This window comes from Apiospora kogelbergensis, assembly GCF_038363985.1.
Source record: "Apiospora kogelbergensis strain CBS 113332 chromosome Unknown utg000006l_segment0_segment0, whole genome shotgun sequence".
NCBI lineage: Eukaryota > Fungi > Ascomycota > Sordariomycetes > Amphisphaeriales > Apiosporaceae > Apiospora > Apiospora kogelbergensis.
The window spans coordinates 33,780-1,068,919 of record NW_027117423.1 but is presented as its reverse complement, the minus strand read 5'-3'; the positions used below and the strand labels follow the sequence as shown (position 1 = coordinate 1,068,919).

The 1,035,140-nt window shown below is 53.3% G+C and overlaps 352 protein-coding genes across 352 annotated transcripts; 176 read left to right on the top strand and 176 right to left on the bottom strand.

Annotated features, from left to right (window-relative positions):
- Positions 1-810: 810 nt before the first annotated feature.
- PG998_009169 (uncharacterized protein) lies at positions 811-2,007 on the top strand (the record flags this gene model as incomplete). Its single annotated transcript, XM_066875985.1, has 1 exon — positions 811-2,007. One exon carries the CDS (start codon positions 811-813, stop codon positions 2,005-2,007), a length of 1,197 nt encoding a protein of 398 aa, XP_066728141.1.
- Positions 2,008-2,467: 460 nt separating this feature from the next.
- Positions 2,468-4,110, bottom strand: PG998_009168 (short chain dehydrogenase/ reductase; the record flags this gene model as incomplete). Its single annotated transcript, XM_066875984.1, has 6 exons — positions 2,468-2,657; positions 2,711-2,718; positions 2,880-3,066; positions 3,146-3,481; positions 3,674-3,684; positions 3,763-4,110. 6 exons carry the CDS (start codon positions 4,108-4,110, stop codon positions 2,468-2,470), a joined length of 1,080 nt encoding a protein of 359 aa, XP_066728140.1.
- Positions 4,111-4,910: 800 nt separating this feature from the next.
- PG998_009167 (uncharacterized protein) lies at positions 4,911-6,290 on the top strand (the record flags this gene model as incomplete). Its single annotated transcript, XM_066875983.1, has 3 exons — positions 4,911-5,468; positions 5,560-5,880; positions 5,916-6,290. The coding sequence occupies 3 exons, from the start codon at positions 4,911-4,913 to the stop codon at positions 6,288-6,290; spliced, it is 1,254 nt and encodes a 417-aa protein (XP_066728139.1).
- A 300-nt stretch (positions 6,291-6,590) lies between these two features.
- PG998_009166 (uncharacterized protein) lies at positions 6,591-7,861 on the bottom strand (the record flags this gene model as incomplete). Its single annotated transcript, XM_066875982.1, has 2 exons — positions 6,591-7,037; positions 7,136-7,861. 2 exons carry the CDS (start codon positions 7,859-7,861, stop codon positions 6,591-6,593), a joined length of 1,173 nt encoding a protein of 390 aa, XP_066728138.1.
- Positions 7,862-9,199: 1,338 nt separating this feature from the next.
- On the top strand, positions 9,200-10,013 carry PG998_009165 (uncharacterized protein; the record flags this gene model as incomplete). The annotated part of the gene is made up of 3 exons (XM_066875981.1): positions 9,200-9,215; positions 9,643-9,928; positions 9,989-10,013. The coding sequence occupies 3 exons, from the start codon at positions 9,200-9,202 to the stop codon at positions 10,011-10,013; spliced, it is 327 nt and encodes a 108-aa protein (XP_066728137.1).
- Positions 10,014-10,842: 829 nt separating this feature from the next.
- PG998_009164 (uncharacterized protein) lies at positions 10,843-13,252 on the bottom strand (the record flags this gene model as incomplete). Its single annotated transcript, XM_066875980.1, is given in 3 exon segments — positions 10,843-12,386; positions 12,398-12,712; positions 12,964-13,252. The coding sequence occupies 3 exon segments, from the start codon at positions 13,250-13,252 to the stop codon at positions 10,843-10,845; spliced, it is 2,148 nt and encodes a 715-aa protein (XP_066728136.1).
- An 888-nt stretch (positions 13,253-14,140) lies between these two features.
- Positions 14,141-14,933, top strand: PG998_009163 (uncharacterized protein; the record flags this gene model as incomplete). Its single annotated transcript, XM_066875979.1, has 3 exons — positions 14,141-14,178; positions 14,286-14,649; positions 14,721-14,933. The coding sequence occupies 3 exons, from the start codon at positions 14,141-14,143 to the stop codon at positions 14,931-14,933; spliced, it is 615 nt and encodes a 204-aa protein (XP_066728135.1).
- Positions 14,934-15,577: 644 nt separating this feature from the next.
- On the bottom strand, positions 15,578-18,336 carry PG998_009162 (uncharacterized protein; the record flags this gene model as incomplete). The annotated part of the gene is made up of 5 exons (XM_066875978.1): positions 15,578-15,727; positions 16,058-17,602; positions 17,670-17,933; positions 17,997-18,116; positions 18,166-18,336. Coding segments are annotated over 5 exons (2,250 nt in total), but the record flags the coding sequence as incomplete, so codon positions are not given.
- Positions 18,337-19,322: 986 nt separating this feature from the next.
- PG998_009161 (OSCP-domain-containing protein) lies at positions 19,323-20,231 on the top strand (the record flags this gene model as incomplete). Its single annotated transcript, XM_066875977.1, has 3 exons — positions 19,323-19,478; positions 19,643-19,960; positions 20,025-20,231. 3 exons carry the CDS (start codon positions 19,323-19,325, stop codon positions 20,229-20,231), a joined length of 681 nt encoding a protein of 226 aa, XP_066728133.1.
- Positions 20,232-22,122: 1,891 nt separating this feature from the next.
- On the top strand, positions 22,123-22,939 carry PG998_009160 (maintenance-ploidy protein mob1; the record flags this gene model as incomplete). Its single annotated transcript, XM_066875976.1, has 3 exons — positions 22,123-22,145; positions 22,244-22,501; positions 22,564-22,939. 3 exons carry the CDS (start codon positions 22,123-22,125, stop codon positions 22,937-22,939), a joined length of 657 nt encoding a protein of 218 aa, XP_066728132.1.
- Positions 22,940-23,805: 866 nt separating this feature from the next.
- PG998_009159 (uncharacterized protein) lies at positions 23,806-25,233 on the bottom strand (the record flags this gene model as incomplete). Its single annotated transcript, XM_066875975.1, has 5 exons — positions 23,806-24,035; positions 24,155-24,307; positions 24,368-24,553; positions 24,621-24,839; positions 24,951-25,233. The coding sequence occupies 5 exons, from the start codon at positions 25,231-25,233 to the stop codon at positions 23,806-23,808; spliced, it is 1,071 nt and encodes a 356-aa protein (XP_066728131.1).
- Positions 25,234-27,142: 1,909 nt separating this feature from the next.
- PG998_009158 (uncharacterized protein) lies at positions 27,143-27,602 on the bottom strand (the record flags this gene model as incomplete). Its single annotated transcript, XM_066875974.1, has 2 exons — positions 27,143-27,239; positions 27,295-27,602. 2 exons carry the CDS (start codon positions 27,600-27,602, stop codon positions 27,143-27,145), a joined length of 405 nt encoding a protein of 134 aa, XP_066728130.1.
- Positions 27,603-28,467: 865 nt separating this feature from the next.
- Positions 28,468-30,549, top strand: PG998_009157 (uncharacterized protein; the record flags this gene model as incomplete). The annotated part of the gene is made up of 2 exons (XM_066875973.1): positions 28,468-29,512; positions 29,783-30,549. The coding sequence occupies 2 exons, from the start codon at positions 28,468-28,470 to the stop codon at positions 30,547-30,549; spliced, it is 1,812 nt and encodes a 603-aa protein (XP_066728129.1).
- A 974-nt stretch (positions 30,550-31,523) lies between these two features.
- Positions 31,524-31,965, bottom strand: PG998_009156 (Mitotic-spindle organizing protein 1; the record flags this gene model as incomplete). The annotated part of the gene is made up of 3 exons (XM_066875972.1): positions 31,524-31,607; positions 31,704-31,781; positions 31,876-31,965. 3 exons carry the CDS (start codon positions 31,963-31,965, stop codon positions 31,524-31,526), a joined length of 252 nt encoding a protein of 83 aa, XP_066728128.1.
- A 658-nt stretch (positions 31,966-32,623) lies between these two features.
- PG998_009155 (kinetochore protein spc25) lies at positions 32,624-33,503 on the bottom strand (the record flags this gene model as incomplete). The annotated part of the gene is made up of 2 exons (XM_066875971.1): positions 32,624-33,171; positions 33,272-33,503. The coding sequence occupies 2 exons, from the start codon at positions 33,501-33,503 to the stop codon at positions 32,624-32,626; spliced, it is 780 nt and encodes a 259-aa protein (XP_066728127.1).
- Positions 33,504-34,086: 583 nt separating this feature from the next.
- On the top strand, positions 34,087-37,254 carry PG998_009154 (uncharacterized protein; the record flags this gene model as incomplete). The annotated part of the gene is made up of 4 exons (XM_066875970.1): positions 34,087-34,213; positions 34,275-35,427; positions 35,516-36,256; positions 36,312-37,254. 4 exons carry the CDS (start codon positions 34,087-34,089, stop codon positions 37,252-37,254), a joined length of 2,964 nt encoding a protein of 987 aa, XP_066728126.1.
- A 678-nt stretch (positions 37,255-37,932) lies between these two features.
- PG998_009153 (uncharacterized protein) lies at positions 37,933-38,400 on the top strand (the record flags this gene model as incomplete). Its single annotated transcript, XM_066875969.1, has 1 exon — positions 37,933-38,400. The coding sequence occupies one exon, from the start codon at positions 37,933-37,935 to the stop codon at positions 38,398-38,400; it is 468 nt and encodes a 155-aa protein (XP_066728125.1).
- A 2,295-nt stretch (positions 38,401-40,695) lies between these two features.
- On the top strand, positions 40,696-44,205 carry PG998_009152 (uncharacterized protein; the record flags this gene model as incomplete). Its single annotated transcript, XM_066875968.1, has 7 exons — positions 40,696-40,750; positions 40,834-40,874; positions 41,050-41,172; positions 41,236-41,286; positions 41,351-41,881; positions 41,970-42,153; positions 42,218-44,205. The coding sequence occupies 7 exons, from the start codon at positions 40,696-40,698 to the stop codon at positions 44,203-44,205; spliced, it is 2,973 nt and encodes a 990-aa protein (XP_066728124.1).
- A 306-nt stretch (positions 44,206-44,511) lies between these two features.
- Positions 44,512-45,666, bottom strand: PG998_009151 (uncharacterized protein; the record flags this gene model as incomplete). The annotated part of the gene is made up of 6 exons (XM_066875967.1): positions 44,512-44,658; positions 44,783-44,968; positions 45,096-45,290; positions 45,391-45,400; positions 45,453-45,492; positions 45,594-45,666. The coding sequence occupies 6 exons, from the start codon at positions 45,664-45,666 to the stop codon at positions 44,512-44,514; spliced, it is 651 nt and encodes a 216-aa protein (XP_066728123.1).
- A 428-nt stretch (positions 45,667-46,094) lies between these two features.
- On the top strand, positions 46,095-47,201 carry PG998_009150 (mitochondrial 54S ribosomal protein uL3m; the record flags this gene model as incomplete). Its single annotated transcript, XM_066875966.1, has 1 exon — positions 46,095-47,201. One exon carries the CDS (start codon positions 46,095-46,097, stop codon positions 47,199-47,201), a length of 1,107 nt encoding a protein of 368 aa, XP_066728122.1.
- Positions 47,202-47,498: 297 nt separating this feature from the next.
- PG998_009149 (cytochrome oxidase assembly) lies at positions 47,499-48,284 on the bottom strand (the record flags this gene model as incomplete). The annotated part of the gene is made up of 2 exons (XM_066875965.1): positions 47,499-47,968; positions 48,089-48,284. 2 exons carry the CDS (start codon positions 48,282-48,284, stop codon positions 47,499-47,501), a joined length of 666 nt encoding a protein of 221 aa, XP_066728121.1.
- Positions 48,285-48,684: 400 nt separating this feature from the next.
- PG998_009148 (uncharacterized protein) lies at positions 48,685-49,356 on the top strand (the record flags this gene model as incomplete). The annotated part of the gene is made up of 1 exon (XM_066875964.1): positions 48,685-49,356. The coding sequence occupies one exon, from the start codon at positions 48,685-48,687 to the stop codon at positions 49,354-49,356; it is 672 nt and encodes a 223-aa protein (XP_066728120.1).
- A 557-nt stretch (positions 49,357-49,913) lies between these two features.
- Positions 49,914-50,576, top strand: PG998_009147 (uncharacterized protein; the record flags this gene model as incomplete). The annotated part of the gene is made up of 1 exon (XM_066875963.1): positions 49,914-50,576. One exon carries the CDS (start codon positions 49,914-49,916, stop codon positions 50,574-50,576), a length of 663 nt encoding a protein of 220 aa, XP_066728119.1.
- Positions 50,577-53,038: 2,462 nt separating this feature from the next.
- Positions 53,039-54,584, top strand: PG998_009146 (uncharacterized protein; the record flags this gene model as incomplete). Its single annotated transcript, XM_066875962.1, has 2 exons — positions 53,039-53,712; positions 54,023-54,584. The coding sequence occupies 2 exons, from the start codon at positions 53,039-53,041 to the stop codon at positions 54,582-54,584; spliced, it is 1,236 nt and encodes a 411-aa protein (XP_066728118.1).
- A 984-nt stretch (positions 54,585-55,568) lies between these two features.
- Positions 55,569-56,939, bottom strand: PG998_009145 (uncharacterized protein; the record flags this gene model as incomplete). The annotated part of the gene is made up of 2 exons (XM_066875961.1): positions 55,569-56,812; positions 56,918-56,939. The coding sequence occupies 2 exons, from the start codon at positions 56,937-56,939 to the stop codon at positions 55,569-55,571; spliced, it is 1,266 nt and encodes a 421-aa protein (XP_066728117.1).
- Positions 56,940-63,063: 6,124 nt separating this feature from the next.
- On the bottom strand, positions 63,064-65,282 carry PG998_009144 (uncharacterized protein; the record flags this gene model as incomplete). Its single annotated transcript, XM_066875960.1, has 3 exons — positions 63,064-63,307; positions 63,360-65,102; positions 65,161-65,282. The coding sequence occupies 3 exons, from the start codon at positions 65,280-65,282 to the stop codon at positions 63,064-63,066; spliced, it is 2,109 nt and encodes a 702-aa protein (XP_066728116.1).
- A 2,818-nt stretch (positions 65,283-68,100) lies between these two features.
- Positions 68,101-70,101, bottom strand: PG998_009143 (uncharacterized protein; the record flags this gene model as incomplete). Its single annotated transcript, XM_066875959.1, has 1 exon — positions 68,101-70,101. The coding sequence occupies one exon, from the start codon at positions 70,099-70,101 to the stop codon at positions 68,101-68,103; it is 2,001 nt and encodes a 666-aa protein (XP_066728115.1).
- Positions 70,102-70,770: 669 nt separating this feature from the next.
- On the top strand, positions 70,771-72,367 carry PG998_009142 (uncharacterized protein; the record flags this gene model as incomplete). Its single annotated transcript, XM_066875958.1, has 3 exons — positions 70,771-70,791; positions 70,885-71,809; positions 71,886-72,367. 3 exons carry the CDS (start codon positions 70,771-70,773, stop codon positions 72,365-72,367), a joined length of 1,428 nt encoding a protein of 475 aa, XP_066728114.1.
- A 1,165-nt stretch (positions 72,368-73,532) lies between these two features.
- PG998_009141 (uncharacterized protein) lies at positions 73,533-76,759 on the bottom strand (the record flags this gene model as incomplete). Its single annotated transcript, XM_066875957.1, has 4 exons — positions 73,533-74,125; positions 74,185-74,525; positions 74,583-75,720; positions 75,769-76,759. The coding sequence occupies 4 exons, from the start codon at positions 76,757-76,759 to the stop codon at positions 73,533-73,535; spliced, it is 3,063 nt and encodes a 1,020-aa protein (XP_066728113.1).
- A 3,750-nt stretch (positions 76,760-80,509) lies between these two features.
- Positions 80,510-81,826, bottom strand: PG998_009140 (uncharacterized protein; the record flags this gene model as incomplete). The annotated part of the gene is made up of 3 exons (XM_066875956.1): positions 80,510-81,496; positions 81,563-81,728; positions 81,786-81,826. The coding sequence occupies 3 exons, from the start codon at positions 81,824-81,826 to the stop codon at positions 80,510-80,512; spliced, it is 1,194 nt and encodes a 397-aa protein (XP_066728112.1).
- Positions 81,827-82,347: 521 nt separating this feature from the next.
- PG998_009139 (minichromosome loss protein 1) lies at positions 82,348-84,956 on the top strand (the record flags this gene model as incomplete). The annotated part of the gene is made up of 2 exons (XM_066875955.1): positions 82,348-84,204; positions 84,261-84,956. The coding sequence occupies 2 exons, from the start codon at positions 82,348-82,350 to the stop codon at positions 84,954-84,956; spliced, it is 2,553 nt and encodes an 850-aa protein (XP_066728111.1).
- A 5,979-nt stretch (positions 84,957-90,935) lies between these two features.
- PG998_009138 (uncharacterized protein) lies at positions 90,936-92,925 on the top strand (the record flags this gene model as incomplete). Its single annotated transcript, XM_066875954.1, has 5 exons — positions 90,936-91,294; positions 91,356-91,454; positions 91,514-91,581; positions 91,638-92,057; positions 92,111-92,925. The coding sequence occupies 5 exons, from the start codon at positions 90,936-90,938 to the stop codon at positions 92,923-92,925; spliced, it is 1,761 nt and encodes a 586-aa protein (XP_066728110.1).
- A 919-nt stretch (positions 92,926-93,844) lies between these two features.
- On the bottom strand, positions 93,845-94,669 carry PG998_009137 (uncharacterized protein; the record flags this gene model as incomplete). Its single annotated transcript, XM_066875953.1, has 1 exon — positions 93,845-94,669. One exon carries the CDS (start codon positions 94,667-94,669, stop codon positions 93,845-93,847), a length of 825 nt encoding a protein of 274 aa, XP_066728109.1.
- An 885-nt stretch (positions 94,670-95,554) lies between these two features.
- Positions 95,555-97,631, bottom strand: PG998_009136 (uncharacterized protein; the record flags this gene model as incomplete). Its single annotated transcript, XM_066875952.1, has 5 exons — positions 95,555-96,017; positions 96,075-96,490; positions 96,578-96,772; positions 96,890-97,132; positions 97,278-97,631. The coding sequence occupies 5 exons, from the start codon at positions 97,629-97,631 to the stop codon at positions 95,555-95,557; spliced, it is 1,671 nt and encodes a 556-aa protein (XP_066728108.1).
- A 685-nt stretch (positions 97,632-98,316) lies between these two features.
- Positions 98,317-106,173, bottom strand: PG998_009135 (uncharacterized protein; the record flags this gene model as incomplete). Its single annotated transcript, XM_066875951.1, has 6 exons — positions 98,317-99,471; positions 99,522-103,079; positions 103,147-104,679; positions 104,727-104,819; positions 104,873-105,392; positions 105,449-106,173. The coding sequence occupies 6 exons, from the start codon at positions 106,171-106,173 to the stop codon at positions 98,317-98,319; spliced, it is 7,584 nt and encodes a 2,527-aa protein (XP_066728107.1).
- Positions 106,174-106,562: 389 nt separating this feature from the next.
- PG998_009134 (uncharacterized protein) lies at positions 106,563-107,768 on the top strand (the record flags this gene model as incomplete). The annotated part of the gene is made up of 4 exons (XM_066875950.1): positions 106,563-106,607; positions 106,654-106,738; positions 106,957-107,352; positions 107,440-107,768. 4 exons carry the CDS (start codon positions 106,563-106,565, stop codon positions 107,766-107,768), a joined length of 855 nt encoding a protein of 284 aa, XP_066728106.1.
- An 837-nt stretch (positions 107,769-108,605) lies between these two features.
- Positions 108,606-109,685, top strand: PG998_009133 (uncharacterized protein; the record flags this gene model as incomplete). The annotated part of the gene is made up of 3 exons (XM_066875949.1): positions 108,606-108,672; positions 108,735-109,180; positions 109,242-109,685. The coding sequence occupies 3 exons, from the start codon at positions 108,606-108,608 to the stop codon at positions 109,683-109,685; spliced, it is 957 nt and encodes a 318-aa protein (XP_066728105.1).
- A 129-nt stretch (positions 109,686-109,814) lies between these two features.
- On the bottom strand, positions 109,815-110,528 carry PG998_009132 (cytochrome P450; the record flags this gene model as incomplete). Its single annotated transcript, XM_066875948.1, has 1 exon — positions 109,815-110,528. The coding sequence occupies one exon, from the start codon at positions 110,526-110,528 to the stop codon at positions 109,815-109,817; it is 714 nt and encodes a 237-aa protein (XP_066728104.1).
- An 86-nt stretch (positions 110,529-110,614) lies between these two features.
- Positions 110,615-111,310, bottom strand: PG998_009131 (uncharacterized protein; the record flags this gene model as incomplete). The annotated part of the gene is made up of 1 exon (XM_066875947.1): positions 110,615-111,310. One exon carries the CDS (start codon positions 111,308-111,310, stop codon positions 110,615-110,617), a length of 696 nt encoding a protein of 231 aa, XP_066728103.1.
- Positions 111,311-112,259: 949 nt separating this feature from the next.
- PG998_009130 (Aristolochene synthase from penicillium Roqueforti) lies at positions 112,260-113,339 on the top strand (the record flags this gene model as incomplete). The annotated part of the gene is made up of 3 exons (XM_066875946.1): positions 112,260-112,536; positions 112,598-112,868; positions 112,919-113,339. The coding sequence occupies 3 exons, from the start codon at positions 112,260-112,262 to the stop codon at positions 113,337-113,339; spliced, it is 969 nt and encodes a 322-aa protein (XP_066728102.1).
- Positions 113,340-113,592: 253 nt separating this feature from the next.
- On the top strand, positions 113,593-115,317 carry PG998_009129 (uncharacterized protein; the record flags this gene model as incomplete). Its single annotated transcript, XM_066875945.1, has 3 exons — positions 113,593-113,728; positions 113,763-115,126; positions 115,300-115,317. The coding sequence occupies 3 exons, from the start codon at positions 113,593-113,595 to the stop codon at positions 115,315-115,317; spliced, it is 1,518 nt and encodes a 505-aa protein (XP_066728101.1).
- A 143-nt stretch (positions 115,318-115,460) lies between these two features.
- PG998_009128 (uncharacterized protein) lies at positions 115,461-117,089 on the bottom strand (the record flags this gene model as incomplete). Its single annotated transcript, XM_066875944.1, has 2 exons — positions 115,461-115,735; positions 115,823-117,089. 2 exons carry the CDS (start codon positions 117,087-117,089, stop codon positions 115,461-115,463), a joined length of 1,542 nt encoding a protein of 513 aa, XP_066728100.1.
- Positions 117,090-117,904: 815 nt separating this feature from the next.
- Positions 117,905-119,698, bottom strand: PG998_009127 (uncharacterized protein; the record flags this gene model as incomplete). The annotated part of the gene is made up of 5 exons (XM_066875943.1): positions 117,905-118,058; positions 118,138-118,563; positions 118,633-119,050; positions 119,118-119,451; positions 119,516-119,698. Coding segments are annotated over 5 exons (1,515 nt in total), but the record flags the coding sequence as incomplete, so codon positions are not given.
- Positions 119,699-119,978: 280 nt separating this feature from the next.
- PG998_009126 (uncharacterized protein) lies at positions 119,979-121,855 on the top strand (the record flags this gene model as incomplete). The annotated part of the gene is made up of 3 exons (XM_066875942.1): positions 119,979-120,372; positions 120,469-121,241; positions 121,334-121,855. 3 exons carry the CDS (start codon positions 119,979-119,981, stop codon positions 121,853-121,855), a joined length of 1,689 nt encoding a protein of 562 aa, XP_066728098.1.
- Positions 121,856-122,276: 421 nt separating this feature from the next.
- PG998_009125 (Short-chain dehydrogenase/reductase SDR) lies at positions 122,277-123,267 on the bottom strand (the record flags this gene model as incomplete). The annotated part of the gene is made up of 2 exons (XM_066875941.1): positions 122,277-123,124; positions 123,195-123,267. 2 exons carry the CDS (start codon positions 123,265-123,267, stop codon positions 122,277-122,279), a joined length of 921 nt encoding a protein of 306 aa, XP_066728097.1.
- Positions 123,268-124,306: 1,039 nt separating this feature from the next.
- PG998_009124 (uncharacterized protein) lies at positions 124,307-125,155 on the top strand (the record flags this gene model as incomplete). Its single annotated transcript, XM_066875940.1, has 1 exon — positions 124,307-125,155. The coding sequence occupies one exon, from the start codon at positions 124,307-124,309 to the stop codon at positions 125,153-125,155; it is 849 nt and encodes a 282-aa protein (XP_066728096.1).
- Positions 125,156-126,499: 1,344 nt separating this feature from the next.
- PG998_009123 (uncharacterized protein) lies at positions 126,500-128,731 on the bottom strand (the record flags this gene model as incomplete). Its single annotated transcript, XM_066875939.1, has 1 exon — positions 126,500-128,731. One exon carries the CDS (start codon positions 128,729-128,731, stop codon positions 126,500-126,502), a length of 2,232 nt encoding a protein of 743 aa, XP_066728095.1.
- A 3,383-nt stretch (positions 128,732-132,114) lies between these two features.
- On the bottom strand, positions 132,115-134,037 carry PG998_009122 (carboxylesterase family protein; the record flags this gene model as incomplete). Its single annotated transcript, XM_066875938.1, has 2 exons — positions 132,115-133,526; positions 133,602-134,037. The coding sequence occupies 2 exons, from the start codon at positions 134,035-134,037 to the stop codon at positions 132,115-132,117; spliced, it is 1,848 nt and encodes a 615-aa protein (XP_066728094.1).
- Positions 134,038-135,565: 1,528 nt separating this feature from the next.
- Positions 135,566-136,124, bottom strand: PG998_009121 (uncharacterized protein; the record flags this gene model as incomplete). Its single annotated transcript, XM_066875937.1, has 3 exons — positions 135,566-135,717; positions 135,782-135,841; positions 135,899-136,124. 3 exons carry the CDS (start codon positions 136,122-136,124, stop codon positions 135,566-135,568), a joined length of 438 nt encoding a protein of 145 aa, XP_066728093.1.
- A 948-nt stretch (positions 136,125-137,072) lies between these two features.
- Positions 137,073-139,397, top strand: PG998_009120 (uncharacterized protein; the record flags this gene model as incomplete). The annotated part of the gene is made up of 3 exons (XM_066875936.1): positions 137,073-137,121; positions 137,183-137,624; positions 137,678-139,397. 3 exons carry the CDS (start codon positions 137,073-137,075, stop codon positions 139,395-139,397), a joined length of 2,211 nt encoding a protein of 736 aa, XP_066728092.1.
- A 532-nt stretch (positions 139,398-139,929) lies between these two features.
- PG998_009119 (vacuolar protein sorting-associated protein 30) lies at positions 139,930-140,824 on the bottom strand (the record flags this gene model as incomplete). The annotated part of the gene is made up of 3 exons (XM_066875935.1): positions 139,930-140,055; positions 140,202-140,612; positions 140,756-140,824. The coding sequence occupies 3 exons, from the start codon at positions 140,822-140,824 to the stop codon at positions 139,930-139,932; spliced, it is 606 nt and encodes a 201-aa protein (XP_066728091.1).
- Positions 140,825-141,828: 1,004 nt separating this feature from the next.
- Positions 141,829-143,185, top strand: PG998_009118 (uncharacterized protein; the record flags this gene model as incomplete). The annotated part of the gene is made up of 3 exons (XM_066875934.1): positions 141,829-141,917; positions 142,029-143,016; positions 143,105-143,185. The coding sequence occupies 3 exons, from the start codon at positions 141,829-141,831 to the stop codon at positions 143,183-143,185; spliced, it is 1,158 nt and encodes a 385-aa protein (XP_066728090.1).
- Positions 143,186-143,929: 744 nt separating this feature from the next.
- Positions 143,930-147,584, bottom strand: PG998_009117 (putative nuclear export factor CRM1; the record flags this gene model as incomplete). The annotated part of the gene is made up of 5 exons (XM_066875933.1): positions 147,459-147,584; positions 147,309-147,338; positions 147,148-147,220; positions 144,272-147,086; positions 143,930-144,173 (listed from the first exon to the last, which is right to left on the bottom strand). Exons 1-5 carry the CDS (start codon positions 147,522-147,524, stop codon positions 143,930-143,932), a joined length of 3,228 nt encoding a protein of 1,075 aa, XP_066728089.1. The 5' UTR covers positions 147,525-147,584.
- A 2,246-nt stretch (positions 147,585-149,830) lies between these two features.
- Positions 149,831-151,182, bottom strand: PG998_009116 (uncharacterized protein; the record flags this gene model as incomplete). Its single annotated transcript, XM_066875932.1, has 2 exons — positions 149,831-151,095; positions 151,146-151,182. The coding sequence occupies 2 exons, from the start codon at positions 151,180-151,182 to the stop codon at positions 149,831-149,833; spliced, it is 1,302 nt and encodes a 433-aa protein (XP_066728088.1).
- An 813-nt stretch (positions 151,183-151,995) lies between these two features.
- PG998_009115 (uncharacterized protein) lies at positions 151,996-153,014 on the bottom strand (the record flags this gene model as incomplete). Its single annotated transcript, XM_066875931.1, has 2 exons — positions 151,996-152,633; positions 152,711-153,014. 2 exons carry the CDS (start codon positions 153,012-153,014, stop codon positions 151,996-151,998), a joined length of 942 nt encoding a protein of 313 aa, XP_066728087.1.
- Positions 153,015-155,000: 1,986 nt separating this feature from the next.
- On the top strand, positions 155,001-155,970 carry PG998_009114 (GTP-binding protein of the rab; the record flags this gene model as incomplete). Its single annotated transcript, XM_066875930.1, has 4 exons — positions 155,001-155,306; positions 155,364-155,411; positions 155,486-155,713; positions 155,773-155,970. The coding sequence occupies 4 exons, from the start codon at positions 155,001-155,003 to the stop codon at positions 155,968-155,970; spliced, it is 780 nt and encodes a 259-aa protein (XP_066728086.1).
- A 3,642-nt stretch (positions 155,971-159,612) lies between these two features.
- PG998_009113 (carnitine O-acetyltransferase y.t1.c1) lies at positions 159,613-162,328 on the top strand (the record flags this gene model as incomplete). Its single annotated transcript, XM_066875929.1, has 4 exons — positions 159,613-160,015; positions 160,077-160,966; positions 161,067-162,078; positions 162,183-162,328. Coding segments are annotated over 4 exons (2,451 nt in total), but the record flags the coding sequence as incomplete, so codon positions are not given.
- A 584-nt stretch (positions 162,329-162,912) lies between these two features.
- Positions 162,913-164,454, bottom strand: PG998_009112 (uncharacterized protein; the record flags this gene model as incomplete). The annotated part of the gene is made up of 3 exons (XM_066875928.1): positions 162,913-163,891; positions 163,967-164,150; positions 164,232-164,454. The coding sequence occupies 3 exons, from the start codon at positions 164,452-164,454 to the stop codon at positions 162,913-162,915; spliced, it is 1,386 nt and encodes a 461-aa protein (XP_066728084.1).
- Positions 164,455-165,981: 1,527 nt separating this feature from the next.
- PG998_009111 (uncharacterized protein) lies at positions 165,982-167,417 on the top strand (the record flags this gene model as incomplete). The annotated part of the gene is made up of 2 exons (XM_066875927.1): positions 165,982-167,025; positions 167,103-167,417. The coding sequence occupies 2 exons, from the start codon at positions 165,982-165,984 to the stop codon at positions 167,415-167,417; spliced, it is 1,359 nt and encodes a 452-aa protein (XP_066728083.1).
- A 544-nt stretch (positions 167,418-167,961) lies between these two features.
- On the bottom strand, positions 167,962-171,424 carry PG998_009110 (DNA-directed RNA polymerase III; the record flags this gene model as incomplete). The annotated part of the gene is made up of 3 exons (XM_066875926.1): positions 167,962-168,887; positions 169,007-171,138; positions 171,198-171,424. The coding sequence occupies 3 exons, from the start codon at positions 171,422-171,424 to the stop codon at positions 167,962-167,964; spliced, it is 3,285 nt and encodes a 1,094-aa protein (XP_066728082.1).
- Positions 171,425-177,565: 6,141 nt separating this feature from the next.
- PG998_009109 (uncharacterized protein) lies at positions 177,566-181,016 on the top strand (the record flags this gene model as incomplete). Its single annotated transcript, XM_066875925.1, has 6 exons — positions 177,566-177,832; positions 178,118-178,231; positions 178,285-178,574; positions 179,457-179,640; positions 180,025-180,253; positions 180,322-181,016. The coding sequence occupies 6 exons, from the start codon at positions 177,566-177,568 to the stop codon at positions 181,014-181,016; spliced, it is 1,779 nt and encodes a 592-aa protein (XP_066728081.1).
- Positions 181,017-181,039: 23 nt separating this feature from the next.
- Positions 181,040-182,296, top strand: PG998_009108 (ARM repeat-containing protein; the record flags this gene model as incomplete). The annotated part of the gene is made up of 1 exon (XM_066875924.1): positions 181,040-182,296. The coding sequence occupies one exon, from the start codon at positions 181,040-181,042 to the stop codon at positions 182,294-182,296; it is 1,257 nt and encodes a 418-aa protein (XP_066728080.1).
- A 1,671-nt stretch (positions 182,297-183,967) lies between these two features.
- PG998_009107 (uncharacterized protein) lies at positions 183,968-185,727 on the top strand (the record flags this gene model as incomplete). The annotated part of the gene is made up of 5 exons (XM_066875923.1): positions 183,968-184,325; positions 184,408-184,543; positions 184,607-185,103; positions 185,142-185,394; positions 185,505-185,727. 5 exons carry the CDS (start codon positions 183,968-183,970, stop codon positions 185,725-185,727), a joined length of 1,467 nt encoding a protein of 488 aa, XP_066728079.1.
- Positions 185,728-186,176: 449 nt separating this feature from the next.
- On the top strand, positions 186,177-187,212 carry PG998_009106 (urease accessory protein ureG-like; the record flags this gene model as incomplete). Its single annotated transcript, XM_066875922.1, has 2 exons — positions 186,177-186,358; positions 186,576-187,212. 2 exons carry the CDS (start codon positions 186,177-186,179, stop codon positions 187,210-187,212), a joined length of 819 nt encoding a protein of 272 aa, XP_066728078.1.
- A 3,636-nt stretch (positions 187,213-190,848) lies between these two features.
- PG998_009105 (uncharacterized protein) lies at positions 190,849-192,348 on the top strand (the record flags this gene model as incomplete). The annotated part of the gene is made up of 1 exon (XM_066875921.1): positions 190,849-192,348. The coding sequence occupies one exon, from the start codon at positions 190,849-190,851 to the stop codon at positions 192,346-192,348; it is 1,500 nt and encodes a 499-aa protein (XP_066728077.1).
- Positions 192,349-193,195: 847 nt separating this feature from the next.
- On the bottom strand, positions 193,196-193,860 carry PG998_009104 (uncharacterized protein; the record flags this gene model as incomplete). The annotated part of the gene is made up of 2 exons (XM_066875920.1): positions 193,196-193,712; positions 193,772-193,860. 2 exons carry the CDS (start codon positions 193,858-193,860, stop codon positions 193,196-193,198), a joined length of 606 nt encoding a protein of 201 aa, XP_066728076.1.
- A 1,306-nt stretch (positions 193,861-195,166) lies between these two features.
- On the top strand, positions 195,167-196,242 carry PG998_009103 (uncharacterized protein; the record flags this gene model as incomplete). The annotated part of the gene is made up of 2 exons (XM_066875919.1): positions 195,167-196,012; positions 196,084-196,242. 2 exons carry the CDS (start codon positions 195,167-195,169, stop codon positions 196,240-196,242), a joined length of 1,005 nt encoding a protein of 334 aa, XP_066728075.1.
- Positions 196,243-203,810: 7,568 nt separating this feature from the next.
- On the top strand, positions 203,811-204,989 carry PG998_009102 (uncharacterized protein; the record flags this gene model as incomplete). The annotated part of the gene is made up of 1 exon (XM_066875918.1): positions 203,811-204,989. The coding sequence occupies one exon, from the start codon at positions 203,811-203,813 to the stop codon at positions 204,987-204,989; it is 1,179 nt and encodes a 392-aa protein (XP_066728074.1).
- Positions 204,990-204,997: 8 nt separating this feature from the next.
- On the top strand, positions 204,998-206,702 carry PG998_009101 (uncharacterized protein; the record flags this gene model as incomplete). The annotated part of the gene is made up of 3 exons (XM_066875917.1): positions 204,998-205,292; positions 205,353-206,028; positions 206,084-206,702. The coding sequence occupies 3 exons, from the start codon at positions 204,998-205,000 to the stop codon at positions 206,700-206,702; spliced, it is 1,590 nt and encodes a 529-aa protein (XP_066728073.1).
- Positions 206,703-208,715: 2,013 nt separating this feature from the next.
- PG998_009100 (60S ribosomal eL15 domain-containing protein) lies at positions 208,716-210,400 on the top strand (the record flags this gene model as incomplete). Its single annotated transcript, XM_066875916.1, has 5 exons — positions 208,716-209,022; positions 209,368-209,385; positions 209,466-209,557; positions 209,809-209,965; positions 210,033-210,400. 5 exons carry the CDS (start codon positions 208,716-208,718, stop codon positions 210,398-210,400), a joined length of 942 nt encoding a protein of 313 aa, XP_066728072.1.
- A 1,463-nt stretch (positions 210,401-211,863) lies between these two features.
- On the top strand, positions 211,864-212,718 carry PG998_009099 (uncharacterized protein; the record flags this gene model as incomplete). The annotated part of the gene is made up of 1 exon (XM_066875915.1): positions 211,864-212,718. The coding sequence occupies one exon, from the start codon at positions 211,864-211,866 to the stop codon at positions 212,716-212,718; it is 855 nt and encodes a 284-aa protein (XP_066728071.1).
- Positions 212,719-213,486: 768 nt separating this feature from the next.
- On the bottom strand, positions 213,487-214,505 carry PG998_009098 (uncharacterized protein; the record flags this gene model as incomplete). The annotated part of the gene is made up of 2 exons (XM_066875914.1): positions 213,487-214,319; positions 214,412-214,505. 2 exons carry the CDS (start codon positions 214,503-214,505, stop codon positions 213,487-213,489), a joined length of 927 nt encoding a protein of 308 aa, XP_066728070.1.
- Positions 214,506-214,794: 289 nt separating this feature from the next.
- PG998_009097 (ribosome biogenesis protein tsr1) lies at positions 214,795-217,336 on the bottom strand (the record flags this gene model as incomplete). The annotated part of the gene is made up of 2 exons (XM_066875913.1): positions 214,795-217,157; positions 217,231-217,336. The coding sequence occupies 2 exons, from the start codon at positions 217,334-217,336 to the stop codon at positions 214,795-214,797; spliced, it is 2,469 nt and encodes an 822-aa protein (XP_066728069.1).
- A 1,510-nt stretch (positions 217,337-218,846) lies between these two features.
- PG998_009096 (uncharacterized protein) lies at positions 218,847-221,209 on the top strand (the record flags this gene model as incomplete). Its single annotated transcript, XM_066875912.1, has 10 exons — positions 218,847-219,297; positions 219,408-219,456; positions 219,514-219,550; positions 219,615-219,684; positions 219,793-219,881; positions 219,937-219,962; positions 220,071-220,192; positions 220,253-220,400; positions 220,471-220,651; positions 220,709-221,209. 10 exons carry the CDS (start codon positions 218,847-218,849, stop codon positions 221,207-221,209), a joined length of 1,674 nt encoding a protein of 557 aa, XP_066728068.1.
- Positions 221,210-222,932: 1,723 nt separating this feature from the next.
- PG998_009095 (uncharacterized protein) lies at positions 222,933-224,877 on the top strand (the record flags this gene model as incomplete). Its single annotated transcript, XM_066875911.1, has 3 exons — positions 222,933-223,193; positions 223,271-224,023; positions 224,089-224,877. The coding sequence occupies 3 exons, from the start codon at positions 222,933-222,935 to the stop codon at positions 224,875-224,877; spliced, it is 1,803 nt and encodes a 600-aa protein (XP_066728067.1).
- A 1,808-nt stretch (positions 224,878-226,685) lies between these two features.
- PG998_009094 (uncharacterized protein) lies at positions 226,686-227,359 on the bottom strand (the record flags this gene model as incomplete). The annotated part of the gene is made up of 2 exons (XM_066875910.1): positions 226,686-227,160; positions 227,322-227,359. 2 exons carry the CDS (start codon positions 227,357-227,359, stop codon positions 226,686-226,688), a joined length of 513 nt encoding a protein of 170 aa, XP_066728066.1.
- A 2,438-nt stretch (positions 227,360-229,797) lies between these two features.
- PG998_009093 (uncharacterized protein) lies at positions 229,798-231,327 on the top strand (the record flags this gene model as incomplete). The annotated part of the gene is made up of 6 exons (XM_066875909.1): positions 229,798-230,015; positions 230,070-230,165; positions 230,224-230,284; positions 230,356-230,431; positions 230,511-231,058; positions 231,175-231,327. 6 exons carry the CDS (start codon positions 229,798-229,800, stop codon positions 231,325-231,327), a joined length of 1,152 nt encoding a protein of 383 aa, XP_066728065.1.
- Positions 231,328-231,653: 326 nt separating this feature from the next.
- PG998_009092 (WD domain-containing protein) lies at positions 231,654-235,612 on the bottom strand (the record flags this gene model as incomplete). The annotated part of the gene is made up of 3 exons (XM_066875908.1): positions 231,654-231,698; positions 231,776-235,343; positions 235,404-235,612. The coding sequence occupies 3 exons, from the start codon at positions 235,610-235,612 to the stop codon at positions 231,654-231,656; spliced, it is 3,822 nt and encodes a 1,273-aa protein (XP_066728064.1).
- Positions 235,613-236,329: 717 nt separating this feature from the next.
- On the top strand, positions 236,330-236,851 carry PG998_009091 (RNA recognition domain-containing protein; the record flags this gene model as incomplete). Its single annotated transcript, XM_066875907.1, has 2 exons — positions 236,330-236,650; positions 236,711-236,851. The coding sequence occupies 2 exons, from the start codon at positions 236,330-236,332 to the stop codon at positions 236,849-236,851; spliced, it is 462 nt and encodes a 153-aa protein (XP_066728063.1).
- A 241-nt stretch (positions 236,852-237,092) lies between these two features.
- Positions 237,093-237,633, bottom strand: PG998_009090 (NADH-ubiquinone reductase complex 1 MLRQ subunit; the record flags this gene model as incomplete). Its single annotated transcript, XM_066875906.1, has 4 exons — positions 237,093-237,220; positions 237,298-237,360; positions 237,487-237,502; positions 237,574-237,633. 4 exons carry the CDS (start codon positions 237,631-237,633, stop codon positions 237,093-237,095), a joined length of 267 nt encoding a protein of 88 aa, XP_066728062.1.
- A 502-nt stretch (positions 237,634-238,135) lies between these two features.
- Positions 238,136-238,816, top strand: PG998_009089 (uncharacterized protein; the record flags this gene model as incomplete). The annotated part of the gene is made up of 4 exons (XM_066875905.1): positions 238,136-238,181; positions 238,484-238,596; positions 238,659-238,707; positions 238,767-238,816. 4 exons carry the CDS (start codon positions 238,136-238,138, stop codon positions 238,814-238,816), a joined length of 258 nt encoding a protein of 85 aa, XP_066728061.1.
- Positions 238,817-239,018: 202 nt separating this feature from the next.
- Positions 239,019-239,871, bottom strand: PG998_009088 (uncharacterized protein; the record flags this gene model as incomplete). Its single annotated transcript, XM_066875904.1, has 2 exons — positions 239,019-239,340; positions 239,366-239,871. The coding sequence occupies 2 exons, from the start codon at positions 239,869-239,871 to the stop codon at positions 239,019-239,021; spliced, it is 828 nt and encodes a 275-aa protein (XP_066728060.1).
- A 587-nt stretch (positions 239,872-240,458) lies between these two features.
- PG998_009087 (40S ribosomal protein eS10) lies at positions 240,459-241,181 on the top strand (the record flags this gene model as incomplete). The annotated part of the gene is made up of 3 exons (XM_066875903.1): positions 240,459-240,513; positions 240,650-241,043; positions 241,127-241,181. The coding sequence occupies 3 exons, from the start codon at positions 240,459-240,461 to the stop codon at positions 241,179-241,181; spliced, it is 504 nt and encodes a 167-aa protein (XP_066728059.1).
- A 2,603-nt stretch (positions 241,182-243,784) lies between these two features.
- On the top strand, positions 243,785-245,408 carry PG998_009086 (alcohol dehydrogenase- zinc-containing; the record flags this gene model as incomplete). Its single annotated transcript, XM_066875902.1, has 10 exons — positions 243,785-243,833; positions 243,956-244,037; positions 244,094-244,193; positions 244,247-244,322; positions 244,382-244,469; positions 244,520-244,695; positions 244,747-244,913; positions 244,971-245,108; positions 245,169-245,239; positions 245,295-245,408. The coding sequence occupies exons 1-10, from the start codon at positions 243,796-243,798 to the stop codon at positions 245,406-245,408; spliced, it is 1,050 nt and encodes a 349-aa protein (XP_066728058.1). The 5' UTR covers positions 243,785-243,795.
- A 1,353-nt stretch (positions 245,409-246,761) lies between these two features.
- Positions 246,762-247,259, top strand: PG998_009085 (uncharacterized protein; the record flags this gene model as incomplete). Its single annotated transcript, XM_066875901.1, has 1 exon — positions 246,762-247,259. One exon carries the CDS (start codon positions 246,762-246,764, stop codon positions 247,257-247,259), a length of 498 nt encoding a protein of 165 aa, XP_066728057.1.
- Positions 247,260-248,286: 1,027 nt separating this feature from the next.
- Positions 248,287-250,107, bottom strand: PG998_009084 (GMC oxidoreductase; the record flags this gene model as incomplete). Its single annotated transcript, XM_066875900.1, has 4 exons — positions 248,287-248,739; positions 248,769-249,697; positions 249,773-249,855; positions 249,920-250,107. 4 exons carry the CDS (start codon positions 250,105-250,107, stop codon positions 248,287-248,289), a joined length of 1,653 nt encoding a protein of 550 aa, XP_066728056.1.
- A 1,082-nt stretch (positions 250,108-251,189) lies between these two features.
- On the top strand, positions 251,190-252,522 carry PG998_009083 (uncharacterized protein; the record flags this gene model as incomplete). Its single annotated transcript, XM_066875899.1, has 3 exons — positions 251,190-251,516; positions 251,626-252,002; positions 252,144-252,522. Coding segments are annotated over 3 exons (1,083 nt in total), but the record flags the coding sequence as incomplete, so codon positions are not given.
- A 446-nt stretch (positions 252,523-252,968) lies between these two features.
- PG998_009082 (uncharacterized protein) lies at positions 252,969-254,584 on the bottom strand (the record flags this gene model as incomplete). Its single annotated transcript, XM_066875898.1, has 2 exons — positions 252,969-254,213; positions 254,291-254,584. The coding sequence occupies 2 exons, from the start codon at positions 254,582-254,584 to the stop codon at positions 252,969-252,971; spliced, it is 1,539 nt and encodes a 512-aa protein (XP_066728054.1).
- Positions 254,585-255,028: 444 nt separating this feature from the next.
- Positions 255,029-255,803, bottom strand: PG998_009081 (uncharacterized protein; the record flags this gene model as incomplete). The annotated part of the gene is made up of 2 exons (XM_066875897.1): positions 255,029-255,616; positions 255,678-255,803. The coding sequence occupies 2 exons, from the start codon at positions 255,801-255,803 to the stop codon at positions 255,029-255,031; spliced, it is 714 nt and encodes a 237-aa protein (XP_066728053.1).
- A 600-nt stretch (positions 255,804-256,403) lies between these two features.
- PG998_009080 (fatty acid synthase subunit beta) lies at positions 256,404-262,876 on the bottom strand (the record flags this gene model as incomplete). The annotated part of the gene is made up of 6 exons (XM_066875896.1): positions 256,404-256,829; positions 256,901-257,016; positions 257,088-257,576; positions 257,660-259,481; positions 259,534-260,407; positions 260,472-262,876. 6 exons carry the CDS (start codon positions 262,874-262,876, stop codon positions 256,404-256,406), a joined length of 6,132 nt encoding a protein of 2,043 aa, XP_066728052.1.
- An 860-nt stretch (positions 262,877-263,736) lies between these two features.
- Positions 263,737-265,272, top strand: PG998_009079 (2-methylcitrate dehydratase; the record flags this gene model as incomplete). The annotated part of the gene is given in 3 exon segments (XM_066875895.1): positions 263,737-263,965; positions 263,980-264,090; positions 264,152-265,272. 3 exon segments carry the CDS (start codon positions 263,737-263,739, stop codon positions 265,270-265,272), a joined length of 1,461 nt encoding a protein of 486 aa, XP_066728051.1.
- A 507-nt stretch (positions 265,273-265,779) lies between these two features.
- On the bottom strand, positions 265,780-267,338 carry PG998_009078 (uncharacterized protein; the record flags this gene model as incomplete). The annotated part of the gene is made up of 4 exons (XM_066875894.1): positions 265,780-265,853; positions 265,913-266,751; positions 266,818-267,015; positions 267,067-267,338. The coding sequence occupies 4 exons, from the start codon at positions 267,336-267,338 to the stop codon at positions 265,780-265,782; spliced, it is 1,383 nt and encodes a 460-aa protein (XP_066728050.1).
- Positions 267,339-268,147: 809 nt separating this feature from the next.
- On the top strand, positions 268,148-273,272 carry PG998_009077 (uncharacterized protein; the record flags this gene model as incomplete). The annotated part of the gene is made up of 5 exons (XM_066875893.1): positions 268,148-268,239; positions 268,298-268,324; positions 268,377-268,846; positions 268,908-269,845; positions 269,889-273,272. 5 exons carry the CDS (start codon positions 268,148-268,150, stop codon positions 273,270-273,272), a joined length of 4,911 nt encoding a protein of 1,636 aa, XP_066728049.1.
- Positions 273,273-274,060: 788 nt separating this feature from the next.
- On the bottom strand, positions 274,061-276,572 carry PG998_009076 (uncharacterized protein; the record flags this gene model as incomplete). Its single annotated transcript, XM_066875892.1, has 3 exons — positions 274,061-274,737; positions 274,793-275,369; positions 275,436-276,572. 3 exons carry the CDS (start codon positions 276,570-276,572, stop codon positions 274,061-274,063), a joined length of 2,391 nt encoding a protein of 796 aa, XP_066728048.1.
- Positions 276,573-282,180: 5,608 nt separating this feature from the next.
- On the top strand, positions 282,181-283,455 carry PG998_009075 (uncharacterized protein; the record flags this gene model as incomplete). The annotated part of the gene is made up of 2 exons (XM_066875891.1): positions 282,181-283,295; positions 283,428-283,455. 2 exons carry the CDS (start codon positions 282,181-282,183, stop codon positions 283,453-283,455), a joined length of 1,143 nt encoding a protein of 380 aa, XP_066728047.1.
- Positions 283,456-283,967: 512 nt separating this feature from the next.
- PG998_009074 (tripeptidyl aminopeptidase) lies at positions 283,968-285,269 on the bottom strand (the record flags this gene model as incomplete). The annotated part of the gene is made up of 1 exon (XM_066875890.1): positions 283,968-285,269. The coding sequence occupies one exon, from the start codon at positions 285,267-285,269 to the stop codon at positions 283,968-283,970; it is 1,302 nt and encodes a 433-aa protein (XP_066728046.1).
- A 1,169-nt stretch (positions 285,270-286,438) lies between these two features.
- On the bottom strand, positions 286,439-286,897 carry PG998_009073 (uncharacterized protein; the record flags this gene model as incomplete). Its single annotated transcript, XM_066875889.1, has 1 exon — positions 286,439-286,897. The coding sequence occupies one exon, from the start codon at positions 286,895-286,897 to the stop codon at positions 286,439-286,441; it is 459 nt and encodes a 152-aa protein (XP_066728045.1).
- Positions 286,898-286,997: 100 nt separating this feature from the next.
- Positions 286,998-287,567, bottom strand: PG998_009072 (uncharacterized protein; the record flags this gene model as incomplete). Its single annotated transcript, XM_066875888.1, has 1 exon — positions 286,998-287,567. One exon carries the CDS (start codon positions 287,565-287,567, stop codon positions 286,998-287,000), a length of 570 nt encoding a protein of 189 aa, XP_066728044.1.
- A 1,208-nt stretch (positions 287,568-288,775) lies between these two features.
- PG998_009071 (uncharacterized protein) lies at positions 288,776-290,486 on the bottom strand (the record flags this gene model as incomplete). The annotated part of the gene is made up of 2 exons (XM_066875887.1): positions 288,776-289,731; positions 289,817-290,486. The coding sequence occupies 2 exons, from the start codon at positions 290,484-290,486 to the stop codon at positions 288,776-288,778; spliced, it is 1,626 nt and encodes a 541-aa protein (XP_066728043.1).
- A 375-nt stretch (positions 290,487-290,861) lies between these two features.
- On the bottom strand, positions 290,862-292,093 carry PG998_009070 (uncharacterized protein; the record flags this gene model as incomplete). The annotated part of the gene is made up of 3 exons (XM_066875886.1): positions 290,862-291,374; positions 291,437-291,485; positions 291,549-292,093. The coding sequence occupies 3 exons, from the start codon at positions 292,091-292,093 to the stop codon at positions 290,862-290,864; spliced, it is 1,107 nt and encodes a 368-aa protein (XP_066728042.1).
- Positions 292,094-293,951: 1,858 nt separating this feature from the next.
- On the bottom strand, positions 293,952-295,161 carry PG998_009069 (quinone oxidoreductase; the record flags this gene model as incomplete). Its single annotated transcript, XM_066875885.1, has 2 exons — positions 293,952-294,169; positions 294,240-295,161. The coding sequence occupies 2 exons, from the start codon at positions 295,159-295,161 to the stop codon at positions 293,952-293,954; spliced, it is 1,140 nt and encodes a 379-aa protein (XP_066728041.1).
- A 592-nt stretch (positions 295,162-295,753) lies between these two features.
- On the bottom strand, positions 295,754-296,799 carry PG998_009068 (uncharacterized protein; the record flags this gene model as incomplete). Its single annotated transcript, XM_066875884.1, has 6 exons — positions 295,754-295,814; positions 295,853-295,875; positions 295,923-295,947; positions 295,997-296,250; positions 296,318-296,559; positions 296,622-296,799. The coding sequence occupies 6 exons, from the start codon at positions 296,797-296,799 to the stop codon at positions 295,754-295,756; spliced, it is 783 nt and encodes a 260-aa protein (XP_066728040.1).
- A 534-nt stretch (positions 296,800-297,333) lies between these two features.
- Positions 297,334-298,755, top strand: PG998_009067 (uncharacterized protein; the record flags this gene model as incomplete). The annotated part of the gene is made up of 2 exons (XM_066875883.1): positions 297,334-298,673; positions 298,725-298,755. The coding sequence occupies 2 exons, from the start codon at positions 297,334-297,336 to the stop codon at positions 298,753-298,755; spliced, it is 1,371 nt and encodes a 456-aa protein (XP_066728039.1).
- A 1,198-nt stretch (positions 298,756-299,953) lies between these two features.
- On the bottom strand, positions 299,954-301,812 carry PG998_009066 (major facilitator superfamily domain-containing protein; the record flags this gene model as incomplete). The annotated part of the gene is made up of 4 exons (XM_066875882.1): positions 299,954-300,335; positions 300,393-300,597; positions 300,671-301,076; positions 301,162-301,812. 4 exons carry the CDS (start codon positions 301,810-301,812, stop codon positions 299,954-299,956), a joined length of 1,644 nt encoding a protein of 547 aa, XP_066728038.1.
- Positions 301,813-302,737: 925 nt separating this feature from the next.
- PG998_009065 (Heterokaryon incompatibility protein 6- OR allele) lies at positions 302,738-303,553 on the bottom strand (the record flags this gene model as incomplete). Its single annotated transcript, XM_066875881.1, is given in 2 exon segments — positions 302,738-303,361; positions 303,379-303,553. Coding segments are annotated over 2 exon segments (726 nt in total), but the record flags the coding sequence as incomplete, so codon positions are not given.
- Positions 303,554-305,781: 2,228 nt separating this feature from the next.
- Positions 305,782-306,738, top strand: PG998_009064 (uncharacterized protein; the record flags this gene model as incomplete). The annotated part of the gene is made up of 3 exons (XM_066875880.1): positions 305,782-305,925; positions 305,990-306,477; positions 306,543-306,738. 3 exons carry the CDS (start codon positions 305,782-305,784, stop codon positions 306,736-306,738), a joined length of 828 nt encoding a protein of 275 aa, XP_066728036.1.
- A 743-nt stretch (positions 306,739-307,481) lies between these two features.
- PG998_009063 (Carboxypeptidase S1-like protein A) lies at positions 307,482-309,797 on the top strand (the record flags this gene model as incomplete). The annotated part of the gene is made up of 7 exons (XM_066875879.1): positions 307,482-307,610; positions 307,681-307,793; positions 307,854-307,957; positions 308,020-308,428; positions 308,492-308,639; positions 308,716-308,843; positions 308,948-309,797. 7 exons carry the CDS (start codon positions 307,482-307,484, stop codon positions 309,795-309,797), a joined length of 1,881 nt encoding a protein of 626 aa, XP_066728035.1.
- Positions 309,798-310,667: 870 nt separating this feature from the next.
- Positions 310,668-313,027, top strand: PG998_009062 (Tryptophan synthase; the record flags this gene model as incomplete). The annotated part of the gene is made up of 4 exons (XM_066875878.1): positions 310,668-310,718; positions 310,795-310,882; positions 310,956-312,163; positions 312,224-313,027. The coding sequence occupies 4 exons, from the start codon at positions 310,668-310,670 to the stop codon at positions 313,025-313,027; spliced, it is 2,151 nt and encodes a 716-aa protein (XP_066728034.1).
- Positions 313,028-313,360: 333 nt separating this feature from the next.
- On the bottom strand, positions 313,361-314,101 carry PG998_009061 (mitochondrial 54S ribosomal protein bL28m; the record flags this gene model as incomplete). The annotated part of the gene is made up of 1 exon (XM_066875877.1): positions 313,361-314,101. One exon carries the CDS (start codon positions 314,099-314,101, stop codon positions 313,361-313,363), a length of 741 nt encoding a protein of 246 aa, XP_066728033.1.
- Positions 314,102-314,485: 384 nt separating this feature from the next.
- Positions 314,486-315,734, top strand: PG998_009060 (uncharacterized protein; the record flags this gene model as incomplete). Its single annotated transcript, XM_066875876.1, has 2 exons — positions 314,486-314,629; positions 314,697-315,734. The coding sequence occupies 2 exons, from the start codon at positions 314,486-314,488 to the stop codon at positions 315,732-315,734; spliced, it is 1,182 nt and encodes a 393-aa protein (XP_066728032.1).
- Positions 315,735-316,340: 606 nt separating this feature from the next.
- On the bottom strand, positions 316,341-317,911 carry PG998_009059 (aspartate aminotransferase; the record flags this gene model as incomplete). Its single annotated transcript, XM_066875875.1, has 4 exons — positions 316,341-317,440; positions 317,521-317,571; positions 317,639-317,648; positions 317,792-317,911. The coding sequence occupies 4 exons, from the start codon at positions 317,909-317,911 to the stop codon at positions 316,341-316,343; spliced, it is 1,281 nt and encodes a 426-aa protein (XP_066728031.1).
- A 473-nt stretch (positions 317,912-318,384) lies between these two features.
- On the bottom strand, positions 318,385-319,872 carry PG998_009058 (uncharacterized protein; the record flags this gene model as incomplete). The annotated part of the gene is made up of 3 exons (XM_066875874.1): positions 318,385-318,460; positions 318,517-319,552; positions 319,683-319,872. 3 exons carry the CDS (start codon positions 319,870-319,872, stop codon positions 318,385-318,387), a joined length of 1,302 nt encoding a protein of 433 aa, XP_066728030.1.
- Positions 319,873-320,450: 578 nt separating this feature from the next.
- PG998_009057 (CAMK/RAD53 protein kinase) lies at positions 320,451-321,555 on the top strand (the record flags this gene model as incomplete). The annotated part of the gene is made up of 3 exons (XM_066875873.1): positions 320,451-320,824; positions 320,915-321,111; positions 321,172-321,555. Exons 1-3 carry the CDS (start codon positions 320,527-320,529, stop codon positions 321,553-321,555), a joined length of 879 nt encoding a protein of 292 aa, XP_066728029.1. The 5' UTR covers positions 320,451-320,526.
- Positions 321,556-323,146: 1,591 nt separating this feature from the next.
- PG998_009056 (uncharacterized protein) lies at positions 323,147-323,682 on the top strand (the record flags this gene model as incomplete). Its single annotated transcript, XM_066875872.1, has 2 exons — positions 323,147-323,155; positions 323,260-323,682. 2 exons carry the CDS (start codon positions 323,147-323,149, stop codon positions 323,680-323,682), a joined length of 432 nt encoding a protein of 143 aa, XP_066728028.1.
- A 228-nt stretch (positions 323,683-323,910) lies between these two features.
- On the bottom strand, positions 323,911-325,041 carry PG998_009055 (uncharacterized protein; the record flags this gene model as incomplete). Its single annotated transcript, XM_066875871.1, has 1 exon — positions 323,911-325,041. The coding sequence occupies one exon, from the start codon at positions 325,039-325,041 to the stop codon at positions 323,911-323,913; it is 1,131 nt and encodes a 376-aa protein (XP_066728027.1).
- A 519-nt stretch (positions 325,042-325,560) lies between these two features.
- PG998_009054 (uncharacterized protein) lies at positions 325,561-328,346 on the bottom strand (the record flags this gene model as incomplete). The annotated part of the gene is made up of 7 exons (XM_066875870.1): positions 325,561-325,635; positions 325,714-326,169; positions 326,826-327,023; positions 327,127-327,203; positions 327,276-327,579; positions 327,686-327,827; positions 327,904-328,346. The coding sequence occupies 7 exons, from the start codon at positions 328,344-328,346 to the stop codon at positions 325,561-325,563; spliced, it is 1,695 nt and encodes a 564-aa protein (XP_066728026.1).
- A 362-nt stretch (positions 328,347-328,708) lies between these two features.
- On the bottom strand, positions 328,709-330,431 carry PG998_009053 (uncharacterized protein; the record flags this gene model as incomplete). Its single annotated transcript, XM_066875869.1, has 2 exons — positions 328,709-329,996; positions 330,340-330,431. The coding sequence occupies 2 exons, from the start codon at positions 330,429-330,431 to the stop codon at positions 328,709-328,711; spliced, it is 1,380 nt and encodes a 459-aa protein (XP_066728025.1).
- A 1,436-nt stretch (positions 330,432-331,867) lies between these two features.
- PG998_009052 (uncharacterized protein) lies at positions 331,868-332,612 on the bottom strand (the record flags this gene model as incomplete). Its single annotated transcript, XM_066875868.1, has 2 exons — positions 331,868-332,422; positions 332,478-332,612. Coding segments are annotated over 2 exons (690 nt in total), but the record flags the coding sequence as incomplete, so codon positions are not given.
- Positions 332,613-333,802: 1,190 nt separating this feature from the next.
- PG998_009051 (uncharacterized protein) lies at positions 333,803-334,639 on the top strand (the record flags this gene model as incomplete). Its single annotated transcript, XM_066875867.1, has 1 exon — positions 333,803-334,639. The coding sequence occupies one exon, from the start codon at positions 333,803-333,805 to the stop codon at positions 334,637-334,639; it is 837 nt and encodes a 278-aa protein (XP_066728023.1).
- Positions 334,640-334,705: 66 nt separating this feature from the next.
- Positions 334,706-335,313, bottom strand: PG998_009050 (uncharacterized protein; the record flags this gene model as incomplete). Its single annotated transcript, XM_066875866.1, has 3 exons — positions 334,706-334,909; positions 334,935-335,181; positions 335,234-335,313. The coding sequence occupies 3 exons, from the start codon at positions 335,311-335,313 to the stop codon at positions 334,706-334,708; spliced, it is 531 nt and encodes a 176-aa protein (XP_066728022.1).
- A 918-nt stretch (positions 335,314-336,231) lies between these two features.
- Positions 336,232-336,711, top strand: PG998_009049 (uncharacterized protein; the record flags this gene model as incomplete). The annotated part of the gene is made up of 1 exon (XM_066875865.1): positions 336,232-336,711. One exon carries the CDS (start codon positions 336,232-336,234, stop codon positions 336,709-336,711), a length of 480 nt encoding a protein of 159 aa, XP_066728021.1.
- A 1,563-nt stretch (positions 336,712-338,274) lies between these two features.
- On the top strand, positions 338,275-339,162 carry PG998_009048 (uncharacterized protein; the record flags this gene model as incomplete). Its single annotated transcript, XM_066875864.1, has 1 exon — positions 338,275-339,162. The coding sequence occupies one exon, from the start codon at positions 338,275-338,277 to the stop codon at positions 339,160-339,162; it is 888 nt and encodes a 295-aa protein (XP_066728020.1).
- A 914-nt stretch (positions 339,163-340,076) lies between these two features.
- On the top strand, positions 340,077-341,470 carry PG998_009047 (uncharacterized protein; the record flags this gene model as incomplete). The annotated part of the gene is given in 2 exon segments (XM_066875863.1): positions 340,077-340,484; positions 340,502-341,470. The coding sequence occupies 2 exon segments, from the start codon at positions 340,077-340,079 to the stop codon at positions 341,468-341,470; spliced, it is 1,377 nt and encodes a 458-aa protein (XP_066728019.1).
- Positions 341,471-341,639: 169 nt separating this feature from the next.
- PG998_009046 (uncharacterized protein) lies at positions 341,640-343,811 on the bottom strand (the record flags this gene model as incomplete). The annotated part of the gene is made up of 1 exon (XM_066875862.1): positions 341,640-343,811. The coding sequence occupies one exon, from the start codon at positions 343,809-343,811 to the stop codon at positions 341,640-341,642; it is 2,172 nt and encodes a 723-aa protein (XP_066728018.1).
- A 461-nt stretch (positions 343,812-344,272) lies between these two features.
- On the bottom strand, positions 344,273-344,981 carry PG998_009045 (uncharacterized protein; the record flags this gene model as incomplete). Its single annotated transcript, XM_066875861.1, has 2 exons — positions 344,273-344,713; positions 344,763-344,981. The coding sequence occupies 2 exons, from the start codon at positions 344,979-344,981 to the stop codon at positions 344,273-344,275; spliced, it is 660 nt and encodes a 219-aa protein (XP_066728017.1).
- Positions 344,982-345,989: 1,008 nt separating this feature from the next.
- On the top strand, positions 345,990-347,021 carry PG998_009044 (uncharacterized protein; the record flags this gene model as incomplete). Its single annotated transcript, XM_066875860.1, has 1 exon — positions 345,990-347,021. The coding sequence occupies one exon, from the start codon at positions 345,990-345,992 to the stop codon at positions 347,019-347,021; it is 1,032 nt and encodes a 343-aa protein (XP_066728016.1).
- A 260-nt stretch (positions 347,022-347,281) lies between these two features.
- PG998_009043 (uncharacterized protein) lies at positions 347,282-348,950 on the bottom strand (the record flags this gene model as incomplete). Its single annotated transcript, XM_066875859.1, has 7 exons — positions 347,282-347,477; positions 347,578-347,667; positions 347,760-347,862; positions 347,944-348,283; positions 348,342-348,482; positions 348,565-348,673; positions 348,745-348,950. 7 exons carry the CDS (start codon positions 348,948-348,950, stop codon positions 347,282-347,284), a joined length of 1,185 nt encoding a protein of 394 aa, XP_066728015.1.
- Positions 348,951-351,151: 2,201 nt separating this feature from the next.
- PG998_009042 (uncharacterized protein) lies at positions 351,152-352,055 on the top strand (the record flags this gene model as incomplete). The annotated part of the gene is made up of 2 exons (XM_066875858.1): positions 351,152-351,172; positions 351,684-352,055. The coding sequence occupies 2 exons, from the start codon at positions 351,152-351,154 to the stop codon at positions 352,053-352,055; spliced, it is 393 nt and encodes a 130-aa protein (XP_066728014.1).
- Positions 352,056-352,748: 693 nt separating this feature from the next.
- PG998_009041 (uncharacterized protein) lies at positions 352,749-353,584 on the top strand (the record flags this gene model as incomplete). The annotated part of the gene is made up of 2 exons (XM_066875857.1): positions 352,749-352,864; positions 353,101-353,584. 2 exons carry the CDS (start codon positions 352,749-352,751, stop codon positions 353,582-353,584), a joined length of 600 nt encoding a protein of 199 aa, XP_066728013.1.
- A 723-nt stretch (positions 353,585-354,307) lies between these two features.
- PG998_009040 (uncharacterized protein) lies at positions 354,308-354,817 on the top strand (the record flags this gene model as incomplete). The annotated part of the gene is made up of 1 exon (XM_066875856.1): positions 354,308-354,817. One exon carries the CDS (start codon positions 354,308-354,310, stop codon positions 354,815-354,817), a length of 510 nt encoding a protein of 169 aa, XP_066728012.1.
- Positions 354,818-356,031: 1,214 nt separating this feature from the next.
- PG998_009039 (uncharacterized protein) lies at positions 356,032-358,452 on the top strand (the record flags this gene model as incomplete). Its single annotated transcript, XM_066875855.1, has 4 exons — positions 356,032-357,162; positions 357,205-357,758; positions 357,890-358,136; positions 358,231-358,452. 4 exons carry the CDS (start codon positions 356,032-356,034, stop codon positions 358,450-358,452), a joined length of 2,154 nt encoding a protein of 717 aa, XP_066728011.1.
- A 1,460-nt stretch (positions 358,453-359,912) lies between these two features.
- Positions 359,913-361,710, top strand: PG998_009038 (heterokaryon incompatibility protein-domain-containing protein; the record flags this gene model as incomplete). Its single annotated transcript, XM_066875854.1, has 3 exons — positions 359,913-359,963; positions 360,037-360,490; positions 360,980-361,710. 3 exons carry the CDS (start codon positions 359,913-359,915, stop codon positions 361,708-361,710), a joined length of 1,236 nt encoding a protein of 411 aa, XP_066728010.1.
- A 461-nt stretch (positions 361,711-362,171) lies between these two features.
- On the bottom strand, positions 362,172-362,579 carry PG998_009037 (uncharacterized protein; the record flags this gene model as incomplete). Its single annotated transcript, XM_066875853.1, has 1 exon — positions 362,172-362,579. One exon carries the CDS (start codon positions 362,577-362,579, stop codon positions 362,172-362,174), a length of 408 nt encoding a protein of 135 aa, XP_066728009.1.
- A 2,191-nt stretch (positions 362,580-364,770) lies between these two features.
- On the top strand, positions 364,771-365,651 carry PG998_009036 (uncharacterized protein; the record flags this gene model as incomplete). The annotated part of the gene is made up of 2 exons (XM_066875852.1): positions 364,771-365,184; positions 365,223-365,651. The coding sequence occupies 2 exons, from the start codon at positions 364,771-364,773 to the stop codon at positions 365,649-365,651; spliced, it is 843 nt and encodes a 280-aa protein (XP_066728008.1).
- Positions 365,652-366,140: 489 nt separating this feature from the next.
- Positions 366,141-367,390, bottom strand: PG998_009035 (uncharacterized protein; the record flags this gene model as incomplete). Its single annotated transcript, XM_066875851.1, has 4 exons — positions 366,141-366,312; positions 366,365-366,402; positions 366,455-366,980; positions 367,041-367,390. 4 exons carry the CDS (start codon positions 367,388-367,390, stop codon positions 366,141-366,143), a joined length of 1,086 nt encoding a protein of 361 aa, XP_066728007.1.
- Positions 367,391-369,648: 2,258 nt separating this feature from the next.
- PG998_009034 (uncharacterized protein) lies at positions 369,649-370,319 on the bottom strand (the record flags this gene model as incomplete). Its single annotated transcript, XM_066875850.1, has 2 exons — positions 369,649-370,230; positions 370,257-370,319. The coding sequence occupies 2 exons, from the start codon at positions 370,317-370,319 to the stop codon at positions 369,649-369,651; spliced, it is 645 nt and encodes a 214-aa protein (XP_066728006.1).
- Positions 370,320-371,301: 982 nt separating this feature from the next.
- PG998_009033 (uncharacterized protein) lies at positions 371,302-371,805 on the bottom strand (the record flags this gene model as incomplete). The annotated part of the gene is made up of 1 exon (XM_066875849.1): positions 371,302-371,805. The coding sequence occupies one exon, from the start codon at positions 371,803-371,805 to the stop codon at positions 371,302-371,304; it is 504 nt and encodes a 167-aa protein (XP_066728005.1).
- A 571-nt stretch (positions 371,806-372,376) lies between these two features.
- PG998_009032 (uncharacterized protein) lies at positions 372,377-372,980 on the top strand (the record flags this gene model as incomplete). The annotated part of the gene is made up of 3 exons (XM_066875848.1): positions 372,377-372,385; positions 372,460-372,696; positions 372,867-372,980. The coding sequence occupies 3 exons, from the start codon at positions 372,377-372,379 to the stop codon at positions 372,978-372,980; spliced, it is 360 nt and encodes a 119-aa protein (XP_066728004.1).
- Positions 372,981-373,249: 269 nt separating this feature from the next.
- Positions 373,250-373,650, top strand: PG998_009031 (MFS multidrug transporter; the record flags this gene model as incomplete). The annotated part of the gene is made up of 2 exons (XM_066875847.1): positions 373,250-373,442; positions 373,550-373,650. 2 exons carry the CDS (start codon positions 373,250-373,252, stop codon positions 373,648-373,650), a joined length of 294 nt encoding a protein of 97 aa, XP_066728003.1.
- Positions 373,651-374,847: 1,197 nt separating this feature from the next.
- Positions 374,848-375,417, bottom strand: PG998_009030 (uncharacterized protein; the record flags this gene model as incomplete). Its single annotated transcript, XM_066875846.1, has 1 exon — positions 374,848-375,417. The coding sequence occupies one exon, from the start codon at positions 375,415-375,417 to the stop codon at positions 374,848-374,850; it is 570 nt and encodes a 189-aa protein (XP_066728002.1).
- Positions 375,418-376,450: 1,033 nt separating this feature from the next.
- Positions 376,451-377,192, top strand: PG998_009029 (uncharacterized protein; the record flags this gene model as incomplete). The annotated part of the gene is made up of 2 exons (XM_066875845.1): positions 376,451-376,497; positions 376,658-377,192. 2 exons carry the CDS (start codon positions 376,451-376,453, stop codon positions 377,190-377,192), a joined length of 582 nt encoding a protein of 193 aa, XP_066728001.1.
- Positions 377,193-379,006: 1,814 nt separating this feature from the next.
- Positions 379,007-379,403, top strand: PG998_009028 (uncharacterized protein; the record flags this gene model as incomplete). The annotated part of the gene is made up of 2 exons (XM_066875844.1): positions 379,007-379,016; positions 379,072-379,403. 2 exons carry the CDS (start codon positions 379,007-379,009, stop codon positions 379,401-379,403), a joined length of 342 nt encoding a protein of 113 aa, XP_066728000.1.
- Positions 379,404-380,430: 1,027 nt separating this feature from the next.
- On the bottom strand, positions 380,431-380,940 carry PG998_009027 (uncharacterized protein; the record flags this gene model as incomplete). Its single annotated transcript, XM_066875843.1, has 1 exon — positions 380,431-380,940. The coding sequence occupies one exon, from the start codon at positions 380,938-380,940 to the stop codon at positions 380,431-380,433; it is 510 nt and encodes a 169-aa protein (XP_066727999.1).
- A 1,196-nt stretch (positions 380,941-382,136) lies between these two features.
- PG998_009026 (uncharacterized protein) lies at positions 382,137-382,363 on the bottom strand (the record flags this gene model as incomplete). The annotated part of the gene is made up of 2 exons (XM_066875842.1): positions 382,137-382,299; positions 382,338-382,363. 2 exons carry the CDS (start codon positions 382,361-382,363, stop codon positions 382,137-382,139), a joined length of 189 nt encoding a protein of 62 aa, XP_066727998.1.
- A 545-nt stretch (positions 382,364-382,908) lies between these two features.
- Positions 382,909-383,689, bottom strand: PG998_009025 (uncharacterized protein; the record flags this gene model as incomplete). Its single annotated transcript, XM_066875841.1, has 2 exons — positions 382,909-382,947; positions 383,021-383,689. 2 exons carry the CDS (start codon positions 383,687-383,689, stop codon positions 382,909-382,911), a joined length of 708 nt encoding a protein of 235 aa, XP_066727997.1.
- A 1,505-nt stretch (positions 383,690-385,194) lies between these two features.
- Positions 385,195-385,728, bottom strand: PG998_009024 (uncharacterized protein; the record flags this gene model as incomplete). The annotated part of the gene is made up of 1 exon (XM_066875840.1): positions 385,195-385,728. One exon carries the CDS (start codon positions 385,726-385,728, stop codon positions 385,195-385,197), a length of 534 nt encoding a protein of 177 aa, XP_066727996.1.
- Positions 385,729-386,878: 1,150 nt separating this feature from the next.
- On the bottom strand, positions 386,879-388,567 carry PG998_009023 (cytochrome P450; the record flags this gene model as incomplete). Its single annotated transcript, XM_066875839.1, has 2 exons — positions 386,879-388,131; positions 388,312-388,567. The coding sequence occupies 2 exons, from the start codon at positions 388,565-388,567 to the stop codon at positions 386,879-386,881; spliced, it is 1,509 nt and encodes a 502-aa protein (XP_066727995.1).
- Positions 388,568-389,733: 1,166 nt separating this feature from the next.
- On the top strand, positions 389,734-390,815 carry PG998_009022 (uncharacterized protein; the record flags this gene model as incomplete). Its single annotated transcript, XM_066875838.1, has 3 exons — positions 389,734-390,169; positions 390,213-390,452; positions 390,550-390,815. The coding sequence occupies 3 exons, from the start codon at positions 389,734-389,736 to the stop codon at positions 390,813-390,815; spliced, it is 942 nt and encodes a 313-aa protein (XP_066727994.1).
- A 711-nt stretch (positions 390,816-391,526) lies between these two features.
- PG998_009021 (Pfs- NACHT and Ankyrin domain protein) lies at positions 391,527-393,436 on the top strand (the record flags this gene model as incomplete). The annotated part of the gene is made up of 4 exons (XM_066875837.1): positions 391,527-391,810; positions 391,865-392,641; positions 392,717-392,813; positions 392,864-393,436. 4 exons carry the CDS (start codon positions 391,527-391,529, stop codon positions 393,434-393,436), a joined length of 1,731 nt encoding a protein of 576 aa, XP_066727993.1.
- A 397-nt stretch (positions 393,437-393,833) lies between these two features.
- On the top strand, positions 393,834-394,334 carry PG998_009020 (cytochrome P450 oxidoreductase; the record flags this gene model as incomplete). The annotated part of the gene is made up of 1 exon (XM_066875836.1): positions 393,834-394,334. One exon carries the CDS (start codon positions 393,834-393,836, stop codon positions 394,332-394,334), a length of 501 nt encoding a protein of 166 aa, XP_066727992.1.
- A 5,479-nt stretch (positions 394,335-399,813) lies between these two features.
- On the top strand, positions 399,814-402,628 carry PG998_009019 (uncharacterized protein; the record flags this gene model as incomplete). Its single annotated transcript, XM_066875835.1, has 3 exons — positions 399,814-400,077; positions 400,179-401,900; positions 401,966-402,628. 3 exons carry the CDS (start codon positions 399,814-399,816, stop codon positions 402,626-402,628), a joined length of 2,649 nt encoding a protein of 882 aa, XP_066727991.1.
- Positions 402,629-403,490: 862 nt separating this feature from the next.
- On the top strand, positions 403,491-404,741 carry PG998_009018 (uncharacterized protein; the record flags this gene model as incomplete). The annotated part of the gene is made up of 1 exon (XM_066875834.1): positions 403,491-404,741. One exon carries the CDS (start codon positions 403,491-403,493, stop codon positions 404,739-404,741), a length of 1,251 nt encoding a protein of 416 aa, XP_066727990.1.
- A 357-nt stretch (positions 404,742-405,098) lies between these two features.
- PG998_009017 (uncharacterized protein) lies at positions 405,099-405,756 on the bottom strand (the record flags this gene model as incomplete). Its single annotated transcript, XM_066875833.1, has 2 exons — positions 405,099-405,477; positions 405,635-405,756. 2 exons carry the CDS (start codon positions 405,754-405,756, stop codon positions 405,099-405,101), a joined length of 501 nt encoding a protein of 166 aa, XP_066727989.1.
- Positions 405,757-407,570: 1,814 nt separating this feature from the next.
- PG998_009016 (uncharacterized protein) lies at positions 407,571-407,954 on the top strand (the record flags this gene model as incomplete). Its single annotated transcript, XM_066875832.1, has 2 exons — positions 407,571-407,704; positions 407,759-407,954. The coding sequence occupies 2 exons, from the start codon at positions 407,571-407,573 to the stop codon at positions 407,952-407,954; spliced, it is 330 nt and encodes a 109-aa protein (XP_066727988.1).
- Positions 407,955-410,359: 2,405 nt separating this feature from the next.
- PG998_009015 (uncharacterized protein) lies at positions 410,360-412,583 on the bottom strand (the record flags this gene model as incomplete). The annotated part of the gene is made up of 2 exons (XM_066875831.1): positions 410,360-412,177; positions 412,236-412,583. 2 exons carry the CDS (start codon positions 412,581-412,583, stop codon positions 410,360-410,362), a joined length of 2,166 nt encoding a protein of 721 aa, XP_066727987.1.
- Positions 412,584-418,388: 5,805 nt separating this feature from the next.
- PG998_009014 (uncharacterized protein) lies at positions 418,389-420,140 on the top strand (the record flags this gene model as incomplete). The annotated part of the gene is made up of 2 exons (XM_066875830.1): positions 418,389-418,487; positions 418,596-420,140. The coding sequence occupies 2 exons, from the start codon at positions 418,389-418,391 to the stop codon at positions 420,138-420,140; spliced, it is 1,644 nt and encodes a 547-aa protein (XP_066727986.1).
- Positions 420,141-420,836: 696 nt separating this feature from the next.
- Positions 420,837-421,454, bottom strand: PG998_009013 (uncharacterized protein; the record flags this gene model as incomplete). The annotated part of the gene is made up of 1 exon (XM_066875829.1): positions 420,837-421,454. The coding sequence occupies one exon, from the start codon at positions 421,452-421,454 to the stop codon at positions 420,837-420,839; it is 618 nt and encodes a 205-aa protein (XP_066727985.1).
- A 1,422-nt stretch (positions 421,455-422,876) lies between these two features.
- Positions 422,877-423,491, top strand: PG998_009012 (uncharacterized protein; the record flags this gene model as incomplete). Its single annotated transcript, XM_066875828.1, has 1 exon — positions 422,877-423,491. The coding sequence occupies one exon, from the start codon at positions 422,877-422,879 to the stop codon at positions 423,489-423,491; it is 615 nt and encodes a 204-aa protein (XP_066727984.1).
- Positions 423,492-424,108: 617 nt separating this feature from the next.
- PG998_009011 (uncharacterized protein) lies at positions 424,109-425,452 on the top strand (the record flags this gene model as incomplete). Its single annotated transcript, XM_066875827.1, has 5 exons — positions 424,109-424,493; positions 424,574-424,927; positions 424,991-425,160; positions 425,208-425,279; positions 425,357-425,452. The coding sequence occupies 5 exons, from the start codon at positions 424,109-424,111 to the stop codon at positions 425,450-425,452; spliced, it is 1,077 nt and encodes a 358-aa protein (XP_066727983.1).
- A 2,331-nt stretch (positions 425,453-427,783) lies between these two features.
- On the top strand, positions 427,784-429,139 carry PG998_009010 (fungal specific transcription factor domain-containing protein; the record flags this gene model as incomplete). Its single annotated transcript, XM_066875826.1, has 1 exon — positions 427,784-429,139. The coding sequence occupies one exon, from the start codon at positions 427,784-427,786 to the stop codon at positions 429,137-429,139; it is 1,356 nt and encodes a 451-aa protein (XP_066727982.1).
- A 1,832-nt stretch (positions 429,140-430,971) lies between these two features.
- On the top strand, positions 430,972-431,819 carry PG998_009009 (uncharacterized protein; the record flags this gene model as incomplete). The annotated part of the gene is made up of 2 exons (XM_066875825.1): positions 430,972-431,433; positions 431,541-431,819. 2 exons carry the CDS (start codon positions 430,972-430,974, stop codon positions 431,817-431,819), a joined length of 741 nt encoding a protein of 246 aa, XP_066727981.1.
- Positions 431,820-432,146: 327 nt separating this feature from the next.
- PG998_009008 (sterigmatocystin biosynthesis P450 monooxygenase) lies at positions 432,147-433,785 on the top strand (the record flags this gene model as incomplete). Its single annotated transcript, XM_066875824.1, has 3 exons — positions 432,147-432,209; positions 432,296-433,455; positions 433,527-433,785. The coding sequence occupies 3 exons, from the start codon at positions 432,147-432,149 to the stop codon at positions 433,783-433,785; spliced, it is 1,482 nt and encodes a 493-aa protein (XP_066727980.1).
- Positions 433,786-434,015: 230 nt separating this feature from the next.
- PG998_009007 (uncharacterized protein) lies at positions 434,016-435,311 on the bottom strand (the record flags this gene model as incomplete). Its single annotated transcript, XM_066875823.1, has 1 exon — positions 434,016-435,311. The coding sequence occupies one exon, from the start codon at positions 435,309-435,311 to the stop codon at positions 434,016-434,018; it is 1,296 nt and encodes a 431-aa protein (XP_066727979.1).
- A 675-nt stretch (positions 435,312-435,986) lies between these two features.
- PG998_009006 (uncharacterized protein) lies at positions 435,987-436,597 on the bottom strand (the record flags this gene model as incomplete). Its single annotated transcript, XM_066875822.1, has 2 exons — positions 435,987-436,009; positions 436,228-436,597. The coding sequence occupies 2 exons, from the start codon at positions 436,595-436,597 to the stop codon at positions 435,987-435,989; spliced, it is 393 nt and encodes a 130-aa protein (XP_066727978.1).
- An 822-nt stretch (positions 436,598-437,419) lies between these two features.
- On the bottom strand, positions 437,420-438,577 carry PG998_009005 (uncharacterized protein; the record flags this gene model as incomplete). Its single annotated transcript, XM_066875821.1, has 2 exons — positions 437,420-437,907; positions 437,995-438,577. 2 exons carry the CDS (start codon positions 438,575-438,577, stop codon positions 437,420-437,422), a joined length of 1,071 nt encoding a protein of 356 aa, XP_066727977.1.
- A 550-nt stretch (positions 438,578-439,127) lies between these two features.
- PG998_009004 (uncharacterized protein) lies at positions 439,128-440,628 on the bottom strand (the record flags this gene model as incomplete). The annotated part of the gene is made up of 2 exons (XM_066875820.1): positions 439,128-440,195; positions 440,245-440,628. The coding sequence occupies 2 exons, from the start codon at positions 440,626-440,628 to the stop codon at positions 439,128-439,130; spliced, it is 1,452 nt and encodes a 483-aa protein (XP_066727976.1).
- A 1,752-nt stretch (positions 440,629-442,380) lies between these two features.
- Positions 442,381-442,790, bottom strand: PG998_009003 (uncharacterized protein; the record flags this gene model as incomplete). The annotated part of the gene is made up of 2 exons (XM_066875819.1): positions 442,381-442,667; positions 442,730-442,790. The coding sequence occupies 2 exons, from the start codon at positions 442,788-442,790 to the stop codon at positions 442,381-442,383; spliced, it is 348 nt and encodes a 115-aa protein (XP_066727975.1).
- A 566-nt stretch (positions 442,791-443,356) lies between these two features.
- PG998_009002 (uncharacterized protein) lies at positions 443,357-445,155 on the bottom strand (the record flags this gene model as incomplete). Its single annotated transcript, XM_066875818.1, has 2 exons — positions 443,357-444,794; positions 444,941-445,155. 2 exons carry the CDS (start codon positions 445,153-445,155, stop codon positions 443,357-443,359), a joined length of 1,653 nt encoding a protein of 550 aa, XP_066727974.1.
- A 649-nt stretch (positions 445,156-445,804) lies between these two features.
- On the bottom strand, positions 445,805-448,059 carry PG998_009001 (monooxygenase; the record flags this gene model as incomplete). Its single annotated transcript, XM_066875817.1, has 5 exons — positions 445,805-446,653; positions 446,759-447,072; positions 447,163-447,311; positions 447,392-447,654; positions 447,739-448,059. The coding sequence occupies 5 exons, from the start codon at positions 448,057-448,059 to the stop codon at positions 445,805-445,807; spliced, it is 1,896 nt and encodes a 631-aa protein (XP_066727973.1).
- A 3,975-nt stretch (positions 448,060-452,034) lies between these two features.
- On the bottom strand, positions 452,035-452,892 carry PG998_009000 (uncharacterized protein; the record flags this gene model as incomplete). The annotated part of the gene is made up of 3 exons (XM_066875816.1): positions 452,035-452,140; positions 452,249-452,643; positions 452,776-452,892. The coding sequence occupies 3 exons, from the start codon at positions 452,890-452,892 to the stop codon at positions 452,035-452,037; spliced, it is 618 nt and encodes a 205-aa protein (XP_066727972.1).
- A 1,226-nt stretch (positions 452,893-454,118) lies between these two features.
- On the top strand, positions 454,119-454,679 carry PG998_008999 (uncharacterized protein; the record flags this gene model as incomplete). Its single annotated transcript, XM_066875815.1, has 1 exon — positions 454,119-454,679. The coding sequence occupies one exon, from the start codon at positions 454,119-454,121 to the stop codon at positions 454,677-454,679; it is 561 nt and encodes a 186-aa protein (XP_066727971.1).
- A 513-nt stretch (positions 454,680-455,192) lies between these two features.
- PG998_008998 (uncharacterized protein) lies at positions 455,193-455,681 on the top strand (the record flags this gene model as incomplete). Its single annotated transcript, XM_066875814.1, has 1 exon — positions 455,193-455,681. The coding sequence occupies one exon, from the start codon at positions 455,193-455,195 to the stop codon at positions 455,679-455,681; it is 489 nt and encodes a 162-aa protein (XP_066727970.1).
- Positions 455,682-456,681: 1,000 nt separating this feature from the next.
- Positions 456,682-457,340, bottom strand: PG998_008997 (Autophagy- protein 8; the record flags this gene model as incomplete). The annotated part of the gene is made up of 3 exons (XM_066875813.1): positions 457,238-457,340; positions 456,794-457,011; positions 456,682-456,733 (listed from the first exon to the last, which is right to left on the bottom strand). Exons 1-3 carry the CDS (start codon positions 457,325-457,327, stop codon positions 456,682-456,684), a joined length of 360 nt encoding a protein of 119 aa, XP_066727969.1. The 5' UTR covers positions 457,328-457,340.
- Positions 457,341-459,561: 2,221 nt separating this feature from the next.
- On the top strand, positions 459,562-460,104 carry PG998_008996 (uncharacterized protein; the record flags this gene model as incomplete). The annotated part of the gene is made up of 1 exon (XM_066875812.1): positions 459,562-460,104. One exon carries the CDS (start codon positions 459,562-459,564, stop codon positions 460,102-460,104), a length of 543 nt encoding a protein of 180 aa, XP_066727968.1.
- Positions 460,105-460,583: 479 nt separating this feature from the next.
- On the bottom strand, positions 460,584-462,224 carry PG998_008995 (uncharacterized protein; the record flags this gene model as incomplete). Its single annotated transcript, XM_066875811.1, has 2 exons — positions 460,584-461,955; positions 462,211-462,224. The coding sequence occupies 2 exons, from the start codon at positions 462,222-462,224 to the stop codon at positions 460,584-460,586; spliced, it is 1,386 nt and encodes a 461-aa protein (XP_066727967.1).
- Positions 462,225-463,719: 1,495 nt separating this feature from the next.
- Positions 463,720-464,498, bottom strand: PG998_008994 (uncharacterized protein; the record flags this gene model as incomplete). The annotated part of the gene is made up of 2 exons (XM_066875810.1): positions 463,720-464,365; positions 464,464-464,498. The coding sequence occupies 2 exons, from the start codon at positions 464,496-464,498 to the stop codon at positions 463,720-463,722; spliced, it is 681 nt and encodes a 226-aa protein (XP_066727966.1).
- A 178-nt stretch (positions 464,499-464,676) lies between these two features.
- On the top strand, positions 464,677-465,570 carry PG998_008993 (uncharacterized protein; the record flags this gene model as incomplete). Its single annotated transcript, XM_066875809.1, has 2 exons — positions 464,677-464,907; positions 465,241-465,570. 2 exons carry the CDS (start codon positions 464,677-464,679, stop codon positions 465,568-465,570), a joined length of 561 nt encoding a protein of 186 aa, XP_066727965.1.
- Positions 465,571-465,670: 100 nt separating this feature from the next.
- Positions 465,671-465,985, top strand: PG998_008992 (uncharacterized protein; the record flags this gene model as incomplete). Its single annotated transcript, XM_066875808.1, has 2 exons — positions 465,671-465,775; positions 465,827-465,985. 2 exons carry the CDS (start codon positions 465,671-465,673, stop codon positions 465,983-465,985), a joined length of 264 nt encoding a protein of 87 aa, XP_066727964.1.
- Positions 465,986-470,466: 4,481 nt separating this feature from the next.
- On the top strand, positions 470,467-471,299 carry PG998_008991 (uncharacterized protein; the record flags this gene model as incomplete). Its single annotated transcript, XM_066875807.1, has 2 exons — positions 470,467-470,980; positions 471,178-471,299. The coding sequence occupies 2 exons, from the start codon at positions 470,467-470,469 to the stop codon at positions 471,297-471,299; spliced, it is 636 nt and encodes a 211-aa protein (XP_066727963.1).
- A 1,330-nt stretch (positions 471,300-472,629) lies between these two features.
- PG998_008990 (SET domain-containing protein) lies at positions 472,630-474,096 on the bottom strand (the record flags this gene model as incomplete). The annotated part of the gene is made up of 2 exons (XM_066875806.1): positions 472,630-473,181; positions 473,287-474,096. The coding sequence occupies 2 exons, from the start codon at positions 474,094-474,096 to the stop codon at positions 472,630-472,632; spliced, it is 1,362 nt and encodes a 453-aa protein (XP_066727962.1).
- A 508-nt stretch (positions 474,097-474,604) lies between these two features.
- Positions 474,605-475,776, bottom strand: PG998_008989 (uncharacterized protein; the record flags this gene model as incomplete). Its single annotated transcript, XM_066875805.1, has 3 exons — positions 474,605-474,808; positions 475,081-475,369; positions 475,421-475,776. 3 exons carry the CDS (start codon positions 475,774-475,776, stop codon positions 474,605-474,607), a joined length of 849 nt encoding a protein of 282 aa, XP_066727961.1.
- An 853-nt stretch (positions 475,777-476,629) lies between these two features.
- PG998_008988 (uncharacterized protein) lies at positions 476,630-479,167 on the bottom strand (the record flags this gene model as incomplete). Its single annotated transcript, XM_066875804.1, has 1 exon — positions 476,630-479,167. The coding sequence occupies one exon, from the start codon at positions 479,165-479,167 to the stop codon at positions 476,630-476,632; it is 2,538 nt and encodes an 845-aa protein (XP_066727960.1).
- Positions 479,168-484,990: 5,823 nt separating this feature from the next.
- PG998_008987 (Nudix domain-containing protein) lies at positions 484,991-485,930 on the top strand (the record flags this gene model as incomplete). The annotated part of the gene is made up of 2 exons (XM_066875803.1): positions 484,991-485,142; positions 485,249-485,930. The coding sequence occupies 2 exons, from the start codon at positions 484,991-484,993 to the stop codon at positions 485,928-485,930; spliced, it is 834 nt and encodes a 277-aa protein (XP_066727959.1).
- Positions 485,931-486,733: 803 nt separating this feature from the next.
- Positions 486,734-488,093, top strand: PG998_008986 (uncharacterized protein; the record flags this gene model as incomplete). Its single annotated transcript, XM_066875802.1, has 2 exons — positions 486,734-487,302; positions 487,352-488,093. 2 exons carry the CDS (start codon positions 486,734-486,736, stop codon positions 488,091-488,093), a joined length of 1,311 nt encoding a protein of 436 aa, XP_066727958.1.
- A 1,382-nt stretch (positions 488,094-489,475) lies between these two features.
- PG998_008985 (uncharacterized protein) lies at positions 489,476-490,093 on the bottom strand (the record flags this gene model as incomplete). The annotated part of the gene is made up of 1 exon (XM_066875801.1): positions 489,476-490,093. The coding sequence occupies one exon, from the start codon at positions 490,091-490,093 to the stop codon at positions 489,476-489,478; it is 618 nt and encodes a 205-aa protein (XP_066727957.1).
- Positions 490,094-492,134: 2,041 nt separating this feature from the next.
- PG998_008984 (uncharacterized protein) lies at positions 492,135-492,967 on the bottom strand (the record flags this gene model as incomplete). Its single annotated transcript, XM_066875800.1, has 2 exons — positions 492,135-492,571; positions 492,928-492,967. 2 exons carry the CDS (start codon positions 492,965-492,967, stop codon positions 492,135-492,137), a joined length of 477 nt encoding a protein of 158 aa, XP_066727956.1.
- An 818-nt stretch (positions 492,968-493,785) lies between these two features.
- PG998_008983 (alcohol dehydrogenase) lies at positions 493,786-495,583 on the bottom strand (the record flags this gene model as incomplete). Its single annotated transcript, XM_066875799.1, has 7 exons — positions 493,786-494,266; positions 494,290-494,503; positions 494,603-495,135; positions 495,236-495,348; positions 495,418-495,498; positions 495,537-495,543; positions 495,567-495,583. The coding sequence occupies 7 exons, from the start codon at positions 495,581-495,583 to the stop codon at positions 493,786-493,788; spliced, it is 1,446 nt and encodes a 481-aa protein (XP_066727955.1).
- An 869-nt stretch (positions 495,584-496,452) lies between these two features.
- On the bottom strand, positions 496,453-497,163 carry PG998_008982 (uncharacterized protein; the record flags this gene model as incomplete). The annotated part of the gene is made up of 1 exon (XM_066875798.1): positions 496,453-497,163. One exon carries the CDS (start codon positions 497,161-497,163, stop codon positions 496,453-496,455), a length of 711 nt encoding a protein of 236 aa, XP_066727954.1.
- Positions 497,164-520,866: 23,703 nt separating this feature from the next.
- PG998_008981 (oxidoreductase-like protein) lies at positions 520,867-522,786 on the bottom strand (the record flags this gene model as incomplete). The annotated part of the gene is made up of 1 exon (XM_066875797.1): positions 520,867-522,786. One exon carries the CDS (start codon positions 522,784-522,786, stop codon positions 520,867-520,869), a length of 1,920 nt encoding a protein of 639 aa, XP_066727953.1.
- Positions 522,787-523,484: 698 nt separating this feature from the next.
- PG998_008980 (HET-domain-containing protein) lies at positions 523,485-525,703 on the top strand (the record flags this gene model as incomplete). The annotated part of the gene is made up of 3 exons (XM_066875796.1): positions 523,485-524,111; positions 524,205-525,218; positions 525,296-525,703. 3 exons carry the CDS (start codon positions 523,485-523,487, stop codon positions 525,701-525,703), a joined length of 2,049 nt encoding a protein of 682 aa, XP_066727952.1.
- An 86-nt stretch (positions 525,704-525,789) lies between these two features.
- On the bottom strand, positions 525,790-527,147 carry PG998_008979 (MFS general substrate transporter; the record flags this gene model as incomplete). Its single annotated transcript, XM_066875795.1, has 2 exons — positions 525,790-526,509; positions 526,581-527,147. 2 exons carry the CDS (start codon positions 527,145-527,147, stop codon positions 525,790-525,792), a joined length of 1,287 nt encoding a protein of 428 aa, XP_066727951.1.
- A 1,239-nt stretch (positions 527,148-528,386) lies between these two features.
- Positions 528,387-530,149, top strand: PG998_008978 (uncharacterized protein; the record flags this gene model as incomplete). The annotated part of the gene is made up of 3 exons (XM_066875794.1): positions 528,387-529,476; positions 529,633-529,896; positions 529,989-530,149. The coding sequence occupies 3 exons, from the start codon at positions 528,387-528,389 to the stop codon at positions 530,147-530,149; spliced, it is 1,515 nt and encodes a 504-aa protein (XP_066727950.1).
- Positions 530,150-530,606: 457 nt separating this feature from the next.
- PG998_008977 (uncharacterized protein) lies at positions 530,607-531,605 on the bottom strand (the record flags this gene model as incomplete). The annotated part of the gene is made up of 1 exon (XM_066875793.1): positions 530,607-531,605. The coding sequence occupies one exon, from the start codon at positions 531,603-531,605 to the stop codon at positions 530,607-530,609; it is 999 nt and encodes a 332-aa protein (XP_066727949.1).
- Positions 531,606-533,199: 1,594 nt separating this feature from the next.
- On the top strand, positions 533,200-534,774 carry PG998_008976 (uncharacterized protein; the record flags this gene model as incomplete). The annotated part of the gene is made up of 3 exons (XM_066875792.1): positions 533,200-533,208; positions 533,299-533,403; positions 533,530-534,774. 3 exons carry the CDS (start codon positions 533,200-533,202, stop codon positions 534,772-534,774), a joined length of 1,359 nt encoding a protein of 452 aa, XP_066727948.1.
- Positions 534,775-534,897: 123 nt separating this feature from the next.
- PG998_008975 (phosphoglycerate mutase-like protein) lies at positions 534,898-536,421 on the bottom strand (the record flags this gene model as incomplete). Its single annotated transcript, XM_066875791.1, has 1 exon — positions 534,898-536,421. One exon carries the CDS (start codon positions 536,419-536,421, stop codon positions 534,898-534,900), a length of 1,524 nt encoding a protein of 507 aa, XP_066727947.1.
- A 2,754-nt stretch (positions 536,422-539,175) lies between these two features.
- PG998_008974 (uncharacterized protein) lies at positions 539,176-539,749 on the top strand (the record flags this gene model as incomplete). The annotated part of the gene is made up of 3 exons (XM_066875790.1): positions 539,176-539,277; positions 539,368-539,430; positions 539,654-539,749. The coding sequence occupies 3 exons, from the start codon at positions 539,176-539,178 to the stop codon at positions 539,747-539,749; spliced, it is 261 nt and encodes an 86-aa protein (XP_066727946.1).
- Positions 539,750-541,372: 1,623 nt separating this feature from the next.
- Positions 541,373-544,573, bottom strand: PG998_008973 (uncharacterized protein; the record flags this gene model as incomplete). Its single annotated transcript, XM_066875789.1, has 1 exon — positions 541,373-544,573. The coding sequence occupies one exon, from the start codon at positions 544,571-544,573 to the stop codon at positions 541,373-541,375; it is 3,201 nt and encodes a 1,066-aa protein (XP_066727945.1).
- Positions 544,574-545,016: 443 nt separating this feature from the next.
- PG998_008972 (uncharacterized protein) lies at positions 545,017-545,415 on the top strand (the record flags this gene model as incomplete). The annotated part of the gene is made up of 1 exon (XM_066875788.1): positions 545,017-545,415. The coding sequence occupies one exon, from the start codon at positions 545,017-545,019 to the stop codon at positions 545,413-545,415; it is 399 nt and encodes a 132-aa protein (XP_066727944.1).
- Positions 545,416-545,582: 167 nt separating this feature from the next.
- Positions 545,583-546,444, top strand: PG998_008971 (Short-chain dehydrogenase; the record flags this gene model as incomplete). Its single annotated transcript, XM_066875787.1, has 2 exons — positions 545,583-545,664; positions 546,044-546,444. The coding sequence occupies 2 exons, from the start codon at positions 545,583-545,585 to the stop codon at positions 546,442-546,444; spliced, it is 483 nt and encodes a 160-aa protein (XP_066727943.1).
- A 731-nt stretch (positions 546,445-547,175) lies between these two features.
- Positions 547,176-548,956, top strand: PG998_008970 (uncharacterized protein; the record flags this gene model as incomplete). The annotated part of the gene is made up of 4 exons (XM_066875786.1): positions 547,176-547,706; positions 547,759-548,257; positions 548,313-548,708; positions 548,796-548,956. The coding sequence occupies 4 exons, from the start codon at positions 547,176-547,178 to the stop codon at positions 548,954-548,956; spliced, it is 1,587 nt and encodes a 528-aa protein (XP_066727942.1).
- Positions 548,957-552,468: 3,512 nt separating this feature from the next.
- On the top strand, positions 552,469-554,079 carry PG998_008969 (uncharacterized protein; the record flags this gene model as incomplete). The annotated part of the gene is made up of 3 exons (XM_066875785.1): positions 552,469-552,472; positions 552,532-553,471; positions 553,536-554,079. 3 exons carry the CDS (start codon positions 552,469-552,471, stop codon positions 554,077-554,079), a joined length of 1,488 nt encoding a protein of 495 aa, XP_066727941.1.
- Positions 554,080-555,664: 1,585 nt separating this feature from the next.
- Positions 555,665-556,645, top strand: PG998_008968 (uncharacterized protein; the record flags this gene model as incomplete). Its single annotated transcript, XM_066875784.1, has 1 exon — positions 555,665-556,645. One exon carries the CDS (start codon positions 555,665-555,667, stop codon positions 556,643-556,645), a length of 981 nt encoding a protein of 326 aa, XP_066727940.1.
- Positions 556,646-557,944: 1,299 nt separating this feature from the next.
- PG998_008967 (uncharacterized protein) lies at positions 557,945-562,689 on the top strand (the record flags this gene model as incomplete). Its single annotated transcript, XM_066875783.1, has 6 exons — positions 557,945-558,124; positions 558,201-558,653; positions 558,743-559,426; positions 560,120-560,945; positions 561,002-561,044; positions 561,102-562,689. 6 exons carry the CDS (start codon positions 557,945-557,947, stop codon positions 562,687-562,689), a joined length of 3,774 nt encoding a protein of 1,257 aa, XP_066727939.1.
- Positions 562,690-572,633: 9,944 nt separating this feature from the next.
- On the top strand, positions 572,634-573,122 carry PG998_008966 (uncharacterized protein; the record flags this gene model as incomplete). The annotated part of the gene is made up of 2 exons (XM_066875782.1): positions 572,634-572,960; positions 573,036-573,122. 2 exons carry the CDS (start codon positions 572,634-572,636, stop codon positions 573,120-573,122), a joined length of 414 nt encoding a protein of 137 aa, XP_066727938.1.
- A 1,450-nt stretch (positions 573,123-574,572) lies between these two features.
- Positions 574,573-576,398, bottom strand: PG998_008965 (glycosyl hydrolase family 47; the record flags this gene model as incomplete). The annotated part of the gene is given in 2 exon segments (XM_066875781.1): positions 574,573-575,045; positions 575,057-576,398. 2 exon segments carry the CDS (start codon positions 576,396-576,398, stop codon positions 574,573-574,575), a joined length of 1,815 nt encoding a protein of 604 aa, XP_066727937.1.
- A 494-nt stretch (positions 576,399-576,892) lies between these two features.
- On the top strand, positions 576,893-577,918 carry PG998_008964 (uncharacterized protein; the record flags this gene model as incomplete). Its single annotated transcript, XM_066875780.1, has 3 exons — positions 576,893-577,332; positions 577,413-577,555; positions 577,611-577,918. 3 exons carry the CDS (start codon positions 576,893-576,895, stop codon positions 577,916-577,918), a joined length of 891 nt encoding a protein of 296 aa, XP_066727936.1.
- A 1,795-nt stretch (positions 577,919-579,713) lies between these two features.
- Positions 579,714-580,634, bottom strand: PG998_008963 (uncharacterized protein; the record flags this gene model as incomplete). Its single annotated transcript, XM_066875779.1, has 1 exon — positions 579,714-580,634. The coding sequence occupies one exon, from the start codon at positions 580,632-580,634 to the stop codon at positions 579,714-579,716; it is 921 nt and encodes a 306-aa protein (XP_066727935.1).
- Positions 580,635-580,965: 331 nt separating this feature from the next.
- PG998_008962 (oxidoreductase) lies at positions 580,966-582,032 on the bottom strand (the record flags this gene model as incomplete). The annotated part of the gene is made up of 2 exons (XM_066875778.1): positions 580,966-581,862; positions 581,922-582,032. 2 exons carry the CDS (start codon positions 582,030-582,032, stop codon positions 580,966-580,968), a joined length of 1,008 nt encoding a protein of 335 aa, XP_066727934.1.
- A 1,914-nt stretch (positions 582,033-583,946) lies between these two features.
- On the top strand, positions 583,947-586,106 carry PG998_008961 (glycosyl hydrolase family 31; the record flags this gene model as incomplete). Its single annotated transcript, XM_066875777.1, has 4 exons — positions 583,947-584,832; positions 584,917-585,257; positions 585,293-585,657; positions 585,725-586,106. 4 exons carry the CDS (start codon positions 583,947-583,949, stop codon positions 586,104-586,106), a joined length of 1,974 nt encoding a protein of 657 aa, XP_066727933.1.
- A 639-nt stretch (positions 586,107-586,745) lies between these two features.
- Positions 586,746-588,173, bottom strand: PG998_008960 (maltose permease; the record flags this gene model as incomplete). The annotated part of the gene is made up of 1 exon (XM_066875776.1): positions 586,746-588,173. One exon carries the CDS (start codon positions 588,171-588,173, stop codon positions 586,746-586,748), a length of 1,428 nt encoding a protein of 475 aa, XP_066727932.1.
- Positions 588,174-588,205: 32 nt separating this feature from the next.
- On the bottom strand, positions 588,206-588,370 carry PG998_008959 (uncharacterized protein; the record flags this gene model as incomplete). The annotated part of the gene is made up of 1 exon (XM_066875775.1): positions 588,206-588,370. The coding sequence occupies one exon, from the start codon at positions 588,368-588,370 to the stop codon at positions 588,206-588,208; it is 165 nt and encodes a 54-aa protein (XP_066727931.1).
- Positions 588,371-588,894: 524 nt separating this feature from the next.
- PG998_008958 (alpha/beta-hydrolase) lies at positions 588,895-589,836 on the bottom strand (the record flags this gene model as incomplete). The annotated part of the gene is made up of 1 exon (XM_066875774.1): positions 588,895-589,836. The coding sequence occupies one exon, from the start codon at positions 589,834-589,836 to the stop codon at positions 588,895-588,897; it is 942 nt and encodes a 313-aa protein (XP_066727930.1).
- A 381-nt stretch (positions 589,837-590,217) lies between these two features.
- PG998_008957 (uncharacterized protein) lies at positions 590,218-591,988 on the bottom strand (the record flags this gene model as incomplete). Its single annotated transcript, XM_066875773.1, has 3 exons — positions 590,218-591,344; positions 591,415-591,559; positions 591,611-591,988. The coding sequence occupies 3 exons, from the start codon at positions 591,986-591,988 to the stop codon at positions 590,218-590,220; spliced, it is 1,650 nt and encodes a 549-aa protein (XP_066727929.1).
- A 1,977-nt stretch (positions 591,989-593,965) lies between these two features.
- On the top strand, positions 593,966-595,285 carry PG998_008956 (uncharacterized protein; the record flags this gene model as incomplete). The annotated part of the gene is made up of 4 exons (XM_066875772.1): positions 593,966-594,052; positions 594,119-594,286; positions 594,427-594,536; positions 594,592-595,285. The coding sequence occupies 4 exons, from the start codon at positions 593,966-593,968 to the stop codon at positions 595,283-595,285; spliced, it is 1,059 nt and encodes a 352-aa protein (XP_066727928.1).
- Positions 595,286-598,212: 2,927 nt separating this feature from the next.
- Positions 598,213-599,495, top strand: PG998_008955 (uncharacterized protein; the record flags this gene model as incomplete). The annotated part of the gene is made up of 3 exons (XM_066875771.1): positions 598,213-598,472; positions 598,558-598,945; positions 599,037-599,495. 3 exons carry the CDS (start codon positions 598,213-598,215, stop codon positions 599,493-599,495), a joined length of 1,107 nt encoding a protein of 368 aa, XP_066727927.1.
- Positions 599,496-600,208: 713 nt separating this feature from the next.
- Positions 600,209-600,523, top strand: PG998_008954 (uncharacterized protein; the record flags this gene model as incomplete). Its single annotated transcript, XM_066875770.1, has 1 exon — positions 600,209-600,523. The coding sequence occupies one exon, from the start codon at positions 600,209-600,211 to the stop codon at positions 600,521-600,523; it is 315 nt and encodes a 104-aa protein (XP_066727926.1).
- Positions 600,524-601,223: 700 nt separating this feature from the next.
- Positions 601,224-601,697, top strand: PG998_008953 (uncharacterized protein; the record flags this gene model as incomplete). The annotated part of the gene is made up of 1 exon (XM_066875769.1): positions 601,224-601,697. One exon carries the CDS (start codon positions 601,224-601,226, stop codon positions 601,695-601,697), a length of 474 nt encoding a protein of 157 aa, XP_066727925.1.
- A 3,227-nt stretch (positions 601,698-604,924) lies between these two features.
- On the bottom strand, positions 604,925-608,470 carry PG998_008952 (ubiquitin protein ligase; the record flags this gene model as incomplete). Its single annotated transcript, XM_066875768.1, has 2 exons — positions 604,925-605,862; positions 605,917-608,470. 2 exons carry the CDS (start codon positions 608,468-608,470, stop codon positions 604,925-604,927), a joined length of 3,492 nt encoding a protein of 1,163 aa, XP_066727924.1.
- Positions 608,471-611,531: 3,061 nt separating this feature from the next.
- Positions 611,532-612,571, top strand: PG998_008951 (uncharacterized protein; the record flags this gene model as incomplete). Its single annotated transcript, XM_066875767.1, has 3 exons — positions 611,532-611,668; positions 611,804-612,089; positions 612,128-612,571. The coding sequence occupies 3 exons, from the start codon at positions 611,532-611,534 to the stop codon at positions 612,569-612,571; spliced, it is 867 nt and encodes a 288-aa protein (XP_066727923.1).
- Positions 612,572-614,482: 1,911 nt separating this feature from the next.
- Positions 614,483-614,716, bottom strand: PG998_008950 (major facilitator superfamily transporter; the record flags this gene model as incomplete). The annotated part of the gene is made up of 1 exon (XM_066875766.1): positions 614,483-614,716. The coding sequence occupies one exon, from the start codon at positions 614,714-614,716 to the stop codon at positions 614,483-614,485; it is 234 nt and encodes a 77-aa protein (XP_066727922.1).
- Positions 614,717-616,462: 1,746 nt separating this feature from the next.
- On the bottom strand, positions 616,463-618,090 carry PG998_008949 (ubiquitin-like protein; the record flags this gene model as incomplete). The annotated part of the gene is made up of 3 exons (XM_066875765.1): positions 616,463-617,042; positions 617,119-617,604; positions 617,819-618,090. 3 exons carry the CDS (start codon positions 618,088-618,090, stop codon positions 616,463-616,465), a joined length of 1,338 nt encoding a protein of 445 aa, XP_066727921.1.
- A 1,299-nt stretch (positions 618,091-619,389) lies between these two features.
- Positions 619,390-621,926, bottom strand: PG998_008948 (P-loop containing nucleoside triphosphate hydrolase protein; the record flags this gene model as incomplete). Its single annotated transcript, XM_066875764.1, has 3 exons — positions 619,390-619,724; positions 619,837-620,008; positions 620,076-621,926. The coding sequence occupies 3 exons, from the start codon at positions 621,924-621,926 to the stop codon at positions 619,390-619,392; spliced, it is 2,358 nt and encodes a 785-aa protein (XP_066727920.1).
- A 6,186-nt stretch (positions 621,927-628,112) lies between these two features.
- PG998_008947 (uncharacterized protein) lies at positions 628,113-629,193 on the top strand (the record flags this gene model as incomplete). The annotated part of the gene is made up of 2 exons (XM_066875763.1): positions 628,113-628,923; positions 628,991-629,193. 2 exons carry the CDS (start codon positions 628,113-628,115, stop codon positions 629,191-629,193), a joined length of 1,014 nt encoding a protein of 337 aa, XP_066727919.1.
- Positions 629,194-629,634: 441 nt separating this feature from the next.
- On the bottom strand, positions 629,635-631,236 carry PG998_008946 (RuvB-like helicase 2; the record flags this gene model as incomplete). The annotated part of the gene is made up of 3 exons (XM_066875762.1): positions 629,635-630,844; positions 630,915-631,141; positions 631,228-631,236. The coding sequence occupies 3 exons, from the start codon at positions 631,234-631,236 to the stop codon at positions 629,635-629,637; spliced, it is 1,446 nt and encodes a 481-aa protein (XP_066727918.1).
- Positions 631,237-633,600: 2,364 nt separating this feature from the next.
- On the top strand, positions 633,601-636,114 carry PG998_008945 (uncharacterized protein; the record flags this gene model as incomplete). Its single annotated transcript, XM_066875761.1, has 2 exons — positions 633,601-633,991; positions 634,082-636,114. The coding sequence occupies 2 exons, from the start codon at positions 633,601-633,603 to the stop codon at positions 636,112-636,114; spliced, it is 2,424 nt and encodes an 807-aa protein (XP_066727917.1).
- A 734-nt stretch (positions 636,115-636,848) lies between these two features.
- On the bottom strand, positions 636,849-637,693 carry PG998_008944 (uncharacterized protein; the record flags this gene model as incomplete). Its single annotated transcript, XM_066875760.1, has 2 exons — positions 636,849-637,165; positions 637,261-637,693. The coding sequence occupies 2 exons, from the start codon at positions 637,691-637,693 to the stop codon at positions 636,849-636,851; spliced, it is 750 nt and encodes a 249-aa protein (XP_066727916.1).
- Positions 637,694-640,711: 3,018 nt separating this feature from the next.
- On the top strand, positions 640,712-643,024 carry PG998_008943 (uncharacterized protein; the record flags this gene model as incomplete). Its single annotated transcript, XM_066875759.1, has 1 exon — positions 640,712-643,024. One exon carries the CDS (start codon positions 640,712-640,714, stop codon positions 643,022-643,024), a length of 2,313 nt encoding a protein of 770 aa, XP_066727915.1.
- Positions 643,025-644,145: 1,121 nt separating this feature from the next.
- On the bottom strand, positions 644,146-644,472 carry PG998_008942 (uncharacterized protein; the record flags this gene model as incomplete). Its single annotated transcript, XM_066875758.1, has 1 exon — positions 644,146-644,472. One exon carries the CDS (start codon positions 644,470-644,472, stop codon positions 644,146-644,148), a length of 327 nt encoding a protein of 108 aa, XP_066727914.1.
- A 908-nt stretch (positions 644,473-645,380) lies between these two features.
- Positions 645,381-646,381, bottom strand: PG998_008941 (uncharacterized protein; the record flags this gene model as incomplete). Its single annotated transcript, XM_066875757.1, has 2 exons — positions 645,381-646,044; positions 646,110-646,381. The coding sequence occupies 2 exons, from the start codon at positions 646,379-646,381 to the stop codon at positions 645,381-645,383; spliced, it is 936 nt and encodes a 311-aa protein (XP_066727913.1).
- Positions 646,382-647,085: 704 nt separating this feature from the next.
- PG998_008940 (uncharacterized protein) lies at positions 647,086-647,342 on the bottom strand (the record flags this gene model as incomplete). Its single annotated transcript, XM_066875756.1, has 2 exons — positions 647,086-647,310; positions 647,331-647,342. The coding sequence occupies 2 exons, from the start codon at positions 647,340-647,342 to the stop codon at positions 647,086-647,088; spliced, it is 237 nt and encodes a 78-aa protein (XP_066727912.1).
- Positions 647,343-647,733: 391 nt separating this feature from the next.
- On the top strand, positions 647,734-649,993 carry PG998_008939 (HET-domain-containing protein; the record flags this gene model as incomplete). The annotated part of the gene is made up of 2 exons (XM_066875755.1): positions 647,734-648,761; positions 648,865-649,993. 2 exons carry the CDS (start codon positions 647,734-647,736, stop codon positions 649,991-649,993), a joined length of 2,157 nt encoding a protein of 718 aa, XP_066727911.1.
- A 728-nt stretch (positions 649,994-650,721) lies between these two features.
- On the bottom strand, positions 650,722-652,407 carry PG998_008938 (acetylcholinesterase; the record flags this gene model as incomplete). The annotated part of the gene is made up of 1 exon (XM_066875754.1): positions 650,722-652,407. One exon carries the CDS (start codon positions 652,405-652,407, stop codon positions 650,722-650,724), a length of 1,686 nt encoding a protein of 561 aa, XP_066727910.1.
- Positions 652,408-653,245: 838 nt separating this feature from the next.
- PG998_008937 (uncharacterized protein) lies at positions 653,246-653,551 on the bottom strand (the record flags this gene model as incomplete). The annotated part of the gene is made up of 1 exon (XM_066875753.1): positions 653,246-653,551. One exon carries the CDS (start codon positions 653,549-653,551, stop codon positions 653,246-653,248), a length of 306 nt encoding a protein of 101 aa, XP_066727909.1.
- Positions 653,552-654,331: 780 nt separating this feature from the next.
- On the bottom strand, positions 654,332-655,363 carry PG998_008936 (uncharacterized protein; the record flags this gene model as incomplete). Its single annotated transcript, XM_066875752.1, has 1 exon — positions 654,332-655,363. The coding sequence occupies one exon, from the start codon at positions 655,361-655,363 to the stop codon at positions 654,332-654,334; it is 1,032 nt and encodes a 343-aa protein (XP_066727908.1).
- A 2,584-nt stretch (positions 655,364-657,947) lies between these two features.
- PG998_008935 (uncharacterized protein) lies at positions 657,948-658,730 on the top strand (the record flags this gene model as incomplete). Its single annotated transcript, XM_066875751.1, has 3 exons — positions 657,948-657,969; positions 658,515-658,542; positions 658,583-658,730. 3 exons carry the CDS (start codon positions 657,948-657,950, stop codon positions 658,728-658,730), a joined length of 198 nt encoding a protein of 65 aa, XP_066727907.1.
- Positions 658,731-659,904: 1,174 nt separating this feature from the next.
- Positions 659,905-661,488, bottom strand: PG998_008934 (uncharacterized protein; the record flags this gene model as incomplete). The annotated part of the gene is made up of 1 exon (XM_066875750.1): positions 659,905-661,488. One exon carries the CDS (start codon positions 661,486-661,488, stop codon positions 659,905-659,907), a length of 1,584 nt encoding a protein of 527 aa, XP_066727906.1.
- Positions 661,489-662,516: 1,028 nt separating this feature from the next.
- Positions 662,517-663,708, bottom strand: PG998_008933 (uncharacterized protein; the record flags this gene model as incomplete). Its single annotated transcript, XM_066875749.1, has 2 exons — positions 662,517-662,705; positions 662,770-663,708. The coding sequence occupies 2 exons, from the start codon at positions 663,706-663,708 to the stop codon at positions 662,517-662,519; spliced, it is 1,128 nt and encodes a 375-aa protein (XP_066727905.1).
- Positions 663,709-664,322: 614 nt separating this feature from the next.
- On the top strand, positions 664,323-665,015 carry PG998_008932 (ankyrin repeat-containing domain protein; the record flags this gene model as incomplete). Its single annotated transcript, XM_066875748.1, has 1 exon — positions 664,323-665,015. The coding sequence occupies one exon, from the start codon at positions 664,323-664,325 to the stop codon at positions 665,013-665,015; it is 693 nt and encodes a 230-aa protein (XP_066727904.1).
- A 95-nt stretch (positions 665,016-665,110) lies between these two features.
- PG998_008931 (uncharacterized protein) lies at positions 665,111-665,845 on the top strand (the record flags this gene model as incomplete). Its single annotated transcript, XM_066875747.1, has 2 exons — positions 665,111-665,648; positions 665,721-665,845. 2 exons carry the CDS (start codon positions 665,111-665,113, stop codon positions 665,843-665,845), a joined length of 663 nt encoding a protein of 220 aa, XP_066727903.1.
- Positions 665,846-667,387: 1,542 nt separating this feature from the next.
- On the top strand, positions 667,388-668,746 carry PG998_008930 (aspartic proteinase; the record flags this gene model as incomplete). The annotated part of the gene is made up of 2 exons (XM_066875746.1): positions 667,388-668,144; positions 668,244-668,746. 2 exons carry the CDS (start codon positions 667,388-667,390, stop codon positions 668,744-668,746), a joined length of 1,260 nt encoding a protein of 419 aa, XP_066727902.1.
- A 775-nt stretch (positions 668,747-669,521) lies between these two features.
- Positions 669,522-670,682, top strand: PG998_008929 (kinase-like domain-containing protein; the record flags this gene model as incomplete). Its single annotated transcript, XM_066875745.1, has 1 exon — positions 669,522-670,682. One exon carries the CDS (start codon positions 669,522-669,524, stop codon positions 670,680-670,682), a length of 1,161 nt encoding a protein of 386 aa, XP_066727901.1.
- Positions 670,683-671,504: 822 nt separating this feature from the next.
- On the bottom strand, positions 671,505-673,557 carry PG998_008928 (major facilitator superfamily transporter; the record flags this gene model as incomplete). Its single annotated transcript, XM_066875744.1, has 5 exons — positions 671,505-672,503; positions 672,575-672,613; positions 672,683-672,915; positions 672,974-673,154; positions 673,234-673,557. 5 exons carry the CDS (start codon positions 673,555-673,557, stop codon positions 671,505-671,507), a joined length of 1,776 nt encoding a protein of 591 aa, XP_066727900.1.
- Positions 673,558-674,540: 983 nt separating this feature from the next.
- PG998_008927 (NAD(P)-binding protein) lies at positions 674,541-675,556 on the top strand (the record flags this gene model as incomplete). The annotated part of the gene is made up of 3 exons (XM_066875743.1): positions 674,541-674,641; positions 674,889-674,916; positions 675,050-675,556. 3 exons carry the CDS (start codon positions 674,541-674,543, stop codon positions 675,554-675,556), a joined length of 636 nt encoding a protein of 211 aa, XP_066727899.1.
- Positions 675,557-675,690: 134 nt separating this feature from the next.
- PG998_008926 (uncharacterized protein) lies at positions 675,691-677,493 on the bottom strand (the record flags this gene model as incomplete). The annotated part of the gene is made up of 1 exon (XM_066875742.1): positions 675,691-677,493. One exon carries the CDS (start codon positions 677,491-677,493, stop codon positions 675,691-675,693), a length of 1,803 nt encoding a protein of 600 aa, XP_066727898.1.
- Positions 677,494-677,897: 404 nt separating this feature from the next.
- On the top strand, positions 677,898-679,980 carry PG998_008925 (uncharacterized protein; the record flags this gene model as incomplete). The annotated part of the gene is made up of 2 exons (XM_066875741.1): positions 677,898-677,956; positions 678,012-679,980. 2 exons carry the CDS (start codon positions 677,898-677,900, stop codon positions 679,978-679,980), a joined length of 2,028 nt encoding a protein of 675 aa, XP_066727897.1.
- Positions 679,981-680,756: 776 nt separating this feature from the next.
- Positions 680,757-683,496, bottom strand: PG998_008924 (uncharacterized protein; the record flags this gene model as incomplete). Its single annotated transcript, XM_066875740.1, has 2 exons — positions 680,757-683,354; positions 683,422-683,496. 2 exons carry the CDS (start codon positions 683,494-683,496, stop codon positions 680,757-680,759), a joined length of 2,673 nt encoding a protein of 890 aa, XP_066727896.1.
- Positions 683,497-685,421: 1,925 nt separating this feature from the next.
- Positions 685,422-686,379, top strand: PG998_008923 (3-oxo-5-alpha-steroid 4-dehydrogenase-domain-containing protein; the record flags this gene model as incomplete). The annotated part of the gene is made up of 2 exons (XM_066875739.1): positions 685,422-685,502; positions 685,570-686,379. The coding sequence occupies 2 exons, from the start codon at positions 685,422-685,424 to the stop codon at positions 686,377-686,379; spliced, it is 891 nt and encodes a 296-aa protein (XP_066727895.1).
- A 524-nt stretch (positions 686,380-686,903) lies between these two features.
- On the bottom strand, positions 686,904-688,775 carry PG998_008922 (uncharacterized protein; the record flags this gene model as incomplete). The annotated part of the gene is made up of 4 exons (XM_066875738.1): positions 686,904-687,691; positions 687,782-688,369; positions 688,524-688,613; positions 688,670-688,775. The coding sequence occupies 4 exons, from the start codon at positions 688,773-688,775 to the stop codon at positions 686,904-686,906; spliced, it is 1,572 nt and encodes a 523-aa protein (XP_066727894.1).
- Positions 688,776-690,311: 1,536 nt separating this feature from the next.
- Positions 690,312-691,239, bottom strand: PG998_008921 (uncharacterized protein; the record flags this gene model as incomplete). Its single annotated transcript, XM_066875737.1, has 3 exons — positions 690,312-690,628; positions 690,687-690,880; positions 690,929-691,239. The coding sequence occupies 3 exons, from the start codon at positions 691,237-691,239 to the stop codon at positions 690,312-690,314; spliced, it is 822 nt and encodes a 273-aa protein (XP_066727893.1).
- A 332-nt stretch (positions 691,240-691,571) lies between these two features.
- Positions 691,572-693,391, bottom strand: PG998_008920 (uncharacterized protein; the record flags this gene model as incomplete). Its single annotated transcript, XM_066875736.1, has 4 exons — positions 691,572-691,858; positions 692,535-692,997; positions 693,049-693,345; positions 693,383-693,391. The coding sequence occupies 4 exons, from the start codon at positions 693,389-693,391 to the stop codon at positions 691,572-691,574; spliced, it is 1,056 nt and encodes a 351-aa protein (XP_066727892.1).
- Positions 693,392-693,747: 356 nt separating this feature from the next.
- Positions 693,748-693,954, top strand: PG998_008919 (uncharacterized protein; the record flags this gene model as incomplete). Its single annotated transcript, XM_066875735.1, has 1 exon — positions 693,748-693,954. The coding sequence occupies one exon, from the start codon at positions 693,748-693,750 to the stop codon at positions 693,952-693,954; it is 207 nt and encodes a 68-aa protein (XP_066727891.1).
- Positions 693,955-695,619: 1,665 nt separating this feature from the next.
- On the bottom strand, positions 695,620-697,198 carry PG998_008918 (uncharacterized protein; the record flags this gene model as incomplete). The annotated part of the gene is made up of 4 exons (XM_066875734.1): positions 695,620-696,399; positions 696,456-696,602; positions 696,664-697,063; positions 697,137-697,198. The coding sequence occupies 4 exons, from the start codon at positions 697,196-697,198 to the stop codon at positions 695,620-695,622; spliced, it is 1,389 nt and encodes a 462-aa protein (XP_066727890.1).
- A 3,496-nt stretch (positions 697,199-700,694) lies between these two features.
- Positions 700,695-704,291, top strand: PG998_008917 (uncharacterized protein; the record flags this gene model as incomplete). Its single annotated transcript, XM_066875733.1, has 3 exons — positions 700,695-701,142; positions 701,303-702,403; positions 702,463-704,291. The coding sequence occupies 3 exons, from the start codon at positions 700,695-700,697 to the stop codon at positions 704,289-704,291; spliced, it is 3,378 nt and encodes a 1,125-aa protein (XP_066727889.1).
- Positions 704,292-705,241: 950 nt separating this feature from the next.
- PG998_008916 (uncharacterized protein) lies at positions 705,242-706,123 on the top strand (the record flags this gene model as incomplete). Its single annotated transcript, XM_066875732.1, has 1 exon — positions 705,242-706,123. The coding sequence occupies one exon, from the start codon at positions 705,242-705,244 to the stop codon at positions 706,121-706,123; it is 882 nt and encodes a 293-aa protein (XP_066727888.1).
- A 2,295-nt stretch (positions 706,124-708,418) lies between these two features.
- On the bottom strand, positions 708,419-708,790 carry PG998_008915 (uncharacterized protein; the record flags this gene model as incomplete). Its single annotated transcript, XM_066875731.1, has 1 exon — positions 708,419-708,790. The coding sequence occupies one exon, from the start codon at positions 708,788-708,790 to the stop codon at positions 708,419-708,421; it is 372 nt and encodes a 123-aa protein (XP_066727887.1).
- A 4,857-nt stretch (positions 708,791-713,647) lies between these two features.
- On the top strand, positions 713,648-714,358 carry PG998_008914 (uncharacterized protein; the record flags this gene model as incomplete). Its single annotated transcript, XM_066875730.1, has 1 exon — positions 713,648-714,358. One exon carries the CDS (start codon positions 713,648-713,650, stop codon positions 714,356-714,358), a length of 711 nt encoding a protein of 236 aa, XP_066727886.1.
- Positions 714,359-718,139: 3,781 nt separating this feature from the next.
- On the bottom strand, positions 718,140-718,502 carry PG998_008913 (uncharacterized protein; the record flags this gene model as incomplete). Its single annotated transcript, XM_066875729.1, has 1 exon — positions 718,140-718,502. The coding sequence occupies one exon, from the start codon at positions 718,500-718,502 to the stop codon at positions 718,140-718,142; it is 363 nt and encodes a 120-aa protein (XP_066727885.1).
- Positions 718,503-719,385: 883 nt separating this feature from the next.
- On the top strand, positions 719,386-720,213 carry PG998_008912 (uncharacterized protein; the record flags this gene model as incomplete). The annotated part of the gene is made up of 1 exon (XM_066875728.1): positions 719,386-720,213. The coding sequence occupies one exon, from the start codon at positions 719,386-719,388 to the stop codon at positions 720,211-720,213; it is 828 nt and encodes a 275-aa protein (XP_066727884.1).
- Positions 720,214-723,129: 2,916 nt separating this feature from the next.
- PG998_008911 (RNA polymerase II holoenzyme cyclin-like subunit) lies at positions 723,130-724,200 on the bottom strand (the record flags this gene model as incomplete). Its single annotated transcript, XM_066875727.1, has 1 exon — positions 723,130-724,200. The coding sequence occupies one exon, from the start codon at positions 724,198-724,200 to the stop codon at positions 723,130-723,132; it is 1,071 nt and encodes a 356-aa protein (XP_066727883.1).
- Positions 724,201-725,087: 887 nt separating this feature from the next.
- Positions 725,088-727,518, top strand: PG998_008910 (mitochondrial carrier domain-containing protein; the record flags this gene model as incomplete). Its single annotated transcript, XM_066875726.1, has 7 exons — positions 725,088-725,250; positions 725,320-725,400; positions 725,498-725,705; positions 725,871-726,625; positions 726,685-726,731; positions 726,790-726,908; positions 726,969-727,518. 7 exons carry the CDS (start codon positions 725,088-725,090, stop codon positions 727,516-727,518), a joined length of 1,923 nt encoding a protein of 640 aa, XP_066727882.1.
- A 793-nt stretch (positions 727,519-728,311) lies between these two features.
- PG998_008909 (uncharacterized protein) lies at positions 728,312-730,132 on the bottom strand (the record flags this gene model as incomplete). Its single annotated transcript, XM_066875725.1, has 1 exon — positions 728,312-730,132. One exon carries the CDS (start codon positions 730,130-730,132, stop codon positions 728,312-728,314), a length of 1,821 nt encoding a protein of 606 aa, XP_066727881.1.
- Positions 730,133-730,730: 598 nt separating this feature from the next.
- On the bottom strand, positions 730,731-731,398 carry PG998_008908 (uncharacterized protein; the record flags this gene model as incomplete). The annotated part of the gene is made up of 2 exons (XM_066875724.1): positions 730,731-730,780; positions 731,050-731,398. 2 exons carry the CDS (start codon positions 731,396-731,398, stop codon positions 730,731-730,733), a joined length of 399 nt encoding a protein of 132 aa, XP_066727880.1.
- Positions 731,399-733,158: 1,760 nt separating this feature from the next.
- On the top strand, positions 733,159-735,386 carry PG998_008907 (uncharacterized protein; the record flags this gene model as incomplete). Its single annotated transcript, XM_066875723.1, has 2 exons — positions 733,159-734,621; positions 734,789-735,386. The coding sequence occupies 2 exons, from the start codon at positions 733,159-733,161 to the stop codon at positions 735,384-735,386; spliced, it is 2,061 nt and encodes a 686-aa protein (XP_066727879.1).
- A 746-nt stretch (positions 735,387-736,132) lies between these two features.
- Positions 736,133-736,622, top strand: PG998_008906 (uncharacterized protein; the record flags this gene model as incomplete). Its single annotated transcript, XM_066875722.1, has 2 exons — positions 736,133-736,259; positions 736,393-736,622. 2 exons carry the CDS (start codon positions 736,133-736,135, stop codon positions 736,620-736,622), a joined length of 357 nt encoding a protein of 118 aa, XP_066727878.1.
- A 1,082-nt stretch (positions 736,623-737,704) lies between these two features.
- PG998_008905 (v-SNARE) lies at positions 737,705-738,663 on the bottom strand (the record flags this gene model as incomplete). The annotated part of the gene is made up of 2 exons (XM_066875721.1): positions 737,705-738,350; positions 738,461-738,663. The coding sequence occupies 2 exons, from the start codon at positions 738,661-738,663 to the stop codon at positions 737,705-737,707; spliced, it is 849 nt and encodes a 282-aa protein (XP_066727877.1).
- Positions 738,664-740,711: 2,048 nt separating this feature from the next.
- On the top strand, positions 740,712-741,608 carry PG998_008904 (uncharacterized protein; the record flags this gene model as incomplete). The annotated part of the gene is made up of 1 exon (XM_066875720.1): positions 740,712-741,608. The coding sequence occupies one exon, from the start codon at positions 740,712-740,714 to the stop codon at positions 741,606-741,608; it is 897 nt and encodes a 298-aa protein (XP_066727876.1).
- A 778-nt stretch (positions 741,609-742,386) lies between these two features.
- Positions 742,387-743,498, top strand: PG998_008903 (uncharacterized protein; the record flags this gene model as incomplete). The annotated part of the gene is made up of 4 exons (XM_066875719.1): positions 742,387-742,450; positions 742,509-742,546; positions 742,609-742,650; positions 742,731-743,498. 4 exons carry the CDS (start codon positions 742,387-742,389, stop codon positions 743,496-743,498), a joined length of 912 nt encoding a protein of 303 aa, XP_066727875.1.
- A 411-nt stretch (positions 743,499-743,909) lies between these two features.
- PG998_008902 (uncharacterized protein) lies at positions 743,910-746,149 on the bottom strand (the record flags this gene model as incomplete). The annotated part of the gene is given in 6 exon segments (XM_066875718.1): positions 743,910-744,544; positions 744,555-744,956; positions 745,023-745,364; positions 745,448-745,464; positions 745,529-745,779; positions 745,856-746,149. The coding sequence occupies 6 exon segments, from the start codon at positions 746,147-746,149 to the stop codon at positions 743,910-743,912; spliced, it is 1,941 nt and encodes a 646-aa protein (XP_066727874.1).
- An 850-nt stretch (positions 746,150-746,999) lies between these two features.
- Positions 747,000-749,203, top strand: PG998_008901 (ENB1 protein; the record flags this gene model as incomplete). The annotated part of the gene is made up of 6 exons (XM_066875717.1): positions 747,000-747,241; positions 747,401-747,689; positions 747,797-747,962; positions 748,029-748,393; positions 748,468-749,028; positions 749,102-749,203. The coding sequence occupies 6 exons, from the start codon at positions 747,000-747,002 to the stop codon at positions 749,201-749,203; spliced, it is 1,725 nt and encodes a 574-aa protein (XP_066727873.1).
- A 404-nt stretch (positions 749,204-749,607) lies between these two features.
- PG998_008900 (uncharacterized protein) lies at positions 749,608-750,267 on the top strand (the record flags this gene model as incomplete). Its single annotated transcript, XM_066875716.1, has 1 exon — positions 749,608-750,267. The coding sequence occupies one exon, from the start codon at positions 749,608-749,610 to the stop codon at positions 750,265-750,267; it is 660 nt and encodes a 219-aa protein (XP_066727872.1).
- A 995-nt stretch (positions 750,268-751,262) lies between these two features.
- PG998_008899 (uncharacterized protein) lies at positions 751,263-752,321 on the bottom strand (the record flags this gene model as incomplete). The annotated part of the gene is made up of 2 exons (XM_066875715.1): positions 751,263-751,896; positions 751,939-752,321. The coding sequence occupies 2 exons, from the start codon at positions 752,319-752,321 to the stop codon at positions 751,263-751,265; spliced, it is 1,017 nt and encodes a 338-aa protein (XP_066727871.1).
- A 1,028-nt stretch (positions 752,322-753,349) lies between these two features.
- On the bottom strand, positions 753,350-754,449 carry PG998_008898 (uncharacterized protein; the record flags this gene model as incomplete). The annotated part of the gene is made up of 2 exons (XM_066875714.1): positions 753,350-753,462; positions 753,561-754,449. 2 exons carry the CDS (start codon positions 754,447-754,449, stop codon positions 753,350-753,352), a joined length of 1,002 nt encoding a protein of 333 aa, XP_066727870.1.
- A 4,239-nt stretch (positions 754,450-758,688) lies between these two features.
- PG998_008897 (uncharacterized protein) lies at positions 758,689-759,686 on the bottom strand (the record flags this gene model as incomplete). Its single annotated transcript, XM_066875713.1, has 3 exons — positions 758,689-758,848; positions 759,010-759,431; positions 759,546-759,686. 3 exons carry the CDS (start codon positions 759,684-759,686, stop codon positions 758,689-758,691), a joined length of 723 nt encoding a protein of 240 aa, XP_066727869.1.
- A 1,864-nt stretch (positions 759,687-761,550) lies between these two features.
- Positions 761,551-765,818, top strand: PG998_008896 (xanthine dehydrogenase; the record flags this gene model as incomplete). The annotated part of the gene is made up of 4 exons (XM_066875712.1): positions 761,551-761,738; positions 761,803-764,004; positions 764,059-765,185; positions 765,214-765,818. The coding sequence occupies 4 exons, from the start codon at positions 761,551-761,553 to the stop codon at positions 765,816-765,818; spliced, it is 4,122 nt and encodes a 1,373-aa protein (XP_066727868.1).
- An 801-nt stretch (positions 765,819-766,619) lies between these two features.
- On the top strand, positions 766,620-768,068 carry PG998_008895 (uncharacterized protein; the record flags this gene model as incomplete). Its single annotated transcript, XM_066875711.1, has 1 exon — positions 766,620-768,068. The coding sequence occupies one exon, from the start codon at positions 766,620-766,622 to the stop codon at positions 768,066-768,068; it is 1,449 nt and encodes a 482-aa protein (XP_066727867.1).
- A 483-nt stretch (positions 768,069-768,551) lies between these two features.
- PG998_008894 (uncharacterized protein) lies at positions 768,552-769,516 on the top strand (the record flags this gene model as incomplete). Its single annotated transcript, XM_066875710.1, has 2 exons — positions 768,552-769,259; positions 769,280-769,516. 2 exons carry the CDS (start codon positions 768,552-768,554, stop codon positions 769,514-769,516), a joined length of 945 nt encoding a protein of 314 aa, XP_066727866.1.
- Positions 769,517-769,697: 181 nt separating this feature from the next.
- On the bottom strand, positions 769,698-770,603 carry PG998_008893 (uncharacterized protein; the record flags this gene model as incomplete). The annotated part of the gene is made up of 1 exon (XM_066875709.1): positions 769,698-770,603. One exon carries the CDS (start codon positions 770,601-770,603, stop codon positions 769,698-769,700), a length of 906 nt encoding a protein of 301 aa, XP_066727865.1.
- Positions 770,604-771,777: 1,174 nt separating this feature from the next.
- PG998_008892 (glyoxal oxidase-like protein) lies at positions 771,778-772,859 on the bottom strand (the record flags this gene model as incomplete). The annotated part of the gene is made up of 5 exons (XM_066875708.1): positions 771,778-771,997; positions 772,095-772,180; positions 772,237-772,345; positions 772,424-772,556; positions 772,709-772,859. 5 exons carry the CDS (start codon positions 772,857-772,859, stop codon positions 771,778-771,780), a joined length of 699 nt encoding a protein of 232 aa, XP_066727864.1.
- A 1,131-nt stretch (positions 772,860-773,990) lies between these two features.
- Positions 773,991-775,649, bottom strand: PG998_008891 (rRNA-processing protein SOF1; the record flags this gene model as incomplete). The annotated part of the gene is made up of 6 exons (XM_066875707.1): positions 773,991-774,332; positions 774,389-774,430; positions 774,496-774,537; positions 774,592-774,711; positions 774,767-775,532; positions 775,615-775,649. The coding sequence occupies 6 exons, from the start codon at positions 775,647-775,649 to the stop codon at positions 773,991-773,993; spliced, it is 1,347 nt and encodes a 448-aa protein (XP_066727863.1).
- Positions 775,650-776,214: 565 nt separating this feature from the next.
- On the top strand, positions 776,215-777,556 carry PG998_008890 (uncharacterized protein; the record flags this gene model as incomplete). Its single annotated transcript, XM_066875706.1, has 2 exons — positions 776,215-776,393; positions 776,467-777,556. 2 exons carry the CDS (start codon positions 776,215-776,217, stop codon positions 777,554-777,556), a joined length of 1,269 nt encoding a protein of 422 aa, XP_066727862.1.
- Positions 777,557-778,331: 775 nt separating this feature from the next.
- Positions 778,332-784,077, bottom strand: PG998_008889 (uncharacterized protein; the record flags this gene model as incomplete). Its single annotated transcript, XM_066875705.1, has 2 exons — positions 778,332-780,539; positions 780,616-784,077. 2 exons carry the CDS (start codon positions 784,075-784,077, stop codon positions 778,332-778,334), a joined length of 5,670 nt encoding a protein of 1,889 aa, XP_066727861.1.
- A 1,253-nt stretch (positions 784,078-785,330) lies between these two features.
- On the top strand, positions 785,331-786,226 carry PG998_008888 (uncharacterized protein; the record flags this gene model as incomplete). Its single annotated transcript, XM_066875704.1, is given in 3 exon segments — positions 785,331-785,366; positions 785,434-785,754; positions 785,774-786,226. 3 exon segments carry the CDS (start codon positions 785,331-785,333, stop codon positions 786,224-786,226), a joined length of 810 nt encoding a protein of 269 aa, XP_066727860.1.
- Positions 786,227-786,672: 446 nt separating this feature from the next.
- Positions 786,673-788,379, bottom strand: PG998_008887 (uncharacterized protein; the record flags this gene model as incomplete). The annotated part of the gene is made up of 2 exons (XM_066875703.1): positions 786,673-787,908; positions 787,972-788,379. The coding sequence occupies 2 exons, from the start codon at positions 788,377-788,379 to the stop codon at positions 786,673-786,675; spliced, it is 1,644 nt and encodes a 547-aa protein (XP_066727859.1).
- Positions 788,380-790,618: 2,239 nt separating this feature from the next.
- PG998_008886 (uncharacterized protein) lies at positions 790,619-791,548 on the bottom strand (the record flags this gene model as incomplete). The annotated part of the gene is made up of 2 exons (XM_066875702.1): positions 790,619-790,878; positions 790,933-791,548. The coding sequence occupies 2 exons, from the start codon at positions 791,546-791,548 to the stop codon at positions 790,619-790,621; spliced, it is 876 nt and encodes a 291-aa protein (XP_066727858.1).
- A 1,061-nt stretch (positions 791,549-792,609) lies between these two features.
- Positions 792,610-796,186, bottom strand: PG998_008885 (Ubiquitin-conjugating enzyme E2; the record flags this gene model as incomplete). The annotated part of the gene is made up of 2 exons (XM_066875701.1): positions 792,610-792,923; positions 792,973-796,186. 2 exons carry the CDS (start codon positions 796,184-796,186, stop codon positions 792,610-792,612), a joined length of 3,528 nt encoding a protein of 1,175 aa, XP_066727857.1.
- A 1,206-nt stretch (positions 796,187-797,392) lies between these two features.
- On the top strand, positions 797,393-798,514 carry PG998_008884 (uncharacterized protein; the record flags this gene model as incomplete). The annotated part of the gene is made up of 1 exon (XM_066875700.1): positions 797,393-798,514. The coding sequence occupies one exon, from the start codon at positions 797,393-797,395 to the stop codon at positions 798,512-798,514; it is 1,122 nt and encodes a 373-aa protein (XP_066727856.1).
- Positions 798,515-800,043: 1,529 nt separating this feature from the next.
- Positions 800,044-801,425, bottom strand: PG998_008883 (Bcprs5; the record flags this gene model as incomplete). The annotated part of the gene is made up of 3 exons (XM_066875699.1): positions 800,044-800,424; positions 800,474-801,050; positions 801,097-801,425. The coding sequence occupies 3 exons, from the start codon at positions 801,423-801,425 to the stop codon at positions 800,044-800,046; spliced, it is 1,287 nt and encodes a 428-aa protein (XP_066727855.1).
- A 1,594-nt stretch (positions 801,426-803,019) lies between these two features.
- On the top strand, positions 803,020-803,532 carry PG998_008882 (RNA polymerase Rpb4-domain-containing protein; the record flags this gene model as incomplete). The annotated part of the gene is made up of 2 exons (XM_066875698.1): positions 803,020-803,151; positions 803,218-803,532. 2 exons carry the CDS (start codon positions 803,020-803,022, stop codon positions 803,530-803,532), a joined length of 447 nt encoding a protein of 148 aa, XP_066727854.1.
- Positions 803,533-803,658: 126 nt separating this feature from the next.
- PG998_008881 (uncharacterized protein) lies at positions 803,659-804,369 on the bottom strand (the record flags this gene model as incomplete). Its single annotated transcript, XM_066875697.1, has 3 exons — positions 803,659-803,943; positions 804,022-804,247; positions 804,302-804,369. The coding sequence occupies 3 exons, from the start codon at positions 804,367-804,369 to the stop codon at positions 803,659-803,661; spliced, it is 579 nt and encodes a 192-aa protein (XP_066727853.1).
- A 520-nt stretch (positions 804,370-804,889) lies between these two features.
- PG998_008880 (uncharacterized protein) lies at positions 804,890-806,686 on the top strand (the record flags this gene model as incomplete). The annotated part of the gene is made up of 1 exon (XM_066875696.1): positions 804,890-806,686. One exon carries the CDS (start codon positions 804,890-804,892, stop codon positions 806,684-806,686), a length of 1,797 nt encoding a protein of 598 aa, XP_066727852.1.
- Positions 806,687-806,895: 209 nt separating this feature from the next.
- Positions 806,896-807,735, bottom strand: PG998_008879 (uncharacterized protein; the record flags this gene model as incomplete). Its single annotated transcript, XM_066875695.1, has 1 exon — positions 806,896-807,735. One exon carries the CDS (start codon positions 807,733-807,735, stop codon positions 806,896-806,898), a length of 840 nt encoding a protein of 279 aa, XP_066727851.1.
- A 2,142-nt stretch (positions 807,736-809,877) lies between these two features.
- On the bottom strand, positions 809,878-815,174 carry PG998_008878 (WD domain- G-beta repeat protein; the record flags this gene model as incomplete). Its single annotated transcript, XM_066875694.1, has 6 exons — positions 809,878-812,124; positions 812,172-814,032; positions 814,128-814,439; positions 814,498-814,624; positions 814,686-814,940; positions 814,994-815,174. The coding sequence occupies 6 exons, from the start codon at positions 815,172-815,174 to the stop codon at positions 809,878-809,880; spliced, it is 4,983 nt and encodes a 1,660-aa protein (XP_066727850.1).
- Positions 815,175-816,645: 1,471 nt separating this feature from the next.
- On the bottom strand, positions 816,646-817,141 carry PG998_008877 (uncharacterized protein; the record flags this gene model as incomplete). Its single annotated transcript, XM_066875693.1, has 2 exons — positions 816,646-816,851; positions 817,045-817,141. 2 exons carry the CDS (start codon positions 817,139-817,141, stop codon positions 816,646-816,648), a joined length of 303 nt encoding a protein of 100 aa, XP_066727849.1.
- A 5,428-nt stretch (positions 817,142-822,569) lies between these two features.
- On the bottom strand, positions 822,570-823,066 carry PG998_008876 (uncharacterized protein; the record flags this gene model as incomplete). Its single annotated transcript, XM_066875692.1, has 2 exons — positions 822,570-822,899; positions 822,938-823,066. The coding sequence occupies 2 exons, from the start codon at positions 823,064-823,066 to the stop codon at positions 822,570-822,572; spliced, it is 459 nt and encodes a 152-aa protein (XP_066727848.1).
- A 10,790-nt stretch (positions 823,067-833,856) lies between these two features.
- PG998_008875 (phosphoesterase-domain-containing protein) lies at positions 833,857-835,191 on the top strand (the record flags this gene model as incomplete). The annotated part of the gene is made up of 2 exons (XM_066875691.1): positions 833,857-834,112; positions 834,173-835,191. 2 exons carry the CDS (start codon positions 833,857-833,859, stop codon positions 835,189-835,191), a joined length of 1,275 nt encoding a protein of 424 aa, XP_066727847.1.
- An 820-nt stretch (positions 835,192-836,011) lies between these two features.
- PG998_008874 (uncharacterized protein) lies at positions 836,012-837,454 on the top strand (the record flags this gene model as incomplete). The annotated part of the gene is made up of 3 exons (XM_066875690.1): positions 836,012-836,062; positions 836,133-836,427; positions 836,481-837,454. 3 exons carry the CDS (start codon positions 836,012-836,014, stop codon positions 837,452-837,454), a joined length of 1,320 nt encoding a protein of 439 aa, XP_066727846.1.
- A 13-nt stretch (positions 837,455-837,467) lies between these two features.
- PG998_008873 (MFS general substrate transporter) lies at positions 837,468-838,947 on the bottom strand (the record flags this gene model as incomplete). The annotated part of the gene is made up of 3 exons (XM_066875689.1): positions 837,468-837,861; positions 837,952-838,525; positions 838,584-838,947. 3 exons carry the CDS (start codon positions 838,945-838,947, stop codon positions 837,468-837,470), a joined length of 1,332 nt encoding a protein of 443 aa, XP_066727845.1.
- A 1,332-nt stretch (positions 838,948-840,279) lies between these two features.
- PG998_008872 (uncharacterized protein) lies at positions 840,280-841,453 on the top strand (the record flags this gene model as incomplete). The annotated part of the gene is made up of 2 exons (XM_066875688.1): positions 840,280-840,807; positions 840,911-841,453. The coding sequence occupies 2 exons, from the start codon at positions 840,280-840,282 to the stop codon at positions 841,451-841,453; spliced, it is 1,071 nt and encodes a 356-aa protein (XP_066727844.1).
- Positions 841,454-842,720: 1,267 nt separating this feature from the next.
- Positions 842,721-844,112, top strand: PG998_008871 (lactate 2-monooxygenase; the record flags this gene model as incomplete). The annotated part of the gene is made up of 2 exons (XM_066875687.1): positions 842,721-843,418; positions 843,491-844,112. The coding sequence occupies 2 exons, from the start codon at positions 842,721-842,723 to the stop codon at positions 844,110-844,112; spliced, it is 1,320 nt and encodes a 439-aa protein (XP_066727843.1).
- A 927-nt stretch (positions 844,113-845,039) lies between these two features.
- On the bottom strand, positions 845,040-845,531 carry PG998_008870 (cytochrome-c oxidase chain VIIc; the record flags this gene model as incomplete). Its single annotated transcript, XM_066875686.1, has 4 exons — positions 845,040-845,068; positions 845,133-845,346; positions 845,411-845,464; positions 845,523-845,531. 4 exons carry the CDS (start codon positions 845,529-845,531, stop codon positions 845,040-845,042), a joined length of 306 nt encoding a protein of 101 aa, XP_066727842.1.
- A 480-nt stretch (positions 845,532-846,011) lies between these two features.
- Positions 846,012-849,436, top strand: PG998_008869 (ATP-dependent RNA helicase DOB1; the record flags this gene model as incomplete). The annotated part of the gene is made up of 3 exons (XM_066875685.1): positions 846,012-848,275; positions 848,314-849,192; positions 849,256-849,436. 3 exons carry the CDS (start codon positions 846,012-846,014, stop codon positions 849,434-849,436), a joined length of 3,324 nt encoding a protein of 1,107 aa, XP_066727841.1.
- A 682-nt stretch (positions 849,437-850,118) lies between these two features.
- On the bottom strand, positions 850,119-851,369 carry PG998_008868 (uncharacterized protein; the record flags this gene model as incomplete). Its single annotated transcript, XM_066875684.1, has 2 exons — positions 850,119-851,296; positions 851,366-851,369. The coding sequence occupies 2 exons, from the start codon at positions 851,367-851,369 to the stop codon at positions 850,119-850,121; spliced, it is 1,182 nt and encodes a 393-aa protein (XP_066727840.1).
- Positions 851,370-851,735: 366 nt separating this feature from the next.
- Positions 851,736-853,309, top strand: PG998_008867 (uncharacterized protein; the record flags this gene model as incomplete). The annotated part of the gene is made up of 5 exons (XM_066875683.1): positions 851,736-851,803; positions 851,879-852,211; positions 852,287-852,456; positions 852,512-852,829; positions 852,918-853,309. 5 exons carry the CDS (start codon positions 851,736-851,738, stop codon positions 853,307-853,309), a joined length of 1,281 nt encoding a protein of 426 aa, XP_066727839.1.
- Positions 853,310-854,700: 1,391 nt separating this feature from the next.
- Positions 854,701-856,598, bottom strand: PG998_008866 (Aldehyde dehydrogenase; the record flags this gene model as incomplete). The annotated part of the gene is made up of 5 exons (XM_066875682.1): positions 854,701-854,838; positions 854,945-855,093; positions 855,198-855,998; positions 856,079-856,086; positions 856,246-856,598. 5 exons carry the CDS (start codon positions 856,596-856,598, stop codon positions 854,701-854,703), a joined length of 1,449 nt encoding a protein of 482 aa, XP_066727838.1.
- Positions 856,599-858,035: 1,437 nt separating this feature from the next.
- PG998_008865 (uncharacterized protein) lies at positions 858,036-859,588 on the bottom strand (the record flags this gene model as incomplete). Its single annotated transcript, XM_066875681.1, has 5 exons — positions 858,036-858,431; positions 858,495-858,844; positions 858,914-858,940; positions 859,003-859,286; positions 859,386-859,588. 5 exons carry the CDS (start codon positions 859,586-859,588, stop codon positions 858,036-858,038), a joined length of 1,260 nt encoding a protein of 419 aa, XP_066727837.1.
- A 2,454-nt stretch (positions 859,589-862,042) lies between these two features.
- PG998_008864 (uncharacterized protein) lies at positions 862,043-865,655 on the top strand (the record flags this gene model as incomplete). The annotated part of the gene is made up of 2 exons (XM_066875680.1): positions 862,043-865,001; positions 865,069-865,655. 2 exons carry the CDS (start codon positions 862,043-862,045, stop codon positions 865,653-865,655), a joined length of 3,546 nt encoding a protein of 1,181 aa, XP_066727836.1.
- Positions 865,656-866,505: 850 nt separating this feature from the next.
- On the bottom strand, positions 866,506-871,449 carry PG998_008863 (uncharacterized protein; the record flags this gene model as incomplete). The annotated part of the gene is made up of 3 exons (XM_066875679.1): positions 866,506-867,872; positions 868,555-868,852; positions 868,912-871,449. The coding sequence occupies 3 exons, from the start codon at positions 871,447-871,449 to the stop codon at positions 866,506-866,508; spliced, it is 4,203 nt and encodes a 1,400-aa protein (XP_066727835.1).
- A 1,853-nt stretch (positions 871,450-873,302) lies between these two features.
- Positions 873,303-874,888, bottom strand: PG998_008862 (uncharacterized protein; the record flags this gene model as incomplete). The annotated part of the gene is made up of 2 exons (XM_066875678.1): positions 873,303-873,420; positions 873,486-874,888. The coding sequence occupies 2 exons, from the start codon at positions 874,886-874,888 to the stop codon at positions 873,303-873,305; spliced, it is 1,521 nt and encodes a 506-aa protein (XP_066727834.1).
- Positions 874,889-876,036: 1,148 nt separating this feature from the next.
- Positions 876,037-877,620, top strand: PG998_008861 (arginine-10; the record flags this gene model as incomplete). The annotated part of the gene is made up of 4 exons (XM_066875677.1): positions 876,037-876,091; positions 876,253-876,569; positions 876,714-877,405; positions 877,455-877,620. 4 exons carry the CDS (start codon positions 876,037-876,039, stop codon positions 877,618-877,620), a joined length of 1,230 nt encoding a protein of 409 aa, XP_066727833.1.
- Positions 877,621-878,851: 1,231 nt separating this feature from the next.
- Positions 878,852-879,160, bottom strand: PG998_008860 (uncharacterized protein; the record flags this gene model as incomplete). Its single annotated transcript, XM_066875676.1, has 1 exon — positions 878,852-879,160. One exon carries the CDS (start codon positions 879,158-879,160, stop codon positions 878,852-878,854), a length of 309 nt encoding a protein of 102 aa, XP_066727832.1.
- Positions 879,161-880,536: 1,376 nt separating this feature from the next.
- On the top strand, positions 880,537-882,226 carry PG998_008859 (Calcium uniporter protein 6; the record flags this gene model as incomplete). Its single annotated transcript, XM_066875675.1, has 3 exons — positions 880,537-880,834; positions 880,952-881,782; positions 881,976-882,226. 3 exons carry the CDS (start codon positions 880,537-880,539, stop codon positions 882,224-882,226), a joined length of 1,380 nt encoding a protein of 459 aa, XP_066727831.1.
- Positions 882,227-882,765: 539 nt separating this feature from the next.
- PG998_008858 (uncharacterized protein) lies at positions 882,766-884,516 on the bottom strand (the record flags this gene model as incomplete). Its single annotated transcript, XM_066875674.1, has 3 exons — positions 882,766-883,724; positions 883,783-884,321; positions 884,371-884,516. 3 exons carry the CDS (start codon positions 884,514-884,516, stop codon positions 882,766-882,768), a joined length of 1,644 nt encoding a protein of 547 aa, XP_066727830.1.
- Positions 884,517-885,772: 1,256 nt separating this feature from the next.
- PG998_008857 (uncharacterized protein) lies at positions 885,773-886,643 on the top strand (the record flags this gene model as incomplete). The annotated part of the gene is made up of 2 exons (XM_066875673.1): positions 885,773-885,804; positions 885,950-886,643. 2 exons carry the CDS (start codon positions 885,773-885,775, stop codon positions 886,641-886,643), a joined length of 726 nt encoding a protein of 241 aa, XP_066727829.1.
- A 17-nt stretch (positions 886,644-886,660) lies between these two features.
- On the top strand, positions 886,661-888,619 carry PG998_008856 (uncharacterized protein; the record flags this gene model as incomplete). Its single annotated transcript, XM_066875672.1, is given in 5 exon segments — positions 886,661-887,213; positions 887,322-887,798; positions 887,864-888,460; positions 888,471-888,480; positions 888,544-888,619. The coding sequence occupies 5 exon segments, from the start codon at positions 886,661-886,663 to the stop codon at positions 888,617-888,619; spliced, it is 1,713 nt and encodes a 570-aa protein (XP_066727828.1).
- A 424-nt stretch (positions 888,620-889,043) lies between these two features.
- On the top strand, positions 889,044-894,560 carry PG998_008855 (uncharacterized protein; the record flags this gene model as incomplete). Its single annotated transcript, XM_066875671.1, has 9 exons — positions 889,044-889,340; positions 889,411-889,615; positions 889,671-889,952; positions 890,000-890,182; positions 890,254-892,237; positions 892,498-892,625; positions 892,686-893,317; positions 894,010-894,142; positions 894,331-894,560. The coding sequence occupies 9 exons, from the start codon at positions 889,044-889,046 to the stop codon at positions 894,558-894,560; spliced, it is 4,074 nt and encodes a 1,357-aa protein (XP_066727827.1).
- A 2,971-nt stretch (positions 894,561-897,531) lies between these two features.
- PG998_008854 (uncharacterized protein) lies at positions 897,532-900,396 on the top strand (the record flags this gene model as incomplete). The annotated part of the gene is made up of 3 exons (XM_066875670.1): positions 897,532-897,771; positions 897,827-898,028; positions 898,190-900,396. The coding sequence occupies 3 exons, from the start codon at positions 897,532-897,534 to the stop codon at positions 900,394-900,396; spliced, it is 2,649 nt and encodes an 882-aa protein (XP_066727826.1).
- A 1,596-nt stretch (positions 900,397-901,992) lies between these two features.
- On the top strand, positions 901,993-904,138 carry PG998_008853 (FAD dependent oxidoreductase-domain-containing protein; the record flags this gene model as incomplete). Its single annotated transcript, XM_066875669.1, has 3 exons — positions 901,993-902,634; positions 902,664-903,894; positions 903,993-904,138. The coding sequence occupies 3 exons, from the start codon at positions 901,993-901,995 to the stop codon at positions 904,130-904,132; spliced, it is 2,013 nt and encodes a 670-aa protein (XP_066727825.1). The 3' UTR covers positions 904,133-904,138.
- A 674-nt stretch (positions 904,139-904,812) lies between these two features.
- Positions 904,813-906,140, bottom strand: PG998_008852 (RNA polymerase II transcription factor B subunit 1; the record flags this gene model as incomplete). The annotated part of the gene is made up of 2 exons (XM_066875668.1): positions 904,813-905,151; positions 905,208-906,140. The coding sequence occupies 2 exons, from the start codon at positions 906,138-906,140 to the stop codon at positions 904,813-904,815; spliced, it is 1,272 nt and encodes a 423-aa protein (XP_066727824.1).
- A 744-nt stretch (positions 906,141-906,884) lies between these two features.
- Positions 906,885-908,879, bottom strand: PG998_008851 (BSD domain-containing protein; the record flags this gene model as incomplete). Its single annotated transcript, XM_066875667.1, has 2 exons — positions 906,885-908,680; positions 908,735-908,879. The coding sequence occupies 2 exons, from the start codon at positions 908,877-908,879 to the stop codon at positions 906,885-906,887; spliced, it is 1,941 nt and encodes a 646-aa protein (XP_066727823.1).
- Positions 908,880-910,320: 1,441 nt separating this feature from the next.
- On the top strand, positions 910,321-913,413 carry PG998_008850 (oxoglutarate dehydrogenase protein; the record flags this gene model as incomplete). The annotated part of the gene is made up of 1 exon (XM_066875666.1): positions 910,321-913,413. The coding sequence occupies one exon, from the start codon at positions 910,321-910,323 to the stop codon at positions 913,411-913,413; it is 3,093 nt and encodes a 1,030-aa protein (XP_066727822.1).
- A 795-nt stretch (positions 913,414-914,208) lies between these two features.
- PG998_008849 (uncharacterized protein) lies at positions 914,209-916,417 on the top strand (the record flags this gene model as incomplete). The annotated part of the gene is made up of 5 exons (XM_066875665.1): positions 914,209-914,344; positions 914,435-914,465; positions 914,723-915,341; positions 915,448-915,941; positions 915,967-916,417. 5 exons carry the CDS (start codon positions 914,209-914,211, stop codon positions 916,415-916,417), a joined length of 1,731 nt encoding a protein of 576 aa, XP_066727821.1.
- A 1,537-nt stretch (positions 916,418-917,954) lies between these two features.
- Positions 917,955-920,170, bottom strand: PG998_008848 (Dual specificity protein phosphatase PPS1; the record flags this gene model as incomplete). Its single annotated transcript, XM_066875664.1, has 2 exons — positions 917,955-918,280; positions 918,367-920,170. 2 exons carry the CDS (start codon positions 920,168-920,170, stop codon positions 917,955-917,957), a joined length of 2,130 nt encoding a protein of 709 aa, XP_066727820.1.
- A 4,086-nt stretch (positions 920,171-924,256) lies between these two features.
- On the top strand, positions 924,257-927,470 carry PG998_008847 (DDHD domain-containing protein; the record flags this gene model as incomplete). The annotated part of the gene is made up of 2 exons (XM_066875663.1): positions 924,257-925,539; positions 925,619-927,470. 2 exons carry the CDS (start codon positions 924,257-924,259, stop codon positions 927,468-927,470), a joined length of 3,135 nt encoding a protein of 1,044 aa, XP_066727819.1.
- Positions 927,471-927,866: 396 nt separating this feature from the next.
- Positions 927,867-928,673, bottom strand: PG998_008846 (uncharacterized protein; the record flags this gene model as incomplete). The annotated part of the gene is made up of 3 exons (XM_066875662.1): positions 927,867-927,992; positions 928,121-928,177; positions 928,551-928,673. The coding sequence occupies 3 exons, from the start codon at positions 928,671-928,673 to the stop codon at positions 927,867-927,869; spliced, it is 306 nt and encodes a 101-aa protein (XP_066727818.1).
- Positions 928,674-937,553: 8,880 nt separating this feature from the next.
- PG998_008845 (uncharacterized protein) lies at positions 937,554-938,896 on the bottom strand (the record flags this gene model as incomplete). The annotated part of the gene is made up of 4 exons (XM_066875661.1): positions 937,554-937,764; positions 937,843-938,114; positions 938,176-938,204; positions 938,230-938,896. The coding sequence occupies 4 exons, from the start codon at positions 938,894-938,896 to the stop codon at positions 937,554-937,556; spliced, it is 1,179 nt and encodes a 392-aa protein (XP_066727817.1).
- Positions 938,897-944,422: 5,526 nt separating this feature from the next.
- PG998_008844 (uncharacterized protein) lies at positions 944,423-946,872 on the top strand (the record flags this gene model as incomplete). The annotated part of the gene is made up of 2 exons (XM_066875660.1): positions 944,423-946,297; positions 946,357-946,872. The coding sequence occupies 2 exons, from the start codon at positions 944,423-944,425 to the stop codon at positions 946,870-946,872; spliced, it is 2,391 nt and encodes a 796-aa protein (XP_066727816.1).
- A 1,443-nt stretch (positions 946,873-948,315) lies between these two features.
- Positions 948,316-949,529, bottom strand: PG998_008843 (autophagy-like protein 18; the record flags this gene model as incomplete). Its single annotated transcript, XM_066875659.1, has 2 exons — positions 948,316-949,125; positions 949,149-949,529. 2 exons carry the CDS (start codon positions 949,527-949,529, stop codon positions 948,316-948,318), a joined length of 1,191 nt encoding a protein of 396 aa, XP_066727815.1.
- Positions 949,530-950,700: 1,171 nt separating this feature from the next.
- Positions 950,701-953,120, top strand: PG998_008842 (tRNA methyltransferase ppm2; the record flags this gene model as incomplete). The annotated part of the gene is made up of 3 exons (XM_066875658.1): positions 950,701-950,790; positions 950,854-951,074; positions 951,134-953,120. The coding sequence occupies 3 exons, from the start codon at positions 950,701-950,703 to the stop codon at positions 953,118-953,120; spliced, it is 2,298 nt and encodes a 765-aa protein (XP_066727814.1).
- A 4,183-nt stretch (positions 953,121-957,303) lies between these two features.
- PG998_008841 (uncharacterized protein) lies at positions 957,304-958,658 on the bottom strand (the record flags this gene model as incomplete). The annotated part of the gene is made up of 2 exons (XM_066875657.1): positions 957,304-958,323; positions 958,425-958,658. The coding sequence occupies 2 exons, from the start codon at positions 958,656-958,658 to the stop codon at positions 957,304-957,306; spliced, it is 1,254 nt and encodes a 417-aa protein (XP_066727813.1).
- Positions 958,659-959,363: 705 nt separating this feature from the next.
- Positions 959,364-964,206, bottom strand: PG998_008840 (uncharacterized protein; the record flags this gene model as incomplete). The annotated part of the gene is made up of 7 exons (XM_066875656.1): positions 959,364-961,232; positions 961,287-962,055; positions 962,249-962,754; positions 963,037-963,079; positions 963,132-963,591; positions 963,700-964,061; positions 964,124-964,206. The coding sequence occupies 7 exons, from the start codon at positions 964,204-964,206 to the stop codon at positions 959,364-959,366; spliced, it is 4,092 nt and encodes a 1,363-aa protein (XP_066727812.1).
- A 689-nt stretch (positions 964,207-964,895) lies between these two features.
- PG998_008839 (uncharacterized protein) lies at positions 964,896-965,222 on the top strand (the record flags this gene model as incomplete). Its single annotated transcript, XM_066875655.1, has 1 exon — positions 964,896-965,222. One exon carries the CDS (start codon positions 964,896-964,898, stop codon positions 965,220-965,222), a length of 327 nt encoding a protein of 108 aa, XP_066727811.1.
- A 288-nt stretch (positions 965,223-965,510) lies between these two features.
- Positions 965,511-967,133, bottom strand: PG998_008838 (uncharacterized protein; the record flags this gene model as incomplete). The annotated part of the gene is made up of 1 exon (XM_066875654.1): positions 965,511-967,133. The coding sequence occupies one exon, from the start codon at positions 967,131-967,133 to the stop codon at positions 965,511-965,513; it is 1,623 nt and encodes a 540-aa protein (XP_066727810.1).
- Positions 967,134-968,007: 874 nt separating this feature from the next.
- On the top strand, positions 968,008-968,775 carry PG998_008837 (uncharacterized protein; the record flags this gene model as incomplete). Its single annotated transcript, XM_066875653.1, has 1 exon — positions 968,008-968,775. One exon carries the CDS (start codon positions 968,008-968,010, stop codon positions 968,773-968,775), a length of 768 nt encoding a protein of 255 aa, XP_066727809.1.
- A 190-nt stretch (positions 968,776-968,965) lies between these two features.
- PG998_008836 (uncharacterized protein) lies at positions 968,966-970,564 on the bottom strand (the record flags this gene model as incomplete). Its single annotated transcript, XM_066875652.1, has 1 exon — positions 968,966-970,564. The coding sequence occupies one exon, from the start codon at positions 970,562-970,564 to the stop codon at positions 968,966-968,968; it is 1,599 nt and encodes a 532-aa protein (XP_066727808.1).
- A 220-nt stretch (positions 970,565-970,784) lies between these two features.
- PG998_008835 (uncharacterized protein) lies at positions 970,785-971,718 on the top strand (the record flags this gene model as incomplete). Its single annotated transcript, XM_066875651.1, has 2 exons — positions 970,785-971,226; positions 971,318-971,718. Coding segments are annotated over 2 exons (843 nt in total), but the record flags the coding sequence as incomplete, so codon positions are not given.
- Positions 971,719-972,775: 1,057 nt separating this feature from the next.
- PG998_008834 (uncharacterized protein) lies at positions 972,776-973,948 on the top strand (the record flags this gene model as incomplete). The annotated part of the gene is made up of 1 exon (XM_066875650.1): positions 972,776-973,948. One exon carries the CDS (start codon positions 972,776-972,778, stop codon positions 973,946-973,948), a length of 1,173 nt encoding a protein of 390 aa, XP_066727806.1.
- Positions 973,949-974,008: 60 nt separating this feature from the next.
- On the bottom strand, positions 974,009-977,973 carry PG998_008833 (multiple ankyrin repeats single kh domain protein; the record flags this gene model as incomplete). Its single annotated transcript, XM_066875649.1, has 3 exons — positions 974,009-974,042; positions 974,121-976,886; positions 976,952-977,973. 3 exons carry the CDS (start codon positions 977,971-977,973, stop codon positions 974,009-974,011), a joined length of 3,822 nt encoding a protein of 1,273 aa, XP_066727805.1.
- A 518-nt stretch (positions 977,974-978,491) lies between these two features.
- PG998_008832 (Bypass of stop codon protein 6) lies at positions 978,492-979,992 on the top strand (the record flags this gene model as incomplete). Its single annotated transcript, XM_066875648.1, has 2 exons — positions 978,492-978,710; positions 978,811-979,992. 2 exons carry the CDS (start codon positions 978,492-978,494, stop codon positions 979,990-979,992), a joined length of 1,401 nt encoding a protein of 466 aa, XP_066727804.1.
- A 486-nt stretch (positions 979,993-980,478) lies between these two features.
- On the top strand, positions 980,479-981,293 carry PG998_008831 (guanine deaminase; the record flags this gene model as incomplete). The annotated part of the gene is made up of 2 exons (XM_066875647.1): positions 980,479-980,782; positions 980,887-981,293. 2 exons carry the CDS (start codon positions 980,479-980,481, stop codon positions 981,291-981,293), a joined length of 711 nt encoding a protein of 236 aa, XP_066727803.1.
- A 445-nt stretch (positions 981,294-981,738) lies between these two features.
- PG998_008830 (uncharacterized protein) lies at positions 981,739-983,214 on the bottom strand (the record flags this gene model as incomplete). The annotated part of the gene is made up of 1 exon (XM_066875646.1): positions 981,739-983,214. The coding sequence occupies one exon, from the start codon at positions 983,212-983,214 to the stop codon at positions 981,739-981,741; it is 1,476 nt and encodes a 491-aa protein (XP_066727802.1).
- Positions 983,215-983,543: 329 nt separating this feature from the next.
- Positions 983,544-989,082, top strand: PG998_008829 (uncharacterized protein; the record flags this gene model as incomplete). The annotated part of the gene is made up of 3 exons (XM_066875645.1): positions 983,544-983,569; positions 983,738-984,068; positions 984,142-989,082. The coding sequence occupies 3 exons, from the start codon at positions 983,544-983,546 to the stop codon at positions 989,080-989,082; spliced, it is 5,298 nt and encodes a 1,765-aa protein (XP_066727801.1).
- Positions 989,083-989,742: 660 nt separating this feature from the next.
- On the top strand, positions 989,743-991,093 carry PG998_008828 (2-hydroxychromene-2-carboxylate isomerase; the record flags this gene model as incomplete). Its single annotated transcript, XM_066875644.1, has 5 exons — positions 989,743-989,817; positions 989,885-989,953; positions 990,139-990,169; positions 990,287-990,568; positions 990,882-991,093. The coding sequence occupies 5 exons, from the start codon at positions 989,743-989,745 to the stop codon at positions 991,091-991,093; spliced, it is 669 nt and encodes a 222-aa protein (XP_066727800.1).
- Positions 991,094-991,778: 685 nt separating this feature from the next.
- On the bottom strand, positions 991,779-992,428 carry PG998_008827 (histone-fold-containing protein; the record flags this gene model as incomplete). The annotated part of the gene is made up of 3 exons (XM_066875643.1): positions 991,779-991,823; positions 991,883-992,035; positions 992,216-992,428. The coding sequence occupies 3 exons, from the start codon at positions 992,426-992,428 to the stop codon at positions 991,779-991,781; spliced, it is 411 nt and encodes a 136-aa protein (XP_066727799.1).
- A 1,732-nt stretch (positions 992,429-994,160) lies between these two features.
- On the top strand, positions 994,161-994,616 carry PG998_008826 (Histone H4; the record flags this gene model as incomplete). Its single annotated transcript, XM_066875642.1, has 3 exons — positions 994,161-994,170; positions 994,234-994,371; positions 994,453-994,616. 3 exons carry the CDS (start codon positions 994,161-994,163, stop codon positions 994,614-994,616), a joined length of 312 nt encoding a protein of 103 aa, XP_066727798.1.
- A 3,831-nt stretch (positions 994,617-998,447) lies between these two features.
- Positions 998,448-998,657, top strand: PG998_008825 (uncharacterized protein; the record flags this gene model as incomplete). The annotated part of the gene is made up of 1 exon (XM_066875641.1): positions 998,448-998,657. The coding sequence occupies one exon, from the start codon at positions 998,448-998,450 to the stop codon at positions 998,655-998,657; it is 210 nt and encodes a 69-aa protein (XP_066727797.1).
- Positions 998,658-1,002,692: 4,035 nt separating this feature from the next.
- Positions 1,002,693-1,004,803, top strand: PG998_008824 (uncharacterized protein; the record flags this gene model as incomplete). Its single annotated transcript, XM_066875640.1, has 2 exons — positions 1,002,693-1,003,820; positions 1,003,856-1,004,803. The coding sequence occupies 2 exons, from the start codon at positions 1,002,693-1,002,695 to the stop codon at positions 1,004,801-1,004,803; spliced, it is 2,076 nt and encodes a 691-aa protein (XP_066727796.1).
- A 4,719-nt stretch (positions 1,004,804-1,009,522) lies between these two features.
- Positions 1,009,523-1,014,279, bottom strand: PG998_008823 (Pentafunctional AROM polypeptide; the record flags this gene model as incomplete). The annotated part of the gene is made up of 3 exons (XM_066875639.1): positions 1,009,523-1,009,594; positions 1,009,659-1,010,519; positions 1,010,548-1,014,279. 3 exons carry the CDS (start codon positions 1,014,277-1,014,279, stop codon positions 1,009,523-1,009,525), a joined length of 4,665 nt encoding a protein of 1,554 aa, XP_066727795.1.
- A 1,114-nt stretch (positions 1,014,280-1,015,393) lies between these two features.
- On the top strand, positions 1,015,394-1,017,661 carry PG998_008822 (uncharacterized protein; the record flags this gene model as incomplete). The annotated part of the gene is made up of 10 exons (XM_066875638.1): positions 1,015,394-1,015,773; positions 1,015,860-1,015,966; positions 1,016,032-1,016,104; positions 1,016,165-1,016,228; positions 1,016,302-1,016,428; positions 1,016,487-1,016,554; positions 1,016,612-1,016,675; positions 1,016,733-1,017,141; positions 1,017,213-1,017,314; positions 1,017,388-1,017,661. The coding sequence occupies 10 exons, from the start codon at positions 1,015,394-1,015,396 to the stop codon at positions 1,017,659-1,017,661; spliced, it is 1,668 nt and encodes a 555-aa protein (XP_066727794.1).
- A 1,594-nt stretch (positions 1,017,662-1,019,255) lies between these two features.
- On the top strand, positions 1,019,256-1,020,945 carry PG998_008821 (rhomboid protein; the record flags this gene model as incomplete). Its single annotated transcript, XM_066875637.1, has 2 exons — positions 1,019,256-1,020,767; positions 1,020,829-1,020,945. The coding sequence occupies 2 exons, from the start codon at positions 1,019,256-1,019,258 to the stop codon at positions 1,020,943-1,020,945; spliced, it is 1,629 nt and encodes a 542-aa protein (XP_066727793.1).
- Positions 1,020,946-1,021,270: 325 nt separating this feature from the next.
- On the bottom strand, positions 1,021,271-1,021,804 carry PG998_008820 (uncharacterized protein; the record flags this gene model as incomplete). The annotated part of the gene is made up of 1 exon (XM_066875636.1): positions 1,021,271-1,021,804. The coding sequence occupies one exon, from the start codon at positions 1,021,802-1,021,804 to the stop codon at positions 1,021,271-1,021,273; it is 534 nt and encodes a 177-aa protein (XP_066727792.1).
- A 728-nt stretch (positions 1,021,805-1,022,532) lies between these two features.
- PG998_008819 (uncharacterized protein) lies at positions 1,022,533-1,024,506 on the top strand (the record flags this gene model as incomplete). Its single annotated transcript, XM_066875635.1, has 4 exons — positions 1,022,533-1,022,759; positions 1,022,969-1,023,840; positions 1,023,902-1,024,217; positions 1,024,275-1,024,506. The coding sequence occupies 4 exons, from the start codon at positions 1,022,533-1,022,535 to the stop codon at positions 1,024,504-1,024,506; spliced, it is 1,647 nt and encodes a 548-aa protein (XP_066727791.1).
- A 522-nt stretch (positions 1,024,507-1,025,028) lies between these two features.
- PG998_008818 (uncharacterized protein) lies at positions 1,025,029-1,027,353 on the top strand (the record flags this gene model as incomplete). Its single annotated transcript, XM_066875634.1, has 15 exons — positions 1,025,029-1,025,054; positions 1,025,115-1,025,128; positions 1,025,214-1,025,254; positions 1,025,315-1,025,329; positions 1,025,399-1,025,576; positions 1,025,619-1,025,640; positions 1,025,838-1,025,946; positions 1,025,999-1,026,027; positions 1,026,152-1,026,214; positions 1,026,265-1,026,347; positions 1,026,406-1,026,492; positions 1,026,569-1,026,746; positions 1,026,797-1,026,951; positions 1,027,008-1,027,040; positions 1,027,100-1,027,353. The coding sequence occupies 15 exons, from the start codon at positions 1,025,029-1,025,031 to the stop codon at positions 1,027,351-1,027,353; spliced, it is 1,287 nt and encodes a 428-aa protein (XP_066727790.1).
- Between the last annotated feature and the right edge of the window lie 7,787 nt (positions 1,027,354-1,035,140).

Below are 1,035,140 nucleotides of genomic sequence, written 5' to 3'. Positions count from 1 at the left end.
GCACCTGCAGCCGGTGTCAATCGTTACTACCAGCCATTTTGTCACCCATGAGCCGCCGCACTACGGCTTGTCGCCTTGCTCTACCGTGTCGTTCCCCTCACGATACCTACAAATTTTCATTCCTTCCCATGATCCGCAAGTGTGCCGCTCAAGTCGATCCCGCGCAGTCAGAGCGCGCGCACACACACACACACACACATATATTTGCCCCTCAGCCACTTTCCGGCTACCAATGAGCTGCCGTCATGGGCTAGACACCTTATTTCTCTTTCTCTGTTCACCTCTCATGATGCATTCGGTATACGATGGCGTCGTGAGGTGTGCTTAGCTAACTCGGTCCGCGCACACGCAAGCCCTTTGTCGTACACAAACGATGGGCAACTATTCTTGTGCGCCAATAGAAGTCTATGGCAATGCATCATGTTATATTTTGGCAAATGTGATCTCGGGTGCTCGTACTTGTGTGAATCGTACTATACTGACTATTTATACGACCATTCACAGGATACAGACATTCTTCCAGCTGCGGCTACTGCCGTGGCACCCCAAGGGAGCAAGCTCAAAAGAGTATGTAAAGGAGCCATCTTTTCTCGTTATTGTTTCCTTCAAGTCTAGTGTGCATGTGAAATCACCGGATGCACTCTAGAATGGACTGCCAGTGGACCAGGCCAAGAGGTTCTACGGATTTTGCCTCGCTACTAGAAAGACGAGTATGCAATAAGGCGAATGCGTCGTTGTGGAAAGGGGTAAACGATTTCTAATATGATCTTCTAAGATACAGGAGGTTCATATTACATCCGCGCCACATCCATGAGCTCGGAGTATTACCAATCGTTGCTTGATCGATACTGGCGTCGCTCTGGTGGCTTGTTTTACCGACCAAACCAGCGGGAGGCTTGCTGCCCGCACTACACTTTGCGCCTGGATTCTAGCAAGTTTCATGCTACCAAGGATCAGCGCCAAGCCATCAACCGCTTCAACAAGTATGTCGCGGGCGATGAATACACAAAGAAAGCGGCGCGCCTATACCCAAGGTCACGCGAGCAAGCCAGAAAACGTGATATGGAATTTGATCTCGTCGAGAGGATCCATGAGGCCGAGGCTCAGACGCTGAAGAACCCGCCTCTGCCCCTGCATAAATTCGAGGTCACGCTAGAGCCTGATGTGTTCACCGAGGAAAAGTATGCCGTATTTGAGAACTACCAACGAATCGTGCACCACGAAGGTCCGGATATGATCAGCAGAGACGGCTTCAGGCGATTTCTTTGCTCCTCGCCACTGCGACGTGGCGTCTTCCGATCTGCTGAGGATGGCAAGGAGCGGCAGCTGGGGTCTTTCCACCACTGCTATCGTCTCGATGGAAAGCTAGTGGCCATCGGCGTTCTCGATCTGCTCCCTGACTGCGTCTCCGCCGTCTACTTCCTGTACCACGAGTCAATACACAAGTGGCAGCCTGGAAAATTGGGCGCGCTGCGAGAGATTGCTCTGGCAATGGAGAATGGGTATCGCTGGTGGTACCCCGGCTACTACATTCACACGTGTCCCAAGATGAAGTACAAAATGGACTACACGCCGCAATTCCTTCTTGATCCCGACACGCTGAAGTGGGAAAAGGTCGACGATGAGCTTCTGGCCTTGTTCGACAGCAAAGGTTATCTCGAGATGCCCAGCCATGCAGATGAGGAGGCTACAGGCCCAATGAATGGAGCAGCTGCTTCCGACGAGGAAGAGGAGGTGGATCAAGACTCGGACAACGACGAGCATTCTCTTTTCGATGCGAACATGCCAGGAATCCCTACGCTAGAACAGATGCGGTCCGTTGACTTCGATCACATCCCTGTCCGCCTGAACCGCGGCTTCTGCTTCTCGGGGGACATCTTTCAGTGGGATGATGGGGACATCAGCAGTCATGGAACCCCTAAGGCCGCCATCGCAGAGATGGTCGCAGCGGTCGGGACGGACCTGATCACGCATCAGACCTGCCTGGATTTCCGAAGAGGCTCCTAAGCGCTAGCCAGCCATCTTGACAGGGGTGCTGTCGGTGTCGTATTGGGAAACTGGTCACATTTGGTTGTCAGGACTAACTGGAATTCCGCGAGCCATAGAGAATGAACATATTGATTATGCATGGATGGCTGCAACGAGTGTACACATAGTCAGCGAGAGCGAGTCTTATCATTAGTACATACCCAACTTTGGTTTGTTTCTTTTCACCAAGTCTGCCTCTTCGGATAATATGACCCAGGAGCTTCATCGAGGCTTATTCAGAAGAACGAAGAAGAGCCGTGGCGGGACTTCGCCTCTGAAATTAACCCAGACTTAATTCCACTTAAGGACTACGAGAATATGTATGTAAATCAGCAGAGATCAAGTGGCAAGAGGCCAAAGATCGTAGTTCATCATTCCATCCCTGATCTCATTTTCCTTGAAATTGAAAAAGTAAAAGGATAATCAACCGTGGTACGCATCAGTCAGTAAGTAGTGTCTCTTTGAAGGCAGGAACTTTTGCACCCAGTTCGTGACGGAGCTCACCCCAGACTTGAGCTTGCATCTCTTGGCCTGCATGCGAGGATATCACCCTTTCGCTCATCCTAATGCACACGCGTTGAGTCAGTTCATTGGCTATGTGGCACGGCATGGGTATATGGCTCATCAAACTGCATCACATCATGCATGGCGGACGAGAAGGGAATAGGAGGCAAGAGCTTACTGCTTATACTGTGCCTCGCTTTTGTAAAATTGAATAAAACCACCCTAAGGTACCAACCAAGGTCACATTATTAGCAAGGATAGTCCTCATGTGACTGCATACCCGTGGGGGCGGGTCATGTATGTATGCATGTGCATCAGGGGCTGTTAATGGGCTCTTGGAAACTTACATGCTGGTTTTCTTTGGTTGTCACGGCGGCCAAGTAGGACCGCGCACCATCTGCTGCGGACTTTCCGAAAAGACCCTGGAAGATGGCCACAACGACTCGCATGCCGAGGCCACCTCGGGCTTCATAATCGCGGGCGAGACTCGTCTTGACGATGCCGGGACACACGGTGTTCACGATGACTTGTGGTCTAACTCTTCATTGTCATATGTAAGCAACAGTCGTAATGGGTGTACGAGGGGAGGGGAAAGGGAGAAGATGCTACTCACTGCCCCTTGTCGCCGTCGCCGTTATTAGGGCCATCTTTCCTCGCCAACTTCACAAGCTCGCCGAAGGCGTATTCCAGGAGCAACTTGGTGCTAGCATACCGGTCATTCGCCGAGCCAAAATTCTCGGGGCGATTGAGGTGCTCGAGCACGCCGCCGCCGCCTTCTTGACCGGCCCATTCGTGCCACTGGTTGATGTCGGGATCGGTGTGCCGCATGGAGCCGACAAGGGTTAGGTGGGCTGGCGAGCGGCGGTTTGCCCGCTCCGATTTCATGTATGGCAGCAGGAGCGCGGCTAGCAGTGTCGTGGAGAGGGTATTGGTTTGAAGGTTCTGTTCCCTAGACGCGGATGAGCATGATGAGTTCGGTTCCGTCAGGGGTAAGTGGAATGATCAGTCTGGGAACGGTTCGCCCCCTTTTCCCCCATGATAGGCCAAAAAGCCTCTCTTTGCTGAACTTCATTGGACCATCTCACACATCACTTGTGCTGGGGACATATCGGGGCGAAGATCAAAGTGGAAACTCTCTCACTTACCATCCCTCTGGGCCCAGTTCATACTCGGTTCCAATCATACCGGCATTCAAGACCACGACATCGACACCCCCTTGCCCTTCTTTACCTCTATCACATTCTTGGCGAACGCTACCACCGAGTCATATCGGTTCATATCCAACTCGAGTACTCTGACCTGGCCGAGGGTCTTCTTGTTGCGACCGCCGTCGTCTTTACCGCCTCCGCCTTTGGACGCCTCGGCGGTAATATGTGCTGCGGCATTACGACCTCGTGCCGCGTCTCGCGCGGAGATGATGACCTCGGCGGCGCCGAGACGAAGGAGATGAACGGCCGTGGCGAGTCCGAGACCACTCGTGCCACCAGTCACCACGGCGGTCTGGCCGGCGAAGGTGTCTGGCAGGGGAAGTGGAATAGGGTTGAATTTCATGTAAGCTTGGAATAGTAGGCCTGCCATTGTATTCAAGGAGGCCGAATCGGTAGCAAAGATTACCCAAGAAATGCGGTTCTAGAAATCAATCTGATATAGAATAGAGCATGTGTATTGTATATGACAAAGGTGGCGTTTATTTGGCTTGCTGCTGGGTTATCTCGATATCTTCCCCAGACCCGAGACTGGCTCCCTTCTTTATACGTAGCCCGTAAGAGTGAAGACCGTCCATACTGAGAGCTGCCGCTTCCTGTTTGGCCGTCTAAGTGGACTTTCATCCCTCGGGCACATAATTTATCTCTGGAATGAAAGAAGGCGCCATCGCTGGTAAATATTGTTGAGCATTTGGGCCGAGTCGTGGGTGAAATGTCGCCGAGCCCTGCGTGAGTCCTGTGTATACAACTTTGGCGATGAAGCAAGGAGGATCGTCAGCAGTGTGGGCGCCGGCGACTTTCTGGAGGCGGCAGGTATGATGAGCCGACTTAGATTAGGTACAAGCCCCACAGCACCATTTGCTAGTGCAGATGCATCGTTTCCAGCGGCCAGCCTTGCAGCTGCCCCCTGTAAGCCACCCACTCAAACCGCCCAATTACAGAAGCTCAATGCTGGAGCTCAGAAAATCCCACTTCAGCCTCACATCGAAAAAAGAAAACCATCATCACTTGCACGACAAGCGCGCTGCATTGGATCGCAGCATTTCTCTCGTTTCTGTGTGGTAGTCTGGACAGACAACAAATTTGGCCTTTTCCTCGTCTACTTGTCACCTCTCGCAGTGAAAACGGAGGAGCGCGCAACCCCCACGCACACACGCGCCCGCCGTCCAAACCATGTCGTCCTCCACCTTGCTGCTCTCGCCGGCCGAGCTCGCCTACCTGCACAGCAGTTTGAGCCTGACGACGCCCGCGCCCATCCGGCCCGACGGGCGGTCGCCGACGCAGTTCCGGCCGCTGACGGCCGAGACGGGGATCCTCCCGGGCACCAACGGCAGCGCGCGCATCTGCTTCGCCGACGGTACTGAGGCCATCGTGGGCGTCAAGGCCGAGGTCGAGAAGACGCCCGTGTCACCCTACGAGTTCGTGGCTTCGACCGAGGGGCGCAAGGATCACAGCGAAAAGAAGAGTCGTAGGAAATCCAAGAAGGCAGAAAATGACGAGACAAGCATGGATGTGGACGAGGACGGCGACGAGGCAGACTCGGCGGCGCCCGTGAAGATGGAGGGCTCGCCGGACTGGGTGGAGCTCAGCGTGGAGATCCCGGGTCTGCGCGACGACGACTCGGGCACCGTGTTCCTGACGTCCATGTTGACCGAGGCCCTGCTGGCGGACGGCGAGTTTGTCAAGAAGCTCTGGATCAACCGGCGGTTCCACTGGAAGCTCTACTTGGACGTAAGTGCTGTAACATTTCGTTGGTGTTTCTTCAACTTCTGCGATTACCAATATGCGCACAATTGGCTAACAAAAGAGATAACAATGATAGATCATACTCATCTCCCCACCGCTTTCCTACCCACTCCCGCTCCTGAGTCTCACCACCCATCTCGCCCTCCTCGCGACCCGACTGCCACGCCTCAAGTCCGAAGCCGACGAGGACCCCATGTTCGATGACGATTGGGCCGCGGCCACGTTTCTCTACGCCCGCCAAGATTCGGAACCCAAAGCCACATCGACTCAGTCCACAGTGAGGGCACCTGCCTCGAGACCTCCCATCACTCTCCTGGTCATGGCCGTGGGCGATAACATCATCTTCGACCCCTCGAAGGAGGAACTGGCCGTAGCCGATAGTGCCGTCGCTGTCTCGGTTGCCGAGGGCCCTCATCGCTAAACTCTTCCGAGTCCGACCCCGACTCCACATCGACCACGACTACGAAAAGGAACCTGCACCTGCTCTCCGTCCGTACCATTGACCCGCCCTCGCGGTTAACGCCACCCGGCGTGCCCAACTCGGTAAATGCTACGGCCTGGGGTACCATGACGGCCGCCACAGCTGCAGCGGCGGTGACACCAGCCGGCAGTGTGGCGTCAACTGAGGGTGCTGCCAAGCACCCGGACGCGCGAGTTGATGAGACGGAAGACGTAGTCGGTGTGTGGAAGGCGCCGCGAGGTGGTGCCAAGTTCGCCATGCTGGGCGCCATGGTCGCCAAGGTTTTGGAAAGGGGCGGCGTTGCCGACGAGGTCCTGGATGGACTCGAGGGTGTGGAGCTGACTTGAAGCGATGAAGAAAATAAGAGAGAACATATGTAAATTTATGCGATGTCATGATACCATTCAATGCGCCATGCACAATGATGATGATTCCCCCCGTCAGCTAGTTAGCGACTGGCTGGCTGTTTGATACCTCCACGATCTTTCTCTACGTGCCCCTTCACCACCCTCTATTGAACCTGATAAGCACAATGGGGTCCGCCGTGTACTTAGATACATAAATCATTACGGGGGCATGCAATGGCATATTTTCGGTGTCATTAGCATGACTGCATATCAGCCACGGATTGGTTCGAAATACCAAACTTAGAAAATGCCCAAAACTTTCTTCCGCTTGCCGTCAGCGTCGACCTGCAGCTCCGCCTCCTGGCGCTCATGCGCACTGATGGCGTCGACGGCCGCCGAAGGGGCCGCGGTCACCGGAGAAACGCCAGCAGCAGCATCAGCCGCATCGACCGCCTCAGCCGACTTGGTCGATGCGCCGGTCCAGCTCTCAATGCCGTTGGCCACGGGCAGGCCGTGGGCTTTGCGGTACTCGTTGCGCTTCTGGACGTCCTCGATGCGGCGGCGGCGCTTCTCGGCCGTCTGGGCCGACTCGTGCTCCTCGTGCAGCTTGAGGACCTCGACGCAGGTGCGGATGTAGTTGATGGGCTGCTTGGGGAACTCGCCGATGGGCGGGATCATGTCCGCGAAGGGCGAGTTGGCGTTGAACCGGGCGGTGAACGTGTACACACCCAGGGACATCAGAGCACCCTATATTGTGGAATATGTAAGCTTGTTGTATCTTCCGCATTGAACAGGAGAGGGGAGGGGGAATAGGGGGCAATGCGCTTCAACTGTGGGAAACGTACGAGAGTGATGAACATATGGATGTGCTTGTTGTTGATGAACCAGTGAGACCAGGTATTCGGCGGCGGCGGAAGACCCGGGTACTCCTTGGTCTTCTGCGCCGTCAGCTCCTCGGCGCCCAGGGCGCCTCCATAGTGCTTCGGGGTGGAGCGCGGGAGGCGGGCACCGTGGGAGGGCGGGTTGAACTTTTCGGGCTTCTCGAGCACGATGGGCTTGGAGGGGTTGGCAGGTTTCGGCGCAGTGGCGGCCGGGGGAGCCTTGGTAGCCGGCGCGGGGGCAGCAGGCTTCGTGGCCGGGGTTACGGGGGTGTTCTTGATAGTCGGTCCGGAAACGGGGGTCTTGGGCGTGGCGGGCTTCGCAGCAGCGGTAGCTTTCGCAGCCGGGGCGGCCTTGGTTGGCGCAGTCTTTGGAGGGGTAGCAGTAGTAGACTTCGCAGCTGCTGGGGCCTTGGTTGCAGGCGCCTTTGCAGCGGGCGCCTTGGTGGCCTTGGTGGGAGAGGCCTTGGTGGATGCAGCTTTCGGCGCAGTCACCTTCTTAGCCGCAGTGGTTGTAGTAGTGGTCGCCGTGGACTTTGCAGCGGCGGTCTTGGAGGCATAGCGCACTAGAACCTGGCCGACGTCCGCACTGATGGGCCTCGAAAAGGGCATGGCGCGTGCTGTCGAGCTCCGCCATATTGCGCCGTACTGCGGAAGCAGGAAGCGCGGGATATACGAAGTAGACGGTGCCATGGTGGGATGTGAAGAATAGCTCTCGGCTGGACAACACCAGCAAAAAAGATCGGAATGGGGTAAAAGATGGAGGAAGCAGCCCCTCCGGACGATCTCTTAACAGGGTTCACGACCTGTTTATATCAATTGAAAGTTTCGTTTATTGACATTGACAATTGAGTCACCTGCCCTCACAAACAGACGATATCGCGTTACGCATGAACGCTGAAAGCAGACCTCATTTTCCGAGTAGATTGCTATTGGCCAGTTGGGGTAGAGCTATCATGGCAAGCAGATTTGCTATTGCAGGGAAGGGAGTTGGGAGTTGGCGACTTAATTGGCTTACCTCAGCAGACTGAAGACTGTTGAACGCCTAAGGCGTGCGGGCGCTTGCTTGCTTCCAGTAATTAAAAATTCGGGGCCCGCGTTCGGCTGGTGCATGCTCTAGCCTGTTGTTCCTTCCTCGTCGCCGTTCCTAGTTTTCGTCGTCACTGGGTCAATGCAGCAAATGCAAGTCAACTCGTCAATCGTCTCGTCTCGTCTGGAAAGGTTCCAGTTTACCGAACCTCCATTGACTTTCCGAGTCGACCCGCTACGGAAGCGGTCAATCCAGGTTCCCGGGGAGTGGACCGTTTTCTCCGGGGCTCCCCGGCCTTCTTTTTGGACAATGTGACCCCAGCTGGGCTGGTGTGTGGCCACAAACCGTGGCTGCTGGGTCTGAATGCCATTCTCCAACCCGGCCACTTGGCCGCATATGCATACACATGTAGTTGTAACGCAGAAAATTGTTGACTCGCAGCGGAACGGAAGGGTCGATCTTTGAAACTCTATCTTGACTGGGACCAGACACCAGACGGCGGAGATGTCAAGTTGGCTTCGTCTCAAGAGTGCCTGGTGCTAGGAATAGTAAGAACAAGGCTCCTTTTAGCACATGTGGCTGAGGAAGTCCGGCTGATACCGGAACCTGAAAAACTCTTGCGGCAGCCGGGGGCAAGGAGGGCTGCTAGAGGCCACTGGCCAGAACTGACCATTGCTGGCCATCTGATTGGGCCTGGGCGTCTCCATCGCGCTCCATTTCCAGCGGAAAGGGGAGCCACTCTAGCTTCTGTCTCGTGGCTGGAAGCGTCATAGCTAAATCCAGGAAGAACTCGTACCTTGCCTTTTGGCCGTACAAGTCACTCCAACCAAGAAAAATCCCGGCTGCCGTAATAAATCCTGCATCGCGCTGCGCATTCCGACTTTTCTTTCTCTCGTACTCCCATCCAGTCCTCAGACATACAACTCCCTCAACCACAATCGCCAACCTCACCTTCTTTAATCCCTAATCCACTTCAGCTTCACGCTACCACATCTCTCAAAATGGGTTTCTCTGCTGGTACGTCTTCACTCTCTCCCTGTTGCGATACAGTCATCCCCCCTGCGGCTTGATCAAGAAGAATTGGTGGCCACCGATACGAAGCCATTGACCATCTACCTGTATGGTGGACGTCCAATCACCCTTCGCGATCAAGTAGCTACCGCTCGCCCACCGACTGCCCGCCATTCTCCTGTCGTATCTCCAAGTACACGCCCTGCAAGATTCACCTGCCGTCTACCTGCGGTATTTTATCTAAGCCGCGGCAAGTCCATTCGCAAACGGCTTAGGAGATATCTGTGGTGTCTACTCGGAGGCCTTGTAGGAGACAACAGGAGATGGGCAGACGGGCAGCAACAACTCATTGTCTACCTATCCTCGTTGGAGCACGACTTTTACCATGGTTACTTGCAACACAGTCGCCGCTGACACATCTCTCTACTATTAGGTGATGCCAAGAAGGGTGCCGGTCTCTTCAAGACCCGTTGCGCTCAGTGCCACACCCTGAAGGAGGGTGAGGGCAACAAGGTCGGCCCTGCTCTGCACGGTCTCTTCGGCCGCAAGTCTGGCCAGGTCGACGGTTTCTCTTACACCGACGCCAACAAGTCCAAGGGTGTTACTTGGGAGGAGAACACCCTGTTCGAGTACCTCGAGAACCCCAAGAAGTACATTCCCGGCACCAAGATGGCCTTCGGTGGTCTCAAGAAGGAGAAGGACCGAAACGACCTCATCACGTAAGCTCTCCCCTATCAGCATTTTATTACGCCTCGGAAATAACTAACATGTCCTTGCAGTTTCCTCAAGGAGTCCACCAAATAAGCGCCTCTTCCGCGCCTTAAACAACATCACGTGTAACGATAAAGACCAGACAGATCATTATAGACGACGACGGATTGCCCAACAGTGTATCATAGAAATAGACCCTTCTGGCGCCCCGTTGGTGCAATCGTTCCTATACTTCGCGAAAGAAAGACTCTCCCCTTTGATTAAGTTTTGGGTTTGCTGGGAGTTCATGGCCTCACCTAGGTTGGGCCGGGGTGGAAGCATTGGATTGCAGACATGATCGTTGGGTCCTTTAATTGAACTTGGCGTTGATTTACCTCCGCTCGAAACTCGATGACTTTTTGATTTCTGCGGACTGGAAAGTGACTTGACATGTGAGACGGCTTGCCGATCTCCAAGCTTTGCCCCAGAATGTGATCGCATATTGCTTCTATTGACGCCCATCCGGGATCTGCCAGACGACCAGAAAAATTTGCCATGTTTCCGACATAAATCCGATGCATGCCGAGATGCATAAGTTGAGAATTTATGCAGTTTCAGACGAAATACTGCGGAGTCAATGCTTGTTCTGACTTGCGCAGTAGGGGCTGACTACAGCGGAATAGATCGGCTGCCGTTGGTCCTGAGTCGCGTCCCTTTTACAGCGAGGTATCCCGCAAGTCACTAATTGAAAGTTTCAAAATTGCAAGTATCACCGTTCTATATTAATAGAAGCCAGTAGAACAGACAGCGAAATTTGACGTCCTCAGGGGGTGTGCTCCAAATGACAGGGCATAGTATTCATTTCTAACAATAGGTACATTGGGATTTCCCAATTGTTCTTGGCCTTAACGCTATGCTTCTCAGCCTATTAACCTGCTGCTACCTAATTCCAACCCTTCGTTTGCAGCCTTCTGAAATGGTCGGCACTCTTCTCCGAGACGGACGGTTTGATTTTTGACAGAGCAACGTCCCAGTCTGCGCGAATGATCTCGACCGTCCCCTTATCTACATCCCAGCGCTCTACCGCTGCCTTGGCCGCAGCGATGTGCAGATTTTCAATATCGGCACCGCTGAAGCGCTCGCAACGGGGGTCGCGAGCTACGGGGTCGAGAGCGTCCAGCTGAACTTGCGTGGTGTCGGGCAACACGGTTCGGATGCGCGTCTTCAGGATCTCGGCGCGGCCGTTCTCGTCGGGCAGGTCCACGAAGATGTTGTTGCCGAGACGGCCGGGACGCAGGATGGCAGGGTCGATCATATCTGGTCGGTTCGTAGCTCCGATGATGTAGACGCCAGCACGACTGTTCATACCGTCCAGCTCCGTGAGAAGCATGTTGACAACGCGAGCACTTGATTCGGCAATCGCGTCGCCACGTTTCGGTACCAATGCATCCAGCTCGTCGAAGAAAAGGATACATGGCGCCGAGGAGCGGGCACGCGTGAATACTTGTCGCACGGCACGCTCTGACTCTCCGACGAACTTGTTGAGTAGCTCGGGACCCTTGATGGAGATGAAATTGGCCTTGGCCTCGTTTGCGACGGCTTTTGCGAGTAAGGTCTTTCCGCAACCCGGAGGTCCCCATAGTAAGACTCCAGATGGTGACCGCCAGCCAACCTTGGAGAAGAGTTCAGGGGTATCAATCGGTCGAATAATCGCAAGGCTGAGCTCCTTCTGCACCTCCTTCAGCGCGCCGACCTGCTCCCACGTTGTATCAGGTATTGTGCTGAATCCTTCTCGCTTCGCTGAAGGTTGGACTCTTGTGATGGCGTCCAGTAAGTGTTGCTGTGTGACCAAGTAGCTTCCATCGTCTTCATCATCTGTATCGCCGAACAGTGTCTTGAGAGCAGCCATTTGGTGTACCAATGACTTCAATTCCGGGGTGGCGTCAACGAAAGTATCGGGAGCTGGCATCTCGGCCATGGCTTTCTGGATACGGGACTCGTCGGCGCGCTCGAGCATATCAGACACTGCCTGAGACACGACGTCTTGCAAGTCGGCACCCACGAAGCCAGGCGTAAGCTTAGCAAGAGCTACCAAGTCAATGTCCTCAGCCAGGTTGTAATTCTTCGTCAGAGCCTTGAATATCTGGATGCGTGACAGCTCGTTCGGTACACCAATGTTGATCTCCAAGTTGAATCTTCCGGCACGACGCAGCGCAGGGTCAATGCTGTCCGGGCGGTTAGTAGCTGCAATTGTGACGACTGCCTTTCCTCCGGTTTTCTCGAGACTCAATTCGTCCATGCAAGTGAGCATCTGGGCGACTATACGCTTCTCCATTTCTCGTTGGGCATTATCGCGTTTGCCCATGATGGCATCAATCTCGTCAATGAAAACCAGACAAGGGGCGAGGCTCTTGGCTTCCTCATAAAGGTTTCGGATCTGTTTTTCAGATTCGCCAGACATGCCCGCCACCAAAGACGGAGCTGATACTGGAATGAACGGAATGCCAAGTTCTGCGGCAAATGTGTTCGCAAGCACCGTCTTTCCACATCCGGGGGTCCGTGGAGCAGCACGCCCCGTGTCGGCTCTGCTCCCTTGGCCTTTTCCATCCATTTGGATGCTCGTACGATTGGGCGGGCGACGTGGCGGACCAGTTGCGCTATTGCATTGTCCATGCCTCCCAGGTTGAACAGAGACAACCCATTGGGCGGTGTCCGGTCCTTCTCTGGCCGTTCAGCCCGGCGCTTCTTAGGCTTAGGCTCGCCATTGGGAAGCCGCTCCCGCTCGTTCAAGCTGATCGATGATTCAACTTGAGCTTCAGGCGATGAAGGCCTTTCCCTCCTTGGAGCACTCCAGGACTTTGCGATTTTCTTATTCATCGCAAATGGGTCCGTCTGCGATGATGATGTTGAATTAGATTTGTTGGGTTGACAGCTTGACATCGAACCGAAAAGGAGAAAGGACATGCTTTTGATGAGTCCATTGAAACATGGACAGTGGAATAGCCAGGATGGGCAATTCAAAAACCAAGATGGACAGTGGAAGAGAGTGGGATGAACAACAAACATACCTTGGGCGTAGGTGGCTCGGCCGGTGTGTCTTCCATTGCCTCGTCTTCATCATCGTCTTCGGCGCGCTCATCCTTACGAAACCGGAGAACGCGCTCAATAGAGTCTTCCAGCACCTTCTTCTTCTCACGGGATAAGCTAGAGTTTGACTTCTTGATATCGTTGTAGACACCACTTATGGTGAATTTGAGAGGCTTGCTGTTGCCGTAGCGCTCATGTTCGTCTTCAAATTTCCGGAGAATTTGATAGACATCGCGATCCACTCGCTGAACCAACCGAGGAGGCATTTTCTATGTTTGGCCAGCTGCAGTGAGAGAGAAGGAATGCAACGGGAGGGAAGGTATGCAGTGAGAGGTGAGAGGGAAGGTATGCAGTGAGAGAGAAGGAATGCAACGGGAGGGAAGGTATATATAGTGAGAGGTGAGAGGGAAGATTGAGTCAGTGATAGGAAGCAGCAGTGATTCATAAAGATCAAGGTTTTCGAGGCCATGGGTATATTGGCTCTTATTCGCGTGAGCAGATTTTGGGAGTCACCATTGTACAAGATTTCGTTTCTCGATATCAAACCAAAAAGAATTGGCTACCCCTGCAGTATCCAATTTAGGCGTATTTCCCTACAAAAATGCGGGTTAAGCCACCCATCCAACAGCCACCTCTAGCCACCTCTAGCAATTACCACCAATCAGTCAATTCAGCTATCTCGTCAACTCAGCTACCTACTCAAGTCAACGAAGTGAACATATAGGTAATGATACTGCCCAGTCAATTGCGTAGGCTTGCTGTATCAGAACTGGGGGAAAGAGCTACAGAAATTTCTTGTGATAGCTGCGAAAGTTCGCAAGTCTGCAAAACCGATGACTCCAAACAGAAACAGCGCAAGTTGGGTTAATACAGTAGATGTAGGCACCGTACAAAGTGTGGCTCTTACCTTATCAAAGACGATAATACATACAAAGCGGTACCCCTCCTGCGCTCCTTTTAAACTGGCTCGTGGTCCCAGTTGAGAAGCGAGTTAGTGGTTTTGCCCCGCCAAATAACCGGGTCCCCCAGCAGTCCACATGCACCTGCTGCCGATGACGAACAGCCAGCAGCATGGCTATCTAGAAGCCTACAACTTATTACTCAATACATTGCGCGACTCCAAACACTGGGTCGCCGGGGCTCTCCTATAGGAAATGGGCAACAATCCAAGCCGCATCACGGCGCAAGACAAGTACGAGACCAGTCCAATCCCTTCCTGTCTCCTCCCCCTTTCTCTCTCCACCGAACAAGAGTAGTCTATGGACTAATACGTTGTTCTGCTCTCTTTCGCAACGATAGGGCGATCCTCGACCTGAAGACACAGCGCGACAAGCTCCACCAATACCAGCGGCGCATCGAGGTTCTGACCCAGAAGGAGACGGAAATCGCGCGGCAATGCCTGGCCAACGGCGATAAGAAGCGGGCGCTGCTGGCTCTGCGCCGCAAGAAGTACCAGGAGTCGCTGCTGGCCCAGACCGACGCTCAGCTCGAGCAGCTCGAGCAGCTGACGCGCAACGTCGAGTTCGCCCAGATTCAGAAGGACATCGTATTCGGCTTGCAGCAGGGCAGCAATGTTCTCAAGGAGATCCACGCCGAGATGGGCGGCATCGACAAGGTCGAAAAGCTTATGGGCGAGACAGCCGAAGCGATTGCCTACCAGAATGTAGGCATACCTCATCTCCCGTTAGAAGAGATCCATGTGGAAGCCCCGACTAATATCCTACCCACATACAGGAAATCAGCGAGATGTTGGGAGGACGTATAACGAACCACGACGAAGAGGAAGTCGAAGAAGAGTTGGAGAGACTAGCCAAGGAGGTCAACGGCCCCCAAGAGATAACCCCCGAGCCATTGCCGGTGGTGCCTGGGCACGAGCCGACGACGTCAGAAGTAGAGCCGGTCGTGTCGGAAGAACCGCAGCGGGAACGAACGGCGTTGCCTGCATGAGCATGAGTATGAGCATGAGAGAAGGCGTTTTTTCTGTTGTTCTTTTTTGCATTTAGTTGGGCGTTGTTGGAGGGCTTGCATTAATGACTTTTAGAGGGAGCAAACACTGGGAATAGCGGTGTATGCTAGGGACGAAACTATCGACGGTTTAATCCATTATTTGGTATTTCACAAGACTCAAATGCACGATATAAGGAACATGGAGTGTGTTGGTAGTCATGTTGTATACAATGATAATCCTTACAGAATTTGCCCATCCCTCACAGACCCTGCAGCATTACTGGCTACAACCACTTCTTCTTGATACTCCTTGTGACCTTGGCGATGCTAGTCTTCCATATAGCGGAAACCCTTCTATGCCGAAAATCATGTTGCAGACCTCCATCCAATGCACTCTAATGCTTCCGCTCGTGGTGCAAAACACTAAAGGAAATGGGTATCAAAAGCGAAAAGCTCTCCCTAACTCCAGCATGCATATGCAATATACTCCAAGCCCAATGCATGTTCTCGCCCTTTGCGACGACCGCGTTAGCTCCTCACTTTGAGGCAACATTTTGCGAAATATATCCTTCTTCAATCGTTCGAACTGAAGCTTCCATGTACAACTCGCCGCCCAATCGCGATTTCCAAGTTCCTGGTCAGGGTCAACGATTAATAGGGTCCACCATGAACAGGTTGTCGATTTTCCGGATGGTGTCCAATACGACCTGGTGTTGAGTTGTGTCCATAGCGCAACTCTTCGGGGTGATACTCCATTGCTCTTTGTGGTGTGGCTTGATGGTAAGGTTCCAGGTCTCTAGCCGTGTCATAAACTCTATGCCCCAAATTAGCTTCCATTCTACGTACATCCAAGAGCAAGCTGGGACCACAGTGTACCAGCAGGACTGATTGTCAACTTACACATCGCGAAGAACAGTCCGTTGGCCCTGGGGGGCATTTCCGGGCACATCACTCTGTCCAGGGCCTGGGAGCTGGGGGTGATATCGCTCATTCACCACATGGGGCTGGTTGTCGTGATAGGTGGAAACCGTTCTGTAAACCGAAGCTTCATGAGGCCGACTTGCAGGCAGCATGTCCTGGGAATGAGCGTACCGAAAACTCGGTGCCATATGCGCTGATCGTACTTCCGCGTACGGCCTCGTACGTAGTGACGGCTCGTCTTCAAGGTAGATTATCCGAGGCCCACCGGATAGGCGATGAACCTCTCGGAAGGGCGCATCCTGGGCAACTGCTCTTCGTTGAGTTTGCCTGTCATTGCCGACATAGAGAGGTCCACCAACATCTACGCCTCTTGCGGCGCTTATTGGCGAGTCGATCACGATCGGGTTGGCCCTCGACCTAGGGGGGCCAGCGCCGTTTGTTGGATAGGCTGCATCCCCTGCATACACTATAGGAGAGCGAGGATGCTGAAGATGCCTGCCTGGTGTTGTATGGTACGGGTTGCTATGACCCTCGGAAATGTAATGCGTGGGGCGTGGATCACGAACTATGCGGATAAAACCCGCGTCTGACAGTGCTTGGGCATCTCCAGGGTACTGCGACAAAATGCGCCGGCGCTTCGAGCCATCCTCTACATCTCCATTAAAGGCAGGGGACGCTCTGCGGGCATATCCCACGGGTTCATGGACAACGGTGCGAGAAACGACACGGGGAGTGTTCGCAAACGGTTGCGATACACTCGGATAGGCGCGAAATCCTTGGTCAATGTTCACTGGCCTGTTGGGTGACAATGGCTCAATGGAAGGTATGAGCATATCTTCCAAGCTGTGTCTTACTGGCGATAATGGTGTAGGGTCGTTGCCCCGGCGATCAGCGAATGGCCCAACTTTGGGTGCCGGGCTGTCGCGCACACGTATGAAGGGAGAGGGTTGATGGTAAGATATACCGCCGTTGTGCCTTGCCACGACAGGGATACTTCCGTTCCCACGTCCAACAGGCGTGTTCGGGGCCAACTGCGAAGGGTCTGCCATAGACGCCGACTGGTGTCGGTAGTGACCCTGTTCAACTTCCATTGCGCCTGCTGCGGCACCTCGATCTACGCCGGGTTGATGATGGGCAATGCTACGTGCCCTATCCATGGCGGAAGGGGCAAGAGTGCCGCTGGGCTGGTATTGACCTTGTTCATTAGTGTCGTGGTCATTTGAGAACCCTTCGGCAACAGCAGCGTATCTCCTAAAGCGCTGGGCCTTTCTGGCGGATTTTCTCTCTTTCCGTGTCATCTTCCGTATTTCTCCCGGTGTCATGTGTTCAGTCAGTGGGACATCACGCCGCTGCTCTCTTACCACAGGTGAAGGTTCTGAGCGTATGCTTTCAGGGGCAAGCGACATATTCCGTGGTAAGACCGGTGCAGGCATAACAGCCGGCGCGGGTTCCGCGCCAGAACTCTCATCCTCTGAGTCGTCCTCGCTGTCGGAGATTTCAATCACCTCACGAAGGATTTCGTCAAGCTGGTCACGGCCAGTCTCCTCATCTCCACGCCACTTGACGATTACATCTAAGCAGGTTTGCTCGACCGCCTTTCGTGCGTTGGCCCATGTCGTCTCTCTGAGGAGTTTGTCATACCGGGTATGTGTGTGCCTAATGTGAGCTAGGGCAGCAAGCTGAACGCGACGAGCCAGTGGCAGCTCCGAGGCCATGCCAACTTTGTACTCGCCGTTGAACTTGCTGTTCTATTTCACACACAAAAATCGAGTTGAGCGACACAAATATTTGAATACGGAAAGGTGTCCCACAAACCTTTTGAAAAGCATGAAGTATGATCTCCTGACGATCAGTATTCGGAATTCTTGGGAAGAGATCTCTCAGAACTGCGTCAGCTTGCATATTGATCTCGTGCTGGGATTGGGGAATAGATTCGGGTCCGCCAGGCAAAGGCGCGGCGGCAAGTAGGTTGACTCCATTTCGCTCCAACGTTTTGCGTGCCTCATCGACTATTGTCCGCCTGAAATGGTATCCGGCGCGGTGCATGTGATGCTCGAGGTTCTTTACGTCCTTGCTGTCCTGTAATGTGCAAATAATATTAGTATAGTTGATGACTCCGTGGCATGTTGTTGCCAAACGTACCGAGACAATGAAGATCATAGCATCCTGTTCTCGGGACATTTCCTTGCACGCGGCAGTCAGGTCAGGATTCCCGGTAGGGACGAACTCGAAGCCAGGCGGCGGCTCTTTCTTCGTGGTTACCTGTTGTCTGGTGAGTACAATGTCTCGGGTTCGCGCGGCTTCAAACTACCTCGAACTCAAGCTTCTTCTTTTTCTCCGTGTTGTCAACGGCTTCGAAATACGATTTGTGTTTGATCTTCGCTGGCTCCTTCAGGGCATTCAACTGTGACCAAACACGTCTGTCATGCTGCTGTGATCTATGGAACTTGTCATGGCGTTCATGGCGATGCTTGGCCTGCCCCCTATGGGAGGGAGGCGGTCCTTCTTCTTCGGTTTCGTCATCGCAACAGTGTTACGGACCTTACCATATCAGCAGCGGCAACGCAGCGTGCTGGATCCGACGAACCTGGATGGACGAAGAGCGAAGAGAAGAAAAAAAGGAACAAAAAGGATGATAGTCAAAGATGACTATGCACTCTCAAAAGATGCCTCTACCACTTCCGACCCAGCTGGGCGTTATGAATGTGGGAACTTCTTCTGGCGACGAGATATCCTTGGAAAATACGAGGAGACGATATCTTGCCTTGAAATAGCAGATAGAGGTAGTGCGACCGGGAAAGGAAAGTCACAGTAAATCACGCGCAATAAAAGCGGCCAAAATGAATGGATGCTGGCTTATCGGCGCCTGTAACGATGGCTGACTGACGGGCTGGATGGAACTGGGCTTGGGGGGAAAGAGTACAAGAAATGTTGGGTGAGAGATGATGACAGGCGTGCCTTTGCCTGCTCTCTCGATTTCTCTGTGTCGTCGGGCGACTTTGCGTCAAGCGGTTTTAAAGCCTGACCAAATCTTGGATTGGATGGGAAGAGTTGGGAAACCAGCACACGCGCCCGAATGGAGAAGTGAATAGTGGTGGGTTAATAAGGCGGGAAAGCCCCGTGGATTGACGGCCCGCCTCTGCAAGCAATGGAATTGATGACGGAGCCACCAGGTACGGACGGACAGCGGGAGTAAGTAAGTACATACAAGTTGCCAGAGCAAAGCACAGCCACAGACGCCACACAAAGCCTGTCAAGCTAGCCAAGGTACAAGGTACGTAGCCCGTCCCCCCAAAGCCAAACCAGAACCAGGCATTAAGGCACCGACTTTTTCCGGAGACCCGTGGCTGGCACTTTGGTGCTGCTCTCATTTTGCAAAGAAGCCGAGCTTCGTAGTGAGTAGACGAACGACGACACTTCAATTCCTCTTCAATCCCGCCCAACCGCCACCTCCCCCGTCACATCGCCATGTTCTCCCGACAAGCATTCCGCGCCGTCCGAGCTGCAGCTCCCCAGCGGACGCTTGCCCGAGTTCCGGCGCGCAGCTACGCCGCTGCTCCCGCCCAAGAAGTCAGACCCCCGGTAGCTGTGTACGGTCTCGATGGCACCTATGCCACTGCTCTGGTACGACAACCCATTTTCTACGAAACCCATCTGTGCACAGGAAACACCCCGGGGCGCTCTCATTGGCTCAATTGGCTGCAAATTGGCATCAGGCGTCTTGCTGCAATTCAATGGATGGGAGAAAAGGTCGATGGACAGAGAACTAACGCATGAGCCATTAATAGTACACTGCCGCCGTGAAGTCCTCTGCTCTCGAGCCCACCGCCAAGGCTCTCGCCACCCTCGGAAACCTCGTCGAGAAGGATGCTAAGCTCGCCGCGATCCTGAGCACCCCTACTCTCACTGATGCCGACAAGACCGCCATCGTTGCCGAGCTCCAGAAGGAGATGGGATCTTCCGCCAGCAACGAGACCGTCAAGAACTTCCTGGGTACCTTGGCCCACTACAACCGCCTGAGCATCCTCAAGGGTGTTGCCGAGAAGTTCGGTGTACTGATGGCTGCCTCCCGTGGTGAGGTCGAGATGACCGTCCGCAGCGCTACCGTATGTCAAGCCCTCCGAGATCGTGCGTGATGTGGGGGAGTGGTACTAATGCGATGAATTGTAGCAATTGGACAGCCGCACACTCTCCCGCCTGGAGTCCGCTGTCGCCAAGTCGCAGTACGTCGGCCAAGGAAAGAAGATCAAGCTTACCAACGAGGTCAACCCCGACATTGTTGGTGGACTTGTTGTCGAGATTGGCGACCGCACAATCGACCTCTCCGTGTCTTCCAAGCTTGCGAAGATGAACAAGCTCCTCAGCGACACTTTGTAAACTATTCTCTATGTTTGTTCAAGGGGGCCGGCTCTGGGAGGTAATTGGCGAGACGTTTGCGAGCAGGTAGCCCGGTATTTTAACAGAGCGCCGCTGTGTATAGGGGCGTAGATAGAAGAAGCCTTGTCTCACCAATACCCTCAAACTATTCAGCCTATTATTCGCACCTACTTCTTCCTAGTTGATACAGAGAGCTGCTTTCGTCCGGGCCTTGAAAGGTATTGGGTAGTGACGAGGCATGGTGACTTGGGTATGATAACGAAACAGATGGGCTGTACGATATACGGTTTGCTCACTTTACTAGGGGCACATTGCCTCGGGAGCATAGACATGGCAATCACTTGTTGGCCATTCTTCCTGGGTAAACAGAGTTAGTGGTTGACTCCGAGGTATGCCCCGGTGTTAACAGTGACGAGAGTGTATTGCTTGAGCACCATTACCACAGAGCATATACGTCTATACTGCTGTTGCACTTAGAGTATCGTAAACACCACACGTGATATAAGTGATGACCCCAATACGTGACCTTCTACCCTCTTAGCTTCCCTCAAACTATCAAACCGAATGGTTGTGGTCAGGGTTCGCATGTTTTATGGAATGTCTAATGCCGACGGTACTCAGATACATTTGGAGGAAATACTGTACGCGACTCAGAATTTTATAATATCGGCCACACAGGGTTTGGTCTATAAAGTGGAAAATATATAACTTAAAATCAGCAGTCATGTCAGTCTTCGTCGAGCAATTGAAGCGTGGTGTTTTCATCGATGTATGTGCCTTGGCTATCCATGGTTTAACACCAAACATGGAGAATGGGTTTGCATTTCAATCATCATTTGGGGTCTTCCAGACGATTTCTGATTATAAGTGCATGTCGATAATGTTATCCTTACAGGAAAGCCCCTATATATTTGTCGGTTGGCAGTTACATGTACGTTAAGGGGTAAAATGAATGAGCACGCAAATCCTACTGAGGCTGTCCCCTATTTATGAGTGGCCTACCTTAAACAATCAGAGGAAAATGCTTCCAAATAAGAACTATATTCAAACAAATCTATTGCTGCTGTGATACTTTTGTTGAAGCCAATGCTGCTTCCAGATACCAGGGAAAGTTAGTGAATCATTCTCTCTAGTCACATTTATCAGTGAAGCTCCGTGTATAGATTTTCCGCTACTCAAACCACTCTGCTTTACGCTTCCCGTGTTTATCCTAACTTGATATACGGCCTCTCGCAAGTCTCCGAGCAACTATGTTCACTGTACGGCCATTGACTAGCCTGTCCGCTCAACCTATCCGATGGTCGTAAGGCTTCTAGCATGCTCCTTACTCATAGCACAGGAATCCAAGTAATCAGATGATCGTTCGCCAAGGAGCCCTGACTTCGATTAAGTACCTACACTTTCCTGCCACCTTCTTACTGATAGAACGAGTATTCTCGCTTGACCTCCTTCCAAACCCCAGACATTTGGTGGGGTCTCTGCAGAGGGCCCGTGCTCCGCCATTGACCTGGAACGTCATTGGATCTCACTCGGCAACAACCGCCGCATGTCCTGATGTCCCAATCCACCCACTGTGAAGGGAAAGTAAACAACGAATTACGCTGAGCGAGCCCCTCAACCATCGAATTATTGGACCAAACAGCAAACTCATACAGATTTACGTACGGCCAACCAACTCAGCTTCTATTCCTGTCCAGCGCCTGCTCTGGTGTACTTTGGCCCACTTGACCAGCATTTGTTAATTCTCTAGTAAGTCTACCTACCTCTTCTACTACTCCACGCCCTGGCGCAAGACGAGTGCCCCTCGATGCGGATACAGCAGCTCATGACAAAGAACTGATCACGCATATCTGCATTGCAGTATCCATCCCACACAGCCGACGAATCCAACATGACATCCTTTGTAACGACAGTGTGAGTCTGGCCTACAATAAGCCAATTCCTCGTACCGATTGGCCGGGGGATATTGTCCGTCCCGAGGAACCTCTGTCGCAACTAACATACGCCTTCAGTAACCAGCGGGCACGCAACCAATTCCGAGCGCGGCCCGGCAAGGGCGGCAACACAAGCTATCAGCTGCGACAGTATGCCGAGGCTACGCTGGGTGGTGGCAGTCTGCGCAAGGTCGTCAAGCTGCCCGACGGCGAGGACGAGAACGAGTGGCTGGCCGTCAACATGGTGGACTTCTACAATCAGATTAACCTCCTCTACGGCGCCATCACCGAGTTTTGCTCCCCGCAATCGTGCCCCGAGATGAAAGCTACAGATGAGTAAGTCGACTTCAAACAGTCACGGGAGGGGCTAGAAAACTGATAACATCCGCCCCCCACAGGTTCGAATACCTCTGGCAAGACAGTGAGACGTATAAGCGCCCGACCAAGATGGCGGCCCCGGCGTACATCGAGCAGCTCATGTCGTGGGTGCAGAGCAACATCGATAACGAGACGGTCATGCCGTCGCGCATCGGCGTGCCCTTCCCCAAAACATTTCCCTCGCTCGTCCGCCAGATCTTCAAGCGAATGTACCGCGTCTACGCCCACATCTACTGCCACCACTACCCCGTCATCCGCGAGCTCGGGCTCGAGCCCCACCTCAACACCAGCTTCAAGCAGTACGTCCTCTTCATCGACGAGCACGGCCTCGCCTCGGGCAAGGACTTCTGGGGGCCCCTCGGGGACCTGGTCGAGAGCATGTTGAAGAGTGACTAAAAAGGGGAAACCCCGGAAAAGGGAAAAACGAACATGGAAGTTTACTGGATGGTGTAACAAAGGGAAGACGGCGTCTCTACAATAACATTTGAGATTCGGTCGCCGTGATGGTGTCACAACAGTGCCATTACCACATTGGGCCATGGCATTTGGAATGAAACTGGCGTTCAGGGTGTATGGATTTTAGGGAGTTTCTTGCGTTTCTTTCTTTCTCCCCAAGGCATAGCACCGCGGTAATGACAGGATAGAGCAACATAATTTGGGACCGAGAAGTAGGTATGAGAAGGCAAAGACGGCCATAGAACGGATGCTTTCTCTAGTCTTGGTCGAGTCAAATGCAATGAATTGATACAGGCTTTAACCGTTTGAGAACTGATGTAGCTCGTTGGCTTATTCACTGTTCACCACAGACAATTATATTTCAACAATTCTCTCATGTCTGGGACCATAGATCCAAGTATCTGTACCTAATTCCTAGACTCTTATTCTGATCTGGCACTGTTCTTTGGGTTACAACCCATCCTAGCTCAGCCCGTATTTGTTGCTTTCTGGCCCCATACGTTCTTTGCCATGTCATGTGTAGGCATATCCATATCCATATCTCGATGACTGTCAAAATATCCATACCCAACCCGTATGACTGTAGCTGTTGAGTATAATACCATACACTTTCCCTCGTAACAAATATCGAAAAGTGAACCCATGTATCCCGTTCCAAGATACCCATCCCGTAGCTAAAGATTAATACCAAAATAAACGCCTCGTCATATGCTATTGTGTTTGTCAAAGTATCGTGTAAATATCTCAGCAGGTGGCCTGCATGGTTAATCATCAGCGTCGGCGCATCGTTGATGCACGAAAATCCCTTATATCTGTCGTTCATCATCATAGTCTTTCATAAGATTAATCTTCTTCTTGAACATCTCGAACGCCGAGAAAAAGACGGCGTTGACCGCGGCGGACCGGCCCATCGATACGCCCAGGCCCCGGTACATGTCCCGCCTAAAGAACTGGATCTTCGGGATGGGTACCGTTTGGCCTTTCGAGTACATCAACGCATTACGTTGATAGATACTCTTGACCGAGTCGATGGGGTCTGCACATAGCGAAGCGGTCAGTCGTTGTTCTTATGTCTTGTTTCGTTTCGGACACTGCTCCACCGCAATGGAACTTCAAGTCCCTCAGGGGGAGAAAGGGGGAAACAGGGGGACCCACATATCAACGCCCAAGAGACTATGCCGCAAAGACCTCCGGCAACCAATACTGCAACGGGGTTCTTGTGGGCGTTTGTGCCGCTGAAGGTTGTCAAAAGCTGTTTGCCGCTCTCGTATGTTGCGAAGTAGATGCCAGTACCCAGCGAATCCCTCACTAGCGATGGCTGTTAGGACCTCCTCGATTGTGCGCTTGCCAGAACCTGGAACTACTTACTGAGATGAAGGTTTAAGCCGGTGTACATGCCGCTGAAACCGCGGTGCTTGACAATGTTACGCAGGGTTTGGATTGTCCCCTTGTTGTGATAGCTCATAGCAATCGCCTGTCGCTGGGGATCCACATTCTTCTGATTGGCCATGAGTACAGACACCTGAGCGCTGAGCTTGGTGAGCTCGAATGGACCTAGCAGGACGAATATAGTCAGCAGCCGGTCAGGGGAACGCAGAGTGTCTCTACCATGTCCACTCACAAGCAATGAACGTAATGCCAGATCCAGCAGTCACACCGGCAGCACCAAAGCAAGCAATGGTGCCCAGCGTCGGGTATGCGCCGTTCTTGTTGACATGTTCGAGCGGGCAGAAGCCGAAGTTTTTCCCCATCCAGTCCGAGTAAACATATTTGGAGCGCTGGTATATCGAAAAAGATACGGTTCGTACGAGCGTTACACTGGCTAAGGGAGCCGTCACACCTGCACATAGATGGTCAGCCACGGCACCAGTTCGTGTAACATAGCATTCGTGCATGTGTCTGGGTGGGCACTGGAATCATGCCATGAGATCGTTTGTTGACTCTGTCTTACCTCGGAAGAAGCCACGAACACCTTCAGACTGATAGGTCGAGCGAACACAATGGAGAAATCCATTGTAAGGGTAGGTTTGGAGTCGCGTCTTTACGCTGTCGAGGGGAAAGGCCGTGATGGTGGAGAGAACGCTGGCGGAGCTCGCAGAGACTTCGGTTCGGTACCGTTTTATCCACCTCCGTTGCTGCTCGTTGCGGGTGTTGTTTCTACTGAGCTGAGGAGGCATGGTCCGGGCCCGAAGCTGTTCGCTGGTGACATCTTGGAATTTGACTTCAACTGGCATGGCTCTCTTCGCGGCAGACGCTCTTCCCTCGAGGGTCCTCTCCGAATTGCCGGGTTCTTAGCTGGTATGGTCGTGGAGCTTAGCAGCAGCACACTGCGAAGTATACTGCGGGAGCTTCAGACAGTGGCCTCGAGTAGAGGGCCAGAGTCATCAGCGAGGTCGCGATACTGTAATGGTGACGGCCCGCAAGAGCTGTGCCATCAAGAGGTAGTTGTCTTATGGTCTGGTGGTGAATGACGATTGGGTTTGGAGAGGGAGAAGAATAGATGCGGGGTCGTCAACGGCGTGAGAAAGTTATAGGTAGATTCGATCTCGTCCCCAAGTTCGAAACAAAGGGACTACTGTGATAGTACAATGTAGGTGGGAGCTCAGATCATAACCATACGTAGGGAGAAGCTGGACGCAGGGCCAATTGGAGTTGACTGACTCAAGGAGGAAGCCCCCAACGGGAAAGTTCGATGGTCGGTTTGCGGGGTTAGTGGTTCAGGTAGAGAGAGGTAGCATCGAGATGGAGTGGGCTCAAGCCAGGCCTTTGAATGCTGTGTGTACTTGCTGATGCTGCTCAGTGCTGCAATTCCCGGATCCGACCTGCGGCATGTCACATAGAAGATAGCTAGATAGCTGATAGCTCCGACGGTACGAAAAAGCAAACAGACATATGTAAGTATTGGATGATGATCCGTCAACATGTCCAAAAGTCGTTCCATCGGTCGTGGTGTGCCCATTTTCTCTAGGGATACAGACAGCATCCAGCATCCTTGAGCTTCCCAACTCCCATACCCTCTTGGCCGTACTGGTGCCGCAGGCGGGAGGGGGCCCTTGGTCGCACAGCTGCTTAACGACTCCACTGCGGATAGCTGACCAGCCTGAGCCCGCGGCCCTGAATGGACGGGCCTGCTGTGCTACCTCGTTAGGCAAGTGGGCAAGTAACGCCGACCAAATGGGGCTTCAGAACAGACAGACAAACGACTGCAGTCTGCTCGGCAGGCCTACTGCTCGGGACGCGGTAGTTGACGGAAGTGAAACTCATGGCCATGGTCAACTCCGTCCATATGCTATTAACGGCCTCTGCTAGCTAGCTTACCCCGTATTCCTGTTTCAATGCACATAGAGCCAAGCACAGTCAGACCTCAAAGACGGATGCATCGTATGAATTAGTGTGCAGTGTCACAAGATGCGAAACCTCCTGTCCCGAGCAGTGTGCTGTAACTTGGCAAACATGTGAGCCTCCATGTATGAATCCCTCCAGAAACACCCATTTCAACCACTTCTCCCATGCCCAATCAACGTCATTAGGCGTGATGCGCCTCAATTGGGATCGCCGCTTATTTGCGGCAGAGCCTTCGTCCGGCGAATCAAAAAGGCAACACATGTGTACCTTCAAGCCACCCGTACACCTCGTTAGTGGTTTGTAGATGGCGCAAGCTGTATACCAGAAACTTGCCATGTTGGCGAGTGCTCATCCTGACCAGAAACGTAGTCTGATGCCATGGAAGCGATGATCCAACTCTCGGGGCTCATTGCTTGTTTGTTTGCGCATTCTGCTCCCGATTTGAGTATAATTGCTTGAAATTCCCGTTTGCCCAACCCGCGTCCCTATCTGCCGTCGAGGCCCAACGGCCCAATGCCATGAGACAAAGGATCTGACTGGTAGGTGAGTGTGTTTTCGCTGCCTATGAACCGCATCTTTGGCCTCGCAGCGATAGCGTTCGAAGCCAACCCTCGGCCCATAGGACCATGCGTACCTGCATGCAAGAGTCTCACATTTGAGTGTCGCGGGTCTATCCGCACGAGCTGATCTCCGACCTCGTACCTGGGATCGACTAGTCTGCCCAAACTGGCAAAAGTGAGGTTCTCAACGGCACATAGTCATCTATACAGCCGCTGCCGTGAATGAGAAACGCGTCCATTACCGCAAGCAAAGACCCATGGATTTATTCAGCATGGCAATTGTCATGTCGTAATGCCTGTAAGCCGTTTCACGGCAATGCTCTACAAACTCGGTCCTACACTTGGTCAGTAATAGTCCAGCAGAAGCCTTGGGGGTCTATATTGACTCACTCCTTCTTCCTCGACTGGTTGCTACTCTTTACATGTCTCCAGCTCGAGGGATGCCCATAAGTACGGAAATGAGCCATCATCAAAATGTTCTTAAGCACTTTGTGCTCAAGACCGCGTGACCTGGCAGCTGCGTCAAGAAAACCTATAGTTCTGGCCACTCCTTTGGCGTCGAAAACTGCCCCATTCTCTCGGAAGGCGGCCCTGAGCTGATGGCGGGCCACATAGCGAGCCGGTTTGGAGAACTGCACCGCATACAGAAGCCCTCTATAGAGGTGCCGATAGGCATGGATGACCTCGAGGTTTGCCATGTTCATATTGTGATGGTGTGGCCGTCAAGGTGCGTGCGATGCCGAGCTAGCGGTGTGGTGTAGGATAAGTGCGGTGGCCCTATGTATAGCAGGTGACCACTATAGTAGCCAATTCATGCTTTGGCCGGCGACTAGAATAGCCGACCGATCTTGTTGTCTTTTTGTTCCTTTGCGTGTGCTGTGTGCTGTGTGCGCGCGGGTGGCAGGTCCAGTTTCCGGGCTGAGTGCACGGTCGGGCTACGAGGTTTTTGGGTCTGTACGGGTCAGTGGTTACTGACCACGCACCACGTACTGAGTGGTGGTGTTGGTGCCGCTGCAGAGCTTCATGCCTCGTCCTTCTAGCGCCGAGTCTAGCGCCGCCTTCTGGTTATGTAGAGGTCTAGAGGTATCGTAGCACCTCCCCACTGCCTGAGCAGCTGAGGTACCGTACGAATCGAGCAGTCGATCCCCACGCAACATGTCATCGTCAACCGGGATCGTTCCTTTAATCGACCGCCACTACTGTACCCTACCCCGTACTCCTTAAGAATCATACAACACTTCTTTCGATTTTGATTCCCGGCGGAACGACACGACTGCTTGCATGTGATTGCGTGCGTGCCAGCAGACACCTCCTTATTCGATATGGTGTGTCGGCCACCAGAAGCTGGATAGCATTATTTAAGTCTTGTCTCACCTGAGCTGCTATAATATATATCTTTCTCTTTCTTTATCCGGACTCACACATCTGCATGGCGTGACGACCTACCCACTTTCCACTACCGATCAATTCGTCCGACCTTGCATAAGTAGCATTGCCCAACCCCTCCAGTCGCTGCCGGGCTGTCCGCTACCCTGCTGCTGCTTGGCTGCACGCCGCCCTGCAATGTCGTCCATGGTCAACGACTTCATCATCGGCCCGGCCCTACGACAAGTCCGACGCTTCTCCTTCTCCAGTCTCTCGAGCGAGCCCGAACCACATACCTCCCCCAAACCAAACCGCAAGCATTTAGGACGGCCATCCAGTCGAGAGGATGTGATTTCCGAAACAGAGGAGGACTCGTACTTTAGAGATGAAGAAGACGACAGCGCTTCACAGCCACCTTCGTCTCGAAGTTCCATAGCCCCCAACATGGACAGTGAAGCTGTGAACTCGACTGGATATCGGCGGCAAATTGGGTCGACCACATCACATAATGTTGCGTCCGACTCCTTACAGGCTATCGCAGCTATGGGCTCGCAACAGAACCTGTCGCCTCCTATTGTCCAACGAATGGACCAAGGACACTCGTCAACCCGGGATGCCTCTGTTCAACAGTCTGGTGACGTGACCACGGCGGCATCGGTCATACCCAACCCGCGGAAGGCCCTGCCCGAAGATGACGGCATGGGTGCTCTGAGGAAACGCATACTCGAAATTCAGAGCAAAAGCATACCTGCACCGGAGCGGGCGCGTCTAATGCACGAGTTGCTAATAGAAGGGTACACCAAGTCGCAAATCGTAACCCAGGCAACACAACCACTTACCCCTTCGAGCGGAGTGAGCTGGGAGCAAGCGCAATCACCACAGGGTGTGCTAGATTCGTTCAAATTCTGGCAAGGCAACCTAGGCGAAACGCGACTCGCCGAGAAGTTCACTCTCACGGATGCAGATGTCAAGATCATGTTCGCTCCCCTGCAAGAAGGCGACGACGACGACGGTGTATATCGGGCACTTGGTTGCGAGCATTACAAGAGAAACGTGAAGTCGCAATGTTCCACTTGTAGTCGGTGGTACGTATGCCGATTCTGCCACGACAAAGACGAAGACCATGAGATGGTTGCCAAGGATACCAAAAATATGCTCTGCATGTTCTGCGGGACAGCTCAAAAAACTGGCGAAGTCTGCATAGTTTGCGCAGAGCCTGCTGCCTTGTACTATTGCTCGACCTGTAAGTTATGGAACAACGACCCGGATAAGTCTATCTACCACTGCGGCGATTGCGGCATCTGCAGGATCGGTAGAGGTCTTGGGAAAGATTTCTTCCATTGCAAGGTAAGCACCGGACCAGAAATCCATATTGGCTCTGACTGATCAAACTTCCAGAAATGCTGCGCTTGCTTGGCGATCAACCTAGAAAATGACCATAGGTGCATAGAGAGGTCTCTGGATTGCGATTGCCCGATCTGCAGCGACTACATGTTCAATTCACCGAAGCCAGTGTGCTTCATGAGATGCGGGCACGCAATGCACCGGGGCTGCTATGAAGAACATATCAAGACAGCATACAAGTGTCCGATCTGCAGCAAGAGTGTTGTCAACATGGAAACGCAGTTCCGGAATCTCGACATAGCTATCCAAATGCAGCCAATGCCCGAGAAGTTCCAGGATACGCGAGCCGTGGTACTATGCAACGACTGCTCTGCGAGGACGACAACCGAATATCATTGGCTCGGCTTGAAATGTGCTGTATGCCGCTCATACAACACATCCGAGCTCCAAATTCTAGGAGTCGACAGCGCACAAGGCCTCACAGACGGTGTCAACAACACGACAGCACAATCTTCGGAACCTCAGAGTGAAACCCCGTCCACAAGCGCAACCCAAACCTTGGCTCCTCGCGACATCCCAAGGAGGCGCCGGCACTCATCAAATCTCATAGACCATGGCATTGATAACTCTGGCGCGAACACCCGGGACCTTGGTTCTTTCGTGATACAGGAAAGATTGGTGAGGTCGGTTTCCCCTTCTCATGCTGCCGAGCGTACCATGCGCTCGGGGGCGCAACAATCGACCGCGGACGACTCCGATGACGAAGCCGGTGACTTTATAGGATTCTGGAGTCGAGTACCTGGGCGTATAAAACCAAACGAGGACGAGGACGGCGAATCCGAGTCTGATGGCGAGTCTTTGTCCTCCGTGGATGAGGACATGGAAGAAGACGACGAAGACGACGAGGAAGAAATCAGTCTTTTCGGTCATCGATAGTATCGTTGGATGAACGTTTTGTTTAACGGAAGAGTATGATAACGGGAAACGGTGTCAGGCAAAGTACAATGCATAAGCGAGGCAATTTGGTTTTGGGACAACTGTTTACTGGGGATTAAGGTCTTGCATGTGCTTTGGAGTCTATTGGCGCGCAAAGGAGATACGAATGATTCGGCCGCCGAACAAAACTGGCTTCACGCAGCAAGGCCACACGAGGCTGCCAGTATCCTATCTAATGGGGCCATCAGATGGACGTCATTATGTCCTGGGGACAAGTTTCGAGCGACTTTGGCACCTTCGTTGATAGGATCGCCAGGACATCACATGGAGAAGCAACGAGATGGACAAGTGCGCTTGGTCCCAGCTCTCCTTCCATACGTACGTAACTTTTAGTGAATAAAGAGTATGATTTACCTATTATCAATCCCATTTGGTGTTCGTAATAATATACATACCTAAAGAACCACTAGGCCTTAGTCGATTTGTTACTCCCAATATTCAGGTAAGCAAGCCAGGCGAATCTGATGATATCAAACAGTACAACCTTTGGGCACCGCAACATCCCGAACACGCATATCTAGAATGATCTTCCCATCTCCCGTCGCATATCTATTCGTGCATATTCTCTTCCCTAGTAAACAGCTCGTGCATACACAGGGTGGAATATCAAGTTTTCCATCTACGTAGCTGTCTCGGCCGAATTCGTAGGCTGAATGGGACGCGAAACGACATTACGCAAGCTGTATGTGTTTTATGCTTAACGGACCGAAATAGTCCCATGCCATCGCATGTCGCGAGTCTTTCCCCCTGGAAACGCCATTGTCGAAAATAAGAGACCGTAAAAACGCCGGCAAGAAACCAAACCCCATCCATCGTAAAATTCATGAAACAATGATGTTGGTAAAAACAGATTCGGCAAAAGACCCGGCTCGCGGAGAAAGCATCACCTGCTTCGGCAGTTGGTTGACTTTCTCTCATCCGGCCCGAGCGTCCCGCTCCGCATCTTGGGCCCTGAACTTCTCCTTCTGGGCCTCCTTGCGCAAAAATTGTATTACGGCCTAAGAAGGGGAATCAGACTGTGCTCCAATCGCCTTTCTGGAACCCCTATATACAGGGCAGTCAAAGTGTAGGGAAAGGGGAGTTTCGGAACTTACGGCTAGTGCCTCCGGGTTGACCCCGTTCTCGATCATGGAGATACAGCAGGACAGCGTTCTGCGGTCCAGATGACAGTTCTATACACCGAAGCTAGTCAGCAAAAGTTGGCATTTTCCAATGCCTCTGTCTTTCTGGGCAGGTCGTTTCAGGAGCTTGGGATGAAGAGCTTACCAGAATGGTGGAGATCTCATGTAAAATGTCCACGGCTTGTTGAGCAGCGGCTTGCTTCTCGCTCTCATGAGTGCCTGGTGCGGGCGGCATTTCGGATTTGGGGAGTGTATAGATAGATACTCAAGATTTGGCTACACATGAATTTGCGACGGTCGTATGGTTGACCAAAGTGTCTGGTATAAGTTGATGGCATAGATGTAGACGCGTAGAGAGGTTGCTTGCAGGGGACATGCCGCGTTGGTTTGGTTTTGGTCGCTGCAGCTGGGGCCAGCCGCCCACCTAACTTTTCGCAAGCAAATGCATTGATTTCCCCTTGCCTACTTTTCAAGCACTTGCTGTTAAGGGGCCCAGCAATAACTTATAGATTATCGAATTCTATATCTCTGTTTCCATAGACTTCGAGTGACGATTATATTCCTATTTCTTTCCATGATGTGGATGGCTCTGGGGTCATAATGTAACAATGCACTAACTGTCAGCGCATTCGGTTCTACATCATTTTAATACGGCAGAGTCGACAATTCTAACCCGGGCAAAACGAGATTCTCGAGCAAGATGTTTGTATATATAAGGTCCTGCCGAATAACATCAATTTACCAAATAAAGCATGCAACTTCATGAGACATTAGTGAATTGTTGGTGGCGATGTACACCTTGGAAGCCGTTAAAGCCGATCGAGTTTGTGAAGTGGTCATCGTTTCTCATTAAATCGTAGTAGGTATCTCGAATCGTCAGCAGTTCCTTTCCCTCAAGACTTCACAGCCTCAACAAACAGCTCCCGCATCCCCTTCAACAGGGTTGCCAGCTCCCTCGTCTCGTTCACCTTCTCGAGAACCCGGTCGACCTTTTCACGCTCCAGTTTGGGCCGGCAGTGCCGAACGTCGTAGTCGCGTGACGACGTGGATAGCTCGAACCAGGCCTCGCGCTCCCAGTCCCGGTCGTCAATGTGCGTGTACACAAACTTGAGCCGATCCGTCTGCCCGGCCCCCTCGATCTTGAGGCACAGATTCGAGATCCAGAAGTCGAGCTCCGGCACGTTGAATCGCGCCTGCGCCTCGATGCGCGCCGCGTGCGCCCGCTGTGCCGCCAGCCGCGTATCGATCTCTGCCTGTGTCTCGGTGATCTGCCGCTTCAGCGTGTCGCGCTGCGCCGCGTTCTTATCTCGCTGCTGGGTCAGGGACGCGATGGCCGCCTGCATCTCGCGCGTCTCGGCCGCCTCCTTGGATATGGTCTGCTGGTGCGTGTTGGTCTTGAGCTGAAGGATCTCCATGTCCTTCTTCTTCATCCGTTGGTCCTCTGTATAAACACCTTCTTGTTAGGAATTGTTGCATGCAATAAGAGATATTATGCGCGCGGGCTCAATGCCACCTGCGCTGCTGCTGTCTTGCGAACGAACCTTGTAGTTCTGCGACGTTCATGCGAAATTGGTTGCGCTCCTCCAGAACGCGCTTCCGGCCTAGCTCGATAAAGTTGTCGAATCTTGCGCTGAACTTGGCCATGCGGTCGCGCAGGTCGTCGAAGCCGAAGTTGATACTCGGGAGCGAGTCTGCCATGGACGGCGCCGTGGCCGACATGGGCGGCTGACGGCTGATGCTCGACGACATGGACGGTTCGAAGACGGACGCCATGGTGTCTTGTTGCGAGCTTCTAAAGCGATTGCGACTCATTGGGATATGCGATATTGTCTATTTCGGCGGTGCGATCAGGTTGTGGATTGATGCGACGACGTCGTGGTGTTTCAATGCGGCTGGTAGCTGGGGTTGGGCTGAGAATTCGCATACTTACTTCCAAAAAGTCGAGCTTTGTTTACGTGGGCTGTCCCAAATGGCCTATGGCGTTGCTGGGGGCAGGGGTGGTGGGTGGAAAGCGCACTGTGGGGTACAGCGTTATACAGAGCCTGAGCTTAGCTGCCAGCTTTCTCCAGTGGGCCCTGTCAGAACTTTGCTTATTCCCTTTAAAGGCTTGAAGCCCATCACCTAAATAAAATCTACATTCGCGTCGGCCTCCGTGTGTTCGAGCCGTCGTTGCACGGAAGTTGCTTACTTTTCCTTCCCGAAGCCCAAGTTGCTGGACCACCTACATATTGTTACGTTCAGCCCCCCCCCTTATGCGCTCTTGCCCATTCTCTTGTTTCTCGCCTCTGGCTGTCTCGTAGTATGTGCCGTCATAATCGATTGATAGCAGAGCGGAAATTCGACCTGGGCGAGCCGGATGGCTGAACGGCTATCTCAAACTTCTTCAGTTGGCCAACCAGGACGTCTGGATTTGCTCTCTGCTTCTGGAGACCAACAGGCGGAAGATCGGGGCGCGCAACACGCAAGAAATCATAATTCCAATGGTGTGTACCTCCGCGCCAACCCAATCTCGTCCATAGGAGGCGTCGACTAACAGGACCAAAGCTCCCAGGTTTGTGTCAATCGCTCCTGCGCAGGAGTGGTTTTCCGCATCACATCATGTAGACGCGTTGCCAGCTGGACGGACGTGGCATGTTGCGCAACAGCAGAAGAAATGGCTGCTGAAGCGCCACCCAGAGGCCGCCCTGGGAGCTGATATACTGGGGAGTATACTTGCTCCCGAAATTTCTCGTCGAAATCCCAGCGAAAGAGCTTGCTGCCAATCGACGCAGCTTGCGATTGGAGAAATGACGGATACGCGAAGCGCCACAGCCGTACATGGAGTCCCACTTATTGCCATGGCTACTGGATCTGCGAGCGATGTACTTCGATTCGTTCGGCCAAAACCCCAAGGATGGGCGCACAATGGCAACGGCGCAACCATCTTCCACTTGTTGGGTCGATCGGAACCTCAAGAGGCATTCTGGACCCAAGAGACTGGCGTCATTCTTCGCATCAAGGCTGTTGTCAGCCTCAGAAGGTATGAGCCCGTACGATGGCTGCTCGTACAGCGACACACTGGCACAAGTGTGTTTCGACCAGAATACCAGAAGGCTCCAATCGTGTCCGAGTCTGGCGACGGGGATGGGTCATATCTGCCCTCCCATGTAAATCCCAACTTGTTGTTCACGGTGCCAAAGCGTCTAACAGGGTGTGACTCCCACTCGGATGTAGCATTCAACCCCGGTATCAAAGCACAACCGATTCAGTTAGCCATCATCGACGAGGGAGGACGGTGGACCGTCTGGGATATCAACGGAACGCGTTCCAGGGTCAATAAGCGGCCCAAGAAAAGCTTGGTCAAGTGCGGTAGCATTCGGAAGGGTGTGCGGAACTCGATAGCCCGAAGGCCATCGGCTGAACCGCAGTGGCATCGCGTATGTTGGGTTGGGAATCTAGTGGATAAACCCGATGACGGTTCGGATGACGAAGAGAGCTCTGATGAGCAAGCAAGGCCAGCGTACCCCCCTCTCGAACGTTCATCCACATTGTTGTTCTGCAACCAGGAATCACTTCGCATACTGGACCTCAACTCTGACACTTTCTTACCGGACCTCCCCCTCCTAACTGAAGGACCCGAAAACTTCATCCTTGATGTTCATGTCGACTCCGGCGATCCACGCTATTTCTTTGTTCTTACCACGACAACGCTATTTATGTGTGCCCTATTCTCTGAGAATGAATTTCCCTTGTCCAGCAGTATCGTGAAGAAAGCACGTATCCTGCATATGACACGACATAAAAAGAGACACAACACTTCCCGATCTGCAACTGGCTGTTTCACCCGGTCCTTGTTTGGCGAATCAACTCGCCTCCCTGGTGTATCTCTACTCCAAAAGGCACAACTGGGTTGACGTCTTCTGCTTCACCAAGTCAAGGAGTTCGCCTGAGACAGTCGCATGTCACCGTGACAGGTTGATACTTAATGGGTCAAAGAACAACGGCTTTCAGTTGCAGACGCTTTGCTCGAGCCCTGTGTTTGCTGCACCCCGTCGGGATATCACACCGACAGCTGAAGACCGCTCATTTGCTACCCTGGCGAGGCGGTACTATCAAATATTCTTCATCGGCACCGACCTAAGCCTAAATAGCGCACTTGGACTGGTTTCCCAATCAAGTTTAAGACCTCAACTGGTCCCAGTTGAGGGCGCTGATGATCTAATCCCAAAGAATCAGCGACAGCGTACGATTGTACGCTCTTTGGCCGAGCGATTCATTGTTCCAGACCCTCCCGAGGAGTTCCGCTATAGAATAGAAGGTCTCCAAATTGCAGCTGGCAATGATGTGAAGCCTTCACCGCCTAGAGAGATGATGCGTCGGCGCGTGAAGCAATTTCATGAACACCTGCGGCAAAACTCGCTCGATCTGCTTCACTTGTACGATAGCAAAGATATCGATATGAATGTTTACGGCACGGCTCCGTTCCATCCCGTGTACGCTGCTGCCCAGGAAGCGATCCGGACGAAAATGCTTCCTCTGAGAACACTGTAAGTTTCTCACTACAGCCTCTCCCCGATTCGTACTAACCTTTGATGCAAACAGGTTTCAATTTGTTCAGGATATCAGACTCCCCGCAGACCTTGAGGAAGCAAGCAGGGATTGGGAGACAGAAATCGAAGGGTTGAGACTCACAAACCCTGGCCTGCAAGTCACGAATATGGCCCGGCCACGTCGAGCAACGAGGCCGAAGCAGGAGCGCAGTCTTCTCGATATATCCTCCGAGCTCTCCAGTTTTGTCGAAGGAAGAAACCCTTATAGCATTGAGCATGGTATGACGCCTATTCTGCTGCGAAGCATGGCATGCCAGAGCTTCTTATCCTCGTTTGGAGTGATGTTTCGGGATAGTACTGCGTTCGAAGTATCCGAGCCTGCATCACAAGATATCCGCTCTTCGCCTACGGTGGGAGAGAGCATGACCCTTGACAGCCAGTTTGACAGCCAGATGAGTAGCCGGTCAGCCACACCTATGTCTTCTGCGCCAGTTGAACAGGTCAAGGTAGAGTCCATGGGTGGAGAGGATCGCGCCATGGCTGTGATAAGAGCGTATACAGGAAGTGGTAAGCGGACACTTCCGAAGCCTGCCCAACGAACGTCGACTTGGGTAGTGGGACAAAGCCCTGCGGATCATGTATGGAGTGTGAACATCAACACTGAAGTCACAGAAGGCATGCTGCGGAGGGCAAAGCAACAGACCAAACAAGCGACGAAGCGCAAAAGGGGTGAGGCCCTGTTACGGCTGGAGTGGGAGGCGGAGCAGGAACGGAAACGAAAGGCCAGGTCCTTCCGTTCCACCCAGCCCGTTCCCGACACGACGAAGTTCTTCAGTAGCCAGGCCAGCCAGCCGCTGCAGGAGTCTTTGCAGCCTCCCAACGCAATAGTCCGACCTTCAGCCGTCAGCATGTCACAGCCCCTCCCTGGTGTCTTTGGCGCAAGATCCGGGTCGGACAGGCCGAAGAAGAAGGCGAAACGGAAAGGCGGCTTCTAATGTATATTTTCGACATATTGGGATGATTTTGGTGCTACTTTGGGCAAACTGGGTTACTCCCTAGGAGCTACGTTCGTGTATTTACATGTATACAATCGTTCAGCCATCTGGCATATATATCCAATATTGTTCCCGATTCCGACTACAACTCACAGCTTAGCCTCACACTTCCCGGTCCCAGTTGATGGGGTATCAAGGATTTCAGCTCGCCGACATCCAGAGCACAATTGTTTTCCTCCAATGATCGCGATATTAAGAAAATAAAAGAGGTGTCACAATGTAGCCAAAGCTTCTCCAAACCATGGGCGTGCTTTAGAGCAAGTTTTCCACCTTAGCCTGGACGCGCCGGATAGGATACGTTTCTCCATTTTGTTTCTGGTTTGCAATACGCTTGGGTCGGCCATAGACACTGCCAGCAAGATATAAGAGTTGGTATATGAAGAGCTGACCATCCTGTTCCTCGGCTTGATTGTACCGCATTCTGCTGCTACCTCCTTCACATACAAACTCGGGCATTAATTGCGATAATTGGCATACCCATTAGAAGGCATCATATATTGTCACAGTCTCGAATCAGCCAAGCCGAAATCTATCGATCCCGACATTGAACACCCGCGCACGCACACACACACACACTCTCTCTCTCTCTACCTATCAGTAAGACATAGGAATCCCACGATGGAACCATTTTTACCAGTTTACTTGCTACTGGCATTGCCTGCAGCGCACATCTGCGGAGGGTTTCTCTTTATATCGGTGATCGCGCCTCGCATCGCGGCCAACCGGGACATGGTCAGGTGGCTGAACGTGCGGTACGACAATCGCAGCCTGCGCAAGCTGTTCCTGTATGCTGTCGGCTGCCTGCTCTGGGAGGTGTACTGGCTGGGGCTCGTTCTCTATACCGTGTACGCGAAAGTATCCTCTGTTGTGAAGCTCGCCTTTGTGAAGCTCTCATCACTAAGAACCGGCAAGAGGGCCGTAAAAGAACAACAGGCCACCAGGGGCATGGAGTTGGAGGACACAACGAGGAGACCCAGAGAGCCTGAGCTGGGGGAGAGACCCGATGGCAGTGTTGGCGATAGACCTATCTCGGATGGGCTACCGCCATCGTACCAGAGCCTCCGTGTCTGGGGTCGCCGGCAATAGTCAAACGGACTTTCGGGGCAAGCCTGGGTTGGGGCTTATATCGGACAGAAAGGACAAGCTCATTGAGGCTCAGATTGGGAGGGTGGTGGCTGCATGCAAGTCGGCATGCCAGTGCCGATACTTGGCAATAAGTTACATAATCAATCCGGCTATGCACGACGCCAGGGTAGCATAGGGCGGTGGGCGCATGCTCGCTTAAGGTGGGATAGGGACAGCAGCACGACGTAATTCGTGCTGATAGAATAGCCTCGCAATTTTTCGACTTCTCTTTCACCCACCTGTCCATCCATCCACCGGAAACGCATGCAGCTGACAGGGGTTCGTCTTTCAGCCTTGCCTATGTTCAACGACCAAGACCACGTTCTCTCTATACAACATTTGATTGGCCCTCCTTGCCTGAATCGCCGACATCTCGCGCGACAGCGGGGCCATACACGTATGTATAGATGGTCTTCTTCCATGAACCGGCAAGCTTGTGATGCACAGCGAGCCAATTGAGGGGTTCTATTGTCGCCCGGGAAATTGCTCGGTTTTCGTTGTGAGTGCAAATGGCCCAAGCATGTAGCCCGGAAAAAACCATGTGTGACGAGCAACTAGTCGCCCAGATCGGATCGAAGGAAACTACTTGGGTTAGAGAGGTCTTGGGTATCTCAGAGATAAGAGAGGCTGATGACCCAGGTCTCACTTTAGCACCATTGCCCTGACTCTACACAAATAGAGAGAGAAAAGAGAGAGCACACGACCGACATCGTCGCATCACGTCGTATCGCTGCTGTCTCCTTCCTTGTCGTTGTTGTCCCTTCCCGCCGGTACTTTTGGGGACCATCCATTTATGCTTCGGGCCCCTCCTACGCAAGCAACCCACCCCACCATCGAGTCTGGACTGGCCAGATTCATAGAACTTTTCGCAACTCTAAAAGGCCGGGTGCTCTTGAATTCTGTGCTCTTCTCGTCGTCACGGCGTGTAAAGAATCATTCCAAGCAAGCCACAGGCAAACTCGTGGTTGATAATTGTCCCTTGTCGGCACCGCTCCTATATGCGTCTGTATGCACTGCGCATGGAACATCTAGCCGCGACCTGACTAGTAACAACTCAACTCAAGGGCCGATATACACGTTTCTTCAAGCATCACTCTGTATTGCCCGGGCATCTCCAATCGAAGCTTCCCCTAATAAAGGCAGCTTGGCAAGCCTGTAAGGTACCCAAACCTCCCATTGTCTCCCATTTACCTAGCCGGAGGCCGGACCGGTTGGGGTCATATACACGCCGGGCTGCGTAGCATGGTACACACTGCCCCCCGCGTTAATCTGCGAACGTCTTCATGAGAGCCTATCAAACAGGACCCTGTATGCAGCCGCGGTGCAACTTGTCCCAGGGTCTCGTCTCAGCCAGCGCCTTCTCTGCTGGATGCGGCCCTAAACCTCCCACCCGTGCTGTCGTCACGCATCCCAACTGACCCCCACCAACCAAGTGGCTGTCGTCATTCCCCTTCATTGTTCACGCCCGAAATGGGCATTCTGCATGGGTCTGTACCTAACCTGACGTGGGTAGCTTAGTGTGAACAGCGTCTCTCCGGTTCCGAAGCTGCTCCTCGCTGTATCGATCTCTCCACCAGCACAGGTCTCTCAAGAGATTGAGATCGGGTCTAAAGGTACGAGAATCATCCTGCTGGTTCCCCCATTTACATGCTTGCACACATCACCCAAAGAGAAAGAAAAGCTCCACGCTCTGATATGCTAAGCTGAATCGGGATGGGTGTTGGTTTGCTTGGCTTGGCTGTCCCGAGTATGGATGTAGAATGGATGTAGAATGGGCCGGCACATGACATACCTAGCACATGGGCAACCTTTTCAGGTATCCCGTCTCGGCCCCATCCACTGTCTATATCTGTATTCGGCCGCGAGCCTCTACTCACCAACAGTAGACACCACGTGCTATTCTGCCGCTGTCCTTCAATAACCTCGCCACTGAATTCTGGATGGCTTTTGCTGATCAAGATACGTGACAGCAGGCTGAGTGGCTCAGTTTTAGACATCGTCAATTAACTCCATACCCTCGGGGCATGAGAGCAGCTCCGCCCCTGCGGAAGAGGACATACCCATATCCATACCCATACCCTTATCCGATACCCAATACTTTCACAGCGAACCTGCATCAGTCATCCGTGCAGGTAATCTGCCCCAATCTGCCCATTGAAATACTTACTGCTGCTGCCGCTTTCAAGCCGTCTATCAAAGCAAGCAGCCTTCTCAGGCTTGCTGCTGGCTCACACATCCCACTATGTGAGTGAAACCATGAGCTGGCCACGGCGCCCTGGCTGTGTCTCGCTCATTTCCTTCGTTGCAACGGGTTTGCCTCTGTGAACGTGGGTCACTGATACCGCTTTAGGAAGTTCGGTAAGCAAATTCAAAAGCGCCAGCTGGAAGTTCCAGAATACGCGGCCAGTTTCGTGAATTACAAGGCACTCAAGAAGGTAAGTGACCATCGACAATCCCCTGGTTTCGATGGATGTCCCTTCTAGCGTCTAGTCTGTGACTATACCGAGGAAAAGCAAATCCGGGCTCGATGAAGCACGAGAATCCTGATCCACCGGCCCCTAAAGCTCCTCTCTCAACCCTGGAAGCCAACCACTAATAATCCTCTCTCAGCTCATCAAGAAGCTCTCGGCCACACCCAAACTCGCCGCTCAAAATGACCCTCTCCGCCCGGCCACGCCCATCGACTCGCAGTCCGCCTTGCAGGCGAACAGGGCAAAGTTCTTTTTCCAGTTGGTATGATGGATCACATCCCGCTTGACGATGAGTGTCCTCCGGAACCTCGCTGATGCAAGTCAGGAACGAGAACTAGAAAAGGTCAATGTGTTCTATCTGCAGAAAGAAGCCGAGGTAAGCCGAGTGACGTGTGCAGCATCGAAAATGCCAGCTCCACATGATACTTATCCATCTACAGCTCAAGATCCGCCTGAAAACTTTGTTGGACAAGAAAAGGGTATTGCAGTCTCGTCAGGGAGTATCAAGAAGCTCAACAAAATTTGCAACGCTGCAAGAGGGCTTCCAGCAGTTTGCCAACGACCTTAACAAGCTACAGCAGTTTGTTGAGATCAACGGCACTGCGTTCTCGAAGATCTTGAAGAAATGGGACAAGACATCCAAATCTAAGACAAAGGAGCTTTACCTTTCCCGGGCTGTGGAGGTACAGCCCTTCTTCAATGCCACCGTCATCAGCGAGCTCTCAGATCAGGCCACAACAAGTTTGCAGGAGCTTGGGGCATGGGCAGAAGGCGACAACGTGAACTTCGAGCAACGACCGGAACACATCATCAGCAGCCAGCATCTGCTAGGCACCGACGAGGGCGATGCGGACTCCTTACTGCTCGACACCGCCATTTCTGGCAACCTCGATTCGCTACGGGACTTGCTCACCAGGATGAGGAGTGCGGCGGACACGACGCCCGTTACGGACATTTCTTTGATGGAAAGAGTGACGCGCACATTCCTGGCTTCTATACATGAAGCGCCCCAGGCATCGCTGGAGCTCCTTTTTAGAGACTGGACTGGTTGACATCCAGTCAGAAGACGATATCAATGAGAGGAACTGTCTGCACCAAGCTACGATATACGGCAACACGTTTGTATTGGGCGTCGGCCTCTCTGGTAACGTGGCTGTTGGCCGAACGGACGTATATGGCCGCGTACCGCTTCACTATGCCAGTATGCATGGACGGCTAGACATGCTTAATGCTCTCCTCCAATGTATGCTTGAAAAGGGGACTAGAAGCAACCCATATATGTATAGTCGCTAACCTAGTGTTTGCAGCCGATCCGACCAATATTGACCTGATCGACCACGACAACTTTACACCACTCATCCACGCTATCATACACGGGCATCTGGCTTGTGTTGAACGACTCCTGGCTACCTCTTCCCGACTGGACCCAAAGTCGGATACGGATCACGCGCCGCTCAATCTCGCTTGTGAACATGGATCTCTTGAGATAGTTGAGCTTCTCCTTCGAAACGGGGCTCAAATCTTGCCTGACGCCGAGGGCTTGTATCCGCAGCATCTGGTAGCTCGCTCTGGACAAACGCCCCAACTGCTGATGCTCCTCAAGCAGTATGGCGCTGACCTAGACCAAATCGATAAGCTGTACGGATGGACGCCACTCGTACATGCTGCGAGCGAGGGTAACGTCCCGTGTTTGCGGGAGTTGCTCAATATCGGTGCAGACGCGAACATTCACGACGAGAAAGATCTACCCGCCATGTACTACGCCGCGTGGGAGGGCCATCTGGAATGCATGCAATTGCTGTCGCAAGCCCAAAAGAGCAAGAAGAAAAGCCCAAATGGCATGCAGGCCCATATTGCACCAATGCTAAGCAGTGGACCGGAGCCCATGTCGCTCGATGTCGATGCTATTCCCGTTCTCGAGCTGCCGCCGCCGATAATACCGCTCCGACGATATGGCCACAACTTCTTGGACACCAAGACTGTGGTTCAGATTAGTTTCGAGCAGCTGAGAGACCAGCCACTGGTGTTCTTCCAGGACAGCAAATATCCGGCCTCGCGTCTTACAATATCATCCAAAGCTTCCGATCTTATTCCCAAGAACATCATTCTCCCATTCCAGGAAGACACGCGGCTCGTATCCTTTCAAGTGGAGGACCTCGAGTCCTTCACCCTTGACTTTGACGTCTTCCCTGCCTACGGCGCCAAGGTTATTGCAAAGACGGTGGCTCTGCCTAATACGTTCCGTGCGGTGCTGGGCAGGTCTGGACGATGCTGCCTTCCCCTATTCGACCCACGACTTCGCGCCATTGGCCAGATCAGCTTCAATGTGCAAGTCATAAAGCCATTCCAGGGGATGCCACTTGAAATCACCGACTTCGAGACTTACTGGAAAGCTACTAGTCAATTGGATCGACAGCCTAATACGTTTGTCACGGGGTCTAGTCTTTCTGGGGATTTTGTGCAGCTGTTTGTGCAGCACACGAGTGACGGCGTCCCCGTCTTGTGGCCAACATGGCATATCAACTGTGGAGGAGTCGAGGTGCCTGTGGCTCGCCTGTCCTATGCCCAGTTTGGCACCATCACCATGCAGAGCCCGAGCAGAGCCCATGTTGCTACATTGCCGTCACAACCGTTAGAGAATATTGCAGATGTACATCGCATACTGGCCACGGCTGGTATCTCATTGCAAGAAGCACTGACACTGTTGCCCAAGGGGATGCATGTTAACCTGCAAATCCTCTATCCTTCGGAAGAGGAAGAGCAATGTCTTGGACTGGGGTCAGTTATTGACGTGAACAGTTTTGTCGACGCTATCTTGACCGTTGTTTTCGACCATGCTCGATCCCAGCGTGCGCAGGTTCAAGCTCCTGATATCGTGCGGTCTGTGGTATTCAGCTCCTACAACCCTACGCTCTGCACCACACTCAACTGGAAGCAGCCGAACTTCCCCGTCTTCCTGTGTAACGACCTGGGGCACGAGGAAGCGATGCCTGCGCCAAGCGTCATTCAGGCCAGCGGAAGACGGACGTCGTCAATCAAGGAGGTGGTCAGAATCGCGCAGAACAACAACTTCATGGGCTTGATATGTTGCTCTCGACTCCTTGATATGGTCCCTGCTCTGGTCGAAGCCATCAAGTCTAACGGATTGGCTTTGGTTATTGACAAGTCGACCGAACCGCCTCAAGAGCTGCCGCTGCATTCCCTGGCCGATCCCTTCCCGCGCATGCCGAAAGGGGTTGATGGCATTCTTAAGAATAACGGCGTTCTACGTTTTAACGAATCGATTGATGTGTAGTTTACCAGATTATGCCGTAGTATAGACACCAGAAATATTTTAATACAAGCGGCATGATAATATATGAACTTCTTCCTCCGTTGGGTCAATTGAATGACTGGTTGAAAATACAGTTGAGTAGACTAGGCTGTTGATCATTAATGGAGATGATTATACGACGAAAAGCATTGCTTTCTTCGTTGAGGGAAGTCATGGTTTTCCATGAATCTTTCTGTGAACTGAGTCTCAATACGCGATGGGTACATCATGTTTTAACTGTATTTGTTTTCATGGGGGCGGGGTGGTATATGATCTAGTTGTTGCAGGCTACATGAAATCATCCTCCCAGTCTGAACCCCGATCCTGGTTGCTGGATTGAGCCATATTCTCCTCGGAAAAAATGTCGTCGTAGGCGTGATCCTTCTGCCACTTCTTCTCGGCTCTCTCCTTCATGATACGGGCCTCTTCCTTCTTCTGTATGAGTAGCAAGGTGGTCAGTACAGGAATCTCGTTCCTCTATGTCCCTTATAACTTGCGTAGAGATGGGCAGGAGATGAGATCTAGGGGATAAAGCAAACGGAACAAGATTTCAACTTACCCTAGCCTGCATGGCCGAGTGGTCGCGCTTTCGCAGCTCTTTCTGGCGGTCCTCCTTCTCCTGGCGCAGGTCCGGGTGTTTCTCAACCTTGGTCTTGTTCAGGCGGTTGACGATGGCGTTCTCGCGCTCGGGCACGAGGACGCGCTTGACCTTGCGGGGGTCCTTGAAGCTAACTTGTCCCACGGCCTGTTGAGTCCCTGTGTTAGTATCTATCACTGCAGGTCTCTCTCTCAACGGGGGAACGTGAGTAGGAGTTGCTCTATGAGTTGCTGCAAACTCTAAGCCCCTTTCCCCGGAGTTGGAATTCGCTTACCATGCTGCCATCCTTCTTGAGATTGGACCAGGGCGTGTAGATGATGGTCACGTTGTCCTTCTTGTTGCCCTCGATCGAGTTGGCCTTGGTAAGCTGCGCCAGGTCTGTGAGGAGCGGCTCCGGGATCGCGTCCCAGGTCTCGCCCTCGCGCAGACGCAGGTAGATATGCGCCGAGGAGAGCTTGTCGGCGTGGAACTAGTTGCAGCGCACCATAAGCATTTACCCATTATTTTTTGGCGCCAAGCATCCGACAAAAGGCGAGCAAGGCAGGCAAGCACATGCAAATAATTCATACCCTGGAATTACTGGTCAGTACATATCTTCTACGGGGGGGCAGTTTGAAGTGCGAATTCATACCAGACATCCTCCTCCCAGCCATGCGCAATCAATTCCTCATCTACGCGCCCAACAAGTTAGTGATACTCAAATATGGATATAAGTCGTCGTATAAGCCAGCCCTAGTAAGGTGAGTGAGGGGGCTGGACTGTGCTCACTTACTCTCAAATTTGTCCTTGCCAACGTAGACGTATGCCGACGGAGTCACGGCAGCCGACGTGAAGTAGTAAACCATCTTGCCAGGCGATGCGAAGCGACTCGATCTACAGGAAAACACGGAATCTGAAAATTGGCGAAAAATCAGGGGTGAGCCGGAGAGAAAAGCTGCGGACGATTTCCGAGTGAGGCTGCTAAGAGGACCGACTGCTGGCTGATAAGTGCGTTAGTGGTCAACTCAGCCAGCCGTAAAATTTCCCGGGGAAGCGAGCTGGCAGCTGCTGTGGCCCGCCCGATTTTTTCCATCCTCAATTCGACCGACCTCAGCCCAGCAAACCAGTGGCACGAGGCTCAAGCTCCCAGACGGACGACACCATCAATCCGGCAAGGGGGGAACAGGACAGGACAGCAATGCAGCTGTAAAGCAACGACGCCACGAATTGAAGACGAAGATTAACGAACCCGCCGGAACAACCACACAAACCCACCCACACAACCCCAGCGACCATGGCACCACGATTGCCAGCCCGCTGGGCAGCCAGCCTGTCGTCGGCGGCCTCGGCCTCGACCTCGACTTCGACCTCGGTCCTCACAACCCGCGTCCTGCTCACCGAACGCCACGCCCTGCTGCCGCGGACCGCCAAGCGCGGCGTCAAGTACGGCTGGTCGACGCTGCCCTCGCGCTCGCGGCCCGCCCGCTTCAACCAGGTGTCGGCCGGCCTGCCCGCCCCGACCGCCGGGCCCGCCGCCGCCCTCAAGCGGAAGGAGGCGACGACGCCGCTGCGCACGGGCGTATTGGCGGTGAAGACGGGCGTGTCGGCCATGTTCATCGACGGCATGCGCATGCCCTGCACCATCCTGCAGATGGAGCAGGTCGAGGTCGTGGCGGCCAAGACGCGCGCCAAGAACGGCTACTGGGCCGTCCAGCTCGGCCTCGGCCACAAGAACGCCGGCAACGTCACCGCGCCCCTCCTGGGCTACTACGAGGCCAAGGGCGTCGCCCCCAAGCGCCACCTGGCCGAGTTCAAGGTCCGCACCGAGGCCGGCCTGCTGCCCGTCGGCGTGCAGCTGCAGCCGGACTGGCTCAAGCTGGGCCAGTGGGTCGACGCCCGCTCCAACAGCCGCGGTATGGGTTTCGCTGGTGGTATGAAGCGCCACGGCTTCGGTGGTCAGGGCGCCTCGCACGGTAACTCCAAGAACCACCGTACCATCGGTACTACAGGTCCCTCGCAGGGCGGCGGTTCTCGTGTCCACCCGGGCAAGAAGATGCCGGGTCGCATGGGTAACGAACGTGTGACGGTGCAGAACCTGCGCGTCCTCAAGGTCGACAACGAGATGGGCATCGTCGTCATCTCGGGCCACGTCGCGGGCCCCAAGGGCTGTGTCGTGAAGATTAGCGATGCTATCAAGAAGGAACCCCCAGCTCAGACCTTCATCGACAAGGCCCGCCGGATCCTGTTGGAGCGGAACCCCGACCACGAGGCCAAGCTAGAGCAGGCCCGCTTAAGGCATCTGGAGCTTAAGGACGCGAGAAAGGAGGGCACGATAGGGGAGGCTATGGCGGCTACGACGGCGCTTGCGACTGCAGCTGCGACGGAGACGGCAACTGTGTAATCGGGGCTTAGTGGGCACGGAAGCACCGAGAGAGGGAAGAAGACATGTCAAGATATGGGAATGTCTTTCTGTATTATATACATGTTGTACACATAACCAGGACGTCCCAAGAGACGGGCCTATAGAGACCCCCCTTTCAGCCGCCTCTGAATATGAATCATTGAGTCACTTTCTGCCCTTCGATATATACACGAAAGTCTCGAATGCATACTGGTACAATTTTACTCGTTGTTATTGTCTCTGGCCCGCTCACTCAGGCTGTCGACTCTGTGATTTCTAGCAAACACACCCGCTTCCTTACTTGAGCTGTTGCCGGAACCCCCTCGTCGCCTCGTCACGCTCCTCCTCGGTCATGGGCGTGCCGACGAGCCCCTTGAAGGGATCGTCGCCGTCCAGCAGGTCGACGGTGCGGCCGTCGGGGAACTGGAGGCTCCACTCGGTGGTCTCGAACATGGCCTTGGCGCCGGGGCGGAAGCTGGCGAAGCGCATGACGGCCTCGGTCTTGGTGCCCTTGACCTTGAAGGAGATGTCGACGCGGCCCTGCAGCTGGTTCATGGTGCCCGAGATCCAGGGGATCTGGTGCTTGAAGTAGACCTCGTCGCCCAGCAGCTCGCGGGCCTTGGGCGACGTCCGCAGGGCGTACAGGGTCGAGGCCACGACGGGGCTCGACGACTTCTGGTAGTTGAAGATGGCCAGGGAGGAGATGGTGATGAGGATGGCGAAGATGGGGAAGCTGCGGCCCCAGCGGAAGGTGTAGTCGTCTTCGTCTGCACGTCGAGGAGGAGGGTTTGTGTTAGTGGTACTTGGGTTCATGGTCGTCGCAAGGGTTGTGGGAAATCATTCAATCTTGGCAGAACAAAAAGAGAAAAGACCGGAGAGAGGCGTACGAGGTAGTTCGCGGTCGCCACGGCGCTCCATTAGGGGGCCATCGCCGGGTTTCGGGGCCCGGGTCAGGGTTCGGCGCTGTATTATGGAGGTAGGGAATCGGGATGTGGCGGCAGTGGATGCGGTGGTGGTGGTGGTGCTGGACGGATTGCGCAGAGCGAGTTGGAGCGCCCGCCGGCGCACAGTTCTCGAGAACATTTCGTTTTTGCGAATCTGGTGTTTCGATCTCAATAACACAAAGTCGGACTGGCAGGCTTCACGTCGGATTCACAATTCAATGGGCTGGGAAAGCCTGCGATCGCCAAATCATCCCACTTTGGTTGGTAGCTCCCAAAGAAACGGTCGACGATCGGAGGGCCGGCGTTACTGATCAGCCGGCCCTGTTACTTTTGGGCGGCTCAGCAGGGGTAGCTTCTGCCAGGCGCCCACTGCTCACTGCAAAGCCGCAAAGACCCTGGGAAAAGAACCCCACTACGTCACTTGTCGCCCGCCCACGTTGGAGGTGCAGACAGCTCTTGACTTAGCTTGCGGCTTGCAGCTTGAGCTCTCGGCCTCTTCAAGCCATCATTCTTTCGCACAAATCAAACACACAGCCACGATGAACCGGACGGCAGCAGCCGCGCGCCTCCGCCGCACCTTTGCCTATCCAGCCGATGACGACGATGCCAGCGCGCACGACGATCTAGCGCAAGAGGCCCTCGACGAGCAGGAACAAGAGGAGCTGATCGAGTCGCTGGCAGCCCAGAATCGCGCGCGCAACAGCCAGTTCCGGATCTTCCTGCTCGCCCTGCCCATCCTCTCGACCGTGCCCTACCTCATCAGTCTGGTTCAGCCGGGCAAGCTCAACACGCTGGTCGCAATGCTGGCGCTGACGTCGCTCGGGAGCACCGCCTGGATGCTACACGCGCTACCGCCGGGCGAGACGGGCATTCCGGCCCTGGATCAGTGGGTCAAGGGGATCTCGGGCCAGAGTAGTGGTGGAAATGCGAAGAGGGGAATGGACAGCAGCACATCGGCGATGCTGGGTGTGATGCAACGGAAGTCGCCCCTCGAGACATTCATGCCGTATCTGAACGCCGGGCTCTGCTGCGTGCTAATCTTGACGGGCTTCGTCTCCAAGGCCCATGCGCCGCAGCAGTGGGGACACGTCGGGCTGGGCAACTTGCCGGCGGTGGTGTATGCGGTGGTTTTGCTGGCCAAGATGGTCATGGGGAGTGTCGATCCCGAAGGCGAGCTTGGTGCACTGAAGTATGATTACAAGGGGGCATAGGCTTTGTTTGCAGAAGCTGGGGCAAGGAGTAATGGGGAAACGAGATCATGATTATTGTGAACGCTACGAGATATTCATATTTATGACACTCAAATCATGAATATCATGGCTTTGCAAGGAAACCCGGGTTTTGATGCCTTGGTATATGAGCGAACAGCATCGGGATATCCTTGTGTAAGAGGGACCCCGAACCACCATGGATGTTCATTATCGGCCCGGCAAAATATCGTAAATTGGTAGAATACAGAAAAAATTGTAAAAGGGTTTCCATTCAGTCAAGACCTGTTTGCGAATGTTACGTTTGCTGGCGAGTTAAATTGTCACTCCTGGAAGCACAAGCTGGAAAGCGAGGATCTCGAGTTTGCTTATTATTCATCGGTTGAACAAGAAGTGGCAACTCTCAATTCCCACACTTTAAAACAAACACCACAACTGGCATCACCACCACCACAACCCTTCACTTTAAAAGGCAAGTCTCACTCATATATACAAAGCACGTATCTTCGAAAACCAGCTATCTGACTCGATTGTTAGGAACCCGTTTTTATTAATTCATCATGTCTCACCATTGCCACGATGAGCACGATCACAGCGGTCACGACCACGGCGACGAGCATGACCACTCGGATGACATCACGCCCGCCCTGCAACACAGCCTATACCAGCACATCAATTTCGACGGCGTGAACACGCTGAACGAGGAGACGTCGGGGTCGGGCAAGGCGGTCCTAAAGAAGACGTGGGCCGAGCGCCTCGACCCGACGCCCGAGGTCGCCAGCGACGCCGACGAGCAGGTTATCGTCCAGGTACCCTTCACAGGCCAGGTGAAGCTGCATTCCATTCTGCTACGCACCTCCCCCTCCGACGACGCGCCCCGCACGCTCAAGCTCTTCATCAACCGCGACGACGTCGACTTCGACGCCGCAGGCGAGCTCACCCCGACCCAGACCCTCGAGCTGAGCCAGACCAGCGACGTCCAGGAGCTGCCGGTCAAGCGCGCCCTGTTCAGCAAGGTCACGCGCCTCACACTCTTCTTCGAGGACAACTTCAGCGACGGCGAGGAGGACGTCACGCGGTTCAGCTACCTCGGCTTCAAGGGCGAGTGGATGGCCCTCGGCCGCGCGCCCTCGCAGATCATCTACGAGGCGGCGCCCAACCCCAACGACCACGCGCTCAAGGGGACGAGTACCAACGCCATGGGGAGCGGGATCGGTCGCTGAGAACCTGGGGGTATCAAGGAAACGGGCGAAGTTGTAGGGCGAGTAACGACGGATCCGGGTAGTGGGAAACGGGAGGTATTGGGGGGTTGCATGCATTTCCCCGGGATATGTCAGGAGAGTGGCTATGAATGCGAGGACAAAAGAACCCATGGGACGCGCAACTGCATTGTTCTGACCAGGGCTCGCTGAGCTGTCTATTGGAGAGGTTTACCCGGCCAGTCTCAAGAGACTGGCATGTTCATGATGGTTGACGAATCACGAGTTCCAGACTACAGAACCTTGTTCTACCCAAATCCCGAAATGGCATTCCATGAAGTGTTGTGTCGGATATGTACCCCTGAGTCTGTATCCAACCCGACTGCTGCTCACAAGACACGTTGCATGGTTCCCGGCTTCAAGATGCTCTGACCCGTATGGACGGATGAGTGGCCTAGCTGCGAGGCGTCAAAACTACCGACAGGCGGCCATGTATTCGATTTCGACCCGAGCAGCTGGGTATATACACCGTGCTTAATTAACATTAAGCGACCAAAACTCCGAGTCCCCTGACCACGCTCCCGATGTCACATTGGATTGCCGGCGGCTTTGTTGATGAGTTGCAAATACTATATAACCCGAAATGGCCGCAAGGGTTTGATTATGAGGAGAATTGTATCGGATCGCCACCCGAGCATGCGCCATCGCCAACTGAAATAGGGGATACCGGCAGTTGATCATAGGCTGTCAACGTTAGTTCAGGAATGGGGTGTTCTTTACCCCCTGGGCGTGGTTTCCTGCCTTACTCGCACAACTCAGCCCTACTCCGTAAAACAAGTGTCAAGGTTCTCTTCGGATCCGCGCCGTACGATAGCAGTAAGCATAGCAGCAAAGACCACAGGCTCGAGTACCTTCCCAACAGGAACCCCATTGCAGAACCCATTGCGGCGGTCGCGTCTGCCGGATTACCGGATCTGCATATGCACAGCTGTCACGAACCAACTCGGCTCGCGTGGGGAAACACGTTTCTTCACGTCCCATCAAACTTGTTGCTCTGTTTCATCATCTGCCCACAGTCACGGAGCCACGAAGCCACGTGCTTGTCTTTGGCCATGTTACCAACAGAAGGAACTAATAGCAATAAGCACCTTGTTTTCACCACTCTCCATTTTCCCAACATGACTGAGTACTCCATAGCGGGAGCTGTGGCATGACCTGGTATCCTGGCCGACCCGACAGTCAGTTCCTCGCTTCTCCCCCTGTCCAAAAGTGCAATATCGTGTTGCTATCACTTCAGTGCTCATTGCTACCCCATCCCCAGGGTAGAACCCAGGGGGAAGGTAGCGTGATACTCGCTAACGCTGCTTTTTTAATTGCTCACACGCATGGAGCGAACCAACTTGCATAACCTCGAGTGTGTGCCATCACCACCTCCAATCACCAGACAGAATCAACCACGATATCTGAAACCCACACACCACCACTTCTGCCCATTACTGTTCTACTACCCCAGTTACCGGAAGCTGTCAAGCACAAGGCTCAGAAAATCATAACCAGACAGGCGGGTTTGATCCCCCATTTCCCGACGTTGAGAAGAAGTATGCGCAGCTTGTTGCCAAACCGTTTCCCAAAATGATGCAAGGAGGTCATACGGCTTAACTAGTCTTTCCACCAATGGAGCCGTCATCAGTCACAACGCAAGGGATATAGACACATACATACCTGAGCAAGAAAGTGCTTTTGGCATCCTCCCCCGAAAATTCATAGGGTCGCTTAGGTATGCAGTGGGATTTTGGCGATTCCGCCAAAAGGAAGAAGTTGTTTGCTATAAATACAACATATACCAGGGGGGAGGGGAGGGCAGCTGATCACCACTACGCTTCGCCACGGCCTATTGCCCTACCGTACCTTACTCAGTAAAATGCACGACATGCAGGAAAGACTTCCACTTATGACAACTGCAAGCGACAGAATAGCTCAATGCTGTTTCTCCTTTGGAGAAAGGCCCATCCTATTAGTTGGTTCTATCCAAGATGTTTGCTGTGGCTTCGCGCGCGCGGACTTTTACCCAGTTAGTAGTTTTCTCTGGCCCATTACCGAAACGAGTACTGGCCTACAGGCTTGCAAGTGCCGAAAGTGTCGAAAGTGTCGAGAGAAAGAGCAAAGTCCTTGTCACATATCTGTGCGTGCGTGTGTGCCCGGACGTACATACATACATGTATGTATATGCAGGCGATAGATAGAAAAGGGCAGGATGATCCCTCCTCGAAATAGGTCTGCCATGAACAGGAAGATCCATTTGCTCTCTCTCTCCTTCTATTACTCTATTTTAGGTGAGGTGTGGGTTACAGGTCCCTATTCTTACTTTGGCATCTTCAATCAGTTCCTCTCTCTTTTCTCTCGAGTTTGCCTTCTATGTAGCCAACCAGCAAGCCGCCCCCACAGCCAGTATAACCATCGCCATTATGGTGTGCATACTCCTAACCATGGCCATTTTCACCACCCTCCTGGCCCTCGTCTCGGTGATCCTCCGCGACATGGTGCCCCTCAAGACCCGCCAGAACCCCGACCGCGCCGACGGCCTCGCCAACCTCGCCATGGTGCTAGCTCTGGTAGAGCTGGGCCTGACCATGACGGCCTCGCTGAACGGGCTCAACCAGCTGCCCTCGCGCCCGCTCGCGACCCAGGAGCAACGCAAGAGCTCGGGCGAGTCCGAGTACCCCTTTCCAGTGCACTACGCCATCCTGTCGAGCCACTTCTACCTCCTGGCCAGCATGACGGCGAAAGCAGCGGGCTGCCTCATGTGCCTCGAGATGATGACGCGGCGGGACGCCAACGGGAACCTGAATCTGCCCCCGTCGTCCTCGCTGTGGGACAAGATCACCACGTCGACGTGGTACCGCCGCGGCTACTGGGCCATCCTGATCGCCACCGTCGTCATCAGCTTCATGACGCTGGCCCTGACCACGACGGCGACCCGGGCCCGCATCGGCCCCGAGGCCGGCGACAAGGTCATCGTGGTGGCGCTCCGCGTCCACGGGGCCTGGGCCGCGCTGTCGGACCTGGCGCTGGCGCTGTTTCCGTCGCTGCTCCTGCACCGACTGGCCATGCTAACCAAGAAGCGTGCGGCGTTATGGGGGATCATGGGGTTGGGACTTGTGTAAGTCTTCCACGGGTGAAGCCGGTAAAGAGCCTGCACTAATACACGCCCGTCTGTTCTAAGCATTACGGCATGTGCAGTTGTCAAGTGCGTCCATGGCGATAACCTATACAAGACCATCCTATGGGGAACGTAAGTTGTCCGTATCTTTACAGCCCCCTTTTCCCAAAAGATAAGGAAATATCCCTTGTCTGAGACAAAACCCCCCTTATCAACCGACTGGCTGATTTACTGGCTAACACCTCCCCATCCTCCTGGACAGTCTTGAACAAAACCTTGGCATAACAGCCCTCAACCTGCCAACTTATAGCCCCCTCGCCGCCACCGTGAGTCGGGGCCTGACGACAATAACTACAATACCTAAAACCAAAGCCCCCAACACCTCGGGCCCCGGTGACCACGGCGGCGAGGACATCATCTTTATGGACTCGTTGTCCAATATGCATGGACGCCAGAAGGGCCCATCTCAGCGCGCCCAAATCACTATCCGGTCTTCGCCCAACGCTGCTGTAGGAGGAGAAGGCGAAGATGGAGAAGATGGGAATAACAAGGAGAAGAAGACGAATATATTCTTGCATACCCTGGAGAGGTTACGGAGAAAAGATCATTCTTCTCCCCCGCCTGGAAATGGAGAGATAAACCACATATCGACAGGGAGCCAACGTAATCTGATTTGGTGCAGCAGTGACGGTTCTGCTGCCGACCGCAAATCAGAAAAGGGGGACACGGAATCTGCAAGGAGCCAGGAGGGTAACATTCCGAGGAGCCAATGGACAGAGAACGGCATCATGAAGACGGTCAGTATCAGGGTGAACAGCGGCGAGAACTTCGATGTCGAACCTTGGGACGATATTTGCACCAGAAAGCGTTGAGCTCGTAGTCGCAAATCAGAGTAGAACGAACGGATGACCAATATAATAGGATCTATGCAATATGTGACATTAAATGGTTTACTATGACTTTGGCTTTTATTTGGCGTAGTATTCGGCAGCATTGCCGCTCGCTTTCGTACACAGAGCAGCTCCCTCCTCAATATTCAACCTGTAACTCCTCCACCGGTGTTCCTACTCCAATCCGTTGTTAAATAAGTTTGTTAGAGCTAGATGGAGTTCAGAGCAGCATCTCCACCAGTACAGGCTTCATGACTTTGTGCTCTATTCGACCAAGCAGCAACAACACTCGGTATGCATCGTTCTAGTCCAGGGGTGCAGCAATGCAAGTGGATTTTTTGGTAGCAAGTGTGTAGTAGGCCGTACATTTGAGCAACCGACTTTTGTTCCTAGCCACCTTCCCATACAGCCTCACTTTTTGTGTGTCCTATACCGCTTTGAGCAGGAAAGCTCCTGGATCGTGCGAGGCTCGCGGTGACGTTTGCGTAAACGCATACCTCCTACCACCCCGATATTCTTCCAAGTCATGACCTGCGTAGCCAGTGACCCCATTATGTTGTCGAACAAAGAAATAGATGTAAATGTCGTTGATGTGTGCTAAAGTATTTGCAACTGCCGAAGCTAGAAGCCATATATACGGGCGCGTGCCAGGGCTGGCTAACAGGGGCCGAGGCTGCCAAATGGATTATCGTGAAGCGGATGAAGTTGCCCAAGTGATATATGCTCGTGCGTGTTGTGTAGGCCAGTCCTCCGAACGCCAGATCCGACCGAAGAGTAAAAGAAAATATGTGTCAATCATGATGAACCAAACACAAGAAGTCTTGCTGGCGACAAGGTAAAGGCGGCATATTGCGCCAATAGCTGGGTATCTGTCGAATAATTTTCAGAAATGAATAGACGGGAAGGTCAGCATAGAATGGTGTATGTCCACACCCAGGCAACCAGAAGTCTCGCCATTGAACAAGTTTAGAAGTTCTGCGAGATGCCAGCACTTTGTTGAGGGTAGTGCGATGGATTCTCGATCCTCGTGTTCCGCCGCGCTGGGTTGTCACGAATAACCGGTTGACCACCAGCTCCGCTAGTACCCTGTTGGCCCTCGTTGTAGGGATTGCCGTACTGGTCATAATAGGCGTTTTGACCACCGCCGTAAGCGACGCCGACATTGTTATCTGCCGAGCCTTCAGATCGGCCGGTAGCACTGTAGGACGAAGACGCATTCGACGGTCCGCGGTGGACATTGCCGTTGCCGCGGTTTTCGGCTGCTGAGGGGCCCATCGCACCGAGGATTTCACCCTCAGGCGAACGCGAGCCATCGGACATCAACGGTTCTCCTGATCTAGAGTCAGTGCCCCACGTAGGACCATTGATTTCTGAGTAAGCCGCACCTGCTGCTCCACCAGACATGGTGGTCGAAGCCTTGCGTCCCGTAGATCCTGCCAGGGTAGTTGATCCCCAGCCGCGGTATCCAGAGGAGGCATCCTCCTTCATTTCGTATGCGCCGGCAGCACCACCCACGTCGGGCATGGTAGGATCCGCATTGGGGTTGTAGATATAGTCTTCGACCTCCTTTCGCCTCTCCTCTTCGGCATCCTTTCGTTGCTTACGCTTCCTCCATAGGAAAATACCAGCTACTACCAAAAGAGCGATGGCAGCGATTGGAACCACAACCGCGATAGCGATCTTGCCTTGCTGATTCAATCCACCTTGCGAGGCTTCACTCGACTGGAGAATGTTACCACCGTTAGAAGTCGTGGATGGGTCGTCTGGCGCTACCGTCGGAGTTGTCACGGCAGTGGACGTCACAGTCTTGACCACGGTGCTTCCATTTTCCGAGGTGACGATGGTGGTAGCGATGAGACTGGTGCTAGGCTGAGGCGGCGGCTTCTTTGTGGTTTGCTGTGTTTGCGATGTTTGCAAGGTGCTTGGCTGTGTTGTCGGAGATGGCTCCTTGGTGGTTGGCGCCGCTGTCGTGGGTTGTGTGGTTGGAGCAGTGGTTGGAGCAGTAGTCGGCGCAGTAGTCGGCGCGGTAGTAGGCGCGGTGGTCGGCGCAGTGGTAGGCGCGGTTGTGGGCGCAGTGGTAGGCGCAGTGGTTGGCGCAGTGGTAGGTTGCTGCGTTGTTGGCGGCTCTGAAGTCGGTGATGGCGATGGTGCTTGGGTGGGAGTAGTAGGAGCGGGTGCTGGTGAGGTATTGTTCGACGCTTGCGTCGGGGCTACAGATGGTGTTGTGTCAGTACCAGGGCTTGTATTAGACGTGGCAGCATCAGTAGTAGCGGGAATTGACGTTGTCGTCAAATCCGTAGCTAATGTGTCCGTACTTGTAGCGTTAGAAGCCGACATGGCGAATTGCCTTGCGCTTAACACCCTAGGATAGGATTGCCTGGATCGAGGTGCCATGTTAGCGCGTGCATCGAGAATGTGAGAGCGAAGTGCCGAGGTGAGCAGATAGGAAAATGAGATGGTAATGAGTCGACGCGATCATGTTCAGCAACATGAGAGATCGTTGGTCACAACCGAGCCTGATCGACTGTTGTGCGCCAGGAACGCTCATTGTCACGGTTGTAACAGATCTTGTCAAACTCGTGCTAGCCACACATTCAAGGGAAGACGAGCAAGACCTGAGACGGGGAGACGGAGATCCATTCGCGCGCCGCAGCAAACAGCCTGAATCATTGGTACAGACGGGACGAACTTACCTTCACAGGACTTGACGGCGCCAGTTAGCTGATTGAACCAGCTTTGGCAGTCTGGAAAGACTGGATGAGAGAGGTCGCAGGAGGCCGGCGGTGATGGAGAGGAATGTTTCGAATGATGCGACTTGAGACGAACAGAAAAGGCAAGACAGGACGCTGGGCGGCTGTTCTACCCTCTCACTATTATTAGAGAGAAAGTGGGAAGAACTGTGGCCACGGCAGCGGGTGCTCAGGCAATTGACTACTGAGACGGAGGGAAGCGACAGGGCCAAAGACGGGCGATTAGCCAGACACGGCAAAGCCTCTGGTCAGCGTGGCTGAGTGTGCTTTTCCTATCTCGTGTCGGCTGGTCGTGTCTCTCGGCTCATGTGAGACGACCCAAAATGATTGGACAGGAGTAAGCCGGGCCAGTGCAGATCGAGCAAAGTGCCAAAGACGAAGTGCAGGGCCTCCAAATGATACAACACCGCGCTGGCCGACGTATTATTCACGCCGTTCCGAGCCTGGGGGTTTCCAAAGAATTAGGCGAACTTCTTGGAAAAAGAAGCCTCGATTATTGATGAATGAATGAATGAAAAGATTGGGAGCGATCGTATAAGGTGGGATAAGAATACTGGAAAACACCGTCGGTACGACACCGCAACAGGGATGTCCGTTGCGAATGGTAGGACTGGGTGATATTGTAGGTTGAAGAACAGCCCGATTAAGATTCCGTTTGGGGGTGTGGCAGTGGGTGTGCAGTGCCAATGGTGCGTCTCTTCGGCAGCAATAGTGAACGAGGCGCTTGAAGGTAGTGCAAGATGGGATGCAGTAACCTGGATAGTGTTTGGTGGTGGGATTCGTTCAATCCGAAATTGAAATGACACCAACAGCGCCTGTCAAGTTTCAATCGCAAGCCAAGCGAACAAGCCAAAATCAAGCCTAGTTTTCAGGTTGATTCCTTTGCTGGGGGGTTTGCTTTTTTTTCGTGACGTCTTCTTCTCTCCCTTGCAGTGCAGTGCAGTAATGGTCAATTCGTCCTACTGGAGTAAGGATGAACGCGAGGAACTGAGGAGAGAAAAGAGAGAAGGAAAAAAGAGACGGAAATTGACCCGACGACGACAAAACCGAACGGGCAATCGATGATGACAGACAGGGTTCGCCCAGACGAGGAAATACTGGGACAGGTACGCAAATGGGATGGCAGTAGCCTGGCTGCTGGCCCGACTACCTCGTACTAAAATTTTCCTTATTATTAGGCGTGGTGCGTAGCGTCTGGTAGAGCGTCCCGCTGTGGAGCGTTGGCGGTGTTCGTGCCTGTGCTGGGCTGGCTGTCCAAAGTTGTTGCAGGATTATCCCCGGGGTCCAGCGATTGACCAAGTGCCAGTCAGGATGCTGCCTCGATTGATGCGCCCCGATTTGCACCTTTTTCGGATTGTTCGTTTGCGCTTGTTGGCTGAAGATTGTTTGTATCACGACTCAGGGGGGGGCTGTCTATACCGGTCGAGACTTCAGCCGCAACGTCTGCGTTTCGCTTGACTCGTTCGGTTCGTCGTTACAATCGTTAGTTGGGGTCTTTTGCCTCTCTTGCAGTCTCGTCACGGCTCAAGCGGTTCTCTTTCTTTTTCGTAATTGACTAAAGAATTCTCACCCAGAGTTAACCAGGTCGCCCTAGCGTTGCTCTATAGTTGTCGAAGCTCGTGTAAGTGATGGCGTTGCGGGGTACTGGGTGTATGTAGGAAGCCGATTCGCTGTAGGTGTTGGCTTGGGGGGCCTATAAACGCCGAAGTCTATGTATGTGGTGCGTAGGCTTCACTTCAAGGTGATCAATATGGGGATCAATGCCTTGAGTCGTGGTTCGTGGGAGGAAACGAAGTCGTCGTCCAAAAGTCGAAGAAACGTTTCCCTGGTTCTCTCTGGGTAACCGGAAGTTGCGGGCGGGTTTTGAGGAGGGAAACGGGGGTGCCGATCTCCAGGTAAGAGGCTATCAAGGTAGGTCAGATATGCAAGTGGGCTCAAAACAGACTCAACTCCTCCTCACGTCGTCCGATTCGCCAATGGCTTCGTCACTGCAGAAGCTGCAAGTGTACTGTCATACAAAGAGGCCGGCAAGGTGAGTGAGGGCGTGAGCTGTCGTGCATGCAAAAACAAGAGGCGGTCTGGTTCAGCTGATGCTATCTTGGACTGTTGTGTTATGCCAGCCACCTCCGAGAGGGGATTTGCCTTACACTCGGTCTGTTGTGAGAGACTCGGGATTGAGACAGCGAGCCTCATCCAGGCAGATCATCAGTGGGAGGGAACGTTTCAACAAGATATCGTTTCGTCAGGTTTCTCCCCAACCATCCATCCGCCGCCGGTGGTGGACAGGCAACAGGCGTACGACCAATAATATCGTTTCACGTATAGCAGCTATGACACCATTCGCAACCGGTGAGCTCTCCACATGCTTTTCAACACTGCCATATTAGCACATGGAACCTATTACGCCCAAAACAAGCTTCGAGGACTCTCGGCCGGCCAGGTCGTTCTTTTCCAGAAGCGAGCGGTAGACTCCAATCGCGCTTCTTACCCCAACCTTCATGTAACCTACCCAATGGGGAGCCGAGCATGGATCGCTTATCAATTGCATTGCATGAAAGAGGTGCACACAGCTTAGCTGCATACTACACACCATAGACACCGTCCGTCTGTATGCCCATGATACCGCTGTCTATCCAGAAACCCTCGCTATTTCTTCTTCCCCGCATCCCATCCCCGTATGATAGACATTCGACTAAGGGAAGAGAGCCTCCGACGTGGTTATAGTGCCGTGATAACCGTTAAGCAACTTCCGGTTCCATCATGCTCCGAAGCAGCCAGGAGGGTAAGCATGCCGAACGATCAGCTGCCAGTGGGGGGTGGTTGCGATGAGTAAGGCCATCTCTCCGGTCCAGCCCAGCCAACGCAGCGAGCTGACTCTGGTTCGCATATCATCAATGACGACAAAACCCTCAAGTTCACTCACTATCAGGATTCCCACAATTGCGTAGTTTTGTTCGACAGGGAGCTTCCTAGACCGCTGGGGCCGAAAACGCTCCCTCTCGGAGACTCCTTTTTTGGTACCCAATCACAGTTGGTGCCCGGTCTGAAAGTCTGACAATTCCAGACTTTACATAGTCCGGCGAGAAGTGCCCAATTTTTGCAAAGTTTCGCAAGGCTCCGGCCGGGCTCGTTACCGAATGAGGCAGTGTTGAACGGATGTGTGCTCCCCAATGGCCGGGGTTTCTTCACTACGAATAAGAAGTCCAGTCGGCCCTCCATTGCCGCATACCTCGAGTTAGTTTCTGGAGAGCAGATTGGCGACGACGGGTCTAGCCCGAAATCGCGTTTAAAAATAACTCTTCACGCCACGTACGACATATTGTGGCATGCTGGCGGTCTATCGCGACTAGTCAAAGCTACGAGTGAAGAGTAACCTAACTACACACTGGATTTGCTTGATGATGCGCTTCTCTAGGCAGGACGAACTTCCATGATAGTTATTGCAAGAGTTATGGCTAACGCATTGCTTCACATACTTAACCTTCCAGGACAGCGAAATTACAAATGACGTGAGTAGGTTACATTCACGGACTACTACCCAACTGAAACCCTCCTGGCCGGGAAGGCTCAGCCAAGACCTGAATTCTGACCTGAAGACACCAGGAGAGAAACGAAACACCGCTTTACGTCATCTGCCCGGGAGTTTGGAAGGTTTTCTCCCCTGAACCCCTCTCGCTCTCTTCACCGAGGAGCAAGGGAGGAAGAAAGAGCCTCCTCTTAGCTCGAGGCGCTTCTTCTTCTTCCGGTGCGAGCAACGAACCGCATCAAAAGAAAACCGCCAAAGCCAAGCCGATAAAACTGGGGAAATACGAGCCTCTGTTCAGCTTGTCTCATCCCAGGGGTCTGATCTTCGGTGATATTGTTTTGACCACTTAAAAGAGGGATGATGAGTTTAACCACGCGATCTCCCGATCGTACTCTATTGATGATTATTCATGCGGCCGTGCTTGATAATTTGAGCTTGATTTGCTCTGTTCGGCAATGCCTGGTGTTGATCTTGGCGTCTGGTCTTCTCTAGTGTGATTGCAAGTTGCCAGCGATTTGATCTCGGAAATTGAATTGCACTGCTCCCAAGCACGGCTAAAAGGTGCTTAACCCCTACCAAAGTACGCGGATTTACGGAGCAGGGAGTACTTCACACTGATGCATTGACGTGAGAATGGAAGAATATGACACTACTATACGCTATATTGCCAGAGACCTAATGCTCACACGCCCACAAAGGCCAGCAACGCTTGTATAATTTCGGTCTCCGGAGCGGAGGTCTCGGGTAGGGGGCGGCGAGCCGGTCCTAAGCAAACCAACCAACAGCCCCAACGATGCTTGCCTGTATCTGCCCCGGCACTTGCTTTTGTTTCGGGAGATAGGGCGTGAGAAGGAAGCATTGAAGGGTGTAAGGGGACAGAGACATTTGCCCCCAGTGGGCATGGCCGCCCTACTGGGCTCGGAACGGGTCTTTCTCTCCCTCCACATCTGCATTTATGTGCCTGCACGACACTACTGTTTAAAAGAGTTTCCTTTCCGATCTTCCCTAGTAATGTGGGAATTCGTGATTTATGGCACCTAGTGTAGAAGCAGCAGATCGGAATGTATGGTCGGTGGAAATAGGAGTATTGCAGCCCAGTGCCCATCAGATAATTGTCAGAATAGTGAGTCGTATATGCACAGGCAGATATATGCATGCTTGATTCATAAACCAATGTGACCACAACAGCCTATTGAGAGAAGAGGACCACGCCTGGAGCACAGTTAATCCATGAATTGCGTATTTTAAGTCTACCCAGACAAATCCGAGCAATAGTTAACAGACATAGGTTCCGAACAGGCAGCATATATGTACGTATATATAATAGATATAGGTTGGTAAGTCTCATAGGGAGGAAACTCAAAATACTCACGACATTTAAGACATATCACCTACCCCAGTATGATTACAGGCGACGCGATGAGACATGCCCTGTATTTGGGCACGAACGTTGAGCTGGGAGTTGCTGTAGGAACGACCATCGCCATCATGGAGTACGGTCCAGGAGCATCATATCGCATGCCGTCTTGATCCAAATGGCGAGAGATACATGGCACAGTAAGTCTCAAAAGTGGTAGTATCATGAACAAGCCACTACCTCATCGCATACGCTGGACGTCGCCGGACACAGTGACTAACAATGAATCTGTATCAACCAGCTTCGAAACGTGCCGACTTAAAGCTTTATGTACATTAATTACCGTCTAAGAGTAACCGTAAAATATCACCTGCCTAGGCGGAAAAGCTTGCGCAGGTCTCTCGACGGATAAGAAATAGAAGATGGTGTTATGGTTTAAAATATCAATTGCACCCTATTTTCCGCTCTATATGTGTAGTGTTTATATACTGATGTGGTGCCAAAATAAAACGTATGAGTTTGCTTTGACTTTGACAACTTTGCCCGCCATGCATACATTTCCGAAGGTGTCCCCTTCAACAACAAGAGATGATAAGATGAACGCAGTGTTGGGGGTATCCAGTCGCGGAAGAGCCAATTCGTTAAGAGATCCCGAGTATCGCCTAAATTGCAAGCCCGCAAAATCGAGCAATGGGAGCGAAAACAGAAAACATTATATGGTATGCAAGAAACTCGCCCGCTATATCCAGTTAGGCCGCAGCGCGTGTAGATGCCCTAGGGCACACGGGACCTTTGTTTGGAGGGATATCAAGTGCAGATCGTCTTCCCTTAGTTGCGCATGCCCCATTTGGGCTTGAGCTCGTTCTCCATGGCGGCGGTGGTAAAGACCTGGTCACCAGGAAGGCGACTGACCCGGCCGGCTCCATTGCGGATGGCAGAGTTGGCTGCGGACGAGATACCACTGCCCATGGAACGTACACTGCCGGCGTCGCTCATAGCCTCAGGGTCCTTGAAACGCTTAGGGGGAGCGAAGTCGAGGCCAGTGAACGTGCTGGATTTGCGCAAGACGTGCCTGGGATCTGTTAGTTTATGAAACCTGAACGTCATTCTAATGGTGTACTTACGGGCTGGGCAAGGCTGCCATGTCATCGAAAGAACTCGAGATTGGCGAAGCAATGGGGACCGCTAGAGCGAACGGTCGGCGCTCGCCAAGCGGGCTTTGAGATCGGCCCGCGGCTTGATCCTTGAAGGTAGGAGGAGGGGCAAAATCGATCGGGTTGCTGATAAGGAAAGCATCATCTCTGAGCTTGGAAGGCGTTGGCAGGGTGCTGAGGGCGCTAGGAGGGGGAAGCGGCTTCTTAGGGCCCCGGGGGCTCATGCGAGCTGAGGCAGAAGAACCAGGTCGCGGGCTTGCCGGTCCGAATCGGCCGGGGCCGGCAGAGATTGTCGATCCAGCCCTCGGGCGACCCATAGGAGGACCGCGGGGTCCGGGTCCAAACGAGCCGTGAGGACCACCAGGTCCTCGCATGTTCGGGCCACCAGGCATTGGGCGCCTGTTGCTTGATGGAGGTGGGGTCATGGCGCGACGAGTAACAGGCTCGGCGTATGGCATAACGAATGCGTTCGAGTCTGGGTCATAGAAAGCCGCATCACCCATGTAGCCTGCGTCATAATCCTCGACGTACTGTGCCCGTTGAGCTTGCGGGAGGGCGGGCACAGGGGGCCTCTCCTCCTTGCTGTCTTCGAAATACTCCTTGTAGAAGGATCGGATTCTGTTGGCACGGAACTCGGGGTCTTCTGAGGAAAGGAAGTCATCAGGCGGCAGGGGGCGGACTCCAATAGACAGGCGCTTGTTCTCCTTCTGGGGTACATTGAGGCCAGGGGCGTGCGCGGCATCATTAGGTCTAGATGCCTGTCGCCCTCTGTCTTCCGGAGTATCTGGCTCGTCTTCACCAACGCTGAACTGGAACTGGTGGGCATAGTCTTCGTAGTCGGAAGGCACGTCCGACACAACAGGCTTAGATTCCTTGCGGCCGGGCCTGGGGGTCTCGGGCAGGGCGCCCGTAGGAGGCGGTGACGGTTGCGCTGTAGGGTCCACAATTCCCAACCCTGCGGGAACAACAGTGCGTTGCACATCACTTGAGGGCAGAGCGGAGGAGTCTCTATTGGGGTTCATATCTTTACGTGCGACAGGAGCTGGTTCGGTGAGTGCTGGCATTGCCGGCATGTCGACGTAGGGAGAGGGGACTTGAGGCAGGGCGGAACCATCATCGGTGAAGTTGAATTCGCTCTTGGCCGGCGGTGCGGATTTAGGAATCTCGGACTCGACGAAGGGCTGGCGAGGAGGTTCTTGGACAGCGGGAGGGACCTGAGGAAGAGGTGCAGTAGGAAGCGACATCTGGCGAGTGGGGAGATTGGTGGCAATGGGTCTGGGCTTGAACGATGAGTCGCGCTCTTTGACCAACGAACCCCGATCTGTCGTTGATGTCGGTCCCCTCGGGAAAGAACGCAGGGATCCAGCGTCGCTGTTGGTGTAGGTTGCAATGTGGCGGTACGGGTCTTCGTGCTGGTGAATGCTCTTGGCCAAGGAGTTGAGAGATTCCCGAGACTGCTGAATATCTGGGGGCAACAAGTAAGGACTAGAGAGGTTCATGTCCATCGACAGTCCCTTGGTGTGGTTGGGAGCGCTGAGGCCCTTCTCTGCGTTTCCTCCAAACAGCGTGCTCTTACGCTTAGTGCCCTTGCCCCCGACATCCGCGCCGAAATCCAGGGATTTGTACTTGTCGTCGGAATCCTCCAGTTTATGTCTCCTGGTTGTCTTTCGATGAAGGTAGAGAAGAACGCACAGAGCGATGACAACGGGAACACTATTGATCACATTAGCAAAAGGGTTGGCTGTATCACGCCTAACCTCATGAGACTTACGCAACAGCGATACTGACGGGAACCGTCAGCGCACCGCCGACAGGCTTCTCACAAGCCGGCGAGTTGTCTCCAGGTTCACAATCCGTGCGCTTCGCTACGCGTGATGTCATGTCGTTCATCATGTCGGTCAGGTTTGGCATCGCATCGTGTTGAGCAAGCGGTGCGACTTGCTCGACCGGTCTGGTGGGTACCCGTGGTCCAAGGCCGTGGACATGGCGCGCTCCATGACCATGAACATGGCGATGAATGTGGGAGCTCAGATGATTTTCCTCCATGATTCCTTCTACCCGGCTTTCTCACTTCGAACCGTCCACGTAGTCTACCGTCTCTTCGCTTCAACCTTGTCGGCAAAATATTAAAGAATTGATGTTGTTGGTATAAGTCGAGAAATTAAGTTCTGGTTTCGACGAGAGCAGCTATTCCTCATATCAATCCACACATAGAATTGTCGTAAGGGTCGTGGTGGCGATGGGGGAACGAGTGCTGGCGGGGCGAGCGTTGTATGGAATGCAGCACCTATTGAACCGGGGCGACGAGTATGGTGATAGTAGCGGCAGCGGTGTCGTCAAAGAGTGACTATATTTTAGGGGGTGGGATAAAAGAATGACTAGAAGTTGGCTTCTGAATAATGAATGAATGAATGGACGAACGCCCGCTGGCAGGCAAATGGCCGATAGACCTTTTGTCAGTTAACCCGCAAGATTAGGTGGTACACGTAGGGTGCGAAGTGAGGTTGAAGAGTGAGATCCTGAGATAGGGAGACTCGAGAACGAGAAAAGCGAAGGCGCCGGCCTGTACCTGTAAGCACGACCTCCGCTAGATTCGATGCTCGTGTTGTGGGTACATGTCCTTCCTTCTCGTCCTCTATTACTGTACCACACCCGGTACCGTGCCTTCGCTACTGGACATCACTGGGGGCTGTACCTCCTGGTTGCTGCCGCTGCCGGACAGTACCTAGAAGCTAGCCTGCTAACCTGCTATCCTCCCTTCTCCCTAAAGCCAGGCGGACAGACGGTCAGCCATGGAAGGAAGACTGGTCGGGCTTGTGGGCTGTCGGTCCACTGGATCCAAGGCCTAGCGCAGGTACCTGGTACCTGCATTTCATTTCCGATGGCCTTGGAAATGACCTCTCATTCGACAAAACAGTCCTCCCCTGCAACGGCTTGCTGCAAAGGGGTGCGGAGACTCCTCAGTGGGTATGTTTAACCTGCGTGGCCCCCTGTTCTTGGTTGTATTGTTTTCGAGCGGATGGATTGGAATTCCCGCGAGATTATTGTCACCTGTCCTGCGAGACTCTTGCACCATACAACGCATGCTGCACGCGGCAGCGACCGCTGGTAGGAACATGGTTGGAATGTAGAGAGAGATCCAATGGCTACCTACATATATCTCAGGCTGCACGCGTGACCGAAGCCATGCCGCCACGGCGTTTTCATGAGCCTGGAATAGACCCAGATAAGCAAGCAGATACATGGATAATTAGAGTGTGCACCTATTTTCAGTACCCGTCTTGCCAGTGGCTGTCAGGAGGGAATGATTGGATGATGGGATATGCAGGAACAGAACCAGGAGCCAATGCCATGTTCCATAGCACTAGTCGGTCGCCGCCCGCGTCTCCGCTCAGGGGAAGAGCAAAAGAAGAGAGCAAGGAGATCTGATGTATTCGCGCCCAGTAAATTGGCTGCGACGATACTTCCAAGCATGCCCGGTGTGAGGTTGTACTAATTTCCCTTAATGAAGACGGCCTCTGTCAGGGGGCGTCGTTGGGTCTAGGGCGCACCGGCATTGACACGCGCCCACAATGAAAAAGGGTCAGAGGCGTTCAACGGTCCCACTGCTTGCGACTTGCGGTAAAATGTCAAAATGAAGCACTGCCACGATCCAGCTTGGACGCTATCTGGCTTGCTTGCCTAGTACCTGGGTGTTGATGGTTCAATAAATCAATGGCTCTTCTAGTGCGAAACTTGGAAGCGATAGATAGGCCAGGATTAGTAGACAGGGCGACGGTAAGGCAATTATCCGTCCGGTCGGCCATTGCTGCTGCTGCTGCTGCTGCTGCTGCATGATGTTCGGTCATGGCCAGTGGGTGCGCTGTCCGTCGTCGTTGGCGAAGTGAGAATGGGCTACACAGGCTGCTAAGCGAACAGCTGTTACAAGCTCTGGAGGGCAGCACGCCGTCGGGTAATTGATCGGTAAATTGAGATTTGTTCCATGTAAATGTAGATACGGCTGGCTGAACTTGCGTGGCCGGCCGTCATCTGTCTTATCATGATCTCAGGGTACGGCTTGTCCTTATCAGGGATTGAGCATTTTCGATGCGTTCATCTCCGTTATGACTGTGGCAGATACAGTTGCAGGAATTGCTCTGCGGCTTTCCGGATAGCCTAGCTCGCAGGCCGATTCATTCCTTTAGTCAGCCCGCTCCTGGCTTATGCGGCAAGGTTGTTCTCGATTAGCTGTTAGTGTAGGGTCTCATATTCCATAGTTCGTAGCCGAGTTAACGACTCAATGGTAGCCATGTGTGTGCGTACGGTACAAGCGAACTAATACCGTTCTTGGTTATGTAGGGATGCAACACCCACCCAGCCCAACCAAGCCACGTCCACCGCGATGCCCATCACGGCGTTTTCTTTCTAACCACTGAAATCCCGGGTACCAAGACAATTGATAGCCATACTATTTATTTGACAGCTCAGATTTGGATAGACCGCGTTGTTAGAAAGAATGTTGGAGACCTCTCCAACCCAAAAGCTGCTGATATATGGGCCATCCATGCAAGACTTTGAGTACATCGCCGGAATTCTCAGGAGTTCTCCGTGCACTAGCCGATTACATAACTGCGCGACCCCGAGATGCCTCCTAAGTCAAAGTCCGGGCTTGTCGGTCAGTACATCGGAGGGAACCGCGGGGGGTGTTGCTCAGCAAGCCAGCCAGTATTATTCATTGCCTAAGATGATAAAATCCGGCCGAGTATTCTAAGAGCCACCCTTTCTCGATCTTCGTGATGTCACGTATATATGTCTTGTTTCCAGTCTCCATCACCTCGTGGAAGATAACCCAATCAGCCTTCCGATTGAACATCAATGAACTTGGGTGTGCATGGAGTGTAGTGCAGCCAGCAACATTTTGGAAACTGCCATCGGGCTGCATTCTAGCTGCGTGAGCAAAGTAGCCGGTGGTCAGGCATCTGCGGATTTGGTCGCTGGTGGCAGGCGAGGACAACTTCAAACTCTCGTCCACTTGGATACCAAAACGCTCAAGATATCGCTTCAGCTGCGCTCGAATACTCACCGCCCGAGTCAGCGCTTTGAAATTGAGGCTGTTCTCGTGACAGAACCTGGACTCCTTCTTGCCCTTGCCCACAAAAGTGTGGTATACGTTTAGTAACGTGAGGTGGTCGCCTTCCTCTGCGGCGAATCTGCGTCGAGTTGACTCCAGCTGCTTTTTCTCACCATCCCTTTGAACCCATACAGAGCCTCCAAGGCTGGTCATGGCTGCAATTGTAAGTATCTCACTGAGACATCCGAATGAGCTCGCAGTCAGCAACGTCTTTGCCATCATTGGTTCAACGGCCAGTTCTGCCATCCTCATGCCCAGCGGTTTTGTCAATTTGGCATATTCATCCAATGCACCTAGTGAGTACAGCAGCTCGGTGGCTTTGCTCAGCAGCTCGGCTGGGGGAGGGGTGAGGTAGTTGAAACGAACAACATTGTCGATGCCAAGAGCCTTCAGCTGCAGAATAAACGGTGCCAGGTTCGTTCTCTGTATCTCGGGCACATTCATGTCAGGGAGGGCGCGGTAGTCGTCTTCCGTGTAAAGCCGAAAGCATTTCCCTGGCTTGGTTCGTCCGGCTCTCCCAGCGCGCTGCGAAGCCGCGGCCTTCGAGACTGGGGTTGCGGTCAAGCTTTCAATGCCCGTAGTTGGGTCAAAGGCCTTCAGCTTGACAAACCCAGGATCTATCACGTAAACGATACCATCGATAGTAACAGAAGCCTCAGCAATATTTGTCGAGACAATGATTTTCCTGGTGTCCTTCGGAGCTTCTTCGAACACATACATTTGCTGTTCGGTGGATAGTCCAGCGTACAGTGGCAGCGCCAGTATGGACTGACTACCGGGGCGGAGGTCTGCGGCACGCTCTGAAATCATTTGAACAGCGTTATCGATTTCCTCGCGGCCTGTCATGAATACCAGTATGTCGCCTTCAGCTTCTTCGCCGTGTATGCTCATAACCGTATCTACTGCCTTTTCCACGTAGTCTTCAGCTGGCGATTCCAAATACAGCACGTCGATAGGGTATGTTCGCCCTTCGAGGCTAATGATAGCCCCTGCCGGCTTGGCCTCATTTCCTACCGAAGGCGTCCCTCCCGAGTCGTGCGTGTCAAAGAAACGCAAAAACTCTTCCGCCTGGAGAGTGGCACTGCTAATAACAACACGCAACTCGGGCCTGCGTTTCATGATTTTCTTCAGGAGACCCAGGAGTATGTCTGTGCTGATGGACCTCTCGTGCGCTTCGTCGACCATTATCACCGAATAACGTGATAGCAGTGGATCTACGAGGGCCTCGCGAATCAGAAGGCCGTCGGTGAGAAACCTAATGCGCGTGGTCGCAGAGCTCACGTCTTCGAACCTGATCGAATAGCCGACCTCCTTCCCTAGCTCGCAGCCATATTCTTCGGCGACTCGGATGGCTACTGTCGTGGCAGCCACGCGCCTGGGCTGCGTAATAGCAATCACCTTGCCATCCTCGCACCAACCAGCTTGTTCCAGGAATTGAGGTATCTGAGTCGTTTTTCCTGAGCCGGTCTGTCCAACAACGATGGTGACCGGGTTTGTCTCGATCAAGTACAGTAGACTATCGCGGTGTTTGGCGATGGGTAATAGGGCTGAAGGCTTATGCAAGGCCGGTATGAAGCTGGCGCCCAGATCGAAGTCGGCCATTTCAGTGGATGGGCCGGGGAAGTTGAAATGTAATTATGTAATTTCGGAGCTGTCAGGCCCGAATCATGGTAGTGTAGATGAGGTTGGTAGGTTGGCAGTGTCGCGTCCACCAACCTGAAGGCGCTTATGATGGATTATTGAACCGACCCGAGATAACCTCCATTCCGGGTTTAATCTGCTGCACCCCGGACCGATTTTGACATTTGACCGTGAGAAGAGGGCAGATTGAGACACTACGACCACCTGTTCGGGGTATGCACTAATTACTAAATGCCAAGTTTGGGTGAGTATGTACACGAACGATCCTTAGACAGAAAGTCCCAGATTAGAGAGGTCCAAGAAGTCTAGAATACATCAGGAGTGTGGCGAGTAGGTACTGCGCTTGTTGTATATAATTAGCTAGGCACCTTGGCATTGTGGCTGCAAGCTGTCGTCACGGCGCACAAGGTGACGGACGGACTGCCCCTCGCCGCCAGGTCTAGGCCGCAATAAGTCCATCATTCCCCCATGCATGATTGAGCATGAATACAAGTGTCTCAACCTACCAACTGTCGCGATTCTCCCCCTTTGACAGCGAACACATTCCATCGCTAGTCCTTTCTGCCAATCCAGCAACTTCTTTCCAACCTCCAATCTCTACGGACAAGTGCACTATTATCGGTGGCTACAATGGCAGCTCCGACTGATACGGTTGGTCTTACCTCTATAGCTGGCGACTGCCATTTATTGGTGCCTTAACACGCGATATGTCGCCGTGTAGCTGACACGCCATTTCTCTTACAGAACAAGCAGCATGTGCCTGATCCAGGCTCCGAGTCTCCCACTACGGTCAAACCGTTCGAGATGTCCGACGACGACGACGACGTCCAGGAGACCGGCGTCCTGAGCGACAGCGGCGCTCCAGCTCAACCCACCACGACGACCTCCGCAACCTCTGCTGCTCCCACAACCGCCGCGCCCGCCACTGCCGCCGGCACGGGTACGACACCCGCCGAGGCTCAGGCGCCGCCTTCGAAGCCGGCCCGACCTGCGACGGAGCAGCAGACGAACGAGGCGATGCTCAAGGAAGCCTTCCCCACCATCGAGATGTCCGTCATCAAAGCCGTCCTCATCGCCAGCGGCGGCCGCATTGACCCGGCCTTCAACGCCCTCCTGGGCATGAGCGACCCTGACGCCGTCCAGAACGACCCCGTCGCGGAGCGCGAGGTCCCGCCACCACAACCCCCGCGCCCGACCGGCCCCCAGGCCCACATGTCGCAAGTCGAGGCCGACGAGCTCTACGCGCGGCAGCTGGCAGAGCACTACGACAACGTGGGCGCCTACGAGAACCGCACGAGCAACCGCGGCGGACCACAGCAGCAGCCCCGACGCCAGCAGGGTCTCATGCCCGACGAGGAGTACGAGCGCGAGCACAACTTCATCGACGACGAGCTGCCCGTGATCCGCGAGAACCTACGCAAGGGCTTTGTGGAGACGCAGACCAAGGTTAACTCGTGGTTCACGAACCTGAAGAAGCGCATCGATGGCGAGTACGATTCCGAAGAGGACGAGTCGCAACCCTCGAGACGCGCCCAGGACCGCCCGCAGCAGCCCTATCGCCGCAGCGGCGAGGGTGGCAGCCGCCGGAGTAACGACTACGACCGCTACGATGCCGACCCCCAGGTTCTGAGCGACGACTTCGCCGGCATGCGACTGAACCCCGACGGCAGTAAGCTCACTACTGATCTTGGCCCCCAAGGTCTCGTCTCCATTATGTATATGACAAAGACTAACAACATGAGCAGCGCATGGCCAGTCCGGCAACCCCAACCTGTACCGACCCCCGCCTCGGTCAAACCAGTCTACATCACCGCGACCCGACAACCGCAAAGTATCGTTCCGGGAGACTACGGAGAACATCGACGTCTATGATGCGTCACCCAAGCTCCCCCCCAAGGACAATGCGCCTTCGCCCGGCCCTGGCGGAAGCAACAAGCCCAGCAAGTGGCAGCCCATGTCGACGGTTGAGCCGGACCCGATCACGGAGCACGACCCCTTCAGCCTGGGCGACAGCGAGGACGAGGGAGATGCCAAGGATAGCAAGACGGGCACAACCTCGAAGCATGGCAAGACGCAGTCCAAGGACATCAAGCTCGACGACGCCGAGCGGCTGAAGCAGGCCACAGCTGACGCCATGGCTGATAGCCTGATGGACGAGTCGGCAGCGGCCAAGAAGGGAGAGAGGAGGCAGCAGCGGTCAAGAAGACTTAAAGACTTAATATCATAGCAATTACTGAGCTGGTGGTTTCGTTTCACTCGTTTTGGTTTTTTATAAAGAAAACCTACTAGGGACATGCCAGGCCAGTACATATATGATGGCATGACGGCATGATGGATGGAATGGCAGATACCACAGGAAATACAGTCCCCGTCGCATGAAGACGTTCTCATTTACTTATTTCCAACAAGCCCTAGGTTCTCGAAAGCATTAGTGCATGTATTTCATCTTTCCTTTGACAGTGGTGATTCGCAGACATGTAGTCAATAGCATGTGGCAACACGCCTCGAGCACGAACGGAGGTTCGATCGATGGTTGTTGCAAGTGGAAGAAGGATACTGACTAGATCAAAGCCATATCATACAAGTATGCCAGTGAACATTGGCCTTGATACAGTTTATCTTTAATCCTCATTCCGACTGGGATTATGATATCGAAACAAGAATCACGATGATTGCAAGATTTGGATACCTGCTTTGTTCTTGTATACGAGGAGTACAATAAGAGAGAATCTTTGGACGTGTAACCTGGTCCACAGAGAAGCAAAAAGTAGATTTAGATATACAGGCAAAGAAATTGGAAAATCCCCCGAAACTACCCCCTCTTTTCAAGTCAAGAACCGAAGTGAGTCTATAATACATCTCTTCACAGCCTATATGTATGTGCACCGCTAATGGCCACGCTTTTTCCTCCCGTGTAATCTGTGCTCAGTTCGATATAGACCGGTTGGTTTGTATGCGAATAATGAAATGGTCCCTCGCTGCTCAAAATAATCGAGGATGCAATAGAAGAAAGGACTAGGGGGAGAAGGAAAGTAAAGTAGATAAGGAAATTTTCGTGTGAAGTCTAAGGCTAAGACAAGTGATGGGGATTTTCGTCCAGAAAACTGGACGAGGCCCGAAAAGTGATTGGCAAGTAGGCAATAATAAACAATACGTTTAATATAGAGTAGGCATGACTTCGTTATGACTTCAGTGAATGGCTGGGTATACTTGAGAATAATGGTGGATGATGCAATAAGTAATGCGTAAGGCAATTTCTTTTTTGGAAATCCCGCTGGAAGATGCTTCATGTTGGTAAGGACAGAGGGGGCAAAAGCTCGCAATATGGTGTTTAGTATGCTGCAGTACCCTTCGGGTATGGAGAGGAAGGCAACAATGGTGACAGCCCCTTTTCACGCCAGACCTAACCATTTGAGTGCCTTGCGACTGCTAGTCTTCTTGCGGGCCGACTGGTCCGAGAAGAACGGCATGTACTTGCGCTCTTCGGCCCAGAAGGCGGCATCGTCCTCGTCCCAGGACTCAAACCGGCTGTCCACGCTGGGTTTCACGCTGTGGCCCAGCACCTTCTGAACCTTGGCGGACTTGCGGCTCCTAATGCTCCGTATGGATTTTGCTGAGGACATGGGTTTGAGCTCGTCCTCTGGAGTTTCCTTCGGGCTTGGTGGCTTCTCCTGAATTTCTAACATTGAAGATAGAGGTGGCAAGGAGGGCGCAAAAGAAGGGGAATCAGTCCCCTGCAAGTTCTGTGTTTGGGCGCTCAGTCTGCTGACCAAGGAGGCGTACTCTGGGCTGGGTAAACCGGGCGACCGCGGTCTTTCCGCGAGACTCGCCTTGGACTCCCTGTGGGTCAGAGTCGGAGGCGGCCTCTCCGGGACATAGAAAGAGGATTTGGACATGAGAACGCCCAGGACCGTCGAGACGAACAAAGCGATTTCAGACTCGGATACTTGAGATGTCAAGACGAAATTGGCCTTGCTGAACGACTCTGCGCCAGGGATTGGCTGCCTGGGCTGGGCGACGAAGCCACGATGCTCCTGATAGAACTAGTCCTTGACATGACAGAGCTGGCAGAACCAAAGGTTTTGCCGGAAGAAAGATAGCCAGGTCTGTGACCTCGGTTCGCTTTAGGAGGATCCGGACTCAATATGGCAGCGATCTTGAATAAGTCTGCACCAATGAGACGCTGAAGGCACAGGACGGTAGAAAGATGTTCAGGGGCGTATTCCAAAACCAAGAAGCGTGTCTGAGGATGGGCGGTTATGTAGTTTTCTAGGTGAGGTACAAGTAGTGTCGCTAGGCGAAGTGGATTGCTGAATGGGTTGTTCTCGGTCTGGTTTGTCAAAGGCTGAGAGGTGAAGCTTTGCATCGCGTTTGCTACGAGGTATCTGTCCATACGGAATTAGCCACGTCACATAGTATGTCAGGATAATGAGGTCAAATACCTCAGGTCAAGTCTTCCACTTCGTGAAACACCACTAGGTTTCACGCCCAACTTGTCCAGAGAGCCGCAGACGACTGATATAAAGTCTTTGGGCACTCCCCTCTGTGCCCCTACTGCCAGAATAAGGTCAACATGCCTTTCTTCCTTGATGGGATCGTTGATATTTGGCTTTCCAAACAGTGGCTCCCACAGACTTCCCGAGCCCGGTAGCATTGGAAACGTGAATTGATGATATCCAGCATCGTCCGGGGTGAAGTAGGTTTTCAGAACAGACCGCAGCGCGTTTTGTACACAGATGGCAGTTCTCAAGCCTGAAGACTGGAAATCATGGAATGTCGTCTTAATCGCCTGCTTGGTCTCATCGATGGGTGGTGTCCTGGCTGGTGTTGGTGGATCTATCCTTTTTGGTGATGTGTGATGGTTGACGTTCCGGCGGATTACAGCCTTTTCAGGCTCGTTGACCCCCTTGTAAACATGAGATGCAAAAGGATCATAGTCTTCACTCTGTACTTGGCAAGTGGGCCGTCTGAGATCGCTCTCAAGAGGAGGTGTGGCCTGTCTTGGAGACGAGTCACCATGGTCGTTGGCTGTGGTTGGTGGCTTTAGCGACTTCGAGCGCATTGATATCGGGTAGGCCCCACGGCGGAATCCGTCCAATATCGAATCTAGAAGTGAGACCGAGTCTTCGTCTATGAAGTGTATAACAAGATCTTCGACCATGGGCAGAATGGTTTCGGGCAAGGCCTTGGATGCCATTATGGCGCCTTCTGAAGTACGTGGTGTGAGAAGCCCGGCGCTCACACGGTGGTCTTGGTGTTGATGCCCAGTCCACGTGCCATGGTCGACGTAGCAATTTTCGGTCCTCGTGGCTTTGTCCGCATACCTACCATTCACGACAAGGGCGTTGGTCGACTTGTTGGTATATGCTACCCGCCCATTGTCCGTCGTGATATTTGTCAAATCCAATGGAAGCGGCGGGGGCTTGCGGCTTGTGCTTCTGCTGCGTTTTGAGAAGGAACGCTGGGGCGGCTGTCCTGTACCGGCGTTTGAGCGGGAGCGGGAGCGGGAGCGCTGTCGAGCCGAGTCCCTTGGCAGGGGAAATTGACTCTCGTGAACGCCGGACCCTTCGACTGATTTCGCTGCAAAAGAACGTGAAAAATTGCATACATTTGTTTTTAAATTCGCACGAATTGAGTCGCATGACTTCCCTCTCCGGAGTGTCCTTGCTGCGTGCTCCTTAGAGGTTGCTCGGACATCAACCATGTATGCTTCGCCATATACCACCGAGGGACTATTGGGCATGGAGCCGGACGCCTTTGTGTGCTGACTAGACTTGCCTATGGACGTTGTCCCTGGCGATAATGGAGGGACTCCTGTAGATGTCTCTGCCCCCTTTGCCCACCTCGCTGCTCGTTCCTTGAAGGCTGACCTATCCCGCGACTTGGACCGCTTGACAGCAGAGCTACTCTTGTGCAAGCTCATTAGTTTTGGAATATTGCCTTGCTGCGGATTCGCATTCTGGGGTATTGGGTCCCCCATCGAGGGCCCAAAGACATAGAAGGGGACTGCTTCTTGGAAGTCATTCGGAAACTGAAGCACAGGGACACTCATGCTCCGAGGCCGAATCTGAGGCACTGTTAGGGTGAGGTCGATTTCGCTACTTGGCTGTAGGGAAGCCGTGAGAAAATCCAGGGTGTCTGCAGCCCTCATGGCCTGTGATACTGGATCGTCTCTCGATCCGTGGTTGTCTCCGCAAGTTGCGTCTTCGCTTCTTTTCCCAGTCAAGCCGGCAACCCCGTTCCGCGCGAGGGACTTGTACATGGTCTCAGCCTTTGCCATGTTGCCATTTGTATGATTATGGCTTATCCATCTAATACATCGCAGTTGGGCCTCCGCTGTTCCACCGTCCATGAACACTAGCCTCTTGTTCTCCGGAGACGAATCTTCCAAGAACCGGTGCGCCATGTGAGCTCGGGCATTGCATGCGTCGTGTATCTTCAAAGTGTATGACCGGGCATCGGGAGAGTTTTCGATATCCTCTCCGGCAAGGAAGTGTTGCAAGGGCGGTATGACTAGTATTCTCGATGAACTGGGGAGAAGTTGTATTTGGGTCGAGACCAGATCTTGCGGCCCTTCAAAGGCCACCAAGCTGCCATGGTATTCAGGAGTGAACCTCATTGCGACTGGCGACAAGAAACCGTACTGTATCAGTCGTGACTGCGACTTGGGACTTTTTGGTGTGTGAATGACGACTCCAAACAAACAGACCGGTATAAGAACCCTTGGACCGAGAATGGAAGCAAGATTATGGGAGTGCTAAGATGCCAACCCTGCGACCACTTTGTAAGAATTATGGCCACCAACCCAATATCTCGATATGATAGTTTATGTATTAAATAACAATTGATTCGAAAGAATGAGTCAATATGGGCTTGATAGCCGTTGACGCGCGAGAGTTGTAGACTCGTTTGAAGAGGAACGGATGGGCAAGAAGAACAACGTGCCACTCATTGAGGCGTTGACTGAAGACAAGAAGCAGAATCTATGTCAAAGGCTGAACGGAGCTGCCATCTTGGTAGAAAAGGGTATACAAGACGGGGAGAAGGCGGTGGAAAAAAGAATACCCAAGGGAATTCGGGGAAAGTTGGGAAAAGAAGATCCGAAGAATGAACGACCTACCCAACCCCCATTCCACCCATACCCATGGGCTTCAAGTCAGTTAAGGCGCTTGAAAGCAGGTATCCAAGCCCATGTGGACTCGGGCGTGGCCGTCTCTGTTGCTTCTTCCTTCTTTCCAAGCGCGGGATGATGATGAGCTTGGGCCAAAAAGTAGAGAGTGATAGCGTAGAGGCTATCATTCATGGGCAACCACCAAGAAACGGTGGGCCACTGATGTCGTACACGGCAGAGCGGTATGTGATAATGCAGGGTGACCCTAAGGCAACGTCCTACCCGAGCTGCGACTAAATGCAGTTACAAATTTCCAGGCTGGCGATGCATGGCGCAAAGCCAAAGCAGACGGTCATGGGAGATGGCTTGGATGGCGCAAAGAAAGCATGGGAGTGAGAAATTAGGCCCTAGCCGAGGAAGGGGGTTTTGTTTGCTTGTAACAAGATACCGACAGCCTGGACTGCATTCTCGTTAACGGTTATACCCGTAACAACAGAGGTTATTGGGGTTTTGCGAGAGTTGTTACTCTCCCGGCCGCAGCATCCTTTGACAGACATCGTCATCTCCCAGGAACAGCTCCGATATAATCAGCTAACACACTCTACATTTGCATAACAACCCGGCTGGTGTTAAATTTGCCGCGAGCTGGGTATGCATGCAGTAAGATGGAAGTTTGGGAGGTGCGAATTGCTTCTTCTGGCAGGTTGGAGCTTGCAAGGTTGCCGTGATTTGGTTGGCCGATGGAATCCAGGATGAGTGAGACCAACCTCAGCATGCAGGCACTTTCCCCTTTGATTATTACCCACCAGACCCGACTACGGTGTGCTGCGCTTGAATTACATTTGCTGGAATACCAGGCCAAGGATAAAAAGAAACGTAAAGTGAAGGAAAAAAGCAGAGCAAAGACTTCTTGCTGCGCTGATTGGATAAGCGCAAAGCCGGAAAACATGTACCTAGCAAGCCACGATCGCTTGTGCTGATCAGCAAAAGAAACGGCACACAAGCATTTTGCCGATCATGATGTGCCTGTCCTTGTTTGCCAGGCAGGCATGTTGGCGAGAGAAGCCGCAGGTGCCGCTCGAGAAGTTCCGGGGGCAGAAGAGCGAGCAGCACAAACAAGTGGCACGGCAGGAAGCTGGAGTATTCGAGCTCACGGACTGCGGCCAAACACGGATGGCCAGTCGTGGGTATTTTTCATTCTCAGCAATCTCTCAGATGAGTGTCGGGCATATCTATCTAGGTTGAAGCCGTTGAGCCTGACGCTTTAGGAAGCAACTGTAATCATGTGAGGCTGTCTCACCTTTGACACGCCCTATCCATGTGGCTCGGGAGTCTAGGTTTCAAGGCATGGAAGTTCATGTATCTTCTAAGACAGTTTGCCCGGACATCTGAGACAGTCTGCAAGTCTGATCTGGGTCAAAAGCTTCTCGAACATATCCAAATTACGGGATGTGTTACGACAAGAGCGTCAATGGATGCTTCGACAGTGTTGACCAAACAGAACAACGCACTGGAGTACTTCAGCATTCTATGTACTGGTTATGTTTCAGAACGACCATACTATTCAGCAGGCCCTGTACTACAGATGGTCCGAGTTTGATATATTCTCGGTATTGTCCTGCGTCCTGCGTGCTGCGACCTAACAGAGCCGAGACAAGTTTGTCCTCTATCTCACAGGGGCGAGAGGTCTTGTGCAAGTATCCGAGTACTGACGGAACAAATTGGTCCATCAAGCTGACACAGGCAATCAGGATCTTCTCAAGTTCCGACTTCATCCAAATAGACATTAAGGGCAAACATTGATACCCCTGGCCCGGGAGAACGGTTAAGATGTTAAGTCCATGAGTTGTCCATGCTGATCTTGCAACAACCTTATTAGCCACCAGCACCAAGCTAAGGCTTACCTCATCTCTCAAAACACTCGCCCATATTTACCAGCTGGCTTACACGCAGAGGCTGCAACGCCCGAGTTCCGCTTTCTGTTCGGTGTTTGTGTCTTGGGGTGTCGTCGCACGAGAACCCCACTCACTACACTGCTCCCGAGAGAGTGGGGACAAATCTTGATTGGAATTGGAGATGGATCTGCGCAGGGTCCGTATTGTCGGACTTTTCCACAGCCCAAACAAGAAGTTAGGGAAAGCATCATCATCTTGCAGAGCCGAGTGATGTATCATTTTGTCTGTGGTCATTTTCGAGCCATGTGGCTGGCGAGCTTCTTTTGATACCCTTGCTGCTTGTCTTCTTCTAGGGGAGTCTAGAGCTGACATGGATCACAAACAAAGGAACCCCCATGTTTCTTTTACTTGGGATGCATGCTTGATAGCTCTACTATTACTCCGAGAATCTTCCCAATTAATCGCTAATCGTGTGTCTCCTTCCGGTGTAAGTTCAGCCTCCCTGCCTCCTGCTCTGGGTTGGTGCGACCGGCCGAGGCGGGAAAAAAAGAAGGCCATCTCTCTTGGTAGTAGGCAAGGAGCCTTTGCTTTGTCTCGCAGCTTCTAGATGCGGCAAACAGCATGGGTGTAGTCTCTGCGTATTGCCGCTCGTAGGATCCCTGCACGAGCGGTCTACTACTGACCCGGCACCCACAATTGTACCACACGCAGGACACCCCTCACTCTCAGCGCGAGGTCAGCCCTGAGACAGCGGAAACCGACACTGCTAGCAGACGGCAATATACACAAAACGAGGTCGGCATCCCCATACTTCTCCAGCTATATAGTACGGTGAACCGTTCTTCTCAAGACAGCCAAATAGCATGCTGGGCTTAAATGGCTGGAGAATCAATGTTATTTACCCCGAAAGCAATCTTGATTGTACCGATGCTAGGTTACTGCCCCCTGATAGCTCTTTTTACCGTGGTACGGGTGGAGGGGGTCCCATAGCTAGCCGATCGACTTATATTGCTTCTTGTAGAATCGGATACGCCACTTATTGCTGAGTACATTTGTAGCTGACCTGCACCGCCTGTCCCGTGTTCGGGGACATTAGCAGAGATGCTGTGCGATGCAAACCTACGCTCACCATGCAAGGCGATAATAGACGTGGCATGTCTCTCAATGCGTTCGTCCGAAACATCCCTGCACCAAGTGTCAAAAAGAACCCTCCTTTACTCCCTGAGCCTAGACGGGTCGGATCATAATTCACGTGGGACCAATCGAGTGTAGACGATGGTATATTTGACATGACGGGTGCTATTCCGGTCCCAGAAGAAACTTGGGCCCCCCTTCGAATGTCGTGTCGACAGAAGCGAAGACGCTAATCCTCTTCCATCAACGCAGCCAGTTCATCTTCCTCCTCGGTTGTCATCAACCCTTCTGGGGCCTTTTCAACCACAGCGGCCTTTTCGACTCCGTTGGCCTTGTCCTCCTGCTCTTGGATGAACTTGTCCAGAGCACCTTTATCAAGTGACCATACTCTCACTGTGCCATCGATCGAAACAGACACCAGCCTAGTACCCACGCCAGGGGAACCGGCTAGGTTCACCAAATCCGTGACTTCGTCGTAATGTCCCTCGAGTGCGCAATATAGCTTGCCCGTAGCCCGGTCCCACACTTTCACATCCTCGTCCCGTCCTGCTGTTACCAGCCACTGCTCTGTGAAAGCTAGCGCTCGCACGTGGTCTCCATGGTTGATAGCGTCGTCGGCTGTGAAGCCTTTCGCCCTGGAAAGACACTTGGCGGAACCGTCACCACTTGCAGTCCAAAGATCGGCTTCGTCGCCGTGGATGTCAAAAGCCAATTTATACACCGTGGTCTCGTGCTCAAGAATTGTAGGCCTAGTAGTCCCAGGTGCCTCTGGCGCATCCTCGGCAATCTGCTCAACGGAGCCTAGGCTGATTCGCCATCGGCGGATGTGGGGATCACTGCTGGCACTGGCTAGCACCATCTCGTCGGCTGATGATCTTTCAGGGTCGATTGCAAGGTCCTGAATCGCCATCATGGAGACAACTTGGTCTTGTATCACGTGTAATCGCTTGCCGGTCTCGATGTCCCATACCATAATCTTTTTGTCTGCGCCGCCACTGATAAGAATGTCCTTACCGCTAAGTTGGGTGCATACAATGGCCTTGACGAAATCTGAATGCCCGCTGAATTTGCGGCCCACAGCTTTGGAGGCGACGTTCCATGACCAAATGTCCTTGTCCCAAGAACCCGCGAAGATAGTCTGGTTTCCGGAGCCTCCGACGGCGACGCAAGTCACTGGTGCTGTAGGACCCTTGTAGACTTGTTTGATGTCGCCAGTCTATGAAGCGGGACAAGTCAGAATCGGTGACCTCGGGAATTTGATCTGATGAGTGGATGGGCTTACCTCGACATTCACCCTGCGTACAGATCCTGACGACTCGGCAACCAAAACTGATGATGGATTGCTAGGATCTGCGATAGCACCTAGAATCTTCGACTTCAGGGCGATGGGGCTGCCATTTGTGTTGCCAGCTTTTGCTGCTTGTCTTTCCCGCTTGGCAACAGCAGTACTGGGAAAACGTGTAAGTGGCTTATCTGGAACGGCCAAAAGGAGTGGAAATGCTTACTCAGTCTCAAAGAACTGGTCCGGACGTGTTCCCTTATTCATGGTGACAAGAAGTGTGCGGGTTGAACTGATGGCCAGAGATCTGTCGTCAATGTTTCGGTGTTGCTGTCTTACCACAAGCCAGATCAGGAAAAACACTTGGATATGAACAAACTCTGCCCCTTTCGACCAAGACTGAAGCCAATAAGGAGATTTCTATACCGTCGTCGATGTGGGACAGGAGACCGTTAGGCAGGCACCTATTTGATAGTTGATAGCCTAAAAGTACCTGCATAGGTACTCCTCAAGATGGTGGGTCATCCCTGTCATTTGCATTATTGGATTATTTATGCATGCACAAGTCGCTGAAGCACCAAAACACGCGTGTTTCTTTAATTGGCGACGCGGTCTGGACGCGACGTCTCGAAAGTCTTACCCTTCGTCGTGGGCCAAGTTACTGGAAGGAGAACATACATGCACACTCGAAGCCAACAAACCCGATTTCACCTTTTTGTGCACTGCAGCCCCAATCGCTCATACTGCGGAAGAGTTCATCAGTCAATCACCCCGAAACATCAGCCAACATGGCTTCGACGGCGCCTCTACGTCCTCGGGCCAGACCCGCCCATACCCAAGGCTCAACGCATTGCACATACACCCCTAATGGTTCGAGACTGGTATCTGTAGGGTCCAACAATACAATCCGACTCTACAAGACCGGGTTCGACGGCGAGCCTACCAACATCGACGATTGCCAAGAGCAAAATGTGAGCGTCGATGCTTCAGACGAATTCTTCGTCGTCGGATCAGAAGATGGCACAGTTAGCTTGTATTCGATATCCAACGCCGCCTTCGAAAAGTTCTTGCTGCGATGCTCCCTGCCCATCCGAGACGTCGCGCTTTCCCCCGACTCGAAATGGTGCGCTGTCGCCAGCGACGAGCTCACTGTCAAGGTGGTGCGGACCGACGACAATAGCGAAGTCCGCCACTTGAAGGAACACAACAAGCCCACCAAGCACCTCACCTTTGACAACAAGGGCTCTACAGTCACACTGGCATGCACGGACGGCATCTTATACGTATACTCGCTCACGGCGGATGAGCCCGAGCTGATCAAAAAGGTGGATGGGGTCATTGGGGCACTGGACACCGACTCGGAGCTCAGTTCCATGGTCGCGTGGCATCCGGATGGCCGGGCTTTTGCGGTTCCAACTCCCACGAGGGAGATACAAGTGGTCTCCAAGAACGACTGGGAAAAACAGAGGCACTTTGCCAGGGGCCACAATGGCGACATCACCGCGCTCGCCTGGTCGCCCAATGGTGCAATTCTGGCTTCGGCCGGCAAGGACAAGAAGATCCTCCTCTGGGAAACCAAGACCCAGTCTGTCATCGCTCGACTGGACTACGCAAATGTTATGAGCATTTCATGGCATCCCTCAGAGAACCTGGTATCTTTCACAAATACGGATGGAGAGGTCTACATCCACCCCGACTTCGTCCCTGAGCAGTTCGCTCAGTTACTCCGGCTCCCGAAACAGCCAGCACCATTCATCCACGACCCCTTAGAAGATATTTCAAACAACGTAAGGAAGCCGGATCTGAATGGTATCCCCACCCGGCCGCGGCGAGATTCGCTTGAAAGCTATGACTCTTTGATGGATGGTCCTTTGGATGGCCCTCTTGCGGAAGACGATGACTTCGTGGTTGATGACGATGGAGCTGGATATGCTTTGAACGCGAATGGCAAGCGAGCACTTGCCGGGCCCGAAGGACTCCCACATCGATCCACCAAGCGCCAGCATCTGGAAGCTCAATACCACGAGGCTTTCCAGCCCGGCTCTACCCCTTGGCGAGGTAACCGCAAGTATCTCTGCCTGAATATGATAGGATTTGTTTGGACTGTAGACCAAGACGGTCACCACACTGTAACGGTCGAATTCTACGATCATGAGTTTCACAGGGATTTCCATTTCACAGACACTTTTCTCTACGACAAAGCTTGCCTGACAGAAAACGGAACACTTTTTTCGTGCCCGCCGAAGGACGATGATACTCCCGCCACTATTTTCTACAGACCGCATGAGACCTGGACCAGCCGCAATGACTGGCGAACACAGCTTCCCAAAGGGGAAGCTGTCTTGGCTATGTCTCTTAGCGAGTCTTTCATCACAGTGACAACAACGGCGGGATATGTGAGAGTATACACACTCTTTGGTATCCCATACCGTGTCTACAGGCCCAAAAGCACGCCCATGGTCACATGCGCCAGCTGGAAAGACTATGTCTTGACCATGGGCAATGGGCCTGTTGGTGCGGACGGCAACACACGCCTACTGTACACCATCGAGAATGTTAAGCGTGATGAGATCTGCCAAAACGAGGATACGGTAGCTCTACCGGAAGGTGCAACGGTGAAAAGCGTATTCTTCTCCGACCAAGGCGTAAGCTAAGACACTCACCTATCCCAAGAAGACAACCAAACTAACATGTATGGCAGGACCCTTGCATATACGATTCTACAGGTACACTTCTGACGCTCCTCCACTGGCGCCGACCGTCGCGTGCGTGCTGGGTTCCTTTACTGGACACCACATTGCTTCCGCGTTTGGCTTCGGGTCGCAAGCACGAGAGCTACTTCCCCATCGCAGTGGCGGACAATAAGTTCCACTGCATCATCCTCAAGGGTGGGGACCAATACCCCTATTTCCCTCGTCCGCTACTCTCTGAATTCGACTTCTCCGTGCCCCTGACTTCGGAACCGCCCAAGAAGAAGTCCAGGGCCAACAACGATGATATGGACATGGACCAGGGTTCGGACGATGAGGAGGGCGCTGAGACCCGCAAGCTTGAGCAGCAGTACCTGCTCAAGGGCATCGCGGCCTCGCAGCTGCAAGACCTGCTCGATGATGTCACTACTGAATCTTCGAGTAGCAGCGCTGGCCAGCGCTCGACGCTCGCGCGCCTCGAGCTCGACATCGACAAGACTCTCCTGCAGTACCTGGCCGTCGAGTGTCGCGAGGGCGAGGACCGCGGCATGCGCGCTCTCGAGCTTGTCCGCCTTATGCGCGATCGCTCCGGCCGCATGATCGAGGCCGCGGGTAAGGTGGCCGAGCGCTACGGCAGGACGATTCTGGGGGACAAAATTCGCGAGATTGGGGAGAGGCGAATTGGCGGGTTCGAAGACGACTTTTAAGGGGCTCGTCGCCCTATCGGATCAGAATAGCATAGCGGAAGAGCAAAGAAGACGTGCCACGTAGCTGAATGCAGCCAGGAGAAAGCCACTGCAACGATAATGTCTCATCATCTTGGGTTAGGGGGCTACTTGGCGTTCTGGTTATTCACGAGACGGACCTGATGGGACGAAGAATTGTTGATTGGTGGGACGTATAGCAATTCTATGAATAAAGTAGTGCGTATGTTAACGCGTGTTCATAACATATCACATATTACCTGCACGGGTGCTGCTCTTGGCTTGAACCTTGATCTGTGCATTCAGCCATCTCTAAACGAATCCAATAACGTTAATGACTTCCTCCTTACACAGTAAGGTGATTGGGCACAGCGATAGTAGAATTCAAGACCCCAAGCTGGTCAACGGCGCCAGCGGCAATGCCCGTCGATGCTGCCGTTATAGATTGTTCTCCCGCAATTGCGTACATTCTGTAGCGTGTCCGCCGCCTGTTGACCGAAGTAACGGTCAAGGGGCCGGTCGCTGATGATTGGACGTCGGAGAAGAGTAGGGTTACATTCCGGAGGGCGTTTCGTCTCAGCCCTGTTCATCCAGATACATGCCGAACTTTCAGCTTTGCGTGCCTGGAGGGGACATGGGATGTGTTTTACCTCGGGGCTAGAAACCAAGTAATCATGATTGGGCTTCTTTCTTTTTAATTTTGGTTTGGGGGTTTCTGTATTTCTTCTTCGAGAAACTGCATCTCATCTGGGTGATTGATGGTTTAGGCAAGATGCAGAATGCAGCAACATCAGCAGCTAAGCCTCAACCATGCCGCAGCGCATACCCAATCTGCATCTACACAGCAGCACTATGCCGGGGCCGAGAGGCTCAGACTTCAGCATCACATATCTTCTTCATTCGTGGATATTCCATTGCCCGGCCAGCTATGTTGCTGCCAAGGATTACACAGAGGTTGATGAACACGCGAGGTGATGATTGTATAGTTGATACAACCAGCCAGCAGTGCAGTACGCCCCAGAAACGCCAATGAAGCGATTGTGTTGGCGCGACGCAGCTCGGTTCGAAAAACGAGAGAGCCTATTATGTGTGGTCGAAGCTTGACAATAGCCGCCGAAAGAAGCGGATAAACGAAGCGAGAGAAGCGAGATCCGATCACGTAGGGCCACACAGCAGACAGGCCGTCCCAGAGCAGTAAGCAGCCCATGTTGTGATTCCCAGACGCCGCATCTTTTCGGCCGGTTAAGGCTGCTGCGCCATGCCAGATGCATGGATCTACCCACCGTTGGTTTCTGTTCTTTACGTCACGTCCCAAAGAGGCAAGTAGAGAGAAAGACATTCGCAGCCCCCAAGAAGGAACCTGTCAGCGAGTCGGGATATGCTCTCGTGGCTTTCTCCAGCGGTATCCCGGGGTAGTTGTAAGTGTATCTGGCTGTGGGACTGGATCCCCGGGGTGGCACACTCTCGCAAGAAGAATCCGGCCTCAGAGCATTGATAGAACAAGGCATCACTTTCTAGCCCACCCATGAAAGCTGTTAATCGACATTACTTCCTGTCGCAGGCGACTTTTGCTTCCTCTTCAATCGCTGGTAGATTGCCAGAGCTACATTCATGACATCGGCGTCAGATATACTAACGGGATACCTGACTCGCTACGCTGGGTAGGAAGAGACCCCAAGGCATTTAGAATCTTCTCATTGGACGAAATGGCAGCCCAACAGGATTAGATCCCAGCTCAAGCAGACGCGACCCCCAACCCAATTGATCCTTCCTTCCCTCTTCCTGCATGGCTGATACTTGCAGTACTTGTAGCTTGCTTGGCCCGGACTGCCCGTGGAGGGTCGGTTCGGGTGTAAGGAATTCTTGACGACATGCTAGTCGTTTGACATCTTTTGACTGAAAGACTGGCTGACTGACCCTGGCCCTTACTGAGATCCAAGCTAGGTCGACTAGGATCAGCTTGAAAGAGGTCACATCTCCCGGATGTTTGGTTTAGGTCCCCTTGTGCTGATGCATCAGCTCACACGCTGTCACAATCCAGGGTACGTGTGTGTAGTTAACAATGTGCTGTGAACGGCATCGCCTACTCGTCATGTGCGCAGTCGAATAGCGTCTAGTAAGGTGCAGTCAGTCATCTGCGGCGGTGCTGCTTTGGTGGATGTGACCCCCTCCAGCGCTGGACATCACCCTGGCTCCCTGCCAGACTCTGCAGCCCCATGTGCCATGGATGGGACGGATCAAGGCCGTGTGCCTGGCACCCTTGTAGACGGACCGTCACGATAAGGCCAACGACGACGGGAAGCAGACCTTGTAGAGTCGCATTGGCGGTGGAGGGTGAGTGGAGGGGGGATAGGAGGGGAGCCCTATAGCGGTCGGGCAAATATAGGTGCCAACAGGGGAGGGTCAGGAGATTCAAGGAGTGTTTGCAAGAGTTGCACCGTCAGTTAGCCGGAGAAAAAAAAGTAGAAAAAAGACCAATGCTGAATGCGGTCCTTCTGTCTTCTCTCCAGAGCCCGTGGACGGAGTTGAGTGATACTGCAACGTCGTTGTTCTCTGCATTGAAATACCGGACAAGACTGGAGCTTGAGCCGGCCGATCGATCGGCACGAGACTAATTGGGCAAATGTCATGGGATATGATACCCGTTGCTTGATTCATGTTCAACCTCCCTTGTATGCGGAGACGACTCATAGACGACATGCAGGAAAAATCAAATACATATTCCCAACGGTCGAAGGTTGGTGACACCTCGGGTGTTTGGATCGGCACCCTTTCAATTTGATCGCAAAAGCATATCTCCAAAAGGCCATGTATGTTATTTACGTGTACCTGCATTGGCGAGAGCTGCTGCAACTAACATGAACTTACAGACCTTGCAGAGTCTATTCCGCCCCTTCTTCTGTTCGATCTGTCCCACCGGTGAGGTCGAATGGGATCTCGCAAGCGCGTTCATGACAGGCTACGCGTATGTGGCACGGTGTAGCCGCAATGCAACTAGGAGAGGATGGCAGGATGGGTGTAGCAAGCGTCGGCCCCCAGTGGCAGACGTATATCCACAGGCCAAGTCAAGTCAAGTCAAGTCACAAGTACTATAGCGTACCTCGACGCACACGATTGAGCTGACAGCTGTTTCAATCCGATGATGCTTCTTCGCTGTTTTATTCTCTGCCCCTTTTCTCCTTTATCTTCGTGGTTGGAAACGACGGATCTAGCCATGCCGTATCAAACCATCCGAGACGAGAAACAGCCTCCGGAACGCCAAACCAATAACCCGACGTCATCCTGAACCTTGGCCACTCGCTGCAAAATGCGAAATCAACGCAGCAGGTCCGTCGATGTTAAAGTCCAAGCCCGTCGTCGACGGGCAAGAAGCCTTCTAGAAGTCTAGACCGAATGGGTGGGTGTGGATTCCGACCGTGCCGCGCTTCCAAAAGCCTTAAAACTTCCCACCGTCATCCTTCCTTGTTGCCGGTGCGCAAAATGCCTCCGCCAAACCCCCAACTCCCTGGGGGGCGGCACCACCTAGTGGGATGGCATGATGAAGAAGTGAGCGTGAGCGAGCGCCTGTCAAAAAAAGAATATCAAAAATCTTTGATACACTTCCAATGGTTTGGAGTAGGTCAGCTGTCAATGTTTGGCGTGCACTACTACATAGCTAATATGCTTACTTACTACTCACTTACTCACACTTACCAATAATGTTGCAAATACCGATACTACACTACATACCACTACTACACCGTACAAGATGTATAAATGCATGCCCCAGTGGCAATTGGGCCACCTCTCTATGTAATTAAAGCGCTTGTAAGTTATAAGTGGTAACACAAGCAATAACAAGAGGATACTGCTGCTCATGCCACCGGTTTGACATTGTCTCACCGAGCTGTCAAGTCCGACCAGCTTGTGCGCGGCTGCAGCGGTCGGCGATCCCTTCCAGAAGTTGACAAGGTACTACATGTACTGGGGCTCTCGAAGTCGTTGGAAAAGGAAACGCGGCGGCTTCATCTTCACGACCCCCATCCTGTTTCCACACCTGCATGCATGCAGGTGTGCCCGTACCTTCTCTCCTTGGGCAACAAATCGTTCAACATGTCCATTAAAAACGCCCCCGTCACAAGTAGCAAGTAGTAGTTGTCGGTAACTTCAAGGTATTTGGGGATTGGGGACCACAAGGTTGGCGCCGAAGCTTCAAAGAAAAACCATCGGACCCCAAATCGGCTTCGCTAGTACCCGCTGCAAGGGCGGCGTCTTTTTGATTTTTCCTCTCTCTCCCTTTCTCTCTCTCTTCGTCTTCCTCTGCTCTCTTTCGGGTTCCTTTTCTTCTCTCGCCAGAAGATTACGCTGTTGCTGGTTCAGATGTTACGGGAAGATGGTTCGAAACCCCATTGTGACTCTTTGCCCACCCGGGGAAACTTGTTTCTCCTGTTCATCGCATGTGCGTATCATATGTAGCAGGCATATCAAGATGTCAGGGAAGCCGAGGGGGAAAAAGAACACCTCCTTTTCTTCCTATGTTGGGTCCTGTAGTCGGCGGACCGAGAGAGAGAGGGGGGGAGAACGAGAGAGACGGAGCTCACCTCACACGTTACACAAGCCGACCCCGAGTGATGCGCTAGGTTGCGGGCGGATCCCTATAAAGTCTTAAGCCAGGCTAATAACCATTTAGACTTTCAGGGTTTAGCAGAGCTCGGGCTTGTTGGCATGTTCCCTAGCAGAACCCTAGCTCCAGATGCTCCAGTTGCTGATTCAAGCAGGTCTCAAGTTGTGATCAGGGCACAGCGAGGAATCTGCTGCTAGCTGCCCGTCAAGCCGCGATGGAATCTAGGGAATCAAGATGCTAGGTTGCCATTACTACTGGACTACTGCATGCCAGCTGTAGATCTCGACGACGACATGGCCAAGTTTGCCCGTGGTATGCGCAAATGCGTAACCGGCCGATTGATAGCAATGGAAGGAGAGGAGGAGAGGTGGTCAGTACGGAGGCATTGATCACTCATTGTACGTGTATTGCATATCCTTGCCCGCCGTCCAAACCGGCAGCTCGGCCCCTGGATGTCTGGATGTTCATGTTCATAATGTGCTATGTACTGCGAGCTACTTGGAGAAGTACCGAAACTTGCTACCTAAAACTTCAACCCCCCTCCTCACTGACCACCACTTTGTATCTCTTGTACCCCTGGGCCTGTCCCTAATACCCAAAAGGGCCCCAATCATGGCCTTGATTGACATTGACACCGGGAGCTTGTGCCCTGCAACTCAACTCACCATTACCTACCCTCGCACCCCCATTCACCACTAGACCTCACCTGCCCTGTAGTCTGTGGCGCAAGACGTGGTCTAGGCTCCTGGTTGTACATACTTGTTCCCGAGGTCGCCAAGTCCTTGCCCAGTCTGCATCTACCAGGCCTTATTACTTATTATTACCCTACATCAAATACATTTGATACATCCCGTCAGATTGATAGATGCATCTCAATCCTCTCGGAGAGCAACCACCACCTCAGGACGAGCTCTGACGCCCCCATTGCTTTTCTGTCCTCTACCTCGCCGCCCTTTACCAACCGAGTGCATCACCAACTGCATTCACGTCGCTAGCCCCCATTCGACTTCGACTCTCCATGCGAGTTTGATTGACTTTCCCTCCTTGGATAGGTGGACCGACCTGTGTCAGCGCTTTCGGGATTCGGCAGGGGAGACGCAATATCAATATCGTGAACAAAGACACCCCCGCGACGGACTTGCTCCCTCGATCAATAAAACCTACGACCGATCCTAGGGAAGAAACGAAACGAACGATTCCCAATTGCGATTGAAGTAGCGATGCGGTTCGTTGCCCCTACCCTTCTCTAGAACACAGCGTATAGCACAGGGGTTTCCCTTCATGCTGGCATGACCTGCCAACGAACCACCTTTGTTTCCTGTCCCCAGTCACCCGTCGACCTTTTTTGCTGATATTTCATTCGCCCTGTCGCAGAACCAATGGCTACTGCAATTGAAAGCGCGCCGAGACACCCCGTTGGCAACGACCGAGACGATATCATGGGTGCGCGAACTGTCCCGATCATCAACACCTCGCAAAACCCCATTATCAAGACGTCGGCCCCTTCTGAGTCTGGCGACCCCATGGACATTACTACAACGCCGACCAAAGACTCGAGCGGTCGCGGCTCGAGTAAGAGCCCGGACGGAGAGGGGACCGGCTCCGCCGAACGGCACACAAATGGCAACTCGAACGACCAGTTGTCGGCGAGTGCGTCAATGCCAGCTCCTGCTGTCGCGGCCGCTGCGGTGCACCAGCCCAAGATTGTCCAGACGGCCTTTATACACAAGCTATATAAGTAGGTTTCGGAATCTGGTGCATATTCCTTGTTGCCATAAACTTGCTGACAACAACCTCAGCATGCTGGAGGACCCAAATATACAGCATTTGATCAGTTGGTCGAGCTCCGCCGAAAGCTTCGTCATGTCGCCGTCGCATGATTTTTCAAAAGTTCTAGCGTACGTAAGGCCTTTCAGGAGAAGCTGTGCATTTGGATCTGACCTGACCATCTTCCAAGTCAATATTTCAAGCATACGAACATTTCGTCATTTGTTCGCCAGCTTAACATGTATGGATTCCACAAAGGTGCGCTCCAATAACCCCTCCCATAGATGTATGCAGTCATGCTAACCTCGTTACAGTGAGCGATGTATTCCACACAGGAAACCCGGAAACGGCCCTCTGGGAATTCAAGCATGGAAATGGCAATTTCAAAAGGGGCGATCTGGTAGGACTGCGCGAGATCAAGCGCCGAGCTTCTCGCCATGCTCTGGTGCACCGCGAGTACAACAACCAGAAGCCTACGCCGTCGCAACCTGGCACGCCGGCAGAGCCGATGCCGCCTATCCCTGACGGAACCGACCCACGCATTGCTCACATCGAACACACGCTCTTCGACGTCAATACGAGACTGCAGCGCAGCGAAGAAGCGGCCGCCTACATGCATGTCAAACAGCAGGCGATGATGGACACAGTCACCCGCTTGCTTCACTTCAACCAAGAGCTCTCACGGACCATTCTGGCTCTGGTTCCTAATCCCAACGAACAGCTTCACCGAGATAGTGAGTTCGAGTCTCGAGCAAACAAAGGGGAACAAGACTAACCAGGATTGCAGTTATTAATTTGCAAGGCGAGATGCAGCAGTTACAGAGCAACACATTCCGTCAGATGGAGCCTGAGCCTCCCATGCCCGAGCCCCCCCTATCCAGCAGTCGTCAATACTTTGCGGGACTCGAGAACCCGCCTGTCTCCCCGCGGCAACTGGCTCAAGATGACCAACGGCGGCCAGGGGTACCGCAATCTCGCAGTTCCAACTTTTACCGACCTCCTGTCCCGTCAAACCTGTCCATCAGTAGCGCACGGCGACCTTACGGGTCTATTAGTGGAGCCGCGACAACCCATTCATCTCCATCTCCTCTTCGGCCGCAAGCACCACCGCCTGCTCCTGCTCCCCATCCGTTGTCTAACGTAGTAGAGCCGCCTCCCGGCAGTCTTGCTAGGCGTCACACCTCGGCTGATATCCGTGCCCACGGGTGGCAGCCAGCTCCGCCGCCTTTCGGAGCGCCGGGACCAGTGCCCAACCAATGGCCTCCTTCGCCAAACCGGGCACCTCCCGAGGACCAACGAATTCGGGAATCACTTCACACGTACTCGCTCCAAAACGCAACCCAGCAATCTCATTCGCGACCTTCCACCCCACCGCCACCTCCCTTCTCGAACGGCATCAGCACCATGGACAGCTTCAACAATTGGTCTTGGGGCTCTGCTAGTAGCCGGGAGAACAAGAACCTGTCGGTCAGGGACGGCTCCGGGCCGCCAACTCGGAGGGGCAGCATGGCTCATATCCTCAACCCTACCGACACGGCTGAACGCGATGACGAGGATGACCCTCGAGGAGACGAGGACCGAAAGCGCAAACGCCTACAATAACTGCCGACTGCTGCGAGTCGGCTTCGAGAATTCTGCATATTTCATCTTCACACCATTTATTTCCTGCATTTCACCCAGCCTTGATCATTGCATATTATACCTCTACGGCGGTCAAAGTGTCATTTTGGATAGAAGCGATGGAAGGCTGTATCTGTTCATCTATTTGTTGGATGGTTTCTTGTTCTCTATTCACAGAGCTATCACGGCGGCTTGTATGACTCTTGACGCGCTGATGATCTTTTCTTTTCTTTCCCCCGGCTTCTTCTTTTATTTTTATCACTGACGGGCAGTGGCCAAGCCCCTTGTTTAATATATACCACAGCAAAAAGCGGAGAGGGTTTCTGACAAACAAACCGGGGCCAGTGTTGGTTGTTGTATGTATACAGGTGCATTGTGGAAGGTTGCAGGCAGGCACTCTTTTAGGGCAGCTCCTTTGCTGGGTCGAATAATCACAGTATTGTTCCCTCTCAGTCCGATAAGACACGTCTAATACTGCAGACAACTGATATAAAAGCTGCGCCTGAATTCTATTCAACGGGGCGGGCACCAGATGGAGGATGGCATGGTGTTCTCTTATAGGCTTATACTTCTTCGGGTTCTACTCCTTTTATAAGGGACCTGTGGGTGCAGGTGCAGGAGTCACGACACATTTGAAGTCAGGGTAGGGTCTGGAGGTCGAGATGATGAGCTTGTGGTACTTGTTCAGGAGTAGCATTGAGTTCACTTAAATCGCCGGGATTCAATAAAATGCCCACATCCGACTCCTGGCTCTCTAGGGGATTCTTTCTGCATATACGCATCTTCCCAATGCTTGCTGTGCTGTGCTTTGACAACGCGAACAAACGTGACTCATTTCATTGGGTATCTAAAGTATAGGGGCGAATGACTGTCGTTCAAAGCCCTTCAGTTATTACACCCATTAACTGTCGCCTTGAGGAGCAGCAGCCTTGGCCTTTTTCTTGTTCTTCTTCTTTCGCTTCTTTTTCGATACGGCTTCGACCTCGGGATTGTTGCCGTCCGTAGCTTTTGGCTGGTCTCCTATTGAAGCTGCCCTTTTGGCGGCTACTTCCGTCTCTTTATCCTGTTGGTCTTCTTCACTGCTGTTGGCCGGAGTCTTTTCCACCTTTTCTGTTCCCGCTGCTGATGCTGTCGCCTCTCCCTCGTCTCCATCTTTCATGTCCGTATCTACGTCTTCGGGACTCGATGCCTGCTTTACTTGTGCTTTATCATCTGCCACAGCAACGATCACGTCCCTCCGCGCCTTCTTCTTGGCCCGGCCGACCCCGCTGCGCCCGGGCTCGTCGTCGCTGCTCGGGTCCTCGCCGCGCATGCGCTGCCCCTTGGCCTCGTCGGCGCGGCGCTTCTTGCCCAGCAGCCGCGACGCCAGCTTGCGGTCCTCGCGCAGGCGGGCCAGCTGCTCCGCCGTCTTGGGGCCGCCGTGCAGGCCCACGCCGGCGTTGTCGTCGTCCATGGCGAGGCGGTCGAGGTCGGCTTCCTCGGCCTTGGCCTGGGCGAGCAGGGCCGCGGTCCGCGCCGCGGATTTCGAGGATTTGCCGCCGTTCGTAATCGCAGGATTGGTGGTGGGAGGTTGCTGTTGCGCGGCGCGGCGCTGGGATAAGGTCGCGGAGGAGGAGGCTAGGGCTTTGCGGGTGCGTGCGGATTGCAGCAGCTCGATTGAGTTGAACATGCTCGTGTAGTCGGGCGCCGGGTTGGCGCCCTTCTTGGCGGTGGTTGGGCCGGCCATTGTCGTTGCTGGGTGGTGGGATGGAAGATTCAATTGCTTCGTAAATTTGTCTGATAAGGCGGTTGCTGCCGTTGAAAGTTTTGGTGGGGCAATATGCACTCTATAATACACACTAATTATACGGAGTTGCGCTCCACGCCGATCATCATCGTCCAGTTCTCTTAAACTACACCCGAGTCCAACGACCATTTCAAAAACATATATATATTTTGTATTATCTACTCAATCCACACAGACGAGCCCTCAAGACATTCATTACCTGCTCTTGCGTAAAGTGATCTGATTTCCAAGTATATCACGACTGAATTCAAGACAAGACCCCCCAAAAGGCGATTGGCTAACACGACATGCTCCTTGAAAGACTCAGCATATATCCTGAGCAACCCCCCAGCTCATCCAAGCCGCCCCTTAATCCATATCTATGCGCCTCTACTGGTGCTATACTGTTATATGTAAGCTTCGCCACACCCCTTTTACCACCTTAAATCATGAGTGATCCCGACTAACCATGGAATCACCAAAGCTTGTCAGCTCACCTACCCTTCAAACAATAAAGCAACTTCTTTCCACCGATTTCACCGAGGGTTCATAAACCAATTTGACATAGATTTCCCTTGACCGGGCTGGTGTAGTCTAGCGGTAGTATTCATATGTTTATTATACTTAAAGACAAGAGGAGTTCGATTCCCTCTGCGGTCATTTCTCTTTTTCTTTTTCTTTTTTCCCCTACCACCTTCCCCCTTTCCAGCAGAAACCAACTCTTGCTTTGGAACCACTGATCTAGGCACCCGTGACTTTTGCGGCTGTATTGCATGTAAATTTTTCGTGTTGACCTCGACGGAGAGCGACGACTAGGTTGACGAAAGCTCATGAAATATGGCGATCTCATAGTCCAGCTGGCTCATAGTCCCTCCACACGAGCCCCTCAGGTACCGTCTTCCACTGCATATCGTGATCCAGCAATTTGGCGACCTTGTCCCACTCCTCGCGGACCCGGCGGGCCCTCCCTTCGCTCCGGGGTGTGATGCGTGCCCGGAACGGCTGGGGCATCACGAAAATGCCTTCAGTGAGGTCTGCCATGTCCGGCACGACCTCCTCACCCGTCGTCTCGTCGATGGCGCGCCTGAAGTCGAAGGCCCAGAGCAGCCGCGCCATGGCCAGGAAGAGCGAGCGGTCTGCGATGTGCATGCCCTGGCAAAGGCGCCGGCCCGCCCCGAAGACGAAGTGGTCCCGCTTGGTCGCGTCCCGGTTGCCGGCCGCCTCGGCCGACGTCTGCTGGTCGTGCGCCCAGCGCGTCGGGTCGAAGCGGCTCGGGTCCGGGTGTCGCTGGGGATCATGAGCTACTGCCCTGTGCTTGAAGGTTAAAATTCGTTCAACATCAAGCAATAGGGGCCTATCTTCTTACCATACATTCCACATCACCCCTGCGCCCTTGGGTATCTTGTACCCCATGTACTCGTCGTCTCGGATAACGGCATGGGGCACGCCCAAGGGATCGGTCGGCATCCAGCGCATCGACTCCTTCATGCAACCGCGGATGTAGGGCATATCCGGCAGGTCGTTGAGATCGGGCAGGCGAACGTCGTCTCCGTCCCCGCTGCCGCAAACACGGTCGATCTCTGCCTGAGCCGCGGCCACAACCTCGGGGAAGATCAGGAGCGCCTGGACGAACCCGATCAGCGTCGCCGCCGTCGTGTCGGAGCCCGCCTCGAGGATGCTGCCGCTGGCATAGCCGGCAATGCTGTCGGAGAAGCCCTGCTGCTCCTGCGCTCGAACGAGATCGAGACAGAAACATGGCTTCTCGTGATGATGTACTGTCAGCTACGTGTAATCCAACGAGAAACAAGATAACGCTTCGGAGGCTTGTTTTTGCTAGCAGTACACTGGCAAAGGGGCATCATCACGTACCTTGACTTTGCCTTCCAGGACCCGCTTCTTAGTCTTCAAGTAATTACCGACGTAGAGTTCATATTCCGTCTTATGAAGCTCTTTCGCATGGCGACGCATGGGCAACAATAAGTCGGGTAGGTACTGGAGCGCGGGGAACCCGTCGAGGATTGCCGCGGCCGGAGATCTGAAAACTTCGCTGAATTTCATAAACCCCTTTTCCCCATGAAGACAATTTGTCATTAGTCAATTCTGCTGAGCGCCGCAAGCGAAGAGAGGCAATAATATGGGGGGAGGGTGATCGAAAAACCGTATTTCGAACCCCTTGCTTACATTGAATATTTTCTGTAACATCGGGTCGTGGATACTCGTGGTTCGGAAGCCGAAGACCATCTGCATAGTCAGGGAATGCGTGTACCGCTTGACATGGTTCGCAAACGAATCTGGATCCTCCAGGAAGCCCACCAGCATCACCTTGTTCTCGAGGTCCTGGTACGGGACGTAGGCCCTGGCGGCTTTGATGTTCAGTCCGTTGTGCATCAGCCCGCGGATTGCACGCCAGGTTTCGCCATACTCCTGTGTTCAGGCGATGTTTTCGTCAGTCCAGGGGAAACGAAAATGACAACGATAACGACACCAGCAAACTAGGAAGAGATATAGGAAGGAATGGGCTGATCGTGTATTTGTCTCATATCATCCCATCCCATCTACCTTGTCTTACCATGAGTAATACTCTGAAGCCCCCGCTCACGATGTTTCCCAGATACATCTCGGGTCGCGACGAGTAGATGGCGCTCCGCTTGTCCAACAAGTCCTTGATCGCCTGGTCCGACGACAGCACGATCATGACCTGGGTGCCCAGGATGAGCGAATAGATGGGCCCATACTCCTCGGCCCATTTCTGGAACTGCAAATGGGCTTTCTCCTTGGGCATCAGGTGAAGATTCCCGATCAGCGGAAGCGTTGGAGGACCGGGAGGATAGCCGGCTGGCCTCCTGCCGATCTTGCCGAGTCGGTAGATGAGAGCAGACACTGCGGTAGCGATGGCCACCAAATAAACTGATAAGGACACCATCTTCCAATTACAACAGGTCGAAGCATCCAGTAAGAACAACGGATTAGAACACCAGAAACCGGCGAAATAGCAAAAGAAGAGGATCTAAGGGTTAGAAGAAGACCGGCTGAAAGATCTATGCTACGATCGGAGACGGGTAGCTACATATATATATATATAATAAATATTATTCACAGTAAGCAGCCCGGTCGATATCAGAATGGTACATAAATCATGATCAGTGAGACTATCATTTCTAGAATCGTAACATGAGGAGTGATCGGTCTCTATTATAATACCGTGGCTTACTTGCGCACTCCGATAAAGCTGGGGAACGCCAGGAGTTCTTCATAGGCCCATTGGGCGCAGAATATGTCATGTTATGCACCGTAAATGCACCAGCCAGTTTCGTGATGCCCCGGATGAGGGGTAAAGCGTTCGGGTCTGGGCAGCATGCAAACACGGTCAGAAAGGGTGAGACGGGCACGATCCTCCAATCGCGTCCTGCGGAGAAGGGGGTGTGCGTGAGTTTGGCCTTTATTGCTTCACGTGTCGTTCGTCAAGCTCAGATTCCCTAGAAACTCGTCACAAATAAGTGATGCAATCCAGGAGTTGGTAGAGCCAGTCTTATCCCTTATACGGAGTATCTTGTCATTTTGGAATACTAACTAACCCTGAATACCAGAGCTTGGCTATCCAGATTGTATCATGTGCGCAGGGCCATGCTTCTCGTAGCTATGCTCTCGGCCAGATCCCTCAATGATGACGCGCGCAACAGGTCGAAAATAGACAACTCGCACTGCGTTGACGGAACGAGCCAGTTCCTCAATTCAACAGCGACCAGGGAATCGACGCCGTACTTGGAAAGCGGTTGACTCGCGTCGATATCCTGCTTCGGGATCACAAACATGTCTGCCAACTTGTCGACCACGGCATCTTCGACCAAATTGCCCGCTTCCTCGGCAGTGCTCGCACTTGATAGATTCTCTCGCAATCGAGTGGCGGCGCTTCCAGTAGTACCAGGTTTGGAGCGGGACGAGTCGTCTCTGCAAGCGTCATGACCGTCCAGCGCCGCGAAGCGCCATTCCTTGCCCCAGCTCTGCTTCCGCACCGCACTGCTGGCCAGGCCTGTAACCAGCTGCGCCGTGCGCACCCCGCGCACGGGGTATCTTACGCAATAATCTAAGAGTTGGAAGATGTCCTGCTCGCGAAGCGGACGGTGGCCGCTGGCGATCAAACGGTCCGCTACCCCGGCCTTGTTCTCGGCCACGTAGCCCACGCCGTCCACCATGCCCAGGTCGATGGTGATGCCAGGTAGACCTGCCGAGGCGCGGCGGCGGGCGACGGCGTCCTGGAACGCACCCCCGGCTGTGTAATTAGCTTGCGAGGCGGAGCCAATGACCCCAAAGGCCGAGGATAGCATGATGAAGAAGTCGAGGTCGCCGGGTTCCGGGAAGAGCCTGTCGAGGTTCTGTGTCGCAGTCACCTTCGCGGCCATCGCGTCGGCCCACTGACCTGGCGTCATAGACTCAAGCACCGAGTCGTTAAGTTGCATGCCGCCATGGACGATACCACGTACTGGAAGCATCATCTTCGCGCATTCATCAAGAACAGCCTTGAGGCTTTCCATCTCGGAAGCGTCGCAGTTTCTCAATGTGACATTGGCGCCTCCTACTGAAAGCTCCTTCTCGATAGTTGCAGAGTGCACACTGCTTGCAGCATTTCGGGAAAGGAGAACAAGATTCTTGGCGCCGTGGTCGATCATCCACTGGGCATATACTCGCCCTATGCCGCCAAGACCACCAATAATCAGGTATGAGGCAGAAGCAGATAGCCTCGCGGTTTTGTTGAATGAGGTGGTCTGCATCATTCGTTAGTATTGCGTAGAAACCCCGAATCGCTACTACTCACTTTCACCAGGTCGCCGGAGCCAGGTACCACAACGATTTTACCGATATGTTTACCTGCTTGCATGGTCCGGAAAGCCCGTCCTATCTCTGAGATGGGGTACGTGGACACTGGGGAGATGTTTGGGATTGCATTACTCCTCAAGAGCCCCATGACGGTCACAAGTAGCCGTTGAACGACATGGCTGCGAGTGTCACACAGCTGGACGAGGTCGACCGCGATGAAGCTGACCGCTTTTCGGAATGGATGCATGTCCAGGGCTTTATTGCGATGGATGTCCTTCTTACCGATTTCGATGAACCGACCATGCTGCGCAACGATGTTCCACGTCGCGCTCAGTAATGGGCCAGCCAGGGAATTGATGACAACATCAACGCCCTGTTGATCAGTGGCGGCCAGTACGCCCCCGGTGAAGGAGTCATCACGGCTTGAGAATATGTCCTCTGAACAGAGTCCATATGTGTTCATCAAGAACTCCCGCTTCTCCGCCGTGCCCACAGTCGCAAAGACCCGGACCCCTTTCCACTGCGCTAGAATGATGCACGCCTGTCCAACACCGCCTGCTGCGGCGTGTACAAGAACAGTATCGCCCCTCTCCAGCTGGCCAGCGTTGAACATGGAGTAATAAGCCGTTGCGAAAACAGCTGCTACACTTGCTGCTTCCGGAAACCCCATGTTATCTGGCATAGGAACAACATTGTGCCAAGGGACACGCACCCGAGCGGATATATGGCCATGAGGTGTTAGGGATATGACGCGCATGCCTGGCTGGATATGGTCTCCGTGGTTTGGTCCGACACGGGTCACGATGCCGGCATTCTCCACACCGAGTTCCTGCTTTTCATCCAATTGGCCCATGGCACTCATGATGTCGCGGAAATTGATGCCGTACGCCTGCGGTTCTACTTCGACCCAACCTTCCGGCAATGGCTGCTCGAAATCTTCGTCGTCGTCAAATACTATGCTGTCGAGTAGTCCCGGCTTTGCCACTTCGAGCTTGAGCACCCGACCCCCGGATTCTGACTGTACAAACGGCTGTAGCTCCGTCTTCTTCAGATCGTTGACGAGGGCCTCGTTCTCGATATCATCTCGTACAATTCGAGGAAGCAGGATGTTGCCTCTGCGCTCGGCAAACTCGAAGTCACTCGCTGCTTCGGACGCGTCGTTGAACACACTCGCAAACACCTTGGCTATCGTTGACAGTGACCCGGCTGACCACTTGCTGTCAGATGGATCCAGATCCAGTGACACGTACTTCTTGCTCTGGTCTTCGACTCGACACGTACGGAGAAACCCTTTATGAAGCGCGTTCTCGGGAATGAGGCAGTCAACTGATGAACCCGTCGTGACCCAAAGCAGACCCTTGCTTCGGGTAGCCAGGGCCTTGATCGAATCGAAATGTTGTTCGTCGAACTTTTGCGGCGAGCCATTCAACCCGGAGAGGAAGATGCACAGCTTATCTTGCACATCTGGGCTCTTAGCATCGGTCATGATCGGTGTACTGCCCGTTATACTTTCGATCTTTTGAGCCAAGTCATACTGCCATTGTATTGGCACCTCGGCCGGGTCAAAGACAAGGGAAACTTCACTCTCGTACTTCGGCGGGGCTTCGGGGACTGCGGTCGATACAATGACGCTCATGGCGCGGTGCTCCTCATCCTCACAGTCCCATACATGCATGTCAATGCCAGTGAAGCCAGCCCCTTTAAGGGTAGGTGCCCATGTCTCCAATGGCATATTAGGGCTGTATTGACGCTCTGGCTCCTCACTCAGCCACCATCCCGGTAAGGTGCCAAATATCAAGTGGCCGTCGACCGTGTCTCTCGTCGTCTCGACTAGTAACAGCCGGCCGCCGTCCTTGAGTAGTTTGCGTACGTTGCGCATGGTCGCTGACATGCTCTTGGTGGCATGGAGCACCTGCGCAGCAATGATGAGATCGTACTTCTGGACGAAGCCCTGCTCGGCTGGGTCATTCTCAATGTTGAGTGCCTGATACGTTACCAGGTCGCCCCACGCCGCAAATCGGTCGCGGGCCGGCTGAAAGAAGCCCGAGGATATATCCGTGAAGTCGTAGCGACTGAAGCTCGCCGGCGTGGCACCGTCCCCGCCGAGCGCGGCCAGTACCGGTCCTGTACATCCTCCAGTGCCCGCTCCAATCTCGAGGATGCGTGCGCGGGGCTGCTCGCGCGTGATGGCCTTGGCTACCTGGGCGAGCTGCCCTGTAGACTCGGTGAAGTGCAACATCTCGCGATAAAACTGATACAGCAGGCCCCCTTCCAGCATGACCTCCAGAGGCGCCACTTCGTGACGCAGAATGGCCAGCAGGTTCTGACCCACGCGTACAGTGAGAGCACCGTTGGTGCTAGCACTGGCAACGCGATCAACCAATGCGGCCTTTGCACCTGGTGTCGCTCTCGCCCACTTTGCGCTGCGTGGCCCCAGCTTGTCCTCGCTGGCAAGCTGAAGCTGCAGCTGCATCCAGCGGAGGAGGGACTGGTGATACCATTCAAGCTGCGCAATGTCTTCCGGCGTCAGTGCTGCCATAGCATCGGCAATGAAGTAGTAAGCAGCACGTGTCAGGTCCCGACTGGCGGCGATTTCCTCTGGTTTCGCGGACCGTCGTAATTGTGCCCCAAAGAGTTCAAGGGGCTCGTTGAGCTGGAAGCTCGGCACCCATTCCTCGAAAGCGCAGATACTATTCTCTTCATTGACCTTGGTTTGATCAACGTCACCAATAGATTGGAATTTCATCGTGTCCAGAGCCATAACCAATGGTTTTTCAGATTGAAAATCTTGGACCGATGACGACACATTAAAACCCTGGCGGTGATAGCCTTGCAGATGAGAAGACACCCCAAGCTGACTGCCAGGCTCAGTAGGAATACCCGACGAGATATATATGGACTTTATAGATCGGGGTACTGAGGTACCACAGACCATGCGTGCTTTGGCAGAAAGCGTTGTATAAGCTGCCTGGAAGACTGTGTCCAAAGTGGTAGGGTGAACCACATGCGGCTGCTGCCAGTTGTATGGCATCGAAGCGGCTGCGTTGGGGATAGCGAGCATCGTGAGTGATTGGTTCTTGGCGACACGTATATCGACCACCCCCTGGAATGATTGTCCATGCCTAACATCCTTCGAAGCAAGCGACTTGTAAAATTCTTTCGGTGTCACGGTTTTGGTGCATTCAGGAGGCATGTCGAAATCTTGAGTGGACCGTGACGCCAGGCCCGGTTTGGCTGAACTGTCGCCAACGGCAATGGTCCCCCGTGCAGCTTCGGTCCATGAACCATCCGGGAGACAAGAATGGACATGGAAAACCAGCTTTTTGTCATCGAGTGCCTTTCCATTTACTAGCTCAAGGAAAAGCTGAATCTCGACGCCCTCATTGTTCTCGGGGATGATAGTTGAGCGCAAAAACTCGACTTCCTCAAGCAGGTACCACTGGATGGTGGAAGGGGAAGGATGAAATTGGCGTATTGCTTCGAGAGCCATGGCGATATAGCCTGATCCAGGGTACACGATATCGCCTTGCACAACATGGTCACGGACCCAAGGAAGCTAGAATAAGTCAGTGCTCAGAAGCAGGAAGGAGCAACGTAACGAAGGCACGTCATCGATAACCTACCTCATCTGTGTGGATGATATGGCGCCATATGGGGAACTGGTCGCTCGTTCCGGTCAGGCGCACCCCAAGAAGGTCGTGATGTGGGTGTTGGCGGAATCGATGCTCGCTGCTAATGCGTGACTCGTGCCAGAACCGCTGGGTGTGGTTCCAGGGATAAGAAGGCAAGTCCGGAATAAGTCGAAGGCCAGGTTGCCCCTCGTGGGCATTCACTCGCGGAGTAACAATCGGATAGCCCTTGCAAGCGAGCAATCCGGCGAGGGTCTGGATAGTCAGTACGGCGTCCCGAGAACGTTCCAAGCAGGATCCGTAAGCGACCGAAAGACCCTTGAGAGAGGGCACGTTCTGGAGAGTCTGCCGGATTGGGCCGGCCAGCGTGCTGTGTGGGCCAACTTCGATGACCAGATCCACGTTTTGTACGGTTTTGCCGTCAGGATGTTCTGTCACGACCATGTTGCGGAATGAATCAGCAAAGAGGACTGGGCTTGTCATGTTACGAACCCAGTGTTCCGAGCCGATATCATTGGCGTCTTCTATTCTCGTGCCCGTTACGGGTGACACAAAGAGAGTATCCTGGTTGAACTTCCGCTCCTTGTTGGTGAGATGCGCCCTCAGTGATTCGCTGTAGTGTTTCTCCAATGGCAGCATGTGGTGGGAATGAAAGGCGGTCTGCACAATAAGCTTACGGGAAAAGATGTTCTCTGATGAGAAGCGAGTTTCCAGTTCCTCAATGCCTGTCAGATCGCCAGAGAGGGTAACACTGGAAGGGCTATTCTCGCATGCGATGACCACTTTTCCTGTCGTGATGGCATCCACATACGACTGGGCCTCGACACTGCTCATGCCCACTACCAACATGCCACCCGCTGGCTGCTTGGCCCCGGAAGCGAGGTGTCGCGCCGTGACAAGGCCGCGATAGTAAGTGCATGCCATCGCCTCACGGAGGGATAGAGCGCCAGCTGCAAAAGCAGCAGCGATCTCACCTGATGAATGACCCGTAACTGCAGCTGGAACCACGCCAAAAGTACGTAGGAGTTTCACCAACGCGAGCTGCACTGCGCAAGAGAGTGGCATGCTGAACTCGACCTGATCGACGTGCGAATCCTCTTTGGCGCGTGCAAGTTCCTCGATAAGGGACCACCTAGAGCCAAAGGATTGGATGATTTGATCGCACTCTGCGATGGTGTCTCTGTAGGCAGGGTAGATTGCACTGAGCTCACGCCCCATGGCGTACCACTGCGCCCCCTGACCGTTGAAAACGAATCCCAGGCGCGGCGTTTTCTCGTTCCTCTGCGATGGCAGGACTGAGCCTTCGCTGAGTGCCTCCGCGAGCTCCTCGGAATTATATGCGCTCACAGAAAAAGTCCAAGGAAAGCGTGTTCGCCGTTCATTCAGAGTGAAAGCTAGATTTCTGAACCCTGATGGGTCTGTAACCTGGTCTTTAGATGACTCGATATAGTCCTTCAGATTGGCTGCCATCTTCTGTGTGGTGCTTTTGTTATGTGCGCTGATCAAGAAGAGGTGTCGAGAAGAAACCTGTCCAAGATCGGCGGTTGACGCAGTTGTTAAGGGGCTTCTTCCACAATGGCATGGGTATTGGTCCCTCCATAGCCGAAGTTGTTGACGGATGCTCGCAGGGGCCCCTTTGACGCCCAAGGCTCGAGTCTCGTAGGTACCTGGACAATTATGAGCTTCTCCTCGATCAAACATGGAGAGGTAGGGGGGTTACTGTTAAGCGTAAGGCTTCAAAATCAATCTCAGGATTGCCCTTTTCGAAGTTCAGACTCGGGGGTATCTGTCGGTGGCGCAACGCCAGGACTACCTTTATCAGCGCTGCCAGACCGGAAGCAGCCTCGGTATGGCCCAAGTTAGTCTTGATACTGGCCATGTAAAGAGGCTTCGCTCTTCCCCTGCCCATTGCCTGGCCAATGGCCCGGGCCTCAGCTGGATCGCCAACTCTGGTTCCCGTGCCATGTGCTTCGACCAAAGTCGTTTCCAGCGGGTCCAGGCCGGCGCTGGCATAGCAAGCCTCAATCAGCTTGCGCTGCGCGTCAGCACAAGGGGCCGTGATGGTCGGCGTGCTTCCATCTTGGTTCGAGGCTGTCTCGCGCACGACAGCCAAGACAGAGTCTCCGTCGTGGACCGCAGCCGACAGACGCTTCACAATGACTGCGGCGATACCGTCGCCACGACCGTAGCCCTGCGCTCGCGCATCGAACGCATAGCATTTTCCATCGGGTCCACATGTTCTAAGACAGCCGAGTGGTTAGTCAAAAGGAACGGCGAAATGGTAGAGTCCACATACTGCAGGGTTGACAAATTCGCGAACGCATCAGGGTTCAGGTTGAGGCATGCCCCTCCGACAATGGCGCAATCCGACTCTCCTCCTCTAAGGCTCTGCGCTGCCAAGTGCAGGCCCATCAAGCTCGTGCTACAGCCCGTATCCACGGCGACAGACGGGCCTTTCAGGTCGAAGAAATGCGAGACACGGTTTGCCAGCATCGCGGCGTAGTTGCCGGTGACGAAGGCCCGTGACATGTTCAGGGGGTCACGCAGTTGCAAGTCGTGATAGTCTTTCGTGAAGGAGCCGGTGAAGACAGAGGTCTTGGACCCCACGACAGAAGAGAGCGGCAACCCGGCCGACTCGAGCGCTTCATACACCACTTCGAGCTGAATCCGTATCTGCGGATCCATGGCCGCAGCTACCTCGGCGGATAGGTTGAAGAACGACGGATCGAAAGCCCCGGGGTCGTCGCGAAGGAAGAAACCGCCCTTCATGGACAAGGTTGACAGCCTGTCGGACTGTGGGTGGTAGAAGGCCGCCTGGTTAAACCGGTCAGGGGGCACGGCAGACCAAGCGTCTCTTCCTTGCGAAACAAGCTCCCATAGATTCTGTGGATTGGTCGCGTCGCCAGCGAACCGGCACGCCATGCCAATGACAGCAAGCGGTTCTGTTTTAGGGGCCGACATATCGTCCACGCTGTCGGTTTGGGAGTTATTTCTCACGTCTCGGTTGCCATGGGCCCTCATGGTGAATTAATATGCGAGATGCCATCAGGGGCAATGTGATCCCCGTGAGCCAGTGTGCCTCTCTTGAGGTACCTGTCACACGGAGGTAGGGCATTGAGATATTCCAGCGCCGGGCCGCACCTCACGTTAGCAGGCCGCTGGTTTCGCCGCCACCAACCCGCGCTGCTCCTGCTTAATCTGGAAAGTGCCGGGCTTTGCTTGTGTTGTGTTTATGGTAGAGTCGATGTATACTTGGGTACCACTTTGTCACATCGTTGTAACGACGGGGAATTTCAGACTGAGTTGGTGCAGTTTTTGGCACAGAGTCTACTCTCCTCTCTTCTTGTGAAGACTTTACTCCCTTCTGGAAATCGCACTCGCTACCCAAGCTCAAGATCGCCTGACATACAATGCTGCCTCTCTTGTCGGCCTTGTTCGGCCTACTCCTCTGCACGGTACGCACATCTTTTCAGAGTTGTGCCCTTCCACTGACTATTATAGGCTATTGTTCGCGCCGTTGCTGGAGTACTATACAACCTTCTTTGGCACCCGATAGCTAAATTCCCAGGCCCCAAACTTGCGGGCTGTAGCAACGTACATCTCCTAACCGCATAGCTCTTCCCCCAACCTAGCTTTTCAGATATTGACCGCGGTCATTTCCGTATAGATTCATCATAGTATATGGTTCTTCAGTGGACGTCAGCCCTACAGACTACTGGACTTACACAGGCAATACGGTGCGTCGCCTGCGAAACATGAACGTAATCAACTGAACACTGATGCAATCTTGATTACATGATCAAGGCCCTGTGGTCCGCACGGCACCGAACGAGCTTTCTTTCAACTCGGCTCAGTCGTGGAAGGACATCTATGGTTTCAGACAGGGCCATGAGCCGTTCATTAAGAGCCAGTTCTATGACGGCGGAACATTCGCGAGCCACGGAGTACACAGCATTGTCAGTGAGCGGGATGTTGAGGCTCATAGCCAGATGCGGAAGTATCTCTCACACGCTTTCTCTGATCGGTCCTTGAACGAGCAGGAGGAGCTGGTTTCAGCTACCATCCTCAAGTTCGTAGACTTGGTGGGGGAGCGTGGGGAGCGCAAAGGCGGCTGGGATATCGTCAAGGCGTATGAGATGATGACGTTCGACATCATTGGCGATTTGGCGTTCGGGGAGTCGTTTAGCGGCTTGGAAAAGGGTACGTTTTTCTCATCCGCTCCTCCCCAGACTTGAAAGCAATCCAAAAAAAACTTTCGTGATCTCAATTTGTCCGCTATTATAACAGACAAGCCACACCAGTGGATCAAGATCGCCATGGGTGCCCTCACACAGGGCGCCCTAGCCGACATGTTCAAGCGATTTCCTGGGCTGACGGCCACGTTCATGCCGCTGTTGGAGTCCAAGATAAGAAAGCTGACCGAGGACACACTCACAAATGAGGAGTTTGCAATCGAACTGGTCAAGCATCGCATAGTTCGGAAGGACGACGCTCGAAAAGACTTCATGACACGCATTCTGGAGCAGCGCGACCCTGCTCAAGTATCTGACCTGCAGTTGGCGGCGCACGCCTCGGTTTTGTTCTTGCTGGCAGCGAAACGACTGCTACCGCGTTAGGCGCCATCACGTACTATCTACTGAAGGCACCGGTGGTGATGCAGCGACTGCAGTCCGAAATAAGAACGGCGTTCAGTAGGTATTCGGAAATCGATGCGCAAGCCACACAGCGATTGCAGTACCTACGGGCCGTCATTCTAGAGGGGCTCCGGATATGCCCCCCCTTGCCTCTAGGGCTGCCTCGAGTGGTCCCGCGAGGAGGCGATGTAGTCGACGGTCACTTTGTGCCGGCTGGGGCAAGTCCCGACCAGACCTGAGGGGGAAACCATGCGAGACTAACGCAAATGTTGAATTTAGGTCGTGGTGTCTACGAATCCCTTTGCGGCAAGCCTCGATCCTGCCAACTTCGTCGATCCAGAGTCCTTCAAGCCGGAAAGATGGTTAGGCCAAAGCGATGACATATTGGAGGCAACACAACCCTTTTCGCTAGGGCCGCGGGGCTGTCTGGGACGCAAGTGAGTAACAGCTCTATGATGGATGGTGAAGCAAGCTGACCCATGTCGACGACACACGTAACAGCCTGGGGTGGATGGAGCTGCGTTTGACGCTTGCTCGGCTTTTCTGGCGGTTTGATCTGGTGCTGCTGAATGGGGACCTGGACTGGCAGCGTGATTCCAGGATGCACACGCTGTGGCAGAAACCTGAGCTGCGGATCGCAGCCAGGGAGAAGGAGGCTTTGGAGATTGTCTAGATAGGAAAGGGGCGCATGTCAGCCGCCGGGAGGGTGAGGGTGTTTGCCTATTTGGGCAGGTACCGGGAAACAAGTAAGTTATAAGTGAGAAGTAAGCTCAAGATAACGGTGCATTCATTGGTGCTCACTTTCAATCTTGTATCAACATGGCATCACTCCAGATTGACGAAAGTAACATCCCTTTTCTGGAGGGGAAGTCTGCTATAGTGACAGGTCGGTTCTTATCATTCTATTGGCCGCATTCATGCTGACTGTCGCTTCTTCTATCGCCTCAGGTGGCGCCTCGGGCATCGGCTTAGCAGCAGCACAACTGCTCGCACAGAAAGGCGCCTCTGTGCATGTGTTTGACGTGTTAGAACCCGACACGTCCGAGCCGGCTCAGGGCCTCCAATTTCACAAATGCGACGTCTCGTGTTGGGAGGAGTTGCGGGCTGCTTTCACCGCCGTAGGGAAAGTTGATTTCGCCTTTGCCAATGCTGCCGTGACCGAGCAGGCCGACTACTTTTCCGACGTCTTCGACCGTGACGATCAGTTGTGTGAGCCGGACGGAAGCTTTCAGCGAGTCCTGGACGTCAATTTCAAGGCCGTCTTCTACTTTGTAAAGCTGGCATGGAGCATGATGCGCAGGTGCCGTACGCACGGAAGCATTGTTATCACGACGAGCGCTACCGCCTATGCTCCCGAACAAAGCTTGCCCGTCTACGCCGCCGCCAAGGCTGGTGTGAGATTGCCCCTCAAGATTTCCATGTTTCTTCTGGTATAGTACTCATGAATTATGGCAGCTTGTCGGCCTTGTTCGCACACTGCGCTCGGTCCTGCCCGAAGACAGCATCACCATCAACGGAGTGGCGCCTGCAGCTACCATCACGCGCTCACTGCCGCCCAACTTGGCTGCCCCTATCCTTGCCATGGGCCTCCCAGTCAGCACCTCGGAACACGTAGGCCGCGCACTGGTGTATGCCGCAACAGCCAGACAGCCCCGAAGAGTGGCTGTCTACGGCAAAGATGCCCCGGCGGACAAATACCGAGAGGGAGAGCGCTGGAATGGCCGCATCATATTGACCTTGGGCGACACGTACACCGAGCTCGAGGAGCCGATGGCAGACCTAAGGCTGCGATGGTTTGGCAGTGATAATGAGCGATTGACAAACTTACAGCAGGCGGCCACGGACTTTCGCACGTCTGTAACACAGCAGGAAGCTGAAATTGTATCTAGCGCAGTATAAAATGCCAAAGTACAAGAAGATTCATATCGAATTTACGAGATAGTTGTTGGTTATTCTTCCTTTCATTCTAGCAACACCATGAGATAAACAATTTGGCGAGTGTTGCACCTGTGCTTGACTGCCCGTCTTTCACCCACCGACCTTCCGTCTGATTCTGACTGGTGTCTTCTCCGAGGGCTGCTGTGCCCCCATGCCGTAGAACTTGTCGTTCATCGGCGGCGCCTTGCCCGTCATCACCTCCAGGTCATAGTAGTGTGCAAACACGGCGACACTCCCCATCATCTCTTGCTTGGCAAAGTGCCGGCCAGGACACATCAGCGCGCCGCCCCCATACGGCACCCAAATACCGTCAAGATGCTTAGTGGAGAAGCGCGGTTTTTGCTCCGATGTCTCCCTCGTGTCAAGCGGGCGTTCCGTGGGTGCCTTTACCTTGGCAAGCGCAGGAGGGGGTGTGATTTTATCGCTCGGCACCAGGAAACGCTCAGCCCAGAACTCGTTGATGGGCGCTCGACCGCTATCCGTATACAGCTCCCAGGCTTTGCCGTGGTAGCCAATATAGGCGGTCGACAGTGTCATGTATGCGCCCTTTCTTAGGATCCAGGGTCCTATACGGTGATCCTTTTTGTCTGGGCAACGGTTGAGCAGCAACGAGATGCGCATGCGCAGGACTTCAGCGTAAATACTTTGAGCCAAGGGCGAAGAGAGGACGCACGATATGTCGAAAGCGGCCGGTTCATCTCTGCCAGGTGAAGCTGGGCTTTTCACGGCGTTCTCTAGCTCCGGCAGGACACGAGAGAGGAGAGACGGATCCCGGTATATCTCAATCAAGTACCAGAATGCCATAGGTATAGCATTGGCGTTCGCGCTAGATGCCCATCTGTGTCAGCTTCAAACAGTAACCTAGGGCAAAGAACATTCACAATGGGGCCTTACGCGATAGCCAGGGCCAGATCCTCACTTGCCAATCCATCATCGTCCATGATGTTGGTGTCTTGCCCCCATCTTTGGCGTACTTTCAGCCATCGGCTGCCCCAATACTCATCCCAGTTAGGGGCATCGTCACCACATGACCGGTATTCTGACTTCTCGCGTGCGTGTGCGTGCCACCTCTTGACGTTATCTAGCATCTTGTTTCGGGCAGCGTGGGCCCTCGGCGCCATCCAAGCCGGATATCTCTTGGCCAAGGTCGGTATCGAGTCGGCGAAGTTCCAGAAGTCCTGCTCTAGAGTTGGGTTCAAACGCAAGAGGTGCGGACCAAACAGGGCGGTGGTCGCGGCCGCGAAGACGCGTGCACGCCACCAAGGGTAAAAGTCCTCAATGGTCACCCATTCGCCCGAGTCAGCGGGATCATGGGGATCTGCCTTGGACATGGCCTCACTGAGAATGGACGTGAAACGCGCCGCCAGTCCGCGCAGTGCATCGCCCGTGAGATACTTGGCGCTATCCGCGTGCTGGCTGTTCCAGATACGCTGGTACTCTGGGACAGAGGTCCCTTGAATAGGTTTGGCCTCTATTCCCGAGTTGTCTCCCAAGTACAGTGCTGGGTCGGATGTGAGCCCCGAGTGGTTAAAAACAAAGAATGTGGAAAAGCGTACGCATGACTCTCGGCGGTGTGCCAAACACATCGCGCATCAACTCTGCCATGACCTTTTTTGTTGCTGAGGAACCGAGTGGCTTTGAGCAGCGGTCCGAAATGCTCGGGCTGGGTAATAAGGTAGCCTCTGAACGCAGGCAGCTGGACTGAAAGGGGCGTGTTGTCTCCCAGTCTTGGCTATGCCATCTTTTTAGCTTCTCTTGGATACGGATCTCGTGATGCTTTCAACCTACAGTGTCTTTGCAATAAATCCTTTGGTGTCACGTACAAACGGAATTGCACTGCCAACTATAGGGATCCAATATGGTACAATGGGCGGCTCTTGGCCATCTTTTGCCGTTATACCTGGTCCACATATGCGAAGCAAGAGTGACAAGGTAGGTGGCGGCACCCAGAATCGCAAACAACGTGGGAAGAACGAGGCACCAAAGGCTCAACCCCTGAGGGTTCATAGAATCAATGGAATCCTGAACGATGCCCATCTTAGCTGGTTGTGTATTAGTTTCGAACGTATTTGCCTGTAAGGGTCACTGAGTATAGCATCCTTCCTCTGGCTATGGTCCCAACGATATAATGGGTTCTTCTTTGGCATGTATACTTGCATACTAGTACGGAAATGGCAATGGCCGGCCGGGAAGGGGCCATAGGTGACTGGCTATGGTGGCGGAGTGTCACAATATGGCAAGAGCCGATACCCGTCTAACATGAGTTTTGGCCAGGTGCCCAGTTCATTGTTGGTACGCTACCGCTAGGGATGCTATCCCGATGCTCATACCTGTGACTGAAAAGGAGGCAGAGGCCACTGGGAGTATAGAAGCAAGATGAAGACCGACTTGGTCATATATTAAGCCCGGGCTTGGAGCTGACCTTTGTTGGGGTATAGGTCACTATCAATCGCAGTTGTTACTTGTAATACATCGATAACTTATCAAAACACCGACGAGATATCGACATGGCGTCAAAGAGCCTGACTGTTACAGATGTCCCAAGTGGACCGCCTCGACATGTTCAGGCGCCGAGTCTGCTCAGAATACCCCCCTTCCGATCTACAGCCACTGTGTCATCCGCTGGAGAAGCAGGTGACAGAGGAGGTAAACGGCTACTTCCTCAAGCACTGGAACTTCACTACTGAAAAGAGTCGAAAAAAATTCGTCAATGCTGGCTTCTCTACCGTCACATGCTGGTACTTTCCGATGGCACTTGATGACAGAATCCATTTTGCATGTCGGCTTCTGACCATTTTGTTCTTGATAGACGGTATGGCCCATCATAAAACAGGAGAGAAAAAGCCCACGAGCAGCTGCTAATATGACTGCAGACGTGCTTGAACACATGTCCCTCGTGGAAGGTGAAGCCTACAATAACAAGTTGATGCCGATTGCAAGAGGCGACGTGCTGCCCGATCGTTCTGTTCCAGTCGAATACATCATGTACGATCTATGGAACAGTATGCGCGAGCACGATGCATCGTCCGATGAGATCCTGGAGTCTGTCTTCACGTTCATGCGTGCGCAGACAGATTCTAGAAGGCTCAAGGAAATGGACCTCAAAGAATACTTTGAGTACCGTGAACACGACGTTGGCAAAGGGTAGATATTGCCATCTCCTCCCTTTCTTCAGAATGCTGATCCAAAGTTAGATTACTCGCTGCCCTAATGCGATTTTCTATGGGACTTCGACTTACACCCGAGGAAGTGGCTGTCGTACGACCCATCGACATGAATTGCAGCAAGCATCTCTCGGTGATCAACGATATCTGGAGCTATGAGAAAGAGGTATTAGCGTCTCAGACGCTTCACCAAGAGGGAGGGGTGCTCTGCACGGCTGTGGCAATCTTCGCCGCCGGGACTGACCTACCGCCAGCGGCAGCGAAGCGAGTGCTCTACGCTCTTTGTCGTGAGTGGGAAAAGAAACACGAAGAACTCACCGCGGCGACTCTGGGAAACAAGGGTTTCTCTAGTGATCAGATACGTGCCTACATAAAGGGTCTCGAATATCAGATGAGCGGGAATGAAATCTGGAGTCGTACAACTTTACGATACTTGGCCCCCTCTGACTGATACCAGCACTTGGTAGATAACGCCTCCTTCTCCTATTGTCTCTCTTACTCTTTGGTCTCGTCTTGTTCTCCCTTGGGCGTCTTTTCCTTTTCTGACACGGAGGGCCGGATGTGGCAAGAGCCGCGGTTACCTCCACAGCCGTCTCACTGTACCACGGTCGTTTAGTTATCTAGCAGCGTCCAGATCAAATAGTGCTGGAAACTTATTCCATTCAGTGACATTCTCGCGACTTTGAGTTGGCAATCAGTGAATCATGCAAAGTAAGACGGAGCCAACAGCCTCCGGGCCTCGGCGCTTTGCCCTCAACCCGCTGGACAATGTAATGCCCAGGTTCTATGCAAACTTCATTCTCACGTTCGCTCTACAACCTGGTGTCGAGTTCTCCGGAGGTGCATACCCTGCTACAAACGAGCTTACACACAGCCGGAGAAGAACTCCCCATTATCCGAAGGCGCGTCTTCTCCGTCGCACCAGACGACAAGCACCCTAACGCCGGACGCTTGGAGGCTCGGGAACACCCCGATTGGTCGCCCCAAGTCATCTTCAATGATCTTTCATCATCGTGGCCCGAGTATGATGATCTCGTGGACGAGGGTCTCCCTCAAGAAGCACTGGATGGCGCACAGCTCGTGCCATCAGTCCATGCCAGGTGGGACCTTGGTGGCGAAGGTGCTCCAGGATGCATCGTGCAGGCCAACTTCATCACCGGCGGTCTCTTGCTGTCGGTATGCCTGTTCCACTCGCTGGTCGACGGTATGAGTGGCTCTTTGCTTCTGAAAATGTGGGCAAAGCATATGCGCTTGCACCAAGGCGATGACCAGGGCGCTGCTAGCCTGGTTATTACCGAGAACTGCTGCGACTATGACTGTGTCGGAAAGGCTTGGGAAGAAGCCGGGCATAAAAAACCATCGCCTGTCGAGTTTGCCAACAGCAGTGAGGATGCCTGGCGTCTGTTGGGAATGCTGCCCCCGTTATCGCCGGAGGAGTTGGCGGCCACAGCATCCTTCACACTCGATTCTACGGCAGCCCCGCCGTCGCCAAAGATGACGACGACCATATTTTATGTCTCCCCGGCCGCTTTCTCGAAGCTAACGGCCATGGCTGCGGCCGCTGGAGAAAACGCCTCCATGGCTAACGTCGGCACCCAAGGCGATAACGTGTCTCTCATCCCCACGGCGAACGACGCCCTAATGGCTCTGCTCTGGCGGTGTGTTATGCGTGCGCGACAGACCGCCGACCCTGGAAACCCGGCCTACGCCGCGGCTGGCGCGCGTGCAGAGCTGGACACGACGGTGGACGGGCGTGGGCTGTTCAGTGAGCGGCTACCCTCGACGTACATGGGGACACTGCTGTTCATCGCGACGACGCGGATGGAAATGACGACGCTCGTGTCGCGGGCCACACCGCTCGCCGCCGTGGCCCGCGCCGTCCGTCAGGCCGTGGCCGCCATCACGCGCCCGCGCCTGCATGCTGCCTACGGCCTCGCTGCCGCCATGCCCGACTTCTCCGCCGCCCGCTACCCCTTTGCCACGTTCGCGGGCGCCGAGGCCTGCTTCACCAGCTTCCTCGCCCTCCCGCTCATGGAGATGCGCTTCGGCGGCCGCCTGTTCCGGAACGGCGGCCTGGTGGACTACCTGCGGCCACCGCGGCGAGAATTTGATATTGTATGTAGGCGTTGTGTCATCTTACCGCCGCGGCCCTCGGGTGGCTTTGAGATCTTATTGAGTCTAAAGGAGGAAGAAATGGAAATCCTGGAGAATGATATAGAGTTCGGAGAGTTTGCACAGGTACTTTGTCATTGATGGGATTATGTATTATTTTTCTCGACTAAGTAGGTAAGTTTATCTAACGTTGCCTTGGAGGTCGCCCCTATTCCATCGCTGCTCGCTCTACTCAAACTGGTAGGAGTGGTGCTTATCCTAGTCGGGTAAAAATGATGACTTTCTCCATCGTCGTACAGACTTCAGTCGACCTCTAATGGGCTTATAATTGGCGTGATCATTTCGAATCTAGGTACATCGGTTTCGGTATGAAAGTGAAACTCCTATCTAATACATAGAAAAGTCCGAATAACAAAGGAGCGGCGATGTGGATAGCCATATCAACATGGCATCACCGCTACTATTCTAGGGCAAAGCCATGAGCCAAGAACGTTTCATAGAAATGTCCCGGGTCGTACTTAGCCCGAATCTCTCGCAACTTAACCAAACTGCCGCCTTGTTGTCCATAAGTCAGAAAGGGCTTCTGGGTGGCACCGGCGTCGTTTAAATAGATGAAGTCCACGTCCAGACCCAGCTCCTTCGTCTGCCTCTTGATTTCCGTCGTTGCATCCTCGCAGAACTTGGTAACACGGCCATCATCGGCCGCATCAGTCCACTGCACAGCAATGAGCCCAGCTGTGGTTATTACGAGTTGTACAAGTTAGCAAGGATCTACTCATGTTTCTCAGGAGATTGGATAGATCTGAACAGTAAGTCACTTACTGATGAAAGTCCCGAGGTTGGGATCCAAGTCAAGCACATTGCCGCCTCTTGCTGCGCTCTCCCGTAGCATAGCAGCGGAGATGGGCTGGTACGTGAGGGCGGTAGACAGGTTTGCTGCGTTACCCAGCTTGTCGAATGTCATGTCGATGACGGTTCGGTTGGCAATACTGATGGCGCGGGGGTCGGCCTTGAAACTCACACTCCAAAAGACCTGCCGCATGTTCCGATCTCCATTCGCGGCAAGGAACTTGGGCATCTGAGTCCAAGACTCATAGACTTCGCCCCCGGACTGGAACGTAATGGGGCCCTGGACTTTCGTGAAGTTGGCGAATGCCGCGGGGCTGCTGTCGCGGCCGAGAGCGAACCGGTCAGTTATGACTTCATATAGACCCAAGTATGGCGCCGCCGCGACCGTAGGGATGATGGCCGCGCTGGTGTCGTCGACGCCACCACCAGGAGCCACGTAAGACTCTAAGGCAGCAAAGAACTGTTCGGCAGTGCTGGGCGTGTTGACTTCCCAAGCAATGACCTTGGCGTATGCGGATGATGCAGGGAAGGTCTTCACATCGAAGCGGGTAACGATGGCAAAGTTATTGTGCCCACCGCGGAGCGCCCAGAATAGATCGGAGTATTTGCTGTTCTGGGTGACCTCGACGATCCTCCCGTCTGCCAGTACGGCTTCAAATGCGACCACATTGTCGCATGACCATCCTTGCGAGCTGGCAAAATACCCGAGACCGCCCCCAATGAGCACACCGCCGACTCCGACGCTGGGGAAGCGCCCACCGTTGACAGCCAGGCCGTATGGCACAAGCCAGTCGTAGACATCCTCCCAAGTTTGCCCAGGGCCAATGGAGACGGTGCCTGCGTCGGTGTTTAACTTGCGCTGGTTGAGGTTACTAAGGGAGATGAAGACGCCAGGCTCGACCGATTGCGCGCCAGGTACCGGCATGTGCCCGCCGGCGCGGACAGAGAACTTGGAACCGGCCTTTTTGATGATTTCGAGACCTTTGCTAATGTCCGCGGCCGAGTCAGGCAGGAAAACACAGCTTGGGGTTTTCAAGCAGGTCGGAGACCATATAGCGAGGGACTGGTTTCGGAACTGATTGGATCCAACCGCATAGAGAGCTTCTGGGAAGGCATCAGTAAGACCCTTGCAGGCAGTCTCTGCCTCAGGCGCTCCATACTGATAGCCAGGCGAGGTCAAAGGAGAGGCGGCAGCAAGGCACGCAGAAAGTGTTACGAAGAATCGAGCTTTGGACGCCATGGGAGATGATTTAGGAAGTTAGGGAGTTGGGTTTCTCTAGAAGCTCGGGGATGACAGCGCATTTTATGAATGTGAAGTAGCATTCCAGTTTCACGGGTCTATAACAGAAGGATCTCTTCTTTCAGCTGACCCCTTGATAGCTACAATAGGAAACTCCCGTAGGGCGGACACACATTACCTGTAGTACTATCGTTGGGGCCAGGCTCCAGGCGAGACGCCACCAAGAAGAGTTTCATAGCCTTCAGGGGCATCAAGTTGGATTGAGGAAAAGGGGGAATGAATCATGGAAAGTCGGATTTCAACTTCTCAGTATAACAGCACGCACGCATACACGCGCACAAGTAGCCTCTATAGAATAAACACCATTGCTTTGTTCCTCGAAAGTAACTAGATATTCCAAATCGAAGCTTCGGTGTCCGATACAGCGCGGACATTGGGCTGGGGGTTGGGGGTTGGTGCGGTTGCGCTTGTCCGCGGCAACGGCGGCAACGGACCTCGTTCCTGCATCTCAATCTTACTCAGCTTCTTAGAATAGACCCAGCCTGTATATGGGCAGTGCTATTCAGCTCGCCTGGTAGGACCAGACGAAATCACAAGAGGTTCCGGGCGAATTCTCACTGAGCCTATGACTTGAAGAATCATCAAACAGCTCCAATATAAGTCTATCATGGGCTGAATCACGTTGGTTTGGTAGGATTTACTATGGAATAAGTTTCTGGCTTCTATTGTTCGTTACTAGGCAATGTATCTAAACGTAGACCAAGTTCTCCCTCTCCCGCCCCAAGTGTAAGTCTTTGCTTCTAGGCAGACTCGAACTAATGCTCGTGAAATTGCACCCAAGTCGGTGCCTTCCACCACATGATGTGGCAGTGTGAAGAGGCCTCGAAATCGAGGTCGGCGTTCTTCAAAGTTATGTCATATTTGAATAGCATCTTTGCCATGATAGATGTCATCTGCATGTATGCAAAGCTGTGATGTTATAGTCAGCCTGCTGTATCAGCTTTGCTGCGCCGAGTGGAAGGGGCAACAGATAGCAATTGTCACGTACTTGCGTCCGATGCATGCCCTATACCCTAGAGAAAACGGCTGGCTGGCCTCCTTAACGTCGGCACAGTCTGGGTCCAGCCACCGCTCCGGCATGAAGCTCTCGGGGTCGTGGAAGTAGCGAACGTCGTGGGTGACTGCAAACGCGCTTGTGTACACCTCGGTGCCCTTTGGAATCCAGAACCCGTCAATGTTGCACCCAGGCGAGATGCGAGGGAAGCCCAAAGGCCCGGGTGGATATATACGCAGGCTCTCGTTAAGGACGGCATGCAAGTAGGGAAGCTGTTGGGCTGATATGGCGTCGATCATGTCGTAGTCGCTGTACCGAGACCGAATCTCATTAACCAGCTTTTCGAGCGTTTTCGGTGTCTTCAGCAAGTAGTAAAAGGCAGCAGCAAGGCATGTTGCGGTTGTTTCGCCTCCCGCGATACTGTTGGTGGCTCCGTTAACTCCTCGTTTGGTATCGCTGTCGCGACTTGCGAAAGACGGGTTTTCTCACATGAGCGTAGAAGCGTGAGCTGTGAGCTCTTCCTCCGGCAAATCACCACATTTCACCGCGCGCACCAGGTTAGTCAGAAAGTCCTGTCGCCTGGTGACTGCCTCCAGTCGTCGCTTAACTTTTTTCCTCGCATAGTTGGAGTGCTTGCTTCTCACCGCCACCGTCAAGCTGGGCAGGAGCAGCCTCCCCAGTGTCGCCATGATGGGAAATCTCAAATTATCCACCAGGGTGATTTCAAATAGATGGTCCAAGATGAGATCAATCCACTCGTGATGCTTCTCTTCTTTGACACCTCCAAACCCCTCACCAAATGCCATCTCGCCAAGGATATCGAAAGTCAGGATTTCTAGCCATCTCGCGAGGTTTATGCCCAGCCCCTTGCTCTCTGCGCTGAGCCGGCCAAGCTTTTGGACGAACTCTAGAAATGCTCTGATTAGCCATGTTGATCTCAAGCAACTGCATCTGCCCCTGCTGAAAGCACGAACCGTCTACTACGTCCTGCACGACAGCTTCTTGCTGCTCCAATGCTTTGACGCTGAATGCCGCAGTGAGCCCCTTTTTCTTGCGACTGTGCTCCGCCGGGTTGCGCTCCGACCCAATGCAGCCTGTTTTGAAACCTGCTCCGTATATGTCATAGAACTCGCCTTTGATAAGCTGCCCCTGTCCGGATGGCGGGTATCCATAGATGGCCTTCCATGACGAGACAGAGGCGAACGATAGCTCATTAGGAGACACCCGAAACACGGGGCCATAGCGCCGGTGCTGCTTCTGGATCACACGGTGTGAGCGGCCTGACGTAGTATGATGGAAGCGCCATAACTATGTATTCAAAGACGATCAGCAAGAGGATCTGCAACTGACGATTTGGTGTCAGTGGCCTTACAAGCGATGCACGCGCCCAGAACGGACCAGGAAAGCCAGCAAGTGGGTGGAGGTAAAGATTGTAAATAACACGGCAGATCGGATAGGAAACCACAATTGCCACAACTATCATGACACCATATTGCATTGTCACTTGAGTTACGAGGGATTGGAAAAGTAGCTTGTGAAGAGACAGAACTTGGGTCCTGGAATAAGGCATACAGAGAAGAAGAAAGGGCAATTTCTCCAATATTATATCGTCTTCTCGGCCATCAGCTCCGGCAATGTGCAGGGAGGGAAGCCGGGCCTAAACGGAGCGGGAACGGAACGTACGAATCTGGTAGGTGCCGCCAAACGCATGAACGTGTGGCTTGACGATCTAGCAACCACTCCTCTAAATCACTGAGTATTCTTTACCTGTCTTTGTGAATGATATTGCCAACGGCATACACCATTGCACAGGCTCACAACTTGAGAGAAACACCATGTCTGCCTATATCGTCATCTCGTTCTTGGTCGCCTTCTCATGCCTTTACAAATTGTTGCGCCTACTTTCGTACATCCGAACCGCCAAGTCGACCGGCCTCCCTTATACGCTCACATTCATCCACGAGCTTGAGAGCTGGGCGTACCTTACCGATCCGGTCTTGAGATGGGCGCTTCGTAGTCGTATCATGCGCGGCCGAGGTTGGCCTGCCTGGGCGAGATTCATGGTGAAGGACTGGCACTACGAAGACAAACGTGCAGCCCACGACCAATTTGGGGCCGTTTTCCTCGTCGTTTCGCCTGGCGGCATGGTTTGCTACGCCGGGGAGTCTGCCACAGCCGCGCAGATCCTCACGCGCAGAAAGGCCTTTATCAAGCCCCCAGAGAAGATGAGTGAGTTTCATTCGTAGTCTTCCCAGCAGTCTTTCCTGCTCTCGTCCTTTCACTGTCGTCATATCTAAGCAGTGTAACTGACATGGACTTCTGCAGAAATGTTGGAACCCTTCGGGCCCAATGTAGTGTCCTTGAATGGCGCACGCTGGCGCTTTCACCTTGGCATTACACTGCCACCATTCACGGCAGACAATGTTCTAGGTCTTATATGGGATGAGACGTTGCGACAGGTCGACATCATGGCCGCGTCCTGGAGTCACTCTGGTGCAAAAGCCAGTTTGAAACACAACGTTTACTCGCTGACAATGAACACTATGTCACTTGTTGGGTTCGGCAAACGGAGTGAAGGGGCAGAAGTGTCGGGCGCAGTTCCACGGGGTCACACACTCTCGCTGGTAGAGTCAATACAGAGCGTAGTCTTGCATTTGCCGCACATCATGCTATTGCCTCACTGGGCGCTGAAGCAGGTAGCGTCAAAGGCACACCAAGGCTATTCGGAGCTGGAGATGTACATGACAGAGCTTATAAAGCAGGAAAAGACACGCCTTGATAGCGGCGTCGCTGAGAACAAGAGCAACCGAGCAACACTCTTAACAGCGGTATTAGATGCTAACACACAGAAGGTCGGACGCGATATGTTGACGGACACGGAAATCAAGGGTAACATCTTCATGTTCTTGCTTGCAGGCTATGATACCACTGCCAACACCATACTCTTTTGCACCATCACTTTGGCGCTATATCCGTCTATACAGGCTCAAGTCATCAATGAGGTCGATCTTGTTTGGAAAAAAGCTGAAATGGCAGGTCGTACGGAGCTTTCCTTGGCCCACGACATGCCGAGATTTCGCTACCTCATCGCGTTTATGGTATGTACATGTACGCATTTTCATTTGTTCGTGGGTGATGTCACCGGCCAAGCAGCAGTAGAAAGCAATGGACACTTACAATATGGCAATAGTACGAGGTCATGCGCGTCTTCCCTATTGTATTACCCATCGCCCGCCTCACTGCAGGACCCCAAAGTCTGCACATTGGAACCAACAACCATAGGCTACCTACGGAAACCCACGTCGTTGTCAACAACACGGCCATTCACCACGACCCGGCCAACTGGCTCAGCCCGAGTATCATCGAGCCCCGGAGGTGGCTGGTTAGCGACCCGCACAGTTTTGATCCCACCAAGCTCCGGTCACCTCAGGAGATGAAGGAGATTAATGAAGGTACTATGCCCATCCCGAGCCATCGGCGTGGTACGTTTATGTCTTTTGGCGAGGGCCCCCGCGCTTGCTTGGGGCGGAACTTTGCAAAAACGGAATTTGTTGCGTTTTATAGCCGGTTGTTGAGGAAATATAGGCTTCAGCTGGGGCACGGCGCCGACCCAAAACACGTAGAGGATATGATACGTCTGCGGAGTGGTGGATCGCCTGTCACGCTGACACCTCCAGAAGACGTGCGGATTGACCTTAGAGAACGAGGATGATTATGGCCAGAGCACCCTTGCTCATCGCAAGAAGGGGGCTCCAAATAGGGGTAGAACAACAGCTCAGATAACAACGGCTCAGATGAACCATAGACTATGGGCTACAGGCACTTAGTTCTTAAAGGTGTTTGCTTCCCGTTTGCAGCCGGGCTGTGGCAGAAACCACGAAATAATACCGATTACCGTATTGATCATCGAAGTCAGTGACCCTCAGAAAAGGCCTGCATACAAGCCATCGATACAAGAATGAATAACATCAGCGTAAATTGGTTGAGAAAGTAAAGTAGATGATTCAACCCCTCCAACCACTCGCCCATTCCCTGTGGCATTCTGACAAGAGCACATACGGGCAGGACACCTATGAAGCCTGGTGAACGAACTCATATCATCGCACATAGGCATGCGCATCTCCCATCATCCTTTAGGCGTCATACTTGGCAAGTTGCTCTTCTGTCCAGTCCCATAAGTGTTTCTGTAGTTCGGGATCCTCACTCGGCTTGGTTTTGTCATGGCAGATCTCGCCTACAGGCATATAGAACCCCCCCGTCTTGATCTTGTCCTTCGGGCCGGTAATGGCCCAGAGAAGATTGTATGTACCTTGCTCAGGGGTAAGCATTTTTCCGACGTTGGGTAGATAGACCATCATCTTCTGAGTCAGTGTCAGATCCGTGACCAGGGCCGTCTTGACAACACCGGGGTGGATGGAGAAGGACGTGATTTGGGGGTATCTAGCGGCTAGTTCTCGTGCATAAAGCATGTTGGCCAGCTTGCTTTGGCCGTACCGTAGCCAAGGGCCCAGTGCGAACAGGTTCTGGTCGCTTTGGAGCTTATCGAATTGAATGCCCCCCGGCGGCGTCCCTTTCCAGCCCACGCTAGTGACCATGACGATGCGCACGTCGGCACCAGGCAGCGCCGCCGTCTTCTCTAGCAGGGGCAGGAGCTTGCGGATGAGGAGCGAGTGGCCGAGCTGATTCGTGGCGAAATGGACCTCGTAGCCGTCGGTGCTGACGCCCGCCGGTTTCGCCATGATGCCGGCGCAGCAGGCAAGCACGTCGAGCCGGTCCGGGGTCAGTTTCAGGATTTCCTGGGCGGCGGACAAAACCGAGGTGTTGTTGGCGGTATCGCAGGCAACGAAGGTCACCTTGACGCCTTGCGGCGCTTGGGCGATGACTTGGTCTGCCGCCTTGGCATTACGGCCCGTAAAGAGGATATGCGCCGGGTTATGGGCCGCCAACTCCAACACGGTGCCCTTGCCCACACCAGCTGTGCCTGTTGGCGTGGGGGCAACGTAATCAATCTCGGGCCATACTCATAAACAAAAGCGAAGGCAGGTACTTACCTCCAGTGATCAGGATAGTCCTGCCGGAAAGGTCGGGGATTTCCTTCTTGGGATCAAAATTCAAGAGAACCATGGTGGTGATGGTGAGATTCAGGGAACAGCAAGACAGGATTTAACTTCTACCTCTCTTTAGCGAGGAAATGCCAGTTGATTAAATGGCGAGGAAGGCTCGACTAGCCGGGAGGATTCCGGAGGGATTCATGAGGTGAGGCTTTTGATTGGGAGGGGCTTGGGGGCCGGCGGGACAGTGCTGGTCAGGTAGGACAGCAGGGGGTTAGGCGATTGCCATTCTGAGTCTTGGGACATATCATATATAGGTAGTAGGTTGGGCGAGGGATGATGCATATATTAACCCACCGATATGTGAGAGACAGTGTTGCAGGTGCTCACATCAGCTCGGATGAAGGCCCGCCAGCCTTGCTGCCAGCCCGGCGGGCATCCGAGCTGACGTGGGTTAGTGGCTGATATGAATCACTCCTTGCAGCAAACAAGCAACAAACCCCCCTCAACGAAGGGTTAGGTCCTGGATCCAGGGTTAAGTCCTTAATCCTCCGAGAGCCCTTAAATACCTAGCCGGGGGCCGTAGGAAAGGGATGTTGCTCCATATATCCAAATCCGACTGGTCATAATGTTCGGGACGTGGAAACATGACGCCAAGAGCGGCGTTGAGGAAATGACCCAAGTGCCAGTCGACGCGTCTCATTCTCGGCCGGTCGTCCAGCAGGCATGTGACTCGTGCCGCGCCAGGAAGGTACATATTTGGCTTCCCCCTTTGCTTGAGCCCTCTACTTACGCTCACCGCAGGCCAAGTATTCTGGGGGAAGCCAGAATGCACCCGTTGTAAATCCCTATCCAGACCCTGCATCTACACGCCCCGTACCGATAGAAATCCCAACAAGCGAAGAAGGACAAAGGAACATGACGCCAACACGGACCCCAAGCCCCAGAGAGAGCAGCTGGAGAACTCGGATGGCAACAAGTCACCAGATCCCCTGCTACCTCAATCTCGACCTCCATCGTCACAATCCGTGGCCGACTCGCCATGCCCGGCCATCACTGACAGCAACCCCATACCTTCCGACTTTGGAATGAACCCAATGCTTGGCTTTACTATGGAAAACATCGGATCAAGCCCAGTTCCATCATTTGACCTGCGGGGTGTCTCTTCAAGCTTCACTGACGCCATCTGCTTGTACTCGGAGTCCCTGGCTGCCGCTGGTGGACCAGCCCCAAGCGATGGCTGGGCTGATATTATGAACACAGGTACGCTGTCCAAATGTGACGCAATCGATACTATTCTCAGATCATTGCCTTCCACCTCCTGTTCGGCCAGTGCATCCCATCCCCTGGCACAGCCAGCACCACCCATCTCACCCCCGGCCAGCATTCTCAATGGGGCCAACTCGAAGGCCTTGCCTCAATCCGCGGGCTCTGTAGCGACTTCTAATCCGACGACCTCGATTGCTATCCATCAGGAACCCTGTTTGTGCCTGCAGCATGTAGCCTATCTCGTGCACGAGCTGGAGATGGGCAACGCCGAGAGCCTCGACGAGCAGCTTGTGTCGTACAAGGAGGCCGTGGATTACGGGCAGACAATGATGCGCTGTGGGACCTGCTCACGGCGCCCCGAATATCTCATGTTCTTTACCTTCTTGTCCGACCGCTTGCTTCAGTTGGCCGAGACAGTGACAGAACGGATTACCACCCAGCAAGGCAGTAGCAGTGAAGCGCACCTCCCCGTCGCATTTGGTGGTCTGGAAATCGACTCGGGGCCTGAGTGGGTGCTGCTGGTATCGATGATGGTGGTCTTACAACTTGGTGCACTACAGCAGCTCATAGGCCAGCTCAAGGCCAGCACGTTGGAGGCAAGGGCCGAAGTGGTCCACGCGAAGGCGGCTAAGACAGAAAAGAAGTTAGAGGAACTCATAGAAAGGATCACATCAAAGTTTAAACGCTATTAGAATGAAGCAACCCTTTTAATATAAGAAAAAATCAATCTCAGAAACGTTCATATCACCCTATCGGACCCCTCAACTCCTTGAACGTGGAGGGGAAAAAAGGGACAACCACTAAATTGGCAGATAGGATAAGAAACGGAGACTCACCAGCAGTGAAGAGTCCTGCTGCTCTCCGTTATACAGCCCGAACCTCCCTCAGCTGTGCATTCACGTTGAAGTCCAGCCACGGGCAATACGTCGCAGGAGTGACCCCGTCCTTCAACTGTCCTTTCTTCCTGGACGCCGCCGCGGAGTCGGAGAAATCGTAATCCTTCTTGGCTGCCTTGAGATCCGTCGCCCCGGCTAGATCTACGATGCCATCTGATATACCTGCAGTAGCTCCCCAGCCTACTTCTTTCCTAGATCCGATCGATTGAAGGTCGGGTGGTAAACAACGCTGCAGCCACCCTTCATGACTGGCTGGCCCCCCTCCAACCCAGCCAGTTTAGGCAACTCCCATCACCATCGGATGGCCGGGTGGGCGGGCTGATCTCGATCACATCGGTAAATTACTCACACCATCCAGAGAAGTAGGTGAATCCCTTGCAGTCATACCTTCCATTCGTTCGCTGCACACCTGTTTAGAGGAGACATTACGCACAATCCGCATTTTACTCGCTCAATCATTTCTTCGTAGCCCTCCTTCCCTCCTTCCAGGATATGTTCGTTACCACATATTCGATGTTACTCCAGTGTCTGCTCAATGAGTCCAAATGGGCAGCTCGCTCGTGTGCCTGTCACGGGTCGTCCACCACAATCTCGGCCGAGGCACGACGCTGGACAATTTCATGTTATTGGCCAGTCAGCTTTTTTATGTCGCATGCGGCAGTGTGTGCGGCTCAGCCGTTGAGGATACAAGGCTCGTAAGGCGTATCTAAAGAGCCAGTCAACTTCTTTACTTTTCGGGAACACCATTGTTTCACCTGAGAACGTCACGAGGGAAGGGCAGAAAGATGTGAATAGGTTGACTTTCGAACCAACAGAGGTTTCGAATGTTCTCTTCTCATTCCATATACATGCGACCCTGTAGCCAGGGGACTGGCTCAGGGTCGCGCATTACGCCCTATCGTCCTATGCGTACTATATATCATGCCTCTAGTGAGAATGATTCGTGGCAGATGCCACCAATTGCTGAAATCTTTACCGAATGCACCACCCACTTCCTTCCTCGGAAGTGGAAAAGAAAACCCCCAACGCCAAACAATGCATGCTAATGCCTAAGGCCCCTTCATAAAAGATTCCCAAAATAGTTTTACATATTACCACAGCAGTAGAACTTTCCGTGGTTCACTTGCTTGCCCCTTGCCCCTATGGTAGCGTCGCCTTTCCATTAGAAGCTTTGTTGCCAGCTGCCTTGATACCGGCGGGATGGACGAGGCTGCCGTTTCCGTAGCCTTCGCTATAGATGACTCTGTCCCACCAAAATTGGCATTGAGCCTTCTGGCGATCGTTCATGGTCGTCATTTGCGCGGGCACGCCCGGGTTGCCGCGGCCGACCATTCCCATACGTTCGTTATTTCCCTGTCCGAACAACGCGACTTGCCCCTTCTCAGATGTGGATTGCGAAAACGGGTCGACGAACGGCGTCCAGGTCATGTTTCCTGTGACACCGGCGAGCTTCTGCTCAGATGAGGGGTTCGGATCGCCGAATGCCGCGAAACGCGTCCAGTATGCATTCATGGCGTCGGCTGTTTGGTTGAGGCCTTTGTAATTCTTGATAATAGTCATATCGTGCGCAACAAATGGCGCCTCATCTCCATGATCCGCGCCTCCATATGCTGCTGAGCGGGCTGCAAAGTGATAGACGTAGACTGGAGTCTTAGGAGTAGATACGGATGCAAGAGAAGCTTGCTGCAGCACAGGGCAAATGTATGCGTAGTGAGCGTATGCGTCATCCAGTCGCCAGAACTGTGTACCGAAGCCTTTGGGCAGGGCCACGGTGTATAAACTCCGGCCGTCGGTGGTGTTGATATTGGGATAGAGCTGGTCCATGAGCTTGATTGACGTCTCGTTCAACGCTGGTACCAGGCTGGTCATTAGATTGTTCAGAGCGCTCATGTTAGATGACTGCGTCGGAACAAATATGGCGCCTTCATTGGTGTCGAAGCCGGTCATGATGGGAATCCGCATGACATTGCCCTTTGCCCACGATTCGCGGGGCAGATCTGGAACGACACCGCCAGCCCCATCGATAGCCGGTTGGAAGGGCCATTGTAATGTGCTCCAATATTGGCCGACAAGAAAATTCTGAGCGTCGAAAATCTTCTGCGCCGGCAAAGCCCGAAGCTTGGCGAACAACTCATCGTCTGGGACACCTTCAAGACCGCACTTGCTGATGAACTCCTTGAATTGCTTCTCGTTCAAGGGATGGGTGGGGTTGAAGACGGCGCGAGCTAGTGCACCGCCGGACTCCATGATTGCCTTCTGGAACGGAGGAGGATCCTGAGTCAATTTATTTGCCGGCGCATATGAGATCAACTGGTGCCCAATCGAGTGTGCACCAGCACTCAATCCCATGATGGAGACGTTATCGGGATCACCCCCGAAGCTGGCCACGTTCTTCTGTACCCAGCGGAAGAGGAACTGCTGATCCTTGAGTCCCAGATTCATCAAGCCGAACTTTTCGGCTACACCGCTGGGGAGGAAACCAAGCGCCCCGATTCGGTAATTGAAGCTGATGCCAATCATGGGCGTCTCGGCCCAGGCGACAAAGCTGGCCATGTTGCGCTCCTTGGCCGTACCTGCCACAAAGCCTCCTCCATGCACGTAGATGACTACGGGAAGCTTGGTGTCATTTCCGCCAATCTTGGCCATGTCTGCCATCTTGACCGGTCCATCGTCGCTGTAATGTGGCCGGTATAAATTTAAATTCAAGCAATCTTCATCTTGGGGTGTTCTCAGGCTCCTCTGCGGACAGTCAAACCCAAACTCCACTGCGCGGTACTCGGTATTGGGCTTGCGGTCAGTAAGTGGTTGCGGGGGCTTGAATCGGTTCTCCCCTGTAGGTGACTGGGCGTAAGGGATGCCACGGAATGCTTGGATTGACCGTGGGTATAAGGGCGATGATGGTGTGATTTCGCCAACAAATGTACCTTGATCAGTTCGAACATTTATAGTCTCCTTCTTGGAGTTGGTTAGCACATCTTCAAATACGCCATTGAAGGACTGGTGGACGGGCAGGGCTGAGACATGCCAACAATCCGCCTCTGGCCGTGCATCATGCAGCGGTTGGGTCAAAGGCGAAGAAGCTTCAGGGCTTGAGACACTAAGTCGAACCTTCGACATGGCAGGCCCCGAATTTTGGGACGGAAGCAGGGGCAATTGTGTTAAGGGAAGGGGTGAAAAAGGAACATCACATACCTTGGGTTGGAGATGCGTGAGGTGACCGGTTTTGTATAATGCCACCATTAATATAACCAACGCGATGGCTGCAAGTATCACGGCGGTGATGGCTGCACGGATAGTGCGACGCGGCGAAGAACCAGCAACCCGCCGATATCCTGAGTATCGCGAATACCATGGTAGCTTCTGGGCGGCCATCTTGTCGTCGTTGTCGCTGGCCCGCTGGCCCTCGACATCGGAAAAACTGCGACTGCTGTCGCTGTCGGCGGGGTTGACTGCGACCCGTATTGAATCCCTTTTACATGCTTTGGGCGGCACCGTGGGTAATTTTTCGTTGGAGTGTGGAAACATTAAACCACCATGAAGGCGGATTGGGGAGAAAAGAGGAAAAGGAAGAGGGATTCTCTCTTGTCCCTCGTCGCAAACACTCAACTGCCACTGTCGAATGTGGGGTTTGTAGCGGGCGACGGTGGTGGTGGCACTTGTGGTGGTTGGCGGTTCAGCGAGTCACTGCCAAGCCGTGGGACAGATAGCGAGCGTCGACGTTACCAGGCCTTTGGGAATCTTCTGAACCGTGGGTGGGAGGTGTCGTCGTAGATGAATTGGCCTTGGCAAAAAGGGACCTGTGGAGGAAGGGGACCTTGGGGTAATATGGGTCGAAAAAGGAACAAAACAATTGTCGATTGAACCTCTGGAAGTCTTTCTTTCTTTCTCCCGGGGGGCGCCAACAGACTTATTTCTCATTTAAATGAGGCCCTCGTATTGCTATGGAGCTCCGTCAGCAGGGACAGACGAGGGAAAAGGTTCTTTGTACTTACATAGATGGGCGTCTAGTTTCTTTGGTTGGCATGAAACAAGTTCAAACAACATGCAAATCGGCAGGGTTTACGAGGCAGCCCCCTTGTTATACATGATGCATGCCTGTTCGAGATGTGAGTGAGCGGGCGAGGGCATGCATGTTCCAGTGACCGATCAGAACCCAGAAGGGTAGTTCTGGTGGCTAGTCGGGGAGCTGAAGGGCACGACGTGGGTCAGGCTCGAGGCGAGCGAAGGAAAATACACACTGAGACGATTTTGGACCCGGAAAAAAGACTTGACGAGACCGCCATAGGTGGAGGAGGAGGGGGGAGAGCACGGAGAATGGGGCCCCTATCAATCTAGCGCAGTGCTTGTCGTCTCTCGGCCCCTTCGGTCACTCCATCCAGGACGGGGACTGCGTGCAAGTAGCTGGGAACTAATTACACAACAGAACACGAGCTGGGGGAGCTCAGCTCTACACGCCATACTATACATCCGATAGCAGATAACCACACAGGGACCAGGAGCCCGCGGGCCCTTTGCTACGACCGGCTATCACGGCTTGGCACACTTTAACCCAACGGTGACGGCGGCACTCGAGTTTACTGCGAGCTAGACAGGAAGCTAGACATGGAAAGACAATGCGCCGTGAGCCGGATGCGCTTCGTTTAAGCTCCAGTCTATTGATTGTTTGTCGTTGCATCCGGGTGCTGGCAGCATGCCACCATGATGCCGACTGGGGAGGCCCGTGGTGCGTGGCTTCAACGTGTTTGTTCCTGTTCACCGTGTCACTTTGCTACGTGTTGCTGTCGAAGTACAGGCAGCTGGCCAAAGTCTCTCGGGCAGATCTGTCCTCCTCTCGCTATTTCCATCTCTCACGCTGGCTCCTCAAGTAAGTTGCTGACCAGACCTGCACGAAGCAGGGGGATGGGGGATGGGGGCTGCAGGGCAGGCAGGGCATATTCTCGCCGGTTGGTTGGTTGGTCGGTGGGAGGGATGGTGGGCAGTGCCGCTCATCTGCATCTAATGATAAGCTTCTCTTTGCTCCCTGAACTATGACAAAAATAAGAAATCAGCAGGAATAAGATCCGCCAATTAATCAATCCAAACTTTTCCATTGGCTGTCAGTGCCATGCCCGACATGGGGCCTCTGCCCAGTACCTGCCAAGCACATCTAGACTCATCCCATCTCTCCCATCCATCATGAACAAGCTGTATTTTTTGTTCGCTGTTAAGCCCCTAGAGTCCCTGGCTCGCTCAGCCCAGTTGAACACCCGTCAGCATGCATGGCGACTGAAGTCTTCCACCAATCTGACCAACATTGACAGCAATGCATCCATTCCGTCACGGCATATTGTTCGATTTCTTTTCTAGTTAACCGCGTGATGTGATCAGCCGGTCGAATCGCATCATAGGAACAACATAGTGAACGAAAGGCTCCGTGGACGAACATCGCAATTGAGTGCTGGGCGCGTCACCGCACATCACTGCGAGGTGAGGAGGGCGCATGACTCTCTGGCCCGTCCCCCTTCCCCGAGCGGTCCTAGCCTCACAGCCCCCAAAGCAAGGGTCCAGCATCTGCGAGATCCGTACTGGGAGCAAGCTGCAAGTAAGCCCTCCCAAGCCGTCTACGCTGCATTTGAGCGGCTCACCGTCAACCATTAGCACGTTGAGCTTGGGAGCTCGGAAATCTTGGCAGAAGTGATGACAAAAAGGACAGCTCCGACCCTCAGAATTCCAAAGGCTAGGTGTTAGGTGTGTGTGTTGTCGGGAGCCGGGCGTCTCATCCTTCTTTGTCATGGCTCCTGTCATACTGTCTTCGGAGCCTAGTAAATGGATCAACATTTCCACTGCAGCATGGCTTTATGAAGATCAGCCATAAAAGCAATAAACTCATTTCTGACAAGTCCTACGACGTGGTACGAAACCCAAGTAAGGGAGGAGGAGCCCCGAGCATCCGGAAACGCCATGAGTAATCATTCCCGTTGTTGATCGTTGATCTCTGTCTCTTCCAAAGCACTGGCCAGAAAGCTTAGCATTTGGGTGGCACCTGGTTGAGTAGGAATTGCGAGGTGGTATTTTAGCCTAATGACGAGATGATCAACAAATGGATGGTGCTAGAGGCAGCCAATGTAAGCTGACATGCAAAGTCATATTTCGCATCGTACAAGCTGGCTGACACGAAGCCGGTATATCGCCAACTATCGCCTGGGATGGCTCGTACTTCAAACAGCTGGCTACGATGACGATATACTTGCTTTTCGTTTCGGGACCAGTTCTCCGAGGACGGCACTGCTGCGTCCACTACTTCGTCGGTTCAAGAGGTGTTTGGTGTTTCGTTGTGTTCTACGACAAACTCTTTCACGTACGATCACTTCGCTCATACTTACATAAGCCGATTGGATCAATCAATGGTGCCAGATTCCTAGTGTCTCAGGTGCAGGCGATAGTGTGGATGGTGTTCGCTCTCCATTCGTTCGTTGGTGTGCTGTAGTTGTAAACGTCGAAGCAGGCAGTGGGCGCTCCTTCGGCGATCGATCCAAAAATAGGGTCCCAAAACACTCGTTCAACACCCAATTCTCGTGCCTACGTCGCAATTTCCACCCATTTGCCATCAGCCTCCGCTGTAGGTCTCAAATTGACGTAATGAGTTCCATGTTTATTCTCTTCTAATAATGGAATAAACAACGAATGTACAATGAGAATTGAACTTAGTATACAATGAACCGATCGATAACACAGCGCCGTTGCCCCCCGTTTGCCCCCTTCAATGATATTACAATCTAAGCTACAAGATCCCTCATCGAGCCTACCGTCATCCGCTTGCGCTTTTGCTTCTCAGCCCACTCGCGGCTTCGGAGACGGGACGCCTCCGCGGCCTGTTCTCGTGCAATGCGGGCCATGGCCTCGCGCTCACGCCTCTCTTTCTCGCGGTCCTGCGTGTACGAATTCTCGCGCTGGTAGATATCCTTACCGCGGAGGCGCTGTTGCTGCGCTTCCTCGACCGACATGGAGCCCCGCTTGCTGCCAAGGCTGTTCGTCGAACTCGACGTAGGCCGACGGGCCTTTAGTGTGGTGGTAGAGTCCTCCGAAGCGAGGTGACGGCCTCGAGGCTGAGACTGATTATTTACGTGGGATAGTGGCTCTCGAGAACCATGAATCATGGATCCTCTTTTGTTAGGGCTAGACGTTGTCGGCTTGCTGCCCGCATTCTCGGGAAGTGTTCCCTTTTGACGCGCACGGCTGGTGATGGTCTCACGGGGGATGCTGGCCGGCGTAGCGCCGCTTCGAATGGGCCTCGCCTTGAACTCGCGGCGCTTGCGTTCCTCTTCCTCTTGCGCCTTGAGCCGCGCCTCGCGCTCTTCCCGTTTACGGCGAGAGATGGCCTCGCCAGGCAACTCGAACTTGGGTACCGTTGGTGCCCTGGCAGACTTCGTCCGTCGAATGGAACCTGTAGCGGGAGCGGTTGCTTGTTCCCTAGTAGCTTGCATCGATAGGCGGGCTTCTCGCTTCTCCTTGAGACGCCGAGCCACAGCCTCGCCTGGAAGCTCAAAGGCAGGCATGGTAGGTGCTTTAGTCGACTTGGCCAGCGGCTTCGGCGGTTGCAAACTCGCCAGGCCTTTCTCCGACACCCTCTTGGGCGGAGAGACAATCTTCGTAACGTGGGCAGCTTGGCCAAATGCCTCGAGCTGGTCCTCGAGCTGGTCAAGGGCTTCGACCGAATCCTCGATTCGAGGTGGAGAATCGGATGGCACTCTCACAGAAGCAACACTGGTTCTTCCTCGCTTAGTGTCAGACGGCGGTGAAACCTCCTCGATCCTAACTTCAGGTACATTCTGGACTGCCTTCACTGGAGTGCCTTGCACAGCAGGTCGATCGCTCAGTGCCACTGCCATGACTGACTGAGGAGCTGCGGCTACCGGCTCTTGCTCACCCTGTAGGGGTGTTACTAGAAGTTTGAACGTGTGCTTGTGGAACTCCTTTTCAGATTGTCCGGCGGGCGGCAGAAGGTTGCACCCAAAAAGGAGACTTGGATCACTTGCGTGCTTCGAAGAGTCCGGGGATATGGGGTTTACTGGGATTCGGACAGTCAGGACCCACTCAAAGTCCCCTTTGCGATGTTTGGCGAGCTGATCTTCGGCTGAGAGCAGTTTGCGTGTCGCGAAGGCGAGCGGATGCTTTGAGAATTGATGAGCTTTGATGATGCGATGTTAATATTCAGTTTTGCCCCGAGGATTGAGGGGGGAGGAGTATATAGAGGCCATCATACCTGGAAGCTCGATGTAATGTTGAGTTTCGGGTGAGACACTAGCAGCTTCGGGCTCTAGTACCTCGCGATGCTCATCTTCCGGGACTGTCTCGAGTCGTTCAAAGGTATCGCGCCTGATTGGTGGTCGAGATGGGTGTGCACAAGGTTGGCCCTTGAGCTTGCCTTGATGGACAGGCCGGCCTTTGTACTGATATATTTCGGGCGAGTTTCCTAGATGGAGCCTCTTGAGCTCAGCAGCCAGCGACTCGACACGAGTTGGCGACTTGATCTGCCGATTCTGCGCATTGGATACAGAGACGGGGCGCAGAGGCGAGACAAGATTCTGGCCCTGAGGTCCCAAATTGGCATCGTCCAGAATAGAAGATGAGGTGTCGTCGTCGGTACTCGAGTCGTTGAAGATGTCGAAACGACCTCCAGTTAATGTAATTGGGGCCATGGCGGGTCTTGGATAGGCACCGTACTAACAGGGATCTGTAGGGGGGGCACAGGTCAAGATACGGTCGAAGTCGACCAATGTGGCCTAGAGGAGAGCAAAAGTGCAAGGGTTTAAATGAGCCGACGATAGTTCGGATCTCAGCACAGCTTGGATGGCGAGCCGTGTAAAGCAAGTCAACGTGGTGGGGTAGTTATCGAACGACTCAATGGCCTGTCAGATACGAATGTCCCTTGTCTAGAGCGAATCTTGGAAAGTAATCGTTGGGCGAGGCACTGTTCAATCGTAGTGCAGATGCAATGAAAATGCTGGCCAAAATAGTGTCTTCCAATGTTGTTTGTTGTTTGGAGTGATGGCAAGGGATCCAAGACGATGTAATCTGACAGGGGATGGATCCAACAACAAAAAGGAAAGCACATTGCAACCTGGGGGATCATGAGGGATCATGGGGGGTCAGGGGGGGTAAATAGCAGTCGTTCCTTCTTGAATCTGCTATCCGAATTGACCATCCATTCTGGTTGGCTGTGCCTGCTTTGCACCCAATATATTGTTTTGATGTGCGTGTTTTCTTTTCCGAAAACATTGTATACTTCCTTCCCCGGGCTCTGCGGGATTAGTAGGCCGTGCTTCCATCCGAGCATTAGCTGGCGCAAAGCGTAGCTCCTGCTTCAGCTGGCCCATAGCAACCGTCCCGTCGACTGACACGCGACGAAGACGCGCCCCTCCCTGTTGGCTCTTGAACATGCAGGTGTTCCTAGGTTGAGGACTGAAAGAAAAGGACCAGATCTGCCTCTTCCCCTGAGAAAATTGAAGCCAAGTTGATCAGGTATAGGCCAGGCCAATTCTGTGAAACTCCAGTCACGTTGTTGATTGATCTTGCCATTGAAGTATGCAGGTTATTCACTGGAACATCGAGAGTTGGCGCTGAGAAATGGTATAGTGTACCTGGGATTTCAAGATCAACATAACAACATCCCAAGGCGCTTTCCCCGCACCCTGGGATTGGCCACGGAAGACTTTCGTTGGGCCAGAAAGAGCCCGCAGAACCCAGCTAGATAGTAGCTGAGATGAGACATCCCGAATTTGTGTCAATGATGTTATCAACAGAATTGAACAGGTAGATACACATCAACCAATCCAGGCAGGTAGGTATATGTATATACAACCTGGTGTCATAGCATAGTGTACTAGTATTGGCGGCAATACCTAGATGTGCCCCACGCAAATTTGCGATGTCTGTGCCACATTCGACAGCATAACATCCTATTCTTGCGATCTTCCTTGAGAATAAACATCTGGATGGAGTATGCTCATGCACAGGGTGAATTCTCGTGGGTGAATTGCATGACACATCATGCCTAGCAATCGAAGCCCTTTCGAGAGGACGTTCTCACCGCCAGGATTGGGGATCGTAACCGGCATGGCAGGAGGCTGCCTTCGCGACTCAGGTAAGGCAAGCGCCTTTGGGAATTCGGTTCTGCGCCAGCTCTGCGTTGCTTTATTTTGAGGAATGCGAATGTTTCCGTGCAGCTCATTCGGTCTGCGATGGATCCTCCAGCCCTTCGGCCTGCGCCTGTAGCGTCGGCGCATGTTCTGTAGGAATGCGGACTAAGGTCTGGGGTAAGGGCGTGGTTTCTTCGTCGCTGGCTGTCTCTTTGTTCTCGTTGGGTTTCGGAATTTTGGCTACAATAGCCAGAGCAGATAAGCTGGGTGCCCTTAAGGAAGGTCGGGTCGGGTCTTCACTTACCAGAAGCCATATTGATGGCACGTAGCACGTTATGCCAGTTGTTCAGAACAGTCGCAATAGCTGTTGCCGGACTTTTAGATTGCTTTCAGTATGTTGTGATGACCAGGCAAGGCCTACCTTCTGTTCCATCGGATAAAGTTGATAGCTTCGTTTCCAACGCTTCCATCTCGTTGGCGACTGCTGCGCTCAGGTCTCGAAGCTCTTTCAGATTCTCAAGTTCGGCCTTCTTCTCGTTGATGCGGGACAGGAGCGCAGCCGACTGACCTGTCGACTGCGCGTTGGGGTTGCTCGTGGTAGATCCTTGGCGAAGATGGCCGGAGAGGGAGCGCGTAGAGAAGGCCATCGTTGCTGGCCCTTTGCAAAGTATGTAACCAGATTGGACGTTGTGGAAGGCTGAAATCAACCAAATCACTATGCGATTCAAACCGCGACCGCCTGCTGGCTCAAGTGGCAGGTAGCGGGGCTAGAAAGTTGGGTAACGTCAAATAAGGCTTGCCGGTGACGAACGAATAAAACGCTAGGAGCGGTGCATATCATGCCCAGAACAGGACTTGTGATTTCAGGGGGGTTTCAACGATCATCGGAGGGAGAGAAGTGAGCTATGTAGAGATCAATAACGGGAGGAAGCTGGTATCTACTCTCAAACATCGTAGCCCTATCCCAATCGAACATTGTTCAGTGTTGTTGTTGTTCTTTGTTGATATGACTCCCTAAAGGACCCCCAGCTGCCCATAATTCTGTCACCGAGCTCACTTACCCACCAAGGTGAAAGGAGTTCGTGTCATCAGCTTCGCCGCCAGCTCCTCACCACACATACGATGAACTTCTCGGTAATTGACGCAAGTACAAGAACATCTGGAATTCTTAACATCGAGCGAATAGAGGGACAGTAGACGCACATGCAACGGCCAACAGCTATCTATGTATGCAACCTAGCATGACGCGCTTTCGCTCGAGCATGTGTCACGGCAAATGTTGACCGGGACCCCCAGCAGAACTGCCCTGCTGAACCCCCACCAAAGGGCTCAACACTATACTTCTTTAGGTAGTGTGTTTACCTCCCGAGATTGCTTTTCCAGCCCAGTTAAGCTTCCACCTTCTTTGCTTACAACCTTGGAAAACTTTCAATCTTCCCAACCACCATTGCACACATATCCCGATGTTTGGATGCCATTTTGTTGACACCAAATGAGCTTTCGTCAGTAGCTTTATTACGCAAACATATTCCTGTCAACAACCAATTGTCACAAATCCTGTTCAGACCCAGCTCTTGCGGGCCCGAACCGCTGCCATGGCGCGATTGAACGAGCCGATCATGGCTACCGAAAGCCTAGAAACACGTACGCCACCTCGCGCCCTTCGAACACACTTCCATGCATGCTGACGAGCTTATGCCTACAGTCAGAAGAAAATTCCTCCGCCAAAACCGCGATATAGCCCGGATTAACTCTACCCAGTCCTTGCGCATACGAGGCTTGGAAAATGAGTGTGCTCGCATGTTATCCGAAAATCTCGACCTTCGCGGTCAGATCTTACGGTTGGAGACGGAATTGTCGGAAAGTCGAGCACAGCGCATAGCCGACCACGCCATGGAAATCAAGGAGAAGATGGAAGCACAGCTCTTGGAATGGGGCTCGATGTTAGCAAGCCTGGGCCACGAGCCCATGCCAAGACACCATTCACCAAGACTTTCGAAGAAAGCGAGGACCCGTTCCAGCATTGGCATCAATAGCTCACCGCGATGGAGGCGCCGAAATACCGAGGAAATGGAGTTTGCTGCCCAGCAAGAAGGGAGGCTCCCACCCCTTTGGGAGAATAAATCTTGCCCCCGAGAGACATTAAAGTAAGAGGTTTTGACTGCCTTAACAGAGACGTGTCCATGCTAATGCGTCACAGTCGTGATGAGATCATGGCTCTATGCGAGGAGGCCGCAGAGGTCAACGAGTCGCCAGACCTTGGCCCTCCACCAGTATCCCGCTTTGTCGACGAAGACCCGGTCAAGATCGATCTCCCAACTAAGTCGCCTTCAGCTACCCGAGACGTTTACGCCCTCGAAGATTCGCCTTCAGCACCACCCAGGAGGAATGCGGTCGAGGAACATGTGGTTGCGGTGAAGAAGGTTCAAACTTTCGAGAGCATCGTGAAGGCCGAGGAAGGTTACCAGTCTCCGATTGAGAACGAGGAAACAAGCGGTTCCGATCCGGCACCTCCTGCTGAGGAGGTCGAGCCAGTATCACCAATCAAGAAGCTTGAGCCGAAGATAATCAAGCCTACGCCAAATCCCGACCTACAGTCAGCTTCTCAGGTTGCTAAGGCCAACCTGAAGCGGAAAGCTAGGGATGAAGACGATAGGGAAATGATGCAGCATCCCGCGAAGGGAGGAGACCTGGCCAAAGCGACCAAAATACAGCCCATGAAGCCAGTCACAAAAGATGGCATTACAAACCGACCTATCAAGAATCCCTCTCCTGTCAGGCGAGATGCGCAGGCCACACCGGCGAATCCTGCGGCCATTACAGCAACTAGGAAACCTTTGGGCGCCCGGAGCGCTAACGAGCCTGTCAACTCTCCGAAAAAGTTGACGAAACCAGGAATGCCGGGCGACATCGGAAAGGCGAAGCAGAGTGCGAAGCGTGAGGAGGCCAGCAAGGAACGGCCGGTGAAGTCGAAAAAGAAGCTGGAGGATGTGCAAGCCAATATTCCAACTCCGATCGAGGTTGATTTGCCGGAGGAGCAGCCGCTAGCCCCGGTCGTCGCCACCATCGACGTTGAGCCTGAGAGCATCTCTGCCGATCCAGACCTATTCGCCCCCAGCTCGCCCGAGCCTATGGTAGAGCCACGGGAGAACATCAGGGACACGCCTCCTCCGACTGAGATTTCTAACGATGGCGAGACGAGCCGACCCAGTCGTAGAAACAGGACTGCAGTTAGCTACGCGGAACCAAACCTTCGGGATAAGATGCGTCGCCCCACAAAGCAGTTGTTGGATGCTGTGGCAGGCGAGGGCAGAGCCATCCGCCGGACTAGCCAGTCTAAGCCAGGTGGTGACCCAATGTCGATCAAGTCAGAGGAGAAGTCCCAGCTATGGAAGGAGTTGCCATCTGCCGTACCATCTTCCGCTGCGTCGGACATTGCTGCTAGCCCCTTGGCTCAGAAGATGAGCCGAGCGTCACCTCCTGCTGCCGAGCTGCCCATGAGCGTGGTTACAGATAGGAAAAAGCGCAGCTCGATGGCAGCACGTGAGTCCGATATCGCCAAATTGGAGTCGGAGGAAAATGGCAGCGGCGATGTCTATGATTTCCCCGACGTCTCGCCACGGGCAGACTTGATGCATTCGACGCTCGAGGAAGGCAGGAAGTCCCAAAAGCCGAGGCAAACGAAAGCCTCTAAATCCACCACGCAATCCGCCGTGGAGCCACAAGAAAAGACAACTGCGTCCCGAAGCAACGGGTCGAGGAAGAGGGCGTCCATGATGGCGCCCAAGACGGCAAAGATGATAGATTCGGAGAATATCGATGGAGATAGCTCCAACAGCCTGTCCAGCATATCGTCGGAGGTTTCAGACAGTGCTGTGTCCAGCAGGTCGTCAACGCGGAGGAGGAGCATGATGCTGTAAAATGATGGATATTTTGATGTTGTGGTCAATGTGCCTGATCTGGGTTTGACTAGACGGATAGAAGGTGTTTTGGGGTCTCTTTTGTCTTTCCCTTTTTGATATCCTGTCTCTGAACGATTAATGCTTGGATGATGCCCCCCTTTTCCAAGGATGAGAATGAACCAACATGTCTTTATTTTTTTTACATAGTCATAGCGTTGGAGTACAACTGCTGCTTGATACCAATTACGAACTTTGGAATTTCCTATCACTCATGATGATTGCTTTGTCTGGATTTCATCACCGTTGTTTTGGCGGCATGGTTGAATAGTTATTTCAATAGATTACCTCGCTCGGACTAATGTGGTGTGATTGCTCTTCACCTGGATGCGTAGGCCCATAGCAGCCAAAGCACGAAACGCTGGTTCGATAACTTTGCTTTTGCTCCATGGGACTCGTTCTGTCCTGCCTCCATTATGGCATGGCCGTTTTCTTTGTAAACCCCCCGTCTTCCCCAAGCTCAACCCGGTTCGGGAGCCATGGGTCTCTAGTATCATGACGAAGTTCCTGTAGGCTCTACGGGTTTTGTATATGTGACCTTCTCTACCGCCACATTCTCGACCCCGTTGGCATCTTTTCTCAGCTGGTAAACGTACAGCGTGAGTGAAATTCCTTGAACCTAAAAGCGTTGAGTTAGCAAGCAGACCAAATTCGTGTCCAACCGATCGGTCCATTCTCATTATGCAAGCCCGTTATGACATCCCGTCACACCCTTCCTTGTTTCCCCTTACGAAAAGAAAGGGGGGTAGAATAGAACAGACGTACATCCATCAGACAGAAGCTCGGCACCATCTCCTCGCCCTCCTTGGTCCAGCCGGTGGTGTAGGCGCCCGTGGCGGAGCCGGGGTTGATGAAGAACTTGTCCATGTACTCGAAGGCGTCGAAGCGGTGGGTGCCGCCCCAGCAGAGGACGTCGACGTCGAGCTTGTTGGCCTCGGCCAGCAGCAGGTCGGGCTCGGTGGAGACGAGGGTGAAGCCCTCGACGAATCCGATGCGCAGCGAGCCGTGCGTCACGACCTGCGACAGCGGCAGCGACGTCGCCTCGACGTCGAACCGGCCCTTGACGATCTTCAGGTCCGGCGCGATCGACCGCAGGTACTCGTACGTGTGCTTGTCCGTCAGGTTGCCCAGGCACAGGGTCTGGCCGATCTTGCCGGGGAGAGGGAGCTTCTTGAACTAGTGGAGGGTTGCGGCGAAGGCGTAAGTTAGCAATTTGCGACGAGGATCGTAGGCATCGAAGGGGGTGGTGGTGCAACAGGGCACGTGGTGGATGTATCGGGCGACCTGTGAAGGGGAGCAAAAGAGGCAGTCTATCGTACCTTGGCGGGTATGTCGAGGGCTCGGTCCGGGATGTGCAGATCACCGATGACGAGAATTAAGAAAGCCATCTTTGCTTCGTAGATGTATCGGCAGGAGGCGGCTGTGGGTGGTGATGGATGGATGGATGACAGTCGCGGCGTCGTCAGCGCGGGCCCCGGTAGTCTAGCAACAACGATGGACGTGTGTGCGCAATTGGAGCTCCCTCGTGGTCTATCGTTGTTATTGTGGTCGTCTGTGGATGATGCCGGTATGGGATGTCGATTTTCGGTCGGTCAGCCACCAATGGTGAGCTTCGGCATGGGAGTTGACGTCGTCGCGTTGGCGGGTTTCTTTAGGCGGCCAGACTCCCCTCCACTGAAGACAAGCTAAGCTACCTGCGCTACAGTACCTTAACCCGCCTATGGGAGACCCCTGTCGCAAACCGGCATCAGCTCCAGATTGACAGGGGTCCAGCGCCGATAATCGATAGCCTTGCTCGCCTCTGGGCTTGTCCCGAACACGGAGGTCTGGTTTCGATATTGTATACTATGACATAGAGTTTCTTGTAAGTATATGCCACCGCATGCAATTGATAACGCGAATATAAGCAGAACTGTTAGGAATAGTCATTAGGGGCCTTTGCAGCACCATATACCAAGCAGCGATCAGCCATTCTTCCGGCCCCCGAGAACTAGATCTAGTGTGCCGAGTGCCGGGTATCTCTCGGCTTTCCTTGTCGGCCATCCAAAGTTCTGCCAATTGCAAGTCACTGCATACGCTCGCTAGTCTTGGCCCAAAGCAGCAAACCTAAGAGCCATCCTGCCTTTCTCCAACAGCCCGACAGCCACGCGTCTTGCAGGCAAAGCACCATGCGGAGAGCAGCTTCAAGGACAGCGTTGCCCCACCTCGGCGCCAGCTCCCCTCCTCCTCCCCATTATCGCTCCATGTCGCATCATCGGCACCCAGTCCTTCCTCCCGCCTGTCCCTGATCTCACAACATCTCTCCGGCGGCACTTCCATATCCAATCCTGCCAGAACTCGCTCTATATCACCCATCCAAACTCGCCGGCTTTCTGTCTCCTCACAGCGCAGCATGTCTTCGCAACCTGAACACCCGACCCTGCTCATCCCGGGCCCCATCGAGTTTGACGATGACGTCCTCCAGTCCATGAGCCATTATAGGTCAGTTTAGCCTCGTGCGCCCTTTTTGCCCAACTGCCGAACAGGCAGCATCTGTGCCAGTCTACACACGCTGCAAGGAGCTCTTAGCTTACTGATCCTTGCGTCTGGCAGCGAGTCCCATGTCGGACCCGGCTTCGTCGCCACCTTCGGCGACACCATCTCGATGCTGCGCAAGCTCTTCCAGACCACCGACCCCTCGGCGCAACCCTTCGTCATCTCGGGCTCCGGCACCCTGGGCTGGGACATTGTGGCCGCCAACCTGGTCGAGGCCGGCGAGGACGTGCTGGTCCTCAGCACCGGCTACTTCGGCGACGGCTTCGCCGACTGCTTCGAGGCATACGGCGCCAAAGTGACCAAGCTGACCCCCGACGCCGTGGGTGGCCGGCCGCAGCTGCCCCAGATCGAGGAGGCCCTCAAGGCCAAGAAGTACAAGATGGTCACCGTGACCCACGTCGACACCTCGACGGGCGTGCTGAGCGAGCTCAAGAATCTCTCCGAGCTGGTGAAGCGCGTGTCGCCCGAGACGCTGCTCGTCGTCGACGGCGTGTGCAGCGTTGCCTGCGAGGAGATCCAGTTCGACGCCTGGAAGCTGGACGGTGTCGTGACGGCGAGCCAGAAGGCCATCGGCTGCCCGGCCGGCCTGTCCATCTCCATGTTCAGCGGCAAGGCCATCGAGGCCTACAAGGCTCGCAAGACGCCGCCCGCCACCTACTTCGCCTCCTTCAAGAACTGGATGCCCATCATGCAGAACTACGAGGCCAAGAAGCCCTCCTACTTCGCCACGCCCTCGCCCCAGCTTATCCACGCCCTCCACACTGCCCTCACCCAGATCCTGGCCAAGCCCCTTTCGGAGCGCTTCTCCACGCACCGCGAGGCCTCGGACCGCATCAAGAAGGCCGTGGCCGACCTCGGCCTCAAGCAGGTCGCCTCCAAGCCTGAGGACCAGGCCCACGGCATGACGGCCATCTATTTGCCCGAGTCTGTCAAGGCGACCGACTTGCTGCCGAAACTGGCCAAGGCCGGTGTCGTTTGGGCTGGTGGTATCCACAAGGAAATCGCACCCAAGTATGTAAGGTTCGGACACATGGGCGTCAGCGTGGTAAGTAAAAACATACCCCCTTTTTCTTTTCCCTGTAACTGGGTGAATATCTCTGTAAAGATCTCGATAGCTAACTGTTTATCTGTAGACGGATCCTGCCAGAAAGGATATCGAGAAGGCCCTCAACGCTCTATCCAATGGTCTTACAGAGTGTGGCTACAAGGCATAGATTTGCAAAGATGATGACACAAAAGAGTCACCCAGAACTATGTACATCCTATCCAGGTTTAGAAAGGTAGAATAAAAAATAAATGTCTAGCTTCCAGGAGACCAATACTTTTCGCTGTATTTCGTGCAATCTGGCTTGCATCTTGATTACAGGTCAATGGTAGCTATTCAAGTCGATGAATAATAATAGTCTTGGGTGAACTAGATTTTAGGAGAGAAATGGAATATTTCATCCACGTTTGTAAGCAAACTAATGTCTACTAATTACCACATGAAGTCACGAGGGAATACTGCTAGCTTTGCATCAGAAATTGGAGGATTATAGTCGAGATTTATTGCCACCAGCTCAAGAATGTGCCTATGGTCATCTATCTACCCCAGAGCAACAGCAGCCCACGCAATCTTGGCCCGACATTTAACATCAATGTTCTATGGTCCAGTATCCTATGTGGAACTGCTCACTTTCTGAGCCCCCTTCCTCCTCCTTTTTATATTTCCATCCTTGGCTCAGAAAATAGGCCCCAATATTGGGCAGAGAATATTGGTCAGAGGCATCATCGAATCTGGTGGTATTTTGCAACCATCCGAAGAAGAAAAACGTAGGTAATCATCATCGTCCTCAAAAGTGCCTTAAGAGTTATTTACACAAATGAGAAGCTGCCATAAGCCTCCGTCCGCCGGAGACTATTCTGGTATCACGCACGCCAAAAACAAAGGATGTAGACATGTGCTGTCCAATCGTTTCTCACAGTTCGTCGTCGTCGATCTCGATTTCCGATGGTTTCAAGAGACCGCCAACCTTGGATCGTCGCTCACGGTCGGCCTTCAGGTTATCCCTGACTTCTTGCTCCTTTTCGACAGCGTATAAGTCCGCATTGTCACCGGCGTATTCCTTGAGGGAGATCAGGAAGTCACGCAGGTTCAGTCGGAACTTATCGTACTGATTGTTGAGCGTGAACAAGCCTTCAATGAAGATGTTGATTTGCGCACTAGAATGAGAATTCGATTAGCAACCATTTAAACAACCAGTCACCCGTTTGAAAAACCAGCGGCGGAATAGGGGAAAAGGGCAATATGAGCAACTTACACTTGGAGGTTACCGAACGCCTTACTTAATAGGGTTCCAACGAAGTTAACGAGGAAATCCCGGTTTGACGTTCCAGTAGGGGCCTGATCGGTATAAACAGGGCCCTGGATCTTGGGTGTACCACCCTCGGCTGGCTGTACGAAGTTGAATAGCTTCATGAGCAGCATCGACTGCGTCTTGAAGCCAGCCTTGTGATCCGGATCGGTAAGAACAAAGAAGACATCCTGGAGAATCGTGATGAAGAATTGCTGGAAGAAGGCGTTGGCAGTCTGCACATCCGTCTTCTCGGCGATGTTGTTGATCAATTCCAGACACATGTTAAGACCTGCGCCCTCAACGTCACGGTTGTCATGCTTGCTTGCCCACATGCAAGCATCAATGACGAACTTGAACTGTCGGTTGTCCAGCTTCAGCAGGGCAGGGAAACAGTGCAAGTTGATAGCACGGAGCAAGTTGAAGAACTCGACACGATGTTCCGGGAACTCGGAAAAGTCCTTGTTGATCATATCCAGGGTGCACTCGAAGACGTTCTGCATGATCACAGGCACCTGATCCTCCATCAGCCCAGTAAGCTTGGTAATGATAGTCGACATGGCCTTGAGCACTTCAGCATCTCTTGCGCCTGGGACGTTGCGGTTGTAGTCAACCAACACCGAATCCAGAAGCTGAGGAACCATCTGCTGGCGAACAGACTGCAGATCCTCGGCCTTATCAACGTATGTCTCGATCAACTTGAGAATCTCTTTCTTGATAGTTCGAAGACCTCGGACCTTGGGCATCCGTGGGGCCAGATCACCATCGCGAGCAACAGCTTCTGAAATGAGCTGACTTGTGGCGCGGTACATCTGCAGCATGTCGAGGTAAATCCGGCCAATCTGGGGATAAAAGTAGGGACCAACCGACGAGCATGCTGATACGTTCGTCTTCATGATGTTTCCGATAATCTTGATCGTTTCGGCGTCCTGGAGAACGGTAGGGTCCGCAGTAGCAGCGCGGATGATCTCATCCCAAGCAGCGTTAGGAGCTCCCATCAAGTCTGCCAGGAGACGCTCCTGCATATGCTTGTTACCCTGTGCATTGACCATGTAACCGCAAGCCTCGTAGAAGGTATGGACTTGCTGCGGGGTGAGATCGCACGTGATTCTGGGAAGGTTCTTAACGATCTCCTCGATGAACGGCTCGTTCTCGTTAGGCTGGAGGGCAACGAAGTGACGTCGACATTGGCGGGCAATTTTGATGAATGTGTCGCATGCCATGTCCTGAACACCTTCGTGGGATTCGTGCATAAACTCGAAGAGCTTGTTGACCACCGTCTTCAGGAACTTCCAGTGAGCCTTCAGGAATCGAGGATACTGCCCAACAATGTACATGATGTTACTGGCAACGACCGCTTTGTTATCTTTGCCACGCTTCATCTCTGTGAGGCCAAGTAGATCCTTGATGACAGTTACAAGGAAACGCTTCTCAGTCTCCTCATTCATAGCCAGTGAAATAGAGCCAATAGCCCAGCACAGGACGTTGCAGTTGTGCCAAGACCACTCACTGCCATCAACCTGTTTTTGCAGCTTGTCCGTCATGATTTGCTCGGTGTCATTAACATCGAGATGCGTCAGGTACACAAGACACTCTCGAATAGTCTTGTATAACTGAACGGTGTCGCTCTCCTTGACAAATTCTCGCACGATTTCACCCTCATCGTTCTCGACAATGAGAACTTCTTCAGGCCGTACCATCTTCTCGATCATGACCACTCGCAGATTTGACAGGACTTCCTTGTATTTATGCATCCGGAGAGGAAGGTTGTTCAGTCTGTTCGGGTCAAGAGCTCCCGAGTTTGCCATCAGCAGAGGAGCCATCTCGTTCATCGGCGCCGCTTGCATCTCCTCGTAGAGCTCCTGGACTGATTTAAGCCAATAGTCGAGGCAAATCTTGAAGATCTCCCGGTCCTCAATCTGCGAGATCCGGATCAGGTAGAAGTGGCCGTGCGTTAGGTAGTCACGGTTTGGGAGGTGCTCGATGAGGTTGACGTGCTGGCCGAAGAAGTTGCACAAGAAAAGCGCCAAATTCTGTATGAACTCCTGATCTCTCGAGTTACTTTGCGGGTACGTGCTTTTCAGGTCGAGCTCGAGAGGAATAATGGTCGCGATAGTGGTGAGAACTTCGCAGAACATCTTGACCAACTGTTCGCTATACGCATTGGGCTGACCGTGGGCAGCCGTTGTAAGCCCACCAATCTCGGTCAAGACCTGCAGAGTGACATTTCGAAACTCGGGAACCTCGAGGAATCGTGTGCGCAGGGTGTCGATGAGGGGGGTCTCGAAAATGTAGCCCAAGGGAATCCAGTTGCAAAAGCGTAATAACGTCTCGAGCGTTGCTTTAACCAGAGTAGGCTGGTTTGCTGTCGTAAGAATCTCTTGGCAGAGTTGGAAGATCTGGGAGAACTCGTTGCACATGGTGGTCTTGAGATTCCTCGTCTTGGCCGAGGTCATCTGGTCGGCCGAATAATCGAATACCTCTTCGGACAGGAGTCGGAGAATGATCATGTTGTTCTCGCAGATCGACAGACTTGATTGGCAAGAGCCAACGATTTCGTTAATGAAGGTAGGCCAGTTGTGCGGCCACTCTTGCTTCAATATAGAGATGAGCACCAGGTTGAGCTTGTTGAGCAGGGTGCGTTGGGCTTTGAGAGACTCTTCGGTGCTGGAGCACTCCATGATACTCGCTCCGACGAAATTTCGGATTCCCAGACATTGCTCGCGAGGGAGCACCTTCCATCTTGTCATGATAACATGGTCGAGGACTTGGAGACCAAGATCTAGGACGTGTCAGCCTCACCACGACTCCACCGGCAGCTGGGTAACGCAGATGTCTCTTACACTTGGTTTGCGGATATGAAGCATCGGTTAGGATCTTGTCGACAAGTAGCCAAGCATCGGGGTCCTCTTTGAACTAGACACAGACAATCAATTAGCCACCGAGTTCGAGGACCGGCCTATGTAGTTGATTACACAGCGGAGGGAGCTTGGGAGTGGCTTACCTGGTTCAGGGCGGCTTGTGCAGCTTTTTGCTAGAGGCGGGGAAGGATCCAAAAAGTCAGTAGATTGTATCTTGCAGCAGCAGATTGCGAGGGGGCGCAAAGAAGATAACGGGGGTCAGAAAATAAGGCCAGGGCGAACAAAGGACATACCTGCTCGCCGCGGCCCTCGTAGAAGGAGCGGACCATGACGTCCAGCTCCTCAATCGTGGGCGCCATGGTGGGTGGTGGGTGGGCGGACAAAAGGTCGACGCGCCCGCAGCAGAAGGTGTGATGAGGATCAGAGAAGAAGAGAAGAGGAGCTTGCCGAGGCGGCCGTCGTGGAGGGAGAGGAGAGAAGGCTGCAAAATAAGACTGGATCAAACGGCGATTTGGATTGGTCCAGGAATTTTGCGAATGTGAAGCATGCAGTGAGAGAAAATTGTCGAAGTTACGGTCAGGCAAAGGTGGAGGAGAGTTCGTGAAATTGCAAAGCAGTAGCAGCAGCTGGTATCAGAATTCCGAATCAAAGAAAGAGGCGGGTAGGTCGCGGTAGTGGTGGCTTTTGGTGGAGTCTGGCAGATCAGGTCGGAAAGTCACTTCATTCAGTCCAGCCCGGCCAGGCAGCGTACAGGCCAGTAACAGGCTGTACAGCGCTGGGAGAAAAAAGTGTGAGGGGAGCGGCAAGGTGGGTGGGCAGTTTAGATTGATTGATTAGGGGATTGACAGCAGACAGCCAGACCAGGCTTAATATCGCAAGTAGCTAGGCTAAGTGGTGCGCTGACAGAACGAGCAGTCATTTTTTATATATATTCAGAGTCACATCCAACGCATGATGATATTCCACGTATTTATAAGAAGCAAGACAGAGGCAGAGGCAGAGGCGGAGGCGGCTGGGTGGGTGAACATGAGAGCTCCCTTCCGCGCGCGCTTTAATCACACCCTCTTTCTGCCCCTCATTGAATCACTAGGTGACGACGTTTCTGGGCCCCTCTCGCTCGATCCACCCAAGCTATTGGGATTCTTAGGTCCGATTATCGTATTAGTAAGATTCTCCAGCTGCCTGTTGCTGTGCATCGCACGGGTGACGGGTTGGGACGACAGGCTTAATCTGAGTATTGAATCATGATCAGTCCAGTGGTTTCCAGTGGATTGTAGTACTTGATATCGACGGTTCATGTTTACCCAATGGGTTGGAAAACATGAGGGACACCCCGATAGAATAAACAGCCACAGCATTGGCGTACAAGCCATTTGGGCAAGGGATTGGACTGTGGATTGAGCATTATCGCGTTCATTGTTCTCTCTTAGGGTATAAAAGGTCTCGGGTGCTCAGCTGTCCGTGTTACTCTTTATACTATGATTCGAAATCTCGGTTGTTGCTTGGTAAGCGATCGCTTACACATATCATGGGATGATATCATGAAACTGCTGCAGCCGAGCAAGTGAGCTTAATTTCAATGCTCGCATCACAACGTAAGCGCCGCCTGGCTATTTACTCCCACGAACATTGCTTCCATGAACTGCATACTGTGGCGGCACCGTGTCTATTCGTCGATTACAGTAGGGTTGATGAGTATGTTCTGGCAATTTCCTGACGCCAACTACGTTTTTCTTTTCTTTTTTACAAACAACGTAGATAGCAATGGTATACGAGCTGTCGCAGGTTCATGCGATGTGAGTTTTGATAAATAGCTTGGGCAGCAATGGTTAATCTTTAACGCCGAAAAAAAGACTCCAAGACATCCAAATCTCGCTGCTTTAGTCGTCCTTGCCGCAGACCAGATCCCAAACGGCCCGCCGAACCGGCACAATGCGGATACTTAGGTATCCATCCGTGCCTCCAGGTGGTCCGTCTGTGGATCTCCCTGCGCCGCCGTATTGTCGGAATCCCTCCCTTCCGTTCAACCTCGCGAGTTGGCCAGCCTCTAGGATGGGCCTGGCAGGACCCGGCACCCCCGATGTCCACACCTCACACGAATAAAGGATTTTTAGTGGCTCTGGAGCCCCTGTTGCCTGTGTGTGTTCGAATCCGGACGGTTTTTGTAGACTTGATACGCTGTTCGTCAGTCCGATCTAGAACCAGAGGTCACAATTCTGACAGGCTGGGTCCCACATTATAAGGCCGACTAAGGGAGCACGAAAGAATAAAGCAGCAATGCGCTTAACCACCTAGGCCAGAAGGCAGCCTAGACACCTAGCGGCGGTAGGCTTGGATGATGACCATGTTCTTGAGACGTTATGCTTCTTCTTGACACGAGGCGTAGAGTTGGAACAGCAGCTGTCTGCAACATCATGCCAACATCGGCAGTCCCTGTTCGCTGGCTATACGACGCTCTGTATAATTGTAGATTTCAATAAAAAGTTCAGCATCTCATCTGAGCAGGTTTACCTAAGCAAAACCCATCATCCTTCTCTTTCCTCTCCGTGAGAAAAGGTATGAGGGGTCACATTATGTGTTCTGCCAGGAATTACCTCGCCAGTTTCATAAACTCAAGAAAGAAATTCACAATGCTTGCACCATCTATCCCTAACCCTGTTTTATCTTATGCCGCGCCATGAAGATATTTCCCCAACGCATCATGCAACTCCTTGTAATCATCCCGCCGCGAGTCGCTCCCGTCCAAGGGATTCGTCGTAGTGTTGGCGGATGGCTGTCCCGTAACCGCGCGCTCGAGTTCGTCCTCGGTGATGAGCTTGAACCGCACGTCGGCCATCCGCGACTTGACGATGCTGCCACGGTACCAGTCGGTCCAGATTTTCTGCACCACGTTCTCGGGCTCTGGTTCCTCTGCGGTTTCTTCTTCCTCATATTGCTCCCCCAAATTATTTCCTGGGTTTTGCTGCTGTTGCTGTCGGCGTTGCTGTCGTTCCTGGTTGCGCTGGGACTGCGGCATGTGCCCAAAGTCCCGTTGCTGCTCCCACTCGCCCCGGTGTCCCTTGACAAGAGGTTCCGTCCCACCTAGAAGGGCATGTGTCCACTCGTCACCGGGTGTCACGCACACCAGGACATGCGGTTGCTGTTGGTCTGGTACCCCGGCAACAGTCGAGGAGGAACCACCACCACCGTTTATTATGTCGCCCCGCAAGGTATTGCCATTACTGCTACCGCCATTGCTGTTGCCATTAATACTAGAAGAAGCTGCTGTCGGCATCGGTGTCGGTGCCGGTGTGGCAGTACTGCACAAGGGGAACCGGTCCACAACGTGAAACAGCGAGCCGAAAATCTGCTGGCTGCCGGTTTCTCCGTACTTGAGGGCAGAGAAGGCGACCGCGACACAGCGGACGCGCGCCGTATCCTCCTTGCGCAAGAAATACGTCATGGGCGAGTTGAAGCCGAACGAGTCGTAGGGCTCGAGCTCGCCCAGTAGGTACAAAGCGTCCCGCTCGAAGTTGAAGTAGACGCGCGGCTGCGACCAGGTAGGCGGGCCACCACCCACCACACCTTCCTCTCCAGAAGTAGGCAGCCTATCATGGCTATTGCTGTTCTGGTTCTGGTGGTGGTACGTTGAAGCGAACACGTGGGGCACCTTCCAGCTGAAGGTCAGCGAATAGTGCTGCTCTAGGGCGCGCGTCCGCGACTCGTGGTTCGCGTGCAGCACCGCTGGCACGAAGCGACAGGCGCGGCGCGAGCTCAGTTCCCGCAGCTGTTGTTGTTCCGTAGCGCCCTGGTCGCCCTCGCCCTCGGCGTCCAGCCCCTGCGTGATGCAGGAGGCCAGGACGATGCGCGGGACGGAGGCGGCGAAGTCCCAAATCTTGAGGCGTAGTTCCGGCGGGAGCGCGGAGAACAGAGTGAAGGTGGGTAAGGAGGCTCGTCATCTTTGGCAGCGGCCGATGATGACGGAGCAGGACTGCCGTCACTGTAGACCTGAAACTTGATGCGAAACCGGCACGCCATGTTCAAGTGTGGCCAGATAGACGGATGCGCGACAACAGCCTACGTATGTGACCAAATCCAATGACACCAAAATAGTGTTTGTGATAGGAAATGGATGGATGCAGGTGTAGACTTGAACGACCCCTGCCTGTTGTGCATATCAATGCAATGCAGTGCTGAAAGCGGGATGGATGCGGTCTTTCTGTGTGCCCACTATTGCTTTCTCTTGACAAGGAAAAGGAGGGAGACGCTGAAGCTGATGTAAAGAGCGACAGACAGACAGACGAATTCCTTCTCACACCACGTCACCCGGCGCGCGGTCTCTTTAGAGATTAAGTACGAGCAGATGTCAGTCCACGTACGGCAGGGGGTGATGAATGGGTTTCGTTTCGCATCTTGATTGGCGCCGTCAACGAACGAACGAAGTGACGTCGAAACTCACAAGTGGGGTCCCGAATTCCCGGGAATGGCGGGACGCTAGCCTGGACAGGTCTCCGGCATTCCTTTTATAGTAATCAAGATTTCGCTTGCTTCCCAGATCACCAAAGTGGGCTATGATATCTCGATAAGTTCTATATCCTTGGATAGGGGGAAGCTAACCGACATCTGTCAAGTATGATGCTTATCAAATATCCTGCTTGAGATCTTCTATTTTCACGAGATTGCCCTGGACTGAGTGGTGAAATCTATTAGATTGCTTGTTATGTTACGTTATAATACACCGGTCTTCGCCATTTATAATAATGCATCTTGCACGAAGTTCAGACCGGGGATGTTCATCGCCATGCGCTTCGCCGCCTTATGCAATCACCTTGGGGTATCTATCATGTTGCTTTACCGTGATCTAGGATCTCTAGGATCTCTTCTGTCACTCCGGACCTTCTGAAACATAGGACAAGCGCCCTGCGGTGGTCGTCCCCTGATGCCACCGAGAAGCCAATCTGCCAGATGGACCACCTTGGCGCCGACCCCTTTCTCCCACTCGCCATCTTGATCAACGTGTTCGATCGTGTGGCTGATTATGCGGCCTTCAGCGTCGAATTCGAAGATAAAGAGTCCCGTAAACTCCTTCTTCGAACCGGTCCTCTGGGTGCCCCGCAAGGCCTGGTCAAGGTTGTGCTCTCCTTGCTGGGCCAAGCTTTTGCTTTCATCGTTCTTATTCTTGTCTGCCGTCCTCCACTTGACCACCAGCTGCTCGTCGTAGGCGCCGGACCTTCGAGGTGAGTAATATAGCGGCTGCGTCGTCATGCGCTCCGACAGAATCTCCAGCTTGAGGTTCCCGATGATGGGCACGCGGTTCCATGCTATCGGCGAAGTCCACAGCGCTGCTATGTAACCAACTCTTCCGGAAACCGCCGGCAGGTACGGGTGCGTCGAGGGAAATAGATGGAGGGAGATATTGGGGGCGAGGATCTCTTGCGGGAGGGGCGACTGCAAAAGCGTGGGCAACCGTTCGTGGAGAAGCCGCAGAGCTGCGATGCATTGTTAGTCGACCATCTGTAGCAACCTTGCAATATCAATATAGCTGGCTTCATTGCTGAGGACGTACTCCTTCCAAGCTTGATCCTGCGGTCATCATCGCCCTTTCCTCCATTCCCGCCGAACCTGGCGCCAGCTGAGTTGAACCATGTGGGCGACAGGTCGTGATGTGACGATAGTGGGGTAGGCGCAATATGTACTGTAGTGGGAGGCTTAGCCGCCTTCGAGTGCGCCAGCCGTGCCGAAGCTATCACCGAGGAGCCAGTAGAGGAAGATGTCGTGGGCAACGGCACTGGCCGTATGAGTTTCGTGACGTGAGAGGCAGTGTTTAGAACTTGGGGCGGCGTCCGAACGAAGCCACTAGGGAGAGACATGGGATCCGAGCCTTGAAGGCGCAATCGCGAGTGATGACTGGCATTAATCCGGCTCGGTCATGCGGTAGTAGTACAAGGATGCGCGGCGTCGTTCGGCAGCAGACACGCTGGGTTAGTCTGAAATATGTGTAGAATTTTAGAAGCCTAGGGGATTGTCTAAATGGGATTGATTTGGATGCAAATGTGAGCGAAGCTTCTCGGCAACCCTGGGCGGCGAGTCCATTGTTGCATGTTTCCTCTCTTCTGACTTCCCGAAGCAAAAGGTTGCCAGCTCCAAAAATTTAGGTAGCGCAATGGCACGACAGTCAAACGAATGGTCATCAATAGACCCACTTCCACCTAGGAATCCTCCGGGTGGGCGGCGATCAACCGAGACTACGGAAACATGGGGTTTCTAAATGCCTTCTATACGCCTTCCATGCTGTTCCAGCTGCTCGGCCATACATGTAAAGATATACATTGAAACTTTGGGCTTGTGTTGGAAGAGATGAAGCTGACTTTGGAGCAGATGAGGATTTGGAGAGAGCTTTTACAAGCCAAACACCAAACAAACATGCGCATCTCCAGTGGCTGGATACAAGACTGATTCCTTTGTCTGTGATTGCCCCTAGGCTCAAGGTTCTTTGGGCTTTTTGGGAGAACGCACAAGCACCACCAGGTCATGCTCAAATCTATTTGCCATGATGGATCTGTCTGATGCTACTGCTGCACTGCTTGCATATTCGGATTTGCCAACTGTCAGCTTTGAGCAAAGCTGACTCGAAGCCGGCTGGTGACATATCCAGCCACCTGACTGTCAACTCTGGGGTAAACGAAGCCCATGACCTGGCCCCTTTTGCACCTCCTGATTGGTGTACCCGCGCTGGCGTTCGAGGCACCTTGTGATACTGTTGGCAGTGCAATTTTAGGCATATTGGGCACCCTTCAAGGGCTAAGAATGGCTGCTGATGACTTCAGGAGTTTTGGTTTGCTTTAAGTTGACTTGCACCCCTGTTAAATCAAATCAAGACCCAGAAACACAGTGGAAGTGGGGGTGCTGCTGTCCTTGACAATCCCTGACACACCAGTCTAGCCCACTAGATTCCTAGGTTACTAGGTTAGTAGGCGTGTTCTGTTCAGCCTGCTGCCTGTGCCTGTGCTTGTGCTTGGTGCGTTGTTGTGCTGTCTGTCTGCCTTTGCGTCCGTGTCTCTCACAACGTGTGTACCTACTGCCGGCCTACTGGACTCACTGACGCTCCTGGCCTGACTGGACGTCAGGCGCATGTCTCTCCTGCTTCCTGCTCTTTTTTAAAACGTGCATCATCTACATCTCATCTTCTCTTACTAAATCACCTGAGTGATTGAAGATAAAGAACCACCGTCATTCAAAATCCAAACTGGCCTGCGACCCCAGCGATATTTGAACCTCTCCAAAAGGCCCATTCAGAGGCTGTCGCGCCTTGTCGAACCCCCGTAAACTCATTAACGTAAAGTTCCACAGCAACCGGGACCCCCTTTGACTTGCCGCTACCGCCTTCCTTTCCGTGTTTCGTTGGCTTGTCATCCTCCGTTCCAACTTCAACACCAAACCTGCCAACCGCATCTAATATCTGCATCCTTCGCATCCGCATCGTCAACCGCCAAGATGAATCCTGAGTAGTATGTCTCGCCCTGCCTCACAAGCGCCCCTTTGCTAGCATCTGTTAGATGCTGGTTGCATCGCCGACGTCGTCGGCGACCGTGGGGAGCAAGCACTAACCGCGTACAGAGTTACCTCATTCTCCTTTACCCCTCCGTTTCTTCGCCGCGCGCCCCTCGATTCCGGAAGTCAAAAGAAGATGCGCTGCCTAAAGCATTCGGAGATCACTCGAGCCTCAGTCTGAAGTTCCTTAATCGACGAGGACTTCCAAGGCTGCAGCGAAAAAGAAGAAAAAACCCATCCAACCCCATTGCCACACTCCGCTACATTTCCCCGACCACAACACAGCAATACTGCCTTCATCCACCATGCCTACCTCTGAGGCCCAGAAGGCCCTGAATGATTCCGAGAGCGAGGTTCTGGTTAACAGGCCGGGCATCTTCGACGACGCTGTCTGGGTCGGAGAGGGCAGAACTCGCACCAATGCCACACCCGTCTTTCGAACCAATAATTTTGGACCCAATGCTGACCGCGATCCTCCTGCTGGCAGATACGACTACCTGTTCAAGCTGTTGCTTATTGGTGACTCTGGTGTCGGAAAGTCTTGTTTGCTCTTGCGTTTCGCCGACGACACTTACACCGAGTCCTACATCTCCACGATCGGTGTCGACTTCGTAAGGAGCCTCGTTCATCCTTTACCTGTTTGCCACTGTTACTGACGAATGAACTAGAAAATCCGAACCATCGAGCTTGATGGCAAGACTGTGAAGCTCCAGATCGTAAGTCCTCCCGAATCGTTGCCCTTTGGTCGTCCCCGTAACTTCCCTCTTGCTGACATGTGATATTTTTGTAGTGGGACACCGCTGGCCAGGAGCGTTTCCGAACCATCACATCATCCTACTACCGCGGTGCCCACGGCATCTGCGTCGTCTACGATGTGACCGATATGGATTCGTTCAACAACGTCAAGCAGTGGCTGCAGGAGATTGACCGCTACGCCACCGAGGGCGTCAACAAGCTTCTCGTCGGTAACAAGAGCGATATGTCCGACAAGAAGGTTGTCGAGTACACCGTCGCCAAGGTACGGCAAAATGTTGTGTGCAACTCAATACGTCGTATGTTTCTGACAAGTTTGTGTAGGAGTTCGCCGACAGCCTGGGAATCCCCTTCCTTGAGACCTCGGCCAAGAACGCCTCGAACGTCGAGCAGGCTTTCTTGACCATGGCCCGCCAGATCAAGGAGCGCATGGGTACCCAAACCACGACCAACACCAAGCCCGGTGTCCAGGTTGGTCCCGGCCACAGCGTCTCTTCGTCGTCCAGCGGCGGCTGCTGCTAAGAGAGGCACGATTCTTCTTCACGATACCCGATCACGTTGGCTTTCTACGTCCACCTTGCGTCTTGATTTTTCCTGGAGTAAACTGGTAATTGCAGGCACTGCGAAGGGTTGACTCGATGGTTGGCAAACTGGAGGGCAGATATGGTTTCTCACTTTTCGCCTTTGATGCGAAATAGACGAATTTCCCCTACGACAGGATCCTCATGAGTTATAGCAAATCTGACTCTGCCGGCTTGGCCAAGTTGTCTGCCAGTGTTACGCGAAATGGGAAATGTGAAGAACGAGATGAATGAGCATGGGTAATGTCGCTCGAGAGCAAAGCACGTTGCGGGTGTGATGCGAGGTATTTTGATCCAAAGATTGACTTGTTCGTTCGATTAGATTCGGCCCAGGTGCTACCGGTGTCATTTTCTTTTCTTTATTTGCGGCGACTGCATGGAGAATGGTGCAGGTTCGAGGAGGGAATTTCTCAACCTGTGACTTTCTGTACGTGTATGTATGAATCGCAGGCAGCATCAGGAGCGAGACGGATCAGAGATGGCAGGCGTCATAATGAGGGTAGACAATACGAATTTCCTTCTCGCTATTCAGTTAGATCGCTACGTTTTTATAGCATGTCCCCTTGCCAGATTGCATTGAATTCCCCTTGATTAATATGTTCTTAATTACACGAGACCTGGCTCCTCGGGTATTTGGCATGGCGCTACAGAAAGGATTCCCTTCACTTGGTCCCTTCAAATTATGAAACATTTCCTTGTCATGATATTCTATGTCATCTGCCGCCGGGGCTATCAAAATTCGCTTCCATGGTGGTGTATGCTTCTCCTACTTATAAAGACTGAGTTGCAATCCTTGTGGTCGTCTTCTCGTAATCATCGTCAATAACATTTCCATTCATGATTTCACCTGTCGCCAAGGAATTTCAAGTCCCAGACAGTGGACGCAAGCAGGGGTTCTCGTTTTGTTTTCCGATGCTACTTACACACGATAGTCCGGGCTGGTTGCCGAGAGGAATTCTTCCCTGGTTGTTTGCATGCCCGAATTCTCTCGGCTCTCGTTGTCCTGTTCAGCCTCTAGCTGCCTTGTCAAACTAACTCGTCAGTTTGTAAAGCCAGCGAATCAAGTTGTGTGCCTGTCTAGTGACACATCGTTACTAACTATGGCAAGCTTAGGGGGAGATATTGAACCGATAGGCTTATAGTGTGTCATTCTCAGTGGCGTATTCAGTTGCTGTTATAGTTGTATCTTGGATCCCAGAGATGGTCATACCTACAGCATTTGGTGGACTTGGTATCGACTTCGCCCCTATTCGTTCAACTCACGAACCCACGACACTAGATCCGATGGACCAATATTGATCAGGTTGTGCTGAATAATTGCTACTCTAGCCCCGGTACTCGTATGGCGGCCTCTCGTCGACGCTTTCCCGGGAGGGGGTTTTCTCGGGATCTCTCCGAGTAGCAAGGCATAATCGTCGATGCTTGTGCACTTCTCCATGTCTCGCGGGGCATCGATGACGATCGCGCAGCTTGGTATGCAACCGGCAGCCGACTGTGCTTTGGTCGCCGCTTCGTGTAACATGTCAAACTGGAGAGCGGCGTTGTCGCGTAGTGCCATGAGGGCGAGATATGGGGTTCTGATCTGTTCCGGCAAACATGCCAATCCGCCAAGCCGACACGTGATACTAGGCATCTGGGCGACCTCTTCGGGAGTAAGCTGAGGTCGTCATAGTGGAACCTCGCCCGCGTTGATTCCAATTTCTTGGGAATGGGCGGCAGGCAGTCATATCTGCTGCGTTCCTGAACCTGAGTCCGAGCTGCGTCAAACATCGATTGGGCTCGCTCCCATCTCTGGGCCCAGGACATGCCCAGGCAGCTTCTCCTACATGACACCAGGTTCACATGCCACTGTTCCGAGGTGTATGTAAGTAAGGTCTCCTCGGGCGTCAGAAGATAAGACTTCTGGGTAAAAGCCCAAGGGATGCTGCAATGCAACGGTGTTTCATTGCTATATACGATATGCATGCAGTTGGAAGCACCCCGCAATGGCCATGACCCCAATTATGTATGCACACCATGCAGCCATGGCCATCCCGACGCCCGGTCACCCGGCCCCACCTTGTTCTTTGCTCTTTCCCTCTTCTGCCTGCTCCGTACCTGCTGCTGCTGCTACGTAGGGTATATACATAACCCAAGGAGTCTGCTTACTCTGGCGAGAAGGCACGGCACAGACAGCTCACTTTGTTTTGCTCAAACCCCATCCGTTGTTGCAGAGGAGTTGAGTCACCTCGCAATATATACCACTCGTGGCCACCTCAAAGACTCGCGCCTCTTTTGGGCGTGTGATTTCTCCTAGTTCGTCCTAACTTGATATACTTCGGCCAACCCAAGCCCACATCATTCGCCCTCGCTCGCGCTCTTTGGTGGATCATTTGGCACAGGCGCCTGGCCGCTCCGGACGAAACCCTTTGCCCCGACATCCAACCAGAGCACATCCACTGGTCCGAAGTGTGCGCGAACTGTCTGCACACCAAGCCTCGTACCGCCCACACCACCAGACACAAGACACTTTTACCTCGCCCGTTACTCGCCCCAAACACAACGGCCGACTGCCATCCCCCGTGGGGTATGCAAGTTGCGTGACTGGGTTATTTTCATAGCAGAAGTCAAAGTCAGGTGGGTCTTCCTAAAACCCGCATATCCAAATCGCATCCCCCTTGCCGTTGGTACCTATGACACTGCCCAGTCTGCTACGTGCGTCATGTCATGAGCATGGGCATGGGCATCAACAAGCAACCGCTTATTTTCTGCTATCGCCAACCGAGATCGCTAATTTATCTCAAGTGAAGTATTAGGCAATTGTGTGCGCCTTATTTCCTCGTAAACCTTCAGTCCCGCCTCCCAGTTGCTCGCTTGCGTGTTCTTTGCCCGACAGCATAGTCTCAGTCTCGGCTTAGGCGTGTGAGTGTTTGTTAAGTGACCGGTTTCCCTCGACCTGGCAGAAAGAAGGTTGATTGGCTCTCAGACGCGAGGTGAGTTACCGAAGTATATTTCCACGTCAACTCGTCTCCTCTGAATTCTGCACCCAGCGCCAGTTTCAGTCCCGGCAAATTGGTCGGTATGCTTGGGCGATGCATCCATAATATGTGTCGTCGGGTCTGCGGATGACATCGGGCCCCAGTCCACTGACTCGGAGCCAATCATGACCTGCCCTCGCAACCTTACCCGCCAAGTGACGACCGTCTCTATTGGGACGAGGCCCCCGATCGCACATGCTTTCCCATCGCCGCTTCTCATGCGCCCTTTAGAAGCCGAGACTCCTCCAGGCACAAGGCCCACCTCTCTCTTTCTTCCTTGGCTTTTGTATATCTATATCTCTACGGCTTATCTCCCCTCGCCCTCGGACTTTAAGCCCCATACCAATTCACTACCGGCCAAGCGGCTTTACACTTACACGTACTTATACGTACTTACACGCACTCCCTCTCCTATGCCGAAGCCACAGTTGGCGAAACTATAGTGGGATGCCATCTTATTGCCTTCAAGATTGCCATTACTTCTACCGCACAGCCCTACGCGGCTTGAATATAAGCACCTCCGTATCCCCCTTGTATGCTTAACTCGACAACGCCAAACTGATAAGATGCCCACTCAAGTCCGTATCTTCTCTATGCCCAAGTCTCTGGGCGAGACTCTAGCTGGCGGCGGTTCCGCATCTGTACCTCGTTCAGTTCCAGACCTACCAAACATCACATCCACGGCACATGAACAGTCAACACAGACAACGCCTCCCTCCAGTAACAGCGACATGCCTCAGAGCCGGGGCATAACCTTTGCTGCCCAAGATGACCTACCTAAGCTGCCAATCCCTACCTTGGAGCACACCGCTGAGAAATACCTTACCGCCCTCAAGCCGCTCCAAGGCCCAAGAGAGCATGCCGAGACGAAGCAGGCCGTTCACGAATTTTTGAAGATAGATGGACCAGAACTCCAGGAGAAACTTCAGCAATATGCTGTAGGGAAGTCGAGTTACATCGAACAATTCTGTGAGCCTCAACCAGCAAATTTTGATGTCCATGAAGATCGAGAAACTGAACTCTTGTCTAGGGTACGACTCGTACTTGAACTTTGATAACCCGGTCGTTCTCAACCTCAACCCCTTCTTCCTACTCGAGGATGACCCAACACCGGCCAGGAACAATCAAGTTACGCGTGCCGCATCTCTGGTGGTGTCGTCACTCGAGTTCGTCCGAGCAGTTCGTCGGGAGGAGCTCCCCCCTGACACTGTAAAGGGCAAGCCTCTGGACATGTACCAATACTCTCGGTTATTCGGAACTGCCCGAGTGCCGACTGCCAACGGATGCCAGATTGAGCAAGACCCCGACTCAAGACATATTGTGGTCTTATGCCATGGGCAGTTTTATTGGTTCGATGTCTTCGATGATAACTCAGATCTGATCATGGGCGAGAAGGACCTTTCTATCAACCTCCAGACCATTATAGATGATGCCGCGCAGACGCCGATTCAAGAAGCGGCCAAGAGTGCCCTGGGAATCCTCAGCACCGAAAACAGGAAAACATGGTCAGGACTGAGAGACGTATTGCTGAAGGAGGAAGGGTCAAACAACGCAGATTCCCTTGGAATTGTGGATTCAGCCCTGTTCATCCTGTGTCTCGATTACACGGAGCCAGACACAGCAGCGAAGCTCTGCCAGAACATGCTTTGTGGTACGAACGAAGTGGAGAGGGGAATCCAGGTTGGCACTTGCATAAATCGCTGGTATGATAAGTTGCAGATCATTGTCTGCAAGAACGGCAGTGCAGGAATCAACTTTGAGCATACGGGCGTGGACGGCCATACGGTGCTCAGGTTTGCCAGTGACGTGTTCACCGACACGATCCTCAGGTTTGCAAGAACTATCAACGGCGGCGCACCCAGTCTGTGGAAGACGACAAGCCCCGACCCTTGGAAGCGCGACCCTGACAGTTTTGGGGACGTCAATACCACCCCCGCACAAGCTTGAATGGGATATGCTACCGGAACTGAGCATAGCCGTGCGGTTTGCCGAAACTAGATTGGCTGATCTGATCGGACAGAACGAGTTCGCTTGCTTGGACTTTGGCGGCTACGGAAAGAACTTCATCACTTCGATGGGCTTTTCGCCAGATGCCTTTGTCCAGATGGCCTTCCAGGCTGCCTACTACGGCCTGTACGGCCGTATCGAATGCACGTACGAACCGGCCATGACCAAGGTCTTCCTGCACGGACGAACCGAGGCTATCCGATCCGTGTCGGAAGAGTCGGTCAACTTCGTCCAGACTTTCTGGGGAGACAATCCCGCCGAACAGAAAGTGGACGCTTTACGTAAGGCGTGTGAAAGGCATGTTGCCAGCACCAGAACATGTGCTAAGGCGGAAGGCTGCGATCGCCATCTATACGCGCTATTCTGCGTGTGGCAGAAGTATGTGGACGAGCAGCAGCCTCCCCTAAGTACTGGTTACACGAGTCCGTCGGAAAACGGCTCGGATATAGACATCAATTCCCCAGTGGGAAGTCCAGGAAGGGACTCTTCTGTCATATCACAGGATGGTGAGATCAGGACCCGGGGAAGAGGTGATAGCACTGGCAGCTCGCGCTCACGGGATCATCCAGTACCCTCGATATTCTCCGACCCCGGCTGGGACAAGCTGAATAACACGATCCTCTCGACGTCCAACTGCGGCAACCCCTCGCTCCGCCACTTCGGCTTCGGCCCGACCTCGGGCGACGGCTTCGGCATCGGTTACATTATCAAGGACGACGTGCTTTCGATTTGCGTCTCGAGCAAGCACCGCCAGACGAAACGGTTCATCGACACCTTCGAGAGCTATCTGTTGGAGATTCGTCGCATCCTGCGCATCACCAACCGCCGCGCCACCTCATCCAAGCAGACCCGCGCCCGCGAGATCGACCCAACGAAGCCCGCCAAGGGCGTCAAGGGCTTCAAGGCCCGCGGCCGCCTCATCACCGGCCACGAGGCCATCCGGAGGGAGGCTACAATGGGCGGTACGCGGTCGCCCACCGAGGACAGCATGGCTCCGAGCAGCGAGGACGATGAACTGGGTGGATGTAAGCATTATTTGATTATCTTTTCCTCCTTCGTATTCACTTTTCGGTGCTGTTTCTCCAAATAACGTCGAATGGACACCCGTACTGACTTATTTCACTTCTAGATGGTTTCTTCGATGCCGGCATGCTATTACAAGCCCTCAAGGCCCGCGGAGAGGCTATGGACGGTGGCGAAGCGAAAGCTTCCCGAGAAAGCGCGGAGGAGGGATGTTGGCAAGAAGTTGCGGCTGGTGGAGTACTGAGCTGTCAACGGTGATACGGGGTAGGGATAAGATTCGGGGAGGCATAATCTGAGGGGAATGAGATTGAAGCCGCATACAACCTCCTTGGACATGCGAGAGGGAGGGTGGTACTTCTTTGACTTCATTCACTACCTAGGAACAGCAGCAAGCGTCGTAGGCTTTAGTGGTTTTCCTTCCTATTCAAAGCTTTGATTTCGAAAGGCCTTTTTCTTACCTCTGTGCTGTCTTCTTTTTCGTGATCATCACAATATCTCGTACATATGTTGCCCAGTCCCGTGGTCAGTGTGAAAAAGTGCTTTCAGAAGACATTACAACCTGACCGTCGCTGAAAACGGTAATTCAGGAGATATATAATTACGGAAATATATGGGGTGGTTATGAACATATGGTCTCGGAAGAGTGCGCTATCCGTAACCTCAACCCTCACATCCATCTTGTTCCCCCTTCATGAGAATGAATAAATCAAAACCAACCCAAATGAAGAAACAGCCCAGCAGCTAGTTGACGGGATTCGCTTGCTTGTTATCTCAGTTCTCCAGTTCAACCCTATCTACTCCTTTGTCTCTCATCTCGCGCTGCTCGCCTAAAATTATTATTGCATCTCGTGAAATTGCCCACGGTGGTTAGAGTGCGGCCCGTAGGTGCCCACCGCATCGCCGCCAGCCTCGTGTACCGTACTCGGCACATTCGGGCCACTGCCGTTATTGTTGCCATACTGCTGGTATCCGCCGGCGCCGCCACCCATGGTACTATTGCCAGTGTGATGTGGATGTATCGAAGAGACGTCAGTCATGGTAGGCGACGAAGGCTGGAGGCTCTGGCGGTTGGGGTCGATACCGGGCGACGTTGCAGGGCTCGGCGGCTGGACGTTGGCATACGCTTGGGGTTTCAGATCACCCTCGGCTCCGGCCGCAGCATAATATGGAGGGGCTTGTTGTTGTTGTGGGTTGAAGCCGCCTTGCTGCTGCTGCGGTGGCGGCGACTGGGTCGGGGATGGGTATTGTTGCTGCTGAGCGTAGGCTGGGTTATATACGGATTGGTGAGCACCGGCCGCAGCGCCGACAGCTGCAGGAGGACCTCCGGGTCCGTTGTTGGGGCCGCCTGGCTGCTGCATCATTTGCGGATAGCCACCGCTGGCGGCAGCGGCGGCGGCGTTCTGCCGCTGCTTTTTCTTCTTGTTGTGGCGGATGATGAAGAAGAGGCCGAGCGCGACGGCGACGAGGATGGCCACACCGCCCACGACACCGCCGACGATAGCGCCAATGGGAGTCGACGAGCCTCCCTTGTTGTTATCACCGTCGCCGTTGTTATTGCTGTTGTTGCTGGAACCTGGTGCTGGGGAGGCGGTGACCGTGGTGGGACCTTCGCCTGGGCCAACATCCAACGTCGCTGAACGCCCGGCGCTGGTGGTGACAGTCAAGACGAGCTGGGAGAAGCTGCGGCCGTCGTCCTCGCCGATCCACGTCGTTAACATTTGCTTCGCGGTCGAGTAGCGGCTGGTCATGCAGTAGTAGTCCTTGATACCGTTGAAGAACGTGGCGGTTCCGCAATACGGCGTCGCTGACCTCGAGCTGTAGCATGGAGTTAGTATGCTTGCCGGCAAGGCATCGCTATAGTGACTTCGAGAGATAAAAAGGAGGGCTTACCATTTGACAGTGTTCATATCGTTCTGACACGAGGCACCGCAGCTTGAAGTTGAAAGCCTTGCATAGTCTACACAGTCGAGCCGGTAGCCGCAAGTGGCGCTGTTACAGCAGGCGACGGCACCAATGTTTGAGTAAGTCAGGAAGGCGCACTGAGCCTTGACATCGTTGCAGGTATAAGCGCTCGCTGGTGTCGGGTGTCAGTGAATGCTAACTCTAGCCCAGCGAAGCCACAGAGGAGAGGAGAGGAGAAGGATGGTCTGCATACCTAATAGTCCGCTAACATAGCCGCACGTATTATCGGGCCCTACGAGCACCGTCTGGGCTTCCTGCCTCTTCACCAACTCGTGGAGGCTAGGCGGTGCCGTGATCTGGGCAAAGTTGAAAACCGGTGTCGGCAGCGAGACATCTGTCGGCGCAGCGACCATCCGCTCAACAGCAATGGCCTCTACTGCTGCCCCGAAGACAGTATAAAGCAGAAGCCGTGCCATGACTAAGAAGACTTCTTCTGAAGGAGACGGGTTGTGATCTGATAGCTACGACCAGCTGGTTCCTGAATTCGCAAAGGGGGAACAGACACCGAGAAGTTTCCAAACAGGTGGTGAATCCCAGTGGTGCAAAGGCCAAAGGAACTTCAACAACATACGACCTGAGGGAGAGGAGTCCTGCGCCTTTCTTATCAGGTCGGTGCCTCCCCCCTCAACCGTTTCTGTGCCGGACCCTTCCACCGACCCATCGTATTGATAGACAGGCCGGGGTACCAGCCAGCCAGCAGCGAAAGGCGGCAAGGCAGACTTTTTGGCTCGGAAAGCTCGTCCAGTCACGCTTGAGGGGATGGGGATGGGGATGGATTGTCCCGTTTCTTTCAGCCCTGGGAGGGTTCATTTCCCAAAGCGAAGCCTGTGGTAGCTAAAAGGAGGATAGACTATTAGTTGCCAGCAGCCAGACGGACGTTAGGTCGCACATGGTGCAGCTCAGCTGAAGAGGCTAGAGCGGAATTGGTCCGCTAAGAGCCAGCCACACGAGTGGCCGTCGTTTGTTTTTGTTCCTTGGATGGGAGATGGGCTGTCACAGCTCTGCAGCTCCTGCCCCCTTACCTGACCGAGCTGCCTGAGTCATGCTGCAGAAAATGGGTGTTGTCTTTGTCTTTGAAAGCTGGCAAATGGGGTGGGTGTTGATACAGGTTGATACAGGTTGCCCATGCAGCATAGCTCCTTGGCGGAGTAGCGTTGTGCGCAGCACATCACGGCATGCAACAATAGGGTCGTCACGGAGGCGACGCGGGGTGTAGCTGATCATGCATATATTGATTGGGAAGACCGCCACAGATTCTGGGCTTCGGGTTTAGTAGATAGTTTCACGGCCTAGAGCTGGGAAGTGTTGTTGACTCCGGAAGGCGAGAGCGCCGCAAGTAACGCCTCGCTTCTCGGACCTTAGCTGCCATCAGCTCGTAAAACCCAACATCGGACCCTGGCCAAATGTGCTACAAGAAAAGAAAAATGAGACCTGATTCTGGGCGACGCGATTTTAGAAGTAAAGAAAACTAACGACGCAGCGACTGGAGAAGAAAAAACAAAAGAGTATGACTGAGGCTGCTTGGTGCTGGCTGGATCAACAAGCATCAACTCCTCGCTGTGCCCAAGCTCTTGGCGAAGCCATTAAGACGAGATGTCAGCGGGTAGGGTTCCGCGCAGAAGCAACGAGACATTGGATGCCCAAGCAGAGGCAGGAGGAAAGAGGGAAAGACACGATAATACAGTGGGGACGGCTGAGCAGTCTGGGCAGCGTGTCGTTGTTTAGCGTTTAGCGTGGATTCCCCGCTGCATTCTACGTACTTTTCTATTTTCAGACCCTGACACGCAATTGGAGGAAACAAGCTTGCTTCTTAGCTTCTGCCACAAGTCTCCTCCGTCACACGACACCGAACGTCTCTCCCTCCTTGGATATCGCCAGTCTGCAAGCAAGCAGATCCTTATCTCGGAACCAACGGCCGCAAGGCTGGGCAAGCCCATGCCTCCATGACAGATCTGTCACGCGTCCTGCCGGGATTTCCGACAGCCCCATATGCCCGCCTGTTGCCTGCTCTGGAGAACAGCAAGGTGACCACGGCAGAGCTGCTCACTCTCGACATTGCCGACTTGGGCAAGCGCACCAAACTACCTCTCCTGGATCTCAAGAGGCTCTGCAATGCCGTCTTGGAGGCTCTCCATGTGGACCTGGGCGTCTCCGAGAAGCAGCCAGGGAAGCCCAGCGCCTTGAAGCAGACCGCCTCTGGCCTTGCCCAGCGCTGGAGCACCATCAGCACCCTTGATGAATCTCTGGATCGAGCCCTGGGTGGTGGTGTCCCGACGGGCTATGTCACGGAAATCGTCGGCGAGAGTGGAGCTGGGAAGACGCAGTTCTTGTTGACGATGCTTCTCGCCGTCCAGCTTCCACCACCGCACGGGCTTGGCCGGCCTGCCCTCTACATATCTACAGAGGCGCCCCTTTCTACCAAACGCTTGGCCCAGATGTTAAACAGCAACCCGTTCTTCAAAGACCTGGACAAAAAGCCCACCTTGGACCGCATCATGAGCACCGCTACCCCGGATCTCGAGTCGCAAGAGCACATCTTGCAGTACCAGGTCCCCGTCCAGGTGGAGCGATACAACGTTGGTCTGATCGTGCTGGACTCGGTCGCCGCCAACTACCGCGCCGAATACGAACGCGGCGGCAGCCTCGGCTCTAATATGGCCGCGCGCTCCGCCGATCTCATCCGTATGGGCCACCTCCTACATGATCTGGCGCGCCGTCACAACCTCGCCGTCGTCGTCGCCAACCAGGTCATGGACCGCATCCCCTCATCCACCAACGGTAGCAACAGCGGAACCCCGGGAATCTTCGCTATTAAGACCAGCGCCGACACCCCCAAGTCTCCCCTGCCTGATGCTGCCCACTCGACCACCACTGAACTTATCGCCGCCAGTGTCCGGATGACCCAGGACAGCCCGCTCGCCTCGCGTTCACGTGGGCCTTGGCAGCCGCCACCGGGTGCCGAACCTACGAGCAGCCTCGCCGATATGGTTGACATGCGGTCGAGCATGCCGGAGCCGCCACCCGAAGACCCGCCCGCGCCCCTTCCTTACTGTTTGACCACCAGAACCGCTGGGTCACGGGCTGGGGCGACGACCCCTACGCGGACCCTAACAACTTCAAGACGCCGACCCTGGGCCTCGTCTGGTCCACCCAAGTCGCCGCCCGCATCGCGCTGCTCAAGCGGCCCGTCTACGGCCGCAAGGACGTCATCGAGGACGAGGAGACGGGCGGCGTCGCCCTGCGCCACTGGCGCCGCTGGATGAAGGTCGTCTTCGCGCCTCACGTACCCGGGACCGGCCAGGGGCTCGACGGCGCTGTCGAATTTGAGGTCAATATGGGCGGGCTAAAGAGTATCGAGAAGGATAAGAAGAAGGAGTAGGATAATCGGTGGTGAATCAGGAACCGAGTGGTATGTCTTGGTGGAATTATTTAGAATAAACTTTGAGCCCTGATGCACGATCAATACCCAATACATTCACTGTCTATCAACTCTTTCTCTCACCAGAACGACTAAATCTATCGACAAGTGCGTTAAAATGGTGCAATCTATATTTTCATTCCGCAACCAGCACAACTTTACAGCTCCACTCCAGACGGTAACTGTTGATTCACTGTCCATGAACTGGAATGATGATACCAGGTGCCAGAGATTGGCCTCTTATGCCACTATCACCAATGTTCTCATATTTAAAGGGCCATCCCAAAATTCTGTTAAATACAGCTTTGCGCCAGGCACGAGACAACACGAATAGAGTATAACATAAAACCTAAATTCGAAGTACTTATATAATCTGTCATAATTGATTTGCAACTTGAGTAATCTACATAGAAAAGACGAACGCCATGCCAATTATGCCTGGCCTTCCTGGCCTAAACGCCTAGAGATGCAATGGACCGTCATTCCTCGTTCATTCCACCCTCACTCAACTAGTAGGATGTGGGAACTCATCCTCCAGCTGCAGGCGGACGCCCACGTTCATGCTGATAAGCTCTTGAATAAGCAGCTTGGCAGCGTACGGCATGGTCATCTTTGCCACTTCCCGGCTGGTGCGGCAGGAACTGCAGTAACCGCGGTAACCGAATAAACCGCACTTCTGGCAAATATCGACATCGGTACCGTCGGATGAGATCATCAGACGCTCTAGCAGCAGTTGCGAGGCACCGTAGGCGATAAGGCAATCACGCTCCATTTCACCGAGACGCAGACCGCCATCGCGGGAACGACCTTCGGTCGGCTGGCGCGTCAAGATGGCGCGGGGGCCTCGGGATCGCGAATGCATCTTGTCCTGGACCATGTGCTTGAGTCGCTGGTAGTAGATGGGCCCGTTGAAGATGTAGGCCTGCAGCGGCTCTCCTGTGATTCCGGATGTGAAATAATCCTTGCCCTCCCACGAGAAACCAGCCTCGACCAAGTTGCGGCTCATCTCCTCCAGCGGATGCGAACGGAAGGCGTCACCGTACCCAAAGTCTTTACGGCCCCGCACAATGGAAGCCTTGCCGGTAAGGCATTCGAGAAGCTTGCCGACTGTCATACGGGAGGGGAAACCGTGAGGGTTCATGATAATATCAGGAACCAATCCTTTATCGGAGAATGGCATGTCCTCCTGATCAACAATGATACCAACGACACCCTTTTGGCCGTGACGGGACGAGAACTTGTCGCCAAGCTCGGGGCGTCTTGTCTGTCTGGTCTGGATCTTGATCAAATGTGTGTCCTTGTCAGTCTGCGTGACCATGACTTTGTCGATATAAGCAGGGTCATGGTTTCGGTATGAGACGGCACTCTCCTTGTACTCATCACTTCTTCTCTCCATCCCTTTAACACCTGGATTCGTCTCGATGGGGGTCTCTTTTTTAGCATGACGTTGCCCGACTCTACCCTCCAACCGACATCTGCTACACCGTCCTTAGAGAGAGCGATGTGTTTTCCACTAATTTGCGACGGGTCCCTGTCGCCAATCCGCTCACGGCTGCCATTGTTATACTTTTGCAACTCCGTGGTGTACTTCCTGAAGACTTGGCATCGTCCAAAGCCCCGATCGCAAGACGCCTTGTTCAATACAAGGGCATCTTCGATATCGTAACCGGAGAAGGACATGACAACAACAGTGGCGTTGTGGCCAGCTGGGAGCTTGTCGTAGTGGATAAGCTCAATGGTTTTCGAGATAACCATTGGGCGCTGGGGGTAGACGAGAGTGTAAAGTAGAGTGTCGATACGGTTGAACTGGTTATAAGCAATAGCTCCAATGGCTTGCTTACCCATGGCGCATTGATATGTGTTTCGAGGGGATTGGTTGTGATGCGGGAAGGGAATCAAGCCAGCTACCGCTCCAAGAATGGTGAACGGCTCAATTTCCACGTGTGTATGAGCTTTGGTTATGTCCTTCTCGTACAGAGCCACCAAGGCATCGTTCTCTTCGTTGACATCCAAATACTCAACGATACCCCGCGTGAGGAAATCATCAAACGTGACTTTGCCAGCCTGTAATAGCCTCAGATGACTTGCTTGAATCTTGGCCTTGCCATTCTTCACAATAATGTAAGGGCGACAGATCCGGCCTTCGTCTGTGGCAATATGCACCGCCGCAAGGTTGTTATTAACGTTGATGCTCACGAAAGGCGAGACCCATCCTCGTCGGCGCATAGTCCGGAACTTGTTTGCAAACTGCTTGGGGAATCGAGTCATAGCAAAGGGTGTACCATTGATGTAGATGACATAAGCGCCGGGAGCATGCATCTCAGCGCCAGAGAAACAACGCAAAGGCTCGATGCTAGCGTCGAGTGTGAACACCCATCGTTTGACCGGCTCCTCTTCGATGTTGGTGGTAATATGCGTCATAAGAGCCAAGTTCTTGACCAGACCACAGGCCTCTCCTTCAGGGGTATCTGATGTGCACAACATTCCCCATTGGGAGGGCTGAAGAGCTCGGGGTCCAGATACTTTCCGAGTCTTTTCGAATTGACTGCTGATTCGTGTCATCATTCCCAAGGCGCTGATATAACTGAGACGGCTCAAGACGTGCGTGACACCGGCTCTTTCCATCTTGAATCGCTTCACGCTCCAGTTGCCTGTTTGGATAGCACGGTTCATGCCTTCACTAATATGCCGACCGTTTGCAATGATGGGTCCTAAGGGGTCGTAACTGGCTCTGTTGTTCTTCTTCAAGACGTTGTCGGCGGCGAACTTCAGGTCCGTAAGATACTTCTTGAATAAATCTTCAAACAAGAGGGAAAGCATTTGACCTGCCAACTCCAGACGCTTGTTACCGACGAAATCTCTGTCATCCACGAGCTTGGGGTTATAGTAGGCCATAAGCACTCGTCGCGTCATTAGCGCAACGTAAACAGCCTTGGGGTAGAAGTCCAGGCCCTCCACGGGGATATGAGCAATAATGATATTTGCCAGGGCGTCCAAGCCTTCTTCCACATGACTTCTGCGTGCCTGTGGTGCACCGGCTCCGGGTTTACCCCTTCCTCCCATCTTCGTCCGGGCTCCAATGTAGTCAAGAGCTTGCTGCTGAGTGAAGACGCCCACCTTATGAGCCTCCTCGAAGTTGACAAGAAAGTCATCTTGGAATCTGCCATCGGAGCCAGCAACCAGTTGCATAATCTCGAAATCCGACAGACCTCCCAGAGCCTTGAGGATGATGATAATGGGAATAGGCTCGATGAGGACGTTGTGGTTCAGGACAAGCCGATCTTTCCGAAGAATAACGTAGGTCTTGGATTTACGCTCATGAGTGGAACTCGTGACAGATGCTTGAATGATGTTGTTCTTCTCGTCGGCTTCGACGATGACTCTGTTCTTGCTGAGCTGTTCTTGAACAAGAATCACCTTTTCTGTGCCTCCGACAATGAAGTAGCCGCCAGGATCCAGCGGGCACTCATTCAAGCGCTCCATCTCAGTATTGTTGGCGCCGTAGAGATAGCATTTGTTGCTTCGGAGCATGACCGGGATCCGGCACAGCTCCAGGTTTCTCTGGATGACCCGTTTCTTCTCACGGAAGAAGGCAACATCAACAAGCACCTTTGCGGAGTAGGTCATGTCTCGCAGGCGGCATTCCATGGGACTAATCTCATTGCGAGGCTGGGGTCCCTCGCTGTAACCTGGGCGATCGGGCTTGGTAACGCGAATGTCCAGAAACTCGATGAAAAAGACGAGTTGGCATCGCTCCTGACGGTACGATTGGCCTTGAGGATCTCCTTGATCTCATGGTCGACGAAGAAATTGTAGGAGTCAATATGCTGCTTCACCAGACCCTTGACCTTCAAGAATGCAGGCAAAAGCTGCATCTTGTCGTCGACGGTCGAGATGGGATCGGTGAGCTTCTTGCCATTGTAAAATGGCTCCAGCAGAGCCTCGAATCCATCGTCGACGTGCGGCATGTTGGGCGCTGGTGAAGGTAACACTCACACCTCACTGTTGCTGTTGTTGGAGGTTTTTTTTCCGGCATTAAAAATCTCGAAGCTCAAGGTACAGGGAGAGATGACTCCATCCGGTCGTAGGCCACCAAGCTTAGCCATCGTCGCTGAAAGGTGGGGCTCGTCTGTCAAAGGTGTTGACTGCACTGCACCGACAAACCAAGCACGACTACTCCTAGAAAGTTTACGCCTGCTTGGATTAAACTGCAAGAGCACATTGAGGTCTATTTGCTCGTTTCAGGATTTTCCTAGGAACTCTCGGAGCAGACTGCGTACGGAATTCCAATCACGCTGGCCTGCCTCCGCCTGTGGTATGTAAGTACACGCCGACCTGTCGCGACTACCCCTCTAAAATTAAGCTCTTTCTATATCCGTTAAGCTTGCGCACGGATCAATGCGATAAAGGCACGATAAGAAACATTGATACGGATGGTGATATGTCCGGCAGGCAATGCAGTGTTAATAAGCTGGTCAGCGATCACGAGGATGAATGGATGGCAATAGAAATGCTAGCCAACAGGGAGACAGTTATATCTAGAACCGATAGTATGACTGGCGTGCATATACTAAGTTTCTTACGTGCAATAACCAGCCAATGAACGACTCCTTCCAGTGAAGGTATCCGGAGTGTGTTTACACAATGATACTATTCAACATGGAGTTGCTTGGTGTACCAGTTGTAGAGGACAATGGATTTGTTTACGCGGCCATGACGGGAGCTTGTGTGACTCTACAACATCACACTCACATATGCCGCCGGCTTGCTGCAGCATTCCCACTCCTTTTTCTATCACACGCAAAAGGAACGCCATCAATCTGGAATGACAACGGAGAACATGCTCGCCCTTTACGCTGAACGAGACTGCCCAGACAGTTATGATTATATTTGTGTCTGTTCAACCGTGTAGTTGTGCACTAGTATTGGTGAATCCGGGCATATCTCACGTAAATAGCACTACCTGTCCTTATGGTATGGTAAGATATTGTTCTCAGTTTACACGCAACGCCTTTACATAGGAATTACTAGCATCACGAGGGTAGGCATGTGTCAACTGTACCCGTACCCCGCTGCCAGCCTCAAATTAATATCTTCTGCCCGCCCTGGCGCGCAAAAGAAACCTGTTCACGAGGCTCTGATTCTCCATATAAGAAGAGCTGGGAAGATTGGGGCGGCATGTGACTAGTCACCTCCAGGCCGGCTGGCGTGTGGAAGCGGTCTATACCAAATCCATCAACAGTATGCTGCTACCTGAATCTCAACAATAAGGAGCCACAACTCGTTATACCATGACCCAGTCGACTCCTTGCTCGAAGTGACAGCCACGGGAGATGGACTGCCAGTGATCCATATGATCTTGAACTCCAAAGGGACCACCACGATATTACGTAAGAGAGCCTTACAAGTTTACTGAACACGGCTGACTGTCTATAGGAATCCAGAAGTCATGTATGATATGCACAATACCGAATAGAGCAATCCCATCGAAGCCCTGACGCCTCTCTGCTTGCATGCTACATTGATGGATCCGCGTTCGAAACAATGTCTCCTGCAGGTGCAAATTTTTTGGTGGTGTTAGAAACGCACGTTTGCCCACCTATATGCATGGGGACACACTGCCTGCTGAGAGTGCCCGGCGCTAGAGATCGTCCATGGGCTGCTTGGCTCCGTGCCATGCTGGATGCTCGATCGGGATACCCACCCAATTCATAGATGGATGTATGTAGGTACGTACGGAGTACGTTCCTCATGTTTTCTTGGGCCAGTCGGCGTGGATACTCGCTTTGCTCCGAGTAAATACGTACGGTTCCTTGAGATGCCCCTTGCCGTCACATTCAAGAATTTGCAGGCACCCGCAGTGCCGGCAACCTACACTGAGGAAAGAGAGACGCATTCTGAGCTGGCAATGCATGTTCTGCAGGAGGTCACATAAAACAAACACCCAGGCTGCCAGGCGTATGCAATACACACGTATTTGGCTGCCTAGGTGGGTATATATTCCAGAATCGTGAAGAATGAGGACTTGGGCTGCAGCTAGTCGTCATATCTCAACACACTGCTGCATGCAGGTTGCGAAAAGGGAGGCAAGGGAAAGAGGGGGTTAGGGCGGGGAGCGGAGCGGATACCGATGGACTGAGCATTCCAGGGTCTCGACTCACTGCAAGCTTGTTGATCGGGTGAATGTTTCTTGCCATCCTCATAAGGGTAAAAAGCATGCAAGAACTCGGGGCGGCTGGCGGCTAGAACAGGACGAGGGGTAGTGCATACATTTGCCCGGTTTTGCTGGGCCCGGTTCGAGTGAGCAGCGCGTATGATACCACTCCCCATGCTTTGCGTCGTCGGCGATGCCCCGCCTCCCAGCACTGCAATTCATACATATACGCGCTGCAAGCCACTGATACTCGTCCCCATGCAATGGAATGCACCCAACAAATGTGTGACTTCTGGCAGGGCAAGGCCAGGTGAAGGCATAGCGACGCAAGGCAGAACATGTGTCTGGTTCGGGCCAAAAGTCGGTGAACCAAAAAGGCAGAGGGAAGACAGGTCTTCCTTGAGACCAATTGCCACCGATTGATGAAACCTGCAGGCCGAAAGGTGCCATCAACCAAGCCTTGCCGCCGATGAGGAGGGGCTCGAACCCGATCTCTCCGCCATGAGAGGAGTATACAAAGCCGTATTCCTCGTTTCAACGTTTTCTTTCGTTTAGACTAACGATCATCCGATCATGACAGATGCATACCATGGTAGTACCTAGCCGTAGCGTTTAGCCAAAGCGAATGTGGACCACCTCGACCAAGTACAGCCGACTACATAGCGTGAACGGTTGCTTCCATCTAGACCTTTGTCAAACACCACGTTTCTCCTAACGGGTTGAACAAAGCGCAGAGGTAAACCACTCGATGGTGGCGTCAAGAAATCAACGGTCATCTCAAAGGCTGGCCAGCGGCTGGGTGGCAGAAGTAGCGGTAGCGGTAGCGATGGTGAAGCGAAAAAGGAAGCAAGGTCAGACCCGGGCTGGCACCAGGTGTTGGTGATCTTTCGTACGAGTGACTGTGAGTAAGCCGGCGCATCTCGAATCGTCGAACATGGATTTATCACCACGGTCAGCCGCGCTAAGCCATTTGACTTCGAGGCGGTATCTCGGCTCGATGCGAAACTTTGGGGCGGCCGAGGGACCCTTTGCGAGGTCCCCGCTAGCCCACATGGAGCGCAAAGATGGCATGGAAATTTGGAAATGCTGTTGTTGCCGGTGGCAGCAGGTGGTTTAGAAAGAAAATTGACTGGTCAAGTGAATAGGCCTCTCATCCCTCTACACACTACACACAATTCTCCCGCTGGCCCTAGGCTAGCTAGTGTAGCGTGTAGTGTGTAGTGTGTAGCGTAGCTGCCAGCTGCCCCTCGTTTGTGTTTCTAGGCTTGCTCTGGAAATGAGAGTGTGTTGATGATCTTTATGTCTGCGTGCTTTCGAAATGACGTCCTCAAGCGGATGACGGAACCCAACAACCCTCCCGATTTCTTTCTTTTTCTCTAGCATTTCCCCATCTTTCATTTTTCTTACGAGTACGTATATCCATACTAGATCTGTATACCATGTCGTTTGGGGGAATAAAATGGTCGCATCATTCATTCACTGCTTACATGTGCATGGTAAACGATCCTACTAAATATACGAAGTAGTTCTCCGTAGCCTCTCCTCAGGGCCACAGAGAGACGGACCCCGAAATCTGACATGCCGAGCCGATACCTTACCTCATGGACCGAATATAACATGAAGACGCCCACTCATTCGCCCATTCGAGTTAGAGCGCAGAGTTCCAGTCGGCCTACGACATAGGGTCGGCCCCTCATTCGCGAACGACGTTCCGAGCAAGGGTAACATGTTGTCCAACCACAGCACCTCTGGCTACGTCTCCGTGCTCCTGCATGGACATCTTTGTGGGGTTTAGGGTGGTTAAGGGCCTTTTTGTTGCAGTGGCCTGGCAGAAGCCTGGCAGTAGAAGATGCTGACAGCAGGAGGAATCTGCATAGAAGGAGGCGATGTTTCGGGCCTCCCCCTCCTCTCTCTGATGACAATGCCCTTCAGCCACTCCTCGGTACGAAAGATGCGTGCTGCCGCACTTGGTTCTGATTCCGGATTGGCACTAGCTAAATAACCAAGATGCTGCCGACGATCACCCATCTTCTGCGTGTGCCCAGGCTGCCAGGAGGGAAGATAGCCGTTTCCAAACCAAACGGGGGTGATGTAAGTCATGGACGGACGGGGATTCTTGCGTTATCCCGTCTCTGCTAGCTCCTAGGGTCCCCGCACTAGTCTGTTGCGGATTGTCACTTGGACCACGAATCGGCCAAGGCGTATGAGCGAAGGAGATAGTGGGAAGCCCACAGTTCGGACCAGTCCCATCTCGCGGCTAGGCTAGGTCGTTGCTCACCGCTTCCTTCGTCTCTGGGTTTTTCTTCTCTGCCGGTCTCCCTTCGTACTTTGTAGTTCAGTGTCCTCTGTGGTGGTGTTGAGGGGCATTAAGCCATTAGCACCGCCGGCATCCCATGGGTTTGAGCTGTGGGGTTTCGTCTTGACCTTTGAGACCGTTGGGCACGACTGCGAGAAAACAAAAGAGCATGAAAGAAAGAAAAGAACGAAGAAGAAGAAAAAGAAGTCTTTCATGATTGGAGATGAGTCGCAATGCACATACACATATTGTGTAATCATACCCGTAAGGCAGATAAAGTTAGGCTATCTACATGTAGGTACCTTCGTCGTTGCATCCGCAACCTGTCACATCGATAGATGCATTTGATAGACTCCGAGCCGCCGACAGCAGTGAGACTCTTTCGCGCCTGCAATTGTCTCATCGGGATCCGTGAATGAGGAACTAGTTGACTGTTAGGCACGGGTAGTTTGGCTGATGGCCTGAAAGAGTCACGGCCTTACCAGTCATCTGGTTGTTAGGTTCGGTGTTGCAAAAGTCAAAGTGAAGCCTTGCCTTCAGAGATGACTTGAGCTTATTTATTGTCCAGGACATGTTCCGCATCCACAAGGGATTGATAAAGATCGAGTAACCCCTCCATTACGGACTAATAATGCATTATTGAGCGATCAATACATCTGCCCAGTCGGTCCAGCCTGTCTCTCTCTAAAGTCGACGGTGTACGTAACGTCGTGCCAGGGTTCCCGGTGCTTGCGCGAGATCTCGCATGCTCTCTCTCGTTCTTCTGGAGTCACGCTCTGGAGTTGTGCGGTTTTTAGACCCAGCACCCGCGCCAGTGCCAGGTCCAACGAACCAGGACCAGGAAGGTAGTAACGAGCCACCGACCAACGTGTGGCCCCCCTCTACCCTCCAAGTCCCAAGTCCCAAGTGCCCATCGGCTCTCCGACAGGGGTCGCCTTCTGGGTTACTCTGTTCCTGCTTCAACCCCCCAAAGGCCAGAGGAAGCACCACCACCAGCGGTTTGATCTTGGTCTGGCTTTCGCTTCGCTTCGCTACCTCTGCTCTCTTTCTTGTCCACAAACTCACATTCATTTTGTTGGTCAATCTTCTTGCTATCGCTCCCTGCCTAGGGAAGCGCTTTTGTTGCTATAGTTCCTCATTCCCATCAAAGGTAAGCAGCAAAAACTCCCCGTGTCGTCTCGTCTGGCCCTTCGTTAGCCTGGCCCGGAACCTCTGCCTCCACCTCCAGCCAGTCAGTCAGTCCAGTCACCTTGGCGACGGTTGACTCGTCTCGTGTATGTGTGTGTGCGAGCGATTGAGGCACCACAGAGATGGGCGCACAGAAACAAGGAGCATATATGTCTGCCCCAGCGATCGATGTGATCGATGCCCAGCGCAACTACTTTTTGTTGTTGCGCCTCGCTCTGCTCGGTCGCTCCAGAAGCAAAAGTCTTGTTCCCTGTTGTTGTGGTTATTGTTTCTGTCGGAGACACACAATACTACTTGTCGCGCCGCCTGTCTCCGGCCATGTCTGACTTGAGTCTTTGATGGCCAAACAAACCAAATGCTGACTACCAACTCGCGATTCTGCAGTTTATAGAACGGCGACAAGCCCGTCCACCTCTGTACGAAAAACCCGATAGTTTGTAACAACAGAACGAAAACAAAAATCCTACAAGAATGATGGACGATTACCGATTCCGCTCCCAGCAGGCCCAGCAGTCGCCCCGGAACGAAGTACCAATGAATTCGATTGTGTCTCCGCCGAGGAATGGCTCTCGCATGCCTCAGCAGCAGCAACAGCAGCAGCAGCAGCAGCAGCGTGTATCGACCCAAGATCATCGCACCTCGTTGCCCCGTCGGTTCACTACCGACTCGGGCCATGTACCAACACTGTCCACCATAAATAACCAGCGCCCTCCTGAGCCCCAGGAGTATCCTACTGCGGTGAGTGCAACCCTGCTCCCTGCCGGGCATCTCCGTTGTTGTCTAGCCCCGCTGGGTTGTCTTCCGAAGATGTCTCAATATTGAAATATATGTCTTGCGCTTGTGGAACTCGTGGCTGACTTCTGCCCACCCCAGACCCAGTATAAAGCCCAATTGGTATGGCACCTGCCTCTGAAGTTCTTTTGCATGTTTCCCGGTCAAGCTTTCTAGAGCTTCTGACTTGCGTGCCCGAGGTCGATTCGTTTTGTATGTGGCGCAAGAGACACTGCTGACTGTGTGTTGCAGCTAGAGAAGAAGAAGCTTGAATATGAGAAGATCGTGGAGCAGAGACGGCGCTTCGAAGCCGAGATGCAGAAACTTGCTGCGCAGCAGCGTCTAGAGGAGAGATGGAGTTGTTACGTATGCAGGAGGATCTGGGCCGTGGTGCGGCCTTGACCGGCCACATGTCCGAGCCGACAACACCACCAGAGTATCGCGAAACCTCGGCTGGATTCCCCACCATGTTCTCTCGTCCGAACCGATACTCGACTTCGAGCTTGGTCTCTCCGCACACTTTCTCTAACCGACCTGGCAGGTCCGGCTCGCAGCTGACTTCGCCCCAATCATCCATGATGCCTTCTCGTTTCAACTTCGATGACCAGATTCCTTCTAGATCAGTTCCGGGGTCTCGCCGCAACAGCGATGACGACGAGAAGGAAGAGGCTCTTCGTCAGGATCCTACCAGTCACCGGTCCACAAATGCGTACGTATTTTGCTTGCTTCCCCTTTGAACCCGTCTTGTTTTCCCGTAATCGTCTCGTTGTTACGGGTTTTGCGTTTTTGCTTGTTCTGCTCGATACTTTCAAGCTCATCCATTCATTTATTGCCTTCCTGATTTCACATGTATCACCCAATCCCCATTTTTCTGTCAGGTTGAAGATGGGACAAATCTTTGTCACATTGAATGCAAGGCCTCATGAGCATGCCTAGTACATGTTCTGAGCCTCTCTTCACCACCTCCTCTCTCTGCAATCACGCACATCCCTTTTCCACACTTATCCCAACAGACTGAGTTCAGTCCAATACCCGATTGTGCAAGATATTGTCTCCCCTGTGACACGAAACTCGATCATCGTGGTTGAACGTGGCAAGAAAGAAGCATCTCCCATTCTATCAGGTAATCTCTATTCTCGCAAAGCCGTCTCCAAAACTACACATTCCGCCTCCTATCGATCAGTAATTGTCGTTGTGATAGATCCTCCATGCGGAAGCATATACGGAATCTCATCTTTGCACCCTTCAAAATATCTTTTATTATATTGAATTTCGAGGTCCAAGGAGATCTCAAGAATTAAAAGTTGTTCATTCTGCATTTTGACTTTCTTTACTACCTGGTAGGTAGGTAGTATAGAACATTGCATTCACAGGATTGGGCCAACACTTCCTTTATCTGCCCGACTCGTCGATATTGCACCAGTTCTCCTTTTCTTTGCCTACTCATCCTTCCTTCACCCAAGTCGGCGACATTTCGCTAGCTCCTACCTCATCGTTCCTCCATCAACCCATCGTTACAGTCTTCCATCCATCCCATATCTCGTTACTTTGTTGCCTCCTAGACTTCGTTGTGCTGACTGATATTCATCAGTCTGAACCGGTACTCAATGCCTGTTACGAGAAGAGGCAATCTTTATGACAACATAGACCAAACCAACGCTGCAGGTTTCCTCTTCAGAGACGACGATTCCGGAATGGAGTCTACTTACACAGCTGTCGATACTGGCGATAACGGTTTCCCAAAACTGTACACCCAGAAGGCGAACCCCAACCGAGTAAGTGCAATGTCCTTCATATGTGTGTTCATTTGCCTTTTTGATTGTTGTCGACTCTCCCCACCTGAGTGAGCCCTGAGAGTCTGCGTTATTGAACGCGTTGTGAGTATCGCGTTTGTTGATTGTGTGCTACTTCTCAATCATTACATCAAACCAACTGCCTACTTCTCTCCCTCAACTCACAATAAGCCAGAAGACAATCAGTTCTTCCTTCACATTTCATATGCATTGAAATCCCCTTCCAGCCTGACTTTTTGTTTCAACACACATGATCTTTTACGTTGAAAACTTGCAAAAGCCATTTTCAAACTTGCGATCTCCAAACTTCTCTCAGCTCTTATGCTCATCCGCAATTCTTAACTTACTAATTGCCTCTTCTCACAGCTCTCGGCCTCATCTGTAGCCGTCGATCTCGCTGCACTTGAGACTGCCAACGGTTGGAACAAGATGTCTTCAATGCACCGACACCAGCAGAGCTTGTCCCAGCTCAATTCCTCTCAGATGAATTCCAGTGATAATGGACAAGGCGGGGAGTCTTCTGATGCTAAGAGCATTGGCGCTCGATCTGGTTTCCGCCGTTCACTTGACCTGAAGAACCACAATGTTGACTTGGGTTACTACAAGGACGCTGTCGCTGAGGCCACTTCTGCTGCACCTCTCATGTCACCTCCTGCGGCACAGGTTCTGGCTACGCCCCCAAACTGCAGACTTCGTTTTCCGCAAACGACATCCCCACTGTCAAGAATCCCTCATCTGCTGTCACACCTGGGTTCAACCCCAATAATGCCAACGCTCATGCGCAGCAACATTTCCATCACCATAATGCTAGCATCGGACGCATTCCCCCGGGTGCTTACTCTAAGCGCCATAGCCGGGAACTTTCCGGCGACAGTGGTCACATCGCAGTTACTCAGTCTGCTACCTTCCCGTCGATTGGATCGGCTCTTCATGCCAATGCACCATCCTTTGGACCTCCCGCAACCCAGGCCCAGATGCAGTCAACCCCATCGTCTGCATCTATCTCTTCTCCAGGTTCTTCCATGGGCTCCTATCCTTCATTCTTTCCGGGTGGCTACAACCCCACCAGCCCTAATGGTCCCAATGGTCCCAATGGTCATGGTCACAGCCACGGCCACGGCCACAGCCACGGCCATGGTCCTGTCCCTGGTCCCGGGTACAATATGAACAACAGCATGAACATGCTTACAATGGGCATGAACAACATGAACATGAATGGTTACCCCGGTCAATCCTACAACAACTATGGCCCCATGTACCAGCCTGGTGCGTCCGCCAGCCGTGACTCCCAGCAGCGTGTTATCAATCAGCGTCGTGCTGTGGACAGTGAAGGCAAGTACATCATCAGCACTATTTGAATTTCAACTAACAGTTTGCAGCTATGTCACGCTTCAACAACCTGACACTCGATGACCTCGTTGGCGAAATCTTCGCTTTGTGCAAGGATCAACATGGCTGTCGCTTCCTTCAAAAGCAACTGGAGAGCCGGAACCCGACTGAGATCCACCAAATCTGGCGAGAGACCAGCCCTCATGTCACAGATTTGATGATGGATCCTTTTGGCAACTACCTCTGCCAAAAGCTCTTGGAGTACTGTACCGATGACGAGCGCACTACCCTTATCCAGAATGCCTCGGCACAGATGGTTCGCATTGCGCTGAACCAGCATGGTACTCGTGCTCTTCAGAAGATGATCGAGTTTGTTTCTATCCCTGAGCATGTGCAGATCATCGTCAACGCCCTTCGTTACGAAGTTGTCAGCCTTATCCAAGACCTGAACGGTAACCACGTCATCCAGAAGTGTCTTAACAAGCTTTCTGCAGAAGACGCTCAGTTCATCTTTGATGCTGTCGGCAATCATTGCATTGATGTTGGCACTCACCGCCATGGTTGCTGCGTTCTTCAGCGCTGCATTGATCATGCTTCAGGAGACCAGAAGGGCTGGCTCGTCGCACGTATCACCAATGAAGCTCTCCGCCTTGTGCAAGATCCTTTCGGCAACTACGTGGTTCAGTATATCATCGACCTTAACGAGCCAGCTTTCACCGAACCTCTTGTGAAGGAATTCGGCACTAAGATCGGCATGCTCTCTCGCCACAAGTTTAGCTCCAATGTCATCGAAAAATGCCTGCGCTGCGCATCGGAGCCTTCTCGAGACAACATGTGCCAGGAGATGCTGAATCCGGGAGAGATGGATAAACTGTTGCGAGATTCATTTGGCAACTACGTGGTTCAGACTGCCCTGGAGCATGCTACTCCTCAGATGAAGCACCAGCTTGTGGAGTCCATCCGCCCTATTTTGCCTGGTATTCGATCTACTCCCTATGGACGTCGCCTACAAGCCAAGATTCAGGCCCATGATGCCCGCAGCGTTTCGAACCCGAGCAGCGGTCAGAACACACCTGCCGACCAGACTGGTGGGCAGGTCTCGCTTCGCGCTGCCGCCCAGACCATGGGTAACGGCACCATGTCTTCTAGAGGTTATACCAATGGCATGAGTGGCGCACGTGGTCAGGCTGCTTATCCTCCGAGTAGCAGCCTCACCGTGCCCCCTCCTCAGCCTCCTCGGCTGAACCAGGGCTACACCTACCCAGGCGCTCCTATGCAGACTGGCAACGGTGATGGCCACTTCTTCTAAGGTCTTTTCTTTTGCAATTTGCCGCCACCCAGCTTGTAATGGTATGGTGCGAGGGACGAATGGGGGCGGCATTCATCAGGACGGCTCTTCTGGGCTGTCCCTGCGGTATTCTATTTGGCTTAGGCGAAGCACGAACGAAATGTCTTCCACGAATCTGACGACCTTTCCTTGGTGTTCTTCTACAGACACCCAAACTTAACCTGTCATTCGACTCTATCCCGACACTTGACATAAGCCGACGAGCATTTCACTAGCGCCCACCGTTCCCTGGGTTGCTCTGTACACTACACGCTCGTTGACCCAGAACTTATCATCATCCCCTTGGATTTCTGCCGGTCTTGGATGAGGAACGTTCGTAATTTGCGATGACCAAGAACGATATCAGCATCCATACCCAGATCTCTCAAGGCCTGTATCCCTGTAACAGGATCGTGCGCGATGTTCGCGCCCATCATAGACTTTCCTAGCCGTCTCTCTCTTTTTCTTACATTGTCGTTTCTCGGTTCAGTTGTGCCCGGCATTGCGATGATCTCCGACATTCCGACGTATTCATGAACGTCATCACGATAGTTCACGACGACAAGGATTTGAGGCCAATCTTTGTGGTAGCTTGCTACCGGCTCCTGTTCTGCCAGCTGTCTGACAGCTTCATGGGCAGGCAGGGGAGATTCATTGCGCTTCTTCTCTTCTTTTACGGGTGGCTTTAGTACACTCTCCGGATCTGCCATTGACGAAAAAGAAAAAAAAAAGTCCATTTTCTCAGCAAAGCACCTTGTCCCCCACGTTTACCCTCAGCCTGCAGTATCCACGTCGCATTCACCGAAATGGGAGATATTGGCAGGCATAGCTGGGAGGATGAATGTCGAGAGAAAGGAAGCTGCTGAGCTTTCGCCTAGCTATCAGAATCATGGGCATACAAAATCGCGCAGAAATTTCGGGGAGGTAGAAAGCGAATGACATATCCCCAAGATGTGTTTTCTTTCTAGTTGTTATTCATTGCGGCGGAGACGCGGGAAACTAGGATTGCGATTCTTTTTCTTTTCTATGGCGACGATCTGCACCCAGAATCCATGAATGGACGGGGGAGAGACGTGGTCAACTCCTCCTGACGAGAAATTTGCACATGAGCAGGGGCAAAATTATTTTCTTGGCATTCAGAGGAAGGTGCCATATTGCGTGTACTTTGCAGATAGATTGCCTAATAAAAGGCTCATGACATAACTTGGACCTGACTTGTCTTGCTTGTGTTATGTTAAATGCTTGAAAGCTTGAATCTTTCTAAACGGTTACATAACATGGCTTTCCGAAGATTGTGTACAACAAGTCCCGCTTGAACAAGCGACTTCACGACAACGTATACATGGGCTTGAATCGCGGGTTGCATTGGCGAACCGGCACTTCTTTCCCCGGCTTGTCCTTAAAAGGGAGGTGGGCGCTGCAATGATGATCATTGATTGGCTGGGGCCACCGCCTGCACTTGCGCTTGCACGGCAAACCGGTCACGGTACTCTTTTGAGACAGTGAGGGGAGAGGGGAGGCGATGAGGGATAAATCAATAGCCGGATATATATAAAGAAAGCCCCCTGAGTCGTTTGCCGAAGTGGCAGGTAAACCAAGACACCGCCCATGCTTTGGTTGTTGCTGTCGCTGTTTGACTTGACTTGGATCAAGATGAGACCACATACAGGCCTGTTGGGGTTTGCGCTGCCTTCGATAGCCGCCACGACGCTCGGCAACCGAAGGCAGTCGACAGCATCCTTCGAGGAAAGGTGTTTGCAGTTCCGGCCAGAAGGCTCTGTCCAAAACTCGACACGCACCGAGCTGCAATTCGTCAAGGCTGGGAGTAGTATTGGGCTTTCGGACAACGACCCGACATGTAGTCAGAAAAGTCAAGGCGTCACGGTCGACGTGTGCCGAGTCGCGCTGTCCATACCGACTTCCAACAGGTCCAGCATCACGTATGAGATGTGGCTGCCGGAAGACTGGTCGGCTCGCTTCCTCGCGACTGGAAATGGAGGCATCGGCGGTTGTAAGTCCAGAAAGGGACATGGGTGGCACAGGCGTCGCCATGGCTTTGCGAGATCCGTCAGACTGACAGCTGTGACTTGTAGGCGTTGCATACAATGATCTTGCCTATGGCACAGCAAACGGGTTTGCGACGGTCGGCACCAACAATGGCCACAATGGCACAAATGGCGACACGTTCTACCAGAACGAGGATGTAGTCGAAGATTTTGGTTGGAGGTCGTAAGTCTGCCGAGAAAACCATACCATTTACGTTTCCCGGAAGCTAATGCCGGATGTATGCAGTCTCCATACGTCAGTCGAGGTCGGCAAGAAGCTCACTGCCCTCTTCTACGGCGCGGCTGCGGACAAGTCGTATTTCATAGGTTGCTCTCTGGGCGGCAGGCAGGGTATACATTCTGCCGAGCTGTTCCCCGAAGACTTCGACGGGATCGTAGCGGGCGCCCCTGCCGTTGACTTCAACAACCTGTACTCCTCGAGGGCCAGGTACTTCACCGTTACGGGCGCAAATGGCGAGCCGAGCTTCATTGACGCTGGTACGTGGCAAACGACCATCCACAATGAAGTCCTCAGGCAATGCGACGGTATCGATGGAGCCGCGGATGGAATCATTGAGGATCCGACGTTGTGTCGGTTTCGGCCAGAGACGCTTCTCTGTGGAACACGGAAGACCACGAAAGGAGACTGTCTCACGGATGCCCAAGTTCAAACGGTCAACACGATCTTCAACGATTACCTCTGGCCAAACGGTTCACTGCTTTATCCCGCTATGCAGCCGGGCAGTGAGATTGCTGCCTCGGGGGCCTATACAGCGGGAAAGCATACGGCCCTTCGGTGGGCTGGTTCAAGTTCGCCGTTCTCGAGGACCCCTCGTGGGACCCCGCCACCTTCACGGCCAACGATGCCCTCGTTGCGGGTCGGAAGGACCCCGGCGGCATACGCACCTGGCCGTCCTCGCTGGCGGCCTTCGAAGGGCGCGGGGGAAAGATCCTGACGCATCACGGCCAGCAGGACCAGCAGATCACGAGTTTCAACTCGATCCGGTTCTACGAACATCTTGCCCGCGGCATGGGGTACGCGCCGGCGCAGATGGATCGGTTCTACCGGCTCTTCCGCATCCCCGGGATGGGCCACTGCGGCAGCGGCCCGGGAGCCTGGGCCGTGGGCCAAGGCGGCGATGCAGCCCGGGAATCCCGTTCGACCGCGAGCACAACGTCTTGGCGGCGGTGGTCGACTGGGTCGAGAAAGGGGTGGCCCCCGAGGCCTTGGTCGGGACCAAGTTCGTCAACGATACCGTGGACGAAGGCATCGCCTACCAACATACCCATTGCAAGTTCCCCGCCAAGAGCACCTTCAAGGGCGGAGACCGTGACCCCAGGGACGTCGGTAGCTGGGAGTGCACATAGATAGCATCGCTGGTATAAATGCATCGGGCCCCGACGCCTAGCTGCAACGGTATTAGTGCTTCTCGTCCATAAGGGTTCAGCGGTCTGGACCCTTTGCCACCAGTCGAAGGACGGTGTACAGACTGTCGAAGGAAGTGCGAGCGGACTATTGCTCTAGGGAATATTAATCAGTAGATAGAGCGTCAAAGGCGCATGTGCTAGTATAGGTTGTTGTGTGTACGTAATAGGACAAGACCCCTGCCCCGCCTTCCTGATAAGCAACAACCTTTGGCACCCCGCAGTTCGAGCTGTCCGATGAGGTAGGTATTGCCGGGAGGTCTTGGATCTGGAAATCAGAAAATAGTGTCTTCTGTCTGCTACTACTACTACTTCTCCGCACTATTACACTTTCCATCTTCCGAAGGGCTGGAGGAGAGACAAGAAGCTAGGGCTTAGGTCGATCATCAAAGATGGCACAGACTCATTCCCACGACGGCGTCGGAGCCGGCCACTCTCACGATGGCTTCTCCGCTGCGGAGCACGGTCACTCACACGAGATCCTCGATGGACCTGGCAGCTACCTGGGACGCGAAATGCCCATTGTTGAGGGCCGCACTTGGAGTGAGCGCGCATTTACTATTGGAATTGGCGGGTAAGTGCACATTGGCTTTCCAATTGCCTCTTCCATTGATCTACTCCGGGGACCTTGGGGGCTGGTCAATGTTGGATCAATAGCACATGAAACCGGTCATTTCCGTCACCGTCTAGCTTCAAATTCCTCACCTGACCAACCGAGTCCCCATGTCCTCTCCTAGCCTACTTATCCAGCTTGTTTTATTATACTAACGGTGCCCTGTCGCTCTCTCTAGTCCCGTCGGCTCCGGCAAGACGGCGCTGATGCTGGCGCTCTGCCTGGCGCTGCGCTCGCAATACTCGATCGCCGCCGTGACCAACGACATCTTCACGCGGGAGGACGCCGAGTTCCTGACGCGCCACAAGGCTCTCCCGGCCGAGCGCATCCGGGCCATCGAGACGGGCGGCTGCCCGCACGCGGCGGTGCGCGAGGACATCTCGGCCAACCTGGCGGCGCTCGAGGACCTGCACGCCGAGTTCGGGTCGGACCTGCTGCTCATCGAGTCGGGCGGCGACAACCTGGCGGCCAACTACTCGCGCGAGCTCGCCGACTACATCATCTACGTCATCGACGTCAGCGGCGGCGACAAGATCCCGCGCAAGGGCGGGCCGGGCATCACGCAGAGCGACCTGTTGGTCGTCAACAAGACGGACCTGGCCGAGGCGGTGGGCGCCGACCTCGGCGTCATGGAGCGCGACGCGCGCAAGATGCGCGAGGGCGGCCCGACCGTGTTCGCGCAGGTCAAGAAGGGCGTCGCCGTCGATCACATTGTCAACTTGATCGTCAGCGCGTGGAAGGCGAGCGGCGCCGAGGAGGAGAGGAAGTCCAAGGGCGGGCCCAGGCCGACGGAAGGACTGGAGAAGCTTGTGTAAGTCAACAAAAGGGGGGTGGATGGGTGATCAATGTAACACGGCTGGAACACGGGGTACCAGGGACTATCCTGTCCAGTGAAACACACCAAGAAAGAAACACCTCAACAGCAGCATTCACACATATGTCCTTGTAATTGCAATACGGTATTTGACTTGATGACGAAGTTAGATACTACGATTATGCATAACGGATCGCCGTCATGTGGCTGGCTCTATGGTAATTCTTCCGAGGCCTGTTTATTATGACCTGACACAGCTCAAACTTTTGACTATAATGATATTTGACCGAACTGAGCCGCATATGTGTGCCCCTTATCGAACCCAATTCAAACTTGAAACCTCAAGGCGGGCATCATAGTTGAAGGGCGCATCGAGTCGAGTCGACTAGTGTCAAGCCACGCCGCCCCGTTGTGTCTGTCGCCTTCCGAAGGCATGGCATCGCTCAAAAGACAAGACGGCGCAACCACAGCAGCAACAGAAGGACACTTTCCTAGCATCTGCCCATATAGGATTCATTTACGTAAATGACCAGGCGGGAGCAGAACCGAATTTCTGAGCTGTGGCGTTTTTTTCGTGCACTCTAGCGCCTTTCTAACTTATTGGTAAATCAATCCATCTCCATAATTCAGCTTCGATGGGAAATCAAAGGCAGTCTGGCTCTCCAAGTAGTCACGAAATGGAAAAGACACGACGGGCTATTCACTGGTTCGCCCAGAGACGAGAGGAAGAAGGCACTACAGATGCATAGCATGGCGAGTTTAGGGCGCAGGCGGCTTGAGAACATGTAGTAATCGACGTGATGTTCATACCCAACAATCAGTATGTCTGGTTACGTCGGCGGCATTATCTGGTGTACCTTTTTTCAAGCAGAGCTTTCTTCAATAGACTGGCCATCTGCCGCTATGCAGCGGAGCTTGGTCCTGTCGCCCAGTCTAGTGAGCCGTTTTGCCGCCCAGAGTTGTGCGCTGCTGCAGCTGGGTAGTAAACAGACACACATGCTGTTACCATTGCTGTTGTGTTGTTGCATTCTATATCTTCGTATTTCCGAGCTTGGCTGCATTGAAGCGACACCAGTCACGACTCGCAGCTGTAGGAAACGGCGCTGCAGCCGCTACAAGAACAGGCAGTCATGCTCATCCAATCACCGCCTGCATTACTACCATAATAACCTAAATGAACCCCTGGGAGGCACTTCTTTAGTGCAAGGGACAAGGGACAGCAACAGCGGCTTTGTCCTGCACCTTGCTAGTCACCGTTCTGGACTCGATCTCGGCTGCGACTGTCCTTTTTCCACTCACGATTGACTGTGATTGCTGCTAAGATGTTGGTGGGCGATCTCGCAACCCTATATCGACCATCTACACATGTATATATTTATTTATCTCCATAACGCCAACGTTTCAGTCTACGAAGCGACCTGCTAGTGTCACCACGTAGCCAGAGGAAGCGAAGGCAAGACGCCATCATCACGTCTATAGAAAAAGGAAGCCCGGTATAGGAAGACAGCTTCTGTGCCACCTATTGGCCCACTCGTAGCATCTCCCCGGAAAGCCTAGAGGCTCAAAAGGGGTGGGCGCCCACCAGTTATATTGAGTATGAATAAGTAAGCACTTGCCTTCGCACGGCGTTACCAGGCAACGTCGGTGGGCGGCGGCGTTCTACGTCGTCGCCGGAAGATATCTTCCCTAGGGAGCAGAGAGACAGAAAGTTCCCTGGCTTCTGGGGCGATAGCTGAGACACTCGCAAGCATAGGCAGAGTCAAATCTCGGCAATGTGGCTGGATCCAGATTGAAAAGGGCTGGCACAAAATTGGACACGACGGGGTAAGAAGGAAAAATACGAAAGTCACACTCTGCTGCTTCTGGTGGTGTGGTGCGGTGACCAATCTGCAGATCCCATCAATATTATGCCGCATCTGCAGCCCACTCGCCCACTCGCCCACACTCCATGGGCTGCGGCGGTCGAGGCGGGTTATCCAGTCGCCTTGTAAGATATGAGGGGTAACAGCTGGAGAAAAGACAATGGATGGCGAGGCATGATGGCTGTTGCGATGGAGCAATTGCTGATTGCGAGGCGCTTTCGGAAAAAAGTGAGACATTGTTGCCATGGGAAAAGCGCGACATAGTTCGATTCAGCTGCACGAATGCGTCGACATGTATGTCTAGGTTGGAAAATGGCTGGACTGTGCTGGATCGGATCGTGGGGTTGTCGGACGGGATCGGCGGTTCACGGTTCGGGTCACTGCGTCTCCCAAGCCTCGCAAGCATCGCAGGTGGCAGGCTGCTGCGTCCACTGGTCCAGTACTGCGTCTTCCCGTCTAGCCGGGTGTAGGGAACACAAAACAAGAAGCATCCGCGGCTTCATCCGACGCTTTCTCCCTGCAAGCAAGCTTCATGCCCGTATGGTGTGGTTCCTGGCCATTTCTTACACAACAGCAACGAGGCTTGGCCTGACTGACTCTACGACTACTTCTGTATGTCGAGTAGGCGCTAGCTCTGCGGCCTGGGTCGGAAGTAGGTTGCACCACGATCATTGCAGAACCGGCAGAAGGACGCACCAACCAAAACAACATCTCAACCCTGCCCTTGTCCCAATGCAACCCTGCTATACTCCGTCTACCCGCCTGGAGCTCCCCAGGGGTTTGGGAACAAGCCCTCGCAGACAGGACAGACCGCTGAATAGCCCAACAGTCGTCGTACCACGGTGGGATGAGTTGAGGAAATTTAGGCTTGGGAATCAAGAAGGAAAAAACCCACCCGAAGCCATCGTGACTGAATTTACTTTTCAATCTCCTCCCGATGGCATCGTCTGATGTAATTTGCTTTAGTCCTGGGCTAGTCGGTGGCAGCTCCTCTGCTAGAGACCAATGGCGAGGACTGCTGTCAAAAGCGAGGGTGTTCGATGCGGGCGGCGCTATGGCTAGCATTGGCTGCCCATCCATGCCTGCATGCCCATCCATGCCCATGCAACCCCGGATTGCGCCCTTGGCTTGTTGCGCCGCTGCTATGCTGCATTCGGCCTGCTCGCTGCTCTCGTGACTTTGCTTCCGTGTATTAAACCACATCGGTCGCCCACCCTTCATAACACCCTCGAAGCTGCTCGGTTTGTGGTGTGAACACGAGCTGTGGTTGCTCTGGACTCAACTCTCTGATACTTTCTTGTTGTCTTAAACAAGTCTCTGCCGACTCGGGCATCCTTGGCTTCGCACTACACACAATCTTCCCCACGACACCGACTGTCAGTGACAAAACCCCCGAGTTCCACGGGCACTACTACGTCCCTACATTAACCCCAGCCAACGCCGTCATCGAGCCACAATACTCGGTGCCATATCGTTCGAACTGCCCCCTCTAAAGTGGGATACGAACTGACGTCAAAAACCGCACATTTGCTTTATGACGACGGGCTTGAGGACCCTTCCGGTTGTACCAGGCTAGTCTTCAACAATTAATAATCTTGTCGGGGGTTGAGAATTGAGCCTCAACTTGGGCCGTGGTTTCATCTCTTCTACGAAAGGACAAGTCCTCACCCAAAATAGAAGGCTTGGTCTGCACGAAACTTTTTTGCTGGCCCGTCACCAAAGCCCTTTCTTTACTTCCTATCACTTACTGGATCTCCAAATCCGACGCACAAAAGATGCAGTTCGCAAGGGTGAATCCCAGGTCCGACCTGGCCCTGACAATGCCTATCAAGCCGCCAGTCAAGCAAAATGCCAGACCGAAGCCCCAGCATCCGCCAAAATCATCACCGCCAGACGCCGAGGACCTGAGGCGGCGACTTCACATCGTGCTCTCAGAACAGAACGCACAGCGGGAGGCACGGCGACTGAGGGCGCAAAGGACCAACAACGACGGAGCCATGGGCCCACCATCGACGGGCCCTGCCGCTCCTGGTAGTGACGTCGATGCTACTGTGACGTCGGTCTACACAAGAAAATCGGCCACGACAAGCTTTGCTGCTAGGGCGGCCACAGCTTCTACAACGGCCGGCACTGCAGCTCCGGCAGCTCTCAGAGTGGTCATCGCACCACCGCGAGCAGATGCGAACAGGGCTAGCCATGGGAGTATTAACCAAAGCCAGGACTTGCGGCGGGCCGACTCCAAGATGGATGCTGCCGGAGCCGCTAAAGACGTCAAGCGCAGCAAATCTTCGTCGTCATCCAAAGCGAAGAAGCCGGCCACGGCGGCAAATGTTGCCAATGAGGAGCAGCCGCAGCCGGCAGAGCCCTATCACCACGTGCCTCAGGTGGCTGCGCAACAATTCGCGCGGACAGCCACGGCCAATGCCAGCCTTGGCGACATGAGCAACGTGCACCCGCTGTCGCGTCAGGCCCTCAAGTTCCACATCGAGGGCTCCGCGGCCGAGCGGATGGAGCTCGATTCGAGCAAGACGCCCGGCGAGCAGAAGCGGGCTTTGCGGCGAGCCCAGAGTACGCGGGAAAAGCTGCAGGAGCGCAACCAGTTCCAGAGTGATGCGCCCCCTGCTGCTGTCGCTACCGCCATCCCCTCGCGGAACAAACGCCACTCTCTTCCCGCCAACGGCTTCGCCGTTTCGCCCACTAGCTCCATGCTGTCATCGTCACTACCCGATGGCCGAAATAACCATAATCATAACCACTGGAACTGGGCCAACATGGGTGACATTGTGGAGGACTCGCCGCTTAGAACCAACGACGACAACTACAACTACCAATCGGGCGAGTTCTTCCCCAGCAATACCACCAACAATGGCAGCCATGGCCGTCGCCGTCGTTCCTTCAACTTCGCCGATCTGATGCCCAGCTGTCGCCCCGTCAACGCCGACGGCGAGCCCCTCGTCTTACTCAACCCCGCCGCGGCCGCGGCACGCCGCGTCGATTGGGCCCAGAAAGACGAGAAAGACGAGAATGTTTCTCAGCAGCAACAGAATTCCCACAGCAAAGTGCCGAGAAGCCCACTGCTTCGAAAGGCGGATTCGCTCTGGGCGCTCAAGGGAAAACTGGTGTCTGTCTCAACGGGGCGGAAGCACCAGCACCAGGACAACAGCAGCAGCAAGACATCAAGAAATAGCGCCCATTCGTCTGAAACCGGGATGACCTCGCCTATCAAGTCGCCTTCGAGGGGTGGGTTCTTTGCTCGGCTCAGGCGCTTGAGCTGATTTGGTATTTGCTTGAGCTGGAGTTAGGGCGAATGTTTACAAGCCACTTGGGCGAAACTGGGACCAGGAAAGAGGGAAAAGTGTATTGGTGATCAGTAGGGTGCGTGGGTGCGTCGTAAGGAGTTGTGATCATGAATGGGTTATGAAGTCAACACGTCGAATGATAAATTTTAATATGTCAATGTCTACAACGATTCCCAATGGCTATTTTGCTCAAGAACAATTCTGTCCCAGATGACGTGTAGTGCGATGGATGTCAGGCATGTCGCAATGTGGCGTCCAATGATTTCCCACAAGCAAGCCAGTCCGTCGTACCGGCATTGGGAGGTGGCGTTTATGTATTCGTATGGATGAGCACTTTCTGGAGAGACGACAATTGCAATCATCTTTTATGACTTGTGCGATTATTCATTATTGTGAACGCCTATTTACGGTCGTTCATATCACAATCTTCCCTCTTTCTTTCTTTTCTTTTTCTCGTTTCTTTTTGGTCCTCCACATGATTATTTCCAGAGATGCCTGGTGGTCGGTTTCCCTGACTAGCTAAGGGGTGTCTTCCTCCTCAATTGAGATTCCATGGCGCATTTCCCGTAATACTGCTGAATTTGTCAGTCGAAATCCCACTTCTGAGTCGCAATTATCTCTAGGCTAGAATGCTTACATTCTCTATGCAAGAGATCGTTGAGAAGGGAGGGATGAATGATCGGTGATGCAACGTCTTGGCCAGCAGTCGAGACTATGGACTCCAGGTACATACGAATGAGAGTCAATATTCTTCGACCTTTGATTCATTAGGCTGGCCAAAACACCAAGCCTGGATGTGTTAAGATGAGAAACACGATTCCACCTAGTCCTTATGCATCTTTTCTTCTTCCATGAGCTTGCGGATGACCTCGGCGTCGTGCTCGGCCGCCCGGCGCCGGAAGGCCGCGTCCGGGTCTTCGCCCTGCTCGGCCTTCTGCGCCATCTCGTGCTTGAACAGCTCGCAGTACTCGCGGAGGCCCTCGCTCTCGCGGGGCGAGGCCGACGCCAGCTCCCGGCGCAGAAGGTTCATACCCGTCTGCATGCCGATCTCTTGCGTCCACGGCTCCTGCTTCTTGTTGTTGCGGCCGCGCGGGTTGAATCTGCCGCTGCCGCTCTTATCGTCTTTGGGCGGCGGGTCTGTGGCGTCGGCGATGGCGCGCAGCTGCTGCTGCAGGTTGGGATACTTCTTGAAGAGCTTGGTGAGTGGCGAGTGGCCGCCCTCGGGCTCGTCGTCACCCTGGCCACTAGAGTCTGCGGCATTTCCGGACTCGCCAGCACTGGGCGGCTGGGGCTCGTTGTCGTGGATCTCACGATGAGCCTTGGAGCAGGGGAGTGAGCATCTATCGACCAAGGTTAGCTATGGTGGGTTCTGGCATGTAGAGCTGCGACGATGACATACGTGTACCTAGCACACTTTGTGCATTTATACTTTCCATCCTCTTTCTCGCAGCTGATGCAGATTCTCTCTGCGGGTATCATGGGCGCCATGTTGGGCAGTGTGTCTCTCGAGGCTGTATTGTTGTTTCGATGGATGCTTCTCAATAACCAATTCGACAAAGAGGCGCGCTTCTTCTCATTGATGTGAGCGGGGAGTGTCGGCACTATCAAATGTTGCCTTATTGATATCAAAACAACAAGAGGTGGACAATCGCGATGTTCACTCGCTTTCACTCTCTATCGATAACGACGTACGTGAACCGTGAGGCGTCAACGGCGGAGCACCCCCAGAAGAATGGCAATTGAACCGATTGTCTAAGGATTTCAACCAAATGAGCAGGCACAACCAATGAGGGTGACAGATCTACAAGTGAAGATAGGGGAACATCCAAAGTTGGTGCCACTGGAGGAGTCGTTAGAGCCAAGTCATGGATAGCAGTAGCCCTTGTTTCTGTTCGAGGCCTGTTATAAGACCAAGTGGAATAAACCTAGAAATCGTCCTTTCACGTAACCTAGAGCAATTCGGTTCTAGGATGTATAACAGCGATGGGGATACTGGGATGACGGGCTATCGATGTGATAGCTGGGATAGCTGGCGGGCGGGAATGGCTGGCGATGGTTGGGCCGCGACTGCGGTCTCTCCAAAACGTATAAGAAGCTGCGAGACAACGCTTGCTAGTCGAAAAGTATGGAATATATAGGATGGGAAATGAATGTTCATGCGGCTGAATTTTAGATTACAGTTCAGAATTCCGAATTCCCTGGGGCAGTCAGTCTACGACACTGGAAATGGCACCTGGGGAAAAAGGCTCTGAATAAGGCTGACGATCAACTTTCCATCCGCTGTGGCATCTCTAGGCTAGTCAAACGTTTTCAAGGTTGGCGGTTCTGTGGAGTGAGTTGAGGTTGAGGTTGAGGTTGGGACGTGATCTGGTTGGTCCATGATTGCTACTATTTTTTTCTGCACATGATTGACAGTCCGTCCGAGTAGGGGGAAATTGAGAAATTGACAAGACAGAAATTTGCGTCATGGGGGTCCTAGTCATGGGTCTATGGGGGGGGCGTATCCGGCATTGCGGATTTCTAAGCGGTAAATTTGTGACGCTTAGTCCGATCTTGTATGGCGGGCACCTTCGGCCTTCAACCTCGGAGCTGCTGGCCAACACTCAATGCAATGACCTAACCGACGACTAAACCTCCAACCGACACCAACAACCAACTTCGAACAGCATTACCCTCCAACCCAACATCCAACACGACTAGGCCAGGGCTCTTCGAACCGGAATATATATCTACATGGCTTAGCCGCCCTCCCAAGAGACTCGTGACGACATACAACACAACACACACACACACAATGACAGCTTCCAGCCGACTCATGCGGCCCGCCACCGCCGCATCCTCGGTGCTCCTCTCGACCTCAACAAGACGAACCGCCCCTCGAGCCTGTACCTTCGCCTGTGAAGTCGCTTCGCGCAAAGCCCACACCAGCGCGCGCCTCTCTTCCCGGCGACCCCTCCTCTCCTCCACGTCCACAACCACCAATGCCGCCGCCTCCCGGTTAACGAGGGTGGGCGCCGTCCAGACCCGCAGCATCTTCATCCAGACGGAGAACACGCCCAACGCGGACGCGCTCAAGTTCCTACCGAACCACCCCGTGCTGCCCAAGGACCTCGCGACGCCCTTCCTCGAATACCTGAACCCGCGCTCGACCATTGCGCCGCCGCACCCGTCGCCGCTGGCGGCGCAGCTCATGAACGTCGACGGCGTGACGGCCGTCTTCTACGGCGCCGACTTCATCACCGTGACCAAGGCCGCCGACGCCAACTGGGCGCACATCCGGCCCGAGATCTTCAGCCTCATCACCGAGGCCATCACGTCGGGCCAGGAGATCGTGACGGTGAGCAAGAAGCCGGCCGTCGGGGAGATCGGCGCCGACGGGCAGGAGGTCACGGCCGCCAGCCTGGCCGCCGAGGAGCAGGACAGCCTGGCATACGACGAGAACGACAGCGAGGTCGTCGGCATGATCAAGGAGCTGCTCGAGACGCGCATCCGCCCCGCCATCCAGGAAGACGGCGGTGATATCGAGTTCCGCGGCTTCATCGACGGCCACGTCCACCTCAAGCTGCGCGGCGCCTGCCGGACGTGCGACTCGAGCACTGTCACGCTCAAGAACGGCATCGAGGGCATGCTGATGCATTACGTAAGCCTTTGACCCTTCCACGTATTCATATATACCTATAACGTACCTGCTAACAAGTTGTGCTTGACCAGATCGAGGAAGTTCAAGGCGTACACCAGGTCACAGACCCAGAGGAGGAGATTGCCCTGGCCGAGTTTGAGAAGTTCGAGGAAAAGTTACGGGCACAGAAGGGCGCCGACGCGGCGCCCTCTGCGTTTGGCAAGGGTGCTATCGATTCGGTGCCCGGTTGAAGCGGTTACCCTCGAGTGTGTGTAAGAGATTGTATATTAGAACCTCCCACAGCAAAGGATGGGAACATGCTTTCTTCTTGTACAGTACGTGCTCTTTTTGGCTTCGCCATTGAGGTCACGCCCAATAGTAGGCAACTTGATTCCTTAAAGAACACCCACTTGGATAATCAAATCAACCTATACACCCGTTTTAGACAAAAGAGAGAGTCAGCTCGATGGTAGCTCATCCTTGATCTACGTATGGAAGTCAATACGCGATACTTTTGCACCGCTTAATAACTCTTGTCGTAACGAATCGTAGACGATGCAAGTAGTCCCCATATGTATGTCTAATCTTGAAAACTCCAAATCCCATCTTTAGAAACCAAAGCTGCTCAGTAGTGTGCGGATATACGTTATCTTTTCTCCTGACATCTCGAAGCCCTGGAGCTCAGCACTCCTCATTGCCAACTTGCAAGTGACGTTCTGACCTAAGAGATTCGCTTTGCCCCATCGATACCATGCGAATTTCTAACAAGGCAGCAGCAGCAGCAGCAGAAACGACCAAGAGTTTACCGAGTATATCCAAGGTAGCCGTCGTCACACAGCGACTGACAAAGCAAACCAGATGAAACGAGAATACAGCACAAGGCTTTATTTAAACAAGACACCAAGGGTGTATATATAGATGCTGTCAACAGCTTGTCACTCTTTACAACTGACTAAAACAGGGTCACGGATAAAATTACACGAGAAAGCGACCATGCTGGCTCGTAGCGGTGACAGGCCGAGTATTACGGGAGCAATATTCATAACCACTGGAGCAGGTTATCTCGCCTTCAGTAACTTGACAGCATGCCCGGCCCCAGTATGGAGTGTACGATTACTATTGTTGCGCTCTTATACGACATGGTATGCGGTGGATTTTCTAACCCGTGCTTACCCTCAGTGTCTGGTACATTCCTCGTTTTGACAGGCCGGTTGTCCATTCACATCGATACAATACTGATGATGTACAGAGGGTTGTTGGTGATCATATTGAGCTACATCACGGTAGACTGCATTTATTGGGTCGCATATTGATCTCACAGGCGAGTTAGCCCCTCTCTCGTACTTGAGGTGTTGATATGCGCGATATGTGCGTCAAGCTGTCAGGCAGAACCAGACTTTTCCCCAGGCCCGGGGGCAAATCCCCGTTGCTGGGTTTTCAAAATCACATCCGCCTACCGGCGATGCCCAAATTGGGTGATTGTGGAATGGGGAAAAGAAGGCCTCCATGCCCACAGATTTCTATCAAAGCCCCCAAGTCAATATCCATCAGATGACCAGGAAGTTGCTCTCTCCCCCTCATCAAGATCGTCTTATCTAGAGCTGGAGCTAGGGGGAATAGACTTCGACCAGGTCGAGCCTCGCGAAAGTTCAGGGTGTGTTTTGAGTTCTGTCTTCCTCGCAACATCGAACATCGAATATGTTCCACGTGGTAACTCAAATGGTTAAAAGGGAGAAAAGACTTGAGAGAGGGGAGAGAGATGGCAGATGGGGGAGTGGGAGGGGAAAGTTGAGCTTCTTCCATAGCGTGTTGCGGGCCGTGTGTGTAACATAACATCACTTTAAAGTCTATGCAAGCTTGGGAGACTTGAAGGTTGACGTAGGGAGGTCGGTCAAGGCCTCTCAGGTTTCACCGCAGAAGTTGAAGATTGTCATGCCATGAAAATAAGAATGCGAAGAAAGGGCCGCTGTGAATCTGCACGCACCAAACCTTAGGTTGTCCATGTTGCTTGGCAATCAGTGTTTTTCTCCTTCTCCATCTTCTTCATGCCCGACAAGAGACAGCCGTAGCTGTCAAAACACACGCTCTGATCAAATAAAGTCCAGAAAGGTTATATCCGCGGCAGGGTATGGGTTGCCGGTCAGACAGCCTCCCGTCTGCTGATCCCTTGGCGGAAAAAGGCGATCGTCCAACGCACCCCAGATTTGGAGGACTAGTTGCATAGCCGGATAGTGTGCTGCTATTTGCTAGGAAGCAGCTTCAGCAAAAGAGGGTAACATTCGCCATGTCTCGTGTGTGCGCGGGTTGAGTGAAATCCAGCCCGTGGCGACATGTCGAGAAGGAAGAGGGGCGGAGCTCGCAAGAGGGGTCACATGGGGCACGCCTCCCATCGTGCCACTAACGAGACGTACGTCAAGTTGCATGCTCATCGGGGATATGCAGCATCTTCTCAAGAAAGGCACGACTGCAGAACCCCCATCTAGGACAAGACCGCGAGAAAGTATGGGAAAAGTGCCCCTGGCCTGAGACTTTGATGACGTAACCTAAAGGCCTCCTGCCACCGGTACGATATGCGATTTCTGTTCAGAACTTGTGCCGAGTCCAGGCATCCTGGGAAAAGAGTCGCCATCGTCACTACGTCAGAGCTGCGTAGCACCGGCTCACCTGCCCACCCATGAAAGAGCCTTCAGCGCAGGCAAGAGAATGAATTATGACCAACCACGAAATAGATAAGACTTGTGAGAAGCGGTTCTAGACCTCTGGCCGGTATGTCACGGTAGATAGTCAACTAGTTGTAGAAACAAATGATATTACTGGCTGGCGTGAATTGGCAGGTAACGGACGAGAGAAGACGGACCAGCAAGGTTGGCACGGATCATCGGCTGGGGTTGAGATGTCAGTTTACGACCGTACAACGTAAAACGGTTGAGACCCGGGGAACCGAGATACCTGGTCGCGTGGCCGTGGCCCGTCTGTGCTCGTTCCCCAGCCGATCATTGTATCGTTTGAGAACGAGATGCTCGAGAGAACAGATTGGCGGTACCCCGAGATCTTCAGCGCATGTCCAAGTTGTGTAAGAGATTGACGGGGTCTTGAGATCTGTACTAATAGTGGCGAGGGCAATTGCCATAGCATCCGGGCCAAGCAACTTGCAAGGACCGTTCGCCGCTTGAAATCTGAAATCTGGGGTAAAAGCCCCTGACCCCTAGCCCCCTGCTTCCCATTCCCATTCCAGTGCGCAGTGCGCAGTGCGTGCACCTACCCTTGCACCGGGCCAGTAAAGTTTGAGACTGGTTGGTGCCTTGATTCGACCTCTCCATGGCGGCTTTTGACGTGTATCGTTATTGGTACGACTGTATCTGCATAGGGCATGCATGGTGTTTCTTGTTGATGCCCATCCATCAACAGCTATCAGGTAGGCCGTTTCAACGTACGCTCTCCGTGAGGGGAAAGACTGCGCCCAAGAATAGATGCGTTGCAGACCTAGAAATCATCAATTGGACGGAAGAATACAGTGCTTCATTGGTGCTGCTGCGGTCGTTCCTCGGGCAATGCTGTAGGCCGCGACTTGCGTACACACATACCTAGAGCGTGCATTTAGGTAATCCAGGGTGCATGCATGTATTCGTATCACCTTCCATTACTCAGGTGTTATGGCTTACCAGCCCCGTGATCAGTCAGAGCTATGCGTTGCGTTGTGCTGTGCTGTGCTGCAAATGGTGTTACCGCTACCAGCATTGGCAGTCTGGTGTGGAGTGGGCATGAGGGGTGAAGGGCGATGCAGCATTGATCGAAAATAACTTGTCGCGGCGCCGACTGGTTGCAGCCGGAGGATGGATGGCCTGATACTTGATTATTTCCGTTGCAACCACTACGTGCGCGCATGTATGCAGGTGGTTGAATCCAAGGGATTTCGCTTGGTCGCGGTAGGCGGGTGATGCTAGCCAGGGTGGTTTCCAAACAAAAGTAGGGTCGTCTCTCTTTTCTCATCTCTCGCGTCAGGTGAAGGTTCTTCTCGGGCCAGGGTTGCCCTCTCGGTGAAAACAAAGGAGGGTGGCATCAGCCGAGTATTAGTTCGTTGCTTCCCCCTGCGCGGTACGAGCCCCGCCGCCTCGATGATCTTCGACACCATCTCATATCTTGAGAAGGGCGAATGGCATCCTGATTGGCTTGGCCTCCCATGAGAAGAGAGCTTAGAGACCATGCCATACATAACCCTGAAAGTTAACGAGGTTGGTGTTAATAATAGGAGCTTGGGAGTGTGCATGCATGCTAAGATTTGCTTGTCAGTTCCGTTAGGTCGGTCAGGTCAGTAATAGTGAATCCCTTGATAAAACTGTATATACCAACTCGACTTGTCGGCCTTACTGGTATGCAGTATAGAATGCGCAAATTATCGACTGGGCCTAGCGGCTTCGGCAATGAAGCGTCGGTGCAACGTAAAAGCCCAACATCGTCAGGTTTTCCCTACCAAGATTGGGGGGTGGTGCAATCAGAGTGGCCCCGTGTGTCCCGGTTCAAGTTAGGCCGGGCGGGTTGGAGACTTGGGGTGCCTGCTTACCTTACCATCCGATGTCATGGCCGTCGGGGCAAAAGCGCTTTTGAATTCCTGGGTATTGTTCCGATTGAGGCTGGAATATCCGTGGGACAGGAGCAAGGGAATGGGCATGGATGAGTACGAGGAAGTGGGACAGCGAAGGCCTATCACGGGCCTCCTTGGCGGGTTAGGGATTTGAGCCGTTCGAAACGGTGTTTGGTCTGGCTGTCAAAGAAACAGCTCTGAGCTCTCGAGTCTTGCCCTTCAAGCCGCCGCCGTTCTAGCCTTCACACTGCATCGATCACCCATCCCTTCTCCACACTCTTGTCGGACGGCAATTTATTTTAGCGCGTCAGGTCTGCTCCCTTCTCCCCAGCACAGGACTCTCAGTTGGGATTTGACATGGAATATCGCATGCCAGTGCAGCTACAAGCAAGCTCCAAGGGGTTGACGTTGCTCCCCGTGCGGGGATTGGTCGAGGGCAAAGGTTCCGTCAAAACGAGCAGGACAAGCAGCCAATAGGCTCGTCTGCGACTACACCCTCCCGACTCATCCAGAGGCCTACGCACTGCTACGGGGCCTACCTCCCCTCGAGCTTCGATCTCGACTCCCAAGCCTGACCCGATGCCAACTAAAATTGGCATGTACCCACACGTCTAGCTGTAGATGCTGCAAGACATCTGCCCATCTGATGAATTAATTTGATGGAAGGAAGAAGTACGACTACGAGTAGCTGTACATCCCATCTCTATCTGTAGGGTTCAGGGTCAATATTGGGTTTGGGCCAGAGAAGACGACGAAGAAGAGTCGTTATTTATTATTAATGAGACCGGACTGGCCTGCACCCATTCCTCATCCTGATTACTTCTTGGTGCATCCATCTTATGACCTACATACACACGGATATCAAGTATTGATCGATCCCTCACCTTTTACAGCCCCAGCTCTTTGTGGATACGACTCACATCCCATACTGCACACTGCACCTATCTGGGCACTGCTCATACCTACATTGTGTAGCTAGCTGTCAGCAGACCGACGCTCAGCCGTCATTCGAACAAGGTATGGGAATCCCGCCCACTCACTCTTGGACTGAAGAATCACATAAGTATGTACTTACTTTGGCACACCCCGCAGCGACGCAGTAGGAGAAGCGCAATTCATCATCATCACCACGCCGTCAGCAACTCAAGGAAAACGAAGCCGACATCCATAACTATAACGCAGATACAGTACATAGATGCGTTGCGGCGGGCCCCATATCTGCAAGCTGGAGACGACGACAGGCAGGACAAGTTCAGTTCACACAAGAAGAACATAACCTAGCGCTAAAGGGGGCCATCCATCCTTGCACCTGGCACTGCTTCCTGGTCCTGGGCGCTAGAACCTAGCACCTAGTTCACTCCACCACCCGTCGAGGCTAAAAACCTCCTCCAGCCACCACTCTGTTCACCCCAAAGTCTCGTGTGTGCCGCTGCAACGCTCTCTCCCACTCTCCCTCTCCCTCTCTTGCACGACAGAGCCGAACAGGGGTGTCGCAAGCTACATGCACTAGCACCAAGAAGCAGCAGTTAGTACAGTGGGAGATGCCAGTAGAGCAGACGCGGGCGCAGAGCAAGAAAGAACACCTGAGCACCTGAGCACCAGTCACCAGCCTACCGTAGCTAAGCAGTTCGTTCACCTCGATCGATTTCCCCGCTTCCCAACAGCACTTGGACTTAATTGATCGACTTCCCCGGGCCTGATTCCCATTTAGTCAATCCTCCTACCTTCCTCCTCCTCTCCGTCTTCTCTCCCCCATCTTCGACCTGCTCATTTGTCATCCTTGGAGCAGCCGCCGCAGACACAACGACATATTCATCCACCTCCCCTCCACCTCTAACGTGGTCGGCCGGCACAGTACCTCAGCTTGGCGACAGCGCGCGACAGACTAGACACAAAGCTATACCTACGACAATGGGCAGAAGCTACCACTGCGCGTAGCTCTACTCCGTTGCAACCACTCCTTGAGGCCGTACGAGGCAAGCATTGCATGCTTATTTTGGGGTGCAGAAGACACGACCAGTTCCCCCGCGTTCCGGCACACGAGAAAGGGTGAAGAGACACAAGAGAGACCGTGTGCGAGAGACCGAGAGAGAAGCAAAAGAGAAGGCGATTAGACTGGGTTTCTGTTAGAAAGACGAAAAGAATATTGCCTACGTTCCGGATTGGAAGGAAAGTCCGAAAGAGAAAGAACAAGGCAGTATATGGGACGCAACGCGCAAAGCACCTCCGACGAGAGAAAGAGTATGCGCCCGAAGCTCCTCAGCCTTCCAACTCCAGAATCGATATTACCGCTCTGTATCCGACCCAAAGCGTGTCCCGGCTGGTGCCCAAGGACCTTTGGACGGCCTCCAGTAGTGGGATAGCTCCCATCGACTCTCTCTGTCCCTTGCTGACATTCGACGCTTATTTCTTTTTATTTGTTATTCTTCCTATCCCTCAGTTGCCAACCTTTAGACGGATTTCTGCGATACCCTGTGCATAGATTTGGCGTTTCCTTCTGGTTGCGGCTTCAGACATTGGTAAGTGCAGCGCCAGCTACTATTTCCTCTTGTCATCACCAGGATGGGCCGAGTTTGGGTGGCCCGACTTTAATCTAATCTCGTGTGATCCATGTACGGGTCCGTTTCTCACGGGGGCTGCGGATCTGTAAGTATAGTGGGGTTTCTGCTACGCTTGCTGCTACGCATGCTGCGCACTGCTCTGTTCTTGCGGGCTTGCGGGCTTGCGGGATAGCTCTCTCATTTCAGGGTCTACTGCGCGCACTTACATATATTCACACCCGCAGCTCGCTTGCGCTCCCATTGCCACATCGCATTCCCTCTCCTTTGAATGCCGCACCCATCTGGTTGTCGTGTCTTTTGTTGTGATTGTTCTGGCGCATGTCCTTCTTCGTATTCACCTCCACTTCCGTTCTAAACTGACCTCCGAACTCAGATTACACTTTCCGCAACGGTCACCAAAAAGCATACACTACTACACTACACGCACTACACGCACTACACTACACTACAACCAAGACGCCAATTCCTGCTATTCTTGTCACCTAATTGACTTTGGGCGTCTCTTGGTCCTCGAGATCACAACAAGCCCCCAATCCGCCAACCCCGTTTTTTCCCTTTGACTGTCTGGCCCACTAGTCCAGGGAGGTTCTTTGGTGTATCCTTATTGACTGACTGACCTTGGAAGTCTCAAACGCTCTTCATCCATTGCACCAAAAGCTCTACTTGTGTATATAATATGAGCTCCGGCAACAACAAATCAGGCCCGGGATCTAAGCCTGGGCAGGTTGGTTACTCCGCTATAGCTCCGAGTAGTCAGTCACTTCTCCTGGATAAGCTCAACGTTCGCCGCTCTACCCCGGACTCGGAAGCTTTGGCAAGCTCGGACGACGAGGTTGATCCTCATCGTACGGATCTGCCAAATTCCATTCAGCACCAGAAACCAGTCCGCCGTGCCTCTTGGCTGAACAATACGTCACAGACTACCATACCTCAGCCCAGGAAAGGCTCCTTTGCCAGCAGCACGATGTCGCCAACCGCATCCCATCCCAGTACTCCATCAGCGGACCCCGGTATGAGCGCATGGGGTGCGCATGCTGTTGGAAGAAGCCATCAGGGTACATCTTCTTTTCCCTGGGGCACTGCCATTTGGAACAATGATCGCAAGGAGCTACCGTCGCGACTCAGCGAGGTCTTGCCGTCGCCCACGTCAGCTCTCCCACCCGGCATCGGCAGTGGGGGGTTATTTGGAGGCAATGACAGCTCTCTTGGGCAGACTTCACCGGGCCCAACCGATCAAACTGCAAACCCTCAGATCCCTTTTGCCATACCCCTGCACCCAACACCGAAGACATATCGTTCTCAATCTTACTCTGTGGGTCAGCTTGAGCCAGATGCCAATACACCCACCCTCCCAACTTCCTTCGCAGGCAGGAACCGGCCCATCGGCCATCCAGGACTGCAGCACAGGCCCTCGCGTCCGAGTATGCTCAGTGAAATGTCAAGCGAGGGTGCTATGCTAGGCAAGGTAAAGGAGGTGGACGACGACGACGAGCCACAGAGTCCTCGTGGCTCGGCTCCTGCGATGCACCATCAATCAGCTGAGGCAAAAACCATCGAGTACCTCGCCCGCGAAAATGCCATGCTGCGCCAGCAACAGCAACAACAGCAGCAACAGCAGCAGCAGCAGCAGCAACAGCAGCAACAGCAACAGCAACAGCAACAGCAACAGCAGCAGCAACAGCAGCAGCAGTATCAGAACTCTCGACTGAGAACTCGGGCATCCACTGGAATCGCATACGGGCTCGGAAATGGGTACAGCGTGCACGAATCCGTCCCCGAGGAATCGGATTACGCCATAGACGAACTTGATGAATCGCAAGAAAATCCTGAGGCTGCAGCATCTAAGCGCGCTTAGGCCGGCGCATGAGCGAATATGGAGCCTCTGCGTACAACAATCGATCGCCTCTGTACCCGGTCGAAAACAGGAAGCTTGAGAATGTCAAGAAGGCATTCTGGCAGAGCTCCCTTGGATTCGGCGGACTGGGCGATATCCCGCAAAGTCGTCGACACTCGTTCGCTGATATGCCAACACGCCAAGGCTCAATCAGTTCTATTGGAGAAGCAGCGTCGCAGTACGAGACGACATCGCCAGATGCAGCACATGCACATGATATGGGCGGTTACCACGACGGGACGGGCTATAACACTGCTGGTCCTGGTAAGTCACCATTGATTCACGTTAGCTCTGCGATTGATCATCGTCTAAGAGGCTCAACAGCATCCTACTTCACTGGCGGCTCCCATGTTCCTGGGGCACACCAAGCCATCGCATCTTCTGCGTACGGGAATCCCTACGGATCTCCCTATGGCATGCCTCCCGCCTTTGCTAACAGACCCCCATCGCCTCATCGGGGCATGTATGGCATGAGCCAGCCACGACACAATCAGCTCCTTTATATCGTCTTGTTCAAATGCTCGAGAGCAGATGTCTTCTACATCCAGGAGGGTACCGGGCTGATCGTGAAACCTGGCGACCTGGTCATTGTGGAGGCTGATCGAGGCACTGACTTGGGTACTGTTGATCGGAGTGAGGTTGATTGGCAGACGGCCAAGGAGCTCAAGGAGCATTACGCGGAGGAGCACTACAAGTGGCTGATGATGTATTCTCAGAATGCCGCTGCAGCCCAAGAGGGAACTGGCGCAGGCTTGATGGCAGCTTCAAACGGAATGCAAGGAAGTGCCATAGGCGGCATGGGTCCGCCAAGCCAACATCATCTCCAAGAGCCTAGTGCCGGGGAGCTCAAGCCAAAGTTGATTAAGCGTCTTGCACAGAGCCACGAGATCCACAACCTTCGAGAAAAGGAAGGCAATGAAGCCAAGGCCAAAAGGGTATGCATGCAGAAGGTCAAGGAGCATGGCCTCAACATGGAGATCCTGGATGCGGAGTTCCAAATGTGAGTTTCCATTACGCTTATATCTCGATGCTTGGATTTTGCTAACTCGGCGCAGGGACTGGAAGAAACTGACCTTTTACTACTTCGCGGATGCTTACATTAATTTCAACTCTCTGGTCACGGATTTGTTCAAAATCTACAAGACACGGATCTGGATGTCAGCCATCAACCCAGCATCCTTTGCAAGCCCCACGCTTGGCCTCCAAGCGCCCAGTGGTATTGGCCCCGGTGCGGTTGGCTTAGGCCGTGCAGGCGCTGGTAATGGCAATGCGCCTTCCAATACAGACCGTCGGCCAAACCAGCAACAAGAGCAACAGGCTTCTTACGCAGGTGGAAATCCCGCCAATCGGGCCTTCCCACCTGCGTTCAGTCAACCCTTCGCCTCGGAACGCGGAATGGTGGCCAATAACGCCTACCCGCCATCCGCATACCCATACTCTGCATATGGGGCTTTCGGTGCTGCCAGGACTGGCGGTGCCGGTTACGGTGGTATGATGCCTAGCATCGATGCTTATTCCAGCGGCTTCCCTCCTACGACGGATTATCAGACAATGCAGGGCCGGTTCCCAAGTCCGCATGGCACCCCTTCGGCTCAGGATTCCAAGACGCCGTCGTCTGGTCCCCAGAACGAATGGCTCGGTGCTTTCCAGAGCTTGTCCTTGAACTCTCGCTAGTCAGCTCGGTTGACTATTTCTCGTTCATAGTTGATCTTTTACATACACAAGGGTGTTGCAACACACGACTGGTGGTACGCGAATTTTGGCTCAGATTCAGAATGAATAGGAGCATGTCAATATTGCTTGCAGAGCAGGCCGTGACGGGGGCGTGGCTTGATCTGATGAGTCTTTCAAAAATAGGTTGATGTTTTTCTCTTTGATTTTCTTTTGCAATGTCCGCGCGGATTCAGAACGGATTCCGAAACGGCAGCGATGATTTCGATAGCTACACGACGTCAACGACAAATGGCATAAGACGGTTCATCCAAAAATTCATTTGCAGCGCAGGGAAAGGAATAGACAGAGCGGCTTTTGCACGAGCATGGAAGTAATTGTGGCATCTTCGAGAAAGGGGTTGAGGAGAAGGAGGCGGAGGATGCTTGTTTTTCACATTCTTTGGTTACCGGGGTTGAACGTTTCCCAGCATTGTACGATCAAAGATTCTCTTTACTCATTCACTACACATGAGGGGGCAACGGCAGGTTGGTCGGCGGTGTTCTGCCCATCCAGGTCCTTGTTTATGGTTGGCCCCCTACTATTTTTGCACGATGGATTTGCTCGATTTCAATTTTTCTTCTTCAAGGAGTCTACAAAGAGGGATGAAACCAGATAGCGAAAAGTGGATGACATGGGTCAGGGGCTTTTTCTGGGGGAATCTGAATAATCGAAGTTTTTTTCTGAAGAAAGTTATCTCATTCTTCCAATCCATACCACTGATATTGAGATGTGTCGCCGTTCAGTGTAGCATTGACACACGTGAACGATGCTATGTACTCCCCAACATATCAGAGACAGCCAGCGAAGGTCAAAAAGTGTATATCCTGGATAACTACATATATCTACCTGCTCGTCACACATTGAACGAAACCGATATATTGCTTCTGACAACATTGACGTATTGATTCAATCCATCAATTAGATGGCTAAACTGCTTCCACCATCGTTTCTCTGAAAGTCCCCATAGGTACGATAGGCAGAGTAAAATTGCGGAATGGAAGGCACGAGTGAGTCTGTAGAAAGTGGGTGCCTCTCTAAACCCGTGGTCGTGACTTCCTATCCTGCATCCAAATGCCAATTTGATACTTTTGGGCAGGAAGCAACAAACAACTTGTTTCGTCTTCTCTACTTTGACTCTTCAATTGCAAGGTTCTTGTCGAAGTACCAATTTGTAGTGCAAGAAGTTTTCTTGCATGCTCTATATCACATCTTCCATTCGTGTTCTCTATCAACGTCCGTGATCAGCATCTGGCGCACCTGGGCACTCCGAAGTTAGGGCGCCCATTGGACCATGCCACCAAATCGAGCAAGCAAGAGAAAGTCCGCCGGGGACGAACGCAAAGGTGAGTTTGCCACTGGCCTGTCAAATTCCTTGTTGTCATGTCATACTAAGAGCCATTTGAGGTGGAAACAATGAACTCGCAACCGATCGAGGGGCTCAGGGTGAAAGAAAACCCTCTACCAAGCGCCCCAGAAAGAGTCCCGAAGAAGAAGACGATTCTGAAGGAGATCATGAAGAACATGTGTATGTGAGAGGCACAGATAACGACGAAAAGACCTACCCACTGACCCTTTGCCAGTGATCCAAAGAGCTGGGTAGCTTGGATAAAGCATATTCAAGTCAGCGAACAGGAGTATTACAAGAAAGAGCTGGATAAGTTCTCGGCAGGCATTGAGAAGAAAAAAGACAAATTACGCGATGGCCTCGCGAGACAACTTGATTCACTGTGAGTACACCACTTACTTCCCAGTGAAAGTGTAAAGTGTATCGAATGATCTGATCTCTTGGCTAGTCACCTTAGCGAATCACAAACCGAGCCGGTTCTCGAGAGTGCCTTAGAAATTGCAACTTCTCTTCGCCTCGATGACTCACGAACGGAGGGCGATGTCTTTTTCCAGCAAGCGCAAGATGCCCTTACCTCCAGCACTTGTCTATTGACCTGGCACCGGGAAACCGAAGACGCCTTAAAGGGAATGGACGCGCATACGCAAGTATTGCTAAGCTGGAAAAAGGACCGGAAGGACTTAAAGGAGGTGTTGGCCAAGGGGCGCGAATACGGCGGGAAGATTGCGGCGAACCACCTCGCCCCCGGAACCTTCAAGCCATCAGACTTGGACAACGTCAAAGCAGGCGAGCACGAGAAGAGAGCAGCAAACATGTTCCAGGACAGCCGGCAGGCGAAACCTGAAGATAGCTGGGGAGCGGCTGCTGTGGAACAATTCGGACAGTTCAAAGGTCTAGCAGAGTCTGTTCGGTTTGCAGCTGATGCTGATGACCGTGGTGAGCCCTGAACCACGAAGGGTTCTACTGGCAATCCCAGGTAAACTGGACTATGTATGTAGACGCATGTAATGAGCAGCAAGCAAGAAGTGGTTGCATCTGTACTCCGTATTACCTAAGTGATTGATTGAACGGAGGGTCGAAAAGAAAAAGCGGGGTTTATCATCCGGGTCGGGCGATAAGCCAAACTAGGCCGATTCTGGTCTAGAGGCTGGTTTTTCTCACCCACAACCCATTTTGTGTGCCCCATTGAGAAATTGGTATGCTTTTTTTCTCGAGAAATCCTCCCACCTCTTTTCCACTTGTGAACAACCCAAAACGACACACGACCATCCAATTTTGCAGGCCACAATTCCCAACCTGGTACGTTCTTGAACCGACACATCTATCTTTTGATCATTATAGCCGGCTTGTGATCTGCTGACACGCCAAATTTCAAACAGCCAAGATGGGTGCCCTCAAGTACGTCGAAGAGCTTCAGAAGAAGAAGCAGTCGGATGTCCTGCGATTCCTCCTCCGAGTCCGCTGCTGGGAAGTATGTTGAACACCCAACCACCGTCCTCTTCTCGCGACACGGCAACCACACACGAACAAACATATGCATTCAATGACATTTGGATTGGATGGATCACTGGATGATCATGTGGACGCCTGAGTTGTCCCGCATCTCGGCTGCCCTCGAAACTGCAAATTTTTATTTGCCTTTTTGTGGACTGGCTACAGATCGGGACGCCTGTGTCTTTGCTATACAGTCGTTGAACATTTGCTGAGACTGCATCAATATAGCTCCGTCAGTTGAATGTCATTCACCGCGCTTCCCGCCCTTCGCGCCCCGACAAGGCCCGCCGTCTCGGCTACAAGGCCAAGCAGGGCTATGTCATCTACCGCGTCCGCGTCCGACGTGGTGGTCGCAAGCGACCCGTGCCCAAGGGTGCCACCTACGGTTCGTTCCAACTGTCCCACGAGAGGGAGTCGTGCTCCGTGAAGTCAGTCGCTAACCAGTTCTACAGGCAAGCCCACCAACCAGGGTGTTAACCAGCTGAAGTACCAGCGCTCCCTGAAGGCCACCGCCGAGGAGCGTGTCGGCCGCCGATGCGCTAACTTGCGCGTCCTTAACTCCTACTGGATCAACCAGGACTCGACCTACAAGTACTTCGAGATCATCCTCGTTGACCCCCAGCACAAGGCCATCCGCCAAGATCCCCGCATCAACTGGATCGTCAACCCCGTCCACAAGCACCGCGAGGCTCGTGGTCTCACCGCCACCGGCAAGAAGTCGCGTGGTCTCAACAAGGGTCACCGCTACAACAAGACCAAGGCTGGCCGCAGAAAGACCTGGAAGCGCCACAACACCCTGTCTCTCTGGCGATACCGTTAAATGCCACGTCACTCCTGGTGAAAGGGGGGCGATTGATCTGGGCATCCTTGTTTTGCGATGGAGTGTGGTTATGCTTCATGGAACGGTTCGTTGGGCATGCAACCGGCTGGGGAAAAACTCGGCTGGTCTAAATCAGGTAGCTGAGAATGACGAAAAGCATTTGATCAGCAGCACAAATGGGTTTTCTACATGGCGTATTGTGACGATGATAATGAGATTCTACAAAAATCATCCCCAAGTAGCTGCTACTTCTTGTCGTTCTCTATGTGAGCCTATGCTGTCGTGGTCCTCGTCCATATGTCCCGTCAAATGAAATTTTCTCGTGTGTTCTGTCTTGGGCAATCTTGAACAATTGCTTTCCATACCGTTGTCTATCTCTCCGTCCTTGTACCAACATCGCCGCGAAGTAAGTCGGGGTAGTGGTAAAGCAAGACAATAGGTACCCCATTCGCCGTTATGTTCATGCATTTGCAGCCATTGGCCCCTAGCTGTTACAGGCCTGGGTTCCGATAGAACTCTACTTCTGTTAGTCCTGACAATGCATATGGGCATATCTAGCAGACGTGGTGTCGGGCGTTCGTTATTTTACCTTGCTGGTTGGAAGCTATTATATACATAGAACCATGATCGCCTCCCAACCCTCTCTTTTCTTGTGTCAGAGAACAGCATCTCCCTCTCTGTGCGATGGACACCACAACTTTATTCTTGCATTTGTGTAAGAAGAATAAATCCAACGTTTGTCTACCTTTGGCGATTGATTCACTACTTCCTTCCGATGATGATTGCGGTCGAGCCAGGGGAAGGAATGCTCCATTCCGCCGGGTAAGGTCCGTTTGTTTCGTCGTTCTTCTCTGCCAGGCCACGTAAAAAACATCGTATTAGGTGCGAGATAAGGGTTTACATGCATTGACTTGCTGTTGTTGTAACTGCTGCTGAGGAAACCAAAGCTGGTGTTTACAGTAGAACCACCCTTCCATAGCTTTCCTTTTGTTTGACTGTTTCCCCCCAATAGACAGTCAAAGAAAAGCATTGCTGTATGTTCCATATTCGTATTAGATACTATGTGATTCATCGTGTACGCAGAAGCAGCCTGGAGGAAAAGAGAAAGCTCACCGCCCTTCCCTTGGCTACAATGCTGTCCCAGGCAGATAGTTGAGTTGTATGTATCAGGTTTCGACTTGCGTCTTTCCCCATCTTCTTCATTTTCATGTCATACAAGACCGACGGCACTCGAATATTCGTTCCTCCGTTTGTAGGTTTGCCTTCAGTAGGAGGGGAGAGAAATGACTATATTATGCTCCCCTGCTCGTCTCTCCTGGTGGCACACCACTTAGTCAGTCCTTATAGTCTTGTCTTCATCCTACTGATACAAGGGTTCTGAGAATCTCTCCCCAGTTGTTATACGATAATTCGCCAAACCTCTCTTCGCAGGGTTGCTCTACTTTCGACCCATCATCGGCACTATGGCTGTTCAAACATGTATCAAAAAGGAGGAAGACGAGAATGGACCGAGTACGACATCACGGCCGTCATCGCCTTCTGCTCCACGCCGAACCCTCAATTCAAGCCTATTTGGCACCCGTGCCGGCGAGATGGTATCTGCCTACAAATTCATTTGGAGTAAGGAGCAAACGAAGCTGTTCGAAGCCTTCATCAGGGACAATTACCCCAACCACTTGGTGTCCAATTTGAGCCCGCTGCTCAAATCCCTGGACCTCGATGGATACGAAGACATTCGGACCGAACAGGGCGAGAACCTCCACGAACTCATAGTCAGAAAGGTCATATACAAAATACATGCGACTAGGAGGAGCGTCGTGTTGGCCGATGAGTCTTTTACCGATAAAAGGTCAGCACAAGCCCTTACCACCGCCAAGAGAGCACAGGCGAGGGGCATGGAAAGGGGCAAAGGGGTTAAAAGAGCGATGGAACGAACTGAGGGCAAAATCGCTCCACCCGTGCAGTGCAGCACTTTCTCGAGTGACTGCCTCGAGGACGATACCGACAGCTCGATTGAGTCCATTGGCGAAGGGTCTCCTGGTAGACACACAGACCCAACACCGCAATCATCACCGTCACACAAGCCTGCCACTCCCACTGGAGGAGGAGGGGGAGGACATTCCAAGTCGACGCGCCAGGGCCACATTGAGCGGATGGAGGATAAATTGCTCGATTTTGGCCTGGAGTTGAAGGAAGCGCAATGGGAAACTCATGAAAGCGAGGAGTACGAGAACGAGGTAGACTCGATGCGGCGCTTGTACAGCAGACTGGTTGAGAAGTTGAAGAAGCTGGAGCTGTTGCCATCGACAGAGGCGTGAAAAGGATGTTGATTGCGTGACGTCGATGTGGATTGGGGACGTTATGTATGTGCACATGGCCTTTGTCGTGCAACGAAACTGCTGTTGGTTATTGGTTATGTGCTAGAAGAATGAGCTATGCGGCATCATGTCCAGGCAATGTGAGCCTGCCATATGTTTAGTCAATACAGGTTTTGTGTCGTCCCAGGCGACTACGGGGGTAGCGTTCGTTATCTCCTCGGGCATCGAGTCACAGGAGCAAGTGCACACTTGAAAAATTGAGGCGACATGGGATTAGCCCGCTGCACTACACACATTTTCTTACTCGACCGGTTGCCTCTTCAGTATTCGAAATCTGCTCTATAGGTGACTGACTCCTCGGTGCTTGATACTGATGCATCTTTAGCCTTTTATTGCTCTTCCACAGGCAATTCCACTTTGCTTGATACTGACTCGTCTTCGATCTTTGACGGCTCTTCCACGGGCAAATCCTCCCGGCTTGATACGAATGCATCATCAGGCTCTGGCATCGCCTCTTCCGCAAGTACATACTCTTCATTTAAAGATCCTGACACATCATGGGTCTTCGACATGTCCTCCGCAGGCGCGTCCTCGTGACTTGGTGCCAACGCCTCATCGGACTCTGCCACTACTTCCCCTAGAGGAAGCTCCTCTTCCTGAACTGAAGCCAACACACCCCCAGACCTCGGCACCACCTCGTTAGCCGGCAGCTCCACGGGCGGCGACGGAATCTCCCGGCTGTCCAGCTCCCGCGTGGGCACGGACTCGCTATGCAGCTGCGCCTTGTCGCCGGACCCCCAACCGTCCTGGCCGCCGGCGGTCGCACGACCCATTTGCGACGTCGAGAAGCTCTCCCCCGCGCCGCAGCACGGCCGACTGGCGCGCCCGCTCCTTTCTCCTCTTCCTGCGCCGCTGCTGCAGCCAGAAGAGCAGCGACGTTAGGAGAAGCAGGGCGAACGCGCAGCCGACGCCAATGCCGGCGCCCATGCCGATGATCTTGGACCGGTTGGGCCCCGCGGGCGCTGGAGGAGCAAGGGCGGCGTCGTCGTTCGCATTTTGCTCACCACTGCCGTGGACTGGAATCGGTAACATAGACATCGTCGTCGTGACGAACGTGGACGGGACCGCAACGATGTGGTTCTGGGCGTCAGTCGTTGTGACCAAAGCTGTCGTCGTGTGGGTGATTTCCGTGTATTGGTTCGCGGGCGAAGTGGTAGGGAGCGGCGCCTGTCCTGGGCGTAGCTGTCGCAGCGGCACCGTGATCGAGACGCCGACGGACAACGAGTCCGTGGGAGGGTAAATGGTCTGGACGGTGGCAGTGGGGAAGGGAGTCATCGAGACCTTGCTCACTATCTCGTGTTTGGGCACGCTGCAGGGGTCCGCGACCCGCGGATAGGGGTTGTCAGTCGTGTCTCCGCACTGCGTCAGGATGCCCGCGAAGTCGGCGGCGAGGTAGTCGGCGGCATTCTCCCGCGAGTTCTTGGCCCGGAGGTCTCCTCCAACGCAGCAAAGACAAGAGTGGTAGTAATCGTAGAAGGCCGACCCTGAGGCGCAGAAGTCTTCCCAGTCGCGGCTGACTTGGCCTTTGATGAAGGCGGCGTCTGTGTTAAGGGGGTGTCAGTACGATTTACTCTTTCCGAGCAGGAGAACATCGGCTCATATGCAGAATTTGAGAGAGGCCGAGGAGACATACTGCACGACCCGTAGCACCTATCTTCAATATGCGCGGGATCACTGCGCCTGCGAGGCAGGCTGAGGTTTGTCACAGGGTCTGCAAATGTAGCCATAGTCGTTGGTCCGATCACGGTAGAACGGCGACCCAGCTTGATACATCGAGGGAATTCGAAGAATGGAAACTGTTTTTATATGCTACCTTGATAACGCAATACGCTATCATATGACGGCGAACAAGGTACTTGGCATATGACTTGTTGAACCCCGCGGCATGAGCAGGTTTACAAAATCTCTTACTAGGTTTGGCCAACAGGAAAGCGATATCAGAAATCTCAGATTCATCAGTCATGAACACGTACGCCGGGGCCTTCCACCCTATCTATAATATGCAGGTATCTACCACTACTGAATGTCCTCATCCATGGCTTCGTCTTGAAAGCCCTCGAACTCTGCCTCCTCCAGCAACGGTCCACTAAAAGGTGTCGCCGTTCGCGGGAACATACGCTTGTACAAACTAATACCGACGCTATCTTGCGGGTTGATCTTCCCGTCAAACGTGGCCTTGAAGTAGCCGTGTGTGCCGAGAGCTTCCCGGATGTAACCGCTTCGTCCGCGCCTGGTCCACAGCGGCATCGCCTTGAACCATTCCACATCCTCGCGGTTGAAGAACATGTACCTGATGGTAACAATCTTCTTGTTGATGTGGTATGGATGGCCCGTGAGAATAGCGCGCTTTGCGATCACTCTAGACGTTGATGGCGCGCGGACAGTACCAGTAGCTACCAATTGAAGGGGCAGATTTGACTCTTCGTCGTCATCATCGTCATTCGCTTTCGCCTCTCCGGGGACAGTACGTTTGAAAAATAGAGCCGGCACTGCGCCCCAAGTGATAGGACCCATGAACGTGGCAACTGCGGATTGACCTGGATGAAGGTATCTGCAATATTTATGCACATCGTTCTCGGTGTTTCCTCCTACTGAGAATAGGGGCTGGATGACGAAACGGCGAGGGCCGCATTGGACGATGAGCTCCTCCTTGGACTTGATGGACTTCTCATAGTCCTCCTTGTGCGTAATGTCAAAGTTGACAGTTGTCCTCTTGTTTTCATGCTCCAAAAGAGAGAACAGAGATATGGATTGAGAGGGCTTGTAGGTCTTCTCCAATTCCATCGGCACGGCCTTCAGGTAGACATGAACTCTGGTTCCCGGTTTCACGCCACCAACCAGTGCTCGCTTCAGGTAGTGGTTGCGTGACGATGCGTAGTTGGTGACTGGTAGTAACCGTGACCAATCTTCAGGTTCGTATGGCCTATCCTCTTCTGTGTTCCAGGGACTGGTCCGGAGACTCTTGAGACCTCTGAAACGGGCAAGTCGCTCTCTCGCAAGCACGTGGGGGTGCAATTCGATCTCATCCGGGAACTCCATGTCATCTTCGACCTCGTCCTTCTTGCTCGCCCGGTATGCTGCTAGCTGTTCCGCGTCATCATCTTCATCGAGTTCCTCGAATTTCTCCGACTTTTGATATTCTGACATGGCGGCCTCGGTTGGCTCAGCCCCGGCAAGACCCTCAACACCATCTTCGGGGGCTGCTTGCATAGCGTCAGCGTCAGCGCCAGCGTCTTGCATCTCTTCATCGTCCATCTCTGACTCGGAATCGGAAACGTCGTCAAGGTACCAAGCAGCTTGGTAGTTCGAAGTTCCTTTGGGTAGTTTGAGAGGCTTCGTGGGCTTCTCAATTTCATCTTCGGAGAAATAATGATGGTCATCCAGCAGGACGCCCTTCTTTGATGTAGTCGCGACAGAAACCGCATCGTCAATATCGTCCATACGAGCCTCTTCGGGTGCCAATTCGTCAAGATCATCGGGTTTGTCGTGCTCAAGTACTGTAGGCTCCTCCAGAATCTCTTCGGACTGAGTTCCGTCGATGGCCACATCACCGTCCTTCTGCTTCCTTTCTAATGGGGCAGCTGTTATCTTTTCAATCTGGAATGTACCCCAGTCCCCAACTTGGATGAGTCTGTTTGCCTTCAAACCCTTGCCACGAACAACACCGGTGAATATGGTAGATTCGGATGGAGAGTTGGGCCACTTGATCTCGTCGGCCAACATCCAACTCCTTTGATCCCTCCAATGAACGCCCTTGGGAGAAGAATTACACAGCGACCGCATAAGGTTGGAGCAATCTTGCCTCGAGTCCAGGCTGTGGACCTTGTCTTGATCGGGGTGGAAATGTGTTATGAAGGAGACCAGAGACTTCACCACATCGGGCCTGGCCTTGGCAGGTTGTATCTGGTCGAGGTTCTGAACGACGGTGAAACACGAAGACATGCCTTGGTTCTCAACGCTCCGGATGATCAGCTCGCCAAGCCCATCGACTTCGACTTCCGAGGAGAGCACGAAGATGACAAAGTCGGCCACTCTGGCGGCATCCATGCATGCTGTCAAATCTCGCTTCAGGGGAATGTATTGCAGCTTCTGCTTGAATCGGTCGATCGAGACGCGGAAGCTGGCGTCGGAGACCTCGGTTTCGATGTCAACGCTCGCATTCAGGCTCTTGATGGCGGCCGCGGAGTCGACGTCGCTACAGAGAGGCACCACGGCAACGATCCGGGGAGCGCCATCACGTCCTCGGAAAATGGCTGTTTGATCTTGGTGGTCTTTGTGCTTTTGTTGCTGGAGTTGCTTTGCGCGGTTCCGTCGGTCGAGCTTGGACATGACTTGCTGGTGCGGCGTCTTGCGCAGGCCGCGCTCATTGGATAACTTGCCTAATGGAGTTGGAAAGATTAGCATATGCTCTTGAAGGCGGCATCGCGAGAATTCCAGTGCAGCTCCTCATACCTTTGGCTTGTTCTCGCAGAGCACCCTTGGTGGCCTTCTTCGACTTAAACCCCTTATGGGAGATTTTGGTCGTCGGCCGGTGGGAATGGGCCATGGCAGCCGGCATCTTGCCGTCTCCGCCTGCTTTGAAGCGGATGGGTAACGAGTGCGAAGCCAGATTGATTATCGTCGTGCGATCAATCGTCTAGTCCAAAATCGCGGTTTGCAAGAGTGTTGGGCGCAACGCGAAATCGGGGTTGCGGTCGAGGGTGAATTCTTTCAACGCGGGCGCATTGGGTATATTCGACTTCACTCCCGCAATTACCGTGCCAAAATGGAGGGGCAAAGTTCGCTGATTCTTGAAATTTTTGTGGTTATCGATTACTATCAGTCGATAAGGATCCCTGTAGGAACCCCCCGCCTCCAGAGCCAAAGATCTTATCTAAATGAAGGGCCAGCGCTCAAAGTCTCCATCGCCTCATGTTACTTCGAATTACCACTTGACCTCGCAACGTATCTAGGAGGACATTCGGATCAATGAATTACCACTATTGCCACTGGATATACAGGTGTATAAGTGATACGTAAGGGGCTTATACAAGGGCATTTGTGGTCAATTATTGAAGCGATATACCAGTAGTGAGACAGGTTTGTAACCTACCAGTGTACGCCACTCTCTCATTGGCTACCAAGCGGCTGGATTCGTTGAGAGCTGTTACAGACTGTGAATGTCAACTCGATGCTTCGATGGCAAAATATTTCATTAGGCTGTCACTTACGGATGCATCATCTTTTAACGATACTGAAGTGCTTCCTGATTATTCCACTAGATATACACAGAATACCGGCCCATCTAATTTGTCTAGCTGTTGTATATGAAAGCCCTTAAACACGTAGCATCGCTTTATATCAGGCATTGTTAGTCCAGTAACTTTTTTATGGGATATTAATAGTTGCTCCGACAAAGGGTGTTCCCATTAACTATGCCTCCTTCAATTCAAGAATTTTCAAAGTCATTGGATGTAATAGCCTATATTTGCGTGTGTATCATACATTATGTGAGGTTTTTGTTTCTGTCAGGTTGACAGCTCGGTATCGAACTGGAAGAAAAGAATCAAAAAAGCATCCTTCAATTGCCTTACTACGAGAACAAACTGACCGGTCTTCCACGGAGTACCACTATCCGGTTCAAAAAGAGGTTATATAGTCAAGCTTTAATTAAAATAGATATTATGAAAAGAGCCCTGTTACGAGATGCCTTTAGAGACGAGGCGCTAATAGGTAGCATTGAATCTACTGATGCAGTTGTAGCGAGCGTATAAAAGAGCTTATCAGTTGATAAGAATCCCCTGAATAACTGGGCTTCCATGCTCCATACCGAATTGGCCCCGCCAGATAGCAGTCTTATCGGGGGTCTGTGCTCAAAATTTCCATGAAACTTTTTGGGAGCGTTAGCAGGTGCAGGTAAATGTTCAATGGATCTGCAGCAAGACGATATCGCGACATCTCTTGCTATCCGCCCATTATTCGGTCAATGAACGCAATTCCACACTGACAGGATCGAACTACTGTGCGCGTAACATAATCCGAAACAACTTCACGTCGGCTCGCCAATACCAACTTTATCCGGCGGCAACATGGAGGTAGACGAGCTCGAGATTACTGAGCGGCCTTCCGCAAAGGCACACGACAATGGCGCTGTTGCCATCAAGCGCGCTCGCACGCAGCTCATCCCGAAGCACGAACTAGAGCGCAGAAAGCGAAACAAGCAGGCCCAGCGCGACTATGGCCGCGGAACTGGCATCGACGTCAAGACCATCAAAGACAAGAAACTGCGTCGCAACCTGAAGGGCCTCGAGCAGAAGTACAAACAGGCCGCCGAATCCGCCAAGGATGCCGAAATTCTCCTGGAAAACACATCCGGCTTCCTGGAGGCCGAAGAAGAGCTGGAGAGGACATGGCGTGTGACGCAGAACGAAATCGAGTCCAGTGTCTCGTTGGAGGCTTCCAAAAAGCGTTTCGATCTAAAGTTGGATCAGCTGGGTCCGTACCAGTTTGACTACGACAGGACGGGTAGAATGCTGCTGTGTAAGCAAACCTTACGAATTGCCCTGGGTCTTTCTCTATCTGACTACAGAGGGGGAACATTGAATTACTCCTTAATCTGTGAACCATGTACTAATTGACAATGCTTGTAGTGGGAGGTGCCAAGGGACACATAGCCACCATGGACTGGAGGCAGGGCAAGTAAGTCGAATCCATGACTCCAATCGATGCCGTCTTAGCTAACGGAAACTGCGTTAGGCTTGGTTGCGAGATAAACTTGCAAGAAAAAGTTCGAGTATGTATTGTCTTGTGTCTGTATCCATGTGGAAATGCAGTATATGCTAATATGTGGCTTCCAGGCTGTCAAATACTTGCACAACACGAATTACTTCAGTGTTTCTCAGAAGAACCAGGTGTACATATACGATTGTAAGTCGGCCTGCTTGCATACGAACACGCTTCATAATTTCCCCCTTTACTGGATCCAGCCGAATAGCATGGAAACGGGGCGCGAAGGATATTGCTAATTCGTCACAGCACGTGGTGTTGAATTGCATTGTCTCCGGAGTCTCCAGGAAGTTACACATATGGAATTCTTGCCTTACCACTACCTCCTGACGACACTGGTGAGTTTCAACGATACACCACATTCTGTCGCGCTGGCCACTAACTTCAATACAGGGCTTGACAGGATGGCTGAAATATACGTAAGTATCAAACACGCCTTCTTTCGCTCTTAACGGGCCGCTGTGGCTTCTCTCTGGCTAAGACAGCGAAGTATTAAATCCCAAATCAGCCACTGACTTCTCTCATAGTGATGTATCGACTGGCAAGCTGGTCTCCGAGATACGAACAGGACTGGGGCAGCCTACTGCAATGGCAATAAACCCCTGGAACGCCATTGTGCATGCTGGCCACAACAACGGCACCGTAACTCGTATGTGCCAATTTTAACCCCCTCACCTCCTGGAATTCATACTGATATGCGATTATGCAGTGTGGTCTCCCAACAATAGTGAGCCGCTGGTCAAGTTGCTGTGCCACAAAGGTCCCGTCAAATCCGTCGCGGTTGACAGAGAAGGAAGGTATATGGTTTCATGTGGTAATGACCGAAAAATGGCTGTCTGGGACATTCGTATGTTCCGGTATGTACCCGAATCTCTGCTGTGTTCTTTTCTGTACAGTGTTTGAACACGATACTGACTGTTTCTACAGAGAGGTGAATAGCTACTTTACAAGAGCTCCAGCGTCGTCTGTATCCATCAGCGACCGGGGTGTTACAGCTGTTGGGTGGTCAACCAGCGTGACATTGTGGAAAGATCTCTTTGTGAAAAATCGCAAAGATCAGATCAAGGTTGAGAGCCCTTACATGACATGGGGCGGGGAGGGCAAATCAGTAAGCACTTTTCTTCACTCTTATATAAACCCATACATACTGACTTGGATATTACAGATCGAGCAAGTGAAATACTGCCCATTCGAAGATGTTCTCGGCATTGGTCACGACGAAGGCTTCTCATCCATCATTGTACCGGGTGCTGGAGAGGCCAACTTCGACGCCATGGAAGTCAACCCTTACGAGACCGTCAAGCAACGACGCGAGACCGAAGTCAAGGGTCTCCTGAACAAGCTTCAGCCCGAGATGATCGCCCTTGACCCCAACTTCATCGGCAATCTGGACCTCCGCTCGGATAAGCAGCGACGCGAGGCACGTGATCTAGATGCTAAGCCTGTCGACATCGAGACAGACATTAGGAACCGTGCACGTGGAAAGAACTCGGCTCTCCGCAAGTACCTGAGGAAGCAGCGCACGAAGAACAACATTATCGACGAGAAGCGTCTGAAGGTAGATGAGTTGTGGAAGCAACAACAAGAGCAAAACCAGGAGAGACGACAAGAGAAGGCCGCTGAGCTTGGACCCGCTCTAGGCCGCTTCGCGCGAAAAGAACAGTGAGGGGGCATATCTGCTCAGCCATAATTCAAAAGCAGCCCAATTCTATGTTCGATCGGATCGCGGCGTGGATGCATTAACATGCGGTACACGCCGGACACTGCAGACAGGGACTTGATTTAGTGATACCCAACTTAACGGCTCATCCCGACAATACACAGGTTTCGTGTTCTTGGAGGGACGCGATGTCATAGCCACTTCGCGTATACCATGGTCGTTCATTACCGCCATTCGACGTTTCACAGTCACCTTGGCCATGGAATGAGGCTTAGTTTGGTCAGCCTTTGCGGAACCTTTTCCGCCATGTATTTGTTAGAAGCTGAATACAGGGGTCCGTAGGGGTGTTGACCTTTATCAGGTTTCATATGCTTTTCTACTCAGCAATAGCACCTTTGCACTACCGGTTGGAATCTGGCAGGGGCAGGCAAGAACCGCAAGTAGATAAATGTGTGCATGGAGAACGTGCCAGCAAGCACTACTACCCGAAAAGTAATCAAGGGCGACAATTTCCATGACTTGACCAAATGCATAGAACAAGGTGGAAACTCGGGTGTCGAAACAAGCCTTCGGAAAGTCTCAGCCACATTGTGTAGGGAAGCGAAGGGTGCCTCCTCGTTACTACCACATGGCCTTCTTCAACTGTTCTTATGTGTGGGTGGTAGTTAGCAGTTGCGTGTGTCTCACAGGCGGCGTTTTGTCGGCGGCAAGCAAGCTTCGCTCGCACAAAGATCATTCCATCGTTTTCTCCTCTTCCTTCCCAATACGATTGTGAGACGGTATGACAAGTCTCTCATTAAAAGCCGCCTCTCCCTCGTGGTGTCCCATTTGAACCAAGTTCATTGCGTATCGTAACTGGTTGGCCTGTGGCAAGTAAAATATGCCGTGTAATGGGTTTAAGCCACGTTGATGTGGTGTTCCGCTGAAATCTCACTTAGGCGCCTCCAACTCCCGATCTTGCGACTCCCTTCCCGCCGTCTTACACTGTCGGGTCGACGGGCGGAAGGTAACACGAACATGTGCAGTGCAACGGTATTCGAGAAGCTCAACGTGGCGCGTGCCTGCATGTGCGACTCTGACGTCCTTGTCTCAGTGAGACACGAGAACGGCACGATGATGATGAACCAACTTTCTTTTCGCTGGCCCTTGACGATGTGATGTGACTTCCATGCTGAGAAGACCCGGCGCACTATCAACAACCCCTGGCCTGTACGGTTGGTAGACTTTAGTGTTGCACGTGGGAGTAAGCCTTCTTGGGGTCAATTTCTCGCTTCAATATCCGAACAGGGTGTAACAAACATTAGTGCCTATCATGTTGTTCTTCTTTCGGGCTGAACCAACTGGTTGGCGGCATAGACCAATCGTAGTCCCTCCCGAAGCCTGGGTTTTCTCTGCTCTGCATATGCGAATGTTGAAATGCTACGCTGCAAATAGCCCACGTTATCTTGATTCTCGGGTCTTGGTCAATCACAGTTCGCGTACACGAGACTCGAGGAAACCTCCTTTTGCTCTTCAGTTAGCTGGCCCCCACGTTGGGGGTTTCCCACCTATTCTCATAACATGACATACTTAAGCCAGAGAGCAATGGCGGTGACGGCGTCTGAGGTATAACATGGCCGAGAGCCTCAAGACATATCGTTACCGTACGTCAAGATGCCTAAAACAAAATGAGTCTGATATCGTTCCAACCTTGACCCGTTACTGAAGTCTACGATTTACTCTTGTCATCATGGAAGCGACGTCACCTATCACATCGGAACTTGGGGAACGCGAAAGTCGGTGCGTCGAGAAGGCAGCATCGTCGAATTCGACGACTGGCCAGCGAGGACCGAGCCATGAAGACGTGGTGGACACCGAGGCCCAGAATTCCCAGCAGCCCGTCGCCCAAGAGTGGAAAATCGGGAGGCAGGAGTTGTACATCATACTATCTCTTACGGTCATCAACATGGTCGTCGCCCTGGACTCATCCATCATCATAACAGCTCTCAAGGTATTTGTGATAAACTGCCATACTATTAACAAGTGCCTGTCTCTAACGTGTGGCCTGGCTTATTATGTATGGTAAAGACGATGACGGCAGCCCTGGACGCAGATACCACCCAAGGCTTCTGGATCGGCACATCCTTCCTTCTAGCCTCTACCGTGGCCATGCCGCCCGTCGCGAGCCTCAGCGAGATCTTCGGCCAGCCTATCTGTCTGATGCTCTCGCTGGCCGCGTTCACGCTCGGCAGTCTCCTCTGCTGCCTCGCTCAGGGCGTGCGTCTCATGCTCGCGGGTCGCGCCGTTCAAGGGGTCGGCGCCGGCGGCATCTGGATGGTGTCGCTGCTGCTGCTGACGGACCTGGTCCCGCTGCGCCACCGGCCCAAGTGGTGGGCCGTCATCTCGCTCGGGTGGGCGGCCGGCCTGATCGCCGGCCCCCTCGTCGGCGGCGCCATCGCGCAGCGCACGACGTGGCGCTGGATCTTCTACCTGAACTTCCCCTTTTGCGCCTTTGGTCTCGTCGTTACTCCCCGGTTACTGACGATCCGGCCCCAGCGCGCCGAGAGCTTGCGGACGAAGCTGGCGCGCATCGACTGGGTCGGTGGGGGCCTCTTCACGGCCAGTCTGACCCTATCCCTGTTCGCCTTGTCCTCGGCTGGCATCCAGTTTGCGTGGAGCAGTGTCGAGATCATCACGACGCTGGTCATTGGCTTCACGGGACTGATCGTTACGGGCGTTTGGGAGGCTTTCTTTGCGAAAGAGCCAATGCTCAAACACAGTTTATTCTACAGCTGGAGTTCGAATATTGCCTATTTTGGCGGCTTCGTGCAAGGATTGGTGGTCAGTATAGCATCGATTGCCATCTTCCCCATTTGACTACGCATTGACATGAAATCACGAAACAGATGTACGGCGAGAACTACTACGTGCCTTTCTTCTTCCAATCGGTCCAGGGCACGTCACCACTCCGTGCGGGCATCAACCTGCTGCCGGCGCTATTATTCGTGATCCCCAGCGGCGCCGTGACGGGTGCCCTGATCAGCCGCTACAATAACTACTGCTACGCGCTCTGGGTCGGCTGGTTCTTCGTGTGCCTGTCGTGCGGCCTCGAGCTCCTGTGGCGGGACGCGGGGGTTGCCACGGGTGTCTGGGTCATGGCGCTTATCGCCATGGGCGTCGGGCACGGCGTTGTGCTGAACGCGCAGACGTTCGCGTGCCAGGCCCTGGCGCGGCCGGGCGATGTCGCCGCGGCCGCCGCCATGTACGGCTTCGTGCGCCAGCTGGGCAGCGCGGTCGGCGTGTGTGTCGGCGGCACGACCTGGCAGAACGTGGCGGCGCTGAAGCTGGCCTGGCAAGGGCTGCCCGTCGACATTGCTTACCATGCTGAGGCCTATATGCAAGATCTTCAAGATGGCAGCGAGGATGGCATGAGGAAGGAGGTGACGGACGCGTTCGTGTTCGGGTTCTTGGGGGTGTGGCAGTTGTTCCTCGGCATCTCGGGCGTCGTCTTCTTCCTCAGCTTCTTCGTCAAGCACTTCGACATGGACAAGGCCATCGAATCAGAGCACCGGCTCGAGAGCAGTGGTGATGGCGGTGGCAACAGTAATGGAAATAACCACACCAACAGGAGGCAGAGGTGGCAGAGGGTCGCCCGCCTAGTAATGCTGAGGAGATCTAAGCCACAGGCCGATTGATGACAGGCTGCTGATCCTGATCTGCATAATTACTCCGTACATTACTCCGCACGCGTACATAGCCGTCGGCGATATGAGAAGGAAGATATTGGCCATGAGCCACACTGAGCGCTGCAAGCATTGTTATTGATCGCATCGATCGACAAGTTCATCTCGTCTGTAGGTACATAATTAGAAACTTGCACATTGCCTCTTATGGCTGTCTACCCGGGGTAGACCCGTAATCTAGCTGACCCGGAAAACAGACCACGCCCAAGCGAGACATGATAAAGTGAAAGTGACGGCTTGGATGACGAGACATGGAGACCAAGATGGAGGCCTGAGAGTACATGATATGCAGGCACATAACTTGGGGAACTTAGTAGCTTGGGTGAGAAGACGGGGAGGAGGCCAGTTTGGTCAAGGTACATCATTCCGCCCGAAAGGACCTACCAGGAAGCAGCTTTTACGTACATGTTTGTATGCAGCAGAGAAAAAGGGTGCCGAATAACCGTTTTCCCCAGCATCTCGTGGAAAATGACGAGAGCAAGCAATGGGAAGACGATGAGAACGTCGGGGCCCATATTTTCTTGGGGCCGCAGTCCAGTAACTGAGTAAGGCCTAGCACTCTAGCTGGGGCCTAGAAACAGTAAGGCCTTGGCTGCTTTGGCTGCTTTGGCTGCTTTGGCCGGTACTTTGGCTACCAGCCACAAATCGGTGATTGGCCCAGTAATTACTTGCCGCTATTTATGGAGACCAGTGACGTTGCCTTTTTCATGCCTTCTCCAGCTTTTCGTCAGTGGCCGTCCAGGAGTGAAACCAACAAATTCAAGACAGCAACCCAACTATTTGCTGTCCCAGCCGCACTGCTGCATCTGGGCCAGTCTAGGCCGGGGGCGTAATTAGACCACTGTGCCATTTTTCAGAGTCAGGTTCAGGATTCATTCAGGTCAGAAACCAATCCAGGCACCAGAAACCAACTGCACAGTAAGCGAGCCGTCCTCAAACACTCATGTTGGATGCCATCTTGCGACAGGGTGCCAAGTGGTGTAGGAGACAGGAGATTGCGCCAGGTGCCAGGAGACCAGGAGATGCTGTTTGGGATTGAGCCCATGCTCGTATTTCTGTCGTATGGCTCATTGCTGGCTGTTCTCGATCAGCCGCCTAAAAAAGGATTGCTGGAGGAAGGAGTCGACTTGGCAATGCTACGAGGGTACGAGGGCCCCCCGTGTGCCGCACCCAGCGCGACGCCTTACTTGCTTACTTGTAGCTTTTCGCCCGTAGAAGGGGCAACCGAGATCGACGTTGAGGCTTGGGATCCAATCGGAATCGGGGAGACGCGCGTTTGGTCTGGGGCAAACAAGGCTCAAGCTCGTCCAGCAGCGGAACCAGGTCAGCAGCGGGCCGGAGAGAAAGCCTGAGAGCTGCCCTGCCACTGCCCCAGTTGTACACACATACCACATACTGAGCCTCCATGCCCGGCGAGCCAAGGAGCCCCAGCGGCGGTTGCTTGCTGTGTGGATCCCAAGGGGGCGGGTCCTCCTAGTCCTCCTAGTCCTCCTAGTCCTCCTCCCCCTTGGACGAATGGAGAAACTCGAGTCGACATGGGGGGGCCTCTCACAAACAACCGGTCGCCTCATGCTTGTCTAGCACAGTTAGACAGTCTCTGATTACGAGCAGCCATGTTCGATGACGAAAACAAGAGCCTGTAAGTACGCTGGCCATCCAGTATTTAATACTCAACGACGACCTGACTTCCTCTCACCTCCATCTCCATCCCATCCAACTTAATCATCTTCCACCAACAAGACCTTATCTCTTCTCACCTTTCACTCCACCAACCTCAACCACCCAAACAAACCAACTTCAAAATGCAGTTCTCCGCCGTCACTGTCCTCGCCCTGGCTGCCGCCGTCAACGGCCAGCTTGCCAGCTCCATCGTCTCTGATGCCACCTCCGCCGTCGGCAGCGTCATCTCTACCGCCACTGGCGGTGCCGGTAACGTTGGCAGCTCCATTGCCAGCGGTGCCTCGTCGGTCGTTGGTTCCGGCTCTGCCTCTGCCTCTGCCTCCGCCAGCGGCAGCCCTACCACAACCGTCACCAGCGGTGTCGTCGCCACTGCCTCCGCCAGCCAATCCGGCAGCGGATCTGCCTCGCACTCCGGCGCCTCCAAGACCACCGACGGTGTGACCACCAAGACCCAGGGCAACACCGCCGTCGTCGAGTCTCCCACCTCTACCTCCACCCCCAACGGCGCCGCTGCCACCCCCATCATTGGTGGTCTCTTCGCCGCCGCCGGTATTGCTGCCATTCTGTAAATTCCGCAGTTTTGAGCAGTGGATTACGAAATATGGTGTCTAGTTCGCATGATGTCATAATCACGACATCCAATGCGCGACACAGCAACGAGCAAAATGTACCCATAATATACCACGGGCGGGGGTAGAAAGCCCCGGTTTACTCACTCGAGGCGTGGAATTCCAGCATTATCTTTTTGGAGCATGGCCACCCTCATGGCCGGACGTTTTTTGTCAGGAGTGAATACCACCTTGCATAACATAATGATTACATGTACATAAATATACAACGAATCTTCTTCTGACAACCACATTTCTTTCTCCCGTGATACTGAATGATGATCAAAATCCAGTATTCTGATTGTGACCTTGTTACGATCGTTTTTAGCCATTGGCTACATAGTTCTACCAGTACAGACATCTATACAGTCAACTTCAACATGGATATTGGGTTGCGGAGCAGGTACGGCTTAGCAGTCCACCTCAAATTGTCTAAACTTAGAGGAATGTTGACACTAGGTGATACATGCTCACAATTAGCGGCATATGTCGAACATTGAGAATAAGGTTATATGTAACATTAAGATTAGAGACAGCTACCCGGAGATCTGTTCGACACATACATCAAATAGTAAATGCGCACTGGTCAGAGTTTTGACCTGTGCTATGTACGTACACCGCAGGTGGCAGGAGAGGAAATATCCTAAGGACCCTTCCTGCTTCCCGGAGAGCTATTGTTTGCTGATGTGTCTTACGAGCGGCCTGGAGATTATGATTAACATACAACCTGGATAGGGGCCGTTGAATTGAACATGTATGTACTTTACACATGCGACATGTGACACATTGGCCCAGTACGTACTCTCGAAATTCTGGGATATTAAAACCCATCATATTGATTGAAAGACAACAACGTTGAGGGATGAGTTACGGGCAAGTGCAATCAATACATACGTGGCTCCAGGCCCGCTGTGGGAATCGAGCTGTCGGTCGGACAGGATTTTACGAGTCAGCGAGTGCTACTTGACTGTGTAATACAATTATTAATAGAAAACAAGTACGCGTATTCACCAGGAGGCTTTCAAGGCGGCGAGGAGGCAGTGCTGGTTTGATGCGAATGATTGATTGAGGTCTTCTGGCTCCTACTTGCCACTTGCTTCTTCGTTCGTGCATTCAGAGCGGTGGTCAACCGAACAGCCAAGTGGCCCGGACCCCCATCGACAGACACTGTCAGTCAATTCAACCAAAGTCCGAGACGAGACAGGCAATGATTTGCTACCTGGAAAATCACTTGAGAACGGACGGCCATCCATCGCCATGGGACAAGAGTCCATGAAAGACATTGCAAACGACGCACGGTGAGACGTCCACAGGGTCACGTGTGCAAATTCCCGAAACAACAAGAGGCTGCATGAGCGCCACCAAATTGCTCGCCTGAATGACCTTTCACGCCCGACGCCCGTCAATTCAGGTTGTGACCAAAGCGGCTTTTCCAGAGGCAAGCCCCTTTGCAAATTGATCGCTGCGATTCGTTTACATGTATCGACGCTTTTTCTTCTTTTTCCTCGGTAGCATTGTGGCCGAAGCGACTTGGCGCCGTCTTGACGCCCGCCACTGCAAGCTCGCCGACACGCCAGCCTGCAAGCTGAGTTATGCCCACCCAACTGCCGCGATCTAAATGCGGTGCTGGACTAGAAGCCCAGTTCTCGTTCGTGAGGCTCTTTTCCCTTTTGTAAATATAGGAAACAAGAAATTCATATTTAGCAAGATATACCAACCAGCACAGTGAAATATATGTCACCAAAGTGCTTTCCTCTCTCCCTCGTTGTTGTGCTTCGACAATTGTCCAACTCGATGCGCGCCCGAGGAAACCCGAACTTTTCTGGTTAAACCCGGCTCAATGGCATCTTACAAGTTACCTAACCCAGTCACCAGTAGGAATCAAGGGACCAACAGAACGAGCAGATTAATAAACGAGCTCTACTGCATCCATGGCTAACCGGCACCGATCTCGAGCTTTGACAGCTGCCGGTCCCTCTGCCGACCAAAGGCACAGCGCGTCTGATATTGCCATTGGGACTCTTGCTCGGTCCCTTCAACACCTCACGGATGGGCAGAGGGAGTCGCATAGTGGAAGACGAAGGAAAAGAGTTGGGATCCTTGCCAAGTTGACGGTTCGTTCAGTGACCGAATATACGGGCTGCCGCGGCAAAAGTCACCGCTGGGCTGTCATTGGTTACGGCCCGCATGCCAACCGGTAACATCACGAAGGCAACATCCCCCCTTTAATCAATCTAGATTGAGCTGCCTGCGTGTGCCAACTTTCCGAAGCGCCACGAGTCCGGGGTGCATATCCAACCCCACCCGGATGTGGCCATCGAGAGGTGCTCCTGAGGTCGTCTTCCGCATTTGGTGTATCCGACGCCAAGGCTGGGATATATGAAGCTTTTAGAGTGCATGTATCTGCCGACATGCCCCCAGCCCGGGACTTCCACCGTCGCAGCCCAAGGGCTTAGCTCTGGGGGTTTGGTATAGGGAACATATAAGGAAGCCTGCATCTCCCTTGGGCGATGAAGCCTGTGGATCGAAAGCTTGGGCACGCTAGGTTACTCTCTCGTCTAGTCACTACACCCTGACCGCCGCCATGAAGTCTCTCGGGAACAGCGTGCTGCTCGCGGCAGCTCTGCTGCTGTGTCAAGCAGTTGCGGTGCCCTTTGCCGCCCAGGAGGTCTCTCAGGCTGATGTCGAGTCCGGAAAGGCGCTGGCCGACTACAGCAAGACCGCCTTCGACAACGCCATGAAAAGACTGGACCAGAGTGACTCGGCCTGCACCAAGGATAATGTGAAGATCCGCAAAGAATGGTGAGTTCATGACACCTCGTACTTGACCAAGTCCCCCACTAAAATGTTCCTCAGGAGAAACATTCCGGGCGAGGAACGGATCGCGTATCGAAAGGCCGTTGAGTGCTTGATGCAGAAGCCGAGTGTCTTTCCAGATGTCGAGGGGGCGAAGTAAGTCTCATCCGTGCTACCATCAACGCGCAAGACCACAAAACTCACACTGATGCAGAACGGCGTTTGACGATTTTGCTGTCCTGCACGTCGCCTTCACCCCTTACGTCCACAACTCGGTCAGTTCAGTTCTACAGGGACTAAAGAGGGTCCTCCGGCATCTCGAGCACGACGAGTCTAACATTGACAGGCTACATTCTTGACTTTTCACCGATACTTCCTGAAGACGTACGAGCAGAGACTTGAAGACCAGTGTGGTTACACAGGTGCGTACCTAACCCAAGCCCCCTTTTCAAGCCGGTCAGCCTGCAGCGAACTGACCTGTCCAAACTTCCTTCCCGACAGGCACCATCCCCTACTGGGAATGGGGACTTGACTGCGGCGACATCGACAAGTCGCCCCTCTTCGACGGCTCCGAGACCTCGATGGGCGGCAACGGCGAGTACATTGCCAACAAGCCGAACCCGATGGCCGTTTTCGGCGCCAAGCCGGGCACGGGCGGCGGCTGCATCAAGAAGGGCCCCTTCTCCAACTACACGGTCAACCTGGGCCCCATCGGGTCGCGGAAGCCGCTGGGCTACAACCCGCGCTGCATCAAGCGCGACCTCAACTCGGACATCTGCGCCCGCTGGGCCTCGCTCGCCAACACCACCCTGACCGTCCGCGACGGCACCGACATCGAGATCTTCCAGGCCCTGCTGCAGGGCGACTTCCGCTACAAGCAGGCCAGCAACCTCGGCATGGCCGTCCACGGCGGCGGCCACTACACCATCGGCGGCGACCCCGGCGGCGACTTCTATTTCAGCCCTTTAGAGCCTGGCTTCTATCTTCATCATGGCCAGATCGATCGATTATACTTTGTGTGGCAGAACCTGGACTGGGAGAACAGACAGGTAAGTCATTTTTTCGTTACTGTGTTTCCTGGACAGAAAGTGTGACGAACAAAGCTGCCACTCCGCCCATCTCACTTGAAATAAGAGACAACGATCTGATTAAGCATAACCAACAGGGCATTGCCGGTACTGGAACTATGATGAACATGCCGGCGAGCCGAAACGTGACGCTCGACGATACGCTCGACTTCTCGCCCATGAACCCCAAGCGAGCCGTCAAAGAGCTGATCGACACGATCAGCGGGCCTTTCTGCTATGTTTACGAGTAGCGCAGACTCTACAAGGTGGCCATGTGCACCATAGACGTTGTTCATCTCGAGTTCTTTAGCATGACGAATATCCAGTCCTACGGGTTCCTGTTCGTTCACCTAGATGTATGCACATAGCATTATGAGCCTAATTTCTCTACCCGGGGCGACGTGTACATCATCGTTAACTTCGCATCTCGTAAAATCAATTCAATTCTAATTGATGCTCTGGACAGAGCCTCGCTTTTTCTACAGTTACCCCTAATAGAAGAATCGGAGCGCTACCTCTCCATCTGATGCGTATATCGGACTAAGAATGACGGACTGCTACTTCACCTCTTTTGGATTTAAGGGGTCGCCTTGCTCATCGAGATGAGACGCTTAACACCGACCTGAATAGCAATGTTAGTGGTCATATGCAAGATGAAACAGGGATGGAGGAGGTTGAGAGGGGTTAATGGGTACTTACCATCCAATTGCCACACTCCTCGGTTCTGTCCGTCTGGATTTGGACTTGAAGCTGTTGGGCCTCGGGGTATTGCTTTCCTTCTAAGAGCGTAGCGAGCTGGGTCAGCTGCTGGATGGTGTCGGGCTTGACGAGCTCCTCGTTGTTCAGGTGATCGAAGAGGATGTTAATGCGCTTCTGGGTGTCCTTGACTTGAGGCGCGAACGAAGCAGGGGCCTTGGCGGCTACGCGTTGCATGTCGCGGTTAAGGACATCGACAAGCTGTTGCGCGCTGGCGGGGATGTGCGACCTATCACCCGGGGGATGCTTCGGCTTCGCGGGTGAAGCCGCGGCAGAGCGTGGCGGGGGAGGAGCGGGCGAGCTCGCTGCCGTAGAGCCTGATCGCGGCGGTCCACCCATAGGAGGCCCACCCATGGGAGGGCCACTCATAGGAGGGCCGGACATAGCGGAGGGCGGTCCTGAGGGAGGTGGGCCCTGCTGTGCCATTGAAGGCTCGTACCCTTGCTGGGGCGCATAAGGGTTGGCCGCTGGTTGCCCTTGAGGTGCAGCGGCGTAGGGGTTGGCCGGGGGAGGTGGCCTGACACCCCCAGGCGGTGGCATGTGAGGGTTCTGAGGCGGCTGGTTGGTCTGGGCGCCAGGCGCCGGTGCGTATCGGTTCGAAGCGGGTCCAGCAGCAGGAGGAGCGTTGTAAGGGGACGCAGTCCTGCCAACAACGTTCGCCATTGGAGGAGGGTGCGGCAGAGCCGAGCCACCAGCCGACGCCATCGGAGGCGGCGCGTATTGGCTGGCAGTAGTTGATCCCGGCCGCGGTGGAGGAGGAATCTGTCCCATTTGCTGTCCTCCGCCAAGAGGCGACATCACCCGCGGGTACGCGGATCCCTTCGGAGGCGGAGGTGGAGTCGCGGTACCTCGGCCGTATGGACTCTGAGGCGGCGGGGGCGTAGGCATGCCTCCTCCCTGCATAGGGTACGGGGGGTTAACCGCAGTGTTTGGCGTTGGTTTCCTTGGTGGCGGTGGGCGGGATACCATCGGAACATCATTCCAGTTGCCCGCTTCCTTGAGAGGCGGCGGCCTTGTTGAAGAAGGAGGAGGCGCCGTAGTATTTTTGGGAGGACCAAAGTTTCCTTGAGGAGCATACCCACCCATGGGCGGTGCGTATCCTCCTTGTTGAGGAGGAGGTGTGGGCTGGTACCCTTGCTGAGGAGCATAGGGGTTGCTGGGGACAGAGGGCGCGTAAGGGTTTGCCTGAGGAGCAGGGGGCGCGTATGGGTTTGCCTGGGGAGTAGGCATACTGGGCGCTCCATATGGGCTTGGATTGACCGCGGATTGCACAGGCGCCGGTGGCATATAGCCTGGAACGGTAGGTCGAGGTGTTCTGCCAGAAGGCACAGCAGCAGCGGGCTGGACATTCTTCTTCTGTGTCGCTTGTCGGATTCGGTTGCGAGCGACATCGGCAGCAGGGTAGGTCGAGGGAAGGAGCTCAAGATATTTCTGCGCCACATTCAATTGGCCGTGAGCTGCAACGATGTCGGCATACTCGGTGTACTTGTCATACAGAGCAGAAAGCTTCCAGCCAGAGGGAAGTCCCTTCTCGGTGTCTTCAAACTTGGCAACCTGGCGGAACACAGTAACCTTTTCGATGAATTGTTGAAGGGTGCGCGCATGCACAGAGAAAGTGGTATCGCTACCCTCAGCCATGCCTGCCTTCTCGGCTTCCTCGAGCTCCGAGATCCAGATACCCACAACCTTCTCGAGCTTGGATCCTACAAGGTAGCACAATGATGCGTCTTGGCGGGAGCCATTCTCAAGAATTCGGTCGCCCAGCGCCTCGCAGAGATCTGGGAATTCCGTAGGGTCGGCAAACGTGCAAAGAGTGACCATAGTCTCCTTCCAGTCAGCAAGATCGGCGTTATACACAACGTCCCAAAGGTTCTTGACGATGACGGAGCTTAGCAGGCGCAGATAGCTTGGCATGCCGTCCTTCTGGGAGATGTAGGCAGCCTGCACCTTGTCGATCAGTTCCTTGCCACCGCAGTTGGCGATCATGAAAGCATCCGCCATTCGCTTCTCCTCTATGCAAATCATGGTGGCCTTCTCGAACTGGCCCATCATCAAGGCTTTCGTAATCTGCTTCTCTACAGCAGAATCATTCTCGCCAAACAGGTGGAATGGGTTATCCGTCTTGGCACCCTTGGTGGCCGACAGGCTTGACAAGAAATCGTCGCCCTCGCCCTCAGCACCATCGGAGAAGAAGGTTGACAGGCGGTTCTTCTTGTGACCTTTCGTAACCTCGAGCTTCTCGGACTTTTCCTCTTTGTCCTCAGCGGAGTCCTCGGTAACACCATTGGCCTCTTCCTCTTCCTGCGAGAACCCAAGATACTCGGCAATCTGTTGTCGGGGGTTCTCCGCAAGCAAGGTGCTCATGACTTGCCATTCTGCCTTCTCCTCATCAGTGGTAGCTTGTTCCTTGTGCGATTCGCAGATGGCAGCAATGTCTCCAGCCTTCAAAGACTCTTCAAACTTATCGGTGGCGGTTCCGATGTCTGAATCGACGGAGAACTGGGCAATCTCGATCTTGGAAGCACGAGGTTGACCGGGTTGGGTAGCTACCGGCTTGAAAGTAATGAGCTTTCCGCCAAATCCGAACGTAACTCCGACCGGTCTCTCCAGCCATTTGGGTGCCTTGGCAAGTGTGAAAGCGGCCCCTTGTGGCTGTGTTTGAGCCTGGGTGAAGAAATCCTCCCCGTCCAAGTTATTCTGGGTATTGTTCTGCACAGCCGAGGGGTTGGTGTTCTGGAAGGTCTGGATCGTAATCTTGCCATCAAACGAGGCAGTCGCTGACAGGTTCGGGTTGTGGGGGTGGAAACGGACAGAGAACGTCCAGTTTGTCACCTCGGGAAATTCTCCGTATCGGGCTCCAGTATGGGGACTCCAGATCACGGTTCTGTTGTCCTTTCCACAAGAAAGAAGCAGATCATCGTCTTGTTGGCACCATGACAAGGACAAAATACCTTGCTCATGTCCTTGGAGCGTACGTTCAGGTGCGTTCGAGTTGCGGAGGTTCCACAGGAGGATAACCGGAGCAAGGTCGTCGTAAGTGGCAGTCATAAGCTTGGTGGAATTGTTCGGGTCCCAAGCAATAGCACTGACAGGCTTCCGGTTGTTGTTAAGGGTCAACGATGCCTTCTTCGTCTTCAAATCCCAAACAGTGACAAATCCGCCCGCTGAGCCGGTAGCAAGAATATGGGAGACCTTTCTATTCCACGCAACACACTCCAAATCGTGGGCGGCGGCGGTGCCGAGTCGGAAGGCGTTTGAGGGGTCATTGATGTCGTAAATGAATAGCTCCCCCTTGACTCCAGCAGTAGCCAAGATCTGAGGCCTCAATGGGTTGAATTGTAAAGACTTGATGGCACCGGTGTGCTTGGTGGTACGGGCAATTAGGGCATCCTCGTCTCCGTCGATGAGCTTCTCAGCGTCCCAAAGGTCAAGCGAGCCATTCTCGAGGGCGCCGGCGATAACACCTTGCGGATAGTCTTCGGTGGCAGGGCCCCAAGCGATGTCGTAAAATCTAATAGAAAGTGAATGTTAGCCCAGAGAACGTGCTAACATCCCCCATGACAATGTTTACCTCGAATCGGCCGCAATACTGGCCAGTGGCTGGAGCTCAAGTCCCTGTTCCTGGTTGTCGAGGTCGAGATCCCACAGCTCGAGCTTGGTATCACCCGAGAAGTCGGCGTCGACGGCTCCAGCTCGGGTACCTGTTACAATTAATGGTTTGCCTGCGCCAGGTGACCAGGTAAAGGCCGCAGTGCGCGAGATTTCCCGCAATCGCACCATATCGACTCGTAGTTGTGGTTCGCGGGTATGGTTGGCCCAAGCAACTTGAGTTCAGGGCGTGGCGGGGTTGTTGGGGGTGTTTAGAAACGGCAGCTCCTCGTTGCCACGGATTGCATTGGGCCTATAGACCGGCTAGAAGGCGTGACGTGGGAGAGGGAAATCAGTGTAGAATTAAGGGAGTACTGTGTGGTCAAGAAGAATGGTGATAATGCCAGCTGGTCATCCTCCTATGAGTTCACCTTGTCGACTAAGTGTCCTCGACGACGGCACGGACCAAGCGAGCTTGCTATTGTACGGAAGGGGTGTTGTTAATCGCTTCCAAGCTTGACCCTTTTCCATCCAGCACTTTGAAAAGTCGCCGGGCATCGGCGAAAGAAACAAATCGGTCAAACAATACCAATCTCTATTGGCAACCAATCGGTAATTGAATTGAACCAAGATTCCAGGCCCGATTTGTTCTGTCAAGACAACATCGATGATATGCGCACTCAACCTCTATCAGTCTGAAGGCCTATTATGTAAGTGCGCCATGGGAACTGACTTCTAAGGAAACCCCCACCGTGTTTTGTGTTCAGCTCAATCCCCCCACTTGACAGTCGCTTGCAATTTGTGGAAGGCTGGCCGTCAAAAGCTCAAGCGCGCCGCTGTGAATATAGAAGAAGCTGCCTCCAGAACAACCACACTTGCCCCTATTCGCACGCCCACATAAAACCCAATATGACGGATTCGGCACGCTGGAAGGCGACAGTTTACGTCGGCGGCTTGGCCGGCATGGTCAACCAAGCCAATCTGCACGACGCCTTCATCCCGTTCGGAGAAATTGCGGATATCTCATTACCCAAGAATGATAAGCCAGACGCAACAGAGCCTCACCGTGGCTTTGCTTACATTGAGTATGAGGACGCCGATGATGCGAAAGAAGCCATGGACAACATGGATCAGTCGGAATTCTTCGGCAAGACTTTGAAGGTCTCAGCGGCAAAAGCGCCAAAGAGTGCCGACGAGGGCCTGGGCAGCAAGACCGCACTTTGGCAACAGGTACGTTCTTTTATCTACGTTCTTATTGACACCATAAGACACAGCTAACACCTTTTCCAGGAGAGCTGGCTTGCTGAGCATGCGGTAGATGAGGAGGACCGGGCAGCAGCAGACGGTGCGAAGGGAGGCATCGATGACCGCCCCGAGGACCCCATGCAAGGCCTGGAGGGACTCGACGTTGCAGGACCCAAACCGGAATGAAGGGGGAAACTTGACTCAGACTTTTGCATTTTGTTATATTCGCATAGCCATGGCGTTGACGAGGAATGAAATTGAGTGTGCCGATGACCTGGATGACAGGCGAAATGATATCTATCCCGTTTCTTGATTCTTCCCGCGACTAGCTTCTTCCTGCAGCTTAAGCTATATGTACAGTGCCCCTTTCCTCGCTTGTGACAAACGAAAGCCGTAAACCAAATGCTCGTTTATTCCAATTTGGCGTTTAGTGGTGCTCCTCGTGCTCAGCCTCAGCTGCGCGGTTTTGGCGGGCGAGACGCAGGTTCTTGTCCACGGTGAACTTGCGGAAGCTGGAGTAGCCGGCAGCGAAGACGGCGAATCCGACGACGACACCTGTGATTTGAACCATGAGTACTTTGTTGTATCGAATTGATGCTGCATGTGCGGGGGGTAAGGAGAGGGAGGCGTACCGAGAGGGATCAGCTCGGCGGGAATCTTCCTGAGCTTGCGGAGACGCTGGGAGACAGTGTGGCCTGCGATCGGAGTCAATTGGTTATGCTTCTTCTCCAAGTCACTAGTTCACTTCGGACGCAATTATAGAATCGTATGATCGATGGAGTATAGAGTGTTTCCGCAATAGTCTGGGGATGAGGACGTACCGGCCTGATCTTCGGCCTGAATTTTGCGATGTGCTGGTTAGCGATTGCTACGTCATGTAGACTGCTGGTTCTTCGAGGTTTGCTTACGGGAGGAGCACGCATCATGCGTCTCGTGGGCATCATTCGGAGGGCGCGGGTGGCATACATCGTGGGCGATTGTAATGAGGGGAGATTGGGTCTTGGACGTTGCGATCGTTGGGTCTGGATTGATAGGAAGCTGTTTCGGAATGCGAACTGGAAGTGGTTCTTTTTCCAAGGCGTCTGGAGAAATGGCACCACCACCCTTCCAATTGCTCGGCTACTGCTACCATTTGCCCAGCCAGCTTGCATCACCAGCACCAGTAGCCACAGGAAGCCACGGGCTACGGGGGGAAGAGGCCCGTGCTGCAGGTGCCTAAGCCTATTGGAACAAAATCAATGACAGTCAGTGGTCGGAAACGGGCGGCAGCAGCAGCTGGCGGCGGCCTGAGGCAGAAACTTCGGCCAATCGTTCGATTCCCTCCAGTAGCAATTTCTGGGGTGAGCGAGAGCTACCTGACTTCCGACCGAGAGAAAGGCAATCAATTGAACTACCTCATCACCACCACCTCTCGGCCATTGAGCACCCACGACCACTCCAACCTCTCCGATCAGTCCAGAAACCGCCAAAATGTCCGACGACGAGCGCGAAACCAAGCCCTTCAAGTTCGTCACTGGTGAGTTCCCCGACAGAGCCGCGGCTAAAACCCTCACAATTGCTCGAATGCCGTCTTTGCTAACTCGGTCCGCAGCTGGTAAGAACCTCCTGCCCTCCACTCCACCACACCCGACCGACCAACCCGATGTCACGGTCACTCTTCGCCTCCATGCACATCTATGAGTGAACGATTTGCCATGCACTATTGCGATACGAAAGACGAAGTTGGCACAGCAAAGGGCGACCATGATGCGATATTGATGACCGATCGACCCGCGACAACGAAATGACCTAAGCAGTTTTTCTGATGCGATGATATAGGTGTCGACGCCCGTTTCCCCAACGTCAACCAGACCAAGCACTGCTGGCAAAACTACGTTGATTACCACAAGTGCATCAACGCCAAGGGCGAGGACTTCAAGCCTTGCCGCCAGGTACGACCTCTATCAGTGCATACAACTAGAGTAACAGAGCACCGGTTCTAACGATACATCAGTTCTTCCTTGCCTACCGATCTCTGTGCCCCAGCGGCTGGTACCAGCGATGTAAGACAACGCAAACAAACTACTGGATCCTGACGGCAATGCTGACTTCCATACCACAGGGGACGAGCAGCGCGAGTCTGGAAACTTCCCTGCTAAGCTGGACGTTTAAATCGGCAGATCTCACGGGGCATTTGGCTGGACAAGAATTAGATTGTAGCAGCGGGGGGTATCAATGTAGTAGTATTAGACGTCTCTGGTCAAACCAAATGCACATAAACATTTCGTTGCGTCACCATTCCATGCCTGCCTTCGCGTGTGGGGCTCTCAAAGTAATATCAAATCGTACAGTCATTAGTGCTGCAAAACAGCATTCACGCCTCATCCTCGCTTGAGCTCATAAACTCATCATCCTCTTCAAACCCGGCAAAGGCCCGATGAACCGGCTTTTTGCCCTTGTCTGCTGTCTCGGGTGGCGTCGCGGATTTCGAGCCACTTGATGAGGCTTCGGCTACCTCCTCGGAGGAGGATTCTTCAGATGAGTCCTCCATACCCCCGGCTTCTGTCGACGTGGATCCATGCGATGTAGCGAGGTTATCTTGGTAGGTACCCTTCGTCATGGCGGCAAGGACCGCCTCCCTTGTCCTCTCGGCAGCGTCTGCTTTGTGCTCGACCCATTTTTTCATCAAGCTTGCCCTTGTTGCTGTGTTTGATTTCGTACTCCTTTTCCTCGGCGGCGTCCACAATCTTTTGCCACCGTTCCATCCGCTTCTCCCGCTCCTTTTGTTCCATCTCGGGCTTGATGGCCAAGTACTCGGCGAGCGCCTTGGCCTCGTTGACGGTCCGAAGCCGGCGGCCGTCGAGGTTCCTGCTCGAATCGTTCTCCCGCCCCGTCTTCTTCCTCTTGGAGGACATGCGCCCACCCGCCGCTCGCAGCTGTGATCCGAATCCTCCTTTGCCACCGCATAGCGGCGCGGATAGTCGAAATGTCAGGAACTCCTCATCTTGTGCCAGGAGTGACGCGAGCTTGACATCTCCGTATGATAGTTGCTTGTTGGACTGGGTGGTCACGATGAGGCGACGGCAGGCATCAACTTCGAGGCGGTCGTCGATCTGCTGATACAGGTCGGCCACGGTCTCGTCGCGTGGTATGCGTAGAGACAATGTCTTAGAGCCGAGACCAGGAATCGTCGACACAAGAACGTTGACGTGAGAGCTTGACGCCATCTTAAATAAAATCGGGCTGTTGATTATGGAGATGATATTGGTGTCGCAAATGTCGTACCTCTGAGGCAAATGGATTGTTGTTTGATCGTAGCGGTTGGTATGGCAGGCTGTCTTGGATGGGCTGTAAAAATGGAGTTGATTCGGGCCACAGCTCTGAGTTAGAGAGAACCAGGATCCTCAATATTTATGAATCGCCGAAATCTCGTTGCTTCAAACTAAAACTCTCCCAGTTCGTTGTCTTGACTTCTACAGCTGGGGGCATACCAGAATCGCCATTAACCTTGAAGGAGATAAGATTGCAGCAGTGAGTGGCTGGGCTAAGTCTAGTGGCGCAGGTTGGCTATGGCTTGGATTTTCTGTCAGCCACATTTACTGGCCACAAATTTGACCCCATCCATTGAAGCCACCTTGGTTGGTCTGAGCTTTTCCGATAAGCACAAGTTTGAGCCCCAAATACATTTTGGTCCTCCCACACGCAAGTTCCCTAATTTGTGAAAAACAGTCGTGACTTTTCCAGTCGACAACATCACGACCCCGACACCCACACCACCAAAGATTCATCTTGAACATCAGTCAATACCGCCAAGATGCTTATCCCCAAGGAGGACCGCAAGAAGATCCACGAGTACCTGTTCCGTGAGGGTAAGCGCCATACCCAAATTCCGAATATCGCAAAAAGCCGCCATCCTGCCCAAAACCTCGAAATTCATTATCGAGCAATATGATGTTGGACGTTTCTTAGATGCAGTTGGACTGACTTGCGACAACTTTTGTACAGGTGTCGCCGTTGCCCCCAAGAAGTTCGATATCCAAAATGAGGAGATCGGCACCCGCAACCTCTTCGTGATCAAGGCCATGCAGTCGCTGACCTCGCGCGGCTACGTCAAGACCCAGTTCTCATGGCAATACTACTACTACACCCTCCTGCCTGAGGGCCTCGACTACCTGCGCGAGTGGCTGCACCTGCCCGCCGAGATCGTCCCCGCCACCCACATCAAGCAGCAGCGATCCCACGCTCCTCCCCGAGGCATGATGGGCGAGGGTGAGCGCGAGCGTCGTCCTTTCGGCCGTGGCCGTGGTGGTGACCGTGGCGACCGTGAGGGTGGCTACCGCCGCCGTGATGCTGGCGAGGGCAAGGAGGGTGGTGCTCCTGGTGAATTCAACCCTCAGTTGTAAGGATACCCCGCCATTGGCCTTGAGAGCGCTCTCAAGGCTGCAAAACAAGGAAGACAACAAGCTGACATATTATTTCTAGCCGTGGTGGTTTCGGCCGTGGCCGTGGCCGTGGTGGCGAGGCTCCCCCTTCGTAAGGGACTCTTCCGACCAACATCTTCATCATGAAAGTTCCATCGACGCATTTGGCCGCATGAACGACGACGACATGGTGTACTCTAGGGTTTATGGAGGATGCTGAATGGTCGCGCTCCTCTTTGCGTTTCAGAAGCTCGTGGGGAAAAATATCTCGGTTGCACTGGTGGAGTTATTGAGGAACCATGAACGCCTTCGGTTAAAAAGGTCTACGATCAGGGTCATGATTTTGCCGCATAAAGAATCAGCTTTTGTCAATGAAGCATTTGTGAACAATTTGATCGCCTGCCATAACACCGTGATCGTCGATCAGCAATAGCTGCTGAGACAAAGCGGTTCTGGGGTACCTTGGGTCCAATGCAGTCATGTAGAACCCAATTGGAATGAGATGGTATATAAATGCAATTCTCATCGTCACAAACGGCCTGTTGCTTGCATATCTGTGACCGAGATATCGTTGAAATCCATGACACCCGTCCCATTAACTGTGCCACATAGAAGCTGGCTGGACATCGATACTTGTCTCACGTATGCCTATGCAGCATTAAATTTCCTTGGGTTCGGCATCGCTCCTTGCCCTCACAAACTACATATCAATTCTTCAATAATTTGACCGACTGGGCCGTCTCTCAATGGCCGTTGTCTACTCACCACTCTTGAACTTGACGATCACCATCTGTCATCCGCTGCCATGCCCACCATTAAACCATGTGTGGGGTAATCCACAATGTTCCAGCAAAGATAGCTTAATCATCAAGCGATATCCTTGATCGATGCAAGGCATTGAACCGAAGGGCAAGCGTGCATGTGTAATTCCCTTAGGTACTCGCGTGGAGATATACTATGTATGCCATCCAGATGCATGCGGTATGAGACATGAGACGATAGGGATGGGGATATGGTATGACCTGGGGCGATTCACCCCGCTGAGGGATAGACGCCCCCATGTCCGTCCACAGACGCTGGTGCAGCTATACTCGAGCATTGAAGTCCTCACGTCGTCGCTGTTCGGTTCCTTCCGTTTGAGTAATCCGTCTCGATCCAGCTTCAAGTTGACGTTTGAGTATTTGATACCAATTGCTGTGTTTGTTAGTAATAACGCCAATGGCGAGGGGTGCAATGCTGCCGCAACACGGCGATTGTACGTGAGGTATTCGTTCAGCGAGGCCGGCTGTCGTATATTAATACGTGTAGGTAGGTTGCATGGTTGCTTCAGCCCATGGATATCCCACATCCCACATCCCACATCCCACATCCCACGCATCCCGCCGTTCCGCGCCATCGCATTGCCCTCTCAACAAACTACAGGCGGTGGGATTTGCATGGCAATTGGTCATATTCCAGCTGCGATGATACGACATGGGAGGGCTGTCATGTGCATACATTGCAATGCCCACGGTTCTGCCCCATGAAGTTCTCTCCCAATTGAGGGGGTTGGCTCTGATATATGTACGGTTGTGCAGTGCGTCATGTATATTAGTTGTTGAACAGAGCCAGTCAATCATTCGTTGGAATCCGTCCCACGATCTAGTATATATCAACAAAATTTCCTGTCGCTCCAGCATCCAATAATACTCCACCGACGAGTGTGATCGAGAGGGATATACAGACGGCTGCGTGCGTGTTTCGCGATTGCCCGCCAAACCTTCGATAATGAGCTTACTGGGCGAAACTACTAGAAATGCGTCAGTCCACACACTAAAACCCCTCCCACTTTGAACGCACCACGGGATTCCCGAAGCCTCTACGAGAGAGGAAAGAAGTTCGAGATGTTGATATCGCGTGGCCCCCCAAAAGGTCTTTGATTGTGTTTATAAGAATTGGGTCCCCAGATCCCCCTCCCGCGACATATGCTCACGACATAGCAGGCTGAGCAGACAGAAGATGCGTTATGACGCGTGCTGGGCACAGAAGGTGGTGGGGTTGACGCCGTCGCTGGGCTGGGCTTCTGGCAGTCTGGGGTCCCACAGCGGGGGCTCGGAGGACTGCCCCTCTTTCCCGCACGCCTCGAATGGACGCAATCCTCGTCCGTCACACGCAGGCTGATCGAGCTAGAGGTTCTATCCATGTCCATTCGTCTCTTGGGATGGCCCACGCTGCCACGCTCTGCTGGAATTGGGCGCAGCTATTGGCGAATGGCTGCATCCGGGCACGCGGACTGCTGCTGGGCGATATCCGTACCTTGTCCTGCCTTCTCCTGGCCTGTTGTGCGAAGTAGCATCGAAGCCAGGGCCAGTCGTGCGTAGCGTAGGCAGATAGGTAGGTAGGTACATGCCTCTTACCCCCTCAAACGTGTGCCAGACGAATGGAGTGCTAAGGGCGGGATGCTGCAAAAGGTTTGTAGCTAGAAGAAGCGTGAGGTCTGAAGCCCTCGCCATAAATGAGCATTTCCGCTTGCCCCGACCTCACGCACCCTGACTCTCCCTCCCTCTTTATAAATATTGCACCGACATCCAACCCGAGCCCGACCTTTTCTACACGTCTCTCATCATATAGATTTGTTGATCTGTGTTTTGTTGTCGCTTCATTGGCCCCTTTCTTGTTGATCTCTTGCTTGATCTTTGTTGACTTATTTCTTGGATACCCCGCTCCTGTTGCTCACGTTAATCCTTCAAGATGGCTCCTGAACTCCCCAAGACCATGAAGGCTCTCAGGTATGTCTTCGGCGCCTCTTAGGCTCAGGCCTCTGGTGATCATAGCCTGGAACAGCTGGGTTCCACCTTCATGTCGCCACCAGCATGAACTTCTGATGGGTTAACCGTCTCGTCTCGTATAGATATGAGAAGCCGGAAGACTGGAGCATCGTTCAGGTGCCCCTGCCCACCCTCCGTGCTGGTGATGTCCTCATCAAGGTCAAGGTAAGTGGTGGCGCGTCTTTTCTGTGTTCCAGGCGACGTAGTAACCTGTTCCTTAGGCCTGCGGTGTGTGCGGTACCGATCTTCACATCCACGAAGGCGAGTTCATCGCCGAATTCCCTCTCATTCCTGGTCACGAGACCATTGGTGAGGTTGTCGGTAAGATAGCATGCTTCTTTCGGTGAAATATGCCCAGCTGATAACGATCCCAGCCATGGCCGACGACGTCAAGTCTTTCAAGATTGGTGACCGTGTCGCCGCTGACAACTCGGAGCTCTGCGGCCACTGGTGAGTACATCGACTCCAGGTACCTTGGTGACGAATACACTGCTCAACCCTTTATGAAGCTTCTACTGCCGCCGAGGCAACGAACTCCTCTGCGAGGACTTCAAGGCCCATGGTGTGCTGGGTCTCGATGGTGGCTTCGCCGAATACGTTAGTTGTCTCTGCTCACTCCTTCTGGATACCATGCTTACACGTCATAGGCCTCCTACACACAAGGCAAGCTCTTCAAGATTGAGAACCTCTCCGACGTTGATGCCACTCTGATCGAGCCCGCATCTTGTGCCATGCATGGTCTGGAGAAGATTGCCCCCAAGGCTGGCTCTCACGCTCTTCTGATCGGAGCTGGTCCTACCGGTCTCATGATGGCCCAGTTCCTGTAAGCCTCCTCATGAGCTCCGCTCTCGATCTTATACTGATATCCATCCAGGAAGAACTCTGGTGTCTCCCAACTGACCATCGCCGCCCCGGGTGGCTCCAAGATGGACCTCGCTAAGAGCCTCGACGCTGCTGACAAGTACGTCGCTCTGTCTCGCGAGGATGCCACTCCCCAATGGGAACAGATCAAGAAGGACAACCCCTATGGATTCGATATCGGTAAGTTACGATAGCGCCAAATTCGTAGGCGAATCACCAGGCTGACAGCTTATGTAGTCGTCGAGGCATCGGGCAGTGCCAAGGTCCTGGAGGACGCCATCAACTACGTCCGCCGTGGTGGAAAGCTTGTGTGCTACGGTGTCTACCCCGCCTCCGCTCGTGTCACCTGGCCTCCTTCTAAGATCTTCGGTGATGGTAAGTCGCTGGTGCCCATATTGCCGGTTCTTACGGAATAAATCCACTGACCATTTCTAGAAATCACCATCATCGGATCTTTCTCCGAGACATTCATGTTCCCCTCGACCGTTGACTACCTTGACAGCGGCGTAAGTCCTGCTCTTCTTGGAGAAACTGACGTGTGTTTACTAACCTCTCTTATAGAAGATCAAGACCGCCGGCATTGTCAACAAGACCTTCAAGCTGGAGCAGTGGGGTGAGGCTCTCGAGAGCATCCGCAACAAGTCTGCTATCAAGGCTGCCATCGTCTTCGATTAGATATGGGCTCTGTACTGCTAGATAGAGGTGGCCTGGCCGGTTAGACCTTTAGATGAAACAGAGTGGACAGCATTAAAGCCTGTGCCACATGTAGGCACAAAAAGGTAGAAAGGGAATTGGCGATTAGACTGCCAGAGACTTGCTTTATCTATTTAACCAGCGTTAACAATCTACATCATAATTATACCCCACATGTCCACATATGCCCTCAAGGTGCTTGGAGCTCGGAGTTCCGTTCTATACAGGGGTTAGCCCCCTTTACCGAAGCCGCTGTTGTGGAACCAATAGGGGCTACATTTCATGATTAACCGATCTTAGGATGCGACTAGGATTTGGTTCGATCGCGTGTGGTCGCGTGGGTGTAGATGTCAGTCTGCCTGGCTACTGGTTGAATGGCGAATCGGGGTCCGGAACTGAATGTGCGTACACCACCACCACCTCCAACGCAACAACTAAGCCAATATATCGATACAACTGGAAAACGAGAAGATATAACTCTTCCGATTGAAATGTTCTTCCGTTGCCGAGATCGGGGTATGAACGCAGCAGCTTCCGGAAGTATGTCATATTGTGTTCCGCTTGTCGAAGGGCCCGGCTTAAGTTCACTATCGCCGGACTCGTTCTCCAACCGCCCACACACTTGGCTGCCTGGCTACATAGACCGGTGACTGATGCTCCTGATGTTCTATTTACTGTCGCACGCTTTGAACCTCATCTGAGTAGCCTCGATGTTCCTTTGCGAGGCTGAGATGTCACGTGGTTGCATTTGCTCGGCATGCCTGTCGTTCCTGGGCAGTGGTATCCAATGAGCGGAGGGGTAGGCTGGTTGCCCTCAAGCCACGCGTCTGAAACTTCACAACGACCTTTTCTAAGGCAAGCACTATCAGATTGTCCACTGTCCGTTCCACCAGCTCCCTCTGGTCGCATATTGCATTTACATCCGCAGCTTTATCGCTTAATCAAAGGCTCGAGCACAGAAACTGTCCAACATGGATTACCGGTCTGTTGTTATAGAGAAACCGCCAGAGCCAAACGAAGTCCAACGCAAATTTGGTGAAATCGGGGTTAACGGGTTCAAATTGATGGCACTGGCCGCGGCGCCCGTGGGTTTTTGGGTGTCAGAGTCGTCAAGGGAGCAGGATTTGCGACACGAGGTCTCCTACCATAGAATGATCCAGGGTGAAGGGTACAATTGGCCCGGGAAACGATAGAGGAAGGTCCGCAAGGGCCTACCGAAACAGGGCCCGTGGGGGAGAAGCATTCGGTGCCTCACGGCCTCGTTTTCGCTCTTTTTACCCTTCATGGGTTACGCGTCGCGATGCCAGGACAAACTGCGCGCCTGGGACGACTAACATGACGGACTGGTCGCTGCCCCCGGAGGTTCAACAAGGCTACGGCAAGGAGCTGCCGTTGCCGCCGCCACCGGCGTTGCTCAGCCCCCGATTCGAGGAGGCCTGGATCGCCAAGTGGGGGTATACGACGTTATACGCGACGACGGGCCTCGTGGTATATCCGCTCTCGCTCCTGACCATCTACGACAGAGGGCCCAGCTGGCGCAAGTTCGACTCCTACTTGAAAAAGAAGGTCCCGGAGGACCTGCACCATGAATGTATCTTGGCGGACGGGCGGTGGTCCCGACCGCGCGGCTTGTACATTACCTGCCTGGTGCGGATGCTGCCCCTATTTGGTTTGGTGTGGGTAACCAAGAGGATCAACGATGAGCGAAAGAGGAGAGAGGCCCTAGGCGATGACTTTGATGCGCCAGCAGAGATTTACTCTGGACTCAAGCGGTTGTTTACATCACTGCGTTCTCAGCAAATGCAGGTGACATTCCGTCCGTCGTCGGGATAGACCCTGACTCGAATGTGGCTTCTGATAATCAGTACTTTGGGAACCAAGGACCTAAACAGGAACAAAGAACAGGATCAGATGATCAAGGAGGTTTCGTCTATAACCGGAGGATGGAATATTGGAAGGTTTGAGTAAACATTACTCAATGATATGTCGGACCAAATATGGGCCATTGTTCAGTTTTCTTCTTGAGATTTCATTGTTATACTGCTGGAGTAACCTGCTTTTCAAGGACACGACCCTTATAGGCAGTCTGGGACTTATATTCTGTTCAAACTAGTCACAATGAACTGCTGGTATCGGTCTATCATAGTCTAGATCACAATACGGTGGACGGGTTTGGGCGTATTACAAAACAAGCGTTTGCCATCTTTGGTAGATCCATTCGTTCACAGGGAAATCTATTTATTGGGATAGTGCTACATGTCTTGGGTCAGTCAAAATTTGTTGAGACAACCTTTGGGTAAACCCTGAAATTTACGAGTTACCCCTATTTCCCCTATTTTACAGTACCATGGGAGAAAATAAGGGTAGCTCATAAATTTCAGGGGCCACCACGGCTTGTAATGACCAACTGGACCTCAAAGTCCAATGACCCCCCGACCATTGCCGCTGCCACCGAATCTCGAGAAGCGCGGCCAAAAGGCCATATTGGAGCGCATCGACTCGTATTGTTGAAACGTTGTCTATTCATTCCTCTTTACCAGTAACCCAGTACTCCCATTGGATGGCCATGACTGCGTAGCAACTTCGCCATACATCTCTTCTCTTCTTTTTCGTTCCACCCCTTTTTCATTCATGTTCTGGTGGCACCTCTCTCGTCCCCTCGATTTGAGCAGCTCTGTACCGTGCACAGCAACTAACGTTGTTCTACATGCGATGTTTGCTACGTTTCTGCCACCATCAACGCTAAAACCGACCCGTCAAAGTTTACTTTATATCGAGAAGACTTCCAGCAATTAGATCACCATACAACCTAAATCCAATACCATGGCCCTGCCGACAGCAATGTTTAACTAGGTGACGATTACTGGTCTTGGGCAATAAGCACAGCCGCCTGCTCTGCCAGCGCATACACGGCCGCCTGAATATGCGAACCCAACACCACAGGAATCACAGACGCGTCGGCGACGTACAGACCCTGCACGCCACATACCCTCAGAGACGACGGCTCAACGACTTTGCCCATGGCGCACGTCCCGTGTCCGTGGTACGTCGAGTTGGCCCCCGCAGCGACCCGGGCGTCCAAGTACGCATCATCCTCCAATACGTCCCGCGCGCTGCTCAGGGGCCGCGCTGCGAACGCACTCGGTGGCGTTTCCGACGCAATCACCTCCCGTCCTAGTACGGTCGAGTCGCTGGCCACCAGCTTGGCCATCTGTCGCAGCGCGGTCCGCCACACGTGCCGGTCCACCTCGGTAGAGAGGTAGCGCGGGTCGATGACGGGGGCGCACGCGGGTCCCGCGACGAGATGGTCACGCTTCCTCGCGACGTCGGGTTCAAGCTTACCATGGTTGTGGTGATGTGGGTGCCATCAACGGGGACCACGGGGTCGGCTGACGGGAACGGAACGTAGAGAATGAAATTCTCCATGTACAAAGGGTGCTGCTGGAAATCGCTTTTGAAAACTTCACCTTCTGCAGCTTGGTCCTCTTTGTCCTTTGCAATGGCCCGGGCGAGCACCTCGTCCTGTTGGATAGAGGTCGACGTGATGAAGTCGGTGGGGTTGCCGAGACCAAACTGCTGTTCGCTGAACAACGGGTTGCTGGACCCCAGTGCATAGCCCAGGGCCGGATCTTTGAGCTTCCAGAACATGTAGTACATCACATGATCAGCCAGGTGCTTGCCCACGTCGGGCATCTCGAACTTTGGCTCGATGCCGTGCTTTGCCAGTGTCTCGCCCGGGCCGATGCCCGACAGCATCAGCAGCTGTGGCGTGCGATAGGCGCCGGCAGTCATGATCACGCGCTTGGTGGCATACTCGGTGCCGTTAGCAATCCGAACGCCGGTGGCTCGCACATCACTACCGTCCTTGCTCAGCATGACGGACTCTACAATCGTCTCGGTTAGGACCGTGACACCGTCGAGAGGGTACACGGAACTCGAGATCTGACGCTTCCCCTCGCGCCGGTTCTCGTACAATTCGCTAACGCCTTGTATGCGCCCGGCGTTTCCGTCTAGCTCAGGCAAAGCATCGACCCCGATCTCGCGCCAAGACTCCAAAACTTTGTTGCGGAGCGGATATTCGCGTCCCGTGCTGGAGATCGAAGCCACATGCTGAGGGCCGCCCATACCATGCTGGTCCGGATGCTGCTTGGGATCGCACCAATCCTCCGTTTTACGGAAGTATTGCAGCTGCGAGTCATAGCTCCAGCGTTGGTCGCCGACAGTCTCGGCCCAGAGGTCGTAGTCGACCTTGTCGCCACGGGTCCAGCCACCTTGGGACCACAAAGAGCAAGATTAGCGGGCCAATCCGGAGCAACTTTGAAGGGAAGGATCAACACTTCGCTTACCGGTGTTTATGACGGACCCTCCGCCAAGGGCGCGCCCACCTGCGTTTCCGATTTGTCGGTTGTTCATGTTGAGTTGCGGCACACTTGGCAATCATGTGAGCGTGCATGTGCATGAATGCCACGAGCCGAGGTGGTATCCAAACTTACGTCTGATCGTTATAATCAAAGTCGCCCATGATAAGATTGGTCGAGTTGACGTAGGTTATGTCTGTCCGACTGCTGACATCGGGCCCGGCCTCAATCAAGAGTATCTTGAGAGTACGGTCCTGCTCTATCAGACGGCTAGAGATGACGGATCCGGCGATGCCACCGCCGACAACAATGTAATCCCACATGGCTGACGATGACATGAAGATGCAGGAACGAGTGCAGCTGGGCTGAGAATAGAATGGGAAAATGTTTCAATGGTAGATGCAGAAATCAAGAAGGTAAAACCTTGGGGAGGACACACTAACCGGATCGATTGCAAAGCAGGCATTGAGCGGCCATACTGCTGGATTCAGCAAGCCTATAGCCTTCTAAGCTGTCGCCCTACGGCGCAGCCATGGGTTGCCTGTTCATTGCGGATTGTTGCTGTGCCTTACGTGCGGGCCCTAGCATGGTTCTGGCATGGCACCACTGTGGGCTTATCTTTTCACCTTTTCTCTCTCTTCCATCTCAGATATGTGTACTGGATGGAGACTGCGGACTTGTGAACCGGGGGGAAGGGGGTTTTGGCCGTCACCCCTGCCGCCGCCACCCCTACCTCCGGCCCCCTTTTCTGCTTCCCCGACCTACCGAGCCGACCCGTCCCAGATTTTATACCCCATAAGTTCATTTCCTGACTCTCGGCGCTATGGCCAGACAAGGCAATCTGGTAAGCCCACATGCAGCGGCTGCCCCGCGGAGGATCCGCTGTTTTTCTATGCTACTTTACGCCGCCGAGGACCCGCCCTGAGGATCATACTGGGTATTAGGGTATGTTCGAAGTCTTTACTGAACCCTCTGCGGTTTGCCTTGGGCCTTTGGCTTGTTCTATCGGCAGCCTAACGCCCGATGAACCATCAGTATGCCAGCGTACTCCCGCTTCTATTTTATGTGGTGTATTAAAGCAACTTGGTAACCTTCGACCAGGAGGTTTAGTCATTGTCGCACTTTCCCTCCCTACTGGGAGCATGCTGGGGTATGAAATGGGATATCCAAGGAGAGAAAGCCAGACTGGTACTTGGCAATGTACCACTACCAATTGTGGTTCATCCCTGGTCTTACGCATACAGTCACTTTGCTTGGCTGTCTCTGTGCCGCATACTACCTATGTGTAAATATGCTTCTTGATGGCTTTAAGGACCCTTCCTCGCTCGGCCGTCGCTTTGCTCGTTCTATGCTGAGAATCGACTAAGACATGAGATAGCATACCGTCGCTCTACCTTAAAGAATTATGTACCTATTACCACGGCTTGTCCTTGTAGGCAACGATACCAGCCTGTCTGTCATCGAAACCGACTTCATCCCCCCAACTGCCCAAGGAGTGAGCATCATCGCCGCCAACGTCGTTCTCGTGATTTTGACGGCGATATGGACGACGCTTAGGTTTTGGTGCCGCAAGCTGAAAGGCACTGGGTATTTCGCGGAAGATTGGATGCACCTGACCGCATTGGTGTGCTTCTATGGTCTTGTTGCTTCGAGCTTCTCAATGGTGTTCCTGGGTGGTGCGGGTCATCACATAGGGGAACTTCAACCCAAACATATCATCCGTCTCTCTAAGGTCAGTAATTCGCTTATTTCTGTGAACGAACTCCGTTACGGGCATTTGAGAGATGTACCTGTAATGCAATTTGCAACTGCTAATCACGATACGCATCACTCGTGAACAGGCCACCTACTCTGTGCAGGTTCTGTTCGCCTTCTCCATGGGCTTGGTCAAATTGAGCATCCTCTGGATGCTCAAGCGAATCTTCATCACCCGAGAGTTCGCCATAGCCGCCAATATCGTCATGGCGTTCACTCTTGCCTGGGCCTTGATGACTATCCTTATGGGATTGCTCATTTGCCACCCCGTGGAGATGAACTGGAACCCCTTTACGCCTGGGGGTCGCTGCGGTGACCAGGTCGCTGCGTTTGGAGCCATCGGCATCGTCGACATGATTAATGAATTGGCGATCCTTGCATTGCCGATCCCAATGGTACTGCAACTGAGGATGCCATTTCGATACAAAGCCGCTCTCTTCTGTGTGTTTGGAGCTGGCGTTCTGTAAGCCATTTTATCCCGTCGATATCTTTTGACCAACAAAATGTTACTCCTGTGGGGTTGGTGGTCAATCGATAGGCCTCTCCCCCTATTGCATTGTTGAAGCCGAGTAAAGCTAAGATACTAACGACCGCAACTTTGAAGCACTCTTGTATTCGCCGCTATCCGACTTTACACCGTCATGAACGTCGACTTCGCCGACATGTCCTACTCGGCCGTGAATACCACCACATACAGCGCCGTGGAGCCCGCGATCGCTATCATTGTCTCCTGCAGCCCGACTCTCCGGCCCCTATTCGACCGGGTATTTGGCCGCGTCTTATCGACTTTCACGAAGAGTAGTGGACAGGCCGGGACAGGCAAGAGTAACGCGAAAAACGATGTGACGCTCGAAACATTTGGGCGTACCAACCGGAAGCTAAACAATAAGAATAAGAGAAAAGACATGACGACAGAAGGATTCACGGCGATTGACGATGATGAGCATGACAGTGACGGACAAACGCAGCTCGGAGGCTTAGGAGTCTGTTCTCATGAGCCTCATGGGAATAACACGCGGATCATTGAAACATATGGTGCCCGGGAATAGCGCCAGTCAGATAGTTATACGGGGGTTTCAGGCCGCCACTCAGAAGAAGCTGGCTCCACCAGATGTATACTTACCCCGAAGGAGACTTTTGGCAAGTCTGAGAGATCTGGGTAAAGAATGAGTCTAAAGTTCTATAATTTGCAAAATGTCAAAATAATCGGATAATGCAGTATTCAGACAGATATTTAGGACTCTTGGCGAGAAGAAGGTCATACAACACACACGCTGACCAATATGATAAGGGGCACCAATACCTATTGCCACCTTCACCTCATAGATAGTTGCTATGCTGATCTCAAAGTAAAAAGGAAAATATAGGCTTGTCTATTTTGGATTTCTATATGAACAGAATTCTCTCTTGCTTCCTCTTCTAAGTCTATCTAGAGTACACTTTTCGTGGGTAGAGCAAGAAGCCCAATGAGCTCTGATATGTCATCGACATTCTCCAGATCTAGAATAAGATCTTCTATTCTCTGCAAGCGCAGCTCGTCATCAACAGCAGACGGAGTCAGCGTGCGATACTTGCGCCGAATGTCTTCGTCAGTGATCGGTGGGTTGTACCCCCGCGGCTGGTCCAATATAGTTTCGACCTTGAAACCATCGTCGAAGTCAATCGTCACGCGTGCGCCGCAGGCGAAGTGCGGTTGGTCAAAGTGAAGGTCATGGTAACAGCTGGTCTTCCTCACGAGATCCCACACTTCGTCTCGGTTCAGATTTCTGTCGGCGAATTGCTCCAAGAGCACCTGGCCGTCAACTAGCTGCGAGGCGCCGATGTAGGCCGCGTCCATCTGCGCCCCCGTCGTTTCCAAGGGTCTTTGAAAGGGCTCCCATCCATCATGTGCAAAGATGGGACTGGACAAGCCGACCCGGATGCTGGAGATATGCCGGAGATTCTCCTTCTCGAACCTCTCCGGGTACGCCTGCTGTAGCTGCGCGAGGGCCTCCACTTGACCGTGGCAGCCGCCCACGCACGCGTGCAGCTTGACGCGGATGCCGAAGACCTCCCACCTCTCCCCCAGCCCGTCGACGACGCGCCGCACGTCATACGGCGGCACGGCGCCGTTGCCCTGGCTGAACATGCTCAGGAACCCGCCGTAGCGGCGCTCGAGCACCTTGCGGATCCCCACGTAGCCGTTGCGTGCGAGCAGGGCGCCGAACAGGCCGGCGCGCGCCGCGAAGGCGTGCTGCACGCGCTTGACCATGCCCTCGTACGTCGCCGCCATGAGCCCGCCGGCCTGCGTGCACGCGATGCCGACGGCGGACTCGGCGTCGGCCGGCGCCAAGCCCAGGAGCCGCGCGCTGGCCAGCGCCGCCGCCGGACAGCCGAAGATGGCGCCCGAGTGCCAGCCGCGGGTGAGTAGCTCCGCGCCACCGAGCGCCAGGCCCGCCCGAGGCCCCGTCTCGAAGCCGACGACGGCGGCTAGCAGGAAGTCGAGCCCCGATACCACCTTCTGCTTGGCCTGATCGCCCCTGCCGTTTCCGGTGGAGAGGCATTGGGCGGCGGCGAGGAGGGCTGGTAGCACCACCGAGGCGGAATGCAAGGGGGCGGTGCTGTGATAGTCGTCTAGTTCGGTTGCCTGAATGAAGGCGCCGTTTAAAATGGCGGCTGCCAAGGGGCCAAGCTTCTTCATAGGATAGTCGCTATCAGCCAGCGGGTAGGGATGAAGTGAGTGGTTTTCAAGACCAATGGAGCAATACTCACCTCGTTATAGCCTATGACGTTACAGTATCCAGGGGGCTCGTAGTCAAAAATTGCATCGGCGCATTGCTCCGACCAAGGTACATGGCCGCCAACCAGTCCACAGGCTATTCCATCCAGGATCAGATGCTTGACTCGTTCAAGGACCGGTCTTGGAATATCCGAGAATTTAAGCCCTATTGCCCATTCACATAGTGCGTTGGTGGTGCCGGCATTTTCGTCCAGGGCCAGCTCGGATTCCGTCATAGAGCACCCATGGCTCGCATCGGTAGCCTCGGTGATCGCTAAGTCGGCCATGCCAAAGTAAGATATAAGGTAGCAAGTTTGGGTAGACAGTAAATACGAGAAGGGGCTAATTCAAGGGATTTAGACGACATGGACTCATTATCTGTCGAGGTCTCATAATCAGAGCCTCAGGAATTGAGTGTCATTTAAGACGAGTCGGACGAGGAGTCTTTAGCCGAAAAGTATCCGTAGCCGTGGGTGTAAACCTGTCTGTTGCCGAACATTTCATTTCCATTGTGCTTGTTTAGATAGGAATTGAAGTGTCTGGGAATTAACAATGTAAGGTCACAGTAGCAAAACCCGCAATGTCCGTAAAAGCCGCACCACGAATATGAATCACTTGTTAAGTAGCCGTGTCGGTTCCGGATCCATCCGACCGGGACACCAAAACCAGCCGCTTCCTGTTCTCTCACTACGGAACTACAGATACCGCAACTATGAACATTCATCGCTAATTCACTTCAGAGTTGCGCCCCCGTTGGAGCTCACTATCGATCCAGTAGCGTCCGTATTCTTGACAAGATACAAATAGGCTTCAGCGACCTCATCAGGAGAAGCCGGTTTTCCAAGCAAACTCTGTTCTACTACCATCTTCTTGATTACTTCACGATGCTCCCCCCACATCTCCGTCTCGGTAGGCCCTGGCGCGACGACATTAACGCGGATGGGGGCGAGGTCGACAGCCAAGTTTCGCGCCAGACCATGCTGCGCCGATGCGTAAGCCGCCAATACACTGTAGCCTGGGATCGGCTTCTCGGCGACCTGACCGGACGTGAAGATGATGCTCGAATTTGATCCGGGTCCCTCCGTTTTCAGGAATCGGGGCGCCAGCTTACCGATAAGCATGGGCACGAAGAGCGGCAGGCGCGCTAGCTCATTCGCAGTCGCCAGGTTGATCTCCGCGATGGGCTTGGGGACGCCCCGCCCCGCAGTGTTGATGATATGGTCGAGTGGCTGCTGGCCGCCGCCGGTGACCTCGGCGAGCAGCTGCTCGAGCGACGCTTCCGGATCGGAGTCGGCCAGGTCGACAACGTAGCCGGAAACCTGGCTGTTACCCCCCGCCGCCGTTTTCGACGTCGCTTAGCCGAGAGACGGCACTTTGAACCTTATTAGCGCTCGAGGATGCGATGGCCACTTTGGCGCCGCCAGCAAGTGCGAGCTTGGCTACGGAGAAACCCATGCCGGATGAGCCGCCAATAATCAGCAGGTACTGTCCCTTAAGCGGAGCCATTATGCTGTGTTGTCCTCTTAAGGGGTGAGTGCAAGCATGTGATACTTTGTTGAGATAAGTATATGGTGATTCGCCTTGAGAGAAAATAGGCTATAAAGGCAGCTAGATTCAACCGATGACGGAGAAAAATAGCGACGATTGGAAAAGTGACGTTCCGAGGAGCGTTGTTATACTGATAACCGGAGTTTATTAAGAGCGCGAACATGAAATCCTTAAGTCCGGTTGAACGGTGAAAGAGGTTAACTCCAGCCAGTCATAGATCTCCAGGCGTGTAGAGCCTTTGCTGCTGTGCCTCACCTCGGGACAGTTATCAGCCTGTCGCATGTAGCTATTGTCAAAGAGCTTTCGGCGTGTTGGTGGGTGCCGATAGCTGTCGCTCTCCATTCAGGGGTAATCCTGCATTATGAGCCAACACCCAATAGTTTACAATATCAAGGATATTCGGACTGGAATTTACTGCGCAACAAACTAAATCAAGTTTTTTTGTCTAATATTATTCTTCAAGACACAATAAACGCTGGAGACTACGGAAAACTCAGGGAGAAAATCAAAACAGAAGCCACGTATATTTCACTCAGTGCGCTCATAACCAATTTCGTATCACAACACTAGCCTTTGTAAAGCTGGACTCTGTGTAATCTCTGCCACTTCCTTCACGAAGGCGTTACTAAGTGAGAACGGCTTCCCCACCACGTTGGGTATGAACCGGTCCACGAGTCTCTCTGGGCGTATGCCCTCGACCTTGATGCGACTGCGCAAGAAATCCCTCCAGGCCGGGACCCCGGGCTGCAGTCGGCTCGAGTGGAACGGCACGTCGATGCCGACGAGAGGGATCGTAGCTTTGCCTCTGCGGAGCTCCACACCGAGGGGCAGGGTCGTCGAATGCTCAATGCTCATGGCGATAGCCTTCCCAAGGCCCGTCTCGTTAGGCTGTGGTGAGTTCAGGAACTCCTGAATCGCTGCTGACTTGATCTTCTTCGCCGCGGCGGCATCGAGTATCTCGGTTAGACAGTAGAGGTTCCGGACCTGTTTAGTGAGCGCCATTAGTGCACTGCTTGGGTATGCACAAGAAGGCGGGCAGCATAGGCAGGACTTACGTGACCTGCACAGACGTATTGGTCGCCTTCGACGTTGAAGTTGACAATTTCCAAAAGCTCCCCACTTTCTTGGTGAATATGACGGACGATATGCCTCAGTGCCGTGTCGTCGAAGTCTAGGGATCAGGAGAACCCTGGGTTAGCGTAAAACCACTCACTACAGGGAGATAATCGAATTTCAACTTACGCTTTCCAACCCTACCCGGGTTCGCTGCTGCCATGGAATACCCCGTGTGGCCATCTGCGTTGCGCGGAATGGCAAGCTGCATCGTTAAACCGCGATAGATGGTGATGCTAAGCACATCCTTGATGCTGACAAAGTCGGCCAAGGAGGAAAGCGCCCCATACTCCCCCAAGGAGTGGCCGGCGAACACGGCACCCTCCTGGATGAGCCCTTGGGCCTGCATATGCGCGAATGTCGCCCGCTCGACCAGGATTATGGCGGGCTGTGCGAACAGCGTCGACTGTAGCAGCCCGCGCGAGTCGGCGAAGGTGTGCGACGTGGAGTCGCGGCTTAGCCCCGGTATGATGGGCATGGCAAGACGAGTCCCATCGTCTTGGATCGCCTCGGACTTCATGTCGAGGTAGTTCTGAAGGATCCGCTGGCCCTGGCGGCCTCGGAAGTGCACTGTAAGTTGCTTTGGATTCTCCCGGATGACCTGAAGGATTGGCCAGCCTACTCACATTAATTGATCAGCTATTGTCCCCTTATATCCAAACATTTGGGGGAAATGAGTGAGAAGACCTGTGATGACTTACCATATGTGTCTTTGATATAGCCATCCATCTCATCGAAGATGGCCCTAGCCACAGGACTTTCTTCATAGAGAGCCATTCCCATCCCGGCCGACTGGCTGCCCTGGCCAGTGAAGAGATACGCCGTCGCGGGCTGTTCGACCTCGCCCTCGCCACGAAGCACCTCTTCCCCAGACTCCTCCTGACGGGCGACGACCTCAAAGACCATGCGGCCGCTGTTCATCGCCACGTGCGCGAGCCCCACGACGAGCCGGTCGCCGGGCTGCACCATTCCCACGAACGAGGCGTCGAAGCGCCTAAGGCGATGCGGCTCCCCGGGGACCACAACGATTTCCAACACCTGCCTGGCCACGGCCGCTGTGTACATGCCGTGCATGATGGGGCCGGGCAGCTCTGCCAGCTCGGCGAATATGGGCGATGTGTGGATGGGGTTACAGTCGCCCGAGACCTCAGCGTAGAGCTGGGTGTGAGACGGCGCCACCACGGCGACTTCCGACTCAGCGGCCCATCCGGGGCTTTTCAGGGGCACCTTGCCATCGATGGATTTGCCATTGCGCTCGAGGAAGTCCATGACCGGGTTCCCGAGACTGGTGGGAGCGTCGAAGGTTATCGAGCCCAGCGTCACCTTCCTGCCGTTCCAGAGCAAGTGCTCGACAGTACCGCGGATCTGGAGGCTTGAAGACTTTGTGTTCTGGTCGACCCATCTGCTGTGGGTGTGTATTTGGAAGACCAACGTTTTTCCAATTAACGGCATAGACGGGTCGTCCAAATGAAGCCAGGAGCGATCGCGGAGGACAGCTTCGTCGATCTTGGTGTCCACCTTAAGCTCCATGGCGGGCTCCTGCTTGTGGCTGAACGTCTTCTGGTAATCGGTGAACTTGCCCTTGATGAAGAACTCCGACGTTACGGTAGCCATATGGATACCACCCCGGAGCAACTTGGCCTCGACTGCGATCGACTTACCAGAGGGCTGGATCGTCACGGATCGGATAGAGGACTCTGTAGTCAAGGAATCGCCTACGCACATCGGGGCAGCGCCGGAGACGTACTCGATCCCAATGGACTGATGGACAAGGCGCAGTATGTCGCCCTCGAGATCGCTAATCAACAGCGGACTCATCAAGACATCCCAGGCGGCAATTACCCCGGTTTCGAGGGGCAGTGTCTTGGATTGGCTGCCCACACCAGAGCCATCGGGGAAGGCATGCGCAATCGCCGAACCCAAGGCATGCTGAAGCTCCTGCGTCAGCTTGAACTCGTCACCGAGGAAATGGTCCGCCAATACGCCGGTCCTTGGCCCATTGCTGCCGAGCCACAAGTGGGCATAGAAGTCCTGGATACGTCTCTGACGATCTGGGGTAGAGTCGATAAGCTGCGTGTTGTGCTCATTGAACTCCCACTGGAGGGCCAGAGTCACGGGTCCCCTGGGAACCGATCCGCTGTGAGTGAAGTCCACCTGCAGCAGCCATCCAGATGAAGAATTCATCGCCTTGACGCTGACAACGGCCTCTTCGGTGGTGTCATATCGGAGGTAGGCCTGGTCTGATCCCCGGCTGATTACCAAGGAATACCCATGACGGGCCCCGAAGATGCGACGGAAAGGGTTCGGTCGACTGCGCTTCGACGCGGTCTCGAATAAGGTCTCTTGTTGGACAAGAGCAACGAAAGCTGCGCAGGCATGGGGCTTCAGACACGCCATCCACTCATCCTGGCTGGGTAGATCTCGGCCTAGCACAGGCCGAACCACGATGCCTTCCTCAGTCTCATCTACAGCAATTTTATCCGAGGTGAATACAATGGGGGGGCATGAGGGTCGCCGGAGGAGCTGGCGCATTGATGGCGCTGGGCTCTTTGAGGCCATCATGTAGTAGAGTTACCAGGTCATTGTGGATCTCATCCAAAATCTCCTTGGAGGACTGGTCGTCTCGGGTCGAGTATCGCACCGCCACTGGACTCTGCAGAATACACACACGCTCTGGGTCTTGCCCAAAGACTGCGTTCAGGTCTTCCGACTGCCACAACGAGTCCTTCTTGAACCAGTGCTCAAAGTCCTCGTCGAGGGCCACAACGAAGTTGATGGGCTTCCGATCGCGCCTCTTGCAAGATTGCACGAAGAAGCGGACATCCTCGGGATGGAGGAGTTGCTCGGCAATTTCGGGACAGACGCGAGCCAACTCAGCGACCAGGATCTCCGGTTCGTCCAACAACGACGGATCGAAGCCGAAGTGAGAGTCTTGTCTTTCGAGGGCACGAGTAGCAAAATCGGCGAAAAGGGCGCGATAGGACCGGTCCACCCATCTCCTCTGGTGGCTGACGTACATGAGCTTGACAATTCGTGCCAACACTTCCGCATACGTCATGTCTTCAACGTCCACGGTCTTGCCTGTCGCGTCTTCACCAAACCAAGGCTTGGAGAAGTCTGCGTTAAGCCGCCGGATGATCTCGGGCTTGCGCTTCAGGAGTGCCGCTCTACGCTCAGATTTGGGGAGGCTGAATATGGTGTCATCCAGCTCCTTCCATAGCCGCACACCGCGCGTCGCAATCTTGTGAATCGGCTGCCCCATCTCCGAGGTGACGGTCAGTACGCCTCCGGCCTCATCGGCAGTGCTCAGGTCGTACGACTTCTCCCACTCCGCGTCATCCACGCCAGGGGCCTTGACCAGGAGACTCTTCACCCCCGGGCAGGTGTGCGCGTCGGTGGCCACCATCATCCGGCTGCCCATCAAGACGCCGTCGCAGGGCATGGCCGGCCTGCCAAACCGGAGGGACCAGGCCCCCCGTCAGGTAAGGGAAGATGCCGGCACCGTCTCCGAACCCGCTGCCGGCCACGAGATAGAGGTTAGGACAGCGCCGGATCTCGCTGTACATTTCCAACAGCGGCTGGTGGAAATCCTCGTAGGAATGATGACCGCCGCCGCGACCGCCGGTCCACTGGAGGATGACGGGGAACATAGGGTGTGACTTGGCGATCTGAATGACGTCGCGGATGGCCCCAATGGATCCGGGCTTGAACGAGATGTGCTCTATCCCCAGGGTCTCGATGTACTGCGCCGCCACCTCGGGCGATGGGACGCCGGCACCGATGGTGAGGCCGCGGATGGGGACGCCTTGGCTTATCAGCTGGCGGATAAGGGGGATTTGGAACCCTATCGCGACAGGGTCGACGTAGATCAAGTTGCATGTGATGCTGTGCCCTGCCGGGATGCTGGACGCCACTTTCTCGATGGCGGCCGCCATGGCGGTCGGGTTCCAGTAACCGCCACCAGCCAACTCGATGTGGTATCCAGCTTGAGTGACAGAAGCGACGAAGTCCCAGGGCACAGTCGTAGGCGTCATTCCTGGCACTATGATTGGTGGGGCTTTGAGGACCTGACTTAGTCGGGTTTCAAGTCTGTAGTGATCATCCTCGGTAGACCAGACACATCGAGGTTTGAAATGTTCTTCCCAGGATTTGACAGAGGCACTCGTGCTGATAAGGCCGGTACTTCTCGGCGCAAAGATTTCCGTTTTGCCTCCCATTACTGTGATATCCGCAGTGTCGAGTTTGGTGCCGTCGATGACACGAACTCCCCGACCATCCACATTCTGCTGGACCATACCTGCAAAGCGCCCAAGACCCAGTGCGATGATGTGTGAGTACTTGGTCTCGTTGCCAACCTGTAGGGCATTGGGCCAATCCACTACCCTAGTTGTGACAGCGTTGATCAGGAGTTGAGCAAGGTCTTCTTCAGGCTCATGAGCTGCACGAAGGTCAAGCCCTTTCTCGGTGTCGAAGACGGGAACCCTCAGACTACTGACTTTCGCAGCATCAGGCCAGGAGCCAGCAATTCTGGAGGCGATTTTGCCTGCTGCCCCCTGTAGATATGGGGTGTGAAAGGGTGCGCAAATAGGCAAGAAGGCGAGGGAGATCACTGGCTTCCTCTTGCTGTAGGGTATGCGACTCTGGTCTAGGCCGTCCTTTGCACGAATCTCACGTATTCGTAGAACTAGGCCCCGGAGACTTCTTGGTGGGCCAGCAACGACATGGTCTGTGGGGTTGTTGATCAGGGATAGGTAGAGTCGTTCCTCCTCAGGGAGATGCTGATTACCCTGAGCGATTACATCCTCCAAAGTGCCCTTGAACATACCGCGCACCAGCAACATGTGTGAAGGAGCCCCCTCGCCACCCTCAACGCAGTCGTTGATCATGGCGGGGTTAAGAGACGACTGTGGCGCCGCCATCTGACTCTCGTACCCGATCCAGAACAGGAGCTCGATAGCCCACTTGGCTTCGACGAAGAATGACTCCCAGTCATGAGCTTTCGCCACAGCGGCGGCAAGCACGATCCCTTGAGAGTGGCCAGTGACCCCCGCTAGACTCTGACCCAGTTCTCCTGGCGACTTCCCCAGCACCTGACCCAAGACATAGTAGTGGAGCAGTCCTTCCACACCGATGATGGGGAAGCTGACCGCGGCGCCGGCGATGAAACTCTTGCTCGGTCGTTTGGCGGGGTCTTCTAGCCATGCCAGCAAGTCGATCTCACGTCCTAGGTAGAACGCCTTGGTATCCCGATGGCGAGTGAGTGACAAGAGAACACCACTCAGGGAGGCGACCAAAGGTGCTAGCAGTGGCTTGTACAATGAGTAGAGCTCTGCTAAATCCTCGACTGAGTTGGGGTTCTGAGAACTTTGACCGCCAAAGGCTATCAGGAACTGGCTGGCATTCTCTTTTCTAGCTCTGTTCAGAAGCGCACTCGGGACCGAGGGTAGGGGGATGGCTAGCTTGGCGACGAGTGCCATGTATGTGCGTAAAATTGACTTCCGTGCAGTAGTGCTATCGCCCAGTCCAGCCAGAAAGCAGTGTATCTCCTGTTCCTGCAATATGTCGGATCGAACGGTCTGGAACAGGCGTGTGATGATCCCGAGGGGGGCAATATTTGCCAGAAGATACTCCATGAATCCAAAGGCCAGGGAAGCACTGGAGGCTGGCTGAACTTTGCCACCATCGCTGTGATCGTCTCCCGCGTGCTCGAGCGACGCGAGATAAGCCCTTCGATACTCGCTGAGTTGTGTAACGTCCGATGAACGTAGGCGGAATTCAACATGAATCGATTGATAGCGGATAGAGAAGGTTGTAAGATTCCCGGGGGTTTGGGGAGTGAACAAGCCGGGAGTCCCAATCATCCCAGGGCTCCGGTAGACTTCGTCAAATGACGAAGTGTTCTCATCAGAACTAGCCATAATGAGATGTGAGATGTAGTATTGATGAAAAGAAAAGAAGAACAAATTGCTAGAGCATAGAATATTTGTTTACCTGAAGGTAAAACGAATTTCAATGTGCTCTTGTCAATATAGGGTGAGCAACCCCTGAAACTGCCTATTGTTGATTGTCAACATCAACTGAGTACGATAAGTGAAAGGCTTGATTTGTCGGTGGAGGTATAGTTCTAATATGTGACCTTCTAAGTATAATAAGTGTGCTTATATTGAATAAAGCTGAGACAAGTACTGTCATAAACGTGTAAACCTTTGAGTTCCACTGAGATATACCTTCACCTTAGTTAACTTGACTACCATTTTCTATGGCACATTCCCACACTAAGAAGACCACTATCGCATTGATTTACGCTTGAGAGCCCGCGTTATCAGCTCGCGCTCGGCGTCAGTTCGCTGGAGGTAATATCCCCGACGTTGTTGAGAAACATCCGATACACTACGCGTCAGAGTCCCCGGAACTGATGCATGGCCTCGGTTCCGGTACGTTTCTATCACTATGTCCGAAGTTCCCGTTTTGATTTTGACAAGAGATTGAGGATTGAGGCTCGAGGCGGACCGTACCATGAATGAGGCTCCGCGGGGGTTTAATTGCGAGCGACGGGCACCGGGCGCCGGACGCCGAAAGCACTCGGGTTCGCTTGCCGAGCACCGAATCTACCCCAACTACCCCACCCGCCGCCATGCTGTTGCCAGCTTCCAGAGCCACTAACAGCAAGATAGATCGTCTAGCTAGGTGATTTTAGGAGCTCTTGTAATGGATAATTGGCACAGATTACAGACTCCTATCCTCACCAAGCACCTTGCAGACGACACAACGAGCAAAGATGTCTATTCCCCAACCCGACGATAACTCGGAAAGACAGTATGATGAGATTATCAGCCTCATCGTCGACTATGTCTACGATTATGAGGTCGTATCCAAGCCAGCTTTGGCCCGCGCCAAGCTGGCCCTCATTGACTCACTTGGCGTCGCCATAGAGAGCCTGGCCAGGAGCAAGGAATGCACAGCCCTTGTCAAGCCAATCCTGGCGGGGGCGACCGTAGTGCCTGGGGGTTTCGACTACCAGGAACCAACTATTCCCTGGACCTGCTGCAAGGGGCGTTCAACATGGGTGCGATGATTCGTTACCTTGACCACAATGATGCCTTCGCCGGTGCTGAGTGGGGTCACCCGTCTGGTAAGTCCCTGTCCGCAACGTCATCGATGAGCAAGCACCCTTGGCTAACTCGAACCCATAGACAACTTAGGGGCTATCTTGGCGACAGCGGATGTGTTGACTAGAGAGGCCCTTTCCCAAGGAAACCAAGGCGGCATCATCACCATCAAGACGGTTCTGATTAGCCTGATCAAAGCGTACGAGATCCAAGGCGTCTTCCAGATCCGCAACGCCTTCAACCGCGTGGGACTCGACCACACTATCCTGGTCAAAGTTGGATCCACCGCTGTTGTCTCCTGGATGATGGGTCTCGACCGCGAGCAAGCCCGGTCGGCCGTTTCGCACGCCTGGGTCGATGGCCACCCTCTTCGCATCTACCGCCAGGCGCCCAACGCGGGGCCGCGCAAGGGCTGGGCCGCCGGCGATGCCTGCATGCGCGCCGTCCACCTCGCGGGTCTGGCGCGCGCTGGGCAACCCGGGATCCGGACTCCGCTGACAGCAACTCGCTGGGGATTCTACGAAGTCCTGAACAAAGGCCAAGGGTTCCAGCTGCCGCAGCCTTTCGGGACCTGGGTCGTCGAGAACGTCATCTTCAAAGTGCTCACCGCCGAGGGCCACGGGCTGACCGCGGTCGAAGCCGCCATGACGGCGAGCAAGGAGCTACAGGCGCGCAAGCTCGATCCGCTCGAGGACATAAAGAGTATCCGTGTACGTGTCCAGGAGGCTGCGATGATTATCATCAACAAGCGCGGCCCGCTCAACAATCCGGCCGACCGCGACCACTGCCTGCGCTACATGCTCGCCGTCGTGCTGCTCAAGAACGGTGTCGCGGTTGAGACCGAGGACTATCAGGACGACAGCCCCTGGGCCACAGACACGCGTGTTGAGAAGCTCCGGTCTCTCATCAGCATGGAGGAGGACCCCCAGATGACGCGGGACTATCACAACCCCGAGATCCGCAGCGTGGGCAGCGCCATCGAGATCCACCTGAAGGATGGGTCGACTGTCAACACATGGCAGGACTTCCCTCTAGGTCATCCCGCACGAGGCGAGGAGACTGATCCGATGGTGCGACAGAAAGCTATTCGCAACCTTGGGTTGGTGTTCTCGAAGGAAGAGGTCGCTCGCATCATGGACACCTTTGACAAGCCGGATTTCGAATCCATGCCCACGAGCGAATATATAGACTTGTTCAGGAAGTAGTGAGAATGAATTGGGTTAGATGGATATGAGGGTATCACATGTGTTTTTCTCATAGCAAGAATATGATGGAGTCTAGTAGTGTTGTGTCTGCTGGGTCTGCTGTGGCCTGCCAATTACTGTGATAATCTATGTACCACACTGGAATGTTACAGAGGTCTCCAATACCTTGAATTATCTAAATGGACGTACCATATGATAGTTTTAGGGTAGGGTCATCGGTAAAGTTGACAGCAGTTGAGAAAAGCGATGGGGTCACTGTAGCCATGGTTGACCAAGATGACAGTGTGGAGAAATCGGTGGGAGCTGTTGCGTGGAATTTAGTTTGGGTACTTGGGACACGTTGCAGCAAAGTTGATGGCATAGATGAGAGATCAATCAATTGAATGAAGATATAGCTACTCCTATTTGAAAACTAATCAGAGTGGATCAATGTTCCGTGTTATTTGATTGGCCACACAGCTTCTGCGCCAACGGTCTGATTGGATATAATCATATGTGTGCCACATTCTATTCCTTCTGGTTCAAGTTACCAGTGTATTTCTGGCCCGGACGCCAGATCCGAGGTGAACCCTCTGTATAGGCTATCAGTCAGCAGGTGCTTTAAATAACGGTTTTGTCAGATAGATAGAATTCAACATACCCATTGCCTCCTTCCAGTGAGCCATGAACCCCTGCGTTCTCGACACAACCGAGATGGGCAGGATGAACTCGGCCGGGAAGCCGAGGCAGGAGTACGCGAACGCCGCGAAGAGGTCCGCGTTGGGCCGCAACTTGCGCGACGTGAAGTACTCGTCCTCGGCGGCGGCGCGGTCGAGAGCGAAGGCGACCTGGAGAAGAGGGTCTTTGGCGGCCTCCTCGGACAGCTCCCCGAGGATCTGGGAGATGTAGGTGAAGCGCGGGTCGGTCACGCGGTAGACACGGTGGCCGTAGCCATACAGGCGCTCTTTGCCGGCCTTGACGCGTGCGATCTTGGCGGGGACATTCTCGACTGACCCGATCTCCTCGATGTTCTTGTATGCGACCTCGATGGCGCCGCCGTGCAGGGGCCCATACGTTGCCGAGATGGCCGAGATCAAGCACGAGATGACGTCGGGCAGGGCCGATGCCGTTTGGAGCAGGGCTGCTGTGCTGCACGTCATCTCGTGATCCGCAACGCACGCCCAGAGGCGCTCGACGGCGCTCACGTAGCGCGGGTTGGGCACGCCGGTCGAGGGTTCCACCGTGCCTGTCATCAAAAGGAAGTTCTCGACGTAGGAAAAGTCCTTTCGGGGCGGCGTGAAGTCCCTGCCGATATGGTGGCAGTAGGCAGCGGCCGTGATCATAGACAAGCTAGACAGGACCCTGATGACCTGCTGGTCTACATTCTCCGGCTGTCCCATGTACAGGTTCTTGGCGGCGTGAGCCGGAATCGTTTCCATTGAGGAACTCTGAAGTGCGCTCAAGCCAGCAACCATCATGCCTAGAATGGATCCCTTCTTTCTGCAATCATAGTCCGACTGTTAATTATTGGGCAGAGAGGGGTGCGACACATTGGGAATTACTTACGGGAATGATCGAATGACATTGAACACACTCTCGTCGATTAGTGGAACATCGTTAAGTCGCTTCTGGTACGTCTGCGCCTCCTCCGCTGAAGGCCAGTGTCCCCAGATGAGTAAGTGGGACAAGTCAACGAACTTCTTCTTTCCGATAATGTCATGAATCGAGTAACCGCGGTACTGAATGGTACCTTCCAAGCCATCACTTGTTTCTGTGTTAGGAAGATTACGTGACATTGCGGATAAGATAACTCACATATAGGTGATCTTGCTTTCGCTAACCAGAGTGTTGGAGTAGCCAGGATCATACACGCGGAGGCCTTGCTCATTCTGGTATTCTGGGTGTTCCGAGTCTTTGGGCGCCTTCAATTGCTTGAGGTCTGTTGCATTAATGGCGTTTTGTTGAATCTTAAGGGCAAGATGCTGCCCCGTTCGGCTATCAATTACATGCAGAACGTCCGCCAAGGGCTCTTTGATACCATTGGTACCATTGGCAGCGTTGACTTGAGGAGCAGTAGCAGAAGGCATGATGAGACTGTCTGAAATTGGGGAAAGGTATCTTGCGTTATCTTTCTCATTGCTATCAAGACGTCCAAGCTTATATCCAACCTCCTGTAGTAAGTCTGATTCCGAAACTATCCAGAATATCACCAAATAGTATCGTATCTAGGCACTTTGCCAGACTTCCAGCGGTTGTGGCCGAGTTCGGGTGTCGGCGCCGAGAACCCGAAAGAAGTTGGCCGACGAGATCGCGTCTCACCAGGCCGAAACTAGCACCCGGCCAGGCGCTTCGGAACTAGCCGTTCGGAAAGCTTATTTCTTCATCGATGCGAACTTGGCTACCCGCCCGAAAGCTTATCTCTTGATGGCGCGAGTTACCGACCCGCTCGGAAAGCTTGGTTTTGGTTCTGTATTCGCGTGAAACTCGACCTGACATTGGGGTGGATTCTGGTCATATCTGTGGGGCATGGAGTCTGGCCTCCGGGATGAAAACCTGAACTCGGACTTGGGAGAAGCTGGCGTGATGGCAGCATCGGCGTCGGTTGATCTAGAGAGTAGCTGAAGTGAAGATTTGCTATATTTGCCAGTCGTAGTTATGTAAATGTTCAGACTTAAGAAAACTGTAGCCTTGAACAATATTGTTCATTCTCAATCCAATCTTGAGGTCTGTATCATTCAAGTTGCAACATCTCACCGTGCGTGACATCCTATATACGAACATTTTTTATTCCTATAGCGCCTTCTTTAGCTTCTCGCCTTGGTCTTTACATTTTTCATCCTACAGTCTGCTCAGATAGTTGAGCGGTGCGGCCTTGTACACTTCCTATCCATACAACATGACTCTTATCACACATGGCGTTGAGCCGGTAGAAGAGGAGAAGAAAACGGCACAGCAAATTGCATATGACTTACTGGTAGAACTCTTAACGTACGTCTTTCTTCTTGCTCGCCTGTGGTTGATGCTAACTTGGCTGCCATTTACTCAGATACCAGTTCGCCTTCCCTGTGCAATGGTACGTAATATTCAGAAACCCACTCATGAATGAATTCTAACAATGCCGAAAGGATTGATACACAAAAGGAGCTCTTGAATTCAGATCGCAATGTCCAGCGTCTGATAGAGATCGGGCCCGCGAATGTGCTTGCGAACATGGCCAAGAAATCAGCCAAGGCGCTTGTCATGCAACAGGACATGGCCCGGTCCGTTGATCGGGAATATCTCAATATCAACAACCCGGATGACGCTAGAAAGATTTACTACGAGTATGAAGAAAGAACCTCTGTATCGTCACCCATGCCAGAGAGTTCAACAACACCTCATGTACCGGAACCGGCCTCCACGCCGGCGCCTGCACCGCCAGTCAAAGTCCCTGAAGCTTCCCCTGTCTCCATCGTGTCCGTTCCGAGTGCCCCAGGGACTATTGTCGACAGGGACCTCTCACCAACGGATATCATTCTTACATTGGTCGCACAGAAGCTTCGACGGGCATTTGATGAGGTTCCTGTCGGTGAATCGATCCAGGGTCTCTCCGGAGGTAGGTTCAAACATGTATTTTCACAGGTAATACTTGACCGCCTAACTCACCTTGTAAACAGGCAAGTCTACACTCCAGAATGAACTCATTGGTGACCTGGCCGCCGAGTTCGGAGATCTGCCCGACGGCAGCGAGAGCACAGGAATCCAGGCGCTGGGCGAGAAGCTTACCTCCGGGTTTTCGGGGAAGCTGGGAGCGTCGTCGAAGCGATTGATCGAGCGCTTCGTGTCTTCCAAGTTGCCCGCCGGCTTCGGGCAGACCGAGCTGATGACCTACGTGGCGTCCCGCTGGGGCCTGGGACCCAGCAGTAGAGTCGCCGTCCAATGCTTCTGCGTGACGATAGAGCCACCTTCGCGGCTGTCGGACGTGGGCCAGGCCCATGCTCTGGTAGACGCTGCTGTTACGCGATATGCCAAGCATGCGGGCCTCACCCTGCCCACTCCCTCATCACCGGGCGGAGGCGGGGCATCACAGGGAGGGATGCAGAATGCCGTGGTGCAGGTCGACAACGCCAGCCTCGAAGCTCTAAAAACTGAGCAGAACAATATTCTGCGGAAGCAGCTTCATATTCTTGCTCAGCATCTCGGCATTGAAATCAACCAGGATGCAGCACCAGTGGGCAGTGAGGTCAGCCACGACCTCCAAGCGAAGCTAGACAGGCTTTACGCAGAGCTCGACGAGGAGTTTCTCTCCGGCGTTCAGGGGATCTTCAATGCCCAGAAGGAGCGACGCTATTCCTCATGGTGGAATTGGGTCCGTGAGGATGCGCAGCGAATCCTCCTCCAGCAGCAACAGGAGAGCAGCAATCCACCAACGTCGAAAGAGAAACTGCAGGCTCTCACGAACAGGTGGACCGACGAGCTAGAGGGGATGTTACGGTATTGCGTTGACGCAGGGCTGGCGAACAAAAGAGGCCGCCGCCGAACTCCTCAAATCCAAGCCATCAACAAATACGGATATGCACGCAGCTTCAATGTCATCGCCACCGCCTGTCTTCCGGTACTTCGAACAGGCAATGGCCCCACATACATCAGTCGATGAGGACGGTTCAATCAAATACATGGAGATGCCTCGTCAAATCCACGAATCGGCAGGCAAGGCAGTGAGCTATTTCGATTTTGTTAGCTCTACACGCCGCGCTGGCCCCTGCAGTAGCTATGTCCACCTGAGCCAGTCATCTTCCAGGCACTACGATAGCGAGTTCACCCAACTCTACCTCGACGCACTCTTCGTCGGAAACACATCGGGAATCACCTACGCCGGTAAGACGGCACTTGTCACCGGCGCCGGGATTGGTTCCATTGGCATTGAGGTGGTCAAGGGCCTGTTATCCGGAGGCGCCCGCGTCATCGTCACGACAAGCCGCACGCCGGCCTCCGCAGGATCTGTCATGTCGCAGCTCTACAAGGAGTTCGGAGCCCGTGGTTCTGAGCTGATCCTTCTCCCCTTCAACGCTGCGAGTAAGCAGGACGTCGAGGACCTCGTCGCCCACATCTACGACGATAGTGGCAAGAGTGGACTCGCAGCCGACCTGGACTTCGTGATCCCCTTCGCCGCGATCCCTGAGATGGGCCGCGAGATCGACGGCATCGACGCGCGCTCGGAGGTGGCTCACCGCGCGATGCTTACCGACGTGCTTCGGCTCATGGGGTGCATTAAGCAGCAAAAGGAGAAGCGGCATTACACCGGGCGACCCACCACTCTGGTCCTGCCCCTGTCGCCCAACCACGGTGATTTCGGCGGGGATGGGCTCTACTCTGAGTCCAAGATCGGGCTCGAGACCTTGTTCAACCGATACAAGTCCGAGCGATGGAACGATTACCTCTCCATCATTGGAGCTGTCATTGGTTGGACGAGAGGCACTGGTCTCATGAGCGCCAACAACATCGTTGCGCAGGGCATCGAGAAGCTTGGCGTCATGACGTTCACCGCCGGTGAGATGGCTTTTAACATCCTGGCCCTGCTCTCGCCTGCCATTATCCGACAGTCGGACTCGGAGCCTGTCTACGCTGATATTTCCGGAGGTCTCGTGGGGTTTCCAAAGCTCAAAGAGGAGATCATGGCCATCCGGGAGGGAGTTACAGGCAAGCGCCGAGAGCGAAAGGCCATAGCAACCGAGCGGCAGAGACAGGAAGCCGTCATCAGCGGTTTGAAAATCCCTCCATCTTCTATCGTGGGTTTGCGAGAGAAGCAGTCCGGCCATCAGCAAACCAAGCGCTCCAACATCACCCAAGGTTTTCCCAAGCTGTCTTCTCATCAGAAAATGACAGCGGGTGTAGAAAATCTGACTGGGATGGTGGACTTGAGTCGCACTGTCGTCATTGTCGGCTTCTCCGAGCTGGGGCCCTGGGGCTCATCGCGCACGCGATGGCAGATGGAGAGCAAGGGCAAGCTGAACCAGGACGGTTTGACGGAGATGGCGTGGCTGATGGGCCTCATCAAGCACCATGATGGCCCTGTTGACGGGAGGCCTTACGTGGGCTGGCTCGACGCAGAGTCGGGCAAGCCGGTAGAGGAGGCTGACTTCTCCGCTCGCTACGGGGAACACATCATGAAACACTCGGGCATCCGCACCATCGAGCCTGAGGGCATGGACGGGTACGACCCGTCGAAGAAGGAGCTACTCCACGAGGTGGTGCTCGACCATGACTTGCCCCCCTTCGAGACCTCGGCGACAATCGCGCAATCCTTCAAGCTCCGCCATGCGGAGAAGGTCAAGATCTTCCCTTCTGCGTCCACGACAGATGATTCTGAGGGCAATTGGACAGTCATCATCAAATCCGGCGCCACGTTCCTCGTCCCTAAGTCCACCAGCGGGCACAACCCGGTCGCCGCGCAGCTCCCAAAGGGCTGGAACCCCGCGACGTACGGCATCCCCGACGACATCGTGGCCCAGGTGGACCCCATGACGCTGTATGTGCTATGCTGCGCGAGCGAGGCCTTACTGAGCGCGGGCATCGAAGACCCGTTCGAGCTGTACCGCCACATCCATGTCTCGGAGCTGGGCAACTACGTCGGGACCGGCGCCGGGTCCCTCCAATCCGCGCGCGCCATGTACCGTGGCCGCTACCGCGACGAGCCGGTCCAGGGCGACATCCTCCAGGAGACGTTCCTCAACTCGATGGCGGCCTGGACTAACATGCTGATCCTGGGCGCCACGGGGCCAATCAAAACCCCCACGGGCACCTGCGCCACCGCCGTCGAGTCTCTTGATAACGCGTGCGAGGCCATCCGGTCCCGTCGTGTCAAGGTCGCCCTCGTGGGTGGGTCCGACGATCTCCGAGAGGAGATGTCGCACGAGTTCAGTAACATGAAGGCCACCGTCAACGGCGACGCCGACGCCGCCAAGGGTCGGTTGCCGTCGCAGGCGTCGCGGCCCACAGCTTCCTCACGTGCTGGATTCGTAGAGGGCGCGGGGTGCGGCGTGCAGCTCGTCATGAATGCGGAGCTGGCTCTGAAGATGGGCTTGCCCATCTACGGTGTCGTGGCTTATACGCAGATGGCAGGCGACGGCATAGGTCGATCCGTGCCGGCTCCTGGACAGGGCGTTCTGACCGCGGCCCGAGAGAAGACGGCAGCATCAGGCTTGAAGTCCCCGCTCTTGGACATCTCGTACCGTCGGTCGCAGTTGGAACACGAAATCGCCGCCATTGAGCACTGGAGGCTCTCCCAGCTGGCGGCAAGCGGCGACTCGCCACAGAAGGAGCTGATTGAATCGGCTTCGGCAGGCTGCAAGGCCGATGCCCAGTGGAAATGGAATGGAGATAACCTACGCCAATTGGACCCCGCCTCCTCCATTTCGCCCATGCGTGCGGCTTTGGCGGTGTGGGGTATGGGCATCGACGACGTCGCCGTCGCCTCGTTCCACGGAACTTCGACCAAAGCTAACGACAAGAACGAGAGCTCCGTGATCAATCAGCAAATGGTACACTTGGGCCGCACTCCGGGTAACCCGCTCCTCGTTGTGTGTCAGAAATACCTCACGGGCCACCCCAAGGGCGCCGCCGGCGCGTGGATGCTGAACGGGTGTCTCCAGGTCCTCGAGTCGGGCGTCGTCCCGGGGAACCGCAACGCCGACGACGTCGACGGGGCGTTGCGAGCGTTCCCACATCTGCTATACCCGTCCGCAGCGCTTGACACTTCCAGCGGTATCGGGATCAAGGCCTTTATGCTAACGTCGTTTGGTTTCGGGCAGAAGGGTGGTATCGTGGTTGGGGTCACGCCGCGGGCACTCTACGGGGCGCTGCCGGAGGCTCAGTACGAAGCCTATCGCGTCGAGGTGGGGAAACGACGGCGTCGGGCGGATCGGGCGTTCCAGCTCGCCATGATGACCAACACGGTCTTCAAGGCGAAGGACCGGTCGGCTTGGACTGAGGCGGAGAGGTCAGATAAGGATTTCTTCTTGGATCCTACTGCCAGGGTATGAAGACACGTTATATCAATTGTGAGGAGTCGGTTTAGGGTTTCATTCATATATGCCTTTGAGTTTTCATCTGATAGTTTTCCTAAAGTTTCGGCTAGTTATGACAGACAACACGGATATTGCACTACAAACGGCCCGGCCCGAGTGAAGAGTTAGTAATCTTATCGCAACTTCAAGCATTGAGAAGAGTTCAAAGCACACTCACAATTGGATGTTCTCGAAAGGTAAGCGTTAATATATACATGAATTTCACATTGCTGTTAAGATACCAGAAATGAACCCATATCCAAATTGGGAGAATCAAGCTACACTATAATGATCGTATGCGATGGTAACTTCATCGAGATGTGTTGGGAATGTAAATACAAGAAGAAGCGGGGTACGGTTCAAAGCAATGCAACTGAAAGACAGGTTATCAGAAACCCAGGGGCCTGGGAGACTTTGGTGGGGTGGTGATGGAGCTGCGGGGGTCAAGCTGTGGCCTGTATGCCATTATTAAACAAGTCATAGCGGATTCCGGAATGAGGATAAGGAATCTTAAGCCGAGTCTCCCATCACATGTAACACGGAAGAAACCAGACCGGGGAATTAATGGGACGTATTATGGGGTCACAAGAAAGACTTGGGCGTGATACCGTCCTGTTTTATTTATATACACACTCGTCCTATGTTCACTTATGGTCGTGTTGATTCTGATACCCAGTTCATATAATACCTTGTCATTTCTCGTTATCATTGCGCAGACGTTGCAGTTGCTTCAACACCCGAGAAGAAAACCCCATGCGAGCACACTACGACCAACTCGCCTCCTGGCTAAAGGTTTCCTGGAAATACTCCATGTTGAAGTTGCCCCAATCCGAGCTGCCTGTCATGAAGTCAGAAGCCAGCTCTGGCTGCGATGGTGCCATTGAGCAAGATGACACCGGCGGAACAAAGTCGCATCTTGATGACGACAGGGATCTGGACGTTAGGTCAATGGTATCGGTGCCATCCATGGGAGTAAAGAAGCCGAACCCAGCTCGCTCCGCCAGCCCTTCGGCTGAGCCGAACTCAGTCGTCTCGCCCGGGCGGGATGGTGGCAGACTAGCATGGCCTTGGTGGTCTCCCGAAGGCAGACGGATGGGGCAACCGCCGAGAAGCTCTGTTATGGCGGGGCTCGAGGGGTTGTTTGTGTGGCACGCGGAAGATGCCCGTGAAATCCGACCAACGGCGTCATTCTTGTCCGACGCTGCGCTTGTCAGGGCGTCCTCCAAGCCCTCTAGCATGTCCAATGCCCATCCCAAGCCCAGCTTCAAGCGAGTGTAGAATATGTGCCCGAGCTTAGATAGCGAGGGCATCTGCAGGTGCTCGCATACCGCCCGAAGTAGCGCCAGGTCGGCCTGGGCGGCCTCGTCGACTTTCCCCGTTCTGAACAGGGCGGCAAGGCGATGGGAAACTAGCTCGAAAAACGCAACCATAGGGTAGTTCCCTACGATGCTAGAAAGCAGGGCTAGCCGTGATGTTGCCAGCGGCGGTTTGCACACCATGAGGACTAGGTTGAGGCTCTTCCTCGCGGTCTCGCGCATCGTCTCCCTGGCTCTTCTCGTTTCGTCGGTCGCAGCGCAAGACGAGGACCTGCGAAACATGGAACCCGTATACCAGTTCGACTTTGGTCGGATCAAGCTCTTCAGTGCTGCTCGTGTTCGAAGGTATTGAATTACCGTGCTTCTGGGCATACCTGTCCAGAGAGCTGCTGAGTTGCTGTACCTGCCTAGCGCGTACCTCGGGACTGGCCCTAGCCGCCCTCGAGGTATATAGTTTCAAGTATATTTCTTCCCAGAGATTAGCCAATTGGCCCGAAGCATTGCTGAATGGACGATGATCTGAGTCAAACATGTGAAGATCGCATGGAAGGCCAGTCATGAAGACGCGCTGCTTATCCATAGTGTAAAGGACCTGAAAGACACGCTGGCGAAAGCTATCCGACTCGTCCGAGCTGCGACTTTCTCCCCACAGTTGAGCTTTGGAGCGGTGGAGGCCAAACGTACGCCCGGCTTGGCAAGCGGCCTGGCATACTCTTTGCGCTGTGTTGTGACTGTAGAACTCTCGCGCCACGAGTGTCTATGGCAGCAGTCAGTTAGCGTTCACGAGTTGAGTTGGACGATGGCTGCTGATATATGTACTTACCAGAGTCATAAGCGCCTGTACGTTGGCCAGGTTAGGCACCATAAAAGTATTGAGATTCCCGATAGCTCGGTCGCAGTTGCGTAGAAACGAAGGTAGAATGTCGTCATTCATTCCGCGTGAGTTTGAGTGGGAGGCGCGAGTGGCCTGTATCTCCAACCCCAGCTCGAGCAGCACAACGTTGTTGATGATAAGAGCCCAGGCACTATTCTCTTTGGGATGCTCTTCGCTGTAGTGGGCGTCTATGGCGTTATGCAGCTCGGCGTCGTCGAAGATGGGTGTGCGCGGGTTGATGTGTTTGAGGTAGCCTTCCAAGAACAGATTGCACATGAGGCGCGGTGGTGTGGTGATGGGATTCAAGTCTCCGGTGACAACGTTTTCGGGTCTCCGCGATTGAAAAGGGAATTCGTCTAGTTTCCTCTGCATCGTCGCCCGAATGCATGGATCCTTCTTTAGGGCCCCGGTGACGTATGATGTGTCTCCATCACCGCCATTGCTGCCGTGGCTCTCGCCGCCATGCTGCTGCTCATCGGCGTGGAGGAGAGGACTGGCTGCCTGTCGCAGCAGAGCCTTGATTAAGACTCGGGGTGCGGGGTATCCATAGACGCGCTCCCCGCCCTCGTAGGACTCTACTGTGTCGAATGCGGGGTATTCTGAGCTGGAGTGCTCCGAGGATGCTGGAGTATCGGGGTGGTGGTCAAAGTCCAGCAGCTCTGGCGTAGGAAGCGGTACTGGGTCATCCACAAAGGCGACAGCCGAAGAAGAATGCGCGTCTGGGTGATGAGCGCAGCCGGGCCGTGCAGCGACCTGGTGGATGAACTTGGACAGTGCGGCGAGGGTGGTATCGACGTGGTCCAGCCGCTTGAGGACGACGGAGAAGTCATCACGCAACTGCTTCGTGTGATTCACGCGCTTCCCGGACAGGTTGGAGGAACACTCGACGCCCGCCTTCCGACAGTTGCCGCATGGTACGGTTCTGTCGCATCGGACCTTTCGCAGCCGACATTGGTCACAGGCGGCGACGGGTTGGTCGTCATTAGAACGACGGCGTTTTCTCCTGCCGCCAGCTGTGCGCGTGACGGAGGCCGAGTCGCTATCCGGCCCGTCGCGCTGCGGCGATGACGGCGCAGGGACGCCCATGATAATAAACCAATGGAACTTTAAAAAGGGAGATGGGCTAAGGGCCACGGGAGCTAAACTTAGATCTAATTATTGTTCCGGAGACTAGCACACTCCCCGTCTGAAGGCCCAAATGCGAGTGACGAGCAGAGCATGCTTGGCAGATGAAGCATCTTATAAGATATCATGTACACCCGAAAGCAGGCTTGTCTGTAGTTTTCCTGCCTTATCGCATCCTATGCTCAACAACAGAGACCCTGGCCATCGACCCTGGGTTCCAGCAGGCTTCAGTGGGCTATAGTGGGCTTCAGTGGGCAGGTGGGCTCAAATGCCGCGGCTGGGCAGTACTTGACGGGGGCCCTGGGGGCCTCGAAGCTTAGCAGTGCTTGGTAGGCGGGGTGGACCCGGGCCTGGTGGGGGGGTTTCTCTCGTTCCTCGTTCCTCGTTTCTCTTTTCCCCTTCACAGCAGAATCCATCACTCACCAATTTCGGTGTCCGGAGGAGATCTGGTCCCGATACAAAGCCCCCGCCGGTCCCTATTGACGTGATTAACGAATGGTCTCAACAGATCCCCCGTTTCCCGTTCCACACTCTCGGTTGGTTGACGACCTCTCTTGCTTGGTTCAATGCTACGTTCGAAGAAACACGACCCACGCTCCCCACGGGCTTGGGCCAGTAGAGAGGTATAAATAACCGACTTATACTCCGTACGATGGCCTTTGTTGCAGGATCGTATAGATACGGGAGGCTAAACTAGCTGCATCATACACGTGCTAACCAAACTCTAGCTTATCAGACTTTCTCCCTGCATGAACAGAGTATCGCCATGACTCGCCTCACCCTCAGCACAATCCCTGGATTAACAAGCACGGCCGGTTCGCCGCTAGTCTTGACAACGTGGTTCTTTGGAATTTCTGGCAGCTGTCTCCAGGATAGGACTAAATAACAGGCAGGGTTCTTGCGACAGCCGGAGAAGGGCCGAATCCACCAGCTGCACAAAAAACCGTTACTGGGCCTTTATGTATTGCCGTTCTTTGGCGAATGGCATTCCATCGAATGTTAGGATGCATGTTGATCTATATTCGATCAGAACATCTATAGCACAAACGCATCGGTAAAAAGACATGTTCCATGGCACGAACCTTGTTGGCTGCGTATCCACACAAGCCTGTCTGTCGAACCATCTTCGATGATATGGGTAGCACGACGCCCGTATATCTCAGTTTATTCTTACCCACGAGGCTCACCAATGGTAGAGGTCAACTGGGGATTTTCATAATTCGCTCTCTCACGGTTCATCTCGGTTATTTCGCGCAGAACCTCTGTGCCAGAGACAAATATAGCGGAGAGGATAACTCGGGGCTTCTGTTGGGGCTACCGGACCGCCCCGGACCGGCTGACACAACTGCGAGCGACAGATTTCGACGGACCCGGCCGCCACCGATCCCCATCATTGCAAGTTGAGGAAGCAATGAAGCAAGATATCGGGTTGCCCGTTCGACTGCCGATTTCTCACTCGGGTTTGCCGATCACTTTGTGGAGCGAGGCAGACAAGATGGCTTTGCAACACGATGCGCAACGTGGTAGCATGTTTTGATGACACAGCGCGTTTCACTCTTGGTGCTAGTCTCGGCGGCATCTCCTCCAATGCATAAGTGTTTTCGCCTCGCGATCTGCTCAACGCTCAGCATCATTCCTGGCTTTGGTCCTACTAGATCGCTAGGTTTCTTGGAGGCGCCGGGGATCTGGTAATGCCTGACACTGGCTGCATGTCCCTGGTGAACAACAGTTGAACGAGTCGTCTTATCTGGCGTGTTCATGTATGCTTGACTCATGGACTAAGGTAGAACGTGTTTATCATCTCTATGGCCCCTGTGAGCGGTAGAGGCCCGGTCCGGGAATCTTACTCCCTGTGGCTAGGACAGGGGCCCCCTTGGTGATCCCCAGTGGTGGAGAATCGGTTGGGAAACCGGTTTCATATTACGGGATTACGTTATGTATATTCAATTAAGCTTTCTGGCCACTGCCAACCCTGGTATAAGGTTTGAGTATACATGATAGACCTATAACATCCTACATCGTGGGTTCGGCCCCGTCAGTCACAGACCAGGTTTTGTCTTTGCTTGGGTCGTTCAGGATCCAGGGGCTCAATCAATTGCCTAGCCGAGAATGTCTGACAATTCCGCTCGTCCGCCCACGCTCACGCCTACGCAGGCTAACGCATGGATGCCGGGGGAGACGGGCGAGAAACACGTTCTGATCTCTTTCTCATCTTGTCCAGTCAGGGACCATTGTCGGTTGTAGGATTGCCGCGATGTAACAGATGGCCTGCAAAGATGCGCAAGCATCGTGTACGCCAATGAATGCGTGCCATGTACCGCGTGGCACGATTGGTGACACCACGCCATCTTCTCGTCAAGGTTTAAGGACTCCGTCGGCCGCCCTCCGCGCCCCGAACATCAGCGCGCTGTTGTCTCTGTCAGACCAACTGACGAGAGACTTAGGTCAAACGGGGATAGTCAATCGCAAGGCAATTCGCGATCGGTCCTTTTGAATCCTTCAGCTTACGCTACCATCCAGGTTGGCGAAATAGGATCCTTCGGGTGTTTAATGAACAATACCCGAGATCGATGTCATGAACACGTCACTGTTGTTTGAATTATTTCGTTGCCGAAAGGGATCTTTCTAATCCCTGGGATCGACACAGTTCCTTGGCATCTGGACGCTTCTCCTATTATTGGCGATTAAACCAGCTGCTTGTTTCTTTATGAATGATGAATAGAAAAAAGGACTCAAGCTCCATTAGTAAATAGTCGACTTTAGTCGTTCATGATATGGGAAGTAGGCACTCCGGCTTTACCATCTGTCTGCGTATTTCCCTTGCGCTTGATATGATATACGTGTATCGAAAAGCCGTACCCTTTGTTTGTAGCTGTTGATCTTGGCACTCTCATCTAGCCATTCTCGCTCCCCGCTTCGTTCGGGACCGGTATCCGACAAGGGTCTATCAAGGAAGTCTTGGCCTTCTTGGCCGTCGATCTATGATCTGAATGGTGCTATCCACTTTGCGGAGACCAAAACGCCGTCCTCCCTATTACTGAAAACACACTGCACGAAAGACAGGATCATCAATCGTTGCAGCTGTTGGCACTCCAGGTCAAGAGCAAAGCTCTTGAGCTGCCGCGGCCTTCAATCGAGATAATACGTAATATACTGCATAAGGAGCTCTAATGAAAGAGAGAAAAAGAAGGCATGGATTCGAGCTATTCTGGCTATGGCTGTACAGCAGCTGGAAAGAGGCTTTGTACCCATCAGATGCACGTGACTCTGTGACACTATAGTCGCCGCACTGGCCCTGCTATATTACCTAGTTGACATTGGCCAAGCCCAGTCTATGCAAATATGAAAGACAGTATGTTCTTTGTCATACTGGGTTGCAGATTAGAAGTGTATCTGCCGCCTCTACGTAAGGTATGGGAAAGTGGTTGCGGCCTGGGTGTAAAAGATAGACTATAACCCAAAATCTGAATATCCTAGCCGGGAGAGAGGCCTTCGTCTTCTCTTTGTATGCCAGCAGCGGGGGGCAAACATGAGGATGTTGGTGACCCAACTTATACCTCTTCTTCTACTAAATCCCGATATACCTTTTACAGGTTTTCCAACTGCCGTAGACCATGTGGATCACTCCACGCACATAACGCCGTGTTGCTTCCGCTCCATCGGAGTTTCAGCTCGCGGAGAGTTCTGCCAGCACTCACAAAAGGCCAATCAAAGATGCATACAACATCACTATGACTTGCCCCGTTTCGTGATGATGAGTCCCGTTTCTTGGTGTGCTGTCCATCCACCGCACGGTTGGTGAATAAACATATTGCAAGATGCGGTCAAACTTTACAGAGGCGAAACTGCTCTCGAATGCCCGAAATCTGCCGCTTATTGGGTTGGGGAAGTCCAAGCTGATCTTATGGTCTAAGTTGTGGTTAGCTTTGGGTTACCTTATCCATTATTAACATACCCCTGGTGTTATTGCCATACATAATTTCAGAAGTTGCCTTTGGCGACAACTTTTCCATGCATTTGAACTTGGTCTCCTGTGTTATATTTTCGGAAACTTTCACTCCGTGGACATTCTTCTTGTTAGGGGTTTTGAACGGCAGGGGTTGCTTCTTTGGCTGACAAGGCTGTCCCTCTCGTGCCCTGCCCCCTTGTGTCCAAAAGTTTGCCCCTTTGCTTCGGACCCAAATCATCTATTGGTTCCCCAATATTGTTCTCTCGAGGCTGTCTCGTGTTCCGTATACTTTCTTTTTGGCTCTTCGGTTCAATGAAGGTATAATCCAACAGAAACGAAACCTTATAACTGTGACTCTTTAAATCTGCGCACGCAACCGAGTGGCCATTATACCTAATGGCCTGAAGACTCTTATATGACATTTTTCCGTATACATTGATGTCTAAGAGGTGAAAAACGCCCATCGCCATCCTTGGGATCATTCTGAAGGCGACTAAACATCGCTACTGTCTTAACTGTCCCAATAGATCATGCGTTGGCTGATGCAAAGTACCCAGTCTGCCTAGCTGTGCCACATTATGCTCGAGGCTTATTGCCGGATGCGTATGGGCCAAAGGTGGGGAGACATATATAGACTTCCCCGGGAAGGTCTTTCAATATATCTGTTTCACCATCGGCTTGACTATATTAAATGGTAGACGAGCTCCTACTGTCGCAGTATACAGCCGGTTGATGTCTTACGAGCTCAAATTCACGAGTGGTCAATGGTGACATCGGCATATTCGGCACCTTGATTTGACATGCCCAGTTCCTGACATAAGGTGTTTTCATGAATTCATAGGAGGTCCCCTGAACGGCCAATGACCGCATCATGTTTTACTCAAAAGCCGGCGCTATCTCCTCTGATTCGATAGCCAAAAGATTTACGGAGGCCATAAGGCGAGCATAATTTCCAGTCTCGTCCAATCATAAACCTCAAAAGCATGGGCATCGAGTAGGCGCTTACGTGCATGACGTTGTGTAACCTGACGTCCCTGGAAGTGCGATCCTGGGCGTTACGTGGAGGCGCAATATGGCAAACCAGCCATGCAACAGTGACTTGACCGTCTTGCTCGAGGATTCTTATTTCCTTCGTTTTCCGTTCTGATAGTGTAGTTGAAATAGTAAATGCACTCGACTTATGCACCCCAGAATTATTATCAAGCCTCTCCGATTTGAACATACCGGTGGTTGCTCCAACAAAACACCATGAGTAGCTTTTATCCTAATTGCACTCTGCCACTGCAGCTGGGAGGATACGTTGCTAGCCCCAATGTCCGGTCTACTTTCGAAATCATATGGAGTTGCGTTTCCATCCTGATTCTCTGTAGCTGGTCAATATTGCATCTCAATGTCCCAGCCCAATACACGCCGAAATCCCGGTTGCAGCGGCTACGTCGCTTTACCTGGTTGACATGGCGGAAGGTGAAGTGGATGCTATTGACTTTAGTCGCGCCCGAGTTCGTATTCTCTAAGGCCTTTATAAGTCTCCGATCTGCGACGCAAAACTACCCACGGTTGAAAGGCCTAGCCAGAGAGGACAATGTACCTTGGAGCCTTGCACACACTTTTCTAGCTGATATGGGAGGTTTTGTCATTCAATTCCCGGAAGATATGGAGAACGAGAACCGCTGCAAAAGTGCGAGCAGTGTAGCTTCTGCTTATCCATTTCCGCCATTTTCCCGTCATATTCCAACCATTGCAGCCAATCACTGGTCTCCCAATGCGTCATCGCCAGAGCAGATACCCTTAGAGCAAGGTGTGGTCTTTAACACAAACCAAGCTGGACAGGAGAGTATTCAGGCTTCTCCCACGGCTCGCACTAGAACAGTTGAGCAGGATATCTCGTCAGATTCTCAAACATCACGACGTCTGTTGCCATCAGGGCCTGACGCAATAATAATCCAGGGTGTTACAAGCGACTCTACGGGATCGGAGAACGTGCAACCAGCCAAGGTGGACAGCGTGGACGAAGTTGGGGTTTCCCCACTGAAAGTGTCACGGGAAGAGACAACCTTCACGTCGACACATTACGATAGCGCCGTCACAGCGACAAGCTATGACCGAAGCTGGGACGAGGCTATAAGGGATCTATTCAGGAAAAATCAAGTCAAGGCGTCGCATGCATTCGGAGAATCAACTTGGAAACCTTCCAAGTACAACGAGCATTTAGGCAGATCACTTCTCGCAGCCTCGACCGAACCTCCGAACCTAACGTATCATCTTGATATGGCGGCAAAGGTATTGGTTATGGAAGGCAACCTTTGGGTACTTAACGCAACGCAGCTACAGTACGCAAGGTTATGTGGGATCATCTCAAAGTTGCATAGCATCACGGACGATGAGCTCGCCGACAAGGGGAAAGGTGATTCGATCGCCAAGGCTCTTGCTTTACTCCAGTTCATCTGGCTAATTGTTCAACTTTCAGCAAGAGCAATACACAACAGGCCGTCGTCGCCGCTTGAGATAGCAACATTGGCCTTGGCTACAGTGTCATTCATCACCTACCTTATACTATTCTATCACCCACAAGACGTGAAGACACCAATCACAGTCCTGGCAAGCCGTCTTCCAACAGCCAATGAAATGGACATGATCGCACATATGACTGCGCCATCATACCTAGGTTTTGGACGGTATAAAGATCATTTCATTCCCAACAACGACCTCCGAGTGGGAGAATTCGAGGATGACTGGTATGCACACGCATACTTTGTCGCGGGAATCATGCTTGGGAGCATGTTATTGGGGTGCATTCATTTATTGGCATGGAACTTTGAACACCGAGCGAATCATGTGGATTGTGTCATCTTTTATCACTGCCCTAGGCCCATTGGTCGTGTTCTTGGTTGCTGATGGTTTCCCCAATATTCTAAACAAGCTGTTTGGTGGGAAACTGAAGTACTATCATCTTTGGTTTTGGTTTTGGGCGTCTGCTTGCTCAGTCATGGTTCTTGTGGCACGACTTTTCATTCTGGTTGAGATGTTTCGATCATTATACTTCTCACCACCTTCCGTGTTCCTATCGACCTGGACGGAAATCGTACCCCATGCAGGAAGTTAATCATCGCAAATTACCTATCAGTTCTCCCCTTAGAGTCTCTTTCGGCATCTGCTTTGGCGTTCAGCCCACTGGCGATACTTGATTCCGTGGGAAATAGTTAGAGAACCGACAGCGCCGGTACAGTAGGTTTGTTTACAAAAGTCATTCTAAAAATGTAAATTATCACCTCGTTCCTCCTGTCTCAGTCTGTGTTTGGTACCCCGAGACGAACATAGTTACAAGCAAAACGCGGATTCGAGTTCCACCATCAACCTAATGTCTTTACCACTACTAAGGTCAGACAGGGGCCACGATCTGCCGCCCCCTATGAATCCACCACCGTTCCCGCCTTCGGTAATGTCAACTCCAGTAGGTACGCGTTCATCTGCCGCATCGCCTCACCCCCATTCTCGATCCCAGGGAGGTAACTCGTGTGCCCCGCGCCGTTGCGGGTTAGAAGGACAGCGCGGTCTCCCAGCTCCTGCTTCAGGCCGACAGCCCATGTGTAGCTGGTCGAAGGGTCGTAGAGCGAGTTGACCAGCAGCAGTGGTGTCTTGCCTTTGTATTGGATCGGTGCTGGTGGGTAGGTGGTTTTGGCTGGCCATCCGATGCATTGCGCCTCAATCGACCAAAACTGGCATGCACCTTGGGTTAACGGGCTGGCCAGCTCGCCGATGTGCTTCAATTGCTTCAGCTCCGCGAGCGTCGACGTGTACCCCGTCCAATCCTGGCACGCAACCGCCGTGGCCGAATACACTCCCGAGTCAACGTAGACACTGGCCCCGGTGGCGAATTGCCTCCTCTGTGACAACAAGGTCGCGTTTCCAGCCTTGGCTTCGGCCAGAGCTACGGCGGCATTGGGCCACTCATGGACACTGAGTAGGGTCGACTGCATGGCAAACAGGATGTCTTCGTCGCTAACCTGGGCGCGACACAGCGACGGCTTCCCAACGCAACCGGGGGCCGGGATCGGGGTCTTTTTAGCCTGAGCCAAGAGACCGGTGAACACGGCCTGTACGTCTTTCCTCTTCAGCGGGCATTTATTGCTTGTGTTGCAAAAGGCGAAGAACTGCTTGAGGGTAGCTTCGTAGGTCGTCGACTCGGTGAGCAGGTTCGAGGATACCGACTGCGAGTGCTGCAGGATCCCGTCGAGAGCCATGGCGCGGACGCGGTCGGGGAAGAGCTGGGCGTAGGTCGCGAACAGCTCGGTGCCGTACGAGAGGCCCAGGAACGAGGCCTTGTCGTCGCCGAGCGCCCGGCGCACAGCCTCGTGGTCTCTTGCGGCGCTGACCGTGTCGACGAAGTCAATGAGGCGACCCGTGGCGGCGCGACAGCTTTCGCCGATCGCTCGGTTGCGCTTGACCAGCGCGTCGAACTCTTCCTCGGTCTCGGGAAAGAATTTCACGGGCGTGTTGTACGCGGCGGCGTCACACCGCAGCGGTGTGCTGAGACCGACACCGCGGGGATCGAGGCCGATGATATCAAAGCGGGCGCGGATTTCGGGGTCGAGGTGCGGCGCTTGGCTCAGGATAGCCACGGCGTTGGAGGCGAAGCTGCCTGGGCCGCCTGGATTGACGAATAGAGGGCCGATTCGGCGGGAGGGGTCGGTGGCCGCGAGACGAACCATGCCGAGTTGGACAGTTTCGTTGCCTGGGTGGCGCCAGTCCAACGGGACCGTGTAGTTTGCGCATTCCAGCGGCGAGGGGAACTGGTCAGGACATGCCCCCAGGTTATGGTCGCTGTTGAGCTTTCGCATCGGCCGCTGCGGTGGCTGGGGGATAAGGGAACAGCGGCGCATACGGCGGCCGTGGCAAGACCACTTAGTATGGAATTTCTTAAACTAGACATTATAAGAACGGGAATGTGGGCTGTCGTATGTTTGTAAGAATACAAGTAAAACCAATAAACAACATCAACTTTGTTCGTGTCAGGTTCACTTTATATACTCATCATCTTGTTCTTCGACACAATCCTCCCGCGGCGGATCTTGGTCGGCGCAGCAGCAACGTCATGTTTGGTGACGTTTTAGCCAGGACACGTTGGCTGCGTTGGAAGCTGCGCCAAGCCGGAAGGAAACAGCGAAGGATGGCTGTAAGTGCCGCAAATGCAGCTATTTTGGTACAGCCCTGTTATCAGCAGCGCCAAATGGGGCTGTGGAGTCGTACGCACTTGCCAGTACAATGTGGCGCATTTTCGAAGAGCAATTTGGTTGTCGATCCTGATTCCATTGGGTCCGAGGGCTATGGGCTGCCAGTTCAAGAGAGGGAGCGAGGCAGACCTCTTTCTACTGGATGCCCTGAGTCATCGGAGAAAGCTGCCATGGGGTTATTCAGCCTATTTGAGTTCGGCCGATTGAGAGATTTATTATAAAAGAGTTGTCAGGCTATTGGGTGTAATAGCTATTTGGTTACGTGCGCAGATTTAAAGAGTCACAATTAGTATAAGGTTCAGATTCTGTTGGGATTATACCTTTATTGAACCGAAGAGCAAGAAAGAAAAGAATGCAGGGGTGGTGCGAAAAACACCGGGGCCCGATGCCGAATAAATGACTCGGAATGAAACGGCCTCACCACCCCCGTGACGGTGCCAGCCAGTGAGATGTGTAGTCTCGGCCCCGGAGGCATCCCCTGGACACCGCAGCTGCGTTTCCAATCATATGTATAGTCTAGGGGGCGATCCAGTGAGCTCTCACAACGAAAAGTTTTCGCGGCCCTCCAAGTACATCAGTAATAGGGGTAGATTATCATTAAATATTATATCATTATCAATTAAACCATCAAAAATCCTCTCCTAAGCTCAACGCGCCACTGGAGCTGCAGCATTAGTCGCCTGGGTTTGGTGAGCCTGGTGCACCTGCTGCTGCTGCTGCTGGTGAACACCCTCCTCCACATCCTCGACCTTGGTGGCGGGCACGGCGCCCGCACCAGCCGCCGTCTTACTGGGGTCCGAGCCGAGCAGATCAACGGGGTACCTGTGGCGGAACCCCCACTTCCACCAGAGGCGCCACTTCTGGCCGGCGGACATGGCCTTCCACTGCTCGCACAGGGCGGGCTGGTCGGCCACGTCGCGGGCGGGCGTGACCCGCGTAAAGCACACCACCCAGCCCGAGCAGAGGCACCAGCAGAGGGTCCCGAGGCGCATGGCGCGGCGGCCGCGCATCAGCTGCCGGAACCAGAAGAAGGACTCGATGAAGCCGAGCACGAAAAGGCCGGGCAGCACCGTTGCTAGCACGATGATCCAGTGTCGCCACGTCATGCAGATGGCACGGCGCACGCAGATCTCGGTGTCCGGGTCCAGGCCCGAGTCTGAGCTCGACGACGAGGAGGGTGGCTGGCGGCACTCGGCGATGTAGTGTTCATAGTCCCAGCCGGACGTGGGGGGCAGGCCCCGGCGGGGCGGCCGACAGATACATGGTCACGGCGGGACCCCAGACGCCTGTGTATGTCTTGGAGGAGGTGGGATGCACATCCCCTGTTTGCGAGGCGGCCACAGGGACGGTTGCCGTGGTCTTCACGGTGAAGGGTGTGGGGCAGGACGCTGGGGCCGTGTAGGTGACGGGCGCGATCCAGTACGTGCTGGTGCCGCCGTCGCCACCGGGGTGGAGACCAAAGCCGCCGTCATTGACAAGCTTGTACTCCTCGATTGAGCCCGGCGCCAGGTACAGCTGGACCACCTCGACGTCGAGGAAGGAGTTGGTGTAAGTCGAGGTCGCGAGAGGGTGCTGTCCCGTGGGCGTATAGTACGACTTGACGGTCCGCGTGGCAGTGATGGTCGAGGTCGCGTCGGCGTAGTAGTCACGCGATGTGGTTGTGGTCACGACGACGTAGGCGGTTGTCGTGGAGGTGACATAGGCCAGGGCTTGGTGAGCATTGAATGCTAGCAGTAATAGTAGCCAGAAGGCTGTTTCTGCGAAGGAACGTGCCATTGTGATGAAGGGCCAAGGGCTCGTGGTATTCAGGGTCTATGCAAAACACTTATGTCGATGATTTCCATTTCGAGAACTGGCTGGCTCGACGGGCTATATAATATTCTCTTTCACGGGAAAAAAAAGTCATTTCTACAGGGGAGGATGCAGTTGCTCTGACCCAACTACTAACGCCTAGACCGCCGGCAACATACGAGCCTAGCCAGAGCGATGCTTCTTTGGGCTATTTACGGGGGCCGCGTAAATTGCGCACTGACAACGTCGGCTGAATTTCACGATGGCTCATTGGTTAATCTGGCCGGGGGCCCTCCTATTTTTGTCTTTTTTCTCTTCGGCCTGCCGAATCCAGGCAGCTAACCTGCTGTGCCGCACATCTACACATCGTGAAGACGATAAGTTTCTCACGTCAGCTGATTTGGCAGACTAACACCCGTCCGTGATTCAACGGCGATGACTCTTTCCCTCCCCCAACCGAAACCTACCCCCGCAATCTCAGCTTCAACAAACAAACCACCTATGGGAGAAAGGCGTATTCCTGATGACCGCATGCAATATCAGCGCCAAGTCTCGTATGCCAATCCGCGTTGTAGGACAGCCCCGAAATCTGTACGAATGAATGCACGTTGAATCAAACACGAGATATAGTAATCTGCAGTATACCGCCATCGTACAATTTCTCACAAAGATGACTCAACTATATCACCACTACCAGGGAGCAAGCCCCTGTAGATACCGCTTCCACTTCGTACCCCTGCAAATTCCCCTGCAGCGCGCGCCCCATAACACGATGGTCAATTTTGACAGCGACGCCGGCGGCTGCTATTAAGCTTATCCAATCTAGTCCATTCCTTCGAATGGTTAAGTCTTTGATCGCGTGTCTAGGTTTGAGAGTTATACGTCATACAAGGCTTTCGCACCCATTGGGCTGAAAGCTCGGTATCGAAACGAGGTCTGTGGTGGTAGCTGAGAGTGATCTCATGTTGCCCACACAACAGAACATAGACAGCACGTTGTCGCATGGCTGACAGACAAATCTTCCTGTCGATTTGTTACGGCCAAAGTAAGCGTCAGTTATGAAATCACCGCGGCCGCATTTCGCGACTCAGTCATCACCCCCTTTTCCCGACCGCGTCTCATAATACTCGCATCCAAACGAGCTATTCTTTTCTCCAATGCCGTTGTCGTAATCATGGAATAGTAGCTTCCATCTATGTCGTAGCATCTCCGATAATGGGCTCATCGTCGATTGTTACAGACCCAGTCTCGCCCACCCACTGCCTCCACTTGTTCATTAACTCCTCTCCCGCCTTCCAGTCCTCCATGTTGTCCAGATCAAACGCCCATCGGCGCGTCTCCGGCCGTGGCGCAAAGCGATCCATCCTCGCAACGCTGGGGAGCTTCTGACCGGCCGAGGCGCACTCTGCGGCGAAGATCGACGAGGCCCACCTATAGTCCGGCATGACGAGCTCGCCCGTCTTGAAGCGCGGCATCCGGTCCTGCAGCAGCGCGTCGCTCCAAGCGCAGAGCAGCGTCTCCAGTGTCGTGGCGTCCACCTCCCGGCGCCACTCCTTACAGGGCCGGTCGCCGTTTACGGAACAATCCTCGAGGGCCCAGCCGCCCCATTCATCTACCGCTTGGGTTTCGCCTTCGATGAGCTTCTCGTCTCTCTCAGATGCGGATTCGTCGTCCGATCCAGATTCCTCCGACTCAGATTCCTCCGAGTCTGATACTTCCAGGGCAGATGTCGGAGTATCCGGCGAAGCAGGTCGGTTCAATCGTGGATCCTTCCTTGCCCTACGCCCTGTTCCATACCACCTCCCGTCAGGGGACATGAAGTCCACTTTGAGAATCAATCGCTGCAATGCATGCCACGTATCCGCGCCAGGACTATCTAACTTGGATCGTCGGTCAACAAACAGATCAGACGACAAATGGCCGCCAATCATGCTCAAGTGCGTCACGGTCGGCTGCGAGAGCTTGCGGATAGCCTCGCATAGGAGGTCTATGCCTTGGTCGTCGGTGAAGTCCTGGCACCGGAAGCTGTGGTTCCTGATGGGGTTCGCATTGCCGGGGTTGCGTTGGAGAGTCAACCGCTTCAGGCGAGGCAGCTTTCCACACAGCGATGTTAGCCCTTGCGCAAGTTCATTCCTGCGCTGCAGGCGAACTAAGAGGTGATTAGCGGTAGTTGTGTAAAGTGGGGTTGGTGCTACATTGAGTATATTGGAGATATAGAAGACATGTAGACGTACGCTGGCGGTGCTTAGGGGCCGGGTCACAGTAATCTAGACGCAGACGCTCCACGTTTGTGAATGCACCAGCGATCTGGCAAACGCTGAGCGGGTGCATGACGTGCACTGGCGAATGTTGAATGAAAACGTTCCCAGCGCAAGGGACGATGGGAAGCTTCGGGGCTACTGGATTGGTCGGCAACGCGAGGAATCGGCGTGCCAGCGAGGGGTCGCGTGTTTCAGAAATCACCTGGACTCTCTTTGCTTCCTCGCCGTGGTTTTCACGAAACGCCAGGTGAGGGGAGAGTGGCGCGATGGATAGCCTGGGGCTATCAGGGGCGCTCCCATCCCAAACAGCGTCCCATGTTGACAGGACGTCCAAGAACGATTGGATAGCCTGGCGGAAGATCAACTGATTCTTGATTCGATCGGATTCCGTTTTTCCGTCGGTCGGTAGAACGATTTCCAGTTGAAGCAGCTGCAGGTAGGATTGGCGATGTGTCGCTCTTGCAAATATGTTTTGAAACGTCGGGATTGCGGTACTTTCCACATGAATGTATTTGAAGGAACGAGTCTCTACGGCATGCTGCCATACCGAAGAGATAGTTGCGCACGACGCCAATTTGGAATTGCCGTCGCACTCGATCTCGTCAAGAATCTTCCAGATTATCTCAGGGGAAAGACGTTCCATTTTGAAGTGCTCGCTTGTACCGGCTTTGGCGCTTGAGATCTCGCTTGTTGAGTGCTGGTCAGGACTTTGTGGGGGAAAGAAGATATGTCAGGAAGCAGTAGGGTTGAAGGGACAGGATTCGTCGTTGGTCGGCTGTACTTTCGCGAATCCCTTATTGTCACCTTGGCGCAAATGAAAAAGATGGGGGTAAAGCGAGGTGTGTGTGGGTCGCCAAGATCTGCTTACTTCTATGAGGATTTCAAGTCAGAGGTCATTCATTTAGTATCTTATTCACCAAGTGCAGCCGATAGCAATTAGCTACCACAAAGTTGATTATATTATTTCCTCTACAATTCTTTCTCTATCTTCCCTGTTCTTTGATTTACTTAATTATCTTCAAAATGGGTTCTTGAAGGACTTTGCGTTGTTGACCTCCTTCACCATAACCTTCATCTCTTCATAGAACTGCTTCCTCTCGTCTCTCGTCTGCTGGTCGAATTTTTCCTTGTAGTCCTTTCTGCCTGCAGTCTTGGGGTAGTTCTCTATTGCCTCCTCCATCTTGGGTTTGTATCGATCGTAAAATCTCTTGACCTTGCTGTTCATCCAGTCGGTGTGCTCCTTAGCGAATTTCATCCAAGCAGCTTTGAGGTCTTGTTTCTTGTAGGGCTCCGGTGCATTCTTCCACTTATCCACCAGTAGTTTCTCGGCTTCCTCTAGCTTGTCTCCGATTCGAATAGCCTGCTTCTTGTAGATGTCGTTGACCTTTGGGTCGTTCATATACTTCATCATTAATACCACATACTTAAACCTCTCAACCAAACGCTCCATCCCTCGCAGATTCTGGACGGCAAGCTCGTAAGTGTCAAGGTCTTCCTTAGCTACCATGTCGTTCTGTTTAAGCTTGAACATCTATAGTATGATTATGATTAGAAGTCTTCGTTCCCAGCATGAGTGGGGTGTGGGTGGCAAACCTGGGCTTTCACAGCATTGGTGTTGTTCTCAAGCATAACAAGCTCGTCCCTAAATAATACCGGGTAAGCCTGGGGACCTCTGTCAGTCTTTCTCAATGGTCTTCCAACGTACCCGTGGGCTGTCTTAGAGGGGAAAGCCGTCGCCACAAAATCAAAAGCCGTGGTCTTCTTCTTTCCTTTGGGTTTGGCCCCAAGGGGTTCATCCCAATACTTATGGAAGTATTCGCAATAGCTACGCTTTTGCTTCGTGGCCGGGTCGGTATCGAACTCCTTGGGCTTCCATTTGAATTCGTCAAGCCCGCCGGCCTTGTCGTTCATGTACGAATGAAGGAACCACTTGAGTGTCTGCAATTCCAGGATATGCTCGTCGATATAGCTGTGTTTGCTTTTCGGATCTTTCGCCGGCGTCTTGCCGACTTTCAACTTGTATACGGCATCTGTCGCCCAGTTCTCGGCGTCGTAGCAGAGTGCATCGTTGCCATTGGGGTAGGCAGGGCTGTTGTATACCATGAGGAAATTGTCTGCTGCCTGGCCCTGATCATCACAGAACTTGAAATTTCTTGCTTTGCCCGCCCTCTTCTCGAGGCTACGCCCGTAAAGGTCATAGCCCCTTTTCACGTTCACGTCCTCATCCCATTCGACTTGCCCTTCGCCCATTGGAAGTGGGGTAAGTGTGTCTGGCTTTGCCTTCCGCCAGGTAGCTTCGCACTTGTCGTTTTGGTCCTTCTGGGATGGGGAGTCTGCGATAACAACACCCAATAGGGAAAGCAACCAAAGGTGGTTTGGACGCATGATGTCCCTGTGATATGAAATAAGGGGCGTAATGACTGACTTCTGCTTCTTCTTGGTACTTCCTTGAAGAGGGGAACAAGAACAGAAAGGGAAAATAAGTATACAATCTAGTAACAGAGTCAATTATCATACACGCACGATATAGACCAAAAATTCCCTCCTCTCGGGGCGGGCAATTGCCCTTTTAATATATTTTAGAACGCTATACGGCAATGTCAAAATCCCCTTTTCATCATGAAGAATGCTGGGCTCATGGCCGTCCCGGAATTGGGCTTATGCCCAGGTCAGCATACATGCAATTTGAAGTATCTAAATTTAGAGGCGTCTGGGGCCGAAATAACAGCCCTCAGAGTGGCATTGCAAATCGCAGCTGTCCAGGCGGTTTGTGACACTGCGAGGGTGTAGGGGTCCGAAATGAGAACGAACGGTGGTCTTGAAAAGGTGTGTCGCAAAAGTCAATCTATGGCGCCAATGTCTGCTGGATCAGGTGGTGCAGCGGAAGGCCAAGGTCAGCTTACATGCGATGTTGCTCCGGCGGAGCAATCAAGTCTACGCCGTTCAGGGGCTCCAAATCTCAGGCGCGCTTTATCGCGCATCGGTCTCGAACCATAGACAGCAGTTACTGAAGAGAATGCCAAGCGATCTTTCTTGGGAAAAGGTGAGCGACATATGATATTGGTTTAATGTGTTGCTATTTCGGTCGCATTACGTTGAGAAAGATGTGTCGTGTTTATAGTGACGCTGGTATAGGGGTTGAAGGATCTCTAAAGTATACAGCGTTGCTGATAACATTGATTACTAACTGAAAACGGTCTAGGTAAGATTAATGTACCTAATGGGAATATACTGATATTTGCTCGGGGACATTACGGTGTTAGGCATCGCGATATTACCGGGAGAATGGGCGGACAGAAGCGCTGATCATGTTCCTAATGCCACTATGAACCCTGTTCTGTTCCCCAACGTTCTGTCCCGATATTCTTCAACGAGAATTATTCCTACAATGCAACCCATATGATAGTCGCACCCCTTGTGCATTAGAATGGAATCCCTACACCCCTTCGGGTTGTTGATATATCAGGTGTCTTGCTCTCAATTACATCGGACCACTCTGCATTAAGCTGGGACTTCATTTATCGATCGATGGATGCTAATATTGGCATTCCCGAAAAGTCCCTGTTGCACAACACACACCAAGGTCTGAACTGAGATTGGGATACACTAGCCAAGGTTCACTGCCTCGTCTTACTTGCATCTTACATCCATATCATGTTCCGAACTAACGCCCTGGGCAATTGTTCCGGTCCTATCAGGGAGAAGGCTTTCCTTTTACTAATTCAGCACGTCGAAAGTAGTGCAGGCGCCCCCGGAGTCAACATGCAAGCGTTGCGGCTGCAAGTGGCGCATTTCAATGAGCTTTAGCCGCCATCGACTCGGCTATGCACCGGAAAGCCCCTCGTAGGTCGCATTAAATGTACTTTGCATACTTGGTATTCCTTCAATTCTTCGCCCCGGCACTAATAGGGACTTAACTGCAGACTGCTAGGCCACTCTGAGAACACCTACTCAGACGCATTAACTGGGTGGGTAACAGATGCTGTTTGAAAATTGAAAGTGGAATTGTTGGCTTCACAGACACTGATATTCTGATCGCACCTGGCGGTTTGTATGTGTTTGAAGATTGGTTTAATGACAAGTAGCGCAACACAGCTAGGTATGTCTATCAATCCATACCCTCAGGGGCAAAAACCACACTCCTCCCAATACCAGTATGCTCAGCCGCTGCGTCCAAAGCCTCCTGAGACTGGTGAAGCCCGAAGGCCTTGGTATGCGCAAAATTGTTCTCGTTCCCTCCGTCGAGCCCTCCTCCGCGAGGAAACAGCCCGGCCTCTAGCAGCTTAAAAAAGAGCACCATGTCCTCGCGCTCGTACATGACCTTTCCTTTCAGTGTCAGATTATTCGCGACAACGCTGCGGTCCGCAAAGTCATCCGTCATGCCCATCAGACTCACGCGTCCGCCACGACGCAATGCTCGTATCGCGCTCCGTAGGTGTGTCGAACTCCCCCGCGGCCTGTGGCGGCGTGAAGTCCAGCACCGCATCCACAGTCGCACCGCGAGCAGCTTCCCTAAGAGACTGGGCGTCTGCCTCCATGTTTCCCGTGATGCGCACCGTTTCGACGTGGCTATTCCCAGCGGTATAAGTCGTCGCGACGCGGTCCTGCAGTCGCGCCAGCTCGGTCGCGTTCCGGCCCATGGCGATGACGCGCGCCCCCATCGCGACAGCCGTCATGACCCCAGCGCCACCGAAGCCGCCGGTCGCGGGGCAGACGATGAGGGTCTCGCCGGGTTCGAGACCGATGTCGCGGAGGCCGCCGTAGGCGACGAGCAGGTAGCTCGCGTACGCGAGATCCGCGACCGAGTATCCCAGCCCGCCCGCGCTCGGTGCACTGCAAAGCCTTGACTCGTCGAGCGGGACGCAGTTCTCGAGCGGCAGGGCAACATACTCGGCGAACGCGCCGTCGCGCCAGACGTGGTTGGCGAGGTAGCGGCCGCCGTCGGTACTGCCCGTGGCGACGCCGACGAGGTAGAAGACGCCGGCAGGGTCGTCGCGGGCGTGGATCACGCAATCGGCGAAGACGAGCTGGCCGGGCTTGAGGAGGGTGGCGTCGGGGCCGACCGACGCGACGCGGCCGACGGCGCTGTAGCCGCCTGCGAAGCCTGCGCCATCCTTAGTGGAGGAGGGGAGGGGGTATTTCCGGGCGCCGTTGAATATCTCTCGGTGATACGAAAGCACGCTGGCGGCCTCGACGTGGACTAGGACGGTGCCATGGCTCGGCACTGGGGTCGGGACCGTCGTGAGCTCAAGACCGACTTCAGTCGACTTCAGCGTAAGGGCCCGGTGGTGGGAGGGGAGAGGTGGAATTGGCGACATGGTTCTGGGCTTTGGATCCTGGGTATAGATATCGTCAACTATAATTATTAAAAGTTAAAGAAGCAAACCTTATAGAGTCCTCCTTTAATGTAATCCCTTGAAGTAGAGCGCTATAGTTTCAGACGAAGAAAGACTCATGATCTTATTGTCATTTTATATATACTGTCCCCTACATAGATCGTCTCAGCTTTGGAAGCATATCCTAGGCCTTTGATACGGAGCCCGAGGAGAGCCCACCGTAATGCGCCCTATCTCCGAGACATTGATTATTCGTATTTACGAATGGTACCCCCACCCAATTACAATCCTCTAGTATCACACCCATGTTGGTCTTGATACAACAGTGCTGCCCGAGATACGGACATAATGCTAATTCCGGCCACTATGTGTGTGAGTAAACTTGCAATACAGGCTGAATAGCAGATGCGGTCAATAACCTAGTATTATCCTGGTCTGTTTGGCCCTCATGGCAGTATTTGTGGGTTTGCTGTGGCATCTGCTTCGAGTATTTCATACGAATCCTGTTAGGTCCAAATACTGCCTATAACCGAGCCGTGGCCGAGCAACTTGAAATCCAAGCTGTGAGTAGCTATCACCGACTATCCATGGCCACGTTGGGAGCATGGCCAGTAAAAGTGAAATTCCGCCCTATCCTGTATATATGAAGAGTGAACTGTCTGATATTCTATACCTGATCGGAACTAAGCGGTCGTCCTGGATCATGATGTCTTATCTGATCCACTCCCTAAATCCCCACTGACAAATACGACTAATACGGCAGCATAGCTAGAACTGTGTCAGATGTACATCTGTGCATGGATTCAGAAACACGTACGCAGCAGTTGTTCCAAACACCTCGGCTCTTCGAGCGTTCGTCAACAGTCCTGCGGAGGCCGCGAAGAGCACCGTGAAGAGGGTCACCAGGCCGAGCTTGGCATTTGGAGACTTCACGTTGTAGAGTATCAGAATGGCACCGAAAAGGAGAGCCGCAGCTAGTGTGGTGCTGAAATAAGAGACGAACTTCGCAATGGATCTCTCGGATACGAAGGCCACCTTAGAGTCGCCATCGTGTCTTGGTGTTGACCTATCCTGTGCGGGTCAGAAGTTAAGCAAAATACTTGGGTCTAGTCCGAGGGATCGTTTCCGCCTTCCTTACCTTAAATAGATGTCCGAGGTGATTCTCGGCGAACTGTGACATTCGGTCATGCTGGTCCGGCACCTTGAGAGCAACAAGTGCATTATGGTCGTCGTATATATACCGTCCATTGCCACCTAGGGCACATTTACTCCCGGACATCCAAGGGGTGCCTTTCCAGAGCTGCCACCGGAAAGCCTCGAGGGTTCGCCTGTCGGGTGTCGGAAGAGAAGTGATGCGACTTTCACTCAGCAGTGCCTGTCCTATATAACCAAAGCGTTACCAAGTCAACTCAAGATCCCATCGTGATTGGAGTTTGCCATACTGTACTCGCTCATCAGGCTTCGGATCTCATGAACGAGCTGCATTCGTCTCGGTTCTGACTCTCCGCATCTCTTGAATTCTACCCAGTCATGTGGCGCTTCTTTCGACTCGCTACTTCGGATGTCTCGCATATCCATCATATCTAGCTCAGTTTGTAGCTCATTTAATTCGCTTTGCATGATCAACAGATTGCGTGCAGCTAATCTGTCAAATCGGTTGAAAACGAGAGTGCTTCTGTCGACGTCTGCTGCTACAAAAGATGCAAAAGTAGAATAATCATTTTGTTGCGATGATGATCTTGGATGATCTGTATTCGAAGTCATCATGAGTTGAGTCGAGTTCTTGTCCTGGACGCTCTCGGCTCCAGAGGGGCAATGTTGAGTATGATGCTGTCATTGGCAGTTTGTCAACCATTTCATTGGAACTATGCATGCAGTTTACAAGACTACCTTGCCGGTCCCCGACTTATCGAAATGCATGATAAGGCACTTCATATTGTCACACAGTCGTTGGGCGCAATTAGGCCTCAATCATGGCTTTGCCCGGCTGTGCTGCATCATGGGCTTACGTACATTGGGCCGTCGCCAGCCACCTACATACCGAGCTGCCCGAGGACGTTAGGCTACTTCCCAAGTTCCATCAGTAGAGTTACCCTCTTGATTTCTTTCGAATTCTTTACTGATTCTTCTTTTTGTCTTCTTTGGTGAGGCAAAATGAGTGATGAACAATACAACCCAGGCGAAGTGAAATCTGAAAATAGTTCTTCGGTCTTCCCTGCCATCGATTTTAAGGGTCAGCCTTTCTCAACTCCCCTCCTCCCGTCTTGGAATGCAGAACCTTGCGTGACCGAGAAGACAAAGCGGTTCAATGCATCAACCGGCCCTCTGAAGCCTCCTATCGATTCATGGCCGAGTCTGCGTGATCAACTAGACATTGAAGAACTGTCCTGGGAAAATAAGAGGAAAAAAGCGCGCTTCGGAGAACGAGCGCCCCGGAGATCCCCATCACCACTGCCGCCACCACTGCCTGAACCTAGGTTCGGTTTGACCATAAGGAGGAGAGGCCATCGGAAACTCCGCAAGCGACTAGGGCTTCCAATCACGTTCGAAGGACAATCAACCAATGTCACAACAGTCGCCTGCGCCGACACTGGAGCCGATTCGAATGTCATTTCTTATGCATTGGCAAGATCCCTTGCTTTGTTGATTCGGATGGCCAAAGACAGTGTCAGGGAATTCCGACTAGCCAATGGGAAAATTGTCAAGTCCATTGGAACTATATCATCACGTTGCGACCTGGCTCCTGGCCAATCTTCCATGGTGGAAGGCTTAGCATGCTTCTTCTACGTCTTCGAGACTCTAGCGGTTCCTCTCATTCTGGGTATGCCGTTATTGGAGGAAACAGAGACGCTGAACAAGTACCGTGATCGATTGGTTGAGCAGACAGTCCCAGTCGGTCTATCTTTGCAAGTTAACCTCGTTGGATCCCCAGCGAGATGTCTTCTATGCAACCTAGGTGGCGAACCGACTACAGCCAACGCCGATTCGGGCTCTGATGCAGACTTTCTCAGCGCGGCTTACGCCCGAGACCGAGGGTTCATTGTAGAGCCGAGTCAAGAAACAATCCAGTTTGCAGATGGAAGCACTGATGTTACAGCTGGCCGCTGTAATCTGACTCTCGCAATCAACGACTTTCCGGCTACGACTCTAGAGTTTCACGTTTGTGCAACCCTAGCACACAATGTTATTGTTGGATATGATTCTATTGAGGAGCTTGACATTTTCACGAAACACCGCTCGTCCATGGTATCTAGCAAGGATGATGTCAAGGGACTAGAGCCCATTCGCCTTTTGGAAACACCGAGCAACTCAGTAGTGAGATCAACGTGGAACAAATTCATCGGTCGGTCCAGCGGCATGAAGCTATCAACTGGCCTATCTCCACTTCCACCTCATGAATTGTCTAGAAATTCAGTTATGGAACCGAAGCCGTCATTTAGATGCGACTACTTTGGGTGTCAATCGCAACCATTCCCAACCCAGCATCATCTAGAGTAAGCTTTTAGTCAGTTGACTCACTTTTCGCAAGTACTAACAATGCATAGTTCACATGCCAAGGTTCATATGAAGCGCTAATTCGATCTGGTTGCCAGTCGGCGATGTGGAAGAGGTCCTATCGGAAGAGATGCTGGTGATTAGGGCAGCTCCGCCAGACAATAGAAGGGGCGAGGCAGGCCTCTTTATACAGGGTCCCATGAGTTATCGGAGAAATCTCCCGTAAGGTTATTTCGGTCTATTTGAGTTTATTTAACAAGCTTGTCCTGAAATGCTCCAAGGCCATTGGGTATAATAGCTACTTAATCGTGTGCCTACATTTGAGGAATTGAATTTTTATAATGTTTCATTTTTTGTTGGGATGACAGCATGACAATATCGAACCGAATAAAAATAAACAACGTCAATGTTTAATTGTCATCTCCTCATTCCTACCTCGTGATGGGCTGTCCCCGTTCTATTAGAGGAAAGTGCTTCGAGAAGAAGGATAGGATGGTACAACATGAATTATTTCACGGGAACCCGGGTGTTGTATTCCCCTTTTTCCTAACCGCGAACATAAGTACCTAAGGCCAGATGACCTGCAACGGTAAGTACTGACTATGAGCTAATCTAACACTCTACTAAGAAATGCCCATGGCCATGTCCGAGTCCGTCAAGTGGAGAAAGCCTGCACTCGTCAAAGTTCTATCTCAAAGATTCGGCGGACCTAACAATGGGCGGAGATAGCGTTGTATGCGACCTGATCATCTTCAGCCAACCATGAACACGATCGTAAAACACGCCCTTTCCTCAGCTATACATTAACACCAAATCTACATCTGTTGCAACTTCCAAGCTCATTGTATCCTTCATTACCGCGTAGCCTTGGGTCATAGATAGTTAAGAAGATAGCAAGCCTTGAATTTAACACGATTCCCATCCCATCATCAAACTGTTTGGTACCTATACAGCCCTAAATTGAGATTCATGACATGCCTACTCCTACCAGTGGCAGATATATCACGTTTCATATCAAGGGCGACTGATGTCACACTACCAAGGCGCCCTTCTAATTCAACTCCGGTTAGACTCTTGTGAGTAAGTGTTCTAATGGCACATCTGAGCTTCAAGGTAACTTATACGACCTTCTCCTCGAACTGCGAGAGGCTTAGTATTGAGAGGAGTTTGACAACAGGCAGATTTGACAGGTGTGCTGAGTTATAGCTACTAAAAGCGGCTGCGAGATTAACAATAACAATAGTCACTTATTCCTAGCTCTGTAGTAGTAGTAGTGACATTAGTTAGATGAAGGTGCGAGCTCAGTCAAACTAAATCTTCTTGGCGCCCGTGACAGCCCCCAAATGTAAGCCGACCATCCTCCCAAAAGCAAGCAAATCAACAGGCCGAAACACGTTCTGGAGATGATGCGGTTCCGTAATGCCTTGGTCTCGTAGAATGCGCGCTTCATCCCGAGCAGCTTCTCGGCCCGCGCCTGGCGCTGCTTCCGGCTCCACTGCATCGCGCCGAGGTCGACGGAGAAATAGGCGAGCATCGCCAGCGCAAGCGAGACGAACAGCGAGCAGCCCGCGAGCACGAGGTAGAGAATAACCACTTTGTTGTAGGAGTTGTGGTCGGCATCTTGGATGACACCGGCCAGGATACGGACGATGATGTTGATCCTGGAAGGGCACGGTTAGTGGATTTGGGTGAAGGGTATCGGTCATGTCATTACGTACGAGTTGTTCATCATGATCTTCAGCGAGTACGCAGTGCCGAAGTCGGTCTGATGGAAGAGCGAAGTTCGCATGCCATCGATAATGACTGTAGGACTGTACGAGGAGACAACGGCATAAATACCGAAGCCCGCCGCTGTGCCCTTGACCGCGCCGGCCCATTGGACCAGAGCCATGGCTATGAATGTTCCCGCTCCGCCAATTACCACTAGAAAGAAGGTATGTGAGTATTACTGCGCAAGACAGCGGAGTATGGTAGATGGTCACGAGGGACAACTTACTTAATGTAACACGCTGCCCGAACAAGTCGATGCAGATGCCGACAACGGGCACGATGAAGAAACCGGCGTACTGGAGCAGGGCAGAATACCAACCCGCGGTGACGGCGCTGACCTTGAAGCGTTGCTCGGCCATCTCAGTGGCGTTCTGCTTGAAGACGACGGCCGTGCTGGTGGTGAATAGCGAGTAAATCATAATCGACCAAAAGGACCAGGGCAGGCGGAAGATCTTGCCGGCCTCGAGCTTCTTGGACTTCTGTTTGAGGTTTTCGCCCGTAGATGGATCGACCACATTGCCAAACTTGCCCGCCGACGCACGGACAAATCTCAAATAGAGAGCGCAGACGATGTTGGTGAAGATATTAATGAAGACGGCGACCCAGAAGACCCAGGCGAAGTTGCCGGTGCGCTACAACAGAAGACACGTTAGCATAATCAATGGACTCTCTTCCGTAGCGCTCTTCCCGCTCCCAATTCTTGTCGGGGATACGTACGACGGCGATGTGGTTTGCTGACCCCGTTCCCGCCAGCGCCCCGAGCTTGGAGATCATCAGCTCCAGCCCCAGCGTCGACGCGAAGCCGCTGCTGGGCGCGAACCAGGAGGAGAAGACCTGGTACTGGGCGATCTGGGTGGAGATGTCGCCGATGGCGAGCACGATGCGCCCGCCGATCATGAAGTTGAAGCTGCGGGCCTGGGCGGCGCCGGCGACCAGAATGGACCCGAGCGAGTAGATGAGGTTGCCCCAGAAGAGGGCGCCGGCGCCGCCGACGCGGTCCGTCAGCAGGCCCGTGGCGAGGATCAGCAGCGTCGTCATGAAATCCTCGCTCGCCTCCAGCAGCGCGTACCGCTGGTTGTTGATGTGCATCTGCTTCTTCATGGTCGACTTCATGGCGCCCGTGATGCCGTTGCTCCACGACCCGCCGAAGCGGATCAGGCTCACCAGCACGATGGCCGTGATCTTCCAGCTCCAGGGCGGCGGCGGCTTGTCGTTGACCGCCGTCGCCCCCGCGAGGTTTTTCTCCGCGTCGCCCTGGGGGCCGGCTGCGGCATCGTCGCGGCCGGTCTCGGAGCCCGACTCTATCGTGACGGCCACGTCTTCGGGCTTGGCGGCATGCTTCTCCATGTCGACGTCGGAACCAACCATGGTGAGTCTCGGATACGTAAGCAGGGTGTGGGTGACAATCGGACGGATCAACCGAGAAGAACCATGAGGGGGAGCGGAAAGGGACTTTGGTGTATATGTATGCAAGCCGGGCCTGGCCTTTGCGGAACCCGTCCAGGGGCTGTCGCGTCCTAGCGTGCGAAGAGTTTGATCTGATAAGATTGTCAACAACCTGCAACTTACGATTGATTAGATAGCGTGCGAAAACTCCACCCTTGGCGGCCGGTGTCAAACCTGAATGAGGCCTAGCCATCTCCACTTCCGGAGACCTTCACGATGATTTCATTGTGGACTTGCTGGTCCCGACGTCTTGGTATTCGTATCCAATTCAGTTAGATCTACTTCACTGAGCTTGACATGCAAGGGCCCCCTAGATACTTCCTCCGCGCTCGGATATCTGTCCTCAGCTTTCTTTGCTTTGCACAGTCTAGACCAAGCCATGAATGCCCAACTCGTTGTTAAATAATTAGCCGGTGGTGGCTCGTTTATGTTACCTTTATCCACTCATAGTGAACATCGCACTTCTTTGCCGACTCTGTCTCCCGTCCTGCCGTATACCTACGGAGGTAGCCGTGTTCAAGTAACTTGAAAGAATGGTCGCCGACCTCATTAGGACGGATCAAGTAGGGTGCGCTGCCCGAATCCACTAGAGTCGCAACGACTGCATCGCCGACTCGACAGATCCTCGGAGTCAGGCCTATCTCTCACCGTTTCGTGACAATGAAAGACCGACCCCAACATGCTTTGGCCAATGCTCTATAGTATAGCAAGTCAGAATCCTCCGCGTCTGGGGTGCCCCCAGTGGTAGCTGCCCTGGGATCATCAGAAAGGCTGCTGACTAGCCGAGAAGGCCTCTTCCTCCATGCAGTCCAGCATGCTCTGGACAGTTTCCAATGTGAAAAACAGCCAAGGCGTGGCCCTCTCCCTCGAAGTCCGCCTTCTCATGATACCGCAGTACCCAGGAAGGCAGGTCTGAAATGTGAATATCGGAGAGGTTACTGTGCGTTATAAAGCGGAAAATAGATGTATGTAGCGTATCAATTCCAGCTCTGCCAAAACGGGTCGTCACAAGGCCATGACGAGTGGCGTCTCGGTAGACATTTTGATACGATTTGTTGTAATCCACGGCCAGTAAGCTTAAAGGCCCTGTGCTGGGTGTGTAGAGTCCCAAAACCCCAAAGATCTTATCTCGCGCCTCGGTGCACTGTGCGGTCAACGTATCCAGCAAGCAACCGTTTAAGTCGAATGGCTTCCCCCGGCCCTCCGCTGGCGGGTTTGGAGCATCCCGAAATTGCCACACCGCCGACGATCCCGTCGAACTTCGCGCAAAGTTGATAACTGAAAGATTGACGAACCGGCATGTGACAACCAAACCAACAACGTTGAAATCGAGCTCGTCCCCAGCTAAAACGCAAATGCTGTTGCGAGCCAACACTACTTCTTGGACAAACCAGACCCTGTTGAACCAGGGGAGCGAAATAAACGCCGATAGGGCGTTTTCGTCCACCGGGGCCTTTAGCCCTTGAAGTGGCTGCGTCCAGTCCATACGAAGGATCGCTTCGCCAATCTCCCGGATGTTTTCAAGGGCTTTTGAGCCCCCTCGCCGAGATGGATGATGTTACGGACGGCTTGCGGATAGATGCGAGCCATCAGCGGCACTGGGTGTGCGCGTTCTTGAATATCAGATTGTTCGACACAAACCGCATCTACCCATGTCAACCGACTATGGCTAAATGAGGTGGAAATCCATTCAAGAATGGTGGCGGAGCTGCACACAAGGCGCAATTCTTTCCCGTCGACCAGTATGATAAAACATGATGTTGGATTTCACCAGCAGTATAAGATAGTCTCGTATTCGTCATGATTGTCGAGCGAGAAATACCGGAGCTGGAAGTCGGGTTGTTCTGCGGCGGATGACGGCCTGGGGCTGATCAACAACAGTCTGAATTATTGTTGAGCTAGGTTAAGCGGAATGTAACGATATGTGTCATGAGGCTTTAAGATACCGCGTTACTTGTTGCGTGGATATGTGGGGTTACAAATGTTCAGCTTTCGAGGTTTCATGGCCGACGACTTTCATTGGTGGAAGTATACAGCAAGGAGCGGCGCTCGGCCGAGACTGGCACCAGAAGGTTGCCCAGGCAAGCTGCCACAATTGTGTTAGTTGATATCAGCTCATAATGGGACGCAGAGTGAAACTTTCATATTACTATAGGATAAGGGTGAAAAGCTATACCACTGGCAAATAGCACTTATAATTAAAGTTAACCTTAACTGTAACTTAAACTCTCAGTTGTGTCAGCTAAACTCAGATCAATTATAACTCTTAATTCGACGCCTTGTCAAATAATTCCGGTTTATATGGAAATGGCCCGTCGGCATGGTTGAACAATTTTCAGTAATGCCTATCAATGTTTGGTAGTTTCCACAGAGATCAATGAAGTAAACCAACATTGTGAGTATCTAAACAAGTAATAGCCATGTACCCAAGCGAGAGGCTGTCCGCTTAGATCTATGGCCGGACTAATGGAGATTTGCGCCGGTGTCTTAGGCTGTCCTAAATTCCCCTCCGCGCCTAGCGACTCGATCGAAACAATGATGTCGGTAAAGCGTGCAGAAGGCGGGCCGTGTTGGCGATGTCATGCATTAGCTCATCCTGCGCGACTTCCCGCTCCGTCTTGGCCAGATGGCCGAGCTCGGGCTATCTTCTCTATGTAACTGTTCGGTTGCCATGGCCAAGATGCTCGCGTTTCTATTCTTCAATCAAGCATTCTCATCTTACACGATGTCGAGGGCGTCGACCAACGTGGGGGGGAGGGGGTTTGCCAAGCATCCTAATGGGTAGATTCAAGGAAGTTTTTCCGACTAAAAATAACTGAGGTTTTGCGGGGGTAAATAAAATGGAGGGAGTTGTTGGTTGGAGGTCGCGTTGTTTGCGGCTGCAACGGCTGTGCCCTGCGGAGGGTGGAGAGAAGAGGGATCGTCCAGGCATGTCATTATTTGCGGGCTTCATTTCATCCCGCAGGGAGTCCGGGACCGAGTGGCAGGCTCCCCGACTTAAGGGAAGCAGCCCTTACAGCAACAAACCTACCCCTACATATTAATCAATACCAATATGAGAAGTTCCTTGGCTATAATTAGATGATTTGGGTGAAATCACCAACTCGGGTGTCTCAATCCCTCACTGGGCTCCGGTCTTTCGACGACAGACGGGCGAAGCAGCGGGCTGAGCTGAAGCTGGAGCATGCAAAGCGGCACAACAACGGGTTGAATGGGTGCCTGGCAGTCGGCAATGATTGGCGGGCTTGGCATAGGGATTTCGGAGCTGGGGGCTGCTGGAGAGTCGTCGCCCAATAAGGGGCGGCGAAAGAGCCGATCATTGGAGCAGTTTCTGCAAGACGGCCAATAATTGATACTTTGCGTTGTATTGCAGCTTGTCTTTGCTGTTCGGCCGGACACACGTAGCATCGAATCGAGCAGCTATTTTCGTCTGACCACCCATCTACAGCGGATCTGACCATTTCTAGGACTTTGTCATACCACCAATGCATCATGTAAGGCAGGCTGCTCTACGTAAATAAGTAAGCAGCGTCCAAGACCCTGTGTCTCTGCCATTCCCCAGACTTTTGTGGCACCGTTCCATCCCGGCGTCCGTGTCTCCATACATCTGCACGATCGTATGTGTGCAATGTGAGCTCGACAACACATTGGCAATCCCGACGACGGCTACGTGATTCTATATCATCGTCTACTATGACCTCTGTATGACCTAAGCACTTTGCGACTCTTTGAAACTTCAAGCCAGGCATTGGGGTCTACCAGATCAAATCGATACCACGCCACTTATCTCCACTGCGGCCTAACAGTGCCCCTCTGTGCGACAGTGCCCGAAGTTGCGATATCCTCCCGCTATAAGACGGCTTTACTATCATATTAGCCGCCCGAGTGAGGATGAATGCCTATGCGCAAGCCGTCCTCGTCACCAGCATCATCTTCTCCATCATCGCCGCCGTTCTTACCGGCGCACGAATATGGGCCCGCCGCATCACCCGGCGTCCTCTCCAAGCCAATGACTACATTATCATAGGGAACACAGTAAGGCTTTCCTAGCATCTGAATACAAAGGGATCGTTTGACTAACGCCAATTGACCCGATAAGATCATCACTTTCGCCCTCTGTGTCGCGTCCGAATGGGCCACCGTACACGCCGGCATCGGCGAGCCGCGGAACAAGCTGACGAGCAAGCAAGCCGTCACGTTCCGCAAGTTCCTGTGGTCGGCCGAGATCATCGTGACCTTTATCATCGGCACGGTCAAGATGGGCGTCCTGCTGTTCTACAAGCAGGTCTTCGCGACCAAGCCGCGCTTCAACATCGCCGCTAACGTCCTGGTCGGGCTCTGCGGCGCCTGGACCGTCGTCTTCGTCCTGCTCATCGTGTTCAAGCGCTTTCCCGTCCAGAACGAGTGGAGCCTCGCGCCCAACGTGCCGCACCACTGGAACGCGGGCACCATGTGGGTGAGCATGAGCGCCAGCGACATCTTCTTGGACCTGTGCATCTTGATTCTACCGTTCCCCGTGCTCTCGTCGCTGAAGCTGGGACGGAAGCGGAAGATTCAGGTCGGCGCCATCTTTTGCCTCGGTGCTTTGTGAGTTTTGCCACCCGCTTCCAGTAATACCGGCCGACGTCATTAACAATGGCTCTCACTCATAGCGTTACTCTCGGCTCCGGAGTACGTCTCGTGTACTTCATCCGGACGGAACCGATCTACGGCGACCCATACTACAACTTCTCCGACTCGGTGACTAATGTGATCATATGGTCCATTATCGAAATCTGCTTCTCCATCATTGCAGCAAATCTCCCGTACGTACTCTATCCTAAAAGATTCCACTCGCTGGTATTGTAGAAATCGTGCTGATCGTTCGAGCTGCAGTCTGCTTGCGCCCCTTTTCAAGAAGGGCCAGGGCCTCGGACCCTGCTCCAGTATGGTTCGAAGCAGCACTCTTACAACAATGTCTCCGATCCAGCAGGGAGTCCAGAATTGCATGCCAAGCAGGCGAAATTCTCTCAGTCTATCTCGCTGCAACCTGTACCAAGCCGGAGTCTGGACCGCTATGAGAGCGTGTAAGTGATTGGGCAACTAATACTTGGGTGTGTTTACCAAGTGGTTTCGGATATACCGAGGGATGGCAAAAGAAACAAAAAAAAAAGTAAAAAAAAAAATCAAAAAGGCATGACGGGACGCCAAGTGAAGTGATTCGGACCTCACCTTCGCTGGCAACAAGATTTCGGACTCTCATTGAAACGGACGGGCAGGAATGCGTTTTCTATGGACGTAGCCAATTGTCGAAAAAGCAATTCCAATCGTTGAATAACCTCAAAAGTGACCTCCATCCAATTGCGCTGCCTGGTCGTGTCCACGTCCTTTCTTACGCTGCGGGCGTCGTGTAAACCCCGCTATATGCCGCAACGGGCAGGTTGCTTCGGTGTTCAGGGATCGGAATGATGCAACCGGTGACGCGCCACTCTCAACCAACTGCTCATGGAACCCGAATGAAAAGACTCAATTGTCATTAAAGACCAAACAATCCATCGTATTTTTGTTTGCAATGCTCCAGATTTGATGTATTCTGTCCTAGCATAGAAACAATGCGGGCGCAATACTTGGCCCTCAGCGGCCTGTTCGGTCTTTCCCAGGCTCAATTCCCACCCAAACCGGAGGGCGTGAAATGGTTGAAATCCAAGTTCCACGAGAACGTGACAATTTCCTATAAGGAGGTAGGTCGCGTCGATTGATTCAACCATCGCGCATTGGTGATCATTTGGCTGATGGAGATTGACCTTACAGCCTGGAATATGCGAGACCACGCCCGGTGTCAAGTCATACTCTGGCTACGTACATCTGCCGCCCGGCCTACTTGACGATGGCAGCGGTGAGGTCCAGAACTACCCAATCAACACGTAAGCTTACCTCCGAGCACAACACTATCTGGTACTCCAAGCTAACTGTAGTGCATATAGATTCTTCTGGTTCTTTGAGTCTCGCAATGATCCTGCCAATTCACCGTTGGCCATCTGGCTAAATGGCGGCCCCGGAGGCTCATCGATGATGGGGCTTCTAGAAGGTAAGCGACCTGATTGACGGCCATTGGAATCCGATCGCTGACCGAACTCGGGTCGCTTGAAGAGAACGGGCCTTGCCAGATAGCCAACGACTCCAAGACGACGTACCTGAACCCATGGAGCTGGAACAACGAAGTCAATATGCTCTACCTGGACCAGCCCAACCAGGTGGGTTTCTCGTATGACGTACCGACCAACGGCACCTGGACGATCGACGAGGAGGGGAACTTCGTTGTCGTGCCGGCTAATTTCAGCGACGGGCGGCTGCCGGAGGCGAACCTGACCAGTCACTACGGCACTTTCGCCAGCCAGGAGTTGGCCCAGACGGCCAACAGTACTGCTCATGCTGCTCATGCGCTGTGGCACTTTGCGCAGACTTGGTTCTTCGAGTTCCCTCATTATAAGCCTGATGATGACCGCATCAGTCTGTGGACGGAGAGCTACGGTGGGCATTATGGCCCACGATTCATGAGGTGAGTGAGGCTCACAGACAGCAAACCACCAAGAAACTGACAGTGTACTCCATTTACTACCAGGTTCTTCCAGCAGCAAAACGAGAAGATTGCCAATGGTAGCTCGGAGAAGGGGGCACACTATATCCACTTGGATACACTTGGAATCATCAACGGGCTTCTGGACATGGCTGTGCAAGGAGAGACCTACATCCAGTTTGCGTACAACAATGTAAGAACTCGATACAGGCACGTTTCGTTGTAAAGGGAATGAGGAGTTTGCTGACCATGTCAAACTTTGTTCATAGACATACGGCATCCAGGCGTTCAACCAGAGCACCTACGATGAGCTCATGCACAACTGGATGAAGCCCAACGGCTGCAAAGAGCGAATCAACCAATGTCAAGCCGCCCTAAAGGATCTCGAGGACCTCGCGTCTCTCAGTCCAAGCAAACCTTCTCCCACCGGTAAGGATCTCACCAAAATCTGCGGCAGCCTCGATGAAGACTGCTTGGACAACAATGTTCGTCGCTACCTAGGCGCGGACCACGGGTTTTACGACATCGCGCACCCGGCGCACGACCCTTCCCGCCGCCGCACATGCGCGGCTATCTGGCATCGGCGCCCGTGCTGTCGGCGCTGGGCGTGCCCGTCAACTTCTCCAGCAACTCCCTGGCCGTGGCGCGGGGCTTCGAGCAGACGTACGACATACTACGCGGCGGCTTCCTCGCGGCGGCGGGCGCGCTGCTCGACGCCGGCGTCAAGGTGCACCTCGTGTACGGCGACCGCGACTATGCGTGCAACTGGATCGGCGGGGAGCGGGCCAGCCTCGCGGTCCCGCACGCGCGGGCCGCCGAGTTCGCGGCGGCGGGGTACGAGCCGTTCCTGGCGGCTTCCCCAGGTTACACGCCCTCTTCGTGGGAGTCGCTCGGCCGTGACGAGGGAGAGGAGGAGGCCGTGGCGGGCATGACGCGCCAGGTAGGCAATTTCAGCTTCACCCGCGTCTTCCAGGCGGGCCACGAGGTGCCCAGCTACCAGCCGGCGGCCGCGTACGCCGCCTTCATGCGCGCCTTGTTCGACCGCGACATCGCGACGGGGCTGCGCCGCGTCACGGGCGACTTAGCTACCGTGGGGCCTGCCGACACGTGGCATATCAAGAACGTGCCGCCGGCGTGGCCGGAGCCGAGGTGCTACATTTTGAAGCCGGCGACGTGCACGTCAGAGGTCTGGGAGAAGGTTGAGGCGGGCAAGGTTGTGGTGGAGGATTTCTATGTTGTTAGTATTGTGGATGATGACGACGACAACCATGTCGAAGAGAATGGTGGATCGTCACAGGTTTCATTGAATGAAGATGGAGAAGAGAGTCAGGAAGCCATGGGTGAGCTCTGAGGGTAGGATGAACGATATCAGAGACTTGTTGCGTGGGAGAACCAGCCCGTTCCTGATAATGAGTCATGCTTGTCTCAAGATGACCAGATTCGATCAATTGTCGATTTGAAGATGGACCCAAGACTGATTGATCACGGAAGATAACCCGTAGCTAAGAAATGCAGCTGCGGTGTTCGTTCGAGGCAAGTGGTGGAAAGTCCCCCGGGCCAAGCCAAAAAATATAGGGTCGCAATCCTCCTGCAGCTACCCTAGCTTTAACTTTCGGACAGGTCAGGGATGCCCCTAAAAGAAACCTTGGATAAATTGCTTTGTGTTTGCGCCCACCGACATCGCCGCCAGAAGATGGCTTGTCGAGTCATCAGTCGTCCTTCGTCTGGTGCACCGTATTCTCGAACATGTAAGGGATCTAGCCCATAACGGTTACTAGGACCCTAACGGCATTTGCTGTCAACTCACTCAATTGACGATCTGAGAATGTGTACCCGGGGTTTGGGGGGCCCGGCTAGCGTTGCCAGTTCGTCGCCTTTGCTTCCGAATCGCGGGGCACAATGACTACGACGACGTCGAGAAGCTACGTCGACCATTTCAAAAAATCAATCGGCCATCCCACTTTAATTTATCGCCGCCGCGCCCGCTCCCTCCTCGCAGTCGCACCCATAAAGGCAGACGGGCGACAACTGGCTTGCAGACATAATCCGTGACTCAACACTATCTGGACATTCATTTCCAAGAGCAGGAGTAAAGTGACTCGGCTCTTTCCTACAGTCTTTATAAAGAAGCACAACCACTCGTGACCGACGACAATTGTTGCTGTAATCCACTCTCCACACCAGCCATCGCGGGGCACTCAACCAAAATAGTCACTACATCATGGCCGACCACCTCAAGCAGACGTTCGCCCGCTGCAAGGCCCAGGGCCGGGTACGTTCAGACCCCAATTTCTTCGACTTCCACGTCTTCAATTGGCACGACACCCAGCTGACTGTTTCCGTGGTAGGCCGCCTTGGTGACCTATGTCACCGCAGGATATCCCACCCCAGAGCAAATGCCCAGCGTAATGCTGGGCATGCAGAAGGGAGGCGCTGGTATGTTCATCCTTCTTGAGATCCTCTCTCTGTCTCCAAGGCAACTTATACTGACTCTTGCGCCCGTTTGCAGATGTTATCGAACTCGGTATTCCCTTCACAGACCCCATTGCCGACGGCCCCACCATCCAGACCTCCAACACAGTCGCCCTCCAGCATGGCGTCACCATCGGCTCGACCCTCGAGATGGTCCGTGACGCCCGGAAACAAGGCCTGACCACACCCGTCCTCCTGATGGGCTACTATAATCCGCTGCTGGCCTACGGCGAGGAAACCCTTCTGCAGGACTGCAAGTCGGCAGGCGTCAACGGTTTCATCATCTGCGATCTGCCCCCGGAGGAGGCCGTCTCCTTCCGAAAGTTCTGTAGCAGCGGCGGTCTTTCCTACGTGCCCCTCATCGCCCCCTCCACCACCGAAAACCGCATGCGCATCCTGTGCTCCCTGGCCGACAGCTTCATCTACGTTGTCTCGCGCATGGGTGTGACGGGCGCCCTCGGCACCCTCAACGCAGATCTGCCCGCCCTCTTGGAGCGTGTCAAGAAGTACAGTGGCAACAAGCCCGCCGCCGTGGGCTTCGGTGTCTCGACAAGAGAACACTTCCAGAGTGTCGCCGCCATTGCCGACGGTGTCGTGATCGGTTCTCAGATTGTGACAACATTGATGAAGGCCGAGGACGGCCAGGGCCCCAAGGCGGTTGAGGAATACTGCTCCTACGTGAGCGGGCGCACCGGTGACCCCCAGACCGAGCTCACTCGGGAGGTGGGAATGGTGGAGGCCATGTCCGGGGCCCGGGAGCCCAGCGGCGAGGACGTGACGGTCAGTGGTGTCATCACCGAGCACGACAACTCGGAGCTGATGAAGGAGCTGGCGGCGATGCACGGCAAGATTGAGGACCGCTTCGGCGAGTTCGGCGGCCAGTTCGTGCCCGAGTCCCTCATGACCTGCCTGCAGGAGCTTGAGGATGGTTTCAACCAGATCCGGGAAAGCCCCGAGTTCTGGGAGGAGTTCCGCTCCTACTACCCCTGGATCGGTCGGCCGGGCCATCTGCAGCTCGCCGAGCGCCTGACCGAGCACGCCGGCGGCGCCAACATCTGGTTGAAGCGTGAGGATCTGAACCACACAGGATCCCACAAGATCAACAACGCCCTGGGCCAGATTTTGCTGGCGCGGAGGTTAGGTAAGACCAAGATTATTGCCGAGACTGGCGCCGGACAACACGGTGTCGCAACGGCAACGGTTTGCGCCAAGTTCGGCATGGAGTGTACCGTCTACATGGGTGCTGTGAGTGATATTTTCCATTTGCCCTTGACAAGCAATGTACGTATACTGACCCATTTATAGGAGGATGTTCGCCGCCAGGCCCTGAACGTGTTCCGCATGCGCCTCCTCGGCGCCAAGGTCATTGCCGTCGAGGCTGGCTGCAAGACTCTCCGCGACGCCGTCAACGAGGCCATGCGCTCCTGGGTCGTGAACTTGGACGATACCCATTATATCATTGGATCCGCCATCGGTCCTCATCCTTTCCCCACTATTGTGCGAACCTTCCAGTCTGTCATTGGTGACGAGACCAAGAAGCAGATGCAGGAAAAGCGCGGCAAGCTGCCCGACGCCGTCGTGGCCTGCGTGGGCGGTGGTTCCAATGCGGCGGGTATGTTCTACCCGTTCAGCAAGGACCCGAGCGTCAAGCTGCTGGGTGTTGAGGCAGGAGGCGATGGTATTGACACCCCACGCCATTCGGCCACGCTGACGGGCGGCTCCAAGGGCGTCCTGCACGGCGTGCGCACCTACGTGCTGCAGAACAGCCACGGCCAGATCCAGGATACGCACTCTGTCTCGGCCGGTCTCGATTACCCTGGTGTCGGCCCTGAGCTGTCCAGCTGGAAAGACTCGAACCGCGCCAGCTTCGTTGTGGCGACGGACACGCAGGCCTTTGAGGGTTTCCGGTTGATCAGCCAGTTGGAGGGTATCATCCCTGCCCTCGAGAGCGCCCACGGTGTCTGGGGTGCCCTGGAGCTGGCCAAGACCATGCCTAAGGACTCAGATCTCGTCATCTGCCTGAGTGGACGTGGTGACAAGGACGTCCAGAGCGTGGCAGACGAGCTGCCTACCATTGGACCCAAGATTGGCTGGGACCTGCGTTTCTAGATGTGCTAGGGCATTTATCATTTACGTGGGGTTCTGATTTAAAAAAATGTAGTAAAAGCAGATTAGAGAAAAGCACAGAAGCGTAGATGAAGAAAGTATTGTCTGTACACTTAAAAAGCATCTGATATGTTTTGAGATTTCGTGATTGCAGGAAGGCATCGCATCGGATGCCTATTTGTACAAGTAGAATATAGTAGTACAATGTTGCCTTATTTTGACATCCCAACCATCTCTTCTCGTATTGGTCTAGTATTCGTATTTTATACATAGTCCGTCCCAAATCTGTAAGATCGAGGGGCCGTTTTTCGTGGTCGTTGCAAAATAGCAACAAGTTTATGTCGATTTGGGAGTCTCCTGAGTCTCCGGGACCGCTTCCTTGACATCGACTATAACCTCACCACTCTCGGTCTCCTCGCCCAGCACAAACTCCTCCTCTTGCGCCAGCATACGGTCCATCTCCTTCACCACCTCGGCGGGCGGCGCCGCGCCAGCCTGCTCGGCGACCAACAGATGGTGGGCCTTGGGCGGCAGCCCCATGGCCTCGCGCTCGCGGGCCCAGCGCTCCTGGACGGGGCCGCTCTGCATGACCTTCCAGCGCAGGCGCCAGCCGGCGGGGCCGAGCTCCTTGATGCGGCGGGCCTTGGTGCCGAGCAGGTAGTTGTCGATGCCGCCGAGCTTGTCGACGGTCCGCAGGACGCCCGTGGTCAGGCGGGTGCGGACGAACATGTTGAGCGAGGGCGACCACAGGCGCTTCACGTGCCGGTTCGGCTTCCAGTGCGTCGGCTCCTTGATCTGCCACTTCTGGCTGATGGTGTTGCCGAACCGGATCTTGCTCGTGCCGTACAGGCCCGCGTTGCGCTGCTTGTACGTCCGGAAGGGGCCGTAGGGGTAGTCGGGGATCTGCTCCTTGGGGACTGTCAGGTGCGTCGGGGTTTGGCGCTGCGTCGGGGCCGTGGTGGTGAAGGTGCGTCTGGAGGAGGATGCGACGGAAGTCGATGTGCTGCTGGTGGCAGTTGATGCTGCGGCGAACAGGCACCGCGGGGAGGCCGACGTCATGGGGCGTAGGGATGCCATGGTGGGCGAATTGTGACGATGGTGTCGCTCAATTGACTCGGTTCGGCGTCGTGGTCGCGGCAAATGGGTGGTCGGGCTCTGGCTCGGCGGCGACACACAATTCACGATTCGGATTGAAGCTCTCACTGAAGATTTTGGGGTTCAATTGGAATCATGGACGGCCCGTAGCGATTTAGTGGGGCTCAACTCACTGTGGCAGTCCCCGATTATGGCGGGTGTCTGGCCAATCAAAATCACTTGACTTGGCGACTGTTAGGGGGAGCATCAATAAGGATTGACCTCACCGACAAAAGTACGAGAAGGGAAAACAGACAACTCAGAACAATTCACGAAATTTGGTCAAAAATAGGCCTACAGAAGCTGTACTCGGTTGGTTGCTTCAACATGTTGCCGCCAGTCGACGAGTCGGTTCTGACCGATAACCCGGGCTTCGACAAGCTGTACAAGTCCCTTTCTGAAGACATCCTCAACCCCGATGGATCCACCAAGAACGATGCAGCAGCGAAGGAGCGTGATGCCGTTCGTCAAGTAAGTCGAAAGTTAACAACATGGGTCTTATCATTTCTAAGTCTTGGGTAACTCACAAAAATCACAGGAGCTGAAACAGTATCGTTTGAGGGCAACGCGGCAACATCTGCTGAAGCAGGCTATCTCCAACGCAACGCCTCAGACTGTGTCTGGGGCTGCTCCTTCACAGCCAGCACCAACAGCGGCAGGAAGGACGGGCATCCCGCAACACCAGCGGGCTAGATCCCACCTCACCCGGCAAAACTCCTCTTCCACGGCAGCAGCAGCAGCCGAAGCCGACGCAGAAGGCCCATTATCGCCAACGGGCAAGCAACAACAGCTCCCGCCCGAACTAGTCGACCTGCTCCTGCTGCTCCCCGACTTCCTGGAGAAAGCCCCGCGCCAGCTGCTGCCCCAGTCTGACCTGCGGCTGCTCCTGAGCACCCGCCCCTTCTCGCGCTTCCCCACGCACCTCCCCAAGCTGACGCCGCTGCTGTCCAAGCACCTGACCACCCAAGCCGCCGCCCTGACGCGGGTGCTGCATCCCACCACCAACGCCTCGTTCCTGCACCGGCACACGGCGCACCTCCCCACCGCGACGTCGGCCCTGGTGACCCAGCTGACCACGACGCGCCACGAGCTGACCCAGGCGCGCCTGCGCACCACCACGACGCTCCTGAACCACCTGGACCAGCACGCCCGCGCCCTGGCCATCCTCGTGCGCGCCCTCGAAGCCAAGCACGGCCCCGCCGCCCACTCGACCGCCCTGCGCAGCCAGCGCGCCTGCCTCGAGGCCGCGCTGTGGGCCGCGTCCTTGCGGCTGCTGCTCGCCGAGACCAAGGGGCGCGTCTACCCCGCGGGCTCCGGCGGCGCCCTCGCGAACTACCGGCGGCACCTGCGGGACCAGCAGATGCGGCTCGAGGACGCGTCGAGGGTGCGGGAGCGGGAGCTCGAGGACTACGGCGTCGTCAGCCGGTCGTCTGGGAACGAAAGCGACGACGACGACGACGAGAACGAAATGTCGGTCAAGGAGCGCAGGATGCGCGAGATGGCGCGGATTTGGCGCGAGATGGAGGGGAGGCTGGCGGAGATTCAGGCCGACTTGGACCGCTTAGGGCGAAGCTGATGGATTTTCGGGGGCATTCATGATACTGTACGACTGACGTAGCTTCACAAGCACCATGTTATTTGCGGCGTTATGGAGAGAGCGGGCATTTCATTTCATTAATTCGCCAAATTGCCCGCAGGTTACGGTTCCTGGGCGGCATTGGTCTATAGACAGTCTTCATGATACGGGAATATGCTCTCACAAACCTGCGCGATTGCAGAGTATCAACCAGATGAGCACATATTTTTAAATCAGTAATGCAATGGTTCGTTGGAAAGTGACCTTAAATTGTTGGTACATCGAAAGACGTGTCGCAAGGAGACCGAACTCTATCTAACCGTCTAGCATGATGTGGCCTGATCCAAACCACAGGCAACTTTTAACCAGATCCGAATCTAGTAGTTTTTTCTCCCTCTCATCTCTCTTTTCTCCTTCCTTTCTCTCAACCCAGAGTCTGAGATGAGTGCAGATATACAAGATCGCCATTCAGTCATGTCGGGGTATCGTCATAACTTCTCGGTCAATCAAAATGAAAACGCCGACCCTTAAAAAGTCTGTCATATAGCACATCTCTCATTGGCAAAGGTGCCGCGTTCTGCTGATCCGTCAAGAGCAGATCGCAGCTTAACCCTTGACCTTGTAGATGGCCTCGGCCAGGCGGCCGACGTTCTCGCTGGTGATGCCAGCAACGCTGATTCTGCCATCCTTGGTGGCGTAGACGCTGTGCTCCTTGGCCAGGCTGTCCATCTGGGCGGCGGTGAGGCCGGTGTAGGCGAACATGCCGATCTGGCTGGTGATGTGGCTCCAGTCGTGCTTGCTGCCGAGCTTCTCGAGGTTGTCCTTGAGCAGGGCGCGCATGGTGATGATGCGGTCGGCCATCTCCTTGACCTCGGCGAGCCACTGCTTGTGCAGGGTGGCGTCGTTCAGGATCTCGGCGGCGATACGGGCACCGTGGATGGGCGGGTTCGAGTACAGGGGGCGGACGAGGATCTTGACCTGCGAGTCGATGCGCTTCTTCTCCTCAGCGTCCTTGGCGACGATGGAGAAGGCACCCACGCGCTCACCGTACAGGCCCATGTTCTTGGCGAAGGACTGGGCCAGGCAGATGTTGTGGCCCTCGGCGACGAAGTGGCGGACGGCGAAAGCATCCTTGTTGGTGTCGCCCGAGGCGAAGCCCTGGTAGGCCATATCGAAGAAGGCGTAGTGACCGGCCTCCTTGACGACGGCGCTGATCTCCTTCCACTGCTCGGGGGTGGGATCGACACCGGTGGGGTTGTGGGCGCAGGCGTGGAAGAGGAAGATGCTGCCCTTGGGGGCGGCCTTGAGGTCGGCGACCATGCCCTCGAAGTCGAGGCCGATGGACTTAGGGTCGTAGTAGCGGTACTTGTCGACCTCAAGGCCAGAGTCCTTGAAGACAGCACCGTGGTTGGCCCATGAGGGGTTGGGGATGTAGATCTTCTTGGCGCCGGGGTAGAAGCGCTGGAGGAAGGCGCCGCCGATGCGCAGGGCACCAGTGCCGGAGATGGACTGGGTGATGACGAGGCGGTCGAGGGCGGACGAGTCCTTGCCGTACGCGAGGACGGCGGCCGACTTGGTGAACTCGGGCACACCAGTGATGCCGGCGTACTCCTTGTTCAGGTTGTTGGAGACGACCTTCTGCTCGGCAGCGCGGACGGAGGGAAGGACGTAGGGCTTGCCCTTGTCATCGCGGTAAGCACCGACACCTGGGAACGCAAGTATTGTCAGTCTCGGTTCTGGGTCATACAGCAACAACGTGCAATGGAATCGGCCTTGATTGACATACCCAAGTTGATCTTCTTGTCGAAGGAGTCGGCCTTGAAAGCCTCGGTGATGCCTGTAGCAGCTGCGGTTAGCTTGTGTGGAGAGGGAGCTTGTCTGAGCGGATTTATGTCATGTCTTACCCAAGATGGCCTGGAGGGCGCAGGAAAGTTCAGGTTAGCCATTGACGTCGGAAAGTGACAGGTGGGTGCAATTGGGTTCAGCTTACATCCTAGAAGTCTGTCAGTAAATATATCTTGGGTGGTATGTCAACAAAACCGGCGAATGATACTCACGGGAGGGCCCTGGGGCACATTGGCCCAGGTCGAGCCGGCTCGCACAGCCTGGAAGCGGAAGGCAGAGGCGCTGCGGGCAACGACGGCACCGCGGGTCGCGACACGCAGAGTAGAGAGCATCGTGACGAAAGACCGATATGACAATGGGCTGCAATTGCAATGTCAATATGGGATGAGGAAGGAGCTGCAGGAAAGAATGCAGGTGTACTTTTTATAATTCTCGTGTAATCGTATGACTTGTCCGACCAACGGGGGGGTGGAAGTGGGCGGAATCAATGGGTCAGATCGGAAGCTCCAAAATAATTAATTCCTCACTTTCCACGCCATCGAACGATGACAGCACAAGCTCGAGGCAGGGATAAGCCTGGCAAAGGTCGAGCTTCCTCTAGTCCGGCCGGACTATTGTTGATAAGCGCCGACTCCAGACTCTTTCACATGTTTTCATTGGTGCGGGTGTAGTCGGGCCCATCCAATAACCGATTTCCCCCAGTACCCCACGGCATCATATGTACCTACACAGCTTGTTATCGCTTATCAGATACACCATCTTATCCCCACTCCTTATGTCCTTTCATGGCATCCACAAAGATGTCCTAGAATGTGCCGACTACTTGTGCAATACTCAGAGCAACTTGAACCACTGTCAAGATGAGAATAACGCTTCCGAACCTGGACATGGGTTAGGAAAACTTCATGCAGCCTCGGATAAAAGTCTAGAAACTCACAGGAATGTCCAGTACTGAAGCGTCTCCCTCTTGTCTCGAAAAAGCACCCAGAGGTTCCATGGTCTCGCCCGCTGCAGGTACGCATCGAGAGCCAAGATCCGTGGCCAGAGGTGCTTATATTCCATGGGGTCCCATTCCGGCGCCTCTCGCTGCATGAGCCTGCCCAGCTGAGGATCATGTACCACACCGTGGCCGTCCAAACCCTGGTAGCGCCACCGACGCCGCCGCTTCTCTCCGTGTTTTGATTTCTTCTTCAGTGTTTCGAGAAGCTGGTTTTGTAGCCGTGACGAGGAGCAGTGGAGGCACCAACACCATCGCCAGAGCCCTGGGAGGCCGAGGAGGAGTCGGTGTGACCGTGATGGTTGCTGTGGGTTGAACAGCGTGGCGTAGGATGATTCGATCTCGTCAATGAGATCAAGGGATATGCCTGTCGTGGACAAGACTCTTTCTGCGCCCCCTTGAATAGCACAAGGCAAAGCGAAAAGTTCCAAATAGTGAGTGTCGGCGTGGTGCGTGAGAAGCAGATGGCGCATGATGTTATTCGTCCAAAGTACTTTGACACCGCCATAAGCGGCCAATTTGACCGCGTTCAGCCGTTCAGGTGGTATGGAGAATGCCTCGAGGAGTCCGACCGAAGCATGAAGGAAAAAGGGGTCTTCCTCCCTCTCGGCAAGACTCCCTTCGGCGGCGACGGCGGCGGCGAAATGCTCCTCACTCTCCCCAGCCCGGCTGCCTGTCTCTCCTGCGCTGGGTAACAAACCGCTACTGTTGATAAGATCGGACACTGTCCGACTGAAGGCGGTAGCCTCCGAGTATTCCTGCTTGGTGGAACGGCAATATGCGTCGACGATGCGGCGTCGATGTTGGCGCTCGGGGATGAAATACGACTGGGACAGCAGCCATGTACCAATGACCAGAAGAACCGTGTCGGTCACACTGGTTACACGAGTTGGTGAACCTGCTACCGTCTCGGAGAAATAGAAGTGGTGAGGGTCTGCGACGAGTTGTTCCATGTAATGCTGGATGGTGGTTTTGCCTGCACTAGTTCGTCAGCTATATGCAAGATCGAAGACGATTTGGAACGTGTGACAACCTATGCCTTTCTGAAGCGGTTCAATACTATCTAGCATATGGGCATGAATCTTACAAAACTGGCTCAAACTCACCTCCTTTCAAATTCTCTATTACCTCAAGAAAGATGCGCAGGAAGTCTATTTTCTCACCTCGACCGGGCCACGCAGTGCTCAGGTAGTCGAGATATGGCTGTATATCCTGGTCTGGCTCGCTTACAAAGCCAAGTTCCTCTTTCAATGTTGCATGAACGCGCAAAACGCCATCCATTTGTTTGAGCTCCATTTTGGCAACGAGGTTGTCGAAAGTCGCGTAAGTAAGGGCAGTTCACGCGAAGGTAAGCACTTCGAATAGAGTGGGCTGACACAATTCGTTCGGCGACCCAAAGAAGTTAGGCGGTATAAGCACCCCTGTGCGAATCTCACCCCTCCTTCCTTTGCATTTTGCCATGAAACCACAGCCAGCAGAACAAGTTCAACAGACCCCATGCAGTACAAGGGAACTGATAATGCCAGACTACATTCCTGATGAAGGGGGCTCACTTGGGGGCATCTGCTCTGCGATTCCCCCTTTGCCCATGTTACAATCCCCCTAACAGCCGTCCCGTTCGATGACGAAGAGGAAATATCCCCAACCCCTCCTGCGGGTCATAGCAAGGCTACGAAGGCCTCATCGAAGAAAACTGGACAAGATTCACTCGAATCTGTCTGGTGCCAGGGGTTCACCATTGGGAGAGCCGTCGATTGTGGTACGTAGAACAGGCCGAACCAATATATTCCTATCGGTAGCTTGCAAATAGAACCATAATACTAACGCGTGCAGATAGACTGTTGCATCAGTGAGTCGAACAGTGGTATATCTAGGTATCATTGCGTTCTGTTCCCCGTCTATCGATCAGAGGGCATCGCTGTTTTCATTCATAACCAGTCCCCAAACGGAATGTTTGTCAACGATACCAAGCTCGAATTCAACGAGTTGCGTGAACTGAAGGACGAGGAGGTTATCATTCTCACGGAAATCCATCGGTTTACGTTCAAAGCCCAAAATAACCCCACGGACACTGCCATGACCCAGCCCTCCAATTTTCATGAAAGATACATGACAACGGAGCGCGTGGGCCAGGAGCATTGGAGCGAGGTATTTCTATGCGTGGAGATGTCTGCTGCGAAGAATACTTATGCTGTCGAGATTGCCGCCAAGCAATCGAATCAATTGTCTCTGCGCCATGTGGCGAAGAGTAAGTTCAATTAGTGCCTATCGCTTGTCATCCATTGCCCATACTGTTCGGACCACCTTGTGCATATACTGATTGATGGTTGGCCTATAGTACTCATGGCAGTCAAGCATCCAAACATTATATGCGTAAAAGAATTCCTCATCCCAGACGGGGACCAGAATGAATACCTAGTTACGGAACATGCACCGGAAGGTGACCTATTCAAACATATCGTCAGACGTCAAAAGCTATCAGAACACGAATGCCGTAGGGTCTTTACGCAGCTATTCAACGCCATCAAGTACCTGGTATGTTACTTGTTGCATCCCAGACCTTGCAGACGAATACTAACTAAGATGCCATGATAGCATGATCACAACATTGCCCATCTGGACATCAAACCGGAGGGTATTTGGGTTTTCGATCCAGAACTCGATTTGGTCAAACTGGCAAATTTTGACCTATCGACCCATGTTAGGCCGGACTATCCGTTGACCAAGTTGTGTGGCACACCTTCTTATGTGGCACCCGAAGTGCTTGCGGAAAGGGAATCGCGAGAGTACGGAAAAATGGCAGACATATGGTCCCTAGGAGTCGTCCTATACATATGCTTGTGTGGGTTTCCTCCATTCTCGGACGAACTAAATACCAAGGAATTTCCCTACACCTTGACTCAGCAGATCAAAAGTGGTCGATTTGACTACCCCTCACCCTACTGGGATTCAGTTGGAGACCCAGCGCGTAAGTTTTGATACTCGCCATCACAGGTTGTGAGCTGACTAGCAAAAAGTCGACTTGATCGACTCGATGTTATTGGTTGACCCCAATCGAAGATTTACCGTTGAACAATGCTTGAGTCATCCATGGATGACTCAGAGACAGCCTCACATCGCGGATCCTGCACAAAGCTCTCTCAACAATAGTAATCCCACGGATAGTGCTTCCGTGGAAATGCCACCGAACTCCCGCTCCACCAAGGATCGAACATGCAGTTTTGACAGCCTTTCAACGGAGCCGCCAGACGACGGACTGCTAAAGTCGATTCAACGACAATTCGGATTGGCGAATGACCTAAAAGGCCCCCCAAAAGGATTAGAGACGTATCTACCCAGCAATGAGCTTGATATCAAGAACCCCCAAATCGAGGCCCATATGCCACCCAACGAATCGGAAAAGTCAGATCCAGATGACAAAAACTCGAATTTACGCGACGATCTGCGCTTGGAGGAACTACATGGAGAACCACCGTGTTGGACATGTAGCCCATCGGAAATCGACGGACCTGAAAAGGTGCCATTGACGGTCGACGGATACCCGGTGGTGATTCCGGTTCAGTACACAGCACCACTCATGGCGATACCCTCGCCACCACCTGACCCGTTGCCAACCATAGTTTCTCCCGTCCAGCCGGTGTCAGACGGTATTGTAGCAAAAATGTTTGACACTTTTTCGGAAGCCATTGGCTTCTATGTATTGATCAACGGCGATCTTCAAGTCATCATGCCTAGCGGTTTCGACCATGAAGAAGCCCTGTCGAGCCTCCCTGTACGTTTCGGGGGACTAAGGGTAAGCTTCATCGCCGAATCGCTTTACCCAACAGCAGGAAACCCAACAGCAGGAGAATCATCGTCATCCACTGCCACATCGTCATCCACCGCGACGTTTCCCATACGAGCGAGGTCGAGCGACAACCATCCGTCTCTCGGCGGAGATCGCGGAATACCGGCGTCTTTAACGGCAGCATCCTCCCAATCACATCGACCTTCTCGGACTATCCCAAACCTGCCGGTTGGGGCTGTGTTTAGCGCTATTGTCCCGAGGAGTAAGAGTAAGGCACGGTTTGAGGGGAAGGTAGGTGTCATGGTACGGGAGAAGCTCTCCGCCAGAAACCAAACGTATGTGACAGTGCCGACTCATGTCTTCACAAACGCAATCGCAGCTTCCAAAGTCACGACATTGCAGTCGCCCACGTGGATGAGCGAAGTGGGTTTATGGGTGGCCAGTACAGGCGCGGAGGTGAGTCTGAAGATCCCAAGGGGACTGAAATTGAGTCAGCTTAAGCAGTTTCGTCGGGAACTTTACTAACACCAGTAAAACCCAAAGCTGGGAGAAGTCACCCGCGTGTTCGATCCCCAGCCTGGGACCTTCCCTTTGGGCTTTTCCCATGACCTCAGTCTCGTTGATGTCACATCGCTAGCGGGAGCACCTAATACAAATCCAGTCAGCAACGAACTGGCCTGGCTACCTCCGCAGGACTGGGCGAGCATTAAATACAACACCACTCGTTTGGTGATTCTGGATGACCGATCCAAGGAGGCCAAAACGATCGGCGTGGTGGACAGTATGTGCCAGGTACGTACATGAGCGCATTGATCCCTGTTTTTGTCTAATGTTGAGGGGGATAATATCTGTGTGCGAAAACAGCAGGTTGCTAATCTCTGTATACGTAAACCCAGACTGTGGGCCAGGGTATCTTTCGCACCCAGCAGCAGGCCCGGAGTCGCCTTTCCTCCATCTTTGGATCCGCGGCCGATCCCCGTGATGACCCTGGCATATGGACAAGCCTTGTGGCGCGGTCGATTCTCTACCGCCTGCGGACGGATTATCCCATGCGCGGAGGACAGAGCGGTACTCCCGTTTGCATCGCCGAAGGAGAGCTAAGAGGGCCAGATGGCGGTGGTGGCGGCAACAATCGCGGCACGGGACTTCTGAAGGTTGCTGGGTTCGCATCTTTCGTTCAGATGGTGTCGGACGTACAGAAGTACGACAACGAAGGCGACAAGTTATATAAGAGACTGCAGGAGGGCAGAGTGGCCTTTTACGGGGCATTTCAAGTTCCAAAGGTAGTGACAGAAGAGTATAGCATTGTTCAAGGTTGATGTCGTCTGCAGCATTAAGTAGTAGCAAAAGGTGTTTATAATGGATCGGGGAGAGGTTATAATGAAAACTCTTAGTAAGTATTGGAATATCAGCTTATTCGACCTTGTTCTTACCATATCTTTATATTGATCTAAAATCATATTCTGTGAATCTACGCCTTGGAAAGTCGTGGTGCCAAACCATTGATAAGACCCTATGGATAGTTACCTTGTAAACTCTACATTACTTCACATTACCGCCATGTTACGTACAGCAGAATACCTTTCAGCTCTAGGAGGGGTCTTCTGATGGTAAGGGGTGGCTTCCACCCATGCAACATCTTCAACGAACGCCTTGACATCATCCACGAGTTGCCTTACCTTGATGTCCATGCTCCTGATGACTTCTACTCTCGGGTCATACCGAATCTGCACGGCCACTGGATCCGTAGATTCCGCGAATGGTAAGGTTCCCCTGAGTGTCTCCACATCATCCCGAAGAGACGCCACAGCCTCTTCGATTTGGACAAGCACCCGCTTCATCCAGCCGAATTGGTCCAGAGACGCTTTGTACGACAAGAAGGGCTGCTCTTCGGTAAGAAACCGGGTCACGTGTGTGCCCGTCACCAGGGCCACCATGGCCACTAGGCCAGCGATGTTGTCGTATATGGCCGGATAAGCGAAGAGAAGCGCATTCAACCTGTGTATCGACGACACCCGCAACCATTCCTCAGTGACCTCGCATTCCAGGAGCCACTGGCGTAACTCACACCGCTTTTCATGGAGGAGGCCAAGCTCCTGGTCAAGCTGATCGAGGTACTCTTGCCGCGCTGTCCAGTGCTCCTCGCGTAGGCCCCAGTATCGCAAGCCTCTGTGTAGCGCCATATACGGCGCTGATGCCACCCCGAAGAAGTCTTCAGCCAGCTCCAGAAGGTTAGATGCACGACCAGTGACATGATTGCCGCCCAAGAGCTGGTAGGATTCACATCCCCATCGGAAAAGCAGCCTGTCCGAGTCAGGCAGCTGGAGATTTTCCGTCAAGAAGACCATAACCCAAGCCAGCTCTGCCAACAAGACGTTCCTTTCCAGCAAGCGCTTCCGGGCATTCTCTAGCCACGGGCCGAAAATTGCATTGGCGCATGCCTCAGGAGACTTATAGCATACGACACAGGGGCATGGTAGATTTGTCACAAACTCCATTTCCTGGGGCAGATCGTGCCGATCTTGTAACTTTCTCCATACCCGCTTGAGCATCGTGTTGTCCTCAATGTATTCGCATCCTGCAAAATGGACAGTCATATATACAGATTTCCGGGTGGCGAAGTCTCGGTAACCAGGACTACAGCCTGGGATGGCGTTCTCATACGCACGATACTCCATGGTTGTGTTGAATAAAGTGCAAAGGTTTCTGCAATGTAATAAACCAGTGTATATAGACTATCAATGGCCTTGACAGTACCAATATAACAGCTGTGGGAAGCGATAGATAAACGATGGAAAAAATGCCAGGGTCCGCACATGCTTTTAATAGCATCTCTGAATCTGTACCTATGATACAAGGTGTTGACAATGCGGGTTTGTATCGACGAATTGCTTTGTTATGCTCCTATATAAAGGTGTCCAGGCATACAAAGGCAAAAAGAGTCTTTCATCGCCTTGCATAACCAAGCACAATGGTAGGTCCAAGCAGCCTCTATCGGAGTCGTGAGGGGACAGGCCTTTGAGAGAGTTATGGTGGTATTGGTAGGACGCCGACCTGTGGAATAGATGATCGGCGTGTTGATGGCGCGCCCATAAATGAAAGATAAGTATGCAAGGTATAATACGAATTATTTATGCCAAATCATCTTGTATTCAGTATTAAAGATTTCCAAGAACCACTCGACTGTAACTAATTACTTATTTAGGCTGGACATCAGCGGTAAAGCTAACACTCTGGCTCTTCTTGCCCTTGTTGGCCTGGTCGAGCTTGACCTGTAACGCAGTATTGTTAGCATCCTCTTCGCTTTCATCACTTGGAGGCAGGGGTTGGCGAAATGGACAGGTACTTACGTTGGCCGCCAGCTTCTTCTGGATATCCGCCAGCTGCGCGTCCTTGTCGGTGGACCCGCGGGCCTGCTGGACCTGAACGAGCATCTCGAAGGTGCGGAGCTTGAGGACCTTGTTCTTGGTCTTGCCGACGTCGAGCGCAGACGCAGCGGCGCCCGAGGCCGCGGCCACGGCGCTGTTGAAGGCCGTCTCGGCGTTCTCGGCCGTCTGGCGCGCCGCCACGAGTATGGCCAAATCCGCCTTGGACACGGCGCCCGGGTTGCTCATGTCGACGGGGAAGGCCTGGTTGGTCTCTGCCAGGGCGTTGCCGCCGACGCCGCCCGAGATCTGGAACGTGTTGTACTTGCGGAAGGTGAGGGCGCGCTTGTCCAGGGGGCCGAGGCGGGGGCGGCGAAGGCCGAGGCCGCGAGGGACAGGAGGACGGTGAAGCTGGAGAACTGCATCTTGGATGGTGTTTGACTTGTTGGATTCGAGGCGGATGAGTAATCAGAGTCGGAAGTAATAGCACAAAGTACGAGCGAATGGAAATACAGCACAGCTGTTTGAAGAGAAACGAAGGTCAAGTAGGATTAACGAATAGAAGATAACCGGTAGTTAGGAAAAAAACGAACATCAGACGAACAATGAAAATCACGTAGATCTTATATGGCTGTCAGGTCCAAGCGAGACATCGACGCTAGCATTTTGACGTTGTGGTTCTAGGAGGTGGTGGAGTCTCGGATGTGACGATGCGACGTTTTGGCAGGGGGATGAGACGAGCCCCCTTCCCACCCACAGCGATTGAACCAATGGTTTCCATGGGTGCTTAAAAAGAAGCTTGAACACAAGGTTACTTTTAAACGAGAGACTAACTGAACATGGACATTCTTCCAATTTCGGCGTGGGCACCCAACCCCGGTTGCCGGTAACACTATGCCGCCCCTGTCTGTCCCTGTCAAATCCAAGGCAATATATTCCATCAGCGCACGCCATTGAGCTCCCGGCAATAGCAATGAGGGTCCACCACCGGCTTCGGCAACCGGGGATCATAGACAATGGGCTGGCTATGGACCGCACCAGGCGGCGTGGACATCATTCCCCTATTCGCCGCCAATGCCGCTAAAAAAGGCCCCTACGACTAATTCTTTCCCGTCATCCTCGCCATATCCGTGTGCGAGTGTGAGCAGCGTGGCGACGAACGCCTCTTGCATGTAAGCGAAGGAGAAGCCGTAGGTGATTAGGGCGATGTGGCGGTAGAGGTGTTTTGAGAACTGGATGGCGGGGTTGTCCTTGAGTTTGCCGTGCCAATACTGGCAATACAAGATACGGAGATCCTACGAGGTTGATTGGCAGTGGTGTCAGTTGATGGCAAGTTTAGAAACAAAGGATGAGAGGATGGCGTCAACATCCTAAGAACTATGATCGAACGGCACTCACCAAGGACGGCTGCGGGAAGAAGTACTTCCGATCGAATCTACTGGGTTGCTTTGACAAGCCCGGGTCGAGATGTTCGGCTACCAGGTGAACGTCATTCGTTAGTTAGAACCAATAGGTTCGAGGACACGGAAAGAAAAGAGACGGCCCACGGTGATTAGTTGTGGCAATCATCAATATGCCATCGTTTTCAAGCCCGTCAACCTCATTGAAGAAGAAAGATCGAGTGTGCGCCGTGGCAATAGTATCCACGTCCTCAAAGACCAACAGGCACGGGGCCATGGCCCGCGCGAACTCGAATACTCGCTTCAAGAAGAAGGTCGACGGCGCCCCCTTGACGTACAAGCATGGGACGCGTTCCAAGGAGCCCCGGCCGGCGACCAGTGAATGCATAAAGGCCTTGAGGATGAGGGACTTGCCGTTGCCTGCGGGCCCGTGGAAGATGAGCCCGCGCTTCTAGGGGATGCCGTTGGCCTTGTACACGTCACCTCTATTGAAGGAGCGGTTCACGACGTCCGTCAAGTCCTTCTTCAGGCCCGCGTCCAGGATCGTGTCCGGCCACGTCGTCCAGGATCGTGTCCGGCCACATCGTCCGCACTACCTGCGACCACAGGTTCTTGCACGGGTACCACCCGCGAAACCACTCGAATACCCATACCCGTCCCTGGTCTGACATCATCCAGTCCCAGACGGCGCGAAGGAGCCTGTCTATGTACATCTGGAAAAAAGTACGACGTTATAAACGGCTGAGGCTTCTTGTCGGGAATCAAGAGGACATACTGCATGCCGAGAACATAGAGTTGCACCGTGTACACCACAAACGGTGTTTCGACTTCATGCCAACGGTATTTGTACTTGGCGAACGCGTGGGTGTCTCTCAAGGAGCTCTGGACTCCTCTGCGGTACCGTGGGGCGTTCCTGAACGAGCGAATACTGACCGGGGGCTCGCTTGTGTCGAGGGTAGCCGTGACGTGGCCGGCGAGGGCATACCGCAATAGATGGACATGGTCAGACGGCACCGCCGTTATATCATGACCCGGGCACTGCGCACGCAGCTCCGCGAGGAACGCCGCGTGGGGACTGGGGAGCTTGGCGGAGGACAGCTCATAGTACCGACTCCCGAGCTGGGGTGACGGCCCGTCGTCCCCTCGCCCTTCTACCTCGGCCTCGTCGTCACAGAGAGGCCTCTCGACGAAGGTAAAGCGTTCCGAATAGCTGTCCATCGTGTTCTTAGCTTGAGTATAATGAAGCTTCATCGAAGCAGGAAGAAGAGACGAAAGTGCCTCAACTCCCTGGCTGCATGCGAGAAACAAGAGGAGATAGCAAACAGCCGGAAACTTTATGGTCGCACCGAGGCCTTATCTATCGCTTCGGTTGACCATACATACGGCGTGGCACAAACTTCGCTCTGGACCAAGGTCCTCGTGGTAGTGTTGTGGTTCAACTAGCTAGTTGAAATAGAGTAAAGTCTTCCTGTCGATCTTGCTTTGCTGTTCGGGCAGCTGTGTAGCAGCAGCACGCATATCCTGATGGTTCACGAATTACTTCACGTCCGGTACATCATGGCAATTAGGTGGATAGTAAATCAGGGGCCACCCCGAAGCCTATCTATTATTCTTTCTATAAGACGATCACTCATATTATCAAAATCATCTTCGAAGACCTCCCGAACCACGTCCTTGACCTGGTCGGCATCATACTCATGATGGTCTTCTGTCCATGCGTCAAGGGAGGTCAGTCCATCTTCCAGTCCATCTACTCTGCGCTCCAGCTCTTCGCCTTCCGCGTCAAGACGACGCTCTAGGCTCTCCACTTTGCTGTTCAGAGTAGCAATCGTGGTACGCATATCAGCGACTTCGCTGACAGCTTGTTTCAATTGGCGGTTTTCTTCCTTCAACTCCGTCATAGTCTTGTCGAAATGTTCAAACATGGAACGGAATAGCGACAGCTGGGAGGTTTCCGGAATTGTCTGCTTGATGTCCTCACGAAATGATTTGGTTGAGGGTGCCAGAAGATCGTCCTGCTCCGCAATGGGACTGTCCAGCCGTCGTTTCTTATTAGGCGGCGAGCAGGTGAGAGGGTCCGGCGAGGACGCGTCCGTCACAGCCTGATTGTACGATGGAGGTACATCAGCAGGACCAGAAGGTAGTTCGCTTGACTCTTCTGTGCCAGATTGCGGTTGCTTCCCTTTCAGGACATCGACGATGGGTGGGCTACCCAAATCGATGGCAATCCCGCCTTGGCCACGATAGTATCGACGGATATTGGATTGATCGGGATCAGACTTGAGGGTTTGATTCGCCAACGCGTCGGAAAGAGCCCGAAAACTGGCGTCTGAAATGAACCGGAGAGGTATGCTGACCACTAGAGTGAAGACGGCTGCCTGGCCCAGAAGTTGCAACAACTGTAGGGTCTTTTCTGCCTGAGGGTTCTTAACGCGACATGGCCAGCACGGGGCAACGAGGATAGCCGGCTGCGTCATTTCGAAACGCAGGCATCGCGTGTTGGGGTCATTCTCTTGGGTCGAAGTAGGACTGACAAGGGCCAGGTGTCGCATGCGCTCTGGCGCAACGTGCAGGTAGAAATAATAGTGTTTGCAGCCCTCAAGATCGACCCTTGTTTGCAACTTGAAAAAGGACGTGTTCGTGACAGAGCAATAACAAAGACTAAGGGCTAAATCTGGGAGGCTATGTTCCTGGCCGTCAGGGCTCTGCCATTCGGCACGAGCGAAGCGGTGCCAGGATGCCGATATTTGCGAGATGGATGCTTCGGATTTGTCGTCTGTAGAGATGTGCGAGATTTCGGAGTCGGTACTGGTATCGTCGTACGCCGGTGGCGATGGAGGTGGCGCCACGTCGGCCATGGACCGCGACCTGTGAGTTCATGGTCAGTAACAGCGATGCGATTCGCGCAACCGACAGGAGATAGATTGATATGGTATAACTCGTCCCCCGTTGCCATCATGCGTGCGCAGATAGACGGACGGTCGTCCCACCCGCCCAGGCTTCTGGCACAGGAGCAGCCTTGACTCCCAAGTTTTCCGAGCAAACGAAGGTTGATGGTGTGAAATACGCGGGGTTGAAGAACGTCGGCCAAGAGAAGAGAGAGGAACACAGCTGATTTCAGAACCGGAGACGCAGTAGCACTGACGGGGAAATCTGTTCCGTCCTCGTCGGCAAGCAAAAGGCAAGCGGACTCGAAACATCATTCCCCTACCAAGACCCTGGGCCTTTCACCGGCCGGAGACGGTGAGTAGGAGCCAGTAGAATGGTCTTGGCCGTGTTAATACGGCGCCTACCGGCCTGCATCGTGACTGGCAGAAGTTGAGTACCTTATTTTTGGGAGTTGACGGGTCGTCGTTGATTGTCGAGTGGAAAGTGAAGGTACGGGAAATGAAAGAGGAGGTTGGGTTTGGCTCAAATTGATGAAGTTCGTAGACTAAGCACAGACCAGCAGCAAAACTTAGTAAGCCAGCACACCACAGGGTCACGGTAGCGGGTCATTTTGCACAGCCACAACGGTAGTCAATCCGTATGCAATTGTTCAGTAATAAAAGGTGGAGATAAACTCAAAAAGCTCAACCTTGTGATGGAACAGGCAAAAAGAGAAACTCCACGAACGGAGCTGTTGTATACATGATTCGGCTGGGGCTCGATCCCAGGACCTTCAGTGTGTTAGACTGACGTGATAACCAACTACACCACCAAACCAGTGATTATTGATAATTTATGGAGATATTGGCCCTATATTGTGGGTGTGGACGGGGACGCTGAGAAGTGTAGGGTGGACATTTGTTGTGGTGGGCGACATCGCGTCTTTTCACCAACAAGCTATTGATGAAATTTCGTTCAATTAATTGGGTTGACAGCTGGTATCGGAAAGGAAAGAACAGCGCCAGTGATTACACATCCTCCATTACGCCGGGCGATATAGTGCGTCAATAGTCAGATATAAGAGGGAGTACGATGTAGTTATAAGGAATGAATTATAATAAACCCTAAAAGCTATATTGAAATAAACTATGAAATATCCTTTAAACGAGGGTGATCGTTATTCGACGTACATCTTGAAGGTATGTTATCATTCTGGGTTTATATAACCACTCGTCTTCTGTCCGGTAGTTAGAGGATATATTTCGGATGATGGCTATCCTCTCAAGCACATTACCATAACATTTCATAATTAGAATCCTAAAACTTTCCTGGGATGCGTTATGAATATCAGTGGCTAGTATTAACCCGAAATATTCATCGCCGTCAGAAACTGTGACTTCTAGGTCCATATCAGCAGGTAGCCACCCAAACCGATCGGGGTTTCCTCGGACCACGTTGTACATCTGATTCCACGGTCGTTCTACTCCCTTCTCGAAGTGAAACTTGCAGATCCACCCCGTGATTCGCAGGCTAGCTAATAAAGTAGGGCTATCGTTGGATTTGACGGAACCAATGGCCAGTGAAGGGATATGTGACCTGGAGTTGATCGTGTCATCCAAAACAGTATTCTCGTCAGTATGGGGATAGAAAAAAGTCTTCTTAGCCCCGGCCCCGGATATGTCCATTTTGAAAGGTCCGTCCCAGCCGAGGAAAGACCAGCTGGGGAGCGCTTTGCGTCGTGTGGCATGGCGTTCTTCGTGATACCATGATATCCACATGGCGAATGGAATCTCTTGACGAAATGGACTTGAGACTGGTAAAGGGTTTCCTGAAGCTAACAAATGTCGTTCTGTCAGTACTCCACATACAAACGTCTCTTGGTCTGTTTCCAATCTCTTCAATACTCCAGTGCAGGCGTCGAGCGCATCTGACGGGTAGGTCAGTTTTCGGGTAGCGTGTTGTTCCAAACATTTGTCCAGCATGAGTCCTCTTCTCTGGGATCCGGAGGATAATTTACCCCAGATGGGCAAAATACCCTCGAATCGATCTTTCGGTAATCGTTCCGTCAAAGCCCATGGTAACTTCCAAGATTCAGCACAATGCATGCAATTGCACAAAAAGGTGACTTCGTCCTTCGTGAATATGATCCTGCGACGTGAGAGGAGACTTTCTTGAAAAGTCCAGCCTCTGGTAGCCCAGATGGTACGCTTGACAAGATGACTGACGTGCTGAGACCCCTCACAGAAAGCCACTCCGGATGTTTCGTGGCGACCTCGTACAGGTCTGTTCACATGACCAAGGCCAGGTAAACCGCACCTCGCATTAGACCCGCTGGCAGCGACTAGAGTGACTTCTGCGTGGGAATAAACCTGACCCATCTGCTGGATTTGATGATGTTTGTCTGACGCGCTCTTTTGGTCGATGCACTGATTGACGTTAGCAGCTGGATGCCATCACAGCTTTAGCTGTCTGCGAACTTACATAACGATCGACCCAGAGGTACCGCATCCCGAGCAGCTTCGTGGCTGAAATGGCGTCCAACACCACTCGTGGAAACTCATCAGAGGGCGGCCCAGCTGTGCTCGAGGGTTGGGGGAACCCCAGACGTAGGAAAGCGCTGCGTATTGACATTGTTGAGATGCCATAACGACATCAGGATGCGGAAGCTGACAGTCAATGACACGAAGATTCGAGGGCCTAGAGCCCACCGGCATGGTACAGTCAGATCCATGGGTTTGTCGGCATTGGGTAAGGCAGCCTTGTATGAAGTCGATGTCTATCTTGAATGGGTCCACAGGTCGAATCTCAAAGTCAGGCTGCCTCAAAGGGTCTGATAACACAAGGTACCCATCAAACCACTTGTCCATTGTCGATGCGACCGAGAAAGATAGACAGCGGCCATCCGTGTAATCTACAGAGAGGTATTCGTTCGGGTCGCCCAATCCTAGCGCTGTCTTGGCAGAATACAGTCTCAGAGGCGTGCCGGGATATGACCTTGATGTCGTCCCTGGCATGATTTCAGAGATTAGGCAGCATAGAGGGCAGCTGGAGTGCCGCAGTTCCTCCCAGCTCTCCTCAAAAGTCCTCACAATCGTCCCAGACTCCCCCTTATGGGCAAGCTCGAGCCAGGGTATGCTCTGGCATACAGAACATATATCGCCCTCATTCGCATTGGTCGCGCCGGCCATGTTTGCAATTCCCCCACAAATTGTAGGTGCTCCGTGGAATGAGGAAGAGCGGGTGTGGCAGATTCTCGACTCGTATGTTGACGAACGCATTCCGAAGCTTCCGAGACTGCCATAAATGACCCCGCATAGTCATGTTGGATGCAGCGTCAGATACAGCTTTAGGCAGAATTGGGCAGACGGTACTGCAATTGGGCGAAGAACCGCCCTCAGATTGTTCTCTGCGAGTGGTCGATGATTGGTCAAGAGTCATAAGCAAAGCTGGGCGTTTTATCGTACCGCAGTTTCGGTGGTTCCAGCTCCTTGTTCTTTTCCTATCCTCAATCAATGAATTCATCTAACTCTGTTGCTTTAGTCAATGAACAAGTAATTGCAGTACCAGTCGTAAAGACTGAGTTTCTTTGATAATGGGTGAGTATATATGGGTGTAAAGAATGGCTCCACCAACTGCCACCTACCGGTAGTTCGGATAAAAACATTCCCGCTCCCCCAAGAGTTCGCTGCGAAATCCCAACATTCCCTGCTCGACCAATGTGGTTCCACTGATACATCAACATCATCAATCCGGGTCCGACTAAGATATTGGATCTTGAGTCTGCAGTTTGTTGACCTATCTGCGAAATGCGAACAAATTCCCAACCACATCCGCCCGAGCCCGGACTTATCACTCGGCTCCTCGTAGTCCTCTTCGTGGCTACCAGGAACCAGAGGTATCTCCGGCGAATATGGAAGCCCTCTTCAGGCTTAATGTCTGTCTTCAACATGTGCATCAAGGTGAAGCCATTTCCAAGCTTGGCCGAGGCCGATGCCATGCGATTTGTTGCTCAAAACACTTCCATCCCCGTGCCGAAGGTGCATTGCGCTTTTATCCACAAAGACAGCACGTACCTCGTGATGAGCAAGATCAAAGGAGAGATGGCAAGGCATGGGTGGCAAAGCCGAACCGCAGAATCGAAGGCGAAAGTACTCGCCCAGCTTCGCGGCATGGTAATGGAGCTTCGCTCTGTGCCGCCTCCAAACGGGGCACACGTTGGTGCCGTCGACGGTGGTCCCTTCTACGACCGCCGGCTTCCCTCTAAAACGTTTTGGGGGCCATTCGCTACGACCCGTGATTTCCACCAAGCACTGGCAGGCGACGCAGATGTAGACACAGAGTATGAGGATCTGCCCGACGACGTCGTCGAACTATTTGGGTTTTATCGGCAATCACATACCAAGCTCGTTTTGACGCATGGCGATCTGAGCAGCCTCAATATCATGGTGAAAGGGGACGAGGTAACGGGCATCCTGGACTGGGAAACAGCCGGATGGTTCCCACCGTACTGGGAGTACACATGCGCCAAATACGTCAACCCTCATAATGCATTTTGGGCAGAAGAGGTGGACAAAATTTTGGAGCCCATGCCACTTGAGTTAAGGATGGAAGGGATTAGACAAAAATATTTCGGCGCTTTTTAAAATGCACGACTATCTATACCCCGAATTCATACAAACTTGCTGATCCATAATAGCCGATTACAGTACTCAGGGAACAAGCTCAGTCTTTGTCAACATATCCCAGGTCGCGGCTTTGGTCGAGTCGTAGCTGCGTGACCCGTCGAACCGATGAGCAGCCTTCTTCCGCTCAACGAATCTCATAGTGGTGTCCCTAACGGACTTCCAATCACCAGCTGACGCCCCCAAAGCCCGACCATCACGTATAGCCGCTTGAAGCGCCTCCCGGACCCACTCCACACAATTCCACCCCCCGCACCTCGGGCCGGACCGGCGTGGCATCGAGGATGGCGCGAAGCCGGCTCATGTTCTTGACCTTGCCGACTACGATCCGGACAAGCAGCATAGATTTGGGGGCCATGGGAATCTCAAGCGACTCGTATTGCCAAACAGACTGCGCCTTAGGCAGACTACCGACGGAACTCAGCTTCTCCATTGCATGGAAGCGATGTCCTCGGCTGGCATTGGATTCCCTTTTGGGTCCAACTATGAGAGCCCAGTGATACCTTTACAATGGGTTCAGTAGACAACTATGGTGACATGAGCGAGGGTGCTAACTTGTCTTCGAGGCCGGGCATAGTCGGAGTACCCCCACGGGCGTACAGTGCAATGTAGAGACGGTCCTTATTTGAACGCATTTTTCGAAGTAATGGGGTAGATTTTATTTAACTCGTGATTTTCTGCTGTAGTAGACTGGTTGAAAACAAAGTAATATCATCGAGCAGGAATCTATGACAACGAAGTGCATTCATGTAACTCTCCAGAGCAGCGATATTGCACAGCTATGTTTACAGTGGATGGCTTAAACTCTGAAAACAAGTTCCAATCTTGTACCAATTTCAGGTCTCTAAAGACAGCTTGAATGTTGTCCGTGGCCAGCCGTTAGGTTGAGTCGAATAGTACGCATACCTGCGCACTTATACACTCATATGAGAAGAGTGGAGTCACCATCCATTTTGTCGATGTTAAGAGCCTGTATGAACTGGCCATAAACTATGTATCTCGATAATTGTCAGTCTACCCTGATGTTGGCTATCATGACTAATACCACTTACCATTCACCAATTTGCTTCAATTGATAGGCGCTAGGAGTGAGCGAACGGATCACTCAGTTGGTTCCAGATTCGACGAGGTGCAACCAACCACACCAATGGGTTGCGGCTACCAAAGTGCAGCGAACAATAAGATGACCGTGACTTCGTCTGCTGTGTTATGCAATCCGTCGCTGCTTCCTGCTTGCGAAAAAGCTGTAGCTAATGGCCAGATGTGTGCCAAAACCTCATGAAGCCCATTGCCAACCTTGTAGACAACGATGTCCAGGATTTCTGAAGTAGAAACTGGATTATTTGGTATCAACGAAAGACAACGATCCTTGGCTGCATATCAAGAACCAATCAAGCATCGTGTGGCTTATTCTGCGTCAGTCACGTGGGCTGACCGGCTGAGAAAGTCCTAGGTCGACCCCTCTTCCCGAATTTGTGTCCCCTTCTCTTTGGAAGAAGGGAGCCTTACCCGGGCAGAATCTTGCGATGAGTATCGCACCGGGAATTGACAGCATGGGTCCACCGTCTGTGTCGATCGACTCCTTGACAAAGGCCACCTCCCGCACAGGCGTCGCAGTATCGAAGGCGCTATTTGGCTTGCTGGCTACGGCAACCTACGCGCCAAAGGAGGTCTACGATGTCGCCAAGGCCGTGTCGGACCTCTCAGCGATCCTCAACGGCCTCACAAGTCTGTGGGGCGGGCCTGAGTCGGGGAAGAGGACGAGGACGAAGAGGAAAGATAAACTCCAGAAGCGTAAGCTCGAGCGACAGACCGCATCCGTCGTGGAACGCATAGACATGCTGCACCGGGAGATCCAGGCCCTGATTGATCCCAGAAATGCGGCGGCCCGCCTGTTGTGGGCGGTACGGCGGAGCCGATGGCGCAAGCTTCTGCGACAAGTCGAAAGTTACAAGATCGGTACTTCTATGATAGATGAGATTGCCGATTTGGCATTCGATCTGAAAATAGATCTGAAGCAACTGGCGAAGTAAGTCTCTCGATATTTCTTGTGAGTAAATCATCATTGTTAGTCGTCTTGACTCACATGGTGCCCACAGTAAGCGTACGAGAAAACGCGAAGATGCCATTGCGACAAGGTGGCTCCGGACAGAAAACATGATCCAGGCCTGCCACAAATACATCAAAGTGATCTTGGCCAACTCTGATCACAAGCCACATCAGACTGGTAAAACCGAGTGTGAGGAAATTGACTCCTATCCGGGGGACATAAGGGATATCGAGTCGGATGCCAGTGAACATCAACCCGTGGAAGACTCTGCAGTTTGGCTCTATGAGCTGGTATTCTCCTCACTGGAAGAGAAACGCTGTCTGAATGAACTAGAAAAGAGCGCGAGAGAGCACGAAGGGGATAAAAACACCACAGTGGATGAAGCAAACAACCACGATACGCAATGTTCAGAACAGAACCATCGAATCCACTCGTTTATTCAAAGACAACTCAATGCCCGGGATGTTGTCAACGATCTCCTCTCCGAATGGACCCATCTGCCAAAGCGCGTCATAAATAAGGCGGTATTTCTCACACAAACAGATGACGACTCGGATTATGGCGACTCAGATTCGTCATCGGGGTCATCGGGGTCATCTTCGATTGTGTCAGTTGGTGGACTGGGAAATCCCAACGATAACCCAGACGACATTAGCCTCATAGATGTCCGCGGCCGCAAGTATAGAATCCCCTGGGACGTGGCAAAAACATGGCTGGTATGTATTCAATTTGGGTGGAACCTAGGCAGACAATAGTCATGCCATATCGGATTAACGCCTCAAGAGTTGCTAACCTGGTATCCCAAACAATAGGGCATGGAGGGATTCATCCACGATATCTTTTGTTACTCACAGTCTCTTTGGCCGCACGTCTTAAATGACCGGTACGACCTGGTGAGAAGGGACAATGCTATCCTGACGCCGCATGCCTACGAGAAGATCATTAAGCCCGGCGACTTCCTGCTCATGCGCATATGGCCACCAGATCCTAGCCTGCAGTCCCCTCTAATGACGACTCCGCCTGGAGTCCGCCCAGGAGGAATGCCTATGGGACCGCGTCCGCCAGGAGGGCCTCCTGTGTTCCCGCCTCCGGCAAGGGGAAGGACGCAAAGAGCCCCAAACTCGAGTCGTCCAGTCTATGTAGGCAACTAAAGCAATGATTTCCTTATTCAACCCAGCTCTGGAAGTGAATTTAGCACTAGTTGAGGTTTGGAAGCGACAGATGGCCGGTGACTGGTAGGGAGAGGACAAGAAGCTATGATACAAAGCAGGGGCTGAACGGTTTCCCATGGATTAGCATAGTGGCGTGCAGGGCAGCAGAATGTTCCGGTGAAGGAGAAAGTACCTCATCTAATATTGCTATGCGTCGAATGACGAATATTCTTATGTGACGCTGGGAGAGAGGTGTAACATGAATGGGATAAATATTTCCCGTAAGAGTTGGTGTAGCATCCACCCCCGCATGCGCTACAGCGGGTTGCCCGGATGTTGTTGGTAATCCCCCTCTGATTGTCATCATTTGAGAATAGCATAGCCAACTGCCCAGTATGGAGTATTCTCAAGAAACCGCTGCTTCTACAGCAGAAGCAACAAATACTGTGGTACCTACTTCAAATGGGCTTCCTCCTGAGACCGAACTAGCACGTCGCATATTAGAGACGTACAGCGGCATCGCACCCAAAGACGTCCCGGGCGTTATCTGCGAGATTGTAAGCTGTTTCCCTAAGTTCCTTGCGTCCTCTCTTGTACGTATATATCACTTACCGACAAGGTGCGAGCAAACAGCAAGCCAAGGCCTCTGTCATTTCCCCTATGGCTGCTTCCAGTTGTTCCAATTCCTGAACTTGGCGTCTACGCTTGCAGACACTCGCTACCAAGACGTCCTAGAGAGGCTGCGGGCACCGGATTCCACGGAAACCTTCCTGGATGTAGGTTGCGCGCTGGGCACCGTGGTGCGCCTGCTCGCCAGCCAGGGCGTGCCGGACGACCGGCTTTACGGGACCGACCTGCAAGCCGGGCTCCTGGACCTCGGCTACGAGCTTTTCGGGGATCGCACCTGGAGCCGAGCTACCTACGTGGCGGGCGATATGCTGGGCGAAGATCACAAGACAAGACTTGACGACAGGCTCGGGGGTAAAATCGATATCATCTATGCTTCGGCTTTCTTCCACCTGTTCGAGCGTGAGGGCCAACTCAAGGCCGCCAAGCGCATGGTCGGATTTCTCCGGCCAGAAAACCCAGGGGTCATGATCTTCGGGCAGAACCAGGGGCCCAAGATCAACGGATGGGAAAAGTATGTTCTAGACCCCAAAAGCTGGAAGGATCTCTGGGAGGAGGTGGGTCAGGCGACCGGTACCAGATGGAGAACTGAGATGGACGTTGACAGCAGTGATGAATGGAATCACGTTAGGTTTGGTGTCTATCGCGTGTTCTGATGCCAATTTCACTCGATATAAGGTAGAACATCGAGCCTTGGGGGCGGGGCTACGTAAGATTTCCGGGAGTTTTAATATGTGAATATGTGTTGTGGTATAATGCTGATTGGGTTTGACACCAATCTCCTGAAGGCATATGCCATTAGTAGGCAACCTTGCAAGTAGTTATTAAGTTCAGTGGCCTGTTCAGCCCACCCCGGATGTCGAGTCATGACAGCCCGCGCTACCCGAATCTGAAGACCCGCAATCTGGCAATGCCCCTGACGGAACTAGCGTACGTGCCGGCTCAGCCTCTGTACGAATCCGGCATGTTGCTAAGGTCAACCAGCTAGTAGCCGTATACCATCGATCCTAAGCTGGGTGCTTGGCTTGCGGAAGCCGGTAGTACCTACTTATTTGTGCAACAAGAATCTGATCGATCCTAAGTCTTGGTATATAAGGATCCTGTAATCAAATGTCGTGTTTAAGGTTCGCCAAACCCTTGCGGAACTTTCCTACAGTAGCAGCTGTAATACAATTCGAATGTTAATATAGCATCGACTCTTGGCAAAACCCAGTGACCAAGTTGCCGGTTGACGCTGCTATGGGCCATCCTGGGAAACAAAATTGCAAACAGTAAGACGTAGCGCGCCTCTGCATCCTTCGGCTCCCAGCCGGCCCCGACGGGTTCTGCATCGCAGATCCAGCCTACGTACGGGCTGGGTACGCTAGTCAAGCCCACTATACGACCCTTGCATCAGTGTTGATTGCGTAGTATATCATTTGTGACGAACTGCTCCCTACCAGCTACTTAGATAAAGCAATATCGTCCTAAAATCTCACCTCTCTTGCTTTTTTGTCCCACCACACTCTTTCAAACACTTTACCTGTCACTCGTTCAATCCGAATAATATTTACTTAATAATACCACCATAATGCGCTCCCTCACGACCCTGGCGCTCAGCGCCTCCCTGGCCTACGCCTACCCCGCGGCGCCCGGCTGCTGGTCCAAGCACGCCTTCGCCGCGTCGGACATCCTGCAGCGCGACGTGCTGGTGGTGGGCGGCGGCGCGACGGGCACCTTCGCCGCCGCCAAGCTCAAGGACGCCGGCAAGACGGTCGCCGTGGTCGAGCGCGCCGACCGCCTCGGCGGCCACGTCGACACCTTCTACGACCCGGCCTCGGGCTTGCCCGTCGACTACGGCGTCCAGGGCTACTTCAACAACAAGCAGACCCAGGACTTCTTCGCCAAGTTCGGCGTCGCCCTGACCACCGTCACCGGCTCCCCCTTCCCCCAGAAGGTCGCCGACTTCAGCAACGGCTTCATCGTGCCCAACGCCACCGTCCCCGGCCTGACCAGCTTCGCCCCCTGATGGCCAAGTACGCCCAGGTCCTCGCCACCAACTTCCCCTACCTCGGTAAGGGCACCTACGACCTGCCTGACCCGGTCCCGCAGGACTTGCTGTTGCCCTTTGGTGCCTTCGTCGCCAAGTACAACCTCACCGAGACCATCCCGCTGGTCTGGAGCTTCGCCCAGGGCGTCGGCAACCTCCTTGAGGCCAACACGCTGCACGTGCTCCAGAACTTTGGCCTTTCGCACGTCCTGGCCCTCCAGGGCGGCCTGCAGGTCGCTCAAGCCGGCAACCAGGTGGTCTACAACAAGGCCGCCGCCTTCCTGGGCGACGAGGCCCTGCTGTACAACAGCACCGTGCTCCAGCTCGCGCGCAGCGACGACGACGGCGTCACGGCCGTCATCAACACTGCCGCCGGCGCCAAGTTGGTCCACGCCAAGAAGCTGCTCGTCACCATCCCGCCCACGCTGGGCAACCTGGGCAAGTTCGACCTGGACACGACCGAGGAGACGCTGTTCGGCCAGTGGGCCAACGTGCCCTACTTCATCGGCGTGCTGGCCAAGACGGGCCTGACGGACCGGACTAGCTTCCTCAACGTCAACCTCAGCTCGGCCGACACCCTGCCCCGCGCCCCGCTCGTGTGGCGCATCGAGACCGTCGGCGTCCCGGGCTACCACATCACCAAGGTCATCGGCGAGAAGTCCTCGCAAGCTGCACAGCGCCTCGTGACCGACGCCGCCACCCGCATTGACCGTTCGCTTCAGACCACGGCCGCCACCGAGTTCGTCCGCTGGATGGAGCACGAGAACCTGCAGCTCCACGTTTCGCCCGAAGCGCTGAGCCAGGGCTTCTACAAGCAGCTGTATGGTTGCCAGGGCAAGCGCAGTACTTGGTACACGGGCAATGCTTGGGCCACGGACTACTCTTCGCTGTTATGGGCCTTCACTGAGGAGAGGATCTTGCCTTCTCTCCTCTAATTGGTTAGGTACTAATTGGTACTGAAGGCGTTCGGATCCTGGGTGTTCAATTAGCTTGAGTCTTAATAATTTTCAGTCTAGCTAGTTGCTCTCTATATCTCTTACAATGTTGCATATCAAAGTATAAATAGTACCTACTAATTCACAAAACTCATGAGATATACCCTTCTTAATGGATGGCAGCGTAACGAATGCCTGCTGAGATAGGAGGTATATAAAATGACTCAGAACCATCGACAGCAGTGCCTATCAAGCTGTAATGGCGGACATCGAACTCCTCGTCTTTGAGATCAATCATGCCCCGAATCCGTTCAAGTGTCCGGGACTTGTCCATGGATGGTTTGCCGAAGGCCCTAGGCAAGATTCCTGTGGGCTGGTCTTGCGACTCTACAGCCATAGTGAGATCTTTCCTTATTGGCTCCAGGAAATGATGTTTGGAATAACGAGCTATCCCCACGTTGGTAGCTTCGAAACCCCTCCCGCTTAATGGGCGTCCAACAAAGGCGATTGATTGCTCCGGAAAGGTGATAGAGTCAGTATTAGGAGATACGATGGTGACCAACAGTTCGTCGCCACGTCGAGACTTTGTTGGAACAGCCACTACAGCACCAGTACAAAGAAGAGCCAAACGAAAGCAAGTAGTTTCGTTTCGAACCAAAATGTCCTCATCGGGACCAGCAGAATGGAGCAATCTCGCCCAAGTCTTCAAGCGTGGTCCTACCGATGTAGTGGGTTCCCCCCTTTGGCGGAATATAACATTGGATAGGAACTTTGTGTAGAGTGAATCTATTGATTCGGCTCTTCGCTGTCGGAAAGCCGTTCTCTTTTTCATTGTAGACTCCGAATGATGAAAAGCATCCCCTCTATCCAACATTTCTGATGGATACCATTCGTTATAGGCTTGTAGATAGGGTAGCGATTGCCTGATGTATCGGCAGATTTCGGATTCAAAATGGTTATGGTGATCATCCGGTAGAAAGAATGCCGACGCTTCACGTGCTAGTGCCTCGACATCTGAAAGCTCGATCCACCTGCCTGGTATCAGCCCGCTCAGTTTTTCGATTCGCTTTGGGTCCATTTGGGAGAATGGTAAGACCAGGATTTCATTTGGGATACGCGGACTTCCATTGTGTCGTTGAGGACTTAGTATAGTCTTTTCCATGTGTTGCACTAGATTGTTCGTTATGACATTCCAGTCCGGTACCCACGAGGGAAGAATAGAACGAACAGATGAGTGTGACTGGATGGATGACTCCGGATTCGCAGCTTGGTAAGACAATAGGTCTGCCAAAAGGATATCGCCGCGATCGAGCAACTGGTAAGCTACTGACGCGTATAGCGACCAGACCGGTACGTCGTAATCCATCGAAATGATATTATCCCATTCCTGGCGGTCGTCCGCAATGCCCATCAGGGAGTAGAAGAAGTCCCTGGGATCAGTGACATGCGATCCAGTCCTTGCACGTATCAGATTCCTCATGGTGTTTTGTCCTTTGCCATTCATCGCCATGTCCATCTTCAGAAAAGCCTGTATCTTTTCTTTCCGGGATTGTAGCATTGGTTCCGTTCTGGCATTTTCCAATGCTACTACTTCTGCCACATCAGACCACCGAGCCAAAGATTGCCCGCACTGGATACGAGGGTCTACAGAGAGAACAAGCTCTTGAAACACCCACGCTCTGGTGAACCAATCACTTGAGCAAATTTCATCGACCGCTTTTCCTAGTCGTATGTAGAAATCTGGGTTCGTGTATGGCCTGCCTTGTTCAGATTCAGCATCAGAGCTAGATGACGAGTCGATGCTCGGATTTGACAAGGGCCTTAAGCCTGAGTCATAGTTGGTGCGGTCCATAGTTTGCAAACTCAGCCTTTTGAGGTTCTTGGACGCGATGTGCTCGAATAGGCACTGTCCATTTGGTTGCAATGGACCAAGATAAATGATGGTGCTGGCCGCCCTGCGGTAGATGTCTCCCATAATTCGGACTTGGTGGCTTCGCTCATGGTTGTCTTGCTGATTGATACACAGCGCATCTGCCCACATCAGCGAAACGATTGATGGATGGCGGATGTCACGCAGAGCCTGGGCTAGGTTGGCAGTGATCTGGACCTGACACCCACTGATATGAATGGAGCCTGATTGAATGGAATCGCCCCAGACATAGGACAAAGCAGTGTAATGATGAGTTACATTACTGATGACCTCCTCTAGTGTGGTGGTCATCAGATATCCCTGAAGAGGATCGACATGGTCGGCTGCAGGCTCAAGCTCTAGCAGTCGTATGCTGTCGGGACGAGAGAGCGTGGAGTAGATATGCGACCATGGTTTTGGGGTTGAGTCCATCGTCATGCGTAGCTTGCATATGTATGCTGTTTGAAAGACGTCGATTCTTTGTGCCAGATAATTTGAAATGCCCGCAAGTAGAAAGATCAGGGGACGGAAGAACACTCGAGAGCGGGGAAAGCAGCGGTGTAAACGTTGCAGATGTCTATGAGACATCAATCAGACTCATCAACTTACCTCGATTCTGCGTCGTTGACAAAGTACGAAGCTTCTACGGCCATAGAATACAGCTAAATGTATCGGCGCAGCATCAGAAGCCCGAGTTGGAAGGATTGATGGAATCTGTATTGTTAAAATTCATCTCCGACTTCATCTGTGGCGCATTGAGTAGGAGCCCTGTAGAGACTGGTACTCTGGGGCTTGCTTTTTTATTCACTGCTGATCTAACAAATTGACGTGACACAGGGAAGTTTCTCTACATCTTCTTCGAATGGCGAGCTTGGTTGGCCCGTACCAGGTTGTTACACCATCTCAGTAACACCCACGCCCAAGTCCATCTCAGGCATCGATAAGCTTCGTTGATCTGCCGTAGTAGAGGGCACCACGCTCATGACGCTAGAATGCCGCTCCTTGGCTTCGCGCAGCGTATCTGTGTGCGACGTATTGATCATATTGATGATCCTGCTGTCACTTCGCATGAGCTGTGCCAGAGAGTCATCGGAATCGAATGGCGTCGGACCCTGCTTGGCCTCGATGTACGCCAGGAGGCGAAGGGTCAGCTGGTTTTGGTAGGTCCCCACGCGCTCCTCGAGGCTCTTGATTTTGTCCGCATTCCATACGGAGGCGATGGCTTGGCCGATACTGGCCCATGCGGACCCCTTTTCGTCGGGCTGCACACTGTTGAGGAGGTCGATGAGCTCTTGTGTGGTGTTATCGCAGTCCAATATCAGTTGGTCCAAAGCCTTGGCGCTGTTAGTCTCACATGTTTCTCTGCGGCACTGCGATACTTACTTTCTGATGTTCATGGACCGAGTTCGTGGCGTCTCGAGGAGGTTGCGGTCGCTGCTTGAAGGTGGAACTGAGACCCCGCAAGTCGACGGCCGTGTTCTTGAACGCCGTCTGCGACACGGGCGGTTGGCGGTTTTCCTGGTATTCTCTTATCAGATTGCGCGCAATGTCGAAGAACTGTGTCGCCGCTGCTGCGACTCCGAGTGCTGTAACAGGCTCCATCGATATATTCACGAGAGGGGCACTCCACGTATTCGTAGATGGATAATCCCAGAAGATGCCTACGTGTCGGGCCTATTGGAGCAAATCTACGGTGATTGGCAGACATTGATGGAGACGACAAGAATGAAAGATTCAAAGCCATATATCTAGAGTGAGAGAGCACATCTCACCGCCACTAGTTGCCTCGTAGCCTGCATTCATTGCCTTTTGGGCGAACTGGTTGCAACTGGTCGCTTGCATCATGACGCTGCGTTGCGAGGCGTATCTTGATGGTTAGTCCTAGATCAAGCCACAGGATTCTAAATCCCCGAGTCTGCCTATCTGTTCAAACAATCGTGCATAAACTTGAAATAGGCCGATCGTGGTTTCCAATGAGACGATGGTACTGCGCAAGCCCATCTCACCACAGCCAATCAGCATGGTTATGTAATCACGACTTCGTCATTCTGCCGCCCGGTGTGGCGTCGCCATCATATGAGATTCCCTGTATTGCAATACTACCTTCCATTTGCACGTGCTCAAGATGCCCTGTAGAGGAGGGAGCTGCTGCCTCAGCCTGCATTGCACAGCCACGCAACGAGAAGGATCAAATCAAGCAGAGTCCATCGCCCACACGCTGCTAGAACTGCCCAAAGTCCTCGTCCAGGTCTCTGATTCAATTGGTCTGAGAAATTACAACACATGAAGTATGTCTCCCAATCAACCATCCCGGGAATGTCTGAACAAATGAACCACCCTCAAGTTTAGTCCTGAGCATTTGGGTAGGGGCCATGATGAGCAACCAACTATGCGTGCGACGCCCTGGGCCCGTAGAGCCCTAGCCGCTAGCCCCTAATCAGTTTGAGACCCCCTGGAGACAACGTCTTCCAGCGCCCGTTGCCCCACTTTCCCGGTCAATTAGCACCAATAGTTGAATTTTTAGCGACACCCCTAACAACTCGCAGAGGAACTTCCTTATCACACTCTTTTGCCATCCTTAACGCATGATACGCATGCATCTGTACCGCAATGGCCGACCCGGGCAACACATCGTATTGGCCAGCGGGCTGGGACCGAGAGAGGCTACTCAACTCGCAAGCGACGGGTGAGCTGGATGGTCTCTCAGGCGAGCAGGCCGCCGCCATCCGCGCGGGGATGGTCGCCGAGATCGGCGAACCGGCCTACCAGGAAATACTGGCCGAGATGGGCCGAAGGAAGTTCCTGGCGGACAAGGATGAACAACGCAAGGGCACTCAGGCACCAACTGAACCTCCGTTTATGGAAACGATGCGGCTCTACGAGGCACGGGGAAACCAGCCTTGGGACCCTGGGGTTTTGTCGTATACAAGAGCCCAGAAATTCTTGATGAAGCGGCTTGGAAGGCGTGCAAGCAGCGTTTTGCCCAGATACTCGATGAAACAGTCGATGAGTTCCGGGGGTACCCGGGGTTGGACCAAGTCATGGAGAGGATGCGGATCGAGTGGGTCGAAGACCTGGGAGTTGCGGATTCGGGCTGTGCGGCCGTCGCCCGGTAAGTCTATCGAGTATCCGGCTGAATCCTACTGGTTAAGCCCTTTTACTTATCCTACTTTTGTCGCCGTCCACTATAGGATTGCGTCCCGCGATAAAAAGTTAAACGGCGGTGAGCCTATGCTGTGGTCATCAAGTCCCGACCCTGGCATGCACCACAGTTTCTGCCTCTACATCACACCGTCATCGCTACATTCAATCCTGCATTCGCCGCTCCCCTCTTCCGTACCGCCGCGCAGCAATGAGAGGAAGGAAGTCCCCTTCGTGCTAGCCGTATCGGCGCAAGCTGCAGTCGGTGGGGAAGAAGTCAGTGGTGGGCAGTCCGAGACAGGCGAAAGCCCATGGCGAGGCTTTTTCAACATCGGTGTCGAGTCTCTGCTCACGTCTTTATTCCCTATAGTCGCGGATGACATGATGTCACCCAACACTATTGGCTGTCACATCCGGGGCGAGGACGTCTGGATGGACCCCCTACCGGTTCGGGGTATTCAAGCCTGGGCTTGGCTTCGGCACCTGGGACGGTCGGGTTAGACGACCCGGAACTTGATATGGGAAACCAACTGGTTTACAATTGAAAGATAGACAACACCCTTACAGCTAGACACTTTTACGTCAAAGATGAAGTGGCTCTTAGACCCTTGATTGAAAAGCCACCTGTCCTATGACAGTACGCCCATTACCCCTATCCGTACCACTGAGCTTTGTCTTTTACAGCAGCGCCATTTGCTCGCCACTGAAGTACCTCATCTGGTAGATAGCAGATTTTAAAGCTACCTCACACAATAACCTCATTAGTCGTAAAAGTAGCATAGCTCGCTTGACGTCGTAGACGCCACCTGCCCAATCGTAGTGGAAGGCCCGGCGTAACCCATGTCAATGACATCGTCTAGAGTAGTCAGGCGCGAGAGAGGATTGTTGTCCCACGTGATGTGGCCAAGCCTGCCATCATCCATCTGGTAGTTCCTGACTTCGGGATCCATAGCTTGCCTGTGGTACTATTGGGTTAGCTTCCCAACCCCGTCCACGCCACGCCTCAGCTTTGGATAGCACACGCAAATGCATTAGGGATATCTGCGGAAGAACTCACCACAATGCCCACATCCGATCCATCATGGAATGATGGGTCCAGAAAGCTGGATCAGCTGGGGATATGTATAAGTCGCCACCGGGATCGCCACTTGATAAAGAGAGAGCATGTTAGCACGTTCCTTCCATCATATAAAATGATCGATTGAAGGGGACACCCATCTCCTTATAAGATCGTCTTACTTGATGACATAGTGAGCTCCGCCATGAGGGCCAAGCTCGGCAGTATTAGGGACGCCCTCAGACAGAGTACGGTATTCCGTCACATTAGACTTTGAAAGTAGACCTAGCAACTGAACTCAGCAACACGATACATCTTTCTCGGGAAAACCCATGTTCAGAGTCAGCCATCATGACCTATACATACCCAGAACCGTCGTATAGTTAGCGTAGCGCTGATTGAGTGCGGGCCCTACGTCGCGCTTCAGGCCGCGTGGGTTATATCCCAGTCCGCCGTCTGGACCTGGCTCGACGCCATCGACACCCCCCACGGGACCCAGGTTGACGGTCATGTTGGCAAAGGGGCCTGTCCGAACGTAACCGCCACCGAGCCCGGGCGCCAGCTGGATGGGGCTGCCACCGGGTGGTAGGATGACGGAGCCATTGTGTCCGGGTATGTACTCGCCGTTGCCGCCTAGGCTGTAAGGGTCGCCGTTGAAGATGGGCGAGTCTTGAGGCGCATCGGCGTACTTGGGCCAGTCCCAGTACTGGTGGGGCACGGACGGTTGGTTAACTGGAAGTCGAGAAGGATTGTGCGTGGCTTACCGGTTGGTATCCCTTGTACCCACACTCGTCCCGTAGAGCCTTCTCGTAGAGGTAGACGAACCACCGATGCCAGTGCTGGAAGTTTCCCGTGTAATGGATGTCCAGAGTACGCTGGATGTGGACCAACACAAAATCGTCGAACTATGTTTCCCGGCGGGTATTAAATACCAATGTCTTGGGATTATAACAGGGAAGATGACCTGTGTATATAAATATTGCTTACTCTCGATCGAGTGCCGGCTGACACACTGGCAGGTGTTCGCGCTGGGAGAGCCTGCAAGCACTTCACGGCGTTCACATAGTCGAGTCTCTCGGACTTGGAGAGTGAACCGCTAAGTGGGCAATGTCAGCAGTACGCTCGAGACAATATATGCGGGAACATGTGTGCGGGCAGAACGCTTACTATTCACGACGGTAGACGATATTCTCCGTTGTGCAGCCATCTTGGCCCAGGGACGCTCGGTGCTTCACCTTGATCGTGTTGATGAGCCGGTCTACGTTAGTCTTCACGCCGTCGTCATTTCTGAGCTTGGGCAGGGAGTTGCAGCCAATAGCTCCAGACAGTACTGTCAGCAAGAAGGCCGGGGTTGCGTACTTAAAGGCTTTCATATTGACTCGGAAGGAAGAGCAAAACACTACAGCAGCCTGAAGAATAATCAGTAGGGACCTATCTATCGCCCTTTTCGATCAACTTGGAGCCTTTATATGTTTCTCTCCCCACGGCCAACCTATGCCTCGGGCTCTATCTGTTCTCATGCTTTGGTCTTGTTGGGCGCCAAGCACCATCTTCTCCAGCATTTCGTACTCCGGCCTGCTTACGGATTACACAGCAGATTCGATCGGGCACTATCGCTCGTTTTCGTGCCAGATGCATCTCTCGTCAGCCAGTAAGACGTTTTCACCGCGATGGAGATATAGCGGGGTAGCTTATTCTACGCACTGCGCCATTTGTCAATTGGTATCTGACTTGCATGTAGCGGCACACGCTGTCATGTTGAACCTTTCCGTGTGGTTGGCGAACACTTTGGAATGGTATGGCCTGCGGGGAAAGCAAACAGACTAGAATAGCTTGAGATACTCTCTAGGAAATGATAGGGATGGTGATAAGCGGTGCTGACTGATGGCCAGAGAAGAAGATTCTTTTTCCTCTTCGGTTCGATGTCATGGTGTGAGCCCAACCGGAACGAATCAGAGCAAAATATCTCAGCCCCTTCTCGCCCCGTGGAGTCCCGAAACTTGGCGACACCGTGTCCCAAAAAGCATTATGAAGTCGAAGCTGACCTAATTACCATTTGACATCTTTGAACCGCGTCAAAGTCCGTCGCAATACTACTGGTAGGATGAGCCCAGATCGCTTATGATGAGCTATTCTCACGGAGTCGCCTGCAATGCGTTGCAGCCAAGTCGGTAGGGTGTGTCAGCCTCGGCCCCGATTCGAGAGCTAGTCCACACCGGCCTGTTAGGCGGTCTCAAGCTCGGAATCACCCCGCCGGAAAGCTTTCGCCCATGTTATCAATGCGGTGGACAACACGCCTGCCAGCCATTATGATGTGAGCTAATAGAATCAGGTAGGATGCGGGACATACACGAAATGTCGACCAATGGGCCGACATGCCGAAGTTTATATATCACATTATCGGTGATGCGATTGGTCCAGCGAAATACTATCAGGGCCTTCGTCTCCGAGTCAATGGTCCCTAGTCTCAGCTTTAGAGTGTTTAGGCATTGGATTTGTTGTAAAACTGGAACGTTTTCGCTTGGCTCTGGACAAGCTCCTGCAAGGGACCTGGCGGTGCATTCGATGCCACATGCCAATTACCACTACTACCCCTTAACGGACGCTATGTGATTCATACGACCTGGCTGCAGGCTGGTCGTTGGCCGCAGTAATAAGGGGTAAACAACAGGACCGCGTGGAAGGGCCTGCGCCCGCACCCTGTCGTCTCTGTTTATCGCTTCCTCTAAGTAGGTGTGACGACTTTGAAGTAGGGTAGCATCGTCCCGTTGCCGTGCATATATATACTTCGGTGGAAAACAACTCTCCGGGATTGGTGAAACACAGCACAATGTTGAAATATTGGTTTCGAGACTCAGCCAGAAGGTAATCTCTTCCTGCCACGCCAACCCTTTATTTCTGCTAATATCTATCTATGTCGTTGTTCAATTATTGTCTGCTGTACTGGACTTGGTGTTGGATCAACGTTTCCGAGAAAGTGCGGATAAAGAGGGTCATCGCCCAGTATCGCCCACACAGGGGCAAGCAGATCCTGGGGGGCTGCTGGGGCGATTGGAGCATGAGCAGGGGTAAGTAGCAAACTGCCAGTGCATCAACAACGGACTCTGCTACCGGTAAAGGCTTGTTATTGCCAGCCTTATAGAATCCCCAACTCATCTCGGACCTGCAGCAATTAAGATTCAGGGCCGGCATTGGAAATCGCGGTCTTGCTTTTTCTCGTTTTCGCAAATTCCTTCAGATGGGGTAAGATCAACTGGGATCCAGGTCCCCCTGCTTAGGGTGTTCAATCACAGCAATGGCAAGGGTTGCGACTTGCCGACATCCCGCCTAATGAAAAGACCCCTGTCCGCACATGTTGTTAGAATTGCGACCGTATGCAGCAGCAGCAGTAGTAGAGCCAACACCGAACTTATGAACCCGTTTTCTCTGTCGGCTGTGCTCAGCAAATTGTGTAATTCGCGACCGTGGCGAACGAGGCAAGCTTCTCGATGACAGGTTGCTATAGCGCTGGCTGCCATTGAGGTACCATCAATGATAGCGTTGCTGCGGTCGATGCAGATGTTTCATGACCATCATGTCCTATCAAGCGTCAAACGTATGTATCTAGCACGTTTCGGTAAAGCCGAAAATGCTGTCGCATGTCGCATTGACACTTGGTCCTCTCTCGCTAATGCAGCTCAACACGGCAATTCAGAGAAACGTTCACCTCCTTACCTGCAGGCACGCGTTTATTTGCTGCGAGCCGCCAAAAAGGGTGTTGCGAGTGGAGTGCTGGACACCCAGGCCAGGCGCACAACATCAACATCCCCCGCCCCTGACTTCGAGCAGGGGGGAATTGGCTATGTATTGTTCTCAGTCTTCACGGCTTGATAGATCGGACTGCCTCACCCCGTGCCCCGGCTACTACCACACGCGACTTCACACTCAGGCGCCCGCGCTTTACATAGAGGTGCATTTGAGCTAGCAGAAGCAACTATGTGGTATTCGACGTGGAACTATCGATCAATCTTGGTTGCCTGCGTTCGTTGAAAAGCAATCAATAGCCCCTCCCAGCCTTGCATCATCATAACACCGCGTATCTTGTTTTCTTCCTACCTAAATATTAGCTTAATGTTAACGAGCCGCTCTGTTGGTTTCCACTCTCTGTCCCGTCATCTGGTCCCATACCGCCCGCTCCCGACGACATTATCGCAACCAAGTCATCCACCCATGCCGGTGGCGCCGCTCCTTCTCCATCCGAACGTCTGTATAGAAGAGGGACCGTCGATGTTGCGTCCGACACTATGCCGTCTACATACGGTGTAGAGACCTTCCTACCTCTACCATCGGGCTACGACGTCAACTTTGCCTATCCGCAGCGGCGGGGCAATGTCGAGATCTACTGGGTGACGGGCGTGGGAAACCTTTTTGATGGCTGTATTGCTCGGCCAACGGCTGTATACCAAGGCCGTGTTTTCCAAGGGGCTGCAGATGGATGATGGTAAGATGAGGCTTCTTCGCGAGTTCATGTTGTCAAACTGGGACTGACTATAGTGACAGGCTTGCTCGTTTTCGCGTGGGTATGTGCTGAACAGCTCAACACATCTGGAGATGCTCCGTGTTGCTAACTTTCGAAAGATCACATCAATCGTCGTGCAAGGGCTGAATGCATGTACGTGGTCTCTCCGTCCTATGTGTTTCCTATATGCTGATCCATGGTTTAGATGGCTACGCATCAGGGGTAATGGGCGTGCATGCGTGAGTAATCCCAAACCTCATACAATCATCTACTGGAACTATTGCTGACATCATCTCTGTTAACAGATGGGAGATGGCATTAAGTAGGCATGAGTCGTCCCAATTAGTAGGTGGTTTCAAATCCTAAATAAACCGCAGTGAAAGGCTCAGGACTAATCATTGACTTCCCTTGGTAGATCACCTACGTCGCGGCTCTGTTCCACGTTCTCTGTGCCGCCTTCGCCAAGCTTTCTCTATCCATTTACTATCTCCGTCTTTCGCCATCCACGTGGTACCGAAGGTCGGTGTATGCGATCATGAACATCATCGTGGTGTACTCGCTTGTCATACTATGCTGTATGATATTCGCCTGTTCGCCCGTATCCAGGGCGTGGCGTTCAGATGTACAAGGGACTTGCCTGAACCGCTCTTTGTTGGACACCGCCGCTGTCGCAATGAACACATTGACCGACATCATACTCTTGGGCCTGCCCATACCGGTAGTCTGCAGCTTACTTATGCCAATCAAACGTCGCGTCTGTGCTGCGAGTATCTTTGCCGTTGGTTTGTTGTGAGTTCTACCCGCATTGATGCAAAGACCGAGAATGGGTAACAAGAGCTAATGGAGTTATTATCGACACAGTGCAGTTATCGCCTCAATCATTCGGTGTGCATACCTACCAGAGCTCCTGGAGAGCGAGGATCAGACCTGGGCCGTAGCCCCGTCAAGTCTATGGGCGTATGTTATCGACGCATTTCCAGAAACCACGGTGTAGAAGCAAGCTTATGCTAACATTCAACACACAGTTCCATCGAAGTCAACCTATTCGTCATCTGCCCCTCCATGCTGACTCTGTACGAATTCTGCCACGAAGTCAAGCAGCGATCGACCAATCAAGGGCGCCGCCTCTCGCTAATGAGCCTGCCCATCACGAATTCGACACCGACACTTATGTCTTCATCGGCGTCAATTATGACGATGAAGAGTACACACATTACGACCATCGACGGGGGCGGCGGGTTCAAGGCCCGGGGCCAACGGCGGAAGAAGTTCCCCTTCTTCCGCAAGTCGGCCGACGACACTCGCAACAGCGACGGGAGCAAGATGTCTTCGCATCTGCAAGCACTGAAAGGAAGCAATGGCAGCCGGGTATCGATAGGCTTGTGTGGCGATGCCGACCTGGAGGATCAGCGGTCCGCGTCGGCGCTGACCACGCGGGGCGAGGGGGACGGCGAGAAGGGGATCTTGATGACGACTACGGTAACGGTGATGCGCGAAGAATGGCCATGAATCGGTAACAGGGTTTTGTACGATATTGTATGATATTTAAAATTGGCGACAGTGACGATCAATAGAGGGCAGTACGAAATCAGCTGTTTCAGGGGCTGCGCATGCACTATACTATATCTTCCATAGCGACCAGCTGGGCAAACGTCCACCATAATGAAACCATATATCATCAAATCATCAGTGGCATTTGAAAAACGTGGAATACAGGTTTCGATATTTAGGATTGAACTACTATTTGAGACCAACTAAACAGGGGTTAACTCCGGTGGTCGGCCCCTAATCTCCGAATATTGCGGGATAAGTTCTCAACTCCCTCCTCCGTATGTCAACACCGAGAACACCGGGCTTCACGACGTAGTGCTAACCTAAATCGTTGTTTCTAATCTCCGCTATTTTGTGGTAGACAAGGAGCTAAGGAACTCCCGCTCAACCCTCCGTCTTACATCGTGTAATGTTTCGGACCTTAACGGTATTAAGCCGGGTGGTCGGACGGGATGGCCAGTCTAGACGGACGTTGCATAACACCCAACCAAATGACAAACGATATATAAACCAACCCCTTTATGTTCCATATTCTGTCTTATTTATTCAACAATCAGCACTGCCTTCATTCCATCCGATCAACAGTCCCATCTACAACCTCTTCTCTCAAGCTCTCCAAACACCCACCCAAAAAACTGTGATATATTCGTCCCTAAACTCTTCTTCGTCCATCAGACCACAATGTCGACCTTCAACGCAATCCACCTCGGCGCCGACATGACCCCGCGCGAAGCCGTCGCCGACATCATCAACCGCGGCACCGCGGCCTTCGACCTGGGCGACGCGGCGCTGCTCGAGTCGGCCTTCACCGAGGACGCCGCCATGGCCATCAGCGGCATCAACCGCTTCGAGGGCCTGGCCGCGATCCGCGCCGACTGCTTCACGCCCGTGTCCAAGCTCGACACGGTGCACATGGCGAGCAACGTGCGCGTGCTGTTCGCCGACGGCGACGGTGCCTCGGCCAAGAAGGCCACCGCCACCGCCAACTTCCAGGCCAACCACTACCGCGCCGGCGAGGGGGTGAAGCCAGACGCCGTGGGGTTCACCACGGGCGGCATCTACACGCTGGATTGTGTCAAGGATGAGGGTGATAAGGGCTTGTGGAGGGCCCGCAGCTGGGAGGTTGAGTTGACGTGGACTTTGGGGGATCAGTCTGTCATGACGTCAGGTGCTCCTGAAGAGAAGAAGTGAGGAGGCCAAAGCTGTAAGAAATGCACGGTTCCAAGAAGATGGCGGCAATTGGAAACCGATCTTTTGGCCTGTGGATGCTGCAGGTAGCTCTCTGGGGATGACCTATTCGACTGGCAGGTCTAACTTACTCTTGTGTATACATTAACCAAGCCACAGTCAACAAACTAACTCCACTCTGTCTAAATCCAACTGTATTCAAAGCGTTCTATTGATTCGAACGTTTGCTGTGTTCATACAATGGGATTATACTGTCGTTCTAACAGTCCTTATAATTGAATACCCAATGGAAAAGAGAGATTACTGTTACTCACGAGTATTATCCTCAAGCCTAATGGTAAAAAGAGAGCACAGAGGTTGCCCTAGACGAATGGGTGGAATTTACAACCCATTGCATCTGACTCTTCAAGGTAAGGAGAAAGGTTTCATACACTTTCAGAAACTCGAATCCTATTTTCGTCACCCTTACCACCACGGCTGAGCTAAACTTTCCGCAGGCGGGGTCCTTCAGGATGTGTTTCCATGTGGATGTTTACTTTAAGTCGCGTCCTGCCTGGCCACTAGAGGAAGATAAATCATGTCACCAGCTTCCAATTTTCGCTTATTATAGAGACTAAAATGAGCTTGTGGACTCGCAAACTCGCTGTCGGTAACACCAATATAGAGGGAAAGGCCATGCCAAAGGATGATGTAGACGGACTGCGTGACAGGTCTCATGCTTGGCACTTCTGTCGACGTTCTGGAGGAAACCTTTGCGGAGCTACTATTGTGTTGCGAAAACTACGAAGCAGAGGAAATGGAGGACTGAGTGGAGACAATGTAGATATACCGATAACTATACGTGCAGGTACAGTAATAGCTGAGTAACAACTATCTCCACACAATAAGGCCTGGGTTTATGCATACTTAGGTGGTAGGTGCAGTAGTAGGCGTACATATTATCGGCACATAGCCCCTCTAGCTTGAGGGGAGTATCCGCTGGGATGCGACATTACCCCGACAAAAGAATCGCCGTTGCCGTGATTTCTACTACCATTCCCCTTCTTCGCTGCGACGCTACGGGAGTTTATATCATGCGAGTCCTGCAAGTCGCAGGTGCGTGCGTTTGCCATATCTGCGTATTTAAACTCGTTCAATGCATTCCGTGCCCCTGGCAAGTTGTTGTGACGCTTCCTCCCACTCTCCTTTCTGGCTAGCTAAGGAAACACCAGGCCAAGATGCATTTCAAGAGCGCGCCACTGTTTCTATCGCTTGTCGCCCGATCATGGGTCGCCAACGCGGCAACCATTACGACCCAAAACGATACAGCCGTCTGTGGCAAGCTGGCAGATGTGTCCCAATCGTACAAGAGCGGTGCGCTTCGCGGTGACCTGCTGCTCTTGAACGGCACGATCCACACCATGGATGCGGCCGAGACCAGGGCTACGGTCGTTGGCATCAAGGAGGGCACCATCGTCTACGTGGGTGACAGCGTGGCCGACGCGCGCAAGAGCTTCCTCGGCAGCCCGCCGACCATCGACCTGGGCGGCCGCGTGGCCATCCCGGGTCTCGTCGAGAGCCACAACCACATCGTCCTCATGGGAAACCGGCCGGGGTATCACACGCCGCTCGAGAACGCGTACTCGGTCGCCGAAGTGCAGCAGACATTTTCCGCACGTGCTAGCCGCGACGCCGTGCCCCCAGGTAGCTTTATCACCACCATCGGCGGCTTCAATCCGAACCAGTTCAGCGAGGGCCGGCTGCCGACGCTCGAGGAGCTTGACGTGGCGCTACCACAGCATCCGGCTTTCGTCTCCATCGGCTTCAACGGACCGAGCGTGACCAACAGCCTGGGTAAGGCCTATTTCGAGTCCGCCTTGGCAACGGGGTCCGTCGCCATCAGCGCCAACGGGTCGATAGCGGCGGGCGAAGAGAACGGCAAGGCGCTGCTCGCGCTGCGCGGGCAGCTGACGTCCGGCAACCGGACGCGCGGCGTGCGGGACGCCATGGCCTACGCCGCGGCCATGGGCATCACGACGCACCTGGACCAGGGGGCGTTCCAGGCGACGGGGACGCCGGCGGACGGGGCGGCGCACGAGGACAACTACGCCATGTACGACCCGTGGCTGGCCGTGTACGGGGCGCGGCAGGGCGCGGTGCGGCTGCGCATCAACTACCTGCACCAGGACAACAGCACGGGGGTGCCCGCGCTGACGCAGCGCCTGCGCAACGCTTTCCCCTTCTTCGGCGGCGACATGGTGCGCACCGGCGGCATTGGCGAGTTCATCGCCGACCTCGACGACTACAGCGGGGGCCCCGTGTTCGAGGCCGCAGCCCTGGCGACGGCCCGCGCGCGGTGGCGCGTCGAGGTGCACTCGCTGACCGCGACAGACTTCTAGACGCAGATCAAGGCCTTCGAGAAGGTCGACGCCGAGGTCGGCATTAAGGACCTCCGCTGGGTTGTCGCCTACGTCCCCCTCATCACGGCCGAGTACCTTGCTCGCCTCAAGAAGGTCGGCGGCGGCGTCAACCTGTCCAGCTGGCAGTACCTCTCGGGAGCCGGCCCGAGCGCCGGCCCGCCCTACAGGACCATCGTCGACAGCGGCATCCCGGCCGGCATCGGTGGCGACGGCATGCAGATCGCGCCGATGAACCCGTGGGTGCAGGCGTACTACGCTGTCACCGGCAAGAACGCCCTGGGCGACCAGATTAACGAGGGTCAGCAGATCACCAGGCAGGAGTTCCTGCGTATGTACACCCGCTCCAACCAGTGGTTCCTGGGCGGCCCGGACGAGTCCCTCCTGGGCGCGTTGGAGGTGGGCCGACTGGGTGATGTTGTCGTACTGAATGAAGACTATTTCGGTGTGCCGGATGAGGACCTCAGGAAGCTGAGCTCTGTGCTGACTGTCGTTGGCGGGGCTGTCGTCCACGACACTGGCGCGGTCGCTGGCTGTGCGGCTGGCCTGTAACGTGACTGAAAGTCTCCAGGTTAATGAGTTTATATATATTTAATGTTCATGGATCTTCTGACGCGCCCTTTTATCAATGCATTTGTGAAAAGCGATTAATGGTAAATCCAGCGCTCGGATCATCCAGACCGGTCGATGGACCCTATGCGGAAGAGAAGTGGCAGTCGTTTTTCCGCGACGACAACCTCGACGCCATCGCCCACGGTACATGGAGTAGGAATGAAGACACTCCCCTCGCCCGCAACGCTGGGGTCCGACGCTATGGAGTCGCCAAAATGTGCGTTGTCATGATGATAGGCGAGCTGCAACGTCGCTTGGATACCGACCCAGCCTTGTGGCAACTCTCTATTACGGGAGTCGAACCTGCATCATGGGTACGGGTTTAACCCGTCGCGGGAACTGGATTACACGGGCGTTTCTCTGGCCAGTCTTGATACCACTGATAGCGCCGCTGCTTACGTGGCTCAGCTCACTGGCGACGTCCGTACCATCGCGAAATCTTCTCGGGATGTGCTGGACGCTGCGCTTACAGCCGGAAACGATGATCGAGGCCAGTTCCTCAACGGTTCGGATGTGACCACAGTGGCACCGGAAACGGCGGATGAACAGAAACGGCGCATGGTGTGGACCGAGAGCGTGAAATACGCAAAGTTGGAGGGGCGGGAAACTGGGTTGGTGAAATGGGAATGAGGCGTATGATGTCTGAGATGACAGAAATCGGACTGCGATAGGTCCCAGGGTATGTGTGCACTCAACAGTCAGGGGTGTGTGGCTAAGGCAAGGCAGTCTAAATCTATTGTTCATGAAGAGTGTAGGATGATGTATAGGCGGCCGAAGCCACCGAGTTTGTTCATGTTACTCAAATACACGGGTGGCTTTCCAGGCTTTTTTTCTTTGCACTGAAAAGCAATCAATTGACCGAGCTAGCTAACTAGTGGGCTGTCCCTACATCATATAGCACCTACTTGATATCTAGTCCCTCCAAGGAGCGGGCTCAGGAGTATGAACGGGATTGGTTACGTTCCGATGGGGGCTGAAGTACCTTGCGCCGAGAAGAGACGAAAATGGAAAAGTGATGTGGCAAGTTGGCGAGGACTGGAGACCGGGCAGTGAAACTATTGAGGCGTTCACGAATCTTGTGTACGGTACGGGGACAAGGAAAACATAGCGTGGGAAGCTGTTGGGTTTGTGGCAGAGACGCCGCATGATACAGACATCTTTATCAAATGCACAATATAATGCAGCAACATGGTAATATCTTCCACATACGACCACATCCTGCTGAATACTAGGGATCCCGTCCGCTCTCCCATATATAAGCAGCAGAGAGCCGAATTAGTACTAGGGTCGGTGACGACCTGGGAATCCTCGGTGTTGTATGTTTTGTTTTTTGTCCTTTTTGCTTATTAATCTAGAGTGCATCTTGACATATTGAAAAACTCAATATGAGTTTTGATTCATGGCTTACTCTAGGATGATTTATGTGCTGCTATATCACCTTTCCCCATGGAGTGGCTAGGCATCTGCCGGGGGCATCCAAGGGGCAGTGTATTTCATCCGCCAATAACCGTGGACTGGTCAGCGAGTTGCGCCTTTCTGCCGAGCCCCTAAACTCCGGTCAAAGTCGCATGAGGCAGACGCTTACTGCGGGGCTCTGCCTTAAATCCAGTTCACTTCAGAGAGGAAAGAGGTTTCGTTTTTCATCTTCCCGACATTGCCAAAGTTGTTTTGCCATCATGATCACCTACTTTTGGACTTAATCGCCGAGAATATGACAAGCAGTACGTATGTCTATAAGCCCCTCGACCTATCGAAGGACCCGATACGGCTTCTTCGCCTGTGCAAAGGGCAAACTGGTGCAGAGATCCAATGCGAGATCTTCCAGAGCTCCCTGGGTGACTCCGAAGACATACCTTATGAGGCGCTCTCGTACACTTGGGGAGGCGTGCCAAGCGACAGCTCACCACAAATTCTGCTCGACAACCAACCGTTCCCAGTCACTAGGAACCTCTTCGACGCTCTGTGCGCGCTACGACTTGCTCACTTGGATAGGCTACTATGGGTCGATGCGCTCTGCATAAATCAAAGAGACCATCGCGAAAAGGGGTCACCAAGTCGGTCAAATGCGTTCGGTCTACCAAAATGCCGACATGGTGCTGGTCTGGCTCGGTCCGAGTTCAGACGCCATCGATGACATGATGGTATGTTTTTCACTTTGTCCTCTGCGCGACTTCCCACAAACACCAATATAACAGAGTCCTAAATAATTTTTAGGATTTGATTGCTTCATGGGGCGAGCGATCCAGAGCACTGCTCGAAAATATAACATTTTTAAGGGATATATGGAAAGGAACAGTGACTACCCATATGGCGGCCCACAAAACGAACGTCGCATGTTTCAAGCAGTTGCTGAACGGGAATCCATGGTTCCAAAGAGTTTGGGTCATCCAAGAAGTCGCCAATGCCAGTGCCGTTACCGTCATATGCGGCTCCAAGAGTGTTTCGTCCCGTATTTTTTCGATGATGCCCTGTATTATGGATTTGGAAATTGATCGCCATACCGCCGCCGTGCTTGAGGTTATGCCGGGCCCCCTCCGCCAGCAATCATGGTGGAATGCAGACCGCCGACTGATTATGCTGCTAACGAAGTTCAGCGGTAGTAAGGCCAGCCAGGAGCACGATCTGATCTATGCCCTGTTAGGGATAGCATCCGACGCTGAGACTCTGGGTTTGTCAATCGACTACGAGTCACCCTTCCAGCAACTGGTAGACCGGACAATATGTCTCCTGGCGTTGGGAGATGCAGGCCAGAGCTGCTTGCTTCGCAATTCAAATCGATTTGGATTTCCCCATTCAACTTGGCCGAAATATTTCGGGATTTGACGGATCCCGATGATTTCGTTCTTCGCGTACTTGAGCTGGCGATGCAGAACTCAGAGGGGCTATTTCTGGAACGCCTTGTTAACGCTCCCATTATCAGCAACATCCCCACAGCCAACCTTTCGAAGTTCAATTGGTGGTTCGGGGAACACACCAGGTCCCTTATTGATATATACGCAATATCCAACAATATGGAACTTGGTCACCACTCACTGATGAATCTCTTCGAATGGGCTTTGCTAAGGCCTTACCACTTTGTGTGCAACAAGATATCCTGGATGGACGGGTTTTACCCCAAGTAGCTCTGCTATTGTGCGATATCTCCCCAGAATATCAGATTTGGGTTTCCGCAACATTGTTACGCGACTACATGCCACCGAGCCCATGAAATTCAATATGATCTTCAGTCATATTCTCTTACGCTCGGGTCGTGATGAGCAGATACAGATACTCCTGGATCATGGAATTAACAACGAGACTATTCTCAACGACGAGTGGGTCTATGAGTCACTCAAAGGAAGGGATTTCGAATCGTTGAGAGTCTTCTTGCAGATCCGTGGAGCCGCCGGCATAGAGAGCCCATTGTCAGCCACACGGATTATGTGGTCGGTGGTTTATGAATTGGAAGACACACCCGATAGGGAGCGGGTGGGCCTGTTGGAGGCCGTGATTAGCTGCGGCGCAGATATAGAGGCGCCGTACACTGACCGGACGCCCTTGCAGCATGCCATTTTGACTTACAGTCATTGCATAGTCCGAGTACTGGTGCATCGCGGCGCCAACTTGGGGACATGTACAGAAAATGGGCAAACACCACTTCATTACGCCGAACAGGTGGTCCAGCCTGATGGTTGGAACCACAGAAAAATACTAGCGGAGCTATACATCGCTGGGGCTGACGATTTGGCTATGGACTCGAACGGCCGCACGCCGTGGCAGCTCAACATAATGAACCGCGTTAAGCAGGAGAAAAGAAGACCTTGGAATAAGTTGAGTTATCTTATCGACTCTCTGGATGGGTACGATTCAACCGATTACAAAACTCTCTTTGAAGGTAGAGATGGCTAGAGACGAGATAGAAGAAAGAGGATCACCCTGAATCAGCAGCTCAAGTGGTATACAACCACCGTCTGAAGTTCTACGGCCGTGAAAGACTTCAAAACAGGAGACCCTTCAATGTCGATTTATGGTTCGGAAGGCAGCTTTCTTTGGCATCTTCAACGAAGCGTCTGCGGTCGTAGCTGCAGCAAGATTGACCCGACTAGAGTGAACCACGTGATTCAACGAGGGTCAGCTGACACTCTTTACTTGAAGCAAACATGGAGATATTAGGATATATAGAAAGGGACGGGACACTTGCCATACAGGACAAGTGACCCCAAACTCCGTGAGCCACTGATCGATGCATGCAGGATGGAACAGATGACTGCATGGCAGTTTCCGCACCTCGATGCCCTCCGTGAAATCTTCGGTGCATATGGAACAGGTTGTTCCTGGTCTTGCTCTTCTTGGAAGGGGGCGGCCTAGCGTCACGAAGCCACGCATCTGCGCCCATAGCCGACCGAACAACAACCCCTTGCGCCTTCGTTCTGGCTGAGAGTTGCTGTTGCAGCCCCCTCACCGGCCTCTTCATCGATGGGGAAGAGAGTCTGGGGGTAGCCGACTTCCTTGTGAGTGCTAAGCCTCGGCTGCTTGTAGTGCGCGATGGGGAACGAATTGACGACGGCGCAGTCCAACCCGCGGCCATGGTTCCTATGCGTCCTGCTCGTCGTTTCGCGCAACGCCCCCAGCGCGCCGGAGGCGTTTCTGGTACGGGTTATTAGAAAGATCAGGCCGAGTGCGACGGCGAGAGCGATGCCGATGCCAGTGGCGATACTTCCAGCGTTCGCTGCCGTGGACGGGTCGGGAGTCGTGGAGTTCGGTGCCGCGCCCGCCATTTGCTCGTAGTTGCCGGGAGGTCAGGCGGGGTGATAGGATAAAGATGTTGAAATTCAAGTTGGGTCTTCCGCTGGATTTCTACTAACGAGTTCACCGAAGCCCAGGAAGTGTGAGCCATTTAAGAAGATTCATCCTCCAGGCAATGTTGGCGTGAAGCCTTTCCGAATCCGGCCTCCCGGGCGCGCGGTCCTCCTATCTTGACATCATTGTCGGGCAATGTCTCACTGCCACAGTAAATCGCTCTCATACAATATTGCGACGCTCCATGAGTATTGAGTGACGTTGGACGTTCCATCCGCGGATATGCATGTTCACGCTCAGCGGGCGTAGCGGTAAATCATATTGCAGACGGGCCAGCGCTTTGAGGCGGTGACAGCTCGCCCGGGCAGGCGGCTCCAGGAAACTCTCAGGTAAATTTCACGTAATGGAATGCTAGGCCAGGGGGATCGACTTCAATAAGGTAAAAGCAAAAGAAACTATATGAGGCATTTCCTTTTTGGTGTTGTTGTTGTTGGGGTCAATTGGGATTGGGGGAGGGATTCGCGCACTGGCCAGCTAATCTCGGCGTCAGTCAGCAGTGGTGATTTGCTCGGAGCTGTGCCCTGGAAGGTTATCGGCTTGCCAATTCTGGGCGTGCACATGGCCCGTACATTTCAAGATGGCTTCATCCATTGAGTCCACCGGCTAAGCACCCCGCGACGACAAAAAGTCTGATTGTCCGTCTACTGCCGAGGTAAGATGCAGAGCAAGTCGCCGACTAGGGTCATCCCGTGAGCACCTAAAAACGCGCTGGGGCTTCCGCTGGAGCCGGGATTGGAGTAGCCCAGCAGCTGCCGTTCCTGAAAGCCAATGCCAGGCACTTGCCATCTGATCTAGACGGCCGCTTGTTTCAATCAAGCGTTAGCTTGGGGGAGAAATCAAGTACATAATCAACAGCTGACCACCGTCTTGACTCAGGATCTTTGTTTGGTTGCCGGCAATCGGAATGCGATGGGAGGAAGATTCTTTTTTGAAGTGCGGGCCCGACCGGTTGGACCTGTCGATCCGGCGGGATGTAACGCAACTCAAGGAAACGGAATCATACACCACCGTTGTCCAAAGTCTCGGGGAAGGATACGGAGCCCGGACTGCGTGTCGGCGATGACGCATCTCTTCGCTCGTCAATGACTGGAAACAAAAACAGGACATGAAGTTGAATTTAGGTTGTCGCTTGGAGAAAGTTGGTTGCATTATATGATTTTAGCGACCGTCTGCGGCCCGCACCCGGCGTACATCCAAAGGTTGTCGAAAACGTCACAATCCAATCCGAGAACCCGTCCGATCTAAACAATTTTCTCCCATATCGCACCCCGCCCCCAACCTCTTCGGTGCGTAGCCCTCCGTGAGGCTGTAACCACTAAGGACGCCATGCGTCTACCGTGGCGGCGTCTTGGTTGGTGGGAACCGATTGAGCCGTTCGAGATAGACATGTTTGTGCGAGGCGAGCACGCTTCCGAACATGCGGGCGCCCGCGGAGGTCTATGCCGATTGGCAGAACCATGGTCGGGCGAAACCTGCTTCGCGGCTGGCGTACGTTCGACATGCCCCCATCGTCTTATATAGTCGTGGAAACTCACGATCGTGCCATGGCGTGAGATGGTCCGTTCCCATCAGGCTAGCAGCAGTTCGCCAAGTGGGGACCGAATCCTTAGGCCACTTTGCCTAGCTTCTGCGGCGGGCTTACCAACATTGTGTACTTGTGTGACGTCGCGGAATTCCATCTCTCAAGCCTTTCGGGGCTGCTGGCCTTGCTCATATTAGATCATGATCCGGGGTGCTCGCATGTCGCAGGGTTCAAGCCTTGATATGCACTCAGATCGAGAGTACTGACCAGGCCCAGACCCCGATCTCAACGGCGGTAGCTGACTCGCTCCCATCTCATGGCGGGTCCTAATCTCGACCCCGGTTCGTGGCGTGCGTTTCAAGTTCAGTATAGAGATTAAGGGGAGAAACAAAGTCACTCTTTAGGAAGAGTTGGTCAGGCAGGGGTGGTAGCAGACTTTAAATACCAAGAGCCCGGTCGTGCATCTTCATCGAACACCAGTCCACACCAGGCAACTGCACAGTCAATCGTTCTATCTGTTAGTTATCGTGCAATATTACCACTCGTTTAAACATCATCACTTTGCTACCCGCAACACCATAAACAAGATGCAGTTCAACACACTCCACTTCATGCCCCTTGCGGCTTCCGTCGCTAGCGCCGCCTGCGTCGCCCTCAACCACGCCAGTCCTGCTGCCCGTCCTGCTTCGCCTGCCGTGCCTGTCGTGGCCGCTGCTCCCGCTACTGCCTCTGCGCCCGCCGCCGTCGTTGCCAGCCCAGGTCAGCAGCAGGCTGTCGCCGTCCCGGCCACTCAAAGGCAGCAGCAATCCTCCGCCGCCGGCGTGTCCGGCACTTCCACCTTCTACGGCGGCAACCTCAACGGCGGCACGTGCTCCTTCTCCTCCTACACCCTGCCCGCCGGTATCTACGGTACTGCCTTCTCTGGCTCCGCCTGGGACAACTCCGCTAAGTGCGGTTCCTGCCTGGAGGTCACCGCCAAGGGGAAGACCATCAAGGTCATGGTAAGTTCGCGCACCTCTATCATAAGATTCTCACCTAGCTAACGAGTCCCCAAAGGTCGTCGACAAGTGCCCTGAGTGTGACAAGGGGCCACCTCGACCTCTTCGAGAACGCCTGGAAGGCCCTGTCTCCGGACTCGTCGGACCCCATGACGACGTCGTGGACCGAGGTGGAGTGCGGCATCACGTCGCCGCTGGTGCTGCACAACAAGTCGGGCACGTCGCCGTACTGGTTCTCCATGCAGGTCATCAACGCCAACGAGGCCGTCGCCAAGCTCGAGGTCAGCACCGACGGCGGCAAGACGTGGCAGGGCACCAAGCGCCAGGACTACAACTTCTTCGAGAACCCCTCGGGCTTCGGCGCCTCCACGATGACCATCCGCGTCACCGGCGCCTCGGGCAAGACCGTCACCGTCGAGAACGTCGGCGTCGAGTCCGATTCCCAGATCAAGGCGGCGTCCAACTTCTAAGCTCTTTTTGGCTTTTAGTCTTGCCTCTTGCCATCTCACCTCACACCATAGAGTTTTGGGGAGTTCGATGTATATATTACCACTTAGACAAACATGTATATACAATGAAGGCCATGTTGATTACAAATAGAACTCGTGTAAATACCTTTGTGAATAGAGAAGTTCCACCGAGGCCCTGCCATCCATCATGTCCTCGATGCTAGTTATGCCCATCCGCCTGCCCGAGTGGCATAGGCTTCCTATACTGTGGCCCCCGACCTTGATAGATTTTTGGGAGCTCTAAACTCTTCCGCCAAGTTGCGGAGATCCGAATTCCATTGCGATGTAGTGCTATCAATAGTTCGGAGCAATTTGATAGGCTGTGTTGAGTGAGGTGACTAACTCCTTAGTCTGATTTTCCGGTAGGGCTTGCCATCGGTGTACTTGCCATAGATGACTCCTACTGATCTAGGAGTGTGAATAATGATTAGCATGCCACGAATTTCGTGATTAAAGTATCGCCCATTGACTCTGAAGACCCGAAAATGTTATATCTTTCAGGTACTGATGAACATCACTACCCTGCTCCCAAAGCCTTTTCTCATATTCCTCCATTCCCCGTATCTCGTCTTCAGTCACGGGGTCTGTGTCCCAATCCGGGTCATCCGGGTTATCGTAATATCTGTTAAAGAGTGCCAATTCCCTCGTAATGGGAAGTCGTATTCATGTCTCACTCGTAGAAATCCGCCGGCTCCTTCTTTAACATGGGAGCCTAGACGGAATCGCCGCTCGATAGAAAATAGTGGCGGTGGACTCTCGGGCACATAGTGGGTTTCCGGTCTTGCCAGGGCTGGGTGCAGTTTGGGTAGATTGAAGAGAACCTCGACCGGGGGCAGTTTCTTGTCCTGCGATCGAGCCTGCAAATGCGCTGCCAGGACATCCATGAGCCCTATGCCCACGGCCTGGCGTTCCCGGACGTGAGACCACGAGGAACCGCCGTCATGGTCCAGCCAAACGTGGAGGTTCCGGAGCTGAGGTAGTTGACATACGGCGGGGCATGCCCGGGCCCATGTGGTGCATGCGACTGCCGTTGCGTCCTCACCCGCGTACTGAGCTTCACGGCCAGGTTGATTGTCTTGAACTTCTGCGAGTGCCTCGTAGACCGCCAGCGGAAGCAGCAGTGTGATATTCAACCTCTGAATCAAGGGGTACGCGTAGTTGGACAAATTCCAGAAATGGCTTGGGCTGGGAGCCTCTTCGGCAGGATTCCGAGTCAAGAGCTCGAGGGTGGCCAGGTCCGTAACATTGATAGTTGCTCGCTCGAAAAGAATGGTGCAAACATCGAGATACCTATAATGTGAAAGCAGCGGTAAGCCGAAAGTCAGCGGGAATAATTATCCTGAGGCTTACATTTTCTTGCAAATGGAAAGAAGGTTAGTCATATCGTCAAGGTCATGGGAGAGGTAGGCTTCTTCGCATTCCCAATGCGGCCCCCACGGGGTTCGCACTCGACGAATCCAAGTTGGGTCATTCTCGCGGGCATTATTAGGTTGACGACCTCCCATAGATCGAGACCAGTCTGCCACGAGGGAGCTGGTAGGAGGTACAATGCAGGTCGACACCTGGGGACGGCCCTGCGGGGTCAAGAATACGTGAATGGAGGAGGAGGTAACGAGATGCTGGTAGATGGCGCACCGAATTTCGGCAGGTGCCGACATGAATGGGCTTTCAAGCTGCGCTTGCATGGCTGCGTCCAACATGGTGCTGGTGTCCATATGAATCGGGTCTTTGCTACAGGCAAAAAGGTAAGAAATATTCACGAAGAGGGAAGGGAGAGAGGCACAGTCAAGTACTGACTTCGGGTGTTGGTTGAGATTTTTTTGGGGCAGTGCAGATCCACCTTGGGAGCTGCAGTTGGCCCCCCACCAACCCCACGATATCCTATAAATACAGCGCTTATGCCCTGTAACCGCGCGAGCTACGGCGCGTCTGGGGATTGGCCAAGTCAAACCTTACATACTTCCCTTGGCACATCCGGCCAATACGACAACGTCAATGGTATGAGCGAATCGTGCCGTCGTCATCTGCGTAGTGCTTCAGCGCCCATAGTTTCATTGCCATGCTAAATATGGCAATGCTGTCTGATCAAAGCACGTGCATTAGCATCAAGGACATTACAGATTGACCAACAAGATTGACAACGGCCTATCCGGGGAAGATTCACCCGAATTCTTGCTAGTTATCAACCCACAGACGTTGGCTTTCGGGGATATCGATCAGCATCCCGCCCATGTTTGTATGCGTCAACTGTGTACAGCCATTGCCAGCGGGACCTAGAGCAATAATACGCGAGAGAGGTGGCCAAGCGACAAGAAAGGGAGTTTCTATCTACCTCGTATAACATGGTCACTCCAAATGTCTTGAACCGTCTATGAGCGTCAGTCCATGAGAGAGACCGGCCCTGAACTCGTCCGTCTTGCTCATTTCAACCCTCTCGGCGCTGACGACAGGTCAACCTTCGCTTTCGAGCAGGTTCGCGAACCAAATACATATGTCCATGGTTTTGGCTATCGTGGGATGCACCACGACGAAATCCTTTGCGGGAACGGTAGGGTTGAGCATTCGTGCCGCTCGGAGATCACGCATGTTAACAGCGTTTGACTTTCTCGTCGAGATCTTTGGTCTCTCCTCTCAAGATCCAGCTATAAAGTAGCACTTGCTGATTGAAGTGTAATCAGCTCCAAGAAACGGAAACCCCTTCGAGAAGTCTTTCCAAGAATGATGTTTGGTCCCTTTCTCCCTCCTTTCAAATCACCAATCCCCGCAATACAAATTCTAAGTACAGACTCTTTACAGCTCAATGCATCAAGGCTCTGGAAATGGGTACTCACAGCATACATGTTGGCTCTCACGGCCCTCCACTCTTTTTCAGTGGCTGGAGATCTGGTGGTTCTTTCCCATAAGCTTCAACATTCAATAATATACCTAGGGATAGAGTGCGTTAGTATCTGAGTTTATGATGAGTTCCTTAGTCTTGTTTCGGGCTTACCTTTCGCGGCTTCGAACTTGGTTTCGTAGTTCTCTGTCCAAAGAGCCACAAGGAGAAGGTGATGTCCTTTTCCGGATAGGTGTGCGTGGGCGCAGTGATGCAAATGTTAAAGTACGGCGATGCCGCAACCTACATTGCATCCTCCTTGTACGTCAACCATCAGCCCCTGCAGTACAATATATGTTGGAAAGAAGGCTGTCTGATTGATGATGACCGCCAACGAGGTGTACACGGCGAATCCTCTAGCCAAAAAGTGCCCCAGCCATACGGAGTGCCATGATCTATTCATTGACAACTACAGAATATGACTCAACGGCGGTGTGGGAGGCAGTATTCAAGCTGGCTGTTTAGTACGGGAGTTCAAGGCAACGCGTGATAAGAAGAAATGATGAAAGAGGGGACGAAGAAGAAAAGCAGAGTAATCTGATGAAGGATTTGGTTTCAATGTCGCCATAGACATAACACAGCATGTGCTAGCTCAACATAAGCACTACGCCGGTTCGCCAAAACGCGGAAAAGAGGCAGACATCCATTGCTGTATTCATTTTGAGTGATATCTTGCTTGTCTATACCACCAGGTCCATCGAAACAGACTCACTGCGAGAATAACTGATGCAGGATTGTGCTCATCGCAACTCGATACCCATTGATCCAGCACACTGTGAAAGCGTAGTGCAACCGTCTTCCTCCAAACTCTGAGTAGGAAAGCAATTAGGGTTGCGCCTGATTACCTAGCTTGTAGTGGTTAGAAATCGCATCAAATCTAGACACTCGTATCGAAGATAATACTTACCAGACCACGTAAATCATCTCATATCATAATCTCCAGCGGTGTAGAGTAGTCGGTGCTTGAACTATCACAGCTTCCGGTCAGCAAGCGATATCGCGTTAGAATTGATATCTAAGTCGTACCATGGTCAATCTCATCAGAACACCTCATATAGTTCGCAGAATTTAGGAGGAATCTGCTCATTGAGGGCCCGAGTCTTCCTGTTTCCTTGTAGCTCCAATGGATGGAGGCGAGAGCTTGATAGAAAAAACATTGCCTTTCACGTCGAAGGAGGAGAAGGACATTTTGAGGTCGTGATCGAGGGGGTGAGACCACTTCAACTTGCTCCCAATGTAGAGGGCAGCAAGATTCCAGACAGCATTCTCCATCTTGTTGTTTGTGAAGCACGCCAGCACGTCCAGCCCGTCGTACACGACGAAGGTTTTGGCGTTTCGTACCACGTCAGTGTGGAAGATGTGGATGAGTTGATCTTCCAACATGATGCGACCGAGTTCGCTCGATGGGAGTCTCACCATGCTGAGTCTGTCAACTTCGGCTTCGGCGGCGGTTATTTCCTCATCCCAGTTGAATGCAGCGGAAGCTTGTTCGCCATCATGATATGGGGGCTTCTCAGTGATCTCTACCTCTTGCTTGCTGACCTCATCATTGACGTTGTCAGCAGGCTGACTGCCACTGCGCTGGGAGTCTGTTGCGCAGAGACGATTGCGCTCATCATCTTCATCCTCTTTGATGATGTTGCGGATGGAGATGGTGTCGGAAACCTCTTTTTGATCGGATCGTCAGAGACTTCGCGGCTGGTGTTGGCGTCCCAGGACAAGCCAGATGATTGGGAAGGTATGCCGCAAGGCATTTTGCAAAGAGAAGATGTTCGATCTAGATTGATTCAATAGCGGCAATTCTAGCAGCAACAATGACTTGTGGTGATGATTGCGCGAGCTTGGAGTCGTCGAGATGATAGAAGAAAGCAATCAGGTTTGCTCGTCAATAGTGAGGGAAGGTTGTTGCAAAGAAATGAAAGGTGATCAAGAGAGAGGAGCAGGCTCATTTGGCCAAGTGGAAATTCTATATATCCCAAAAACAAAAGCAAAAGTTTGATGAAGGATAGAGAGAAACCAGTGGACGAGCCTGGAGAGAAAAGGTTTCTAGTACCTTTCTAATAACGGTAAAAGGTGTGTGACTTGACGAAAACACATATCAGATTACAGACAATATTTGATTGTGCGAAGCAACAACAGACATGTTCGCATTAGAGATTTATCTCTATCTCTTCATGTCCACCATACAATCTCAATATCATATTGCGATATGCTGAATGCATCTATTGATAGCAAACAAATCGTTATCGCAAGGTCCGTCCAATGATAATCCCATCTCGCGTTTCTTCTGCTCATATGTGCTTTCTTTCCAGAAGTCCGGGAACGGGCTATCGCGCGATGTAGTGCTCGTTTCTCGACAAGAGGTGCTCATCCGAAAAATTGGTGTAAAGACAGGTGTCTTCATAGCAGAGTGGAAGAACTCATAGCTGATGTGCTGGTACAAAATGATTAGTGACGGTTATGGCCCTGATTGAATACAAGTGAGGTGCTTACCAAAATCCAGCAATTCGTTTCATATCATAACATTCATCTTGTCTGTTCGGTGTATCTTCTCTCTTCCCTAGTTCCATCTTGTACGACGTATGCCTGTTAAATTGTAAGCATTCCAGTCAGTAAGAGGGCTGTTGAGCTGAGAAGCGGTGTGTTGTTGCTTACCAATCCACTGAGCCTAAGTTCGGTGACCAAGCCATCTTGCCCTCGTGAATCTTAGGCGCAGGAAGTTCCCATGTTCTTCTTCTACACATGGCTAACTCCCAAGGGGGAGATCTTGACGGCGTAGCGCAAGTATCCCATCTCGTCTCTCATCTTGACGCTGCTGACATCAAGTTCGTTCTTGGCCAAGCGCGACATGTTGAGCTGGCGTCCTAGATGGAGTGCTGCGAGGTTGTAGATGAGGTGCTCCATCTTGGAATCCAGGACGCGTGCCAGCACATCAGTTCCATCGTAAACAACGAAGCAGTTGTTGCTAAGGCTTCCATTGATACCGAAGAGGCCGGCCAGCTTGCCGCCTTCTACGACACGGCGAACTTGGTTTGGCTTCAACTCCACGATCCCTTGGTTACGGGCGTTGGCGGCTGCGTGGTCGAATTCTTGGTCCAGGTTGGACGCGGCGGAAGCCTCGGTCTTCACTTTCTTCGAGAAAGCTGAAGTGTGGTGGGTTTGGGTACGCTTGTGGCTGGGTGCGCGTTCCTGCTTAATGTTGTTGCCTGAGCCTTGGCTGTCGACAACCTCTTGCTTCATCTCGTCGGCTGAGCCATCATCCTCAACGACCCAGTGAGGAATTGGGTGGTGGTTCCACGAGACATGTTGATGACTCGGATGTTGGTACGTGGGAAGGTAGTGGTTGTTGATTGAAGATGAAGTTGTCTTGAAGACAAGGGTGAGACTTGACGATGGCGGAACTTAATGTGGTTGCTCAGCAGAATGCGCACTGAAGTCTGGCAGTGTAAGGTGCCGTGACAAAGAGATGTAAGATGATGAGAGCAGGGAAAAATCAGATTGATTTGATGCAGTGGGTGTATTTATAGGTGTTCCTAGATGGAATTGGGGATGTTGATGAAGAGAGGGAAAACACAGCATGGGTTTGGGGGAGAAGGGTGCTTAAATACCTTTTCGATGGACGCAAGATCAGTAACTGCGGGTCTAGCTGACTTGATTGTTCTGATTGTTTGAATTATTTTAATTCAAGCAGTGAACTGATTTATAATTGAGATGTGATTGTTTTAGGTAGCAATTACTGATTTAGGGGGGAGCGACCTCCCGGACACAGAATGTAAAGCGGGTCATCCTCTTGCTAGATGCACTTATGAAAATGGGAATAGTAAGTAAGATCACTTCTCTTCCCTTAGATACGGGAAGAGACCAAGTTCCTCGTTTTCCACCACGCCTTCCAAGTATGTACGTAGCAATGAGTGGACGAATACCCGCTTCCTCCGCCCGTCTCAGGCAGTGGCCCCCGGCGCCGGCGTGGATGACGACGTCGATGCACCATCCGAGTGCGGCGCACTTAGATTGGCTATCTTCATTCTCGCTTATGCCATCGGTCCCCCCCTCCTCGGCCCGCTTCCCAAGACTTATGGTCGGTCTATCGTCCGACAGCTAGCCAACTTGCTCTACTTCGCTTTCAACACCGTTTGTGAATTCCCGCAGACTCAAGGTGAACTGATTGCTTTCCGATTTCTCTCCTGACTCGGTGGAAGTGTTCCGCTGGTGGCAAGTACAGACCATACATACTCGTACACCCGGGACCTGCCTGGCTGACATTCTGCGGCCCAGGTTGGTGTGAGAGCTATTGGAGATAGCTTCCCCTTGAAAGGCGTGGTGAAGCTGGTGCTATCCACAGCTTGGCTCGGCTTCTCGACCCGTCGATTGGTACCATCTTCGGCGGTTTCGTAGCCGAAAACACGACGTGGTGATGAGCTTCCTGGGCCACTTCGATTGCCACCAGGGTCATGGAAGTAGCAGGAGCAGTCTGGTGGCGTGAGACGTACGCTCCCCCGGGTCCTCAAGAGACGGGCCAAGAAAATGCGTAAAGGCGGAAACTTGTACCAGACCGAAGGGGGAGCGCCAGAAACGTACTTTGACAAAGAGGCTGCAAATAGCGACGGTGCGACCTTTCTGAATTCTCACCACGCAGCCCATTATCGAAGTCCTCGCCATGTACATGGCCTAGATCTACGGACACATGTACCTGATACTATCCACCTTCCCGACACTGTGTACCGACGTTTGCCACGAGTTCACCGGCATCGGCGGCCTCAACTACATCTTGCTAGGCCTTGGAGCCTTTGTGGACGCCTACCTCTGCGACGATCTCAACGACCGTCCCTTCCAACGTCGCAAGGCCCGCAACCACGACGAGAGCAAGCCCGAGTACCGTATACCCCTGCTCTCCATTGTCACCGTCATCATCCCGCGGGGCTCTTCATCTATGGCTGGACGACACAATATCGCACACACTTTATCGCGCCTAACATCGGCGTAGGCGTCTTCGCTATCGGCAACATGATTACTTTGCAGATTATGCAGACGTACATCGGCGACACGTACACTAAGTACGCAGCCAGCGCCATAGCGGCCGTGTAAGTCCTGTGCTGCCTGGCCGCCTTCGACTCCCGCCTCTTCGAACCCTTCATGCCACAGGCCCTCGACTACATATGGGGCAATAGCGTGCTCACCTTCATCTCGCTTAGCATTAGTAATTAGGCACCTATCTTCCTCTGGCTATTGGATAAGAAGCTGCGCAAAGCCAGTCCGTACGCTGCTGAGAAGGATGCGGGGGCTGGGTAAGCAACTAGGGCGACTTAAGTTGTGTCTTATTAACAGGAAACTGATTGGTACTGTTTTGGCAGGGACGTGCACTGAATTTGAGAGATACCAAGGCGAGCGTACGCACAAACGTCATTAGGGTTAAGCGACACATCTTTAGATATTCTATTAATTTTACTTCCTTTTCTTCGGAAACTCAACTCTACTTTCACAATTAACTTAAGCGTATGCCAAGCATTAACTAACGAGGCCAAACCTGTGATGGCACAGTCGTTGAAATAAACTACTGTAGTACCCACCAAACTATCCCCAATTCTTTCCATATTTGGCATAGCTTGCCGTTGCCATTAAGCGACAAGCATCGAGGCAACAAGTGGTAGGCCCTCGGCCGCATATGAGCAGGCATCTCGATATGGAATGCCATGGGCTTAATCCTTGAGCATATAGCAACTAATCAAATTCATTAATTTTTTTGATATCAGGCACTTGTACACTGGACACTATATCACGGAACAAGTAACAAACACCGCAATCGTCCTGGGGGAGCAAGTTGTTCATATTCCAGTAAGCGTGAAATTTCATCTGTCATAAAAGCCAGATTCTTTCTGGATTCAATCCGAGCAGTTCTCCTCCACCCAGCTCCTCCATCTGTTTCGCTCACTCCATGTTGACACATGGCGGTTGGTGATGCAAAGGCCCGTAGCTCATATGATTGTTTGCTTGCCAAAGACTAGTCTCCCAACCTTTGGTCAAGATGTCCTCCGAGTGCTCACAAGAGTCGTCCAACCAATCCATGTTGCTTCCTTGCTCCCCAAAATGTCTGTCGTATAAATCGCGTTACAACTCGCCGGAAAGAGCGACGCAGGCTTAGACATGAAACCGACGACTGGGGCTATCAGGACACTAGAATATTGTTAGCGAAAAAATCGTAGAACGAAATTTTCAATGGTAGTATTATACATACGCGTTTCGCTTGGCCGCCGTTGACGATGATCAGTGCTAGACGCTTCGATTCTAGACTTCGTTCTGTCGACCGGCCGCCTTTCTCTTATTGCCAGGAGCGACGGGCTCGGGTTGGATCAGAACAGCCCAACCGCTGAAGTTATCATCGTCATCCTTCATCATCTCCGACTTGACAACCAGGTCGAGGTCGCGGGGATGGTCATATTGGAGTTCCTGGCCGATTTGCATAACAGCGAGTTCGTAGAGGACGCTGTCGATTAGAGACGAGTCTTGTACACTGGCCAAGAAATCAGAGCCTTCATGACAGAAGAAGTCTCTGACGCCATAGGGATTAGCGTCAACCAGGCCCTTGAGTACGCCATCGTCAATGATGCGACAAACTCGCGAGGGAGGGAGCTCGCGGAGACCTTCGGCACGTGCCTTCTGTTTGCCCTCACAGATATTGGATTCCCAGTCGTAGCTGCGGTTGTTGGTTGCTGGTCGTGGATGACCAACCTGTTGGGCCCGAGGTTCGCGCGTCAGATTGTTGGGCGTGACGCTGTTCTCTCGATTGGTGACAGATCGGTCGACATGCTCCTGCTTGATAACCGGGACAATGATGTTGCTAGAGAAGCGAGGCATCTTGGTTGGGATGCAATAACTTTGTCTGGACAGCGGATGATGTATTGAGAAAAGATGTTGGTTGTCGAGGTTGTTTTAGATGCGTCAAACCTCCAGGAAACGAGCAGATGAGCAAGTGTGGCGGAATGGACAACAAGCGTGAGAATTGAGAAGAGAACGGGAATTGACGATGGATGAATGGATGAGATTTCAATAGCCGCGTTGCGTTCCAGATATCCAGCAACGAAAGGGTGTGGGTGCAAGTGCGTAAGCAGTTGTGAGAGCAGTTGAGTGAAGATGAGGTTTGTGAGAGGGTGCAAGAGATGGGAGAACAGATGCAATGTTAGGTGTGAAAAAAGAAGGCTGAAAAGCGAATGCTTCGACTAGGTGCGGGTGAATTTATGAGCCTGTAGAAGGGAAACAATCAGCCTAAAGCTGGTAGACATGTACAATTAACAGAGATTGGGTACCTACTTACTGATTCACCTCACCTTCATTTGAAGACGAGTATGAATTAATTCTCGTACCTCTCTTTTCTGGAATTGACTTAGCTTACTATTGCCTAGAATGACAGCCATTGGGGTGATCGATATCAGGCCCTCGGCCAGAGGGCGTTCCCATCGATGCGAAATACGATGAATTTGATACTACTCATGAGCTTCCCACGATAGCGTGATTATTTGACCTTGAACACTTGGACACTAGATATCACAGGAAATGAAGAAAGAAGAAAAGCTGGGAACAATTTATGGTGAATCAAACTGTTCATGTTCTGGATTGCATCTCAACCACGAGAGAAACCATATCCATGCTTGATTCAGTCCTATAAACTGCATCTATCTATGCTCCCGTTCACTATGCGTCTTTTTTTTTTTTTTTCTTTTTTGCTCTTCAGCTCAATGTCAAGGTATGAGCCTGACAGAAACGAAATTGCCCACCATGCTTGTTTCTTTACGGCAGAAGGGTTTTCAGGCATGGTCAGAATTGTGTAATTCGTAGCATAACCTTTCCACCCAGTGCAGGCAAGATAATATGGCAGGAATATCGATCCACAATGCAGAGAGAAGGTTCCAGAAATTGGAGAATGGAGGTCGTGGCATGGTACGCGGCTGTTCCCGGTAAAAGGCAAGAGACAGATTCTTTAGCGGCACAGGCTCCGGATAGAGGCAGTCATCTCGATATGCTAGAATATTCAACAAGCGGTTAGTAATTGGCCAATAGCTAAAACTAAGTAGGGCATAAAGTCTCATGCACTTACCAGCCTGGACAAGCCAGATTTCTCAGTGCATCAGGTTTTGCTGGTTGTTCTGCGAAAGGGCTTTGGGTTGGATGAGAACGGCCCAGCCGATGAACTCGTCGTCCACCTTTATGATCTCTACCTCGACGGAAAGGTCAATGTCCCTGGGGTGGGCGCTGTTAGCCTTCTTGCCGATGTAAAAAGCAGCCATGTCGTAAAGAAGGAAGTTGATCAGGCCCAGGTCTCGAACTCGAGCCATGAAAGCGAACCCATCAAAGCAAATGAAGCTTTGCAGGCCGTGGTGGCGAAGGTGCACAAGGTCTGTCAATTTGCCATTCTCAAAAACGCGGCCAACGCGACTGGGCGGGAGCTGGCGGAGGCCATTTCTGCGGGCTTTCATGTTGGCGCCATGGATAGCGCGTGCCCAGTCGAAGGCGGGGGGGCAGCAGGGCCTGGTGCTGAGCCTGAGCCGGTTGGGCAGGGTCCTGGGCTTGCGCGCCGGCGCCGGCTTCCTGCTCGATGGCAGGGTTGGGAGCGGAACCGGTCAGAGGCATCTTGATGAAATGCGGGTACTGAAATGCGGGTACTGAAATGCGGGTTGTTGAATCGGCGATGGGTTGTTAAATCGGCGACGGGTTGTTGAATCGGCGATGGGTTGCCGGGGGTGATTGTAATTAGGATTTGCTCGGCGATGAAAGTTCTAATTATGAGTGCCAGTGCGAGTGACAATAGAGGTGTGTGGTAAAAACAGAAAAATTATAGGTGGTAATGCCCTAAGAAGAGAAACAATCACCCTTAGGTTACAGGGTAACAGTATTCAATACCGCTCTAGTATACTATACCACGTTCACCTTGTATTCACGTGGATGAGATTCAATCTAGGCATTGCATAATAGCTTGATCTAGTATAGCCGTTATCTTACCCTTCAAGAGGGCCAAGAGCCTCATTGCTACATCGCCAGCCTTATCGCCACGTTCTTCTCTCTCGCATTGCTAACCCCATCGCCGACTCCCTCTATCCCTTACCACCCCCTTCTCTCTTTATCAAGAGATCAATCTATGCTTGCTTAAATTTGATCAATTATAAATTGACTACATAGCACATGAGATGAAGGTTCGTCTCATCCAGACTCTCAGTGGCGAGTTCATCGCTTCTACTACGGGCCCTACTGCCCACTGCCGGCCACCTTTCACTTCATGCCGGGAATAGTATCCGATCACATCCAAATGGCACAGCCGCCACAAAACTTGCCTTCATTGTCATTAATCATCTCAGCTTCAATATCCAGTTCGAAAACACTATCGCGTTCAGCAGGCACTTGGATATGGAGGCTGGCCATGGGTTGGCGTCGAAAAGACCGATGAGATTGCCATCTTTCATCACAAGTCTGACTCGCGAGATAGAAAGCTCGGGGATGCTCTCCTTTCGCAACATCTTGTGTGCGGCGCGCAAGCGCTGTTGGAACAGACTTCGGCTGATTTAGCTCGACTTTCGAAGTTTCTTATTTCACAGTTTACTCATTAACAGAAGAGACAGCAACGCGGCGAGTGACACCTTGATTGCTTGATAAATTGTCACAGAAGTCCGATAAACTTGTTAACAGGTGGATAGTGGATGATGGAACAAGTATAATAATAACAGTAAAGGACCGGATGCTTGCTCTGATCTCGTGGAGTTACTAGACGTGAGATGTGGGAAGATGTGTAACGGATGAAGGTGGAAAGTGACTTGTGAGAATATTGGCGTATTTTACACTTGGATGACTTGGGAATTAATACATGAGTTGTTGTTGGGCCATCTTGCCAGGCCAGACCGTTCTAATTCATAAATCGCAGCACTTGAGAACTGTAACTTATTTAGGTGCGCACATGTGTGCGGTTCATACCACATTCACTTCAGATGTAAATCGCATTTTGTCAATACTGTACTGGTCAATGCATTATCGCTCGCCTAATCCTCATCTCCGGGCTGACTAATGTCTGCAGAAGAACATGTGCTGGTGATAGGCGCCGTTGGATTCTGACACTCTCTGTGTGTCCAAGATCCATACCATCTCAGTGAGCAATGCTTTAATATCCCAGTAACGATCCATGCAATGATCCTGTGAAACTTCCATACCAAAATCTCTCCGTCTGTGTTGCCCCATCGTGCAGTTTGCGGCAATACCTAGAGGTGAACAATAATCCTCTAATCGGATCATACCTCGACGGGACGTTGCTGAATCTTGTAGCTGTAATGATTTAGTTAGTAAAACCGTTACTTGCAATAGATGATATGGTCTGCTTCGTACGAACCCAATGATCCAAGATTCCACTAAATCAACCAGAGTTGATATCATACACATCAGTGAGACTGTATGAGACTAGTCAGCGATGAATATGAGTGAGGGGAAGGAGAGAGAAAGAGATATGCTTACCGAAGTCATCGTTCCATTCAGTAACGAATCCGCTTTCTCTGCTCATTGTTCTGTTGGCCAGGAGTAACCTCGGGCCGAATGAGAACAACCCATCCGCCGGGCTGGCCCTCAAAATCGTCCATCTTCTCGACCTTGGTGACGAGCAGGATGTCGTCAGGGTGGCTGCTCTGCGCCTTCTGGCCGATGTGAAGCGATGCCAGATCGTACAGAACAGTACCAATGATTGCTGCGTTCTGGACACGGGCAACGAAGTTATAGCCATCGTAGGCTACAAACTGGTTCTTGCCGAAGGACTTTATGTCGTGCAAGGCGATGAGGTTGCCGTCTTCGATGACACGGCCGACGCGAGATGAGGGAAGCTCAACGATGTTCTCTGCGTGCATCTCCTGTCTGGCGGCGCGCATTGCGGAGTCATAGTCGTAGCGAGGGTACCCATCAGGGCGGGGACGGCGGTGGACGAAAGGCAATCCCGGCTCTGGCATAACCTCCTGCTTGACATCCTCTTGCTTGATGTCGTTAGACATAGTACAAGATGAAGAGCGACGAGACATCTTGGATGGTGATGATGAGATTGTTGGATTATCGGTGGTAGATGAGATGTGGTGGATGGGAGGAGCTTTGGTGGAAAAGCGTTGGGATTGTCGTAACCGTTTGACAGCGCACAGCTAGGGTTGTGGATGTGGTTGGCAACGGTGGTGATGACAAGCAGAGGAGAAGTGGGTGAGGAAAGTGTGGATGCAAATTGAGAGAAGGCAAAGCTTTCTGGAGAGTAGGGTGTATTTGTATGATTCCCGCAGTGGATGTTGATGGAAAGAGGAAACAGAAGCCGGAATGGTGCTGAGAGAAGGCCTGTATTTATATCTTTTCCCGGAGAGGCATCAAAAGGAAAAGCGGGTCTACTGATCGTGGTTCTTCAGTAGAAGCTGCCACTAATGCCTATTCAAGGCGTTGAAAATGATTATTGGCATGGTGGGCGAACATGGAATGCAGTAGTGGATAAACTTAAGGGCATTTTATATAACCCATATCATAAGGAGCGTTACTTGATAAGAAACGGACATTGCACCAGAAGGCAGTCAGAGTGTAGATATCATAGCTTCGGTTTTATCTACTTGACCTGACTAGGCTCGGTCATACCTTCTCCCGTCGCATATCTAGGAACCCATTGATTCTCGCCCTCAAACTGACCAACCACGGGGAAAAGGCACCAAACTCCCATAGCTGGTTCCATGCCTCGTAAGCCAGTCCAGCTAAACATTCCTTCGGAGTTTATGATGTGAAGCTGTGGTTCATTAATTAGCAGTGGCAAGAATACCATTGGGTTGCTCTTGGACCTTACCAGTGCCAGTGACCTCCAGTACTCCATATATAGTATTGCCATTATGACCGAGTCTTGTTGGCGCTGTACCCAGGCTTGGGGTGGATATGAATCGCCCAGCTGCCGTCCTTCATTCCATGCCAGCTGGTCTCCAGATCGATCTTGTCCGGGTGTGAGCAGTTGTTCATCATACTGACATACAATGCTGCAAGCTGATACACATGGGTATCCTTCATGAACAGTTCGGGGACGCGGGCGAAGACATCGCGACCGGAATATGACACGAAGTACTTGGTTCCGTGCTTGTCCATATTGTAAACGCTGGTAGTCCGTCCACCCTCAACCACCCGGCCGACCTTGTCCATTGGGAGCACTGCCATTCCGGCGGAGACGATCCGGTCGTTAGCAACCTTGATATTTCGAATCCAATCGTATACGTGGTTGCAGGCGCTCGCTTGGTGTTCATCGCCGCCCTCTTGGTCGTACTTGGCAGCTGGGACGAGAAGGTAGAGTGGGTTTGCGGCCCGTTCCTCTTGGGTCAAAGGGCGAAGGGAAGATTTATTGCCAGACATGGTGACTGAGCGGCGAGAGGATGACAGAGTCTGGGGGGGATAGATGAAGGTGGCAAAGAAGAAATACTATCTTGGTCATCAAGAGGGATGTTTGAGTGCTCAAGGCGAGATTTGGTGATAGATCTGCGAAAGACTTGCAAACAAGTGAAGGGTTGGTGGTCTTTGAGATAAAAGTGAGAAATCTCTCAATTTTCATGAATTCTTTACTTATGTGTGGAGTTCGTTCAGTAGCTATGAGATCGATTAGTCGTGGAGGGTGTAAGGCTTTTATTAATGTGAGGTTTCAACTGGAAAGGCACAAAACAATAAAAGGCCACAAATGTAATAATCAGCGAGCTTTAAAATTCTCAAGCCGATACGTTCTACTTCAACTAGGACCAGAGACTGAGCAAAACAAATTGATGATCATTTGCAAGTGAGAATCAGTTGATAATAGCAGACTACGGCTCTGAATGTCGTGTCTATAACGCAGCCCAAGCAGATGTCTGCCAAGACCTTCTACAATCCAGTCTTCATGTCAGGTGTGATAGGCGATGAATCCAAATTAGAAACCCTGCCTGGTGTCTGTGACCTTCCAGCCGGCCCTCGCATTTCCTTGGGTATCAGTGTTCACCAGTGTCCCAAACAGTCTCTTACATCGAGGCTGATGTATCCTGACGTCGTGTATTCCTCGAAGTGACTATGTACTTCCGGTTAGCGGCCGCGTAAAAATTGCTAGGATTGTTGAGAAATAGATATTACCGAGGAATAAACACCAGCACGCCGCGTACAGTGTGAATTCTCTACATGCTGAATTGCTTGACGGTGGCTCCAGACTTGGAGCGAATATGGATGACCCATGTGCCTCCGAGTGACTCCTTCATCTTGTACCAACTCTTTTCAATCTCGATGCCGTTGTAGTCAGAGCAGTTAGTCTCGTAGGCAATGTAGAGTTATGTAAGCTCGAGAATGATTGCGTCCGTCATGGAAAGCTCTGGTACGGAGGCCAGCACGTCCATGCCGTCATAAACGATGAGATCTTGGACACGGTTGTCGCCAGTGTAGTGGTAGAGGCCGGCGATGCATTCGTCTTCAATTATTCGTCCCACCACGGGTGTGGGCAACTCAATGATACCAGCGTCGGCAGCTCTGTATTCTACAACCAGGAAGGAGCTAGCGCAGTGGAATGCGCTTCCGTAAATGTAAAAGGTAGGCGGTTATACGTTCGTCTCCTCTTGCTTGATGGCCAGAGAAGGCTCGCGGCGGTTCGAACAACGGTGGTTTTGGGCAGGCTCCATCTTGACCTCGCCTTCTTGCTTGATGGCGCGGGCTGACGATTGGTCGCAAGAGGCCGACAGCTTGGTCTCGTATCGGACCAGTCTCCATCCGGGGAGAGATAGCCGAGCGTATGGAGATACCGAGGGTACTTGCCGAAGGAAGACATTGTGATGCTTGTTGAGATGAAAGTTAAGGTAGAGCTTCTGATGATGATGAATGGAAGTGTAGAAGAAAGGTCTGTGTGAACAAGATAAGTTATGGTGATGGAATATGTTTGCTTAACGAGTCTTGAGAAAGGTCTCTCGGTAGAGATCTGAGGGAGACAGATATGGGGGTGAAAAGCTTTCTGTGCGATATCAGATTGGAATTGAAGATGAAAATCCAATTCAAGGCCACAAGTTGAATGATAACGGACATGTAAAGTTTCACGTCGATGTGTTCAAGATCCACAAAAGTAGAAAGTCATATAGAAAACAGCATATGCAAATTATACAAGAGGAATATGCCATGATATGACCCAGGTGAAGCTCAGTTTATTCAATCAGACTACTTCTCTGAGAATTGTATCGTCTGTTGCTGTGTATGGGTATCCATGAAGTCGAGCAAAGGTCCTCCTCCACAACCAAATCAAATGCTGCCGTATACACCGATATCGTGTCCCAAGAACAGCTGGTGTATCATATCCAGTCAAGCTAACTCCTCCTCTCTGCCTCATTGCACGGAAACCCTTGTGGTAGAGCGAAGTGATATCTTTGAGTCGACTATGATCCATCAGTTAGCGAAGATATGATAGGTACTAAGGAGCTGAGAAGAAAATACTTACCAATGTTAACCAGTACCATGAAGAGCGCTTGGCAAGTCGTGTTTGTTCTGTGCTTTGTTTTCCTAGGCTCTGGTTTTCTGGATGTTTGAGCTGTCCTTTTGCGTGGAGATGGATTGCCCAGTCGCCATCCTCCATCCGCTGAGAATTAACCTTCACATCGACCTCGTCGGGACTTGAGCACTCTGTATTGCGGCCGGCAATTTGCATAGAAGCCAGAGGAAGGATGATGCTCTCCACCATGGAGAGCTCAGGGATACATGCCAACACATCAGGGCCGTCGTTTGCAATGAAATGCTTGCTGCCATGCGTGTCCCGGTTGTAAATACCAACGATGCTTCCCCCTTCGATGGTTCGGCTGACCTCGGAAGCACGAAGCACGACGACACCAGCACGACTGGCTCGCTCTTGGTGAATTGCGTACTGGCGGGGCCAGTCGGACCAATCAACAAACTTCTTGGGGGCTGGTTTGGCTGGCTTGACCTCAGGCGGTGGCGGGCCGTATTTCCCAGGCATAGGAATGAGAAAGGGCGAGTTGGAATCCAGATAAAGTTGTTCAGTGTTGGTATCGTTGTTCAAGTCGAACCTCCCAGCTGGGGCGACAAGGTAGGGTGGGTAGGCATACCGCTCCTCTTGCTTCAGAGGCCGCAGAGAAGATGTTGTGCGAGGCATGGTGGTTGCGCACACGATGCGAGATGGATTGATGGATGGTGTGAAAAAGAAAAGCGATCTTTGGAACGAGAAAAGGGATGGGCTGGAGAGTAGTGATTGTTCGGTTGCTATATAGCGTGACGGGAAGTCGAGTTTTGTGGTGGGAATGAAACTAGATGACTGATGTTTCGTTACTTTATAACGAGGGTGGAAGGTGGAATTACAGGGAACATGTCTGCGGTTGAGATGGAGAGTGAGAAGAGAAGAAAGAAATGGTTGAGTGGGAGGGAAGGCTTCCTTAAATGACGCTTGAGGTGCTTCTACGGGGCAACTGGGAAGGATAAGGCTTACCAGGGTCGACCTTTGCCATGCAGAGCGGTCAGCAAGTGGTGTTTGCGGGTTTTCTGGTTTGCATTTTCTCCTCGAGTTGAGGACATCATGATGCTCTAGTCGGCCTTCGCATGGACATGGATAGCCCAATCGCCGTTCTCCATCCGTTGAGAACCAGTCTCCAGCTCAACTTGGTCGGGATGTGTGCAGTTTCTCAAGAATCAGATACGAAGCAGAGCAAGCTGTATTATGTGGATGTTCCGCATACAGACCTCAGACACGCGGGCCAAAACTTCGCTGTCTCCGTCGAAGGCGAAGAAGTACTTGCTACTATCTTTATTCAAGTAGTACAGGCTCATGATTTTTTTGTTCTTCCACGACCTGGCCCAGCTTCGATACAGAGATCTCTTCGACTCCTGCTGCACTCACTCTTGCTCGGGCTGCTCTCATTTCGCCAGCTCAATCGTAACGACCGGCACGCGTGACTGAGGAGGGCGTGGTTGCACCTTGGTGCTCTGAGTTGGTGGCGTTGATTGGCCGAGGACCATTTGCAGCTGGAACAAGAAGGAAGGCTTGCTTCACATTCCGCCCCGCCTGTGTCAAATGGGGAAGGGAGCACTTGTGGCTAGACATGGCAGATGGCGAGGGTCTCTTGATCTGCAAGAGAATTGTGATGACGGATGATGGGTGTTTTGTTGCTATATAGTGATGGCGGAAGATGGAGTTGCGATTGAAACGAAGAGTGATGAAGAGAAGAAGGAAAACATTAAGTAGTGAGAAGGAAGGCTTCCTTGAATATGCATCAAGTTAGTCACAATTAGTAACCACTAATCTAATTATTCTCAAAGTGGCTGCATTCATGGATTGATCTCTCAAGGAAAACGATAGCAGTGGATGAACATTCAATTAAGTATTAACCAAACTCATGCCACTTCATACCAGGTGAGTTGCCCAGGAGGTGTTATTTCATAACACATTGATCCAATGAACGTGTATTGTGGAGTTTATAGACAAGCCCCTAATGATCATTGCTTTGCTTCAAGAGCATACCAATCCGGACCTTCCATTATTTGTTGGTCCATGCAATCCACCTAGCTATCCACCTCGATCTTATAATTTGCAGTGGTGATGTTCATTCCTCAGCTGTAGTTCATAGGTTAGCGGTGACAAAAGTAGTATTAGGTTCATGGAGTGACTTACGAGTGAGGCCTCTTGGCAATAGAACCAGCCTTAGGGTGGATGTGAATTGCAAAGCCACCATCCTTCATTGCCTGGCACTTGGTCTCCAGATCGGCATCCTCAGGATGTGAGATGTTGTTCATCATGCTGATGTACAGTGCGGCGAGTTGGTAGATTAAGGTGTCCTTCATGTATAGCTCCGGGATGCGAGCATATACGTCGGAACCATCATACGAGATGAAGTACTTGGCTCCCTTCTTATCAACATTATAAATGCTGACGGTTTTTCTGCCCTCGACTACCCGACCGACCTTGTCGATGGGCAAGTACTCCACCCCAACGCTCTGGAGCCAAGTGTTGGCAGCCTTGACATTGTGTTCCCAGTCGTAGGCCTGAGAGCGCTCGTCTGTGTCAGATCCTTGGCTGTCGTTGCTTTCGTACATGCCAGTGTTGTGGACGACTGACTGTCCAGACGACATGAGAAGATGTAGTGGGTTGTTGTTCATCTTCTCCTGCTCTGTGCGGTTGGAACGCTGACCAGAGGAAGCCATGGTGATGTGAGGATGTGACAAGAAGTCGAGTTTTGTGGTAGGAAAAAACTAGATGACTGAGTTTTCGTTACTATATAACGAAGGGGGAAGGTGAGATGCAATTGCAGGGAACGTGTTTGCAATTTTGATGTAGAGTGATGAAGAGAAGGAGGAAGGAAAATGCCGAAGGATGGGAGGGAAGGGCTCTTTAAGTACCTATAAGCTTGGTCACAATCAGTAATTACTGATCTGATTGCTCTTGGAGCCATCAATTGATTTCTCTATGAAAAATAATTGTTCACAGTTGTTGCCGGGGGTGCGCCGAGGTGGGGCGTTGCACGGAGGGCCGATTCGGAGGCTGATCTCGGCACTAAGCGGGGCTCTGATCGGTGCATCAAAAAGAAATCGTAGGCTGTCCTTTTTTCTGATTGGTCCTTAAAAACACATCTACTGATCTGGCATTGCACTAGTACTCTTTCGGACGGAAATGGCTTTCCTTTCTGAAAGTAGTGAACATAAACTGGCAAGCGAACATATGTTGATCATAGTGATTTCAATTAGTACGCAGGAAGCCGTTTCAGGGCAGGTTACTAATCATCAAGATAGGGATCCAAGTCCACCATGTTGGAGCCTTCAGCCTAGTTCATCTGCCCTTGTCTTGCGGGCACTCATTCCTTGATTGGAAAACGACGCAGTAGGCACTGTACTGTCACTTCCTCCTCCTCGAACTTGGTCCAAGGCGTTTCTGGATTAGAGAGCGAGCATGATCAACATTTTCCCTGGGCAAGTTATGTGTGCAGTAACAAGGTGTGTATGTGTATTTGGTAGTTGTTCTAGAATGGTGAGTCCTCTAGCAAGACTCGTTCGTCACGATGGGCCAGTTGACGTCCAACTTGAAGCGAATACGTAGGCTTACATCGTCTTGAAGAGAAGGTTCAGGGCGTCGGTCTGTTGAGAGCCGAATGGGCACGGTGTGTTTCAGTGGCATGGCGGATGGTAGCGATAACACAGCCGCCGTGTAGAGCTGGAGTAACAACAAGGGAACTACCAAAATCCTGGGACTGATCTTGTCCTTACAGGGAGGCTAATAATGGGACGGTTTCGTACTTTTGCTAATGCCCAATCGATATTCTACAAAGCAGTTTAGGGAATCTGCGCTGACGGCTGGAGATCAATATGCTTCCCGGTGATGCTCATCCGCCCCCTCCTTGGCGACTACCTTTTCGATACTGTCCCAGGCAAATCCATACTTGAAGCGGCTATACCAACCGATTTCATCTGGATTCCCGAGCACCTTATAGGCCAACATCCGCTCTTCGCTCCAAAACGCAAACCCGAGCCATCGGAAAGGCACGAAGCTCAACTCGCTCTCCCTCAATTCAAAGTGCCATGGGCTCCTGTTCAGTCGATGCCAGGCACGGCAGGCGGCCGAGGGGGACGCCAGTTTCTTGTCGCCCCGGGGCTCGTGTCGCGGGAGAGACCACCTTTGCTGGGATCGCATCGTCGCCAATTCAAGATGCTGCTGTTCCCAAGAAGGAAGCATCAGCTGGTGTGGCCACAGTCCTTTGTGTTGGGTGCGCAGGAAATCGAGGACAGATAAAATCTCTTGCTCCTCGGGATATTCCTGCTCGATTACAAGCCTATCGGTATTGGCAGTCTCTGATGGTACGTAGAGACCCAATAACTGTGAGGCGTCATACTTCCCCAATGCCTCGATGTCACTTCTAGGCCAGCCCACCAGAAGACGGGGGCTCCGAGATGCATTCTTAAGATCAGACAGGAGGTGTAGGCGCCAGAATGCTCTCGTCACACGCTGTTCCTCGGTCCACGAGGGCGGGCCAATATCCTCTACCGTCACGAGTCGACCCTTTCTTAGGATCATCGCTTGCTCCTCGAGCGGGGTGGTTCGGTCAAGAATCTCTTTGAGAGCCTTTTTGCTCGTGGTGGGGTGAGAGGGGCGAATGTTTTTGAACCGATCCAGGTAAGACTTCAAACAGTCTAATGATAGCCAGTTGATTGCTCTGTAGGTCGCTATCAAACTGCGGACCACCCTTGGTGGCGTGTTTTTGGGTAGGCTCTCCGGCATAAAGTACCCTCGCGTATTTCTGCCGGCGCGGGTGACTTTCCACCAAAAAGGGTCGCAGACGTTTTTGTGAAACTCGGCCAAGCTGTAGACTGGGAGGTTGGAGGAGCGGATAGCGGCCATGATGTTGAACATGATCCTGATGAAAGAGCACGTGATGCCTGATTCGACCGCATGGGGGCCATGGTGGATTTCCTCTGTCCCATTTGGATGTCTGTTGTAGCTCACAACAACCTTGTCATCGCAGGCCAGTACTGAGTCGGTTACTCCAACGGCGTGCTCTTCGAAGATGCGATAAACCACGGGTGACGCGTGCAGCACACTGTCAAGAGATGTGAGGTCTGGTATACCAGAGAGGATTTCCAATAGAAGTTCCGTTGGAAGAGATTCAAATAAACATTGTTTGATCCCATATTCTGCCATGACTGTTGATATCTCGAGGGGGTACGAAGTTGTATGAGTCAGAATTGAACAGACAAGGCAGACATGCTGGTTGTGGCTGTGTGATGAGTAATCCTTACGCCACATTCTGACAGTATCAGCGCCAGGTTCGGGCTCAGCAAGCCTCTCGTACGTCGTTGTATTACCACCCGCTTGTCTTAAAAACGTCATCGCCCACTGCGACTTGTCTCGAACGCGTATTTCGACCTCGACGTCGTGATCTGGCTGCTTAAAGGAGATTCCTAGGTTAGACCGGTGTACTGTGGGGATCGACCACTGCCCTCCGCGCGGCCGGACACCGAATCGCAAGATCGTCATGGTCGCCACCTCCATCATCTTCGCAGCGGCGAAATACCGACCATGGTTTCCTTAAAGACTATGCGTGCTGCCACATTCGTGCTGTGGAAGCACAACTTTCTCAAAATGTAGAGTTGAAGATGGGGCACGAGATCTTGATAAACTCAATATCCACGAAACGGGTGCCGTTCTCTTCAGTGCTTGCGATATGGAGGAGATTGTGACGACATTCCTCGAGTACAACCGGGTCAGATAGTAGGCGATAAACAAACCATAACGTCGCCGGGATCGTGTTGATGAGAAGGGCCAAGCTGACTCCGACTTCGTGTCTCGCCATATCATTCTTCGACATGCGCCGCTGCTTGAATAGGCCATATCGGTGTTTAATCAGAAAGGAGGTATCAGGATGAGCGTAGCTCTTCTTCTCACAATACTGCTCGAAAGCCTTGGTAATATGTTGGCGGGCTTAGATGCACTTTGGAGCGATCATGCGTGGCGCAAAACTCAGCAAGAGAAGATCAAATTCTATTCCAAATTGTCTGTTACTTGTTAATGTCTTTCGGGTTCCATCAAGTCGGGGAAAATGTTCGCTTACTGCTATATGTCGGCCATCTCGGAGTCCTGAAATGGGTTTTCACGGCTGTACACAGTCGTGGTGGCTCAGTCCTGACCCCAACAACACTACTAGGAAGGGCATTTGCTGACCAAAACTCTGTCATACCTTATGTTTCAGGCAGAGACCTTAGGCGTCCTTTAGGCAGAAGCCCTAGGACTAGCATTGTGTAACAGAAGGCTTTATCTTACCGAGCAGTTCCCATTCGTTCTCGTGCCTAATCGTTATTCCTTCAGTACTTCGCTCAAGAACCTCTTAACATAGAGTCTCTCACTGTTTCCCTGTCGTTATTGGAGTTCGAATTTCTTCGACCATCCACTTTGATACTCTACTCGCTCATCGGATGAACCCACAATCTACCTCCGATAATGAGTCAGCCAATTCCTAGTACAGTCGCGCTATTATCACCGGAGTTGTACCATGTAAGCCGTGATCAAAACTTCAAAAATGTTAATATTGCATGTCAAGACTCACTGCTGATGCCGGGAAGGGGATCTTGTGGGGTGGTTTTGGCCTTTGCACTGCAGCATTCGTCTGCCGTATAGCTATTCAAGTCATTTGCTTCCGGCATCTATTCGTCGAAGATTACCTGATGCTGGCGGCCCTTATCCTGCTGCTGGTAACGACCACACTAAGCCAGCTGTTTGCCCAATCCATCTACGGCCTGGATAATGTCAGTAACGGCGCCACGCCCACGGCGAGCAATCTGGAGGAGACCTCCATGGACTTACGCATCTTCACCGCCTTGACAGTCCTCAGCTATGTGGGCATTTGGCTCGTCAAGCTAAATTTCCTACTCTTCTTTCGCCGGCTTGGGAACCACGTTCCCAAGTATCGCATCACGTGGTGCTTTGTCTTGGCTTTTAACCTTGCCGCGGGGGCTACCGCCATCGGTCTTGTTAATTACAAATATACCATATCGTCTACCGACTTAGTCTTTGCCACGTACACAAGTATCGAGACGGTTAGGGCCACTTACATCGGTTTTACAGTATCTTGCATTTTGGACGCGATGGGGGATGCATTAAGTGAGTAGAAACCCTTGCTCCTCCCTGACCCTCGACTGAACAGCTACTGACAATGCGTTTGGAGTTTTGGCGTTTCCCATCTGGATTCTCTGGGGGACCAAAGTGACTTTACAAAGGAAATTGGCTCTTTCGGGTCTATTCGGACTCGTTATCTTCACCATAGCTGTCTCCATAACCAGAGGAGGAATATTCGGTGGCGTCTACGAATCCGTCTCCCACGACCATATAAACCAGTTGAACATTACCTGGATCTTGCTTTGGTTCGGCATTGAATATATCGTTGGTAAGCTTCTCTTTCCGCCTCCCTTTTCTTTCTCTGTTGGAGAAGCTTATGTTAACGGGCTTTGTCTCTCATTCAGCTTTCACGATTGGATGTCTAGTCTCTTTCCGCTCTCTTTTCACTCAGCGGGAGAAAAATGCGCGAGACGCCGACGACCGCAGTCGCAGAGAAGCGGCACAGAATGTTGTATCCAAAGGACGATTGGGACTCCGCCGCCGGGTCCGACTGCTCCAGCAGAACCTACTCACCACATTTAATGCGTGGGAAGACACGGAAAGAGTCGACTCGAATGTCATTTTCCTGGATAATGATCCACCATCTGGGAGGTTGAGTGTAGACTTCCAGCAGGGCGATACATGGAAATAGTCCTCCGTCACCTCCTTTGGAGGCCAATACACCGAGCGGTAAAGGAGTTTCCCTAGCTAGACTTCCATCATGAAAATGTACCTTTCAGTAACACGCTCTAATGTTCAACCAAGTATCTCTAGGATAAATGTCATATGTAAGACAGGCTGCATGGTGGTGTAGTGGGTGGTCAGCCTTACCAATACTTGCATAGCTGTTTGTTGTCTTGGCCGCACGGGTTGATTGGATAGGAGGGGCAAGTATCCGCAGTAATCACATGGCCTAGACTGGGACGGACCGCCTTTCCTTCCGCTAATCTAATCTACATTTATCTCCGTGGTCTACACATCATGAGCTTGTATGGCATCCCAATCCTCATACCCGGCGGGCTTTCATTGCTCAGGATGCTAGGAACTAACGAGTGACCGTTGCCGAATTGGGTAGCCCGTCTCAGCCCCCAAATCTTAAAGCTTTACAGAAGCTGCCTAGGAGCGAATCATAACCTAAAAATTAAGCGTATAGTTTGGTAGATAGGCGCATAGCCTCGGCATTGCATCTTTCAGCTGATATGCCGTGTGCTCCCCGCCTTGCTGCTAATAACGCAAGTTGGGGGACACTCCTACGTGTTGGATAGAAATATGAAGACAAATGGCTGACACAGGTAGAACCATCCTAGCCATGGTTAGCCATGAATGGGACATTCCTAATTACTTGTAGATTCTGGATATCAGCATGATGTACCCATTCCAGCCGGTCCAGCAAAGCCTCATGGACTCGTTGCAATGGCTGGCCCCTTCAGTAGCCCAACGACACTGTTATCAAACACTCACTCTCTACACACAAATTGTACTCACATTCTTTCTCTTTTATTATATTGCTTCCGTTATCAGATATCATTGGACGCATTGGAGCAAAGCTGAGGCCCAGGTTCCGCCTTTATATCCGTCGCTCATCCCCTTTATCGGGAATTTCCTCCACTTCCTTTTGGACAATGAGGGGTTATTCCGGCGTGTTACGTGGGTTCATAAACGGCTCTCATGCTTCAAAGATACGACTAACATTATTCCAAGATCTTACAAAGGTGATTGGGCGGCGGCCAGAGTTTCGGTTCCTGGACAAAGTGTCTATCTTTTCCAGGACAGGGAGACTATCAGGAACATCTGGAAAGCCAAGAGCCTCCAAAGCCCCATCAGCGTATCGACGTACATATTTAAGTTCTTTCTCGGCGTGCCAGAACCAACAATCGAAATCTATCGGGCAGACATCTCCGGGCCGTACCGGAAACCCCACCCGGCAAGCACCCCCATGCCGCCTAAGAAGCGCGTAGACTACCTCAGCCACCAGGAGTTCCTCCGAGCCCTCTCAGGTTCGGGACTCAAGCCGTTGCTACAGCGATTCAAGCGCGCGCTCGAGATGCACGTTGATGGCGACCTGGGGCCGTTGGCTGGCGACGAGTGGACCGAATTGGGAAGCTTCCGGCGCGTTATTCGACCCATGATCGCTGAGCCTCTCATTGAGTCCATATTCGGGCCCGCGATCCTGCGGCTCAATCCTGGCTTTACTGATGACCTGTTCGAGTTCGACGCCAACATTCCATGGCTAGTTCGAGGAATACCGTCCTTCATCATGCCCCGACCTCACCGGGTGCGAAAGCGGCTGGCATCTCAGATCAGAAAGTGGCAAGAGTACGCGAGCAGTCATTTTGAAGAGTCTAGCATTTATGACGACGGGGATGGAGACCCATTTTGGGGCTCCCAGTTCATTAGGAACCGTCGTAGCGTGTTCAAAAACGCTGGTGGCCACGATGTAGACGCCATCGTCGCCTTAGATCTTGGTTTATGTTTCGGGTAAGGGCAACCCGCTATTAATATCAAGCGGTCATGTCAGCGTATCGCCTGTATTCAAAGCTAACAATCTTCCAGGCTCGTTGCCAATACCAGTCCTGCAACTTTACTAGCGGCGTGGCATATTTTCAAAGATCCCTCACTCCTGCAGCGCGTGCGAGGCGAATTGACGGATGTAGTCGGGAAAAAAGCATCCGCGAAGTTGACCTGCAGTCAATCCTCCAGATCCCCCTGCTGCAGTCCATCTACGCCGAGACCTTGCGCCTCTACAACAAGATATACATCATGGTGAGCTCGCCTCACACCGACGTTCCCCTGGGGCGGTGGAGACTGCCGCGGAACTCAATCGGCCTACTCAATTCTAGCATATCCCACCGGGACCCCGACGTCTGGAACACTCGCGACGGCCGGTATCCCGTCGACGCATTCTGGGCCGATCGCTTCCTGATAGACCCGCAGGATCCCGCGAGCGGTCCCATCAACCCGGCCATCCGCGAGGCCCAGGATCACAACCGCAGGCGGCGAAGCGCCGACGCTGCTACAGAGGAAAGACCGTTTTTCTCGATGGACGGTCTCGAAGCGTCGTGGTTCCCTTACGGTGGAGGGTTCTCCATTTGCCCAGGCAGGCATATGGCCAAGGCGTCCATACTTTACACTTGTGCCCTTCTGGCTCACGAGTTTGATATCGAGTTCCTCACTGGGTCTTTGGTGTTTGACAATTGGCGGTCCGGGCTAGGCATCCAGGAAACAACAAATGACCTCCGCTTTCGGATCAGGAAAAGAGAGGAGATTTTATAATATATTATTAGAACAGGTATAGATGGTATTTGTCCTCTATCTTTGACCCATGATGTTTGCCACCAAGACCAGAGTACATGATGAAGGGCTGGGAACGGTATTTCGACGAAGGTTCGTACAAGCAAGGCTCCAAGTTGTTCAAGACGCGGGCCAAGATCAACGACGAATTCCAAACCCCCCAAAGAGACTGCGCGGATCGAGATTAGGGAAACCAGGTGATCCTGACCAATACTCTCCCGGCGGCCTTTTGGGTGGCGTACCACATCTTCTCCGATTCTGTCGTCCTCGCCGACGTCCAATCGGGGTTGCTGGACGGGGCCAAAGAGGACCCAGGGGATGAACCTGCACCATCGACCTCAATTTCGTCACGTCGTCTTGCCCCGTCTTACTCTCCACTATGAAGGAGACGATGCGCGTCCAAAAGTCCAATGCGGCCAGCCGCATCGTCATAGAGAACCACCGACTCAGCCGGAAGATGCTCCTCAAGAAGGGCAGCACCATCCTGATGCCGGCACACGCCCAGCACACGGATCGAGAGGTCTGGGATGACGACGTGGGCGTCTTCCGCCACCGGCGCTTCCTGTGCGACTCGAACGGCGGCCAGCGCGTCATTCCGGTCGCCTTCCACGGCTTTGGCGGCGGCACGACGTTGTGCCCCGGGCGCCACTCCGCCACGACTGAGATGTCGATGCTGGCGGCGCTGCTGGCGTTGCGGCTCGACATCCGTCCCATCAGCGGGAACTGGGTGGCGCTGACCACTCGCAACTCGCCTTCCTCCAATGCGATGCGGGTGCCGGATTGGGACTTTGATGTCGCGTTGTCAGGGGCTCAGGGGTGGTGTAGAATTTCGTGGGGCATTATACATGCTAAAATGGCACGGGGGAACCTTGAGGCTTGACCCCTTAATATTTCAACGAACTTCGCATCTTGTTCTTCACTTGGTTGTCGCCTCCCCCGAAATGGCTCCGGACTAGCCCCCCGAGAGAAAAAGGCAAAAGTTGTTCCTTCCATGCTCCAGATCGTATTTCCTCATACTATGTTAAGCGTCCCCATCACGACCAAACTATTAAATAACCACCCTAGTATTATCGCAAGATTAGACGGGCAATAGTATATCATTATGAACGACCTGCTTAGAGACCGAGTCTTCTTTGCCTCTGAACTTAGTGTACCGTAAATCGAGCTGATCAGTGCCCCCAAAGGCTTTCCCTAGATTCTACAGATGATGCTGACAAAGATAACTCATGATCGATCTGAGAAGGTGACGACGACTTTCTACGCAGTATGAAGGTGGAAGGCAGACCCCGCCGAGCGATGAGCTTGCAAAGGATCTTGAACAATCAGTGAGAGCAGACCGGTTGGGGAGGGTGGTCGATGTACGCCACAGTATCACAAGCTGCAGTAGATGTGGTACATGACATGCCCAAGAGAGCATTATCTGGGAGTAAAAGCTTGACTAGGGTATTCACTTGGATTGGTCCCATGATCACCAGTGGTGTCCATAATTGAATACACAACCCTTCATTCGTAGCTTGTAGTAGGGACCAAAGCCTTGCAGCCTCGTCGAATCATTTGATGATCATGGAAGCCAATCAGGGGCGTTCCTCTCCGCCAACCAGATCTCGCATGTCCTTGGAAACTGGCTGGACAAAGTCCCCACTCGTCGAAGATAGAGGAACCGTAAAATACGGAGTCAGAAGAATCGCAACCTCGAGGCCAATACGGTCAAGTCGATGCAATCGTCGAGCTGCCTGTTTGAGGACATGTAGGGGAAAGTGTGAAGACTTGCCGATGTTGGAGAGGGACTAGCATCCGAGACAGCAAGCTGACCAGAAGCCAATGAGGAACGTACATATATGTATGCATGGTCAGACTTGACACGTAGGACGAGTTGATAGAGCTGCACTGAACTGCACCGCATCTCGGTCATCCTGAATACTTACACGTATGTTTCCTTCTCGGGCGTCCAGGTCGCAAGCAGGTCGCAGGTGTGGATGCCCAAATGAGATGCAGGCCAAGAGACAACTTTCTCCAAGAGATTGGGGATATGCAATAGTTGGAGGGGTGGTGGCCCGTCATAAATCAGATGTTTGTTCGATGCTGCAGGTAACCGCCGAAGACACTACTACACGCATACACGGTCCTGATCGCCTGCGGGGGCCGCGGGGAATTGAGAGAGATAAGGCAATAGTGGGCGCCGGCACAGCTCTCATTCGGTGGACGGCGCCGAATGAGAGTCGCCACTCGCCCAGTCCTTCCGTATTGGCCCGGCTCCAGAACGGGATCCCCCATTTAACCGATGTGCAGAATAAGCCCAGAGCTGCTTCCACCCTCTTCTCCGCTTTCCGTGGTGGCTAAAATGCCGGGGAGATAAAGCCCGAATGGATGTGAGTAAGATACCCCAATGGCTGATAGAGGAATAGCTATGCATGTTACATGATAGCTTCATTGATGGCGTTTGTGTCGCACCAAGCTGCATCAAGTCTCAGCGACCCTAGCCGTCTCCTATCGTGTATCTGACCGCATGCCGCTTTCTTCCCGTGTATCTGACCGCATGCTGCTTTCTTCCCGTGTCCTCTTGGCCGTTCCATCCGTCTTACACTAGACTCAACCGATGGTTCGAGATAAGGAGGGGGGCGAAGAAGAAAAATGCTTTATGGTCCATTCGCGGGATCGGCCGCTGAAACGGGCGGCCGGCCTGCTCACTAATGCACAATCTTGGCCCGCGACGTTGATAGCACAATGGCGCGGGATTCCTGAAAAGTCTCGAGCACGCACGAAGTTGTTGTCGTAGCAATTGTGGCAATACACAATCTGAACTCTACTCCGTCTCTTGGCCGGGCGGATGTTGATGAGTTCTGTGCTCATTGGCTCGTGGTTCGCGTGGCTGTTGCTGTGGGCAGATTTCACACAGACCAGACCAGAAATATCCTATTTCTGGCACCTGGATCGGCGGATTGATGATCTTCTTGGAATTACCCCGAGTGCCCACATATAGTGTACCATTGGCATATTGGGACTGGATACGAAGCACTACCACCTTCACGTAATGAATCGCATCTCCGATAGTGCCATCTCTCTCTCTTTCTATGTTTCTGCGAGCGAGACTGAACGGACTGAGAGTAGCCGGTTTGGTTCATGTCCAGCTAGGCTTCTGCTGCTCTGGGCACTGGGCGAAGGAAGATGCTACGAGGATTAATTCTAATTAGCACGAGCGCGGGCGCTCCAGGCTGCGCTAAAACATGCGGCTAGAAAGGAGGACCCCGGATGTTTCTTTGGACAGTTCAGCAGAAGAAATGGACTGCGTTCGGGGATTTCTTAGTTTCTAGGAGGGCCCTCCAGGAGGCCCTCATGCAAGCACTTTGGTAAAAATGGAGGCCACGCGATTAGCGACCGGAGAGGGGCGATCCACGTCTCGTCTCGAGATTGAAGATGCGTGTCTAATTTTATCAAAAAGAACAACACATATTTGGTCATCGACGGCTCGTCCTTCAGGGTTTAGATCCTGGCATTGAACGCCACAAGAAGCCCAAGAGTATTAAGGGATACTTACAAATCAGCAACAGCAAATTACGGGAATTGTATGGCACTTGTAATGGGCTTTCCAAATGTCGGTTATCACCTAACTTCGCGTCGATGTCTTTATCTGGACCTTTGGTTGCATCCAATTGAAAACGAAATCACGTCGCGTGTCCAGTAGCAGAATCGCGAGTCGCGCGACACGAGACTAGACGGGAGCAGGGTTCGAAGGGTGACGATGGAGAGGGGGAGGAAGAGTTGACCGCGACCCCCGGCGTTCCTGATTTCTTTTTCCTGTCACACCTGTTCAGGTGTCGAAGGAAGCAGCTTCAGGGTGTGACGGCCAACCATGGCCCTTTCCAGCGTTGTGGAAGCTAAAACCTGGGCTGACGAGAGGTTCAAAAAGCCCCTAGTTCCAGGTCCCGCCCGGTGAGCTACAGCTGGTTACGGCTAGGCGGCTCAGAACTGAACCCTGGCACCTTGCTTAAGCTCTGCAGCTCCCCTGTTCGTCACAAGAGTGTGGTAGCACTCATCCATTGGTCTGCCGGCTTGAGCACCGCCGAATGCTCGAATGCCCGTCACAATCAAATCACATTCGTACCCGATGATGATGGTGATGTTCAACGAAGCCGCAATCATTGAAACGTCAAGACCTGTGTCAGCGGCAGTTAACTGTCCAATGTACATCTGGGCAACATTGAATCCGCCGATCAGGCACGAGAAAGAAGGGAAGCAAGCCTTGGCAGCTTGGGCTAGGTTGGCATAGTAAACTTGCGTTGCCAAGATGCTGTCAGAATCAAGCAGATTTACCGAGGCGATATCAAACGTGCGATTGATTGACCAGGCAATGATTCATGGGCAAATTCCACGTTGCTACAGATATAAGTTAAATATAAATATATCTATTGATAGTACACACGTTATGGTATGTCTGTCGAAACATGCATCCCAAGTGTTTTCTTCGGTCCTGGCCGTAGAGTAAGCCTAGAAACCGCCTGAACCCCGCCATTTCCCAAGTCCTGTTCCTGGTTCTGGCTCTCTGGAAGCGGCAACTGGGCACCAACTCGGCGCGCTAATATCTCAGCACATGCGCAGTCTTTCGTGAAAATGCAGGGCGACGCAATCGTCAATCCAAACGAGGCAAGCAACGATGGAGTCTTGAATGGGGAGACCCGCTCGTTTCCATCAGCTACGTCTGATGCAAACTGGGATAGGTCATCTACGACTTGCGACTGGCCTACCTCAGTGTGGTGGTAGTCCGAGGTGGCCAACTGCCACCACTAACGGACAAGGTTCTCACCATGCAACCTGCTGCAGGGGAGTGATGCACCAGCTTCAGCACATTTGCAATTGCCTTGGCCTGCTTTCCCTCGACTTACGACGTCGCCCTCTCTCGATTACCCACTCTACCCTCAATCCACCTTGGACCCGAGCTCAAGCTGTTCTTCCTAGAGACCCTTCTACCGCTACTCTGTACTTGCTACCACTACAATCTTGGGATGTAGGCCTTACTTCTACCACACAACACGATCCTCCGCGTTGTCGCCCAGGACTCTCTTTTACTACTTGTTGTTTTTGTTGACAAAAACTTACTCCCGTTGTTCCGTTCTCGTTGTTATATGTTATCACTTCGGGTTCGCAATCGAGACTGGAACTTGCACGTACTTATCGTCGGATTGCCTATCACTCGGTGGAAAATACTGACTGCCCATACGTGAGCGGTATTCGTCTTTTCGCTCTTTTCTTCGGTACTCCCACATCGCGCAGGGACGCTCATCCTACAGCTAGCCTCTCGACGCCATTCCCATTAGGTCTTGCATCTAACGAGCCAATCGCAACCGTCCCGTCTTTGCGAGACATACAATACATCGGAGAGACATCCCGACTCCAGCTCATTACATTACTTTCAAATCAAACAGCTTGGCTGTCTTGCATTTTCTTTATCTGCCTACTCATCTACCCTCGACAAGCCTTCCCCCAATCGAGAAGTCATTGATTACTCCAAGACAGCCTCGGCCTCTGTTCTTGTGGCAGAACCTAGCTTTCAATATTTGTAGCGAAGCTTGGAGGTTGTAGCACGTGGGTTTTCCCTGGCCGCAAGCGTATGCGACGAGCGGTCTTACTGTACCGCAATTCTACTCGCTAGTAGTCATTGATTGGGCTGCAATCGCGGACCCCGTTCATCGCACAGTCATATCAGCCGTTGATATAGGTGCCCAGGCAACGTCTTTATTCGGAAAACCTTGAGTGGTAGTTCGCGCCACAGCCAGTTTATATTGAACGGCTAACGTAACGGCGTATTTCTAACCCCTAGCAACGTCACTCTCTTTGCTCTTTGTTGGTCGCAAAGGTTCCCTATTGCACAGGGTCTTTCGTCACTTCTCAGGTCGTTTCAAGCGATACCCCGACCAGTTTCTTTGCCCCTGCAGCTTGCCGAATCACTTCCCAGCCAATACCAGTCCCGCTAGCGCCTCTTTCTAGCCCCCCGGCGTGTTTGCTAGATGCAGGTGCCGCTCCAAGCCTGTCAAAGCACTTTTCTTGGTTTCATTGCCCAGTGGGTGCTTGGTTATACGTTCTTGCCTGTTTGATTCATAATGGATGGGAGTACCTGTCCGAGGGAGCTGAGAAGCTCCCGTCATTCTTCACATCCCCGGGCCTTTTCAAGTTCGAGCATCGCTACCAGCCATTCGTCGAACACGCAGGGTACCTTGAGGAGCACCAACACATCCGTTTCTCAACCCTCCTCTTCTAGGCAACCTTTGTTCACTCATCCAGTACACAGGCATCACCATAGTCGATGCGCGAGCAGTAGCATCAGCACGTCAAACACCGGGCCGCCTTCGCGCCTGACAAGAGAAATGAGCGATGACGTGCAACCAAACAGGATCCCAGCCATCTCCAGCTATCTACAGGAAAGGCTGCAGCAGGAAAGGCGAGATGGTGAAAGAAACAGCCCGAGAGCGAGCGCGGGCCGCAACACACCGACGGCTGGATTCCGGGATGACGATGTCAGCAGCACCTCGCCTTTGAGGATAAATACAGCTATGGGACGCCGGCCTCGATCTGCTAGCGGCGACGAGGCTGACAGTCAGAAGGGATATGGATCGAAAGAGATGGAAAAGGTACGAATGCCCAGTTCTCTGCCTCTTGGCTGGTGTCAGTTGCTGGTGTCCACGATGCTAACAATCCGTCCCTGCAGACATTATCGACTTTACACAAACAGAACTTCGACTTGAAGGTCGAGCTGTACCACAGACGGGAGCGGCAAACTGCGTTGGAGCAAAGGAATGCCACGTTGGAGAGGGATCAAGCCGAACTTATGGAGCTCAACGAGAGTGTGTGGTCTGAGCTAGAGAAGCGCGACATAGCCCTTAAGGAGGCTATTGCCCTCATCATGGGCTTGGAGGACAGAGTAGGGGAGCTCCTGCTGGAGCGAGAAATGGTACGGCAGGTAGAGGCAGACGGGACATACCGACACTCGCGCAACGACGAGTCTGAGCTCGACGAACCAGCAGCCTCCACACCAAAGGCTCAGCGATTCCCTGGCACGCTTCTCGTTGACGACGATAAGGTCTTGGACCGGATGCCCAGCTTCATGTCTGAACGCAGCGCGCATACGGAAAACTTGCGAAATGTCATTCTCAACGACAAGAGCAGCATCTTCCACTTGCGCAAGGTATCACAGTCCAGCGTTGACACCAGCGAGTTTGCCCGAGTTACTAGCCCCAGCCTCAGTGTGCTGAGTGAAAGCTCGTTCATGAGTGTCTACGGCGGCAAGGATAAGGTCCCCGCCGACGAACTATCCCATCCGCTGGACTTCCCCGACGATAAGGTCGACGAGTTGCCCGTGCCGGAAAGGCAGCCGAGCTGGGAATGCCAAAAAGACGGCAGTGCATCGAGGACAGGTAATGGGACTTTCAAGAGCGGTGCCGGCTTCTCCTTACCACCTCAGTCGCTTGGTGCTTCGGTCGATATGCCATCTCCACTCCAACAATTGGAAAGACTGGAATCGAGATTAGCCTCTGGTGAGATCCGAATACCATCCATCGCGAGCCGGGGGAGTAGCAACAGCATCAAGATGTCCTCACCCGCCCGACACTCGGCAGCTGCTTCCCACGTTAAGACGAAGCAGGAGAAGAGGGAAGCACTGCGAAGAGTGAAGACATCGACGCCGACTGATAAAGACTTAGCGGCGGCCCAAGCCCTGCCTCCAACTCCAGATACAGTGTCAACCAACACCCTTCGTCGATATCACAATTCGAATGACAATCTGTCGTATGACCATCGAAGCACGCCGCAGACTAGTCAGTTTGACGAGAGCTCCAAAGTCTCGTCAGGTCAATACTCGCTCGAATCTTCACTTGACGGTCGAGGGAATGCAGCTTCGCAGACGTCTCAGACCGCTTCTACTTCCGCTTTCACCAGTCGCAGGCAAGCGCCTTCGCAGCAGTTCAACCCCAGCCCTATTACGAACTACAGCCAGTACGGACACTTATTGCCGCCCCGGCCACATTCGGCATGTGAAACCGCCTCATCGCTGACTAGAGCGGACAGTTGGGCGTCGGACTCAGACGATTCGGATGGCGGCGCAGATGCGTTCTCCGAGGATGACGACAGCAACTTTGACTACTGGATGCGTGAGGGTTCCAAGGTTCATGATGGAAACCTTCGTTTACCACCTCACCGGCGTAAGTCGGAAAAGCCCACGCCGGATCTATTCAACTTTCCCGAGGCTGGGTGGAAGGCAGAAGCTCTTTTCGGAGCCATGGAGAGGAGCGGAGTTCTCGGCTCGCCTGCTTCGGGACTGAAACGGGAAACTCATGATGTGCTGCCACCATCAATGGGTCAATCTGACGAGAGATCATTCGAGGCACCGGCGCCCAGCGAGCTGGAAGGTGGTATCACGCCCCCGATCGGAGATCAAGCCTGCATGCTCGCACAGGCAGTATGAGTTTGAGCACCAATGCCATGTCACCTTCGGCAGGGAAACTTAGAAAGAATCCTGTGCAGAGAAACAACAGCTTTGGTAACTCCGCGAGTCGAATGAGAAGCAACAGCATTGGTTCCTCGGTGCCTGCACCCCGGCAGCAGCAGCCGCCAACGCAACAGGGTCAAGCTGGTGCCATGCCCGCAGGAAAGCGGAACCAATATCCACCGATCGCAGGACAGGCGACAAGATCTAGAGGGTTTAATGGACTCAATGGACTCTTCCGACGCGGCGCGGTCGAGGACAATAATGCACAGCAACAAGCTGAGCCTCGGCATGCAAAGCCACCAGGAAGGATGAGTGTGCCGCCGCCAGCAGCGCGGCCATGGGCGTCCCGGCCGCCCGATGCGGTGAATGATGACCTGACGAGTGCCACCCCCGCCGCCAATTCAGCGAAACCGAGCACCACCTGCACCCATCCGCGTGTACGGCGATGCTTCTGGCGCCCCGGGTTTTGCGACACAGCTTCGAGAAGAGGCGGAGGAATTCGCTCGTACTCCTACGACATCCGGCTCGGACGTTTTGCCGAATACACCGCAGAGTGCCAGCAGACGGTCGAAGTGGCTGGGGCTCGGACGTATGGGAAGCAAGAAGAACACATCTTAAGGAAGTGCGAAGATGAATTTGTTCTCATCTGTACATTCGATGAAGTAGTGGACAAGCTCCGCAGACAAGGCGGTAGATAATTGAGCCGGGACGACGGCGTGTTTACGGGTTGCAAATTTACAAGGACTTGCGCAAGCATGGCCGGTCGCATCAAAGCGTGTTATCGCAGAAGCAAGCATTATTTCATTTTTTTTTCTGGTTTGGGGTATGACACTGTTCACAATTGGGCGTTGTTGGTTTTAGCGGGGTCCTCAGGCCTTTTCTTACAGGGGAAAAACAACGATTGCAGATGTGAAGCAAGATTGGCATCCGATAAAAGGAACAGACGAGGTTTACTCTAGATCAAGAGTGCAAGATAGGTATGCACACCTAGAAGTAGAAATACCATTCTATACATCTTTTTGGCCGTGTATTAGACGGTGCATCATGTCTGTTGTCAGTTGGCCTATTGTGATGTGCGCCTGGCCGCAAGCGAGTCGCTGCTTCGCACACAAAGGGACAATAAAGAGAACCTAGGGTCCAATGGACTTGGTAGAGGTAAATAAACCCATGCATAATGCAAGACAAGGCTTCATATTGAGCGTCTGTAGGTTATTGGCCGGGAAGAGCCGTGACGTGAGTCAGGGCATTCCACTCAGAAATCCAGAAATCCGTATCTCGCGGTTTGGGGCTGAGAAGTTGCCCCCGAATGTTCTGTCCCCGGGTGTCAGTCGATCTCTCCCACGCTAACGCAGGGACCGATTTGGCCTCAGATCTAGTGACATCACCACTTCAATTTCCCGACATTCAGCTCTTCGCCTGTCGAGGGAGATGCCCAATACTCATTCGGTTTTCTATCAACTTTCGTCCTCAATACATTCCGACAATTGAATGAATCGAGTTGCCTTGACCGTGAGACGACGCATTGTACCTTTCCCAGCGCTTGGACGATACACGCAGGCCATGGCTAGAGCTACAGCTAGCACGGCGACGGCATCAGTGCCGTTGCGACGAAGTGGGAGACACTCCAGCAAACAATCAGCACAGAAAGAAGAGGAGGATGATGTGAAAGTGAAACCCGAGGAATTGGAAAGTCCGACAGGAGTCGCAAAGCGCATAGCACCTGCATCTGCCACACCTGACAGTCGGGGACATAAGCGCGTCAAGAAAGAGGTGAAAGAGGAAGAGGATGAAGCTGTGTCCTCGGTTGACGAGCTGCCCGCCAGCCCCAGCCCCAGCCCCAGCAAGAAGAAGGCCAAAACCTCGTCGTCTTCCACGCCCAAGAAATCTCAGGACGAGAAAGCCGCCGAGCTGCAAGCCCGGAAGCTGAAGGCCTACACCCAATTCGCCAACGCGTCGCCCTTCCCCGACTTCGCGCACCCGACGCCCGCCGAGTGCAAGCTGGCGCACCGCATCCTGGTGGGCCTGCACGGCGAGAAGAAGCGGCCGACGGAGGCGCTGACCAAAGCCCCGTCGAACCGCGCGGGCTGCGGCGACGCGCCCTCGGTGCTCGACGCGCTGGTGCGCACGGTGCTTCCCCAAAACACGAGCGACGCCAACAGCACGCGCGCCAAGCTGGCCATGGACCGCGAGTACGGCGGCAGCGACAAGTGGGACGCCATCGTCGCGGGCGGCCAGGCCAAGCTGGAGAAGACGATCCAGAGCGGCGGGCTGGCGGCCAACAAGTCGCGCACCATCCTGCGCGTGCTGGAGGAGGCGCACGCGCGGTACGGGGCCTACTCGCTCGACCACCTGTTCGACCGGTCGGACGAGGACGCCATGGCCGAGATGCTCGGGTTCCGCGGCGTCGGGCCCAAGACGGCGAGCTGCGTGCTGCTGTTCTGCCTGCGCCGCGAGAGCTTCGCCGTCGACACGCACGTGTTCCGCCTCGCGGGCCTCCTGGGCTGGCTGCCCGCCAAGAAGAAGTGCGGGCGCGAGCAGGCGCAGGCGCACCTCGACGCGCGCGTGCCGGCCGAGGACAAGTACGGGCTGCACGTGCTGCTCATCCGGCACGGCAAGGACTGCGCGGAGTGCAGGGCGGGCGGGCGCAGCGTGGGCAAGTGCGAGCTGAGGAGGGCGTTCCGGGGTGCCAAGGTGGATGGGGAGGTTGGCGAGGACCTGAAGATGGAGGAGATCGAGCATGTCAAGGAGGAAGTGCCGGGGGTGGAGACGGATCGGGACGCGGTGGCTAACACTATCGAGATGGTGTCTTGATTGACAGTCTCACTAAGCGGTCGCGGGTGTATGTATGATATGGTTTATATGGAGTGTCTTTGGATTCGGGTTGGCATCGATGGATTGGGCACTGGTCGTCTCTCGCATAGTGGTCTACAGCGATATGTACAATAGATTTCTCATAACGACGAGCTGGATTGAAAGTATCTACTGTTTGCTAACACATACTATGATGGATATTAATTGCAGAACGAAAAACAAGGCAACTTGAACTGCATGGTTGACTGAGTGGCCGGGCTCCTCTCACGCTTATGCCCTCATAAGACACACAACCACCTTCATCACCAACAGCTTCCCTAACCATGTCTGACTTCCTTTCTGGGTTGACATCCAAAGCTAGTACACACTCTCGACCGGCACCGTGAAGTTCGCCGGCCCCGCGTACGCCTGCACCGTCCCCGTCGGCGACTGCAGGTTCGTCCAGACGATCTGGTCGGCGGGCACGTGGTGCGCCGCGTAGAGGCTGTAGCGGGGGCCCACGAACCAGTACTCGATGTTGCACGTCGCGTTGGTCGTCGCGTCTTGCTCCCTGTCTTCCGATCCAGATGAGGAACCGGCAGTGGTGGTGACAATGGTCCAGGCCCACGTGTACCGCGGGTCGTCGTCGCAGGGGGTCCGCGTCACGTTGACCAGCTCCCCGTTGGACTCGGTCTGGGGCGTCGCGACGCACGAGGTGGCGATGGAGTTGGAGCCGGTGCTTAGGTCGAAGGAGTAGCTGGTATTGCTCTGTTAGAGACGCCAGTTCGTTGAGAACCAGGTGGGGTAGGTGAGAGTAGGGGATAGTGATTTATGTCGGGTCAGGCCTGATCTAACACTGCTAAGCAGAGCTCAAGAAGAGTGAAGATAGGAATGAAATATATATGCGCTCGTACCGGCTGGAAGAAGAGTGTGGAACGACCTCGGCGTAGAGGTTGACGATGGTGAAGTCGCTGGGGGCTTGAGTGGGCGCCGCTGAGGCGAGATGAAGGATTAATAGCAGAACGAGGAATCTCATTGTAGATGAGTCTTTGGGCCTCTTTGCACTCGTTATGGGTTACTTGGTGAAGTTCTTTCGTATGCTTTTGATCAACAATGTTGGATTTACGGATGAGTCTGGCACAATCCTCGACGTGTTCGTTACCTGATTTAGACGGCATTATATACAACTTAGGCCCTAGAAGTTCGCGCCCTGCACCCTTCATTACCGACCGCGTATTTTACCCGTTCTCTATTCCGCACACCATGCCACCATCGCGTCATGTTCAAGGCGGCCGGGTGAATTTGGTACCATCTTCATTGTGCGCCTGTCTCAGTCTTCTAGAACGTCCAAATACCACGTGAGGTTCGACACAAGTTGCGCAAGATCTGGCCTCGTGATACGCTTCACCCACGGCTCGAACCCAAAGAATGAGAAGAGCTACGTTACGCTATGGGGTACTCGAGTGACCATGGGTTACGAAGCGGTCAGAGGGGATGGGAAGCTGTAGCCGAGGAGTCTGGAAATATGTACAGAAAGCAACTCACGAAGGGAAGGATTAGCCAGCAGAGTTTATCACCACATCATCGTGGGCATTTGTGTGTCGTCGCACGGTGATCTAGGTCAATCGCTGCCCGATGGAGGGGAAAGGTTTGGGACAGAGCGAGCTGGTCGCCTTTCTGCCTCGCGCTCTGTGAAGGCAACGAGGCCACACCCTTGATGATATGGCAACCATAGACGTCGGTGTCGCAGAAAAGGGAACAGATTTAGGCACATTCGATTCGAACTACCAAGTATTGTGATAGTTGACAATAGCAAAACATAGCCAACATTTACCTACGTTTCCAAGGGAAAACTCAACTCTCGAGAGCGTAGTTTCCGGAGTTGTACCAAAGTACATGGTAGGGGAAAGTACACGATCTATTTCCAGGAGTTTGTGTTTTCTGCTGCGTCAGTTTGATAATTAATATGAGTCATCTGACAAGGGAGGCCAACAAACACACACACCTCTTCAGCCACTGGGCAATAAGATCCTCTATATACAACATTCCAGCATAGGACGAGAAGAGACAAACGGCCAACGTAAAGCACCTTGGCGCAGGGGGAAGCGCGCCGGGCTCATAACCCGGAGGTCCCTGGATCGAAACCAGGAGATGCTAACTTCTCTTTTCCTCTTCCTTTTTTGATACCTTTTGAGAGACGACCTGAGGGTAACCATAGGGACTACCAATAATTCAAGTAAGCCCAAGAAGGATGCCACCTTGTTACAAATGAAAATGCAGACTGTCCATGACACCCTAACTTGTTCGCTATCGTCCGAGCTAATGCTTGGTTCTGATTGGTTATATCGGTCAGGCAAATGTCATGGGTGAAATATTCTGGGCGTTCTTATCCCCTGTTGACCGCTGTGACCAACTGCATAGAACCAACAATTATCCCTCGGGATTTGATCATTTCCCCGACTTAATATCACACATACTCACGAGTTTATGCCACACGGATTTGGCTGCTAGGCGCTACGGCTATCGAGGCATCTAACCAACTGCGTGATCATGGCGTCCTGGCAACCACTGCTTTTACCATCATAGGAGCGCTTGACTGTGGTGAAGTGTACACCAGCTCACTGTGAAAATGAATGCTAACTCCATGCTCTAACAGAACACGGCGTCCTCTCTTTTGAGTGGCTTTTCCGTCGAAACAAGATACAGGCATGTGAGCTCGTGGGCGGTACCTTTTTTGTAGACTCCCCTTTGGGGTGAAACCATTCACCTCCTGTTGTTGAGGTTTGACGGATAATCAAAACAGCACAGCATCAAACCAACAACCCTGATCTCCCATGACCGATAGTATCCATGTCTCTGTGGTCTAGCATGTCTTGGGAAGGAGTGCTGGAGGCGGACCTCTTTGCCATCGAGGTGCTGCGCACCCCAGCGGCGTTCTTGATCAAGTTCTTCCCCCGACACCGGGGGCATCTGATGAACAGGATGTTAGCTTTAGGGTATTGACTCCAGGCACCGAGACAATTCCTTCGCCTCCCTAGCCCATGGTACAAGGTGTTGTTCGGATCTGGGCAGCTGTTGCGCAGTCCGCCTGTTGAGACAACTGCACGCGCCTCATTTACTCCCACCGTTTCAACGCGTCTCAAGGCAGCCATCACCGGCTTCACGACCGAGCCGTCCGTCGGATTCCCCGGCCATGCCATGGCCTGGGACCCTCGTCACCCAGTCCCAGCCTAGGCGCGGTCGAACCGAGACCACGACGCGGTGCAATTGCACGGCGCGCAGCCGCTGGCCAGATCTGGGCTTTAGACTCACGGAAAAGACAGAGGCTCACCGTCGCCTACCCGATAAGGGGTGGGAGGGCAATAAGGCCTATATCCGCCATCGGGTCGTCTGGGTATATCTACGGCTACCGCGGTGGTCAGATCCCGCGTGATGCGGTGCTGTTGGGGAAAGACCATGTTGAACGCTTATTATAGGCGAATGGTTACCAACACTAACTAGCGTGATGGGCACGGAATGCGGTGGTAATAGTGACACAGCGTTGCAATGCATTCGACTTGGATACTATTATGGTAGGTGAAGTTTCTTTATATTGCTATTATTATTACACCTTGCACGTGGCTGAGAATGTTGAAAGTGACATTGGACTAGGACTGCGTTGGGTGGATGGAATACGGGTTATGTGTAAGCGAGGGAGCTCGTCGTACCACTGCTAGAACGTATCATGTCGTAAAGTGTCATTGAAGAAACACCCACCTTTCGTGTTTCACGTTTCATTCCGGAACATCATCACCATCATCCCAAACTGTGCCCATTGGCTGCCTCGACCCAACGAGACATCCATCCGATTGGGGGCCATGCGTTGGATAGTTAGCCGGATGGTGGTGGTGTCAGCAGGCAAGGGGATGGAGGTACGGGGGTTACTTTGATCAGTAACCCAGCGAGCAGTAGGGCCAGTAGGAACCGTGTCCGAAGCGTCGACCCCCTTGCTGCAGCCAACCCGCATCCGATGGGAGCCAGCATCGAGGCAGGTAGTATCGCAAGGTGGCATTGGAGAACGTGAGGTCGAATGTAAGGGTAATTGACTTGGATCGATGGCGAGAGACGCAGCCTGATCACTATTTTGGGTGCCAACAAGATTGGGCAGCAGATTGGGTGAGGTTAGTCGGCGGATTGAACGGCAAATGCCTGGCGTGTGATAATTGTAAATCAATCCTACTGTCACAGTCACTGTGAACTTCCGTACCTGGCAATGTAATCATTCGAACTATTGCGATTCAATATCAAGAGAAAAGGCAGCGCAAGTGATTGTTGGTGTTGTTACTATGTATGTCCCGTCGCAACCCCAGGTATGTGACCTCACCCCCGCATCCGCTGTTAGGCGCATCCTTGCTAGCCAGCAGCACCCACTCAGCCCTAATAAACCGAAATGAGCAGTAGATAGGATTGATGACCAGAGCACAAGGATTTGAAGCGCGAAGATAATGATGAAGTAAGAACGGGATTGATTTGTTTCTGACTGATGCTGGCAAGCACGCCTCACCCCCTTGCAACGCCTGTCGTGCCTACTGGGCGTCGACGGCGGCGAGTTGAGGTGGACGATGCTTAATTGCAGCACGTCGGTTGCCGCCCCCGAGGATAACCTCGAGGACGGCAACCGCCATGTGCTAGCAACTCTCTCTGCGATGGCTCGGAGAGAGAGTACCCCGGCTTTTGTCAGCTGATTAAGGGATTAATACAATAAAGTGTAGTCCCCCATGTCTCTCCCCTGATCGATTCCATTCCCATTCCCATTCCCCGTGACCGAATCCCTCTCTCGCGTGCGACTCTGTGTCCGTCGCAACGCCCAAAACAACACCTTAAACCCCGTCGTGTATGCAAGGTGCGAAAGAAAGCAAAATTTCACCATAAGAAATCTTCCACGCCCGAAAAACGCCAGATCGCTAATGCAGCACCCGAAACCCCGCTCCCTATGCCATTTCCCACTTTTGTCCGCTTGTGTTTGAGTCGCCTTTCCAAGTTTCCCTTTCTACAACTCCCTTCTCTTGCTTTCCCTTCTTCCGGGCAAATGCCTCGTCGCCGTGAAGCGACGAGGTAGAGCGATAAAAAATAACGTTTGGTGTTTGGTACATCTGCTCGTCGTGTCTTGCGACGAGACGAGAGAGCGGCCCCCGGTCAACATCAGACGAGGGGCTTTGCTTGGGTGCATCTGGCCTTCTTCCTCTTGGCCAAAGCGGTGGTGGTTGAAAAAAACGTATCCGCACGGGAAAAAAAGACCACGCCCGCCTGCCCATGGTAAACAAAATCAAAGAAAACCAAAACCAAGCAGAAAGAGCAGTTAAATCAAAACTTGAAGTTGTCAACGCGCGCGAAACAGGACGCAGAAAGCAGAAAGATAAACACCGTGGAAGCGGTGCAAATGATTGGCGGCGGCTTAGTAGAGCCGTTTGTAGCTCCCTCGCGTCCAATTGGGTATGGTTGACAGTCAGATTCAAGTGAGGAATGAACTGAAGCGGAGAGAAAGAGCAAACAGCCTCCGGATAGCCGACGGCGGCGAGATAAAGAAAACAGTAAGTAGCTTAAAGACGTGAAACGGGGGCGTCATCGTGCGGGTAGTTCAAGTCCCAAGTTTCGGTCCACTACTGTGGATATGCCATGTCGAAGTGCATGTCGCCGAAGTTGTCGGTGGCATCGTTGAAGACCGTCATGGGGGTGACGGTGTCGTTGCTGGACACGACACTGCCGTATTGCGGCGGACCATTCATCTGGTTCTGCGCGGCCATGTATGCCACAAAGTTCGGGCTCATTGGCGAGCCTGAGAAGGTGAAGTTGGCCGACGAGAGGGGAATATGGCTCGCGTACATCGGCAAGTTGTCCGGGCTGATGTTGATGGTTTCTGGTGCCGTATTGAAGTCGTACTCGATCTCTGTCAACACCGGTTCCGGCATCTTGTTGTCGTATCCGTGATGGACCGAGCCCATGCTAGCAAACTCGACCTCCGTGGGTGGGAGAGAAGCGCCGCCACCCACAATGGGACTGACCTCGTCGTCAACGTCCTCCTCTTCGGTGGCGTCGAGTTCGTCTTGGTGCACGTAGATCTCCTTCATCCAGTTCTTGAGCTCCGGCATCGGCGGCCAGTCGCCGCCACCCTTGCCGCCGCGCTTCTCCTCTTCGCTGCGAGAGGCACCGCCCGACTTATTCTTGGCTCGCGAAGGCTTCTCCTTGAAGTGAGTTCGGCGCAGATGCGCCGCGGCGTTGTAGTAAGCGCCATACTTCTTCTTGGAGGTGCAAGCCTTGCATTTATCGAGGGGGTTGACCACAGGAACGCCAATGGGGAGACCAACCGAGTGAGGGTCGACGCAGATCCATTTGCGCACGACGCCCTGCTGAGGATGCTTGGCATCACGATGACGTCGGAGCTCGTGGTCACCGCGGAAGCCCTCCGGATGCTCAGTGCAATCATTGCAGAAGACCTTGGGCTGCTTGGGTCGCACGTATTTGGCCTTGGTGATAGCCGTCTTGCCATCCTTCTTGGAGTTCTGTTGGGCCTCAGCCTTGATTTCCGACGCGGGTTTGGGCTTGAGCATCGTGCTCTTGCTGCGCATATTTTGCTGGCAAAGCGTTTCTTTGGCGCGGGCGCTTAGCGAGGAGGCCGACCTGATGCTGCTCATGCTGGTGTTGGAGGCGGACCGAGACATGTCTTGCGCGACGAAGAGGGTGTCCATGGGGGCAGAAGTAGAGTAATACTGCCCATCGAGATTCGAGCCGACAGCAAGCAAGTCTTCATCGCAGGGGGCGTTCCGCTTTCCGAGAGGCGAGTTGCCGCCGCTTCCCATGAGGGAAGTCTGGGGGCTCTCCATCGGCGGCATCATACCATTGAAGCTCTGTTGAGATTGTATGTTGACTCTGTCCATGGCGTGCGAGATGGATGGGTTACCGAATGAGCTGTTGTCTCGGCTCATTGCTGTATCTAGGGTAGGGGCCGACGTCATGGACCCGCAGACGGAGTGGTTGCCGGCATTGTACTGGGCAAATTCCATGTCGAATTGACCGTGCGTGACTATGGATGAGGGCATGTAGGTCTCCTCTTCAGGCAGCATAGCGATGTAAGCGCCGGGATCCATGACGATGGACTCGTTGACAGTTGGCATGTCAGATCGGTGTCTCCTCAGGGAAGATGCTCGATTTATCGGGATGCCATTGCTGTAGGATGCGTAGTGGTTGATAGATTCGTCTTGACCCGTGTAGTCAAACATGTTGTTACTGTTGTTTGCTGCCATCATCGTTGGCCCGCTGGGCTTTGGGGGCGGGGTGATTGGGCCGCCGACGAAAGGCCCGGCCCCGGCGGATCGTGTTGACGGATTGGAAGTCGACCGGTCCATCTGATGCGACCGAGGGGCCTGCTGAGACATGGTTCTCGGACGTTTCACCATTGGGTGGTCCTGGTTGGGTCGTATCTGTAATCTCATGTCAGATGGCTACTTGTCTTTCCTAATAATAGTTGATCTTTCTTACAGATGACCGTGGGGTGTTCTGCACGACAACATGTTGGGCAGGCATATGAACCTGTCCCTGGCCGATGTTGCGGGGGATCGAATTCCGTCTCGACGTCGCAGCATCCTGATCAAAGGACGGTGCCATATGCGACGCGCCAGACAGCTGAAACTCATTGCAGACGGGGGAAGGTACATCAAGATTACTTGGGCTTGACGACTGAGGTTGCTGGAATTGACTTTGATACTGCCATAGCTCCTGCTTTGCTCTATATTCGGCTTCTACCGCAGCCTGAGCCTGAAGTTCCTTCTGTCGCAATGCTTCCCTGAGCTGTTGAATCTCATAGTTCACCTCTGAACCCTGGTTCATCATGGGTACTAAGCAAGCTGCAATGCCTAAATCTAGACTGATACAGTACGAGCCGATGATAGCGAGGAGCTCCAATGAGTGCCGCGTTGGACGGCAGGTAAGAGAAGAGTAGAAAAAGAAAGGCGAGGTGAGGGTATGGTCGTCGTGCGAGCTTGGGCAGAGACAAACGACAGCCTTGTTTCCGGAGTCGAGTTGTTGACAGCGATGGTATATGTCGAGGTTCAGTGTTGTTGATATGGTTCAGGTGCCAGCAAGGGGTGTGGGTTTCTTTCTCCACTACTGTTCCGGCCGAGTTCGGGTCGTAGGGCAGGCAGCGTTCGCAGGCTGAACAATAGCAATGTTGGGGAGGAGTTGGATGAACAACGGATGCCGGTTCAGCGTGAAGCGTCAAATGAAAGACAAGAAGCAAGCAGGTGGAAAGGTCGAGGCCGGGACTGGGACAATCAAAGGATTATGTACCAGTGAACCCGATGAGGCTTTTGGGCGGGCACACCCATGGCGAGCGGGTCCAGGTCAGGTCAGGTTCAAGACTTGACTTGGGACTGCAGACCCGTAAGGCCCAGGGTATAACATGGTACGTGTAGAGATGTACATAGTGTGTATGCAATCAATTTACGAGCCAGGCTTGGCTCCGTCAGCTCGAGAAGAAAGAAAGTACCGTACCGACCCAGCCCGGGCGGGCTTGAGCTTTGGGCATGGGCCGCCGTATTGGATGCCGAGCAGGCTAGGGCAGTTAGTGTGTGTGGTTTGGGTCGAAACGGAAATTTGCAAACTGCCATTCCGTAAAGGGCTTGTTCGAAGGTCGATGCATGTTCCCATGCTCCCACCCTCGTAAGTATGTACTGTTCGGAGGCTAGGAGGGTTACATAGGGGGTGTGGTGGTGAGATGACGAGGCCCACACCCTGTTGCTGGTGTCGGTCAGTCAGTTTCGCGGGTTTGAGAGCAACGGGACATCGTTCTGCCCTTTTGGGGGCGTGCGTGGAACAGCGTGTCAACGTCGCGTGTGGAGAAACACGAAGGCCAACGACCACTGGGATTGGCGGTCGACAGCTGTGTTTGTGGAGTGGTAGTGGTGGTAGGTACTGTCTAGCCGTACATACTGCCTGTAGCTGTCAGCACCTTGAACACTCTGGCTTTGAACAGTGAATGGCAGATGGAATCGATATGCAACTGTCGTGTCTCAGTCAGTGCCCAAGTTCGGTCTCTCTCTGCTTCCATGATACCACCACTAGGTGGCATTACGCAAGCGCAAGTTGCAGCCTACCTACCTAGGCCGGCTGGTGTGGTTGAGTGCATGTTCTGGGTCCCTTAGCCTACTGAGGGCCGTATCAGGCAGCCTTGGCGCTGCAAGATGCGGAATACCTTACTACACACATGCTATGTATGCTATGCAATACATATGCTGCGCTGTGCTGTGACCAATACTGTGCTCAAAGGGCACTGGCAAGTCATCCTACAGGTCAAATTTCACAGTTGTCAAATGAATGGGCGACAGGGGTGGCCGTCCCCACGCCCGATGTTGATCACGGTGACGCAGCCCGCCATATTCCTTAATCTAGGTAGTCTGTGTGCCCATTCCGGGGGATCTCACGGTTGGATGACGATTATTGATGCTGGCTGCTGGGCGTGCATGGTATCGTGAGGTGCATCACTGACCTGACCGCATGTCGTCAAATGAGATAGATTGGGAACGGCCCCCATGCGCTGCCATTAGTGCGGGCGTCGTAATGGTTGCGGCTGTGACTGTGACTTAACGCCGTTAGGAGTTAGGGACAAAATATGAGATGAACGAGATGAGGAGAATCAAGATGAGATGCACTAGAAGAGGAAGGCCGAAGACATTTCCCCCAAGCTAGCCAACTGTCAATTAATTGGGGAACCCATGGAAGGCATTAATTCGGCAAAAACAAGCCGGGAAGTAGAGAATCTGTTTCACCCTGTTGTTGACAATGTTTTTTGTGTACTCGTATCCGAGAAGAAGAAGAAAACAGACTTTTTGCTCCCCGTTGCAGTTAGCAGTAGCAGGCGGCGGGTAGGCTGTGACGGACTGAAGTTTTGGATTGGATTTTTGAAGGCCTGCCCTGTACGGCGTGCCAAATGCCTGGCCTACAGCGGCATGATGATTGACAGGCCCCACTAATGAAGCCTTAGATCCCCCCACTTGGGCCGATCTTGCATGGCCCTTAATGGCCCTACTCTTGCCCTCTCAGGCGTCTACAGGCCTTCAGGCGCGTTTCTTACTGGCAGTCCCGGACAAGTCATCGCCAAATACTGGATTGCAATGTATGGAATTCCCCAGAATATCCCAAACCTTGGGAAAGGACCTTGGAAGAAATCCTCTAATCTCTCGATGCGACAAGCGACACCCTGGAACTGTTAGTGGTATTGCAGTGGGCAAAGCTAGCCAGGCTCGATATTGCTAGCGAGCTAGTCACGTTAAAGCCGTGCTATAATTAACGTTCAGCAGGGTCTCCCGTACATAACCTTGCAATGGGTTGAACAGCTGGCACTTCAAATTGAGGATTAGTTGCGAGCCATGAGGCCATTTTTTGATTTGATACTGCTAGCAGCGCATCAGGCGTCTCCCACTGTCCTGGCGACGAGCAACAACATACACAAGTCACGGAAATGACCTTTCGTCTGGGGTATCGAGCATTTCATGCAGGTAACCAACCTCACATATGTAGTCTAGCTACAGTAACATGAAGGGTCGCCAATGTCCGATTGGGTTTGGTTGGTACCGGGGCAAAGTGTCCGTTTTCTGCATCTGCATCCCTCTTCTCAGTCTCGTCCGTCCATATCAATCCGTTTGAAAAGGAAGCGATCTTGATCATTTGCAGATACGGTGGCCTATCAGATCATGATAATCATGATAGCAATGCTGGGCCACAGAGAAGAAGAAACACATTGCGGGGCTGAAGCCCACGATCTGATCTCTCAGACCGACCATTGGTCTTCAGCGAAGATCCATGGAGAGAGGCTTAGTGCTTCGAGGGAACACGCGGTAAAAGAATCACGCATCTGCTATCTGCCACTACCGCTGCCACTGCCACTAGCTGCCTGCAAGCAAGGGAGCGAGAGAAGGAAGGAAGCACTTGGAAGATGCAAGCGCTGCAGTCTGCCAGTGCAGTGCCGTCATTCCATTCGACTGTTGCGCGAGAGAAAACAAGACTAGAGGAAAGGTGCATGCAGAAGTGCATGCATAATGGCAGAGTTAGTGCCAGCTGATTGCCTTGTTTTCCCAGTCACCTACCAGTCCAAGCAGTCTGGTGCGTTGGCATCAGCCGGAGGTGTGGTTGCTATTGGGTGTCGATATTGTCCAAAGTGAGGCGAAGATCTGACTGGCCCAGAATCCCTGCCCGACCTGAGAAACACATCCCAGGCGGTGGTGGGGTCTTGCTCGTCTTTCGTCTCGTCTCTCTCCGTTCTCCCTCGACGCTAGACCGGGAATCCCCTACGACACCTTCCTTGCTTGCGCCTGCTAACCGGCGGCACCATCAATCAATTGCAATGGATTGATACAACCACCTAGCTGCTAATCGATACGGTCAGTATCAGGTCGCTGCATTTGCCTTTTTCTACCCGCCAGACGCCCACGCCCGGCCCATATGGTCGATGGAGTCATCGAGTCGCACGACAGTAGCAGCCGTCTAAGCACGCATATGTATGTTTGTTTCTCTGTTATCGGCCGGGGTCATGGATACAGGTCTCGACGCAGCGGGAAGAGAACGAGAATCCCTAGCGACAGAGAGACAGAGACAAGAAACAAAACACACATACACCACACACCCCATGCCACAGAGCCGCAAGCAAGCGTGTGGCAGTGTAGGTGGTAGTGGTGGTGATCAGTGGTCTTTTCCCCGGGCCCCAGTTGGATCTTACCGCAATTTCCTCGGCGGTGTCACCGAGAAAACGTGACGATACCACTCCAAGGAGGACCCCAGGTGGAGCTCCAATTCTATCCGTCGGTCGTAGAACCCGATCCTACACTCTGCCATGACTGTTATACTGTAGACTGTTCGGTGAGACATGAACTTGTTTTGCACCCAAACAACAACAACAAAACATGGTTCTTCACCGTCTTCTGTTGTTGACCGTTTCTGCATCTCAGGCCCAGGTAGCCCAAGTTTACGAAAACAAGTCCCCATATACCTACGGTCTGCCCGGGCCACTGCTGCCCGACTGCTGGGAAGTACCAAGCAAGTACGCCAAAACTACAATACCGTCGTAGCTTTTCTGACTTGACATCCCGGATTCACGAACGGGGAAAAAGCAAGACAAGACAAGGGTGTTCATCCTTCTCTGCCTTGCAAAGTGCAAGGGAGGGTCGGGACATTTTCCGGACGATCACGGCCGACCCAACGTCTCTTCCCATGGCCGGGATGTAATAAGCCATCGCGTCATCTTATCCGACCTGTCGGAAACGCAGCCACACATTTTCTTCCCTTCCCCCACGGTCCCGACACCACACTTAACACTCATTAACTTTTTCCGGGATGACAATGATCTGGGAAAGGGATGTTAACTTCATTCAGGGGCACATCATTTGTAAATGGTAACGATCTACGAACCCTTTCCTTCGTGTTATAAACGCCAGAGCCGAATATGATCGATTCCCTCAATCTTTCACGACTGTCAAGATCGCGTTACGCGGCGGCACACATACTTCTTCTACCAAGCCAGGGTCGTAGCCACGGTGTTCCGAGTTTGACGTAAGCGTCGCAATCACAATCTCACACCCACGTTCTTCTTTTTCTGTCCACGATGGAATGCGGTGGTAGGGGTCCAATGTCTCATCCGTCGTGATACCCACGTTTTGGCAGCGCGTGTCAAAGCGACACAGCACAGCGACACGCGCAACGTCAAGCGACATGTAGCCCTTGGCGCACACGCGTAATTGTTGCTTTGCAACTGACATCAACGTGCGTCAATCCCTTCCCTCTAGAGAGGATCGGTTGGACGACTGTCAAATTCCATTTCGTGAGATGCGTGCATGATCTAATGCTACGACCGTGGCATCCCGGTAAACAACGATATCGCCGCCGGCCTGCTCCCAGCCACGAAGCAGTAGTCGGACGGGGGAGAGTGGGTTGCATACCCGTACGGACAGACGGAAGATCCGGTCGGAGCCGACCAATATACATGACGGTTTCCCGATTAACTCGTGCGTAGATTAGAGTCAGAGAGGTATGGTTTGATGCAGATCTATACAGGGCATGGACAACAGGCAAATGCCTGCAGGTACATTGCAGTTACATCCAAAGCAAGTATTGCGATGACCTCAACGGCCACATAGGGGGCGTTTATGTAATAGCGCTTGAAGCAAACACTCGATCGTATTACGAACACCTATGCCGCCACGAAAACGTGGTGGTGAGTACTGCAAGAGTGAGGCTACGTGATGTCGAGATCTGTGCACACTCGGCCGGGTTGCAGTTGAGCTCCAGTCAACCCGATATCGGTTGCCCGTTGCTGCGTGCATCTTTGGCAGGTGGTAGATACCGAAGTTGCTGGATCAGAAACAGTGTTGTTTCGTAATCTTGGTCAATCTGACGTGCAATGAGATCTTGCGATTTCCAGTGAGATCCGGGTGTGCACCCCACCATAGCTCACATCCCACCACCCCCATTGCCGGCCCGGCAGAAGTCCGGTTTATCCGTCAATGATGCCACCTCGACACTTCCAACTGCCAGCCATCTCAACATCAAGCCCATCAAACAGACCGTAGCACTTCGTTGCGCACTCGGTATTCTTTCAATTGGGTCGCGAAGCTCATGTGAAGCTGTTCCATATCCAACGGCATAATGCGCCGTCACATTGCCATCTTGCTGGCTGGTTTGCAGCTCAGTGGAGCGCGCCAGCCGGGCTTCAGCATTCACCACGACCTACTGGCATATCCACAGGTGCGTACCTACACTGACGACGGCCAGCAACTGCGTCAAATCACAACACCCACCCATTCTACTGTCAAAACAAAGTACTGACTTGGAGAATTCCTCCCCCGGAACTAGTTCGAAGTCGTTTTCTCCGAAGCTTTCATCTCGGAAGCAGAGGCCAAATCCCTACTCGAGCGCGCCAACGAGGAAACACACCCCCAATATGAAGCAGACTTCAGCAACAATAAGGACATCGCGTCCAACGTCAAGGCGGCCGGCGCCGACGGCGACGACCAGAGCGACCACCACGGCAACCGCAAAGTCGCCGAGACGTACGAGATCATGAACATGGCGCCGCACCGGTACCTGTGCGCCATCCCCGTCATCGAGGCCCCGCCCGCCCCTAACAAGACCGCGACGGAGCTGGCCAAGGCCGAAGAGGCGCGCGAACTCGCCCGGGCGTCGACCAACGGCTGGCAGCTAATGAGCGGCCTAGACGGGTCTTGTCTCTACTACGTGTCGGGCTGGTGGAGCTACAGCTTCTGCTACGGCGAGGATGTCGTGCAGTTCCACGCCATGCCCAGCCGCCAGGGCCCGCCCGTTCGAGACCCCCATAGCCAGGAATACGTCCTCGGTCGCGTCGCCGGCTCCAAGGCGCCGTCGCCCAAGTCGCGCCGTGGGCGTGGCGGCCAGGCGGCCCCTCAACCGCCTCCGGCCAAGGGCGTCAACAAGCAGAGCAATACGCCCCCTCCCAACACGGAGCTGCAGGTCAAGGGCGACCAGAGATACCTGGTCCAGCGCCTCGAGGATGGCACGCTCTGCGACCTGACCAACCGACCCCGCGTTATCGAGATCCAATACCACTGCAGCCCCGGATCCACACAGGACAGAATTGGCTGGATCAAGGAGGTAACTACGTGTTCCTACCTGATGCTAGTCAACACGCCGCGACTGTGCTCCGACGTGGCTTTCCTGCCTCCACAGGAAACGCGCGCCAACAGCATTGCCTGCCGCACCATCATCCCGGACTCGGAGAAGGCAGCGTGGCACGAGCAGAAGAGCCTCGAGGCCCAAGCGGCCATGGTCGGCGGCAAGCAGCAGCAACAGCAGAAGGCCCCGCCCCTGACAATCGGCGGCATCGTCGTCGGCGCGCACGAGCTTCTGGGCAACGGCAAGGACGGCGGGGAGGCCGCAACGCTGACGGCGCCCCAGCAGTTCCGCCAGGACAGCGACGCCTTCGTGGAGATAGTGACTCTCGGCGGCAGCGCCGGCAGCGGCAAGGACGGCGAGGCGCAGGGCTTCGATATACTGACGGACGAGGAGCTCGAGCGGCTCGCTATCGACCCCGAGATCATCGAGCAGCTTAAGAATAAGCTTCAGGAGGTTGCTGGCGACAAGGGCTGGAAGCTCGAGGTGGTCGAGGATCAGGACGGTCAGAATAGACATGTTCGCGGCGTCATCGATAATGAGGATTACGACGAGGATGGTGCGCCTGGTGGACAGCAGGGGCAGCAAGGACAACAGGGGCAACAAGTGCAACAAGGCCAGAAGGGTCAACAAGCCCAAAAGGGCCAGAAGAGCCAGAATCAAAACCAGGGTCAAGGTAGAAAAGGCAGTGGCAAGAATGATGACGCTGAGGACGAGGGAAGCGAGGAGAAGTTCTTCAAGGACGAGTTGTAGATATCAATTGTAAACAGGCATGGCGCGGCGTTTTAGGAACAACAAGTCCTCATTGATTAGCTCAAGACTCAATACTGGTATTCGGCTGGGGCACAACAACGCCACATGGCATTAAATCTCGATATATTGCGGGCTTTCCTGCGGTGTTTTACATGTCTCTTCTTCATTTCTATTTGGGGCAATTCGGTTCGAGGTCATCTACATCTGTCGTGCTACGAATGTTTCATCCACCAAATCTCAAGTGACAGCAGCGATTAACAAGCATCCCTGGTGGGTTCATCATACATCCAAAGGGTTCAGATAGATATCTAGTAGTACTTCCTCACAGAAAGTAGGGAGAACTGAATCCCAGATTTTGAAGATTTGAACACATCCTCATTCGGGTGAATGCAACGTGAAACTCCTTGATAGGGCTGGTTAGAATTCAATGTATTGCATGTGCATATAAAGACGACTGGTTCAGTCATTTTCAAATTTTCTGCTAGACAAATTACTTACAAAGATCCAGTCTGTCGATTTTCATTCAACAATCATCTCATTTCTCGCATCAGCACAAAAACCTTCAACAATCGCAAACCCATACACGCTCGCAAAAAATCTTGCAAAGAAGCCAGTCACTCAACAACATTTCACTTCAATCAATCAACTCATCTCATCTCCAAGAGAAACTCATCCATCATGCAGATTTCTGTTCTCTCAATCCTGCTGGGTCTGCTGGCCGTCATCTCTCAGGCCATCCCGACCACCAAGAACGAGCATCTCGGCGGTTCCCCCAGCCTTCCCAACGGCCAAGGCCTCGCCGCCCGCGATAACTATGCCCACCCCGCCAACGAATCGAACAGCCTGTACGCCTGGTGGAACTGCAACTGGACGGCTCTGGACCCCAAGGAATGCCACAACGCCACCAGCGCCATGAACGCCATCATGAAGAACGCCGGCTACCAAGTCCAGGGCGTGAGCTGCCTGAACGCCACCGTCGGCTCGACCATCGCCTTCTTCTGCGCCGAACCCACCGTGGAGGACCTCACCGAGACCTTCCCCCGAACATGCTGACGGACGCCTGGACCGCCGTCGAGAACAACTGCATGGCCAACCGAGGCGGCATCGTCGGAAACGTTTCGAGCTGGGTTGCGGGCACCATTGGAACAGACCGCGCAGACCTTCTCCAGAATGGCTTGTGGAGTTCGTTGGCGCTTTAGAGATGGAAATCACAGGGCAGCTGCGGTTGATGACCGGGCAGCTAGCTTTCGAAGCAGAAGCGATTCGGGCTGAACCATTCTCAGCAGGGGGAAGAAAGCTTGTTCTCGAAGACATCAAAAGCCAGGCAAATTTCCCTGGGGCTTTGCGTACAAGCAACTCAGCTGCCACTTGATCATTACTTCACTTGGCGACCTCCATTAGGCAGGGTACCCTAATATTGGTAGTTAATTGATCGAGCAATCCCGTAACGGACCTACAGAGGGTTTGTTGCTGCTTGTTCCTTCCTGGAAAACTGCGGTCTAGCTTTGGAGGCATCTATAGACCCTTATGTCTCGCGTGAAATCCTGCAAGACCCTTGCATTGGTACTCACAACCATGATTTCCGGTCCTGTCAACCTAGTTTTACCACGCTTTGCCCATATATCCTGCGGACGCATCACTTGTAGGGGCTGGGCCCAAGTTAATGCCATGTGTCTGCCTGACGAGTCTCGCTTAGCAAAGATGACAAGGTTGGTGAAGTTTACTCTAATGATGATTCTACCAGCGAGAAGCCCGTATCTTTATCTACGCTCACTATATCATCATAATAAGAACACCGAACCATGTCAAAGTTGATATATGGCACTTATTGGGTTACATACTTGCTTAATTGCCACACCATTCTACGGCCATCGTTGAGCTCGTTTTCCTTCGCTTGTGTTTGCTGTTTGCTATGAAGTTTGCGCGTTGCTTGTCTTCGAGCCGACTGGAAAACACAATAACCACCAAGCCCACCGACAGCCTGTGGTAAAAGGACGCGGATTACCAAGAGACTTGGTATGGAGGAATACCACTCCAACAAGACGAAGAGAAAAATAACGATTCTGACCGCGTCCATGAAGTTTGCATAGCGGTCTAGATTGACGCAATCCTTTTTTTGTGTCATAAGAGCATATCGGAGCCTCGGCCTTCATACTTACAGTTTGCTGTCTTTTATTACCACCCCCAATCCCTAGTGACACCATTCCCATCCTGGAATCGTCAAAGAAAGGGAGGCCAGTGAGAGATTCAAAGCCATCGTGAAAAGTTACCACCAATATGTCTTTTACATGGGGCCAAAACGCAAACAACGAGCAGGCTTACGAGCTTAGGAATGGAAATTGCCAAACCACATAACGATATGAAAGTATGGGATTGCGACTGAGAGTTGAAACAGTTTCTATGCAGGGATAAAAGATGACGGGGATTCGGAAATTGCCCATAATTAGCGATTTCCAGTCTGGAAAAGAATGACCGCAGTGGCCATTGTTATAGCAACACAAGAAACGTATAAGTTGTCGAGCTTTCGTGTTCACATTGTTCTATCAATAAAGCATATTTTCAACATCGCTTGTCCGCACACTCATTTATCATTTCACACAGAAACAGTCGCTCGTTTTGCATATACACACATACGTATCCGTACATTAAACACCTACATCTACTTTCCACCCACACACCTGTATTTGAGCATATGATTTCTTATAATCCCTAACTCCCTGTCAAAGCAACATCAATATGCGTTTCTCTACCTCTGCCATGACCATTTATCTGTTGGCCCTTGGGTCTCAGGCGATGCCAACCAACGAGCCGAGCAGCCTCCAAGTACCCTCCGATCAACCCAAGGGCGCCTATGTTGTCCACAACTGGGAAAACCCCAATGGAATTCATGAGCGCATCCCGGAAATCCCCGGGAGCGTACGGCAGGAGCCCGTCACCCGACGCGCCGATGTCTCGTCCACCGTGGATGCGTCGTCTGCCTTGTTCAAAAGATTCGACCCTACCGAGTCCATAGCCTGTGGTTGTGTGGATCTCAACCACGACGACTTGAACAACGCTACCCGTGATCTTCAGGCCAAAGTCGGGAAGAGAATGATTTTGAATTTGGGCGATTGTGTACATTCCATCAAGGGCAGTGTCGTGGCCTTCTTTTGTTTGACTGGTAGTGCATATAGTCCCGCGGAAACCCGTGCGCTCTCTGTGTCTTCGGCTTGGAACAAGATTACTCGTGACTGCGGTCGGTACAAGGCCGGCACTTCCGGCTACAGAGGACAATACGCATACGGATACATGACTTCGGACCATGCGAACTTCAGGGGAGATGCTTGGAGCTCGTGGAGAACGAGCTGCTGATCAGATGCAAATGAGGGAGACTTGCCGAATCTGGAGGCGAAGATATATCCCATCAGACTGAAAAACGAGAAAGGAAGGCTTTAGGGATAACTCTGGGATAACATAAGTGTTCGCACTCTTCATTTCTTCACATTCGTTTATTTACCTGTATTTAATAATTACTACTCCTGAATCATAAGAATTACATCCTTGATACTAAAGAATCATAGTTGATATTAGTTTCTACTCATTTATCACGGTTAAGTGAACTTCGTGAAGACGAGCCAACTCTAAATGATGGTATCACCGCACGTATTCAGGGGAGATGTGGATAGATCCAGATCCCTGCTCCAAGAGCCCCTCAAGGGTCAAATGCCAGGGAACCCAAAGCCAACCAACAGTGAAAGCCGGGCAAACAGCACCGTGGTTTCCTGGAAGTTAGTAGATGCATGTTTTCAACAAACATTCCTCCAGATACTACATTCCGGCTTCTAAGAATCCATGCGACACCCCCTTATAACAACAATGTCGCTTCGCTTTAGCATAAAAGGCACATTTTGGAACATATCGCATGCAATATAGAACTGTTCTTTTCGAAAACCAGCATTGACCAGCGCACCGACTAAGCTTACTCCATCATGGTAATCCCTCGACTCTACTATTATTCCGCTTGCAAAATCGCCGTCAGTAATGCTCTGAATTGGCGAGATGCCGGATACATCGTCTCTAAGTATCAGTTCACTTGGGAAACAGCCAACAAGATAGCTCGTGGAAACGAAGACATGCGGAACAATGTCAACTCATACACCTACACCACGTTGGGAGCTGGCCAGCTTTGCCAAAACCGATTCATGGTCGTCATGGTCAAATTACATCCTGGCTATGAAGAAGCCAGGCTAGACGAGAACGCTCTCGACAACGCCCTCATAAATGCCCTCAAACAGGCAGCTAAATCGAAAACCGACCTCCACATACTTACTTATGAATATGAAAGCTATATGTATACATTGCGCTTCAAGATAGGTGAAGACGAAATCTGATCTCATTACCCTGCCTTGTGTGCCTGTGTGCCACGTTGGTCCCTAGGCTAATACATACTGCAGAGGACTATGATACGAGAACAAACAAGCAGCAGAGCGGGATGATGCACAAAATTCAGGCGTATGACCCTTCATGGAGCAATGCAAGTCGAGTTGGCCAGTCGAGATCCCGTCATGCTACGAACAACATGGAGAAAGACATCCCACGGAACCACCAACGCTCTTTTGACGGTATTTATGATTCAGGGCAAGAGAACCCCCTGGCACGATATTTTAAATACACACAACCGAATTACGATGGCGTCTATATCACAGACTATGGCTCCTCGGACTGGCTAGCGAGGCGTCAAGCGCATCATATGGCTCATATGCCTCATGAAGATCCAGAAAGATTTTGGCGCTGGCGATGGAACCTTTGTAAGATATCCAGGGGTTACATGAAACTAGGCCCCCGGCTTCGCAGCTACACCTGAGACCTAGGCTGTCTGTCGCCAGGTGCTTCACCTACTCTTAAGGATTTCAACGAAGTATCTGGAGGGGCCATATTGATTTTGGACTCTACCTCATTCGATACAATTACTGGGACGGATTCTGGCTCTGTTAAGGGTGAAAAGGGTGTATCAAGTAGCTTGTTGCTATTGCAGACTTATGTACAGGGAGACTGGGGATTACATGCCACTCTTGTAAAGTTAGATAGGCCTGTGGTATAAAGAACGTACCGGTCACCCGATCCAAGACGGTCCAAACATATAATCCACGGGATGTGCCCGTATGTCTGCCATCCATCTTCCGCGACGGTTTAAAACGGCGAGGCCTCCCATGCACTGTGTTTGACATTATGTATAGATTGCCCACACCCTCTCACAAGAGTTCTTCGTGGTCACAGGAAGTCGTGGTGGCAAGCATCAACCAGTAGTTATCCGATCTACGGATGCAACGTAGATCGGCCACGGGTGTAAGGGGTTCAGGAAGAACGAGTTCGGTAGTCCACGACGGGTAATACAGCTTAGAACAGTCCTACCAAACAAGACACGACGAACGATCGACCAGGCAGATATCGTGCAAACGAGGCTACCTTGTTGGACGAAGCTCAGTAATCCTTTGTTGAAATCCTTGCGATTTGTCGTCAAAGGTTGAATGTTTGTGGGCTCCCCTGGTGGGCAAACTCGCCGGTGCGATTGGCGGTGAAGCTTGAGTTTCCAGCAATCACGACAGGTCTCGATGACTCACGTGTGATTGTCTACGAGTGCAATCTTGTACACAGCTACTTATAGTTGATTATCCAAGGGTTGTTACTATGGTGCAGGGGTGTTCACCCAGAGGTCGAGATGGGGGTTGATACAGTTACTATGCGTTATGATTGACGTTTGTGAAACATGTTTAGGGGCCACGATACAAAACAAACCGCAGAGTATTACACTCATTATTTTATTTGTTTGGAGCTGAATGAGATAGGCTCGCTCGCCCTGTGTGTCCAGCTTGCTAGCTGTCAATGTCATCGGATCTTGTTGTTGATTCCAGTCGTGGCAAGGTGGTATCCATCGCCAAGTATCAGCCAAGCATCACCCCTTTTATGAAATATCGGATGGGAGACTTGCGACATTTATAATGGGGACCGGCGATAGGAACAATGTTGAGTACGGCGTAAATTACGTACAAGACGAGGGGGATTGGCAGGTCGAGCATCTTCGCTTACGCTTAGGTAATCAAAAGGGCCGAATTCAAGCTCGCCAAGACGCACCTGACATTGCGGGAGACGTGGGTTAGCGGCACAGCCAAAACTCATCCAGGAACACAGAAGGAGCTGTCCAATTCATTGCGGGGGGATGTTGCCAATCAGGGTTCCTGAAGAGAAGACATCGCGATGGACAGATGAAGTCATGGCACTTGTTTTGGGGGTAGCGGCCGATCTTCTCACGTACTTTATCTTGTCCTCGATCTTTCCAACCTTGCAGCGCTCATGCAGGCATGCACGATGGGTAGCTGTAGCAGTGCAGGCCCCTGATTGGGGCCCTCTTTGGCGCCATCGAACCATTCAACGACGGCGTCGAACCTTCAACCCCATGTCTTCCCCGCATTTCCCATGCAGGCAACTCCGGTCCAGCCATCCATCATCCTCTTCTCACCTTGCGTCTTTGGTGTCCTTCTGATGTCAACGGCTGGCCAGACCCGCGTGCGCATGTCCCATGTCCCATGTGCGCAGAGAGGCAAAGGCGACGAAAGCAATCCATCCATTGCATGCTTTGCCAAGTGGAGAGAGAGCGAGAGGCAATTGTTGGATTCTCCATCATCCTTTTCCCAACACCTGTCTGCCTGTCGCTGAAATTCTCGCATCCTCTCGCGGAAAACGCCCTGGTGCCACTCAAACTCAATTCCTAAACATTCCTCACCGCAACCGCCTCCTTCGTCCGTTGAGATCGCTCTGGCTATTCGACTCACCAGCATGCAGTGTGGCCAGTCGGAGGATCCTACAATCCCCGTACGCCTGCCGCCCTCCAAGTCACTTTCTCCTACTGCAAGGATCAAGCGCGAGGAGAAACTAGCTGGGCCCGGACTCGGCCGGATCCAAGCCTCGCCAAAATGCAACAAGCGCAGTGTTTGTGACCATTGCCGACGAAGGCGTACGTTCCAAATTCTATCAACGCACCACTCCTCAGATCACGCTTTCTCGCGTCTCTTCATTTTCCTGTCATCCTTACTCTCAATTGGCTTCTGGTAGAAGCTGGAGTGTATTGAAAGCTGTCTTCACCTTGTCATCTCGGCACCGAACTCTCTCGGGGCTAACCCGCCTGTGCAGGAATACGATGCGATGGCCGGTCTCCCTGTCAGCGTTGTGAGGATGCTTCTCTCTCATGCAAGAGAGAGCACGTCCCTCGCAAAAGGGGACCCAAACGAGGACATGGCCGAGTCATCAGCGAGCTTCGTGCCCTGGACGTTAAAGGGCAATCAGCAACTGAGGGGACAAGTGGAACAGAGTGAGATCCATTCCCACAATCATCTCATTGCTCCTACCTAGATCCAATACTCATCAATCGAGAAAGTGCCGACACGGATTCCTGCCTGAATTCGGCCGAAACCTCGGCTGTCCCAACCGCAGCACCATCGCCATCCCATCAGCCGTTCATACCATGGACCACAGTCACATCAGACCCCCGTCACGTCTCGGAGCCACGTGGGAGCTTCTCGACAGACACGTTCCGTCCGAACTGCCCTAGCTATCTGCATCTGATTCCCAGATGTGTGGATCTGTACTATGAGCACATCTACCCCATCATGCCGCTGGTACATATCCCTACCATCAGAACTACCATCACGAGGACCATGACTGCCTCGGAGAAGAACTTGATATACGCCCTGAGCGCATTGACCTCTTTTCATATGGCGGGCAAATCTCTGGCCGAGCCCGGCCATCCCGCCTGGGACAGCGTGGGTAGATTCTTCCTGGATGAATGCATCTCGGTGCGGCAGTCGTACGATTTCCCCGACGACGACTCTCTATACGCCATAATCTCATCCTTCTGGCTCAGCACCAGCTTCTTTGAAATCAACCAGAGCCGCAAGTCGTGGTACTACCTGCGCGAGGCTTTAACGTCGGCCATCGACATCCGGCTGCACGATGACCGCGCTTACGCAGGGCTACCGCCAGCGGAGATCCTATGCCGACAGCGTGTGTTTTGGCAACTCTTCGTGACCGAGCGCAGTTTTGCCATTCTGCGGAACAAGCCGCTCACACTCCGGAAGACACCGAGCCTGCCCATCACCAGGCACGACTATGAAGAACCTGAGATCCATGCCGGCTTTTTGAAACTGGTCAGCAGCTACGTGCCACTGGACGAGAGCTTTGTGACTGCATGGAACGACGGCAGCGATCCCAGTGTCTCGGCTACGACCTACCTGAATCTCCAGCAGATCCTAGCGCGGCCCCTTGATTTCCTCAAGCCAAGGCGAAAGAGCTCACCGGATCCTGTCCCGATCTCAAGTCCTACGTCATCGATAAGAACAGCGCCCATAACTGCAAAACCGACGTCGACGAAAGGTGATACGGAGGCCGACGTAGAGGAAGTGATTGAAGAGACCGAACCCAACCCAACTGACATTCAGAAAGCCGACCTGTTGATGACACAGCAGTGGCTGCGTCTCATCGTTTGGCAGAGCTCGTTCCGCCAGGGCCTGCTGTCGACGACGGCGCCGCACGCAAGCTTTAGTTTCAGCTTTCCCCTGATGATCGCCCGCGACACGGCTGCCATACTACAGTCGCTGCCGAGCCAGGCCGTCGAGGTCCACGGGATGGGCATCTTCGAGAAGATCTTTGAGATCGGTGTTTGGTGTGTCAACGTCCTGAACGCCTACGACGCCAACGCTAGTCACGGGGCGCTGCATCCCTTCGGCGGGGCCATGGACGGTCCCATCTCCCTGGGAGGGCTTGGAGGTGGTCTGGGTGGCATGGACTTCGTGGGCGGGGAAATGGGGTTGCTGAGCGGGTCTAGCGGTCGGAGTGGAGTGGTTCTCGATCCGCTCGAGTTCTTCATCAAGACCCTCAGTGGCAGCCCTAACAGCAAGACCATGTTCGCGGACAAGCTGCTCATGTTTGCCGGGGGAGACGGCGGGCGGCATGCGGACGAGCCTTAGTCCTGCTCTTTCGGGCATGGGCTTACCAGATGCTCGCATGCGACAGCAAAGCTGGAGCAGCAGTTGTGGAATGGTGGAGGAAATTGCCAGTGACGAGGAGGATCGCCAGCGGGCAGCTGAAGCAGCTTCAGTCAGCGCGTGGAACCATCTAGCGACAAACGGGCTCATTATGAACGATATTACCATTCCCGAATCGATGGATGTCCTGCCACGACAGGCATTGACGATAAATTTAGCAGCGGCGGCGTCACTGGATTTAGGTGGCTACACCCTACCGGATGATCCTCTTTCGGCGGGACTATCTGCCACATTCTCGGATGCAAGCGAGGGGAACTATGGGCTCGGGACCATGCCGCATGGTTCCAACTCATCAATTCACGAAAGACTGTTCATGGAGATAGGCGACAGGGATCAAGGCGGCACAACTGATCAAAATATGCAAGGGGATCAACACAACAGTAGCCAAATGATGGGCGTTTGGTAGCAATTGTTTTAAACCTTACTATGTTCGAAGCAAAAAACTAATTTTCAGCCCGCGAGGCATGTGCTACTATAATTATTATACAAAATGGGTTTCTTAGGTGTTTTTGTATTTTTTATTGCGAGATCGGATGCTTCCTTGAGCGTTTTGACAAAGGTGGCTGGCCCCTGTCCCAGTATCCCGGTAAACAGGTGATGTTTGGTCTTGGCATCTCTTTTGACTGAATCAGGTATGGTGTGGTATTGTTGCTCACTCATCGGATTGGTGGATGCAGGTCACACAAGCACACTGGAGAGATCGATGGGTCGGATGCGCAGCTCCCAACTAGAGAACTGGGGAGGTCAAGAAAGATTGAAGAAACATTGGCTTCGGGTCACGTCGTGGAGTCATTCATCCTGTCAAGTAGTGAAAACTCTCACGTTCGACATCATTTCTAAGTTATGGCCAAACTTCTAGCATTCGCTCGAGCTGGAAGCGGCCGAAACAGTCCCCAGCATATTCCCGATTTCACAGACCAAAAGCCGATATCCCCGCCGGGGAACAACAGCAGACGTATACCAATAGCGAGCATGGCTATACAATCCCTTCGTCCCAAGAAGAAATGCCAACCACTGCCAGCACGACAGACGACGGCAAAGGAGACATCTTCATTGAGTATGTTGACGATGACGACTATTCCCATGGCTGTAAAGAGGATCTGGAGCGTCGGCAGTATCATTTACCGCAGCAGGCTCCCGCGTCGCCCACAATGACCATCTGTACTGATGACCACGATATGATGATGAAAGGGCATGACGCGCCGCCGAGCTACGAAGATTCCGTGGCGCAGCGGCCCAAGCGAAGCGATGAATATGGGTTCCCAGGAAACAAGGAGGAGGAGGAGCTGCAGGTAACATCACTGCCGCCGCCACGGTCGCCGGTCTCGTCGACGCCAATACCGTCACTAGAACAACAACTACGACAACCCGAAGCCCTGTTGTCTCCGCCGTTAGTGTCGACACGCACATTACCACATCCATCGACGATCGCAGAGCGAAGACCGAGGTCGCCCCTCCGAATGCATCCAGTCTCACCAAGGACTTTAGACCACCAGGCTGATTCAACTCAATACTTGAAATTGCCGCGGCTGAAACGGCTAAGATCTGTGAGAGGCAAATCCCCAACGCCAACATCTATGAGAGATGCACAAGGCCTTGGTAATAATCAAGACCCGCCGCCTGGTAACCCAGACCTATCATATTCGAGCCTCGCGGGTTCGCCCAACCCTTCCAAGGGCAGGCCCAATATTACACCAGGAGAAGACAGCTTCCAACAGCAACGGTATGGCGCTAGGCTCGGTGGCACCCTTGCTATGGACAAGGAGTGCGCCAAAGCTCGAAAGATCCTTCAAGGATTCACAGGGAGCGAAGAAGCCAGACCCATCACCAGCCGCATCAGCAAGAGCACCGTACAGATCCCCGCCGCGGTGCTGCAGCAAGCACACGGCCTTGTTATCTACACGACCATTCGCGCCGGGCTTAACGTGAGCGGCTCCGTGGGTTCGGGCGTCGTCCTTGCCCGCCTCCCGTCGTCTCCGTCATCCCCCTCACCGGATGGGGCTGGTGGAGGATGTGGCGGGAGCAGTACCAGGAGCAGATTCGATTGGAGTGGCCCCTCGGCTTTCAGCGTATACGGCGCGGGCGCGTCCCTGATCGGCGGCTTCGACGTGTCCGAATCCGTGTGCGTCCTCAATAGCGACGAGGCCGTGCGCGCCTTCTACAGCGGCACAATGAGCCAGGGCGGTGCCGGGTTCGGCAGATTCCAGCGCAATGTGGTGCGTCTGGGGGAAACAGCGGCGGACTTGCTGTGGCCGCGGGGCCCCCTGCCAACAATGGCGGCAGCAGCACTGACATGGTTATCGATGGCAGTCAAGACGACCAGTCAATGACGCAAGTATGTGGAGATGAAGCAAATGCACCGGCCCCACCGCTGCCGCCGCCAATGTGGATTTATACCAAGACAAGGGGACTTTACATCGGCGGGTCTGTAGACGGGACTGTCTTCAACGAGAAGCGCGAGGTGAACGAGTCGTTTTACGACGAACCGGGAATCACACCGGACCGCATCCTGACGGGTCAAGTGCGGTCGGAGTTCAGGGGCGCAGCCGGTGCAGTCCTGAGTGGAATTGCTACGTTGGGGTTGGGCCCGTTGGGTGTTTAACCCCCCCACCCCATCTCTGGCGGTAGGGCTGTTTGGCACCGCCGATGTGGAAATAGAACGACGACAAGGATTCTTTAGGTGCCAAGAACATATCTGACGATCCGAGACACATTTCAAGACCAAGCACGGCTTCGGCCCCTCCCCCACTTTCCCACTCTTCTTCTTTCGTGGCAATCGACGCTGCGTCCGATCACAATTGTGCCTGGCAGGTCTGATTTATGGGTAGTAGTGCTGGTGGAGCCCCCTCTTTCGATATATTTAATCGTCTGAGCGGCCAGACGAAGAAGATCTTCATGGTTTCCACCGGGTCTTGTACTACAAGTCGAGATGCTGAACCTACATTTCCTCATCGCCATCGCGATTGGCGCTCTGGCGCTTGTCGTGATAAACGTATGTTAATGTACCCCATCCCTTACGACCCCATCGAAAGCCTTCTTCCTTATGACTGACTGCTCTATGCCGGCCGCGACCTTTAGGCCCTGAGATGCCCCCTCTCCGCGATCCCCGGCCCGTGGCACACGCGCTTCACCCGGCTGGTGCTTAAGTACCACATCCTCACGGGGCGGGAGATGTACTACATCCACGCGCTGCACCAGCGGTACGGGCCCGTGGTGCGCATCGCCCCGACCGAGACGGCCGTGGCCGACCTGGCCGCCTTCAACCAGATCCACCGCGTCGGCAGCCACTTCGTCAAGGGCCCCTGGTACGACTCGGCCACCGTCGGCGTCTTCAACATGCGCGACCCCAAGCAGCACGCGGCCCGGCGGCGCCTGTTCGCGCGCGCCTTCAGCAAGACGGCGCTGCGCGCCAACTGGGAGGCCGAGGTGCGCCGGACCGTCGAGAAGACGGTGGCGCGCATCAAGACGGCGGCCTCGTCCCGAGGGCGCGGCGGCGGCGGCGGCGCCGACGTCTTCAAGTGGTGGACGCTGATGGCGACCGACGTCGTCGCCCACCTCTCGTTCGGCGAGTCGTTCGACATGGTCGGCCTCGGCCGCACCACGCCCTACGTCGCCGCCATCCAGAACACCCTGATCTCCAGCGGCATCCGCTGGGAGCTGCCGTGGCTGCACGCCGTGGTGCGGCAGATCCCGCTCAAGGGCGTACAGGACTTCTTCAACGGCCAGGCCATCGTCATGGAGCACGCGGGCAAGGCGGTGCAGAACCTGCGCCGGAGCGGCGGGGGCCAGAACCTGTTCAGCCAGATGATGACGCAGGCTGAGATGGACGAGGAAAAGGGCGGCCAGGAGGAGGGCGAGAGGACGCACCAATTGTCCGACTACGACGTGCGGATCGAGGCCACTAACCTCATCGTTGCGGGCTCCGACACCACCGCTGTCACGCTGACCTACCTGATCTGGGCCGTCCTCAAACGACCGGAGCTCCAGCGGCGGCTGGAGGAGGAAATCGCAACGCTGCCGAGCGAGTTTACCGAGGCCGATGTCGAGAGCCTGCCCTTGCTCAACGCCGTCATCGACGAGACGCTGCGGTTGTACGGGGCTGCGCCCGGCGGCTTGCAGCGTTATGTGCCCGCGGGCGGCGCCACTATGGCCGGCCACTTCCTCCCGGCCGGGACGGTGGTTTGCACGCAAGCATATACGCTGCACCGCGATGAGACCGTCTTTGAACGATCTGAAACGTAAGTGACGTGGCGATGTGACGATAATCATGGAGTCGACACAGTATGCTGATGTTTTCCACTATCTTTAGCTTTGACGAAACCCGGTTCGTCCGCCCGCAGACTCCGGAGCAAAAGCTCGCCTTCACGCCCTTCGGTATGGGATCCAGGGTGTGTCTCGGGATTCATATGGCCAGGATGGAGCTGCGGCTGGCGGCGGCGCTGTTCTTCCGCGAATGCGGCGGCGCCAGGCTCAGTTCAGATACCACGGATGCGGTCATGGAGATGGAGCATCACTTTCTTATCACACCGAAGGGGCACTTTTGCAACGTTGTCTTACCTTCTTCTTGAGACTCTCGGCATAGCTAGGATCGAAAACTATCATACGGTATGTATGGGTTATTTGCAACTCGTTATAGTGTTGTAGAGGCACATAGGCGGTTGACCATTATCACAATAGATATGCTATATGATTCTAGATATACAGACACTCTAGTCTATGGCTTACCAGTTAGAGCCTTGTAATATGTACAGTAATATTGTGACTCTTATTACCTATGAAACCTCTTCTTTGCCCACCATCAAGTCGTCTTCCCTACGCTTTTGGTGGCCACATGTGGGAACTCCACCCCACCTACCCAAACCCGGCGGATATCGAGCGTATTAGAGATATCAGCCAGAGGGTCGCTGCCCAACAACACTAGATCCGCCCGCATCCGCGGCGCGACCCGGCCACGGTCCGCCAGCCCATACCACCGCGCCGGCTCCTCTGTTGCCGCCCGCAGCGCCTGCGCGGGCGTCATGCCCGCCTCCACCAAGTTGGCCAGCTCGGCATGCAGCGTCGACCCGAACGGGAACGAGACGCCGGGGAACAAGTCGCCGATGGCGTCGGTGCCCGCGAGCACAGTGACCCCCGCGGCGATTACAAGCTTCGCATTCTGTTTGACCACCTTGTACGCGGCGGCGCCCCGCTCCGTGGCGTTGGGGCCGACGACGCCGAGGAAGGCGAGGATGCCGGGGTTCGTCGACGCGAGACGGTTGATCTCGATGGTGGCGGTGATGGTCTGGTTCTGCTTGCGGATGGTGGCGAGCTGGTCCGCGCTCAGGAGGCCGTCGGACGGCAGGTGTTGGATGCCGTCGGTGCGTGATGCGATGGCCTGGGCCACGGGAGCCAAGAAGGAGGCGTGCGTCATGGTCTTGCGCCCGAGACGGTGCGTTGCGGCGACTAGCTCGTTCTGGGCATCCTGGCCGGGTCCGCGCGTTTCAGCGACGATCTTGACGTAGTCGGAGCCGTTCCCGAAGACGGCGGAGACCCACGCCGCGGGATCCTGCGTCGTCTCGTTGTAAAGGCCGCTAGGGGCGCGATGCATGCTGACGGCGTGCGGGCTCCCTGGTCCCACCGCCGATAGCCCCGCGGTCAGGAACGTGGCCAGACCCCGGTGGGGGCCCTTGAGTGCGCTGCAGAGCGTGTAGTTCTCGCAGTCCATATTGAAGACTGTAGAGACGCCGTACGAGGTGAAGCTCTCGAGGCCGCCGATCGAGTTCACGTGGGCGTGCGAGTCGATCAGACCGGGAATCATGTACTGCCCCGTGCCGTCGATGACGGTCGTCTCGGGAGAGGTCGTGTTTGTCGTTGAGCTGCTACCGCCGCATCGGGATGGTTCTTTGATGATGTACCCCTCGTGCATCAGAACGTCTCGGGGGCCGACGAAGCAGTTCCCGTCAAAGACCTTAACGTTAGATATCCGGGTGGTCGTCGGAGGGGGCGGGATCTCGCTCTTGCGAACTAGGTCTCCATGCTGGCTTGCTGGGGCCGGGCCGGGCATGCAGGCTTGGGAGGCGCCAGCCAGGCCTAGTAAGACGTGCGTTGCCTTCATGTTGTAATGAGCTGTGAAATTGTATGAATGTAAGCAACCTTCAACAACCTCAAGTACTCGATCGCCAAGATGTCCGGATAGCAACTCCTTCTTCTCCGGAGGGTATATAAGTCCTTCAATGGCCGTTGGATCCGTCCTCAGTCGTAGCCACAGACGTCAGTCGGCGACCACATGTGGCTGTCGGTCGGCGACCGCGTGGGGCGAAGGATGCGCTAAGTCCAATGCTTATCTCCACGTCTACCTAGCAACTGGGCTATGTAAACGTGCACGTGCCCCTGACGACACTATACCACCAATGAGAATGCGTGAATGTGGACTATGCGGTGGCGTAGCCAATTACTGGCTTATTTATTGGCTTTGGTAACTTCACTCCGCCGGTTAGCGTCAGCGGCGATCGCACTTTAGATTCTCCTTGATCAAGCTTCCTCAGGATCTCTAGTTCGCACCCGGTCATTAGCATGGATCCAAAGAGGGAAACAGAGCTAGTGGTGGCTATTTTGGGCAACTTCAGAACGTGCTTATGGCAAAATCTTAGCACCGATGTCCGACATACGTCGGATCACTCCCCGCCGATATGGGTTTTGCTGCGCGGGTGTTCATTAACACTGGGGCCAAGTGAGAGTGTCTCTCAGCCGCTCTCCGACATGAGCCCACTCACATCTGGTTCGCGACTTCTCACTTCTTTGGTCCCTCATTGCCTGGTCATAATGGTCAGTGCCTTAGCGGGGGTATCTGAGGGTATGGGACAAATGGGGACCGGCCACTGAGGTGAGATAGTTATAGGTTGATCTACATGGGTAAACAAACAATCCGCGTCGTAGCTGAGGCATGCGCAATCCGTTACGTCGGAGTGCGGCTAGTTTTCCGCGAGGCCTGTCGGTGAGCACTATCCTGCAGGTCGTATGTTGGGCCATACCATACCAGTCCCATCTCAGACGACGGCGATACAATAACTGGTAGTCGACGGCAACCTGGGGCAGGTGAACCAGTTCCGACAGGCCGAGGACTTTGGGAACGTTGTCAAACCGCCAAAACATGATGGAAAGGAATATTGCGTGGTACGTGGCATCCCCTTCGAGAGCTATTAGGTTGTGTCCGAAACCATCAACCTTGTCTGCTGTTATAAGAAGCTCCTTCCACTTGTCGGAGGCTCGCGATATGGTGAAGGAGTCAACGACGAACTCTTTAATTTGATGGTTAATATGACTGGTATCTGAGATCTGGATGACGAGGTCCCCTTCTGCCACCAGGGCGACATTTTCGACAGGCTCTCCAGGCGACTCCATGTTGCCAAAAATAAAACCAATTCTCAGAAGATTCAGTAATTATTTTCATGGGAGTGTAGAGTTTAGAATTGTGATCGCGTGAAGGGGTTTTTCAGAGGATAATAATTCATGCAAAGCAAGTGGAATTCTAGGCTGGATTTATAGGTTCTGACCCGTGGCCTCCCAGCGCAGGAGATTGGGGTAGTTGTCTCAGGCATCTTGGTACAGGACAAAGAAGCATGGGAATTTCGGAATCACAGGCAGCAATTTACAAAGTATTGCGCCTGACATGTGACCGGCTTCCAGGGCGCAAAAAGAAATCTAGGCTTATAGAATTCCTCTGACTTATGGAATAGCACGGCATCTAGTTGCTAAAGGTTACTTAGGCGTAGCCAGAATGACCCAAAGGATTACTTTTCATAGTCTGGGGACCTGAAGGATATCCGAGGGCTTCAAGATGAACCTAAGGGAAAGCAGAAGGTGAGAAGGCAGTTGATAGTAGGGAGTGTTGACACTGCCCACATACGAGCGGGGAGCTTCTAGAATAATCTCAGATCATACTAATTCATGTCGACATGACATATGTTGGAGAGCATTTGATTCATATCTTTTCATTGCTAGGGCTACCTTCGGGATACATCAGCCAAGCATATCGATATAAGCCACTTCGTTATCGCGTCCAATTACTGTAGACCTTTAGGCACATTCATATCATCAAATCAGATGCGTGTGCGAGGCTCTACAAGGTTGTTGTTTCCCATGAGGCATATCTCAGTAGGTTCCCAGTCCTCCTCGTAGGAAGCAGAACAATCCCCAGCCATTTCTTAAGTGTCTGTAAGTCCATCACAGTGAATCTTCGTATTGTTCCCGTGTTCTCTTCCGTGCCTGTGCTGTTGAGTCGTTTAACACGCCGGTAATGGACTGGGTGTAGTCCAAGTATTTCTCCTGCTTTTTGTCCAGGGATGACGCAATGTCAGACATGAGCCTTTCGTATTCGTCGAGAAGCCAAGTTTTGGGATTGCAGGATTCGTGTGATGCGCCACTAAAGTGGTCTTCCATCCGCCTTCCGCTTGTTATATGGGGAAAGCTGAGTAGTTCCATGCATTCGAGCTCTTTGCGCTTGCCGTCGAGACACGTGTCCCTTTTCAGCTCTGTATAGCATCTGAGTACCGAGCGCTCCACGATGGCGTCGCACATGAACTTCTCTCTTACGGAAGGTGTTTCGGGGCAGGAACAGAAGGTTGTACTTTTGTCCATGCGGACGTCTAGTTCATGCTCGAAAGCATTAAAAATCTGATCAACTTTCTTGTCATGCTCTTTCACGATGTATTCTTCGAGAATGCAGCATCGTTAGCCTCCATATAACTGTAATACCACCAGCCAGTGTTAGAGCTAATATCCAAAGTTGTGTAACTTACCATAGAGGCCAGGAATTATGAGTCTAGGTCTTAAAGGGACGCCAGCGATCACAAATTCATCACCGCTGGGATACGCTTGTTTGATGAGAAGACTTGTGAGGTGTCTGAAATGCTCCTTCTCTCCAAGTACCCAAGCGATCCAGATCCGCTTATAGAACTTTTCCATGAAGGGACTGTCATACAGGTGAGGACCCGGACCGGGCCAATCCTGATACGGTTCGATCCATGTAGCAATCCAGGGACGAAGTAGATGCTTTAGCTTATAACGTCCGGCAACCTTAAGCAATTGGAAGAGCTCTGTTCCACTGAGATGAAAGGGAACCTTTGCAAAGTTGCCATGCATAATGGGAAGAAGTATCGCGTGAGACGCGATATCACCTGTGAGTTCTAACGCCATCAGCCCAGGGCCTTCGTGCTTGCCTGCCATGAGATTTTGCAACTCTTTTGATGCTCTCGATACAGCATTCGAGTCAACGAGGAACTGTTTGCCGTTGCGCGGGTCATTGGTCTCGGGTATCCGGATGATAAGATCACCATCTTCGGCCAAGTTCACCTGGGCGAATTGGCCAACCAATGGATCCATAACACCAGGTAGAGGTGTATTGTTTCTTATGTGTTGTTCGCTTCTGCGGTCGGGAAATAGATACAAATTGGCATCGATCCGGATCAGTTGTGGAAGAAAGTAAGTTCTGCGAGGAGAATGAAAGATTTCAGTCCATGTTTAAGTCGAGTCCTGGGGAAGCCAATAACATCCTTGTTTTTTTATGTCGAACTTCAACTTGAACGAGGCTGCTGCCTACATGTGTGTGCTACTAGGCAACCAGCTTTTAGGCTGCGAGCAAAAGAGATTTCAAATGCTTTTTCTACCTCGCGACATGATATGGCAACGGTCTTCAACTAAAACAATTTCCTGATTTACGCCTTTGGTACCAAAGCTAGCCTTAGACCTGTTAAGATTAATTAACATAGTCTGCTAAATCAGGAGTTCATCGATAACTACCTTCAAAAGTCTTCTACCTCCTGAATAAATTTAAACTGAAGTCTTTAAGTATATGGAGTACTTAGTATTATATCTTCCCAAAATACGTTTGTTAACAATCGTTCCTAAGCCTTTGCATCTCATCTGAGTCTTGTCAATCCTCTGAGTCCTGCGAGCTCGGCAAGTAGTCCGAGTCCAGCGAGTCATCCCAGTCCTGCCTGTTCGAGGCCTGCACCGTCGTTAGGACAATTGGGCCACCTATGCCACCTACTTGGGCCCTATTACGGCTATTGGCAAGCTTAATCGCCTCTTTGCGCTGACGTTCCGCCCAGCGCTTGGCGTTGCGGAAGGCCGTGATACCGCGACGAAATTGCTCGGCATCGATGTCCATCTGAAAACCAGCGACCTTAGTCATAACGTAGCAAGGCCGGGGCTCGTCGTGGTTCTTGGTATAGTCGAGGCCATCGATGTGGGTGGTGTAGAAGTTAAGTATCCCCGAGGCGAACGTGACAGTGATGGTGTATGCCTTTCTATCGTAGACGGGGTCCGAGCCAGGTTGCAGATACGTTCGCAGGCTGTGCATGGCCCTCGCACCTAGAGCGCCGTCGTATTGAGCTTGTCGTTTCGCCACCGCAGCGTTTCCCTGCGGGCCTTTTGCTTCGATGAAGAAGTTCGGCAGCGCGTAACTGTATCTTCTCGAGGGGAGGATGAGATTACCAATTGCCTTGACTATAGGACCATCAATTTCGCTCTTCTCAGAGTAACAAAAGTAATCAGGTTTAGCTGCAGTGATTTGCCCATTAGTGATAGGATCTAGATTGAAAAAGAATATTTCAGCATCGGTAGTTTTGTCATTTTCCTTATCCTTGTCCAGATAGGATTTTAGATCGGAAAAGACCATCACTTCTGTTCGTGCTGTTTCTTGCCAATAACAGAAATCGTCGAAGTCGTCGTCTGTGAAACCAGGTGTCACTGATGAGACTGACCCCCGTCGCTCTTGCAGTGTGGTTTGTATTTTGCCTATATTAAATGGCTTTGGAACCTTCGTCCCGTCGTGGAACCTGTGGAGTGGAGGATAGATCGAATTATTCTTAAGGTGTTCCAAGAAATGTCTATTATAGGGCCCCGTGCTCTTAGTCCTCGCCGAGGACTCGGATCTAAGTGGATCATCCATATCGGCAGTTTGTCTTCTTGGTAAACTAGCTTCCTCTGTTATATAATACTGCGATAGGTGGTTAGGAAGGCTATCAAATAGGAAAGGTGCTGCATACTCCTCGAAGGTCTGTTAAATCTGGCCCCCCCACCCGTGCGAAGCGCTTTACAGCAGCTAGTACGTCAGGGTCTTGAAGGTATTCATCCGCAGGCGTTAATCGCTCAAGAGCAGCGGCACATCGGGTCACTGGACCCTTTCTGGATTCTATGCGTTCAATCTGTTCCTGATTGCGCCGATCAAGTTCCCTTAAAGCCGATCGCTCCAAATAGAGCTCAGGCAGATCGTCCCAGAAGGATGGTGGCGGCCGTGTTGGATGACAAAACTTTCGTGTCCGTGCTTCACGTAATGCATCTGGTGTCGGCGCTCGTCGCTTTCGCGAGATGGGGGCGGTCGAGGGCGACGAAGACTGTAGCGAAGGTATTAAGGGGACGCCCTGCGGCATTGTTGTGGAAGCCATGGCGCTTCGAGGACGCAGAAGAAGGCGGGATGGGTTGTATTCTTTTGACTCGAATAAGGCGGACGTTGATCAATGCGACGCAAGCACACATTCAAAGAGCTGCTTGAAGCCACAGGCTCTGTAGAAAGAGAAGGGATGCTGCAACACGGACAATGCATCACATCGAAGCCACCGCTTGCCTGAAATGGCTGCTTCCATTTGTAGAAAGGCCAGCGGCAGAGGGGGAAGGCATTGAGGTAAACGGTGTAGTTGAAAGCAAAAGTAAAAGATGAAGTTGGAACAAAAATTGGTGTGCAAGATGCTTGCAGCGTACACTCTACCGCCCTTTGTTCCTTCGGGTGGTCCCTGCAGCAAGGGTGGTCAGGGCTTGGTCCGGGGCCTGTACTTTCTTGCCTTTGTCATGAAATTCAAGGGACGAAAACCAGAGTGGCAGGCTATTCATTAGGCTCTTACCTCGGCCGTCAGCACGGATATTATACCGATTCCCAGTCTGGACTTTTCAAGCCCGGAGGCCTTTACTTGTCATGCGGTGCTCAAATCCGTGTCCACTGTTATACTTGAAGGTCTGCATTAAGTAGTTAAAATATAATATGAGATCAAGAGAGTTTGGAATGGTACTTCAAACAATGCAAAAGCCGGATACGTCGAGGTATCGCCCGAACGCGCCTCACCAGCCGGGGTCAAGCTGCCGTCATATAAGATGACCCTAGGTTTGCCACCATCGTACCGCCCAATCGAGTTTCTTGACACTTCTGCACCATTCTGATAGAGATGAACAGGCCTTTCCAAATAATACAGAGGCCCTCGAGGTGGTACGAAATCAACGGGGCCGAATCAGATCTGGGGCGCTGCGAGGTGGCGAACCTGTAGCCGTCAGGTCGCCTGATATACAATTGATTGGCCACAGTGGCCAAAAAAGGCAAAATACTGTATGCCTTTTGAAGAAGATCGCACGGGCTTCATACTACTGAGGGATTTTTGAAAGACTGATCGACCTTATCATGGGGTTCATAGACGACCTAGAGAAAGTGCCCCTCATCAGCAGATGAATCGTCGTCAATAAGTTATGTTGGAAATTGAGGAAATGCAATAGAAGTCGATCCTTGAAGTGCTGCGTGATGCTGAGGTTGGTGTCGATCAAGTCTTGTCCGAAGCTACTGAAGAGAGGATCGGAGTGATACCGGTAATGCCAAGGAACCGTGTTCGAGATATCCGAACAGAGTACGGTACGGTGGACGGGGCACCTTTGATGAGATGCGAGGTTAGTTTAAAGTTGTCGTGGATCAAGGCCCACTCAGGATCCGACCTCCTTTTGAGAAGTAGCTCTTAAACCCCACTGGATCTCATTCTTGCGTTGGAACGAATGATTCCGGTCCCTTCTATTGCTCACGGTGCTTGACATGTCTTGTTTATTGTTGGGCAAGATTTCTCCCAACTACTGGATCCACTATTGCCCCCTGATCACATTACAGTAATCCGTACCTTCCTCTAGACTGATCTCAATTGCCCTTTTACTGCCTCCTATCGTGCGGATTTCCAAAGACGGGTGGTGCCGCTCAGTCTACAGACGGCGGTCTCGATGGATGCGCAACTACTCGGTGCTTGGGCCCCAATCTTCAGCTCAGCAACCAGCTCCCGAGATCTGTTTGCTCTTCGTTCCACAGACAGCAAACCTCCATAAGAGCCATGGCCATCCTTGTCGCCGCCATGAATGGGTAGAGATTTGATCAGATCAGATCAGGTATCAAACTGCCACTTCTGCAGCCCTCCACGATGCGTATCAGCCTTGGGTGGTGCCCTCGAAGCCATCTTGACGTCGGCCGTCTTGGCGTACTCCTGAGCGAGCTTCGCGCAGACCTTTTTGTGCTGCTTCCCGTGGGCTTTCTTGCAGTCGCGGGAGCAGTACAGGACGGATTTACACATGTTGCATGGTTGGAGGTTTGATGAGCCTTCTTCACCGTCTGAGCCGCCGGAGACTGTCTCGGCCTTGTTGCATTGGGCGCATGCCTTGGTGGCGGGGGCGTCTGAGATGTACGTCAGTTTCCTGGTTGCGGCGGCACGGGGTAGCGACCGGGACGATCCATACCTGCAGCAGAGCCCTGCTCGGACGTGGGGTTACTGTTCGCAGATGAAGCTTGTTCCGCCATATTGGTGGTTTTGTCTGTTTGGTTTGACTCCGCAAGTAATTATGGCTAGATTTTATCCAAGCAGCTGGGCTGGTTGAATGTTCTAATTTTTAATAGTGTGGCTCGTAACTCTGTGTCCCGCCCCGGAATTGGGGCTGAGACCGTGACTAGGGGGAATTAGCAACCTACCTTATTTTGACCTCAATCTTCAGCCACAAGTTCAAAGTTAGTGGCTGCCGACGCACGGGCCAAAGAAGGGAGCGGAAGAGAGGCAAATAACCACAACGTTGTGATTGGTTGGCTCTACCCCTTGCCGTCTCGGAGCATGCAGCAGTAACAAGCACGTCAGGAGAAGAAGCCGTGTCATCAGCTCAGAGGTGTTGGACACCCAAGATATTGCTCCTGGACGAGGCCACTAGCCACCTGGATGCAGAAGCGGACGTCAAGGGGCAAACCCTAATCCGGGAGGAGTTCAAAGACTTTACCATCATCACAGATTCGACCCCCCAGAACGGTTCTTGGTGTCACTGATAGTGGTTATGTCGAAAAGGGGCGGGTGAAGCTATAGTTAAGGTAATCCATTCGTTTCAGGATGCCTCCGGGCGGTCTATCAATGCTTCCTCTAATAGGGATTGTTCAACCTTGGGCCAATGCTCTTCTCTCAGAGTGCCCTTTATCCAGTAGTTACCATGCGCGTCCTTGCCCATAATCGAAAACGGGCTAATGAGATGTGAAGGCATGTGTTTCGTGATCAAGTGTGCTTGAACGCTGGTCGGTGTCGCCATCCCCATCAGTCCATGGTTCGCTTCCAAGGGACTTGTCGCCGTGGCCGCCGGCTTTGTCCTATCACGGCCTAGCCTAGCAGTAGCGGATGACGAAGACACGGGCGTTGGGCCAGCAACCTGATCATCACCGTCATCGGCGGCGACCGCAGCCGAGAAGTCGATGTCGTAGAACCCAGCTTTGGTCAGGTTGCTGCATATTAACATGTGCATTCCCGCGTCGCCAAAGATAGGAGGCCCAACACCGCCCATTTTGTCATTGACGCCGCGCTGAAGTCGCATTAACGCCTGTACCTGCGGCCACGTGCCCAACGTCTGGAGAGCCTGACGCAGCATGGCCGCGATGTCGCCAAGCGGCCTCCCTAGGAGCTCCTTTGAGGCTATGAGGGCCGGTACTGGAACCAAGGCATTCGCCACGAGGGCGTTGCGCTTCTCGAGAGCGGGGATGAGTCCGGCCTGCTGCTTCAAAAGGCCCCGCAGACCCATCCAGTTCGTAATGCAGACGGTCTGGCTGCTGGTACGGGCGGCCCGCAACAGAGATGAGATGACGTGACGAGACCACCATGCACAAAGGACGTCCCCGTCACTTACAAACCGGGGAGAGTTTGAAACCCCTTTGTGATTGTCGTCCATTTCCCGAGGTTCTAGATTCGCAAGTGCATCTTTCCGTAGCATGTCAACATAGGCTTCCGGGACGCAGACGACCCGATCCTCTTCCACCGGTGTTCGGAGTCGAATACTATCGAAAACTTGCCGCAGTGCAAGAATGATCTCATGGCGAGTCCCGAGGCGCTTATCTGCGAGTTGGTACTCTTCTCCCGGGGATGACGTGTCCCGCCCCGCCGTTTCTAGAGTTGGCGCACCGAGCGAGGCCATGGGGTCGCACTCCATCGGCGAAGCGACCTCGTCGTCGCGGCCCTGGAGCGTCAGGGACCAGGCGTCCAGCAGCTCCTTGCGGCCCATGCCGTCGAAGAGGATGTGCGAGCCGCGCAGCGTGACCAGGGTGGCGTCGCGGAACGTCACGAGGTGGAGTCCCAGCACGGGCGTGTCCGTGTCCACGTAATCGTCGACCTCGGCCGGGTCGGCGGGTCGGCGCATCAGCGGCAGGAAGTCCTCGACGCGCGCCACGACCCGCGGGCCGTGGGTCCGCGCCGGCTTGGCCTGGGGATGTGCGCCGCCAGCGGGTGCTGCATGAGCCGCATGTCGTGCGACTCGTGGTAGTACGACATCGCTGGCCGTTGTGCTGTGTAGTTGGCTGGGACATGGTAATCCAGCTTCCCGCGCGCCTGCAACGTCCGGAGCCGAAATCACGGATTGATAAGCCGGATTGAACATGGGTTTTACTGCACATACACACAGCTTTGGTGATATCTTACATTCCGCCTTAACCTTCCCCCAAATTTGCGCCAGCCATCCTGACGCGCTAGAAGCCTCTCCAGAGAGGACCGGAGCTTGTCCGCGTCAAGCTTGCGGTCGAAGCGTAACATGAAGTGCATTATGCCATTCGCGTACCCATAGTCCCAGTAGCGAACCGGAATCACGTCATCAGTCGAAACCGCAGGCCGCGCGCGGAACGCCTTTCGGGCCTTTCGGAGGAGGGACATCCTGATTGATGGCTGGACGGCAACAGGTGCAATTGCTATGGCGATTGAGGGGTGCGAAAGAGCATCTGCTGATACTTACACAAGAAAGGGAGAGGGGCAGGTTGGATCTTGCAGCTGTATTTGGGGTCAGCGCCACCTACCCCGCGTCAAGCCTGTAGCTGTCAACTATCAACCACTTTCGGGCTCTGGTCACTTTCTCAGGCGTGCCGAATAAGGCAGGAGGAGTAAATGAAACTCAGTTGATAAGCTGGCCGCGCTGGCCGCCCAGATGTGATATTCGCTCGGTTGAAGATAAGCAGTTGGCCGATGCCGCATCCGCATATGCAGGTCGGTCTAGGCACCAGAGCATGGAGCGCCAATAGGCCAATACCGTATGCAGTAATCCCCTCTTCGGCAGATGCAGGAGCTCGGTAAGCCTTTTCCCGAAAGGTAGCCTGTCGTATTTGGTGGATTAATTTGCGGCCTCCGCTAACAACGGCCTTGCTCACGAGTTATTGATTCAGTTTGTAAGATTAGGGGAAACTCCGAGCAATTGTCGCATTGTTTATGGGATTAGCAAGACAGAATGGTGAGCATGTACGTATATATATTCTATCTCACAATAAATTCACACCTCCTGACATACTCGCACTCCACTACTGTGTCAAGGTCACGCCCACTCCGTGCTGCCTGGGGATCCAAGATAGGCTGCTGGGAGCACACCTTCGAGCTCGGCCTTGATCTGTATCGCCAAGAGTTTCGAGTACCATCGCGAGATGGGCGCGGGTCCTCCAATGGCCCAGTAGTTCTCAGCGCGGCGCTGCCGCTTCGCGAGGCCGCGGATCTCCCCTTCGTCGTCGAGGCCCCAAGTGGCGTCGAGCCGAGCCGCGATCTCGTGCGGGCCGAGGATGTCACCATCACCATCGTCCAGTGCTAGCTTGTCGTGATGACCAAGAGTCGCACCGCTACCGCCTAGGACCTCGGCCGCGGTGGTGCGGTAATCCTTGTCGGCGAACCCGGTGCACCAGACCACGGCGTCCGCACCCACAGAACTGCCGTCCCGGAATGTCAACCCATGCTCATAGAACCCCGTCGGCTCCCCCTTCTTGACTCCCACCTCACCAGACGCCAGCAGCGCCGTGCCGCCCACATCGACGTAGTGCCCGCCTGCGCGCTCCAGCAGGTTGCTGTTGAGCACCGCGTCTGGGTGTGCACTATCTAAGGCTGGGAACCCCGCCGCGGCCAGCCCCGCGTACCGGTCGGGCTCCGAGCGCGCCATGCGACGCAGCGTGCTCTGCAGCAGGGCGCTGTCGACAACGGTGGGTCCCGTCTGGAACAGGCGGTCAGCCGCCTCGGCGCCGAGCTGGTCGTAGATGCCCAGGGTCTCGGGCTGCGACATGTACTCCATTGGCAGCAGGTACGTCGGGGAGCGCACGGCCATGGTGGTACGCAGGCCTGCGGCGTGGCAGTCTTCCATGATGTCGAAGGCGGTGTTGGCGGAGCCTACTACGAGGACGGACTGGTGTGGCAGGACGCGTGTGTCAGCTAGGTAGTCAAGCAGTCGTGTGGGAGTTATGGAGAAAGGGGTTGGACAAGGGGGTGAATCAGCTGCTGGAAAACTAACCTTGACGCCTTTTTCAACCAGTTCCTTGGCGGTTTTGTAACCATTCGAGTGGATACTGACACCCTTATACAGGTCGACATTCTGCATTGGCGGCATATAAGGCTTCTGCGAGCCGAAACCTGTAGCCTGAACCAGATGTTTACAGACAACCATAGTTTCGCAGGAAGGGGTCTGGACCTTGACGGTCCATCGTTTGGCCTTGGTATCATATTGAGTATGCAGGATCTTAGCAGATATGATCATGTTGAGGTTGAAATTCTCCGCGTATTGCAGCACATGCTGGGCCAGCTCGCCCCTTGTGAGGAGGTGGGGGACTGCAATTCCGGTGCATATGCTGGTCATCGGAGCAAAGCGTTGTCAGATCATTATTTGAAGATCAGCCAGAATGGACAGTTCAAGCTTACTCGTATAAGGCAGTTCGCAGCAAGACGTTGGTATGTGAAAGCACAAGCAATCGTACCGCCGGGCCCAGTTGTCGCCTGCGCGCGGATTTCGCTCCACAATGACACTCTCGACATCCAAAGCCTTGAGGCGAGCTGCAATAGTGACTCCCCTAAATGAGTAAAGAACATGGTCAGCGGTATGATCCGTCGGCAATCAACATATGCATGCTGTGTAGTATCCTGCACTCACGCGTTACCTCCTCCGATAATCACGACTTCTGTCTCAATGTGTTCCACTGCATCCAGCTTCCTGCCAGGGGCTCGCAACAGAATTTCGTCCTCTTGTTGCAGGTCAAGTTGCTCTATCCATGTACTCAGGGTCCAGATCTTCCAGACGATATGATTGGTGTCCCTTTCAGGATCAACCTCTTCGCTAGGTAACAGCATGGCCCTTCCGCTGCACTTGGCTTCAGGGGCCTTGGTGTTAAAGCTGAAAGCAAAACCGATCATTTGCTATATATCATGTTTTCTTAGTCAGCGACATTCATGTATCTCTTAAAAATGCTTGCCAGCATACAGCCGCTCAGTGAGTCGTACCAAGGCTGGGATGAAGTGGGCGTGGCCATCGATCTTGAAGCCGTCATCAGCCACTCTAAGAGATGACATCTCTAAAAGGCTCGTCGCAATCACTCGGCGGTTGGAGAATGTGCGGAGATGCCACGTCAGGGCAATCTGGTCGCGCCAGTACGCTTGCTCGGAAAAGAAGCATTGCTCAAGGTCGTTGGCGTCTTTGGTGACAAGCATTGCCCCGTTGAGGCGCTCCAAGACATCGCGAGCCTTTGCCATGGCGATCTCATCACTGATTGGATCGCTGGCGAAGATATTAGGAGCGATGACTGGTAGCGGGTTATCTTCCATCATCCTGCGCAGATCGGCTGCAGGCGGCCATTTCGGCTCAGGTGGGAATGTCGGCGGGGCTGGAGCTTCCGTCCCCTTTCTGTTAGATCTGCAGTCCACTTTCCAGAGTTGAAAGGGGGAGAAGGGGCTCACTATGACTCATTGTGTGTAATTCACTGTGATGTTCCTAGTAGAAAGTCACCTAACCTGGCATAGATGGGGCTTACGATGGTCGACAACATTATATATAGATAAAGATTAAATTGGAGTAGTTTTACATTTCGACACATGATTACCCGTCCTATAAATGACACGTTATATGCATATGCAAGTGCAGGCCATGATATGATGTAAGATTTCGGCTTTAATAAGTCCAGTGTAAAAGCGAAGGTCCGAAATGTTAAGGCCGCAGGAGCCTCCAAATACCACATGATGATTTCCACTAGCTGCATTTCCCCGCGGCAATTCTCGTATAATAGATGTAGAAACCATGTATGTTGCCGAGAAACGGCCCTGCAGGTATATAAATTGTTTCCTAGAATATCTAAACAGGCCGAGATCCCGCCACATTGTTCCAACCACCCCAAGGCCACAACGCACCACGTTGCAGTCTCTCTTTCGATCCATGCTTGAAAAGATTCATAACATGAACCTGTCGTATTGGGTATATAGGTCACTATATGGCACGCATAGGGTAAAGTTCTACTTCTGTGTGCGGCATAACCATGATAGGTCCACTGCTCCTTTTCCGTACGACCAGGATGGATTCAGGTTTTACAATTGTATTCCTGTCCGAATTCGTCTAATAAAGCCGTACCATAGGTAGCCTCAGACTGATTGACGAGCGAATTGATTCCCGACAATGTTCGCGGTGGGGTAGCCCAGAACAAGATCTGACAGGAGATGCCACGCAGCGTTGCATTTCCCTCTTGAGTGGATGGAAGAGGGTGATGCTCGTGAGGGCTGCCAGTGGACGTGCTTCCGTAGCCACTCTGCTCAAAACTTCAATCAGGGCTCGCGTGAGCGGGAAGTCGGGCATCTGCAAGCTACTGGTGATGACGTCCCGTCTTTCCACATATGGCACAGGTTGAATGGGGGCAGTCTAGGTACATCAGCACCTCGGGCGGCAGCCGGTTGAGGTCGTCACGTCGGACCGCATCGAAGTCCACGCAAAGATTGTTTCCCAAGTCACGGACGGCGCGGAGGCAATTGCATCTCCCGTTTTGCTCGCTCTCGCCGATATAGATGAAGAATATGAAATCCGAACGGGTCATAATGGCACCATCGGAAGCCGAGCATCGACGTAGCCTATCAGTAGGACCCGTGGTGGGCCTCCTATGGCCAGCCTACCGGAGCAGGAAGTTGGCGAGCTGATTCTACTGATTGTCCTGCCCGGGAAGAGGCACATCTTGATTCATGGCATGGCATGCTACTTTGAATCCGAAACTGTCCCTAGGCACTTCTTGGAGGCGATTCACTTGTGATTTGACGTAGGAATTATCGCGTTAGTCGTTGTCCCAGTAGAGAAGCACCACCTTGGTGGTACGCGTTCTGGGTCGGTCCATTGTGGTAGTCTGGCGATGCAATAACTATGAGGAATTGATAGCTGAGTGACAGTGAGTTTGAAATCAAACACTGTGCCAGTTTATATCGACACTTCATCCGAATCCACAGTTTCAGTGAGTGATAAGACAGCTGAAGATCGAAACTTCATAGGGTGTACGGAATCGCACAACCTTATATCGACTCTGCCAGAATAAGCAGAAGTTAAACATCGAACCTGATCAAAGGGTAACAGTATAAAAGAAAATCTATGCTGAATCCCTCGCTACCTGTCAATCCTCATTTTCCGGCCGAGCCCTGCAGAGATCCGGTCCCGATGTTTGCGCTCTCTCCGCCGGTATTTTCAGGCTGTGATTTCTGACGGTCAGAAGGTCTTGGCTTTGATCGGTAGGCTTCGCCGTCGCCAGTCGAAGGATGCAATGCCGATGGACCACCGTCGGCTCTCTCACCCGGCTTCATGCTGTGCATCAGATCTTTCATCTTGCTCTTGAGCGTGATACGTTCCGGGGGTGCTGTGATAGAAAACGTCAGCACCAAAACTTCATTTGCGGGCACTTTCAGGCTATACTTGCCGACATGATGTTTAAATCTTGATTTTCATGCGTTTTGGTGTTTATTGAGACTTGATATTGTGAAATAAAGACCATGGGAAGAAATTGGTTGTTGAATAGCAATGACGGCTTGACGTCAGGATGATGAGCCCATCGGGGTTCTCAAATGGCTGGTCGGTATCAACAATAAGGTGTTAGTGTATGTCTACTAGCGTGTCTAATGACTTGGTCCGCTGCTAGATCTGTCGGATTAGGGGGTTGGACCGGTCTTTGGTAGGCAAACTCTCTTTGTACGCCCTACTTGCCTAGAGAGGGTAAATACAGCCTCATTACGTCCATTACAATCTTGGGTCACATATATTTAGATCTACTTGCGCGAGAATATCTGTTCACGTGTCCCAGTAGCCTGTCGAATTAAGGCAAAATGCCCGGCAGCGACAATATTGGCCGTTGTCAAAACCAATCCCGGCCTGGAAGCAGTGAATGAACGTCGTATTACAAATCTAAGTAGTATAATACAATGAAGTCAAGTCAAATAATTCCGGTGTGATGTTAGTGCTTTGATTTGATTGATCTCAGGTGCTTTCTAATACAAGTGTAGATGTCGGTTTCAGTAGACATCCCTTCTAAGAACCATTCCGGAGGAGTGAGATAAGCTATGGGTTGGTTTTTACCTTGAGGAAGATCTTAGTGCCCTCAAGTAAGCCCACCAATGTTCCAACCATTCACGAAACGTAACATGACCTATGTTCCCCAGTAAAAGACGCCGGTTGGCCTCTCTGCCATTCTCTGCCTTCTCTGTCCATTATATCCACCCCAAATCCGACTTGAAAGATTCCCATACGATGCCGATTGCTCTGAGTCTCTCGAAGTGTGCGTCTGTCTCGTTGCGAATGCTGCGAATGTACTGGTCTTTTAGCTAGTGTATCAAGTTCCAGACCTTTTTCTTGAGTTTCTCGATCGTGAGTTCAGAAAATGTCGCCTTGTCGAAGGTAAGACCGTTGTAGAGGTCCCCTCTGAGCGGGTTTAGCAGTATAGCCATGTCATCGTCGAGTTCGACACCAATGAAAATATTTCGTGACTTTGGATTCGCCATCTCGACTTGGGACTGAATCGTCACGGGATGTAAATACTTAGAAAAGCATTGGGCCTTCGAGGATAGAGGAATATTCACTATTTATTCATCTCAATTCGAGTTCCTCATCCCCTTCATGTATTCAATTCATTGGCTAATTGGGTATTGGTGATCGTTCCCTCCTGATTGCAGCCGACTTATTTGTGTGCTGTCAACCAACAAAGAAGCACAGCATGCCAACTTGTTTGTGTGATCACCCAAACTGAACAATATATCGCTTATATTCAAGCTGTTAATCATCCATCCTCATTTGGGCTCCTAGTCAATAAAAGGAGTAGTGTGTTTGGTATGACTGCCTGAGAAACTGAATGGTGGCTGGTTTGAGTGAGAGCACAATGGCGGCTCAGAGTCGTCCTGACAACCCAAATAAGCAATATAAAAGCCTGATTTGCCTCCGTACTCAGGATGCGGGATGATCAATTACTTCAGGTCAACCAGAGGCAGCTGTGTCTTATGAAAAGACCAACCTCCGCTGTTGGTGAACCCCTTTTGACACTATTGAGTGATGCTACTTACCAACAACTGTTATAACACTGACAGTTACTCTTAGTTTCACATTCACATTAAGTGTTAATCAATAACTTATGAGCATGTTAGAATCAAATCTATGTGAAACTCGGCACTATGGATGTCAAGAATGAAAACCCCAAAGAAGTTTGCCTTGTTCTCAGGGAGGCCTGTAGTACTGGTTACAGGCAGTAGTTTTCCCCGCCGTTTTTCACGAATTAGTGGCTTGATTGACTGGGACTAGCACTGACTGAGCATCACTGTACCACTGTCCCAGTTGGCAGCATCGTCGACCTTACTGTCGCCACTGGTGCGAGCACAGGCCCGTGTTAGCCAATCGAACTCCCTATTTTATGTAAACAAGAGCCCTTCTAGCTTTGCTGAATTTTACTCTCAGGTATCCAAACCAAACTCTTGGCCAATTCTTCTAAGAGTTTCCACTAAACAGCAACACCAACATCCTCCTTTCTCCATCTCGCCACAACCACCACCACCACCACCAACATGTCCGTTTCCACCGAGGGGGCCCCCTACCACGCCATGGTCATCCTCAAGATGGCCGAGCCGGCCGGCCTGAGACTGGCCTACCGAAACCCACCTCCAGCCCTCGTCGTTCCCGTCGTCCCGGGCGTCACCAGCAAGGGCGCCTTCGTCCGCGCTATCGTCGGGCAAGTCGTCCGCGCTGTGAAGGCGCCCGACCACATCCTCAAGATGCCCCGTGGCACCGGCCGTAACGGCCTCCCGCTCGAGACGACGGTGGCGAGCACCGCCAAGAACGTCCAGCTCGTCTGGACCGTCTGCGCCTCGCCTCCGCCCGGTGAGTGGTTTCATATGTTCATCTCGTAGCCCCTATGTTTTATTGAAGCCTCGGGGATACTCTTGACTTCTATTCACTCATCGAAACGTAGTGTTTACACTAACATCAGAGTCATTTCAGGTTTTGGTGGTAATGGGAACTCATCTGCTCCGCCCAACACCAACCCCTTTTCTGAGGGGAGCGCCGACCCCACCAAATTCCAGGCCGTCACCAGCCTTGCGGATCTCAGCGACGCCCAGTTTCACGACTGCGTTCGCAAGATGCAGTCGCGCGAGGACCATGGTCGTGAAGACTACTTCGTCATGGAAGTGCAATACAGCTACGAGGAGCAAAAGAAGAAGCGGAAGCAGGTGGAGGAGGATGTCGAGGCCTTCATGCCGTTGTCCCCCATCACAATACCGACTGCTCGGAAGGATCTCGTTTCACCTAAAAATGAAAAACGATCTGACCGGCCCATATCTCCGTCCCACCACCCTCACAGCGAGCAGTACGAGGAAGAGCAGAAGAATCTCCAGGACCTGGTCGCTGCCTCCTCGTCGGGACTAATGGGCGTTCCTTCTTCTGTCAGCCGCGACATTGCTCAGCGCCATGCAAAGACCCAGTACCTGCCGACCGTCGAGGAGGAGCCCGAGGATGATGGACAGGTCGAGCGCATTGATGAGGAGAAAAATGCGAACCGCGCTTCTGGCGAACGCGGAGTGGACAAGGGAAAGCAGGTCGCCCGTCTGCTGCCATTGCCGAAAACTCCTGTCGGTGCACCTCGTATTCGCCAGCAGCAGGCCACCCCATCAACGCCCAAGGCTAAAGATAAGGATGACCGACCCGATACCTACACCCCCGATGTTTGGGACATTGACAAGACGGTCCTGGACACTCGCATTGCCAGCCACGAGCAGCAGGAGTCACCCGATGATAAGGAGTTGCAGAAGCGACGACCTTCAAATCGAGGCAGCAGCAAGTCACGTATCCCAGGCATTTCCTCTTTCCATTTGCCTCTTTCTCGTGGTTTCAAGAAGTCATCTTCGCCACCTTCTCTCTCGGACGATCACAAGAAATGAGAGTCACCTGCTGCCTCATCAAGTGACGCATGGTTGCAACTGCGCTAATCAACGGCCAGTGGACTGAGTAGCAGTGGCGGATCTGTATTCAAAGTCACCATGACAAATACGACATGGAAACAGTCTTAAGATCCCAGTTGGAAATGCAGGGCTCCTAAGGCATAAAGGGTATAGGTAGGAAGTGCTTAGCTGAATGAGGACAAAGAACTGCATATCAGTCTTTCACAAAGGTATTGTGGAATCTCCCACTGCCCTGCAAATGCAACAATGAGATGACGCGTAGTAACAACTTATATATATATACTCCTATTGATGCTGACCTCTGCCCCTGTGTTACGTCTCAAGACACGTGTCAGACCATCTAATTGCCTGACCAGGTAAGTAACAAACCACAATAAGTAAAAGCCAGCCCTGCCTCCCGACTTCTAGCTGCCGCCCCAAAGCCCACAATGCAGCCATCCAAGTCCCATCTCGAGCCAAAGTCGGCCACTCCAACCCCCTCCACCAACCCACCCCGTCTCACCGAGCGCCCGTCCGCGGTATTCGACACCCTCCCCAGCAGTCACGTCGTCCGCGGCCTGGCGCCGGCGACCTTCCTCTTCTACCGGGCGGGGGCGGACCTGGAGGCGGACGCGCCGCTAACGCAGCACGACGACTACGTGCGCTTCGAGTACCAGCGGCAGGCGCTGCGGGCGCCGACGGTCGAGAAGGTGCTGGCGGCGAGCGCGCGGGAGCTGCTGCGCGACGTCGGCGGGCTCGGGGAGTGGAACAGCCTCCGCCGCGAGGGCGGCGGCGTCGGCGGCGGCTGCCAGCTCGTCGACGTCTACATCGTCCGCGAGCAGGAGACGCCCAAGCGTGTGTATATCGACCGCTTCTACGACCCCAAGGACCCGGACCGCGCTAATGCGCGACTGGCCGACTGGATCGAGTGGGGCGTCGCCGTTGGGGATCCGAAGAGGTTCCGGTTCGAGGTGCTGCTGGAAGTCAAGGCTCGGGAGAAGAGGAGATAGGTAAGTGCGTGTAGTGATAGAGCAGTATATATACGGCGAGTGAAAAATAGAAAAGGATACCGTAGGCATGTATCAGATCCGAAGACCATAAAATGTGTCTATACAAAGTTTGAAGATTCATCAGTGAACGAACTAATCACCATTATCGAATGAATCTTTCCTGTTCAAGATGGAATCCAGGGCCAATCGACGCTATTCCAAAGCCAGCCAGTGTCGGCCAGAAACCACTCATCCTGTGCTTTGACAGCAGTACTGTAGTGCAGTATTCTCAAGAACGTCGTAGAGCATTCACATGGCATGTGGCTGGAAGGATGCGGTGGACATTCAGTGTATTCTCCTCCCCTAGACCCTTATAAGATTTTGCTACTCGTTAACATCTCAACACACTCCGTTACCCCAAAACACCACTTTCACACGACAGTCGACTTTCCCCTTGAAACAAGAACCTCTACAACCGGCAAATCATCCGGCAATCCACTCCCACCAACCGAAGAATCTCAACAGCTCTCAACCATGTCCTGCCCCTACCACACCAACGACGACCTCATCCGCGGCCTAGTCCCCGTCACCTACATGCTCGACCGCCCCCTCCCGACGCGGTGGGCCAGCCCGCTCGTCACGGGCCAGCACGACGACTACGTGTGGCTCGAGTACCGGCGCGGCGCGGGGCTGGCGCCCGCGGCCGTGCAGCAGGCCGTCGCCGACACGCTGACCAGCGTGCTGCAGGACGTGCACAACCTCGAGGTGCCGCAGGAGATGGCCCTCAAGGGGCTGGGCTTCCGTGTCGTGCTGCGCCGCGACGCGCTCGAGGCCCCCAGCGAGGTTGACTTGTCCTACTTCGCCGCCGCCACGCCGCCACTCGCGGGCACCGACGCCCTGCCGCGGCACTGCGAGCATCAGCAGAGCCACAACGCGCGGCTGGGGGCTTGGGTCCACTGGGGGATTCTGCAGCAGGACAGGCACAAATTCCGCTTCGTGGTGTACCCCGTCACGACAACTTAAACGCCAGCCGGCCCAGGCTGGCATTCAACCGTGAAATTCGAGGAGGGCTTAAGTGGGCGCTTTAGGGGCTTGTACCGGGAAGAAGTGAGGATGAAGATGCGACAACTTAGCCAAGAACTGCCGGGCCTAATCTACTAGGCGTGGATGAGTGTATCCACATAACAATACGTCTAGCTGATGGTACTATCGATTTTAAAGTGAAGCTGAAGCAATGGGCAAGTCAATTACAAAATAGGCAAGATGTATTCGGATTCACCTATCCCATTTTGCGTCATTAGTTTAGATAGCTATTGTACAGAGGATGTCTGATTCCGAAGCTCGGTGGCAAAGAGAGCAATAAATCAGACTACATATCCAACGGTGCTTGAGTGGATATAGCTGAGTAGACTGTAGAAGCGGGAACTAAGAAGCTGAAAGCCACATCAAGACCCCAGGGTGGATCCGCATTCAGGGAGATTACCGCGTGGTGGAATTACGGCTCGTGACTGGCAAGCAGCTTCCCCTTACTAAAACAGCGCCTCGCCGTCTGGAACTGGCGTACGGGAGCTTCATAGGGAGTGTACCATGCATACAACATTCTACAAGAACGAGAGGCTTACGTGCAGGTCCAAGACAGGAGACCGCATGGTCAGTACAACAGCATATCAATATCATTCAAGACAGACTTGATGGGCAAAGAGCCTCTCTGATGTATGGATTGGAAATATGCAGGGCTACCGAGTCATATGAATCCTGTCTATGTGCCCAGCATAGTCATTCCGCCAAGTGTGGGAAAAAGTGTAGACCAGAAGAATACCACGCATTACCAACATACTGCTGACGAGATGCATATCTGGTGCAAATTCATTGCCGCGTGGGCATTCCCATTGCTACCTGGCTGCTCTGCCGTGTCCATAATTCGCCCATCGCAAGCTCTTAGCGAGAAAACCATCGCATCGTGTAGAACCTAACCGTAAACGCCGAAGATTGTATGAATGTGGGAAGGAAGAAGCAACGGTTCTCAAGCCGACTCGCCGAAGGTGTTCTCGCCCGAGTACGTGATGTACAGGAAACTGTGGATTTGCGTTAGTTTGAGCAAGGTAGTCAAGCCACGGTGGTGGGAAGGTACATACCCGTCCTCGTCCTTGTGTTCTTCGTAGATGCTGCTCATCAAAGCAGCTGTCGGGGGCAGGACCTCATCGACGAAGATGAAGATGGCCTTCTCGGGCGACAACTTAATACGCTTGCGGATGACGTAGACGAACTGGCCGACGGTAAGGTCTGCGGGGACGAGGTACTTCTTCTTGTCGATAGTAGCGATGTCAGATTTCTCGACCTTCTCGCAGATGACCTGGATGCGGACAAGACGTCAGCAGCTGCAACATAGTATATCGGTTGTCAAAGAACAGTAATCGAGTTGGATCAGGATATCGAGGCGATGGAGCGACCGGCGTAGGCATAGGTGGGGTTGTTTCGGCGGAGAGATAAGCGCTTGGCAGTTGTCCAGGGTTGGTCGGATGCTCGAAACGGAGAGCGACGGCGATGCAAAAGACAAGGAAATGAAGTAGGCAACTTACCGGGATACGGTCGGCGTACTTCTGTCGGATGCGCTCGGCCTCAGCCTTGCGCTTCTCGAAGGGGTGCTCGTCCTTGAACTTGGATCGCATGTTGGCGGTGATGGGTGATAACTAGCGGTGGGATGTGAGTGTCTTTGTTTGCGAGATCTATATCAGTATTGGGTCTTTGGCGATGAAGTGTAGGGAATGATAGGTTGACGATGATGATAAGATGCAGTTGTTGGAGGGAACTTTGAAATAGGAAAGAGGGATGGCTTGGTTGGTAAGGTGCCTGCCTGGCGAGGACAGGGCGCTCGGCGGATGACTGATCGGCCTGACTGGAAGTGACCAGCGTCTACCTAATCCAGGTACCAGCAACGAGCCTCCTGACCAGGGCACTGCATGAAGGGAGTGACTAGGATGACGGCATTTGGGAAATGCATCTTGATGAATTCAGATTTACTTACTGGGTATCCGCAGGTACGGATGGCTGGCTGGTGAGAATGGGAGTGAGAAAGCGTGTGTTGAAGATGTGGATGGGAAAGAGAGGCCAGAGGCTTGGACGGTAGGGTGCGGTTGTTGCAGGTGATTGAAGTGACGACTGACGTGGGGTGGAGGGTTGCCTTGTAGGCGCCTGCTGCTACTGGAGACGACAGTGGAAGAGTGGAAGAGCAGACCGGTTGAAAGAGAAGCTAGGCGATTGCCCAAAGAGCAGGAAAAAGGGGGCCCTCTGATTTGCTGAGAGACGGCAGGCAAAGCGGGGCAACGACCCCTTCTGCCCTCAGGAACACAATGTGACTGGATAACGTGATCAGGGTGGATACAAAGAGCCGAAACCGGACTAGCGCGGCTTTCCGCTTTCCTCTTTGTCTGCACTCCGTAAGCTTCAACAAGCACGGGTCATGTCGGTGAGCAATCACGAGTCACCCGTTGGGGCCATCACCGCCACATTGGCAGAAATTAGGACATTGGCCATATGACGCAGGCTCGCAACTTAATCATGAATGGTGGCTTTCTTCTTTCGCATTGTGGTGGGAGCCCTGAGCAGGAAGGAGCTGCTTTCCAACCCAAAGTCATTGTTCCTCGGCACGACACAGTCCACACATACGTAATGAACGTACAAGCTATCGCTATCGTTATCGGATATCGCTATCGTAATCGTACATACTTACGTTAGACGTATCGACAGATAAGCACAAGCGCAAGGCAGGGCGGGGTCAGGCACTTCGGCTCGCGTCCCCAAGTCATCCCCAAACCCACCTGTCACGCCCTGCAAGCGATCTCAATCGATCAACCCCAAACCCTCGAAAGCGGCTCAGATGGGGAACTCCGGGATTACACGATGCAACCCTTGACGCTCGAGACAACTCGCCGTCATAGTAAGGACCCTTTTGCTTCAGTCTGTCAGGCAACACCCCCCTTCGTATTCAGAAGTGTCTTGAGCCTTGTTGTTCGGCAGCCAAGGTTGTCAATGTTCTGGTGCCACGCCGTTATAATTGAGCCAAGCTGAGTCCTTGTCTCTCCACCCAATATATCCTGGGGAAAAGAAGCAAAAATGGGCATAAACCCTTTCCGAACTACCATGACCGTCCTAAAGAACGGTTGACGGGTCGAGTTGGTGTGCCCTGGCCCGAACTGGCTCTCGGTATTCGGTTTGTTCTGAATCCCCGTTCAGAAAGCGGCATTTGGTTCTCGAAAGAGGAAGGATTCTCGAGCCGGACTTGATGACACTCTCCCGACTACTGCATGCAATCCTCGAGTCAGCATTGCAATCGGTGGCAGGCTCGGCCCCGGAATGGAAGCAAGGGGTATTCAGCTGCTGTGTCACCACCATATTATAATGTTCGTTCGGGTCGCCGTATTCGACGCGACCAATGGGCTGGGGTACCGGAAGTGCACTTGCAATTAGTTGATGATCTAAGAATGGTCTGCTGCTATTTGTCCATCCAGATGAGTGCCTGTTCCAGCCGCACCGCCAAGTCTTGGGGTCCTCTCAGTACCAGTTACCAGCTACTCGGAACCGAGATGGCTTGCGATGAACCACACGATAATGCATGCTAAGACGGATGATATTGGTTTGTTGTCAGCAAGGCTCTGGACAATAAGCAAACAGGGACGGGCTGGCATGGCGTAAACATACTGGATGGGGACGGCGAGGTATTGGTCGTCAGTGTATATAAGGGCTCCTGAATCCGGCTACATCGAGTCTCTTGTCACGAATCATCTCGCATCGCCCTACTCGATCCGACAGAACCTATCAACTCGCCCTGTCTAGTTCATATACTCTCCTCAAGACCAATATCCCATTTCGACCATCTCAACGCCATAGCACACAAGCCGTCAACATGCGCTTCCTCAGCTCCCTCTTCTTCACCACCGTTGTCAGCGGGGCCTGCGCCTCGCCCTACCCAAACGCCCCGGGCGGCGGCGACCACGGCAAATGCTTGACCAAGGCCGCGGTCGACAAGATCACGCACGACTATGCGCAGGTCATCGGCAATTACACGGACGCGCTGGCGGACCAGTTCCTGGCCGCCGACTTCAGCGACACGTCCGATTCGATCAATGCGCTGGCGGGCATCCCGCTGGGCAACGTCACCTTCCCCAACAAGGCGGCTTTCAAGGCGGGCCAGGCCCAGCTGCCCAAGATCCCCCTGGTCGTCAAGGCCGTCGACGCCGTCACTTGCGACACCGTCGTCCTGCGCTGGACCCAGACCTTTGGCAACCCGCCCAAGCCCGCCCAGGGCATCAGCATCCTCGTCAACGTCCGCGCCAACGACAAGAAGGACGACGCCGACTGGAAGCTCAAGACCCTCTACACCGAGTTCAACAGCTTGACCTACTTCACCAACACGGGCGGCAGCTGCACTGCCCCGCCCCGCGGCTAAGCTTCGTCCATGCTCGTATATGGAGTGCTTACGGTAGCACTACGCAAACAGGCCTTGCAACTATGGCAAACGAAACCCAATCGATACATTTCTGGATACGAGCCCTGTATTAGCACATGAACGGCTCCATACTTCTATGACATAATACCTCAATTTTAATAATCTTCTTCTCTTGGACTCCTTGACCTACACGTGCGATGTGCCACTTACTGAACGTCTGTTCACATGCTGACACTGACTGCTATTTTCGTAGATCATTATCGAGTTTTCCTGTTGAGTTGTCAACTCGATATCGAACCGAAAAGAAAACGTTTGTGACAAGACCAATCACGTGGAGGCCCAGGCCGTGAAATCATACTTGATCAACATCGATTGATACGTCTTATTGTACCGCCCTCTCACTACATACTAAGCGCCCCGCCCCCTGGCTGACTCATCAACCAAGCCCGACACGACACACCCAACACGCCATCCCATCATCACCAGTCCTTCTCCACCCGCCACTGGTCCCCGATCTTGTACCGCCCTAGGTCGCAGTCGCGGTGCCCCCACTTGCGCGCGAACACGTTGCGCCCGGCCTCGGTCAGCACCTGCACCGCCTCCTCGAACCCGGCCGGGTCGTAGTAGAACGGGTCCTCGCGCCCGCCGCGCTGCGCCCACTGCCACGTGTTGCGCCCGCGCTGCCCGCCGTGCTTGTAGTGGAACATATTGTCCGCCTCGCGCCGCAGCTGCCACCAGTAGTCGGTCGGCAGGCTCATGTTCAGGGGCTCGTGGGGGAAGGGCACGTCGCGTTTTTGGAGAGGCGTGGCAGAGTCCGATGAAGATGATATGCCCGCGACGACTTCTTCTTCAGGGTTTCTGCCGGCGTCGGTTCTGCGTTCCGATCCCGGCGGCGGCGGGTTCGGGTCCGTGAACCGCGGCACCACGCCCGGGTCCCGGTACAGCGCGCGCAGGTCGTCGAACACGGAGGCCGTGTCGGTGACGACGCCGGCGTCGGCCGGTTCCACAGTCCACCCGTCCATGGCGAAGCGCGAGTACGCGTCGCAGTCCGTCATGTAGTAGGGGATGAAGGTGTCCCAGCCGCCGATGGCCTCGAGCGCCTTCGGGTTCTGCAGCGTCAGGTGGTCGTAGGCGAAGAAGCGCGCCGCCCAGCGCGGCTGCGGGGGTGGCGGCGAGGGCGAGGGCGAGGGCGACGAGGAGAACGCCGAGAAGAAGTTGTTCTTCTTCTTTTCTCGGCTTTCAACGGGTCCAGGGTTGGTTTTGTCGCCCGAGTCGGCGGCCTTGTTGCTATCGGGACGGATGGTCTGCTGCAGCGTCTCGAGACACAGGGTGTAGAGCGACTTGTATCCCGGCTCCCCCGCCGGCGCCGTGAGCCCCGGGACGCCCGCCTCGTGCGAGAGCGCGACGACGTCCATGTGGCTCCAGAAATAGTAGGGCCAGGCGTGCTCGTAGGACAGGGCGAGGTAGAAGTTCTGCAGCTGGGCGAAGGAGAGGAGGACGGGGGTCTGGACGACGCGGACGCCGAGCACCCGCGTCAGCTGCGTGTGGTTGAGGAAGCGCGGGTTCTGCAGGCCCAGCAGCCCCCGCGCGTTGGCCTGCTGCGCCCCCGTGTTCTCCACCACGTACAACTGCTCCGCCGGCCAGCCCGCCGTCAGGTACGACACCACCGCCTGCAGCAGCATCGGCCAGTTGCGCGTGAAGCCGATGAGCAGCGGCGGGGCGACCTCGAGGCCGGCGTAGGCCCGCCAAGCGTCCTTCTCGGGGACGTTGTAAGCCGGGATGGGCGGGGGCGCCGTCGTTTGCGACAGCAGGGGAACGGATCGCGGATTGGCGGCACGGCGAACGTCGGGTCTGGTTTGTACTTGATTGGAGGCGGGCCATCTTTTTCCGTGTTGCCCTTCTGTCTATCCGGAGACCACGGCGACACGAGATATGGGCGGATTGATGCCAGCTGGAAGGACGGCCGAACAACCAGGGCCACCGTGCATAGTAGGAGGACTATGCCACCCAGCAACACCTTCCATCGAGGTATTAGATGCATCGCTCCGTGCTGTATGAGGATCCAGTCAGGGCCAAAGAGGGGTGGGTAGTCTTACCACGGCAGACGGACGCAGGGTCATTCGCGCTTTAAAGGGAACCATCAGTCGCTTTTGTTCCCTCAAAGTTGACAGGACTGGTGCTCAGTGCAGAGTTCCACGCGTGGGATGTCGGACTCGGGGCGCTTAGGTGGGAGGATAGGGTTGATGGAGGAAATTGGGTTGGGTAAGAAGTCGGGCAGTCATCATCGGTCGTCCAAAGCGGCTAGCAGTCGTTACACAGTCCGCATTCAATGCGCCGATTAGGCGGCCTTGCCAGAGGGAAGAAGCGCCGTGTGAGATTGGCCAGCTTGGGGTAAATTTGGTCAGCACAGAAAACATGAGGAGGGGGTCACAACAATCGAGCTTTCCCCCGCCTCGCGAGCGACCACACAACAATCACCACGTCTCCGGTTGCCGCAGGATGACAAGGCAAGCTTGACATGTACAGAATGCAGAGGCGACTTGCTCTATGCCCAATCGTGATTGTTCTACATCGTGTCGATAGACCTGTTACCCGAGCATTGCCGCACGAAGCGGGAAGATCGAGGACGGTGATACACGGACGCTGCATGGTGACCCGGCTACGGGCAATAGCACCCCCCACGATGGAAGGACTGAAGGGGGATTAAAACAATCAGGTGGAACCTGTGTAACAAGCTTTCGTTGGAAATCGGCATCGAGATGAACAGTAAGATGAATGAATGCTGGATGATTTGCCCGGGTGTCCAAGCCCTCGGTCAGTGTGTGCTAGACGAGGCGTTACCGTTGAGGCCAACACCAAGCTTCCGTATTCTAGTCAAGCCACCCCATTTCCTTCCACAGACGCTAGAGATGGTAGATTACGGGTACGTGGTAGACTGTTTACCTAATTTGTTTTCCCTCGTTGAATGCCAAGGAGACGATAGACAGAAGTCGTCTCACTACCCGCATCCAAACGACAGGCCAGTAGACCATAATGTCAGCGTTCACTTCCGGTCTTGAATGAAGAAACCCCCTATAACTACACCCAGGATGTAAGACGAGCGAGCAGAAGTCTCAAGCACCCCTCTCCCCCTCTTGCTTGCGCGAGCGCGCCATCCCCCGGGCGGCACATGCGTGGTGGGCCAGGCCTCCAAGTAAGTGAAGCGACAGTGGCCGGTGCAAGGATGGAGTTGGGGTTGTTGCGTCTGTTAATCAACTGCGAGCCTGCTGTACTCGCCGGGGGTCGACGCGGTCCATGTCAGCGATGAAGGCCTTTCCCCTACAAGTGATAGTCAAAACCGCCCAGGCGTCAGGACTCTGCAATCACCCCTCAATAACATTCTGGGACCCCAAACCTGTATAGCGACTATCCATCCGAGTCATCCGAATCGTCAGACCAAGGCTGGTCTTCCAAGAAAGGCAATGTCCAGTCCTCGGGCTCCCAATTTATTCTGTCACCAGGGCTGTCACCTAGAGATCCCTATCGAGATTGTTTCCATTCTCTGGGGCAATCTCGCGCCAGTGGGGCAACGGGGCAACAGTATTGTAAAAGACAGTACTGGCGAAGGTAGCGTCTTCACTTTCCCATATGGCCACATAGTTCAGTGGCTGGCTCGCCATCGAAGATCAGGGTGAACGACTCTTCGGGCAGGTCCGGGTGTTCTACCACCCAGCGCGCAATAGTGGGCATCATCTCGGCACCAGTGAAGCTCTTCGGCTCATGGGTGACAGTTTGATGTCCACATGCCGTATCAGGATCATTTGTTCCAGCTAACTGGAATATGTTCCTCCATATGTGGGCGCGTCTGGTCAGGCGCAACCTCGGGTTCTCGCGGATGAAGGGCAGAAGACCAAGTGCATGGCACTCAGAGAATGGTACTGACGGGCGATCTTCCTCCATAACAACCTGACGCATGTGAATGCGCGCGTTGGGGACGGAGCGGATGAAGCGAATGCAAGCCGCCGCAGCCGAGAATCTGTAATTGAAGCCTGTGTCCCTCGGACGTCGAAATTTGCGGTACAGGAGCTGCCGATGCCGAACAGTATCATCCTCATCTTCTGGGATGTTCCACGGCTCATGGGGCATACTCAGGACACGTCTGGCACGAGACAGCCACGTCTGATCCAGGCTGCCGGGGAGGCTGGTGTCAAGAATAGTGCACAACGATGAGGTGATGAAGTCGCGCAAGACTGACCGCGCCTCACCAAAGGCGTTCTCATCCCTAATACGCAATGCTTCCCACGGAAGAGAGACGATTTGTCGCCACCCCCGATGTGGCATTGGCTGGAAGAAGGGACACGGAATGTCTCAACGACATACCGAAGATGGGGAAACTTGGAAGCCATCTGTTCCATGGTCTCGGGAGAAATGCGGCCACGCGCTTGATGGAGCAGCTCAGCCTCGGTGACATTTTCCTGCCAGCTATCTTGTACGAGCTGCGATTGGCGTGGGCCCGTTAGACATATTACTGTGGTTCTAATGCTGTCGGCTGTGTTCTAGGCTGTGGTCCTGGAAAAGCATGGATGCTTCGGCATGGTTCTTGCCTTGACTCAATGGCATATTCGACTAGGTGACCAGGCGAAGGAGTGGAAGAGCACCTGCGCGGCTGGCTCCGACGTACATCGCCGGCGCGAGCTGGCTGAGGGCAAGTTACGAGCCCTGTCCAACAAGTTCGCACACCTAGTCCATGGGCAGAAGCACGGGGACTATGACGTCCAAAGTCACCATCCGCGGGTTGCCAGACGGCCTCGCCGTCTTATCGCAGTGTCCGCTTGCACAGGGGGACACTTGTCCGATTGAGACACAATCGAGAGCGTAATGCGACATGAAGGTGGAATAATAGGAGCCAACGCGCAAGTTCAAGAAAGCGACAGCGACGAGCCGCACTTTGGCGGAGACGTCGACAGTGCCAGACATGTTGTCTAGAAGCGGTGGTTTCTGGTTGGCTCTTTTGTACCGCCGCGCCAGCCGGACCCCGATTGTATAACTATCGTTATGTTATGTTATGACCGGCGTTCCTGGGCTGGCGCTCGTTCCCCTCTGATTGTCCAACTTGCCCGCCGCGGGTGCCATCACCTCAACGCCCATCGGCTACAGGTCTCGACACGAAATTACGCACTGCAAGCCAACTGGGGCAAGCGGAACACGAGACGGACAGACGTAGGGCTCGAGGAGAGCGCGCGACGCATGGTACCGGTTGTGTTCGAACAGCAGGCCCGCGAGAGCAAATCGGCCGTTCAGCAGAGCCGCGCCGCCATCGACGCCCAGCTCGAGATGGTTGCCCAGGGGGTCCAATCTTCCAATTGCCAAGGATCGGTCTTTCTTGCGGTCTTTGGGGATACCGTTGAGGTGAAGAAGAAGGCATATGCGTGGTTCGTCGTGATAGCCCGCGACTTGGTTGAAAACAGGGCGTGGGAATGGAAGTGAATGCTATATCTGGGTGCATGCTCGATAATGCCGACCAATGTGAAATCATACCCCTCCACCATGAGATGCGATTCGACATCTCCCCTTCTTTCCTGCAGCGATGACCTCGCTCGTAGGTGATGTTTGGACAGGATCTGCGCTCGGTCTTTTACCCCGCGCCAAATTGACCAGCGACGACCGCGACGACCCCGCCTCGAACTTCGGTGTGAAGCAATGAAAGGGTTAGGTAGTCGCCCCAAATCCCACCAACCTCCAGATACAATTTCATGCCGATCGTCATCTTCTCACCACCATTCAGCTGGGTGGGCGGGCCAGAAGGCGGGCTCCCAACTCCGACACCGCAAGACCGGCCAGTCACGCCACCACCGATCCGACCCGCAAAGCTCCCGCCGTCGTCGACGACGCGGTCAACTAGCCATGTCTGATTGGCGTATGCAGATCCCGAGAATGACGAGGAGATGCCAATGCTCAGTTGACTATCACTTTTCAATAGCGTCTGAGACTAAAGAATCTTCAACTCATCCTTATCAGACGACTCACTCAATCAAGACACCCGCATCCCCGCCAACTGTCCATTCTCCTGCACCCCAGGACGCCACATGTCGAGATGTGGACTCCGTACCAAAGCGCACGCATCATTAGCAGCATGAGCAGGTATGTAGTACGTGCATAACGACTTACAAGCTCCGCATGGTCACTGCCGATCCTTTTTCTTTGCTCCTGGTGGTCCAGTCTCCTTCACAAGTGACTCTGGGTCATCTGCTGGTGCAGCGTAACGCGAGCCCCAGAAGGAGGATGGCTTTTCTGCAGCGGTCTGGGCTAGCAACTTTCAACAGTTCCGTCTCCGCTGGGCAATGCATATGGAGTGAGTAGTCTCAACGTGCAACATCGCCTCGCTCTTCAGAGTTGGCAGGTGTCGTTAGGTAGGCGACGGTGTGACCGCCCCGACATATGGCAGCATCGACTGGGTACAGGGTGCTGCAGAAAGCGGCAACCCATCAGCCTGTGGAGGCTGATCACTTCCCTATCTCGCAGCCATCACTTGGCGCTTTGTGGTGCATGCTGACCTGTACATATGTAACCCCCAACTCTATTGTAGCTGGAAATGCTACGGTGGCAGGTCCGATTTCATTCCCCGGGTTATTGCCCAGATCACCGTCGCAACCGACCGAAGGGCCGAACGGATCATGAGCGTGTATTGAGTCTCCAGATGTGGTACGGGCGAATGACCCCTTGGTCAATCTACCACTTACTAAACTTAGCCCTTGTGGCTGGGCGAAGGGTCTTGCAGATACGCAGTTCCATGTTGGAGAACTGGTCCGTTGATCTCTTTATCTTCCTTGATGGGGGCGACGGCTCGAGATCTTCAAGCCGGGATCTACCCTTGAAGAGTCGCCGTATGGGGGCGCTGGCCCCCGCATGACTTCAACATCTTGGGAATCTTTATGGTTGCCGCGGCTCGTGACGTGAAATGTCTTGAATGTAGGTTGAGCAAGGAGATAAGAAATGGGATGGAGGGAGGGGTACAGGGGTGCAAAGGAGCCTCTGGGCCTTTCTCCGGACCGAAAGTGACAATACGATATATCAGAGTAGAAATCCCATGCGACATGTGCCGCAAATGAATGGGAAAAGTAATCGGCGCGACTTTACTTGAATGCGCTGTGCTGTGTTGTACGGGCGTGCTGTATGTGGCGTAGAAGCCAAAATGGCGAGTCAAGGTCCTACGTTATCAAGGTTATGTGATCAACAAACACATGACCCTCGTGAGTTTGTGAAGCCATTGTTCGACGCAGGTCGTACGTTCAATTCCTATAGCTGCGACGATCGTGAGTCTGGACTGTGGATGGTCCTGTAGAAGGAACTCCACTTCTCATATTGCCCGCCAGCGACTTGATATGCACAGGGCTGTACATACGGATATGGTGAGTGCGCAGCAGCAGCAGCCCAGTGGAGTAACTTCGGCGGATGCTACCCGGCCTTCAATGTGTGTCGCGTCGGAGTTTCCGGACGTACTTCCCTTCGCATTGTTGTAAGATACCAAAGAAGGAAAATAGATAAAAAGAAAGAGAAAAAAGAACAACGAAATACAAACAACAAGGCGATGCGATGTGGGCTTTAGAAGCGGTCAATGGTTGGTATGGTTGGGAATAGTGAGGCTTTCATGAAGTATGTAGGCGTCGCGAATCCACTCCAGATCAATTCCGGGAGGGTCCCGACTCCCCCATGGGCGGATCCCACACTGGAAGAGTGGTCTTGGGAGATCTATCTCCAAGACTTTCTGGGGGTGGATGAGCAACCATGTGGACTCGATGCTCCTTGTGTTGCCATGAGGCCGGAAAAACCAAACAGTCCCCGGTCGCTATTGAGTTATGACTCCTCGCCGACACGAGCGGAAAGAGAAGAAAAACTTTGGTGATGACTGCATTTTCGGGTTTCGCGGAGTGTTTCCTTGACCCATACTCATGGTCGTCACCGCTTCTTGCCCGACGTTGCACACCTCGCTCAGTACGCTTCAGAGCAGCAGCAACATCGAAATCGGTGCCGCATCGGCGAGGGCTAATTGTCGGAAATGACGGGCGCAGGAAACGACGAAAAAGAACAACTTCAGACGACACAAGAACCACCCGAACCGCTGTTTGTCAAGCTGACTGCATGCGGTAATAATATCTTGTTTGCGCCATCCAAGCGAAAGACATGCTTACTTGTAGTTGGTCACAGCTTGTCGGTTGGTGATGAAATCATGCACATAATGAATGGGCGAGATAACACCCCCCGGGCAGGAGGTAAGCAGGCAGGAGGGAAAACATGTACAATCCTGCATGCCGCAGCAACATTATCATCAGGTTCGTGACCAAACCATTCGTTTCCCACGTCTATGAATGGTCGTCCACGTAAGACGCAAAAGAGCATTATTGCATTGACGAATCTGGCGAGCGCTTCGCCACACAGCAACGGTAATAGTTACATCATCAATTCTGATGATGACCAATATTATGTACGACTTGTTGCTGCTGCTGTTCTGAGTGCGAGTGAAAGAATGTCGCGTCGCTACACAATCCGATAGCGGGCACCGAACGCCCTAAAAACCCCACCAGCACGCTTGTATTGACCGGGTTTTGATAGTGGTGGTGGTGCGCTTCGGTAGTTGGAGGGCAGATGATCGACGCCGGCGCTGGCTGCTTGCCGCGCAGGCCCAAACCTTGAATCAGATGCAAAATCCAATTGGGGACTGGGTTGGGTTGGATTGGATCCTCGCCCAGGATACCTCAGGTACTTCGTCTCATCACGGCACCACCACCTCTCGCGCGGCGCATGGACTAGGGTAGATGGATGTTGGGACGGATGGGACCAAGGCCCAAGGGGGCATTTCCCGGAAAGAAAAGAAAGCTTGTTGAATCAATGCTCGTGTTGTTGTTGTTTCTGGTCATGGCCGTCAGTCACGTCACGTCACGCAAAGGAGATTTACGTTTCTTTGCCCAATCTGACACATAGATAAGATGCGGCTCCTGCGGCGGCAGATAGGGAGCACAGAAGCGAGGGGGATGATGACATGAACATGCCTCGTTTCTCGGAATGGGTGATGCGAAGCGAGCGTGTCGCATTCACCCGTTCCTCTGCACCGCCCTGGCCCCCAAGAGAAATAGATTGCCAAATTGATGTGATAAATGCCAAAATATAGGCAATCATTACCGTAGAGTGTGCACCCCCAAGCCAAGACTCTGGCAGGAAGCATCTGAAGATAGGAGAACCAAATGAGCTAGCTTATGCAGATACGCAGGTACTTTGCTTTTTTCCCTTTCGTCCACCTACCGAGCCTGTCCCAACCCAGACGTCCGCACTTACGTAGGCGATGAGGCGGATCCACGCCGGGTTGAGATGGCCGTTACCGACTTACAAGCACATCAAATACGTGCTAGGTCTGGTTTCCACGTCAAGCGCGAAGGAAGGCGAGCAGCGAGCTCTGGTCGTGACAACAACTCGGATGGAGTGGGAAGTACTCGAAGGGTATTCTTCGACGGGGGCGCCTGTCCGGCTAGACTAGGAACCCAAAAGTGGAGAGAGCAACTGGAGCCCTCGCCGGTTTTCTAAGGCTTCTAGGGGACCTTGGGGGACGACCTACACACCTGCAGCGCCCGACGCCGTGTGATTGGGCCATTGGGCACAAAGCTGCCGAAACAAAGGAGAAAAAAAATACTTCATTCAAGCATGCAACTTAGTCAGTCAGTAAGCAAGGTAGGGAGCAACGCAGAGCTGCTGCTGCAGCACACTCGAATGTTTATTTACTACCACCTAGGTACTAGTCAGCCAGCCAGTAGCCAGTAGAAGCTATGTCAGTCAGTCTGCATGCATTACATATTACTCGGGGATTGTCAGATATGGTATATTAGAAATAATCGGCGCATGCATCTGCGTCTCCAGGGGGGGCTGTTCGTATGACATCCTGCATTGCTCGCTTGCTTCCATCTTTATATAAGTCGCCCAAGTAGCACCCGCCGACACACCCCCCTCTACGAACTCCATCCCATCCCCCTCCAACACCAGTCAGAACTCGTCAAAAAATACTTCAAGACCCCCCATGACCCATACTCTCTCGGAAAGAATAGGTTCATGCTTGTATTAAAACCCTGCCACTCTCGCCCATCCTCGACCTGGCAAACCACCTCTTCACTGTCCTCCTGAATCCATATATTCCACCGGCCCATACAATTCCTGACTCACGTTACATCCTACGTCCTGGGTCGACGAAGAAGGCAATCCCAACCGAGCACCAGATCACGGCACAAAAGCTTCGCCTGTGGCATTACTACCCTATATCGCACATAGGGCTGAGACGGGGAACAATTAGAGGCGAAGCAAGAGAAGGAGAAAGAGAAAGAAGCAGTATCACACAGCAGGATGCCGCGATTCTCCAGTAGATCGTCATCGGTTTCGGCCTACGACGACATCGACGCCATTACGCCATGCCCACTCCCGGCACCCACCCCCAAGACAGCAACTCCCTCCTCAAAAACCCCCGCCAGTCTCTCCACGTCCTCCTCATACACGACCACCACCACCAACCACCACAGCGACGTGGAAGCCGAGGACATGGCGAGGCAAAGCCGACGCAGCAGCAACAGCAGCAGCCACCACCATCGGCGGATCCTGGGCATGGCCATCACGCATGGCAGCACGCGGTCGCCCTCGCCGACCAACTCGCTGGCGCTGAGCGAGACGGCCTGCGAGGAGGACCTGGACACCTTCGTCAGCCGGCGCCGCGACTCGATCCGCGCGCTCGAGCAGGGCGCCGGCGGCGACCCGGAGCGGCTGTGGAGGCGCATGCTCGAGCTGCAGCAGGCGTACGGGTGCTACAACTCGGCGCGGATGAGCGCCGCGCTCGAGTCGGGCGATGCTAGTCTGCTGCTACGACGTAAGTTTGACTCCCCCCCTTCTCTCCCGTGGTTTTGGAAATATACAGAGAGAAGACTTGTTGGGCATGTATGTATGCGGTGGTGCGTGCGTACGTACATGCATTGGCATGCATGCGACCTGTCTCAAATCTCGATTGTTCATGACAAGACAAGATCTGGTTGGCTAACGTCGAACGAACGCCTGGCGACACAACAGCTTCAAAAGCCTGCTTGAACCTCCTGAACGAGAACATGATCCTGCTCCCCGATGACGCGGACTACATGCTCAGGGACCACAACACGCCTGCGACTTCTTCTGGGCATTCGACGAGTCACTAAGCTGGCTGATGGATATTAACTGGCCCACGACCGGCGAAGATTGATTACCTCAATCTTGGAATAACTTATTTTTCTTCTCCATTCTTCTTCAGGCGGATGGATGGGCGTTACAGGATCAAAGCACAAGCAAGCGTGGGGCATTGGTTGGAATCTATGTAGTATGTACCCGCATGGAGGGGAGTTTACAGGGCATCAAAACAATTGGAATCTTTTTATTATTATTGTTGGGCGACAGACTGGGAATGATCGGATGAGGGAAACTAGGAAAGCGATGATACCCCCTTTAACCTAGCTAGCGTTGCAATCCAGCGGTGGCAGGTGGTACTTGACACACCACTTTTTGAATTCCAGGTTGCTTTCTGCTTGTCGTTCTTTCAGGTGTTTGGTGGCAGGTATTTTAGTTGACTGTTTCCCTGCGCTAGGTAATCCGCTAGGTACTCCGCTGGGCAGGCTTTCCCGGACTTCTTAGCGCCCCGGGCAGCTTTGGGCGCGCAACGTGGCGCACCCGACATGTCGAATTCCTTGGCTAAACAAGTTCGTGTGTGTGTGTGTGGGCATTAATTAATCTTGCTAACAAGAGATCCGTTGCACGTCAGAACCTGATCCCGCACAGCCCATCTTGGCCCTCGACCAAGATCTGCTTGTCGCTGCATGGATTCGTAAGAAGGTGGCTGATGGTTGAGTATTCAGCGCTTGGCCAGCACCAATAGCGCATACGGTGAATGTACATCTTTGCTTGGGGGCTGCTGCCAAGACAAGCCTGCGGTCCCAGGAGCTGCTGACGTCGAGTGCCGAAACGATTGGTTCTCAATACGGCAACCAGGTGCAGCTTCGCCGAGTACATGCAAACTACCTGGCCACGTGTAGGCTACATTGTATATACTTTTATCATGTTTGGCTTCTTTTCCTCTCTTCTCCCATCTGTGGGCGGTGAATGCATCTTCTGGCCCCTCCAGGACGAAGGGAAAGACCCGGTACGGCCCTAATGTTGGTCCCAGCGGCGGATAGAATAATATCTTTCACGATACTTGAGGATATCGGTTGAAAACGGGCAAACGGGAGACCATACCATGCCGGGTCCTCACTTGATTGCGCCAATCGTGTACTCTAAGTTTGATCTGGCACCGCAAAACCAGGTCCCAGTGGTCTTGAAGGCGTCTTTGTATTGGTTGGGCTTTCATGTATGTGGAGTTCAGGAATCTGGATCGTTCCATCCATTCATTGATGCCGCCTCGCTTGCTCTCTCGACCCGACCCAACCGTCCGAACCAGCCCTACGTGCAGGTACTTACAGGAAGGAGGGCACATCGTGCATGGGGCTCTCGGTGTTATTAGTCATCGCTGGCCAGACACCGCAGCGCATTCTCCAGCGTCTGGACGCACTGGGCCCGGTACTGCGCCGCGAGGCGCTGGTTGGCGCTGAGCCCCTCGGTGGGGACCTCAACCTCCTCGAGCACGTCGAGGTCGGCGGCGAGCTTGGAGCCGAGGGCCTGCACGATGCGGTCCTTGACGGGCGGCGCGATGCGGCCCGTCATGATGTCGTCCATGGTGGCCGTGTCCTGGAAGCTGTCGGCCTCGCCCGCGGCCGCCGCGGCGCCGCGCGTGATGGCCTCGTACAGGCTCGTCACCAGCGAGTCCTGGATGTGCGCGAACTGCGGCACCATGGCCCCGACGCAGTCGTCGCTCATCAGCCGCTTCGACCGGCCCACCACCGACGTCGGGTCCGTCAGCGGCCGCAGCGACACGAGGTGCGTCCCCGCCAGGTCGTCGTCGTCGGTCGCTTTGGTCCGCACGTGGACGTAGTCGTTGTGGAGGTACTCGGTCTCGGGCAAGACAAAGCCGTAGCCAAGAAGCAGCTCCGCGTTCGTTTTCATGCCGTAGTTCTATATGAAAATACCTCCCATGTAAGTGATCGTGGGTGCCAAGATCATCGACATATCATGGCATCCAATGTACCCGACAGGTATGAAAAGGGATGGGTCACCTACGTTGAAAACTTGACTGCCGGACTCGCACGCCTGGCCCGAAATCAGCCTGCATAGAAGCGTCTCGCTATCCGTCCTCCACGCCGTCCTGGCGACCGGCGAGTGATTCCCGACGTCGTAGAGCGGCAGCAAGACGGAGAAGTCGTCGATCTCGCACGGGAGGGCCAGCGCGTCCGCATCGGGGATGATCAGCGACGGGCGGAAGCTGCGGCTCGTGAAGATGGCGTAGGCCCAGAGGTACAGCGGCCGCGTGTAGCCCGGGTCGCGATCGGCGGGCAGCAGCTTGGCGGCCTGCTTGTACTCCTTCTTGAGGGTGGCCTTGATCTCCTGGACGGCGACGTAGGCGTTGGTCCCGACCAGGAACTCGACGTCGTCGGCCGGCCAGAGCGCCGGCAGCATGCCGGCCACGTGCTCGGGCTGCGGCAGCGTGCGCAGGTAGGGCCACCAGGCCGACGCGGCGCCCCGCAGGTACTCCCGCATCAGCACGAAGCGGCCGACGACGTGCGGCGGGACCTCGCGCAGGAACTCGGCGGGGAACCATGCCGTCGTCGACTCCGGCGTGGCCGTCTCGAAGCTCTGGTGCTTGGTGCTGGGGAAGTCGGGATGGCCGCAGATGGCGTTCAGGTACGACAGGCTCCGGGAGATGGGCAGGGTCACGACGGACTCGCCCACATTCAGGGTGCAGCCGTCCTTGACGCGGAAGGAGCCTTTGGTCACGGCGTCGTGGTAGACCTCGACCGACGGGTGCAGGCAGCCCCCGGCCTCCTCCACCCATTGGATGAGGGCGTCGGACCGCTCCTTTGGTGTAGTCATCGCTCCTGGCGGCCCGTCTTGGTGGGGTTTCCGTATGAAGTTTTGAAATCCCCGTTGTGTTGCGTGGCCCGCATCCAATATCAACCGTAAATATGCGCAAAAATAGATTGATCCCTCCTCTGCTCGGCCCAGATTGGCGCGCTCTTGATATCCAAATTGCTGTATGTTGCCGTAGATTGGCTATTATGTTTGCGTGAGACCAGGAAAAAAATGCGGGCGCCCGCCGCCATGAAATTTAGTGAGTGACGTGACCCCGCTGTCCGACGTCAAAAGCGATCTACAAACCAACAGCATGTCGATTACCTTGATGGGCAACTGATTTGTGCAATTACTTTTTTCAAAGCAACGTTTTATGCGTGAAGAGACGCATATACAAACCCGCTGCGGAAGATACAAGTCTTGTGAGACCAGTGCCCATCGGCGAGGCTCGTTTTCGACGTCTGTGATTGTCGTCATCAAGGTAATGCGGGTCACGTATTCACCAGTGATTTATTGCCTTGAAATGCGACTAGTCAAAGGGTAGAACAACAGACCTGGTGGGCATATCCAATCCCTGCCGCCGACAATTACGAGCGTCATGGCCGTGAGCTGGGATAGCTGCCCTCTGGATCATGGCCAGGTACGCGACGCGGAGCTCGAGGTCGTTCTCGAACTGGCCAAAGACCTTGTCGCGCAGCATCTGAACCGATAGGCTCGGCGCCCAGTCCAAGCGCTGCTCGAGCTCTCACGTCAGCCTGGCCCGTCCCCTGTATCATGTGTACATCCCAAGTTGCTTGCATCTTTCTTTTCCTATCCATCCTCTCTCTCTCTCTCTCTCTCTCTCTCTCTCTCTCCCGCCAAGGAATTCGGTTCAAACGAGACGAAGCAGCCCAGCAATCACCCCGCCACAGCAAGCAAAGGAGAATAGAACGCACGGGAAAACTCACGATGCCAACTCGCCGCCGCCCCTCTCAACACCAAATGCCCCCCACCCGGTCCGCGTACCGGGTCGCGCAATGCAAAGCCAGGAACCCGCCAAAGATCCCGCCGCAGATGACGACCTAACTCCTCCTCCCCTCGGGCGCCCAACCCGGCGAAGTGAGCGCGGAGCCCCTCGATATCGTCGACGATCTGCGCAAAGGCGTAGGGCTTGGTTCGCGGAGCTCCGGCCGCGGCCCCGGTAATCGAACGAGAGGACGCGGTAGCAGCGACGGCCGCCGCCGCTGCCGCCACCCGAGGGATCCGCCGGAGAAGGCGGGTGGGCTGTAGGCTTGGAAGTCGGAGCCGTGACCGCCTGTTGGTTTGGTTGCGGGTGCATGACCGCTGTGTATGTAAGCCTACGTACATAGCTACATAGTCCCCTTTCTCTTTCCCCCTGGTGGTAGACGGTGCGCCGTCGGCTGCCGGCTGCCGTCTGAACCCTAGGGTGGACAGGGAGAGCGGGGCCACACAGCCAGGCAAGGCAGTGCAGAGTGTCACTCTCACCCACGCCGCGGCCGCCATGCAACGTGGTGAACCAGCGGGCGCGTCCGCAGGGCCCGCGATCCGGTAGGCGAGGCGGGCGCCGTTGATCTCTACGAGCTGCACATCACCACCGTCATCTGCCGTGTTTGCCTTCCTTCTTCTTGCAACAAGCAGGCACGCATCGGTCGAGAGAGCCTCGATACGGAAGCGAGGTGAGTTAGCAAAAGGTAGTAACATCTAGAGCGCCCCCCTTCCGCGTGGCATCCAACACTAACACCTCACCTACCTGCCCAAGTGGGTTATCAGATTCAAGCGAGGCAAGCCAACACAAGTCAGTCAATCCGTCCGTCCGTCCATTGAACCGCATCTACCCAGGTCCCACTCAACTCCAGGAGGAAAGGGTCCTTGGCCTGGACCAAGCCAATGCGGAATTGCACCCGCAACATTGTGTCTACCATTTCACCAAACCAATAGTCACCATTTCCATCTCCATGCATGCATGCCAAAAGCCAGCCGGGTGTCGCTTTTTGGTCGTCGTTTACCCAGAATAGAAGGTTCACGTGTGCCAGGTTGGCGGAGATTAGTGCGTCGGGCAGACCCGACGACTGGGCACGATGGCGTGCTCAACTCCGATTGCGTGTGGCTGGACAGCGATACGACCAGGGACTTCCTGCCCACACTTGGCGTCGGACTTTGCACCGCTGGGCCGCTGGGCCGCGGTCTTTCCAACCTTGGAGCCGCGGCTCGTTCTTCTCATATATATATAAGTGCATATTCCTATTTTTATCTGCATGCAATGCAGGGCCATTATCGACGGGAAAAAAGAGAAGCATTCGTAGGCGGCTTGGACGCTTGGCATTCTATGGGGACCCGTAAATGCAGGAAAAAAGGAAGAAACAAGCATCTTGTCTCGGGTTGATGACGCTGCAACCGACCTGACAACCCATATGCAACCACACGGCACGGAAAACATAACAAGGATTCGAATCTCTTTTATCATAATCGCAATGTCTCGCTAGACGAACCACGCCTCCCTCTTTTTATCCTTCGCTATCCTACATCTCGGCCGGTATCGTCTTTCCCAAGCTACTCACAGAAAATCGAGCTCAATGGATCCCCAACCGTCATTCCCGTTGACATAATTCATTACAGAATTCTCGTCCGGCATGACACCGTCGCCGCCAACGCCACCGCTGTCACACCCCACGTCCGTACCGCCCATGCTCACCGACGGCGTCCTCCCGCGCATGTTTGCCACGGGCAGTTGCTGCTGCTGCTGCTGCTGCTGCTGCTGCTGCTGTTGCTGCTGCTGTTGCTGTTGCTGTTGCTGTGGCTGTGGCTGATGTTGTTGGGAAGCGGACCCATCCGGATCCCTGTCGTCCTCGGTTACATCAAGGAAGCGGTAACACGACGCCTTGCCCAATGCGTCCTGCATGAGGGCCAGATAGGCTGACAGGATAGGCCGCATCATGTCCTGGTACGAGGTCGGCGTCGTCGACCTCGGCGGCGCCGTCGAAACACTGTTGAGTAATCCGAGGAACTGCCGGAGGATTTGGACGCCTCGACGCGCGCTGGTCCACCCGTCGGGAAAAGCGTCCAGGATGGTCGTGAGGACGACGACGTCTTCCCGGGCGGCAAAGGGAACCATGCCCCCCGCGTTAATCCCCGCACCCGCGCCCGCCACGCTACTCTCGGGGCTGCCGCAGTAGAACGAGGCCACGAAGCTGCGAAGGAGCACGAGGCCCACGGGCAAGAGACGGCACAGCGTGACGCGGTTGAGGGGTAGCTGGCGTTGATGAAAGAGAGCCGATGTCGACTGCAGGTGCTTCTGCGCGAACCGCAACAGCTCAGCCTTGGAAACGACCCCACCTCCGTTTGCGCCGCCCTCATTTCCGCGGCTTGCACCGCTGCCGCCGTTGTTGTTCGGCGGCGAGTTGAAGTGCGATGGGTAGTAGAGCAGCAGCAACAGGTAATAGTAGCGCGCGCTCAACCAGGTGATGGAGTTGTGGATGGGCACGTTGTCGGGTTCGAGCGGGGAGACGAGGCAGCCATTGCTGTACCAGTTCTCGATGTCGGCACGCATCTCCTGCAGAATGGCGCGGCGATCAGCGTGGGTGAGCGAGCTGACCTCAGCCTGGCGGCGGAAGTGGACGTGGCGCAGGATGCGGTCCTCCATCTGCCGCAGCTGGATGACGTGCCGGCTCGTCTGCAGGATGGTGGCAAAGTGCGACCGTTCTGCGGATGCAAACTCCTCCACCGTCAGCCCCGGCAAAGGTACGTCCATGTTCTCGTCGGTCAGGGCCACCGGTAAGCCCAACGACGTCGCCATCATCCGATCCAGCACGTATATGCTCCAGAAAAGGCGGTGTCGCAATTCGATCGCCGTCGCCGATAGGGTTGCTTCGTCCGAGGCTCGTCGTGATAAGCCCAGTAACATCGCCTGCCGCGAAACGATTCCCACGATGGACCAGGCCGACGCGCCAGCCGGGTCGAAGAGGGAGTAAAGCGCCAAGAGGACGAGGATCTGTATGGACTCGATGCTCTCCCGGCAGAGGCATTCTTGGATAATATCTGAGTATGCCACGTCGAATCGTAGGGCAGTGTCGTCGGGTATCTGTCCAGCGCGCTGCAATGTCGTACAGCCGATAGCCATGATGAGGTATAGTAATGTCGAGTCGGCGTCCCGCCGCCGCTGGGCGAAGTCGCCAAAGACCTCAAGATCGTGAAGGATCTTGTTTCGGTCCACGAAAGGATAGGCGCGGTTGACGTTCCGGAAGTAGGCGTCGACGAAGCGCCGTGCCGCCGCGTCGGGCGGTAGGCGCTGCGCCGTCAACGTAGAAGATGTGACTGACCGGGCATCGCTGTAGCTCCCCACCGAGCCGTGGATGTTAGAATGGTGTTCGGGCGACGAAGCCGGTTGGCTGTTGTTCATGTTGACTTCAATGGTACTTTGCGTATGGTCCATCATAAGGTGATCGTCGTGCATAGGCGGTATTTGATGATGGTGATGCTGTTGCTGTTGCTGTTGCTGTTGCTGTTGCTGCTGCTGCTGCTGCTGAGCCTGTCGCGCTGCCGCCAGCGACATGGCTGACGGAGCTGGGCTTTGGCCATTCTGAGAAAGCGATGGTGACGTCCCTTGTAGTAGTAGGAGTTCGCTAAGGTCAGTACCCGTCTCGACCGACTCAATGCCGGCTGGACCTAGGGGAAGGGCGTCGTTGATGAAGCGCGACAGCCATTCGACGCGGGCCCGGAGATGATGAACCTGGGCATTGGTTGACGAAGCCGGGGTGGAAAAGGAGCAGCGCTGGCCGGCACTAGCACACAGCGAGCACACAGGGAAAGTCCGCGAGCACTTCTTCTTGAAGGAGCGACAGCGGTCACATGCCGGGATGGATTTGGAGGAAGACGCTGATGCTGGCGGAGGCACACCGGTAGTGGGCTTGTTGTGGTAACTGTCGCCCGACCCCCCGATTGGCGGTGTCGCTATGCCTCCGACGGCCGATCTTGGCTGCTCATGTGCTAGGGACGGAGGTGGCATAGGCGAAGGGGTGTCTTCAATCTTGAATGACGGATCTGTCCGACTGACGCGAAAACGATGAAGTGACGACTTCAGATCGCTTGTGGACATACTCTTTGAGCTCCGTGGTTGTTTTTTTGGGGGTGGGGGTAGGGGTATCAGTTATCCGTCTCCGCGATCCGGTTCACTTCTTACTTGTTTTCTTGTCGCTCACGGAAGCCGGATCTTTTCACAGCACAATGGATCCTTCTGCTCTCTTCATCGCTCTTCATAAAGTTTGGGGGAATCCCACGAGACCGGTAAGCAGGTGGAGAGCATGGCCTGTCTGCTATTGCTTTGTTTTGGGCATGGGCGCGCACGTCAGGCGAATGAATGGCTGGACAATCGAGTAAGCCCCCCAGGATTTGCTACAGGTTTCTGCCCCAGAGAAAGCATTGAGCTGTCGGAAAGGCCAATTCAGGGAGCTCCGTCTTTTACATACCGACCCATCTTTCCCATGCCGCCCCAGCGCGACCCTCGGGGCCGATTCCACCGCTGCTCCATGTATGTGGCTGAATCGCTGTTCTGCCGTACAAGAGTAGGCAGCAGTCGGCATGAATCGAGGCGTGGTCTTTTGGGATCTGGGCGAGAGGTGAATAGTAAGTATGGCTATTAGGTTGAATGGAATCTTCAGCCGTTGGAGACCGTTGGAGGGCATTTGACCGTCGATGTCATCGGCTAGCTGTCCGATGCTGAAATCAATTCTTCCCAACACCGCTCGTGGGTAGCATGGCATGAAAGCATGGCAGGGCTCACCTAATGGCCCTGCCAGATGGGCCCCCAGCGCAAAGGGTCTAGCTGTCGGGATGAACCCCGACGCACTGCGGGTCGTGCTAAAACCGAAGCTGTCGGATGATGATGATAGCATGGGCAGCATAGCGGCCAGAAGGGTGGCCCGCTAGCCCCAAAGTCAAAAGTGTCACCATCCACTACCCCAACCCAAACGCCACAGCGTGTTATTGTCTCGTCAGGTGGTCGGTGGTGCGCTGTTCTTGTTCCTGATTTGACTCATTCCCTTCCACCGATCTGGGGGAATCTTCCATCTTCGACCTGGACGCAGCTTTGCCAGGGTGCAGCACAACCTTGTGTTTCGGTCTCAGCGACGCACGTCAAGGCGACTTGCATGGGCATACGTGGACGGGCACGCCGAACGTCGATATATTGCTTGTGCAGTAGCACTCTAGTCGCCTCAGAGGCAGCTGACCGCCACGCACACCTGAAGCTGTTTGAGATTCGATCAGCTGCCCTCAAGGGCCAGCCAGGTATGGCATAGCGAAGCCCATGCTAGTAAGGAACGAACGCTTCGTGTCACCACGACAGTAGACGGCACGGCGTCAAACTCCTTGCATTGTAGGGCCGATCCTTGATTGCCGAAAGAACGGGGTTTGGTGGTCGCCAGAGCTTGCCGGATCTCACTAGCGCCGATGCACACAAGAAGCTGCTGGCCTTCCGAGTCCATATTCGTCAATGAAATGTCATGGGCGTCAAGAAGCATGCGGCCGCAGAACCGTGGCCGAAGGCTCAATCTGCCGTCAACATGATTTCAGAATCAAGGCCTTCTGACTTGGTGGACAAAGCGACCAAACGATGACACGATCAGCGACCCCAGAAATAGCCGGGCGGATCGCGCCGTTTCTTCGTTTGAAGCTGCAACGGCAGGCTACTCATACGGGCCGACTGTGTTCTGCCTGCGATCGGATCATCGACGGCCACGCAGGAGAAAAAAGACGAAAGCGTATGTTTGCAGGTCCTGGCCAAGACCGGAGTTTCCCAAGTAGGCCGCCATCGAATGATCAACTTGTTTTTGGTAAATGAGACATGCGCTAGAACATGGCAACTGAAGAAGGTGCGCTGCGGGGAAGGAACGCTAACTTCGCATGGCATCTCAGCTTTCCGGCACGTCCTGCCTAACCCGCATAGCCCATCAGGACATCCCAGGCCGCTCTTTTCCAGGCATTGCCTGCTCATGACTTCCATCCGGTCTTCTCGATGATTCCAATGCTTCCATCTATCTCTTCTTTGCATGTTGTCTTGGATTGGACGTGCAGAGGTAGATGGAGAGTTTGAGCATCTCAAGTGGCGGGAGTGGCATCCGACAGGCTCTCCACCATCGGAAGATGCCTGCCTACCGTCAGCGGCACCCTTGCACCCTGACCTGCGACAAGACTCATCTAGAAGAGGAGCCTTGAGCGATTGTCTGATCGGAATTGATAGGGGTAGACTGACAAAATGCACTTTGAGTCGCACTCCTCACAACATCTGCGGTGCCAACACGAAGGTTTCCAAGGAGTAAGCGCATCATGCGACGACCTCGACGACATTGACGTCCTCGCGCCGACAGGCCTCTCCCTGCGCGAGTCCCGACCAACAGACCTTCGACGTTAACATGTCCCGCGCGCCCACATCGCGACGTCCCACCCTTCACGGGCGTTCCGCCTTTCGAGCATGCACCACCCGTCGCCTGGCTCTGTTCTGGCCTTCGACACCACGACGCACGTCCCCAGCCCAGTAAGGCGGCCCTGACCACGTTGGTTGTCGGCTGAGCAATTGTCAAATCCTGGTGCTTCTCCCCTGGGCTCACTGTGTTCACATTGGACAACAGTACCACCCAGCTCAAGCAAAGGGCAAACGGGAGGCCTAGATTGGAGGAAAGTCCATCAGACATTTGCTCGAGAGCCAACGAAATCCAGGCTTGCGCGAATTCGAGTCCAACCATCCGACGACACGGATATCGTTCATTGCGCTTCGACTGCATGAGCTTCCTACGGAAAGACGGAAGTCACAGCGCCCAGTCCAACTGTATTTTGCCAGCACCCGAATTGAGGCATTGCATCCCCACTGCACACTGTCGCCGGCGGCCACGAGCGGCGCCGCATGCAACCGAGACTGATATTCTTAGCATGCGCCCCTCTGAACAGGTTTGTGATACTGATAAAAGAAAGAAGGCCGGAAGTCTTAAGAATTACAGGAAACAAACGACTGCGAGATTTATGATACAGAAATAAACACAGCTGGTGTTGTTGGTTGCTTGTGAACGTGGGACACGAGGTCGTCAAAAAGAACAAAAGTTTAGGTCTGCCTGGGGGTCGAACCCAGAATCTCCTGATAACCGGTAATCGTAGTCAGACGCCTTGCCATTGGGCCAACAGACCGTGTGTGTGTGTGTGCTAGTGTGTTGGCAAGTGCCGCTTACTATAAGCTAAATCGCTATGAAGTTCATGGTGGGTAACTAATGGTTTGATTCGCTCGTCCAGATTTTGGGAGTCATCTGTTATACAAGGTTTTCATCCCTGTTTTGTTAAAAGCTCGGCATCAAACCTAGTGAGAAAGAACCCCCCTCCCTTCACTATCTTAGCCAAGGCAGTAGACAGATGTCAAGACGTGTAAGTTGCAACAAGCCTTGTGCTTATGATTCCAAAGATGCTACAATATCTAATCATTTCGAGACTTGTGAAAGCGCAGCAGCAGAATTGACTCCTATAGATTGGATAAAAATAATGATGGCGGCCTCCGGATAATGCGCAAGCCCTCTCAACCTTCAAGTGGCCAAAAGACTGACATGAAAGGGTACCCGGACATCCCCTCCTGCAGATCTTCAGTCGACTGACACGGCGGCAAGAAGGAGGAGGGGAAATTAGGAGCTGGAGCCTTGGGGGTACACAGCTAGGCAAAACTCCCTAGAATAATACCAGTATCTGGAGATTATATAAGGCTGTGAGATAAATTCTTGTAGATAAATGTATGTGCAATATATACAGGCTGAACTCAGACAGGTTGTTCCATTTACTAGAACATCTCGACGACGTTGTTGCCCATGGTGTTGTAGATTACCATGTATTATATTAATACATTACCACGAAGTCCAAATTCGAGTTTAAACCCTTCCGTGGCAATTATCAATAATGCGGCAGAACACGTGAGTTAGTTATTAAGTTACACGCAGCTGTCATAATCTGCATTATAGAGGTGCTATTAACGCTTCAACGGCAAGGTTATGTTACGACTGCGCTGTATTAGAATAAGTTCCCAATACTGAACCGTATATCCGTGTGGCTTCATATTGGTGTCAGAAGACAGTCAGTCATCACGTCCGAAGAGGTCCTTGGCTATTAATACTTATTCTATTCCGTAAGTACTCGTAGCAGAATAGCAATTCAACATAAATGTCGTGTTCTCCGTCAGACTTTCCTCCCTCCCAACCTCTAGGCCGATGGATTGTTGGCCTTGCGATAGGAGCAAACCTAAATAGGCTTGCGTTGGTACTTGATTACGTCATTGCGGTACTGTCAGACGAAAGCCAGGAGATACTGGCGCGAGATGACGAGGAGCATGTCTTGCATGGCGATGCGCTTATCACTGGTGTTTACCATCACGCCGCCCTCATTCGTCAAGATGAAACCTCGGCTGCGGAAAGGCAAGAAGTGGAACTCCAAGGCATTGGAGACCTGGCAAGGCAGAGCATATGTTTCCTTAAGCCTTTGGTTTTTTTAAGTCCCATCATGATACCATTGTATTTATGATTCACCAGCGTTAGTGCTTCGTTGACAGCCCAACATCGAATCGAAAGAAAAAGAAAGAAATATGAATTGCCAGACTTGATATCTCCCGTTTCTATGTTCTGAATAGCCGGCTCCATAACCTGACTGATACCATGCTGTTATATGTTTGCACATATTCTGTCGATAACTGATACGCCGCTCCCTAAACTGTGTAGACAAGCAATGTCACGTCTTCGTATATGCAATTCTAATTAGGTCCAGGGCCGACTAACGACTTACATAAACCCAAGATTTGATTATCCTGGCCTGAATGCAGGCTGCTAGAAACAACCAAAACACCGTCGACGCAGATACAAAAGCTTGTCTGGATCGTCACAGTTCTCTGATGGCGGCTTGAGATCTCTGTCGCGAAGTCGCACCAGCCTAGTTATCGTCTAGAGGCTATATCATTCAATCGAAAGATATTGCCTGTTCTTTTCTGTGTGAACCTAGCACAGCAATAAATGGTAGCAAGAGTTTCCGTATTCGTCGCGGGCAGGCAAGCACACGGATTCGATCCCAGACAGAACTTTCTGACATCAGCTCACGAAACCTGAATATTATACGGTCCAAAGCGAAGGAAGCAATTCCTTTCTGCAGCAAAACGGAGTGGTTCATGTCAATGGGTGGAGCAGTTCATTGCTTTGTGAGTTGATCTGATGAGAGCTGACGTGAGCTGACGAGGGCGGACAGGGGTTCTGGGGTGGATTCTGTATTACGGCCGTGTGTTCCTTGCATACCCGCAGTTCCTATGAAGCTTAGCGGATCGTCTATTCTCTTGGGTGTTTGTGTGCAATTGGGATCACGATGGGGCCGCGGGGCGGGATGGCGCCTATAATTAAAAAAACCCTTGGGACTTTTCCGGGGGCTCGCCCCACGAACCACTGCGCCCTCGGGTGCTGACCGCTATAATTAGAAACCACGAGCAAAACACCAACGCCGTGCCACCGACAAGGCTGCTGCTGATGAGAGCATAGGTGGAGATAGTTACAGTATTTTCGTGCTCTTTGCAATTCATTCTCCGCTATCGACAGATCCTACCATGTTGTTTCTATTCCAAGACTGCGGCGAAGGCTCTACGCCGTCTAGCCTCACGATGAAGGATCACATCGTGGTGATTATCCCGTCTAAACTGGTTACCCTTGCATCAGTCGCAGTATGTCCACAAGATCATAGAGGAAGAGTCGAATACTTAAGGAGATCCAGACGCCTCTCATCAACGTCTTTCTTCTCATCCTCATCACCATCATCATCACCACCAGCCTGCACAACAACAGTCAAGCAACTTCTACTTCTCTAACAATTTCCAACTCCTCAACACTCTCTTCGCTTTCTATATATTCCACTCGCCAGCAAGATGCGTCTCAACTACTTCAAGAACACCGGGCTGTTTGCCTTGGCCGCTTTGCTTGCTTCGGTCCCGCTTAGCAGCGGCGCGCCGATCACCGATCTCGCTTCCACTGGTCTCGAGTCCGCCATTTTGCAGCGCGAGCCTCTGCCTCTTCCCATGTTTGGGAAGAAGCCCTCCAAGCCCGACCACTCCGGAGGCGCGCCCCCACCCCCTCCTCCTCCTCCTCCTCCGCCGGCCAACAAGCCCGAAAAGAAGCCCTCCAAGCCTGGCCACTCCGGAGGCGCGCCCCCGCCCCCTCCTCCTCCCCCCTCCTCCCGGGAAGAACACCGGCTCCCCCGGGCGGCCCAAGACCCCCCCTCCCGCCACCGGCGGCCACAAGACCCCGCTGGACCTTGACTCCTTCACGAAGCAGGGCTACACGCTGAAGTCCGAGGCCGGCCAGGGCGGCGGCAAGGTCTGGGAGATCTCGACCAAGCACTACGAGAACGGCGCGAACCCCGTCGACAAGATCGGGGTGTCGGCGGACAAGAAGACCCTGACCGTGTACGAGGCCTTCAACGGCAACGACAAGACGGAGAAGGCGCACCGCATCTCGATGCGCGACGCCATGGGCGCCGTCGCCAAGAAGGAGGGCGCCACGCTGTCGGGCCTGCACGGCGTTGCCTTCAGCCACATCATCCACCCCAAGACCAAGGCCAACATCGGCGCCGCGCTCAAGCTCATGGGCAAGAACAGCCTGACCACCGAGAAGGTCATCATCAAGGCCGACGGCACGGGCAAGGAGGCCGACGCCTTCAACAAGCTCAAGGAGGCCGGCACCCTGACCGACGCCGGCGTCACGCGCTTCAGCTCCGAGTACGGCCTGGGCAAGAAGATCAAGCAGTTCGAGCTCACGCCCACGCCGGGCAAGACGGGCTTCTTCAACCTTTTGGTTGTCATGGCCTAATGAGAAGGGGTTTTGGTGGTAGAGATGGGAGGCTTGCTGTTCTTTACTTTGTCAGGGGGTTTCTGCATTTGAGCACCGATTGCATCAACGGTTTCCTTGTGGTACTTGCATAAATGGAGGCGTTAAATGGGTTCTGGTTATTACATTCTACTGCCCTCTGGGCAATCTTCAGTTCATAGAAAATTCTCGATTATATTTTGGCGATGCTACTATCCTATTCTTTGTTTGGGTGATCCTCGTGACTTTGACAAGCGCCTTGGAAGTTTGCAAAGAGATATCTACACCAATGCTCTAGATATCAGCGACAGTAGTGAATGCATTCACTGTCAACATTATGATTTTGGAACGTTGTGCTGTTGCCGGATCCCGGGTGTGGCGCAGGCGGCACCTAAACGGGTCAGTAACGCCCTGTTTGGTTAGTGCGCTCGCTCCACTGTTGGGCGACGTGGGGTGTGGGCTTTTAGCGATTGTTTTTATTTTTAGGTCTGTAAGCACGCTGCATGCTGTCAGACCGGCCCCTGTCAGACCTTCGCCAATCGATCCCCTGCTATGCGGCGCAGAAAGAATGCTTGATTGAAAGGGAACATAAAAAAGAAGACGCACGCCTCTGACCGTTCCTACCTCTTCAACACTTGCCGTCTACTTCAGAGGGCCTACCAACACCCATCAATCGTCATGTCAATCCTCGACCTTTCCAACGAGTTGATCCACCAAATCTTGGTGGAAGCAATCTTGTGCCGCCGAGTCAAGAGAGGCTTGCGTCTCCGGCTCGTCTGTAGTAGGTCCAAAACGCATCTCCCAGCATGCCAGACCTACTGACGCTATTCCAAGAGAAATTCAATGACCTCGTACAGCCCGCCCTCTTCGCCAGCAGGCTTCTGGACTCCTACGATTGTTCCCACATGGGCCTGCTCTGGCATTTGGAGTCACCACCATCTGCCTGCAAACGTCTTTGGGATGCCTATCTCTTGTATCGGACTAAGAACGAGACAGACCCCGCAGTTGGCAATTTCTGCGATATCCGCCGAATGGCTGGCCTCGTCGCTGCCGAAAATGAGTCGAGCGGCCCCAAAAAGACCAATAGCGTGGGCGACACCATCCTTGAGCGTCTTTGTTGGTTGGCACTAGTCAAGAAGACGTCGAACGGCACACGTTCACCCCTTTGTTCGTCCGACTTGCTTGTTACCGATGCCAGTCGTTTGTCGGCGGCGGCGCATTTCAACATGGTAGCCTTGGCCGAGCGCCTCCTCCAAGAGGGTGCTAGCCCGGTGGATGACGGTCAGATCTTCCCGTCCGCCATCGAAGTCGCCGCTTGCGCCGGCAACAAGAACATGCTAGAAATCCTCTCGAGGAATTTGGATAGGAAAACTCAGTTGATGGAGGGGGAGGGGAAGGAGAGGGGGGCCGATTCCTCTAGGGAGGACACCCGATTGGCTTACGTCGGCCGGTCGTCGCGCTATGGAAGCAGCCGCAGCACGGGGCGATGTCGAGTTTCTGAAGCTCGTGAGGCGTCATGTTGCGAATGGCTGCGGGTTAGATCTATGTTCAGAAATTATGGGCGACGTTGTTTTGTATGCCATGTGGAACACCGCCAACCCCGAGACCTACGACTACTTGGCTACGCTCTACACTTCACAGACTGCACACGTGCTGGTGCACTACGCCGCGCATGGGCAACTTGAAATGGTGCGGCACTTGGTGGAGCGAGTCGGGTTCGCAGTTGACGGGCTGTCGTGGGACAAAGCCCGCCACGGCAATCCGCTCGCCAACGCCTGCCGCCGCGGCCACGACGACGTGGTGGACTACCTCCTCGCGCGTGGCGCCAAGATCGACCACAGCGAGGAGGATGACCGCGACAGCGCCCTCCCGGCCGCGGCCTCCGGCGGCAGCCTGGCCATGGTCCGGAAGCTCGTCCTCGACCACGGGGCTCCCCTGGACACCATCCCGGCCCTTCAGGCGATCCTCGAAGCGGTCAAGCTCGAGCACACGGAGATGGTCCATTTCTTGCTGGACCGGTGCGACTTCCCTCATCCTGCTGAGGATTACCTCCAACACATAAGAGGGCCTCATGTTGCTTTCGCAAAATCGGAAGGCCTCGACTCTATGGTGGAGCTTCTGGAGGCTTGGTCCGAGGCAAACCCCCCTGTCGAGGTGTACCTATAGTTATAATAGAGAAGTTACAGATAAGAAGATTATATTAATTATATATAGGCCGCCTCTTTATATACGGGAATAGGTATATAAGAGGACTAAGCCTCTACTAGGCTTTGGAATGCTGGTTGGACCCCTGAGTGAGCCACGAGGTTCGGAAGTAAACATGTCAGCTTTGCTCTGCGTGCATGCATCCGAGGCAGTGAAGATCAGTCAGCGTATAGTGCTTACGGGTAGGCATGCACTCTTGATGAACTAAATCACACCCATCCAATTACCGGCCAAAAAGTGTCTGGGCGAGCTTTGGAGTCCCAAAGGGGCTTGGCGCCCGAGGGCTCCTGCATCACCGACAGCAACAATAAGGAACTCGATCAGAACTGCGCCCGTAGCAGGAATGAACTGAACTGCTGCGGCATCCCGACATAGCCCACGCACCGGGGACCGAATGACATCACGCTATGCTCCTTTCTCGTCGCACTCGGGGGATGTGGTCCAGTAAGCAAACCGACAAAACAAGCGTGCGAGGGTTGCGGCAGTGTCGGCGGACTTTGATTGGTGGATACCTGCCGAAAAGATAGAAAGAAAGAATATCAAGCATTGCCGCTGCTTGCTGATCTGCTCATCTCACGGGTGGTTGCACGGTAAGCAATCACTGCTTTCCCGGTGCAGCCAATCAGAAGGCGCAGGCGCTGCAGTCTACCTTCGATGGCCTCAGTCTAGAATACGGGTACGGGAGATATTCGACTTTATTTATACGCGCATCCTTCCATCTGTCAACATGGTATGTGTTGTGTGGCCACAAGCATCCTTCAAATATGACCCGGGGGCCCAAGGGCTTCCTCGCCTGGTTTCCCCTTGAGATTTCACCATCTCTTCTACCTGTGCTCATTCCATACGATTGAGCCTCTGAAGAACAACAATAAAAGATATTTGCCCAAAGCGTTTTGTTGCTTTCTTTTCCCGGCCACATTAGACTTTGATGATCGGCGGGTGGTTCTGTCTCTCTTTGCTTTTGTCGTCCATGTCAGACTAGGCCGCCCAGACCCCTCGTCGGTACCGAGTTGGGGGCGCGTCTACTTTATTTTAGTCTCTGATAGGAAGGAGGGATTCCCACTGGTCATTTGATTCTTCTCCCTTTCTGTCCTGCGCTCTCTCTGTCTCTGTCCTCTGCTCTTGTCGCAGAAATAGGGCAGGCTACTAGCATCTGCGGACTCGGTCCTGTCGATTGCTCTTTTCAAATCCTCTGTCTCTACTTGGTGGAAAAGGGATAAGGTTCCTACTCCCTTGCATAAGTCTCAGCTCCATACCGCTGCCTTTGTATCACAAAGACTCAAACAACAAACGCAGTCATGTACGGTCCGCCCGAAGAAGACGGCTTCCCGGACATCGCTGCCTCACCCAAAATGCACAACAGCCAGCAGCCCAACAGGGGCGCCGACCACGCCCCCGAAGTCGTCGAGTCGCACGGCCTCGAGTACAACGCCGCCGGCGCCGCGCGCTCCTACCCCCAAGCCGTCTCCCAGCCGCAGCAGCAGCAGCAGCAGCAGTACACGCCGCTCCCGGAATACACGTCGTACCGCGGCAAGGACGATTACGGGGGGTTCAGCCACCACCACCACCAGCAGCGTCCCGCGACCAAAGAGGGCGGTGGTGGCATGGGCTTCGGCGGCGGCCTCGAGCCCATCGACTCGCGCTCCCACGCCATGGCCGTCAGCACCGCGCCCGCCAAGCGGAATCGCGTCTGCGGCGTGTCCCGGCTCGCCTTCTTCTCCATCCTCTCGCTGCTCGCCGTGGTGCTCGTGGCCATTGGGCTGGGCGTGGGTCTCGGCGTCGGGCTCCAGCACAGCAGCCATGGCGGTGACGGCGCTTCTTCTTCCGCGGCGGCTTCTGCCTCGTCGTTTTCGTCTTACACGGTCCCGTCGCCGACGTCGACCGTGACGCCGAGCAAGAGCGCGAACTCGACGTGCCAGGCGGGTATACGGTACTGCGGGTGGGACCTGATCGAACAACATCGTAAGTTGACCTCCGCCTCCCCTCTCCTCTGGCGTCTTTCGTCCCTCTTCCCCTCACGTTCATTACAAACAGTAGCTGTCTCTCTTGTGGTATTGTTCATCGCACAAGCTCTTGGGGTTGAACCATGGTTAACTGGGAATACACTATCACAGACTATTCTATAAACCTTCTCCAAAGCGCTGGAAGCAGTGATCCTTACAACGATTTGTACCTATGTGAGCAAGGCAACGGCATTGGATGGCTCGAGGCATGTGGTGGAGCCGTTCAGTGCCAACCCCCTGAGCATAACGGGAACGGGTGCGACCTACAAACACGCCAGTCTTGTTGCTTGCCACATTGAGCTGTTTTTTCTTCTTCTCGTTTCCTGGTTTCACCGAGAGAAGTGAAACGGAAAGCTAATATTGGAAGGAGAATATATCTTTCCGTTTGAGTGCTGGGTTTCTTAATCCCTGCCACGCTATTAATACAACACGAAGAAAGTGATACGATAATATAATGATATTATGTCCTTGATTATGTGTCCCACGTGTCACTAAATGGGACTAGAATACCACCTAAAATTTCTCCAGCCCAATGTCGCTGTTCAAGCGTCAGCTAGTTAAAACCTTACTCACTCGCTAACCTTGGTCTCATTAAATACCACGAACCGTAAACGTATGTCTAACAAGGCCATTATCAAGATTACCCAAGACATAATTAGACATAGGGCTGAGTGATCGACAGCCTCCGTGCACGGTTCCGGTGGATTGGATGGCGGTGGATTTTGGTAAGTCACAGCCCGTGCCGTTCCGTGCTGCCGTTCCATTCCGTTCCGCTCCGCCCCAGCCCGGCCCGGTCCGACTCTGATACGGGGCGTCGCTCTTCTGGCCGCCACCGGATCATCATGCCCCTCGTCCTCGGCTTCATCGGGGATGGGTGAATTTTCGACAGCGTCTATCATAAGTGACTCATCATCGTCCTTCAGAATGATGAACCGTTATGTATCGAAAATTCTCAGAGTTACTGGGCAAGGTAATTCATGATTGCGTGAATTGAAATAGAGTTGTGCAATATTTAAGGTTTTCGTTTCTTGGGTTGATAGCTCAACACCGAACCTAAAGACAAGAACAAAGGAGTTCTCCTGTCCTCTTACCTTTTCTAGCTCAGGTGAGCTAGTCTTTTCCCTACTGTAGATTCTGTGAAGAGTGCACCCTGCTACAGACACATCCAGCCACGTACGGATTACATACCGATAGAAGCATCATGTTCATATATCGTCGGCTCACGAATCTAGAATTGCGCATTGAGAGACCCATTCTTGAGGAATTCTTCATATTCGAGTATGCTTTGGGCCGTCATTCAACAATCACGCTAAACTGGATTGACTCCTGGGATGCGTTTGACAGCAGTTTGGATGCACGCTTTAAGGGTCAGAAAGGATACAACCGTGTCGCTTACAAACGGTATGCACTCAAAGACTACCGCAGGCATCGGGATATTCACCACAACACGTTATGGCGATCAGCTATGCTGCCTGGTAGTCGAGTTAGCATGAGCATCAGTTGCAGCAGCCAGCAGGTCTCGGGAAACGGATCCAATTCGAGTGCGTGCTGTCCGGGCTGGTCCTCGGTATCGGCATTGGCTACTAGTGAAGGGACGAAATGGTAATTTACCTAATACGAGGTTGCGACTTTTTATTAACTAACCGTCGTATCTAGTGACAATTGTAACCTACTTTATACCAGAATCAGCGAAGTCCAAGATACCGTCAGCGAGTCACCGAAGACACCCATTGGATCACAAAATCAAAAGAATCGCGTAGCTCTAGAAGATTCCGATGACGAAGATCCCTCAGGATTCGCTAGAGTACAGTTGATCGCGAGACAGAGGAGACATGAGACAGCTACGCAGGAGACAACTAATACGCAGAGAAAACAGAGGACAGACGGCATAGCTCCCATCACCCAATGCCTGAAGTGCGGCATTTGGGTCCTTCGCGGAAGAGTCTGCCCTCATGACGGTTGTACCTGTTATTAAACTCTCATCATCTCCCGGGGGTGCTTAAATAGCCGTTTCGCTGGTGTAAGAGCAGTTGCTAAAAATCGAACGCCTGAAGTCAGGAGGAACGACTAGTATGAACTCTTCGGTTACACGCAACGTCTCGCGTTCGAAGGTTTCTTTATCCCATCTGGCACCAGCAGATATATTCCCCGTGCTCTGGAGCATCAGTTTAGCAATAGCTTTCAACCTCTCGCGAAGAAAGTCGTCCGCCGCACGCTCTCGCCTCCCCTGATGCTCGTCCACCGTCTCCATCTCCCCTATGTGATAGGGATTTCTCTCTTTGCACAATGGACAGTCCTCGTTGTTCGCAACAATAGTTCCTATTATATCCAGGATTTGTTCCGCGAAGCAGGTGGGACAGTAGAGCTTCTCCAGGATTGCATCCTGATATCTTGCCGCTGTCAATGGCACACCCTCTGCCAACCCATAAGACCCATCTGGGAAATCAGATAGTAGAATGAATTTGCACCTTTCACAGCCGTTATATTTCCGGCACAAAGGACACAACCGTGAAGTGGACACGAGCTGCTGCATGCAATCTTTTCCCATCAAGTGACCGCAGACTAAGAGCCTTGTTTGTTCGAACTGGCCCTCGTTCAACTGCGACTGTGCGTCACTCTCTCTTGGATAGGTTATGGATATGTCAAGAGCCTTGTAGCAGATGAGACACTCAGATACAAGGTTAGGCCTGAACCCGCTTTTCAGCTTTTCCTGTTCCTGGTTTTCTTCTATCAGACGCACATAGTCTGGGAACCATGTGGTCTGCACAGGAGGGAATTGCCGTCGGACGCACCGTCGTCATGCGAAGTGCTGGAGGAAAGGTCAACGTTCATATTTGCAGGTTGGTTGTTGATCATTTGGTTGAGTGAAATCAAGCGAGTGACTAAGGAAGCCTGAATGTTGATATTCTTTCTTTCCCCGTTCAATATCAATCTGTACCTTGAATCTTAATGGGATGAGATAATTGGCTTCTGTCCAGGGGCCCTATCAAAGTTATATAGCATTCATAAACGATGGGTACCTACTCGGAACAGTTTCTAACTGTAAGATCCACACAACAGTTGTGTTTACAAGCAAGACGACAATGAGTATGTTGTCAAGGGTTAGTGCTCTTTTAAATAAAGGACATATAGAGAGAACATACCGGTTCGACACAAAGCCATTACGAGGACAATAAGATTTTTGCTAGCAACATAGTGCGAGTTTGCATGAGTATCAAGCCTTGGTATTCCTTTTTCATGAGTGAACCAGTAAAAATTACATTCAGTAGTTGAGATCGAGATCAACCACGTCACCTCACACGGTCTCTTGGTATGCTGTTGTTGGCTACGGTACTACTAATTGTTCTGAACTCTTCGTCCAGCTCGAGTCGTCTGCAGTCAGCTTTCAAGTGGCCGTAAAAGGATGATCGAATCGAGCTGAATACTCGCGGCGATACTAATATCTAGTAGCTGTATAAAAGTCTATTTATATATTGAAACAAAACTATCATCTATATAATAATTATCATTATTGGATACTAAGGTCTAGAATTATCTTCCCACCCCTGAAAGACTCGATGAGCTATCAAGCTAGGAGGTGTAAGGTAAAAACCAGGCTTTGCAATCACCCTCGCTGTTTTGGATGCTTACACATGGCTGTCTATTCGTATTCAAGCCTGAGATTTGCTGATATCCGCCGCTTTCTCAGCAACGCCGTACGTGGGCTGACAGGTGTTACCGCCAGGAAGCACGGGGAAGATGCTAGCGTCAATGACACGCAAGCTGCGCACCCCATAGACGCGCAGAGTCTGGTCCACGACGCCGCCAAGCTTGCGCGGCATCATCGCCGCCGTGCCAGCCGGGTGGTAGTCCGTCGGCGTCAAGGCGGTCGGGACCCAAGCGGCCAGCTGCTCGTCCGTGACCACGTCGGCGCCGGGGCTGGTCTCGTTGGGCTTCAGGGCGCCCAGCGTGGCCAGCGAGGTCGAGAAGTGGAATTGGCGGTACCACTTCACCATCTCGACGAGCACGGCGCGCTCGACGGGGTTGCTCAGGGACTGGTAGTCCACGACCGGGTTCGCGCCGAAGGGGTTCTTCGGGTCGATGTTCACGCTGCCGCGGCTGAAGGGCTGTTTGAGGATAGGCTCGACGCGCCTGTGGTGGGGTCCACGCGGTACCGCGCGAACACAGTGTTCGGAGATCGCATGGCTACGGCGAGACCCTTCATCTGCGCCGCGTAACCCTTGGTGACGGTCAAGTATGTATCGGCGGCTAGGTAGGCGGCGCGATCCTGCGTCTCTAGCTCATTCGCCAGGGCAGCGAAGCGCTCAGGGGTAATGGCTGTCAGAGGGAGCCAGCCGGCGATGTTGCCATAAGCGATAGAGTGAGGGCCTGCCACGAACAGGAAATATCAGTATAGTCATTGCAGACCTTACGCGAAAAGCAAGAAGCAAGGACGTATTGGATGAGGTGTGTATCTCTCTCACTTACCCGTGCGGTTAGCGGCCCAGAGGTCGTCGGCCCACTGCTTGAAGGCAGCATCAGTGGTCAGGTCTTCAGCATTGGGGTGGATCTCCTTGAGGCCTGGAATCGAGATGGCGGCGGCAATGTTGGAGTGGTCCTGGAAGTTCTGACCGACTCCCGGAAGGTCGACGAGGGTCTTGATGCCAGCAGCGTCAAGCACTTTCTTAGGGCCCACGCCGCTCAACTGCAATAGCTTGGGGGTGTGAACTGCGCCTGCCGCCATCAAAACCTCCTTGCTAACCTTGACGGTGGCGACGCCGCCAGCTTCCGTGTAGAACTCAATACCAGTGGCGGTGGTGCCCTCGAGGAGCACCCGTCGAACGGCCGTCTCGGCCATGAGATGGTAGTTGGGACGGTCAAGATGGTTGCTGTAATGAGAATTGGTTGCATAGGATCTCTCCAACTTGACTGGGTCCATGAAAGTCAGATACCAGTAAACACCAGCACGGCCGGCGCCGCTGTCGGAGATCATTTCCACGCCGGGCAGCTCTTGGAAGGCGCTGACCAGGGGGTCTAGACGGGCAAGAGTTTGGTTAGCATTGGTCTAGATAACTTTTTCTCTCTACATTGAAAGAGTAAATCTTACCCAGACCAGGGTACTGGTAGCTTGGAAAGCTTGCTTTGATGGGAGAGTCGGCACCCCAGTACGAGGTATCCGTCGAGATGTTGAAACGCTTAGCCAACTCGGCAGGCGGGGGTGTCAAAGTGAGGCCCTGTGTTATCGCAAAAAGCCGTTAGTCCAAAGACAGAATCATCTCGTGGCATATGCCTGCGCGACTTACCTTCTTAAAGTACGGCAGCATCTCCTTCCAGCTCCAGTCCTGCGCATTGTCCGGGAAAAGCTGGCCGCAGCGGTCATAGTCCTATCGAAAAGCCGTGAGCCGTCGAAACGAGCGCCGACGACGCTGCTGCAAACGTCTACAAGATGGACGATCGCGAGAGCGACATGGTGGGGAAGAAAGAAAGGGGGGAATCCGAGGCGAGTTACTCCACAAAAACTGACCGGTCTGCTCTACCACAAAGAGCAAAGAAATCTGGCTGGAGCTAAGGGAAAAGGGGAGAGCTGTATTGGCGGGCGGGCATCCTGATCGGTTTATATCCTCGCGGTCGAGTTTGGTGTGCTGGCGGTCGGTCAAGGAGGTTGGTGTTGTTTATCCCATCTCAATCTCAGATGAAACCTTATCTTGCATCTCTATCTTCGTCATCCCATTTATAATTACCCTATTTCAACGAAGCGTGAGCACATTGACTAGTTGGTAACCATCCAGCTCATGCGTACCCTATATACATAATCCTATCGAGGACATCAGATCAAGGACAGGGGTCGGAACGGGGCGAACTATTTATAAACAGACCAGACAGACCTTCTCAGAGTACTCTTTGGCACCAGTCTCTTAGCTGTTCAATGTTTACCACCTGCTGGTGTTGAATGGCACGGTGCCATTGATTGCGAACACCGTTTTGGGCGTCTGCCGGGTGTCGGTGCCCGGTTGTCACGACCACCCAAACCCAAGTCTCTTTATTGCCCTTATTTTCTCCTACGTGCACGGTGATGGGATTGCGGCAAGGCAGCCGGGTCCGCAAAGCACAAGCGGTCGACACTCACTGGTACCGGTCACATTACCCCTGAATTGACAAACGCAACGAGAATCCATTTTCCAAAGCTACTATATAATTCCCAAGCATGTACTACATGTTGCTTGGTGGTGATTGCAGTGAGGTACGCAGCTTGCAATACTACCTTCTATTTTGCTAATCGTCACTGTAAGTTTACGTCTATGAATGAAATCTTTATGTTACTCTGTCAATTCCCTGAACTAAATCCTTTCCCGCAGGTACTCATCAGAAATATCGCGGAGATCGTGGAAACCGCTAGTGATAACGCTGAGGACCATATTCTGATTCAGCCGCTGCATAGAGGCCTGGAGTTCGGCTTGCGTTGTATACAACTCATAAATATCGAGGGGGCCGCCCTCGGCAAAATCCTTTCTCAGAGGATGGAGCATCATCTGATGGACTTGGCTCTTGACATACCAAGAAATGAGGCCCTGGTAAGCAATGGATGGTAGGTCATCTAGGGATTGTAGAGCCGCCCGGGCGTGGATACCCGCGTCATTCTTCTCCAGAGTCCCTTCCACTTGAGAGGTAGTAGATTGGACAGGGCTCTGCATCACGAGTGGTCCGAACTTTTGATCTCCCTGGAAGCGCATGTCAAAGGCAAGATGCATGCCGCAGTCCAAGATTACCTCTTCCTCGTCCTTCTGCTTGGTTCCTAGAAACGCGGTGTCGTGTAGGATCCCCTTGATGTGCACCTGGACGCTCACTTCCAACTGGAATTGCGAGTTGGGATCCTGAGTTACCATGAAGGTTCTGTGCGGTTTGAAATCGTTGGTCTGCGGACTGCAACCGATAGAAATTTGGGGGCTGAGACGGAACTTCGGCCCTCTCTCGGTGTCTGATCCGCCAGTAGCTCCGTTCTGGGTCTGACCAGCAATGTGCTGAGCTGCATATTCTTTTGACGCAGACATGATAGTTTTGCTGAGTTTGTTCTCCGAATAATAACTAATGTATGCGTTCCTAAACTTGTCAATCTCGTTGAAGATGTTACTAGGGAGGTGGCGATACATATATTAGTAGTTCTCGAGAGACAAAGACGGTTTACTGTCATTTGACAAAGCCTTTAACGTGGAAACAACGCAATTTTGGAAAAAAGACAATAGAATTGTCATTTGGTTTCTTTTAAAATAGGCCAATGTGATGTTTTATTGTTTCAAGAATGTCTTTGAAAGTGTCGTTGCACGCTCCAGGGCCATCGTTCACAGTTTGGGATGATCTACACATCTTCGATGAGCCATCGCTGGAAGTATGCCACTCCGTATTCGGTCATCTGCATATGTTACAGCTTCCTAGTGGCTTGAGCCTGTTTGGATGACTTTCTAAGCATCGAAGGCTGAGGTGCTTCTGGGGACAGTTACAGGAAGTGCCGAAAATTCTCCCACATCGAGCAGAAGTGAGGCATCTATGTTCCTTCGTGGTTCTATATGGCATACTAATGAGCCATTGACTGTGCTTACGTGCCCATGGACAGTATGGACTGGTTTAATGGCAATTTGAAAAGCCCTTTCAAAGACAACAGGTCGCTGCGGGCTAATATGGATGGGATCCAAACAACACAGATCAGAGCTCTTGCATCTGATCTGACGGTTAACAGACTGTTGGAGAAACGGCTTGACCATGGATGACGATGGCGATGACGACTCGCTGGATCTCACCACTCTAAACAGCAACTTCAAGTGCATTCTCGTTAGCGAGTCAAAGGGAATAGAACGCCCTCCAGGAGAGACTAAAGGAATATATACAGAGAGGAGCAACCTGGGTGAGACGCCTCAATAGGTGTTGATTGTCGAGAAGCTTCCCGGAGGTGTCCTTGGCGATTGCGAGACGATCCGACTGGGAAATCATTTATCAATGCAATCCAGTAAAACAATCGGATACATACAAGACTGCTCGGACTTCGCTGTCTGAGGTATAGATGCTAGTGACCAGTATCACCTAGACGCATGATAATATCGGACTGCCTGCTATCTTACGAAATTGTCATGGGCCGTACTGTAACGAGGTCTCTTCGAATCGTCATAGGCGGTCTACTGGTCTGTCTCGGGCTCTATGGAGGTGTGGGGGAGATGGTTGTTCTCGCGTGACATTGCAAAAATCTTGAGAATCGAGTCAAATCTTATTTAGGATATAGCAGATGGGGTCGTGTACTACGGAAGATTTCAGTAAAGTACCTGCCACGAGTGTTGACAGGAGAAAAGGGGTGAGGGGTTGTTACAACGTGCAAATCTTGACTATCGATTCTGACAGAGCTTTTCCGACTACTATGAGTAGCATGCTAGTAATGATATACAATGAAACCTAGATTTACGGCACAATTGAAAAACATCATGGTCATGTCGAGGGTTTCTTGGTATTGGACCAAAGTTGGTGGTGCGCCCATCATTGTGCTATTAGTCGCCAAAAGGGGTACGCAGGATAGCCTCGCCACTCAGTAAGGATTCGTGCATCGCTAAGTAATGTGCAGAGACACTTGAAGACGAATGCCTCTGGTAAGCTTTGGGTCGTGCCGTCGGACCTCTTGGGTGGATGGTACGAGAGAGAAAAAGACGATGCTTCATTAGTGTCAACGTTGCCACCCACAAGGACTATGTTGCTATCTTCCGATAAGCAGTCGAAAGCATTCGAGTTGCACCAGTTTGGTGCTCCTCGGGCATACACCTTAAGATTTGGGAAGCCCCAGGAGACGGCTATGAGAGCAAGCCTTGGCTTACGCTTGCGAGGCTCCATGTCATGGCAGTGGGTGTGTATCGGTACTGCTCTTCCTCATTTTCATATCCAGAACGCTTCCGGCGACGGTGCCGGCCACCAGTAAGATAGCGATTCTTTCTTTTCATTTTAGCTCATCGTCAAGCCTTCAACCCAACAGAAACGAAACCTTATAAATGTGACTCTTGAAGTAAGATAGTGATGCCTGGGACAAAAGACTTTTTGATCGGAATCACCTTCCCAGCGCCAGAACGACGATAACAACGTAGCGGGAAACACTATTAGAGGCCATATATACTTGGCGGGTTTGACCGGAATCTTCACAGGCTAAGGTGACTCTAGTTTTACACTCAACGATATCACATCCAGTAATAAATGATACTTCCAGGTGAGGTAATGATTTGCAATGCCGATCAGGTTATTAACCTTATCTTAGGTAATATTACAAATGGATAGGGTCTGGGCTATTCTATGCATAAAACCTATCCCATGCCAAACTCTGATGAAATGCAAGTTCATTCGGAAGAAGAATAAATCTCCGGGGGTACAAACGACTTGACGCCGAAAACTTATTGGCATGAAGTCCATATCGCGGGAAGTATCATCGTATCTTCGTTCTGCGTAGTCCAAGGAAGCAGGTGCTCAGAAATGGCTAGTCTCTGCATCTACCTAATATCACAATCACAGCATTAAGGATAACATCTACACATCCGAAGCTGCCGAGCTACACCGGGAAGAGGAGCGAATCGGCTTCCCCGGGCCCTCGGGCGCTTTTCTTCACTGTCGATCAAAGCTTGGAGACGGCTAACTAGTAACCTATGTAAAGGCGGAGGCGAATTTACTTGCATAACACTACAACGGCGCCCTGACCAGCCGCCGGCTCATACGAATAGTCTCCTTGTGGCATGCACAATGCCATGCATTATGCATGGTTCTCCGGAGTCCACCGGTGTCTAAGTTTCTGTTGCGTCTGGATTTAGTGCCAGTGCCAATCCAATCGGCGACCTCGGCGACCATCTTGCCCTCTGGGCACTACTACGCCGATATCGATGTGAGTCGATATGACTGCACAAGCGCAGGATGCGAACCCTACCTGCATGGCCTGTCAGAGATATGGTGCCGTTGTTGCATCTCCGCGGGCATCGACTGTGTAGGACTACACTGCAGGAGAGTAGCAAGCTAGTTGGCTGGTCGTCCAGCCAAGCAGGAGCCAGCTTTCAGGGGGTATTGTCGGCGTGGGAGAAACAGAGCTCGCGAAGTGTTGCCTCGACTCATAGTTTTGGATTCATGTTGATTAGGCAGTTATGGTTGAAAGAAAGGAAGGCCTAGCAGGGCATTTCGGGCGATGTCCGACTGGTAATCTGTACTGCCCAATGCTCATTTCGACATGGCATCAAGGGCTAGACGGAAAGAACCTGGCATCTCGAGTCAAATAACCCCTCGGTGACATTGCGTATATCGACGGGAGGGTAAGTTATCCCCAGGTACTTTGACGCCACAGACGTTCAGATGTGTTCGACCAAATCCAACCCAGACATGGAACCGCCGGCGATGGTGTCGGAGCCGGGCAATGCATCAGGCCACCCCCTCCCCCACGCAGTTGGCGTGGGTTTATCGCGTACTCCGGCTCAGAGGGCAGCGACAGGCTGTGGTTTCCTTTCAGCTCTGCTAGGGCAGGGAGGCATTTCCAGACAATAGAGTTCGGACTAGGGCTCGACTTGGAAGCTGCCCTGCAGAAAAACATAGTCCGAATTCGTATGTAGCTGTACCTATACCCCTGGCAAGCAGGTTTCAAAGTGGAGAGGCTGGTTCGACGAACCACCACACCCCCAGTCTGCATTCAGCAGCAACCTTAAAGGCCCATTCATCGCGATCCCATGAGACCGTTTCATCGAATCTCTGCGAGATTGGATGCTGAGTTGCGATAGCCGGCGCAACGCCGCTGGAAATAAAAAAAGGGGGCCGCTCAGCTGAGTTTTCGCCCTAGTAACAGGTAATACCCAGAAGACCCCTAAATTGGGCAGCAAGTGGTGACGTTGGGCATCAGCGATCCAGGACCGCGAAAGCAGGGTTGGTTGATGATAAGCTATGAGTGACATATCGTCCAGTCGCATTCTGACCAGGGGTTCTGAACTCTAATGACGACGATCCTTGCAAGTATTACGACTAGTGCTGTCAATTCCCTTGTCAAAACCCGGCGCCCTCGTGGCTTTGCCCATACGATCTGCCGTACTTGTAGGCCTCGCGGTCTCCTGCATAGAGTCCCCTGTCGTTTCAGTACGTCGTTGCCTGTACGTTCTAGACTGGTCTTTCTGAACGACTATCCTCGGTTCCGCGTTTCTAGACGATTCAAATTGCCATTCTGGGGTAGCCAACACGGACGGAGCTGACTCCGATATTTATTACTCCATAGGGCACACGCATGAGATATGCCGGAACATCTTAAGAGTCGGCAATCACTTGCCGTGCGTCATGTCAACCCGTGAGCTTGATGATGTGGATAGAACATTTCAATAGCTTCCGTGTTGATGGCACAGACAAATGTGACTAGAATCTCAATCCCCGATCCTGCAACGGTATGGACATGCATGCCCAAATGAATCGTTCACCGGCCCTCAGCATCCGGGCTGTGACTCGTGAGATCCGCTGGCAAGTATCTCGTCAGACGTCGTTGATTCACCCCCTCAATTCCTCCCCGTCCTAGCGGGCGATATCTCGACCAATCGCAAGCACTGCTTCTTGGGCGTGTGCAGAAACGTCTAGCTTGGCGAAAGCCGTTGGCGCCCGTGCCGCGTCGTATCCTTCGGTCGATCTCTTGACACACTATTAGTTACTATGTACATATTGTCTGCAGAGTAGAGGAGTATTGCACTCACACATGACCATGAGCGGACTAGTACAATGCAACTAGGTATGGGGGGGATCGTCAGTTGTTGGACAAAATTAGATCATGCAGACGCTTGAAGGGTATTCGGCCGATACTTGAAGCGTAATGAGCGCGAGGAAAACTAGTATGTAGAGGGTTGATATAGAGTACCCCCGTGTGTAGCGAACGCACCTCGAGTTCCACTTGTGTGCATCCTACAGGTGCCATTCATGTATGCAACCCTATGGATGGATGGATGGATGGATGGATGGATGGATGGCATGATAAGCAACTAGTTGGAACGTTATTTGCGCCGGCGAACGAGTCCCCAAGGTGCTTTTCTTATGTTTCCCATGTCGTATGTAAACGCGTGAAAAACGGTTCATTAGACTTACGCAGCCCAGTGACGGGGCTGGCGGTGGCTATTTGCCCACGAACACGTCGTACTCGCCGCCAGCCACCACATGACCTAATAACAGGACCAAATCGGGATGTTTCGTGGTAACGTAACTGGAAGCAGCCTACCAGTTGCGTAACAGGAACCCCCCTCGGCTGTAGCCCTCGATATCGGACCCGATGCAACACGGAAGCAGCAGAAATAAACATCTCGAGGCGCTATACCGCCAGAGTGCCATTGACGGCGAGCGTGGTTGAGCTGGATCCAAGGCCCCCGACCTGAATGGTGACTCAGACTCACCGCCTGTATCGCCGCCGCCTTCTCCTTGGCGCAGACAAGCGGTCTCTACCAACTGCGCCCAGTCTGCCCGCCACTGCCCGTCGGTCAAAGGGATGCACCTCGGGGCCTCTCCACCGCAGCAAGTAGCTCATGCGCGAGAGAAAGCGGAATGGCTACATCTGGCAATGATCTCCTAGACGGAGAGGAAGCAAAAGAAAGAATAATGCCAAACTTTCGCCGTTCGTGGAACGAACGAACAGCTGGCTGGGGCGGCGTTTCCCATACCGGTTGGCTGTGCAAACATTACATTTCCGCGCGCGCAGGTCAGCCCGCCTCCGGTGAAGTCTCCGGTCAGATCTGTGGACGAGGCCTGGATGGACTCTGCCGCCCGGAGAGAGGCCGAGAGGCAAGGGCAGGAGGTCAGCGACAGCCGGTGCCCGTCCGTTGATTCGCAAAGGCTGGTTCAAATCCCGAGCCATATGTTCGCGCGCGCGCATTGAGCACTGTGTGGTGAGGCAGGAGTATGCATGCAGTGCAGGCGGCACTCGGTGTGCTACGCCGCTGTATGCATGCACGCACGAACGCAACGCACGCACGCATTGACGACCTAGATCAATGCGGCGGGCGGCCTCTCCCTGCGCTGCAGGGAGAACGCTCTGCCGGGGAAACCCAGGCAGTATCCTCGCTTGCGTTTCTTCCTCGCATGCCGCCACGGTCATGTGACATGATAACCGCCCGCGAAGTGAGGCAAGGCATACGATGTCAAGACGTGAACCTGGAACCGGAGAGAGCTTCTGGTCCCCGCGCCGGGGACCCCAGTAATTGTGCCTCTACCGAAAGTGCGAGGTTCTTGGGTCGAGTTAGTCAGTGAAGTTTGAATGGCACGACCGAAACGTCGTGAGGTGTGGCCAGCATTGATATGGACATGACCATCCATCTTGCAGATCGCACGATGAGGCAATGGCGATGTCGGTTGAGATCGCATACAAAGTCAAATCAAACGCGCAATCACACCACCCTCTCAAATAGGCACTGAGCGCCAAGAAGGCGGTTCACTGCCGTGCCGCATCGTGCATCATGGTAGGCGAGAAACCAAGTAGTGCGCGCGGCTAAATTTAGGCCTAATATCGTTACTATTATTGATATCACCATTAATAAGACTGCATTTGCATACTCACGAAAACCTCTTGGTCGGCTTGCCACTGTGTGTATTGCTTGCTCACTCCGGTGGCCGGCCGGCTCCCTACGCCCCCCACAGCTGCATGTAGACGACAAGGATCTCGGTTTCAATACAATGCCAGTAGTTGTTGTTTGCGCGTGTTATTTTCTATCTTGAATCATCGTGTTGGCGCTACGTGCCTGCTGCATATTCCGGCCCGCCGCTAGCAACAATGCTATGTGTAAAAGTATTTGACATGATGCGCGAATCATGTGTGAATTGAACCCCTGGTTCGCTCGGGCAGTGGGAAAAATGCCCGCGTTCCGCAGCTCCGCCGTTACATATTAGCAGCCCTCCATCAAGGGCGGGTTTGGACAGGGTCGTGCCTGAGTAAGAACTCAATCTCGCAGGCAGCCTCGTTTATGTATATGATGCAACCGAGACGGATGGCCTCATGATCAACCGGCAATCGCGATGATGACATGATCAGAGAAGGGAGGGAGGAGCACACAAGGCAGCCCCGAAGTGAATACCCTTTTGGGCAGGAGGAAAACAAGAGAGGGCGACAGATGGAGGGGTAAAAAGCAAAGGCACATGCACTGCAACCACGCACACACATCGTTTCCTCCTCCTGGGGGTGTGCCGTTTCGTCGACCAACGATCGTCGGTGAGGGAAAAGTGCACTTTACCAGGTTTGCGCATCAACACAATACTACCCGACCAGATTTGGGCTGTCGGGGATTGCAGGGGTGTGTAACTGACGCTCAGCCGCTCTTTGTCTGAGCGCGGGCGAGAGCCTATCTGCGTAGGGGTAGGGCCGACGAAGCGCGGCGGTCGTCGGTCGGGCACGCCGCGATGCCAGTCGACATCTTTTCTCCTAATGGCTACGGGGTGAGTATCCATCCGTCGTACGATGGATGATGTCTTTGGACCTGCTTGCTTGCTGGCTTGGCTTCGCCGGAGAGCAGCAAGAAGCAAACACAAGCAATCGAGGGGAGGGGTTAATAAGAACAAGAACACAACAAGCCTCAAAAGCTTGGTAGCGATCCCGTGACTGATTCTAAATGCGCGTGTTCCGTTTTAGCGAGGACGCCCGGAGATCGGGGCTGCACCGACCGACACTGCGACATGATTATGACATCCCTACAACGCCTTGCGCACATATTGAAACGCCATAACGCAATCTCATGTAAATGCATTCCTATAGCAGCAGGTGCAATTGCCATGGTTTCGTTTGCATCATCAATGTGGCGCCTTTGAAGTCGCACGTCCACCAAATTCAAGTACTGGCAATGGGGCGGGCTACGAGGCCAGTCCCGGCTGGCAACAGGTTTGACGTTTGTCGTCAGGAACAGGAATGGCCCAGACCCCCATATATGTGAACCGGACTATGAATTTAGGTATGATCAAGATGATATGCCATCATCTCTCCCCTTTCCCCCCTGGCCCCCTTACTCCATCATCGTATGGATGGATATTGGGGTGGGATGATGATCACGACCGGCCTGTCCGTCATGGGTTTCATGATTTGCACATGGCACTTTTCGTCCATACAGAGAGGTGCTGTAGTTGGATTCGTTTGCTTTTTTCCAGCTGCTGTGGCGCCCCTAAAACGAACCCTGGAGTGTTAGCGTCTCAGCCGTAGTGGTCCAGTAAAGTCCAGCGCAGTGCAGTGCTGTGGCTGTGGTAGCACGCTGGCAGAGCTGGTGTGGGTTTGCAAACGATTGCTCGAACAGCCCCAACTCCTCGGAGGTTTAGGTTAGTGCGTTCTAGTCCAATTCTAGCATGATGGATGGCCAAGGGAAGAAGCAACCAAGAAAACGGACAGTTCATTCCATACAGGGAGAGCCCTGGTGTTCCTCAATGGGATTCATCATTTTACGGTCGGAAGGCCGTTTCGGTAGCGTCGCTGATTGGCCGGCTCGCATTCCTACCCCGACTCGAGAGCCGGACGGGACTCCCCTGTCCTGTCAGATAGGGAATGACAAAGCCACTCTAATTAACAGCTAAGTAATTACAACTTCCTCCATATCGCCCCGGTCGTACTTCTGCGCCGAGTGCTGTACCAGGGAAAATGAATAGTCGTGTAGGGTACTGAATCCTCCAGTGCAACACACTTACGTACACACAGAGCGAGCCAGCCTGGCAAGCAGCTGAATCCTGCAAACTATTGGTTATAGCAGTCTCTAGCAGGGTTGCACGCTACGAACTCTATCAAGTTTGCTCTCTCAATACACTTCTGCCCTCTTCTCTTTTCCCCTTCTCCTCTTCGCACACTCCCACACACGCCATGTGGGCTGAGGGTAGGGAACTGGCAGGTGTCATGTTTCATTCGATGCACTACCGAGATTCGTTCTCGAATAGCACACCACGGCAGTGTGTGAGTGTAAGTGGGCATGTCGTATATAGCTCAGTGGGGTTGGTTTCTCCGTCATTAACGTGGGTGGATCATAAGGAGAAGGAAAACAAGGCTGCTAGCCCGTATCTAAGTACCAAACTTCAGCCTGGAGGAGGAGGCAGGCAGAAGTCAGAAACGGACCAATGTCCGGTAGGGTAGGTCATAATCATCTCCTACCCAGACTCGCCATCCAATACACACGGCCGGTGACTGAACTTGGACCGACGCCGACAAGATGATAGAGGTTTTCTACGTATTGTGCTATCTCAACCTCGGCAAATGCAGCACTGTCCTGTTTCATCCTCACGATGGACGGTGCGGTGCACTCAGCCACGTTACGGCAAGCGTCAGGTCAGAGTATCATACAGCTGTAGAAAGAGTACAGCGAATCCACCTCTTCGACGTTCTCTTTCGAAGGGAGAGAGAGAGCAGGGTACGCGAATTGAATAGCCGCTGCTACTAGGGTTTTCGTTTTCTGTGATCCCCTCTCAGATGGACGTCAGCGCCGAGCGGGGGTTTCTCGAAACCTCTAGCAGGGGGCCTTTTGAGGAGAACCACGAATAAGAAGCTTAAACCAATGATCAGCCAACTTCACCCCCCTGGCAGGTTCCTGGCATTATAGGAATCAAGACCAGGCACGCTATCGGATTTTCGACGCGCTATTCTTGACAATCGCTTCGAGACTATGTAGACTTGTAGAGTCAGGCCATCTCTTCAGTAAATAGCACTGCTTACTAGGGTAAGCTGGCCTGACGCAATTCATCCCCTGGAGGCTCAGATCATCGCGTGGTACCCCGAAGACATGGGGAGGTCGGCGTTTGCGTGGTTCTCCAGGAGGTGTCGTGAAACCAGACGCAAGACCCCATTATGACGGGATGACGGCGACAGCAATATCGTGCATCTGAAGATGTCTCTTCTCCCAGGGTCTGAAGCTTCCGTGCTCGATGTGCTCGGTGAACTTGACGGCATGTGCATACTGGTTATCCACGTGGTGACTAAAATGAGATCATTCTTCTGGTGGCAGAGGCATCAGGGGAAGAAGGGAGAGGTAAGACGAGGCGAGACTCCTTACATCGTAGTCTGGCGGTAGCGTGCGAAAGCCTTACCAACCTGGTCCATAGCTGGATGACCATGTTATATACACTAGTTAGAGGTGCATTAGACTTCTGAATAACCTCGGGTGTATGATCCTTCGAGTCTCGGCAGTTATCAAGCTGCTCTCTCTCCTTAGTAAGGCTGGGTGTGTGCCAAGCGCCGGAGATCGAATGTGCAGGTAGCACTGCAGCCCCGATTAGCTCTGTTTGCTTGCGCTTGCGCTGCCAAGAAGCCGAATCCAGACATGGACAACCAACGTCGACCGCGGCCGACTGGCGCCAGCAGGGAAAGACACGTTGCTGAGAGGTGACTGAGATGCGGTGGCTTTTGATCTGAATTGGACGGCCGGGGCAGATCACCAGAGCCAGATGATCTCCCAATCAATCTCAATGCAACCAACCGACTGACCGATCAGGCCAGATAGATGCAAGGAAATCTCTGGCATCGTGTTGTTTCATTAACCAGCTCAACCGGTCTCCCAGGCTGTCGGGACTTGTTGCTGGCCTGCATTTGCTGGTACCAACCAATCTTTCGCAGCAAACAAAGACGGAGAGAAGGGGCAGCTCGCGATCGAGATTTGGTCCCCGTGTAGAAATGATGTAACATTTGGACGCGACAGTCCGTCTGGCCGTTGACGTTCTCCTGAATGCCCTTGCGGAGGGCTCGATATCAAGAAATGACCGGCGAGTGATGTCAGTCAGATGACCATGACTCCCCTCAGGGGGCTGTCGATCATCCAACTGCCTATTGAGGGGGGACGCGCGCTAAAGGTTAGCTGCCAATCACCCGAGCTGTCAGGCCTGTATTTGCATTAGAGCCTCTTTCCCAAATTAGCAAGGTGCACTTTGTGTGCATATTCATATTGGACCGTCAGTTCTGCGTCCCACTCCCTCTCTCTGCCGTACCAATTTGCAAAGAGTATATGATGTTATTTCGTATTGCTTTGAAAGATTGCAGGACTGGCGTCTCTGGTTGATTGACGTCGCCGTCGTCATTGCAGACTTTTACCGGAGATGAAGACGCTGTCTAGGCGGTCGCCTGCTAAGCCAATCAGCACCTCCACTGAGACAACGACGGTAACTAACGTGCTGGGTGGGAATTGAAGAGGGGCAACGTCGAGTCTGCTTTTGCGAACCCTCTGTGTTCTATTGGACGAGGACAAAGTCGTTGCAATTCCCGCTCAACCGCATTTGCTGGACCTGGACTAACCGCTGGCTCTGCTTTCTTTTTTTGTTCTTCTTACTGTATACCACTGGACTTCGTTGGCCTCGAGGAGAGATAGATGATAGGCGCTCTCCGTCGTTACATTGGTAATTGGCGCGAATCCTAGCCCAAGTAGAGTTTGGGGCTGCATGCGTTTTGTCTATGCATGCATGCATTCGGCAGGCAGTCAGGCAGTTGGCAGGTAGGTTATGAATGGATATCTTCTTCCCTGTCTGGGCTACATTACGTTACAGCCTTCAGCCCCCTTGCCTGTCGGACTCGTGGAGGATCTTCATACATACATAAAGGTACATGGAAATAAATTCCGCGCCGCGCCGCAGCGAGCGAGTCTGGCCAAAATTTCAGTGCCGCCCGCCGTTGCGGAGAGAGGAAGTGCTTGCAGAGACCGACTCCTCTTTCTCGGCTGCTCTCTGTGCTGCTACTGCAAGTCAAGCACCGCTCTCGCCCAAGTGGGCAAAAGAAGTCCACGTGTTGTTCTGCGCCCGTTCCGTTCTGCCCACTCACATCTTCGCATCTTCGCTTAGTGTGTATCCGACCGGAGGGTAAAGGCAGCACCCACCGCCCCTCTCTGCCACCACGGGACCGGCTACATGGGATGCGGCATAGCAGCATGCACACGCATGTATGTATGTACTGTACATACTTGATAGTCTTCCTCGCTTTCCCTCTCGTTGAAGGAAAAACAAGAGAGAGAAAGGTTGTCGAGTGGATATGGGAGCGGCACTGGTTTGAAAATAGCTGACACTTTCTCCAATTTTCTTCCCATATGCATGTGCCAAGTGCATGTACATAGCACAGCTTAATGTACTGTTGAACTCTGTCTGTCGAAGCGGCTCCGTTCGACAGCAGTAGCCCGTGTGAAGTTTCACCGCGCGAACAAAAACCGCCGTGGCTTGGTGGTTCAGGACAGAGCGCGCTTTGATAAGGGTAGGTGCCAACCCTTTCCCAATAATAATAATGCGAAATGCCTGCCCGTTATCGGATCACATCATCATCCTCACCCTCGTCCATGGTCCCTTGATCCATTACCATTCAAACCTTACGGACTTTCCCAATCGGGACACCGGTTTCAATCTGCTGGCGATAGGAACTTGAAGAATAGCGAGGCGGCAATGGCCGACGGCCCAGCACTCGCTGCTTCTTGGTGGTGCATGTAGTGGTTGCCGACCCTACGTGTACCTCGTCACCTAACGTCAACTGTATTTAACTTAACCTACCCTGCATCGTGGTGCCAACCAGCAGATCACGGTGAGCACTAGTGCCGAATGCAGACAATGGAATACAGGCAGTGGACAGGGCACATGGGAAGCGGATGGGGATCGCCAAAATATGTAGTCAAGAGGCACGAAATCTTCCGGTGCGACGTTAATTCTTCACCGGTGTGGGGAATTGCTGTTCGCGGACAGCACCTCTACGGTATTACTGTCCAGTCGTAGGGAGAGAACCACTTGGCTGGATTACGATAGCACGCAGATTGTTGCTGAGTGTGTCCGTATTCGTAGGTAGAATCCTCCATTGCAAACTCCGACATACACACTGCTGCACTTTGCGGTTTGCGGGTAATATTGCTTTGTGTGTAAGCCGTTTTCTTCATCGAGGTGGTTCTTTTCTTTCCAACCCTACCGACCAGCCAGAAGGACAATCCCCCCAATCGAGTCGGCATTTGCCTAAAGGTGAAGACGGCCCACGTGCCGGCCTGGTAAGGTGTTGGATGTTGGATGCTGCTCGGTTCTCCTTTGGGATGCCCCCCAAGCTCCCTAACGTTGAAATAGGCAGGTTCCTACTCCAACAGATATGGGATGACGCTTTTCCCTCCTCCCGCCCCGTCGTCTCATATGTGTCATGGTTTATGGTGCATTATGCAAGGCCGAGGCAAGCGTACCTACATAAAATTGCATCACCCATCTACAGTACCGCCCAAGGCTTGTGGCTGGTATCAGCTAGCAAGGCGCAACAGCCCCTGGTGAGCTGAGGCACGCTTGGTGCTGGAGCATGGTGGTAGTTTTTCGAGGCGGACAGCCCGTGGCCCCGATAATGCTGTCGTTTTGCGTCCGTGTCCGGCCCCCATCGTCAGAGGAGCATGGGATGTAGGGAGAAGGAACCACACACATGCAAACAGGATTTTCATGGAGTGCTGGTCTAGCCCGAGTACAGCAACCTGGCAGTAATATAACAAATAGAAGTTTTCTGGAACACCCGTCGCTCGTGAGCTAGAGAAAACGCACTCCACAGTTTCGCGGGATGATGGAAGGGATGAGAGAAAAAGGACCCCCACCATGCAGTGTGGCCTATTTTCCCTTTCCTTCCTAACCGGGCTTAGGGGGGGACCCCCGAAGCAAACATCTTTACCGGTCTTCCGTGGGACTACGACACGGCGACCTCGCCTTTTTGATTATTCCTTTCTTTGCTCACCGTTGCACTGCATTCGGGAGGAAGTTGTAGCGAGAGACAAGAAAAACAACAACGCCGATCTCGTGGTGGTGCGGTGCTGCTTGCTGGACAGTGGACAGGAACGTGCGTGCAGTTCTAGTTCTCCTGCCGTGTCTCGTTGCGCTGTGGTGGAAGACAGACAGACGGACAGACATCCAATGCAACTGCCGGCCTAGGCCGAGGCTTGTGATACGCTACTTGTATGAATAACAGAAATACAAATACAAAGTAGTATGGAGCAGGTAGACTTTCTATTTGCAGTGTGTGGGCTGCTGTCTGTCTCACAGGGGTTCATTGCCAATGATGGCTGACTTTAGGACTTAAGGAGTGGAAGTGCGAGAACAGGGAAGGGAGAGGAAAGAAAGAAAAAAAAGCGGTTCACATTTCGAACCACTCGTCACTCAATTTCTCGACCTTCTTTTTTAGCACGAAAGGAAGTCGAGACGCTAGCAAGCCATAGGCCAGTTGCCATTTCCGCGAAGGCAGGCTTCGGGCTTCAGGCTCGCAGGCTCTCGCTCACTCGCTCAAGCATCTTGGACGTTGGATGGCGCCAGGGATCAGGGGTCCGGCGTCTTCTCTTCGCCCACGCCTCTGTACGTGCTGATTGATAAGTCTTTAGGTAGACCGTCAGAAGACAGCTGTTCTACTATACGTAATTAATGAACACCCACCATACCATGCTCGATTGCTTCCAATGTTGTTCTTCGACTAGTCCGAGGAAAATATCGAGGCTCCACCGTCCCTACATACCCATTTTCCACCCCACCCCCCAGTCATGGGTCTGCCTGTCAACTTTGTTACGCTGCAAATCGATGCATCAAACAAGTACCTATACGGCAGAAGCAGCCACGCCCGTCGCCGCCAGTACGTACTGACTGCATGATACCGTATCCCAGCCCAGGAACAAGCTACTGCCCAGGGGGTCCCGGTAACACGCCTGCTCGGGTCTGTCTGGGGTGGGCTCTGTTTTGGCAACTAAGCTTTAGACTCGCACAACCCAAGCCCAAGCACCCAAGAGAGACACACCAGAGGCAAAGAGGCCATGGGCTAGAACTGGGAACCGTGAACGTGAACTGACACACACTTAAATAACTTCGCTCCCGTCCCTCCCTCCCATCTTTTGACGTCTCGTTCATCCGGCAAAGAAGACTATATGCATAAACCCGACCATATTCGAACTAACCCGTCACTGTCACTTGCTATCACGGAATCCCGCTCTCTAAGAAGACCACACCAACGCCTCTAGCTTCTCCATATTTATTTGGGCTATCCAGGAACGAGAAACCACAAGACCACCTGAGACCGTCTAATACTTTCGACAAGACGACGGACAACAGCCTAAACAGGAAATTCCAAATTTGTCATAAAGTCGAAATCCCAACCTTCTCGTGGTGCTTCTGGGGTGCTTGGAGTGCACCGCACACGACTCCTTTCGTGTTCGACTTATACGTCGTCGATACTCTGTACCGGTCCCCTCTTGGCAAGGCGCGGACAGGCGGGTGTAAACCTGACTCACTCTGCCCACCATAGTCAGAGATGTGTGACTACACACAAGTACGCCTCTCTTTTTCTCTCCCAGAAACATCTGCACCCTTCCCGGCTCCGTTGGGCCATTGAAGCCATATCTAGGTCGGAAACTAACATATCCTGCTTTTGCCCATTGCTTAGGTGGAATATTCTTGCGGCCACTTCCGTTTCCGTGTTCAAAGATGGTGTTCCCACTACGAACGCACACATCGAGTGTGTCCGCCCAACATCACAACTGGAGAGCTTCGGTAAGTTACGATTTCTTAACTTGTTACTTCCTTGATTCTTTTTCCACGTATTGTCCAAGTGCTAACCATGTTGCGTTTACAGAGGTGACGAGCTATGTAGTAAGTTCAATCACATATCTTCTGCCTGCTGAGTGGCTTGCGGTAGTCAATTCGGCCTGGGGGCACTTACACTAACGCTCGAACAGCGGATTGCCGACCTCACAAACCAGCGCCATGGGAACATATGATCCGACGAAGCGTCCGCGCCGGCCAATACGTCTAAACTTTCCCTCGACGACCCCGACGACAGCGACGACGCGGTAGCTTTCAATGCGCCGCGGATGCAGCATGCAGCTTCCGGGCGACCTGAACGCAGAAAAAGAAGAAGCGACTAGGCACATGGGACGGAACCAGGCGGCGCAAGCCCCGAACCTCCTTCGATACAACCTCGACATTAGCATGGCCATCTCGGATGTCTTACTACCACGCACTACAACAACAACAACAACTACTACCACCACGGGGCGTTATATCCAAAAAATTAAATGGGCGGAACCGGTTCGCGACATTTGCATATCCGATGAGGACGGACGGGTGTTATTTTGCACAAGGATTGTGATTTTGATTTTTTTATTACAAGGGCATGCGTCCCTGGTGCTCAGGCGGCGTTTTACATCATTTTACCTGCTTTTTGGCTACAGAAGCAACGGTTAATGGAATGTTGCCCCGCGGCGACGAACGGTCTGCCTCCTCCGGTGTACCCCCTTGGCTGGCAGGCCTCATTCAACATCAATGGGTCTTGGCTGGTGATGTATTCCCAAGACATACGATCCTGCCCCCCACCAACGTCATGTATTTTGTCTTGTCTTTTTTCTCTCTCTATCTATTGGTTCGGCACTGGCACTGGCGTTTTACGGAGAAAGACAGGAAGGTTGGTTAGGAAAACCACCAATACTGATATCATTTTGAGACTGGCTGATGCTGCAGATACCCTTGGGAAACATAGAAAAACAATACTACAAAGTTGACCACTACTGCTACTACCACCGCTAACCACCATATTCCCAAGCTGGCCTATGTGCGACGGCGAGACCTGGTTGCATAATGCACAGGGGAGGCGCTCCTTTGCGGCACTGAACAGATCCCGAGACTTTCTCGTGGGCTTTTGAAGCCAGAGCGAAAGAAGAAGGCCATAGCGAAAAGGAAGACACGAAAATGGGGAGAGGAGCGGTAAAACAATGCAAATTTTAGCGAGCGAGAGAGAGGAGGGCTTATTGATGGGCACATCGTCGCGCTCCGAACAATGATGCGTCGGATCTGACCAAACCAGCAAGCGATGGCGCTGATTGGCCCCAAAGCCCGGACCTGCGAATCTGACCAGCGACAAGTCACATGGGGCTAAATGGGATTCTGTGCTGGTGATCAGATTTTAATTGACGGGAAAGGCACAACTACCCAGACTTCCACCACCACCACGACTACCACCAACCAAGTAGAAAGCGGTTGGTGGGGGGAGGGAAGCCAAGGCTGGCAATGGGCAAGGGGGGAGGGGGGTGTGCGGCTTATGTTTCTTTTTTTTTGTTCTTTCTGGTGTTGTGTTTCTGGTTCCTTTGCAGCACACCCGGACGGAGTACCCTGGCTGCCCCCTCCCGAACCCAACGTCACCTGGCCACCCACTGACACCAAATTCGTGATGGATAGGGCTGTCTTCCCGTCCGTCCATCTCACCCCGGCCCCCTTTACCCCAACCGAGAACGGTCATCTTTGCCCAGGGCAGTTCACGGGTAGACCGTGAGAAAAACAAGGAGGATGACGGACGGGAAGAAGAAAGTAAGAAAATAGTGACCACCCCCTAGAAAGAACGGGCGGGCGGTACTGGGAATGGGGAAAGAAGCGATCGAGGTAGGTACAAGCTATCGTCCGTCGTTCGTTCGTTCGTTATCACGGCCGGCATTGCGCAGATAGCCGTGTTTATTGGATGAACTGCATCCGGGCGACACAGGCTTGCGTCTGCTTCTCCTGATCCTTACACGGCATCGCACCTCGATCACCCAGCTTGCGCTCTCTGCGGTGCGGCCAGAGGCCAGGCCGCACACGTTGGCGGGATTCTGGAACGCGCCGCCTCGCTGTGACTCTGCAACGACATGAAAATACATGCGTGCATGTATGCATGCACGCATGCATTATGTCGCAGTAGCACAGCAGTTGGCAGAGGGAAGGGGGAGAAAAAGGTTCGCGAAATCTGCATCGGCAAGACAGCCCAATATTTCTTTCTCGCTCTCGCCTGAATAGAGCCGGTGACAGACAGACAGACAATCTCTGTGGTCATCAATGATGACTGACCTAGGGGCCGGCGTCTTCGCTATACAGCTCTACATGTTCTGACGACCACATGTCGCCATACAGGTAGGTCCAGCGCAGCACAGCATCTTATCAGGTGCGTCGATAGCTCGCCGAGGGGGTGGGTGTCTCTCGCCCAAACGAATCAGCGAATGATCCGACCGCCAGGAACCCGGGGATTGGTCCAATTCTCGCCGATTGCGATTACTTACATGCAGGACGGTGTAGTAGTACTCCTACCCCCGACCCAAAACAAAACCCAAGCCATGTATGTAAGTAATGCTGCGATGCCAGCCAGAGCACAGCTTTGGTAGCACCAATAGGGGCCTCTACGGGGCCAGACAGCGCACACCGCGCCACACTTGTAAGGCTGTCTGTCCAGCTTCCATCAGTGCCTGAGTGATTGTCGGGCAAATCTCGAGTATAGTAAGGCCAGGCCCGAAATTATCTATCATCCATCACATCATGGAGGGGCACGCCGTAGCGTGGCGCAACCGCTAACCTGAAAGCCTAGAAGAGCCCGCCAGATCTTAGCGGGTACAACGCAACAACAACCAACACCAATCCTCAAGACCGCAAGGCTCAGGCTCAACAACAACAACAAGGCTTTGTCATGATGTTATCTCTCTGCGCAAGAGCCGTCGACGCCTGACCCTTCCACACTGGCGACTCAGATGTGTTCGCGCCTGAGATGACCTGATGCACACAGCAAGTCCGTGATTGCCGATTGGGATCATTGCCAAGACTGGACTCCAGAAGGAAAGAATTGGCCAAAGAACGTGCCCAGCTGTTGCTTTTGATGCACGCAAAGCCAAGGAAGCCGCAGTTCCCGGCGTTACGCGGTGCGGGAGCCAGATGGTAGATGGCCTAGATGCAGGTCACGTAGCTTTTTATTCCCGCTGCCGTCAACCTTACTTTCGCTCCTCGTTTTTGGTCGATTGTTCATTCATTCCCCTTGACCGACCCGACCGTCAGTCACGTCACTCAGACACGATGCGCGACAAGTGATGCAAGCTGTCTCCGGTCTCCAGCTTTGGAACCAGTGCCTGATAGGCCGACTAGGAATCACATGAGGTCTTCTTTTTCTTTTCTTTTCCCCGATTATTCTGGCCTGGTGCACCATTGCAGGGTATGGGCATAATGGCCGTAACCGCTGATCGATTGGCCATATTGTTTCGTTGAGATGGCCACAGCAGCAGCAGCAGCAATAGCAGCCGCACCACGCTGGTTCTTGTACAGTACTTGGATGTTCGGCCGTTCAAGCCACCGCCCATGGCTCAAGGTAGTGCATCCGCATCCGCATCAGCATAATCCTGACCTTTTCTCTCTCTCTTTCTCTCTCTTTCCGTCTCTCTGTATCTGTCTCTCTCTCTTGGCTGACACCAACCTGTGACATGATTGTAGGGGTGAGATGGGAGGGGGGACGATGTACACCGGGACGGCATGGGCACCTCTTATCCTAAATTGGCCCAGACGTAAGCACCAAACGGAAAAAAGGTGAGGTGGTACACCTGGGAAGAGAAGAAGGAAGGGTCCAACGGCCCTATCTTCCCGTCCGGTCAAGGCACGGCTCGCGCTGTCAGACAGACCGGTGAACTGCTGTCTGCGTTGCAGTCCCGCATGCGACCCCGACCGAACCCCTTCACTCCCCGCCTAGGTGACTGGGATGGGGGGGGGCGTCCTCTATCACGTTTCTGGCTGACCGAGGTAACAAGGAGCAGCAGCAGGAGATGAGAGGGAACAGAAACCTCAGGGTTCACGGGTTACTTACTCACTACACCGCGAACGACCTTCTGCATATGGGTTTTGGGGGAGGACATGTTGGCAACTGCCACTACCCACGCGTGGACCCCCCATGCAATGCCGGCGGCGCGACGAGCAATTGACGAGCCTTGGGATCGCGAATGCCTGCAATAAGCAGCCTTCACAAGCCGTTTCCTCCTGCGGTTTCCGTCCATCGGCCGCCAACCACTCAGCCAGCCAGCCAACCCAAGCCCTCATTTGCGGCATAAGAGGGAGAAAGCAATTCGTCAGAGGTGCGCAGTTTCAGTTGCTGTGCAGGGGATCGACATCTTGAGCCCAGAGGCCCGCGACAAACCGCCGACAGTCGGTGGACGGTGCTATTGCTTCTTTGAATATCTGCTCCGGGCTTTGGCATTCCATCCAAACATTCCATTCATCTCACCACCCCCAATCAAGGAGGTGGCATTGAGCCACCTGGGCGCTCGCAAATTTCCACGCGACAGACCAGGACCAGTAACAAGTTTCCAGCAACCACCACCAAGTGTCTTGAATGTACCCCACGTACGGCGCATCCATCCTCCAGGTCTCTAAGCGGTCTTACAAGGGTGCCATCTCTAAATGACTCCCTGCAGATCACTTGCTACAAGCGAGTGCTTATTCCCGCTTTTCTTTTCCCAAACTATCAGACTATCCCCCGCGGGGTAGATTAGATCGGTGGCACATTGGCTGGCTGCTCTTTCGGCTGGTCCCATTTGATAATCTCTATCTGTCAGTATCTACCAACGGCCGAGCAAATCTCGTTCCCAAAGGAGATCAGGAGATGCATCGCCCTGTGCATGTATCCTACCTTCGGATATTCGCATCCTGGATTGCGGTGTGTCTACGAATAGTGCGACAAAAAGGTGGCCAGCCCTGCCATGCAGAGACAATGCGGGCGCGTGCGTCTGATACACATGCAAAGACAGCAGAAGGCGGCGGGCATTTCTGTATGTCTTGCATAACCATAACGGTTGGGGATCCTCTTGATTGGCTTTTGCATCGCATCCATCCACCACTTATCTGGTTGGCGGCTATGCCATGGCCGTCAACGTACGTACCTACTCCGACGACGCTTGTTTGGGGAGGTTGGCCGCCTCGGAGCTGGAGCGGCTCTTTGCTGTTCTCGTGCTCGCTCAACGGTATCTCACAATATGACTGGGCTGTCGGTCACAGCCCCGTCCCCTGTGCTGTCCTCTGTGGGGTAAGCGAGACACACCGCAAGTATCCGGAGGTCCAGTCATCTGGTAATGGGGTAGGTGAGGCTTGCCCCTACCGCGAGCCGCCTTCGGTTCGCCTCTGCTGGCCATTCAGAGGTATCTTTAGAGATATTTCTCTGCTTTTTATCGTGCGTACGACTGGTTCATCCGATACACCTCAACAAGTGACAAGTGACAGGATGATTGGGTGGTATTGCCAGGTTTAGGGCCTCCTAGCTTCATTCGGTTGCATGAGCCACAACCAGCAAGAAGAAGCAAGAGAGATAGGGAGACGAGAAAAAAAAGCAAGTAGCTCAAGACACACAGCAAAACACCGGCTGACTGGTTCAGATACCTCGCGTCAATCGAGCCTCACGAGATGCCATACCACGTAGTACCAATCGATTTTTAAGCTTTGTACTGGCAGATCATCTACGGTAGGGATACATATATGCTTTCGCATATACCTTGCTTGTCGTGGAGCCATCAACCGGGTTACTGGTGTCTTGCGAAAAGAAACGACGCAGACCCCATTCCACGACATGAAGCCCCGAGCTCGTATATGTAGGTAATGTACTCTCCAAAACATGACATGTGAATGACGTTCCAGGTACATCGCGAACCCCATGCTCGTACCCCTCTCCGCCTTCTTTTCATTCATGGAGTCTGTCTTGTTAAGTTCGTCGCCTACGATGGTGACGTCCCAGGTCTTACGTGCGCGTCTAACCACACAATGTGGACATTGACGCCTACATGATGCGCGAGCCCATTGTTGCTCTGCCTCGGACGAGGTCGGCTTAGAGACCAGCCGTCTAAAACATACTGAACGTGTGCATCATGGATACCGACCAGGTGGCAGAAGAGGGAGGGAGGAAGACATGCATGCTACGCCCGCCAAATCGCACGACAGCGATGGGAACGACTGCGGCAACACGCTACCTGCCGCTGCTAAGCATGTAAACAGTGCAGTACTCAATTCGATACGTCAGATACTTTCATCCCAAAACGGAAGTAAAAGTGCCTTCCTTGCCTATACCGATGCCTATATGAGACCAGAGCTGACTGACTCTGCCTGCATAGTGGTTCGTTGACCCCCTCTCGACGCAACCGCACACCCTATCCACGTTCGGCACTTAAGTGAAGCAGGAATATGTCAATGTTGCTGCTGCTGCTATTGGTACTTCGGCACCCTCACACCAGCATGTGATCGCTCTGAACCCTTGACAGGGCGATCGCATCCCGCATACCCGGTTTGGAAAGGGTTCCATACCCTGCTAGCCCCCAAGCGGAGCGAGCGTACGGTCATATCTCACTTTTGAAAACCTTTTCCATGATTTGGGGTCGGCGAAAGAAACAAAAAAGGAAAGCAACCACCACCAGACAATCTGATCGGATTTCTGCTGCCTGCTTTTCCTGGCTATGTGGCTTCATGCAAGTTGCTGCTTCTGATTCTTCTGTCTACCCCGCAGTGAAGAGCAGCCATGTCGGTGCATGCTAAGGTGAGAGGAACAGACTTCATGATGCCTCCCCAATAGCTTAATACTCCCTGGTATTAAGTGGATACGGCATATCTACTTGACTAAGCCTTACATCTGCAGCATGTATACAGCACGACGGGCACGCCTCCCCCGGCGGTGAGTTGAGCATTCAGTTGGCTCGGTCCAATCCTGGATGTGCTGCACCTTTTCAGTCATGACGCAGCAAAGAACACAGAGGGCTTTTCTCTTCTTTTGGTCAAGACCTACGTGTGTATGTATGTGTGTGTGTGCGCTGGCCAGGATGGAACGACAGGTCAACATATAGAAGCCCGGGGAACGCTTGTCTGCCTGTTTTTGATATCCCAAAAGAGAAAAGGGGCATGGATGTCAACTACGACACACCTGCATATGCATACAAACGCACAGAGCTGCATGGCTCATCATGGAACAATTCCATACAAAATATGATATGATATCTATCACTTTTCTAATTCAGGTGACAGGGAACCCAGGACAGTGGTAATATCGCCCACGTTCAAGTATGGATCTTTCCAGCGCCTGATTACAACCACCCCTATCTCCCCTGGCGCCTTTCACCGCTGACTGCCAGGGGAGCTGCCGAGACAAAATGCAAAGGGGCAGTCCGAGGGTGCAGGAGCATGGCCGTTGCATTGTTCGACTATCAGAAAAAGCGGCAGAAAGGTTGGATTTGTGTGGCTCGGCGCTGGTTCCGGCGTTGGCAAAGGAATTTGCCACACACAGCCCTACATACACATTGCAATTTCGTATCATGCATACATACTACGCTTTTCCTTTTCTCGCACTCTATTGCCCTCTCTTTGCTTCTTCTGATTTCGGTCGAAATGGTCGGTTCTATCTAAACTGGATGCGCAGCCAGATATTTCTTCTTCTTGACGCGCCGCATCTAACAATAATACGTGGTATTTCTGTTTCTGCTGTCTAACCGCTTTTCGGCCCTGCACGATTTTGCTTTTACGACATAAGAGCGGTCTGCCCGTCCGCTGCCCTTTCCTCCTCCTTCCTCCTACTGTCCAGGTGGAGTTCTCCACCGTCCGTCGTCGCGGATTCCGCTTCCGCCCTATCCCATAAGCCGCTCGTCGACAAGACCCAGCTAATAGTACACCGCTGCGAATGCTCCCCGGAACCAATCCGCCCTGCGACAGAGTACTCCACCTAGGAGCAGCCATGGTCTCATAGAAAGGACGCCGGTGCGGGCCGGGCCCTCCCGTCGCTTCAACAACGGGTACATGGAAGAGGGGGCGTGTAGTGTTTCGGAGGAGATGGACGAGGGTGGAGGCGGGACGTGAGAAGTGACGAGAAAAGAAATAAGTTGACTAGGGAGTGGAGCGGGGGAGAAGTGTAAGGAAGTCACAGTGGCATGCATGTATGCATGCATACCCAACACCAGGAACATGCTGTGTGTATCCCACGAACCTTCAGCGGCAGAGAGCAGCCCTACGTGGTAAACGACAGGGTCCGTCTTATCGTTTCAGATATCGATCTCGACGACCTCCGAAGCCGGCACAGCCGAGCACGCCAACACGGTGCCGTCGGGCTGCACGGCGCCGGCCCCCGCGACGGCGCCGCACGTGACCTTGGCCGCGCAGCTCCCGCAGGCGCCGACGCGGCAGCCGTAGTCGGGCGCCAGGCCCAGGGACTCGGCCAGCTCCAGCAGCGACAGAGGCTTGTCGCGGGACCACGTGGCCGTCTTGCCGGACTTGGTGAAGCGGACTTTGGCCGTCTCCAGCTCGCCGCCGCCGCTGGGGTTGGCGGCCGACGGCGAGAACGACTCGCTGTGGATGCTGGTCGGCGGCACCCCGAGCTCCGTGAGACACTCGCGCACCGTGGCCTCGAAGGCGGCCGGCCCGCACACGTAGAAGGGCGACATCTTGGCCGGGACGTCGAGCTCGCCGGAGCCGAGGGGGTCCCACTTGTAGGAGCTGCCCAGGATCGTCTTGAGGGTGTCGCGGTCCGGCCGGCCTTGATGCACCGTGCACTCGCCCTTGCCGTCGTCGTCGATGCTCAACCTATCCAGGGCCGTTTCGAGCTCCGTTCCTTCTTTTTTGTCAGGAGGCCCCCCCGTGAAGAAGACGTGCCGCTCCAGCTTCACCGCCGCCGGCAGCGCGCGCACCGCGTCGCGCCAGGGCGGGCCCAGGTCGGCCGGTGCGCGCGCGACGTGCACCCACAGCGCGGGCGAGCGCGCGAACTTGGGGTGCCGCGCGTGGGCGCCCAGCATGGCGACGACGGGCGTCAGGCCGATGCCCGCCGTCACGTAGACGGGCCGCAGCGCCACGGGCTGCGACCAGTCGAGCACGAAGCGGCCCGCGGGCGACCGCGCCTGCAGCACCGCGCCCGCGGCCGCGTCGTCGTGCATCCAGGCCGAGGCGCGGCCCGGGCCGCGCTTGATGCTGAGGCGGTAGTAGGCCGGGCCGTCGCGCGTCACGTAGTCGGAGATGGTCCAGCTGCGGATTTCGCTGGGGGTGCTGCTGCTGGTTCGCTTTGGAGATGAGGTGATTTTGGCGGGGGTGGTAGTTGCGGTGGGAGGGCATGGTACGCGCACGGAGAGGAACTGGCCTGGCAGGTAGTTGGCCAGCGGCGCATCGTCGACGGGCTCGAGGTAGAAAGATTTGACGTCCGCGAGCTCCTGCACGACCCGGACGATGCGCAGGTCGCGCCAGCCCTTCCAGGCGTTCTTGCCCGTGCTGAGCTTGTCTTCGAGGGCGATCTTCTTGGCGACCAGGAACTTCTTGTTCATGGGCAGGAGCAGCGCGTGGTTCGCCAGCAGGTCGAGCGTGTCGCTCGTCTTGAGGGCGGCGTCGTACGCGATGCGCGAGATCATGGCCACGCTCGGCCGCTGCTGTTCTGCATCGTCGACAGCCGCGGGTGGCGGTGGCATTTTCTCGACCACGACCTCGTTGCCGGGGTGGACACGGCCACCCTGCAGCACCCGCATGTAGACGCCGACGCGCCCGGAGTCGGCCAGGGGCCGCAGCCAGCTGTCCTTCTGCCCGCAGCGCCACGAAACCTTCTGGCAGGGGATGCGGGCGCCGCAGAGCTCGAGGCGGACGTCGGGCCCAATGCGCCACACCTCCCCGAGGTGCATCTGCGTCTCGAACCGCGGCTCAGACCCCGTATTGTACCGCAGGGTGATGTTCTCGCCCCAGTGGCACCAGTCCCAGGTCGTGCGGTCCACGCCCAGTTCCGAGCACCAGTGGTCGTAGTGCTCGGCGAAGAAGACGTAGACGGGTCCGTCGTGGACGGCGGGCTGGTTGCCGATCACGCCTTTCTCGTTGATCTCGATGTAGTCCTCGGGCGCGACTAGGGGGTCGTGGATCATCGAGGTTTTGAGTTTCATAAAGCCTAGGTCCAGCTCCTTGGGCATGGAGCGGCTGACGGCGACGACCTCCATGACTTATTGGCCGCAGGTAAGTATTAGAGTAAATAATTGTGAAATTTACTACTGACACATGAATGGAACCGCCCTTCGAGGATACTTGATCCGGATTATTCGCTGGGAAAACTGCACTTTTAACTTCTATCAACATAGTCGGTTCGCTACCTCCCTCCGAGATCTCGGGCTCGGCTTTTGGGGACGCAGAGATCCAGGCCCGGAGCCGAACACTCGGGGCTATCGCAGCAACCAATAAGATTGCTCAGAGTAGATCTGCGCGTCGCCTCACGTCATCTGTATTGTTGAAATCGCATCTTACTCTAGCACGAGTAATTTACGCCGCCGAATGTATCGGCCGGGCCAATGCCATTCCCGGTCTGACACGTCTTCAACTCACAAAGCCATTCCCATGAGTAAGGCCACACATGATGGTGAGCTTGCTGACAGCGCCCTGGGCCCCGATTGGGTCACCGAACAGCCAGATTGGACGATGAAAGAAGAAAGCTGACTCTATTCTTGGCTCTTCCTTATGGCGGGTGAGGTGTCGCCACCCATGCACGCGAGCGGGACTCTTGTTCAGCTGCCAAGCCCCCAAAGACGCCAATACCGCTTCCGTCGAGGGAATTATCCCCATCGTAAAGCTGGGGTAGTCAACTGACTTCCCACATTCACGCCAATTGTAGGATGCTCGTCTGTGCTACGTCGAAATATAGACAATGGCGCTCCTAGGACCCCACGGATACAAGCCTTTGTCCAAGCCGAACGACATCCGGCTCCTGGATATCCTCCCTGGCGCCGCAGAGGAGCCGCCTTCCATCTCATTGCGCGCCGTGAATCTTTCCGATGACCCAGACTTCGAAGCCCTTTCCTACGTCTGGGGCGACGTCAAGAAGACCAAGGAAATCCTGTGCAACGGCCACCTCGTCCGCGTGACGGCGAACCTCCACGACGCTCTTCATCAGCTGCGCCTCCCGGACCGCCCGCGCACACTGTGGGCCGATGCCTTATGCATCAACCAGTCCGACCTGGATGAAAGGTCGCAGCAGGTCCGCATCATGCACCTGATCTACCAGTCGTGCCGGCGCTGCGTCATCTGGCTGGGACTGCCCGACGACGAAGGAGACTCTGACGCGGCATTGGACCTGGTCCAGCTCCTGGCTGAGCTGGTCTGTGAGAAGGTGGACGTGCCGATGGAGGGGCTGGAAAACCACCTGAAAGCTACGGGGCGAGAGCTTTTGCAAGCCACCGAGATTGGATACTCGGAGCGCCTGCCGCCAATGGACTCGCCGAAATGGGTATCGCTCTTCCACTTCTTGTGTCGGGAGTGGTTCACTCGAATATGGGTAAGGACATACACCGCGCCGCGACTGGATAATCCCTATATACGTGGGTCGAAGTATAGTTTCTAACGCTTTTTTTGAATTCCCCATCTTTAGGTCATCCAGGAAGCCTTCTTCTCCTCGGACCTTCTCTTCTACTGCGGCGCGCGAACCTGCCAGTACGCGGCCCTGTACTACGCGGCCGATTGGGTCCTAACCAACGGAAACCCCATCGGCTATGCGACAGGGTTCCAGAGCTACGAGCCGGAGCGCTTCAACGTCATGCACATGCGGCAGGACTCGCTTCTGCAGCAGACCCAGGAGCTCTCGAGCCTGCTGGGCACCTTCCAGAAGTTCCGCGCCACCGACCCGCGCGACAAGGTCTACGCCCTGATGCACCTGCCCGCCTTCCGCCGCGAATACCCGGGCCTGGGGCCGGACTACCGCCTCCCCACCGCCGCCGTGTACATCGACGTGGCGCTCCACATCCTGCGAAATAGCCACGGCCTGCGCCTGCTAACCATGGTTGACGGAGGCAGAGGCGGCGGCGGCGGCGACGAGGTCGTGTATCTACCGTCGTGGGTCCCGCGCTGGCACCGTCCGGGGTCGAGTAACAACGTGGCCTCGAGCTGGTACCATCTCATGGGCGCCGGCGGCAAGTCCGAACGGGCGAAGGCGGCGCAATCTCCCCGTCTGCTGGCGCCGGAGGGTGGGGTAGAAGACGACGATGCCACAGTAGCAGCACTGCTATCAAAGACCGTCCTCGGCATTCGGGGAATCGAATTCGACGTTATCCACGACGTCTGCGAGCTCGAGTTTTGGGGTCGGCGGGTCCCCAACGAGCCGCGTATCCCGCTCTTCCGGACGCGCACAGGGTCTTGGGAGCCGTACCGCCCGAGAAAAGCCAATGACGACTCGGCTTCGTCCTCAAAACAGTCTGCTTCGCCGGCGGCGACCGTGCCCGAAACGCCTAAAGAAGAGGCGCCCTACGCGACGGAGCCCGAGGTCATCGCCGCCTACGTCATGACGCTTACGGCGTCGTGCCGGGAATACAAGGGCATCTACCCCATCCGGTGTGCCCCGTCCAACTACGGGCACCACGCGGCCGACTTCGTGGCGTTCCTGACCTGGGTGCGTACTCTGCGGCGGGATGATGTGGACGACGACAGAGACGGAGAAGACGGCACTGGCAATGCGGCGGCTGGTAGCGCCAGCGACAGCGGCCGCTTGGGCGGTCGGCCGATCCCGGGGGCGACTTCTACCCACCGGGTTTGTACGCGGCGGATCGCCCCACGCTCATCGACACCGATGCCGGCGAGGTGGCCGCCATGTCGCTGCGCTACAGCAAGATGGCCCATCAATACAACATGAGCCGCTGTCTGTACCGCACGCGGCGGGGCTATCTGGGGACAGGACCCCACGACGTGCAGCGCGGGGACGTCGTGTGCGTCCTCATGGGCGGCGCGGTCCCGTTCATCTTGCGCCCGCGCGGGGACGGGGGTGGATACATCGTTATTGGTGATGCCTACGTTCACGGTATCATGGATGGCGAGCTCGTCCAGGATTGGGAAGAAGGCAAGGCTGAGCTAGACATTCGAGAGTTCCGCATCTATTGATGGAAGCGTGCGCAAGATGCTTTGTGCCCAGTTTCTGGGGGAGCTCATCTGATCCTTGTTGTTTCGCATGATTGATGCCGTTTTCTCTAAATAACATTTCTAGCCGATGGGTGTGCAAACCAGCCCCAGAGAACTAGCATGGCAGCCAGGCATATGAACACCACCAACGGAAGCAGCTGGATGCCAACCACCTCGGCCATGACGCCAAGGCCAAACGGCAACAATGCGGCGCCGACCTGGCCCACCAGTGCGACCACGGAGACGGCCCGTACGTGCAAGTGCCGCGGCAACAGCTGGACCAATAACACAATGGCGGACGGGAAGAGCGGGCCGAGGCAGAACCCGACCAACGAGATGAGAACAACAGCGGGCGTCTCCGAGGACGACGCTGTCCACATGGGGCTGAAGGCGAACAAAACGTCGAAGACGGTGGCGCAGACGACGTAGATGGGCACGGCGCGGCGGACGCCGAACTTCTCGGTTACGAGGCCCAATACTAGACGACCGATGGCCATTCCAAGACCAAAGGCGGTCGAGCACAGGCTAGCGGCATAGAGAGGGATATGGCGGATCCGCTCCATGTAGGCCACGATCCAGCCTGTAATGAGGGATTCGGTGCCGACATAGACCAGTAGGAATGATGCGCAGATCCATATGATGCTCCTGTAGCGCGTAGGCGTTTTCCTGTTTAGCTCGGAGGAGAGCAGCGGCGTGACGACGTCGTTGATGTGCTTCCCATAACTCTTCGCATCGTCAGAGCGGAATGAGAATGTCATGATCAACAGTTCCACGATCGAAACAGCACACTATGTAGCAAAATTAGTTATGCGTCAAAAGAGAAAAGACGTTGAAAGTGTCATTGGATCTTGAAGTTTACCAAAACGTAGAACCATTCGTACCAGCGCCCTTGACCCTCACGCGAGATCAAGGTGCCCGCCAGAAACGGGCCCAGGCCCGCGCCGGCGGAGTATGCGCCATGCAGCAAGCCCGACGCGGCGCTCGCGTTCTCGAGGTCGCCAGCCCAAGCGCAGACGGGGCCGTCCACGACGCCATGGCCCAGCGAGCCGACGATCCAGGCGAGCAGGACGACGGGGAAGGGCGGGTGCAGCGCGACGGCGGCGGCCATGGCGACGTGCAGCAGCGGGCCGGCGACGGCGATGCCGCGGCGGCCGTGGCGCAGGTGGACGTGCCGGTTGAGCTGGGCGGCGGCCAGGTAGCCGACGGGGGCGGCGAGGAACAGCAGCGACACCTGGGCGTCGCGCAGGCCGTAGTCGGCCTTGGCGCTCGAGAGGATCACGCCCGTCGTGCTGACGAACATGCCCAGCACGGCGAAGCTGTACATGGCCGCGGCCAGCTTGACCGCGTTGCTGCCGCCTCTCTCGTCGCGGATGGACGCGTGCGCTGCTGCTGTCGCCTCCACGTGGCTTGTCGGTTCGCGGTCCATTTCGCCAGTGCTGTCATCGTCGGGTGCCGCTGCTTCGTTGGAAACAGCGCGGGCAGTTGCATCATGTCTCGCACCATCGCTATCAGCCAGTAACGGGTCGGATTCTGTTATTTGATCGGGTCTTGTTGCACCGTAACCAAACAACCAATTGAAATCAAGGATGCCCATCTTAATTTGTGACGGGCCGTGAAAGATGCAGCTGGGATGGGAAGTAACATAAATTCGGAGAGCACTGACGGGCAAAGTATGGGGGACATAATACGGGGAGGGGGCGGCGCCAGGCGCTGTGTGAGGCCCCAAGCCCCCAGGCCCCCCAGCCCCGCCCCTGTAGGAGACTGCATTCGTTCGTCACCTCCTGGCATCTACCAATGTCGACTCGGCCGAGCGCCAAGACTGTGCTTCGTTGGCTATTTACATGCATGGTCGGCATTCGGATGAATGTTGTTGGGCCTTGGATGTCCGACGTAATCATCGGACAGAATCTCGCCGCCCCCGGCTCCGTTGGACATATTACCTACTTGACCCGCAGACTGGGCAGACCGGCTCACGCAACGCCGTTCGTACCCCTAATACTGCCGTCTCACTGCGCGTAATATTTGTTACTGCGCGTGATTGTGTGCTGTGTCGTATGTGTAGGCAAGAGACCTGCATGTCAACATGATTTCTTTATGTGGCATCATTACGCATTCGAAGGATCAGCCCAAAGACAGGACAGGCAACAGATGGCGCCAATGTCAGGGATGAATATGTTGGTGCAGGGTTTCTCGTGTAACCCGTCCTCTCCCTTTGAAGCGGTCATCGATTCCCAAATAAGACGGGGAGGGGGCTATTCCACTGGGACCAAAGAAAGAAAGACTCCCTAGCTAGCAGCTGAGGCTACGGCGTTGGGGGCGGGTAACCGATGATGACGCAGGCAACAACATGTCAGTCGGAGAGTTGAACCCCGACTCTAGGATCGTATTTAATAATTCATTCCCATATTCTGGCAACATTCAGGGGCGCATGCAACCATAACTCACTCATTCCGTTTCAGCATTACGCTCAGTCTTGTCACCCCAGTCCTTACGAATGTAGAAAGGGGTTACCTAATTCTATAAACGATCCTCTATACCCTCATACCTCTACGAATCAACCGCGTAGAAGCCAGTCGCTGGCCATGGACCTGACCAGAAAGCCCAGCATGCTGTCGGCCACCCCCGGCAGCTCGTTATCGGCGTCCTCCTCGCCCTTTTCCTGCTCATGGTAGCACGACGCACGAACCTGTATCTAGCCCGGCGTCGCTTCAAACAGCAGCACGGCTGCCAGCCCGTGCGCAACCGCTTCCACAACCAGGACCCCCTCCTGGGCCTGGACGCCATCTGGCGCACCGTCCAGCGGGCCAAAGCCGGCAACATCCTCGACTGGGTGATGTGGCGCGCGCGGACGTACGGCCCGACCTTCGCGTCGCGGGAGTCGATGGAGCCGCCGACGTGGCTCGGCGGGCGCGAGAGCCTGGTGACGGCGGACCCGGAGAACATCAAGGCCGTGCTGGCGACGCGGGCCCGCGACTACGGCCACAGCGCGACGCGGCACGTCGCCTTCGCGCCGCTGCTGGGCGCCGGCATCTTCGTCAGCGACGGCGCCCGCTGGCACGAGTCGCGCGCCCTGCTGCGGCCGAGCTTCGCGCGCGAGCAGGTCGCCGACCTCGCGTCGCTCGAGCGCCACATGGGGCTGTTCCTGTCGCTGATCCCGCGCGGCGCCGGCGACACGGTCGATCTGCAGATGCTGTTCTTCCGCCTGACCATGGACACGGCGACCGAGTTCCTGTTCGGGTCGTCGGTCGAGTCGCTGCGGGCGTTGAAGGACAGCGGCGGCGGCGGTCTTCAGTCGTCATCGGCGTCCGACTCCGCCTTCGCCGAGGCCATGAACGACGCCCAGGCCGACATCATCTTCCGCGCCCGTCTCGGCATGTTCTACCACCTGCAGTCCAACAAGCGCGGCAAGGCGGCCATCAAGTTTGTGCACGAGTACGTGGACCGGTTCGTCGACGAAGCGCTCCGACAGGACGCGGAGAAAGGCGCCAAAAGTAATGGCGACGAGAAGTACGTGTTTTCACACGAGCTGGTCAAAGCCACCAAGGACCGCAAGGTGATCCGAGACGAGATCGTCAACATTTTGTTGGCGGGCCGCGACACCACGGCTTCCCTGCTGACCAACCTCTTCTTCGTGCTGGCGAAGCGGCCGGACGTCTGGAGGAAGCTCAAGCAGGAGGTGGCGGAGCTCGACGGGCAGCTGCCTACGTACGAGGCGCTGAAGAGTCTGAAGTACGTCAGGTGGTGTCTGAACGAATGTGAGTTTCTTACGGTGTCCCAATAACCCCTTTTCCCAGGATTGTTTACACGCATCCGAGAGTCTGCCGGACTGATACAATGCTTCGAAATGCCATTTTCACGTTATTTGCTTTTCTTCTTTGACTTGGCCTACTGACATCTGAGTGTCCGCACAGCGCTCCGCATCCACCCTGTTGTACCCATGAACGACAAAGTAGCCCTGGTGGACACGTTGCTCCCGCGCGGCGGCGGGCCGGACGGGCAGGCGCCCCTCTTCGTCGAGAAGGGCAGCATCGTTACCTGGGCCGTCTACGCGCTGCACCGGCGCGAGGACCTCTACGGCGCCGACGCCGACGAGTTCCGCCCCGAGCGCTGGGAGACGCTCAGGCCGGGCTGGGAGTACTTGCCCTTCAACGGCGGGCCCCGAATCTGTGTTGGGCGTAAGTTATTTCTTTTACCCTCTACTCTACCCTTCCCCCTTTATGATGGCCCGATCTGCCTGCTAATTGTTTCCCATCGTTGACACCAACAGAACAATATGCCCTGACGGAGGCTGCGTACGTGACCATCCGCCTCGTCCAGGAATTCGCGCGCATCGAAAGCCGTGACCCGGGCCCGTGGGTCGAAGGGTTGGGGTTGACGGTATGTTCGAGGAACGGTACGAAAGTTGGCTTGTATCGTGAAAGTTCGTAATCGGTCAAAGTGCATTAGTTGTGTGCGTGATTTGGCGTTGCTGGCTGTTAACTCTGGGAGCTTTTTGTATACCCCCCTTTATGAGTTCTTCAGAATTATTATGTTACATGTATTTGATCATCAGCCAAGCATCGTATCACAAGCAAAATCATGTGTGAAAATTTACTAGACGTAAGAGTGAAAGTAAGTGCACCATCCACTGAATAGGTACTGTAGTGTGAATTGAACAAGGAACAGAAGTTGTATTAGTAGACTCTATCAACTTCATAGAGCCAGACAAGGTTTGGATTCTATCAGATTATAATCCTTTCCCTTGGTGTCCTAGTTATGCTACATTGTAAAGCCAACCAGCCGTGTTTGTGCCTGAGAGTCCATCACTTCTAATTAAACATTAGTTCCAAAAGTATGCCTGACAACATGTCCTCCAAAGTCCAACACAAGTTTGCGTTGCGTACGTCTAGGACAACCCCAAGGTAGCGACGAGCAGGAACACGGCACTATTCTGCTTTCCGAGGTCGGACCCATCATAAGAGCCCTGCCATACCCCGCCGTAGAAGTCGGATCCGTTGTTGGCGTTGCTGTACATGCTCTGCTCGTTGGTGCGGATGTAGTCGCTGTAACGCGAGCCGCCCAGGGCCTTGTTGAGCTTGGCGAGACGGTTCATGAAGATCCCCTTGAATGACCAGCCGTTATCTGAACAAGATTCCTTCGGTGAACACGGCTCCGTCAAGATGCCGCCCTGGGTGAGCGTCGCGTCATTGATGACGGCGTCGGCGATTTTGCAGGCGGTGTTGAGGTAGCTCTGGTCGCCTGTGGCTTTGTGCAGCTCGACCAGGCCCCCGAGCACGACGCCCTGGTTGTACGTCCAGGTCTTGTCGTTGTTGTTGGGGCATACTGTGGGGTTATTCTTTTGCGGTTCCAAGAGGCCATCGTTGATGAGCCATTGCGAGTTGATCATGCCGCTCGATTTGAACCAATCCCACTGGAACTTGCTCTGGTTTAGGTAGTAGGTGTCGCCGGGAATGAGATTGTGCAAGGCACCTGTCAGCTCCAGATATAGCTCGTTGCTGATGGCATTCTTATAGGTGAGGTCTCTTATACTCCAAATCAGACCGCCATTGCAAGTGGAGGACATCCAATAGTCCCAAATATAGGTCTCATCCTCCTCGGCGATGTCCAGATAGGTGCTGTTCCTAGTCAACTCGTACATGCGAAGCAAAGCCAGAGCCCACCAGGCGGTGTCATCCGTACTGTCGGCACGAAAGTCCCCACCACCTTGAGGCCACCAGTCGATAGGAGCACGCTGTTTGTCAATGGTGTTTTGGGCTTGGGCCAGGTAATCCCGAGAGCCCGTTAGTTCCATGTAGTCCAGAATGTTATGGAGGGAAATGGCGCTGTACCACCAACTGGCTGAATCGTTCCATCGTCCTGAAGAATCGTTGTAAAATTTGTTCATGGCGGTGACGGAAGCTTTTGTTGCATCTTGTATGTCGGAAGTTTGCGGTACAGATAGGCTCGCAGCGGGACTGGACAATAATAGGCATGATGCCCAGAAGAGGCGTGCCAGCCTCATTGCCTTCTGTGGCGGTTCAGTGATGGGTGTGTGAAGAGAAGGGACTTGGGCAAGAAGGAACTTGGGCTTGAGGAAACGCAGCCAGAACGAAGGCGCCAGCGAAAGAGAAGATGGTAGGATCCTTGGTTAGATTTGAAATCAGATGAGAGTTCCAGTGTTTCGTCATATATGGTGTTGACGATTTCAGAGCCGAACGAGATCGATTTTATTCACGTTGAGCTGCCGTCCCCAAGGAAATTGCAGTGCCGCCCAGCCAGGGTTGTTGGAGGCGAGTGGTGTCTGCCTCGACTCGACGCGGGTCCAAGAAGATGAATCGATCCAAGACAACAATCAAAATGAAACAATAAACGACTCGGCCCTACTTCTGAGCTCGAATGCGGGCGAGGTGTTCTAAGACGCTGAAAACACGAGTAAGCGCGACCTGTCGATGTCGGGTCAGGGGCGTCGCACCAATGACACGGCGAGATGTAGCAGCCACGGCTTTGATAGGTTCGAGATATGAGGGAAGGTAGTAGCCCCCTGAATATTTTAGCCAACCTCGATGTTCAACACACGGCAGCGAATTATCGCCAATGATGCAGGGGCATGCGACGTCGCGTCGATAAGGCGAGGAATGCACGAAATACGATGCTTGGCAAGAACATTTCCTGCACTCTTGCTGCTGCATGTTCTCTTTCTCATATATGGCCGCTCCTGTTGTGCCATTGGAGATAGGAGGAGGATCCAACCTTAATAAATCTCAACAACTTGGCGGTTACGCCTGCATTCGGAGAAGGAACTGCTTCCGCCACATGATGCTGGCTTCCGTCCGGAGATGCTGGGTGAGAAGAACTTATCGTGTTCGGGGAAGTACGCATACAAGAAACAAGCGAAAGTCTGGTAAAGGTGCGGAGGAAGTTCTCCGCCAATACCTCTTGCAGGCGAAGACATTGTGAAGTGCATTTTGGGTAACTGTTTCTGGGGAGGATTTATGAGTTGAGTTCTATGCTGCATGGATAAAAGGTATAATAGGCAGAGAAAACATTTTCGTCGATGATGAAGTGCATGCATGGTCTTACTGACCGGCATTGCGTTGATGCATGTTGAAGGTCAATTCCGTTTGGTTCCCGTCTAAGTTCGACATGGACGTTGCACTCGATGTTCAATGTTTGAGGACTAAATTTGGGGACTAAATTTAGCTGCGGGGATTTAGGGGAGAAGATTAAAAGGTGGAGCGTCGACAGCGGGAGGTGACCCTGACGGTTGGCTTATCGATTGCCGATAGCGCTGGAACTGGGGCTGGAATTAAGCGCCTAATCCCGCTATTCAGTGATGATGTGGCTGCCTACGATTGTTTGGTTGGAGGGGGACTGTAGACAGACAGCAACAATTTGGTCCCAACTTAGCAACCGTCCGTTCATTTTCGACTTGAAAGCAGTACAGCAGACCGAATTCCGAGCGCATTGCAGTTATTCCACCCATTTGGACATCCGAAACCATGGCCAGCGTAGGTTTGCAACACATTTACTCCAAACAAACAACGGGAGAGAGAGAACCGGCTGGGCTGATACTCCGGTTTGCTTGGCTTCGGCTGTAGCATGGCATAGCCCGGACGAACCGCAACCGAACCGAAGAACAACGGCAACAAGACCTCGACAGGATCAAAAAGTACCGTGATCTCGACGACCAGATACAAAACCATGTATGCGTGCCATTTCTATTGATTGCTATTGCCTCACCTTTTAAGACTTCCTCGTTCCCTTGGTGTCATCCTCGTCAGCTTCTCCGAGATTAACTAACGCCTTCCCTCGTCTCTCCCTCGCAACAGGTCAGACAGTCAGCTTACGACGACCCCGCGCTCTTCCATCTGACCACGAAAATTCTGCGACTCAACCCGGAATACTACACGATATGGAACGTCCGTCGACGCTGTCTAATATCTGGCTCATTGTCCAAACGCTCGGCTGGGTTATGGCGCTCGAAGGCGTCGCCGAATACTTCTCGGAGCGTCACTACGAAACCGTCCTGCGTCGACTCCTCGCCTTCGCCCTCGGCTGCGACCCGGGCCGACCGAGCGACGTCCCCGTCACCCAAGAAGACTGGCGGGAGTGGTACTACACCTGATGAATCTGGAAAGCAAGAGCAAGAGGAAAATACAGCCAAACCTGTAGGCGACGATGAGGGAAAAAAAGACAAAGATGAGGTGGACGAAATAGCGACCGACATTTCCCTTATTCGGTCCGAGCTCGCCTTCACGATCCCGCTCCTCATCGAGTTCCCGAAATGCTACTGGATCTGGGGCTACCGCTCCTTCCTCCTATCGCTGTGCGACAGCATCCTGCCCGCGGCCGTCGCGCGCGAATTCTGGGTCGCCGAGCTAGCCCTCGACTCCAAGATGTTGACCAAGGACCGCCGCAACTTCCACGCCTGGACCTACCGACGTTTCATCGTGTCCGCGCTTGAGTCGACCAAGAACGACAGCAGCGGCGGCGAATCTACGAAAAGCATGACCGAGTCCGAGTTCGCGTACACATACAGCATGATCAAAGTCGATTTGTCCAACTTTAGCGCTTGGCACAACCGCAGCAAGCTCGCGTTGCGACTCCTGGACGAGCGGGGCGCTGACGACGCGGCGCGCAAAGAGTTCTTGGACCAAGAGTTGGAGTTGGCGCGGGAGGGATTGAACGTCGGGCCCGAAGACCAGAGCTTGTGGTATTATCATCAATTCCTGATGGACCAAATCACCACCATAGGTATAAGCAAAGAGAATGACGTCAAGAACGGAGAGGGAGTGAGAGGACTCATTGCGCCGAACCTGAGCCTGGCTGACAGGCGGGAGTTTATCGACAGAGAAGTGGCCGAAATCAAGGACCTACTGGAGGATTACGCCGATGTCAAGCTGATCTACGAAGCCTTACTCGAGTATACAATGGCGTATCAGGCCATGGGCGAGTCAAGTGAAGACATCGTGAATGAGGATGAGATGATGGCCTGGCTGGCGAAACTTAGGGAACTGGACCCGCTGAGGCAAGGGCGCTGGGACGATCTTGAGAAGTCACTGAAATCCATATAGATAAAGTCCAGGTGTATGAAGTTGCAATTCATACATCTATTAATATACTTAAGATTAAGCCAATGTCCAAACATTAGACGTGATGGCGTTGGGTGTGGCCTCATATATCTCAATCATGACTCGTTACAGGGGAATGCTGCCATCGCACTTCCCCTTGATTAAACTCGCGTTTTGGCCCACCAGGCCATCGAAGTAGGCCAGCAACGTCTCGATGGGCAGCATGTCCATCAGGCCCAAGCTGGGGTTGCTCGACTTCAGCGGCTGGCCCCCGAACAATACGCGCACGTAGTGTGCGCTCTGGCTGGCGTTATCACCTGTCGTTGCCGTCTTCTTCTTTCGGTACACCTCGAAAACCAGCTCGCTGCCCATGCCGGGCCAGACCATGGCGTCGATCTGCAGGATCGCCAGCACGCGGCTCATCGACCCGTCGTGCGCCACGTTGTGGAAGTACCGCACGTCGCCCAGCTCGCCCGCCGCCACGGCCCGCAGATGCGCCGCCAGCTCCGCGACCCAGACGCCGTACGCCGCGACCGATGCGCGCAGCGCCACGGGGCCGGCGTCGCGGTACATGTGGCTGTACTCCCACTGGCCCAGGCGGTACACGGTGTCGGCGAGGTCCTGGCCGACGCAGTCGCCAGGGCCCTGGGGGCTGCAGGGCAGCGGCTTGTCCGCGTGGCACTGCCGCGCCGACAGGTTGTCGTAGTAGTGGTCGAAGCTGGCGTGAAAGCCGGCGTCGGCGGGCGGCACGCCCGAAACAGCGTCGAGGGCCGCGTACAGCGCGCGCGCCGCGTCGAGGTGCTGCTGCCAGCGCGCGTCGGCGCTCGACTTGAGCCGGTTGAACGCCGCGGCGCCCGCGGGGCAGCCGTACTGCGGCTCCAGCGAGTCGACGCCCGCGGCTTGGATCAGCAGCGGGACCGGGTGGGCGGCGGCGTCGGCGCCCCACATGCCGGCGATCAGCTGGCCGGCGACCTGCGACGTGATCTGGTTGTTGGTGACGCGGTAGACGACGTGGCGGCGCCAGGCGTCGCCGCCTTCCGCCTCGCGGCTGGGCAGAAAGTCCAGGAGGGAGTGGTAGACGCCGTACAGGTCCTCGCCGTGCGTGCGCGAGTCGTCCAGGCCGCCCGTCGTGATCTGCGGGAACTGGCAGGAGCCGATCCAGCCCGCGGGGACGAAGGGGTTGACGGAGGAATTGGTGCCCTTCCAGTACGTCTGGGCCGACTTGTTGTCACTGTTGGCGTCGGGGACGACGGATTGGCCGAAGTAGAACAGGCCCTGGTCGTCGCAGTCCCAGCGGTAGGGCTCGACGGGGAAGGCGTTGGCGGCGTAGGGCGTGCGCTTGTGGTGGCGCTGGATGACCTCGACGTAGCGCAGCTCGTAGCCCTCTTCCTGCGGCGGACGGACGTACTCGGTCCGTCGCACGTGCGGCATGTTGCACCAGTTGTAGGCGCCGTACTGCCCCTCGGGCGTCCGCGAGCTGTTGAAGACGAAGCCGTACGTCCCCGTCGCCTGCAGCGCCGACGTCAGGTTGTTGATGGCGCCGGCCGCGGGGGCGTGCCAGTTCAGGTCTACTCCCATGGCTGCGGCGGCGGCGGTGGCGGCGGAGAGCAGCAGCAGCGCGGAGGAGGTGGTGGTGGCGGGGTTCAACATGGTGGGATTATTGGGAGACGACTGCGATGATGATGATGACCATTTGAAATAGACGAAAAGGGCGACAGCTAGGAACAAAAGAACCCTCGCAGGTCTATTTGCCCATCTTGGAAAAGCCGCCATGCACGGGAGTGAATCGGGATATGATTGTTGTTGATTGTAGGGGGTGGTGTATGATTCGGGCAATTCTTCCCACGTGGTGCAGCTTCCTTCCGTTACAGGTCGTAGGATAACAACTTAAATTCCGGGGCTTGTCAACCACCGTTTTCCCCCAACACCATTATGCCCTGACCACTAAATGATCCAAGTCGATCAAGTCGCTGTGGCGGCTCTTCCAACATGGATTTTTTTGGTCTTCCTCTATTGCGCCAGGGAGACTCGATGGTTCAACCAAGTCGCACCAATTGTTAGCCGTCATCCTCGGTGCCGTAGCTGTGCGTTCTCTTGTGATGTTCATTGCGCTAGCGAATTACACTGGCCCCACTGTGTCGACTGTACAGATATATTCGGGGCCGATGTGAGCTTCGGTAATCGCGTGGAAATATGACAATGGCGGCACGGTTGTCGAATATTGCCAGTAGGCTGGATCAACTGGTAATTCCGGAAACGATGTAGTTTGCTAATTGTATATATTTAGTTCATGGACAGCGCTCTCCCTTTTCTTCTCATGGACTTACTACCTGACGCTCCATCACTTTCGAAGGCTTCATGTTAGAATTGGCAATGCCTAATTCATCATTCCATCCACTCGAGCAAAACGAAGAAAAGTCAATAGGTCCGTGTCCGAGGTCCTTGTTGAAACAATCAGCGAATCATCTAATGGGTTTTTGCTGTGGCAGAGCTTTCGATCTCTCTGTTTGACGCCGTTTATGAGACTGAACATTGTGTGTTGTTTTGTTATACAATAATATTTTTCTGACTGGTATCAATCTCTTTGGCCGCATAATAGTCCCCCACAACGTTAGCCGCATACAGCAAAAGCCCAAAGGACAAGTAGCCCCAAAGGACGGAGCCAGAATAGGCTCAAAAGACAGGCATGCGGTGCCGCTGAAGTGCGCTGGCGTGACGTCTGGCCTCAATGCGGCCTGCCGGGCGGTCCGTAGGGAGGGCTTGATCGTCAATGTCACCCTCTGGGATGACCCGGTGCCTATTGACATGATGGCGATTCTGTTTGGAGGAGAAAGACCAACGGCAGGTGAGATAAGTCTGACTTCTCCATACCTGCAGGTTTCCACAGCGTCAAGCTGACGCATTACTGACTTGTCCAAAGCTGTCACGATGATTACACCCGATTTCAAAGCAGACATCGGTGTCCTCGGGAGCGGGCAGCTCAGGGCGGAGGGGATGATCACCCACCGATCAAGATAGATGAGGTGGCCGCCAAGGGCTTCGAGATTTTAATCAAAGAGAAAGACACAACCATAAAGGTGCTCGTAGATGCGAGAGCGTGACCTGAAGACCCCTCTTTGTAAGTCTAGGCGTGCTGTGTATGCGCTGCTTAGCTCAGATGACTACCGATTCCGATAAATCTATGACAGTGGCAATGGTGTCTTATTGGGCGACCCAACTAACTATGCACCTTTTGGTAAGGCCATACTGGGATATATTGATTGCTGATGTGGGGAGCTGTCAAGACGATTCTGCTATGCATGCTCCGCAAATCAAATGACTGGCTAGAACATTCGCCAAGCGCCTCCATGTCTGGAGTTTTTCAACGAAAAAATAAGCAACTCCCGTCTTACCTCATTTACGATCCAATATAAGATTTTAGTCTTGTGCAAATCCAAAATTTCGCCCGCCAAGGCATACCACTCGCAGTAAAGGGACACGCATTATATCACCATGCGAGGCGTCTCTGGCTAGTATTTGGCATCTCATGACTGCTTCATTGTGCCTTAGTTCTAAGAGTCAGATTAATAAGGTTTCGTTTCTGTTGGGCTCACACCTTGGCATTGAACCGAAGGGAAAAGAGAATGACTGCTTCATACTGCGTCAGTCTTGCACTAAGGTGCATGTCAGAGTCGGAAGATCGAGCTCGTTGAAACAGGTCGGTGAAATACTGGTCGATTTTGAGGAGAACTATTCAGTTTCTAAACCAAGACCAGTACCGTATAATCAACTAATTCGCTTGAGATACGCAAAGGCTATCCCGAAAGCCAGCTCATGAAACCCGGGACTGTCCAGTAGTTACCATGGTGTACGCGACCTTGACTAGGCTATTGAAAGAGTTATAGTTGAGTAGTAGAACGGCAGTTATGACTCCTCAATAGGCTAACGTTATGGGACAGCAAAGACAATGGCTTACCGCCTATGCAATCCTCACTCGCCAAGGCTATACGCCGTGTTCCTTTCATGATACCTACAGTTTGGGCCAAAGTTGGCGAGGGTTGCATACCAGCTCTAGGGCTGAAATATCTCACCCCGGAGACCGCCTTGACGAGTAGGTAATTTACTAAATGCTGTGGGAAACGGTAGCACTGGCAAAAGCACTAGCAGAAGAGCCTCTCTTTCCAACAATGGACTGGTTGGTACACGATGCCAAGTCCAGAGCTATGTAAGACAAAACACAATGCGTATAAGAATCTATATGAAGGGCAAAAGGTGACCGAATGACTATAAAAGGGGTGGCATCGATGCTCAACATTCGAATGTCCTGTCTCATCATTCCCCAGAACACATCAGCTCGACAAACAGCCCATTCAACTTTCCAATATCAAGATCATTTATTGCACTTGAAAACGCCCCAATACCAAAATGCAGTTCACCAAGCTCTTCATCGCCGTCATCGCCAGCGTTTCCGCTGTGCACGCCCTGCCAGCCGTCGAAGAGAGGGAAACAAATGCGGACTACAACGGCGTACGAAGCCCCTCTACCAGTCAATCCAATCAATTATGAAACTGCATGTTATATATAATTCTTACTGACTGGTGATACTGAGAACAACAGGAATGCAACGGTACCAAGTGCAACGTATGGTGGCAAGACATCCCGTGCCAGGCAGGGACCAGCGTAAGTAGAAGCAGAGACTCTACCCTCCCAGATACAACAATCTAAAAAGAAAAAGAGAAGAATCATAATCGCTAACATGGTTTTCGTATCATAGTGTGTAGGGTTTCCCCGTTCTAATCACTTACAAAGAACTATCGACTTTCTTGCTCGCCTGCTACGAGACTTGAGAGGTAGATCTATCCCATACCATATACTATGCTGACACCTCCTTTCTGGAAAACAGACAAAGCAAAGTGGTGGCGGCGACGGAAAGAAGTGCTTGGTGAAGAACTTTGGCCCTGGCCAAAAGGCTTACGCCATTTGCCCCGGGCGCAACTAATTGGAAGGAATGCGACCCGAACGATGGCTTTTAACCAAATGAGCTGGTAGGGAAGCCAATAGCGATGCAAGGATCTGGAACCAAACGTGTGAAAATATTGGGGGGTTGAGGCTCTATACACTCGTTGACCATTCCCATTACCCCTATTCAACATCAGGGGGCGATGGGAGAATATGGCCTTGTCGATAGATTATCATCACGAAGAGCTGGGTTGTCTACCCATGTTCTTCTCGAGACAATGAGACTTTGACTCCAACCACTACATGCACTTCTAGGGCTTGTCGAGTATGCATTTCGTGGCTCACATGGCTCAGATACATTGCCAAGAAGCGCCACACTATTAGCCCACTTTCTTGCGCCCTAGAATCTCGAGGTGCTCTGATTAATGTATCCCGCATTACCAGCCCTCCTCTCCCAGTAACTACTTGATCATGTCCGAGGAAAGTTGCATGCGACTGCCGACCGAGGTCATTAGCATGACCCTCACTGCTCTCGGAGATGTGGACCTGAAGTCCTTGCTCGTCGCCCAATCCGCCTGCACCCAATTCCGAGACCTGATTGACACGCCGATGATGCCGCGTCCAAGCAGACGGCCGTCTTACGTCTCTGTGAGAAGACTTATAGGTGCTCCGTCAATCCCACCCAATTCCACCTGACGTTCGATGATTTGTGGGATCCGCAAGCTCAGGGAGACGAATTTCTGGGCTTTCTGCCCTGCGAATGACAGGGACCCCTGCCACTGAAATTGATAGACCCCCCTGAAGAGCTTCAACACTTCGACTTTGGTGCGTTTCTGAGTGACGGAACTAATAAAGACGGCTGCTATTTCCAATAAATATTCGGAATCACTTGCACACAATGTGTATGAAGTTATTGAGCGATGCAGCCTGGGTTAGGCTGGAGACCCTTCTAATACACGCAGAAACTTCCATGCGAGAAGATCTTCACCGACGTAACTTCGAGGGCATCTTTGTTACATTAGACTTTGCGATCCCCTAGATTATGTCTGTCATTCTCACACCATGTTCAAGCAACAACATCCGTTCCGGCCTCCTCAAGTACGCTTTGAGCTCTACTGATACTCCTCTTCCTCTTGGACCATCCCATTTCAGGCATTGCCCATTCTCGCCACCCAAACACACTTGCTACAGACCAGGTCGCTGCTAAGCGTTCCGCTGATGACTAGACCGGATAGCGTCAGACATGTCAGCCAAAGCCTATCCGGCCAGATGCCGCGCCGCGAACGGCCCCCGGACTGGAGGCAACTTGGGCCTTGACACCTTAAGCGTCGACATCCATAGTGTGTTTTCGCTTTTCATCTAGACTACAACAGACAGCACTTACATTTTCATACTAGATGCAATCAGTATTGAAATGATGTGCTTGTACGTTTCAGGATAAGGGACTGACAAGCTGAGGACTGGCTTCATTGCGTTAGAATGTCTTCTGGGCACTGAGATACGAAAATATAATACCCCGGCCTTTAAATGGTCGGAGTTGGATTACAGTAGCTGCGTTGCTAATATATAGATTATATAATGAAAGCTATTAACTTAGGCAGCAGTTCTACTCAGCTTCCTATAACAGATTCGAGATAATAGAAACAGAGTTACACAATTACAATCAGACCGGCCATATTAGCCAGCTTTTCCCAATGACCATGGAGTTCCAGCCTAGTTTCGTCGTATGCGTGCCACTATAATTCTCGGTCGGGTTCAAGCGTAACTCGCTATGGTTACTGCTAGACTCAGAGCCTTCTCTGTCACTGTCATCGAACCTAAAATCCATCCTTTTGCTGGGGTCATCTTCGCCCTCACTAACTTCCTCTTCGGTGCCATGCCCATCTTCGCTGTCCGATTGGGAAATGATGCCGTGGTGTCTTTTCAAACCGCGCCGCGGCTGTCGTTTGTGTTCTTGATTGTCCGCTGTGCTGATGGGGAACTTGGCGCGGCATATAAGCCATGTGTCTTGCACACACTGCCAGCAGAAGCTCCCCGGGAGTACCACAGTCGGATGCCGCATCTGCGTCGAGAGGAGACAGGTTGCCAGCCGGCCTATCCAATTGTCTTGGGAACGGACAACGCCCACGTACTCCGGGGCATCCAGGAGCTCAGCATAGTCATCTACGGACACTATGCGTGTATTTTGGATGATGCTCTCGACGTCGCTATCATTCTGCTCCTTGGGGTGAGTGTCATGGGTACACTTAGCAGCGATTTCATATTTCTTGCCTCGGCGCAGGTGGGGGATGATATCGACGTCAGTAACCCACTTGCCCCGGTCGCGGACCGTGATTACGGACTCTTGGAAGTATATCTCGAAGTCGCGGGAGCCGTGGACTCCGGTGTCGATGGGCATTACGTACTCGGTAAAGAGGAGATGCATCGTCGTAGCTTGAAATGAATTTTCTTTGCCGCCATTGAAAGTATCGTGGTTCACGACGTGCCAGTGGGATCTGTCGACCTTAGGGACCTGGGGATTCTTTGCCGGGATAAGCATAGCGATACCGGGTTTTCCGATGGACCCTTGGACCCGACGAAGACTGTTAGGCGAAGCATAACTCGCAGGGTCACTCAGGAGCCAGGCCGGAAGATAGATCGAACCGCTCGACGCCATAGCCACGACATCGTTCAAGGCGTCGGGGCGGACAGAGAAAACTCCCGAGTCGAATTGCGCTACACAGGAGAATGTTTGAGCCAAAGAGAGCTTATGAGCATCCGTGGAATACTTGTAAGCATCACGAGGATCCGGGACAGGCACCCATTTCATATCGCAAAGCGTGTTTAACGTGATCTCCAATGAGATCTTTGCATCAGGTATCGATGCGTAAACGTTGGTCGCTGTAGCCAAGGCTCGCAGAGAAGCGCGAAGTTGTTTATTTCCGTCTTGCCAGATGAATTGATCCAGGAGTGAGAGGGTCTTATGAACCGAGAGTCTCTTGTGCTCTACGGCATCAGTGAGAGCATTGAGGATATTCGCCCCATCAATCCTAGGCTTGGAACTTATGTGTGTTGTCTCTGAGGCCCATAGGGTGAGCCCCGGTGTCACAGCTTTGTCCCGTGACTGCCCGAAAATGAGAGCAAACTTGACGGCTTTCTGAGAGGCCCCATTCTCGTCGGGAATGTTCCGAGTATGCCGAGACCATATATCAGGAGGGTGCAGCCAGTAAAACCTTCTGTCCCCTGACTTCTTCATGCCTGTTGTGATAGGTAGTATGTCCTCGGTATTTATTTCGTAGGCGTCTTCGCCCATGTCCCTTACTTGTTGAAAACGAGGATCATTCGTATACCTGTCCAGCCACCTCTTATGGGTTGATTCAGACTGGGTGCTATCATCCCGAGGACTAAGGGTTTTGAGTGTTGTTGCATACTCGATGTATCCTGCCTCGTCTACAAATCTGATGACATAGATTCGCTCAGCGTACCCCGGAAACGCTTGTGCCAGCTGTCTGAGGTACAGTATACCATCCTCTGGCGCCAAAAGACCAAGCAAGGTGGTGACATTGGTCAGGCCGAAGACTGGGGTGACATTTTGGCTTGGACAGACGAATTCTGAGCACTGCCTCGCACCAAGTCGCATCAGTTGATCGCATTGTTTCTTTAGCAACTGGTCTCCCAGCAGCGAGGGGCCTAGCGCTTCGGCGAACACACCAAGCCAATTAACGATGCCGTAGTTGTCTTCACGATCCCTGTCCCTGATGAGGTTCCACAGACGTACGATGAAGGATGCTAAATGGAGCCGGTCGAATCCCCAGCCACGAGACACGCATCCGAAGGCCACCTGTACTAGCTCGGAAATCGATACCCGGCCCTCTCGGGCCCCCAAATTTGACGCGGTTGACACCGGTGGACCGTAGTAGCGCAGGTGGCCAAGTGGGAGCGACCAATAAACTCCATTCTTGTTGGCATGTTGCATCTGCAAGCCAATGGTCAGGATGCCGGCGGGGCTGACTAGAGGATCGTGCTGGGCGACAGGTGTTGGGGACTGGTGAAGAGCCAGCATGTCCGGATAAAGATGCCAGGAACAGATGCCTAGCAGCACCGAGGCATTCTCAACAGACTGTGGCATACCTAGGATTAGGTTGTCCACAGCCACCATGGCGGATTTCCAGGTCTGAAGTACGTTCTGAAAGAGCTTGGGGTGGTTGTTGACGGGCAACGAGACGTTGTTTACGATGAGCCTCAACTGAGTCTGTTTCACCTTCATGGCCTCGTCCGCCGCTGCAATCCAGTTCTGGGCGCTGCTGTCCCATTCTTTGAGCTGGTCTCTCGAGATTGTCACTTTGGCCAGCTGACGCGACAAGTGACAGAGAGGGTCGGTTTCGTCCACAGCGGCCAGTTCACTCTTGCGGTCGGCGACCAGCTCCGCCCAAATGGCGGTCGCTTCTGCGCTTGACCAGATCCTAGCCAGCATGCAGGCCAACAGGTGAATGGCAATGGCATCGGGGCCCGATGTAGCGGCTGCCCATACACTCGTCCCGTCAATGCCGACATGCTCGGCGAGCAGCCCGTCGGCACGGGAGCCCTTCGGGTTGACCTTTGGGGTCCCTGCTATCTCGCAGGCCCGGGTGCCATAAGCGCGGATCAAATTGGGTGTCCGAGGAAGCCATTGCTGGAATAAGGCCCCAAGTTTTCTGGCAGTGACATGAGGCTGCCCTTCCTCAGCCGAAGCGCGTCGGAGGGGACTGATCTCATTTCGAATGCCCATGAACTCTTTGGGGGGTTGTACTTGGACAAGCGAGAAATCCAAATTTATTGTCGCCAAGCCGACATTGGTCTCCTGCTTAGCCGTAAGAAGCGACGCTGAAAGCTGCTGGAGAGCCATGATCAGTTTGGTCCTTGGATTGCCTTGGTAAGACGAGAAGCTGAGCATCAATGGCCTGGCCGGTGAGCTGAATCACAGCCACAGCAACCCCTCACGAAATGCGCCATCACATGAGCAATGCATGCCAAATTCCAACTCGAGATGTCATTGGCAGACATTTGATTCCTAGGTAGCACAGCAGAACATTATATCCTGGTAATTGCATAGATATTCGTAGCCAATCCACATACGCTTACCGGACCTGTAATGTTCCGGCCGAGCGGCACATGCGATCTTTCAGCTTGTTTAAATCCAGATCTAGACTACCTTTCCATACTCTGCTGAGACTTCAAGAACGTACAACGTGAAGCTAAATATGGCTACTCCTTGGTAAATGTCTCATGAGCCTTGGCTGCATGTAAAGCACAATTTATCTTCGGTCCGACGGTATTGACCAAGACACCATGGAGGTGAAAGATCACGATGATGTAGGGCATTATCTTCTGGACTCATCGCTGCCCCGCAATGTTTCAGACATTGAGATCATGCTCATGCCGACCGTTTCTGTCGAGATAGAAGTACCGGGGCATAAGGTCATGCCTGTTTACCCTACATTAGCCCAGTCCCATGGATCAGGCCGAGTGGAGCTGGCCAGTATGGATGCCCTGGCCCAGCCACAGATCACCTACCCGTTGTTCACCCAAGAACACGACATTAAAACTGCTAGGCTAGCGGTGAGATTTGCGATGCGACTGGTCGAAAGAATCCAGCACTCGGATTACCCCTATCCGGTAAAGCTCCTATTTGTTTCCGGCCAGGGTCGCTCTGCTCTTTACAGCTTGGGAGAAGTCTGCGCCCCCTGAGTATATCCCAGTGCCACTGCCACCTTCGTCATCCAAGATCATGCCCGACCACGCAGCAGATACTAGGCCAGAAGATGCTAAGACATGGAAAACTGTCACTGATGATGAGATTGACGACTACATGGAGAGGGTCAGCCACAAAGTTTGCATTTTTGGCTACATGCCCCATGTCGAACGACGAGAAAACAAGTGTGGTGGACCTACAGCTCCGTGTCCACGGATTCAGCAACCTCAAAATCGCGGACACGAGTGCGTTCCCTAAGATTCCTAGCTGCCACACTATGGCACCCATGATGGCGGTAGCGGAGAGGTGTGCAAAGTTCATTAAATCGGCTTGAGGTGCGAGCTAGTTAGCAATACATTGGATTATCACGGGAGTGTATTGGAGGACAATTTCCACACAAGAACCGATGTGCAGTGCGCAAGTGCCGTACAGTGGTTCCCGAAGAGGCGTGTTGCGCAAGGGGGTACGTCTCCTTACTTAGCCAAGAGCAGGATAAACCAACATCACCATACAATTAGCTAGAAGTTCTGGCGCAGCGACACACCGGAACAGCGCCAACTCCCAACTGCTAGCAACCAATCAACCCACGGGGCTATCGGACTCTCGTACTCACGTCAAACGCAGGACCCCCACCCTCGCCCTCAGGGGGCCAGATCACGCATGAGCAAATCTCACTCGACCTTTCGCGGTTGAGCAATGTGCGCGAAGTCGCCGCCGCTGTCAACGCACGTGTTCAGTCAGGGACGATCCCTCCCATCCGCGCCCTCATCCTCAACGCTGACTTCGAAGAGTTCGACACGCAGACATGGAATGAAGATGGGCTAGACATGTCCTTCGTGGTGAACTACCTCGGTCACTGGCTGCTGACTCTCCTGCTCCTCACGAGCATGGACCGTGAGGATGGAAGGATCGTCTGGATTAGCAGTTGGTATCAAAAGCAAGTCATAATCCCTCGCGAAGGGGACGTGGAGCCCCACATCGAAAGAGAACAAGAACTGGATGGATGCTTATCGCCGTTATGGTAAGTCCAAAATGAGCCGAGTTGCCATGATGTACGTGTATACTTCTTCTTGCCTACAACTCCGTTGATTATTATTATTCCCATCTCTGACGTTGGGATGCCTGAGCAGCCATGAGCTCGAGAAACGGCTTGACACAGATCCAAATCTGAACCAAATATCAGTGCTCGCCATCGATCCCGGTGCAATGGATACGGGAATTATCCGATACAGCTCGTGGTTCGTCCGTGTGGTACTGTTCCGGCTATTGTTAGGAATCCTAGGCAATCTGTTCGTGCGCCTCTTCCCCAATGGCACCTGGGGCATAACGCTCTCCCTTGTTAATTTATCCCATCCGTGTAATTTTACGAAGGTTATCATAGTGTTTTCCGAGTCGGGCTCTCCAGAATATCTAGCTACCTGTGAAACGAGATACTTCCAAGTGCAGTTCCACTATCATCTAACCCTCGATCGTCAAGATTGATTGTACATATAGCTACAAGTCTCTCCAGCGTAGGGACCCTGGCATGCTGTCCTAAAATAGCTGCGCTATCTTTTGGTAGGTACTTAGGGGGCCAAAACTTAGGTACTTAGAAAAGCCGGGAGGTCATTAGACCGATATGAACACACTAGTTACCGTACCGATTGGCTGACACAGTCGAGCTCTTTCTTTCCCAACCCAACACCTTCCCTCCCTGGGAATCCCCGCCTCACCTCCTTTTGTTTCTTCACCACATCATACTCCCCAAACTTGCAATATGGGCTACGTGCTCAACACTGCCCTCTTGGGGCTCGTCATCCTGGTGTTCTTGCTCTTTCGGCGTCAGCGTTTGAGACAAGCCTCTGTGCAGAGCCATGGCTGCGAGCCAGCTATCTCGCACCCAACCAAAGAGCCATTCTTCGGGTCGGACTTTCAACGGAGCATGTACGGGCATGTGCCCTTTCTCTACCGGTTACATGAACAATATGGAACCACATTCGAAGTTCGATCTTGGGTCAGCCTTCCAGTCGTTTGTACCATAGCGACAGACAATATCAAATGCGTCAATACATCCAAGGACTTTGGCGTGGAGCCCATGAGACTTCCTGGCTTGGAATACTTCTGTGGCCAGGGATTCATTACGACAGATGGTGATACCTGGTACCACTCACGAAAGTTACTTAAACCGTCGTTTGACATCAGCAATATCAGCGATCTTCAGTTCTTGAAACGAGAAGTCGATAGGCTTGTGGAGGACCTCCCAGGAGATAGTTCTACTGTCGACTTGCAGCCTCTTCTCTATGTCATGGTAAGTATCGCAGATGCCATCTTCGGTTCTTTCAGCTAATAGTGATCTGCAGTTTTTGAATTCCGCCTTGCATTTCGTTTTAGGAGTTGATCCTTCCAGTCAGCCCTCTTCTGCGCCCCTCACGGCCGACGAGTTCGTCAAGTCCTTTCATGATGCTCTCTTCTACAGCATGGTTCGGGTCGTACTTGGCCCAGTTTGGAAGCTCCTTCCACAGTCCAAATACAAGAAAACTTGCTCCACTGCGCATAGCTTCGTCGACTATCACATCGGTCAGGCCAACGAAGAAGATGGTACAACAAAGGGGAAGAGCCTGATTCGGGCCCTTAATTCCCAGACCAATGATCCCACATTCATTAGGAGTCAGGTCATCCAAGCTATGATGGCAGCACAAGATACAACATCGGAGCTCCTGACGAATGCACTGTTCCTACTCGCACGCCACCCGAAGTACTGGGCACAGCTTCGACTCGAATTCGTGGGCAAGCAAGAAAGCGATCTGTTGGCGGGAACACTACTGGAGTCCAAGTTGACCCAAAATATCCTACATGAAAGTGAGAAACATGATTACCTCCACCACCACCTGGCACTTCACTGACTTCGATTCAGCACTACGAATTCATCCAATATTCCCTCTGCTTGGCAGAGTGGCGTTGAGAGATACACAGCTTCCAGTTGGAGGTGGTCCACACCACGACAGGCCTATGTTTATCCCAGAGGGTACAATACTTGTCATGGGATATTATGCTCTTCATCGCAACCCCGAAGTCTTTGGGAGTGATATTGAGGTCTTCAGGCCAGAACGTTGGGACTCCATCAAGCCAAAACAGTGGGAGTTTCTCGGATTCGGTTCAGGGCATAGGGCTTGCCTCGGCCAGCAGAAGGCGTTGATCGAGGCATCGTATGCCCTCGCACGCCTTTCTCAGGCAATCGAAGAGTTGACAAGCGCAGATAGTGGGGACTGGAAAGGGGAGATGAAATTAACATGCAAGAGTGCCAACGGATGTAAGGTTAAAATTAATTAATTTCCACTATTGGTCACGAGTGGGAGGGACTATAGTAGACTGAGAAGGGGAGCAAATATAACTATAGCGATCTTCGTTCGTACAATGGAATATGCTCCCACCCTGGCCCTTGTAAACATTCTCTATATTGCAAAGGCAACCATCTGCGGGATCAAGTCTTACCATCCTATCAAACCCCAATTCCCTCAAACCTTACCAATGTGGATGGCTATGCTGCAAGTCAAATGACTTCTTGACCATGATTGCTTCACTACTCTGACTTTGTGCATCTAGACGATCTTGGTGCTCTCCGGGCAAAACCTGGGCGGTTGTCATTGCGTTCATCTCATTCCAGTTGCCCTGCCCTAATGGTAGACTATGATGATCTCTGTGGGGATTCCACGGTCCAGAACGTGATTCAGAAGAAGTGTCCCGAAGCGAGAAGACAGATCTGACTTTTGCGATGATAGTCTGGAGATCACTACCAATGTTAGTGAATAGTGGGCTAAGGGTCGGGAGGCAAGCTGTGATTATGGAAGCATAAGCTTCTAAATGTGCCCAAAGATCGTTGAGTTCGGAGATGCCTGGCAATTACGTCAGTTGGTATTGTCTCTTGGTGGTGCTGTGCTCTTAATTTACGCTGCTTTTCCTCGATGGATTCGTCGTTCAAGCTCTCGAGAGCATGAGTGTAGTAAAGCTTCACCACTGAGCATACGAGGCAACTACATCATGATCTGTAAGCACGATCTTAGCAGCGCAGAGACATCTTATTACTCACAAGCCACCCAAAAGGAAGACTGCAGAAACCGCAATCTTTCTTTGGACATTCAAATTCAAACTGAAGACGATGGGTATTGGGAGACTCAGAACACATAGATCCAGAAACACATCGGTAACTGCGAAGGCGGTCGGTAGTGTAGATGGATCAAGTCCCAACACGTATTCTGTACCTTCAAGGGCTGGCGGTGTTGTCCAAAATGTTGAGACTCCTTGAGCAGCGAATAACCTCATCTTTCAAATTGGTGAGCCTGGTCTTCACATCAAGTCAAGACTGAATCGTGACCTACAAAGAATGATAAGATGATGTAAATACTGATGGCAACGAGCAGGGTATTCGCCGCGAATAGGAAGCGGCGATTGACTGTGAATATTCTCTTGTAGAAGAGCACGACGGAGATCTTGATAAGGCCATATACGAAATGGCATATGATTATGACGCCAAAAGTAACCTACTCGAAATGAATGGTTAGCTTTACCGTTTTACACAATGCAGTATGAACAGGGCTGCCAATCTGACCTTTCTGAAGTTTGCATATGTGGCTGGTGAGATGCCCACCCAGGAAACACCAATGGCCCCAACGGCCACGCCGTACACGTAGCTTGCCAGGAGCCCCAGCGAGAAGGCCTATGATAATTTCAGCATGACAACTTCAGACTTCAAACCTGGGTAGGTAGGCTTAACAGACCAGTGAAACCAATATGGTCCAGTCGTCGCTTGCCAGCAGTTGTCTAGCCTTTTTCCGGATTATAAATCGGAGTAGAACCGCAACTACAGCGAGAAACTGAAGAACAACATTCGCGCACAAAAATCTAACAACTTTCGGTGGAATAGCCATGATGCATGCAATTCGACCGTGGTGAACGATATGCTGAGGCTAGAGTCATGTTTTTACCAGGAGGTCTCCTTAGCACACGGAAGAAGCCTCGTTGAAACTGGTTACTTATGGGTGTGAATGAATTAGGCAGCCTTCTCTTGTTCTGACATGGTTATCTTTGCTACGTTGCGTACTTCGATGTATTGATTGGCTCACGCATTGTTAAACTGGATGATCGCCGCCAGGCTGGGGGAAGGAGTGGTGGGGGCCATCCCTCCCCCATTCGATGCATGCTCGTCGGGAGCGGCAGTGTCGGGATGCGCCACCATGATTTAAATGCAGGTAAGCTCCGTGTGCTTCCCGAAAGTCCTATCACAGGCTCTAAACCCTTCAACTGCTGACGGCTTGCGTTGGCCGGCCAAGTAAGTTAGACCGAGACGCTTAGCCTTCCTATGTTGCGCTAGGTCAGGTAGGCTGTTCGGGGTGAGTGGTTCCGATGGTGTACAATTTGTGTTCATTCCTCAGTATTTGAGGGTTACTACTTCCTGCTATGTGCTTACACCGGGGTAGTGCAGTCCTTGGATCTGATGTTGACGTATTCCGACCCGACCAATGGAACGAGCCTCAGTCGGTACCTTGGGTGTAAAGTCGCACTCCTCAGCACATGTGCAGGATATCACAAGGCAATCCAACCTACTTTGGAATGTAAAGGATTGTAAACTGGTGTTCCTACATCGAGGTCTGCAAGATGACGCCGTCAGCGCGTGAAACAATAAAATGGCTGTGCGGAATCTCGAGCGAATTGTTTATTGCAGGAGCTGTTTGATTGATAAGAGTTAAGGGGCTTGTGGGTGGGCACCCTAAGCATTAAGAAATGGCTTTCCACGGCTCCTTTCTAAATTGGTGTCGCGTAAGTTGTAACATAACTGCGCCGTACTGGATGTGACCGTAACAACCCGAGCAGAGATCATAACCCGTAGGGAAGAAAATATCAGCAGAGGCGGGAGATCTCATATCTCCAATCGGCGATCAGACTCTACTTCACGTGATCTCTATTTCCGGTCAGGATAGAATCCGATTCCTCTTGTCTGCTTAACTCATGTTCTTCCCCGGACAAGCATTCCCAAACAGTGAAGGAAACCACCCCCCTTACTATAAAGTACACAGGTATATTTTATCCCTAGAATCGGAGGAGGTACAATATTCGAGGTGTCGTTACCGGCTTGAACAGTCTGTATTTATGCCAATAGAGACGTTACCTAAAACCTACCCTACTGATATGGACGCTGTTGGGTGGCTAAGTCAGGATTACCACGACAAAATACACACAATTTGCAGGTCCTTGTGGCTGTGTGCAGGCCAATCCAAAATAGACGAAGTGGCTTGGATATGAGAGATACAGATGTGATATAAAGGACAGCCCCAGAAAGCGCTTGATACACAGACCGCTATAAAGAGCCTCGTTCGCATGGCTTGCGAGCCTTTAAAACGCCTGTGAAGCTAATCAAGTAGAGCGAACAGGCTAGACCTTTGGGATTTGTAGATAGATCAGTCTCTTGCTATGTAAGGGATATCTGGTGAGGCTCAAAATTGTGGACCAGCTATTCGGAAAGCTGTTGGCGCAAAGGCACAGTAGAGCATTCCGAGGACAAATGGATGTGACTTCCTTCAGCCGGAAAGATAACGAGAACTGAGGGACAACAAGTGGGGAATCGTGTAGACCCTGAACAATGACATCTGTTCAGGGGATAATGCGTAGCGTCAGCTGCAGCGAGCGTTTACAGAAGGGACGCAGCCAAATTGTAGTACTCAAGCGGTTCGGCAGATGCGGACCAACATACACCGCTTTGGGTCAGCCAGAGCAGCACCCAATGACGCTGGGCGGTCGAGTAGTACTACCCCTCCCATGCTGACTGCAATCAACAAAGGTGATCACCATTTTTACGCAGTTTGAAGATTATTGGCTGAGGATACGGCATATTGCCTGGTTCTTCAAATATCTCTCTACCCTTGGATCTTTAGAAATGGCGCTCGGCATAAATGTTTCTTATTCTATCAAGTTGACACCTTGACATTAAACCGAAGAAAAAAATAAGTGTTGTTCGTGAACCACATCGATTTATAGGGCGGGCAAGCAAACTCCATACCGCTGAGGCATATTACACAATGCGTACGCACAAATTCCATCCCCTGACAACGTATGGTATTCTGACAATGGAATCTACTAAGATTGCAACGAAACGGACCTCTCCGAATCCCACAGCTATGATGTGGTCATTACTTCACAAGCCAATATTGACCACGGAGCTCTGCGCGCGCTCAACTCAACACGTTATGATGGTACCATCTTGGTCAAAGGTGCAAATGACACACTGAGCTTCACAAATCTGACAAAATTCTACCGAATGGATATCAACTGCAACAGCAAGCTCCAGAAAATTGTTTTTCCCGAGCGTTTTGTGTTTGACACCCTGAATATTACTGAAGCACCAGCCCTGGCCGAGATCAATATGCATAAGAATCAATGGGTTGGTTCAGGAGACCGCAGCGGGGAGAGCCTAAGTAATGCCTTCCTCAATATCATCAAAGCCCCTCAACTTGGTCGTAACCCAGAAGCCCCGAGCCAGCAAATCAACGCTATCAATGCATTCTTTAAGCTCAATCTGGATAACGCTGGTCAAATTCAGTTTCCGAATCTGACCAGCGCTGGATCCATTAGTGTTTCCAACTCAGACGCTTCATTCCCTAAGCTTGAGACGGTCTACGGTCTTAACCTAGGAAACCAAGGTTTTACTAGTTTCCCAAGCTTAATGAACTCAAGCGGCGATGTTTATATCGACAACCTACGGTACGAGTCCGGCAATTTGCTGGGTGATTTCTCCTCGGATCCGAACCCAGATCTGGTCATACAAAAGTCATTAGTGATAGGACCACGGCATCCCAGCAATCAACAACAACCACGGGACAATTCTGTGGTAATGGATCAGGTGACTATTGTGGGAGCAGACCTGAACATTACGAATATTAGCCGCCTTATTGGCATCTCCTTCAGCCATCTGAGGGAAGTGAAAAGGCTCCACATTGTGGACAACCCGAACTCGACGATAACCGGCGACTTTTCGAGTTTAAGCAATGCCAACTCGATCTACATCAATGGTATTATAAACACGTACGTTAATGGGGAGCACTGATGGCCTAATTGATTCGTTTGGCTGGCTAACTCAAGGCGACAGTACCATCAGTCCCGCCCTCTTTCCGCGCCTTGCTCATGCCGGCGAGGTGATAATAGAGGCTTTAAACCCAGAATTCGACTGCTCGCGACTCGTGCAGATGCGTAATTTGGGAGTAATTCAGTATCTGTCTTGCAACGGGACGAACGGAACCAACAATAAAAGTACTGGGCTGTCTACAGCAGCATCTGCAGGTATCGGCGTGGGCGTTGGAATTGCAGCACTCGGCATTATAACGATCTTGGTCGGGCGAGCTATTCGCAATCGCCGGAAAGTGCGAAGCCCAAACGTGAGACCCAACAATATTAGAGAGGATGGCCTCGAGAGGACTGTCAGGGAGGCGCCTAAGCCGCAAGAGGCTCTATTAGATGATACTCAGATTCGCGAAGCCGGGGGTGGATCTATACCATATCAGGTCGCCGGTGGGGAGATATTGGAGGCCGGAGGAAGAGCAGTACGTGCAGAAGCAGCAGATGAGCGCATTGCAGGCAGAGTTGATGTAGCTTCACCACAGCAGAAGAAGACGTCGCCAGTAGAGTTGCCCTGAACTTCATCCTATTGGAGTTTCTCAGGGAGCGATGTCTAACCATGATACTTAGCGACAGAGTTAAGCATTCAATCCCATTCGCAGCCTTCTTTGGAAATCATGATAGTGAGGGAATCCATAGATTACCACGTGAGTAACGTATTTTATAAGGTAGCCAATACATTCAGAATCTCGCAGCCGATGTAGACTGTTTTGCTGCTCTACATAATCATGCGTTTCCTAAATAGCTGGGTCTTGTGAATCGTAGTTCTCCTTTTTTGCTGACTATACTATAGGCACAGCACAGATGTCAATACTTGAGGATCAAGCGCGCGTGACAAGGGGAACAATGAGGATCACTTTCACCTTTCTCCGGCTTTCCTACACATCCCTCTGCCCGAGTTTGGCGACCGTGATCTTGACATACATAACAGCCACCGGAGGGAACCAACTGAAGGCCCCAGCTTCAATTCCCATTTTTACGTATACGACGCTTTGGTCAAAGAGGGCGCATCAGCATTAGGCTGCGGGCACGATCACGTGAACGACCTCTGCGCTCTGCTGCCACACCAAACGCCGCGAGACGGTGACGAACCCACTCAGCCTAGGCCTTGGCTATGCTATGACGGCAGAAGTGGGTTCGGGGGATATGGTTCGTATGATGGAGAGCGATTCCACCGACGAGCGCGGGTTTGGGAACCCGACACGAATACAGGAGGCTTGAAGACTTGGAGGCGGGTTGGATACGCCATGGACAGAGTTGATGAGCTCGTGCTGGTGGAAAATGGAGCGGTGATTGATCCTCTGGGGAAGAGAGTGAAGATAGGAGCTGTGTAGTAAGCTCTATCCACAGGGAGCGTGCCCACTTGGGGTCTCGTGGCTGCCTGGCTGCTCAGACACTTTGTGATACGGCGTATGGGTCGTTGTTCATGGACACAATCACAAAGCAATTGCCAACGCAAGTCCGTATCACGATGAACAATGCAACAGCAGCGTGAAACGTACCACTCTTAGCACCAGAAGATGATTCAGCAAACACAACAGGAGACGACAAGAACAGCGGTTTGCGGCTGTGGCTTCCTGCTAGCCTGCAAGGGCCGTCAGACGATTTGCTAATTTTAGCGACAGCAGGGTCTAGGCTCGATGCAGCCCATCTAATGTCGCCTACCATGGCCTAAAGGGCTAGCGTACTCGGCTTGCGCCCGACTTGGGCCTCAGATGGGCTGTTCTGCGCCGCCTTGGCACCTCCGTCCCCTGTTAGGCCGTTTTGCTAACGAGGAATTTTCATTTCCACTCTGGCCGTTAAACTGTTGCCTACGGCGCGTGTCGTCCCTGGCCCTCAACTTCAATTGGAATAAAAAGTCGGCGCCATTCCCTTGTGCGCTTGGTCATTGCCGCTCGCTTTCCTGTCGCTCGCTTGCTCCTTGTCATTCGTTTTATCCGACCGGCACTTGCTTGCCTCTCTCCCTGCCATTGTCTTATCTATTTCCCGACTGGGGAGCCTTGCTTCTGTCGGTGCTCTTGTTCCACACCCACACATCGGTTGCTTCCGGAACGGCGTCCCCCAAAGTTTAATCCGCCGATCTTTGCGACTTCACCTCCGGACATGGAGCACACACCTGCGTCGCCGACGCAGCCTGCGCCCGCCGCGGTTCCTCAACAGCCGCAAAAACAACATGGCGCGTTTTCCCAGCACCACCAGCAATCCGCGCAGCCATCCCAGCAGCTGGCTCCCTACTACGCCTACGGAGCATCGCCTCGCGTAATCCCCTTTGACAAGAATTGGTATTGGGCCAAGCTCGCGCTCACCATCGCGTCCATCGTCTTCTCTATCATCCTCCTCGGCCTGGGCCTGGGCATCTCGCTCCGCCCCATGGATAGCTACTACAGCAGCAGTTACGCCTGGATCGTCATACCCCTCGTCATCGTGTGTGTCGTCTGGGACCTTGCTGAGCTGATTACTCTGTTCACCTGCGGCCGCCGCCGCAAGACCGACGTCCCGCAGCAAGCGCAACAGCAGGATCCGCAACAGCAGCAAAAGCAGGAGACCGCCCATGATGGCATCCACCCGGGCGCCCACGTCGGCGTCGACCTCGTGCTCTGGCTCGCCGGCATCGTCGTCCTGCTGTTCTCCATCTCAAGCAGTATCGACGGCTACGACATGGGTTACGGCTGCAACTCAAGTTACTATACCTCCTCCTCCTATTACCGGCATTACTGCAACGCCGACTACCAGAATGCCCTCAAAAACTTCTACAGGCCCGCCCACCGAGCGGCGCTGGCCTTCATTTGCCTCCTCATTATCACGCACTTCGTCATCTTCGTCCGCGCCTGCATCGAGGTCAACCAGCGCAACCGCATGCGAGGACCCGTCATCATGGTCCCCTCCTCGCACATGTCCATGTACATCGTTCCGGGCCAACAGCAGGCCGCCATGATGCCCATGATGCCCGCTCAGACCCACATGGCACCCGCGAGCGAGAAGGCCGCTGGCTCTTCTCACCCGCAGTCCAACGCCGCGCCAGCCGAGGGCTTTTACGGCCCCGGTCCTTCGCCGTCCACGGGCCACGCTGGACAGGCAGTTTAGTGGATCAACGCTGGTGGCATGGTTGTCGCAAAAGGAGAGAGGATGTGTGGTCTAGATTGCATGTCGTGTATTTCCATCGGGTTGTACCTTACGTAATTCAACGATAGACATAATTCTAATAGACTCGAAGATTAGCGATGCCAAGTCTTATGTATTAACAAGGGACGCATCATATGTGTCATTATTTCCTACACGACTCTATAAGTTTTTAGAAAACCCTACACAGATCGTGTTGAGCCAGTTTCTGTTGGGCTCATGCCTTGACATTGAACCGAAGAGCAAAAAAAGATAAAAAAAGGAAAAAAGAGAAAAAAAGAATCATGTTGAGCTAGACAATTCAACTCCCAGCCGACGGGGAGCAAACTCGAGCATGCGCTCACCGTGGGCAACGTTTTGCCAAGAAAGTCAGCTCGGGAATGGCCGAGAGGCTCCCCCTTTATTCTTTATTTGAAAAGAGCTTCGGTAACATGGAATTTTCCAGACTCGAACATTCGAGCAATGGCACCAGAACAGCGAGAAAGATCATTATGGCGGTTTTCATTTATTGGTTCAGCTGGCAGCTGAAACCTTGCCCTGGTCGCATACAAACTTAACAAAAACTCCGGGAGCACAGAGATATGGAGTGTCGGATCACCAGCCGCCCTTCAATTTGGGGCCGTATTCGTTTTGCCTGTATCCGAACAACCTTGTATATTGGCAGATACATGCATCCAGCGTCAGTTGTTCCCGAGTGGCAGTCTCGCCTTGCTTCGATCCGAGGGATGGGGGGCGAGCTCGATTACGTTGGAAGGTATGTTTGCTACTTGGTGTCATATCATCCCTGGGAAGTGCCTGGCCCCATAAAAGGAATCGAGATACAGACTTAACCGGCCTGGCCTCAGGCCTCAATACCGGCCGAAGACTTGTTAAAGTTGTTTTCAGCCGACTCAATCTTTCACAGCTTGGGATTGGGGGGTTTGCTAAGGATATATGACTACTTTAAATACACGGAGCAATTCCAGAAGCTTTGAGGTTGTTACTTCACTGTAACAGGAGCGAACAAGCCGCTTGCTACTGGGCTTATTGGAAGTTTGCTCGCACAGCTGGATTTTCAGGGATAGTAGCTAAGAATTTATGCACACTGACCAACTCCATTGGGTTCATCTGGATACGAAACTGCACCGGGGTGAATTCGGAATAGAACAGCAACCGCAAAAGTGGTGTGGTTAATGCGGTTTATGCCTCGAGTTGAAAGATCTCTTCAAACTACGGTGATGTAAGGGGTTCTACCAAGATTGCAATGGTATGCTTGACACAGTCATGGTTTGCTCTGACATCTGCCGCGCAGCTGGCCCGACATCATGCGCTGTCTTACCCCGACCGCCACTAGGGATATATCCCAGCCAGTATCCTGCCCGACGACTACTCGTTAATGCCGCTTTCGGTGCTGTTCCAGCTGCGGATATAATAGAGGATACAAATACTTCAGGAATAGAAGAAGTCAGAAACTTTCGAGGCTGCTTTACAGCCCATTGCCTTGCTTAGTTCTTTCTTCCTCCTTACACTGTTGCAACAGGAATCCCACGTCACAGCACGCCTTATCATCCGCATGTCTCCTCATCTTTCTCGAACTTCATTCCTGGGTGCCTCAATTGCGCTGATAGTCATAACAACCGCCATCTCAGGCGCACGCGCAATCTTTGGGATCCAGAACGGGGCTAAGATACGATGGGATGATGTCTGGCTTATCGCGGGCTATGTGATCTTCATGGTGCTTTCCGGGTACCATGTGGGCAAATATGAGCTCATGTTCCGCGTCGTTGACGTCTCCAATGGCTGGATACCACCGTACGAAGGAATGGAGGAAGAAGGATTGAAGCTTCAAAAGTTGATTTTTCTTGCCACTACAGGCCTTTGGTTGACGCTTTGGTGTGTCAAATTCTCTCTATTGGCTTTGTACAAGAGGATGGCGGCGCAGGTGCCATTGTATATTCGACTCTGGTGGGTTGTGACTGGTTACTGTATCATGGTAAGTCTCTGGCCCCTCTTGGCTTGGGTCCTCCTCAGAACTTAATGGCTAAATTGTGGAAGTGCTTGGTCGCCTCTGTTATTGTACAGGTCACCTCCTGCTTGCCCGTAAGCGATTGGTGGAAGCAGGGGGGTTGTTCAAGTCCCGAAAATATACGGATGTTCTACGTGAGCGTCTGGCAGTCATATGGTGCTAAAGTTACCACAGACCTAATGGGTATGTCATTCTCTTCTGACGTTATTCCTGGCGTATGTGTAGAAAAGACGTTGATCATATTTCTACCAGTCATGCTGCTGCCATTGGGAATAATCCGGGACCTGAAGATGGCCACGTCTACGAAACTCAGCCTCGGCTTCCTTTTCGGTCTGGGTGGTGTGATCGTCATCGCTGCAACAACCCGTGCGGTACAGATCGGAGCAAGCGAGGACGCCGCCCCGCCACCTCTCTGGTTGGCGCAGTGGAACGTGATCGAGTCGGCAATCTCTATCATTGTGGGTTGTGGTCCTGGCCTGTATCGAAAGGCCAAAGCTGCCAACAAGACTGAAGCCAGATACACCCTCGAGGCCGGAAACTATGCTCAGAAACACGATGGTAGTCGCGCTGGGCGGAGCATCAAGAGCCGGGTTCAGCGCGGCATGGGGAACGAGGTCCCATTGGAGACCTACCCGGTCACCACAATCAGCGCGTCGGATCACCCTCGTGATGATGGTAGCAAAGAGGAGCTCGTGAGAAAAGAACCAGAAGGGCAGATTATGGTCACAAGATCCGTCATGGTCAGTCACACCCGAGATGGCTGATTCGGATTTCCGAGCGTACAGTCAAGCGACAAAGGCAAGCACGAGTTGACTGGTATTTTGAACGGGGTGGGGCTTTCCTGATTCCTGTTTTCCGTCAACGGGAATTCCCACATAATGGAAAAGACGTAGCTTCCCTTCCTTGATCTTCAGTCTCGTGTTTCATCCATCTTGTCTTCTCGTGCCAGACATACATTTATCGGCAAGCCTATCCTACCAACCTACCTAAGTCTTCATACTTGCAAATATCATCATCAACTCCTCTCGGCACGCCAGTCGGGTGATTGATCGTGTCGTCCTGACACCTCGATTGACTGTCTTGAAACACCGAGAGAACGTCTGATCCCAACATCCGTTTCGACATTGCTTTCTTGTTCATTCTTTACCATCTCAACTTCAGTTTTCATTACTACTGCTGCCTTCTATCCCACTCCCAAAGCCATGGCCAGGAGCCGAGCATGTTCAACACGTTCGGGGAGCACCGCAGAGAACGACTCTGATCCAAATGGCTCCAAATTCCCGTGTCGTCGAATGAGCTCTGTATCTTCCAAATCACACCCTCGCTTGAAGGTCCGAGTGTCCTCTCGCCCGTGTTTGGCCGACAAAAGCGGCAACCTTCCTCTCAGGACTGAAAACGATCGGCTTGATGGTACCCTCCTTGATGGAGCCTAGTCACCCTCTACAAGTTCGAATGGTGATCTGCACGATGAGCCGCCCAGCTCCGACCAAAGGAAACTTGATCTCACACCAATAACGCCAGCCACTCTTCCTCGTGTGACAGCTCATCCTCGCCCTGTCCTACCTGCTCTCTGTTGGTCTGACACGGCTGTGACACCACGAAGGAAGAGACTGCCCGCTGCCATTAACCCACGGTTGAGCGAAGGCGGAAGAGCCCATGACCGCTTCATATCGCCTCGAGAGGTCACAACACCCCTCTCGGACCGATTTCGTTCTACTAAAGAACCCCACGAGCTTTCTGCACGCGAACGTCTTACTCGCAGCACAGCCGCCACTCCCGACCCCTTTCGCATGCCACCACGACATGACTACTTGGCTTTACGCAGCCGACGCTCCTCACGTTCAGATGGACATAGGCGATACCCAGGCAGCACTGTGCTAGCCCTACACCCAACTCATGGTGCAAGCGATCTCGAACGCCAAGTCAGCGCTGGATCTGCGTGGTCAGTCGGTGGCATTGCGCCATCTGGAGGGCCAGCAGTGGATACTGGCCGAGGCCAGATCCTCGAGAGCGGCACCAACGCTCCTCTTCACAGAGCTCCTTTCGCAAGTGGGCAGCCTAGATCAAGCGAAGAGAACGATTCACACGAGAGACGGATTGCCCATGCGCTCGACATCAACCGGGCACAGCGTGTTCTTGGTTTTGACAGTTTCGCGACCTTCCCCCAATACAAGAAAAGGTCTCCAGGCCGCCAGTTCATTCCGAAACTCACAACAACCTGGACTGGTGCTGAATGGGTCAATGATTCATATGCATCTGGTGAGTGCCTACTGAAGCCTAGATCCCATACGGAGTACGTTTTCTGACTCGCACAGATTATTTGGAAGATGCAAATTCCATGCCCAATGAACCATTCAGGTAGTATTTCCCTGCCTCATCTCCTTTCAAGCGGCAAGGTGCTGACATAACCAAAAGGGTCCTCGATGCCTCTAAACTGCGGGATGATTATTATTGCTCTGTCATGGCTTTCTGTCCAAATTGCGATGTCATTGCAGTTGCTCTTGGGAATTTCGTTTACGGTTGGTCTGAGACCTGTCAGGTTTCCCTCCTCAGTAAAAGTGTTAGGGATGGACCTTGGGTAACGTCTTTGTCGTTCTCTTCGGAGGCTGGATTCAATTCCATTCTTGCCTGTGGACGTACAAATGGGACCGTCAGTCTGATGTCTCTTTTGGACAGTGATGGTGCGAATGAAGAACCTCCAGTGTTCAAACCAGTACCTCGATTCGAGGCTCAGCATTCCCGTGCTGTGGCCTCACTAAGCTGGCGCCCCGTTCCTACCACTCGCCCTTCTCTCAATCCCAACAATCCTGGCGTCCCTGTCCAGACGGAAGACCTGTTAGTCGGCGAAGACGTTGGTGATGTTTATTACTATTCGGTAGAATGGCCATCACCCTGGGAGATCTCTCAGGACAATTGGAGAGGATCCATGACACTGCTGGCTTGCATCAAAGCCCACTCCCAGCAGATATGTGGTCTTGCTTGGTCCCCGGACGGCGCCCAATTCGCAACCGGCGGCAACGACAACATTTGTTGTCTTTACAACACCAAGACCATCGTCGATTCAGAGCCCACTGATGGCGATGGGCTCCTGGATGTTTCCACTTTCCAATGGAGCGCCACTTCCGGTTCGTCAGTGGTATCAACTGATTCTGCCATGGACCGATTAGGAACAAGAGATGTGGTGAATCTTGTGGTCCCTATAAGAAACAGTCGTTCAGCTCCTGCGCCGTCATCAGGGTCGAATTCATACATGGCTTCTCTAGCACCTGTCCCACTTCGGAGCTCAATTCTGTCTTTCAGTCAGGATGATAGGATCCAGCACAATATAATTCCAGCAGCTGGCACTCAAGCATCAATCAACATGCCAAAGATGCATTCACGCTCTGCCGCCTTGAAGGTCTGGAATCACCAAGCCGCGGTCAAAGCCTTGGCGTTTTGCCCTTGGCGACCCAACCTACTAGCAACTGGGGGTGGCTCGACGGACAAGTTGATTCACTTCTACCACACCGCATCCGGCGCAGCTCTTGCCACCATCTCCGTTAGCGCTCAAGTTACAAGCCTTACCTGGAGCACGACACGCCGCGAGCTCGCTGCCACCTTTGGGTACACTCAGCCAGAACACTCTGTGCGGATCGCAGTTTTCAGTTGGCCCGAATGCACAATGATAGGCTGTGTACGATGGCACGGCGAACACCGCGCTCTCTGTGCCATAGCGTATCCAGGAGGCCCCAGGGGCTTGCATTCTCAAGAGGTCTCCGAGAGTAGCTCTTTTTCCCATAGACCGACTGGTGCCATGAGAACGCTGTTCTCGCGGCGCAGGTCCAAGTCAAAGCGAGATGGATGCCTTGTTGTGGCCGGGAGCGATGAGAGCGTCAAGTTCCATGAGGTATGGGGTATGGGAACCGGGGCCTTGAGCACAAAACTCGGGTCTGGTGCCCTGGGCGGAAGTGACATCCTCGAGATGGAGGAGGGCATCGACAAGGAAGGCGACGTTATACGATGATTGTGTACTGAGGAGAATAGCGGTACATGGAGGTTGTTTTATTGCTCAGGACGGATACGGTCTACTGCTCGATGGCCGTAGACACACGACTATGGCTCGAAAGTTCAAGAATGCATAAGACAAGCAAAGTGTGGATGATTGATATTTTATAAGAACAGAGATAGTAGATGTAGCATGATGGTATTTTTACACTTTGGTTTCATGTTCATTCTTCAGCGTCGGTACCAGCGTTGTTCCTCCTGACTGTACCACCTTGGGCAATGTCAAAGGCTTGCTAATGTTGATACAATGCGGTGTGCAACCTGAAAATCAACTCTTCCTCTGCCATTTGCTATCTTTTGAGAGTTTGTTATTCGATAACCAAATAGGAGATGTAATGATCTTCCCAGGAAAGGGTGGTATGCAATGAAATGGGATATGAATGTGGTACGGCCGAGGATGATCGACACCAATCAACTTTTCTCTATCTTTCTTACCTGTGGTTGAAAGGAGATGAGTCACCAAGACCACGCATACACTCAACTCACCCCTGTTCAAAACACCAAGGGGCGTACCTTCTTATAAAGCATGATGTCTACTGCGTCAGGTCCACGAAGATGGCCACGCAGATGAGGATGGAGGAAGGGAAAAGGAAAAGGGGCAAATCTTATGTTTTGTTCTTAAGAAAGAGAGTAAGGAATTGCTCGTTGACGGAGAGATGGGTACAAAAATATCGGGCGGATGAAACTCATAGTCTTGGTTTCTCTCCCCTTCTATCCCTTGGCTATATCTGCTGGGGAAAGGGAAGGATGCCAGGTAACGGTGCGTGAGAATATTTTCGTGGGAAATCATTATCGACGTAGAGTGGCACACTCGACGAGAAAAGGTCGTTTCTTCGTCAGGTATTCTTCGCATTGGGGAGTAGTCAATGCAGGCAAGCCCCTGATATATACTTGTTATCACAGAGACTGGAGTTATGGGGTTCTAGCTACTGCGGAAGAAAGTGTGGGTGTTGGCGTGTTGGTAAGCCAGGGTTGTGGCCGATAGAGAAACTGACACCCCTTTTTTGGTCCCGTAACAGTGGCCAGTCGGACGCTGACCTCCAAGGTCGAAACCGGTAGCAGCTGGCTTCTTGGTTCTCATCGATAGCTGGGACTCATATTCCATCGGCGTGTGCGACATAGTCGACGTCGGGTCACTCGTACGGCGCCTTCTACTCATGCATTCAACTTGATAGGATCAAGGCCTTCAGGCGATGAGATACGGGTTACTTTCTCAAGAACAGATACCCTGTTTAGAGCCCGTTGGAGACATCGTATCAATCTATTAGATCATCTTGGGACCCCCTGATTGAGGCCGTTTGCTCCTGAGTGTCGCCTGTCTCCGTGCGGTGCGCCTTGAGAAGGTGATGTTGATCAGCCAGTGCGGCTGTAGTCTCCTATTGATGCTTGCTGGATTATTCGATCCTGCCTATCAGCGTCTTCTGTTACCTGTTCAATATTGGCTAGTAGCCTGAATGACATCTTGCGTAAATGTAGTAGCTACCAAGGCGCATGTCATTCTGTGCACTCCAGGTATCTCCACGGAATATCCGAAAGGATTTATGATCGACCTTGGCTAGGATGCACTACAGAAATGGCCATTTTGTCCCCATGGGGAATGGCAGGAGTGTTACCCAGGGCCTACGATGCATCATCAATCATGGCTTGCCACTGATGTCATGATAATCTGGTTGACGGGCTAGGTAATTGAAAAAAGCCCCCCGCTCACAATGTTTAATGGTTGACACATGCAATCCTGGCGGACGGTAACAAGCTTCACGATGCGGTCACAGCCGGCAGCTTTACCGAGTGTCCCGAGAGGGCTCCCATCTGCAGTTTCAATCAATCAATCTCAGGTGCAGTAGTGGCAAGTTTGGAAAGTGGGATGTGGTGGGCTCTTTTTTTGTTTTTGTTTTTGATTTTGCCTTGCGACCCCCACTAAGTCCCCGAAAGAGGCTCTTTATCTGGAGGCGAAAAGAACCAAGCTGATCAATGGAGTCCGGCGCCCCATCAGAACAGGGCTGGGTGGATGACGATGATGCATGGCATGGCGGATGGTGGTGGATGGGCGGGATGGATGCGACGGTAAAACGGCATGATGATATCATTGAGGGAGAAGTAAGACCCGAATGACGATATGAGAGAGGGTCTCGGTCTCGCAAAGAAACACACCGGATGCCGGATGCTGGGATGGGCATGGGCATGGGAATTGTCCTTTCTCCTTCGCCGCTTCTCCTGGAACCCGGTACAGTACCCGGTAGTCTGGATGGGCCAAGTTCTTGTGGCATTAGGCATTAGGATTTGGCCATTTGCCTAGTAGCCAGTTCAAAGCCAGCAAGCCAGGTGACCTAGGCGATTTCTGGGACCGACGCCGTTGGAGAATGCTAAACCTAAGAGGCTATGATCGGTTAAAGATACGACGCATGTATTCCAGAGCAGAGACACAATCTGACAATTGCATGGGACATGGTTGATGGCTGTCAACTCTGTTCGTGAAGTTTGTCTGCTTGCTTGAGACGGGGGGGATCCGCAATGACGACATTTCTCCTTTCCGACGCCAGGCCCGGCCAGGCTGCTGTGAGGCTTTCAGGGCTTTCGCGCCTTTCCACGCCGCGCGCCAAGCCGCTTGCGACGGCATAAGCTGCCATTCAGGTGCCATGGATTCCAAATCGTAGTTGGTAGTCAACAGCCAACAGCCCGACTTGCGATCCAGACCGTTTCGTTTACCAGAATAACAATACTACGTAAAGCAGGCAGCAGGGGAGGGGGCATTGGACTGCCGAAGTGCCCGTTGTTGAAACACTTTGAGGCGAAACGGACAAGGGGCGACGTAATAGCAGCAGGTCAGAGGGGATGGATGTCGCGACATGACCGCTGGGAAGTCTCACGGCGGGAGCTGCAGCGCCGCAAATGCGGTTCACGCTTCTTCGGAGGGGGCACACGCGACCTAGCCTGGAGACACTGTCACCCACCCCCTATGCAACTGCACAAGACTGTCTCTCCGTATGCCCCCCCTTTTTTTCTTTCTGTTTTTTTGCTCCGATTTGGCTCTGAGTCACAGGAAAAGGCGTAGCGTAGCGTGCTTGATAAGGGATAAGAGAAGAAAGCCGTGAATCACAGTAGCCATGCTGTGCGCCTATCAATACGAGGGTGGTGACCCTTATCACCATACCATACCCTTCTTCGGAGGCGGTTTTCGGAGCTTCTCCGTTTACATGGCGAATGGTGCGCGCGCAGGAGCGCGGAAATCGTGTTTTGATGCGATATTTCACACACGCTGGTACAATTACACCCGAGAGATGAAATCCAAGCTCGTAAGCCCCTCTTCCCAGCCTCGAGCTCTTGCAGGTAATGGCGGGGCGGCCTTGCGATGCGGGGAAGTATGGCATGCATAGCATTTCGATAGCATAGCAAATAAACATGATCGACGGTTATTGACTTTTCACCCTGTGGCTTGATTACACTATCATGGCAATGCTAAATTGTATTTTTAATCGCCCATGAAACTCGCCCAAGATATGTTCAAAATAGGGCCCGAAGTGTCGGGTGACCATTCCCTCTCCGCTACTAACGATGCTTTCGACGGTTTCCGATGTCAGATAAGTTTAACGTCGCATGGCGCCTCTGGACCTGTCTCCCCCATCTTCTCCTTTGCGGAAAACCAGAGGCGTTGTGGGGGATTGAGTTTGTTTTATCTTTGACGTACCTGGGGAATCGTGTTTGAACCCCCTTCGGAAAAAGACACGATGGCCTCAAAAAGTAGCCACCCACCACCTCTCCCAGCAGACGGACATTGACATGTGCAAGGATCGGCGCTAGAGCACTGGTGTGTGGATGGTGGGTTCTCACGAACCCCTCAAACTGCGACGTTGTGGTGTGTGGTGCAACTAGGCAGGTGCATGGAAAGGGAGTCTCAAGGGTCCAGCCATCTGCACCCCGCCCTGGCACGCCATAACCTTGGCGTCGAAATCGTTCGGGGCTTATCGCCCATATCGCGGCCCCAAGACCCAAAGAGGGTGTGGTGGCGCGGGGTTGGAAGGAGTCATAAGCTTGTGGAATGGGGATATCGTGACTCTTGAACGAGATACCAACCAGGACACGCCATTGGACCACCACCCGCTGCTATTACCGCTAAAATGGTCGCGGTACTCTGAGGGGAAAATAGCTTCTTAGGCCATGGAGTAGTAGCAACATGTCACGAGATAATGTATGGTGATTTGAATTTGGCAGATCCGCTGTTTGCTTCTGCCCTAGCCCTTAGCCAATTCCAATATATGGCTTCACTCTCGATAGCAAGGTCCGTTGAGGGGTCACGGGGTGTGACTGGGGAAGCCGAGAGATCCAAGGAAACAATCATCATTGGAAGCTATTCCAACCAATCGGTGCGGCTGCAGTAATCAACGTAAAGGAGACGTCCACGGAGACCAGATCCTGTGATACCTTAACTTGTACAGTGCATCGCACCGACCACACCAAGTGCTTATCTTACCTAAGACATGTTGTGCAGGTAGCAGTCCGCGAAGGGGAGGTGACCGATTTCCTGGGCAAGCAATCGAGCAATCATTCGCGACTTTACTCACTGCTGACTGTTTTTCACCATTACTTTACGTTGGACCGCCGTTTGCGACTGTGAGAGAGACGCCAACCCGCCTGTCCGCTCTGGTGGCGCGCACTGGAGATTTGAATAAATTGTCACCCACACCTCCATGTAAGACTGTCGGTGAAATATGATGCGCGCAACACGCACGCAGCGCAGCGAAGGATGGGAGAAAAACAAGAAAGCCTATTTTACGAGACGATCGAGCAAAGTTCCCTGTCCGCCACGCGAGCCCAGCCAGCCTCCCGAAAATACATATTGGACGGATATTGGTCGTACGACAGCTCGCCTTGCGTGTGCCCCCGACTCGTGTCTGCGGATGTGTCTCTCATCAGATTGACGAGTAACAAATGTAGTTGCACACGGGACTGCGGAATGAATGAATAATTGATGATTCAGTAAGTAAGTGTCCGGCTTAAACGACGACGACAACAACGACTTCCTCGGCGGAGGTGCTGCCGGAAGCGATGAGGGCAGGTCATTGGCTCCGCCCTAGCCTCCGCACAAGAACAGCTGCTTTACGTGTTGCATGCGACGGTTTGGCCTACGTATTCGCCTGTCATCGTGGACGGCTCGTGACGGGTAACACTTTTAAAGAGTTCGACGCCTGCATTTTGATTTGATGGCTAACCTTACCTATGAATAACAAGCTTCCACGAGAGAAAATTGGAAAACAGGTTTCTTCTTTTGCTGAAGAAGAGTTTTTTGTAACCCTAACCCATTCGCCATTGGTACTGACGTTGGTAGTAAGGAGACGGACCCTTCTGGCCGGCCGAGCTGCCGATTCTTTATCCCAAATGGGCAATTGCAGCAGTGCAGATCGATTTGATAGATGCGGTGGTCCAGTTTTGTGTGCAAATATTTCCACGTTTCCTGTTCGCCCCGGGTAACAAAGCTCCCAGAATAGAATGGGTCTATTCGGGCGATGATAATCTGTCAATCTGGCTGGATGAGCCTCATCCTGGTTACGTATGTACTTCGGCTGGTGCGGCTTACCTCCGGGCCAATATTCAAATCTTACTGCGCCCGTATTGGAGTGGAATCGTCAACTATTCGCGATGCGATATATATGCCCCGACATTGCGTAAGTCGCAACGTGTAAGAGAACGTGTTACTTGGCTGAGATGAGATGTCAATACTCTGCCGAGGTGGTAGTTCGCAAATCCGTGTCGCAGTCCACGTTTGGGCGGCGGTTTTCAATAGTCAATCGGCATTTCAAAGCGCCATGGCATGAATAGGCCGAAGAAAACAACCTCATCTCGGGCAAGTCATCTCCCAAACCCGCCAAGAGACTGCTTCAGGCCCGGGCCAGACTCGGACTGCCTCTTCCCATTCCCATCCAAAAGTTAATGAGAGTCAAGATCCCGATTTGAAAGCGTCGCGGGTTTACGTTGTGTGACATTTTAATGAGATGCCCTAAGTTCACGCGGTGCAGCAACGGCAGCGGTAGACTCGAATCACCCAACTTCCGGACCTAATTCCGCGACGTGACCTGGACCTGAATGCCTCTTGACGTGTTATTTGATACAGCTGAAACCCAAAAGCAGCAAAACCAGAGATGAATGCATGCATCCTTCATCCGTCCAGCATCATATTTGTTACTACATGCTGTCAGTCAGAGGAATGATGCAAGCAAGCGAGCAAGCAGGTTTAGGTCACATCGCGTGGCTGTGGGTGCTGGTTTGACGTCTTGAGCATAAACGTCACTGCATCAATGCCGCCCCCGATTTGCCTGCCCAACCCAGCCGAAGCGAGACAGCAGCCATCATCCAAGTGAGGCGGCTCAGTCGCCTTGCCAAGGTTCACAATTATGTAGGAATTTGGGAGTTTTCTAACAGGCGTTGGGCGCCCAGGGCGCAAGCCACAGATCACATCATGAATGACACCATCGCCAGGCACGTTGCTTTGCCTTGAACCTGTTCGCCTTGAAAAAAGGAAAAGAAGAAACGGTCCCAAAAAGTAAAGACAGAACGTTGTGTAACGTTAGGTTCACAGTACCTACAGTAGTAAGAGCTGCAAAAACGATACCCACTCGAGCTAGAGCTGCTCTCCGCAGAATTGCACATTCGGCCGCCTCGGCACGCCCCTCTTGTTACGGGGTAACAATCATTAGAGCCCCTTGCCCCCCAGCCCGTCGTCGCACGCATGCATGGGCAAGCTGCATGCACGGCGCAGGATCGCCGCTCGGGTTAGCCTATCTCGTTCATTCATAGCGAAGCGCTGTCCATTCACGAATGACGAGAAAGAGAGAGATAGATAGAGCGAAGCGAGAAGCGAGTCAAACAAACGTCTCTTTTTTTGGAGCGCGGGCTCGGGAGTTACGATACTTTGATTTATGCCCGACGATCAAAGAAGGGGGTTGAATAGGAACGATTCCTTCGACGCGAGCTACCAAAAAAAGCCACGGGCTTGCCAAGCCGACGATCAGTTGATAGATCCAGCCAATGGAACCGATCCGCCAGTCTCCCGTCCGAACAACTCTCCTGTGCTCGCGTCTTTGTATCGGGCAGTTATGGCTTGGGCCACGTAAATGATGAAGCAGACAGGCAGGCAGATATGCAGTGCAGGGGCCCTCTAATACGTGGGATACGTTGCGTCCATTACTCGGGCCCTGGGGGCCGTTCGCTCGGCCGTTGTGGGAAAAACGGAAGACAAAGCCCCATTTCCGTGCGAGGGTGAAAGAGGCCATCGCGACTTGTTGAAACGCCAGAACCAGAGACGTGCAGGCTATATGTCTGTAGCCTGAAATCGTGATTGGATTTTCGATATGCACAAACTTCTGAGTAGGTAGGTTCGGTAGCATTGGAGGAGAGAGGTGGGCGAGTCAAGACGCGACGCGCAGGAGTCTTTCCCCTGCGCTTTCACGAGACAGGAATCCCAACGCCATCATCATCGCTGTCGTGTCGCTTTGCTTTGTCGCCATATCATTGGAGTTTCGATCTTGTCTAAAAGGAAGCCAAATGACTTCTTTCCACGACACAGATCGTCATGATCGCACGGCGCCAGGTAACAAAGCCCATTTGACGTCTTGTACTCCGTAACAATCGGAGGATCTCCGAGGTGCGCTTCTGAGGCTTTCATTGATTCCCCACACTGGAGCTTGCTGCCATTTTGGTACTCCGTACCTCTGGATGGGGCCCGGAAGGCGTTCTGAGGTGCGCCCGGATGGGACCAAAGACCCTCTTTCTGTTTCTTTCGTGCTTTGTTTCGCCATCGTCATGCTTGCCACAAAAGGATCCATGATGCATTCAACCATTGTACTCGAAGGCCCCGGGCTGCAGCCCACGACTCGAGAAACGTAGTGCGCAGAACGGTCCTGCAGACGACGACATCATCAATGTGACTGTATGTGTTCATGTCGACTGTTTGCTCATTCTTAGGGGGCCATGCAGGGAGTACCTAACCGTCCACCGGCCCTGAAAGCGAAAGTACTCTCCGTCCATAGTGCATAGGTTTCGTCCATTAGGGCTTTTGGGGGGCGTTGTTGGGTGCTTTTGGCGCTTACGTGCAGAGTGACAGCCTTACGCAAGCTGACATGAGGTACCTGGACACACGGGGGCGAAGTGGTCGCGGGCGCAGGTAGCACTCCCCAGCTCCCTGTCAGCAAACCCCATCACACACCCACTTCCAATTACCACGACCATCACCGCAGACCCATCATACCAGATTCGTTACCACCTGTTGTAACCCTTGGCATATATACGAAGTGGAATATCTAATTCGGCCAGGCAAGGGGCGTAGCATCATCTCTGGCAGGAAGAGGGAAGGAGGAAAAGGCTAAACCTGACATATATCCACCCCATGCCCTCCTGCTCCTCCCCCACGAGCCGCTTCCTTCCCTTCCATGCTGCTTGCCTGCACTATTTTCAATTTCCCCAGACTCTCTCAAAACCTGACATTATCGAATCCGTGATTCTAGACCACCATTTTTGACCACCCACCAAAACAATATCTCCTTCAGCCTCTCCTAACCAAACCGGCCCCGAGGTCCGACTTTCTTCGCTGACTCGACGTCGCACACTCTCCCATCGTATTTTCGGGCAGGCCGTGGATACTATTCGCGAAAAGGATCTGATACGACACGCACGACTCGATTCAGTTGCGCTGTGGGAAAAAAATTATTTGCCCGCCAATTTTTAGTTTCGCCAATAATTGTTCAGCCGCCTCTGACCACCAGGGGCCCAGCCAGGAAGCAAGAGAGTAGCAGCAGACAGTAGCGTGTAACGCCGAAACGCAGCGTTTCGGGCTTTTTTTCTCTCTCCCTTCCCTCCCCCCATTAGCATTTTTGTTGGTGTAGCGCAGGACCAGATCGCTTGACTCGCCTAGCAGCCAGCCACCTATTCATTCGCCCACCACCACTAGGTTACAGCTGAGACACCAACACCATCACCCGCACCCCCTTCGTCTCGACGCGAAGATCACCCTGTTTCTCGCACTTGTCTCTGTTCATTGTCTGTGAAAAGGGCAGAAAAGGCACACAGCTCAACCAAGGATTCCCATTCCGGATATCCCCGCATTCGGCTTACCCATCCAGCCACCCCGAAGCTTTCAAGTTCAACAGACACACAGAACACGTCCATTCGGGCCATCTTCCCATCCCAACAGAGCACACCCAGGACACCAGCGGACCCAGTCTCAGCTCCCTCGCTCCCCCCATCCCAATTTACTTATTAGCTAAGATTCAGGACGCGTCCACATTTCCCGACCCGTTCTTATCCTTATTCATCCTGCTCCCTTCCTTGTCTGTGTCCAGCAGTTCAGGTTTTTTCCTCTGGCCTGTATCCGATCTGGCCTATATATTTGCGATCGGCCACTTTCCCCAGCCGCCGCAGCCCTCGATCCGTCGTACCTTTCCCACCTCCCCTTTCCTCCAACCGGGATATTCGTCACAGACATAAATAAGGCAGCCGGGTGCAGCCTTGTGAGCACGACTCCACAACACATTATAATCCCTAACCGCAACAATCCGGGAAAACGACCAAATCTCTGGCAGGTTATTCTCACTAGGCAGGACCCCCGGCAATACCTCTTTGTCATCTGCACCTCTTACCGCAACTCTTGTCTTGGATCTCTGCGACATCCTAGCTCTGCCGCGTATTCTTTGGACGACCCGACGCGCTCCGTGACCCACGTCCCAGTCCTATTATATATCTTGCTCCGGTTGTCGCTTCCTTACTCTACCGACATCCATCGGCATTCTCAACAACAACCCAATTTATATATCCTGCATCTCATTGACTTCCATGTCGCGACATAACCCATCAGTCTCCGACGAAACCAGGCAAGCAAGAAGCAGGACCTCATCGCAAACTAGTTACTCGGTGCACATGACCACCCACTCACCGCATCCATCGCACATCAACATCTCTAAGCGCAACAGCGTGCACGCCCATACCCACGCCAAGGCTTCTCATCCCTCACCTCTCAAGATGGTTACCACATCCTCGACCGCACACCAACATCACCCCCGTGATGACGTGTCGTACTACTTCCTGCCCAGCGAGTCCGATCTGGCCTGCCAAGGCTGGATGACTCCGACAGTCATCGACGACGACGACCTGATGTTTGGTGGCAAGAGCTTAAGTGAATGGTATGAGGAGGAACGTATGCAGGCAGCAAGCCCTCCGGAAGAAGAGCGACGCGGCCGTCAACGAGTAAGCATTCTTGGTCCTGGGATGGCATGACGATGCACAGGAGACAAGATGGATTCTAACTATCACTTCTTACAGGTACGGCAACACCACTCACATTCGCACAAACACCATGGCGCGAAGACACAATCGACCAAGTCGTCGAGCGATCAGAAGAGTCACTAGTCCACCTAATCGACGATACCCGGAACCCGGGCTCTTTCACTGAACATCGATCATCACCAAACCACCACAACAGCATAGTCACACCCCAGCAGCCTTCTTTCGTTATGATACCCAAGCATCATACCACACGACGTGGCGGCCCGCATCTTCATCACGCCGGCCACTCCTACGCCCGCTTCAGTCAGGCTTACTCGTGTATTGTCTTCCATATCAGCGCATCAAGCATTGCATTAGACCTGGCGTTTTCATCCATATTCATTTGGATACTCTTTTCACGAGGTTCTCTACGGCAATCTCTTCATTCTACAACACAACCCACATTCCTCTACTGACTGGGCTTTGGGATCTCGCGTCCCGGCTCAGCTTGCACCACCGTCACCGGAAGGGTTGGAGGATACGTCATCATCATCAACAGCATTGTTTAGACTTTCGCCATCAAATCGATGGCGAAGAGGGGATTGAGGAATACACGTTCGGTTCACAAGCTCTCCCCCTGGGTTTCTGGGATATGTTACGGCGTAACATTTTAGATCGTTTTGCATTTTTGTCTTTTCAACTGGATATGTTTGGCTTCGCGCGGATAGCGGCGCGACTATTCTTTCGCTAGCGGGATCGCGCAAGACTGCCTTGTTGGTGTGGGTGGAGAGGATTTGGATGAGAAGAGGAGAAAGGGGCCTTGTTCAGGAAATCAAATTGCTCTTGGGAGGGACTCGCGTCAGTTCCATGACAACACTTGAGGTTCCGGACCGTTTCGAACACCAAGCTAGTGGTTGCCATGGCATGGATGGCGGATGTGCAGGGTGACTGGGGAAAATGGCGTGTGCTCGCTCTCGAGCCTCTCTTTTTTATTCCCGGTCTTTGGATTCCGTTGGGTTCAAAATCTTGATTGATTTGGCTCGACGCTCAGATGTATTCTTTGGGTCTTAAGCACTCCTCTTTAAATGTCTTGCCCTGCGATCCTCCCGCTCCCGACCGCCAAATTCAGGTGGTCGGTCGGACGGGATGATCTCAGACAAGCATTGGAGGGGTTAGGTCTCGTTTCTCTGAGATTAGCATTGATACTGCTAAATTTACCTGCATTTGAACAATTATCGTGTCGTAGTTGCACATTGCTGTTGTGATGTGACATGTACTATTGACTGATTGTGTCGGCGAAATCGTTCATTTCTGCTTTGACTAAGCCGTTCACTAACATCGACACCAATATAATGTAATGCACCCAATGATTTCCGGTCATATCAGCCTGATAGGGACCGTCTTGTCCCAGAATTGGGTCACACAACCTGTAGGCTAGGCTTCTCCTGTCGGGGATGAAGAGCTAAGTAATAAGTCCATGTACGGAGTGCGTATGGATATATTAAAAATTCACGCTTTAATTGGCGAAGTCAATTTTAATCTAACCTATCCCATCGCAGATTGTGAAATACATTTCAGAGAACCTATTTCCACTCTACGGAACCAGCCGCCGCAAGGGGTGCGCTTCCGTGTTGAACACCCACTCGTCCAACGAGACCAAGTTGGGCTCGCTGAACATAAGGTAAAAGTACTTGAGCGTCTCGCCCATCCAGAAGCTCTCCATCGAGTCCGTCTGCGGCGGCGTCGCGCCCGTCACGTCGGCCAGCGCGGCGTTGGCGAAGGCGGTCTCTGTGTGCCGCTGGATGGCCGAGAACATGTCCCAGGCCGTGTCCAGCAGCGCCCGGTCACCCGTCGTCCGGTACAGCACGAAGACGGACTCGATGGCCTCGGGCCGCAGGATGTAGCGCGCGTCCGGGATCGCGGTGAAGCCGCGCGGCAGCCGCCTCTCGCGGATCACGGCGTCGGCGCGGCTTGCGAAGTCGTCCGCGTCGGCGTCCTCGTCGGCGCCCGCTTCGCGCAGGACGGCCCGCTTCCACGCCGCTTCGTCCCAGGGACAGGCGCGGTCGTCTGTGGCTGACGACGAAGGCGGGGGCAGGGCGCCATGGCGAACGTCTCGGGCATCATGCCCGACGGCACCGCCCGGTACGTCCACACGCACCCGTCGACTAGCTTCTTGGCGTACTCCATGTGCTCGGGCTTCTGGAAGAGCCGGCCGCCCAGCGCCAGCATGCCACCGGCGAAGCAGACGAGGTGCTGGCCCACGCGCTCCGCGGACGGCGTGAACGCGCCGGTGGCGCCGTCGCGCGCCGTGTGCACGCTGCTCGATATCAAGATGTCGGCCTCGTCGGGGACCATGGGCCGCCAGAAGTTTTGCCGGATGGCCGTCGCCATGGCGTCCTCGTACATGGCGCGGTAGTGCGGCAGCAGCCCGCCCGCCAGCGCCGCCATCTTGGGCAGGTACTCGAAGACGGAGTCGGCCATGGCGCCGAGGCTGAAGGTGTTGTCGGCGGTGAAGACGCCGTCGCGCGGGTTGACGCTGATGGGCCACAGGCCGGGCAGCTGCGTCCGGCCCTGCTGCGCGCGCAGGGCGTCGGTGATGCGCTCCGACGCGTCGAACCAGCGCGCGTCACCCGTCGCCAGCGACAGGCGCGTGAACTCGACGCACAGCGAGCCGATCTCGGCGACCAGCGCCCAGTCGGCGGCCTCCTGCGGCCCGCCCGCCGCGGCCTTGCCGAAGTCCCAGCGCGTGACGGGCATGCGGTTGGGCGTGTCGAACGCGGCGTACAGCATGTCGCCGGCCTCGCGGGCCTTCTTGAGCAGGCGCGGGTCGCCGCTGAGGTCGTAGGCGGCCAGGAAGCCGCCGAGGTAGCGGATCGTCGTCTCGAAGACGTTCACTTGCTCCAACGAGCTCGTCTCGAAGCTGATGTTGACCGCGGCGGCGGCGGCCCGCTCGAACTCGCCGTGCAGGCCCATGATGTGCAGCGTGTCGAGGCTGTCGACGAGCGTCGCGGCCCAGCCGCCGAAGGGGTTGCGGGCGGCGCCGCTGAGGGGGGTCAGCTCGTCTTGCAGCCAGGCGTGTTTGCTGTAGGAGGTCCAGCATCTCATGAAGGCCGTCTCTACGGCTTTTTGTCGCTGTAGGCGGAGTTGCTTGTCACTGGCGTTCTCCTTTGGTAATGAAGCCTGCACTTTCGGAAGAGCCAATGGTTTCCCAGTGGGAAATGACCTCAGCGATGCCACTGGATGGCGTGTTGGGCGCTTTCTCCAGAAGTAGCTGTCGTCGTTGAGCACGGTGGGGTCTGTGATAACAGGTTTCGAGTACGGCCTTGACGACCCAGCATCTTGTTTGCCCAGTTGTTTCCAGAAACCTGGGGTAGTATTGTCGGATTTAAGGAGAAGAAGCACGAAAAGCGATAAGAGCATAGCGAGTGGCAATACGATTCTGCGTCTCAGAGGCAGCATCTTGGTGATGGGTAGAAAACAACGACGTTGATTAGCGAGGGCGTCGGCAACGGTGTTTGGAAGAATGATGAAATATTTTGAACGAGAGCAAAACGCGACTTGGGGTTGGAAATACTGAATGCTACCTTGTTCCAGGCCTCCTGTACCTCCTGGCCCCCTGCATCGTGATCGTCCTGCTCATTGGCGGCCCGTCTCGTCGGTAACACTGTTCATTGGGCAGGCCAATTTTGGATAACGACCGCGCGGCTAGACGGACAAGAACCAACACAGAAGGGCAAGACAACCTCAGTGTAAGGATCTTTCCTCTTAAACTGAATCTCTGCCTAGAACTGTTCTAGGAAGATTCGTACAAGGTAAGAAACCAAACTAGTATACCATACCGGCCAAATCTGTCGATTCATTAGACGCACAGCTGGTCGGCCGGCCGCTTCCGCCGCACAAATAGGATGCTCATCATGTTTCGAACCATTGCCGTATTTTATCTGCTCTCCTCACACGTCTCTTCCATCTGCTACTACCCCGACGGTTCCGTCTCAGCGCAGGACACGCCGTGCGACGATGCCTCGGCCGAGGCGACGTGCTGCGGCCAAGGCTACGCCTGCCTGTCCAATCACATCTGCAAGGCCACGGGCGACGAGATTCAGCGGCCGGGCGCCAGCTTGTACGTCCGGGGCAGCTGCACCGACAAGCTCTGGCGGAGCTCGTCATGTCCGAATTTCTGCGTCGACGGGGCGCCGCCTAACTCCGATTTCGTCTCGGGCGGCATGGGTATGGACAAGTGCCCGTCAGGGGCAGGGGCCGTCGCTGCGGCTGAGGACATGTATTACTGTATAAACAGCAATACGGCCAATGTGAACTGTGATAAGAAGCAAAATATTGTCAGTTTTCGCGGTAGGTTTGTCAATTTCGCTCGACAAACACAACATGCTTAGGTGGTTTGACTGACCAGTGTGTGTGTGTGTGTGGAACTACTAGGAACGCCACGGGAGCTGACAACTATCGGCGTGGCTCAATCCTCTTCATCCGCGTCCTCAACCGCCTCTTCCTCAGCGCCCTCCTCCTCAACATCCACGACCCCCGCGACGCCTATTCTATCGCCTTCAGCGTTAAACTCGGCCGTATCGTCCGCAACAACACCGGCAACAGTACCAGCAACACCCCTGCCCAATTTAGACCCAAACAGTCCGGGCATCTCGACTGGTGCCATCATCGGCGCTTCGGTAGGAGGAGGGTTGGCTGTGGTCTTGTCTGCTCTCACGGGCATCATGTGGTGCCGTAAGAAGCGCAAGACGACTCGGTCCCACGACAGTCATCCTCTACCACCCTCGTATCAAACATTTATGCCTCCAGAGTCACGAGACATGTCAAGGTACAACCGCTTCGAGGTTAGGAAAGCTCCCGGGGTTCAAGAACTCCAAGGCTCTCAGGCTGGGGTATTTGGTGCTCCACAATACGGACCATATGAGCTTTCCCACAACTAGCTAATTGACTGTTGCTCATCGCCGGCCTGGGTTGAATGTCCCGTCTTGTATTGAGACGTTGCGAGATAACACCAATCAGAGTGATGTAAAGGTCGCTTGGTTGCTTCGTCTGCAACCCAGTTGTTTAATCTATGAACACTAATCTCTAAAGTGATGATGATGTGTGGATAAAGAGCGTAGTCCGTTGTCCAAATGGCGCGTAGTCCAGAACATGCCCCTTTACAATAAAGTGATATCCATCTTCTCATTCTCCTGTATCCACCCAGAAAGCAGGCTTCTGTATCCGACTCGTCGATAGTGGCTAATGGTGCTTCGAGGGTCTTTCCTGACGATCAAGCCATAGGGACTTCAAATTTAGGGGGTTTGGGCACCGCAGTCAAACGCTGGCTGCGGTTCTGTTTCGTCGTTGACGTCCTTGGGTCCGTATACTTGAATGATGTAGAAATCATTCCTCATTTCGAAGTGGAAGTCGTCGCCTTCTCCCATTCGCTTCGCCAACGCATGCGTGAGTTGTTGGTGGTCCCTGACGAGCTTGTGATGAATCCTGATGATTCTCCTGGGACGACCCTCGGTCGGAAATCCCAAAACTGGGCTCATGATAAGAGGATCGCAGATTGAAAGAATCAGTGAAGATAATGGTGGCTCGCGACCAGAAACTCAGATCAGAGATAATTGGAGTCGCAGTTTTCACATCATAGTAAATGGAGAAATGATTCAACCCTGTCGAGTCCAAAGGTTTCGGGTACATAATATATTCACTCGATCGGTGTTCAGTGTCGCACAGCTGAGAAAGCAGCAGGAACGCAGGATGTGGCACGCGCATATTGGACGGGTACATATCTAAGCCCCCCTCGCGTCATGCCCGATGGTTTGCACGATTGCCTGTCCGATTGCTTGAATATCTAAGTTGGTTGGCTACAACGAATCGAGGTTGTCACATCCAACTTAACAGCCGGCCGCAGACGACCGGTGACCAATCAATCCGACCAGGTTCGGGCAAGTACACCCGCACCCCTGACGATGTTTGCTTAGAGGTTTGGGAAATGTATTTCCCACCTAAATAAAGCTTATCGATACCTCGTCCGAACACCACTACTTGACAAACTTTCAGGGATGCGGGTGTATCTACGGAAGGCTCATACAGCCGGTGTTGTCAGGGGTTAGAACAACCGCTACACCCCCGCAGTTCTCCTTCCTCGACATGGCTAACTTCCATGGAGGCTGAGTTGAGGACTCCGATCAGATCAGACAGGCGCAATCTATAGGTGGTTGTTAATGGCTGCATGTTGATAAATATACAGGACAAATAAAGTCTCTATATTCTTGATGCCCCTTGACATGTGTATGTCTATGCGTATACACATTGTGTCTCTGAATCTCTTCGGATGAACGTACCACGCTATCAATGATGATCTCATGCCGCTGACTCAGTGCGGTCATTAACAGCCTCACCCGCTACTCAACAAACTACGGCCCCAGAGGCAGTCCCGACCCAAACGACCTTGACATGTGTACTACCCCAGACGCTTCATCATGTCGGAGGACAAAAATGGCAATTTGGTATTGTAATAACCGGCATAAAAAAAGGAGGTGATTTAGGATACATTTCATTTGGGCAGTCTTACCTAGTCGGACTTTATACTATTTGGAATTCACCTACCTTACCACATATGTACTATACAAAGCCTTTTTGAGCCCAAGTCCCGCGACCCCAGCAATTAGCAGAACAATCTAGAAACTTACCGCAAGAGAAATACTCCCAAAATTGATACCTTGAGTGGGGCGGTCTCCAAACCTACTCCGAGTCGTTCAAAGTAAGATCTGCCAGCTCCGACAATGGCTCCGGCTCCGGCTGCCCTGCCATTTCTGCAGCCAAAACGGAATTCTGCAGCCAGGAGAGCACCGCGTCCGCGATGTCGCGGGCTTCGCTGTACCTGGCGGTGATATCCCTCACCGCTTGGTACGCCACCCTCTCCATGTTGCCGAACAGGAGCCCGTAGCCCATCTCCTGCGCGAGGTACTCCACGCAGTTAAAGACCTCGGGGTTGGACGCGAAGTGCCGCCACTGGCCGCACGCCATGGCCACGCGCTGCACGAGCCCCGACCACTCGGCCGGGCCGCCGAGCGGCAGCGACTGGATGTGGCGCAGGATGTGCATGAGGAGGGACGCGCCGTCCACCTCGCCCTGCAGGATCATGTGCGACACGAGGTCGTCGCGCCACAGCTTGTAGTCTGCCGCATCACCGTCCAGCGGCGACGACGAATCCTGCTTCAACGAGACGCCCTCCGGAAGATTCCAGAGGAACCGCTCCAGCCGCGCCGTGACCGTGGGCAGCAGCTCCGGACACCACCCACCAAAACGTCGGGATCGCTCGGCCTCCTCGGCGGCGCGGGCGCGCTCCTCGTGCTCGGCGAGTCCGGAGTTGTTGGCCAGGGCGTCGGTGCGGAGGAACGTGGCCCAGGGGTGGCTGTCGCCGAAGTCGTGGCTTTGGTAGTAGCAGTGGGCGGCGCAGAGGTCGCAGTTTCCGTAGCGGTAGTTGGTCTCGTGCATGGCGCTGGGCCAGTCGGTGACCTGGTTCCAGTAGAAGTGGTGGTAGCGCAGGGCCCCCACGCGCCGGCAGAGCTCCGGGCCCGGCAGGCAGACGGGGTCGTTCGCGAAGTACTGGCGGCGCTCGTGCCCGCAGGCGTAGTGGTGGGTGACGATGGTTCGGCACATGGTGCTTATAGGTGACGCTGCGGGCAAGTTGATTTATGTAGTCTGGAAAGGGGTCGTTCGTGAGCGTTTGTATCTCAAGTGTGTGATGTCTGGCTTCTGGGTATATGCTGCTTGCCTGATCAGGCGGGGACTTATATATGTAAAGCTCAAAGTGTATCAAAAAGAGATTGTGACTGTTGGGGAATCTTTGTTAATCCTCTAGACTGTGCTTTAATATCCCGAACAATGTGCCTTGTTACTTTGTCAATATCCATTGTCACATTCTTGCTTTGTTATGATGGCTTTCTTTTCAGTATTTGTCTTTGCGTTTACAGATCGAGTAGCTCCATCGTCATCTTCCACAATCTTTCCTCTTTCTGCGCATCGAAAGCAAACCCAGCGTAGCCCCTAAACCCCGTGATGGGATTTTCGTTGCTTGAGACGGCGCAGTCTTCCAGGTACTTCCCCCGACCCCTTCCAACGCCTTGCCCACAGCAGCCCACACCGTGGTGGCCGCCCCCTGCTCAAAACTCTTCGTCCACGCCATGAGCTCTCTGTTGTCTGTCCACTGCTTCCTGGCCTCTTCGGGGAGATGGCTCGAGATCGGCGTCAGCACGCCGCCCGGCATCACCGTCAACGCATGGATGCTACCACTCCTGTTAGACCCGTAGAGTCTGTCAACGTGGTTCGCGTGGTACATCTGGGCGAGCTTGCTCTGGGCGTATGCCTTCATCGGGCTGTATGCGCCCGGCCCGCAGAAGTTAATATCATCCCATGCGATCTCGGAAGCGTAATGGGCGCTGCTCGAGACCTGGACCAGCCGCGGGCAGAAACCGGGGGTCTCGTACGAGGCCCGCAGCATGGCATCTTTAAGGCAGTGGAAGAGCAGGAAGTGGCCGAGGTAGTTCGTCGCCAGTTGAGTCTCGAAGCGTTGCTCCGGGCGGCCGTTGGCACCCGCGACGCCGACGACGTCTTCTCGCTGCGGCAGCTGCATGATCCCCGCGTTGCAGATCAGGACGTGGAGCACGGGCGATCGATCTAGAAAGACCGCAGCGGCGGCGCGGACCGACGTCATGGAGCTCGTGTCGCACTGCAAGAGCTCGACGCGACCGGGCTCGAGGAACGAGGCGCAGGCTGCCTTGCCCTTGTCGAGGGACCGCACGGCGAGAAAGAGGCGGGCGCCGGTGATGGCGAGGGCACGGGCGGTCTCGATGCCGATGCCAGACGAGCAGCCGGTTATCAGGAAAACCTAGGAAAGGAAAGAATGTAAGCCAACGCCGAGACGGGTTGCGTACATGGTCTTCTCACCTTGTCTTTCATGTTGCCTTCAAGACCCTCATCCTGGATGATCTGCATCGCAGTTGGACGGGCATCCCCAGGGCCCGTAGGGGCTTTGTGGGCTTCGCTGTAGCGGGACATGGTTGTATCTTGGGATATTCGTGCGTGACGCAATCTGAAAAGCTCGACGTCTAGTTGTTTATACACTCCCTCTCAGTGGAACGCAATCGGAGTACTTATACTGGGTCTTTCGCTTCTGCCTGGCATTGTTTCCGTTGGTGCCTGGCAGGGTGGTGTTGCATCGAAGTTGGTAATAGAACACGTCAGATTTCGGGTTTGGAGGATAACTTCCAATCCCGCCGTTCGTTTGTTCACAGGTAATTTTCAAGCTTCCTCGCCGTATATAAATATGATCTGGAAGCGTAGATGAACTCCATCCACCCACACTTGGTGGAGGCTCTTGTGACCCTTAACCGAATGGGGGAACTGTAAGCCTTGGCACTCCTGTCAGGGACCTACATTGCTACAAGCCGATACTTCCGGGTTCACGATGGAGTATCCGTATTCAAGACTCGTCGGAATGGATCAAGACCATTGTCCGCCTTGATCTTTCTAGGCGTGAACATACCAACGCACTTTTCCAGGAAGCCATCCATGCCTAAAGTCTTAGTACCCCTTTCAGGATGATCATCTCGTTAATAGCACTCATATGGAACCTGCATAGAACAAGGCCGCCTTCGGCAAGCTAGTATGAAGTGTCAGAACACAGTGTTCAAGGTGGGAATATTTAGATTGACTTACCTCGTCTGAAGCCATCTGCAGGGCTTTGGCTATCGTGATGTCCCTCGCCTGGCCAGTCTGACTGTCATGAGATATAGATTCGTTCAACGACTTTAGGCAAGCAACTTTATATCCCAAAGACTGTTCCCTATATCTGGGCTCCTTTGTCAGGAAGTATAGGTTGCGGCAAGCAGATAACAGGAGCCCTTGGAGCATGCCCGGATCTAAGAATGCGGCGGGAACCCAATGTCTCCTCACGTAGTACTCATAATCGCTAGGGTTTGGAAAGAGCCGGCCATGCGTACTCTCGAGGTGTAAAACCGTCGTCATATCTATTTGTGCACTCAGGGGTAAGTAACGACCAGAATTGAGGGGGACTAATGTCCTACAGTGATGGAGGAGGTAATGTTCAGCAGCCGTCAAAGGGGTGACGAAGCTATTGAACGGATCCCGGCCTAGCGGTGATATCAAAGGAGGGAATACAACCTCCAGTTGGCTTGAATGAGTCAGGTCATCGTGGGGAGTATCGCAAGAAAATTCGAGTGGTCGGGTTGCTTGGTATTGAAGCATCCGGTGTCGTCTCGCTCGTGCGTGTCTTTCCTTGGCAGCATGAGATTTAGCTGCATGTTGTGAGGCGGCTGCTCCATCTCTCGTGATTGGCCCCCCGCCCATTGACGAAACAAAAGCGCATGTTAAAGTTGTAATAGCTGCATATTCTGTTCATACACTGAAGTTGCTTTTCAACCGCCCATGTGGTTGAGCCCGTATTGGCAGGCAAAGCCCCCAAAAGCCCCCAAGAATTAGCGTACAGGCGCTATTCTGTACCTGGAAAGTGTACTTCTTGGCGAAGTGCCCCATCGCTAGGCCCGGGAATCGCCTGAGCTCAAGCCACTGGTGGACCCTCCGGCGGGGTTACAGCAAGTCTCCGGCGGGGATGCGCGTGTGAAGGTTAACGCCATCGGGAAAACAGTTCTCACCACCTACAGCCGCCGTGGAACGTCCTCAAATCCAGTACACCAACCACATGCAAGCCCGTAACTTGCCCGCAGCTGTGATAGGCCGCCGTCTATGCGGCACGTCCGCTAGAGAGATGCAAACAGCTTCTGCAGCTACTCCGTACAGGCTCGCGGGTCAATACATACCGACACGGCAAGGTTACTCCGTCGACATCGTCATGAGCCCAGCCGGTGAAAGCTGAAATATTGCTTTTGTGAACTCGTATTCTTTGGTCTGATCTCCTAAACCACAAAGCCAAGATCCCCAAAATTGACCAAGATGCTGTATGAGGAAGATGGTCGTCTGGTGTTCCGGTACGACGCCGAGAAGCTCTGGATTGAGCCATGGGGGCCCAACGCCTTCCGCATCCGCGCCACCAAGGCCGCCACCATGCCGCTGGTAGACTGGGCCCTGGACCTCCCTCCGCCCACCGCGAAAGCCTCTATCTCCATCTCGGAAGAGGACAAGACGGCATCCATCACCAACGGCGACATCACCGCTAGAATTAGCAAGCTGGGCAAGCTGACCGTCTACAATGGCAGCGGCAAAGTCCTGCTCGAGGAGTACCGCCGCACGCGCCAAGACCTCCTCGACCCCAAGTGCAGCTCCCTCGAGGTCGACGCCCGCGAGTTCCAGCCCATCACGGGCGGCGACTACAAGGTCACGGCGCGCTTCGAGAGTCTGGACGCCCGCGAGAAGATCTACGGCATGGGTCAGTACCAGCAGCCCTACCTCGACATCAAGGGCGCCGACCTGGAGCTGGCCCACCGCAACTCGCAGGCCAGCGTGCCCTTTGCCGTGTCATCGCGCGGCTACGGCTTTCTCTGGAATTGCCCCGCCGTCGGGCGCGCCGTCTTCGGCAAGAATGTTATGAGCTTCGAGGCTGCGTCCTCGCCCATCCTGGACTACTGGGTCGTCGCAGGCAACACGCCCGCTCGCATCGTCGAGGCGTACGCGGACGTGACGGGCAAGGTGCCAATGATGCCCGAGTATGGGCTCGGGTTCTGGCAGTGCAAGCTTCGGTACCAGACCCAGGAGGAGCTCTTGGGGGTTGCTCGCGAGTACCGGAAGAGGAACTTGCCGATTGACTTGATTGTCATTGACTTCTTCCACTGGCCGCTCCAGGGGGAGTGGAAGTTCGACCCCACGTACTGGCCCGACCCAGGTAAGTACATTCATCATCGGCCATGATCCATGATTGGCTATACCTGGCATTGCCAGACTAACGAAAGTGAAATTTAACAAACAGACGCCATGATCAAGGAGCTCAACGACCTCAAGATCGAGCTCATGGTGTCCATCTGGCCGACCGTCGACAAGCGGTCCGAGAACTACGCCGAGATGGTGGAGCAGGGCCACCTGATCCGCACCGAGCGGGGGATCCGGACGGCCATGAACTTCCAGGGCGAGACGGTGCACTTCGACGCCACGAACCCGGCGGCGCGCGACTACGTGTGGCGCAAGGCCAAGCAGAACTACCACGACAAGGGCATCCGCGTCTTCTGGCTCGACGAGGCCGAGCCCGAGTACAACGTCTACGACTTCGACAACTACCGTTACCACCTCGGCCCCAACCTGGCCGTCGGCAACGTCTACCCGCGCGACTACGCGCGCGCCTTTACGAGGGCATGAAGGCCACCGGCCAGGACGACGTCGTCAACCTGCTGCGCTGCGCCTGGGCCGGCTCCCAGCGCTACGGCGCCCTCGTCTGGAGCGGCGACATCGCGAGCTCCTGGTCGAGCTTCCGCTCCCAGCTCGCCGCGGGGCTCAACATGGGGCTTGCCGGCCTGCCCTGGTGGACCACCGACATCGGCGGCTTCCATGGCGGCGACCCCAACGACCCGGCGTTCCGCGAGCTGCTTGTGCGCTGGTTCCAATGGGGTGCCTTCTGTCCCGTCATGCGGCTGCATGGTGATCGGGAACCACAGCAGCCTCAACACGGCACGACGGGCGGTGCGGGGTGCCGCAGTGGTGCGGCAAACGAGGTTTGGTAAGTTAATGTGGCTGTTATCCCTGAGTAGTCGTTGGGCTGGATCGTGGCTAACATCGATATCTAGGTCTTTTGGCGACGAGGCCTATGAGATCTTGAAAAAGTACATGAACCTACGGGAGAAAATGCGGGATTATACCCGAGTTCTCATGAAGCAGGCACATGAGAAGGGAACTCCGATCATGCGTCCCCTGTTCTACGACTTTCCAGACGATGCCAGGTGCTGGGAGGTCGAGCAGCAGTACATGTTTGGCCCCAAATACATGTGCTGCCCCGTCATGGAGCCGGGGATGCGCAAGATGACCGCCTACCTGCCCAAATTACCGGAAGGGGCAGGCAAATGGAAATTAGCACAGAGCGATAAGGTATGGGATGGAGGTCAGGAGGTGGAGGTGGATTGTCCTCTGGACACTATGCCCGTATTCGAAAGAGGTACTTCCTTTTCCTGATTTGAAAGATGGGACATATATTGTTCCCCTGGCAGTCCCATAGAGTGAAATAGCAATTTGACTCAGACACTCCTATGATCTCTATCACGGTGCAGGGTTTGGTAGTCTGCTTCGTTGTACGATTATTACGTATCGTGTGGCATCAGTAACTTGATATTCTTCCGTGGTACACAGTCATCGTATCATACATAGAAGCAGCATCACTCAACCTTTCTAAAGATGTGGAAGTTGGTATTACTGGCATACGTTGTCATGATAAGTCTGGCTTGAGATATTTTTTGCAACTACGGTTTGGACCAAAACGAGTGACAGAAGTCAACTTGTAGCGATGGGAAGCTTCACTGAGAATTACTGGCCTGTTCACAGTTCAAACCATCTAAGAAGCTGCTATTGAGTTGAGCAGTCCCAGCTTGACTCTCGCGTGGAGCTCTGATATTAATATCCAGACTTATTGGTGCTTACAGCCAGATGACGTTGTACGGAGCGATCGCTGACCAAAATGTGGCCCTTTGACCCTTGGGCTCCTCAACCTCTGATGCGCGATGACCAACTATGCTGTGCCAGCTGTACCACACTTCAACAACTTAGACACATGTCATCTTGAATCTACGTTGAAAGCTTCAATTGCCCTCTCAACAATCACTCAGTCTTGGTCAAAGCCTCGTCGCCCTCCACATACGCATCCACCCGCGTCTTCGCAAAGTCCCGAGTCCGGACTCCCCGGGCAAACAAGATATCCAACTCCTCAAACGTCTTTCCCCGCATCTCAGGCAAGCGGAAGTAAGTCCACACGAAGAACAAGAACGCCATGCCGCCCCAGAAGAAGCCCGTCTTGCCCTTCCAGTCGCCGGCGGTCGGGTTCAGCATGTACGGGTTGACGACGTTGCACACGATCTGGGCGGCGTAGTAGACGATGCGGCTAAGACAGACGCTCTTGGTGCGCAGCCGCGTCGCCGACGTCTCGCCGATGATGGCGTAGCAGATGGGGCCGACGGTCAGGTAGTACGTAAACAGCCACAACAGCATGAGGGCGGCCTGGGCGTAGTTGCCCGCGACGGAGTCGGGGCGGGTGCCGACGCTGATGAAGCCCACGGCCACCAGGATGGCCGTCAGCAGGCCCAGCCCCCAGAGATACAGCGTCCGCCGCCCCAGGTGCTGCATCAGCCACCACGCGATCAGCGTCCCCAGCGCCGCCAGCCCCAGCCCGCCGCACGACATCTGAAACGAGATGGCGCTCGGCAGCCCGGCCTGCACGAAGAAGTAGGTCGGCGTCCCGCCCATCGACGAGCCGCAGAACGGCTGCGCCGCGAAGGCCATGCACATGATCTCGGTGCGGCGCCGGTCGACGCCGCGGAGACAGTCGAGGTACGACGTGCCCTCGTCGACGCGCTTCTCGAGCTCGTCGGTGTGGATCATCATGGCGACGGCCTCGCGCGCGCTCGTCTTGGTGCCCGAGGAGCCGAGGCGGGCGAGGCTCTTCTCGGCCAGGTCCGGGCGGTGGATGCGCACGTAGTACCACGGCGACTCGGGCGCGAACCAGAGGACGGCGAGGAGCGGGAGCGGCCACGCCCACTGCAGCGCGAACGGGATGCGGTAGGCCCACTGGGTCGGGTTGTCGGCGAAGCCGGCCTGGACGCCGGCCGAGATGAGCTGGCCGAGGGCCCAGCACAGGTTGACGTAGACGGTCAGGTGGCCGCGCAGGGCCATGGGGCAGATCTCGGACGCGTAGGCGGGCGCCATGGTGGCGAAGACGCCCCAGGGGATGCCGCACAGGAACTCGCCGACCAGCAGCATGGGCAGGTTGACGGCGAAGAAGGGCAGAAAGATGAAGACGGTGATGAGGCCCAGCGATGCGAGCAGGACCTTGCGGTAGCCGAACTTGTGCGTGAAGTAGCCGTTCGCGAACGCGCCGACCATGGTCCCGACGCTGACGGCGTTGGACAGGCCGTTCTGCCACGTAGCTGTGATCTGGTACTTGTCAGTGCCTGGGTCGTACACGCCGAATCGCTCCGAGAAGGCCGGCTGCGCGAAAAAGGAGCTCATCAGAACAATGTCGTAGCCCTCCATGATTATAGATGTAGAAAGCAGAACGGACCACATCACGGCCCGGGGTATTGCCGTAGAGCATCGCGCAGCGTTAGTTCGTGTTCCTCCAGGTTGGCCTGTTTGGCTAGATCCAGTGTCTTCTCCGGTGTAGCAAAGCTATGCGGCGCATTTTCGAGGGTATCTACCGCTTCCGCGGCGCCAGGCTTCTCGATCGACATCTTGAAGGCTTTGTGAAGGTTAATTGAGTACACCACAGGGGCGGCATGATGTCGGATGCTACCAGGTTCGGTGCTAAGTAGCCTAGTATTTATACGACGTAAAAGTATTGTCAGATTCTCGCTTAACCAGAACCCAATTGCAATACACCAAGTCTATTAAAGCCAGGATCTTCTTGGTTGAGGATGCATCATCTTCGACCTGGCTTCTGGGCGCAGAGATTCTGCAGCCCAGGGTGGCCGACCACAAGAGGCTAGTACCCCGCAGGAGCACCCCATGGGGAAGTGGCATGGCCTGATTCTGGGGTGAAGCACTAATAACCCCGCCTGTCATCTATCCCTCCGTTCATCTCTCTTCGTATCCCTTTTGATAAGTGAAAGGAATCAAGCATGGCTTTGTCAGGTGTAAATTTCGACGCTCCTGAAACTCAAGGACCTTGGTCATCGAGAGTGTCCCAGAACTGGCGGCCACTGTAGTGTATGTAGCATCTTATATTTGGATTTCGCAATATCTAAGTCCCGATATGTCAATCCTCGACCTCTTCTGGCCGTAGGGGAGAAAATAGGTGAGTGGTTAGGTCACGGAGCATGTCACTCGAATACCAGTGACCGAGGCCTTCGTACTCCTTCCAAGTCACATGCAGTCCCAGCTTGGTGAGAGTGTCTCTGGCCATTCTCCCTAACTCAACGCTGACTTTGTCGTCCAGGACTCCATGTCCGAGAAATACGGGAGTCATATTCGTCGCATTGTTGTTTCGTGGAACAGTATCACCACGGTCTAAATCGATCTGTTCTCTTAACCAAGTTGTAACTTCGTCGATGGGACGGTCCGGGACACTTGCTGTATCTTGAGTCTCGCCTTCATTAGGGTCATTACGCTGAAATGGGTCGAAGATATCATCGCCGTCTCCTTCCGTTCCCATACCGACGAGGTCGCCCATTCGATATGCGTAAGGTAGCCATCCAGACATCCCCACGAAGGCGCCAAGAGGTTCGCCTTCCCAAAGAAGAAGAGCGACCAGCGACGCGGCGCAGCCCTGACTAAGACCTCCGACGACGACATTTTTCGCACCGCCGGGCACAAGCTCAATTTCCGCCCGCAAGAGTCGATGCAGGTACACGGTGGTTTCTCGGAGACCTGGGTTTTGCAGCTCTTCGCGCTCGGTGGCCGGCGGTTCCAGGTTCCAGTAGTCAAACCACTGGTGCGTCGGCATGCGCTTGTAAAGGGCGGCCCGCCGCCGGGAGGCAGACGGGAAGACAAAGCGCGCGTGTGGGAAGGCGGTAGCCAGCGATTGCATAGCTACAGGCCGTCCTGAAGAAATGAGCGAGGGCTCTTTGGGAGAAAGAAGGGTGTCCAAGAGCGGAGGCCCGAATGCGTCACCGGATGAACCTCGCCCATGAAGGACGACGAAGGTTTGTTGGTGCGGTAGTGAGAGTGGAGGAATAATGAGGGGATCCGGGTATGCCATGATGACGGTAGACCTTAAGATTGATATGGCAAGAGCCTCGCGGTTTACACATTCGTATGTCTGGACATCTTCGTCGGTAAGTTCAGGGGCAGATATACATTATCGGTGCCGAGTGGAGCGGATGTGCTGTAAGAAGTTTACTGGTCTGAAGTGCCTCCAACGCAGTGCTGCAGGGAGACCCAGCAAACTGAAATCAGGCAACAGCCCTCCACACTAGCCGCCCAGTCCGGCCTAATGACGCTGGGTGACAGTCACTCTCGTTTCGTCAATCGTTGGGTAGCGCCAGCGGTGTACATACATATAGCCGTTGATATTTTGCTCTTGGTAAGCTTTTATGCGTCGAATTGAAACGCATTTCCTTCGCCAGCAGCCGATGTTCATCTAAGTGCCAACCCGAGTCGCCGACGTTGCTGTCTCTTTGAGACGTTGTAAAGAGACGGCATACGAGTGCGACACGCCCCAAACCTCACGACCAGTGGCATTGCTCGGTGTACCATGCTGGCCACTTGGAACTGCTCTGCTTTCCGCGGCGGAAAGTTCCCTCATCGTAGGCCGTCTCCCTTCGTCGCCACCGACCAAGAGATGGATGCCCTCCGCAAGGATCGCTCGCGGCGCGCCAAGGCTGGAGATATCGCCGACCCTGAGAAGGTTGCCGGTGATCTTGTTTCCCAGCCTCACGAACGTCTGCACGGCCTCATCATCCAACGGGCGATCTAGATGAATGAAAGTCAATTCGTCATCCAGCTCGAGCGATTCCGGTGATGGGATTCCCGTCGATTCCGGGTCGGTCCTGGCCTCTGAGGGCTCGACGCTATCAACTACTTCGAGCGCGGCTTTTGTTGGTACTGCGCTGTTCGCAGTTGCCCGGGCCACCTCCGGGTCATCCCGACGCTTACTGGCCCGTGTCGCATTGCTGTATGCCCATAGAACGAGAGTGGCCAGGTAAACAGCGTAGGGCTCCAACATACTACCTGAGCTATATCGGCGCACATGCCAAAATAGTGCACCGGCATGGATGACAGATAACCTAGCTTTGAACCGGTCACGTATTGCCCAGTGCAATATGTGTGACGAAGCCTCGCTTAACCGGTCTTGAGAGGAGGAATCAAGCCCGACTGTTGCAATGGTGTCAAGGTGTTTCGACGGCGTAAGAAGTACTAGTCGAGCAAGATGTAGCTGTAACACAGTGGGATGCTCCCAGCCTGAAGATCGAGCGATCTTGCTGTTGGCCGACCAGTGCAGGATATCCAGGCAATCGCAGGCGCTGTTTCTCCATCTAGCGGACAGCGCATCTGTCGGGGGCCACGACTCCTGGAACTCACGAGAATCCTGCCGAGCCTGAATGGCCGAAGTGGGGTTCCAGGTAAGGAGCTGTGACTGGCGTTCACGGAGTGCGTCGTAACTACGGCGACAAACGCCCTGAATCAGAAGCACTGCGCCGAATTCGCCGATATGCTGCGGCAATCGCTTTTCCATATATAGCATCTCCATGGCTTGAGAAACATTGACTAGAATAGGATGTTTTAGCAACTAGCTGAATGTAGACGATTTGAAACAATTGCTGGCGGTGGCAGTTACCTTGTCTTGTATTCGCCCAGAGCACTTGGTGTTTCGATGGTGCATCCCAGGAATCGTCGAACACTGGCAAAGGCAAGGTCGTCACATCTGTGAAGCACATCATCGGCTTGCAGCACCTTTCATGTGAAAAGACCATGTCGGTAAACTTGGATTCAAGGCATCAGCTGAAGAACTGCCATCATGAAGAGTAACTTACCCATAGCATTAGCAATGTCCTCGCTTTAGCCTCCCTTTTGACCCATTGGGATACTGTTGCATATTCTCCGGGCTCTCCCAATTGACTGTAAACTCCCATGAGTTGAATAACCTGGATGAGGCGCGTCCATAGAAGCATAGTATCCTTGACAGATCCGGGATTTCCATGATGCAGTACGGCCAGAGTGGTCAATACAACCCCTTGTATGATAGCGAGATTCTCGTCATCTAACACATCCGTCGCTTGAGTTTCGTGGGTAGTGGCTGTGAATTGATCAAGGAGTTCCTCAAGTCGGCGGTGCGCAACACGCTGCAGTATCCGTAACAAGCCGCCGCCCATCACGTAATCGCCCTTGGGCGCACCATGCATAGCACCCATGGTAGTCACGGCCAAGCAAAGAAACCAGGGAATGCACGTACTACCTTTCCGAAGGAATGAGAAGACAGGATGGAATTTCAGGAAATATTGTAGCACAAATGACCTGAACTGGGCAAATGATATTGCCGCAACCCTTGGGTCTAATGGCAGCCTTTCCCTCCCACATTCCGCTCGGATCCTGGTGACGAGTGTCGCAAAGCTCGCTTCGGATATCCAAGTCTCACAAGTTTTCGAAAGACCTACAGGAAACGGATCTGAGGACAACACCGCCACTTCAGGCCCTGATGGACTTGTTTCCCCAGTATGGCTGAACCTGCGATTTCTGGACTGCCCCTTGAACGGAGCTCGTGCGCCTGCACCGTCAACGTAGTATGTCCCCGCTCTCGCCGGTGGTTGCACAGTATATGTTTCCGACTCACTGGGTTCTGCCTCTCCAAGTGGTGAAATATCATGGTTATTCTGCGGTGACGGTATGCCACAACCATTAAAGCCTGTATCGATGAATGATGGTTGTCTTCTAGGCATATCTGGAGGGATGTCCATGAAAGCTTGGACGGTAGACACATCGCCGGTAGCCACTGTAGTGTTGTCGTTGTTCACGTAACTGAGCTGAATGGGCATTCCTAGAGCATTGACCCCGCCAACATTGTAGCTCGAGAGAAAATCGAAGTTCAAGTCAAAAGGGTCCCCTGCCGAAGGAGACATCCAATTCACAGCCGAGTTAAATTGTAGGCCGTCCATGTTGTAGGGGGCTCTGCCGCAAGTGGCCTTTGAGTTATGCCATAACCCCAGGAATACGTGGGGCTTTGAAGCCATTCCACGTCGGCCGGTGAAGTGGCCAAAGTTTCCGGCGCTGTCATTTCAGGCTGTTCAGCAGGGGAGACGACCATGCCTGGGTGATCCCCGAGTTCAATTGGACGACCAGAAACTATGCTAGAATCTGTGTCGTTCGATGCAGTGCTGGATACTACTGCCCCCGGTGGGTATTCGCACAGCAATCCCTTCTGAACGCAGCGTCGACAGCGAATGGTTTTGGAGCAGCGTACACGACTTGACGCGCACTTGACGCAGGCGCGGTCCGAGATGGGCTGGGGATGCTGAGTTCCATTCGGCGCATTATCAGTAGTCGTGTGGACAGCAGCTCGATGGCGCTGCAGGGAGTCTAGTCTCGAGAACCGCTTGTTGCAAGCTGCACATCGGAAAGGTCTCTCTTTGGTATGACGACCCAGAAGATGACGGGACAAGTGTTCCTGCCGCGCGAAGGCTCTTCCGCACTCACGGCATGCAAAAGGACCGGGCGACGGTGGTGGCGCTGCTGAGGCCGACCGGCCTTTGTCTGTGGTGGCACATGGCCGGTAGCTAGTCATCGTTGCCGGTTTGTTGGAGTTCAGACGAAGAGGAAAGTCAGGTCGCGACAGTGAGAACGATACGGTAATGTGACCTGAAATGAAAGATGCTCAGCTCATGTTGATCGTCGAATTTTATTGAGGATGCATTCGTGTGCACTGAACTGGGTTGCCGAATGGCATGTCTTGCCAGTGTCCCCTCCCTCATTCCCCTCATCAGCCGTTTAAGCGCACGCGGCGATATGTTCCAGGGTCGAGAAATACAACGAGGTTATTGGCAGGGTATCAGCCAGCATGGATAAACACATGCTGTAAGCTCGTGACTTTCCTAAAAGTAGGAATTCAATCTAACATGGAACGTCAATCCTGGATGGTCACTAGAAGCCATACGCTGAATTCAGATACCAAAACAGGAAAATGGAGCAAAGTGCAGCAGCTCCTGAAGTAGCATTAACGGACGGCATTGACTTGGTGCCAACATATGTATCGTCGCAACTCCCGGCGATGCTGTTCTTGCAGTGCGATGCAAAATTGGCGACGATTTTTCCCGAACCAACCATGTCCAAAATCACATGCCCCAACGGTTTTAGAATTCTGTAGACGTCTTTCTTGTGACAAGACGGCAGTCGCGATGCGGTTCTCTCCAAGCCACTCGGGCGGGCCCTTCCCTATTTCCCCGCGCCACAGCACCGCTGGAAAGGTGGGTGTTGGGTTTTGGGTGGGTGTCGCCCGAACTAATGGGGCATGCATGGGGGGCGCCTTGATTTTGAGCTTCAATTTTTAGCATCTGCCTGGATTACGCGCGTGCCAGATCAATCGACTTGGTGTTGCTGCCGTGGCTTCTGAGTCGCAGCTCGTCTCATCCGATCAGTTGCCGCTTCCTTCAATTGCTTCTCCCGTGGGAGACTTTGATGAGATGACGTTCTTGGGCTGCCGGATTCTAGCAAGCGTGGTGAGTACACAATGCAGCAAGCATCCCAACTCCCGTCGGCCCGCATCCGTCCCCGGCAAATCAGTTGGCTGATCTACAGCACCAAGACGGACGATAGCCTTACATAGGCATTCCAATCCCGATTATAAACCACTATTCAGATATCCAAAGACATGTCTGAAAGTGAACATACCGGTGCCCCTTTTGCTGCTTGCCATGCCGAGGATGCGCCTTCTCCCTCACAGCTGTCACATGACGAGCATGCCTGGAGGTAGGTCAGATCAGCAGCACCTTTCATGGAATCGGCATCTAATCGATAAGTAAAGTAGGCAAGGCTCCCCTGGTGCGGATCATGGCCCGGCACGGTTGAGTGCCTCGTCTCGGGCGGTCGGTGTCTACGCCTGCCCGGAGTGCGGCGAAAAGTTGACACGCCTAGACTCCATGGCCCGGCATCGGCGGTCGAGACATCGTATTGGCAGGCAATACTATTGTCGACACCTGCAATGCAAGGGCAAAAGCCGAAGTTTCGGTCGCTTCGACAACTTCAAGCGGCATATGGAGTCGTCTCATGGGATACTTGTGTCTCCAGGGAGTGCCAACGAAGAAGACGGCGATGAGGACGGTGGTCGCGAGAGCGCCCAGCGCGCTTTTCCTCCGCTGCCATCAGCCAGCACCCTACCGGCAGCACGACCAAAAGCCGACAGTCATATGCCCGTCCTGCCCGTCCCCATCATCCAGCACTCCCCACCGCGCCAACCCAAGGTACCAACTGCCAAAAACGGCAAGCCGCCCATCTTAGGAAAACCCAACATCCTACCAGACCTTCGCTCCGCCGCCACCGACCGTGAAGATCTCGAGTCCCTCGACAAGCATGAGCTAATACGTAGACTTCGCTCTAAGCTGATGGAATGCGAGCAGCTTCAACACCAATGCCATGTTTTGAGTCTCGAAAGGGACGAGTATGCCGAAGCTTTCAGGATGTCGGAGAGCAATCGGAAGCAGCGCGGCGAGCTTGGTTGAATCTGCTCACAAATATGCCGATCATTGGAGCTTGCAAATTCAGCTATGATTGTCGGGCACACCACACTTGCTTGTTCAACTCTCAAGACCCCCAGGCCAACATCTAGTCCAAATCCGTTAGCAAGCATCTTATGGTATCATGCTGGGCGGTCGCATCTTGCTGGACGGCCGCAGCTTGCTACCGAGTACGGCAATTTCAACACGATACAGATTATTGATTGCTAGATGGACACGATACGATCCACACACCCTCATTGCTCGCATTGCAGTGCCTTCGGGAAGCTCTTCCCGAACTGAGGAATGGATCAGCCGCCGATTAGCATCGGTGCCGGACCGTTTGTTCGTCATCGCACCAATGGACATTAGCCTCGACGCCGGTTTCTGTAGGGGAATATCTTTATATGATGACAAGCTTCGTGGCAATACGACTTCACCTAGTTTGAAGCTGGCTGCCAAGATATCGACGCGTGACGGCAAGGGTTTTCGTCAATGGGAGGGCATCACTATCTACCGGGTATCGGCTCAGAACGTAAGTCATGTCGTTCGAGTAGTGTGAATGGCAACAATCAGCTAAGATATATACATACTAGAACATCAATAAAGTCCTTCGATCCGTCACTAAAGGGCCTGCACTAGGAAATGCACTCGCTGTTCACACGATTTAGGGGCTTCCTGGGCAAGCGGGCTGCTGTTTCCTTCAATTGAGTCCCTACGGCAACAGTTTTTACGATGCCAAAAAGCTGGCTAGATGCAACCCTACAATTTCCGGATATCGTCATTCCGATGGGATCCTCGACCGGGGCCTCTTTTCATTTATCTCTTTCGTCAATAGTCCAGGAGCAATTGCTGCAAGGCCAAAAGTACTGAGAGCCCAGAAGTTATGCGACGCGGGACCCAGCAATCTGGGCTGGGGGTCCCAGTAACGGTCTAGACCCAGTCAGTACCCAGCGCTGTCAAGATTGCATTTTTACGGATACCACTGACAGAGATTGCGTTGCGCTCGGACTGCTTGGCGATCTATGATCTGCCGATGCAACGATGGTTTGGTCCTCCCCCTTTTGTTGGATGGTAATTCAGATACCGGGGAAAAGGCAAGGGGAAATCATACGATATTCCACAAAGAAGGCGGACTGGTTCGTCGCAAAAGACAGCCCTACGGACAACTTCATGGTCTTTGGTAAATCCATGCTCATCTCAGCTCAGCTGGGCTCAGCCTCAAACGGCCACTACAAACTCAATCCAATCTGCGCCAGCTCAACACAGTTCAGTTCTGCTTAATCCAGTGCAGTGCAACCAATGCAATACTCAATAATTGTACTGTTCCCCCAAACCCTTCTGACGCAATGTGCCTGACTGTCGCTGTGAATTGCAAGGATAGGTCTTTTCACTTACTCGGGACCAGGACTTGCCCAGAACAGACATCAGGGTCATTGACTAAAATGAGAAATGAAACAGTTCCGACCAATCCTGCCACAGCCAAAATGGGTGGGTATGCCAACGGGCCGGCGTGGCTGCTACGAACATACTATACAGCTTAGGTCGTGCTGCTAGTTTTCCTGGTAACCACCCATCTAGTTCCCTTCTCCCGACTCAGTCTGCAAAGTAAGCTAGATTCACAGACGAGTTGAAAAATGTGCAGCAGTGCACATCAAAAGAGAATAGTGGCTGATAGCGACAGCCGCCTGCTATGAATTTCTTGTTTTTCCCGTCTATCGGGACGTCTTCTAGCGCGCGGTTTGGAAACCCGTCGCTACCTAGTCACGCTACATGACTGGCAAATTCGACTTATTTATTCTGAACACGACTTGGTCGTGGCAACCCAGCCGCCGAACTTCCGATACTGGCAACCCATCAATTGTCGTCTGATTGTTATACCAACCATGATGCCGGGTTTGAAGAATGGGCATGAAATGGAAAGCTGGTTGAGATGGTGCGCAGGCTGGGCTACTCAAGTAAGTAAGCAATCACCCTGGCGATCATCCAGGACCCAGAATGATGGGTCGTAAGCACCCCGGGGCTTACTATCCCCTCACCCAGAGTACCAGTGCGGGCCATTGTGGCCACAGCTAGCTTCCTATGTCGGGAGGAAAATTTCCTATATCTGCTCCGGATCACGGATCTGGGTTCCTTCCAGCAGGTAACGCTGAGAAACGGAGCGAGTGGAGCCCCCTTGGTTCGCTCTCCCTGCCTGTTGGGGCTTGCCCCTGGGGGATCTGCCGCTCTAGCCATCCTCCGGCAGGGTCTTCTAGGCCATCCGCAGACTAGCCAAGGGCGCGCTCAGATCGGGACGTGGCTGACCTGCAACAGCCAGGCACTTTTGGCCTCCGTCACGGCTCTAGTATATAGTGCGCCCCCACTTGGTCGCTTGTCCTCTAGAGCTTCGCCTCTCTTCCATTGGTGGCTGACTATACTCAGCTAGAGCCCTCGTGGTTTAGTTCTTTGGTGTCTGGCGCGCAAAGCGGCCCTCGCACATGGGAAACTGGAGACTCGACGAGACGAATAGAGAGAGAGAAAGAGAGACGAACGAAGCTACCAGCCGCGCCAACAGATCATTGCAATATAATACCAACGCGGTCCGATACCATGGATCCTCCTTACATCCACCTCGTGGACATCGGCGAGTCAGCCCTCCAGGCGCCAGGGGGATTCTAACGTCTGTGCCATGCCTTATACGGAAGGCTCTAGTGCCTCCTTGATGATCGACGGGAACTGCTATAGCCTTTTCATATCTATCAACACTATCTTATATTAGCTGTGTCTCATTCGCTCTCTTTACCCGGACCCTTCCCTTCTCTCGGTGTCGTCTTCTTTCCTTTCAGAACAACACCGAGACCGACCACTCCCTCCGCTCCTTCGGGCCTCTCCTTACATTCTTAATACCATAATCCGGGCAAAGGCAGGCACCAAAGCGACCAACAACCCCCAAAATGACGGGCTTCCTCGTCCCTGAGCACTACGTGTTCCAGGCGCCCAGCAATGTCGACATGAACGTCGCCTCCATCATCTGGGGCATCTCCCTCGCGGCCGGCCTGTTCACGGCCTCCAAGGCCCGGAAGCAGACGTGGGGTGTATACAAGCGCACGGGAGGTATCAACATGTATATCGTCATGATCTGGGTCAGTTGGTTGAGCAATTCAATCATCGGTATTCTGAGTTGGCTGTATCTCTGGGGCACCATCGAGACCTCGTAAGCACACCCTACGAACATCCCTTCCCCCACTCTCTTGCTGTTGATAGCTGGTGGCTGACATGGAGGCCTTTTTGCAATGCAGGTTCTGGATCTTCTTCTTCCTTCTCCTCACCTGGATCTTCCAGATCCACTCCATCATCCAGATCATCATCAACCGAATCGCCCTGCTGATGCGTGACCGCAAGACCGTACGACGCATGCAGATAGGTTGCGCCATACTCCTGAGCATCATCAACGTCAGCGTCTTCTGCATCTGGATCCCGGCCCGCCTGCAGATCTCGTCCACGTTCGTCCACATCAACGAGATCTGGGACCGCATGGAAAAGGCCATATTCTGCCTTATCGACGCCTCCCTCAACCTATACTTTGTCTACCTTGTCCGCTCTCGTCTCATCTCCAACGGTCTCACCAAATACAGCCGCCTCTTTAAGTTTAACTTGTTCATGATTGCTGTTTCCATGTCCCTGGATGTAAGTTTCCCGCTGTGGCGCTCACTCTAAAAGCACATTTGCTGTATCACATGGAATCAGTAAACTAACTACCACACCCTCTCACAACCAGATCATCCTCATCGGCGTCATGTCCCTCGGCCAGGGTTTCATCTATGTCCAGTTCCACCCGCTCGTGTACATGCTCAAGCTGCACATCGAGCTCAACATGGCGGACCTGATCGGCAAGATCGTCAAGTCGGAGCAGAACGGCAGCTCGTACCCGTCGTCGGGCAACAAGCGCAGCGGCGGCAAGTCGCTCGGCGGCATCCGCGGCACCAACGCCAACGGCGGCGCCGGCGGCGGCACCCAGACCGGCAACAACGGCCCGGACCCCCGCGGGTTCCGCATGGCCACGCTCATCACGGCGAACCGCGACTTCGACGGCGGCGCCGCCGGCCCGGCCAACGGTGCCGGCAAGCCCATGGGCGGCATCCAGAAGACCACCGAGGTGCACCACGTCATCGACGAGGACAACGAGAGCCGGACCAGCTCGACTACGGAGCTGCAGAAGGACTACGCTATGGTTTAAACGAGGCTCTGCTATTCCATGTACAGAGAGGGAAAACGTTTACTCTCCTGCTTGTAGCTTGGTCGGCCTCACCCCACTCGCTCTATGGTAGACTCCCCAATTATTATAATATGTAAAACAAAAACGTCATGTGCGATCTTGACCCAAACATTTGTTAACCTCACTGGGATTCCTGTCGCACATTGACCGGTGCGTAATAGTAATACCTAATCAAGATCATCCAAGTTTGTGTAATGTTTGGTGAGATAATGGCTATTATAAATCTTGAACAACTAGGCAGCCAGTTATCTGAGCAATGGTTTCTGGCATCCATAATTTATCTTTCGTTCAGGTAGTCATGCATTATGACGATCGGGATATCCTAACGACCCAAATGCCCATGCGTTGAGAGGCGACAAAGAAACCGAAAAATTTGATATTTTGCAAGAATGTCCGCATATTCCAGTTGTCGTGGGTCTAATCGCCCAGGCGTCTCTGCCCCTTTTAAAAAAAAATGCAGTTCTAGCCCGGAATCGAGTATCTAATGCAGCGAGTCTCACTATCACCCTATCCACCGTCCAACTTGTGGTACCGGATTCCCGAAATCTGATATGAAGAGTGAGAATGTGAGGCGTCGTACTACCACACAGAATACAGATTTGTCATGTTTGGCAGCTTTATGCTTGCACGGATCGAAGTGACACAAGAATGAGTCCAGTGATGCAGCCGACCCAATGCCCGTCGATACGACATCCGCGATCTGCCCCAAGGGAAAAGAGTTTCCAAAGGAGGAGGAAAGCTACATCTCGCCGCTCAACCATCTGTTCCGGCTGGAGGCGCGTTTGTTCATCGCCGCTGGCAGCCTGGGGTGGGTTTACGAGCCCCTGAGCATCTTCGTGAAACAGATGATGGAAGTCGAGGGCAATCAAGTCCATGTCCTTACCTACGACGACATGCCGCAGAACTCCTTCCTCACGTACTCTGTCATGGGCACGAAGGAGGCATGCGCAATTCTGAGGAAAGCGAGGACTTTTCTAAGTAGCGGGTAGGTAGAATAAGGATAGTAGTTCCAACATCAGAGCAATGGAAAGATCAACTGACACGTTAGTAATGTTTCAGTTGGCAAGTTCTAACAGCCTTACTAGCACTATCAGGAGCTTGATAATGCTGATAGCGCTGGATGTTGCGATAGCGGCGCCACCAAATGCTTGGAAGTACTATAAATAAGTACAATAAATATTTACGGCACACTAGACTCGCTGTAGTCGACACCATAACTGTAAATTGTATCCCATTTGTAGTTCTATCTACTCTGATTGATTTTAGAAGAATTCCCCCACAAGTCAACCTTAGGCTTTTGAGTTTCTCTTCGCTCTGATACAAAGGAAGCATAGCACCTCTTGGACGATAATGCTATCCAAGAGTGCATGAAATCATTGTTATTATGTAAGATATAGGATGTGTGCGCTCGTGGAGCTAGAATGAAGGGAGTGTCCAACAACCTCCAAAGTAAGTAAAATGGGGAAACCGCCGGTTTCTGCAATGAGAGCTTTTCCGTTTTCTTTTCATACAGGAGACTCAAGGGAATATGGATAGCCCGGTATACGAAACAGCGGCGAAAAGCTGTTCCGGCAGAGGAGCTGTACGCTGTGGACCTTGCCCTCGATCACAAAGAGCGCAACGCGGTGTGGCGAGGAGCCCAAACCACCGTCGCCGCCGTCCTCTTTGAGGAACAGGTTTTTCGTAGTCATGCCGGGACTTGTTGTTGTTGTTGGAAATGATGATGTGGCTTCTCCCGCGAGAGAAGAAGGCGTGTCCGTCTCCCTGGACGAGGGCAGTTCCGTTGACGACGCATCCACCCCCTCCCCCTCCTCCCCCTCGGGCACGGCTATCGTCGTCGCGGATGAGGCCCGTGATATCGTTGTCGACGGCACCCGACACGAGACGTCCGTTATCGAAGACGCGGTCGTCGCCGTCGACGTCCCCGTCATAGCCCGCTTGCCGTGGTGGTGGAGCGGCAGGAGCGGCAGCCCAGTCCCCAGGCTGAGGCAAGACGCATTCCTCCCCGATGCCGCCCTCGTCGTCGTCGTTACCGTCTCCGGGGCCTCCTCGACGGGCACGCTAGCGCTAGTGGAGCTCCGCATCGCCCCGCGGATGAGGCGCCATTTCCACACGATGACGACGCAAGGGGCAGGGCCAGCACTACGCCTACGAGGGCGATGATGGCCTCCGCCGTCACGCTCATGTTGTTGTTGTTTCCGTTGTTGTTGCTGCTGTTGTTGTTGTTCGACATGGTGGCGGTATGAGAAGGAAAATCAGCGTCTTGCTGGTTCGTTTGCTTGCTTGTTCGTGAACCCCTATCTTAGCGCTCTCTAAGCCTGATGTTTAGTTGTTGAAAGTCCGGCTCAACGAGCCAAAGCTGATGGATGTGCCAGTGCTGGGCGAATGCGTTCGTCAGGGTGGGTTGAGAATTGGGCTGCCTAACAGATAAGTTGTTTACCTATCCGAAACGTATATATGATGGCCAGGAGAGTAGTAAGGTGTGGTATTTGAAAGTTTACCTCCTACAAGCAGTGGAAAGTGGTACAGCAAGTACATGTGAGAAAATAAAGATGGAAAGAAGAGGTGACATGCGGAGAAGGAAGGACGAAGTCCCATGTCATGTTGAAATAATCACATTATATCCACCATGGTAGTGAGTGAGCCACAGTCAGACCAGTCGTGAGATGGGATGGAAATATTCGCGAAGCAAGTGGAATCAGCAGGCACACGCAAAGATAAGCTCTCTTGGCGCCCACGACTTTTATCGTATAACCCCCAAGGATGAGATTGGTTAGCCAATGAAGATACAGTCAAGCACCTTATCTGATCCGCAAATGTTTATTGACCACGGACGTTGACCATCTAGTCAAGTTAAGTGGTACAGTAAGAAACCTCCCAATCAGTGAGGATCAATAAAGGGGGCACTTGCAGGGACAGGAGCTCGAGTGAGCTCTGGAAGTTCCAGGTGTTATCGGATTTCCCATGTCGCGTGACTAGTATTGGTTCGTTTCGTAGCGATACTGTTTTCACGACCTGCATTAAACACATGCACCGGCCAGTTCTGGGCGATGAAAAGTTTCTTTTCCACGGGTCCTGACTTGGGAGACTGCTATAGCGACGGTTACTCAGACGGCGTTAGCTGGATTAAGGGGGAAAAGGGGGGGCGGAGTCAACCGGTGGTGAGGTTGGCTAATGGTGAATAGTGACCATACACTCACCCATCGTATTGTATGCTCGCATCCAATTGCGTCATAGTTGATATCGCCATTATAGCCTCAAGTACTATTGCCGGTAGTAATGATGTAGCTAACTTGCACTGCCCCAATGACGTGAACTGCCGACTACGAGGAATATCATGCTACTAGTATCATTGTGCTTATGCACTTGAGTTAAACCCATGGCTTATATTGCCGGGACTACTGCGACATAACAAAATAGAAGAAGTGGCAGCATCAGATGGCAACGTGACATTCCTTCGCGACACTCTCCCGTCAACTGTTGTGACATCAAACACGATACCGTCCGCCGTGAACTAGCGACCCAGACGCAACCCCGAATTTTATTTGTCTGGATGACCGAGGCAGTCTGCACATTCACACGACAGCCGTCCCATGTACGATGGAAACGGTTATCTTACTGGCCAAGAGATGTGTTGGTCGCGTGCTTCTGCCTTCGCTCGCTTATCCAGGCCCGAAGCCACGGGTATTGTGCCAAACGGCGATGCAGGATGAAGGACTGTACTTGAGCCTCTTCAGAAACCCAACACAACGTAGTAAATCAGGGTAAATTTAATACCATCATTCACAATGTCGACTAGACCCTCCTCCTCTGGAGAAGCAACATGTTGATTCTGCAAATCGGTTGTTGCTTCTGGTATTTAATAAGACAGGCGATTCCAACCTCACACGTCGGCCAAGACCCCGGATTCGGACTTCGGGGCTCATGAGTTTCGGTCTCATGTAGTGGATGCCACGGTGACTCGATTCTTGGCATTTTCCGCAGCAGCGGTGAAGGTTTGGGCCAGATGAGACGAACACGGAAACACGGCACTTGTATGTAGAATTGTTCTTTGCTTCGGGCAGATGGGGGTTCTGGAGAGGGGTTATACTCACCGAGGCATGACTCGCTCACTGATGTGATGGTACGAGACTCAATACGTGCGTTAGCCACCCAAGAAAGCGCATACAGACCATATAGGGTAGGTTCGTGCTAATGTACACGATGCTGGTATGTCTAATAACTACTCGTGCCGTGTTCCGGTCAAGAGAAACCAATGCACCCAGGGTATTTCCAATATTCCTCTTTGACTTCCTTCAGGTCGATGCCAAGTCAGATCCCAGATAGCCAAGCAAAGCGTATTGAGATAGAGTATCGTATCGCATTGCATAGACAGCACCTACGCAGCAGATTATATGCACCTTGTCCCCTCCCTTCGGTGGCTGGGAATTGCCAAGTGCGACTTCTCCTCTTCACCAAGATCGACTTGGACTCTCGTACTATGGAACCCGATAGAGCGTCACGGAGCCAAGCAAGAAGATCGTGGCAGTGAATGTACAACCTGAGCCTGCATCTGACTAGCAAGCCAGTTGTCGAGACAGGAAGAGCATGCGCTCTCGAGTAATTTGTTTCTGCAAGGACAGCCTGCTTGAGAGCCGTCATGAATTGCGATAGAGGATTGCAATAGACAAGAGCATGTGTTAAAGATCAGGGAGACAGAGCCGCCATGTCCATGACTCACCCCCGGCAGGCAGTAGTAGACCGCTCGCCCGCTAGCGTTCTTGTCCCACGTGGGAGTGACACGTCTCGACGCGGAGCAACTAATTATACCAAGCAAATTCGCGCACGAGATCTATGTATTCACTTAGGAGAAGCATCTTCCTTTGATCTCTCTCACACGCCTGCAGGAGGCTTACAGTGCAGGCTTGATATATGATCTAGACGCGTCTGGTTGACTGAGAACACGACCAGTCAGTCTAGGCCACAGGCCAATCACCTGACTGGCGACATAGAGTAGCGATCTATGAGATGATGACCGAGAGATGTGGATGAGTGTTGATCAAGTTTCCAAATCGAGGAACTGCGAAATGCTGAATCACATCAAACACAGTTGGGGGCAATGAACCAAAGAGTGTTGTTGATTGGCCTAAAAGAAACTGTAGAGACATAGCTCCGGGTATGATAAGAATGTCTGTTATGCAATGATACTTCCCCTCCTCCCCTTTCTTCCAATGCCTCTTCCTCTTCCTCTCCTCGTGGTATCCATCTTCTAACCCTTCCAATCACTGATGAAATGCACGTCTCTGTCTATTCCGTGGTTCAACCGTTGCAAAAAAAAAGTACAGAATGCCGTGATGTCGCGACAAGTATTGTTTTGAAAGCAAAATAAGTTCATCCTCGTTTGTATCCCTTCATCGAAGTCCGAATCCCTCGCTGTCGTTGACAGCACGCCATAGAGACGTCTCGAGGCGCTCCCGGGTTTGGTACTGGTAAAGATTCAAAACGTTGAAACAAGTGCGCGCCGTGGGGTATCGTCCGGTATCGGGTCCTAGACAGGTAATCTTGATGACCAGTGAGGCGGCGCCGGTGGCGGGGATGCGATCGCTGCCCGTGATGAAAGAGAGGAGGCGGCGCTGGTCTTGAGGTGTCGCCGCACCTAGTGTCTCCCAGAACCACTCGACCGATGGCTCGTCCTCAGGCTCCGACGCCGGTTTGTCCGAGCCGTTCCAGCTCGAGTACGTGGCGACGGCGCGCAGAGAGGTGATGTCCAGCGGCTCGTCCGATCCCCGCACCAGCAGTTCGATCTCCTCCGGTCGGAAGAGCGACAGTGCGTTGCCAGCGCAGACAGTGAAGAAGCCACGCTTGAAAGGCTCAAACTGGCGGCTGACCGATGTGTCCAACAAGTATCGAACGTAGAGATCGACGTATTCCCGCCTGTTGCTATTCGTGACCATCTTAGTGTCGCCGCCTGGGCAGAGCGGGACGCGAACCCGGTCGCCGTATTTGTCCACATCAATCACAAAGTCTAAACAGAATGTAGATTGTACATCGCCCTCGTATTCCAGCAGTTGGCGTAGGCCGCGGGCCAGGCGCGGCCGATATTCGGCAAGTTCATCCAGGGTGTAAGTCATGATCGATCGTTGGTGAATGGCGGTGCCACTAGCAGCTGATTGGGGCGCTGCAGCAAGGAGCTTCCTGAATGCAAAAGGCGGCAGTGCTATGTCTAAAATTGTAGAGTTGTAGATGGCGAGTCCCAAAAGAACACCGACAAGAAAGTATTGGTCGGAGGTTTCGAATGTATTGGGATTGAAGTAGCAGTACTGCGAGTCTTCGTCGAAAACGAACAAGCCTGTCGAGTTAATTAGTTAAATGGAATCACTTTGGTTAATAGAAATCAACTTACCGTGATCCGGGTTGAAGACCTCCCGAACTAGCAGCAAAAACCACTCCTTTCGAAGTCCACCTGCATCAATGCCTTCTTCTCCTCGGAACTCGATACGTAACCCTTTCTTGATGTCTTCGCTGCCACTGCCTACTACCTCGCTGACTTGTTTGAGACTGTCTTCGACGAGACAATCCCGGCGAACACTGAGGAAGAGGTATTGCGTGTAGTTCCGGTTGGACATGATGCTATCGAAGAACGCTTCTCGCGCTTTCCCAGCCATTTGACGCTTGGCATCGAATTCGAGGATCTGTATTTTGGCCCAGATGCTGAGGAAGAAAGGATACTGGCAGAAGGCAAATTTGCCTTTTCGAGCTTCCCACTCCTCGAAATCCGCCTTGAAATCCATGCAGTCGAGCAACGAGCTGTAGAAATCGCTTGTCGCCAATAGGTGGCCATGCGCGTGCCGGGTGCTCGGCTCGTTCCGACGAACATGGGTCAGATTGTTCGCGGCAAAAAGCAGAGCCATGACCTTCGATGCCGCCTTGACCTGCCAATCGTCCGCGTAAGGGAGCCCCTTTGGTGGCTCCGGGGGTTTCTTCTGCTTCCTTGAGGCATTGGTCGCTTCAAGTGCGGCGTGGAGTGTGGCGGGGGTGTTATTCGTCCGGCCGTTAGCCATCTGAGGGATCAATCCAGCCATAACATCTATCCTTTGCTCGCGCTTCTTGGTATCTTGACGCGACAGGCGGTAGGTCACGAATCCCCCAATGAGGTCTTTGGTTTGAAGGAACAGGTGCTCCGGCAATTTGGAGAACCAAGTTACCAGATGGTGTTGGCAGACGTCGGGAGCATTGGACAAGAGACCAAAGATTCGCTTGATGATTCCCGAATGCCGACCTAGACTGTTGTCTGGGGCTTCTCTCTGACCAGCCGTAGGCCCTGTCTTCTCCTTGGGCATATGAGGGAAGGTTCCGGAGTAGCTTTTGTGACCAGACTGAAGCAGAGGATTGGCGAGGATGAGCAATAGGAAGCGTACATCTTCCGGGTCTTTGAGCGTCCGACCGGGTCTCTTGAGTAAGTTCTCGGTGCACTTCAATAACACGCGTTGCAGATGTTCTTGCGCGTCGAGGAGGAGCGCCTCGTAGCGACTCCGCTCAGCATCAGTTAGTGTCGTCGAAGGGTCCTTCTGTGTCAGCTCGTCGTATACGGAAGTCCATCCTTCAGCGGTATTGGTAACCGTGTGATACCATTCCATCACCAGCCCCCAGTCGATCCGCGGTGTCCGCGAGGTGACTAAGGAGTGTGCGTCATCCTTCCGTGCTGATCTCGCTCTGGTAGGAGGCACCTCTTGCTGGTTGCCTGTCCACCACATGCCATTCTCGGCGAAGTTTCCCAAGAGCAAGAGCCTGGGATCAAGCTGCTCAGACATCATTGGATCCTCGGCCACGGGAATCTTTTCTCGCCTAGTGTCCGACACGGCTGACACAGTCGAAACGGCCGGCACCGGCTTCCTTGGGATTTTAAATTGAGCCGGGCGCGAGGAGCTGAAGCTTTGGCGCTGGGTTATGAAAGCTGCATTGATATGTTCGTGCGACCGAAAACACGCCATAAGATACTCCTCGACAGGCTTGAAAATAACTTTCGCGTCGAGGGGATTGGGCGGCGCAACCGGCACCGGTGACCGCAGAGGAACGCCAGCGCTGCGCTGATCCGGGAAAGAGGATGAATAGGATCTGATGGCATTCCCATTTTGGCCAGGCGTACCGAGTTCGCTGCTTTCGTCGGGGGTCTCGTCGAACACTGGAGTGCGCACATATATAGGTGGTGGCGTGCCCCTCGAAGCCGATCTCTGGTGTCGTTCCCGCAGTGGTAGCTGGGAGAAATAGTCGTCGCTCCCGCGGGATGAGGACCGTCTCGGCCACTTGCTGGGACTTTCTGCACGACCGGCCGAGTCTATGTAATGTCGCACCGAGCGCCGCAGGCTCTCTTGTACGAGATGCCTCGTGTGCTCGAGTGACGGTATTGTTGGGGCAATTGTGGGTTTCGCGGCGTCGCTACTGCTGTGTTCCAGCGGTTTCAAATCGTTGATGGTCAGGCAAATGGTACACCGGAAAACGTCCAGCTCCTTGGGCCATCTGACCAATCCACCACAAGTCATGCAATTCCCATTGCGAAAGTCGATGGGCCCTCGCTGCTGCTTTCGCGCCGTCGACGCCATGTTGGGTCCGGAGGAGGTCGTCCCTAGTCGGGAGGGTACGCAATCGTCATCGGTCGAGTCGTCGAAGCCGATGGGCTTTTTCTTTTTGGTGGTGAATAAAGAGGGGAATGGGTGGCTCATTGAGCGGGAATGCGACGGTATTCGGTGGGCGGGTTTGGGCTTCGGCTTGGTACCGAGAAAGTCGTCGTCTTCTTCGGAGCTGCTGTCTGCGTGCTGTTGGGGTGGGCCGCGATAAAAGATGTCTAGGCCAGCAGCGTGCAATCGCGGGTTCGGCATGGGGGCTCGAGTGGTGGTGCCATTCCTGCGCTGTGGTGAAGGAGGGCCTCGGTGCGGGATCGTGGCTGCCGACAGGGACATGGCTGGGCATCTATTCCCGTTCCCGTTGCCGAAGGTGGTGGTGTGGTTGTTTCCATTTGGAGGTTGCTGATGCTGGTGATACTGCTGCTGTTCCCAAGAAGCAGCCATTGGTCGTGACGCCATTGTTTCCCGTCTCTGCTCCAGCGGTTCCCACCTGCACTAAACCAGCAGCACGGCAATGATTCAGTTAGTTAGTTGTTGGATAGGCAAGGTGCTGCTCTCTACCCAACTATCATAACGTTCAATACTCGCACACTCGGCGCATTCACATATTGGGTCAACGTCAACGACTGGTCATGCCAGATGCAGCGCAGTCCTGTTCCTGTTGGAATTGACCGAAAACGACGTAGGAAGTAGCAACGTGACCGAGTGCAGTGCAGTATAAGTGCAGTGCGTGCAGTGCAGCGCAATCAATGCAATGCAATGCCGAAGTGGTAAACAGCAGGCTAGCAAGTAAGGAAAGAAACAGCCACCGGCCAGTTCGAGCTCAAGTTCAATATGGCTGAGCCAGCATCTGCAAGGGCAGCAAGAGGCTTGTGGAGGGGTTCGGGTTGCTCGCAGCCAGGTCAAGCAAGACATGCATAATAAACTCGGGAGGTGGAATGCCAAATATTTGATGGTTACAAGTGGTTAAGCAACACGTAAACAGACGACCGAGTTGCGAGTCGCTAGCTGTTCCCTCCCCGACATGGCGCTCTTTGAAGATAGGCAAGGTTGAAGTCGAGGACCCAAGCGAAGGACGAGGCCCAACTAAACTCGCACCTAAACCACGGTTCCGTCTGTGCCGTCCTCGCAGTGACGTCTCCCCCAATACCCATTCCCGAGCGAATCGCAGCGCTTCCCGTTCATTTGCCGCTACTGTCCTCCCCCGGTCGGGCGTCAAACAGGGTCTAGTCCCGTCGACACACCTGCGCCTTTCCCCCTGTTGATCCCTGAATGGGACGCTGGCATGCCGGGGTGCTTTAGAAGCCTCGTGTCTGACAACATCTTTTATGGGCGCTCAAATATTAAATATGGGTAGGGATGCCCTCAATCATTGCGAAATTTCCACTCTGCAATTCAAGGGTGCCCTAGGTTGTCACTATTGGATACCCCGTACATACAGTACATACAATTGATATATTACTCTGTTCCTACGTCTTCTCCATCCAACGTCTGCAGCGTGATCCGGCATTTTGAGGAGAAACGACGCGCCCACAGCATCTAGGAAGACCTAGTGCCCTCCCGCACACATCTAGGCAGGTTCTCAGGTCAGGCACCAGGTTGCATTTTAGCCCCTTTTGTCGCAGGCCATCCGACAGACCAGCGGCGGCGCTTGTCCCCATCTGCCATCTTTCCCTGCGTTGGGGGGCTACGGAAATCAACAAAGGGCTGATGGCTGGCCCTTTGACTAGCGGATTACCCCAGCATTGTCATTTACGAAGTCGTCCTCCTTGGAAACGGGCGCCTCTCGGGGGCCTCTCGGGTTCGTGGCTCGCTGTAGCTTCGACTCGAAAAAGTGGCACCAACCTAATAGAAATATAAGTGCACTCTAATTTGCAGCATACCGCATTGCTAACATGAATCGATATAAGCTGGTCACCCTGCCAATTTGGTCGAGATTACTATCCAAGCATTGCTCGAGTCGGGCGATCAAGTCGCAAGGTGCCTACCTCTCAAACCAATACCGGTCGGAGGCCTTCCTCTTGTCTTGGCTAGCTGTCTCTCGGACCTTGGTTGCTTCGTTGCTAGGAAGAGAGGACAAGAGAGGGAGGGGCTCACAACCCCGCGGAAAGACGCTCCTCAAGGTTCGGTGCCATCATCAGCACAACGAACAGAGTTCTGTCATTCCCATGTGTACAAACGTCACTGCGGCAACTTCGCCATGCACGTAGGCGGTTCCTTCAAGTACTTGCTCAGCATCATGTTCAGCTGGCGCCCAATCAGCCAGCCATGATGCGAGACTTGGACAGCTTGCCCGCGGCAATACAGACAAGCTGACTGACTACTTTCAATGCGCTATGCGGAACTCACTGGTGGACACTCGGCCAACCTCAATAAATCCGCCCATGCGCCATTGCCTGGCAGTCGCAGCCAACCTCATGACCCCAATAGCTTAAGAAGTCATTCACGAAGGCGCCAAAGCAGGAAGAACAAGAACCAAGCCAGGTGGGCAAACACACCACACTCGAACGGCAGCTGAGACTCTTTAGGCTCTTGAGGTATGGCAGGCTTGGGTTAGTGCACCCAACGCCCTACCACTAGTGCAGCATTGCCTCAGCTGAGATGCAACATTAATGAATCTGGTTACACAATCTCCGATAACTTTATTGAGCCAGTTTCCAGCCTGCTGCCTTGCTTGCTAGCCTACACCTTAATCCGTATGCCCTCACTTTTGTCTACGTCCATGTCTCGAGGGGCGGTTGTACCGACGTGGGCGCTGCTACCCAATCTGGATCGAGGTGACGGTTCTGTCATGATACCGACTCAATAAATAAGTTCCTGCCCAGCATTTTAGGTAGCCATGCGACCATGAGGTCTGGTTCTTGGAATCACCCCAATTCAAGACAGGACCCCGTGCAGAACCCGTGTCACTCGTCTAATCGCTAGGCGTCCACTTGACTGTCACATGCGGCCATCGCCACTTCCCACTTCCCTGTACCCACGAAGATCCTCTTATCTGCAGCGAGGGACAATGAGGGATCTCCATTCTGCCACGGACGGGCGATCCAGACGGGCGAGATCCATCGAATCGAAGGCAGTGTCAAGGTGTGCACAACACATCAATTGCTACCCCCCACTATCCACTCTAGCCACTCTCCCACGCGTCCCTCTAATCAATCATGCAAATCCGAGTGGTTCAACATGCCACAACACCGCTCATTTAGAACCAGAGACCCAAAGAGGTCAGCCCATCGTCGCATTTTGAACCTTGAATCTTGTTGGAAAAAGCCTCGACTTTTGAGGAGAAACCCCGCGGTCCGGCTTCCCTTGCCCGTTTACAACACAAACAAAGCAAACAGGCCAGACAGATAGACACATCCACCCCCAGCAAACATCGCCAAACCAAAAAGCATACGCTATGGACTTCAGCTTTCAGGGTTTGGTGCAGACGCACACCGGCCAGATGGAGACCGCCTTTGACAAGATCATCAAGTGCATTCTGCACTACAGTCGACTGGATGTCACCCTGGTCCGCATCAGCAATGTCACAGAAGAGTGAGTTGATCAATAATCTACGGCTGTTTCCACCTCCGAGCTGTCGCCGCCGCCGCTGCTCGACAACCGAGGGGGTCAAACGCCGGATCCAAAGAGCGGTCAAACACGCGATGCTGACCTCTTCCCGCTCCTTAGCACCTTTCACATCTCGGTTGATGCCCGTGCCGCCAACACCGGCCCAGTCCCGGCGTCCATCTCCGCCATGAAACTGGATCTGCACAACGCCAAGGGCGACTGCTTCGGCCAGATCTTCCTGCCGCCCCTGAACACCAGCATGAACGGGGCGCGCGTGCTGGTCAACAACCAGCTCGTCAAGATCACGGACAAGGCCGCCCTCCTCGACTTTGTCGACAACGTCATGGTCGGCAGCGCCGCGGTCCTGGACCTCCGCAACGGCCGCTGCGACGTCAAAGCGCTGGGCGTCGGCCCCGGAGCATCGTCTACAACAAGACGATGCAGATGAAGGGCATGGACGGGCCGCGCGTCACGGTGGACAAGGTGACGTCGACGGTCAAGAACGGCTCCGACGTCCAGGTCGTTCTGCGGATCGCCAACCCCAGTCCTATTGAGATTAGCTTTGGCATTTGCAGCTTCGAGATCCAAACGAGCGGCGACCAGAAGGTTTTCGCCGAGCTGAAGGGCCGGTTGGACACCCGCAAGGGCCTCTTCGAGGCCAAGCTGAGCGGGAGCATTGACAAGACCGTGTCATTAGAGCCCGGAAAGGCCCGTCTCGTCGGGAAGCGGTGTGCCGGGGCTGGCTGGTGCGACGATGCTGTCAAAACTATCGATGTTGAGCTTCATGGTGTCCACAAATTGCTCCGCGCCGTCGGAGTCGACATCATCCACGAGGAGGAGATACTTGACGAGAAACCAAAGGCCCGTGGTTGGTTCTGGACGAAATAGCACTACCACGGCGTGGCGGTCGATTGGATTCCTGGAGGTTCTTCTCTCTCTATTTGGGCAAGCGGGCATTGATTGGTTCGGGACCGGCGTTTTCGTCTTGGCATTGACGGCGTTTGGGCAACAGGCTATGGATTACATTTAGCTTACTTCTTACCATTACCACGCAGACGAATGAATACACGTCTGTAAGATATTTAATAGAGTCTTAGAATCGGAAGAGTATGCATGACTATAAGCCGCCGGATGCCGCATTTTGTCCAGCTTGATATGCCGACAGCTGCTAGCCTACCTGATGATGCATGGGACTGATGGCATTTCTACTGCGATGCTGGCACGTCCAAGGCGACAGACTGAACGATGAATTATCTTAAACTCTTTAGAAAAGTTGAAAGGTCTCCTCGCCTGTTACCTAACTATTATAACACTCGTTTACAAAGTATACTTGAAATCCGGCCGGACATCCCCACTCGCCCACCTCTGCTCCTCGCTCATGGCCGCCCACTTTGCATCCATCCTGCCGGCGGCGCGATCGCGGTTCGCCTTGCGCAGGGCCAGGTGCATGGCGACGGTGCCGCCCAGCAGCGCGACGACCTGGTAGCCCAGCACGACGCCGTGGCCGGTGGCGAAGCGCGGCGCCTCGCGCGTCAGGTAGATGTTGGACGAGACGACGCCGTTCAGGTTGCCGAAGCCGACGACCATGCCCAGCACGACGGCGCGCTTCAGCGAGCCCTCGGTGTTGTTGATGACCCACGACAGCGTGTTGGCGATGGTCGGGTAGATGCCCGCCGCGCCGAGGAAGGTGCCCGCGTACTGCACCTGCGGGTTCTGGCTCGTCAGCAGCAGCACGAAGCCGACGGTGCCCACGACGACCGTCGCCGCATTACATAAACCGCGCCGCTTGGTCCGGTCCGCCACGAAGCCCACGCACACCGTCACGGCCGCCGCCACGGCGTACGGCGGCACGCTGAGCAGCTGCGCGCGCGTGCCGACGTGGCCCATGCCCTTGAGGATGGTCGGCAGGAACAGCGAGAAGGCGTATAGCGGCACCAGCGCGCCTGAGTAGATGAACATGTACCCGTACGTCTTCCAGTCGCGCAGCGCGGCCCAGATGTGGCTCTTGGAGAAATCCTCGGCGGTGCGGCCCTGCCGGTCCGCGATCAGCCGCCGCTGCATGCGCACGCGGTCGTCGGCGCTCAGGAACCGCGCGTCCTCGGGCCAGTCGAACACCATCCACCAGCACCCGATGCCGACGAGCACCGTCGCGATGCCCTCCAGGATGAAGATCCACGCCCAGCCCGGACGGCCCGCGATGCCGTCCATCAGCGCGATGGCGGCGGCCAGCAGGCCACCGAAGGAGCCGGCCAGCGCCGCGGCCGAGAAGAAGATGGCGGACCGCACGCCGATTTCGGACGACTTGTACCAGCAGCTCAGGTAGTAGTTGACGCCCGGGAATAGGCCGGCCTCAGCAATGCCGAGGAAGAAGCGCGCCGCCAACAGGCCCGGGTAGTTATGGCAGATGCCCATGAGGGTCTGCGTGACGCCCCAGACGAAGATGATGGCTGTGAAGAAGACGCGCGGGCTGAGCCGCTTCAGGAGAGCGTTGGTCACAGGCTCGGCCGCCGCGTAGCTGATGAAGAAGATTGTCAGGGTCATGTTGTAATTCTGGCCGCTCATGCCCAGATCCTCCTCCATGCCCGCGAGGCGCGCGTTGCCGATGTTGGTTCGATCGAGGAACGACATGAGGTACACTGTAGGTTAGAGAAGCGCTATTAGCCAAGGATCACCTCGCAGCACGGTTTGAGGGGGTTTCGAAGTGGTAGACTTACAGAGACTTAGCCACGGGATGAGAGCCACGTCGACTTTCCACATCAGCTTCCGGTCCTGCGCCGGGTGGTTAGCACGTCCCGCTGGTCAACATGGGGGATGGGGGATGGGTTCTCTCACGATTGCTGCTCTCTCCTCGGGCGTCTTATCCGCATCGGGGTCCGGAAGATTCGCGAGAAGCTCCGCCCGTTCAACATGTAACGCATTGACGCCGGGCTTGCCCTCTGATATGCTTGCGGCCTCGAGGTCGAGGGCCGGGTTCATCTTTTCGTCGACCGGCACACCATGGTGCGGTTTTTGAAAGGGCACCGGGGCCGCCATGATTGAATACCTAGTCAAGCGTCGTCGTAGCCCAAGGAAGAATGTCCAAAACCCGCAAGAAAACCGACGTGGGCTCAAATAGGAAAGTGATGCGACGTAACGGGGAGGGCACGAGGAGTCCTGACACGGCGATTGACCAGATGGTAGGGACTTGGTGGCTCGTAGAGGTGGCTATCCCCCCTTTATATTCACTCACTCTATCGATGCAAGCCGCTTGACGGCCCAATTTCAACCCGGCCATCCCTTGTCGCCATCCTCGACTGCATCCTGTTCGGAAACCTTGAACAGCGGATGCCCACAGACGTGGTGTTCGTCGCCGATTGGATATGTCACCCGCGGGCGAGGATATGGATTTATCCCTAGCACCTGCAGCGGAGTCGGCGGAGCAGCCAAGGCGCCCCAACCCCAGACGCCAAGTCATGGGGTATCTGTAGATGCCAATGACGATAGATGATGCTGGTTCTTCGCCATGTTCATTTCAGTAATCAGAATACTGAACAACCCCTTGATCAAAAACGCAAGATGGGAACGGCCGTGTCTCCCTCGTCTTCTCGCTTCAGGGGGCGAGGTTAATTAATCTCTTTCATCCACCGCCTCGAGGGAGTGCGAATCGCTCGAGAGAACAAGGTCAAAAATAGATTGATCAGCCACGAGAGAGGCAAGCAAACATGCGTCCTCCCGCCCGTTGGCACTAAGAACTTGTATCCTTGTCTTGGTGTAAGCTCGCGCCTTGGCGGCCAGATAAGGCAAAAGATATCGGAGTGATGCCCATGTCCCCAAGTCGCCAAGATGTGTTCGGGGCGCGACGTTCGAGGTCGTGATAGGCTTCTGCTTCGGATCCGGGCCACCGGGGGTTTTCTCTTCATTAAGTGCCGCCTGCGTCCGCCAAGGGATTCACTCGCCAATTACCCCGCATGGCATGTTTTTTGGGGGTGTCTTTCCCACCCAGAATCCCACTCTCCTCCAGCTGCTCCAGGTTTTCCAGCGACGATCTTACGCCAACGGGGTCTAGACTGGTGGCCTTCCCCAAATCCCCCAACGTGCCTAACGTAGCGACGGCGCGAGTCATGAATTCTGCCACCATTTTCAAAGACAGCAGCGGTCTGCTGTATTTGAGTAAATGACGCAAAAAACACCAGATCATGGATTGTTATTCGTTTATCTCAGCTGCAAATGGCCTCGGCAACACTCAAAGAACCATCAATTGCAGTTCCAGATTGTTTTTTTGGGCCGGGTGAAGGGATGAAAAAAAGAAGATCGCATTCTTCTGTCAGTGGCAATCACACCCAGTCAAGTCAGGAATGCCACATACATTGTCGGCGATTTTCCCGACCCTTCTTCAACCTTCTTCTAGCCCACCTTACATGTCCTACATAGGGATCCCACGAACCTACCGCAATTGGCAAGTGTATGCGTCGTGACATCTTAGGTTACTGTGAGCCAAATGCACCTCTAGAAAACATTGGCATTGAACCCATTGACACTAGAGCGTCATTGATTGGCATAGGGATTAACTTGGAGGCTTCAGTGCGAACAAGTGCCTAAATGCTCCGCGCCGTACCATTGGCAGCCACATCCTACCTACCCCTGATTGCTCCAGATCTCCTGGCACCTGGTCAAACGACGATTATTTGAACAACTCGACCCCCAAATCATTGCTTTCCTCCGCTTTCTGCCCTTCAACACCGTAACACATCACCCATCAAGTGAGTGATTACTCGTGTACTTCCATACCTCCCACTTCAATCACACGGAGAATATTTGTATTCTCCATTTCCTCACTGAAATGTCCAATGTAATCGACCCAGTCAATAGGCACCAAGTGCGACCCGTAGGCCAAGGAGGATCAACGCCAGAAAAGAGCATGAATACTCTACATATGGGCGGAGAGTGTCTTTTGGAATCTGTGAGACCCAAAGGGTGTGTTCCAATATCCATACTTGCAGCCTGCGAGAAGGCCCTCTGGGGGACGAAACTGAATTTGATGTGTTGTCCGCTATCTCGGATGCGCTCGAAGGCAGGAATCCAGCGCACGATAAACTCGGTACGCATCGCGACGGTGAGATGGAGTCTCTCTAGGATAACGTCTAGCCGCGCATAGAAAACATCTTTGAAGGGTAGCACCTCGTGAGCATGGCGCAAGAATGCGTGTGGCGCAGCTGGGTTGAAAGCCGTCAAATCGGCTTCCTTCGATGATGGCGCACGTTCGGGCAAAGGTAGTGACTCTGCTTCCCAATAGAGGTAGGAATCATGGAGGCTTGTTTCATAGTCTTCAATCGTACCGTCAGATGCGGTGATGACAGCCCATGTCCTGAGCCTTCCCCAACTGGGGGGGTGAGTGGTCTGCCATTGCCGGCGGATAGCTGACGCTGAAAGTCCATTCGGGACAAAGGCGGATATACAAGTCCACGTGTTTCATAGCATCATCCTCTTTCATATGATCCATGGTTTTCGGTGATAGGAGATATATGCTCTGTTTGGCCCTTCGTAATCGACATTCGAGCTTGATCTCAGTACCTTGAGTGATTCCATAGTCATGCAGACACTTATCGTCAAGCAGCTCACGCCCGTCAAGTAGGAGCTTTTGTTTCTGTGGCGGCAGACCTTTCTTGTCCTCAAAGAGCTTTTTCAGTGTCACGACCCTTGAGGAAAGTTTCGTTTTGAGATTCACGCTTTGGTGCGCCGCCCACGTTACTGTAATCTTAACTCGTTTCTCTTCTTGAGGGTCGGCAACTTGAATACGAGCGCTTTTCTCAACACTGGAGGGTTTGGCGACAGCGTCGACACTTCGGTCACGTTTGAGATGTTGCGAAATGTGGTCCCTGTTTTCGAAATGAATGGTTGAGCCATCTCGGACATCGTCCCAGTCATCCTGGGTCATCGCCAGCCTAAGTCGTTGGTTAGTCTTTTCTTTTCCTGTCACTTGTACCAAGGCACTGATATGCTCGTCCAAGAGATTTCGCCCATTAATGAGGCAGCACGATGATAGAAGTCCATGGGGTTAGCGCATTGCCGGGGCGTTGGCGAAAAAAAAGAATAGCGCGGCGATCAGGGACAGATCGACGAGGCTTTGAATATATAAAGGTTTGTAAATTGACTCACCCTGATGAATTCTCTTTTACAGGGTTTTTATTGCATAGGATGCGTAACTGGCTGATTTGGTCATTGTCGAAGGAGAAGAGCTGTGAAACTTTGATAAACATCTCATCCCAAGTATCCGGCTTGAAGAAGCTATGACGACGGTCCTGATAGGACACCTCTATGATAGGCGTAATGGACAGCTGCTTCATGACTATGTCTTTTTCGGAGGGATGCTGTGTGGCACGTTGGTCATTGGAGTTCACCCCAGGGATGGGGAGGAGGAACGAACACATTTTTCAGTACCCGGATGGGAGCTATATATAATGAGACTTCCTGGATATCTGCCTGAATAATAGCAAACCGTTATCTGAAATATGTTATGTCTGAGATGTTGTATGTTGGCTTCCATCATCATTCAATACAGAAACCACAACAAAGCTAAGTCCTCAGTATTGCATCAAACACGCAATCTTTTAGAAGATCGACTGCGGCGCTTTGCATTATGCTTCCTCTAGGCATTCAAACTTTTAAGGGATATCTCTACTGTCATATATCGCTAATGTCGATTACTTGTATCACCCTCTTCATAGATACCCGTAGTATCAGTCCGCAGTCAATATATAAGAACTCGAATGTTCTGCTAACCACGGAAGGCTCCTGTACTATGTTTCTCCCTAGCAAATTGCCCATTGCTCAAGAATATTCTCAAGACTCTTCATTCTCAGCTCCTCCATGTCATCGACCAGAACAGTTTCGCCAGCCTCGTGATACCACCCTTGCAGAACCAAACCCAGAGCCCTCAACACAAAGAAGACAATCATTTCTGTCTTAGCGTACATTGTGGCCATGCAGTGTGATGGGGGTGGCTGCGGTCCATTCACTGTCAGCCCCTGACTATTGCTGCGCCCTTGTCTAGCAGACAGAAGTTCTTTGCATCGACTGGTAAACAAAGGTTCTCCGACAAGTAGACAACATGTTACTGCGAATATGGACCTACTTCGAAACATTCATTTACTCAAACGCCAACTCTGTCATGAAGCACCAACTGTAGCCTGACTGTTCACAAGTGTATGTCGGTACTCGAAACAAACAACCATGCTTGATGGGCTTGAGTGATGGCCCCCCTCATACTTCAACTCTGATGATAAGTGGCCGCCTCATCTTTCGCTTATTATTCTTCGCTACTAAATCTACAAACGATCTTAAAGTAAGGGAGTGGGCGGTTCAAGGCAAGCGGGTAGAAAGGACAATTGAAATAATGTGGCAGGCGACTGCACAAATCATACTATACTCAGCTGTCAGTTTTAGATTTCGCGATCGTCGACGTCAACTCAACATTATTACGCATCTTCTTTTGACCTTGAAGGCCCCTGGATAATAAGCTGTCTAAAGATCATGCTACCTGACAACCTTCGAAAGACCCCCTCACATCTTTGACCTGCCCATGGCGAAGTAAATCCTGGCATTATCGAACAGTGTAATCCAAACATCATGGCAACGGCTTGTAATGTAAAATCTGAAGTGAGATTCCTAAGTTAAAACTCCCCGTTTTCCAGGAATGAGATTCAGCAGGACATGCATGTTCTGACCGATTATTCATCAATACAGGGAACTGGCTTCACGGTTTTCCTGTGACTGTGCTTCTTCTTTCGCGTCGTAGTCGCATACAAGAGATCTTCTTCCACTCGAGGTTCCTGCGGCTGTGGCGTAGGCGCATACCAGGGATCTTCTTCCACTTGAGGTTCCTGCGGCTGTGGCAGGTAAGTCACAATTTGGGGCGGGTTGGATCCGGCATCCCTTTGTTTTTCAACCGCGCCCGAACCGTCACTCTCCCGCTCCTTCTCCTCCTCTTCATTCTCCTCATTCTCACTCTTTTCATCTTCCGCAGGGTCTTCGGTCCCTAGGTTCAGCACGTTCAGCGCAAGTACTATGGGGCATTGCTCAGCAAGGGGGATGGGGATGCGGCATACCACTGAGATCGTTGACGGCAAACTGCTTGCAAGTCTCGGCTCCTCTGCATAGCAACTCGAGCTGCTTACTGAGCTGGTGTCTCTGCGTTTGGGTCTCTTCGTTCTCACCGGCAATTCGCGCAACAAGGTCGGGTGGCATTCCGAAGACCTTGGCAGGAGATAATATGGTTGGCAGCGCAGATATAAGCACTGATTCGACTACCTCAACAGCAATGTCATCTATGAATCGTTTCACGGCAACCTAGAAGAAGCGTCAGTACAATCCTCAAGTCAACCACCATGTTCTCGCAAAACAGAATCAAACGTACCTTGTAGTAGGCAGTCATGTGGTCCAACGCTTCCGATGCAGCAAATCGATGCATGTCCGGCTCAGTAGTACCATTGACCAACGCTTTTGCCAAATCTTCAAGGTTTACAATAGTATCTTGAGTTCCCAACGACTTAACCTTGAAGTACTGGCGCAATACTCGAGTAACGCGATCTCGCTCCCTCTTTTGGCGAACGTTCTGAATCGTGTCAGTGAAATAATGATTGTAAGTAATGGGGTGAAGTGTCTGGTGGGGTTTCAAGAGCTCCCCGGTTTTCGAATTGAGCGCTGTAAGCATGTCCTCCATGGCAGGCTTCACAATGTTCCGCATGATGGCTGCAGAGGTTGCTGCGTCAGCCAGATGAGCGACAGCCTGCGTAAGGAAAGCCTGGCACGCCTTCCACGTGCTACGAATGTGATCACGAGCCAGCTCTTCCCAGGGGCTTGCTTGGTCTCGAAAAAGGTCTGCTACAAGCATGGGGTGAAACAAGCCAGGCAATTCCCTTCCCCGGGACTTGCGCATCTTATTCTCGATGTGGTCTACAAATGCATCCCTGGTGACAAGATTGCAATGCTTGGGTATCGACTCCTCTCCCGAATCAATCATGTGGCGACGGTGACCTTTCTTGGATAAAGTCTTCGCAAACTGATCATTCAGGTCATGGACGACAGCTCGAATGCGACGACGATAGCCGATAGTAGACTCGGCATCGTCAAAGAACCGATCATTCCAATCGCCATTGACGGCGCTCTGGACTAGCCGCTGATATGACTCGCTGATGCCAATCAGGTGGGCTTGCTGCTCAAGCTGAGTAGTTCTGGGCTGACCGAGTGTTGCGAGTCTTTCCTGGCAAACAGTGTGCTTGCCCTCAATCTCGCGGATCAAACTGGGCAACTCCGTTGTGATATGGCTGAAGAGGACTTTGCTCAAGCGGTTGCGCAATTGGTCGATCCCCAAGACTGACTCGGGGAGTTCTGCCCAGATTCCCTCATGGAAAAACTCAATCTCCTGGACATCACGCTGAGCTAGTGACCCTTGGCCAGCCTCCGAATCTAGGTTCTTCAGTACATGCCAGCCAAGGCGGAACTCGACCTCCTGGTTTCGGGCCAGAGACACGTAGAGTGACTCGCTCTCGGAACCTGAGTATAAGGTATCGGGCTTGGCGATAACACCAAGAGTGCGGTTCCCAGCAGGATCAACAGAGCGCACCAACTTCAGCACCACTTGGTTGGCAAAGTCGTTTTTGGCCGAAACGACAGCTAACATGATGCTCCGTGATTCTCTCATGTAAGCCTCGACGACCTCCTGAATTAGTCCAACATCTGATGAAGATTGGTGTCTGGTTTCCGAGTGGATAAGCCCAGGCAAGTCCACAATGGTAAGATGTGGCCTGTCCGGTCCAGAGACCTCAACTCGGAGTAGATCTTTGGCAAAGGCATTCCCGTGGGTGCTAATACCCATGACATCCTTGGCTTTGTCAATCAAGTCGGCCAAACCCTCGAAGCTTTCCAGCTCTTCGTGGAAGGCGATCAGGGCTGCTTTCTCCGAGTCGCTTCTGTCATTATGGGGAACGATGGAAACACTCGCACTTGTCTGGGGGGTTTTGCGCAAGACGAGCTCGGTAGGGAAGCGGGTGCAGAGGTTTCCCTTGACAGGGAACGATAACCCAGATATGGCCTCGAGCACAGAGCTTTTGCCCGAAGACTGATCGCCACAGACAATGATCTGGGGGAGGGAGACGAGGTGATTGATGCCTTGAGAGCGAAGACTATCGATGGAGTCCATGAGATCAAGGCGCTCCTTAGAACAAAGACCGTCCAGCGCTTCTGTGCGGAGAGCAGTAAAAGCCATGTTGAATCACGTTGATGACGTTGGATTTGAAGTCGAGTGTGGTTGGTTGAAGTGAAAGACGGGTTTGAACAAAAGTTGACGAAGCAGATGACAGTGAATTGGAGGAAACTGAAGTCTCTTGTGAGTTCTTGAGATAACTTGAAAAGAGCACAGTAGTCGTCGAATATCTACGCACATCATTCTGCTTATGATTCTACAGTCCTAGCAACGATTGTCACAGCAAATCCGTTTGTATGGTCCCCAATATCAAAGCTGTTTGCGACCAAAGTTGCCTCAACAGATAGTTGTACGACCAGACACGGAAAAGGTACGATGAACTGTAGTCGAAACCGTTCTAGGTAAGGCCATGGTGTGGTGTAGGTAGCTTCCATAGCCAGAACAGAGAAAAGGAACTGCATGTAAGCCATCTAATTAGGAAAGTTCGATGCGGGAGGCCAGACAAACGAATTCTATGTAGAAGGTGAGTCATTACCAACCTGACATCATATCCGAGTCCCAGAAACTATGTACACTTTCCTTCCGTAGTGATCCAATGAATGTGAGAGATATTCCCCCTGGAAGCTCTTAAATAAAAGATAGACAGCCGCCAGCGAAACCTCTATTCATGCGGTGCTACCCGAGACGTAATTTTGAGGTTGTTGTTGGGGGCGTCGTTTGCGCACCGTTTGCACACCTGTGTCTTCGAGGAAAAGTCTATAGCCATAATTTTCCTCTAACATGTGGAAGCGGCGGCTGCCCGTAATGGAAACCACTACCAGCCTCATCTTGGCGGCCAAACGGAAGGCTTGGAAGGAACATTTTAGTTCCCGCGGGCTTCAACATGCAAGACAGCGTGTTTCGTCTGCAGCCAACCGGGAGACGGAAAGCAATTCCATGATTATAGTAATCCTCCCACCTGACCCGGTTCCCGAGTTTCACCATCTTGCAGTTATAGCATTCAGCCTAACTCCAGCAAACGGCGACCACAATGTACTTCTACCTCGGAGTGAGTAACTATGTGTGGAAATTTGGGTGTGACGGTGTTTGGTACAGATGCAGGCGTCACGATCATTACACCCGACTGCTCGGATACTGGGAGATTTCTTCGTCATCGACCCCCATCCGCTGACGTCGTTTTGTTTGACGGCCAGGTGCTCCAAGATATAAACGGCTATTATACTCCAAAGAATCAATCAACTTCGACAGAAACCAACAGAATATTGTTGAGGACACGCAAACATCTTCCTTCGGGATAAATGCAACTTCACTGCTGGTGCGTTGACTTGGCCGTGTCGATATCAGGTTTCGTCTTCATATACTACAATGACGTTTGCATAACTTACAATCCCATACTATGTTTTACATTTAGAACATCCCTGTGAATTATTAGAGTCAAATAACCAACGTTGATGATCTTGTGTCTATAGATCTTTTCTCTTTTGCTCTTCGGTTCAATGAAGGTATGATCCCAACGTGTTTGTAAATCTTACGGAACATAGGCATTGCAAAGATCCATTCCCACCAAGCCCTGCTTCATCTGGAACTAGACAAGCTCTTCTGCATCTTCCGGTTGCTTAGGCATGCCATCATGCTGGCTGGTAGCCGAACGGTCGACATATGAGTCAATGCATGCCAGACAGTTGCATGTAGCAAACCTGCGTATGTTAAATGTCGTTTTTGGGGGGAGGGGAGCAGCGAAGACAAGGATGAGTCCCAGCCAGCCCGTGCTGCATTCCCCAAGACTCTGTTTGGAGGCTTTAAGAGGTTTGAAGTAGGAAATACTGGCGGGAGAGCGCATAGTACTAGTTTCGCATTTACTACTACGCTGCTCGCTGGGGAAACCGGACGTCCCGGTTCGTTCAGATGATAGCAGTGCCTGAATAGGTATTGCCTGCAACGCAGAACCAAACCAAACGCCCAAATGAACAACATATGCTTGCATGCACCTTTCCTCACTCTCAACCAGGTCTTACCATCCAATTGCCGGAAGCCATCCGTCGCGGGGAACGAAACCCAAAAAGGGGGCGGGCGCGATGCGACCAACCGCAATGACCTCAAGAAACGCTCCGATTTGAGGATACCGAAATCAAGGAGCAATAGCTTGAAGAAACGATGATCTTCAATGAATACCTACCAGTGAACCAGTTTCCGTCGTGGACATAACACGTTTCGGTTGTCCGGAGTAGCTTCGTCCACATTTGCAATGGCTTCCAATCAGGAAGAGTGGAGTCGGCGGCAAGATGCAAGCTTACCCCCATTCCAAGGCCACTGCATAAGCGCGCAGGTTGACGCTGCATACATACGTGTCTTAGGAAAGAGGAGGTTTGATGCAGTGTCCAAGTTGAGCCTTGGAACATCTCAATTGCCTCTGCACTCAATTCTGCCCTTACCGGACATGCTGTTCCTTCTCGGCCAACACCACGCTAGGAATTGGTCTCTAGATCAGTGAATATGCTATGCATGTAAACTGCAGGAATGAATATCATATGCTTGGGAGCGAATGTTCAATCTGTAAGGTTCTCATTAGTTCCACAGCCAGAGTGCGTATCTTAGCTGGTCAGTACCTATCTGCCATTTAGCAGTGTCGGCGGTGCGTTTATCACAACACAAACAGAGCATCGCTTTACCAAGACCTAATGGTAGGTGTAGGCAAGATAGCACTGGAGAAAGGACAGCGTTGCCTCCTGTTACCCCGAACAGGAGTCACGGACATGATCTTGAATCTCCTGAAAGGAGCTTCAACTGTAATAAGCAACAGTATCGCTCGAAATCACGGCTTTGACATGTAGTTCGCATCGTTCTTTGGCGCGAGCGGGGCGTACATCGCCCATTAGCTCGCAGTGGAGGGTCTCTGCGGAACGCCTCATCGATCGATAAATTGAACCTACCCACAGCTCCGAGAAGAGGTCTCGGGAGGAATCGCGACGACGGAAGAAGAATCTGGGGACATGTCCGAAGCAATTCCACTGATGAATCTCGACTCTCTGTCTCTTCATTGCATGAATTTGGCTACTCGGTCGTGTGGCGTGACTTGGCCAAGTCGGTGTGTTATATCGGACCGAGCTGGCGGCCTACTGGCTCAATTGATCGTACGTTCGAGTCTCAGGAGCTATTGCCAGGAGGAGGACCGAAATGCCTGTCCCGCCCCCCATTTCCATTGACACAGCGCGCCACAACGGGACCAGGCGAGCCCAAGACCAGAAGAAAAGTGGCTCGAAACATTCGTTTGTCAGCCAAAACGAACGTCCTCCCGTCATTGCATGGTGCTATTCAGTGGGGACCTCGTCGGCGCAGTCGCACAGCTGCAACCCCCCAGTGCTTCCGAAGCTGGGTTATTCGGCCCTTGTGCACCCCGGCCGAGAACGCCGCCAACGAACTCCGTTGACGATCGGGTTGAGCAGGCCGGAGCCCACCATGAACCTTGGAAACTCTCACCAATGGGAGAGCCGATCGTTCGATATTTCGAGATGAGGATACCGCAATCACGGAGATACACCATAAAACGAGAACTGATGACGGGAATGTACGGGTGCCATAACCCTCGCCCGTGGTAATTGTTAGCTGTATGAAACGCGAGGGAGGCCGGTCTATGGGGAGTCGCAGTTAAACAGGACAGTATGCATAGCCATGCGTAAGTTTTGCCAAATAATCCCGCAAATCAGACCACGGAGGCGCCGTTGGATCGAAGGAATCGAGGTGTGCGGCGTCTCCGGAAGGGCGCGGAGTTCGTGATCTGCCAATCGACACGTAAAGGGTCGAGGTGATTGGAAACCGGCGCTGCGGCATCTGTCCTTTTGAAGGCACGGCGTATTAGGCGATGAAAACAGGACCCTGAATAATGCCAAACCCCTCCAACCAGGACGCAACCAGAGCCAAGAAAGAGGGGTTCTGCTGCTTGGAGGGGCACGCAGTACAGGATCAGCCTTACATGACGCAGGGTTTTCCGGATCTGTCTGACAGCAGGCTTGCTGTTACGCTGGGTAAGCGAGTATTGAACCCGTATTACGAATTCACGATGCACTTGTCCACGCATACAGTAAGGAAATGCGTCTCCAACCAAGCGACGGCCAGTGACGATGGACATTTGGCCCGCGTGGCGAGTTTTGCCCAGGCGTATCACCCAACATATGGGAATTGGGACTTTCAGGCGAGCATCAGAAAATAGGCCCGTTTACATCGACAAGTCGGCCCGCAATTGAGCTAGGTCGGGTTTCGTTACCCAGCGAGCTCGGGCGGCTTGGCCAGCATAATGCGAGCGAACAAGAAACTCGTTTTGTTTCTTGCCTGGGGGCCTAGGGGGACAGACCGAAATAGGCGCAATATCAAGAGGTCAGGGTTTGCGGACGCGGGAGCCGAAACATTTGGGAAACAACGTACCGCGCTTGGCACATGCACGTTGCTCAAGATCATCGCGGGATTCGTTGTTTGGGTGGCTGGTTCGAAAAGCCAGATGTGGTGCAGTACCTACTTACGTATGTAGGGTCCAGGCCAGAAGCTTCCAAGCATACACAGAAGCAGCCAAGCGTTGGAGTGTTGGCGAGGTAGGCGACAGACGGGACAGAGTCAGACACCAGCAACCAAAGACAGGTTGTTGTTAGCAATTGGTGGCCAGTAGCAGCAGATATCGATGGGCTCCGCTATCGCCTGGCCTGGCCCAAAGACGGGTGGGTGTCATGGATGTGACAAACGTTCGATAATCATGTCCGTCCATAGGCCGGGACCCTGACCTGACCTGATTACGCCCGGGTTCGACGGAGCTCGCCCACGCGCGCCGCACGTTGGCAGAGGCGCCTTGCAGGAAATCACTTGACATGGCATCACACTCGAGCAGACAGCGACCAGCGCGATGGATCTCGGCCCTCTTTATACAGTATTGAGTGGCGCCCCCGGGCTAACTAGATCTGCAGCGCCCCTTGGGCCGGAAAAAGCAATCGGGCAATATCGTGAGAGCCTCCCGCAGCCCGCCTAGAGGCACCATCAGTACCGAGATTCCGGGTGCTGCAGCCGTACCATTTTCGTAGTAGCCAATAGCGAGGCTGACGGTCGGCTGTCACGATGGTACCTGGCCTGTACAAGAGCGGGTTTGGAGCCGATGTGAAGCAGCGCTTCTGGGTGTCAAGCACATTTCGATACCGATACTTGGCAAGGCCATCATGGTCCCCTCAGGATTGTCTGGAAGAAGGCCCGGCCGGTGGTTTGCTTTGGGAAGCTCCGTACCACCAGATTGGGTGATGAGTTATTTTTATTTTCCCTTACTCGTATGAGAAACGAATGCTGTGCCAACCAAAGATAGCCAGAGGCAAGAGCTATCTTCCTTACCTTGCCAACGAGAAAATTTTACAAACCAATGTCCCGCGCCTGGGCAGAGAGAGCTCTGTTACGCGCACTGTCGCAAGAGCTTGGTGTTAGTGAGAGCTGGGAGACGAGTGGTACTTGTGGCGGGGGCGGGGGGATTGGCATGGATGGACATGGACGTTCTGATGGCAGATGGAAATGCGCCCAGGCGGGATGGGACCGCCAACAAAGACAGAGGATGAAACTCTGATATCCAAAGGTTGAGCAGATCTAGTACTCCGTAGCTCTATTGTAACCTCTATTTCAAGCACATTGTCGTAAACACATTGCAAGCTGCATGCATTGATTGCATCGGATTCAGATACAGTTGAGCAGAATGCCCCAGATATCCCGACTTTTAGTGGCTGTCGAGCTGAGAGAACAGCTCAGCTAGGTAGCATTCTGGGTAGCACCCCTAGCAGACCTGGAGCTCAAGCTGTTTGGAAGTCTCTGGCATGTACTCGCTAACAATTTAGTACAGTGCCAGTGCCAGTGCTTGGAGTCCAGCAGTTGGAGACCCGAGTTTGGCTGTTGTACCCTCCAACAACGCACGGGTCACTCGTGCCCCTCAACAGTGCCCTTTGCAGCTCTGGTGCTGCTGAAGTCATCAACGCCCCCACCAAATCCCAGAGTGCCCCTCCTTTAGTTTGATTTGGCGTTGCAGACACCGCAGGCACACGCAGGAAAGAGGGCAGAGAGGGCAGCGAGGGAAATAGAGCGAGCTATCAGAAACAGTTGATAAAGCCTCGCCTCTCCCACGCCATCCGACTGTTCTGCTTCTTCCCTCCCATCATCCAACATCCTCTCCAAACCACAACTCACCCATCCTACTTTCCCAACCACACACCATCTACCTTTGAACAATCCATCATCATGGCCATCAAGGTTGGTATCAACGGTTTCGGTCGTATCGGCCGCATTGTCTTCCGCAATGCCATTGAGCTGAACGACATCGACGTCGTCGCCGTCAACGACCCCTTCATCGCCGTCGAGTACGCCGAGTACATGCTCAAGTACGACTCCACCCACGGCCCCTTCAAGGGCACCGTCGAGGTCAAGGGCAAGGACCTTGTCGTCAACGGCAAGACCGTCCGCTTCCACTCCGAGCGCGACCCCGCCGCCATCCCCTGGTCTGAGACCGGCGCTACCTACGTCGTCGAGTCCACCGGTGTCTTCACCACCACCGAGAAGGCCAAGGCCCATTTGACCGGTGGCGCCAAGAAGGTCGTCATCTCGGCCCCCTCCGCCGATGCCCCCATGTACGTGATGGGTGTCAACGAGAAGACCTACGACGGCAAGGCCGACGTCATCTCCAACGCCTCTTGCACCACCAACTGCCTGGCTCCCCTCGCCAAGGTCATCAACGACAAGTTCGGCATCGTCGAGGGTCTCATGACCACCATCCACTCCTACACCGCCACCCAGAAGACCGTCGATGGTCCCTCCGCCAAGGACTGGCGTGGTGGCCGTACTGCGGCCCAGAACATCATCCCCTCCAGCACCGGTGCCGCTAAGGCCGTCGGCAAGGTCATCCCCGAGCTCAACGGAAAGCTCACCGGTATGGCCATGCGTGTGCCCACCCCCAACGTTTCGGTTGTCGACTTGACCTGCCGTCTCGAGAAGGGTGCTACCTACGACGAGATCAAGGCCGTCGTCAAGGCCGCTGCTGAGGGTGACCTGAAGGGTAAGTTACTTCTACTATTTATATATATCATCAGCAAGAACGGTACACTGACATACCTCATCCACAGGCGTCCTGGCTTATACCGAGGACGATGTCGTCTCCACCGACATGAACGGCCACAACGCCTCCTCCATCTTCGATGCCAAGGCAGGTATCGCCCTGAACGACAAGTTCGTCAAGCTTGTCTCCTGGTACGACAACGAGTGGGGTTACTCCCGCCGTGTCCTCGACCTCCTGGCCTACATCGCCAAGGTCGACGGCAACGCCTAAATATGGTCACGACCAACACCACCAAAACTATAGACTAAGGATATGCGAGACAAGGCAGGCTCCTCTGGAAATGGGTAATCACGAAAACAAAAAGCGGCTAGCCGCCGTTATGATATGAATGAATAAGGACTAGGATTGGGGGAACCGCACGCCGCTCGCGTCTTGGGAGATAGAACAAAATGAAATCAATGACATTAGATCCCTAAAGCTTCTTCATCCCATCTCACTTGAAAGAGATATGTGACTTGTGTGAAACCCTTTTGAATGTGTATGATATACATGACTCTATGGCTGCTGTTGTCGGACTCTGCAAAGCTTCCTCATCATCCATTTTAATGCCTGCCCACTGAACGCCGTACATTACTTTGATATAAAGCAGCTTATTCTTTGCAACTCGTATAGAAAGCCAACTGAACGCCTCTTAATAAACAACAACATTACTTAGCTAATCTCCATGGCATCGCCCACTGCTGCCTGTCCACCGTTCGCGACCGCGAAATCCACCGCCCCGTCCTCGCCAATCAGTCTCTTCTCGGACGCGGCCACGAAGCTGACGCTCCGGGCCGGGTCGTAGAAGAGCTTGAAGCTACGCTGCACGTCGTCGATGGAGATCTGCTTGGCCTTCCGCTTGGCGCAGACCAGCTGGGACGTGGTGATGAGGTTGCTGGCGTAGCGCAGGCCGGCCTCCTGGCCGATCTTGGTCAGCAGGGCCAGGGCGTCGGGCGAGACCTCGACCTCCTCCTCCTGGGCGCGCAGGGCGAGGATCTTGTTGATGTCGTCGGGCGAGTAGGCCTGCGTCTGGATGATGACGACGCGGTCGAGGAAGTCGAGCGGCAGGCCGTGCGGGCTCTTGTAGTCGGTGCCGCGGATCTTGGAGTGGCCGCGGTTCGAGGCCATGATGACGACGGGCGCCAGGTCGTCCTCGAGCGCGCGGTTGATGTAGCTGAAGCACTCGATGTCGAGCATGTGCACCTCGTCGATGAACAGGACGCCGGGGATGATCTCGGCCTTGCCCTCCTCCTTCCACTCGGCCACCTTGGTGTTGATCTGGTCGCGGATCTCGCTGCGGATCTCGCCCGTGTCGCCGCTGAACAGGGCCAGGAAGCCCTGGGTCCGGCTGTTGATGACGTCGATCTCGTGCAGGGTGACGGTGTGGACGACCTCCTTGCGCCTCTGGAGCTCGCCGTCGGGGCACTGCAGGAACTTGGTGTCGGCGCCCATGGCGTCGTAGTCGCGGGAGCGGGCGTAGGAGCGGCCGAGCTTGGTGATCTTGCCGCTGCTCTTGTCGATGCTGATGATGTCGCCGGCCATGACGCGCTCCTTGGTCATGGCGTCGATCATCTTGGCGCCCATGTCGTAGACGGCCTCCATGTCGCTCGTCTTGATGGTCAGCTTGCCCTGCTTGGCGCCGCCCGTCACCGACCGGTCGATCTGAATCTCGACCACCTCGCCCTCCATGATCTCCGACTCCTCCTTGATGCGCACGCCGATGGATTTGCGGAACGCCTGCGTCAGGGCTTCGGTCTTGGACATCTCGAGCGAGAAGATTTCGGACGAGGCGAGCGAGGTGAATGGCACGTCGGGCCCGAGGGACTGCGCCATACCCGTCGCGATGGCAGTCTTTCCTGTGCTACAACGGAGAAGAGGCGGGCTGTTAGTTTCAGGTGCGCGCGCAAGTTTATGTAGAGTGAAGCAGCTGCATGTATCTGTAGATATCGTACCTCGGAGGACCTGCGATCAGGACAGCGCGGCCGGCAATCTTGCCGACCTTAATCATCTCAAGGATCACCGCCGCGGCTCTTCGGGCTTTCTCCTGTCCCACCAGTCCTTGCGACGACTGTCGCGGTTCTAATGTGTCGGCATCAACGCCCAAACCTCGAATGTGGGAGTGAGCTGCGATGAGGTTCAAGCCGCGCAGCTCCTTGCTCTCGCCGACGGTCATCACGGGCTATGCAGCAAAAGGGCGTCGTCAGTAAGCTCCGTCGTACGTATTTTGCGTCAACATGCTCAGACGGGCAATAAAGTAAAACTTACAGCCGCCATTTTTGTGAGAATATCGAGTCAACAACGGACTCGCTTTGCGATTGATGGGTAGCCTTCGAGAAAGAACGGGTTTCGTTGGCGACAAGACGTGATTGGGTGTTGGTCAATGGGCTTGCTGTTGATTTTATTATTAGAGCTTCGGGACAGCTGAGGCTGGCAAAATTCACTGCTAGGAACTAATTGGAATGGCAGTCGTCTGGCACGCACGCGTCTTGCGATTGAGCTTCGGGTTGCTGTGGCGCTTATCGCTCTGAGGCTGGAGCTTCTTCTGTTCAAGCCACAAATGTCAAGTCCCACTTAGTACTAACAGGTAGCTTCTGTAAATGGTATCTCGGTATTTGCCGGATTAGTAGATGTCGTTGCCGCCCTACCCAACCTAAATGATGCATAAACCTAAGTGCTCCTTCAGCATATCGCGTGCGTCCCGGTAATCAGTCAGAACTGAAAGAGAAGGCGAACCGAGTTTATCTCCTTATTAGTCTCTTGTTTCTCTCTCTGAAGCCCCCCTAAAGAGAGTTGCTTTTTTCTTCTTTTAATAGCAGCGGTGAGAGTGTGTTGGACGAATGGAAATATTATGAATATCAGAAAATAATTACTTTTTCTTCTTCTCAATGTGACCTGTAGGAAAGGATGCTGTATCTAGACTAGACCGCGCAGCCAGTCAAGTTGCTGCCCGCAGTTCGTCCTCCTTCTACGTTCTACGTAAAGCAAACAGAATTCTGTCAAACCTGCGTTTGCACGGTGCAACCACAAGATAGACGAGATCTCTGTGGTAGCTCCTACAGCTATTTGCAAATGTCGTTGCCCTTTCTCATTTGTGTAATCCGAGTCTGGAGACAGCAAAAAGAAAAGACCTGATCGGATCGAACATGCAATAGCCAAAATCCAATGTCGCCCTGTTCCTAGTTAAACTCTGACCCCTGCCATTGCGTCTAAGTGGTAGTGCATATCTATACAGTTTCGGGAAAGCTGATATGTTAAGCTGCTCTTGGATCGTACGTTGCTGCAAGCCACTCAATCTCAACATCCCTACCGTTTGTCGTTTTCACTCATCCCGACGGGAACGCGGTTGTTTACTTGTATGACTTATATGAGGAAAAAGATCGAAAGGAGGATTCTGGAATCCGAATGAGTAGAAACAGTGATGATCTGATAGCCATAACGCGTTTGCGTAAAGAAATGCCCCTGATACAGCTAGACTGGACGGGGGTTGGGGGTAGGGTTTAGAAGGTGGAGAGGCGACTGTCGGTAGTCTCAGTTGGTTTTTGGTGTTGATGGTGTCCTGACGATCTACATAATGGATCTGTAACTTCATACTTTGTGATGTCAACAAATCCCCCTGCAACATATCACATCCCTAATCCTTGGTGAAGACGGTCATTTACGAAGGGGGCGGCGTCCTATTTGTGTCGTCCATTAACCCCCCCTCCAAAGACCCTCCCACTCCCTTTCCCGCAGTGGGTTCCTGTTCCTGGAATAGGTGTATTGGTTAATGTTGATTCACAGCACACAGCTATCCACCAGCCCACGCACATATACTCACTTACTTACACTCACACAAACACACATCGTTGGCATACATCCCCCTCGTTCAACAAGCATCTCGCCGTCCTTTCGGTATATGTGGCCACAATCCTGATTCCCATAGTCCGATCTTCGTTCGATCGCAGCTATCAGATCAAAGCCGGGTTGGATGTGTGTTCACCCTTCTCCAACAATATCTCCACAGCAGGCTACTACGGCTTCGATGTTTACATCCACACCAATCCTCGATACTCTTGGTTGCATCCATTGACTCCAGGGTTTCAATATTCACAATTCAAACCCATCTCCAAATTCCACACACCGATATCTTTGAATTTATCTGTCGTCGATTTCCAATCGACGAGCAGCCGAGCCGTTGCCGACCGCCCTGACCAGCCAGTAGCCGCATCGAGTTCTCAAGTACAAGACAGAACATTGCCACTTGCCTAGAAGCAGACGGGACTACCCATCTCAAACGCCCACCAAACCAAGACCCTGCACAGCTAACCTTCTCCCGCCAATTCGCCTCTCCCTAACCGCGTCGGCCATCTCAAATTGAGTATCCACATCTCGAAATCGCGGGATTGTGTGTTCTGCATGTGGTTGTGTTGTGGTGACAGCAATGCGGCTGAACCCAACCGGTCACTGGCCGAGAGAGAGATTGGGTAGATTGGGTTTATTGTCTGAACTTTACTTATTCTGAGTCACCACGGCGTAGAGCGCGTTTCATCTGCCCTAATTACACCACCTCTTTCCCGGGCCGTGGCACCACCCGGTGCATATTAATCTGACAGTGATCACGTCTTTGCCACGAGCTGGCCACGCGCCTACCGTGAGACAATGCGTCCGACCTACTCGGCGAAGCAGACGGGCTTCTCGGACGACCGGCGGCGCAGCGGGCACGGCAGTGGCAGCGGTGGTAACTATGAGTCCTACCGACCCGATCGCGACCGCGACCGCGACGCTCCTCGAAGCGCTGGTGATAAGAGCAGCTACAACCGGCGGGAATCCGACTCCCGCGACCATCACGATGACCGAGACAGAAGCCGCGATGGCGAAAGAGACCGGGCTGTCAAGACGGGTGATGATAGACGGTCGTTGGCTCTGCAACTGAACACCAACATCCCAACCGGCCCGCGTAACCCTTCTTTGTCGTCTGCAAGGAGCTCGCCGTTGAGTACCCGAACGAGCGCCCTGCCTCCCGCACCTGCATATAGAGGATCTGTAACGAGTAAGTGACAAGACCATACTGGGCGCGTGTGAAGCAGTAACGCAACTGGGTTCTGATTTTCTCTGGCTAACCATGCAACAATCAAAACAGCTCCCGGTGGATTGACAGCGCCTAGTCCTCAACATCAATCGCATCCCGCTCCCAAAGCCAAAAACCCCAAAGTCCAGGTCATCCTCGAACAAATCTACAAATGGGAAGACATAGTCCGGAAACGTACACTCGTTTCGGCCCAGCGAGATAAGAAGAAGCGGGAAATGGACGACCGAAAACGCAGTTTGGAGAGCCTCGAAGGCAACCGCAAAGACAATACGTCTATGCTCGAAATCCAACATAAACTGAAGGACCACGACATGAAAGAGTGGTACGAGATCGACAAGCGCTTTCGGTCGTTTGATGAACCGTACGGAGAATATCTCGAAGCCATCGCAACGGCCATTCATTCTGCTACAACGCAACCAGAGACCTCGAACATTAACCCATCGGCGATGGCAGATATGGAGAAGAAGGCTGATGAAAAGCTCGAAAAGTCGGTTGCCGCCCTGGAGAAGAGGATGTCGGACAAATTCGATGCCCAGCTTGCCGATTTGGAGAAAGATATGGCAGAGCGTTTGTCTACGAAAACTGTCACTCTGCAGAAGGATCTATCTACTACACGATCAGAACTGAGAGCACTTAAGACCGCACGTACTTCGGCAGACAAAAAGTTGACTGGACTCGAATCCAGTCTTGGCTCAGCTCTCCAGGCAATTGACGTGGTTAAAGAAGACAATAGTGCGTCGGCTTCCAAATTCTTGTCACAATGCGCTGCTTTGGAGGGCCAGCACACGCAACTGCGAAGTGCCAACAGCAAGGTCGAGGATGAGATTAACGCCTTGAACAAATTTTCTCAAGAAGCTACAAGGCGCATTGGTGAAGTCGATTCTGCGATCGCTGCCATTGGCACGACTATCACTACCAAAGCGGCCACATCTTACCTGGAGGGCGTGAAGGACGAACATTCTGGGGAGATCGACGAGCTCAAGAGGCTGACCAAGAACCATGGGGACCAGCTTGCCTCACTGACCGTCTCACTGAAGTCAACGACGAATTCGGTGGCAAACCCATCTATTTCCCTTGACAGCATTAAGGACCAACTACGTGCGTTGACCGACCAGGTGGCGCACCATGAACAATTGCGGAAGGATCTCGAGGCAGTGCAACTTAGAACGGGGAAAATGGAGCGGCAATTCGATGGGATCAACATCGATGAGTTCCTGGACGAATGGAGCGAACTCGGAATCAAGACTAAATTGCCCGAACTGGACAATGATATTGAATATTTGCGACACGAACTCAACAAGCTCAAAGGGCAAGGTGGTCGAATTGTTGTTCAAGAACCAACACCACCCGTCCCAGACGATGGCTTACGCAAAGATATTTCATATCTCCAGGAAGGCGACCGCCAGAAGACCGAAGAACTGAAGGTCTTGAGGGAGAGGCTGGCTAACAACAACAAGAAGATTCTTGGCTTTGTGCAACAACTGCTTACCCAGCAAATGGAACCGATAGTCAAGAGTCTAGATGACCTAAATACAAGATTCGAACAGCTCCCACCCGTCACGAACCAAGAACAGGACCTCACTGGTCTAATGACGACTGAGCAGTTTGACACACGTATCGCGGCAATCAGGCAGGAGCTCCCCTCAACAATCGCCGACCTGGTGAAACGACAGGCGACGGAGCCTTGCGTTGCGCAGATCCAAGCGTTGCGGAACGAGTTCAACGACATACGAGGTCGCGTTGAACGTCTTAGTATGGAGGTGAATAACGTCAATGACCAGTTCCAACACCTCTGGACTAAGCCTCTATGGGACCAGATCTGCGCACGGGTTGACCAGAGTTACTCGATGTTCGGCCCCCGGATCGACGCCAACATGAGGAGGCTCACACATCTGGAAGAGAAGGTTATGTCCTTGACCAACCAGGTTGCCCCAGCCCCTCCTAAGCGGCCAGGATCTCCCCTGACCGGCAGGCCTTCTTTGTCTGCCGCCGACGGTTCATCGAAGAGGCAGAGGTTGCATAATGCCAGCACTTCTGCGTCTACCGACAGTTTGCCGGCAAACTTTACTTTGAGAGAAGGCTAGCGAGCATCAGTATATCACCACCCTATGATATACAGCGAAGGAGAAAGAGAGCATAATTGATTGAGTATAAAGGGATGGTGCTGACGCATATTTGCGGCGTAGCAAGGCGAAACATGGCGTCGTGCATTATACCCAGGGAATTTGCGTTTTGTTTTCTGCTTTCCGAAGACACTGCCAAAAGTGTGTTAGCTATATGAATTTTCGGGGTGAATACGGAACACAAAAGTTATGAGCGTGGAATTGGACGAGTGGTCACCTGGGTTGGCTAGGCAAGCCGCAGCGAGCACATACACTCCCACCTAGTGCGCATAGAAGGGCCTTCTATGGTTTTGTAGAGTACATTGTTTCTAGACGATACCAAACACACACTTCGGTCAAATTATATGACCAATGGCAAAAGCCAATGAATCCATGAATCCAATTGCTCTTTTTCTGCTATTGAATAGTGATTCGTCCTCAATGCGTATATACTTTTTCGTGGCTCCAAACGCCATCTAACCATCTATGCTTGTTCTATCGTCATCCGTCGTCACATAACGTTTCCGTCTTGCCCGTCATGATATGGTACATAAAACCGGTTCTTCTTCCTCGTGTATAAAGGGCATGTCGTCTCCCGTGACCAGCCAGCCCGGAGACTTGTCTCCATCCCAAGACGGAAACGAAAACGAAAATCGTTTTTCCCCGTACTTGTCCTCAAACACTTTTTCCAGCGATTCCTACTTCGGGCTGTCCTTCTATAACAGCTTGAGGCCGCCGGTGACCTGGTCGATGACGCTCTTGGGGCCTGGGCCCACGCCCAGCACCGTGTAGCTGCCGGCCTCGATCTGGGTGCGGCCGGCGTCCTGGATGACCTCGCCGGTCAGGCCCAGGGCGCGGGCGCGAGCCCGCAGGTCGATGAGCTCCTGCTGCGACTTGACTTGCACGGCGATCTTGGCCTGGCCGGACCGCTCCCACTTCTTGAGCAGCTGGGCCTGTGGGGAGCCGGCTGGGAAGCGCGACATGACCTTGAAGCAGGCTAGGGTGGCGTGCGAGGCTTGAGCAGCGATTTTACCTGTGATTCACGGTGTCGTTGTTAGATTATTGTCCTGCTATAAGAAAGAATGGAGGGGGTGTTGGATGTTGTTTAAGGTGAGAAGGAAAACGTACCCTTAGTCATGCCGAGATCCGTCCGTACCACCAACACCAGCTTGCACTCCTCGTTGGTCTTGTGCATATCGGCAGCCGCCGCTGCACCACTCTTCTCGCCGACATCCACCAGCTCCTCCTTCTCTGCGGCTTTCTTATTGCTCTTCTTGGCGCCGGCGCTGGTGACGCGGAGGCCCTGGCGGCGGTCGGCGTCGAAGCCGTTGCCCCAGTTGGGGGCGTGGTCGAGCAGGGTGTCGTCCTCGTCGATGTCGGACTCCTCGGACTCGACGGGGTCTTCGAGGTTGGCCCGGCGCTCCGCCGACATGGTCGGGCTGATCAGGTAGCCCCGGATCGTGAAGACGCCCAGCGCGAAGCCCGAGATGAAGGCGACGATGCTCGTCGTGAAGACAACGCCCGAGGACGTTATCCCGGTGCCGGTGTACTCGGCCGACATTTTGGGGCGGCTGCGGACGGACGGGTGGTGACTATGTATGGATGTAAAGGTTGCTGTCTGTTTGTTGGTGGGTTCGATCGGATCTTGGTTCGGCTCGGTGCGGAGGTGGTGGAGGTGGTCGTTCAAGCTTGCTTGAGGGGCTCGAAAGAGATATCGGGCAGTATGTATCTTGTATGTAGTGATGCGAAATATGTAAGTTGTTGGACTGACAACCTTTTTTGTGGTTCGGCTTAGTGGGAAAAAAATAAGGTCATGGACGATCGACGTCAATGAGGCTGAATCGAAAGAGCTTATCCCGGAAATTTTATGGACGGCTTCAGAATTTCCTGGCTTGGGGGAGTTGAGACAAGGGACGAACTGCCGTCCGTTTCTGCAGTGCTTAGTGGTAGTGGTGGTGCCCTGAGCCCGGCCAGGGGTTATTCTTGATCGATAGCTAGGGACACGGGCCTGCAGTGAATCTAGCAGCGCCTCCTCCTGGCACCTGGCCCCTTGCCCCCCATGCAGAAACTCGCGACATCCCAGCCCATCGCTCACGTTTGGTGTCATCATCGCAAAGATCCGAGGCTTGACTGCTCCTAGCTAGCCACAGGCCGCAAGCTCAATTACTCGTACGTTAGACGTGTATCTTGCTATCAATCTCATCTCCTGGGATGCACCATCTGATAATCCTACTGGTTGAAACGGACGCATCTCCTGACCCGTACTATCTCCGTAGCAGTTAGCGGTAGGGACCTTTGCACCAAGTACTCTTCATGCACCGCCCATACACGTGCAGTGAGCGATTGCGCTTGGTGCGATTGCAGTTGCACTATTGGGTTGGGCAATGAACCGAAGTTGGGAGCGTAGCTTTTGAGTTGGGGCTTGATTCAGCGAGTAAGGTCAAGATGGCGGTTGAAGTTTGGGAGGGCGGCAATCAAATGAGGAACGAGCAGAGGAGAGGCGGCTTGCGCAATTCATCAGGATCAGAAAACGGGACGGCATCTGCTTGTTTTCGTGGCGTGTCTGACGCTCTTCCTTGGCTGAAAGCTTAATCCCCGTGATAGGCTGGCCTTTGACGAGATAACCGTCCATCCCTATCTGGCGGTTCTTGGTGTTTTAGTCGTACGACGAGGCGGTGCGAAGTGCTGGGTTTGGGTGGTTTGGACTATCGGGCGTCCCGATGCTAGGGAATAAGATGTGAGGTCTGGCGAATGCGCAGGCAGTGCAGCTATATCAATCTCAAATACTTGAAGTAAGACAGAGATTACCTACATACATCTCGGTACAGCAACCTGGACCTGGACACCACGGGCTGGTCTGCAGGCGGGTGTGTTACGTGGGGTTCTTACCAGGTGCAGCTTGCCGAAACCCTGATGACAACGGTACATGATGAACCGCCATCGCCAGATATGGTCGAAAAGACGATGAGCGATGTCACACCAGAGTATTCATAGACAGTCCAGCATACCACTACTGGACTATACATATCCAGGTAGGCGGTATACTTAGCTGTAGTTGCTCCAGTTGCACCCCCTAACGTGACCACTGCTACGGTTACGGGAGGAGGGTCAGGGACTTTGGGTCTCTGTCCTGTCCCAAAGAGGCCCAAGGTCAGCACCCACCCAAGCCAATCAAAAGCCACAAGAAGGCGGAAAAGAAGAAGTTCATTGTTGTTCGTTCCCTTCCAAGGCCGCCGCCCGCCTGCTTGCCGTCCGCCCGCGCCCACATTTGTCCTGTCCGTCTGCCTCCCGCCCACCTTTCCCTCCCTCCCATTGATTCAGTGTTCCCGTCTCTGCTGCCGCCCTCGCCGCTGCTGCAACTCCTGCTGCTGTCGCTCTCCTTACCTGTCGCCCAGTTTGGTCCGCTCAGCTTCTTCGGGCAGAGAACATTGTGACCTCAGGTATCTTTTTTTCTTCTTATTTTCTTCTTTCAGCTTGCTGCAATCAATGCCTGCATAACATGCCATGCCCAAGCTGGTAGCTTGCTTGCTGATGTGTTGTTCCCCATTCTTTTTTGGATTCCTACTTTCTGACGCTCTGTTTCGCCCATTTTCTAGTGGTATCACTGTCGGCGGCGCCCTACGGCATCGCAGGTTCCTTGTAGTAGCGCAAACCAGCATCCTTGCAAGTCGGGGACCGCTCCCAGTTCCAGTCCCAAACATCCTTACCGTAGATTCCTCCCGCTTTCTGATTATCTCCATTCCACTCCCAAAAGTACCGTACCTTAACCTACCTGGCCTACTCGTCCCCCAGCACGACACGCACGATCATTCCCACACGATAGATAATATCGCGACGACACCACTGCTTGCTGCCAATCGGTCAACATCTGCGAAATCCCCCGATAAACCGCAATTGGCACGCCATCGTCGACTACCCGCGGTTTTATCGCGTCGCATGCTGCTTGTGGACCTTACCCCATCCACCTCGCGCGATACGTGACGGAAGACGACGAATCCCCCCCGACACTGCTGACGCGGTCCATTTTCGGTGAGAGATGCGCTGGGCGACCCGTCGCAAAGGCTCATTGGAGGTTGGATAAGACTTTCTACGTGGTAGAAGGAAACTTTGGGCATATCTCGAACTTTTTGGCCCACCGCTGCGCGCTTCAACACGACGGAGATACAGGCGACAGAGAGTTACAGTCCATCACGCATCGGACGTGCATTGCTGCGACAGCAAGCACCTACAATCTCACATCTAATCGGTTAGTTTCGCTTGTCTTTACATTGTCATCGCTTCTTTGCCTATTGATTTCCCGGCTCCAATTCCCCCGAACTTCGTGCTCCCAATAGCTATTGTTGTTCCCCCTTCTAATTCCAAGAACCCAAATCTCGCGCCATTGGTCTCAAAGCTCTCAACATACGTTCAGTAAAACTAATCGTGACAACAGGAAGTTGAAGCAGCCCTGTTGCAGAACCACATTCCGACTTTCGCATACATAAGTTCTTGCCGAGACAAAGAACTATTCCTTTCATGATCGACTTGCGGCTGTGCGCGCAACACGCCAAGGTTGCATGATAACAAAGGGAAAAGAACCATGGAGGGGACAGCGAAATCGCTAGGGAGCTTAATTAACGCCTATCTGCCTGGCCACCCGCACCATCTCTCCATTTCCTCGACCGCTCAATACGCGATCCCGGTCAAGGTTTGCCGCCCAGAAGAAGACATCATAACGGAACTCCAGTACATGACCTATCTGCACGACGTTGATCGTGGCGTTCTCTTTACTCGAGCAGGATTCGACATCATCAAGGAGCCAGAGCCTGAATACAAGAATGCGCCTGTCTCCCAAACACCACGGACGGACTCAAATAAGCCTGTCACCAAGTTATCGCTGAAGGATTACAAGAATAGGAAACTTCCATCAGCTTCTGCGGAGGGCGAAACGCCCAAGAAATCCGCTTCCTCCTTGTCCAACTCGGCCGCGACCAAACCGTCAGCGGGCGAGCAAGTTCCAAGCCACAAGCAACACCCCGGGCCACCCTCTGTCGCAAGAGACATGGGTCGCGATCCCGAACCCAGAAAGGCTCACCCCAGCCTCCCGCCGAGACCCGACGTAAAGCGACTCAGGAGTCCTTCGCCAGAAAAGAAGAAGCGGTCGTCGGATGTGCTCGACAGCGATAGAGCCGCTAAGCGCACAAAGCTAGAAAGCCCAATGCCGAATGGGAAGGCCGGCTCACTACACTCCAAGTCTACGACACCTCAAGTCCAAGATCGGCCAATCTCGCACGCGAAGAAGCCCTCCAAGGATTTGAAGAGCTCGGTTCTGGTAAACGGGCGATCGGCTTCCGGCAACTCAGCAAAAGACAGTGCGTTCCCTCGGCCAAGCAGCCAGGTAAACGGTGCCCAGAAGTCGATCACTAGTAGCCATGGCACACCGAAGAAGGAGAAGGCATTTGTGCCTTCATTGCTTTCTCCTCTTGGATTCTCCGCGGACGACTACGAGGTCGCCCGGCCCGCTGTAAAGAAATCAACCGATACGAAAGCTGCCAAGAAGCCACGCGAAGACCCGGACCCCTCGCCGAAAAAGACCAAGTCCAAGATCCCACCCCTTCTTTCACCCTTACCCGAGTACATCAGAGACGAGATCGAGAAGGGGCTGAAAGATGGCATCTTGAAACCTAAATTGGAGGCATCGCAGAAATCTACGCCGACGTCGAGCCAGAAGAGCAACACCTCAGATTCACAAAGCACTGCGCGCAAAGGCCCCGCCAAGACGATTAGGAAGGAAAGGGAAGACACGATACACGTGGAAAGCAAGGGGTCTGAATCGAGAGAGGTGAAGAGAGAGGCGGAGCCAAGGTATATTGTCAGGATGAAATACCCTAAAAGGGCTGCCAAGACGATTTCACGCCTTTTGGCCTTGCCACCCAAGAAGACGGATGTGACGAAGAGGGAAGCGTCAGAGAGCATCAAGAAGGAAGAACACGCAGGTCGCGATCGATCTAACAGCATTGAGCCGGCGACAACCGCACGCAAACGGCCGCGCATGGATCCTGACATTGTCGAGCCGCCGGCTGCAACCAAACGGCCTAGAACATCCGACATCGCACAGCCAGCTACGCCTTCGAAACAAAGCGTTACCATGCAACGTGTAACATCGAGCAGCTCACAAGCGGGCACACCTGGAGCAATGAATACTACCCCAGCACCCCCGGCATTGGCGGATCGCCGGCTTACACCCGCGGATCCCGAGAAAGTCGTTCGGTTGAAGAAGAGATACGCAGACTACCAAAGCTTAGGAACACGCCTCAAACACTCGAGGGAAAAACAGCTGAAGCCGCCCGGAGCTAATGCACCGCCGAGCCTTTCACCCGACGATCGCCTACATGCCATGGCGATGGCGATACAAATACTCATATCCTACATGATTGGTTTCCAGGCCCTGGACGAATCTCGCGATGCTGAGCGAAAAGCACGTGATCCATCGCACTGGAAATCGATATTCCCCTTGTTGAGACTCTATAAGCACGAATGTCAAGGCTCAGGCGAGGTGAATGCGTTGCTGCTCCGCCTCCTCAGCATATGCCAAGTCTGGACAGGCCGGGCGATTAACTCTCTTCCGCTGGACAGTAACTCGGCGCGCGACATGTCTCAAAATATAAAAGACCAGGAAGCGACGTGGAAGATGGCCGATCAAGCCAGGAGAAAATTGGACGATGCAGATGGCTACGGCGGCGGTGAGGTCGCCAGACTCATCGATCGCCTGGGGCCCTGGTCTAGCCCTGAGGAAGCCACACCCGTCGTGCTCAAGGTCCTTCGGAGAGCCATTCGGATAAAAGAGGGCTTTACACCAGTCCGTGAGCTGGTTGACGTGGCCAACTCGATGACCAATGGCACCCGAGGTTGATGATCCGATGGACCACATTATAATCATAACCTGTATTCCACATCGCAGCATCCCTCGATATACGCCGAACTCCCGGCCACCCCCATTTCCTTGTACGTGTAATGTATAGTACGATTGCGACGACGTCCCTCTCCAGAGCATTGCCAAAGTCTCTATGACTGCAGGCTCTTACCAAGCGACCCGGTTCGGGACAATACAGTCCAAACCATTTGTACAGTTGACTTTCAGCGAATGTTTCAAGTTTTATAATCATGGGAAGAAAGAGAAAGAGAGGAAGCATACGCGAAATGTATACCACTGTACCTGTCCGTCCGACTTTAAGCGAGGGGAGTCATCTTGTTGCCTCGACTAAACGACTGGACGGTCCACATATGGAGAACGGGGATCGAACGCCTTTACTCATACTTCGGTCACCTTGCAGCAAATACACGAGTCTGTTCAGAATACGCGGGGTCGACGACACAGTTTGCGAGCGACGATATACCAGCCAACGGACAGACAGCAAGCATATGGAGATGGTGTTTCTGAGTAGGGTGGACGAGACGAAGAAGGGGAGGGGGTTTGATGCGACGAAAGGACAAAGACAAGACAAGCAATAGGAACCAGAACAAGGAAGCAGTGGCAGCGGCGGATTTTATGGCAGCTCGCGCCCTAGACAGAGACAGACGAGCGAGCCCTACTTGCGCTTTGATGATATCCCCACGGCTTGGCCGAGCAAATGACATTATATTGCAAACGCTACTTTGGTGTATCTCTCTTGCGTCGACCGTGATCAAGCTGCATGTGACTGCTTGTGGCCTTCGGTAAGCCTCGGGCGGGTCGAACTTCCGTCAGATCGGGCGCTTGCCCCTCACGGCTGATCCGGACCGCCATCTGGCAGGCAAGCTCGGTCAACAGAATCAGAATCAGTGCTTGCAGAAAAAAAACATAGAAACCCTCAAATTTCGCTAATGCTGGCTATGGCTACTAAAGAACGCGTATTCGTAGGTGCGGCAAGCCATACCTCCCCATGCTAAACCACCATTGATCCTACCAACCCGCATATGGGCGGATGTCACCTCCATTCCCACCCATGGCGTTACCCAATCGACCCATCCCATCATTACCCTTACCCCCGGCGCTCACGCCGTCGAGGAGTTGGAGTCAGTCTTGACCACGTCCGTGACCCAGAAGACGGGCGGCTTCTGGCTGTAGTTGGCCAGGTCGTCCTGCATGGCCTGGGCCTGCTCCGGGGTGAGCTGGGCGTTGGCCTTGGCTAGGTCGTCGGCGTGGTCGAGGTCGATCTCGATGATGACCTCGTAGGGGCTGTCGGCGCCGCCCTGCAGCAGGCGGTAGGCCTTGGCGTACGGCTGCCACAGCCCGAAGACCCACGGCACGTGCTTGGTCTGGTAGTACTCCAGGTTCATCTGGGCGCCTTTGGGGTAGGCGGCGAAGGCTACGGCAGGCATGGCGGTAGTGTGTGTGTGTGTGTATGTATGTGTGATGAGTATTACTGGAGCGTTGGTCAGTAACGAGATGCCGTTGGAAGCATGGGTTTGAACTAGATAGCCTACATGTTGTACTTAGATTTCTGGCTCAGTTCGGTCAAAAGTCGGGCAGTACGGCGATTGATTAGATTGAGTTGATGGAATTTGAGTTGATCTGAAAAGTCACACGGGCTCGTCAACATGAACAGAATACACGGCGTATTCATATTCCTTCGTCGACCCCTCGGCCATTAGCGTCACAATCTCCCCCTGATGGCTGCATTCCGCTCCCCCACAAGGAGGAGCTCCGCAAACTCCAGCGCCATCTCGACGCTGCTCCATCGGCTTTGGTCGATCGGCCACCTGTTCGCCGGTTTCTATGGAGCAGCGTCGCTCCGGGGCGGTTTTAGTCCAGACATTCAAGGAGCGGAACATATCATGCCAGTGTCTACACGCGCTTGGCAGGGAGCAATACGGGGAGGAATATCTGTTTCAGCAGTCCCCAAGTTGCATTCGCATAGGGGGTTATCGCGTGTTCGCGCACGTCGACAACAAAGCTTCATGGTATCTCGAAAATGTGTCAGCATGTGCTTCGGGGACCAAACAACAATCGGCCCGAGATTAGTTCTACCATATGTAGACACCTTTCCCTCAATAGTTCCCGGCAATTTGGGGAATCATGTCGATCGCATACTAAAAGCAGGATTCAAGCCGTCGCTACTTGATGATAAACCGCTTCTTATTTGACGCTATTGGAGCATGATGTTACCAACCACAGCACACCACCAATCAGCCGCTGACCAATCAGGGTCTCTATGCCTTTGTCCATGTCTGTTCTGCGCAGAAGACGTCACGATTGGCCTCCCCAATGTTGATTGTCTAAGAAGGGTTCACCTTCTAGTTGCCGAGTCTAGTTCCGCCGGCTCAGAATACGCTGGCATTTCTGAGTGATGCCGACCACTATTCTCGCCATTCACCTCTGCTATCTCGAATTGGCGCTTGGAGCTGCCCATCTCAACAGGAATGCGGTCCCTCGGCCCTTTCGTAGCAGCATCCCGATCGACTTGTTGGCTCTGTCGGCTGCGCCTCCGGCGTTTAAGCAGCAGGAATGATGCAGCAACAGACCCGCCGAGTAGGATACACCCGAGAGAGGCGCCAACACCGATGCCGATCTTCGCACCGGAGCTGAGTCCGACATTAGAGGTCCCGTCGCCCACATCAGCTCGGCTGGTCGAGCTGACGCTACTTCGGGAGCCGGGCGAGCTTGCCGAGGTGCTGCCGGCCGAGTTTCCCTCCGTCGTTGTTCCCTTCGTCTGCGTCGTCGAAGCACCGGAAGCCCCCGGCCATGTCGGATCGTCCCCGGACCTCCTGATGATGATACCGTGGGCCCAGGCTGGCCAGCCTTTGCCTTCTTTGAAGGTAGTTGAACCTACGAGCACCGTCTCTTGCTCGGGTATGGTCGACCATATGGCAAGCGATAGGTACGTGTCAGAGGGGAACTTCGAAGAGCACGCGTTGAGATCATCGGCAGACCGGGATTGACATACGTAGCCACTAAACCAGGGGATGGGTCAGTGATCGATTTTCGAGCACTACTTCTGAAGATCTCGTTGTCCTACCTGGGGCAACATGTCGCAATGGTCGCACTCTCGTCTATACCGGCAGAACATGCATATCGATATCCAGCGGGACAGATGCCTGGGGAATAGTAGGGCCCATCTGTCGCCGTGTATCCGCTGGGGAAGCACTGAGGGTTGGCAGACCCAGCGGTCCCATATTGCAACCACGTGTTGTTGTTGCTCCAAGCCTGATAAAACGATAGACAGTTCGTTGCCGCGGGGGTGAAGGTTGTCGTCAGGCTCCCGATGTTAATAGTCGTCGCTGATGCCATCGCCCTTTGGCTCACTGAGGGTGTGAGGGGACTCCAATTGACGATGCGAGAGGTTTGAGTCTGCAAAGGAAGCTGGCTGGAGAAGAAAAGAGTTTCTTGGGTTGATAAAGGGGATTTCCTTGTCGCTTCCTTTGCGTCTCAGCCCCTCGGTTTGGGGGCCATATGCATGTCTTCGCCACAGTGTAGGATTTCCGTGATAGCTCGTCAACTATATGCATGGTAATGCAGAATGAGCAGGGGGATCTAGCGTCTGTATGGCCCAGCCATGCCGCTTGTGGGTAGCATCGTGTTACACGAACCACTCAAAGGATTCACCTGCAAGCCACGGCGGGTAGCCGATAGGATTTTGGGAGCTACCTTGATGTCGCACTTCCTACAGCTCGTAGCTATTCCTCTGCTTACTTCACAGGGCCTAATTGCATAGCAGTATACCTCTTCCATATCATTAGCAACACAGCGTTCTAATCACAGATGGAAATAACTATGTACGTCAAAACTTCAAAATACTCGCCAATTTAGTAGGAGGCACGTATCATATTCTTCCAAGGCTGCTATGAGACAACAAAGGCGATTTCCTACGCATTGCTACGTCACTCAGATTACTAAAGTACCTACCGAGACCTTCCTGATTACGCATCGAAACTCCCATACACAGGAGAGATGGAATATCATGTCGCGCTTACCTCCTCTTCCTGTTGTCTTTCCTACTCCCCTTCTCTGGGGCCGCGGGGGGGAGGGGACAGGTTGAGCTTCACCCGGGCGCGCAGGTCGCTGTCACGGACGGCGAAGCCGTCGAGGTTGTCGAAGACGATGTTCTGACTGACATCAAAGTTCCTCCCGCGGCGGTTGTATGCGGAATAGATGAGGTTCGACACGATCTTGGAGTACAGTCCTGAATACCAGCGTTCTTCAATCTTGGTCGTCTGGGCCTTGGACAGAGAGGCGCTACCAGAGTTAACATTCTTAACGAAGTACTTAAGTATAATGAGTAAAGCTATTTAATTAATATTAAGTTAATAATTAAAGTATTACAGTAATTTTATATAATACTTAAGAATATATTATTATACCTCTTAAGTTTAACCCCCTAATGCAATTGACTCTTACTTGGTCGATCAACGTCAGTATCTAAGGCCGCTCGCTGGCTCTTAATCAGCACTGCTCTACGTGTCAGCCTGACAGGCACGACGACATGGTCGACCGCTGCGCACGATTGATTTCCCCGCATTGGGCCCCACGAGTCGATGCTCCTAGATGGGAACCTGCATAACGGGCCCATCAGCTGCAACCACGCCGCAAGCCCTTCAGTATCAGTCTGTCTCTACGGACAGCTGAGGGATTAGGACTTCATCATGATGTCCAAATACTTCAAACGGCCAGTTGATGTTCCCACTGAACTGGAACCACCTCTGCCACCATATCCTTATGAACCACTTCAGGAAGACGAGATTCGGTTGCTGACAATCGATCCCGTTCCTACCAAGCCAGAGCCCGCGCCACAGATCCTTTGCACTCTGCAGCGCGTCAAGCTATCTGCCAGTCAGGGACCCGATGCCGGAAGGCCTGGTCGTCACCGCGGTCAGGACCAAAGATGGCCCGAACTACAGGCAGCACCAGAGACTGTCCGACTGTTCAAGAGCGATGCTTGGGTCAAAAAGAAGCAGGCGTTGGCCAAATACGCGGGGGAAGCGCAGCAGTCGCCGGACGAGGGGCTGCTGTTGTCGGGCGAGCAGCATCTCCCGTGGAGGCATAGCTGGGGTGACTATATCGCCCTCTCCTACGTCTGGGGACCCCAGACCCCGGCCCATACCATTATGATTGACGGGGTACCATTTCGTGTCGGACCGAACCTGTACCTCGCGCTCCAACAGCTGCGCAGGAGTCAGAGGATCCGACAGGGGTTCATGGTCTGGATTGATGCCATCTGCATCAACCAGCAAGACATGGACGAGCGAAGTCGCCAGGTGGCTCGCATGCGCGACATCTACGCCTCGGCCTGGCAGGTGGTAAGCTGGTTGGGGGAAGAGCGGGACGACAGCAATCTCGCAATCGATGCATTGCGCTTCCTGGCACGCCTGCCGGCTGAATCCGGCGAGTTCGAGGGGCTGCACCGGTTGAAACGCGGCATCGACGTCCGGCCGCTGTTCATCACCTGGGACAGCTATGAGAGTCCGTTTCGGAAAGAGGTCCTCAAAGCGCTCCTGAGCTTCTTCACGCGACCTTACTGGCGCCGCATGTGGATCTTACAGGAGGTGGCCATGGCTCGTCCCAAGGCACCGGTCTTGTGTGGGGAAAATTGCCTTTCCTGGACCGAGTTTCACCGTGCGGCACGCCTCATCACCTCCGACGAGGAGCGCCTCGGCCGCCTGGTCACAGGAACGTTACCGTCTACCTGGTCTTTTGAGATTGGCCAAGCCAGGCTGAGCGACAGGAGGCATCTATCACCAGAGCGGCTGTGGAGGCTGACGACCGAGCTCTTCCAGATCCAAGGGGCCCAGAACGATGCCTCGCTTTCGGGAGCCGCGACGGACATGCTGGAGACCACTGCGGTTGGCACGCGACGCGGCCGTCACGGAAGAGAAGGACAGGGTGTATGGGATACTGGGAATCAAAGCCATCACCGCGCGAGTGTCTCTGGTTCCGGATTACACTCTGCCGCTGCCTGCCAACTTCCAAAGGTTTGCCTCGGCACTCATTCTGGGTGGCCACGTGAACCTTCTCCGACTTGAGTCGCTCCTCGACAAGCCCATTTTCACCAAGAGGTCACTCCAAAGTCGCGGGACCAAGTTGCTCGAGGCCGAGCCGTGCACCCACGGCCTTCCTTCTTGGGTTGTCTGTTGGACGTGTGCCACACTACCCATTGCGCATCTGCCAGCGGCCTACTGTGCAGGAAATACGACCAGTTCAGAGGCGCGGTTCCCGGTTCTTCTTTCCGACTCGTGTCTGCGGATCCAGGGCACCACCTTCGATACGATCGTCAGTCTGGGGACGTGCCATCCCGAGGAGGCTACCGACGACTATCCTACCAGGAGGGGTTCCCAAGGCAAAAGCAGCAACCGGTATGGCGGGTTGGAAGAGACGCAGGAGGCGCTCTGGAGGACAATCGTCGGCAACAGTACGGCCCAAGGGGCTCGCCCCGCCCCGGACGAGTACGCCTGGCTCCGGGACCCGAGAATATGGCGCGATACCGTCGCAGGCGTATACGCCCACGGGCTCGGTCTGGACGACGTGATGAAGCGGAACGGGGACCTGGACCTGTGTGGGTACAGTCTGAAGGACCTGGTTTTCGGCCTGGGGCAATCGCGAAGGGCGTGGAAAGGCAGATACTACAATCCCACAAAAGTGCAGAGGGAGGCCCTGTCTTGGGCGGTGGACGTGCTGACTTGGCGGCGGCTGATGAGCACGGAGTCGGGGAGGCTGGGACTGGCTCCAGCGGGTGCCATGGTGGGGGACAGGATCGCCGTTTTCCCGGGATGTGATATGCCCATGGTTCTCAGGCCGCAACATGTTCCGGACCGGTGGAGGCTAGTGGGCGAGTCTTACGTGCACGGCATCATGGACGGGGAGGTGGTGCAACAAGACTTTAAGCCCTCCGACATTGACATATATTAAGTTTATAATTCTAATAACTAGGCTATAAATAAAATACAAGGTAGAAAATATAGCCCCTTTTTATATAGTAATAGTGATATAATATAAAGTAATAGAGGTGCTAAGGGCTAATAATAAGTATGTTTCTAGGTTTAGATTTAAAAAGAAACATTAATGTGTTCAACACTTTTTATCCAGCTCACCCCCTTTGTTACGTTGCTAACTATTCATTCACTGCCATTAGTGATTGTTGTTAACTCTAACAGCCTTAGACAGCAAAGGACATACTGTAACTGGCAGGGGTTTCTTGCTGCTCTGCTACGTTTCGAACCATCGTGCTGTCATGGAAAAAGGGGTATCTTCAGTCTCACGAGTGGCTGGGCAACAGCTCAAAACACACATAAACACACAAGAAACCCACGGGTATCCCAAAGCTTATACTTATTTCCCTCTCACAATCGCTGGATAACAGCGTCTAAATCTGTACGGTTAAAGATATAGACCTAAGTGAATGCTTAATCCCTTGACCGGGCGGGTGTAGCCTAGCGGTAGTATTCTTATGCGTATTATACTTAAAGGCAAGAGGGTTCAACTCCCTCTGCGGTCACTTTTTCAATCCTCTCTGTAGTCTTTTTTCCCTTTCTTTTTAGTAAAGTTTGTTTTTTACTATTTGCCCTGCTCTGTCTTTTAATATCTCGCCTGTCCTCGAAAGGTACCCAAGAGAACCTATTCTAATGAAGTAGTCTACTCTACTTATTCAACCGCGACGCCCTCTCCGGATCCCTCCAAAACAAACAAGCCTCCCGCCGAATATCATCCAGCTCCGCCCGCGTCCCGTTATCCGGCAGCACCACGAGCTGCATCGCCGGCGCCGAATCCAGCCCGTAACCCGCAGGCTCGTAGCCCGGCCAGAACGGCGACCCGGGGAAGCGGTGCGTGTTGGGGTCGCCGGCCGCCACGAAGCTGGCCAGGTACGCGTGGTAGATGTGGCTCACGTCCGGGTGCTGCACTGCCGGCTCGTCCCACGTGTACTTGGTGTCGGACGTGTGGGGGATGCCGCGCCACGCCGGCCACGACGCGTTGGTCGCGAACCGCAGCTTCCACGTCGGCACGCCCGCCAGCGAGGCGCGGTACGCCGTCTCCTGCCCCGGGCAGATGTAGCCGTAGTCGCTCCACGCCGCGGACAGCCGGTCGTACTGCGTGCTGTTAGGCGAGCCCGCGAACGGCGACGTGTCCGGGTGGGCGGCCGGGTCCGGATACAGCGCCGCCAGCTCGCTCAGGTCGGTGGCGTTGAGCGCGGGCGAGCCGTTGTGCATGTACGCCAGGAACTCGTCGTTGGTCTCGAGGTCGCCGGGCAGGTAGAACTTGCCCTCGTCGTTGACGTTGGAGGTGAGCATGGGCACGTGGAAGAAGGACCCGTCGTAGCCCGACTGGGAGCCGAACTTCTCCAGCAGGGCTCCGCCTTGCGTGGGCTGGAAGGGCCAGGTGATGTTGCGCTCCGAGTCGTTGTACAGCTTGGTGCTGATCTCGCGGATCTGGCCGATGTCCGCGCCGCGGAGACAGTCCATGGCGGCTTTCCTGTCGCCGTCGGTCGGGCAGTCGAGGTGGGCCATGTACTCGGCGAACTGGCGGACGTACAGCGGATACGTGGCGTTCGGGAACGCGCGCGCGGTGACGGAGCCCGACTGGTGGATCGCGCGCGCGAAGTACGGCTTGCCGGTGTCCTCGTTGTAGTTGTGGAAGTAGTGGATGCCGACCGAGTGGCCACCTGCCGACCGTCCACCGATGGTGACCTGTTCCGGGTCGCCGCCAAAAGAGGCTATGCGCTTCTGCACAAACTCCTTGAGGAAGAAGGCCTGGTCCTGAAGACCCAAGTTGAGGAGCCCCTCGGCCTCGAACAGCGCCGAGGGCAGGAAGCCCAGCGAGTTCAGGCGGTAGTGGAAGCTGACGACGGTCATGGGTACCTTGGACGACGCGGCAAAGGCCGCGCCGTCGAAGCTCTTCCAGCTGCCCGTCACGAAGGCGCCGCCGTGGATCCAGACGAGGACGGGCAGCTTCTGGTCGAGCGGGACGCCCTGGGTGCGGTAGACGTTGAAGTTCAGACATGCCTCGTCTTGCAGCGCCGGGTCGACGTAGGACGCGTCCTGGACGCAGGCTTTGCCGTACGCCGCGGCGGCCTTGGTCCCCTCAAAGGGCGCGGGCCACGACACGGGCTGGAACCGGCGCGCGCCGACGGGCTGCGTCGCGTAGTCGATGCCCAGCCAGGCGTCGACGGGCGCCGGCAGGGCGTGGCCGCTGTACGTGCTGTTGACGGTCGTGCCGGTGAAGCTGCCGAGGCCCTCGAGCGTGACGGCTGGGCCGTCGGGCTGGGCGGCCGACGTGAGCGTGATTTGGGATAGTCCCACGAGGGAGGCAAACGACTTGAAGGACCTCATGTTTGCTGGTTCGCTGCTTCGATCCGCCTCAGAAGCATAGATCCGTGGCACGAAGAGCAAAAGCCATGTTTGGAGGGGATGCATCGTATTTGAATAATCCCTAAACAACGCATATGATTGCGGTATGCCCAGTGTCGGCAATTGTGTCTGTTGGAGACAATGTCTTGGGAGTCGGACTTTTCCCGATCATGGCCGGCGCCAATGCGTGAGGATGGGGTGTCTAACTCGGCCTTGTATCTTCATGTCGGTAGGGGCCAGGGTTCGCGGTTGGCGTGATAGCCGGTATCTGCGGGGGCGAGTATGTTGTTGTTGGATGTGCACATAATTGATCACTATCTTATCGGCTGTAACCCTGGATGCCGATCTCAACGGGGCTGGGACAGGGATGCACATCAACAAAAGGACGCCGGCAGCAAAGACCGGAGTTCAAGCCGATTGCTAATGTAGTTTCGTGAGAGATTTCTAGTAGTCCCCGACTTCCCCAGACACATAATGGATCTTGTGGAGAGTGCCAAGTCGCAATGTGGACTATAACGACCTGAGTGTATCCGGTATCGCAGCCGGTCTACGTGCTGATTGTAACAGTATCTCGGCACCGCGGCTCAGCCGGGTTGCGTGCTCAGCACACTACATATACGCGCAGAAGATTCGGTAGAGACGATGTCAGGTCTGGGTTAATAATTTGGCTGGCTCAATCTAGGCTAACTAATTAGTTGTGAAACGCTGGATACACTGCAATTGAAAGACTCAAAACCAAATATAACTCCATTGTTGCCGGGCGTCAAGCTATCAAATCGACCTACGCTGAGTAAACAAGAAGGAAGGAGAAAGAAAGTGTTCACTCATCCCCGCTCTTCGCCATCTCCTTTGCCAGATCGAGGGCCTTCTCCATATTGCCACGCGCCCTCTCGAAGTCCTCGGCATTCTCGAGGCCGTTGAGCTCCGTCTGGAAGACCTCGGTCGCCGTGCGCCACACGTGGGACTGGCGGGTTTCCGGGTGCTCCACCCTGAAGATGGCGATGCGGCAGGCCATCGTCAACATCAGGTTGCACCTCCACTCCTTCAACTGCTCTTCGGTGGGAGGGGAGCTGGTGCGCGGAGGCGTGGCCGTGGAGTAGGTGTTGTCGCTTATGGGGCTGGACATGGTGGACTGATGACTCGGGAACCGACGACAGAGGTATGATTTGTTGGTGCTCCAGGGAACACTTGAATGCTGAAACTTGGTAAATAACTATGTGCAATAGAAGAGTTAGATGCTTCGAAGATAAGTTTGGTTGTTCTTCATGGCATCTCACATACCGTATTTATACAACAGGCCCTCTCAAAGTAAAAGCTGGTGCTGTAGGTTGAATACAATGTATTGTCTTCTTCTTTGATGAATTTATGAAAGTCTTGTCCAAGCGAGTAAGAAGGGTGAGCTAGCTCGTATTGTAGCAGGTGACAAAGAGCGTCATAATTGATAGCTGATGACTGACAAAGACGATTTTAGCACCGTCAAGGGGTCACGGTTCCTTCCACTGTAGAATGCGTCTCGGTTCTTTCCTTTTGGTTCGATGACGAGTTGTCAATCCCACAGAAGACTGTAGAATGCACGGCAACGACACACTTTCCGTGGTCGGCCTACAGGAGGAAGAGTTGTAGAGGCAATCGTTAACAAATTTTGGGTTGCTTTGACCACTTTCTCAGCAAGATCCTACTTATATTTTCCCATATGGTAGAATACTTGAGAAAGATGACTAAAGGCAACACCTTGTAACCGAGCACTTTGTGCCACTTCACGTATGGGAGATATATCAAACAAACAAACGACGCGTCTTGACAATATTCCTATTCATCAACTCTATGTACGAGCAAGTACGTAAGTAGCTATCCAGTATCACTGCGCTGTAGTCTAGCCCAAAGTTAAAAAGCCTATTGATCTAATCTATATGCTCAGGGCCTTCTTGATGGCATCGGTGAGGACCACAGCCATCTGCTGGTGTGTCTTGGCCGAGGGGTGATAGTCGCAGCCGATGTTGTTATTGGACGTATCCTGCGTGGCAAAGTTGACGAAGTGGGCCTTGAAGCCAAGCTGCGCAACGACCTCCTGGAGAGCGTTGATCTGCTTTGTCTTGGCTTGCTCGGCCGAGTCGTTGCCGATCGAGGGCGAGCTGGTGATGAACAAGGCGGCCTTGGGATACTTGGCGTGGACGGCGTTGGCGAACTTGGTCATGGCGGCTTTGTAGGTAGCCATGTCGAGCTGCGGCCGCACGCCGTCCTGGTAGGAGAAGTCGTTGGTGCCCAGGTTGATGACAACGATGTCGACGGGGGTCTTGAAGTCGTAGCTGTTGTCGGCGTCGTTGGCGCCGTACCGCGTCCACAGTTCCGGCATGAGCGGCGACGTGTCGGGCGTCGACGACACGTAGTTGCGCGTGATGCCCTTGCCCGACCACGCCACGAGCGAGTAGTCGGCCGACAGGTTTCGCGCCGTCAGCGCACCGTACGTCCGGGTGGCGCCCTCCTTGTCCGCCGTGTTGGTGCAGGGGAAGACGCCCTCGAGCCCGTAGCCGACGGTGATGGAGTCCCCGATCAGCTCGATGCGGTGCGTCGAGGGGGCGGCCGGCAGCGGGGACAGGGCCCCGTCCGTGACGGTCGGCTCGCCCAGGAAGAGGCTCCCGAAGTTCGCTTCCGACTTCTTCCGGATCTCGACCGTGTGGCGGCCCTTGCTCAGCTTGGGCGTGTCGATGCTGGACCCCGAGAAGCGCGGGATGGCGACCGGCTCGCCGCTGTCAACCACCATCTCGAGGGAGACGTCGCCCCGTTGCGAGGTGATGGGGATGCGCGCCGACGTGCCCGTGAAGGAGACCTGGATGCCCGTAGCTGGCCATGTCAGCTCTCGCGTGGCGGGGTTGACGCGGCCGAGAAAGCGATAGCTGTCGGCGCAGACGGCGGTGGCAATGTACGTCGAAGCGCTCATCGCCAGGGCGAGAGACCTGGGAAATAACATGTTAGGCAACCTGGCGAAGAATACAAACTAAAAGAGTGTCCTGCTTGCTCACAAGATGCAAAGGTCAATCGTGCTACTTGGCGCAGTTAATATACTCGACCTGAGGACTCGGTGGGTCTTTCACTCTCGGCATGCCATTTCGCCATCTGGACTGCGAGCACCAATCCAGTACTCGGCGGGTCGACTCCGCGTAAGATGAAAGGATGCCAGGCGATGGGGGCGCGGGCAACCGAACAGTCCGGTTAATTTGGCATGAGCTGGTGGCGCCGGCATTGAATGAAGTCGATGGAATTTCCACCAACCAAATGGTGTCCGTGTCCAGCTGTTTGGCATCTGACAGCGCTAGCATGGAATTCACGATGGAATCCGTCCGCGACCCAGTCTCCAACACTGAACGCACTCGAGAGCAATTGCCATCATGAACAGGTGCATCTTTCAAACAGCAGTTCTCTTCTGTACCTTCTCACCGCATTGCTCTCTCGGTTGGCCTTGAGTTGACTTGAAGATGCAAATAACAATGGCGCCCATATACGCGGCCCACTCCCAATCTACAGGGCCCCGCATATCCGCCAGATCCGTTGACCTTCGAGAGCTCCTTCCTTCAGCACATTTCTCGACGGCAAGCAATGGGAGAGTCCTGGGCTTCATCCTGTCCACACGCTAGTTCAGTTCAATAGAAGTCGTTACAAAATTGAAAATATCACCGAGTATGATCCGTAGTCGTAGCTTCGCCTGATGCTGATAGGGTGAATCTCGACTAGCCCTTGTGTCGTACAGAAGGTCGAGATCAAGAAGATTCGCATGAGCAAGTGGAAGGACTGTAGCCCCAGCAAGATACGACGATTTTTTGCTAGATTATATTGCCCTCACTTCAATAAAGTGTCTGCGAGAAGTTTATTGCTATTCCATTAAGCGATTTTCAGCTTGGCTCGGAGCAAAACAGCGTCTCGTGCCGACGACACCAAACACCTCGACCGTTAATCCTCACAGTCTTATATTGTATGGAACAAGCACAATACCATTTTTCGATTATCAGTATCAAGCCGGTCTCCCTGTCTGTCCACCTGTCATCGCCGTTAGGAGGAGGATGCCCCCTCGACTAAACACATATGTGACATACAGCTGCCCCGACCCGAATATTCCCCTGAATAACCCCTTGTCGACACGGGTTTGGCACGCCTGTGTCTATGAAACTCACCGTCGCGAGGACATCAGCTATCCAGCTCAGCCACAGAGTTATTCGAGACCGCCACATGGGTGAACGACAGTCTCCACATGGGGAGGCGTATCATTACTGATCCCACTTCGCCAAATCTGGCAGGCTTTGCTCAGATCAGTCAAATAATCCTTTGATTCACTCGTTGTTGGGGTGAACGAATAACTTTCCTATGGCAAAGCGTTGAGTCACAAACCCTATTACAACAAAGCCCCACGAGCCAGAACAGTCGAATAATCGTCTGGGTCGCTGGCTTCTGGCGTGGATGAGAACATCCCCCGCCGAGAAGCATATTGTGACTGATACCATCCACCAAAAGTTTGTCAGCCTCGTGTAATCGGACTGGATCGGTCGAATAATATTCTAGGTTACTCGTTTTTGGCGTGAACGAGAATCACCCCCCAGTCCTAAGCTCGTTGTGACGCATGCTATCCTACCAGAACTTTGAAGGCCTCATGTTTTCGAGAAGGCCAGATCAGTTATGAAAATTTCGGCTTGGGATCTGCGTGGATGGCACAAACGCCGGCCTCAACCAAAGCATTTGGGTTATTTCACTGCAGCCTAGAAGGTCCCACGGGAAAAACGAGTCACGCAATGACTGAATTCCAATATGGTAGGAGGTTTTTGGGCGATTCGGCGGAGAATTACCAGTTTTCCGAGTGTCAACAACTGTGAAAAAGGGGTAAGGTTTGGGTGCTGTTTGTTTCCATCGGGTCAGGCCCCCAACTGTTATTGTAGGCACCAACATCACTGAGCTGATCTCATCCTTTCCATCTCACGTAGAAAGTATGTGTTTCAGCCTGCTCAACATCCGGCTGTAATTCTTCACACTCGCAATCAGCCAGCTCGAAACTCAAAATATGTGTGTCCTTATAAGGACGTCCTTCCCTCCTCAATTCCAATTCCCTTTCTCTTTCTTATTTTATTTTTCATTACCCATACCCATCTACATACTTATCTTCGCCCTCATCCTTCTCCACCTCAGTCCAAGCTTCAAGACGATAAACCATTTAAGCAGTCCGCAAAGACTATAAACTAGTATGCCGTCCACGCTCCATGACTATAAACTGAGGGCAGTCCAAACTCCATGACTCGGAAAACTGTGAGTCGTCTGACCTGTGTCGTTAAATACAGGCGGTCTAAGTTCCCGACCTTTAACTGTGACGAGTCTAAGCTCCCGACTTAAACTGTGACGTAGTCCGCAATGACGCTAAACCTAGCTCGCGATTTACTTTTACCATTTACTGCTACCATCTATTCTTTTGCTATCTATGTCGCGATATTGGGCCAAGACTCGCTACCACCTCCTCGTGGTTTGGCCTGGGCATCCCTTCGGGGATGGCGAAGAGTAGCGAACAAAGTAAGTCTTCTTTTTTCTTTCCTTTTTTCTCTTCGGTTTTCTATCTCCCCTCCCTTCTTTTTCCTTTTCTTCTTTCTTCTTTTCTCTTCGCTTTACCATCTCGCCTTCCTTCTTTCTTTTTTTTATTCTTTTTTTCTTCTTCTATTTTTTATCTCCCCTCCCTTTCTTTTTTCTTCTTTTTTCTTTTTCACTCTTCAGTTTAATAAAGGTATAACTTAACAGAAATGAAACCTTATAATACTGACTCTTTAAAATCTCCCTTCCCTTCTTCTTCTTTTTTTCTTTCTTCTTTCCTCTTTGGTTCACTATCTCGCCTCCCTTCTTTTTCCTTTTTTTTCCTTTCCTCTTTTCTCATCGGTTCACCATCCCGCCTCCGTCCTGAGTATGACAATAAACTGCTCCATCCAGGCACGATGTAAAACTGCCCGCCCCCGCATCGCCCGCCCTAGCATCCACTCCAGCATTCACTTCGGCTCACAGCTCAGTGTCCACTCCAGCCCATGTCAGTTATTCATCTCAGCGTCGACCTCCTCTGTCCATCCCAGCGTCCAACAGCGTCCCACCTCAGCGTCCGTCCGTGGTTCATCACAGTCGTATCACAGTGACCTCACAGTCGCTACACCATCAATGTCGACGGACTTGATGGTGTCAGCGGCGAGAGGCTTGTGGTGCGGTCTGTGATGCACTCGCGACGCGTCCTGGCGGTGGGCCTGGCTTGGTCCTGCGACGGTCATGAGGACGGCCTGTTGATGGGTATCTGACATGGATCCTGGAGTGTGACCTCCTGGGTTGTGGGTCGGGTGGACGCTGCCGTGGACGCTACGGCGAGGCTTTGCCGCGAAGCCGCCGCCGCATCGCCTGCCTGGCGCCGACCTTGTGTCTATCCAAGCTCCCAGCTGAGCATGCCCCCTGGCTGTCTTCCGTTCCGGCGTTTACCATAGCGTCGGTCAGCTCCGCTACGGTGTGAGCGACCAGACGCTATGTAAACGCTGGACACGTTGTAGGATGGTCCGCGGGGTATGTAAGGCTGGGACGGGAGGTAGATGGGGGCCGGTTGCTGGGCAAGGCGTTGCGGCGGCGGACGCCGTTTGATCTTTCTGCTATTTATTTTTGCCATCTATATCGCGATATTTGGGCCAAGACTCGCTACCACCTCCACGTGGTTTGGCCTGGGCGCCCCTTAGGGGCGGCGAAGAGTAGCGAACCAAATCCTGACGCAAGTGCTGAGGGTGTGTGCCAAGTGGCACACAGCGCAAGTGCGCTCACTCGCCAAGTGGTGTTGTGGTCACGCACCAAGTGGTCATGTGACGAGAAGTGCTGCGTCGGCGGTGTCCACGTTGTCGACTGCGTCTATGATGCTGCCTGCTGCTGGCATACCACGGACATCGCGCGCACTATCGTCTGCAAAACGAAGCCTATAGATCGACCTTGAGGAACCCATCATCGTTAGCAATGCTGACCACCCGCCGCTCGGTCGGTATTGTTAACGATGAAGGAGCGCCCAAGGCCGGTGTATAGGCTTCACTTTGTAGGCGGTAGGTGCGCGCGATGTCCGGGTTGCTAGCCGGGGGTATCATAGGCACAGCCGACATCGTGGGCATCGTCGGCGTAGCACTTCTCAACCTTTTTTTACTCTTGGGAATTTAGAGTTCGGGCTGCACCTGGTTGACCAGAGAGTGCGATTCCTTCATAGGCCCATGATAAGGAACCTTCTTCGCACCACCGCACGGTGTTGATCTCATGAGTGCAAGTGCAAGTCCGCTTGGTCACGGTAAGAAGTAGGGCCAAATCTGATATTGATGTCATAGTTAACCGGTGTTTACATAGAAGGAATCTACCAAGTCATTCATCAAGCTCTGCCGTCAAACCATTAGTTGTCCCTGTCAGTGTAGGTTTTGTGCCTACATCACCCGCTCGTCATCTTTATCTCAAGACTCAATCCTCGCTCTTCTGCCTTCGCTCCACCTTGCACATAACATTGCGCGTACGATGAAACCACCCGCCACAGACCTCCCAGTCGTCAACGAGCAACTCGAAATCGAACTCGCCCAGGATGGTCGGCAGCAGCTTGTACATCTCGATCTCGCTAATGTGCCGCCCGATGCAGACACGCGCGCCCTGCCCGAATTGCAACATGGCCCGGTCCATCTTCCTGAACGCAGCGCCCCCATCGCTGCCGTGATTCTCCTCTAGCCAGCGCTCTGGGATCCACGACTTGGCGTCGGGACCGAACACCCGCTTGTCCACCTGCACGGCCCCCGAATTCATAACTACCTCGATGCCGCCTGGGATCGGCGTGCCGCATAGCACCGCGCCCTCGGCGGGCACTTCGCGCGGCAGGCCGTAGCCTAGCGACGGGTGCAGCCGCATGCTCTCGAGGATGACGGCGTGCAGGTAGGGGAGCTTCCGGGCCTCGCTATAGCGTATGGGCTTCGTGAGTCGTCCTTCGGCCAGCGCCAATTCCATCTCGCCTCGCAGCTTTGCCAGCTTCGCCGGGTTTTTGTGCAGGTGATAGAAGACGCTCGCCAGCGCCGTCGCCGTGGTGTCGCTGCCGGCCCAGATGACGGCCCAGACCTCGGTCGCGACATCAGCAACGGTCCAGTTAACCTCGTCGCCCCTCTCACGCACGATATTGAGCAGACCAGTCAAAATGTCCTCGGTGGGGTGTTCTTCGCCTTTTTGCATGGCTTCCCAGCGCGTGTTGGCTGACATGTTGGCCTGTTTGGTCACGTCGAGCATACCTCGGACGCCGTCCCGACTGCTTCGGAACAGCAACATGCCAGCGAAATAGGGCACTTTGAGAAACCAAGGTATGTACATCAGGGACGCCCCGATGTCCGGCATGACGCTCATGAGGTGGCACCAGTCGTTGTAGTCGCTGCCGTCGCGGACCATGCCGAAGCCGTCCTCGCGGCCGTGATAGATCTCACCGATGACGTCGAAGGCGTAGCGCTCCATCCACAAGCTCATCTCCATCGTCTCTCCAGACTCGGCCAGCATTTCCATCCTCTCCCGGAAGCGCTCGATAATGCGATCGACGCGCGGCTCGTACCGCAGCAGGTTGCCCTGCGTGTATAGCGGCGCGATAATCCGGCGCCGCTCGGCGTTCCGGACGTCGTCGCGCTCCGAGAAGCCGTCGATCCGGGCCCCCGGGATACGGGGCGCGAAGCTCTCGTAAAATTCGCCCTTGCGCCAGGCCTTGCCGTTCTTGGCGTTGGTGCCGAAGACGGTGCTGATGGCGTCCGGGTGGCACACGGCCAGCAGGTTAGGACCGATCCGCACAAAGTCGCCGTACTTGTCGTGGAGGGCGTGCTGCACGTTGCGGGCTTTGCTAAGGCGGACCGTCTGGAAGTACCATAGCGATGTGATGGAGGCCCAGAAAGGGCCGGGGAAGCGGCTCAAGGGATGGAAGTACCGGTTATAAACACATCGGGTGAGTGTGTACAGAATCAAGACTGACAGTACGCCTTTGAGGGTCACGGCGGACAGCAAGTCCATTACGCCGGCTTGTAGCGACATTGTGTTGGTAACCTCCTCACTGAGTTCTCACTGAGTTCTCATGGTGATGAAAAATGGAGTTCGAAGAGCTTTGACTAGGTCAGGAGCAACGAAATTACCGTCCCAATATACCCAGTCCCAAGCGAGCGGATCTCGCCCGCTCGAGCGAAATGGGAGCCATCTGATATATGCCCTAATGATGCAAGATGCCGGAACAGTAAGCAGCGCGGTGGCGACTGCAGACCTCGGCAGGCCAAGACAATGTACATGGATAGCTTTTGGGGTATGCTATATGAAAAAGCAAGAGACATTATACGAAGCCAGCCAATCAGAGCATTTGCCCAGAAATAAAGTACATACTAGAAATCTCAAGCCACTCCCCCGCGCTTGGTTTTCTCGTTCTCCAATAAGAGAACACAACGTCGTATATTGACAGGGGTCAGCGATCGGAGCGCTGCATAACACATCGCGGCAATTGTGTTAAAAGGGGTAAAGCGAGTCGCAACAAAGAAGCTAGCTTTGCTAGTGCTGACGTGAGATCTGCTTCTAGACAAAGTATTGAGGGGATCCCCAAGTCGATGCAGATCACATAACGGGCTTGGCGAATGAGAGACGATATGTTCGTCAGATAACTATGGTTGAGCAACGTCTAACCACATGGACAACGCGTAAAATGTTTCCTCATTCTGTTGCGAGCCTTGATTTTGTGTAACCTTTGGGTATCATGTAGCTGCATCGTATGGTTGCAGATATGAGTTGGCACAAAATGTATTTGGCAAACCCAAGGCGGCGGTCCATTGAACCGAAATATTGTCTGATATTGATGCATGTGATATTCGCGAACTAATACATGGTATGGCAATATGTAAATGGGCAATGGGGCAACAAAGAATGCCCAAAATCCAAGACACAAAAATCTCTATAAGGTTGATAGCTGGACATCGAATCGAAAATCACGAGCTCGAAAAGAAAGAGAGGGAAAGGAAAAGGGGGGAAAAGATAAGGTAAGCTGTGTTCGACCAATATTGATTACTTTATACTTGGGAATGCTAGATCTCCACGCCCAAGGCCTCGTAGATGGCCTTGATGTAAGCCGTGGACGCGTCGTTCCCCAACATGCTCGCGGAGCGCAAGTTCATCGCATACGTGATGGTGAGTTGTCGATCGACGTCCATGATGCCAAGCGAGCCGCCCGAGCCACCCCAGTAGGCAATCCGGCCCCTCAGGCAGCCGGCCGTCTATCCAGGTCTCCCCGTTGCCACGCAGCGCGTATCCGATGCCCCAACGGATGTTCTGCCCGACGGCGAGGTCGACACCGCTCGCCTGCTCCTCGAAGATCAGGTCCACCGTCGGCTTGGACAGGAGGTACTTCTTCTCCGGAGTGCTGTCACCGCCGGCGAGAGTGACATTAGACAGGATGGTGTTGAGTGCTCGCGCGTTAGTACACCCGTTCGAAGCGCCCACCTCGCCGTCCCGCCACGCACGCGTCCGGCCAAAGTCGGGCGGCATGGCCGGATTTGCGATGGCCTTCATGAACAGGGGGCCTGGCTTGAACCCAGGGGGCAGGCCGCCACCGCCCGAAGGGGGTGGAGAGATGAACTCGGACATACGCGCCTCGTCTTCCTGACGCAGACCGATCTGGAAATCGGCGCTGAGCGGCGCCGCGATTCTCGTAGCCACGAATTCCTTGAGATGGGTGCCTCCTGTGACGCGCCGCACGAGTTCGCCGAGAAGGTGGCCGTAGTTCCAAGCGTGGTAAGCCGACGCCGTGCCGGGCTCGAACCAGGGCGCCTGCGCGGCCAGCCTGGCGGTCGCCGAGGTCTCGGAGACGGCGGGGTCGCATACCTCCTCCATGGTGATGGGGCCTTCCCAGCCCGCGACGCCCGACGTGTGCGACAGCAGGTGGCGGACCTTGATGTTCTCCTTGCCGTTGGCGGCGAACTCGGGCCAGTAGCGCGACACCTTGTCGTGGACCGAGGCGATGGCGCCGCCGTCGACGAGCATCAGCACGGCGAGCGCCGAGACCGTCTTCGTGCTCGAGGCCACGGGCACGATCGTGTCGCGGACCCAGGGCCGGGTGCGCGCGGCGTCGGCGTGCCCGCCGTAGAGGTCGATGACGGTCTGGCCTCGGAGGTTGACGGTCAGGGAGGCGCCGATCTCCTCGCCGGATTCGAGGAAGCCCTGGAAGAGGGTGCGGACTTTCTCGAAGCGGGGGTCGCAGGTACCTTGAGGCTGGGCCATGTTGTGTCAAATTCTTCGCCAGTTGCAAAGATGTTATCGATGGGAATGTCTCAAGGAGTATAAAGAGGAAAAAGGGGAATTTTGGTTGCTGCTGTAGGACAAAACGTCTTCCACATGTCGGGGGAAGATACGATCTTTATACCACTCGCTATGGGCAGTGTTGCGTTGAGAAAGGCCATGCTCGGATTTCGATGGCTGCGACTGGAGGTTTGACTCAGCCCGGTGGACCAGAATTCGACCGTTTGACATGAAGCTGACGGCAGAGCTGACGGCGCCGGCAGCCACTACTCAGCTAGCAAAAGGAAGCCGCGACCAATCAGATTTCTGCATTTCCGAGCCAATCAAATAACAGCGCTCGACAACACTAGCTCAAGTCTACGCACCCACGTAAGATCCGACGTTGATTATATCTACAACTTGATCCCCTCAGCTTCGTAGTTGATCCCGGGCAGCCATACATGGCTTAGTGGCCTGGAGCCACAACATGACCCTTTCTACCTTTTGTTCTTCCTTTTATTCGGTTCGACGTCGAGCTATCAACCCAACAGCTCCTTTCTACCTTGAAATAAAACATTGTCTAACCTTATTTCTTACAACACCGGTTCTTCTCGAACATGCCTCCTCTCTCTTCGTACAAGCCAAATCCTGACCTGCTCCTCCTCGATTCGGCATATGGTTACAACCCACTATTCGAGATTTCAGCAGCCGCTAACGACGTCAAAGCATTTGAAGAGGGGCTCGAGAATTATCGTCCAGATGACTGGCCGATACCAGGTGGCCAGGGCGATTTATTCGAGGAGGCCATCCGGCATGGAAGTGTCAACTGTTACCGCACGCTTGTCGCGTACCAAAAGGTCCAAGCCGCCGCAGGCTCTGTGCAGCTTTCCCTTCCGTACCTACCATTACACGAAGCCTGCAGGTGGCGATGGATGTACATGGTACGCTACCTGATGAGCACTTTAGATGATGTAGAGGCCAATATCACAACTGCAGACCACCTAGGACTTACACCACTGCTCCTTGCATGTTTAGGCATCGCTGATCTGACAATTTGGGCGTGGGAAGAACCAACCCCGGCAGAGGCTCTCTATCGCAGTGAAGAGATCGTGGGTATGCTGCTGGACCGAGGCGCCGGCGTCCGAATTCTTTATTATAGGCACTACGCACATCAAAAGCGTGATGTACAGATAGTGTGTGACTACGCTGAACCTGGCCGTTACCAACGCGGGGCCGACTCTCATACGGCGCCTTATCGATCGCGGCGCGCCTCTGCAAGCGCCGCTGAGGTTCAGGGATTGTTCGATTAGCCCGATTGTCGGCGTTACCCTAATGCATATCGCGGCCAACTACGCCAACTTCGAAGCGATAGAGGTTTTCTTGGGACACGCCAGAAGGGCGAAATATGGTCAACAGACGTGACGAAATCGGACGCCTGCCATTACATTGGGCGGCTGGCTGTGTTTTCTGTCAAACATCAGCGTGGCCGGACGAACGGGCTCCTAGCCGCGCCGCCGCCACCGTGAAGCTACTGCTCCTACACTCGCCGATCCACGATCCCGACGCCTCGGGAAACACGTCGCTACACTACGCCGCGCAAGAAATCCCGGAACGCCTCGGCACGATACGACTGCTGCTCGAGCAGGGCGCCGACCCCCGTCCGGCCAACGGTGACGGCAACAGCGCGGTGCACATAGCGCCACGCAGGCAGACATACGCTAGCTATCCTGGTCTGAAAGACGTGTCACAAGAGATCGAGACGGTGCTCGATCTATTCAAGGAGTCCAGCGGCGATCCGAATCTACTCGATCAGCTCAATGCCGCAGGCATGATGCCTTGTGGGATTCTGAACGAGGAGCAGGCCGAATTAGCACAGAGGATCGCGAAGGAGAAGGAGCTTCAAATTCGGATAGCGAGTGGCAGTCCCAAAGGCAGAGGCAGAGGTAGAGGCAGGGGCACTGGTAGAGGTAGAGGATCTTGAAGGAGAGACAATGGGTAAACTTCATATGTGACAGTGCTCCACACGTATCAGACTATGAACCTTCCGCATCGAGTCAACCGGGTCAAAAAGGAGCACTGGGAGTTCCAGCCACTGAAATCCAGAGACGTTCAGTGGCTAGTGACGAACTGGTTTGAATGATCATGCACCAGACCATGGTGGAATGGGTTGTTGACACTAGCCGAACTATTCAGGGCTAATACACCGATCCCAATATAGCAGGTCGGGATTGAGAATAAGCATTCAGCTGCCCCTGTAATTATGTTCGGAGACCAATCAGAGGGCACCATTTCGCCAGATGCCCAAAAGAGCCGGCCGTAGCCGTGGGGGGCTCCAGGCCCCAGGGCAGTTCCAGCGCTCCACACGAGTTGGTAGGAGAGGGAGCCCGCTGATTTAACTTCCAATAGGCCAGTTTCCGGCGCTTGCATCAACACCAATCTCGGACGTAAATCGATTTCGGGCTGTTAGACATCAGACTCTCTCACATTCGGTTGCACTGCATGACTGGGCACTTATCGCAATATATCTGCGACTTGTATAGGGTTGAGTTGAGCGACCATTGCGCCGAGGCCCTTATCGCGATCGCAGAAGCTTGTCGTGCTCAAGCACATCTTGGCTGCTTGGCTGCAGCTGTCAGAGACCACCCGTAAGGCGAGTCGGATGTCGGGTCCAGATCGAAGCGTGCAACACGCGTCGGCTACCAGATTACTAAGGGATTTGGACGGGAAATGACGCCATGACAGCAGTGGCGTCTGTCGTCTTATCTTTCCCGCATTTGCCTTTCACTTTCCTTTTCTACAACCGAAAGTCCATCTGCCAAATGCAATGCAGTGCCAATGCAGCGTGACCACTTGGCCACGCAGCCGATGCAGCAGCAGCAGCAACAGCTAAAATGAAGGGAGCTTCCTCGAATGCCATCGGTTGGATCTAAGGTTTTTGGATCGTCTCCAGGGTTCGTGGGTGTCACCATGCCGGCTAACTCGGATAGGCAGGTCGGCCAGCATCATCATGCTTGAAACCTGGAAGCCGTCTTTAGCGCAGCACCGTTTGGGAGAAAGTGAACTGCAAGAAGGCCACTCTGCTTGCAACAACTTCGCATCGTCTTCTCGCCCGGTGCTAGTCGCATAAGGTTCCGGACCAGACTAAAACGGAAGCTCGGCGATGAAGTGGCCCATGGGCTCACGAAGACGTTTGGAGATGCCTCTTTGACAGGTCACTGTCCGTACCAGGTAACATTCTATACCGAGTTCCATCCCAACACACCCACTTGCCTGCTGTCCAATCTTTACGCACGACATGGACGCCTGATCCAACGATGCGGATTGGGCCTTTGGTCTTATCTCTCCGCGCGGCGGGGCGGCTCTAAGCTCAACTTCGACTTCCTTCCTCTTTCGACGCTACGCCCACATGTGATCGGCGCGACAGGGTCTGCAGAGATGAGATGGGCCACGAAGCAAGCGCACGCATCGGATGGGATGACGACCAATATCGAACCCAGACAGAAGCTTATATAAACGCACCATGCCTCCCCGTCTTCCCAATGACTTAGCTGATCCAGCAGCCCACAGCGAGTCTCCTGAACACCTGAGCTTGATTGCGCCGTCGCTTCCATCTTGGCCCTAATATTACTTCCATCTTTCGTCTTAATATTTGCAACATCGCAACCCCTGCACCACCGCCAAGATGAACGCCCTCACCAACGCCCTGCTGGCGGCGACTTTCGCCCAGGCTGGTCTCGCTGCTGCCGTCCCTCCCAACACCCGGATCGGCACCGTCATGGGCAACATGGGCCCTGGCATGTCCTCGGTCGAGACCCGCAAGCCTCACTACAAGTTCAACGGCGCCCTGTCGGTCTACAAGGCCCACCTCAAGTACGGCGCCAAGCCCTCGGATGAACTCGCCGCCCTCGTTGCCAACATCACCGGCACTCTCCTCCAAACTCGCGACCAGGGCTCCGTCGCGGCCAATCCCATTGACGAGTCGGATGATGCCTACTCCAGTCCCGTCCAGATCGGTACCCCGGCTCAGACCCTCGATCTCGACTTCGACACGGGCTCTTCGGACCTTTGGGTCTTCAGCAGCGAGACGCCCTCGTCCCAGCGGAACGGGCAGACTATTTATTCGCCCTCCAAGAGCAGCACCGCCCAGAAGATGAGCGGCGCCTCGTGGGACATCTCGTACGGCGATGGCAGCTCCTCCAGCGGCGACGTCTACACCGATAAGGTTACCATCGGTGGCCTTACCGTCAACAACCAGGCAGTCGAGGCTGCCCAGCAGGTGTCCAGCTCATTTTCTTCGGACAGCTCCATCGACGGTCTCGTCGGTCTTGCTTTCAGCAGCCTGAACACCGTCCAGCCCCGGCAGCAGAAGACTTTCTTCGACAATGCCAAGAGCTCTCTTGCGCAGCCCCTGTTCACTGCTGACCTTAAGCACCAAGCCGGTAAGCACTTTAACTCTAAATACGCCCCCTCAGCCTCACTCTAGCGCTAGAGGCTTTGTTGCTTACACACATGCTAACTCTATATGCGCTACTTACTAGCCGGCAAGTACAACTTTGGTTACATTGACAACAACGCCTACACTGGCTCCATTACCTACACCAACGTCGACAACAGCCAAGGCTTCTGGGGCTTCACCTCGTCGGGCTACCAGGTCGGCTCCAACTCGTTCAGCTCGACCAGCATCCAGGGCATCGCCGACACCGGCACCACGCTGCTGTACCTGCCGACCAGCGTCGTCAAGGCCTACTACGGCAAGATCAGCGGCTCGCAGAACTCCAACTCGGCCGGCGGCTACGTCTTCCCCTGCAGCGCCACGGCGCCCGACTTCACCTTCGGCGTCGGCAGCGCCCGCATCACCATCCCCGGCGAGTTCATGAACTTCGGCCAGATCTCCTCGGGCAGCAGCCAGTGCTTCGGCGGCCTGCAGTCCAGCTCCAGCATCGGCACCAACATCTACGGCGATGTCGCGCTCAAGGCCGCTTTCGTTGTTTTCAACGGTGGCTCGTCCCCCAAGCTGGGCTGGGCTTCCAAGAACCTGTAAAGGGTTTCGAGTACCCTTCGCAAAGCATTTAGAGGTTGTTATAGGCGGATTTGCATGAGGCAGTTACATAAGGGATTAAGGATAGTGCTTGGATTTTCATATCTATGCATATATCAGCTCAGTGTCTATTCCTCGATACACTAACAAATAATACACATCCCTTTGTCAAGAAGCTCGCGCAATAGTCTTTACTACTTCTAGAACCTACGGGTATAAAGGAGCAAGCCATATTAGTTGAACTACTTGAGTGATCGTGGTCCAGTAACACATATGCATGTAAAGAGTGTAAGGGAATATGAACAAGCAAATATTTATATGCAGCGTCCAGGGCGACAGGGACGTAAAGCTGGCCCGGAATATAAATCAGACGAAATGAACCGAAACACGTGATATATCCTTCACCCGGTAAAATATAACATGAAGACTTGCAGATTACCATGCTCCTAGTTTCTGTGTACCATAGTTAGTATATTACCGTCGCTTTAGCTATATTGAACATTGTATCTTAGTATAAAGTCGAAATATAGAAATAATTTGAAAAGCAAATTGAAATCTGAATATGAAAAGTAAACACGCTCTGAGGGAGCAGCCGTAGTCCTGAAGACCAATCAGTAAGATATATGAGATGAACCCCGCTGCCCGCTTCACTTCCCTCACAAGTTCCTGTTATTCAAACCCAACTTCTCCCTCTGTATCTCTCTCTGCATCCCTCACTACCTCTCTTCCATCTTCTGTCCAGGGTGGGCACTCTTCGCCAACTCTTCACATTTGAACCATGGGTACACCATCTGATTACCTCCCACGCAGCGTTTCCGATGATTCGATTCAAGAGCTTCTTGAGTTGGTCGGCCTGCCCCGAGCAACCGAGATTCGTTCAGCAGCAGTCACCGCCCAGTACCATGCCGTCTATTCTATAACGGTCCCCGCCAGCAGCCATACAACGAACAGGGAACTGGTCCTTCGCATTTCGGGCAATCATCTGCCAACTATCAAGACTGAGAACGAGATTGCCGTCATGACGTGGGTGTCACGCAATACCAACATTCCTATTCCCCAGGTCATCGCATACGACAGCACCGCCAACAACCCGATTGCCCACGAGTACACCCTCCTCTCTCGTGTCGCCGGTCACACTCTGAGCGACGTCTATCCATCTCTGGGTCAGGATCAGATCGCCCACATCCTGGACCAGCTTATCGATTTCCTCTCGCAGCTGCAGGCACACGAATTCCACGCCGTTGGCGGATTGCACCTGAATAAAAACGACAATCAGATCGAGGTCAGTCGCACCGTAGACGAGACCTTCTGGCAGGTGCCCGACATAGAGCAGATCTGGCCGCAAGAGACGGTCGACAGCTTGAACGTTGGCGGCCCGTACGCAACATACGTCGATCTCATCTCGGCCCAAGTCCGCACTTACATCCGCCTCATCCGAATCCATGGCAAGCTCGCTTTCATGCGCGACGCCGTCCCGCAGCTAGAGCGCTTCGTGCAATCCCTCCAGACCCACGCCGAAGAGCTGAACAAGGTCAAGCTCCGGCTGGCGCACAAGGACCTGCACTTCGCCAACATGCTCTACGACCCGGCGTCGGGCGCCATCACCGCCGTGCTGGACTGGGAGTTCGCAGGCGTCGTGCCCTTCACCAAGTGGAACCCGCGCAGGGCCTTCCTGTGGAACGCACGCGACGACGCCGACTCGGCCGACGAAAAGCAGAGGCTACTGCGCCTGTTCCAGAGCCGCTGCGCCGAGAAGGGCGTGGAAATCCTAGAGGACGTCGCCTATGCCTCGCCGCTGCAGGAGAGCATGCAGACGGTGGCCGACTTTCTGCGCGCCATCACTGAGGTGGCACCGCGTGGCCAGGGGGGATCTCGTGCAGGGCTGGAAGGCTGCTGTGCTGGCGAATGCCGCCAAATTCGAGCCATGATATGGCAATGACTGGCGAACAGAGCTCTCGTCGATCTGGATAAACGAGGTTGATATTCCGTTTATTCTATTATTCCGTTATTCCATTATTCCGGTATTCCATTATTCTATTCTATTTCGTATAGCTAGTACTCTCCGGCTGCTGGTGACGGTGGTTCGATTTAATTAAGTGCGTGCGGTTATTCGGTTGTTAACGAGAGTGGCCTAGAGAGAGGTTTAAAGCGAGAGAGAGGCCTAAAGGGGTCAAGCCTAGTGCGAAGGTGAGCCATGAAAACACCTGGTACGGTATGCTAACCACCAGGGCCTAGAAGAGAAGATTAAAGAGTGTGTATTGGATGAAGATCTGACTATAGCTGTGCAGCAGCTAATGTAGCTTTTTATACCCTGGCTGCATGTAGCCGCACTGCCCCTGCTACACTATCCATCCATATGCTGCCTCGTGGGTGGTCCGCGCCGGCAGCCCCTTTTCCTTTGTCCTCCTGGCGGTGTGGTAAGTAACCACCGGTTTAGATCAGAGAGGTTCATACATGATCGTATTAAACCTTATCAACATTCAGAACTCTCGAACTGAGACCAGTCATGTTTGTTACTCGCAGGTCGATGACTTCTGGGGTTCGAGAGGTGACCCTGTTATCTTTGGACTGTTCACATTACGGCATGCCACGAGACCACACCACTACATATTACCAAAAGGAGGTAGGATAAGGAAGCACTTGGGACGTATTCGCAATGATGTATATCAGTTTGGATATTATTCATCTTCATGCTAGTGCATTGCGATTTACTGGAAATTTTGTTGGCAAATTGAGTTTCAGTACATTGATAAGTCCAAGTTCAAACCTCACCGCTCCCAGATCTCTTCCCATCAGCAGCCCCGTTCCCTCCCACTCCATTATTCCTCGCCACCCGCGCCGCCTCCATCTCTGCCTTGAACCGCTTCAGCTCCGCGCAGAACTTGGACCCCGCCCGGATCTGCTCCCCCTTCCAGATGAAGATGAACGGGATGACGCACATGAGCGCGCTGAGCCCCGCCAGCAAGCTGCACGCCCCCGCGACCCCGAGCCGGGCGAACATGGGCGCCGTGGCGAAGGGCAGCACGACGGCGACGAGGGACCGGGTCGCGCTGGCCGCCGCGTTGGCGCTGGCCGCGACGAGCTCGTACGCGTCCGTCAGGTAGTTGATGAGGCCCTGGAAGACGAGCAGGTAGCCCATGCCGAACGGGATGCCCGCCAGCATGGGCACGACGAAGGGCACGCCGGCCGCCGGGTTCGCCGTCCAGCCGAGCCAGAGCAGCGAGACGACGAACAGCGGGCCGCCCAGGAAGGCGAGCGGGACGCGGCGGTACTCCTCCTGGCGCGCCCAGGCCTTGCCCTGCTTCTGCGCGCGGAGCACCACGCGGTCGTACGCGAAAAAGAGGGGGAGGCCCAGCACGCAGCCCGCGCCGATGGGCAGGAAGCAGAGGCCCGTCACGCCGGGCGACAGGCCGTACAGGTCCCGGAAGATGCGCGGGAAGGCCTGGAACGACATGTAGAAGATGGCGTAGACGAGGGCCAGGTACACGCAGACGCTGCTGACGATGAGCTCGGTCATGATCATGCGGAGGGGCCGCGTCAGCACGACGGTCACGAGCTGCTTCAGGTCCCGATCTTCGAGCTCGGCGGCGGCGTAGGCGTTGGCGGTAGGGTCCCGCTGGCGGATGGCGGCGGCTTTGCGTGTCAGGAGGGTGGGGGCATAGGTCTCGGGGAGCCAAATGATGGGAATGAACGAGAGGACGGCGTAGATGAGCGCAATCCAGAAGCTCCAGCGCCAGCCAATCGACGTGGAACAGAAGCCCTATAAGATGAACTTGATTAATCTTTCTCTTTTGGGGGAACTAGTTCTCATTGCGAGAGAGCATGGCTTACCGAGATGATAGGGGCGAAAAGGGGGCCAAATACAGTTGTCTAGCAATCGGCATGTTAGCAACTCCTAGAATTATTGTCAAACAGATGAATCACTGTCCAAGAACCTACAGCCATGAAATATGCCATCGCCCGGCCTCTATCCAGGGGATCACCATAGACATCGGCAATGATGCCTGCCACGACTGCGATGGGCGAGCTCGCAAACGCGCCACACAGGAACCGGAAGACCAGCAACGCTGGCCAGTTCGGTGCCAGTGCGCACGCCAGAGTCCAGATGGTGAACATGGAGAAGGTGCTGATGATGACGATTCGCCTTCCGTACTGCTCGCTCAGCGGCCCCCCTATGGAGAAGTGTGTGTCAGCCTTATGAGACCTCTCCGTGGTCGAGGCCACACGTACACGTCATTGGCCCAAGCACAAAACCTATCAGGAAAGTGGCGATGGGCAACGCCATTTGATCCTGGGCCGTAACATCCCACTCCTCGGCCATGTAAGGGACGGCCATGCTGGGCAGCGAGCTTCCCATCGTACTGTTGATGATGATGGTCATACAGGTGATAAGTACCATCGATCTCTTGGTCTGTAACGCGCGCACACAGCACGGGTTAGTTATTATCCATATGTTGTGTTTCACCAGGTCAGGGAATGAGTGTACATACACGGGTCCAGTTGTGGGGATTCTCCTGGTCGCCTTCCTCCCATGAGACGATGGACTTGCTCTTGATAGCATGGTCATCTCCTTTCCCAAGGCGGTAATTGCTATCCGGGATCCCATTGTCTGCGGCTTCTTCTAGACATCGCGCCTCGGCATCCCGGCTACTTAAGGACCGCACAATATCAGCCAGGTGACTCATTCCGCTAGTGTGTATGTCGTGTATATCAGCGTTGGACAGTGAGTCCGTTGAGTTGCGGTACAGGTTGCCATGGTGCGGTCCAAGGGTGGTCTCTGTCTTGTCCTTCTCGGTAGTATCCCCGCTTGACATTGTGATGTGGGTGGCTCCGGTACTTTTGCCAGTGTTATTGTTAATTGCAACAGCAGTTCTAGGGATACAAGCTCGTCAAGCAGCGATAGCATGGATAGATAGTGATGCTTGACCTAGAAGAGACGACGGAGCACGATGGATGCCCAAAAGATAGGGCAAACGGGCCAGGACGCTCTGTGCGCCCTGTGGAAAGCCATTGGATCTGTTTACTGCCCAACGGATAGATTTGTCAACAAATCTACCGAGACACGCCCTTTGCGAGCCGATTCCGGGGGGCGAGGGTCGGTGGGGTATGGATGTCCCCCAAATGCGGCAACCGTCGCAGCCATCATGCTCAACCTAGGATCCATTGGGTTACTGCGGCTCACGACTGCCGAGCAGCTCGTCGATGGCAGCAGGATCCCCAACAACTGAGCGCGATCCTAGTGGACGATTCCCGGCGCGAAGTGATGACGATGAGGATAGAAACCATCTCATTCGACGTCTGCCACGTCCTGGCACACGGTGTCTGCCATTGGCCTGGGATCGAGTCAATCTGCGGTGCTTCGATCGTAGCGCGGCGCTTCGGCTTCCCATTTTCCCCAGAGCGGAGTTTAAGGGCCGAACCGTCCATCTCAGCGTCTCCCAGCGAGCGAAGTGGATGAGGCAACATCTGGCGGCGGGGTAGTGGATGAGAGAGAGAGAGGGGCATTTGTAGGGTGCCACCCCCAATAGCCGAGCGATTGCCGGACTAGTACACAGTATACCTCGTGGAAACGGAATGGATTGCCAAAGGTAAATGTAGTAGTGGTTGTGATATGTGTAGTTTGACATTAGTCTTGCGAGGGGTGCGCCCCGAGATTTACATCTGGATCTCGTCACACATGATGTCAGCGGCTCTTTCTTATCCGAAAGGACCACGATGGAAGCTTCGGCCTTGAACTACGGCCACACCAACTCTAATTGCACTTTTCTCTGGCGTGATGCACTCCCGCCACTCTAAAATGCACATCGTCGTCGTTCCCGCGTCGCCCAAAACGGGGCAAGCCACTATCCGCGCCCTGCTTGCTGACTCATCGGAGCCGACCGTGACGTCTACCGGGACGTGAGCCGGGCCCCGGTCGCGTCCACAGAGCACCTGCGATTCCAGGCCGTTAAGGGCGACGTCGCCGACGTCAGGAGCCTCACCCCCTCAACGGCGTCTTTGCTGACGCGGACGCCGTGGCCACCATCACGCCGCCGCTGCATGCCGAAGCAGACCCCATCGCGAAGGCAGGGGAAATGGCCGCCAATGTCAAGCAGGCCATAGGGCGTTATGGGGGGTCAGTGAAACGACTGGTTTACGCGTCTAGTGTCGGGGCACAGTTTGAACATGGCACGGTAAGCAGCTACCTAATCAATTGAAAAGGGGTCGGTTGCTGGTCTAACTCTCAAGGGATTGATGCACGACGGTCAAAACTCATCGTGATGAGCACGAGAGGGCGAAATAAAAACAAACTACGAGGTCGAGCAGGCATTAATCGGCGCTGCGCCTGAGGTGGTCTTTGTGCGATGTGCATACTTCATGGAGAACTGGGCGACGGCGATCCAGACCATGGAAGCCGAGACACCGTACTTGTACTCCCTCATATGTCCTGCTGATTACACGATCCCCATGGTATACGTAAGAGATGTTGGCAGGACTTGCACCACCCAGCTTTTGTCGGCTGGGTCACCGCTGCGCAGCGGCGAGAATCCATACATTGTCGACCTTCACGGCCCCAAAGGTTACTCTACCCAGGACGTGCAGCTGGCGCTCGAGCACGCGACGGGAAATCGTGTTGAGGCGAGATTGGTCCAGGACGATCAATTGGAAGATTTCTTCGCCCAGGCGTTTGAGGAGCCCATGACAAGTTTGTTCGTAGAGATGACGAGGAGCTTCTTGCCAGGCAGAGTCGCAGAGAAAGACATGAATGGTGGCGTTCGGGTTCAGCGCGGGGAGGATACGTTGGAGGCGACCTTGAGAAGGATGATGGCTTGACAGCTATTTTGGAAAGTAAAACGGTAGAAGAGTAAGATGAGGGGGTATGATGTTGCTTCCCTCACAGTGATAGTAATCCGTCAGGGGAACTGCTTGGCAATACCACTACACGGGATTATAGTATACATGTATGATTATGCAAAAGAAGGCTGCAGCGTGCCAACCCTCCGCTGAGCAACCCTCTCCTCCATCAAACTGCTATAGACGTGTTCCACCCAAGTACAAACCACCAGCCGCGTATCGGCCGGATCGATAATCTCCTCGACCCCGAACGCATTAGCCGTCCGAACCGGGTTCATCAACCCTTCGTACTCCGCCTCCAGCTCCCTGTAAAGCTCCGCCGCCTTCTCCGGCCCGCCGACCTTCTCCGCCTCCCTCAACTCATGCGCGTGCCCGACCTCGATCCCGCCCTTCAGCGGCAACGAGCCCCAGTCCCCGCTCGGCCACGCCACGCGCACGCGCGGGTCGCGGCAGTCGAGCATGACGCCGCCCGCGACGCCGTAGACGCGGCGCGTCACGACGCTGAAGACGGGGACCGTGGTCGCGTAGTACGCCAGCGCCAGGTTGACGCCGTGCCGCATCGTGGCCGCGCGCTCCGCCGCCGTGCCCACCGCGTACCCGGGCACGTCGACGAACTGCACCACCGGCAGGTTCATGACGTCGCACAGCTTGAGGTGCCGCGTCAGCTTCTGCGAGCCCAGCGCGTCGAGCGCGCCGCCCGTCGCGCTCTCGCAGTTGTTCGAGACGAGACCCACGGGGTGCCCGGCCAGCCGGGCCAGGCCGACGATGACCGTCGTGCCCCAGAGCGCCCCGATCTCGAAGAAACTGCCCTTGTCTACTACCAGTTGGATGATGCGGCGCGGGTCGTACATGCGCTCCTTACGGCGGGGGATGATGGTTCTGAGGGCTGCTTCGCGGCGGTCCCAGGGGTCGTCGTTGGGAGTGATGGGCGGCGCGGAGAAGCCGGAGTTCGGAAGATAGCTGAGAACGGCACGGATCTGTTGGAAGGCATGTTGCTCGTCGGTTGCAAGATTGTCGATTGTCCCGTTGCGGCAATGCATGTCGGGGCCACCGAGCTCGCGGAGCGTTAGACCTTCCTCGAACGTCGCCCTCTCGACAACCTTGGGGCCTGCGTTAAAGAGACTGCCCACATTAGCCGCCATGACACTGAAATGGCAGACGGTGACTCGCGCCGCCCCCAGCCCTATCGAGGGCCCCAGGGCAGCGCCCAGGTTCGGAATACCCAAGTTGAGCTGTTTGACGACGTGGTTGAATGCTGGTAGTGGAGGGACGTAGGAGAACCCATCCTTCTTGATGGTGGTGACGGACCCTCCCCCGGACGAGCCATCTACCAGCTTCACGATCGGTATGCGCAAAGAGAGAGCCAGCTTCTCGATGTAGTCGGTCTTCTCCCACAACGCGCCGTCAGCGTGGCCAGCGCGAAGACTATAGTCATCCGCCGTGAACAAGATCTTGCGCCCGTTCAGCTTGCCAAACCCCTGAACGCTGTTACTAGGCGTAAAGCCATCGATGGTTTCCTCACGGGACGATTGGCCATGGTCGGCGGCAGCAGCAGCTAAGCTTTTCTTACCCCATTTCACATCGCCTGTCACGCTGCCGACCTCTTGGAGGCTACCCTTGTCCAGCAGCGCGTCAACGCGCTCCCAGACCCATAGCTTACCGGCCTCCTTCTGGCGCCTGTAGCCGCGACGTCCCGTGTCCGGCGTGCGAGCAAGCTTGCGTAAAGTTTCGAGTTGTCCAAGGCGGTCCGAGTAGTCGGCTGGCGGACCCGACACCGAGGCCCTCCTTCGTCCTTTACGTCGTGGAATTTGAGGTGATGCATCCTGCTGCTGTTGGTCTTTGGCTGCCAGATGACCAGCGACTTGCTTCAAACGCTCGCTTGCTTGCTGCTTGCTGTTGCCTTCATCTACCCCCATCTTGTGTCATGGGTACTAATATATTATACAAGGTCAAAGATTGAGTAAGATGCAACACAGATTGAATATATGGCATGTCCAAGGACCTTAGCGGGTAGGGAGGACCTCGGCAGGCACCCCAGGCGGGTAGATCCCCCGCACCACAAGCTGCAGCGTAGTGGGTTCTCCCCCGCCAACCCCGGCCTTTGTAGCCGCCCCTAAAACGCGGGACGGGACAGTATGGTATTCATCATTGAATTATTGTGAGGAAATGTGTAAGTAGCCGGTAAGAGCGAGGCCTTCTAACCTGCCTAATCTATTGGCTCCTTTTGTCGGTTACTGGTCTCAATATCTATTGAAAGAACAGATACACACTGGGCCACAGGCAGTGAATAAGAGAGACGGGGTTCTCAAAAACAGCGACCATGAGTCTGCCAACACACCCACCCCGGCGGAAGATACATCGACTTCTCATCGCGAACAGGTAGAAACATTCCTCCCTGCACTGTACCTGCATCTCTACTAAACTCCCCCCTCAGGGGCGAAATCGCCACCCGCATCATCCAAGCCTCCCGCGAGTCCTCGCTAGAAACCTTCGCCCTCGTGACGCCCAACGACAAGAGCCACGCCCAGCACGCCACCCACGTGCTCGATGCCCCCTCCCCAAGGTCCTACACGGACATCCCCTTCCTAGTAGGTCTCGCGCGCAAACACCACATCGATGCCGTGCACCCGGGCTACGGCTTCCTCTCCGAGTCCGCCGACTTCGCCCGCCGCATGTGGCGCGACGCCGGCGCCGTCGTGATCGGGCCCGGCGGAGACGTCCTCGAGCAGACCGGCGACAAGCTCGCCGCCAAGGCGCTGGCGCGCCGGTGCGGCGTCCCGACGCTGTCGGCTAGCGACCGGCCTACGAGCCACTACGGGGACGTGCTGGGGTTTGCGCGGCGTGTTGGGTTCCCGGTTATGCTGAAAGCGGTCGATGGGGGCGGCGGGAAAGGGATCCGCTTGGTGCGGACGGAAGCGCTCCTCGAGAGTGCGACGCAGCGGGCTATCGCCGAAAGCCCCTCCCGGCAGGTGTTCGTCGAAAAGGCTGCGGTGGATGGCTTCCGGCATATCGAGGTGCAGATCGTCGGGGATGGCACAGGGGCGGTGCGACACTTATGGGAGCGGGAGTGCAGCATCCAGCGCCGCTACCAAAAGGTTGTCGAGCTGGCGCCTAGCACTATTGGCGACCGCCAGTTCGTGGCGCGCATCATCCGGGCGGCGGTCCGTATGGCCGAGGCCGTAAAATACCTCTCTTTGGGCACCTTCGAGTTCCTGGCCAATCAGGATACTCAGGAGTTCTTCTTCCTTGAAATCAACCCCCGGATCCAAGTCGAACATACGGTCACCGAGAGCATAACGGGCTTGGATCTCGTCAAGATCCAGTTAGACATCGCGCAGGGTGTCTCTTTGGATTCACTACCTCTCTCAAGCCTCCCGTCGGACCCGGTTAAGCCCCCGCGACTGTGGTCGGTACAGCTACGTCTGACCGCCGAGAACGTCCACAACGACTGGTCCCTCAGTATTGGTCGCATCACCAACTTCTCGTTGCCGACCGGAAACGGCATCCGTATCGACACCCATCTAGTCCCGGGGAGTCCCATGGTAATTGGCGCCGACTTCGACAGCTTGCTCGCCAAAATCATCGTCACAGGTGGCTCCTGGAGCGACGTCGTGGCGAAATGCCGGCGGGCTCTAGAAGACACGCGCATTGATGGAGTCAAGACAAATCTAGACGCATTGCATGCGATCGCGGCAAGTCCGGACTTCGCCAAAGGGGCGTGTGACACATCTTGGCTTGAAAAGGGGCTGCCGAACCTCCTGGAAACGGGGAAGAGGATTTCGGAGAATCTAGTCTCGAATGATGCCAGTATTCGAGATGACTCCTCCTCAACCGAGGCGGCTCCAGGTGGCGGTTCCGGCTCAACGCTTCTCCTGCGCAAAGGCGACGCATGGGCACTAAAGCTAGCCCCCCAAAACGGGGCGTCCGAGCAAGCCTCCGAGCCGCCAGTACACCACCTGAAGCTCTCGCGAGTCCTCCGCAACGAGTTCCCAGCCCTCCTGCGCGCCGAAGTAGAATACGCACATCCCGGCGCCGCGGCGCCGCAGACGTTCCTGCTCGAAGCCGCGAGCAGCACCGCGTCGGCCGGGTCCATCATGGCCGCGAGCAAGCACCGCCGCGGAAATGCCAGCGATCCCGCGCATGTCGTCGCGCCGTTCCCCGGTAGGCTGGTGGAGGTCTTGGTGGACGAGGGGGACGCCGTCCGGCCCGGCCAGGTCGTCTGCGTCGTGCAGCAGATGAAGATGGAGCTCGAGGTGCGGGCGGCGCGTGCTGGGCGGGTCAGGTGGGTGACGGAGGCCGAGGATGGAGAGGATATAGCGGAAGGGACGCTCATTGCTGAGCTGGAAGATGTCGCGGATGTCGTAGTGGCACCCGGGGGAGATGAGACAAGGGCCAAGCTTTGATTAGGAGAAAGGACCTTGAAAGATCTGATGATAGAAATCAAGCTCGTTTACCATAAGTAAATTCAGTGGTCACGAGAAAACTCCGACATGGATTGCTCTATAGGCCAATTAACCATTCCAGAAGTCTGATGAGTAACACATGTAGTTGGTTAGGGTTCCGCTGCACATCTTAAGCTCAGTCATCGTAAACATCACACGACCTGTAATATGATTATACGCCCCCGGGCAATTACTTGCCTATCTTTTGACTGAGGGGTTCACTCATCATACGAAATCACATAAGAAAAGAATGAAGTAAGGTTGCCACAATACAATGTTCCGAAACGATAAACGCGGAGTCCAATAAACGTTTCTATTATTGCCAAACGGCAATAATGATGCTGCCCATATTGATATTGTAGTACGCAATGCCATCGACAGTCCCATCTCTCTGCTATACCAATTGCCCTTTCCATGATCCCCTCGATGACAAGAATACCCGTCCAAAACACCACGCAAGACGCTGAGAATTCCATGGCACAGCCTCCTGCGGGACTCTCATTTAATTGAAAGAGGCTCGATCGGTGTGTATGTGTCTAGGAACACTAGGAAGTTGTTCATGATCGTTCTGTTAAACATAACCAATCGTCATCATGCCATAATCGCTGTTCCCCCTTTCACCGAGAGTCTCGTTCGCTGACACCGACCACCATGACCAATAACCCCTATTAATGAAGACCATGGTAAAAGAAGAAAAATAACGGCCCAATTTTCCACCTAATGCTTATTAACACCTCTTACATGATCACGCAGTCCTTGTGCCGATCATCGGCGCTCTGCGTAGCTACTGGTGGCGGTCTAGACCGACCCATACCTGCACTGGATCCGGCGAGGCTGACACGAGATGAGCCTGGATTCCTACGCCCTCTCGTGGAGCTACCTGGGCTGCTCTCCGGGTGACTGGGATGACCAGCCGGCGGAACATAGGGGGTAGCCTTGGAGGCTTGCTCGTAGCTCGGCGGTGCATCATCCTCCACGCCATCGGTCGGGCGATGAGTTCGGTTGTTCGCCGGTGGAACGAGCGGTCTCACTGGCTGTTGCTGCGTCGGTCTACTACCCCGCGCCGAACCGCTTACGCTGTTACTACTCGCTCGGACCGGAATGTTGACCTGGCTGGCGGAACCGCCACGTATGGAGGCTGCGTTGTTTCCGCCTCTACCCCGAGGTCCTGTACGAGCCGTCGAGCCGCCTCGGCCATCTCGCTCGATAAACTGCTCTGATAGTTGTCTCTCCCTCTGCCGAGCTGCTTGCTCGGTTCGATGCCTCTCATCCTCTTCCTCTTGCAGCTGCAGTGCTAATGCCAAGTCGCGATCTTCTTGTTCAATATTTGGAGAAACCGGCGCGTTATCCGCGTCAGATGTGCTACGGCGACCTCTACCACCGCTAGTCGACGCCCCAGCGGCCTCTTGGTGTGACTGCTGGTGTTGCGGGCCGCCCACGAGCCGAAAATCCCCAGAGAAGAACTCTGCCCGCTCGCCATTGACATCGACGAGCGACTCCCAGACTACTTCATCATGCGAATGGTAGCCCGCGTCGGTCACGAGCACCAGCAATTGTAACGTTTGCGGATGTCTGTAGAGCGTGGAGAAGTGGTCGTTACGAAACAGGATTGAGAATGTCCCGGGTTGTACCGATTTCGTTATCACGTCCAAGCCCCACGGAGTAAGCTGAGTGGCCGAGGTGCTCAAGAATTGCTTGATGATCATAATATCCTGATACATTTCCTGTTCGAGCCCCGTGAGTCCTGCACTGGAAGGCGCGCTAAGCTTGTCTTCAAGTTCTTCTTCGCGGAATAGTAGGCTTTGCACGTCATCGTACGATGATGCCTGGCGCTCAAAAGCCTCATACACAGGGTCGTCCTTGGGAGGAAGCCAGCCATGGATGAGAGGAATAGAGAAGGTAGCATAAAACTTCATATCGCGAGTATCCTCGAAGGTCCCTGGGATGTAATCGCCCCGTTCAGACGGATGTACATGGGTGAGAGACGTCCGTTTATGCGCCGTAATCAGCTCCGGAGTGGGAATATATCGCGGGTTGACATTCATACCCGTTTGTAAGCCCTTCAAGAAAGAATAGAGCTCACTCACGTCAGGCAGCGGTACATCTGAGTTGGTCCGCCTGGGAGACATCAGTTCATCGAAGACGGCCTCTAACAGAAGATTTAAGCTGATCTGTTCTCGTGATCTTAACGTCTCAATCAACACTGTATTAGTCAAATCGGCTGGAGTTGTCAAAGTCAGTGCGTTTACAAGAGCAACCAAAGGACACGGGCCGTTGGCATTCTGGACGAGAATTGGGGATTTCCTCGGGTTTTGCGCGGCGGATACATCATGCCAATTGATGTTTTTGATCTGATATGTTTCGTTCTTGCTGGGTGCGCTGTTGTTGGGTGCGCTGGGAGACTGAGGCCTTGGTGGCTGCGCCGGTGGATTATCCGAAGAAGTCCGTGGCGGCAGCGAGGGTGGAGGTACCTCAGCGGCCTCTTCGGCAGGCGTGGGTGCTTTTTGTGTTTCTGGTTTTGCTTGCTTGTTTTCTGGCTCTGGTTCTGGCTCATCAAAATTTTCCCAGGTACTCTGGCGAGAGAGACTCGCAGGCTGTGGGTCGTGATCTATTAGATTCCAATCCTCACCGGGCCTTGGTTGATTGTGTCCAGTATGCGCGGCCGGAGCCTTACCCTTGTCCAGCTGAGCAAGATCATCCCAGGCATGGGCATCTCGCGAAATTTCCTGTTCTTCAAGTGACTTATGCGGCATATGCCCAAGTGATGGTTTTGGGACTATATCATCGTCCCAAGCGGACGACTCGCCTTCCGACGGTAGTGACACAATGGCCGGAGAATGTGCCCGGGGACTCGCCGATGGCTGTCTCGAAGGAACACCAGAGCCCCATACATTATTACCGGTATCTTGCTCGGGTATTGTGTTGACGGCAGGGGGTGCAAGCGATGCTTTAGACTCTTCAACAGCTGGTTTCCAAGGATTCGTGTTTTGTTCAGCATCGTTTAGTTGCATATGGGAGAAGGCATTGGTCGGGGGAACGGGCGGCGCGTCGGTGGGCATCGAGTTGGCCGTGCTCTGGCCGGTGTTGGTAGACGACAAAGGCTTCCGCTTGAATGGATTTGTCTCTTGACGACCGCCCGGGCGCAGGACTGTAGGCACGTGTTCTAATCCGCCTTTTGACTCGATTTGCGACGGGGCATTTACTTGTCGGCCGTCTTCATCCCACGGGTTTCCGGCATCGTGGCCGAAAGGGTTCTGAGCTGTAGGGCCTAGCCGTAAAGAGTCGGGAACCGAATGAGGGGTTGGCTGGGTGCCAGTAGAAGCTGCTGCTTGGGTCTGTCTTGCGTCGCCCCAGATATTCTCCCCCGTCGGTATCGGAGTCGTTCCAGAGATCTTGCCTCACTCCTTGCATGTTGATGGCAGGAGCGGATTTGTCGGTGTTCGAGGCATCTCCTGGGTTGTCTTTTCGTGTGACCATAATGTCGATTACGGACCGACTGCGCTTGCAGTTTCGTAAAGCAGTGGATATCTCACAACCTAGTCCAAATGGTTATGTTCAAATCACTACAGTAATGCCAGATGCGCTGCCTTGAGTGCGTGTAGGGGCACTTCTGGCGAAGATGTCTATTTGACTCTGTTTGCTGCTCGTATTCGTGTGCGCAAGCCAGGCGAAGGAGCACTGGGCAAGACTGGAGTAAGATAGGTCCGGCCGAGGTGGCGGACTGTGTGATGTTGCTGGATCTGTGCCACCCTACTGACGATGTCTTCAATTGCAGTCGAAGGAATGATACGGGGTACAACACAGGTGAATAAAGGTGGGATAAGCTTCGTTTCCAAGCCCCGCCGAACCAGTTTACATGGCCGATCTTCTCAGGCTCCGGGTCGCCTGGGGGCAATTACTTAGGCTTCCAATGTTGGTCAGCCCTGCGACATGTGAGGGAGTGCGTATGTTGGTGCAGCTGATTCGCGGGGTGTGCGTTCCTTCGGGTTCAGGCTTGCGTCATCGGCTCTTAAAATAGGGTGGAAGCTCAAGCTTTGACTGGAATGTATATAATAATTAATACGGAGGAAAGAACGCGGAGCGAGTCTGGCGATCCGATATATTTGCCAGAAGAGAGGGGAAGTACCAAGGTGGTTAATCCGCCAGGAGGGTATGTGCGAGTATTAATGAAGATGGGAAATGTGCTCCTTGTCAGTTGCATGTAGGCGCTGGTGAAGCTTGCAGCTCTCCCATCGGGAGTCCCAGTCAGTCCATGTTGAGTCCCGCAGTGAAAGCGAGTGGTTGGGAGGCCGGCATCTTCAGTGACTGCCAAGCGCCAGGTACGACTTGTGGCGGTGCTTTGTGGTACTAGCTGCAGCTGGGGCGAACCTAACAACGAATGATCTGCGGGTGTTTTACCCAGCACGCATTGTTCCTTTTATCGATATATAGATTCCGTATGTCTGTTCTAATGGCGACATGGGGGCAAGCATTCTCCTCAAACCAGTATAATACAAAGCTCGAGGGCTTCAATCAATACGATACAGAAATAGGATCGTACGCGGCTTAACGCGTATGGTCTTTGACTACTAGGCAGCAGGATGCGTTAGCGACAGGAAGTGAGCAAATCCGTTTCTAGCGGTTCAGCCGGCACGAGACCCTGGCCAGTACCCCATACTTTGGTGAAGTTGCCTCTCTGTGTGGCTTGCGCGCCCTAGCCACGAATCAGTGCGTCAAAGGGTTGCCTCTTTGGACATGACGTAAACTCCCTACTCCATCAATGTCTTGGAATGGCAGCTTACATGCGTCACAATGGAACTGCCAGGCCTGTCAGTCAATTGATGACAGGCAAAAACACTTCAGACACCGGCTCGCTGTATGTTGCAAGACAGACAGGCAACTTGAGGTACTCTAAACGATATATCAACTTGTTTTCATCTCAACCAACCACACAAAACCTGCAACAATGTTAGTTCCCGTCGGCAAGCTTGGGCCCCGCCTACCACTTGCATTCGTCTTTCCCCGATTGGAGAAGGCGAGGTAGGAACAGAAACGGAGCCAGGCCATAGTTTTGCTGTTGGTCCCTCCCATCGGCCCTCGATCGCATGTCACAGCAACAAGAAACATAAGGCGTCATTGACCGCCCACCCAAATCGAATTTGGGTTTTGGCCATCCTTGATTGTCTTTTGATTTGACGTCCTGTATTCCCAGCTGTTGATAACGTGGCACCCGCGACAAATACTGAGCTGTCGCTTGTTTTCTTTTGCTCCCGGTAATGGCGATTTGCCGCCCGTGAGCTCTTCAATCCGGACCCTATGCTGTTTTTGGCCGCCGGACATATTGCTCTCTCCTAGGCGTGACTCCATATTTCCCGACTGTACAATACACATTCCGGTCATATACACGTCAATACCATCCAGAAATGGCAATCATCGAAAATTGGCTCCCCGCGAGCCGTGAAAACTATGAGCTCATTCTGAGCCTTTGGGCGTGGTTCCCTGTTGTGAGTAGCACCTCGTAGGCCCCGACGTGAACAAAAAGTAACGCCGGCTAACATACCGACGCGAAAGGCCTCCTCGTTGCAATGGATGATCTCCTGGTACGGCATGGGCAAGACCTCGGTCAAGAGCCCGCTGAACATCCCCGGCCGCATCGCCTGGATGACCATGGAGGCGCCCGGCTTCCTGACGCTGCTCTACATCATGCGGACGCTGCCCGCCCAGCACGGCATCGACGACCTGCCCTGGCAGAACAAAACGCTCGCGGGCCTCTTCGTCCTGCACTACGTCTACCGCGCCGTGCTGTTCCCGGTCCTGCAGCCCTCCATGTCGCCCATCCACCTCTTCGTCTGGGGCTTCGCCCTCGTCTTCCAGCTCTGCAACGCGACCTGCCTCGGCAGCTGGCTAGCCGCCTACGGGCCCACGACCGAGGCCGAGTGGAACTCGTACTCGCAGTTTAGCGGCGGCGGCGGCTCGTCCGTCTTGCAGTTCGCCGTCGGCCTGGTCATCTTCTATATCGGCTTGACCTCCAACTACTTCTGCGACGAGGAGCTGCGCGAGATCCGCCGCAACGAGCAGCGCCGCCAGGAGCGCCTCGCCCGCGAGCAGGGCAAGGCCCCCGGCTCCATCGAGAAGCATTACTCCGTCCCTGACAACGGCCTCTTCCGCTACATGCTCTACCCTCACTACTTCTCCGAGTGGATCGAGTGGCTCGGCTTCTGGGTCGCGGCGGGGTTCGGCTGCGTGCCCGCGCGCTGCTTCCTCATCAACGAGATATTCTCCATGCTGCCCCGCGCCGTCGCGGGAAAGAAGTGGTACATCGAGAAGTTTGGCGAGGACAAGATCAAGGGAAAGTATGCCATCATCCCGGGTGTTTGGTAAAAGTTCCCATCACTGTTCAAAAAGGATGTTGGTTTCGCAAGGCTTGAGGTAGCGTGGCGAGCTGGGGTGCATTGGTTCATGAGCGAGGAAGCAAGGGGTGTTCGGCCGTCCTAGGAGTTGGATGACAGAAGCTCCTTCAAGTAGTGGGTGCAATCATTCCATCACGTATCGAGTCTTTCAAAGTACATTCTTCACTCATTGGTTCTCGTACGTTTACGGTGATGTTGTTATGCTTTACTTGCAACCTTTTTCCCATTTACGAAGCATGCTGCCCAGGCACATCGCAGATATATTTACACTACTGTCATGCAGCTTTAACAGTTCATGAGAAAAAGGCAAGTATATTCCAAAGAAAGTTCTAGTATCCAAGCATACCAAGCGTCACAATGATATCAGAAACATCGACATCCATTCTTCTCCCGCCGACCTCGAGATTAAGGGGAGTTCCTGCACAAAGCGTGTCAGTCCAAGTATCGATTCCAACGAAGAGCCCTATCACCATGTGGGAACGAACCCAGACGAATTCATGAATGAATTCCAAGTAGCATTGGCGCTGCTAGCTGTAGCGTTGCGACTCCGGCTCCGGCTCCTGCGGGCGCCCCCTGTCGGCCGCCCCTTTGGCCGCCTGCCGTTGCCGATAATCGGGATCTTGATCCAGACCTGGACCTGGCAGCCCCTATTCGTCGTCGCCTGCGCGGTGGCGGACCCCCACCACCCAGTCCGAACGGGCCAGCCCAGCCAGGTCCCGCAAGCGACCCGTTGAAACCCCCGCCGTTGCCGTACGACCAGGCATCATCGTCGTCGTCATCAAAGTCACTATCATCCCCATATTCATGCTTGTCGCAGTAGCTGTGCCACGCATCGATGGGCGCACGGGGACACCCGCGCTCGTGGCAGCTGTGTTGGTCGCAGTACCCGTTGTCTTGGGCACCGCGGATGCCGCATCCTGGCTCGCGGCAGACGTGGGTGGCGCAGAACCCGCCCTCCTTGACGGCCTGTACCCCGCAGCCCGGCTCGCGACACCGGTGCGACGGGCACCAGGGGTCGAACGCAGAGAGGGCCGCGGCTGAGAGGCTGGTGCCCGGGGCCAGACCTGCGTACTGCTTGAGCGCGGTCGGCGACAACGACGACATCAGGGCTCGCATGTTGGGGCAGCTGATGTTGCTGCACTTGTGATGCATGCAATAGCTAGACCACTGCGTCCTCGGGGTGGCGCAGTCGATGTTCACGAGGCAGGCGTGTTCGTCGCAGTGGCGTTTATCCCGGACTCGCAACTTGATACATGGGTGGTATTCGCAGATGCCGATGTAGTCTACGGCATTGGTTTTATATAAGTTAGTACATGAGCTTGTTATATATTGCCATAACTGAAGTTGAAGAAGAGACTTGAAGAAAAGCTTACGTTCTTTGCAGAGTTGGCGGCGCTTGCCCTGATCAATGTAGATCGTCTTGTCGCACCCAGACTTCTCGCAACGTACGTGATCGACGCAGTACTGATCCTTTTGGTCCCCCGGATTGATGCACCTGTCGTTTCCGAGGTTCTCCCTGCAGACATGACTAACGCACCACTCGCTCCTGTCGACTCGCATCTCGAGGCAGGGCTTCTTTAGGTCCTTGCACTCGTGGTCCTCGCAGTAGCGGCCCAAAGCATTCTGCAACCCCTTGGCGCACCCGCTACGCCAGCAACGGTGGGTGGCGCAGACCCGGACACCCACGGCGCGCTCCACGTCACAGTTGTTGCCGAACTCGCAGTAGTGGTTGGTGCAGTGCTTGCGGAACTCGGCGTTGCTGACCCGATGGACCATGTTGGCGCACCCCGTGCTTCGGCAAGGGCGGTGGACGGGGCAGTACGAGTGTTGGTTTTTCGTGTCGCCCACTTCGGGCGGTCCGTTCACGTTGGCCATGCAATGGCCGTCCTTGCAGGTGTGGGCGGCGCAGAACACGCTCTGTCGAGTTCCCGTGGCGCCGAGGCGGGGATCGGCGCATTCGGCTTGTTGACAGTTGTGGTCCTTGCAGTATGTGAAGAGTTTGCGCCCTGGTGAGGTCTGGATCTCACTATTACAACCTGACCAACTACATGCATCTATTCCTTCTTCTTAGCTACTACCCTCCTAAGCGAGTAATAATAGTATTACTATACTTACGAAGTTCGCAGAATTTGACGTCCTTGTTCAGGAGGTTCCCCCTTCTTGACCCGCACTGACTTCCATTCGGGGCAGCCTGGCAAGTGAGGTCTGGCAAGTGTTAGTCTCGCGCACTCAAAAGCATAGAGCGATGGGTAGGTGCTTACGCTCTTTGCAATATGGCTGGTTGCTCTTCTTCGAGTTGCGGCATGTAATACCGCTGGGCTCCCGCCACAGGCAGCCATGGGAGGTGCAATAGGCCGACACATCCATATTGGCCACCGAGCCCCTTACGTAACTCCACTCAGCTCGATTCTTGCATTTCTTCTTCGCGCAGCGTCGCCTTTTTGTGTGGTCCCCATGATGGTTATTGAGGAGTTTATCGAATCTGTTACGGAAAGCGAGTCGAGGAAGAAACATCTTGTCTAATTGGCGATAGAAGACTTGTCGACGAGATAGCTAACGAAGACGGTAACAACTGGCGGTGCAACTGAGCTCAAGTCTTCGAAATATCTCGGTGCCTCCGGAGTGACCAGTGGCTCTCGCGTCTCAAGTCTACACTTGGATGAAAAATTGAACGATAGAAACCAGCTGCTTCAGTACTGAGCAGTGATAGGTAGGATGAGAAGAGAATGACATGATGTCGCAAACGATCAGGGGCCATAGTAAACCTACAAGTGAAAAGACCAGACCATATGCGATGCGATCAGTGTGAAATAGCACCAAACATCCATGCATGCCTGGTCGATGGGTGAGGCGGAAGGAGCTCCGTGGGCAGGTCCCTTGCTCGTCCATTGACTACAAACTGAGTAGGCCGTCCGCGCAAAAGGGGTACAACAGCGAAGAACGAGGCTTTCGTTGACTCAAATTCAAATTCGGACACTTGTAGCACAGTCAAGATGCTTGCTCTTACTCTTTGACTGTTGGCCCTACATTTGATCCAATTGAGGTGCCATCTTTGCTTTGGTATAACCTTTACGGGTGTGATTGTCGGGAGGCTTGGGTCCACGAATCTGACGGCGCTGGCAATTAGTTGTTGTTTGCTACATATATGGGCACTTTCCTCGGCTATTCCGCCGGCATTCCAGAAGCAGGAGGCTTAAGATAACACTCTGGCTTATGCAAGCGATGTCGCAGCAGGACAAGCATGTCTTGGCGTCACCAAGAGCTCCGAGGACACATTGTCAGAAAGGTGACCATCGACAATGAAGATAGATGGCATAAGGGAGAGGACGGATAATCAAAGTTGTTGTTAGAATAAACAAGTCAACGTGGATAGCGTAACATGGCTGCTCATATTATGCAAAAGTGATTACCCCGTAGATTGGTCCGATCTTACTGGAATAATCTAATGGAGGTGATTACTCCGTAGACTGATCTAATATTGCTGGAATGTATTGTTGGACATCGTCAAATCAATATCTCCATTAGGAGCATCAAGAAGTTGGATAAGCAGTGGACATTATATCTGGCGAAGATATCTGCGAGATGTGCCACACGTGCATATCAATTCCCGAGATTTGCATGCATACCAGAAGCATCACGGGGCCCTGTGCGATAATTGAAGACTTGTGTTGAACTATTCTACGTGTAAAGAGAAGCTATGTAATTGGAACGACGAATACATTTTGGTTACCCATTCTATGTGGAACACCCATACGACACCCTCACACGGAATGCCGAGGACATGTGTGAAACTCAGAGCCCGCTCCTCAATCAAACATGAGCAATGGTAAGTTGGTAGCTAATTCGCCAACGTCAGTCATAATATTGTGAATGGTAATTCCCCATACTGCGGCAGTCTTGCACTCATTCGTCAAGCTCCTCTTTGGCACTCTCCTCAGGATCCGATAGCACCATCATATCGACGTCGTCATCTTCGTATGCGCCATGGTACTCTCTGAGATGCTGAGCATATTGATACCGACGACCAAATTTCTGGATACATGTACATCCTGGATGACTGCATCGTTGGGGCTTGTATCTCTCTCCTCTGGCTCGTGCTGGAGTGATGACTCGATTCAAGGCTGGATGTTTCAGGGCACGCTTTTTCATTCTTTGTGCCTTTGGTCTAAGTCGCTCCTTGGTCAAGACTCCTTCCTTGACGAGTTTGTCAAGTATACCTTCTTGAATGAAAGTTAGTCTATCGTCACAATATTGGGGTATTTGACAGGCCAAACATACTGAGAGCGGCGTCGTCAAAGTCCTCGAATTCTCGAAAGGGCGGGAACTGGGACCGGCACCATTTCTTGATATAGCCGATAGAACCTTGAAGTGTCCAGTAGGACGCCTTGCCTTCTTTGGCCTTCTCGGCTATTGCTTTGGCGGTGATGACCAAGAATACCTTGAGTTCACGCCCAGTGGGAATGGTCTTGATACTGATTCTGAATTAGATAGGAATGGGAAGCATGGGGGAACCGACTCACTCGGACTTAAGATGCAGTTCGCGAAGGTTCTGAAGATCCTTTACCCATTTGAACATCTGATAATCGGTGCTCGGGGCTCCGAAACTCGGAGGAGCGTCCGCTATGAGCTCGTCGGCGTACTCAACGGCGCCACGAGCTACAAGGTCGGCTACTTCCTTGTCACGCCCAGTTTTAGCGTGATTCGGGCCAACATAGTCCCTGATACGCTGGTCTTCCAGTTGCTGTGCAGCAGGCTGCTCGCCATCAGAAGAACTGCCATCCGACAGTTCGACGTCAGACATGTCGTAGTCGATGTCGTGGGGATCAGCCATGGTGAGCTTCACTCTGGTATTGAGGGAGATGTGTGTGAGTGAAGGGACGTAGTACGCGAGAGGATGTGCAGGAAGTCGAGTATTCGCACGCAGTGCCCGTTGAAACGAGGACAAAACACAGAAGAATATGTGAAATGGTTTCTGTTGGATTGGAGAGATGAATCAGAATTTGTTTTCACTGGCAAACGCCCGGCCATCAGATGAGTATGCCCAACAAAAATATATCAGGAAGGAACCACGGTGCTTAGAGGAGTACACGGAAGCAGCGAGTAGAGGGACCCACAGTGCCAGCGTACAAGTACGGTGCCGCTTCCTTGGATCAAATAACATACCTAGAGGTTGCGAATGCTTGATAAATGCGTACATCTATGATATCGGGCCACATGGCCGAAAGTAGCGGACGTTGGATCGACATCGTGGTTAGGATGTAAAGAGATGGCGAGACCAGAGATCAACGCCGAGATGGTGGTAGGGAAAAAGTTGGCGAGACCAGAGATCAACGCCGAGATGGTGGTAGGGAAAAAGTTGGCGAGACCAGAGATCAACGCCGAGGTGAGAGAGATGTAAAAGATGGCGAGACCAGAGATCAATGCCGGGGATGTGAAGAGACCTGAATGCGCTGGAACCAAAAGGCTCCATTGTTGCCACTACTTGTTGTCTGAAGCCTTGCGCACAATCAGCTCAGGTAAATCTAGGAAATACACCACGCTGAGCCCTCTGCACCTTTCTTCAAAGCAGAGTTTTTAATTAGATATCAGCTGCGCCATGGCCCCCAATAATCCGGCAGGATAGCATGTCACTGCCCATGTCATCACGATGATAATGCTTCAAGGCACTGAGGTATCTGATCTTGACCACAGCCGTGAAGTAATAATTGGACAGTTAAGATGCCTTGAATGTAAAGCCCTGAAATATACACTAGACTATCCTACTTGTACATATACATCTTTTGAGGTTCGTGGCCCAGTGGTCGTTGCATTTGTGACCCAAGCGCGGCGCCAGACGACAATCAAGACGTACATGACGAGACAAGAAATGACGTGCATGACGATAACCTTGATGATACGCGCGACGAGAGCCACCCATATTCCCAGTGTATCGAGACGGATCCTGCTAACAAGCAAGTCCTGCTCGAAGCACACTACCTGGACTGATCTGCCTTGGTGAAGGGCTTGGGGTCCTCAAGCATCGTCGACTGTCGAGTGTACCGGTCTAGATCCCAATCGGGCCTGGAAAAGAGATTTATGTAAGTTATGAGAAGTAAGGTGAGGTAAAATTGCGAGGGGTTTGCTTACCAGTCGTCATATTAGTAAATGGCATCAGAGGGTGTGCCAAAAGTATCCTTGAAGTCTTTGGCTTGTTTAATCTGGGACGCCGTTCAGTGTCTCCGCCACCTGAGCGCGCCGCCACTAGTCGTGGAAGGGGAAGGGACTGGCGGTCGACGCCGTGGCTGGCCGCGTCGTATCGGATATACCAGCTCAGCTGTTGTAAGCCGTAGTGGCACGGCGAGCCCAGAGCGAGTAGCGTCGGATTGTCGTAGAAGGCTTTAGACCACTCCTGCTTGGGATAGCGCTGTTCGTGCTGGATCTCCCAGTATGCATGCCCATCGAAGTGGAATTGGGCTTCGGACACGAATAGCGCCAATCGGTTTCCTTTGTTGTCCGTGTTGTGTAGGTCAGCTTCAAGTGTGATGCTGTGAAAGCTGTCCTGAATCTTCGCTCCAGAATTGACGATCCTGTCAATTTCGGGAGTAGCACCCTTGAAGGGAAGACCAAGTCCGTCGACAAGAAGATTCTAGCCTTCTGTCACGACGATGTGGACGATACAAGTCTTCTTCTTGTCATCAGAGTGAGCGTCGGTTCCAAAGATGGACTTGTGAACGTCGTCGGTAAGAAGCTCTGCTGACTTGACAGTGAAACTGCCAGGCACGAAACATCTGACGACTTGCAACTCAAGCGAAGCATCGCCGTTGGGGCTGTAGAATGCCGCGACATTGTCATCACTTCTGGGGAAGCGAGTACCAATACCGATGGAAGGGCCTCGTAGGGTGCCCTTGTCGCCAATAACAATCAATTCCGTTTGGAGAATATTGTCAAGGTCAATCTTCTAGCCACCAAGGGCGATGTTCCCATCTGGGTAGTACAGTGGGCATGGCCGGGCACGAACATTCGCTCCTGTCTTTGGAGTTATCGTATTCGATGGTGTAAGAATTGAAATAGAAAAAGTATTAATGAAGTGAAGTTTTGGTGAAATTCTTGACCAAAGTAGTTAAGAAATATTTACGATTGTAGAGTTGTTTTTAGTTATATTTTATGAATTGAAAAGGTGTTTGAATTGTTAATGATATCTAAATAAAAAGACCGACACCTCAGAGCCTGAGGACTACTGCGAATGGCTCGAGTGGAACCGGCGGCGGCAAAGCGAGTGACTCTGGACAAATAGAAGACCAAACGAGCCAGAGATCAAAGCCAAGCCGGAAAATTAAACTAACGTTCTCCCACAATAGACATGCCGCTCGACACAACCACCGCGAAGCCGCTGCATCGCCTCGTAGCCGAGGACTCGCTAGCCTTCATTAGTGGTATCCGGGAGGACGAAGTCAAGAAACGAACCACCAGTGACAACCAACGGGAATCCAAGTCCAAGTCATGGTGCGGCCAGAACGATGTAAAGATCATCGGAAAAGCAGATGACGAGCGTACTGGTACAGCATAATCAGCAGACACCCAACCAGATTCTACGTCAATATCAACAAAGTAGCCGAGACACTCGTCATGGATGGTTGAAGGAACTTGTGGGCTGTTAGTTGGCTAGGAGTGAAAGTCTACAGACGGGTACGCATTCACCTGCAAGATCAGCATGATCTTTGCCCATAAAGACTGTATCTCTCCCATACAGTTGAGGGTCTGACACTTCCACACCCATATGCCATCGAGGTCTTGAGCATCAACGATGATACGCACTCGGGAATGGGGAACTGCCAAAGCTCATTTCGGAACTGCTTGGGGCAACAGGCTTGGATTGGATTGCATGCGACCTGAATAAGAGAAGCATCCTTAAAAGAACTGTAGGGCTGTAGGGCGATTGTTATATTGTGGCAGATTAAGCTGGTTGAGATTTGAGTACGTACGCGAATCTCCATCACCCACTTGCAATGTATGGGAGTCCCGAGAGATTGCATGTGCGTGTATATAACTATGATGAGGAATAAAGAATAAATGAGATCGAAGGTCAAAGCAGCAACCTTCCCCTGCTATATAAGATATCTTCGGAGTTGATCCAGGTACTCATGTACTCCAGGCTTTTTGCCATGTTGATTTCTAGGAAGTGTGATAACTTGGGTTGTTGACAAGCTTGGAATTGCGCACCTACGGGCTTTTGTTCAACAGATAGATCAAACATGTTCCGTGATGCTCTTCATGACAGCATCTTCTGAGATTGCAACAACACGAAGGTGGAGAAAAGAGAGTAGGATTGGTAGTTTGATTTTGGTATCGCTGAGTCACTCTATCCCAGAGTCATTACACAAATGGTGTCTGTCGAATGTACAAGGGCCTCTCTTCTCTGTCTTCATATTGTCAGGGAGGAGAGCAAAGCCCATCAATCAATTCACCAGGTCAATCAGTATCAATTGTATCTCCCATTTGGGGCTGCCCCGCCCTGGACAGGAGCAAGCATGTAGCGAAAGCCTCAACTGCCTCTGGAAGCAGGGGGACTACGCCCGTATCACGGTAGCTAGACTCGTCAGACTAACATTGGTCTGGTCATAACTTCTTTAACAGTTTTGGTATTGCTCAAATAAAGGCTAAATATTGCATTTGATGTACACAGGATGCAATATCCTTGGTATCTCATTTCTCATGACTCTCATCCCCATGTTGATGTTTCCCCTGGACTATCCCTCCCAGTCTCAGAGTACTTGGCCAATGAGTGACTTCCACCGTCGTTCATCCTTGGTATCTTCCATCGCGTATGTTTACCACTCATCTTTCGTCCTCGCCCTGTGCTTAGAAAAGCGGTCCAGCCAAGCGCATGGATACCGTCTTGCTTTGCGTGTAGTTTGCCAGGGCCGCCTCGCCGAGTTCTCGGCCAATTCCTGACTCTTTGAACCCGCCAAAAGGTAGCGTTAAGGGGGTTAGCATGGCGCGACGCAGCGAAGTTGTAGAAGCAAAGGAATAGGATGGGTGAAGTCAGGGGGTCAAAGTAGGGGGGAGGGGGTTGGAAGGGTTTTTGTATTGGCCCCACTTTTCTGACAATTGACAGATGGAAAATGCAGAGGATGTCCATTTGGAAGTTGTAGAAGTAGGGTAGGGGTATGCTCGAGCTCGAGGGATATGAAAGGGGGTTAGGAATGGGGTGGATATGGCCCATGGCCATACTTCACCCGACACCAACAGGCACGGAAAAGGTGGGGGTCGGAGAGAGCTTCTGAAATGGAGTCAAGACACTTACCTGGTGGCTGAGCATGTTGTACTGGTTGACCCAGACGGTGCCGGCGCGGAGGTTGTTGCTGACGCGGATGGCGGTGTTGAGATCCCGAGTGTGCACGGCGGCGGCGAGACCGTATGTGCTGTCGTTGCCGGCCTTGACGACCTCGTCCTCGGTCGAGAACTTGGTGATGGTGCAGACGGGGCCGAAGATTTCCTCCTGCATGATCTTCATGTCGGGGGTGACGTCGCTGAAGATGGTAGGCTTGATGAAGTAGCCCTTGTCGCCGTGGCGCTCACCACCAGTCTCGCAGGTGGCACCGGCCTTCTTGCCCTCCTCGATGTAGTGCATGATGCGGTCGTATTGCAGCTGGCTGATCTGGGGACCCTGGAAGGTGTTGGCGTCGAAGGGGTCACCGACAGTGTTCTGCTCAGCTCGCTTCTTGAAGGCGGCGATGAACTTGTCGTAGATACCCTCCTGGACGTAGATACGAGAGCCAGCACAGCAGCACTGTCCGTGGTTGAAGTAAATACCGAAGTTGACCCACGAGATGGTCTGCTCGATATCGGCGTCGTCGAAGACGATGTTGGGCGACTTTCCACCGAGCTCCAGGGTGACCTTCTTCAGGTTAGAGGCGGCAGCAGCCTTCATGATAGTGCGTCCAATCAAGGTCGAGCCAGTGAAGGCGATCTTGTCGACGTCCATGTGGGAGGACAGGGCAGCACCGGCGGTCTTGCCGAAACCGGAGATGATGTTGAGAACACCAGGGGGAAGCCAGCCTCCTTGACGAAGTTGGCGAACACAAGAGCCGACAGAGGTGTCTGCTCAGCCGTCTTCATGACGATTGTGTTACCCGTGCACAGAGCAGGGCCAATCTTCCAGGCGAACATGAGCAGAGGGAAGTTCCAGGGGATGATCTGGGCGCAAACACCAATCTGTAGATACTGCATTAATATCACTTTGACAGGAGATCGATATACGATAACGTGTACTCACGGGCTCGAGACGGGTGTAGGCGAAGGTGTCGGGGTTGGTATCGATGGTCTTGCCCTCGATCTTGTCGGCGTAGCCGGCGTAGTAGCGGAGGCAGCCGACGACGGCACCGACGTCACCCTTCGCCATGGTGATGGACTTGCCGTTGTCCAGGGACTCGACGGCGGCGAGGAGGTCTGTGTTCTTCTCGGCGATATCGGCCAGCTTGTACAGAAGCTTGCCTCGCTCTTGAGGGGTGACTTTGCGCCACTCGCCCTCGAAGGACTTGCGGGCTGCGGCTACAGCAATGTCGACATCCTTCTCTGTGGCCTCGCTGACGGAGCAGATGACTTCCTCAGTAGAGGGGTTGATAACCTCGAAGGTCTTCTTGTCACAACCCTCAACCCACTCGTTGTTGATGAAGCTGTAGATTCGGTCAGTATTGGAGACTAGGGGTTCGCCACCAAAGACGTGCGGGGTTGTCTTGCTACACTTACAGACCGGTAGGCTGCTCGTAGGGCCCGGTGGCGGGCGTCTTGAGCGTGGTGGACAGAGACATGATGTTAGATGTGTGGTGGTGATATGGTTTGCGGAAGAGCGTATTTGGTTGATGCTGGGTTGTCAAACAAATAGCTGGTCAATGGATTGGAGAGAAGGGAATGATATGGGAGTAGATGAATCTCGAAAAGTTGTTGCGAGATCTGAGGGTTTATGTATTAGTATGAGCGGGGTAGCCAGAGGCTCCTAGCAACTCATGCCCGCGCAGCTACGCACAGCACCGTTTGGGATAGTCTGAGAGGTGGCCGTGGTGGGTTTCGGGGAAGAGGGTGCCAGGTGCTGCAACCGCTACGCAACGACGCCACTCACCACTGACACTACTTGACTACCTGCGACACGCGCTACACACTCACACGCATACTCACACTCATTGCACAGTATGTGGGCTCAGGGTCGTCTTTCCAGCCCGCCTAAGTCGAGGTAGTGGATGTATTGGATGGAGAATGTTGAGGGCAAAGTCGATGGTCCCTTGTACTACTGGATAGTGATTGGAGCCAGTCGGGTTCCAAAACGAGGTGGGATCCGACTTCATGTTGAGACCTAACCTGCAGATGCCGAGGATATCAATTCGGCCTTTTGTTGCAGTGCAGAGTGGCCTTCGGCGCCCGCTGTCCGCAGTCCGCAGTCCGCAGCTCATCGCCAATGCCTGGCACCTGGGGTGTGTGTGCGGCTTAATCGCAGGCAAGCTTCCTCAATGGGAGACCAGACGCTAGGTGCGAGGCAATGATGACGAGAATGGGGTAATATTCGACGATGGGGTTAGCAAGCAGCAAGGGTCCCTTTCCCTAGGGCGGTTCTCGAAGGCCTTTCCTCTGGCCAGAGGCTGCTACTCCCTTAAGCCCGAAGACGCTGGGGGATTAGTGGTTGAGCGTGGCCTTCCCATTGGCCCAACTACCCTCACCCTGGCGGCCACGGCAAAGGCGACGAATCACATCGACTTGCCTTGGCCCGACACCAAGCCAAATAAACTTTCCTATAGGCGTTAAGAGCCAACGCCGCAACGTGTTCAACGACACAGCAAGGCAGATGTGGCCCAGTATAGTGGTTGGGATTAGCGAGAGCAGGCCTAGCACGCCTCCACCGTTGCACGCAACCGGTTAGTGACAGTGGATAGAGGCTGGAGACTATGGCTATCTGATACCCTCGTGCATCTCTGGGGTCTGGGCGAAAGGGAAGAGCGGGTTAGCTGACCCCGCACTCTGCTTCTGCCCCTTGCAAGCCTACCGCCCTATTTGAACGAACTTGTTTGCTTCTCACTGCCAGACAGTTAACAAACCCCGGAAAAGACGAATGATTATCTGGTGATTTCCCCTTCCCTTCGCCCTAGCGACCATTCTTTGGCCCACGGGGCTTATATTTCCCCGGACACCTGATAGATCTGACAAGCTGTCTGTCTTGTCTCACTGCATAATCTGTTTCACGGGGTCTAGAATCCTGCCGTCGGCCAACTCGAGCCCCGGCATTGCGGCGCAACACACTGGTCTGAAGCCTGCCATTTATGGGGGGAAACCACTCCGTTTCCGTCTCGCGTGGACCTACTAGTTCAGACGGCGTCCAACCCTAGAAAGAGATTTCAGTTATCTCTCTGGGTAACCACTCAAAACCGGCCTGGGGGATGGAGCTGTGTTCTTATTCACCGAAATTGACCCCAGGACAGACCCGACAGCAGTGCAACACTCCGCTACTCGACCTCAATAATCCATACTCCCCCTTGGGGTCACTCGCCCCCGCACTTCTGCGAGGCGACATCATAACCCAACCCTCCCTTATGTTGGCATCACTAATTGCCAAGTCATGAACATCGCGAATCGTGACAAGATCTTCCACTTGCTTGGTGATAGCCTTGCTGCCATGCGTGTCTTACATATACTTGTATCGGGTTTAAATCTATGATTTTCACCTTTATCGTAAAGCCAAGTGACCGACTTGTAGCAATGCGGGCGGTGGTCGGGGCCCGGACAGAATCTCGCATATCGCACATCTGCCTCCTACCCCACCTTCGTCATAGGTTCGAACAGGCCAGGTAAGAAACCTCTTGGCGGTGCACATCAAAGGGGCAAAGGAAGACGACCATAACCAAGGTACGCCGTGTGAGCGGAAATGTGTTCTGTGTCCACAATCACGAATAGAAAACGGGTCAACGCCAATCCCCAAGGGGAGCGCTTCCGGTCCTTTTCTGCAGGAAGAGACGCAAACAATTCAGACAATCAATCGATGCTGAGCACACCGTTTGAATCGCCAGCGAAATGCACTGTACAGAATATATGTATGTACCCCATCCTGTCAGCATGGCAGTAATGCGGTGTGGCCTGCAGAAGGGAGAAAAAAAGGGGAATCTGTTTCTTCCCACTGCGACTGGATTGGGATGGAAACGAGCCGCAAAAACTGTCCATGACTCTTGTCTGCTTATCTGGGTGTCTCTGTGTGGCCCAATCAGGTACGGATGATGACTTGCCTAATAATAAGTGATATGCGGTTATGCACAGTTGCCTCATTTCAATACTCCTCTTTTTCTGTCGACGATGCTACATCAACCAGTCTGATTAACTTTTTGTCACGTTATGGCGATATCAAACTTGGGTTATATCATTACACATAGGTTATCAAGTACGCTTAATAGTCAGTCTTGCATGGGATATCGCATGTTAATTGAGCCGCAGTCACTCTTTGCCCTGTGAAATGTGTTGTTATTTATTGTTAGGAGGAAAAACATACTTCAAATCGCACGAATGGCGGGTGCTAAGAGACGAAGCATAGTTTTTCGGTTTCAATTTTGGAATAGTATCGATTATTGCCAGGGGCTTCCTACGTAGAACGTGTGCATGCCACCACGGTGTATCCAGCTGTATCTGCATAGCTTTTGATGAACTGAAAAATCAGGGGTTAGAGCTCTCGCCGACTACTGACTACTATGGATTTGATCACAATACCATCAACAATGCCATCATCTATACTCTGTAGTATGGACCATCGACAAACTTTTACCGTTACCTAATTCACGTGTAACAAGCCGTCTGCCACTACTGTCTGCCTTGCTGAGGAACTGTGACGGTCACGCAGGTGGCAGATGATAAGCAATTGTATCCGTATCAGCGCCCACTTGCACCCAGATAAGCCGTATCGATAAGACTTTATCTTGCCGGGAATTTTGAGACAAGCCTTGGGAGAGTGAATAGAGGCAGTAAAAGCTTGTTAAACTTGCTCAAACTGTACCTATATATTTTCTAGCTGGTGAATTGGAAAAGAGCTACTGTTGAAATGAACAGAAAGCTTGCGGATTGTTGCAGTCTGAACAATCGTTCTGGGATTGTTGTGTATCTTTGACATCCAAGTGGTTGGGGCAAGAAATAAGGGCATCGCGGTCGGCGATCCAGACCAAATTTTCTCCGACATCATCCTCAACGCCCGCCAGACCTGCAGTTTGCTGTCGCAAACCCCCGCCAAGACCATTGCCGTCCTCCTCGACACCCTGGAGCGCATTCGGAGACGCATGCGACATGGACGAAGACCTCGAGGAGGCTCTCAGGGCGGCTGCCGCCGAGCATCCTCCTGACCACCAGGCCCTGCTGGATGCTCTGGAGGCAATGGCCGCTGAGCATAGAACCCCACCACCCGCCGACGAGTCTCACCACCACGATGACGACGACTTACACCTGGGACCGGACATATTCGAGCTATTAAAACAAGAGCAACATCATGACATTGAGGGAGTTCACCAGCAACCTCATAATGACACAGCAGGTGCTACTTCTGCCCCAATGGCAACCGAGCCGCACCCCGCTCCTCCCAGCGAATCGTGCCACCAAAGTACCGGAGTGCATGAGGAACCTCCTGAGACTGCAGTCGGCGCTCCCGCAGCTCCCGAGGTGCCTATTGAAGATGAGCAATCGATCATGGATGTGCTCGCCGCCATGTTTCCACCTGAGGGACCTTCCACGCCTACCAGTGAGTCTTGCCCAAGTAGAAAAGCCCGTAGCAGCGAAAAATAGCAGTGACTTGTCCAAGTGGACATGCCGAAATACCAAGCTGTTACAGGTAACCTGGACCGGGTTCCCTGCACGGTGCGGTCTTGATATTGATGCAGCTTCCTAATGCGCAAAGCTAGATTCCGAGGAGAAGGCCGATATCAAGCGCGAGTCTCCTGCCGAGGAACAGCCTAAGTCGCCCTTGAAACGAATGCGATCGCCGGACGACGATACAGCTGCCGACCAAAGAGAAGAGAAGCGAGTGAAGACAGATGCGGAACATGCTCGTGAGCTCGAAGAGGAACTAAAACGGATATTCCAGTCGGCGGCCTCGAACCCCGTCGACCCCATGGATACGGCCGTCGCCGATGAGACGGGCGAGCCAGCCGATCATTCCATGCTGGACGCCGATTCGCATATCATCGACCAATTGAATGGCCACTTTGGGGACCATGAAGCCCACGATTTAGCGAACGGAGTACTGGACGGGTTCCATAGTGATTTCGTCCTTGAGGGCATCGACGGAGAGAACGCCCTTCATTCGGAACAGAACGGAACGCCGGATCTGACCCTATCAGAAGCACCGACGCACAAAAGATCAATATGGGACCCCAATCCCAAGCATTTCACGCGCCAAATGCATTACATTCCGACGCTGGGTACGGTTGCTTATGACGTTTTAAGAGCTCTGTCCGAACGATCATTCGAAACGGTGATAGGGGGAATTAACCCAAAGGAGAACGGGGAAGAGACCGAGGTTTTTAAGGAGTACCGGAGCCTGAAGTCCTTCTTTTACGACCTGAGAGAGAAGATTTCCGACGAGTTTCCTCTGCTATATCCCGATCAACTGGAAATCGTGGATACCGGAGAACAAGAAATAATACGAGTGGCAAACTTGGCAACGATATGTTCAAGTATATTCGGTGCGAACGAGCTTGGATGGCCAGACCTGGACAGCAACTTTCTCTTGGCTTTCGTCCCCAAGTCAAAACCTATGACATCCGAAGTCGCCGAACTTTACATTGGACTCAAGACTCAGATGTACTTAGACCTTCTTGAGAATGAGCAGGATTCCAATCGAGAATCACTTCTGAAGCGCCTGTTCGTCGACGGCGTGGAGACTTCGCTCAAACAACGCCACCCAGATGTGCCACTAGTGGGCGCTGAGAAAGACTTCTTGGCGAACTGCAACGCGAGGAAGGCTTTGCTGCTGGAGGAATCGTCTGACCCAGCCAAGATTGGTATGTTTGGTATATGATTTTTGTCCGACTGGTCTCTCTGCTAACTAGTGATTGTCCAGTCGAGCTTAAGGACCAGAAATATCCTTATGACTCCTTTCTTCAAAGTATCAACGTTTATATCAGCAACTGCATAGAGACAATCGAGAACTTGGCGACAAGGAGGAATAGCATATCTTTCGATATGGAAAACTTCTCCTTCGATGATGGTCTGGAGGGGCATGATCTGGGAGACTTGGAAACTCTCATGGCCGAAGCTGCCTCCCGAGCTGCCCAGGCATCAGTTGACGAAAAGGAGACCAGTGCTACCGGCATCGATGAGCTCGCCGCTCTCCTATCCGATGGCATTACCCGCAATAGCCAACAGCAACAACCGCACCCAACAGCAACAATTGATTCGGGGCTGTCTCCCACCGCTCTTGCAATTGATGAAAGTGCACGGAGAGCTAAAACTCTGGCACTCGACAGCATACAACAAAACCAATATCGACCAACAGCGTCCCCTCAACCGTCTTCTAAGCCCGCCACCTACCACAACCCACAACAACACCAGGCTCAACCTCATCAACCGCATCCACAGTACTACCAGTATAATCAGCAGCCAGCTGCAAATGCGCAGGCTTCCCATAATGCAACATCATCCGAAGGTGATTTACCACCAAATCAGACTGAGCCGACCCCTGCTCTCTATGAACGTGCTCGACAAGCCGCGGCAGCCCGGTCATCTAATCATGCGCGACGCGAAGGATCCCACTCGACGCGACGGCCGTGGAGCCCTGATGAAGAGAAAGCTCTCATGATGGGTCTTGACATGGTGAAGGGTCCTCATTGGTCTCAGATCCTGACCCTCTTTGGGCCCAATGGAACCATGAGCACGATCTTGGCTGATCGCACCCAAGTGCAACTCAAAGACAAGGCACGCAATCTCAAGCTTTTCTTTCTTAAGACCAGTTCAGAAATGCCATATTATCTTCAGTGCGTTACTGGCGAGTTAAAAACGAGAGCGCCCACACAAGCAGCCCGGAAAGAAGCAGAAGAGAAGTCCAGACTCAACTCGCAGGAGGAGCAAGAACGGATCAATGGCATCATGGCACTTGGAAGCATGCAGGCGAATGGTGCGCAACGACCAAATCCGGCACTTGTTGGCCAAAGGAGTGCAACGCCAACCCAGGCTCCCCAAGGGGGACTCCAGGCGCATCCAAGTGCCAATAGGGCGACTCAAAGCCAACCGCCCACACCAGTTGCAGGCCGGATTGCGACAGGTCAACCAGGCCAACCAGGCCAACAAGTGCGGTACCCCCGACAGCTCCCAAGCCTTATCAGCCTCCGGGTGCTCCAGCGCAACCACAAGCGCAGGCCCATTCCCTGGGGCATCAGAATGCCCAGCGTCCATCTGTTTCTCAGCCTGCTGGACAAACTCAGCCTTCTCCTCAAAACCAGCAGCAGCAGGCGTTGCCCCAAACTGTCCAGCAGCACCATGGCCTACCCAACACTTCTCAGCAGCATTCTGGCACACCCCAAGGTCAGCAGCAGCAGCAAAGACCAGTACAGAACACCTTGCAGAATGGCAAGCCGCAACAACACCCGTCGCAATATCAACGTCCCCAGCCGCAACCACAACCGGCTGCCCAAGCTCATTCCCAAGCAAACCCACAACAACAAGCACAGCGTGTTCATCAACCAGTCCATGGCAACACAACTTCAGTCAATACACAACAAACTCCACAACAACGGCCGGTGCAGCCCCCGGGGCAATTGCGTCAGCCTGTTGGAACCTCCCAGTCAGCACCAAGAGTACATGCCCCTGGGCAAGCCCCTGCACCGATCCCTGGACAAGCTAACGGGCAAGCGACGCGTCCTGCACAGTATGCGGGGACAAATCAGGGCATAACACGGCCACCACAGCCGCAACCACCATCATCACACTCGCATACAACTCCGCAGCAGCCCGGACTGCAACAGGGGATCAAGAGAGAGGGAGTACATCAGCAGTCAACACAGTCGCACAGTGCACACCCTGCGCAGCCACGATCCGTGCAACACCAGCCTATATCGCAACAATCTGGGCAGCCGGGTGTTGGTCAACCTTCTGGCCAAGCTAGAGCGCCGCCGCAGTCGATACCATCAGCAGCTTCACAAACTCCCCTGGGTACACTACGGACACCTCAGGCAAATACTCAGCCTAACACCCAGATTAATGGCCAGACAGCTCCCCGACCAACACCACAAACTACTTCGCAGCAACCTGCTTCCCAAGGGCCCCCTCGGGCTGCTCCTCAAGTTTCTCATGGAGCTTCTCAAGCTACTGGATCGGCTCCTCCCCGAGCCAACCCACCGCCGACAGCACAAAATACTCCGCAATCTGTACACCCAAATGCAAACCAACCCACCTCACAGGCAACGGCCCGCGCCGGTATCCAGACAACACCCCAGGCTGCCCCGCGGACAGGTCCGGTGGCTCCAAACCCCCAACCGGTCCGAGCTGGTCCCCCAAATGCCCCCCAAGCGGTTTCCAGGCCTGGTGCACCTGCTAATGCCACTCACTCGGTGTCTCAAACTGCTCGCCCGGCTGGACCTCAGGTTGCTACCACCTCGCAAGCTGGTAGTCCAGTTGTGCGCCATCAGTCAACTGTGGATGCCCTGAAAACCCAACCTGCACTGTCCCGGGGAGGTGCTCCGCCAAGCCCTCAGTATACTGCTCAGAGCGCACCTCAGCCTGCTCGACCGGGTGTGCCTCAGACTGCTGCTCAACCAACATCCCAAGCGGCGCCTCGACCTACACCTCAGGTTGCACCGGCCGCTGCTTCGCGAGGTCCGCCGCCGCAGGTCCAGTCTCCACGCATGGCGACTAACCCCCAGCAAGCACCCGCGGCGCAGTCTCAGGCACAGTCTCAGGCACAGTCTCAGGCCCAGCCAAAGACTCAACCTCAAGCGCAACCCCAGACTAAGCCGCAACAGCCAGTGCCTCCACGGATTCCTCAGCAACAACCCCAGGTCCAGTCTCAGGCGCAGCCTCAGGCAGCCGCCCAGTCTCAGATCCGTCAAGCGCAAGCTACCCAGCCACAGCCGACTTCTTCCCGGGTTTCTCAGCCCCATTCGGCTCAACCCCAGACGGTCCAGCCTCAGCAACGTCCACCGCCTCCACCTCAGCAGCAACGAGTTCAGCAGCAGCAAGCTCAACAGCAGCCGAAACCACAATCGCCTGCGCAGCAGACCCGACCGCCGCCTTCGCAACCGCCTCAACAAACGCAACAGCAGCCAAAACAGCAGCAACCTCAAGCGCAGCCCCCGACACAATCTCAGACACAGCCTCAAGCTTCCCCTCAGGCTAAACCACAGCAACCTTCTCAGCAAGCCCCACAACGGCCCTTCCAACAACCTGCGCAGGAGCACCAGCTGCCTAACAAGCCGCCGCCTCCACAGACGTCCCAGCCGCCACCTCAACAGCAACCTCAGAAGACGCCTGAGCAACGGCCGCAACAACAGGCTCAGGTCCCTGCACCAGTATCAGCAACGGCCGAACCTCCTTCAGAGCAGCCTCCTAAGACGGAGCCGGCCAAAGAGGCAGAGCCCGATCTGGATACCCTGTTTTTCCTGCAGGAAGCCATGGAGCGAGAGCAGCAGGATGCTCGAGATAAGGATGCCCGAGACAAGGAAGCCGAGGCACTGCGCGTTGCCCTCTTGGCCATCGAAGGCGCCGGTGGCGGTGGTGGAGGGGCTTGAATTACGACAATGACACGACATGCACGTGTGTGCAGCACGGATTGACTTTTCGAGATGGAAAAGGGAGAGCTCCCATTCTAGTATATATTGTGGCTTTCCCTCTTTTATTATTCTGAACGTTAACGAACAACGCTTGATACCCCCGGCTTTTCTTCAATGGAGGATGGGTGATTATAGACTACAGATGATGGAAGAAAGAGGAGAAAGGAGGAATAGAAATGAGACTTTTTGGATTTGCAGCCTCCACGGCAAGCATAGCATCTCTACAGAGCGGATCAGATGTCCAGTCCAGGACATGGAAGCACACGAAAGAAATATACATTAAGCATAGGTGTTATGGAAGGCAAACAGCGCTGGCCTGGGTTGGGCAACAACAGCATTTGATATATATTGGACTGAGACAAATAGTTTATAAAAGCGAACGAATGAGCCTCAGAAGGAGATTAGACTGTGTCCACTCAACCACACGTAACTTTCACTGCCTTCCCATTACTCATTGCTTACTTGTGACTTGTGTTCTGTCCACTGAAATGCTTATCGTCTACCTTACTGTCAGTATAGCCAACTCCTGGGAGAGCTTTGTGCATACATGACTACTGCATTAGATGACTGGCACACGACTATTCGATAGTAGCTTATCAAGCTCACAAGGAGGCAACATTGGTCAGCTGCTTGGACATGGGTGTTGGACTTTGGACAATCATGCAGCTCATGTGCATCTCGAAACCAGCCTCATGAATGCTTTGTTGGGTCACCTTTACCGCGCTCATAACCACGATTAATCTCGTGGATGTCGCTGCAACCACCCACATCGCTGTTCGTTACTACTTACCGCCCGACCAGAACAACATCACAACCACAGACTACCATCAAGCAGCCATGTCTGCCGCTGACTGCGCCCGGGGCCGTTTACGCCGCCCTCACCCCAGCTAACTCACCTATGAATTCGTGGCCGCCGGCGGGGCCACCCACCACCTTATTTGCCCCATCCCGCCCAGCACGACCGGATTTCGACCATCAATAAGGCATTTATGCAAGATGGGGTTTTACCTATCCGTACCGGAGGCCGAGCACTAATCTGGTATATATTAGGTCCGAACTCCTTGTCCCAGCTCCCCCATTATACCGACCCAGTCGACCCTACGCTATATATCGATCAACCACCTCATAAACCAAACCGCGCGTCCAGGACAGCCGGCTAGGTAAGAAAATAATAGCCGACATATTAGCCTGGAAAGAGCAAGCTTCACTGGACGCCTTGAAGATGGCGTTGAATACGTTGGGCGTCGTTATCGGACGGCAACATAAGCGAGCGCATCAATAAGTTTGGCGTGGATATTGTCAAAAAAACGGCAGGCACTGGTCACATCCCCCTCGTAGTTCTCGGTCACGCCTTGGAAGCTGAGCTCTCCACCTTCATCGCTATGGCTTCAGACCCTTCCTGAGATACCACCAAGCCAAAGCAATGGCAATCTGCAGCGCACCATCTTCCTCTTTCGCCCTGCGAATGACTGTTAAAGGTGGTCAACGGCGGCACGCGTTGCCTTGACCACCTTGACAAGTCAGCCCTCATCAAACACCAGAAGAGTTTCTAAGAGGAGCAGAGATATGCCGGCTTGCGTCGATTTGTCTCCGGTGAATTCAAGAGCCTGAGTGAGATTCCCGATGAGTTTGGAAAGGGATAGGAATCTGGCCACACTGATTCTCAAGAACCTGCTCGGTTGTTGCGTGAGCTCCTGGGGGACATCATCAATTCGGCTAACTTCGTTTACACTATCCCGTCCGCTGGCCGCAACCGTGTCTATAAAGGCAAAATGAACACTTCCGATGCTGTCATTCTCGATAAGGCAGGATTCATGGTCTGGGGTCCAATGGCATGCCCATGCATCATGGGCGGTGATGAGCTGCAGCTCTCCCTTCATGGACCAAAACCACAATCCTTTGCTGCAGATAGCCGAGTTCCCATTTTCGAACATATGAAGATGATGGGCTGGCCATGTTTCATCCTCAATCGACAAATCGTATTGTCAATGGTGGCTTTGATATTGCCCATCAGCTTATCTACCCGCAAGTCAAGGGATTCACCAACACAACTCGAGAACCATTCTATGGCAGAATTAGAAAAGAAAAAGTAAAAATGGAGGAAAAAGAAGAAAGTAATACAAAAAGAAAAGATGAGAAACTGATTTTTTTTTTAGTAGCTTAACTTCTGTATTTTCTGATAAATGACGAGGACGCGCAGTATCCTCTTAGGCTTTGCATCTTCGTTGTCGAATGGTCACCACACGGTTATTATTAACGAAGTACCGCAAAAAGGCGCCGGAGATTCTGCTTAACGGTCATTTCCTCACCATCGTCACCTTTGACATCAGTAGCTTTATTCAGCACACGCAAATCTTCATCTCTAGGGGCTGTGCTGATATTGCCGACAGCGAACAGGGCGCCAATGTCACTTGTAATCCCAACGCAGGTTATGCGGATATTGTCAGTGAACAGAGGACCCGTAGCATCAACGACGGTGAGAACGAAGGTGATGACATCAGCCTCACGACTCTGGAAAGAGACGGTGGTGTTGGCATCAATACTGTTGAGGGGCTGATGAGAAAGGGCTTTGAGGGCTTCCTCCAGCTTGTTCACATTGGCGCGATATGGAGTAATGACTCTCATATTGTCTGCACTGATAACATCAGTCAGCACTTAAATGCATGCTAGGAAGAATGGATGACTCTTGGCTGCGGCTCAGCGAGAAGGGGAGATCAGGTATCACTCGAATCCAATACAATGATCTCGCAAACATCTCCAGGGCAAGCGAGAACAATACAGATAGATAATCCTAGGTGATCCCCTCTTCTGAGCTATGTATCTACTGGTAGCGAACACTGCGTGTATGGCTTACAGTAAGGCTGTGGTATAGAGACGCAACACTTGTATGTGACTGTATAGACCAGCGGATCACATGTCGTTCTTACTTCCCCGAGTAGGCAAATCAGCACTGTAATATCGTATATGCAGTAGTGCTGAGGCAATATTATCCTTCTTCCTCTTCACTACACCTCCCGCCTGTTGTCCTCAAGATAATTTCGGCCCCCACGACGGACGCCTCTCCATCCGTCTCTTCCTCGAAGGACAATGCAGACACGGACTACGTGTTTGCTCTTCCGCGTGCACACACCTGTCTTCAATCTTCAATCTAGAACCGGAAATTGTGCCAGAATCAGAAATGTCGGTGTGATCCGCTCGTGCTCGCCTTTGTCACTGCCTATGAGCCACATGTTTCGGCAATATCGGCTCCGTCGAGCTCCTCTCGTGACAATACATGTTTATTCCCAGCTACTGCGGCGGCCCCTTCCTGGAACGTCACGTTACAATTCCCCTCTTTCCATGCAGTTGCCTTTCGGCTCGGGATGTTCATGGCGAAGGAAGCGGAGACAGGAGTCAGACCAGACTTCCGCGCGTACGAACCAACACGTCGCAAGGCAGACTTTCCTTACTTGGATAACAGACGTAGGGCCGTTCGGCAGATAGGACAGGTATTCAGTACTTCTTTCCGAAGAGGTTCGCGAACTGGCAGATATCTTCATTTCATGTTTACTAGGTGTGCACACACAGAGCGAGGAGCAAGGCAACAAACCACATAGCAAAACATACATGAAGCTAGGAAAGGCAACCTTGAACGCCCCTGTGGAAAGCAGGACACCCAGGAAGTATCGGACGATCGTGTGGCCTCTCAGGTGATAGTACACTTCCCCTCCCCCGACTCAGGAGCCAACAGCGGCGAAGCACTCTTCCAAGGCATATACCCCTCAATAAACCACGAGAGAAACGTAGCGCCAACCAACTCACCTACCTTGTACTTGTGGAGTTGAATGTTACTGACATGGGTGGGCTCCCTCGCGTTCACCGCGCAAAGAATAGGCCGCGACCTCCCTCCCCTCCCCCTACTAGTATTAGCAAGCGGCGGTGCCGCCCTAGTAAGTTGATGAGGAGAGTGCTAGGCATCAACGGTGGAAGCCGACGTGATAGGATTACGGTAAGTTGACGATGATAACAGACCAAGGCATCAACTTGGTAGTGACGAAGTGGCTCTAAGCTATCAACACGCCCACCAGTAGGCAGTCCACGTCTTGGGAGGCTGTGAAATTGTTTCACAGCATGCTCGATATATGCCCGTGGGGTTTCATAGCATCAACGGGATCAAACACCTCAAGCCTAGCCGCTCGTATCCCCTCTTCGTGGTCAACGAACCCAGCTGGGTACGTAGATACCCGGAAAGTCGGCGAGTAGGCAGCAGTCAGTAAGGTCGGGATCAACGTCTTCTCAAAGTAGCGAGAAGCATCCGGGCTACTTCACCTAGCCATTCGCCTCCTCAAGCGGACAATAGCTTTGGCGTGGCGGTAAGTGCATATTCAAAGAAGGACAAGGAATCCGTCAGAATCAATAAACGAATGACACTTGGCATAGGCTGGCGGAAGAACTAGCAGCGGTCAGTGATGTCCTCGGATAGAAGCACTCGATAGGAAAGTGAGAGGGAGGTGCGGTGGTGGAGAGTCTGGCTTCGGAACGGCTAGTCTGCGTGAAGTACCGGAGGGAGCCGGCGGATGTATCGCTACCTTCGCCGACGATGACAGGAACAGGAAATGAAAGAAGCGTCAGCACTAAGGTGTCATGTCGCCGTCTTCCTGGTTCTTGTTGTCAAGGTACTCCGTCAACCATCAGGTTGTAGCGATTTGGCCCCCAAAGGTTCCCAGCCTGGTCCGTCTTAGGTACAGAGGTACTAGAAACCTAGAAAGCCAGGTCCTTCCGAGCAGCGCTTCGACACCGCTTTATTTGACACCCCAACAAGTTGTGGAATGGCTTCTTGGAAATGTGGTGTGCTGCTGCTCTGTGAAGTGGCCATGCTGTGTTATCAGACAGCATGTTGGCTGTCAGCCAATCCCCGCCGGTGGCGTCCAATGCGCCAATGACGTGAGAAGTATGTAGTCCGGACCATTCCCAAACGCGGGTGTCATGCTTGTTGGTGCGCCATGGATATGTCGGTATGGATTCTATAATTATCTGGCTGCTATTCGCCAACCACTTTCATGAACCAGGAAAGTGATCGGCATGCCACGCGATGCTGGCGATGGCACAGAGCAGGATAGGTCCGGGGAGAAGGACTGGAAGGCGGCCCATTCCAATCAAAAGTGTGGGTGGGTCTTGTTCGAAGAATCTCATCCTCCATATCACCAACACCGCAGCCGAGCGAAGAAGAATCGGGAATCCAACGAAACCCAGGACGTGGCACGGAATGCCGGGGTGCTCCAACCAAAACGACTGGGGTAGAAGCTCGACTCCGCGACACCGACAAGAGGCGCCAGCACAGCTTGTTAGGTATGTATGTATGTATATCCTTTGTGGATTGTATGGGTGCGACAAGGTTAAAGTTCAGCCTTTCCTTATGTTCCTATGTTCTTCTTTCCCAAGGGCAGTAACCAAAATGCATGGGTCCCCCGGTCGTCGCCATCCCATGGTGACTGGCCTGGCGATGTTCAGATGGCAAGACGGTGACAGAGGCATGTGTGTGTGTAGAGCAAAAAGGCGCGAGAGGCCTCTCTCTTATCAAATGAAGCAGTCGACTCGACGACCCATGACGATGGGCTGAAGAAGGAATGCCTTGGCTTGCGGGCAGTTGGGCTTCTATTTGGGGGCCCTCGACGGCTCCGCGTCAGCCTTGGGTTGCGGCTGAGCTGCGCCAGCACCCAAACCAACGGGAGGGTGCCGAGTCGTCGCGAGACAAGATGGCTAGATGGTAGCAGGTAAGCAGAATGAGGCAAGTCACCTGTCGATCACGCCGACGGATTTGGTAGTCGTGGATGCCCCAGCTTAACCTAATCTTGGGGATGCCATGTGCGGTCGATGAGGTCGGATGGTCCAGACTCCATGGTCACCAGTCGGCCGGTGACTCTGGAAGTTTCCCACTATTGAGGACGAACCTTATCAGTAGGGATTAGCGGGCGTGTATGTACCCCAACCATCAGCCATAGTCCCCAACTAAGTACAGAAGCAACAACCCCGTTGTGCTGGCTGTCCTAGGCTAGGCAACCTTCATTGTCGAATTACTCATTTTGTCAAGTTGACACCTGTAAATACTAGGATATGTTTGGGCTTGATCAATGAAGATGTACCCCCGTGTCATGTCGTTGAGAAGCGAGCCACAGTTGATCCCGCGTAGGCGGTTCCTCCTAGTCTCTTTAGCGGTCTTTAGTGGCTCGAGAAACCTTGACGGGGCGGAGATCATTGGTCGCATACTGGCTGTGCTGCAAATGCGAGTGCTCCTTGGCTTAGTGGAGTTTGCTTTGCTCCCGCAACTGTCGTCGTCCTCTAAGAATCCTCAATCACTATGTTGGACGACAGACAGGCATGACATGACCAGGGAGCTGACATGCACGACATGGGGCACTACACTCGGCCGTTGCGGCTCAAAATGCTACAATGATATACGCACTCGCAAACTCCTCCTGCAAACAGATGCCGTCGTCTATCATACCACGCCGACACGACGACGATGACATGCTTACGAAATAAGTCAATAATTGACTTTCATCGCCTGTACTACTACTGTACATGTATTCTCCGATCGAGCGCGAAACCCCAGGTAGGCATAGCCTTCAATGTGACGCGGGCTGTGAGACATTCACGCTGCTCGTGGTTGACGTCCGGTGACGCGACCCAGGACCTAAAATCCCATCAGAATGGCGCCCGTTTACCGAACAATGTTGGCGACCTGGGCGCTTGTCTCTAGCAAACACAGGTAGGTATGCCGTCCACACCATCTTCATTCCACTTCTTTTGGTACAGACAAGCATCGACTTGCTCACCATACTGGGAGGCTCAGCGCCCAGCGCCCTTGCAAGTGCAGGCGCCTTTGCTTGTATCTTCTGTGTCTTCCCTCCCACAACCTCTACAGCCTCCACAAAGGCCAAACAGTCTTCCGCCTCTCATTGTATGAATCATACGGGAGGTACCATGCGACATGTTGCTCTCCGCGTGTTCCTTCTGGAATGGTCGCCCTTTTCCTATGCTTCCCTACTTCAGCCTACCTACCCTTGACTCCTGCCCCTTGGTACTAGTGGGATGGCAGGTATCAAGCGGAGGCCTATCACCAACCCGGTCTCCTACTAAAGGCTGTCGTTCCTCTTAACGTTCGCCAGTGGCTTCGAAGACTGGCCTGTTCCACTTTCCGATTCGTTTCCAACTCTACATGAACCTGCCTTAGCTCCCGCATCGCATCACATACGCATGAGCCTATCGTTCATCCGCCACTTGCTGCCCACTTGAAGCTTTGAATTCAACGTCGTCAAACATCTACTACATACCCTCTCAACACTGGCTTCCCCCATCTTGACTTGTCCGACGCATAACGTCCGTCGGTCGAACATTTACAAGACCAAAACCAACCGGCTTAACCACATCCATCCCGGCACTTGCCACTTCGAAACCTGAACCTTGGGGCCGAGGCCTCATAGAGCGATAACCTACTCGCGAATGGGCTACTACGAGACCATCGGGGTTACGAGGTCGGGCGATCCGGGGTTTATAAGGGGAATCTCCTACCATCATCACCACAACCACCGTGGGCACCACCACCACCGTGAGCACCGGTGCAAGTGCTTCGAGGGCTGTTGCGGCGTCTCCCTGGTCAAGTTCAACGAGCTGCAGAACGAAGTCCAGAACTGCCGCGATGAGAAGGTCCGAATCGTGCACGACCGGGACCACTACCGCACCGTTGTAGTCGAGCTGAACAGCAACTACACGCAGCTGAACAGCAACTATACGCAGCTGTCCGAGAAGTACAAGCAGCTGTCCGACACCAACGAGTGGCACCACGGCGAGAACGCACGGCTCCAGTCCGATAACGACCGGCTAGTGTACGAGAACGATCAGCTCCGTCGCTGCGTCGCCGGCGAGGACGGCCAGGTCGAGGCCCTCAAGCGGCGCATCAAGGTGCTGAAGCGCGAGAGCGACGCCAAGGACCAGCTCTACCGCGACAAGAGCCTCGAGGCCCGCGAGCTCCGGCATACCATCAAGGACCTCGACAAGAAGGTCGGCGCCTACAAGGAACGCTACGACGGTGCCGCCCTCACCCTGCGGATACGCGACCGCGAGCTGCGGGAGAAGGAAGACGTTATTTGCAAGCAGAATATCGAGATCCAGCGACTGGAACATCTGCTACGGTACAGGCGGGACGGCTGGTGAAGTTGGACGCGATAATATACGACGTAGTCCCCGTGGGAGTGCGCGAGCTTTTACGACTATGAACGACTATTTCCCCCTGCGGCGCGCAACTACTGCTATCTCTTTTGACTCTGCCGGCGTTTTTTACTTGAACGGCTGACGGAGGATTCACACAAGAACAGACTGATCATGGATGGATGCCACGGTTACACTCGTTTGATTCAATTTCATTTGTACTGTGTAAGACTGAGTGGAATTTGAGATAGACTGTACGGTTTTGGTTTTGGGTTGGTTTTTCCCTCTGTAATGATTTGAATGTTCTATATTATATACCCCCTGAAGCAAGCAAACACATCTAGATAGATAGTTCTTTTAGGATAGCCAAAGTGAAATGAATACTGCATTACACCTACACCTCGAAGATGCCCTTGAGAAATTTGGGGAAATGAAGACAAGCTGCTGCTGACATGATCAGGTGCAGAGCCTCGCCCACTCTGCGGATGGTAGAGGTGGTCCGCGGCTCGTGATGTCCGGACGCGCGTGTGATGCGCATGCGGATGCGACGATGGATGGATGAATAGTGGCCCCCCCTCCTTTTTTTCTACATATGTATGTCTGCCCCCCATATTTCCCTCTTCTTGGTCGCTAGTCTCACGAAGCGCGATAGCGCGCGAAATAGGCCGCCCACCGCCCATGTATGTACCTTGTCGCTTCTTGGGGGCTATGTATGCGGATGTCCATCATTAGCGAAGCACATCCTGCACGGCTGAGATCCGCTCTCTGTGTGTGCGCGGCTGTGTTAGTAAATTACTGTTTTTCGTCTTTCCTCTTTTCGCTTAATTTAGAGCTATGTCGGGTTGCCACTTGGGCAGACGCCTTTCAATAATATTAGCAAGTCGACTTGGGGTGTTTCTACACCTTGGAGTTCTTCCTTCTAACCTACCAACCATGTGAAGATTGAGCAGGGCATCCATTTAAGCAACTGACTGTTACACGTGGGAGCTGATTCAGCCGCAACTGTCTTTCCTCTACGGACTGTAGACAACATGTATGTGTCCAGATCAGTGTAACTCCCCACAACGGAAAGGACTTCGCCGCACATGTGCGTTGTGTGTAAGATCTGAAGAGAGCGAGACAGACAGACAGGCGTGCGTTTCTGGCCAGTCATTTCTCCAATCTTTCTGTCCAGGGTGCAATGAGGGAGGAGTACGTAAGCCGCGCGGGATTATATAATAATTAATTGGATAATACCTGCATTGCGTCTGGCGGCGGGTCAGTGTCAGACTTATTTATGTTTGTTGTTGTCGCCGCCGATGGGAATTCCATCTCTTGGCTTTCTTGGGACGTTGTCATGTCACATTGCATATATCTTACCCGTCGAAGATTGGGCCACATATGAGAAAGGTCGGTCGCATGTGACGGAGCAACCCCAGACCCAGTGCGGACCAAGATCTGCTACTATTTTGGTCAGTGGGACCAGCCTTGAAAAAGCGGCCGACCGATTGATTTACAGCACGTCCGGTCCTTTTTTTTCATGTCAGTCATACATACATGCGTACACCTTCCCAAGAAGCCAATCCGGGACTTCGCTTGGCATGCCCTTCTTGCTCAGGGGCTTACATAACGGGCGTTTCGGGTGCTACTCATTGCTTTTCCAATGGATTTCATCTTCGCGATCGTCGGAGGGATTGTCAGCACGAGATTGTCAGCACGAGATTGGCCGGATTGGCGGAAGTATAATTACGTAGGTTCACTTAAATTAAAGTAGGTGCCATCAGCGACACGTCCTGACCGGCAAAAGAAGAGAAAAACGCCTTATCCCGGTACACGTGGCAATCGCCCTTGGCAGCGGATTCAAATCACCGGTATTGGTACTTGGCAGGGGCTGCATTACTGCCGGCGCAGATTGCTTTAGATCGATGAAGGAGCGCGAAGGTGGTTTCGCAGGTTGCCGAGGAACGAATGGAAGAGAACATAGGCGAGTTGATTGATTACCGGTATGGCAATGGACAGGGGTGTCGTGTCAGAGGCGTGCCCAGTATCACCGTCATATGGGTTCCTCATTGATTGAAATTGGACATCGACTTAAAATAGACGTTTGAGGGAGAAAAGGTCGGGTCACGAAAGCGTTTGGTTGTAATCGACCAATGGCTGGGTCGAAAATAGATCAGGCAAAGAAGCACTGGCCGGATTCTTGTGAAAGCTGATGAATTTCTTTCACTGGGAGCGAGACGCCAGCCGGCCCATCGGGTCTGTCGGCAAGATTATTCATCGCGGCCGTCCTGTTGTGGAGGGTAGCGGGTAAGTAGTGAGATCCCGAGAGTCTGGGGATCGCTTGAACAAGATACAGGTAGTGATAGGTTAGCAATCGTATGCATTGTAAGCATTCCCGTCGCTGCAGAAATCTATATATTGATGAAGTGTCAAACTCTGGTCCCGTCGCGTGAGTACCGTATCTTCTGTGTGGATGTACATACAAGTTTACTGGCTGGCATGGATTGCCATGTGAGCTTACGACGCTTGATCCTGGATTGAAGATGGGCGGTGATACCGAGCAGTTGGGTTAGCAGTGCAACAAGGGGGGCCCCTGGTCTGACGATCTAGGGTAGCACCCGTCGGCCGCACAAGAAACAGCAGAGTACAATGTTGACGCCAAGCCGTTGCGAGGCTGTGAGACTTTGGTCGTGATACTTTTGTCTCGTATGGTATGCATCAATTTCTTCGGTACCATTGCAAAAGAAAGAGATATAGAAGGATGAGGAGGAGGTTGGTAGGCATGCGCACCCATGGACTGTCCGTTTTGGGAAGAAGCTCCCAAATAGGCCGTCACAATCAAGGGATGGGTGGGTGGTGCAGCTTCTGGTGCAGGTGGCTTGGAGCATATGAGCCACTGCAATGGGCGCGGATGGGATATATGTGGTGGTGATATAGTCAATGATGGCGGTCTGCTTACATATATCTGCTTACCTATTCGATTGGAGTGCCACTTGGCATGGGAGCGGCGATAACAAGGGTTGCAGAGGGGTGTAGTGAGAGAGTGAGGAGACGGGTGATAAATCAGAAATTGGCGGATTGGCGACTGGGCCATGGATACATGGCCTCAGGCCGACAGATAGGATCCCGCGCCGCCTGCGCCCTTGTGCTGCCGCCTGCAAGTGTTGGTTCAAGCAGCAGCAGCGACCATCAGCAGCAGCAGCGACCAGCAGCAATTGGCAACGACAGGGTGTTTTTCCAGTTCCACATTTTCCAGGTTCCCACTCTCGATGGTCGATTCGATGCATGCAAGGAATGCGGAGTCCCGCCAGTTCCCGTTCTTGTTTCGTTCCGTTTCTTGCATTCCACCCATTCTTCTACCGCTGGATGGAGCTCGCTCTGGCCTGGATGGGGCAGAGTTCTCAGCCTTAGCCGTCGAGGCATGTACCTTTGTGAAAGTAGTCTCGTCCCATCTGGTCTCCCATCGTACACACCTCCCAGACCCAGATGGACCTCACCCCAGGCAACAGCCCGAATCTGTTGACGATGCAAGAGTCCTGCATACAAAGCATAAGATAAGGGTTGCTTGCTAGTAGCGCCACGGGTGACGGGTTTTAATGTGAGTCATTCTAGAACACCCTGATTGGCAATTGCTTGTTGCATGCAAGTCAAGCCAAGCTGCTGGCTGTTACCTGTTTGCGCCATTGCGTCCATGACAGGCAGGGCCGTCAACGCGCGAATGCGCAGCTCGCAGGCCGCCGAGAATCGCTTCCATGCGCGCCCAAGAAGCCCATTCCGACTTTCCCCATCTTCGCCCTTCTCTGCCAATCTACATGCAGCCGGTAGTTGCTCGCAGCAGCTCATGCGCGCCGCGCTGCGAACCAGAAGGCGAACCACATTGGGGGCCAAAGCCACCTACGTTTTCCCTCTGAACTCGTTGCCAGGTCAGGCGACCGCTCGCCCGCAAGGCACCTTGGGCCAGTTGTCTTTTTCGGTGAACCTCTGGAAACTGAATGCCCCAATGGGAAAACTTGGAGGGCACAAATGTCGTAAGAGACTTTGGAGAATAGGCTTCGTCCTCCGTCACACCACCTCGCGCGCGCTGTGTTGTTGACAAAAGTTCCAGTGACACATAACCCTCCTCTCGTCCCGTCTGGCTCTCTGTGAAAGAATGCCAAACCAAACGAAACATGGCAGTCCACAAGTGTGCACTTCTAATTCCCCATGTCAGCCAGAAACCTGGGATACGATAGCTTGGCTGACCCTCCATCCCTGCACCCCCTGGTAACCCTACCCTCTGCCCCCTCTACCCCTACCCCTACCCTGCCCTCTCTGACAGCCGTGAGGCTGATTCCTCTGCCCAGGCTGGCCAGGGTCACTTCAGTCCCTCCGCGGGAAATGGCCAAGTCCTGCCTAAATGGAGGACTACAGCACAGGTAGACGCAGCTTGACTGGCTGTTCAGTAGCGGACCCTGGCCCTGGCTGGTACTGGTACTTGCCTGCTTTCACCGCGATACATCCGTCCCTCCTCCATACTACTTACTCACTTGGGCTGGATGATGGTGGTTGAGTTGGAAATAGCTTGAATCCTGCTCTTTGAGACCTCGAAGGCAGCAATGCCCCCTTCCTCGTCCAGGGAGTCGAACAACAAAAGTCCCATTGAAACCGCGCATCCGGCTTGTGTATCTGCTCCCTCTTTTCATTCTTTAAAACTCGCTCGCTTTCTTCGTCATCCGGCTGTTTTCGCGCAGAAAAAGGCATTGCTCACTTGCGCAATCATCCAGGGCCTACCACTCATATTTATATTCCGGCCTGCCCACCCACCACTTACCCCGATCTGATTAGGCTTCAGCTCTTCTTCGGTGAACAACCGCCCTTACTTGTATTTGCCTACAGCCTCACCACATCAATCCCTACTCCTGTCCAATTCAATTCGCCCTTCAGCTCTGCGCTTGCGCCCTACTATCTTACGTCGCCCGTTTCGTTGGGCCGTGGTGCAGCTACCTCCAATTGTCATACCGAATCACCACACAACACATTCGCCTCCAGACCCCATTGGTCTGACACCGGCAAGGATGTCCAACAAGACCGTAAAATGGAGCGACAGCTCTGTGTCGGGACATAAAGGATCATCTCGCTATGATCACGACTCGGGAGTTGGTTCGTTGTCAAGTGAACAGGCTAGTACAGGAGGGAAACCTGATCGCAAATTCACAGCAGAAGACCTTGAGCGCCAGCGCCACAATCCTCGTGTACTCGTGGAAGCCCTCCAAGCCAAGGACGACGATCTCGCCCGAAGCAAACAAGAGAAAACAGTACTGTTGGCCGAAAACCACAAGCTCCGCAGTGACCGCAAAGCCCTCGACAAGGAGTTCAAATCAGTAGCTGACGAGGCGTCTAATCTCCAAGCCCGCGTCAACGCTCTTGAAGTCAGCAATGAACAGCTCCAGGCGGAAAATGAAAAGCTGAAATCCGAGAACTACCAGCTTCGTCGACGATCAGGCACCAGCGTGACATCCGAGCCTGATTACACGATGAGTGGTGGACTAGGAGAATCCTCGGCGGGCATACCCCACAGGACCAAATCCAAGAGCAAGCAGGAATCGCCCGAAATCGAGCACCTGAGAAAACGCATCACGCCTCCCAAGGGCGAGCCTAAGAGGTCTTCCAGCAAACGTCGTGGCAGCAGTTCAGCACCTAAAGACCGCACGCCGTACATCGAGGATATGACTTCGGGTGATCGCTACGGGAGATCACGGCCACCCGTGTCGGCTTCTGCGCAGTATAACACGCCTGCTGCCCACTACAGTTACAACACTGCCGTGGCCCCTGTGTCCTACGCCCCCGAACCACCATCTCGTCGGTTGGTAGCAACTACACGGAGGAAAGTGGCGACTACATAGCTTATCCTCTACCAAACGAAAGGCACCACAGAAGTTCAAGACACTAAAGGCATGGCCTTTCGCACTTTACGTTGCCTCGAAGCGGATGCCTGACTGGACTCAAGACCTACATCGATTGCGTGTGGACGGCCTATTTTTGGAGGGCGAGAGGGAGCAAAACCCCCTGGCAGCCCCGCGTTTTCTCCCACTCGAGATGCAGGCAGCCGTCTGTGACAGAAGAGCCATAACCCACCGCCACGACGACACCCGAAGACCAGGTTCCCCTACAGTCATTTAACCTTGTTACCCGCGTCGCGCCGGCCCGTCGCATCCACCGTGCCAACGCTGTTCGCCGGCACTTCCCAATGGAGTTCTTGATTTCCTACCAAACTCGGCAATTGGATGGTTGTTTGACAAACATCTCCTGAAGAACACCTAACCGGGATGCCTGGAATCCTTCCTTTCACATTCCTGCTTCCCCTTGACCGCAATTTCCTTGTATGCGTTTGCATGTATTGTTGTTTTCACACTCCTGCTGTACCACCAATGATGGCCTACTCCAAAACTGCCATCCGCCACTCTGCCGTTGCAATGGGTGGCTTCGTTTCCCCGCCTTCACCGACACTTTTCTGCTTTCTCTCTTTGATGGTTGCGTGGAGGGCCTTGTGCGATGTCATCCTGCCTCATCGGTTCAGCAATATCTGGCATGATGCATGTCAACGTGTCTCATCCGGGCCTATGCTTTTCCATGATTGCCTACCACACTCCGATTTGACTCGAGGCATACTTACTGGCATTATCTCAATGCTGTGCGCCTTGGGGGAAACGGAACGCCTTGCATACCGCCGCCGCCGCTGCATTGACGGTGGTAGTGCATATCATAATGCACTCCAATATCGCACGCCACACCGCTGCACAATATACCTGGCGTGGTCGAGAGGGGCTACCGCTATGGCGAGGCTGTTTCACTACTTGAAAATTATGCCTCGTCGATGCTTACTCACATGCAGCTTGACGGTGAGGCTTCAGCGTTATCGATGATGCGTGGTTTCCTTTTGTTTCTTGTTTTTACCGGGAAAAAATGTCTTGTTCGTCATTGATACTTTGACAGAGTTCCTTTGCTGTCGCGGAGCCCTTATACCCCAGCGCTTTTCCTTTTGACTCGGCCAGATTCTCCCTTGGAGACTCGGCCTTGGTCTCTTGTGCATTTCATTTTTGGTTTTTGGTTATGCTGTTGTACATTACGTCTCCTATGTTGTGTATTTAGTTGGGGTTTGTTTTCCTTTTAGGTGGTGAGAGCTACGATACTACAAATAGATACCCTCGCCGACGAGCTGATGATGAGAAGATACTCATTATATATACCATAGCGAATTGGATGACTTGTTGGGAGTCAGTATGGGTCTGATTATAATGGACAGGGCGCAAGGGAAACGGACGGAGTGGGTGCTAAGAGGGTATTTACGGGAATTGATTTTTGATTATGGAGACGATAGATATACCATCAAATTTGACCGGGACTGCCCATGGGCGAACCATCATGTGCTTTTACTATAGACCAAATAGAAGCTGCCTCTGCGGGCTATATGCCATTCACCGCGCAAGTCAGATGCTTTCTCCCTCCTTCTGGTAGATGTGAGGACACAATCACTATTCTGAGCGAGAACTGATAGGTCATTTGGAGCTTCGCACTTGCAGTGCTTGCTGAGTCTTGAGACGCACAGGCAGACAGCTCGAGTGCCCCTTTGAACTTGCTCGAGGCATGCCTCCAGCCTTGGATGCCGATTACCGAATGCCTTAACTTAACGGCTTCAATCGCCGATTCAACAACCCTACCCGACCACCCTTCGTAGTTAGGCAGCGACTATTGCTTCCTCGCAGAATCACCTGTAGGCTGACCCGAGAGAGAGTTCATGCAAGAAGTCTCGCACGAACCGGCATATCGATGGAGCCTGGTCGGTCCATCCACTCGGAGCGAGCCGCGCTGAACCAATAGCTACCATAGACTTCATGACTGCCTAGTTGGATTGGCTGAAGAGGGAAGAATATTTGACTGACATAGTGTTCCTCCGTGGAACATCGAAGCTCGTAATAAGTCAATGGTACTGCGCGACCCGGTGTGCCCCTCCACCAACAGGCCATATACATCTCGGAGCTGAGCCAACAAATAGCTTTCTCTAGCAACAAGAAAAAAAGAGCCCATAAGAGATGGAACAAAAAGGAGAGCATGCGCACTGCAAACTTGCTAGAATGACAAAAGAATTTGTCCTCGGGGAGACTCGAACTCTCGACCTTTGGATATCTGAATGTTTAATTCAGTCATATTGAATATGAGACCAACGCTCTAACCAACTGAGCCACGAAGACAGTGCTTATGTAATTGCTTGAGATTTATAGTCTCTATACTAGTATATATTAGCATTATTCTGCTATAGCTCACAGCTTGTTGATGTGTGTCGCGGAAGTCAGTAAGTTGGTTTGTAAGAGGGTGGGTGCCGTACGCCCCTATCGCATCGGATTGTGGAAAGAATTGAGGTTCGTAGGAAGTTGAGCGAAGTAAATCGGAGGGGTTTCTTTCTCCCAAGACAGTGAGTCAATTGATCGAATCACTTCGTTGCAACCCAAAACTTTATGCCACTCACAGTCATCGGTCTCGTTCGTAGACTCAGACCCGATGTAGCAATATGATTGCAGCGAAGTTTTACATCATAGTGGAATGAGTTGTGTCATAGTTCCAGAAAGCATCTGCCATGTAAACTCCGTTCCGTTCAATTCTATCAGTATCCGCTCAAAGGAGGGTGGTAGTCAGCAGTTTTGACTATGTCGCTGTTGATATTCCCATTCGCTATCTCGCCCAAACATATTCCGGTGAAGTTGTGTATAAGAACCCATTTACAAGTAGCAAGCGTTGCAACGACTCTGCAACAAGCTTAGCGTCTAGGCTTTGTCTAGACCTCTTGCCTTGACAAACCGGTTTACCTGATCCCTCGTCGCTTTATCGTTGTACTGCTCATGAACCTCATAGAATGATATCATCTCCTGCGTGCAGTCGACCATGGCCTCAATGTCCACCTGGCTCTCGGCAACAAAAGCCGCGAATCTCTGAACCTTGCCGAACCTAGCCTCCTGCTGTTTATCTTTCTCCGGGCCACCCCCAGCGCCCCCCGGCGTGGTCTGCCCGCTACTGGCCCCGTTGTTACCTCCCAAGCCGCCGCGCCCGACCTGGGCCTGGGCCAACGCCGCCCCTGCGGCCGCAATATTATTCGCAGCAGCAGCTCCTGTCATCGAGTTAGGACGCAGAACGAGCGAGAGCAGGATGGCGGTGAGCGCCACAATGTGTGGTGGGTACAGCAGCGGCAGATCGGTCACGTAGTGGTCGTTGATGATGGACCAGGAGAGGTTGATCTCGTCCTGGGTGAGGTAGAAGTCGGACTGCAAGGTCGCGAGGGTCCGGTAGGGCTGGTGGACGATCATCTGCGAGTTCATCTCGGAGATGAGGAAGAATTCGCACTCCCCTAATCGGGACGTATCAAGACTGAGGAAATCTGGCCAGAGAGAGCGTGCCTCCGTAGCGACAAGCCTAATGTGCTGCGGGCACTCCTCCATCTTACCGGCCAAGTATAGCGCCGTCGTGATTACGAGATAGGGGTTCGTCCGCCGTATTTCGACCTTGCAGTAGAACCGTTTGATGTAGATCTGGGCTGTTGCGATGATTTGTTGTCGGATGCCGAGTCTCTTTCCTAAGCGATTGATTTCTACGATGCACACGTTGTCAGTCTGGGCCTGGAGGAGAACTCTAGTGCTGGAAACGCACCCATTGAGGCGCGGAGAGAAAGGGACGTCCTTACGTTGATTGAAGTAGATGTATAGATATTTCCAATCGGGCAGCGGGTACATCTGCACCAATTTCGGGTCCTCTTCGCACAGCTTCTCGCGCATTTGGGCCAGTTCCTCTTTAGAGAACATCCAGAAGCGACGCTGGGTCGACTCCCAGAAACTGGCGGCCATGATGGGCGAGAAGCGCTCAGACGGACGGTGTGATAGGAGAACCCCCAAGCAGCTCAGCTGCTCGAGTGAGGATGTTCAGTAAATAACAAAGAGGGCGTCATGCTGTCACCCGAGCCGACCCTTTTTACCCCGATTTCCTCGACGAGCTGGAGCGCAGGACGAGGCTGAATAGAGGGGAGCTGATGTTACTCAAAAGTGTCAAAGGGGGCGAAGGGGGTAAACAACGGACGCACGGAGATAAGGCTGACCTCCTGATGACACCACAGCCAAGCTTGGAGCTTCTGCGGGAGATGTGCAACGTTATCTTGGTCGGGGGATTACTGTGACTTGAAACGACAAAGCTAGCAAAGCCCAGCCAAGTACAGTGCCGGAAGACACGCCGGAGCACGGCCCTTGGCTGAGCCGAGGGTAGCCCGATGCGGTATAGCGCATTATAGCGGCCCTTCTAGCGCCCTTCTCTCTCCAAAGAGCCCCCAAGTGACGCCAATCTCAATGGATTTTCCCGGCAAGCCGTCAGCTCGTTCCAGCACTCGGATCCCTGCAATCTTGGATGCCTTTGCCGAAGCAACCTTCCTCTCCTCTATTGAAGCTTGAACCCGACCAGTCCAGTGTGGTGATGTGAAAACTGGAGGCTTTGGAGATACAGCAAATTCCTTGCCATAGCAATTGGCCGCTCTTTTTCCCTCTGTTGATCACGAGGGACGAATAAACACAACAACCACAGTGCCTTTCCTTTCCCAGCAAGCCAACACAAACTGCCCGCCATATCCACTGCTTTCCTCTGCGCCATGCCTTATCCGTAACAATACGCGACAACTGTGTCTTGCGATCGCCTCCGACCACGACCACGACCACCCACCGATGACGCGCCTCTACCCAGGCCAACAATGAAGCCCTCGGACGTGATCAAGGAGGTGGGATTGACCATGGAGGAATCTCAGAACCAGCGCGATGCTCGGTTGGAGCAGCTGTGGAAGAAGCTGGACTACCAGTCCAAGGGGGAGCTCGACTGGAAGGGGCTTCAGCGTGGCCTGCGCAAGATCGATCACCGTATGAGTATCATCTTCCCCGTGGGCTGCATTGATAAGTGTCACTGACACCCTCTCTTTTTATGATCAGCCTTGAAAAACGCAGATGCTTTGCTCCAGAAGATGACGAAGATTGTCGACACCAATGGCGATGGCAAGATCCAGTACGAAGGTAGGTGAAGCTCCCTCCTATCCCGGCTGCTGTCGCATGCTGCCGTACCCACTTCTTGCTGTTCGTCCATGTCTGACTTCTGCCATGTGCCACATAGAATTCAAGACGTTCATGCAAGCCACCGAGCGCCAGTTATGGTTTCTCTTCAAGTCGATAGATCGCGACAACAACGGCCGACTCGATAAGGACGAGCTGCAAGTTGCTTTTCAACATGCGGGTCTCGCCGTGCCGTCGCGCCGGCTCCACGCCTTCTTCCAGGACGTGGACATGAACAAGGACGGCTACATCAGCTTTGATGAGTGGCGGTAAGTCTTGGTCGTTTGTTTGTGTCTCCCCCTCTCCCCCTCGGCGTTATTGTGACTCGAGCATATTTCAAGAGTGCCTAGCCTAGGGGCTCAATGCCGCTTCGCCTTGGTGCATTCGCCCCATACCTCTGGCGATTATCAGCTGATGCTCTGTTTGTCGTGTAGTGATTTTCTGCTTTTCATGCCCAACAACCCATCAAGCACGACTCTGGGCGCAGTCTTCACCTTCTACTCCGATGTGGTGATGCTCAATTCCGAGGGTGATTCAGTCATTAGTGATGAGACTCTTTCAGGTATAGGTACGAAGTTCAACTTCCTTATTGAAGCTCTCTTCGGTTCAATCATAAGACTCGCCTCACCCCCGGATGCGCCAAAGTCCGTTCGACAACCCCACGTCTCATCAAATTCAACCGCGCAATCGCTGGTAGACCCGTCCAACGATGACTCTCCGACACATGGTACACATTCTACCGGCGATACACAACAGGCCGCCCCGAAAAGCCATCGCGGTCATATCTCAGCAGCCATGTCTACGACAGTCAACCGCGCCGTGGCGCGAGCCCATGCCCCGCCCATTCTACGAACACCACAGCCCACCGCCGCACCCAACGACGTCACCGATATTGACCCGGAAATGATCATGGACGACGACCTGGAAGAATTTGGGCTGATGAACTACCTCCCTGGATTAGGCTACTACTTTGCCGGCGCTGCTGCTGGAGGTATTTCTCGTACAGCGACTGCGCCACTCGATCGTTTAAAAGTGTACCTCCTTATTAACACCAAGTCGAGTACCCGCGCTGCCGTCGAAGCTGCTCAGAAGGGCCAAGCAGTGGATGCCGTCAAGAACTTCAGCCGGTCTCTCAGCAGAGCCTTTTCGGAGCTCTATAGAGAGGGTGGGGTGAGAGGATTATGGGCCGGTATGTATCAGTCAATGTTAGTCAACCAGTTTTGAGCTCCATTGCTGACTGAACGATAGGCAATGGCCTAAATGTCATCAAGATCATGCCGGAAACTGCCATCAGAGTAAGTTCCATTCCATCTGTCTTCACCTCTCCAACATGTTTGGCTGATCAACCCCTAGTTTGGTACATATGAAGCTGCCAAAGTGGCCCTCGCTAACTTGGAGGGGCACGGCGATGCGCTTCACATCAACCCCTGGAGCAAATTCATCGCAGGCGGTGTGGCTGGCATGACTGCACAGTACGTCTGCTCACATCAGCCCCGCGCAATTGTAGAGATTTGACTAACAGCAACATCTAGACTCTGCGTATATCCCCTGGATACGTTGAAGTTCCGACTTCAATCGGAATACGTCCGCGATGGCGAGCGAGGCCGGAAACTGCTTTTGCGAACCTGGAGCAAGATGTGGGCCGAGGGCAAGACGGCCCCCTACCGAGGCGTGACCATGGGCCTCGTCGGCATGTTCCCCTACTCGGCGCTTGATATGTTCACGTTCGAGTTCCTGAAGGGCGAATACGTCCGGTACGCGGCCAAGCGCGACGGCGTGCACGAGGAGGACTTCCACCCGGGCGCGCTGATGACGGGCTTCATGGGCGGCTTCTCGGGGGCCTTTGGCGCTACTGCCGTCTACCCGCTGAACGTCCTGCGCACCCGCCTGCAGACCCAGGGCACCACGATGCACCCCGCGCGCTACACGGGCATAGTAGACGTCGCGCGCCGCACCTGGCAGCACGAGGGCCTCCGCGGCCTGTACAAGGGCCTCACCCCCAACCTCATGAAGGTCGGGCCCGCCCTCAGCATCACCTGGATCGTCTACGAGAAGGCCAAGATGCTCATGAACTTGCACTGAGACTCGAAAAACAACAAAAACTGGCTACTATTTTGCATGCATGCGGCGGACAATCATGGGCGAAGGGACTAACAGATGAAGAGGAAGAAGAAGCACGACAAGAAGAACAAGATTTTTTGCATCGGTCGGCGTTGCTTGGAAATGAATTGGGATGATGAGATTTGAGATTTTTCTTTGCCAAAAAAGAATCGCAGATGAACCAGAGAGAAGAGATGGAAATAGAGCTCGTAAAGAAGTTTCTGATTCTCAATTGAAGATACCCTTGCACTTGCACCACCTCTTGCCTTTCATGTGAGCTTTTATAAATCGTGTCTCCATCCAACATCACCTCGTAACATTTGTGTAGCCCATCTCTTATGGTCGGTTTACTTGCATGTAGGTATTTACGTTTCCAGGTTTATCAACATGTCACACTGAACTACTGCACAAGAAAATTCGAGGAGGAAAGAATTGATTGCTTCGGTTTATCAACAGTCGATGTGGTACTGTCACCAACTCCGTCTCGTATGCTCGCGAAAAACATGTGTTGATGATGCCCTCTCATGATCAACATCGAGCAAGAACACAAATGCCTCCTATGCTATGCTCTGTTCTCTTGTTTTCTGAATTCTCTGAAAGCAAAAACGCCTAACTCCATATATATGTTCCATCTTGAATGCCTGGAGCATCAACCGAGCCTCCTCAGCATCTAAAGTTTCCGCCTATACGCCCAGCTGCAAATGCGCAAGCTGATATAAAATGCAAAACGCCAATACCGAAGCCATGACTTCGCTGCTATGCTCCCTCCCTTGTTTCACAGATCACCCAAATCAAAGTCGCCCTTGAAGCCTCCATTCAAGAGAACTGCTGCGATTTTTCTTCTCTGCAAAATAAGGTCGCCCTCCTTGTACGTGTTGGGATCGAGACCAAGTGCAATGTAAAGCGAGTTGGTGATGACAAACATGCCGCAATCCCAGCTGTTGTACTGAGACGGGCCGTGAAGATCCTTGAGCACCTGCCACTCCTTGGGATTCCATCTCGCTGGTCCCAAAAATACCTCGATGAACGTCAGAGCCTTCTGCAATTTCTGCATACCACTTGATCCAAACGAATCGACATAAGCAACCTCGCGGCGCTTAGGACGGATCAAGATGAAGGTCCAATGACTACTCTCGTTGATAGGCATGATAATCGTGTCGATGTCAAGGAAGTTCAGAGGTGTCATGCCCCAAGTTCGTTTCATCATCCTCTCCTTGTTCTCGGGTCCCTTATCGCGCAGAGTGGTCCAGAAGAAAGTGCCCAAAGCCACACACTTAGGTGTGTCTTGTTTCAACACCCGTCCGGCGGATTTGTTGATGGCTGTGGCCAGTTCCGTCAAAGCTGCTTGAACGCAGCTATCGTTCAACCATTGCCCAGCCGGTATCATCCTGTTGAAATCCCTGGGTGTCAGAGTGACAGCCTCGGGAGGGGCGCAGGTAACATTAGACTTCCTCATGGATTCGTCCACTCGCTGCTCCCATTCCTCACTAAGTTCTGTGATCCACTTCCGCTTGGCTTTGCGCAGGCCAATACCTTTGAGTTGTGCATTCCATTTCTCTGCCTCGAGCCGAAGTCTTTCGTCTTCCCTTGCTTTCTCCTCTGCAATACGCTTCTCCTCTATTAAGCGCTTACGCTCCTCCTGTTGGGACCGTAGCTCTTTGATTTTCCCGTCGTTTGGGCGCAAATGTAGGTTGTCAATTCCAACCCTGAGCAAGTCTTCATCGTTCTGAAAGAAGTCGGTACGCTTCTTGAATTTAGGTTCTGGGTCGGATCTGCCGGCTGTGCTGATCCCTCCGTTCCGGGTGACATCGTTCTCGGGCTGTTCCGAGCGATTCGATCCGGGATTTGAAGTCTGCTCAGAGACTTCGGCTGAAGATTGATTGGACTGGGGGCTCGTGACCCAAGCGCCTCTCCCGCACGTCGTAGATAAGTTGTATAACTCTGCAGATTTCGGAGATGATTTGACGCCTCTCGTATGGGTGTTTTGTCTTGCGGAGTTCTTTCTGCCACTCTCGGAGCTCGGTTCCCAATTCATCAGCGAGCTTGTTGTCGAGACAGAGCGGGCTGAGGACTGAGTCCAAGTCTGCTCTTCCAGTTCCGGAACCCAGCTGCCTGGCATTATCTGCTCTTGCGTGGTCTCCAAAGAATCGTTAGTAGGAAGTTCCGAAAGGTCCTTCGTCCGGGCTTCGGGAATGCGTCTCCGGGGTTCCAAGATAGTGCGGGGGTAGCGATTAAGGGCTCTCTTGGCAGCGTTGCTGGCGGAGTTTGCGGGCGAGGATAGAGGAGATCGGGCATAGAGAGACGACAGGGGACTCATAAACATTTCACCATCATTTACCATAACCATACCATTTATCGAATCGGAAGAGACTTCCATGTCATCGTGCTCTGCATTCACCTCATGTTGTATATGAGGAAGGGCAGGTGCAGATGTCTCGTCTGTCCGTCGACGCTTGGGAGACTGACGTGCTTCATCGGGAACGACCTGCTGGCCAGCATTATTCGTGGGTGCGTAGCCGATCGATCGCCCAATAGTCGAAGCAGCGGTCCAAATTGCCTTGCCCGCAAGGTTCGAGAGCGCATCAAACATGCTCATAGCGACTGATGAATAATACTGCGCAATAACAGCAGTTTCGGGGTCTTGGATGAACAATGGTCCAGGCGAGAACTGGCCAGGGATTCTAGGACCTGTGGGGGTCTGGAAAAGTTCAATGTCGTCTTGCTCGAGGTTGCTGTAAGCTCGCTTTCTCGAAGGCTGCTGAGATGCGTCTCCAGTTGATGTGCCCAAGGGGCGAAGATTAGGCGAAATACGGCGTCTAATCGAAGGCGGTGGGGTGCAATCCGTGGGTTCGGAGCTTTCCTGCTCGAGATCTTGTCGAGATCGTTTTCTCGATGATTGCTCTGATTGCTCCGACTGCTCTGAATTGCTCCCAGCCACGAAGCGCCGAATATCAGAAGTAGGAGTAGGAGCAGGAGTGGCAGCACGAGATGCTCTTGGCGCAGGACTGGGTGATGGGGGAGATGCAGTAACAGCGAATTGCTCTGTTCGAGGTGTAGAAGATATCAACGGAGTGGTTTGAATAGACCGCGGCGTCGCTAAGGGGCCCCAGGGGCGTGCTGAGGAGACAAAAGGTTTATGACCAATAGAAGTCTCTGTAGGTTCGGGTTTGCTTGCAACTCCGGCAGGAATTGGGTTAGAAGGCCGGGAAGTCTTCTCCGAAACAGTTTGTTGCGAAGTAGTCCCCTGAACTTTGTTGTTGGGAGCTGCTTTCTGCTTCTTTTTTGTTCTGCGAACAGGTGTGGAACGAATGGCTCTGGCAGCAGCAGCAACTTGAGGGCTAGGTGATCTTGTAGGCGGGATGGGTGAAGTTTTGCCGGGTAACAAGAAAAGCACACTGGATGGTGTATTGGGAGCTCGGAAAGCTCGATAGGTGCGCACTAACAAGCATTGTTATTAGCCATACATGTTGAATAATGATGATGCCGTGCAGCGGAGGAGGACTTTGGACTTACAACCAACTTCAAGCGGCGCTCTCCATTCACTGCGAGCTTCGTGGGAAGCTTCGACGCCCTTCTTGCGAGCGTCCTTTAGACTGAAGAGGGTGTGGCGGTCCCAAATTGCACTACACTTGGCACAGGTTTGGCGATGGTTGGGATCGGTGCACTGATGAAGCTTTTTGGAAGCTTCTTCTTCTTCCTTGACGCGTCTTGCCTCGTCTTGGGCGCGTTTCTCAAGATCAGCCCTGCACCTGGAACAATCTCGGCAATGCTTGCGATCCTTGAGATCATGGACGAGCCCGACAGGGACCTGCCAGTTCACCGGACGCTTGAAGCGTTGAGGGGCAAGAGGAAGCTGCGACATGATGTCAATATGGGTACCAATTTGGTGTTGAATGTTGGGTGAGTTGTATTGGATGGGAGGTGCTGTGCGCAATGTATGAAAGAATGGATGAGGAAAGAACAAGTTGAACTTGGGGTTGGGTGATGATTCAATGGAAATATGCGTATTTGTTGGATGGAAACCGCGATGAGAGTTTGGGAACAGTGCAAGCCGTGACTTGAATTCGAGAATGAATTGGGAAATCGAAGAGCAGTTTGGATGGGTTGCTTGAGTTGATGGATTGAATGGGAAGGAAGAGTTGAAAGCTGTAGCTTGCGCCGTTTACTAAACAGATGCAGAGCTGGTTGGGCAAGTGTGATTGTTTCCAAATGGCTATATGATTATTCCAAGCTGCTGCGGATGGCGAAGCGTGGAATAATCACAGCTCCCTCCTGGCTGGTTGGCCGGCCGGCCTAGGGGAGGGAGCTACATCTTCACACAAGGGGCACCCAAATCAAGCCGCGCAACCGCAAACCACCAGCAAAAGACCAGTTTCGAGACCTACCTATTAGATATTAAAGTCCCCGTGAGGTTTACGCGCCGAGATTAAAGAGGTTGAGGCTCAAGTGGTAGTAAGTCTACCGGGGTTGATGGACAGGTGAGCGGCAGGTGAGAGAAACGTCAGTGAGGTTACAAAATCGGGTAAGTGCCAGCCATCCTAATTGAAGTTGGGAGGTTTACAGAAGCTCAGGCCAAACCACAATTTCGGGAATTTCCATCTAACGCTTTTGAGCCGCAAGCAGCTAATAGTGGGGCGCAATCTGAGCCCGCCTGGCGCCTGCCCGACAAAGCTGATCGTCTTCACCACGCTATTCCCCTTTGGATAGCTCCGCCAGTTGACACTAGTCTCAGTGCGATAGGCAAAAGACCAAATGCATCCCAAATGCATCTCACATATGTCATCAAGCTCCCAGGTACAGGACAACATCTTATCGTATTGCTACTGTTTAACGTGTCTTGAAATCTAGTCCGACTGAGTCTCAGCCTGAGGAGGAACACCTGTGGCCATAAATATCCCCCTTCCTGCTTCGGAAGACATCTCGTACTCCTTGTCTGTGAACAGTGAGTCTGTCGTCACAGACTCCAGAAATAAGTTACCCGATCTGAAGTTTTGCAGCCTCCTCACTAAGGACGAGTCTGCGCAGCGATGGTTCTATTAGCTGCATTGGCAATTCGAACTGGATGGGGGGTCGAAGCTAGCCATGGGGGTGAGTGAAAGAGTCCTATGAAATGAATCGGCAGGAGAGATGAAGCACGAGGCTGCCGGAAGAAAGGCAGATTCGATTGTTAAGGCAAAAATTGCCGCACAGGTAGGCCGCGGGGTTGGTCAAGAAATAGGAGAAGAACCGTACCAGTTCGCCTGACTTTTGTGCAGTAAAACTGTTGTTCTCCGTTGTTCTTTTCTGGCGGCCGAAAACACTGAGCGCCATCGAGAATAGGGGATACATCACCGAACCGGCGGCTGTTTGGTGCTGCCCCAGCGGGCTGCGTCAAGCCCCCAATGTGATCGCATCCAATGACAGAGGGTTACTGGAGAAATTGGGCGCATAAATAGCCCCAGGCTTCGACTGCAGGGTATCTTACGATAATACGTCGTGGCTTTGACTGTAGAGCAGGCTGTATATATATACATGTGTGTGTGTGTGTTTGTGTATACATGACCCAATCTATTACCACACAATCTATAGTCATGCATCAATTTTGCCCTCCTTTGAAGTTACCTTCAGCAGCGAAAATTCAATATGGATCGCATCAGCAATCAAAGAACTCGGCGATATGGAATTGCCAGGTCACAATCACCTGAACATAATTTATGCGAGCCAGAAACGGCCCGCGAGCTGGACTGGCAACCTCCTGACGAAGAGAGGTATAGACTGGTCCATGAGCAAGCTCAACCGCATACACAACGGTCTTCACCTTCCCCCAGTGACACCGACACCACCGTGAATGCCAGTCACGAAGAAAGAGCAAGCCATAACTGCATGCTGAAAGACTCAACCTCAACCAAAGCATCTACGCGATGGCGCCGAGTACGGAATGCGAACGAAAACTATTGGCTTACTGAAATTGGAAGCTGCTTGGTCGCGCTTAATGCTTTGGTGGTTATCATCTGTGTTCTGCGTCGATATGATGGCGACTTGATTCCCGACTGGAGATACGGCATCACGCTCAACGCACTTGTCTCGATATTGTCCTCGATTTTCAAGGCAGCTGCGGTGTTACCCCTCGCTGGCGGCATCTCTCAGGCAAAATGGCTCTGGTATGCCAAGTCACGCCTACTGAGGGATATGGAGTCCTTTGACGAAGCGAGTAGAGGACCTTGGGGTTCTCTGCTGTTACTTGTCGATTTCCGGTCACACTATGTCGCCTCCTTCGGTGCTTTCCTTACTGTCTTTGCTATGGCGATCGACCCGTTCACGCAGCAGGTCGTACAGACGCAGTCTTGCCTTTGGAAAGACAACTCAACAGTTGCACGCATCCCCCGCACCAACATCTACAATGCATTTGACGTACCAAGCTGGTACCCAACGAATATTACTATGGACACAGCCATGATCGTAGCAATTTATAACGGCATCATATCACATCCCAATAACATTTCTGCTGTCATCACGCCTATCTGCCCAAGCGGCAATTGTACCTTTCCAGAGTCTGACGGCAAGGGCTATCAATCAATTGCTATGTGCCATCAGTGTGATAATATCACCGGCATGGTGCAGAACATGACCATATCGGCTAATGCCACTTACCTGCTGCCGAATGGAACCAAGTTCAATTACACCTATCCGTTATTGAGTCACTACCTCCCCAGCGGCGCAAAAGTGTCAAATTGGCAACAGGGCATATTAAAGGGACAATGCCTCTCTACTACGGCCCGGAACAGCACCCCAATAGAAAAGAAATCAGTTTTCGATATCGAAATGCTCATGTTCACGAACCGGAGTGAACCATACGTGGGTACATCGGATTGGCCGGACAACACAACCCAAGCTCATCTGCTCGGTGCCCGCTGTAGCCTCTTTCCGTGCGTGAAGACGTACAGGGCGAACATTTCCCGCAACATCTTCCAGGAGCACGAGGTATCCAGAGAACTTATCAAATATAAGGATCTCATGAAGTTTGCAATGATATCGGATCAGGTCGTTCGCAACGGGATGATACACAATTGCTCTACTACCTTGTACCCAACCGACGAGAACAATGTGTATGCTAACAATATTTATTCCTCAAGATACACGACAAGCGATGCATGGTGGATATGGACAAGCGAAGACTGTTACTGGCAAGTAATACATTGCCGCCAAATTCGGGTGATTGGCCGTGGAGTTCCGCGCCTTTGAATATGTTAGCCACTAACGTCGATGCCAACAGGGAGTTTTCTCGAGCAGGGTATCTTCAAACAAACAAAACGTTGGGTGATCTGTTTGAGGACAATAAGCTGGGGTTCGAAAGCTCGCTTTTTGTGCCAATGGGCGACATCTGGCTCCAAAACCTTTACAAAGGTGGCGGCGCGAGCATGAGCTCGGTGAATCACTTCATGGGCGCCCTGGCCGACTCCATAACGCAGCATATACGGACCCAGGGGTTTCACGCTCCCGAGACGTGGGCTGAAGGCTCAGTCTTGGTCGAGCGGACATGTGTGCATGTAAGCTGGCCGTGGCTTGCCTTTCCCGCGGCACTCCTGGTGCTGGTGTCCGTGTTTATCGGTCTCACAGTCCTCGCCACGCGGCGGACGCGCTGGCGGGAGGATCACGGGCTTGCGGACGATGCGGCGGCTGCCTGCGTTGGATTCATCAAGTCAAACCCTCTGGCCCTTCTGTTCTTCGGTCTGCATCGCGATGTGCTGGACGAGACGCAACGCCCCGATACTACCGTCGGAATGCAGGATATTGCGGAAAATGTCGAGGTGGCGCTTAAATGGTGCTGGATCGATGGGCAGTGGCAATTCGTGAAGGCGAAAAGCGAATGAATTTTTACGTAGTTGGATATTGGCTCTGGTGTCTTTATGTATCATTGAACCCGTACTCATCCCACTCGTAGGCCACCTGCATGCATTCAGCCCCTGGTGCGTTCGCTCCCGTCTTCCGTGTATGGGACGGTGACCAAACCATTAATCGGATGAGTTGTTGCCATTGAATCTACAAGGAGCATTTCGAAGTCTTCAATAAGCACATGTATATATCGCAACTCAGTCCTTCAACCCCCACCAGTTCAACTCCACTATGTATGTATATGCAATATCTGGGCGGAGGCAGACCGGGCTAGCGGGGGCCCAGCCGGTCGCTTTCACAGGGGGAGATGGGGTTTCTGCTGAAAAAAACGGGGAGCTCTCGGCATTGGAAAATGATGGTGATGGTGACGTCACAAGCCGCGATCAATGAGCGCATCCACGCCGAGTTACGTAGTAGCGAAGAAAACAACAATGGCAGCTGGAGCTCTATCTCCTCTCTGCTCTGAGCTTGCGTGTGTGGTAGTCCAGTTGGTCGCCATACATCCTCGGGTAATACGTACCTCTACTTACATTCCGCAGACCTGTGACTGGCCCGAATTCTGATCCGAAAACTTCTCTTGCTGAAGTATCCCATTCTTCCTCTCCCTCATTGCTATTCACCCACTTCTTACCTTTACATCCGTCCAGATCAACAAACTCCTCTATACCAACCAACAATCATCTACCTCATCCCTTAACTCCCCTCGCACATACCACACCTCACAATGGCTTCCCGCGTACTCTTCAACACCACTGCCGCGGCTCGCTCTGTCGCTGCTGCCAGCAGACAAACGATTGCCCAGCGCACAATCGCGACCACCTCCATCCTGAGGCACAAGGAGGATAACATCCGTAAGCGCTTCCCTTTCCCTCTTACCCCGGAGAGAGCTATGACGACGACATATCATCCGCTAGCTTCTGTCCGAGTTACCCCCTCAATCGACATGAACATTTCCGTAAACTGACAAAACCGTCCCCTTCGCAGACAACGACGGCCACAACCAAGAGAAGCACAAGGAGGACCTGCTCTCGAAGCACAAGGACGGCAAGGGCCACTGGAAGCCCGAGCTCGCCTCCAACAGCGAGGAGGCCGTCAAGGCGGACCGCTCCACGACGGGCTCCTCCAAGGAGGACATCTCCAAGCTGCAGGAGCAGACCAAGAAGGCGGCCGAGGAGACGTCAAAGGCCGGCACCAGCATGCGCGACGGCCTGTAAGCCAATGCCAAAAACACACAACCCCTTATTACTATAAATATTATATAAAACAAGTCAAACTTTGCATTGCGGCGTCTTCCATGCGTTATCTCTTATCTTCCCATTGATTTTACCCCTACTGCATTGCCCTTTGGTGTTTACGGACGGATGGTTGGGAGTGGAGTCTTATGCATGTGACGTACTTTTGTTTAGCAAGTCGTTAGGAATACGCTTCGCTAACTCGTGGGCTGATTCTCAGAACTTTCGACGAGGAAGACGGTTCGATGGGACAGAAGGCAAGATAAAGAGATGGATGGTCGGAGGAAAGTTCCCCCTGTGGATCTCTTGACTGGACAATCGGTTGAAACGAGACGACTGCACTGTATATACCCGAGTAGACGAAGTTACAGAAAGAAACCATTGCAAACCCGAAGGCTTATACGGATGGAAATATGATATTCGAGGGGTTAGAGGTGTAGTATTCGTTCACGCACAGCATTACTGGTGGATTATACCAATGGCAGCAGACAGGAAAGTTGTGGAAATGATCATAATACTTGATATATCGCTTGGTGTCTGAAGTGACACAATCCGAACAGTGACATATGTAAACAGGTAATAGATACCCAAGGTTGCCCATGGAAGACATAGTCCAGCCACAACAGGCATGAACTCGCTGGTAATGGCTTGGTTTCCTGGCCCAGATACGCCTGAACGCCCTTCTCATGCAAATGCTGTTGAAAAAAAGAGAAAAACCTCTCAACTACCCCAAGCTATCATCCGTTATCTCTCCGTTCCTTTTACTCGTCCCCCTCATCGTACTTCTAGTCCCGACCAGACTGTAGCAGGGCCAGTGCGTCACAAAGGCTGCGTGCAGCTAGGGTATAAAAGGTCGAATCAGCTGCTGTGCAGCCATAGTCATATCTTCATCCAATACATACTCTTTTTCACTTCTCTTCTAGAAGGCCGATGGTCAAGAGCTTCCCTCTTGATCTGAAGTGCCGGCACCTTCCAGGGTTGGGTGATTGCAATACTCATCGAACACGTTGAGCAGGCCTTAAAATAACAGCCTAACAGCCACGATGCCGCCAAACGCACGATGCCTACTTAAGGAGCGCGATCAGCAGCACGAGGACGATAATCAGAATGATGATGGCCATGAGCTGCTTATTGTCGCTGGCGCTGCGGGTGATGCGGCCGACTTGGTTGCGGGCGCGGTCGATGCGGCCCTGGTGCCGGTCTACGGCCTCGTCCACGTCGTCGAGCATGGCCACCTGGTCATCGAGCTCGTCGCCAATCTGCATACTAAGCTCGCGCTGTCGCGCTATCGACACGCCCAGAGCGTCCAGCTGTTGGTCCTGCTGGTCCATAATCTGTTGGTGGTACGCGTGCACCTGCGAGTTGGTCATGTCGTCCGCCTCGTCTCGGTACCCTTCGCCGTCGGGCTCGTCCCGGTACCGCCGCCCGAAGAGCTGCGCTTCGAGCGCCGGGTCCGACGAGTCTTGGGCCTGCGGGTTGTCGGAGAAGCGTACTGTCTTGGACGAGTTGCGCTGGCCGACTTTGGGGCGCGAGGCGCCGCCTGCCGAGGGCAGAGTGGTTGCGTGGTCGAAATCGGAAGCGAGGGCGGGGTCGTTGGGATGTGTCAGGGTTGACTTGGTCGACGGTGATGAGAAGCCGTGGAACTGTGCCGTGAGATCGTCATACTGCTTCTTTAAACCGGGAAGGTTGTCGCCAATCGTGAGTGCGCCCCTGTAGTTTAGACACAAGCAATGTTAGCTTCCTAGTTCAATCTGAGCTTCTAGTAGATCCCGAGATTCAGATCTCAGATCTCCGAAGAATGGATATGGCTGACGACATACTCTTCATCCCCTGCTTCTTCTAAACGTTTCTGCTCCTCGTCCAATGCCGCAAGGCCATCTCGGAATTGGTCCAGTGACCGCGAGATGTTGCCATCCTTCGATCCACCGTCACCATCGATGTCGAGGCTTTGCGCCCGTTTGCGTTCGAGTAAGGACAGTTTGATGTGGTCTGCAAGCAGAAAGAGCTGGTTTGGATTCGTCATGTTGGTTCGAGAGGCGTCTGGATTGGTGGATTGATTGGCCGCCGAATGCGAGCGAGGCAAATTCGGTGGATCAATTCGACGACGAACTTCTGTTGTTTTCTTCCGATCAATCAAGCGAGTGGTTGGGGACCGAGGTGAACAGCGGCTGGTTGATGGAACAATGTAGATAAGGGAAAGCCAAGCGGATTAAATGAGTGAATGGTTGTTTTGATCTGGTGATGATGGTGATGGTGATGATGATGAATGATGTAGTTGCTAAGACATTTGGGGTGGGATGGAGGTGTTACAACGTCCATGGCGGCGGCAGCGGCGTTGCAGGCAACTTAGGAGCCTAGCGCCATCCCATCATCCTTTGACGTGCATTGCCGCGCATCTGCCCCTTATTAAGTAAGAACGATCCAACGTCGGCAAGCTGGTTGACAACTCATTCCCGCTACTAGCAGACAATGCACATAAATGGTAGCCACTATTCTTGCCTTGCCTGCAGGGTAATTATCCAACTTTTGGTACGCAAAAGCGGCGGAAGCTGTCTGTCGATCTGGTTAGGAGCTGAAACACATGCACACACCTACAACTTGCTGCTATCATTCGCTTGTAAGTACAATGGGCGAGAGAAAATGGCCCTGATTAAGAGATCGGGTCTTCTTTATGATATTCGCGGTGACATGGCTCCATGGCAATTCATGCACTTATTCTATCAAACAATATTCTAGTACGAGACCGGAATTTGGGTTACGATTGGTCGGCTCAGGTATCAAGTAAACTCAGCACCATTCCCACATCACTATAAAAGCTAGTTTGTTCGATTGATAACACGTTGGAGGACGATGACGTGTTTGCTTATGCCTACCTGGGTGATGATTTGTGGTATCAGACTACATAATAGACTTGAGTCAGTCTGCCTATGCAGGGCGACAGGCATTCGCGTGATATGTCTTCTCGGTTTGACTCGAGTCTATCCAGCGAGGTAATGATGTGCAGCCTATATTCTATTTGAATCCAGTCGATTCTTCTTGTCGAATCATGGCTGTTTGGGCCCAGTAAGCAGCAGACTTGTGATAAGAATTAATATATCAAACTACGGATGATGGGCAGCATCACAGCTATTAGACGGACCGATTACTATGTATTAAGTACGTGAACTCGAAATGCCCATTTTCAAGATACGAGCATTGTACTCGGGTAGTGGAATGTGTATCTGCAAGTAGGTAGGTTCATAGTTAGATCAAGGGCCCAACCGCCCATACAAGACACCGTAATACATAAATATCTTGAAGGATATGTCATAACCTTCACTCGCCAGGGTGATTCCCTAGATATTCAATTGTCACCTTGAACCTACCTAAATCCCCTGACCCAACTTGATAGACTGTTTACTATTACGCCCTGCTTCTATGATTAGATTTATACTTCTAGCTCGTGTTTCATGTCGTCAATGCGCCTTGTAGAGCCTCTTTCGTTGGTGAGGTCCACCTAGTCCCATAGGTATACTCCTTGGCCACCCCACCTGTATAGGATATACCGTCTCTGCTATATAGATATCAAATCCACTGACGTTTTGGTCCACTATACCTTAAGTCCACAGCCTAGATTCAGCTGGATATGCCAAGCATATGTCAGGCGACCGGGCGACAGGCTATCCACAGTCTTGGGAGCCGCTGATAGGCTGTGCTCAATGCTTCTTCATATACTCGAAGAAACTCTCGGTTCGCTACTCCCGCCTTGGCCAGCTCGGCAGAGAAACACTACCCACCATGGACCAAGTTTCCGCATCTGGAGAGTTCGACCGAACGATTCGTGTAAACGAGGCGCTGTTTCTAGCAAGGAGATCACCGAAGAGCAAAGAGTGTTCGACGACAAGAGGCCAAGAAGGTCGGCAGAGGCGAACATGAAGCTTGTGTCCCTACTGGTGCATATAAGATATGATGATCTCTCAGTTCCATAAGTAGGCTTTTTCTCTATCTTCCAACTCACCTTCTTCACCACCATCACTCTCATTCGTTATACAGATAACGTCCATTCACTGCAAATAGATTCATTCGCCAAACATGTATTTCACAACTAAGGCGCTTGTCGTAGCCCTCGCCGCAGGCGCAGTGGCTATGCCCTCAGATGCCCCTGGCGGTGGCGCCGCCGCCCTGTCAAAGCCCAAGATGCACGGGAAGACTCCTCCTATGGGCGGCAACATGACACACCCCAAGCCACCCTCGCCGGGAGACGAGAAGGAAGTCGACAAGAGAGACTTCCTTGGCATCCCCTTCCCTAACATCACAGACCTTCTCTCGGGGCTCAAGGACAATGTACGTCGGAGCGAGGAGGGGGCTAAGCTGCCTGGCGGCCCTCCCCCTGGTCACAGAAACATGACAAAGCCGACGGGACTCAGGCACTCTGCTAAAGGATGCGCTGAGAAGAAGGGTGGCCCCAAGTTTCCTGGTGGCATGAACATGACCAGACCGGCTGGCTTACGACTCCGCAAAGCCACCAGGGCTGAGAAGGGCGGCAAGGAGGGGGATAGAGATACCGAAGATGAAGGTGGCAAGGAAGGGGGTGACGACGAAGAAGGTGGTGCCCCTAAGAAGCCCGAGTCAAGCGGCGCGCCCAAGCCCAAGAAGCCCGAGGCAAGTGGCGTCCCGAAGCCCAAGAAGCCTGAGGCGAGCGGCGCTCCCAAGCCTAAGAAGCCCGAAGAGGGTGCTGAGGAAGGAGGAAACGACGCCAAGGAGGGAGGGAACGGAGAAGACGAAGAGTCACCAGCGGCAGCAGGTGTAGATGCGAGACACAAGCACTCCGCAGGCAAGCACCCTAAGCCCCCAGGAAATGAAACCGTCGCGGCCGCGGGCTCTGGCCACCGCAAGTCCAACGGTACTATGCCTCACCCTCCCGGCCCGAAGACCAAGGGGAAGCGGAGTGTTCGCGGGCCCGCCCTGCCCATTCGCTTCTGGGCATAGAGGACCGGACCTGTCTCCGGCGGGAAGCACAGCCGGCGGCAACAAGGCGAACCTTGGCGTCGGGCTTCCTGTCGGGGGTATGGCAAGTGCTTTTCTGACGAACTCATGTATTGGGCGCAATTTCGGACTTTCTCTTCACACTCGTTTTGTACATCTTTCAGTTGTCATTTCGATTCATGATAGCGTTTATCAGGCTTGAATATATATATATATATATATATATATATATCATACGTGGATGATCCAACATCTAGGAGATGTTTCTTGGTGTATATCCAACAGAGGTGCTGTGATGTTTGTATGTGTGTAAGTGTGTAAGCCGTTGTCGTCAAATGCTTGGTGGGGGTGGAACAGGAACGAGCGCCCTAATACCCGCAATGTCAAGATGCGGGCCTCCACTTCTGTCCACTTAGCAGGCCTAGCAGCCATTTAGGGTGCCACTACAGAAGGGCTACAGGGCTACGGGGCCAATTAGGTGCTATTGCCCCCTGTCGATGCCGATAAGCGCGATCCCCTCTACTCCGAAATTTTTTCTCGATTTCACTTATCGTGTGAGCTCTGCATTTCCCTCCGAGCCCGCAGCACCAGCATCATCGCAATTTTGTTTGTGTTCAGCCCAAGTCATTCCCTTCTCTCTCAACCGCACCATAGCCCCGTCCTTTTCTTGACATTTCAAAGGCAAACAGACAAGCCAGCTCGCTTTTCAATTGGATTCTCAATTGCTTTTTCTCTCATATACATCGCAAGCGTCTTCAGCGTCTAGCCAAAATCTGCCAAAATGTCCCCGCCTATGGTCGCTGGCAAGGAGAAGGAGTCCAACATTGCGCGACTCCTTGGTTCCGGTAAGTCATCACAACCTGCAGTCAGTACATTGGGAACTCTAATTGACAATCTTTGCAGGAAGTGCCGGTATCTCTGAGCTTATGGTCTTCCATCCTGTATGCGCCAACGAACAAGTCTCGGGCCCGACGATTCCATTACTAATGACAAAACGTTATAGGTGGACACCATCGCGAAGCGATTGATGAGCAACACAACCAAGGTATGCGAGAAACCTCTTCGACCATTCCCTGCGAGTGCCATTAAATATGCCCCAGAAGCTAATAAGATGCAATTTCGTAGATCTCCGGCATCACAGAATTGAACCAGGTCGTTTTCCGCGACACAGCGACGGCGCCCGTCGGCAAAAAGTTCTTCTCGCTCTTCCCCGGTCTGGGGTACGCAGCCGGCTACAAGGTCTCGCAGCGGATATACAAGTACGGCGGTCAGCCCATCGCCCGCGACTACCTCGCCGCCCACTATGGCAAGGACTTCGAGGGCGCCTTCGGCAAGAAGACCGGCAAGGCCATCATGCACTCGACGGCCGGCTCCCTGATCGGTATTGGTGAGATTGTGCTGCTGCCCCTCGACGTCCTCAAGATCAAGCGCCAGACGAACCCTGCCGCCTTCCGCGGCCGCGGCATCTTCAAGATCATCGCTGATGAGGGCTTCGGCCTGTACCGCGGCTGGGGCTGGACCGCCGCCCGCAACGCCCCCGGCTCTTTCGCCCTGTTCGGTGGTTCCGCCTTCACCAAGGAGTACCTCTTCGCCCTCAATGACTACAACAAGGCCACCTGGTTCCAGAACTTCGTCGCTTCCATCGCCGGTGCCTCGGCCTCGCTCGTCGTCTCGGCCCCGCTCGACGTCATCAAGACCCGTATCCAGAACCGCAACTTCGAGAACCCCGAGAGCGGCTTCCGCATTCTCAGCAACATGGCCAAGCACGAGGGCTTCTCCAGCTTCTTCAAGGGCCTCACGCCCAAGCTGCTCATGACCGGCCCCAAGCTGGTCTTCTCCTTCTGGCTCGCCCAGACTCTGATCCCCGCTTTCGACGGCATGCTGAAGAAATAAGCGAGCTTGACCTAGTAGTAGGGAACTACACCGCAGGGAACAACAAAAAGGGACAACAACAAAATTCGATAACGATGATGTGCTACTAGGAAGGGAGAACGATATAGACGACGGGACGGGCGGCTATCTGTAAAAACATCATGACCTGGCGTTGGGTGACGAAAATGATCTTTTTACTCGTTGATACGAGGAGTTTCACGGATATACTGGAGTCTCACGTGCAACACGTATTTGCTGCCACTGGATGAAAAGGGGCCAATAGAACAGACTCAACTCTAGAGAGCAAAACCGCCAAAGTCTATACTATTACTATTTAATTTTACGAAGAAGGCAGAAATCAAAACCTCTACTCAAGCTTTACAGCTCTTCAAACCTCCGGATGTAGGGGGATAAATCATTCAAAGTTACACCTCATATCCCTGCTGCACGCGGTGCACCCAGATTCGCTTTCCGAGATAGCGCACCCACTGCAAACGCCAAGCTATCGTCATCTTGACCATCCTTGGTTTGAACGGGCGGGTCCTCAAATAGCCCAAAGTCCTGGTCGCAGTGGGTGTCAGGGGCGGGCAGAGAGCCGTTCTGGAAGTAAGCCCGGATGGCCCGAGCCGAGCAGGTCGAGGGCGCCGCGACGCTCGCGTGCCCGTACGAGTTCTGGACCAGGACGACGGAGCCCGGGAACGCGGCCGAGTTGTTGTAGGCGGAACGCAGCGGGGTGATGTTGTCGGCCATGTTGCCGACAAAGAGAATGGGGAAGTTTGTGACGGTAAGGTTCCTCTGGTGCCGGTGCGGGCCCTCGAACTGCCACTTGGGCCGGATCCGCCGCCCGACGCAGCTCAGCTTGGAAAACGCCGACGCCGCGCCCGAGAACCGGCTCACGCGGCCCACGAGCTCGTCGACGTACCGCTGGAACGACGCGGGCGTCTCGTCGGCCAGCGGGGCCCCGTCCGCGCAGGCGATGGCCCCGTACGCGTCGACGGAGAAGTCGGTGGGCGTGCCTCCGCCGCCCTCGCCGCCACCGATCCCGCCGCCCTCCGACGGCGCGCAGACTTCGCGGACGGGGAAGTTCTCGTCGTCCGTCCCGCCCGCCGTGCGGTAGTACGGCAGGCCGTCCCCCGCGCTCGAGCGCCGCGAGCACGCGCGCCAGCGTCGGGAACTCGTATAGCGGCTTGTACAGGACGGTGCGGACGAGGCGCTGCAGCGCCGAGTACGTCACGAGCTGCGGCACGGCGGGCGAGTCGGTCGCATTGGCGTGCGCGGGGAGCAGGACGGGTCGCTGGCGCAGCGTCGCGAGGAGGGCCCAGTACCGCGCCTCGATGCGGGCGGGGGTTGCGTCGTGGAAGGCGCATCGTCGCGGGCCGGCTTGGTGGCACGCGGGGAAGAAGGCTTCCATGATCTTGTCGGCGTCTTCGTAGGCGTTGAGCTGGTTGTTGCCGAACCAGTCGCCGTAGTCGACATTGCCTATGGAAGCAAATTAGCCAGAATTCCTTCAATGTCGATCGATTCACAAGTGGTGCGAGAACTTACCGTCGCTCACCAATCGCTCTACGTGCTCCGGGAACAGAGACGCGAATGTCCCGCCCAGAATCGTGCCGTAACTAATACCCCAGTATCTGACCTTATCGAATCCGGCCTTCTTGGAGATCTCCAACATGTCTCTGGCGTGATAGGCTGTGCTGATATGCTGGAGCAGATTGGGCGCCGTTTTGTTGGTGTAGGCCTCGCACTGGCGCGATAGACCGTCGGCCTGCGCGAAGGCGTCATTGACGACCCCTGGATAGGCATCGGCGACGCCTGTCTTGCGCAAGCCCCAGTCGTGCCGTTTCCATGATAGGCCCCAACACTCGACGTTCGGCACTGAAACTCCAACTAGAATACGAACCAGGCATAATTAGTTCAGCTCGTCTTACTCGTCAAGATCTTTGTCCCGTTCAAGACGCATCGTTACTTACCGCCTCGCGGGTCCCAGCTGATGATGTCCTAATGCTGTGTTATATATTAGGGTCTTCATGATGTAAATAGAGGATGCTTACGTGGTTATCGCCGACAATTGTCTGTAGCTCGTCCCCTTGCTCGAGTACCCATGAAAGACCACTTCCGCCAGGTCCCTGTGCGACGCTTCAATGAGCATATGGGCACCATGAACGTATTCCACGGAATGATCACCTACACCTGGGTTGACGAACACGGGGCCCTTGTAGTCCTGCTGGGCCTTGGCCTTTGACCGTATCACGGCCAGAACCACTCTCTCCGCTTCGGAGGGTTCTTGCCAGTCAAGGGGAACCTATTCAGCAAGAACGATTAGAGATACTTCTTCTCTGCTTAAAAGTGAATAGCCAGGGGATGAAGAGTGTGCTTACATCGAGTCTTGCGCAATCGAACTTATCCTCGTAGCACTTGTGCCACTCCAAATTTCTGCTCGGCTGGATATCCGTCCATGTCCAGTCCTTAGGCAGCTGCTCCACGGCGTGCTGTATTCCCAAAGGAGACTTCAACTTCACAGCGGGTATCAACCCGCTGAAGTAACAGAAAAATGCAATTCCAATTAGTCTCGCGGCCAATATTACCCATTTCCATCGCCGATAGAATCCGCCTCGGGCAGTAGTCGCATGGGCAGACTGGCGTGAGTCGAGTTGTATTTTTTGTTCTTCCATTTTCGTTCAAGTCCTTGTACGGAGACAAGTGGTGTAAACAAATGGTGTAGCTACATATTATAAAATGTAATTATTGGCCCGCTTTGTGCTCCCGCGTTGTGGAAGAAGCAAACACAAGTAGCTTGCTGCTTTTTCCTCGATAGGCGTTGACCATCTCTGGCTCGAAGTTGCTATAGTATTCTAATCTATCTGCCCACGACAGAAGTAGCTTGATTCGCCAGCGGCCTGACAAAGGCATGCACAACGGTTTGATATCGCACCATGCCTATTGGTCAATCCCGGTCAAGTAATGCACCTCGTGATCCGTGTCTATCAGCCCAACGCGAATCAGGTCCCTCCAGGGTTCATTGTCAGTAGATGGATGCGCGTTGACAGCCGGATTTGGATATTTGCGTTTCTGCTTCATAGGGTACCTACATGACAACGTGAGATACCATGCATCCGATAAACCCCGCCTAGCTAGACCAAGTATGATAATCAATATCTCTCACCAGAATGGTTGACGGATGGAACTTCCCGAAGAACCTAGTTCGCCTTGCATGCCACCCCCGGAGTTGGTGGGGGTCACATCTGAATTCGAGGTGCACGTTCTGTAGGTTTGATGAAATGGCAACGATGTTACCGTCTATTGGAGGGTTTGGACGAAACTCCAATCATATTTTATGATTGCTCATAATAGCGCACTTGCTCCAACCGTTCCAGGTCATGGAGAAACTCAACCTCAGCACCCAAATGCTCCAGATTAAATACGATAATTGTTGGAAACTCCGCTCTTCATATTTCTTGAGAGAACTCGAATGTGTGGCGAGCTCATTCTTTGCCGATTCCAGGGAGAAAGAGGACGGCTGAGATGGCCTTCGCCCAGAAGATCAAGGCAATGGCGCTCAAAAGAAACGGCAGTCAACGCAGCAGTAGTAGTACGGCGGCAGTAGCCGAAGTCAGCAGGCCTGCCCATTCCGGCAATGCCCATGCCGACGATAAGGGCAACATGGGGTCTTCGGGGCCCGAAAACAACGTCGAAGCTGGCGTTTCGGCTATGGCTGCTGCTCAGGCTATTTGGGGCAAGACGGGATTTCGCCTAGTCATACTTGGGTAGGTCTGCATTGAAACGCCATGGGGTCATTAGAAAGTCGATTTCTAACCCTTAGGGATTGCCTGCATGCAGACTGGCCATGATCATGATTATTTTGTGAGTACCAGAGCTTCTCCTTTTTCCCTAAGATCCACACTAATTAATCCCTGTGTACCCAGTGAGCTCGACAACAGTACAGTGTATACGTACAAGAATTACTCGACGTCGGAGTTTAATCAGCTCTCCGTCTTAGGAACATTGAATACCGCGGCCGTCATCGTTTTCGCAGTAGTGAAACCCCCTATTGCCAAGATCAGCAATGTCATCGGTCGAGGCTACACATTGGTCTTCACCATCAGCTGCTATGTGTTGTCTTACATCCTCATGGCCTCGGCCCAGACTATTGGCGCATATGCTGGCGGCTTCGTGCTCTACAATATTGGGCAGTCCGGCACCAACGTGATGACAGTGAGTACTGCCTGCCCGTGATCCTCGGCAACAACCAAATATGACTCCAGGATGTGTCGTGAGGCCGTCTTGAACTTGAACAATCAGTCACTAAAGCCCATCATTAGAATGTTATCCTCACAGATCTATTCAGTCCCAGATGGAGAGCGTTCGCTATCGGAGTTTCGTTCTTCCCGTTTCTCATTACTCCATGGGTAGCAGCTTTCATTGTAGCTAGTGTGGTCGCTGGGAACGGCATTGGCTGGAGATGGGGCATTGGCATGTTCGCTATCCGTAAGTCATAAGACTGTGATGCGGCGGCAGGACTCTTCCAGTACTCAACTAATAACCGACGGACAGTTATGCCCTTTGGCTCATCATTCATCATCGGTACCTTGCTCTACTACCAGAGGAAGGCGAAGAAGATGGGTGTCTTGGCCAGCCAAAAGATGACACTGCATGAGTTCTGCTCGGAAATTGATCTGGGCGGCATGCTGCTCTTCGTCGGCGGCCTTGCCTGTCTGCTACTTCCACTGACCTTTGCTGCCCAACTTCCCGAAGGGTGGCGGTCTCCTTGGATCATTGCGTTGTTGGTCATAGGAATTGCTTTATTGGTCTGCCTCGGGTTCTACGAGAAATACGTGGCTGCGTATCCGGTCATGCCACCGAGTTACTTCAAAAACCTCACGATCTCGGTTTCGTTGTTGATGCTGGCTTTAGATAACGTAAGTTACTATTATCGCCCCCTTAACCCCCACCGAACTCATGAACCTTTACATTAACCACATTTGGGGCGCAGCTCGGGTTCTCCGCAACACATACTTATCTGTACTCTTGGAGTATTGTAAGTTATAACCTAGACGTGAGAACGGCGACATTTCTCAATAGCACGATGAGTGTTATGCAGTGCCTCGTTGGTATTACCGCTGGCTGGTGGATGGGGCGAAGCGGCCGTTACAAGTGGCTCGTCGTCTTGGGCGCCTGCATTCGCCTCATCGGATACGGCATCATGATCCGGCTGCGAACTCAGGACAGCACGATTGGCGAGCTATTCGCCCAGCAGCTCATTCAAGGCACTGGAAGTGGCATCATATCCACAGCGCTGCTTGTTGTGCCAACTACCGTTGTACCTCGTGCTCAAATCCCACAGCTTTTGGCGTTGGCTCTGTGCTGCGTCTTCCTGGGATCCAGCATCGGATCGACAGTCGCGGGTGGCATTTACACCAATACCATGCGAGAGTCGTTGTGGAAGTGGCTGGGCCTCAAGACCTCGCCTGTGCTAATTGAATCGCTTTACAATTCGATTACCGGAGAACTACCAGTCTGGGGTACGCCAGAGCGCATTGCTATCAACTACGCAGTAAGTTCGCATCCTCGGCCCCTCTTCCATATAGGTTTCTGCAATACCAAGATGATAGCTAATGAGTTCATAGTACTCGGATGTCGTCACCTACATTACCTACGCAGCAATAGGGGCTGCAGCCCCTGGAATCATTCTCGCATTGTTGTTGCCTAACAAAGAACTACCAGAGTAAGTTGATCCTAAAATAGAGTACCCGAGAACGTAAGATCTTTTGGCTAGCATGCTTACAATTTGAAAAGGGATACCTCGGCATTGAGCGCTGCGCATGGTTTGCCTACCGAACACCGCGTTCCTATTGCGGGTGAGGAGAAGCCATAACGTCTATGGTCAGTCAATATGTTCGTCATTAATCTTCACGAATCCAGTGACGCCCCAATTCACAATTAATCAATCATATTTTCCTTTGTTAGTCAACCAGTGAGGATTTTCATTATGCTACGGCCGCAATGATCTACATGGCAGGCTCGTATTAAAAACTATATAAGACTCACCGTTTTGACATACTGGGTGGCTTGGGAAAAGATTACACGCCCAAGACCCCTGCACCCCTATTCCAGTTCAAACAACCCCATCTAAATGGCTGGGCGATTCCGTCGTCAGGCACACCGCGAACACCCAGACTCAAAACGACGCACATTCTTCTCTGAGGGATGCCATGTCGAATTCTACAGTGTCCTTACCTTTGCTGCCGTCGGGATGCCTATTCGGCCCCCGCATGCAAGGGGCAAACTTCTTGTCGCCCTCACACCAGACGGTGATACCCAGACACCTGCTGTGGCAGAAAGTGCAGCTTTCTCCCTTGCGTACACAGCGGTATGTCTTGAGCCAGGCCTCCTCGGGCAGAGATTTCTCGAACTGGAGACCGGGCGGTGGTGGTGGTTCTGGCGAGGGCGTTTGAGGCGCCGCTCTGTTCTTGCTCTTCGCGGGATAGAGAGGACGTGGCAATTCATCGAACGTGACATGCTTAGTCTTCTTCGGAGAATGATGGCCAGGTGGCAACTTGGCGAATTCGACATGCTGGGTCTGGTTAATTGCATCAGCAGCGGTTGCAGCAGTAGGCAAGCCGGCATCAATCGCGTGGTTATGCTGTACGGCTCCTTGGTTGAAACGGTGGTTGAGATAGCGGATCCAGGCTATCTCTTGCTCACTCAGTTCTTCCCGTTCTTTCGGCTCTGGGACCGTCGTCGTGTTGGCGGAGGACTCCACGGCGGCGGCTGCTCGCATGGCAGACCCTAGCGCCTCGGGACACACGACGAAGCCGCGTACGGTGTGCAAGGCATCGTCGGGCTGGGGCATCTGACTGTTCTCTCGGAGCCGCTTATGGAGTTGGACGTGTGCTCTCCAGTCGCGGACCACGGCCGGCGTGGAGGGCGTATCCCAGGTAGTATCGGTGTCGTCGTTGTGATCAACGCCTATGACCGCGGGAGGGGTGGTGGTCCAAGAAGGGGCATTTCCTTCGGCTGCCATTGCGTATATATACTTACCGTCGAAGAAGACCTAAAGGGGAGAAGGGATAAGAGGCTTACGACAATTGTCAGTCTCTTGTGGGGTGTCTCAACTCGCGCGCGATGATGTCAGTTCGAACTGGTACAAGAAATACCAGTTGATAAGATATCCTCGTGCGCGTGGTGAGTCCGTTCTACAAGGTGTTTGTATGTCTGGGTTCTCGTTTATAACTTGGATGGGCCCCTTGGGAACATTATATCGTGGGCCAGGGCCCTTGTTCGGAAGAAGAGTATTGTCACATTCTTTATCCAGTATGGTAGAGACCACAATACTAGGTCAAAGAATTTAGGCTATCGTCAACAACGGTGCTACGAGTCTCTATTGCTGACGATGAACAATGGAATGGTGAGCCACCCCATCATTTGGAGATCATAAGTGCATCTGCGGCTTTTAGCAGACTTTCTTTGCACTTCCATACCCCCTTCCAGATGAATACCTGCCTGACCAGTGCACCAGGGGATGGAGGTCTTTCTGATGAGGATACTCAGGATGGTAGCCAGGATAAAACAACCCATCATGTTCTTATTGAACGATAAAAATTGAACAGTGTTAATGCCTGCCTACTCTGAAGTTTCCGAGTGTCCCTCGGAGTTCTTAACTGAATACAATCCTGATATACACGCCTTGCTTGACTCCTCCGCTATGTAAAATTCATCCTAATTCCGGATCCCTGCTCAATGCTTTCCTTCTGACATCATGGACAGCTCGATAAGACCACTATTGGTCTAGACTTGGTTCTTATATGCAGTAAGGGGTATGAGGTTCTCCTTGCTCTTCTTCCACTCCCGCGTCCACTTCCGATACCTGAGGAACTTGACGACGAGCTCGAGATAGGCGAGGCCGAGCAGCAGCATGGCCGTGGTCTGGCCAAAGTCCCAGCGGTCCTCGTCCTCGGTGCCCTCGAGGAGGGGCTGGTTGGCGTGGCGGATGGCGATCATGAAGTAGAGGTGGACGGGGAACTCGAGCATGGCGAAGACCAGGACGACCATGAGAACCTTGGGCCCGCCGAAGACGGCCATGCCGATGCCCGCCAGCATCCACAGCGCCGTGATGACGGTGTAGGCCTGGTCCGACCCCGGGTGCGAGGCGAACCGGTTCGCGGCGCCGACCGTGTTGTAGCAGGCGCCCAGTTTGCCGCCCTCCTGCCACTTGGCCAGGCGGATGACGAAGGTGATGGCCAGCGCGATGAAGAAGACACTAAAGCCGTAAATGGTCAGGTAGCGCGACGACAGGCGCGACTTCGACCTGTTCAACATCTTTTGGCAGAAGGCCAGGCAGACCAAGACGGCGATGCTCGACACGCCCACGAAGCTGACTGTGTCGAAGACCAGGCGCAAGTGATACAATCCCAGTTCCTTCCTCTTGGTCCAGGCAGTGATCTGCGTGTTACGAAAAACTCACGTCAGCCATGCACTCCACATAACGAAACGAGAGTTGTTGCCAAGTAAGCCGTTCGTCTCGCGTGTCGTCCAACTCACCATTAGGGCCATGCCCAGCAAGACCTGAAGGTCGTTGCCGATATTGACGGCATCGGAGAGGAACTCTATTCGCTTCTTCCGGCGTTCGTGCTCGTCGCTGCCTTCGGGGTGTTGATGCAAGTGGAGGTGGCCCTTCTTGGACAAAAAGACGATCCAGCCGGCGAGAAGGAGGGAAAGCAGGGCTTGGCCGGCGAAGGAGATGAGGACGCCCAGGCCCGCGATGTCGGGGGACGCCTCGCCGACATTCTCGCAGATGCCGTACGTGGCGTTGCTGGCGGCGGACTCGCCTGCCACAGCGTGCGACATGGTTTTTGTCTCGGAACGAGAGTCTCGAATAGAAAAGAAAATGCACAAATGAAAATGAAAGCACGCCGAAAAGGCAAAACAAAAGACCCAACGACGATCTAGAACGCGATCTCTAACAACTCTGCACGGATGGGGAAATAATGGGATGCCAAGGAAGAAATGGAGGTTTGGCAGACTTGGCAATCGGCAGGGAAGGGGCTTCCCTTTTTAAAGAAACACACAACGAGGGTCCAGCGATGTTCTAGGTCGCGGTCTGCGCCCATGGGGCCCTGCGCCTCCGTGACACGGGCTGAATCATATCCGCCTAGCGGTTCAAGGTCGATCGTGAAACGTAAAGCGACGTAGACCCTCGTCTATTCGAGGAAACCGCTAAACTTTGACAAGGCCTCGGCGACCAGAGCTGGGGGCTGGAAGCCGCGGGTGCGGCCGCGAGCTTGGGTTTCCGGTGGTCCGCCTTGCTAGTGTATCAGAACATCGACACCAACAAAAAGACAGAAAGCAAAAGGGGAGGGAGCCAACAGGCTTATGCGTAAGGGTCCGATGGTCCAATGGTCCAATGGTCCAATGGTCTGGTGCGAAGTGGCCCAACAGTCGATAGTTCGAGGGTCCAATGATGCGGATCTGCAAGAGTACCAGATTCAGGCTGAGCTTATTGTATTTTTAGCTTCTAACTCAGGACTGCCGACAGGCATGCAGGTACAGTAAGACCTGACGCTGTGGCGTCCTCGCGCGGCTCAGCGACCACTCATTCCTCGACCCGTTTGCTTGTGTTTCCCAAAAAGTGCAATTACATTATATGTACAAGATGCCACCCAATCAATCCGTCGTCTATATACACAGGAGCAGACGCCCTGGCACTGATCGTAGGGGGCGTAGAAGAGAAATCCGTCGTCAGCACCGTGTTTCGAAATGAACCCCACACCCGACTGGCCGTCCATCTCCAGGTCGAAATGAGTGCTGGTGATCATCATGTTTCCCACTGTGATAGTAGCGACGGGACACAGCCCCGATATACACACCGCTTGCTATCAAATTCCCTCTACCAACAGAGCGCTCGTGCTCCCCAGCGTTTCTTTGAATAATTCTGTCGTGTTGACGGGAGGATTGGCGTCCTTGCTTTTCAGATAGCATTTCCCTCCGGCTGGAAAGAAGCAATGTCAGCTTACATACTTTACACTCACAGGCACACCAAAACGCGATATGAGTACTGATGATTTTCAACAACCATGAAGAACTTACGGACTAGCGACTGGGACACAGCCTTGCACCACCCCTCTGGCTTGGCGTCCGCCTTCGCCGACTCTTGGTACTGGCGGTTGTACTCGGCGCACGCCGTCATGCACGAGTCGAAGGTCTTGGCGAAGAACTCGAGCAGGTCGACCATGCCCGGGTTCGCCTTTTTGAACCCGGAGTAGTTGGTGTTGCACAGCCGCACGAACGACTGCGCCGCCGTCTGGCCCTGCAGCGTGATGCCGGCCCCGTTCTCCCCCGCCCCCGCGTTGTCTGGCGGCGTGTAGCGCGACCCGTTGATGGTCGGGCACCCGCCGTCGGTGGGGATCAGGGACGGCTCGAACAGCGGCAGCTTGGTCGGGATCACGGTGCTGCTTGTGTACGAGATGGGGCCGGTTGGTTTTGTTGTCGTTGTCGGTGTTCCTGTGGCACCCGATCCTGCGGTCACATTATCGGCGCTGGTGCCGTTGTTGACGTTGTCTTTCTCGCTGATGGGCCGCTGCTGGGCCGCTAGTCCGCCACCGATGCCACCGCCTATGCCCCCGGCGAGAACCAGGATGAGCGCGATCAACAGACACCAGAACACGGGGACCGAGAGGCCGAGGATTTTCCTCTTCCGCGGAGGGCGGTCATCGCCGAATGCACTCGGGGCAGTTGTTGGTGCGTACGCTGTTGTTCCCTTCTCTGACTGATAGCCAGGGTATGCGTGTTGCTGGACTGGAAGTGGTTGCTGCTGGGCTGGATATGACGGTTGCTGGGCGGCAAATGTCTTCTGTCGGGATTCCTCGTCGAAGCTGCCCGGGTAGGAATATTGCTGCTGGGCGGAATGCGGCTGAACCTCGATGCCCGGATATGCGTGAGACGCGGCCGGCTCGAGCCCTGGCTGGTTGGTGGCCATCTCTCCTTTTCTCTTTCTTGTTTCCTTTTATCCTTTTCCTTATACCACCTCACAATGGGCAAATATCTTGCAGTCCACCAACCAATAAACAAGTATTGGGGAAATAGGACGGCAAAATGCTAGTTATACTCGACGTTGAAATTAAAGCGTTTAGAGACTTTTACCCGGCGAAGCTGACGAGGGGGGTGTAAGAAGAAGAAAACTAGATCAACAAACTTGAACTAGAAAAGCTATGTCAATGAGTTGGGCGGTTACTCCCAGTTCTGGGGGATCCTGCCCCCCTCTAGATATCGGGTACAGCTGTGCGGCGCATGCTGTGCTACAAAATACAGCGAGGATCAGAAATCACGTTTCGGAAGGATTCGAGCCCCGGAGGTTCTGCCGGAGGGATTACTTTCGGAGCCTTGCGCCCCCATTGGGGGACTAAAGGTAGCAAGCCAACAGGGGTATGTTAAGGGTGTTGGTTCGATTCTGATGCTGTACATAGCCTCAGTGATCCCGTCACGATGTGGTTGATTACCTTATCCATGAGAATCGCCTTTTCGCACGCCGTCGAGGATGCGGGCCGCGTCGAAAACCTCGGTAGCAGACAAGAATTCTGGAAATTCGACGTTGGTTCCTGAGAGTGTGTATCTCAAACCGAGCCTTTCAAACCCCTTCCGACGCATCAAGCGACTGGCGTAAGGTTGGCCCTTCAGGCGTGGCTGTCCTGCCTTCGTGCATGGCTATCCAACTCTACCTTCGTTTCAACCTCGAGATGGAACGGGCGCGCTCGACACAGTTTCGCAGGACGACTGCCATGGTTCTGGCCATGCTGCGGAGGAGATCGCAACCGGCTACCAGTACCATGACAAATTCAAGTCGCAAGATGGTCGCTGAAGGAATGTAATCCTCGGAACTATCGATCAAGGAAGGTTAGACGTGCCTCCCCCGTGCGGGACTGGGCACCACCACGGCCACGAGATTGGCCGTCCTTTTGGGCCACGACGAGACCGATTCTGTATGAAATGAGGTCAACATGGGTGCACGGGGGAACAGGGCATTGGACATCAAGCAACCAAATGAATGCATGTAACTCCCTACCAGAACAGGAAGGGCACGGCACCTTGGCACACATTGCTCGGTGTGGCGTGACCTAAGCGCTGGCTGAGGTGCTGTGCCGCTCGCTATCGTGGCCTGCGCCGCTCGCTGGGAGTGGTTTGGATGGGCACTAAGGCGAGAAAGTGGGAAGACGTTGGGTCTGGCATGGGAGAATGCCTTCTGTTCTAATTTCGTTCTCGCCAATTGCGAATTGGCCGGTCTCCGGCTCCATATTTCCTGTCGCACAAAGAGGCAATCGTGAGTAAGGCTGGCTGGCTGTAGATGGATGTTACAGTGGTGTTGTTTTCCGAGAGAAATGCGCGCCCGATCTTGGGTCCCTTTTTGTTGGAACGGAGTGGCGCTTTACGGGTGGTGTGCCGGGCAGCGGGATCGAGTAAGCAGGTAAGCTCCGCCAGCGGGCAAACCACGGAGATGATACGGAGACAGCTTCATCCTCGTCGTCGCATGTTTCAAAATAGCTAGTCTGGGTTCTCAGCTTTATCAGAGGGATGGCATAAGCCAGAGTCTGTAATTTACATGTCATCTGGGTTTGTATTGCTGATATGGATATTTTCTCTCCAGACCTATATTGCTCTAATCAGAAGCTCACTTAGACGCAAACACCGAGCGAAATTCCTTTTCCAACAATACATACACATGAAGCCATCGATCAACTATGTGACAATAGAAATCGTCATGAGGATTTTCAATGATGTACTTGCTACAGAGCTCAGGGTCATCGAAAAAGTCATCCCTTGTATTAAAACATAACATCTCCGAAAAAAGACGACGCTGGCGACTATTAGCGAGGAGACTAATGTCTTTATTGCGAGTAAAGGAATTATTCAGGATTTCTTACTTCAAGTAGATGCATTGAAGCCCTCCTGACACAGTCATATGTATAGAGCTGACGGCTTAAGTCCATGTTTGGTAGCCTTGATTTTGACCAGACCTTGATAATAGACGATAACGGGTAGGGGTTGGATCGTAATTGGACTCCAATGTCGTGAAAAATATAAACTGCCAACGGTCTCTCGGTATATTCAGGCATGATGTGCTGAAAGTCACCATTCGAGAGAGGTTGAGATACGATCCCATTGCGGAGGTGAACAGACCATTGTAATGATGGTCCTCTTGACTGAGATGGCGATGAGTCTAGATATATATGGAGTCAATGTTAGATCATGACAGAGTTTGGAGTGAGGCACATGGGTACCGTAATTCCTACCAGAAACTGGCTGTAGGACCAGACAGATGTAAAACGGGCGCCGCTGTTGAAAGCCGGTGTCTTGCCTGTCCAAAGAGGCAACGCACTCCGGTTTCCAGGCTTGGTTCTTGATTTTCTCACTAGAGGAGTTCATTTGGCTCTATATGGCGAATCAGCACTGTGTTTTTTATATGACAGTTCATCATTACCTTCAGTCCCTTGGAACGCGATGTACTAAGTGTTTCAAGGTCTGCGATGCTAGCTTGGACTTGTTCGCCGCATAAAGGGGTATAGCCATTGCGTGCAGAGGAAAACATTCTGGGTATGTATTGCAGTGGCGAGCTGGGCCGAAGGCTATCCAAGACCTTTACTGGGACTGGGCGGTTCTTGTGCTCGATTGAGCTGGCACTTGACGGCTGGACGGAATTGGCTTCGTTAGGGAACCAGTCAAGACATGGTGCGCGCACGGTAGCATCCTGGGTGTCGTGAATCTCGACAAAGCCCACTTCCTTGGCTTCCCCTAGTATGGATGGCATATTCCATTCTGTAAGGTTAGATAGGCGTGTGCTATCAATTTCGTCATCGGACTGAGTTGCGTGACGCCGACGAAGCCGGGATCTTTGGCTTTGTACCGCATCGACCCCTGATGTTATTGCATGCGACAAAATGGTTGCCCCGATATGTACGTAGTCGGGTCGTAAAAATGTGGCCCTGTGCGTTACGGTAGTGTGAAATAGGCGCCTTAGAAGTTGAGTTAAGCCCCAAAGGTGTATACGAACGCGACGTGGTAAGCTGACGCCGTTGTCTCGAAGTACGGAGATGCCTATTAACAGGGAACCGCACACAGGGAACCACCATAGAGTGGCTAACACACTTGAAGAGACATCGTTGTTTTGATCCATATTGTGGTCAATGAATCGAGGATGAAGAGCACCTAAATCTTGGGAGAGATGTCTCCTCCATTCCGAGCGATCAAAGTTGGGCGGCGCTTCAAGCTGCATGTCTTTCGCTATGTCACAGGATGGTGATGGCCAGTTATGCTGAGCCACACTTGTTATTGGGTGCCCATAGCTCTTTAGATGATATAGTAAAACAAATATTTGCCTACCTCCTCGCAGTTGGATAGAAAATCTTTGCGTACGGACCACTCTGCGAGCAGTCTAGATTTATAGCCATCAGAAGCCGCCGTGGTGGTTGGCCAATAAGTCACACCGGCCATGACCAGAGCTACAAAGGCTACGACGCTCACGAAAGCTTCTCGGTAGTTTCGGATCTTTACTTCGTTCCAGGCATACTTCGAGAAATTGCTGAGCCTACTGAGGGTACTAGGGAAACTGCTGGCCGGGCAGTACATTGAGGGCAGAACCCTGGTCCTGCCTGGGCTCATGTGTCTGAGCATTCGAGAACGAAGGAGAGCAAATTGGACAACAGGCAGTGGCGTGTACCGAGGGAGCATCCGTTGTTAGAGGGAGGGTCGAGCCAGGTTGCGATTGATTTTGATGCAGCTCAAAGCCATCTTCGGGTAACCCAGGAGTAGGTTGTGCTGCGGTGGCCATGGCTGGAGCACATGTGTTGGGGAGAAGAAGAAAACGTCGCCCAGAGAAGCTGACGCCGAATGGGTCATATATCTAAAAGAAAGAGTCAAGGCTAGCTTGCCGTTAACAATTGGCGCAGTCTGCCTCTGGGGGCAGTGTCTGTAGGCCCAATGCGGAGAGAAATCGAGACACGCATTGATTGGCCATGATGCTGTATGGCAGCCAATCTTCAATTTTCACCCAACCATCCATTACTTTGAAGGAGGGTGACTTGATCACTGCCACAGTACGACGTGTGCATGGCGATCCAAGGTGACGTAGTGCAGTTGAAGTCGATGTCGTTAAGCGATTGGCCAAAACTTGGTTCTGCAAAATGTACCTAAATTCCCAAATACGAGATTGGGCGGACTCCGAGCCTCACCTTATCTCCTCCTCCTCATCCTTGAGCAATGTATCGTGAGCTGGCCTTGCCCCCCGCTTTCCTAGTTGTCCAATGGTCACAATATTTGACAGCCGGACTGGCTGTGCCCGGAGCTCCTTGCCCAGACATCGAAACAAGCTTCTTAACATGGGTAGGCTTCCTGCAATGATCGCAGTGTTGCATTCAACGACAGACCAGAAGATCAGATTACCTATGCCAACTAAGCCATCATCCCCAAGTTAGTCGCATGCGTTGGTAGAGAAGGCTGACCGATCTTTTCGGTGTACTTGCCGAAGTAGTCCGATTTTGCCTCGTACGCGGCCGAGTATTTGATCCTGATGATGGTCGCCACTGAAGAGAACACGCCCAAACCCAGAATGACGACCAGCGCGAGCTTGACAGTCCGCCGCATCTGCAGGTTCCACAGGATGGCGACGGGAATGGTCGCAACGAGCCAGTCCGTGGCGATATGGAAAAATGACACGACGTAAGTAAATGTGATGAGCATGCGCTGGTCCCGGCACGCCCCGGGAACCTCGCCCCACGATGCCGCCAACGGCTTGCATTGAACGACCACCCCGACTATGGTGATTAGGGCGTTGACGCTAGTGAGGCCCATGATTCCATACAGGATATAGTTATATCTCCTCTGGAAGGACACGCGGAGTAGTGTGGAGCAGATGCTGGCTTTGATGAAAGTTGAATTGGCCATATAGAAAATTTGGAAAAGTTTGAGTGACTATGATCTCATAGCCCACGATAGGTCAGCTCAAACTCCCGTTTCAAATAAGACACGATGTGTAAATGTCGTTTATAGCAGTCGGAAAGGGGTTGACGCAGCGTAAACACTCACCTTCAATCCTTCCATATAGGTTCGACCGGCCTTGCCTCCTGGAATGAGCGCATCTGGTGTCCCGAGTCCGCTAAATGTGCCATAGGAGACAACTCCGTTCTGCATCATGTTGAAGAACTGAGACGTCCGGAAGCTCGCCATTCCTTGCGTCAGCCATAGTTGACCTTCGTCTATCTACCCCTTTAACCAATTAGGAGGAATACCTACGAAACCGACGCACATGAGCCAGTCTTCCCTGCCGGAGTTTTTCAGTCGGAACCGACACCACATCCTCAGCATCATGAACACAATACTGACGATAGAAATGGAAACTGTCATGGCAAAGAGCTGAGCAGCCTGACCCCGTGGGTGTATCATCACCCATTCACCTCGCGCGTGCATCGATGTTGTCTATCCCACTGAATGTGGGCGGTAAACTCTCCAACAAATCCGCCATCCGCAAAGGGATGTTAGAGGGGAGATGCGAGATTCATCCTGGAGGAAACACGATGAATTATCGGCGTACATATTGGGAGAAATTGCACGTCCAGCAGAAAGCCATGGGAAAGAAAGTTTCGACTGATGGCTCCTAGAGGTCCGTGAACAACGGCATGTTCGTCTGGTCTCCGGCTGGGGCATCGCCAGCCTTTCACGACTCGCGACCGCCTTAGGCATTTGGAGATACATGTATATTCTCCAATAGAAATTGCATTAGATGGTGATTAAGCTCACGCGGACCGACTGATGAGCCCCGGCAGAATATGAAGATACAGGCAAGCTCTGCTCTGATATTTGATAACGAGCGTGAACTCAGGATGAGTATCAGAGGAGATGGAAGTCAGCCCGGAAGCGACAGAATAATCTCGCTGGCAATTGAATTGTCCTGTGGTGACATGCGGTTAACGTATATACGCAATGCTTCATTGATATGTGTTTCGAAGTAACGCGACCCTTAGTCATGATCAAGACTGGATTGTCATAGTTTGAAACATGCTGGGAGCACCGAACGCCTCCATCAGCTGAGATCATAATTGGAATGATTTATTCCCGACAATTCAAAGTAATAACTGCAATTTATCGTCGAAGTTGTCGCGAATTGGTAGGCGGCTCTTAGCACCATCCCTTCGGACTACGTCTTGATGGGAGGTTGATTCTCTGGATCCTGAGGTTGCATTGGACGAAGAGGTCCGATTTTCACACGAATGAAATATGCCGCTAGTAGACGCTTACAGATAAGAGATCCCATGTTTAGATCTGCGGGGCCCGAGTTGTCATATACTCGATCCAGGCAGCTTACGATCGAGCAACAACTTGGTGAGAGTTGCAAACAGGAGGTACTGCTACTCGGGTAGTGGCTCAACTCCAACTGGACTGTCGGAGCCGGCCGAAGTTTGTTCGGCAGGGAGAGAAGCTCCACCACAGGGGTCGGTTGGTGGGGTTGGCCGTGGGACTTTGCGGGGTATTGATGCAACATGAATGATAAGAAATGCAAGCTGGGGGTGATGGATATCACTAATATCTTCCTTTTCCTTCATATCTGGTAGCCCCCTGAGCCTAGCTGCCTGTGCACGCCGCAAAACCACCGGAGAGTCAGAGCTGAACGTGACGAAGATAGGTGCTACTCGGGTCAATTGGCAAACGAGGTTGGTTGGCCAACAGCAGCATGTCTTATCGCTGATACAGCTGTTTGACGGGCTCGCTTGCTGTCTTGTGCTTGCATCTCGGCAATTAGAGGCTTAGCATTCCAATAGACCGGGTAAGAGCTTCTTTGCCACACCCCACCATCCACATGTAGGTACGAAAGCTAGTTGTCAGCTGGGTCATCTGGTCAAAAGTCCAAGTCATTCCTTCCGAACACCACTTCTTCAGATATCACACTCAAGTCCATCCAGTATCACGACACCTGATCCCTCATCTTGTTGTCAATTTCGTCTCATCTCTTTGCTCATGTAGGTGGCCTGAGCAAGACCTACGAGGGCTATGAGAAACTGAAGACTGCCTTGATTGATATCAGCTTCTTACAAACATGGCGCCCGGACTTGTTACACCCGAGCCTGCTCCTTTGGTGGCCGCTGATGGTCCCAAGTTGAAGACTGTGTACGATGACACTATCAGGTTCTTCCTGAACGGTACCCGCGTCGTACTGGACGAGATCGACCCTGAGGTGACACTGCTGGAGTATTTGCGCGGCATAGGGCTGACCGGCACGAAACTGTGAGTCCCAATAACCTGCCTGCATATTCATTGAAAGCATCACTGCTGATCCCAGTGTCAAAAGCGGCTGCGCTGAGGGAGGATGCGGTGCCTGTACCGTAGTCATCAGCCAGTATAACCCCACTACAAAGCAGATATATCATGCTAGTGTAAACGCCTGCTTGGCGCCTCTAGCAAGCGTCGATGGAAAACATGTCATCACTATCGAGGGCATCGGAAACGTCAAAAAGCCCCATCCAGCTCAAGAACGGGTGGCGAAAAGCAACGGAAGTCAGTGTGGCTTCTGCACCCCAGGAATTGTTATGAGTCTGTACGCTCTGTTGCGCAACAACGATAATCCCACAGAACATGACGTCGAGGAAGCCTTCGACGGAAACCTCTGTCGCTGCACAGGATATCGCCCCATTCTCGATGCCGCCCAGAGCTTCAGTGCCAAGAATGCATGCGGCAGCAGCACATCAAACGGCGGGTCCGGCTGCTGTATGGAGAATGGCGATGGCACTAAAGCCTCTGGCGGATGCTGCAAGAGCAAGAGTCTGGATGACGGACAGCCCATCAAACGTTTCACGCCTCCTGGCTTCATTGAATACAACAAAGACACAGAGTTGATCTTCCCTCCTACGCTCAAGAAACACGAGTTTAAGCCCTTGGCCTTTGGCAATAAGCGCAAGAGATGGTACCGCCCTATGACCGTGGAGCAGCTCCTGGAGATCAAACGTGCTTACCCTGACGCCAAAATCATCGGCGGCAGCACCGAAACTCAAATCGAAATCAAGTTCAAGGCTTTGCAGTATCCTGTGTCGGTGTTCGTTGGCGACATTCCAGAGCTGAGGCAGTATAGCTTCGAGGACGATCATATCGAGATTGGTGGCAATGTCATCCTGACAGACTTGGAAAACATCTGCCAAGAAGCCATCAAGCACTATGGAGAGACGCGGGGCCAGATCTTTGAGGCTATCTACAAGCAGCTAAAATACTTCGCGGGCCGGCAAATTCGCAATGTCGGAACGCCGGCGGGCAACTTGGCGACTGCTTCGCCTATATCAGATCTGAATCCGGTGTTCATGGCTGCTGATGCTGTTTTGATCGCCAAGTCGCTAGAAAAAGAAACGAAAATACCCATGTCTACCTTCTTCAAGGGCTACCGACGGACGGCGCTTGGACCTGATGCAATCATCGCTTCTATACGCATCCCCATCACCAAATCGAAGGGTGACTACTTCAGAGCATACAAGCAGGCGAAGCGGAAAGATGACGATATCGCCATTGTCACAGGCGCCTTACATGTGAGGGTTGACGAGAAGGGGACAGTTGAACATTGCAACTTAGTGTACGGCGGCATGGCCCCTTTCACAGTGGCTGCAAAGAAAACAAACGAATTCTTGATGGGAAAGATGTTTGCACACCCGGATACTCTCGAAGGTGCCATGAATGCGCTAGAATCGGATTTCAACCTGGAATTCGGTGTGCCAGGAGGTATGGCGTCCTACCGGAAATCCCTCGCGCTGAGTTTCTTCTATCGATTTTACCATGACGTCTTATCTGGTCTGAGTGCCGAAAGCCAGCACGGCGATAGTCAGGCAGTCGAAGAGCTTGAAAGAGAGTTATCGAAAGGATGGGAGGACCGAGAGGCGACAGCCGAATATACCAAAGAAACAATTGGGAAAGCGAAGAATCATGTTGCAGCACTGAAACAAGTCACGGGTGAGGCACAGTATACAGATGATATTCCGCCGCTGAAAAATGAGCTTCACGCAGCTCTCGTCTTCTCTACAAGGCCACACGCGAAGATTGTATCTCGCGACTACACGGCTGCCTTGGACATCCCTGGAGTGGTCGACATCGTGGACAAGGATGATCTGCACCACGCCAATGACAACAAATGGGGAGCGCCAAATTTCGATGATCTTTTCTTTGCCGAAGACGAGGTCTTCACTGCTGGGCAGCCTATCGCCATCGTTTTAGCGACTTCTAAGGCCAGAGCGGCTGATGGGGTTAGAGCTGTCAAGATCGAATACGAGAACCTCCCGGCCATTTTCACCATGGAAGAGGCGATCGAAAAGGAAAGCTTTCACAAATTTTACCGTTACTTGAAGAAAGGTGACACCGATGAGGCATTCAAAAATTGCGACTACACTTTCTCTGGTGTCACCCGGATGGGCGGACAGGAGCACTTTTACCTTGAGACAAATGCATGCCTTTGCATACCTAAACCAGAAGATGGTGAGATGGAGATCTGGACCAGCAGCCAGAACCCTAACGAGAGGTAAGAGTTTTCGTGGCACATTGTGAGAACTCACACTTACTGATTTTCCTGTAGTCAAATATTCGCTGCGAGGATTCTTGGCGTCCAGGCCAACAAGGTCGTCGCCCGTGTAAAACGCCTAGGAGGCGGATTTGGTGGAAAGGAAACGCGATGCGTCCAGCTTAGCACGATGATGGCCCTCGCCGCACAGAAGACGAAGCGTCCCGTTCGGTGCATGCTGAATCGGGATGAGGATATGGTCATGTCTGGACAGAGACATCCGTTCCTGTGCAAGTGGAAGGTGGGCGTCAACAAGGACGGCAAGCTCCAAGCTCTGGATGCCGACGTCTTCAACAATGCAGGGTGGTCGTTCGACTTATCACCGGCAGTGTGTGAGCGAGCAATGACACACATCGATGGGTGCTACAAGATCCCGAACGTGCACATTCGGGGCCGCCTTTGCAAGACTAATACCATGTCGAACACAGCATTCCGTGGGTTCGGAGGCCCTCAGGGTCTGTTCATGGCAGAGTCATATATGTCAGAAGTAGCAGACCGCCTGGGTATGCCCGTCGAGGAGTTCCGCCAGATTAACTTTTATGAGCCGAACGAGGAAACCCACTTCAACCAGCCGATTCAAGATTGGCATGTTCCCTTGATGTACAAGCAAGTACAGGAAGAATCAGCTTACGCAGAGCGTCGCAAAGCCGTAACCGAGTTCAACAACTCGCACAAATGGCGCAAGAGAGGCCTCGCCTTGATTCCTACGAAATTCGGTATTTCGTTTACGGCACTTTGGTTGAATCAGGCGGGCGCTTTGGTGCACATTTACCATGACGGCTCGGTTCTTGTCGCTCATGGCGGCACGGAAATGGGTCAAGGTCTTCACACCAAGATGATCATGATCGCGGCAGAGGCCCTTCAAATTCCCATGGAGGACATCTTTATCTCAGAAACTGCCACTAACACTGTGGCCAATGCTTCAGCTACAGCCGCTTCGGCCTCGTCTGATCTCAATGGCTACGCTGTCCATAATGCCTGCGAGCAACTCAACGCTCGCTTGGCCCCTTACAGGGAGAAGTTGGGCCCAGAGGCCACGATGAAGGAGATCGCACATGCAGCATACTTTGACCGTGTGAACCTCAGCGCGAACGGCTTCTACAAGACCCCTGAGATCGGCTATACCTGGGGCGAAAACAAGGGTCAGATGTACTTTTACTTTTACCCAAGGAGTAGCAGCTGCCGAAGTCGAGGTCGACTGTTTGACTGGTACCTGGAGCTGTCGGCAGGCTGATATCAAGATGGATGTTGGCCGCTCGATCAACCCTTCGATCGACTACGGCCAGATCGAAGGCGCCTTTGTACAGGGCATGGGACTCTTCACCATGGAGGAGAGTCTGTGGTTGCGGAATGGTCCAAATGCTGGCAACCTGTTTACCAAGGGGCCCGGCGCCTACAAGATCCCCGGTTTCCGCGACATCCCGCAGCAGTTCAACGTCAGCCTGCTGAAGGGGGTGACGTGGGAGAACCTGCGGACGATCCAGCGCAGCCGCGGCGTGGGCGAGCCGCCGCTATTCATGGGCAGTTCCGTCTTCTTCGCCATCCGCGACGCGCTCAAATCAGCGCGGGCCGACTACGGGGTGAAGGCAAAGCTCGCGGAGGAGTTAGGCGGGGACGAGGGCGAGGGAAAAGAGGCGAATGACGGTGACGGTCTGCTGAGGCTCGAAAGCCCGGCGACGCCTGAGAGAATCCGGCTCTCCTGCGTGGATCCGATCATGGAGCGCGCTCGGGTTCTTCCCAAGGAGGGTGAGAAGAGTTTCTTTATCGCTATCTAGATTGTATTTACCTTGCCTTGAAGGGCTATTACAGATCTAGTAAGCTAGTTTGTATAGACTTAATTCGTCTATGGTGTATAACGTGATTGAGCCCAGACAATCAATACGTTACTATCAAACCCTCACAACACACGCACTTGCATCATTTTGCAAGATCCAAGACAAATTCTAGTACACGCTCAGATGCCTACATTTACACCCAGATTTGCTTTGGTTCACGGAGGTAAGCGAAAAGACAATTACCTGTTTGGGCTGTCCGGCGGGTCACGTGTATGACGGTCATAATGAGACGTTTTCTGTGCCTCTTCAAATTGGGTCCTTCTTGATCCACGATTCCTCACCTATAAACACGGGGATGCGACACGATGTAGTTCGTCGTCGCCCTCTCGCTATGATGGTGTTCCATCTCGATATCTTAACACGATTTCACTCAAGCTCAGGAACGCATAAGCAAACTCTAGCATTTATTCATTTATAGATTACCATGGGCAGTGATCATCCTACTGGCCCAATACGGCTCTTTCCCTCCCCGGATCGCACCTCCCAAGAGAAGACATCGGTTTCCCTATCTATTCTCGATGCGACGTGTGCGCGCTTCTCAGACACAGGTGCCGTGTGGCTATTTGACGCCCCGTCGTCCTCGACCTCTGCCACATCATCGACGGGCTTTGAGCAGAACAGGATAGTTGATCGTCTGCAGTTCTCCTTCATTACTACTCTGGATGACTTCCCTCAATGGGCCGGCCAGCTGCACTGGGCTCCTTTCCGGTCTAGCAGCGACCACACCGAGCGATTTCAGCGATGCATGCTCACGTATGGGGAAATGGGGGCGACTCCGACGATCCGGGGGTGGAGTGGAGCGTGGTGAGACGGGATTATACCCTAAACTCGATTTTACCTCCGCAGCCGTTGCCAGCAGAAACGAAGGGTGTTGCCTGGTGGGATAACGATGCCTTCCCACAGGGGGATCTGGTGTCACCCGCGAAGCTCGCCCTGGCCAATCTCAAAGACTGCGAGGGTTTACCGTGCATGATTGTGCAAATCACGCTGTTCGCGTGCGACGGCTACGGCGTGGGGGTGCGGTTGGCGCACCCCGTCGCCGACGCGCAGTCCATGATGGTCTTTATGCACAAATGGGCGGCCAACTCCCGCAGCCTCGGCCATAGCGGGCAGCAAAGCCCGCCGCCATCGCCATCGCCCTTTGGCGAGCCGGTCTTTGACCCGCCTCTGCTGGACGCCAGGGCTGCCGGCGACATCGACTCCGCAAACGGACCCGACCCGGAGCTTTGCGCAAGGGCCCGCGCCCTGCCTCTGCACCGCTTCAGCTGGTGGGACACGGACGCGCCGGGGTACTCCCCTTACCTCGTCGCCACCACGCGGAACAACATCCCACCCCCAGAGATCGTGGCTAAAACCGCGGTGTCCCCCTCTACTACGGCCCCGTGGCATACGTGGAACCTGGACCGGCCCGCAGCGTCAGCCGTGTTGCACTTTACGGGCGATGAGCTCTCGCGGCTACGCGAACGCGCCCGTGCAGAAGCAGAAGCAGAAGAAGGGGAAGTCCCGATTACTCATGATGAGAATAACAGCAAGATATCGCGCTCCGATGCCCTGCTCGCCCACCTCTTCCGCCTCATCACCCAAGCCCGATGCTCGCTCAAGCCGGAAACCTCGTACGCAGTACCCGCGGCCGACGACGAAGTCTTCCTCGACTTCACGCTCGAGGCGCGGCGGCGAGTCGCGCCTCCTTTGCCCGAGACGTTTCTGGGCTCGCCGCTGTTCATGACGCACATCGGGGCGCCCGCGTCGTCTTTACTCCTTTCCAACTCCCCAACCCAGAGCACCACCACAGGCGCGCTGGCCCGTCGCCTCCGCCAGACCCTCCGGCGGTTGACGCCCGACGCCGTGGCGGCGCTGCTGCACGAGGCGGCGTTCGAGGTCGCGCCGCAGCGGCTGTGGCGCGGGTTCTTGGGGGCGCGGCACGTGCTCGTGACGTCGTGGCTGCGGACGCGGGTTTACGACGTGGATTTTGGGATGGGTTGCGCTTCTCCTTCTGGCGGTGGCGATGCCCCAGTCGAGGGACACAGAGAGAGGCCGCGATACGTGCATGCGGTCATGGGCAAGGCGGACGGGATCGTGGTCTTGCTGGACCCGGTGGTCGGGGATGATGGGGGCGTGGATGTGGCGGTGTACTTGGATGCGGAGGTGATGGTGCAGTTGAGGGAGCTGGTGAATAGGTTGCCTATATGATTCTAAATATCATAAAATGTTCAATACGAATTGTTATATCGTTTTTTCAGAATCATACAGGCATGATAATAGACGTCGAGCGGGAACCTCCATTAGCCCCGAGTAGCCCCTTTTCTCGGACCAAAACATGGGATATGTCATCACCCTGTTCAATTACATTTAGGTCCTGTAAAGCACATGCACCGCACTGAAACCCCTCCCTTCATCGGGGAGTTCATATTACCAAGCATCTCCAATGTGGTCGCCGCTCTGGGACACTTCCTACTTTCGGCGTTAAGCAACATCTCACTAATGACCCCCACTGAATGGGGCTTTGGAGCATGACGTTTTGCTTAGCAAGCGTAGTATCAAGAACGAACCATTGGATGTGCTACCTCGAGATCAGTATATAATAATCTGCAAGGCATTACCCGGTCATCAGAAGACCATCCTGTCAATTGTATTAAGTACGACTCCCATTTCAAACACATCCAAGAAAGAAACATGTCTATAGCCATCGTAGGCGCCACAGGCAAGCTGGGCGGGGCAACCCTCTCCGCCCTCCTTTCCCAAAAACTGGCGGCGCCCTCCTCCATCGTCGCCCTCACCTCGTCGGCGCCCGGGTCCGAAAAGTGGCAAGCCCTGGAGGCCCAGGGCGTGCAGGTGCGCCACGCCACCTTCGAGGACGCCGCGTCCCTCGAGAAAGCGCTGCAGGGCGTGGACCGCTTCTTCCTCGTGTCGACCCCGCGCATCGAGCTGGACTACAACGACGCGCCGCCGGGCGCGGGCCGCGAGAGCCACCACCGGGCCGCCATCGACGCCGCCGTCGCCGCGGGCGTGCGGCACGTCTACTACTCGAGCCTCGCGTTCGGGAGCCCCAGCAAGGCCGGCGTCATGCGCGCCCACATCCGCACTGAGGCCTACCTCAAGTCCCTGCAGGACGCGGACAAGGTGAGGGTCACGGTGCTCCGCGAAGGGCTCTACAACGAGTCGTGGCCCCTGTACCTGGGCTACTTTTTCGACACGAAGAACGATGAGCGCGGCACGGTCAAGCTCGGCGGCGACGGCAAGATCTGCTGGACGGCCATCGCGGATCTCGGCGTCGCCAACGCGCTGGTGCTCACGCAGCCGGGCGACGAGTGGGCGGGCAGGACGGTGTACTTGTCGACGGCGCCCGCGGGGGCACGGGACATGAAGGAGATTGCGGCGATGGTGTCGGAGGCCCGCGGGAGCCAGGGGGGAAAAGCAAGGTCGAGGTCGAGATCGTGGGCCGCGCGGCGCACGAGCGCCACTACGTCGAGGACCGCGGTATGGGCCGTCCGGGGGTGGAGTGGTGGGCCTCTATGTATGATGCCCTCGAGGATGGCGAGTGCTTGATCGATGACCCGACGTTGGGGCGTCTGCTTGATATGGTGGGGAAGAAGCCGGTGCCGATTGAGGAGACGGTCAAGGCTATGGTATCGGGATAAGGGGGAAGGGGAAGATAATCATAAGATACAATATAAGCCTGTGTTAGCTCTAATAATGCGAAGAAACATCCCGGAATATTACCATGGTTATGTGTCTATGATGTAGGCTATCACATATTTGCTATTCAGGGGTTCTACCTATATCCAGAAGCGTAGCCTTATCGCCACATTTCCCCTTAATCTATGCTTCCTCAGATGATCCCTCTACTAGCCTCTTCACCTTTTCCTCCAACGTCCGTTTCGGCACGGGCGACCAAGCCCAGGCCAACAGAGCCAAATGCGCCCGCGTCGGCGTGACCTCATCCTGCTCCCACAGCTCCTCCCACTCCCACCCCTCCATCGTCTCCTTGCCGGCCGGCACCGCCTCACTCAACGCCTCATACCGCACCCGCTCCCAGTCCTGCTCTTTGATCTTGAGGTTCATGCTCTGCGTCTCCGCGAGCATCTGGTTGCCCAGCTTGCCCCTGCTCCTGAGCTCGGTTGCGTAGAAATTAGCGAACCGGAACGCCAGGAACTCAAACTCGCCGGGCTGCGGCAGCCCGGCCTCGTGGTCCCAGGAGATCAGCTGGGTATTCGTAGCGTCGTCCCTCCTCTCCGGGCACGCAGCCTGGATCCACGGCTGCAGCAGCGCCCGCACCGTCTCCTTGACCACCAGCGGCCGGAAGCCGCCGGCGCGCAGGCTGTTTTGCTGGGCCGGCACCGTGTTGCTCATCCAGTCCTCGAAGACGGCGATGGCGGCCCGCATGCCCGGCGACGTGCCGATGTGCGGGTGGTTCTTGGCCCGCATCAGGTACGTGCGCACCACCTGCTGCTGGTACAGCAGGCTGCGGTGCGCGTTGAGGGCGAGGGTGCGGTGCGCCGTCGCGGCGTCCTTGTAGCCGCCGTGTTGCACGGCAATGCGTGACAGCAGGGGGGTCTTGGCCGGGCGGCTGCCGGTGCTCTCTTTGCTGCCGAGGTCGGCAGTGGCATCGTCTTCATCTTCGGTGCTGTCGTTGGGATTGATGATGCTGTCCTCTCCGTCGAGAGCTTCGTCATCCGAAGGTACATAATTAAAACCTCTACCGATCACGATTGGCCGCGTGGTCATCTTGTGTTTGGTTGGTTATGATCGTAAAAAGGGGGGTCAAAAAAGAGTGCTTGATATGAGTTATGTGATCACGAGAAAGATGAGCAGTTGCTGTGAAGTTGATTTGCTTTCGTATGATTTTGTTCGTGTCAATGTCCTGGATCCTGCAAGTATATATAGGAGGGTCACATAGATTGACCAGTACGCATCAACCCCTGAGTTTGCGGTGAGCTCTTTGTTCCCATGCTGTTTCCTCTTGGGGACCCTGTCTCTACTCTGCTCTTTGTTGCCTGCCAGCGTGCTAGTAATCGGCGACCAATGGGATGTGACCGGGTTCCCTGGAGTTTCAACGCTTCTTCGATGAAGTGCTGGGTCGCACTCTTTGCTGATGGATCTTTATGGTCACTAATGACATGTATCTAGAGAAATACATGATCGATGGAAAGTACAGCACCGAAGTACCTGTGCCCTTCCGATATATTATGTTAATTTCTCAGCAGTATTTGAGCTTGCTTGCAAGACTGAGGACTGACAAAATGAATAATGTTCTGTTCCCTTGACTCTTTGGTTTTCTAAGCAAATGTGTCTATCTCCGCAACTCAAGTTGCAGTCTGTTCCAGAACAGGGATGAGATATAAATCTTCCAGGATGTGAACAAGCCAAATTTTCTTTTCTACCATCCGAGTACATTCGGGGGCCATATGCAAAGAGGAAGGCCTTTTGCAATGATAGACTATGGTCTATAAAGTTATAATCTTGACAAAAGGAATAAATTCATGAGCCCATATCGCCTATCGGCCCCAGCATCAGCTTGCATCTACCACGTCAACCAGTTTCTGCACCCCCTCCTGTCCCCATCAATACTTAGTATAAAAGACCGAGTATGATTTAGTCAGATGAAGAGTTCATCCATCGACCGGCTTTCTTGAGACTAGAGGAAATCTTACCGTCTCTTTCGGCCGCAGGTGAAGACAGACATCGGGTGGGTGAGGATGCGGTGAATAGAGAGGACGTCAGATATCGGACCCTCAAGGGGTGGACTCGTTCTAAATAGAAGGCACGTTCGCTAAAGCCGGACAGATTGGGTTTGCTCTAAGTGATGTAGCGATAAGGAAGGATAAGGCTCGTCATCAGGAAGAGGGAGAGTATTGCATCCGATGGGACCTTTAACCCTGAGACAAAAGGTAGGCTCGTCCTAAGAGGAAGGCGTTTGGCGGGGACCCCAGGCACCGGGCTCGTCGTCGCGAAGCAAAAGGGTTTTAGAGGGGACTTCTACCCGTTTGCGCGGCGGCGGGGGAGTAGGAAGCGGAGGTGGTGGTGGTGGTGGTGGCGGCGGCGGTGGCGGTGGAGGAGCAATCGCGGGTTCGGCGCCGTCCCGAGAGTAGATGAGGACATTCCAATTGCCTCCACAGAACCTATGTTTTGGCAGTAAGTAAGCAGCTGACCAGCAAGCGGCCTCGCGTCCCGTAACGACGGATGTAGTGAGAATCATAAAACACCAAGCACACTTACTGTTGCGCGTTGCCCGTGCAGCCCTGGTTGCAGAAGAAGTCCTCGGTCCGGTTGGCGAGGCCGTTGCGGTCGTGGCCGCAGAAGCACTGGCGGCCGTACTCGAGCCCGGCCAGGGGAAGTCGCGGGCCTTACAGTCCCGGACGCACATCTCGGGCGTCATGAAGGTCTGCTCGGGGCCCTGCAGGGCGTTTTCCTTGAGGGTGCGGTCGAAGGCGTTGAAGTCCCTAGTTTGAGTTGGACGGATGATGAGTCTTTTTCTTGCTTGCGGTTTGGATAATGGAAATAGGGGAGGCAATCAGAGGGAAAAGGGGGAAATAAAAGCGACGTACTGGTAGCAGCCAACGGGCTCGTAGCCCTCAATTCCGGGCCCGAAGCCGTCGAAGGCTTTGCCCTCGGTGAACTTGAAATGGCCCTTCACGTACAAGGCAAGGGCCCCATGGCCACCGCAGGTTGTCTTGTTGTCTACACTTGTTGTTAGTATATCCTCGACTCTCCACGTAGCAGCCACATTAAAGAATTGCTTTCCAGGGATTTGGTGAAGGAAAAGAAAGAAGAAGTCTTAGAAACTAAATAACACGCAGTTCATTCATTGAACAGAATAGAGATTTACTTACTTCCGACACAGGGAATGTCGCACCGCTCGTCCAGGACAGGCACGTTCTCGCCCTGCAGGGTGTTTCCGCAGTAGCACTCGCTGCCGTACTCCAGACCGGCCAGCTTGAAGCCGCTGGCGGCGCAGGCATCCACACACCGGTCGATAGTCATGTACTCCTTGGGCACGCCGCTGCCGTAGTTGAGAGCGCGAACTCCTTTTTCACCGTCACTTTACTCGGGGCTTAGTATCATCCCTTGTCTGAGAGAAGTAGGTGTGGTGGTTTTGTATGTGGATGCCTTTTTCCCAACCAGTCGAGAGAGAGAGAGAGAGGCAGGTCAATAAAGAATCTCGAGAAAACTTACCTAAAGCATCGACGGTATGCCGCTTCCCAAGACGGATCGGCGGGAGGAGGGGGAGGTGTCCATGGAGCAGGCTCTACGACAGGCGGCTCCTCAATAGGGGGCCTTCCGGTGCGAGGATCGCTTTTCCGGACAGAGAGCACACCCCCGGTAGGATCCGACGGAGGTAAGGTAGGCTCCGGAGGCGGTTGTATGACAGGGTGCAACGAAAAGTCAGGCTCCGGAGGCGGGCCCCAAACAGGGTCCGACAGAGGCAAATCGGGAGGTCGTTCGGGAGAGTCGGTTGGAATAACAAAAGCCGATGCGGCACCAGCCAGCCCGAGGATGGCGGCAGATCGCATTTTGAGATTTATCTGGAGAAGCGAGTGCCAGAAGTAGTTGACTCTCTGAAGGGGAAATATATCTACTAGAGAAGTAGACGAAGCAGAGTCGGATACTTATAGTATTGACTAAAACCCTGCTGAGAAGGGGCCTTGATGATGTCAAACTTTATGATCTACTAACTCCCGCTATATTGCTGCCCTATTTCGTTCATGCTCAACCATCAATTATAGCACTTCTCCCTAATAGCCCTGGTGCGCGTTAAAAGGCTATATCTTTGTTGACAAGTCCTAAATTGGCCTTGTACTGTTATACGATGTCTCAAGTAGATGTCTGGCCGTTCGCGGTTTGCTTGGAAGCCCGAAGTATGTATATGCAACTTCGATTTGGCCATCACGGTCTTCTTTATGCAAATACGAACGTAGCTAATGCATGTCCTCGAGGACCTCGCAAAGATATGCCTCTCCAAGCCTCCAAGGTTGTGGTGCGGCCGCACGAATACCTTTCTGGATCAAACAGAACGCCTTCCCTGATGCAGAGATGGTATCTCCTTTAAGCCCTTTCGAGCAAATAAAACTCCCTAACGCCTCGAAAAATGCACGTGAAAAGCACTTGGCTAGATTATTTCTCCTTGGCCAAGATAACCTTGTCACGCTCACTCCTGCGTCGGTCAAACTGCTTCTTGGTGTGGCGACGCTCGTTCTCCTCGCGTTTCTTGAGGGCCTGCAGTTCTTCGGTCTTGATTTCGCCAGCCTTCTTGACCACCTTGGGCATATGCCTGTGGCGGTGGATGCGGCGAATCTCAGGCATGTGCTTGTATCTCTCGACGAGGGCGTCATTGTACTCCATGGACTGGCGTTGACGGGCGCTCTTCATTCCTTCCCGAGCTGAAGCATTTGCTCTCCAAAGTCGAATGTTTCCATCATCTGAACCAGAAAGGATGTATTTGGAATCAGGTGTCCACTGTTTTTGTGTTAGCGAGAACAGAAAACTCCTAATCCATAGCAGGAGGTGCTTACCATAGCCGAGTAACAACGTTGCATACGCTTCGTATGGTAGATCTATAGCTGAGTGTTAGCACTTGTATCTTTGGCGTGACCCGTATAGTCTTAAGGGATTTTCTTACATCGCGGGAATGACCCTGGTCCCGGTTCCATAATCGAATAGTCTGGTGAGATTGTTAGCTGGCTATCATATCCAATATGCTGTGCAAAGGACTTACTCGGTCGTAAGAAGCTGTCACGAGCTCTTGGCCAGTTGGCGAGAACTCGACGTCCATCACAGCTGCCACATGGTCCTTCAGGATATTGAGGGCACGGTCAACCTTGCGCATATCAAACAACTATTGCAAATGTTAGTATCCAGTGTTGCACTTGGCTTTTTGGTACGAAATTTACATAAACGGAATGATCCTCAGATGCAACAGCACAGTTCATTCCTTCCATAGGGTTGAAGGATATGGCATTGCAAGCAAAAGTCAGGACTGTCTTGGCGATAGGCGTTGCCGTTCGAAGATCGTAGAAAATGATGGATCGGTCTGAACCGCAAGAGCCCAAGATGGAGGTTTCGACCTGGTTAAAGGCAACGGCATTGATGGTGTCGGTCGCATTCGGCCAAGCCAGTACTTCGGGTGCTGCTGAGTGTCGCTCCAAATCGTAGATCGAAATACCCCGGGAACCGCCAGCCGCCGCGAAAGAATTACGGCTCCTGTGGTGGGAGAGACTGTTCCAGGAGGCGCTGCCGAGCCAGGTAGACAGGGGCTCGCTCTCGCTCGGGGTGTTGTAGGGGTCGTATAGCTGAATCTTGCGATCGGTACCGCACGTCAAGAGCTTCTGGTCGCGTGTCCAGCATACCGACTTGACAATGTTCTCGTGGGCGGTGGTGTGCCATCCCTCGGCCTTGTCGTATGATCGGGACAGATCCCAGGTCTTGACTATGCCGTCACCACTGCCACTGGCCAGGCGCTCGAGCGAATTGGGGTCCTTGGCCATGGAGTAGACGCCGTCGACGTGACCCTCTCCGAGCTGAGCCAGGAAAGGCTGGGCGAACATGCGCTGCATCTTGACAGCGGTCAGGGGCCTTGGTGTACTCACGCGCACGTTCGAAGGGATGTATCGCGGGATCGAGGTTCTTGGGCATCTTTGAGTTTTTGCTACCGGCGGGCTGATAACTGTAGAGACATAGGCAGTCAGTAATCGAACGAACGCGGGCATGTTCGGAGCAGTGCAGGCAGGCAATGACTTACGCCTCGACGGAGCGAGAAAGCGCCTTGATCTTCATGGTGATTATGGATATGCGACGACTATGCAAAGAGGATCGACTGGCTGCAAAGTCAAGAGGCAATACAAAGATAGTCGGGACTGGAGTCTAGCAAGAAAAGCAGCCCACTCTACAGCGCCCTCCAAAGCTGGGATGCAAGATGGACAAGATCAATACCGCGAACTTTTTAATGGGGCTTATCGCTATCTGCCCTCCGCAGTGGCTGCTGCTGTTGAAGCTGGGTCACGTGTCAATATCAGCTGGAGCTACACCCCACTGAAGGGAAAGAAAGGTACCTAAAGAAGGTACCTAAAGCTACCCCCCTCCCCCCAATTGCAGCGATTGCTTAGTGGGCTTCGGTGTCGTATGCGCGGCAACCTAGCTTGTAATAGAGCGGCTCTGCTGCTGCTGGGCAAGGCTGCTTGCTTGTACGTAGCGTAGCTCAACCATCAATCGATTAGCTCACCTCCAACCATATCAATACTCTTGACAAACGACCACAGCATCCACGTCGCATTACAATCTCCTTCCGCGATTCGCTTTCTGCCAAACACCCGCAGTCACAAGAAATATCCCTGTCATCAATATGGCTGCAGGCACGTCGGCCGTCAAGGAGGCCCAGGAAATAGCCAAGACCGATCCCCGGAAAGCCGAAGCTCTCTACAAGGACATCATCTCGAAGCCCCCGTCCATCACCTCCGATGCCTCCATCAAGGAATACGAGACAGCCCTGATTAGCCTGGGAGAGCTATACCGGGACCAGAAGTACGTTGTTACCTGGGGAGGAAGCCATTGCACGAGCGAATAGGTGCTAACCGATGGCATCATCGTCATCTAGGAATTCCCAAGCCCTGGGAGAGCTCATCTCAACAAGCAGAACAGTACTTTCTTCGTTCGCCAAGGCGAAGACGGCCAAGCTGGTCCGCCAGCTACTAGACCTCTTCGAAAAGATCCCCAACAGCACCGACATCCAGATCTCCATCACCAAGTCAAATATAGAATGGGCCACGTCGGAGCGCCGCACCTTCCTCCGCCAGAACCTCGAGACCCGCCTGGTGACGCTGTACATCGCCAAGCAGTCGTACTACGAGGCCCTGACGCTCATCAACGGCCTGCTGCGCGAGCTGAAGCGCCTCGACGACAAGCTGGTGCTCGTCGAGGTCCAGCTGCTCGAGTCGCGCGTCTACCACGCCCTCGGCAACACCTCCAAGGCCCGCGCCGCCCTGACCAGCGCCCGCACCAGCGCTGCCTCGGTCTACACGCCGCCCCTGCTGCAGGCCAACCTCGACATGCAGTCGGGCATGCTGCACACCATGGATCAGGACTTCAACACGGCCTTCTCCTACTTCATCGAGGCCCTCGACGGCTACCACACCCAGGACGAGACCCCCAAGGCCACGGCCGCCCTGCAGTACATGCTGCTCTGCAAGATCATGCTGAACCTGGGCGACGACGTTAACCAGCTGATGACGTCGAAGCAGGCCCAGAAGTACGCCGGCCAGAACCTCGAGGCCATGAAGGCCATCGCTCGCGCCCACTCGAACCGCTCGCTCGACGAGTACGAGCGCGCCCTGGCCGCGTACAAGTACGAGCTCGGCAGCGACGCCTTCATCCGCAACCACCTGCGCCGCCTGTACGACGCCATGCTGGAGCAGAACCTCATCAAGGTCATCGAGCCCTTCAGCCGCGTCGAGATCTCCCACATCGCCAAGCTGGTCGGCCTGGACAACCAGCAGATCGAGCGCAAGCTCAGCCAGATGATCCTCGACAAGGTCATCATCGGCGTCCTCGACCAGGGCGCCGGCTGCCTCATCATCTTCGACGAGACGCAACGCGACGAGAGCTACGACGCTGCCCTGAACACGATCGACAAGCTGGGCAACGTCGTGGACGTTTTGTACACCAACCAGGCTTCAATGCTCGAATAAGGGGGTTTACTACTTGGGGGCAAGACGGTGTATGGTGGATTGCAGGAAAGGATGCAAAAAGACGAAGCAAGAGCTCGTCTGGAAACAAGACCAGTTGATGTTGCCAACTTGGCTGGTTGGGTCTTGAAGACTACGCAAAGCAGTTGTGTAATACTAGATGAATAGACCGAAATGACAAGAAAGGTCACGACGTCCACACACACATACACATACACATCGCGTAAATGATCATTTATGAGAAAGAAAGGAGTTTTGAATTGATGTCATCATTATTTGTGTATTGTTTGTTCATGGTCGCGTTTATCCAGACATTACAACCATACAACAAACGCCAATCTGTGTGTATGTTGGTCTTCTGTGCCGAGCCCTTCTCCTTAAAAGCCGAACCGGGCTCTCTCTCTTCCAATCCTTAAAATAAGTAATAATAACGCCGTTTCCGAATGCTGTATGTGTCGCCTTGTCTGTCTGAATGCAATGTATGCCCCAACACAATAGACCGACCACCTTGGACTCCTGGCAACCAGCCGAGAAGAAAGCTGTCGCTGATGATAGAACGTAAAAGAGAGAGAAAACAAAAATGCTCTCTCCTCCCTCCCTCTCTCTCTCGACTCCGTTGTAAATGGGAACATACCAAATGCTTGCCACGCACGAATTCGGGTATCTCCAATCGAGTGAAACGGAAGAAATAAAACGCAAGTAATCGAACAAGAACGCCATGTTTGCAACGCGAAATTGCCCACTTCATCTTTTCACATCACACCTCTTCTTCTCCTCCTCAAGCTCCACCGCCAGTAGCTTTCTTCCCCCGTCCCTTCCCCGAGCCCGCGCCCGCGCGCCGCCTCCGCTCCTCCCCCACGATGAGCGCAAAGAGCCGCTTCGCGAGCGACTTCTCGTCCCAGCAGCCGCCGTCCAGGCCGACCTCGGCGCGGAACGCGTCGACGATCTCGAGGTGCCAGGGCTCGAGGACGACGCGCTCGCCCTGGGCGCTGACCTCCTTACCGAGCAGCGCGGCGGAGCGAGGCGGACTGCTCGAGCCTAACAGTCCTCTTTGGGACTGGGACTGGGACTGGAACTTGGCTTGGCGTTGACGGAACTTGGCCGGCTCGTTGCGGCGCAGCTGCAGCAGCTCGTCAAGGTGGATCCAGTGCGACTTCTGCCAGGTCGGGGGTTCGGTGCTGGAGCCGGAGCTGGGGGCGGTCACGGTGCTAGAGCCAGTACCGCCGCCGTTGGTTGCGGCGCGTGAGAAGGGCTGCAAGCTGATGGGAGGAAGAGGCTTGGCCCCATTGGCAGCGTTTTGACTTCCGTTCGGTTGCAGGCTGAAAAGAGGCTTGACGCCGTTGGCGGCATTCTGCCCTCCATTCGGGACCCTGAACATAGTGGTCGCGGGCATTTTGATGTTGGGCGGTGCTGTCATAGCAGTCGTCGCGGGCATTTTAATGTTAGGCGGTGCCACCACAGCCTTGGCCGGGCTCATAGCACGCTGGCCGCCATTATTAGCAGCGAAATGGGCGGGGAAGTGGTTATTGTAGTCCTTCGGCGGCGAAGGCGAGTTCTCTTTATCATCCGGATCCCCTTCGTCTTCATCCTCTTCTTCTTCTTCATATTCCACAAACTGCGGACGACGGCCCTGGCCCTGGCTCTGGCCCAAGCTGTTGCCGCCCAATCCTGCGGCACCAAGCGCTGGACGGCCCATCATCCAGGTCTGGATCTGCTCCGACGTGCTCACGGGGCGGTTGTTCCCCGCAAACTCGACAACCCGGCCGGGCGTCTTAGGTTTCAGGGGCGATCGGAGGCACGACTTGGCCGGCGAGGCGTTCTTATCCCACTTGCTCGGCTTCTCTCGTGGCGGAAGACGTTCGTACTCCGACTCGACAGTCATGACCGAGTCCTCGTGCCCAACAGGCTCATCTCCCTCGTAGTCGTCAGACTCCTGTTCACGCAGGTAGTAGTCTTGCTCTTCCGGCTCCGGGGCATTGTCTTCAGCCTCGTCATTGTTGCGGTCAGGGGTCGAAGGTGCAACGCTTGGCGTGAATAGCGAGGCGGTATTAATCGTGCGATCCGTTCGAGGCGTGAAGTTTAGCTTTTGGGGAATATGAGGCAACGGCGACTGTCGTTCAGGAGTGGAGGGCATCTCATCATACGTATCGGCAACCGTATCACCAGAGCGGAGGGCTGTGCCCGGAGAGAACAAGTTGGTCTGGCGTTCAGGGCTGACGCGGAACGACGCCTTCTGTGGAATAGACGGGAAGAGACCCGTTGCGCGGAGCACCGATTGAGGCTCCTCGGGCTGGGACTTTGCGGCACTTGAGAGTTGAGACCTGATATGAGGTTTGGGTATCGGCCGGTTTACAGTCTCAGGGGCGGCTCCGTTTGGAGTGTTAGTCACTGGAAGAGGCGCCGGAGACGAGAAGAACGACATGATATCAAAAACCCCAAAGAGACCTGAGCGTCTAGCCGGCTTCTCCAGTGTTTTCGGGGGTTCTGGCTTCTGCTGAGAAAGCATCGAGTAATCTTCGGTTTCCTCAGCAGCCCTTGGCGCGGGCAAAGGTGTTGGCTGCTCTGGGCGTCTTTCTTCCATCTGGGCAGGAACCTCTTCCTCGGGAGACTCGGGCGCCTCCTGTTGTGGTTCCTCACTGGGGCTCGGGCTATCTTGTGGCATCGCTTGAGGGTCGGACCACATCTCCTCTTCTGGTATCGCCTGAGGCTCGGGGCGCATCTGCTCTTGGGACACAGGGGCTTCGTCTTGAGCCGTAAGCTGGGCAATGAGCGAGTACTCTTCCTCGGGCTCTTCGCTTAGAGGACTGTCGCCCATTTCGATGTGAGCTGGGCTCTTGAACTCATCCTGGTAGATTAACCGTCGGACGTTCTTCTTCCAAGGACTGGGGACCTTGCTGCGCCGGTTGGTGGAATCCCCGTTGGTGGTGGTTGAGCCGTGCAGTACAGACGGCTCCCGAGATTGGGATGACCGAGCTATGATATCGACCTGCGAGTGTCTCCGAGCCCGCGATTCAGCTCGAAGGAGCTTTTTTCGGTTTGGGAGTCGGCCGGGATGCTTCAACATCCCACAAGTCCATACCATCGTCACCCATATCAAAGTTGGGCTGTGACTCCAGACTCTCATCGAAGTCATGCTGCGATCTCGTGTTTTCGTCGAATCCCTCATCGACCACTGTGTTATCGTCACGCATAGCCTCTTCGTCACCTCTGCCGTCCTCCGATACATCCCTCTCTACACTTTGAGCAAGGCTTTCTTCGCCTTCCGAGGGCTGTTCATGGCCTTGTTCGTCGTCATTCGCTTGCGATTGCAACTGGTTGTCGACAACGTCTTGTTCTTCCTCTTCGTTTACTGACTCATGGAGCGATTCCTCCTCTTCGTAAGCCATGTCATCGCCACCTTCAAACTGCTCCTGCTCAGAGTCGGAAAAGTCCTGTTCATCTTGGTGGTGTACATCACCCTGGTCATCGCCCTGTACTTGCTCATCCTGATAAGGAACACCACCTTGGTCTTCACTCAGAAGGTGGTCATTCGAAACTTCCTCCTCCTTTGCGACGTCCTCTTCAGTATCCTCTATCACCCGACTGCTATTAGCATTGGTCCCACGAGCAGCGAAGATGTTGCTAGAGTTCATCGATGCCAAGGATTTCGGTGCAGACATTCGCCTTGTTCTCTGTGCCGTCGGGCTACTATCCTCGCCGGTCCAGTCTGGGAAGGCCTCGCTCGGCGGGTCAGCCCTGGCAGAGCTGGTGACCAGCAGAGGAAACTGTTCCAACTGCTGCACCGACCCTTGAAGGGAATGTCTCCGGTCACTTAGCGGCGGGCCAGCCACGGACTTGCCGAATGCATCGGCTCCATGTTGCGGCAACTGAGGCTTCTCTGTGCCAAAAGGATCATCCACCCTCCCCGTTATGGAAGGCGAGGGCACACGATGCGACACCTGGGCAAAATTGGACCTGATGCTCTGTGCCAGAGACGCAATGGGATTGAACAGGGACTGGGTCTTGGTGGCGGATGCGGTTTGATGGGGATATTCGCGCTTCTCGTTTATGGGTGATTTCTGGACGGAGGATTGGCGCGAGTCGCTTCCTGATCTTCGGAAAGGGCTGCCAAGGCTGCTCTCTCGGCCTTCTGGTGAAGACCTATCAGACATGACATGTTGCAAACTTCGGCCGACACGGACTATGGGCGACAAAGTAGGTCTTTGGGTAGACATGGGAGGTTGGAGCAGATCGGCAAGCCCAGGTGAGTCGAGTTTTGCATGGGGGTACTGAGGTGACGGACTGCTGTTGTTGGGGGACGGTGTGCCCACTGCATTTCCTTCGGATTGTGCAGGTTGCATGTCCACATCGTTGGCAGATTGTACACCTATTCTTGGAGGTGATGAATGAATATTCAAATCTGACGTGTTTATCACTGCTGTCGCTGATTCTCCAGCCCCCTTGCGCGCCTCCTCTTCGTGGGCATTCTTAGAACCTGTCGTAGAAGAGTTGGTATCATCTGGCGTGGGCAGTCTCATAGATCCGAATGCATTAGCAGATCTAGCAGCTGAATGAACATCGGCGGAATATAGCTGACTGCCTGGGTTATCCGCGCCAATAGGGTGTTTAGATGTTCGAGTGGACGGTCCAGGAGTTGCCGCCTCCAGCACCTCATCGGGAATTTCTGAGAACGAGTCATCCTGCATTTCGGTATCGTCTGTCCTGTCGATATCCATGTCCGTCGGCTTTCCTGCTCGCGGCTTCCCGGGGGTCGCGTCCCGAAGCACACTGTCAGGCAGGCTCGAGAACGAATCATCTGCAACAGGAGCGGCCTTTTGGGCACTTTTCGCAAAGACCTGTCGACTTAAAGGGGTTTGCCTCATCCGCTTGGGGCTCTTAGACCAAGTTTGCGGACTCGACAAAACGTAGTTGGAAGGGCTGCTGTACGCAAGTATCGATGAAGTAGGCTTGTGCGAAGGGAGCTGTGGTTTCTCTTGGCGAACAGGCTGCTGTTCTTCTTCACGTGGAGGAGCGCCTTCTGCACCCCCTCTCATCGACCGTAGACTCTGGTTTATCATGAAGTTCGTCTCATCTCCGCCCTCGGCAAATTTGGGCGGCTCACCGCCTTGTGCGCTATCTTTCATGGACCGACGCAGACTTCGGTTGATCATGTAATTTGTCTCGTCTCCACCTTCAGCGAACCGAGACTGATGGCTTGCTCCAAAGCGGCTGGCTTCGTTTTGGCTGCGTTGGAAAGATGCTTGGAAAGAGGGCAATGATTCGACCGCTATCATACTGAAGTCGGACGCATGCGCCAAGGTATCCTGTCGTCCATCTGTAGCTTCACTCCCTGCCGGGGCTTCCGATGCATCATCACCATCGTCGCTTTCAGCTTCGCGCATTGCGCCGTAGGATACATGGTCATCGTGCTCGTCTTCGTGAAGATCATTAATCAGTTGGTCCATTAAGTCGGCTTCCGGACCGTCTGATCGATTGTTTTCGTCTCGTGGCGATGAATAGTTGCCAGGCGCGTCTCGCGGAGGAGACGAGCTCGGCGCTAAGTCGTGATGCGAACGGCTATCCTCATTCCCTTCCGGTATGGCTTCCATCTCCGAAGGCGCATCCTTCATCCTCGGACCTTCCGAGAACAACAGCAGGTCCGAGTTTATTTGACGGTTGTCCACCTCGCTAGTAAGCATAGCCATCTCATCATGGTTAAGCGCCTTGCGCGGCCGCCCTCGCTTTCTCCCCGTAGGTTTACTCGACGAGGGAACAGCGACAGCAGGTGTGCCGCCGCCCGCTCTTTTCGCCGCCGGCGTGTTCTTCCTCGCTTTAGGGGCCGCTTTTGGCTTCGGTGTCGGGTCGTCTTCGGTAGGGTCAACGGCGTCAGTGCCCATGTCAAGTTGCGCATCGCTGCTGAACATGCTCATCTCGGACTCGGGGTTTTTGCTCTGGCGCGTCTTGGCGGGGGACTGGCGCGCAAGCGGGGTGCCGGATCGCTTCTTCCCCCTCGGGGCCGGAGTGCCGTTCTTGCTGCCCAGCGGGCGGCCGCGCTTGCGCGGCATGTTCAATTCGCTTCCGAGCTCACCGCCTTCGTCATCGGTGAGGCCGCGGAGCGGCACCAAGGTCGTCGTCGTCGTCGTCGTGTTTTCTCTCCTGTTGCTGCGGCTCCGCGCGGGTGACGAGGAGGGGGCGAATAGGCGGCGGCTGATGTTGCTCCTTTGGGTCCCCATGGCGCTGTTGTTGCCCATGCCCGACATCATCTGGTTGGCCTCGACGGTAACGAGGAGCCGCTGCGGGGCGTCTTCGTCGCCGACGTCGAGCTCGAAGGTCTGTTTCCGGGGCGAGCGGCGCGACGAGGTGGTGGAGAAGCGGGAGCCGCTCTGGGACAGCATCGACGTGTGGGTGCGGCCGGTGCTGATGGTCTTGGTGATTCGACGCGAGGACGGCGGCGGCGGCGGTCGCATCGAACTCGGGGGTAGTAGCTCCATGTCGTCGTCCCCGAGCGGATCGGGCGAGGAGCCAAGGTCGATATAACTAGCCATGGAGGGAGGGTGTTGGGGGCTTGAAGCCCGGATGCCTGTCGGTGTGTACTCTGGGCTATATTGACGTTAGACCGACGGGCCACCCTAGTACATGAAAGTCCAGGGCGCGTGCATAGAATTTTAGGACGCGTTGATATGCGAAAAAAATACAAGTGCGGCCAAATGAATAGCAGAGGTTATGGTACAAGTATCAATCAGTATCATCAGGGTGGGTGGGATACGGGATATGGGCCGAGGGTGCAGTAATAAGAGACATGGTTTGGGTGTCCCAATTACCCAATATCGGCCTCCATAAAACCTGGCTTGTTGTTTACTTCGGCCACCAATGAGGCATAGCTTGGGCAAGTTCAAGTCCCCTGCAGGGACCACTTTGGCCACTCTGGCTGTTTTTTTCTGAGGCCGCTAACTGGCTCGAGTCTAGACGCAACGTGGGTGAAGGACAACGCCCAACTGACAACTTAAAAAAGCATCCAGAAGACCCCGGGCTGACGGCCTGGCCCCTGTTTCAAGAGAGATACCCTGCTGATTATTAAGACACCCATTAAGACACCCCATTTTGACGACTCTGTCATCGACATCGCATCACGACGTGCTAATGTTGCTAACAAGGTGCCTCCTTGACATTGTGTCGGACATATCGACGCACCTTTTCGGCGCCAAGTTGTCCCTGTTATTGTAAGAAGTACATGACTAATTGGTTGAGTAGCTTGCCCTTTGTAACTTACTCCAACCAGTACAACAGACGTACCGAAGAGCACTTGGATACCCCAACGAAAATGACGACATCCGGCCGAGGCGCGCCCTTCTTGTCGATGTGTATGCGTAGTTAGGACATAACGAGCCAATGAATAATAAACTGACTGCTATTCCCTTCAAACCCCCAAAATATGTAGCTTGCTTAATAAGGGGATACAACATCTCCAAATTGCGTGATCATTCATCGAAACATATTGATGGCTGCCGGGTGCTACAGACCGATCATAGCATCTTCCATCGTCACTTCACTGATTAGAAATGCAAAAGCCGTTGAACCTTCTATATAAACACCTCGCCAGACGCTGGTGGCTTTGAGCCGGTCTTGTTTGCGAATACCATCCGCTTCTTCTTGTCACAGCTTCTCTCCTTGTATACTGTGACCTTAATATTCACTCGTATAAGTCAACTTGCGCCTACTCCCTCACACACAAGCCTGAAAACCAGCCCATCCAGCAAGCTCCCCCCCCCCAAAGAAGGATCCCCCAGCCCACCAAACCATGGCCATAACCCCCACCCCCATCCCCCGCGGCCCCGTAACCGCCCCCCCTAAACTTCAGCCACCCCCCGGCCCCCGGCACCCAAGCCGTCAACTACGTCGAGGACCCGCCCGCCGGCGAGCCGAAGCGCAACCTAGCCGTCAACCCGCAGCCCGTCGCCATCGCCGACATCCGGGGCCGCGAGTCCGAGTTCACGCTGGACCACGACGGCTTCCTCGCCATCACCCCGCCGAGGCCCGACCCCGTCAACCCCAGCAGCGACGACGACGACGTAGACTTCGACGACGAAGCCAGCATCGCCGCCCGCTACTACCCCGAAGTCACCCGCCTCCTCCTGCGCCACGTCCCCGGCGCCACCCGCGTCGTCCTCTTCGACCACACGATCCGGCGCGCCCGCCCGGGCTCGAAGCGCGCCCCCCGTGCTGTACGCGCACGTCGACCAGACCGCCGCGTCCGCCCTGCAGCGCGTGCGCCGGCACCTGCCCGCCGGCGACGCCGCGGCCGTCCTCGCCGCGGGGACGCGGTACCGCATCGTCAACGTGTGGCGCACCCTGAGTCCGCAGGGGCCGCTGGAGGCGCACCCGCTGGCCTACGCCTCGTCCTCGACGTTCCGCGACGAGGACGCCATCCCCGTCGAGCACCGCTACCCCGGCGGCTACACGGGGCAGACGGCCGCCGTCGCGCACCGCGGGGACCAGGCGTGGTACTACTGGAGCGGCATGACGCCGGACGAGCGGCTGCTGCTCGAGTGCTTCGACAGCGAGAGCTTAAAGTCCGGTAACAGCCAAGTCAAGGGCGGGAGGACGCCCCACTCGGCTTTTGAGGATCCGCGGACGCGGCCCGATGCCGAGGGGCGGGAGAGCATCGAGGTTAGAGCTTTGGTTTTTGGGCCATGAAGAAGATGAAAAGGGAGAAGAAACCTAGAGTATTTCGTTAATGGAGTCTGAGGGGAGGACTAAGCAATCAGACGAGTTGCGTGTCACAGAACAGAGATCGAGTATCTTTTGAATATCCATACTATTTTCGGAATGATCATTATCAAGTATGAAAACTCCCAAAGTGGGCATCTATCGGGTATGTTGTTGCGCAGTGCAAAAGTGTCTTGTCGTAAGGACTGGAGAGAAGAAAGAAACAAAGTAAATAAAATAGGAGAAACCCCGCGTAATGCCATATGCCGTAAACCATGTCGCTATGCCGCATCGATCAGATGATAGGCGCGTATGAGAAAAATCAGAATTCCTTGCCCTCGCCACCAAGACTCCGTTGTGCCGTGTGTCCATGAACTTCTTCGCAAAACCCCCCATATATATCTCGATCAACGCCAAGAACGATCATGTCATATTCAACCTCGACGCTTGCCCCTCCCACTGCCTTGGCGGGACATCGCAGCACCTCCATAGCTGCTCTGCCGGCTCATGGGCGGGGCGGGAGATGCGTGGTTGTTGGCGACGACGCCAGGCGCCAGTCCGCTCAGGATGCTCGAGCCGAGTCCAGGTTCGTCGCGCAAACTACTAGAAGGGACGCCCAGAGACTCGGAGAGGTGTTCCACAGAAGGTCTTTGTCCTTGTATGTACGCGACGTGTCGTGGTGTAGCTGGACTGTGGACCATGTTCTCGAGCAACCGTCTACCGCCGTTCGGTACATCAATGTTGGAACCCGTGCCCTTGTGCCGCTGGTAGCTCTTGAAGACATTCATGATCATGAAGTCTTGCTGGGCATCATCTTGGTTCAGACCCATAGGCGTATTTGACTCGGATTTGACGTAGGCTTTGGAGTACTGCGAGTGGATCAAAGGAGGAAGCTTGGGCTCTTGGGTGCCCATCTTGTCCAAGTTTCCAGCAATCTCAAAGTTGGCAAGGCCCTCAATGCCAAGGACCTTGTCGTCCATGAAGTTGTGCTGGGTATTTTGTCCACCGCGGGTGCTGCGCGTGGCATGCGAAGGTTGGCGCTCCATGGTCGGAGCCGCCAATTCTTCCTCCTCCTCGTGCGCATCGCCGTTACCGAGCTCGCTGTCGTCAGGAGGCGTCAAGACGTTGCCGTTGGCATCGCGGCGGGTAAGCAGGTACTTGTAGGAAGCCAAGGCGGCCGTGTTGTAGTTCATGGACAGCTCCTTGTCGGTGAAAAGCTTGTCAATGCTGTAGATGGGGCCCGTCTCCTTGCGCATAGCTCGGATGCGGTCGTTTTGCCATAGAGGGGTAGTGTTGGAGCCGTCGAGAGCTCTACGAATGGGCGCGGGAGAGCCGTCTTCGTCGCCGCCGTTTCGCTTTCTCTTCTTATTGTCCGTGTAGCCAGACGTCTCCTCCATCTCGCGGCGTAATCGAGTGGTCCGCTTTGCGTGTGTGCCACCAGGGCTCGCAGGGTTGGTGAGGCTGAATTGGTTCGGGTGCAGGAACAATGCCGAGTTGTCGGAGATCTCGAGGGCTTCCTTCTCCCTGCTCAACCGGGCTTTCTTGGACGTTATCGCATTGATAAGACGGTCTCGGAGGGTGGAGGACAGGGCCCTGTATTCTCGTTTCGCAACCTCGATCTTGTAGGCGCAAGTGTTATGGTTCTCTTGTAGCCGTCGCTCATATTCGGACTAGAGAAACAGTAGGGTCAGTATGGGCTGCGCATTGCTTCCGTCAAAGGACAAGTTCTGTACCTTCTGGCTTGTCAAGTCGTAATCACGAGTCTCAATCAAGTCCTCGACATTGTGAACCCAGTCCTGGAATGAAGGGCCGGCCATCTCCAGGAGAGTGCGGTTGGGGCGGTCGGCGCCATTGGCGCTGGCTTGGGAGAGCTCACGATACTCGCGCTGGATCTCGTCGAGGGGGCGGTCGGCGTAGGGATCGACACGGCCGACCAGGTTGAGGTCGACCTGAATTTTCTGCAGCTCCTCTCGGTAACTTCTGTCGCGATCACGGCTCATTTGATCAGTAAGCAAAGCGAGCTTGTCGCTCAGGACCTGTCGCTTCTTGTCGCGCTTGGAGGCTTGGGCGGGAGGGGATTGCGGTCGGACGTCCCGACCAGGCTTTGTAGCCATGGCCGACGAGGGTTCGGCGGTTGCCATGGCTCGAACGATTGCTTGTTGCAAAACGATATGGTGTTGGGTGTATTTATATGACCGGAAGTCTCAATAGAGTCGAGTGGAGGGATCGAGGGATCGGTGGGAGGAGGAGAAATTGGAAATGTCGAGGAAGTTGTGGGTTGACAAGAAATCGGAGATTGTTCGCTGTGCTGGATGGATTGGAAAGGCAAAGCAAAGGTAGCTGTGGGAAGAAGCACAAGAAGACGGAGACAATGCTTGGTCTCTTGCAGAGAACAATAACTTGTTCAGAAATGAACAATATCCTGGAATCAAGTTACCCAGAAGTGGTGAGGTTATTGTTGTGTCTGGTCAGAGGGGACGGTCCATTTCGCTCTAATCTGCCAGGTTTGTGACGAGGCTTGCATTGCTTCTCTCATGCTGACTTGACTTACAACTGAGCGCCGCCTTTGTCACCAGGCACACCAAAACCAGCCGCCATCATGCCGACCCAGCTTTTGGCCAACCAAGACCCACCACCAGGCCTAAGCCTATCTGCTACACCTTTGGGGAAGGCGGTGAACCCAGAAGGGCTGAATCTACAACACCTGATTGGCCTGTCCAGACATGTCATATTCCAAATCGGTAACGAGAGACGCCCTCTTCCGATATAACTTTGTACGACAACGTCTGCTTTTCTTCTCACGTTGATGTAACAGTCGTGATATGGCGTGAGTATCCCTTAAACGCGCGATACGCCCTTCCAATCGTACTCTACAGACCTAAAACACAATCACTTAAGTGATGTCTCGGCTCGGTCCTAGCGTCATCGCATCGTCCGGCCTCCCATATTGGTATTGTTCCCAAGCTGTATGTCCTGGTCCAGTCCCAACCCCAATTGTTCTTGCGATACTTCGTACTTCCCCGGCATATCATTAATCATTATATAGTACCCCGTCTTCTCAACAGGCTGGCTTTCGCCTCGCGCTTGTAATACAAATACCAGCAAACTTGGTATCATCGAACTCCCTCTTTTTTCCTAATGCGCCCAGCTCATCACTGCTACCAAGCCCAAGTCCAAAAGGGGGCATGATAGCATTTCGTAGTCTGTGATGCTGCTAATTCCCGGCCCTATGGTGTCATTCCGTCAAGTTAGCTTTTTGATCGTGTCCCAAGCAGGAGGCCACTGCTCTGTTGGAGAACCCACTCACCAGACAAAACAACAATGGCAGGCTCAGCCACATCACCACAGCGAAAATAATCCAAAGTACCGCGAATACCATGTAGGCGCGATAGGTTGGCCGGGGGCGAGGCTCTTCCAGTGTCTCGCCGGCGGGGCAAGTGTAGTGTCCGTATAAAGCAACGGCATCGTAAACCCTCGCTTTTTCTTCGTCGTACGGCCTTTTCCTGTCGCCAGCCCCCTCAAATTTAGGCTTTATGGTCGCACCTGTTCGTTCGCCGAAAGCCTCCGCCCAGTTGGTGACATATTCAGGAGAACTCATGATAGGGTGAGCGTGCGTGTGCTTGTGGGCGAAACCAGCCCCAAGAAAGAGAAGAAGATGAACAAAGGTAAAAGGCTCGTCAAAGAAGTAAATAGACGAGAAGGGCTGGGGATTCGTCCTGTTTTGCTTTACGCAGGCCGTGACGCTTGAGAAGTTGCCGTGGAGGATCATTAAACTCAACAATCACCTTAACTCCAGGGGGCCCGGTGTTGTTGTTCTGCGCGGTATCTTCCTTGCAGGGTATTGTTGAAGTTTATAAGATAACGAAAGTAACCCTTCAAACACTGATCAATTAGTTAAAATAAAGACACCCGATGGAAAACGATGATGGTGCGTAATGAACGTCGTGAGCATTTGTCTAGCATTGGTTTGCAGGCGACATCGCAGGATCTATATACCCATCGCCCTCCTCTTTTGCGCCTCCCAGAGGGAAAGATGGGTGGTATCAAGTCTGTACGCCAAGACCGAGAAAAGGGAGCAAAGAGCTCTCGTCTCCTTCTCCCGTTGTCTCGTCTCATCTCATCCATATCCTGTCCACATTAAAGCACCTGTTTGTCGTTGCAGCAGCGCCTCCCTCTCCTGTCTCTGCCGTTGGTGGTTCGTGGGTTTCTGTTGGACGGAGTAATTAAAAGGGACTCATTGTTGTCCCGTCTCTCCACCACATGGAATGCAGCCCACTCTTTTGATTTGTCTTGGGTTTTGGCCGCTCCCGAAGCCCAAAGACAAAAAAAAGGGATCGAACCGCAACCAAAAACCCCACCATTCTTCAACCCCCGATTCCTTCACCAAATGCGCCTCTCGTAATAGCGCTCAACCTCGTTGCCCGGGCCGTACACGGCGACGTGATCGTCGCCGAGCCCCAGGTCCATCTGCAGAGTTTCCACCATCCCTTCGTTGTATGCCCTGGCCGTCTGGACCATCTCGGCGACCCAGGGCATCGTCTCGGCGGCACTGGCGTCGCAGAGCATGTCCTGCTCGGCGCCAAGCTCCACTCCCTCCACCTCTCGGTTTGACGGCAAGTCTGCTGCGCCTGCTGCGACGACTGCGCCGCAGCGGAAGAGCGCGTTCTATGCCTCCTCCAACTGCGACGGGTCACCGCAGCCGCCGTCGACGTTCGCGATGTACTGGAGCCAGTCCTCGCCGCTCTGGATATCCAGCTGCAGCAGGGCGCGGTGTTGGAGCAGCTGGTTGCGGCGCTGGGCTTCTCTTTGTCGTGGCGACACGGACGGCGAGGGTGGCATCATGAGGGCGGTTGGGTGTAGCGGTGGTGACGATGGCAGGCATTCCATAATCATTTGCAGCTCGGCCTCAACGTCATAAAGCTTGCCGCGCAGCCCCTGCAAGTCCTCCTTCATGAGTTGCTTATCTAGCAGGAAGCTTTCTCCAGAGCCCGGAGTACGAGTCTCGGGGCAATCGTAGAGCTCATGTTGCTCGTGGGCAATGACTTCGATTGGATCGAGGGGAGGCTTTCGGTTGTTTCCCGAGAGGACATCGACAGTGTCCTTGTCCACTATCTCGTACTCCAACACATCTGTGAGAACGTTCATTCTCTGTCCCGCGCTGCCATGGTTGTTGCGGTTCTGTGCCGATGTTTCTTCGTCACTGCTCAAACAAGGACCGGCATCATGTCTGGTCTTGATCCGCTTGGACGGGAATATGCCGATGGTGTTGCCGTAGCCGGAAAGTTGCTGTTCGCCCGTTAGGTCAACCATCGTCGAATGTCTGTCCTGGATGCGCGAGACTTGAATGGATCTCCGGATTGGGGCACGGGTTCCGTTGATCTCTCTACAAAGACTTAAGCAGAATGAAGCATCCTTGTGGAGAATGGTGAGAGGGAAATGAATGATCAAATTCACAAAGGTCAACCCAGGATCTGGAGGGTTGGGTGCGACCAAATGTGTATTTGTGACGAGTGGTGTGTTGTCAAGAGGCGAGATTGAATGATCAGGCCAGACTTGGAGATACCTTCAAACAATGTGTGAAAAGATACCTTATAGTGGTATGTTTTCGGGGGTGTGAAAAAAAGGTAAGGGCTCTACGTTGAAGAACAACTATCAGTTTAACAATAACTGTTATGAGGTGGTAGGTGACTAGAGGCAATAGAAAGGTAACCCAGATGCGGCGGGAAGGTGAACCAGATGCGAAATGAAGGTAACCCAGATGCGGTAGGAAGGTAGTCGCGGAGCGTTGGAAAGAATAAAAGAGTCGACAAAACCCCGGAAGGAGGAGCAATAGTGAAGACGACGATGATCCAAAACGAGGAACAAGGAGAAGAGTAAGAGAGCCGACGACAATCCAAGTACACTGGCTGGGATACCCGAAACTACTTAGAGGTGTTTTTACATGCTCAAGACTTCTTATAATAGAAGGTAAACAGCTGCTTTTGAGAATATTCTTGATGCGTTAGATTACATTATAATCTGGTGGAAGCAGTACTTGCGTTATTCATAGAAGGGATACAGAGCCGGTATACCGTATGCATGGTGAACCTAGTTGCTATCACCAGTGGGATAAGCATTACCTGTATCATCGTACCAGTCACGGCCTATCCAGTACGGCGTGGCCCGGTGGAAGCATCGCTTTCTCTATTATCTCAAAGCTCACGTGCAATTTCCTCAAGGGGGCGAACATACAAGTTAGGAAATTATCTGCGGAAAGCATTGTCTTAAAAGTATTGCCATTAAGGAGAGAGCTACATCACTTCGTGATAAATAAGCTAAAGCATTGCTCTCTGCCTGGTATTTGTGATTCATCCATCTGTTATTATCATTCTTCATCCTATCATAAAGCCAGCACTAGCACTAGCACCAGCAGCCTCGTCCTTCATCTCCGTCGTGGCCTCTTTCAAATCCTGCGGCACCTTCCACCCATGAACATTGGCGGATCGCAGATACGCATCGAACGCCTCCCCGATGGCGTAATCCTTCTGGCGCGTATAGTTTGTCGACTCCAGCCGAGCAGGCTTAGGCTCCATGTTGCTGATGGCCATCCGGACCTGAAGAAATACGCCCTCCAAGCTGCTGATGGGCGTCCAACCCGTGTTGGTCAGCAGCTCCATGCACATGGCGCCGCCGGCAGTGACGTGGCCTCCGCCACCCATGCTGAACGGCAGGAAACGCGGTCGGATGACGCGCACGAAAGGCGGGGGAGTAGGGGAAGTCCCGGCCAAAGCGCAGCTCTAGCACCACGCTGGTGATACCGGCCTTCCGCATATCTCGTGTGAGGGGGAGATCCTGGTCAAACGAGTGCAGTTCGACAATCCACTGGAACATGTTGGTGATCTTGTCGAAATCGATGAACCAGCCAAGTTCGTGGAGTGGACTCGACGACTGGACCGCCTGGAGCTTCTGAATCTCCCTCGCAAGAGTTTTTTGTGCCTGCCCTGTTGCGTACGAAGGGGGGCTCAATCGCGGGAGCGTATCCAGATCCAGAGCGCCAGGGCGGAAATCGGTCTTGGTCATGTCGAGAATGACAGCAGAACCCTCAGGAGATAAGGGGATGGTTGATGTATTGTCATCGGCTTCCTTGTCCATGGCAGTAAGGAAATTACGGTCTTCTTCATCTTCATCTTCGCTGTCACCCTGGTGTCCGAAAGCGTCTTGCTTCAAAGATATCGAAGCCCGCTTCGCACCTTGATTTTGGGTAGATGGCATCGCACCCTTTGGCACGATTAGTCTACCTCCATTTCCCTGCGCTTCGTTGGCAGGATCTTGAATGAATTCTTCAACTCCTGTTCCCCCTTTAGTACTTATTGGAGTCGATGGATGTGACATCAACGAGACAGGCTGGACGAAAAGATATCTGCACTGAATCCAGTGCACGTGCTGGACCACTATGCAAAAGCTGTTGTTGAACTTAAACTGCTCGGGCAAGTTGACGAGTTCGTTCAGGCTGACAGCTGCGCAGATCTTCAGAGCTGAATTTGGCCAGTATGTCTTTTCTGCGCCGATTCTCTGGTATGTGCGACTCGCGTAGCCAAGACTGGTCTGAAAGTCGTGGCCAAAATACACGCCGTCGCCGTAGGCTCTGCCGTTCTGGATTTCCTCGAAGTTCAAACCCTGACGAATGATGCTGTGCCAGTTACTTACGGCGCTGCCGTGCCACGCAAGGATCGTCTTGTGAGGCTTATCCACCATCTTCAGAGCTTCCTGGAACTGGACTTCTTTCTCCGGGGAGCCCTGAGCAAATCTGAACTGAAGCCAGCCATTTACACCACTAATGTGCTCCTGTGGACGAGCTAAACCCTGGTCAGGTTTGCGGCCATCCTCTGTCGGGCACTCATCTACCTGCATGATGCATGAGCGGTTGGAAGCCACGATCCATCGAAGGAGTTTGGAGGCTGCTGGTGTTAGTCGATCCCATTTCTCGATCTGCTGGGTTGGGTTTGCCTCGAGATACGTTCTCATTTTAGCTACCGAAGGAATTGTTTGAAGCTGCATGAGGATCGCTGCCGCCTGCCTCTGTCCGTCGAGATCATCGAGATTTTGGTCATAGGGCAACATGTACCCATCCGACACCTTTATATCTTGCGCAGTTGCATCAGGTGGAACTGAGATAAGCGAAAATATCACCAAGAGACCAGTAATACTCTCAATACGGCCATGGAAGATCACATTGTCGTTGTTGGTGGATTGAAGCATTGCCACGATTGCAACGTAGCCTCCCTCCTTGAATCTGTCCCTATCCCGAATTGAGGAAAACTCGAAGGTCGATTGGTTCATGTTAATATTGCCCTTGGTTGGGTTGATCAGCGTAAATCCGTTTAACGTGATAGAAGGTACCTCTAGCGGTGTTTTTTGGCCAACACTGGGGGGTTCAAGAGGTGTAGAAGCGGCCCAGGGGGCAGGCATAGGAAACGATGGCATGGTGCCGCTGAAGATTTTGGGCACCTGAAGGTTAAGGCCGGTAGGAAAGTCGCGTACTCCAAAGCGTTTGGCATTGGCGTTCGTATTGACCTGTAGGCCAGCGTAGCAGAAGCTAATGAGGAGGTCGACCACATTGGGCTGGTTTCGAATCTCCTGGTTCACACTTGGTCCCAATCCCATACTCATGTACTGGAAAAGGCAAAGCGGATCGCCACAAACGTACGGCTTTAGTGCCTCGAAGTTGCCCTCAACCTGCTGGTGACACACCATACAGTAGTCTGTACATCGAATGAAATAGCGCATTGCAAACTGGGCAGCAATGAGTGGGAGAGAAAGCTCTTTTCCGGTGATGAAATGGTCTCTGGCAATAAACTCGGGAAGTTTCATCTGGTCGGCGTTGTCGCTTGGTTCATCGTATCGACGCCTCTTTGGCGAGACAATTCCTGTATTGCGGGACAATCTTTTCAGTTCTCTGTTTGCTTGGTCCCAGCTTAGTTCCGAGTGACTTCGGAGGTTGAGCAAAGAGAGGAAGGTGGAGTTCATGAAGGTATCAATGGACTCGCCAATGCTGAGGAGGCTCAACTCGGACATGGTCGATTCGTCGTCTTTGGACGTAGTGGTGCTTGTGGCCATGGGAGCAGTATCTGAGGTGAAAGCTCGGAGAGCCTGTTGCAGACTCGGTTTGTAGCGGCGGCATTTTCGCAGACAAAACTTGATATTCGACATGCCAGCTCCTCGATCCAGGGCTTCCTCCAGAGTTATATAGTATCCATCGTAACAAATCAAGAGTACAATATAGTCTTCAAGCTTGAGGTTCCAGGCCTCACGGGTCTCGCTAGAAAGACATAACTTTTCGACACGGACAGACAGTGAAACGATGTTGTTTTCGACCATTTGTTCGAAGCCACAAAGAACACCTACTTTGAAGCCCGAAGCCCGCGCAATAAGAAAGTCGCGGCGAATGCGGTTCATAACCTTCTTGTCGATCTTGGCACCTGTGTGCTGAGTCTTATGGCCGGCCTTACTGTTGCCAAGGCCGAAGATTTCATCTCCATCGCTGGCATAGTCGAAATCATCAAATCCATCACTTTCTTCCTCATCTGCCTCAAATGTCATGAGATCATCCTCGCTGTCATCTCGAGGCTGAGAATCGCCTACCAAGGCCGATACAAAGTTCTGCGAGAGGGTGGCGAGTGCTTCTTGAACTTGAATGCCTGAAGACTGTGTGACAAAGTTGCTGAGTGGCTCTGAAAGGGGGGCAGGGATATCGGTGGTTGCCCAAGCAAGGAAGCAATGCTCTGATGGATAGCTAGACCATTCATTAGGCACCACCTGGACCTCGACGTGAGGCAGAAGATCGTGGCTAAAGGTGAAGGTAAACTGGCCTTCTACATCGGATTTGGAAATGGTGCGGATACCAGAAATGCCTTTGGTGCGTGCCGACTCCAAGTCGGCTTGATATTTGTCCTTGTAGCCTCTTGCCATCTTGAAGTGGGCTATTTGCTGTAATTGTCGTACTGGTTTGCTTATATTTCCAGGACGAGGGAGCAATAAACTGCCTGGGCAAGATTAGGGACGGTAACAATAGCGGTGAAATCAATATTCCAGCTCGAACAAGAAGAAAATCCGGTCAACTATAAAAAGGAAGATATCTCTGCCAACCATGGTACCAGTGTTCCATGTGGTGCAAAGAGGGGGACTTTTCTGAAACTTACCTGGTGAGGCTGAACGTTGAAGGTCAACGCTTGAGATAATATTATTCCGGTGGAATAACGTGCTCACTTGCTGTATCCATGGATGTACTTCTCCCGATCTGTTTGCTAAACCGGACTAGACACTGGGTGTAGGAGTGTGTTACTTGACAATGGCCAGTGTCTGGCGTAGCTGGTCGTTCAAGTGTCCATGCAATGTTGCACAATATAGGGAATAAACGAGAAGTTGAGCTGAGTAGGGTGAGTCAGCACTTGGCCGGCTCACGATGTGTCGCTTTTGTGAGAGAAGGGTATGTAGGTAGCAAGCAGTAATTGATGTATGATGCTGGGGATGGAATCAGCAGCCAGTCGTGGTTCATACCAGCCAACACGAACATTGAATGGAGCAGCACAGTCACAGAAGGCGCATGTACTCAACGCTTGAACAATCAGAAAGGTGCATCGTGTCTGGGCAGAGGATGTAGAATAATAAATCCTCCAGGCCTGCCAAATGGACATGTTACTAAGGCGGTGCCTTGCTGCCTGGAGGCGTTGAACTACCAGGCAACATCTCACACCAGGAGCATTGAATGGAGATCCAATCCATTGTAAGTGGTTTAAGCAAGCACGGGGCTTTGGGGTGTCTGTATGTATGTACCCAATGCCCGCCACCTACAGGCCAACATTGCAGCAACAATGACGGATTACTGAAGATTTCCAGGTTGCACTTCATAGTATAGTATGGAAATATATACGCTTCTCAAGGATTCTGTTGTATTTATTGCGAATGGTCTCCAGAGACGAGCATGGCCTGCCTGTACTTAGACAGGTACAGCTGTGGTGGATACAGGGATGACTCCACCGGTATGCGGGGTGCTTGATTGCTCAGTTCCTAGCACTTGATCTTAGTGGGGGCCGACAGTCCGGGAATAAGGCCACACGTTCGCGACCTGCTTCCTACACACATCCAGCACACCCCCATATCCTCGCTCTCCCCAAGATGAGGCGCCGACAGAACAGCTCTCTGAGCTCCCCCTCGACCCGCGGGCTCCCCCTCCATCTCCGCCAGCAATCCAAAGCCGCCCAGCCGCCCGTCGAGGCCAAGTCGCCGCATGTGTCCGACCCCTTCCTCCAGAGCTTCCTGTCGCCCTCGTTCGACCCGGCCAGCTATCTCAACGCCGCCCTGCCGCCGCTGACCGCGCATGTCTCCTCCGTGTCGTCGAGCCCCGAGGGCGCCGTCACTCTGGCAGAGCTCTCGTCGCAGGCCCAGGCTCTGCTGTCCCAGCTCAACGCGCAGACGGCCCGCCTCGCCAACACCCTCACCCAGCTCACCGACGACATCCTGCGCAGCGGAAGCCGCCTCGCGTACGAGGTCGAGCTGCTGCGCGGTGAAACACTAAGCCTTAGCGAGGCCCTATCCGACGGCTTGCACGACGATGTGGCCAAGTTCGTTCCCCAGGGACTTCAGAGCCAGCTGGACGCCACGGCCAGAAAGAACACTCTGTCGTCGACCGATGAACCCGCCCAACGGCCCCTCTCGGTGGCAGGAACGCCCGCGCTGCCGACCAACACCACGCCCAAGAGCGCGACCATGGAAGACCCGGCCTACATTGCCCAGCTCCAGACCCTCGCGCTGGTGCGGTCGCGCCTCGACTCGGTCATTAAAACCTTCGGCGACGCCATGGAGTTCGTGTTCCCCCCATCCGAGCTGTCTGTCACGTCCGGCTTCCTTTCCGTATCGGCGCCAGATGCCGGAGGTCACGATCACAGCACGGAGGAGAAGGGGCAGCAGGTGCTCAAGCAGTTCAAAGAGGATATCATGACCCTGCTATCTTCAAGCCAAGACCCGGTGGCCGGAATCGAGAAGGCAGCCCATAGAATCGAGGAGCTGAAGGAACTACTGGTCGTATGGAATGGGACGGCCGAAGAGAAGGGCCGGTCCAAGTTTATCGACACCCTGGCCAAGATGGTGGAAGACAGGCACAAGGAACTATTGGAACAGAACACCAAGCGGGAACCGGAAGCGGCACCCCGGAAAAGCACAGAAGGAAACGTCGAGAACAAGCCCCTTGGAGGCTATGGCCTCATGAGTCAACTGCAGAAGCTGAGAGGCGGTCTATGATGCACGAGAACTTGGACTGTTTATAAACTATGCCTGCCCACGATTGCGATTACAATCATGATATCCTAATGAATATCAAGGAATGTAAGCCCCAACCCGGCGAAGCAGAATATTGGGCAGGAAGCCGCCGTCTCTGCTACCATTAGCGGCCTTGGTTAGCCGTAGTGCGGGGCACGAGTAGGGAGGCAGGGAGGCAGATTCCTGGCTGTGTTGCGGCTCAGCTCCGGCGTTGAATACCCTTTCCGCCTTAGCCACGAGCCGCGAAGGCCGATGTATTAACTTTTGTAGCCTTCGACGACCATGCTGCGGTGCTTACCCTTGTCTCCGTCATTTGCTCGAGGCCAGGCAAATATGTGTATGCCGACAGGCACATAAGATGCACTCGACTGCGCAACCTTTTGCCGGCTTCGAGTGTCCACAAGCCAATTATGGATTCGGATCAAGGGGTGGAGAGGAGAGATGACCCTGATCCATCATTTCCCATTCCGAACTTCGATTTTGCGTGAGTAGATATAGCAAAAGTAGTAAAATCTAAGGCGTACAATACCTATCACCAGTCTACTTAATCTAGATCTATGGACGTATCCCAGTGAAGGCATCATATGCTTCTTTTACTCACCCCTGGAGATCCTTAAGGATTCTCTCTGTGCTTCACTACCGGAGAGTATGCTACAGAGCGATCATCGCCCCTTTTCAAACATGCACTACTGATGTTAAAGGAGGCATAAAATGAGCGCATCCGGCTGTCCTGGGAAGAACTTCAATCTCGTGAGCCCCGAGTCTCGCACTCTCGTACAAAATAGGGAAGACGATTACTGGAGTATATACGGCGATAATAGGAGTTAAGGACACATAGTAATGTACGTAGCACATCAAACACACATATTCACAGGACCGAGCAGAGAAACAATAAGTACGACGACATTTGGTATACCAACGATATGATCAGGCTCTATTGATATGAAATCTATTGTTTTGCAGTTGTACAAGCAACCATCCATCGTAGATATGTCCAGCAGAAAATGCGACATAGAGGTCAAGTTTTGATATCGATTTACACCAATCATGAGATAAGCTTGATCGCGTCCACCCTTAAATAGGGAGACCATGATCAACTGGACATGTTGATCCGTATGTGCAAGCTGACTGAGCGGGTTGCGCAACGGCTCACCACATCACAGTGATTTTTGTGTTTGTTTTTACAACCGGTCACCGAATGTTTCGTAGGAAAGCAACCCCGTAGGACTGTTTTCTATATGTCTATGTTTACCAACCAATGAGACCGCTGCCCTGCTTTTTCGGCGAATATTTGAGCCTCAAGTGGACCGGAGCTGTCCATCCAGCCCTCATCATGCAGAGGTTTCAGATGCAATGTCTCATAGCCCATGTTTCCAACGCCGGATAAAGATGATAGAAAAGCAAATGCAGAGAACCCGGATGCAGTCAATGCAGAGTCGTCTTCTGCGCAATGGACTGAACGCCGCTTCCCGTAAATGCTATTGGAAAATGAAGCAGCTTACCACATAAAATCAGTCGTATTGGAATAAAACGCTGATGGACTCGCCGTGGTGGACACGGCGGATAGCCTCGGCAAAGGCCGGGGACACGTCCAGAACCTCCAGCTTGGGACACATCCTTTGGTGCTCCTCCTGAGGGACGGAGTTCGTCACGACGATCTTGTCGATGGCCGAAGCGTTGATACGCGAAATGGCGTCGCCGCTCAGGACGCCGTGGGTCAAGAGCGCATAGACCTTCGTGGCCCCCTCCTTCTTCAGCAACTTGGCGGCGCGCGTGATGGTATTCGACGTATCGGCCAGATCGTCGACAAGGACGCACACGCGGTTGGCCACCTCGCCCACAAGCATCATGGTGGCGTTTTGTCGATCCGTGATCTTCGTAGGGCGGCGTTCCTAGCAGGGTTTCAGGAGTGAGACATTTCTAAGAAAGCGGGCACATTACCTTGTGGATGAGAGCGAACTCCATGTTCAGACTGTCTGCGATCGCAGTGGCCCGCTTGGCACCTCCAGCGTCCGGGCTAACAACGACGGCTTCCTTGAAGTTCGGGATGTTTTGTTGTATGTATCGCTTGAGAAGCGGGCGGCCGTACAGGTTGTCCACGGGGATGTCGAAGAAACCCTGGTATTGAGGATCGTGGAGGTCGAGGGTGATGATGTGATCGGCGCCCGAGCAAGTCAACAAGTCGGCAACAAGCGTTCCAGCCTGAGCCACCCATTGCTTGTAACCGGGCTTCCCCTGGAAGCTGGTGAAGTGATTTACTTTCTCGTAGTCGTGGGTCGTGAATGCGCCGGGGGTGCGTGAGTTACCGAGGCTGAGTGACGAGTCGGTGCGCTTGAAGTAGGTGTCGCCTCCGTTCATGCCATTAGGCCCGTTGGCAACCGGGGTGGCAGTGGCTGCCGGCGAGTGGATGTTGTTCTCTGATATCTGAGCTCTGTCCAGTCTCTTGCTGAGGCCATCGATGCCATTGGTAAGCCCGGCGCTCTTAGCAATGCCGGGAGCAGGGGGTCGCCGGAACGCTCTCGAAAGTGTAGCCGCTGCCTGGGACGGTACAGGGTTGTTTCGACAGAGGGGCGCCGGTCTTGTTGTAGGGCAAGTCGGGTTGGCGAGAATAGGGGAACAGAGGGCAGACGGCAGTCACCCTCTTAGCCGAACCGGTCTTGCAAGCCGAGATCATGATGCACAAGTCCATGAAGTGGTCATTGACGTTGCCGCCGCCCGATTGGATGATGTAGACATCCTTGCCTCGGACGGAATCCTTGATCTCGCACCGAGTCTCGCCAACCGAGAAGCTCGAGAGAACGCGATCACCTTGGGGCAAACCAAGGCTAGCGCATATGCTGTCGACCAACTTTGGGTGGGAGTTACCCCCGAGAATAACGATGTTACGAACCATTGTCGTCGTGTGAGGTTCTGGCTTGGCGTGCAATTTATCGGTGGAGCCGCGGCGTGGTGGGATTCCGAGCTTTGCTCAGTGGTGGGAGAAGGTACACAACCAACGAGAGATATAGAGCTCGGTGAGCTACAGTGACGTGCGACAGCGATATCGAGCAACTTTACAGCGGCTCAGGTAACGAATTCAGAACACGTTCGAGTAGAAACTCAAGCGTTTTCTGATGACGCAGGCTTTCGTGCTCGAAGTACACCGGTAACGGAGAGTAGTCAAAACCTGCTACAGCCGAGGGTAATCTTTCAAGACCCTAGGATCGAGATTGACTGAGCGTTTTGTCGGTGAGCAAGTAACACACCGAGGGGGCAGAAAAATGACAGATGGGCTATGCGATAAAGATGCTGGCCAGGCAGAAGACGAAGGTTAGAGATCCATAACTGGGAGTATGGTCGAATATACGAGAGAAGATCTGGGATTTGGGACTGACTCAAGGAGAGAGAACAAAGGAATAAGAAGAAGGCACAAGGCCGGTCGGAAGGGCGAGATGAGCAGCATTGAACAAATTTTGGAACTCGGCAACTAGGGTATGTTTAGGTGCCTGTATGTAGCTGGGTCTCTTTTTTTTTTTTCCTTCTCACTTTCGTTCCCCTTCGTCTACGCTGGGTTAAGGTGATCAATGCAAGCTTGCAAGTGGTTGATACACCGTCGCAACCCAGGGTCCAGACTGGACTGATAGGCCAGTCAAACTGACTTGAGTCTTTGCTTGCAGTGGGGCAGAACTTTTTTTCTGTCCAGTCTGTCCAAGGTCTCCAAGATCCGTGGGCTTTCTGGTGGGGTAGGAAACATTGGAAGTCACGGCATAGTACTTTCAGCAGTGATTGACATGGCGGGGTACGATTCACGAGGGGAAAGGGGATTCATTCATTGCTCATAGTTCGCTCCGGTGTACGACACTTGCAGCGCCTCTACCTTGCCTTGCCTTACCGTGCGGTTCATGTATGTATGTATCAGTATAGTGCATGTACGTCTGGCTGTCTGGCTGTTATGTACACAACTGGCGCAGTGTTCGTGTGTACCTCCAACATCCATCGAACCTTTCAGATTGGAGATTGGAGCTTATGTGCCTGGGACGCCCAATGATGCAATATTAGTGGTTACATGCGCAACTCTGTTTTGAGTTACCTCACGCTTCTCCAAATATTTTTGCTCTGCTCCGTACGGCGGTGCGCATATACGTACGTTGCATCATCGTATCATCTGCTTCTCGACATCCAATGCATACTACGGAAAAAAGAAGAAGAAGAAAAACTGAATTATAATTATACAGTCTTTGACAAATGGGAAATGCCGCATTGGCAAGCGGCCTGGGCCAATGGAACCCGGGCGCAATTGGGTCTTGAGAGCTTCTGGATTTAAACCAAAAATTTACGGCGGCGGTACCATCCTTCGTCTGCCCAAGTGGATTCCTGAGGCTCAACTCAAACTCACTCCAACAATTGACAAGCATCTCCAGCCTCCTTCTCAATCAGCCGCGGTAGCCTAATAAAATAAGATAAACGCTTGAGAGTTCACTTGGGATTCCAACCCCCGCGAAGGCAACATGAAGATACTCGAGGCCAAGTCGGCCCTGCTCAGCAACCATGAGGTCTTCACTTTTCTCCAGAACCAGGAGAGAGAGTATCAGGAACAGAAGCGACGCGGCCCCGGCAACTTGGAGACGTTGCGCAGAGAGGTATGATACGTGCACCAATGGCCCCTGTAATTTTCCAAAGTCTGACTCACCTCCTTTTCATAATAGCTGCTTCAATACCTGAAGAGCCCAGAGAACCCTCTGTCGCAGGACCCACCGGCATACGGTGAGGAGTCCATCGCCAAGCTCCTCGAAAGGCTGCGACCCTATGACATTCAAAAGGGCGAGATGATCATGATCATGAACCTGCGCCCCGTCAACGTCCCCATGCTGAACGCCGTCCTCGAGGATATGGAGGAGCGCTTCACCGCCGAGGAACAGGAGGACATCTGCAACGGCATTCAGGAGGTGCTCGGCTCATTTCCTCCCAAGGCCCAAGAGGGAGATGGGGATGCTATGCAAACCACCGAGGGTGGTAGCTGAAGGGACAAAGCTTGTCTATAACACCAGTGTGTGCTACTACGATTTCTGGCAAATGAGCCATGCAGCAGCCTGGTAAGCTCTTTATCTATCTTGATCCCTGGGTTGCGATACCTGCTAACGCTATTCTCAGCTAATTACGCATCCTCCTTCACTCTGGCCGCCTTCCGCAGTTTTAGTCTTCATTGCCGTGCTGCAGATTTCTTCAAAGGCCAACTTGAATAACTCCCCAGTCACCGAAGAGCATTCCACATACTTGTCGGCTCTCATCTCCTGGGATACTCTGTATGCTTCCTGAGGATATATGATCCCGTTTGGATCCGTTTCAGATCGCAGATCACGCTTCAATCCGAGGACTATTATAGGGAGGTGTGCTTCAATCTCCGAATATGTTGCGCGAACCTCGTTGATCCACTAGCAAAAGTGAGGTTAGACACGATGATGGATCGAGTTCGGGATGGAAGAGATAATAGTGGTAGGGATTGCACGTACAATACGCTGCATATTGATCATACTCAGTCTCTGGCTGATATCATAGCAAATAATGACCACATCCGGGCGAAGCAGCCGCCAATTCTCTGGACTGGCCGTGTCGTAGAACTCGAAGCGGTATTGTGCATTTCCTCTGCGCGCTTCGAACACGAATGGTTGATCAATATCTCGCAAAGGCGCGATATCTACTTTGCCTTCAAGCGCACTGCTACCTTTGCTCATACGTCTGCGACCCAAGTCATCAGCATACTACAGCCAGTTCTGGGGATGCTCCACTTACGAGAGAAAGGAAGACTTTCCGACCTTCTCGTCCCCCAACAACATAACTTTAATCGCATCGGCGTCCATCGCGGGATACTAGACCACTTGATAATCAAACTGATTTATATCCGATACAATTCATAAATGCGTTTGATTGATATAGCGAGGAATACGAACGCAGCTCTGGAAATGCTACACTGATAGGTCAGTTAGTAGCGCAAAGCCACAAGCATCGATAAGCTGAACAGCCAACTTCCTAAAAACGGAGGACGCCGCCACAAAGCGAATGGAGCTCCATCTTTTCGCATTTGCTAGGGCGGAAATCCACGACTAATAAGAATAGAGGGCTCAGTATTTGTGACTCTTACACCCCAAACGATTTACTTGTGTCTCCCTTTTTGGCTGGAAAAAAAGGCCAAGTGCCTGTATGAAGGCTCTCACTCGTCGGCCGGCCACAAGTCGACTCTGCTATGCCGTATATCTCCCCGCACATCCTTTTCTTGGGCAGCCGCCGGTGACGAGCCTGACTCGGTCTTACACAGCCGCCGCCGTCGCAACTCGTTGCCAAAATTTGATCGCGACCACTTGGCGACAACTGCTTCAGAAAATGGACAATAAGTCGGAATACAACCGCTGGACCAAGGAAGCGCTCATCAAGCGCATCCAGAGCTTAGAAGCCGAGAAGGCAACTTTCTTACACAATGCGGCTGCTACTTCTTTGTCCACCACTCAGCCGCAGGAGAACACTGTAGCTCCAGATCTTGTTGCAGCGGTGGCAGTTGACGATGGAACGGCTGCGCCGCCTTTGAAGCCGGCCAAGAAGAAGGTGGATCGCAAGATTGATCCGTCCCGGTATAGCACGCGCCTGGTCGCCTTCAAGCTGGCGTATCTGGGTAAAGTCTACGGCGGGTTCGAATTCCAGGCCTCGGCCACGCTTTCGACCATCGAGGAGGAGCTGTGGAAGGCCTTGGTCCGATCCTGTCTGATCTTCCCCGAGAAGCCGGACGAGGTCCGTTGGGAACCCTGGGATTACTCCAAGTGCGGACGCACCGACCGCGGCGTATCGGCCTTTGGGCAAGTCATCGGCCTGAGGGTCCGGAGTAATCGGCCGTTGCCGAGGAAAAGGGGGAAGTCTCCTGCCACAGTTGCCGCTCAAGAACAGACCGCAGACTCAAAGCAAGAAGATGCATCGACCAATACATCACCAGCTGAAGAGGATATCGAAGAAGAAGAACTGGCAGAGGAAAAGCCCTTTGACGACCACACAGACGAGATCCAGTACTGCCGGATTCTGAACCGACTGCTGCCGCCAGATATCAGGATGATAGCTTGGTGCCCCGACGTCTCGGCCAACTTCTCGGCGCGACACGAATGCGCCGAGAGGCAGTACCGCTACTTCTTCACGCAGCCCGCCTACTCCCCGGTGCCCAACATCCTGGAGAACCCCAAGGCCACCATGCCCAACGGCGTGAAAGACGGCTGGCTCGACATCGAGGCGATGCGGGTGGCGGCGAAAAAGTTCGAGGGCCTGCACGACTTCCGCAATTTCTGCAAGGTGGATCCGGGCAAGCTTATCAAGAACTTCAAGCGGCGCATCTTCGAGTGCGACGTCGTCGAGGTCAAAGACGCCGCCACCGCCTTGACGCATCTGCAACAGGGAGATTTTCGGTCGCCCCATCTTGACAAGATCCAAGGTGCGATAGATTCGGAGACGTACCCCAAGGTCTACTACTTCCACGTCCGCGGCTCGGCCTTCCTCTGGCACCAGATCCGCTGCATGGTGTCGGTGCTCTTCACCATCGGCCAAGGGCTCGAGACGCCGGAGGTGCTGGACGCGATGCTGGACCCGACGCGTCACCCGCGCCGGCCCAACTACACGCTGGCCAGCGACATGCCGCTGGTGCTGTGGGACTGCATCTTCCCGGACCTGCGCATCACGAACGCGCCGGGGGCGGACCCGGCCGCGCCCAAGGTCGACAACATGCGGTGGATCTACGAGGGCGAGGAGAACCCGCTCGGCAAGCACGGCGTCTCGGGGCTCGTGGACCAGCTGTGGGAGGGGTGGCGCGAGCGCAAGGTCGACGAGATCCTCGCGGGCCAGCTGCTCAACCTGGTGGCGTCGGGGACGCTGAGCGGCGACGTCACCAAGCGCCTGGACCGCAAGGCGCCCGCGCACATGTCGCTGAGCCAGCGCGCCTTCGAGGGCGACAACCGCGATCGCATTGTCGGCAAGTGGGTGCCGTTGCTCAAGCGCGGCACGCTGGCGGCGCCCGAGGAGACGTACGATAAGGAGGCCCGGCGCAAGGGGTACAAGGATGCCGATGACTGGCGGGCGGCGCGGGCGAAGAAGTGGGAGGGTATTCCGCGGCATAACCTTCCGCCTGTAGAGGATGGAGATGAATAGATAAAACAGTGAAGAGGAAGCGAAGAGGAAGCGATTTGGTTCGGTTTACTATGGACGTAAAGAAGCTTGGTATATAAGCACTCAACTCAGCATCAAAGGAGTTACTTAGAAGCAATAGACACATGATTGACATCATAAATGTTTGATTTTCGATATGTATTACATGCTTGCTGTATCTTCGATGTTGTTTGTAATCACATTCCTGCTCGTCATGACCCTTCCCGAACCTCTTCCCCTTTCTCTCCCGTAGCCGAGGCCGGCGACATCTTGTCGCCCCCTATCGAGCGTCGCTTGGTATCCTTGAACCTCCGCTTCTTCTCCGGCTGCTGCTCGCCTCCTCCGATCCCGCCTTCGTCGAACAGACACCCCCTTAGCCCGCGCCAGACCTCCTCGACGACCTCGCGGCGCGGCAGCAGCTTCGGGAAGACGACGACGAGCCCCTCCTCGCCCTCGACGACGATGACCAGTATGTAGCGCACGCCGAACCCCCAGAAGGCCTCGTTGATGAGCACGTCGCGGATCTTCTCGGTGGGTATGAAGCGCGTCGGGCCGCCGCCGCCGTTGTTGTTGGCGCCGCCGCCGCCCCGGCTGCCCAGCCAGCCGAGCCAGCCCAGCAGCACGGTCGCGGGCGTCGAGCGCGTCTGGATGCCCAGCCCGCGCAGCACCAGCAGGCGCTCCTCGACGTGGATGCGCTTGACAGCGGCGTACAGGGCGCCTAGACACAGGGGCACCAGGGCCCAGGCGGGCGCGCGCGCCGCCACGTCCGCGGCGCCGCGGCCCAGCGCCGTCCCGTACAGCAGGAACTCGTGCTGCGCCGCGGGCAGCAGCCAGATGTTGCTTTGTTCGTACGCGCTCGGCGAGAGCTGCGTCCACCACGCCGCGTACAGCAGCATGCCCGCGCCCAGGGCCAGCACGACGCGCAGCGTGCCGACGAGCACCAGCAGCAGGCGCTGCGTCAGGGTCGGGTGCGGCGGGTACGTCGATACGGTGAACTCGGCGGTCGTGGGCGAGGGGCGCCGGACGTGGAGATGGGGCGCGGCCGTGAGCATGGTCGGTGGGGGATTTTGTCGCTTGGTCTTGTATGCGATGACGGGCGTTACTTGGTGGAGAGCGAGGCTACTGGGCTTGCATCCTGGTCTTAGAAACGTGTTTGTCGCTGGCGATGATGGTGATATCAAGGAGCTAATGAATGTATGTATGCTCCTGCCGACTCGACGGCGTTGCAGCTATGAAACTCAGCAGACAAGCACTGAAGCATCCGTCTGGGTACTGTCTACATATGCGGCGGCACTGGCTAGCTAGCATGCCATGCCACTATCTGGGGAGCTCCTATCAGCTTATCCATCTTATCGCATCTCGGGGAAAAGGTACGTACCTCGTCGCCCACTCGGCTAAACCCAGGCAAAACTAGCAAGTAGTCTACATAAGTACCAGTAAGAGCGTTTTCTCTCGACTGTAATGGTCATATTGGTTAGAAGGCACTTGCAATTCTCATCCCGCCAGAATTTCCCAATTCCGTCAGATCCCCCGACTGCGGCGCCCAGGGCGAATGCTGCGGTGGTCTTCACTGTCCGCTTGGGTAACCGGCGTGTACAGTATTCCCTAGGAAATGGAGAGTACGCTTCAGGGAGGTTTCACTCAGCAGAGTGTCTCCCCCGTCGCATGGCGCTCTGGATCACGCTCGCTCGGGGACTTGGGCTAGTAGGTTGAGATGGAGTGGTCAACTCCGCTATCTTTTTTATTTTTTTGTCCTTTTTCTACATGCAGCAATTGTCTTCATGGCATTTGGTCATCTTGAGATATCGTTAGTGTGCTGCAAGTAAGGAAAACCGTGGCACACGCGTGGTTCGAACCCTCTACCTCTCTCTTTTTGCTTCGTGCATCCCTCCAGCGTGACACATCCACCCTCCCAACACCACATAAGCAGTATAGACGGTATGCATGCATGTCTACACCAATTCTACACTTCGCAAAGGCATTCACTGCACATGGTCAAGAAAGATGCATTCATTGTATGACATGGTCGAATGCGCATTACAGTACTCCATTGCACGAAACTAGAATCTCGGGTCCTAATATAAAACCTCCCCCTTCTGTCCACAGCCATGTCCTTTCCGATCAATCCCCAAGCCAAAACAAAATCAATAACTAAAAACACCCTCAAGGTATTACCTAACAAGATGCCGTGAGGCAGCGTTGTAAGATGGGATAAACTCCACTAGGACTCTCTCTTCTCTTCTCTCTCTCTCTCTTTGGTCATATCGTGGAGATGTGTGTACGCTCGAGGCAATGATATCTTCTTGCCAGCAACAACACATACACACATCCCCGTCATCATCATTCCAGCTTTTGGTGTTCTCTCCCTCTCTCCCTTTGTTCTCCCTCCTCAGTTTTGTATATAAAACATGTCATGTATTTTCCCGAGCCTCTCCAGTAAACCCGTGTTCTTTTTTTTTTGCCAACGGCAAACACCATCCACGTCCATGAATATGTATGTATCATTCTTCCTATATCCATGTTTTCGTTTCCAGGGGTCCTAGTAGTAGTCTCACTCCAACCCACCCACCCATCCATTCCATCCCATTCCATCCGGGCCGTGTGGCACAAAAAGTCGTCTCGAAATAGATAAATTCTCTCGGCTGCGTTGCCGCGGCCTCGAGACCTCTCTCCCTTCCTTCGCCATTGGATATATATATCAATAGCGATATCAGGGATAAGTAGTATATGAAGTATACAACGTTGTGTCTGTCTTCCAGATTCGAAGAGGGAGTAGAAGTATAGTAAACAATGCAAAATGATATGTGGTTCGGCCGTTAGATAGAGAGAAAGGGAAAATGACGAAGTAGGCATAAGATGCTGATGATAAATATCCAGATAGAAGAACAAATGCTGTCGTTATATGATGATGGGAATGTGCACCGGCTCTGCTATGAGACAATTGCAAGTATTCTCCCATGAAAAGTCGAAACAAAGAGAAGATAAAACATCTTTGGAGGCCTGGAAATGGATCCAAGCTCCCGCAAGTCGTGTGCGTATAGAAAAGCCCTGCTGCCTTGTTCATGGTTGGTAGACGACGGAGAGAAATTGGTATCAATCCCATGAAAAAGAAAGAGCAGGATGAAAACGCCGGCGCCATGCAAAGGAAGCAGAAGTAGTAGAAGAAGAATAGCGATGATCAAAGATTTTGGTCGTTAGATCATCTCGCTCTGAGAGAGGCCAGTGCCCGAGTTGTGGCGCGTGTGGTACGTCGCCCGGACCTCGCGGGGGTGTCGCTCGATCATGGAGGGCTGCTGCGGCAGCTGGGCGTTGTTGTTGTTGCCGGGCTCGGCCGCTGTCGGGCTCTTGTAGCTGACGGGCGGCAGGACGCTCTCGTAGGGCGACGTCTGCTCGGGCGACTTGGCGGTGCGCTGGCCGAGCTGCGAGCTGGTGCGGCCGCGGCTGGCCGAGCGCATGCGCTCCGTGGCGCGGCCCCAGCGGCCCGCGATGCTGTTGTCCTTGTTCTCGTTGACGCTCTGGCTGCGCGCGTGGCGCGTCTGCGGCGGCGCGATGATGGGCACGTCGGCGTCGCTGGCGGGCATGACCGGGTTCGGCGCGTTGGCCGAGGGCTCGTCGTCGTCCATGACGATTTCGATGGTGCCCTTGCCGCCGCCGTAGACCTGGGGCTGCAGGCCCGGGAGGGGCGCGGGCGGCGGTGGCGGCGGCATGGCCAGGTGCTGCAGCTCCCTCAGGATCGGGGGAGGCGGCGGCGGCGGGATGTGCTCGTCGCGGGACGCCCGGCGCGAGTGGCCGCGTCCGCCTCCGCCGAGCATCTCGTCGATGCCGCGGATGGACGCCTCGGGGATGCTCATCTTCCGGGCCGAGGAGCCGTTCCGCGAATGGGACTGGAAAGACGAAGGTGCTTGTTGCTCGTCGATGGGGGCGGACATGCATCGCTGGATCATGGGCCGCGAGGGCGGGGAGTAGACGGTGGAAGGAAGCAGCGTCAGGAGCGACGGCTCGTTCGCTTCCTTGGCCGGAGACTCGGCCGCGGGCTTAACGGGGGACGGCTGGTTCGAAGACGGAGGCGACGTCTTGGTCCACTGGGACGGGATCGGGGGAACGTTGGGCTTTCCCTTGCTATCGCTCTCAAACTGGAGTCTCATGGCCTTGGGAGTGGCGGGAAGACCGATGAAGGGCCGGTTTCCGCTGCGCATTTGCGAGCTCTGCGAGCTCCGTGTGAAGTCGGCCGTGGCGCTTCGCTGCGGGAGGTCCTGAAGCGGAGGGGTACGGGACGAGCCCTGCAGCTCGAAAGCGGTAGGCGGGCGCGACACAATAGGCGAGAACTCGTCGGGGTGAGGGATAACGGGGGCCATCGGGCGCAGCGCGAGGGACCGGCGGCGCTCCTCCAGCTCGCGGGCAGCGGCCTCCTTCTTGGCCTGTCTCTCGGTAAGGATCGACTTCATGGCACCGGCGCGGGCCGGCTCCTTGTATACCTGAGAAGACAACGGGGCGGGGTTCTCCATGGCCTCCATCTCCATCGGGGTCTTGACGCGTCGCTTGCGGCTCTCGGACCGATCGCGAGCACGACGCTCAACGGCCGGCGAGGCGGGTTCCTTCATGCCGCGGCTGCGGTTGTGTCGGTTCCGGAAGTTCTCCTGCTGCTCAACGGCGGCCTGGTAGTCCTTCTCGTCATCGGACCCGAAGAAGTGGCCACCTGCGGACATGGGTAGCGGCGAAGAAGGAGACCGCATCACGGAGCCATCGTCCCGATCGTCGCTTCTACCGCGAATCTCCAAGGCGAGGGGTCGGCGCTCCGGGCTCCGGCGTCGCGTATCTCGGCTCGAGGTACGGCTCGAGATGCGTTGGGACCTTGGCGAGGTGCGTCGGATCTGGCTTGATTTCCTCACGGTGGACGGCTCTCCAACCTCGTCATTCCGGTACGTGCTCAGGTTGAGGAGGTCCTCGGGAGACATGGGGATCGGGGAAGTGGGGGAACGCTTGGCCGGCTTGGGCGTGTAGGTCCTTGCGGCGCCACGGCCTCGCTCCGACGAAGCCTCGCGTGTTGACTCCTTGCGGTTCCGGCTGCTCTCACGGCTTCTTGCACGATGGTCCTCTTGGCGGGTCCGGCTGCTGTCGCGGCTGCGGTGCCTTCGAGAGGGGCGTTGGGCAGCTTCAATGCTGGAGATGTGATCGTTTATACCTCTCGCGACAGGCGGCGGGGCGCGGTTGTGGCTTCGGCCAGCGCTGGATTGCGAAGTGACTGAACTGGCAATGGAGCCGGGACCACGGCGTCTGGTGGGCCAGTGGAAGCGAGTGGAAGAAGCCACGGATTGCTCCGGTGATGTCACATCGCTCATGGCAGCATCAATGGACTGAAGCTTCAAGTCGATCCCGTCAGGCACGCGGTCTCGAGCGCCGTTGCGACTAGTGCGGCCTTGAGTCATCAAAGCAGCAAAGGACTGAGGCGAGGGAGATGGCGGAGGGGGTCTTTCCGTCGCTGGTGGACATCCCGCATCATCTGAGGGCTGGCCGTGGCAGCTCTGCCGAGGGACATGCCGGCCGCGTACGCCTGCTCATCAGCCGAAGACTTGCGGGAATGGTGAACCCGACGTTGCCTGCTGCTGGTATCTTCCACTACTGGTGGAGTAGGGATCTCAGCACCGCGAACCTCACCGATGGAAGGCAGACGCTGGCGGCCGAAGCCACCGGGCGTCGTTACCCGCGCCGAACTGGGGGTGTTGAAAGCGCTTCGCTGAGATGGCTTGATAAAGGCCGTGGCGGGGTCGTAGTTGCCGGCCGGTGAAATTGCCGACTCGGCAATAGGGGTGACGCCGGCAGCGATGGGGGTCTGTCCACCATCTCCCGCAGCGAAGAACTTCGATTTGGCACTCTGGTCTCCGAAACTGGTGATGAGTTTAAGAGCCGAGGTCTTTGCAATGCTGCGTTGCGGCCCTCTGTTCATGCCAGGGGGCGACAAAGGCGGGCTTAGTACCTCCGGGATGCTTTGGTTCAGACTCTGGAAAGTGACCTGGGCAGCCGAGGGCGAGGCCCACGGCTCCGAAGACTCCTGGCCAGTGCATGCGAAACAGCGAATGGCGAGCTGTTGCTGGCCATGCAGCACTGCAAACTCTCCCCATTTCTTGATGATCTGCGACTGGCGTTCCCAGACGTTGGGGAAGTAGAGGCAGAGCAAAATCAGAGCTTCCATGAAGCGCTTGTGCGAGACATAGATCTCGATCGCGTCGTTGTGGTCGCCCATGCCAATCATAATAGTCGCAGCCGCGTGCACATCCCCGCTCTCCAGTAGACGCTGGACGTAAGCTCGACCGAGCTTGTGCTGCGAGGCCTGGCCGCCAATGCCGCTGAGTGCCAACAACATCCAGTCGGAAGAAGTCATGTTCTCGGACGAGGCCGTCATGATGTCGGCGTCGATGTCTCCCAGCCATTTGGACAGCAAAATCCTACTCGGGGAACCCTGCGGGTGGCGAGACAATTCATCGCGGACCAGGTCCTGGATCTCCTTATTCCACCCAAATATGATGCTGAGCATCTGTCGTCGCAGGTCCTCGTTAGTAAGGCGTGTTTGGTCCACCAGCGGTGCTCGCTTATAAGGAACGTCGTGCAGGCGGCTCCTGGTGAATTTGAACAAGTCATGGACCTTCGCATCATCCGGGCTCCGCGGAACCTCGTTTCTCAGACGGGACGGGCGATGGCGCGACGGGCGCGACGAAGACGTCATGGAGGCAGAGCTAATGCTGCTAATGGAGTAGGCATCTTTATCGCCAAAGGGCGGGGGCTGGGCCGACGAACGGAGAGAAGACCCTGCGGAGATGTAAGTATTCTCGGTCATCCCACGGGAGAGGACCGAAGGAGGGTGGCGGCCTCGGGTGCTAGATCCCGCAGACGACTTCGAGGTAGTAGAGGTACGGCTCCGGCTCGAGACCGGGCTGGCCGACATGTACCTGTCTTGCTCGGCGACCTCGGTAATCACCTCGGCGCCTCGCGCAATCCTCGCCAAAGGAGAAAGATGATCGTCATCGCTTTCGGACACCTCCGAGTTGATAGGGACAGACACCGACTCAGGGGCGGAAACGGAGTCCGAGTCGGTGGCGATGATGACGACACCATGCTCGGACTGCTCCTCGATCGAGACCGGGGGTGACGGCGGCAAAAGGTTGGCAGGGTGCTGCACGTTAGCGACCATCTGCGATGGCGTGTTGAGGTCGAACTGCTGGACCGTGTTGTTGGCGCCGAGCGTGAACAAGGTCGCACCCGGGCCGTAGACAGCAAGGCCCCGCACATGTTCGAGTGTCGGTATGCTGTCATAGGTGACGTGTTTTGTCCGAACATCCCACGAGAGGGTTTCGCTGTAGGGGGAGGTCAGCCATACAGGATCGTGGTTGTAAGCGCGCGCGTATATGCCGTGCCACATAGTGCTGGTGCTAAGGAGAAGCGTGCAAACCTTTCAGAAAACTGGATAATGCGGCCGTTCTTGGACCAGCCCATCCAATTGGGAGCGTTTTGGTAGTTCTCGGTTCGCTTTAATATTCTGACCACTTTGGCCGGATCGTCGCTGCTGTACGATTTTGCCACGCTCCAGACCCGCAGGTCGCCATCGTTCGTCTGCACCGCCAACATGTCCGACTTTTGGCGTGATGAAGAGGCGTGCCACGAGAGGTTGACAATTGGCGATGGAGCCCTATTCGTGCTCAAATTGTGCAATATCGTGAAGCGTGGTTGCAGAGTTGCAATAAGTAGTGAACCATTTTGGTATCTGGAGATTTCATTAGTCAGTCTGGTATGTGCTTAGAATTTCCTGTCGTGAAACGCACCCAATGGCAAATGTCCGGCAATCTGCTGCAGGAGCTAATGCCGTTACTGATATTTGATCAATGGTCCTAGCAGATATATGTTCTGATGTTGTCGGCTCGAACAAGATAATATTTCCTTGCGTGTTCCCTAATGTTTGTGTTAATCATTTGATTTCTTTGATACAACAAACACAAAAGTGCAAACTCACCAAAAGCAACATTGCCATTGCGCATCCAGGCTGCGCATGTCAGGTTCTCATACGAAGCGAATCGCGCAACTTCGTCTCCTGTCATCAAATCCCAGACGATGGCGGTCATGTCGGTATCGTAGCTGACGACCAACCGGCCAGCGCCAATATCGCTCTGGGTATCGACTGCGAGCAGCTGGACTTCAGCCGAATGGCGGGAGAATCGCCTTTCTATAGTTAAGCTGTCATGGTGAGAAACGACCACCGAGTTCCCCTCTGCTGGACTGTCAGTAACGATAAACATATGTCTGGATATGTCGAGCACGTACGGCCATAGAGCAGCATGCCGGCAGTGGCCGCGCATGGCTCGAAGTACTTCATCAATGGCGTGGGCGAAGTGAAGTCTCTTGGTTCGGCAACCGTCTTGCCCGTCCGTTGAGAGGACTTCGCGGACGATGCGATAGATGTGTGGGGGTGCCGAGGCACTGACGGGTGGCTCCTGGACGACATGGCGACGACAATGCTTTCCTGTAACAGACAGTAAGCATGTTTGGTTCATACCAAAAAGAAAACAACCCCCCAGCTCCGGATCTGATGCGCCAGCACCGGGAACAGCTTCCAATGGCTTCTTATAGATCCGACAGCTGCTCTACGAACAGGGCAAGGGCGACTGACTTCGGCGTGCGACCTTTCTCTTTCGGAATGGGATCGTGAAGTGACCTAAGGAAGCGGGGACGCTACACAATACGGGATGCGAACATCACACGCTACACCCAGCTGCCCGTTCCCGGGAACGAAGTCCCTCCTCGAGTTCGGTCGGTGTACCGACTATATGGTGATCAGGTGTGCAGCAAGCGACGAGAAGGGAAAAACAAGTAGCCGGTGGATCGTGGATGCGTGATGGCCAATGTAGCACAGCAACGTGCGGCTTCGGAATCCGGCGTCGGTAGAGACAAAAGTATGTCTTTCGCTTGGGTGGCTAGAAGAGATATTAGAACACAACACAACGGAAAGAAGAAACGGACACATTTCTTGGGGGGAGGAATTAGGTTATGTCGCACATGGGTATGGGTAAATCGGTTATCGCCTCGTGGGATGGTGGTGCATTAGTGGTGGTGGTACTATAGTTGACTCAAAGTGGTGTGCCGGCGCTTGTCTTGCATGAAAGGCTCGTGGGTTGGACGTCCGGTTTAATGCAAGAAGACGCAAGCTGGGAAGCATGGACGGGAGGCAAGAAGCAAAGAAAGGGACCGATGAACAAGTTACGAATCCGGGGGTGTGAGAGAGCAATAAAGTCCTCTATCGCCGTCGAGGAAGCCCAGCGCGTAGGGAGGAGTCGTCTCGAGCTGTCAATGGTTCGAGTTGCATATAGTAGCAGGGCCAAATCTAGAGCGGATACGGAACGGCTAAGCCAATGTCTGCATGGTCAAGCATGGGGCAGGGGTCTGATCAGCCATTGCATGCCGAGTGGACAGGGGGGAGGTCAGGGTAGCGAGTGTGGTCGAATTGGCGATGAGCCTGGAGACGACCGTGACTGGCTGCTCTGCAGCAGCCCAAGACATGGGAGGCCGGAGCGAGGTATCCATTCTTGGGGATATAATTAGCCTCAAGCCTCTGGGTGCATTGTGGCTCATGTGTGCCATGATGAAATAACTTGCTTGCTGCTGCTGCTTGTCCGTCACCTTCATGCAGTCTGAGCTGGCATCTCTCTTTGCTATCCAACCCCCGAGGTATAGAAAAGCGAGAATAGACAGGCAGACAGGCAGGCGGAGGCGAAGCAACGACCAAGGTGAGCAGAGAGAGCAGAGCAGACCATGCCGCTGCACCATGTCTATCTATTACCTACTACAAGCTACAGGCGAAGAGCTCCGCCGATATCCTCCAGGATTGGTTTCAAAGGTCACCGTCTATCAGTAACGGCTGGCCCGCTCGGGTACTCGTGACAATCCTGCCAGCAAGCGGTGACTGGAGTGACTGGAGCTCAGGCGTTATCACCGGGATCATTTTGCACGACATCATTTCCGAAGAAGGCGAACAAAGGCATTGTATGGCTTATGCTGGCTTGTCTCGGCCGGGGCAGGTGACTTCCCAGAGGCTCGCTAAAGGGGAGCAGCGAGGCATGAATGGCTAAGATGGAGATGGGTTCGTTGATCTTGCCCCCCTCCCTGGTCCCCTCACCTTGCCGGGCTAGAGATGATTAGCTATGGGGGATGAGGACTCCTACGCTCAACTGATTCAATGGGCCGTTTCGCCATGGTAGAGTCATGGCTGGTGGGCATGGACGGATTGACGGTATGGTTGGGCAGAGACGGCGGGTTTCCCAGCGATTCCTAGTGCGTTGCTGTGAAAAGATTGGTAGAAATGGCAATTGTTGACGCACGTCGTTCCTCGCAGTAGCGCCGAGATTCCGTGAGAGGGCGGCTACGCTTGCGGATTGGCTGGCTGGCCTGCAGGGGTGCATTGGGGCGGACGGCCATGATTGGTTATAGTCGAGCTGCTAAGGCTCGAGTCGGCGGTTAAGGATGCGTGACCAGCACCCTCGTTGGTTGACCGGTTGACCGGGGTTTGATTTCCTCGAGCCAGAGTTGATTTTTTCTTTCGTTCTTCTCCTCTAAAGGTGCTGGGTTTTCGAGAAACAGCATAAGCTTACTTATTAGCTGCAGTCCTTGGGAGGTTGAGAGGTCCCAAAGAGGAGAAGCTGTCGTATTGTCTGTGGCTTGGCAATTGTGGACAGGTGGAAAAATAAAGATATCACATAATCAGCCATCGTCGTGCACGAGCCAAATAAATCCTCAATTAATCTACAGCATCGATAGTGGCAGTGGGTGTGCACGGTCGACAACTATCTGCTTCCGGTCGTCCTGCTGCGCCAACGTCTATACTTACTTCCCTACATGCTGAAGTCAGCCAGAGGTGAAACCTTCGACCCCCAAGTAAGAAAGAAGTAAGTAAATAAGTGATGGATGGTCGGTCGTTCAAGGGTCCGTCCGGCAGGGTTTCCAATCCAACCTCCAACCCAGGATTTGATTTGCTTCACAGCTTACCCCGCCAAAGCAACATCGTGGCTTGCAACCATGCCACTCCTCATCGAGTAGCACTTGGCCATGGCTGCCGGCGTATATTGCAACGATGCTCTACTTCGCGGACACGACATTGTGCACGACCAAAGGCGTGGCATAGTAACAGAGGTCTCACTTTGTCCTGCATGCACGTCGACTGAATTGGGCTGCGCTTTCGGATCTGAACCCAGCCAGCCAGGCATATTAGTATATACCGGAGATGGCTGGAAGCAACGGGAAGTTTAGCTCCGCATGCCGGAAGCCGACCGGATCCCTTGGTCGACGTGCTTCCTTCTGCTCTGACCTGGCCTGCGTTCATCACATCCAACCCGGATTGCCTGGATGGGCAAGTGGTCTGGTTATCCGTGGAATGCCAATTGCCTCAAACCCACTCATTGGCCATACCACGATCGCGGGGAAAGTCGCGGATGGCAAGGAAATTATCTATAAAACGTTGAACACTGAATCATGCATTATACCACAACTCCAGACGTCAAGCGGACACGATGCCGGTGTCTCATTGAGTCCAGGCGGTCAGAAATGCATGTTCCAACGACTTCTTGACCTCAGATCTCTAGAGATATCAAGTTCGGACCCGAAAAGCGGACCGCTGTCTCCATGGCTTGGGATGCCAGATTCCCCAAGCCCCAGTGGCATCAAGTGGCTTCAAGAAGCCTCCATCATCGTCTTCGGGCTGGATCGGGGTCAATTACCCCGCGGCCCAACAGTTTGCATTAATACGTGTATCTTATAACCCTGCCGGGGCCCTAGGGGTGTTGCCGCGCTCATCTGCATATCACTTCAAGGTAAGCAGCCGCGACGGGCTGTATCGGGAGCATCCACCACCGGTTATCACCAATCAATGGATGGCACCCCTTGCATGGTAAATCATGTTGTCCTACCCAGGAAATGCTCGTATTTAGTCTGCCTGTCTGCTGATGAACGTGTGCCGCACGCTTTGTTCATGTTACGTTCCCTTGCGGATGGTGTCTTGCTTGCAGCTTGGACTTGGAACCCCGACTCCATTCGACGCTTGCTGTGAAGAGCGACCAAATCCCTGACATTGACGATCATGGCCGTGAGTGAATGTGCTGAAGAGACAAGCTCCATCATGCTGATGTGAGTACGCTAAAAACCTGCATGGCATGACCCGAGCGAACCCCGGCCGTTCCTCCTCCACCGTGGAGCTAGCGCAGACCGAGCAGCGGCAAGGGAACAGGTTGTGTACACCGCTATAGTGATGGCCTGGGCCCCGGGGAGGGATCGCCATCCCGTTGCGAATTAGCTAATCATGTGGTGTACGGCATGTATAACCACCACCATCCTTCGCGCCGCTGACAGCACCCCTTCCAACGGCAGCATGGGCGGGAAGCAAACAAGCATCGCGGCGGCGCCTGGCCCCCATCGTTCGAGATGAAATCATAGCCCCCGCCAGCCGGGTGCCACTTACTATACTCCAAACCCAGCAGCGCCCCGTCTACCGTCCTGCCGGCCTGCTTCAGGTGGGTTGTTCCCTCTCTCCAGGCTTGGTGGTTCCATGGTACGCTGGGCCTGCAGCTGCGGCCGGGCTGCAGGTGCTGCTGGGCATAGGCAGTGAGGAGGAACCAAGCCAAGTCCCAGAGTGGTGTGTGAGTGTGTGAGTGTGTGTGTGTGTACCAGAGACCTGGGTCCAGGTCCAGCCTGCTGCTGCCAACCAACTCTTTAACGCACACAGCCGCGCTTCGCCGCGCGGGTAAAATTTAAGGCATACAGGATTAGAGTGTCTGCCTGCCCTACCTGACACCCCCATGGTCTGCCCACCCGCAGGCGATGACGAACTTGCCCATGTAGGATTCTATAGCATGCATACATACGCATGCACCCAGCAACAGTACACGCATAGTCTCTCTCAAATTAGACCAAAGGACGATGGCTGAGTTGTTATCCCCGATCTCCAAGAAAGAAGCGAGATGCCGGATCTAAGCCCCCCCTGTGTGTGTATACTGTTACACAGTGAGCGGGCCCAGCCTTCTCGAGTCTAAAAGTAGATGTGTAGATAAGCTCGTCAGAATCCTAACTGTGATTTCTGTTCCTCCCGTTTGCTGCCGCACACCTGCGCGGAAGTTAGTCAGATCCAACTGAGAAAGAGCCTGCCGCCATCATCTTGTTTGGCATTTGGTAGACCAGAAATGGTCTTAGCGTGTGACGAGAACGCCAGTTGCCAGCCTTGGGAGAGTGAGGCTGGCTTGATGGTTGAGATGTGTGCATGTCTACTCTCGAATCCCTCCCTGTCTTCACCTTCATCTGCGTCGGGACCGGGAAGAGGCGAGTGTGGACTGGCAAGCCCCGAGCCGAGCGATACCCAAGGTGAGAAGGGTTGGATCAATCCCTCTGACGGCTGTGCCCGAGCCGTACCTCATCACCATTATAGAAACCGCGTACTGATGCCGAGGAAGCCGATATTGGTGTTCCAGTTATACATGAAGGAGGAGCCCGCACCCAACGCCCAGCGACGCGACCGGGGAATGAACATCCCTCTTGGCGATGATGGGGGCATACATATTTGGCGCGCTGCTTTCATTCCAACAAGCCTGACTGGCATATAACACACAAGCGTGGATGGATGGACGGATGCCGTTATTGGTGGTATAAACGGATAGCCGACTTGCTTCCCATCCCAACCAACATACATACTCTCACCCACAATCTGCGCATGCATGATTTCGGTGTAGGTTGCAGGCAAGCAACTCGCTACGCACCCTGTTCTTCTGCGCGCACGGGAATGAACAGCGGTGCACCCGCGGAATTTCAAGATGGGCTCATGTGGAAACCCCCAAAGCTATGCCGTCATCATCATGAGCGTGCTGCTCGACGACTTCCAGCAAGGGAGACGATATGTCAACAATCCCCAAAGGAAAAAGAAACGACTGTTGCCAAGTCCCATGCCCAAAGCATATGTTCGCCCATATACCCCAATTCGGCCAACCCATCGCTCAACCGTAACCCCACACACCTACTTCCCGAATAGGGTTGCGAGGGAGGTGTGAAGGGGTGTGAAGGGAAAGTTTAGGTTCTGTCATCACAACCACCACACCACACCCCCTGGCCTGGCACGCACCCACACACAAACACGCACATACACATCCGATTCCGCAGGCGAAGATGCTAACGAAATACAGGCCCCTTGTCAGCAGTGGTGATCATTCATTTCGGATTCCTGGCTATCTCCGAATGGCATTCGTCGAGGTCGCGTATAAGAAACTCTTCACATCTTCACATCATCACATCACAGCTGACCGAACCCCTACCTATTTCTACTACTACTACTACCGGCCAGCCAATCTACTATACCCCCGGCCATGTGATATGATAATACCCCAACTCGAACTGATATATAACAACAACAGCAATCTTACCAACTGCAACCAGTTGCTCCGGGTGAGTGAACCGCAGTATTATTGAACCTTGACGAGCCGACTGAATTCCTTGTATAGGAATGTGCCAGTCGAGATGGAATGGAACCGCAATATGGCCCGGCGCTGCGGCGGCCCCCCCTTTCTCTCTCGTCATTCCTCCCGTTTGCGTTGCAATCTCTTGTCTGTCGCTGTTCGTAGAATCCGGGCCCAACTGGCTGGCTAAAAAGCAAAACATTGATTCGCGGAATGCTACAATAACGTGTGGCATTTGGAGAAGGAGGGCACCAGGTAGACGTGAAAAAGATGGTGCTTTCATTAAACATACACACCCTCACCCTGTCACTTAGATTATTTACACTCGCATTTCAATACTTCCGATATGCCAGGTACCACTTTATTTGGGTTGTCAATCAGAAACCTTCCTCTCGCCCTTCTCTCCGGGACACTTACACAGGTGTGGTGGTGTATCGCATCCAATGAAAACGGCAACAGGTCTCTTCGTGATGCCATTTGTCGAACGAAGAGTGACGCGTACCCATAAGGTTTCCCCGTGTTCGCGTACCAATTCACACATTCTTACACACACACAAGTCTCTAGCGAGGAAAGGCAAAGTCTTTTTTTCAGGATATTGAAGCGAATCAAATAATAGGGTATGTGTAATGAGAGCTAGCTATTACAAAAAAGTGATGCACACAAAAAGTAAAGTAGGTTGGTGGTGGTCGCCGCGTTCTCTTGCCACATAATCCTGTTGCTGCCTGCCTGCCTGTCTTGCTTTTTGCTCGCCGACCAGTCGACTGTGTGTATCCTCGATCAGTCATAACCTAAATCAGACACCGGAGTGAATGGCCTAAGGTGGCGTTGTGATTGGCTGGGCGGCGTCAACCCCCCATCTTGCGACACAAGATCCGTGGCTGAGACAGCGCAATGTGACTCAACGTTTCCTCCGCACCTAACCATAATCCCCAAAGCCATCCGAAACTCTGTGTGGAATGACCTGATAGGTGTAAAATAAGACCAAAAGTGCCTGCTGGCGCGCGCCATCTACGCCGCCCCTTTCGAAGAAGAAATAGTGAGGAAAGGTTGATGATGATGAAAGTGTCTGCTTCTGTGGTGGTGGCAAAGAGCTACCACCCACTGCGCAGTCTCATCTTTCTATGGCAAAGACCCGGGGGAAACCCGGTGTTTGCCGGTGCATGTCTACCTCCCGCCCAATGCTGTGCCGGCTGCGTGGGCAGCAAGTATGCATGTATGTACGCCGTTGTAAAAAGTTCAAAAGGGGGTATCGCTGATGGGTATCATGGATGGGTATCATAAGATGCTCGTAAAAATATCTAGTACCAGTATTAGTTGCATGCTCGGTGAGGTAGTAGGTATAGTGTAAGAGGCGTAAAAAAAAACTCACCATTCGTAAGATGTCGTGACCAAAGGAAAAAAGGTGGAGGAGCCATGCTCACTCCGCCGCCTCGCGGATCGAGGTCATGTTGCTGGACTTCTTGGAGGGGTGGCTGGTGTTGCTGTTGCTGCGGCGGGGCTTTTGCTGCTGCGCGGCGAGGCGGCGGCGCTCCTTCTCGAGCTTGACGAAGCGCAGGGCGTCGCGCTGCATCTGGGCGCGCTTGCGCTGCTCCTCGAGGCGCTGCTCCTGGAGCTCCTCCTCGGTCGGCTGCTGCGCGGCGTAGACGCTGCCGTGGTGGCTCCCGGAGGAGCTGGCTACGCTGTGGGTGTCGTCGTTCTCCGAGTCCTGCCAGAACAGGTCGTCGTCCGACAGGTACGACGTCGCGCGCTCGTAGACAGGGCGGCTGCTGGAGCCCAGCGAGGAACCCTGCGGCCACGAGGGAAGGCGCAGTTGGGCTGGTAGGCAGAGGAGCGCGAGGAGGCGCTCGAGTATGGGATGTCGAGGGGTTGCGTGTAAGGGCTCATGGAGCCGGACGATCCAAAGGAGTTCCACATTTTCGTAGGTAGTGTTGTTGTGAAATGCGTTGAATGTAGTTCAGATGTTGCGAACTGCGATGCGACAAGTTGATCTTGTTGCGGTTCTCCTAATCGTGGCGGGCGCGTTGTGGTTGATATACGCGGGTTGTTGGGGACTTCACGTGTAAGCGTGTAAGTGACGTACGTTGGTTGGGTTGTTGGCCGTCCGTTGTATGCGGCAGATTGGTGTGGGTGTGGTGGATAGCGGGATCTCGTGGTATAGGTGACAATACAACCAATGTGACCGTGGCTGCTTCAAGTTGGGATCAGTTGCTGGAGGGGCCGGTAAAACAATCGGCGATGGGGGTCTTTTAAAATAAAACCTGTTTGGTGTGTGTGCGGAATAAGTTGAACAACAACAACAGGAACGAGAATTCCAAGGGTAGCGATGGATGAGGCACGAAGCCAGAATTATATAACACCGAAAACGACCGAAAGGGAGACCAGGGCACGCCAGGCAGGTATGTACCGAGGGTGTGTACTAGGCATGAATCATCCAGGCTACGCCTCCCCGACTCACGATTTTGGCTCTCCCCCACGTAGTCTTGAAGCTGGAAGCCTATCCTGAAAGTACATACTGGGCGCATCAGCCAGGAGTAGCGGTAAGCACAAGGTAATGCACGTTATTGGGACGCTGTACTCCTCGGGAACAGACCGCCTCGCCGCGGGCTGGCGGGGGCACAGAGCGCACAGCTATGATAGGTGTGGGTGGTGGTGGTGGCATGTACCTTGGTGGTGGCATGGGGCTAACTTGGAATGTGTGTGTGTCTTCCCAGTTGAATCCTGACTGTTGGATGCCCGTAAAGCCCGTAGTCAGATCTCACCGACACCACGGTTGCGAAAGAGTCAGCCTTCCGAGCCAATCACAGCCGGCCCTGAGTCGTCGGTTGTTCTTTTCCCCTCCCCCGTTTCCTTCCTTTTTCACCCTCGGGCCTTCTTCCGACAACTAACACACACAGCACACACACACACACACTTGTCTCCATCAGCCCGCCCGCGGTTCCATTCTGCCGCGCGCTCTCCCCAAGCAAAAAGGTCTCAAAACTAAGGAACCACACGCACTTTGCTACATGTGAGAGGTACAGCCGACGAGACGGCGCCATTTGCGGTTACGGCTCGGTTACTTGACTCCTGCCCTTTTTCGTCATCGTCGTATTGCTGAATTGATGGGACCGTCTGCTTTTCCGTGGCTCGTCATCCCTCGTGGAAAGGGCCCGAGGGGACCTGCGTATCAGCTACACCCTCGAGTCATTCAGATAAATTCGATTCGGGATTGGGGGTTGTCAGAAAACGGGAGGTTGAATAATCCTATTGTCGTATTATGATGTGTAAAAATAGACGGTTTGCTTTTTTTCGTTTGACCGCCGCCCCCTTGGGGATCAATGGGATTTGCTTACCCCCATCATTTCCAAGCCAGCCAAAAGGCCCAAATAAGCAAACCCCAGGAAAAGCCACCATCTGGGATTTAGAGTGCCGTTCGCATTTGATTACCCTTCGCATAACGACGTCAGACATGCCATTCCCCGACCGGGCTGACACACTCACACAGATGCGAAGCTCGCTCTCCAGGGAATTAATAATACTTTTCCCCGTTGGCTGCGGCGATTCTCCGAATTCATGTTGGTTTGACCGCAATTCCTGAATCAACGACGCACACAACGCCGCACATACACACTTACACACCAGCGCACATAACACAGGCTCACCAAGAGCCAATACATTTGCGACCATACCTGCTAATGTAGACCGCTTGGTCCGCCAACAGCTCGCGACAAACCGGGCATGCGCGGCCTTCGTTGGCCCAACTGGGTCCGTTTCGCGACCCTCACCCGCGCCTCTCTACTTTCCTCCTATTCAATACGGTTAGACGTTGGCCAGCGTCCCGCGTCCAGCTCCGCCATCAGCTTTAACGAGACGCCTTTGTTGCCCCCTCCGTCAGTCCCGACGACCCCGACCATATCCAACCAGTTATCTGGAAATGTATCTATCTGGGGAATGTAACGATGCCCAAAGCCTGAGTCATCTTCTGCACCGCCCGTATCGCATCGCAGCGTATTGTATCGTATCGCTTGTGCCGCCGTAATCTTTTGTCCTCGTTATCTGGCCAGCTAGCCACGTTGATTTGGCCGACTGCCTATTCTTGCTGACCACAGGGCAGGATGATGTGCATCAGCAAGGCTAACGTAAGTCTCTCCGTGCAACCCTTCATAAGATTGCTGTTGCCTCGCTCTATCTCGCTCTACCTTACTCTCCGTCTCTGCCCCGTCCTGTTCGTTTATCAGCTTCCCAAGATGGTGGATTTGGTCCGAGGAGACATGCATGGTAGATTGATAGTAATCCGACGGCGTCTTTGTGTCCGACAAGGACAAGAGCTCCGGAGATCAGTCTAATTGTAGGGTTGGTTGGACACCAAGAGGATCGACCTCCCTATTTTGGGATCGGTTCGGCAAAAATAGGGTCTGGGCTGTTCGGTTACTATCCTCGTACAATGGGGTATTTTCACTAATTCCAGTTAGTAGCAGCCAACCCTTCTACCAAGCCGGCGGTATTGCACCGACCGTCGCAAAGAAGACCGATTTAATCAATGGGACACATTCTAGAAGCATGCTTAGGCATGCCAGCCCTACCCATCGCAAAGAACAGAAATACCATATTCGATAGAATTCGGGGTGTGTGTGACAAGCACGTATACGCTTGACCGCCTCCCTAGATTTGACACATGAAATTGATCACCGCGGGGATGCAGGCGGTACAATCTGCAAGAAAGATCGTCTTCCTTGTGCGGTTGGCGGGCAACTCCCGAGCCAATCCACCGTGCGGGACACGCTATCGGTGGTAAAGGAAAGTCCATTCGAAAAAGCCCATCAATTCCTTGCGAGCTTGCCAACCCCTCAGCGAAGTTGGACCCTTGCCCCACCACGATACTCCATATTTTGTCCGAAATCCAGATTCGTCTACTGCCTACCAGTCCTGACGGGGACTATGACGGAGTCTAGAAGGACGACTAGAAGAGAGCTAGAAGGAGGCTAGAAACGCTGGCATGACTCGTCTCCTCCTCAGGAAGTTTGCCGAGCTTGACGAGCTCGTCACTCGTCGTCGCCTGCAGGACCCCGGAGGCAAATGGCCGTTTCTAACATCACTGACGGGTTCATCCTGACTCTCCCTGCTCTCTTTGCTGAAACCACGTAAGAACAGTAGCATAGGTTTCGATTCGAGATGGAGGGGGCGGTACAGGAATAAGGAGCAGGTGACAATTGCCATGTCCCGCCGTGTTTGATGAGTCGGTCGATCCGATCCGGAAGCCGTTGACTCGACAGCCCCAGACTCTCTTATCTTGACATGTGCTTAGGTACGCACGTAAAAAAACGCCCTGTCCAACAGTTAGTGAGTTAGGAGCAGTGACCAGCGCGGGGTCGCGAAACCTGGGGGAAACGTGGCTGCAAGAGCGTTCGGGCTGTCCGTGCAGACGGGAGCACCAGAGCACCAAAATGCCTCCTGCCTCATCACATATCTACGGTTTTGTTTGTTCATCGACGACTCGGTTCGTATTCTCGTACGCGATAACGATGAGTCGCCTACTCAAACAAGACCATCTGCAGCGGCATCAGTCCGAAGCAGGGCAAAGCAAACTTGAAACCGAGCGATACCATCCAAGCAAGGACCCAGCAAGGAAAGAAACAAGCAGTACGCAGCCCTATGACCTCATTCGCAATTGACATGGTTTGTCCCCTACGATACTCGAGATGTGACAAATCTACAACCCTCAACTCCTTATCATTGACATATCATAATCGCTGGACCATCTCATTTCCCGCGGCAATCGCGCCGTCATGTCCGCCTTCTAGGGTACGCAAACCCAAACGATGCGTCTCGGAAAGGTACAGTATCATAAACCGAATCGTTTCCATCATACCTCGTTCTCGCTACTGAAAGAATAGACGGCGACCTACGTCAGGGGTTCCCGTCGGCTGCCAGAACAACAAGCGAGGAGGAAGCTCCTCGCGCCAGCTTCTCATCACGCTGATCTCGGACTACTGCGGAAAACATGGATCTTTTTCGCAGAGCGGGCGCGCAATGTGATGCTGGACTGACAATCATTTCCGACCGACTCCGTTGCCAGTCCCTAATCTCACGACATCTTCCGAGCAATAGATTAGTGAGATTTGCGCCATCGGAACAGGACAACGAATTTACAATGCATCCCACCTCACAATGTCCTCCCAGAATGTATATTCCTGCCCACCACCAGATGGTAATGGGGGTCTTGTTCAACCCTCCCACACTCGCAAAGGCCATGGGGGCTTGGGGGCGCACCATCAAACAAGCTCACAGTATCCCTAACCAGTGTTTGAAAGGCACATTGCATTTTACAGTCGTTGATCATTTTCGTGGGGGGCTGCGACAACCCCGCGCCGCCGACGTCGATCAACTTGATACTACCCCGTCGTAGCTAAGTGATCCGTAACCCCGACACCAACACCCTCTATCTCCTGATCACAAGATGGCGGAGTTGGTCTCGGGAAAACGGTCTCATGCCATGCCATGTCCCCATACATAGCTCCGGCTCCTGTGATCCAGAATACTAAACGATTTCTCCTTGACACAACACGACACAAGCCAGCTGGGCCAAGCAGATCATTCAAAGGCTCCACGTGATAACACACGAGAATCACCATCCCAGCCGGGGTAGTTGCCGGGATGTACCGGGTTGCGGACTTTCGCTGCAAGATACCAATATATCGATAGTAATGAAGGGAAAGTGCGGTGTCGCATTCATATTGTGCGCTTTGGGTCCCTATTGACAACGACACGTCTCGTTGCGCAACATTGCCGTCGACTTCAGCAAAGATCAATACAGTCACAGCAAGCACGGTCGGAGATCGCATTCTTTTACAAATTGCTGGTACAAGTCTGCCGTATTTGTGAAGGGTCCCTGCATTGCTGCTTACTGCACCTCGAAAATCTTGTCACGATCTGATAAGGCACTTACGTTCTGGACCGTCGCATTCATTTCCCTTCATCTCCCACCTAACTTTACTTTACGTTACTCTGTTTTCTTCTCCTTTTCCTTCTCCCCAGTGTTACTATCCCGAAACTAGGAGAATTGTGACGAGCCACTCGCATACTCCTTCTCCAAACCAGAACCCAAGAATGTCAAGCTGACATCGTCACATTGATACGAACAATTGTGAGTTATGGCTTCCGACTACGTCCGGGTCATGTCCGTGTCGTCTTCATTGGGTATTATCGCGGCCCAATACACGACGATTTGCACATTTGTGCAGGGTTACCAGATCCCTGCAGAGAAAAGGCCGAGTTGATTCGCTATACACCCCGGTCTCGTCACATCGAATAGCACGTAACTGGTCCGTAGAGCAGCAGCACATCGACTGCAAAGATGTGGCACACACCCTCTTCGACGTTATTAACTGCGGAGAAACCTGCACGGAATAGCACCCGCACGAAGCATGGAACCTCTTGAAACTGTGGTCACAGGTCCGTGTCAACAAGCGATCTTTGTTCATTTCTGATTGAGTCTCCTCTCCTGCGCATAACAGAACGAATAATCAATGTCAGCAAGGTGACAAGAAGCAATCAGGGGGCTGACTCTTATCACTCGATGTGATAGCCCATACATTCCCCATGTGGCTCATCTAAGCAGGCGCGGCCGCTCGCCACGGGCAGACAGCACATATAGGGAAGGGAAAACACGATCTATCATCTTTTTCTAATTGTATATCTTATAAGCCAATCGGAAAACCCATCACGACCACTTGCTCCTATGTCGGAGTCTTCCCCGGCCTATCCCTTAGGAAAGGAGCTGAGAGTTAGCGGCTCATACACTTTTACCCGAGCTGTGATTAGACTACAAACAGCCATGCCTACCTAGCCTGCAGCCCATTGTTGTCTGCCCTACGTGACTTGGCAAGAAGAAGCAAACACACTTACACACAAACATAGGTACTAAGCAGGCGTAGTTTCCTTTTAAGGAAGGGCGTTCGGCCCCCTTATATCATTCATTACGGGCCCTATAGCATCTGCTGAGTGAGTGGCTGCTTTTTGTTTCCTCGGCACCGAAAGAGACGTCGTCGTGTTTTCTCCCTGCCCCATCACATACACAAACAATCTGGCTCGCGCGAACTGCTACAGGTGACGAGATGTCAACTGATTACTATATTTCATGCGCACACCGTATGTCGGCCAGTAGCAAGAATGCCGACGTGTGATGTGAGCGCCAAACGCATCGATGGCATTACAATGGCATGGCCTAAAAACGCCGACCGAAACCACTGCACGCTGCTTGTCCTTATCTTACAGCTTGCTACTGCTACCGCCTGCTACCTACATCATGAAGCATTTGGCGGCCCTGAAAGGGCCAATCCCTACATACCTGTATTATTACTGTCGGTATTCCACTATAAGTGACGGGGGAGACCCGAAATCCGGCCCTAGCGTCGTCTTGCAGACCGGCCGCTGAAGAAAAGCAACACACCTATCGCCCATCTACCCTTACCCCTTACCGCTTTTACCATACATACCACCTCGGCGGCAGGCATTAGATAAGGGGTAACGATGCACGTCCTGACTGACTGTGACTGTGCAAGCATCATGGCACCCCGTTGACGTGCAATCTACGTTGTCAAACCGCGTTTTCCTGGTTCTAGATCGCCACCGACGTGGAAGGGAATCCCGTCTTCTGTTTCCGGGATGGTCTTCCGCTTGGCTTGCCCCCCTGGCGCTCCCGCTGCCGCTCGCTGATTGATACCCAAGCTCTCTCCCAATTGGCACATCATTCGACCTAGCTTTGGATTGGGACGAGATAAGATATGTATGTAGGTATGCACGAGCGAGCAATTGGGATATCCTATTCGTGGGACTGGCTATTGTCCTGTATATAGGGAAAATGGTATTGATAGCGAAAGGTGTGTTGTCACCGGTGTGCAGGTAAGCCAAGGGCCCGAGAGGGAGAAAAGGCAATGCAAGACACATATACGCAGAGACAGACGGCATGCAATTGTTCAATAATCAAAACACCCGAGTGGATTCTTCTCGGTACTTTCTGTAGGTCTACCTTCCCCATCGTCGACCGGAAGAAAGCCCCGAGACGGGGAGTCGGGGCAGTGGGGGAGTTGCACACGGGTAATAAGTAAGCTACTGCGGCCAGTTGAGATTGTCTCACCGGCGACTTTCAGTTTTGGGCACTTTTCTGCAAGCACTGTAAATCCTGTTTTGGCTAGATGCGGACATGAAAGCGTATCAATCAGATCTTTGCGGGCACTTGAGGTTGGAATTGTGGCGGTGTAGGTATCGATGTATCTCGCAGTGTCTTGTCTCCTCCAGGTCTCTCCGTGTCTCCGTTGCCAATCATGTTCCACCAGCCGCCATGGTGGAAGGAAAAGAAATTATTTAGGTGATGAGTAAGCACTTTCATGAAAGCGATGTCTCTTTTGGCTGGCAGACTCTCGTGATAGTGAATTAGTAGAATTACTGTGCCATTGAGTCTGTGTGAAAGAACGTGTTCCCCGCTAGGTCGAGTATCCAATTACAAAAATTGGACTATGTCTACTTGATACGCGTCTGCTTCGGATCTGTACTGCCTGAACTCTTAACTAGGAAGAGGGCAGTAGACTTTTATACCCCTATCCTCTGGCCTCTGAAAGGGTTTGCAGTGGTATCGGTGTCGGTTCTGGCTGTGCATTCTGCTGATGCCGCTGACTCTCTAAGTCCTGCTGCCTCCTGAAATCCTGCGTTCTCTGCGAGTGCTCCCGGGCTGCTCGCCACGGGCGGTACCAGTGAATGTAGCCCAGGTAGAGCACGTTGCAGAGGGCCAGGCCTATGATGGCGAGCCAGATCAATACGAAGACGAGGCTGTACCCGTCCGCGGTCGTGGAAGGGGGTTGTCGATCTGGGCTTGGGATTGGTAAGTGCTGGCCATTATATGAGATTCAAGTAGATACATTCCCGTTTACTTGGGTTATGGTGTTTATGGCTTCCTGATTGATTGATATGTAGATATGTGGCAATGGTTAGAACAGAGATCACCGGCCATAAGAGTAGGGAGGTATTTATATGGATTGCACTTTGAGGAACAATCGAAGCTGCTCATGTTAGCATTGATCGTACTTGATGCGGGATGATTTCCCCTGACTTGATGACTGTGTTGTACTCCGCGATGGCCATGACGAAGCGAAAAGTCATTGAGTCCACAAGTCGGCATTGATATCAAATGTTAGTTGACCTAACCAATCTTCTTCCGTCCTCTGGTCGAAACACAGGCTGGAACCCCTGTAAATGAAGTCCGCTGCAATGTAATCGAGTTGGCAGACTCGAGGTTTTCCCGGTCTACCTGGTGTTGACCTGGTCCGCCTCATGCACTCCATCCGATGCCTTGATGATAGTCAGTGTCCCTATTGGCGAAGAGGAAGTGCACGACCTAAGCGCCACTGAAAATATTTGAGGATCGATGGTTCCGTGGGCTCAAAGACTTCTTCACCAAGGTGGTGGCGTTGGATATGACTGCGCAGGCTGGCCTTCTGTCCTGCCTTTGAAGACGATAATGGTCAATGGCCTATTGCTTCTCCCTGGCTCCTATATATAGCCGTGACTGAATAGTATGACAAAGCAGACAAGGCTAAGTAAGGCGAACTTCCCACCCCTATTCCCTGCCAACCCCACAAGATGACACGCATAATACCGGGGATCCCCACGTGTAGGAAGCGTTGACTACGAGCGAGACGGGGCGGGAAATCCCACTCCCTATCCGCCGCACGCAAGACGGTGATTCACCTTGTTTTCCGAGATCACCGTCGCACGAGGAGCATCCAATAAGTGCTGCCTGTCTCTGATGCTGATGTTACAAATCTGTTTCCAGACGTTAACAAACTACACCCAAGGTCGCCTATGAATGGCGTCAGCATGTTCGTGCTAGGAAAAGGAGGGTCTCATATCGAACCTCATAAAGTGAATCTGAAGAACATATCGAAACTTACGATGTGTTCGCACCGGCTGTCGCTCAGATTTAGCCTTGGTGATGTCTCACCTTGATTCCAGAGTCCGAGGAGAGACAGATGAAGAGAGAGGCGCATTATATACCAGAACGAGGATATACACAACATTAACAAAAAGGCTAAATGTATCTGAGTGGAAATTGTAGTTTCGGGTTTTTCAATAGGCCCTGATTTGTGGCGCAACTTTAATTCCCCCGTGATGTGTTTCCTTAAGGGTCTAGATAATTATGTTGTGTTATTTGTCTGTCGGAGACGCTCTCTGCAAGCCCTTCTCCTATTCAAATCAGCATGAATAGAATAATGGCCACGGTAAGCTGGCGCTGAGGTGTTGTGCGCCTGTGCGCCGTACATCGTAATAATAAAAGGAGAAAGAGACTGTTGAGTGCCTGTGCACACCCCAGGTCTTACAGCCACAGCCAGGCACAGCGGCAACCCCAGGATTAGGAACACAAACCCAAGAAGTGAGTTTGGCTAGATAACTTGGCAAAATGTTTCGTTTCAACTGGGTGAATTACCGGCGGGCGTGGACACTCCTGGGCTGAATGAAGCCCGGCCATTGTCGAGGTGGCTAGCGGCCACAGGGACAACAACGGCGTGGTGGCGCATCTGAGACCCTGGGGGCGGACCCTGATTTTCATCTGCTGGTGGCTCTGTCGGTTCGGTCCAGAACGTGAAGAATTTGGTTGAACGGTGATTGGAACTGCCACTAGTTGTCGAAGCGCAGAGAGGTTTGTGGGCGCCAGAAACCTAGCTAGGCACGTAGGTATTTTGAGAATGGGTGGGAGTCCATCAGCCGGATAGCATGGCAATTGGTGTCATGGGACGTACGAAACATCGTGATGCTGGGTTGGCGAAAACGAAAGGACGAGGAATCTATTAAAAGGAAATCAATATCTCCACGACTTATGGCTGATATCATGACTCGCGTGTCGCAACGTGACCTCCTGAAAGCGTCAGCAGAATACAGTCCTGGGGGGGCTGTACATTGCCCACGAACACCAAAATGCCATGTCTCATTGGATAGAACTTTGACAATTCCATGTAGGACTACGCCCGCACCAGAAACGAAATCTCGCAGCGGGCGCCTCCAGCTTTCGCCGTTGTGCGCTTGGCTGCTAGACCAAGCCAAGGGGGTGACGGCTGGGTCAGCTTATACCCTTAAACAAATCTCCGCCATTATTCGAGGGGTTCTACACGACGGGCAGACCAAACGGTAGGCTGGCCTTGAGCTTGAGATCCTGATGGCCGGGACCCTGTGGCTTTTCCACCTTGGGGCCTCGCCTAGAGCTTAGGCGCGGACGATACGCGCCCTCAGGCCTTGGGCGCTCAGGTGGTCTATAGGGGGGGCACTGACGAAAATAAACAACTGTAGCTTCGAAATTCGTACGTCGAATCTTTTCGCTTTGACAGCAGGCTTCACCAGCTCACACACTGTCTTGCGGAATGCCTGTTGATCTCATTACTCGACCTCCAGTGCGTGACCCACTGGCGGCGGTGGGAGGACTTGGTAAGCCCTTTCACCTTGCTAGCGAGTAAGCAGTAAACGGGAATGGTGGCACTGTTTGGAAGATCAGGAGAGCAGAAACCTGCTGTTAGTGCTGACGATGCTGCTGGAGATGGGGGATATAAGGAAAGCAACCTTCCCGCTGAATCGTGTCTTTCCTTCTACTCCCCATCAGCATCTTCACCTTCACACTCCTTTCTTCAACAATCTCTAATACTCTCCTTTCTGAAACATACCCACTTGAGATAATACAAACCATGCTCCCCAAAGTCTTCGGCATCCTGGCCGCGGCCAGCATTGCGGCTGCTGTCCCGGCCTCCATCACCACCGACTCTGGTAGTGATTCCACTTCCACCTCGGTCACTCACACCTCAACTGCGACCAGTGACATTGCCGCCGCTGCCGCGACTGCTAAGACCGAGTCTCCCACTTCGAATGTCAAGGGCGCCGCCTTCGACCGCATCTTGCAGATCTACCTCGAGACAACTGCTTACGAGAATGCCACGGCTGACCGTGAGTAGCATCTCCTCCCCACTCCCCCTAACATATCACAAGGCTAACAGACGACCGCAGCCAACTGCCAGGCTCTCATCAAGCAGGGCATCCTGTTGACTGAGGAATTCGGAGTCGGCGCCCCCAGTCAGCCGAACTACATCGCCCCCGCCAGTGGCGACAACTTCGGACTCAACAGCGACAGCTTCATCCTGGTGAACAAGAATGTCTCGACCATCGTCGACCTCCTCGAGGACAAGGGCATCAGCTGGGGTGACTACAACGAGGGTCTCCCCTACACCGGCTTCGACGGCTTCGCCTACGACAACCCGGTCGAGGGCGACTACGTCCGCAAGCACAACCTCCTGGCTCGCTTCAACTCGGTCATGGACGACCCGGACCGCGCCGCCAAGATCAAGAACTTCACCCTCTTCTACGAGGACCTCGACAACAAGCGCATCCCGCAGTGGGGCTTCGTCACCCCCAACCTGTACAACAACGGCCACGACACCAACATCACCGTCTCCTGCAACTGGACCCGCAGCTTCGTCGAGCCGCTGCTGGCCAACCCCTACTTCAACGACAACACCGTCATCTACATCACCTGGCAGGCCAACGGCCAGAACCCCATCGCCCGCAACCACGTCGCCGGCATCCTCCTGGGTTCCGCCATCCCCAAGGAGCTGGTCGGCACCACCGACGACGCCTACCACAACCACTACAGTGAGCTGTCCTCGGTCGAGGCCAACTGGAACCTGCACACGCTCGGCCGCTGGGACGTCGGCGCCAACGTCTGGAAGTTCGTGGCCGCCAAGACGGGCGACGTGATCCGCAGCTGGAACGAGCGCATCGCCGGCGACCTGTTCGAGAACTACTACTGGAACCAGTCGTACGGCGGCGTCTTCAGCAGCGCGGTCGAGGGCCTCCACGTCTATGTCGCGCCCAACACCAGACTGGTGCGCCACGGCCGCACCGTCCTGCCCTCCATCGTCAAGCTCTGGGCCCGCTACTGCGGCAAGCTGCCCGACTACTACCGCGACATCATCGAGCTCCCCGATGCCCTCCACCCCCCAAGGGCTTCGAGGTCCCCATCGGCCTGAACCCCCCCATGCCCATCGAGACCCCCCATCACCATCTACCCCGTCTCGGCCCGCTCCGACGTCAACGTCGAGGCCACCGAGTAAGAGATGAAGCGCGCGTCCGTGGACCCCCACCCCTTATCCAATCCTGATTCCTGAAAATGAGATCGTGAGAGGCGAGGGTGAGCGAGCAGGCAGAAAACACTGCCTGGCGAATTGGCTAGGCTTGGAGGATTTGCAGAGAGAGAATCGAGGACTTCAATGTTCCTTGATGGCGGAAACCAGTGAAATCTGGAGGAGGAGCGGATAAGTACAAGGGGGGAAATGGATGGATGGATGTTGTATGATCTGATGATTTTTTGGTCTTCTCTTCTTCCGCTGGGGTGTCTACCATGATACACGCCGCAGCTGTTTCTTCTTACCTTCGCTCAGACCATATTCCTAATTACCAGATACCAGAATTTCCTCTACTTACCATAACACTTTGGATTGATTGAATCCTCTTGCCTTGGTCCAGACACGCTGCTTCTGTTTGTGACGGTGATGAATCTCAACGCATCAGATATGCTATCCAAAAGTGTATCCCCCTCAGCTAAGAAGTGATTGCGGGGAAACCATACATCCGTCCGTACAGGGGATCTTTGTCAGCAAATCACTTAAGCAATAGTGAAGCTCGTAGGGAAACATTGCCTGTCGATGGCACTGTGAAGCAGATCTGGGATCGGTGGCCATTGGGCGTGTGCAGATGGCGGGGTGTTGGTTGGTTGTGTTTGAGCGCAACTTCTGGGCAGCTGACCATTCCCCATCTCCCTTCCACTTTCACGCAGCTTCTATCTTCGCGATGGCTACAAGCAATCCCACTAGATTGTTTCCAGCTAGAGCTGGCTATAAGGTATTTTGCCGCACCTTCGCTCACAGCCCTCGCAGCACAATGAGGCAACCGCCTTCACTTGCCATTTTAGACGACTATCTTCACACGTCAGCCCAGCATTTCGCCCGCATCCCATCAACACAATTGGATATCACAACCTTTCACGATACAATTGTACCCAACAGCGAAAGCGATTTTTGCGCATCTGGTCGAGCGGCTCAAGCCCTTTGATCTCATATCTACGGTGCGTGAGCGAACCTCCTTCCCAGGTTCGTTGCTGCGGCAGTTGCCCAACCTGAAATTCCTCCTCGCTACTGGCACTCAATTTGAAACTTTTGATCTTGCTACTGCCAAGGACCTCGGTATCACTGTGGCTGCCGCGCCCGGTCTCGGTCGCACTGACGATATTTTGCAACCACGACGCCCTGATATCAAAAAGGAGGCGCCCATCCCACTACTCAGCACACATGGGCACTCATCCTGGCGCTGGCTCGGAACATTGCCAGCGACGATGCCTTTCTCAAATCCGGCCAGGGCTGGCAAAGCGGGCTCGCAACGGGGCTCACTGGACTCACACTAGGCGTGGTAGGACTCGGTCGTCTGGGCGCTGCCGTGGCGCGCATCGCCCACTTGGCTTGGGGCATGAAAGTCGTTTGCTGGAGCGAGAACCTTACGCAGGAAAAAGCTGATCGCGCCGCCAGGGACGCTGGACTGTCTCTGGGCGACGGAGACGCAAACGTCTTTCGGGCGGTGAGTAAGGACGAGCTCTTTCGTAGCGCGGATGTGATCAGTCTCCACTACGTCCTGAGCGATCGTTCAAGGGGCCTGGTAGCTGCTCGGGAACTGGAGCTCATGAAGAATTCGGCTTTGCTGGTCAATACTTCGCGCGGGCCGCTAATCGATCAACAAGCGCTCCTCGACGCGCTGGAGTGTGGGCGTATCCGAGGAGCCGCCCTCGACGTGTACGATATTGAGCCCTTGCCGGTGACAAGCCCGTGGAGGAGACTCGACTATTGGGGCCGTGATGGTCGGTCCATGCTTGTCACAACTCCCCCATATGGGCTACGTCGACGAAGGCCTGATGAATGCTTGGTACGCCGAGACGGCAGAGAATGTAGAGCGCTGGCTCTCTGGAAGGGACATATTGCATCGCCTGGCTTGATACATGCAAGACAGAAACATCTCTTGGTACTATTCTATCTTATTGATTCTGCCTCTGTATTCCTGCCATTTCAACACTTAGTTTCTGCTGATGCCGCCGCCGCCCCCTTTTTCCTTTTTCGTTCTGCAAGTCGAACGCGCCGCTCCTCCCTCCAACGAGGCCCATACCGGGTGACTACATACAGCATGGGGCTCAAGACAGCGCTGAGCAGTCCGACAAAGGTATACGCCCAGCCCACGCCCATCGCGTGAATCATGGGCTCAATCACGGCGGACCCCCAGCCGCCATCAGGCAGCGCGTTAGGTTGTTGGCCGCGGACGCGGTGGAGGGGGACTCGGGATACAGGTCGACCAGGAGAAGGTTCATGCTATTATACACGGCTGTGAGGAACAGGGCCATAAGGAAGGTCAGCACGAGCACGACGGCCAAGTGCGCCTGGGTCTGGGCAGCCCAACCGAAACCCACTGTGGCCAGTGAGCCTAGGAATATGGGCGGCCACATGAGGTCAAGGCGCGCCCGCTCAATGGGGAACCGCGCCAGGTCGTCGCCACGCTTTTTGTCGACAGTGAAGCCGTGCGCCAGCGCTGTCCGCGCATAGTTCCAGTCCTGCAGACGTCCGTTGGCGACAATGGATAGGGCGGCTCCGACGCCGAAGGGGCTGTGGTTTTGGAGGCTCCGACGTTAGGGAACTCCCATTTTCAATAGTATTGAGTTTGGAGATAGAAGAGAGGTCTTTGTTTGGACTTACACGTAACACAGCCCGATTTGCAACGTGTCAAGGTTGTAGACATTCTTCAAGAGATTGGCCAAGTTAGCCGTGACTGTGTACCACGACGCATAGATGATGGCGTTATATAGAAGGATAACAGCACAATCCTTCTCTATGATGATGAACAGCGATTTCATGGGGTTTGGAAAACGCAACCTCGGCTTGGGTAGTCCCGCTGCCAGCGACATCTCCTCGGAGCCGTTTCCCACAACCTTACGCCTGGCATGCTTTTGAAGCAAAGACTTGTTCCACCACGCCCTGGGCGCAACGGAGCCGTTTCCTACAACTTTGCGTGCCGTCTCGGGCACCGCCACGGCGTACACGGCAAGGTAAACACCTCCGGCTATCAACAGGAACCAGAAGATGGAGCGCCAGCCTAGGTACTGTGACAGGACGCCTCCTAGGATCGGTCCGACGGCCGGCCCGAGCATGATGCCGCTCTGCGCGGCGCCCATGTACTTGCCCCGCTCGGCCGATGTCGATATGTCTGAGATGACGCCGCTGTTAAGAGCATACAAACCGCCGGACCCCGTGCTCTGTAGGCACCGCAGCACTAGTAGCGCCGGGTACGACGACTGGAGGGCGAGGCCAATGTTGGCCCCGGCGTAAACCAGGAAGGAGAGCAGGTAGGCCGGCCGCCGCCCCCGCCATGTCGGCCAGGTCGCCGTATAGGGAGGGGGCGAACCCCTGGAAGATGAGGAAGACGGTCACGGTCAGGTTCATCAAGCTCGTTGAGACGCCTAGGTACGATGCCAGATCCGGAATGGAGGGCAGATACGTGTTGGCTGATAGAGGGGAGAAGAACCCGCCCAGGCCGGCCATGAAGACTATGAAGTTCTTCTGCCGCCTGCTGAAGATGGTGTAGGACGGTTGCGGCGGCGGGTCTGGTGATGTCACTGGTGTGTTGCTCGGTGGCTCTGGGGCATGCGACATCTCCCTGTCCTGGCTTTCCCCGGGGTTGGCCGATGAGTTCATGGCCGTTCCTGTCATCTCGTACGTATACTGTGACTAAGGCGAGTAATGGTGTGGTGTAAGGAGTTAGATTATTGTAATTGTGTTATTTGTCATTCATTCTCTTGGATGTATAGGAGACCGTACGACACCACTCACACAACGTCAATAAATACGCCGCCTCTACACGAAGACCGACTTGTCGGTCGTATCGGCTGATCCTTCGGTCTCCGATCCTTGGCAAGTAAGTCCACCTCCTTCCGTTTCTTTCCTTCCTATTCAGACTGACAGTCCGGAGTAAACGTGGGGGTTCACATTTCCCGCAATTTCTTGCCTGTAAGCAGGTGCTTATTGAGCCCTCGTGATGCCGCTTATGTAGGCTAATGGATAACATCGCCAGCTTGCATGTACTCCTCGTAAGGGTAGCCTGCCCGCCTGGCCACTAGTGTTCCCACGATAGCAATAACAGTATACCACGGTGGTCATTCTGGCGATGCCGTTCGTGATCAAGCTTACATATATAACGCTGGGCCAAGGCGGCTAAAGAGTGACAACGGGAACTTCCGCAAGTCTTGTTCTGGCGTGTTGCATGAGATCGGCAGGTCTGGGGCCATTTCAAGTAATAGGGCAAAAATACTATACTTGGACAACGACATATTTCAAGGCACGTAAGCGAAGCTTCCCGTTCCGACTGTTCCGGAGCCCGGATGGCGGCATCTGGCAAGACTTCTGGACTAGTTAGATACTATAACTTTTGTGACGCAGTCAGCAATGGCGGGCGCCTATAGAATGCTACCCTCGGGTTCCAATCACACCTTCGTCGTCAGCATAGCCACTAGGCGACTGCCGGCTTACAGCGTGCCAAACGCGTTAAGCTTAAAACGTTGCTTAAACGAACTACCAGCGTCCTATACGACAGTTGATGCCTGAGAAATGATTGGCTCAGGGAACTATGTTGCTGCTAGGGGGTGAAATCACCCGACACGCAATAAAGTCCTAGTTGCTGCATGCCATGAAGCAATCGTAATATGTCATATATGCAACATTATCAGTGACTTTCTGTCATCACACTTGACCTTCCGCTATTGGAAATAATGAGTCTTGCATCTTATCGCAGAGAAAGGGCCAGGGTCTCCTGATGCCTCAACCTATGTTGAGCCTGAAAGCGGCAGTCTTGCCTCATGTGCTGAATGTAGAAGCGTAATTTATACATGATTCCCAGTCCCGCTCGAAGGCCCATTGATTCTCTAGTAGCCACGCGGATAAGAAGACTCTTTTGGTCTGTATACCTAGCTATATTCCAAGTAACTCACAGACTTCGAAATTAGACCTGTTCCTCCTTTGACCATGTCCTCCATGATCCCTCGCCCATCTCTTCGAGCCCTCCATCTGGCAGGACACTCGCGTCTTCCAGGACAACCCGGACAACTGGCCGGTACCATAGCCAGACACTACAGCGCGGCCCCTGCTCCCGTCGAAACCTGCGAGCGCAACCAACCCTTCCAGCACGTCCCCGGGAAGACGCCGGCCAAGACCAAGGGCCTGATCCGATTCCTGGGGCCCACCAAAGACGGGCAGCCGGCGTTCCTCAACTTCAAGAAGGGTCTGGAGCACCAGACCAACTTCGGCCCGAGCCTGGAGCGCGTCGTGGACATCACCGACCTGCGCCACTTCGAGCCCCGGACCTCCCTGGACGTCGAGGGCGTCGAGTGGGTGCACGCGCCTTCGACCTTGTCCGAAGACAAGCTCGTCAACCTGGACAAGGAGGCGGTGGAGAGCTACGTGCGCGGGCCATACTTTGAAGAGTGTGCCGCGCTGGTCCAGGAGAGGACCAAAGCGTCCAAAGTAGTAGCGTACAACTACCGCCACCGGCGGATCGAGGCGGTAGGTTCATCTATACCTTATGTTGTTTAACCTATCCCCTGCTTCTTACCTCTTGTGATGCTCACCACTGACATTCTGAACTCCTCTTCGAGCACCATAACAGAACACCAACCTGCTAGACCCGTACACCTTCTCCAGCAAGCCGCTGCCCAACTTCCACATGGACAACGACGCCGAGACGGCCGAGGTGAACCTGCGGCGGGTGCTGGGCGACGAGGAGGCGGCGCGGTGGCTGGGCTCGGGCCGGCGCTGGGGCATCGTCAACGTGTGGCGGCCCGTGGGCGACGTGGTGCGGCAGTGGCCGCTCGCGCTCGTCGACTCGCGCACCGTCGTCGCGGGGCGCGACACCCAGCCCATCCACACCCTGCACAACTACAAGACGCACTTCACGGCGCTGCGGCCCCAGGACCACTTCGCCTTCTACTACGTCAGCAACCTCGCCCCCGACGAGGCCCTGCTCTTCGTCGACTACGACTCCGCCAGGGCACGGGACCAGAACGAGAGACCCGGGAGGGAGGAAGGTAGTGGCGAAGGCGAGGAGGGGACCGTCGTCGGGATGGCGCACGGCGCTTTCGAGGACCTCAATGCGCCTGAGAGGTTTCCCCGGAGGCGCTCGGTTGAGGTCAGGTGCTTGGTGCTGTATTAGAGATAGCAGCTCGTCCTGCTCATTGCCTCTTAGGTGGCATCCCCGTATGCGATCATTTCTACTTTAATCTCAAATTTAAATGAGATACATCGGTACCTATCGATTGCTGTGAAAAGTCCGCGAAGCTCTTTGAACGTGCCCGATCCAAGAATGTGTATGTGAGAAGGTGTGATGAGCGTCGAATTAAATTGGATTCCTTGGCCCTGAGGGGTTGGAGATTTGGCTGCTTATAACTGTTCGGACTTTAATTACAGCGAGCCCAGCCATCTGGTTACACCAGGGCGTTAAGAGCACCGGTGTCTCCGATCTGATCTGTCTCTGCCAAAGAGGTCTTTTGATATCATTAGCTTACCTGGAATAATGAAGCAACCGGCTACTCGGCGTACATTTGGGTTGCAGCTGGACGATGGTCTAGATCGGCCATGGAAGTTGGCTGGGCTGGACTCGACTCGACGGCGTCACGAACCACACTTTCATCAACGTGGAACGCAGAATCCCCACCACTTCTGCTTGCGCATCGTCCTGATATGCCAAGAAACCGGAAAAGTTGAACTTTGTTCTGCCTCGTCTGCTTCTAACCCGGAGCTTCTCGGCTCAGGCATGCCGGGCTAGGTCCGTGTCAAGGTGGGTTTACATCCGCTTAGTTCGTCACAGATTCGGGCCTACATTCAAGTTGGCACACCTTTCATCATTGCCCATTTTACATCACTTGCGTATGTATATCCTTTCTATGCTCGAATCTTTCCAGTCAAGCAGTCATGTAATATTGACGTCATATCGATACAAGCATCCAGCCCCAGCGAGGTAATACAGCAACATATTGAAGCTTCAAGAAAGGGAAAATTAGGAGCAGCAACAGCAGCCAGGAACAGCCTCAACCGCGCCAGGTGTGCTAGACTGCGTCAGCTCAAGCATCATTACAGTGAACCCGACACTCCCGGCCGCCCGGTCAAGGTAGCCAAACACCTGCATTCGAAAGAGCTTGATATGTGGAACCATTGAACGGACCAAACTAGCATACAAGTCTCGATATATTCAATGACGTAGTTATTGGGCCATGGTGTTTTTTAACGTTGGCTCTTTGCTTGTTGTTCCTTCTTATAGATATGGCAGCCATGCCCAGACTTTTTGTTATAGTTCTACATATTTCCAACATAGACATCCCTCCTGCCCAAGTAAAGTTAGTCTAGTAGACCTAGAACCACTTACGAAGTACACATACCCCCGAACTTCATAGCATACCACGACACCACACATCATATCCAACATGGCAGCCCCCGAGCAGCACGAGGCCGCGACGCGGCCCAAGATGGAGAAGCACCAGGACCCGGACCCGATCGAGTACGAGAACTCGGTATACCAAAAGGGCCTGCAGTACCAGCGGCCGCCCTTCACCTTCAAGCCGCTGGAGTGGGAGGCCCTGGCCGCAGAGCGCATGTCGGCCGAGAGCCGGGGCTACGTGACGGGCAACGCGGGCACGGGCGAGACGGCGCGTAAGAACCGCGAGGCCTTCGGCCGCTGGTCCATCGTGCCGCGCCGCCTCGCGCCGCGGCCCGCCGGCGACGGCAAGGGGTTCCCGGACCTGTCCGTCACGGGGCTGCGCACCTGCGCCGGACGCCCGGGCGGCGAGCAGCAGGGCGACAGGCGCCTGCCGTTCCCCATCGCCTGCGCCCCCGTCGGCGTGCAGCGCATCTTCAACCCCGACGGCGAGGAGGCCGCCGCCGCCGCCGCCGCCAAGGCCAGGGTCCCCTACATCATGAGCACGGCCAGCTCCACCAGCATCGAGGACGTCGCCAAGGCCAACGGCGACGGCGAGCGTTGGTTCCAGCTCTACTGGCCCCCCAACGAGAGGCAGGACATCACCAAGTCGATCCTGGACCGCGCGCAAAAGGCCGGCTTCTCGGCGCTGTTCGTCACATTAGATACCTATATCCTGGGCTGGAGGCCAAGCGACATGGACAACGGGTAAGTTCCCGCAAAATCTCCCGAATCTTGATGGTAGCCATCACTCATACTAATTACTCTCTTTTTCTTTAGTTATAACCCTTTCCTGAGGTCCGACCAGATCGGCGTCGCCATCGGCGTGACGGACCCCGTCTTCCGCGCGACCTTCAAGGAGAAGCACGGGTGCGAGGTCGAAGACGACATGGGCGCGGCGGTGGCCGAGTGGACGCGGACCGTGTTCCCGGGCATGAGCCACACGTGGGAGGACATCCGGTTTCTGCAGGAGCACTGGAAGGGCCCGATCGTGCTCAAGGGCATCCAGACGGTCGCGGACGCGCAGCAGGCCGTCGCGGCGGGCGTGCAGGGCATCGTGGTTAGCAACCACGGCGGCCGCCAGACGGACGGCGGCAACAGCTCTCTGGGGATCTTGCCGCGCATCGCCGACGCTGTCGGCGACAAGCTCGACATCTTCTTCGACTCGGGCATCCGCTGCGGCGCCGACATCGCCAAGGCCCTCGCCCTCGGCGCCGACTGCTGCCTCATTGGCCGCCCGTACGTCTACGGCTTGGCGCTGGGCGGCGAGGAGGGCGTGGCTCATGTGCTCAAGTCCATGTTGGGCGATCTGGAATTGACTCTGCACTTGGCGGGCATTCACTCTGTTTCACCGAAGGACCTTAACAGATCGGTACTGGTGAAGGAGTCTGATCTGTTCTAGGAGACGTGTTATATATTGTACATACTTACCTAATGTAATCACTTACCTATAATTGTTTGACCTGTTCCAGCCTGGGAGTTGAGAAAGTCAGAAAGATTGACTAGCTTGGTAGAAAACAGCTCTCTAGCGGATTACTTCAATATGGCATCATAATTCGTCATTCAGCTAATGCTGCGATTCAAAGCACAAAATGGCCGCATCCAATGGTTACGGTCGGCTGTGGCGAGCTCTTGATCCGTCGGATGAGAAAATGCATCTGCTTTAGTACGGCGATATACGATTCCAGTCACTTTAGGTTATTCGGTCCAACAATGAAGCCTGGCATTGCTCTTCAATGCAGTCGCTGCTGGTATAGATGGACTTGAAACGTTGCTACTGGTTCTCTGGTTCTCAAAACGGCTTGGGGGTGGTTTTCGTCGGTAGCCAATGTAACCTAAGCACCATTGCCGGACGGCTTCTCTATATCATGAAAGAGTGTCCGGCTTACTAGAGGTCTCCCCTAACCTTGCCCAAGAAGTCTGTGGTCAAGATCGTAAGTTGGGAAGCTGCCCCGGATGGTCCGCCAGAGCCGTGTTGAGAAGCATGATCACCGTGATCTCTCCGCTTGAGATTGGAACTATCCAACGCATCTATGAACCCCAATGACTCATCGTCGCGCCCACGCCTTGTGTCGTTGTGATACCATTTGCGCTCGAGTGACGGGCATTGAACCACGGCCTGTACCATTCTAGCATGCTGGTTCGAAAAGACAGCACATGGTCATAGGAGACAAACGGAACTTCGATTCTTTGGCAATGGCCTCAACCTCTATTGTCGATATATGTACAACGTCTTTGACCGGCAGCTTCGGCCATGTCCCATCTAACCCTTGCCTCTTCCCATCAAGCCCCAGAATTGGCGATAACCAATGGATTGCCGGAAACTCGCTTAAGCCTTGGGCTTGTAGGTTTGCCAGACTAAATAGCTCGTCAGTAAGAGGTCCTCGGAAATCCAGACGTTGTTTCAGGCGAAATGACGCACCAGCAATGCCGAAGGGGGCGAAGAAACCAGTGATCATGTAGGCCCAGTATCGCACGGCGAAGAAGCGAGTCTTGGTGTTGAAGGGCAGGTTGCTGTAGGGGCCCTCGGAGTAGTGGTAGGGCGACGAGAGGCGGGCTCGGGTCGCGTGGAACATGCGGCGGCTGATCATGTTGGCCGCACGGGGGCTGGCGCGGAGGATGGACTGGGGAGACATCTGCGGAGGAGGCCAATTGGTTTAGTATCGCTTCGGAAACGGCTGTCGCGAGTGGTGGTATTACCTTGAAGAACGGTGTTGCACGCGAATGTACAGAGTGGAGATGGTGTGAATGTTGCTGGAGAGAGCTTTGCTGGAATGTCGTATGATGGATTGAAGCTTCGAGGTTGTCGGACGCTGCCCATAGCCGGGTCGGTTCAACGTCGGCCCAATCCCCCCCAATCCTTCAGTTCCAGTGGGAGAGCTGCAAAGGTACTTGGCACTCATCCAGTGAGCGCGTACCGCCTGCCAAACTGGACCACTAAAGCTTCCGTAATCGAGTCCCTAGGCCCCACTAAGAATTTGTTTTCTGCCACTGATAGCGGCCGGCGCAGAGAGCATGCACGGAGGCGCTTGCTTGGTACTGCGTAGCCAACATTTTTTTTCCTCTGGCAGAGCTGCAGCTGCCATCCGATCCAAGACTACATTTTCAGATCGTCGATCGAGCAGCACATCGACTGCACCTTCTGTTGACCACACCAACTGGTCGTTCTGATTGTGAGAACTGACTTCTGCATTTCTCCAATCGTTTTCTTTACGATTGTGCAACAAAAGATCTGCTCACTTTTGCGCAACTGATTCCATTACACCAATACCTCCCGCTGTAATGCGATAAACCTTCAAAAATGGACGACCTCTTCGACGTTTTCGAAGACCAGCCGGCCGCCGCCCCCAACGGCAAGGCGAAGACCGAGATCGACTCATCCTCTCCCAACACGAGCGTCAAGCCATCCAGATCAAAGAAGAAGAACAAGAAGAGAAAGGCCGTCGAGCTTGGCAATGGCGCCGGCGGCGAGTCTACGCGATCCGCTCCCGAGGCCGCCGAGATCGAGATGGCCGACGCTGAGCCTACCTCGCCCGAGGATGACGTCGATGGTGCCGACGTAGCAGATGGCGCAGAAGGCGCCGACGGTGACACAGTTATGGAAGATGAGCAGGACAGCAAGCGCCGGCGCAAGGATGCAGCTGCCGAGCCCGTCATGACGGATAGCTTCGAAACAGCCGAATCTCGAGAACTCGCTGCGGCTGCTGGCTTTGCGCCTGCCGACGAATCCAACCTGGTCTTGAAGCACAACATTCAGCATCAAGTTGCCCTTCCCCCGGATCTGGACTACGAATATGTACCTCTTTCCCAGCACAAGGCGCCCAAGGAGCCAGCCCGTACATGGCCCTTTACTCTTGATCCCTTCCAGCGCCTTTCTATTTCGTCTATTGAAAGAGATGAAAGTGTTCTGGTCTCCGCCCATACCAGTGCCGGAAAGACTGTTGTTGCCGAATATGCGATCGCGCACTGTCTGAAGCAGAATACCCGAGTCATCTATACATCTCCCATTAAAGCTCTTAGTAACCAGAAGTATCGCGAGTTCAACGAGGCTTTTGGTGATGTCGGTCTGATGACCGGTGATGTCACCATCAACCCTACCGCTAGTTGTCTTGTTATGACCACCGAAATTCTGCGTTCTATGTTGTACCGCGGTTCGGAGATTATGCGCGAGGTGGCTTGGGTGGTGTTTGACGAAATCCATTACATGCGAGATAAGTCGAGAGGTGTCGTCTGGGAGGAAACCATCATCCTTCTTCCCGACAAGGTTCGATATGTCTTCTTGTCGGCCACCATCCCCAACGCCTTCCAGTTTGCCGAGTGGATAGCCAAGATACATAGACAAGCTTGTCACGTTGTGTACACCGATTTCCGACCTACCCCCTTACAGAATTACTTCTTTCCCGCTGGTGGCAGCGGCATCTTCCTAGTTGTTGATGAGAAGGGTGTCTTCCGGGAGAACAACTTCAACAGGACAATGCAAATGATCGCGGACAAGAAATCTGCCGATCCTCAAGAGGGTGGCGGCAAAGGTTCAGGAAAGGGCAGAGGTGGGAAGAAGCCCGCCAAGGGTGGCAAAGAAGAGTCCAATGCCGATATCCAAAAGATTGTCAAGATGATCATGAACAAGAACTTCAACCCGGTCATCGTCTTCAACTTCAGCAAACGCGAGTGCGAGATGATGGCCCTGTTTGTATCCAAGTTCAGCTTCAACGATGACAGCGAAAAGCAGATGGTGCGCAAGGTTTTCTCGAGTGCTATCGAGTCGCTTTCGGAGGAGGACCGTGATCTGCCCCAGATCTCAAACCTGCTCCCGCTGTTGGAAAAGGGCATCGGTGTGCATCACTCGGGTTTGCTACCCATTCTGAAGGAGACTATCGAAATCCTGTTCCAGGAGGGTCTCATCAAGGTGCTTTTTGCTACCGAGACATTCTCCATTGGTCTGAACATGCCTGCCAAGACCGTCGTATTCACCCAGGTTACTAAATGGGATGGTGTACAGCGTCGACCTCTTACCTCGTCCGAATACATCCAAATGTCTGGTCGAGCTGGTCGTCGTGGTCTTGATGAGCGTGGTATTGTTATCATGATGATTGACGACAAGCTCGAGCCTGAAACGGCCAAGGAGATTGTTGCGGGTTCGCAGGATCGTCTTAACTCGGCCTTCCACCTGGGCTACAACATGGTTCTTAACCTGCTGCGTATCGAAGCTATCTCGCCCGAGTTTATGTTGGAGAACTGCTTTTACCAATTCCAGAATAGCGCCAGTGTAGCTGGATTGGAGCAGGAGCTCATGACCTTACAGAAGGAGAAGGACGGCATGGTCATCCCCGACGAAGCAACTATCAAGGACTACTATAGTCTCCGGCAACAGATTGAGACATACACTAAGGATATGGTCCACGTCATTCAGCATCCTACACATTGTCTGGATTATCTCCAACCTGGTCGGATCATTCAGATCCAGAACCCTAAGACTGGACAAGACTTTGGTTGGGGCGTTGTTGTCAAATTCATTCACCGCAAAGCGCCCAAGTTTGGAGAGAAGGAGTACCCCCGCAAGAGTCGGTCTTTGTTGATGTGTTCCTTCGACTGGACCCTAATAGCGAGTCATTCGCTCCCGCTTCCCAAACTTCGCAGCCCTCGAAGGAGATGCCCGATGGCCTGATCACGCGTGGCGACTCTGGCTCCTGCAGTTTCCAGGTCGTCCCATGCCTTCTCACCTGCATCAAGACCATCAGTCAAATTCGAGTCTTCATGCCTAAAGACGTCACGGGCCGCGACGACATTGAAGAGGTCCGCAGCACAACTATGAAGTCCCTGACCGAGGTCGAGCGACGATTCCCTGATGGCGTTCCTATTCTTGACCCGATCGAGAACATGGGCATTAATGATGATTCTTTCAAGAAGCTCCTGCGAAAGATCGAGGTTTTGGAGGCGCGCCTGCTCGCCAACCCTCTGCACGGCTCGCCTATGCTGCCGGTTCTTTGGGAACAATACTCCCGGAAGATCTCGCTTACAGACCAAACCAAGGCAATCAAGAAGAAGATCGGCAAGGCCCACAGCATTGCCCAGCTTGATGAGTTGAAGTCAAGGAAGCGTGTCCTTCGTCGGCTTGACTTTATCAACGACGCGGACGTTGTTCAGATGAAGGCCCGTGTGGCCTGCGAAATTTCGTCTACCGAGGGTCACGAGCTCCTGCTTTCCGAGCTGCTCTTTGATCGCTTCTTCAACGAACTCACCCCTGAGATGTGTGCCGCGATTCTGAGTGTCTTCATCTTCGAGGAGAAGGTTGAAGCTGCTACGCTCAGAGACGAGCTGCAAAAGCCTTACTCGCAGGTACAAGCCAAGGCTAGAATCATTGCCAAGATTAGTCAAGAAAGCAAGTTGGAGGTCAACGAAGACGAGTACGTCCAGTCTCTCAAGTGGCAGTTAATGGAGACTGTCTTCGCCTGGTCCAACGGAAAGCCCTTCTCGGAGATTTGGTAAGTTTTCGCTATTCCTTTACCGGAAAGAGAGCAAAGCAAACGAGACTAACAAATGTGTAGCAAAATGACGAACGCGTACGAAGGCTCCCTCATCCGTCTGTTCCGCCGCCTTGAAGAGCTTTTGCGCCAAATGGCACAAGCCGGCAAGGTGATGGGTAGCGAGGAGCTGACGAACAAGTTCGAAGAGAGTCTGTCCAAGATCAGACGTGATATTGTCGCTGCCCAGAGTTTGTACCTGTAAACCAGCCTTCTTTGAGAAGCTCCTGGTATTCATGTTTCCAACTTCTGGTTGTTCAGCAGGGCCTACTCAAGGCTTATCTTGAGGGCCTGTTTACGCGCCTCGTAAGAGGTGCCTGTGTTGTGCGTTGTATCATGGAGTTCAGGATTTTGGCAGGGAAAAGAATACCATTTGCTTGGTGCGACCAATGACAGACACGAGAGTAATTAATTGTCTAATATCTCTTAGGTGAGTTGTCTGGAGGTCTTCCCAAGTAGTCTATAGGGATTTTGCTAGATAGATGAATCGGCATCGCTGCTAGGTTGGCGGCGATGCAAAGCCCCTTTATTATCTTCTCTTCGTATGTGACTACCGTGGCCATGTAGTGTCGTCCATAGGCCTTCATGTCGTCTAGGCAAACACGTGAAATGATGATCCCCTCCCTGAGCTTTTAGGTCTGTACCGAGCATTGCAAGAAAGACGGTTTCCTTTATTAATTTTTCTATCTGTTGAGAGTTGTGACATCCGATCCCAGGGGCATTGCCCCAACCTAACGCCAACGCTATGTAAAAGCACGCCTCTGAATAGAGGCTGTCAATGTCAAATAACCCCTCCAAGAACTGGATAATCACGTGAAGTTCGCAACCAAAAATGCCGGATCCATACACTACTCATCCACCGCCGCACCTAGTTCGCCTTATTATATCTATTTGCCGCCCGAGATGCTCCGAACGATGCCGATCAGAAAGCTAAAGAAGACGCCGACGCAGACCATGAACTTCCAGCGGTCGCTGTGGATGCCGTGCTGGCGGACGAGCCAGCCGAAACTGCCCAGGGGCCACATGAAGCCCGTCACGACGCCCCAGACCAGCGCGTCTAGGTGGCCCGCCAGTCCGGCATTGTTCCCGCCGCCGCTCCCGTCCTCGCCGCCGGCCCCGGAGGCGTCGAGCGAGCCGCCCGTGCTGGACGCCGTGTTGGGCATGGCGGCGGCGCCGTTGTCGTCGATCCACGAGTCCTCCATGCGCCGGAACCCGTCCGGGCTCGGCAGCGTGTCGGGCGTGTACCGCGACGCGTGGATGCTGCGGAACTGCAGCCGCAGCTGGTTCACCTCGGCGGGCGTGAAGCCCGCGTTGAGCAGGCGGTCGAAGCCGCGCGGCGTCGTCTGCGCTTGCGACGATGGGTGGGGGAGGAGGAGGAGTGGGCGGCGGCGGGGGACGAGGCGACGGGGCGCAGCAGCGGGCTGCTCGGCGGCGCGACGGGGACCAGGGCGGCTTTGGCTTCGGCTTCGAGCTCCGCCGTCGTCAGCGAGTCGCCGATGCTGCAGTTGACGTAGATGCGCTGGGGCGGCGGGGGTCGGTTGGGGATGTGTTTGCCCTTGTTGGCTGCTCCTCCTCCTGCCCCTGCTTGGCCTTTGCCTTTGCCATTCGGAGGGTCGTTGTGGTTCTGGGGGGCACTGCCGGAAGAAACAAGTGCTTCGTACTCGTCGTAGCGGCTCGGGGGGCGCGGGCGGCGGCGCGCGCAGGACGGCGCTCAGGGCCGCCGTGTCGGGCAGGATGCGGCCGCCCTGGATGAAGCGCAGGCGGCGCTGCGAGTTGGGCTCGGCCAGGCGGCGGCGGATCAGGTGCTGCAGCGACACCACGGTGGTTTGCGCGGGGTGCGGGATCTCCAGGTCCAGGTCCGGGATGGCGGCGCTGAAGCGGATCGTCAGGGAGAGCGGCTGCGGCGGTGGCGGTTGCGGCGAGGGGGGCTGGGGGTGAGGTTGGGCGAGGAGGACCCAAGGGTCAGCGGCGGCGGCTTTAGGGAACTCATGATGATGACGACGGGGTGGGCGTGGATAAAGGAGCTCGTAGACGGGGCATTGTTGTTTGTCGCTGCTGTTGCTTGCTAGTACACGTTTATTACTTCCAGGGACTAATAACGGGCGCTGGCGTTGGAGCTATGGCGCACACTTACTCATACAGAGCCTCTGTTTAGCGGGGTCCAATCAGTAAGTAACCTGCCCCTCCTCCCCTCGCGGTCGCGGTCCTTCAGTCAATTGCGTGCTGGGACCCCGGGACCGACTAATTGGCACTGATAGGGAACACTCTGGGAATTCGGCCGATGACGGCATGCGCATCAACCGCTGCATTATATATCAGTAGAATTCACTTACTCACGTATCCTGCATAAGCGTTCCTGGGTGGGCAACCGCTTCTTCCTCTTTCTGCTCTTCATGAATCCTCACAAGCTCGCCGTCTCCATATCTAGATTGAGAACCGCATCAACCCCGCTTCGACTAACAAGACACTTCCACTCGACTCGCCGTCTGGCATTCTGCTCGACCATGACAACCGGCCTCCCTTCCAAGCTGAAGCCCGCTGCCAGGGTGACGGGCCAGAGACAAGATGTATGGTGAGTAGACAAGTTACAAAAGCGCATATAGCCAGCCAGCCAGCCAGCCCTTCCAGCTTCTAACCCCGCCGGCAGGTCCATCATCAACGAGGCAGCGGCCGCCTCTCCCAAGCAGCCCATCGTGAACATGGGCCAGGGCTTCTTCGGCTACAACCCGCCCGACTTCATCCTCAACGCTGCCAAGGCCGCCCTGGACAGGGTGGAATGCAATCAGTACAGCCCCACCAAGGGCCGTCCGCGTCTCAAGAAGGCCATCGCCGACGCCTACTCCCCCTTCTGGGGCAGGGAGCTGAACCCCGAGACCGAAGTCACCATCACCACTGGCGCCAATGAGGGCATGTTGAGCGCCTTCATGGCCTTCATTGAGCCGGGCGACGAGGTCATCCTCTTTGAGCCCTTCTTCGACCAGTAAGTTCCGCCGTGCATCATGGATGAGATGTGTCTGCTTGCCGGACTGTCCTGCTCATCTGGCCATCCCGTTAGGTATATCTCGAATATCGAGATGCCCGGTGGCAAGATTGTATACGTCCCCTTACACCCTCCCAAGGATGGGCCCACGACGACTTCCTCAGCGGCCAACTGGGCCATTGACTTTGACGAGCTAGAGAAGGCCATAACACCCAAGACCAAGATGATTGTCCTGAACACGCCTCGTAAGTCGCCCGTCAAAGTCTATATACTCCCAAATACTGACGGCTGTAACGCTAGACAACCCGGTTGGTAAGGTCTTCTCCAAAGAAGAGCTCCAGAAGATTGGTGATCTCTGTGTCAAGCATGAGATCATTATCCTCTCCGATGAGGTCTATGATCGCTTGTACTATGTGCCCTTCACAAGAGTCGCGACGCTCTCCCCCGAGATCGAAAACTTGACCATCACTGTCGGGTCTGCCGGCAAGAACTTCTACGCCACGGGATGGCGTGTTGGTTGGCTCATGGGACCCGCTCATCTGATCCAATATGTTTCGGCGGCGCACACTCGCATCTGCTACTCCTCCGTCTCGCCTCTGCAGGAGGCGTGTGCTGTTGGTAAGTCGCAAAACGCCTCCTACCCCTAGACGTCTCTTTGCAATAGAAGGCTCCTTTTCTTTTGGTTGGCTGACTTTTCACCATGTAGGCTTCGAGCAAGCCGAGGGCGAAGGCTTCTGGGACGAGACGGTCAAGGACATGAAGGGTAAGATCACGCGCTTTACCGAGGTCTTCGATGAGCTGGGCCTGCCCTACTCGGACCCTGAGGGCGGCTACTTCGTCATGGTCAACATGCAGAAGGTGCAGGTGCCGGCGGACTACCCCTTCCCGCCGCACGTGGCCAGCCGCCCGCGCGACTTCAAGCTCGCCTGGTTCATGATCCAGGAGATCGGCGTCGCCGCCATCCCGCCCACCGAGTTCTACACCGACGCCAACAACTGGATCGCCGAGGACTACATGCGCTTCGCCGTCTGCAAGGAGGACGACGTGCTCGAGGCCGCCAAGGAGCGGCTCCGGGGGCTGAAGAAGTACATCAAGTAAGGCCTAGACAAACAATTCTCGTGGTTTTATGGAAATGATAGATGATGAGTAGTGCTTGGTATAGACTATGTTCAAAGATGATATCTGATCATGATCATTGTATTCTTGACTTAACCCCCTCGCACGCACTCAGTGACTGGTCTTCAGTATGCCAAGCAATTGGTAGGGGTGGTAACCGTATCAACACGAACACTGGGTGAAGCCTCTATGCAGTGCTCTAAAGAATCTCAAAAGACATATGTATTGAGACCATATGAAAGAAGTCATGAACCAATGTGAATACGCTGGCGGATTCTCTGCAATGCATCTCCAGTAGTGGTTAACGCTTACAAGGCCATAATTTCTTAGAAATGATGGAGTTAGTAGGCCTCTTAGTCCTTGAGAGGGTAGGCGACTATTGTGAATTGGTTCATAGCCATTGGGCGACCCTGTGCGATGGCAGTGAACCAATTCATCTGTATCTTCTTTTTGATTTCAGAGGAAAGGGTCTGGTGTCTCCCCTAAGGCGGTTGGTGACTGCTTGTTTGCCTTTCCAGAAGCATTTCCAGGGGGCGGGTGAGTGTGTGGACGTCCTGGGAATGTTATAGTGCATCATGTGCTATGAAAGTGAACCTTATAAGCCCCAATAACTCGGTGATTGCTGTGAACTGGTTCATGGCCATTGGGCAATGGAAATGAACCAGTTCAGAGATTTTTTATCTTTTCCCCTCCAATAGTTAATGAGTGAGGACCTGCTTTCGAGCCTACCCTAGGTCATTTGGTGGCCGACTGCATGCATACTTATCATTCCAGAGGGCATTATCAGGGACAAGTAAATACAATATGTAGTAGACGTCCTTATATGTCAGGCTATAGTCCCATATGTACAAATAGAAGTAGGCCCTATAAGGCCTATTATGTCGGCGATTGTTGTGAATTGATTCATTGCCCACTGGATTATTCTAGTACAGTGGAAGACGAAAATGAATCAGTTCTGATCTTTTTGTTCTGTTCCCCCCTTCGCTGATCGATATACAAGGACCTGCTTTCGAATCTCCCCTAGGTCGGTTGGTAACTGCCTGCTGGCTTACTTGTTCCCCTAGAAGTCAATTGCAGAGGCATGTGAATGTAATCGTGAATGGTCGTCCCTATAGGGCTATAGTAACTTATGGACTATAGAAGTAGGCCCTATAAGGCCTATTATGTCGGCGATTGTTGTGAACTGATTCATCGCCCACTGGAGTATTCTAGTACAGTGGAAAGCTAGAATACTCCAGTGGAAGACGTACATGAATCAGTTCTAATATTTTTATTCTGTTTCCCACCACACTGACTGACATACAGGGACCTACTTTCGAATCCCCCCAAGCTCCAGTGCCTGTCTTTCTGCCTATAATCCCCCCTCTTGCCTCTCACCTTTTGGCAATATGGAGCGATTTGGTCTGGCAGTACGACAACAACCCCTGCTTTCCCAGCTCGCCGCCCACGCCGCTGAGTTTCTGACCAGCGAAGTAGCCAGCGTGATGGGGCTGTGGAGGTTGGTTGATAAACTATAAACAAAGCAAAACGTTAGATAATGACAATTCATGTTGGAGATAGAGAAAGAGAGGAAAGAGAGAGCAGATAAGGGAAGAAGAGGAGATGGTGGACACTTACAACGGTGCCCGTTTCCAACTGCCTGGCCAACTTCCGCGCCCGGACGGCGTCGCGACACCAGACCGAGGCGCCGAGGCCCGCGTTGTCGAGGTTGGCGCGCGCAATGACGTCCTCTTCGTCTTCCCACTTCATGATGGGGACGACGGGGCCTGTTTAGTCGTCCGTCAGTTTGGATCCTTCTTCACCCCTTATTTCGCAAACTGGATACACTAGAGAGAAAACAGTAGTAAACCTGGAGAGAAGCACTACTTACCAAACTGTTCCTCGCGCACCACGAGGGAATCCTCCGGTGGGTTCGCGACAATAGTCGGCGGGATCCAGAACCCCTTCTTTCCCTCCTGCTCCTCGCCAACCGTGATGACCTCGTACCCCTTGTCGCGGCAGTCCTCGACAAAGCCGCGACAGCGCTCGAAATTCGGCCGGTTCGACAGCGGCCCGAAGACGGACGGCGCGTCGGCGTCGTCGTAGGTCGCCGCGTACGTCTCGGCGAGGTGCGCGCGGAAGCGGGCGAGGAAGTCGTCGTAGCGGGACGCGTGGACGTAGACGCGCTTGGACGCGACGCACATCTGGCCCGCGTGGAGGAGGCAGCCGAGGGCGACCTTGGGGACGACGACGCCCAGGTCCACGTCGTCGGTCACGACGGCCGCGTCGTTGCCCGCCAGCTCCAGGATCACCTTCTTCAGCGTGCCCGCGCACGCGGCCATGATGCGCTGCCCCACCGCGATGGTGCCCGTGAAGCTGATGTGGGCGACGCCCGGGTGGCGGGTCAGGCGCTCGCCGACGTCGGCGCCGCCGTTGAGGGCCTGGAAGACGCCCGCCGGGAGCACGGGCTGCGCCAGCTCGCAGAACTTGAGGATGGCGTACGGCGTGAACGGCGACGGCTTGATGATGACGCAGTTGCCCGTCGCCAGCGCCGAGGCCACCTTGACGCTCGACAGGATCAGCGGGAAGTTCCACGGCGAGATGGCGCCGATAACGCCGTACGGCTCGTGCGTGCCGACGATCTGGAGGTCGTCGTCCTCGTACTGGATCTCGTCCTCGAGCTGCACCGTCGCTGTGGGCGGGTTTGCATGTTAGTTTTAGAAGATTTGAATGAGGAAATGCTGTTCACATGAAAGGAGCTGGCTGATTTACCATAATACCTGCATCATCGGAGGTTAGTAAATGTATTTTCAGATTCAGTCCATCTCAATTTGAGTATGGGGCATTCTCCTTATAGTTCCCAAAAGAAAACCAGAATCCTATATATAGCAAAAAGGGGTATCTTAAGAATGCGCGGAAGACGAAAGGCCAACACATACTCATAATGAAACGCCGCCCTCTTGACCTCCATCTGGGCCATGATGCGCGACTTGCCCGTCTCGCGCATCAAGATGCCCGCCAGGAGGTCCTCGTTGTCGTACAGGACCCCGGCCACGGCGTTGAGGACGGCGGCGCGCTCGGCCGGCGTGCTGCGGCCCCACGTGCGGAACGCGGCGCGGCCGGCCTCGACGGCGTCGTCCAGGTCGCGCGCCGACGCCGTGGGCGCCTCCCACAGGTCCGCCTCGGTGCGCGGGTCGACGACCCGGTGGCTCTCCGCCGCGCCCCGCGGGCGGCCGCCGACCACGTTGGAGAACTCGACTTGCGAGAGGGGGTCGGGGGCGTTGGAACCCATATTGGCCAAAGGTGGCGGGTGACTTGATTTTTCCGGGGAGGATTGACGTGGTTGTGTCTCTAACTTGTGATGCGTATCTTCACGACGCAGGAAGGGAGAGAGATATGGGCAAGGCCGGAAAGTAAAAGAACTCCACAGTGCTATACGGAACAGTGGAAGAATGGAATACCGGTAGGAATATATACACACGTGGTCGACAAGGAAGAGATGGCTACACTTCGAGGGTCATACCCTCCATGGATGCGCTGTGGGGAATCCCTGTCCAAGTCTGCTACAACGGCATCATGGATCTTACTTGGCCTCCCTGCGCCAAATTTGGTAGCGAGGAGGGGCCCAACTGGATGAGGGGTATGGACAGGTCGGGTTGGATAGTGGTGTAGCGAAAGTAGTTGCCGAAGTCACGATCCACCCCTTGCCCCTGATAACCCATATTTGATCGGCTAGATAGACTTCCAATAAGCTACCGATGTAGTGGGCCGACCTCGTGGGAAAGCCGCGTCCTTTCCTGGTATGCTACTAATACATACATCTGGACCTTCTTTTAAGGCCTTGACACATGGGCTCCCTCCCCTTCTTGGTCATCCAGATGTTGCTATGAAGGGGCCCGTCACTCGTGAGGGTGGGAATGGTGGTCCTGTGTACAAGCGTTCATGTGCCCCGTCGCCGCCGCGGGATCCGTGATCGGTGGGAATGGGCAATGCCAAGCCGCCGAGCAGAGCATACTGAAGTGGAAATGGCCGGAACTTCCTAGGTCGAGATATTCGCAACGTGTGTGGCTTTTTGGAGTCGTCCCGCCGAAGAATGCCGCGTCCGTGAGGAATGGCCGAGGATCGGGTATTTTGTTTTGTGGAGAGCAAGCCGGCAGTTGATTGCCTCCAGTTGGAGGCACGCTAGCTACCCCAACTCCAAGCACCCAGATAACAGAAAACGCCACTGGCTGACTGCTTGTTATCATCAGTGAGAGCGGGCTGGTTGAAGTAGTTGATAGGCACGCCGAGTAATCTGCGGTATGGCATTCTACACATACGTCCCACAGCGTTCTACATAGTCAACGATATTCACTCTCCCGCATGCAAGGCAACGAGAATTCCTCTACCCCTATTCAATTTTCACACCGAGAGGCCTATGCATGCTCCGAAGTGAAGGCATGTACCGAAACGCATCGTAAGGATTCAACACCGAAGCTAGCTGAAGGCCTCTGCCTGGTTTTCGAAACACACCCGCGTTGAGCGTGTCGAAAAGGCGTGTATCTTATCATTACCCTAGCTGAAATTAATAGTCAGGCGTTGGTCTATTGAAAAAATGGGAAGAAAGTGGACGATAAAAAGAAATGCCTGATTTAGCTTTTCTTCGCCCATTAACTCAATATCCAGGAGGGTGCCATCCCGTACCATTTATGCAAAGAAATGCTAGCTTCGCCAGGTTTCTCATCTCACCTCACGCCTTGGCGGTGGCATGCCATCCAACCTTCGAGATTCTCGCAGCGCTCATAGCGATGGTTGCAATGAGAAGCGTCGCTCCGCCAAAAGCCTGCAATGCAGACCATCCATGCGTCAGAATAGCCCCGGCAAGAGGCGTTCCTACCAGTAGCCCCAAGCTTCCGATCGCGCAAGCCATTCCCATGCGCACACCCACCACTCCCATATGAGGGCTAAGTGTGACGACAGTACTGAACGGCAACGTCAGGAATGTCCCGGAGAAGAAGCCGTATATGATGGTCCACACAATAAGATCTGCTGTGCCGTGTATCGCCATCCATGCAAAAGACAAGACGGCCAAGGCAAGGCAGGTTGGAATGAAGACGTTCAGGGGGCCAGTCTTGTCTGCTGCGTACTGCAAGAAGGATATCACTTGTCAGCACTGATCCAAAAAGTTAGGGACATGAAGGGCACTTACATTGGGAAAGATACGACCAAAAGTCGATCCGGCATTGAGAATCGGCAAGAGATAAAACGCCAATCTGGATGACATGCCCTCCTCGAGAGCAAAAACAGATATGTAGAATAGAGGCAGGTACATGCCAATGAACCCAAAGAATCCACCAAATGCGAACAAAGAATAGGGCCGCTCCGTCCAGGCTGTCGAATCGAAGAGCTTACGCACCGCTGATGGCTTGACTCGAGGTCGCATAACAGCCAATGGAAAACTCAGGGTGGCGAGCATGAGGAAGGCGACCACTCTTGTAGCCCATTCAAACCCCATCTCGCTTTCCAGCTCCTTGAACACTATGGGGTATATTACACCACCTGCAACGAGAGTTAGCCGGAGTGAGCACCATCACAGACTTTTGCTTCAAGTCAAGCGATGTAGCGTACCGATACCACTTCCGCTCCCAGCAATGCCTATAGTAAAGGCCATGCGTGTCGAAAAGTACGTGGGGAGAATGGCCACACTGGGCACAAACAAACAGCCCCCCCAAGTCCAACGAGGATCCCTTGCGCGAGGACAAGTTGCCAGTACTGGGTACACAGGCTGACCATCATCATGCCAAAAACCATGAGGAAGGAACCGGCCACGACAAGGTGGCGGAAATAGCCATAGTCGTAGAGTGGACCAGTGAGAGCACCAACCAAGAGAAGCAGGAAAGCTTGGATGGATCCGATCCAGGCGATGCTGGAAGGTGAGCGGTCCGTCAAAAGCCGAGTTTGGTAATATGTCTGAAATACACCGTAAGTGTTGACAATGCCCCTGTGATCTAAAGGTTAGCCTGAAGCTGCTTTCCAGGTATTTCTGCCAATCTCGATGGCATATTCTGGTGGTCAAGGATGCCCCCCACGAATAACTTACCAACAGTTGAGCATGAGGCACCAGCTGCCTGCAACTTGAAGCCAAGCAGTTAAGCCACCGTTGGGCGGCGATGGAGGTGTTGATGGCGACGTAGACTGGTTCGGGGTGCGCAATCTGCTCATTTCTGTGTTGCTTGAGCCCGGGACACTCTTCGCTGTTTCACTGGACGACATCGTCACATGGCCACCGGGACCTTTGGCCATGGCGACGATTGCCTGGCCTGGCTGCACTGGGCTTGGCGGTGTGTATTGCTGGATGCGTGGCGGCGGCAAACGGAGCATGCAATATGAGGTAGTTAATGCTCTGGAGCCCGGGCGAGGTTAGTGCCGCAGATGGAATCCGAGCTGGGTCTTTGAAGTAGGAAAGGAAGTAACAATGGGCGGTCAGGTGGGTTGTACTTGGCACCTGACAGCCTGACAGCCTGACAAGCGGCGATGGCGATGGCATCAAAGGAAGGAAGGAAAGAACGACCTACTGGGTACCTATGTACTTACACAAGTACGTCTCCTGCTTGCTACACCACATGGGATTCAGCGTTTCGATTGGTCTGTTAAACGTTGAACAGCCCATTCAAGTAAAACCCTATCCCAGAGGGCTGGTATCAGATTTGTATCTGTTGGTCCTGCTGGCACCAATAAGTCAGATTGACATGGCCATTTCGGGCGCGAGAGATGCTGTGATGCTAAACCACGCCTGGCCCAGTCATAACCAAACTTAAGTCTTCACCCCAGACCATAGATAATGTCTATCGCCATCATAATTATGGCCCATCCGCCACGTATTCAAGGTGTGATGAAGTCGGATGCGTACACTCCGTCGCATGAGATCTGGTTCGCTCCAGCCGGGAAAGTGTGTCACGGCAGACTTGTTCCACTGCGCCAGTTGGTTATCCATTCGTGTGGTAAATCCGTCTGCAGCAACTGTACCAAACAAATTGATGTCATCTTCCACGACGTCCAGGTCTCGGGTGGTGAACAGAACCGACCGAGCCCCATCCCCTTCTCAGGTTTTAGGTGAAGCCCCCTGATCACTTATTGTTAGCCGTCGGATTGCACAAGAGGGCTGAGGTTTCCACCGGAAGTTCGTATTGGCAGGGCTTCAGTCGTAAGTCAACCAGCGTTCAAATGCTTTGCGTACGTATAGATCCCCCCTCGAGAAATGGTTGGAAGGGATCTTGAGAGTCTTGATGATCCACTCCCTAGGTAACAAGTGCATTTATCATGGGTTGCTTTATGGAGTGATATATGCACCTAAACATGGGCTAGAGGTATAATAGAATACACGATTGCCAAGGAGAGAAGCTTGTTAAGTAGAGGTCTGTCTGTCTTGGGCACCAACTAAACACCATTCCGAGTCTGGCTTCGGATCTAGTTACTTCATAGCTACCACGATATCACACCGCTTGAGTCACTGGACCCTGCAGACGGATAACATCAGATCTCGACACACCCTCATGAAAGACGTTGTGTATATTCTTAGAACCAGTGGCCAGTGTTAGAAGGTATGAGAACTGAATGTATTATAGGTTGTGGTTTCATCGACTTCAGCCGCCGCACCAATCAGACACACGCTCTGCGCTGATGGTGTGCTGCGAGCCGCTTGAGTGGCTGCTGCATTGGAGCAAGCCGAGGGCATTGTTACTGGTAGAAAACACACATGTAACAAACAAGGCTAAAATGTAGGCGATAGTTGACGTGCATTGAGAGTCTGTCCGGCCTAATAGACACACCCCCACAAATCACAGGCTACATACGAGCGCCCCTGCTAGTAAAGTCGTCGTCATTCTGCATAGCTGGAGATCCATCCAATCGACTGGGACTGTTGCGCGCACGCCGAACCGGGTTGCGATCCATGCGGCGAACAGACGGCCTCTTTTGACAGAAGGTAAAAAGGCCAGAAAGGACACTGGAAGCGAAGACGGACTTCGATCTTCAGCAAGTCAGGGTTTCAGAAGTCAAGATGAGACAAACAACGGGCATGGGATGGCAGGCTTGCAGGGCAGTAGACAAGGGTCCCGAGATCTGACAGTCTGACCAGATTATTACAGCACGCCTAACGCCTTGACACTTTATTTCCAACCCACTGGAAGGGTCGACGGGTGGGGTGCACGGCCATGGAAAACAGTGGGCAATGCCCGAAGCCGTTGGTGATTTAGGTGTTAGGCTCTCTTAGCTCTTAGGCTCGTTGTTGCTGCCGCCAAAACTCGCCGTAATCAAGAAGCCACCCTTCCAAGGATCGGGCGGTCCTGTTTGGATTAGGATGTAACACAATTAATTGGGCGACAAATCATAACTTCAGGCTGCTAGGGCGATCAATTCCAAAATAACATTGAACGACTTTGCTTTCCTCGTATTGACTTGAGCGGTACGTAACCAAACAAACGACGTGCGCCCGGGGAATACGAACCTCTTCCATTCTTCACTGTCGCTGCTTGCAATACCCATTCGCCTGTTTCACCATGGTGCGCCTACTGCTTGCTGGCTGAACGAGACGACCAACACGACGACCAACGGATACAGAAGCAGCAGGAAAGGAAGAAAAGGCCAGGGAACACATCCTGCACGTAGCCAGGCGCATACTATTGCCGCGACGTCCTCTAGCGGAACGAGCGCATTCTTGAGTCAGGAGGGGGCCATCTAAAGTTCGGTCACCAAAAAATGTTGTCACATCTGCGCTTCCACCGACGGGGTCCGTCCAATCCCACGTCGCCCAACCCCGACAACGCCGCCTGGGATGCCGCCTCGCATCAGCCTGCCCAGCTTGTGTCCGACGACAGCAGTGTGCCCGCGCCGGACATTCGCCCCAGATCGGCCACCTCGGTGCCTCAGAGCCAGTCCCAAGCCCGTCCGCAGTCGCCACCGTTTACATCTCCGCCGCCTCCGCCCCAGCCTCAGCAGGCACCGCCGCCGCCGCCTCCGTCTCAAGCCCCGCCCAGCCTACCGCCGATAGCCCGAGTCGCCTCTGTCGACACGGAATACTCGGCATCCGAATACTCCATCTATACGGGTGACCCAGAACCTCTACCCCGGGAAGAGCCGCGGCAGCCTGCTCGATCCCCGTACAGCGAGACGACGGGCTTTCTCGGAGGGTTGAAGTACCGTCGCGAACAAGATGCTGCCGCTGCCGCCGCCGCTACAAGCCCAAGGGCTGGTCCCTCGGAGAGGAGCCCGAGCTATTCATTAGACAATAGGAACTCTTCCAGCAGGCCCAACATCGCTTCGATCGTGACAAGCCCACCGGCACTAGCAAAACAGCCGCTCAAATCGAATAACCTAGGCTCGTCGTTTGTGTCGCCAACAGATCTTCAACACAGCAGTAACACAGGGAAGCGCCCGCCAGGCACGCGGATGATGACGGAACCACCAATGTTGAGCCAGACCCCGGCTCAAGACCCTCCGAAGGGGAGGAAGAGCCTCCCGTTTCTGAAGAACCCAATGTCGACCTTGCTTATGAGGAGGAAGACGAGCCAGAACATACCTGATTTGTCATTGTCATTGCTTGACGGCCGTGGCGGAACATCATATGAACCTATCCGAGGTACCAAGGTTCATGACTTCAGTGCTCCGCGCCCCAAAAGGCCTGTGTCGAGCAGTGTAAGTCCCATGCCACCAACCGAGCAAACCGTACCTGAGGCGTTACCACCTACCAAAGATGATCCCTTACCACCGCAACGGGCTGCGCCGCCAGTCCCTCCCAAGGATGCCCGCGAACAATCTGGACGATCATCCGCGTCGTTACGTTCGCGCCGCACCTTGTCCGTCGATGGTGCGGCGGTGGTGCAGGGCGAAAGCATTTCTAATCCAGTGTCCGCCAGCGCCTCCCGACGAATAACTTTGATGGACCCGCAGGTACGAAGGAATAGCTCTATACCGTCGTCTATTTCTACATTGTCCAGGAATATGTCAGGCATGTCAAACAAAGAGGTGCTCAGTGCCCTGCCAAAACATATGAAGAGTACATCGTCAAGGTTTAGCTTTGATATGATGGGGGCCGCGAATGCCGAGAAACTTTTGGAGGAAAGGCATCGACAGCGAGAACAAGACAAACAGCCAGAGATCCCTGCCCATCGGGACTCGCGTTATGATGACTTCGACGACGATCCCTTCGAGTATGACGATATGTTTGACGATGACGGCTTGGAAGAGCGAATCCCGGGAGTGAATGCCGACTACGACGAAGAGGAAGAGGATATATACGAAGAACCTATTTCGGAGTACGACCCAGACAACGACCAGGAGAATTTTGCGGGCTTCGTTTTCCAAAGGTCCAATCCTCATTCAACATTGCAAAGCCCCCAAGATGCGATGATGGCGACGACGCCCAGAGATACCGAGGGAAATATCATTGGATTTGCTATGACGCAGGGAACACCAGATGCCAACAGGCTCTCACAGCTCTCCCTCCAGGACCCTCAGCTGTCGCAACCCCACTCCCCGGTGTCCCAAGCACTGCGTAGTGGTGACAGCCCGACCGGGCTTGGGATTCAGGGGTTAGATGCTGCTATTCACGATTCGGACCAGTCATCACCACAACAAAACCAACCAAAAGACACTGCTCTTCCAGCGCACCTCAACCCAGATGACGAACTCTACTTTGGCGGTGCTGGCCTTGAAGGAGAAGGTGACGGTATTGCCATTGACGAGGCCTTGTTCGACCTAGAGGATACCGATCAATACGGTAGACCGCTTGCTGGGGTATTCGCGCAAGCACTGGCTCGTAGAAGAGCCGCCGAAGAAGAAGAAGAAGCGAAGAAGCGAGAATCTGACGACGTTACTTCGCGGCTTTCTGGAGCAACTGCGATCACCCAATCGACCGCACATACCTCAATGAGCGTTGTGCCCAATCAGAAGCCAATGCCTGTTGACACTCAACCCGATCAGGACAAGAGTTCGCTCGATGGTCTCGAACAGCCAGAACAGCCAAAACCAACAGAGCCGGGTTGCGATACCGCAGAAACGGACAACATGGCAGCCTATCAAGCAGCTCTAGCAGCAGCAGCATATAAAGCTGCCGCTTCGGGCAAATTCCGTAGAGACTCGGATCCGCCACTGCCAACAGATGTGACGATTACTTCTCCCACGACTTCTGGGTCGGACCAGTCTAATGCTAATATCGACTCGTTCGACGACTATGAGTTCGACGATGGTTTCGACGACGGTTACGACGACGGATTCGGCAACGGCCTCGATGACTATGAGTTGGATGATGACGCCATTATTGCCGAGGCAAACGCAAGCGCACTTGCTCATGACTCTGACGGATGGTATGGGCAGGAGTTCGGCTTCTACGCAACCCCCGCCCAACCAATACCACTCCGTAATACGAATGCTGGAAGCGATCCGAACCCCTTTTACGGCGGCTTCTTCGGATCCAACCATGGGTTGGCGCGCTCCAAATCTGGACACCTGATCTCGCGCGAACCAAACCTCACACCCATTACCGAGCGCTCGGAATACTCCAACCGTAACTCGATTATGAGTCTGATGTCCCCTAATAGCACGGCGGGTCGCGAACTCTCGTCTTTGCAAAGCCCCGGTCTGGCCCAGCTTGCCATGATGGCCGACGACGATAACATGTCCTTATCAGCCTTGCTTCAGTTGAGGTCTAAGGCCTGGGGTAACTCGCAGGCATCCCTAGCGAGCTCTCGTGATGGATCCCCAAGTGATCGTAACGATATCGCGAGCCCCCTGGAGCCCCGAGGGGCGGGAACCAATTGGCAACGACATGTACGGCAGAAAAAACTCTGCTTTCTCGCTCTGGAGCCAGAGCGCCGAATCGGGAGCCGCAAGCGGGTCGGGCAGTCCGACGCTCACCATGTCCATCCCCACCTTTCCCAACAACTCTGTTCCTCCGTTGCCACCCAACGCGGCGGCGGTGGGAAACCCCAACAACCCAGCAGGCTCCGCGCCATCCGCGATCCCCGCGCCGCTGTTCTCGCCCCCGCCGATCCCGATGACGTTCCCGCCCGTGCTGGAGGACGAGGAGGTAGACGACGGCGTGGAAACCGACGACACGGCCAGCGCCGTGCTGCAGCCGTCGCCCGTGCTCACCTCGTCGGCCGACATGTCGTGGGCGAGCCCCACGTTTGGGGTCCCCTCGCAGACGCGGCCGGGCATGGGCCACCGGCACAAGGGCAGCGCCGACTCGGTCTCGTACCGCCAGGAGCAGGACGGCGGCGAGTCGCGGTGGGTCGTGGAGCGCCGGCGCACCGCCGAGTCGGGCGAGATCGAGGTGCTGGAGCGCGAGGTCGTCGAGGGCGGGCGGATCTAGAGCATCCTCGAGTGCCTCCCCGTGCTTCGCTGGCTCCCGTCGTCGCTATGGAGTGAGACTAAAGGCTAGAGGCTGAAAGCTTCTTTCTTCTCCTCCATATGACAACAAGAAGGAACGACGACAACAAAAAACAAACAACGATTGAAACGCTATAACTTGACGTATTTACCTCCCAACAACACGTCGCCACACGCATTTACGCATTATTTGGGGGATGGACTAATTAGCAGCACGGCCGAACTCGCCGATGGTTTGGCTTACTTGCCCTGCAATGACAACTTTTCCTTTGTTTTCGTCAGTCAGCGCTTGCCGGTGCGTATATAGAGAAAGAGAGAGCGCGCACATATATATCAGCTATTCAAGCGGGAAGCGGGGGTTTTTGGTGTAATAAAAAAAGAGACTGCGGCTTGGGATTGTTCCATTATCATCTGCGGTTTCGAGCGGGCTTTAGGACTCTCACACGGAGACGGACGTTGGGCAAGCGGGGCTTATTAGATTGGATCCGGCGCTCTCGAGAGAATGAAACTCTCGCTGTACTATAGGAAGAAGAAGAAGAAGGGATATATACTGTAGGTTCGCGTCGTGGCAGTACTTGTACGACGGAAGATTAATTCGAGAAGAGATGCGCCTTTTCTGGGTGTTAAATAATCACTATCTTACTGTATCTTTACTTGGTAGTTTGCGTGATGTGAGGTGTTTACTCTCCTATGTTTGTGTTGGGAATTAAAGTATATATAGGCGAGAGAGCACTCGGTAAAAGTTAAGCAATTAAGGACCTTTCCTCTTTCTATATTTCTTTCTGAGCCCTCTTCCTATATCTCTACCCATACCGATATGTAGATATACTCCCTCAAGCTTCCCAGTCCTCGGCCGTGGGCCTCCGCGACAAAATCTCCCGCACCCGCGCCTCGAGCCAGGCCGTGTTGCCCCAGAACCCCCAGCCGGCCTGGAAGCGCAGCCAGTCCACCAGCGCCGCCTCCCAGTGGCCCACGAAGACATCCCAGGGGTAGCAGACAGCCTCGCCTCCGCCGCCGCCGCCCTCGGCGACGGCCACGAGGCGGGCCAGGTAGCGTTCCAAGAGGGCCCGTTCGCCGGGTTGCATCACCAGCATTTCCCCCTCCTCCTCCGGCCCCGACGAAGAAGAAGAAGACGACGAGGAAACGAGCAGCGAGACGGGCACGGAGCACGTGAACAGCTTGGCGAGGTCGCAGGCGCCGAGGCCCGCGCCGACGTACTGGAAGTCGAAGAAGGCGACCTTGGCCGCCGCCGCCGTGTTGGTGGACGAGGACGGCGCGGCGCTCCGGCCAAACATGTTCTCCGACTTGACGTCGCCGTGGATCAGCGTCGCGTAGCGCGACGTCGCGGGGTGGGCCGGGGAGAGGTAGAAAGCCACCTGCTCCGCGACCGACTTCCCCGACGACGCGGACGAGCGCCGGCAGAGCGCCGCGCTCCATTCGCTGTCGTCGTCGTCTTCGAGGGCGGCGTGCTCGCTGCGCCGCGTGGCGAGGTAGGTGTACCCGCCGTTCTGCCAGACGCCATGCACCACCGCCGCCGCCGCCGGTTGCTGATGATTCTTCGAAGCCGCGGCCGCGGCCGCGGCCGCAAACTCTAACGGCGGTGGGACGAGGTGGGTGGCGGAATCGTCGGTGGCGGCAGCGGCGGCGTATCGCGCCTTCTCCTCGGCGCGCCAGAACAAGCCGTGGAAGCCGGCGAGCCAGTCCAGGGCCGCGCCGGCGAGGTCGGGCGTCAGGGTGCCGCGCTTCTCGAGGGCGAGGGGGAACGCGGGCGCCGGCTTCGTCGCCTTGCCCCCGTCTCCATTCGCGCCCTGACCCGGCGGCGGCGACGACGGGAAGAACAGGTGGTGATACGCGGACGGGACCTCCTTCTGCAAGTCGCGCAGCAGCAGCGCCGTCGCGGAGCCGTCGTGCACGCTGCCCAAGCACTCGGCGACGGCGACTTCGCCGCCGTCCGTCTGCGTCTGCCCGGCGGCGCCGCGGGATAGGAGGAGGAGGCGCGGGGCGAGGTGGGCGTAGAAATGCTGCTCGACCTGGTACGAGAGGATCTTGCGGAGATGGCCCTCGTCGTTCTGCTGCCGCCGCTTGGTCGCGGGCGGGTTGATGTATTTCAAGACCAGCGACAAGTTCTCCTCCTCCTTCCCTTGGGGGTGGGAAACCGGGCCTGCACCCGGCAGATGTGGCCGTACCCGGCCCACAGCGACTGGACCGTCCGGCACGAGACGAGCTCGAGGCCCTTCTTGGCCAAGAGGGATGCGGCTATTTCGTCTAGCGATGCGGGCTGGGAGGAGGGGGACATGACTGAATGCGGGCCGCCCTTTTAGGCAAGACGAAGCAGGCAGAAGGATACTTTTTATCGGGGAAGTGCAGAAAGCAAGCTGCCTTTCTCTCTCTCATGTGACAGACACTGTATGCATTCCTTCCATGTCGGTGCATGGATTGTATGTAGGTCGGCATCGGCAGTACATATAGTGGGCAAAAAGGGCAAAAAGCGGCACGGTGGGTCTCCTCCAATGGTTACTTTACTGGTGCTCTCCAGAGGCTGAACGAAACCCACGCTGCTCATCGCTGGCATTACATTAAACTACCTAACCCTGTTCCTGAAACCCTTCAAGATATATATATAGAACTCTTTCTCTCTTTCTAATAATTTATAACAAAAACCCAAGCCCCCCACGGATCCCGTTGCTTTTGTCAGACTCGCTGACTCCGGGGAATGAGGACGGGGGCAGCAGCCCAGAATTACACAACAGCAGCGTGAAGTAGTAAAAGTAGATGTAGCCAAACACATACACACCTGCGCGCTCTCTCCCACACACTCTGTCTCTCGCTCGCCCACTCACTCCATTATACCCATGGCCACCAGAATCGGTTCTAAGGATGACCTGGCGGCTTCCCGCCGCCGCCGGTCGCGTCGTAATCGTGGCTCAGCCCGCTCGGCCCCTTGCTCGTGGTCCTGGCCGCCGTATTCGTAGGCGACGACTCGGCCTCGTCCTCGGTCACGCTGGCCGAGTCCACCTCGGCCTCCTTGAGCTTCTGCCGCGCCTTGTCCCTAAGCTGCTCGGCCTCCTCGCGCGCCTTTTGCGCCCGCGACTGCTTGCGCCACATGGAGGCGTACCGTCCGTCGCGGCCGATGAGCTCCTCGTGCGTTCCCCGTTCGACGACCGTGCCGTTCTTGAGCACCTGTTTTTGTCACTGTTAGTTGGAAATTCTGGGTCATTAGTGATTGCGAGAGCACGTACCAGAATCTGATCGGCATTCACGATCGTCGACAGACGATGCGCGATGATCAGCATGGTCCGGCCCTTGGCCAGCGTCGCAAACGAGTGCTGGATCTTCTCCTCCGTTTCCGTGTCGAGGGCGGCCGTGGCCTCGTCGAGCAGCGTGATGCGCGGGTTCTTGAGGATGGTCCGCGCGATGGCCACGCGCTGCCGCTCGCCGCCGGAAAGCTTGACGCCGCGCTCGCCCACCACGGTGCCGTAGCCGTCGGGAAAGTCCATGATGCGGTCGTGGATAGATGCGGCCCGGCACGCCGCGAAGACCTCTTCGTCCGTCGCGTTCTGGTTGGCGTACCGCAGGTTGTACATCAGCGACTCGTTGAACATGTTGCAGTCCTGCGGTACGATGCCGATGTACTGCCGCAGCGAGTCGATCGTCAGGTCCTGCACGTCGCGGCCATCCACCAAAATCGACCCGCTCGTCGGGTTGTAGTACCGGAACAGCATGCGCATGATAGTCGACTTGCCGCCGCCCGACTCGCCCACCAGCGCCGTCGTCGTCCCGGGTGCGCAGTGGAACGAGAGGTCCGACAGCGCGTTGCGGCGCTCATCGTACGAGAAGTTGACGTCCCGGAACTCGATCTCGCCCTCGCACGACGTCAGGGGCTCCGCTCCCTCGCGGTCATCGACGAGCGGCTGCTCCCGGAACAGCTCCAGCATGCGCTCCGCCGAAATCAGGTTGTTCTGGATCGTCCGGTAGAAGGTGCCGAAGAAATTCAGCGGGCCCTGCAGCTGCGCCATGTACGTGATGAGCGTGACGAACTGGCCCACCGACTGGAAGCCGGCCGCGACGCGGTACGCCTCGATGAAGCAGGCAATCAGCAACGCAAACGTAAAGACGGCGCCCTGGGCCGAGTTGAGGTACGCGAGCGTCACGCGCACCCAGTACTCGAACCCCTGCATGACGATCATGGCGTTACGGTAGCGGGTGAATTCGTACTGCTCCGCGTTGAAGTACTTGACCGTGTCCCACGAGTGGAGACTGTCGTTCTTCACAGCCTCCATTTCCCGGTCGGCGTTGACGTAGTCGCGGCGCAACTTGACACGCCACGACGCCATGCGGATTGTAACGTAGATGTAGAGGATGGTAGTGATGGCCACAACAAGGCCAAGATAGATGTCGAAGGTGAGGGTAAGGAAGATGACGGCCACGATGAGGTCAAACATCATGGGGCCGACCTGGAAGGTCACCAGCTCGAGGAAGGAGTTGATGGCGCTCCCCTTGTTGAGCGCGGAAATGACCTCGCCGGTGCGTTTGCTCATGTGGAACTCGGCGCTCAGGTTGTGCACGTGCTCAAAGGCGGCCGTGGAAATGGCCTGGTACGAGTACTGTTCCACGGGAATCCACAGGACTGTACGCGCAGCACTCAGAACGCCCTGGGAGCCCTGCAGCCACTTGAAAAACACATATAGTCCTATATACAGCCATGGCGTTTGTACGTCGTCGCCCGACAGAGCATCGGTGATCATGCCGCTCATCATGGGCACGAACACGTTGAGCACACGCTGCGAAATCATGATCATGAAGCATATGACAGCCAGGCCTTGCAATTTGCGGGATTCCTTGGGCCAGAGGTAGGGGATCAGGATGAAGAAGCCTCGGATATAGCTGAACCAGTTGACATTGGGCGGCTCGGTGGGTTTGGCCCATGCATCCTTGGGCGGTTTGGTTGCAGAACCGTTCTGTCCGGTTCCGTAAGCCTGACCATTAACGGCGCCGCCACCTGCCAGCAATGGTTCCTGTTCGGGGGCAGACGCGTTCTTAGCCTTGGACTTCGACTTCCACGACAGCGATACAAAGAGCAAGATGCAGCCAAGGACCAGAATGGCTCGGCTAAACTGCACGGCGACCTCGACAATCTCCCAGGGCGTTGCCTTCTTCCGGTACCTGCCGCCCTGCAGGCCGCCGACGGCGGGCTCGTGGTGCGGACGCGTGTAGAGGCCCAGGCTCGACGCGATGATGAGCAGCTCGAGCGGGAGGGCGGCGCACCAGGTGGCGAGGTGAACCAGGGTAGGCGCCGGGGTGGTGTCGATCAGGCTGATGAGGACGATGGACCAGGCGAAGAAGGAGCCGATGACGAAGACGACGGCGGCCTGGCCGGGCCACCACTCGTCCTGGCGGTGGAGCAGGGCCTGCAGCAGGATGAGGAGGGCGTGGCCGACGAAGGTGAGGATGATGAGCGTGTGCAGGATCCGGAGGACCAGGTTGGCCGAGTCGGACAGTGGCTGGGTCGCGCCGGGCCTGCTGGCGCCCTCCCGGTCGTTGTTGGGGTTGGCCCGGACGGGCAGCGGGCGGCCGCCGGGGCCGCGCAGCAGTTTGTTGTCGTCTCGCGGCGCATGCAGGATGCCGTAGGCGATGAAGCCAATCAGGAAGACGCCGAAGACGACGGCCGGGTAGGCGACCTTGCTGACGGTGAGGATGCGCAAGATGGTGGCCAGCGGGAGGCGCTGCTGGCTGCTGGCGCTGCTGCTTTCGTAATCGTCGTCTGCCATTGCCGCCATTGTTGACGTGGACGAGACAGAGAGACGTGATGGCTGCTTGGGGTTGCTCGCTTTGCTGGGCTGGCGGCCGTCTGCTAACCTAGCTCGTGTCTTGGTATGTGCTCCCAAATAATGGGGCGGCTCACCAAAGAAACAAAACAGGCGACAGGAGCCGAGGTCTCTTGGTCCAGTCTTGACCAGCAAGCCTTCCTTCCGGCGTTATCAAGCTCGAACCTGGGTGGGATGGGGGAGAGACAAGCGAGGAAGGAGGGAGGGTGTTGACAAAAGCCGGTGAATGCGCAAGCAAGCAGTGGCAGCGGTAATAGTCGTAGGCGTAGTAGGCGTCTTAGGCGTCGTGGTGGCAGGTAGTAGTAACCTACTTTCTTTTTTATCACCCGCCTGGCAGTCGAGTGCTGTCCTGTCCAGTTCTGTCCAGTCCAAGTCCCGTCCAGAAAGTCAATTCAGAAAGTGTGAATTTGCATTACCTCACCTCCGACTTAGACTCCGTAAAGTAGTGATGAATTGACCGACGCGAACATGGGTCTGGTCGTTCTCTTTCCGACACCCGACGTCGCGACTACTAGATTACCGCTAACACCACAAGATCGAGCCGCTCTTTTGAATGAATGAATTCTATTCAAAATAATGGGAAGATATCGTAAGTATATGTGAAAGAAAAAAAAAGTCACACGTGTATCCTTTGCGGCACTTTCTTTTCTGTCGACCGCCTGCCTAGCTGCCTCACTTTCTCGCGCCCTCCTTCTGGCAAGAGTAAAGACTTTCCAATCTTCTTTCTCTTCACCGGTCCACTCTGTTTCCCTTTTAGCTGTAAACCCACAAGACCAGTGTGCCACGGTAGTAGACGGTAGGTACTACGACTACAACGCAGCAACGGTGCCACCTGCAACCCATGTCCCTTCGAAATGCTGCAATGAGTCGAGTCTAGTGTGTTTGTCTAGGCCCCCCGACCCCTGGATAGCGTCCGACTCGCCGACATGGACTGGTGAAGCAACGCAAAGACGCAGCAACATGCAACCTGCAAATGGGGGCATTAGCGGCCCCTTTATGTAATGGTGTCGTATCTGTCCGGTTCCCACTTATTAAGCACTTCTGCCAGAGGCGGGGCTTCCCGAAAGGGCGTCAGGGCGACAGGGCGAGTCCCTCTCTTGCCTTTCTCACCACCACCTGCCTCCCCGGCCTCCTCCATCCAATCTGTACCTTGCAGATCTATCTATCTCTGATTCCTGCTGCTCCGTCTGCTGTCGAACTGGGGTACCATCCTTCCTGTCTGACGTGAGAAGATTACTCGGTAAGGCAGTCCGTCACTTAGCAGGCCATGACAGATGCGAGTGGATCACCTGAGCCCTGCTGCTTCATTGGTGAGAACTTGCCGTCTCAACACCATCACAGCTCGGAACTTTCGACAGACTAGACCTGGAATCGGATCGAGCCCGACTATGTATGCTCTGGACCATTTATAATACCCTCGCTATAGCCTTCCACGGCCCTGGTCTTCATTGGCCCGGATCAGCCTAATCACATTCGGGGAATGCAACAACTTATGACAGCTCACACATATGTCTCTTCAACAACACAACGACGACCCGCTCCACTCGTCCGGGAGACCCCCATGACGAAATCATGTCACTTGGTTGGTCCAATTGTGTCGCATCTCATATTCTCTAGCCCGTCCATACCCTCCATTACAAACACCAGCAGATGGCGGTATCTATCTATGCCATATCCAAGGGAAATACCCGTCTATCCAGATTCCTGTTATCCCTCTCTCCTCCCCCAACTCAGAGGCCCTCGTCGGAAGCGATGCCCTTGACTCGTGTGCTGTACGTACCTTACGTAGTTGGATAGATCATCACCTATAAGCTTGGGGATTCCCAAACATCCCTGCTCAGGCGGACAAACCAAGATTGCTTGTGAGGTAACGCAACCTGCCTCTCTTTGGCGAAACCGTGTTTTTGAAGATGTCGGATGAATCTGTGTATATATGTCAGTCCCGTAATCACACCTCTCGGATGTTCCTAGTGTTGTCATGGACGAACCTCTCGTTGTCAACTCTTGGTTCAAGGCATATGCTCATGGTACGGTAGTCGGCTTGCAGACACCAGTGCACCAAGCTGGAAAGCCAAGCCGCCACCCGGCCCCTCGCCCACTCCTCCCCGACCAAGACGTGCAGGCCGCGGTCCCAGTCGTCCGCTACGACGTGCCGGCCCAGACGGTCTTCTTTGACCCAGTAGATCTCAAAATAGCCGAAGGGGACACCGTCCCACATGCCAATCACCGGGAAGGAATTAGGTGACTTCAGCGAGTCCGACAGGAAGTTTTCGTGGTACTGCCCCCAAAACGCCGAGACGCGCGGATTGGACAACCACCGTTCGAGGAGGCCGGTGTCAGGCAGCGTGCACAAGTAAGCATTCTCTTTCTCGCCAGGGGTCTCGGGACCCAGGTGAGGCACTGGTTTGGTAGACGATGACGCCACGCGGAAGGATAGGTATTTGCCCACGCTTGGCACAAAGCGGGTGTAGAAGATTTCCCCCATTCGCGGGGGTTTGGGCCGCACCGGATACCGTACTCCATCCTGGATCCGGTACTGGAGGGTGGGCGGCGGATAGTAAGTAGGCAAATGGGAAGCAGAAAAGTAGGGGCCGATGGGGTTGGCAGGCTTGTTGGACAAGGCGATGGGGATGGTGCCTCCGGGCATGTCCGACATCAGTTGGCTGGCTGATGTGATGGACCACCTGTCGGCGGCAGAGTCGTTCTGACCTGGCGAGGTTGGGCGGCTGCTGGGTGGAGATCCGTGATGAGAAGCCGCCTTCTTGGGTTGCAGTGTGAACAGGAAGAGGCCGCTGGGAATCTGCCAGAACCCGCGTCTCGTCACAAGCATCCGATCCCAGCCGCCTGCACTTTCCGTCGTGGCGACGCCGACGGCAGTATCCAGGGTGGAGATCAGACCCATCCTCTCGAGCTTGGGAATCATGTTGCGGGAGCGGAAAACGCCATCTCTCACAATACGGATCTGCCACTCTCCCTTGGGTTTGGCGGTTTCTGGTGTCAGTCGAGATGCTGCAGTGTCCAAGTAGGGTGAGGGCTCCGGCTGCTGAAAGTACCAGTACAGCGAAATGTATAACATCAGGGCGACCTGGCGGGATGGGCTTTTGGCTGGCTCATATTCATCTGACGAGGGGTTGGAGATGCTGGAGATGAAGAGGGTATCAGACTGGAGAGTTGGTCGCGTGAAGGTGTGAGCCTCACTGCTGTCTCCGTCAGTCGCCGCATCCCCAGCCCCTGACTGACCGTCGCCATGCCCCGTGTGTAAAGCGATAGTCCAGCCTGCAGGAAAGGGCGTGTGGCGGTGATGCGTGTCATTCGACTTGAAGAAGATGCCGTTGAATATGGGCTGGGCCACGAAGACCTGCCCGTCAGGGAGATGCACAAGTGACGACATCGCAGCTAGGTACTGAGTCGAAATTGACGGATCTTGGGTGGTGCAGTTGTCATGTGCTGCCGTAGTATTCTAGCGCTGCTTCAGATGGCTGATTCGGTCTCAAGGTGGGATAGAAAATGCGGGGTATATCCTGAACAGACGAGCGCTACTCTGATGGGGAAGGATATTAATACGTCTTAAGGCGGCTATCAAAAGCTTCTAGAAAAGACACGGAACGAACGACGCAGACGTATTGCACGAGCAAAAGCGGTGTTGGCCGAACGGTACACTCGGGAGGAAGGGTGTGTGGTGTCAACCGAAACTCTAGATCTGACGGTCATGGTGGGATGATTCTGGCAAACGGTGACCCCGACCCGGCCTTAACACACGTCACCGCACTGCCCATGGTGCCTGAGAGTCCCGGAGGGGTAAAAAGGGCTCACACCAACACACAGGCAGACAGACATTCCATTTCCGTGGGTCGCGTGACATGGAGACACAAACTGGTTGCTATGGTATTTGACGATGGCAGTTGTGAGTGAGTTACTGATGGATGCAATGCGGTTGGGTTGTCGAAAGCGGCCAATGACTGCTTGGACATTGTCAGCTGGGCAGAGTGGGCTGAGAAGAGCTAAGCTGGCGGGCGACCCCATAATGCTTTTGAAAATAACTGGGCGATTGAGGGGTCCGATTGTGATTGTAGATACAAGATTTTGTGGCGTCCGAATTCGCTTGCGGATTGTTGAGCCTGGTACGGAGCACTCCATACATATCTCAAGTTGCAAGTGGTATGCACTGCGGTCTGCGTAAAGTAGATAGGTAGATCCGGGTTGGAGACGGTTAAGTGCATCTTCGCATGGGAAAGTGAGCTCAATACCTACAATTGATGGATGATGAATAGTTGAATGAAAGACTGTGCAAGTGCATAATTCCTCTACCTGCATTTCAGCTCCGGTTAAGGACCCCTCTGTATGCAGCTAGGCCCCTACCAAGCGACTTTTAAGACTCAATTGATGATTATCGGCTGCATCTCCGATTTTTGACATGACTCACGGACAAGACGTGAGATCTTCATCTTCATCTTCATCTTCATAGGGGACATATAACCTTCGCGACTCCTTCCTCGTTCCTTTCATTGTCCAGCCTCACACATCTATTTCGTTTTAATCATGGCGCCATCAACCAAGCCGGGAGAGAACATGCTCTGGGGAGGCCGCTTCACAGGTAAATGACTTCATCTCACTATACCTCCACTATCGTTTATCTCCTCGTCGATATCGGAGACCGTGAAACCCCCCACCACCAAACGACAAAACTGACCAAACCTCCCAGGCGGCCTGGACCCCCTCATGGTCGAGTACAATGAGAGCATCTACTTTGATAAGGCCTTGTACAAGGAGGACATCCTGGGCAGCATCGCCTTCGCCCGGGCCAACACCAAGGGGGCATCCTGACCGAGGACGAGTTCGCCAAGATCGAGCAAGGGCTGAAGGACGTCATGAAGGAGTGGGAGACGGACTCCTTCAAGATCGTCCCGGGCGTCGACGAGGACATCCACACGGCCAACGAGCGCCGTCTGGGCGAGATCATCGGCAAGGACGTCGCCGGCAAGCTGCACACAGGCCGCAGCCGCAACGAGCAGGTCGCCTGCGACATGCGCATGTGGCTGCGCGACCGCCTGCGCGAGATCGAGGGCTACCTGGTCAGCTTTTTTGAAGGTCGTCGCCGCCCGCGCCGAAAAGGAGGTTGACTACGTCATGCCGGGTTACACACACTTGCAGGTAAAATTATTGATTTAATCCTTTTTTCTTTTGGCGTGCGCTAACCCTCCCCTCCCCCTTCAAAGCGCGCCCAGCCCATCCGCTGGAGTCACTGGATGCTGTCGTACGGGCTGGCTTTCGCCGCCGACCTCGAGCGCCTGCGCGAGACCATCAAGCGCGTCAACAAGAGCCCGCTGGGCTGTGGCGCCCTGGCCGGCAACCCCTTCGGCATCGACCGCGACATGATGGCGGCCGAGCTCGGCTTCGACGGCCTGCTGTGGAACTCGATGGGCGGTGTTGCGGACCGCGACTTCGTCGCCGAGATGCTGTCGTGGTCATCGATGCTCATGATCCACATCTCGCGCTGGGCCGAGGACCTTATCATCTACAGCACCGCCGAGTTTGGATTCGTCCGTCTCGCAGACGCCTACAGCACGGGGAGTTCGCTCATGCCCCAGAAGAAAAACCCGGATTCCTTAGAGCTCCTCCGCGGCAAGAGCGGTCGGGTCGTGGGCCGCGAGGTCGGCTTCAAGATGACGCTCAAGGGCCTCGCCAGCACGTACAACAAGGACCTGCAGGAGTCGTGGGAGCCCATGCTGGACACGGTCAAGAGCGTGGCCGACAGCATCCGCATCGCCGAGGGCGTGCTGGCGACGCTCGAGACGCGCCCGGACCGCATGAAGGCCAGCCTTGACCCCTTTATGCTCGCGACCGACCTCGCCGACTACCTTGTGCGGAAGGGCGTGCCCTTCCGCGAGACACACCACATCTCGGGCCAGTGCGTCGCCCTGTCCGGAGAAGACGGGCACCCCCATGGACCAGCTCAGCTACGAGCAGCTGCGCGAGGTCGACGCCCGCTTCGAACCCGATGTCGCCGCCTGCTTCGACTACGAGAAGAGCGTCGAGATGCGCTCCGCGAAGGGCGGCACCAGCAAGGAGTGCGTGTTCGAGCAGATCCGCGTGCTCAACAAGATGCTCGAGGCCGAGGCTTAAGGATAAAGCTCGGGACGCTTTTTCGAAAATTTCACTGTGATGATAATTGATGAGACGGATTTGGCGGAAATGATGATGGGTTTGTTCCATGTGTAGTTCCACAGGGCATGAATGGATAGATGGTATCCTGGAATGGGTGTTCGGACTATAAACAAAAAATATCGGAGATCCAGCATTGGCACACAAAAGATAGATTGGAAGAAAACAAGTACGATCAGTCAACCAATGAATAAAATGGACGCTATGTGAATATGCTTATACACATCATGTCGTAGAATGCTTCCGCAATCTTGGTCTGAGTAAGTAAGAAAGGCCTGACCTTCGGGTGAGCCTACATACGCGCTCGTGGAAGGCCTGGCAGACGAGTTGCTGTTGGTTTGACGTCGTCTTCCTCCTGACATGAGGGAGTATACCACAAGACTTACTCTCTTGAGATTGAGAATTAAAAATACTTTAGATACTCCACTGCCAACCGAATATATGTATATCAAATAAAACTGTACTTTTTGAGAGATTAAGCCTGTAGATCATGGTCGAACCCCCTCCGGTTGTCGACTGGTTATCCAGTCCTTTTCCGCGAAGATCAAACGATGGATGGCTATCAGCTCGATCGATAATCATTCTACCTCAACCAACGGAAGTGAAGATCAAAAGAACAAGATTACCACTGCGACAGTCTAAAAAGAAAGCATTGCGCTGAAACAAAACATACAACACCGGGGATTCCCAGATCGTCACCGACTCTAGTACTAATCCGGCGCTTCTCAGCTTATATATGGGAGAGCGGACGGGATCCCTAGTTGTCTGAGAGCTATGGTCGTATGTGATGGATATTGCCCCCAACAGTGTACAAGTATGAACATCATTACAGCATGTAAGTGGGAGCAAAGACCCCTCAAAAAGAGTATGATATTTCTAAAAACAAGTAAATGGGTATATGTGCTGATGATGCTACGCCGACGCCATTGTTGGGTGTGACAGCCGTCGCCAACCCTCGTCATGATGCCCTGAACTCCTGAGTCATAATAAAATCCCCACACAGTGAGCCCCAATCGTTGATCCCTCTCACAGCGCCGGTGCTGATGTGTGCGCCGTGGCTCGTTTCTGTGCCCGTCTCAACTTAGTAGTAAAGACAGAATGATCATAAACGTGATATCGTGGGTGCGCGCGCCTTGTTCCGAAAGCGACAGTATTGGCACGCACTCTCTCCTCTTCCTGGACCTGACAGCCCTCATTTGTACATAGGATGCACTATCGGTGCGCTCGGCTTCTGTATTGTGGGTGGCGACGGGAGGTCTTTGCTGGCATTGGAGTCGTTGAACCACGTCTCGTCCTTGCGCGCGCGGCCGCAGCAGAGCCCGGGGACGCACTGGGCGAGGACGCAGAGGACGATGAGGAGCGCTATCAGGACGCCGGCGGCGACGGACAGCCCGACGACCATGTCGGTAGAGGGGTTGTCTCCTGGTGCGGCTAATGCTGGCCCGGACCACGCCAATAGCAGGCAGAATGTGATGGTACTAGGAAGGCGGTACTGTGCCATTGCGACGATGGCCGGTGGCGATCTCAGATGTTGTATGTATATAGAGGTGAGCAAAGAAAACCCCGGACTATAGTGATGTCTGTTTCCTCTGTGTTTTGGACCGGAGGTATGCACAAAACCTCAAAATATGTTTGGAAAGATAGATGACTGGCTGGTGATTGCCCGGGAGAGATCATGCATATCATATCTCGGACCACTGGGAGAGTGGCCGACAAGCACATTAAGAACCTCCTTCTCCATGATGAGCAATTGTGCAGATGGGACCCCTCATGGCACAGTTCCAGTGGTGTGGTGTGCTGTCACCATCGTAGGCTGCAGTCTTGGCAACGGTTCTCGAAGTATACGAAGAAGGGCTTCTGTTGATCCTCCCCATCTAATAATAGAAGTAACAAGCACAGCCTAAGAGCTCCCACTACCAACTGGCTGGTGTCGTGGGAGGGGCAGCCACAGACCGACCCTCAAGCCCGTGGAGCGCGTTACACACAGCTTTTCTAACAGGCTTGCTTTGATTGGACACTCGCGCTGAGCTACAAGCTCCTGCCAGTCACTGCCTGCCTAAAGGGGACGTTTTGAGGCTTAGACAGGAAGAGCCAACAGTCGCAGCAGCTAGTTTCAGGAATTTTTGGCGGTCAGCGACTGATGATCGTAAGTTGCAGTAAGCACAAACTACAATGCAGAAAATCTCGAAGTTGTTCCGCGGAAGGATAGGACGGAATATACGAAGCATCACACCTCAGCCCAGAGAGGAACCCAATGGGAAAATGGCCGGCTCTCCAGTCAATGCTAAAATCGTGGACCTATGTAGCTGCAATAAAGGAGAGATAACGCAAGGCAGTCGTCTCATGTCGAATTTATCTAAGTCACTAATAGCCAGCATCATCTTCCCAGCATTGGGGTCAACGGCCAAAATGACGTCTTCCCATTGTCATTCGAAAGTTCGGCCCAGAATTGCCGGGGTGTGAAGGTTGGTGCCTGCGTCGCAAGGCCATTGTAATTTGGTAATAGTACCAAAGTAAAGTCCCCTGAGAGAAGGGCTGGAAAGCTTCTTTACTCCCAAGCAGTATGATAGACCATATCTCGAGGAGCTGAACGGCCTACGAGAAACTGTGCATATGCGCGCTGCTTGCATTCAATTGCTTTTTGCCTGTTGTTTCACGACGAGCGACTGGAGTAGCGTGGCCCTCTAGCTTGAAGTGAGTGGATTGACGTCATGGGAATGCGACCAGTTGCGCCCGGGCAAAAGCTCCCGGGAAACAAGGAGGCCTCATTATACCAACACTTGGGCGATTTCATTCTTCCTTGAAAATAGTAATTCTTCACGTCCTTTGAACCGTTCCTTCAAATAGCGAAAACAAACAAAAAGCCCGATAGCAGCAATGAGCTTTATGCTGCGGAGAGGTTGCGCACAGCTGACGAGCACTGCGCTGCCCACACTGCGACGACGATCCCCCATCGCAACCAGCCGATCAGTGGCCTGGCCCAGCGCAAGCCCAACAACATGGCTCCGCATGAACTCAAGCTCGCCCGGCGACGCGATAAAACCGAAGAAAGACCTCAGGGATGAGACGGCCAAGGAAACCAACCAGCGCGATGTCGACGTCCACGAATCCGAGGTGAAATCCGGCATGGAGGCCGCTGTGAAGCAGCAAATCAAGAGACCGTGGCAGAGAGAAGGTGCCGACAGGCCACCCACGGATCTAGAGTCGAAACAGTTAAATAAGAACATGACCAAAGGCAAGCAAGCACGCCCCCGACCTGGAGTCAATAACTGCTAACATTGATTCCTTGCAGGAAAGCTCCTGACTACACCCACGCGTCTTCTCAAGTTGATTATCCCTCTCCCGGCCGATGCGACCCACGACGAAAAGGGGAACAAGGGCGAATTCCGATCCATAGGCCAGAACGAGGACATCCAACCCCTGGCGCTGCTGATCCACCCGCAGCAGCCGCTCTCTTACCTCGAGCGGTTGATCCAAGCCGAGCTGCCGCCCGTCTTTGATGAGGATGGCAAAGAGAAGATGCCCAGCGTGTACTTCCGGGCCGAGGCGTCGGAGAAGGACGAGTCCGGCAACGTCATCAACAAGAACAAGAAGTCGCCCAACATCGCGTCGGCGTCGGGGCTGGGTCACGAGGGGGCCGAGACGCCGCAAGAGCACAAGGACTGGGTGCGCTGGAGCAGCAGCACGGAAATCGGCGACTTCATCCGCGACGCGGCACGGGGCCGCGAGTTCGCCATCGGCATCACGGGCCACGACACGGAGCTGCGGGTCGGGGTGCCCTCGTTCAACGACCGCACCCACTACATGCGCGTGCGGCTGCGGCGCATGTCGCAGCGCATCGGCGACCTCGCCAAGATCAAGGACGACTGCGACGCCCTCGCGCACCGCGCCGCCCACCGCATCGCCAAGGCCGGCTTCGGCGCCCTCTCGGCCTGGTGGGGCGCCGTCTACTTCCTGACCTTCCACACCGACCTCGGCTGGGACATGATGGAGCCCGTGACGTACCTGGCCGGCCTGACCACCATCATGGGCGGTTACCTCTACTTCTTGTTCATCAGCAAGGACCTGTCCTACCGGGCCGCGCTGAACATGACCATCACCCGGCGGCAAAACACTTTGTATGGTAAGTGCTGGAATGCTCTTTTACTTATAACATTACCCCGTCCACAATTATGACACTGCCCCGTCCGTGGTTATGACGATATTGGTATCACCAACGGCGGCCGCCACCGTGCTGCTTCTGCTGCAACTCCTGCTGCTCTTGTTGCTGTTTACAGTGAGTCGGAAATGCTAACAACGGTACTCACTCATTATAGAGGCGCGAGGATTCGACCCCCAGAAATGGGAAGCCCTGGTCCAGGACGCCAACGGCCTGCGGAAGGAGATCAAGATCGTGGCTGAGGAGTACGACGTCGACTACGACGAGACCAAGGACCTTGGTACCGAGGAGGTGCTGGAGGTCTTGGACAACGAGAAGGAAAAGCGGCGCAGCGCCAAGGACGAAGTCGAAGAGGACGACGAGGAGCCCAAAAAGGACAAGAAGAAGAAGAAGAAGGCGGACGAATAACCTTTCTCTTTCGTCGTGATACCCTTCCTGTTGTAATACATAGACCGAAGCATCTTCTTTGTTTTTCTGTTTGTTTTGTGGAAACGGCCCGGCATAAGCATACACATAGCGTTTTATTATACGACAGACAGTCCTTGAAGTTGACAAGCATATCAACTACGTTCTTCGCCTATTGATCTCTATCTACTACCTGCCTAAGCGCGGCCTCCTCCGACTATTCGGGTATCAATAAGTCACACGCCCGCGTGCTCCGACAAGAGTGGGTTTTCTTCTCCCGAGTACCATTGACGGTAGATCATTGCAAGTAGTGGCGGGCACTTCTTGAATGCGTTTTGCCGGTCTTAGTTCCATGGGAAATCATTATTGTTTATAAAGATTTCTTTTCTAGCTTGTCGATTAACTGATTTGTCGCGATGCTTCGTGGCAAGTCAAGCAACTCGCTGTCCAAAAACAAATCCTCAATAAAGTCCAGCCGAACCGGGCTCGAGAACATGAACTTAAGGGTCGCTTTTCGACGCCCTCGGAATATGGATACCAAACTAGAAATGAGTCGTTTTGTCTCCTCGCTCTGTTCGCTCGACTGGGTGAAGAAGACAAGTCCATCCAGGATGACCAAGAGGACGATTTTTTTCGCTGAGGTCTGCAATCATCTTGCGCAACCAGTAACATATACTTATCATACTTGTGGGCTCTAATTGGGCATGGCATTCTCGTATGAGGGATGACTTGATACCCTCGTGGTGTTGCTCTATCAGCTGGAGGAGCAGGCTCATGGCAAGCTCGGAGGGATTTGAATAGGGATCGCGTCTCCGATCGCGATGCTGGCTGCAGAAGAAAGCCAGTGGCACGATTATCATGTCGTCCTGTGACGATTCCCTGGTTCGATGCGATTCAAGCAGTCTGTCCATAATCCTCGCACTCAGTATTGAGAGCTCGGGGCTTCTACGAGACTCTGATCGGCCATTGACCAGGAGCATGGACGACTCGTCGATGGTGAGCCATGCTTGAATGCGGAAGGTTGACTCGATGGCAAACATGCGGCCGAGGTCCATTGTCAGATTGCTTTGTCGCCCGGATCGTTGAAATGCTTCACAGTCCTGAGAAACCAGACCTTTCTCATACTTCAGCTTCTCAAGAATGGTATACACTTCTGGTTCGAGCAAGAGCTTGGACTGCCTGCGCCATGGCAAGGACATTGTTTCGTAGGTTGCGGTTCTTGCTCCCTGACTTCGCATGTATATCCATTCCAGTTGGCACAGCCTGGAGATTTTGGCGCTGAGTCCCTGAATATCGCGTTGCATTGTTTGAATGACAGCGTCTCTACCCTCTTCGGCCTGAGCCGACAAGCACTGCAGCCGCAAGCTTTCCCTCTGGTGGCTCTGGGAGATGATGAGTGCTCGCTGCTGGAACCGGTTGGCTTTGACTTTGACTTCGGCCAAATCCTCCCTCAGTTCGGAAAGTGGTCGCTGTGGGTTCGCGACAAACTTGAGGGCCGTGACTGTTTTCATCGTGATTACATCAGTATGAGACGAGCTACCTGACGTCTTGATACTTACCAAATGATCCTGATATGGACCAACGCAGTATGCGCCTGATGACTTTGAATACCGCAACGTGAAGTGCTGCGGCGCGTTCGTGGAGGTCTTCATCTTCGATCACATCTTCCAGGGATACTGCGTTGTCGCAGATGATATAGGGAAGGTCCTCAATAGCCTTGTAGACTTGTTCACGGTGCTCGTGGGTGTTCTTCATCGCCATAAACACTGTCTTCAGCCCACCACACAGCACCGAGGCGAAACCGAACTGATCATTCGGAATCAGCGAAACGAAAGTTTCACCTGCCCCTGCGTGCTTGCAAAGTGAGTCGAATGATGTTCGAAGTCTTTTGACGATATTATTGATCGACGTATTGTTTCTAGACGATGTTTGTTGAATACTGTCGCAGCTTGATTTGAGTACAATCGCAACATCCTCCCAGTCGTCAGCAGTGTTTCGGTTCAATGGCGCCGCTTTCATCTTCTGGCGGCAGGTGTCGGCAAGGTCTCGGACCTCATCGCGAATAGCAAAGACTTTTCCGTATATCGCCTGGTAGGGCCTGCTCTCCTGTTAGTGGTTTGCTTGCTCTGGGTTATCTTGCAGCTTACAATTGTTCTTCTCCCGCCATTCGACAATCAGTGTTTGAGATCAGGCGGGAGCTCTGTGCAGGCTGCATAGCTAGTTGTCGATCTGGTTGCGTATCGGACGAGCCAACCTCTTCGAAGGTAACTATACGCGGTGAAGTAGCAACCATATTGTAGCAACTTTGGTTCAGACCTGACCTTGCGAGCACAGAGAATCGCAGTGCGATGAAATCATTTCTATCTGAAGGGAGTCTGGCGACATCGAAGACCCTCCCGAACTTCGGATATTCTTGACTTCGCTCTTAGCGAGTATGCACAAACAGCGCCAAGCATCAACAACCACATTGTCAGTCGGGCACTCCCGTGACATTACTGGCTGTAACCCCGCTTTAGGGGGAAGGCATTGTATCAGCAGAGCCTCGTTTACTGCTTTGCTAATGTGCTATTGGATGAGGATCCTTATCTCGCGCGTCAAGGCAGATACCAAGGCAACTCTTGTGCTCCTGCACTTCACACGCGGAAGATGCGCCCAGCCTGAAAGGAGAGGGGTTCTTCAATTCCATGTCGTTGACGTTCTCTAGGAACCAACTTCTCGATCCATTCTCCACGTCTGCTTCATCTCGCGTGTTTCATATGCGAAAAACCGCCGTGCTATTGATCAATGGCTTCTACTGAGGAGGTCCCTCCGGATGGTGGCAAAGCCAGGCCCTCGGGTCGACTTCTCTTGCCAGTCATGACCAAGCGTGCAATTGACAGCCCAACTCAACGCTCATCTACCGAAGGAGAAAGAAATTCGGATAATATAACAACGACTGCTGCAAATACTGATTCGGAAAAACAAACGGCGGACAAGGTTATTTTGACGTTGCCAAATCTTCAGGCCACTCTTGCGGAGTTCTTGGGCATGATTAAGCCAATCGAAGGTCTCATGCCAGAGCGCTTGCTTGATCTGATGGAAACCCTTCAGACTATGTCCCAGAAGATTTCAGCGATAAGGCGTTCTTCTCCTCAAAAGGGGGAAACGGAAGTAGCAACGTATATTACCTTTGCACTTTTTTATATATTCAAGCACAAACCTATAAAGGTTATCTAACGTTCTGCGAATAGGCAAATACCCACATGGTCCGTTGAGGTTCAGAGGCTCGATAGTACGTAGTTGCGATTACAGTTCCGCTTACATATACTACTTGCTGTACAGCCTCTGTTTAGAGGTGAAGGGTAGCCCCCGAGATTAGAACCTTAGGCTAACAATTGCTGGTTTGATTAGTGGCCACGTATAAAAAGCCTTCGAATACGTTTCAAACCAGACCCTATCCCATTTTACAGGCGTATTATGAGGAACCAGTCAGCTATTTGACGAGCAGCCTACGAGAAGAGCGTCTCTCTACACCTGAGAAACCGCATCACGGAAGTATTGATAGCGAGCATGGCCTCCTACAGCGAATACAAATCAATTCAGTATTCTTAAAAGCTGAAGTCTCTTCATATACCTCAATTCAATATCCACCTGGTAGTGTCATTATGTAAGTAGCTGGCCGAATGCTTCGCATTTGACTTTGATAGAAGCTGACACTTCCAGAATACCTCCACCATACAAGGTAAGCTGCCTATTCAACTATGCACCATACTTAGCTGACAATCCCCTCCAGTTGATCCTTCGCTTCTTCCCCGTAATTGATGACCGAGTTACAGATCTGAAAGAGGAACTGAGAAAGCTGAACGACCAGTACGCCGAGGGTAATGATCATCGATCTCCACATGCGGCCCTAGAAACTGGAAAGGAACTAAAACATAGTGTTGAGGCTTCATACCCACGGGCTGACATCAGAGGTCAAGAGGATAAAGCCCAGGATAGAAGTTCAGAACTCGAAGAGAACAACGACACCAAGACCCAAGCTGAGAAGGCATTACGCAAACAGAACCTGTTGGATCGGATCGCACATCTAGCATGCCTTCGAAACTTTATCAGCTCGGAATTGAAAGACAAGGTTGAAATGTGCAAATCCATCAGGGAGGGGTCTTTGGAGTCTATCACCTTCGAAAACTTGTGGCATTTATACAGTCCTGGTGACATTGTCGTTTTCAAGCAAAAAGAAGGCATCACTCTCCTCAAGATTTACTCTGTTGCTGGGGGGCAGATGCAGCACCGGGCACGGGGGACAAATGAGAATGAGCCCTCCAAGCGGCAGCGCCAAACAATGGATGTCAATGGCAAGCTGTCTAAACAGTCCGAGGAAGATGCAGTAGAGAGTTTGTCCAGACGAGAGATATGGGGGTTGGCTCCTGGGTTCCTCTGAAACTTGACTGCTTCATGATGGTATCTGACGGCAAACTCATCGGCCCCGTGGAATCATATTTCAAGATCAAGCCTTTTGAGGGCAAGAAGCAAATCACAGATCTACCGGTTTACCCACTTCGCTTCCACTTGGAGAATGAAACCCTGCTGAGTCAGATGGAAGAACGGGGTCGATTGTATCTCAAAGCAATTGGCCAGAAGAGCTATGATGGACTCGCGCGTACGACATCGAAAGATGAGTTGCGTGGGAAAGTTGGAACACTTGAAGAGGTTCAAGGCGATGTTTATATTGATTTGGATAAACTCAGGGGGCGCAGATTCGACATTCTCACGCAGAGTCTGCGTGACAGCTCTACTGCAACTGAGCTCATCTTCCACTACTTACGCGCTGCACCTGAACAAAGGGCCTTGAGCGGAAATGAAATCGATATCAAACTAGCAGAACAGTTCATGATGTCTAACAGAGCATTACTCGAGCCCTTGACATACGAAAAGGCACATCAAATGCCTGAGTGGCTACAGCTAATGCCTAGAGTCATCGTTGGCTACGTTTTTCGTCTAAGGACATGGTGTAAGACTTCAACTATCTCAAGCAACCCAATTTCACCATTATTATCCCCACCTCGCCCTTGTTATTATCTTCTGACAGTGGACTTTATGATTAATGATTACGTTCCAGGTCATCTGGAAGTAAACCTTCTCAAAGATATCGACCAAGGACGTGAGGCTCGGGGTTCAAGTTTCGATGACCTAGTGATACCCGAAAGCTACCGAGACATGCTTGTGGGATTAGTTGAAAACCACGCCTCTAAACGTCAGCGCCGACAAGCAAGACAAGTGAGTGCCGATATGGGTCTAGGGAACACACAGATAGACCTTGTCAGAGGGAAAGGCCAGGGGCTTATTGTCCTACTGCATGGGCCACCCGGCAGTGGAAAGACGAGTACGGCAGAGACTATCGCATCGTATACCCGACGTCCGCTGTACTCAATCACTTGTGGTGATCTTGGCCTAACACCAGACAATGTTGAATATAAGCTAAGAAAGCATACTGCGCGAGCGGACAAATGGGGATGCGTTATGCTTCTGGATGAAGCTGACGTGTTTCTGATGCAACGGAGTTGGCACAACATCGAGCGAAATGCGCTTGTGTCTGGTGAGGGCTCGCTTAACAATTCTACTATATGTTCAAAGTCAAAGAACTAACATATATGACGATAGTTTTCTTGAGGCAACTGGAATACTACTCTGGAATACTGTTTCTAACTACCAACAGGCCAGGAGTAATCGACGAAGCATTCATTTCTCGAGTTCACATATCCCTGCGATACCCTACAATAGACTTGGATGCGACGAAGAAGATGTGGGCTTTGACCCTGAATCGAATTGAGCGTGAGAATGCGGCTTCGAGCATCAAAGTCGTATTTGATCGTGAGAGTCTCCTGAGATTTGCCGAGCTGCATTATCTTCGTCGCGAGAAGTCAGGGAAAACTTGGAATGGCAGGCAGATCCGCAACGCGTTCCAGATCGCATTGGCTCTGGGTCACTCGCAACGTCTGAAGATGCTGGAGCGCAAGGGCATAACCCCTGACCAGGCCGCTGCAAGCGGTAAAAGACGGTTAATGGAGGTGAAGCTCACCAAAGCAAACCTGCAGAACATCGCGCAGACGACGCGCGCGTTTGATGACTACATCCAGCACCTGCGCGGCAACGATAGCGTCCTTGCCCGCCAGTCGGAGGTTCGCGACGACTACTACGACCCGACGGCACCTCTGGCTACCAAGGACTACGGGCCCATGGCCGGAGTCGGCACGAGACGTATGGATAGCTTCGGCGCAGTGACGGTGGCCGCCCCCAAGGCCGGGAAATCACAGAAGGTGCCCAAAATGAGGACCTATCAGTTGGATGAGGAGGACGATGAGCTGGAGGACGAGGACGAGGACGAGGACGAATCTGAAGATGATGACGATGATATGAATGCGGAGTGATTCGGCTGGATGGTGTTAGATATCAAGGTAGTATGTAGTACACGACCTGGGAATTCTCGGTGTTGTATATTTTTGACTTTTTGCTATCTGGTTTGCGAGTCCGTTGCCAGTCTCTATTCGGCTGGTTCGTTCAATAGCCTCCACAGAAACTGCAACGGGAATGAGAAACTGTTCAGCGATTGGCAACTAGGCATTCTGCCTTGCTGCGCCTCTCATGTGGGAGAGCAGGGCGGTTGCATAAGTGCTGACGATAAAATGGGCCCGTCCCCCGTCCCTATCCTCATCCCGCAGGCTACGGCGGTGTCTATCTTACAGATGGTATTGATTTGATGGCGAACAGAACGAGGCGCTTTCATCGGCTTATGTAGTTATGGTCAATTGACTATCATCCAAGATTAATCATACCATGAACTATGGGATTTTCAAGCGACAGCATATTCAAGACGGCGCAGGAAGTGTTTCGTGCCACACTGTCAACCAAAGACCAGGCTCGATATGCCGCCTGCGACACCCCAGCTGAGCTGGTGCAGTCGCTCCAGAACCTGGAGGCGCTGACGAGACAAGGCCAGAAAAGAAAGTTGAACCGTTGCTTGAAAGTTGTCGAGAAGCTCAACACCCGTCTTCAGATCTACTTTGACGCCCTGAATGTAATTGCTGGAGTGGATGACACTGCTGCTCTGGCATATGGAGCGGTCCGAATCGTTCTACAGGTGCGACTGTCTCACTTTCTCTAGCCGCTGATAATATATGCTGACCATTCGAGTTTGTGATACTATACAGTTAGCTGCAGCGTTGCCTACTTTTTTCGACCGGCTGCTTTCAGCCATCAGCCGCTTGACCGACACGTTCCCTCAGTACGAAGTGATAGTCAGCATCTTCGATGGAAGCCCTTCGCTACGCATGCGGCAACATCTCGAGAAGGTATATCAAGACTTATTCGAGTTCCTAAGGGTATCTACCAAGGTGTTTACCGCCTCTAGTGGACGTAAGTGACTTCCTGCCTCGCGACTGGTCCAGGAACCGACGCTCAGCATATATAGGAATCAAACGGCCTGTGGAGATGATTGCGAATGCGATATGGAAACCATTTGACGCCACATTCAGTGACATATTGGCCCGGATGGACTATCATCGGGTTTTCATTCTAGAAGAGCTCGAGATATTGCAAGCACAACGCTCGAAGGACGCAGACCGAGCAGCATCCCTTGAAAGAGCGTACGCAGAGAAAGAGAGACTGAGAGCAGAAGAAAACCGAAGAAAGACCGAAGAACTTAAAGATATCACCGAGAGAATGAAACAAGCCCAGGAAAGTGAAATCAAAGGTAAGCGCTACTCTTATGACACAAGTCCAGGGACTGAACTTGAGCAGAATCCTCTGTCCGGCGGATAAAAGAATGGCTTGCGGCACCGCTGTTTGCTGAGACTCTAGAGTCTTCCCAGGAGCACCGCATTGAAAACACGGCGCAATGGATTTTCGAGCGGGACGAGTTCACCAAATGGACCTCTATGGAAGTTGATGCGAGGGGGCCAGCGAAGTGGAAAAGATGCCCCCGTGGGTTCTATGGGCTCATGGTGAGTGTGGGAATGTTCCTTTTGATATTGTTAACTAACACGGGAACGCAGGAAACCCTGGGTGTGGAAAGACAATGATGGCCTCGTCTGTCTTTGACGAGCTGTTCGAGGAGAAGAAATCACAAGATCCTAACCCAATGGTTTGCTATTTCTTTTTCAAGCATACCGACCCGAGGAGCTCAAATATCGAAGCAGCCTACCGTTCAGCCCTGACACAGATTATCCACCGCTACCGCGAGGACAGCGACGTTCTGGATAAATTCCTATTTATTCAATCCGACTCAGGCTCATCATCTGGGCAGAATTATGCAACATCCAAGCAACTTTTCGATCTCATGTGCTTGTCCGCCCAGACTTTGGGCCACATCAACTTCGTGGTCGACGGCATTGACGAGGCAAACGATCCTAATGACGTTAGCGACAGGCTCAAGGTTCTGGTAACAACGGCCCCGGTTAGGTTGATCTGCTTTAGCCGATCAAATATTAGCCGCCTCCAGTATCTTGTTCCGGCTCAGCAGCGCATCATCTTCAGTCGCGATCTCACGAACCGCGACATTCGACTTTTCCTTGACTGGGAAATTTCAGACATGGTCGAGGAAGACATGCTGCCTACGTCATCTGATATCCAAAGCCTGGTGGAATCCTTATTGAAAGGCGCTGACGGCATGTTTCTCTGGGCCAAGCTCATGGTTCGCTATCTCCGCTCGCCAGGTCTGAGCGGGCGTGCTAGGATGCGTGAAATTCAGAACGTGCGTCTACCAGAAGGGCTCGATGCGGTATATGACAGAATTGTATCACTCATCATTGGTTCCAGCGAATCGGAGTTGAGACTGGCGAGAGAAATATTGCTTTGGATCCAATATTCGAAAAAGCTACAACACAGCTTCGATTGGCTCTATGCAGCGGTAGGGCATGACTGGGATCCGAACGAGAAAGATGCCTTTGTCGCTGCGGCCGTCGCCGTGTGCAATGGCCTCGTTGAGTATTCCGCCTGTGGTGGTTTTAACTTCACGCATCTCACTGTAAGGGAGTATTTCCAACAGAAGTCTCTCGATGGGAGCGGCCAAGGAGTGCTCCTTCCTCAAAGGGCTACAGCTATGCTTGAGCTTGCCTCAAGATGTATCGAACATCTACTGGCACTCGCACCCTCGGAGCCGCCACTCCCTCATTGTGCTAGAAATATCTACGAATCGGGTGAAACCATACTGGATTTTCACAAATCATTCGAGGCCTTCGTCACAGAAGAGTGGGTATACTATCTATCAAATATATGGATATTGGCTTGTTCTGGCGGAGAATCTGGTGTCGTGGCCCAGAATATCACCCGACTCAAGGCCACGATCGGCCGCTTTCTAGGAAACCCGCTTGCGGTAGGCCTCTGGATAGAAAATCTCTATGCCCTCAAGTTTAGCACTGAAACCATTGCCAAGTCAATTACCGGGCTTGCTTGGGTTAGAGCTCCCCAATGGCACAACGCCGAAAAAGCGTTAGCAAACCAACTGGCCGCTATTGCTCAGGACTTGCAGCTGGTAGAAAGGGAATGGGGAGATAAACTTCGACAGAAGCCACAACTCATATGGGGCGATGTTGTGCTTTTCTCCAAACTCAAGATTCTATCGAAATTGGACACATCAAGATTCGGCACCGTCTCCAGTCTACTCCCAAGAGATGCCGAAAACGACAGTTGCAACATACCTCCCCTCTGCTCAATCTCATCTACGTCGAGCACTGCAGGAGTGACCGGAGTCCTCACTATCATTCCTTCTGCAGACTTTGTTCAATTCTGGCGCAGTACGGTCCATTCACAGTCATACACTCAAGGCGAGAGCTTCTGTGAGGGATGGGCTGTTAACTATGAGGTATGGTCTCAGGAATCGAAAACGAGACTGGCCAGTCTCAAAATTCCACTTCCACAAAAGGAGATACTTGTTCTTTTCCGTCAGTCTTTCAGACACGAAGTCCAGCACTGCCTTACCGACTCCGAAGAAGCTGGTGTTCTTGGTCTTAACCAGGAGGTAACAATTGACACGGAAAAGTACAAAACCTCCTTTCCGTTAGCTATCGGACACGACTGCCTGACTTTCGCCGTGCTTCGAACCATCTACCGGATCGTACCGAGCCAATCCGAACCAATGGGGGCTTATCAGTCGAGTCTTCTCCCACTGGAATGTCTCGACCATTTCTTGACAAAATGGGGGAGGAGCTGCAGACGTTCGACCCCATATGCTCTGGCAATATTCCAGACTTTTTCCACATTCAGTGGCGCGATTGGTATACATACTCGATATCATTCAGCCCGGATGGTAGACTGGTGTCTTTCGCAGACTATCGAAAGCCTTGCCAGGTTACCTTGGCTGTTTTCGAACTTCACCTTACTCCTACACTTTGCCTACAATGCATTCGATCGACGAGTGCAATATTAGGTCCGTCCAGAGTGACTCAAATGCACTTCCATCCCTGGAAACCACTCCTTGTGTTCCTAGGAGAGAAAAAGGTTTGGCTGTGGGACTTTGGGGGGATATCGCGACCCGTACACCTCAAAACCAATCTCGACCCATGCTCCAAAGGACCTTCCTACGGCGGAACTAGCCCTGATTCTTTGGCCAGTCTGTCATTTTCTGTGTGCGGAGATTTCATCTTGGCGAGGAACACGACAGAGACCGTTGTTCTGCCTCTGCCAAAAGAAACGAATTCAAACACAGATCGCAAAAAGGACGTGAGGACACCAAAACGAAAGAGGAGCGCAAAAGAACTAGGCCTCACTCCCTCTCTTGGTAGTCTTGTGCACCTGGCGAGTGAACAGCATCTGCTGGAGAGAACTCTCTCTGGCGCTCATCTCTCCATGGCAGGAGCCAACCTTACCACGATTGCCCTCATACCCGAACAGAACAACGTCAGCCTCGAACTGTTTTCACAAGGCCCTTCTGGTAAAAGATTGCGGCGCCAACTCGTCGCATTACCAAACAGCATGTACACCAAAGACAAGGCCATCACTGTCAAGTTTCCTGAAACGCTGGATGAGCACTTGCGGATCACTCTTGACAAAAATGCCACGGAAAGCTACACCCTGGACGAGGACCGACGTTTCTCTCACCCTGCCGTAATAGAAAAGAATGTGAGATTGGTGGAACCGATGAACACGCCAATGGCATTATTAGACTTCTCGGGTTCGTTGCTATGAGACTTCTCTATCCAATAGGAGATCTTTGCGTGCTAACACATAGTTGCAGAGACATGCGTGCCACATGACCAGAAGCGTCTGGGTCTCGGCGACATGGGGAACCACATAAGTTGAAGGAAATGCCAACGTTTGACTACTTAATTGTTGGATCTCACCTTTGCAACTCCAATCCAAGTTAGCCCAGCAGAAACGAAACACTCACTGGCGGTGGCTTGTTCCCATCGATGACGAGAAGCCACTTTATACTTGACAGACTGGAAACTCATCGGGTTTCTAGGAGATTGGTCTTGATTGATGTCGATTGGGCTGTCCTGGTGCCGGTCAACGAACGGCTGACCATATGTAATCACTTCATGAACCCCTCTCCTGACATGCAAAGGGGTGGGTGCTTTTTTGCCTCATCTTAGGAAATAACCATAAAACCAAGAACGCAATCAATTACCGTCGACTGATTGCTTTCCTCGCCACATCCCGGTCCAACCCGACGAGAGAGGGACCCTGGTATCTCTAAGCGACATTGCCGAGTCGCGGTTCCGGTACAGATCGTGGCCCGTCGAGTAGCACCCCCGCGCCCTCCGCAAGGCATGTATGAGTGCTAAGGCAGCAGGCACATCTTTCCTACTTAGTTGGTCGTCGCATATTCAAGAGGACAAGAACTAGTGGGACAAGATTCGGTGGCGGTACCCTATGAACGCGAGGTCTTGGAACGAGATTATGAGAATGCGTCGTGCGGAAAGGGCTGCCGCCGCGAGCAGCTGAGTACGTCTCACTCGTATAAGAGTCATCTCTCCGCGACGGCTTCGAGTGCCTTCTCTCCTCCAGCTCCCCTCTGATACTGATCATGATAGGCCGTAAAAAGGAAAAGGCGCTCGAATGAGTACGCACCGTTGGCCAATAGTGATTCTTGGAGAGGAGGAACTCCTCTGCTACACTCTACAACATGACAGGACCCGAAAGGCGCCATTGCCACGCAAAAGAGATATATTCACCCAGCCCGGCCCGAGAGCGCAGGCCTATCGTTGGCATAGTCTCCCAGGTCAAAGCATGCTGGGTCCCACGTGGTTCAGCTGCTCGTTTGCTAATCTTTCGTATGAAACATGTCAACCACGTTCTTCGCCTGTCGATCCCTCTCCACTACCTGCCCGAGCGCAGCCTGGTCTACGCCGGCGAGGATTGAAGCACGCGCAGTGACCCCCTTTCCGGGCACGTGAGCAGGTAGAGCGTGCCAAAGATCGCCCGTACCTAAGACACCAAGCCAATCACGCGGCATTCAACTTACCTAGCCACTTACACGTGAAAGGCAGGGCCGCTAGGAATGTGGATGCAGTTCCTTGGAGCATATTCAAAAGCGATATCCGGCTAGCGGGTGTTATGAATCAGGGTCCAGGACCGGGGCTAGGCCAGGCCCAAGAGCGACGCCCGAGAGCGACGGCCGGCTTCGTGATGTGTAACCGATCATAATAAAGGAGTAGTAAGGAAGATCTGTCAGAGACGCAAGCGAGCTCATAAACCCAGGTACACAGACTAGCCAGTTCGGTTCCTCTTCACCGGAGAGACGTCAAAGCGCACCCTGTGGATATAGGATAGATAGATCTGCATGCACGAAAGGTGTAGGGGTGTCACTGGCAGATCGGGAAGGCACCGTGGGTTCTGTAGTCAACATACATCCCCAATTCTCGTACATTGTATACATTATTGCCACTTGGGCACCTTAAGAGGGGGAGAAGGCATAGCTTCAAGTCCTAGGCCGGCTCTTTCTTGCTCGGAGGACTAACTTGATTGTAGTTCGTCAGCCGAAGACCATCACTACCGAGCTGGAGCAAAGTGGGCAAGGAGAAGCTGCCGTAACTGCCGAACGACCGTAAGCGAGCTGTGTCTAGCTTGGTTAATCAACCATGGGGACAACGGCGATGCTAGTGATTCCAAGGTGTTTAAGCCGCCACCTAGGAAGAGCTAGAGTCGTTCGTCAGAGCTGAAGTGCACCAGCAAGCCGTTTTCCTTCTTTGCCTAGAAGTCAAATATTTCATTACTGCATCTTCTTATGTATACGTTGGCTTGAATACCTTGTTATCTAAGCACCTAATCATCACTCCAAAGTGCACATACACTACTGACCCCGGGCACTTGGTATGTCTCATGCAAGGAAGAAAAGCAAAACGTAGGGCTGTACACGATCGGATAGCAGACACGTCAGACATGTCTATCTGACTTCAATTCCCGTTCGGCCGTTGCAGGCACTCACCTGTTTACCCATGGACGTTCGGCATACGTATCTTGTCCTCCGAAGCTCCAGCAGCATTGGAAGACTGACTCCTTTCGATGTGTGCGACATCGCATTGGAGCGAGCCAAGCAGAGATTGATAAGAACAAGATGAAACGCAAAGAAGGTCCTTGCCGGATAACTATAATTGGCTACAAGAACGCCTGCTATAGTCACGCTATCGTCCTAGCCGTCGACTAGCCGGTGGACCATCTGTCAAAGCTGAAGACTCTCCCGCACGCACTCCGCTGGGAAAGAAGCAAAAAGTTGCTCGCTTATGCACCCAATCTCCACATCCCAAGGGATTCAGAACTTCATAATTTGGTCGAAAAGTGTCGAAAGGACTGCACCGGAGAAGAAAATTTTCGGTAGCCACGTACGTAAATGGTCACCCGGGCTGGGCTTCACACCACCCTTGGCTAGCGTAGGCCACGGCTGCCGGGAGAAATAAGAAACAGGATGTGAGTTGGCTGGAGATAGGGAGGATTGCTGCGGGAATTGAGCGAATACTAATGAGAGACTGGGAATGGGATGTAGTAGTTGGCATCTTTGTTGGAAATCCCTGGTGTCGATCTCCCTCGTGTAACTGTTCGTTTGCCCCCATTGGTCCCAGCTGTCACTTCCTTGTGTCCATCAGAATGGAAACCCGGGCAGGTCGCTCAGGAGTCAATACTTTCTTTCAGCTAGTGCAAGTCGAGCCGCCGAGCTTTCTAAGACATCCAACCCCTCCCTGCTCGGTACTCATTGGACGTCACATATCAACTGATCCCGTCCCTGATTGCTTGTCAAGATCAAAGAGCCCGGGGCTAAATCGTGCACTAATCGCACGCTAGTCATGCGTGAATGCCGAGGCAGGTCCCATATAACGACGAAGGCTTGGATATTCAGTAACTGGATAGGGTGTCCCTATGCAGGCAGAATTTAGCGCTCCGTCTTGCGTCCTAGGACGATTGCTGGTGCTACAAACAGTACAGGATAATATCTGAGACCTTGCAGTAAGGACACCGGATACCCAGTACAAGTGGAACGATCGGTGAGACCTGATACCTCCCCCGCTGTTGCATTGACATCAGTGGTCGTCAATCCAGCGCGGTTCTGATATGAGTCTTCCCCTCGTATACTACAGCATTGAGGCACATAGCGTAGGCCATACCAGAAGGAGTGTGCTGAAAGGGCAAAGGATCCCCGGGCCGTCTTTGGTTGACATGACGAATCAGGGCGACTGCCAGGTGAAGCCACAACCTCCCCCTGGCTTGTTGGCTGGCTGGTCTGTCAAATTCGTAGAATATGTGATCGGGCTTTTACGCCACACGCCCTCAAAAAGCAATATGATTGCCGTGACGATGACCGGTGCGTTCCCCAGAGATCCTGGGAAATCTTCCGCGTCTAGATCATCTCCCCACCGGTCATCGCATCGCGGTTCCCATGACACTTGGAAATCTCCATATAACTGCTCGGGCTCTTCGATTTGAGTGGTTTCCCCTCCCCATAGGAGATGTCTCTCCACGTGTTTGGGGCCCAGTAGCGGTCGCTCTCCACCCCTGAGTCTAACATAGACAGCCCTCGACTGCCTCCACGAGAAAACTTGACTAGATCTTCTACATCTGTTTCATCTCAGGCCGATCCGAGTGTACGTGCGCGCGGGAGGCAAAAGCCACAGGTCGAACCCAGGATCGTCATCCCCTGAATGCCATATAGGCTGCGAGCCCCGTCACCTGTGTTTTCATTCTGGCAGATATGCACCTAGGGACTGAAACCCTCATATTAATTCGACAGCCGATCACCGCTCTTGGCTCTGCTTTAGTCGAGAGAACCTTATCCGGGGTTCACTTCTGCCCATTCTCGAAAAGAAGCCTCGAAAGAAGCTCGACAATCCTTCCGGTGAGACATGACCACCACTACCACCAACATGTCAACGCCAGACGAGCTGCTTCGGCAGTACCAAGACCAAATCGTACCTCGTTCCTTCAATGCTGGGTTCGTGACCCTAAGCTACATCATCTCCCTAATTGGGGCGGCGGCCACCTTGGAGTTGATGAACCGTCGAACATCCCGTAATGGCTTCTTCAACCACTTTCTCCTTGTCAGCAGCTCCATCACCATGGGAGGCATTGCTATATGGTGTATGGTAAGTATAACCAACGGTACTGGCAACGTGTCATGGACTGACAAGGTGCACACAGCATTATATCGGTAACCGAGCCATCGAACTCGCCGATGGTCAACACGAACTCCAGATCGCATATTCGGCCGGATTTACTGCATTATCCTTCTTCATCCCTATAATGGTTCTCCTTCTTGCCTTCGTGGCTGCTGGCACAAACCAAGTTTCGTGGTATCGAATCGGAGGCGGCGGATGTCTAGCGGGAGGTGCGATATGCGGAAGTAAGTGGGATCCTAGATGCATCCCCTTATTCGTTGTCAAGTTGCTTCGGGATCCGTAGCCGTGTCTTGTTTACTCGGTCATATGGGTTGGCCTTCCCGAGACATCGATTTGTGACACTGGCGTTAACAACAAGGATGCGAACTAACTCAATGTGTTGCAGTGCATTACCTAGGGAACGCCTCGATCGCGAATTATACTTGCGTATATAGCATAACCAATGTTGTAGGCAGCGTACTGATTGCCATGGCTGCCAGCACCGCCGCCCTGTCGCTCTTCTTCCTTTTCCGGGCCTCTTGGACGGGATCTTGGTGGAAGCGAGGCATATGCGCCGTGGTCCTGGCGGGTGCCGTGTCTGGCATGCATTGGTGCGCATCCACCGGCACCGAGTACCGCTTAGACCGCCTAAGCTCGGGCACGAACCCGCTGTCCCGCAACACGACCGTCATCGTGGTGATCTGCCTGTCCGTCGGCGCATCGCTGACGCTGGCCGCCACGGCCATCTGGACCGCCCACGTCATGAGGAAGACGGCGACCAAGGCGCAGCAGATCGTGCTCGCCGCTGCCATCTTCGATCGGGCGGGGCGCATCCTCGTCACGCCGGACGGCTTGCTGCCGAGCGAGAAGGTGACCGACACGTACATCGAGAGGACGCACGACGACATGTTCAACGTGGCGAACCCCCTGTTCCACTGGATGTTCCGCGTGTCGCGGAACTGGTCGGGCGTCAGCGGCGTGATCGGCAACATGGCCGACCACCTGGCCGAGCTGCCTCGAAACAAAAGGGACGGCCGGGCTCGCTTGATCGACGAGGACGGACGGCTGGTCGACAACTACGACGTCGTCTTCCGCGAGCTTTTCTGCCTCGCGGCGCAGGGACTGGCGGAGAAGACTAGAGAACAGCTCGTCAACGTCGGGATTCTGTGGGATGAGATTCTGCCTACAGGTGCCCTGGCACCTCGGCCTGGGTCGCCCGCTGCAAAAGACAGACCGAGAAGTGCGACAGAGAAGAGTGTAGAAGATGCTGCTGAGAAAGGGGAGGGTTGGAGATCCAGGCACGAGTGTTCCCGTGGCTCGCTCATGTTCTTGGTGCGGCGACTCGACAAATCCCGAGACGTAGAGAAGCTCGAAGCTGCCGGTTATCGATTTGCCGACGTGAACCAAGTATCACACATCATCAGCTCCAGTATGCAAATCAAGGCGCAGAACGTCGATTCCAAGCTTGTGGACATGGCCACTTTTGCCGAAGAGAAGGCTATGATGGAGCCCGGAGTCCACCTGGGCTTTTTCGGTGTCCAGGCGCGGGTGGGCGGAGGCTTTGACATTCTCGTCAGGAGAGGCGCGCGGAACCTGTTGCCAACCGTTCAAATGTCCGAAGACCCATTAGAGCCGTGGCAGTTGAGCCTCATCCGTCAGCTTGATGGGATGACCATCGCTACGCTCTACGCCAACCTGAACGAGAGCAAACGAATATCGTCGGCCCATTCGCTCTTCGCCTCCCAACTTTCCCAATCAGTCGAGTCTCTGCGGGCGTTGGTCACAACCCCCATCTTCAACGAAGCGACTCTTACATCCAAAGTGGTACAAGTTCCATGCAAGGCACCGTTCGGATCGTCAGCGGCCAACACCTGCACCATGATTAGCTTGAGGGCTGTGATGCCCATCCACGTCAACGTCTTGAGTCCGCATTGCGATCTCATGCCACTAAGCTTCTTCAAGGTCCAACAGCTGGTCTACAAGGACTCGCCGCAGCACATCGACTTTGCACGGTCGATACACCGCGAGCTTGCGCCCATCGTCAGCGCCAGGAATCCGCCGACATCTTCGCAGCTCGCTGGGCACAATAGGCCAGTGTCATCATCGATAAGACGCAAGTTCTTTGGTCATTCAAGATCGTCGCCTTCTGTTGACGCCAATGGGAACTCGAAGCCGACCAAGGTCCGAACGAAATCGAGTGCCGGCTCCACGCATTCAATCAGTACGCTCAAGTTGTGGACGAGGGCAGAGTCGGAGCGGCGGCCCGACGACGATTCTTCGGACAGGTCCTATGTGCCAAAGATGGACAGCCAGGAGCCGTCTACACTTGGTGGCATCATGGTCTCGCAGGAGATCACCGTGATCCGCGAGGTCGAAAGAGCAGCCCAGAGTGCCATCCCACATAGTAAAGGCCACGCGCGAAGAGAATCGAGTAAGAAGGATACGCCTGATCCATCAGTCATGGAGATGCAGCCGGTGCCTCGGCGGGATCAAGAGATTCATGTCGGATTGACACTTGGGTCAGCTACTATCGAGAGCCACAAGGGCAGCGAGGTAGCGTCATTTGTTGACGACCTTTTTGCTGTGTGTGTTGGTAACCGACACGGGGTTTAACATGCGTAACGATTGGAAGACATATGTAGAGATGACCCGCCAGGGAAAGGAGGGGATGGTTTAGTTGAGGAACGATAGATACCCAACATGAAGGGGCTTATGGCTGTCAGGCAGAAGCGTGTGTAATAAGGCACTGCACACACCCCTCACACTATTAAAATACTTTATATAATAATCATCAAACGACGATGGATCCAAAGATCAATGGTCGAGATTCGATTCAGGTGCACATAATTGCAAGGGTCTACCGATGTGGTGGACGCGGCAAACTTGAACTCTCTTTCGAAGCTCCCGTAAGGTTTTGCGCCAATTTCCTGGAACCCCCTGAGACAGGCTCTTGGCACTGGAGTATTGAGTGCAGATGACCTGGGTGCTGGTATCGAGTAAAAGGGCCAAGCAATAATCATCCAATAGCTCGATGGGCAAATGGGGTTTGCTGTATTTCTTCTGCATCGTGATCATAGCAAAATTGCAAAACGAAGCGGAGACTCTCCGCTGGGGAAACATCCACCCCATGCTGGGAGTTGCAACTCTGGAGAAGAATATCCCCCAAGCCCAACGCCAAAAAAGAGACGGCGAGAGGGGCAAGGGGGAAAACGCCACAGCGACGGCAGAAACGGCCGGCGACGCGAGTCACTTACGACAGTGCCCCGTGCCCCGGATCTTCGAGGGTAAGGAGAAGGAAGATTGGGAAACCCACCGCAGTCCACTCAGAGCTCGCAAATGATGACATGTGGGCGGCTTGACTGTGTTTGACTCCCCACTGCCGCCAACAGACCCAGTTAGCTTGCAGCCCGATTATCGGATATCATTTGCTGCCGACACTTGGCCCAACAAGCCATGTGCCATGCGGCATGTAGGATTTGGAAGGAGGGAAAAAATGAATCAACGAAGATTCACCCGCGCGACCAAGGCAAATGCTGCACTGGCAGACTCGGGCCTGGCACCAACGCCGTCTTTTGCGGGGCGCCTTCTCCACGGGCCGGCGTTACTGGGGCCCTACTTCTCCATAAGTTCTGGAGAACCCCCCATAACTTGCCTGACATAGTTTAGAATCGCCATGTCGATTGCGTCGTTCAGGCCTGCCCGGAACCGGACTTCCTGGTCCGTGTTTGCACATTGGACACGATAGCAGCACGCCAGTATTGGTTTTGACCCGTTTCATAGGGTGTTGGCAACAGGCGAACACGCTCCGGTCGCAGCCCATACTGTAAAGCCCACGATAATCCCGCGACGTCATCGTCCCGTCGGCCTCTGGCACAAAACTCGTCCCAATCCAGGTCAATTGCGCCTTGCTGGCTGACCTGGTTTTTCCCTCTTCTAAACTCAGACCATCGTGCTCCATCCGAGCTTAATACCCCTTCTCCGGTGTTGGTTGTGCAGTGCAGTGCAAGCTTTTTTCCTTGCTTCTCCGGTTACTTCGCCCTCTGTATTTCTATCTTCCTAGTGGCTGCCGCATTTCGGTTGTCAGCAGCTTATCGAAACGATATTGCCGAGCTATCCACCCTTCTGCGACCAAGCAGCCCTCTCAAATCCCTCCTGCCGAATTTCACACACGGATAACTGAGCCAATTCGGTCAATCCAGTCACCAGAGAATGTCGAGATTCCAGCGAGCAGCTGGTACCCTCCGGCGCATAGCGCTGCCTACCACGGCCGCGACTATAGGTGGTAGCGCTCTCCTCTACTATGCCTACCGACCCCGAAACATCCCCGGCTATGATAGCGCCGCAGTACCACCGCCCTTCCTGGACGCCGATGGCACCTTCAGGATGCCCCGCTTCCCCAAGGTGAAGTCGAGAGAAGAGCAGATTGCCGATTTGAAGAAGAGCTTCAATCCGAATGAGGAGTATGACATGCTGGTAATTGGTGGCGGTGCGACAGGCGCCGGCGTGGCTTTGGACGCCGCAACGAGAGGACTGAAGGTCGCTATGGTGGAACGCGATGATTTCAGCAGTGGCACAAGTAGCAAGAGCACCAAGCTGGTCCATGGTGGTGTGCGATACTTGGAGAAGGCCGTGTGGAATCTGGACTGGAACCAGTACCAACTCGTGCGCGAAGCCCTCAAGGAGCGCAAATACTTCCTGCAGACCGCACCTCACCTGAGCTCATGGCTTCCCATCATGTTGCCTCTGGACCAGTGGTGGAAGGCTCCCTACTACTGGGCGGGCACCAAATTCTACGATTTCCTCGCTGGCAGCGAAGGTATCGAGAGCTCATACTTCCTGACGCGGAGCAAGGCCATTGATGCTTTCCCTATGCTCAAAAGACCGACCTCGTCGGCGCCCTGGTTTATTACGACGGTGCTCACAACGACTCGCGCATGAACGTATCGATAGCCATGACGGCCGCTCTCTACGGCGCCACTGTCGTCAACCATGCCGCTGTGACCAGCCTCGTCAAGGATACCAACGGAAAACTGTGTGGGGCTACTATCAAAGACTGCATCCCGGAACGTAGCGGCAAGCGCGCTCCTGAGGATATCACTGTCAAGGCGAAGTGCATCGTCAACTGCACTGGACCCTTCACCGACTCGATACGAAAGATGGACGACCAGACGTGCCAAGAGATTGTTGCGCCCGCCTCTGGTGTGCACGTTATTCTCCCTGGTTACTACAGCCCGGCAAACATGGGCCTGATCGACCCCCAAACTTCCGACGGACGTGTCATCTTCTTCCTCCCGTGGCAAGGCAACACCATTGCTGGAACTACGGACGAGAAATGCAGCATCTCCCAGAACCCTCTGCCCGACGAGAAGTCCATCGAATGGATCCTCAACGAAGTCAGCCATTACCTTTCCCCTGAGATCACCGTCCGCCGTGGCGATGTTCTCGCTGCCTGGTCCGGTATCCGCCCCCTGATGAAGAACCCCAAGGCTGCCAACACCGAGTCGCTGGTGCGAAATCATCTGATTGATGTCTCGGAATCTGGCCTCGTCACATGTGCCGGAGGCAAGTGGACAACGTACCGCCAAATGGCCGAGGAGTGTGTCGACGAGCTCGTCAAGCAGTTCAACCTGCCCACCAAGCCGTATCCCAACGCACCGCGCGTCAGCGGCACCGAGGCCATCGACGACGGCGCGATCCTGGACGGCCGGTGCCAGACGCACAACGTGCGCCTGATCGGCGCGCACGGCTTCAGCAAGACGCTCTTCATCAACCTGATCCAGCACTTCGGCGTCGAGACCGAGGTGGCCAAGCACCTGACGGAGAGCTACGGCGACCGCGCCTGGACCGTTGCCTCGCTCTGCAAGCCCACCAACAACCGCTTCCCCGCCCGCGGCGAGCGCATCGCGCCCCTCTACCCCTTTGTGGATGGCGAGATCCGCTACGCCGTCAAGCACGAGTACGCCCAGACCGCCGCCGACGTCCTAGCCCGCCGCACGCGCCTGGCTTTCCTCAACGCCCAGGCTGCCCTCGAGGCCATGCCCCGTGTCATTGACATCATGTCCGAGGAGCTCGGCTGGGATGCCAAGCGCAAGGAGCACGAGTGGAAGGACAGTACGTTTTCCCCCTTTCCCCTTTTCCTATCCCTGTGAAACTACACCTCCCTCTCCAGATATTATTGTGTTCTAGTTGCTAACATGTATCGTCTCCAGCTCTGGCCTACCTCCAGTCGATGGGTCTCCCCGAGCCCATGCTCACCGTCACCCGCAAGCAGGTCGAGGATAAGAAGCTCGACTTCCTGACGCCCAAGGAGCACCGCATGTACTCCCGTCACGACACGCCCGAGGTCTAAGAAATAAAAAGGAAAGAAACTTTGAAAAGGAGGGGGTTTCTCCCTCTGAATGATTTCTTGTTGTTTACTACGTACTATTTTTGGGCATGGGACGTTTTGGTGTTCTAAAACAGGGCGGTTTGGATTCCCGGGCCGGGGCACTAAGTCACTCGGCCTCGCTTTTGGATTGATTGGGGAAGCGATGTGGAATGATTTGATCATTCGGATGTGCGTCGTGTTGATGAGTCGGAGTACGTGTGCCACTTCGAGGAAATGAGGGGGTTAATATGGCTTTTGTAGCAGTCGTATTCCGAGTAGGATTATACCAGCACTCCCTAACCCAAACAACAAAATTTCCGTAATCCGCAATTTCCGGTATAGCCACTTCGCATTGTGATCGCTCGAGAAATGCGAGACTGGTTCAAATCAGAACGAGAGACGTAAAAGAACTTCATTACCAGGTGTTTCGAGGAAGGATGATGCCTGGTAGCAAATACATAGGTTTCCTACGAACCCGGTGCCCTTGCCATTACCATTAACCATCCTGCATGGACACCAATTTTCTCTCTTCGTTCGTCATAACCGACCGATCACCATCCTTTGGAAGGGCCGTCGGCTTTAAGGCCGAAAAACTAAAAGTATGGCATTACACACCAACTCTCCATACTTTGGCGTGGCCCACGCCTTGTTCCCCACGGCTGCTACCAGCCTACCCAACTACATGTCAGCATGTGTCGTGAGGGGAGGAGCACACCATGGCATATGCTAGCTTTCTCCTGGCGCATCGTGAGCACCAGATCCTCTCCTCGGCCTGCTCCTCGAACCCGTCGGCGCCGGCCCGTTGCTGTTGTCGACGGCGTCGCCGTCGCTCTCGGAGACGCGGCTAGAGGCTCCAGGGCTCCGTTACGGGCCGCTCGCATCTTGGGCACACTTCTACTGGTACCGCTCCCGTCGTCAATGCCGGTGGAGTTGGCAGACATCGCAGAGGGGCCATCTCCGCCCCAGCGGGAGGTTCCCCGACGGATCTTGGTCTTCCCTGGCTATCGGGGAGCGTGGCCGGAATGGTAGGCGGAGGAAAGCACGTCGTCCCCCGCACGAAGGTGTGTCGCGACCGGTCGCCGCCGGGGGCGTTGTCGCGTGAGTTCCACCTGTCCAATTCCGTGCCCGGGAGCGTTGGTCTTGCTTCTGCGTGTCGTTGCGCTTGTTGGCGATACAAGTCGGCGGGCGTGTTCGGGTGCGACAAGACCCACTCGTAGTACTCCGGGGGCGTGACGACCTGCTGGTGCGGCGAGTACGGAGGGGTTTGCGGATACGACTTGAGCTCGGCGAGGACGCGGGCGCTGTCGATGGGCTGCTCTCTTTCCCTCCTGCCCAGGACGGAAGAGTAGGACGAGGCGCTGGTGGTTTCTTTGCGGTGGAGGATCTGCTGGTATTGTTGTTTTCTGGCGTCTTGGCCGCCGCCGAGGAGGTGAGTTCTTCCACTGTCGAGACTGAAAGATTGCTGCCGTCGGACCCTACGGCGGGGGATGGGAAACATTGTTGTTGTCGTCTGGGCACGACTGTTCTCGTCGGCATGCTTTGACATGCTCAGATTGTTGTTGTACCTGTTGCGGCTGGTTTCGAGTTCAGAGGTCGAGACGATGCCGTTCCGCAGCGTGGCGATGCTGCGCTGCTCCGTGATGGGGTGGAGCTCCGTGCCATGGCCGTATCGAAAAGGCGTGAGCTCTAGGCGGGATAGGGGCGATTCGTAGTTTAGGTCTATGTCCATGAGACGTGCTGGGGTGGCGGGGAGGGTCTGGTTCTCAGGCTTTGGTGGGATCGCCCCGTGGGAGGTCGGCTCGGGGCAGACAGCGGAAGATGAAACCGTTTGTGCAGCTTCCGGAGTCGAGCTGCTGTTTCTGACCCTAGTTGGGGCACCATTTCTGTCCGAGTTCTGCTTGTTTGGGGCTTTCAGTAGCGGAGGAGCGGCTGCGGCTTGTATGTTAGCGACATCGGTAAATAGCAGCGGAAGAGCTGCCGCAGCAACCATTGTGTACTAAAGCAAAAAGCTTTCGAAGGTAAGGGTACGCAATGAGGATATTGGCTGGGACTATAAACCTGAAGAAAAAGGCATCGATAGAAAAGAGGAGATGATAGTTGTGTGTGGCCTCCCAGCTAGATGTGTTGATCAAAACATGAGAGACGACCGTGGAAAACCAGCTTGAGACCTTGACGTAGAGATCGTGCCAAGAACAGCAGTCATCATTGCGAAAGAAGAGGGAAGCCACGACTGCACTGAACAGTCACCCAATACCATACAATCGACCGGACCTTCCATAAGATATGGTTAGGCAGATTGACTAGGAACATCCCGAAAAGAGACCAGGTTCAGACATTACAATGCCCATAAGTGACGTGGACCCTCCATCGAACCAAAGTAAGGTGAACATTCACATGGTTGTTCCCATATTTTACGTCGCCAAATTCGCCAACTACATACACCAGCGGAGTTATTGGGAACCCGCTTCCTTTTACTGCAGTTGACGCGCGGATGCACAGCAGGGTTTATAAGAACATGGTATGCCATGGCTTTGCTTAGAAGGCGGGCAACTTGGTATAAAATCTATAAGCGACTTCGCTCGGTCGCGCTCTATAAAGCCCCTGGGTTGGCAGATTCGCCAAACCCCCTGAATTTTGTTGCTATCATACAAATGTAGTAAAATTATGGTACCTCGGTAATAACGCAGGCTAACAGCCCTATGCACGTATGTGTACCGTGACGTTGCGGCACTTCTTAACCCTCGGTGCTCGCTTGGAGCCCCTCGGCGGCGAGCGCCTTCTGGTACGCAGCGATGGCGGTATCAAGCGACTTGACTACGGGGCCCATTAGCTTCACGACGGCGTCTTTCCCGCCACGAACCGCATTGGCATTCAGCTTTCGCTTCTTGCCGGTTCGCTGGTAGATCTGCCGGATCTCCTCCTTCTTCCCCTCGATCTCCTGGTCTCTCGCCTTCTGCGCCTCCGCTGCGACGACGTTGATCCGCTCCTTGGACCTCTTGAGCGACTCCAGCAGATATCCGAGCTCAGCGGCCCGGTCGGGGTCACCCGACAGGAAGGCCGACCAGAACTGGTGCAAGAACTCCATGGTAGTAGCATGGGTCAGGTTGCACTTGGCGGCAATCTCGGTAGGCAGGCCCATGGGGGTGGTCTCGTCCGAAGAGTGGCCGAACATTTGCGCCCGCCGTTGAAGGATGCTTTCTAGTATCTGCTTCTGAGCTCCCTTGCGCGCGGCCCGAGATCCGACGTGCGCCTTCTTCTTCTTATCATCGTCATCGCTATCACTCTCGTCATTGATGCCAAGCGATGCTTGGAAATCGACACCTCCCGCGCCGTCATCACGCAGCAAGGCCAAGTCACCTTGGACCTGCTTCAACAGCTTTGACGGGTTTTGCTTGGCAAAGATCTCGTCGGCCGCGGATGTAGCATTGGCCTGGTTGGAGAAGAACTGACTTTGCTCTTTGATGTTCAGGATGATCTTAGACTCATCAGCTTCAGCGCGCAGATCGCGCAAGGCTAGCTGATTGTAAATCTCCCCTGAGCCAGCAGTATCGGAGGGCCCGTTGTCGGCCGCCGAGACATTCGCCAGCATCTTTCCACTTATGCTGTTGAGAGTGGGTATAATGGGTACATCGGCTCGGCCTCGTGGCCGCATCTCATGATCCTTCCGGTTGCCGCCTTTGGATCCACCCTGGTTCTCCTCGTTGCCCTCGATATCAATAATATGGGGAACGTGCTGACTCAGAAGCTTGCTCGAGAAAGCGGTGATGTCTTCATACTCGTCGTACTTGTCGAACACTCTGTCCGTAGCTTCCAGGCCAGTGGCGCGCTCGCCCCTGAGCAGCTTGGATAGTTTACTGAGGAAGAAGCGCTCCCAGAATTCGCCTTCACTGAGAGGAGGCACGTTCTCGTTGTAGATCCTCTTGACCAAGGGATGTTGGTCGAAAATCATCCGGACCTGCTCCACGGTGATGTTGAGTTTCATCGTGTTTGGCTTGTCCGGTTCGGTGCTCTGCTCAATGATGGGCTTTACCGTCGCAAGCACGTTGTAAGGCCCCTTCTTCTGGCTTCGCTCAATAGCATGGGCTCGTAGCAGATTAATGCGTGTCGACCAGAACTGCATATTGAATATCGCATCCGACATGGAATCGGGCTTCGTAGAACGGCCTTCCATGTACATCTGGTGGAGGCTCCTGTCTGTTTTCATCAAGGATTGCTGGAGCTCGATGTCCATTTTGAGCTGCGCATCGTCAAAGAATCGAGCAGAGGACGGTTTGGAATTGACCGCACTCGCAAAGGCCATAGAGCCCGAGCCGCTGCCGGCAGCGCCGGCAGGCCGTGGCACACTTGGGTCATTGGCCTTGTACTCGGCCAGGAGGCGCGATAGCAAGTCCTTGAGCACGTTTGCCTCCCCTCTCGGGTCGGTTGCTGAGTTGAAATGGAAAAGATAGGAGACTGGTTCTGCACCTTCTGCTGCCTTCTCGAAAATCTTCAGCATGACCTTGGCTGCAGTGTCAGGCGTCTGCTGCAGATCTGTAGCTTGGAGTTAGCAATAATCCCATCCTTCAAAGGTCGTCCGCATCATACTGGTGACATTGGAGATGGCCAATGTGATGCCAGGAGGACCTCCCGGATTGGCCTGAGGGGTCCATATTATCGATTTCTGGTCGTCGGTAACTGTGAGAATGCCGTCCTTCTTCTTGTAGGCCGCAGTACCTCGTGGAATGGCCATGTCGCCGATTGAGACGCAACTGGTTACGGCAAGCAGAATATTATGTTAAAGTGATGAATCGTGACGACGAAGTGAAATGCCCTGGTCTGGTTGTGTGCCACGTCAACCTTCCAACCCCATCACCCACGAGCGCGCCTTCTGGAGAAGCAAAGCTCCAGGCTTCATTCAGGCCCCAGCGCAGCAGCTGACCCGGCCAGCATGCGCAAGGGAATTTCCCGATGCGTCGAGTTCTACGAGAAGCGACTGTCTACCACAAACCGGTCTATAGCAGGAAACAGATCAGCGGAGACTGATGCGACTTGGCTCCAGAATGCGATGCTTCTTTACGGTCGCAAGGAAGGGATGTTGTTGTTTTAGGTTCATCATCGAGCTGTGCTTTGTCCTGGACTGGCATGGCATGATGGCTTTACTTTAAGGAAAAGCTTGAGCCACACCCGCATCCAAGCACCTTCGACCAGAACTTCGGCAGCCCAGCCACAGCTAACCGTTAATGTTAACTCATTAATTCATAAACTCCTTAGGCCTGACGTATCGATTACTTGCATGCAATCAGTCACAACCTAACCCAAAAATAAGTCAGTGGAGTTGTGACAGATGTCATTGCCACCTTCTCCAGCCTTTGCCTCAGCAGAGTCGGAGCTGAGCTCTCCTTGCCCCGTCCCAAGCCGCCCAACCTGCCTAGGTTCTCCAGCTTGACGAAAAGTCTCTCGCTAGGTCAATCCTTGGCATGATGGGAGAGCTCTGCAGAAGGTAGATATGTATATTTGAACCAACATACAAGTATGTCAGGATTTTACCAATCGCTTCCCCTACATTTCTCGGCTGGAACATTACGTCGTCGATGTGCAGAGATTTGGAGATGCCAAGGCAAAAGCTCCAACCCGTCCGGGCGCATAAGCTCGCAAACAACTGGTAGTCGAGTGACCGCTCTAAACGATTGCTGTCGGAGATTGACCGGGTCTAGCTATTTCTAGCCCACGGATGCTATTTGGAGGTGCATGCAAGTCAAACACAACAGTGCTCAAACGAGGCCTTTCGGCTTTTGTTTCGCGATGCTTGGCTCGGGACTCTCGGGACAGCTAGATGGTCTATACCCATGTTGGCGGTAGCTACAATACTATTATCCAATGGCATAGCCGAGGCGGCTGGTGGCTCGGCAATACGCGGGAATGGTTCAAAAATCAATTAGTCGGAATGAATAATAACAGTCCAACATCACTTAGCACACCATTATTCAAAGAGTTCTCGTATACCAACGCCAGGCCACTTGAGTGTTTATTGCTCTAACGGAGTCTCGGAGGAAGCCAACCCAAACAAGGTCCCTGGCTACTACAGGGGAAAGCACCTAGATCACGTGAGCGTTTTTTATTATTACTACGGTTGTCTTTCCTGCTTTTATGCCGTCAACACCCTTCAATCACCATTTTTCTCTACATACATAATGAATCGCATTATTCGCCAATCCGGCCGCCAGCTCTTGCGAGCTGGTGGCCGGGCCCGATTCGCTCCTGCGCTCGCCTCCTCCCGCCTCCCTTCTGCCCTGCGACAATATGCCTCAGCGCAAGCCTCAAGTCCCGCACCCAACGACAACTTCCTGTCTGGCAGCACGGCGAACTACATCGACGAGATGTACATGCAGTGGAAGGAGGATCCCACGAGCGTCCACGTATCGTGGCAAGTGTACTTCAGGAACATGGAGACAGGCGACATGCCCATCTCCCAAGCTTTCACACCTCCTCCCAACCTGGTGCCTGGTGCTGCCGGCGCCACCGGTGGTGTGGCCGGCACCATCGGCCAGGGACAGGGCTCCGATGTCACCAACCACTTGAAGGTGCAGCTTCTGGTGCGTGCATACCAAGCTCGCGGTCACCACAAGGCCAACATCGATCCCCTCGGCATCCGCAACGAATCGAAAGGCTTCAACGACCAGAGGCCCAAGGAATTGAGCCTCGATCACTACCAGTTCAGCGAAAAGGATTTGGATGCCGAGTATAGTCTTGGTCCCGGTATCCTGCCTAGATTCAAACGAGATGGCCGCGAGAAGATGACCCTACGCGAGATTGTCGCTGCCTGTGAAAAGATCTACTGCGGCTCCTACGGTGTCGAATTCATCCACATCCCCGACCGAACCAAGTGCGACTGGCTCCGAGAGCGCGTCGAGGTTCCCCAGCCCTTCAAGTACTCGATCGACGAGAAGCGCCGTGTTCTCGACCGTCTCATCTGGAGTTCCAGCTTCGAGTCTTTCCTGGCCACCAAATACCCCAACGATAAGCGATTCGGTCTGGAAGGCTGCGAAACCCTGGTTCCTGGTATGAAGGCCCTGATCGATCGCAGTGTTGACTATGGAGTTAAGGATATTGTCATTGGAATGCCTCATCGTGGTCGTCTCAACGTCCTCAGCAACGTCGTTCGCAAGCCCAACGAGTCCATCTTCAGCGAGTTTGCCGGCAGTGCTGGTGGTGAGGATGAGGGTTCCGGTGACGTGAAATACCATCTGGGTATGAACTTCGAGCGTCCTACCCCCTCCGGCAAGCGTGTCCAGCTGTCCCTGGTTGCCAACCCCTCGCATTTGGAGGCCGAGGACCCCGTGGTTCTCGGAAAGACCCGCGCCATCCAGCACTACAACAACGACGAGAAGACGCACCGAACTGCCATGGGTGTCCTGCTCCACGGTGATGCTGCTTTCGCTGCCCAGGGTATCGTCTACGAATGTCTCGGTTTCCACTCTCTCCCCGCCTTCTCTACCGGTGGTACTATTCACCTTGTCGTCAACAACCAGATTGGCTTCACCACCGATCCTCGATTCGCCCGATCCACCTCGTACTGTACCGATATTGCCAAGGCTATCGACGCCCCCGTATTCCACGTCAACGCCGACGATGTCGAGGCCGTGAACTTCGTCTGCCAGTTGGCTGCCGACTGGCGTGCCGAGTTCCAATCCGATGTCGTCATCGACATGGTCTGTTACCGAAAGCATGGTCACAACGAGACTGACCAGCCCTCTTTCACTCAGCCTCTCATGTACAAGCGCATTGCCGAGAAGAGCCCCCAGATCAACATGTACGTCGAGAAGCTGCTTGAAGACGGCTCTTTCACCAAGGAAGACGTCGAGGAGCACAAGCAGTGGGTTTGGGGCATGCTCGAAGAGAGCTTTGCCAAGTCCAAGGAATACCAGCCCACCTCCAAGGAGTGGACCACTTCTGCTTGGAACGGCTTCAAATCTCCCAAGGAGCTGGCAACTGAGATCCTCCCTCACGAGCCTACCGGTGTGGACAAGAAGACTCTGGAGCATATTGGCCAAGAGCTGGGCTCGGCACCCGAGGGCTTCCACATCCACAAGAACCTGAAGCGTATTCTGCAGAACCGCTCCAAGTCTGTGACTGAGGGCAAGAACATTGACTGGTCCACGGCCGAGGCTCTTGCCATTGGTTCCCTGGTGACTGAAGGCCACCACGTCCGTATCTCCGGCCAGGATGTCGAGCGTGGTACATTCTCGCAGCGTCACGCTGTGCTCCACGACCAAGAGAGTGAGGACACCTACACCCCCCTGCAGAACATCAGCAAGGACCAGGGCAAGTTCGTCATCTCCAACTCGTCTCTGAGCGAGTTTGGCGCCCTTGGCTTCGAGTACGGTTACTCCTTGTCCTCCCCCAATGCTCTCGTTATGTGGGAGGCCCAGTTTGGTGACTTTGCCAACAACGCTCAGTGCATCATCGATCAGTTCCTCGCTTCCGGTGAAGTGAAGTGGATGCAGAGAACTGGTCTCGTCATGTCGTTGCCTCACGGTTATGATGGCCAGGGACCTGAGCATTCTTCCGGTCGTTTGGAGCGATACCTGCAATTGTCCAACGAGGACCCCCGTATCTTCCCCGATGCGGAGAAGATCCAGCGCCAGCACCAGGACTGCAACATGCAGATTGCCTACATGACAACTCCGGCCAACCTGTTCCACGTCCTGCGCAGACAAATGCACAGGCAGTTCCGCAAGCCTTTGGTCATCTTCTTCTCCAAGTCTCTTCTGCGACACCCTCTGGCCCGCTCGAGCATTGAGGACTTCACCGGCCCTGAGGCTCAGTTCCAGTGGATCATCCCCGATCCCGAGCACCAGACTGGCGCCATCAAGTCTCCCGAGGAGATCGAGCGCGTTGTTCTCTGCTCGGGCCAGGTCTGGGCTACTCTGTCCAAGTACCGCGCCGACAACAAGATCGACAACGTCGCCTTCACGCGTATCGAGCAGCTCAACCCCTTCCCCTGGCAACAACTAAAGGAGAACCTCGACATGTACCCCAATGCCAAGACGGTTGTGTGGTGTCAAGAGGAGCCCCTGAACGCTGGTGCCTGGAGCTTCGTCCAGCCGCGTATCGAGACGCTGCTCAACAACACGCAGCACCACGACCGCAAGCACGTCATGTACGCCGGCCGCAACCCCTCGGCTTCCGTCGCCACCGGCCTGAAGTCGGTGCACCAGAAGGAGGAGCAAGACTTCCTCGAGATGGCGTTCTCCGTGACGCAAGACAAGCTCAAGGGCGAGTAAAAGTGACGTAACACAATGTTACGAGTGTAAAAGGGGAGACGGAGTCTTTTTTTGAAGTGTAGCATTGTCCTCTCGACATTTTCCGTATTGATTATACCCCAAGTCTTCGTTGATTTGACTATTTATCCCATCCATGTGACATGAGTATCGTTGAGATTGACTAGACTCAGCAACCAAGCTCCAGTAGGCCGTCGATAATTTTTCAACAGTCAGCCCTTGCACCCACAGCAACACCAATGTCGCAAGGAACGCTGCCTGGCAATGGTGTAAACAAACATTACTTGTTCCAGGGGTGCCTCGCTCATGTGCCAGGAATGGCCAGTAGCAATGCGACATAGTCCCACCATGTATATGTAGCATTATCAGCAATGGGCAACAGTCTTCGCTGATCCCCCTCGGGGTAGGTCCAAGTTGGTCCCCAGGCTCAATGACAGACAGCAGCCGATCGGCTCGTTCCGACCACTAGCAGACCCTTGCCGCCTTCTTATCTATGGTGAATTACGCAGGCAGGCATGCATACCTGGTCTTGGCGACGCAACCAAGATAACCCAACTTGGTGTATGTCGATATGGGATCCTTTTCGGATAAGAATCTTTTCGCGGCCCGAGTGATTGGACAACCTGCAATGGCCGCTGAGTAGGAAGTGTAGCTCACTGGATTTTCCCTACTGTGCTGTCTTTTCCTTCTTATCCGCTACATCGTACACGTTCTAACCAAGCCACTGCCTTGGCTTGCCCATATGATATATTCGAGTTGCTTTCTTGTTTGGATCCAATGAGTGAATGAGTAACTATTATGGAACTCCGGACACTGAGGAAGCGCGGTGGCGACATCCGGGAAAAAGTTCATCTCAGGGTTACACAACCGAGCAGCTGGCTGCTGCCGAAGCAATCCAGCAGTATCGCGCCCCCGGGTGTATGGACGAACGCTGGTAAGTCAAGGCATAAATGCAACCTGTCTCGCGTCCTGGGGGGACTGATAGGTAGTCTTGCGAATTGACCTTGTACGAAAAACGAAACAGATCAGGATCCGGTACCAGAGGAGAAACGAACGTGAGCATACAGTTTCTTTCCTCGCTAAGATCTCAATAGCCCGTCAACATCTACGTACCACATACACCCTGTTTATTATAGATGAGCGGAAAAGGAAACCCTAAAAAGATTTTGTCCTTTCTACTATTGTTGCGTGTCTCCGGAGCAGCAAGGAGATCACATGCATTCATGGACCAGTACAACACTGTTTGGGCCTTTTAGCAACGAGTATCGTTTGTTGAATTCGGACTGATGATTTTGAGCGTATATATGTACAGATGGACCAAATGGGCCTTCATCACCTACTGGTTCAGCGACCTGATCACCATCTCAACCTGGATGCAGGCGAGCGCCATCATGACGACGGGCCTGTCGGCCACCGACGCCGTCCTCATCGTGCTGGCGGCGGGCGTCTGCAACGCCGTGCCCACGGTGCTCAACGGCGCCGTGGGCTCCGCGCTGCACATCCCGTTCCCCATCGCCATCCGCGCCAGCTACGGCCACCGCCTCGCATACGTCTGCGTCGTCGCGCGCGGCGTCCTCGCCCTGTTCTGGTTCGGCGTCCAGAGCGCCAACGGCGGCGGCTGCGTCACGGCCATGGTCACGGCCGTCTGGCCCGGCTACGCCCGGCTCCCGAATCGTTTGCCCGAATCGGCGGGCACCACGAGCCGCGACTTGCTGAGCTACTTTATCTACTGGTGCGTCCAGTTCCCCTTGCTGCTCATCCCCACCCACCGCCTGCAGCGCCTGTTCTGGGTCAAGACCATCCTGGTCCCGCCCATGGCCCTCGCTATGGTGATCTGGATCACGGTCCAGGCTGGCGGACAAGGGGAGTTCTTCTACGCGCCGGCGACGGTTTCGGGGTCTAAGCGGGCGTGGCTTTGGCTGTCTAACTTGGTAAGTTCCATTGTAGATCGTCCTCATTCCTCCTTTAATTCCCTCTTTACACACTTTAAAAGTCAAGGCAAGAAACGCAAGAGCGGACAGACCTAACAGAGGTCAGACCAGCGTCACCGGCGGCTTCTCCACCCTAGCCGTCAACATCCCCGACTTCTCGCGCTTCAGCAAGACGCGCGGCGCGCAGCTGTGGCAGCTCCCCGTGATCCCTGTCTTCAAGACTGTGTGCGGCGCCTTCGGCATCATCTCGGCGAGCGCCGCGCGCCAGCTGTACGGGACGACGTACTGGAGCCCGCTCGAGATCATCGCCGAGTGGCAAGCCGGCGGCGGCTCGGCGGGCGGGCGCGCCGCCGCCTTCTTCGCCGCCGCCGTCTGGCTGCTGGCGCAGATCAGCGTCAATCTGTCGGCCAACTCCATCAGCTTCGCCAACGACGTCACGACGCTGGCGCCGCGCCTCTTCAACATCCGGCGCGGCGTCGTCTTCGCCGCCCTCGTCGGCGGCTGGGCCCTGTGCCCCTGGCTGGTCGTGTCGTCGGCGTCGGCGTTCCTCGGCTTCATGGCGGGCGCCGCGTCGCTCATGGCGCCCCTCGCCGGCGTCCTGTGCGCCGACTACTGGCTCGTCAAGCGCCGCCGCTACGACGTCCCGGCCCTCTACGACCCGGGCGGCATCTACGGCGGCTGGGGCTGGCGCGCCGGGGGGCGCGACGCTCGTCGTGCTCGCGCCCCTGCTGCCCGGGCTCGCCGCCAAGGTCGCGCCGCGGACGGTCCGCGTGGGCGCGGGGGTCGCGAACCTCTTCGCCGTCAACTGGCTGTACGGCTTCTTTGCCTCCATCGCCCTGTACTGCGCCCTCCACTACGTGGCGCCCGACCGCAAGACTCGCATCCCCGCCGTCGTTCCCGGGTACGGTTTTGCCGACGCGGGGCAGACGCCGCTGCAGGGGGTGCCGCCTCCTCCCGACTTGGGCGAGAGCGGGAGTCGGGGAAGTGCTGGATCTGATGATAAGACTGCTGCTGATGCTGCGCATGTCTCTGAAGAGAGGGAGGGCGCTGACACGAAGGCGACGGGTGTGGTCTGATAGTCGTGTAAATTTGGGGGAAAGATAACGTTGCGGCTTGGGGGCTGGTGGTATAGTAGCTTCCTCACTTGCTTGAATCTCGTCTGAGCCAGGCCGTCGCCTGTTCCCCCAACCTTTCGCTATCATGAAAACATGTATAAGTAAGTGCATGTCGTTTTCACAACCGCGATTAGGGGAAGCGGGTGACATAAATCCTCCCACAGTCAGTTGCTTGACCCCCACAATTCGTCTTCAATACATTACATTATACATTTTATTGACCCGCAGAAACTCCCATCTCCTACAATAGCCTATAATCTATCTCTTCGCGTGAAGCATATCACCAACATGCCCACATGTGCCTACATGGTTGATTCAGGGGCTAGGCCCGCCCCACCATGTTGGCAGCCCACCCGTCACCTACCTACCTACTATCCAACCGAGCCACCGACCCAAGCAAGCCATCTACCATAACTATAGTCCACGATAAGCCGCCAACTGTCAATAAGCGGCCTGACATTGTGGGACAGTGACAACACTGTCTCATCGATACAGCGGACATAGCTCAGTTGGGAGAGCGCCAGACTGAAGTCATACTTCATCATATAATCTGGAGGTCGTGTGTTCAATCCACACTGGCCGCAATCATCTCTTTTTGCATCGTTGCCATGCGTGTCATTTGTATATACTGCATTCGAGGAACATATTTGCTGCTTCCATCAATCATACGAGTGGCATATGCATGCATATACGAAACTGATAAATAGCACAAGATCGGGTGATAGGTAGTGAGTGAGTTGTAGTAGTAGGATTAAGAATAAGATGATCTCCCTGAATGTATACACATATCTCGTCATCCAGCGAACGTTTTGTGCCAGTCGTAGTCTGCACCTCCATCCCAAAAGGGCCCATCAAAATCCCGTTTGTTGGTGATGTAATGATAAGAAGTAAAGAATGGAAAGAAAATATGTTGTCGTCACATGATATTCGTGAAGTTGGTTCATTCAAATCAGTTGCCCCTCACCGAAACGCCTTGCAATGAATGATAACCGATTCCCAGATTGTGGAAACCCCATCAAGTAGCTTCAAGCCCCTCGAAGGTTTCCAGCAGATCAGAAGAGAAATCAAACGCCGCCCATCCTATGACAAGAAACCGTACAGTGTGTTCCGAGCGATATGCATCCCCTTTGTACATCGCAAAATCCAACTTGTGTGTGTGTGTATATGTCCATATACAAAGCGAACGTAGATTGTATTTGTTAGTCGTGACTAACGGATTGGCCGTTTCCAGCCCTTGCTCCGATTTCTGACTCATCGTGATTCAGTCAAAAGCCAGTTGCTGCGGTATCATGGCGCACGTCCTGGATCAGAGAGGCCCTTCATGCAACTCTCCCGAGCCATTGTGGCCTGGACCCCGTAACAGGTCGTCGCAACGGCACGGCTGATGCTCTAGCCATGCAGTTAACTAGCTGCATGGCTCCGAAGTTGTTCTCGCGCGAGCAATATGCCCAGTCTCCCAACTTCGAACGCCCCCGCCTGCCCCGCCGTTTGGGCCAGATCATCGGGCGTAGGGGCGGTTCATGAGAGCAATTTCGCGGGTAATGTCGGCCCACTCCAGCTCCCTTCGGACGCCGAAGTCTTCGTCATTTCCCTTCTCCGTCGCTCGCCTCGCGTGCATCAATTCCTCCCACTTGAGCAGCTCATAGGCGAACCGGAGGTGGGGCTGGATGATGACGTTCAGCCGCCGCGCGCGGACGAAGCAGTACGCCCGTGGGAGCGACATGCCTAGTTCCCGCATGACTTCGGCTATGCAGATCGTCGCGCTCCGGCTGACGCCGACGCGACAGTGAACCAGCGTGGCTGTGCCATTCCGTCGTCCACGTTCTTTGAAGTGAATTTTGGTCAGCTTGCGAAAAGCAAAGGGTAGGAAATGGAGGAGGAAAGGGAAAGAAAACATGATGGAAACTTACCTATAAACTCCAAACACCTCTCGAATTCGTCCGTCAGAGGATCAATGCCGTTATCCTGGACTCCTTGAACCACCATGACGTTTTCGGGTCCCCACTCGTCCAGCTCGCCATCCCTCCACATGGCAGTCTCCCCAACGCTGAGGATCTGGCCGATGCCTATGGCCCTCAACAGGTCCGGGTTGTTGGCGTGGCCGAGGTTGCCGAGGTACATGTAGTCGAGCACGCGGCTCGGGAACGACCCGTCCAGGCTGGCCATCCACCGGGGCTCGTCCTGGATCAGGGCCGTGATCTCCGAGAGGCTCTTGTCCTCACACATGGGGGACTCGCGCAGCAGCCGCGGCGCAATCGAGGTGAGCAGCGCCACGTCAGTGGGGTACGCGAAGAAGTTGCGCTTCATCGACGTGTGCAGATTGAGCCAGGCGTCGGGGATGGCGCGGCCGGTGCTGTAGCTGAAGTAGGCTATGCCCAGCAGGGAAGACTCGGTATATCCGTCCGCACAGTGCAGGAGGACTTTCCGCGGCAGAATTGTCCGCCCTTCTGAGCTGCCCATGTCCACGTCTCCGTCATAATCAGACTTGGGGGGTAGGGTTCCGTGAGAAAGATGCCAAATCCACTTGCACGTCTCAAGGATGCCGTCCGCCTCGGCGTGTGACCATGTGGGCGGCAGGATACTCCCAGATGAGGGGAAGTCCAGATAGGGGTGCTTGACGTCGTCGTCAGGCCCTTCGGCTATGGCCTTGAGAGCGCCAGGGGTTAAACGCCCCAAGTCGCTACACTCTATCAAAATATCGAACTGCTGTTCCTCTTCGCTGGCAGGCTCCGGCGTGGGGCCCAGCCACACGTTGTGGGAGATTTCGGATGCCTTGGTCATTGCATACATCTCGGCCCTTTCCTGGTGGAAGAAATCCACGACTTTTCCGGTCAAACGCCCCTCCGAGTCTATCGAGACAATTTCGCTGTGCTTCAGCTCGAAGGTTTTGAAGGACGCGGTGCAGACAAACGTGTTGTATAAGGGGAGGTCATGGCCCTGGTCCGCGTGCTTCTTTCGCCATCTTGCCTGTGCCGTGGCCAGTTCCCAGCCAATCTTTCTAACCACGGCCGAGTCTTCGCCGTACACAACAATATCGGATATCATGGCAGCCTTTGCGGGCTGGATCTGGAAGTTCCGGACCGAGAAGCCATCCTTGGGGTCCACGTCCAGGAACTCGCCTCCGGCGCCCGGTTGGAGCAACTCCGAGGGCGCAATGGCGCCCTTCAGGCGGGAGACGCCGAGGTCGCCATCGGCCTTGACGACGGTAACCCCCCGCAAGCAGCAGGGCGTCCGCCGGAGCGAGCGGCGGTTGCGCGCGACGAAGAAGGCTTGCTGGATATGGTTGCTGGGGTGCAGCCCGTGCAGCCACGGGAAGACCAGCGACGGGTCTGGGAGGGGCTGGCGGGAGATGTAGTCGAGCGCGGCGGCGACGTCGGCGGCGGTGATCTTGTACAGCGACGACGCGTCCGACTCGATGCGGGAGTATTTGTCGGGCGGGTAGAGCAGGGAGCTCTGTCGGCACTCGTCCTCGCGCGCGGGCGAGGGCGGAGGCGTGTTGGGCTCCTGCACGGGGGCCGGGCCGGTGGGACAGACGGGAAGGTGCTTGTTGGGGACCGGGGCGGTGGTTGTGGTGGTTCCGGCATTTTGCGGCGGCGTCTGTTGCGGCGGCGTCTGCGTGTTGATGGTGTCGATGGTTATGGGCGACTGCAAAGTGACGATGCCCGATGACGACCGGTGGGGCGCTATGGGTCTGGGGAGCGCAATGGTGGCCATCGCTCTTTCTTTAGAATATATGGAGTTTCGGTTTCGGCGACCGGAATGCGGGGAGGCGTGTTGGAGCAGGAATGGGGGGGAAGAAGCAATAGCTAGCTCTCTCTCTTCCTCTTCTTTTTCTACTCTCTCGCTCTCTCGCTCTCTCAATTGCCCAAAAAATAACTGAATACTCCGAGTCTCTTTTCTCGTTCAGAAACCGGGTGTAAAGATGATACAGGTGTAAACATGCGATTCTGGGGACGGGGCAGCCCACTGTAATTAACCGCTTGCCTCTTCCTTCACGAGATCGGCCGAGCTGGGCCAATTGGGGTCAGGCCTGGATAGCGGGGTCGATCCAAGACAGGAGCCGATTACAGTCATGCGAACCAAAGCTCTTAGCAACATTCGATGGTCGTGCAGGTGCAGGCAGAGTGGCAATGGGCGACGGATTGGTCTAATTGGAAAAAAGAACACAGGCCTCGGTTCGTTTCAAATGCCGGGTATGGAAAGGGAAGAAGGGAGGGGGAAGAGAAGTAAGTAGAAGAGGAATGAATATACATCAACAACAGTCCAAAGAAGAAGGGTTGGTTAGGTAGAAGAGGAAACGCTCGAGCTGCAGGGAAGATGGAGGTGGAGGGTATATCAGTTCGACGTAGTCCTTGTATGTACTGTACTCTGTGTTTCACTCGCGGGAAGGGCAGCCTTATCTTTAAGTCCCCATCCCTGCAGCGAGACACGGCAAATGAACCTTGGCTAAAGCACGACACGATCAAGGTTACAGACGAATAATACGGTGCACCTTTTCATGAACAGCTCTATCGTGCAGTTCACTATCCGAAGAAGAAGATAAAGCCGGGTCGTTAATTAGTACATAATATATGTACATTGATGGCAAGTAGGCGGGGGTAAGAGGGAGACGGAGGGGGACAGAGAGAGCGAGGGGGAGAGAGTCAATCGAGCAAGAAGGTGGTGGTGTGTCCAAGACTTCTCAAGTCCTCTCTCGATCGATCAGTTCAATTGGGTTCGGCGTTCAGTTTGATACCTGCCCCCAAGTACCTCATGTAGCGTGATCCCAATTCACCCACTCAAATAAAGCCCAGCAGGCCTACCATGCGGCCAGCGCTGGGATCTGCAGTTGTTTCAAGACAGTCTACAGTATGTATCTGGTCGGGGTGTAGTAAGTGCATGTAGCGATAGACGCCAGACGCTGCCAGCTAAGTAGCTGCTTGCTACCAAACTGCTAGCACCCGTCTGATGTTTCCGTCCGGCAAGAGGCAATAAGTCGATGGCATGCTCTTCGCTCTACCGATCGAGATTTGATAAGCAAGTGATGGAATGGAAGCAAACAGCCAGCTAGCTATCTGGCCATTCTCCGAGGTACTATCGCAGAAGATAGACCGTCTTAGTCCAGTCGTCTAGCCGGGTGCCAAAGCAGAGCCATGGCCGTAGACGGAAGCTACAGATGGCGCCGGGTCTTTTTGGGCGAAGGCTTAAGCAGCATGTCGTCCCAAGTCCGTGGCTGAAGGCGACGTCCACCAACTGGTTGACCGGCCGTACTTTTTGCTTTTTCCGAACTGTGACGGGGCGGCATATAGCATCGCGCACATCGCATATCATATCGCCTTGCATCGCAGCGCAAATGGGCGACTGAGATGGGCTATTTGATAGGCTTAAATCCCCAGGGCTTGCAGGAAGGGGAGACAGATGAAATGTTCGGCAAGGGAGCTGGGCCAACAGCAGGCGAGCTAAGGGGGCGTTGGAACGAGGGGAAAGACTAGGAGCAACATGTATTCTGCTCGCTACCAATAGGAGGAGATTCCCCAGCCTTGACCAGAAGCCGCCTTCATGCTTGCAAGCCCACCATGACCAGGGTCGGCCATCATCATCGTTATTATCAACAGAAACAACCGACTCGACATATACACTAAGCAAACTCCTCAATGGGATATCCAGCTCCGATGGGATGCAGGTCTTCTCAGTCATGTGCCAGCCAGAACTCCAGCAGTAGAGAGACCGTTTTTTGTTGACGACGTATGCGTCAATGTGCGGGGGACGAATGACGAGTTTCCTCCTCTGACGAAGGGAAGACATGCCGCACGCAACACTGCCGCCGTTCGTTGTCAGTGCTTTGGCCGGTGCATTAGCGCCAGCCAGCCCCAAGCAGTGTTCCCACCCATCATAGGTACCGAGTTGTCCATCAATCATCCCCCCGCATGTTAACACTTTATCGCATACTACTTACTGCTGCGGCCGCCCCTCACAGCAACATGGAAGGTCTCCGTTGGACGCTATCAACCGCATATACTGCAGTCTGAAGCGGCGACATAGTTGGATGATGCCTGAACCGGAGGTTACATCAGTGTGCGATGATGGGGCCGCAACGGTTTGGGGGTCTGGTGTTAGAATTGTTTCTCGGCGCCTCAAGTTGAATCACTTGGAGAAGCTTGAAATGTTTCGCATAGGGCAAGATAAGCATCGAAGACGAATAAAGTTTGGAACTAAACATTTAACTCATCCGAGAAAGCGATCACGAAAGATACCTATCATATCGCGGATAGCGAGAGACATTGGTAGGAAAGCGGGTTGAGGTCAAGAAGGCGAGTTGGATGAAAAAGAAGGACTACTGTTAGATCCTATGGCAAATAGCAGGTGCGGTTGCTCCATGGTTCAGATTACTGCTGATATGCGATCACAGCCGTTGCGATATCGTCTCGGCCTCTGGGGTACTGTGGTTTTCATTCTGAGATAAGAAAATGCCCGATAAACTATACGGATCCCACTCATCATCCTCCCGGCGTCAAGGCGCTAAAGACAGATCTTCCCCAGTTGCCCAGACCTCCCTCTACCACGTAAGGATCGCCCGCCGCATGTCTGTGGGCCAAAGCCTTGCAAGTACGCTTGTTGATCCGTCAGAGCAATCGGATCAAACACGCCTGGGCGCGCCTTGCATGAGGCACAAGAGACTGTCGACTGTGCTTTGTTGCGTTACGGACGTGAGCGACATCGTTCGATATTGTACAGACCTCACCGACTCAATTGCTATTTTGGTCTCTTGAATTTGAGCTCAATGTGATTATACATATCCAAATGTCTCACATACGGCCAGGGGGAATCAGGCAAGCATCACATGAAATGGTGTTGGGGGCCGCGGCAGTGGTTCGTTCCTTTTGCGAGGAGTGATGAAGTCTCTTGTTCCTTCTTCTGCATAGCAGCCCGATGTCTAAAGGGATACATATTATATGCATTGAAGATCCCACGAGACTTGGCACGCTGATCTTCCTTCTCCTTGTCGTCGTGCCATTTGAAATATTGAAATTGGATATGTACATGCTCCAATATCACAATGCCAGCCACATGGAATACATTAAAGATGCTGCTGTGTCAGTGTGTTTAGCAGCGGAGACCAGCCACGGCGCAAGCCACAAACCACCACGTCATCAACGGGATGTGGGATTTCACATTGACGGCTCTTCTCCTGCATCAGTCTGACCCGACCCTTGTCACGACAACGAAGCAGCGCAGGAGCGGCTGGAGCAACAGCAGCATGCTACTTTTAGCTGCCTGCGGTCCCGGGTGGAGTTTGGGAATCCAAAAGAATTCGAGCTGATGCCAGACTTATTATTATGATTATGCGCACGTTTTCCCCAGCCGACTTCACTTTTCTTTGCCTCCCCCTCTGGTAAGACCGGGAAAGCCTAGGTTAGGTTACTCAACTCTCCCCATTTTAGGACTGGCTTCCTTCTACACGTGCACCCCCAGGACGAAGAACAATGCCATCCGATATCTGCTGGGGAGCATGCGTGGCCTTCTTTTTCTTAGCCGCAGCCGAGTGACTCGAAGCTTCTTGTTCCAGGCAGACGTGTTGACAGAAAGAAAAATCACCATACAGTTGATAAATGACGTGAAGGGGGTAAAAGGTCAAAGGACCCGGTGAGGACCCCCGTGGCTTGTTGTTAGTGTTTGGATCGCGGAACCTCGACCCTCGACGCACCAACAAATTGCCGCGACGAGATCGCTTTCAGGTTCAAGACAAGACACCCTCTTCTTGTGTGACACTGCCTGTCCAGCTAAACAACAGTGACGACCCAAAAAAAAAAACCACCAAAAATGCCCCAAGCAGCTGGCCATCAGCACTTGGATGCTGATGCACTGCACAATTATGGGCCAAAGTGCCGCCTAGCTCCCGTAGCCCGCCCTTTCACCCAACCCGACGGCGACGGCGACGACGGCCAAGACAACGCCATTCCGCCGGTGAACGCCCAGTTCTTCTACACCTCTGCGATTCCGATCGATGACCCTCTCTCTACCTCCACCATAGCGGGCGCCGCCGATGCGAAATCCGCCAAGGGCCTCGTCCTCCGCCCATTCTCCCGCGGCGACAACAATGCCCTGGAGAAGGCTTGGTTGGGTCTGGCCTCGGACGAGTACTGCCGAAACCACGACCAAGCGCGCCGTAACCGCAGCCCCAGCCCGTCCCTGGCCAAGGCGAACACCGAGAGGCTGGAGGACATCGTACACGATTTGGCCATCAAACACAAGGAGAAGCACGCCCGCGAAGGCCCTGGCCATGAGCTCACGCTACCCGGCCTCGATACGGTGCCAGATGCCGAGGCGGAGCTGCCCCTCTGCTGTCAAGAGCTCCTGTCGGATGTTGGTGTCCAGCTCCGCACCTCATTCTGCTCAGTAGCGAGAAAACGCCAGCTCGCGCTGGATAGGGATAGACTGGCTCGTGAGGTCATGATATACATGAAGACTCTCCGAACAGATGCTACCGCTTCTGTCACCCGCCGACATGCGTCCATGAGCCGCCCCAAATCCGAGTCTCTTGCGAAGGCTGCCCTTTTCTCGAATACCAAGGAGAACATATCTATAGCAGAGCACCTCAATGACGTCAGTCCCAGGGTCGCCGGCAGGAAGTCGGAATCGGAGTCCCAGAGCCGTCGGGGGTCGCAAGCGCGTTCTCCGTCTTCTGCCACAGCTCGCGGCTCTCCAATCGAGGCCCATGCAAGTAGCCCCATATCTGTCCGGGCCAGTGTCGCGGATGATGGCATCACGGGAACGCCGTTCGTTCGGGTCGGGACTCCAGAGACGATCCACTATTCACCATCCAACTCTCTTCCTCGAGGCCCATCGTCTTTGACCGAGACCAAAATGACGGCCGAGGAGAAGCCAACCACGGAACGGCCAATGTCGCCTGATCAATCTGCTTCCGAGATGCCATCGACCATGCCTGAGCGTGGTAGAAAGCCTAGAGCAAAGGCAGCTGCCTCAGTGCCTGTTGGTGTATCGAGACTTCATGAAGTGGCCTTGCCAACATTACAGATGAAACCGATATATTGGTCGCCAATCAATGACATTGCAGCTGTACAGCGGGCCACATGGTTTTACAAGTATATTTCTACCTACATCCAGCACAACCTGAATCTAACTAATGGTTTGACAGAGATACTATGATGCCTATTGATATAGCTGTGGCCAATCAGTTGGAAGCAGGCTACAGAGAGTTGAAGCCACATACAGAAACATGGCGCGACGAGCTGCGGTGCGCAGTGGAAGTTGGCCCGGATGGGGAAGAAAAGGTATCGCATCGCTTATGGCCAACGAACATGGACGAAGCCGCAAAATCAAAGGTGCCCCCGAACCAATAATTCCAAGCAACCCATTCTGTGCTGCGCGATGTTTCCGAGGTGAGGCGGCCGCTGAAGGAAACCTGTTGCCTTCTTCCAACGAGGACAATTTCATCCAGGACCAATCACACCGAAAGTACGACCAGTACCATGTCATCTACAAAGACAAGGACAGTGCTTTTCTTCTTAAGCCCAGCCTGAAACCATCGGCATACTACGGCCGAAGACCGGTAGCCAAGATTGCTAAAGGCATCACTATCGGCATTCCGGTTGTGCGAGGCTTCGACGCTGCAGCCTGGGCCAAGTTGCACGAGAAGAAGAAAACCCAGGGGCCCCATAATGCGACCCATCCAAGCTCTGCTGCTAGTGCCTCCCAGGAGAGCACCGGTCCAGGCGTCTGCCCGGGTTGCAGGACCGAGAAGGAACGCGGACAGGTAACAGACCTTGTGCTCGTTGCCCACGGCATCGGCCAGAAGCTAGCAGAGAAGGTGGAGAGCTATCACTTTACGCACGCCATCAACGCATTCCGAAGAGCAGTGAATATGGAGCTCGGGAGCGACGCAGTCCGGGCCGTTCTACGAGAGGGCCAAAACGGCATCATGGTATTGCCTGTCAACTGGCGTCAGAAACTCTCTTTCGAGGAAGGTGGTCCCATGAAGGAGGACGACAAGGCCGACTACATGCCCGAGGGCTTTGGCCTCAAAGACATCGAGCCCCCCACGATACCAGCGGTCCGATCCATGATATCGGATATTATGTTTGACATCCCCTTCTACATGTCACACCACAAGCCCAAGATGATAGCGGCTCTGGTCGGCGAAGCCAATCGAGTCTACAGGCTATGGTGTCGTAACAACCCAGGCTTCTCTCAACGGGGCCGGGTGCATATTATCGGGCACAGCTTGGGTAGTGCCATGGCTCTAGAAATTCTGTCATGGCAGCCAACCCTCACGCCCCCGTTGGATCTGGGCAAAGAGATGTCACTGCAGCACTTCGAGTTCGACACGAAAAACCTCTTCCTCGTGGGCAGTCCCTCGGCCTTCTTCCTCCTGCTCGAGCGGGGAGCTCTGATCCCACGAAGGGGCCGGCGCAAGCCAGGGGCCGACCCGGCCGACACCGTATCCAGCGACGTGGTCGGCGAAGCCGGGCAGTTCGGCTGCCTCGCCGTCGACAACGTCTACAACGTCCTGGCGCGGGAGGACCCGGTGGCGTACTTCCTCAACGGAACGATCGACCCCAAGTACGCGGCCAGCCTGAAGACGGCGTACGTGCCGAGCGCGACGACGACGCTGCTGCAGTCTATGGGCAACGCGGTGCGCAGCTTCGTGCCGGGGGCGGGGCCCAGCGCGGCGGCGCAGGCGGCGAACCCGGCCATGGCCAAGCCGGCGCCGGCGCTGCGGCTGCCGTCGCAGCTCGAGCTCGAGGTGCACGACTTCACGCGCGAGGAGGTGGCGGAGAAGAAGGCGTTCCTGCTCAACGACAACGGGCAGATCGACTTCTTCCTGCGCTCGGGCGGAGGGCCCCTCGAGCTGCAGTACCTCAACATGCTGAGCGCGCACTCGAGCTACTGGGCCAACCACGACTTCATCCGCATGTTCTGCATGGAGATCGGCAGGAAGCCGGGCAAGGCCAACACGCTGCCGGCTATGCGCGCGATGAAGGCGAAGAGGCGGGCTTTGCCGGATATGTCATGAGAGTGAAAAGAAAAAGAAAGAAAGGAAGAGGAAAGAACACTGCGAGAGTATTGTAGTAGTAGTAGACTGATGGGACTGCATGTTTCGGGGGTCGGCGTTGCATTGGTGTTTAAATTTGGACTTGACTGTTAGACAGACGCATAGCGAATACCCAGATGTTTTGGACTCTTCCTTTATTATTTTCAATTCACCCCCTTCCTGGGGCTTGTGCTAATTGCCCCTTTGGATTTTCCTAATACCCCTTGTTTCCCATCTATCATCACCTGGGTGGCCTATCCAAGCCACTTACTGCACGTGTATGTATACGCTTCTATTTCTTCAGGGCATTGAAAGCGCCGTTCACCACTGGCAGGATACGATGTTAGTTACACACGGGGAGGCTCATTTACTTCTGATTCAAAGGGGTTTCGAGACGGTGAACGAGAATAGCAATGACGTACAATCCGACCCCAAGGTGGCTCCTCCGCCAAAGACCATGGCGTTGCCGAACTTCTCTGCGAGCCCTTTGGCCCACTCGGCATGCTGGGAAGGAGGAACGTGATTAGTTTGTTGGTTGAAGCAAGTCTATTCCCGCACCTCTCCATCTCCTCGCAATGCACGGAGCAGGCAGGATAGATAGGGTAAGAAACAAGACGGGTGGGCAAACGAACTTTGCTGTGCTTCGGGTTGGCCGGGTGGTTGGGATCCTGCGCCTGCTGGGCGATGGCCTGCGGTAGTTCCGGGCTGACGTTGGGGGTGCGCCGCCGCCGTACCGGGCATCGACGTAGTTGCTTGGGTAGCCTCCGGGCGCCTTGTTGATTGTCAGCTCTCTTTCGTTATTTCCTCTTTTTTACCTCTCTCCCCCTCCCATCCAGGATCAGTAAGTAAGAACGGCAGCTGCGCAGTGTCCCCCCCTCAGCATAAAGATCCGGAGACGAAGAAGGAAGAGAGAGAGAGAGAGAGAGAGAGAGAGAGAGAGAGAGAGAGAGAGAGAGAGAGAGAGAGAGAGAGAGAGAGAGAGAGAGAGAGAGAGAGAGAGAGGGACAAGATCAATAGGGAGCTACTATCTCGTGAAGGAGGGGGGCTCAGGCTAAAACGAACCGGGAGCTGCGCCGTGATGGATGCGTACTGTTCCGGCCGGAGCGCGCCAGCGTTCCGGAGAACTTCGAGGTCTCTCCGGATGTTCTCGAGGGAGGCGTTGACCTGCGGGCCCTTTTCCGACATTGCAGATTCGGTCTAAAGTGCGATTACTACACACAAGTATTCTTTAGTGCAGGCTATGATACGACTGCTCTTGGTATTATAACACGATCGTCTTGGCTGTATGGATTCTCGTCGTCAGGTGTTTTTCTAACATATTGAACGTCAAGATTATTAGAGTTCCTGAAGTGTCAACTGGGCGATTATCCTCCCGCTTTTGTTGAGTGACGGACTGGTGACGCAATCGGACTCCGTCTAAATAGCGATTGCTTCCTCTCTCCTAACCTAGGGAATAGAACACACAATATTTCGCTTGAGGCTGTTCCACGATATCACCTCTGGTCTTACCCGACCTTCTTTTCGTTCAATTGAAGTGCTGGCTTAGAAGATAGTCGCGTTCCATGTGTACTCGCACAACAACGCTATGCACAACCCAGGGGGCTCGACACCGGTCCACAAGCGCAGGCACATCCAGGCATGCACACGGCCAATAAAGCTACTGCCATATTGAGACGAGCTCTTCTCCCCTGGTCCAAATCCCGAAATCGCCCATCGGTACTTACATATATGACGCCCTGTGCTTTCTCCAGCAAAACTGTTGGCTGATACAACGGTAGCTGCAAGGTGTGCCAGCCGCCGTGGTCTTGTGGTGAAATTGCAACTGGGAAAGAGATCCTTCCGTAGTGGCACGGGCGGCGTGCAGTTAGGGACCTTTCTTTCCCAGATGCCATAAGTAATCTTATTATTTATTGATCTGTATGCGCCGTAGGAGCGAACATCTAGCCAGCCGGAAAGCCCCCTACCACGTGTGGGTGGATGGGTGGGCGTACCAGGCTTGGTTTGTTGGTGTCTCATCTTTATCAAAAAGGGGTTGTCGCGACCACTGGCTCTCTGCCTTCGAGAAAGGTGTTTGCGATCTGGAAAGATAACGACATGGTGGTACTTGACAGGGTAATCGAGTACCGACGGGCCTCTCGCTGTATTGGGACCTTAGATGCATATCCACCCATACATATATCCCCGGGAAGATTGGTACTGTAGAGGTCCCCCACAAGACCTCGACGATTTGTCACTTGTTCGTGCAGGGGGTACGAACAGGTCCCCGGGACAAGTCCCCGGAACGAAGCTGCGCTCCCGCGGTATCTCCTCATATGTCTGCTCTAGCGTCATTGTAACGCACGACTGCGACCCAAGGTGGGTGGGCTCGCATGACTGCGCATCCAAGGCGCAGTGAGAATCCTTCCGGAACGTTGGATGGGGGAACTGAAGGTTGTGACGTTTCTGCAACGCCGCTTCTATCAGCCTTAGCGGTTCTAGCCGTGGTTTTCTAGATCCATACGGGGCGTGCAGCACATGAATATCGAGGACTCCTTTATCGGGACTTTCAAAAAATAGGTCAAAGGTAGGGGTATTAAGATTGGAAGTTAGGGCTTAGGAGGACACTATTTCTTCAAGATGTCATAATGTAACACCAGGCATCCCTAGGCTTCCTCCGTCCCAATGGGATCCGCGCTTGATTGAGCAACGGGAAGCAAGTGCGGATCAAGGTATGTCTGCATGGAATAGTTCCCAGAGGCGGTTCAACCTAATAGGGAAAATAACTACGCCAAGTCGGCATGGTGCCACTTCATCGCTAGAAGAGACGGCGCCTATGGGCGAGTGTGGATATACTGTACGGCTTCCTCCTACTCCAATAGTAGCTGCTCCAAAGGGGATATGGGGATTAGCTTAGGAAACCTTGCCCTAGCCAAGATTCAGGAGAGCGGGTTTCGCACCATCAACCGCGAACCGCAAGACCACCCCCGACACAGCAGGTGACACGCCGTTCATAGACCAGCCATGCATGGCTAGCTCGACATCGGGGCAATGATGATGGTGTTGATGCCGAGGTGAACTAAAACCCCGGTGGCGGCTACCCATAAGAGCGAGAGCGCGGCGTGGTCCTCACGCGCAGGGGGAGGGTGTGTTCCATGGAAGGCACAACAAGCATGGGCCTTGCTCTGTCATATCTCCAACCAGGGGGTACCCATCAAGCAAATTTGTCAGTCACTTCCGTCGGTCAGGGGGTAACACACCCGACACCCGAATTAGAAGTGACGTCGAAGGTGGCCAGTTGGATGGCCCTCGGAGACTATCTGCGTGGGGCATTCAGTGGCTCATACTCTCCTTGCTCAGGACTCGAAGCCCGTACGAGCATACCTGCCCTTGGGTACTTCCGGGCCAACCCTCTCCCCGTCCTGGCTGAACTGGCCTGGTCCGTTCTAAGCGAAAGCGACAACTGGCAACTGGAGATCATTGTTAGGGCTTGGCCTGTGGTCTGGAGTTTGTGCCTTGATGCTGCGAGTGAATCCTACTTATTCATCAAGGGGAGTTTCCTTCTGGGCTTGACGTAACCGTTCATGGAAAGTGGAAGGAGGAAGGTACTTTCGGACAAATAACTTGTGCGGACAACATACTTGCTAACGAACAAGCTCCTGGCACCAAAGGCTCCGGGCACAGTCACATGCGCTCCGTTCATGCCGGCCAGTAAATCGAATATCTTGGCGTCGTCCGTCGTCTTCACCCATGCGGCAGGATTATTAAACCGGTTTTAGCTCTTGTCTATTGTCGTTGGCTGAGATCGGCTTATTAGTCCGCCCTCCCGTCACCCAGGTCATCGTCGTCGCATCGCGTTCCATGTACATAGGGGGTAGTAAGGTTGATGGATCGGTTCCGAGTGCGCGGTCCCGAAAGGAACAAGCTGTGGTCTCCTCCGCCTGCTGCTGCTTGCTTGCTGCCTGGATATTGAGGCACAGGAAGTGAATAAGGTGTGGGATAAGTACCTTGCAGGAAGCGTTCTGTCAAGGGTACGTTTGCGGCACATAACAACTTGCAGCACCTGGCCATTGGTCCCGTCCTGCTCCCCCCTTGTCACCCTCCCCTTGAATAGAAGCACCAGAATAAAATAAAATAAGTGCGAGCTTTCTCCAAAGTGATACCTGGTCAGGGGGCCCCACACCCTGGCGAATATAATGTCTCTTAAGTAGCCGGCTCGTAAGGTCAAATAAAACGCCCGTAGACGCGTGAAGGAAGCGAAGGCGCGACTGAGGGAAGCGCTTAAGAATCCTTCTCATAACACCCAAGCGCGGGTCGGCTCTCCTGACCGGAGGAAGAAGAAGACGAAGAAGAAAAAGGGGGCTCTGTCGCGACTGGCTGGTGAATATCACGTAAATTATGACGAATTTGGCGCTGCGATATATCATCTACCTTGGAAAAACACCTTGTATCTATTATCTGCCAATGGCCTTCTCACAGCCTCGACATGAATCGATGGTTATGTATCAACTAGTGTCGGGAAGTCGAGGAGGCGTGAGGGCATAGCCATAATCGCCGCGGCTGGCATAGTGTTTCTCGGGCTGTTACTATACAGCCACAGTAACTCCCTCTCTCATAGCTTCTATATATAGCAGCAGCTATATTCTCAAGGCCATATGTTGTCACACATTCTTGGCCGGACCTACTTAGCCACGGGCGTCCCAGCGGAGGCCCATAACTTCTACGACTTGGCCATCACTTCATATCCGTCTAACTGTCTCTCGGGGACAAGCACGCCGTTCCGATCCTAATTGAAACTTATGGTCGGCAGTCGTCTATTGAGAAGATGCGAGTGTGTGATAGAGTGACGGGTGGGGGCGTGCGAAGTGATCTGGGCCAAGACACATTGCAATATAGTAGTTGCCCACCACTACATACATCACGCTGGCAGCTGGAGAAGAGCAATGATGTGACATACTTACTGGCTGGCTCTCCTACTACTAAGCAGCTGAACATACGAGTTAGAAAACCATTGGGTGAGCGCATTTCCATGATCATGATACTCCTCTCTCGCGCGTATGTGTGTAACCATGAAGATCACTAGACTCTCGTATTAATGGTCAGCTTCTCTTGTGTAGCCAGTCTGCAGCCTATGAGAAGAGACCTCGTTCGATGCTGACGGCGAGGGGTTGGCAGCAACCTACCACCTTGTGTAACGAAGGACAACTCACCATCAACGGGCAACATCGTCATGCGGACATGTATGTATGTAGGGGGCTCCATAGTTCTTCTGGAGAGGAGTCGTCGTTCGGTAGTATTTTGCGAATCTGCTTAAGAAGAGGTCGGGTTTACATAAGGGCGCGCCTCAGCTGCGCGGGGCACGATTGCAGAATCGGGCTGACTGCATTAGAGTATGGAGTATTTCGAACCAGCCTTATACCCACGCACGTAACAGAGCCAATCGTGTGTGTGCGTGGAGAGGAACGAGACAAAACAGAGAGAGAAACAGGTGGAGGGAGGAGCGTCTGTTCTGGGCAGGCTAGCTGGATCGGGGCGATACAGTCCAAGGAGGGAGGACGAGCTGGTACATAGTTGACCGCTCCTTTTTGGTGGCAGCTCAACCTTCGTCCGCCAAATACGGCGGAGATAACGCCCAGAGATCGAAAGGGGGGAAGGGGAGGGGAGGGGAGGGGAGACGGAGCGCATTGCGAAATTGAAGTAGATGACCCAGCAAAAGACCATTTCACTGTTTCATTTCACCATCGATCTCTGCATATACCATTGACCTGAAATTCATGCGAAGAGGAGGGGGAGGAAGAGAGAGAAGCTGCAGCACTCTTTTACTTGCTGATTTACGAGTTCCGGCATCCTTTGGCCGACTAGTTCGTTCCTGATGGGGCAGCGACAAGACAGTTCACGTGTGGCGGCGGCACAAACAACAAAGCAGAGTTATTCCCGGAAAGCATCGTTCTTTTTCCCCAGAGGATCGGGAACCAGTCAGAAGACAAGAAAGTGTCCCCTCCCCAATTCCGAGCATGCACAAGCAGAGACGAGGCGTAAAACTGGCGCGCGCGCGGGCAGGTGGCCGGCGAGATGGCTCACGCCTGTTGGGCGGGCGGGCGGGCGGCGCATCTGTCAGCACTTTCTTTGGGAATAATCTCACACATTCAATCCGACTCCTTTCGCTGGCTGGCGGCTGGGGCATCGGGCGAGGGGGTGATACTCATCCTAACCCCCTGCTGTGTGTGCCCTGGCTGGCCCTGTGACGAACGTTCGGGACTTTGTCCAATGGTATCACAAACCCAGGGGCTGAATTCTTCTTTGTCAGAACCTTGTTGATCTTCCTTCTTTCTGTACATGCGTCAAAGGCATTGTGTGTGTGTGTGTGTGTGTGTGTGTGGACTGGCACCCTCATCAGGAAAGTACATGCATGCATGCATATATGCTACAATTCAATGTCTTCCTTGTATGCGTATTTCTCCCAGGTGTGGTGGACATGAAGAATGATACATGACTGTGTTGTTGTCAAAAATGGCGGGGGATGGCTTGTATATCGAGTTTTGCGAAAGATGGCCGTGATTAGCACCCATTGGACACCAGAGGTCAAAATTAGCTTAGCTTTGGCCTTTCCTGCTTCCTTTCCCCTTCCCCTCTCGTCCAATTGAAGCAAAATACCAAGGTACTTAGTTGTGGTTAGATACCAGGGGTTCTGCATCCTAATCCGGCCGGCCGGCGAGCGAGCGAGCGAGACAAGAGACGATGGATCCCACCCAGCAAATCCATGGATGGCAGATCCAAAATCCTACATGGCGTTGCATTGGGCCTTTTCTTTTGGAATTGACAGCAGCGGTGGGTGGAGATTGCCAGTTTCAATTTCCATTTTCTGGCTTCTGGGCTCTGAATGGGCTTTTGGTGGGTTTGGTTTAGTCGATCAACAGATAGGTAGACAGCTCACTTGGTCAATGGAATTGGTGAATCTTACATAAGCTAATCTTTTGCATGTGTGTCTTCCTTATGTACATGAATGGGGGCCGGTGAGCAGGGGGGGGAGGTCTTTGGCGAGCAGGCCAATGAGAAAGGCCCGGTCATTAGGATGAACGATGAACCCCCACCGCCCCCTTTGGATGGCGTGCCACTCTGCTGCAAGCAAGACGACAGAACAGCCAGAAAGGGCAAGTGGTACTAGACCGTGACCGCGGCACGACGTGGGACGACGAGGTTACACAAGACCAAGGACAAGATAGCCGACTGCCGCCCTCAGGGTATGATATGATGCTACGTGTTTTGTGTGTAACGCCGGGGACTAGTAGTATATCTCTCCGGGAAAGAGTCACAGTGGAAACGCCCACTAAGCCGGAGGAGGACAAAAAAGGCGTTGGGGCTTTAGTTCCTCCGGAAGGGATCCAGTCGGGGGATCCAGCGAGCGTCCATGTCATCCCGTCCCCAGATCGATTGTAGGGCATAGCAGCTAGGCCTAGGCATAGCATACCTAGTCTGGCTGAGAGAGAAACTACGATTCCTGCTGCTCCTCCCCGTCCTGTAGTTCGTCGTACACGGTAAAAATCGACTGTGCCGTACCGTGCACCTCGGGTATCCAGCCAATCAGCAATGCGCCTCGCAGCGGCGCCAATCAGACAATCAGGTGTTGGCATATACCCGCGGAGACCAGAGAAACAAAGAGTCAAAGTGGTGCTCGAGAGCCAAAAGTGTCGAGTTCCCGTCCTCGCATTTGACCCGCTGTGGATGCGGGCAATGGCCACACAGGGGGTCTTAGCAGACGATTTTCTCAACCACCTGCACAGGAATTGTGGCGTGATTCTACTCGGCTCTTGCCGGCTGCCTGGAGACATGTTTAGCTAATGTGGAATGACATGCTGTTTTATTATGTCATGTTATCTCTTTTCAACCAACTACGCCAGGCTGCTGCGTCTCTTATCGTCCAATGCCAAATCCGAGATGAGCCAGATGAATCGGGAAATGGATCATGGGAGGCGGACGGGGTAGGCAAGGCTCAAGCCGGCTTACATGCTTACAAGGGTCCCAGGTCCAGGTTTCCTCTTACTGCATTTGGTAATCATGTGTTCCAGGTGAAACAGAGGAATGAGGCGTCGCCTTGAGCCCCTGCGCTACCTACCTTCTCCCCTTTCGAGGTCAATGCCGCCCCCAAGAGCGTGCGAAAAAAAAAGAAGGGGGAACGAAGGAACACGAATCCCACGTAAACGCGCTCTTGCTCGCCTCCCTCCTGTCGGGTCGTGCACATGGCCAGAATGCGGGGGTGTTTTTGAATTGTCTCTGTCAGAAGGAAAAGCAATGTCAGAACTCTCTCTACATACCTTCAGACCGCCATCTGTCTTTGCTCGCAATTGGAGGAGAACTTCCAAGTGATGGTCAATCAAGCAGGCAGACAGGTCATCATAGCAAAGGCTCAGTCTCCCAACTACCTCTGTCTGCACGGCATGGAAAATGTGAATAGCAAGCGGGAACCTGCGTACCTGCGCCTGTCATCTTTAATCCAACAAGTCCAGGGCCCCCGCCGATTTTAATGGACCTCGTTCGGTTCGGGAGCGGGAGTCCTTTGCAACTAGCACTTCCTTAGCCAGCAATTAAGGTTGGGGGTTTGGAGGAGGATCTGTCTTTGCGGTTGTAACAATGCCCGGGATGTCATTCGGCAGGGCGCACAGCGGTCGGTGGGCGTAAGCTGAGCTGGGCTCTTCTGTGTCTAGTCGATCAGGGGTTCCCGTCAAGCCGGGGTTTGAAATGAACCGACGGAGTTCTAGGGGGAGAGCGAGATCCTGTGTCTAGTGTGTATAGCAATCTCCCTACGGATCTATAACATCACGTAATTGAGGCGAACCTCTCTCTGCCTGGAGTATGTAGGAGAATGCACATCTTCCTCGCTTCTGCGGCATGCAATGCAGGTCGATGCACCACCCCTGACTAGCGGGGGCCTCCAAGTGTCTTCGTCACCCGCCTTTTCGACGTGTGTTTCTGCTTGCGCTCTCAGGACAATGGCGGCTGAGGGCTTAGATGGCAGGTAGTACTGGGTTGTTGATCTCGTTGAGTTATTCCCGAGATTGTGGGTGGTGGGCTTCTCTGCGAGATGGTCCTTCTCTGGACCGGGAATAGACCCAGGGGGCGGGTGGGTGTCCTTCCAATGGTAGATAATTTACCGAAACAATGGACACCGTTTTCTTGGCCTTGTCCTGATTCTTTTTTTCTTCTTCTTCTTCTCCCTAGGAGTCTGGGGGTGGCCCGCCAGGGGTGGCCTGCCTGGAGGGCAGCGCCTCTTCAACAGCAGCAGCAGGTTCTCTCTCTTGGGCTCCTTGCCGGGTGGTGCCTGGGCGCTGGAGCTTCTTCTTCCCTTGCTGTGCCGCAAACCTGCACAGGGCACACGAGCAGGGCTAGCTAGCCTGCTCGTTGCTCGGAGAGAACAAGAGCTCGGACTTTACAGTGAGTGTGTACTGTACTGTGGTTGTCAGCAGTGTGGTCAAAACGGTCTCGGCGGCTCAGGTGTGTTGTATTCTCAGGCCTGTCCCCGTTCTCCTGCTTAGTTAAGGGCGATCGGGAGTCGAACCCAGCCGTAGCCGGTGGCAAAGAACCCAGGCGCGAAGTGGGTTCTGCGCTGCATCACAGTCATGTAGTCAGTCGTTTTGGGCCGTTGTGAGGGACTTTGTAGTTTCTGGCTGCTGATTGCCTAGTAAAGGTACATGGACGAGTCTCAACTCGATAAGGCCAATGGTCCCCTTCTCAAACATCCCCTTTTCTTCTCATTATCTCCATGTAATGTAATATGTATGCTTGTGCTTTTGTTCTTGTTCTTCTTGTATGTATGTAATTGTTGTACATTGCCGGGGGGTATGATTGATCGATACCAAAGCCCACGCAAATATGCAGTCCAGAGGAAGCCACCTCGATGCAGTTCGTTTCCCAGTTGTCTTCCGCCCGGAAGATGATGTCCAATACCCAAATAATCATGAAGGTATCTAGCGCGTAATGTTCGAGGTTTCCCTCCCTAATTCAGGGAAACCCGAAAAAAACAAATAGTCGTAACCATAAGAACCCCCAATTAACTCCAGAATTCCATGCTCTCTCTCGCGCGCGATCCGTGTGTTACATATGTCGCCGGAGTAAGGTCGACGCAGGTTCCAGCACGCTCAGGTTAGGACTGCGCGTCTGCGAAGCCGTGAGCGGCGGCAGCTGCGCGGACGGGATTTGGCCGAGCCTCGAGGACGAGGCGCGGGCACTGTGAAGATCGTAGCCATCGTTGCGTACGTTGAGCGTGCTGATGTCAAATCTCTTGGAGCATCCGTCTTCCATGTGTCTGTTGATGGTTATCCGTTAGCATTCTTTCCATGTGTAATGTAGTGGCGGGCGATTTGAGTGCGCGGAAAAGACTTACCTTCGGAGAGTGTCTTTTCGAGCAAAGGTGCGGCTGCAGAAGTCGCACTTGTGGTTGCGCTCCTTCATGTGCACGCTTTGGTGGTGGCGCGAGAGGTCCGTCTTCCGCACGAACTTCTTGGTGCAGCCCTCGACCTGGCAGGGGAAGGGGTACTCCCGCTTCTCGTCGTGCGTCTCGAGGTGGGCCTTGAAGTTGTAGCTGCGGCTGAACAGCTTGCCGCACCCCTTGACGTCGCACTGGAAATTGGCCTCGTCCCGGGTCGTGAGGCGGCGCTGTTTCGTGCGCGGCGCCCGGTGAGACGACGAGGCGGCGGCGGCTGCTGCTCTCGAAGACAGAGACGTCGGCCTCATCTCGGGCGGCGGCTCCAGGTAGCTCGAGCTAGCCGACCGGTACGGGTCTGCAGCGTCCAGCGGCGGGAACTCGGGCCTCGACGACCACGGGTGCGAGGGGGCTCCGTCATGTAGTTGGAGCTGCTGCTGGCGGCGGAGCTGTAGCCGCTCATGGTCACGGGCAGTGCATGCTGGGAATGGGGAGAAGGGTATTGCGATGCCTCCGGGGGGCTGCGGTAGCCGGAATGGTGGCTCTCCATTTTCATACGCGGCGCCGGAGAAACACTATGCGGGTAGGGATAATTGCTCGCAGCCACGGGCTCCGGAGTGTGTGACAAAGCCCTGGAGTTGTGGTGGTAATCGTGGTGGTGATGGTGTTGTTGTAGTTGAGCGTGGGATGAATGGGGTGAAAAAGCTTCGTGTATGTAAGCTGGCTGCTGAAGGGTGGTGTCGTACCCGGCAAACGTGTCGTAGTCCATAGAGGGAATGGTCGGAGGAACGCCCGCAGAAGAGGAGTTATGCAGCATGTTGGGCTCGTTCCACTCAGCAGCTGAAGAGGTCATGGAGTCTAAAGAGGGAAGAGAAGGCTCCGGATTCATGCTGCAAATCTGGTCATATATGAATTCGAGCTTGTAAACGTTGTCTCCCAGATCAGGGGAAGGGTAGTCCGTATATGGCGAGGATACGGGAGATCTCGTCAGTGAAGGTGGTGAGTGATGCTCCATTTGGCCTGTGGTCCGGGGGGTTGTAGCTAGGAGAGGAGCGGTGGGATTATATCCGAGTTGTTCAAAGTCCGGAGGATTCAGATGGTGGTCCAACGCAACGACAGAGCTGATGGTGGAGAGAGTGAAGGAGAGAAAGCGAGCAACTATGTACCCAGGCGACTGATTGTATAAGCGCTGCACGACTTTTCGGAGTTTGGACAGAAAGAAGTGTGTGAAGTCTTTCATATAGTCTTGCTAACCGTGTGCCAGACTAGTTGCATGTAGACGCGGGCATTGGTAGGAATAAGTATATGTAAGAAAAGGACCCTGTTTTGTCTGACCTCACCCCCGGGGCGTCGACCCGGCAGCCTCCCAGGGCAGTAAAAGCGAAGTGATCAAATAGGCAATCCACACTGCCTCACTCTATGCCCCTCAACCATGTCCAGAAGACGCGCCGAGAACAGATTATAGGCATGTTAAAGATGGGGAGGTGCGGACTGGGTATCGCATCGCACCGCAACGACCCGCGGCGCCTATGGCCCAAGGCAGAATCGGGGAAATCAGAGCTTGTGATGCTAAGTGGTGTTACCCCATACCATCTCATAAGGCAGGCTTCTGCCTGTTGATCATTTCGAGTAGTCTCATCTAGTTGCACCGGCCTGGGGGGGTGGTCGAGTCCCGCAGCGGGTACGACGACCGCTGCGTCCTTTCTCATGCCATGGCATGCCATCCCATGCTGTGGTTGAGCAATATGGTCTGTAAGTACACTGCTTGCTGCTGGAGAGATTGGGGGGTAGAGGGGGGAGCAGCAGGGCCGGGGGATACATACATACTGTAGAATACCTTGCATATAGAGAGCCCAGAAAGGCAATTCGGCAATCATGTGTAATAGGCTGGGTGGGCCTGGACAGCATCCATCCTGGATACCCACACCCACAGTACCGGTGTATGCATTTGGCTGGTAGGCAAGCAGGGTGCCAGCTAGAAGTACATACTTGAGGCAGATCCTGGTAGCAGCTCGGTAGAACTGCGAATCAGCTGCGAGCCAAATACTCCCCGGCCAAGAGAGGCAAAACAGCAGGCACACGATGCACAGGGCCTGCTGGTGCTGGGCGTGTGTAAGTAGCTACGTAGATAGCACTACGCATGCAATGCAGGCCATAGTAGATTAAGTAATCCTGGCCGCATGGGATTCAGGTCATACGGCGAAGGAAGCCAACGAGGGATGTACTTTGTGATGGCGGGTATAAGCGCGACAACTGGGGAGCTAACCTAATATCTCTTCTCGCTGGCGAGACCAGGGATGCTAGTTTCATTCGTTAAAATGACCGAGATTGAGACTAGCAGAGAAACATAGAGAGTAGCGCCGCCCACTACCCTCAACTCTGTTTCTGAATATAGACAAGAAGCACTGACAGATTGTCACTAGGGCCGATGGGACGGAGCGGAGCGACCCCCCAATGAGGTGGAGTGTGAAGAAGATGAGATACACAGTTCCTAGGCCCTGACGAGAACCAAGCGAGAAGCAAGCGAGCTAGGCGATGCAAAATGAAGCGACAGAGAGACGAGAAAGAGATTGACGCAGGCGCGATGGTGGCAGGTGCTGAAGCAGGTGGTGCTCGGAGAGACTAAGCTGTACTTTGTTGTGGGTATGTTTTGATAGTAGCAGTGGATAATGTTCCGTTCCGGTGTTAAGCCCATCACCAGTTTCTTTCGTCCTTGGTCCTGTGGTCACGATTTGGCCCGATACAGCCGTTCACGTGCATGAAACCTCCGGAACCTTCATCTCGAGCTGTTCCTGGCCTATCCGCCGTCCGTTCACCAAGACGGAAATCCTCTAGGTGAGCTGTGCTGAGCCGTGCTGCTGTGCTCCTTAAGGCTGAGAGACATGAGATGGCACCCACACCCGACACAGGCTAAGCTTATCTCGTTGTAGACGGTAGCCAGTAACTACATAGGTAAGAGTAGACGAATGCCTCGGCAGTGCACCCATCATGCCACTTCTCTCTGCCGTCTGGCGGCACTCAGGCCGTGCATGCACCGCGGAGGGGTAACAGGTAAGGGTAGCTACGTTCCGAGGACGATGACGACGACGATGTTGAAGATATCAAGCGACCTGGCCAGTAATCTATGTAGCTTGGGAAGACGAAGTAATAGCAGCTGTGGGTAAGTGGTTGGGCGACATGGGAGCATGCAGTGTAATTGTTAGAACCAGAGGACTGGGAATTGGAGTTGCACATGCAGTGGACTTTCCGACAAGAAAGAAAAAAAATGAGACGAATGAGACTTGACCTTTGCAACTTTTCTGTGTAACGCTGCAAGGGTTGGAGCGATTGTCGTCCAATAACCTAGCGGCGGCTGCTGATCCGCGGCCTTCAGTGGGTTCCAGGTGCCAGGGCAGGGCCAGGGGTGGGAGTGACACAGACACAACCCTTACGATTGCTACTCTTATGCATGCATGCACTACGACCATCCTCTTCAGAGTTGTGCAGTTGTGACTCCTATGTCCATACCTATCTACAGAGAGAGAGACTTTCTGGTAGGTAAGCACGATCCCCAGATTCGAGAAAACGTGGCTTTAGGTTGGCAGAACGGCCGTGGTGAGATTGAGTTGGACTGCAGTCAGCATCTTCATTCGTCTTCAATTGGCGAACTGCATGCTCTCTTGGGCCTTTTTGGTTAAACGGGGTGGCATTTCGGCAAAAAGACTTTGCATCACTAGTTGGCAGGTTTGGTTCCCGCGAACGCACCGTTGTCAAAACGGCCCCGTCTTTGTCGCTATTTTCCTTCGCCGGCAGGCAGCAGGCTTCAAGGGTTCACTGGGCCCCGGCCACCAGCCCCGTCAGCTAATGTAGTTAATGGGTTAAATACGTTCAGCGTGCTCAGTTTCTGCTCAGTGCCAGCGCTCAGCAGTGGTGCCAGAAAAGTCCCTCCCCGGGCGGGGGTGCGCTAATAGGTGTTAAAATATACCCTGCATCAATATATCCAACCAAAAAAGGACTGATGTCAAGTCAGGCCCTATTGACTGTGGTTATTACTATTGCCCCGGTATAGATCTTCATTGAAACCTTGTAAAATACATTTACTGGAGCCATTGGCGAGTGCGACGATCGCGAAGTGCTGTCATGTCAAGATATTTGATATCAAGATACATGCTGTCTCCGGTCTCAGTAGTCTGCTTCTCTCGCATTAGTTGTGCCATTTATGTTCTGGTACAGAAGGAACTATGCACACCACTGTTCTGCGCCGCCGAGCGGTTTCCTAGGGGCCACTCTATCTCATTTCCTTGAAAGACACACAAAAATACGAACACCATGCGACAGTACCAATCCCTTTGAGGCCTAGCCAACAGCACCAAGATAGCATCATCCTCCACCACTGAACCAGACCACGACCAAAGCATATCGACATGGCCATGCCTATAATAGAAGGCTAAGTCCGCTGTCATAGGCAGTAAGCACTGTAGTCTAGTCGCTTGCTAGCGCCAGAGTCGCGGCTAGGTTGTTGAGATGTCAGCCATGCCCACGTGGTGCTCCCGCTTATAGAAACATCGCCAAAGAGACAGGCACGAACGGTACCTGGTCATCCGTCATGTATAGCTGTGCAGAGTTGTGGACCGCCGGTAAACGGAAGGAAGCTTGTCCATTGTAGCTAAGCCCTAAAGAGGGCCGTGGTGAGCATGCGAGTGGCGATGCCACGAACACCGTCAACTGACTCCAGGATCATGTAATGAGGACGGAGTTGGGTAATGAACCAACTCTGGGTATCTCTGTTTCACTATCCGCGCTCCTTCAGTAGACGCCACCCAGCGCCCAGTTACACCCTGCGAATCCGATCATTGGAGCTGTTGAAGAAAGCGACCAATTTAGCCATGTCGTTGCATCCTAGCAATGACCTTAAATCTGACCAGGAACCAAATCGCAATCGGTTCTGTGTGCGGCACAGTTTCCCCAAATTCCTATTTTTAGCCAGAGCATGGGGGCGGTGCATCGCCTCCAACCTCAACATCTGCAGCGGCGCGACAGGAATATTCGAGAAGTAAATGGCTCGGTACGTATTGGAAGGGCCCGGGGAAGACCGCACATCTTCTAAAGCGACATGCCATGGTAAGCTCCGTCGACCCGCTGGCTTCCGTCCAACATCCAACGTCCGAGTCCGAGCCGAAACCGAGACCGAATCGAACCCGAGACCGAGCCTTTCTGCATCATCCATGCCTCTGTCCACCGCGTCCAATGACCCGTTCGCCGGGGATGTCGCCTCTCAAAATGGACCGGCGTGAAGGCTGCATGATGACTTACATGCACGCCGCCAACCTTAACCCGTACAACGCAGGTCGATGATCCTCCGATCTTAGCTTTCAGTGAAGGTAATGTGGAATGCCGGCAATGGTACTTCACTGTTTCTGTTGTAGTAAGTAAATTCTTGATGGTGTTACACGAGCAGATCCCATGGCTTCTTTGTATCCCTTGCTGTTGGTAAGCGATGCAAGGGCCACTGGAAAGACTGATCGGAGCGCCCTATCGTATCGTATCGATCAGCTTCGGCAGGAGCCTTCTCAGCTGAGAAAGAGCCCTAGCCGGGACCAAGAAGCCACTGGTCTTCGGCCCGCATCTGGTGGAGATCTCTCGTAAGATCCTTCACGTTTATCTGAACCTCATACGCGGTGGTTTCTGTACCAAAGGAATGATGGGTGACTTGGGAGTTCTCCAGGAGGGGCCTCTGTGGCCTAGAGCACTTGTTCTGTTGCCGTTGGATAGCACAAAGGCCCTATCCTGGTGGGCTACCCGAGTTGGCTGGTTTGAGGGGCTGTCGCCTGCTTATGGCCATTTGCTTCATATTCTCTTCGTGTCGATTGGGACAAAAGACCCAAACTTGGAAACCAATTGCCAACTTGAACGGAGGCTTTTGGTCTGGTGTGAGTGAGTGAGTCGTGTTTCGCGGTTGTGCTTTTAGCCACAATTTCTCAATCACGCCACATGTGGCGCGAGCTCTGACCTCAAGACAGCACTTCCACCTTATCCAGCGACGCCTATCGATTGGAAGAGCGAAAGCAGCTCGGAGCCATCAGCGCAATTCCATCCCTCTCATTCAACTCAAGCATTCGACAAAGTTAGGCAGCCATCGCGAAATCACTGACGGACTGCCCTGCCCACGGAACTCCAGAAAGGCCGAAAGAAAGACCCTAGTATTATGAGGTCCTGACGTTTGAGCTGGCAGATCTGATGCGGACATATTGAAACATTAGGTTACTCGGGTTGGCGGTGGCAACAGAGTGGTTCGGAAAACCCTCCCAGGGCTACATTCCAAGCCCGCACTTCACTGGCGTCGACTTCTTGTTCTTGCAGGAGAATGGCACATGTTGACCACGTCTGAATATTCGATCGATTCTTGGCGCGTCAAAATCAAACCACCGAGCCAGGTCTTGTAGCTCTTGATCGAAGCTAGCTACATTACATTCACCTATTAAGGCTGGGCCTGCTTGCGGTCGCCGACATCACTTCCGTGTATTTGGTTTCATCTAGGACAGCCTGATCAACCCTCGCCAACATGAAGTTCTTCATCGACGACTTGCCGGTGCTGTTCCCGTACCCACGGGTGTACCCGGAGCAATATGCCTACATGTGTGATCTTAAGAAAACCCTGGACGAGGGTGCCCACTGCGTCTTGGAGATGCCTTCGGGCACGGGAAAGACCGTCTCGCTTCTCTCTCTCATTGTTGCCTACCAGCAGCATATGCCAGAACACAGGAAGCTCATCTACTGTTCGCGTACCATGTCCGAGATCGAGAAGGCCCTGGCAGAGTTACAAGCTCTGATGAAGTACCGCGCCGAGGAGCTGGGCTATGTCGAGGAGTTCCGCGGCCTTGGCCTGACAAGTCGAAAGAACCTGTGTTTGCACCCGACCGTCAAGCGCGAGAAGAGCGGCGCCGTGGTGGACGCCAAGTGCCGAAGCTTGACGGCCGGTTTCGTCAAGGAAAAGAAGGAAAAGGGCGAGAATGTGGACCTCTGCATCTACCACGACAACCTGGACCTTCTCGAGCCGCACAACTTGATACCCAACGGTGTCTGGACCCTCGACGACCTTCTGAGGTACGGAGAAGAGCACAAGCAATGCCCGTACTTCACTGCCAGGCGTATGATGCAATATTGCAATGTCATCATCTACTCTTACCACTACCTACTGGACCCCAAAATCGCCGACAGGGTCTCCAAGGAGTTTTCCAAGGATTGCATCATCGTCTTTGACGAAGCCCACAACATCGACAACGTCTGTATAGAATCTCTCAGCACAGACATAACAGACGACTCCTTGAGGAAGGCCACAAGGGGTGCACAAAATCTGGAACGGAAAATTGGCGATATGAAAGAAACCGACCGAGAGCAGTTGGAGAACGAGTACCAGAAATTGGTGGAAGGGTTAAGGGACCAGGACGAAGCCCGACAAGAGGAAACTTTCATGGCGAACCCTGTGCTCCCAGCTGATCTTCTGAAAGAAGCAGTCCCAGGTAACATCCGCCGCGCCGAGCACTTCGTGGCTTTCCTGAAACGATTCATTGAGTACCTCAAGACGCGAATGAAGGTGCGACAGGTCATCTCCGAGACGCCGCCGGCCTTCCTCGCTCACCTGAAAGAACACACCTTCATAGAGAAGAAGCCGCTGCGCTTCTGTGCAGAACGGTTGACGTCGCTCGTGCGGACACTGGAGCTTACCAACATTGAGGATTATCAGCCCTTGCAGGAGGTGGCCACCTTCGCGACTCTGGTCGCGACGTACGAGAAAGGATTCCTGCTGATCTTGGAGCCTTTCGAATCCGACACGGCCGAAGTCCCCAACCCAGTGTTGCACTTTACCTGCCTCGACGCAGCTATCGCCATCAAGCCCGTGTTTGATCGGTTCAGCTCTGTTATCATCACTTCGGGAACAATTTCCCCGCTGGAGATGTACCCCAAGATGCTCGGCTTCGACGCCAGGGTGATGCAGTCATATGCCATGACGTTGGCGAGAAGGTCCTTCTTGCCCATGATTGTGACCCGTGGTAGCGATCAAGCTCCCGTGTCTACTAGCTTCCAGGTCCGCAACGAGCCCAGCGTCGTTCGCAACTACGGCAACCTCCTGACCGAGTTCGCCAAGGCCACCCCAGACGGCATGGTCGTTTTCTTCCCGTCCTACTTGTACATGGAGTCCATCATTAGTATGTGGCAGGGTATGGGCATTTTGGACCAGGTGTGGAAGTACAAGCTCATTCTGGTCGAGACTCCTGACGCGCAAGAGACGTCATTAGCGCTGGAGACCTACCGAACGGCTTGCTGCAACGGCCGGGGCGCTGTCCTGCTTTGTGTCGCTCGTGGCAAAGTATCGGAGGGTATCGATTTCGATCACCAATACGGCAGAACCGTGCTGTGCATAGGTGTCCCATTCCAGGTTGGTGCAGATCTGCTTTTTCCTCGTCGTACGATTCATATTGCTAACTGTCCTACAAGTACACCGAGTCACGTATCCTCAAAGCGCGCCTCCAGTTCATGCGCGAGACGTACCACATCCGCGAAAACGAGTTCCTGTCATTCGACGCGATGCGGCACGCGGCGCAATGTCTGGGCCGCGTGCTGCGCGGCAAGGACGACTACGGGATCATGGTGCTGGCGGACCGGCGGTTCCAGAAGAAGCGGGCGCAGCTGCCGCTGTGGATCAACGGGGCGATGCAGGAGGTGGACGGCAACCTGAGCACCGACATGGCCGTCATCACGGCGAAGCGCTTCCTGCGCGAGATGGCGCAGCCCTTCCGCGCCAAAGACCAGGACGGCGTCAGCGTCTGGAGCCTCGACGACCTCCGCGCCCACCAGCAGCAGCAGGACGAGGAGCGCATCCGCGACCTCCAGAAGCAGGCCGTCACCGCCGACGTCGTCCGCCGTAAGATGGCGGAGCAGGCGTTCCGGGACGACTACGACATCGACGAGGACGAGGAGGCCGAGATGATGGAGATTGACGGCATGGCGTAGACGGGCAGGGAGCGGCGGGTTCGTGGGTGGAAGGAGAGAGAAATACATTTCGCGAGACATACATCGGATAGACCAGGATAGGGTGGGCAGACAGCCTGCCCAAGTTTGCGTAAACGGCAGTTAGATAATACGAGAAGACGCTTTGGAGTGTGCCTCCTCTATTTTTGATCACCACCACTGCTGCGCTGCGCTTCCCCGCGTCTTTCTATCTGCGTCCGTGATGGCTGCTCACTTGGCACCTACTGCCAACGACAACCCCCATGGTCTAGCAACGCCTCAGCATTTCTGTCTCGCTATCTTAATCGGGAGGATATATGCCCATAAATTTGAGTTCGCCCACACCCAGGGTTCCAGAGCGACATTAGCAAACAATGCTGCCACGTGCTGGGGTTCATATACCGTAACGACGTCTTTTACCCATGGCCGGGTCGGTATAGCCTAGCGGTAGTATTCTTATTATATTATACTTACAGGCAAGAGGGTTCAACTCCCTCTGCGGTCACTTTCTGTGTTTTTCTCGGTTTTTCTTTTTGCCCGTCCCCCCTGACCCAGACATAGAGTCCTTCAGCCTTGGGACAACTTTGGAATGGACAGGTTTGGACGTTGTCCAATTATGTATATTTACTCCTGGGCTCTCAGCCAGTCCTCTCTTTCTCTCTTAATTACCGCTAGGTATAGCTGCGGTACACGAAAAGGAGAGCCCGGTATCAACCCAAAGAGAATGAAGCAGACGGAGTTTTCTCTTGGTGAATCACTTTATCTCCGTCATGAATTTCAGCAAAGCATAGAAAAATAGAGCAGAACAATTATTGCCATGATAATAAGAGTAGAGCATTAATGAGATAATGTTTCATTAACAAACAAACCACGCTACTACAGCTACTACAGGGAAATCAACCCAAAACCAAGATTACCTTCGGCGCCAGACGCTGATGCAGAAAGCCAAGATTAAACATGAAAAGAGACGATAATGATAGGATAAGAAGAAGAAGAAAGGGGCCGGAGATGCTTGAACGTCCGAATGTATGTTCCCCCAGGGTATCGACATCGCTTGTCTGATTAGCTCTCTTAGTCGCTTGTGTTGTTGTTGGTCCATCCTCTCCTTGCTTGATTGCTGCTCTCGCAGCCATCTTTATTGGCCACTACGACGCAAAGAAGCCCAATATTATATGTAAGACGAAGTTCGGTCATATCTTTGCTCTCAAGGCCCGTAGCTCGATGAATCAAGCTTGTCATCGCCGCCCAATACTCTAGAAAATGCATGTTAGTCCCACATTCCTCGGGCCATGATTCGGCGCTCACGAAGAGGGGTCAACGTACGAGTACTGTTTGACGAGGTAGCCTTCCCCGCCCTGTTCCATGTCGATATTATAGACATAGAACCCGCCGTCATTCGTCACCACCATGACCTGGGGACTTGTGCTGCTCATGGCCACAACGCTCCTAAGTTGCTGGCCCGGGGCGCCTCCTGCCCCTCCCCTCCCCCTGCTGTTGCTTCGAGGCGGCGATGGACGACTTGGGAAGCTTGATGTAGGCGAAGTCGCGCATCGGCTCCCACATTTCCGTCACCGTCTGCGGGAGGTAGTTTCCCACCACGCCGGCGACGCTGCGGCCCATAATCTGCGAGGAGCGCCGGAGTATGCTGCTGAACGACCCACTCTGTCTCCTATGGTTGTTGTTCGTCGCTGCCGGCGCAGGCTGTCTCGATTCGGCGGCGTCGCTGGGGGGAGAACCGGTCGTGCTACTGGGGGAGTCGTTGCCGCTGTCGTAGCTACGGCCCCTGGTCCAACGTTCGGCGCGCGGGGAGGTGGTGGCGGCGGCGGCGTCCGAAGCCGCGATGCTATTCTGGTTCTGCTGGGGCTGCTGCAACCGGAAGATGTGGACCGTGTCGGTGGTGGAGGATACGCAGAGCAGCGAGCTGGCCATGTTGAAGGACATGCTGTAAATAGTGCTGGGGTAGGTGCCGCGGCGGAACTGGAACAGCTTATGGCCCTTAGGCACAGAGAACACCCGAATGATAGTGCCAGTTTCGCTAGCCGTGGCCAACAGGGTGCCGTCGCTGTTCATCTCGATGAACGACAGAGGGGATCGATGGGCCTCGATGACGTTGACGGCCTTCAGGGTAAGGGTATCGTAGATGAGAACATCGCCGGTGGTAACGGGCGCGTACAGCGAAGCGGGAGGCGCATGCGAGGGGCGTTTGTCGGGCGTGTCTTCGCGAGGCTTCGGCAGGGGGTAGGCCAGGTAGCAGTTCTCCGAGGAGGGGAGAGGGCGACGATCTTATTAGGATTGGGGGAGGTCGCGATGTTGGTCAGCAGCGACATATTGGAGATGTCGTAGAGGTAGATCTCGTCCTCGAGCACGACCGACAGGCGTTTCCGGTTGAGGCGGACGGCCAGGACGGCCGACGGGAAGGTCAGTTCGCAGATTATGGAAGCTCTCTTGGTGTTTTGTATTATCAGGTGGCGCGGAGAAAGTATGATGGCGACCAAGGAAGTAGAGAAGAGCATCTCGATGATGGTGATGTCGCCATCGTCGCTACTAAAGATCTTGTTGAAGGGATCGGTATGGAAGATCCGAAAACCCTTGGAGGTACCGACAGCGAGACAGCTGTCGTCCTGGTTAAAGGTGACGAAGTTGAGGGCTGTGTCCGGCATGTTGAGAGACTATGGTGACACCAGGAAAGAAGTTGAATAGACGGTAAGCGACGCACAAACAAGCCCAGGGATCTGTTGGATACCGAGTTCTGGGCCGCACGTGAGGTAAAGAGCTATGTGGATTAGGAACCGTGTCAAGAGGAAGATGAGATGTTGGTGCCTAGAACAGGTCGTTTGTTGCAGCGTCAGGCAGAAGAATAACAGCTGGAGCGTGGATTATTATTCGCATCAATCCGTCGTGGAATCTGTCGTCCCTTCCCAGCCCAGCTAGCTAGCTCAGCAACCAGGAACTTGGGAACTCATTTGCTCCGCTCTAAAAAGCATACGACGAACGAGTCGGAGAAAGGGTTGGGCGATCACGACAAGATGCTTGTTCTATTTATTTGGCAACACAACGGGCGGGTCAAGGATTCAAAGGCGGAGGAGGTTGGTGGTTGGTTGGCTGGACGGACGGGATTGGGATTGGATTGAACGGGATCGGCTTTCGACGATTCGATTTGATGTTGCTTTGGAGAGAGAGAGAAGTATAGAAGGGCTACTTCTGTACGGCGGGCAGCCAGTGGGCAAAAGGTGGGGAAGCTAGGCGAGCTCTCCGATCAGAAGCAGAAAGCTTCCCCCCCAAAGTTGTCATTTTTCTACCTAAAAGCCCACTGTGACTCTGTGACTGGCCCCCGAAGCCCAGCTAACGTCCAGCTCGTGCGCAGTTGCGTCAGAGGGTTACAGGGGGTGTTGCCTGTGCCGGGGGTTGCCTGACCTGCAAGAGGGGGTTTCACGATTAGGGTCCAGTCTTTGTTTCAATTCCCAGGTCAGACGCCTCGCAAAGCCTCAACTCGCACACGCTTCAACCGTCCGCTCCAATCATCAGCCATCCACTAAGGACTAGTAGGGGAATGCTGGAGATACTATAGCAAATATCCTCGCTTGATACGTGAGAGCTTGGACCATAGGTTCTATAATAGATTATTGATTGCTTCAGCGAATTTGTACCGTCTAGTGGGCTACTGCTGCCAATGTATTTTGTCGGGACTACCCCGCCACTCTGTGTAAGAATAAATCTGTTATGCTGTGTTGCGCAAGAGACCTGGTTGGAGAAAATTTGATGCCAGTCCCACCCGACTCAATGAGATAGGACTGTTCTAAGTGACATTGGGCCACTCAACAAGGGGTTGCAATGCCGAAGAAAACAGCAGCAGCACCGGGCTCGGGCCCGGCCAAGGGCCGTTCTACCAAGGAGCTCGCTCAAGATGGCTTGGTTATGTCGGTACGTCAAGTCGATCACCAGTGTCTATCGTCTCTTCCGCATTTCTGATTTTGTTTGTCGCAGACCAACAGCAGCAGCATCGTCTCTAAACGAAGCGTCGAGCACATCTACTACCCCGATGAGCCCCATTTCTTCCGCTTCTTTGTCAGCAGGTACCAGAGACGCTCTCCCCTGATCAACCGGGGTTACCATTTGAGGTTGCATGTCATCGATGTAGCCGTGCGGAATTTTCTGAGTCGCCCATCCAGCAAGCAGAAAGTCGTGGTAAATCTGGGCGCTGGAAGGTGAGCGAGCCCCCCTCTTCTCCTTTACCCCCTTTACTAAACACCGACCCTTTCGACAGCGATGTGGTCCCCTGGCAGTGCATGACGCGCTATCCCGAAGAGTGCCAAGGTGCCAAGTTCATCGACATAGATTTCCCCGATCTCATGGGCAAGAAGCGTAGAATCGTTCAGGAGACGCCAGAATTGCACTCGGTCTTGACCGGACTCGAGTATGGCGACGACCAATCCGACTTGCTACTAACCAGTAATGAGTATGTTCAGATCGGTTGCGACCTTCGCCAACTGAAGCGCGTGGAAGATGCTCTGTCCCAGGTCATCACCATCCAAGAATGCGAGTTCATCTTTATCGCCGAGGTCTCGATTACCTACATGGAGACCGAAGCAGCCGATTCCGTCATCCAGTGGGCAAGCACTCTTGGCCATGCCGAGTTTTGCCTGCTCGAGCAGATCCTGCCCGACGGGGCAGATCACCCCTTTGCCGAAATGATGGTCCGTCATTTCAACAAGCTGAAGACGCCCATCAAATCCGTGGACAGATACCCGACCCTCCGCGCACAGCAAGAACGCTTCAACCGCCTAGGCTGGGTGCACGCCGACGCGCATTCGCTCTGGAGTGCTTGGTCGTCCGACCGGTATCTAAGCACAGAGGAGCGAATGAAGCTCAACGACATCGAGCCCTTTGATGAATGGGAGGAGATGGCCATATTCACCAGTCACTACTGCATCGTCTCCGCGCATACCAGGCCAGACGTTCTACCGCCATGCGCGGATCTCAGAGTGGAAGAAGGCCAACAACAGAACAGCCCGGCCTCTTCTCTCCAAGTTGGCACCACATATACAGACTGTGGTAAAACATGCCTGCGACGGTTTGGAGCCCCGATGAAGTTCCAGGATCAGCTCGGGCGAGAGTTCCTGGGGAATGCATGTGGGCTTGGCGGGGTCAGTCGGGTGAGATCGATCGATCTATACACTGATCGGCAAAATGATGCCAGTATCGATGCTCTATCAGTTGGCCCGTCGAGCAGAATGTGTCACACGATAGTAGATTTAGGGACGCATGGACAACTTCTGGCCGGTGGAAGGGCGTCTCCATCAAGCGCCTTTCGAGACTGCTGGAGGTTTGACGCCATTGCGCGCTCATGGCAAAAGACGGCAGACTTGCCACAACCATTGTATAGGCACTCGGCTACCAGGCTCGGCCAGTCAAGTCTGGCTTTGGTAGTCGGCGGGAAGACGGACGCGACTTCTGTCTCCAAGACCTGTTTGCTCTATCAACCCGATGTTGGCTGGACAGAGTGCGTCATAGGCGGCGCGGAATATGTACCTGTATTTGGTGCCGTTCTGGTCTCTTACCCTGACTCTATCGCTCCCGATTCCGACTCCGGTGGGCCCACAACTGCTTTTCATGGGTTACTCATAGGCGGCATGCTAGAGGATGGGACGATGGCCAAACAAGCTTTGTACTGGCGGTTGAGTCTCAGGGGCACCGAAAAGCCGGAGATACACTTCAATGCTGTATCAAATAGCGACGATAGTGAACATGCCCAGAAAAATGGGGAATGGCCTGTCAACTCTACATTATGGCGCTACGGCGCAAGCGCTGTGATTGGCGACGATGGGAAGTTGCTTATTATTGGAGGAGTTATCGAGGATCGGGTAATCCCCAAAGACGAAGAGCTGCTACTCATCAGCGTCAGCAACTCTCAAATCCGGATAGCTGCGACGGCTCCGATCATCCAGCCGGGAGCCGCATCGCCTGCCGTTATTCCTCGGCCCTGCCTCCTTGGGATCTCGGTCTGCGCAACTGCAAGTGGGGAGCTTGTCGTGATGAATGGCGGTGCCACTTGCTACTCTTTCGGAACCTACTGGAACCAAGGGACGTACAGCTTGCGCTACAGCCTGCCTGAATCCTCTTCTCCACCGGAGAGCTCAGCCCCTGTTTCGTGGAGGTTCCGGAAGACTGTTGAGATCACCGATGCTGCTGCTGACTTGGCAAATGCGACTGCTTTCCAACAAGCAACTAAACCTGATCCAGCTACAATGTAAGCAAATGCCAGCATCATATCTCCTGCTTTTCTCAAGAAGATACACTAACTAACTAGCAGGACTAGTCATTGACTTCACAGGTAATGGCCAAGGTCTATTGCCAAAACAGGGGGTCAAAGCGATGTATCCTCTTCCCGCCAGCTGACGTGATAAAGCTCGCCTTCGCGGCGGGCGCGTTGACTTCAAGCACGGACATGTTCCCAGCCCTGAATAATCCCGGGCCGTCATCGATGTTGTTGGTCGGGAGGTTTCCGCACGAAGCCGTCCTGCACCCTGTCGACATCCTGTTTCGGCCGGGCCTAAGAAGACTGCCGAGTTGGTGGACGTAGCGGTCAACGTCCTCTTATTCGGCATGGTGAAAAGCTCGTCGGCTGGAACTGGATCACCTCGGTTACAAAATTTATATACCAATAGATCAAACGCGGAAATCTATTCATCCATTAAACTGGCAAGAATACCTATGACAAGTTTAAAGGGGATCAGCCATCGCCAATTAATTAACAGACTGGTCATCTACCCAACTTATTTGACAGGGATGGGATTTAAAGACGATGGCTTTGAGTGTACATCAGGCACCCATCATTGACAGATCCAAACGTGGCTTCAGGATGTTGAACTCCATAGACGCACTTGCCTTGAGCACATTCTGCTGAACGTGAAAGACTCACCTCAATCATTGCATGAGTCACATGAATCAAAGTTAAGCATCAGCATAGTAGTCTGCAAAGCAAAAGGAAGGTTGTATTTGATTCAATATCTCATCAACTCAAGATCCATCACTGTGTACAACGCCAAGACCCACCCCCTTTTAATCCTTCCTCCATTCACAATGATGGCCTCAAATTCTGCTCCAACTCACCCCCCAAACCAGACCTGCTTCGAACCTAACATTGAAGGCAACCACCCAACAATCCCCTCAATCTTCCTCGATGGGCGGGGAAAAATTGTCAGTGGTTCGAAAGTCGAACGTATAAAAGGAAGCGCGATCATCCTCGAACCTGTTCGAAGTTTCAGGGTCAGCCTACGCTGCGCCCCAAGGAAGTCCATACGTAATCCTTCAGGTATAATCCTAAGAAATACTTTACAACCCTTTCTCTCGTCTCCTCAATCTCCCGGTCTCCTGGTTTTCTTGCCGTCTATCTGGTTGGGTGATTCCAGCCGATGGGGCGGCAGAAGCCATCGAGGCAAGAGGAAAAAAGAAAGGAAAAGACAACGATCCTTCGAATCACGACCCATGATGAGCGCGCCGGCGGTCCATCAACATGCTAGTGATCAGTCGCTAGCTTGGACGCCGAGATGCATGCTGAGGTCAAATACAACAATTGCCCTGTCGCGTTGCGGCAAAGAGCCTAAAAGTCGTAACTAACATGCCTATGATGAACGCATCGGCGTTCCACAGTAGCCACCCTGGTGGTCAATTGCTGGCTTGGACGCCAAGATGCCTGCTGAGGCCAAATACAACAGTTGCATTCTCGCATTGGGAGAAGAATGCCAACACTCTTACAAACCATGAAGAAACGTGACCCATGATGGACGCGCCGGTGGTCCGTTGAGTGGTCGACAATCAAACGTCGGCGCGGACCCCGAGATGCATGCTGAGGTCGAATACATCTGCATTACTGCATCGCGGTAAAAGCCACCCGGTGTTACTGGATCAATTATGAACATAGTCGATGATGAGCACGCCGATGATCCGTGACGGTGATGGCGATGCCAATCTGGGACGCATGCTGAGGCTGATAAGTGTTGGTTTTCGTTGTTGACCCCAACACGTGGTAGCATCTCATTCCTGGGGCGCCTGCTTGTTCTGGGCTCTTGTATTCTTTGACGGGCGGTCTTGCTTCTTCTTGTTCGAGCTCAGTTCGTCTTGCTTCTTGGCCGCCCATTTCTCCCATTGCTAGGCACTCTCGTCTTTAGTTCTCGTGCTTCCAACGAAGATTTGCCTAATCCGTCGTTGTGAATCTTTACTGACTATCGGCCAGTAGTAGCGGTACCAGGCCCGCCAGAACTCGGGGAAAGCCCGGTCGTCTTCGAATTCTGCTAACCATTGGAGTTTTGCATCCTTCAACAAGCCTGTGATTTGTGTTTTCATGCCAGGCAGCCTATCTCGAGTGAGAGAGGGTACCGCAGTCAGTTGTGAGCAAGTGTCTGTTCGTGAATAATCTATAGTCATAATAGAGAACTTACACAAAAGAACGTTTACGTAACGTCCCGCTTAACATCCGTAATAGATAACAGTTATAGTAGAATAGCTGGAGTGGAATAGTAGCTGGAGTGGAATAGCAGCTGGAGTGGAATAACAGATAGAGCGGGATAGCAGCTGGGATAGCAACTGGAGGGAAGTGGGAGTTGGAAGGCGACATGTTGCAAGTGCCACTGCCATGGCATCTGAATGAGGCGGCACCGTTCAGGAGAGGGAAGTAACAAATGGTGCTGCGCATGGAAGGAGGGGGTATGAAGCTTGCACATGCATGTGTAAGTGAGTTCTAGGCCGTTGTCGCCAACTAATCCGCTTGGTCAGCCACATCTTCGTTCACGTATATCTTGAGAGTATATAGGAAGGACCCTCTAGTTAGTTCACAGGTTCATGCAGGGTCTGGGACAGCAAGCACTTGGGATGTGGTGCAATAACTTATCTGCCCTTCCTCCAATGCAGCGTATGCACTGTTTGAATTGCCAGTTTCAGGAAACCGCGGCGACAAATCACCTCCGAATCGCATTGAGTTCATAGCAGATGACGGACTACATGTTTTCTAGACACGGGCAGTTGGTAGGAACATTCTTCTTGCCCGTGATCACCCAACGCCTGGCTTCATGAGTATTTTGCCCCTACATACCTGCGTTCCATGCACCACTCCCGAAATATACCAGGTATTCACTGCGACATGCGCATGTGATCTAAGCACTAACGTCCGCGCCTACATATTTTACTCTCCTGTCTGAGAATGATTATATTGCGCCGAGCTGTTTCTCCGGCGAAGTTCAAGAATGACAGCAATTGACCATAGCAACTACCATCTCCATTGGGAGAAGGTACCTTTTCACCTTCAATGCTCCTCAGCCCAGGCATCTGGGCATGTGACGGAAATCAGGACATTTGTAAATCGGAACGCTCTACGGAGCAGGTACGCTCACTGTATGGTGGTCACTGTGAGCAAGTAAGGCCAATTGATTGCCGAACCCGACAACACTACGTATATCTCTGAAAGTAGGTGCAGCGTCAGTACCACCACTCTGTTCCCGGGACAGGAATGATGGGTGCATTGGGGAGGAGGAGCAAGGAGATCTGATGTGCCTGTCGTCCCCGCTCCCCTATCTGGCATCTTGGGGAAACAGAGATACGTGCCACTGCGCCGTAAAGTTTGGATCACTGATACTTGCAGTGTAACGAGTGCTTATACCTGTCTCTCATAAACATGAGATGTTGCCATTGTGATACACATCAAAAGCCCATGAGCATGACCGATACTACTTCAGCTAGGCAAAAGTGAGCTCTTGTTGCGTTTGCCCCTTTACGTGAGAGTCAACTGATAGATAGATAGCCATCATCTTAACAAATCCTCCTGCCCCAACCTGCAGAATTGAAGATCACAGAACGAGTATTCAAGGGGAGGAGACACTCTCTCAATTAGCACTGATAAGCTAGACTCTTCTTATTCTATCATCCAAGAAGCTTACTCTGTCTTTCCAAGAACAATACCTTAGGTCTATCTAGCTCGTAGCTAAGCTTCTTCCGTGCCATCGAAACTTCGAACCCAGTCGGGGCCTCCCGGAGAACGTATTGGTCTTTGCCGCGTCCCGAAACCACATCTGTACTGACTCGTACGTGCTCGTACCACAGGTGCCTGTGGTAGGATTTGGTCAGTTGCTGAATAAACGCGATTTCGACCGAGCACCAAGCACGCTCGTAGTACTCGTTATCGACTAAGCTGATGACGGCATCGCATTGGGCCACGATCATGGGCAAAGCATCTACACCCGCACTCGGACTGTCTTGGTCTACGCTCGAGTAATCCTGTACATGGGTTAGCAATTGAACCCAACGCAACCACCACATAAGCATCCGGCATGGAAGGGGCGGCTTACCACCCAGATACCCAGGCGTTCCCGGTCTACTTCGGGATGGAGCTGAAGGAGCTCTTTCGTCGCGTGTATCATCCGTCGATATTGTGTCTTGTCCTCGTCATCGGGGCTGTGTAGGTACTGTCCCTCCTTCTCGCCACAAGCCCCCTACACGCAGTTTGCGGAGCGATTGTGAGCCCACACTGTTCAACAGTAGGGGGCGCAGTTTCTCTTGGAAAATCTCGCGATACCCTTTGCGCACCCTGGCTTCCATGACCATGACGTCGAGCTGGCGTTCCGTCTTCCCGTTGGGACCCCGTCGAAGACCTTCCATCACCAGCCGTCCGCTCAGAGCGTCGCCGTTGAACACGGCGTGGTCCAGTGCGATATATCCTTGTTTGTCCACCAGATCCAGATCCACTCCCGCATCGATCAGTTCCCGGAGGTATCCGATGTGCTCGTCCGACGGTTCCCGGCAGAAGGCCATGGCCGGCGTGCAGGTATTGGGCGTGTTGAACTGCCGCAGTGCTTCTTCGCGCCGCTTGTCGGCCAGCAATGCCCGGCCGTAGAAGAAACGCGATATCGCAATGGCGGTCGAATCTTGGCCCTTGACGATGATGTCCAGAGACTTCGAGGTAGTATCGATGGCGTCTTTTGGCCGGCCATTGGCTGTGTGCAGGAGTGACATCCTCGCCAAACCAATGCATTCCCAAATCTCCAACTTCAGAAGTCTGGCCCTTTCGATGCGCTCGGTTTGGTAAGCAATGGCCGACTCCAGGAGACGGGCGTCGCCGGTCTGCAAGTAAAGCTGATAACTCACCATGCCCAAATTCCCGACGGCGCGGCATATTTCGCGATCCGAGCCCAGCATGGCGGCTTGCGTGTACTGGCCCTCAAGCACCCTTCTCGCATCGTCCAGACGGCCCAGGTAGCGGTACACGACGCCCAGCTCGCCGCGGATCTGGAGCTCACCCAGCCGGCCGTGGGCCGCCGTCATCTCCAGCGCCCGCTCGAAGCACGCGACGGCCTGGGCGTACCTCCCGAAGCGGCGGTTGACGGCCCCGAGCTCCCCGAGGACGCGGGCGCGGTGGCGGTCCGGGTCCGGGAACGCGCTGCAGAGGCTCAGGGCGTGGTCGTACGCCTGCAGCACGCCCTCGGTCTCGGCGCTTGCCCTCGGCCATGAGCTTCTCCCGTGTTCCCCCGCGCCTGCGTGTGTGACTTGAGGTCCCTCGGCCCGAGGACCGGCGTGTCCTGCACGAAGCCCCGCCTCGCGTCGAAGACGAACAGCGTTGCGTGGAAGGCGTGAGGATTCACCTCAAAGGCGTGGAAGTGGGCCGCGGGGATCTTGTACGTCGTGTTGCGGACGTGCACCTCGGACTGCCGAAGGACGGCGGGCACGAAACGGTTCGTGTTGACGTAGATGGCAAAGCGGGGTTCCCTCGCTTCTCGTCGGCCTGCCAGACGTGAAGCCGCCATAGCTCGTCGATGTTCCCGTCTACGATCAGGCTGCAGAGGGGGATGGCGAGGAATCCCTGTGTGCTGCGGGAGACGGTGAGTTGGGGCGATAGCTGTATTACGGCATCTCGGACCAGTTGCCAGACGAGTTCCAAGTCGGCCGAAACATCATCGCCGGTGGAGCCGCAACACTTCGAGCGGAGATAAGCGACGGCGAGAGTCAAGGCAAAAGGTGGCCGGAGTTCGTGCCGGTCTGCCAATCCGGTATCGACAGCAGCGCGTCATTGGCGAACGGGATTTTGGTGATCAAGGCGTCCTCTGCCTGTCTGTCGATATCGCCTGACAGTGCGCAACGGAGCTTTCCCTGCAAGGAGATCCATTGTACAGCGGACTCGGTGACACTGCCGGCGGTTATCTTGGCGGCCACTGCAACAGGTCCTATCTTCCCCGCTTAGCAAACGAATCACCACTGTCTGAGCATGTAAGTCCCGGGTTGTGTCGATTCGGAAGGATGTGGTCCCAGCTATGCTAATCGAGGTTAGTTGTATCCGGCAGCCAGGGGAGAAGATATGCGCCCCTACTGGAGCACGTACGAATGGATTGATCGTAATCGTCGTATAGACGGTGGCTGTCACAGTGGGATGGGAAGTCCTTTGCCACATGGAGAGGTAGGCTCCATCTCTTTCGATAGTCGTTCAGTAGAAAAGAACCTGCGGTGGTCTTGGTTTACATTGGTCGATTTGGTCCGTAGATCGCATCCAGCCGTATCGGAAACCGCTTCTCCAGCGCATCCATGAAGCGGAAATGGCTCGAAGTTAAGGAAACGGGCGACTGCGCAGGCGACTGAAATATCTCGCAGCCAGTGATGTCTATCTCTAACCCTTGTTCGAACCTGCTGCGCAAGAGGCACAGGGCATCGGCCCTTTTATCTAGCGCCTCCATATGACTCCTCTCATTGCGCCAAACCGAACATACCGAGTGGCAAAGCTCCTGCACAACCTTGACCTCCTGAATCAGCACTGGGAGCGACGTATCCACGCCATTGGCTGAGATGATGTCGATTGACTCTACAGCCGCCTGTACAATAAAGTTCGACGGAAAAACCGGATTCGTGGTATGCTGTCTCTTCATGTGTTGATTCCGTAATGCAGTGATAAGGAGCATGAGGTCGCGAGCCAAGTTGTTGCATGTCTGAAAGATGTCTTTGGCCTGTGATACCCTAGATATCTCAGATTGCGCGTGGCGGCTGAACTTGATCCTGGTAAGCAGAAGCATAAGGTGCAATGTAATCAAAGTCCCGTCAAAATGCTCGTCCGTGGCCTGGACCAGGCTGGATTCTTCGTAACGGAATCTGGCGGGCAACGCAGCGTCAATATGGCGGATCCTGGTGGCAATTCGTTTGATGAATCGGGGATCCGATTCAACAGGCGCCGGACCTTGGGCCTCCTTCTGCACCCCTGCAAGCACCCGGCCCCATACTTCGGCTATTATCACCACATATGCCATGATACCTAATCCTAAGGCGGGATTAGGAAGCTTGTTTTTTATATCGAAGAAAGGCGTCTCCCAGGACGTGGTCATATTGGTATTGAACCACTTTTCATCACAGGGTAGACGTAGAAAGATGTCTTCGGGTTTAAGTAGTGCTGCGCGAGAGGGGAATAGCCCGTTCGTTCGCTCGAGAATAAAACAGGAGTAGAGCGTCCGTTTCCTGCTCTCCTCATAAGTGGCTCGGTTCATTCCGTACGGATAATCAGAGAGCGGTGGCTCGGATACCATATTCAGATCGACGTTATACTGAAGGGATAGCGCCAGGGAGATAGCGCCCCCGAGGCATTCGTAACTATCAAGTTCCCGTGCTTGAGCGAGGTGGTAAAGAGAAAGAATCAATTTCGTCTGTATCAGCTGCAGTCCTGGCGTGTTCCTTTCACAGGCGAAACGTGGTGCCTCATCATGGGCAAAACCGATGAGCTCCATACTTGAGCCATTATTGATACAAGTAGCAAGAACCGAGATGCTATCCAGAAGCATAAGGTCTTCTGGAGATTTGGTGAAAGCATTGTTCTTTGCCCAATCATGGAAAAGCCGTTCAGGTAGAAAGCATAATGCAGCGGCCTTAGTATAATTGAAGAAAGAAGTTATAGCAGCGCTTGTAATTCCAGGATGAGAGGTAAATGGATTACTTCGTATGTCTGGGCAAACCAAATTACTGTCAGTGCGAGCAGGGTAGTAGTGGCTTGTGACTCTTTCTAGAAGGCCCTCGTTGGGGCCCGGCTGAGAATTGGGAAAATCCAGTCGCCTCTTTTTGGAGGGAGGGCTAGATATACCAGGGTATTGGCTTGCGAGTCCTAGAAAGTTCTCGTTGATGTGAATCTGGAAGGGCTCCGATAGCATCGAATCCGATGTCACCTTCTTGATCGAATCCAGTGACACCTTTTTGAAGTGATAACTAGGTAAACCAGGGTAGTAGCTTATGAGTCCTAGAAGTTCTTCGCTAATGTGAAGCTGGAAAGTCTGGTTTTGACTTATGAGTCTTAGAATGTCCGTGAGGTCCACAGCTTTGTCATTTACAACTCTCACAGCTTGTTTTCGCAGCTATATTAATAATTAGCTTAATGTAAATAGTCGTTTCAGCTAAGGGCTTAATACTTGTCGTTTTAGCTCTATAGAGAACTCTCTTGGAAGCCATTCCCGACGATTGAGTGTAGATTGTACCTCGCCCTGATCAGGGACGTGTCTCTGCATTGCTTTGCTGGGACTCTGTGTAGCTACTTCAATTTCCTTCGGTGACCTGGTGAACCCAATGAACGACACTGCATCACACGGGGGCAGCAGGTCCCAGACTGCGACTGGCAGCTCAACCAGGAGTAGAGATGAGTAGCTTTCATATATTCCCTTGAACTCCACGACACCGGTAGGGGCTGTTAATATCCACTGCTCCAAATCGTCTTTCAAGCTGCTGCTTTCTACAAGCCGCACAGCTATCAAGACTTTGGGCCAACTGGAGCGACTAGGACATTCATCGCTGTAACCGCTGTCGTCATCGCTCTCATTAGCGTTTTCATGGCTAGTTGTGCTGGGAGACAATGGAGAGAGAGAGATTGACCGTGGCGACTTTGCTGCAGCCAGGAATGTGTGCAATGGAGTGATTCTGTTCTCGCTCGTCATCACGACTTGGCCGCGACTCATTACGACCCTGTCATCTCTGTCGCAGACGGTTGAGGGGAGCTTCGACTGGAACCGATTGATCAGGCGACTGTGTAGCTCCGTTACACTCAACGGCATCTTGAGGTTAGCAGCGCGAGCAAGTTCGTCCAAAAGACCACTGGTGAATGAGTGCGGTCCCGCAATCGGGACTTTGGAATCCAAACCGCCCGAGTATAAGCATTCAACAACAGCAGTGGTTGGGTCAGACCGGCTCTTATATCCAGAGAGAGGGTGACAGCAATCCTGGATGACTAGTACGTCCGGGGCCTCGTCCCCTTTATCTGCAGGGGAGGCTAATTGCGATATAATTGCCGTAGAGTCCAATTCGCACCCCCCACCTCTCTTAGACAGCGAAATCAGTGACAGTGTTCGAGAGAATTCCAATGGACATATCGAAAACTTACTTCGAGTGCCAAGTAGGGCATTGACCGTCGCCGGATTTAGCATGGCCAGCGTAGTAGAGGATGAGAAGGCTGTCGGAAGCGCCATACTCCTCGGCGAAATCCAAGTATTTCCTTGTTGCCTTGGGTTTAGGTTTGTCTGAAGGGATCTTCCAATTGACGACCTTGTACCGGTATGTATCTTCTAGAATAGATTGTAGCCGTGTAATCTCTTTATCACCGAACTTCATGTCGGTTTCCTCCCAGCTGAGCATCAAAACCGCGACTTGGGAGTACTGCACACGCCGCTTCGACCAAGCGCTCCTTACGGCGCCATCAAGTTGTCCTAGCCATCCCTCTGTGGTAATGTGGTAGCACACGAGAGACGTATCGTGGGTGGTTGTCGTAGCGGTATTGCCAACACCGATGCGCTGGCCACAGTTGGAGCAGTTCATGGTGGAGGCGATCTCCGTACAGGGGCGTCGTATTAAGGCCTCAGGATAAAGTGAAGTCTGCTGGAGAATTTGGTTCTGGGACGGTTGAGGATGCTTTACAAGACAACAAATACGGCTGAGACCAACCAAGCGGGGGATGTCATCATTGCTTGCTTTCTCTTTGATTGAGGGTGGGTTGCACAAGTTAGTTCTCGAGAGGGGGTGGCAAAGCCGTCAAATGCGATATCAGTTGGCTCATTCTTACTCGCCCAACCGGCATTAAAAGAACATCCTAAATCTGCCTCGCCAAATCTACTCCAATGCATCAAAATAAAAGATCATAGGCGTCTTGAGCCTCACAACAATCCCATTTCATACGCTATTCCCGACTTGGAGGAAGACGACGAGAACAGCTAAGTAACTGCGACCAATCAGTCAGAACATCCTTCAGCTTTTCAGAAGACTTGACGCACCCAGCCGTCGCCGCCAGCCGTTCAAAAGGCCGTCCCAGCGTAGCGAACGTTAGGAACGCCAGGCAAACCACGGCGAACACCGTAATGACTGCAAGCTTCAAGCGTAGGTCTTGCAACGTCTGCAAGATCCATAAGGGTGTTATCAACATCGCCAGAGCTGCTACAAAGATTGCAATTCCCGAGAATGCGTCGAGGGACTGTTGGCTGAATAGATAAGTATCTTCTTGGTCACGACTACTCATCTTCGCATGAGGAGGTGCCCGGCGGAAAAGACCCAGGCAGGATCTTGTGCCGTAGACAATCCTCAGCTCAAACCAATGGCGCAATGTGGATTTCGGCTGGGAAATCGCGACAAGCTCATCCACATGCTTTATGAACTCGGTTTCCGAGTCCGTAATGGCGCCTTTGTTGTTATAAACCCACGCCTGGAGGTTCTGCACATTGCGGTTGGGCGCTTGTGCTAATGACCGGATTGCCGTGTAGTCCAACAACAATTTGTCTTTGAGCCCGGTCGTCGGTTCGGTCAGTCGGAAACATGCAGCTAAGCCAATAATTCGGTCTTACTTACCATACTCTGCGATTTTCCCAATCATCTCTGACACCAGAACAGCCCGCCGAGGCATATCGTCACGTATTGTCCCATTGTTGATGTCTCGTATCGATGACACATCGCTGCCATCGTCTTCCCCTTCTTTTCTTCCTTGTCTCGAACAACCAGATTCTACCACCTCCGGCGGATTACCACCGCGAACTTTCACACCCTTTGAGCTATACTTTGTGTCTAACTCATCGAGTTTCTCCTCAATCTCCACTAAGTGATCTTGAAGAGTTAGTATCGCGCGACTATGTAGCCGATCAAATCGCCTGACAGCGAAGAAGTCGGAGTCAGATGCCACATAAGAGACAAAATCCCTATATCCAATGAATTTCCTATCAATGGGGCAGTGTTAGAAGGCGGGGATAAGCAATGAATCGCGGGGCAGTGTTCGCACCAAGGAGAGTCCTCCAATTCCTCCATGGAAGGAGCTTCATCATGAAGACGATCAATAACTACACCATCCAAAGGCACTGTCATTGTGATGAAGATCAGATCAACCGAGCTGCTTGTTAAAAGGCAATATCAGTTGCTTCTCGCAAACTCTTTAGCTCTTAAAGCCAGCAGAGCTCTTCACGTATTTCTATTTCACCGATCCTACTTACAATTGCTTCTAAACATCAAAGCCTCGAGCGGGGTCGAGATGTGCTGATGATGTGGTGACACCAAGAATGTAGCATCATGCAGAATCGGCAGCAGGCCGCATCAACCTGGCACTCAACCTTGTGCGCAGCCAACATCGCCCGGGTTACGTGACTAGGCGCCCATCATAATGGCGGCCTCTAAATCACGTAAAAGGATCAAGGGAAGTTTCTTCGGTGTAGAGGCGGTTACCAATAAGCTGTCGACGATCAGAGGGAGGAGCTATATCTTGCAGTTGGGCGTTTTTTGACACGTTTCGAAGATATCGGGTAAGAAGACTTCCCTTAAGTTGATGTATTTGAATGCAACTTCTGGATGGTTCACATACGTGGCATTGAGTCGAAACAAAAGAGAAAAATATTATAAAAGGGCTTGTCTTGATGTCGGTCCTGTAGACCAGGTTTTCATTTCTGCTCATCGACAAAGTTTCAAGGCCTAATTCCCCACGCCTCAAAAACGACGCTAACGACGCTTCGGGCCGCTCCGAGTTCCCCCAGCCTCTGTGGTCATTTACAGCCTAGCCCATCATGCCCTCGGACACAAACAACAGTCAGGGTTTCAACAATCTGGACGATGACAAGGCCGCTGCGTACGCCGATCAATTCTACCAGGACGAGAGAGCCTACTATGACGAAGCATACCCCGAAAATGAGGAGGAAGCAAAACGTCACAGAGGAGGGTTCACCAAGAAAAAGGAGAAGAAGGAGAAGAAGCAGGATAAACCCGACGGAAAGGGGACTCCCCATAGCGGCAGTAGCGACAAGAGGCAGGACAACGGTGGCGGTCAGAAGAAGGGCGATATTGATAGGCATAAAGACGGATACAAGAAGCCACCAGTGAACAATCACCCGTGAAATGCTTGGATAGTTGGTGGCGATAAGGATGATAGCCAGTTCCGTACCTGCTTTTCCAGATGACCAAGTCGCAAGGAGAGTAAAAAGAAAACCAGTACTCGGATATTGAATTACAACAGGAGATCAATAGGCCACCGGCCATTTCACTCAATGAGGTAGTGCAATAGGATGTAAACTAATAGTAACAGAGGTGGTTACTGATTTGTAGTGTAAGACATGAATCCAATACACCCACTAAACACGATGTGACACATCGCGCTAGGACAAGTATATGCCCAAGTCTAGTCGCTAGACCATCAGTACGGCTGGATCACATCCCAAATCACTGCCAGAGGCAATGAGATACAGCATGTATTGTCTTTCCAGTGCCCTTCTCTCCGCCCGCACTCTGTCATCCAGTCGAATCTGCTGCAGCGAAACAGGACGAATCACCGTCGCCGGAAGCTTCAGATAGTGGACAGCGTCTGCGTGGGACTTCATGACGTAACGCTTGTCAATGGCCTCCTGATAAACTGCCAACACGGCGTCTGGGTCACGATCGTAGGCGACCTCCTTCCACGGGTAAAAGGAGTCGTGCCGCAGTGTGTGTGGCCAGGTGCCCCGCCAGGTGATGGAGGGAGGGGAGGCCTGATAGCGGAATGAGGCCGCCAGTCCCTCGCGGCCGTTCCAGATGTGCAGGGTCTCCAGCCGGGGCATTCTTCGGGCGGCGGCGGCGGCCCTCTCGAGAAGCATGGCGGTGGGGCGAAAAGCTTCGACGCCGGGGACGAAGACCTGCGTCGTCAGGATTAGCGTCTTCAGGCGGGGCCACGTCCAAGATGGGTTGCGGTGGCAGGCTGCGAAGAAGGAGCCGGCGTCGACCAGGAAGGACGCCGAGAGGTGTTCGAGCTCCAAGCTGGCCTTGGCGACCAGTCGGCCCACTGCGGCGCTCGGGATACGAGAGAGGTCGCACTGGAACGTCTCACTTCGGGGACGACCTGTGATGAGTGCGTCTGCATACGACTCGTTGAAGTTTTCGAACAGAGTGATCCTTCGCACTTGGGGGTTGGCACAAGCAACTGATTCCAAAAGCGATTCGTAACCCTTATCGGTAGCCTTCTGTTCATATCCATCCCACTCTCGCCAGGGCTCGTAGTGGATCTCCTGGAGTCGGGGAAAACGAGGGAACATCCTGCCTAGCGACCTCGGATTCCATCTGCGCCGGGTCTGCTGGCGCAGGAGAACGCTGGTCACGGCGGGGACGGACGGCAGCACTCGCCACCACCGAGCTTCCTCGGCGTTGCTCTCAAATGTCCGCCTGTCCATAATCTTACCAAACATCGTGCTTATGATGGACCCCGGAGAGCGGACGAGGTCACGGCGTCGCTGACACTTCTTTTTTGAGCCCTTGTTGTCGCCGAATTCCAGCTTTTCCACCTTCTCTCGATCCATTGTGGTATCTGGCTCGAAGCTCAAGTGTTGAAACCCATGTTCCGAGTCGCTGGGAGAGTGTACGCTGATGTCGAGAACCAAGTCACCAGCCGGTGCCCACTTACTGAGAACTCCGAAAAAGGTCTCGAAGGTAGTTTTGATGCGAAGATCGTCGTCGCGACTGGGCGAGTCCACCGGCATCTTGTCAAGTCCCTCCCCGGGGGCGCAAGCGCAACATTCGTACTCTTCGAGTTCCCAGTAGAACCAAATGTACTTCACGTAGGGCTGCGTTCGAGGCGACACGCAGGAACCGAAGCTCGCGAGGCGTTCGGCATTGACTCTTATTCGGCTAAAGTTGTGCTGCTCGATAAATCGCTGCCACTCTCGCGAGACGGTGGCATAGAGGCCCAAAGGACTCCCGCCGGCGTCCTTCATCAATTGGTCTAGGACCATCGACCGGACCTGTGGGGGAAAGCGGCCCCAAGTTATGCTGAACTGCGACATACCTTAGTAGTTTTAGTGAGGATGTGAGTAGAAAGGATTAAGTGTTAGTGATTGAGATTTCACCAAACAAGAGCGAAGTAGGCCTCTTTATACAGGATGCTATGAGTTATCAGAGAAAGCCAGGAGGCTGCCATAATGTTATTTCAGTCGTTAAGTCAGGTTTATAAGGTTCCGTTTCTATTAGGTTGACCGACGACTTTACACTGAACCGAAAAGAAAAAAGGATAAAAAAGGTACCTTGGTAGAGAGAAATGTTTATATAGAATCGGGAGCCCAACAACTTTCTTAGAAATGTATACATTGACACCATAAATTCTGCAGTATTACAACATTCGCCGTTCATCTGGAAATGCAAGTGCTTCCGTTCTTCGTTCGGCCGTCGTCAAGGTCAATGAGGTCGGCAGCCAATAGGAGACCAAGACGCTAAATGCGGCATGATCCGCATATCGGTGGGGGCTGGAATCCCACCCGGAATGATCAACCATTCTGGGCCATAGAATAGAGAGTGCTCCCCTTTCGTCGAGTCTGGAAGCACCTTGAACCAAGAACACGACTGCTGGCGGAGCTTTTAAGGCGTGGACTCGCTGCTCGTATGAAACCGTTCTAGTTACCGCGCACCTCGAAGAGCATACATGCTACCTGATTAACTATAATTAATATGACTATGACATTCCCATTGACATCTTCCCCAACACTCGGACGAAAAAGCCTAGTGGTCCGAGTAAACTCGTGGGTGCGTCCTCGGCCCTTCTTCTCTACCAGATACTACTGCATCTGGGCTGGGGCTGGAAGGATTCCGCCGACCAAACTGCAGCACCGCTCGCTACTTCCACGCGCTAATTTCCAAGCCGCCACCAGACTTCATTCCGCACCCATGTCTACATTCAACACTACACCCCACAGCAACTCAGAGGAGTTGTCTACAAAGTCCAACTGGGAAGGCTTTATGGGCAGTACATGCGAAGAGATGCATACGACAGGTTATGCTGAGTGGGGTTTCGTTATCTACCGATGTGCGTATGGCGATGACGCGCTCTGGGACCGCTATATGAAATATTTCAAAGACGAGATCCATAACAAGCTGGTAGAGCAGGGGTGCGAGTTCATGGAAAAGTATTCGCGGTGGACCGTCGTCGAGGATAAGGTCGGCCTGCAGGGCGCCTCTAAGCTCCAGGTGCGCCGGCACTTTGTCGAGTGGCGCGACCGACACTGTGTATGGCGGCCGGGACAGCCTTGGTTCGAGAAATACCTTCCCGACCATCTGCCGGACAAGGAGACCCTGCGCCTGCCGCGCTTCAACTACTGCCTCCACGTCGACCAGGACTGCCTCGATACTGTCGACGCCCACGCCGCGGGAAAGCCTACCGAGACGCCCAACTATCCGGCGCCGTACCTGGTGGTGGCGCTTATCGATGGCGACTTTGTTGACCGCTCGCGGCCCGACGACTTCCACCAGTTCCCTCCCCTAGACGGCTGTACCCGGAAGTACGTAGGCTGGCAGTACAGGCCGGTACGGTTGATACCCGATTTCTATAATAATCACCACTATTGGAAAATGGAATCGGACATAGAGTATAGGCGGCCACCCATGATCTCACCCTTCTGCCTCGGGATTATGCCTTTGGCAAAGGGGGAGCAATGATCCATATTGTCCTAGTGGTCATCCTTGACGAGGGCGCAGGACTTGACCTGTACTTGTTCTTAGGGAGGCACAAGTAGCAAAAGCGGTCGTATGTGCTAGACTTTGGCTCTTTCGGGAATTATTAATACGATCCAATACCTAAAAGCAGAGCAGCACAGGACCCAGCAGCGAGGACCACAAGCCCCCTCCCCTACGGACGACATTTGATGCTATCCATAACGTCATACCAATACGGATACTCCTTCGATTCTGCAGCAGCGTCCAGATTCGGACGCTCATACGACGCGTTGAACCGGTCTTTCCACGTGCCGAACCCCGAAACGACGATCGGCGTGCTGCATTCGGGTTCAAACGGGTTCTGGCCCCCTCTGTACAAGAACTCATCGACGTCGACCCAGAGCGTCAGCCCGGCCATCTCCCAGCCGGGAGGCACCCCGATCGTCAGCTTGACGTCGCGCCACCGCAGCTCGTCGCGGACCCGCTCGAGGAAACGGCAGAAACGGCCTGTGCCGTTCCCGTCATCCCCGCCCTCCTCGGGGACGAGAGTGACGTCTCGCAGCCGGACCGTCTGCAGGAACTCCCGGGGCAGAGCGGCGAGGGTCTGGAGCAGGTCGTCCTCCCGGGCGCAGAACCCGCCGAGGGCGAAGTGGCGCACCGCGGCCAGACTGGCGGGCGGGCAAACGGTCTGCAGCGAGACGCAGAAGGACGCCCACTCGCTCTTGGCGGCGAACGCGTCGATCTGGATGCTCAGAGAGCGCAGCTGGGCCGCCGAAAGCGCTCGGGCGAGATGGCCCCTCGTGAACGCGGGCCAGCCGAGATGCTCCTGCGCCCCGACGAGCAGATCGAGGTGCAAGCGCTGAAATGCAGGATGGGCCACGAGGGCGGTGAAGTCGGTCAGGGCGCGGCATGGCTCCTCGAAGACGCGGACGTTGAGCCCCGTCGGGAGCCCGAAGGCGTCCAGGCGCAGCTCGGGCAGGGGGTGGTGGTCCAGATGGCGGGCCACGATGGACGTGACGGCGCGGAAAGCAGGCCAGTCGTCACCGTCGTCGTCGTCCCATTCCTCAGCCCTGGGGACTATGTCACCGCGTACCGGCCACCCGCACGGCACGTTGTAGATGAAGCCGGGTGGGAAGCTGCGGATCATGGGCGTCTGGAAGAGCGGGTAGAACAGGCGCCCGTGCGCGGCCGGGGTGATGATGATGGTGCGCAGGGCCGGGAAGCGACGCTGAACCCAGGCGTCTTCGAAGGCGCGTACGTGGGCGTTCGACTGCAGCACCTCTTGCTGTTGCAGGAGCAACTGCTGGTAGAAGGCCCAAGACTCGGATATGGGCATTATCGGGCGGGCTGTCCATTCCGCTAATTCTCGGGACTGAATGTCGGCGGATTGGACAACCTCAAGGCTTTCTTTACACGCCCGGACAAACCAGCCGGGGAATTTGTCCTCGTATGGATCGGCGTGGTACATTTGGTAGGTTTGTTCCTCTTCCACGCCGTCGTCCCAGAAACTGGAATCCTCATAATGAATGTCGGAATCGCCATCCTGGGTGTCGTCTTCTGGGAGGATCGTGTCGTCCCAGACGATCTCCACAACTTGGTTGCGGACGACGTCGCTGTCGGCGATAGCCTGGAAGACGTCCAGGTCACGGCGATTGGCCGAGAGGAAAACACGGTCTAAACGCAAGGGCGCTATTGCCTTCAAAAGCGAACATGTCAGGCGGAGGCTCTTGATGTCACGGTTGGGAAGCTGGCGACAGATGGCGCTGAGGATCTCGGTAGGGAGGTGTAACATGGAGTGAGTGAGCGTTCTGGTGAGACGGGAGTTGGATGTATTACTTAGTTGGGTCGGTCATTTAGTTGGGTTATTTAGTGAGTGACTGCGCCGGCCAGCCTTTAGCGGGGCACTGTAGGCAGTAGGTAAGGCCAATAGTGGACATCGTACGTGAGGCAGTTTTGACCTCATTCCCCTGCTTTCACCCGCTCGCTCATGTGGTTTTTATAACAAAATAGAGTCCTGCCGCCTTATATCAGCGAAATCACTCCCATCGGGGTCTTCCGTCACATTCAAAACCACATCCTATTTCTCGCGCAGCGGTCGGAATGTGGATCTCCCTACGCCCTCTAGGATACTAGCAGAGAGTGCGATACAAGCACCATCTTGTCAGCATTGTCGAGAACGTCCTCCAGTGTATTTCGAGGAACTCGGTCTAGTTTTCAAGTATGGTAAGGCACCAAGGGTCAATATTGCCGAAGCCCAGTGCCTTTGGGCCTTGAAGCAAGTTGTGCCTCATATTCCTGCCCCTGAAGTTTATGGCTGGACCCAGTATACCGAGTACACTTACCTCTTCATCGAATTCGTGCATGGTGTTACATTGGAGAACGTATGGGATTCCCTGCCACAGTCAGAGCGGATTCAACTCTGTGGACAGCTGCGATCTATTCTAGCCGAGCTGCGTACCCTTCGGCAATAGCCAAACGATCGCTTTCTAGGTAGGCACAGTAGTCCATCAATCGTCATGCTACCGTTTTTACTAACTCTTCATAGGCCATATCAATCGCGGTCCACTCACCGACGTAGTTGTTGCGGGTGGAAATTTCTCGCCAGCAGGGCCGTTTTCTTCCGTGGCAGAGTTTCACGATTGGCTCTCTTGGATGTTGGTGAAAGACAAGGGTCAGCACTGGCCAGGCATCGACCCGAAAGATATACCTGACCCGTACCGCCAAGGTCTGCCAGATGATTCTCCCGTCGTCTTTACGCGTGCCGATCTTCATCCAAGCAACATTATGGTTTCTGCAGAATATCCTCACCGTATCGTTGCTATAATCGACTGGCAGCAGTCTGGGTGGTATCCGGATTACTGGGGGCTCTGTAAAGCCGAATACACCGCAGAACCTAGATCAAAATGGGTCACGGAGTACATACCACGATTTGTGGACGGGCCTGAATGTGTGGAGGCCTTTGAAACGTATACCAGAGCTTTTGGGTACTAAAGGCACATAGCTCTCTGCTGCTTATGTGTGGGAGAGCGGATGGAATCCCTACCGAACTGCGCTGGCTGATTCTTTGGGTGATGGGCGGTTTCTTCCCCGCCTAGCAAGTGAATTGGCCCCCCTGTCATCAACCAACCAACCATACACCAGGCATCTGAGTCCCTGGCGGTGTCGTCGCGCTACATATAGGATGCAACTCGCAACTCGCAATTCTCTATTGGACACAGTGCGGTGATTGGAATGGTGCAAGGCAAACTCAATCTTTGGCTGACTCCGGCAGCTTGGAGGGGCCGATTACATTTTCAACACCGACCCGGATATAGTTAGGCATCTACAGAATCTCAGCAGTGATTGAGACATCATTGCGGGTATTATACTTGGAGGTTGTTAGCCACCTGGCCATCAAGAGAAGCACACCGGGTAGACATTTCTTACCTTCTTTTCCATTTATTAATGATGTGTGCAGGTAGATAGATGGGTTCCTGTCGCCGTTTCCTTGGGTAACCATGGACCCCAGAATTGCCTAACCGGCTGTCCGGGCGCAGCGAGTAGCCTCGATCACAGGTTATTGAATCTCAGCCTGCTTGAGATATAGGGTGTGGGTAGCATTCAGACCAGTCATGACTGCTTGTAGAAGTGGCTGCATGTGCCATCACTCTCTGTCCGCAGGTCTAACTGGTGCATTATCGACGAGCAGATCAGCCAAGGCAGAACCCGCCAAAAGAAACTCGCCATCAAGGCTGTGTGTGCTTTACGATGTGCATGCATGGAGAAAGTCCAGCTTTGGAAGGGCCCCGTCTAAGGTGTGCACACCATTTGCAATGCCTTGGAAAGTGTCCTAATGAGGCACACAGGCTGAACAGAACCGGACTTGAGCACCTTGTTGTTCTCTTGTTCAATGATGCTGCGGGATAAGTGATAAACTCATTTCACGGAGCTCCTCTCACTCAATCGAACTCAATTCTCCGTGCCCTGATCCCACTTCCGCCGGTTCGCTGGGCCACCGGACATTATGGCCGAAGCTGCCGCGACGGCTATTGGCATCGCTGGTGCCGTCAGTGTTGCTCAAAGTCTGGTCAAATGCTACGATGATTTCCTCACTGCCCGGTCTTTTCCCAACGATTATGCCGCCTTGCAAGTACGAGCGGCATTGTTGGAGAACTCTACAAAAACCTGGGCGGTCGCCGTGGGGCTTCTTCAAGAGTCAGGCGGCCGAGGTAGTCAGTTTCTTGTTGCTCAACCCACCGAGAAGAACATTCAACTGGCAACCCGGGCTATGAACTCCATCGAGGCACAGCTTAACGACACCAACAAAACCATATCATCTTATACAACCGTGGAACCGACTTCCCAAAACAATCCAAGTTCAAGTTCCGAGAACCTTGCCCCGCCAGATATCAACGACCCAAAGCCCGACAAGAAGGCCGTCGTGATGCACCGGGTGGGGGACAAGTTGCATCGCATGGTACAGCGACAACACGACGCGCTACATCCAGGGACAGTCAAACGTACACGTTGGGCAATGATTGACAAGGCGAAGCTGGAAGACACATTGGACACAATTACTGCCTTGGTGGATCGTCTCAACGCCGACTTTGCTCCTGCACATCAGAACCGACAGCTCGACCAATACTGCCAGGGTCTGGCTGGGTTGAAGCTGAGCGACGAAGAATTACAGGAAATCGGGGAGCTTCTCAGCGACAAAGTTTCTCAGACTGTCTTTAAGATGCTTGAGGGTCAGCGTTTGAAAGGGGATAGGTTCTGCAACATCCAGGTTACCAAGGATGGAGATGTAATGATTGGCGATTACTATCACAAAGACTTCCAAGGTCAACACGTTGTGAGGGTGCAAAGTAGGAACGACACCTTCGAGATTATCTCTGTCACGGATACATCGTCCCTTCTCATTGGAGACCAATTCGGGGGAAGAGCCCCTATGAAATCCGCCAAGAGCGCAAACAGAAATCTCGAGCGCCTCCGGGTGGTGAATCATCACAGCCCCCTCCTGAGGAAGCTGCGAACACTAATCATTCCCTCCTCCAATGTGTTGACTTCGTTTTACGGTTTATACCAGGCTGTTCCAGTAGAAATAAAGCACTCAAGGGAAGATTCGTTCTTATGTCATGTTTCTCTTACAGCCCATCACTTTCTCTTTAGGAAGTTTTTGTCATTCTTTACAGTCTAGCGTTATTTCTTGATCTTGGATATTGGATGAAGTATGTGAATTGATCCCACTATCAAACTCTCAAGGGTCAGCTGGTACTAGTCCTGTGAAATATCTATTAAATATATGCTAGAATGTGAATAACATGGATGGATTATATAAGATGTTGTATACAATCCTGGCTGTCTCATACAGTGCCATTCGTCCTCTGTTCCAGACTATGCTCCTCTTTACCGCATTTTTCTCAAAAATTTTCAACAGCAGAACGATTGCTGTGTGGCCTTCGGCTGCTGCAACCTGCAATGCTGTACATCCTTCACTGTTCCTGATTTGAGCATCAGCGGCGTACTCCAAGAGTAACTCCGCACCTGTCTTGTATCCCTTCAAAGCCGCCAAGTGCAGAACTGTGCATCTGTCAGATGGATTCATCGTATTAGGATTCGCTCCATTGTCCAACAAGAGTCTCACCAAAGCGTCATGCTCAGCGTAAACCGCTACCCACAACGCCGGCAACTCTATCATAATTGAGAGCGCGTCATGCACATGTTCAAAGGAACCAATTTCAGCTTTTACGTCACCAAGGAGGGCAACATATCCGCCAAACATCTTAAGTTTCCCGATTATCATACTGTCTCGACGACTCACTGCCTTCTCTTTGTCAAAAAGTACCATCATCTCACGGCAGATGCCCTGGGTGAAGTACACAGTACTGGAGTGGGCGACTAATTCTTTAATTTGCACCAGTGACGAGACATCCATTTCTTGGACCACATGTTGCAGAGTAGGAATTGTGGAGAAAACAACCTCGCTTTCAAATGCAAGTAGGGAATGTTGGATTGTCGTAGCCCCTGTGAAGATAACGTCGGCGTAATGAAGTTTCGCTAATCGGATGTTGGAAGTTGCTGTGAATTGGACTTTCCCGTAATGTATTTTAAGGGAATCTTGGATCGTCGTAGCCCCTGCGAAGATAACGTCGGCGTAATGAAGTTTCGCTAATCGGATGTTGGAATTTGCTGTGAATTGGACTTTCCCGTGATATATTGTAAGGGAATCTTGAATTGTAGTAGCTCCTTGGAAAACAACATTGGCGTTATAAATTCTCGCTGATCGGATGTTGGAATCTGCTGTAAAATAGACTGTGCCTTTATGTATCTGTAGTGAATCATGTATTGTAGTGGCCCCTTTGAAGATAATGACGCCACCATCAATGTCCAGTGATACGAAGCTTTGGGAGGGATAGAGAGGGACAAGCGACCAATTCAAGAACCTTGCTGTGCCAACTGCTGCCATGAAGTCGTCAGGTATCAACAAGCGTCGAAACGGCACCGTATTAGAGTGATCTATAACTAGGTGTCCAATTGGCGCCGTGGCATTGTCAGACATCAATAGGCATCGAATTGGCCAAACTGCAAATGTTATTGTTCGATGGAGTCGGTCTTGAAACTCAAGTTGTTCCTTCTCGGTAAAATCAATTGTCTCAGCGGACGAAGCCAATAAGACCTGGGAAGCCCGATATTTCTCTAATAGAAGGCGAAGGGTTCGAACGAAGTTTATTCGGCCTTTCTGAGCTGGTACTCGTCCCTTTTGCTTCTCACGATGAGAGAGGGGCCGACGGAATTGAGATGCTAAGTCCACTGCAGCTTCACGTACAGCGATATCTAGCGCTGTGTGTCCGCTACGGTCTCTCACCGTAACGTCGGCACCACTTCCCAGCAACAAGCCTATGATGAGGTGGTGGCCCTGTAATGCGGAAATATGAAGTGCTGTCTGTCCATTGTGATCTTGGATATTCACATTTACGCTCTTTGTCAGGAAAGACTCCATCGCTTCAGCATCCCCTTGATAGGACACGGTGTGCCATGCTGTCCAGCTGTTGTGGTCGCTGATATCGGGCATTGCTCCATGCTCCAGTAAAAGCTGTATGGTGCTCTCGTGCAATTTCAGATTTACCACATCTGCCCTTGGGGTTTGAGGCCATCTAGTACTGTGCTCTGAAGAACCAGGGTGCCTTGCGGCCCCGAGCAGGGACTGGATGGTCTTTTCATAGTCTCCGCTCAGCACCAATGCTAATGCGTAGCTGCTTGGAAAACCGTCAGGGAAAGCCGTGGAAGAATTGCGGATGAACATTTCTATGCATCGCTGACAGGCTTCGCCCTTATGAGCTTCGAGTAGGTCGCCCCGTGAGAAGTCATCTTTCTGATCAAGTTGCTGGTTTAGCAACTCTGCCCATTCAAAAGTAGATGTTGTGAGCTCTGAGTATCCACTGGCCCTGCTGGGTGGTGAGCCAGCAACAGGAAGACTCTCATCGGAAACCCCATCTCGTGGGATTAATGATTCCGAGGACCTCTCGTAGACAGAATCCCCACTTCCAAACTCAGCATCTCTGAGACTTTCAGATGCGTGTATCCACCAATTATTGATGGAATATTCGAGTAGGCGGTATTCTTCCAAGCACGAGCGCTCGGATTGCCCCGGGGCGTGAGCGAATCTGCATTTCAAGCCAGACTGGCTGCAGAATCCTATGTAGGACAAGCAGCATCTTCCAATGAATCTTTCACATATGGCTTTCTGATCGAACATTCCTCTCTGTGTCATGAGGTAGTCTTTGACGGTCTGATGCGAGAATTGTACCAGATCATCTTTAGATACGGTGATGAGGCTGGATAAGATGGCACCCACGTATTCATAGCCATTTGCTAATAACTCGGTATTAGTTGAGGTAGTCTCCAAATCGAATATAGTAGCTTCTGTCAGCTCCTTGCGGCTTAGCGGTCGTCTGGAAAACAGTAGCCAGCGGATGAGGATAGTCGCCGTCTGCGATCCTTTGTCATTAAGGTCAAGGAAAATCCGGTCGTATACTTCGGTTATCCCTGTGGGGAGCTTTGTTAAATCCTCCTTGACCTGCGTCCATGTTTCTGCTCTCAACAACAGGTCGAGGAGACAGGCTGCTAGGCGGAACCTGAAACCACTGTTAGGAACTGGATCGTGCGATTTATTTAACCGGAAGGACATATCCCAACTTACATCCCACCTGCAGTCACCTTGATGGAACCAGTAATTTGTTGCTTCTTCTCGTCATCCAACGGAAGCCAACGTCGTTGCCCGGGGATATCATTATTCCAACGCTGTAGCTCGTGCTCGATAAAGGCCATTATGTCATCTCTGATCTTGTCTTCCATCTTCACTGACTGTAAGTCAAGGACATAAGTATGCCAACTTTTCTCAGTTCCATCTCTAGTTAAATCGGCCAGCACCCTCTTAATGGATGTTTGAAGCCCTTCACTTCGACTGGTGACCAAGATGTGGACAGGGAGGTCGAGATGAACAAGCTGCCGCAAAACTTTAGCTAGTTCTTCCGCCTCTGAGGTTTTGCCAATGTCGAAAGTCGTATCGCACTCGTCCAGAGCATCAATCACTATGTATGTCGGCTCTGATCTTTCCATCATCAAACTTTCCAATCCTTCGAAAAGGGGAGTACTCGAGCACTCAATAGCTTCCCGTCTTGTATGCAACGCCTTCACTTTGTCTGGTAAATTCCCCTTGGTTGGACAAAGCTGCAGCAGAAGACATCGGAGCATTCGGGAGACGGTTCGCTTCTCGGATTCCATAGCTTTGAAATAGTAACCTGCCGTGTGATGATCGGTTCGTGATAGGGCTTTTAAACGATCGATGATTACCGAGCTTTCCAAATCAGTTTCATCGTTCGAGTCGATTCGTACGCCATCATACCTTAGGACAGTCTTTCCAGAACCTGGAATTCCTTTTATCCACATAAAGCTCATTGGCGTATCTTTCCAGGACTTAAACTCGTCCGACTTGAGTAGCCACTCGCCGGTTTCGTCGCATCGCCTTTGCTTCGCCTGTTCATGGTCCCAATGCAGATAAAGGTTTTTGCTGCACTGCGGATTTGGCAGGAGAAACTCTCGCAACTGGTCCCGTTCGCTCGGTTGATCGTGCGACGTTCCATAATTATATGTATTATTGTCGCCAATTTGCAGAAGCGATTCGCCTTCTAGAGTGATCGAGGAGTAGGTATCATCCGGCATATTGGCGTTTCTTACTGTAGCATCTCGTCAGGCGATATGGGAGATGAATAACGGGAAGGTGTTCGGAGTCGGGCTTGTAGGATACATGAAAATGGAAGCAGGTGAGATCTCAAGCTGTGTGGTGCAAGACCCCGCAGCTGAATTTCGTCAACGCATGCATGTGTATGCTTATATTTCTTTTTTCAGCATGCTGCCAGGCTGCTTGCCCAAGCCTTTTCCTCGTAGCCAATCATTATGTGTGATATGATATGCCCTTGGGGATGATGAGGGGGTTATATCCGTGAGGGGGCTACTCGACCGGTCGGCCCACGGCCGTTGATCGAATCAATCGCTGGCTTCCGCCTCATCCTACTCGTAACTTCTCCTAGTTGTGACCGCAGATTGCTTTTTTCATGAGCTCAGCTTTGCACTGCGTAAGATCGCCCCGTACCGCATAGATCGGAAAACTGCATCTCGTCCGGGTCTACGATCACGTCTTTCTAAATCTCAGCACTGGCTTCTTCTGTATCCTAACCCCAATGTCGCGGGGTAACGGACCGGCATCCACGGGCCACGACCCAAAGGCGGCCGAAACCGCGGCCGCGATCCAGAATGACGACGTCCTAGAGGGGGTGCCAAGCCACAGTGTCGAGAAGTGGAATGAACCTCGGATCAACATTTACCGGCTCTTGGTCACGAACTACTCCTTCATCATTATGGGCATGAGTGATGCCTGCTTGGGGCCTTTGATTCCCTATGTAAGTGTTTCGAGCTCACGCAGTGGCTGTTTTCTTACCCGCCACGCCAAGCCCGATGACTACTTACTTATACACCCCCTTTAGGGGGCAATGACAATAGATAGAAGAATACTATAATATTTCGTACACATTAGTATCGCTTTTGTTCCTCTCATCCTTCGTCGGCTACCTAGTGGCCGCGCTGTCCAACAACCTCATCCACCACCACCTCGGCCAGCGGGGCGTGGCACTGATCGCCCCGTCCGCCCGCATCCTCGGCTACGTCCTTCTCTGCCTGCACCTGCCGTTTCCCGCCCTGCCGCCACTGATGCTGCTCCCGGGCTTCGGCAGCGGGCTCGAAGACTCGGCGTGGAACGCGTGGATCGGCAACATGGCGTCGGCCAATGAGCTGTTGGGCTTCCTGCACGGCTCGTACGGGTTGGGCGCCACCATCGGGCCCCTCGTCTCGACGGCCATGGTCGTCAAGGCGGGGCTGCCCTGGTACGCCTACTTCTACCTGATGATCGGCCTGGCGTCGCTGGAGCTCCTCCTGACGTCGACCGTGTTCTGGGGCGCCACGGGGGCGAGCTACCGGGCCGCACGCGAGACGGTGTCGGGCGACGGCGCGCGAACCACGACGCGCACCGTGATGCGCGAGCCCCTCGTCTGGCTGCTGGCCGTCTTCCTGCTGGGCTACGTCGGCGCCGAGAACGCGCTGGGCGGCTGGATCGTCAGCTTCATGCTCGACGTGCGGCACGCCGCGCCCTTCGACGCGGGGCTAACCGTGACCTTCTTCTGGCTGGGGCTGGCCGTCGGCCGCGTGACGCTGGGCTTCGTGACGGGGCGCCTCGGCGAGAAGCGCGCCGTGGCGGCGTACCTGGCGCTCGCGCTCGCGCTGCAGGTCCTGTACTGGCAGGTGCCGAGCTTCGCGGCGTCGGCCGTCTTTGTGAGTTTCGAGGGCTTCTTCCTCGGGCCCCTGTTCCCCGGCGCCATCGTCGTCGCCACCAAGCTGCTGCCCGTCGACCACCACATCTCGGCCATCGGGTTCGCCGCGGCGTTCGGCGGCGGCGGGGCGGCTGTCGTGCCCTTTGCCGTCGGCGCTATCGCGTCCAGTCGCGGGGTCTGGGTCTTGCAGCCCATCATCTTGGCGGTGCTGGCGTTCCTGCTGCTGGCTTGGCTCGCCTTACCCGGGGGGCTGAGACGGGGCGGGCTGGAGTATGCTCGTGAAAATCATGAGAAGATCGGGCACCAGGTGGTGATGGCGTACAAGTGGGTGAGGGGCAAGTCCAGCAAGGGGTCATAGATACCAATATATGAGTGCGGCCAAGATAAGGATTGGGAACCAGCAATAGACTCAATACAAATTACAGTGTGTAACGAGCATTTTCATATATCCATTTTGAAGTGCTTCCAATGGGTAACCAATTACCTGCTACTGGAGCATTAAAGGATCAAGTTGATGTTATTAGTCGGTGTGTCGGCCACCTCCGTCCATTGTCGTTATCGGCCAGAGGATGGTGGGGTTGATTGCGACTACCACTTGCGGGAGGCTTCAACGGCTTCGATACCCTGATGAAGGTTGCCCTGATACCTTGTTGACATTCTCGCCGTGTACAGTGTCCGCCATCGGACCTCGGTCTTGCTGGCCATCGGTTTAGGGAATGTTAGACATCCCAGCCATTCCATCCAAAAAAAGAGATGTCTATAAAAACAAAGACGCCATCAATCCCGAAACTGATATAGGCCAAATAACCTCAGATCTCGACTTTATTTGGTCGCAGAACCCAAGATGCTGGCCGTATCCTTATTTGCTGCATTGGCTCCTATTTTCGCTGGTGTGTTGGGCCATGAGCATCATATTGGGCGGCGAGACAACCAATTTCCCATGCCCGATCCGACGCTCTCGATCAATGGCATTCCCTATTCCACAAGAGCACATTGGATGAGGCAAGCCAACTCGGCGCTTCCCGGGCCATGCCCATTTGCCGCGTTCGGCACCGTCATCGTCAACCATACCGGCAACAACGGGCTAGGCCAACTCGTATGCACCGGCGCCAACACGAACCGACAGACGGGCAATCCCACCCTACACGGTATGAATGACAAATCCCCCCTACCCTCCCCCTGACCCAAAGCAAACCCAACATACCTACCAAGTATACACACTCACTCTCGTTTGTTCCCCACGGCCCATCAGGCGAAATGGCCGCCATCAACAACTGCACCCTCCTCCTCACGGACCCGCAAGGCCCCTACCAGCTGAGCCCGAGCGCCGCGCTCGCGGCCTTCGCGGGGCTGACGCTGTACACCAACGCGGAGAGCTGCCCGATGTGCGCGTCGGCGGTGCGGTGGGCGGGGTTCCGCGAGTACGTCTACGGCACGGGCATCGACGCGCTGATCGCGGGGGGCTGGGGCCAGATCCGCGTCCCCTCGGCCGACATCTTCCGCCAGTCCTACGACCTGCCCAACCCGAGCCGGCTCATCGGGGGCGTGCTCGTCAACGAGACGGATCCGTACTTCGCGTGGCAGTTCGACCCCGAGGCGCCGTGTCCGCCGGGGTGTGGGAGGGGCAAGGGGGCCGCGGCGGGCTGTGTTGCGAAGTAGTGTAGGCTGCAGATGGGATCATGCTGCAAGCATTTAGTTAGTTGTGTGTATGTAGATAATACTACCTCTGACCAGTGCATGTCATAACCCAGGGCATTCAGCATCAGTCGAGTACAAACCCGCCATTACAGAAGTAAAGACGACATGGCTCTACTATATCTGGCGCCCAGAATAATGCTCAGGCAAAAAAACACCCAAACATTATCACCTGGAAGTTACTGTGCTGCCAGGTATTCACGTTGGATTCGAGGCTCTCTGTACCATTCAGCAATGCAAGCTTGAAGAACTCCAAGCAACACTTATTTCGAAATCTGTGACCAATACAAATGCCATTAGCGCTAGACTCAGCCGTAACCAAACCAACGGTAAATGAAGGGGCGGCTTGGATATATCGAATAGTACATGGGTATAAGCATCCTGACGAGGGGTATATTATCGGCCTGCTCTAGGGCATCGACTTGGCCACGTTCCAAAACTCTTGATACTTGAATCGCTGCAGATAGTCCCGAGCATCGGTATCCGACTCCATCACCCTCGATCCCCACTTCTGGAAGGCGCGCTCGCGGATGTCACCCTCGAACACGAGCTCGCACTTGTTGGCCCCCAGGTCTTTGAGGCCCCTCTCGTCTTCGGCCTTGAGCCATTCCCGCATGGCCTCGGCCTTTTCCGCCTCCTTTTCCCTGGACGGTGCGTTTTCTGTCCAATCGATGCGGTTCAGCATCAGTTGCTTGTACTTGCGTATACTGTGGTCACCGCCCTCCACGATCACCAAGCTTTGCTTAGGGTGCATCACACAGGCGCCCGTCAAAGCCATCTGCTCTGCATTCCGACCAATCTTGAAGCGATGTTGGCCATTGACGAGAGTAGTGATCTTGAAGACCAGCACATGCAGACCTTGCGCGGCGTCCTTCTCTTGATTCGCGGCAAGCTTCTCGTGGCGTTGCTCCTTGGTGAGCTTCCGCTCATCGTTGCGCTGGAGATGTTCGTCGTGCCTCTCGGCAACCTCCTTGCGAACTTTGGCTTCCACGGCAGAGGGGTCCAAAACGGCCTCCTGCCCAAGCACTCTCATCAAGTTGCTCATCTTCACCTTGGGTTTCTCGGCCTCCACAAGACCCAACCTCTGCTTGGCCTGCAGCTCCCGGAGATCGGCCATTCGGCGCTGCCTCCGCATCTTGGCCATTTCCTTCTGCGTCAAATACATAGGCTTGGGTTCTGGGATGGTCTTGTCTTGGGGCGGTTCGATGGCCACGGGGTGCTGGATATAAGCTGTGATAATGGAATCGGGTGTGTCGATCTTGTACTCGGAATCATATGAACGCTCCGAGAGCAGCCCCTCGTCTGTCCATTCTATTTCCGGCGGTGCTTCCACGAGGAAGCTCTTTTCCGAATCGTCTTCGATGCGCTTCGTAGTTTGGGTGATCTTGCGCTTCAGCTCCTCCAAAGCCGCCTGTCTCCGCAGAGCGTTCGCCTGGGCAATGTACTTGCCCTTCTGGTTGAAGACCAGCTGCCGCGACTGGCGGGGCTTGGCACCGGCAGCTGGGGGAGCCGAGGAGTCGGCAAGGTACGGGTTGTGTTCCGGAGCCGTGGGCTTCGGTTTGGACGAAGACGTGTGTCGCGCATTCTTGGTGTGGTTCGACTTGTTGAAGGGCTTGGAGGGCGCGCCCAAATCAGCGAGGGCGGGATGTAGTCCTACAGAAAGTCCACCAGTCGCGACGTTCTTTTGCGGCGGCGTGGGCACGTCTGCTAGAGCTGGGTGCAGGGGCGTCGATAAGCCGCCTTTCGCTTGGCTGGAGCCGACGGCGGCGGCGACACGGGCCTTGAGAGCAGCAAGTTTGTCGGCAGCAGAAAGGCCCTCGGGTTTCTGGACTCGGTTCGAAGCATCATGTCTTGGCCCCAGGCCAGGCGAGCCGTGTCGATTCATGATGAATATGGATGTGGATGTGAGGGGAGGATTAAGGCGGCTGGCTGTTGACCAAATGGATGCCTTTGTTAGCCAATTCGATACCTAACTTTGGTACTGCACCTAATCTTGGGTTGGGGTAGAGCATCTAGTGCAAGTCACGTGCTTGACCTGACTAGTAGAGAGAGAGCAAACACGCTGCCTGGCTGCTGAACAGAGCAAAGAGCTGTGGCCCACTAACAATCCACTGTAAGAGCCGCCAATGCGCCCCGCTATCTGCCGTTTTACACCGCTAAAAAAAGTTGTCGGCAGCTTGCGCCTCTGCTTTTCTGCCAGGCTCGGCCAATTCAATGCGCAGAGCAATCCAAGCAGTGCAGTGAACTTTCCACCCCACTTAGCTGTAGGAAAACCGTGATATCTTCACTCGTTTTTCTTGTACCACTACGCCGGCTTTGCAGGGACATGCAATATTGAATGCTCTAGGCCAAGCTGAGGCCTAGAGTATATTATCTCCCTCCCGTCTTGACTCTCTTGAGTGTTGTAGTCGCCAGTTCGCGAGATCCGAGCCGGTCCTAAACGAGCAAGCCGCTCCTCTGCACCAACGGGTTGCACCACCATCCATTCGCCATGAATATCTCCCCAACCCGTCTCGTCGAGTATCGACAGTGTCGATTTCGACTTCCTTACCCCCTAAAGAAATCAAAGCCATCTCAGTCAAACGTATTGAGAACCCTGAAAGCTTCGACGACCTAAACAATCCTCTTCCGGGCGGTCTCCAGGACCCAGCTCTTGGAGCATGGGGCGAGCATCAATGCTCGACATGCGGTCTCAACCAGGCCAGCTGTCCTGGTCACTCGGGTCATATTGACCTTCCAGTATGTGCACCATCTCATCCGGCGTAGATGGCCAAGGAGAAGCATAATATGGAGCTAATCATGACGCGCGCAGGTTCCTGTATACCACCCAGTATTCCTCGATCAGATTATGCGACTACTCCGAGCGCAATGCGCATACTGTTTCCGCTTCCGCATGAGGCAAGCAGACCTGAACCTGGTCGCTTGCAAACTACGCTTGTTGCAGTTTGGTCTCCTTGACGAAGCCCATTATCTTGACAAGGTCACCTCCGACACCAAGGACATTCCTGGCGTTCCGCCGATGAGCGACGAGGCTGCCGACGAGTCTGTGGACAATGCCTCTGTCGAAAGGGTCATCCAGATGCGAGAGGCCTATACGGATTATACCTTAAGACGGCACAGAACCGCCACCTCGGAGATTCGGAGAGGAAAGCACGAGGGTTCCGCCGAGATGCGCAGAGAAATCGTCAAGGACTTCTTTCGCGACATGGTCAAGGGCCGAAACTGCGCGAGCTGTAAGGGTATTTCACCAAGCTACCGAAAGGACCAGTTTGTCAAGATCTTCGAGAAAACTCTGTCGCAAAAGGATGCTGCCAAGATGGCCCAGGGTGGCTTCAGGAGAAAGGACGCTGTTGCTGTTGCCGCCCAGAGCGTCGCTAAGGCCTCATCGAAGAAAAAGAAGCACCACAGCACCGATGAAGCCATTGCCGATGTCGAGCTACAGTCAAGCGAAGAAGAGCAAGTACAGGATGAGGAAGAGGAGGAGCCAAGCGACGAGGGCGAAGGAGAGGAGCTTGACGAGAATGGTGACGTTGTCATGGCCGACGTCTCTCAGAAATCCACCAAATCCAAAAAGGAAGAACCTACCCAGCGTTATATTGGCTCAGTAGAGGTCTTGTCGAAGTTGAACCTGCTTTTCCAGAAGGAGCAAGAGATGATATCACTGCTCTACAATTCCAAACCGCAAAGCATGCAAGGGACGCCAATCTCCGCAGAGTCTTTCTTCATCACGACAATCCTGATTCCCCCAAACAAGTTTCGACCTGAGGCTATGGCAGCAGGTGGCAGTCTTGCCGAGTCTGACCAGAACTCCCTGTACAAGCTGATCCTCAATACTTCGTCTAGGATCGCGCAGATCTATGGCGAACTCCACAAAGCCGCTAATTCCACAACAGAGCACGTGGGCCGGAGAAGAGATATCAGTGAGCTGCACGAGGCCAGCGCTGCGCTGCAGGATGCAGTCAACTCGATGATTGATAAGGACCGAAACCCCGTTCGCGGAAACGCTGCCAAGCGACAAGCCGACGGAATCAAGCAGAAGCTCGAAAAGAAGGAGGGTCTGTTCCGAAAGAACATGATGGGTAAGCGAGTCAACTATGCTGCTCGTTCCGTCATCAGTCCAGACCCGAATATCGAAACGAGCGAAATCGGTGTCCCGCCCGTGTTCGCCAGGAAGTTGACATATCCCGAACCCGTCACCAGCCACAATTTCCGCGAAATGCAGCAGGCCGTCATCAATGGTCCGGACAAGTGGCCAGGTGCAGCCGCGATTGAAAACGAGAATGGTCAAATCATCAACCTCAAGAAAAAGTCGGCCGAGGACCGTGTGGCTTTGGCCAACCAGTTGCTAGCACCTAGCAACCATAACGAGAACACTCAGAAGGGCAAGAAGGTTCACCGACATCTTGGCAACGGAGACGTTGTCCTCATGAACCGTCAGCCAACGCTGCACAAGCCTTCCATCATGGGTCACCGAGTGCGTGTTCTGCCTAACGAGAAGACTCTTCGTATGCACTACGCCAACTGTAATACATACAACGCTGATTTCGACGGTGATGAAATGAACATGCATTTCCCCCAAAACGAGCTGGCCAGGGCCGAAGCCATGCAGATTGCCGACACCGACCACCAGTATCTCTCTTACACCGCTGGCAAGCCCTTGCGAGGTCTAATTCAAGATCATTTGTCTGTTTCCGTTGCTCTCTGTAACAAAGACACATTCTTGGACCAAGGCGCCTATCACCAGCTTGTCTACGGTGCCCTTCGACCGGAACATGGGCACATCACGTCGGACAGGATCGAGCTGGTTCCTCCCACCATTATGAAGCCTGTGCGTCGGTGGACAGGAAAGCAGGTCATTACCACCATCTTGAAGAACATCAAGCCCATTGGCTTTGGCGACTTGTGGATGACGGGCAAGACATCACTGCCTGCGTCGCGTTGGGGTAAAAAGACTGAGGAGGGCCAGGTCCTGTTCCAGGATGGAGAGTTCATTCACGGTATCCTCGATAAGGCTCACCTGGGTCCCAGCGGTGGAGGTTTCATCCACGCAATCCACGAGACATGGGGGCCCGAGACCGCGGCCAAGCTCCTGAGTTGCATGGGTAGGTTGCTCACCCGGTACCTCGCCATGCGAGCCTTCAGCTGTGGTATGGACGATCTGCGCCTTACGCCCGAGGGAGAGAAGAACCGCAAGAAGGAATTGGAGGCTGCTGCGACTATCGGTCTAAAAGCAGCTGCCAAGTATGTCAGTTTGGACGAAACTGAGGACATCAGCCCCACAGATCCTCTGCTTCTGGAGCGTCTGGAGGCTGTCATGAGAAACGATAACCAACAGGAAGGACTCGATACGATGATGAACGCGTCCAACTCGACGGTGTCTAGTGCGGTTACCCAGGCTTGTCTTCCGGACGGTCTTGAGAAGCCCTTCCCCAAGAACCAAATGCAGTCTATGACATCTTCCGGAGCCAAGGGTAGTGGTGTCAACGCCAACCTTATCTCCTGCAACCTTGGCCAGCAGGTTTTGGAAGGCCGAAGAGTGCCGCTCATGGTCAGCGGAAAGTCGTTGCCCTGTTTCCGGCCTTTCGAGACCAACGTTCGCGCTGGAGGTTACATTGTGAACCGTTTCTTGACGGGCATTCGGCCGCAGGAGTACTATTTCCATCACATGGCTGGTCGTGAAGGTCTGATTGATACCGCTGTCAAGACATCGAGATCCGGATACCTGCAACGCTGTCTGATCAAGGGTATGGAAGGCCTTAAGGTTGCTTACGATACCTCGGTCAGAGATGCCGATGGTTCCATGATTCAGTTCTTGTACGGAGAAGACGGTCTGGACATCACCAAGCAAAAGTATCTTCACGACTTCGGCTTTATCCTTCGAAACCGGGCTTCCGAGGTCGCGCAGCTCTCCATTGACGAAAGAGGCTGGCAACAGGACATCTACTCGTCCAAGGAGTACGCGCAAAAGTACATGAAGAAAGCCGTCAAAGAAGCCAAGGCGAACAGCGCCCGTGCTCGTGACCCCATCTCGACTGAGTTGAACCCCAACCGCCACGCCTTCGCTACCTCGGAGAAGTTCTACGAGAAGGTTACCGAATACGTCAAAAACAACGAGGATGGCCTCCTCAAGGAGAAGGGCGATAAGTCGGCATCCACCGAGCTCATTGCCCGCAAGTATGCAGAGATTCTCCTGCACACCAAGTACCTTAGCTCCCTTGCGGAACCCGGTGAGGCCGTCGGTATCGTCGCCGGACAGTCTGTCGGTGAGCCGTCGACGCAGATGACGCTGAACACTTTCCATTTGGCAGGACATTCGGCCAAGAACGTCACGCTGGGTATTCCCCGTCTCCGAGAAATTTTGATGACTGCCAGTGATCACATCTCGACGCCAGCCATGACGTTGATGATGAACGATGAGCTTTCTGAAGAAGACATCAACCGCTTTGCGAAGGCCATCAGCATGCTCCCGCTTTCCCACGTCACCGACAAGGTGGTGGTCAAGGAACGCGTGGGCAAGGGCGTCGGCTACCGACTTGCCAAGATCTACGACATCAAGCTGCAGTTCTTCAAGTCGGAAGAGTACACCACCACGTACGGCATCAAGATTGGCGATGTCCTCCGGGTGGTCGAGAGCAAATTCCTGTCGCTGCTCGAGAAGTCAATCAAGAAGGAGATCAAGATGAGAGCTTCCAGAGACGCCGCTTCGGCGCCCGAGATCGGCGTCAGCTCTGGTAACGTGGAGATGGCAGCGCCCGACGCCGAGCGTGCGCCCCGTGATGAGGACGACGACGATGACGACGATGGCGATGACGATGCCACCAACGCCAAATCCCGCGCGAACCGAACCGAGGCCGTTTCCTATGGCCCCAACGACGATGATGATGACAACATCCAGCAGAGGATGGACCGGGACGACGTGGACGACGCTGACGACGATCTGCCGGAAGACGAGGGCTTCGGCGGTAGCCCTCGGCCTGCAGTGGATGATGACGAGTCCTCGGATGAGGAGGTTACTGGTGCTGAGAGGCAGAAGCTGAACCGGAGCCGCGAGGCACGGGCCAAGGAGAGATTCGGAGCCATCTCGCAGTTCTCATGCGACGAGAAGCGCGGCCGATGGTGCGAGTTCTCGCTGGAGTTCGATGCCAACATGCCCAAAATTCTCATGCTGAGCATCGTGCAAGCAGCGGTCAAGCGAACAGTCATTCAGCAGATTGACGGTATCACGGACTGTACCTTCGTGCCCGACGAGAAGGTTAAGGATCCCACCACGGGCAAGGAAGTAACGCGGCCCGTCATCCACACCAACGGTGTGAACCTGGTGGCGATGCAGAAGTACCCGCACATGATCAACCCCAACAAGACGCAGACCAACGACATCGCGGCCGTCCTGCGGGTGTACGGTGTCGAGGCGGCGAGAAACGGCATCATCCAAGAACTGTCGGCCGTCTTCGGCGGCCACGGCATCAGCGTGGACAACCGCCATCTGAACCTGATCGGAGACCACATGACGCGCAACGGCGCGTTCACGCCGTTCAACCGCATGGGTCTCCGCGGCAACGTCAGCCCCTTCACCAAGATGAGCTTCGAGACGACGCTGGCCTTCCTGAAGGACGCGGTCCTCGACGGCGACTGGGACGATCTCACGACGCCCAGCAGCCGCATCGTCATGGGCCGGCTCAGCAAGGTCGGCACGGGCGCTTTCGACGTGCTGACGAGGCTGCACGCCAAGAACGGGAAGAACCAGATGGTTTAGAAGAACTTGTCGTTGCTGGTCTTTTTGCTTGTCTTGGTTTCTTTCGAAAAAGAGGCGTCACAAAAGGGGAGGGGGACATGCTGGGGTTCTTGCTGCCATTTTTTTCTTACTGCTTACTCGTTCGCCATTTTTTCTATTGTCAAGCTTGCACGGGTCTTTGTACTGTTAATTTTCACGTGTCCAAATGATGATGTAGATAGAAGATGGATGGATGCCACCGTCGGCTGGCAGCTTTTCAATCCAATTGAATCAATATTCCGCTTACATTACTACTACTATACGTGCTGAGATGTGAATGAAGTGCGGGCGACACCAGAAGTGCCGAAGATCAAGACTTCGGTCGGTATATCCAAGATAGGCCCGTCGCCCATCGATTCCCCTCCACCTCCACCTCCCCACATTCTCTCGATTGGATTACTGATGCGGTCCACCAGCCGAGGTTACTACGCTACTGCCAAAAGCAACGATGATGGTTTGCGAATGTATAATAAGATAAGCGTCGTTGTGAGATATTCCCTTGGAATCACACAAAGTGTCACTTGTCACCACTTCTGTACTCAACCCTTGATCGGAAGACGGGAACCTGCATATTTGATTGATTTGGACAACTTGATTGATTGATTGATTGATTGGCATCCCAGCCCACACCCGCCAGCCACCATGGTCGCGCCCAGTATCCGACTCTACGTCGACGTGGTCAGCCCCTTCGCATACCAAGCCTTCCACATCCTGCGAGTAAGTCGACTGGCGACTGAAGAATTGTTTGCTTGTTTGTTTGCTTGCTAACACGCCGAACACACAGCATGACCCCGTCTTCAAGGGCGTCCATGTAGAGTACATCCCCATCTTTCTCGGGGGGCTGATGCATGCTGTAAGTGTGCCACGCATTACACACCTTGCACAGACGCAGACACCAAAGGATGCTGCTACCACCCACCCACTGCTGCGGGTGGCCTTCCAGAGTGTGACGGACCCGTCGCGACACTGATGACGATGAAGACGGAAACAGAGAGAGAAACCGATGCTAATAATAACTGCTCGGTGTTATATCTACAGTGCGGCAACACAGCGCCCATCCAGATCAAGAGTACGTATCGCCGCCCTGTCTGTCTGTCCTGTACCACCACCGCCCTCCCTATCTATCTGCGCGCATACTACAGATAAACACAACCAACCCCAAGCTAGATGACTAACGAAAAAACAGACAAGGACAAATGGATCGGCCAGGAGCGCCTCCGCTGGGCGCGCGCCTTCGACGTGCCCATGATCGACACGGTCCCGGCCAACTTCCCGCCCAACACGCTGCACACGATGCGCGCCGTCTGTGCCCTGTCGCGGCTGCCGGACGATGACAAGCAGGACAAGCTGGTCCGCGGCCTCGAGGCCCTGTTCGGCGCCATGTGGACCGAGCACGCCGAGGTCGCTCGGCCCGACGTCTTTGGGCCGGTGCTGGTCAAGGCCCTGGGGGAGGAGGTCGCTGAGAAGGGTGAGTATTTTTCTTCTTCTTCTTACCATTTCCATCTGTTCATCTTGGTCGGCGCTTCTTCTTCTCTGCTCGTCAGACATACCCCCTACCTTTCCCCCTCGTTTCCCACGAGGGCGGGTAGCTTGGGGGCCAGTGGCAAACGAGAGAAAGAACCCGAGAAAAGAAACACGACAGCCTGCTCCAGACGGGATAGCCAAAAAAACCCACACCTCTTCATTCGTTCATTCATTCCAATATAACAATCGCGAAACCACACACCCTCCAAGAAACCATGAAAAGAAATCCGCTGACCCGAAGATTCACCCATCGACAGCCCTCGCCTCGGCCCCCACCGTAGGCAAGACGGCCCTCAAGGAAAATACGGACCAGGCCTTCGCCGACGGCGCCTTCGGCCTGCCGTGGATGGTGTGCACCAATAGTCGGGGGCAGACCGAGGGCTTCTGGGGCGTCGACCACATGGGCCAGGTCCTGCAGTTCATGGGGCTGGAGAGGCCGCGCGAGGGGGGCTGGAAGTCGCTGCTGTAGGGGAAGGTGGTGAATGATGATGAGAGGAAGAGGGACGAATTATCGAAGGAGGGAGGTAATATTGCAAGGTGATGGTTTGTAGTATTAATACGTTCACCTACTTGGGTCCTCGCCGTGGTCTTTGACCGAGATACCCAACTTCCGCGAACCTGGCTAGACCTTCACACAAATACCAAACATGACAACGAAGACCGGATTGGCTACACTACTCGTAGCATTAGTTGATAGTGCCCAATCAAAACAAAACTGTAAATACGCGATGAGCAGGTTTACGCGACAAGGACACCGTAAGCATAAGAGCAAATTGTCATGGGAGGCTTCTATGCTGGTGTCTAGCGGCAAAACAGTTTAGGATGCTAAAAGGTCTTGTAGCAGGTGCGGTCCATAATGGGCGGGCATGTCACAGACGGGAAGAAAGACGATCAGGTAGTTTGTTTCAGTTCGTATCAATTCCATTGTTCAGTGGATGCAGTCCTCGTAAGGATGCTGCCCTGTTATACAATCCATGAAGAAGGCTCGCATCTCGAGCGTCAAATGTGCAAAATACAACGCAATCACTAACGCCATGATTAACCCTTGCCCTGTAGAAACCGTTTGTCATCAAAACCATGCCATTGTGCAGTTCATGAAGTTATTCCCTCCACTATGCAACTCCTCCCCAGAAGACTCCCGAAAGAGCAGGCGCTTAGTTGCGCTCACCGCGGAGGCGGCGGGCGAGCTGGATGTCCTTCTGTAAGGGTTGTTAGTAATGTGTTCAAGGTAGGCAAGTAGGGTGGGGTGAAGACATACCGACTGGATGGTGACACGCTTGGCGTGGATGGCGCACAGGTTGGTGTCCTCGAAGAGGGAGACGAGGTAAGACTCGACGGACTCCTGGAGAGCACCAATGGCTGAGGACTGGAAGCGGAGGTCGGACTTGAAGTCCTGGGCAATCTCACGAACCTGGAAGAGGAAGCAAATGTTAGTACTGGTTGGATGGTTGATGATGCAAGGTGGGGTTGGGAAATGCGCGTTGATTGTGATCCCGACGCGTCGTGATACTCTGTATGGCAAAGTGAAGCGACGACTGTGGGGAAGCAGGCGCGATTATGGCGATGAAGGCAGATAGATTCAAAGACTTACCAGACGCTGGAAGGGGAGCTTGCGGATCAGGAGCTCAGTCGACTTCTGGTAGCGACGGATCTCACGAAGAGCGACGGTACCGGGCTTGTAGCGGTGAGGCTTCTTGACACCTCCGGTTGACGGGGCGGACTTGCGAGCGGCCTTGCTAGCCAGCTGCTTACGGGGAGCCTTGCCACCGGTGGACTTACGGGCGGTCTGCTTGGTGCGGGCCATTGTGATGATGGATGACGATGTGGTTGATGGAAAAGTTGTTGTTGATGGATGAAGTTGATGGGATGTGGAAGAGATGGGAGTGTGGATTGGATTGTGGTGTGGATGAGGAAAAGAGTTGGAGGAACGTAAGTGGTGGGGGGTGGTTAAATATCTGAAAAGGCCACAGAGGGAAGTGGCTGATCTGACTGATCTTTTGGGTTGAATGCGGTTGTTTGGGTGCAAGTGGCACTAGTACCGAAATGGGAATGTGGGTGTGGGTGACTGATTTGTTACCTTAGGACTTAGTATGCGAAAAAAGAATTGTTGCAAGGCAGTTGCGCGCCTAATGGAACTGTTGGATTTTCTGGGATCAGACAGGGGTGCGGTTCGTTGTCAAAGATGCGGTGCGCAATAGGTGGGCTTTTGGCATTGGAAAAGATGGCCGAATTTCTGATTGGGTGCATCCCTCGGAGAAAGACCCCACTCGCCGAAACAGTCAGCTCCCACGATGTCTGACCTTAGTGCCATCTCAAATGAACTGCCATGAATTGCCACCCAAAGCGGCATTCATCCACGTATTGCTGCGTCACGTGCATCGCTACAGTAAAGAGCGTATCAAAGACATATTCACAGTGAATGCAACAATTCGGCTACGAGTTCCGGTGTACCATGGTTATCCCGCTGCTCTCAAAGTAAGTACATAGAAGCGATCCCTCTCCGGCGCTGCGGAAAGCTTCACTTCGATAGCCACAAACAAGAATCCGGGGATAGACTACCAGCCTCCTTCCATGTACGTACCTGCCTGCCTTGCACACGACACGGGAGAGAGCGAAGACATGTGGAGAGAGCACGGGAATAGCAAAGCAGTAAGGCAGAGAGCGCGTACATAGTAGCAGCACGTCAAGATTCACCGTCGGCACATCCGCCCCGGGAGGTGATTGGCTGGACGCGAGCTGGATCAAGGTTAAGCGGGATCTACAGAGAACATCCAGCATGAGATTCACATGAATGCCTTCCGGTGGGGACGTGACTATGGGGTAGGTACCAAGCTGGCCGAGAAAGGTCGGGAGGCTGGTGTTGTTGGCGGACGGGTGAATTGGCGAGCGCGTTACGCGTGTGCGGTGGTGGAAGAGAAAGACGCGGGAGCAAAGCAAGAGCAGAGCAGAGCAAGAGCAGATCAGTCACGGGTTTGCACTCTATCCATCTACACGTAGCAAGGAGACCGCGTAAGAACGGGTATGCGCTAATCTACTTTCCGCTGTGCTGGCTCACCTACAATTCGAGAAATCTGCTGATGCCGTGCTGTGTTGTCTAGAGTTAGTGGATCTCTGGGCGCCGGGGGAATGCTCCTGAGGTGCTGCAGCGTGCAGGCCCCGAAGAATTAAAGCCGGCTGTCTGATTTTTGATTGGCTCCGACTCGGGAATACGTACCTGTGCAGCAGTTGACGCGCCTTTTTCTAGCGCACGACCTAGGCCCCTAGTCAGTTAGTGCAGCACCCCTCCACACCATCTGCAGTCAGTTCCATTCCATTTGTTCCCTTCCCTTGCAGGGGCTCCTCCAGCAAGGCTCAGGCTGATCTGATTTGGAGCTGCCGCTTGATCCCGTCCATACTTAAACTTGTCCCGTTCCCCACGCTTCAACATCTTCTTTCCCATATCCCAAACGACAACTCCTGCATCCAACGCTTGTTACTCCCACACCCAAACCACACAACAACACCCATTCTTTTTCTCACCCACTCCCACATTCATCATGACTGGACGTGAGTATTACCTCTTCGCATCTATCCATCTTGCTCATCCATACTGACGCGTCTCCTCTACAGGCGGCAAGGGCGGCAAGGGCCTCGGAAAGGGCGGTGCCAAGCGCCACCGAAAGATTTTGCGTGACAACATCCAGGGTATCACGAAGCCCGCTATCCGTCGTCTCGCACGTCGTGGTGGTGTCAAGCGTATCTCTGCCAGTAAGTTTTAACAACCCCTCCGACGCGCTTTTCGTGTGTTTGTCTACATGGCCCGTGTCTAACGCGTCTTCTCCCCCACAGTGATCTACGAGGAGACCCGTGGTGTCCTGAAGTCCTTCCTGGAGGGTGTCATCCGTGACGCCGTCACCTACACCGAGCACGCCAAGCGCAAGACGGTCACGTCGCTGGATGTCGTCTACGCCCTGAAGCGCCAAGGCCGCACCCTGTACGGTTTCGGTGGTTAGAGCAGTGTTGTGTGCACAAGCGTTGGGTCCATCATCATACTACAACATGTTGGAAGGTGTTCTGGTTTCACGTCTGTTACGAAAGTCGTTTCTTGCGATGGCCGCAAATTATTTCTGCACAGTGGCTTGGTCATGACGAATCATGGGATTTGGGTTCTTGATTTTTATAAGGGTGTTCTGTCTAAATCACACAAAGTGTACCATAAGGGAATGGGGGTTTCTACTACAAGGATTGTCCGACGAGGCATAATCAATCCGACAGGAACATTTGAGAAACAAGTAAACAACAAACCAAACACATCAAGTCTTCTTCTCTCTGCCTCGTGATGTCTCATGTCTCGTCTGTGTTCTGTAAAATGGCGCGCCGAAGCTGTCTAAACATAAGCTAAAAGGTGGTTCGCGTGGTTTTGTCGGTCGCGTTGTACGTATTTGCCTCGTTTGAATCTGAAGTGAGCCACATCTGTGTCTATGTCCGAGGATTAGGTAGCCAGCCTTGCATCGTGTGGCTCGGCTCAAGTTGGTGTGTTACAGATAAATCAATACACCACGTGCCGACATAAAACACGTAAAATTCATGTAATGTGAGTCATAGGAGGCACACCTTCAGCTGGTGGTTGCAGTATGAGTCACATGCGGTTTGCTTGACGAGAGCCGTTGTGGTGGTGGTATCGTCAGGGTGTAGAGCCGTGCTGCGAGGCTGCATGTAGCCAAGGCTGTGCCGCAGCCTTGCGTCGGGTGTATCGTGTGTTCCCTGATATCATGATGTCCAATGAACTTGGCATGTGTTAGGTATACGTTATCAGTGAGTCAACTCTTTTCTCCTTATTACGTATCTGGTTCTAGCTAGTAGTTTTCATTGGTGTCGTCGTTGAGTGCTGCCTAATGGTGTGCTGATCTGATATCTTGGGTAAGAATCGGCACTGGTGGAAGCCACACATATCACAACCCTTCGGTGTCCATTGTCGTACTTGTACACTTAGTGCTTCGGGTTCTATCGGTATCTTACTTCTAAATTGTGCGAATATTGAACGTGTTGTATTATGTATTGTGACTTGAGTTCATCCATTTGAACTTGTCTCATTTTGTACATTAAAAATCGAACATGTATTAGCTATATTGGTCCTTTCCACCGCTAAGATACTCTACAGTCTAGAACCTATGTAATACTATCGTACCAATATCCAAATGTATTTTACATGCTCTGAGTGCCTCGTCGGTTAGTACAATGGCTGGAATAGATACGTGCATGTTTGGACTGTTGCCCAGCTGATAGAACCAGGGATTGGTGGACTTCCCTGTATACATGAACTACCGAAACGGCTATCATGTCCCTGCTCCAAGTGTAACCTACAGCTTCAAGTTACCGATATTACGTTCATGATATTATGCGTGGTAGATATAGTAAGTCGGTTGTGTTGGTTGCTTCTGTCATTCCAGCCGTAGGCAGGGTTGTGTCTTTGACCGTACCAGTCCATGATTCAAGGCATCACGTAAAACCAGGCCATGCTTCATCGTAATACTTTTCCCTTTTATCTGCCAAGGACAACGGATCTCGAATCACGTCATATCCTAACTCGCTTAACACTGGAGGTATCTGCTGCCTAGTTCTCCACCCAAACATGAACGTACAGGTAAAATATCTCGACCTGTCCACAGGGTCGACAAGACTAGCAATGGCGTCAATCCACTTATACAGCTACTCTCTGTATTAGTTTACGTAGCTATGACTTGCTTCTATGGCAATATGTAACCATACTAACACATATATCACGCGATGAGTCCTTTTGTGTTGTAGTCATACTCAGGTATCGAAGCCACGATGAGGGCACATACCAGCGATAGCCGGCTGTGATGGAGGCATAGTTTGCTCCTCCATGCAGTCACCCCGCTTAAATTATCTGTTCCAGGCTGTGCCCATACCCAGGCAACTTGTTCTGATCATATTCTCTGGTCACCACCCCCACTCACCCTACTGCGAGATTGCTAATCACGTCGACCGCAACAGGTCTGTGTTCATCAAACCAGCCTCGTTGCATATATATACTTTTACGGTATGTTATCAGTGCCCATAGTACACTGACATACTTGCCCAAGAGTATAGATGATTTACATCTGTTATGTAACTTTAACTTTACAAGTACCAACCTCTTCGCAACAAGCACCAGAGACCATTTGAACTAACCAATACATGATGATGATGTAGCTCACTATCCCTTCACGACTGTGGAAACCCCCCTGTTACTGGATATCCGCCATATATATGATTGATACCAGGGGTGACTCACTTGCTTCAAACTATAGACTGTACCGTGAGGACCGGTAGAAGCACATCTGTCCAGAAACTTGTCAACAGCTACGATGTAGTTGAAACATACCGAAATTAATAGACTTGATCCACGACACAGATCAGCATGCACTGTATGAAGGGTAGTGCAGCTGACAGTCGCCCGTCCTACCCCCCCTTGAGATCCAAGGCCCTGGGATATACTTGCCCCATCCTGTTGAACCCGTGCAGATAAAAATGAAAGTAATAAATATACCAAAGAGTAGAATATGGGAAGGGCGCTTGAAATAATTGCGAGTCTGAGTAAGGGTTTGCTTGTCGCGTTGGGCTCCTATACAGACCATATCGCTACCATCAACCAGCAACACCAGGGCAACTTTCAGCTAATCGGATCATCTTGAATTAATAGTAACGTGTCGACATGTAGCTGCTGCAACTCATTCTGTAGTACTACTAGCCACGAAGCGGACATTACGTACGATGGAGCTTCACCATATTCAATTATCTTCACTATCTTCATACACCATGTCGACCACACCGGGCCACCACTACCCCAGTAACCCGTACAACCTATCACAGAATACATCGAACCGGCGAACCACGTGTATGTATGCATTGCACTGGGTATCCAAAATAGCAAAGGCAGTATCATGGCATAAGCCGAATCGGCCTGCGCCGCGAAGAGAAAGCCACGCATCGTGGGATGTTCCGGGCTGCATGTGAAGGAGACCTCTCAGATCTCCACCCGACAGAGCATGCGCAGAGAAACACGCATCTCGAACCCGGAGCCGTGTTGTTCGCCCTACGAGGACTGTTGTCAAACGTGCACACGATGCTCGTGTACAAGCCCCCTCTGGTCTGTGCCCATCGAGCTCCCTCGTTCAAGGCCTGCACCCTTTACTTGACTTTGCCGCAATGCGAAGCGGCCTCTCCTCTATCTATCATGTGCCGAGGCAAGAAGGTTATTATCGGCCCCAGGGAGGGTTGAGCGAGTGAAGCTGGAGGCCCTCTCCTCGTATCTGATCACGACGTCGGGTCGTCAATGCGAATCGCGAGAGTGCATGTGCGACCGCAACTCTCCTCCCTATGTGGCTGAGTGGAAATGTGGGAACCGCCAAGTGTGCGACACCAGCAGAGGGAGCGTTGCTCAACAAATTGCCCGGCATGAGGTACTCTTCACGAGTCCAGACGCATCTCTCCCTTTCTCTCAACAGAAAAATTAGAGAGAGAGAAGATGATTGATATTCTAGACCCCCTATTTTCTTTCTTCTCGATACGACCAGCTGAAAGCCGAGGCGCGCCTGTCAACTTAAGGTGTGATGCAGGCCGGCCGCCATGCATGCAGGTGCAGGACGCAGAGTGGCTGTGCCCAGTAGCCAGTTCTGGACGCCGCCCCCGCATTCGACCAGCGCCATGAACATTGAATGACACGAGGGAATCGCGCTTCTCGCGTCGTCGGGACCCGCCGAATTGATGGATGGGAGGGTTGGGTGAAAAGAAAAAGAAAAATCACATTTCCGCTGTGCTACCAGCCTGGGCGAGACATTATGACATCCTCCTCCCTCACTTCCAGTACGGACCCAGCCAACCAGAAGAATCCCGTCGGTCGGCGCGAGGGCTTTCTTCGCAACCGAGACCTCTGGGCTATGCCGCAGCACATGCACATCTGCCACGTGGATTGCGAAAGCGAAAGCGATCGGATGCGTGGCAGGTGCCCTGTCCCGGGCCGCGATGGTTACGTTTACACTGCGCCATAGGCATCAAGGAAGAGTTTGCTGATAGTGGCTGTCTGTATTATTTACGCAGAATCGGGCAAATAATCCTCCTAGGCGATGCGGCCTTAATGTGTGGTGCACCGCCTGGGATACATGAATGGATTCACAGTTCAGCAAAGATTTGCAGCAGCTGTCCGAGTCTCGGCGCGAGGTCGGGCCTCTCAAAATACCCGCGTAACTCGAAAAGTCAAAAGAATTCGATGGCCGATCCAGGAACGGGATGGAGGAAAAACCGAAAAATCCCATCCGGTCGCCATCGGGAATTCAGAAAGGTGCGAGTGCAAGCGACCAGACACGGACTGACCGACGGAAACGTGGGACAAATAACTGTGCTGTATTTAGTAACAGGCCCGCATCCGCACGCACCCATTGGCTTCGCTTAACCGTTAGCGGGTCTTTTCCAGATTTCCAGATCTCCGGGACGATCCAGCTCAGCCACCGAGCCCCCCCAAGCAGAAGTGCAAATCTCGCTCTCTCTCTCTCTCTACATACGGATATATCATCAGCATAATACGACGCTGGGCTGCAATAGTTGATGGGCACTTCACAGCTGAAGGCGGTGACGCGGGGCGACGTGACTGTGCTCGTACTTCTGGCCTTCTTCAGCTGTTCTTGGCATCGCGCGTGGCAACGACGCGGAAGACAAATGAACTGCTTTGATATCCCAGATCAGCCGCCTACCTAGAGGCGGTCTGAAGTGGCGGAGATGGCTCCGATACAAATGCCGGATGTGGTGGTGAGCCAGTAATCACTTCAACACTCTCGATGGGCGTGTTATGAATCCCCGAGTTATTGCCCGCCTTCCGCCAGCCACCAGCGCTGACAAATGCACGACTAACCACCATCTAAGCCGGACTTTGCTCATCATGTCTCTGTATCCCTCCAGGTCATACCTAATGACAAAGATGTGCACATACTGTAAACGGCAATAGAGTAGTCATGCCGTCATGGATTGCGGCTTATGCCATTCCTTACGCGTACGTGTATCCGGAGCGGCGGAGGATGTTGGTGCGCAGCTCTCGGGCTCGCAACCGTGATCATGCATGTGTGTAGCAGCTCTGCATATGCGAAGGTCGTCTACTGCGTAGGTATGCTCCGGTAGGGCAGGGAGGGCGTGTGCCACCTCCTTCGCTCCGTCGAAGCGCGGGATCGGAGTTTAGAACAAACGCGACATGGCGAACTACACTGCCGTCGGGGACTGCCACAATGTGTGCAATGGTTCGGATAGTGCTACCCGAGCGGCTGCTCACGACGGACAAGTTAAGAGAGAGAGAGAGAGGGTGTGGGAGAGAGAAAACCGATTGACAAGCGTGGCTTTTTTCCTGCAGGTAAGCCAAGCTACGGCGGCAGCTGTGTTTCGGAGAACCCGCCACGTCTATGCAGCTAGCTATACCAGATAGGAAAGAATAAGGATCAATCATCTTCACTCGAATGCAACGTGCCATTAACGCCGAGATATGTCTGGTTTCTTTTCTTCTCCCGTTCCCTCGAGTGAGGCTCCGACCGGTCGCTCAGCTTCAGCCCTACGACGCAAGGCGAGCTGGAAGCGGGTAAGACCACACCATACGAGCGCGAGGTCGGCTCTGCGTATTCCCACAACGTCCCAATTGATTGACTGATTACTCATGCACGGCGCTGGATATCGGGTTACGAGAGCTCCCTCCGGGCGGCGCTTAGGAATTTCCACCATGGAATTATGCGATGCTGACAGATGCGGACGTTATGCAGTCACTGTCGCATGGAACGGGGAATGGGAAGGGCGCGCGCGCGTGGGCAAACAAACATGCCTCCTTCATTCACCCTGAAAATTTGAAATGCGGTGGCCTATTCCTGTTCCTGGCCTGACATGCATTGCTCAGCTTTCCCCGGATTGATGGCCAGATGATTCACGACGGGCTGTGTCAGCAGACAGATGACTGGTTTGGAGCGACTGGACCCTTGCTAAATCCCCAATACCCACGATAGCTTACATAGCAGTCAATGCAAATACATAGATAGCCGCCGGTCCAGCCCTGTGGCTATTGGTACGCTAGTGCGCGTACAGTCCAACCAGGCAGGATACCATCGGATATGCATTCCGGAAGGAGAGATGCATACATGCAGGTTTTCTATTTTGCCTCGGTATAGAGTCATAACCCAAAAACCTTGCTCTCCCTAGCCGAGCGTGTTGACTCTTCGGTACTCGACCGACTATGCCGTGGTTCTACCGCGCACCGCGGAGATCTATCGCATGGAACCTTGCGCAGAGAGCGGCCGAGACGATTGTGGCGCACTGCGCCCATCTCCCAGCAAGACGTGGCATTCGCGTGTGTGGCTTGCATGGATACATATGTATGGCCGCGTGGGGTCATGTGGCAGTGCATTGTGGAGGGAGAACAAGGAGATCGAAAGCGAACCCGACAGGTTGACAAGTCACCAAACTTGTACCTGGTAGAGAGATCTGGGTGACACGTTCGAACGTTAATGTCGAATGGGCAATTGATCCGCAGGCTGTCCCGGAAAAGATTCGGGAAGGTTCTTAGCGCATCACTTTGTTGGGTTCTCAAGAGGGTCGGGGCCCTCCGGCATGTCGGGAACACGAGGGCCTGGTCGCTTTTCTCAAGATGCCCATGCTCGTATGCAGGAAGAGGCACGGAGGATATGCAGACCGAAGAGTTTTCTTTCCCTACCTTTCGTTCAATGGGCATCGGGTACACAGCCTGCCCCTTCATTGGGCAATTGGGCAATTGGTCAGCTGTCAACAAATCCTCTTTCAACTTCGCTTTCGCTTGTCGGGCTTAAGGCGTGCCCTTGGCATTGGCAGTGTCCTTGTTTCTTTACTTAGATAATCAATCAACTGAAAGAAACGGGGCAGCGGGGAGTACTATGACTGACAGACTGACGCATAGAGAAATAGCCGGGGAGATGAACCGGTCACGCGGTTATGGGCCATGGCCTTTACTACAACAGCGAGACAGTGGTCCGGTATACCATAGTCGCAGATGGGCCATGAGCGTTCGATTACCCAAGCAATCCCAAGCAATCCAAGCAGGCCGTTCTGTTTCTTCCCTAAGGCCGCCGACGGAAACGGATGGTGGAGAGCGGCATGATACAATTGATTGATTGGATGATTGTGGGCTGGTGGTGGTGGGTGGTGGGGGATGCCGCAGTACCCATCGAGCTAGACGGTAGAGGTAGCTTGTACGTCGAGAGGGAGCTACGTAGCCTTCACTGGTCTAGCCCAGAGATCCCTGCAAGCAGCTACGTCACGCAGCAGCCACATTTATGTGAGTGTGTGTGTGTGCGATGGAGAGAGTGAAAGAGTTGTGCAACGTTTAATCAACAAATTCGGCATTCTGATGGGAAGAAGATACATAGAGAGAGATGCATATAAATGATCAACAATCTTGGGTCATATGCTATACGGCTTCAGGCAGCATTACTGCATCGAGCAAGCCATCATCACTGCCTGCCTGCCTACCAGCACTCGGCCGGAACAAACGCCGCGACGACTGCTAACTACCACTACTAGACTAACGGCATAACCCCGACGAAACTCTGCTGGCGTGGACAGGACAAAGAAAAAGAGTCATCAAGGAGCGGCTTGGGCGAACCACATGACCTCAGGACCCTCAAAGGGAATACGTACCGATCCTTGGACTCCTTGGACTGCTTGGACCTGACGTTGAGGAGGATACAAGTACCCACTCGAGCCCGTACCACCCCGATCGGCTTTTTATCTCGAGGGTCCCTTTCTTTTTCCTGGCAAGACAAGGGAGTCCCTGCTCGCCTACCCACCCACTACGCAAAAGTACCGCGGTACTTGGCCTATCGAGCTGCCTCCAAGATCCACGACCAAGACCCTTTTTATAAAAAGAGAATCGCCACGCCACTTACACACACTTACACACCTCAGCTCCTACTACTTACTACTTACTCCTAACCATTCTATCTATTACCCCCACACCCAAAACCACATCTACATCTCTGCTAGACCTCAGATCTGCTTACCATATATTCGAGAGCATTCCCTCCACAATGATGCTTGCTCATCCACGCTACACGCCTTCGAGAACACCCCATTTACACAACACCAACCAGCAGACGTCCTACAACTTTGACGACTCGGCACATTACACAAACAACTTTGGAGGCCTGCCTGCCCGTGGCAACTACAACTATAACAAGCTGAACAAGGTCGCCTCATTGACATCCGAGTCGCTCGAGGCCGCAGCCAACAACACCAACAACCTAAACCAAGTACCCGACCTCATGCCTTCCGAGCCAGCCTGGATGCTCCAGGCCCAGCAGACGCCTCGTGCTGCCCGCCGGTTAGGACACCAGCGCGAATCGTCCCTGTCGTCTCTGGGATCCAATGGACCTGCGTCGCCCTTCAACGCCACCCTCTCCAACCCCCAGATCGCCGTGGCCGATTCGACCAGCGATGGCTTCCACGACCTCGACAGCAATTACGCATATCAGATGGGCGGCAAGGCCATGAACCTCAACGATTCGTACTACAACGCCCTCCAGCAGTCGTTTGGCAACCACAACGCCACACTGGTCTCGGATGGCCTGCCGAACCTGTCACAGCCCCAACCTCAGCAAGCCCGGAACCGCCTTCTACCGGCTGCAGACCTGTCCTCGATTGGATCTAATACGAGATCGACTGCTCAGTCCGTGGCGAGTTCGGGTTCGACGGTAGGCGGTGACTCACCCGCCACGCCATTGTACCATGAGCCCGAGGATCAGAACACGCGGAGGCGAACTAATGGTGAGACTACCTCGGAACTCCCGCTTACCCTTCAATATTTCCTTGACGACCTTGACCTCAGCTTTGACCTCAACCTCAGTCAAAACCCTACTTTCTTCGGAAATGATGAAGACAACATTTACTTACAAGATTTCTCGGACATTTTAGCCAACCCAAGTGCGCCCAAGCTTGACCGTACTATGACGGATATTTACAGTGACGAACTGTACAGTCCCAGCTTCACCATCACGTCAGCGTCTCCTGCGAACCAAAGCCAACTGGCCATGTCGCCTAGCAACGATCTGTTCGCGCAGAGACTTCAGGCTGCCAACAGCCAGCACCTGAGTGCCACTCAGTCACCTACCTCGTCCTCTTCGCACTCACCATTCCGACATGGCTCGCCTTTGGCGCCTGTCTTCAATGATTTTGCGCAAACCCCAAGCAACAGCAGCAGCAGCAGCAACAGAAGCAGCAGCAGCAGCAGGTAGAACAGATGCGACTCAACTCGGCGCAGCAGGTGCGCGAGAAGAGGAAGCAGGAGCAAGACGCAAAGGCCCTACAGCAGCATATGGCGCGCAACGCTTTGAGCCAACACCAAGGGACGCCCAGCACCATCTCACCCAAGGATGCTATGCTTGAGTTCAATGAGACGGACGACTCGAACTTCCCGTTGTTCCCTCCTCAGGAGACCAACCATTTCCAGTTGGATCAATTGACCAAGCCGGTCCAGCAGCAGCAAAGCCACGCCTTCTCCACGGCCCCTGAGACACCTCTGCAAAGCGCATTCAACTTCAGCATGCCCACCAGCATCCAGGTGCCCCAGCAGTACCCTTTCATCTCTCGGCCGAACCAGCAGCAGGCTACACCATCTGTTTCTACTTTCTCAAGAATGAGCTCCGCCGACAGCAACGGATCCGACATGACTGATATGTCGATGCCGCAAAGACCGGCCAAGACCACGGCTGATGGCGGTACTTACACATGTACGTATCACGGCTGCACACTTCGCTTCGAGACGCCGGCGCTGCTGCAAAAGCACAAGCGCGAGGGACACCGACAAGCGAATACGCTACACACGGCCCGCGCGGTTTCTGCGACAGTGTCGTCCCCCGGCATGGCCGACACTTTGCTCGGTAGCCAGGCGGGACCCCACCGCTGCGACCGGATCAACCCCAGCACAGGCAAGCCTTGCGCTACGGTGTTCTCGCGCCCTTACGATCTTACGAGACATGAGGATACGATTCACAATGCACGCAAGCAAAAGGTGCGTTGCAACCTCTGCACGGAGGAGAAGACGTTCAGCCGCGCGGACGCTCTCACCAGACATTACCGGGTCTGCCACCCCGACGTGGAATTCCCGGGGAAGCATCGCCGTCGCGGCGGATCGGCCTTGTGAATTTAGAATGCGGAGAGGCCATGAAACGCTATTGGCTATCAATGGCAGCTTCTGGAGCGTTCCAACGATGGCTTTGGGCCAGAAGCTGGAAGAAAGTGGAGCTTTGGAGCTCCGATGAGCTTTTTCTCTTTTTTTCTGGAGAAGTACAGAAGACCCTGATTATCTGGCCCAACGTCAATATGCAGGGTCTTGCTGCAGGGCGTTCCAGCGCCTAGCCAGAACAGGAGACGATCGGCGCCAAGCACGGGCTTTCATCACCATTGGAACCTTAGGGGGAACCTCTGGAAGCTTGGATTCCCGTTGGAGGTGCTGAGCTGCAAGCCATGACGTCAAACCCCCCCCCCAGGGCCTGAATCGAAGTGCGAGACAGCATCACCACCTACATCATAGGCGACGGCATTGCTTCATGGCTCGTCTCATTGACCCGTGCCCGTTTCCATTTCGGGACCACTTCCCATGGCCCCCGACGCTGGCCCTGACGCAACATGATGTTGTACCAGCGTCATGGAAAACTTGTCTCTCGTCTATTGCAGTCTTGCTGGCTTATCACCCGACCACCTAATCTGCCGCTTTGTTGGGGTGCGCCGTAGCGACCGCACCACCCCCATCATCATCATCAATCATCATCATCATCATCATGCACCGTTTCGACAATGGTTCATTTATTGTTTTTTTTATCCATTTAGACAGGCAAGCTGTTTCATCACTTTTAGCGGGCGTTACCTGGGGAAGTCCCCTGAAGACGACACTTTTTGGGGCTATGTCATACTTGGACATCGGCTTTTGAATATAGACATGGGTACCAAGACGGTTTACGACAGCGACTGCTGAATTTTTACGGCGCGTCAAAAAGAAAAATACCTTCGTGCACTTAATGCCTCTTTCGCGCGGGTTTCTTTTTCATTCTCTCCTGTATATTTTATTTATGTATCACGATGTATAACTCACCATACTATATTATGACGACGGGGCTTTCCGACAGCGGGAATGTACGATACGGATCACCTGGCACTTTAAAACTTGGGGGAAATATGGCGTGGAATCATGACTAATGACCTGATCAAAAAAATAAAAACCGCTTCCATGTACGATGATGGGATGTTCACATCTTTCAGCTGGCCGATTGAGATGGTGACGGAGGAGAATATACCAAGTAGCTTACCCTTAGATGATGAATTGGTTGGAGCGAAACAGCTCACATCGTACTATGTGCAAGCCATCCGTTGACATCACCTGCACCACCCACATGGTGTGTGCATAAAACATAAAACGGCAAATGCAGATTCTCAGCAACATTGCAGATGGTTGTGGGATGAATGTACTCGCTACATGACACGGCCAATGCAGCAAGTAGTGCCTACCGACCGGTCTCCCGGCTTTCTCCTCCCCCATCGAGCCAGCCAGCCCTGAATGCTAATGCTAAATGCCAACACCTGCGGCGATGCGATGGCCAGGAATCGACAGCGTCTTGCCCATCACTGCAGGCAGGCCCCATCCCATATTTTTTGGCGGAGCTTGCGTCCCCGAAAAAGGTGTCATGGTCTGGTCTGGTCGTCGTCGTCGTCCTTTGTGTTGGTAATCTACTACTAAAACAATGGGCGGCACCTTCTGCACTAGTGCACCTATGCAATGCGTGGGAAAGAAAGCTACTACTACCAAGCCTTGCGAGCTCTCTCTCTCTCTCTCCATTCTCTCTGCGTATCCTTGCCGGATCGGGACAGCTTCGTCGCTCTTTTGCTGCTTCGGCTTCAGGTAGGGGAGGTGGGTGGTGCAGCGGGGGGGACCCCGGCCCTAGCTATGTACTGCTATCATCATTCTTTTCCTACGGGCGTACAAGGCGATTCGCTGGAGGGGGCAGGGGACGTGTGTCACCATGCATAAAAAAAGAACGGTAGTTTCGAACAAAATCTCACTTTCGACTTATTGGCCCTGTATCGTATCTGCCACCTGCGTATTTCTTTAGGAGGGGGGAGGGGGAGGGTGGGCTTTTGCCGATCCCTTCCTCGGTCGTCGAAGGGTCCAACATGGGGGGGTAAACTTGAATAGTCGAGCTTATACTCATCATAGTCGTATGGAATAGGTGCGTGCAATGGAAACCCAGCCAACCCAACACCGACCAACCGAGGCATGCAGCAACCATAATAAATGAAATCTAGTCGTACCCTACCACTACCTGTAGACAGGTTTTTTTTCTTTCCCCGGCTTCTGCCCGGCCTTTGGAATCAATCCCATGAGGGCGGACGGACGGACTAGCACTAGTTGGGTAGTAAGAGTGATGCAACCTCGCAGCGAATCTGTACACCAACCTATCAACGATGTGTATACGGGACATGCTGCCTTTCTCTCTCTCTCTGCCCGGTTTTCCTTGTATCCGGCCGGCCGTCATCTATCTGGTATTCGGGGATAGACCGGGAACGAAGAGGAAGGAGAACGACGATTATAGAAACAAGCCACACACTATCTGTGTATCTACTTGCTACCATCAGCCACGCAATGATCTGCCGTGCCGGTAGTGCATTCATTGGTCGAGCGGTAGCCCAACTGTCTAAGCCTCACTTTCCGTTCCCCATTGAATAGCCGTGGAAGGCCATAGCTTCTTTCTTCCCCTTTTCGCCACAGCTACGAGGACTTGGAACGGAGATGCAGGAACGACAGATCTCGCTCTTTTTGCCCATAGCCTCAGCTAGCATGACATGGCTAAGTGCATGCATACATGTGTGTGTTTGTGTGTGTGTATGCGGGCATGCCTCACATGTATGCTGCGCTGCTCTTACTCGTGTGGTCTTTGCCCAAGTGTTTCCGTCGGGCTGTCTGTCTGTCTGTCCCCCATGTCCATTGGGTGGCGAAATGGAAGCCCTACGCGTACTACCTGCCACCAACTAATGCAACTTCGAACGGATGGGAATTCCATGATTCCCAAAACCCCATTCCAGGAATTCCGCCATGGGCAAAACAGGGAAATCCTGCATTGCATTCCCCATGTGTCTGTCCCCTACATACGTAAGTGCCTTGTCCTGCTTGCCCTATGATATCAATTGGCAGCCCGTACTAGTAAATCATCAGTCGACCCTTGACTCCAGAAAAAAAAGAAAAGAAAAAGTTGGCTGGCTATGCCGGGATTGATTGGACCCTTGCCAAGACCGGGAAAAGACCCTGAAGATCTTTTTTTCTCTCTTTCTCTTTCTGCGTTCCCCGAATTGCCGACGATACCCACACGCCTTTCTCCAATTCCAATCCATATCCTGATTTGATGGCTCGTCGGGGCTGCATCCGACATCTCTTGCAACTCCGGCATCCGGCTCCTGCTGCCCGGGCATTTTTTGTACACCTCAACAAAAAAGAAGCGCCGCCACCGAGGCCTCCCTCCAGCCCTGATTGGAAATTCGTTTCCACTCACCGACGCTGATACTACGTCTTGGCGTTTGCTTGATTCGTTTTGGGGGGAGATGCCTAAGGGTCTTGCAGCACGAGGCGGAGCTGAATCTATGGCGATCCGTGAATCGGCATCAGGCGCACATGGGCATCTCGGGGATGCCGCCCTGGCCAAGCATGCCCTGGCGTTCATTTCTCCAGTGACAGCAGCGCCGCTGCCGCCGCCGTCCTTCAGCGACTGGCGTCGGGCTCCCCGTGACATCGGCGTGAGTAATGCTCGTGCAGGCATTCATGGCCCAGTACCTACTGCCATGGCGTCCAGTCCGGGGCTGTAAACGGGGCGGTGATAGTCGGGAAAGCTTGGGGGCGATAGGAGGAAACGACCCGTCAGCGCGCCAGAGTGGCGGTTGCACTGCAATCGTCTGCCGCCCGGCGCGTTGCCGGGCTCATCCTTGCTCCAGGGAATGGAAGCCGATGTCGACGCACACAGCTGGTACTGTGGACGGTGGAAGATTTTGTTATACCACTGGATATCGAGAGCTGGCTACTGCAGAACGAATGCAGGAATATACATTGTGGGACTATAGAATAGAGATGGAGAATACAAGACGATCAGCTTATTCACCCCGACCAGTCCGTTATCCGGGTATCGTAACAATCACTTCTCCGTATGAGTGACATGCGTTTCATGTTCGTGTGCCTGCCCTCAGCCCTACCTTGCTCGGCTGCGTGCTTGTCCTCCCAAATCCTCCACTCTTTCTTACCCAACAATGCCGCCATGGTTCGTAAGGCTTTGCCATTGGAGACGGGTCCGGAGAAGAAGAAGTTGTTAACGCACGTAAAGACCACCAGCGTGTTATGGTACCCAACGTGTGGTAGTAAATGATTATATCTTAAGGTCAACCAAGCATCACCTCTATTAGCTTGCAGTATAAGTCTCCGCTACAGCTAAAGAGGCTGAAATTGCCGCACCCATACGATATTGAAATTGTACGTCTCGATGGAGACACCCAGAGGGAGAGGGAAAAGTTCCCGTCGATGATTTTCAGTCTGCTGGGAGCCTCCGGATGTGACTGGATCGGGTGCGACCCAGACACAAGGGACAGCGAAGACGAGATAATCGAGTGGAGTGTAATAACTGGCAATCAAACAACCCTGGGATAGCTGCTATGTCATTTGGACGTATAATTATGCGGAGCAATCAAGTTGCAAAAGACTGTTATTCCTCCAGCCCAAGAATCTTATTCACGCATGTCCATGGTAAGTTCTGTCATAATGCAATGCAATACCCTCGGTATTCGAAAGAGTTGAATCTATCTCTAGCTATGTAACCCGCCTGCCCGCTCTCTAAGACTCGCCGTCCAGCACGGCATTACGGACATCCTTAAAAAGGGGCGTAATGCCCGTCCAAAGTTGGAACTGGAGACGTTGTCAGTCAGCATAATCGATTCGTGAAATAAAAGACCCCTAAAAAACGACTTACCTGGTAGTAACCCTGCGAGCAAAGGACCTCGAGGCCGGGAATCGTTTTCCAGCCCTTAGCCAGCTGCATCAGGGGCGTCACCCGCGGCTTGTAGGCCATGTCGAGGAGGACGTGGTCCGAGTTGGGCGCGTCCTTCTCGGGCGTGCGACCCAAGACCTCCTTGATCATCGGCTCGATGCTAGGATCGATGGGCCTGTCGGCTGGGATGGTACTAATGATCACAGCTGGCAGGGCCTCGACTTGGCTCGCGTCCTTGGGGCTCTGGAGGCTGTACTCGGCCGGGAACGACGAACGGAGTCCTTCCGCCACCTCGGTGTTGCGCGCCACGAGGTAGATGGGGCTGTAGCCGAGCGAGTGCAGCGCGAACACGGCGGCCCTGGTCGTGCCTCCGGACCCGACGACCATGGCGCTGGACGGCTTGGACTTGTCCTTGATCCCCACCTCGGCATCACGGAGCGTATAGGCGATGCCCATCCAGTCCGTATTGGTGCCCACGAGTCGGACACCTCCCTTCCCGTCGGCGGAAGGTCCTGGCACGATCGTGTTGATGGCGCCGATGGTCTTGGCCGAGTCGGTGATGTCGTCCAACAGCTTCATCATGTCCAGCTTCAGGGGGATCGTGACCGAAGCTCCACCGAAATCGGGCGAGCGAATGATATCTTGTACCGATGCGGCGTCGTCCGTTTCATGCAGCTGATACGTGTGCGGAAGTCCCGTCTTGTTGAACAGCGCGTTGTGGAGTGCCGGCGACCGCGAGGCCGCGATGGGCTTCCCGAATAAGTAGAACTTTTTAGCCTCAATGTCGCCGTGGAGCGCCAGTCCGGCCCGGATCTCGGCTGCTGAGAGCTGGCCTGGGGCGGCCTTGAAAGGCAGGTCGGGGGTGGGACACGGGCGTCAGGAAACCATTCTCAATGCGTGATGGTTTTCCGGCTGCTCCCATGTTGAGGGCAATCATGGGCGTGTTGTACGCAGCCAGCATGTTCTGTCGGAACTTGTCGCATGCATAGTTGTCTTCCTTCGTCTTAGCGAAACCTATCAGCTTGACGACGTCGCCATACTGCAATGCTTTGTTGTACCATGCTTGGAAGCCTCCGTTCTTCCAGGAGAGCTTTCCCTCGGGATCGTGGTGGGACGCGATGATGCGTGTGAGCCCCTTCGATTGTGTAATGGTCTCGAGTGTCTCCGGAGATAACGTCATTTCGACATCGAGGTATTCGACGCCGGCACGCATGGCTGCCTGGTAGATTGGCAGGAGCTCATCCTCTGATTCGTAGGTAAAGCGGCCTCCTTGCGACTTGGAGCGCAATGTGAAGACAATAGGGACCTTAGCATGCGAACGCAGCAGAGCTACCTGCGAAGTAATCGACTCGGAGGACAAATCTTCCAGCAAATCCGCACGAAGCTCGACCGCATCGGAACCGACTACGACGCTAGGAATAATATCCTTCGCACTCAGTACGTTCGGCACCGTCAGCGACACGAAGAAGGAATGCCGCTTCCGCTTGACCTTCTCAAAGTGCTTGCTCTGTCCGCAGATGAGCGACACGAAGCTCTTGAAGTCTTCTGGTGCCTCTCCGGTGCCATTCATGTGTGGGCTCGAGTATTCGTAGTTGCTGCACTCCTCGAAGAACGGCTTGCGGCGCTCGTATACTTCCCGGATTTGGTCCGTGTATGCAGGGCGTGTCTTGTCCTGCATCAGATATTGGATCATATTCTCAATGTTTCTGTTGATGAGGAGTACGATGCCGCCGTTGCGGCGATACTCAATGAGCAGCTCTCGCGCCGCGGGAATCTCCACAATGCCACCACCGCACGAGAAGATATGCCCCTGGGCTTGGTTCTTTATGACGTCCTTTAGGAGGGCAAGTTCGTCCTGCCTGAATCCCTCCCAGCCGCGACCACTCTCATTGATGATTTGTGGAATGGTCATCCCTGATCTGCGTTCGAGTTCGTCATCCAGGTCGGTGAAAGAGCGGTTAAGAATCCTGCCCATCCAACGACCTGCGGTGGTCTTACCAGCTCCGCGCATGCCAATGATGAAGACAGATGGCCCTGCGGCGGGCTTCTTTGCCGCCTCGTGCTCGGGCTCTGCGTCGACGCCGGCCAGGCTCACCTTGAAGGATTGCGCGAGCACATCCCACCAGCCTGGCCATGTCTTGCCCGTGCACTCACGCTCTAGGATTGTGACAGGGTTGGGCGACAATACAGAAAGAACGCTGAAGCTCATCGCCACACGGTGGTCATCGTAGCAGAAAACGTTACCAGCCGGTTCGGTGAGCTCTTGGTACTTCTTACCCGTGATCTCGATGCCATCATCCAGCTCGCCGCTCGTTACGCCAAACTTGGCCAATTGGGTTCGCATGGCGGCAATGCGGTTGCACTCCTTGACTCGCTGATTGGCAATCCCGGTGATTCTAGTAGTGCCCGAGGCGACGGCAGCCAGGACGGAGGCTGTCAGGAAAGCGTCTGTCATAGGTTCCATGTCGACGTGGTTGAGCCCCTTGAGGGAACCAGGCTCAGGGCCGGTGACTGTGGTGGTGTAGTCGGTCTGTTCAACAGTGCATCCCATGGGGCGAAGCACATCAACTGCGAAACGGGCATCTCCCTGTAGCGATTTAGAGCCAATGTTGGGGATAGTGCAAGTTGTGCCGGTGATGGCCGCTACGGCTAGCGGGTAAGTGGCGGAGCTAGCATCGCTCTCCACGACATACTCGTCGGGGTTCTGGTACACACCCTGAGGGATGTGATAGGTATGCTCCTCTGTATCTGATCGGACGACGGTGATGCCAAAGGTCTTCATCATAGCAGTTGTCATGTCGATGTAGGGTTGCGAAATAGGCTTGCCGCCGACCAATTTCAGGGTGACGGGGTTCTTGGCGTAGGGGGCGCACATGAGAATGGACGAGACATACTGAGATGACACAGTAGCAGCTAGCTCGATGACGCCGCCATTGAAACCATTGGCAGCGTTGACTTGAACGGGTAGAGACTTCTCCTGGCCAAGATACTTGATCTCGACGCCGTTGGTGCGAAGTGCGTCGACAAGCGGCCCAATGGGTCTTACCTTCATTCTGGCGTTTCCAGTCAATACAGTGGAGGTCGCCTTGGCAGGAGCGCAAAGCGCAACGACAGTCGTGAGGAATCGGGAGGCAGTACCAGCGTTTCCCAGGTATAGGGGCTCCTCGCTGGCTTGGAGCTGGCCACCCTTGCCAGACACTACCAAGACCTCGCCGGCATCCTCCCACGTGTAGGTAGCACCGTTGAGCTGGCCGATGGCATTGAGCATAAACTCGGTGTCGTCCGAATGGAGCAGGTTCTTTACGCGGCAGGTACCCTTTCCAAGAGCAGCCAGAACAAGGGCTCGGTTAGAGACACTCTTGGATCCAGGCGGGGCAACATTGACCGAAAGACCCTTGGGGACGCCCGGTTGAACACGGGTAGCAGGAGACAGCACCACTCGGATGGCGCTATCATCCACCACGGTAGCCTTGGGCTCGTAGGTCTTGCCAATGGCGGACAGCATAACAATCTTCTTCTTCTTTCCCTCGTTCTTCTTGTCCACTGCCATCTTCTGAAGAAGCACATCAACGGGACAGCGCTTGCCGGCGGTCAGTTTGATGACGCGCTTGTCGTGGAGCGAAGTAGGGAGGTCGTAGCTGGCGATGCACTTAACAAGGCGCGCAACAGCCCCTGGGCGCATGATTCCCAGGTAACGGGCCAGCTCGGCCTCCTTTACCATACCAATGGCCACAGCCTCACCGTGGAGGACCTGAGGAGTCAGAATGGCCTCGTAGGCATGGCCGATAGAGTGACCAAAGTTCAGCAGGTTTCGCAGACCTCCCTCGGTCTCGTCCTGGGAGACGACCTCGGCCTTGGTGCGGGCGGATGCGAGGACAATGCGCTTCAGAGTAGCCTTAATGGGGTTGATCCTCTCGGACAGGTCGGCAGTCTTGGAGCGGATGGCCTCGAGGATGGTGGAGGCGTTCTCCTCGAGGAAGCAGAACTCCTTCTCGTCCCAGATGGCGGCCGTCTTGACCACTTCAGCCATGCCGTTGATGAACTCGCGGACGGGCAGAGTCTCGAGGAAGACCAAGTCGATATAGATACGACGCGGTTGCCAGAAGGCACCGATCAGGTTCTTGCCCTCGGGGACATCGATGGCCGTCTTGCCGCCAATGGAGGAATCCACCATGGCCAGCAGCGAGGTGGGCACCTGGACGAAGGGGACGCCGCGCATGAAGGTGGCGGCCACAAAGCCAATCATGTCGCCAATGACGCCGCCGCCGAGGGCGATGATGACGGTGTCTCGGGTGCATTCGTTCTGCAGCAGCCAGCTCTCGATCTCGGCCTTGGTGTCGCGGCTCTTGGAGGTCTCGCCCGGCGGGATGGTGTAGGTGAGCAAGCGCGGGGCGGCCGGGAGGTCGGCGGCGGCGATGGCCTTGGCGAAGGCATCGCGGAAGACGGGGACGTATCGCTCCTCCAGGTTAGTGTCGGTGATGAGGACGTAGGTGGAGGACTTGACGTTGGCGAGCAGGTCAGCGGCGACGTAGTTACGCCAGAGGCCGTGGTCGACGATGATGGACTCGCTTCCCAGGATGGAGATGCGCGTGGGGCCCTCCATGCCGGCTGCGTGTGTGTGCTCGGCGGGAGCAACGAAGAAGGGATATCAGTCGGTGGTGGCTGCGGAGCCTCTCGTCGATCTATAGTAGCATGGGCACCACCAGCACGTCGTTTCGTTCAGCTTCTGTCGCGTCGTAGGGTGGATGGAGCTGGTGATATGTGGTTAGTGAGTCACGCACAGGGTGAGTAAATGGAAGAGACGCTCGTGCCCTACCCGCGAGCTTAGTCGACTGGCAAGAGCGGTGGGAAGGTGGGATGGGATGTAAAGATGTGGAATGTGGGGTGAGGAAGTGACGATTTGCTGACGCCCGATTGCTCCGGACTGCGGTGAAGAACTACGAGGATATACACACGTACACATGCAATTGATAGACTCCGAAAGGGCAAGTTTTACTCACTTCTAAGCACGATTTCACCTGTTTTGCAGCATCAATGGGTCCAGACTCATTCAGCGTACTCAATTGAAAGCTCGCATTGCGGTGCAGCAGGTGTTAGTCAAGCTGTGGTGGGCTGTGCCGTTCATCGGACCTAGTTTTTTTTCCCTTTCTGAGGGAGCACGTTCTCGTTACGCGGTGCGGGATGGATTGATGGGCTGGGTAAATTGGTTGCAGCTGGTTCAGGGTCCACAGGCAGGTACATGGCACAGAACCCAAGGCAAAGTACCTGATCAGACACGGGCACAGACATTCGCGGGAGGTACAAACGTAGGCGAGTGCTACCTGCCCACTGCACAGACGGGGGCGCGTTTTGCCGACAGCTGGCAGCGGCTTTGTCACCTATCGCCCCGGCGGAGCTCTGAGTGGGTGCAGCAGCGTAAACCCGAGCACCCCCCTGTGGGACGCATGCATAAATCGTAAATCCGGGCTTAATAATTCGGGGGCATATCTCCCGTAGCACGTCAGCTAGTCTTCGATGAGCAAGCAATCACTGTTGCGCGGAAGGGCGGAAGTGACGATGCAACGGAAAGATGACATATGCCCATGGACCGATATAAGGGGTCACGTATGCCTCCATAGTTCTATACGTAGCTGCTCGTACTGAATTGAATCTGTATCTCCTCGTACGCACTGTCTTACTTAGCACGTCCAATTTGATCGCGCCTTGACCCGAACAATATGGAGAAGAAGTCTACCGAGGCTGGCAATGACGCACTAGACGAGGAAGCGAGCGTGACCGACGGCGGTGTCCTCTACGAATCGCTCCACGGCGTGCAGCGACGCGACTACCAGTCTCGGCAATCTGCAGACACGGGGTCGCGTCGCCCAAGGCGGCCATCGTCCTCTTCACTCGCCCGGGTCCGTTCAAACAATGGACATGGCGTGGGGGACGACACCGATGATGCCGACGTGCCCGACGAGCATGCGGGAGTCCCTCGCGAGAAGGATTCCTTTGAAGTCGGCTTTGAGGGCGACCACGACCCTTATTGCCCACGGAACATGTCGCTTATACACAAATGGGTGATAGTCATCATTGTAGGGATGGGCAGCCTGTGCCTGTAAGTACCTGCCGCCGGCTTGTGGGGATGTGGGACAGCATGCTGCATGTCTCATCTACACCTACCGATGCTAACACAGCCGCCAGTACTTGCGTTAGTTCGATTTACACCACGACGTACGGCCAGATGAACCCGGAATTTGGCATTTCCACCATCGTCGGCACCCTGGGGTTATCCACCTTTGTTCTGGGCAGTAAGTCGTTCTTGGCACGTTAAAGCTGACCTCGACCGTGCCCCCTAGCTTACGCTTTCATGTAGTCGCACTGGGCCCCCTGTTAATGAGCCCTCTGAGCGAGTTCCTCGGCCGTCGACCTATCTATTTGGTGTCATGGTAAGCAATATGCCCCCCGACTTACACGCCGGCCCGAGCTGATTGTTGACCTGGCTCCAGGGGCATGTTCCTAATATGGCTTATACCTTCCGCTGTGGCTAAGAATGCGGCAACTATGCTTGTGGTAAGTTGTAATCCAGCAACGTTGGCTCGCAAGGCGAGAAAGGAGGGGGCAGCAAATCTGACCGTTCCTGCAGGCACGGTTTTTCAATGGGTTCGCCGGTAGCTCCTTCTTGAGCGTCGCGGGCGGAAGTGTCTCGGATCTATTCAGAAGAGATGCCATTCAAGCGCCCATGGTCATCATAGCATTGACCCCTTTCATCGGTACGTGATGTCAGGTGTAACCGATTTGCGACGTTTGTACTGACACGGGAGTCGGTAGGGCCGAGTCTGGGACCGTTGCTGGGCGGGTTCATCAATTATAATGTGAACTGGAGGTGGACGTACTATGTTGGTATCCAGACAAACCCAGCTTCACACCATTGAATGCTAACAGAGACATGACAGGTCTCCATCATCTGGGCATTCGTACTTTTTCTGGCGATTGTATTCTTTACACCTGAAACATACCGTACGTTGAAGCTCGTTCATCAATCCAGAGTTCCGTGTGGATACTGACTGGCGGTAGATCCCGTCAAATTACGGGAGAAAGCCCGGGCTCTGAGGAAGGAAACGGGAGACGAGCGCTGGAAAGCGCCGATGGAGAAGAAGGATAAGTCGGTCGCTAAGGCTGTCGGCCAATCTCTCCTACGGCCCTTCCAGTTACTGATCTGGGAGCCCATGTGCCTCTGTCTGTGCTTGTTCTCGGCGATACTCCTCGGGACCCTCTACCTCTTCTTTGGCGCATTCCACCTGATCTTCGGCGCCGTGTACGGGTTCAACCTGTGGCAGACCGGCCTGGCGTTCCTGGGCATCCTGATCGGCATGCTGGCGGCAGGGGCCACGGACCCGCTTTGGCACCGCGTCTATGCACGCCTGTTGCGAGAGAACGATGGTGTGCCCGAGCCCGAGTTCAGGCTACCCCCGGCCGTGGCAGGGTGAGTTGTTCCTTCATTCGGGTCACGCGCGTCATTATGCCCTTGGAGACCGCTGACATTGATGGCGGCAGTGCTGTGTTGGTGCCCGTCGGCCTCTTCATGTTCGCGTGGACGACTTTTCCCTGGGTGCACTGGATGGTGCCGATTGTTGGTTCCGGGATTTTCGGTATGGGGTAAGTTGAGGAACCATGTTCAAGCTGAAAGTGGGAAAAGACGTCACTAACAGAAACGGACGTGCCCTCTTAGAACACTGTTAGTCTTCACTGGCATATTCACGTTCCTGGTGGACGCCTATCCAAAATACGCGGCGTCGGCGATGGCAGCAAACGCCTTCACTCGCTGCGCGTTTGCAGCGGCTTTCCCACTGTTCGGGCTGCAGATGTATGACAGGCTGGGGTTCCAATGGGGCTCGAGTCTGATCGCATTCCTGACGGTGGCTATGATGCCGTTCCCTTACCTGTTCTTCCGCTATGGGCGACAGATCCGGAAGCACAGCAAGTATGCAACGCAAGTGGCATAGGCCACGCCAGCAGCCATGCGAGCGTGAGAAGCGTGTGCTGGAAAGGAATGGCCAAGTTGCCAGTGCGTTTACGAGCCCATGTATGTAAGGCGGCGTAAGGCGTAGTTCAGCTTAATGCTGACAGACACGCACTGATACTCGTACCAAACACGATCAAGCCCACCCCCCCACCTTGGAAGGGCATCGCATCGGAGTCGGGGGAGGATCCAGGACAATGCTAATAACCTTAATTGAATATGCATTGAACAGCGGGGGCTATGCAGGAACCGTATACATATATATGCATATATGTATGAACGACATGCTCCGTATTATCACAAGTGTTCCCCTGCTGAATGCTCTATCTAAGTCGGGCAACGATGTGGCTCGGGGAGGATGACGACGCTGGTCGACGGGGTGAATTTGCTCAATTGTCTTGGACACAGTGTCGGCGGCTTCGTCATTGGTGGTTACGGAGGCCTCAAGGCCTCTAGCTCAAAGGATGGGGGCTTGCATACGTGCCGATTGTACGAGGTAAACAGTGAGAAGGTCGCGGTCCACAAGAGAGCTGTCTCACCAATCAAGTCCGGCGCCGACCCCAAAAGGGCCCATGTGACAAGGCCTTCCTTTGGGTTGGGGGTTGGGGGTTGGGATTGGGGATGAGCGCGTCTGGGAGTATCCAGGCTGGGCAGCACAGCATTTGATAGCCGTCTATCAGAATGTATGTAGACCAAAACGCAAAGGGAGAGAGAAGGACAGAGAGGTCTAAATTTAGCCTGTTAGCCTGTGGAAAGTTGGCTGCTGAGAGCGTCGAAAGAAGACGTGACGAATGCAACCCACGCTGGCCACGAGCAGCCCCAAGCAGCCCCATCGAATTGGGGGATTGCCCACGACCGAGCCACCGCTAAGCCCTCCCGCGTATCCGTGCACGGCAGATGAGTTGCGTAGGTTGCGTAGGTTGCATACATAGCGCAGCGCCTTCTGCCCTTGATCAGCTCTTCTCCTCAGTGCCAGTTGTTTGCTGGGCGTACGGTGCTTGAAGAAATTCATTTCCTTGTCACGTCACTCTCTTTCAGCTTGCTTCCTGATTAAAAGTGTTGTTCCATTCTTGAAGAAACATGTCTTCCTAGTTCTGGCCCTCCTTTACACCGAACCGGAACGTGCCATTTGGACTCGTTTGTGATTGTTGTTTATTGACTCTGCACGCTCGTTAATCAGCGGCCTTTTCTGCTCTGCTCGTCTTGTTCATTCACCTCCCCATTCTACCGGATATTCCTCACCTATCTAACACCCTACATCTCATCGTGACTTTTTATTCGTCGTCTCTGTTGGTGCCCTGCCTGCAACACCAGGCCCTGGTCATTTGCGAAACGCAAAGGCGTTCTGCCAGAAATATAGCCGCCATCCGACTAGCTGGACTGGTACGGAGATTACCCTCGAACCGAAACGGGAAGAAATTCCCTTGCCAATACTCTCAATAGTCAAGGAACCCGGGAGACGCTGGAATAGGTAGCAATACGACATTGCACTACTTTATCGGCAGGACGAAGCAAACAAATCCGACTTTCTCACTTCGCTGTTGGCTCCTTGCATCGCAATCTCAGACGCGCTCAGCATGGCTGCCAACGACTACTACAACGACGGTTCGCGACCGTACCACGGCGCCTACGATCCTACCTCAACACACCAGGTGCCCGCCCCGGTCGCCCATCCCTCCTACTCGCACTCCGACCGCCCGTCACCAGCACCGGGAAAGCAGCAAACTGGCGCATCGCCGTTCGATACTGTCTTCGACGACCACGTCTATCCCTCCAACTCTCCGATGGGTGGCCACAGCCAGCAAAGCTTTGCGCAGGACACCAGCTACCACAGCGCCGCCCCAGGCGATGTGTCTCCAGTAGGCGACGACATTCCCTTGCGGAATCAGCCCGGCACCAATAAGTTCGGCCCGCCTGGCGGCGGCATGGCTCCTATGGACTCGAACGATCATGTCTACGACGCCGAAGGACCTCCGAGGCAAAGAGGGAAGGGGCGAGGTCGGTTGGGTTTCGGAGAAATCGGCATGATAGGCGCCAACAAGAGGAGGATCCCGTTTGTCGTCTACCTGCTCTCCATCATCCAGATAGCCGTCTTCATCGGCGAGCTGGTCAAGGCTGCCCAGCTGACGGGGTCCCCGATCCAGACGAAGCCTCAGTTCAACCCTATGATCGGGCCCTCCCAGCAGGTGCTCATCAACATGGGTTCCCGCTATGTTATCTGCATGCACAACGTACCCACCATCCAGGACTCGCCCGTTAAAATCGATTGGCCGTGTCCGAATTCCACGTCGGCCGACGTCAACGACCCTAACAACAAGTGCACTCTTTCCGACTTGTGCGGCTTTGGCGGTGTTCCCAACCCCGTACCAGGCGGCAGTCTCGACCAAACTCCGGCCCCTCATCAGTGGTGGCGCTTCATCGTACCTATTTTCATGCATGCTGGCATCATCCATATCGGCTTCAACCTACTCCTTCAACTCACCCTGGGCAAAGAGATTGAGAATGCCATTGGTTCCATCCGGTTCTTCCTGGTCTACATGAGCTCGGGCATCTTCGGGTTCATCATGGGCGGCAACTTCGCCGCTACGGGTATTTCCTCTACGGGGGCTTCGGGGGCTTTATTCGGCATCATTGCCCTTACCCTGCTGGATCTGCTTTATTCGTGGAAGGACCGCTCCAACCCCGTTAAGGAGCTCATGTGGATCGTCATCGAAATCGTCATCTCTTTTGTTCTGGGTCTCCTACCCGGTCTCGACAACTTCTCCCATATTGGAGGGTTCCTGATGGGTCTCTGCCTCGGTATCTGTGTGTTGCACTCGCCCAACGCTTTGCGGGAGAAGATTGGCGAGGATCACTTCACTGGCCCGTCCTATTCGACAGTCAATAACGGCGCTATCAGGAGCGTGGCCTTCCCTCCTTTCATGAGGAACCCGGTTGGGTTTTTCAAGGGCAGAAAGGGGCTGTGGTGGGCTTGGTGGCTTGTTCGCGCTGCTTTCCTCATCACGATTATCGTGGTGTTTGTGGTTCTTCTGAACAACTTCTACACTAGCCACAACACCTGCAGCTGGTGCAAGTATTTGAGTTGTCTTGTGAGTATTTGCCGCATATCACCCCCTGACACAATGAGCACATTACTGACAATTCCCACAGCCTATCAAGGATTGGTGCGAGATCGGCAACCCCACGATTCAGAGCACAAACGGTACAAGTCCCCACTCGCGACGGGCTTTTGAAGGACTCGACCAGGTCGCGACCCTTTTATTTTAAGTGACATGGGATAGAGAGAATTGAGGTTGCACACTTTGAATATTGTGCATGATGAACATTTCACGGCAGATAGCATTGATAGGCGTAGGGAGATAGTGTTTAATCAAGTCTGAAGACGGAATATCGTCTTTTCTAAACTAAAAACCCTTCCATCCCCTGGTGCATATCAGGTTTCTTCGTTATCGTAAAGCTATGGTATCATTCATGAATCGGATTCTTCTGAGCTCGCGCACGCTTGGCTTCTCGCTTTGTAAAGACCAATCCTAGAGCCAGGGAAGCATCGCTCAATTTGCATCCCGCACATGGCCCACCTGTCTGTGGTCGTCTAAACTTGCGTGTGGCCAGTAGTTGCATGTCCACCATCCGGGACCGTGTGTTGCGGCACACCCGCCGTGCCCGCGTTGGTGTTGGCGTGCGTGTTGTGGGCAGTCGTCGCCGCATCATCCGCAGCACCAGTGGCCCCGTGGCTGCCCGTCGTGTGCTGCGTCGTCGCGTGCGTGGTGGTGGTGCCGGCGGCGGCGGGCACCTGCTCAGCCGTGTGCTGGCCCGACGCCTTCTCGCGCAGCGACGAGCCCAGCGGCATCTGCCCGTGCTTGGCCGCCAGACGCTGGTCCTCGCCCTGCATCTTGTCCAGCCCCTGTTGCTTGAGCTTCTCGTTGCCCGTCGCGGCCCCCGCCGCCGCCTGCAGCGAGCCTGTCGCCTTCGCCACCCCGCCCTTGGCGTCGCCCGCCAGCTTCTGGCCGAGCCCGGCGTCGGGGCGCGCCGAGGGGTCGGCGGTTCGCACGGTTTGGCCGTCCTTGGTCACGTTGGTCGTCGTGCCGTCGGGGTGCGACTCGCGGTTGGAGTGGAGTTGGGGCATGGTGGTGAGTAGTGGCTGATGATTGGTGGTTCTTGTGTATGGAGGTGTATGTTGGTCAGGTTGAGGACAAATTGACTTTGGGTATGATATGGAATTATTGCTAGGAAGCGGTAGATGGTATGGAGGAAGAAACAATCACCATTTATAAGGGCAGTGGGTTGCGTTGGCATGTGCAGTGTGTTTGTCGTTGACATGCAGGATGACAGGCAGGATGACAGGCGCGGCGCGGCGCGATGTCATTATGATGTCATGTGTGTAGATCTAAGGGAGTGTGGGCGGGTAAGCGCTTTCTTCCTTTGTCTCCTCCCTCGCAGTCCGTGTGCCTTACTTCCGGCGCCGTGTGGATCTGTTGCCTGAGTTGGACTCCGGTTGCGATCGGATGTTCAGTATAATTCACAAATGCAGCTTTCTTGCAGCCTTGCTGCTATGTATATTGGCTGTTGTATTGAGTGAGGTAGGCAGAGTCTCTGGACACAGGTCCCTTCCTCTCTGTGGAGGCGGTGTCACAAAGCCGAACTTGAGGGCCAGGCAGCATAGATATCAGCCCCAACGTTTGATGTAGTACATATGCGCCTTTGGTCTATTCATAGACCAGGCTGGCCTGGGCGGAATTCTGCTATTTATTCGGCTTCAGGCCAGTCTGGTCATATGGGTTCCATCTGTTCTCTGGCGAAGACGTCAGCTAAATGTTGTTCGTTTGTATCACATATGAAGAAGAATTAGCAGCCATGCAATCTAACACTCGTATGTTTGCCACTGCCTCCCCCATCGTTGCGACGTTTACCGGCCCTGCTATCAATCATACGCACACTCGAACGTCATGTACAATCGAGCCCACTGCAAAGACAACGGCCTCTGTCACGGGGATTGTGCAACCAGAGATGATCGCTGGACATTACTATGATCCATACGTCCAAATCAACGTCTCCGTGCCCCTGCCAGCTAGCTGTTCCCAGTATGCCAATTGCTGCTCCCAACTCGAACCCAACCCAGATATATCAGGGCTAGGGGTACGTTATCAAGACCTTCCCACACACTAACAGCATCTTTATGCATAACTAACCAAGCAACCCCGTCAGCCAGGTGGTCACAGCATTCCTTGTGTCTGCTTATCTGGTTCTCGTCATGCTAATGGCCGCCTACTGGCTTTCTGTGCTCCCGAAGGACCTGGTGCGCCGAGCCGATCGCCAGCTCTTTTTTCGTGCGCCGCACCGAACCCGATGAGAGATGGCGTCGCACCTTTGAGGAGATCGTTCTTATTTTCAGCGACCAGCAGCTGCTCACGGGCTTTGGTGTACTGATCGCCGGGTACGTTCAAGTCGTAAACGCCAACCTCAGCGCCTACCACTGGAACAACGTGGTATACCTGGCTTGGGTCAGCTCGACTGTTCACTTGATGTCGTTATCGGTGCTACGTGAACGACTCAAGAGAAGCAAGGCCTCGCTAATGGTTCGTCTTTGCGCCATCTTGCTAGTCTTCGTCCTTCTGATCGCGGCGTTGTGGCCCATGGCCATGTTTCCTGAGGATCCCGCTATGCCCGTTCGATGCCTGTGGAAGGTTGGAGGAGCTTCCAACTCGGATGTGGGCAATTACGTCAACACGTCTGTTTCGTATCTTACACTTGTGGGCACGTTTGTCTGGAAGCTAAGTCAGTTCTCTGACCGGACCCGAGGATGGATTCGGTATCGGGGGATGGCATCGTGGGAGTGTGCCCTGGAGAAAGCTGCCCGACGGTTGCTGCAAGCCAAGAACCCAACAATCTGGACAAAGACTAGACACAGGCTGTTGACTACCTTTTACATTGTGCTTGTCGCACATCTTGAGCTCTTGGATTCATTCATGTTCACTATCACCGTACTTACCTACACCTTGGTATGGGGTACGCTCCATCTGGTCATACGCGGTAAAAACGCACACGGTTACAAAGTCACCAGCAATGAATTGGACGAGGCAGAAAAGGAGATGGGGTTTGGTCAAATTCTCGCGCTGTTGTTGCTGGCTCAGCCAGCACTTGCCGCACTCGACACTTTGAAACGTATAGTTGTTTCCTCCGAGGAAGGTTGCCAGGCTAAGTACAGCTGCTAACATCACACTAGGCCAACGAAGGCTTCCGGTGCTGACTGGAACAACACTGCCAACAAGTGTTTACCAGTATCATCCAATTGCAGAATCGCATACCCTGTCCAAGGTGCTAGCAAGCAGCCACGTCCGCCTACTCACAGCAGCCGAGAAGGCGACTGGTGACCTCCGAGATCCTGTCATTGACCACTTGTATCGATCAAGGACTTTCAAAGGATTTATAGTCGTATCACAACTCAGTCTCGCGGTTGGTTTGGCCATTCTCCTTATGACTGGCGGTGCCATTACCGGGATGGCTGTTATGTTTTACTTGATAATTGGTTTATCCCTTATGTCCTTCTGTTTTAGCATCTTAATTTTGCCGTGGAGTAAACGGCTTAAATAATAAAGGAGCGACCGACTGTCACGACGAACAGACGCCCCGGGGCATCTAGGCTGTATCACGGCCATGAAATACGAATGTTACGAGAAGGACTTGGGGTTCAAGTTGGACCCCGGCAACGCCAAGGAGCTGTCTGGAACACGAACACTGCTGGAGAGGCTGTCTCAGAAGAGACGGCTAAGGGACAGAATGGGATGGACTAGTGGTGGGGAGAAGCTGCTAGCACAAGGGAATCTGTAGCAGAGAAAGGGGAAGAGACGCCACCCACATCTGCACTTGTTAATAAGGGGGAAGGCAAAAGCAACACCAAAGAACCAATAAAAGCAATAAGCCCGTGAGAATAAGTATGAAAGGGAGGGAAAGAATTCTGGCCTGGCCGTGAAGAAGCCCAAGAGCCGGCCAACCTCGCTACCTACTCTAGGCCGATGCCCTGGAGTCGACAGCTCGGAGCCGGCAGCCCGTCAGAGAGAGTAGACATGGAAGTGACTCAAGCTCCGTTTCCTGTCCGATTTGCAATCATCCTGTGACCAAGCTCATTTACATGAAGTCACACAGAGGTAGTACCGTCTTAGACACGAGACACCGGAGCTGCTGCCGGCGCAGTTGAGTCACACCGCCTTGGCGGGGTGGCAGAAAAACCCCGCGACCCTGCGTCACTCAGGTACAAGCTTGGATTCATCTCAATCACTCCGAATAATTTCCTCCTTCCTCACAGTTCCTGACTCGGGCTTCGCAACAGCAACAGCAATTGCAACCACAATCATGTCTTCCGATAAACGAGTCTGCCTGTAAGAAATCTCTGGTACTCGTCTAAATTGGCAGCATGGGCTAATCAATATTGCTTCCAGCGCCTACTCTGGTGGTATGTTTTTTAAAAGCTACCCCTCCGGCCTATGCTCCGGCCGATGGACCCCAGGCGATGGACCTCACGTGCTAATCTATCGCAGGTCTTGATACCTCGACTATCTTGAAATGGCTGATCCTTGAGGTAACCTTTTCTGCTCTATCTCGTGTCAATTAGATCAACTGCTAACGTATTCTTTTCCAGGGTTACACCGTCGTCGTATGTGACCTCTCCTAGCCGATCCAGATCCCCGATCTCGGACCCAACGCTAATATGGGCCCTCTCTAGTGCTTCCTCGCCGACTTAGGTCAGGAGGAAGATTTCGCAGCAGTCGAGAAGAAGGCGCTGGCTCTCGGTGCTGAGGCTATGGTTATTGATAACCTGCAGCAAGAATTTGTTGACGAGCTCATCTTCCGCGGCATTCAATGTATGTCAGAGGTTCCGTCCATGTCCAAGCACGCGGCGGGTACGGGTTGAGTGGAGATAACTGACATTGGTGAACAAACAGGCAACGCGATCTACGAGGATCGGTAAGTCATACTCCGTATAGAGCCTGGCTATCCTGTCTCGTCTGCCCGCATTCGTCCAAGCTGTGCATCACTATAGGGGAGGTCTCGCACCGCTGCGAACTTCCTTTTTGTGGATGCAACATATATTCTCTTTTTGCTACGACTAGCACACTTCCAGCGATCTCCCTCTTGCCACCTCCAACTCACAATGCTGTTAGGTATCTCCTTGGAACCAGTCTCGCCCGCCCAGTCATTGCTCGGGCACAGGTCCGAGCTGCTCACAAATACAACTGCAAGGTTCTCAGCCACGGTTGCACAGGCAAGGGCGTATGTCACTCCCCTGATAGAAACGTGTAAAGCTCCTGCTAACGACATATAGAATGAGTACGTTTTCGCGGAATGCGATGGGTGAATCGTCTGGGATACTAACAAATCACAGCCAGGTCCGATTCGAGCTAGCTTGGAAAGCATGCGACCCGGTAACGATATCCTGCCCGCCGACCTTGCCCACAATAGAGTGGTAACTGACCAGTCCCTACCAGAGTCTCTCCGTCATCGCTCCTTGGAGGATGCCAGCTTTCTTCAACCGCTTCCAGTGAGTCCTGGTGATCGCGGCTTGCCTCATAATTTCTAACATGGTAACAGGGGCCGACAAGACCTTCTCAACTTCGCTAAGGAGAACAACATTCCCGTCTCGTCCACTCCCAAGGCTCCTTGGTCGCAAGATGGTGCGTGACGAGTCAAAACGTGTCTGATAACGCGTTGCCTTTACTGACTTCCGATCAGATAACCTGGCACACTGCAGCTATGAAAGCGGAATTCTTGAGAAGCCGGATATGCCCGCGCCTAAGGATGTCTGGACCCGAACCGTTGGTGCGTACAATCATGACACCTGATCCTACCGGGTCTCAGTGTGGCTTGGGGACTGACTAATTCGTGTAATATGTAGATCCTATCGACGCGCCCGACGTCCCGACCAAGTTCTCCGTCACGTTCAAGGCGGGCATTCCTGTCAAGCTTGAGGTAGAGGGTGGCGAGACCGTTACTGGCTCGCTCGAGCTCTTCAAGGCTCTCAATGACATTGCTGGCCGCAACGGCGTCGGAAGGATTGACATTGTTGAATCCCGGTTTGTACCCTTGTCCTTGCTCTCTTACTCTTGTGCTGACAACCCGACAGCTTCATCGGACTCAAGTCGCGTGGCTGCTACGACTCCCCTGCTTTGACTGTGCTCCGCCTCGCACACATTGACATCGAGGGTATGACTCTTGACTCCAAGGTCAAGTCAATCATGGCCTGGATTGGAAATGAATGGTCGCAGTGCCTCTACAATGGTATGATAACCGTCCCCGTTGCTCTCTTACCACCGTTCTTTTCTGACATGATCTAGGAATGTACTTCTCCCCCGAGCGTGAACTCCTCGGTAAGTCTTGAAACTGTCCAACTCTACTGGTGAAATATTTACTAATTATACGCGTAAAGAAAACTCTATCGTGTTCAGCCAGAAGCACGTCCATGGCAAGGTTGATATGATGGTCTACAAGGGCGCAGCCCACGTCCTTTCCCGATCTGCGCCGGAGAGCAACCTCTACAGCGAGGAGCAGGCTAGCATGGACACCCTCGAAGGCTTCAGCCCAGAGGATACCAGTGGATTCATTGCCATCCAGGCTATCCGACTGGAGAAGTATGGTGCAGCCAAGATCCAGCAGGGTGAACCCCTGGCCAAGGGCCCTTAGAGGAGTCATGCTACCTTCATGGGCGAAGGGAAAACACGGGGAGTTCGTGGAAGGAAAAGTAGAAGAATGCTATTTCTTTGTGCAGGTTGAAATAAAGTAAAACTTCGAATAATACTGTGTGAATTTTGACACTTGGTTAATGAAAACCGTGAGAATTCAGGTACTTTCGAACAACCTTAGGGGTAGGAACAGGTTGTAATAGATGGCTTAAAGGCCCCGTGGCAACTAGTATTATTTACAACATCTATATTAACCTCTTTATATTACTAGAGTTAAGGTTATTACTAGTTATTAAAATAATATTATTTTCCTAAGCTTATTAACCTCTATATCCTTATTTATTATAATAATAATAATAAATATTAATTTATTATTTAAGAATTAAGGCTTAAGCTTTATATAAACATTATCTTTATATTAATTATTATAATATATTAATATAATACCTTTCTTAAATTAATTTAATACCCTTTAATTTATCTTAATATTTAAGCCTCTTTTATTATTTTATATCGTTTTTAAAAATAATATTTTAATTATAAATTATTAATTATATTATCTTTTATATTTATTATTTATTTATTTAAATTTATTTATATTTAAATTTATAATATTTATTTAAATTTATTTATATTTAAATATATAATAAAAAAGGAAATAAAGAAAGAAATAATAAGTTAATTAATAAATAAAGGGTTAATAACGTAATTTTAAAGCAAATATAAAAGTTAAAATAAATATTTATTTAAAATACTTTTTTTAAATTTAATAATAATAATAAACGTTATTTATAAAGTTATTATTCTAGTATTTAATTATATTATAGATTATATAAAAGTATTAAAGATAATATATAATATATTATAAGAAATACTTTTTAAAGTATTATAAATAAAAATTTATTAATATATTATTAATAAGTGATAGGTAGCATTATAGAGGTATTTAATATTTATATCGATTTAAATTAATATAAGGGTTTAAAAGCTTTTGAAATTAATTTAAATAAGATAATTAAATATATTTCTAATAACTTTTTAATTAATGATATTTATATAATTTAATAACTTTATTTAAGTTTAAAGGGTATTATTATATATTGTATTTTAATAAAATTAAGTAATAATAAAGGCCTTAAGGGTTCTTCTTAATAATAAGCTTTTAAATAATTTATTAAAGGTTACTTTAAAAGGATTATCCTTTATTAATATATATATAAATTATTTTAAAAGATTTATTTAAAGTAAGAATATAATAACGGTTCTTATTTATTTAAATTTCTAAATTTCCTTAATATTTTTTAAAGGTTTAAACCCTTTTTAATTAAATTTAAGGGAGGTTTAAACCTTTTTCTTAAAATATATTTTATTTATTAAAATATAATAAAATATATTAGATTATTTATTAATTATTATAGAAGTATGATAATATATTAATTCATTAATTTTATAACAGGTAATTTTTAAAGTTTATTTTATTAATTTAGAATTAGAAAATAATAATAGAGATTATTCTTTTTATATTAATATAATAATTAAAGGTAGCTTTTTCTAATTTTAATAAATAGTAATAAAGGACTTTATTATATAATACGCTTCTTTATTTATTAATTTAATATTAATCAGTTATTGTTTTAATTAATATATATTATATAGGTATTATAATAAAGGGAATTTAATTAATAATAGATTTAACGGTTTTAAAGAGCCCTTTAAAGGTATACTTCTTTAATTAATTTAATCCGTTAAATACTTTAAATACTTTATACTTTTAAATATATAATATTACTATTATAGCGCTAGCCGATTTATTGTATTTCTAAAGAAGAAAAAATAATAATAGAAATTAAATTTCATTTTTTTTAAAAATATTTAATTAAATTAGCTTATAATAATTTATAATTTTAATTATTAGATTATAATAATAATAAAATTTAATTTTATATTTAATTAAATCCTAAGCTTTATATAGACGTTAGTATTATATTAACTTCTATAATATATTATTATAATACCTTTTTAGGACTAGTTTAATACCTTTTAATTTATTCTAGTTTAAGTTATACTTATTAATACCCCTTTCTACCTACTTTTATTACTTTTAAAAATATTATATAGGTTATAAATACATTAACTGTATCTCTTTAAACTTATTACTTACTTATTTACCTCATTATATTATAATATTATAATATAAAAATAAAATAAAGAAAGAGAGAAAGGAAATAAGAAAGGGATTAATAAATTATTATAAAATATAATAAAGAACCTAAGTATTTCTAAAGTAAATAAAGATAAAAAGGAGAAGGTATTAATAATAAAACCTCTATTAAAGAAAGTTAAGGTAAGTATTATTTTAAGGTATTCTTTTTAAATTTAATAATATTAATTAAAGTTAATTATTTAAGTATTATTTTAATATTTAATATATTATAAAGTATATAAAAGTATTAAATATAATATAATATATTATAGTAAATTCTTTTTAAAATATTATAAATAAAGATTTATAAATATAATATTAATAAGTAATAAGTAGTATTATTAATAATATTTATTAAGGGTATTAATTAATATAGGACTTATATGTCTTAAATAAAAAGGTAATATAATATTGTAATATCAATAAGACTTTATTTATTAAAGTCTTTATTCCTATTATTTATTAAAAAGATTTTCCTTCTTTATTTAATATTATTATATTAATATATACCTTATTAAATATATTATAATTAGTAATAGTTTCTTAAATTAGATTTTTATTTTAAATTTACTTCTTTTAATATAATAACTTTATTAAAAGATTAATTTTCTTTATATACATAATATAATGCCCGTTAATTAAAAAGTTAATTTATATAATTATATAAATTAATAGATTTAGTTTCTTTTTTTCCTTCTACGTTATATTTATAATGTTTTTATTTATTATTATTTTTAAATTTTAATTTTACTTAAAAGATATAAAATATTATATCTTTTATGAACTAATATTTATTTTAAAATAATAATTCAAAATAATATATTATTAACATAATTAAAATAAAGAAATTATTTAAGAGATAATCCTGATTTATATCTATATTATAATTAATTAACAATATATAATTACCTAATACCTTAATTAATACTCGATATATTTCTATTTATAAATAAAATATTATTATTAATAAATTAACAATCGAAATAATTATATACCTTAATTAATAAAATTTTCAAAATAATTTATAATATTATGTTAAGAACTCTAATAAATTATTAATAAATATATATTAAATTAACCCCTTTCATAAATTTATATTTAAATAATAAATTATTATAGATTATAACCGTTTTAAATTAATTAGAGCTTAATAAAAAAAAGTTTAATAACCCTTTTAATTTATTATTATATAAATTAAAAATCCTCTTACTTTTTATATAATAAAATATAAGATAAAACACAAGCTTATTAAAAAAAGATTAAGATTAATAACTAAGACTAATAACTAAATTTAATTACTAACTAAAGTTAGGTAACTAACTAAATTAGTCTAACTAAATTAATTATTAACTAATTTCAACTAACTTTAGTTAGTCTATTAATTAAGACTAAGACTAAGGACCTGACTTTTTAATTAACTAAATTAGTTACCTTTTAATCACTTAATTAATAAAATTATTATTTAAAAGAGCTATTTAAAGCTATTTACTTTATAATTTTAACTCTCATATGTATTAAAATATATAAGTTTAAAGTATTTATAAAATTAATAAAAGTTGATAAAATTTATATAATTTAAATTATATATTAATTATTAATATTATATATTAGTATAAAGTATAAATATGTTTTATTTACCTATTATATATATATTTAAAAGTATTCTTGATTTAACTTTATAAATACTTTCTTTTAAAAGTTACTTTAACATTTAATTAAATTTCTAAAAGTTCAATTTACTTAAATCCTAAATATTATAAATAATAAATTAAATAATTATATAATTACTTAATATATATTTTAATTATTAATATATATTTATTATATATATTAAAATTTAACTTTATAAATTATTTCTCTTAAAAGTTACTTTAAGTTCTAATTAGATTTCTAAAACTAAAATATTTATAAATCATTAATATGTAAAGTATTAAATAAACTAATAATATAAATATTTAATATATATTTAAAATATATTCTACTTTTTTATAATATATTTCTAAGTTATTAATATATATTTATTATATTTATTTAAATTTAACTTTATAAATCTTTTCTCTTAAAAGTTACTTTAAACTCTAATTAAATTATTAAAAGTTAAAAATTTCTAAATTTTAAATATTTTAAATATTAGATTAAATAATAATGTAAGTATTTAATATATATTTAAATTATATTTTACTTTATTAAAATATTTAACTAAATTATTCATATATTTATTTTTAACCTTTTTAAATTTAACTTTATAAATATTTTCTCTTTAAAGTTTCTTTAAACTCTAATAAAATTTCTAAAAGTTAAATGTTCTTAAATCTTAAATATTCCAAATATTAAATTAAGTAATATTAAAGTTATTTAATATATATTTAAAGTATATCTTACTTTATTAAATTTTATGATTTAATTATTAATATGTATATAATTAAATTATTTAAATAGTATTTATAGAATATAATAAAGTAATATTTCTTTATAATAATACTTTAAAAATTAAATAAATAAATAAGTTTAAAATTTCTAACTTTTAAAATTAAGAACTTTAAAAATATAAACTTTAATATTCAATTATAATAAAATAAATAATTAAATTATTAAAGAGAAGTTTATAAAATATATTAAAGTAATAATCTATTATAATAATAATTTAATAACTTAGTAAATATACTTTTTAAAACTTAAAGAATAAAATATAAATAATATAATATTAACTTAAATTAATTATATAATACTTATAACTTAATATAAATTATTATAAATTAATATATAAATAAAGGTTATTTAATATAATTCGTTTAATATAAATAATTAAAAACTAACTAATTAATCGACTAATTAGTTAATAATTAAAGACTAAAGTAATTAAAGTTACTTAAATAACTAAATTAATCTAACTAATTGAATTACTAACTAATTTCAACTAACTTTAATCAATATATTAACTAATTTAATTAGATTAAAAAGTAACTAAGACTTAATTAATTAAACTAATTTCTAAACCTAATTTTACCCTTTTATAATTCTATTATAGAATTCTTTAAAAAGAATTTATATAATTTAAAGGTTTAAATATAAAAAAGCCTACTTAAACTATATTACCGTTATATAAAAATAATAAACGAAATAAATCGCTAATCTCATAAGGGTTATATATATAACAACTATAATAATTAAAAACGATACTTTTATTATTATTAGTATTATAATTATTAAATTATAAAATAATAAAAGCATTTCTAATTAAGTATTTATAACCGTTAATTTAATTAAATTACCTTTAATTATTAAAATTTACTAAATTCAAACCTTTATTAGAAAAATTATTTATCGGGAATACCTTATTCCTTTATACAAGAAACAAATTATTATTAAACTATATAACTTTTTTAAAAACAATAATAAAATTATTCAATTTTAATTATAAAGTAGCTTAATTAAAAATATAAAAATTCTTATTAATTATATTAATTAAACTATTAATAAAGTTATTATAAAACTCCCGTTAAAAAAGTTCTTAATAAAAGTTATAATAATTAATTATACCCCCTTAAAACTTTATATAAATATTTGAATTAAAAATATTATTTTCTTTAAATTTAAAGATATTTTAATATACATTTCCTTTATTACCTAAATTAAAATCCTAATTAAATATATTAATTAATAAAGAAAATATATTAAAAAGAAAATAAAGATAATAAAGCTTACATATAATATCGTTATTTATATTATTTATATAACTATATTTAATTTAAATTAATTATTAAAGATAATATAATAACTTAAAGTATATAACGTTAATAAAATCGAAAATAATATAATTTTATATATAAACTAATTTATAAAAAAAGATGAATAAATCTATTAACTCTATAATAATAAAATTTAATTACCCAGAATTAATAAATAAATTTATTATGATTAAATATATATAATTTAATAAAATCTATACTATTAATTATTATAATAAAGTTTATAAAATTAAATAATATTAAAAATATTTAAAATATAATTATATTATTATTTAATATATTATTATTTATAATATTTATAATTTCTATTTTAATCTTTATAATATATAAAAGTATCTTATTTATATTATTTATAATTCCTTTAAATATATTAATTATTATTATTAATACTTAATTTAATACTTTAAATATAAATATTAAAAATAAGAATATAAAAAAGTTTAAAAAATGTTAAAAAATAAAGAAATTATTAACCGGATATATTAAAATTAATACTTTTAATAACCCTTACCCTTATTATATAAAAACTATTTATATTACGAACCTTAATAAAATTATTATATTACCTTCTAATATCGTTAACTATACTGGTATTAGTACTTATTATAACGCTTATTATAATACTTATATTAATTACCCTTAAGCTTATTACCTTAATTACCTTAAAATTAATTATATTAATATTAATTACTTTAGAACCGGTTATATTAATACTAACTACTTTAAAGCCGGTTATATTAACGTTAATTACTTTAAAAATAATTATATAAACTACTTTAAAACGACTTACTTAAAAACCTGTTACTATATAACGATTAAAAAATTTGACACTAATTACTTGAAAATAATTAATCCTTTAAACCTTTATTTAAATACTTTAAAATATTTAAAACTATATAAAAATAATAAAGTAATATAGTTTAAAAATAATTAATAACCCTTTTAATATTTTATTAATTTTTTAAATTATCGGGGAAATTTATAAACCTTGAATGAAAATAATTAAACCGATTTTTAACTCTTACCTAACCTCTTTAAAAGATTTTAAAATCACTGAATTTATAACCGATAACTTAATTAAAAGAATTAACATTAATATTACCTTTATTATTAATTAAATTAATATAAATTTCTAAAACTTATTACCCTTTTCTTTATAACCGCCTTATACTCAATAATAAAATAAACTTTAAATTAATAAAAAGAGATATTAATATTATAATATCTTTTAAAAGACCCCCTAACCTTTCCCCTAAGTAAATAATAATTTAAATAATAAAATAATTTAATATTACCCCCTTTAAAGTATTTACTATAATATTTAAATAAAAAAATAAAAAGAGAATAAGGGCTTATACCTTTAACTCCAAGCTAAATATATTAATAATTACTTATATAATATCGTATAAATAAAATATAATTAGAACCGCTTTAAAATTAATATTAAAAAAACGATATATATCTTCTATTAAAGGGTATATATCCTTTTCTAAAGGATAAAAATAAACTTAAAAGGAAAGTAATAAAGAATTAATTAACTTTATTACTTTTAATTTTTAATTAAAAATATAATAATAATATTATTATTTTTAGACTTTAAAATCTTAAAATATAATAATATTATTATTTAAAAACTTTAAATTAATTTATTCAAATATAATAATTATAACTTAAAGGTAAAGAACTTTACCTTTCAACTCTTTACTTTAAAAATAAAGTTATTTAAAATAACTTTCTTTAATAATAAAAGATTTAATTAATTTTATATCTCTTTTTTTAATTATAATTTAAATATTATTTCTATAGCTATTATTTATAATACTAACTTAGCCGGTA